Source organism: Pristiophorus japonicus, chromosome 14 (genome assembly GCF_044704955.1).
Source record: "Pristiophorus japonicus isolate sPriJap1 chromosome 14, sPriJap1.hap1, whole genome shotgun sequence".
Lineage (NCBI taxonomy): Eukaryota > Metazoa > Chordata > Chondrichthyes > Pristiophoridae > Pristiophorus > Pristiophorus japonicus.
This window is the reverse complement of record NC_091990.1, coordinates 75,635,331-76,788,763: the sequence shown is the minus strand read 5'-3', so window position 1 is coordinate 76,788,763 and position 1,153,433 is coordinate 75,635,331. Positions and strand designations below refer to the sequence as shown.

General features: G+C 45.6%; 1 protein-coding gene, 2 long non-coding RNA genes and 2 pseudogenes across 3 annotated transcripts; 4 read left to right on the top strand and 1 right to left on the bottom strand.

The window, feature by feature from the left end:
* The first annotated feature begins 15,467 nt into the window (after positions 1 to 15,467).
* Positions 15,468 to 15,643, top strand: LOC139280480 (U2 spliceosomal RNA; annotated as a pseudogene).
* Positions 15,644 to 16,092: 449 nt separating this feature from the next.
* LOC139280333 (U2 spliceosomal RNA) lies at positions 16,093 to 16,218 on the top strand (annotated as a pseudogene).
* Positions 16,219 to 27,627: 11,409 nt separating this feature from the next.
* On the bottom strand, positions 27,628 to 43,659 carry LOC139279951 (uncharacterized). The gene is made up of 3 exons (XR_011596562.1): positions 43,146 to 43,659; positions 33,761 to 34,222; positions 27,628 to 28,031 (listed from the first exon to the last, which is right to left on the bottom strand). It is a non-coding gene; the product is annotated as an uncharacterized lncRNA (long non-coding RNA).
* Positions 43,660 to 95,382: 51,723 nt separating this feature from the next.
* Positions 95,383 to 104,264, top strand: LOC139279950 (uncharacterized). The gene is made up of 2 exons (XR_011596561.1): positions 95,383 to 96,311; positions 101,351 to 104,264. It is a non-coding gene; the product is annotated as an uncharacterized lncRNA (long non-coding RNA).
* A 140,917-nt stretch (positions 104,265 to 245,181) lies between these two features.
* On the top strand, positions 245,182 to 1,083,706 carry LOC139279611 (mucin-6-like). Its single transcript, XM_070898726.1, has 66 exons — positions 245,182 to 245,196; positions 245,972 to 246,071; positions 337,492 to 337,548; positions 388,442 to 388,492; positions 389,586 to 389,826; positions 394,865 to 394,991; positions 407,894 to 407,984; positions 409,362 to 409,471; positions 665,872 to 666,079; positions 677,229 to 677,351; positions 684,883 to 685,003; positions 699,641 to 699,779; positions 712,386 to 712,490; positions 717,568 to 717,640; positions 718,623 to 718,760; positions 733,270 to 733,434; positions 750,324 to 750,418; positions 751,045 to 751,177; positions 752,361 to 752,610; positions 768,719 to 768,771; positions 769,074 to 769,183; positions 775,789 to 775,940; positions 782,900 to 783,041; positions 783,153 to 783,263; positions 794,576 to 794,761; positions 795,641 to 795,880; positions 801,201 to 801,357; positions 843,172 to 843,312; positions 843,671 to 843,733; positions 845,355 to 845,381; positions 858,478 to 858,501; positions 867,921 to 867,944; positions 876,198 to 876,221; positions 879,460 to 879,483; positions 888,048 to 888,074; positions 888,930 to 888,956; positions 895,342 to 895,368; positions 896,222 to 896,248; positions 899,067 to 899,090; positions 902,806 to 902,832; positions 906,975 to 907,001; positions 908,506 to 908,532; positions 909,113 to 909,136; positions 913,499 to 913,525; positions 914,952 to 914,978; positions 915,855 to 915,881; positions 954,545 to 954,571; positions 981,357 to 981,383; positions 982,171 to 982,194; positions 983,010 to 983,036; positions 983,578 to 983,604; positions 985,596 to 985,622; positions 986,391 to 986,417; positions 995,521 to 995,547; positions 996,390 to 996,413; positions 998,178 to 998,204; positions 1,001,639 to 1,001,665; positions 1,002,854 to 1,002,880; positions 1,006,391 to 1,006,417; positions 1,013,692 to 1,013,718; positions 1,014,395 to 1,014,421; positions 1,015,252 to 1,015,278; positions 1,016,119 to 1,016,142; positions 1,023,944 to 1,023,970; positions 1,081,004 to 1,081,106; positions 1,083,246 to 1,083,706. Exons 1-66 carry the CDS (start codon positions 245,182 to 245,184, stop codon positions 1,083,415 to 1,083,417), a joined length of 4,890 nt encoding a protein of 1,629 aa, XP_070754827.1. The 3' UTR covers positions 1,083,418 to 1,083,706.
* Positions 1,083,707 to 1,153,433: the final 69,727 nt, after the last annotated feature.

Here is a 1,153,433-nt window from a genome sequence, read left to right as displayed (position 1 = left end):
CTCAACTCTATTTCCCTGCCCCCTCCCCATAACCCTTGATTTTTCAAAAATCTGTCTATCTCCACCTTAAATATATTCAATGTCCCAGCCTCCACAGCTCTCCGGGGCAGAGAATTCCAAAGGTTCACGACCCTCTGAGAGAAGAAATTCCTCCTCATTTCCGTTTTAAATGAGCGACCCCTTATTCTGAAACTATGCCCTCTGGTTCTAGATTCCCACAGGAGGGGAAGTATCCTCTCTGCATCTACACTGTCAAGTCCCTTCAGAATCTTACACATTTCAATAAGATTACCTCTTATTCTTCTCAACTCCAATGAGTATAGGGCCAACCTGCTCAACCTTTCTTCATACAACAACCCCTTCATCTCAGGAATCAACCTTGTGAACCTTCTCTGAACTGCCTCCAATGCAAGTATATCCCTCCTTAAATATGGAGACCAAAACTATACATAGAAACATAGAAACATAGAAATTTACAGCGTAGAAGGAGGCCATTTCGGCCCATCGTGCCCACGCCGGCCGACCAAGAGCCACACGGCCCTGGGTCAGCAACCCGAAAGGTTACATATAAACCTACGAACAATGACAGAGAGGCAAAGAGCACCCAGCCCAACCAGTCCACCCCACACAACTGCAACACCCCTTAAACTGCAACATTCTACGCTCCACCCCAACTGGAGTCATGTGATCTCCTGGGAGAGGCAAAAACCAGAGAAAAACCCAGGCCAATTTAGAGAGAAAAAATTTGGGAAAATTCCTCTCCGACCCATCCAAGCGATCAAAACTAGTCCAGAAGATCACACTGGCCGTATTCGATTCCCATTCAGTACTTACCATTACATCTGCGCTGTCCAACAAAAGGTCATCCAGTCTAATCCCAATTACCAGCTCTAGATCTGTAGCCCTGCAGGTTACGGCACTTTTAGTGCTCATCCAACCATCTCTTAAAAGTGGTGAGGGTTTCTGCATCCACCACTCTTCCAGGCAGTGAGTTCCAGATCCCCACAACCCTCTGCGTAAAGAAGTTCCCCCCTCAAATCCTCTCTAAACCTTCCACCAACCACCTTAAAACTATGCCCCCTCATAATAGAATGCTCCACCAATGGAAATAGACCTTTGTTATCCACTATGTCCAAGCCCCTCAATATTTTGTACATCTCAATGAGGTCTCCTCTCAACCTCCTCTGTTCCAATGAGAACAAACCCAGCCTATCCAATCTGTCCCCATAACTAGGATTCTCCATTCCAGGCTCATGTCCAAAACCACACAGGAGTTTTTTTTCCCATCTACTGATGCAAATCTTACCATGATGGTAATGTGCTTATAGCCCACAAACTTCTGGGGTAATTTGTACAATTATTCACAACTCTAAGAGCAGTTTAGATGTGTACAGGGAGCCAGCTCACTGAGGGAGCAAGCTTACACAGGATTACAGGGAATATACGGCACAGAAACAGGCATTCAGCTCAACCAATCCATGACACAGGATTTCCAGCACAGAAACAGGCCATTCGGCCCAACCAGTCCATGCCGGCGTTTATGCTCCACTCGAGCCTCCTCCCGTCTTTCCTCATCTAACTCTATCAGCGTAACCCTCTATTCCCTTCTCCCTCATATGTTTGTCTATTCGCTTCAACCTCTCCCTATGGTAGCAAGTTCCACATTCTCACCACGCTGTGGGTAAAGAAGTTTCTTCTGAATTCACTATTTGATTTCTTGGTGACTATCTTGTATTGATGGCCTCTAGTTATGCTCTTCCCCATGATTTTAAACACATCTATTAAGTCACCCCTCATTCTTCTCTTTTCAAGAGAAAAGAGACCCAGCCTGTTCATCCTCTCCTGATGTGTATACCCTCACATTTCTGGTATCATCCTTGTAAATCTTCTCTGCACCCTATATCCTTTTTATAATATGGCGACCAGAACTGTGCGCAGTACTCGAAGTGTGATCTAACCAAGGTTCGATACAGGTTTAGCAAAACTTCACTACTTTTTAATTCTACCTCTAAACCTAGTGCTTGGTTTGCTTCTTTTAAATAGCCTTGTTAATCTGTGTCAATACTTATAGTGATCTGTATATTTGTACTCTGAGATCCCTTTGTTCCTCTACCCCACTTACATTTTTGGTTTCCAAACTGAGTGGTACGACTGCAAAGTTCCATGTAGATGAAATGTAAATCTATGTCGACAATTAAAGCAAGTTAGACGAATTAGGAGACAAAAATATTCCCGTGGTTGTAAAGGTTGGAGGTATTTCAATCTGTTGGCAGCCATTGCTGAGGTTGAAGGGGAAGAGGATTAAGAAATGTTGTTCAAAAAGAAAAGGAAAGCAAATTCAGACAAGTGACAGAGCAGATCCCTTGTGCAATGGCTGCTGAAGTGAGGGTGATGCTGCATGAGGTGCTTGTAAGGAGAATGGGCCTGTTTACTACTGCAGGGCACCATCTCTATAGGTCAGCATTGAGACTGAGGCAGTCTTGAGGCCACAGCTGACCACTCGCTCACTTCTTGTGCCAACCCTCTCGGAATGTATTTGCTACTTGGATTCTTTCCTTAAGAATTCATAGCAACACATTTTTGTTTTCAGGGCTTGTAGCCCAAGATTCCTGACCTCTATCTTCCTGGGTCCTCTTGAGATTACTTAAAACCCTTCCATCCGTCCTCGTGTTAGCTTTCTTCATACTAACTTGATATTCCCATTATCAATATTCTGTCTAGTTGGTTTGCATTTTCTCATTGATCATCTCAACTGAACTCCAACTCCACCTCCCCCCTTGGAAGATACAGAGTCTTTGCGAGATTATCCCATACCCGCCCATACTCAATCCCATCCCATACTCAGTCGGCTGCATCCGAGTCGGTGGGGATATGGATGTTGTGACCATTGTGTCCGTGAAATACTTGGACCTGCCATCTCACTCTGATCATCGTCCAAGTCATACTCATAATCATCTTCTCGTGGTACCGAAGGTGCATCATTTGCTAGAAACATTTGATCCACATGAACCTTCCTGATGTATTCACCAATTTTGAACAGGTACTGCTTGGTGCCACATACCCAAATAATTGTACCAATGTCCCATTTGCATGGAGTTGCTCCTTTCGATGGGCTGAGAACTCTGACTTGATCACCTTCTGAAAGCACTGCTCTTTAATATCGGAATGATAATGATGTTTCTGCACCGATTGTGCCTTCTCTACCTAATCGGACAAGTTCGGTTGCAATAAACCGAGACGAGTCCTCAGCCTACACTTCATCAATAATTCACACACAAATTTAGCTCCAAGAGGACTGTTCAGGAATCCTCCAAAATTGCAGTGTTGAGACAATCTTCTTATGGCAACAATGTATTCACTGATGGGTTCATCAGGCCTTTGGTTTCTCACTGCGAACTAAAAGCTCTCCACTATTTCTAAAGGCTGTGGATCAAAATGATTCTCCAATATCTGTAATATGTCTAAGAATGAAGCATCCTTAATCTTTTTTGGGGTTAACAGATTCACTAAGATCTTATAAGTCTCTGCTCCAATCATGACTGACAGAATAGCTTTTATCTTCTCCTGAACTGCTTGATTGCTTAATTGTGAACCTGCCACACCTGCTGGGACTTCATTGATGTCATTCGCTTTAAAAAACATTTGCACTCTTTCACTGTAGGATCTAAACAATTGCTTATTCTTGTCAAAGGCTCCCAAATTACTGACATAGCTTGTTGTCACATCCATGTTGCCTTCTCAGCTTAGCTTAATAGTCGTTAATCACTCTCAATAATCTTAAATTGGTTTTCAATTACTTTAAATGGCTTTCCAGAAGCTATCTTTGTCACTTCAACACTGTTCACTACTCAAAAAAAAGATACTGTCAGACTCTCATTTGGGAACCATGCTGCTGATATATCTTCTTGCTGTGCACAACTTGCATTTGCCCTCGCATAAAAGGAAATTCCACCAACATTTCTTCATGAAGAAAGTCCCATTCTCGTCGCCATTTTATAATGTATTTACTTCATGGGTTCTTTGCTTAAGAATTCATAGCAACACATTGCTATTCAGAACTAGTTGGTTTATTAACAAAGATTTAACAATCATAATACACATTACCAGTTCATGCACAAGACTCACAACTGCATACCTCATCGTGGATGACCTGGACCCAACTGACTGGAGTTTTATTGAGTCTTATGAACATCACATGACTGACCAAGCCACTCAATGCAACAGCTCTACAACTATTTTTGGTATAACTATAAATCAAGTGCCCACTTTTGTAGAGGTACCCAAACCCACAAATTAACAAGGGAAGTTTGTCAAATCAAATTAAAAATCCGTTCCAATGGGTGATGATGCACTCCAGTTCCTCCGGTACCCACCTTTTGCGGAAGGCCGTGAGTGTACTGGTGGACACTGCGTGCTCCATCTCCAGGAACAACCTGGCTCGGATGTAACCGTGAAAGAGAAGCAGGCAGTCGGGCTGAACGACCCCCTCAACCGCCCGCTGCTTGGACCAGTTAATGGCCACCTTGGCCCGGCCTGGGAGCAGTCCTACGAGGAGGCCTTCCGACCTACCCTCTCCCCTCCGCACCGGGTGTTCAAAGATCAGGAGCGTGGGACTGAGATACAGCCAAAAATTGAGGAGCAGCCTCTTCAAATAATGGAAGAGGGGCTGCAACCTCATACACTTTACATATATGCTTAACACGGACTCTTCCAGACCGCAGAAATTGGAGGCGGTCTGAGAGTCCGTGAACCGACTTAAGAACTTATTGCATGGGACAGCCCTGTGCAGCACCCTCCAGGCCAAGTCTCCAAAAAAATACTCCCTGTAGAGAGCACTCCATTGGGGACCCCTGCCTCCTCCAGACGGCAAGATGGTGCGCCATGGCCTGTTCGAAAGGCAGACGAGGATGGCAACATGGAGCGTGTAAAGATGCAATTTTAAGAACTGCTTACAACCAGAGTCATCAGTGGATCATTTTATCCTCAAGTAGAAAGTAAGAGATGTGATAGCTGGGAATCGGACCCAGGTCAACAGTTTGGAAGGACAACCATACTTACCACTGCACCACTATCTGTGAGCATAGTCACAGGTGCATACATTACACTAGTAGTTAATGTTAGGCAACAGGTGCCCTTACAATACACGGCACAACTCTGCATCTCGTTCTCCACTGACATAGAGCCGGTGAAGACAATTTTGCATAGCTATTGCTAGGTAGGTGTACTAGAGTCTTCAGATATGATTGGTGGCATCGTGGCAGGTGTGATTAATCAAACCTGTCCTAGTCATTGATCAGCCTGTCATGCCTTTCTTCATCGAGTAACATGTAAAGCATGCAATACTGTGATCGAGGTGCTTTCAAAGAAGCATCCAGCATTGCAATTGGTCAGATCTTGATAGATCATCTTTGTGTCATTGCATCTTACTTGGGAATTGGAGCCTTTGCTTCAGTCAAATTGCAGTATGTGCATCTCTGTCTGTAGGTCATCATCATCATAGGCAGTCCTCCCGGGTGCACTTCCTTCACTTAGGGTGGTCTTTGGCCAAGAATTCCTAGGTGTCGGTGGGGATGTTGCACTTTATCTGTAGCTGCAGATGTGGGATACCAGTGAGCTTGCACAGAACACTGGGTGAAGCCTGATCTGTCTGACATTCCTGTATTAGTCTTCCTCTGCAAGAAGCCCTGATATATGGGGATTCCCTTTGGGAAACCTATTGGTGCCAGTAATTGAGCAGCGCCAAAAAACACAACAATGATCCCAAGCTTCCTGAAAATCCAAGTGGAAAATAAACAAAACATGCAAAATTAGTCTGAAAGCAACTCAATGAATCTTCTTACTGGGGCCTTTACACTTCCAAGTACAGCTCATCACTTCGTGGCCATGGACACCTCTTCAATATCGGTGTGAACAGTACTGTGTGTAGTATTCTCACTTTACACTACTGTTAGTCTCCTGCCTGGTTTACAGAGGAATTTTCTGTTGAATATTTTTTTTTAGAACTAGCAATACTTCCAGAGGGCAACTTCAGTGATGATCCAGTGGGCAGTGACTTGCTGCTCCACAGCACCACTTTAATTGGGTGCACATGGAGTGTAACCCAGACAAAGATTGCCCCCACTTTCTTTCCTTTTACTCCCAAATCACCCCGAGCAAATGGATGTCTCCTTCACAGGTTGCCCTTATTTGACTCTGAAGTTTTAGGTTCAATCCCTTTACTTCTGCTGCCTACAACAGATGCCTACAGATGATTTTTTTTCTCTTAATCATCATCACAGGCGGTCCCTCGAACGAGGATGACTTGCTTCCACAAGAGTTCACAGATGTTTCAATGAAGGGCCTGATATTCCAGTCCTGAACCCCAATTGAATGGTGGAAGATGTCTGTGCGTGGATTTTTTTAATGTGGGGTGACTGTTGCACACCAGCCACCACACGGGCTTGACAAAGCTAGATCTTTATCCAGTGGCAAGGGTTAACCAGGACGACTGGAGACCTGCTCTAGTGCGCACACATATCGCAGTGTGGGCAAGTCTGTGCTGCCCCTGGGCCCTCGCCTCTTCTGGGTCCCGTACCCTCATTTGCCGCACCTCCGCCCACGCTCTCTCTTAATATCACTTACTTCAATCACAACATTTCCACTTTATCTGCACCCAACCCAGCTTTCTCTGTCCCAGTCTTCATCATTCCCACCCTCTGCACGTAAAAAGCCACGCTTATCCTTTCTGATGCCAATAACAATGTTTGGACAATCACCAAATGCTGTCGGAATGAGAATTTTTGAAGCAATCCCTAAAACTGCTTCGTTATTCAGACAAGGGATATTCTCTCATCTGTGTGGTGTAAAAATGACTGGCTTGTTTGATTTGATATACCCTGTCCAGCATCAAACACCAACAGAACTTTCATTATTCTGAGAATGAAACCGCAATCGGCAAATTGTGTTACTGCAATTATTGAGTTCATTCTGCCACCTAGAGGAACAACGATCACCACCACAGCAGCCTTGTCAGCTCACCCTCAACCACACAGCAATCAGGCCCAACCTGACAAGTGCAGCAAACATTTTGGGCTCCAATTGTGAGCCAAGAGGATGATTGCAAAGACCCTCAGAAATCATTATTTGAATACATTGGAGATATGGGTATGTCACAAGAACACAATAGCACTATATCATAGTGCACTCCTGCAAATAATATGAATTCTTTGACAGTTTTTAAATAAGTTATTTCAACCACTATCAAATTGTTGCAGCGCTACACAATCAATGCATCTCTCCCATTTGATTAATGAATGTACAAAAAGAAGAAAAGATTAATCTCACTACAGGATTTACTTTTGTCATCATCATCATAGGCAGTCCCTCGAAGCGAGGTTGACTTGCTTCCATGCCAAAAAGGGATCAGTTCACAGGTGTTTCAATGAAGAACCTAATATTCCAGATCCCGAACTACATCCTGAAGGGTGGAAGATGCCTGTGCGTGGATTTTTTTAATGCGTGATGGCCGTTGCACACCAGCCACCACACGGGCTTGACAGAGTTAGGTCTTGGTCCAGTGGCAAGGATTAACCAGGACGACTGGAGACCAGCACTGCTGCACGGACTCAGTGCGCACACATATCGCAGTGTGGGCTGGCCCGTGCTGCCCCTGGGCCCTCGGCTCTTCTGGGCCCCAGATTCACGCCTCTCCTGGGCCCCGATCACTTCCCTCGACGGACTCTTGCCGCTCCTTGGCCCCTCCTGCTGTGCCTACCCGCACTACAATCAGCGACCTGGCTTCGTAGCCGTCGCCCTCCTGTAGCAGCTCGCGCTGCTCCCTGCAGTGGTATGCCACCGCACGCTGCTCCCTGTAATGGCCCCGGCCTGCTGATGGTCTTGCAGGCCGGGACCATGCCGATTGGCTGGGGCCATTGGAGGGAGCAACATGTTATTTTTGTACCTTCACAACAACAACTTGTATTTATATAGCGCCTTTAAAGTAGTAAAATGTCCCAAGGCGCTTCACAGCAGTGTTATAAGACAAAACAAATAAATTTGACACCGAGCCACATAAGAAGAAATTACGGCAGATGACCAAAAGCTTGTTTAAAGAGGTCGGTTTTAACAAGCGTCTCAAAGGAGGAAAGAGAGGTAGAGAGGCGGAGAGGGTTAGGGAGGGAGTTCCAGAGCGTGTATTTAATTTTCCAACTGTACCTATCAGGTGGTTGCCCCTCCCCACTTCTCCCTTTCCCACCTTTCCCGTTCCCCTTCCCCAGCCTCTCCCCTGCCCCCTCCCCACTTGCCCCTCTTCCTCCCTCTCTTTCACCTCTCCCCATTCCCTACCTTACAAATCTACTCTCCTCCCCACATTTCCCCTTCCCGTTCACCTTCCCCCTCCTCCTGCTCTTCCCTGCTCCTTCCCTTTCCCTCCTCACCACCTTTCTCATCCCAACTTTCCCGTCTTCCCTATCTCCAGATTCTCCCCTTCCCCCTCCTCACCAGACACCACTGGAAAGAGGGTGCAACTACAACATGACAAGTTTTTAAAGACAGTTCCTATTATAAATATCGACATAGGAATTTATAATGAAAATATAAAAATAAGAACAGAGCTCATGAATTCCAATTGTGTGACCTGGTGCTGTAATCGCCCAGCCTCTAATCACACCTTACCTGAAGATTATATTTGGTCTTGACTCTCCATGTGTGACGCCGTGTGATATCAGCCAGTATACTTCACAAATCCTTACTGCAGTTTTCTCCAGGTCCCCGTGACCATCAGCTCTGCAGTGTCTCTGACCTGGCCTCAACAATTCTCTCAATGGGGTGCTCTTTACTACTGTTAGTCACAGGGGAATGGGAACGGTCAGAGGAATGGGACCTGCCGCAAACCACTCCCACACCATGGTTTACAGGCAGTGGGACAAAGATATGATGGTTGGAAACATTGTTAGGGTGGAGGGAAATCTCTGAGACACTTTATCAGTGAAGGGATTTGTCGGTTGACCTCGCTGCCCCAATTCCCTCCCACTAATGAGCAAGTTCCCAGAAGAAAGTCCAGCATAATCTCTTCTGGATGCAGGATATATTTTCCTAAGCCTTGTGAGTAAATTGGTTTTGCTACATGTTTAAGGTGCCATTATACAAATGTATGGATTTTGAGAAATTCCTTTCGGTTATTTCAGATAATTGGCAAAAAATGGAAATGTGGAGATTTTTTTTACTCAGGGAGTTGTTATGATCTGGAATGCACTGCCTGAAAGCGTGGTGGAATGCAGCACCAGCTTTCTGGCCAGTTTTATGAACAATACTTGAAATCCTTAAATCCAAAACCTCAAGAAAGAACTGTACTGTTTGGTGAGCTTGTGGGTGTGGCTTTGGGAATGAGATTAAGTGGCAGGAGTTCGAGCCAGGCAAATCTGACTAAGGTGCATTCATATGCAAATGACAGGCTGGGTGGAAGGGAACCCAGGCCGATTGCAGTGATTACTGGGAACAATACCCCGAGAGGTGACTCAGAGACATTGTGCCTTCGCATTATTAAAGCACAGTCACGACTCAGTCCCAACAGAAACTGCTGCAAGGCAGGAAATGGCCGGGTCATTGTCTTCCAGGGGATTAAGCAAGATCGGTTTGAGATCGAAACCCATTAACTGCTAATGGGGGCTATCAACTCAGGAAATGACAGACATCCAGTAATCAGTACCCATTGTCTCTCCAGATGCAAGGCCTGGGAGCGGGAAAACGAAATATCATTTTTCAGAAAGATTTCAAAGGCTACGAGCCACTCCAGACAATGGGGCTGGGGGGGGGGGGGGGTGATGGGGGGAGGGGGGGGGGGCGGGGGTCCAGGCAGATCACCTGAGTCAATCCATCGGTCAGTATTAGCGGGAGGAAATGTGATGGGTCTTTGAGGATATAATAAGAACATAAGAAATAGGAACAGGAGTAGGCCATAAGGCCCCTTGAGCACCTGCTCTACCTTTCAATGAGATCATGGCTGATCCGATCATGGACTCAGCTCCACTTCCCCGTCCGCTCCCCATAACCCCTTACCCCCTTATCGCTCAAGAAACTGTCTATCTCTGACTTAAATTTATTCAATGTCCCAGCTTCCACAGCTCTCCGAGGCAGCAAATTCCACAGATTTACAACCCTCTGAGAGAAGAAATTTATCCTCATCTCTGTTTTAAACGGGCGGCCCCTTATTCTAAGATTATGCCCTCTAGTTCTAGTCTCCCCCATCAATGAAAACATCCTCTCTGCATCCACCTTGTTAAACCCTCTCATAATCTTATACGTTTCGATAAGATCACTTCTCATTCTTCTGAATTCCAATGAGTAGAGGCCCAACCTCCTCAACCTTTCCTCATAATTCAACCCCCTCATCCCCGGAATCAACCTAGTAAACCTTCTCTGAACTCCTCCAAAGCAAATATATTTTTTCGTAAATATGGAAACCAAAACTGCAAGGAACCGTTTTGCAACGAACTCCAGCTCAGGGAACAGCTCAAGCGGAAGCTCTGGCGAGCTCAAGTTCAAGCTCAAGTTCGAAGCACTCTTCATTTCAACAAAATACCGCCAGAAGCTGAATGCTGCTCTTCAACCCTCACCAACGGACCTCGACTCAAACTGGAACGTGGGTACTGCATCAGCGGTACGGAACCAGGAGCGGGACGTACAGGAAGAAGCTGGAAGCAAGACAACGGGCAATCAGGGTGGACATATTGCCTGCGCTTACACATCCGCAAGACCACTTAGCTGTGCGAGGGGGTGATTGTAAGTCCCAACCGAACCCAAGGGGTTTCATGCTCGGAGAGGTCCTGTGTTAGTTCATTTCACGAGAGAGTTCCTTTATTAAGCCGTGGTAACTGAGCACAGCAGGACTCATTGGATAAGCCAGGGTTGTACTCTTTTGCACAATTTATGTGGTCTTGTTAACACAATGGGGTTGAGCTGAAAAAGCATGTGTCCGAGTTTGATCTGTCCATCGAAAAACGTTAGTGCCAGGCGCTAATCTTTTCCTACTTTAAAAAATTTGGGGTTAGCACTCCAGGAAGGAAGTGGAGCGCTACATCAGACGCTCCTGGAGTGCAAGAGGCAGCAGGCGGGGTGTGAGGTGTGCAGCGTTACACACTGGGCCGTGCAGCACTGCCCCTTGAAAGGGAAGGGCCATCGCTGCAGGCTCTGCAACGGAAAAGCTTACCCGGACCCTGACCACAGCCGCGATCCATCCCCATCAGCCCAACGCTTTACCACAGAGACCTGGACTGATTGCTCACAGGCAGGAACCAGCAACAAAACCTGAAAGAGAGGAGTTAAAACAATTTTGCCACTCATCTCGGCCACCTCAGCTTTAAACATCGCCCCCAAAGCGCCCGACCTCCCGATCAACGCCTTCTGCAGCTGTTGGTGTTTTCTCCCAGCGATGCTGCGGTGGGGTGACCCAAGTTCAGGTCCAGGATGCTACCGGGGTGATGCGCGTGGCGATGACATCACGATCTCCGAGCGAAGGAGATCGGGCCGCAACGCCGTAGTGCCGCCATGAAACTCCCGCCCAACATGGCGGGAGTCGATGTTATCGCTGCGCCGGGTCGGTACCTGGTTAGCGCCTCCTTATCGCCCCCTGGAGACAATAACGGGGGGCGCTCAGGATGCCAATTTCTAGGCCTGGGAGCTATAAAGGATGCCAGGTTGGTCAGATAGCACCAAGTGTACGAGGCACCCAACCACTGCAACCCCACACTGGCAGTCACTTCTACCGACAGTTGTCCCAGAAGCTGTATCTGTGGAGACACCATTTTACTAAGCAAGCCATCCACAAGTTATGGCAAAAAAAACAGAAAAAGCTAAAAATACACAGCATGTCCATCAGCTTGTGTAAAGGATAAGTGAACATTTTACATCTATATCCCACTTCACAATATGGACTCTGTTTTTATTTCAGGTTTCCAGCATCTGCAGTTTCTTTTTTTATATTATAAGTTACGTCAGACGCTTCAATCTGACCGACAGCTTACCTCCACTACAGCCTAATAAGGTTATTTTATAGAAACATCGAAACATAGAAAATAGGTGCAGGAGTAGGCCATTCGGCCCTTCTAGCCTGCACCGCCATTCAATGAGTTCATGGCTGAACATGCAACTTCAGTACCCCATTCCTGCTTTCTCACCATACCTTGATTCCCCTAGTAGTAAGGACTTCATCTAACTCCTTTTTGAATATATTTAGTGAATTGGCCTCAACAACTTTCTGTGGTAGAGAATTCCACAGGTTCACCACTCTCTGGGTGAAGAAATTCCTCCTCATCTCGGTCCTAAATGGCTTCCCCCTTATCCTTAGACTGTGTCCCCTGGTTCTGGACTTCCCCAACATTGGGAACATTCTTCCTGCATCTAACCTGTCTAACCCCGTCAGAATTTTAAACGTTTCTATGAGGTCCCCTCTCATTCTTCTGAACTCCAGTGAATACAAGCCCAGTTGATCCAATCTTTCTTGATAGGTCAGTCCCGCCATCCCGGGAATCAGTCTGGTGAACCTTCGCTGCACTCCATCAATAGCAAGAATGTCCTTCCTCAGGTTAGGAGACCAAAACTGTACACAATACTCCAGGTGTGGCCTCACCAAGGCCCTGTACAATTGTAGCAACACCTCCCTGCCCCTGTACTCAAATCCCCTCGCTATGAAGGCCAACATGCCATTTGCTTTCTTAACCGCCTGCTGCACCTGCATGCCAACCTTCAATGACTGATGTACCATGACACCCAGGTCTCTTTGCACCTCCCCTTTTCCTAATCTGTCACCATTCAGATAATAGTCTGTCTCTCTGTTTTTACCACCAAAGTGGATAACCTCACATTTATCCACATTATACTTCATCTGCCATGCATTTGCCCACTCACCTAACCTATCCAAGTCGCTCTGCAGCCTCATAGCATCCTCCTCGCAGCTCACACTGCCACCCAACTTAGTGTCATCCGCAAATTTGGAGATACTGCATTTAATCCCCTCGTCTAAATCATTAATGTACAGTGTAAACAGCTGGGGCCCCAGCACAGAACCTTGCGGTACCCCACTAGTCACTGCCTGCCATTCTGAAAAGTCCCCATTTACTCCTACTCTTTGCTTCCTGTCTGACAACCAGTTCTCAATCCATGTCAGCACACTACCCCCAATCCCATGTGCTTTAACTTTGCACATTAATCTCTTGTGTGGGACCTTGTCGAAAGCCTTCTGAAAGTCCAAATATACCACATCAACTGGTTCTCCCTTGTCCACTCTACTGGAAACATCCTCAAAAAATTCCAGAAGATTTGTCAAGCATGATTTCCCTTTCACAAATCCATGCTGACTTGGACCTATCATATTACCTCTTTCCAAATGCACTGCTATGACATCCTTAATAATTGATTCCATCATTTTACCCACTACTGATGTCAGGCTGACCGGTCTATAATTCCCTGTTTTCTCTCTCCCTCCTTTTTTAAAAAGTGGGGTTACATTGGCTACCCTCCACTCCATAGGAACTGATCCAGAGTCAATGGAATGTTGGAAAATGACTGTCAATGCATCCACTATTTCCAAGGCCACCTCCTTAAGTACTCTGGGATGCAGTCCATCAGGCCCTGGGGATTTATCGGCCTTCAATCCCATCAATTTCCCCAACACAATTTCCCGACTAATAAGGATTTCCCTCAGTTCCTCCTCCTTACTAGACCCTCCGAACCCTTTTATATCCAGAAGGTTGTTTGGTTCGGTATTCACTGAGGAGGACACAAAGTACTTGTTCAATTGGTCCGCCATTTCTTTGTTCCCCGTTATGACTTCCCCTGATTCTGACTGCAGGGTACCTATGTCATGAGGTTATTCTGTGCTGGCACTGGGGACTATGTAAATGTTAGCCGATCAGTTGTGCATGAAACAAGTTACAGTCACATTGTTAGATAGAGCAAGCAATCTTATCCATTCCCCATTGACAACTAATGGCAGCATGTCAAGGCATTGTCATTTTATAAAGTGGCAGGATTCCCCAAGGTCCAAAGCTTGCCGCCCCATTGTCATACATATTCCTTTACTCAATGCTACCACCTACCTCAACAGAAAAGGATTGCACTCTCTCAATATCCAGTTCATATTTTTTTATTTGTTCATGAGATGTGAGCGTCGCTGACAAGGCCTGCATTTATTGCCCATGCCTAATTGCCCCACCAGAAGGTGGTGATGAGCCGCCTTCTTGAACCGCTGCAGTCCGTGATGTGAAGGTATTCCCACAGTGCTGTTCGGGAGGGATTTCCAGGATTTTGTCCCAGTGACTATGAAGGAACGACGATATATTGTAGGTGTGGTGTTCCCATGTGCCTGCTGCCCTTATCCTTCTAGGTAGTAGAGGTTGCGAGTTTGGGAGGTGCTGTTGAAGAAGCCTTGGTGAGTTGCTGCAGTGCTTCTACTAGATGGTGGAGGGAGTGAATGTTTAAGGTGGTGGATGGAGTGACAATCAAGCGGCTGCTTTGTCCTGGGTGGTGTCATGCCTCTTAAGTGTTGCTGGAGCTGTGGAGAGTGGAGGACAAGTGGAGAGTATTCCATCACACTCCTGACTTGTGCCTTGTAGATGGTGGAAAGGCTTTGGAGAGTCAGGAGGTGAGACACTTGCCGCAGAATACCCAGCCTCTGATCCGCTCTTGTAGCCACAGTATTTATGTGGCTGGTCCAGTTAAGTTTCTGATCAATGGTGACCCCCAGGATGTTGAAGGTGGGGGATTCGGCGACAGTAATGTCATTGAATGTGAAAGGATAGTGGTTAGACTCTCTCTTGTTGGAGATAGTCATTGCCTGGCATTTGTGCAGTGCAAATGTTATTTGCCACTGATCAGCCGAAGCCTGAATGTTGTCCAGGTCTTGCTGCATGCAGGCATGGACTGCTTCATTATCTGAGGAGTTGCGAATGGAACTAAACACTGTGCAGTCATCATTGAAAATTCCCACGTCTGACCTTATGATGGAGGGAAGGTCATTGATGAAACAGCTAAAGATGGTTGGGCCAAGGACACTGCCCTGAGGAACTCCTTGGACTGAGCTGGTTGACCTTCAAAAACCATAGCCATCTTCCTTTGTGCTGGGTATGACTTCAGCCAGTGAACAGTTTTCCCCCTGATTCTAATTGACTTCAGTTTTACTAGAGCTCTTGATGCCACACTCAGAAACACTGCCATGATGTCACCTCACCATTGTATTCAGCTCTTTCGTCCATGTTTGGACCAAGGCTGCAGTGAGGTCTGAAGCTGTATTGTAACACATGAAATGTAATTTGTGTGAATGTACCACAATGTATCCCGTTTATTGTACCGAATCGCACTTGAACTGAAAAACAAGAAATGTAACGAACGGAACTGCCGTCAGCACCCAGATGTATTGTATGGGATTGCTGACCGCAGCGAAATGTACTGAAATGCCATCGAATGTATTGTACAGATTTTTTTATGAATAAAGTATATTTTGAAATTTAAAAAAAAATCTGTTCTTATCAGTTTAATATCTGATACGTCCCCTATCTGGGGACCAAATATTACATTGATTTTTGGAACAGGGAGATGGAACAGGGGCTTGCTCCGTCCACTCCACGCATCGACCTGGTATTGCAGTGTTTCCAGGAACGGTGCAGCTTCCCCTCTTTGGGGCGGGAAGTCTTAAAAGACAAAAATAGATGATGTTGTTGTTGTTGTTGTTCTTGTATGATGACGATTTCTGCATTGGCACGTGCTATTTTTCCAGGGTGGGGCTTTACTACGTTTCCCGCCCTGCGGCTGGGCTCGACGTCGACGATGCTGCGTGTTGTTGTTGTTGTTGTTTTTGATGATGATGATGATGATTTCTGCATTGGCACGTGCTATTTTCCAGGGTGGGGCTCTGCTACGTTTCCCGCTCTGCGGCTGGGCCCTCGACGTCGACGATGCTGCCTGTTGGATGTCTGCACAGCTGCAGTCCTGGCTTCGACTGCTTTCTCGCTCAAAGTCTTCCGTTGGCCCTTTGCAACTACACTCGGTCAGCCACGGCCAGACCTACGGGGGAGACAGGCGCCGAAGAAGAATTGCTCATTTGCCGCAGTTTTACAGGCTATCGCTTCTCGGCCTTTTGGCTAAGATCAAGTGTAGTACCTGTTGATTGGGAATAGGAGGTTTGACCCATCCACCTCCATGGCACGAACCTGGTATTGCAGTACTTCCAGGAACGGTGCTTGGGCTCTAAGCCTTTTGGCTAAGAGCAAAAACATTGGCGCAGAGTGATCCTTGAATGGGCCCAAGGTGACCTTTGGCGCTTATGATCTGACAAGTTGATCTGACAAAGAATTGGAAAGATTGGCAACGAATAAAACATTAAAAAAAAACTGTTGATTGGGCATTCATATGCAAATTGACTGACTGCAGAAATTCGTTTTTCCAGTTTTGCTGGCTCTGGCCTTTGGCTTGAGCCAGGCGCCAATTGGAGAGAAGAGACAAAATCTGCATGTCGACCGATGATTCGACGGACCTTTGGGCCCGTCAAGGGGTGGGCCCGGAGGCCCGCCCGTGCCCCGGACTGGGGCGACGAGAGATTGAGGGCTTCGGCCAAAACTCACAGTGAAAGGAGGAACCTGCAACCCGGATGGGGGCCAACCGAGCGGCGAACCAGGGAGTCCGAAACACCATCCGAGTGACGATAAAAAAAGTGGAAGGACAGACAATGATCAACCGGGAACTTTTCGTGAAGAAAATCCTGCTGGGAACATGTGGCATGAAAGTCGCCGACGTCTTCGCCTTGCAGGACCTCCCGAAGAGAGGTTACTTCAATGTGACCTTCAGAACCGTCACCCTCTGCCTGAAGTTCCTGAAGGGTTTGAAGGAAGCGAGTGAACCGGTGCTAACTTGGGAGCCACTGTTCACCCTCCCGTCGCAGAGAAGACGCACTATCACAGTGCAAATGTACAACCCCCACATCACCGTCATTGATGTGCTGACTTTCCTCAACAGGTTTGTCGATGGGGCAGGAACAGCAGTGACTTGAAAGACGGGCACGGAATATGGACCAGCAAGCGCCAGATCCAGGTCACCATGAAGGTGGACGCCAGCGGAACCATCCTGCACATCCCCTCCAGCTTTTTCATCGGAGGAAGTCGGGGCTACATGGTGTACGCTGGCCAACCCAACGTGTGCCGCACCTGCCATCTGCCAAAACTGCAAGAACGAGGGCCACCAGACAAAAGACTGTAAGGAGACCAAGTGCTGCAACCTCTGTGGTCTGGCTGGGCATGTTTACAAAAACTGCCCCAAACGCAATTTCAGCTATGCGCAGGCAGCAAAGAACATTGCACCAGAGGAGGTGGAAGCTGACGAACACAACGCTCCAGAGGAGAGCCAAACCCTCCCCCCGACCAACGCCCCTGTGGACTCGGGACAAGACGGCGAGGAAGAGAACACTGCTACCGCGAGCTGCGAGCCACCAGCAGCCAGCAGCGAACCTCGCCCCCAGGGCACCGAGTCCAGAAACGATCAGACATCAGACGATGAAGCGGACAGTAAAGAAAAAGGCCCGCGGGCGCAAGGTGAAGAGACGACCACCAAGCTCGGCAGAAACCAACGACGGCAGCTTGTCTGATGAGGAAAAGCGCCACCGCCTAAAGAAGAGGCAATGCGCCACCCCACGGTCACAGGAAACCGGGAGCAGTGAAGCGACCAACACAGCCCTGCCCCAGGAACCTGCGAGCAACGAAGGGCCCAGCGCACACGAGCTCCGGGACACCGAGAGCGAAGGAATAACCAACGTAGACCAGCCCCGGGATAACGGGAGCAGCGAAGAGACCAGCACACCCCACCTCCGGAATACCGGGAGCGACGCAGCGATCGACGCACACCAGCTCGACACCGCCGCGACTGAGGAAAAGAGGGAACCAGCAAAACCAGGCGAGGACAATGCAGAGAACATTGCGGACTTAATCACAAAACTGCGGCAGTCCCCTGTTCAAAACATCTCCACAGCAGAGGACGACGACAACCACGCCACCCCAGGTGTAGTAAATGTCGATATTGATGTTGATAGTAATAACTTACACATGCTGGAAATCGCCATTGTGAGTTATAGGGAACTTGAAAACGATTTAGCTGAAATTGAAAACGATGCATCTGAACTGCAATGTCTGTAAATGTAAAAAATAGATTTAAAATGGATTTAAAAATTGCTAGTATTAACGTGCGTAGCGTAAAATCAACTACGCGATGTGTTTCCTGCTGTTCTTGCAGGAGTGCGGTCTGCCGCACTTCAGCAGTTACCGGCAGTGGTCATGATGGTGGGCCCATGGACCATCAATATGGTCAGGAGGCAACGACAGCCGGGCTTCCGGCCTGGGCATTCTGCTGCGGGGAGGCCACTTCACCATCACCGAAGTTAAGGAGGTGGTGGGCGGCCGCCTCCTCGTAGCAGACATAATGTACAAAAACTCCCCTCTCAGGTTAATTAATGTTTACGCCCCAGCTGTGAAGAACGAGAGGCTAGCCCTCTTCCAGCAGCTCCCACTGCTACTGGCAACGTCCAGGCCGGTCATTCTGGGCGGTGACTTCAACTGCATCATCGATGCGGCTGGACGATCCAGCAGAGCCGACAGCAAACTGGACGCCACGTCCAAACTACTGATGGATGCGGTAAAAGATGCCAAGCTGTGCGACGTCTTCAGCAACCCTGCAGATGGAGCACCGCGCAGATACACCTGGTCGAGACCAGACGGGTCCATCCGTTCCAGAATTGACTTCCTGTTTGTGTCCCACACGCTCAAGGTCAGATCCACCGACGTCACGCCGGTGTTCTTCTCTGACCACTGCCTCCTACTGGCCAACTGTCGCCCACAGGAAAACCAGAAATTTGGCAGAGGGATATGGAAGCTGAACGTGAAACTGTTGACTCCGGAAAACGTTGAGGAACTCAAGAGGGATTACAAAGGTTGGAGAACCGTAAAACCCCTCTGCGATTCCCCGATGCACTGGTGGGAAACAATCAAGACGAACATCAAGAGGTTCTTCATCCTCAAAGGTGTTCAGGAGGCAAGAGGAGACAGAGGGAATTGTCCCAACACCAGACGAATATGCAAAACCTGCTCCTGCTGCAGTCGATGGGGGTCGATGTCGCGGAGGAATTCGAAGAGGTGAAGGGGCAGCAAGCCTCGCTCTTTGCCTCGGAGTCCTCCAAGATCATCTTCCGCTCCAGAGTCCGCTCCGTCGAGCAGAATGAGACGTGTTCGCGCTTCTTCTTCCAAAAGGTACACAGGGGGAGCTCTGTGATCACCAGCCTAAAGGAAGAAGACGGTTCTGTGACGTCCTCGCAGCCTGACATGCAGAGGATCAGCAAATCCTTCTATGCCAGGCTGTACGACGTCAAGCCCACAGACCGCGCGGCCTCCCAGTCCTTCCTATCGTCTATTTCGGAGGTCTTAGACGACGGCAAGCGAGAGAGTCTGGACTACCCGTTAACTCTGGACGAGCTGACAAAGGCCGTCCGGTCCTTCGAGACGAATAAAACTCCCGGAAGCGACGGCTTACCGGTCGAGTTGTACTCGGCTCTGTGGGACTGGATAGGCCCAGACCTGCTGGAAGTGTACGGAGGTATGCTTCTGGCCGGCAGCATGTCAGAATCGATGAGGAAAGGCATCATCACCCTCATCTACAAGCAGAAGGGGGAGAGGGAGGAAATCAAAAACTGGCGGCCCATTTCGCTGCTCAATGTGGACTACAAGATCCTGTCAAAGGTCATCGCCAACAGGGTCAAGTCTGTTCTTGAGCTGGTGATTCACCCGGACCAGAACTGCACTGTCCCCAGCAGGAAGATCTCTGATAGCCTCGCGCTACTCAGAGATACGATCGCCTACGTGCGGGATAGGAGGGTGGACACCTGCTTAATCAGCTTAGACCAGGAGAAAGCCTTTGACAAGATATCGCACACGTACCTGATGGACGTGCTCTCCAAAATGGGGTTTAGGGAGGGTATCCGCAATTGGGTCAAACTGCTCTACACAGACATCAGTAGTGCAGTTCTAATCAACGGGAGCGAAACTCCAAGCTTTCCAATCAGATCTGGAGTCAGGCAAGGCTGTCCTCTCTCGTCTGTCTTGTTTGTGTGTTGTATCGAGCCCTTTGCCGAGTCCATCAGGAAGGATGCGGGCATTAGAGGGGTGACGATCCCAGGCAGCGGAGGCGCTCAGGTCAAGACCTCCCTGTACATGGACGACGTCGCCGTCTTTTGCTCGGATCCAATCGCCTCAAAGGTCAATCGCACCAAGAGCGAGGCCATGCTCTTTGGCCACTGGACCGACCGAGCCTCCATTCCCTTCACCGTCAAGCTAGATTTCCTGAAGGTGCTGGGAATATGGTTCGGAGCGGACGGGGCGTGCGCCAAAAACTGGGACGAGCGCATTGCCAAGGTCAGACAGAAACTGGCATTTTGGGAGCAGCGCTCCCTTTCCATCACAGGCAAGAACCTGGTCATCAGGAGTGAGGTGCTCTCGGTGTTGTTGTACGTGGCGCAGGTCTGGCCAATCTCACGCTCCTACGCCGCGGCAGTCACCCGAGCCGTCTTCCACTTTGTCTGGAGGTCCAAAATGGACCGTGTCCGCAGAGACACGATGTATAAATCTATGGACAGTGGAGGAAAGGACGTTCCGAACGTGGCCCTTTGTGTGCGGCTGCATCAAGCTATGCACAACCCCCCAGTACGCAAACACCAAGTGTCACTACGTGCTGAGGTTCTACCTGTCCCCACTGTTGAGAAGGATGGGTCTGGCCACGCTGCCGCGAAACGCCCCCACCAGTTGGACCATGCCTGTCCACCTGTCCTTCGTGGAAAAGCTTTTCAAAAGAAACCCCTTTGACCACAAGGCCATCAAACAGTGGTCAGCACGTAAGGTCCTGGACGCCCTACGAAAGAAGGAGATGGTGGACCCTGTCGGCTGGTTCCCTGAGCGGACTGTCGAACTTGTTTGGCAGAACGTCTCATCGCCAAAGCTTACACACAAGCACCAAGACGTAGCTTGGTTGGCGGTGAGGAGGGCCCTACCCGTCAGAGTGTTCATGCACAGCCGACGCCTCAGCAGCACGGCACGGTGCCCCCGGGCCGGCTGCGGGGCGGACGAGACTGTCACCCATCTCCTTCAGGATTGCGCCTTTGCAACGCAGGTCTGGAAAGAGATGCAGTGGTTGCTGTCGAGGTTCATCCCAAGCAGCTCCGTAACACAGGACTCTGTGCTCTACGGGCTGTTCCCAGGGACACACACCGAGACAGACATCACCTGCTGCTGGAGGGCCATCAACTCGGTCAAAGACGCTCTTTGGTCTTGCCGAAACTTGCTGGTTTTCCAGAACAAGGAGGTGAACACGTCCGCATGTTGCAGACTGGCGCAATCCAAGATCCAGGAATACGTGCTGAGGGACGCACTGAAAATTGGTGCAGTCGCCGCAAAGGCACGGTGGGGAAGGGCCACAGTCTAAAGCCCTTCCGCCACGGAAAACCCGGGGGCAGGAATCAGTACAAACCCCCCTCGGGCTGTAATTGTAATTTACTTTTTGTGTACATAGAGCACCAAATCTGTAAACACCAATGTCGTGCCATGTAACATACAAGGTGTGTTACGAAATGCATGTTTGAAAAGGAAAAATGTAAATGTACCATCACCCATTCCGGGCACTGTATTGTAACACATGTAATTTGTGTGAATGTACCACAATGTATCCCGTTTATTGTACCGAATCGCACTTGAACAGAAAACAAGAAATGTAACGAACGGAACTGCCGTCAGCACCCAGATGTATTGTATGGGATTGCTGACCGCAGCGAAATGTACTGAAATGGCATTGAATGTACTGTACAGATTCTTTTTATGAATAAAGTATATTTTGCAATAAAAAAAAAACCTGTTGATTGGGCATTCATATGCAAATTGACTGACTGCAGAAACTCATTTTTCCAGTTTTGCTGGCTCTGGCCTTTGGCTTGAGCCAGGCGCCAATTGGAGAGAAGAGACAAAATTGCATGTCGATCGATGATTCGACAGACCTTTGGGCCCGTCAAGGGGTGGGCCCGGAGGCCCGCCCGTGCCCCGGACTGGGGCGACGAGAGATTGAGGGCTTTGGCCAAAACTCACAGGAGGAATCTGCAACCCGGATGGCGGCCAACCGAGCGGCGAACCAGGGAGTCCGAAACACCATCCGAGTGACGATAAAGAAAGTGGAAGGACAGACAATGATCAACCGGGAGCTTTTCGTGAAGAAAATCCTGCTGGGAACATGTGGCATGAAAGTCGCCGACGTCTTCGCCTTGCAGGACCTCCCGAAGAGAGGTTACTTCGATGTGACCTTCAGAACCGTCACCCTCTGCCTGAAGTTCCTGAAGGGTTTGAAGGAGGCGAGTGAACCGCTGTGCTCAGTGCTAACTTGGCAGCCACTGTTCACCCTCCCGTCGCAGAGAAGATGCACTATCACAGTGCAAATGTACAACCCCCACATCCCCGTCATTGATGTGCTGACTTTCCTCAACAGGTTTGTCGATGGGGCAGGAAACAGCAGTGACTTGAAAGATGGGCACGGAATATGGACCAGCAAGCGCCAGATCCAGGTCACCATGAAGGTGGACGCCAGCAGAACCATCCTGCACAACCCCTCCAGCGTTTCCATCGGAGGAAGTCGGGGCTACATGGTGTACGCTGGCCAACCCAACGGGAAGGCAGGCCATGTGGCGGCAAGCTGCAAGACTGTCATCTGCCAAAACTGCAAGAACGAGGGCCACCAGACAAAAGACTGTAAGGAGACCAAGTGCTGCAACCTCTGTGGTCTGGCTGGGCACGTTTACAAAAACTGCCCCAAACGCAATTTCAGCTATGCGCAGGCAGCAAAGAACATTGCACCAGTGGAGGTGGAAGCTGACGAACACAACGCTCCAGAGGAGAGCCACACCCTCCCCCCGACTGACGCCCCCATGGACTCGGGACAAGACGGTGAGGAAGAGAACCCTGCTACCGCAAGCTGCGAGCCACCAGCAGCCAGCAGCGTACCTCTCCCCCCGCGCACTGACTCCAGAAACGAGCAGACATCAGACGATGAAGCGGAATGGCAGACAGTAAAGAAAAAGGCCCGCGGGCGCAAGGGAAAGAGGCGGCTACCAAGCTCGGCAGAAACCAGCGACGGCAGCTTGTCTGATGAGGACAAGCGCCACCGCCAAAAGAAGAGGCAATACGCCACCCCACGACCACAGGCGACCGGGAGCAGTGAAGCGACCAACACAGCCCTGCCCCAGGAACCCGCGAGCAACGAAGGGCCCAGCGCACACGAGCTCCGGGACTCCGAGAGCGAAGGAGTGACCAACGCAGACCAGCCCCGGGATAACGGAAGCAGCGAAGTGCCCAGCACACCCCACCTCCGGAACACCGGGAGCGACGCAGCGATCGACGCACACCAGCTCGACACCGCCGCGACTGAGGAAAAGAGGGAACCATCAACACCAGGCAAGGACAATTCAGAGAACATTGCGGACTTAATCACAAAACTGCAGCAGTCCCCTGGTCAAAACACCCCCACAGCAGAGGACGACGACCACGCCACCCCAGGTGCAGTAAATGTTGATGTTGATAGTAATAACTTACACATGCAGCAAATGGCCATTGAGCAGTTGTCGGAACTTGAAAACGATTTAGCTGAAATTGAAAACGATGCATCTGAAATGTAATGTTTGTAAATGTAAAAAATAGCTTTAAAATGGATTTAAAAATTGCTAGTATTAACGTGCATAGCGTAAAATCGACTACGCGATGTGCTTCCACCTTGGGGTACCTCGCCAAGGTCAAAGCGGACCTGCTGTTCTTGCAGGAGTGCGGTCTCCGCACTTCAGCAGTTACCGGCAGTGGTCACGATGGTGGGCCCATGGACCATCAATATGGTCAGGGGGCAACGACAGCCGGGCTTCCGGACTGGGCATTCTGCTGCGGGGAGGCCACTTCACCATCACCGAAGGAGGTGGTGGGCGGCCGCCTCCTCGTAGCAGACATAATGTACAAAAACTCCCCTCTCAGATTAATTAATGTTTACGCCCCAGCTGTGAAGAACGAGAGGCTGGCCCTCTTCCAGCAGCTCCCACTGCTACTGGCAACGTCCAGGCCGGTCATTCTGGGCGGTGACTTCAACTGCATCATCGATGCGGCTGGACGATCCAGCAGAGCCGACAGCAAACTGGACGCCACGTCCAAACTCCTGATGGATGCGGTAAAAGATGCCAAGCTGTGCGACGTCTTCAGCAACCCTGCAGATGGAGCACCGCGCAGATACACCTGGTCGAGACCAGACGGGTCCATCCGTTCCAGAATTGACTTCCTGTTTGTGTCCCACACGCTCAAGGTCAGATCCACCGACGTCACGCCGGTGTTCTTCTCTGACCACTGCCTCCTACTGGCCAACTGTCGCCCACAGGAAAACCAGAAAGTTGGCAGAGGGATATGGAAGCTGAACGTGAAACTGTTGACTCCGGAAAACGTTGAGGAACTCAAGAGGGATTACAAAGGTTGGAGAACCGTAAAACCCCTCTGCGATTCCCCGATGCACTGGTGGGAAACAATCAAGATAAACATCAAGAGGTTCTTCATCCTCAAAGGTGTTCAGGAGGCGAGAGGGAGACAGAGGGAATTGTCCCAACACCAGACGAATATGCAAAACCTGCTCCTGCTGCAGTCGATGGGGGTCGATGTCGCGGAGGAATTCGAAGAGGTGAAGGGGCAGCAAGCCTCGCTCTTTGCCTCGGAGTCCTCCAAGATCATCTTCCGCTCCAGAGTCCGCTCCGTCAAGCAGGATGAGACGTGTTCGCGCTTCTTCTTCCAAAAGGTACACAGGGGGAGCTCTGTGATCACCAGCCTAAAGGAAGAAGACGGTTCTGTGAGTCTTCGCAGCCTGACATGCAGAGGATCAGCAAATCCTTCTATGCCAGGCTGTGCGACGTCAAGCCCACAGACCGCGCGGCCTCCCAGTCCTTCCTGTCATCTATTTCGGAGGTCTTAGACGACAGCGTGCGGGAGAGTCTGGACTACCCGTTAACTCTGGACGAGCTGACAAAGGCCGTCCGGTCCTTCGAGACGAATAAAACTCCCGGAAGCGACGGCTTACCGGTCGAGTTGTACTCGGCTCTGTGGGACTGGATAGGCCCAGACCTGCTGGAAGTGTACGGAGGTATGCTTCTGGCCGGTAGCATGTCAGAATCGATGAGGAAAGGCATCATCACCCTCATCTACAAGCAGAAGGGGGAGAGGGAGGAAATCAAAAACTGGCGGCCCATTTCGCTGCTCAATGTGGACTACAAGATCCTGTCAAAGGTCATCGCCAACAGGGTCAAGTCTGCCCTTGAGCTGGTGATTCACCCGGACCAGACCTGTGCTGTCCCCGGCAGGAAGATCTCTGATAGGTGATCGTATCTCTGAGTAGCGCGAGGCTATGTGCGGGACAGGAGGGTGGACACCTGCTTGATCAGCTTAGACCAGGAGAAAGCCTTTGACAGGATATCGCACACGTACCTGATGGACCTGCTCTCCAAAATGGGGTTTGGGGAGGGTATCCGCAATTGGGTCAAACTGCTCTATACAGACATCAGTAGTGCAGTTCTAATCAACGGGTGGGAAACTCAAAGCTTTCCAATCAGATCTGGAGTCAGGCAAGGCTGTCCTCTCTCGTCTGTCTTGTTTGTGTGTTGTATCGAGCCCTTTGCCGAGTCCATCAGGAAGGATGCGGGCATTAGAGGGGTGACGATCCCAGGCAGCGGAGGCGCTCAGGTCAAGACCTCCCTGTACATGGATGACGTCGCCGTCTTTTGCTCGGATCCAATTGCATCAAAGGTCAATCGCACCAAGAGCGAGGCCATGCTCTTTGGCCACTGGACCGACCAAGCCTCCATTCCCTTCACCGTCAAGCCAGATTTCCTGAAGATGCTGGGAATATGGTTCGGAGCGGACGGGGCGTGCGCCAAAAACTGGGACGAGCGTATCGCCAAGTTCAAACAGAAACTGGCATTTTGGGAGCAGCGCTCCCTTTCCATCACAGGCAAGAACCTGGTCATCAGGAGTGAGGTGCTCTCGGTGTTGTTGTACGTGGCGCAGGTCTGGCCAATCTCACGCTCCTACGCCGCGGCAGTCACCCAAGCCGTCTTCCACTTTGTCTGGAGGTCCAAAATGGACCGTGTCCGCAGAGACACGATGTACAAATCTCTGGACAGTGGAGGAAAGGACGTTCCGAACGTGGCCCTTTGTGTGCGGCTGCACAACCCCCAGTACGCAAACACCAAGTGTCACTACGTGCTGAGGTTCTACCTGTCCCCACTGTTGAGAAGGATGGGTCTGGCCACGCTGCCGCGAAACGCCCCCACCAGTTGGACCATGCCTGTCCACCTGTCCTTCGTGGAAAAGTTTTTCAAAAGAAACCCCTTTGACCACAAAGCCATCAAACAGTGGTCAGCACATAAGGTCCTGGACGCCCAACGAAAGAAGGAGACGGTGGACCCTGTCGGGTGGTTCCCTGAGTGGACTGTCGAACTTGTTTGGCAGAATGTCTCATCGCCAGAGCTTTCACACAAGCACCAAGACGTAGCTTGGTTGGCGGTGAGGAGGGCCCTACCCGTCAGAGCGTTCATGCACAGCCAACGCCTCAGCAACACGGCACGGTGCCCCCGGGCCGGCTGCGGGGCGGACGAGACTGTCACCCACCTCCTTCAGGATTGCGCCTTTGCAACGCAGGTCTGGAAAGAGATGCAGTGGTTGCTGTCGAGGTTCATCCCAAGCAGCTCCGTAACACAGGACTCTGTCCCTGGGAACAGCCCGTAGAGCACAGTCACCTGCTGCTGGAGGGCCATCAACTCGGTCAAAGACGCTCTTTGGTCTTGCCGAAACTTGCTGGTTTTCCAGAACAAGGAGATGACCACGTCTGCATGTTGCAGACTGGCGCAATCCAAGATCCAGGAATACGTGCTGAGGGACGCACTGAAAATTGGTGTAGTTGCCGCAAAGGCACGGTGGGGAAGGGCCACAGTCTAAAGCCCTTCCGCCACGGTAAACCCGGGGGTAGGAATCAGTACAAACCCCCCTCGGGCTGTATTTGTAATTTACTTTTTGTGTACATAGAGCACCAAATCTGTAAACACCAATGTCGTGCCATGTACAATGCAAGGTGTGTTACGAAATGCATGTTTGAAAAGAAAATTGTAAATGTACCGTCACCCATTCCGTGCACTGTATTGTAACACATGAAATGTAATTTGTGTGAATGTACCACAATGTATCCCGTTTACTGTACCGAATTGCACTTGAACTGAAAAACAAGAAATGTAACGAACGGAACTGCCGTCAGCACCCAGATGTATTGTATGGGATTGCTGACCGCAGCTAAATGTACTGAAATGCCATTGAATGTACTGTTCAGATTTTTTTATGAATAAAGTATATTTTGAAATAAAAAAAATAAAAAAAATTCCACTTTGTCGGATCGATGCCAGTCTTGTAGCTGTACTGGAACAGCTTGGCTAGATCTGCGGCTAGTTCTGGAGTACAAGTCTTCAGCACTACAGCCGGGATGCTGTTGGGGCACATAGCCTTTGGTGTATCCAGTGCACTCAGCCTTTTCTTGTGTAGGAGGTCTTACACCTCAAACTTAATTGTTTGGACATACTTCCATAAGGGCAATGGTAGATGTTTTATTGGTAAACTGTGGAAACCAATACAGCCAGAAAACACTAATATTAACTGACAGTAACTAACAGTTCCAAAGGATATCACTGGACAAAGTAGCGGGCGATGTCTCTGTTGTTTCGTTAATCTGGTCCTGCAATTGTCTTATGAACGGAGAAAAGCATTAGTCTTTCACCAGCATGGATCCGCTCCTCAGTACCAGTATACCAGAGAAGCATTAAGCGCATTTGGCTAGCGTGGATCCGCTTCTTGCAGGTTCCGTCCTCTCTACATCTGCATTGTCCCAATGTCTAGGGTAGAGGCCAGACTATCAAATACATTTTCCTCATTGTTCTGTATAGGCAAAGAGAAACATATCAATTAATGACTTTGCATTGATACTGTCATGTATGTATGCTTGGAGTTACTAGCCACCAGGGGGCGACACTGTCGGAGGTCATTGGGCTGTATGCACGTGTACATAAAGCAAGTCACCCTGTAATGTGGGCACTTTTGGGCCCGAATAAAGTTGAGCCAGGTTTGCACCTGAGTGAGTTTACAGTAGTGTTATTACTTACATAATAGATACCAAATTGAAAATCTTTTCATGTTACTCAGGGTTACACTCAGACATCTTTTCTTAACTCCTGTCCGAGTTCCTGAAATTCACTCATAATTATCAAGGAAAATTATTTTAGATAAATTCCCATTATACCTGTATTGCTGTTTCATCTCAGACAGGAGCCCTGGAGAAACGTCAATGTCCAATACAATCCATTACCATTTAACAAAAGTTCCCAAATCAATCCAAATTATCAACGCACTTTTGTTCATTCTAATTAAACTTTTATTGGACTTTTTATTGCCTAAAATATGCCAGAGAGCAATTCAGTCTGCAGATGAGGAATGTTAGTTAGCTTTAACACAACTGTCTGTCTCCCCACCACGAACTTTTTTTGAAACACACAGTTTGAGCAGATTCGCGTAGACTGGACCTTTTCAAAAACAAAATTTGAATATCCCCTTAAATTGCAGATAAATTTGTCTTCCCGAGTGCTTGAACAACAACTCACACAATATATCAAATCAATTTAACTTCACAAACAAATTATGTACATGCTTGTGATTTTACAAAAGAAAACAAAAGTAAGAATTGGATTTGGATGCATGTTGTTTATCTCCCCCTCGAGCAATGTGGAAGTTAACAATTGGAAAGGCAAAGTCTTAAGTTCAATTTTTTTGTCACCACGCTGCGACTTTCAAAATCCATCGATGTTTGCAGATAAGAACTTAAACTCTGAACATTGCTACAACTCCCACTCCACTTTTCCAGCAAGTTCAAACTCTGTAACATCTTGAAGTCATTCCGATAGCAAAAAACCCCGCTTGATTATCTTGCACCATCAACACTCATGCTTAAAAGAAAAAACAGAAAATCCATTGTGGCTTTCCTGCGAACCCAATGGGTTAATGCGTCATTAATTAATTTCTGATTCTCTGCCTTCCGTGTGGGGAAACAGCCACTCAAACTTTAAAAAACTAAAATTTTAAAATGCCCAAAATGTCTACAAAACACACAGCTGCTTGTGGAGTAAACTTCCTTTTTTCGAAAAGTAGACAAACCCACACATCAGCAATTAATGTCAGCTTCTGATACACAACTTCATGCAGTTTTCAAATACATTTTCAAACTTTTGCCCGATATCACACACACGCGATAGCATTCCTCTTCTTTCTTTAACAAGGTGCAGCAGCCGGTTTAAAGCTCACTCCGACAAAAACTGCTCGTTGCAAAATCATTTTGTTTTGTAAAAGCTTATAGGTGTTAACTCGTTACATTGTTACACTTGGAGTGAATCGACTTAGCTGAATACTGGCGTCTGTGTACTGAATCCTGAACTGGATCATCCACTCGACACTTCTGGCTGAAGATGGTTACAAACGCTTCAGCCTTGTCTTTTGCACTCACATGCTGGGCTCCGCCATCATTGAAGGTGGGATGTTCATGGAGCCTCCTCCTCCCGTTAGTTATTTAATGGTCCACCACCATTCACGATTGGATGTGGCAGGACTGCAGAGCTTTGTGGGATCACTCAGCTCTATCTATAGCATGCTGTTTGCGCTGTTTAGCAGGCATGTAGTCCTGCGTTTTAGCTTCCCCAGATTATTTCTTTATTTTTAGGTATGCCTGCTGCTCCCCCTGGCATGCTCTTCTACACTCCTCATTGAACCAGGCTTGATGGTAATGGTAGAGTGAGGGATATACCAGACCATGTGGTCACAGGTTGTGGTGGAATACAATTCTGTTGCTGCTGATGGCCCACAGCGCCTCATAGATGCCCAATTTTGAGCTGCTAGATCAGTTCTGAATCTATCCTATTTAGCCCGGTGGTAGTGCCAACAACACGATGGAGGGTGCCCTCAGTGGGAAGATGGGACTTTGTCTCCACAAAGACTGTGCGATGGTCGCTGCTACCAATGCTATCATAGACAAATGCATCTGCGACAGGTAGATTGGTGAGGACGAGGTCAAGTAGATTTTTCCCTCGTGTTGGTTCCCTCACCTTCTGCCACAGGCCCAGTTTGGCTTCAGGACTCGGTCAGCTTGGTCAATAGAGGTGCTACTGAGCCACTCTTCATGATGGATGTTATGTATGCAACTCTATGTAACCAGTATTATACCGCCACCAGAGGGCATACCTGTTGGAGTCCCAAGGGATCCCAGCATCCCTTGGGAGCACTGTATATAAGCAGGCCTCCCATGCTGTACCGGCACTCTGGAGTTAGAATAAAGGAACTAAAGTCACACTTACTCACGTCTACAGTACTCAGTTACATTACTTTATTATGGACGCAACAACTGGCGACGAGATAACAAACCATCACGTGAAAATGCAGAGAACTGTTGGTATCCTGGAGAAATTTTCAGAAGGGGATGACTGAGAGGTCTGCGTGGAGCGACTCGACCAATACTTCATGGCCAATGAGCTGGAAGGGGATGAGAATGCTGTCAAACGCAGGGCAATCCTCCTCACTGTCTATGGGGCAACAACCTATGGCCTCATGAAGAACCTTCTTGCTCCGGTGAAACCAACAATCAAATCGTATGAAGAACTGTGTATGCTGGTCCGGGAGCACCTAAATCCGAAGGAGAGCGTTCTGATGGCAAGGTATCGATTTTACACATGTCAACAGTCTGAAGGCCAGGAAGTGGTGAGCTATGTCACCGAACTAAGGTGCCTTGCAGGACATTGCGAATTCGAAGGATTCCTGGGGCAAATGCTAAGAGACTTTTTTGTGCATAGCATTGGCCATAGGTTATCCTTCGTAAACTATTGACTGTTGAAACACCGAACCTGAGCAAAGCCATAATGATAGCCCAGGCATTTATGTCCACCAGCGATAACACCAAACACATTTTGCAGCATAAAGATGTTTCGGCAAGTACTGTACACAAAGTAACGTCGTTTTCAGGCAGAAATGCATATGGCAGAACGTACACGCCTACAGCTGCATGACCTCAGATGACCCAGAGTCCGCCATCAAATGTTAATGCGAGGCAGTTAACACCTTGTTGGCGCTGCGGAGGTGATCATTGAGCCCATCAATGCCACTTCAAACACTATGCGTGCAAAGGCTGTGGAACAATGGGACACCTCCAGCGAATATGCAGACGAGCGGCAAACCCTGCAAACCAGCACATTGCAGAGGAAGATCGATACATGGTGGATCAGGCTGAACTAGAGACTCGAACCGAGGAGGCAGAAGTGTACAGGGTACACACCATCGATCATGTTAAAAGTCGAACTGGTTGGAATTCTAATATCCATGGAACTGGACATCGGTGCGAATCAGTCCATCATGAGCAAAAAGGCCTTCGACAGGCTGTGGTGCAATAAGGCACAAAGGCCCAAGCTGAGCCCTATTCATACCAAGCTGAGGACTTACACTAAAGAGCTGATCACTGTAATTGGCAGTGCAGCAGTAAAAGTCTCCTATGATGAAGCAGTGAATGAACTACCACTATGGATTGTACCAGGAGATGGCCCCACGCTGTTCGGCAGAAGCTGGCTGGGAAAAATCAGCTGGAACAGGGATGACATCCGAGCGCTTTCGTCCATCGACGACGCCTCATTTGCCCAGGTTCTGAGCAAATTTTCGTCATTATTTGAGCCAGGCATCAGAAGTTTCTTGGGGGCGAAGGTGCAGAACCATTTGGTTCCCGGTACACGACCCATCCACCACAAGGCACGGGCGGTGCCATACATGATGCGAGAGAAAGTGGAGATCGAGCTGGTCAGGCTACAACAAGAGGGCATCATCGCGCCGGTGGAGTTCAGCGAATGGGCCAGTCCGATTGTTCCAGTTCTCAAGGGCAATGGCACGGTCAGAATTTGTGGGGACTATAAAGTAATGATTAACCGTTTTTCGATGCAGGACCAGTACCCGCTACCCAGGGCAGACGACCTATTTGCGACCCTGACTGGAGGAAAGATGTTCACCAAGTTGGACCTGACCTCAGCCTACATGACGCAGGAGCTGGCGGAATCTTCGAAAGGCTTCACCTGCATAAACACGCACAAAGGTCTGTTCATCTACAATAGATGCCCATTTGGGATTCGATCAGCCGCGGCTATTTTTCAAAGGAACATGGAGAGCCTGCTAAAGTTGGTTCCGGGTACAGTGGTTTTCCAGGACGTCATACTGGTCACAGGTCGGGACACCATCGAACACTTGAAGAACGTGGAAGAGGTTCAAAGTCAGCTAGATCGTGTGGGACTCAGGTTGAAACGCTCAAAGGGTGTTTTCCTGGTGCCAGAAGTCGAGTTCTTAGGGAGAAGAATCATGGCAGGTGGCATCAGACCCACCGACGCCAAGATGGAGGCCATCAAGAATGCGCTGAGGCCACAGAATGTGATGGAGCTGTGGTCGTTCCTGGGACTCCTCAATTATTTTGGTCATTTCCTACCCAGGTTAAGCACCTTGCTAGAACCTCTACATGTGTTGCTACGCGAAGGAGATGACTGGGTATGGGGGAAATCACAAGAGGCTGCTTTTGAGAAAGCCAGAAATCTATTATGTTCCAACAAACTGCTTGTCCTGTATGACCCATGTAAACGTCTAATGCTAGCTTGCGATGCGTCTTCATACGAGGTCGGGTGTGTGTTACAACAAGCAAAGGAATTGGGAACATTGAAACTGGTCGCTTATGCGTGCAGGAGTTTGTCCAAGGCCGAAAGGGCCTACAGCATGATTGAAAAAGAAGCTCTGGCATGCGTTTACGGGGTAAAAAAAATGCACCAGTATCTGTTTAGGCTTAAGTTCGAGTTAGAAACTGACCATAAGCCGCTCATATCACTATTCTCAGAGAGCAAAGGTATTCATATCAATGCTTCTGCTCGCATCCAAAGATGGGCATTCACGCTGTCTGAATATAACTATGTAATCCGTTACAAACCAGGCACAGAGAACTGCTCTGATGCTCTCAGTCGGCTACCATTGCCCACGGGGTGGAAATGGCACAACCTGCAGACTTGCTCTTGGTGATGGATGCATTTGAAAAAGAAAAGTCACCCGTTACGAGCCCGCCAGATCAGGAGCTGGACCAGCCAGGATAACCTACTGTACCTTGTAAAAAACTGTGTTCTCCATGGGAACTGGTCCAGCGTCCCAGCAGAGATGCATGATGAGATCAAGCCGTTCCAGCGGCGCAAAGATGAAATGTCCATACAGGCAGATTGTCTTTTGTTTGGTAATTGCGTAGTTTTGCCCAAGAAAGGCAGAGAACCATTCATATGCGATCGACACAGTACCCACCCAGGCATAGTAATGATGAAAGCTATAGCCAGATCCCATGTGTGATGGCCCTGCATCAACTCAGATTTGGAGTCCTGCAAGCACCAATGCAACACTTGCTCTCAACTGAGCAATGTACCCAGGGAGGCACTGCTAAGTTTGTGGTCATGGCACTCTGTTGAGGAATAAAACCCACTTCGAGTCCATGCACGATAAAAAAAAGTACACAGTTTATTATTCAGAGCGCTCTGGGAGAAGAGACAGAGATTCCGCAATCTCGTTCCTACCTTCTCCCCGAGCGTGCCCTTCTGTTTACAATTATATCCCTGGGGATGTCATCGCCTCCCTACATCATCCAATCAATTCATGTTGTAGTGTAGAATTGCCTTATATGGCCGTGATCTGGCACACAATTCACTCATGTATAGAATGGCAGGACGTACATCACATGGGTGCACGTAAGCTGTTTTTTTTAAAGGGGACCGTTCAGTAGGCTATACATGTTTATACACAGATTATAAAGATAATTAATGGCTACAAATTCCCTCCAACAGTCCCTCCTTTTAATCTTTTCCCATACCATGCGAAGAACAGCAGCCACAAATCACAGCCGGACTGATTCTTCCGGTGTCGGTGGCCGCTGATGGTATCGTTGTGGTATCGCTGTAGTTTCTGATACTCCGAGGCAGGAACTGGAGTTGGTCGGGAGATGCCGGTAGCGTTAGCGTGTGTTGCCGCGGACACTGATGCTGTGATACACAAGTTTGACGTACACATCTTAATTATCATAACAGCAATGTATTGGGCAATACATATTCCTGCAAATGGTACTAATTCTTATACAATGCTCTGTCCGAGGCCTGACATCCATCTCCCCAACCAACCAAACCGGTTGTCAGTGGATTTCAGCTCTTCCACCTTTTTTATGTGTTCTGCTAAATTAGTTATATCTTCAGAGTTATCGGGGATGTACGCACAGCACTCAGTTCCTATCAGAGCGCAAGTGCCCCCGCTTTCTGCCAAGACATAGAAACATAGAAAATAGGTGCAGGAGTAGGCCATTCGGCCCTTCTAGCCTGCACCGCCATTCAATGAGTTCATGGCTGAACATTCAACTTCAGTACCCCATTCCTGCTTTCTCGCCATACCCCTTGATCCCCATAGTAGTAAGGACCTCATCTAACTCCTTTTTGAATATATTTAGTGAATTGGCCTCAACAACTTTCTGTGGTAGAGAATTCCACAGGTTCACCACTCTCTGGGTGAAGAAGTTCCTCCGCATCTCGGTTCTAAATGGCTCACCCCTTATCCTTAGACTGTGACCTCTGGTTCTGGACTTCCCCAACATTGGGAACATTCTTCCTGCATCTAACCTGTCTAACCCCGTCAGAATTTTAAATGTTTCTATGAGGTCCCCTCTCATTCTTCTGAACTCCAGTGAATACAAGCCCAGTTGATCCAGTCTTTCTTGATAGGTCAGTCCCGCCATCCCGGGAATCAGTCTGGTGAACCTTCGCTGCACTCCCTCAATAGCAAGAATGTCCTTCCTCAGGTTAGGAGACCAAAACTGTACACAATACTCCAGGTGTGGCCTCACCAATGCCCTGTACAACTGTAGCAACACCTCCCTGCCCCTGTACTCAAATCCCCTTGCTATGAAGGCCAACATGCCATTTGCTTTCTTAACCGCCTGCTGCACCTGCATGCCAACCTTCAATGACTGATGTACCATGACACCCAGGTCTCTTTGCACCTCCCCTTTTCCTAATCTGTCACCATTCAGATAATAGTCTGTCTCTCTGTTTTTACCACCAAAGTGGATAACCTCACATTTATCCACATTATACTTCATCTGCCATGCATTTGCCCACTCACCTAACCTATCCAAGTCGCTCTGCAGCCTCACAGCATCCTCCTCGCAGCTCACACTGCCACCCAACTTAGTGTCATCCGCAAATTTGGAGATACTACATTTAATCCCCTCATCTAAATCATTAATGTACAGTGTAAACAGCTGGGGCCCCAGCACAGAACCTTGCGGTACCCCACTAGTCACTGCCTGCCATTCTGAAAAGTACCCATTTACTCCTACTCTTTGCTTCCTGTCTGACAACCAGTTCTCAATCCATGTCAGTACACTACCCCCAATCCCATGTGCTCGAACTTTGCACATCAATCTCTTGTGTGGGACCTTGTCGAACACCTTCTGAAAATCCAAATACACCACATCAACTGGTTCTCCCTTGTCCACTCTACTGGAAACATCCTCAAAAAATTCCAGAAGATTTGTCAAGCATGATTTCCCTTTCACAAATCCATGCTGACTTGGACCTATCATGTCACCTCTTTCCAAATGCACTGCTATGACATCCTTAATAATTGATTCCATCATTTTACCCACTACCGATGTCAGGCTGACCGGTCTATAATTCCCTGTTTTCTCTCTCCCTCCTTTTTTAAAAAGTGGGGTTACATTGGCTACCCTCCACTCCATAGGAACTGATCCAGAGTCAATGGAATGTTGGAAAATGACTGTCAACGCATCCACTATTTCCAAGGCCACCTCCTTAAGTACTCTGGGATGCAGTCCATCAGGCCCTGGGGATTTATCGGCCTTCAATCCCATCAATTTCCCCAACACAATTTCCCGGCTAATAAGGATTTCCCTCAGTTCCTCCTCCTTACTAGACCCTGTGACCCCTTTTATAACCGGAAGGTTGTTCGTGTCCTCCTTCGTGAATACCGAACCAAAGTACTTGTTCAATTGGTCCGCCATTTCTTTGTTCCCCGTTATGACTTCCCCTGATTCTGACTGCAGAGGACCTACGTTTGTCTTTACTAACCTTTTTCTCTTTACATATCTATAGAAACTTTTGCAATCCGTCTTAATGTTCCCTGCAAGCTTCTTCTCATACTCCATTTTCCCTGCCCTAATCAAACCCTTTGTCCTCCTCTGCTGAGTTCTAAATTTCTCCCAGTCCCCAGGTTCGCTGCTATTTCTGGCCAATTTGTATGCCACTTCCTTGGCTTTAATACTATCCCTGATTTCCCTTGATAGCCACGGTTGAGCCACCTTCCCTTTTTTATTTTTATGCCAGACAGGAATGTACAATTGTTGTAGTTCATCCATGCGGTCTCTAAATGTCTGCCATTGCCCATCCACAGTCAACCCCTTAAGTATCATTCGCCAATCCATCCCAGCCAATTCACGCCTCATACCTTCAAAGTTAGCCTTCTTTAAGTTCTGGACCATGGTCTCTGAATTAATTGTTTCATTCTCCATCCCAATGCAGAATTCCACCATATTATGGTCACTCTTCCCCAAGGGGCCTCGCACAACGAGATTGCTAATTAATCCTCTCTCATTACATAACACCCAGTCTAAGATGGCCTCCCCCCTAGTTGGTTCCTCGACATATTGGTCTAAAAAACCATCCCTTATGCACTCCAGAAAATCCTCCTCCACCGTATTGCTTCCAGTTTGGTTAGCCCAATCTATGTGCATATTAAAGTCACCCATTATAACTGCTGCACCTTTATTGCACGCACCCCTAATTTCCTGTTTGATGCCCTCCCCAACATCACTACTACTGTTTGGAGGTCTGTACACAACTCCCACTAACGTTTTTTGCCCTTTGGTGTTCTGCAGCTCTACCCATATAGATTCCACATCATCCAAGCTAATGTCCTTCCTAACTATTGCCTTAATCTCCTCCTTAACCAGCAATGCTACCCCACCTCCTTTTCCTTTTATTCTATCCTTCCTGAATGTTGCCACACGGTTTTGTAGTACCGTGGTTCATATTGCCACCATTTCTGCCGTAATACCTTCCAGAGCATCGGCCGACATTGGCTGTCTGCTCCAGCTGTCTGCTCCAGCTTTCTCTATCCTTCGTAGCTCGTCCATAGTAAATCCTACTCCAACGGGTGCTAAGAGTACCCAAAGAACCCTAGGCAGAAGTGAGCTCTCGTTTTTGCCGGCTGGAAAGCATGTACTTCTGCTAGGGTATGTGCTCACCGTATAAAGGGTACCACGTATCCTAAATAGCAGGATCCCATCCAGTCCTGGGGTAACCAGGGGTAGGTTTTATGTTCACACACAAAATAGGTACCATTGTATGCAGTTAGGTTTGATTTCAATCTCTCTCTCAATCCCCGTCGCCACCTAATTGCGGGACTACCCCAGTTCTGACCACTTGTCTGATTCTTCAAATCTCTTAGCTCGAAGAACCCCTGGTGAGTTGATTCCCCAACTGTCACGTCCCATTCTGTCAAGTTAAAGTATTGTGTGCAATTGCTACGTCCTGCTTCGAAGACTGGTCTATCACCAGTATGAGTTCTGGTCAGACAAATGTCAGCAGTGGGTCTTCCGAATCCCGAGGTGTTGGTCAGGACCAAACACGGGGGACGCACTGACTTATTGTATTCCGGCTGGTACCATCTCTTAAATCTATCCAAGGGGTACCCAGCTGACCCTCACCTTTCTTTATCTCCCTTTTGGTTCCAGGTGTCATTCACTTCCCCTGTCCTATTTTGTCTCATCACCCACTCTGCCACTTCCGAGATATTCAAGGGAACTGGCCTTAGAGGGATTCCTCCCTTACTGCATATGGGAATGTGGGTACATACCCAACAACTAGAGACGTTACTATTCTTTGCATAATTGTAGGACATTTGCAGGAATGTATTGACATGGAGCTCTCGTGCCTGCCTCTTCACCACTAAGACGCATGCAATACAGACTGAAGTTATCACACAGATCGCGCGTACAATTTCATCTTATTACTCTATGTTAACAATTACTCAAAGGCAAAATGGCTGTTCTATCTTGCTTGAAGAGTCGTCACTGACCTGTAGGTAGATAGGTGCTTTCATTAAGTGGCAGGCTCAAAAACTTTAAGCTGGGTCCAATGTTTCCATTGCCCTTTCCCTCTGACATCAATACAGGCGCACGCACCTCCACTAATCATAACCTCGTATGGGCGAACCCGGGTTTTCCTGGTAGAACTTTCACCATCACACGGGTCCCTGCCTGAGGTACGTCCGGGAAGGTGGTGGCCACCAATTTCTTATCGCATTGAGTCTGCCTTTCTCTGGTCTGTTTCCTCATTTCCTGGAGACCATTACTCATTTCTAATATATATCCCCTAATTTTATCCCTTAGAGGTCCGACATCCGCCCCTCCCATAAAAAATCCTTCTGGGAGTTGCATTGCCCTTCCCATCATTAACTCATAAGGTGATAAACCCGTTGTTCTATTAGGGACCGCCCTTAGTTTCATCAGGATGATGGGTAACACATCAACCCATGTGGTCCCCGTCTCTCGGATTGCTTTCGCGATCGTTATCTTAAGGGTTCAATTCATCCGTTCTACCATTCCTGAGCTTTGGGGGTGGTACGGTATATGGAATTTCTGTTTTATCCCCATTAGTTTACATACGGCCTTTACTACCTTCCCCATGAAGTGGGTGCCTTGCTCCGAGTCCATCTGTAATGGCACCCCCCCCCCATCTAGTGATTATTTCTTCCACCAGAATTCTAGCTACCGTAGTGGCCGTACACTTCCTTGTTGGGTAAGCTTCCACCCACCGGGTGAACTGATCTATTACCATTAAGCAATATCGTTTCCCCCGTGAGTCAGGCAGTGGTCCGGTGAAATCTATTTGTATGTTTTCCCATGGCCCTCGGGGTCTTGGCTGGTGTGCCATTCGTAGCTTAATTGGCTTACCCGGGTTATGTTGTGCACACGTGATACAGCGCTGACATTGTTTGGCTATATCCCGCCCCATTCCGGACCACCACCAATCCTTTGTGAGCAACTCCATCATGGGTCCCCTGCCCACATGAGTCACTCCATGGTGTAATTACAGCAGGGTTTGTTTAATGTAGTTTGGGGCTATGACTTTTTCAGCCTTTCTCCACACTGAATCTATACCCGGCCCTTGGCCTTCCATGCCTCCTGTTCCTCCGGTGAAACATCGGCGACTAACCTGACGATATCCACTTCATCCCTCATTAAGCTCCCCACCTCCTCAGTCCTTTTTTCCACGTCTTGCTCCAGCGCTCGCTGTATGGCGTCGGCCGCCTGATTATCTTCCTGCTCCCAGCTTTGTACTCTTTGATGAGCCTTTATTTTTTATCACAGCAGTTTGCAGTGGCCCTTCGGCTGCATGCAGTAGAGCCTGGACTCTTTCCTGATGTCGGATGGGCTCTCCCCGTTGTAACGAACCCCATGCTATCATATAATCATGTACAACTCCAAACGCGTATCTGTATAGATATTAACTGTCTTGCCCCTCGCCAGCTTCAGGGCCTAGGTAAGGGCCACAATCTCAGCAACCTGGGCCGAGAGCCCCCCCATCGAATCTACCAGATGCTACGGTTTGTAACTGACCATTTACCACGGCCCACCCGGTCCGTGGCGTTCCTTCAACATACTTTCAAGACCCATCAACGTAGAGGGTCATCTGTGCCCCAATTAGGGGTTCGTCTCCCAGGCGGCCTTCTATATTTTCACTATCCACTTCCCCACACTGATGCGGCTCTCCTGCCCCCAGGAGGCCTTCTGCTGGGTTTCCTCCTATGTCCCTAATAATTACCACTGACTGATCTACTGGCAATAAGACGGCCTCCCAGTGGGCTCGGCACATATTGGAAACCGACCTCAGTTTTCCGGTGTTCAGCATCTCCACTAAAGTGTGTTTGGTATGCAAGACAATGTCCCCGGTCATAACGGTAGGCTCGCTAACCCTCACCGCCCAAGCGGCACAATCAAGGGCTGCCACACATCTTGACAGCCCAGACACCACGGGGGTCTGCTGCATGGAGTAATATGCAACTGGCCGCTTCTGATCCCCATGTTGTTGTGTTACCACCGCTGCGTAGAATCCTCCCTCATTCTCACAATAGATGTGGAATGATTTTGTTGTGTCGGGTAGTCCCAACCCTGGGGCGGACACCAGAGCTTGTTTGAGCAGCTTATAGGCCTCTTCCTGTTCCTTTTCCCACTCTATAGGATCAGTTTCAGGCCTCCCGCCCTTTACCAATCTCTGAATCGGTTCGGCCAGTTTTGCAAAATCAGGGATAAAGTTCCTACTGTAGTTGAATAGCCCCTGTACTTTTCTGACCCCTCGTACCGAAACCGGTCAGAGCATCATCTGTATTGCCACCTTTCGGTCGTTGGGCATGGTTCTGATCCCTTGGGATATCTCCTGTCCCAGGTAGGTTACAATTTCCATACCGATTTGAGCCTTAACGGGTTTACCTTAAACCCTCCCTTTTCTAACGTCTCCAAAACCGATATGAGCACTGCCCGGTGACCTTCATGGTCCTCCAAGGCTACCAGCAAATCATCCACGTATTGTAGCATTGTGCTACGGTAAAGTATCAAGTCTACGGATTTTAGTATGGAGCTCATAGCTCTGTGAAATATCGGCGGGCTATTGTGAAACCCCTGGGGCAGCCTGGTCCACGTATACTGTCTCCCTCCCACTGTGAAGGTAAGCTTCTCTTGCGACTCTTGGTTGAGGGGTAGGGACCAGAATCCGTTCGCGATATCTAGTACCGTAAATATCTTATGTTGTGGGCTTAGGCCATTTAAGATGGTAGCCGGACTTGCCACTATGGGGTGTAGTTTTGGAGTAACCTTGTTCAAGGCAGTATAATCTATAGTAAGCCGGTATGACCCATCGGGTTTCATGACTGGCCACACCAGGGAGTTTGTGGTGCTCCCTGTCTCTCTAATTATTCCCTTTCTTGCCAGGTTAAGTACGATTTTCGATACCGCATCTGCTTCCTCCGGTTTTATCGGGTATTGCCTGTGTGCCTGGTGCTTGGGCCCTGGGATGTTAATCGGCGTCATATTAACGAGGTCCGTGTCCTGCTTTGTTCTAGCCCAGACCATTTCTGGAGCCTCGCATATGACTCCGTACTCCCCCTGCTCTTGTTTCCAATCTCGGACCAATGGTTTGACGCTGCCTATCTTTACGGCGTTGCGTAAGGGCGCAGACGTATTGGTTTTACGCCCATCCGCTTCCGGCCAAATTATTTTTTTCTGTCCAGCGTTTATTAATAATTTAAATTCCCTTATCAAATCTATTCCCAGAATAGTCCCTTCATTGTGTTTACACACCCAAACTGGACTAACATGAATTTATTTTCCAATTCTACAAACTGTAGTTCACTCTTGAACGCCGGTATCCGTCCTCCCCCAGTCCTATTATACGAATCCTGTGTCGTGTTAAAGGTAGAGAGATAGGTTAGTGATTGATACGGCGGCTCCAGTGTCCATTAACATTTCACACGGTGGGGCCCCTACTAGTGCAGACACGAACATCCGCTCGTCATTCTGCTCACGTGCTGGGGCTGCCACCCGTCAGCGAGTCCCTTTTATTTTTAGGTATTCCAGAAAATTTTTATACTCTTCCTTTCCTATTTGGTCCTGCAAAGCGGATCCGTTTCCTGCGCGTCCCTTTCCTTTTTCCGACACTTTCCTCTATGTGGCCCCTTTCTGTCACAGTACTTGCACGCCTTGGCTGATTGGCAGTCTTTCGCTATGTGCCCCATTTTCCCACACTGGGAACACACTCCACTGCCTTTTGGCCGAGCCCCCACTGCCACCCTTTCCTGCTTTACTGCCAGCATTTTGTTCTCCGGGTCCTGTGCGTCCACTGAACATGCCCAGCGGACCACTTCGTCTTTTACGTTATGGGTCATTACTCCTAATTTTATCACGGCTTGATGTTTGGCGGAAAACCCGTCTTTATACATCTGGATAAATGCTGCATCAGCCATCTGGGGATTTAACTGCCCGGACGATTCCTTATAGGACTCGAATAATCGCTCCCCGAACTCACTACTCCCCTCACCTTTCCTTTGCTTACAGGTCATTATCCTTCCCCAATTAACCTGGGAGTTGCCGAGGGCCGTTTGTACAGCGGCTTTAAAAGGGACAAAGGCAGCAGTTCTGGCTCGATCCGCGATCAGAGCCACTGCCGTTGGCCATCCCCCATTCATCATCCCATTTCCCTGTATATTCCTCCACTTGTCTCGTGGACAATTGGCACGTACTATGCCGTGAATATCTCGGGGGTGTAGATCATGTAACTCCCATAACATATCTAATTTTGTCCAGAAAGCCTCGTTATTCGATCTCGGCTTTAAGGGCCCTAACTCAGTCATTAGCTGGGGTAAAGGCATAATATCGGGAAGTGGGGGCTGCCGCTGTTCCCCCTCGTTTTAGAGGTGCTGCCTTCACTTCCTCCGTATCCGAGTCTTCACCTTCTGGTGGGGCGGTCGGACCAACCCCCTCATCGTACTTGGGAGGCCCTTCTCCTTCCACCCCACCTGCAGCTATATTATAACTTAAGAACCGGGGGGGGGGGGGGCCGTGGATCTCAAGTTGTTTTTCCAGTTCCCGTATTCGCCTAGTTCTGGCGGCTAGTTTGTCTTTTACTTCCTCCACTACTTCAGTTAATTTAACCAGCTGATGCACCAATAGGACCCCTGCCTTTTTGGTTTGCTTCTGTTTTTGTGTCTCCCACCATTCTCGCTGTTCTTTTACAGTTTGCGTCGGGGCCCAGCCCTCCTTTTGCATTCTGTCCACTAGTCCCTTCCTTTCGGTCATGTATAATCTGGTGAAGGACCCCAGGGCGCCCCAATCCGTTTCCTTACCGGTCATCGTAATCTCACGTCACGGTCTTACGACTGTCAGAGTTACTCCCGGTATTACTCACTCCTACCAGATGGACTTGCAGTCTCTATCGTCAGAGGTGTTCTATCACACTTGCGATTCGTCAAAATGACCTCCGTGACTTACTACGATCTTCCTCCTTTGTTTTACACACGACCCTTGGTATCTCTGACCTGTGTGACTTAAGATGACAAACTTAATTTATAACCCACGGCACCACTGTGATTTCTCAACGTTCATGGACGTCTGTTCTTTGGTGAATCGGGGCTCCGGAGCCACCCTTCCCGCGGCCCAATTTGATGGACGATCAAACTTTTGACTACTCGTCCTCCTCCACCGGTCGGGCGACCCGAAGTAACCCAAATTCACCCTGCTCGCAGCGCCAATTTGTTGGGGAATAAAACCCACTTCGAGTCCATGCACGGTAAAAAAAAAAGTACACAGTTTATTATTCAGAGCGCTCTGGGAGAAGAGACAGAGATTCCGCAATCTCGTTTCCACCTTCTCCCCGAGCGTGCCCTTCTGTTTACAATTATATCCCTGGGGACGTCATCGCCTCCCTGCATCATCCAATCAATTCATGTTGTAGTGTAGCATTGCCTTATATGGCCGTGATCTGGCACACAATTCACTCATGTATAGAACGGCAGGACGTACATCACATGGGTGCATGTAAGCTGTTTTTTTAAAGGGGACCGTTCAGTAGGCTGTACATGTTTATACACAGTTTATAAAGATAATTAATGGCTACAAATTCCCTCCAACACCCTCCAAACCGTGGTCTCGGATCCACGTTGACTTTGCGGGCCCATTTCTAGGCAAAATGTTTTTGGTTGTTGTGGATGCTTATTCAAAATGGGTTGAGTGCGTAATAATGTCTGTAAGCACATCCATTGCCACCATCAAAAGCCTACAAGCCATGTTTGCCACGCACGGCCTGCCTGATGTCCTTGTCAGTGACAACGGGCCATGCATCACCAGTGCAATTGTATCAAGCATGACCAATCTTCCCCATTCAAGCCTGCATCCAACGGCCAGGCAGAACGGGCAGTCCAAACCATCAAGCAAAGCTTGAAACGCACGTCGGAAGGCTCCCTGCAGATCCGCCTGTCCTGAGTCCTGCTCAGCTACTGCATCAGACCCCACTTGCACACCGAGGTTCTCCCAGCCAAGCTGATCATGAAAAGGGCGCTCAAAACAGGGATCTCTCTTGTCCACCCTGATCTCCATGATCACGTCGAGGGCAGGCGGCATCAACAAAGCATGTACCATGATCGTGCAAACTTGTCATGTGATATTGAAGTCAATGACCCTGTATTTGTACTCAACTATGGACATGGTCCCAAATGGCTTGCTGGCACTGTCATAGCCAAAGAAGGGAGTAGGGTATTTCAGGTCAAACTCACAAATGGACTAACTTGCAGAAGGCATTTGGACCAAACCTAACTGTGATTCACAGACAGCTACGAACAACCCGAAAAGGGCACCGCTAACTTTGATCCTCCGACACACACACAAGTGGCAACCGACATCACTGTTGACCACGAAGCCGAACTCACCATCTCCAGCAGCCCAGCAAGGCCAGCTGCACAGCAGCCCAGCAAAGGCCCAACCAACTCACCTGCACCTGTGTTTGTACTGAGACGATCGACTAGGGAGCGAAAGGCCCCAGATCATCTCACCCTGTAAATAAATGTACTATTGACTTTGGGAGGGAATGATGTTATGTATGCAACCCTATGTAACCAGTATTATGCCACCACCAGAGGGCGTACCTGTTGGAGTCCCAAGGGATCCCAGCATCCCTTGGGAGCTCTGTATATACGTAGGCCTCCCATGATGGACCGGCACTCTGGAGTTAGAATAAAGGAGCTAAGGTCACACTTACTCACATCTACAGTACTCAGTTACATTACTTTATTATGGACGCAACAATGGACATTGAAGTCCACCACCCAGAGCGTCCTTGCTACTCAGTGCTTCTTCCAAGTGGTGTTCAACATAAGAATATAAGAAGTAGGAGCTGGAGCAGGCCGTTTGGCCCCTTGAGCCTGCTCCGCCATTCAATAAGATCATGGCTGATCTGATCACAGACTCAGCTCCACTTCCCTGCCCACTCCCCATAACCCTTTACTCCCTGATCGCTCAAAAATCTGTCTAACTCCACCTTAAATATATTCAATGACCCAGTCTCCACAGCTCTCTGGGGCAGAGAATTCCACAGATTTACAACCCTCTGAGAGAAGAAATTTCTCCTCACATCAGTTCTAAATTGGCGATCTCTTATTCTTAAATTATGCCCCATCGTTCTAGATTCCCCCACGAGTGGAAGCATCCTCTCTGCATCTACCTTGTTGAGTCCCCTCAGTATCTTATATGTTTCAATAAGATTACCTCTCATTCTCCTAAACTCCAATGAATATAGGCCCAACCTACTCAACCTTTCTTCATGAGCACAATAACAGGAACTATGAGACCCCTTAATCTCAAGAATCAACCGAGTGAACCTTCTCTGAACTGCCTCCAATGCAACTATATCCCTCCTTAAATAAGGAGACCAGAACTGTATGCAGTACTCCAGGTGTGGCCTCACCCATACCCTGTACAGTTGTAGCAAGACTTCTCTGCTTTTATACTCTATGCCCCTTGCAATAACGGACAACATTCCATTGGCCTTCCTGATTACTTGCTGTACCTGCATACTAACTTTTTGTGTTTCATGCACAAGGACCCCCAGGTCCCTCTGTACTTCAGCATTTTGTAAGCTCTCTCCATTTGAATAATAATTTGCATTTTTACTTTTCCTGTCAAAGTGGATAACCGCACCTTTACCCACATTATACTCCATCTGCCAAATTTTTGCCCACTCACTTAGCCTGTCTATATCCCGTTGCAGATGCCTTGTGTCCTCCTCACAATTTGCTTTCGCACCCATCTTTGTATCAACATGGAGGAGGACTGATTCATCAGCTGAGGGAGGGCAGTAGGTGGTAATCAACAGGAGCTTTCCTTACCCATGCTCGACCTAAAGCCATGAGACTTCATAGGATCCAGATTCAATGTTGAGGACTCCCAGGGCCTCTCCCTCCTGACCGTATACCACTGAGCCGCCACCCCTGGTGGATCTGTCCTGCTGGTAGGACGGGACATACCCAGGGATGATGATGGAGGAGTCTGGGACATTGGCTGAAAGGTATGATTCTGTGAGTATGACAATGTCAGGCAGTAACTTGACTAATCTGTGGGACAGCCCTAGGCTGGCACCATTGTGGCACAAACATGAATGTTAATTTTGCTGCCACAGTGCCTTTATTATAAGGGAATTCAACATGCCAGCACTTATTGTCACAGAGAGGGAAGTCTTGTGGTAACTTGCTACCGAGGAAGCAGCTGGTTCCCATTCTGTCTGCCATAATGAGGTTGTGTCGACTATGGAGATGGTTGGTAGCATAAGCCAGATTGGTCTTTTGAGGTGGGGCCTCCCATAGCTTTGAAAAGTGGCAGTTGTAGTACTCTTAAACTTCTCAAGAAGATTCTTTGCTGCAATATGACACCGGATGTTAGAAACCCACATATTTGAGAGGACTGATAGCTATTCGATATTTGTTGGTCTCAAAGGGCTAGAACCTCCACTTTTGAGCTGATCACCCAAAAATGGGGGTTATTTCCGGCGTGGGCGGTAAAATAGTGTTTTCAGATCACCGGCTTCTCGCCCATTCTCAAAACACCTAGTTTCCATTGGCTTACCGGGGTGTTACGGCGAGCGATATCAAATGGTCGGTAGTGTTAAATTCTTTTGACCTTCTGCCATAAAGTGTGGCCATCCTTAGCAACGGCATGGCAACGCTTGATTCCTGTGATTCAGGAGGTCAAGGGTCATCATGACATGCGCAGAAGTGGAGACAGAGAGAAAGGGAGCAGAGAGGGACTGAAAGCGTGTGTGGATGTGATGTGTGCTTGTTTGGCTGTTGTGGGTAGTATGATGGAGATTCACCAGCAGCAAAAAGCCTACTAAGCACCAAGAACATAGTTGGCACTGAGTTTTTTGTCCAACAATAAGATATAACATGGAAGGGATGGAGGAGGCCCTGGAGCTGGTAGCCAGGAACACTGGTGGCAGAGGGCTCCCAGTGGTCCCGGAGCGCGCCACTGCACCCCAAGGTGACGCACCCCTATTGCCAACCACACGAGAGCCTGGAGCAACATCTTGCTTCTGGCTCGAAGCACGTTCCCACCTCGGGACCGTCCTGTCCCGTATCCGTCCAAGCAGCGCTTCGGCCGTCACCCTCCCCCACCCGCGTCTCCTCCCCCCCGCCCCCTCTAATGAAGCAGCGCCTGAGCACCTCCTCCGCCAGGTGGCTTGGAGTCAGGAGGGGAAGTGGTAGAGTTGGAGAGGAGAAGGAGGGGCGGGGTGGGGGGAGAAGGATTGGTTTTTGACAGAAATACTGACGATTTCAGACTAATGTTCGGTTTAAATGTTTTTTATTTAACAAAACCTTGCAGCACATTGGCTCAGATACTGCACCATTACACGCTGGTGATTCCTTAACATCAAAGGGTATAATCACACTTAACTTCAATCAACTTAAACTTTAACTGTCACCAAGGTGATGCCCACCATTGATGTATCACCCAGGCAAGGAAAAGAATCAGAGATGGTCCTCCACAGATCTCACAGTCATAAGAACATAAGAACATAAGAAATAGGAGCAGGAGTAGGCCATACGGCCCCTCAAGCCTGCTCCGCCATTTAATAAGATCATGGTTGATCTGATCATGGACTCGGCTCCACTTCCCTGTCCGCTCCCCATAACCCTTTACTCCCTTATCGCTCAAAAATCTATCTATCTCCGTCTTAAATATATTCAATGACCCAGTCTCCACAACTCACTGGGGCAGAGAATTCCACAGATTTACATCCCTCTGTGAGAAGAAATTCCTCCTCATCTCAGGTTTTAATGGGCCCCTTATTCTGGGACGAGCGTGAGCAAGAGCAGAGAGTGTTGGCACAGTCGGTGTCTGAGTGCGCAGCACTCTCCAGGCTCTGCTCAGCTGAACACAGATGACCTCCCTCCCGGAGGCTGTCGATGAAAAGGAGAATGATTGAGGAGTGGCAAAGAACGTCTGACGCATGGACAGGCCTGCCCACGATTACAGAGTGAATGGAGGAGACCATCTCAAGCACGTGTGTGCTGCTGTCGCAAGGCATTACGACCAAGTCTTCTTCCGTGGATAGACTGGCCAACTCCGTGGAACATCAATCGCACAATCAAATGAGTCCATGCAGGCCTTGATCATGGCCGTGCAGTTTCTGGATGACAAGTTGCCTGGTGCCTTAAATAGGATGACAGACACGTTAGGCTCGTGCACTGATCTGCACCAAAGTGCTCTCCAGCAGAGTGTAGCGCGACCAGCCCGTGAGAGGGATGATTGTGAAAAGGGACGTGGAAGTGGGGACCCCGCTCAAAGCACTTCCCACCCGTTGCACCCCCTCCTCACTTCAGTCAGTACCCAACACGCTGCGTCGTGTCCCGATGGCCGAGTCTGCCCCTGCACAGGTGCAGGTGAAGGGGTCTCTGGCGAGGCCCTCACTGGTTCCAAAATCCAGAGGTCATCATCTACGAGCATCTCAGCAGTCAGAGCGGGGATCTGCATCTCTAAAGGCTGGACATTCCACTTCACATCACCCATCTAATGTGAGGTCATCCACCTTGGGAAAAAAAACAGTAAAAGGGAATATTATTTAAATGGGGAGAAATTACAACATGCTGCGGTGCAGAGGGACCTGGGGGTCCTTGTGCATGAAACTCTTTTTGGAGTTTATCTGAAAACATAGAACATTAATCCGTGACACCCGACCTGGATGACACACTAGACATTTACAAGGCCCTTTTTTTCCTTTTTTGTGTTTTTTTTTGTGTTTTTCTTTTTTTTTTGGGGCACTAAAATCACATTTTTTTTTTCCAGTGCCCCCTATAAAAGGGGAGGGGGACACGAAAAGCATCGGCAATTAAAACAAATTAAACTTTAAAACGTAAAATCAAATTAAAATTTGGTTGCCGGGCGTGATGATGCACTCCAGTCCCTCCGGTGCCCACCTCTCGCGGAAGGCCGCGAGCGTACCGGTGGACACCGCGTGCTCCATCTCCAAGTACACCCTGGACCGGATGTAAGAGCGGAAGAGAGGCAGGCAGTCAGGTTGAACGACCCCCTCGACCGCCCGCTGCCTGGACCGGCTGATGGCACCTTTGGCCGTGCCCAGGAGCAGTCCTACGAGGAGGCCCTCGGACCTACCCGCTCCCCCCCGCACAGGGTGCCCAAAGATCAGGAGAGTGGGACTGAAGTGCAGCCAGAATTTCAGGAGTAGCCCCTTTAAATAATAAAACAGGGGCTGCAACCTCGTGCACTCAATAAAAACATGGAACACGGACTCCTCCAGACCGCAGAAATTGCAGGCGGTCCTTGTGCATGAAACTCTTTTTGGGAGTAAACAAAAAACATTAAACCGTGCCCCCCCGATCTGGGGGAAACACCAAACATTTACAGGCCCTTTTATTTTTTTTTTGTGGTTTTTTTGGGGGGTTTTTTTGGGCACAAAAACATATTTTTTCTCCAAGTGCCCCCTATAAAGGGGAGGGGGACACTAAAAGCACTGGCAATTAAAACAAATTAACTTAAAAAACACAAAATCAAATTAAAATTTGGTTGCCGGGCGTGATGATGCACTCCAGTCCCTCCGGTGCCCACCTCTCGCGGAAGGCCGCGAGTGTACCGGTGGACACCGCGTGCTCCATCTCCAGGGACACCCTGGACCGGATGTATGCGCGGAAGAGAGGCAGGCAGTCTGGCTGAACGACCCCCTCGACCGCCCGCTGCCTGGACCGGCTGATGGCACCCTTGGCCGTGCCCAGGAGCAGTCCTACGAGGAGGCCCTCGGACCTACCCGCTCCCCTCCGCACAGGGTGCCCGAAGATCAGGAGAGTGGGACTGAAGTGCAGCCAGAATTTCAGGAGCAGCCCCTTTAAATAATAAAACAGGGGCTGCAACCTCGTGCACTCAATAAAAACATGGAACACGGACTCCTCCAGACCGCAGAAATTGCAGGCGGTCCTTGTGCATGAAACTCTTTTTGGAGTTCACCTGCAAAACATAAAACATTAAACGGTGCCACCCGACCTGGGTGACACTCCAGACATTTACAAGGCTCTTTTTTTTTTTCCCCCCCTTTTTTTTTTGTGTTTTTCTTTTTTTGGTTTTTTTTTTGGGCACTAAAATCACAATTTTCCCCAGTGCCCCCTATAAAAGGGAAGGGGGACACTAAAAGCACCGGCAATTAAAACAAATTAAACTTAAAAAACGTAAAATCAAATTAAAATTTGGTTGCCGGGCGTGATGATGCACTCCAGTCCCTCCGGTGCCCACCTCTCGCGGAAGGCCGCGAGCGTACCGGTGGACACCGCGTGCTCCATCTCCAAGGACATCCTGGACCGGATGTAAGAGCGGAAGAGAGACAGGCAGTCAGGTTGAACGACCCCCTCGACCGCCCGCTGCCTGGACCGGCTGATGGCACCCTTAGCCGTGCCCAGGAGCAGTCCTACGAGGAGGCCTTCGGACCTACCCGCTCCCCTCCGCACAGGGTGCCCGAAGATCAGGAGAGTGGGACTGAAGTGCAGCCAGAATTTCAGGAGCAGCCCCTTTAAATAATAAAACAGGGGCTGCAACTTCGTGCACTCAATAAAAACATGGAACACGGGCTCCTCCAGACCGCAGAAATTGCAGGCGGTCCTTGTGCATGAAACTCTTTTAGGAGTCTACCTGCAAAACATAAACAACATTAAACTGTGCCACCCGACCTGGGTGACACAGCAGACATTTTCAAGGCCCCCTTTTTTTTTTTTTGGTTTTTTTTTTTTTTTTTTTTTTTTTTTTGGGGCGCTAAAATCAAATTTTTCCAGTGCCCCCTATAAAAGGAGAGGGGGACACTAAAAACACCGGCAATTAAAACAAATTAAACTTTAAAACGTAAAATCAAATTAAAATTTGGTTGCCGGGCGTGATGATGCACTCCAGTCCCTCCGGTGCCCACCTCTCGCGGAAGGCCGCGAGCGTACCGGTGGACACCGCGTGCTCCATCTCCAAGGACATCCTGGACCGGATGTAAGAGCGGAAGAGAGACAGGCAGTCAGGTTGAACGACCCCCTCGACCGCCCGCTGCCTGGACCGGCTGATGGCACCCTTAGCCGTGCCCAGGAGCAGTCCTACGAGGAGGCCTTCGGACCTACCCGCTCCCCTCCGCACAGGGTGCCCGAAGATCAGGAGAGTGGGACTGAAGTGCAGCCAGAATTTCAGGAGCAGCCCCTTTAAATAATAAAACAGGGGCTGCAACTTCGTGCACTCAATAAAAACATGGAACACGGGCTCCTCCAGACCGCAGAAATTGCAGGCGGTCCTTGTGCATGAATCCCAAAAAGTTAGTTTGCAGGTGCAGCAGGTAATCAGGAAGGCGAATGGAATGTTGGCCTTCATTGCGAGAGGGATGGAGTACAAAAGCAGGGAGGTCCTTCTGCAACTGTACAGGGTATTGGTGAGGCCGCACCTGGAGTAATGCATGCAGTTTTGGTCACCTTACTTAAGGAAGGATATACTAGCTTTGGAGGGGGTACAGAGACGATTCACTAGGCTGATTCCGGAGATGAGGGGGTTACCTTATGATGATAGATTGAGTAGACTGGGTCTTTACTCGTTGGAGTTCAGAAGGATGAGTGGTGATCTTATAGAAACATTAAAAATAATGAAAGGGATAGATAAGATAGAGGCAGAGAGGTTGTTTCCACTGGTCGGGGAGACTAGAACTAGGGGGCACAGTCTCAAAATACGGGGGAGCCAATTTAAAACCGAGTTGAGAAGGAATTTCTTCTCCCAGAGGGTTGTGAATCTGTGGAATTCTCTGCCCAAGGAAGCAGTTGAGGCTAACTCATTGAATGTATTCAAATCACAGATAGATAGATTTTTAATCAATAAGGGAATTAAGGGTTATGGGGAGCGGGCGGGTAAGTGGAGCTGAGTCCACGGCCAGATCAGCCATGATCTTGTTGAATGGCGGAGCAGGCTCGAGGGGCTAGATGGCCTATTCCTGTTCCTAATTCTTATGTTCTTATGTTCTTATCTATGGCCCATCTATGGCCCAAAATGGACCTCTATTGTACATTTTCACCAAAAAATGGAAACTAGGCCCAAAACATCGCTGGAAATGATCGCCCACACAAGGCCCATCCCAACTTTCAGCACCTAGCCGGCACTTCGCTGGGCTGATGGAAAACCGAAAACATCACTGAGAAATTGTTGTTTTTCCCGGTCTTTACAGAAGACAATGGGCACTAGGGACGCCATTTTGAAGATTGGAGGAAGGGTGGAGGCAACAGAAAAAAATGAGCTAAATAGTTGTGAGTTATTTAGAGAGTTATTTATAGATAGATCCACTCAGCATATTATATTATGGTATATATATTGATAGTAGCTATTGTATAGGCATTCTTTTGGTGAAAATTGCTTTTAAAGATAGTGAAAAGAATTATTGATGTTGTTGGGGCCTATTAGACTGACTGGTATATAGTGTTAGACTGGGGTTGGTGTAGAGAGAGTAGAGTGAGTAGAGAGAGCAGAGAGCAGAGAGATTAGTTTAATTTAGTGAAAGTAATTATTGATAGTGATGGGGCCTATGCTTTCTATGCCGTTACTTGTAACTGCTCTCACGCTGGTTTCTGAAAGGATCAATCGAAGAGGTGGCAGAGTAATGCGTAGACAGAGACAGAGGAGACAAAGGAGGCAAATGTACAGCCAACAAAGGTACTTGGAAAAGCAATCTTACCTGAACTTGTCTGAAAACGCGTGTCTTAGGAGGCTGAGATTCCGGAAGGAGGTCATTGATGAGGTTTGCCAGCTCAACAAGGGGGATCTGCAGCCTTCCAGCACCATCAGAATCGCACTGTCCGTTGAGGTGAAGGTTACTGCTGCCCTAGCCTTCTACGCATCAGGATCTTTTCAGGCTTCAGCAGGCATCATCTGCCATATCGCTCAGCATACCACGCACTGCTGCTGGAAGGCTGCAGATCCCCCTTGACGAGCTGGCAAATCTCATCGATGACCTCCTTCTGGAATCTCAGCCTCCTAAGACACGCGTTTTCAGGCAAGTTCAGGTAAGATTGCTCCTGCCTCTCCTCCTCCTGCCTCTCCTCCTCCTCCTCCTCCTCCTCCTACCCCTCCTCCTCCTCCTGCTCCTCCTCCTCCTGCCCCTCCTCCTCCTCCTGCTCCTCCTCCTCCTGCTCTCCCTCCTCCTCCTCCACCTCCTCCTCCTCCTCCTCCTGCCCCTCCTCCTCCTTCTCCTCCTCCTGCTCTCCCTCCTCCTCCTCCTCCTCCTGCTCTCCCTCCTCCTCCTGCCCCTCCTCCTCCTCCTCCTGCTGCCCCTCCTCCTCCTCCTGCTCTCCCTCCTGCCCCTCCTCCTCCTCCTCCTGCTGTCCCTCCTCCTCCTCCTGCTCTCCCTCCTCCTCCTGCTCTTCCTCCTCCTCCTCCTCCTGCTCCTCCTCCTCCTGCTCTCCCTCCTCCTCGGTTATGTCCGTAGACGATGTGCGCTCAGTGCCTTGCTCCTTCTACAGCTCCATATCTCGCTATGTAGCTATGTGCTATGTAGTGCCGAGCGCACCACGGCACAATCACTATGGACACCTCTGGCTGGTGAGTACTGAAGGATGCCTCCATATCTGCTTCGGCACCTGAAGTGCATCTTGAGCATGCCGATCGCTTGCCCAGTGACACATGGGATTTTATTATGGCTTTTGCTATACAGTTCTTGAGCGTCAGTGTTTGGGTTTCTCACGGGTGCAATCAGCCACATTTGAAGGAGGTATCCTTTGTCTTATGTTTGCTTGCAGGTCCAAAGAGGCCAGGGATTCTGGACTACCGCAGGATGGCAGCATCTACACCGGCCGTGCACTGATGGAGAGGGAGCCTTTGCGGGTGATGAGTACTTCTGGGTGCCCAGATTGCCACGTGTGTGCAGGCGGTGACGCCCTGCCCCCGTAGGAAGCCAGCCAGAGCCGCAAACCCGAGCGACCGCTCATTCACACTGACGTCATCGCAGGGGAAGTTCACAGAATGCTGGCCTTGGCAAACATCCTGTTGTGTTCATACTCTATTTATTTGTTACATCTCATGGGACGGGCATTAGGACCCTGCGGGAGCTATTCGCAGTTGCTGTATTCATGCTGATTCATGCCGGTTTGGGGACACCATTTTGGGTTGTATAAAAGCACAGTTAAGCTAAGTTACGTTTCTCCTGGCTCAATTTGTCAGTTATTTATGTGTGTACACACAACACATCCCATCAGTCTCCTGTGTGCAGCCGAGTGGGAGGTCCCGGATATGTCTCCGACAGAGCCCTGGAAAGATCGGAGGTAAAACTGTAGAGGGTGACGATCATTTTGACAGCTACTGGTATTGCATGGCTACCAGCTCCAGCAGGGAGTGGGCCTTATTCTTGGAGGCTGCAGATGTCGGCCATCACCCAACTTGACGAGATAATCCCAGCGTTTCCTTGAGGTCGAGGGAGCTGTGCCTTTGCCTGTACCCTGAGGCGCCAGGAGTGTCTCCTGTGAGCTTGACCCCTCCGCTTTTGCCTGCTCTGCTGACCATCCATACGTCTCTCCACGGCGGGCTGTTGCTGCTGGTGATGGCCACCTTGTTCCTTGTCCGAGGTCCAATCCAAGGTAGCCATGGTGCCACCCATCCTGATCTGTGTCTCCAATGTGCAGAAAGTAGCCTCTTATCACAAGTACTCTGAGCAAACCCTTTCCCAGTGGTGGGCCAGAAAGTAGCTGTGGGCACGGAGCATTTATTGCTGTGTTTGGCTGACTTTCAATGAGCCCCATGAATTGCCGTTCTCTTCTCACCTTTGTTTCAATGGCAACTTTCAAGAAGGTCAAGAAACCCACGCTCGCAGTGTTAAATTCAAGTGTAGGTTGCAACATTGCTACAATGGAGCGATTTACATATTTCAATTACTGACCAGCCTCTCTGGAAGCGGTTACGTACAACCTGCTGTACGTGCCTGAGTTAAACCTGCTAGTTGCAGCTGGCTCCTGGACGCAAAAGCATTTTTGGTCACTTTAACCCTCCACTCGTACCTAAAGCCACACGCTGCTCTGGCTTAAAATACCCCCCAACATCCCAGTGACTCTCAGGGAATTTTTACCCCCAAGAAGGCGTGGGTTGGGGTCAGTAAAAAATTGTAGAAAATTGAAGCGCGTCTACAAAGCGCCGACAACACACCCACTTCTGGGTTCAATGGAGGCACGTTTGGTTCGTGCGGGCAACCTGCTCACGGGAGACAGCGCAATCGTAAGGACAAGTGAGGCGGGAATTCGAACAGCTCATCATCATCATCATACGCAGTCCCTCGAAACAAGGATGACTTGCTTCCCCGCCAAAAAGGGATGAGTTCACAGGTGTTTCAATGAAGGACCTAATATTCCAGGTCCTGAACTACCTCCTGAAGGGTGGAAGATGCCTGGGCGTGGATTTTTTTAACGTGTGGTGGCCGTTGCACACCAGCCACCACACGGGCTTGACAGAGTTAGGTCTTGGTCCAGTGGCAAGGGTTAACCAGGAAAACTGGAGACCTGCTCTGCTGCACGGACCTAGTGCACACACATCGCAGTGTGGGCTGGTCTGTGCTGCCCCTGGGCCCCTGGCCCCGAACTCACGCCTCTCCTGGGTCCCGATCACCTCCCTCCACAGTCTCTCGCCGCTCCTGTTGTATTGGCCCACGCTCCAATCACCGACCTGGACCATGATGACGTCACTCTTCGCTGCCGTCGCCCTCCTGCACCAGCTTGCGCTGCTCCCGGGGCCGCCGCTCACCGCTCCTTTTAAGGGCCCGACCTGCCGCTGGTGTTCTCACGCTGGTCGAGGCCTCCGGGCTGCTGCACAACTGTTTATGTCATTACAACATGGCAATCAGGTGGCTTTGAATGAAATGAAACAGGCATTTGAATTTATCGTGTCCAGCACTGGTTTCCCGGGGCTCAGTAAACTCGCCAGCGAGAGGAAGGTGAGATTGTGCAGCACTCCACGGGGGATTAACATTTACATTGCCCGATCTCTAAGGACGCCATGCTCCCAGCTGGTTGTCAGAGAGTTCTAGCCAGCATCGAGGTTTTTGAGAAGTTAGGAGGCCTTCAAACAGACATCAGCAGGATGGAGGGGGCGTGGTGGATTTTTCGGGAGGACATTGGACGACAAAGACAATCACCATCCATGGCAGCGACGTCATACTGTGCTGGGATCCGTTGGTGCTCAGGGACAGGGGCACGGGGGGGGAGGGGGACGGGGGGAGGGGCAGGGGAGGGGCACAGATGGGAGGGGCACAGGGGGGAGGTCACAGGGAGAGGGGTGAGGGGCAAGGAGAGGGGCACAGGGAGAGGGGCATGGGGGGAGGGCACAGGTAGAGGGGGAGGGGCAGGGAGAGGAGCACGGGGGAGATGGGCATGGCGGATGGGGCACGGAGTGGTAGGGGCACGGGGAGGGGCACAGGAGGAGGGGTATGGGGAGGAGCACGGGGAGGGGCACAGGAGGGATGGGCACGGGGGGGCACATGGGGAAGGGGCGAGGGGAGGGGCATGGGGAGTGGCACAGGAGAGCGGCATGGGGAGGGGCACAGGGGGGAAGGGCAGGGTGGAGGGGGGAGGGGCACGGGGGAGGGGCACAGGGGGAGAGGCACGGGGAGGGGCATGGGGGAGGGGTAGGGGAGAGGCAGGGGAGTGGCACAGGGGGAGGGGGAGGGATACAGGGGGATGGACATTACACAGGGGGAGGGGCACGGGTGTAGGGGCACAGGGAGAAGGGCACAGGGGGAGAGGCAGGAGGAGGGGCACAGGGGGAGTGGGAGGGGCACATGGCGAGGGACATTACACAGGGGGAGGAGCAGGGGAAGAGGTTGAAGCAGGGGTGCACCACATTCCCTGGAGCTATCAAAGTATTTATACTGCGGCAGTCTAACGTTCCAGACCGTTTGTTCCAGGAAACAGACTGAAGGTCTGGCTCGGAGGAGGATTTCCGCCGATGAGGATCAGGAGCATAACTAAAGCCACATGACCAGCGGGTGTGTGATTGGGCGAGTGATTGGGATGTGGACGAATGTTGATGCGCTTCAGAGGTGTGGAGACGCCATTTCATACCCACTCGCCAGCGAAGGTCTCCAGAACGATCGTTGTGTGCTGCCTCATGCACGACATTACACAGCACAGAGGATCGCAGGTGGAGGAGGACCATCTTTGGACATTGAAGAAGAGGAGGAGTAATATGAAGATGGGGTACCCATCGGCAGATCAGCCATGCACGTTGCTGCCCGGGATGCCCAGGCTTGATGCTCGAAGGTTTAGTTCAATATTCTGACTGAAACAAATAAAAAATGAAAGCTACAACCACCAAACCACAGCTCCCACCCCTCGCCCCCTTTGCACTAAACAGTCTTTCAACCACTCATCCATCCATTACACAGCTGGCAATGGGTCCTCCATGTATTGACATTCATCACAGAACTAGTCATGGAACACCGTGGGTCACCCCGACCTGCGAGAGGACACCACCGCAGGCCCGGAGTATAAGACTGGAGCGCAGCCACTGCAGCTACCAGCGCGAGCCGACACAAGTGTGCGACCGCTTCGAGGTGGGTGACTGGGTGACATCATCAGGACCCAGGTCACCGTTTGGAGCGTGGGCAGGAACATCGGTGGGGCCCTGGTACAGCGGAGGAGCGGGAAGGTCGTGGTGGACTTGCGACAAGTGATCGGGGCGGAGGAGTGATGAGGGATTGTGACTGAGATTTGGTGGGTGATCGTGGCGGAGGTGCGACAAATGTTTGTGGTGGAGGGAGATCGTGGCGGAGGTGCGGTGAATGAGGGTATGGGACCCAGAAGAGCCGAGGGCCCAGGGGCAGCACAGACCAGCCCACACTGCATATGTGTGCGCACTAGGTTCCTGCAGCAGGGCAGGTCTCCAGTCATCTTGGTTATCCCTTGCCACTGGATAAAGGCCTAGCTCTGTCAAACCCATGTGGTGGCTGATGTGCAACGGTCACCCCACATTAAAAAAGTCCACACACAGACATCTTCCATCCCCTCAATTGGAGTTCAGGACTGGAACATCGGGTCCTTCATTGAAACATCTGTGAACTCATGTGGAAGCAAGTCATCCTCGTTCGAGGGACCGTCTATGATAATGAGTCATGGAATAGGCGAGTTGGCATTCAGGGCACAATAATGAACATGACGTGGAAGGAATACTAATTAATGGGGAGCGGGCAGGGAAGTGGAGCTGAGGCCAGGATCAGATCAGCCATGATCTTATTGAATGGCAGAGCAGGCTCGAGGGACCAAATGGTCTACTCCTGCTCCTATTTCTTGTGTTCTTATGTTATGTTCAATAAATCTTCTGCTTTTTTATTAAAAAAAGAAAACTTAACAACATCACATTTTGTCAAACACCCATGTGCATACCCTTGGTTAATTACAATGATTGTAAGTTATGCTTCCCCCTATGCCTTGTGGCTCCAGCAGAGATAGAGGCAGGCTGCTCAGACCCCAGGCTCTGACTGCTGGGATGTCCTTGGCTGACAACAGCTAGCTTCTGGAGGCAGTGAAGGCCCCGCCAAAGACTGCTCCACCTGCACCTGTTCAGAGGCAGACTTAGTCATCGGCACATGAGGCAGCGTGTCGAGTATTGGCTGGGGGCGGGGGAAGGCAACGTGTGAGAAGTGGGAGCGCTTTGAATCGAGCCCCCAACCTCCATGTCCCCATTCACCACCATCCCTCTCCTGGGCCAGCACTCTGCTACAGACCAGCTTGGTGAAGTTCAGTCATGCTTTGTAAGGTATCTGTCATCCTGCTTAAATAGGCAGACATGTTGGAATCCAAATTCTGTGCAGCCGTGGTCATGGCCTGCACGGACTCATCAAAAGCCTTGCTTGAAGCTCCATGGAGGTGGCCACTCTCTCCATGGCAGACATTCCTACAATTCCCTGCACCACCAATCCACGAGTGATTGAGTTGGACTCCCCCATCCATCCACTATTGTGGATAGTGTGTGTGATACACCTGTCAGTACCTGGCTAAGTTATTGATCCACCTCTAGCATTCTCCTTCTCAATGATAACCCCGGGATTCAGCCTCTGTGTCTAACTAAGCCGAGGATTATGCCTCACCACACGAACTCTCCACTGTTGATGGGTACAGTGCATTTGGTGAGGGTGATGATGAGACCGACGCATCACATTGCATAAAGATCGGGGTAAGTGGCGGTGGTGGATGGATAAGTGGGGAGGTGATGAAGTACATGCAAAGTGAAGGTTGGGTGCTGCTGACTGACACTTTGTGGCTGTTTGGAGTGATTGTGCTGGAAAACCTGACATGGTGAGGGCGAGAGGTGTGTGGGAGTGGGCGACAGGAGGGTAGGTGAGGGTGCTGGAGGAATGGGGGGTGAGGACCGGGGGGGGACAGTAGGAGCGGGAGAGGTGGGAAGGGGGGTGGGTGCGGTGAGGGTCGGAGGGGCAGGAGGGGTGGGAGAGGTGGGGGGGTGGGGAGCCGGGGGGGGGCAGGAGGGGTGGTAGGGGTTGGGGTCAGGGGGCAGGACGGGGGTGTGGGTGAATCAGCAAATGTACCCACCTGTCTAGACCTGATTCGGTCATTAAACCACTTCCTGCACTGCAGTGAGGCAAGCTCCAACCATGGCTTCTTGGTAACAACAGCATGTTCCTTGCTCCCAGTGCTGGTGAGAAGTATGTCCCTCCTGCTCCTGACTGCAGCCAGCGGTAATTCAAGGGAAGCATCCTTGAATCTGGGTGCTAGCCTTGCTCTTTGTACATCCATCCTAAACACCTCCTGGCTCCTCCAAGGTCCATTCCTGATTTGGCCCTTTCAGTAGTGGACTTGAGACCATGTCACACGGGGGTGCACCGTGCCCGCCACGCAGCGCGGCGATGCGAAACCCGGGTGGGAAAATGTAATGATGCAATTAAGTTGAAATTGGAGAATCCGAACTTCAGTTCTGAGTTTTGCACGTGCAATCCAGCCTCCCCCTCCACCCCTCCACCTCTTGGAACCCGCCTTTGCATTAATATCAGGGCCTCAGATATGCTCATGCCTTAGAGTGTGTTATTGTGGGTAATTAATAAAGTTTCCGTGGCAGTAATGTAACACATTTGGCATTCCGAGAGAAGGATCAGATAAAGAGAGTTTGGAATGGGTGGCTGAAGAGCAAAGCTCACTGAGGACTTTGATACTTTCATGCTTTTCAGACCGGGAGGCTGCTTTTGGACGTTTGGTCGTCTCCTTGATGACATTAGCGGGCAGGTTCTCAGTGTACACAGGGAGACCGCGTGTAGGTTGTCACCAGCTCCCCACCCTGCTCTGCCTTAGACCTCAGGGTCCGGCAGCCGCCACACAAAGATGGTGGGCATGTGGTGAAACACCACCATGAGGACGATGTCAGGGATGCTCAAGTCCACGCAAACTCAGTGTCTCCCGGTGCCGCCCCACATTGCCGCAACTGCCCTTCGCCGCGATGCTTCGTGAGCAGCAGCGACCTTTCCATTCGCCAAGCCTTGAAAAACCCAGCACCAAAGTGCTTAGAATCACGTCGGCCATTGTGGGAAACAGCGGCCAATATTCAGACAGCTGGGATCAACCCTGTTACATCCTTAATAAAGTAATGTGATTTAGTACTGTTGACGTGAGTAAGTGTGACCTTAGTCTCTTTATTCCTACTCCAGAGTGCTGTTACAGCATGGGAGGCCTGCTTATATACAGTGCTCCCAAGGAATACTTAGATCCCTTGGGACTCCAACAGATACGCCCTCATGGTGGCGGTAGAATGCTGGTTACATAAGGTTGCATACATAACATCACTCCCTCCTAAAGTCAATAGTACACTTATTTACAGGGTGAGACGATCTGGGGCTTTCCGCTCCCTAGGTGATCGTCTCGGTACAAATGCAGGTGCAGGTGAGTTGGTTGGTTCTTCACTGAGCTGATGCACAGCTGGCCTTGCTGGGGATGGTGAGTTCAGCTTCGTGGTCAACCGTGATGTCGGTTTGGTCCAAATGCTTTCTGCAAGTTAGTCCATTTGCAAGTTTGACCTGAAACACCCTTTTCCCTTCTTTGGCTATGACAGTGCCAGTAAGCCATTTGGGACCATGTCCATAGTTGAGTACAATTACAAGGTCATTAACTTCAATATCGCGTGACAAGTTTGCGCAATCGTGGTACATGCTTTGTTGGTGCTGCCTGCCCTCGACGTGATCATGGAGATCAGGGTGGATGAGAGAGAGCCTTGTTTTGAGCGCCCTTTTCATGAGCAGCTCGGCTGGGGGAATCCCGGTGAGCGAGTGGTGTCTGGTGTGGTAGCTGAGCAGGACTCTGGACAGGCGGGTCTGCAGGGAGCCTTCCGACACGTGTATCAAGCTTTACTTGATGGTTTGGACTGCCCGTTCTGCCTGGCCGTTGGATGCGGGCTTGAACGGGGCAGTTGTGACGTGCTTGATCTCATTGCGGGTCATGAATTCCTTGAATTCAGCACTGGTGAAGCACGGCCCATTGTCGCTGACAAGGACATCAGGCAGGCCGTGCGTGGCAAACATTGCTCGTAGGCTTTCGATGGTGGCAGTGGACGTGCTGACAGACATTATTACACACTCAAACCACTTTGAATAAGCATCCACAACAACCAAAAATATTTTGCCTAGAAACTGGCCAGCGAAGTCAATGTGGATCCTAGACCACAGTTTGGAGGGCCATGACCACAAACTTAGTGGTGCCTCCCTGGGTGCAATGCTCAATTGAGAGCAAGTGTTGCATTGGCGCACGCAAGTTTCCTAATCTGAGTCGATGCCGGGCCACTACACATGGGAACTGGCTATAGCTTTCATCATTACTATGCCTTGGTGGGTACTGTGTAGGTCGCGTATGAACGTTTCCCTGCCTTTCTTGGGGGAACCCACGCGATTACCCCACAAAAGACAGTCCGCCTGTATGGACATTTTGTCTTTACGCCGCTGGAACGGCTTGATCTCTTCCTGCATCTTCGCTGGGATGCTGGACCAGCTCCCATGAAGGACATAGTTATTTACAAGGGACAGTAAAGGATCCTGGCTGGTCCAGGTCCTGATCTGGCGGGCCGTAACGGGTGACTTTTTTGTTTTCAAATGCGTCCAACACCAAGAGCAAGTCTGCAGGCTGTGCCATTTCCACCCCGGTGGTGGGCAATGGTAGCCGACTGAGAGCATCAGCGCAGTTCTCTGCACCTGGCCTGTGGCAGATTACATAGTTATATGCAGACAGCGTGAGCACCCATCTTTGGATGCGAGCAAAGACATTGGTATTAGTACCTTTGCTCTCTGAGAATAGCGATGTGAGCGGCTTATGGTCGGTTTCTAACTCCAACTTAAGCCCAAACAGATACTGATGCATTTTTTTACACCGTAAACGCATGCCGGAGCTTCTTTTTCAATCATGCTGTAGGCCCTTTCGGCCTTAGACAAACTCCTGGACACATAAGCGACCGGTTGCAATGTTCCTGATTCGTTTGCTTGTTGTAACACGCACCCGACCCCGTTCGAAGACGCATCGCAAGCTAGCACTAGACGTTTACATGGGCCATACAGAACAAGCAGCTTGTTGCAACATAACAGATTTCGGGCTTTCTCAAAAGCTGTCTCTTGTGATTTCTCCTATACCCAGTCATCTTCCTTGCAAAGCAACACGTGTAGAGGTTCTAACAAGGTGCTTAACCCGGGTAGGAAATGACCAAAATAATTGAGGAACGACCGCAGCTCCGTCGCGTTCTGTGGTCTCGGTGTGTTCTTGATGGCCTCCGTCTTGGCGTCAGTGGGTCTGATGCCGTCTGCCGTGATTCCTCTCCCTTAGAACTCGACCTGTGTTGCCAGGAAAACACGCTTCGAGCATTTCAACATGCGTCCCACACGATCTAGGCAACTTAGAACCTCATCCAGGTTCTGCAAGTGTCCCGACCTGTGACCAGTATGTCGTCCTGGAAGACCATGCTGCGCGGAACCGACTTTAGCAGGCTCTCCATGTTCCTTTGAAAAATAGCCGCGGCTGATCGAATCCCAAATGGGCATCTATTGTAGATGAACAGACCTTTGTGCGTGTTGATGCAGGTGAGGCCTTTCAAAGATTCCGCCAGCTCCTGTGTCATGCAGGCCGAGGTCAGGTCCAACTTGGTGAACGTCTTTCCTCCTGCCAGCGTCGCAAATAGGTTGTCTGTCTTGGGTAGCGGGTACTGGTCCTGCAGCAAAAAACAGTTAATCGTTACTTTATAGTCCCCGCAAACTCTGACCGTGCCATCACCCATAAGAGCCAGAATAATCGGACTGGCCCACTTGTTGAACTCCACCGGCACAATGATGCCAATGTTGCAGCCTGTCTAGCTCGATCTCCACTTTCTCTCGCATCATATATGGCACCGCACATGCCTTGTGATGGATGGGTCGTGTACCGGGAATCAAGTGGATCTGCACCTTCGCCCCCGAGAAACTTCTGATGCCTGGCTCAAACAACGACGGGAACTTGCTCAGAACCTGGGCACATGAGGCGTTGTCGACAGACGAAAGCGCTCGGATGTCATCCCAGTTCCAGCGGATTTTTCCCAGCCAGCTTCTGCCGAACAGTGTGGGGCCATCTGGTACAATCCATAGTGGTAATTCATGCACTACTCCGTCATAGGAGACTTTTACTGCTGCGCTGCCAATTACAGGGATCAGCTCTTTAGTGTAAGTTCTCAGCTTGGTGTGAATGGGGATCAGCTTGGGCCTGTGTGCCTTGTTGCACCACAGCCTGTCGAAGGCCTTTTTGCTCATGATGGACTGACTCGCACCCGTGTCCAGTTCCATGGATACTGGAATTCCATTCAGTTCAACATTTAACATGATCGGTGGACATTTCGTGGTGAAGGTGTGTACCCTGTGCACTTCTGCCTCCTCGGTTCGAGTCTCTAGTTCAGTTTGATCCACCATGGATCAGTCTTCCTCTGCAACGCGGTGGTTTGCAGAGTTTGCAGCTCGTCTGCACATTCGCTGGAGGTGTCCCATTGTTCCACAGCCTTTGCACACACAGTGTTTGAAGCGGCATTGATGGGCTCAATGATCACCTCCGCAGCGCAAACAAGGTGTCAATTGCCTCGCATTAACGTTTGATGGCGGACTCTGGGTCATCTGAGGTCGTGCAGCTGTAGGCGTGTACGTTCTGCCATATGCATTTCTGCCTGAAAACGACGTTACTTTGTGTACAGTACTTGCCGAAACATCTTTATGCTGCGAAATTTGTTTGGTGTTATTGCTGGTGGACATAAATGCCTGGGCTATCGTTATGGCTATGCTCAGATTCGGTGTTTCAACAGTCAATAGTTTGCGAAGGATAACCTCATGGTCAATGCCAAGCACAAAAAAGTCTCTTAGCATTTGCTCCAGGAATCTATCAAATTTGCAATGTCTTGCAAGGCGCCTTAGTTCGGCGAGGTAGCTCACCACTTCCTGGCCTTCAGACCGTTGACAAGTGTAAAATCGATACCTTGCCATCAGAACGTTCTCCTTCGGATTTAGGTGCTCCCGGAGCAGCGTACACAGTTCTTCATACGATTTGGTTGTTGGTTTCACCGGAGCTAGAAGATTCTTCATGAGGCCATAGGTTGTTGCCCCATAGACGGTGAGGAGAATCGCACTTCGTTTGGCAGCGTTCTCATCCTCTTCTGGCTCATTGGCCACGAAGTATTGGTCGAGTCGCTCCAGGAAGGCCCCCCAATCATCCCCTTCTGAGTATTTCTCCAGGATACCAACAGTTCTCTGCTTTATCGAGTGATGGTTCGTTATCTCGTCGCCTGTTGTTACGTCCTTAATAAAGTAATGTGATTGAGTACTGTAGACGTGAGTAAGTGTGATATTAGCTCTTTATTCTGACTCCAGAGTGCTGGTACAGCATGGGTGGCCTGCTTATACACAGTGCTCCCAAGGGATGCTGGGATCCCTTGAGACTCCAACAGATACGCCCTCTGGTGGCGGTAGAATGCTGGTTACATAGGGTTGCATACATGACGTCACTCCCTCCTAAAATCAATAGTACACTTATTTACAGGGTGAGACGATCTAGGGCTTTTCGCTCCCTTGTCGATCGTCTCAGTACAAATGCAGGTGCAGGTGAGTTGGTTGGTTCTTCGCTGGGCTGCTGTGCAGCTGGCCTTGCTGGGCTGCTGGGGACTGTGAGTTCAGCTTTGTGGTCAACCGTGATGTCGGTTTGGTCCAAATGCTTTCTGCAAGTTAGTCCATTTGCGAGTTTGACCTGAAACACCCTACTCCCTTCTTTAGCTATGACAGTGCCAGCAAGCCATTTGGGTCTATGTCCATAGTTGAGTACAAATACAGGGTCATTGACTTCAATATCACATGACAAATTTGCGTGATCATGGTACATGCTTTGTTGATGCCGCCTGCCCTCGACGTGATCATGGAGATCAGGGTGAATGAGAGAGAGCCTTGTTTTGAGCGCCCTTTTCATGAGCAGCTTGGCTGGGGGAATCCCGGTGAGCGAGTGGGGTCTGGTGCAGTAGCTGAGCAGGACTCTGGACAGGCGGGTCTGCAGGGAGCCTTCCGACACGCGTTTGAAGCTTTGCTTGATGGTTGGACTGCCCGTCTGCTTGGCCGTTGGATGTAGGCTTGAACGAGACAGATGTGACGTGCTTGATCCCATTGCGGGTCATGAATTCCTTGAATTCAGCACTGGTGAAGCATGGACCGTTGTCACTGACAAGGACATCAGGCAGGCCGTGCGTGGCAAACATGGCTCGTAGGTTTTCGATGGTGGCAGTGGATGTGCTTACAGATATTATTATACACTCAATCCACTTTGAATAAGCATCCACAACAACACGATTACCCCACAGTAAACAGTCGGACTGGATGGAAAGCTCATCTTTGCGGCGGCTGTATGGTTTGGTTTTGTTATGCTCATAATAAAGTGATACGACTGAGTACTGTATGCTGTGTGTAAGTGTGACCTTAACTCCTTTAATTAAACTCCCAGAGTGTTGGTACAGCATGGGAGGCCTGCTTATACACAGTGCTCTCAAGGATGCTGGGATCCCTTGAAACTCCAACAGATACGCCTTCTGTGGTGGTAGAATGCTGGTTACATAGGGTTGCATACATAACAGACCCACTGTCCAGACTGAGGGAATTGTGGGGGTGCAGGCAACATAAACATCACTGAGCCAACAGCACAGTCCCTGGCCTCCACCTCCAATCTGCACGGGGCATGGACGCTGTGCCCACCTGCCCCACATGTGGACGGTGAGGGACGATCCAATGTACGACTGTGACACTGAGTCCCAGACCCTGGAACACCTCACATCGAACGGCCCACTGAGATCTGTGTGTCCCAGACCCTGAAACATCTCACATCGACCGGCCCACTGAGATCTGTGTGTCCCAGACCCTGGAACACATTGACCGGCCCACTGAGATCTGTGTGTCCCAGACACTGGAACACCGCACATCGAATGGCCCACTGAGATCTGTGGGTCCCAGACCCTGGAACACATCGACCGGCCCACTGGGATCTGTGTGTTCCAGACACTGGAACACCTCACATCGAACGGCCCACTGGGATCTGTGTGTTCCAGACACTGGAACACCTCACATCGAACGGCCCACTGAGATCTGTGTGTCACAGACACTGGAACACCTCACATCGACCGGCCCACTGAGATCTGTGGGTCCCAGACACTGGAACACATCGAATGGCCCACTGAGATCTGTGTGTTCCAGACACTGGAACACCTCACATCGAACGGCCCACTGAGATCTGTGTGTCACAGACACTGGAACACCTCACATCGACCGGCCCACTGAGATCTGTGGGTCCCAGACACTGGAACACCTCACATCGACCGGCCCACTGAGATCTGTGTGTCCCAGACACTGGAACACCTCACATTGAACGGCCCACTGAGATCTGTGGGTCCCAAACACTGGAATACCTCACATCGACCGGCCCACTGAGATCTGTGGGTCCCAGACCCTGGAACACCTCACATCAATCTGCCCACTGAGATCTGTGTGTCCCAGACCCTGAAACATCTCACATCGACCAGCCCACTGAGATCTGTGGATCCCAGACCCTGGAACACCTCACATCGACCAGCCCACTGAGATCTGTGGATCCCAGACCCTGGAACACCTCACATCGACCGGCCCACTGAGATCTGTGGGTCCCAGACCCTGGAACACCTCACATCGACCGGCCCACTGAGATCTCAGGAGGCCATCGAATGGATGGTCAAACTAGACATCCCTTAATAAGCTTCTCCCATCGTATGATGCAACAACAACTTGTGACTTTCGGTAGGGATTCATGCTGTAGTTTGTTGACAATTAATGTTGAGTGCAGTGGCTCGAGAAAGAAGAGAAGCAGAATTGCTCTTATCCTCCCACTCCCGCTCCCCCCAATTGGCCACCTCACCAAAGCCTGCACCTCATATGGGGCAAGGCAGCAGAGGTCGGGGAGGTCTATCACCTGCCCCCATACTCCGCTGGCATGGGTTGTGACCACCTTTGAACAGAATGAACAAAGTACGAATGTCATCTGGTTGCCATGAGATACAGACCAGCCCACACCTGGAATACTGCGTGCAGTTTTGGTTTCCATATTTACGAAAGGATATACTTGCTTTGGAGGCAGTTCAGAGAAGGTTCACCAGGTTGATTCTGGGGATGAGGGGGTTGACTTATGAGGAAAGGTTGAGTAGTTTGGGCATCTACTCATTGGAATTCAGAAGAATGAGAGGTGATCTTATCGAAACGTATAAGATTATGAGGGGGCTTGACAAGGTGGATGCAGAGAGGATGTTTCCACTGATGGGGGAGACTAGAACTAGAGGGCATAATATTAGAATAAGAGGCCATCCATTTAAAACAGAGATGAGGAGAAATTTCTTCTCTCAGAGGATTGTAAATCTGTGGAATTTGCTGCCTCAGAGAGCTGTGGGAGCTGGGACATTGAATAAATTTAAGACAGAAATAGACAGAAATAGACAGAAATAAACGATAAGGGTATAAGGGGTTATGGGGAGCGGGCAGGGAAGTGGAGCTGAGTCCATGATCAGACCAGCGAAGATCTTATTGAATGGCGGAGCAGGCTCGAGGGGCCGTATGGCCTACACCTGCTCCTATTTGTCATGTTCTTATAATGGGGGTGATCACATGTGCGTGAACTGAGCAATTCCACACCCTGCAACATCCCGTGTTACATATCATGTAAGGTCCATGCATTAAAGACTGAGTGAAGGAACATTTCCAGGTGAAGCTCGGAGATGGACAGGACACTGTGTAGTTTTCTGTCCATTTGCGATAAGCTGTTCAAACAGTTTAATATGCTATAAGGCGAGGTCACTGCAAGTGGAAAGCATGCTTAGTGCAGTGTGTTTTTGGAAGGTGTGGCTGACTCCTCTTACCTTAGCTAAGGTGGTACAGTCGTTTCCAGCACTGAGTTGCTGCGCATGGGATCATGGAGTTGCCTCCCACCTGGCCACCTCCTTTCATTTGGCCCAAGCAGTAGCCCTTGGGAGCGTTTGCCACTCTGTCCCAAACAGAGCTTCCGTCCTCTGCGACACTTGGTCCAGCAGCTGCCTAAAACGATTCCTGGCAGCTCCAGGCCATCCTGCTGAACTAAGAGAATTTTTTTTTTCACAAATGATCAGTCTCTGTGCCCAAGTCACTTTCAGTGCCAAGCCATGCTGGTGATAAAATTCAACAGTTGCATACTATTTCCCTCCCTCAAATAGACAAGCACCCAATGAGGAACATTTAAAGTATCTGAACCTTGCCTTCAATGTTACAATTACACTTATCCCAGAAATTCTGGTGAGGTCAGTACTAGTGCAGACAGGAGAATGAAGCCTCGAAATTCGTTACCCCCTAAAACGGGCGCGGGGATTGCGATGCTCTGGCTACCCGTGTCCGTTCGGAGAATTTATTAGCATGATTGCGGCTGAACTCGCTGCTGAGTGGCTCAGCACTCAGCAGGGGGCCCAGGTTCATGTGAGACTAGCACCAAGTAAAGATAGCCTGCACTACTGAAAGGTAGTCTGCACCTCTTAAAGGGAGGGTGTATTCTGCCTGCAGATCACCATTGAAGGGACTGGGGAAAAGCATGGGCAAAATCTATTAATGATGCCACAACAGGGGAGAGAGCGAGCAGCAAGGTTCTCCAATGCGGCACTGGAGGCCTTGGTCCAGGAGGTCAAATCAAGGAGAGAGGTCCTTTTCCCACAGGGGGCCAGGAGGCCATTCAAGCAACAGACAAAAGTACAATGGGAGCAGATAGTCAATGTGGTGAATTCCAGCAGTGTTGCCCCGAGGATGTGAACTCAGTGCAGGAAGAAGTTTAATGACCTCACACGAGCAGTCAAGGCCAGTGAATTCATCTTCCAATGCGATATACCACCATCTGGACCACGAGCCTCAGCCACTACTCAATTCACCACAACACCCATCACTCATGTGCCAACAATCTCTACCAAACATGGCTCATATCTCACATTCATAGTTTCACCTCAGTCTCACACACTTAACACTGCTGCAAAACTCACACCCACACCTCACAGCTTGCACACACTAGTAACTATTCAACCATGACAGGCATTTCACCCAAACACTTTACACCACACTTACTGACACACTTCCCTTCCTCTTGCAGGAAAAGATGTCTCACAACCGGAGGCGGCAGGACCTAACTGGCAGGTGACAGGCTCGCACCCTTGGAGGAGATGGTGCTGGCCATTCTTGGGAGGGATATGGCTGAGCCCGTGGCCAGTGACGGGCAGAAAGAATACAAGATGTCAACATCCTCACACGTTATCCTCCTCCTCACATCCCGCTTCCTCCTCATCCCACAATCTCTTCTGATTTATAATCTGCACATGGTGTAAGCATGCACCTACATAAGAACACAAGAAATAGGAGCAGGAGTAGGCCATACGGCCCCTCAAGCCTGTTCCGCCATTTAATACGATCATGGCTGTCTGCATTTGAAGGATTACTGCACAAACTGAATGGAGGAATCGTGGCATGGTATTGAATAGCACTGAAAATGATAACCAGGATCCTATTTGGCACCCAAGAAACCAGTTGATTTTAGAGGGAGTGCCTTGTGTTCCACCGGTATAAATTGCATACTGACATTGCCAGCATATACTGTGCAATAGCAGCAGCATTGCCTGTCTAAGCCTGGAAATTTTCCTCAGGTCTTCAAAATGTTAAATTTATTTGTCATGCTGACCTTTTCCAGTTTGCTGCACAGTTCTGGTAAGTTCAGATATTTTAATATTATTTCTTCAAACCAGTTCCTGAATGCTTGCTGTACATTGTTACTCTGTAACTCTATCATCTCTGGCTTCCTTCCTTTGGCTACTTCCCTTCTCCTGTCACTACTACTTCCTCACTCTCATTCCATGACTATTCAGCAGCTTCATCTTCCAGCCTATACCTGCTTTCTCTGATTGCCTCTCTTTAGTCCCTATTAAACCAGTGACACACTTGTTCCAGACACTCAAAGCCTATCTGAAGACAAATGTAAGTCCCTTGCAGTTGGATTCAGGTGAATTTATAATGGGGAACAAAGAAATAGCAAACCAATTGAACAAATACTTCGGTTCTGTCTTCACGAAGGAAGACACAAATAACCTTCCGAATGTGCTAGGGGACAGTGGGTCCAGTGAGAAGGAGGAGCTGAAGAAAATCCTTATTAGGCGGGAAATTGTGTTAGGGAAATTGATGGGATTGAAGGCTGATAAATCCCGGGACCTGATAGTCTGCATCTCAGAGCACTTAAGGAAGTGGCCCTAGAAATAGTGGATGCATTGGTGATCATTTTCCAACAGTCTATCGACTCTGGATCAGTTCCTATGGACTGGAGGGGAGGTAATGTAACACCACTTCTTAAAAAAGGAGGGAGAGAGAAAACGGGTAATTATAGACTGGTTAGCCTGACAGCAGTAGTGGGGAAAATGTTGGAATCAATCATTATGGATGAAATAGCAGTGCATTTGGAAAGCAGTGACAGGATCGGTCCAAGTCAGCATGGATTTATGAAAGGGAAATCATGCTTGACGAATCTTCTGGAATTTTTTGAGGATGTAACTAGCAGAGTGGACAAGGGAGAACCAGTGGATGTGGTGTATTTGGACTTTCAATAGGCTTTTGACAAGGTCCCACACAAGAGATTGATGAGCAAAATTAAAGCACATGGTATTGGGGGTAATGTATTGATGTGGATAGAGAACTGGTTGGCAGACAGGAAGCAGAGAGTTGGGATAAACGGTCCTTTTCAGAATGGCAGGCAGTGACTAGTGGAGTGCCGCAGGGCTCAGTGCTGGGACCCCAGCTCTTTACAATATACATTAACGATTTGGATGAAGGAATTTAGTGTAATATCTCCACGTTTGCAGATGACACTAAACTGGGTGGTAGTGTGAGCTGTGAGGGGGACGCTAAGAGGCTGCAGGGTGACTTGGACAGGTTAGCTGAGTGGGTAAGTGCATGGCAGATGCAGTATAATGTGGATAAATGTGAGGTTATCCACTTTGGAGGCAAAAACACGAAGGCAGAATATTATCTGAATGGCGGAAGATTAGGAAAAGGGGAGGTGCAACAAGACCTGGGTGTCATGGTTCATCAGTCATTGAAGGTTGGCATGCAGGTACAGCAGGCGGTGAAGAAGGCAAATGGTATATTGGCCTTCATAGGTAGGGGATTTGAATATAGGAGCAGGGAGGTCTTACTGCAGTTGTACGGGGCCTTAGTGAGGCTTCACCTGGAATATTGGGTTCAGTTTTGGTCTAATCTGAGGAAGGATGTTCTTGCTATTGAGGGAGTGCAGCGAAGGTTCACCAGACTAATTCCAGGGATGGCTGGACTGTCATATGAGGAGAGACTGGATCAACTGGGCCTTTATTCACTGGAGTTTAGAAGGATGAGAGGGGATCTCATAGAAACGTATAAGATTCTGACAGGACTGGACAGGTTAGATGCGGGAAGAATGGTCCCGATATTGGGGAAGTCCAGAACCAGGGGACATAGTCTTAGGATAAGGGATAGGCCATTTAGGTCTGAGATGAGGAGAAACTTCTTCACTCAGAGAGTTGTTAAACTGTGGAATTCCCTGCCGCAGAGAATTGTTGGTGCCAGTTCATTGGATATATTCAAGAGGGAGTTAGATATGGCCCTTACAGCTAAGGGGATCAAGGGGTATGGAGAGAAAGCAGGAAAGGGTTACTAAGGGAATGATCAGCCATGATCTTATTGAATGGCGGTGCAGGCTCGAAGGGCCGAATGGCCTACTCCTGTACCTATTTTCTATGTTTTTATGTTTCTATGTCTTCTCATATTCTTTTTTGTCTCCTCTTCCACAATATATCACTTTCTTTTCACCCCAATGCTGTTGCTTTCTCCTGTATGTCTTTCAGTTGCAATGCGATTGGTTTATTATCAAACTGTGTTGTGTGAAATGCCAAAGCTCTAAACCATTAAGATATATTTTACCTTAAGTTTACCTTGTTTTAATGAAGATTTTCAGTGCGACATTTATTCACAATTGGATCAAGATATGCAGCTACAATACATTGAAATTTATTCTGCAAAAATATCAAAGACTTATCATAGCAAGCAAACATTTTGCCACTCTGGAAAAAGTGCAAGAAGGAATTGTCCTTGCTTTAATCTCACTGCACTGTAATCTCACTTTAATCTCACTGCACAACCGCTCTGTACCATCCCAAAACCTTTCACCCTTGTTAATGCCATTTGCCTATTTTTGGTTTCCTCGTTTTATATAATTTTGTTTTGTTATATTTCCGTCAAATTCCAATCAATTTTGAAAAAGGTGTATAATTATGCACCCACCGTCTTCTGTTACAGGTAGAAATTCACCCACCGTCACCTGTAACAGATAGGTATGAGAACATAAGAACATAAGACCATATCAAATGAAGCACGAGTAGGCCATTTGACCCCTCGAGCCTGCTCCGCCTTTCGATACGATTATGGCTGATATTCTACCTCAATCCACTTTCCTGCACTATCCCCATATCCCTTGATTTCCTTCCTCTCCAAAACTCCGTTGATCTCTGTCTTGAATATACTCAATGACTGAGCATCCACAGCCCTCTGGGGTTGAGAATTCAAAGAGTAGGAAATTCACCTCTGTCACCTGTTACAGGTGGAAATTCACCCATTCACTAATGTAACACCACTTTGGTGTTACATGGGTATTTATATGGTGAAAATGGGTATTTATAGACCGGTTGGCCTGACATCAGTAGTGGGGAAAATGTTGGAATCAATTATTAAAGATGAAATAGCAGCGCATTTGGAAAGCAGTGACAGGATCGGTCCAAGTCAGCATGGATTTATGAAAGGGAAATCATGCTTGACAAATCTTCTAGAATTTTTTGAGGATGTAACCAGTAGAGTGGACAAGGGAGAACCAGTGGATGTGGTGTATTTGGACTTTCAAAAGGCTTTTGACAAGGTCCCACACAAGAGATTGGTGTGCAAAATTAAAGCACATGGTATTGGGGGTAATGTACTGACGTGGATAGAGAACTGGTTGGCAGACAGGAAGCAGAGAGTCGGGATAAACGGGTCCTTTTCAGAATGGCAGGCAGTGACTAGTGGGGTGCCGCAGGGCTCAGTGCTGGGACCCCAGCTCTTTACAATATACATCAATGATTTAGATGAAGGAATTGAGTGTAATATCTCCAAGTTTGCAGATGACACTAAGCTGGGTGACAGTGTGAGCTGTGAGGAGAATGTTAAGAGGTTGCAGGGTGACTTGGACAGGTTAGGTGAGTGGGCAAATGCATGGCAGATGCAGTATAATGTGGATAAATGTGAGGTTATCTACTTTGGTGGCAAAAACACGAGGGCAGAATATTATCTGAATGGCGGCAGATTAGTAAAAGGGTAGGTGCAACGAGACCTGGGTGTCATGGTACATCATTCATTGAAAGTTGGCATGCAGGTACAGCAGGCGGTGAAGAAGGCAAATGGTATGTTGGCCTTCATAGCTAGGGGATTTGAACATAGGAGCAGGGAGGTCTTACTACAGTTGTACAGGGCCTTGATCAGGCCTCACCTAGAATATTGTGTTCAGTTTTGGTCCCCTAATCTGAGGAAGGACATTCTTGCTATTGAGGAGTGGTGTGTGGGGTCAGTTTGCCTTCCTTGACCCAGAGCGTTTGCGAGTCGCTCCCACTCCCTGGTTCTCGAGCCTGGATTTATTAATCAGGGTGTGATAAAGTGCAGCAGACAACTGTTTTGTACGAAGAAGGTATGGATTTTATTCAAGGAAATAAATAACACAAATACACTCCAGTAAATCTTAGAAAAGGTTCTAAACAATGGGAAATACTTTGTTACAAGTAATAAACACAACAGAAATACCTCCCACCTCCCACTTACTCTCTAGCTAAGTTAGACTCTCGGGCAACAGGGATAATGCTCACCAATCCTTCCTTTGACAGTTAGGGCTGTTTCGTGGTTTCGGGGTTCTTTGGTTATAACCGATTTGCCTTGCCGTACCCCGACGTGGCAGAAGATCTCTGCTGCGTATTGAAGCCAGTTCTTTTCTCCGATGTCGCGATGTTCCTTCCTGCTTTTTCTTGCCGTGTACTCTCGATCTTGTTGTTCCGAAGTGCTTGGTCAGAAAAGTTCTTTCTGTGATGGTCAGAATAGAGATAGCTCTCTTGGTACGATAGGCCCTTAATTATAATCTGAGAGCCTGTTTAATCTTCGCGCCAAATCTAACTTTTCTTTTGCTCAAGTTTTGCTGCCCAGCTAACTGAAACTTGATTAAGTTTTAATCTGGTGTTGACAGACTTTTCTGAGTTGATGAGCTCTCGTCCATTGTGATAGCACTGCTTTTTGCTTCTGGAAGTCTGGCCTGAGCCAGATATTTCTATGCCTGTTGAAAAGGTGTTGGAATATGTATGTGACATTTGGGTCCTCTGGGTGGGGTGGATAATGCTACTTCCGTGGTCGATTGTTTAAATGCTAATGTTTTCTAGGGGCAGGTTTTGAGGGTAAACAGTTCCCAGACATTTGATTAGATCCAATGTCCAAACTAGCCTTTAGAGATTGACCCCACCCCTTTTTTTGCAGACCCAACATTCACCTTTTAAAAAATCCCAAAGTTGGTTAAAACTCGTAGATTTCTTCCATAAGCATTTTAAGATCTCAAACTTTCTGTTTGATAGTCCCAATCGAATTTCCTTTTCAATGAGTCCAAACACTGAGGGGTTTCCATGAATTTTGCAATTCTACAGGGAGTGCAGCGAAGGTTCACCAGACTGATTCCCGGGATGGCAAGATTGACATATGAGGAGAGACTGGATCAACTGGGTCTTTATACATTGGAGTTTAGAAGGATGAGAGGGGATCTCATAGAAACATATAAGATTCTGACGGGACGGGACAGGTTAGATGCGGGTAGAATGTTCCCGATGTTGGGGAAGTCCAGAACCAGGGGACACAGTCTTAGGATAAGGGGTAGGCCGTTTAGGACTGAGATAAGGAGAAACTTCTTCACTCAGAGTTGCTAACCTGTGGAATTCCCTGCCCCCAGAGAGTTGTTGATGCCAGTCCATTGCAAATATTCAAGAGGGAGTTAGATATGGCCCTTACGGCTAAGGGGATCAAGGGGTATGGAGAGAAAGCAGGAAAGGGGTACTGAGGTGAATGATCAGCCATGATCTTATTGAATGGTGGTGCAGGCTCGAAGGGCCGAATGGCCTACTCCTGCACCTATTTTCTATGTTTCTATCGTCACCTGTTACAGGTGGAAATTCACCTCCGTCACCTGTTACAGGTGGAAATTCACCTCCGTCACCTGCTACAGGTAGAAATGTAGCTACGTTTAACTGTTATAGATGGTAATACAGCCTTCATGATTGTTAAGATGAATGCATTTTACTATGTTATTGCATGTGTCATTCACTAATGAAAATATTTATCTGTTCTAATCTGTTTGTGACTGGTGGAATATTTCTCTATTATCCAATCCACTTACAAACAATAATACCTAATTCACTTTCCTCCCTCCGCTCAAGAACTCAATTCTTTTGATCTGCTTGTAATGTCCAACATCGCTTTCCCTTTCTCTGCTCACTGCTTGGCCTCTAGTCCCATTCTAGTCTGGATGCCTGCCATCTATTTCCATCTCTGTCTTGCCTAACATGGTGGCACCTGTTTCCCTTGTGTCTGTACTGCCTGGCATCAGTTCTCAGTTTTCTTTACACTGCCTGGCATCAGTTTTCATTTCTGCCTATGTTACCTGGCATCTCCTTATCTCTGTGTCTGTCGTGCCTAAGGTCTATTTCCCTCCTGCCTGCGATGTGTGCCTCTGTTTCTACAACCTGCCTCTGGTTTCCCTTTCTCTCTCTGATGTCTGCCGTCTATTTCCCTTTCTGTCTGTCCCACATTGTATGAGCTTTTCTTTTCAGTAAACCCATATTCCTTCTACCAATGTAGTTCATCCCTAAAACAGTCCAATATCTATGACATGTGACCAACACTGAGTGCTTGGTACAGGAGAAGTGCAGCATCTAGCAGGGCAGGATCAGAGAGGCCAGTGGAGGCAGGAAACAAGTTGTAATCAAACCAAGGAGTGAGGGGAAGGCCAAAGGCTTTAAATTTAGGTAAGTAGAGCTTAGAGGGTGTGTTAAGAGGGATCACAGGATAAAACCCATATGTTGCCATAACTCTAATAGTGAACGCTCTTTATAGAAATATCGAAACATAGAAAATAGGTGCAGTAGTAGGCCATTCGGCCCTTTGAGCCTGCACCACCATTCAATATGATCCTGGCTGATCCCCTATCTCAACACCATATTCCCGCATTTTCCCCATACCCCTTGATGCCTTTTGTGTCTAGAAATCTATCTGTCTCCTTCTTAAATATATTCAGTGACTTGGCCTCCACAGTCATCTGTGGTAGAGAATTTCACAGGTTCACCACCCGCTGAATGAAACAATTTCTCCTCATCTTGGTCTTAAGTTTTCTACCCCCTATTCTGAGACTGTGATCCCTTATTCTAGACTTCCCAGCCAGGGGAAACATCCTCCCCGCATCCAATCTATCCAACCCAGTCAGAATTTTATACGTTTCAATGAGATCCCTTCTCATTCTTCTAAACTCTAGTGACTACAGACCTAGTCAACCTAATTATTTTCGAGAGACCAACTATAACCTACATTTCACAGTCTTATTGATCCCTTCTCTCAGCTTCCTGGCAATATTCTTTAGCCTACATTCGAGCACCACTGCATCACAGTTTCTACCAGCCCATCTACTACCGACTCAACCATTACGTTCAATGGACAAATCGCAGTCCTCTTCAACCACACGACAAAAGTCACTCCACAAATCACACATTGTTTCACTGTCACAATGTATTTTCGTGTTCTGCTAAGCTGTTGTGATTCATGGCCTACTCCTGCTCTTATTTCTTATGTTCTTATTCTCAGTTTCCCCATTGCTCTTCTGGTAACTGGTGCCTAGAATCTGGTAGGCCCAAGTTTTCTTCCCAAAGCCTTTGCCTCAGCAGAAATTGGGTGGTGTGCTTTTTTGCAAACACCTAACTTGACCCGATGTGAAGCCAAGCGATTTTTCTGGGTGTTAGCTATTTTAAATATGCTGAGTGAGCAGCAAGCGGGAGTACTGCCTGGGAATCAGCCCTCGGTTCAATTTGAGAGAGGGAAGCTGGCTGCGTGCTGCTGTAGGCTTGAAAGGACAGGCCATCAGCAACATAATTTGCAGGCTGTTTTAGGCCAGCTCACCACTTTCAGACCCAGCAGCCAAACGGCTCCAGTGCATCCCTGCAACCATAGGCAGTCACGCCAAAAAGTTCACAGGTCCAATGCAGGACCTAATATTCCAAGTCGTGAACTACATGTTGAAGGGTGGAAGATGCCTGTGCATGGATTTTTTTAACGTGTGGTGGCCGTTGCACACCAGCCACCACACAGGCTTGACAGAACTAGGCCTTGGTCCAGTGGCAAGGGTTAACTTGGACGACTGGAGACTTGCTCTGTTGCACGGACCTAGTGCGCACACATATCGCAGTGTGGGCTGGCCTGTGCTGCCCCTGGGCCCTCGCCTCTTCTGGGCCCCGAACGCTTGCCTCTCCTGGGCCCCGACCACATCACTCCATGATCACTTGCCGCTCCTTCACCCCGACCTCCCGCTCCTGCTGTATCTGCCCACACTCCAATCACTGACCTGGATCTTGGTAACGTCCACTCCAGTTGCCCTCTTCGCTGCTTATTACTCGCCTGCTCCAGCACATGCTGCTCCTGGGAGTGGTACGGCACCACGCCTCTCCTTACGCTCCCCGACCTTGATCCGATGGTGCTGTTGCTCTGCAGAACTAAAAGCTGCACATGCAGCTCCTGACTGCACCTTCACATATCCTTCGATCTGAAGGAGCAGCCCCACGACCTCACAGCCCGTTTCCATGTAGCAAGTGTCTGTCTGAAAACGATGCAGGAGTTGGGAATGTCTCTTCTCTGCCTCTCCTTTACACAGCATTGAAATACTCTCACCTGTTGTTGACAGGAACTTCCTGTCCACTCTGGGCAGGCATCACGCACAAACGGGAAAAGGACCTGGCCTTCGGGGTCTCTCCTCCTATTTCCTCCACCAAATCACTCAAAACCTGCTGCTCGGGGCGGGAGGCAGAATGAAATGATTTCCTCTATTACTCAGCTGCTCTGCCTCTCTCACAGCGCGTATAATCTAACCTTTGCCCTTTCCGTCAGCCTCTTCCTGCACTGTCCATTCCCTTGTCATGCTGTTTATGGACTTGCTCTAACTGGTCCCTTTTAATTAATCTCCCACACTCACCAATACCCAGCAGCTCAACAATCCTGCCGTCCAGTTCCACTACCTTCTCTTTTCGCCCTCAATCAGTAAACAGTGGTCACAACAGTATCCCTATCTGTATTTTCAGCTCTGATAACTGCACCTATATCACAGACCAATCGACTGAGGCCCGATCTAAAAGTATAACGTTCTCACAACTTATATACAACTCATTTGAGCAACATATCAAGACATCAAGGGGAATGGGGAAAAAGCGGGAATATGGGGCCCAAGTTTCCACACGCGCCTAGAACGGCGTAGTCCCGACCTGGACGCCCGTTTTTTGCGCCACAAAGTGCGCCTAAAAAAATCCTCGGTATTCTCCACCTACTTACAGGTCCTCTGGCCCTCGGCGCAGCCAGCACGAGCTGTGGGGGGCGGAGCCAGGTCCCTGCGCTGAAAACAGTGCCGGGACCTCTGCACATGCGCGCTACAGTGGGCACGCAAGTGCAGTCGCTCCAGGCGCCGAACTGTGTGGGAGGGGCCCGAAGCACGCAGCCCCTAGCCCTGGCTGAATGGTCTCACTGGGGCTGCATGAATGAGGCTCCTCCCACGGCCAGCTCCTGCTTTCCCCCCCCGCCTCCCCCCCGACCAGACCCGACCCCCGCTCCCCCCCCCACCTCCAGACCAGACCCGACACCCGCTTCCCCCCCCCCACCGCCGACTGACCCGTTCTGCGCTCCTGTTCCCGCTCCCCGACTCGACCCGACCCGCGCTCCTATTCCCTCTCCGCCAACCCCCCTCCCCCCGACTAGACCCGACCCGACCCGCGCTCCTGTTCACGCTCCCCACCCCCCCGACTAGACCCGACCCGACCCACGCTCCTGTTCCCGCTCCCCGCCCCCCCCGACTGGACCCGACCCGTACTCCCGCCCCCCGACCCGACTCCCGCTCCCGGACTGGATCCGACCTGCCCTCCCCCCACCCCTCTCTTTCTCCCTCCCCACCCCCCTCTCTCTTTCTCCCTCCCCACCCCCCTCCCCACACCCCTCCCCACCCCCCTCTCTCTTTCTCCCCCCCACCCCCCTCTCTCTTTCTCCCCCCCATCCCCCTCTCTCTTTCCCCCCCCCACCCCCTCCCTCTTTCTCCCCCCCACCCCCCTCTCTCTTTCTCCCTCCCCACCCCCCTCCCCACCCCCCTCTCTCTTTCTCCCCCCCACCCCCTCTCTCTTTCTCCCCCCCATCCCCCTCTCTCTTTCTCCCCCCCCACCCCCCTCCCTCTTTCTCCCCCCACACCCCCTCTCTCTTTCTCCCCCCCCACCCCCCTCCCTCTTTCTCCCCCCACACCCCCTCTCTCTTTCTCCCCCCCCACCCCCCTCTCTCTTTCTCCCCCCCACCCCCCTCTCTCTTTCTCCCCCCCACCCCCCTCTCTCTTTCTCCCCCCCAACCCCCACCCCCCTCTCTCTTTCTCCCCCCCAACCCCCACCCCCCTCTCTCTTTCTCCCCCCCACCCCCTCTCTCTTTCTCCCCCCCTCTCTCTTTCTCCCCCCCTCTCTCTTTCTCCCCCCCTCTCTCTTTCTCCCCCCCTCTTTTTCTCCCCCCCCTCTCTCTTTCTCCCCCCCTCTCTCTTTCTCCCCCCCTCTCTCTTTCTCCCCCCTCTCTCTTTCTCCCCCCTCTCTCTTTCTCCCCCCTCTCTCTTTCTCCCCCCCTCTCTCTTTCTCCCCCCCTCTCTCTTTCTCTCCCCCCCTCTCTCTTTCTCTCTCTTTCTCCCCCCCCTCTCTCTTTCTCCCCCTCTCTCTTTCTCCCCCCCCTCTCTCTTTCTCCCCCCCACTCTCGCTTTCTCCCCCCCTCTCCTCCCCTCTCTCTTTCTCCCCCCTCTCTCTTTCTCCCCCCCCTCTCTTTCCCCCCCCTCTCTTTCCCCCCCTCTTTTTCTCACCCCCCCTCTTTTTCTCCCCCTTCTCTTTCTCCCTCCCCCCTCCCCCCCTCTTTCTCCCCCCCTTTCTCCCCCTCCTCCCCCCCTCTCTCTCCCCCCCTGTCTCTCCCCCCCTCTCTCCCCCTTCTCTCTCCCCCCCTCTCTCTCCCCCCCCTCTCTCTCCCCCTCCCCTCTCTCTCCCCTCTCCACCCCTCTCTCTCTCTCTCTCCCTCCCTTCCCCCCGAACCGACCCGACCCAACCCAACGCCACCTACCTGTAAAGCTGGTGCCGGGGACGGGCCCTGCACGAAGTCTCGGGCCGGCCCGTTCAGCCTTCGGTCCCAAAAGGCCTGCCTGAAGCACTTTCACACAGGTAGGAAGATGGTTTATTTAATCTTTTCTTTGCTTATAAATGTTTATTCAGGTTGGATTTATTTGTATAATATTTGTATAAGTATAAATAAGGATTTATTATAGAATTTAATGACTTCCCTTCCCCCCCCCCCCCCCCCCCCACCTCACCTCGTTCTGGACGCCTAATTTGTAACCTGCGCCTGATTTTTTAATGTGTAGAACAGGTTTTTTCAGTTCTACAAAAATCTTCACTTGCTCCATTCTACTTTAGTTTGGAGTACGTTTTCACTGTGGAAACTTTCAAATCAGGCGTCAGTGGCCGGACTCGCCCCCTTTTGAAGAAAAAATTCTGTTCCAAAGTAGAACTGTTCTACCTGACTAGAACTGCAGAAAAAAAAATGTGGAGAATTGCGATTTCTAAGATAGTCCGTTCTCCACCAGTTGCTCCTAAAAATCAGGCGCAAATCATGTGGAAACTTGGGCCCATGGTGTTGAGATAGAGGATCAGCCATGATCATATTGAATGGTGGTGCAGACTCAAAGGGCCGAATGGCCTACTCCTGCTCCTATTTTCTATGTTTCTATGTTATATATTTTGCTGTCCTGCCTTCCCTCCTCCAAGGGCTCTGACCTATCCTTGAACCGACACCAACTGACATCACTGACAGCATTTGGGATAATAGGAACTGACGTGTGCAGAAACCCCTAAATGATGTTAAAGTTTCTTCAAACCAAACAACTGAGAAATGCTCAGAGGTAGAGCTTCTGTCTGCCTGATATAGAGTACATATTTATTCCTGCAGAGGCACATCGCATTTACATAAGCTCGGAGAACTTGAGTGCAGGCAGGCAGTCACAGCCCATTTGTGTGCTGGGTATATCTAGAATTTAACCATCGAAAACCTTGCAGCTTACCAGCAGAGTACTGATGACTTTCTCACCGCTCGTCTAGTTCGGAGCACCTTACCTGATAGGTCATTAGCTTGCAGGGTGATCTCGACAGGCCTGTACCTCCAAGGCCCATCAATCAGCCAGGCTGGCTGGTGAATCATGGACAGTGCTCTGATGTACTGCGGAGCTAACTGGCTCAGATATAGGTTTGTTAATCAGCTGGAGAGAGTTGACTTGGCAAAATCCCCCATCACTTGACATTTCATCCTAGTGTCAACTGAATCTCAAAGATACTGCCCGTTACACGTGAACCCGATCTGAAGCCTTAAAGGAGCTAACTTTCCAAGTCACCCAGGAAAAAGTGATTTTAAAAATTGTGCTCTTTGCATGAGATGATAATGTGCCTATTATGTAGCCTGCAGCCTTCCCCTATGGAACCCGTGTATTTCTCGCCTGTGGCTATGCACCTGATGGTGTGTCTGTGCTCTGTTCTGATTATTCAGAGGGAACGGTGGAGGAACCAGTACACTCTTTGATGATGCAGTATCTGGGTGAAGAGTGCCTCAAACTGCAATGAATCTGATCTGAGCGAACATGTATTTTGTGTGATCCATTAGTTTTTCTTGTAAATAAACTGAAATATTTTGTGCTGTAATGTATTGCACATTCAGCCCCTGAAACCTAAAACCTATCTTGGAGTCAGAAGTAGGATTGTAGCCACTGAAAACAAAAGGTAACTGCTCACCTAACTTGCTGAACTGTTCTCAGTAAGCAAGAGGAAAATACGCAGAAGGCAGTCTGAGCAGTAAGCATGATATTCAAACCCACAGTGGCCCGTGGGGGAAACATTGTTCGGCCATTCTAAAATGTGAGTTACTAGTCAAGCAAAATTATATATTACAGAAACCGATATTCTCATTGTTCCTATGACAAGATTTGATTCTTTACACGCCTGAGGAGTGACCAAGCTGGAAAAAGTTTTGTGAGTGCTACTGTATTGTCAGGACTGGCACATTGTGCCAAAATGAGACACGTGAACAAGGGCAGAAATGCCTGAGGTAGAAGTGGTGCAAAGTCCTGTAATCCATTGATTTTCCTGTTCCGATGCCACGTGCAATAAGTCTGTCGCTGAAACCAGAAAACTTTAGACAAACAATTGTTAGATCATAAGATAGATATGGAAGAGAAACATAGAAACATGGAACATAGAAATTTACAGCGCAGAAGGAGGCTATTTCGGCCCATCGTGTCCGCGCCGGCCGACAAAGAGCCGCACGGCCCTCAGTCAGCAACCCTGAAGGTTACATATAAACCTATGAACAATGAACAATGGCGGAAAGGTAAAGTGCACCCAGCTCGACCAGTTTACCTCACACAATTGCGACACCCCTTATACTGAAACATTCTACACTCCTCCCCAACCGGAGCCATGTGATCTCCTGGGAGAGGCAAAAACCAAATAAAAACCCAGGCCAATTAGGGAAAAGAAATCTGGGAAAATTCCTCTCCAACCCATCCAGGTGATCGAAACTAGTCCAGGAGATCACGCTGGGCGTATTCTATTCCCTGCATTACTTACCATTATACCTGCATCGGCCAACAAGAGGTTATCCAGTCTAATCCCAATTACCAGCTCTAGGTCCGTAACCCTGCAGGTTACAGCACTTTAAGAGGAAAGCCATTCGGCTCATTCATCCACCCAGAAGGTTGGAGAAACCTTGCTTCACAAATGTCTGTGTCTCCCTCCAAGACCATGCTGCCTTTGGGCAGTCAGTACAATGTCAGATACAGCACCAATGCCCCATGCTCTTCAGTCTAAGGGTCGCTGAGATTTCCAGTGCCGTCACCATGATAAGTTGGTGAGTGTTCCATGATGAGCTCCAGCGGAGCCAAGCTTTGACCCAAAACACTGAGCATTTCAGAGGTCCAGAGACCTGTCTGAGATGGAACTGTTCATACTTTACCCCTTCACATCCTCCTTTTCACCACAGTGTGCACACTGGATAAGATCTTGTGCTTTGGTGGTGATCATTCAGCTTCTCTATCCATTCATCTGATATCTTGAACCTGTTCTTGGCCACTCCAAATCATCTTCAATCAGCAAGTTCAAAATTATTGCAACTAAAGTGAGGGGAAGCTCGTAGCCAATATACAAAAGTAAAGTCAAAGTGATAATCGGCAAATGAAAAGCTCACAGGTTAATGTGCAGGAGACATCAACTGCAATGTGCTACCATTACTGCTCAACACCTGAAGTAAAAATAGAGTGACTTCCTTTTTATCATTAAAATATAACATTGTTTCATTTGCAGGAGGGAAGTTTGTAGACTATAAGGAAATGAAAGAACATTTTCCACAAATGTTTTACTGTGAGTACTCCAACTCTTCCAAAAAGCTGTTACCTTAAAAGTAACTGCAGTTAATGATAAGATGGTACAGCTCAGCATACTAAGGTGTAATGCTGCAGTGTGGGAGGGGGGGAGGTGGCACTGGTTTGATTCCACCCCTGCCCCCCACCCAATTCAAGGTCCATACTATTGTATCAAATGCTTCACTGAAGGGAGTCTCACTTCTAGCTCACTGTTGATTGCCTTCTCCTCATCATCATAGGCAGTTCCTCGGAATCGAGGAAGACTTGCTTCCACTCTAAACATGAGTCCTTAGGTGGCTAAATGGTCCAATACGAGAACCACAGTCCCTGTCACAGGTGGGGCAGACAGTGGTTGAGGGAAAGGGTGGGTGGGACTGGTTTGTCGCACGCTCCTTCCACTGCCTGCGCCTGATTTCTGCATGCTCTCGACGACGAGACTCGAGGTGCTCAATGCCCTCCCGGATGCACTTTCTCCACTTAGGGCAGTCTTTGGCCAGGGACTCCCAGGTGTCAGTGGGGATGTTGCACTTATCAGGGAGGCTTTGAGGGTGTCCTTGTAACATAGAAACATAGAAAATAGGTGCAGGAGTAGGCCATTCGGCCCTTCTAGCCTGCACCGCCATTCAATGAGTTCATGGCTGAACATGCAACTTCAGTACCCCATTCCTGATTTCTCGCCATACCCCTTGATCCCCCTAGTAGTAAGGACTACATCTAACTCCTTTTTGAATATATTTAGTGAATTGGCCTCAACAACTTTCTGTGGTAGAGAATTCCATAGGTTCACCACTCTCTGGGTGAAGAAGTTTCTCCTCGTCTCGGTCCTAAATGGCTTACCCCTTATCCTTAGACTGTGACCCCTGGTTCTGGACTTCCCCAACATTGGGAACATTCTTCCTGCATCTAACCTGTCTAAAACCGTCAGAATTTTAAACATTTCTATGAGATCCCCTCTCATTCTTCTGAACTCCAGTGAATACTCCAGGGAATAACGTTTCCTCTGCCCAACTTTGGCTCATTTGCCGTGAAGGAGTTCTGAGTAGAACACTTGTTTTGGGAGTCTTGTGTCCTGCATACGAACGATGTGGCCTGCCCAGCAGAGCTGGTCAAGTGTGTTCAGTGCTTCAATGCTGGGGATGTTGGCCTGTCAAGGATGCTAACGTTGATGTATCTGTCCTCCCAGAGGACTTGTAGGATCTTGCGGAGACATTGTTGCTGGAATTTCTCCAGCGAAAATAAACTTTCATCATCATCATCATAGGCGGTCCCTCGAACGAGGATCACTTGCTTCCACACCAAAAGGGATGAGTTTGCAGATGTTTCAATGGAGGACCCGATGTTCCAGTCCTGAACTCCAGGGGTGGAAGATGCCTGTGCGTGGATTTTTTAACGTGGGGTGACCGTTGCACATCAGCCACCACACAGGCTTGACAGAGCTGCACTTTATCCAATGGCAAGGGTTAACCAAGACAACTGGAGACCTGCTCTGCTGCACTGACCTAGTGTGCACACATATCGCAGTGTGGGCTGGCCCATGCTGTCCCTGGGCCCCTCACCCTCATTCGCTGCACCTCCGCCACAATCTCTCGCCGCTCCTCCGCTGTGACTCTACTGGCCTGCTGTGCAGCAGGCCTTCCAACTGTTCTTGAACGTGCCCCGATCCAGCCCGAAGTTCCAAGGCAGGCCAATCCGCCTCATGTTGGTGTTGTCAGCACAACTGGGGCGGCTGCCTCAGTAGGGGTGCGGTTCTGCTGTGGCACTTGGCCTCACTGTAACAGGCAATGCTCAGCTGTAGGGGAATAACACTGGGCCCCACTTCACACCAGGGTCAAGTCCTGGCATGCTGTCACGCTGTGCGGGGGGGGGGTTGCACAGTGTTTTGTAATGTGTGAATGTGAATTGATAACGTTTATCACAAAAAGAGCCGTCTGTACCACATGGGGAAAGGGATGTTTCCGAACGTTTGATAATTTCATTTATGACTTTTTCAAAACGTGCAATTATATTTTTGTCAGCGAATGTGCAGATTATTTCCCAGATTTCAGCGTTCAGTTTTGCAGGAGGAATACTGGGGATATCGAAAGGCTCCTGATTCAAGTCTACAGCACCACAGTCACAGTGCAGGCGGGAAGGATCGGTGTTAACAGTCAGCACTAAGTCCCTTTCAGGTCATTCACAAAGCTTTCTCCACAGGGATTATTGTTCAAAAAACCTCAAGTACTGGCTGCACATCAGGAACTATTGAAGTACACGGATAAGCTGTTGAACAATAGCGGAGGCAGGGCTACTAAATTGCTGCAGGTGGAACAGGAAGGCAAACTAACAAAACACTCCAGCTGTTGCCTAGGCAACTCCCAAAACTAATACTGCAGGAGCATAAACACATCAAAAATGAAGAACTGTGACATGCTGGAGCTGGTAGTATGTCAGGAGCCTGCTGCACTGTTGTACAATGGAAGTGTGGTCCTTAAAATGTCAGGCGTGTGAGATCTCGGGCCTGTGCCTAATTCACATGGTGGTTCAGAGCGCAGGGCAGGTATGCACAGCACTCCCAGAGCCTGCACACTGTGCATGTGCAAGGTTCCATTCAACCTAAAAACCGACGCAGAGATCTGATAATGTGATCAGAAGCAGGAGCAGTCCCTGATAGCCTGAGTGTGTGTTTAAATTGGGTGCTGCTGGAGGTGGGGTGACGGGGAGCTCACTATAGCTGGGTCCTTATTGTTACAGCCCTGTTTGACCCCGGTCCGGATGTGGATTGGGTCTGAAATGGATCCTTTGGTTAGGATCACGGCCTGCACGTTGTCATGGAGCAGGCGGAGGAGGATGGTGACGAACTTTTGGGGGCAGCCGAAATGGAGGAGGATGCTCCGCAGACCCTCGCGGTTGATAGTGTCAAAGGCCTTTGTAAGGTCGAAGAAGGCCATGTATAAGGGCTGGCTCTGCAGCTGTTGCGCTGCAAAGATCATGTCCGCTTTACCTCGTAGGGGACGTGATCCGCACTGTGACTCCGGGAGGAGCTCCTCAGTCACATGGCTGTCTGCAGTGGGCAGTACTGGGCTTGTGTCTGCAGTCAATGCAGGCCCAGTGTTCCCGATACATCTCTGTATTAATGCGGTGGTGCTGGGGGGGGGGGTTCCTGGACCCTTCCATCAATATTAATGAGATGGGGGTGTTTCCGGAGTCACCCACAGTGTTATTGAGATGGGGGTGGACCACCTGGCTGTCTAGGGCACTTGTCAACATCGATGAAGACCCAATGGTGTCTCAGTTCGGGGCATCTATTCTGTTTCCGGTTTCCCCACTGCTCCCAGCCACTGGCCGAAATGATCTATACAATGCTTTGTTTCAGGACAGCTTCCTGCTCCATTACCATGGTTAATGTGAGCCTGTGACTTTTGTTTTGCTTGGCAGTTACTGAACTCTCTGTTGCGGGTATATGAATGAATTTGTGGTGTGGTGGTACAGCTGCCACTGCAGTCTCCTGTCATGTTGTTGCACCCCAGCTCCTGACATATACAATTGGCCAACTGCCCCTGAAGAGTATTGCTATGGCAACAGGGAGCATTCCTGTGTACATAGAAACATAGAAAATAGGTGCAGGAGTAGGCCATTTGGCCCTTCGAGCCTGCACCACCATTCAATAAGATCATGGCTGATCACTCCCTCAGTACCCCTTTCCTGCTTTCTCTCCATACCCCTTGATCCCCCTAGCCGTAAGGGCCATATCTAACTCCCTCTTGAATATATCCAATAAACTGGCATCAACAACTCTCTGCGGCAGGGAATTCCACAGGTTAACAACTCTCTGAGTGAAGAAGTTTCTCCTCATCTCAGTCCTAAATAGCCTACCCCTTATCCTTAGACTGTGTCCACTGGTTCTGGACTTCCCCAACATTGGGAACATTCTACCTGCATCTAACCTGTCCAGTCCCGTCACAATCTTACATGTTTCTTTGAGATCCCCTCTCATCCTTCTAAACTCCAATGTATAAAGGCCCAAAAGATCCAGTCTCTCCTCATATGTCAGTCCTGCCATCCCGGGAATCAGTCTGGTGAACCTTCGCTGCATTCCCTCAATAGGAAGAACATCCTTCCTCAGATTAGGAGACCAAAACTGAACACAATATTCCAGGTGAGGCCTCACCAAGGCCCTGTACAACTGCAGTAAGATCTCCCTGTTCCTGTACTCAAATCCCCTAGCTATGAAGGCCAACATACCATTTGCCTTCTTCACCGCCTGCTTTACCTGTATGCCAGCTTTCAATGACTAATGAACCATGACACCCAGGTCTCGTTGCACGTGCCCTTTTCCGAATCTGCCGCCATTCAGATAATATTCTGTCTTCGCGTTTTTGCCTCCAAAGTGGATAACCTCACATTTATCTACATTATACTGCATCTGCCATGCATTTGCCCACTCACCTAATCTGTCCAAGTCACCCTGCAGCCTCCGAGCGTCCCCTCACAGCTCACATCGCCACCCAGTTTAGTGTCATCTGCAAACTTGGAGATATTATACTCAATTCCTTCATCCAAATCATTGATGTATATTGTAAAGAGCTGGGGTCCCAGCACTGAGCCTTGCGACACTCCACTAGTCACTGCCTGCCATTTTGAAAAAGACCAGTTTATCCCGACTCTCTGCTTCCTGTCTGCCAACCAGTTCTTTATCCACGTCAGTATATTACCCCCAATACCATGAGCTTTGATTTTGCACACCAATCTCTTGTGTGGGACCTTGTCAACAGTCTTTTGAAAGTCCAAATACACCACAGCCACTGGTTCTCCCTTGTCCACTCTGCTAGTTACATCCTCAAAAAATTCCAGAAGATTTGTCAAACATGATTTCCCCTTCATAAATCCATGCTGACTTGGACCGATCCTGTCACTGCTTTCCAAATGCGCTGCTATTTCATCCTTAATAATTGATTACAACATTTTCCCCACTACTGATGTCAGGCTAACCAGTCTATAATTACCCGCTTTCTCTCCCCCTCCCTTTTAAAAAAAGTGGTGTTACATTTGCTACCCTCCAGTCCATAGGAACTTATCCAGAATCGATAGACTGTTGGAAAATGATCACCAATGCATCCACTATTTCTAGGGCCACTTCCTTAAGTACTCTGGGATGCAGACTATCAGGCCCCGGGGATTTATCGGTCTTCAATCCCATCAATTTTCTGAACACAATTTCCCGTCTAATAAGGATATCCTTCAGTTCCTCCTTCTCACGAGACACTCGGTCCCCTAGTCTTCCAGAAGGTTATTTGTGTCTTCCTTCGTGATGACAGAACCAAAGTATTTGTTCAATTGCTCTGCCATTTCTTTGTTCCCCATTATAAATTCACCTGAATCCGACTGCAAGGGACCTGTGTTTGTCTTCACTAATCTTTTTCTCTTCACATATCTATAGAAGCTTTTGCAGTCAGTTTTTTTTTGTTCCCGGCAAGCTTCTTCTCGTACTCTATTTTCCCCTTCTTAATTAAATCTTTTGTCCTCCTCTGCTGAATTCTAAATTTCTCCCAGTCCTCAGGTTTGTTGCTTTTTCTGGTTAATTTATATGCCTCTTCCTTGGATTTAACATTATCCTTAATTTCCCTTGTTAGCCATGGTTGAGCCACCTTCCCCGTTTTATTTTTACTCCAGACAGGGATGTACAATTGCTGAAGTTCATCCATGTGATCTTTAAATGTTTGCCGTTGCCTATCCACCGTCAACCCTTTAAGTATAATTTGCCAGTCTATTCTAGCCAATTCACGCCTCAAACCATTGAAGCTACATTTCCTTAAGTTCAGGACCCTAGTTTCTGAATTAACTGTGTCACTCTCCATCTTAATAAAGAATTCTGTCATGTTACAGTCACTCTTCCCCAAGGGGCCGCGCACAACAAGATTGCTAATAAGTCCTTTCTCATTACACATCACTCAGTCTAGGATGGCCAGCTCCCTAGTTGGTTCCTTGACATATTGGTCTAGAAAACCATCCCGAATACACTCCAGGAAATCCTCCTCCACCGCATTGCTACCAGTTTGGTTAGCCCAATCAATATGTAGATTAAACTCACTCATGATAACTACTGTACCTTTATTCACACATCCCTAATTTCTTGGTTGATGCTGTCCCCAATCTCACTACTACTGTTTGGTGGTATGTACACAAGTCCCACTCGCGTTTTCTGCCCTTTGGTATTCTATAGCTCCACCCATACCGATTCCACATCATCCAAGCTAATGCCCTTCCTTACTATTGCATTAATTTCCTCCCTAACCAGCAATGCCACCCCGCTTCCTTTTCCTCTCTGCCTATCCTTTCTAAATGTTGAATACTCCTGGATGTTGAGTTCCCAGCCTTGGTCATCCTGGAGCCATGTCTCCGTGATGCCAATTATATCATACCCATTAACTGCTATCTGCGCAGTTAATTTGTCCACCTTATTCCGAATACTCCTCGCATTGAGGCACAGAGTCTTTCTAACACACTTTGCCCCTTTAGAAGTATTCAGACAATTTACCAGTACAGCTTTCGCCGTTACTAGAAGCAGTACTCGTTTATGGTATGTTGCCTCCCTGGTGCAAGGGTCAAGGATGTCTCGGAGCGGCTGCAGAGCATTCTGGAGAGGGAGAGTGAACAGCCAGTTGTCGTGGTACATGTAGGTACCAACGATTTGGTAAGAAGCGGGAAGAGGTCCTACAAGTTGAATTTAGGGAGCTAGAAGTTAAATTAAAAAGTAGGACCTCAAAGGTAGTAATCTCTGGATTGCTACCAGTGCCACGTGCTAATCAGAGTAGAGGAAGCAGGATAGTTAGAATAAATATGTGGCTTGAGCAGTGGTGCAAGACGGAGGGATTCAAATTCCTGGGACATTGGAACCAGTTCTGAGGGAAGTGAGACCTGTACAAAAGGGACGGTCTGCACTTGGGCAGGACTGGAACTGATGTCCTGGGGTAACATTTGCTAATGCAGTTCGGGAGTGTTTAAACTAATATGGGAGGGGGATGGAAACCTATACAGCAAGACAGGGCGAAGTAATATGGAGTCAGAAACGGATGGTAGAAAGGTAAAAAGCAATAGTGGAAGGCCGAGTAAACAAAGGCAAGAAACAAAAAGAGCCACACTACATCATAATTCTAAAAGAACAAAGGGTGTTAAAAAAACAAGCGTGAAGGCTTTGTGTCTTAATGCAAGGAATATCCGTAATAAGGTGGATGAATTAACTGTACAAATAGATGTGAACAGACATGATGTGATTGGGATTACAGAGACGTGGCTCCAGGATGATCAGGGCTGGGAACTCAACATCCAAGGGTATTCAACATTCAGGAAGGATAGAATAAAAGGAAAAGGAGGTGGGGTAGCATTGCTGGTCAAAGAGAAGATTAATGCAATAGTTAGGAAGGACATTGGCTTGGATGATGTGGAATCTATATGGGTAGAGCTGTAGAACACCAAAGGGCAAAAAACGTTAGTGGGAGTTGTGTACAGACCTCCAAACAGCAATAGTGATGTTGAGGAGGGCATCAAACAGGAAATTAGGGGTGCATGCAATAAAGGTGCAGCAATTCTCATGGATGACTTTAATATGCATATAGATTGGGCTAACCAAACTGGAAGCAATACATTGGAAGAGGATTTCCTGGAGTGCATAAGGGATGGTTTACTAGACCAATATGTTGAGGAACCAACTAGGGGGGAGGCCATCTTAGACTGGGTGTTGTGTAATGAGAGAGGATTAATTAGCAATCTCGTTGTGCGAGGCCCCTTGGGGAAGAGTGACCATAATGTGGTGGAATTCTACATTAGGATGGAGAATGAAACAGTTAATTCAGAGACCATGGTCCAGAACTTAAAGAAGGGTAACTTTGAAGGTATGAGGCGTGAATTGGCTAGGATAGATTGGCGAATGATACGTAAGGGGTTGACAGTGGATGGGCAATGGCAGACATTTAGAGACTGCATGTATGAACTACAACAATTGTACATCCCTGTCTGGTGTAAAAATAAAAAAGGGAAGGTGGCTCAACCGTGGCTATCAAGGGAAATCAGGGATAGTATTAAAGCCAAGGAAGTGGCATACAAATTGGCCAGAAATAGCAGCGAACCCGGGGACTGGGAGAAATTTAGAACTCAGCAGAGGAGGACAAAGGGTTTGATGAGGGCAGGGAAAATAGAGTACGAGAGGAAGCTTGCAGGGAACATTAAGACGGACTGCAAAAGCTTCTGCAGATATGTAAAGAGAAAATGGTTAGTAAAGACAAACATAGGTCCCCTGCAGTCATAATCAGGGGAAGTCATAACGGGGAACAAAGAAATGGCAGACCAATTGAACAAGTACTTTGGTTCGGTATTCACTAAGGAGGACGCAAACAACCTTCCGGATATAAAAGGGGTCACAGGGTCTAGCAAGAAGGAGGAACTGAGGGAAATCCTTATTAGTTGGGAAATTGTGTTGGGGAAATTGATGGGATTGAAGGCCGATAAATCCCCAGGGCCTGATGGACTGCATCCTAGAGTACTTAAGGAGGTGGCCTTGGAAATAGCGGATGCATTGACAGTCATTTTCCAATATTCCATAGACTCTGGATTAGTTCCTATCGAGTGGAGGGTAGCCAATGTAACCCCGCTTTTTAAAAAAGGAGGGAGAGAGAAAACAGGGAATTATGGACCGGTCAGCCTGACATCAGTAGTGGGTAAAATGATGAAATCAATTATTAAGGATGTCATAGCAGCACATTTGGAAAGAGGTGACATGATAGGTCCAAGTCAGCATGGATTTGTGAAAGGGAAATCATGCTTGACAAATCTTCTGGAATTTTTTGAGGATGTTTCCAGTAGCGTGGACAAGGGAGAACCAGTTGATGTGGTGTATTTGGACTTTCAAAAGGCTTTCGACAAGGTCCCACACAAGAGATTAATGTGCAAAGTTAAAGCACATGGGATTGGGGGTAATGTGCTGACGTGGATTGAGAACTGGTTGGCAGACAGGAAGCAAAGAGTAGGAGTAAATGGGTACTTTTCAGAATGGCAGGCAGTGACTAATTGGGTACCGCAAGGTTCTGTGCTGGGGCCCCAGCTGTTTACATTGTACATGAATGATTTAGATCAGGTGATTAAATGCAGTATCTCCAAATTTGCGGATGACACTAAGTTGGGTGGCGGTGTGAGCTGCGAGGAGGATGCTATGAGGCTGCAGAGCGACTTGGATAGGTTAGGTGAGTGGGCAAATGCATGGCAGATGAAGTATAATGTGGATAAATGTGAGGTTATCCACTTTGGTGGTAAAAACAGAGAGACAGACTATTATCTGAATGGTGACAGATTAGGAAAAGGGGAGGTGCAAAGAGACCTGGGTGTCATGGTACATCAGTCATTGAAGGTTGGCATTCAGGTACAGCAGGCGGTTAAGAAAGCAAATGGCATGTTGACCTTCATCGCGAGGGGATTTGAGTACAGGTGCAGGGAGGTGTTACTATAGTTGTACAGGGCCTTGGTGAGGCCACACCTGGAGTATTGTGTACAGTTTTGGTCTCCTAACTTGAGGAGGGACGTTCTTGCTATTGAGGGAGTGCAGCGAAGGTTCACCAGACTGATTCCTGGGATGGCGGGACTGACATATCAAGAAAGACTGGATCAACTGGGCTTGAATTCACTGGAGTTCAGAAGAATGAGAGGGGATCTCATAGAAATGTTTAAAATTCTGACGGTTTTAGACAGGTTAGATGCAGGAAGAATGTTCCCAATATTGGGGAAGTCCAGAACCATGGGTCACAGTCTAAGGATAAGGGGTAAGCCATTTAGGACCGAGATGAGGGGAAACTTCTTCATCCAGAGAGTGGTGAACCTGTGGAATTCTCTACCACGGAAAGTTGTTGAGGCCAATTCACTAAATATATTCAAAAAGGAGTTAGATGTAGTCCTTACTACTAGGGGGTCAAGGGGTATGGCGAGAAATCAGGAATGGGGTACTGAAGTTGCATGTTCAGCTATGAACTCATTGAATGGCGGTGCAGGCTTGAAGGGCCGAATGGCCTACTCCTGCACCTATTTTCTATGTTTCTATGTTTCTATGCTTTTCTGGTCCTCCTGAACTTGCTAATGTGGGAAAAAGCCCAAATGCAGCTTGAGACATTTCTGAGCTGCTCCAACTATTGTGAATTTGCAGGGTTAATATTTTGGGTAAGTAGGGTGTAAAGGGAGTGCGATATTGATTGTTTTTTGGGCAGTGTTCCTATGAAGACACAATCGGCAGCCTGATCTGTACTCGCATACACTTTGCTGAAATTACTGACGGAAAGAATGCCATCACTTAACGCAGTACTTCATTCTTCTGGAATATTCTTAGAAACTTGAGCTCTAATCACGCCTCAATTTTAAAATTCTCATCCTCGTGTTCAAATCCCACCATGACCTTGCCCCTCCCTATCTTTGCGACCTTCTCCAGCTCTGCAAACCTCCGAGATATCTGCGCTCCTGCAACTCTGGGCTCTTAAGCATCCCCATTTTCCTTCACTCCACCGTTGGCGGCTGTGTCTTAGTTACCAAGTCCCTAAGCTCTTAACTCCCTCCCTAACCCTCTCCGCCTCTCTATCTCTCTGTCCTCTTTAAATTGCTCCTTAAATCCTACCTCCCACCAAGCTTTTAGTCACCTATCCTAAGATCTCTTTATGTGGCTCAGTGTCAAACTTTGTTTGATAATGCTCCTGTGAAACTGTGGAAGAGAGAAACTATGAACACCTGGCTTAATTTAGAGGGAAGGGTTAAATTCTGTTTTTTGCTATGCTTAAAGAAATAATAAGACTAGAAAAATAGCCACGCTTTTTAGCCTTGAAACTTAGAGGTGCAATTAAATGACCATCTGGTATTAAAAGGGAGTCTCCTTTTGATTCTGCTTATCAGACTGTGAACAGAGAAAAACTATGCAAGGACAGATAGAGTGTGCACCTCCCGAGACGACCTTTGTACTCGCGGGACTAATGAATAAGATTCTTTTCTATTTCTGTATTCAATTTCTGTATAAAGATAAGTGCAATTTGCTTGTACGACAGAGTTTTGCCTTGGTAAGGTCCAAGCAGGCTCTCCGAGATATATCTTGCTTTTTAAAATAAATTCTCTCGAAGTGCAGTTCTGAAAGTCTCCGCCTGAGTTAATTTAAGCTAAATATTTCCTCGAGAGATTCTGGCGTAGTCCGGCAGGATCTCTAAAAAAAAACGAGATCCAAAAGAACCAAATTTAACTTTTAAAGAGAAAAGAGGAATTTTAAGGACCTTCCTAGCTGAAAGGAGGAAGGTGCCTAGGCCGTCCTAGCTGAAAGGGGGACGGGCCGCCGAGATCCCCGAGAGGGTGAGGCATAAGGTAGCTACCGCTAAGAAGCTAAAATAACAAAAAGGCAAAAGGAGACCCCGAGCTGAGCAGAAAAGAGAACACCGGTGAGCGCTTTGTAAATTATTGTATATTTTGTAGGATTGTCCTAACTCTCATTTCAGAAAAGATCGCGAGACGTTGCACCCGGAAGAATGGGAAACGGCTCCAGTCGAGCAGGGCGCTCGCGCCCAGCTCCTAGAAAAGGAAAGAAAGACGACCTCTCGACTGAAAGAATGAAAGTACATCCTAAGACTGAGAAAAGAATCAGTAAAGCAACGAGAGAAGGTAGGAGATCCCATTGTGCCGCCCGGCTCGCCGGCGGACACTGTAATTAAAGACACAGGAGACGACAGATACGCGGTAACGTTTAGTAGCGATTTGTACGGTTGGTCTGATGGGGATTGGCCATATGGAGGAAGTTTTAAATTGTCCTTAATTGAGGAATGGAGACAGACCACCAAAAATGGGACAGAGGACCCCAGTTGGGATAAAGATTATATGGAGAATTGTTTTAAAAAATAAAAAGAAAGAGGAGGAGGGTAAGGAGAAGCCCCCTCCCTCTTACAGCCCCCCGAGTGCCCCGGTTTTGACCGCTTCCCCTGTCGGCTTATACCCCCGTCTTCCAACCACCGAGCCCGAGATTGGCAGGAGATCATAGACATAGTGGCCGCTCAGCTGGATAAGACAGGCCGATTCCTCCACTACCCCCACGACACAAGCCCCCGTATAATGATCAGAACAACGGCTGTCCTAAAGCCCTGGACACCGGGAGAAGCTCGGGATATGATATCAGCTGCCCCTAATCCTGTTAAGAAGCCAGTAGCCTTTCACAACTGGCTTGAGCAAACCTGTACCATTTATTAAAGGGAGCTAAAAAGCATGGAGATATAGGGGAAGTCACCCGCTGCTTGCAGAAAGCAGAAGAATAGATTTTGCAGGCAGATGGAAAAATAGTTAGGACGAGCATGCAGGAATACTAATGGATCAAAATGAACCTTTGGCAGTGCAAACCTTGTTAAATTGTATGTTGCCACAACAAGCAAGAACATACAAAATAAAGGTTTTGGACTGGCAAGGAAAAAGTTGGAAAGAGACAGTTACAGTACTGGCTAACATGGATAGAGAGGGACTACTTACCTATAAGGAAAATATGGCTAAAACAGGTCAGTAAATCAGCAAAAGGGACGAGGACAGGCACAGAATAATCAGCATCGGGATGCCCCGGAGGCTTAGTGGTATAAGCGGCAGCCCTCCGCTTATCGGCAGACATAGAAGAAAACCCTCTGTAAGTAGTAAAAGTAGGAGACACTTATGTAAAGTTCCTGGTGGATACCGGTGCTACTATGTCTTCTGTGCCATCCTCTGTGGGATTACCTGTAAGCAACACCACCGTCTTAAGTATGGGTGTGGCCGGTATCCCCATGAAATAATTTTTATCTGAACCTACCAAATTGATAATTGAAGGACAATCAGTTAATGATGAGACTTTGATAGTCTCTAAAACAACACCGCTCCCTTTATTGGGAAGACAGACTTTGTGCAAACTAGGAGCCACAATTTATTGCACAAAGGAAGGAATGTTCATGGAGCTCCCTCCAAATAATATTCATCAGTTCTTTAATGGGATTAAAAAAGAGAAAAGGGAGGATAACAAAGAAAAGGCTGCCCTCTATTGTTGGCAATTGAATGGCAACTTCTATTCCCCCTTGATACATGAAGTTGTACAAAACTTAAAAGCTAAATTTGACTCTAATACTGAAGAATTGATGTATATAATTTTGACAAGCTTTGAGGCAGTTCAGCTTCACTGTACAGCCTGGTACACTCGCCAAAAAGCTGAAACTTACCAGTGTTTGGTACAATCCTTTTTAAATAGAGAAGAAATAGTAGAAGCTACGCCCCGCATTTATTTTGGACCAGAAGGATTGGGGGTACCCATGGATTTGACACCCTTACAGCAGCAGCGGTTTAGAGAAGCGAACTCGACACCCCATCTGACCTTGGCTGTAAAACCGCCAGCGAAACCTAAAGATATGGGTCTGATGATTGTAGGAATAGAAAGAGAAAAACAGCAACCTTGGGCAGTAATAAAACTGCAAAATGTTCAGATAGAATTTATCACCCTGTGGAAATGTATTTTTATCTAAGCTGATACCATACGGTATTTGTGTGCCTTTTGATTAAAATGGAGTCCTGGCCCTTCCAGAACTTTCTGCATTTTAGCAGCCAGCTTATTATGAACAGCTAAACCTGCTGTTAGATAGCTGATGGTTATCAGACAGCTAGGAGACAAGTCATGCTGAGACAAGTAACCCCCCATGGTGCTCTCCTATTGTCTACACTACAGGAGTTCCATGTCACCCCACCCTTATCTTCTAGCCATTATCTCTTTCCTTTACCTCATCCATTTGAAGCAAACAGGTAAACTGACCAGGAAATTGGATAATCCTGATACAATACAAGACAGGTGATAGCCCATTACCTATGACTCATGGAGTAATGGCCGTTTGGCTTTCTGATAACCCTGACAAAAGGAAATATCTCGAGACCATTTCAGTACCAGGATATAGTAATTAACTCTTTATCTGTATTCACTGACTGTGAGACAGAGCAATACACAGGGAGAGGCCAGAACTTGGGTTTTACTGTATAAATATCTTGTGAAGCTGTACCATTGCGGAGGTTTCATTTGGCCCTTGACCGAGTGAAACTTACCCCTTGCGAGCAAGTAAATTAAAAGGGAAACTTCCATCGGAGCTGTAAGTGTCGGAGTCATTCTTTTCGGAGGTCGAGATTTCGACAACCCACAACAGGGGGATTCTCCAGTGGAAAGGTAAAAATCATGCCTCCACTTTTGAAAAACAGCAACCCCCGGAACAACCAAGCCCTAAGCTGCCAATGGCATTGAATCAAGTATCTCCTGAACTTTGGGCAAAGCATAAGAATCATGTTGGGCAAGTACACTCTGCAGTACCCCATCGGGTACAATTGATAAAGAATGCCGTGTTACCAAGCATTAGGCAGTACAGACTGCCTCCAGAGGCAGAAAATGGGATAGAGCCAGTAATTTCTGCATTGTTGGAACAAGGAGTTTTAGAAAAGACACAGAGCCCGTGTAACACTCCGATACTGCCCATACCAAAAGTTAATAGGCCGAATGAATGGAGATTTGTGCAAGATTTGAGAGCTATTAATAAGATAGTAGTCCTATCACCCCTGTGGTACCGGACACCAACATTATACTATCTGCTATACCACCAACAGCAACTGTCTTTACTGTAATAGACATGTGTTCAGCTTTTTACTCTATCCCGTTAAATCAAGAAAGTCAGTATCTGTTTGTTTTGACCCACAAGAAGCAGCAGTACACATGGACCAGGCTGCCCCAAGGATACACCGAAAGCCCCGCAGTATTTGCAACAGCAGTACTAACCCAAGAACATGGTGGGGGAAATAGACCAGTTGCTTATTATTCGGTTTTGCTGCCTCCAGTAGTAAGAGGAATGCCCGCATGTCTACGTGCTGTAGCTGCTACTGCGGTCATGGTGGAGAAGTCGGTACCTATTGTTTTGGATCATCCATGTACTGTCATTACAGCCCATGCTGTGTTATTACTTTTGAATTCAGCTGCCACACAACACTTTACAGCGTCTCGAAGAACAGGTTATGAAGTATTACTGCTGTCACACCCTAACTACACCTTTCGACGTGCACCAGTAGTGAACCCAGCCACCTTTCTTCCTACTAAAGAAGTAGAGGATCCAGGCCAGCATGATTGTCTGTTAACGGTGGAAGTAGCCACCTTACCAAGACCAGATTTGCTCATAGAGCCCATGGACAATCCTGATCTTATTCTCTATCCAGATGGATCATCACATAGGCCGTCGGATGATTTGTTTTTGGCAGGCTATGCTATTGTAAATCCCCACGAAACTGTTGAATCATTCGCCCTGCCTCCCGGAACCTCGGCTCAGGCTGCTGAATTGTTTGCCCTCACTAGAGCTTGTATAAAAGCTAAAGATCAAACTGCTAATATCTATACTGATTCCAGATATGCATTCGGTGTGGTCCATGATTTTGGACAACTGTGGAAAAACAGAGGCTTTATCACTCTCAACTGGTGCTTAATCTATTAGACGCCATTCAGTTGCCAAGTAAGGTAGCCGTTATCAAATGTGCAGCCCACACAACCGGTGAGGATGAAGTATCAGTAGGAAATAGGAGGGCTGACGAGGCAGCCAAACAGGCCACTTCGGCACAGGCAGACTGCCTTCAAGCAGTCTCAGTCTCCCCTCCACAGGTACTTGACATCCAACTACTTAAAACAGCCCAACAACAAGTTACCATGCAGGAAGGAAGAACTTGGGAAAACCAGGGTTGTTTTCTAAAAAACGACATTTGGTATCACCCTGATGGGCGAACTGTTTGCCCTAAATCTCTATTTTTGCCCCTGTCTCGCCTAGCACACGGTCAGGCTCACATGGGCAAAGGAGGGATGATACATGCTATTAATGCACAATGGTATGCACCAGGAATAACAGTAGTAATTGAGAAAGTTGCTAGGACATGCCAAATTTGTCAGCAAAATAACAGAGGTAAAACACCTGCTGGATATGATCATCTACCCCAACCAAGTATGCCCTTTGAAAATTTGCAAATTGACTTTGTCCACATGCCTCCAGTATCAGGTCTTAAGTATCTATTAGTCATAGTAGATATGTTCACAAGGTGGGTAGAAGCGTACGCCACTAGGAAAGACGATGCCCGAACAGTAGTAAAAATTCTATTTAAAGAAATAGTACCAAGATATGGGATACCTATGGGAATCAACAGTGACAGGGGAACACACTTCACCGGAAAAATAGTGCAAAACCTTGCAGAAGCGTTAGGGTTCCAGTGGAAGTTACATATACCATATCAGCCACAGTCCTCGGGAATGGTAGAAAGAGTAAATGGGATAATAAAATCTACCCTTACCAAGGTATGTCAGGAGACTGGACTGAAGTGGCCAGAAGCCTTACCATTAGTATTGTATACAATAAGAAACCAGAAAAACCGAAACACTGATTTGACACCACATGAAGCCTTATTGGGAAGACCAATGCCTACTGGCGTAAAACCACCACTGACAGATGAAAAAATAGCATTAATTTGGAATGATGAAAAATCACTAAAGTATGCTCAGGCCATGTGTGAAATAGCAAGAAGGCTGCATGAACAAATAAAGCAGACACAGGTGCCCCGTCGGAAGGAAATATGCACCCTTTCAGGCCTGGAGATCAAGTGTTAGTAAAAACATTAAATCAAGAATCTTTTTCTCCTAGGTGGAAAGGACCGTATCAGATAATTCTCACAACACGAACCGCTTTGAAGTTGGAAAAGCACCCGAACTGGGTGCATGCGACCCGCTGTAAATATTATTTCCCCGACGAATTACAGCCGAAGGAAAAGGCATTGAACCAGGACATACTACGGTCGCCCGACTAAGAAAACAGCCATCTTCTCGCTGAAGAACTGTACCTGCTCTTGTATTAAATATTTGGACTTGAAAATATTGCCCAAAATTCACGGACGAATGTCAGAGCTCATTTGTGTGCCAGTTTGGGCCTTTATTATTTGGGTCACTGTTACTATCGTGTGGACGTGTTGTTATTGTAACGACTTATTTCAAGAGTGGTATAGAAACAAACAAGAAAGGGAAGATGGGAAGGGATTCTTGGAAAAATTATAAATGGGCGATGGGTATACTGATCATTTTAGCGACAGGGAAATCCCGGCAGGAGGAAGAAGTCCTAAAAGAAGGAAGAGTATGGAAGGGAAATATGGTATGGGAAAGAAGTAATAGTATAAGGCAGCAAGGCAATTTTATATGCCCAGCAGGCCAAAGTTGTAAAGTAGGGAATTTTACGGCACGATGTGAGGCGTGTGGAATGAAGGAAGAAAGAGGGGAGTTCCAGTTTATATTGGGGAAAGGGTATCAGTTGTTCATAGAATACCAGGCCGATGTGTGGATGAAGTGTACCTGGAGCACAAAGAAAAACAAGAGATGGGGGTACATAGGAGGGCCGGACGAGAGAAAAGACTTCCTCCATTATTCATTTACAAGTATGGTAGATGGGCAGCGGATGTTGTGCATGAATAACACCCCAGTGAATGGAGGAGACCCATTAGTGGTAAAATGGTCAGTAAAAGAATCCGGCCACCCAGAAGACCGGGACCCGGGACATCTAAAAAGGATACTGACCACTTGCATCCCAGTGGTAAGATCCCCAGGTGTATTAAATCTAACAATACGAATTAAATATCCCCCAAAGAAAGAAGATGGTTGCCACACAACCAGTGTTAAGGTATCTTTTGAAAAAGAAAGACCCCAAAGAAAGAAACGGGATGTGTTAGAGACTGTGTTAGGTGGAGTGGGAGCAGGAATAGGAGCATTGAACTCCATGGATATCGAGACCCTACAAAATAAAATCCAGGCCGTCGGAGGACTGGTAGGGGAAGATATAAAAATCAGAAATGTCTGGGATGAAGGATTACAGCAATTACAGATATCAGGTTACGTCATAAATGAAATGACCTGGGAACAGAATGAAGGGATAGAGAAGGAAAATAGAGAACCTAATGAAAGAACAACAGGGAGTAAACAAGTACACCCATTGCCTGTTTAAAGAAATGATCAGACAGCTATTAAGAGCCGAGTTAGAAAGGAAAATATTATCCTTCCATGCTAACACATGGCAAAGGTTGCTGGAAATTAACAAAAGAGATAAGCTTCTTAATTTAACCATTAACCCTAAAAAAAAGATATACCAGTTGTAATTCAAAAGGATGTAACGTTACTGGAGAGATAGTAAGTATGACACGAAAATAAATTTGGTGTCAGTTCCAAGTAATGCCCCAGCTGTTTGGACAGAACTTCTGGTACCCAGAATTTAAAGGAGATTGGGTGGATGAGAAGAATATGACACATCACCAGAGGGGATGTGCTAGGTGGCCATTCGGAATGGTATGTCCCTATCAGACCGCCATATACGAACCATGCTCAGTGCAGCACTCCATTGAGTATGTAAATGGGAATTAAAGCTAACAAATGACACTGAGATAACGGAAATAGGACAGAATGAGATCTGTGTGACAGGAAATAAACCTGTCTATCTGGATGGAATTTTGTATAAACCCCCCATTAATAAATGCGTGAGAAGAGTCTACACCCTGTATGACCCTGAAATAAAAAGAACTTATACCTTTGGGCAGTGGCAAAATGTAGAAAATTATCTGTCTATGCACAAGATTGAACCCTTACCCCCTGTAATTAATCTGACCAGACTGCACAATTTGATACGTAATGACAAGAAAATTGAGGAAGCTCTGTCAAAGCAAGGCAGAGACATCCACCAATTTAGAGTCGAAATGAGTTACAAGAAGGGGCAGCTAGTGAGAATCGCAGATGAAGTCACCTCTTTGACAGTACACCACTGGTGGGATGTGTTTACCGGATGGTCCCCAAAAGCTACAGCAGTACTGAAGCTCGCTATACACCCCATAGTAATCGTAGGTGTGGTTATGCTTGTATTATTAATAATCCTTTGCAGAATGTGGATAAAACTAAAAAATTTAATTAGTCAAGTAATAGGCCTGCTCTCCGAAATAAAAAGAAAAGGTGTATGCATGAAAGGAAGGTTAAGTCGCTTAGAGGAAAAGGTTGATGAAGACGATTATCCTTTGACGATTACCCTATCCTGAAGGTATACACCCGCTTTTGCTCAAGAAGAGAATATAGGAAATTGTGTTGATCTAAAAAATAAAAAGATCAACAAGGAGGGAATTGTGGAAGAGAGAAACTATGAACACCTGGCTTAATTTAGAGGGAAGGGTTAAATTCTGTTTTTTGCTATGCTTAAAGAAATAATAAGACTAGAAAAATAGCCACGCTTTTTAGCCTTGAAACTTAGAGGTGCAATTAAATGACCATCTGGTATTAAAAGGGAGTCTCCTTTTGATTCTGCTTATCAGACTGTGAACAGAGAAAAACTATGCAAGGACAGATAGAGTGTGCACCTCCCGAGACGACCTTTGTACTCGCGGGACTAATGAATAAGATTCTTTTCTATTTCTGTATTCAATTTCTGTATAAAGATACGTGCAATTTGCTTGTACGACAGAGTTTTGCCTTGGTAAGGTCCAAGCAGGCTCTCCGAGATATATCTTGCTTTTTAAAATAAATTCTCTCGAAGTGCAGTTCTGAAAGTCTCCGCCTGAGTTAATTTAAGCTAAATATTTCCTCGAGAGAAACCTTGGGATGTTTTATTGCATTAAAGGCGCTATATAAATGCAAGTTGTTGTTTAACATCACTAGGCATATCAGTACAAGTAGAACTAACACAGCTGGTTGCTACAGGCTTTGCTGGGCCTGCATACTCATCATCATAGGCAGTCCCTCGGAATCGAGGAAGACTTGCTTCCACTCTTACCATGAGTCCTTAGGTGGCTGAAAAGTCCAATACGAGAGCCACAGTCCCTGTCACAGGTGGGACAGATAGTCGTTGAGGGAAGGGGTGGGTGGGACAGACTTGCCGCACGCTCCTTCCGCTGCCTGCGCTTGGTTTCTGCATGCTCTCGGCGATGAGACTCGAGGTGCTCAGCGCCCTCCCGGATGCGCTTCCTCCACTTAGGGCGGTCTTTGGCCAGGGACTCCCAGGTATCGGTGGGGATGTTGCACTTTATCAGAGAGGCTTTGAGGGTGTCCTTTTAATCTTTCCTCTGCCCACCTTTGGCTCATTTGCTGTGAAGGAGTTCCGAGTGGAGCGCTGGCTTTGGGAGCCTCGTGTCGGGCATGCGAACTATATGGCCTGCCCAGCGGAGCTGATCAAGTGTGGTCAGTGCTTCAATGCTGGTGATGTTGGCCTGGTCGAGGACACTAATGTTGGTGTGTCTGTCCTCCCAGGGGATTTGTAGGATCTTGTGGAGACAGCGACTTGAGGTGTCTACTGTACATGCCTGCAGACTAAACTCAGACCAGATCACAAAACAGCAGATACCGTACTGGGTCAAAAGACCATCAGCTAAACAGTACACGCTCATCATCATAAGCAGTCCCTCGAAATCGCGGAAGGCTTGCTTCCACTCTAAAAGTGAGTTCTCAGGTGACTGAACAGTCCAATCTAGGAATTACAGTCCCTGTTGCAGGTGGGACAGACAGTCTTTGAAGGAAAGGGTGGGTGAGGAGTCTGGTTTGCCGCACACTCCTTCCACTGCCTGGGCTATTTTTCTGCATGCTCTCGGTGATGAGACTCAAGGTGTTCAATGCCCTCGCAGATGTTCTTCCTCCACTTAGGGCGGTCTTTGGCCAGGGACTCCCAGGTGCCGGTGGGGATGTTACACTTTATCAGGGGAGGCTTTGAGGGTGTCCTTGTAACGGTTCCTGTGCCCACCTGGGGCTCGCTTGCCGTGTCGGAGTTCCGAGTAGAGCGCTTGGTTTGGGAGTCTTGTGTCTGGCATGCGAACTATATGGCTGCTAATTAGGTCATTAAAGCCGCCCGACGAGAAAATGGTTCTCACACCAAGATTCTCGATGGTTTCTGGGCGGTTACAGCCGAAAGTAGTGAGAACGCGCTCTTAAAATGTTTTTAAATATGTAGTCCGAGGCTACGGTTGGGCCGAGGGAGGGGGGAAGCTCAAAAAATATTTTTTCATTTAAACAGAAAATAAAAAGTTATAAAACATTCTCAAGGCACTTTTTAACGTAATTGCCATTTTAGAATTTTAAAATTAACTATAAAAAACCTTTAACTTACCTTTTTTTAACGGGTACTCACCTGTTTCCGGCAGTTTTTCCTGGGCGGTTCCCTTGGCGGTGTGTATGGGTCCCTGTTGAGGCCAAACTTAGATCCTGCCGGTTTTCTCGGTGGTGCACGTGGGCGGTTTGCTCCCCGCAGGCCTTTTCAAAACGTAGGCAGAACTCTTTAAATAATAAAGAGGAAACTCTCGCCGGGCGGTTTTTCATCAAAAAGCAGCCGTACCGCCGAGAAAATCGACGAAAATGGAGGCAACAGTCCAGCCCTAAAGACGTGGCAGTTTACGAGGAAGAACAAACTTTATTGATATATACGCCACTTGTCACATTCTGAGGACATCCCAAAATACTTCACAGGCAATGAAATACTTTGACCTGCAGTCACTGCTGTTTTGTAGGCAAACAGGGTAATCGATTTGTGCAGCATAATCTGCAAATAGCAATGAGATAAATGACTAATGAGTATATTTTGGTGATGTTGGTTGAGGGGTATATATTGGCCAAGACATTGGGAGAATTCCTTTACTCTTCTACACACCGCAATCATCTGATCCAGTGGCCATGGCCTCGGTCTAACAGCTCAACTGAAAGATGGCACCTCCAACAATACAGCACTCCCACATTAATGCATTGAAGTATTGGCGTAAACTGTGTGCTGATGTCCCTGGGGTGGGACTGGAAGCTCATAAACTTCTGACTTAGGCAAGAGTGCTACCGCTGAGGCAAGATCATTTTGTTGTGTATTTGTACCGCCACCAGGGAGCGCATTCCCTGAAGTCCAAAGAGATCCCAGCATCCCTGGGGAGCACTGTATATAAGCCGGCCCCTAAGCCCTGTTACTCACTCTGGAGTGTCTAAATAAAGACTGAGGTCACTGTTACTTTAACCTACCTGTGTGCAGTCCCAACTGTGTTAGGAACACAACAACTGGCGACAAGTACACAAATCCAACGCAAAGCTGCAACAAAATGGAGAAGTTCTCAGAGGGTGAGGTCTGTCGAACAGCTAGACCAGTACTTTGTAGCCAACGAACTGGATGGAGAAGGAAGCGCTGCAAAAAGGAGAGCGGTCCTCCTCACGGTCTGCGGGGCACCGACCTACAGCCTCATGAAGAATCTTCTGGCTCCAGTGAAACCCACAGATAAGTCATATGAGGAGCTGCGTACACTGGTTCGGGAGCATCCTAACCCGAGGGAGAGTGTGCTGATGGCGAAGTATCGGTTCTATACGTGCCAGCGATCTGAAGGTCAGGAAGTGGTGAGCTATGTCGCCGAGCTAAGGCGACTTGCAGGACAATATCAGTTTGATGGCTACCTAGAGCAAATGCTCAGAAACTTTTTTTGTACTGGGCATTGGCCACAAGACCATCCTACAAAAACCTTTGACTGTAGAGACACCGACCCTCAGTAAGGCCATTGTGATAGCACAGTCGTTTATGTCCACCAGTGATAACAGTAAACAAATCTCTCAGCACACAAGTGCTAGCAATGTTCATAAATTAACTGGAACTGTGTTTGCGCCCACAAATGTACAGGGCAGAAACCATGAATCTGCAACTGCCAGCAGGCCTCAGGTAACCTAAATGACTCAGAGTCCGCAACAAAGGATGAATGCAAGGCAATTCACACCTTGTTGGCGTTGTACAGGCTTCCATTCAGCCTATTCATGTCACTTCAAAGGGTATGTTTGCAAGAGCTGTAGAACAATGGGGCACCTCCAACGAGCTGCAAGCTCTGCAAAACATGCTAATCACCACGTGGCAGAGGAAGATCGGTTCATGGTGGATCAAAGCAATTTCGAGCCTCAGAGAGAGGAGGTAGATGCTAAAGTATACGGGGTGCACACATTTTCGACGAAATGTCCACCTATAATGCTAAAGGTAAAATTGAATGGCTTACCCGTAGCCATGGAACTGGACAGTGGCGCTAGCCAATCCATCATGAGTAAAAAGATGTTTGAGAGACTGTGGTGCAACAAGGCACTCAGACCAGCCCTGAGCCCCATCCACATGAAATTGAGAATGTACACCAAAGAGCTCATCACTGTCCTGGGCAGTGCCATATTCAAGGTCATCTACGAGGACACGGTGCATGAACTGCCACTCTGGATTGTCCCAGGCGATGGCCCCACACTGGTTGGAAGGAGCTGGCTGGGCAAAATCCACTGGAACTAGGATGACATCCGAGCGCTATCACATGTTGAGGAGGCCTCATGCACCCAGGTTCTTAACAAATTTCCTTCCCTTTTTGAGCCAGGCATTGGAAACTTTTCCGGGGCGAAGGTGCGGATCCACTTGGTCCCAGAGGCACCACCCATTCACCACAAGGCGCAAGCGGTACCTCACATGATGAGGGAGAGAGTCGAAATTGAGCTGGACAGGCTGCAACATGAGGGCATCATCTCCCCAGTGGAATTCAGCGAGTGGGCCAACCCGATTGTTCCAGTACTCAAAAGTGATGGCACAGTCAGGATTTGCGGCGATTATAAAGTAACTATTAATCGTTTCTCGCTACAGGACCAATACCCGCTACCTAAGGCAGACGACCTATTTGTGACGCTGGCAGGAGACAAAATGTTCACCAAGCTCGACCTGACTTCAGCCTGATGACGCAGGAGCTGGAGAGTCTTCGAAGGGCCTCACCTGCATCAACACGCACAAGAGACTGTTCATCAACAACAGATGCCCGTTTGGAATTCGGTCGGCTGAAGCGATCTTCCAGAGAAACATGGAGAGCCTACTCAAGTTGGTACCACACACAGTGGTTTTTCAGGATGACATATTGGTCACAGGCCGGGACACTGTCGAGCACCTACAAAACCAGGAGGAGGTCCTCCAGCGACTGGATCACGTAGGGCTGCGGCTGAAGAAGTCGAAATGCATCTTCATGGCAACAGAAGTGGAGTTTTTGGGGAGAAAGATCGCGGCAGATGGCATTCGGCTCACAGATGCCAAGACAGAGGCTATCAGGAACACGCCCAGGCCACAGAATGTCACAGAGCTGCGGTCATTCCTGGGACTCCTCAACTATTTTGGTAACTTCCTACCGGGGTTAAGCACCCTCTTAGAGCCCCAACATGTGTTATTGCGTAAAGGTGAGAACTGGGTAAGGGGGAAAAAACAAGTAATTGCTTTTGAGAAGCCAAAAACATTTTATGCTCCAACAAACTGCTTGTGTTGTATAACCCGTGTAAAAGACTCGTGCTAGCATGTGATGCATCGTCGTACGGAGTCGGGTGTGTATTACAACAAGCTAATGTTGTGGGGAAGTTGCAACCTGTCGCCCATACTTCCAGGAGCTTGTCTAAGGCCGAGAGGGCCAACAGCATGATTGAGAAAGAGGCATTAGCGTGTGTGTTCGGGGTAAAGAAAATGCATCAGTACCTGTTTGGTCTCAAATTTTAACTGGAAACCGATCACAAGCCCCTCATATTCTTGTTCGCTGAAAACAAGGGGATAAATACGAATGCCTCAGCCCGCATACAAAGTTGGGCACTCATGCTATCAGCATATAACTATACCATCCGCCACAGGCCAGACACCGAGAACTGTGCGAGTGCTCTCAGTCGGCTACCATTGCCCACCACGGGGGGGATGGAAATGGCGCAGCCTGCAAACTTGTTGATGGTGGCGCAGCCCGCAGACTTGTTGATGGTCATGGAAGTGTTTGAAAATGATAAATCACCTGTCACGGCCCCCAGATTAGGACTTGGACCAGCCAAGATCCTCTGCTGTCCCTAGTAAAAAACTGTGTACTACATGGGAGCTGGGCCAGCATCCCCATTGAAATGCAAGAGCTAATCAAGCCGTTCCAAAAAGGGCAGGGAGACGTTCATCTCGGATCTCCACAGCACACACCCGGGTATAGTAATGATGAAAGCGATAGCCAGATCGCACGTGTGGTGGCCCGGTATCGACTCTGACTTAGAGTCCTGTGTACGGCAATGCAGCGTGTGTGCTCAGTTGAGCAACACGCCCGGAGAGGCACCACTAAGTTTGTGGTCTTGGCCTTCCAGAACATGGTCGAGGATCCATGTCCACTATGCGGGCCCGTTTCTCGGTAAAATGTTCCTGGTAGAGATATTACATTTAATTCCTTTGTCTAAATCATTAATGTATATTGTAAATAGCTGGGGTCCCAGCACTGAACCTTGCGGTACCCCACTAGTCACTGCCTGCCATTCTGAAAAGGACCCGTTTATTCCTATTCTTTGCTTCCTGTCTGCCAACCAGTTCTCTATCCATTTCAATACATTACCCCCAATACCATGTGCCTTAATCTTGCATACTATTCTCTTGTGTGGGACCTTGTCAAAAGCCTTTTGAAAGTCCAAATACACCACATCCACTGGTTCTCCCTTGTCCATTGTACTAGTTACATCCTCAAAAAATTCTAGAAGATTTGTCAAGCATGATTTCCCTTTCATAAATCCATGCTGACTTGGACCGATCCTGTCACTGCTTTCCAAATGCGCTGCTATTACATCTTTAATAATTGATTCCAACATTTTCCCCACTACTGATGTCAGGCTAACCGGTCTATAATTCCCTGTTTTCTCTCTCCCTCCTTTTTTTAAAAGTGGTGTTACATTAGCTACCCTCCAGTCCATAGTAACTTATCCAGAGTCTATAGAATGTTGGAAAATGACCAGAAATAATGCATCCATTATTTCTAGGGCAACTTCCTTAAGTACTCTGGGATGCAGACTATCAGGCCCTGGGGATTTATCGGTCTTCAATCCCATCAATTTCCCGAACACAATTTCCTGACTAATAAGGATTTCCTTCAGTTCCTCCTTCTCACTAGACCCTTAGTCCCGTAGTATTTCTGGAAGGTTATTTGTGTCTTCCTTCGTGAAGACAGAACCAAAGTATTTGTTCAATTGGTCTGCCATTTCTTTGTTCCCCGTTATAAATTCACCTGATTCTGACTGCAAGGCACCTACATTTGTCTTCACTAATCTTTTTCTCTTCACATATCTATAGAAGCTTTTGCAGTCAGTTTTTATGTTCCCTGCAAGCTTACTCTCATACTCTATTTTCCCCCTCCTAATTAAACCCTTTGTCCTCTTCTGCTGAATTCTAAATTTCTCCCAGACCTCAGGTTTGCTGCTTTTTCTGGCCAATTTATATGCCTCTTCCTTGGATTTAACACTATCCCTAATTTCCGTTAGCCACGGTTGAGCTACCTTCCCTGTTTTATTTTTATGCCAGACAGGAATGTACAATTGTTGAAGTTCATCCATGTGACCTTTAAATGTCTGTCATTGCCTATCCACCGCCAACCCTTTAAGTATCATTCACCAGTCTATTCTAGCCAATTCATGTCTCATTCCATTGAAGTTACCTTTCTTTAAGCTCAGGACCCTAGTCTCTGAATTAACAGTGTCACTGTCGATCTTAATGAAGAATTCTACCATATTATGGTCACTCTTCCCCAAGGGGCCTCGCACAACAAGATTGCTTATGAATCCTTTCTCATTGCACAACACCCAGTTTAGGATGGCCAGCTCTCTAGTTAGTTCCTCGACATGTTGGTCTAGAAAACCATCCATGATACATTCCAGGAAATCCTCCTCCACCGTAATGGTCCCAGTTTGGTTAGCCCAATTTATATGTAGATTAAAGTCACCCATGATAACTGCTGTACCATTATTCCACGCATCCCTAATTTCCTGTTTGATGCCATCCCCAACCTCACTATCACTGTTTGGTGGTCTGTACACAACTCCCACTAGCGTTTTCTGCCCTTTGGTGTTCCGCAGCTCTACCTGTACAGATTCCACATCATCCAAGCTAATGTCTTTCCTTACTATTGCATTAGTCTCCTCTTTAAGGAGCAATGCTACCCCACCTCCTTTTCCTTCCTGTCTGTCCTTCAGAATGTTGAATACCCCTGGATGTTGAGTTCCTAGCCTTGGTCACCCTGGAGCCATGTCTCCGTAATCTCAATTACATCATATCTGTAAACAGCTATCTGTGCAGTTAATCCATCCACCTTATTATAAATGCTCCTCGCATTGAGACACAGAGCCCTCAGGCTTGTTTTTTTAACACTTTTTGTCCTTTTACAATTATGTTGTAATGTGGCCCTTTTTGATTTTTGCCTTTGATTTCTCTGCCCTCCACTTTTCCTTATCTCCTTTCTACCTTTTGCTTTTGCCCCCGTTTTACTTCCCTCTGTCTCCCTGCATAGATTCCCATCCCCCTGCCATATTAGTTTAAACCCACCCCAACAGCACTAGCAAACTCTAGGACATTGATTTTGGTCCTGCCCAGGTGCAGACCATCTGGTTTGTACTGGTCCCACCTCCCCCAGAACCGGTTCCAATGTCCCAGGAATTTGAATCCCTCCCTCTTGCACCATTCCTCAAGCCACATATTCATCTTAACTTTCCTGCTATTCCTACTCTGACTAGCACGTGCACTGGGAACAATGCTGAGATTACTATCTTTGAGGTCCTACTTTTTAATTTAACTTCTAGCTCCCTAAATTCAGCTTGTAGGACCTCATCCTGTTTTTTACTTATATTGCTGGTACTGCGGGAACGCTGTACCGTCGGAGGGGCGGTACTGAGGGAATGCTGCACTGTCGGAGGGGCAGTACTGAGGGAGCGCTGCACTATCGGAGGGTCAGTACTGAAGGAATGCTGCACTATAGGAGGTGCAGTACTGAGGGAATGCTGCACTATCGGAGGAGCGGTACTGAGGGAACGCTGCACTATCAGAGGGGCAGTACTAAGGGAACGCTGCACTGTCGAAGGGGCAGTACTGAGAGAACACTGCACTGTCGAAGGGGCAGTACTGAGGGAACACTGCACTGTTGAAGGGGCAGTACTGAGGGAACGCTGCACTATCAGAGGGGCAGTACTGAGGGAACGGCGCACTGTAGGAGGGGCGGTACTGAGGGAACGCTGCACGGTCGGAGGGGTGGTACTGAGGGAATGCTGCAATTCAGAGGGGTGGTACTGAGGAAATGCTGCACTGTCGGAGGGGCAGTACTGAAGGAATGCTGCACTGTCGGAGGGGCAGTACTGAGGGAGTGCTGCACTGTCACAGGGGTAGTACTGAGGGAGCGCCGCACTGTCGGAGGGGCAGTACTGAGGGAGCTCCGCACTGTCGGAGGGGTGGGTACTGAGGGAGCGCCACACTGTCGGAGGGGTGGTACTGAGGGAGCATTGCACTGTCGGAGGGGCAGTACTGAGGGAGTGACGTACTGTTGGAGGTACTGCCTTTTGCATCAGACGTTAAACTTAGGCTCCGTCTGCCCTCTCAGGTGTACATGAACGATCTTGTAGTCCTATTTGAGGAAGAGCAGAATAGTTATTCTGCTGATCTGGTTAACATTTTAAGCTCAACCAATGTATTTTGCTGTGCACAAGTTAGCCTCCACATATCTACATTGCAGCAGTGACTACACTCCATTGTCTGTAAAGCACTTTGGGATGTTCTAGTTATGAATGGCGCTTTATAAATGCACGTTCTTTCTTTAATGATAATGGAAAGTGCCGAGATCAATTCCTCACATTGCAGTTACAGCCTCCTGCTTACTGGTTGACATTGCAGCATCTTTACTGGGGAGGGTATAATTACAGGGTGACATGCTAACATAGGCAGGTTCCATTATAATCTAAACATAACACTTGATAATGGAAAATGTTTTGACACTAAGTGGACACCGTCAAAACATTTTCAATATATTACATAGATATATTTGATTTAATATTATTTATAGTCAAATAGCAGAATTTATAATTCAATAAGCAGAGAAATGAATGTTGGTTGAAGCACAGGAGTTTGTCCGCAGTCAGCTAAGAAGCGCAGAGATGCCAGAGTGAGGTGTTACAGCAGCAGGGTGTAGTTGCAGTGTGAACAGAGCAAATTATATTGGAAAAAACTGCCATAAATATGTGTCAGCAAGAAGTTAAGATTTTGTAGGTAGGAAGTGCACGCAAATGTAATATTGTTAACAGAAATCCTGGTTTCTCCTTCCCGCGGGCATTCGACTGGATTCTTGAAAAAAGAAGCACACCTACCTGTTCCTGCTGCACCCACAAGAGTTCCCGTTCCTGACGCCTCCACTGACTGTGCGTCACAGCGCGTGCACGTCAGGATGTGTGCAGGATTGGAGCTACAGTCACATGGCTCTGGGCAGCCAATCAGGTAAAGTATGTTCTCATTCATAATAATGGGAACTCGGTAAGTTGGAATTCCCATTATTATGAATGAGAAACAGCCCACAAAGCACTAATAACCAATAATAAAAGATAGAAAAAATACACAACATATTTTTATTAATTTAAATTAAAGTTATTAAAAAATATTTTTTTTCCCGATTTTTAAAAAAGTTTTTTTAATTATGGTTTAAAATAAACTTACCGTAGTGGGGATGGTTTTTAACAATAAAATATGTCTTTATAATTTTATTTTACAATGTTTTTGTGTATTTTAAAACTCTTATGCCTGTAAAAGTGGGCTATGCATCTTGAGGACATTTGCTAGGCAAGATATGGGTAAATCCCGCAATCTTGCCCTTGCAAATCTCCTCGCTCCCGAGATGTCTACGATCTGTCAAGCTCCAGCTCCAGCTTGACAGATCGGAAAAGCTGGTTTTTGGTGCTGTGTGCTGAAAACCGGCTTTTGCGGTGCCTTCCCGGGTCCGTACACACTCCATACACACTCCGTACCGACCCGGGAGGCTGGTATTACTTAGCTGTACAGTTTTTTGAATTGCCAGAGTTGTTTTTTCGCTTTCAAGGTTGAGCTGGGAGACAAATATAAAAATAAAACTTGTGGCCTGTGCGGAGGCTTCAACCAATTGCCTGAGTACAACGAGCTTTACTACCAAGGTAAAAGGAAGGGCCTGAAACGTGGGCAAAATTCCTTAATGCAGCCACCTGGCTTTCAGTAGCAAGGATTTAACTCAATGGTGTGCTCTAAGTCCCAGAGGTGAAAGGACAGTGTTCCATCTAACAGACTACTTTAACTGGAGGCGTTCAGGGTGGACGGGAGTGCGGGACGGGAGGGGGTAGGGTAACCACCGAGAGGCTCAGCGTAAGGCCTGGAATATTTTCTCTCCAGTATTAGGACACAGTAGCTTTATAGGGAAAAGGCTTTCGCAGAGGTTGGACAGTAGTTTCTTCAAGTTTTTCTGTTGACTGAAGAGGAAGGTCTATACTAGGTCTGATAACAAAGGTGGTTTCTAACAGCAGTGTTTAAACACAAGTCCAACAGGACATATCTAAAAATAAACCGTTTTAAGAATTTGAAAAGCGCGTGTGGGGTACATTAGAGAATAAAAAAGTTACAATTACAAATTCAATGGAGTGGAATGCACACAAATTACAACATGGAAATATGGCCCAACCACTCAGTGTTGATGAGTACTCACCATATGAGCTGTAGTTCTAACCCCACATGGCCTCCCACTTCCCATATCCTTGTATCCCCATTTCCTTCACTGGCCCAGCTAACATATTCTTCAATGTTGATTATGGTCCCTGCTCCAGACACGAACTCTGCTGGTGAATTCCAGCCTCTTTGTGCATTCAGTCCTAAATGTCTTATATTCAATCTCTATCCCTTCATTCTAGACTCCTCAATCATATAAAACAGGTTGTTGCTATCTAATCTGGATTCTGAAATGCATACCAAATCCCCCTGCTATGTAAGAACATAAGAAATAGGAACAGGAGTAGGCCATTTGGCCCTTGAGCCCGCTCCACCATTCAGTAAGATCATGGTTGAACTGATCATGGACTCAGCTCCACTTCCCTGCCCGCTCCCCATAATCCTTTACTCCCTTATCGCTCAAAAATCTGTCTATCTCCGACTTATATGGTGCTCTTCCATATCACCCAGCTTTCTCCCTCTTCAGCAGCAGCTTCACAGGGAACGTCATGCTATTAGAATATTTGAACTTCAATATCATTCCCAACTGGGTCCTTATTCAGCTCCTTTTTGGAGGAGTTAGTTGACATGTTAAATTTATCTAATTCATGACGATTATGTGACAGAATCTTCCAGATTTCAGACAGTAGGTATATCAAACCTGCAAAGATGCATTGATTAATATTTGTTAATGGTTCTGTTATTTGCCGAATATAAAGGTCTTTTTGTAAGGGGTTTGTGGTGAAGTGATGTGTTTGGCACCAAAGCATCATTATCATCATAGGCGGTCCCTCGTATCAAGGATGACTTGCTTCCACGCCAAAAAGGGATGAGTTCACAGGTGTTTCAATGAAGGACCTAATATTCCAGATCCCAAACTACATCCTGAAGGGTGGAAGATGCCTGTGCGTGGATTTTTTTAACGTGTGGTGACCGTTGCATACCAGCCACCACAAGGACTTGACAGAGCTAGGTCTTGGTCCAGTGGCAAGGGTTAACCAGGACAACTGGAGACCAGCTCTGCTGCACGGACCTAGTGCGCTCACATATCGCAGTGTGGGCAGGCCCATGCTGCCCCAGGCCCCTGGTCCTGAACTCACGCCTGACTCCTGGGCCCCGATCACACCCCTCTACAGTCTCTCGCCGCTCCTTCGCCCTGACCTCGCCACTCCTTTTGTACCTGCCTGCACTCCAATCACCATGCATGGCACCACAGCATGCCATGTCTCTCAACAGGAGAATGCAGCTTCGAACTGGAAACACCACCCTTCACACACTGGGTTGCTCATCTCAGTTGTACCTCCCAGGAGAGTAAACATAGAAACATAGAAAATAGGTGCAGGAGCAGGCCATTCGGCCCTTCGAGCCTGCACCACCATTCAATATGATCATGGCTGATTGTGCAACTTCAGTACCCCACTCCTGCCTTCTCCCCATCCCCTTGATCCCTTTAGCCGTAAGGGCCACATCTAACTCCCTTTTGAATATATCCAAAGAACTGGCCTCAACAACTTTCTGTGGTAGAGAATTCCACAGGTTGACAATTCTCTGAGTGAAGAAGTTTCTCTTCATCTCGGTGCCAGATGGCTTACTCCTTATCCTCAGACTGTGATCCCTGGTTCTGGATTTCCCCAACATTGGGAACATTCTTCCTGCATTTATCTTGTCCAATCCCGTCAGAATTTTATATGCTTCTATGAGATCCCCTCTCATTCTTCTAAATTCCAGTGAATATAAGCCTAATCGATCCAGTCTTTCTTCATATGTCAGACCTGCCATCCCGGGAATTAGTCTGGTGAACCTTCGCTGCACTCCCTCAATAGCAAGAATGTCCTTCCTCAGATTAGGAGACCAAAACTGTACACAATATTCAAGGTGTGGTCTCACTAAGGCCCTGTACAACTGCAGTAAGACCTCCCTGCTCCTATACTCAAATCCCCTAGCTATAAAGGCCAACATGCAATTTGCCTTCTTCACTGCCTGCTGAACCTGCATGCCTACTTTCAATGACTGATGTACCATGATACCCAGGTCTCGTTGCACCTCCCCTTTTCCTAATCTGTCACCATTCAGATATTTTGCCTTCCTGTTTTTGCCACCAAAGTGGATAACCTCATATTTATCCACATTATACTGCATTTGCCATGCATTTGCCCACTCACCTAACCTGTCCAAGTCACCCTGCAGCCTCTTAGCATCCTCCTCACAGCTCACACTGCCACCCAGTTTAGTGTCATCTGCAAACTTGGAGATATTACATTCAATTCCTTCGTCTAAATCATTAATATATATTGTAAATAGTTGGGTAGAATCAGCTTCGTGTAACCCTGCTGGGCAATTTGGAGGGAGCAATTCCCTCTCCCCAGTCTGACTTACTCAGTTTCTTATGTCATGAGGTTGAAGATTGACAATGAGGAGAGGCTTGGAATCGATCGCGTACACATGTTGTGGGCTGAGATTGGTGCTGAGGCAGGGAGAGACAGGGAGAGTGGAGAGAGGAGATACATATAACCTCGCCCTCTGGGGAAATGTTAATCATGTCTGTGCAGAAGGAATGGGTAGCGGGAAATCTTTTGGAACTACAAACATCTATTCCTAATGTTGAAAATCGTGTTAAGTAAGAGTAAGAAATGGCACAGTGTGTCTGTGCTGCCAGAGTTACAGCACCGTGCCTGACACAAGCTATGCTCTTTGTTTAGGTCACAAGATAAACCCAGTCGCCTTTGCCTCTCCATCAGTTCGATGATCCATTGGAAACATGCGTACACATGGGGAATGAAAATGAGGAGGATCAACTTCCAAACTACGTGAGTGTGACAGCGATCTGACAGTCTTTCATTTCCTCAGCTTGCCGAGCACTACTTGTTGGTAATAGGACTTGCTCCCTTTGTATTAAAAACATGTATAATCTTCATCATCATACGCAATCCCTCGAATCGAGGATGACTTGCTTCCACGTCGAAAAGGGATGAGTTCACAGGTGTTTCAATGAAGGACGTAATATTCCCGATCCTGAACTACATGTTGAAGGGTAGAAGATGCCTGTGCGTGGATTGTTTTAATGTGGGGTGGCCGTTGCACACCAGCCACTACACGGGCTTGACAGAGCTAGGTCTTGGTCTAGTGGCAAGGGTTAACCAAGACGACTGGAGACCTGCTCTGCTGCACGGACCTAGTGCGCACACATATCGCAGTGTGGGGCTGGTCCGTGCTGCCCCTGGGTCCTCGCCTCTTCGAGCACCGAACTCTCGCCTCTCCTGGGCCCCGATCACATCGCTCTATGAACTCTCGCCGCTCCTTCGCCCTGACATCGCCACTCCTGCTGTACCTGCCCGCACTGCAGTCATCCGTTGCCCTCCTGCAGCAGCACGTGCTGCTCCCTGCAGTGGCATGCCGCCGCACACTGTTTCTTCCAATGGCCCCGACCTACCGATGGTCTTGCAGGCCCCGGCCTGCTGACTGAATAAATAACTAACTTAGTCTGTTCTCCCACAGCTTCAGGGGTCGATATTAACAATGAGGCAGCATCGGAGTGGCGGGGAGAAGTGGCCATTGTGGGTGCAAAATATGCAATGCGTGGGAATGTCCGATTTCAACAGGGGTGCCTCATTCTCATTTTACTTCTGGGTTTCGTGTCTCCACTGCACGTGAGCGGTGTGACGCACTCACCCACATGACACGATTTTACCTCGACTGTTTGAAGAGCCAATGCAAAGATGGACTTGGGAGGAGTTGGGAGCATTTTAGAAGAAAAGCAAACATTTAGAGATGGAGTCAGGAAGAGCAAAGGATGTGCCTCGGTTCAATGAGGGGTCACTTGTATTGCTGGGTCATCATCATCATAGGCAGTCCCTCGAAATCGAGGTCAACTTGCTTCCACTCTAAAAGTGAGTTCTCAGGTGACTGTACAGTCCAATACGGGAATTACAGTCTCTGTCACAGGTGGGACAGACAGTGGTTGAAGGAAAGGGTGGGTGGGGAATCTGGTTCGCTGCACGCTCCTTCCGCTACCTGCGGTTGATTTCTGCATGCTCTCGGCGATGAGACTCGAGGTGCTCAGTGCCCTCCCGGATGCTCTTCCTCCATTTGGGCTGGTCTATGGCCAGGGTCTCCCAGATGGCAGTGGGGATGTTGCATTTTATCAAGGCGGCTTTGAGGGTGTCCTTGAAACATTTCCTCTGCCCACCTGGGGCTCGCTTGCCGTGTAGGAGTTCCGAGTAGAGCGCTTGCTTTGGTACTGTTGGGTGCAGTGAGGGTGAAGAAGGAGTTACTCTACGCAAGCAATGCCAAGAGTAAACCTGCTGCTGTGACCAAGAAGGTGTGGTTAGAGGTGGCTCAGGAGATCAGCAGCAGGAGTAGAGTGGACCCAGTGTAGGAAAAGGTTTAATGATCTAACCAAGTCAGGAAAGGTGAGCACAGTTGCAGATTCACCTACATCCTATCGTGACGGCCCCTCCTCACTCTGTCTTATCAAACGTGCTTCATTACATCACTCCTCAAAGCCACTTAAGTTTCACCAGTACCCATCATTCTCTTTGCAGTTCCTCATCTCCTCATTTCTCCATCCACCACTGCCACTCACCCCATCCTTACATAATGTGACACCACCTCAGTCAGCCCACCCGATCCTCATTACACGGCCTCAAATGCTGCCAGTGGCACTTGTGGTCTGCCTAATGGTCACCAAATGCACTGCATCCATTGGGTGAACACTTGTCTTACAGACACTCATAGGTCTGTCGTTCCCCCTTGCAGGAGACAAGAGCACAAAATACAAGGAAGAGGGAGGTACCGGAGGTGGCTTCCCACAGATTATGCAGTTGACATCCACAGAGGAAGAGGCAATGGAGATAAGAAGGATATCAGCGTACCTGAGCAGTGGAGATGCAGGGACTTAGACCACTGCTGCATGGTGACAAATAGCTCCCACCCACATCTCATACATGACTCAGTCATGTTGACTTAATCTCAGCACAGAGTGAAATAACATCACCTTAATCTTGCTGAATAGCAACATTTTTACACTGCCATTACTAAATCTTATTCGGCTCTTGTCTCCTCCATCACACTTGTGGACATCGTTTCCTCAGAGGAGCTGATATCTTCTGAGCGTGCACCATCCCCGGACACATGTGAAGCAGGTACCAATGCAGATACCCACAGCTCGGAGGGTCCTGTTAGAGAGTCAGGTGGGATTTCACCTGGCGAATCACAGTTAGCAAGAGCAGAGAGCTGTGGCGGCTGTAGCTGTGGCGAGTCCGTGTTTGACCTCTCCAAGCTCTGCTCCGCTGGACAGCGATGCTGAACCAGGGGTCCATCAGTGAAAGGAAGAATGATGGAGGGTCAGCAGCAAATGTCTGAGGCATCGGCAGTTGTGCCAGGCACACGTTGCACAATCGCAGAGCGGACGGAGGAGTCCAGCTCAAGGATTTGTGGACTGATGTGGCAGGACATTGCGAGGATGCCTTCCACGCTAGAGGGCGCCCTCTGTGGAACTTCAGTCCAATCAGCCCCTGCAGGCTCTGACCACAGCCGTGAAAACCATGGATACCAACATTTCTGCTGCCTTAAACATGATGACAGATACCTTAGCCAAGGCCTCACAAGGCGTCCCTGATTTGCTCCAAGCTGTCTTCCACAGAGGTGGGACTGGCCCAGGAGTGGGATGATGGCGAAAGAGGACATGGACGAGGGAACTCCACCTTAAGTTTTGCCACATCTCAGCCTTCAGCCAGTGCCCAACATGCTGCCTCCTATCCTGACGGTCAAGTCTGTTGCTGAACATTGATGGAATGAAATCCCTTGCGGTTGACAGATTGCTACATTAAAACAGTGACTACACTTCAAAAGGCACTTCATTGCCTGTAAAGCACTTTGAGACGTCCTGAAGTTGAGAAAGGCACTATATAAATGCAAGACTTTCATTTCTTTCTTTTTTAAATCAGTCCAGTTAAATAGTTCATAAATAAACTGATTCTTATTCATCTTCTGCATGTCATAACCACGTTTGCTGATCCTCACACTCCCACTGTTAGATACTGACGTGCGATGCTCTGTCAAGGAATATCTGAGATTGCCCTTGATTGTTCTTTAAGGTTTTTTAGTATAGGATTCAGATTAATATTTGATTATCAATATTAATATTTGTTTTACTGCTACAGTCTGAGCTAAAAACAAACAAAATTAACCAGCCCTCAGGTAAGACTCCGTTTCCTGGATCAGTCTGCAGTCTAAAGGATAGAAATCACTTTTACATTCTTTGCAATTTTATGGTTTCAACTCAAGAGTTTGCACAAGAACAGCTTGTTCTATGATGCTGGGCTTTACAAAAAGGACTTCTATCTAACTTGCTTGACTTAGTAGGCAGTATCCCTGCCTCCTTCTGACGAAGGGCCATCGCCCTGAAATGCTAACTCTGTTCCTCTCTCCACTGAAGCTGTCTGACCTGCTGAGTATTTCCAGCATTTTCTGTTTTTATTCCGATCTCCAGCAGCCGCAGTATGTTATGTCCTCCTTAGAATGTTGTGGAGTCAAGCCTCACTACAGAACGCCAACATGCTGGTGGGAAGTGCTGCAACCTTGGAGTTCCTTCACTATGGAGAACGTGTTAAGCTCAGTCCCTGTCTGTCTGTTTGGGTGAACATTTGACAATCCCACGGCACTATTCGAAGTGCAGTGAGTTCTCCCTGCGTCCTGATCAACCAACATCACTAAAAGCAGATTAACTGGCCGCTCATCTCATTGCTGGGGTTGTGCATCTTCCTGACTCCTGATGTAGCCTAAATAACAGTGGCCACTTCAAAGCAATTCATTTTATGTGAAATACTTTGAGATGTTTCTGGGATAAGTGATAGGCAAAAAAAACAGTATTTAACTGTCATTTCAGATCCATTTTGGCTCTGGGTTCCATGCAATTCATTCCGCTCCAGCGGTGGTCTGCAGACTAAGGGGCTGATTTTCAGCAAGGCCCCCGCCCGCCCAAGTGCTGCCCAAAGTGCTGCCGATGGCCGCCGAGGTACCGGACAGTATTTTGGCCGGGATATTCATGGGCGAGGTCCCTTGGCGGGCGTAAAATGGAGGATGTACGCTGCCAATCTGGGTGGCAGTGGTCGGGAGCTCCCAATCTTTGCAGCAAAGGCCACCGAGGATGCAGTCGGGCCCATGGAGGGTCGAAGACCTGAAAAAGAAAACAACAGCAAAATATAAAAACCCTATCCGAAGACCTTCAGGTAAGTTGCTGTTAACATTTTTTTTTAAATGTTCACTTACCTTTTCTTCAGACTCACCGTTGGGGACAGACCAGCCTCCAGCCAGCGGTCCATCCTGTTCTGTCGCCGACTCCCGCCCGCAGGAATCTGGGAGCTCGGCGGGTGGGAGCGCAGTTGTGCCACTCGGCTGTCCGCTGATGTCAGCGGGTGGTCCCGGGAGGCTCTCTCCTCCCGCCCACTCCAGGTCACCCCGAAAGTGGCACTGGGCGGGTCTTCAGGAGGAATGTCGGCGGCAGTGGGCAACAGTCAGTGGCAGCGGGCAGGGAGTGACGGATTTCAGCCCCTATATCTTCTTGGGGGGTTGTACGGTTAGCGAAAGTTGCAGAGATGAAGGAAGTTAAGTAGGCTTGAGAATTTTAAATGTAAAGTGATTGGGAGTCAAAGTAGGTCAGCAAGTACCTTGTAGGGGTGATGGGTGAGCGGGACTTGGAGCAGCAGAGATTTGGATGAACTCCAGAGGGTGACAGATGGGTGGCCGGCCAGGAGAGTGTTGGAATAGTCGAGTTTTGAGTGATAAAAGCATGGATGAGAGTTTCAGCAGCAGGAGGTTTAAAGCAAACTATTGTGTTCCTAACACAGATGAGACTGCACACAGGGAGGTTAAAGTAACAGTGACCTCAGTCTTTATTAAGACACTCCAGAGTGAGGAACAGGCCTTAGGGGCTGGCTTATATACAGTGCTCCCCAGAGATGCTGGGATCCCTTGGGACTTTAGGGGATGCACCCCCTGGTAGCGGAACATGGGAGTGCATGCTTTACAGATACACAACACAAACAGCTGCTTGAAACTGCGTGAAGACCCGCCTTTGGCTGAAATCAGCAGAGCCCGTAACTGGGTCAGTATGCAACTGCCCAACATAGTTGGTGCGCTTAATACGTTATAACTTTGTTACTGACTTTTTTGGTAATGGCAAATGGTTCATGTCATTTGCCCAATATAGGTAGCAGCCCATGATAGATGTGGACGGTATGAGTGGTAGCGACTGTATTCAAGTGTTTTATGGCTATGGTGCTATAGGCTATGGATTCCCCTCAAATTGCTGGAGAAATACCACCAACGCTCCCTCGGCAAGATCCTGCAAATCCCCTGGGAGGACAGACGCACCAACGTTAGCGTCCTTGACCAAGCCAACATCCGCAGCATCGAAGCATTGACCACACTCGGCCAGCTCCGTTGGGCGGGCCACATTGTTCACATGCCCGACACAAAACTCCCAAAGCAAGCGCTCTACTCAGAACTCCTACACGGCAAGCGAGCCCCAGGTGGGCAGAGGAAACGTTTCAAGGACACCCTCAAAGCCTCCCTGATAAAGTGCAACATCCCCACCGACACCTGGGAGTCCCTGGCCCAAGACTGCCCTAAGTGGAGGAAGTGCATCCTGGAGGGCGCTGAGCACCTCGAGTCTCGTCGACAAAAGCATGCAGAAAGCAAGCGCAGGCAGCGGAAGGAGTGTGCGGCAAACCAGACTCCCCACCCACCCCTTCCCTCAACCACTGTCTGTCCCACCTGTGGCAGAGACTGTAATTCCTGTATTGGACTGTTCAGTCACCTGAGAACTCACTTTTAGAGTGAAAGTAAGTCTTCCTCGATTTCGAGGGTCTGCCTATGATGATGATGTGGATTCCAAATATAATGCTTTCTTTCGACACAACAGACATTTCAAAATATGCTGCAGATAACATTAAAATTGAGACTGATCAAACCATGATTAACAACGCAGTTGGATTCAGAAGATTTCGATGTGATAAGACCAAGGGCCTGGAATTAATAAATGCAGTTTAGTGTAGACAAATGCATGGAAGCAAGGACACAAAAGAGAAAGTACTTATTGAATGGAATAAGCATTCTGCTCAGGTAAGAGACTTAAGGGATACTGTAGAATTATCAAACCATCAGCTGACTGTATGACTGCAGTAAAAACACAGACGCTGGATTCAGTCATCATCATCATCATCATCATAGGCAGTCCCTTGGAATCGAGGAAGACTTGCTTCCACTCTAAAAGTGAGTTCTCAGGTGACTGAACAGTCCAATATGAGACCCACACTCCCTGTCACAGGTGGGACATACAGTGGTTGAGGGAAGTGGTGGGTGGGACTGGTTTGCCGCACGCTCCTTCCGCTGCCTGCGCTTGCTTTCTGCGTGCTGTCGGCGATGAAACTCGAGGTGCTCAGCGCCCTCCCGGATGCATTTCCTCCACTTAGGGCGGTCTTGGGCCAGGAACTCCCAGGCGTCAGTGGGGATGTTGCACTTTATCAGGGAGGCTTTGAGGGTGTCCTTGTAACATTTCCTTGCCCACCTGCGGCTCGTTTGCCGTGTAGGAGTTCCAAGTAGAGCGCTTGCTTTGGGAGTCTTGTGTCAGGCATGCAGACAATGTGACATGCCCAACGGTATAGTGTTAGAATATAAATCAAAACAACAAATATTGTTACTGTGTAAGACATTGGAGTGCGGTGTGCAGTATGGCGAGGGACTGCACACCGTGATGTGTACAGCAGGAATCACCATACTGCAGGAAGAACAACATCGACCTACAAAGGATGCAGCTTAGAGCAACCCCATTGATAATGAGGCCACGAGTTTAAGAGTGCATTAATATTGCAACTTTAGCACTTCTGCAAATCAATTTCCTCTTCATAGTAACAGTCCAGTTGCAATTTAAATCTGGGAGTCAGTGCCTGTCCTAACTCCGGATGTGGAGGTTAAATTGGGCTGTGTAGAGCCGTTTCTTCGAAGGTATGCAGCCATATAATGCTAAATAATGGGGTTCGGGACGTGTTCGGGATGTCATCAGAGTAAAGGGGGATTCCACGCGGCCCACCTAACAACAGCTGGCAGCATGCCTGGTGACCACATGCAGCACATCACACAAGTGAATGCCCATTATCCTGGCAGGCAGATCATGTCGTGAGTCAGTATGCAACGCTGATTTGATGCCAGCACTGCCATATTCCAGCTACACACTCCACCGTCTTCACCTCGTGCAGCGGAACATGACGTTCAAAGGAATGAAGAACTTTATAAAAGGATCATGAACTTCTGTAAAAGTTAGCTGCTGGATTATTTCTTCTGGCTGCTGGTGCAATAGCATGTGTTTTTGGAGCTTTCCTATACCTGGCTAATGTTTCAGTAGTCTGCAAGGAGTGGTGTGGCTGGAGCTGAAATAGTGAAACAAGTTGCTTCCAGACATGGGTGGCCTGGTAGAATGATGTTAGAATGAAGAGAGACCTCACAGAGCAGGACCAGCTGAGGAGGAGGGGGAGACGGGCTCTCAGCAGGAGGCCATACCCATCCAGGGTCTATAGCAAGCACTGCCCTTAACTCAACTTCAGTGAGGACCATTGCACGAGATATCTTCACTTCACTAAAGAGGTTGTGACAGAAATCTGCCAACTGCTGCAGCCACAACTGCAACCGCAAGGCAGGGCAAGCACCGCATTGCCTGTAGGTGTCAAGGTGACCGTGATTCTTAACTGTTGTGTGTCTGGCTCCTTCCACGCTGCTGCTGGAGATGTAAGCAACATTTCACAGTTTGCAGTGCCCTGCAGGCTCTCTACTCGCAGAGACAAGCAGGCGTGGCAAGCACAAAGGTTTGCGGACTTCCCCAAGGTGCATCGAAGGCGGTCCCTCGAATGAGGATGACTTGCTTCCACAAGAGTTCACAGATGTTTCAATGAAGGTCCCGATGTTCCAGTCTGAACTCCAATTGAGGGGGTGGACAATGCCTGTGCGTGGATTTTTTTAACGTGTTGTGGCTGATGCACGCCAGCCACCACACGCCTTGACAGAGCTAGGTCTTGGTCCAGTGGCAAGGGTTAACCAGGACGACTGGAGACCAGCTCTGCTGCACAGACCTAGTGCGCACACATATCGCAGCGTGGGCTGGCCCGTGCTGCCCCTGGGCCCTCGCCTCTTCTGGGCCCCAAACTCACGCCTCTTCCGGGTTCCGATCACATCCCTCTACAGTCTCTCGCCGCTCCTTTGCCCCGACCTCGCCGCTCCAGCTGTACCTGCCCACGCTCCAATCACTGACCTGGACCTTGATGATGCCATTGCTCTCCTGCTTCAGCACGTGCTGCTCCCTTCTGCTTGCCGACCTGCTCCGATGGTGCTCGCAGGTCGGGGGCCGTGATCCAGTTCCATGATGGCAACAGTCTGAGCTTCCATTGCAGCATTCAGACCTTTGATGGAAGCTATTTGTGCTGCAATGGAAGCTGCGACATTGGCCATCAGATGCTGCATCATGATGGGTTCCACCATTGTGCTGATGGAGGTGACCACCCGCTGGAAATGATGGGCTCCAAGCTCTGCACAAAGCCCTGTGCCAAGTTGGTGCGGGTCTTCTTCATGCTGTTTTACATTGAACGCAGGCTTTATGGTAGGTTTTCTAGAGCACCAAGAATTTGGTTATGTAAATCCATCAACCTTCTTCTGTAGCCTGGCCTTTCAAAGTCCTCATCCGACTCCTCTGCAGCAGAACCAGTGCTCTCCAGTGAGCTGCACCTCCACTACCCTGTCCCTCTACCCTGGCTCCTGCACACTTGTGCCCGGTGTCTCACCACTTGCGGATCCCTCCTCTGTCCTAGCCTCCAAAATACTGATAGCTAGACATTGTTGGTAGGTGGGTGATGAGAGTGCAGTGTCAGTCTCTGAGGCTATGAGTGAAAGATTGAGTGGCGATGTCTCTTCACTGTCTTCTTCCTCTTCCTCCTCTGAGTGGGAAGGTTGCAGTTCTTGGGCATCTGAAATGAAAAAGAGACAAGACTTGGGTGGTGAGGGGAGAGAAGATGTGTTTCTGCACCATCTGCAACCTGAGTCAGAAGAGATTGTGGGATGAGGATGAAGTGCGATGAGAGGAGGATTAAGAAAGCTGATACCCTCATCGTTGATCCCGCCAGTCCCGCCAATGGCCGCGGCCTCAGCAATGCTCCTTCCATGGGGGTTAAAAAATTCAGACAGTCTTTCCTTCCTCCAGTTCTTTCCTGCTGTTCACTGCCTTTTCCTGCAAGAAAGAGTTTCCACTGCCGGAAGTGTATCAGTTAATGTCCTGCAATATGTGGGTGATGTGGCTGTCATAGTTGAATAGCTACCATTGTGTGCGAGGTGTGAGTTGTGGGTGCAAGGCTTGAAACAGTGTCTGAGGGTGAGGTAAAGCATATGAATTGAAGGGTTAAGAACTGATTGGTCGAGATTGTTGGTCGGTGGGTGATGAGGGTGTAGAGAATTGAGGAATGGATGTGGCTAGTGGTGTAGTTGGTAGGATATGCCATTTGAAGATGAACTCACTCACCTTGGCAACGCATGTCAGATTGTTAAACTTCTTCCTGCATTGCATCCATGTCTTGGAGCTACAAGCCTGGCATTGACCTCTGCTGCTACTGCTTCCCATTGCCTCCTGAGATGTCTCTCCTTCTTTCCATCTCTTGCACCAAGACCTCCAGTACATTGTCTGAAAACCATGGTGCTCGCCCTCTCGCATGTTCAGCCATTCCTCAAAGTATCATACCCCAGATTGCCTTTTGAAAATACTCTCACCACTTCTTGCAGCCACAATGCACATCTTCTTTAAGAGGTGCAGGCTGCCTTTAAGTAGTGCTAGCCACTCGCAATATTGGGACGATCCCCTGCTGATGCGTGCAGCCAATGAGCAGTTACGGGGAGCACTGGCTGCCTGCAGCAATCATTTAAAGGAGCAGGCAGCACAAATTTAATGTTCTGCCTGTAACGCAATGGACAAGCAGGGTTAATCATGCACCGCGATCCCGGCATCTCTTTCCGGGGGCTAACCAATTTAACCCCCAAGTAGTGTGAGGTCAGGGGAGGAAGCTTCACACCATTAGGGTAGGCCATTCATTGAATAGAATCAAGTTGGTGGTATTGCTGAAGCAGCCTGGTGGGGGAGGGAGACGGAAACTGGTTGGGAATCTCTTCCTGATAAGAAGATTGATGTTTGAGAAAGGAAGTCGATTGGAATTCTCCTGATCCAGCTCCTCTACAGAATAGATCAGTGCTTGGGGCCTGGGTTGTTTACCCTAGAATTTGTTTCCTCTTTATCCTATACCATTGACAAAGAAGGGGGAATCTCTTCAAATTGTATCACCAAATGGTATATTTAGGTAAACTCCCATCATTACCCCATTGTATAATATTAAATAGTATCGATGAGATAAACTCCCATTACTCCATTGTAAATAATATTAAAAGAGACAGATAGGATAGGTTACTGGTATAGCTCCAAATTATATGTTATTAATGGAAATACGATTAAGTCTATTTTACTCCAAAGTATGGTACGAAAAAGTAATGATAAGTAAATTCCCATGATTGCTCTATAGTGTAATATTAAATGTATAGACAATAAATGGGATGCTGCAAAGAGAGAGTTAATGAACTGGAGATGAGCACAATGGGTCAACTGGTCTTTCCTCATTTTGGTTTTTAATGTGTTCTTAAAGATTTGATTACGAAAGTGTAGGGGGTGGTCTGTGGGGTCAGGTTCACATCTGACCTTCTGAACAGTTTGAATCACTCCCACTCCCTGGGTTCCAGACTTTGGATTTATTTGGGGATGTGACAAAGTGCAAGAGGCAACTGGTTTTGGTGCAAAGAACTTCGATTTTATTACAGACACGAAAAGTACAATGTCAAGCTTGAAATGACGAGAATAAAGAACACTTCATCATACATTCAAAAGGGGTTACAGAAAATAATATATCTCCCACCTCCCAGGTTAAACTCCAGGGCAAACAGGGATCATGCTCACCAATCCTTTATTATCCGTTGGCGGTGGTTCGCAATTTCGGGGTTTGCTGGACTCTGTGGGTTCTGCTTGCCGTACCCCGAACGTCGTAGAGCACTTCTGACTGCATAGTCTTTAGTTGGGTGGTGTCCGCTGATGCGGTAGAGCACGTATTGGATTTATGGGGTGAGTACCCACTTTCTTCCGTCAGCAATAGTCTCTTTAAGTAATGTTTCACCTGTTGGTAGCTCGGACTAGATTGTAGAGTGGAAACTTTCGAATCTTCGGTTTCTTCTTGAGGAGTTTTGGTTTGGAATTGGTCGATCGCGATGCTTTCGATGTTACCACGTTGGCTGTGGTCAGTTGTTGCCACGATGGCGATGTCCGAAGTTACTGGGAACTGCTTTCTCTGCCGTGATGATGTTCTTCCTTCTTCTTTTGGTAGCAGGGCAGTGTGGCCCAAGAGTTTCGTCGAGGTTGGAGATGTTGGTGCTTAGAAGAGCTGCATAAACTGTTGCGGTGGTCTTTCTCCGTCCTTCCCCTCTTCGAATAGATTATTGCCTGCTCGCTCGCTTTTGTTAAAAACCGGGCCCCAGTTATACTTTTAGAGCTGTTCTAATCTACGCGCCAAATCAGCCCTGATTCTTTGTTTTAATTTTGGCGGGCTCGATATCTCTTTGCCACACTTTGACGGGCCCATTAATGGTAACCTGTCTTGGATGTGTTGATCTTTTCAATTTGTTTCTCGATCGGAAAAAAATTAGCTTTGGTATTTGTAATGTCTGCCTGGGCCTGGGTTTCCATGCGGGCTGGATGGGCCATTAACATTATGCATGTGCTGGATAGGTTTCCTGCTCAGACTGGTGGCTGGGTTTTTGTGGGTTGATTGTTGCTATGTTAATGTCTCCCGGGGAGAAGGGTTTTCGAGTTTACACAATTTCCCAGACAATTAGTTTAGCTTCGATACCCCAGACAACTTCAATACCCAAACTAATTTCTTTTGAAGGATAGTTATCCTTTAGTTTTCAGCCTTTCCCACATGGACCAATCTGCTTTGTAAAAATCCCAAATTCGCTAGAAGCTCGTAGTTTCTTACTTGTGCACTTTAGGATCCCAAACTTTCTGGTTGACAGTTCCAAATTAAATTCCCTTTCCAATGAGTCCAAACACTGGGGGGTATTTTCCCACGAATTTTGCAATCCTACAAAAGTGATCTCATCATCATCATCAGAGGCAGTCCCTCGAAACGAAGATGACTTGCTTCCACACCAAAAAAGGGATGAGTTCACAGGTGTTTCAATGAAGGACCTAATATTCCAAATCCCGAACTACATCCTGAAGGTTGGAAGATTCCTGTGGGTGGATTTTTTTGATGTGGGGTGACCGTTGCACACCAGCCACCACACGGGCTTGACAGAGTCTTGGTCCAGTGGCAAGGATTAACCAGGATGACTGGAGACCTGCTCTGCTGCACGGACCTAGTGCGCACACATATTGCTCTGTGGGCTGGCCCGTGCTGCCCCTTGGCCCCTGGCCCTGAACTCAGGCCTCCCCTGGGCCCCGATCACATCCCTCTACAGTCTCTCGCCGCTCCTTCGCTCCGACCTCACCGCTCCTGCTGTATCTGCCCACGCTCCAATCACCGACCTGGACCTTGATGACGTCCCTCTTCACTGCCGTCGCAGTTCATGCTGCTCCCTGGAGTAGTATGCCACTATGCTGCTCCCTGGGCCGCTCACCGCTCCTTTTATGGCCCCGACCTGCCGCTGGTGTTCTCCCACAGGTCGGGGCCTCCACACTGCTCTCGTGATTTAGACATTTCATGGTTCCCAAAGTGTACTCGAGCATAGACGAGAGAATAGTTTTACCGTTCGGTGATACAAGTGTAATTTGAGCATGTCATTACATTGGAAAACGACTTTGAACCCCAGTAATGAATTGCTGCCTTCACTGTTTAGCTGGATTTTCGTACTTCATTGATGGATAAAGTGGCCCCGGAATGTACTGTGCCGGAATCAAGTTACATTAAACGCTGTCTACAGGACCTGTCGAAGTGCCCCAAGAAATATGATACAAGTTGTGCTTGTGACACGTTCACAGAATACGCAAGGGAGTGTTCAAGATTACTGCAACCCGTCCACAACGGAAGAAATGACCAACTGTGCCGTGAGTGCCAATAACAAATAGCTCTCAGCTTATTTGTATTTTTCTTTATATTTTACTGATATGCAGACTGTTGACAAAATTTGACATCTCTCATATGTTCTCTTCATTATTTTTCATCCTATGATTAGTGTTCCTGTCTGTACTATCATTATCAGGCACATTCCTTCAGAATACTTCCTCTCCAATCACTGAAATATGGAGTTCCTCCCATCCATTACTGATGGCCACTAACCCACAGAGTTCCTCTCATCGATTACTGACCCATGGAATTACTTCCATCCGTCATAGATAGGTACTGACCCATGGAGTTCCTCTCATCGATTACTGACCCATGGAATTACTACCATCCATCATAGATAGGTACTGACCCATGGAGTTCCTCTCATCGATTACTGATGGATACTGATCCACAGTGTAAAGTCCTTACTCTACAGCATGAAACCACACGAGGCACATTCCAGGGACAAGGCCACTCTGTGACCTTAACTCTTTATTACAGGACTCCAGAAGTGATGATCCTGTGTGGGACCTCCCTTTATATACCTGTGTGATCAGGTAAGGAGTGTCTCCCACAAGATCACCCCTTGTGGTCAAGGTGTGCATCTAAGTTGAGTGTATACAGTAATACAGTGGTGTTACATTGTAGTTACAAACATGACATCATCTTCCCGCCCCCCCCAAAGTCTTACAGAGATCATAGGTTCAGTCTTTCAGGTGGTCTCCGCTCCCTCATGGAGCGCCACAGTTGAGGCTCTGGTTGTTTGACACTGACGTGAGTGTCTGTCACCTGTGGTGATTCCGGCCTGTCCGGGATGACCTCAGGGATTGTGCATTCTTCTGATTGCTCTTGTTGCATGTTCGTTGGCGGTAGTGTGAGCTCCATCTCATGGTCTTCTTCAGGTTCCTCCGTGTCCATGCTGAACCTTTTTTTTACTTGGTCCAGATGCTTACGGCATATCTGGCCATTGTTGAGTTTTACCACGATGATCCTATTCCCCTCTTTGCCAATTACAATACCTTCAAGCCATTTGGGCCCCATTGCGTGATTGAGGACGAATACAGGATCATTTATTTCTATACATCTCCCCCTTGAATTATGGTCATGGTACTCGTTTTGTGACTTGTGCTTGCCCTCAACTATGTCGGTCAGGACTGGGTGGATGAGGGACAACCGAGTTTTGAGTGTCCGTTTCATTAGTAGCTCTGTGGGCGGGACCCCCGTGAGTGAGTGCGGTCGGGATCTATAGGCCAGCAGGAGATGCGATAGATTGTAGGGAGGGTCCTTGGATCCTGAGCATACCTTGCTTAATGATTTGGACTGCCCGTTCCGCCTGGCCATTGGAGGCCGGCTTGAACGGCGCAGTCCTGACGTGGTTGATGCCATTGCCCGACATAAACTCCCGGAATTCATAGCTCGTGAAACACGGGCCATTGTCACTAACCAGGATGTCCGGCAAGCCATGGGTTGCAAAGATCGCACGTAGGCTTTCCACGGTGGTGGATGACGTGCATGAATTCAGGATGATGCACACGATCCATTTTGAGTACGCATCTATGACAATGAGGAACATCTTCCCCATGAACGGTCCCGCGTAGTCAACGTGAATGCGTGACCATGGCTTGGTGGGCCAGGGCCATGGGCTGAGCGGGGCCTCCCTGGGGGCATTGCCCAGCTGGGCACAGGTTGTGCACCTGCGAACACAGTGTTCCAGGTCTGAATCAATTCCAGGCCACCAAACGTGTGACCGGGCAATGGCCTTCATCATCACAATGTCTGGGTGCTCACTGTGGAGTTCCCTGATGAATGCCTCCCTGCCCTTCTGGGGCATGACTACCTGGCTGCCCCATAGTAGGCAGTCGGTTTGGATGGAGAGCTCATCCATCCGCCTGTGGAATGGTCTGACCTCCTCAGGGCTTGCTCTGTGCGCGGGCGCCCAATCCCCAGTCAGGACACATTTCTTAATCAAGGATAGGAGGGGATCTCTGTTGGTCCAGATTTTGATCTGGCGGGCTGTGATGGGGGAGCCTGCACTGTCAAAGGCATCGACAGCCATGACCATCTCAGCGCTTTGCTCAGCTGCCCCCTCAGTGGTGGCCAGTGGAAGCCTGTTGAGTGCATCAGCGCAGTTTTCAGTGCCGGGCCAGTGCCGGATGGAGTAGTCATAAGCAGCTAGCGTGAGGGCCCATCGCTGTATGCGAGCTGATGCGTTGGCATTGATAGCCTTGCTGTCTGACAACAGGGATGTGAGTGGCTTGTGGTCCGTCTCTAATTCAAACTTCCTACCGAAAAGGTATTGATGCATTTTTTTTACACCATAGACACATGCAAGCTCTTCCCTCTCAATCATCCCATATCCCCGTTCTGCTTGAGAGAGCGACCTGGAGGCATAAGCCACAGGTTGTAGTTGACCCTCAGCATTACGCTGCTGCAACACGCACCCAACCCCATAGGACGATGCATCACAAGTCAGAACTAAACGTTTACAGGGGTCCTACAGGGTCAACAATTTGTTTGAACAAAGTAGGTTTCGCTCCCGATCGAAAGCCCGTTCCTGACAGTCCCCCCAAAACCAATTGCAACCTTTATGCAGGAGCACGTGTAGCGGCTCCAACAACGTGCTCAAGTTCGGCAGAAAGTTCCCGAAATAGTTCAACAGTCCCAGAAATGAACACAGCTTCGATGTGTTGCAGGGCCTGGGTGCTCGTCGAATCGCCTCTGTTTTGGACTCGGTGGGCCGAATCCCATCTGCAGAAACCCTCCTGCCCAGAAACTCAACCTCAGGAGCTAGAAACACACATTTAGACTTCTTGAGTCGCAGGCCTCCCCGGTCCAGTCGGCGTAGCACCTCCTCCAGATTGTGGAGGTGTTCCTCGGTATCTCGACCCGTGATGAGGATGTCATCCTGGAATTCGATCATTCCAGGAATGGATTGAAGCAGGTTTTCCATGTTACATTGAAAAATCGCAGCCGCTGATCGAATGCCAACCGGGCACCTATTATGCGCAAACAGTCCCTTGTGCGTGGTGATGGTGGTCAGTAGTTTGGATTCGTCGGCCAGTTCCTGGATCATATAGGCTGAAGTGAGGTCCAACTTGGTGAACAGCTTGCCACCTGCCAGCGTGGTGAAGAGGTCCTCTGCTCTTGGGAGTGGGTATTGGTCTTGTAGGGACACCCGATTGATGGTGGCCTTGTAGTCTCCACAGATCCTGACAGAGCCATCCGCTTTTAGAACGGGAACAATGGGGCTTGCCCAGTCGCTGAATTCAACAGGCGAGATGATGCCCTCTCGCAGCAGTCAGTCCAATTTGCTCTCAATTTTTTCCCGCATCACATACGGCACCGCTCTGGCTTTGTGGTGCACTGGCCTGGCATCCGGGGTGATGTGTATCACTACTTTAGTGCCTTTGAAAGTCCCGATGCCGGGTTGGAATAGTGGCTCAAATTGTTGTAGGACTTGTGAGCACGAACTTCGCTCCACTGAGGACATTGGATGAACATTCCCCCCCATTTCCAGTTCATCTCGGCTAACCAGCCCCTCCCCAACAGTGCGGGACCATTGCCCGGGACAATCCAGAGTGGCAGCCGGTTCACTAACCCATTGTGTGTGACAGCCAGAAATTGCACTGCCTAGCACCGGAATAATTTCCTTGGTGTAAGTCCGTAATTGTGTCTCAATACGTTCTAATTTGGGTCTTCTGGCTTTGAGTGGCCATAGCTTCTCGAATTGCTGAACGCCCATGAGTGACTGGCTGGCCCCAGTGTCCAGCTCCATGCATGCTGGGATGCCGTTCAACAAACCCTCATCATCATTGGTGGCGTTTTGGTGTATGAACTGTGAATATTAGCCACATGGACCCGCTGAATCGCAGCATCCATCGATTTGCCCCAAAAGTCATCCTGCCTCACAGAATCCTCTTCTGGTCCCTCTGTCTCATATATCAGTCTGGTTATAGGTTTTCTACACAGACGAGCTAAATGGCCACTGAGATTGCAGTTTCTGCAGACAAAATGTTGGAATCTGCAAGATCTGGCTGAGTCTTTTCCCCCACACCTCCAGCATAAGTTAAAGTTTCCATTGTTGGGGACAAAGGGACTATGGCCAGGAATTCCAAGCTGACTGTCCCTTTGACTGCTCTTAAGTACCCTATTAGTGGGTGTCAATGGCCCCATCCCGGGCTGCATTGTCCACTGTGATGGCGTGAACGTCCGTTCAGCCTGCCATTGTCTCTGTTGAGATCCTGCTCTGGGATCTATTGCTGCCTGGTAAATGTCAGACTGCTTCTGCCTGCCTGCGGGGCTCTGAGTAGCATTTATGATGTTGACTCCCTGATCCATCATCGCGTTAGAGGCAGAATTGCGCGCATAAATCATTTTCGTCTCTTCCTCCCCCGCCATGAAAGTTTGAGCTAACAACGCTGCCACTTCCAAGGTCAAGCCCTTGATCTCAATTAACTTGCAAAAAATTCCCGCATAACCGATACCCTCGATGAAGAAGTCCCTTAGCATCTACCCCCTGCAGGCGTCTGTGAACTTACAGAGGCTGGCCAAACGCTGGAGGTCTGCTATGAAGTCCAGTATACTCTGTCTATCACAACGTCGGTGGGTGTAGAATCTGTGTCGAGCCATGTGTATGCTGCTCGCCAGTTTGAAGTGCTCCCCGATTAATCTGTTGAGCTCTTCAAAGATTTTGTCTGCCGGCTTTTCGGGTGCCAGTAAGTCCTTTATGAGCGCATATGTCTTTGGCCCGCAGCTGGTCAGGAGATGAGCCCGTCGCTTGTCGGCCGCTGCATCCCCCAGCCAGTCTTTAGTAACAAAGCTTTGCTGAAGCCTCTCGACAAAATCGTCCCAGTCTTCCCCAGCACAATACCGTTCATCTGTGCTACCGGTGGCCATTCTCGTGGGTCTTGAATTCCCGTTTCTCGTCGCCAATGTAAAATCCTTACTCTACAGCATGAAACCACACGAGGCACATTCCAGGGACAAGGCCACTCTGTGACCTTAACTCTTTGTTTACAGGACTCCAGAAGTGATGACCCTGCGTGGGACCTCCCTTTATATGCCCGTGTGATCAGGTAAGGAGTGTCTTCCACAAGTTCACCCCCTGTGGTCAAGGTATGTATCTAAGTTGAGTATATACAGTAATAGAGTGATGTTACATTGTAGTTACAAACATGACACACAGAGTTCCTCCCATCAATCATAGGTACTATCTGATAGAATATTTCATGTCTCATCATTATTAACCCATGGATTGCCACTAGCCTATCCTAAAAATTTACAGCACAGGAGGCCATTCAGCCCATTGTGACTGTGCTGGCCGAAAAAGAGCTATCCAGCCTAATCCCACTTTCCAGCTTTGGTCCGTAGCCCTGTAGGTTACAACACTTCAAGTGCATATCCCAGTAGTTTTTAATTGTGGTGAGGGTTTCTATCTCTACAGCCTTTTCAGGAAGTGAGTTCCAGACCCCCACTACCTTCTGGCTGAAAAACTTCTCAACTCCCTCTAATCCTTCCACCAATTATTTTAAATCTATGCCCCCTGGTTATTGACCTCTCTGCTAAGCAAAATAAGTCCATTCTATCCACTCTATTTAGGCCCTTCATAATGTTATACACCTCAATTAAATCTCCTCTCAGCCTCTTCTGTTCCAAACAAAACAACCCCAGCCTATTCAATCTGTCCTCACAGCTAAAATTCTCCAGTCCTGGGAACATCCTTGTAAATCTTCTCTGTGCAATCACATCTTTCCTGTAATGCAGTGACCAGATCTGCATGCAGTACTCTAGCTGTGGCCTAACTAGTGTTTTATACAGTTCAAGCATAACCTCCCTGCTCTTATATTCTATGCCTTGGCTAATAAAGGAAAGTATCCCGTATGCTTTCTTAACCACCTTATCTACCTGGCCTGCTACCTTCAGGGATCTGTAAACTTGCACTCCAAGGTCCCTTTGTTCCTCTACACTTCTCAGTATCTTGCCATTTAATGTGTATTCCCTTGCCTTGTTAGCCCTCCCCAAATGCATTACCTCACAGTTCTCTGGATTAAATTCCATTTGCCACCGTTCTGCCCACCTGACCACTACATTGATATCTTCCTGCAGTCTGCAGCTTTCTTCTTCATTATCAACCACACAGCCTATTTTTGTATCATCTGCAAACTTCTTAATCATGCCCTCTACATTCAAGTCTAAATCATTGAGATACACCATAAAAAGCAAGGGACCCAGTACTGAGCCCTGCGGAACCCCACTGGAAACAGCCTTCCAGTCACAAAAACTTGTCAACCATTGCCCTTTGCTTCCTGCCATTGAGCCAATTTTGGATGCAACTTGCCATTTTCCCTTGACATTTTACTTTCGTGACCAGTCTGCCATGTGGGACCTTGTCAAAATCCTTGTTAAAATCCATGTAGGCTGCATCAAATGTGCTACCCTCATCAACCCTCCTTGTTACCTCCTCAAAAACTTCAATCAAGTTATTTAGATATGACCTTCCCTAAACAAATCCATGCTGACTGTCCTTGATTGATCTGTGCCTTTCTCAATGACGATTAATACTGCCCCTCAAAATTTGTTGTATCACTGCTTTAGTAGGTACTGACCTCGCATAACTTCTCCACTTCCTTCTCCTTATAAGCCGCCTCTTTGACCAGGTGTTTCGTCGCCTTTGCTAATATTTCATTCTTTGACTTGGCATCCCTTTTTGTGACTACGCCTTTGGCTGTGTACCTACATTAAAGGTGTTATATAAATACAAGATGTTGTTTTATGCCACCATTCATGATAACGATCACAATAATCAGCATTGATAAGATTGACAGCCCCATTATACCCACCATCAGTAATAACAATGCCTGTCACAGTGTGGTTTATTGTTTTCAATAAGTCACATATATAATCACTCATACTTCAAAACAAATTTTTAAATCAATATACTGTAGCTAAAAATCATATAAAAATGATAAACAGAAGAAACCCAATTCATGAAAGCAGTTTCATTGTACCCTGCTCAGTTTCAGAAGGAGCACTGAAAAGTCAGCGATGCTAGCTCCATTAACTGTGAACGATTTCTGTTGCTGTTGAACTAGGTTTAGGTTTATATGAAAACAGGGTCTATTAAATAAACATGATGTCACCCTGACCTGCAAAACCACTAAGCCATAAGGAATATGGTAACTGTTGTTTTATGAGCTAACCGGAATGGGTTACCCTCTGCTAAATAAAGCTAAATAGCAAGGGTAACGCTGAACTAAAGTCAACAACCAGACTGAGCATTATTAGTAAAACGGGGTTTATAGCAAGAAGGACCCCAGATGTTAGACACCTGTACAAGAGACCCTGTTTCTGAGCCAAATATTATCTTAGCCAGGCTTCCTGCACCCCTACAAATCAACTGCAAAAACCTTAACCTTGCTTTCAAATGCCTCACAGCCTATCCGACCCTGCCTCAGAGATTTCCTGCTGACATCCTTTATTCCTCATTTCTAATTCCACTTTCCTCCAACACTGAGACTGCTCCTTCTGTCCTGCCCTCTGGAACTCCCTTCGATAATCCGCCTGCCTTACCTCACTCCCTTTCAAAAACTGACTGAAGACTTCACTCTTTAACCTCTCGTTCAATCCTGCTCCCCACACTTCTTTCTTTCCATCTCATTGTTCATTTTCTTCACTCTGTAAAGTGCTGTGAAGTGACTTTCCAAAATAAGGAGTGCCACCGATACAAGTTGCTTTTGCGATTGCCACCGCTGCTGTTTCATTTATGCTCTTCTCGTGCTTACGTCTTTTGATGTTGCTACAATAGAGTTGCTGTTGTTGTTGCTGTCGCTGTTACTGCTAGTGTTGTTACTATTGATACTGTTGCTATTATTGCTGTTGCTGTTAGTATTGTTACTATTGTTACTGTTGGTATTATTACTGTTACTGCTAGTATTGTTACTATTGATACTGTTGGTATTGCTGTTGCTGTTAGTGTTGTTACTATTGATACTGTTGGTATTATTGCTGTTGCTGTTGGTATTGTTACTATTGTTACTGTTGGTATTATTACTGTTACTGCTAGTGTTACTATTGATACTGTTGGTATTGCTGTTGCTGTTAGTGTTGTTACTATTGATACTGTTGGTATTATTGCTGTTACTGCTAGTATTGTTACTATTGTTACTGTTGGTATTATTACTGTTACTGCTAGTATTGTTACTATTGATACTGTTGGTATTGCTGTTGCTGTTAGTATTGTTACTATTGATACTGTTGGTATTGCTGTTACTGCTAGTATTATTACTATTGATACTGTTGGTATTATTGCTGTTGCTGTTAGTATTGTTACTATTGATACTGTTGGTATTATTGCTGTTGCTGTTAGTATTGTTACTATTGATACTGTTGGTATTATTACTGTTGCTGTTAGTATTGTTACTATTGATATTGTTGGTATTATTACTGTTGCTGTTAGTATTGTTACTTTACTATTTTGCTGTTTCTATTGCTACTATTGGTGCTGCTATGTTTGCTATTTCTGCTATTGTTGAAATAATTATCTATTGGAAAGCTATCCAATGGGAATGAATGGGATGGGATTTCATCTATGGGAAATCTATACAGTGGATATGAACTTGAAGAGTTTTACATAGATCACATAGCTCCAGTTGGGGTGGAATGTCGCAGTTGTGTGAGGTGGACTGGTTGGGCTGGGTACTCTTTACCTTTCCGCCATTGTTCATTGCTCGTAGGTTTATATGTAACCTTCAGGGCTGCTGACCAAGGGCCATGTGGTTCTTTGTCGGCCGGCATGGACACGATGGGCTGAAATGGCCTCCTTCTGTGCTGTAAATTTCTATGTTTCTATCCTTCAAATTAAAGGCAATTATTTGGGCTTGTACATCACCGTAACCCTGAAACTGCAGGGCATTATTTTCAGAGCACAAAAGCTTGATGAAGAACCACAGCCACCAACAGAATAGATCAGAAATTCTGGGCACATTGTTCATGGTTTTGCCATGTTCACTGGGGACAACCAAGATTTCCGATCACCAGCACATAACCTGCATAAATTAAAAGTACAAACACTTAATGAGTAATTCAAATAAAATCACAGAAATCACCTGTAATTAGTAAAATATGTGATATGGCTCATTTGGTCGCACTCTTGCCTCTGTGTCAGAAGGTGTGTGTTCAAGCCCCAGCTCGGAACAGCTACCCACAATCTAGGCTACCATTCCAGTGCAGTACTGAGGGAGTGCTGCAATATTGTTGGACACTTAAGGTATGAAACTAAGTCTCCAACTACGGGCTGTAATTTGCGGCCCCTTTACAAGGTGCATACATGCCCGTAGGGGCCAAGAACGTTCTGGATTTAGGCATACGCTAAAACCCTGAACTTGTGATCTGTCAAGAATTCCCTTTACACATCCTCCACATTCTCGGGAATATCTGCCCGACTCCTACCCAGCGAATGACTGAAATTCTTACACCTGGTAAAGCAGGCGTAAGGCTTGCTTTTACCAGCATAAGTCTTTAAAGACCTGTGAAATAAGGTAAGTTTAGTTTTAGACCCTTTAAATTATGTAAATGTATGTTCAAAAAGTGTATTTTGATTAATTTTAAAGATGTGATTTTCTTTGATTTATTTCAAGTGTATGTGTACTTTGGGGTATTCCCATTCATACTTATGGTGATTCCGTACATATGGATTGCCCATCAGTATGACTGAGGATCGCCTGGTTTGGGCCGCCCCATGGCTCTATCTGTGGGTACCCGGGACCATCAGGTCAGTATGGAGAATGTTTGCAGGTCAAGGTATTCGCTCGCGGGAAGCCACCAACAGCAATTTAAGGCCCTGCATGTTTGCTGAACACTAATGAGATCGATGATAAGCCATGATCTAATTGAATGGCGGAGCAGGCTCGAGAGGCCGTATGGCCGACTCCTGCCCCTATTTCTTATGTTCTTAATGATCCCATTGGCACGAGTTGAAGCAAGGGCAGTGAGGTGCCCTGGGCAATGGTCCTCATTTGGTCAACATCACCGGAAACAGATTAGCCACTTATTCATCTCATTGGCATTCTTCGGATCTTACCATGTGCAAAATAACCTCAGTCAGTGCATCTCAAACTAATTCACTGTGTATGAAACATAGAGAGATAAGGTGCTATAAGGTGCTATATAAGTAAATTATAATTTAAATGGAGAAAAATTGCAAAGTGCTGCAATACAGAGGGACCTGGGGGTTCTTGTGCATAAAACACAAAAAGTTAGTATGCAGATACAGCAAGTAATCAGGAAGGCAAATGGAATGTTGGCCTTTATTGCAAGGGGGATAGAGTATAAAAGCAGAGAAGTCCTGCTACAACTGTACTGGTACAGGGTACTGGTGAGGTCACACCTGGAGTACTGCGTACAGTTTTGGTCTCCGTATTTAAGGAAGGATATACTTGCATTGGAGGCTATTCAGGGAAGGTTCACTAGGTTGATTCTGGAGATGAAGGGGTTGACTTATGAGGATAGGTTGAACAGATTGGGCCTATGCTCATTGGAGTTCAGAAGAATGAGAGGTGATCTTATTGAAACATACAAGATAATGAGGGGGCTCGACAAGGTGGATGCAGAGAGAATATTTCCACATAGGGGAAACTAAAACTAGGGGATATAGGATAAGGGGCTGCCTATTTAAAACTGAGATGAGGAGGAATTTCTACTCTCAGAGAGTTGTAAATCTATGAAATTCCCTGTCTCAGAGAGCTGTGGAAGCTGGGTCATTCAATATATTTAAGGCAGAGATGGACAGATTTTTGAGTGATAAAGGTTATGGGGAGCGGGTGGGGAAGTAGAGCTGAGTCCATGATCAGATCAGCCAGGATCTTATTTAATGGCAGAGCAGGCTCGAGGGGTCAAATGGCCTATTCCTGTTCCTATTTCTTATGTTCTTATACAAGTGGATGTCTTCACTTATGTGTTTTATACGACTGTGGTGGTTGATGTTAGAACAGTCCATCTTTAAGGTCTGTATTGTACATTAATGGAGAGTAATACACCAAGCGCTGGTGTGGTAGAGGAGTGTGATGTGCAGAGATTATTGTTTTTACTTTGAAAGGCTTCAGCCCCGCAAAACGATACCATCACTCACTCTAAAGGAATTGTGAGGGCCTCAGACCTAACTCAGGTATTGAATTTTCTCCAGAACTTTCTGTATGCGGAACATATTCTCATTTCACAGGATTGTGACACAACTCTGTTTATTTTAGCCCGACGTAAATGCCCAACAAACCAGGTGTACATGGAGAGCAGCTCGCCCTGCTTTCCCACATGTTCCAACTTGCGTTCGACCTGCAATAGCCCCGGCACCAACGGTGGCTTCTGCCCAGAAGGTAAACTCACTCTCTCAAATCAACAGCACAGTCTTAGTTGGGAAATAAAGAGAAAGGGGAATAACTGCAAACTATGGAAATCCAAAATGAATGGGCAAATTGAGGAGCAGATCCATCAGTGCCTGTAAACAGAGGCAAGGTTAACGTTTGGGACAGGTCCTTGATCGGAAGTTGGCCGAGTGTGATTCAGTGAGGATAAACTTGCAGAATTGAAACGCCTTGGCTGGGAGTTCCCACAGAAGAGCTCCTGCCCTGCCGGAGGTACAGGAGAACCCCGGTTTACACGCATCAAAGGGGTTTCCGCCGCACTTTCAGCGAAGTTACGGCAGTGGAGCGGGAGCTTCGTGGAGGAACTGCCTATACCATTGCAGAGAAGGCTGATCAGTAATATTTACCCTCAGGAGCAACATTGGATGGTGAAGAATATTCAACTGGCGGAATCACCAGTGAGCACTTTACCATTAATAGTTTGAGTTTTAATGAGGTTCTATTGCAGATAATGTTGGGATATTATTGCTTCTGTTAAAAAAATCATTCTTCATCTTCAACACAGAGGGTTAGGGATGAAAGAGCAATTTCAGAAAACTAATTTATAGACACTGCACTTGTAACTGAGATTACCACGTGCCCTGCTATTGACGTTATAGAGGGGTCTGAAGGTTGGATTCTGGCACCTCACTCACCCATGTTATTGTCAGTGATAGGATAGGGACTGTGCCATCTCCCTTACACTGTGCAAATGATTTGGCTCTCTGGGACCGAGACAATAATGGGCTTAGAGTGGTGATATGTAGATATAGAGATAGAGAGGGGTGAAGCCATGGAGGGATTTGAAAACAAGGATGAGAATTTTTAAATCGAAGCATTGCTTAACAAGAAGTAAATCTATGTTAGCGAGCACAGCGGGTGAAGGGTGAGTGGGACTTGATGCGAGTTAGGACACGGGCAGCCGAGTTTTGGATCAACTCTAGTTTATGTAGGGTAGAATGTGGGAGGCCAGCCGGGAGTGCGTTGGAATAGTCAAGTCTAGAGGTTGCAAAGGCATGGATAAGGGCTTCAGCAGCAGATGAGCTGAGGCAAGGGTGGAGATGGGTGATGTTACGGAGGTGGAAATAGACAGTTTTAGTTATGCTGCAGATATGTGATTGAAAGCTCATTTCAGGGTCAAGTATGACACCAAGGTTGCAAACAGTGTGGTTCAGTCTCAGATAGAAGTTGGGGAGAGGGATGGTGTCAGTGGCTAGGGAACGGAGTTTGTGGCATGGACTGAAAGCAATGGCTTAGGTCTTCCCAATATTCAATTGTAGAAAATTTCTGCTCATCCAGAACTGGATATTGGACAAGCAATCTGACAATTTAGAGACCGTGGAGGGGTCGAGAGAAGTGGTAGTGAGGTAGAGCTGGGTGTTATCAGCGTACATATGGAAACTAATGCTGTGTTTTCGGATGATGTCGCCAAGTGGCAATATGTAGATGAGAAATAGGAGGGGGCCAAGGATAGATTCTTGGGGAACACCAGAGGTAACGGTATGAGGGTGGGAAGAGAAGCCGTTGCAGGTGATTTTCTGGCTACGATTCAACTGTCAACTGCACTCCATAGGCAAATTTAAAAAGTATTTTAATCCCTGTCAGTCATGAATTTAAAGAACAGGAAGATTTCATAGTTTCACCAGAGAGAGACATCTGTACATTGTGGAGGGAGGGAGGGAGGAGGCCAACCACAGTAATCACCAAACACTTGTATCGTAGCAACAGCCAATAGAAATCAACCAGCAATTAACGTGTGAGTAGTTGATGATCGCTTTAAATAGCGTTAGTGAGCGGTCCTTCCTGCTGCTTAATGCGTGTTCAACTGTGCCAAGTTAAGAGAGGGCGGGGCTGGAGCGTGGAACTCCAGAATGGCAGTGCTGGCGTCAAATCAGCGTTGCGCGCTGACTGACATCACAATTTGCCTGCTCTGCATACTTCTGTAACACCACTTTTTAAGAAAGGAGAGAAAACAGGTAGACCGGTTGGCCTGACATCGGTAGTGGGGAAAATATTGGAATCAATTATTAAAGATGAAATAGCAGCACATTTGGAAAGCAGTGACAGGATCGGTCCAAGTCAGCGTGGATTTATGAAAGGGAAATCCTGCTTGACAAATCTTCTAGAATTTTTTGAGGATGTAACGAGTAGAGTGGACAAGGGAGAACCAGTGGATGTGGTGTATTTGGACTTTCAAAAGGCTTTTGACAAGGTCCCACACAAGAGATTGGTGTGCAAAATTAAAGCACATGGCATTGGGGTAATGTACTGACGTGGATAGAGAACTGGTTGGCAGACAGGAAGCAGAGAGTCGGGATAAACGGATCCTTTTCAGAATGGCAAGCAGTGACGAGTGGAGTGCCGCAGGGCTCAGTGCTGGGACCCCAGCTATTTATAATATACATTAATGATTTGGATGAGGGAATTGAGTGTAATATTTCCAAGTTTGCAGATGACACTAAGCTGGGTAGCGGTGTGAGCTGTGAGGAGGATGCTAAAAGGCTGCAGGGTGACTTGGACAGGTTAGGTGAGTGGGCAAACACGTGGCAGCTGCTGTATAATGTGGATAAATGTGAGGTTATCCACTTTGGTGGCAAAAACACAAAGGCAGAATATTATCTGAATGGTGGCAGATTAGGAAAAGGGGAGGTGCAACGAAACCTGGGTGTCATGGTACATCAGTCATTGAAGGTTGGCATGCAGGTACAGCAGGTGGTGAAGAAGGCAAATGGCATGTTGGCCTTCATAGCTAGGGGATTTGGGTATAGGAGCAGGGAGGTCTTACTGCAGTTGTACAGGGCCTTGGTGAGGCCTCACCTGAAATATTGTTCAGTTTTGGTCTCCTAATCTGAGGAAGGATGTTCTTGCTATTGAAGGAGTGCAGCGAAGGTTCACCAGACTGATTTCCGGGATGGCAGGACTGACATATGAGGAGAGACTGGATCGACTGGGCCTGTATTCACTGGAGTTTAGAAGGATGAGAGGGGATCGCATAGAAACATATAAAATTCTGACAGGACTGGATAGTTTAGATGCAGGAAGAATGTTCCCGATGTTGGGGAAGTCCAGAACCAGGGGACATAATCTAAGGATAAGGGGTAAGCCATTTAGGACTGAGATGAGGAGAAACTTCTTCACTCAGTGAGTTGTTAACCTGTGGAATTCCCTACCGCAGAGAGTTGCTGATGCCAGTTCATTGGATATATTCAAGAGGGAGTTAGATATGGCCCTTATGGCTAAAGGGATCATGGGGTATAGAGAGAAAGCAGGAAAGAGATACTGAGGGAATGATCAGCCATGATCTTATTGAATGGTGGCACAGGCTCGAAGGGCCGAATGGCCTACTCATGCACCTATTTTCTATGTTTCTAAGTTTCTATGTTTCTATATTAGCTGCACACGTGCTAATTCTTGCAATTGTCGCGTGGTGAAGATCATGTCCGTTATACCCCGTACTGGACGGAATCCACATTGTAACTGTGGGAGGAGCTCCTCAGCCACAGGGAGAAGACAGTTGAGGAGGATTCTTGCGATGACTTTCCCAGCGGCTGATAGCAGGGAGATTCCTCTGTAGTTGCCGCAGTCGGACTTGTCCCTTTTTTGAAGATGGTCACGATTACAGCGTCCCTGACATCTCCCGACATGCTCTCCTCCTTCCAGATAAGAGAGGTGAGGTCATATATTCGTGCCAATAGTGCTTCTCCGCCATACTTTAGTGCCTCAGCGGAGATTCCATCTGGTCCTGATGCCTTGTTTTTCTTGAGCTGGCGGATGGCCTTTTCTACCTAGCGCAGGGCTGGGGTTTTGCTGAGATGGTGGCGGGTAGCATGCTGCAGGATTGGATCAAGGACACTCGTGTCAAAGGCAGAGTCTCGCTTAAGGAGATCTTCGAAATGTTCCTTCCAACGGGCACTGACTGCCTCGGTGTCCTTGATGAGTACCTCTCCGTTCTTGGCCCACAGTGGGGTAGGACCGCGGGTGCTTGGGCTGAAAGTGGTCTTGACTGCAGTGAAGAATCCTTGCACATCATGGTTGTCAGCTAACTGCTGGATTTCCTGTGCTTTCTCCACCCACCATCTATTTTTTAGGTCCAACACCGCCACTAGTGTGCCAGCGCAGCCTTCGGTCGCCTGAGTGTAAGATTTCTGAATCTCGCTGGGCTTATATTTGACAGTGAGACGATTATTTCCAAACAATTGGAACAGTTTATTAAAACATACACACATGCACGTTATCAGCAGTGGTCAGTTATCTTAAAAAGACACACACACGCACATTACCACCACTTTTCTTCCTCTCCCCCTCAATGCTTACGATATATGAGGGTAAATAAGGACATTTCCCACTCAAGGTGGGAAGTTTGTAAGAATAAAAGTGTTTATTAATGATTAAAATTGATTATGTGTATGTATAAATGTTGAAAGATTAACGGAAAGGCCTGTTTGTGTTGAGATAAAATGGAAGCCCACAGATTTCCAGTATGGGCTAAGGTTGTAAGAAACAAAATGAAAGCCCCCAGAGCTGCTGCATGGGTTTTGTGTATTAGAAAGCCATTTAAACTAATCAGAGATGGCTGATCCAGACCACAGCCACATGTGTGAGGAGAGCCAATAAGGAACTGCCCTGGAGCCAAGATCCAATCATGAGGCTTTCAGAGGGACAATGGACTTAAGGAATTTAAAAACTCAAGCCACACAGGACACACGGCAGGTGACATCCCTGAAGACCAGCTAAAACAGCAAGCCGTGTGTCCAAACCAGCCAGCAAAAGGGATGTAACGTATATCACTCCTTATTATAACCTCATTGTATTTTTGTTGTAACATAATTCACAACTGTTCGTTGATAACATCTCCAGCAGAGACTCTCCCCTTCCCGTATCTTCAGTGGACCGCCGCTTCTCGAAGAACATTGACGATTGATGATGTTCGTGAGTCATGCTGCAGCTCCCGCTTCTCCATCTTCCCTCGGCTTCGGTCGTGGCCAGTGTCGTCCTGACAATCGTAACATAGTCTGTGGGAAACAAGATCAGTGCAGTATTTACTCTTTGGCAGTTTTTAACTGTGAAACCATTTCTTGTACTTAACACCCTTTTCTCCCGATAACTGAATCAAATAAACCGCGGGGTTCAATCGGTCTACAATCTTATGCGGTCCCCACCACCTGAGCTCAAAGGCAGCTTCTTTTTCCCATAATTTGTAATCATTACTGAGTCTCCCACCTGGTATTCAAAGCAACGTAGAAACATAGCAACATAGCAACACAGCAACATAGAAAATAGGTGCAGGACTAGGCCATTCGGCCCTTTGAGCCTGCACCACCATTCAATAAGATCATGGCTCAGTACCCCTTTCCCGCTTTCTCTCCATACCCCTTGATCCCTTCAACCGTAAGGGCCATATCTAACTCCCTCTTGAATATATCCAATGGACTGGCATCAACAACTCTCTGCGGTAGAGAATTCCATAGGTTAACAACTCTCTGAGTGAAGAAGTTTCTCCTCATCTCAGTCCTAAATGGCTTACCCCTTATCCTTAGACTGTGACCCCTGGTTCTGGACTTCCCCAACATCAAGAACATTCTTCCTGCATCTAACCTGTCCAGTCCCGTCAGAATCTTACATGTTTCTATGAGATCCCCTCTCATCCTTCTAAACTCCAGTGAATACAGGCCCAGTCGATCCAGTCTCTCCTCATATGTCAGTCCAGCCATCCCGGGAATTAGTCTGGTGAACCTTCGCTGCACTCCCTCAATAGCAAGAATGTCCTTCCTTAGATTAGGAGACCAAAACTCAAAACAATATTCTAGTGAGGCCTCACCAAGGCCCTGTACAACTGCAGTAAGATCTCCCTGCTCCTATATTCAAATCCCCTAGCTATGAAGGCCAACATGCCATTTGCCTTCTTCACCGCCTGCTGTACCTGCATGCCAATCTTCAATGACTGATGTACCATGACACCCAGGTCTCGTTGCACCTCCCCTTTTCCTAATCTGCCGCCATTCAGATAATATTCTGACTTCATGTTTTTGCCACAAAAGTGGATAACCTCACATTTATCCACATTATACTGCATCTGCCATGCATTTGCCCACTCACCTAACCTGTCCAAGTCACTCTGCAGCCTTTTAGCATCCTCCTCACAGCTCACACCGCCACCCAGCTTAGTGTCATCTGCAAACTTGAAGATATTACTCTCAATTCCTTCATCTAAGTCGTTAATGTATATTGTAAAGAGCTGGGGTCCCAGCACTGAGCCCTGTAGCACCCCACTAGTCACTGCTTGCCATTTTGAAAAGGACCCGTTAATCCCGACTCTCTGCTTCCTGTCTGCCAACCAGTTCTCTATCCACATCAGTACATTACCCCAATACCATGTGCTTTGATTTTGCACACCAATCTCTTGTGTGGGACCTTGTCAAAAGCCTATTGAAAGTCCAAATACACCACATCCACTGGTCATGAGTACATCGACCGCTGCGGCAGGCTGGAGGACTGCGTCTGGCAGATTATCTTTTAGGGAAGTGGAACAGGCCAAGACGAGGACTCGTGTTAAGTCTCTCTCTTCCAACTCTGGGTGACCTCTCCTGAAATTTGCCCACCTCCTATTAACTTCCAATGGGTCGTCCCCATCATTAATGGGCCCCAACTCGTGGCTACACGCCGTGGCGTCAGCACCAGATATGGGCCGTGAGTCGGTATGGTTACTGGTGATGTTGCCGTGCGCATTACGTCGTGAAGAAGTGGTTACTATGGCTACGATTGGCTCTTGTGTCTCTAAGGTATCCCATTCTACACCACTCACCTAAGGATTATACTAACGGCCTTCGTCTCCCCAATCTGTCGCCCCCTTGTCCCTTTCTGCTGTCTCTGTTATGGCTCCCCGAGTTACTGCGGATACCAGGGCCTGCTGCTCCCCTAACTTACTTTTTAGCCTCGCTATTTCTAGTTGGCACTGGGAGTGATCTGCCTCCCTATGTGGCTTCTTAATTACTTCCCTTAATGTTCCCCTAGCATCTTCTATCTCTGCCGGAACTTCAAGTTTTCCAATTTATATTTTTTTAACTCTAATTTGTTTTCATTTGCTTCAACAACGGCTGCGGTGGCATTTAAGTTTGAAAGGCTTGTTGCTGTAGCAGTGAAGCTGCCTGTTCAGCCCCTCTTTCTAATTGCTTGATACTATGGTTTAAGTGGCCAATTTCTTGTCTCAAATGCAGTATTTCTCCCTATTTTAACTGCTTTTGCTGTTTATACCTTCAATCTCTTTCTTTTAACTGAATCTCTTTTACTTGCAATTCTTTAAAATCTTGTATCACTTTATCATTAATTCCTCATCTCTCCTGGCACAATAAAAGCGCTAAACACCACGAGACTGTTTGCCCGTTTTGATCTCAGCTCTCCCCTATCTACCCTCTCCTGTATAATTCTCACCATCTCCCCAAATGAGGCAGGTCCACCCTCGAGCTCTGCCTGTGCCCTTAACTCTTCTGCGTCTTGTATCGGGAGCTTTTTGGACAACCTCTCCTGATAAATTAACTCAACATTACTTTTTATTGTTGGCTTTCTGTCCATGACCGATCCCTTCATCCTGTGTCTTTTGAATGTAACTATTGGTGGGTCCCCACTTAAAGAGTTACAACTATCGAGACGACAGCTCTCCTAAGACACAACTCCTGATCCGTTTAATTGTTTCAATTATAATCGCAACACAGGTTAGAATCGCAACTTTAGAGATTTCCAATTGTTCAAAAGAATCATCAAAAAACTGTCTCGCCAGTTGCCCGCATTCTCCACCAATTTTGTAGGATTTCTAAATCTCTCTGGGCTTACATTTGACAGTGAGACGATGCTTTCCAAACAATTAGAAGAGTTTATTAAAAACATACACACATGCACATTAGCAGCAGTAATCAGTTATTTTAAAAAGACACACACATGCACATTACCAACAGTTGTCAATTATGTTATAACAGAGCTACAATGAGGTTATAATAACGAGTGATATACGTTGCGTCCCTTTTGCTGCCTGGTTTGGACACACGGCTTGATGTTTTAGCTGGTCTTCAGGGATGTCTCGTGTCGTGTGTCCAAGAGAGAGAAGAGAGGAAAGTCTTTGGCTGAGTTCTTTTAAACCTCTCAAAGCCATTGTCCCTCCGAAAGCCCCACGATTGGACCTGGTTCCAGGGCAGCTCCTTATTGGCTCTCCTCACACATGTGGCTCTCTGGTCTGGATCAGCCATCTCTGATTAGTTTAAATGCCTTTCCAATACACAAAGCCCATGTGACAGCTCTGGGGGCTTTCATTTTGTTTCTTACAAAACTTAGCCCATGCTGGCAATCTGTGGGCTTCCATTTTATCTCAACACAAACTGGCCTTTCCGTTACTCTACACTTTTAACACTTATGCATGCACATAATCAATTTTAATCATTAATAAACACTTTTATTCTTACATGAGGAAGAGAGTGTTTGAAGACCAGGTCCTCAAATCAAGCACCAAGCTTATGGCCTACAGGGCGACAGTGATACCTGCCCTCCTATATGACTCAGAGACGTACTATATACAGCAGACATCTCAATACACTGGAGAAGTACCACCAGCACTGCCTCCACAAGATCCTGCAAATCAATTGGCAGGATAGACACTTCAACGTCAGTGTTCTCGCTCAGGCCAACATCCCCAGCATTGAAGCATTGACCTCGCTCGATCAGCTCCGTTGGGTGGGCCACATTGTCTGTATGTCCGACACGAGACTCCAAAACCAAGTGCTCTGTTCGGAATTCCTACACGGCAAGCGAGCCCCAGGTGAGCAGAGGAAACGTTACAAGGACACCCTCAAAGCCTCCTTGATAAAATGCAACATCCCCACCGACATCTGGGAATCCCTGGCCCAAGACCGCCCAAAATGGAGGAAGAGCACCTTGAGTCTCGTCGCCGAGAGCATGCAGAAAACAAGCGCAGGCAGCGGAAGGAGCGTGCGGCAAGCCAGTCCCACCCATCCCTTCCCTCAACCACTGTCTGTCCCACCTGTGGCAGAGACTGTAATTCTTGTACTGGACTGTTCAGCCACCTGAGAACTCACTTGTAGAATGGAAGCAAGTCTTCCTCGATTCCGAGGGACTGCCTATGATGATGACGCACTAATGCCTTCACCAATTTGGCGTCGGCTGCGATTCATGGCAGAAGTGTGAATGCGCACAGCAGGCGCCATTTTGGTCCCTGACTGGTACCTGTAGCACCCAAACAAGGAACATTACAGAGCCCAGTTTCACGGCCAAGGTGTTTTACACTGCTTCAGGTGCAAGCATCTAACATTGAGTTAGATTTTAATCTTCACCATTGGGACAGTAATCTGACTGAGGAGATCACTCACTCTTTGGTCGAAAGCTCATTTCAGGGTCAGATATGACGCCAAGGTCAGTGAACAGTGTGGTGGATAAATGAGATGAGAATTTGATGGGTCTTGCCTTGGCGTGAAACCTGCGAAGGGAGGTCACTGTCAGGTGGCATGTAGAAGACTGAGGGCGCGAGAGAGCCACAGTGAACACTGCAGATCAGGAAGAGGGTGAGAGTGAGGACAAGGGCAATCCCTCCCAGCGTCTCCAAAAGCACGATACTCCCATGTCTGTCAGCGAGCTGAACTCCTGCCCCACGTGTCAGAGGTCATTGTCAGAGGTGACCCCACACGGTTTGACCCACCAACCTCAATGACTTCTTCCCACACCCTGAAACTGCTGCCAGAGCTGCTCCAGGAGAACCTGCGGTCATCGCTGGAGAAACTGGCCGCTGGGTGCTCGGAGTGTGGCCTCCCAAACATTTCTGGGTCGTCCCTGCATTGAATGGAGTGGACGTCGCAATCCTCTGAATAGTCATCATCATCATCGTAGATAGTCCCTCGAAACGAGGACGACTTGCTTTCACGCCATAAAAAGGACGAGTTCACAGGTGTTTCAATGAAGGACCCGAACTACATCTTGAAGGGTGGAAGATGCCTGTGCGTGGATTTTTTTTAACGTGTGGTGGCTGGACACGGGGCTTGACAGAGCTAGGTCTTGGTCCAGTGGCAAGGGTTAACCAAGACGACTGGAGACCAGCTCTGCTGCACGGACCTAGTGCGCGCACATATCACAGTGTGGGCTGGCCCGTGCTGCCCCTGGCCCCGAACTCACGCTTCTCCTGGGCCCCGATCACGTCCCTCTACAATCTCTCGCCGCTCCTTCGCCCCGACCTCGCCACTCCTGCTGTACCTGCCCACGCTCCAATCACTGACCTGGACCTTGATGACGTCCCTCTTCGCTGCCGTCGCCCTCCTGCACCAGCTCGGGCTGTACCTTGCAGTGGTATGCCGCCATGCTGCCCATGGCCCCCGCTCGCCGCTACTTTTCTGGCCCCGACCTGCCGCTGATGCTCCCTCGCAGGTCGGGCCTCCAGTATATGAACAATATGGAACCTCTCTTCCTGCTTTGAGGTTGTACAACTGCCTGCTTCCTTATCCCGTTTAAAAAATATTCTATCCATGATTAGTTTATGTATATATGTTCCAATCATTCGGTTTGCGCATAAACAATGATTCTGAGAAATCATACAGTACTTGTTTCTCTTTCCCACTGGAATGTTTCTAAGCTGTGAAAGTGTCTGCTTTAAACTGCTGCTGGACCTTAAACCTTACGGTGGTTCGACTTCCCTCGGCTTCCTGCTGCTCCATCATCATCATAGTCACTCCCTCGAAGTGAGGAGACTTGCTTCCACACCAAAAAAAGATGAGTTCACGGGTGTTTCAATGAAGGACCTAATATTCCAGGTCCCGAACTACATCCTGAAGGGTGGAAGATGCCTGTGCGTGGATTGTTTTAACGTGTGGTGACCGTGCACACCAGCCACCACGGGCTTGACAGAGCTAGGTCTTGGTCCAGTGGCAAGGATTAACCAAGACAACTGGAGACCTGCTCTGCTGCACGGACCTAGTGTGCACACATATCGCAGTGTGGGCTGGCCCGTGCTGCCCCTGGGTCCCTGGCCCCGAACTCATGCCTCCCCTGGGCCCCGATCACACCCCTCCACAGTCTCTCGCCACTCCTGCTGTACCTGCCCACGCTCCAATCAGCGAGCTGGACCTTGGTGACGTCTAATGCAGTCGCCCTCTTCACAGCCGTCGCTCTTCAGCACGCGCTGTACCTTGCGGTGGTGTGCCCCTTTGAAGGCCCCGACCTGCTGATGGTCCTTTATAAAGTTCGTGATAAACTCCAGCATAAAATTCCCGTGGCAGACAGGAGCATGGGCCCTGCTGAGCCACCGTCCGTTGACCCCAGGAATCAAGTGGGAGTCTGCAATGTAACTTTGCAGCAGCCAGAAATCCCAGCTCACCATCGCTGCGGTGATGGGCCAGAAGGGGAGGATCTGTGGAGCCACTGGGGGAAAGCACCATGCCCCTAGCACCGAGTCGATATGGGAGGGCTGGATGATGGTTGGTCCTCGGGTCTCAGCAACACACTCGGCATCAGCTGCTGCCGCTGGTCGCGTCTCTCTCCACAGGCAGCGTGCCCGAGCAGGGGGCTCAGTGCTAGCCAGTCTGCCTCACCGGCGGTGACTCGCCGCGGAGTGCTGGGAGGAAGCGTGGGGACTTTGGTGGTGCTGGAGGCGCACTATGGCAGCCGGGGGGTGGGGCTTGCTGCTTGTCTTGCTCATCGGCAACTCATTTCTGAATGCGGTGCTTCAACCGGCAGAGCCCCAATGTACATATTCAGGGGCCTCCCGCCTGCTTGCAGTGTCTGCCCTGGACAGCAAAGAGACCGCATGAATTTAGCAGTGGGACCAAGGCCTGTGCAGATTGCTTGCAGGCTGTCCCATTGCTAAATTGGTCTGCTTTATCCCCAAGTTATACCCCAAATGGGCGCACCGCACACCAGGTGCACCCCACTGTCACTTTCAGTGCAGTTTCAATCACTTCCCTGAACTCTTCTCCCAATTCCTGCTTGAAACCACTTTCCCTTCTCCCTGGTGAAGTACTTCAGGACTTGCTACATTTGCCTGCTACCTGGACTTCTTTGTCTCGAAGATTGAGACCATCTGTTCGGCCACCTCTGCCTCTACCCTTCCTTCCCCTAGTCCTTGGGGCCAAACTTCCTCTAACAAAGCCCCCTGCCCTAGCCCTGACCTCACATCTTTCTCCAGTTTCTCTCCGATCTCCCCTCATGACCTTTCCGAGCTCATCCTGACCATGAGACCCACTTCCTGCTCCCTTGACCCTATTCCCACCAAACTGTTGACCACCCAACTTCATTTCTGGCTCCCATGTTAGCTGACATTGTTAACGGTTCTCTCTCCTCAGGTACTGTCCCCCTCTCCCTCTGACGGGGCAATTAAAGAGTTAAATGCGCGTTATGTTAGCCAGGCAAAAACACAATTTGCTGATGTGGCGAAATTGGCAGGTGCAACTGTAGGACAATGGCACAATTTCTGTTATTCAGAGCTGATGTCTTAGGCCTACAAAGTGGCTTCTGTTATTATTCAGAACTAAGAAATAGATTCCTGTTAGTAGCAGGAGGCAGGATACAGGATACATATGTTCATACCCAAGGAGGATGTGAAACAATTAGCAAAGTTAGAATTGAAGAATCTGTAACAAAGTGAAAAAAATTGTCATGCGGTAGAAAGACTGACCAATGATAATGTAAATAATGACTTTGCAAAGAATTCTGTATAAAAGAAGCAGCTCCTGAAGTGTTAGACGAGGACGGCTGGGAAGATATCCAGTTAAGGAACTGGTGTAGACCGTGACTCCCTTGATCAAGCAATTAAACAATTCTTTTCTGCACAACAGGCCTGTGTTGATTGTCTTTGTCATACTCCACATCAAACGGCGTAGTCTGGCAGGACGCACACGGGCGAAAGACAGATGGACGTTTGCAGACCATCCAGAGTGAGTATATATTTTAAATACCACTCATAAATCCGATGTAATCTGCCGTGAAACGTGTGGGTCGTCTGGGGTGTCCGAACTTGTGAGAAAGGTCTGCAATGGTGTAAAAGACTTGAGGGTAGGTAAGAAGTCACAGTAGTAATTATCAAAGTAGGTTCGGCTTCGTGGGTTTGTAATTGCAGGCCCGAGGTTTAAGGAAACCGGGTTAAAGGGGACAACGATCCGATAGAGGGGTAGACGTACCAAACATAGATGGCATGCAATGATATGCTAAATTGGGGCCCGGATGGTTCGCTGAGTAGGTATTTTGGAAACAAACGAAAAATGCCATTTGCTCTGATGAGAGACAGAAATGCATGGGGACAGAATGAGACCCATAGCTTACTATTCAACCCAACGATCACCAGTAGCCGTGAGCTTGTCCAGATTCGTGGCTGAACTAGACTGCGCCACATGGGCAGGCAAGGTCAGCGAACCTGTCCTGATGACAGGCGAAATTGCCCTACACACCAAACACACTCTGGTAGAAATGTAGAATACTGGAAAGCTCCGGGCCATCTCCAATGTCCGCCAAGCAAAGTGCGAAGCTGTTTTACTGCCCCACGATGAATCAGTAAAGATAGTCAGAGACACCAGGGAAAACCCGGCAGAAGGAATCCTCACTAAGGAGGAGCCTCATGAATGTAACGCATTAGAATGGGAAGATTCCCCAGGGAATGTAAGTGAGGTAGCTCTCGAAAACCCAGACCTCGCATTGTATGTTGACGGATCCCGACGGTACGTCAACGGCCACCCACGTACGGTATTAAACCAGCATCTCGAGGTAGTGATGCAGGGAGTGCAGGACGGAGGCCTTTCGGCCCAAGTAGCAGAATTAACCGCACTGACAGAAGCCTTATTACTGGCAGAGGGAAAGACAGTAGATAGGCGTTTCTGCGGTCGCAACCGAGACTCCAGGGTGGTATGTTGCCTCCCTGGTGCAAGGGTCAAGGATATCTTGGAGCAGCTGCAGGGCATTCTGGAGGGGGAGGGTGAACAGCAAGTTGTGGTGCATATAGGTACCAACGATATAGGTAAAAAGTGGGATGAGGTCCTACAAGCTGAATTTAGGGAGCTAGGAGTTAAATTTAAAAAGTAGGACCTCAAAGGTAGTAATCTCAGGATTGCTCCCAGTGCCACGTGCTAGTCAGAATAGAAATAGCAGGATAGCTCAGATGAATATGTGGCTTGAGGACTGATGAAAGAGGGAGGGATTCAAATTCCTGGGACATTGGAACCGGTTCTGGGGTAGGTGAGACCAGTACAAACTGGACGGTCTGCACCTGGAACCAATGTCCTAGTGGGAGTGTTTGCTAGTGCTGTTGGGGAGGGGTTAAACAAATATGGCAGGGGGATGGGAACCTATGCAGGGAGTCAGAGGGAAATAAAATGGGGGCAGAAGCAAAAGATAGAAAGGAGAATAGTAAAAGTAGAGGGCAGAGAACCCCAAGGCAAAAATCAAAAAGGGCCACATTACAGCAAAATTCTAAAGGACAAGCCTGAAGGCTTTGTGCCTCAATTCGAGGAGTATTCGTAATAAGGTGGATGAATTAACTGCGCAGGCAGCTATTAACGATTATGATATAATTTGGATTATGGAGACATGGCTCCAGGGTGACCAAGGCTGGGAACTCAACATCCAGGGGTATTCAACATTCAGGAAAGAAAAACAAAAAGGAAAATGAGGTGGGGTAGCGTTGCTGGTTAAAGAGGAAATTAACGCAATAGTAAGAAAGGACATTAGCCTGGATGATGTGGAATATGTATGGATGGAGCTGCGGAATACCAAAGGGCAGAAAATGTTAGTGGGAGTTGTGTACAGACCACCAAACAGTAATAGTGAGGTTGGGGACAGCATCAAACAAGAAATTAGGGATGCGTGCAATAAAGGTATAGCAGTCATCATGGGCGACTTTAATCTACATATAGATTGGGTCAACCAAGTTGGTAGCAATGTGATGGAGGAGGATTTCCTGGAGTGTATTAGGGATGGCTTTCTAGACCAATATGTCGAGGAACCAACTAGAGAGCTGGCCATCCTAGACTGGGTGTTGTATAATGAGAGAGGACTAATTAGCAATCTTGTTGTGCGAGGCCCCCTGGGGAAGAGTGACCATAATATGGTAGAATTCTTTATTACCCGAGGTGGGGGCAAGGGTAATGGTTTGGGTATTACCAGAGAAACCTGGATTTGCCCCTCGACAGAGCGGACCCTATGAGGTACGGATTAGTGAAGACACGTGTACATGCGTAAATATGAAAGGTGGGGGCCGATGGAAACATTGGTTCCAGCTGAAAGAATAAAGAGTGGAGGTATGCATTGATAGATGGACTTTTCGGGGGACTAGGATTAATATTTGCAATACTAGGGGTACTTGCCATAATAAAATGGACCTGGGAAAGGTCACATGCCCAGAGAAACGGTGCAAACAATCCGGTCGAAGTAGAAATGGTAAGATTCTAACTAAAAGCCTGGAATATCCAGGATGTGTTTTATCACCAGAATGCATATAAACGTGATCACCACCGCCCTCATAATTCGACAAGGACAAGGAAGAAACTAGTAGCCCATCACCCGCCATGAAGGATGTACAATTTGTGACAATCATATAGGAGGGGGAACGATGTTCCTGTGTATGAGGAGAACTCCAAGGTGCCCTCACATAACAAAGGGGGCTTAGTAATGAAATACACGAAGGAAAAAATACACTTTGGAATACGCCAGAAGATAATCACGATATTTCTAAATCTGACCGATCTAACGATCCACAGTTTCTGCGGGTCGAAAATAATAAGCATGTATAAAAATCTGACACTGCGGGCCTTAGATGGACCCGAGTCCAAGACCCTGAGGTTTATCACGTTAAAAGGGAAAGTTAGATGAAAAAGGGAGATATTAGAAATGATGGACGCAGGATATGCGGTGGACGTAGCCACGGTAAACGTTATAGATCTCCAGATGGTAGAAGAGCAGGTTGACACACTCACCCAAACCCTAAGAGAGTTCCTGGAAAGGGGAAATGATAATGAGAAAATGCAGGCCCCATTGGGAGATGGGCCCAAATGAGAATTGTTACAAGTGGCCCACACACTAAGGGATCATGCCAAGACAATTCACTTAATAAACACAAACCAAAGGTACAATAGCGAAAGCGGACAAAATGCCGCGGTATGCGCCGGGTATGGAGCATGGATGATAAGTACAGTAGAACATAACTTAGAACAGCTACAAAATGGGAAGGTCACAGATTGGATAACCAATGATCTATTCAGGGAATGGACCTTGAGAAAAAGGGATACAGACGCCTGTGAAATCAGGCGAAACAGCCATGTTCCTAAAACTAAATGTGTAACTGGTCATCAGAATATAATTGGATTTGTACTGTCAATACCACAATATGATGTGACCAAGGGAAACCTCCTGTATAAAGTTGATAATATAGGAGAAATTAGATACCACAAACTGCACCAATACGTTATTAAGAAGGGAGATGATACCAAGGGTGTGTGCATTAAAGATTGTTATAAGAATAACCAGGTTGCTTTGTGCCGAGAACATCCCAAGTTTGAACAAGGTGACTGTGGATGCAGGCGCACAGAAGGATGCGCCCTGAGCATAACCCCGCTGATGCTGGATATCGAGACAATGGTGTGTCAGCACCACAGCCACTAATATAACTGTGGGAGGAGTAACGCACTGCCCCATCACTATCACCAACTTTTGCCTGATGACCAGACAAGAGGTTAATATTCAGGAACATATTACATACCCAGAATTAAAAGAAGAAACTGTCAGTAAAATGGTGGTGGACACTATAAAGGCGGGGTATGAGGGCGTCAAAGAGCCTCAGGGAAAACCCGTTCCTAAACTAAGTGAGGAACAGACAGCGTTGGAGAAGAGTGTCCGTGAGCAACGAAAAAATACATCATCCTGATGAAAGAGATTGTTGAGCTGTAAAATGACACAAAGAAAGTGCTGGCCAATCAACCCTGGTGTAGATGACTATGGGAATTTAGACTTAATGTTCATAGAAACATCGAAAAATAGGTGCAGTAGTAGGCCATTCGACCCTTCGAGCCTGCACCACCATTCAATAAGATCATGGCTGATCATTCCTTCAGTACCCCTTTCCTGCTTTCTCTCTATACCCTTTGATCCCTTTAGCTGTAAGGGCCATATCTAACTCCCTCTTGAATATATCCAATGTACACTCTTGGATAAAAATTATGTCACATGTATTAGTGATAGTGCAGATGTTGGTTATACTTATGTTACTGTTTGAATGGTGCTTTAGATGTAGGAGGAGAAGGATGAAAGCGCTGGTAAAAGCTGCTCAGAAATACGAAACAAAGCCTTTGCTGAAAGTAAGTAACAGGGGAGATGAACCAAACCAACACGAATACCTGATATGAGTCGTGAGTGTCCCAATCCTATCGCCTGATCAACGATATTGGGGCGAGAGACACACGAGTCTAGCAAAGTAAAAAGATTGGTCATGGTGGGTTAATAGAATAATCATATGACTAAAGGGGAGATTGAAGAGGCAATTAAAGAGTTAAACACGCTTTATGTTAGCGGGGCAAAAACGCAATTTGCTGATGTGGCAAAATTGGCAGGTGCAACTGTAGGACAATGGTGCAATTCCTGTTATTCAGAGCTAATGTCATAGGCTGACAAAGTGGCTTCCAGTTGTTATTCAGAACTAAGAAATAGATTCCTGTTATTGGCAGGGGCAGGATACAGGAAATGTATGTTCATACCCAAGGAGGATGTGAAACAATTAGCAAAGTTAGAATTGAAGAATCTGTAACAAAGCGAAAAAGATTGTCACGCGGTAGAAAGACTGACCAATGATAATGTAAATGATGACTTTGCAAAGAATTCTGTATAAAAGAAGCAGCTCCTGAAGTGTTAGACGAGGACGGCTGGGAAGATATCCAGTTAAGGAACTGGTGTAGACCGTAACTCCCTTGATCAAGCAATTAAACAATTATTTTCTCCTCAACAGGCCTGTGTTGATTGTCTTTGTCATACTCGACATCAATGGGACAGTGCAGAGGGAGCTTTACTCTGTATCTAACCCCGTGCTGTATCTGCCCTGGGAGTGTTTGATGGGACAGTGTAGAGGGAGCTTTACTCTGCATCGAACCCCGTGCTGTACCTGCCCTGGGAGTGTTTAATGGGACAGTGTAGAGGGAGTTTTACTCTGTATCTCTCACGTGCTGTACCTGCCCTGGGAGTGTTTGATGGGACAATGTAGAGGGAGCTTCACTCTGTACCTAACCCGTGCTGTACCTGCCCTGGGAGTGTTTGATGGGACAGTGTAGAGGGAGCTTTACTCTGTATCTATCACGTGCTGTACCTGCCCTGGGAGTGTTTGATGGGACAGTGTAGAGGGAGCTTCACTCTGTACCTAACCTGTGCTGTACCTGCCCTGGGAGTGTTTGACAGGACAGTGTAGAGGGAGTTTTACTCTGTATCTACCCCATGCTGTACCTGCCCTGGGAGAGTTTGATGGCACTGATGACTGTGGCGTATTGGTATAGGGTAATACAAAGAGTCATGAGGTGTTTGTTAACCCCACAGAGGGTGTAAAGTCCTTACTCTACAGCATGAAACCACACGAGGCACATTCTAGGGACAAGGTCACTCTGTGACTTCAACTCTTTATTACAGCACTCCACAAGTGATGACCCTGCGTGGGACCTCCCTTTATATACCTGTGTGATCAGGTAAGGAGTGGTACCCACAAGTTCACCCCTTGTGGACAAGGTGTGCATCTAGGCTGAATGTATACAGTAATACAGTGGTGTTACATTGTGGTTACATACATGACATCACCTCCCCCCCCCCCCCCCCCCAAAGTCTTGTTGGGTTCATAGGTTTAGTCTTTCAGGTAGTCTACGCTCCCTCGTGGAGCGCCGCAGTTGGGGCTCTGGTTGTTGGACACTCACGTGAGTGTCTGTCACCAATGGTGATTCCGACCTGTCCGGGCTGACCGTAGGGACTGTGCATTCTTCTGATTGCTGTTGTTGCCCGTTCACTGGCGATGTTGTGAGCTCCATCTCATGGTCTTCTTCAGGTTCCTCGGTGTCGATGCTGAACCTTTTTTTTACTTGGTCCAGATGCTTACAGCATATCGGACCATTGTTGAGTTTTACCACGAGACCCTGTTCCCCTCTTTTTCAATTACAGTATCCTCCAGCCATTTGGGTCCCATGGCATGAATGAGGATGAATACAGGATCATTTATTTCTATACATCTCCCCCTCGAATTACGGTCATGGTACTCGTTTTGTGACTTGCGCTTGCCCTCAACTATGTCGGTTAGGACTGGGTGAATGAGGGACAACCGAGTTTTGAGTGTCCGTTTCATTAGTAGCTCTGTGGGCGGGACTCCCGTGAGCGAGTGCGGTCGGGATCTATAGGTCAGCAGGAGACGCGATAGGCGGCATTGTAGGGAGGGTCCTTGAATCCTGAGCATACCTTGCTTAATGATTTGGACCGCACGTTCCGCCTGGCCATTGGAGGCCAGCTTGAACGACGCAGTCCTGACGTGGTTGATGCCATTGCCCGACATAAACTCCCGGAATTCGTAGCTTGTGAAACATGGGCCATTATCACTAACCAGGATGTCCGGCAAGCCATGGGTTGCAAAGATCGCACGTAGGCTTTCCATGATGGTGGATGACGTGCATGAATTCAGAATGATGCACTCGACCCATTTCGAGTACGCATCTACCACAATAAGGAACATCTTTCCCATGAACGGGCCTGCGTAGTCAACATGAATGCGTGACCATGGCTTGGTGGGCCAGGGCCACGGGCTGAGCGGGGCCTCCCTGGGGGCATTAACCAGCTGGGCACACGTCGTGCACCTGCGAACAGTGTTCCAGATCTGAATCAATTCCAGGCCACCAAACGTGTGACCGGGCAATGGCCTTCATCAGCACAATGCCTGGGTGCTCGCTGTGGAGTTCTCTGATGAATGCCTCTCTGCCCTTCTGGGGCATAACTACCCGGCTGCCCCATAGTAGGCAGTCAGCTTGGATGGAGAGCTCATCCATCCGTCTGTGGAACCGTCTGACCACCTCAGGGCATGTTCCGTGTGCGGGCACCCAATCCCCAGTCAGGACACATTTCTTAATCAGGGATAGGAGGGGAACTCTGTTTGTCCAGATTTTGATCTGGCGTGCTGTTATAGGGGGAGCCTGCGCTGTCAAAGGCATCGACAGCCATGACCATCTCGGCGCTTTGCTCCGCTACCCCCTCAGTGGTGGCCAGTGGAAGCCTGCTGGGCGCGTCAGCGCAATTTTCAGTGCCTGGCCAGTGCCGTATGGTGTAGTCATAAGCAGTCAGCGTGAGAGCCCATCGCTGTATGCGAGCTGATGCGTTGGCACTGAACAACAGGGATGTTAATGCCTTGAGGTCCGTCTCTAATTCGAACTTCCAACCAAAGAGGTATTGATGCATTTTTTTTTTACACCATAGACACATGTGAGCGCTTATTTCTCGACCATTCCATATCCCCGTTCTGCTTGAGAGAACGACCTAGAGGCATAAGCCACTGGTTGTAGTTGACCCTTAGCATTGCCCTACTGCAACAAGCACCCAACCCCATAGGACGATGCATCACATGTCAGAACCAATTTTTTTTCAGGGGTCGTACAGGGTCAACAACTTGTTTGAATAAAGTAGGTTTCGCGCCCGATCAAAAGCCCGTTCCTGACAATCCCCCCAAAACCAATCACAACCTTTACACAGGAGCACGTGTAGCGGCTCCAACAACGTGCTCAAGTTCGGCAGAAAGTTCCCGAAATAGTTCAACAGTCCCAGAAATGAACGCAACTCCACTGTGTTGCAGGGCCTCGGTGCTCGTCGAATCGCCTCTGTTCTGGATTCGGTGGGCCGAATCCCATCTGCAGCAACCCTCCTGCTCACAAACTCAACCTCAGGAGCTAAAAACACATTTAGACTTCTTGAGTCGCAGGCCTACCCGGTCCAGTTGGCGTAGCATCTCCTCCAGCTTGTGGAGGTGTTCCTCGGTATCTCAACCCGTGATGAGGATGTCGTCCTGGAATACGATCGTTCCAGGAATGGATTTAAGCAGGCTTTCCATGTTTCTTTGAAAGATCGCGGCCATTGATCGAATGCCAAACGGGCACCTGTTATAAACAAACAGTCCCTTGTGCCTGATGATGGTGGTCAGCAGCTTGGATTCGTTGGCCAGTTCCTGGGTCATATAGGCTGAGGTGAGGTCCAACTTGGTGAACAGCTTGCCCCCTGCAGGGTGGCGAAAAAGTCCTCCACTCTCAGGAGCGGGTATTGATCTTGTAGGGACACCCGATTTATGGTGGCCTTGTAGTTTCCACAGATCCTGACAGAGCCATCCGCTTGCCCAGTCGGTGAATTCAACAGGCGAGATGATGCCCTCTCTCAACAGCCGGTCCAATTCGCTCTCAATCGTTTTCCGCATCATATACGGCACCGCTTTGGCTTTGTGGTGTACTGGCCTGGCATCTGGGGTGATGTGTATTACTACTTTGGTGCCTTTGAAAGTCCCGACGCCAGGTTGGAATAGTGAATCGAATTGTTGTAGGACTTGTGAGCACGAACTTCGTTCCACAGATGACATTGTGTGAACATCCCCCCATTTCCAGTTCATCTCGGCGAACCAGCTCCTCCCCAACAGTGCGGGACCATTACCCGGGACAATCCAGAGCGACAGCCAATTCACTAACCCATTGTGTGTGACAGCCAACATTGCACTGCCTAGCACCGGAATGATTTCTTTGGTGTAAGTCCGTAATTGTGTCTCAATACGTTCTAATTTGGGTCTACTGGCTTTAAGTGGCCATAGCTTCTCAAATTGCTGGACGCCCATGAGTGACTGGCTGGCCCCAATGTCCAGCTCCATGCGTACTGGGATGCCATTTAATAAAACCGTCATCATCATTGGTGGCGTTTTGGTGTATGAACTGTTCGCCGCATGGACCCTCTGAACCTCGGCATCCATCGATTTGCCCCAAAAGTCATCCTGCCTCAAAGGACCCTCTTCTGGTCCATCCGCCTCATATATTAGTCTGGTTGCAGACTTCCTGCACATTCGAGCTAAATGGCCACTGAGATTGCAGGTTCTGCAGACAAACTGTTGAAATCTGCAAGATCTGGCTGAGTGTTTTCCCCCACACCTCCAGCATGAGTTAAAGTTCCATTGTTGGGGACAAAGGGACTATGGCCAGGCATTCCACGCTGACTGTCCTTTTGACTGCTCTTAAGTACCCTATTAGTGGGTGTCAATGGCCCCATCCCGGGCCGCATTGTCCGCTGTGATGCCGTAAATGTCCGTTCAGCCTGCCATTGCCTCTGTTGGAGTCCTACTCTGGGGTCTATTGCTGCCTGGGGAATGTCGGACTGCCCCTGCCAGCCTGCGGGGTTCTGAGTCGCATTGATGATGTTGACTCCCTGATCCATCGTCGCGTTAGAGGCAGAATTGCATGCATATATTATTTTCGTCTTTTGCTCCCCCGCCATGAAAGTTTGAGCTATCAACGCCGCCGCTTCCAAGGTCAAATCCTCGGTCTCAATTAATTTGCGGAAAATTCCCGCATGACCGATGCCCTCGATAAAGAAGTCCCTTAGCATCTCCCCCCTGCAGGCGTCTGTGAACTTACAGAGGCTGGCCAAACGCCGGAGGTCCGCTACGAAGTCCGGTATACTCTGTCCTTCACGATGTCGGTGGGTGTAGAATCTGTGTCGGGCCATATGTATGCTACTCGCCGGTGTGAGGTGCTCCCCGATCAGTTTGCTAAGTTCTTCAAAGGTTTTGTCCGACGGCTTTTCGGGTGCTAGTAAGTCCTGCATGAGCGCGTAAGTCTTTGGTCCGCAGCTGGTCAAAAGATGAGCCCTTCGCTTGTCGGCCGCTGCATCCCCCAGCCATTCTTTCGCAACGAAGCTTTGCTGAAGCCTCTCAACCAAATCGTCCCAGTCTTCCCCAACACAGTACCATTCCTCTGTGCTACAGGTGGCCATTCTCGTGGGTCGTGAGTTCCCATTTCTCATCGCCAATGTAAAGTCCTTACTCTACAGTATGAAACCACACGATGCACATTCTAGGGACAAGGTCACTCTGTGACCTCAACTCTTTATTTACAGCACTCCACAAGTGATGACCCTGCGTGGGATCTCCCTTTATATACCTGTGTGATCAGGTAAGGAGTGTCTCCCACAAGTTCACACCTTGTAGTCAAGGTGTGCATCTAGGTTGTGTGTATACAGTAATACAGTGGTGTTACATTGTCGTTACATAAATGACAGGGGGAGTCTTTGAGATGGTCGACCAGATCATTCTTGACGGCAAAGCCGACTCCATGAAGGCGGCGTTCTGCCTCTGGTTTCCCTTTCCAGAAGAAGGTGTAACCTCCACCATGTTCCTTCAACTGGCCTTCCCCTGCCCGCCGGGTCTCGCTTAGGGCGGCGATGTCAATGTCAAAATGTCTGAGTTCCCGGGCAACTATGGCGGTGCGGCGTTCCAGCCTGTTGCTGTTGGGATTGTCCATGAGGGTCCTGACGTTCCAGGTCCCAAACTTCATACTGACGGAGTGGAAGATTCCTGTGTGTGAGTTCGTTTAACGTGGGGTGGCCACTGTACAACAGCAATCACATGGGCTTAGCTGAACAAGGTCTTGGTCCAGTGGCAAGGGAGTGAGATACCAACAATTATACTGAATGAAACAGTCAACCCAGGCAAGATACCAGCAATCACACCGAAAGAAAAACAGGCACCAAGGCAAACAACTGAACCACAACTATGACGCTCCACGCGAGAGCGTAGACCACCTGAGAGACTGAATCTATAAAGACAATAAGAACTTGGGGGAGGGTGATGTCATGCATCTCACACTAATGTACACAACTGTATCTTACCATGCTATACATGACTGTAATTAGATATGACCTGTAACCACAAGCATACCTTACCAGCAGGGGTGCACTTGCAGGAGACACTGCATACCTGTTCCACACAGGTATATAAAGGCAGGTCTCAGGCAAGTGTGGCATTCGAGAGCTGTGGAATAAAGGTGCAGGTCCTGAGTGACCTTGACTTCAGCATGTGCCTCGTGTGAGTCTGTACTGCAGGGACAGGACTTTACATAACCTGTGCTGTATCTGCACTAGGATGGTTTGATGGGATAGTGTAGACGAAGCTTTACTCTGTACCTTACCCGTGCTGTTCCTGTCCTGGGAGTGTTTGATGGGACAGTGTAGAGGGAGCTTTACTCTGTATCTAACCCGTGTTGAACCTGCCCTGGGAATGTTTGATGGGACAGCGTAGAGAGAGCTTTACTCTGTATCTTACCCATGCAGTACCTGCCCTGGGAGTGTTTGATAGGACATTGTAGAGGGAGTTTTACTCTGTATCTAATCCGTGTTGTACCTGCCTTGGGAGTGTTAAATGGGACACTGCAGAGATGGCTGTACTCTGGATATAACCTGTGCTGTATCTGCCTAGGAATGTTTGATGGGGCAATGCAGAGTGTGCTTTACTCTGTATTTAGCCTGTGCCGTGGCTGCCTTCGGAGTGTTTGATGCGATAGTGTAGAGGGAGCTTCACTCTGTACCTAATCTGTGTTGTACCTGCCCTGGGTGTGTTTGATGGTGCAGTGTAGAGGGAGCTTTACTCTGTATCTAACCTGTGCTGTACCTGCCCTGAGAGTGTTTCATTGGGCAGTGTAGAGGGAGCTTTATTCTATATGTAACCCATGCTGAACCTATCCTGGGAGTGTTTGATGGAACAGCGGAGAGGAAGCTTTATTCTGTATCGAACCCGTGCTGTACCGGCCCTGGGAATGTTTGAGGGGACAGTGTGGAGGGAGCTTTACTCTTTATCTAACCAGTGCTGTACCTGCCCTGGGAGTGTTTGATGGGACAGTGTAGACAGAGCTTTACTCTTTATCTAACCAGTGCTGTACCTGTCCTGGGAGTGTTTGATGGGACATTGTAGAGGGAGCTTTATTCTGTATCTAACCTGTGCTGTACCTGTCCTGGGAGTGTTTGATGGGACACTGTAGAGGGAGCTTTATTCTGTATCTAACCCGTGCTGTGGCTGCCCTGGGACTGTTTGATGGAACAGTTTAGAGGGTGCTTTGCTCTGTATTTAGCCCGTGCTGTACCTGGCCTGGGAGTGTTTGATGTATCAGTGTAGAGGGAGCTTTACTCTGTACCTGATCCGTGCTGTACCTGCCCTGGGTGTGTTTGATGGGACAGTTTAGAGGGAGCTTTATTCTGTACCTTACCCGTGCTGTACCTGCCCTGGGAGCGTTTCATTTGGCAATGTAGAGAGTGCATTATTCTGTATGTAACCCATGCTGTACCTGCCCTGGGAGTGTTTAATGCAACAGCGTAGAGAGAGCTTTACTCTGTATCTAACCAGTGTTGTATCTGCCCTGGGAGTGTTTGATGGGACAGTGTAGAGGAAGCTTAATTCTGTATCTAACCCGTGCTGTACCTGCCATGGGAATGTTTGATGGGACATTGTAGAGGGAGCTTTACACTGTTTCTAACCTTTGCTGTACCTGTCCTGGCAATGTTTGATGGGGCAGTGTAGAGGGAGCTTTACTCAGTGTCTAACCCGTGCAGTACCTCTCCTGGGAGTGTTTGATGGGACAGCGTAGGGAAAGCTTTACTCTGTATCTAACCCGTGCTGTATCTTGCCTGGGAGTGTTTGATGGGACATTGTAGATGGAGCTTTACTCTGTACCTTACCCGTTCTGCACCTGCCTTGGGAGTGTTAGATGGGACATTGTCGAGGGAGCTGTACTCTGTATCTAACCCGTGCTGTACCTGCCCTGGGAGTGTTTGATGGGATAGTGTAGACGGAGATTTACTCTGTACCTAACCCGTGCTGTACCTGCCTTGGGAGTGTTAGATGGGACAATGTATTGGGAGCTGTACTCTGGATATAACCTGGGTTGTATCTGCCCTGGGAGTGTTTGACGGGACAGTGTAGATGGAGCTCTACTCTGTATGTAACCCCATGCTGTACCTGCCCTGGGATTGTTTGATGTGGCAGTGTTGAGGGAGCTTTGCTCTCTATCTAACCCATGCTGTGCCTGCCCTGGGCGTGTTTGATGGGACAGTGCAGAGGGAGCTTCACTCTGTACCTAACCCGTGCTGTACCTGCCCTGGGAGAGTTCGATGGGACAGTGTAGAGGGAGCTTTACGCTGTATCTAACCCGTGCTGTACCTGCCCTGGGAGTGTTTGATGGGGCAGTTTAGAGGGAGCTTTACTCTGTATCTATCACGTGCTGTACCTGCCCTGGGAGTGTTTGATGGGACAGTGTAGAGGGAGCTTCACTCTGTACCTAACCTGTGCTGTACCTGCCCTGGGAGAGTTTGATGGGACAGTGTAGAGGGAGCTTTACTCTGTGTCTAACCCGTGCTGTACCTGCCCTGGGAGTGTTTGATGGGACAGTGTAGAGGGAGCTTTACTCTGTGTCTAACCCGTGCTGTACCTGCCCTGGGAGTGTTTGATGGGACAGTGTAGAGGGAGCTTTACTCTGTATCTAACCCCCTGTACCTATCCTGGGAGTGTTTGATGGGACAGTGTAGAGGGAGCTTTACTCTGTATCTAACCCATACTGTACCTGCCCTGGGAGTGTTTGATGGGACAGTGTAGAGGGAACTTTACTCTCTATCTAACCCATGCTGTACCTGCCCTGGGAATGTTTGATGGGACATTGTAGTGGGAGCTTTACTCTGTATCTAACCTGTGCTGAACCTGCCCTGGGAGTGTTTGATGGGGCTGTGTAGAGTGAGATTTAATCTGCATCTAACCCGTGCAGTACATGTCCTGGGAGTGTTTGATGGGACAGTGTAGAGGGAGCTTTACATTGTATCTAACCTGTACTGTACCTGCCCTGGCTGTTAAGTCCTGACTCTAATGTACTGACTTACACAAGACACATGCTGAAGTCAAGGTCACTCAGGACCTGCTCCTTTAATTCCAGCTCTCCAGTGCTGCACTTGCCTGAGACCTCCCTTTATATACCACAGTGGGACAGGTATGGAGTGTCTCCTGCAAGTGCACCCCTGGTGGTAAGGTATGCTTATTGTTATAGGTCATATCCAGTTACAGTTATGGTAGGATACAGTTATATACAGTAATGTGAGACACATAACATCACCCTCACCCAAGGTCTTATTGCCTTTATAGATTCAGTCTCTCAGGTGGTCTGCGCTCTCGCATGGAGCGTCTTAGTTGCGGTTCAGTTGTTTGCCTTGGTGCCTGTTTTTCGTTCGGTGTGATTGCTGCTGTCTCGCCTGGGCTGTCTGTTTTGTTCGGTGTGATTGCTGGCATCTCGCCTGTGCTGTCTGTTGAGACTGCCCTTTCGTCAGGTTGTTCCACCTGTCTGTCCACCAGGTGTGGTGTGAGTTCCACATTGTAGTCTGCCTCTGGTTCTTCAGTGTTATCAGTGAATCTACTTTTTACTTGGTCTACATGCCTCCAGCAGGTTTGGCCATTGTCCATTTGGACAACAAGTAGCCTGTTTCCCTCTTTGTCTGTTACTGTCCCTGCAAGCCATTTGGGACCCCTGCCATAGTTTAGCACAAACACTTTGTCCCCCATCTTATTCCACCTCCCCCTCGAATTTCGGTCATGGTACTCAGTTTGTTTTTGACGCTTAGCCTCAACAATTTCATGCATGTCTGGGATGATTAACGAGAGCCTGGTCTTTAAGGTTTGTTTCATCAATATTTGCATGGGGGGAACCCCAGTCAATGAATGCGGATGAGATCTGTATGCCAGCAGCAGTCGCGACAGGCGGCTCTGCAGCGTGGGACCTTGGATTCTGAGCATGCCTTGTTTAATGATCTGCACTGCTCGCTCCACCTGGCCATTGGAGGCCGGCTTGAAAGCTACTGTCTTAATGTGATTTATACCGTGGTCAACTATAAAATCGTGAAATTCTGCGCTGGTGAAGCACGGACTATTATCACTGACCACTATGTCAGGAATGCCATGCATTGCAAACATGGTTCTAAGGCTCTCCACAGTGGAGGAGGTGGTGCTCGAGTTTAAAATGGTGCACTCGATCCATTTTGAAAATGCATCAATGACTACGAGGAACATTTTGCCCATGAATGCACCCGCAACCACAGTTTGGTGGGCCAGGACCAGGGGCTTAGGGGGGCCTCCCTGGGGTCATTACTGAGTTAGTCACAAATGGTGCACCGACGGACGCAGAGCTCCAAGTCCGCGTCAATGCCAGGCCACTAGACATGAGATCTGGCTATGGCCTTCATAAGGATGATCCCCGGGTGCTCGCGATGGAGCTCCCGGACAAACGCCTCCCTGCCTCGTATGGCCATAACTACTCGGCTGCTCCACATCAGGCAGTTTGCCTGTAGTGAGAGTTCATGCATGCGCCTATTGAAAGGGTTTGACCTCCTCAGGGCAGGCATCGCGAGCCTCTGCCCAGTCACCGCTTAAAACGTATCTTTTAACTTGAGATAACGTGGGGTCGCTGTTCGTCCAGGCTCTGCTTTGGCGATCCGTCATGGGCGAACCTGTGGATTCAAAGGCATCGATTGCCATGACCATCTCACAGTCCTGTTCGTTGGACCTTCTGTGGTCGCCAGGGGTAGCCTGCTAAGCACGTCGGCACAGTTGTCTGTGCCTGGTCTGTGCCTTATCATGTAGTCGTAAGTCGCCAGCATGAGTGCCCACCACTGAATGCGCGCCGAGGCGTTGGCGTTGATTGCCTTGCACTCGGATAGTAGGGACGTGAGGGGTTTGTGGTCGGTTTCTAACACAAACTTGGCCCGAAAAAGGTATTGATGCATCTTTTTGACACCATACACGCACACGAGCGCCTCCTTCTCAACCATACTGTACCCGCGCTCCGCCCGCGAAAGTGACCTGGAGGCATAAGCAACGGGCTGCAATTTACCCGCATCATTGACGTGCTGTAAAACACACCCGACCCCGTATGCTGACGCATCACACATAAGGACTAACTTTTTATCTGGGTCAAAAAAGGCTGAAACACTTACAACATAGAAGGTTGCGTGCCTTATTGGAGGCGCGTTCTTGGGCGTCCCCCCAAAACCAATCGCACCCCTTTCTGAGTAGCACGTGGAGAGGCTCCAGCAGCGTGCTCAAGTTCTGCATAAAGTTCCCAAAGTAATTGAGTAGCCCGAGAAAGGCGCACAGTTCCGAGATATTCCGGGGCCTGGGTGCCAGGCGAATCGCTTCAGTTTTGGATTCGGTTGGGCGGATTCCATCAGCGGCAATCCTTCTGCCCAAAAATTCAACCTTGGGCGCGAGAAACAGACACTTGAATTTCTTAACCCTTAGGCCTACCTGATCCAGTCGACTTAGTACTTCCTCAAGATTGCGGAGATGAGAGTCGGTGTCCCTGCCCGTGATGAGTATGTCTCTTGAAACACAACCGTCCCCGGCATGGACTTGAGCAGACACTCCATGTTGCGCTGGAATATTGCAGCTGCCGACCTGATACCGAATGGGCATTGATTGTACACAAAAAGGCCTCGATGTGTGTTGATGGTGGTGAGTGGCTTAGACTCTTTGGTCAGTTCTTGCGTCATATACGCAGATGTGAGGTCAAGTTTCGAGAAAAGTTTTTTCCAGCCAACGTGGCAAATAGGTCCTCCGCTCTGGGCATTGGTCCTGTAGGGAGACTCTGTTTATGGTAGACTTGTAATCCCCACAGATTCGCACGGATCCATCAGGCTTCATGACGGGGATGATGGGGCTTGCCCAGTCGCTGAATTCCACGGGAGAAATTATGCCTTCCCGCAGAAGCCGGTCCAGTTCATTTTCAATCTTTTCCCACATCACATAAGGCACAGCTCTAGCCTTGTGATGGACCGGTCTGGCATTCTGTGTGATGTAGATTTTGACTTTAGCTCCTTTGAAGGTGCCCACACCTAGCTGAAAGAGATGTTCACAACAGCTTAGAACTGTTGAGCAGGAGGTCCGTTCCTCTGACGACATGGCGTGAACATCATCCCATTTCCAATTAAGTACTGCTAGCCAACTTCTCCCCAACAGGGCTGGGAGATCCCCGGGGACAATCCACAGGGAAAGTCGGTTCACCATCCCTTAGTGTGTGACTGAGAGCATGGCGCTGCCAAGGACTGGGACGATTTCTTTAGTATCGGTCCTTAGTTTGGTGTCGATCTTTGTGAGTTTTGGTCTGTTGCTTTTGTGCGGCCACAGCTGTTCAAATTGTTGAACGCTCATGAGGGATTGACTGGCCCCCGTGTCCAGTTCCATATTGACGGGTATCCCGTTCAGTAGAATCCTCATCATAATTGGAGGTGTCTTGGTGTAAGAACAGTGGACATTGATCATGTTAACCCAGTGTACCTCGGCGTCCCATGCACTGTTCCTACTGTCTCCTGGTCCACTTTCCGACCCTTCCGATTCGTTTACCAGCCGAGCTGCTGTTTTTCTGCACATGCGAGCCAGATGCCCTGTGTAGTTGCAGTTTCTGCAAACGGCATGCTGAAATTGACACACCCTGGTTGAGTGCCTTCCCCCACATCTCCAACACAGACCGTTTGCATTATTTCCGAAGGATGAGCTGCGTCTGGCTGATCTCCCTTGAGCTTCTCTCAATCTGTTATTGTGGGTTGATGAGGTGTGATCGGCTGTTCATGTGGCCCTTGATTTTGATGGCTTCTGGCGCCACTGTCTGCTGTTGAAGGCCTGCTCTCCTGCCTTTGTCTGTGTGTGGGGATAGCGGTTTGTTTCACAATGTGAACCCCTTGTTCCAATGCCTCGTTGGTTGTCGTACCCGAAGTATAGATCAGCCTCATTTCTTCTTCGCCTGCCAAGAACGTCTGTGCAACCAGTGCTGCTGCCTCTAGAGTCAAGTTCTTAGTTTCTATAAGCTTTCGGAATATACCTGCGTGGCCTATTCCTTCAATAAAAAAGTCTCTCAGTACTTCTCTCCTTAGTTCATCGGGGAACTCACATGAACTAGCCAGCCTTCGAAGTTCTGCCATGAAGTCGGGTATGCTTTGGCCCACACAGCATCTATAGTTGTAGAACCTGTGTCTGGCCATGTGTAGGCTGCTCGCTGGTTTCAGGTGGTCTCTCACCAGTGTGCTCAACTCCTTAAACGATTTGCTTGCTGGTTTCTCGGGTGCCAGCAGGTCTTTCATTAAAGCGCATGTTTTCGAGCCACAGCTGGTCAAGAGATGTGGGTTCTGTGATCCTGTAACTCGTCGCCACTGTTAAGTCCTGACTCTAATGTACTGACTTACACAAGACACATGCTGAAGTCAAGGTCACTCAGGACCTGCACCTTTAATTCCAGCTCTCCAGTGCTGCACTTACCTGAGACCTCCCTTTATATACCTCAGTGGGACAGGTATGGAGTGTCTCCTGCAAGTGCACCCCTGGTGGTAAGGTATGCTTATTGTTACAGGTCATATCCAGTTACAGTCATGGTAGGATACAGTTATATACAGTAATGTGAGATACATGACACTGGCAATGTTTGATGGAGCAGTGTAGAGGGAGCTTTACTCCATATCTAACCCGTGCTGTACCTGCCCTGGGAGTGTTTCATTGGGCAGTGTAGAGAGAGCTTTATTCTGTATCTAAGCCGTGCAGTACCTGTCCTGGGAGTGTTTGATGGGACATTGTAGAGGGAGCTTTACACTGTATCTAACCTGTGCTGTACCTGCTCTGGCAATATTTGATGGGGCAGTGTAGAGGGAGCTTTACTCTGTATCTAAGCCGTGCAATACCTGTCCTGGGATAGTTTGATGGGACAGCATAGGGAGAGCTTTACTCTGTATCTAACTCGTGCTGTACCTGCCCTGGGAGTGTTTGATGAGACAGTGTAGAGGGAGTTGTACTCTGGATATAACCTGTGCTGTATCTGCCCTGGGAATGTTTGATGGGACATTTTAGAGGGAACTTTATTTTGTATCTAACCCGTGCTGTACCTGCCCTGCGAGTGTTTGATGGGATAGCGTAGGGAGAGCTTTGATCCGTATTTAACCCGTGCTGTACCTACCCTGGGAGTGTTTGATGGGACATTTTAGAGGGAACTTTACTTTGTATCTAACCCGTGCTGAATCTGTCCTGGGTGTGTTTGATGGGGCAATGTAGAGGACGCTTTACTCTGTATGTAACCCATGCTGTACCTGCCCTGGGAGTGTTTGATGGGACGAAGTAGAGGGAGCTTTACTCCATTCATGCTACACTGGGCCTGTAATGCTGAATGTCACACAATGGGCTTATAAGTGCTTGATACTAATACCTGGCAACAGGTAGATTTATGCTGCATTCGTCAGCCCTGACCTTCCTCACTTTAATGGGCTCAAAACTGCTATTGCTGTAAATCATTCTGTTAATAAATCAGACAGAAAGTAAACAAAATCCATGAGAAAAAACATGATCAGTCACAATGCTTGAGAGTTATTGTCGAAAAATCTTTCAAACGAGTAGCCCATGTGACGGCAGTACATAAAGACAAATTATTAGGTTTCATTCACAGGGTGATAGAACATAAATCAACAGAGTTTGTATAGTTTCTGTATAAACACTGATTAGATCCTATTGGGAGTGCTGTGTATAGTACTGGTCACCGTACCAGAGGAAGGATCTAGTGAAGCTGGAGAGGGCGACAATATGGTAACCTGGTCTCAGCAATCTGAGGCTTGAGTAACGTTGGAAGACCTTGGGCTTGTTCTCTTTGGAATAAAGGAGAATTCAGGCCCATGTATGAGAATTTTCAAAATTCTAACGAGAATTGGTAAAAAGTCAGTCAGACAAATTTTTCAGACGCCAATTAGAAACTGGAGATACGCATTGTATTCCAGGCATTGTATTCCAGATCACAACTTGTTGTGTAAACAATGTTTCCACATGTCACCCCTGGTTCTTTTGATAACGTGTGCTCTGGTTACTGACCCTTCGGTAATTGGAAACTGTTTCACTTTATTTGCTCTATCAAAACCATTCATGATTTTGAACACCTCCATCAAATCTCCCCTTAACCTTCTCTGCTTGACGGAACCCCGGCTGCTCCAGTCTCTCAACATGATGAAGTCTCTCATTCCTGGAACCATTCTCCTAAATCTCTGTTGCACCCTCTCCAAGGCCTTGACATCCTTCCTAAAATGTGGTGCCCAGGATTGAACACTGTACTCCAGCTGAGGCCTAGCCACTGTTTTAGAAAGGTTTAGCATAACTTCACGACAATTGTACCCTATGCTTCTCTTAATAAAGCCCAGGATCCATATGTTTTTTAAGAGCGTTCTCAACTTGTCCTGCTACCTTCAAAGATTTGTATACATATTAGGTCTAGCTGTTTCTGCAGCCTCTAAACTTGTTGCATTTAATTCATATTGCCTCTCCTCATTCTTCCTACCTAAAGGTATCACTTCACACTTCTCTGCGTTAAACTTCATCTGCCTGTGTCTGCCCATCTCACTAGTCTGTGTAATATATATAGCTCCACCCAGTGGACTAATGTGGAAAGTATTTTTTATCTAAGCTGATACCATACGGTATTTGTGTGCCTTTTGATTAAAATGGAGTCCTGGCCCTTCCAGAACTTTCTGCATTTTAGCAGTCAGCTTGCATAAACAGCTAAACCTGCTGTGAGATGGCTGATGGCCATCAGACAGCTAGGAGACAAGTCATGCTGAGACAAGTAACCCCCATGGTGCTCTCCTATTGTCTACACTACAGGAGTTCCATGTCACCCCACCCTTATCTTCTAGCCATTATCTCTTTCCGAGACCTCATCCATTTGATGCAAACAGATAAACTGACCAGGAAATTGAAACAATCCTGACACAATACAAGACAGGTGATAGCCCATTACCTATGACTCATGGAGTAATGGCCGTTTGGCTTTCTGATAACCCTGACAAAAGGAAATATCTGGACACCATGTCAGGACCAGGATATAGTAATTAACTCTTTATCTGTATTCACTGACTGTGAGACAGAGCAATACACAGGGAGAGGCCAGAACTTTGGTTTTACTGTATAAATATCTTGTTAAACTGAACCATTTCGGAGGTGTTCACTTAGCCCTTGACTGAGTGTGACCTACCCCTTGCGAGCAAGTAAATTAAAAAGGAAACTTCTACTGGAGCTGTAAGTGTTGGAGTCATTCTTTTCGGAGGTCGAGATTTCGACAGTTATTGGAGGTTCCACCGAGATGCATACTCTCTGTTCTGTGAGTAAAACGGATACAGGCATAGTGCCTCTCCAGTGAAAGGCTTCGGTGGCCAAACAAGGTGAGCCTTTGCTCACAAGAGGTTTCTTCACTGTTGAATTGCATATGTAATCTGTTGTCCACAGCTGAGGTACTGCATCTACAAGACTCGGCATTTAAAAGTTAAAGGTATTTTTTTTATAACCATTTCTTTCTCAGCTCGCCAGCAGAAGAGAAAAGGTTCTGGAAAAAACCTCGAGACAGCCCGGGGAAGGTTTCAGTAGGTAAGGGAGCGCTAGTCGATCGAAAAGGGTTCCAGGTTCTTATGTGATAAGATTTTTATTGTTTTTAATTCGGAAGGGGTTCTTATGTGATAAGACTATTAAAAAAAAAAGAAAAAAGAAAGCGCTAATCGATCGAAGGTTCTCATGTGATAAGATTTTTATTGTTTTTAATTCGGAAGGGGTTCTTATGTGATAAGACTATAAAAAAAAAAGAGCGCAATCGATCAAAGAGTTTGGGTACGGAACCTTAAGTTTTATCAGTTTTTATTAGGATAAGTTAAGGACTCGGTCTGTAGTGGCGTACAACGCAGACTGAGAATTTGTTTAGAGGTTATGATTTGTGTACTCGCGGGAATTTGTTTAGAGGTTATGATTTGTGTACTCGCGGGAATATTGTTTGTTGTCCTTGTATTACTGTTGTGTGCAACACCTTTGTGAGTCATTGCCATTAGAGAAACGGGAAGAGTCACTAGGGAAAATTGTGATTCGAATAAAAAACACAAGGATTGATTAAGAAAAGAAACAGTAACTGATTGATCAACTACGGTTGGTTCGTGCCAACATATCTCACACACCCAGACTGAGCCCGAATTAAGAGCCTTTTCAGGCCACGTAACGGCCAGGAGAAGTGGGCGTAGAGAACTCGGTTGGCCGAAAGGATTGTGAGATCAGAAACTGTGGGAAAATCTTAATCATCCAGAATGGGTGCCGGAGCAAGTAAACCACCACCAAAAGGCACACCAGCCTATGTCATGCTCCAGAATTGTGGTCAGTCTTCAATTGACCAAAGAAACAAAAACCGGTAAAGTGGACTAAGGGTGAAAACAGGCCATTTCCACCCGATGGTTCATTTAATTTAGAGAGAACAACATGTCTAGAGGAATGTCTTATAAACAGAGATCCAGGTAAAAAAAAAGGAAAGTAATAGAAAAGGCCTGGGTTCCGATTCTTCAAGCCCATGTAAAATTAACAGAGGAAGTAAATCAAATGTAAAAAAAAAAGAAAACCTGATAGTGACTTATGAAAAAAAAATAAAGCTAGTAAAAGAAAAAGCTTTATTGAATGGAGAGAGACTTGTGAATGTCTTGTCTTTGAATGAGAGTGCGTGAATGTCTTGTCTTTGAATGAGAGTGCTTCTGTCTTTTTTCCTTGTGTCTGGAAACCTGTTTGGAAAGGTTGTGGAGCTGCCTGTTTGTTTTAGCTCCACCCACTTTTTCAAACAAAGTGAAGTTTTTTAACCCTTCATAGTGTTGTCCTGTATGTGGGAAGTTTAAGACATTTTAAGTTAGAAGCGCAGGTGTGAATTTATTCGGATGAGAGGTTACGGAGCTAGGAAATGCACAAAGGATAGGTTTGTTGAGACATGGTCCCGGTGGTTAAAAGTTGTAATTACTTTTTTTTTTAAAAAAGCAGCCTTTGTGGGTCTCTCGAGGTGCAGGCTGGGGGAGTACACTTTCATTGTCCTTGGTGGAAAAATCTTGGTACAAAAGCTTCTAACTCAGTAGGAGGATTTTTTTGGATAAAGAGTAGCAGTACAATAATTGAATTGGGATTTTGAGATATTTCAGGTGATCTCCTTGATCAACATTTTGAGTGCATTGGAAAAATCTTGGGTTTGGAAGCCTTTTAATAAAATTAGAAAACAAGTACTTTACATTCTGTGATCTGTGAATCACTATAAGCATAAATGAGAAGTCCGTGTAACACACAGATTTGTCCGGTTCAGAAGCCCACACAAATGGAGGTTTGTCCATGACCTACGAGCTGTGAATGAATGTACTATATTCTCACAATGCTTAAAGAAGGATGTGGAATGAAGTATCCCGGAATGCTTTCCAGAGTCTTAAGCAGTCCCTCACTTCAGCACCAGCCTTGGGGATTACCAGATTACACTAAGCTATTCAACTTATTTGTGCATCACAAGTCGGGTTTTGCACAATCTGTTTTGACTCAGTTACATGGGGACAGGCAGCGACCGGTAGCGTATTTCAGTACCCAACTAGACCCAGTGGCACGCGGACTACCAGGATGTCTTCCTTCGTTGGCAGCAGCTTATTATGCTATGCAACAGGCTCAGACAATAACTCTAAATCATCAGACCATTTTGTATATCCCACACTCTGTTGAGATTTTACTTACTAAATGTGCCACCCAACACCTAACCTCCGCAAGAACCACTAAATACGAGGTCAAACTGTTATCAAATCCGAACCTTATCATCAAAAGATGCACTACCTTAAATCCAGCCACTCTACTCCCCACGGAAGACGACGGCGAACCCCATTCATGTGAAATGGTAACCGAATTAGTGACTAAACCACGTATCAATCTAACAGATGTACCAATGTGTTATCCTGATCTAGTGTACTATGTTGACGGATCAGCCTTACGAAATGATAGGGGCCAACCTAGAGCGGCTTATGCAATTGTAACTCAGTTTAATGTTGTCGAAACAGCCTCTCTTCCAGACTCCTTTTCAGCCCAACAAGCCGAATTGTTTGCGTTAACTCGAGCCTGTATTCTGGCTGAAGGACACACAGTTAATATCTACACTGACTCCAGGTATGCTTTTGGGGTATCACATGACTATGGACAAATTTGGAAGATTCGCGGGTACCTGACTTCTTCAGGAACCCCTATCAAAAATGCAGAACAAGTGGAAAATCTCCTGCGAGCCATTCAATGCCCTTTGAAACTTGCCATTATCAAATGCCAAGCACATACAGGCCAGTCGAATGAGGTGGCACTTGGGAATGCCAGAGCTGATAATGCAGCTAAGTCAGCAGCTCTGTCAAAAGGGGGGATGCAGGTGTCATTGTTCCCACTAAGGAAAAATAATTGCTCAGACCCGCCACCCACTATTAATGACGTGCTGGCCTTTCAGACACAGGCCAGTACGGAGGAGGTGGTGACCTGGACGAAGGATCAATGTTATAAAAATCCAGAAGGAATATGGGTTCACCATGACGGCCGCGTGCTGGCCCCTAGATCCTTACTTCCATGGATTGCCCGATGTGTTCATACATTCACACATGCAGGCAAAGGGGGATTGGCAGATTATATTTTGGCAACTTGGTATGCACCAGGTATTTCGGCAATTGCAAAACAAATCTGTGAAAATTGTGTTACCTGTCAGACAATGAATCCGGGTAAGACGGAAAAAGTAGAATCTGCCTCCCACCCAAATCCAGTCGGGCCTTTTGTACATTTACAAATGGATTTTATTGAATTACCTATGTGTATAGGATTCAAGTATGTATTAGTTATTGTAGATGTGTTCTCTAGATGGATTGAAGCCTTTCCATGTAAAAAGGCCGATGCCACTACTGTTGCTAAATGTTTGTTAAAAGAAATTGTACCGCGCTTCGGAATCCCTGCTAAGCTTTCTAGTGATAACGGGTCACATTTCACGGGAACTGTTATAAGAGAAATGTGTAAAGCTTTACAGATTAATCAACGTTTTCATTGCAGTTATCATCCACAATCAGCTGGACTTGTTGAAAGATATAATGGAATGCTTAAAAAATAAGCTGGCAAAACTATGCAATGACACTGGACTGAAATGGACAGAACTGCTGCCCTTAGCCTTGATGGTAATGCGATCTGCAACCAACAGAACAACAGGCCTGTCACCGCATGAGATAGTTATGGGACGTCCCCAACGACTACCTTTTACAGCATCATTTACTGCAAAACAGATGGACATCCACAAAATGGAGGAAAATATGTTGAATTATTGTATTGCACTAACCAAATGTATTTCCAGCTTTCATTCACAGGTAAAGGAAGCCCAAGTCAAGCCAGCGGAAGGGAAGTGTCATAACCTGGAGCCAGGGGAATTCGTTTACATCAAGATTTTTAAAAGAAAAAGCAGTCTACAGCCAAGATTCGAAGGACCATACCAGGTCTTGCTGGCGACCAATACTGCAATCAAGGTAAAGGAAAGACCAACATGGATCCACGCATCCCATTGCAAACGGGCACCCGACCAGGAGGAAGGGACGAAGGAATCAGAGGAACAGAAAAAGGAAGACTGAATAAGGAACTGTATGGACTATGGGGACTGATGGTGCTGGGCTTGACAGGGTTTTACTTCACATTATTGATTACACCAGGGGTACAGACCCACCACCGAAGGGAATTGCACGTAAACGTATTTATGGCACTGAGTCATAGGTATGCTCAAGAAAGAAACTTGTCGAGTTGTTGGATATATTCCCATGTACCTGTCCACTCCAGGGGGGGTATTCCCCTGAGATCTGTCCCCTTTAACGAATCAGAAATGGTAGAATGGTTGACAGTGCAAAACAGGACAAAACTAACTAAGGGGCCAGAAACGAAGGAGCAAACAGAATGGAGGTCGGCAGGCTATAAACTTACAGCCTTCCAGGGATGGTACCAGCCCAATTATGATAATAACCATCAGCCTCCCTTCCTAAGCATTACTCCCAGAATAAGAAATCCTGAAGGTATAATATGCCTAGTGAGTAATGAAACTAAAGGACCAGAAATGGGACGCAGCAAGTGTTCCCAAATGACTAAATGGCAAGCCCCAACTAATCCCACTGAGAGAAAGATAGCAACCGGCGGCTGGACAATGGTCCATAACAAAGCCCCGGGTGAAGGGTGGGAAGGTGAGACCACTCGAGTAGGGATAGTGCGAAAGGACCAGGAGCTGACGCCCTATAATTGCACCTACTTTATTTGTGGCCATAAAGCCTACCCATGGTTACCAGCTAACTGGACAGGGTCCTGTTACTTAGGATATGTGGTACCCCTTATCAGATCAGTAAGGACTCTAAGGGAGGCCAATGGAAGCCACAGATTTAAACGAGATTTGACGTGGCTAAACGGAATATTCAAGGTAATGGTGCCACCCTATGGAATAGCATCGACCGAATGGCAGTTACGGAACTGGCTAACTTAGTAGAATCAGTAGCCAACGCAACTTCCCAAGCCTTTGAAGGGATAAATGATGAAATGGTAGCTATTCGAACAGTGGCTCTCCAAAATCGTATGGCCTTAGATTATCTCCTAGCCAAGGAGGGAGGGACATGCGCATTAGTAGGTGGAGAATGCTGTACGTATATCCCAGATAAATCAGAAGATATCGGCAGGCTAGCTGAAAACATCAGGATGGTTGGGAGCCCTGGGGAAATCTGTGGTACAAGGTTTGATCATATTCCTGCTGATAGTCTTCGCCCTGTATCTATTATTTGTCGTCATTAAGTGTTGCTGTGCCAGGGTGGGAGAAACTATGTTACCTACCGAGACCACGGCTAGAGTTATGGTAGCAACAACTGCTGAAGGCTCTTGTGTAGAAATGGAAATGGAGACTGTACAAGATCAGAATGGATTGAGTTGTCCTTGTGAAGGACAAAATGGGGGAATGTGGAAAGTATTTTTATCTAAGCTGATACCATACGGTATTTGTGTGCCTTTTGATTAAAATGGAGTCCTGGCCCTTCCAGAACTTTCTGTATTTTAGCAGTCAGCTTGCATAAACAGCTAAACCTGCTGTGAGATGGCTGATGGCCATCAGACAGCTAGGAGACAAGTCATGCTGAGACAAGTAACCCCCATGGTGCTCTCCTATTGTCTACACTACAGGAGTTCCATGTCACCCCACCCTTATCTTCTAGCCATTATCTCTTTCCGAGACCTCATCCATTTGATGCAAACAGATAAACTGACCAGGAAATTGAAACAATCCTGACACAATACAAGACAGGTGATAGCACATTACCTATGACTCATGGAGTAATAGCCGTTTGGCTTTCTGATAACCCTGACAAAAGGAAATATCTGGACACCATGTCAGGACCAGGATATAGTAATTAACTCTTTATCTGTATTCACTGACTGTGAGACAGAGCAATACACAGGGAGAGGCCAGAACTTTGGTTTTACTGTATAAATATCTTGTTAAACTGAACCATTTCGGAGGTGTTCACTTAGCCCTTGACTGAGTGTGACCTACCCCTTGCGAGCAAGTAAATTAAAAAGGAAACTTCTACCGGAGCTGTAAGTGTCGGAGTCATTCTTTTCGGAGGTCGAGATTTCGACACTAATGTGGTAATGCAGTCATTGCTGTTTACAACAATAAAGCGGGAACAGGTCACCTGACGGGTTCCTGAAGTTATCAGCCATCTTAGAGCCCATGGGTGTGTGAGGTCATACAGAAGCTATCACATTGGCGATGAAGGATAGGATTTCTGGATAATCAAGCTGAAATTTTTGTTGGTAGATTACTCAAAGAAACCTTGAGGGCTTCTCTGTTTTGATTAACAGCTACAAATCCAAGGTAAATTACAAGCACACTTGATAGAACTGCCAGAGTCCAGATGGCCATGCCAATGGGAATAAAAGTTTCAACATGACCGTGAGACCTTCGGAGCATATGTGGAGTGGCTAGAAATGTTTTTCACCACGAATGGTATCATCGAAGTCCCCGATGATGAAAAGCGTAACCAGGTGGTGTTAGAAAGAAAACGGGCTTCTTTCTTAACTGAAGGAGGCCCCGATATATGAAACCCCAAAAAATTTGCTTGATTCCGTCAAGCCAAAGGACACATCACTTATGCAGATGAACAGCACTACAGTCCTGAGCCCTGGAAATTGCACAAAGTTATCATTTCGGAATACGGGATAAGTTAACTGATGAAAATATCAGTGGGCACATTGCAGCATTACAAAAACTATCTATTCACTGTCATTTCGGAAACTTTCAGGGCCGAGCATTGCGTGACCATTTTGTTTGTGGGATGGAAAATGAAGCGATCAGAATAAAGTTTTGACAACACCTAACTTGACTTTTGATTTAGCTTGTCAGACAGCTATGTCGATGGATATGGCCGACCAATATTCCCGAGAATTTCGTACCATTTACAGTCGTCAGACAACTGAGGTGAATCGCCTGCAGGTTAAAAGTAAAAGGCAGTTGGGCCCCAAGGCCTCAGCAACTGGCCATAGTAACAGAGCATTAAAGTCCTGCTATCAGTGCCTGGGACAACAGTTTGCTCAAAGATGTCCATATGTGAAGGCAGAGTGTTTCTTCTGCGGGATAACTGGGCATCTTGCCGACTGAAGAGTAAACCAACTTTCAAGGTTATAAGTAGAAATTGCCAGAGACTACATAGCATTGAAGAAGAGCAACAGGATGAAGAGATACACATCATCAGGAGCATGAGAGTACCTAACAGCGATTCAAAAAGTATCATCATTCAAGTAGATGTTGCAGGAACCAAAATACCCATGGAAATCGATACTGGTGCATCCGTGAGTGTAGTACCGGAATCACTATACCTCGACAAATTGCGTGATTTCCCATTGGAGAAATCCAAGATAGAGCTGCGAGGCTACTCAGGAGAGAACATTTCTGTGGTAGATCGTATCACCGTACCGGTGAAATACAAGGATCAATTTCAGAGCTTGCCTCTCTTAGTAGGGGCAGTCCTCAATGCATTGTCAAATGTAGAAGATTTGTTCACAACACTGACAGGTGGTCAGATCTTCTCAAAGTTGGATCTTACAAATGCCTACTTACAACTTGAATTGGATGAGGAGTCCAAGCCATGCTTGACTATAAATACTCATCGAGGCCTATATCAATTAAATAGGCTACCATTTGGAGTGTCTTCAGCCCCCACCATATTCCAAGGGGTGATGAACCAGATTTTGCAAGGCATTGAAGGGGTAGTATGTTATTTGGATGACATACTAATTTCAGCACCAAATAGACAAATTCATAATAACATATTGAATGAAGTGCTCAAACGGCTAGAGAAGCACAGAGTACGAGTGACTCAGTAGAGTACTTATGGCACAGAGTAGACAAAGATGGTTTACATCCAACCAAGGGAAAGCTAAATTAGAAATGCACCCACTACCAAGAATGTCACTGAACTTCGATCATTTTAGGGTCTTTTGAACTATTATGGGAAGTTCCTACCCAATTTGGCTACAGTATTACATCCACTGAATGGACTATTGACAAAACAGATCCATTGGAAGTGGTCAGAAGAATGTGACGTCACGAGTCTCAACGCCGAGAGCATGCAGAAATCAAGCGCAGACAGCGGAAAGAGCGTGCGACGAACCAGTCCCACCCACCCCTTCCCTCAACGACTGTCTGTCTCACCTGTGATAGAGTCTGTGGCTCTCATATTGGACTGTTCAGTCACCAAAGAACTCACTTCAGGAATGGAAGCAAGTCTTCCTCGATTCCAAGAGATTGCCTATGATGATGGACTACATAGTGTGGAGGAGAGACCAATTGTTTTTGCCTCACGTACTCTCAGTGCCAGTGAGTATAATTATGCGCAAATCGAAAGGGAAGCTTTGGCATTAATTTTGGGGGTCAAGATGTTCCACAAATACTTGTATGGTCGTAAATTTACCATCGTTACGGATCATAAGCCCCTGACAGCAATCCTCCATCCAAAGTCACCAGTTCCAGCATTAGCTGCAGCCCGAATGCAGAGATGGGCTTTGATTTTGTCAGAATATACATATGACATTGAATACAGATGATCAGCTGATCACAGTAATGCTGATGCTATGTTTAGCTTGCCTTCCCCATCACAAGTTACACCCAATAGGGAAGAAGTGTTCTAGTTTTCATGCATTGATGAACTGCCAGTCACAGCTGAAGCGATTGGTAGAGCAACCAACTGTGACCTAGTTATGTCAAAGGTGTATGATTATATTGCAAATGGCTGGCCAAACCAGGTAACAGACGATATCCATTCGTAGGAATGAATTATCAGTCGCTAACGATTGTATCATGTGGGGTGCAAGAGTGGTTATAACAAATAAATTCAGGTCCAAATTATTAGGAGATCTTCATGACCAGCACCTGGGAATGTGCTTGACCAAGAGTTTTGCACACAGTTACTTATGGTGGCTAGGTCTAGATAAAGATATAGAGTACATCGTGAGTCAGTGTACAACATGTCAATCGGTAAGCAAGCAACCACCATATCAGCCATGGAAATGGCCTCCCAGGGTGTGGCAAAGGTTACAAATTGATGTTGCTGAGCTAGAAGGACAGCAATTGTTCATTGTGATTAATAGCCATTTGAAGTAGGTAGAGGAGTTTCCAATGCGGAAAATAACAATTAAAACATTAGACATTTTGCGAAGATTATTTATTTCATATGGCCTCCCAGAAGAAATTGTGTCTGATAATGGACCACAATTTTGTTGAGAATAATTTGCATAGTTCACAAACAAAAATGGTGTGAAACATACCATGGTTCCACCATACCACCCTGCTTCAAATGATGCAGCAGAGCGCACAGTACAATTTGTAAAATGTGCCCATATCAAACAGATGTTGGATCCAATTCCAAAGAAACGACAGTTGTCATTGGACCACAAATTGGCTAATTTTCAAATTATGTATCGTAATAGTCCTCATACTACAGGTAGAACACCAGCAGCATTATTTCTCAAAGTACAGCCACGGACCAGATTCTCGTTGTTAAAATCAACTTGGCACAGTCCGTAGAAGAAAAGCAATTAAAAAAGAAGAGATAGAGTAAAAGAGAAAAGTGTGAAATTAAATCAGAAGGTGAGAGTGAAGAACCATCACCATAAATGGTTAAAGTGGTTACCAGGAAGAATGGTGAAGATATGTGGTCCTCGCACATATTTGGTCAAGATGTTTGATCATGGACAGGTTAAGTTTGTTCACATGGATCATATTTTACCTACAGATGTTGAAGGAGTTAAACGTTGGAATGATCTATTATTTCTGATTCATCAGATAGTTTTGATACAAGTAAATTACCAGTAGCATATCCTAAATCAAATGTACGAGAATCAAGTCCAAGAGAAAGTCAGAATTTAAGTCTGAGTCCGAGTCAGGCAGACAAACAGTCTGAAGTTGGAGAGAGTTCAAATGTAGATCAAGGGCATCCCTTGGAGGAAAACTTACCTCAAATATCAGCCTCGAATGAGTCTAAGGTCAACACCATGTTTGGAAGATTCTGTTCGAGAGCGAAGGTATCCTCTTCGAAATAGAAAACAAGTGGTTAAGCTTGATTTGTAAATTTGGCAAAATAAGTCAATATCTTTTGTTATGTATTACCAGTAATACATGGTTATACATAACAAAAGATATGGACTTATTTTTTGAAGGAGGGAGTAGTGGACTACTGTGGTAATGCAGCCATTGCTGTTTACAACAATAATAAGAACATAAGAAAATAAGAAATGGGAACAGGTGCAGGCCATACGGCCCCTCAAAACTGCTCCGCCATTCAATAAGATCATGGCTGATCTGTTTATGGACTCAGCTCCATTTCCCCGCCCGCTCCCCATAAATAAATAAAGAGGGAACAGGTTACCTGATGGGTTCCTGAAGTTATCAGCCATCTTAAAGCCTGTGTGTTTGTGAGGTCGTACAGAAGATATCACAGTCTGTATGTCCTCCTGCGCTCTTTTAGTACCCACTTCATTGTTTACTATATTTCTGAGTTTCCTATCATCTGCAAACTTTAAAATGATACCCTGTATACCCAAGTCCAGGTCATTAATATATATCAAAACAAGCAGTGGTCTTAATACCGAACCGTGGGGGACACCACTCCAGTCTGGATAACAACCATTCACACTACACTCTGCTTTCTGTCTCTTAGCCAATTGTGCATATTCAAGATGCCACTATCACTTTAATCCCATGGCCTTTTAATTTGCTAAATGTGGCACTTTGTCAAAAAGCTTTTTGAAAGTCCATATAATGCATTAATTTCATCCACCCTCTTCATTACCTCATCAAAGAACTCGATCAAGTTAGTCAAACATGATTTACCTTTAACAAATCCATACTGACCTTCATTTATTCGCCCATACCTTTCCAAGTGACAAATAGTTTTGTCTCGGAATATAGTCTCTAAAAGTTTCTCCAACGCCGACGTCAGGCTAGCTGACCTGCAGTTGCCAGGTTTAGCCCTCTCCCCTTGTTAAAACTGGGGTGTAACATTTACAATCCTCCAGTCCTCTGGAACCACTCCCATATCCAAGGAGGGTTGGAGGATTGTGACCAGAGCCTCCGCAATTTCCACCCTTGCTTCCCTCAGTAACCTGGGATGCATCCTATTTACCGGGTACAGGGCAATGATTGATTTAACTGGTACAGGACAAGTAGTGATATTTAACTGGTACATGGCAGTGACAAAGCATTTAACAGGTACAGGGTAGTGATTGATGTATTTATAGGCCCAGGTGCGTGGGGAGGCGGCGGCAGTCCGAGAGGCAGGAGTGCGTGGCGTTGGTGAGGCCTATAAAGGCCCAGCCGGTGCAGCTGCAGCGGGAGAGAAGGCAAAAAAGAAGTAGAAAGAAATCAAAAGGTACAGCCAAGGGGGTAAGTGATTGGCTGGTGATTGGTGAGTAGCTTTTCTTTTTCTTTTTATATCAGTAAGTAACCTGTTAACATTGTTGTTGCCAATTTAAGTGTATCTAAGGGTTAACTCATGGCAGGAGAGCTCGGTCACGTGATATGCTCCTCCTGTATCATGTGGGAACTCAGGGACACTTCCAGTGTCCCTGACGACTACGTGTGCGGGAAGTGTATCCACCTCCAGCTCCTGACGGACCGCGTTGTGGAATTGAAGCTGAGGGTGGATTCACTCTGGAGCATCCACGATGCTGAGAATGACGTGAGTAGCACGTGTAGCGAGTTGGTCTTACCGCAGGTGAAGGGTCCACAGCCAGCTAGGGAATGGAAGACCAGCAGGAAGAGCAGTGCAAGGAAGGTAGTGCAGGGGTCCCCTGCGGTCAACCCCCTGCAAAACAGATACACTGCTTTGAGTACTGTTGAGGGGGATGACTCATCAGGGGAGGCCAGCAGCAGCCAAGTTCAGGGCACCGTGGCTGGCTCTGTTGGACAGGAGGGCAGGAAAAAGAGTGGGAGAGCGATAGTGATAGGGGATTCAATTGTAAGGGGAATAGATAAGCGTTTCTGCGGCCGCAACCGAGACTCCAGGATGGTATGTTGCCTCCCTGGTGCAAGGGTCAAGGATGTCTCGGAGCAGGTTCAGGACATTCTAAAAAGGGACGGAGAACAGCCAGTTGTCGTGGAGCACATTGGTACTAACGACATAGGCAAAAAAAGGGATGAGGTCCTACTAGACGAATTTAAGGAGCTAGGAGCTAAATTAAAAAGTAGGACCTCAAAAGTAGTAATCTCAGGATTGCTACCAGTGCCACGTGCTAGTCAGAGTAGGAATCGCAGGATAGCACAGATAAATACGTAGCTTGAGCAGTGGTGCAGCAGGGAGGGATTCAAATTCTTGGGGCATTGGAACCGGTTCTGTGGGAGGTGGGACCAGTACAAACCGGACGGTCTGCACCTGGGCAGGACTGGAACCAATGTCCTAGGGGGAGTGTTTGCTCGTGCAGTTGGGGAGGAGTTAAACTAATATGGCAGGGGGATGGGAACCAATGCAGGGAGACAAAGGGAAACAAAATGGAGACAGAAGCAAAAGACAGCAAGGAGATGAGTAAAAGTGGAGCGCAGAGAAACCCAAGGCAAAAAACAAAAAGGGCCAATGTACAGCAAAATTCTAAAGGGTCAAAGTGTAATAAAAAGGCAAGCCTGAAAGCTCACTACCTCAATGCGAGGTGTATTCGGAACCCAGGAGAGGGCTCTGAGCTAGTGAGAGTGGGTGAGAGCGCAGATGAACAGGACCTCAAGAAAGAAGGCAGAGAGGTTGTTTCCACTGGTCGGGGAGACTAGACCGAGGGGGCACAGCCTCAAAATACGGGGGAGTCAATTTAAAACTGAGTTGAGAAGGAATTTCTTCTCCCAGAGGGTTGTGAATCTGTGGAATTCTCTGCGCAAGGAGGCAGTTGAGGCTAGCTCATTGAATGTATTCAAATCACAGACAGATAGATTTTTAACCAATAAGGGAATTAAGGGTTATGGGGAGCGGGCGGGTAAGTGGAGCTGAATCTACGGCCAGATCAGCCATGATCTTTTTGAATGGCGGAGCAGGCTCGAGGGGCTGGATGGCCTACTCCTGTTCTGACTTTTTATGTTCTGATGTTCTTAATTGGTACAGGGCAATGATTGAAGTATTTAACTCATACAGGGCAGCGATTGATGTATTTAACTGGTACAGGGCAATGATTGATGTATTTAACTCATACAGGGCAGTGATCGAAGTACTTAACTGGTACAGGACAGTGAATGATGCATTTAGCCGGTACAGGTCAATGACAGATGTATTTAACTGTTACAGGACAGTGATGTGTTTAACTGGTACAGGGCAGTGATTGATATATTTAACTTTTACAGGGCATGATTGATGTATTTAACTGGTACAGGGCCATGATTGATGTATTTAACAGGTACAGGGTCATTATTGATGTATTAAACTGGTACAGGGCAGTGATTGATGTATTTAACAGGTACAGGGCAATGATTGATGTATTTAACTCATACAGGGCAGTGATTGAAGTACTTAACTGGTACAGGGCATTGATTGATGTATTTAACTGGTACAGGGCATTGATTGATGTATTTAACTGGTACAGGGCAGTGATTGATGTATTTAACAGGTACAGGGCAATGATTGATGTATTTAACTCATACAGGGCAGTGATCGAAGTACTTAACTGGTACAGGACAGTGATTGATGTATTTAACTGGTACAGGGCATTGATTGATGTATTTAACTAGTACAGGGCAGTGATTGATGTATTTAACTGGTACAGGGCAGTGATTGATGTATTTAACTGCTACAAGGCAATGTTTGAAGTATTTAAATGGTACAAGGCCAGGATTGATGTATTTAACTGGTGCAGGGCAGTGATTGATGTATTTAACTATTACAGAGCATGAATGATGTATTTAACTGGTACAGGGCAGGGATTGATGCATTTAGCCAGTACAGGTCAGTGACAGATGTAGTTAACTCTTACAGGGCAGTGATGTGTTTAACTGGTACAGGGCAGTGATTGATGTATTTAACTTTTACAGGGCATGAATGATGTATTTAACTGGTACAGGGCATCATTGATGTATTTAACTAGTACAGGGCCGTGATTGATGTATTTAACTGGTACAGGGCCATGATTGATGTATTTAACAGGTACAGGGCGATGATTGATGTATTTAACTGGTACAGGGCAGTGATTGATGTATTTAACAGGTACAGGGCAATGTTTGATGTATTTAACTGGTACAGGGCAGTGATTGATGTATTTAACTGGTACAGGGCAGTGATTGAAGTATTTAACTGGTACAGGGCAGTGACAGATGTATTTAACTTTTACAGGGCATGAATGATGTATTTAACTGGTGCAGGGCAGTGATTGATGTATTATTTAACTGGTACAGGGCAGTGATTGAAGTATTTAACTGGTACACGGCAGTGATTGATTTATTTAACGAGTAAAGGGCAGTGATTGATGTGTTTAACTATTACAGGGCATGAATGATGTGTTTAACTGGTACAGGGCAGGGATTGATGCATTTAGCCAGTACAGGTCAGTGACAGATGTATTTAACTGTTACAGGGCAGTGATGTGTTTAACTGGTACAGGGCAGTGATTGATGTATTTAACTGGTACAGGGCCATGATTGATGTATTTAACTGGTACAGGGCAATGATTGATGTATTTAACTGGTACAGGGCCACGATTGATGTATTTAACTGGTACAGGGCAATGATTGATGTATTTAACTCATACAGGGCAATGATCGAAGTATTTAACTGGTACAGGGTGATGATTGATGTATTTAACTCGTACATGGCAGGGATAGAAGTATTTAACTAGTACAGGGCAATGATTGATGTATTTAAATGGTACAAGGCAGGGATTGATTTATTTAATTGGTACAGTGCAGTGATTGAAGTATTTAACTGCTACAGGTCAGGGATTGAAGTATTTAACTGGTACAGGGCATGATTGATGTATTTAACTGGTACAGGATGATGATTGATGTATTTAACTCGTACAGGGCAGTGATAGAAGTATTTAACTGGTACAGGGCAATGATTGATGTATTTCACTGGTACAGGGCAGTGATTGATGTATTTAACTAGTATAGGGCAGTGATTGATGAATTTAACTGGTACAGGGCAGTGATTAATGTATTTAACTATTACAGGACATGAATGATGTACTTAACTGGTACAGGGCAGGGATTGATGTATTTAATTCGTACAGGTCAGTGACAGATGTATTTAACTGTTACAGGGCAGTGATGTGTTTAACTGGAGCAGGGCAGTGATTGATGTATTTAACTTTAACAGGGCATGACTGATGTATTTCACTGGTACAGGGCATGAATGATGTATTTAACTGGCACAGGGCCATGATTGATGTATTTTACTGGTACAGGGCAGTGATTGATGTATTTAACTGGTACAGTGCAATGATTGATGTATTTAACTGGTACAGGGCAGTGATTGATGAATTTAACTGGTACAGGGCAGTGATTCATATATTTAACAGGTACGGGGCCGTGATTGAGGTATTTAACAGGTACAGGGCCGTGATTGATGTATTTAACAGGTACAGGGCAGTGATTGATGTATTTAACAGGTACAGGGCAGTGATTGATGTATTTAACTGGTACAGGGCAATGATTGATGTATTTAACTCATACAGGGCAATGATCGAAGTATTTAACTGGTACAGGGTGATGATTGATGTATTTAACTCGTACATGGCAGGGATAGAAGTATTTAACTAGTACAGGGCAATGATTGATGTATTTAAATGGTACAAGGCAGGGATTGATTTATTTAATTGGTACAGTGCAGTGATTGAAGTATTTAACTGCTACAGGTCAGGGATTGAAGTATTTAACTGGTACAGGGCACGATTGATGTATTTAACTGGTACAGGATGATGATTGATGTATTTAACTCGTACAGGGCAGTGATAGAAGTATTTAACTGGTACAGGGCAATGATTGATGTATTTCACTGGTACAGGGTAGTGATTGATGTATTTAACTAGTATAGGGCAGTGATTGATGAATTTAACTGGTACAGGGCAGTGATTAATGTATTTAACTATTACAGGACATGAATGATGTACTTAACTGGTACAGGGCAGGGATTGATGTATTTAATTCGTACAGGTCAGTGACAGATGTATTTAACTGTTACAGGGCAGTGATGTGTTTAACTGGAGCAGGGCAGTGATTGATGTATTTAACTTTAACAGGGCATGACTGATGTATTTCACTGGTACAGGGCATGAATGATGTATTTAACTGGCACAGGGCCATGATTGATGTATTTTACTGGTACAGGGCAGTGATTGATGTATTTAACTGGTACAGTGCAATGATTGATGTATTTAACTGGTACAGGGCAGTGATTGATGAATTTAACTGGTACAGGGCAGTGATTCATATATTTAACAGGTACGGGGCCGTGATTGAGGTATTTAACAGGTACAGGGCCGTGATTGATGTATTTAACAGGTACAGGGCAGTGATTGATGTATTTAACAGGTACAGGGCAGTGATTGATGTATTTAACTGGTACAGGGCAATGATTGATGTATTTAACTCATACAGGGCAATGATCGAAGTATTTAACTGGTACAGGGTGATGATTGATGTATTTAACTCGTACATGGCAGGGATAGAAGTATTTAACTAGTACAGGGCAATGATTGATGTATTTAAATGGTACAAGGCAGGGATTGATTTATTTAATTGGTACAGTGCAGTGATTGAAGTATTTAACTGCTACAGGTCAGGGATTGAAGTATTTAACTGGTACAGGGCATGATTGATGTATTTAACTGGTACAGGATGATGATTGATGTATTTAACTCGTACAGGGCAGTGATAGAAGTATTTAACTGGTACAGGGCAATGATTGATGTATTTCACTGGTACAGGGTAGTGATTGATGTATTTAACTAGTATAGGGCAGTGATTGATGAATTTAACTGGTACAGGGCAGTGATTAATGTATTTAACTATTACAGGACATGAATGATGTACTTAACTGGTACAGGGCAGGGATTGATGTATTTAATTCGTACAGGTCAGTGACAGATGTATTTAACTGTTACAGGGCAGTGATGTGTTTAACTGGAGCAGGGCAGTGATTGATGTATTTAACTTTTACAGGGCATGACTGATGTATTTCACTGGTACAGGGCATGAATGATGTATTTAACTGGCACAGGGCCATGATTGATGTATTTTACTGGTACAGGGCAGTGATTGATGTATTTAACTGGTACAGTGCAATGATTGATGTATTTAACTGGTACAGGGCAGTGATTGATGAATTTAACTGGTACAGGGCAGTGATTCATATATTTAACAGGTACGGGGCCGTGATTGAGGTATTTAACAGGTACAGGGCCGTGATTGATGTATTTAACAGGTACAGGGCCATGATTGATGTATTTAACTGGTACAGGGCAGTGATTGATGTATTTAACAGGTACAGGGCAGTGATTGATGTATTTAACTCATACAGGGCAGTGATCGAAATATTTAACTGGTACATGCCAGTGATTGAAGTATTTAACTGGTACAAGGCAGTGATTGAAGTATTTAACTGGTACAGAGCAGTGATTGATGTATTTAAGTGGTACAGGGCATTGAGTGATGAATTTAACTGGTACAGGGCGGTGATTGATGTGTTTAACTGGTACAGGGCATTGATTGATGTATTTAACTATTACAGGACAGTGTTTGACGTTTTTAACTGGTACAGGGCAGTGATTGATGTATTTAACTGGTCCAAGGCAGTGTTTGAAGTACATAAGTGGTACATGGCAGGGATTGATGTATTTAAGTGTTATAGGGCAGTGATTGATGCATTTAACTGGTACAGGGCAGTCATTGAAGTATTTAACTGGTACAGAGCAGTGATTGATGTATTTAACTGGTACAGGGCATTGAGTGATGAATTTAACTGGTACAGGACGGTGATTGATGTGTTTAACTGGTACAGGGCATTGATTGATGTATTTAACTATTACAGGACAGTGTTTGACGTATTTAACTGGTACAGGGCAGTGATTGATGTATTTAACTGGTACAAGGCAATGTTTGAAGTACATAAGTGGTATTGATGTATTTAAGTGTTACAGGGCAGTGATTGATGCATTTAACTGGTACAGGGCAGTCATTGAAGTATTTAACTGGTACAGAGCAGTGATTGATGTATTTAACTGGTACAGGGCAGTGATTGATGCATTTAACTGGTTCAGGCAGTCATTGAAGTATTTAACTGGTGCAGGGCAGTGATTGATGTATTTAACTGGTACAGGGAAGTGATGTGTTTAACTGGTACAGGGCAGTGATTGATGTATTTAACTTTCACAGGGCATGAATGATGTATTTAAATGGTACAGAGCATGAATGATGTATTTTACTGGTACAGGGCCGTGATTAATGTACTTATCTGGTACAGTGCAATGATGGATGTATTTAACTGGTGCAGGGCAGTGATTGATGTATTTAACTGGTACAGGTCCGTGATTGATGTGTTTAACTGGTACAGGACCGTGATTGATGTATTTAAATGGTACAAGGCAGGGATTGATTTATTTAAATGGTACAGGGCAGTGATTAATGCATTTAAATGGTACAAGGCAGGGATTGATTTATTTAACTGGTACAGGGCAGTGATTGATGCATTTAACTGCTTCAGGACAGTGATTAAAGTATTTAACTGGTACAGTGCAGTGATTGATATATTTAACTGGTACAGGGCAGTGATTGAAGTATTTAACTGCTACAGGTCAGGGATTGAAGTATTTAACTGGTACAGGGCATGATTGATGTATTTAACTGGTACAGGGTGATGATTGATGTATTTCACTGGTACAGGGCAGGGATTGATGTATTTAACTAGCACAGGGCAGTGATTGATGTATTTAACTCGTACAGGTCAGTGACAGATATATTTAACTGTTACAGGGCAGTGATGTGTTTAACTGGTACAGGGCAGTGATTGATGTATTTAACTATTACAGGACAGTGTTTGACGTATTTAACTGGTACAGGGCAGTGATTGATGTATTTAACTGGTCCAAGGCAGTGTTTGAAGTACATAAGTGGTACATGGCAGGGATTGATGTATTTAAGTGTTATAGGGCAGTGATGTGTTTAACTGGAGCAGGGCAGTGATTGATGTATTTAACTTTTACAGGGCATGACTGATGTATTTCACTGGTACAGGGCATGAATGATGTATTTAACTGGCACAGGGCTATGATTGATGTATTTTACTGGTACAGGGCAGTGATTGATGTATTTAACTGGTACAGTGCAATGATTGATGTATTTAACTGGTACAGGGCAGTGATTGATGAATTTAACTGGTACAGGGCAGTGATTCATATATTTAACAGGTACGGGGCCGTGATTGAGGTATTTAACAGGTACAGGGCCGTGATTGATGTATTTAACAGGTACAGGGCCATGATTGATGTATTTAACAGGTACAGGGCAGTGATTGATGTATTTAACTCATACAGGGCAGTGATCGAAATATTTAACTGGTACAGGACAATGATTGATGTATTTAACTCGTACAGGGCAGTGATTCAAGTATTTAACTGTTACATGCCAGTGATTGAAGTATTTAACTGGTACAAGGCAGTGATTGAAGTATTTAACTGGTACAGAGCAGTGATTGATGTATTTAAGTGGTACAGGGCATTGAGTGATGAATTTAACTGGTACAGGGCGGTGATTGATGTGTTTAACTGGTACAGGGCATTGATTGATGTATTTAACTATTACAGGACAGTGATTGATGAATTTAACTGGTACAGGGCAGTGATTCATATATTTAACAGGTACGGGGCCGTGATTGAGGTATTTAACAGGTACAGGGCAGTGATTGATGTATTTAACTATTACAGGGCATGAATGATGTATTTAACTGGTACAGGGCAGGGATTGATGCATTTAGCCAGTACAGGTCAGTGACAGATGTATTTAACTCTTACAGGGCAGTGATGTGTTTAACTGGTACAGGGCAGTGATTGATGTATTTAACTTTTACAGGGCATGAATGATGTATTTAACTGGTACAGGGCATCATTGATGTATTTAACTAGTACAGGGCCGTGATTGATGTATTTAACTGGTACAGGGCCATGATTGATGTATTTAACAGGTACAGGGCGATGATTGATGTATTTAACTGGTACAGGGCAGTGATTGATGTATTTAACAGGTACAGGGCAATGTTTGATGTATTTAACTCATACAGGGCAGTGATCGAAGTACTTAACTGGTACAGGACAGTGATTGATGTATTTAACTGGTACAGGGCAGTGATTGATGTATTTAACTGGTACAGGGCGGTGATTGATGTATTTAACTGGTACAGCGCAGGAATTGATGTATTTAACTATTACAGGACAGTGTTTGAAGTATTTAACTGGTACAGGGCAGTGATTGATGTATTTATCTGCTACAAGGCAATGTTTGAAGTATTTAAATGGTACAAGGCCAGGATTGATGTATTTAACTGGTGCAGGGCAGTGATTGATGTATTATTTAACTGGTACAGGGCAGTGATTGAAGTATTTAACTGGTACACGGCAGTGATTGATTTATTTAACTAGTAAAGGGCAGTGATTGATGTGTTTAACTATTACAGGGCATGAATGATGTGTTTAACTGGTACAGGGCAGGGATTGATGCATTTAGCCAGTACAGGTCAGTGACAGATGTATTTAACTGTTACAGGGCAGTGATGTGTTTAACTGGTACAGGGCAGTGATTGATGTATTTAACTGGTACAGGGCCATGATTGATGTATTTAACTGGTACAGGGCAATGATTGATGTATTTAACTGGTACAGGGCCATGATTGATGTATTTAACTGGTACAGGGCAATGATTGATGTATTTAACTCATACAGGGCAATGATCGAAGTATTTAACTGGTACAGGGTGATGATTGATGTATTTAACTCGTACATGGCAGGGATAGAAGTATTTAACTAGTACAGGGCAATGATTGATGTATTTAAATGGTACAAGGCAGGGATTGATTTATTTAATTGGTACAGTGCAGTGATTGAAGTATTTAACTGCTACAGGTCAGGGATTGAAGTATTTAACTGGTACATGGCATGATTGATGTATTTAACTGGTACAGGATGATGATTGATGTATTTAACTCGTACAGGGCAGTGATAGAAGTATTTAACTGGTACAGGGCAATGATTGATGTATTTCACTGGTACAGGGCAGTGATTGATGTATTTAACTAGTATAGGGCAGTGATTGATGTATTTAACTGGTACAGGGCAGTGATTAATGTATTTAACTATTACAGGACATGAATGATGTACTTAACTGGTACAGGGCAGGGATTGATGTATTTAACTCGTACAGGTCAGTGACAGATGTATTTAACTGTTACAGGGCACTGATGTGTTTAACTGGAGCAGGGCAGTGATTGATGTATTTAACTTTTACAGGGCATGACTGATGTATTTCACTGGTACAGGGCATGAATGATGTATTTAACTGGCACAGGGCCATGATTGATGTATTTTACTGGTACAGGGCAGTGATTGATGTATTTAACTGGTACAGTGCAATGATTGATGTATTTAACTGGTACAGGGCAGTGATTGATGAATTTAACTGGTACAGGGCAGTGATTCATATATTTAACAGGTACGGGGCCGTGATTGAGGTATTTAACAGGTACAGGGCCGTGATTGATGTATTTAACAGGTACAGGGCCATGATTGATGTATTTAACTGGTACAGGGCAGTGATTGATGTATTTAACAGGTACAGGGCAGTGATTGATGTATTTAACTCATACAGGGCAGTGATCAAAATATTTAACTGGTACATGCCAGTGATTGAAGTATTTAACTGGTACAAGGCAGTGATTGAAGTATTTAACTGGTACAGAGCAGTGATTGATGTATTTAAGTGGTACAGGGCATTGAGTGATGAATTTAACTGGTACAGGGCGGTGATTGATGTGTTTAACTGGTACAGGGCATTGATTGATGTATTTAACTATTACAGGACAGTGTTTGACGTTTTTAACTGGTACAGGGCAGTGATTGATGTATTTAACTGGTCCAAGGCAGTGTTTGAAGTACATAAGTGGTACATGGCAGGGATTGATGTATTTAAGTGTTATAGGGCAGTGATTGATGCATTTAACTGGTACAGGGCAGTCATTGAAGTATTTAACTGGTACAGAGCAGTGATTGATGTATTTAACTGGTACAGGGCATTGAGTGATGAATTTAACTGGTACAGGACGATGATTGATGTGTTTAACTGGTACAGGGCATTGATTGATGTATTTAACTGGTACAAGGCAATGTTTGAAGTACATAAGTGGTATTGATGTATTTAAGTGTTACAGGGCAGTGATTGATGCATTTAACTGGTACAGGGCAGTCATTGAAGTATTTAACTGGTACAGAGCAGTGATTGATGTATTTAACTGGTACAGGGCAGTGATTGATGCATTTAACTGGTTCAGGCAGTCATTGAAGTATTTAACTGGTGCAGGGCAGTGATTGATGTATTTAACTGGTACAGGGAAGTGATGTGTTTAACTGGTACAGGGCAGTGATTGATGTATTTAACTTTCACAGGGCATGAATGATGTATTTAAATGGTACAGAGCATGAATGATGTATTTTACTGGTACAGGGCCGTGATTAATTTACTTATCTGGTACAGTGCAATGATGGATGTATTTAACTGGTACAGGGCAGTGATTGATGTATTTAACTGGTACAGGTCCGTGATTGATGTGTTTAACTGGTACAGGACCGTGATTGATGTATTTAAATGGTACAAGGCAGGGATTGATTTATTTAAATGGTACAGGGCAGTGATTAATGCATTTAAATGGTACAAGGCAGGGATTGATTTATTTAACTGGTACAGGGCAGTGATTGATGCATTTAACTGCTTCAGGACAGTGATTAAAGTATTTAACTGGTACAGTGCAGTGATTGATATATTTAACTGGTACAGGGCAGTGATTGAAGTATTTAACTGCTACAGGTCAGGGATTGAAGTATTTAACTGGTACAGGGCATGATTGATGTATTTAACTGGTACAGGGTGATGATTGATGTATTTAACTCGTACAGGGCAGTGATAGAAGTATTTAACTGGTACAGGGCAATGATTGATGTATTTCACTGGTACAGGGCAGGGATTGATGTATTTAACTAGCACAAGGCAGTGATTGAAGTATTTAACTGGTACAGAGCAGTGATTGATGTATTTAAGTGGTACAGGGCATTGAGTGATGAATTTAACTGGTACAGGGCGGTGATTGATGTGTTTAACTGGTACAGGGCATTGATTGATGTATTTAACTATTACAGGACAGTGATTGATGAATTTAACTGGTACAGGGCAGTGATTCATATATTTAACAGGTACGGGGCCGTGATTGAGGTATTTAACAGGTACAGGGCCGTGCTTGATGTATTTAACAGGTACAGGGCCATGATTGATGTATTTAACTGGTACAGGGCAGTGATTGATGTATTTAACAGGTACAGGGCAGTGATTGATGTATTTAACTCATACAGGGCAGTGATCAAAATATTTAACTGGTACATGCCAGTGATTGAAGTATTTAACTGGTACAAGGCAGTGATTGAAGTATTTAACTGGTACAGAGCAGTGATTGATGTATTTAAGTGGTACAGGGCATTGAGTGATGAATTTAACTGGTACAGGGCGGTGATTGATGTGTTTAACTGGTACAGGGCATTGATTGATGTATTTAACTATTACAGGACAGTGTTTGACGTTTTTAACTGGTACAGGGCAGTGATTGATGTATTTAACTGGTCCAAGGCAGTGTTTGAAGTACATAAGTGGTACATGGCAGGGATTGATGTATTTAAGTGTTATAGGGCAGTGATTGATGCATTTAACTGGTACAGGGCAGTCATTGAAGTATTTAACTGGTACAGAGCAGTGATTGATGTATTTAACTGGTACAGGGCATTGAGTGATGAATTTAACTGGTACAGGACGGTGATTGATGTGTATTAACTGGTACAGGGCATTGATTGATGTATTTAACTATTACAGGACAGTATTTGACGTATTTAACTGGTACAGGGCAGTGATTGATGTATTTAACTGGTACAAGGCAATGTTTGAAGTACATAAGTGGTATTGATGTATTTAAGTGTTACAGGGCAGTGATTGATGCATTTAACTGGTACAGGGCAGTCATTGAAGTATTTAACTGGTACAGAGCAGTGATTGATGTATTTAACTGGTACAGGGCAGTGATTGATGCATTTAACTGGTTCAGGCAGTCATTGAAGTATTTAACTGGTGCAGGGCAGTGATTGATGTATTTAACTGGTACAGGGAAGTGATGTGTTTAACTGGTACAGGGCAGTGATTGATGTATTTAACTTTCACAGGGCATGAATGATGTATTTAACTGGTACAGAGCATGAATGATGTATTTTACTGGTACAGGGCCGTGATTAATGTACTTATCTGGTACAGTGCAATGATGGATGTATTTAACTGGTAGAGGGCAGTGATTGATGTATTTAACTGGTACAGGTCCGTGATTGATGTGTTTAACTGGTACAGGACCGTGATTGATGTATTTAAATGGTACAAGGCAGGGATTGATTTATTTAAATGGTACAGGGCAGTGATTAATGCATTTAAATGGTACAAGGCAGGGATTGATTTATTTAACTGGTACAGGGCAGTGATTGATGCATTTAACTGCTTCAGGACAGTGATTAAAGTATTTAACTGGTACAGTGCAGTGATTGATATATTTAACTGGTACAGGGCAGTGATTGAAGTATTTAACTGCTACAGGTCAGGGATTGAAGTATTTAACTGGTACAGGGCATGATTGATGTATTTAACTGGTACAGGGTGATGATTGATGTATTTAACTCGTACAGGGCAGTGATAGAAGTATTTAACTGGTACAGGGCAATGATTGATGTATTTCACTGGTACAGGGCAGGGATTGATGTATTTAACTAGCACAGGGCAGTGATTGATGTATTTAACTCGTACAGGTCAGTGACAGATGTATTTAACTGTTACAGGGCAGTGATGTGTTTAACTGGTACAGGGCAGTGATTGATGTATTTAACTATTACAGGACAGTATTTGACGTATTTAACTGGTACAGGGCAGTGATTGATGTATTTAACTGGTCCAAGGCAGTGTTTGAAGTACATAAGTGGTACATGGCAGGGATTGATGTATTTAAGTGTTATAGGGCAGTGATGTGTTTAACTGGAGCAGGGCAGTGATTGATGTATTTAATTTTTACAGGGCATGACTGATGTATTTCACTGGTACAGGGCATGAATGATGTATTTAACTGGCACAGGGCTATGATTGATGTATTTTACTGGTACAGGGCAGTGATTGATGTATTTAACTGGTACAGTGCAATGATTGATGTATTTAACTGGTACAGGGCAGTGATTGATGAATTTAACTGGTACAGGGCAGTGATTCATATATTTAACAGGTACGGGGCCGTGATTGAGGTATTTAACAGGTACAGGGCCGTGATTGATGTATTTAACAGGTACAGGGCCATGATTGATGTATTTAACTGGTACAGGGCAGTGATTGATGTATTTAACAGGTACAGGGCAGTGATTGATGTATTTAACTCATACAGGGCAGTGTTCGAAATATTTAACTGGTACAGGACAATGATTGATGTATTTAACTCGTACAGGGCAGTGATTCAAGTATTTAACTGTTACATGCCAGTGATTGAAGTATTTAACTGGTACAAGGCAGTGATTGAAGTATTTAACTGGTACAGAGCAGTGATTGATGTATTTAAGTGGTACAGGGCATTGAGTGATGAATTTAACTGGTACAGGGCGGTGATTGATGTGTTTAACTGGTACAGGGCATTGATTGATGTATTTAACTATTACAGGACAGTGTTTGACGTATTTAACTGGTACAGGGCAGTGATTGATGTATTTAACTGGTCCAAGGCAGTGTTTGAAGTACATAAGTGGTACATGGCAGGGATTGATGTATTTAAGTGTTATAGGGCAGTGATTGATGCATTTAACTGGTACAGGGCAGTCATTGAAGTATTTAACTGGTACAGAGCAGTGATTGATGTATTTAACTGGTACAGGGCATTGAGTGATGAATTTAACTGGTACAGGACGGTGATTGATGTGTTTAACTGGTACAGGGCATTGATTGATGTATTTAACTATTACAGGACAGTGTTTGACGTATTTAACTGGTACAGGGCAGTGATTGATGTATTTAACTGGTACAAGGCAATGTTTGAAGTACATAAGTGGTATTGATGTATTTAAGTGTTACAGGGCAGTGATTGATGCATTTAACTGGTACAGGGCAGTCATTGAAGTATTTAACTGGTACAGAGCAGTGATTGATGTATTTAACTGGTACAGGGCAGTGATTGATGCATTTAACAGGTTCAGGCAGTCATTGAAGTATTTAACTGGTGCAGGGCAGTGATTGATGTATTTAACTGGTACAGGGCAGTGATGTGTTTAACTGGTACAGGGCAGTGATTGATGTATTTAACTTTCACAGGGCATGAATGATGTATTTAAATGGTACAGAGCATGAATGATGTATTTTACTGGTACAGGGCCGTGATTAATGTACTTATCTGGTACAGTGCAATGATGGATGTATTTAACTGGTACAGGGCAGTGATTGATGTATTTAACTGGTACAGGTCCGTGATTGATGTGTTTAACTGGTACAGGACCGTGATTGATGTATTTAAATGGTACAAGGCAGGGATTGATTTATTTAAATGGTACAGGGCAGTGATTAATGCATTTAAATGGTACAAGGCAGGGATTGATTTATTTAACTGGTACAGGGCAGTGATTGATGCATTTAACTGCTTCAGGACAGTGATTAAAGTATTTAACTGGTACAGTGCAGTGATTGATATATTTAACTGGTACAGGGCAGTGATTGAAGTATTTAACTGCTACAGGTCAGGAATTGAAGTATTTATCTGGTACAGGCCATGATTGATGTATTTAACTGGTACAGGGTGATGATTGATGTATTTAACTCGTACAGGGCATTGAGTGATGAATTTAACTGGTACAGGACGGTGATTGATGTGTTTAACTGGTACAGGGCATTGATTCATATATTTAACAGGTACGGGGCCGTGATTGAGGTATTTAACAGGTACAGGGCCGTGATTGATGTATTTAACAGGTACAGGGCCATGATTGATGTATTTAACAGGTACACGGCAGTGATTGATGTATTTAACTCATACACGGCAGTGATCGAAATATTTAACTGGTACAGGACAATGATTGATGTATTTAACTGGTACAGGGCAGTGATTCAAGTATTTAACTATTACATGCCAGTGATTGAAGTATTTAACTGGTACAAGGCAGTGATTGAAGTATTTAACTGGTACAGAGCAGTGATTGATGTATTTAACTGGTACAGGGCATTGAGTGATGAATTTAACTGGTACAGGGCGGTGATTGATGTGTTTAACTGGTACAGGGCATTGATTGATGTATTTAACTATTACAGGAGAGTGTTTGACGTATTTAACTGGTACAGGGCAGTGATTGATGTATTTAACTGGTCCAAGGCAGTGTTTGAAGTACATAAGTGGTACATGGCAGGGATTGATGTATTTAAGTGTTATAGGGCAGTGATGTGTTTAACTGGAGCAGGGCAGTGATTGATGTATTTAACTTTTACAGGGCAGTCATTGAAGTATTTAACTAGTACAGAGCAGTGATTGATGTATTTAACTGGTACAGGGCGTTGAGTGATGAATTTAACTGGTACAGGGCGGTGATTGATGTGTTTAACTGGTACAGGGCATTGATTGATGTATTTAACTATTACAGGACAGTGTTTGACCTATTTAACTGGTACAGGGCAGTGATTGATGTATATAACTGGTACAAGGCAGTGATTAATGTACTTATCTGGTACAGTGCAATGATGGATGTATTTAACTGGTACAGGGCAGTGATTGATGTATTTAACTGGTACAGGTCCGTGATTGATGTATTTAACTGGTACAGGACCGTGATTGATGTATTTAAATGGTACAAGGCAGGGATTGATTTATTTAAATGGTACAGGGCAGTGATTGATGCATTTAAACGGTGCAAGGCAGGGATTGATTTATTTAACTGGTACAGGGCAGTGATTGATGCATTTAACTGGTACAGGGCAGTCATTGAAGTATTTAACTGGTGCAGGGCAGTGATTGATGTATTTAACTGGTACAGGGCAGTGATGTGTTTAACTGGTACAGGGCAGTGATTGATGTATTTAACTTTCACAGGGCATGAATGATGTATTTAACTGGTACAGAGCATGAATGATGTATTTTACTGGTACAGGGCCGTGATTAATGTACTTATCTGGTACAGTGCAATGATGGATGTATTTAACTGGTACAGGGCAGTGATTGATGTATTTAACTGATACAGGTCCGTGATTGATGTATTTAACTGGTACAGGACCGTGATTGATGTATTTAAATGGTACAAGGCAGGGATTGATTTATTTAAATGGTACAGGGCAGTGATTGATGCATTTAAATGGTGCAAGGCATGGATTGATTTATTTAACTGGTACAGGGCAGTGATTGATGCATTTAACTGCTTCAGGACAGTGATTAAAGTATTTAACTGGTACAGTGCAGTGATTGATGTATTTACCTGGTACAGGTCAGGGATTGAAGTATTTAACTGGTACAGGGCATGATTGATGTATTTAACTGGTACAGGGTGATGATTGATGTATTTAACTCGTACAGGGCAGTGATAGAAGTATTTAACTGGTACAGGGCAATGATTGATGTATTTCACTGGTACAGGGCAGGGATTGATGTATTTAACTGCTACAGGTCAGGGATTGAAGTATTTAACTGGTACAGGGCATGATTGATGTATTTAACTGGTACAGGGTGATGATTGATGTATTTAACTCGTACAGGGCAGTGATAGAAGTATTTAACTGGTACAGGGCAATGATTGATGTATTTCACTGGTACAGGGCAGGGATTGATGTATTTAACTAGCACAGGGCAGTGATTGATGTATTTAACTCGTAAAGGTCAGTGACAGATGTATTTAACTGTTACAGGGCAGAGATGTGTTTAACTGGAGCAGGGCAGTGATTGATGTATTTAACTTTTACAGGGCATGACTGATGTATTTAACTGGTACAGGGAATGAATGATGAATTTAACTGGTACAGGGCCGTGATTGATATATTTAACTGGCACAGGGCCATGATTGATGTATTTAACGGGTACACGGCAGTGATTGATGTATTTAACAGGTACAGGGCAGTGATTGATGTATTTAACTCATACAGGGCAGTGATCGAAATATTTAACTGGTACAGGACAGTGATTGATGTATTTAACTGGTACAGGGCAGTGATTCAAGTATTTAACTGTTACATGCCAGTGATTGAAGTATTTAACTGGTACAAGGCAGTGATTGAAATATTTAACTGGTACAGGGCATTGATTGATGTATTTAACTGGTACAGGGCATTGAGTGATGAGTTTAACTGGTACAGGGCAGGGATTGATGTATTTAACTAGTACAGGTCAGTGACAGATGTATTTAACTTTTACAGGGCAAGAATGATGTATTTAACTGGTACAGGGCAGGGATTGATGTATTTAACCAGTACAGGTCAGTGACAGATGTATTTAACTGTTACACGGCAGTGATGTGTTGAACTGGAGCAGGGCAGTGATTGATGTATTTAACTTTTACAGGGCATGACTGATGTATTTAACTGGTACAGGGCATGAATGATGTATTTAACTGGTACAGGGACGTGATTGATGTATTTAACTTGCACAGGGGCATGATTGATGTATTTTACTGGTACAGTGCAGTGATTGATGTATTTAACTGGTACAGTGGAATGATTGATGTATTTAACTGGTACAGGGCAGTGATTGATGAATTTAACTGGTACAGGGCAGTGATTCAAGTATTTAACTGTTACATGCCAGTGATTGAAGTATTTAACTGGTACAAGGCAGTGATTGAAGTATTTAACTGGTACAGAGCAGTGATTGATGTATTTAACTGGTACAGGGCATTGAGTGATGAATTTAACTGGTACAGGGCGGTGATTGATGTGTTTAACTGGTACAGGGCATTGATTGATGTATTTAATTATTACAGGACAGTGTTTGACGTATTTAACTGGTACAGGGCAGTGATTGATGTATTTAACTGGTCCAAGGCAGTGTTTGAAGTACATAAGTGGTATTGATGTATTTAAGTGTTACAGGGCAGTGATTGATGCATTTAACTGGTACAGGGCAGTCATTGAAGTATTTAACTGGTACAGAGCAGTGATTGATGTATTTAACTGGTACAGGGCATTGAGTGATGAATTTAACTGGTACAGGACGGTGATTGATGTGTTTAACTGGTACAGGGCATTGATTCATATATTTAACAGGTACGGGGCCGTGATTGAGGTATTTAACAGGTACAGGGCCGTGATTGATGTATTTAACAGGTACAGGGCCATGATTGATGTATTTAACAGGTACACGGCAGTGATTGATGTATTTAACTCATACACGGCAGTGATCGAAATATTTAACTGGTACAGGACAATGATTGATGTATTTAACTGGTACAGGGCAGTGATTCAAGTATTTAACTATTACATGCCAGTGATTGAAGTATTTAACTGGTACAAGGCAGTGATTGATGTATTTAACTGGTACAGGGCATTGAGTGATGAATTTAAATGGTACAGGGCGGTGATTGATGTGTTTAACTGGTACAGGGCATTGATTGATGTATTTAACTATTACAGGACAGTGTTTGACGTATTTAACTGGTACAGGGCAGTGATTGATGTATTTAACTGGTCCAAGGCAGTGTTTGAAGTACATAAGTGGTATTGATGTATTTAAGTGTTACAGGGCAGTGATTGATGCATTTAACTGGTACAGGGCAGTCATTGAAGTATTTAACTGGTACAGAGCAGTGATTGATGTATTTAACTGGTACAGGGCATTGAGTGATGAATTTAACTGGTACAGGACGGTGATTGATGTGTTTAACTGGTACAGGGCATTGATTCATATATTTAACAGGTACGGGGCCGTGATTGAGGTATTTAACAGGTACAGGGCCGTGATTGATGTATTTAACAGGTACAGGGCCATGATTGATGTATTTAACAGGTACACGGCAGTGATTGATGTATTTAACTCATACACGGCAGTGATCGAAATATTTAACTGGTACAGGACAATGATTGATGTATTTAACTGGTACAGGGCAGTGATTCAAGTATTTAACTATTACATGCCAGTGATTGAAGTATTTAACTGGTACAAGGCAGTGATTGAAGTATTTAACTGGTACAGAGCAGTGATTGATGTATTTAACTGGTACAGGGCATTGAGTGATGAATTTAACTGGTACAGGGCGGTGATTGATGTATTTAACTGGTACAGGGCATTGATTGATGTATTTAACTATTACAGGACAGTGTTTGACCTATTTAACTGGTACAGGGCAGTGATTGATGTATATAACTGGTACAAGGCAGTGATTAATGTACTTATCTGGTACAGTGCAATGATGGATGTATTTAACTGGTACAGGGCAATGATTGATGTATTTAACTGGTACAGGTCCGTGATTGATGTATTTAACTGGTACAGGACCGTGATTGATGTATTTAAATGGTACAAGGCAGGGATTGATTTATTTAAATGGTACAGGGCAGTGATTGATGCATTTAAATGGTGCAAGGCAGGGATTGATTTATTTAACTGGTACAGGGCAGTGATTGATGCATTTAACTGGTACAGGGCAGTCATTGAAGTATTTAACTGGTACAGGGCAGTGATTGATGTATTTAACTGGTACAGGGCAGTGATGTGTTTAACTGGTACAGGGCAGTGATTGATGTATTTAACTTTCACAGGGCATGAATGATGTATTTAACTGGTACAGAGCATGAATGATGTATTTTACTGGTACAGGGCCGTGATTAATGTACTTATCTGGTACAGTGCAATGATGGATGTATTTAACTGGTACAGGGCAGTGATTGATGTATTTAACTGGTACAGGTCCGTGATTGATGTATTTAACTGGTACAGGACCGTGATTGATGTATTTAAATGGTACAAGGCAGGGATTGATTTATTTAAATGGTACAGGGCAGTGATTGATGCATTTAAATGGTGCAAGGCATGGATTGATTTATTTAACTGGTACAGGGCAGTGATTGATGCATTTAACTGCTTCAGGACAGTGATTAAAGTATTTAACTGGTACAGTGCAGTGATTGATGTATTTACCTGGTACAGGTCAGGGATTGAAGTATTTAACTGGTACAGGGCATGATTGATGTATTTAACTGGTACAGGGTGATGATTGATGTATTTAACTCGTACAGGGCAGTGATAGAAGTATTTAACTGGTACAGGGCAATGATTGATGTATTTCACTGGTACAGGGCAGGGATTGATGTATTTAACTGCTACAGGTCAGGGATTGAAGTATTTAACTGGTACAGGGCATGATTGATGTATTTAACTGGTACAGGGTGATGATTGATGTATTTAACTCGTACAGGGCAGTGATAGAAGTATTTAACTGGTACAGGGCAATGATTGATGTATTTCACTGGTACAGGGCAGGGATTGATGTATTTAACTAGCACAGGGCAGTGATTGATGTATTTAACTCGTAAAGGTCAGTGACAGATGTATTTAACTGTTACAGGGCAGAGATGTGTTTAACTGGAGCAGGGCAGTGATTGATGTATTTAACTTTTACAGGGAATGAATGATGTATTTAACTGGCACAGGGCCGTGATTGATATATTTAACTGGCACAGGGCCATGATTGATGTATTTTACTGGTACAGGGCAGTGATTGATGTATTTCACTGGTACAGGGCAGGGATTGATGTATTTAACTAGCACAGGGCAGTGATTGATGTATTTAACTCGTAAAGGTCAGTGACAGATGTATTTAACTGTTACAGGGCAGAGATGTGTTTAACTGGAGCAGGGCAGTGATTGATGTATTTAACTTTTACAGGGCATGACTGATGTATTTAACTGGTACAGGGAATGAATGATGTATTTAACTGGCACAGGGCCGTGATTGATATATTTAACTGGCACAGGGCCATGATTGATGTATTTTACTGATACAGGGCAGTGATTGATGTATTTAACTGGTACAGTGCAATGATTGATGTATTTAACTGGTACAGGGCAGTGATTGATGAATTTAACTGGTACAGGGCAGTGATTCATATATTTAACAGGTACGGGGCCGTGATTGAAGTATTTAACAGGTGCAGGGCCATGATTGATGTATTTAACGGGTACAGGGCAGTGATTGATGTATTTAACAGGTACAGAGCAGTGATTGATGTATTTAACTCATACAGGGCAGTGATCGAAATATTTAACTGGTACAGGACAGTGATTGATGTATTTAACTGGTACAGGGCAGTGATTCAAGTATTTAACTGTTACATGCCAGTGATTGAAGTATTTAACTGGTACAAAGCAGTGATTGAAGTATTTAACTGGTACAGGGCATTGATTGATGTATTTAACTGGTACAGGGCATTGAGTGATGAATTTAACTGGTACAGGGCAGGGATTGATGTATTTAACTAGTACAGGTCAGTGACAGATGTATTTAACTGTTACAGGGCAGTGATGTGTTGAACTGGAGCAGGGCAGTGATTGATGTATTTAACTTTTACAGGGCATGACTGATGTATTTAACTGATACAGGGCATGAATGATGTATTTAACTGGTACAGGGCCGTGATTGAAGTATTTAACTGGTACAGGGCATTGATTGATGTATTTAACTGGTACAGGGCATTGAGTGATGAATTTAACTGGTACAGGGCGGTGATTGATGTCTTTAACTGGTACAGGGCATTGATTGATTAATTTAACTATTACAGGACAGTGTTTGATGTATTTAACTGGTACAGGGCAGTGATTGATGTATTTTACTGGTACAAGGCAGTGTTTGAAGTACATAAGTGGTACAAGGCAGGGATTGATGTATTTAAGTGTTACAGGGCAGTGATTGATGCATTTAACTGGTACAGGGCAGTCATTGAAGTATTTAACTGGTGCAGGGCAGTGATTGATGTATTTAACTGGTACAGGGCAGTGATTGATGTATTTAACTTTCACAGGGCATGAATGATGTATTTAACTGGTACAGAGCATGAATGATGTATTTTACTGGTACAGGGCCGTGATTAATGTACTTATCTGGTACAGTGCAATGATGGATGTATTTAACTGGTACAGGGCAGTGATTGATGTATTTAACTGGTACAGGTCCGTGATTGATGTATTTAACTGGTACAGGACCGTGATTGATGTATTTAAATGGTACAAGGCAGGGATTGATTTATTTAAATAGTACAGGGCAGTGATTGATGCATTTAAATGGTACAAGGCAGGGATTGATTTATTTAACTGGTACAGTGCAGTGATTGATGTATTTAACTGGTACAGGGCAGTGATTGAAGTATTTAACTGGTACAGGGCAGTGATTGAAGTATTTAACTGCTACAGGTCAGGGATTGAAGTATTTAACTGGTACAGGGCATGATTGATGTATTTAACTGGTACAGGGTGATGATTGATGTATTTAACTCGTACAGGGCAGTGATAGAAGTATTTAACTAGCACAGGGCAGTGATTGATGTATTTAACTCGTACAGGTCAGTGACAGATGTATTTAACTGGTACAGGGTAGTGATTGATGTATTTAACTATGACAGGACAGTGATTAATGTATTTAACTGGTACAGTGCAGTGATTGATGTATTTAACTGTTACAGGGCAGTGATTGATGCATTTAAATGGTACAGGGCAGTCATTGAAGTATTTAACTGGTACAGGGCAGTGATTGATGTATTTAACTAGTACAGGTCAGTGACAGATGTATTTAACTTTTACAGGGCATGAATGATGTATTTAACTGGTACAGGGCAGAGATTGATGCATTTAGGCAGTACAGGTCAGTGACAGATGTATTTAACTGTTACAGGGCAGTGAGATGTTTAACTGGTACAGGGCAGTGATTGATGTATTTAACTTTTACAGAGCATGAATGATGTATTTTACTGGTACAGGGCATCATTGATGTATTTAACTCGTACAGGGCCGTGATTGAAGTATTTAACAGGTACAGGGCCATGATTGATGTATTTAACAGGTACAGGGCAATGATTGATGTATTTAACTCAGACAGGGCAATGATCGAAGTACTTAACTGGTACAGGACAGTGATTGATGTATTTAACTGGTACAGGGCAGTGATTGAAGTATTTAACTGGTACAGGGCAGTGATTGATGTATTTAACTGGTACAGGGCAGTGATTGAATTATTTAACTGGTACAGGGCAGTGATTGATGTATTTAACTGGTACAGGGCAGTGATTGATGTATTTAACTGGTACAGGGCAGTGACAGATGTATTTAACTTTTACAGGGCATGAATGATGTATTTAACTGGTACAGGGCAGGGATTGATGCATTTAGCCAGTACAGGTCAGTGACAGATGTATTTAACTGTTACAGGGCAGTGATGTGTTTAACTGGTACAGGGCAGTGATTGATATATTTAACTTTTACAAGGCATGAATGATGTATTTCACTGGTGCAGGGCATCATTGATGTATTTAACAGGTACAGGGCCATGATTGAAGTATCTAACAGGTACAGTGCCATGATTGATGTATTTAACAGGTACCGGGCAATGATTGATGTATTTAACTCATACAGGGCAGTGATCGAAGTACTTAACTGGTACAGGACAGTGATTGATGTATTTAACTGGTACAGGGCAGTGATTGAAGTATTTAACTGGTACAGGGCAGTGATTGATGTATTTAACTGGTACAGGGCAGTGATTGATGTATTTAACTGGTACAGGGCAGTGATTGATGTATTATTTAACTGGTACAGGGCAGTGATTGAAGTATTTAACTGGTACAGGGCAGTGATTGAAGTATTTAACTGGTACAGGGCAGTGATTGATGTATTTAACTAGTACAGGGCAGTGACAGATGTATTTAACTTTTACAGGGCATGAATGATGTATTTAACTGGTACAGGGCAGAGATTGATGCATTTAGGCAGTACAGGTCAGTGACAGATGTATTTAACTGTTACAGGGCAGTGATATGTTTAACTGGTACAGGGCAGTGATTGATGTATTTAACTTTTACAGAGCATGAATGATGTATTTTACTGGTACAGGGCATCATTGATGTATTTAACTCGTACAGGGCCGTGATTGAAGTATTTAACAGGTACAGGGCCATGATTGATGTATTTAACAGGTACAGGGCAATGATTGATGTATTTAACTCAGACAGGGCAATGATCGAAGTACTTAACTGGTACAGGACAGTGATTGATGTATTTAACTGGTACAGGGCAGTGATTGAAGTATTTAACTGGTACAGGGCAGTGATTGATGTATTTAACTGGTACAGGGCAGTGATTGAATTATTTAACTGGTACAGGGCAGTGATTGATGTATTTAACTGGTACAGGGCAGTGATTGATGTATTTAACTGGTACAGGGCAGTGACAGATGTATTTAACTTTTACAGGGCATGAATGATGTATTTAACTGGTACAGGGCAGGGATTGATGCATTTAGCCAGTACAGGTCAGTGACAGATGTATTTAACTGTGACAGGGCAGTGATGTGTTTAACTGGAGCAGGGCAGTGATTGATGTATTTAACTTTTACAGGGCATGACTGATGTATTTAACTGGTACAGGGCGGTGATTGATCTATTTAACTGGCACAGGGCATTGATTGATGTATTTAACAGGTACAGGGCAGTGATTGATGTATTTAACTGGTACAGGGTAGTGATTGATGTATTTAACTATGACAGGACAGTGATTAATGTATTTAACTGGTACAGTGAAGTGATTGATGTATTTGACTGGTACAGGGCAGTGATTGAAGTATTTCACTACTGCAGATCAGGGATTGAAGTAGTTAACTGGTACAGGGCCTAGCTTGAAGTATTTAACTGGTATAGGGCAGCGATTGAAGTATTTAACTCGTACAGGGCATAGTTTGAAGTATTTAACTGGAATAGGGCAGCGATTGAAGTATAGAAACATAGAAACATAGAAAATAGGTGCAGGAGCAGGCCATTCAGCCCTTCTAGCCTGCACCGCCATTCAATGAGTTCATGGCTGAACATGAAACTTCAGTACCCCATTCCTGCTTTCTCGCCATAACCCTTGATCCCCCGAGTAGTAAGGACTTCATCTATAGAACTCGTAGAGGGCAGTGATCGAAGTATTTAACTGGTACAGGGCAATGATTGATGTATTTCACTGGTACAGGGCAGGGATTGATGTATTTAACTAGTAGGGAGCAGTGATTGATGTATTTAACTGTTACAGGGCAGTGATTGATGCATTTAAATGGTACAGGGCAGTCATTGAAGTATTTAACTGGTACAGGTCAGTGACAGATGTATTTAACTTTTACAGGGCATGAATGATGTATTTAACTGGTACAGGGCAGCAATTGATGCATTTAGCCAGTACAGGTCAGTGACAGATGTATTTAACTGTTACAGGGCAGTGATGTGTTTAACTGGTACAGGGCAGTGATTGATGTATTTAACTTTTACAGGGCATGAATGATGTATTTAACTGGTACAGGGCATAATTGATGTATTTAACTCGTACAGGGCCGTGATTGATGTATTTAACAGGTACAGGGCCATGATTGATGTATTTAACTCAGACAGGGCAGTGATCGAAGTACTTAACTGGTACAGGACAGTGATTGATGTATTTATCTGGATCAGGGCAGTGATTGAAGTATTTAACTGGTACAGGGCAGTGATTGATGTATTTAACTGGTACAGGGCAGTGATTGATGTATTTAACTGGTACAGGGCAGTGATTGAAGTATTTAACTGGTACAGGGCAGTGACAGATGTATTTAACTTTTACAGGGCATGAATGATGTATTTAACTGGTACAGGGCAGGGATTGATGCATTTAGCCAGTACAGGTCAGTGACAGATGTATTTAACTGTTACAGGGCAGTGATGTGTTTAACTGGTACAGGGCAGTGATTGATATATTTAACTTTTACAAGGCATGAATGATGTATTTCACTGGTGCAGGGCATCATTGATGTATTTAACAGGTACAGGGCCATGATTGAAGTATCTAACAGGTACAGTGCCATGATTGATGTATTTAACAGGTACCGGGCAATGATTGATGTATTTAACTCATACAGGGCAGTGATCGAAGTACTTAACTGGTACAGGACAGTGATTGATGTATTTAACTGGTACAGGGCAGTGATTGAAGTATTTAACTGGTACAGGGCAGTGATTGATGTATTTAACTGGTACAGGGCAGTGATTGATGTATTTAACTGGTACAGGGCAGTGATTGATGTATTATTTAACTGGTACAGGGCAGTGATTGAAGTATTTAACTGGTACAGGGCAGTGATTGAAGTATTTAACTGGTACAGGGCAGTGATTGATGTATTTAACTAGTACAGGGCAGTGACAGATGTATTTAACTTTTACAGGGCATGAATGATGTATTTAACTGGTACAGGGCAGAGATTGATGCATTTAGGCAGTACAGGTCAGTGACAGATGTATTTAACTGTTACAGGGCAGTGATATGTTTAACTGGTACAGGGCAGTGATTGATGTATTTAACTTTTACAGAGCATGAATGATGTATTTTACTGGTACAGGGCATCATTGATGTATTTAACTCGTACAGGGCCGTGATTGAAGTATTTAACAGGTACAGGGCCATGATTGATGTATTTAACAGGTACAGGGCAATGATTGATGTATTTAACTGGTACAGGGCAGTGATTGATGTATTTAACTGGTACAGGGCAGTGACAGATGTATTTAACTTTTACAGGGCATGAATGATGTATTTAACTGGTACAGGGCAGGGATTGATGCATTTAGCCAGTACAGGTCAGTGACAGATGTATTTAACTGTTACAGGGCAGTGATGTGTTTAACTGGTACAGGGCAGTGATTGATATATTTAACTTTTACAAGGCATGAATGATGTATTTCACTGGTGCAGGGCATCATTGATGTATTTAACAGGTACAGGGCCATGATTGAAGTATCTAACAGGTACAGTGCCATGATTGATGTATTTAACAGGTACCGGGCAATGATTGATGTATTTAACTCATACAGGGCAGTGATCGAAGTACTTAACTGGTACAGGACAGTGATTGATGTATTTAACTGGTACAGGGCAGTGATTGAAGTATTTAACTGGTACAGGGCAGTGATTGATGTATTTAACTGGTACAGGGCAGTGATTGATGTATTTAACTGGTACAGGGCAGTGATTGATGTATTATTTAACTGGTACAGGGCAGTGATTGAAGTATTTAACTGGTACAGGGCAGTGATTGAAGTATTTAACTGGTACAGGGCAGTGATTGATGTATTTAACTAGTACAGGGCAGTGATTGATGTATTTTACTGATACAGGGCAGTGATTGATGTGTTTAACTATTACAGGGCATGAATGATGTATTTAACTGGTACAGGGCAGGGATTGATGCATTTAGCCAGTACAGGTCAGTGACAGATGTATTTAACTGTTACAGGGCAGTGATGTGTTTAACTGGTACAGGGCTGTGATTGATGTATTTAACTGGTACAGGGCCATGATTGATGTATTTAACAGGTACAGGGCCATGATTGATGTATTTAACTGGTACAGGGCAGTGATTGATGTATTTAACAGGTACAGGACCATGATTGATGTATTTAACTGGTACAGGGAAGTGATTGATGTATTTAACAGGTACAGGGCAGTGATTGATGAATTTAACTGGTACAGGGCAGTGATTCATAAATTTAACAGGTACGGGGCCGTGATTGATGTATTTAACAGGTACAGGGCCATGATTGATGTATTTAACTGGTACAGGGCAGTGATTGATGTATTTAACAGGTACAGGGCCATGATTGATGTATTTAACTGGTACAGGGTAGTGATTGATGTATTTAACAGGTACAGGGCAGTGATTGAAGTATTTAACTGGTACAAAGCAGTGATTGAAGTATTTAACTAGTAGAGGGCAGTGATTGATGTATTTAACTGTTACAGGGCAGTGATTGATGCATTTAAATGGTACAGGGCAGTCATTGAAGTATTTAACTGGTACAGGGCAGTGATTGATGTATTTAACTAGTACAGGTCAGTGACAGATGCATTTAACTTTTACAGGGCATGAATGATGTATTTAACTATTACAGGACAGTGTTTGACGTATTTAACTGGTACAGGGCAGTGATTGATGTATTTAACTGGTACAAGGCAGTGTTTGAAGTACATAAGTGGTACAAGGCAGGGATTGATGTATTTAACTGGTACAGGGCATGAATCATGTATTTCACTGGTACAGGGCATGAATGATGTATTTTACTGGTACAGGGCCGTGATTAATGTACTTATCTGGTACAGTGCAATGATGGATGTATTTAACTGGTACAGGGCAGTGATTGATGTATTTAACTGGTACACGGCCGTGATTGATGTATTTAACTGGTACAGGGCCGTGATTGATGTATTTAACTGGCACAGGGCATTGATTGATGTATTTAACTGATACAGGGCAGTGATTGATGTATTTAACTGGTACAGGGTAGTGATTGATGTATTTAACTATGGCAGGACAGTGATTAATGTATTTAACTGGTACAGTGCAGTGATTGATATATTTAACTGGTACAGGGCAGTGATTGAAGTATTTAACTGCTACAGATCAGGGATTGAAGTAGTTAACTGGTACAGGGCCTAGCTTGAAGAATTTAACTGGTATACGGCATAGTTTGAAGTATTTAACTGGAATAGGGCAGCGATTGAAGTGTATAACTCGTAGAGGGCAGTGATCGAAGTATTTAACTGGTACAGGGCAATGATTGATGTATTTCACTGGTACAGGGCAGTCATTGATGTATTTAACTAGTACAGGTCAGTGACAGATGTATTTAACTTTTACAGGGCATGAATGATTTATTTAACTGGTACAGGGCAGGGATTGATGTATTTAACTAGTACAGGTCAGTGACAGATGTATTTAACTGTTACAGGGCAGTGATGTGTTGAACTGGAACAGGGCAGTGATTGATGTATTTAACTTTTACAGGGCATGACTGATGTATTTAACTGGGACAGGGCATGATTGATGTATTTTACTGGTACAGTGCAGTGATTGATGTATTTTACTGGTACAGTGCAATGATTGATGAATTTAACTGGTACAGGGCAGTGATTCGTGTATTTAACAGGTACGGGGCCGTGATTGATGTATTTAACAGGTACAGGGCCATGATTCATGTATTTAACTGGTACAGGGCAGTGATTGATGTATTTAACTGGTACAGGGCAGTGATTCAAGTATTTAACTGTTACATGCCAGTGATTGATGTATTTAACTGGTACAGGGCATTGAGTGATGAATTTAACTGGTACAGGGCGGTGATTGATGTGTTTAACTGGTACAGGGCATTGATTGATGTATTTAACTTTTACAGGACAGTGTTTGACGTATTTAACTGGTACAGGGCAGTGATTGATGTATTTTACTGGTACAAGGCAGTTTTTGAAGTACATAAGTGGTACAAGGCAGGGATTGATGTATTTAAGTGTTACAGGGCAGTGATTGATGCATTTAACTGGTAAAGGGCAGTCATTTGAAGTATTTAACTGATGCAGGGCAGTGATTGATGTATTTAACTGGTACAGGGCATGAATCATGTATTTCACTGGTACAGGGCATGAATGATGTATTTTACTGGTACAGGGCCGTGATTAATGTACTTATCTGGTACAGTGCAATGATGGATGTATTTAACTTTTACAGGGCATGACTGATGTATTTAACTGGTACAGGGCATGAATGATGTATTTAACTGGTACAGGGCCGTGATTGATGTATTTAACTGGCACAGGGCATTGATTGATGTATTTAACTGGTACAGTGCAGTGATTGATGTATTTGACTGGTACAGGGCAGTGATTGAAGTATTTAACTGCTACAGATCAGGGATTGAAGTAGTGAACTGGTACAGGGCCGAGCTTGAAGTATTTAACTGCAATAGGGCAGCGATTGAAGTATTTAACTCGTACACGGCATAGTTTGAAGTATTTAACTGGAATAGGGCAGTGATTGAAATATATAACTCGTAGAGGGCAGTGATCGAAGTATTTAACTGGTACAGGGTAATGATTGATGTATTTCACTGGTACAGGGCAGGGATTGATGTATTTTACTAGTAGAGGGCAGTGATTGATGTATTTAACTGTTACAGGGCAGTGATTGATGCATTTAAATGGTACAGGGCAGTCATTGAAGTATTTAACTGGTACAGGGCAGTGATGTGTTGAACTGGAGCAGGGCAGTGATTGATGTATTTAACTTTTACAAGGCATGACTGATGTATTTAACTGGTACAGGGCATAAATGATGTATTTAACTGGTACAGGGCCGTGATTGATGTATTTAACTTACACAGTGCCATGATTGATGTATTTTACTGGTACAGTGCAGTGATTGATGTATTTAACTGGTACAGTGCAATGATTGATGTATTTAACTGGTACAGGGCAGTGACTGATGAATTTAACTGGTACAGGGCAGTGATTGATGTATTTAACAGGTACAGGGCAGTGATTGATGTATTTAACTCATACAGGGCAGTGATCGAAGTATTTAACTGGTACAGGACAGTGATTGATGTATTTAACAGGTACAGGGCAGTGATTCAAGTATTTAACTGTTACATGCCAGTGATTGAAGTATTTAACTGGTACAGGGCAGTGATTGAAGTATTTAACTATTACAGGACAGTGTTTGACGTATTTAACTGGTACAGGTTAGTGATTGATGTATTTAACTGGTACAAGGCAGTGTTTGAAGTACATAACTGGTACAAGGCAGCATTGATGTATTTAAGTGTTACATGGCAGTGATTGATGCATTTAACTGGTACAGGGCAGTCATTGAAGTATTTAACTGGTGCAGGGCAGTTATTGATGTATTTAACTGGTACAGGGCAGTGATGTGTTTAACTGGTACAGGGCAGTGATTGATGTATTTAACTTTAACAGGGCATGAATGATGTATTTAACTGGTACAGGGCATGAATGATGTATTTTACCGGTACAGGGCCGAGATTAATGTGCTTATCTGGTACAGTGCAATGATGGATGTATTTAACTGGTTCAGGGCAGTGATTGATGTATTTAACTGGTACAGGGCCGCGATTGATGTATTTAACAGGTACAGGGCCGTGATTGATGTATTTAACAGGTACAGGGCCATGATTGATGTATTTAACTGGTACAGGGCAGTGATTGATGTATTTAACAGGTACAGGGCAGTGATTGATGTATTTGACTGGTACAGGGCAGTGATTGAAGTATTTAATTGCTACAGATCAGGGATTGAAGTAGTTAACTGGTACAGGGCCTAGCATGAAGTATTTAACTGGAATAGGGCAGCGATTGAAGTATTTAACTCGTACAGGGCATAGTTTGAAGTAATTAACTGGATTAGGGCAGCGATTGAAGTATATAACTCGTAGAGGGCAGTGATCGACGTATTTAACTGGTACAGGGCAATGATTGATGTATTTCACTGGTACAGGACAGGGATTGATGTATTTAACTAGTATAGGGCAGTGATTGATGCATTTAAATGGTACAGGGCAGTCATTGAAGTATTTAACTGGTACAGGGCAGTGATTGATGTATTTAGCTAGTACAGGTCAGTGACAGATGTATTTAACTTTTACAGGGCAAGAATGATGTATTTAACTGGTACAGGGCAGGGATTGATGTATTTAACTAGTACAGGTCAGTGACAGATGTATTTAACTTTTACAGGGCAGTGATGTGTTGAACTGGAGCAGGACAGTGATTGATATATTTAACTTTTACAGGGCATGAATGATGTATTTAACTGGTACAGGGCCGTGATTGATGTATTTAACTGGTACAGTGCAATGATTGATGTATTTAACTGGTACAGGGCAGTGATTAATGAATTTAACTGGTACAGGGCAGTGATTTATGTATTTAACAGGTACGGGGCCATGATTGATGTATTTAACAGGTACAGGGGCATGATTGATGTATTTAACTCATACAGGGCATTGATGGAAGTATTTAACTGGTACATGCCAGTGATTGAAGTATTTAACTGGTACAGGGCAGTGATTGAAGTATTTAACTGGTACAGGGCAGTGATTGATGTATTTAACTGGTACAGGGCATTGAGTGATGAATTTAACTGGTACAGGGCGGTGATTGATGTGTTTAACTGGTACAGGGCATTGATTGATGTATTTAACTATTACAGGACAGTGTTTGACGTATTTAACTGGTACAGGGCAGTGATTGATGTATTTAACTGGTACAAGGCAGTGTTTGAAGTACATAACTGGTACAAGGCAGCATTGATGTATTTAAGTGTTACATGGCAGTGATTGATGAATTTAACTGGTACAGGGCAGTGATTCATGTATTTAACAGGTACGGGGCCGTGATTGATGTATTTAACAGGTACAGGGCCATGATTGATGTATTTTACTGGTACAGGGCAGTGATTAATGTATTTAACTGGTACAGTGCAGTGATTGATGTATTTGACTGGTACAGGGCAGTGATTGAAGTATTTAACTCGTACAGGGCATAGTTTGAAGTATTTAACTGGAATAGGGCAGCGATTGAAGTATATAACTCATAGAGGGCAGTGATCGACGTATTTAACTGGTACAGGGCAATGATTGATGTATTTAGCTAGTACAGGTCAGTGACAGATGTATTTAACTTTTACAGGGCAAGAATGATGTATTTAACTGGAACAGGGCAGGGATTGATGTATTTAACTAGTACAGGTCAGTGACAGATGTATTTAACTTTTACAGGGCAGTGATGTGTTGAACTGGAGCAGGAGAGTGATTGATATATTTAACTTTTACAGGGCATGACTGATGTATTTAACTGGTACAGGGCATGAATGATGTATTTAACTGGTACAGGGCCGTGATTGATGTATTTAACTTGCACAGGGCCATGATTGATGTATTTTACTGGTACAGGGCAGTGATTGATGTATTTAACTGGTACAGTGCAATGATTGATGAATTTAACTGGTACAGGGCAGTGATTTATGTATTTAACAGGTACGGGGCCGTGATTGATGTATTTAACAGGTACAGGGGCATGATTGATGTGTTTAACTCATACAGGGCAGTGATCAAAGTATTTAACTGGTACAGGACAGTGATTGATGTATTTAACTGGTACAGGGCAGTGATTCAACTATTTAACTGTTACATGCCAGTGATTGATGTATTTAACTGGTACAGGGCATTGAGTGATGAATTTAACTGGTTCAGGACGGTGATTGATGTGTTTAACTGGTACAGGGCATTGATTGATGTATTTAACTGGTACAGAGCAGTGATTGATGTATTTAAGTGGTACAGGGCAGTGATTGATGTATTTAACTGGTGCAGGGCAGTGATTGATGAATTTAACTGTTACATGCCAGTGATTGAAGTAGTTAACTGGTACAGGGCAGTGATGGAAGTATTTAACTATTACAGGACAGTGTTTGATGTATTTAACTGGTACAGGGCAGTGATTGATGTATTTAACTGGTACAAGGCAGTGTTTGAAGTTACATAACTGGTACAAGGCAGCATTGATATATTTAAGTGTTACATGGCAGTGATTGATGCATTTAACTGGTACAGGGCAGTCATTGAAGTATTTAACTGGTGCAGGGCAGTTATTGATGTATTTAACTGGTACAGGGCAGTGATGTGTTTAACTGGTACAGGGCAGTGATTGATGGTATTTAACTTTAACAGGGCATGAATGATGTATTTAACTGGTACAGGGCATGAATGATGTATTTTACTGGTACAGGGCCGAGATTAATGTGCTTATCTGGTACAGTGCAATGATGGATGTATTTAACTGGTTCAGGGCAGTGATTGATGTATTTAACTGGTACAGGGCCGTGATTGATGTATTTAACTGGTACAGGGCCGCGATCGATGTATTTAACTGGTACAGGGCCATGATTGATGTATTTAACTGGTACAGGGCGGTGATTGATCTATTTAACTGGCACAGGGCATTGATTGATGTATTTAACAGGTACAGGGCCGTGATTGATGTATTTAACAGGTACAGGGCCATGATTGATGTATTTAACTGGTACAGGGCAGTGATTGATGTATTTAACAGGTACAGGGCAGTGATTGATGTATTTGACTGGTACAGGGCAGTGATTGAAGTATTTAATTGCTACAGATCAGAGATTGAAGTAGTTAACTGGTACAGGGCCGTGATTGATGTATTTAACTGGTACAGGGCCGCGATTGATGTATTTAACTGGTACAGGGCCATGATTGATGTATTTAACAGGTACAGGGCAGCGATTGAAGTATTTAACTCGTACAGGGCATAGTTTGAAGTATTTAACTGGAATAGGGCAGCGATTGAAGTATATAACTCGTAGAGGGCAGTGATCGACGTATTTAACTGGTACAGGGCAATGATTGATGTATTTCACTGGTACAGGACAGGGATTGATGTATTTAACTAGTATAGGGCAGTGATTGATGCATTTAAATGGTACAGGGCAGTCATTGAAGTATTTAACTGGTACAGGGCAGGGATTGATGTATTTAACTAGTACAGGTCAGTGACAGATGTATTTAACTTTTACAGGGCAGTGATGTGTTGAACTGGAGCAGGACAGTGATTGATATATTTAACTTTTACAGGGCATGAATGATGTATTTAACTGGTACAGGGCCGTGATTGATGTATTTAACTGGTACAGTGCAATGATTGATGTATTTAACTGGTACAGGGCAGTGATTAATGAATTTAACTGGTACAGGGCAGTGATTTATGTATTTAACAGGTACAGGGCCGTGATTGATGTATTTAACAGGTACAGGGGCATGATTGATGTATTTAACTCATACAGGGCATTGATGGAAGTATTTAACTGTTACATGCCAGTGATTGAAGTATTTAACTGGTACAGGGCAGTGATTGAAGTATTTAACTGGTACAGGGCAGTGATTGATGTATTTAACTGGTACAGGGCATTGAGTGATGAATTTAACTGGTACAGGGCGGTGATTGATGTGTTTAACTGGTACAGGGCATTGATTGATGTATTTAACTATTACAGGACAGTGTTTGACGTATTTAACTGGTACAGGGCAGTGATTGATGTATTTAACTGGTACAAGGCAGTGTTTGAAGTACATAACTGGTACAAGGCAGCATTGATGTATTTAAGTGTTACATGGCAGTGATTGATGAATTTAACTGGTACAGGGCAGTGATTCATGTATTTAACAGGTACGGGGCCGTGATTGATGTATTAACAGGTACAGGGCCATGATTGATGTATTTTACTGGTACAGGGCAGTGATTGATGTATTTAATTGGTACAGTGCAATGATTGATGTATTTAACTGGTACAGGGCAGTGATTGATGAATTTAACTGGTACAGGGCAGTGATTAATGTATTTAACTGGTACAGTGCAGTGATTGATGTATTTGACTGGTACAGGGCAGTGATTGAAGTATTTAATTGCTACAGATCAGGGATTGAAGTAGTTAACTGGTACAGGGCCTAGCATGAAGTATTTAACTGGAATAGGGCAGCGATTGAAGTATTTAACTTGTACAGGGCATAGTTTGAAGTATTTAACTGGAATAGGGCAGCGATTGAAGTATATAACTCATAGAGGGCAGTGATCGACGTATTTAACTGGTACAGGGCAATGATTGATGTATTTAGCTAGTACAGGTCAGTGACAGATGTATTTAACTTTTACAGGGCAAGAATGATGTATTTAACTGGAACAGGGCAGGGATTGATGTATTTAACTAGTACAGGTCAGTGACAGATGTATTTAACTTTTACAGGGCAGTGATGTGTTGAACTGGAGCAGGACAGTGATTGATATATTTAACTTTTACAGGGCATGACTGATGTATTTAACTGGTACAGGGCATGAATGATGTATTTAACTGGTACAGGGCCGTGATTGATGTATTTAACTTGCACAGGGCCATGATTGATGTATTTTACTGGTACAGGGCAGTGATTGATTTATTTAACTGGTACAGTGCAATGATTGATGAATTTAACTGGTACAGGGCAGTGATTTATGTATTTAACAGGTACGGGGCCGTGATTGATGTATTTAACAGGTACAGGGGCATGATTGATGTGTTTAACTCATACAGGGCAGTGATCAAAGTATTTAACTGGTACAGGACAGTGATTGATGTATTTAACTGGTACAGGGCAGTGATTCAACTATTTAACTGTTACATGCCAGTGATTGATGTATTTAACTGGTACAGGGCATTGAGTGATGAATTTAACTGGTTCAGGACGGTGATTGATATGTTTAACTGGTACAGGGCATTGATTGATGTATTTAACTGGTACAGAGCAGTGATTGATGTATTTAAGTGGTACAGGGCAGTGATTGATGTATTTAACTGGTGCAGGGCAGTGATTGATGAATTTAACTGTTACATGCCAGTGATTGAAGTAGTTAACTGGTACAGGGCAGTGATGGAAGTATTTAACTATTACAGGACAGTGTTTGATGTATTTAACTGGTACAGGGCAGTGATTGATGTATTTAACTGGTACAAGGCAGTGTTTGAAGTTACATAACTGGTACAAGGCAGCATTGATATATTTAAGTGTTACATGGCAGTGATTGATGCATTTAACTGGTACAGGGTAGTCATTGAAGTATTTAACTGGTGCAGGGCAGTTATTGATGTATTTAACTGGTACAGGGCAGTGATGTGTTTAACTGGTACAGGGCAGTGATTGATGTATTTAACTTTAACAGGGCATGAATGATGTATTTAACTGGTACAGGGCATGAATGATGTATTTTACTGGTACAGGGCCGAGATTAATGTGCTTATCTGGTACAGTGCAATGATGGATGTATTTAACTGGTTCAGGGCAGTGATTGATGTATTTAACTGGTACAGGGCCGTGATTGATGTATTTAACTGGTACAGGGCCGCGATCGATGTATTTAACTGGTACAGGGCCATGATTGATGTATTTAACTGGTACAGGGCGGTGATTGATCTATTTAACTGGCACAGGGCATTGATTGATGTATTTAACAGGTACAGGGCCGTGATTGATGTATTTAACAGGTACAGGGCCATGATTGATGTATTTAACTGGTACAGGGCAGTGATTGATGTATTTAACAGGTACAGGGCAGTGATTGATGTATTTGACTGGTACAGGGCAGTGATTGAAGTATTTAATTGCTACAGATCAGGGATTGAAGTAGTTAACTGGTACAGGGCCGTGATTGATGTATTTAACTGGTACAGGGCCGCGATTGATGTATTTAACTGGTACAGGGCCATGATTGATGTATTTAACAGGTACAGGGCAGCGATTGAAGTATTTAACTCGTACAGGGCATAGTTTGAAGTATTTAACTGGAATAGGGCAGCGATTGAAGTATATAACTCGTAGAGGGCAGTGATCGACGTATTTAACTGGTACAGGGCAATGATTGATGTATTTCACTGGTACAGGACAGGGATTGATGTATTTAACTAGTATAGGGCAGTGATTGATGCATTTAAATGGTACAGGGCAGTCATTGAAGTATTTAACTGGTACAGGGCAGGGATTGATGTATTTAACTAGTACAGGTCAGTGACAGATGTATTTAACTTTTACAGGGCAGTGATGTGTTGAACTGGAGCAGGACAGTGATTGATATATTTAACTTTTACAGGGCATGAATGATGTATTTAACTGGTACAGGGCCGTGATTGATGTATTTAACTGGTACAGTGCAATGATTGATGTATTTAACTGGTACAGGGCAGTGATTAATGAATTTAACTGGTACAGGGCAGTGATTTATGTATTTAACAGGTACAGGGCCGTGATTGATGTATTTAACAGGTACAGGGGCATGATTGATGTATTTAACTCATACAGGGCATTGATGGAAGTATTTAACTGTTACATGCCAGTGATTGAAGTATTTAACTGGTACAGGGCAGTGATTGAAGTATTTAACTGGTACAGGGCAGTGATTGATGTATTTAACTGGTACAGGGCATTGAGTGATGAATTTAACTGGTACAGGGCGGTGATTGATGTGTTTAACTGGTACAGGGCATTGATTGATGTATTTAACTATTACAGGACAGTGTTTGACGTATTTAACTGGTACAGGGCAGTGATTGATGTATTTAACTGGTACAAGGCAGTGTTTGAAGTACATAACTGGTACAAGGCAGCATTGATGTATTTAAGTGTTACATGGCAGTGATTGATGAATTTAACTGGTACAGGGCAGTGATTCATGTATTTAACAGGTACGGGGCCGTGATTGATGTATTAACAGGTACAGGGCCATGATTGATGTATTTTACTGGTACAGGGCAGTGATTGATGTATTTAATTGGTACAGTGCAATGATTGATGTATTTAACTGGTACAGGGCAGTGATTGATGAATTTAACTGGTACAGGGCAGTGATTAATGTATTTAACTGGTACAGTGCAGTGATTGATGTATTTGACTGGTACAGGGCAGTGATTGAAGTATTTAATTGCTACAGATCAGGGATTGAAGTAGTTAACTGGTACAGGGCCTAGCATGAAGTATTTAACTGGAATAGGGCAGCGATTGAAGTATTTAACTCGTACAGGGCATAGTTTGAAGTATTTAACTGGAATAGGGCAGCGATTGAAGTATATAACTCAGAGAGGGCAGTGATCGACGTATTTAACTGGTACAGGGCAATGATTGATGTATTTCACTGGTACAGGACAGGGATTGATGTATTTAACTAGTAGAGGGCAGTGATTGATGTATTTAACTGTTACATGGCAGTGATTGATGCATTTAAATGGTACAGGGCAGTCATTGAAGTATTTAACTAGTACAGGGCAGTGATTGATGTATTTAACTAGTACAGGTCAGTGACAGATGTATTTAACTTTTACAGGGCAGTGATGTGTTGAACTGGAGCAGGACAGTGATTGATATATTTAACCTTTACAGGGCATGACTGATGTATTTAACTGGTACAGGGCATGAATGATGTATTTAACTGGTACATGGCCGTGATTGATGTATTTAACTTGCACAGGGCCATGATTGATGTATTTTACTGGTACAGGGCAGTGATTGATGTATTTAACTGGTACAGTGCAATGATTGATGTATTTAACTGGTACAGGGCAGTGATTGATGAATTTAACTGGTACAGGGCAGTGATTTATGTATTTAACAGGTTCGGGGCCGTGATTGATGTATTTAACAGGTACAGGGGCATGATTGATGTATTTAACTCATACAGGGCATTGATGGAAGTATTTAACTGTTACATGCCAGTGATTGAAGTATTTAACTGGTACAGGGCAGTGATTGAAGTATTTAACTGGTACAGGGCAATGATTGATGTATTTCACTGGTACAGGGCAGTCATTGAAGTATTTAACTGGTACAGGGCAGTGATTGATGTATTTAACTAGTACAGGTCAGTGACAGATGTATTTAACTTTTACAGGGCATGAATGATTTATTTAACTGGTACAGGGCAGGGATTGATGTATTTAACTAGTACAGGTCAGTGACAGATGTATTTAACTGTTACAGGGCAGTGATGTGTTGAACTGGAGCAGGGCAGTGATTGATGTATTTAACTTTTACAGGGCATGACTGATGTATTTAACTGGGACAGGGCATGATTGATGTATTTTACTGGTACAGTGCAGTGATTGATGTATTTAACTGGTACAGTGCAATGATTGATGAATTTAACTGGTACAGGGCAGTGATTCGTGTATTTAACAGGTACGGGGCCGTGATTGATGTATTTAACAGGTACAGGGCCATGATTCATGTATTTAACTGGTACAGGGCAGTGATTGATGTAATTAACTGGTACAGGGCAGTGATTCAAGTATTTAACTGTTACATGCCAGTGATTGATGTATTTAACTGGTGCAGGGCATTGAGTGATGAATTTAACTGGTACAGGGCGGTGATTGATGTGTTTAACTGGTACAGGGCATTGATTGATGTATTTAACTTTTACAGGACAGTGTTTGACGTATTTAACTGGTACAGGGCAGTGATTGATGTATTTTACTGGTACAAGGCGGTGTTTGAAGTACATAAGTGGTACAAGGCAGGGATTGATGTATTTAAGTGTTACAGGGCAGTGATTGATGCATTTAACTGGTAAAGGGCAGTCATTTGAAGTATTTAACTGATGCAGGGCAGTGATTGATGTATTTAACTGGTACAGGGCATGAATCATGTATTTCACTGGTACAGGGCATGAATGATGTATTTTACTGGTACAGGGCCGTGATTAATGTACTTATCTGGTACAGTGCAATGATGGATGTATTTAACTTTTACAGGGCATGACTGATGTATTTAACTGGTACAGGGCATGAATGATGTATTTAACTGGTACAGGGCCGTGATTGATGTATTTAACTGGCACAGGGCATTGATTGATGTATTTAACTGGTACAGTGCAGTGATTGATGTATTTAACTGGTACAGTGCAATGATTGATGTATTTAACTGGTACAGGTCAGTGATTGATGTGTTTAACTCATACAGGGCAGTGATCAAAGTATTTAACTGGTACAGGACAGTGATAGATGTATTTAACTGGTACAGGGCAGTGATTCAAGTATTTAACTGTTACATGCCAGTGATTGATGTATTTAACTGGTACAGGGCATTGAGTGATGAATTTAACTGGTTCAGGGCGGTGATTGATGTGTTTAACTGGTACAGGACATTGATTGATGTATTTAACTTTTACAGGACAATGTTTGACGTATTTAACTGGTACAGGGCAGTGATTGATGTATTTAACTGGTACAGGGCAGTGATTGATGAATTTAACTGGTACAGGGCAGTGATTGATGTATTTAACTGGTACAAGGCAGTGTTTGAAGTTACATAACTGGTACAAGGCAGCATTGATATATTTAAGTGTTACATGGCAGTGATTGATGCATTTAACTGGTACAGGGCAGTCATTGAAGTATTTAACTGGTGCAGGGCAGTTATTGATGTATTTAAGTGGTACAGGGCAGTGATGTGTTTAACTGGTACAGGGCAGTGATTGATGTATTTAACTTTCACAGGGCATGAATGATGTATTTAACTGGTACAGGGCATGAATGATGTATTTTACTGGTACAGGGCCGAGATTAATGTACTTATCTGGTACAGTGCAATGATAGATGTATTTAACTGGTACAGGGCCGTGATTGATCTATTTAACTGGCACAGGGCATTGATTGATGTATTTAACTGGTACAGGGTAGTGATTGATGTATTTAGTTATGACAGGACAGTTAATAATGTATTTAACTGGTACAGTGCAGTGATTGATGTATTTGACTGGTACAGGGCAGTGATTGAAGTATTTAACTGCTACAGATCAGGGATTGAAGTAGTTAACTGGTACAGGGCCTAGCTTGAAGTATTTAACTGGAATAGGGCAGCGATTGAAGTATTTAACTCGTACAGGGCATAGTTTGAAGTATTTAACTGGAATAGGGCAGTGATTGAAATATATAACTCGTAGAGGGCAGTGATCGAAGTATTTAACTGGTACAGGGTAATGATTGATGTATTTCACTGGTACAGGGCAGGGATTGGTGTATTTAACTAGTAGAGGGCAGTGATTGATGTATTTAACTGTTACAGGGCAGTGATTGATGCATTTAAATGGTACAGGGCAGTCATTGAAGTATTTAACTGGTACAGGGCAGTGATGTGTTGAACTGGAGCAGGGCAGTGATTGATGTATTTAACTTTTACAGGGCATGACTGATGTATTTAACTGGTACAGGGCATAAATGATGTATTTAACTGGTACAGGGCCGTGATTGATGTATTTAACTTACACAGTGCCATGATTGATGTATTTTACTGGTACAGTGCAGTGATTGATGTATTTAACTGGTACAGGGCATGAATCATGTATTTCACTGGTACAGGGCATGAATGATGTATTTTACTGGTACAGGGCCTTGATTAATGTACTTAGCTGGTACAGTGCAATGATGGATGTATTTAACTTTTACAGGGCATGACTGATGTATTTAACTGGTACAGGGCATGAATGATGTATTTAACTGGTACAGGGCCGTGATTGATGTATTTAACTGGCACAGGGCATTGATTGATGTATTTAACTGGTACAGTGCAGTGATTGATGTATTTAACTGGTACAGTGCAATGATTGATGTATTTAACTGGTACAGGGCAGTGATTGATGAATTTAACTGGTACAGGGCAGTGATTGATGTATTTAACAGGTACAGGGCAGTGATTGATGTATTTAACTCATACAGGACAGTGTTTGACGTATTTAACTGGTACAGGGCAGTGATTGATATATTTAACTGGTACAGGGCAGTGATTGATGAATTTAACTGTTACATGCCAGTGATTGAAGTATTTAACTGGTACAGGGCAGTGATTGAAGTATTTAACTATTACAGGACAGTGTTTGACGTATTTAACTGGCACAGGGCAGTGATTGATGTATTTAACTGGTACAAGGCAGTGTTTGAAGTTACATAACTGGTACAAGGCAGCATTGATATATTTAAGTGTTACATGGCAGTGATTGATGCATTTAACTGGTACAGGGCAGTCATTGAAGTATTTAACTGGTGCAGGGCAGTTATTGATGTATTTAAGTGGTACAGGGCAGTGATGTGTTTAACTGGTACAGGGCAGTGATTGATGTATTTAACTTTCACAGGGCATGAATGATGTATTTAACTGGTACAGGGCATGAATGATGTATTTTACTGGTACAGGGCCGAGATTAATGTACTTATCTGGCACAGTGCAATGATAGATGTATTTAACTGGTACAGGGCAGTGATTGATGTATTTAACTGGTACAGGGTAGTGATTGATGTATTTAGTTATGACAGGACAGTTAATAATGTATTTAACCGGTACAGTGCAGTGATTGATGTATTTGACTGGTACAGGGCAGTGATTGAAGTATTTAACTGCTACAGATCAGGGATTGAAGTAGTTAACTGGTACAGGGCCTAGCTTGAAGTATTTAACTGGAATAGGGCAGCGATTGAAGTATTTAACTCGTACACGGCATAGTTTGAAGTATTTAACTGGAATAGGGCAGTGATTGAAATATATAACTCGTAGAGGGCAGTGATCGAAGTATTTAACTGGTACAGGGTAATGATTGATGTATTTCACTGGTACAGGGCAGGGATTGATGTATTTAACTAGTAGAGGGCAGTGATTGATGTATTTAACTGTTACAGGGCAGTGATTGATGCATTTAAATGGTACAGGGCAGTCATTGAAGTATTTAACTGGTACAGGGCAGTGATGTGTTGAACTGGAGCAGGGCAGTGATTGATGTATTTAACTTTTACAGGGCATGACTGATGTATTTAACTGGTACAGGGCATAAATGATGTATTTAACTGGTACAGGGCCGTGATTGATGTATTTAACTTACACAGTGCCATGATTGATGTATTTTACTGGTACAGTGCAGTGATTGATGTATTTAACTGGTACAGTGCAATGATTGATGTATTTAACTGGTACAGGGCAGTGACTGATGAATTTAACTGGTACAGGGCAGTGATTGATGTATTTAATAGGTACAGGGCAGTGATTGATGTATTTGACTGGTACAGGGCAGTGATTGAAGTATTTAATTGCTACAGATCAGGGATTGAAGTAGTTAACTGGTACAGGGCCTAGCATGAAGTATTTAACTGGAATAGGGCAGCGATTGAAGTATTTAACTCGTACAGGGCATAGTTTGAAGTATTTAACTGGAATAGGGCAGCGATTGAAGTATATAACTCGTAGAGGGCAGTGATCGACGTATTTAACTGATACAGGGCAATGATTGATGTATTTCACTGGTACAGGACAGGGATTGATGTATTTAACTAGTATAGGGCAGTGATTGATGCATTTAAATGGTACAGGGCAATGATTGATGTATTTCACTGGTACAGGACAGGGATTGATGTATTTAACTAGTACAGGTCAATGACAGATGTATTTAACTTTTACAGGGCAAGAATGATGTATTTAACTGGTACAGGGCAGGGATTGATGTATTTAACTAGTACAGGTCAGTGACAGATGTATTTAACTTTTACAGGGCAGTGATGTGTTGAACTGGAGCAGGACAGTGATTGATATATTTAACTTTTACAGGGCATGAATGATGTATTTAACTGGTACAGGGCCGTGATTGATGTATTTAACTGGTACAGTGCAATGATTGGTGTATTTAACTGGTACAGGGCAGTGATTAATGAATTTAACTGGTACAGGGCAGTGATTTATGTATTTAACAGGTACGGGGCCGTGATTGATGTATTTAACAGGTACAGGGGCATGATTGATGTATTTAACTCATACAGGGCATTGATGGAAGTATTTAACTGTTACATGCCAGTGATTGAAGTATTTAACTGGTACAGGGCAGTGATTGAAGTATTTAACTGGTACAGGGCAGTGATTGATGTATTTAACTGGTACAGGTCATTGAGTGATGAATTTAACTGGTACAGGGCGGTGATTGATGTGTTTAACTGGTACAGGGCATTGATTGATGTATTTAACTATTACAGGACAGTGTTTGACGTATTTAACTGGTACAGGGCAGTGATTGATGTATTTAACTGGTACAAGGCAGTGTTTGAAGTACATAACTGGTACAAGGCAGCATTGATGTATTTAAGTGTTACATGGCAGTGATTGATGAATTTAACTGGTACAGGGCAGTGATTCATGTATTTAACAGGTACGGGGCCGTGATTGATGTATTTAACAGGTACAGGGCCATGATTGATGTATTTTACTGGTACAGGGCAGTGATTGATGTATTTAATTGGTACAGTGCAATGATTGATGTATTTAACTGGTACAGGGCAGTGATTGATGAATTTAACTGGTACAGGGCAGTGATTAATGTATTTAACTGGTACAGTGCAGTGATTGATGTATTTGACTGGTACAGGGCAGTGATTGAAGTATTTAATTGCTACAGATCAGGGATTGAAGTAGTTAACTGGTACAGGGCCTAGCATGAAGTATTTAACTGGAATAGGGCAGCGATTGAAGTATTTAACTCGTACAGGGCATAGTTTGAAGTATTTAACTGGAATAGGGCAGCGATTGAAGTATATAACTCATAGAGGGCAGTGATCGACGTATTTAACTGGTACAGGGCAATGATTGATGTATTTCACTGGTACAGTACAGGGATTGATGTATTTAACTAGTAGAGGGCAGTGATTGATGTATTTAACTGTTACATGGCAGTGATTGATGCATTTAAATGGTACAGGGCAGTCATTGAAGTATTTAACTGGTACAGGGCAGTGATTGATGTATTTAACTAGTACAGGTCAGTGACAGATGTATTTAACTTTTACAGGGCAGTGATGTGTTGAACTGGAGCAGGACAGTGATTGATATATTTAACTTTTACAGGGCATGACTGATGTATTTAACTGGTACAGGGCATGAATGATGTATTTAACTGGTACAGGGCCGTGATTGATGTATTTAACTTGCACAGGGCCATGATTGATGTATTTTACTGGTACAGGGCAGTGATTGATGTATTTAACTGGTACAGTGCAATGATTGATGTATTTAACTGGTACAGGGCAGTGATTGATGAATTTAACTGGTACAGGGCAGTGATTTATGTATTTAACAGGTTCGGGGCCGTGATTGATGTATTTAACAGGTACAGGGGCATGATTGATGTATTTAACTCATACAGGGCATTGATGGAAGTATTTAACTGTTACATGCCAGTGATTGAAGTATTTAACTGGTACAGGGCAGTGATTGAAGTATTTAACTGGTACAGGGCAATGATTGATGTATTTCACTGGTACAGGGCAGTCATTGAAGTATTTAACTGGTACAGGGCAGTGATTGATGTATTTAACTAGTACAGGTCATTGACAGATGTATTTAACTTTTACAGGGCATGAATGATTTATTTAACTGGTACAGGGCAGGGATTGATGTATTTAACTAGTACAGGTCTGTGACAGATGTATTTAACTGTTACAGGGCAGTGATGTGTTGAACTGGAGCAGGGCAGTGATTGATGTATTTAACCTTTACAGGGCATGACTGATGTATTTAACTGGGACAGGGCATGATTGATGTATTTTACTGGTACAGTGCAGTGATTGATGTATTTAACTGGTACAGTGCAATGATTGATGAATTTAACTGGTACAGGGCAGTGATTCGTGTATTTAACAGGTACGGGGCCGTGATTGATGTGTATTTAACTGTAACAGGGCAGTGATGTATTTAACTAGTCCAGGGGAGTGATTGATGTATTTAATTTTTACAGGGCAGTGATTGATGTATTTAATTGGTACAGGGCATAAATGATGTATTTAACTTTTACAGGGCATGAAAGATGTATTTAAATGGTACTGAGCCGCGATTGATGTATTTAACTGGTGCAGTGCCATGATTGATGTATTTAACTGGTACAGGGCTATGTTTGATTTATTAACTGGTACACGGCAGTGATTGATGTACTTAACAGGTACAGGGCCATGAATGATATATTTAACTGGTACAGGGCAGTGAGTGATGTATTTAACTGGTACAGGGCAGTGATTGATGTATTTAACTGGTACAGGGCGGTGATTAATATATTTAACTGGTACAGGGCATTGATTGATGTATTTAACTGGTACTGGGCACTGATTGATGTATTTAACTAGTGCAGGGCAGGGATTGATGTATTTAACTATTACAGGACAGCGTTTGAAGTATTTAACTGGTACACGGCAGGGATTGATGTATTTAACTATTACAGGACAGCGTTCGAAGTATTTAACTGGTACACGGCAGTGATTGATGTATTTAACTGGTACAGGGCAGTGTTTGAAGTATTTAACTAGCACAGGGCAGGGATTTATTTATTTAACTGTTACAGGGCAGTGATTTATGCATTTAACTGGTACAGGGCAATTATTGATGTATTTCACTGGTAAAGGGCTATGGTTGAAGTATGTAACTGGTACAGGGCAGTTTTTGATGTATTTAACTGGTACAGGGCAGTGATTGATGTATTTAACTGGTACAGGGCAGTCATTGATGTATTTAACTGGTACAGGGCAGTGTTTGATGTATTTCACTGGTACAGGGCTGTGATTGATATATTTCACTGGTGCAGGGCGGTGATTGATGTATTTAACTCGTACAAGGCAGTGATTGAGGTATTTAACTGGTACAGGTCAGGGATTGATGTATTTAACTGGTACAGGGCAGTGATTGATGTATTTCACTGGTGCAGGGCCGTGATTGATGTATTTAACTAGTACAGGGCAGGGATTGATGTATTTAACTAATACAGGGCAGTGACTGACCTATTGAACTCGTACAGGGCAGTGATTGACGTATTTAACTATTACAGGGCACTGATTGATGTATTGAACTGTTACATGGCGGTGATTGATGTATTTAACTGTTACAGGACAGTGATTGATGCATTTAACTGGTACAAGGCAGTGATTGATGTATTTAACTAGTACAGATCACTGATAGATGTATTTAACTGTAACAGGGCAGTGATATATTTAACTGGTACAGGGGAGAGATTGATGTATTTAACTTTTACAGGGCAGTGATTGATGTATTTAATTGGTACAGTGCATAAATGATGTATTTAACTTTTACAGGGCATGAAAGATGTATTTAAATGGTACTGAGCCGCGATTGATGTATTTAACTGGTGCAGTGCCATGATTGATGTATTTAACTGGTACAGGGCTATGTTTGATTTATAACCTGGTACACGGCAGTGATTGATGTACTTAACAGGGACAGGGCCATGAGTGACATATTTAACTGGTACAGGGCATTGATTGATGTATTTAACTGGTACAGGGCAGTGATTGATGTATTTAACTGGTACAGGGCGGTGATTAATATATTTAACTGGTACAGGGCATTGATTGATGTATTTAACTGGTACTGGGCACTGGTTGATGTATTTAACTAGTGCAGGGCAGGGATTGATGTATTTAACTATTACATGACAGTGTTTGAAGTATTTAACTGGTACACGGCAGTGATTGATATATTTAACTGGTACAGGGCAGTGTTTGAATTATTTAACTGGCACAGGGCAGGTATTTATTTATTTAACTGTTACAGGGCAGTGATTGATGCATTTAACTGGTACAGGGCAATTATTGATGTATTTCACTGGTAAAGGGCTATGTTTGAAGTATGTAACTGGTACAGGGCAGTTTTTGATGTATTAAACTGGTACATGGCGGTGATTGAAGTATTTAACTGGTACAGGGCAGTGTTTGATGTATTTAACTGGTACAGGGCTGTGATTGATATATTTCACTGGTACAGGGCGATGATTGATGTATTTAACTGGTACAGGGCAGGGATTGATGTATTTAACTGGTACAGGGCAGTGATTGATGTATTTAACTCGTACAAGGCAGTGATTGAGATATTTAACTGGTACAGGTCGGGGATTGATGTATTTAACTTGTACAGGGCAGTGATTGATGTATTTCACTAGTGCAGGGCCGTGATTGATGTATTTAACTCGTACAGGGCAGGGATTGATGTATTTAACTAATACAGGGCAGTGACTGACCTATTGAACTCATACAGGGCAGTGATTGACGTATTTAACTATTACAGGGCAGGGATTGATGTATTTAACTGGTGCAGGGCGGTGATTGATGTATTTAACTATTACAGGACAGTGATTGATGTATTTAACCAGTACAGAGCAGTGACTGACCTATTGAACTGGTACAGTGCAGTGATTGACGTATTTAACTATTACAGGGCAGGGATTGATGTATTTAACTGGTACAGAGCAGTGATTGATGTATTTATTTGGTACAGGGCAGTGATTGATGTATTTAACTATTACAGGGCAGTGATTGATGTATTTAACTGGTACAGGGCAGTGATTGATGTCTTTAACTGTTACAGGGCGGTGATGTATTTAACTGGTACAGGGCCACGATTGATGTAGTTAACTCTTGCAGGGCAGTGATTGATGAATTTAACTGGTGCAGGGCAATGATTGATGTATTTAACTGGTACAGGGCATGAATGATGTATTTAACTGGTACAGGGCAGTGATTGATGTATTTAACTGGTACAGGGCATGAATGATGTATTTAACTGGTACAGTGCCATGATTGATGTGCTTAACTGGTACAGGGCAGTGATTGATGTATTTAACAGATACGGGGCCATGATTGATGTATTTAACTGGTGCAGGGCAGGGTGATTGAAGTATTTCACTGGTACAGGGCAGTGATTGAAGTATTTAACTGGTACAGGGCAGTGATTGATGTATTTAACTGGTACAGGGCAGTGATTGATGTATTGAACTGTTACATGGCGGTGATTGATGTATTTTACTGGTACAGGGCAGTGATTGATGTATTTAACTGGTACAGGGCAGTGATTGATGTATTTAACTGGTACAGGGCAATGATTGATGTATTTAACTGGTACAGTGCCATGATTGATGTGCTTAACTGGTACAGGGCAGTGATTGATGTATTTAACAGATACGGGGCCATGATTGATGTATTTAACTGGTGCAGGGCAGGGTGATTGAAGTATTTCACTGTTACATGGCGGTGATTGATGTATTTTACTGGTACAGGGCAGTGATTGATGTATTTAACTGGTACAGGGCAGTGATTGATGTATTTAGCTGTTACAGGGCAGTGATTGATGCATTTAACTGGTACAGGGCAATGATTGATGTATTTAACTGGTACAGTGCCATGATTGATGTGCTTAACTGGTGCAGGGCAGTGATTGATGTATTTAACAGATACGGGGCCATGATTGATGTATTTAACTGGTGCAGGGCAGGGTGATTGAAGTATTTCACTGTTACATGGCGGTGATTGATGTATTTTACTGGTACAGGGCAGTGATTGATGTATTTAACTGGTACAGGGCAGTGATTGATGTATTTAGCTGTTACAGGGCAGTGATTGATGCATTTAACTGGTACAGGGCAATGATTGATGTATTTAAGTGGTACAGAGCCGTGATTGATGTATTTAACTGGTACAGGGCACTGATTGATGTATTCAACTGGTACAGGGCGATGATTGATGTATTTAACTGGTACAGGGCAGTGATTGAAGTATTTAACTGGTACAGGGCAGTTTTTGTTATATTTAACTCGTGCAGGGCGGTAATTGAAGTACTTAACTGGTACAGGGCAGTGATTGATGTATTTAACGTGTACAAGGCAGTGATTGACGCATTTAACTGGTACAGGGCAGCGATTGATGTATTTCACGGGTACAGGGCAATGTTTGATATATTTAACTGGTACAGGGCAGTGATTGATGTATTTAACTGGTACAGGGCAGTGATTGATGGATTTAACAGATACGGGGCCATGATTGATGTATTTAACTGGTGTAGGTCAGGGTGATTGAAGTATTTCATTGGTACAGGGCAGTGATTGAAGTATTTAACTGGTACAGGGCAGTGATTGATGTACTGAACTGTTACATGGCGGTGATTGATGTATTTTACTGGTACAGGGCAGTGATTGATGTATTTAACTGGTACAGGACAGTGATTGATGTATTTAACTGTTACAGGGCAGTGATTGATGCATTTAACTGGTACAGGGCAGTGATTGATGTATTTCACTTGTGCAGGGCAGTGATTGAAGTATTTAACTGGTACAGGGCAGGGATTGATGTATTTAACTGGTGCAGGGCGGTGATTGATGTATTTAACTATTACAGGACAGTGATTGATGTATTTAACCAGTACAGAGCAGTGACTGACCTATTGAACTGGTACAATGCAGTGATTGACGTATTTAACTATTACAGGGCAGGGATTGATGTACTTAACTGGTACAGAGCAGTGATTGATGTATTTATTTGGTACAGGGCAGTGATTGATGTATTTAACTATTACAGGGCAGTGATTGATGTCTTTAACTGTTACAGGGCGGTGATGTATTTAACTGGTACAGGGCCACGATTGATGTAGTTAACTCTTGCAGGGCAGTGATTGATGAATTTAAAAGTGCAGGGCAATGATTGATGTATTTAACTGGTACAGGGCATGAATGATGTATTTAACTGGTACAGGGCAGTGATTGATGTATTTAACTGGTACAGGGCATGAATGATGTATTTAACTGGTACAGTGCCATGATTGATGTATTTAACTGGTACAGGGCACTGATTGATGTATTCAACTGGTACAGGGCGGTAATTGAATTACTTAACTGGTACAGGGCAGTGATTGATGTATTTAACGAGTACAAGGCAGTGATTGAAGTATTTAACTGGTACAGGATAGTTATTCATGTATTTCAGTGGTACAGGGCAGGGATTGATGTATTTCAGTGGTATAGGGCAGTGATTGATGTATTTAACTGATACAGGGCAGTGATTGATCTGTTTAACTGGTGCAGGGCAGAGATTGATGTATTTAACTGGTGCAGGGCAGTGATTGATATATTTAACTGGTACAGGGCAGTAATGTATTTCAGTGGTACAGGGCAGAGATTGATGTATTTAACTGGTGCAGGGCAGTGATTGATATATTTAACTGGTACAGGGCAGTAATGTATTTCAGTGGTACAGGGCAGGAATTGATGTATTTAACTGGTACAGAGCGGTGATTGATAAATTTAACTGGTACGGGGCAATGTTTGTTGTATTTAACTGGTACAGGGCAGTGTTTGTTGTATTTAACTGGTACAGGGCAGTGATTGAAGTATTTAACTGGTACAGGGCAGTGATTGATGGATTTAAGTGGTACAGGGCGGTGATTGAAGCACTTAACTGGTACAGGGCAGTGATTGATGTATTTAACTGGTACAGGGCAGTGATTGATGTATTTAACTGGTACAGGGCAGTGATTGATCTATTTAACTGGTACAGGGCAGCGATTGACGCATTTAACTGGTACAGGGCAGCGATTAATGTATTTCACGGGTACAGGGCAGTGTTTGATATATTTAACTGGTACAGGGCAGTGATTGATGTATTTAACTGGTACAGGGCATGAATGATGTATTTAACTGGTACAGTGCCATGATTGATGTGTTTAACTGGTACAGGGCAGTGATTGATGTATTTAACAGATACGGGGCCATGATTGATGTATTTAACTGGTGCAGGGCAGGGTGATTGAAGTATTTCACTGATACAGGGCAGTGATTGAAGTATTTAACTGGTACAGGGAAGTGATTGATGTATTGAACTGTTACATGGCAGTGATTGATGTATTTTACTGGTACAGGGCAGTGATTGATGTATTTAACTGGTACAGGGCAGTGATTGATGTATTGAACTGTTACATGGCGGTGATTGATGTATTTTACTGGTACAGGGCAGTGATTGATGCATTTAACTGGTACAGGGCAGTGATTGATGTATTTAACTATTACAGGGCAGTGATTGATGCATTTAACTGGTACAGGGCAGTGATTGATGTATTTCACTTGTACAGGGCAGTGATTGAAGTATTTAACTGGTACAGGGCAGTGATTGATGGATTTAACTGGTACAGGGCAATGATTGATGTATTTAACTGGTACAGAGCCGTGATTGATGTATTTAACTGGTACAGGGCACTGATTGATGTATTTAACTGGTACAGGGCGATGATTGATGTATTTAACTGGTACAGGACAGGGATTGAAGTATTTAACTGGTACAGGGCAGTTTTTGTTATATTTAACTCGTGCAGGGCGGTAATTGAAGTACTTAACTGGTACAGGGCCGTGATTGATGTATTTAAGTGGTACAGGGCAGGATTGATGTATTTCAGTGGTACAGGGCAGTGATTGATGTATTTAACTGGTACAGGGCGATGATTGATGTATTTAACTGGTACAGGGCAGTGATTGAAGTATTTAACTGGTACAGGGCAGTTTTTGTTATATTTAACTCATGCAGGGAGGTAATTGAAGTACTTAACTGGTACAGGGCCGTGATTGATGTATTTAAGTGGTACAGGGCAGGATTGATGTATTTAACTGGTACAGGGCAGTGATTGATGTATTTAACTGATACAGGGCAGTGATTGATCTGTTTAACTGGTACAGGGCAGTGATTGATGTATTTAACTGGTGCAGGGCAGTGATTGATATATTTAACTGGTACAGGGCAGTAATGTATTTCAGTGGTACAGGGCAGGGATTGATGTATTTAACTGGTACAGAGCGGTGATTGATAAATTTAACTGGTACGGGGCAATGTTTGTTGTATTTAACTGGTACAGGGCAGTGTTTGTTGTATTTAACTGGTACAGGGCAGTGATTGAAGTATTTAACTGGTACAGGGCAGGGATTGATGTATTTAAGTGGTACAGGGCGGTGATTGAAGTATTTAACTGGTACAGGGCAGTGTTTGATGTATGTTTCCTCGTACAGGGCTGTGATCGAAGCATTTAACTTGTACAGGGCAGTGATTGATGTATTTAACTTGTACAGGGCAGTGATTGATGTATTTAACTGGTACAGGCAGTGTTTGATCTATTTAACTGGTACAGGGCAGCGATTGACGCATTTAACTGGTACAGGGCAGCGATTGATGTATTTCACTGGTACAGGGCAGTGTTTGATATATTTAACTGGTACAGGGCAGTGTTTGATATATTTAACTGGTACAGGTCAGAGTATGAAGTATTTAACTGGTACAGGGCAGTCTTTTGGTGTATTTAAGTTGTACAGGGTAGTGTTTGAAGTTTTTATCTGGTACAGGGCGGTGATTGAAGTATTTAACTGGTACATATCTCTTCTCATCTATGTCCGTGACTGTTCTGCGCCCCCCACAACTTTAACAGTTTTAAGTTTCCTGCCCCTGACTGACTCCTTTTCACCATGGACGCCCAGTTCCTTCCCCAACCAGCACAGCATAAGAAATCTCCGTTTCTTCCTCGAGAGGAGACCCATCCACCAGCACCCTCGTCCGCCTGGCTGAACTTGTCCTCACATTGAACAAATTCTCCTTTGACTCCACTCACTTCCTCCAAATAAAAGATGTTGCTTTGGGAACCCACATGGGTCCTAGCTATCCCTGCCTTATCGTGGAATTTATGCAACGTTATTTGTTCCAGTCTTACTCAGGTCCCCTCCTTCACCTCTTTTTCTGCTACTATATCATTGCCCCTTCCTACTATCACAACAAATGGGAAAATGTCAGCTACTTTGCTTCCAATTTCCAGCCTTCCCTCGCCTTCACATGGTCCATCTCCGACTATTCCCTTCCCGTCCTCGACTTCCCTGTCTCCATTCCTGGGGATAAGATGTTGACCAATATCTACTATAGGCTCAAGGACTCCCACAGCAACCTTGACTACACTTCCTCTCACCCCACTTCCTGTAAGGACTCTATTCCATTCTCCCAGTTTCTCCGTCTCGGTTGCATCTGTTCTGATGATGACACCTTCCATACTAGTGCTTCCGATATATTTTCCTTTCTCCTCAACCGAGGATTCCCCTCCACCGTTTGACAAGGACCTCCACTGTGTTTGTCACATTTCCCGCATTTCAGTTCTCACCCCTTTCCCTCCCTCCCAGACCCATAACAGGGTATCTGTTGTCCTCACTGAACATCCATCAGCCTCCACAGTCAACAGATCATTCTCCGCGATTTCCGTCACCTCTAGCGTGATGCCACTGCCAAACCCTTCTACCCATCTCCTTTCAGCATTCTGAAGGGACCGTTCCCTCCGTGACACCCTGCTCCACTCTTCAATCACTCCCAACACCCCATGCCCATCCCATGGCACCCTCCCATGCAAGCACAGGCGATGGAACCCCTGCCCTTTTACCTTCTCCCTTCCCACTGTCCAGGGCCCAAACACTCCTTCCAGCTCAAACATTTCTGTCCATCATCATCGGAATTGGGAAGATGATAAAAATGGGGCTGCACATCAAGATTCAAAAGTCAGAAAAGAAAAAATTAAGCAAAATAACTGAAGTGTAAGGTTTTTACAGGACTTTTGCAGAACTTCTTTTAGCATTTTAAATCCATTTCTGAACCGCTGCAGTCTGTGTGATGAAGGTGCTCCCACAGTGCAGTTAGGTAGAGAGTTCCAGGATTTAGACCCAGCGACGATGAAGGAACAGCGATATATTTCCAAGACAGGATGGTGTGTGACTTGGAGTGGAACTTGGAGGTGGTGGTGATTCCATGCGCCTGCTGCCCTTGTCCTTGTCATTCTAGCTGGCAGAGGTCGCAGGTTTTTGGATTGATGGACTGCCTTGCGAAGTGCAGCTTCTGCAAGTACTACTCCTGGGTCAGTTGGAGGTCGGAGCAATCTGATGTACAAATGTTGGAGTGTATAATGGTCGATTTGGTCATTACTGTCCATCAGCATAGTGGCCTCTTGGAATTGAGAAGAAGAATGGGAGCTGCACATCAGAAGATTCAAAAGTCAGAAAGGAAACAAAACTAAGCAAAACAGTTGAAGAGTAAGGTATTTACAGGACTTTTGCAGAACTTGTTTTCGATTTTAAATCCACTTTTGCCATAAACTTGTCACCAAGCTTGGCCATCAAATGGTTGGATGCTTTTGTTTTACTAAAAGTGTTTGGTAAGTTCAGATGAAAGTTACATCCTGTTTGAAAAGTTTTTAATTATTAGAGTCACATTGTGCCTAGAATGATCAACATGGTGATCTATACAGTAGACCAATGAAAGCAGTGTACTGGTTTTCCCAGTGTGAATATCATGTTTTTCCCAGTGTTAATCATTTTCAATTTGTAACATACAAGATTTAGGCTGAGAAGATATTGGCCCTGAAATCCCGGCCTCCCCGGGTCTGTACGGAATCTGTACAGAGTGTGTATGGAGTGTATTGAGTGTGTACGGAGTGTATACAGAGTCTGTACGGAGTGTGTACGGAGCGTGTACAGACCCAGGAAGGCATCGCAAAAGCCGGTTTTCGGCGCACAATGTGCATGTGCTGAAAACCAGCTTTTCCGATCTGTCAAGTTTCTGGTTTGACAGATGGCCACATCTCAGGGAGAAGGACATTCCCACGGCAAAGATTGAGCTATTTGCCTATCTCTTGCCCTGCGAATGTCCTTAAAGCTCTTGCGTCTGGCGAAAGCAGGCACATAGCCTACTGTTATTAAGTGTAAGAGTTTTAAAACATATCAAAAACATATTAAAATAAAATTTAAAACTACATATTTATGTTAAAAACCCTGCCCACTCAGGTAGTTTTATTTTAAACCATAATTAAAACTTTTTTTTTAAATCGGCAAATATCTTTTTCCTCAAAAACATTTCTATCAACTTTAATTTGTATAATGTATTTATGTGAGGTGTTTTTTGAATATTTTATGTAGTGTTTGAGTGTTTGGAGTGTTTCTCATTCATAGTAATAGAAGTTTCGGACTTGCAAAACTCCTATTACTATGAATGAGAATATACTTTACTGTGATTGGTTGTCCAGGCCCATGTGACTCCTACAGATGTCCCAACAGGAACGCGCTCTGTTGCAGAAGAAGAGGAGGCCTTGAGTCCAGGATCTCTGGCGAGCATCCGACCAAAAGGTAAGTGCGCATCTTTTCTCCTATTTTTAAGGACCCGGGGAGGTCGGGATTTCATGCCCATTAATTTTATTGCTGTGTTTACATAAAAAATTCTCAAATTGCATAAGAAAAAGTAAGATTGGACACCTGTTGTAGACAGTGATGATTAACACCTAGTGGAAATGATGCAGCAATGATGACATATACAGCATTACATCCTCTTTGTTGCCTCAGTTACATATGCCTGCCCATTCATGAATAGGTGTATCAAGTATCTGGTGGGAGTCACACTGGAAAACATATCGAATGTAAAAATGGTCAGAGGTCCAATCTAATGGATCCCTGCACTCTGCCTTCGGTCTGACTGGCACTGACTGGATCAAATTACACGTCCGAGGCAGAATGCTGGGTAAGTGGTGTCCAATTACACCTCCCAGCTCACTACATTATTTGTACACATGAACATATGAAAGTGAGCGACAGGAAAAGACCAGCTGGTCCATCAAGCCTATCACACAGTCATGATGGCTGCAGCATGTCGAAATCTCGACCTCCGAAAAGAATGACTCCGACACTTACAGCTCCGGTAGAGGTTTCCTTTTTAATTTACTTGCTCGCAAGGGGTAGGTTTCACTCAGTCAAGGGCTAAATGAACACCTCCGCAATGGTACAGCTTCACAAGATATTTATACAGTAAAACCCAAGTTCTGGCCTCTCCCTGTGTATTGCTCTGTCTCACAGTCAGTGAATACAGATAAAGAGTTAATTACTATATCCTGGTCCTGACATGGTGTCAAGATATTTCCTTTTGTCAGGGTTATCAGAAAGCCAAACGGCCATTACTCCATGAGTCATAGGTAATGGGCTATCACCTGTCTTGTATTGTGTCAGGATTATCCAATTTCCTGGTCAGTTTACCTGTTTGCTTCAAATGGATGAGGTAAAGGAAAGAGATAATGGCTAGAAGATAAGGGTGGGGTGACATGGAACTCCTGTAGTGTAGACAATAGGAGAGCACCATGGGGGGTTACTTGTCTCAGCATGACTTGTCTCCTAGCTGTCTGATAACCATCAGCCATCTAACAGCAGGTTTAGCTGTTTATGCAAGCTGGCTGCTAAAATGCAGAAAGTTCTGGAAGGGCCAGGACTCCATTTTAATCAAAAGGCACACAAATACCGTATGGTATCAGCTTAGATAAAAATACTTTCCACATTCCCCCATTTTGTCCTTCACAAGGACAACTCAATCCATTCTGATCTTGTACAGTCTCTCCATTTCCATTTCCACACAAGAGCCTTCAGCAGTTATTGCTACCATAACTCTAGCCGTGGTCTCGGTAGGTAACATAGTTTCTCCCACCCTGGCACAGCAACACTTAATGACGACAAATAATAGATACAGGGCGAAGACTATCAGCAGGAATATGATCAAACCCTGTACCACAGATTTCCCCAGGGCTCCCAACCATCCTGATGCCCAACCCCACAAGGTGATACCGTCCTGGCCAACTGTCTGTTTATACTCTATTACCTTTTTCCTGATGTTTTCAGCTAGACTGCCGATATCTTCTGATTTGTCTGGGATATACGTACAGCATTCTTCACCTATGTCCCTCCCTCCTTGGCTAGGAGATAATCTAAGGCCATACGATTTTGGAGAGCCACTGTTCGAATAACTACCATTTCGTCATTTATCCCTTCAAAGGCTTGGGAAGTTGCGTTGGCTACTGATTCTACTAAGTTAGCCAGTTCCCGTAACTGCCATTCGGTCGATGCTATTCCATAGGGTGGCACCATTACCTTGAATATTCCGTTTAGCCACGTCAAATCCCGTTTAAATCTGTGGCTTCCATAGGCCTCCCTTAGAGTCCTTACTGATCTGATAAGGGGTACCACATATCCTAAGTAACAGGACCCTGTCCAGTTGGCTGGTAACCATGGGTAGGCTTTATGGCCACAAATAAAGTAGGTGCAATTATAGGACGTCAGCTCCTGGTCCTTTCGCACTGTCCCTACTCGAGTGGTCTCATCTTCCCACCCTTCACCTGGGGCTTTGTTATGGACCGTTGTCCAGCCAACGGTTGCTATCTTTCTCTCAGTGGGATTAGTTGTGGCTTGCCATTTAATCATTTGGGAACACTTGCTGCGTCACATTTCTGGTCCTTTTGTCTCATTACTCACTAGGCATATTATACCTTCAGGATTTCTTATTCTGGGAGTAATGCTTAGGAAGGGAGGCTGATGATTATTATCATAATTGGGCTGGTACCATCCCTGGAAGGCTGTAAGTTTATAGCCTGCCGACCTCCATTCTGTTTGCTCCTTCGTTTCTGGCCCCTTAGTTAGTTTTGTCCTGTTTTGCACTGTCAACCATTCTACCATTTCTGATTCGTTAAAGGGGACAGATCTCAGGGGAATACCCCCCCTGGAGTGGACAGGTACATGGGAACATATCCAGCAACTCGACAAGTTTCTTTCTTGAGCATACCTATGACTCAGTGCCATAAATACGTTTACGTGCAATTCCCTTCGGTGGTGGGTCTGTACCCCTGGTGTAATCAATAATGCGAAGTAAAACCCTGTCAAGCCCAGCACCATCAGTCCCCATAGTCCATACAGTTCCTTATTCAGTCTTCCTTTTTCTGTTCCTCTGATTCCTTCGTCCCTTCCTCCTGGTCGGGTGCCCGTTTGCAATGGGATGCGTGGATCCATGTTGGTCTTTCCTTTACCTTGATTGCAGTATTGGTCGCCAGCAAGACCTGGTATGGTCCTTCGAATCTTGGCTGTAGACTGCTTTTTCTTTTAAAAATCTTGATGTAAACGAATTCCCCTGGCTCCAGGTTATGACACTTCCCTTCCGCTGGCTTGACTTGGGCTTCCTTTACCTGTGAATGAAAGCTGGAAATACATTTGGTTAGTGCAATACAATAATTCAACATATTTTCCTCCATTTTGTGGATGTCCATCTGTTTTGCAGTAAATGGTGCTGTAAAAGGTAGTCGTTGGGGACGTCCCATAACTATCTCATGCGGTGACAGGCCTGTTGTTCTGTTGGTTGCAGATCGCATTACCATCAAAGCTAAGGGCAGCAGTTCTGTCCATTTCAGTCCAGTGTCATTGCATAGTTTTGCCAGCTTATTTTTAAGCATTCCATTATATCTTTCAACAAGTCCAGCTGATTGTGGATGATAACTGCAATGAAAACGTTGATTAATCTGTAAAGCTTTACACATTTCTCTTATAACAGTTCCCGTGAAATGTGACCCGTTAGCACTAGAAAGCTTAGCAGGGATTCCGAAGCGCGGTACAATTTCTTTTAACAAACATTTAGCAACAGTAGTGGCATCGGCCTTTTTACATGGAAAGGCTTCAATCCATCTAGAGAACACATCTACAATAACTAATACATACTTGAATCCCATACACATAGGTAATTCAATAAAATCCATTTGTAAATGTACAAAAGGCCCGACTGGATTTGGGTGGGAGGCAGATTCTACTTTTTCCGTCTTACCCGGATTCATTGTCTGACAGGTAACACAATTTTCACAGATTTGTTTTGCAATTGCCGAAATACCTGGTGCATACCAAGTTGCCAAAATATAATCTGCCAATCCCCCTTTGCCTGCATGTGTGAATGTATGAACACATCGGGCAATCCATGGAAGTAAGGATCTGGGGGCCACCACGCGGCCGTAATGCTGAACCCATATTCCTTCTGGATTTTTATAACATTGATCCTTCGTCCAGGTCACCACCAACTCCGTACTGGCCTGTGTCTGAAAGGACAGCATGTCATTAATAGTGGGTGGCGGATCTGAGCAATTATTTTTCCTTAGTGGGAACAATGACACCTGCATCCCCCCTTTCGACAGAGCTGCTGACTTAGCTGCATTATCAGCTCTGGCATTCCCAAGTGCCACCTCATTCGACTGGCCTGTATGTGCTTGGCATTTGATAATGGCAAGTTTCAAAGGGCATTGAATGGCTCGCAGGAGATTTTCCACTTGTTCTGCATTTTTGATAGGGGTTCCTGAAGAAGTCAGGTACCCGCGAATCTTCCAAATTTGTCCATAGTCATGTGATACCCCAAAAGCATACCTGGAGTCAGTGTAGATATTAACTGTGTGTCCTTCAGCTAGAATACAGGCTCAAGTTAACGCAAACAATTCGGCTTGTTGGGCTGAAACGGAGTCTGGAAGAGAGGCTGTTTCGACAACATTAAACTGAGTTACAATTGCATAAGCTGCTCTCAGTTGGCCCTTATCATTTCGTAAGTCTGATCCGTCAACATAGTACACTAGATCAGGGTTACACATTGGTACATCTGTTAGATTGATACGTGGTTTAGTCACTAATTCGGTTACCATTTCACATGAATGGGGTTCACCGTCGTCTTCCGTGGGGAGTAGAATGGCTGGATTTAAGGTAGTACATCTTTTGATGATAAGGTTCGGATTTGATAACAGTTCGACCTCGTATTTAGTGGTTCTTGCGGAGGTTAGGTGGCACACTTAGTAAGTAAAATCTCAACAGAGTGTGGGATATATAAAATGGTCTGATGATTTAGAGTTATTGTCTGAGCCTGTTGCATAGCATAATAAGCTGTTGCCAACGAAGGAAGACATCCTGGTAGTCCGGTGCCAGTGGGTCTAGTTGGGTACTGAAATATGCTACCGGTCGCTGCCTGTCCCCATGTAACTGAGTCAAAACAGATTGTGCAAAACCCGACTTGTGATGCACAAATAAGTTGAATAGCTTAGTGTAATCTGGTAATCCCAAGGCTGGTGCTGAAGTGAGGGACTGATTAAGGTTCTGGAAAGCATTCCGGGATACTTCATTCCACATCCTTTAAGCATTGTGAGAATATAGTAGATTCATTCACAGCTCGTAGGTCATGGACAAACCTCCATTTGTGTGGGCTTCTGAACTGGACAAATCTGTGTGTTACACGGACTTCTCATTTATGCTTATAGTGATTCACAGATCACAGAATGTAAAGTACTTGTTTTCTAATCTTATTAAAAGGCTTCCAAACCCAAGATTTTTCCAATACACTCAAAATGTTGATCAAGGAGATCACCTGAAATTATCTCAAAATCCCAATTCAATTATTGTACTGCCACTCTTTATCCAAAAAAATCCTCCTACTGAGTTAGAAGCTTTTGTACCAAGATTTTACACCAAGGACAATGAGAGTGTACTCCCCCAGCCTGCACCTCGAGAGACCCACAAAGGCTTTTAAAAAAAAAGGCATTACAACTTTTAACCACCGGGACCATGTCTCAACAAACCTATCCTTTGTGCATTTCCTAGCTCCGTAACCTCTCATCCGAATAAATCCACACCTGCGCTTCTAACTTAAAATGTCTTAAACTTCCCACATACAGGACAACACTATGAAGGGTTAAAAAACTTCACTTTGTTTGAAAAAGTGGGTGGAGCTAAAACAAACAGGCAGCTCCACAACTTTTCCAAACAGGTTTCCAGACACAAGGAAAAAAGACAGAAGCACTCTCATTCAAAGACAAGACATTCACGCACTCTCATTCAAAGACAAGACATTCACAAGTCTCTCTCCATTCAATAAAGCTTTTTCTTTTACTAGCTTCATTTTTTTTTCATAAGTCACTATCAGGTTCTCTTTTTTTTTCATTTGATTTACTTCCTCTGTTAATTTTACATGGGCTTGAAGAATCGGAACCCAGGCCTTTTCTATTACTTTCCTTTTTTTTTTACCTGGATCTCTGTTTATAAGACATTCCTCTAGACACGTTGTTCTCTCTAAATTAAATGAACCATCGGGTGGAAATGGCCTGTTTTCACCCTTAGTCCACTTTACTGGTTTTTGTTTCTTTGGTCAATTGAAGACTGACCACAATTCTGGAGCATGACATAGGCTGGTGTGCCTTTTGTGGTGTTTTAACTTGCTCCGGCACCTATTCTGGATGATTTAAGATTTTCCACAGTTTCTGATCTCACAATCCTTTCGGCCAACCGAGTTCTCTACGCCCACTTCTCCTGGCCGTTACGTGGCCTGAAAAGGCTCTTAATTCGGGCTCAGTCTGGGTGTGTGAGATATGTTGGCACGAACCAACCGTAGTTGATCAATCAGTTACTGTTTCTTTTCTTAATCAATCCTTGTGTTTTTTTTTTCCCGAATCACAATTTTCCCTAGTGACTCTTCCCGTTTCTCTAATGGCAATGACTCACAAAGGTATTGCACCCAACAGTAATACAAGGACAACAAACAATATTCCCGTGAGTACTGTCGAAATCTCGACCTCAGAAAAGAATGACTCCGACACTTACAGCTCCGATGGAAGTTTCCCTTTTAATTTACTTGCTCGCAAGGGGTAAGTTTCACTCAGTCAAGGGCTAAAATGAAACCTCCGCAATGGTACAGCTTCACAAGATATTTATACAGTAAAACCCAAGTTCTGGCCTCTCCCTGTGTATTGCTCTGTCTCACAGTCAGTGAATACAGATAAAGAGTTAATTACTATATCCTGGTACTGAAATGGTGTCAAGATATTCCCTTTTGTCAGGGTTATCAGAAAGCCAAACGGCCATTACTCCATGAGTCATAGGTAATGGGCGATCACCTGTCTTGTATTGTATCAGGATTATCCAATTTCCTGGTCAATTTACCTGTTTGCTTCAAATGGATGAGGTAAAGGAAAGAGATAATGGCTAGAAGATAAGGGTGGGGTGACATGGAACTCCTGTAGTGTAGACAATAGGAGAGCACCATGGGGGGGTTACTTGTCTCAGCATGACTTGTCTCCTAGCTGTCTGATAACCATCAGCCATCTAACAGCAGGTTTAGCTGTTCATAATAAGCTGGCTGCTAAAATGCAGAAAGTTCTGGAAGGGCCAGGACTCCATTTTAATCAAAAGGCACACAAATACCGTATGGTATCAGCTTAGATAAAAATACATTTCCACATTCCCCCATTTTGTCCTTCACAAGGACAACTCAATCCATTCTGATCTTGTACAGTCTCTCCATTTCCATTTCTTTTAGTTTCATTACTCACTAGGCATATTATACCCTCAGGATTTCCTATTCTGGGAGTAATGCTTAGGAAGGGAGGCTGATGGTTATTATCATAATTGGGCTGGTACCATCCCTGGAAGGCTGTAAGATTATACCCTGCCGACCTCCATTCTGTTTGCTCCTTTGTTTCTGGCCCCTTAGTTAGTTTTGTCCTGTTTTGCACTGTCAACCATTCTACCATTTCTGATTCGTTAAAGGGGACAGATCTCAGGGGAATACCCCCCCCTGGAGTGGACAGGTACATGGGAACATATCCAGCAACTCGACAAGTTTCTTTCTTGAGCATACCTATGACTCAGTGCCATAAATACGTTTACGTGCAATTCCCTTCGGTGGTGGGTCTGTACCCCTGGTGTAATCAATAATGCGAAGTAAAACCCTGTCAAGCCCAGCACCATCAGTCCCCATAGTCCATACAGTTCTTTATTCAGTCTTCCTTTTTCTGTTCCTCTGATTCCTTCGTCCCTTCCTCCTGGTCGGGTGCCCGTTTGCAATGGGATGCGTGGATCCATGTTGGTCTTTCCTTTACCTTGATTGCAGTATTGGTCGCCAGCAGGACCTGGTATGGTCCTTCGAATCTTGGCTGTAGACTGCTTTTCCTTTTAAAAATCTTGATGTAAACGAATTCCCCTGGCTCCAGGTTATGACACTTCCCTTCCGCTGGCTTGACTTGGGCTTCCTTTACCTGTGAATGAAAGCTGGAAATACATTTGGTTAGTGCAATACAATAATTCAACATATTTTCCTCCATTTTGTGGATGTCCATCTGTTTTGCAGTAAATGGTGCTGTAAAAGGTAGTCGTTGGGGACGTCCCATAACTATCTCATGTGGTGACAAGCCTGTTGTTCTGTTGGTTGCAGATCGCATTACCATCAAGGCTAAGGGCAGCAGTTCTGTCCATTTCAGTCCAGTGTCATTGCATAGTTTTGCCAGCTTATTTTTAAGCATTCCATTATATCTTTCAACAAGTCCAGCTGATTGTGGATGATAACTGCAATGAAAACGTTGATTAATCTGTAAAGCTTTACACATTTCTCTTATGACAGTTCCCGTGAAATGTGACCCGTTATCACTGGAAAGCTTAGCAGGGATTCCGAAGCGCGGTACAATTTCTTTTAACAAACATTTAGCAACAGTAGTGGCATCGGCCTTTTTACATGGAAAGGCTTCAATCCATCTAGAGAACACATCTACAATAACTAATACATACTTGGATCCCATACACATAGGTAATTCAATAAAATCCATTTGTAAATGTACAAAAGGCCCGATTGGATTTGGGTGGGAGGCAGATTCTACTTTTTCCGTCTTACCCGGATTCATTGTCTGACAGGTAACACAATTTTCACAGATTTGTTTTGCAATTGCCGAAATACCTGGTGCATACCAAGTTGCCAAAATATAATCTGCCAATCCCCCTTTGCCTGCATGTGTGAATGTATGAACACATCGGGCAATCCATGGAAGTAAGGATCTAGGGGCCACCACGCGGCCGTCATGGTGAACCCATATTCCTTCTGGATTTTTATAACATTGATCCTTCGTCCAGGTCACCACCTCCTCCGTACTGGCCTGTGTCTGAAAGGCCAGCACGTCATTAATAGTGGGTGGCGGGTCTGAGCAATTATTTTTCCTTAGTGGGAACAATGACACCTGCATCCCCCCTTTCGACAGAGCTGCTGACTTAGCTGCATTATCAGCTCTGGCATTCCCAAGTGCCACCTCATTCGACTGGCCTGTATGTGCCTGGCATTTGATAATGGCAAGTTTTAAGGGGCATTAAATGGCTCGCAGGAGATTTTCCACTTGTTCTGCATTTTTGATTGTCTGAGCCTGTTGCATAGCATAATAAGCTGCTGCCAACGAAGGAAGACATCCCGATAGTCCGCGTGCCACTGGGTCTAGTTGGGTACTGAAATGTCTGTCCCCATGTAACTGAGTCAAAACAGATTGTGCAAAACCCGACTTGTGATGCACAAATAAGTTGAATAGCTTAGTGTAATCTGGTAATCCCAAGGCTGGTGCTGAAGTGAGGGACTGCTTAAGGTTCTGGAAAGCATTCCGGGATACTTCATTCCACATCCTTTAAGCATTGTGAGAATATAGTAGATTCATTCACAGCTCGTAGGTCATGGACAAACCTCCATTTGTGTGGGCTTCTGAACTGGACAAATCTGTGTGTTACACGGACTTCTCATTTATGCTTATAGTGATTCACAGATCACAGAATGTAAAGTACTTGTTTTCTAATTTTATTAAAAGGCTTCCAAACCCAAGATTTTTCCAATACACCCAAAATGTTGATCAAGAGATCACCTGAAATATCTCAAAATCCCAATTCAACTATTGTACTGTCACTCTTTATCAAAAAAATCCTCTTACTGAGCTAGAAGCTTTTGTACCAAGAATTTACACCAAGGACAATGAGAGTGTACTCCCCCAGCCTGCACCTCGAGAGACCCACAAAGGCTTTTTTTAAAAAAAAAGCATTACAACTTTTAACCACCGGGACCATATCTCAACAAACCTATCCTTTGTGCATTTCCTAGCTCCGTAACCTCTCATCCGAATAAATCCACACCTGCGCTTCTAACTTAAAATGTCTTAAACTTCCCACATACAGGACAACACTATGAAGGGTTAAAAAAACTTCACTTTGTTTGAAAAAGTGGGTGGAGCTAAAACAAACAGGCAGCTCCACAACTTTTCCAAACAGGTTTCCAGACACAAGGAAAAAAGACAGAAGCACTCTCATTCAAAGACAAGACATTCACGCACTCTCATTCAAAGACAAGACATTCACAAGTCTCTCTCCATTCAATAAAGCTTTTTCTTTTACTAGCTTCATTTTTTGTTCATAAGTCACTATCAGGTTCTCTTTTTTTTTTCATTTGATTTACTTCCTCTGTTAATTTTACATGGACTTGAAGAATCGGAACCCAGGCCTTTTCTATTACTTTCCTTTTTTTTTCTACCTGGATCTCTGTTTATAAGACATTCCTCTAGACACGTTGTTCTCTCTAAATTAAATGAACCATCGGGTGGAAATGGCCTGTTTTCACCCTTAGTCCACTTTACTGGTTTTTGTTTCTTTGGTCAATTGAAGACTGACCACAATTCTGGAGCAAGACATAGGCTGGTGTGCCTTTTGTGGTGTTTTAACTTGCTCCGGCACCCATTCTGGATGATTAAGATTTTCCCACAGTTTCTGATCTCACAATCCTTTCGGCCAACCGAGTTCTCTACGCCCACTTCTCCTGGCCGTTACGTGGCCTGAAAAGGCTCTTAATTCGGGCTCAGTCTGGGTGTGTGAGATATGTTGGCACGAACCAACCGTAGTTGATCAATCAGTTACTGTTTCTTTTCTTAATCAATCCTTGTGGTTTTTTTTTTTTTCGAATCACAATTTTCCCTAGTGACTCTTCCCGTTTCTCTAATGGCAATGACTCACAAAGGTATTGCACACAACAGTAATACAAGGACAACAAACAATATTCCCGTGAGTACACAAATCATAACCTCTAAACAAATTCTCAGTCTGCGTTGTACGCCACTACAGACCGAGTCCTTAACTTATCCTAATAACAGCTGATAAAACTTAAGGTTCCGTACCCAAACTCTTTGATCGATTGCGCTCTTTTTTTTTTAATAGTCTTGTCACATAAGAACCCCTTCCGAATTAAAAACAATAAAAATCTTATCACATAAGAACCTTCGATCGATTATTAGCGCTTTCTTTTTTTCTTTTCTTTTAATAGTCTTATCACATAAGAACCCCTTCCGAATTAAAAACAATAAAAATCTTATCATATAAGAACCTGGAACCCTTTTCGATCGACTAGCGCTTTCTTTTACCTACTGAAACCTTCCCCGGGCTGTCTCGAGATTTTTTCCAGAACCTGTTCTCTTCTGCTGGCGAGCTGAGAAAGAAATGGTTATAAAAAAAAATACCTTTAACTTTTAAATGCCGAGTCTTGTAGATGCAGTACCTCAGCTGTGGACAACAGATTACATCTGCGATTCAACAGTGAAGAAACCTCTTGTGAGCAAAGGCTCACCTTGTTTGGCCACCGAAGCCTTTCACTGGAGAGGCACTATGCCTGTATCCGTTTTACTCACAGAACAGAGAGTATGCATCTCGGTGGAACCTCCAATAACTGTCGAAATCTCGACCTCAGAAAAGAATGACTCCGACACTTACAGCTCCGATGGAAGTTTCCCTTTTAATTTACTTGCTCGCAAGGGGTAAGTTTCACTCAGTCAAGGGCTAAAATGAAACCTCCGCAATGGTACAGCTTCACAAGATATTTATACAGTAAAACCCAAGTTCTGGCCTCTCCCTGTGTATTGCTCTGTCTCACAGTCAGTGAATACAGATAAAGAGTTAATTACTATATCCTGGTACTGAAATGGTGTCAAGATATTCCCTTTTGTCAGGGTTATCAGAAAGCCAAACGGCCATTACTCCATGAGTCATAGGTAATGGGCGATCACCTGTCTTGTATTGTATCAGGATTATCCAATTTCCTGGTCAATTTACCTGTTTGCTTCAAATGGATGAGGTAAAGGAAAGAGATAATGGCTAGAAGATAAGGGTGGGGTGACATGGAACTCCTGTAGTGTAGACAATAGGAGAGCACCATGGGGGGGTTACTTGTCTCAGCATGACTTGTCTCCTAGCTGTCTGATAACCATCAGCCATCTAACAGCAGGTTTAGCTGTTCATAATAAGCTGGCTGCTAAAATGCAGAAAGTTCTGGAAGGGCCAGGACTCCATTTTAATCAAAAGGCACACAAATACCGTATGGTATCAGCTTAGATAAAAATACATTTCCACAGTACACAAATCATAACCTCTAAACAAATTCTCAGTCTGCGTTGTACGCCACTACAGACCGAGTCCTTAACTTATCCTAATAACAGCTGATAAAACTTAAGGTTCCGTACCCAAACTCTTTGATCGATTGCGCTCTTTTTTTTTATAGTCTTATCACATAAGAACCCCTTCCGAATTAAAAACAATAAAAATCTTATCACATAAGAACCTTCGATCGATTAGCACTTTCTTTTTTCTTTTTTTTTTAATAGTCTTATCACATAAGAACCCCTTCCGAATTAAAAACAATAAAAATCTTATCACATAAGAACCTGGAACCCTTTTCGATCGACTAGCGCTCCCTTACCTACTGAAACCTTCCCCGGGCTGTCTCGAGATTTTTTCCAGAACCTGTTCTCTTCTGCTGGCGAGCTGAGAAAGAAATGGTTATAAAAAAATACCTTTAACTTTTAAATGCCGAGTCTTGTAGATGCAGTACCTCAGCTGTGGACAACAGATTACATCTGCGATTCAACAGTGAAGAAACCTCTTGTGAGCAAAGGCTCACCTTGTTTGGCCACCGAAGCCTTTCACTGGAGAGGCACTATGCCTGTATCCGTTTTACTCACAGAACAGAGAGTATGCATCTCGGTGGAACCTCCAATAACTGTCGAAATCTCGACCTCCGAAAAGAATGACTCCGACACTTACAGCTCCGGTAGAGGTTTCCTTTTTAATTTACTTGCTCGCAAGGGGTAGGTTTCACTCAGTCAAGGGCTAAATGAACACCTCCGCAATGGTACAGCTTCACAAGATATTTATACAGTAAAACCCAAGTTCTGGCCTCTCCCTGTGTATTGCTCTGTCTCACAGTCAGTGAATACAGATAAAGAGTTAATTACTATATCCTGGTCCTGACATGGTGTCAAGATATTTCCTTTTGTCAGGGTTATCAGAAAGCCAAACGGCCATTACTCCATGAGTCATAGGTAATGGGCTATCACCTGTCTTGTATTGTGTCAGGATTATCCAATTTCCTGGTCAGTTTACCTGTTTGCTTCAAATGGATGAGGTAAAGGAAAGAGATAATGGCTAGAAGATAAGGGTGGGGTGACATGGAACTCCTGTAGTGTAGACAATAGGAGAGCACCATGGGGGGTTACTTGTCTCAGCATGACTTGTCTCCTAGCTGTCTGATAACCATCAGCCATCTAACAGCAGGTTTAGCTGTTTATGCAAGCTGGCTGCTAAAATGCAGAAAGTTCTGGAAGGGCCAGGACTCCATTTTAATCAAAAGGCACACAAATACCGTATGGTATCAGCTTAGATAAAAATACATTCCACAAGCATCATGGCCAGACACTTCCTCGCACCCACACGCCCCCAACCGCGGCAACCATCCCACCCTCCCGTAGCCTGTAATTTCCTGGGCTCTTTTAGTGAACGTTTTACAGTATCAGAATTAAGCCCTGCTAGTAGTGATACATTAAGACCTGCTACTCACAGCTTGACACTATGGTTAACATTAGAAGAAAGAGTTGATCAAAGAGATTCAACATGGAGTTGTGAAAGCTCTTCCGGCCACCGGCTGTGCTAAAAGCTCTTTAGATATCTCTTTTATTCTCTTTTTAGGGGTGGGCCTGGGGTAGAATTTGGACAGGACTATCGAACTGGTTTTAGGTTTCACTTAGCTGACACACTTCCTCTCTCAGGGTCCCTTACCCAGTCTTGGCGATGATCACACATGGTCTTCCCGGTTTTCACAAACCGAGGTAACCAAGGTCTATATGACTCCTGCTCTGTAAACCCACTTCTGACACCACTGTAAGATTAGGATCACAGGTCACATAAAGATTACCCAAAGCTTCTTAGGAATCACAAGTCGCTTTATTAAGGAGCAGTAGTTCAAATATAATAAAATACAACACGCAATCAGGATCGACAGAGTGGACATACGACCATGACAAGGAGCTGGTAACGGTCCCGATCGGTCTGATGGATGGTGTGCGGGAATAACTCTTCGCTCCACCGCCTGTGCTAAAAGCTCGATAGATATCTCTTTTATTCTCTTTTATGGGTGGGCCTGGGATAGACTATTGACAGGACTATCTAACCTGTAAAGGCTCTTCCTGCTCTAATTGTTCTCAAAGTAAAAGTTTTTCATAAGTTATGTAAATTTATGTTTAAAAGTTTGTAAGTGATCTTAAAGTTTTTAAATGATCTTAACTGAAAACTTCAAAGTTTGATATAAGAATATTTTTATTAAAGTTAAGTACAAACAAATGTTAAATTTCTGAATAAAATATATTTTAAATTATAACTGAATCATTTCCATTATTTGTTCCATTATTAACACAACTTTTTGAAGTAAACAAGAATCATTTCCATCACTTGTTCTATTAGAAACATAGAAACATAAAAAATAGGTGCAGGAGCAGGCCATTTGGCCCTTCGAGCCTGCACGACCATTCAATATGATCATGGCTGATCATGCAACTTCAGTACCCCATTCCTGCTTTCTCTCCATACCCTTTGATCTCTTTAGCCGTAAGGGCCACATCTAACTCCCTTTTGAATATATCTAACGAACTGGCCTCAACAACTTTCTGTGGGAGAGAATTCCACAGGTACACAATTCTCTGAGTGAAGAAGTTTCTCCTCATCTCGGTCCTAAATGGCTTACCCCTTATCCTTAGACTGTGACCCCTGGTTCTGGACTTACCCAACAACGGGAACATTCTTACATTCTTCCTGCATCCAACCTGTCCAATCCCATCAGAATTTTATATGTTTCCATGAGATCCCCTCTCATTCTTCTAAATTCCAGTGAATATAAGCCTAGTCGATCCAGTCTTTCTTCCTTTGTCATTCCTGCCATCCCAAGAATCAGTCTGGTGAACCTTCGCTGCACTCCCTCAATAGCAAGAATGTCCTTCCTCAGATAAAGGGACCAAAACTGTACACAATATTCAAGGTGTGGCCTCACCAAGGCTCTGTACAACTGCAGAAAGACCTCCCTGCTCCTGTACTCAAATCCTCTCGAAATGCAGGCCAACATACCAGTTGCCTTCTTAGAAACATAGAAACATAGAAAATAGGTGCAGCCGTAGGCTATTCGGCCCTTCGAGCCTGCACCGCCATTCAATGAGTTCATGGCTGAACATGCAAATTCAGTACCCCATTCCTGCTTTCTCGCCATACCCCTTGATCCCCCTAGTAGTAAGGACTTCATCCAACTCCTTTTTGAATATATTTAGTGAATTGGCCTCAACAACTTTCTGTGGGAGAGAATTCTGGGTGAAGAAGTTTCTCTTCATCTCGGTCCTAAATGGCTTACCCCTTATCCTTAGACTGTGACCCCTGGTTCTGGACTTACCCAACATTGGGAACATTCTTCCTGCATCTAACCTGTCTGAACCCATCAGAATTTTAAACGTTTCTATGAGGTCCCGTCTCATTCTTCTGAACTCCAGTGAATACAAGCACAGTTGATCCAGTCTTTCTTGATAGGTCAGTCCTGACATCCCGGGAATCAGTCTGGTGAACCTTCGCTGCACTCCCTCAATAGCAAGAATGTCCTTCCTCAAGTTAGGAGACCAAAACTGTACAAAATACTCCAGGTGTGGCCTCACCAAGGCCCTGTACAACTGTAGCAACACCTCCCTGCCCCTGTACTCAAATCCCCTCGCTATGAAGGCCAACATGCCATTTTCTTTCTTAACCGCCCGCTGTACCTGCATGCCAACCTTCAATGACTGATGTACCATGACACCCAGGTCTCGTTGCACCTCCCCTTTTCCTAATCTGTCACCATTCAGATAATTGTCTCTCTGTTTTTACTACCAAAGTGGATAACCTCACATTTATCCACATTATACTTCATCTGCCATTCATTTGCCCACTCACCTAACCTATCCAAGTCGCTCTGCAGCCTCATACCATCCTCCTCGCAGCTCACACTGCCACCCAACTTAGTATCATCCGCAAATTTGGAGATACTACATTTAATCCTCTCGTCTAAATCATTAATGTACAGTGTAAACAGCTGGGGCCCCAGCACAGAACCTTGCGGTACCCCACTAGTCACTGCCTGCCATTCTGAAAAGTACCCATTTACTTCTACTCTTTGCTTCCTGTCTGACAACCAGTTCTCAATCCATGTCAGCACACTACCCCCAATCCCATGTGCTTTAACTTTGCACATTAATCTCTTGTGTGGGACCTTGTCGAAAGCCTTCTGAAAGTCCAAATATACCACATCAACTGGTTCTCCCTTGTCCAGTCTACTGGAAACATCCTCAAAAAAGTCCAGAAGATTTGTCAAGCATGATTTCCCTTTCACAAATCAGCATTTAATCCCATCAATTCCCCCAACACAATTTCCTGACTAATAAGGATTTCCCTCAGTTCCTCCTTCTTACTAGACCCTCTGACCCCGTTAATATTCGGAAGGTTGTTTGTGTCCTCCTTATTGAATACCGAACCAAAGTACTTCTTCAATTGGTCTGCCATTTCTTTGTTCCCCGTTATGACTTCCCCTGATTCTGACTGCAGGGGACCTACGTTTGTCTTTACTAACCTTTTTCTCTTTACATATCTATAGAAACTTTTGCAATCCGTCTTAATGTTCCCTGCAAGCTTCTTCTCGTACTCCATTTTCGCTGCCCTAATCAAACCCTTTGTCCTCCTCTGCTGAGTTCTAAATTTCTCCCAGTCCCCGGGTTCACTGCTATTTCTGGCCAATTTGTATGCCACTTCCTTGGCTTTAATACTATCCCTGATTTCCCTTGATAGCCACGGTTGAGCCACCTTCCCTTTTTTATTTTTACGCCAGACAGGAATGTACAATTGTTGTAGTTCATCCATGCGGTCTCTAAATGTCTACCATTGCCCATCCACAGTCAACCCCCCCTTAAGTATCATTCGCCAATCTATCCTAGCCAATTCACGCCTCATACCTTCAAAGTTAGCCTTCTTTAAGTTCTGGACCATGGTCTCTGAATTAACTGTTTCATTCTCCATCCTAATGCAGAATTCCACCATATTATGGTCACTCTTCCCCAAGGGGCCTCGCACAAACGAGATTGCTAATTAATCCTCTCTCATTACACAACACCCAGTCTAAGATGGCCTCCCCCCTAATTGGTTCCTCAACATATTGGTCTAGAAAACCATCCCTTATGCACTCCAGGAAATCCTCCACCGTATTGCTTCCAGTTTGGTTCACCCAATCTATGTGCATATTTAAGTCACCCATTATAACTGCTGCACCTTTATTGCATGCACCCCTAATTTCCTGTTTGATGCCCTCCCCAACATCACTACTACTGTTTGGAGGTCTGTACACAACTCCCACAAACATTTTTTGCCCTTTGGTGTTCTGCAGCTCTACCCATATAGATTCCACATCATCCAAGCTAATGTCCTTCCTAACTATTGCATTAATCTCCTCCTTAACCAGCAATGCTACCCCACCTCCTTTTCCTTTTATTCTATCCTTCCTGAATGTTGAATACCCCTGGATGTTGAGTTCCCAGCCCTGATCATCCTGGAGCCACGTCTCTGTAATCCCAATCACATCATATTTGTTAACATCAATTTGCACAGTTAATTCATCCACCTTATTATGGATACTCCTTGCATTAAGACACAAAGCCTTCAGGCTTGTTTTTTTAACACCCTTTGTCCTTTTAGAATTTTGCTGTACAGTGGCCCTTTTTGTTCTTTGCCTTGGGTTTCTCTGCCCTCCACTTTTATTCATCTCCTTTGTGTCTTTTACTTTTGTCTCCTTTTTGTTTCCCTCTGTCTCCCTGCATTGGTTCCCATCCCCCTGCCATATTAGTTTAAACCCTCCCCAACAGCACTAGCAAACACTCCCCCTAGAACATTGGTTCCGGTCCTGACCAGGTGCAGACCGTCCGGTTTGTACTGGTCCCACCTCCCCCAGAACCGGTCCCAATGCCCCAGGAATTTGAATCCCTCCCTGCTGCACCACTGCTCAAGCCACGTATTTATCTGCGCTATCCTGCGATTCCTACTCTGACTAGCACGTGGCACTAGTAGCAATCCCGAGATTACTACTTTTGAGGTCCTACTTTTTAATTTAGCTCCTAGCTCCTTAAATTCGTTTCGTAGGACCTCATCCCTTTTTTTACCTATGTCGTTGGTACCAATGTGCACCACGACAACTGGCTGTTCTCCCTCCCTTTTTAGAATGTCCTGCACCCGCTCTGAGACATCCTTGACCCTTGCACCAGGGAGGCAACATACCATCCTGGAGTCTCGGTTGCGGCCGCAGAAATGCCTATCTATTCCCCTTACAATTGAATGCCCTATCACTATCGCTCTCCCACTCTTTTTCCTGCCCTCCTGTGCAACAGAGCCAGCCACGGTGCCATGAACTTGGCTGCTGATGCCCTCCCCTGATGAGTCATCCCCCTCAACAGTACTCAAAGCATTGTATCTGTTTTGCAGGGGGATGACCACAAGGGACCCCTGCACTACCTTCCTTGCACTACTCTTCCTGCTGGTCTTCCATTCCCTATCTGGCTGTGGACCCTTCTCCTGCGGTAAGACCAACTCGCTACATGTGCTACTCACGTCATTCTCAGCATCGTGGATGCTCCAGAGTGAATCCACCCTCAGCTCCAATTCCGCAACGCGGTCCGTCAGGAGCTGGAGGCGGATACACTTCCCACAGATGTAGTCGTCAGCTACACCGGAAGTGTCCCTGAGTTCCCACATGGTACAGGAGGAGCATATCATGTGACTGAGCTCCCCTGCCATGACTTAACCCTTAGATACACTTAAATTGGCAACAACAATGTTAAAAGTTACTGACTGATATAAAAAAGAAAGAAAAAGAAAAGCTACTCACCAATCACCAGCCAATCACTTACCTTCTTGGCTGTGAAGTCACCTTTTGATTTCTTTCTACTTCTTTTTTGCTTTCTCTCCCAGCTGGAGCTGTATAAGCCCCGCCTCTCTCCCCGGACTGCCCGACTGCTGAGCCTTTATAGGCCGCTGCCTCTCGCCGACTCCCGCCTCTCTCGATGCCTCTCTCTTCACCGCCTGCTGTACCTGCATGCCAACTTTCAATGACTGATGTACCATGACACCCAGGTCTTGTTGCATCTCCCTTTTTCCTAATCTATCATCATTCAGATAATATTCTGCCTCTCTGTTTTTGCTAGCAAAGTGGATAACCTCACATTTATCCACATTATACTACAGCTGCCATGCATTTGCCCACTCACCTAACCTGTCCAAGTCACCCTGCAGCCTTTTAGCATTCTCCTCACAGCTCACACTGCCACCCAGCTTAGTGTCATCTGCAAACTTGCTGATATTACATTCAGTTCCTTCGTCCAAATCATTAATGTATATTGAAAATAGCTGGGGGCCCAGCACTGAGCCTTGCGGTACACCACTAGTCACTGCCTGCCATTCTGAAAAGGACTCGTTTATTCCCACTCTTTGCTTCCTGTCTGCCAACCAGTTCTGTATCCACATCAATACATTACCCCCAATACCTTGTGCTTTAATTTTGCACACTAATCTCTTGTGTGGGACCTTGTCAAAAGCCAAATAAACCACATCCACTGGTTCTCCTTTGTCCACTCTACTCATTACATCCTCAAAAAATTCCAGAAGATTTGTCAAGCATGATTTCCCTTTCATAATTCCATGCTGACTTGGACCGATCCTGTCACTGCTTTCCAAATGCACTGCTATTACATCTTTAATAATTGATTCCAACATTTTCCCCACTATCGATGTCAGGCTAACCGGTCTATAATTCCCTGTTTTCTCTCTCCCTCCTTTTTAAAAAAATGGAGTTACATTAGCTACCCTCCAATTCATAGGAACTGATCCAGAATCTATAGAATGTTGGAAAATGATCACCAATGCATCCACTATTTCTAGGGCGACTCCCTTAAGTACTCTGGGATGCAGACTATCAGGCCCCGGGGATTTATCGGCCTTCAATCCCATCAATTTCCTAACAAAATTTCCTGACTAATAAGGATTTCCTTCATTTCCTCCTTCTCGTTAGACCATCGGTCCCCTAGTATTTCCGGAAGATTATTTGTGTCTTTCTCAGTGAAGACAGAACCAAAGTATTTGTTTAATTGGTCTGACATTTCTTTGTTCCGCATTATAAATTCACCTGATTCTGACTGCAAGGGACCTACATTTGTCTTCACTAATCGTTTTCTCTTCACGTACGTATGGAAGCTTTTGCAGTCAGTTTTTATGTTCCCTGCAAGCTTACTCTTGTACTCTATTTTCCCCCTCCTAATTAAATCCTTTGTCCTCCTCTTCTGAGTTCTAAATTTCTCCCAGTCCTCCAGTTTGTTGCTTTTTCTGGCCAATTTATATGCCTCTTTCTTGGATTTAACACTAATTTCCCTTATTAACCACAGTTGAGCCACCTTCCCCATTTTATTTTTATGCCAGACAGGGATGTACAATTGTTGAAGTTCATCCATGTGATCTTTAAATGTCTGCCATTGCCGATCCACCGTCAACCCTTTTAGTATCATTTGCCAGTCTATCCTAGCCAATTCATGTCTCATACCATCGAAGTTACCTTTCTTTAAGATCAGGACCTTAGTCTCTGAATTAACTGTGTCACTCTCCAGCTTAATGAAAAATTCTGCCATATTATGGTCACTCTTCCCCAAGGGGCCTCGCACAACAAGATTGCTAATTAATCCTCTCTCATTACACAAGACCCAGTCAAGGATGGCCTGCTCTCTAGTTGGTTCCTCGACATATTGGTGTAGAAAAACCATCCCTTATACACTCCAGGAAATCCTCCTCCACCATATTACTACCAGTTTGGTTCGCCCAATCTATATGTAGATTAAAGTCACCCATGATAACTGCTGTACGCATTCCTAATTTCCTGTTTGATGCCATCCCCAATCACACTACCACTGTTTGGTGGTCTGTACACAACTCCCACTAGCGTTTTCTGCCCTTTGGTGTTCTGCAGATCTACCTATACAGATCCACATTATCCAAGCTAATGTCCCTCCTTACTATTGCGTTAATCTCCTCTTTAACCAGAAATGCTACCCCCACCTCATTTTCCTTTCTACCTATCCTTCCTGAATATTGAATACCCCTGGATGTTGAGTTCCCAGCCTTGGTCATCCTGGAGCCATGTCTCTGTAATCCCAATTGCACCATATCCGTTAACAACTATCTGCGCAGTTAATTCATCCACCTTATTACGAATGCTTCTCGCATTGAGACACAGAGCCTTGAGGCTTGTTTTTTTAACACTCTTTGTCCTTTTAGAATTATGATGTAATGTGGCCCTTTTTGATTTTTGCCTTTGATTTCTCTGCTCTCCACCTTTCCTTATCTCCTTTCTACCTTTTGCGTCTGCCCCCATTTTACTTCCATCTGTCTCCTTGCATAAATTCCCATCCCCCTGCCATATTAGTTTAAACCCTCCCCAACAGCACTAGGAAACACTCCCCCCAGGACATTGGTTCCGGTCCTGCCCAGGTGCAGACCGTCCGGTTTGTACTGGTCCCACCTCCCCCAGAACCGGTTCCAATGTCCCAGGAATTTGAAACCCTCCCTGCTGCACCACTGCTCAAGTCACATATTCATCTGAACTATTCTGCAATTCCTACTCTGACTAGCACATGGCAATCCTGAGATTACTACCTTTGAGGTCCTACTTTTTAATTTAGCTCCTAGCTCCCTAAATTTAGCTTGTCGGACCTTATCGCATTTTTTACCTATATCGTTGGTACCTATATGCACCACCAAAGCTGACTGTTCCCCCTCCCCATCCAGAATGCCCTGCAGCCGTTCCGAGACATCCTTGACCCTTGCACCAGGGAGGCAACATATCATCCTGGAGTCTCAATTGCGGCCGCAGAAACGCCTATCTATTCCCCTTACAATAAAATCCCCTACCACTATAGCTCTCCCACACTTTTCCTACCCTCCTGTGTAGCAGAGCCACCCATGGTGCCATGAACACGGCTGCAGCTGGCATCCCCTGATGAGTCATCCCCCCTAACAGTACCCAAGGTCGTATGTCTGTTTTGGAGGGGGATGACCTGCACTACCATCCTTCCGCTGCTCTGCCTGAGTAACCTTTACCTGCGGTGTAACCAACTCACAAACGTGCTATTCACGATATCCTCAGCTTCGCGGATGCTCCAGAGTGAATCCATGCGCAGCTCCTGTGCCACAATGCGGTCTGTCAGGAGCTGCAGCTGGATGCACTTCCTGCATACATAGCATTCAGAGACACTGGGAGCGTCCGTGACTTCCCACATAGCACAGGAGGAGCATGACATGGGTATGGGCTCTCCTGCCACGACTTAACCCTTAAATTAATTTAATTTGGCAACAATGTCAAAGGTTACCTACTGATAAGGAAATAAAATGAAAAAGAAAAAGGTTAAATACTCACTAATCACTTACCTGCTTGGCTGTGATTTTACCCTTCGATTTCTTTCTATTTCTTTGTTTTACCTTAGGCCTCTGCACATGCTGGCACCCAACGATCTGCCACCGCTCCGACTCACTGCCGACTTTATCCTCCTGCGCTGCCCGCTCTCGCGATGCTGGCCCCCAACAATTACAACACGTTACGGAACAGGTCCAAACAGTAAACATGGTCCATTTGGAATAGTTGCCACTGAGCCTTCAGGCAGCAAAACGTTCACGCATGAGCTTCTGGCACAAGGCTCGAGCAATCGTTAAAGGGGCATGACGGCCCGCCCTCCTCCGCCGTTGTGCTGCAGGTTCAGGTAGTTGCATGGCTTCCTCATCCTCCTCCTCATCATCAGCCACTCTCACCTCAGGTGGGTCTTCTACTACCAGCAGCTGCTGCCTCATGATGGCTACGTTATGCAGCATGCAGCACACAACAGTGAACTGACCGACAATCTCAGGGGAGGATTGCAAGTAGCCTCCGGAATGGTCCAGGCATCGGAAACGTTATTTCAAGATGCCAATGGTCCTCTCTATTATGCTGTGTGTTGCAATGTGCGACATGTTGTATTGATGGTCAGTTTCTGTCCGGGTTACGCGTAGGGGTGTCATGAGCCAGGTGGCGAGGCCGTACCCTTTGTCCCCCAGCAGCCAGCTCTGCCTCTGGTTGCTGCTGAAACATGGCAGATATAATGCTCCCGCATAGGATGAACACATCATCGATGCTCCAAGGGTATCTTGCATCAACTGACATACGACGCATGTAGTCTTACACAAGCTGCACATTAATGGAGTGGAAGCCTTTTCTGTTCCTGTACATCGTGGAATCCTCCAAAGGTGCTCGCAAGGCGATGTGAGTACAATCAATGCAGCTCTGTACCTTTGGGAAGCCAGCAATCTTGGAGAAGCCTGTCACGCATTGCCTGGGTGGTCATGGGGAACTTTATATAGTCATTCCTCCCGGCATATAGTGCAGCAGTCACCTGCCAAATGCAGATATGTGTTGCATGTTGAGAAATGGCGCACACATCCCCAGTATTAGCCTGGAATGCTCCAGATGCATAGAATGAAAGTGCAGCTGTAACCTTCACTTCAACTGACAAAGCAGTCCTCCTGATGCTTCTAGGTTGCAGGTCTGCTTTTACTAATTCACAGATCTTAGTTACAACTTCTTTCTGGAAACGCAGCCTTCTGACACAGCCTGCATCACTTTGGTACAGGTACGAACGCCTGTCTCGATATACCCGATGTGGGTAAGGCCTCCTGCCCATCACCCTATGTGCTCTGAGGTTCCTCATGCGATGACGTTGAATCAATTGTCTCCTCCGCAGCACCATCATGCAGAAGGCTTGCATAAGGTATGGCATTGTCAGTATTGCCCCCATGATTAAATTGTGCCTTTGTAAGAAGCAGGCAGGACAAGGTTCTTTGTTCTCTCTCTCCGTAAGGTCGATGCCCTAGTATGGACCACACCCAGGTCTGAGCAGGTGCAATGATCGGGAACCCCCCCCACCCCACCCCCGGGCACTGATTTGATGCATAGTGTAAGGCTTCTCATGCCTTCCGTTCTGCCTTCTACAGCCCACCAACCCCCCCTCCCACCCCCTTCCACTCCCCCCCCCGGGCTTCTTTTCAAGCTGAGCCCCTGCCTCCGGGCGAGGGACCGATTCTGCCAGCCGACACTCCGACCCTCGAGCCCGGTTTGGAGACTTCGGTGGTGGCGTGTCAGTTTTTAAAAAATCAAAACTTAAAGAATTCCATTAAACTTCCATGTCCTGCATTTTAAGTTTTAAAAATTTAAGCTTGATTATGTATATTTATGTGTTCTTGACTCCCTCCAAAACTTCGCCTAAAAACAATGGCGTCTTTCTGCTCCGATTTTTTAATGTGCGCTGGTTTTCCTTGAGTGCCCAGAATGTTTTTCGGGAGTGGTCACATAGCCGTCCTAGGAGAAATGTAAATTGGCCAAACTTACATAATTGTGAAAAACTGGCGCAGACATCAGGTTACATTAGGACGCAAAAAACACTAACCTAAAAAAATCGCAACTACCTGAGTTACCCTGGCACACAAAGATTGGGGAAAATTGGATTTTTAAATTTAGGCTAAAAAAAGTGCCGCGCGCCAAAAAAATGGCGCAAATCACTGAGGAAAATTGAGCCTGATGTTTCTACTCTATCAAAACCTTTCATCATTTTAAAGACCTCTATTAGGTTACCCCTCAGCCTTCACTTTTTAGGAGAAAAGATACCAAGCTTGCACATCCTTTCCTGATAGGTATAACATCGCATTTCTGGTATCATCCTTGTAAATCTTTTTTGCATCCTCTTCAGTGCCTCTATATCCTTTCTATAATATGGCAACCAGAATTGTACAGAGTACTCCAAATGTGATATAACCAAGGTTTGATACAGGTTTAGCATAACTTCTCTACTTTTTAATTCTATCTCTCCAGAAATAAACCCTAGTGCTTGGTTTGTTTTTATGTGGGCTTATTAGCCTGTGTCACTACTTTCAGTGATTTGTATATTTGTGCTCCCAGATCCCTTTGTTCTTCTACCCCATTTAGATTTGTATTTTCCAAGTATTATGTAACCTGATAATACTTTTTAATCAAAGGTTAATACCTCACATAATTTATATATGCTCATTCTTCAAGTTTATTAATGTCTTCCTGTAATTTGTTGCAGTCCTCCTCAGTATTGACTATCGCCCCAATTTGGTGTCATCCACAAATTTAGAAATTGTGTTTTTGATTCCAAAGCCTATATCGTTAATATAAATTGTGAACAACAGTGATCCCAACAGTGGAACACCATGACCCACCTTTTGCCACTGTGAATAGCTATCCTTTATCCCTACTCTCTGCTTTCTGTCTTGTAGCCGGCTAGCGATCCATTCTGCTACTTGTCGCCTGACTCCGCATTCTCTGACCTTGTTCATCAGTCTATTATGGGGTACCTTATTGAAGGCCTTCCGAAAATCTAGATAAATTACATCGACAGCATTACCATTGGCTACTCTCTGTTACCTCTTCAAAGAATTCAATGAAGTTGGTCAAGTTGGACAGTCCCTTTTGAAATCCATGCTGACTATTCATTATTATATTATTGGTTTCTAGATGTTCTATTCTCTCCTTTAGTAGCAATTCCATTATTTTTTCCTACCACTGATGTTAAGCTGACTGGTCTGTAGTTCCAAGGACATGTTCTATCTCCCTTCTTAAATATAGGTATTTTATCACCTGTCCTCCAGTCCTCTGGCATGACACCTTTTTCTTATGGATTATTAAATATGTTTAATGGGGTCTTTGCTATCTCTTCCTAGATTGTTTTAAAATGCACGGATGTAACCATCCGGACTAGGGGTTTATTCACTTTGAGTTTGATTAGTTTATTTAATATTTCCCCTCTTTTTATTCTAAAAGCGGTTATAACATTTGTAATCTCAACTTCCAATGTCATATCCATTTGATCTGTTTCCCTGGTAAATACTGAAGCAAAGTAATTATTTAATATTTCTGCCATTTTGCACCTGCTGCCTGTGATTTTATCCTATCCATCAATTAGTGGCCCTATTCTCATCCCATCTTTCCTCTTTCTATTTATATGCCTGTGGAACATTTTACTATTTTGTTTTATGTTCCTTCCTAATTTCATTTCATAATTTCTCTTTGCCTTCCTCATTGTATTTTTGACTCCTCACCTAATCTCTTTGTATTCTCCCTGGTCATGTTTTCCCCTGCTGTCCATGTATAAAGGACTAGAAATTAGGCTATCCATTTGTGCCACTATCCTGGCATGTGGGCATTACTGGAAACGCCAGCATTTATTGTACATCCCTAATTGCCAGGGAGAAAGTGGTGATGAGCTGCCTTCTTGAAGCGCTGCAGTCTGCTTAGTGATGGTACTCCCATAGTACTGTTAGGTAGATCCAGGATTTTGACCGAGTGACGATGAAGGAACGGTGATATATTTCCAAGTCAGGATGGTGTGTGACTTGGGGGGGAACTTGCAGGAGATGGTGATCCCATGCGCCTGCTGCCCTTGTCCTTCTAGGTGGCTAGTCATCAAGATCCACGGCGTGGCCCTGAACAACATGGACCATTTCCCATACATTGGGAGCCTTTTATCAACAAGAGCAGACATTGACAACGAGATTCAACAGCATCTCCAGGGCTCCAGTGCAGCCTTCGGCCCCCTGAGGAAAAGAGTGTTTGAAGACCAGGCCCTCAAAACTGACACCAAGCTCATGGTCTACAGGACTGTAGTAATACCCGCTCTCCTTTATGGCTCTATGGCTCAGAGACATGGACCATATACAGTAGACACCTAAAGTCGCTGGAGAAATACCACCAACGATGTCTCCGCAAGATCCTGAAAATCCCTTGGGAGGACAGACGCACCAACATTAGTGTTCTCCATCAGGCCAACATCCCCGGCATTGAAGCACTGACCACACTTGGATCAGTTCCGCTGGGCAGGCCACATAGTTCGCATGCCAGACACGAGACTCGCAAAGCAAGCGTTATACTCAGAACTCCTTCACGGCAAACGAACCAAAGGTGGGCAGCGGAAACGTTACAAGGACACCCTCAAAGCCTCCCTGATAAAATGCAACTGACACCTGGGAGTCCCTGGCCAACGACCGCCCTAAGTGGAGGAAGTGCATCCGGGAGGGCGCTTGGCACCTCGAGTCTCACCGCCGAGAGCATGCAGAAATCAAGCGCAGACAGCGGAAAGAACGTGCAGCAAACCAGTCCCACCCACTCCTTCCCTCAACGACTATCTGCCCCACCTCTGACAGAGACTGTAATTCCCGTATTGGACTGTACGGCCACCTAAGCACTCATGTTAAGAGTGGAAGCAAGTCTTCCTCAATTCCGAGGGACTGCCTATGAGATTGTATCACTGACACACTACATTTTTGGCACCACCGGGTGAGGATAAGAGCTACGTGGATAGCACGTTTCCGGAGGTGGTCAGTCCGCAGCTTAAAAGCATGCAAGCAGAGGGGAGGTGGGTGAACACCAGATGGAGGAAGAATGCTCGGCAGGTAGTGCAGGAGTGCCCTCCTGAGTCCATCTCGCTTTCCAACTGATATTCTCTTCTGAGCACCGGTGAGTGCGATGGTGCCTCTGGGGAGTGCAGTCAGAGTCAAGTCCACGGCACCACAGGTGGCTCAGCTGCACAGGGGGGAGGGACAAAGAATAAAAGAGCTTTAGTGATAAGGGATTCGATAGTTAGGGGAATAGAGAGGGATTTCTGCAGCCATAGACATGACTCCAGGATGGTATGGTACCTCCCTGGTGCCAGGGTCAAGGATGTCACTGAGCAGACACAGGGCATTCTGGGGGGAGTGGGTGAACAGCCAGCAGTTGTGGTCCTGGGACCAGTGACAAAAGTAGAAAGAGGGATGAGGTCCTGCAGGCAGAATTTAGGGAGCTGGGAGAAAAATTAAAGGGTAGGACCTCAAAGGTAGTAATCTCTGGGTTACTACCGGTGCCACGTGTTAATGAGTACAAGCACAGAAGGCTAGAGAGGATGAACACGTGGCTGGAGAGTTGGTGTAGGAGGGAGAGCTTTAAATTCTTGAGGCATTGGGACCTCTTTTAGGGGAGATAGGACCTGTACAAACTGGATGGGTTGCACCTAAACAGCACCGGGACCAATATCCTCACATGGAATTTTGCTAGTGCTGTTGGGGAGAGTTTAAACTAGCTTGGCAGGGGGATAGGAACCTGAGAACAAATTCAATAGGGAAAGAAGTAAAGCTGAAATTGGAAAGTATGAATGTCGAAAATGAATCTGTAAGACAGAGGAAATAAGGGTTAGTAAGTAGTAATCAAAGAGGTCTTCCTGTGCTAAATGCTATATCCTTCAATGTAAGGAGTATTACAAACAAGGCAGATGAACTGAGAGGTAGACACTAGGGAGTATGATATTATAGCCATTTCAGAGATATGGCTGAAAGAGGGGCAGGTTTGGCAGCTCAATATTACTGGTACAGGATTTTTAAACAGGACAGAGAGGGGGTTAAAAAGGTGGGGTGGGCATAGTGGTATTGATTAAAGAAACTATTACAGCTATTATGATATTATGAGGGATGATATGTTAAAGAGATCATCAAATGAGGCCATATGGGTCGAACTGAACAATAAAAATGGGGCTTTCACATTGCTGGGAGTGTATTATAGACCCCCAAACAGTGAGAGGGAGATAGAAGGGAAAATATGTAGGCAAATTCCTGTGGTCTAAAAACCTAGGGCAGTAATAGTAGGGGATTTCAATTATCCTAATATTGATTGGGACAAATTTAGTATGAAGGGTATAGAGGGGGCGTAATTCCTAAAATGCATTCAAGAGAACTTTTTTAGTCAGTGTGTAACAAGCCCAATACGGGAGAGGGCGGTTCTGGATTTATTTTTGGGGAATGAAGCTGGGCGGATTGAACGGGTATTAGTGGGGGAGCACTTGAGTGACCATAATTCAGTCAGATTCAAGGTAATTATGGATAAGGACAAGGATAGACCAGGAATAAAAGTCCCAACTTGGAGAAAAGCTAACTTTGCTAAGTTGAGAAGTGATTAAGTGGACTGGAAACACCTACTTGAAGGTAAATCAGTGTCGGAATAGTGGGAGGCATTCAAGAGGGCTCAGGCCAAACATATGCCCTTAAAGAAAAAAAGGGTGGGAATAACAATTCTAGAGCCCCCAGAATGTCTAGGGACTTACAGGGGAGGATAAAGAAAAAAAGGAAGCTTATGTCATATACCAACGGCTAAATACTATAGCATCTCTGGAGGAATATCGAAAGTTCAGGGGTGAAATTAAAAAGGACATCAGGAATGCTAAGAGAGAGCATGAAAAATTTTTGGCAAGTAAAATCAAGGAAAATCCAAAGATGTTCTACAAATATATTAAGAGCAAGAGGATAACTAAAGAAAGGGTAGGGCCTATTCGAGACCATGAGGGTAATCTGTGTGTGGAGGCAGAAGATGTAGGTATGGTTCTTCATGAATACTTAGTGTCTGTTTTCACAAAGGAAAGGGGCAATGCAGATATCGAGGAGGAGTGTGAAATTCTGGATGAAATAAACATAGTGAGAGAGGAGGTATTAAGGGGTTCAGCAGCTTTGAAAGTGGATAACTCCCCAGGCTCGGATGAAATGCATCCCAGGCTGTTGAGCGAAGCAAAAAAGGAAATAACAGAGGCTTTGACCTTCATTTTCCAGTCCTCTTTGGATCTGGGCATGGTGCCAGAGGATTGGAGAACTGCTAATGTAGTACCCTTGTTTAAGAAGGAAGAAAGGGATAGGCCGAGTAATTACAGACCTGTCAGCCTAACCTCAGTGGTGGGAAAATTATTGGAAAAAATCCTGAAAGACAGGATAAATCTATATTTAGAAAGGCAAGGAATAATTAGAAACAGTCAGCACAGATTTGTTAAGGGATGATCGTATTTAACTAACCTGATTGAATTTTTTGAGGAGGTAACCAGGTGGGTCGATGAGGGTAGTGCATACAATGTAGCGTATATGGACTTTAGCAAGGCTTTTCATAAGGTCCCACATGGGAGACTGGCCATAAAGGTTAAAGCCCATGGGATCCAGGGCAAAGTGGCAAGTTGGATCCAAAATTGGCTTGAAGGTAGGAAGCAAAGGGTAATGATTGATGGATGTTTTTGTGACTGGAAGGATGTTTCCAGTGGGGTTCCGCAGGGCTCAGTACTGGGTCCCTTTCTTTTTGTGGTATATATCAATGATTTGGATTTGAATATAGGGGGTATGATTAAAAAGATTGCAGATTGCTCTTAAAATTGGCTGTGTGGTTGATAATGAAGAGGAAAACTGCAGACTGCAGGAGGATATCAACCTACTGGTCAGGTGGTCAGAACAGCGGGAAATGGAATTTAATTTAGAGAAGTGTGAGGTAATGCATTTGGGGAGGGCTAATAAGGAAAGAGTATACACATTAAACGGTAGGCCACTTTAGAAGTGTAGATGAACAAAGGAACCTTGGAGTGCTTGCCCACAGATCTCTGAAAGTAGCAAGCCAGATGGATAAGTTGGTTAAGAAGGCATAGGGAATGCTTGCCTTTATTGGCCGAGGAATAGAATACAAGAGCAGGGAGGTTATGCTTGAATTGTATAAAACACTGGTTAGGCCACAGCTGGAATACTGCAGGCAGTTCTGGTTGCCCTATTATGGAAAGGATGTGATTGCACTGGAGAGGGTGCAGAAGAGATTTACGAGAATGCTGCCTGGAATGGCGAATCTTAGCTATGAGGACAGATTGGATAGACTGGATTTGTTCTCCTTGGAACAGAGGAGGCTGAAGGGAGACCTCATTGAGGTGTATAAAATTTTGAAGGGCCTGGACATAGTGGAAATTAAGGGCCTATTTCCCTTGATGCAGGGGTCAATTACGAGGGGTCATAGGGTTAAGGTGGTTGGTGGAAGGTTTAGAGGGGATTTGAGGGGAAGCTTCTTCATGCAGAGGGTTGTGGGGATCTGGAACTCACTGACTGGAAAGGTGGTAGAGGCAGAAACTGTAATTAATGTAATGACTCACAAGACTTGTTACTGTAAACTGCCTCAGGTGTAAACCTGATCCAACTTTATTCGCGCTCAAATTAACCCGAGTGACATGGTACCCGCGCTTATATACCAGTGACCGCGCACGCACGCGTACAGCCCGATGACCTCCGACAGTGGCGCCCCCTGATGTCTGGTGACTCCAAGCATAAATACATAACAACGTCCCCTTTCAAGATCTTAATATCAGTCTTTTTACAAATTAAGAAGGTCTTGGACTCTCCGCTCACGAGTTGATCATCCCAGTTCAACGTCAGTTCTAGGTGAACGTTCTGAGTCAGTTGTGACTGAAGGCTGAGTAACCGATCTGATGGGAGTGGTAATGACCACATCAGGGACTGGAGGTCCAGTTTCAATAATGACAGCACAGTCTCTGATGAATGAACATTGGTTGGTTGGGGTCACTGACTGCATCTTCCTCAAGCGGTTCCAGTTCATCCGTGTGCCGCAGTTTTATCTGATCAACATATTTCCTGCATGTTTGCCCATTTTTGAGCATGACAATAAACACTCTGTTACCCTCCTTGGCTGTAACAGTACCAGCGATCCACTTTGGATCTCATTGCCGCGAGCGTGCAGAAATCAAGCGCAGGCAGCAGAAAGAGCGTGCGGCAAACCAGTCCCACCCATCCTTTCCCACAACGGCTATCTGTCGCACCTGTGACATAGACTGTGGCTCTCGTATTGGACTGTTCAGCTACCTAAGGACTCATTTTTAGAGTGGAAGCAAGTCTTCCTCGATTCCGAGGGACTGCCTATGATGATGATGATGAGGTGGTAGAGGTCACGGGTTTGGAAAGTGCTGTCAAAGAATCCTTGGCAAGTTACTGCAGTGCATTTTGTAAATCGTACACACTGCAGCCACGGTATGTCGGTGATGGAGGGAGTGAATATTTAAGGCGTTGGATGGGGTGCAAATCAAGTGGGTTGCTTTGTCCTGGATGGTGTCGAGCTTCTTTAGTGTTGTTGGAGCTGCACTCATCCAGGCAAGTGGAGAGTATTCCATCACACTCCTGATTTGTGCCTTGTAGATGGTGGAAAGGCTTTGGGGAGTCAGGAGATGAGACACTCACCACAGAATACCCAGCCTCTGACCCGCTCTTGTTGCCACAGTATTTATGTGGCTGGTCCAGTTACGTTTCTGGTCAATGGTGACCCCCAGGATGTTGATGATGGAGGATTCGGTGATGGCAATGGCATTGAATGTCATGCCATAGTGGTTAGACTCTCTCAGGTTGGAGATAGTCATTGCCTGGCACTTGTGTAGTGCAAATGTTACTTGCCATTTATCAGCCCAATCCTGAATGTCGTCCAGGTCTTGCTGCATGCAGGCATGAACTGCTTCATTATTTGAGGAGTTACAAATGGAATTGAACACTGTGTAGTCATCAGTGAACATCCGCACTTCTGACCTTATGATGGAGGGAAAGTCATTGATGAAGCAGCTGAAGATGGTTGGGCTGAGGACACTGCCCTGAGGAACTCCTGCAGCGATGTCCTGGGGCTGTGATGATTGGCCTCCAACCACCACAACCACCTTCCTTTGTGCTAGGTATGACTCCAGCCAGTGGAGAATTTTCTCCTGATTCCCATTGACTTCAGGTTTGCTAGGGCTCCTTGATGCCACACTCGGTCAAATGCTGCTTTGATGTCGAGGACAGTCACTCTCACCTCAGCTCCAGAATTCAGCTTTTACTTGGACCAAGGCTGTAATGAGGTCTGGAGCCGAGTGGTTCTGATGGAATCCAAACTGAGCAGCGGTGAGCAGGTTATTGATGAGTAAGTACCGTTTGATAGCACTGTGAACGACACTGTCCATCTGATGATTGATAGTGCAATGATGGGACAGTAATTGGCCTGATTGGATTTGTCCTGCTTTTTGCGGACAGGACACACCTGTTTCCCACATAGTCGGATAGATGTCAGTGTTGTAGCTGTACTGGAACAGATTGGCTAGAGGCACGACTAGTTCTGGAGCACAAGTCTTCAGCACAACAGCTGGGATCTTTTCGGGGCCCATAGCCTTCGTTGTATCCAGTGCGCTCAGCCTTTTCTTGGTATTGATACAGGACTTCGATTTTGGACAGACCAAAGGCTCACCCAGTCCTGTTAACCCTGCAAAGTCTTCCTTACTAACATCTGGGGACTTGTGCCAATATTGGGAGTGAATCGAATTGGCTGAAGACTGGCTTCTGTGATGGTGGGAACCTCAGGAGGAGGCTGATATGGATCATTCACTTGGCACTTCTGGCTGAAGATGATTGTAAATGCTTCAGCCTTGTTTTTTGCACTCACGTGCTGGGCTCCGCCATCATTGAGAATGGGAATATTCATGGAGCCTCTTCCTCCCGTTACTTGTTTAATTGTCCACCACCATTCACGACTGGATGTGGCATGGCTACAGAGCTTTGATCTGATCTGCTGGTTGTGGGATCGCTTAGCTCTGTGTACATTCTGTGCTACCATTAGTGCTTCTTACAAGTGGTCTTCAACATGGAGGAGTACTGAATTATCAGCTGAGGGAGGGGGTATGAGGGAATCAGCAGGAGGTTTCCTTGCCCATGTTTGACCTGATGCCAGGAGAATTCATGGTGTCCGGCGTCAATGTTGAGGACTCCCAGGCCAACTCTCTCCCGACTGTCAACTCCCTCCTGCATGTATACCACTTTGCCTCCACCCTTGGTGGATCTGTCCTGCCGGTGGGGCAGGACGTACCCTGGGATGGTGATGGAGCAGTCGGGGGCATTTTCTGAAAGGTATGATTCTGTGAGCACGGCTAGGTCAGGCTATTGTTTGACCAGTCTGTGGGACCGTGCTTCTAATTTTGGCACAAGTCCCCAGAGGTTAGTGAGGAGTTCTTTGCAGGGTCGACTGGGTTGGGTGTGCCTTTGTCGTGTCCGAACCTGAGTCCTAGCTCGCTGTCGGGTGGTCCGTCCTCTATTATTCTTATTTTTCTTGTAGCAGTTTGTTACAACTGAGTGTCTTGGTGAACCATTTCAGAGAATCAACCACATTGCTGTGGGTCTGGAGTCACATATGGGCCAGATTTCCTTCCTTAAAGGACATTAGTGAACCAGATGGTTTGTTACCACAATCTGGTAGTTTCATGGTCACCATTACTGATACTGGCTTTTTATTCCACATTTATTTAATTAACTTAATTAAAATTCCACACCTGCCATGGTGCGATGTAAACTAACGTCACCGGATTACTACTCCAGTCACATAACCACTCTGTTGCCGAACCCTCACTCACCGATGGTAGGTGAGTGATTGGTCAGTGGGGTTGTGTGTTGAGCAGTGTCTGAGGCTCGTGATGGCTCTTGAAGATGCATTCACTGATCCTGACCACTGATCTGAGCACACATCCTTCTTTCTGGAGGGCCTCCTGCTGGGTAGAGGACCTCTCTTGCAGTGTTGATCCCCTGCAGAAAGCTGCAGGTGAGACCCTGGTTGCCACTTCCCTGGCTTGCTGAGTCATTTGTGTTAGTGCTGAAGCACTTCTCCCTTACTTTAGAAGAGCTGAAGACTCCCATTTGGGAATTCTTTTTAATGTTAATTTTTTTTCAGAAAGCAGTTCAGTATTAGTAAAAAAATAGTACTGGAGAAATTAATGGGACTGAAAGCCGATAAATCCCCTGGACCTGATGGCCTACATCCTAGGATTTTGAAAGAGGTGGCTATAGAGATAGCAGATGCATTGGTTATCATCTTCCAAAATTCCATAGATTCTAGAATGGTTCCCGCAGATTGGAAGGTGTCAAGTGTAACCCCACTATTTACGAAAGGAGGGAGAGAGAAAACGGGGAACGACAGACCAGTTTGCCTGACATCAGTAGTCAGGAAAATGCTAGAATCCATTATTAAGGTCATGGTAACAGGGCACTTGGAAAATAATAATAAGATTGGGCAGATTCAACACAGATTTATGAAAGAGAAATCATATTTGACAAATCTGAGGTTGTAACTAGCAGAATAGATAAGGGGAACCGGTGGATGTGGTGTATTTGGATTTTCAGAAGGCATTCGATAAGGTGCCACACAAGAGGTTATTGAACAAAATTAGGGCTCATGGGATTGGGGGTAATATACTAGCATGGATTGAGGATTGGTTAACGGACAGAAAACAGAGAGTAGGGATAACCAGGTCATTTTTGGGTTGGCAGGCTGTAACTAGTGGGGTGCCGCAAGGATCAGTGCTTGGGCCCCAGATATTCACAATCAATGAGGGGACCAGATGTAATATATCCAAGTTTGCTGATGATAAAAAACTAGGTGGAATGTAAGGTGTGACGAGGATGCAAAGAGGCTTCAAGAGTAAAAAGACAGGTTAAGTGAGCGGGTAAGAACATGGCAAGTGGAATATAATATGGAGAAATGTAGGTAAAATAGAAAAGCAGAGTATTTTTTAAATGGTGAGAGATTGGGAAAGGTTGGTGTTCAGAGGGACCTGGATGTCCTTGTACACGAATCACTGAAAGTTAACATGCAGGTACAGCAAGCAATTAAGAAAGCAAATGGTATGTTTTCCTTTATTTGAGTACAAGAATAAAGACGTCTTATTGCAATTATATAGGGTCCTGGTGAGACCACACCTGGAGTATTGTGTACAGTTTTGGTCTCCTTACCTAAGGAAGGATATACTTGCCATAGAGGGAGAGCAATGAAGGTTCACCAGACTGACTCCTAAGATGGGGGGATTGTCCTGTGAGGAGAGATTGAATAGACTAGGCTGCAGTGTCAGCTGTGGCTCAGTGGGTAGCACTCTTGCCTCAGAAGGTTGTGGGTTCAAGTCCCACCCCAGGGACTTGAGCACAAAAAAATCTAAGTTGACATTCCAGTGTAGTGCTGAGGGAGTGCTGCACTGTCGGAGGTGCTGTCTTTCGAATGAGACGTTAAACCGAGGCCCTGTCTGCTCTCTCAAGTGGATGTAAAAGATCCCATGGCACTATTTTGAAGAAGAGCAGGGGAATCACCCCCGGTGTCCTGGCCAATATTTATCCCTCAATTAACGTAACAAAAAACCAGATTATCTGGTCATTATCAAAATGCTGTTTGTGGGAGCTTGCTGTGCGCAAATTGGCTGCCGTGTTTCTCACATTACAACAGTGACTACACTCCAAAAGTACTTCATTGGATGTAAAGAGCTTTGAGATGACTGGTGGTCATGAAAGACGCTATATAAATCCACATCTTTCTTTATATTGTCTAGAGTTTAGAAGAATGAGAGGTGATCTCATTGAAACATACAACATTCTTACAGGGCTTGACAGGGTAGATGCAAGAAAGATGCTTCCCCTAGCTGGGGAGTCTAGAACCAGGGGTCACAGTCTCAGAATAAGGGGTCGGCCATTTAGGACTGAGATGAGGAGAAGCTTCTTCACTCAGAGGATGGTGAATCTCTGGAATTCTCTGCCCCCAGAAGGCTCAGTTGTTGAGTATATTCAAGACAGAGATCGATAGATTTTTGGATGTTAAGAGAATCATGGGATATGGGGATAGAGCAGGAAAGTGGAGTTCAGGTAGAAGATCAGCCATGATCTTATTGAATGGTGGAGCAGATTCGAGGGGCCAAATGGCCTACTCCTGCTCCTAATTCTTAAGTTCTTATGAGCTGTAAGGGCTTAAAAACTGCCTATTTTTACATGGTTTAAATTTTTTGATTTAAAAGACCGAACTGCTTTCTGAAAATACAGCCGCTTTCAGAGAAGTCTGTTCTTGCTGCAGTGAAACTACGGCCACTATACATTGGGGCCTCCTGCCGGGAGGAACACCACTGGGACGGTAATGCACAGTGACTTTAACACTGGGCCAATGTTAATTAGACACCAGTGCCAATTTACCGGTCCTGCCAGCACGACTGTTGGCCTGCGGTGGCACCAACAGGTTTTTAGCATAGTCACATCGCATAATCGGCTTTTCTCCAATCTATTACCCTGGTCTTGGTCATACTTATATCCTTCACAATTATTATCACTATTGCCTAGATATTCCCCTACTTTTGTTTCTCTTATCTGCTCCGGTTCATTCCCCATGACTAGATACAATGATGAATCCTCCCTTGTTGGGCTTTTTACATATTGGGTTAGAAAGGAGTCCTGTACACATTGTAGGAACTCCATTCCCTTATCCCCTTTACCTACCTCTTCTGGCCAATTAATATCGGGGTAGTTGCAATCCTCCAGGATTATTATTCTATGTTTTTACTCATTTCCCTAATTTGTCTGCATATTTCCACGTCTCTTCCACTATATGTGGTCTGCAAACTACCCTATTACTGTGATTGATCCTTTATTATCTTTTATCCATAGCCACGTGGATTCTATTTGTCTTGCAGATGGCTGTGTCAATTTTTCTATTACCATTACGTTATCTCTAGTAAGTACAGCGACTCCTCTTTTTCTATCTTTTCTAAATATATTATACCCTGCAATGTTTAATTCCCAGTCCTGATTTTTCTGTAGCCATGTCTCAGTAATCCTTAGACTTATCTGGTTTCCCGTTTTACACTCCTGTTCTATTTATTCCCTGGCCATCATAGAAACATCGAAACATAGAAAATAGGTGCAGGAGTAGGCCATTCGGCCCTTCGAGCCTGCACCACCATTCAATAAGATCATGGCTGAACATTCCTTCAGTACCCCTTTCCTGCTTTCTCTCCATACCCCTTGATCCCTTTAGCCGTAAGGGCCATATCTAACTCCCTCTTGAATATATCCAATGAACTGGCATCAACAACTCTCTGCGGCAGGGAATTCCACAGGTTAACAACTCTCTGAGTGAAGAAGTTTCTCCTTATCTCAGTCCTAAACAGCCTGCCCCTTATCCTAAGACTGTGTCCCCTGGTTCTGGACTTTCCCAACATTGGGAACATTCTTCCCGCATCTAGCCTGTCCAGTCCAGTCAGAGTCTTATATGTTTCTATGAGATCCCCTCTCATCCTTCTAAACTCCAGTGTAGAAAGGCCAAGTTGATCCAGTCTCTCCTCGTATGACAGTCCTGCCATCCCTGGAATCAGTCTGGTGAAGCTCCGCTGCATTCCCTCAATAGCAAGAACATCCTTCCTCAGATTAGGAGACCAAAACTGAACACAATATTCCAGGCGGGGCCTTACCAAGGCCCTGTACAACTGCAGCAAGACTTCTCTGCTCCTATACTCAAATCCCCTTGCTATTAAGGTCAACATACCATTTGCCTTCTTCACCGCCTGCTGTATCTGCATGCCAACTTTCAGTGACTGATGAACCATGACACCCAGGTCTCGCTGCACCTCCCCTTTTCCTAATCTGCCGCCATTCAGATAATATTCTGCCTTCGTGTTTTTGCCCCCAAAGTGAATAACCTCACATTTATCCACATTATACTGCATCTGCCATGTATTTGCCCACTCACCTAACCTGTCCAAGTCACCCTGCAGCCTTGTCATCTCTCAGTTTAGTCTTTCCTATGCTCTCCTTTCCTCTTTCGTTTATATTTAAGCTGGTTTCTTTTCTTGTAAATCGCTCCGCCCCTCCATTTTCCGACTTTGAAGCCTTTGCCACCTCCCTAATGACCCTTTCCGCTAGGACACGGGCCCCATCCTGATTTAGGTGGAGCCCGTCACATCGGGACAGCTCCTTCCTGTCCCAGTATTGGTGCCAGTGTCCCATGAACAGGACCCGTTCTTTCCCACACCAGCCCTTTTGCAACGTGTTAATTCTCCTGATTTGACTGTTCCTGTGCCAATTTGCACGTGGCTCGGTCAATAATCCAGAGTTTATTACCTCGTGATCCTGCTTTTTAATTTAGCTCCTAACTGCTGACACTCCCTCAGCAGAACTTCCTCCCTGATCCTACCTAAGTCATTTGTTCCGACATGGACCACGACAACTGGATTTTCCCGCTCCCTTTACAAATTCCTCCCAAGCTGCCACGAGATATCCCTTACCCCACCCTTCAGGATTCTCATTCGTGGCTGCAGAGGACGCTATCTCTCCCCCGAATTATAGAATCCGCTATTATTTGGACAGCCTACTGATCCATGCTGCCTGGGTCTGCATTGTGGCTGGTGTTCCGCAGTCTTTCTCCTTCTCTTCACAGGCAGTGAGTACATCGTACCTGTTGGACAGGACCAGAGTCTGCAAGACCTCCTTCTTAAGTCTCCGAAACAGTCACACCCTCCTGGGATTTCCTCTGTGACTTGTTCTGGATAAAACTGTGCACAAATTCCTCGCCGTGCCTTGTGTTTTGGAATGTCTCTAACCCACACTCCAGCTCAGTGACACTGAGCAACTCGCCAAGGTATCTTCGGCAGCATCGCCTAAACTCAAGATCTCCACCACCTCATCATCATCATAGGCAATCCCTCGAAGCGAGGCTGACTTGCTTCCACGCCGAAAATGGATGAGTTCACAGCTGTTTCAATCATATTCCGGATCCCAAACTACATGTTGAAGGGTGGAAGATGCCTATGCGTGGATTTTTTTAATGTGTGGTGACCGTTGCACATCAGCCACCACATGGGCTTGACAGAGCAAGGTCTTGGTCCAGTGGCAAGGATTAACCAGGACGACTGGAGACCAGCTCTGCTGCACGGACCTAATGCGCACACATATCGCAGTGTGGGCTGGCCCGTGCTGCCCCTGGGCCCTCACCTCTTCTGGCCCCGAACCTTCGCTTCTCCTGGGCCCCGATCACGTCGCTCTATGAACTCTTGCAGTTCCTTCGCCCCGACCTCACCGCTCCTGCTGTACCTGCCCGCACTGCAGTCAGCCGTCGCCCTCCTGCAGCATCACACGCTGCTCCCTGCAGTGGTATGCCGCCGTATGCTGCTTCCTCCAATGGCCCTGGCCTCCTGCGCCGATTTTCGAGGATCCACCACCTAGAGGTCCAAGGAGCACCTTCACGTCCGAGTTAGTTTTAGAGTCACACTCCATCCTGATTTGGACTTGTATTGCCATTTGTTCATCATCTCTCGGTCAATATCCTGGGACTCCCAATCTAACAATAGTGTGAGAGCACCTTCACAACACCAACACAGTGCTCACCACCACCTTCTCAAGAGTAACTCAGGATGGGGAATAAATGCTGGCCTCTACCAGCAATGTTCACATTCCATGAATGAATAATATAAAAAACCTTTCTCCACGGCTGGGGCCAGAATTATTGGCTGTTTCCAACTTTTTCTGTTTTTATTTTAGATTTCCAGCATCTTCTTCATTTTACTTTTTGTTTCCGAGTGTAAATGGTCTGTGGAAGGAGTGAGTTGGAAAGGCTCAAAGGTTTTTTTCCTGTTGCATAATTTCTTAAGGTGCAATGGTAAATTGTTATGATTCTCTGTGTTTGCTGGTTCAGTAACTGCCCCAGTCTGTGAAAACTGTCCGTGAAACAATTCAAGTGAATGAGGAGCCAAAGATCATTGCCATTCAAACATATACAAAAAAAGTAAAACTTCAACTCAAGTCAAATCAGTAATCTCCTAAACCTGGTTTAGAACATACAGCATATTGATCTGTAAATCTCAAGTAGAAATATGTGGTGTGTGGCTGAGTCAGTAATAAAATTCAGCACTAGGTCAAAGGGCCAACCATGGCACTAACTGTGAACGAGGTATTCAGAGGGAGGGCAAGGGGGGAAGGAGTTTTACATATATAGTTATCTGCTGCCAGATCGATCACGCCAGTCCAAGAAATTTAAGCAAAATAGGATCTTCTACAATATAACATAGGTTATTTGACCTGAAAATGTTTTAAGGTGTATTACTGATTGCTACTTTAAACACGTACACCAATCCGATGTAAGTGATGACGGAGTAAAAATTCAGGTCCGCCCGAAACTGACCGCTCCCACCGCTTCTGAAGTGTTTCTTACCCCGCGTCGGATGTGCTGGCCTCTTTCGCAAAATTCAGCTCTTTGTCGTTTTTTTTGTGTGGGTCATAATCTCATAATCATCATCATCTTCATCATAGGCAGTCCCTCGAGGCCGAGGATGACTTGCTTCCACACTACGAATGAGTTCTCAGGTGACTGATGAACTTTTAAATGGTGGAAGATGCCTGTGCATGAATTCTTTTAACATGGGGTGCCATTGCACACCAGCCACCACACAGGCTTGACGGAGCAAGGTCTTGGTCCAGTGGCAAGGAGATCCAAGCCGACTGGAGACCAGGCTCCAAACATGTGCCAATACATACACACAAACTCAGACATACTCCTACTGTCCTCCTGTCCTCCTTCCCACAGGGCCTCTCTCTACGTGGAATTCATAGTACGCAATGTTAGCCTCACAACTTCTCCGTCTCGCTATTGGCCAGTGCTGCGCCTTCCCTTGGTCTTGTCCACGCTGCTCCAACTCTGGGCTCCAACCTCTCTGCTCCGCAGTGCCTCATCCGTCCTCTCCACTTCCGATCGCCGGACCTCGCTAGTCCCGACCTCCGGACCTCGCTCATCCCGACCTCCGGACCTGGCTCATCCCGACCTCCGCTCCTTGCCCATCCCAACCTCCGCTCCTCGTCGGTCCCCTCCTCCAGATCTCCCCAGTCCCGAACTCCGCTCCTTGCCACTTTCAACTTCCATGTTATTGATTCTGCTGCTGCAGACCACTGCGTATGCATCACCACATCTGTCCCCTTCCTTTAAAGTGGAGGGCCGCTGCGAGCTCTGCGAAGATTCTAGTTAGGCCCACTGGGCCACCAGTGAGGGTTTCAGGAGGGCCACCCAAGAAGTCGGCGGCCCGGCTGAACCCGGGGGCAGAATTGTCCGGCCGCTCTGGAAGTCGGCTGGCAAAAAAAATAAAATGGCGGCTGCGGCAGTGGGCCCTCGCCTTTAATGGCCACCGCACAGACAAGTCCCACACACTGAAAACAAGGTGCACCGACTGAAAATACTGTCGGGGGCACCGCTCGGCAGGACGAAGATATTTTGTGCTGAATTTAGATGGAGATGCGGGAGATCAGTGGTGCGCCCTTCGATGACACACTTAGGACGGGTCGGCAGCAGCGGGGTGTAGTGGGGACCTCTGGAAAATACACTGAGGTGAATTACGCTGATGGCCATTCAACCACAAGTCGCCAGTCACTGGACCCTGCCCCTTGGCCGCCGCTTTCTGGTGGTAAGGGGCCTTTCGGGGAGGCTGAATTTCAGCCCCAGCAGATCCAGGCAGGGAGAATGGTGCTGTTGGGACTCAAAGATTGACTGCTACTACAACGATGGAAGCTCAATTGGCCGCAATCACTGCCGATTGTCAAGGAAAGCTGGATACGATGTCAGGGCCGTGAGCACATTGCCAGAGTGTCAATGAACAGTGACACAGGACAGGAACTCAGGAAACACACTCGAGTCACAGGAAACATTAGAAAGAGGATGAATGACCCATGCCTTCACCAAGCCTCAAAGGCAGGGCAGTATTGAGCTACGTTGAGCTAATGATGGCGACCCATGTGGCGGGAATATACACAATCTGTGCTGTGAGATATTCCCCAAAGCTGCTGCAGTACACAGACTGCGGCAGGGGTTCTGAGAGTCACTTTTAGAGGTGGAAGGTTGCCAGCACAGCTTGATCTGTTGAATATTGTGTTTGTTTTGAGCAGCAGGCTGCAAGCTTCTTTGTGAATAAGCCTCCATTCTGGTAGATTAACCCTGTGCTGTGGCATTGTGGTTTCTGTGTTGCATAATCTTAAGGTCTGTTTTACATTTTATTTTTTCTGGCATTTGTACTGCGATCCTCTATTTCACCAGCGAGATTGAGAAAAGAATGGTTTTAATTTGAGATTGCTTCAATGAGACTTGGCTGCTTAAGTTGCTGCAGGCGGAGGGAGGGCTGTGATTTGTGAGTGGATGTGATGCTGACAGGGACAGTTACCAATGCTTGGTCAACAGCGCTATCAGAAGGATAATCAGGGCATTACATTTATATCAAATCATTTAATTAACATTTCTACAGTGCCTTACTGCCTCAAAACATTTCAAAGCAAGTCATACAATCATTTACTTTTAAAGTGAAGTAACTGTTATGTTGTAAATCCCGTGATTTGAATGAACAATGAAAATAGAATCACAATCTTACAGCACAGAAGGAGGCCATTTGGCCTGTTGTAACAGTGCGGCTCTTTGACCGAGCTGTCCAACTTAGTCCCACTGCCCAGCTTTCCCCCATAACCCTGCAAAGGAGTTTTCTTCCAATACATGTACAGTTGCCTTTTGAAAGTTTCGATGGGATCTGATTCCACCATGTAAAATACTCTGGGGTCGAAATTCGACACCGCCATTTTAAGGCGGTATCACCTCATGAGAGAAATGTTTAATGCCTCACCTCAGGCGTAGTCCCCAAACGCAAAATTCAGTGTTGACGTCTAAAGAGTTGATAGGAGCATAAAATCATGGCATTGCGCACTTACCTGGAGGCACTACATGCGCTAAGTGGGCCGTTAAGCGTGGGCTCAACATCCGGGAGTTAGGCAGCATTAGGAGCTGTGCCACACACATAGTGACACCAACTGGATTCTATTGAGGCGTTGATTGGGAGCCTCAACACCTCGCAGGTATATTCGTTTCCTACGCACTCACTCAGGCCGTGAACTCGGCAGACCCACCAGCAGCTCGTCAACATGCCCATCGGTTCTCGCAGACCGCACTGGATGAACTCCTTGATACCTTGGAGAGGTGGCGGGTACCAACTGACAGAGGCCTATGGAGGGTAATCTCTCTGCGATTGACACGGTGGCCAGGACAGTCACTGAATGCCTACAAAAGTGGAACGCGATGATGCGGCTGGTGAAGGTGAGTATATTACATTTGAACTGTAAAGATGCTCTTTGCCTTTCTGTCATTGTTCATAGGTTTATATGTAACCTTTAGGGCTGCTGAGCGAGGGCCATCACGGACATGATGGGCCGAAATGGCCTCCTTCTGCGCTGTAAATTTCTATGTTTTTATGATTCTATGCTAAGCTCTGAGCTCAATGTGCACTCTCTGCTCAATGTAGTGTTTGGGAATCCATGCTCTAAGAGGGTGAGGCCACAGTCAAGATTTCCATTTGCTGCCTCACCCACTGCAAGGGCCTGCATGTGCTGTTAACCTTGCTACTCGGTTCTGCAGACCCACCCCTGATGTTGTTAACTCCTCAGTCTTCATATGCGTCTCGAAGACGGTAGCCTCCCCATTACTGTGAGGTCCTGGCCCCCTAATTCAAGCATTGCCACAGCAGCGAATGGGAGTTAGATCAAACTGTGAAGACTCACATACAGTTACATCTACTAAACTATGTAAGGCACTTGGGACACACTGTTAGAAGGGCACTAACTCAGACGTTCTCTTTAATCTCACAGGATAAGTTCACCCACAACTGTGGGGAGCAGATGAGGACCAGAGGAGGGGATTCTGAACTCCAGGACCTAACTCCGTTCAAGGAACACGTCTCGGCGAACGGGCGTTGAAGTTGGTGCCACAGTGGTGGGTGAGGCCGACTCCCCCCTGGGGACAGTGACAGTATGTTGAGTTCCATTGCAGCGTCCGGCCTGACATCACAATCCTTCAGCTCTTTCCATGGGACTGCCATTCTCGAATGCCTTTGTCACTCCTGGCCCCCTCCCCTGCAGATAACCACTCTTCCCTGCATTGTGTTTTCTGATGATGACTCAGAAGGCCAGGGTCCTGCGCGTGGGCCTTCCACTGCGGGTGATGTGGAGAGGAGGAGGAGGCAGAGGACACGACAGAGGACACGACAGAGGATCCAGTGGCCTCACAGAGCAGGGCCAGCAGCTTTTGGTCAGAAGGCGTGGTTGGGAAGATGGAGGTGGGTGACGCAGTGGCCTGCAACAATGCCACGGGGGAGGGAAGCCCGGGGGCCAGCTCCCCGTAGGGTGAGTGCACGCCTGACTGATACTAAGCAGTACTCTGATGAGGAGCTTGAATTAGAGGATCTCGCCAGACAGTCATTGCGGATGCACAGCGATCTGCTGGGTGTTTTGTCAAGCGTGCCCAAGAGTGTCGATGCACTAGCTGTGAGTGTGGTAGAAGCCGCCTCAACTATTGCATTTGTGCCTCAGCAGCCCATCGAGCCCATCCTTGGTAGATACCAACAGATGTTGGATGCCACAAGTGACCATGGAGGTCCCAGACATGATGGCACGGGCTATGGCTGACGTGGCAGTAGCCATTGAGCACCAGGCCGATGCTATGGTAGGCCTGCAGACTGTCATGTCATCATTGCGTGGTGGCATCAACCAGCTCCATGGTGTGCTGCAGTCGCAGTCTGCCCTGATGCAGAGCCAACTTGAATCCACACATGTACTGACCACTGCCATCGTGTCTGGGGCCCCATCAGTTGCACAGGGAACTAACTTTATAGTTAGGTGACAAAAAAATACAGAAGATGTAAACGATTTCAGGAGGATAGGGGCGGATAGATGTTGGATGAAATTTAATGTGCAGAAATCAAAGGGAAGGTGATATAATTTAGAAGGAAAACAAGTGGAAAAAGATATGTTAAATGGCAAAACTTTAAAAGGTCCAGAAGGTTATAGGGGTTCAGATACCTTTAAAAGTGGGATCACAAGTCGATACAGCTGTTGAAAAAAGGATCCCAAGTTTTATAAACAGAGGCATGGAACACAAAAGCAAAGACATCGACTGTGATCTGAGGTGGGAGGACTAGGTGGTGGGTCCTGACCCTACTGCTGGCTCCAACCCACTGTCCAAAATGATTTTACGTTGATTGAGCTTCTTAAGCTCGCCCAGTGCATTTCCCAGCCAATTGAAGGAGGCGAGTCTGATGACGTCATTGGATTTAGTTTGTCAAGTTTAGTTTGACAGTTGTGCTGCCAATGTTCTATAACATTGAGGTGCTGCAAACACTGACAGAGGTGCACAGTTGCACCTAGGCTTTCCAATGACTTCCTCCTTATGTCACAGCATGCAGAGAGGTTCTCTTCCCTTCCCATGGGCGGAAGAGACCTCCTTAGGAGTCCAATGCAGCCTGGTTGCACATTGCACAGGAGGGCACAAGCAGGGATGTCATCAGGAGGACCAGGCTACAGAGGCACAAACCTTTCAATGATCTCAGTAGATCATGAAACGTTACTGCAAAGCTACATTCAACCTCATTCTACTGTGCCACTCATCACTTCCCCATCACTCTGCCTTCCCTACCCTCCTCCTGCACATCCTTACTCACACCGACTTACCTTGCACCTCCACCCATCCCTCTCTATCTACATTCTCACTAGCCACCCCTCACACTTGCCCTCATCCTAGTCCAATCATACCAACAAACAACACACAAGGGTAGGCACTTGGGTCTTTTATGCAATATTCATGTGAAGTTTTTGTTAATCTGTTGTCAAACATTGAAACCTTTATTTTCAACACTTTTCATTCTTGGACTGATCTGTGTGCACCTTTGGAAGTGGCTTAGTGAGTTGCAATGAATGGTGAGACATAACGATAGCCCCGCAATGGTGATGAGTGTGAAAGGAATGGCTTGGCATTATAGGGATGCTTTATGGTGTTGGTGTGGGGTGGTGTCGACCTGGTGCACCATGTAGCAGCCAGGGTGTACAGTGTCAAGTGAAGTAAACCTGGCCATGGTGAGGCCTTCCCTGATAGCAATGTGGTTGTGTAGCATCAGTTGATTGTGGAGAAGGTTGGTGTTGTTGTTGGTGCTGCTGCTGTGCCTGGTGGTGGAAGTGCTGGGGTTCATCGTGGTCAGATTCTGAGGACCAAGGTGACAGAGTGTAAATTGTCCCATCCTGATGGAATAGATACCAGTTGAAGGTGAGATGACAGAAGCGATCCGTCAAAGGTGAGAGAGGTTGCTACAATGAGGTGAGCCTGGCTGAGTTTTTTGTTACAAAGATTTGCAACCTGCATAAAGCACAATCTGTCTTCCAAGGGGAGAAACCAAAGGGTTTGGAAAGTGTGTAGGTATAAATTCTGAATTTTATACAAGTTTTAAGGCTCTCACCAAATCATCTGCTTCAATGAACAGACGTGGTCCAGGAGCAGCTTGAAATCCATGGTCAACTTGATAAAGTTAAAAGGTGAGTAAAATGTCACTGTTAACAGCTTCGAAACAAGCCAATAATTGGCTCAATTGCCCCCCCGCCTTTGCATGTCAGGTCTGCTCAGCGCCGACAGTTCCGACATTTAAGAAAGCTGCGGGCCGGCGGGTTGACAGCGAGGTCCTGAAAAATTCACCCCTTAATACCAAACCTACAAAAGTCACTGATTAGGCACTGTTGAAATATTCGGTCCAAGTTTGGCTGCTCTACTTTAGGAAGAATGTCAAGATGATGACGAAGCTACAAAACAAACGTTGAAAGTTGCTACCAGAGGTGAAAGGTGTTATTCGGAAGAGACGAGAGAGGCTGGAGCTCTCACCACTAACAGAGCAAATTAAGTCGCGACATGAGAGAGGTAATTAAAATGAGGAGTTTTGATAAGGTAATACTTCTTAGGATTATCTTGATAAGATAATAAAACTTATTTGGTTGGCAAATTGGCTATATAATAGAGGGCATAAATTCAAGATTATCACCAAAACCACAAGCTGAAAGATTAGGGGCTGGATTTTGTGCTATATTGCGCCTCGTTTCACGCCTCGGCGGGGCGGTAAATGTTGTTTCTGGGCGTGAAACGGGACGTCCGGGATTTAGCGCCTGGCTGGGAGTTTCGGCACTGGTTTTACGGCGGCGCACAATCTTACCGCCCCGCCCTCCGTTTTGACAGTCAGTATGATGTAAATTGTCGTGCAAGGCTGCGCTACCGCCCTGGATGGAACTTTTGGCCCCAACACCTCATTTAGCGACCGCCCCAGGAAACGACTGAAACAACCAGGCGATCCCAGGGTGCAGCAGGCGATACTGGCAGCATATTTAAAGGGAGGCTGGAGGATCTTATCTTGCAGTTGTCAGTGACTGCCACGGTTGAGCGCAGAGCACTGCGTGAGGCTAGTTTAAAGCGGCACTTTTATGTGCCGTTACACTTTGTTTACAAGGTCAGTGAGAGATTGCTGGTTGCTATTGGCAGGTGGCTTCAAGCTGGAAGAAGAGTTCTTGGCCATGTTGGGCCATAGAATCACAGAGGTCACAGATGTTTGGGGAGGAGGCCTTACCCCCCACGGGTTTACAGGGACCATCGCTCATACCTCCACATTTCTGATGCCCAGTGCATTAGAAGGCTGCGCTACTGAAAACAAGTGCTGACAGAGATATGCCGCTCCTACAGACAGACCTACAGCCTACCAGCAGCACCAGGACTACGCTGCCCGTCAAGGTGAATGTTACAGTGGCGATGGCCTTCTATGCCTCCGGTTCTTTCCAGGCAGCAGCAGGGGACATACGCAGCATCTCGCAGCACATTGCTGCATTCGCCAGGTTACAAGGGCACTGTACACACGCAGGATGGACTTCATAAAGTTTCCAATGAGCAGGGACTGCCAGAATGAGAGGGCTTTAGGGTTTGGACGATTTGCAGGCTTCCCCAAGGTTCAGAGTGCTATTGACAGTAAACACGTTGCCTTGCGAGCACCATTACACAATCCAGAGGTCTTCAGAAACTGAAAGGGATACCACTCCCAAAACATAGAGCTTGTCAGCGACCACACTTCGCGCATCCTCAGTCAATGCCCGCTATCCAGGGAGCATACATGGATGCTTTCATCTTGCATGAGAGCAGGATCTCAGAAATGTCTCAGCAGCAAAGACAAGGCCAGAGCTGGCTGATCGGGGACAACGGATATGGCCTGGCCACCTGGCTCATGACTCCCCTCCAGAACCCTGCCACAGAAGTCAAGCAACGATATAATGACAGCCATGCAGCCACCTGCAACATCATCGATTGACAAGTGTCGTGCTGAGGCAGCGCTTCCAATGTCTGGACCGCTCTGGAGGCAGCCTTCAAAACTCCCCTCAGCAGGTCTCTGAGTTCATTGTTGTGTGCTGCATGCTACACAACTTAGCCATCATGAGGGGACAGGCTTTGCCAATAAGGATTACAAGACTACCTCAGGAGGAGGAGGAAGATGAGGAAGAGCATCCCCAATCACCACGACCACAGGAGAGGCAGCGTGGAGATGTGGCCACTGCAAGAACCTTACATAGGCAGCTCATCATTGAACGGTTTGCTTGAACGGAGAACGGGAGGTTTGAGCATTGCCTTGCCACTCTATGCCACCATGCTGCCTAATGTACAAACTGATTATGCAAATGAGACACAAGACAGCAATGTCAAACGTAGAACAACAATTTTTACCAACATCGAGCAGTCTCAATATCATCCCACCCCCTCCACAGAACCACAAATAATATAATACTTAAGCATTTATGGACACATAACTGATCCCTGCTATCAACAACATCTAACGTAACAAAAACTGCATCCAGCAACGCACATTATGTAAAGGGAAAAACAACTGCATGCTGCAGTGTACAACATTTGAAGGAGAAAAACATTGCATTTTCCAGTGTACAACATTTAAAGGCACATTGATTTGTTGACAGCCCTTACTGGGTCTTGGACAGACTTTTCCCCACCCTTCCCTTCAAACCCCTCCCATTCCTGCTGTTCCTCCTAAATGAGGCCTCAGAGCATACAGCAAGACTGCTAGAAGGCTACTGTGCTGGGGAGCCAGACAATGCAGACATCATCTGGCCACGCATTGAACCAGCTCCTGGCATTGAAGGCCCAACTTTCGACTGGGGCGCCTCTTCCTTGGCGTTACCAGTTACAGGTGGCTGGGGTACCAACTGTGTATGGTGCATGGTTGGTGAGTGAGTGGTGGGATCAGGAATTCTGTCATCCTGAGGACTGACACCACCTCACATTTCTGTGGAGCCACTGACTCTCCGATAGGACTCGGCCTCAGTATCCGGAGCACGATATCGCCCCACAACTTGCTGGCCTGCTTTGGCACTGTCATTTCCCCATGGGACAGTGGGGAACACAGAGAGTATGGAAGCAGACATGGACTGCATCACCTGCCCAAGTCTGCGGTGTGATCGAGGGCATGCACCAATCTGGAACTCCACTGTCGCTGCTCGAGGCCACCAGCCTCTGAGTGTGGGCAATGATAGCCTCGCTGGACTCATGTCTCGCAACGACAATCTGCAATGCTACCTCCACAACAGTCGCAGTGAGCTTGTCAATGCTCGCTGGGATCCGTCCCAATGCATCAATAAGATCACAGTGCATCACTGTGGTTTCCCTGGACATTCTCATCAAGTCCAGTTCCATGTCTGCCTGTCATTGAGCAGACTGACTTTGCCAATTCACCCTCCGGAGAGCTGGCCTGCGAGATTCCACTGCATTGCTGTACGCCACTGGGGCCAGGAACCTCCGATCCCTCAAAGCCCGGGAAGTCAGCCTTGTCGCCAGAAGTACTTAATCCCAAGAGTGCAACTAGTGGGCTCAGATTGTTCTGCCGGAACAGTGCCCTCCACTGCCTCGTCGTTGGCTGCATGGCCTGAAGTAGAGGCCTCCCTCGAGGGATGCCGCACCTCTGATTGGTCATCTGGAAGTAGAAAACAGCAGACAAGTTGTTAGCAGCAGGGCAGGGCGCAGGGTGACGTGAGCAAGGTGGCATTGCACAGGTTTATTTGGAGAGCCGTCGCAAATCCATCATATCTGACAATGCAGTGTCTTGAGTCGAGCGATCCATTTATATACCCTCACTACCCGAAGGGGGCTCAGCATCGCCCCCGGCAACTGTCAACCTGGGACTACAATGTGGGCAGAGACCCTCTCCTCCACGTCGGTCAGAGGGATAGTTTGAGGCGGACCCCCGCCTGTCTGCAGCTGCTCCCTCCTATTATGGGAGTGCTTTGACTGCAAAGAAAAAAATAGGAAGGGTTCAGAAAGGGTGTCTCTGTTGTGGTGCCACATATGCCTACCACAGTAGAATAGGTGATACTGTGTGAATGTTCTGGAGGCCTCCGTTCAATCTGTTTCGATCTTGCATGTTCTTTGTCAGGATGTAATCGCTGGTTAGATGCATCTACCCTGGGGGATGTAAGTGATCTTTCAGAAAGTGATAGGAGCAGTTAGAGTGCATTGCGAGGGATGATGCTAATGATACAAATAATGTGCATAGATCATTAAAAGCCAATGGTTGCCAATGTAAGCCTTCATCTTTGTTATGGATTGTGAAAGGTACCCCACTGAGTGATGAGAGGGACCAGGTACATGAAACACTTCACAAAGTGTGTGAGATTAATGTTACAAGTCATGGAGGCATGCATAGATGCAAAAGGTACTCACCCTGAGGATACTCGTGCGGTCGTTGAACTTTTTTCGGCACTGTGCGCCAGTCCTGGGCAATGTCCCTCATATTCTTTTGAACACAGGAGGGAGTGGTCTGGCTCTCTCAACAAGATGGAGTGAGGCCCACCTTCTCTCCATGGCACCGACTCAGGCCTCATTCGCCCCCCCCCACCCCCTCAACGGAAGCGCCTGGCAAGCTGCCTTCACTCCTGCTCCTCCATCTCAGCAGAAGTAGCTGAAGTGGGTCGGTTTAAGTGCGCATGCACGCAGGAAGTTGGCATGCCCTGCATTTGCGTTTGCGACCGGAAGAAAAAACCAAGAGGGAAAGAAAAAAATTCAATGCGCATGCTCAAAATGGCCACCTCCTTCAATGCCGAAAGTTTCGGCACGGGTGCACAGAGTCCATGCAATGCCTGACTTAATGCCAACACTCCTCCATATCTCTTTTTGGCCGAAAATTCATGCCGAGGGTGCAAACTATTTCCCGGCACAAACGTTTGTGCACCGCCGCGATTTGCGCCCCGAAATGCTAAAAGCTGAAAATCCAGTTTAGAAGTTTTTATGCAGAGGGCTGTTAGGACATGAAATATCCTGGAACAAATGAAACAGTAAAAATAACAATGAGGTTTCTTCCTCAGATAAAGTCGGAGAACATAAGAACACAAGGAGATAGGAAGATGAGTAGGCCATTCAATCCCTCAAACCTGTTTCACCCTTCAATCATATCGCACACTCCTTTTTCAATTACTCTGTCCTTTCAAAAGATTCAATAGCCTGGAATATTTAGCTCCCAATAATATCCAGCTTGTAGATAGATCTCTATAATGGCTTCTACATCATATCCTCGAAGATAGATTTGTGCTTCTTATTCTCATTTTATCTCTTAAGCTTTGTACACTTGTGTACAGATCTCTTACTTGGGTAACTGTTCCTAGACTGCCACATGTTCTGCTGGCCTTTCTCTCACACCTCTTGACCTACTGTGTGGATTTTCCCCTCCCACCCCCTTAGATGTTTAAATATTTCCCCACTGCTCTCTCTGATCCAGTAGAATTCCAAAAGTCTATCCCAGTGGAAAAGGCTGTGAAAAAATATTTAATTTCCAAAGCAGAACTACCTGACCCAGAGAAAAGGACTTTATGCAGTCTTAAGCTTCATTTTATAAGACAGTGTCCAACAAGATATCTCCCCCCGCCCCCCCCCCTCCCCCATTCTCCCACAAGAATTAACAAGCTTGTGGATTCTATGCATCATCATCATAGGTGGTCCCTCGTTTTGAGGATGACTTGCATCCACGGCAAACAAATGTTTCAATGAAGGACCTAATATTCCAGATCCCGAACTACATCCTGAAGGGTGGAAGATGCCTGTGCGTGGATTTTTTTAACATGTGGTGGCCGTTGCACACCAGCCACCACACGGGCTTGACAGAGTTAGGTCTTGGTCCAGTGGCAAGGATTAACCAGGACAACTGGAGACCTGCTCTGCTGCACGGACCTAGTGCGCACACATATCGCAGTGTGGGCTGGCCCGTGCTGCCCCCGGGCCCTGGGCTCATTCTAAACATAAGCGATGTCCAAACACAGAACGCTGTATATGAGGCTCTAGAAAACTTTGGTAAACACTCTTGGTACCCTTTATTTTATTATTTTTACAGACATTATTGTGGTGCTATTTATTTATGACATGACAGAAAACATTATAGCACTTGTTAGAATGAGCAGCAGATTTTCCAAGCGAGCTGCTTTGGATGCATTGGTTGTAATCTACCAACACTTCCTGGATTCTGGAACGGTCCAATGAAGACATTAGTGAGGAGCTCAGTGTTGGAAGAGTGTACTTCACCAAAGAAGCAACAGGGACGATGTAGCAGCTATTACATTAAAAGCTGCAGCCAAGGCCGAGACCATTTGGCCAGACAGCTCTCCCTAATCAAAGTAACAACTACGCTCGACTTTTATAACAGGCTCTTCTCAAGCAGCCAGTATGCATTCAATTCGATGCCTAGCTTATAGCCGAGTGGGCTGTCCAGTTGTGTTCTTGTTTTCCCATTCTAGTGGTCTGAAAAAACGGAGGTGTCTCTCCCTAGAGTACCCAGCAGTCTTTATCTGCTTTGCTGCATTTCACGGAGAAATGTCTGAAGTTTGGTCTCATTAAAAAAATGTACACTGTCAGAATTCAACTAAAATTATGAATAGAATAGTGATACATGTGTATTACTTCGATAATGTGTTTTGTTTTAAATATATCAAAAATGCAGATTCTTCCTTTCTGGCCCTGCTTCCTTCTTTAGGTGTCTCTGCCAGGGCCTCCACCTGAAGACATGGGAACAGGAGAAGGCCATTCAGCCCCTCAAGCCTGGTTTGCCGTTCAGTTAGAGCATGGCTGATCTGTACCTTAACTCCATTTACCTGCATTGCTTCCATATCCTTTATGCCCAACAAAAATCTGTCAATCACAGTTTTGAAAACGGCACTGCACCCCTTTCAAGGCAGGTATATCCTTCCTGGGGCGCAGTGCCCAGAATTGAATACAGTGCTCCAGATTCAGTCAAACCAAAGCTTTATACAACTGTGGCATAACTCCCACCCCTTTGTATACCAGCCCCCTTGAGATAAAGGCTAACATTTCATTAGGCTTTGAAATTATTTTTGTATCTGTCCACTAGCTTTTAGTGATTGTTGTACATGGACCCCTAAATCGCTCAGATCCTCCATAGTTCCTAGCTTCTTACAAGTTAGAAAATTCTCTGATCTTTCTTTCTTAGGTCATGGACTACAACAACTGGATCTTGCCCCTCCTTTTCCAAGTTCCTCTCCAGTTGCTCCATGATATTGGTTATCCTGGCACCAGGTAGGCAGTACACCCTCCTAGACAATCAGTTGCAACTGCAGAGGATTCTATCTGCCCCCCTGATTATCAAATTCCCTATAACTACAACTTTTCTGCTCTGGTCCACCCTCATTTAAACTGCCTCCTGCTCCATGGGACCTTGGTTAGTATTGTGGTTGTCCTTCCTGTCAGGTCACACACTCCTCTTCCTGTACCTGCAGCTCACTCTTGGCGTGACTGTGTTCTGGAGTAACCTAATCCTCGCCCTTCCTGTAACTCGCACTCCCGCTCAAGGAATCTGCCGGAATGACTCAGGGCAGAAGACATTTCCTACAGATGTAATCATCCATGATAGTCTTGGTGTCTATACATTCCTACATTCTGCAGTCCTGACACACTGCCTGTGCTGTCAATTCTATTCTTTATTTTTTTAAACTCATATAGTTAATATAGCAATTATTTATTTATCTCTCATGCTAACTAAATCCCCTAAAATATTGATTAAGTTTTTTCTACCGCACAGCTTAGTAAATTTATCCTTAGGTCTATTTACTTATTTAAAGTTGATGGTATGGCTTTTACCCTTGCCTTCTATGTGTTATTTTAAGCTAATTAGTTCCTTAAAATCAACTATAACCAACTATAAAGTTAGAAGTGTAGGTAACAGTTTCTTTTACCTCTCCTCTGCTGCTTCGCACTTTGAAAAGTATTACTCGTTTGCTGTTGTCTCTTGGTTTAAATTATTTAGCACCTCCTTCCCACTTCCACCAAATTTCTCTTTTAAAGACTTCATTCTGTTTATATTTCACTCAGTTCAGCAGTTTATTAAGTTGCTAATGCTATGTGTGTCAGGAGCGGCGAGGTCAAGGCGGAGGAGCAGCAAGTGTTCATAGAGGGAAATGATCGGGGCCCAGGAGAGGCGTGAGTTCGGGGCCCGGGGGCAGCACGGGCCAGCCCACACTGCGATATGTGTGCGCACTAGGTCCGTGCAGCAGAGCTAGCCTCCAGTCATCCCTGGTTAACCCTTGCCACTGGACCAAGACCTGGCTCTGTCAAGCCTGTGTGGTGGCTGGTGTGCAACGGCCACCACACGTTAAAAAAATCCACGCACAGGCATCTTCCACCCTTCAGGATGTAGTTCAGGATCCGGAATATTAGGTCCTTCATTTAAACACCTGTGAAATCATCCCTTTTTGGCGTGGAAGCAAGTCATCCTCAATGCGAGGGATTGCCTATGATGAATGCTATGTACTTTAAAAGTGCCTTAAAGTCACACGTGTCATCTATTTTTACACCTCCTTGACAGTCAACTCATGATGTCAAAAACGTATTAATGTGCTGTAATCCTCCGGCATTCTTAGCTTAATAAAGGCTGCACCACTAATGTCCAACACCACTGAATCTGCCTTCTCACCCCAAACACCGCACTGCTCCTGTGCTACACAGGAGTAATGCTATGAACATAGCAAAGGATGTAAATGAGCTGGCTACGTAATTGATGACAATGGTCAGCTGGCAGCAGTCCTGCCTCCACGTTGCATTACTAGCTTAAATGGTCCAGTGCATTTTCAGGGCCAGGGCTTTTAAACTCTTATTCCAAAAATGATAATATGGCCCTTCGGTGTTTCTCCTTCACTCTGCAGACCATTTTCATAGGATTCATATCCCAAAATGCACTGATTCATGTTGAGCTGACCTGGCACCAAATAGAGATGGCAAGATGCCTGAGTACTTTGTGGTTTCGATCGTGTCTGTGACAGAAATCCTCAGACTCATTTCACGAGTCTCATTTGATTTTCTCTTGTTCCTCCCTTTGGAAACAGAGTAAAACCTTGTTTTGTTTCTCCCCTCATTCAGTCTTTGCCCTCTATTCACAATGACCGTTTCCCCCCAGTTATCCACCTTTCTGTAGAATCGATGTTCCATTTTTGTTAATGTAGAACTTGCGGCAATCTTCAAAGCCCTTCATTATTACAAACTGTTCCCTTCAGAATTCATCTCCAAATGCTATCTATTGACGGGTTAATGTCCACTTTCCTGAACATGAGGGGACACTATGGCCAGGAATTTCCTCGAAGCGGCTCCCTCTCCACCACCACAGCTTCACCGGTAGAAACTCCATTTACCTGTTCAATGCCAGCCTTCCCAGCAATGCCCACATCCCCAGAATAATTATTTTTTAAAGTGTTCTCGATGGTTTAACTTATGAAATATTTCACTTAACTGACCATCAGTTGCAGTGATTTTGTTATTCTGGATATTCACCAAAATTAATTTCCCTCCACAGACTCCAGACTGGTATGAATAATTGTTTAGTCTCCTTGAAAATCATGAACAAATAGGTTTCATAATGTACATCGAAATAAATTTATCGCCTCATTTGCTGCAAAAGGGTGTGTTACTCTCTCGACTTCTCCAACTCTGATCCACTGCGTATCTCCCTCCCCTACCTCGTTAAAAGAGTACTACACTTTAAATGACTGGACAGCTTTCTGTGATGAGTTTATTTTGTATTCACCGTGCAAGTACAGGAACTTCACAGCAGTCAGCATGTTCAAATGGGGAGTCAGGCAGCAAGATACATGTTGGTGAAGCTAACGACGGAGCGGCGGGACTTTGACCGTCATTTTTCGATTTCTGCCTTTAATCGCGTATTGCCCTCGCCTGAAGTTACTGTGGCATTTGCACATAAATAGCAGTGAGCCGTATTAGTCGCACCATTATTTTGACAGCAATTTTGGGATATTTGTTATTTATTTTAAAGATATTAATCATCATCATCATAAGCAGTCCCTCGAAATCGAGGAAGACTTGCTTCCACTCTAAAAGTGAGTTCTTAGGTGGCTGAACAGTCCAATACAGGAATTACAGTCTGTGTCACAGGTGGGACAGATAGTCATTGAGGGAAGGGGTGGGTGGGATTGGTTTGCCGCACGCTCTTTCCGCTGCCAGCACTTGATTTCTGCATGTTCTCGGCGCCGAGATTCGAGGTGCTCAGCGCCGTCCCAGATGCACTTCCTCCACTGAGAGCGGTTTTTGGCCAGGGACTCCCAGGTGTCGGTGGGGATGTTGCACTTTATCAGGGAGACTTCGAGGGTGTCCTTGAAACATTTCCTCTGCCCACCTGGGGCTCGCTTGCCGTGTAGGAGTTCCGAGTAGAGCGCTTGCTTTGGGAGTCTTGTGTCGGGCATGCGGACAATGTGTACAAATATGTACATTAAAGTAGATTAATTTGATCTTCTTTAACTAAAAAGATTTTACTTCATTTAACTTCCAGTTTTGTGGATGGTGTGTTCGAATTCAAACATTGCAGCTATCATCATAGGCAATCCCTCGAACCGAGGATGACTTGCTTCCACGTCAAACAGTTCACAGGTGTTTCAATGATGAACCTAAAATTCCAGGTCCGAACTACATCCTGAAGGGTGGAAGATGCCTGTGCGTGGATTTTTTTAATGTGTGGTGACCGTTGCACACCAGCCACCACACGGGCTTGACAGAGCTAGGTCTTGGTCCAGTAGCAAGGGTTAACCAGGACGACTGGAGACTGGAGGTCTGCTGCACGGACCTAGTGCACACACATATATCGCAGTGTGGGCTGGCCCGTGCTGCCCCTGGGCCCTCACCTCTTCTGGGCCCCGAACTCTCGCCTCTCCTGGGCCCCGATCACATCCCTCTACATTCTCTCGCCGCTCCTTCGCCCCGATCTGGGGCACATGCTGGAGCAGGAGAGCAACGGCAGTGAAAAGGGAGGTCACCAAGGTCCAGGTCGGTGATTGGAGCGTGGGCAGGTACAGGAGGAGCGGCGAGCTATAAACCACCATGGGGCTAGCAGTACTGCACAATGGGTGTGCAGATATCTGAGCGCACATTCCAGTCACCTGTCGATGAGGCCCCATGGACCACATGAGATTGGTGCTACCTGCTCCTTACGCTGAGTCAGGTGTGCAGCCAGCGCTATTCATTGGCTGCACACCTGTTTGGGGCAACAGATATTGGGTGTCTCTGATTTATAATTTCAATGGAGAAAAATTGTAAAGGGTTGAAGTACAGAGAGACCTGGGGAGCCTTGTACATGAACCAAAAAGTGAGTATGCAGGTACAGTAAGTAATCAGGAAGGCAAATGGAATGTTGGCCTTTATTGCAAGGGGGATAGAGTATAAAAGCAGAGAAGTCCAGCTACAACTGTACAGGGTATTGGTGAGGCCACACCTGGAATACTGCGTGCAGTTTTGATCTCCGTATTTAAGGAAAGATATACTTGCATTGGAGACTGTTCAGAGAAGGTTCACGAGGTTGATTCCAGAGATGAGGGGGTTGACTTATGAAGAAAGGTTGAGTAGGTTGGGCCTGTCATGTATCTCACACTACTGTACATAACTGTATCTTACCATACTATACATGACTGTAACTAGATGACCTGTAAACACAAGCTTACCTTACCACCAGGGGTGCACTTGCAGGAGACACTGGATACCTGTCCCAGACAGGTATATAAGGACAGGTCTCAGGCAAGTGAGGCATTCGAGAGCTGTGTAATAAAGGTGCAGGTCCTGAGTGACCTTGACTTCAGTATGTGCCTCATGTGAATCTGTACTGCAGGGACAGGACATTACAGGGCCGATACACATTGGAGTTCAGAAGAATGAGAAGTGATCTTATCAAAACATATAAGATAATAAGGGGGCTCAACAAGGTGAATGCAGAGAGGATATTTCCACTCAGAGGGGAAACTAAAACTACAGGACATGGTCTTAGAATAAGGGGTCACCCATTTAAAACAGATGAGGAGAAATTTCTTCTCTCAGGGGCTTGTAAATCTATGGAATTCTCTGCCCCAGAGAGCTGTGTAGGCTGGGTCATTGAATATATTTAAGGCGGAGAAAGACAAATTCTTGAGTGATAAGGGAGTAAAGGGTTCTGGGGAGTGGGCAGGGAAGTGGACCTGTGTCCATGATCAGATCAGCCATGATCTTATTGAATGGCGGAGAAGGCTCAAGGCCGACTCAGGCAAAATGGCCGACTCCTGCTCCTATTTCTTATGTTTGTATGTTCTCATCTCTAGTAAAGATAGCCAGCACCACTTAAAGAAGAGTATACCCTGGCTGCAGCCAGCAGAGATCACTTCAGGATAAAGAATTAGCTGCAAGATTTGCAGATTGGACCCTCAGATTCTACAAAGCCGTTTTGGAATGGTGGACAGGAGAAGGGAGTTCCTGCTCTAGACGACAGAAAGCCCTCCAGACAACATCTCTGCCACCAGTGGAAAGAGCTTGCAGAGGAGGTTAATGCCAGGAGCTTAGCTCCCAGGACATGCTGCAAAGTAGGAAAAAGTTTTACAGTGTCACCAGAGTTTTCAAAGTAAGAATCCTAAGTCCGAGCTCTCTCACTCTCTGCTCACATCTGTACCACCTGCAGCCACACTCCTCATGCTACAGAGCCGAGGGCCCAGGGGCAGCACGGGCCAGCCCACACTACGATATGTGTGCGCACCAGGTCCGTGCAGCAGAGTAGGTCTCCAGTCGTCCTGGTTAACCCTTACCACTGGATAAAGGCCTAGCTCTGTCAAGCCCGTGTGGTGGCTGGTGTGCAACGGTCACCACATGTTAAAAAAATCCACACACAGACATCTTCCACCCCCTCAATTGGAATTCAGGACCTGGAACATTGGGTCCTTCATTGAAACATCTGTGAATTCTTGTGGAAGCAAGTCATCCTCGTTCGAGCGACCACCTCTGGTGATGATGGCTATACTCACACACCACTATTGCAACCCTTACTACCCACACCTCACATCTTACAAACAACTCAAAAACAATTTGTCCATGATAGGCACATTCTGTCACCGCCTGATAAAGCGGTCACGAACACACTTCCTCATGTGATGGAGGCCGACCCCACCAACACATCCTTCCACCTGCAGCCCATCACCAGCAGGGGGGGAATTATGGCTGCAAGTGACAACACTGGAGGTGACATGGTACAAGGATCCTTCACACCTTTTTCCTCATTTTCACTTCTTACTTTGACCTTATCCTACACATGACAAACTGGAGCTGCGTTCAGCAGCCCCTTCTCTCTCTCAGCTCTCCCTTTACACTGAAAGGTAGAAGACCAGTAAAACTGTTCTGAAGGCAGACAAAAGCAACCCAGAACCAGCAAAAAGGTTTTAGCAGAAGTCACAAATCAGTTGTAGAAGGTGGAAAATAAGCAAAAGAGCAGACAGCAGTTAACCGGCAGTGTAAAAGGACAAAGCAGCAACTTACATCGTATAACATAGTATTTACAGCACAGACCGATCAGCCCAATGGGTCCATGCCAGTGTTTAGGATCCACATGAACCTCCTCGTACTCTTCTTCAGCTAACTCCATCAAATGTATGGAACGGATGAGTACTTTAAATCGGCCTGCTTCCTGCCTGTTAGCACCATAAGTTGCTGAGCAAGTAGATCACATGACAAGTCAGGCGCTGAGACAGCCCAAATTCACAAAGGAGACCTACAAAAGGTCTCGGAACATTATTTAAATATCGAGACTTCTTCAAACTGCCAACACCCACCTTGGGCGCCTGCGGAGGAGTTGGATCCAAATCAGCGGGTGGCCGCTTATTGGTCTCTTAGGCACCTGTTTTATGCCGCAATCAAATTTCTCGGCTCAGATTCTCGTATCGAACCCAATCCCAGTGTCACATGGTATTCATGCTCTCTGTGTTACACTGAAGTGCAAAATAGTGGTTGCTGCTGAAGTATGTGAGATTGTATTGTGTGTGAGTCCACTGGCTATGTTCGCATTGGCCTGCACTGAAATATCCATCTCATTTATTGGAACCGCAGTTTCACTACCTTCACAAATTCTATTCTATGCCAATACATAAATTCTTTGTAAACACCAAGAGACTCTACCAGTCACCTTTAGGCACTTTAAAAGGGTCCAAAATTCAGCACCTCACCGCCCATTGCTGCCGATATTCCTCCTGACGATCCGCCCAGTGCCACTTTGGAGGTGGAGGGAGTGGAGCCGCCGGGAGCCGCCAGGAACCGTCAGCGGGCGGCCGAATGGCACAACTGAGCTCCCGCCCACCGAGCTCCCAGATTTCTGTGGGCGGGAGTCGGCGGCAGAACAGGATGGACTGCTGGCTGGAGGCTGGTCTGTCCCCGACGGTGAGGCTGAAGAACCTGAAGAAAAGGTAAGTGAACATTTAAAAAAAATTTTCCCACAGCGACTTACCTGGATGGGGTCCCCTGAAGGTCTTCGGACAGGGTGTTTATTTTTTGCTGCTTTCTTTTTCAGGTCTTTGACCCTCGGTGGGCCCGGCTCCATTCTCGGCGGCACTTGGGCGGCAAGCGCCTCTGCCGCCGAGAATGAGAGCTCCCGCCCGCTGACCCACAGATCGCCGGCGTACGTCGTCCATTTGCCGCCCGCCGACCTTCGCGGGACCTTCTTCATGAATGTCCCGTCCAAAGTACCGTCCGGTACCTCAGCGGCCATCGGCGGCACTTTGGGCAGCACTTGGGCTGGCGGGGGCCTTGATGAAATTTGGCCCCTTTATGTGTGCAGATTTAATTCAGGTGCGAGTTGTAAATTATATTTCATGTCAATCCTATTCCTTTATATTGGAGCTTTGTGGGACAATTAATTGTAACCTATACACTGCAGGCCAGTGAGACACCTGTGCCAATATAAATAAAGATAATTCTCAAAGTGATCGTTGGTGATATGACAAAAAAGTGGGGTTATGCTAAACTGCATATTGGCAAGATGTATGATTGAGAAATACCAGCGATAATATAAATGAGAAGTCCCTTGAGTATGAGTATAATACCTTTAAGTTAACAATATACCAACAGTATGGTTGGCAGAAAAGGTGATGTCATGAGACAAAAGACAAACCTGTCAAGGTGACCTGTTTGCTGGAGTGGTAATTGGTTGTGCAAAGGTTTGGCACTCAATTCATATACAGCTATGTCATGTATAAATTCACCTGCTTAGGCATTAAGACAAGGAGCATTGGACTGCATGTTATAGAACAGCACAGCTTTCAAAAGCAGCTCAGAGTTTTCAAGAGTTTTGCCCTTCTCCTGGAAGAATTACTTTGTCAATCTGTGGCAAAATATGGATGGGTGGCCTTTGACCTACGTAACTGACTCAACATTCACCCAGCAGAGTTTTCCAGGTTCAGTGATATCCAAATTCCTCCCGTGCCTTGCTGGTGATATTCCTACCTATGCAGGGGAGCCCCACTGTAGAGGGAGGCAGGAATTAAGTGTTGCTGCAGGATTGCAATGCTGGATGCAGTTTAACAGGGAAACAACCTCAAAGAGCAGATTCATTTTGCAGCCACTGATTAAGAAGGAAAGTTTGGCCAGAGTGGAAGAGCGCATTAATAGTCACTGCATTAACTGCAGTCACTGCTGAAAGCATTTGCATTTTTCTTTGCACTGTGCCTACCCCCTCATCAATGGCACCTGTGTTCGTGGTGCCCAGCATTGGTAGGGCGATGACAGGAAATAGGATGTTATCCCAATAATATCTGGTACAAAAATGGGAAACAGAGACCTGCCTCTGGTATTTCCAAACACCGATGAGATTACAGGCTATTCTGGGTGTGTTGAAATTCTGATAATCTTGGATACTCTTGATACCTCCAGTGCGCCTGCACAGCCTTCGGCCACCTGAGGAAGAGAGTGTTCGAAGATCAGGCCCTCAAATCTGGCACCAAGCTCATGTACTACAGGGTTGTATTGATACCTGCCTTCCTGTATGGCTCACAGACGTGGACCATGTACAGCAGACACCTCAAATTGCTAGAGAAATACCACCAACGATGTCTCCGCAAGATCCTGCAAATCCTCTGGGAGGACTGACGCACCAATGTCAGTGTTCTTGATCAGGCCAACATCCCCAGCATCGAAGCACTGACCACACTTGACCAGCTCCATTGGGCGGGCCACATTGTTCACATGCTTGACACAAGACTCCCAAAGCAAGCGCTCTACTCGGAACTCCCACACGGCAAGCGAGCCCCAGGTGGGCAGAGGAAACATTACAAGGACACGCTCAAAACCTCCCTAATAAAGTGCAACATTGGGAGTCCCTGGCCCAAGACCTAAGTGAAGGAAATGCATCCGGAAGGGATGTTTAACTTGTACAGTACCTTAGTTAGACCTTAAATATAGTACCGATATGCCTGCTTTTTTGCTTGTGGAACTTATTGTTTATATATCCCTCAACTTAGTTTAAATGTGATTTTCAGACTAACTCATTTTCCTCCAAGAGTCATCATCATAGGCAGTCCCTCGAAATCGAGGAAGACTTGCTTCCACTCTAAAAGTGAGTTCTCAGGTGACTGAACAGTCCAATACGAGAGCCACTGTCCCTGTCACAGGTGGGACAGATAGTTGTTGAAGGAAAGGGTGGGTGGGGTGTCTGGTTTGCCGCACACTCCTTCCGTTGCTTGCGCTTGGTTTCTACATGCTCTCGGCGATGAGACTCGAGGTGCTCAGCGCGCTCTTCCTCCACTTAGAGCGGTCTTTGGCCAAGGACTCCCAGGTGTCGATGGGGATGTTGCACTTTATCAGGGAGGCTTTGAAGGTGTCCTTGTAACGTTTCCTCTGCCCACCTGGGGCTCGCTTGCCGTGTAGGTGTTCCAAGTAGAGCGCTTGCTTTGGGAGTCGTGTGTCGGGCATTGAACAATGTGGCCCACCCAACGGAACTGATCAAGTGTGGTAGGTGCTTCGATGCTGGGGATGTTGGCTTGGTCGAGGACGCTAACGTTGGTACGTCTGTCCTCCCAGGGGATTTGCAGGATCTTGCGGAGACATCATTAATGATATTTCTCCAGCGATTTGAGGTGTCTACTGTACATGGTCCATGTCTCTGAGCCATACAGGAGGGCAAGCATTACTACAACCCTGTAGACTATGAGCTTGGTGGCAGATTTGAGGGCCTGATAGTCGAACACTCTCTTCCTCAGGCGGCCGAAGGCTGTGCTGGCACACTGGATGAACATTTTATTGGAGTAGTGGCTTGGTGCATTACATTTAAAAAGTTGTTAAAGTGTGCATGGAGTGCAATGAGTGCTGCTGGATGCTTGCAAGGTTTTGGATGTTAAAAGAAGGCCTCTGACAAACTACTTGCTCACAGTCCTGGGAGCTCTAGTTGCAGTTCCCCTTGGGCTCCAATATCACATGGAGATGGAGCAGAGGCAGCAAAGGGACAAGCTGCTCTCAGAGGGAAGAGAAAGAAGCCGAAGGGAGGAAGCGGAAGGAAGGAGGCAACCCAGACTTTCTGGCCGGGATATCTGGGATCGAATCATCTGCCTGCAGTACCAGTGACCACAACCACAATTCCCCTTTCAACTGTTGTCCCACAGCTGACCTTCCCTCTGTTACTGACCATCACAGCCATAATGCTGAAATAAAGACCAACGCAAAGCAAACTTACCAATCCAACTTTATCCATATACGCATCCAATATTACATCAACTAATCAACCTTGTGGATTCCCTTAGTGATTCTCTCCCATGTGCCTATGACTATCCTAGTGATGTTACGCAGTGTTATCCCAATGGCTGGTGGAAAGCTGCTGAATTTCAGTGGGGGGGGCTTACAGGACGACTTTGAGGAGCTGGTGGCTGGGAGTGTCAGATTGAGTGACAGTGTTTCTTCTTCTTCAATCTCTCTTCCTCTTCTTGGTCAAACACTAGCTGGGCAGGCTGTCAATCAGAAGCTATTGTGGGATGTGAGGGAAGTGAGAAACAGGGTAACGTATGAGGATACTGGCATCTTGTATTCTTTCAGCCCTGTCACTGGCCAAGGGCTCAGCCATGAATGACAAACACCGTTTCTATCCAAGGGGGTGAAGTGAAGCTAGGACTGTTGACTTGTGTTTGGTAGACATTGGGCCGGGGGGGGTTGGCGGTGGGGTGGTGGGGAGTCATACATTGAGCAGTGCGTGAGGCTAGTGGTGCAGTTGATAGCTCACGGCTTTTGAAGGTGCATTCACTGATCTTGACCACTATACTGAGGTCATACAACTTCTTTCGGCACTGGAGCCAGGTCCTGGGGTGACACTGCTGGCAATCTGGTGCCACATCTTTCTTTCTTGAAGGGCCTCCTGGCCCCCTATGGGTAGAGGACCTCTCCCCTAGTGTTGACCCACTACACATCCATGACCCTGGGTGCCCTCTCCGTGGCCTGTTGAGCCACTTGCATTAGTGCTGAAGCACCATTACCATTTTTTACGTGCAGAAGGCAGTTCAGCTTCAAAGGCTGGAGATTGTCTAGTTTGGAATGATTTTTTTTTAGCAGAAGGCAGTTGAGATTTAAAGGCTAGAGACTGCCTATTTTTGAATAATTTGAATATTTTTCTCAGAAGGCAGTTCACCTTTAAGGGCTCGAGAATGCTTTAAAAACTGACAGCTTTGCTTTAAGAAAATGCAGCATCCCTACAGCCTCGATCCCAATTCGGCTACTATTTTTTTAAAGTAGCCCACTTTGTAAGGGGGCCTCAGGCTGTGGATGCTGGGTCAAATTAAATTTTCAAGACTCTAATCATTAGATTCTTTGTAGATACAGAGAAATGCAGGTAAATGGAGTTAAGGTACAGACCGGCCATGATCTGATTGGATGGTCGGACGGGCTTGAGGGCTGCTCTTGTTCTTATGTGAATGACCTACAGGGATAAATTCCTTTTGCATCTTAAAGACAATTTCACTTTCCTTCCACATCTTTTTCTTCCAGTATCTCTTCCCATTTTCTCCCTACTTTCTCTCAAACCCTCAAAGTCAGCTTTTTTAAAATGTAGCTTTTTAATTGGCTTCCGTTTGTGTTCTACTCTCAATGTCAGAACATTCTGGTCACTAAATCCCAAATGTTCTTTATTTCAATGTGCTTATTGTTCGCTCCTCATTCATTATAGGGGTGAATTTCCTCGCGGCTTCTCCTGCTCTGCCACGTAACTTTGGCAGAAATCCCGCTTGTGTGCATAAACAGGATTCATCCGACTTCTGCTCAAGTTACAGTGGTAAAGTGGGACAAGTCCCAAGGAAATTCACCCCATAGTTTTATTATACTGAGTATTTTATCAATAGAATTTAAATTATTTTATATTGTTTAACAAAAAACTACCTGAATAATATATTCAGGCAATAAAAGCAAAAGATAACCAGAAGTGGGTGTGGTTGTTAGACATGTTCCTTTATCGTTACCGGCTCAAACTCCCTACCTAATTGCACTGTATGGCTCAGAGACATGGACCATGTACAGCAGACACCTCAAGTCGCTGGAGAAATACCACCAACGATGTCTCTACAAGATCCTACAAATCCCCTGGGAGGACAGATGCACCAACATTAGCGTCCTAGACCAGGCCAACGTCCCCAGCATTGAAACACTGACCACACTTGATCAGCTCCGCTGGGCAGGCCACATCGTTCGCATGCCAGACACGAGACTCCCAAGGCAAGCGCTCTACTCGGAATTCATTCACGGCAAACAAGCCAAAGGTGGGCAAAGGAAATGTTACAAAGACACCCTCAAAGCCTCCCTGATAAAGTGCAACATCCCCACTGACAGTTCTCATTTGTGTGATGATACCCGTCCTCCTGTATGGCTCGGAGATGTAGACCATGTACAGCAGACATCTCAAATCGCTGGAGAAATACCACCAACAATGTCTCCGCAGGACTAAGTGGAGGAAGTGCATCCGGGAAGGCGCTGAGCACCTCGAGTCACATCGCCGAGAGCATGCAGAAATCAAGCGCAGGCAGCGGAAGGAGCGTGCGGCAAACCAGTCCCACCCACCCCTTCCCTCAACGACTATCTGTCCCACCTGTGGCAGGGGCTGTGGTTCTCGTATTGGACTGTTCAGCCACCTAAGGACTCATTTTTAGAGTGGAAGCAGCAAGTCTTCCTTGATTCCGAGGGATTGCCTATAGTGGGAGTACTTTCACTACATGGACTGTAGCAGTTCAAGAAGGCAGCTCACGAGTAGCTTCTCAAAGGTACCTAGAGATGGTCAATCAATGCTGGCTTTGCCAGCAATGCCCATTTCCAAACTTAATTTTTAGGAAAGTGATTCATTAAGCTGGGAGAATGTTAATTTTGACAAATTGAAGGTTTTACAGCGAATGCTGGCCGTTAATCATAATGAGGAGAATGGGCCAAGCAGGATGTGGTTTATCTGCTAATTCAATCTCTGGTTTCAGAGGGTGTGACTGCATCTGTCGTCTTATATATAATGTTTCAAAGTAGTATTGTGAGCAGTGATTGATCAGCAGCCAGAGCAGCTCTAACACTGAGCCCGTGTGTGGCTCGAGGGCACTCACAATGTTTACATTTCTCAACATATTGATCTTCTCCAGCTTCCTGAATAATCCTGGTAAGAACTTAATTGCATCACTTGTTGCTTCTCTTGTGATTTAGTTCATCTTTGCTGCATGATGCCTTCTCTCAGTATTGCACCTGCTTTTGATCTTTTAGGAGTAGGGTAGCATAGTGGTTATATTCCTGTACTTGGAATCCAGGCGTCTGGACTAATGATCCTGGGGCATTGTCATAAAAACCCATTTGGTTCACTAATGTCCTTTAGGGAAGGAAATCTGCCGTCCTTACCCGGTCTGGCCTATGTGCGTGTCCAGACACACAACAATGTGATTGAATCGTCACTGCCCTCTGAAATGGGCCAGTAAGCCACCCTGTTGTATTCAGGAAGACGCTCACCACCACCTTGTCGAGAGCAATTAGAGATGGGCAATACGGAAATGATGGTGTTTCTTCGGCCTGATTAATAGCTTTTGTATTTTAACTGTAGAATAAATCGATAAAATATATGAAATTCAGCACTTTCACAACTATGTCAGAGCACAGAAAGTGGGATGTTAACACGCAATTTCTTAACACGAATGTGTGGCTGAGGGAGAGGTTGGCTCACTCTGCTCAGTAACCATGGAAACCCATTTTGGAAGTTTGTTTTGGGAGTGATTTTGGAATAGAGCTGCTTAATTTCCTATATTAGTTTAATACTTACTGAAAATAGTTTTTAGCTGCAAATTTGAGCATATAAATGAAAGCATAAACTTATGCAACTGAAATCAGTATGGTCCTGGATATTTCAGTGAGATTTTGAGACCAGAATGATAGTGTATTGAAGATCTGGTTTATTATTGGCGGAAATACCTCATCATTACAACTCAGTTGAGTATTTTAAGGAAATAAATGCTTTTTGCACTGAGCCTTATACATTTACATCTAGAGTCCTTGCTAATAAGGTAACCACTATTCCGGTTTTACCTGTGGTGTATAAGGTTGTCATTTGCCTTGTTTGGACAAGTGTTTATTAAGCAAACTGCCTAGGATTTTTTTTAATGGGTAAGTTGAACATGAAAATTTCTTTTTAAAATAAATGCTTTTTCCACTTACTCTGTGTGTCCCATATTGTGGTTGTTTTATGAACTGAGGTTATTAAAGGGAAAGAAAAGACAAGTGCTACTTTTTTGTTCAAACTATTCCTCCAATTTCTACATTTAAAAAAACTAGAAATATATTGACAACCATTTGAAAATAGATGTGACAACTTCCCCCCTTATCAGAGGCCTGCCACGTCCCCTTCGTTACAGAGTTCCAGCAATAGAACTGAAGACACCCTCTGCAACCCACTGTTACCCCATTCGTTTAAAATCAGATTATCAATTCAAACAGTCTGCATAGCTAATCTGGAGTTATTTGTCCATGGGAAAATATGCTGGTATGCTGCATCAAAGTAGTCTTGCCAGATTTATTCAGCTGATTGCAAGCTTGAATCTAGAACAGGAGATTATGGGTTTGATATGACTAAAGAGTCAGAATTAATTTGTGAAGGGACATCATCATCATAGGCAGTCCCTCAAAATTGAGGAAGACTTGCTTCCACTCTAAAAGTGAGTTCTCAGGTAACTGTACAGTCCAACGTGGGAATTACAGTCCCTGTCACAAGTGGGACAGATAGTCGTTGAAGGAAGGGGTGGGTGGGGAGTCTGGTTTGCCGCACGCTCCTTCCGCTGCCTGTGCTTGGTTTCTGCATGCTCTCAGCGACGAGACTCAAGGTGCTCAACGCCCTCCCGGACGCTCTTCCTCCACTTAGGGCGGTCTTGGGCCAGGGACTCCCAGGTGCCGGTGGGGATGTTACACTTTATCAAGGAGGCTTTGAGGGTGTCCTTGAAACATTTCCTCTGCCCACCTTGGACTCGCTTGCTGTGTAGGAGTTCTGAGTAGAGCGCTTGCTTTGGGAGTCTTGTGTCAGGCATTCGGTCAATGTGGCCCGCCCAACGGAGCTGGTCGAGTGTGGTCAGTGCTTCAATGCTGGGGATGTTGGCCTGAGTGAGAACACTGAAGGGTAGGTCATGCCTGACTAATGTAGTTGAATTTTTTTGAGGAGGTCACTAACATGGTGGACAGGGGAATGTCTATGCATGTTGTTTATATGGACTCCCAGAAGGCACTTGATAAGGTTTCGGACAAGAAATTATTAGCACAAATGAAAGCGCATGGAATTGAAGCTAACCTTGTGACATTGGTCCATAATTGGTTGGAAGGTAGGAAACAGAGTCTTCCAGAGGGAGCTAGATTTGATCTTGGCTTGGTCAGAGATTGTATCATATAAAAAGGTAGTGAATTAACAGTTAACATAGGCGTGGTTAATGATTTTGATCGCCTGAGGGAGTCAAAAAAGAATTTTCCAGATATATTTTTTCCCTTATTGGCTCTAGTTTCTGCGGGTGGGGGGTGGCATGAAGTGTCTAGTCATTATGCTGAGAGTGTGAAGAATGCTTGATGAACCAGTTGGTCTTTTCCTGCCCATCATTTCTGTATGCTCGTAAAGCTTTCATTCACTGACTGGAGGGATATGATAAATGGTGGTCACTGGGGATCTGTACTAGGACTGCAACTTTCACCGTGTGTATACATTTTGCTGGAGTGGGGCATCTCACCACGGACCTGTTAGACATGTTCGTGCATATTTAAGTTTAAAAAAATTTTGCCCACAAAATTGCTGGAAGTGTGAGCTGAAAACGGTGCAGAGAGGGCAACAGGGTGTCTGGGATTTTGGGGAATAATGGGACAGACAGTATCATCTCCTGAACCAAATTAGATTAAAGAAGTAAGAAATAAACAGAGAAAGGAGGGTAATTAGAATGGGTTAATTCCATGTCCAATCAGGTTCAGAAAGAGACACACTGAGGGAAGAAAGAGACAGACAGGAAAAATAAGAAAAAAAATGTTAACATTTTAAATTTGACATTTTTAATATCTTCAACAACAATTCACTTGGAATGAGATGCCACCGTTTTAATTGTCCACTTTCTAGGCAGTAGAGGTTGTTTGAGAGTCAGTAACCATTATCACCTAGTTAAAAGTGTAATTACACCATTAATTACTAAATGTACCATTCTGTGGCAATTACTGTGCAAATGCAGCAACTTCATGAAAGTCACGGGGAGGTTCAGGATGCGATGCCGTTTTTGCGGAGTTAACGCCACAAATCGGCCAGCAACTTCTGGCGATTCGTGATTCACGGGTATCTCTTCCTCGCCACAAATTGCTGGCCTATTTGAACATTAATAACAGCCAGCGTCGTTCACATGTTGTTATTTTATCAGCAAATTCTGGGCCAATATTTTCTTAATGGTGAGAGACTAGGAGCTGTGGTGGAGCAAAGGGGTTTGAGTGTCCATGTACACAAATCCCTAAAACCAAGTGCACAGCTAAAAAATAACCCAAGAAAGCTAATAGATTATTAGCCTTTATCTCAAGGGGATTGGAATTCAAAAGTGAGGAAGTGATGCTTCAGTTGTACCGAGCCATGGTCAGACCTCATCTTGAGTACTCTTTTCAGTTTTGAGCACTGAACCTCAGGAGTGATGTATTGGCCTTGGAAGGAGTACATAAGAACATAAGAAATAGGAACAGGAGTAGGCCATATGGCCCCTCGAGCCTGCTCTGCCATTCAATAAGATCATGGCTGACCTGATCATGGACTCAGGTCCACTTCCCCGCCTGCACCCCACAACCCCTTATTCCCTTATCGTTAACGAAACTGTCTATTTCTGTCTTAAATGTATTCAATGTCCCAGCTTCCACAGATTTACAACCCTCTGAGAGAAGAAATTTCCCCTCATCTCTGTTTTAAATGGACGTCCCCTTATTCTAAGATTATGCCCTCTAGTTCTAGTCTCCCCCATCAGTGGAAACATCCTCTCTGCATCCACCTTGTCAAGCCCCCTCATAATCTTATACGTTTCGATAAGATCACCTCTCATTCTTCTGAATTCCAATAAGTAGAGGCTGAACCTACTCAACCTTTCCTCATAAGACAACCCCCTCATCCCTGGAATCAACCTAGTGAACTTTCTCTGAACAGCCTCCAAAGCAAGTATATCCTTTCGTAGTATGGAAACCAAAACTGCACGCAGTATTCCAGGTGTGGCCTCACCAATACCCTGTATAGCTGTAGCAAGATTTTCCTGCTTTTATATTCCATTCCCTTTGCAATAAAGGCCAAGATACCATTGGCCTTCCTGATCACTTGTTGCACCTGAATACTATTCTTTTGTGTTTCATGCACAAGTACTCCCAGGTCCCGCTGTACTGCGGCACTTTGCAATCTTTCTCCATTTAAATAATAACTTGCTCTTTGATTTTTTTTCTGCCAAAATGCATGACCTCACACTTTCCAACATTATATTCCATCTGCCAAATTTTTGCCAACTCACCTTAGCCTGTCTATGTCCTTTTGCAGATTTCTTGTGTCCTCCTCACACATTGCTTTTCCTCCCATCTTAGTATCATCAGCAAACTTGGCTACGTTACACTCAATCCCTTCTTCCAAGTCGTTAATATAGATTATAAATAGTTGGGGTCCCAGCACTGATCCCTGTGGCACCCCACTAGTTACTGGTTGCCAACCAGAGAATGAACCATTTATCCCGACTCTTGTTCTCTCTTAGTTAGCCAATCCTCTATCTATGCTAATATATTACCCCAACCCCGTGAACTTTTATCTTGTGCAGTAACCTTTATGTGGCACCTTGTCAAATGCCTTCTGGAAGTCCAAATACACCACATCCACTGGTTCCCCTTTATCCACCCTGTTCGTTACATCCTCAAAGAATTCCAGCAAATTTGTCAAACATGACTTCTCCTTCTTAAATCTATGCTGACTCTGCCTGACCGAATTATGCTTTTCCAAATGTCCTGCTACTGCTTCTTTAATAATGGACTCCAACATTTTCTCAACCACAGATGTTCGGCTAACTGCTCTATAGTTTCCTGCTTTTTGTCTGCCTCCTTTTTTAAATAGGGGCATTACATTTGCAGTTTTCCAATCTGCTGGGACCTCCCCAGAATCCAGGGGATATTGGTGATCTTAGTCTGAGATTATAAATTCTGTCTAAGTCAGTTTTGGATTACTAGTCTATTGGACAGATTATCATCTGGATACTGGCGATTAGCAATGTTTCAAAGCTTACACAACCTCATCATTATGAGCAGCGTGGTTGAATCAATCTCCTTCCTTCCCTGGGATATAGGAGTTAGTTTCTGGAGCGTCTAGTCATTGAGCCCATTTCGACAGCAGGATTATCTGTTCCACTTGGAGCCTCGGTTCCAAGTGAACCCCCTCTTACTGACAAGCAACGATATCAGAGCTCACTTCACTCTCTCACCTTTCTTGATCTCAAAATACTCGCTCTTATGTAACACTTTAAATGGTGTCACTGCTGAATTTAACCTTGTAAAAGTGTCCTGTTAAAATCTGAAATGTAAATGTTGCTTAAAAGGAGACTGGAGAAGAATCTCCAAGCTACCAGAGAAAATGACATGTGCAAAAGACTACCTTGAACAAAGACACAAAGCTTCTGCTCGCTACTCTACTGACACGCACAGATTTTCAGAGGGGTGCAAAACTTAATTTCAAAGGGAAGTCTACATTCGGTGGACCAGTCCTAGTGACACATAGAAAGAAAGACTTGCATTTATATAACGGCTTTCACGACCTCCGGACGTCCCAAAGCACTTTACACCTAATTAAATACTTTTTGCGAGAAGGTCTGGGATCCACCCACAGACACTCTTAGAATCATAGAAATCTAAAGGAAGCCCTTCAGCCCATCATGCCTGTGCTGGCTCTTTGAAAGAGATCTCCAATTAGTCCCAATCCCCCGCTCTTTCCCCATAGTTCTTCAATGTTTTCCTTTTCAAGTATATATTCACTTCCCTTTTGAAAGTTACTATTGAATCTGCTTCCACCATCCTTTCAAGCAGTGCATTCCAGATCATAACAACTTGCTGCGTAAAATCGTTTCTCTTCAGCTCCTCTCTGGTACTTATGCCAATTATCTTCGATCTGCATCCTCTGATTACCGATCCACCTATCAGTGGAAATCATTTCTCCTTATTTATTTTAACACCTTGATTAAATTTTCCCTTAACCTTCTCTGCTTTAAGGAGAACAATCCCAGCTTCTCTCATCTCTCCACGTAACTGAATTCCCTCATTCCTGGTAAATCTCTCTCCACCCTCACCAAGATCTTAATATCCATCTGAAAGTGTGGTGCCCAGAACTGGTCCAAATACCTCTGCTGTAGCCGAACCAGTGATTTATAAAGATTTACCATAACTTCCGTGTTTTCCATTTGTAAAACCAAGGATCCCATATATTTTACCATCTTCATCAGCTTGTCCTGCCACCAACAAAGATTTGTGTACATACATCCCCAGGGGCTAGATTTTACAATTTGTGCAAATTGGCCAAAAATGGGCCTTATTTCCGGCGTGGGCGGTAAAAATGGGGTTTCAGATCGCCAGCTTGTTGCCCATTTTCAAAGCCCCTAGTCTCCATTTTAGAAATTGGGCGTGACCGCGAGCTATCTGAAATGGGCGTTAGCGTTAAATTTCTCTGACCTTCTGCCGTAAAGTGTCGCCGTCCTTATGAAACAGCATGGCAACGCTTGTTTCCCGCGACTCAGGAGGTCAGTGGTCATCATTACATGCGCAGAAGAGGAGACAGAAAGAGAGGGAGCAGAGAGGGACTGAAAGTGTGAGTGGGTGTGGTGTGTGCTTGTCTGGCTGTTGTGGGAGGCACGAGGGAGATTCACCAGCAGCAAAAAGCCGATTAGGAACCAAGAACGTAGTTGGCGCCAAGTTTTTGTCCAACAAATAAGATATAACATGGAAGGGATGGAGGATGCCCTGGAGCTGGTAGCCAGGAACACTGGTGGCAGAGGGCTCCCAGTGGTCCCGGAGTGCCGCACTGCACCCCAAGGTACCGCACCCTCATTGCCAACCACACATGAGAGCCAGGAGCAACATCTTGCTTCTGGCTCGGAGCACATTCTCACCTCGGGACCGTCCTCTCCCGTATCGATCCAAGCAGCGATTCGGCCATCTTCCCCACCCCCCCCACAATGAAGCATCGCCTGAGGACTTCCTCGGCCAGGCGGCTTGGAGTCAGGAGGGGAAGGGGTAGAGGTGGGGAGGAGAAGCGGGTGGGGAGAGGAGTGTGTGCGGGGGAGGGGGAGAGAGGAGTGTGTGTGTGGGAGGGGGAGTGTGTGTGGGGGAGGGGGATGGGAGTGTGTGTGTGGGGGAGGGGGAGAGGAGTGTGTGTGGGGGAGGGGGAGAGAGGAGTGTGTGTGGGGGAGGGGGAGTGTGTGTGGGGGAGGGGAGAGGAGTGTGAATGGGGGACGGAGGTTGGGAAGGAAAGTAAGGTGCATGGCTGCAGGTGCTGGGGCATATTTTTAGGTTGCTGCTGCTATTTTGGTGGGAGGGTCGGGGCAAGGGGCGAGGGGGCTACCTTGTTGGTTTGCATTTGTGTTCTGTTTTGCTGGAAATGGGGGCCATTGTAATGATGTAAACGTGATAAATTTGTTGTGGGGTGGGACGGGGTTGGGGTGGGGTGTTTTTTACAGTTATACTTATGATTTCAGACAAATGGTCGGATTAAATGTTTTTTATTTAACAAAACCTTGTTGCGCATTGTCTCAGATAGCTGCACCATTACACACTGGTGATTCCTTCACATGAAAGGGTATAATTAAACTTAACTTTACTCAACTTAAACTTTAACTGTCACCAAGGTGATGCACACCATTGATGTATGACCTGCACACCCAGCAGTGTTGCAGCTTTGTAAATAACACCAATGTTCTTTCAAGCAAAGCGCTCATTTATGAGCTGCTGACGTAAGAGTCTTGCAGCTATGTAGCCACCAGAGGCCTTTTCCTGTGGTATAGAGTGGGGTGGGGGCATTGTTTCATCGTCAGCCTCATTGTCTGGCCCGAGGTCAGCATCCACCTCCTCATCCTCCTCTTCCTCTCTCTCCTGAGGTGGACTGTCAGACCCTTCTGTCAATTCTTGTCCCCTCCTGATAGTCAAGTTGTGCAGCACCACCACAAATTGAGCTACCTGCTCAGAGTGATATTGGAGGTCACCTCCTGAGTGGTCCAGGCATCTAAAGCGCTGCTTAAGAACTCCAATGGTTTCTCGACGATATTGCGAGTTGCTCTGTGGCTCTCATATCGCCTCTCGGCTTCAGTGTGGGTGTCACACAGGGGGGTTATCAGCCAGGTGGCAAGGCCATATCCTTTGTCACCAAGCATCCAGCATTGACCTTGTGACTGATTGTTAAACAAGTCAGATACAGTGCTCTCACGCAGGATGTGAGCATCATGGATGCTGCCCGGAAATTTAGCATTCACTGCCATAATAATTTGCTGGTGGTCGACAACGAGTTGCACATTCAGGGAGTGGAATCCCTTGCGGTTCCTGAAAACCTCTGCATCCAGAAAAGGTGCCCACATCGTGATGTGCGTACAGTCTATTGCTCTCTGCACCTTGGGGAAGTTAGCAATTGGGTAGAATCCTAAAGCCCTCTCAGTCTGAGCCTCCCTGCTCATGGGAAAGCTGATAAAGTCCATCCTGCGTGCACACAGGGCTTCAGTGACCTGTCTAATGCAGCAATGTGTGGCATGCTGAGACAAATGTCACCAGCTGAGGCCTGAAAAGAACCTGACGCGTAGAATGACAGTGCCATGGTGACTTTGACCTCGACGGACAATGCAGTACTGATGGTGCTGGCAGGCTGCAGATCTCCCCTGATGAGCTGGCAGATCTCATTGATAACCTCTTTGTGGAAGCGCAGTCTCCAAAGGCAGGTGGTATCGCACAAGTTGAGGTAAGACTGCTTCTCCATGTACATGCGGGGGGTGTAATGTCTGGTTCTCCTCATCAGTCTGGCACGTCTTACGTGATGCTGTCGAATGTACCTTCTGCCATCTCTAGTCTGCAGCATGTGTGGTCATCAAGAGAGGGTGAGAAAGGACAGGCCCCATTCCATTGGTTATCTGTTTTCCACCGATTGGTCACAAAGAATGAATGTCCCCACTAAGACACCTGTTAAATTCCAATCGTCCACAGTATGATAAAGATGTTTGTTCAGATGTTCACATCATCTCAAAACACTTCCAGAGAACATCCGAGCTCCTCCTAGATTGAAACAGAGCAGCCTTTTAAATGATGCGACCTGCAATTTAGAACATGGCATCCACCGCTGTGAGTAGTTCTGGTCAGTTCAACCTTTTCACAGCGTTTTTTTTGGCGAATGATATTGTGGGCGAGATATGTGCGAGGTGCCGAAAGTAAGGATGGGCGATGTACTGGCCATTAGTTTCGGCAAATGTGATCTTTACGACAAAAAACAGTGGGTGGTCGGTATTATTAAAACTCGGCATTAATTATGTGCCGAAAGTAACGCTGGGCGATATTATGGGCATTGGTTTCACCCATTCTGATGATTCCGCCCCCAAAAAAGTGGGCGTCGCTATTATTTTTTCTCACCGTTACGTACATGCGGAAAGTTACGCTCGGCGATAAATGTCCGAGAAATGGGCGTCACTTTCCATTTTGTGCCTAAATGGGTGATATCTAGGCATTATACCTCATTTCAACATTAAAAATGGATGTTAAGTGGGCGGTATGCATGCAAAAATAATGGAAAATCTAGCCCCAGGTCTCTCCGATCCTGCAGCCCCTTTAAAATTATACCAGTTCATTTATATTGCCTCTCCTCATACATTCTCCCAAAATGCACTTCACACTTTTACGCATTAAACTGCATTTGCCATGTGTCTACCCACTTCACCAATTTGTGTCCTCCTGAAGTCTGTTACTATCCTCATTATTTACCTATGTTTCCAAGCTTTGTGTCAAATTACATCCGAAGTCATTAATAGATATCAAAAAAGGTAGTGGTCCTACAACCGACGCCTGGGGGACATCACTTAACACTTCTATCCAATATGAAAAGCAACCATTCCTCTCAGTCTCTTAGCCAATTTCGTATCCAGGTTGCCACTGCTCCATTAATCCCATGGGCTTCAATTTTGCCAACAAGTCTAGTATGTGGCACTGTATTAAACACATTTTAAAAGTAAATATACACAACCTGATAAACGTAGAGTTCTGTGACAGTCAGTGAGCATGGTCTTCCCCTGAGCAGGGCAGAATTTGGCCCCAATATTTATGGGGAGCGAGCAGTCAGGAAATCCGGAAGAACGGGTTTCCCACAGATTCGGCCAAATTTAATGGTAGGTCAAGATTACCAATTTTGGAAGCCGTTCCCTGGTCGCAGCCAGACAATTTTAGCGGAGGCACCATTATACGTATTTAACAGAAGTTCTGCTACAACTGTACAGGGTATTGGTGAGGCCACACCTGGAGTACTGCGTACAGTTTTGGTCTCCGTATTTAAGGAAGGACATACTTGCATTGGAGGCTGTTCAGAGAAGGTTCACTAGGTTGATTCCGGAGATGAGGGGCTTGACTTATGAAGATAGGTTGAGTAGGTTGGGTCTATACTCATTGGAGTCCAGAAGAATGAGAGGTGATCTTATTGAAATATATAAGATAATGAGGGGACTCAACGAGGTAAATATGGACAGGATATTTCCACTCATGGGGGAAACTAAAATTAGGGGATATAGTCTCAGAATAAGGGGTCGCCCATTTAAAACTGAGATAAGGAGGAATTTCTTCTCTCAGAGGGTCATGAATCTGTAGAATTCTCTGCCCCAGAGAGCTGTGGAGGCTGGGTCATTGAATATATTTAAGGCAGGGATACAGATTTTTCAGCGATAAGGGAATAAAGGGCTATGGAGAGTGGGCAGGGAAGTGGAACTGAGTCCATGATCAGATCAGCCATGATATTGAATGGCGGAGCGGGCTCGATGGGCCAAATGGCCTAATCCTGCTCCTATTTCTTATGTTCTTATATTAATTTTAATGTTCATCATTTGTTTGATAAAGCTGTCGTGCCAGAGGACTGGCAGATAGCTGAAGTAATACCTATATTTAAGAAGGAGATAGAACATACCCAGGGAATTATAGACCAGTCAGTTTAACATCAGTGGTAGGAAAAATAATGGTATCCTACTAAAGGAGAAAAAACACATCTAGAAATCAAAAATATAATAATGAATATAAGCATGGCTTTCAAAATGGAAAGTCGAGCTTGACCAACCTCATTCAGTTCATTGTAGAGATAACAGAGAGCGTAGACAAGGGTAATGGAGTAGATGTAATTTAGCTAGATTTCCAAAAGGCCTTCGATAAGGTACCACTAATGAATAAGGTCAGAGAATGCGGAGTGAGGGGACAAGTAGCAGAATGGACAGCTAGCTGGCTTCAAGACAGAAAGCAGAGAGTAGGGGTAAGAGGTAGGTATTCACAGTGGCAGAAGGTGGGTAGTGGGGTCCCACTAGGATCAGTGCTTGGACCACTGTGAGTCACAATTTATTTTAATGATTTAGACTTTGGAATCAAAAACACAATTTCTAAATTTGCGGATGACACCAAGATGGGGAGGAGGGAATGGGGGGAGGCGGGGCAAGGGATAGTCAGTACTGAGGAGGACTACATAACTTACAAGACATTGATAAGCTTGCAGAATGGGCATATAATTGACAAATGAATGTCAATACATATAACTTATTTGAGATATTACCTTTTGGTAAGAAAAATAAGGAGGTTACACATTACTTGGAAAATAAATATCTAAATGGGGTAGAAAGATAAAAGGATCTCGGAATACAGTTACACAAATCACTAAAAGTAAGGCCATAAAAAAGCAAACCAAGCACTAGGGTGTATTTCTAGAGGGATAGAATTGAAAAGTAGAGAAGCTAAGAACCAGAGTTAGATCAAACCTGGAGTACTGCGTACAGTTCTGGTCGCCATATTATAAAAAGGATATAGAGGCACTGGAGAGGGTGCAGAGAAGATTTACAAGGATGATACCAGAAATGCCAGGTCATACCTATCAGGAAAGGATGAAAGGGGAGGCTGAGGGATGACCCAATAGAAGTCTTTAAGATTATAAAAGAGGCAGAGAATGTTTCCACATGAGGGAGAGCAAAATTGTAGGCCATCAGTATAAGATAGTCACCAAGAAATTGAATAAGGAAGTCAGAAGAAATAATAAATTATTTACCAAGAGAGTGGTGAGAATGTGGAATTTGCAACCACAGGGAGTGGTTGAAGCGAACAGTATCGATGCATTTAAGGGGAGGCTAGATAAACATATGAGGGAGAAGGGAATAGAGGGTTATGCTTATAGATTTAGACGAGGAAAGACGGGAGGAGGCTCGCGTGGAGCAGAAACCCCGGCATGGCCTGGTTGGGCCGAATGGCCTGTTTCTGTGCTGTATATCCTGTGTCATGGCCTGGTTGGGCCGAATAGCCTGTTTCTGTGCTGTATATCCTGTGTCATGGCCTGGTTGGGCTGAATAGCCTGTGTCTGTGCTGTATATCCCCTGTAATCAGTTGAATGCTAACAGTTCCCTGTACGAATCTCGAAGTTACCCTTCGGGCAACTAAAAGGCAACTGGTCCCACAATGGGTGACAAGATCCAGGAAGGAAAGGTTACAAGCAAGGTGGAAAACAACAATAGATGAATGAAGAAGTTTGGAGAGAGGTACCACTCTTCGCTCTGGCTAACTGTATCCCTTTTTGATGTTTTTTTTAAAAAGACTGGTGTATTGCTATAATCTGCTCAAAACAATAATTTAGGCTGACAAAATTAGAGAGCCAAGTTTAATTTAAATGACTTTTGTAGCTTTACTATTTGATTTTTTTTAACACATTGCATTATACCAGGTGGTCTCATTTTTGGACCACATGGAACATTAATGTATTTATAGACAGTTCCATTACCCTTTGTTCAAATCATTGTATGGGGAATGACGATAATAACTCTGCCAAATACCACAGGAATTAAAATCAGAACTGTGCTGCAAAGATTAGTTTGACCACGTTTATGTGAGCGTAAGCAGGTATTATGGGCTGGTTCCACACTTACCTTAGGGCACTCAGCCGGGTGAGCAACTGATTATCCGTTGCTAAAGACCCAGATTCATAGCGGCCCAAGGGAGGCCTCCCTGGAAAAATAAAATCGCCACAAAAAACATTCCCAATTTATTACTCACCCCAAACAAAGATAAATCGTGAAAAGAAAACTAAATAACCAATGACACTTACCTCCTGCAGACTTTGCTTCACTGGTACAGCTCGGACTGCCCGTTTTCTCTGGAGGGTTGTCCACGAGGTGCTACAGGGTCAGCGCGGAACAAATTTTGAGACCGGGATGATACGGGTGACACGTTATGACATGTTACACGCCTGCGCGATGCTCCTGGGGGAACTGCTCGGTGCCGCCGAAAACTGGCCCCAAATTTCCAGGCGGGGTGATGGAAGATGGCCACTCGGGTGGTAACCATTTCGAGAGCAATTACCGACCCCTCTGGGGCGCTATCACAGGTGCAATCCAAACGAAAATCCAGCCCGAAGTGTTTCACAGAAACAGAGAAACATAGAAAATAGGTGCAGGAGTAGACCATTTGGCTCTTCAATCCTGCACCACCATTCAATAAGATCATGACTGATCATTCACCTCAGTACCCCTTTCCTGCTTTCTCTCCATTCCCTTTGATCCCCTTAGCCGTAAGGGCCATATCTAACTCCCTCTTGAATATATCCAATGAACTGGCATCAACAACTCTCTGCGGCAGGGAATTCCACAGGTTAACAACTCTCTGAGTGAAGAAGTTTCTCCTCATCTCAGTCCTAAATGGCCTACCCCTTATCCTAATACTGTGTTCCCGGCTCTGGACTTCCCCAACATCGGGAACATTCTACCCGCAACGAACCTGTCCCGTCCCGTCAGAATTTTATATGTTTCTATGAGATCCCATCTCATCCTTCTAAGCTCCAATGTATTAAGGCCCAGTTGATCCAATCTCTCCTCATATGTCAGTCCTGCCATCCCTGGAATCAGTCTGGTGAACCCAATAGCAAGAACGTCCTTCCTCAGATTAGGAGACCAAAACAGAACACAATATTCAAGGTGAGGCCTCACCAAGGCCCTGTACAACTGCAGTAAGACCTCCCTGCTCCTATACTCAAATCCCCTAGCTATGAAGACCAGCATACCATTTGCCTTCTTCACCGCCTGCTGTACCTGCATGCCAACTTTCAATGACACCCAGGTCTCGTTGCACCTCCCCTTTTCCTAATCTGCCGCCATTCAGATAATATTCTGTCTTCACGTTTTTGTCCCCAAAGTGGATAACCTCACATTTATCCACATTATACTGCATCTGCCATGCATTTGCCCACTCACCTAACCTGTCCAAGTCACCCTGCAGCCTTTTCGCGTCCTCCTCACAGCTCACACCGCCACCCAGTTTAGTGTCATCTGCAAACTTGGAGATATTACACTCAATTCCTTCATCCAAATCATTGATGTATATTGTAAAGAGCTGGGGTCCCAGCAATGAGCCCTGCGGCATTCCACTGGTCACTGCCTGCCATTCTGAAAAGGACCCGTTTATCCCGCCTCTCTGCTTCCTGTCTGCCAACTAGTTCTCTATCCACGTCAGTATATTACCCCCAATACCATGAGCTTTGATTTTGCACACCAATCTCTTGTGTGGGACCTTGTCAAAAGCCTTTTGAAAGTCCAAATACACCACATCTAGTGCTTCTCCCTTGTCCACTCTACCAGTTACATCCTCAAAAAATTCCAGAAGATTTGTCAAACATGATTTCCCTTTCATAAATCCATGCTGACTTGGACCGATCCTGTCACTGCTTTCCAAATGCGCTGCTATTTCATCCTTAATAATTGATTCCAACATTTTCCCTACTACTGATGTCAGGCTAACCGGTCTATAATTACCCACTTTCTCTCTCCTTTTTTAAAAAGTGGCGTTACATTAGCTACCCTCCAGTCCATAGGAACTGATCCAGAGTTGAAAGACTGTTGGAAAATGATCACCAATGCATCCACTATTTCGAGGGCCACTTCCTTAAGTAGTCTGGGATGCAGACTATCAGGCCCCAGGGATTTATCGGCCTTCAATCCCATCAATTTCCCGAACACAATTTCCTGCCTAATAAGGATATCCTTCAGTTCCTCCTTCTCACTAGACCCTCGGTCCCCTAGTACTTCCGGAAGGTTATTTGTGTCTTCCTTCGTGAAGATAGAACCAAAGTATTTGTTCAATTGCTCTGCCATTTCTTTGTTCCCCATTATAAATTCACCTGAATCTGGCTGCAAGGGACCTACGTTTGTCTTCACTAATCTTTTTCTCTTCACATATCTATAGAAGCTTTTGCAGTCAGTTTTTATGTTCCCGGCAAGCTTCTTCTCGTACTCTATTTTCCCCCTCTTAATTAAACCCTTTGTCCTCCTCTGCTGAATTCTAAATTTCGCCAGTCCTCAGGTTTGTTGCTTTTTCTAGCCAATTTATACGCCTCTTCCTTGGATTTAACACTATCCTTAATTTCTCTTGTTAGCCACGGTTCAGCCACCTTCCCCGTTTTATTTTTACTCCAGACAGGGATGTACAATTGCTGAAGTTCATCCATGTGATCTTTAAATGTTTGCCATTGCCTATCCACCGTCAACCCTTTAAGTATCATTTGCCAGTCTATTCTAGCCAACTCATGCCTCAAACCATTGAAGTTACCTTTCCTTAAGTTCAGGACCCTAGTTTCTGAATTAACTGTGTCACTCTCCATCTTAATGAAGAATTCTATCATGTTATGGTCACTCTTCCCCAAGGGGCCTCGCACAACAAGATTGCTAATTAGTCCTTTCTCATTACACAACACCCAGTCTAGGATGGCCAGCTCCCTAGTGGTTCCTCGACATATTGGTCTAGAAAACCATCCCTAATACACTCCAGGAAATCCTCCTCCACCACATTGTTACCAGTTTGGTTAGCCCAATCAATATGTAGATTAAAGTCACCCATGATAACTGCTGTACCTTTATTGCACACATCCCTAATTTCTTGTTTGATGCTGTCCTCAACCTTACTACTACTGTTTGATGGTATGTACACAACTCCCACTAGCGTTTTCTGCCCCTTGGTATTCCGTAGCTCCACCCATAAAGATTCCACATCATCCAAGCTAATGTCCTTTCTTACTATTGCATTAATTTCCTCTTTAACCAGCAATGCCACCCCGCCTCCTTTTCCTTTCTGTCTATCCTTCTTAAATGTTGAATACCCCTGGATGTTGAGTTCCCAGCCTTGGTCACCCTGGAGCCATGTCTCCGTGATGCCAATTACATCATACCCGTTAACTGCTATCTGCGCAGTTAATTTATCCACCTTATTCCGAATAACTCCTCGCATTGAGGCACATAGCCTTCAGGCTTGTCCTTCTAACACACTTTGCCCTTTTAGAATTTTGCTGTAATGTGGCCCTTTTTGCTTTTTGCCTTAGGTTTCTCTGCTCTCCACTTTTACTTTTTTTCTTTCTATTTTTTGCTTCTGCCCCCATTCTACTTCCCTCTGTCTCCCTGCATAGGTTCCCATCCCCCTGCCATATTAGTTTAACTCCTCCCCAACAGCAATAGCAAACACCCCCACGAGGACATTGGTTCTGGTCCTGCCCAGGTGCAGACCGTCCGGTTTATACTGGTCCCACCTCCCCCAGAACCGGTTCCAATGTCCCAGGAATTTGAATCCCTCCCTTGTGCACCACTCCTCAAGCCACGTATTCATCTGAGCTATCCTGCGATTCCTACTCTGACTAGCACGTGGCACTGGTAGCAATCCTGAGATTACTACTTTTGAGGTCCTACTTTTTAATTTAGCTCCTAGCTCCCTAAATTCGTCTCATAGGAACTCATCCTGTTTTTTACCGATATCATTGGTACCTATATGCACCACGACAACTGGCTGTTCTCCCTCCCTTTTAAGAATGCCCTGCACCCGCTGCAAGACATCCTTGACCCTTGCACCAGGGAGGCAACATACCATCCTGGCATCTCGGTTGCGGCCGCAGAAACGTCTATCTATTCCCCTTACAATTGAATCCCCTGTCACTATAGCTCTCCCACTCTTTTTCCTGCCCTCCTGTGCAGCAGAGCCACCCACGGTGCCATGAACTTGGCTGCTGCTACCCTCCCCTGATGAGTCATCCCCCTCAACATACCCAAAGTGGTGTATCTGCTTTGCAGGGGGATGACCGCACGGGACACCTGCACTCCCTTCCTTGCACTGCTCTTCCTGTTGATCATCCATTCCCTATCTGGCTGTGTACCCTTCACCTGCGGTAAGACCAACTCACTAAACGTGCTACTCACATCATTCTCAGCATCGTGGATGCTCCAGAGTTCATCCACCCACAGCTCCAGTGCCCAACACATTTTTAAAATAAACTACAGTCCAGCAATGTGTCTCAGTTTATGACATGGTGACCATGCTGTGGTCACGAGGATAGTGGCAACTAACTCACAGTTTATGATGAGTTGCGCTGCATATTATGTCACTCATGGAGGAGCACCTGGTCACTTCAGCCCTCTTAGAAAGGGCTCATACCTAGGTTTATTAGTTTAATAAATTTACTGACCAACTATTGACTATCCACTTTGATCAAGAGAGAAGCAAGGTCCATTTGGGCTCAAGGTGAGTCCAAGTTTAAGAACATGGCCTGGAGTTCCAGAATCTAGTCAATCCGCTGTGGCAGATTTATTAATAAGAACATAAAAAATAAGTAATAGGAGCAAGAGTAGGCCATACAGCCCTTCGCGCCTGCTCCACCTTTCAATAAGATCATGGTTGAACTTTGACCTCAACTCCACTTCCCCACCCGATCCTCATATCCCTTAATTCCCTCAGAATCCAAACATCTATCAATCCCAGCCTTGAATATACTCAACGACATAGCATCCACAGTCCTCTGGGTTATAATCTGATACAAGCATGTCTGCAGTAGTCTCGGGGACTATTGATGATCAACCAGCCAGCCTGGCTCATTGATGTACCCTTGCATAGCCAAAGGAGGTGGATCAAAAGCCTGAATTTCTTTACATTTTAAAGAAACTGCGCAAATTTAAGTTTAAGTCCAAAGAAAGAGTATATACTGATACAGTGCATGGGAGTTTGAATTCCAGTTGTAGCAGAAGTTGGCTCCAATCAGAGTTGCTTCATATGTACTGGAGAGGATGGAAAGAGGCTTCAAGGGGATATAGACAGGCTAAGTGAGTGGGCAAGAACATGGCAAATGGAACATAATGTGGAGAAAGGGGAAGTTATCCACTTTAGTCGGAAAAATAGAAAAGTAGAGCATTTTTTAAATGGTGAGAGATTGGGAAATGTTGTGTTCAGAGGAACCTAGGTGTCCTTGTATACTGAAAGTTAACATGCAGGTACAGCAAGCAATTAAGAAAGCAAATAGAATGTTGGCCTTTATTACAGGAGGATTTGAGTTCAAGAGTAAAGATGTTTTACTGCAATTATATAGGGCCCTGGTGAGACCACACCTGGAGTATTGTGTACAGTTTTGGTTTCCTTACCTAAGGAAGGATATACTTGCCATAGAGGGAGGGCATAAAGGTTCACCAGACTGATTCCTGGGATGGGGGGATTGTCCTATGCGGAGAGATTGAGTAGACTAGGCCTACATTCTCTAGAGTTTAGAAGAATGAAAGGTGATCTGATTGAAACATAAAATTCTTACAGGGCTAGACAGGGTAGATGCAAGGAGGATGTTTCTCCTGGCTGGCAAGTCTAGAACCAGGGGTCACAGTCTCAGAATAAGGGGTTGGCCATTTAGGACTGAGATGAGGAGAAATTTCTTCACTCAGAGGGTGGTGAATCTTTGGAATTCTCTACCCAGAGGACTGTGGGGGCTCAGTCTATGAGTATATTCAAGACAGAGATCGATAGATTTTTGAATATTAAGGGAATCATGGGATATAGGAACAATGTAGGAAAGTGGAGTTGAGGTACAAGATCAGCAATGATCTCATTGAATGGTGGAGCAGGCTCGAGGGGCCAAATGGCCTACTCCTGCTCCTAATTCTTATATTCTTATGTACTGATATTAGTTATTACCTGCCAGAAGCAGCTCTGATTGGTTTTGAGAAATAATTTTAAAGCCATACCTTTTGATCAGTTCCGCCTCTCAAGTCATAAAGAGTTCCCTGATTGTCTCAAAGAGCTGTTGAAATACTTGTCCACTTTGACTCAACATATCTGTGTGAAATAGGATTTTCTTCACTTATTAAAACTACGTATCGAAGTCGCCTGAATGTAGAGACTGATTTACGGTCAAACCTCTTTGAAACTAAATGAAATTCCAAAAATTGTGCGCTAACAGCAAACAGCAAACCTACTCACTGAGACAAAAGTGAGTCTTCAAGTGTTCTTTGATGTTCAAGTTTATTCAGTCGTATAGCAGCGGTACTGTGCTATTTATGGACCCAAATTTGGCCCACCCGTTTTTTCGGCGCACTCATGTGAGCTGTGCCGACTTCCTGGGCTCAAAATGGCACCAAAAAGATGTCCCCGGATTCTGCCCGCTCTGTCGACTCTGCCGGGGCTTGGCGCAGCGTGGCGATTCCATTGGGGAGGCGGAGCTAGGGCCCTGTTGTGTGAAAGAGTGCCAGCAGCGCTGCGCATGCGCATTGGAGCGTTCGCGCATGTGCAGTCGGGAATAACATTGGCAATCGGCCATTTTTAAAGGGAAAGGAAGCAGATTGATATTTGGTGCCTGACGGAGTGCTGTGAGGAGTGCTGTGTACTAAATCAGCTGCTGGAATCAGTGAGTGCTCTGTGTTGTTGCTAAAGTTCCAGAAGGAGTGCTGCATAGGTAAAAATCATTGCTGCATGCAAAATAAGGACTGTTTTTTGAAAAATCACTGAGTGTCAATTCAATACAGCAATGCAACAACATGCAGCAAGAATGAAGAATTTCTTGCATGAGGAAGTGGAGACATTAGTTAACGTCATTGAGCAGAGATGGCAGGAACTGGATACCAGCAACAGAGGTTGCACAAAAGTGCCACCCAAAGAAATGAAGAAACGCTGGAACCAAGTTGCAGAAGATTACTGCGCAGTGGTGAACACCATGAGATCTGAAAGCCAGTGTAAAAATAAATGGCAGCACCTTGGTCAAGTACTAAGTGTAAGTAATATTTTCATTTATTCAATGCAATTGCAACTGTAAATGTGACAGCTGTATATGTCCCCCCCAGCTGAAAGACACCATCTCTAAAACGTTGCATTTTCATCTTTGCAGAAGAAATTGGCCCACAACAAAAGGGAAGAACTCAAACAGGAGGATGCCCGCCAAATCTGCATCCACTGACACCCTTGGAACAAAGGGCCGCTGCTTTGATGGGTCCTACCTGGAGAAAAGCAATCAGTACTGCACAAGCTGGGCCCACACTCGAGGGAGAGGGTAAGTCCTGAAAATTCATCGTGGCCCTTCAAATCAACCTGCTGACTGGCCTGCTACGTGTGAGACTACTCATGCCACACATCTTGCCTCCTGTGCTGCTAACCATTTGACTGTTCTATTATATTTTGCAGAACCTGATGCCAATCCTGAAGATCCAGAAGAAGATTCAGACGCGTACGAGCCTAACCATGCAGACCAACTTGGGTGGGGAGGGGGTGGGCATGGAGATGTATGAAGGGGACAATGTTGAAATGAATATGGTTGAGGCCACGTTAACAGACTTCACGTTGCCAAACACTTCCATGAGTTCTGGTGCGACATTCTTTGGTTTCAGCCCGTCCGCGTCCATGTATAGTGCTTTAAGTTCTGATGTGACATTCCATGGTTTCCCAAGTTCCGAGGTTGTGGGTCCCAGTGGTGGTGGAATGCAGCATGGAACACCCAGGGCCCCACCGTCCAAGCCTGTGCCTCCCACTGGGGGTGTACCGCGAGGCAGACCCAGGGTGAGGGGAAAGCGAAATTGACCACGCTCTCCTGAGATGCAGGATGCAACAGATGTGGTTTAGATCATGGCATTGGGTGTGGAGAACATTGACCTTACCCGATCACTCGTGCACACCATTAGTGGGGTGGGTGATGAGGTAACTGTCGAGAGAAATAACACTAATGGCATGGGAAATGGGAACGATTTCTGGGAACATCAGTGAGGGAATAGTGTCCCCGAGGGAGGGAATGTCAGAGGCAGCGGAAACGACGGCACAGGCCATCAGGGAGGACATGTGTGAGTTAGCTGCTGCAATACGGGAACACAGCCAGGCCATGCGCCATTGACAGAATCAATGGCCACTCTCACTGCAATCCCCACACCAGCCTCTGAAGAGACCCAAGCCGGGCCCTCCACATTAACACCTGCGCCCCCACCCCCCCCCCCCGCCCCCCCCCGACACCCCCACCATGAAGAAGCGCACATTCACCAAGATGTGGATGAGAGAGGGGTGCAGCCTTTCTTTGCTGCTGTTGCTGTTGTTGTTGTTGTTGTTGTTGTTGATGTTACTGTTGTAACTGTTTTCAAATTGAAAGTTTTTTGTAAGTTATGTAAATTTACAACTTTATAAATGATCTTAAAGTTTTTAAGTGATCTTAGAGTGTAAGTTTTTTCGAATTGAAAGTTTTTTGTAAGTTATGTAACTTTACAAGTTTATAAGTGATCTTAAAGTAATATTAAAGTAAAGTTTGATACAAGAATTACACTAAAGTGAAGTACATTGTAATCTTTTCAATAAAATCTATTTTACATTAAAACTGAATCATGTTCTATTAATACACACAATATTTAGGAACAACTGAAAAAATAAACATGTCCATACAGAATAGTTGTCGCTGAGCCCTCAGGCATCAGTAAAACGTTCATGGATGAGCTGCTGGCGCAAGACTCGAGCAATCGTTAAGGAGCACGATGGTCCGCCCTCCTCCGCCGTCGTGCTCCGGCCTCAGCCACTTGCATGGTTTCCTCATTCTCGTCATCATCCTCCTCCTCCTCCTCCTGCTCGTCACCTGCATCTTCCAAATCATTATCATCAGCCACTCTCACCACAGGTGGATCTTCTTCCACTACCAGCTGCTGCTGCCTCATGATGGCTACGTTATGCAGCATGCAGCACACAACAGTGAACTGACCGACAATCTCAGGGGAATATTGCAAGTAGCCTCTGGACTAGTCCAGCCAATGGTCCTCTCTATGCTGCTGTGTGTCGTAATGTGCGCCATGTTGTATTGACGGTCAGCTTCCATCCGGGTTACGCGTAGGGGCGTCATGAGCCAGGTGGCCAGGCCGTACCATTTGTCTCCCAGTAGCCAGCTCTGCCCTTCTGGCTGCTGCTGAAACATGGCCGATATAACGCTGTCACGTAGGATGAACGCATCATGGGTGCTGCCGGGGTATCTTGCATCTTCTGACATGATGCGATGCATGTTGTCACACACGAGCTGCACATTAATGGAGTGGAAACCTTTTCTATTCCTGAACAGCTCGGTATTCTCCAAAGGGGCTCGCAAGGTGACGTGGGTACAATCAATGTAGCCCTGTACCTTTGGGAAGCCAGCAATCCTTGAGAACCTCATAGCCCTGTCATGGATTGCTTGGATGGTCATTGGGAACTTGATGAAGTCATTCCTCCGTGCATACAGTGCAGCCGTGACCTGGTAAACGCAGGCATGTATTGCACGTTGAGAGATGGTGCACACATCTCCAGTTGTAGCTTGAAACAATCCTGAGGCATAGAAGGAAAGTGCAGCTGTAACCTTCACTTCAACAGACAAGGTAGTCCACCTGCTGCTTCTCGGTTGTAAGTCTGGTCTCAGCAACTCACAGATCTCACGGACAACTTCTCTGCGGAAACGCAGCCTTCTGACACAATCTGCATCACTCAGGTCCAGGTACGAACGCCTGACTCGATTTTGCCGAGGTGGGTGAGGCCTCCTGCCCAGCAGCATATGGGCTCTGATGTTCCTGATGTGATGAGCTCTAATCAATTCTCCCCTACGTGGCACAATGATGCCGCACCATTGCAAAATTCGTGGCATTGATATTGCTGCACCCATACTTAAAGTAAAAGTTAAACTTTCAACGGTCAAAGAAGGTGAAAAATAGCAGCACAGAAGAGTTTTGCACCCCTCCCTCCCTCCAAGGTTTGTAAATGGATCACACCCAAAGGTCTTTTGTTCTCTCTCCCTCCCTCCTTCTGTCATGTGACTTCTCTCCCCCTCTTCGTCCACCACCGGCCCACCCCCACCTCCCCCAGCCTGTTGCAGCCTGGTTGATTCCTGCAGCCAGCAGCCTGTGTGTTGTGTGAGCCCAGCTCAGCCGGCCTGTGTGTGTGTTCTGTGAGCCTGTGGCCAGTTCCCTGTGCTCTCCCACCCGGTAGTCCCGTCCGAACCTATCCCCGGCCGAGTGGCCTCTCGCATCGGCTGGCCCGCTGAATTCCCGGGCCGAGTTAGGAAGGTAGGACTTAAGTTTTTATTTATTATTGATGGTTTTTATGCTTCTTGAATGTGGTTGTGAAGGTGTTTAATGCTTTGCAAGGTCCTCTCCGCTTCCCTCCCCCCCCCTCCCCATCCCTGGCTACCTGCGCTGATTTCTTAACTCTCCACAAGGGTTTTCTGTGCGGCCACAAGTGGCCACATACGCTGGCCTAAGTTAGTTTGGAGCAACTATTAGCTGTCCAAACTGGCTTAAATGGCCAAAACACGTGTAGGTGGCTGGTAACGCCACCTTTTGAAAAAAACTAAACTAAACTAAAAAAATCCTAACTAACTCACTTACACTGGCGCAAATTAAATGTGCAAAATGGGGATTTTTAAGATACTCCAGAAAAATCAAGTTGCTCCAAAAAAAACGGAGCAACTCCTGGCCAATTTTGGGCTGAAAATTACTTTCTGTCTTATGCAATATATTAGCTGAGAAAAAAATCCTCTTGTTCTATACAAAAAAACTGTTTCTTCCAAGAGGGGGGCTCACCTAGGACATGAATCTTCAAAGGGGGATTTAGCAAAATAGGTTTGGAAACCTCTGATTTAACTTACATATTTCCCCAAGAGCAAAATTTTCAGTAATAAATGTAAATGTTTTCCTTTAATTGCAGGTAATACACAAAGCAATCATGATGCCCTCGATAACAATGGTGACATCATAGACAAAGGTAAGTGCAGTGGTTCACCATTACGTACCAGTAAATGCGTGTATGGAAATGTATGGACATTAACATAGATGAAGGTGATTGCTAATCAGATCTCTATGATGTTACACCACAAGTATCAGCTGCACTGGCTATGAACCTGAACAATATGTCTGTCCAAAAGTTCACTTGCAATGCAAGTAGTAAGCTTTGAAAGACCCCACTGTATGTAACCACTCCCCAACGTTGGGCCAAACAGTTATGTACCGGCCAACAAACCCGTTCAAAATTATTTGCAAAAATTTGAAATGACTTGACTTATCTGCATGTGACGAGTTTACTTTGTATCTACCATGCAAGTGCAGGAACTTCACAGCGCTCAATACATTTGAATGGGGAGCCAAACAGCGAGATGCCATTTTTGTGAATCTAACGTCAAAGCGACGCATCTCCAACAGAAACTTTTTGATTGGCGTCTTGAATCACACATCTGCCCTCGCCTGAAGTTGCTGTGGCATTTGCACATAAATAGCGATAAGCAGCATTAGCTTTGCCATTATTTGGACAGCAATTTTTGGGGCCATTATTGTTGCCTGCGCTATGTCCCTTATAAAAATTGGGGTGGGAGATTTGCTTTTTCCCTCCTCGACGATTGGTACTGCATGCCCTCCAGTACTGTTTCCAAGTGGTCACTATGTGTGAGTCCAGACAGTGACAGTCGACAGGCTATTTAAGCATGGGGAAAAGGTGTACATCAAAGTTGCAGCACATATCCCATTGTCAGTAATTTGTGCTGCAAAGTGACCAGGAGCAGGAATCTGGCCCATAAACAATGAGGCACATGTCATCAATTAACTCAGTGCTGATAAAAGATGAAACTTAAGTCAATATGCGCTGCATGGTTTGAAACGGCATTGAGCATTCATTTACCCCTGAACCTTTGGGAGCGATTCAGGTCCAGCGTTAACCATTACTTGCTTCTGAGCAATGAGAGCATGATGTTGGCATCTGACACTGCTGCCTAAAATATCCAGAACTTTCTGTTCGGTCAGTACCATAATCTGGTGAGACATCTGTTCTCATTACAGCTGTTTTGGCTGTGTTCTCTTGCTCAACCACTGAATCAAGAAAATACATGGAAATGAATGCAGCTTTATTCATTGTTGATCAATGGTCTGATTATTTATTCTTAGCAGGAGTTAACTGTAGACAAAAACATTAACTTTCGAGATAACATCATACGGAGGAACACCAATGTAGTCTGGTGACTAACGTTCCTCAAAAGCCACAGATTCATTTTAATTTTGTGTGATATAATGTTTTGTATTTTCCACCTTTACTTCAAGCAGCTCTTGCAGACTACTTTAAGTTCTCTAAAACCTGGAACGCCACAGCATTTATAGAGCCACAGGAGTGTGGTATCAGGCTTCCCCGAAAAACACGGCTCTGTTGGTAATGCAACCACTCATGTTAAAAATGTTGTTAAAAATGTAAATATTCTTATTGTTGGCTACATCTAACAGGTGTATAAATGATCGCAGTCGGTGTTGCTCCCCGACACCACCTGATTGCATGATTTAATATCTGCTCCAAATGGAATGAGATCAGAAGTGTGATTTCATGCACAACACGGAACAAGATGATCCAGCTGATAACAGATCAAGCTCATTCAACTGAGGCAAACAAATCTAAAGTGTCAAAGAGCTTGTGATTAAAACTCAGATAAAGACTCTCATTAAAGCTCGATTTCCTCGCATCAGTTGCAGAATATGAAGCAAACATTATGTTTCCCCATAATTTCACAAAAGGAACACAAATGTAATTCTTAAATGAATACGAAACCTGTTTTAAAAAAATATTTGTTTTAAGGCTCTCAATGCTTGGTTGGGAATGTAGGCCTCCCAATTCTCCCTCTATGAGTTAGAAGTCAATAGCAATGGGAATGTTAATGGTGGGAAACTGAATACAATGTACATTAAAATACAGTACACACAATTCACAGTGGGTTTTCTTGCACTATTGTATTGAGTTTAGCCTCCATAGTGGTTAAACAAGTGGGCGTTTCAGCAGAAAATGACTTTGGACAGCAATGTACTAACAGTATGTTAAATGGGTCCCTAAATAGTAACAGCTCGACCAAGTAAACCCATCGACTTGAGAAAGCACGGAGCAGATTTTCAACTTGTTGCACTGGCGTAAAGCTGGCCTGGTGGATTGGCCCCTGTTTATAGACACGGACAATATTTATTTCCATCGGGGAAATGAAAATTGGGTGCTTTCTATAACGGACGGTCAATCGGACAAATCTACCCCCATAGCTTTAACAGACATGTTGGATCATGTGATATTTTGCAACAGGAAGTGGTTAATGCAGAGATCAATTGCATCTTATTAAAAAAATGGATAAATATTTGAAGCTCAGAAATATACTAGGCTGTATGCAGGCAGGAGGCAGTGAAATTAATTTTCATTATTGTAGCAAAGAGCTAGCAGAAGCACAACAGAAAAAATGAACTCCTCTTGCACAGTAAATTTGGAAAAGCAAAATTTGGTCAGGCAGAGTCAGCATGGATTTATGAAAGGGAAGTCATGTTTGACAAATTTGCTGGAATTTTTTGAGGATGTAACGAACAGGGTGGATAAAGGGGAACCAGTGGATGTGGTGTATTTGGACTTCCAGAAGACATTTGACAAGGTGTCAAATAAAAGGTTACTGCACAAGATAAAAGTTCACGGGGTTGGGGGTAATATATTAGCATGGATAGAGGATTGGCTAATTAACAGAAAACAGAGAGTGGGGATAAATGGTTCATTCTCTGGTTAGGAACCAGTAACTAGTGGGGTGCCACAGGGATCAGTGTTGGGACCCCAACTATTTACAATCTATATTAACAACTTGGAAGAAGGGACCGAGTGAACGTAGCCAAGTTTGCTGACGATACAAAGATGGGAGAAAAAGCAATGTGTGAGGAGGACACAAGAAATCTGCAAAAGGACATAGACAGGCTAAGGTGAGTGGGCAAAAATTTGGCAGATGGAGTATAATGTTGGAAAGTGTGAGGTCATGCACTTTGGCAGAAAAAAAATCAAAGAGCAAGTTATTATTTAAATGGAGAAAGATTGCAAAGTGCCGCAGTACAGCGGGACCTGGGGGTACTTGTGCATGAAACACAAAAGGATAGTATGCATGTACAGCAAGTGATCAGGAAGGCCAATGGTATCTTGGCCTTTATTGCAAAAGGGATGGAGTATAAAAGCAGGGAAGTCTTGCTACAGCTATACAAGGTATTGGTGAGGCCACACCTGGAATACTGCATGCAGTTTTGGTTTCCATATTTACGAAAGGATATACTTGCTTTGGAAGCAGTTCAGAGAAGGTTCACTAGGTTGATTCCGGAGATGAGGGGGTTGACTTATCAGGAAAGGTTGAGTAGGTTGGGCCTCTACTCATTGGAATTCAGAAGAATGAGAGGTGATCTTATCGAAACGTATACGATCGTGAGGGGGCTTGACAAGGTGGATGCAGAGAGGATGTTTCCACTGATGGGGGAGACTAGAACTAGAGGGCATAATCTTAGAATGAGGGGACGTCCATTTAAAACTGAGGCAAGGAGAAATTTCTTCTCTCAGAGGGTTGTAAATCTGTAGAATTCGCTGCCTCAGAGAGCTGTGGAAGCTGGGACATTGAATATATTTAAGACAGAGATAGACAATTTCTTAAACAATAAGGGGATAAGGGGTTATGGGGAGCGGGCAGAGAAGTGGAGCTGAGTCCATGATCAGATCAGCCATGATCTTATTAAACGGCTCGAGGGGCCGTATGGCCTACTCCTATTCCTATTTCTTATGTTCTTATGTAAATGATGATGGTCCTGTTTTTCCAGGCTAGGTAATGTTCCACCTGATATTTTATTCAAGTTCAGTGTTGCTAAGGAAGCTTGCTCAAATGATATATTTTGTCTTTTATTAGCGTGCCCCACAGCCCAGATTTCTTTATTATTTCAAGGTTTTATTTTTAATTTATGTCCCACAAATTTCCATCGGATTTCTGTTTTTACTTTGAAGTGGGTTCTTTTTTTAGATACTGACTGAAAATACTTTCATCTGAACCTACCCACGAACAGATTTTGGGCTGAAATTGGTCGTCCGCCCATTTCTCGGCGGTATGTTGTTTCAAACCGCCGGGTATCACCGGGGCGGTGTGTGCGCGGTTTACAGCACTTTTTTCTCGGCAGAATGCCGAGCGGCGTGCAGAGCGGAGTGCAGCCGGCGGTATGCGGGCGGTGAGTCCGCATCACTTGGGAATCTTCGGGTCCCGAGTTCTGCGCACAGCATGCTGCTGCGAAGCTCCGCCCCCCGAGAGACACAGACCAGAATCCACAGAGACTACTGGCCTGAGAGCACTGTGCAGGTAAAGGGGGGGTCGCTTCTTGGGGGGAGGTCTCTGAGAGGGGGGTGGAAGAGATAGGGGGGTGGGAGAGACTGGGGGGGTGACAGATAAAAACATTTCACAGGTGAAGATGCATACCGCTGACTGAAAATCGACTTAAAACCACCTGTTCCAGGACGGTCTGCAGGGTCGGTGTATGTTGGTGGTAAGTGATGAATTTGGCGATTTGGGGCGGTATGTCGGTGGTATGCAGAGGCGGACTTTATGCATACTGCCACCGCCCTGTGGTATGTCGCTGATGAACTTCCCGCTGGGCGGTATGTGGGCGGTCCACGGGTGGTATGCCCATCAATTTCGGGCCCTTTGGTTGGAATGATCGGCCTCCCAACTCTCCCTCCATGAGTTACAGGTCACTGCAATAGGCATTGTAAGCTTTCCTCTCTGCAAAATGGGAATGCAAATCATGGCACAGACTAAATTAAGTTCATTATCTCAGAAAATCGCCTTTGAAGCTGAAACGCTTCACCCTGTTCACGCGGTGTATGAATGATGAGGAGCTACGTACAATTAGGATGCCCACACAAGAAGTTTTCTGTTGGTTAATTACTTTTCTCCATGACAAAGTTTATCTTGACATCACAACGTTACCTCTGCCCGCCTCCCTGGACAAATTGTCAGCCATATGCAGTCTATTCTAGTGCAAAAGCAAAATACTGTGGTACTGGAATCTGGAATAAAAACAGAAAATGCTGGAAATCTCAGCGGGTCAGGCAGCGTCTGTGGAGAGAGAAACAGAGTTAACGTTTCAGGTTGGTGACCCTTCGTCAGAATTCTTCTATTCGAGCTTGTTGGTTATATAGGTCACAACCAGACATCTGCATGTCTGCTTTTCTCGAAACCTCTCTCCAGCCCACCCAACAAGTTCCCTGGAAATTAATTCGGTAGCTTGGCCTGTCACCCGATACTAACTGCTAAATTAGACAATAAAGAGAATTAATTAACCTGAGCAAACGATGCTATTAGGAGGAGCGACCAAAAGCTTGTTCAAAGAGGTTTTAGAGAAGGAGAGGGAGGTGAAGAGGCTGAAGGGTTTACTGTAAGAATTTTAGAACATGGGGCTAGGTTGATGGACAGCATGGCCACAAATCTTGGGGTGAGGGAGTTGAGGTATGCACAAGAGACTGGAGGCATAAGAAAGGAGAGTTTGGAGGTGGGAGTGGGGCTGGAGAGTGGGTGGGGAGGGGCTGGAGAGTGGGTGGGGAGGGGCTAGAGAGTGGGTGGGGAGAAGCTAGAGAGTGGGTGGGAAGGGGCTGGAGAGTGGGTGGGGAGGAACTGGAGAGTGGGTGGGGGGGGCTGGAGAGTGGGTGGGGGGGCTGGAGAGTGGGTGGGGGGGGCGCTGGAGAGTGGGTGGGGAGGGACTGGAGAGTGGGTGGGGGGGCTGAAGAGTGGGTGGGGAGGGACTGGTGGGGAGGTGCTGGAGAGTGGGTGGGGAGGGGCTAGAGAGTGGGTGGGAAGGGACTGGAGAGTGGGTGGGGGGGGCTGGAGAGTGGGTGGGGAGGGGCTGGAGAGTGGCTGGTGGGGCTGGAGAGTGGGTGGGGAGGGACTGGAGAGTGGGTGGGGAGGGACTGGAGAGTGAGTGGGGGGAACTGGAGAGTGGGTGGGGAGGAACTGGAGAGTGGGTGGGGAGGGGCTAAAGAGTAGGGGGGGGGCTGGAGAGTGGGTGGGGGGGTGCTGTAAAGTGGATTGGGAGGGACTGGAGAGTGGGTGGGGAGGGGCTGGAGAGTTTGGAGGTGGAGAGGGGTGGGGTGGGGTGTGTTGCGTGGCTCACGGGTGGGGTAGAGGTAGTTGGACAGGAAGGAAAGGAGCAGGGACAGTGGGAAGGGGTGGGAGAGTCAGGAAGATGCAGTGTCGCGGATGGGTCGGGTAAGACGAGCAGAAGATGCGTGGAACACAGAGATTGGGTTGCGTGTTGTTTTATTTCAAATCCGGCTGCTGGGGCGGGCTGTGAGCGGCACGGATCCTTCTTGCCATCTCCTGATTGGTTGGCGTGCTTGGCGCTTGACGACAATTTAACGGTTTTTGGAACCTGGGCTCATTTGAACGGTGGCCACCCTGACCTAAGTGAGAACACCTTGGCAGGTCATTGCTATAAAGAGAGCTGGAGCGGCATACCACTACAACGTCCAGCGCGAGCTGCTCCAAGTGTGCGACGGCGTCGAGGTGGGCGACTTGGTGATGTTATCAGGACCCAGGTCACAGTTTGGAGCATGGGCAGGAACATCGGCGGGGCCCTGGTACAGCAGAGGAGTGGGAAGGATGTGGCGGAGGTGCGGCGAGTGATTGGGGCGGAGGAGGGCGAGAGTTCGTGGCGGAGGAGCGGTGAGGGATCGTGGCGGAGGTGCAGTGAATGTTTCTGGCGGAAGAGCGGCAAGAGATCATGGCGGAGGTGTGGCAGGTGAGGGTAAGGAAAGCTGAGGGCCCATGGACAGCACGGGCCTGCCCACACTGCGATATGTGAGTGCACTAGGTCCGTGCAGCAGAGCAGGTCTCCAGTCATCCTGGTTAACCCTTGCCACTGCGCCAAGACCTAACTCTGTCAAGCCCGTGTAGTGGCTGGTGTGCAACAGCCACCACACGTTAAAAAAATCCACGCACAGGCATCTTCCACCTCCTCAATTGGAGCTCAGGACTGGAACATCGGGTCCTTCATTGAAACATCTGTGAAATCTCGTGGAAGCAAGTCATCCTCGTTCGAGGGATCGCCTATGATGATGCGCGAGGTGGCAGGCAGCCGCTCTTCTGATTGGTTGAGCCTCTACTTGGTGATGGGCCATTCGCAGGATGCTTTCCAATGGCGTTGGTTTGCCCTGGTTTAATCGGTTTTCCTGTTTGGGGATGAACTGTTTTCTTCCATTGCTGGTCTGGCTCTATCTGGGAGGACACAGGTGTTAATATGACTGTGCACCACTTGTTGTTTTCAGTGCTGAATGATGGTGTGAAGCCTTAACATAAAAACTGACTGCAAAAGCTTCTATAGATATGTGAAGAGAAAAAGATTAGTGAAGACAAACGTCGGATTCAGGTGAATTTATAATGGGGAACAAAGAAATGGCAGAGCAATTCAACAAATACTTTGGTTCTGTCTTCAAGAAGGAAGACACAAATAACCTTCCGGATGTGCCAGGGGGACCAAGGGTCTAGTGAGAAGGAGGAACTAAAGGATATCCTTATTAGGCAGGAAATTGTGTTAGGGAAATTGATGGGATTGAAGGCCAATAAATCCCCGGGGTCTGATAGTCTGCATCCTAGAGTACTTAAGGAAATGGCCCTAGAAATAGTGGATGCATTGGTGATCATTTTCCAACAGTCTATCGACTCTGGATCAGTTCCTATGGACTGGAGGATAGCTAATGAAACGCCACTTTTTAAGAAGGGAGGGAGAGAGAAAGCGGCTAATTATAGACCGGTTAGCCTGACATCAGTAGTGGGGAAAATGTTGGAATCAATTATTAAGGATGAAATAGCAGCACATTTGGAAAGCAGTGACAGGATCGGTCCAAGTCAGCATGGATTTATGAAAGGGAAATCATGCTTGACAAATCTTCTGGAAATTTCTGAGGATGTAACTAATGGACTGGACAAGGGAGAACCAGTGGATGTGGTGTATTTGGACTTTCAAAAGGCTTTTGACAAGGTCCCACACAAGAGATTGGTGTGCAAAATCAAAGCACATGGTATTGGGGGTAATATACTGACGTGGATAGAGAACTGGTTGGCAGACAGGAAGCAGAGAGTCGGGATAAACGGTTCCTTTTCAGAATGGCAGGCAGTGACTAGCGGAGTGCCGCAGGGCTCAGTGTTGGGACCCCAACTCTTTACAATATACATCAATGATTTGGATGAAGAAATTGAGTGTAATATCTCCAAGTTTGCAGATGACACTAAACTGGGTGGTGGTGTGAGCTGTGAGGGGGACGCTAGGAGGCTGCAGGGTGACTTGGACAGGTTAGGTGTGTGGGCAAATGTCTGACAGGTGCAGTATAATGTGGATAAATGTGAGGTTATCCACTTTGGGGGCAAAAACGCGAAGACAGAATATTATCTGAATGGTGGCAGATTAGGAAAAGGGGAGGTGCAACGATACCTGGGTGTCATGGTTCATCAGTCATTGAAAGTTGGCATACAGGTACAGCAGGCGGTGAAGAAGGAAAATGGTATGTTGGCCTTCATAGCTTGGGGATTTGAGTATAGGAGCAGGGAGGTCTTACTGCAGTTGTACAGGGCCTTGGTGAGGCCTCACCTGGAATATTGTGTTCAGTTTTGGTCTCCTAATCTGAGGAAGGATGTTCTTGCTATTGAGGAAGTGCAGCGAAGGTTCACCAGATTGATTCCCGGGATGGCAGGACTGACATATGAGGAGAGACTGGATCAACTGGGCCTTTATACATTGTTTAGAAGGATGAGAGGAGATCTCATAGAAACATATAAGATTCTGACGGGACTGGACAGGTTAGATGTGGGTAGAATGTTCCCGATGTTGGGGAAGTCCAGAACCAGGGGACACAGTCTTAGGATAAGGGGTAGGCCATTTAGGATGAGATGAGGAGAAACTTCTTCACTCAGAGAGTTGTTAACCTGTGGAATTCCCTGCCGCAGAGAGTTGTTGATGCCAGTTCATTGGATATATTCAAGAGGGAGTTCGATATGGCCCTTATGGCTAAAGGGATTAAGGGGTATGGAGAGAAAACAGGAAAGGGGTACTGAGGGAATGATCAGCCATGATCTTATTGAATGGCGGTGCAGGCTCGAAGGGCCAAATGACCTACTCCTGCACCTATGTTTCTATGAACTTGCCTGCTCCTTGCACTGATCCTGACTTGCCGCCCGCCTTTACAGCATGTTGTCCCGGGCACGCTGTCTCCGCTCATCCTGTGGCTGGACCGTTGTGTCGTGCAGACTTTCACTACGGCCGGAATGTTATCAGGCCCAGTGCACTTCTCCATGTTCAGTTCTGTCAGCTGTTGTGCTAGACAGGCTGATGGAGTATAATGTTGGAAAGTGTGAGGTCATGCACTTTGGCAGAAATAATCAAAGAGCAAGTTATTATTTAAATGGAGAAAGATTGCAAAGTGCTGCAGTACAGCAGGACCTGGGGGTACTTGTGCATGAAACACAAAAGGTTAGTATGCAGGTACAGCAAGTGATCAGGAAGGCCAATGGAATCTTGGCCTTTATTGCAAAGGGGATGGAGTATAAAAGCAGGCAAGTCTTGCTACTGCTATCCAAGGTATTGGTGAGGCCACACCTGGAATACTGCATACAGTTTTGGTTTCCATTTTTACGAAAGGATATACTTGCTTTGGAGACTGTTCAGAGAAAGTTCACTAGGTTGATTCCGGAGATGAGGGGGTTGACTTATGAGTAAAGGTTGAGGAGATTGGGCCTCTACTGATTGGAATTCAGAAGAATGAGAGGTGATCTTATCGAAATGTATAAGATTATGAGGGGGCTTGACAAGGTGGATGCAGAGAGGATGTTTTCACTGATGGGGGAGACTAGAACTAGAGGGCATGATCTTAGAATAAGGGGCCGTCCATTTAAAACAGAGATGAGGAGAAATTTCTTCTGAGGGTTGTGGATCTGTGGAATTCTCTGCCTCAGAGAGCTGTGGAAGCTGGGTCATTGAATATATTTAAGACATAAATAGACAGTTTCTTAAACAATAAGGGGATAAGGTGTTATGGGGAGCGGGCAGGGAAGTGGAGCTGAGTCCATGATCAGATCAGCCATAATCTTATTGAATGGCGGAGCAGGCTTGAGAGGCCATATGGCCTACTGCTGTTCCTATTTCTTATGTTCGTATGTGTCTGGTGGGGGAGCCGAATTGGCTGCATAGTGGCATTGATGCTGCCTCAAGGTAAACCTGGATTTGTGTTGGATTAATCGATTCAGCCCCCGATGTTTCGGCAATTGATCATGGCTCGGCTCCTGTGGTGTGTGGGAGTCAGGATGTGCCCAGTGTTTTGCCTTGCTGTGGATGCTGTTCACAGAGGGATTGATCCTGTCTGTTTTGGGGCTGTATTGCCCAATAGTCGGTTATCTCCTTCCTCTCCACTCTACTGTGTTCCACATCCTACCAACAGGGTGTTTGACCTGGTCCTAAGATCTTGATATTCCCAGTTATCAATATCCTGTCCAGTTGGTTTACTTTTTCTCATTGATCTTCTAAACTGAACCCCAACTCCACCTCCCCCCTCGGAAGATACAGAGTCTCTGCAAGATTGTCCCATACCCACAGTCGGCTGCATCTGAGTTGGTGGGGACATGGAGATTGAGAACATTGTGTTCGTGAAGTACTTGGACCTGACTCCTCACTCTGATCATCGTCCAAGTCAGACTCATAATCATCTTCTCGTAGTACCAAAGGTGCATCACTCGCTAGAAACATTTGATCCACATGAACCATCCTGTTGTATTCACCAATATGGACCAGGTACTGCTTGGTACCGAATAATTGTACCAATGTCCCATTTGCGTGGACATCCCCCTTTTGAGGAACTGAGAACTCTGACCGGATCGCCCTCCTGAAAGCACCGCTCTTTAATACTGGAATGATAATGATTTCTGCACCGATTGTTCCTTCTCTACCTTATTAGACAAGTTCAGTTGCAATAAACTGAGATGTGTCCTCAGCCTAGGCTTCAGCAATAATTCGGCAGGTGTGCACCCTGTTGTAGAATGAGGCGTAGTTCTGTATTTGAAAAGAAAGTTCGCTAACCTGTGCTTCATGCTCACCGATGATCCAGTCTGTAGAACTTGTTTCTGTCAAGTCTCCTTGACAATCCTGACTGACCTTTCAGCTGCACCATTTGAAGCAGAATGATATGGTGCTACCTCTTAAGTAGGTAAACCTGTAAATACCATATCTAACCACCAGAGGGCTTATCCCCTGGAGTCCCAAGGGATCCGACAATCACTTGGGAGCACCTGTATATAAGGAGGCCTCACAGGCTGGAGAGGCACTCTGGGATCTGTAATAAAGGACTAAGTTCACACCTTACTTTGAGCTTGCAGTATTTAGTCTGACTCTTTATTCAAGACATAACAACTGGCGACGAGATACAAATGACGAACCCCACCACAACAATGCAGAGAACCGTGGGCATCCTGGAGAAATTTTCAGAGGGAGATGATTGGGAAACCTTCAGGGAGCAACTCGACCAATACTTCGTGGCCAACGAACTGGAAGGAGAAGCGAACACTGCCAAACGAAGGGCAATCCTCCTCACCGTTTGCGGGGTACCAACGTATTGACTCGTGAAAAATCTGCTCGCTCCAGCAAAACCCACAGACAAGTCATATGATGAGTTGTGCGCACTGGTCCAGGAGCATCTAAACCCGAAGGAAAGCGTTCTCATGGCGAGGTATCGGTTCTACACGTACAAGAGGTCTGAAGGCAATGAAGTGGTGAGCTACGTTGCTGAGCTAAGGCACCTTGCAGGACATTGCGAGTGTGAAGGACACTTGGAGCACATGCTCAGGGATTTCTTTGCACTTGGCATTGGCCATGAAGTAATACTTCACAAACTTTTGACTGTAGAAACCCCAACCTTGAGTAAAGCCATAGCGATAGCCCAGGCATTTATCACCACCAGTGACAATACCAAACAAATTTCTCAGCACACTAGTGCTGCTGCAAGTACTGTGAACAAAGTAACATTTTTTTCTAAACGAAATTTACTTGGCAGGACTTACACGCCTGCAGCTGCAGGTCCGCAGATGACTCAGAGTCCACCATCAAGGTTGGTGAATACAAGGCTATTAACACCTTGTTGGTGCTGTGGGGGTGATCATCGTTTCCATTCATGCCGCTTCAAAGGATACGTTTGCAAGGGCTGTGGAACAATGGGACACCTCCAACGTATGTGCAGACGAGCTGCAAACCCTGCTAATCCTGCAAACCGCCATGTTGCAGAAGAGGACAGATCCACGGTGGATCATGACGAACCAGAGCCTCAGACCGACGAGGCAGAGGTATATGGGGTGCACACGCTTACCACAAAGTGTCCCCCAATAATGCTGAAGGTTGAATTAAATGGACTCCCGGTGTCCATGGAGCTGGACACGGGTGCAAACCAGTCCATAATGAGCAAAAAGACTTGAGACAAATTATGATGCAGCAAGGCCTCAAGGCTAGTCCTGACTCCCATTCATACTAAACTGAGAATGTACACAAAGGAACTGATTCCCGTAATCGGCAGTGCTACCGTAAAGGTCTCCTACGATGGAGCAGTGCACGAGTTACCACTCTGGGTGGTACCGGGCAATGGCCCCACGATGTTCGGCAGGAGCTGGCTGGAGGTGGAACTGGGACAACGTCCGAGCGCTTTCATCCGTCGACGACACCTCATGTGCCCAGGTCATAAACAAGTTCCCCTCGCTGTTCGAAGCAGGCATCAGGAAGTTCCAAGGAGCAAAAGTGCAGATCCATTTGATTCCGGGGTCACGACCCATCCATCACAAGGCGAGAGCGGTACCTTACATAATGAGAGAGAGGGTGGAAATCGAACTGGACAGGCTGCAACAAGAAGGCATCATTTCGCCGATCGAATTCAATGTGTGGGCCAGTCCGATTGTTCCAGACCTCAAGGGAGACGGCACCATCAGAATTTGTGGTGATTATAAAGTAACTATCAATCATTTCTCACTGCAGGATCAATACCCACTTCAGAAGGCAGACGACCTATTTGCAACGCTGGCTGGAGGGAAAACGTTCACAAAGCTGGACTTGACCTTGGCCTACATGATGCAGGAGCTGAGGGAATCATTGAAAGGCCTCACCTACATCAACACACACAAAGGTCTCTTCACTTACAACAGATGCCCGTTTGGGATTCGATCGGCTGCGGCGATATTCCAGAGGAACATGGAAAGCTTGCTGAAGTTGGTCCCATGCACCATGGTCTTCCAGGACGACATCTTGGTTACAGGTTGGGACACCGTCGAGCACCTGCAGAACCTGGAGGAGGTTCTTAGTCGGCTTAATCGTATGGGGCTCAGGCTAAAACGCTCGAAGTGCATTTTCCTAGCACTAAAGTGGAGTTCCTGGGGAGAAGAATTGCGGCGGACGACATCAGGCCCACCAATTTGAAGACGGAGACAATCAAGAACGCACCGAGACCACAGAATGTGACGGAGCTGCGGTCATTTCTAGGACTCCTGAACTACTTTGGTAACTTCTTACCGGATCTTAGCACATTGTTAGAACCGCTGCATTCTTTACTGCGTAAAGGAATTGAATGGGTATGGGGTAAAAGCCAAGAAAATGCTTTTGAGAAAGCTAGGAAGCTGTTATGTTCAAACAAATTGCTTGTGTTGTACGATCCATGTAAACGCTTGGTACTAGCATGTGATGCGTCGTTGTGCGAGGCCCCTTGGGGAGGAGTAACCATAATATGGTGGAATTCTACATTAGGATGGAGAATGAAACAGTTAATTCAGAGACCATGGTCCAGAACTTAAAGAAGGGTAACTTTGAAGGTATGAGGCGTGAATTGGCTAGGATAGATTGGCGAATGATACTTAAGGGGTTGACAGTGGATGGGCAATGGCAGACATTTAGAGACCGCATGGATGAACGACAACAATTGTACATCCCTGTCTGGCGTAAAAATAAAAAAGGGAAGGTGGCTCAACCGTGGCTATCAAGGGAAATCAGGGATAGTATTAAGTGGCATACAAATTGGTCAGAAATAGCAGCGAACCCGGGGACTGGGAGAAATTTAGAACTCAGCAGAGGAGGACAAAGGATTTGATTAGGGCAGGGAAAATAGAGTACGAGAGGAAGCTTGCAGAGAACATTAAGACGGACTGCAAAAGCTTCGATAGATATGTAAAGAGAAAAAGGTTAGTAAAGACAAACGTAGGTCCCCTGCAGTCAGAATCAGGGGAAGTCATAATGGGGAACAAAGAAATGGCAGACCAATTGAACAAGTACTTTGGTTCGGTATTCACTAAGGAGGACACAAACAACCTTCCGAATATAAACGGGGTCAGAGGGTCTAGTAAGAAGGAGGAACTGAGGGAAATTCTTATTAGTCGGGAAATTGTGTTGGGGAAATTGATGGGATTAAAGGCTGATAAATCCCCAGGGCCTGATGGACAGCATCCCAGAGTACTTAAGGAGGTGTGTCGAAATCTCGACCTCCGAAAAGAATGACTCCGACACTTACAGCTCCGGTAGAAGATTCTTTAATTTACTTGCTCGCAAGGGGTAGGTCACACTCAGTCAAGGGCTAAGTGAACACCTCCGAAATGGTTCAGTTTAACAAGATATTTATACAGTAAAACCAAAGTTCTGGCCTCTCCCTGTGTATTGCTCTGTCTCACAGTCAGTGAATACAGATAAAGAGTTAATTACTATATCCTGGTCCTGACATGGTATCCAGATTTTTCCTTTTGTCAGGGTAATCAGGAAGCCAAACGGCCATTACTCCATGAGTCATAGGTAATGGGCTATCACCTGTCTTGTATTGTGTCAGGATTGTTTCAATTTCCTGGTCAGTTTATCTGTTTGCATCAAATGGATGAGGTCTCGGAAAGAGATAATGGCTAGAAGATAAGGGTGGGGTGACATGGAACTCCTGTAGTGTAGACAATAGGAGAGCACCATGGGGGGTTACTTGTCTCAGCATGACTTGTCTCCTAGCTGTCTGATGGCCATCAGCCATCTAACAGCAGGTTTAGCTGTTTATGCAAGCTGACTGCTAAAATGCAGAAAGTTCTGGAAGGGCCAGGACTCCATTTTAATCAAAAGGCACACAAATACCGTATGGTATCAGCTTAGATAAAAATACTTTCCACATTCCCCCATTTTGTCCTTCACAAGGACAACTCAATCCATTCTGATCTTGTACAGTCTCTCCATTTCCATTTCCACACAAGAGCCTTCAGCAGTTATTGCTACCATAACTCTAGCCGTGGTCTCGGTAGGTAACATAGTTTCTCCCACCCTGGCACAGCAACACTTAATGACGACAAATAATAGATACAGGGCGAAGACTATCAGCAGGAATATGATCAAACCCTGTACCACAGATTTCCCCAGGGCTCCCAACCATCCTGATGGCCAACCCCACAAGGTGATACCGTCCTGGCCAACTGTCTGTTTATACTCTATTACCTTTTTCCTGATGTTTTCAGCTAGACTGCCGATATCTTCTGATTTATCTGGGATATACGTACAGCATTCTTCACCTGTTAATGCGCATGTTCCTCCCTCCTTGGCTAGGAGATAATCTAAGGCCATACGATTTTGGAGAGCCACTGTTCGAATAGCTACCATTTCGTCATTTATCCCTTCAAAGGCTTGGGAAGTTGCGTTGGCTACTGATTCTACTAAGTTAGCCAGTTCCCGTAACTGCCATTCGGTCGATGCTATTCCATAGGGTGGCACCATTACCTTGAATATTCCGTTTAGCCACGTCAAATCCCGTTTAAATCTGTGGCTTCCATAGGCCTCCCTTAGAGTCCTTACTGATCTGATAAGGGGTACCACATATCCTAAGTAACAGGACCCTGTCCAGTTGGCTGGTAACCATGGGTAGGCTTTATGGCCACAAATAAAGTAGGTGCAATTATAGGGCGTCAGCTCCTGGTCCTTTCGCACTATCCCTACTCGAGTGGTCTCACCTTCCCACCCTTCACCCGGGGCTTTGTTATGGACCGTTGTCCAGCCAACGGTTGCTATCTTTCTCTCAGTGGGATTAGTTGTGGCTTGCCATTTAGTCATTTGGGAACACTTGCTGCGTCCCATTTCTGGTCCTTTAGTTTCATTACTCACTAGGCATATTATACCTTCAGGATTTCTTATTCTGGGAGTAATGCTTAGGAAGGGAGGCTGATGGTTATTATCATAATTGGGCTAGTACCATCCCTGGAAGGCTGTAAGTTTATACCCTGCCGACCTCCATTCTGTTTGCTCCTTCGTTTCTGGCCCCTTAGTTAGTTTTGTCCTGTTTTGCACTGTCAACCATTCTACCATTTCTGATTCGTTAAAGGGGAATACCCCCCCTGGAGTGGACAGGTACATGGGAACATATCCAACAACTCGACAAGTTTCTTTCTTGAGCATACCTATGACTCAGTGCCATAAATACGTTTACGTGCAATTCCCTTCGGTGGCGGGTCTGTACCCCTGGTGTAATCAATAATGTGAAGTAAAACCCTGTCAAGCCCAGCACCATCAGTCCCCATAGTCCATACAGTTCCTTATTCAGTCTTCCTTTTTCTGTTCCTCTGATTCCTTCGTCCCTTCCTCCTGGTCGGGTGCCCGTTTGCAATGGGATGCGTGGATCCATGTTGGTCTTTCCTTTACCTTGATTGCAGTATTGGTCGCCAGCAAGACCTGGTATGATCCTTCGAATCTTGGCTGTAGACTGCTTTTCCTTTTAAAAATCTTGATGTAAATGAATTCCCCTGGCTCCAGGTTATGACACTTCCCTTCCGCTGGCTTGACTTGGGCTTCCTTTACCTGTGAATGAAAGCTGGAAATACATTTGGTTAGTGCAATACAATAATTCAACATATTTTGCTCCATTTTGTGGATGTCCATCTGTTTTGCAGTAAATGGTGCTGTAAAAGGTAGTCGTTGGGGACGTCCCATAACTATCTCATGCGGTGACAGGCCTGTTGTTCTGTTGGTTGCAGATCGCATTACCATCAAAGCTAAGGGCAGCAGTTCTGTCCATTTCAGTCCAGTGTCATTGCATAGTTTTGCCAGCTTATTTTTAAGCATTCCATTATATCTTTCAACAAGTCCAGCTGATTGTGGATGATAACTGCAATGAAAACGTTGATTAATCTGTAAAGCTTTACACATTTCTCTTATAACAGTTCCCGTGAAATGTGACCCGTTATCACTGGAAAGCTTAGCAGGGATTCCGAAGCGCGGTACAATTTCTTTTAACAAACATTTAGCAACAGTAGTGGCATCGGCCTTTTTACATGGAAAGGCTTCAATCCATCTAGAGAACACATCTACAATAACGAATACATACTTGAATCCCATACACATAGGTAATTCAATAAAATCCATTTGTAAATGTACAAAAGGCCCGACTGGATTTGGGTGGGAGGCAGATTCTACTTTTTCCGTCTTACCCGGATTCATTGTCTGACAGGTAACACAATTTTCACAGATTTGTTTTGCAATTGCCGAAATACCTGGTGCATACCAAGTTGCCAAAATATAATCTGCCAATCCCCCTTTGCCTTCATGTGTGAATGTATGAACACATCGGGCAATCCATGGAAGTAAGGATCGAGGGGCCACCACGCGGCCGTCATGGTGAACCCATATTCCTTCTGGATTTTTATAACATTGATCCTTCGTCCAGGTCACCACCTCCTCCGTACTGGCCTGTGTCTGAAAGGCCAGCATGTCATTAATAGTGGGTGGTGGGTCTGAGCAATTACTGTTCCTTAGTGGGAACAATGACACCTGCATCCCCCCTTTCGACAGAGCTGCTGACTTAGCTGCATTATCAGCTCTGGCATTCCCAAGTGCCACCTCATTCGACTGGCCTGTATGTGCTTGGCATTTGATAATGGCAAGTTTCAAAGGGCATTGAATGGCTCGCAGGAGATTTTCCACTTGTTCTGCATTTTTGATAGGGGTTCCTGAAGAAGTCAGGTACCCGCGAATCTTCCAAATTTGTCCATAGTCATGTGATACCCCAAAAGCATACCTGGAGTCAGTGTAGATATTAACTGTGTGTCCTTCAGCCAGAATACAGGCTCGAGTTAACGCAAACAATTCGGCTTGTTGGGCTGAAAAGGAGTCTGGAAGAGAGGCTGTTTCGACAACATTAAACTGAGTTACAATTGCATAAGCCGCTCTAGGTTGGCCCCTATCATTTCGTAAGGCTGATCCGTCAACATAGTACACTAGATCAGGGTTACACATTGGTACATCTGTTAGATTGATACGTGGTTTAGTCACTAATTCGGTTACCATTTCACATGAATGGGGTTCGCCGTCGTCTTCCGTGGGGAGTAGAGTGGCTGGATTTAAGGTAGTACATCTTTTGATGATAAGGTTCGGATTTGATAACAGTTCGACCTCGTATTTAGTGGTTCTTGCGGAGGTTAGGTGTTAGGTGGCACATTTAGTAAGTAAAATCTCGACAGAGTGTGGGATATACAAAATGGTCTGATGATTTAGAGTTATTGTCTGAGCCTGTTGCAAAGCATAATAAGCTGCTGCCCACGAAGGAAGACATCCTGGTAGTCCGCGTGCCACTGGGTCTAGTTGGGTACTGAAATACGCTACCGGTCGCTGCCTGTATGTAACTGAGTCAAAACAGATTGTGCAAAACCCGACTTGTGATGCACAAATAAGTTGAATAGCTTAGTGTAATCTGGTAATCCCAAGGCGGGTGCTGAAGTGAGGGACTGTTTAAGGTTCTGAAAAGCATTCCGGGATACCTCATTCCAAATCAACTTCTCTGGTAGTGCGGGCATGGACATGTCTAACAGTGGTCTAACGATCTCGGAATAACTCGTAACCCATTGCCGGCAGTATCCTGTCATGCCGAGCAGGTGTTTCATTTCTCTCTTGGTTACTGGTAGTGGGGCAGAGCAGATTGCTTTTACTCGGTCTTGTGTCAATTGTCTCGTATCTCTGACCAATTCATGCCCTAGATACCGAACCTTTTCTGAGACAAATTGTAACTTTGCCTTTGACACCTTGTGTCCTTTCGAGGCCAGAGCTTTTAATAACACAAGGGAGTCCGTTTCGCAGGCCAATTTGGAGGGTGAGGCGAGCAATAAGTCGTCAACATACTGCACAAGTGTAGAACCTGCTGGTAAAATTACATCTTCCAGATCCCTCTTTAGGCATTGTGAGAATATGGTAGGGCTCTCGGTAAATCCCTGCGGGAGTCTTGTCCACGTATATTGGCATCCTTTATTCGTGAAGGCAAACAGGAATTGGGACTCTGGGTGAATGGGTATTGAGAAAAATGCTGAACACAGATCAACTACTGTGTAATACGTTGATGATGCCGGAATACTGGCAAGTATAATTGCCGGGTTGGGTACCACTGGATAAGTTGGGAATACCGAATGATTCACGGCTCGTAGGTCTTGGACAAATCTCCATTTGTCACTATTGGGCTTCTGCACCGGAAAGATCGGTGTGTTACATGGACTTCTAGTTGGAACGATTACTCCCTGGGCCAGCAGGGACTTAATGACTGGCTCAATACCTTGTTCTGCGGCTGGGGACAAGGGGTATTGAGGCTTCTTGGGGAGCGGGGCGGTTGAATTGATCGCTACCTTATAGGGTTGTGCGGTGAGCATCCTTCCTACTTCATTAGCGTGTGTAGACCATAGTTGTTCTGGAACTTTAGCAAGAAGCTCTGTTGTGCTTTGTCGTACTGGGAAGCTAGTGACTGAGAGCATCCTTTCTTCTAAGACAGCATCGAAGTATATTTTCCCATTCAACTTGACAGAATAGCCTCCCCCCCTTTCATGTTGCCCCAAAGTTCCATTACGTGTGTGCCATTCCTCTTGTACTGGGGATCCTTGCATTCTTTTAACCATTCGTCCTAAATCCTGGGGTTTATGTGTGCCTGCAACCGCAAGGGTGCAGTGTGGAACGCTCCCTTTAACCCTAAACAAGCTCCGACTTTGGGAGGATAATTCAACCCCTGCCGCTATCCCTTCGGGTCCGATAAAGATTTTTTCGATCATCAATTGATGTTTCTGGTGCAGGAATGGTTGATAAAAGATTTGTGCTGTAGCGTCTGATCCCGTGTTGTCACAATATGCTGTGCAGTGTAATGTTTCGTACCAATTTCCCAAGGTTTGAGATTTGAGGTAGTCTGTGATTAACCTTGTTACACACCAATATGAACCAACCAAATAGGATAGGGTTTTGCTTAGTGTGGGGTCCAAATTTTTCCAGGCATACAATATGGGAGTTGTGGGTTGAAGTAGTGGATATGCGCCACATTTATCTATGGGGACTCGAACCTCCATATCAGCTGGGGAACAGAGGATCGTGGCATTCATTTTACATAACAGGTCACGTTCACACAGATTCACTGGAACCTCCTTAGACAGTAGGAATGAATGATTATCTTCGTAATCCTCTAATTGTACATTGATAGGGTTGGAGAAAAACATTTGCTGTGCGTGTCCAGATAGTCCAATCACTGAGGTTTGATTAGTGGAAGTGGGAATTCCCCTCGTATCCTCCCTTGAAAGGACCGAATAGGTGGCACCAGTATCCACTAGGAATGGGATATCCTTTCCTTGTATTCGTATTTTTACTTCAGGTTCTCCTATGGCATTTAACGAAACGACGGGTAGCTGTTTGTTCGCAGCACTCGGGTCTGGGATTGGGCGACATTGATCATTATACGGGCAATTTGGTGGTTGGCCGAATTGCTTTTGCTTCTGTGATCCAAATGGATCTTGCACAGAGAAATTAGTCTGAGGTCTAGCATGTACCTGGACTTGGGTCGCATACGGGTTGGGTTCTGAAGGGGGAGGGTGTGCTCTGTTGAGTCCAATCATGATTTGGTTGTTGCTGTTTTGCCCGGCAAGTTCTAGCCCAGTGTCCAATCTGATCACAATTGTGACAGGTATATTGTTCCTGCCCTGCACCTCCTCTCCCTCTTCCCCTGTAATATCCTCCTCTGGCTCGCCCTCTTCCTCTACCCTGGGGGGGGGCGTAGGACGGTGTCACCGGGGTGGGTGTTATTGGAGCTGCTTGTCCTACAAACATGGTGACCTTGCTTCTAGATTCTCTATTTCGCTCTTGTATGTCCTTTAACATAGATACAACCTTGGATAGCGATTCCTGTCGCCATCCGAGACAAACTAGTTGAAAGGGATCTCTGAGTTCGGGTCGTAGCCCGTTTACCACGGCGCTGATCATAGGAGCTTCTATCTCCTCCATTTTCATGCCTGAACATTGGTTCATGATCTCTCGCACTCTTTCTACATAATCCTCAACATCCTCCTCCTTTCTTTGTGTAGTTTCCATAATTTTGGACCAATTCGTTTTCCTCGGGAACACCGAATGTAAGGCTTCCCAACATCTTCCCCAGAACCCCTCTCCTGGCTTCGTGCTGGGATCTGCATCCGGAGCCTCTCGATGGGTTTTAAAATCTTTGAATTTTATCTCAAGTTCGGCAAATTTAACCATGCTTTCAGTAAGATTTGACCATCTAATATACTGGGTTCGTGGCACAAGATGATTACTTTTAACTGGTCTATGGCCTTTTCAATATTGGTTTTGGGGTCTGCCAATCCTTCCACAATTATTCTTAATTCACTTGGTGACCATGGTCGATAAATAGGGACCGGAGCCCCCCCAGAGAGTGGACTGGGAAAAAGTCTTACTGGGTATGCAGATGATGATGGCTCCAGGGCAACGGGCTCTGGTCCACGGGTAAGACTTCGTGTGCCCCCTGCAGGGCCGTCACGGTATTGATTCCCTTGTGACTGACTTATATTTCCTGCAGCCGCACCTGTATTGTTGGGAGCGGGTGTTACCCCGTTTCCCTGTACTCCGGCCCGAGGATCGTCTCCTCCTTGGCCTGGAGCACCCCCCGGGGATGGAACATACGGCGGTGGTCGATGGCTGTAGGGAGTCCAATCCTCATCCCAGTCCTCATCCTCATCCTTATCCCAACCCTCAGGAGCCCTAGGTGAGTGTGCCTTTGTCTCTTTAGCAACCATAACGGATGGGTGTTTGTTATGTCGAGGGCGATTCACCTGCTCTACCCGTTCATCCCCCTGCTTTCTCCCTCTAGTACACTGCTTGCTAACTCTTAGGCTCTTCTCGTGTCGTTCCTCAGCTTCCCTTTTCCAATCTCCAAACGCTGACCAATTCACTTTTTTTCCCCCTCTTCTACCTGGGTCTCTGTCTATAAGGCATTCTTCTAGACAGGTTATTCTCTCTAAATTGAATGAACCATCGGGTGGAAATGGCCTGTTTTCACCCTTGGTCCATTTTACCCATTCTCTTAGGTGGTCAATTGAAGAGTGACCACAATTCTGGAGCATAAAATGGGCTGGGGTCCCTTTTGGTGGTGGTTTACTTGCTCCAGCCCCCATTCTGGATGATTTAAGATTTTTCCACAGTTTCTGATCTCACAATCCTTTCGGCCAACCGAGTTCTCTACGCCCACTTCTCCTGGCCGTTACGTGGCCTGAAAAGGCTCTTAATTCGGGCTCAGTCTGGGTGTGTGAGATATGTTGGCACGAACCAATCGTAGTTGATCAATCAGTTACTGTTTCTTTTCCTGATCAATCCTTGTGTTTTTTTTTCCGAATCACAACTTTCCCTAGTGACTCTTCCCGTTTCTCTAATGACAATGACTCACAAAGGTATTGCATACGACAGTAATACAAGGACAACAAACAATATTCCCGCGAGTACACAAATCATAACCTCTAAACAAATTCTCAGTCTGCGTTGTACGCCACTACAGACCGAGTCCTTAACTTATCCTAATAAAAACTGATAAAACTTAAGGTTCCGTACCCAAACTCTTTGATCGATTGCACTTTCTTTTTTTTTATAGTCTTATCACATAAGAACCCCTTCCGAATTAAAAACAATAAAAATCTTATCACATAAGAACCTTCGATCGATTAGCGCTTTCTTTTTTCTCTTTTTTTTTTAATAGTCTTATCACATAAGAACCCCTTCCGAATTAAAAACAATAAAAATCTTATCACATAAGAACCTGGAACCCTTTTCGATCGACTAGCGCTCCCTTACCTACTGAAACCTTCCCCGGGCTGTCTCGAGATTTTTTTCCAGAACCTGTTCTCTTCTGCTGGCGAGCTGAGAAAGAAATGGTTATAAAAAAAAAATACCTTTAACTTTTAAATGCCGAGTCTTGTAGATGCAGTACCTCCGCTGTGGACAACAGATTACATATGCGATTCAACAGTGAAGAAACCTCTTGTGAGCAAAAGGCTCACCTTGTTTGGCCACTGAAGCCTTTCACTGGAGAGGCACTATGCCCGTATCCGTTTTACTCACAGGACAGAGAGTATGCATCTCGGTGGAACCTCCAAGTTATAACTGTCGAAATCTCGACCTCCGAAAAAAATGACTCCGACACTTACAGCTCCGGTAGAAGATTCTTTAATTTACTTGCTCGCAAGGGGTAGGTCACACTCAGTCAAGGGCTAAGTGAACACCTCCGAAATGGTTCAGTTTAACAAGATATTTATACAGTAAAACCAAAGTTCTGGCCTCTCCCTTTGTATTGCTCTGTCTCACAGTCAGTGAATACAGATAAAGAGTTAATTACTATATCCTGGTCCTGACATGGTGTCCAGATTTTTCCTTTTGTCAGGGTAATCAGGACGCCAAACGGCCATTACTCCATGAGTCATAGGTAATGGGCTATCACCTGTCTTGTATTGTGTCAGGATTGTTTCAATTTCCTGGTCAGTTTATCTGTTTGCATCAAATGGATGAGGTCTCGGAAAGAGATAATGGCTAGAAGATAAAGGTGGGGTGACATGGAACTCCTGTAGTGTAGACAATAGGAGAGCACCATGGGGGGTTACTTGTCTCAGCATGACTTGTCTCCTAGCTGTCTGATGGCCATCAGCCATCTAACAGCAGGTTTAGCTGTTTATGCAAGCTGACTGCTAAAATGCAGAAAGTTCTGGAAGGGCCAGGACTCCATTTTAATCAAAAGGCACACAAATACCGTATGGTATCAGCTTAGATAAAAATACTTTCCACAGGTGGCTTGGAAATAGCGGATGCATTGACAGTCATTTTCCAACATTCCAATTCCATAGACTTTGGATCAGTTCCTATGGAGTGGAGGGTAGCCAATGTAACCCCACTTTTGAAAAAAGGAGGGAGAGAGAAAACATGGAATTATAGACCGGTCAGCCTGACATCGGTAGTGGGTAAAATGATGGAATCAATTATTAAAGATGATATAGCAGCGCATTTGGAAAGAGGTGACATGATAGGTCCAAGTCAGCATGGATTTGTGAAAGGGAAATCATGCTTGACAAATCTTCTGGAATTTTTTGAGGATGTTTCCAGTAGAGTGGACAAGGGAGAACCAGTTGATGTGGCAAGGTCCCACACAAGAGATTAATGTGCAAAGTTAAAGCACATGGGATTGGGGTAGTGTGCTGACGTGAATTGAAAACTGGTTGGCAGACAGGAAGCAAAGAATAGGAGTAAATGGGTACTTTTCAGAATGGCAGGTAGTGATTAATGGGGTACCGCAAGGTTCTGTGTTGGGGCCACAGCTGTTTACATAGTACATTAATGATTTAGACGAGGGGATTAAATGTAGTATCTCCAAATTTGTAGATGACACTAAGTTGGGTGGCAGTGTGAGCTGCGAGGAGGATGCTATGAGACTGCAGAGTGACTTGAATAGGTTAGGTGAGTGGGCAATTGCATGGCAGATGAAGTATAATGTGGGTAAATGTGAGGTTATCCACTTTGGTGGTAAAAACAGAGAGACAGATTATTATCTTAATGGTGACAGATTAGGAAAAGGGGAGGTGCAACGAGACCTGGGTGTCATGGTACATCAGTCATTGAAGGTTGGCATGCAGGTACAGCAGGCGGTTAAGAAAGCAAATGGCATAATGGCCTTCATAGCGAGGGGATTTGAGTACAGGGGCAGGGAGGTGTTACTACAGTTGTACAGGGCCTTGGTGAGACCACACCTGGAATATTGTGCACAGTTTTGGTCTCCTAACTTGAAGAAGGGCATTCTTGCTATTGAGGGAGTACAGTGAAGGTTCACCAGACTGATTCCTGGGATAGCGGGACTGACATATCAAGAAAGACTGGATCAACTAGGCTTGTATTCACTGGAGTTCAGAAGAATGAGAGGGGATCTCATAGAAACGTTTAAAATTCTGACGGGTTTAGACAGGTTAGATGCAGGAAGAATGTTCCCAATGTTGGGGAAGTCCAGAACCAGGGGTCACAGTCTAAGGATAAGGGGTAAGCCATTTAGGACCGAGATGAGGAGAAACTTCTTCACCCAGAGAGTGGTGAACCTGTGGAATTCTCTACCACAGAAAGTTGTTGAGGCCAATTCACTAAATATATTCAAAAAGGAGTTAGATGTAGTCCTTACTACTAGGGGGATCAAGGGGTATGGTGAGAAAGCAGGAATGGGGTACTGAAGTTGCATGTTCAGCCATGAACTCATTGAATGGCGGTGCAGGCTCGAAGGGCCGAATGGCCTACTCCTGCACCTATTTTCTGTGTTTCTATGTTTCTATGACCCTGGGTCAGGTGTGTATTGCAACAAGCTAATGAATTTGGGAAATTGTAACCGTTTGCTTATGCATCCAGAAGTCTGTCTAAGGCCGAGAGGGCCTACAGTATGATCGAAAAAGAAGCGTTAGCATGTGTTTACGGGGTAAAGAAAATGCATCAATATATATTTGGCCTCAAATTTGAATTGGAAACCGACCAGAAGCCGCTTATATCCCTCTTTTCTGAAAGCAAGGGGATAAATACAAATGCATCGGCCTGCATCCAGAGATGGGCGCTCACGTTGTCCGCATACAACTACGCCATCCACCACAGGCCAGGCACAGAAAACTGTGCCGATGTTCTCAGTAGGCTGCCATTGTCCACCACAGGGGTGGAGATGGCACAGCCCGCAGATTTAGTCATGGTAACGGAAGCATTCGAGAGTGAACAATCACCTGTTACCGCCCGACAGATTAGAACCTGGACAAGCCAGGACCCCTTACTGTCCCTAGTAAAAAACTGTGTGCTCCACGGGAGCTGATCTAGTGTCCCGTTAGAGATGTAGGAGGAAATAACACCGTACCAGCTGCGCAAAGATGAAATGTCTATACAGGCAGACTGCCTCCTATGGGGTAATCGGGTAATGGTGCCAAAAAAGGGCAGGGACACTTTCATCAGTGATCTCCACAGCACCCACCCACGCAAAGTAATGATGAAAGCGATAGCCAGATCCCACATGTGGTGGCCCAGTATCGATGCAGACTTCGAGTCCTGCGTGCATAAATGTAACACATGTTCACAGTTAATCAATGCACCCAGGGAGGCGCCACTAAGTTTATGGTCCTGGCCCTCCAAACCGTGGTCCAGGGTCAATGTTGACTATGCAAGCCCAATCTTGGGAAAAATTTTCTTAGTGGTTGTAGATGCGTGCTCCAAATGGATTGAATTTTGTTCCTAACACAGATTAGACTGCACACAGGGAGTTAAAATAACAGTGACCTCAGTCTTTATTAAGACACTCCAGAGTGAGGAACAGGCCTTAGGGGCCGGCTCATATACAGTGCTCCCAAGGGATGCTGGGATTTCTCTCTGGTGGCGGAATATGGGAATGCATGCTTTACAGATACACAACATCACTCCCCCCACCAAAGTCAAAGTGAAAACTATTTACAAGGTGAGGCGATCAGGAGCCTTTCTTTCCCTGGTGGACCGCCTCGGTACAAATGTCCGTTCTGGTGTGTTGGCTGTGCCCTCGCTGGGCTGGCGTGTTGTTGGCCCTGCAGGGCTGCTGGGTGAGCCTGGCCTTGCTGGGCTGTTGGGCGTGATGGGTTCAATTTCCTTGTCTGGGCTGGTCTCGTTGATCCTTTGGGTATGTGTTGTGGGCTCGAAAAAGGTGGTGTCTGCTGTGGGTTGTTCAGGGCAATCTGTGAACCGCAGCCTTGTTTGGTCCAGGTGCTGTCTACAAATTCGTCCATTGTCTAGTTTGACTACAAACACCCTACTTCCTTCTTTAGCTATCACCGTGCCCGCGATCCACTTGGGACCATGTCCATAGTTTAACACATATACAGGGTCATTCAGATCAATTTCCCATGACACAGTGGTGCGACCATCGTTTACATTTTGTTGCTGCCGCCTGTTGTCTACCTGATCATGCAGGTTGGGGTGAACCAGCGAGAGCCTGGTTTTAAGTGTCCTTTTCATGACTAGATCAGCCGGGGGCACCCCTGTGAGCGAGTGGGATCTCGTGCGGTAGCTGAGCAGTACTCGGGATAGGCGGGTTTGGAGTGAGCCTTTTGTGACTCGTTTAAGGCTCTGTTGATTGTTTGTACTGCCCGCTCTGCCTGCTCATTGGAGGCTGGTTTAAACGGGGCCGAGGTGACATGTTTGATCCCATTGCGGGTCATGAATTCTTTAAATTCGGCACTGGTGAAACATGGCCCGTTGTCACTGACCAGTATGTCAGGCAGGCCGCGGGAGGCAAACATGGCCCTCAGGCTTTCAATGGTGGCGGTGGTGGTGCTTCCCGACATTATTTCACATTCAATCCATTTTGAAAAAGCACCCACCACCACCAGGAACATTTTACCAAGAAACGGGCCCGCATAGTCGACATGGACCCTCGACCATGGTCTGGAGGGCTAGGACCACAAATTTAGTGGTGCCTCTCTGGGCGCGTTGCTCAACTGAGCACACATGCTGCATTGCTGTACACAGGACTCTAAGTCAGAGTCGATACCGGGCCACCACACGTGTGATCTGGCTATCGCTTTCATTATTACTATACCTGGATGTATACTTTGGAGATCCGAGATGAACGTCTCCCTGCCCTTTTTGGGTAGTACTACGCAGTTACCCCACAACAGGCAGTCTGCCTGAATGGACAGTTCGTCCTTTCGCCGCTGGAATGGCTTGATTAGCTCTTGCATTTCAACGGGGATGCTGGCCCAGCTCCCATGCAGTGACAGCAGCGGATCTTGGCTGGTCCAAGTCCTAATCTGGTGGGCCATGACAGGTGATTTATCATTTTCGCTTCCATGACCATCAACAAGTCTGCGGGCTGCGCCACCATCAACAAGTTTGCAGGCTGCGCCATTTCCACCCCCGTGGTGGGCAATGGTAGCCGACTGAGAGCATCCGCACAGTTCTCGGTGCCTGGCCTGTGGCGGATGGTATAATTATACGCTGATAACGTGAATGCCCACCTTTGTCTGCGGGCTGAGGCATTAGTATTTATCCCCTTGTTTTCAGTGAACAGGGATATGAGAGGTTTGTGATCGGTTTCCAGCTCAAATTTGAGGCCAAACAGGTACTGATGCATTTTCTTTACCCCAAACACACACGCTAATCCCTCTTTCTCAATCAGGCTGTAGGCCCTCTCGGCCTTCGACAAGCTCCTGGAGGCATAGGCAGAAGGTTGCAACTTTCCCGCAATGTTAACTTGTTGTAACACACCCGACTCCGTACAACGTCGCATCACATGCTAGCACAAGTCTTTTACAAGGGTTATACAATTTTCCCCATACCCAGTTCTCACCTTTACGCAATAACACATGTAGGGGCTCTAAGAGGGTGCTTAACCCCGGTAGGAAGTTACCAAAATAATTGAGGAGTCCCAGGAACGACCGCAGCTCCGTGACGTTCTGTAGCCTGGGCGCATTCCTGATAGCCTCTCTCTTGGCGTCTGTAGGCCGAATGCCGTCCGCCGCGATCTTTCTCCCCAAAAACTCCACTTCTGTTGCCATGAAGACGCATTTCGACCTCTTCACCCGCAGCCCTATGCGATCCAGTCGCTGGAGGACCTCCTCCAGGTTTTGTAGATGCTCAACCTTGTCCTGACCCGTGACCAATATGTCGTCCTGAAAAACCACCGTGTGTGGTACCGACTTGAGTAGGCTCTCCGTGTTTCCCTGGAAGATCGCTGCAGCCAACCGAATTCCAAACGGGCATCTGTTGTAGATGAACAGTCCCTTGTGCGTGTTGATGCAGGTGAGGCCCTTCAAAGACTCCTCCAGCTCCTGCGTCATGTCGGCCGAAGTCAGGTCGAGCTTTGTGAATGTCTTGCCTCCTGCCAGCATCGCAAATAGGTCGTCTGCCTTAGGTAGCGGGTATTGGTCCTGTCACGAGAAACGATTAATAGTTATTTTAGAATCGCCACAAATCCTGACCTTGCCATCACTTTTGAGTACTGGAACAATCGGCTGGCCCACTCGTTGAATTCCACTGGAGAGATGATGCTCTTGCGTTGCAGCCTGTCCAGCTCGATTTCCACTCTCTCCCTCATCATGTGAGGTACCGCTCGCGCCTTGTGGTGAATGGGTCATGCCTCTGGGACCAAGTGGATCTGCACCTTCGCTCCAGAAAAGTTTCCAATGCCTGGCTCAAAAAGGGAAGGAAATTTGTTAAGAACCTGGTTACATGAGGCCTCCTCGACATGTGATAGCACTCGGATGTCATCCCAGTTCCAGCGGATTTTGCCCAGCCAGCTTCTTCCAAGCAGTGTGGGCCATCGCCCGGGACAATCCAGAGTGGCAATTCATGCACCGTGCCCTCGTAGGTGACCTTGACCATGGCACTGCCCAGGACAGTGATGAGCTCTTTGGTGTACATTCTCAGTTTCGTGTGGATGGGGCTCAGGGCTGGTCTGAATGCCTTGTTGCACTACAGTCTCTCAAACATTTTTTTATCTTTTTACTCATGATGGATTAGCTAGCGCCAGTGTCCAGTTCCATGGCTACGGGTAAGCCATTCAATTTTACATTTAGCATTATAGGTGGACATTTCATCGAAAATGTTTGCAACCAGTGTACTTCAGCTTCTGCTTCCTCTCTCTGAGGCTCGAAATTGCTTTGATCCACTATAGACCGATCTTCCCCTGCCACATGGTGGTTAGCAGGTTCCACAGCTCTTGCAAACATACCCTTTTGAAGCGGCATGAATAGGCTGAATGGAAGCCTCCACAACGTCAACAAGATGTGAATTGCCTTGCATTCATTCTTTGTTGCGGACTCTTAGTCATCTGGGTCACCTGAGGCCTGCTGACAGTTGCAGACTCGTGGTTTCTGCCCTGTACATTTCTTCTTGCAAATACAGTTCCAGTTAATTTATGAACATTGCTAGCACTTGTGTGCTGAGAGACTTGTTTGGTGTTATCACTGATGGACATAAACGCCTGTGCCATCGCAATGGCCTTACTGAGGGTCGGTGTCTCTGCAGTCAAAAGTTTTCATAGTTGGTCTTGTGCCCAATGCCCAGTACAAAAAAATCTCTAAGCATCTGCTCCAGGTAGCCATCAAACTCACATTGTCCTGCCAGTTGCCTTAGCTCGGTGACTTAGCTCGCCACTTCCTGACCTTCAGATCACTGGCACGTGTGGAACTGATACCTCGCCATCAGCATGCTCTCCCTCGGGTTAAGATGCTCCTGAACCAGCTCCTCATACGACTTATCTGTGGGTTTCACTGGAGCCAGAAGATTCTTCATGAGGCTGTAGGTCGATGCCCCGCAGACTGTGAGGAGGACCGCTCTCCTTTTTGCAGCGCTTCCTTCTCCGTCCAGCTTGCTGGCTACAAACTACAAACCATTTGACATAGGCTTCCCAGTCCTCACCCTCTGAGAACTTCTCCAGGATGCCTACAGTTTGCTGCGACTTTGTGTTGGATTCGTATACTCGTCGCCAGTTATTGTGTTCCTAACACAGATGAGACTGCACACAGGGAGGTTAAAGTAACAGTGACCTCAGTCTTTATTAAGACGCTCCAGAGTGAGGAACAGGCCTTAGGGGCCAGCTTATATACAGTGCTCCCAAGGGATGCTTGGATCCCTTGGGACTTCAGGAGATGCGCTCCCTGGTGGCAGAACATGGGAGTGCATGCTTTACAGATACACAACAGATTGAATGTGTGATAATGTCACCAAGCACGACCACTGCCACCATTGAAAGCCTATGGACCATGTTTGCCACGCATGGCCTGCCTGATGTCCTTGTAAGTGATAATGGGCCGTGCTTTACCAGTGCCGAGTTCAAGGAGTTCATGACCCGCAATGGGATTAAACATATCACATCTGCCCCGTTTAAATCAGCGTCCAATGGTCAGGCAGAACGAGCAGTTCAAACAATCAAGCAGAGCTTGAAAAGGGTAACTGAAGGCTCACTGCAGACTCGCTTATCCCAAGTCTTGCTTAGTTAACGCACAAGACACCACTCGCTCACTGGGGTCCCCCCCCGCTGAACTGCTCAAGAAAAGGGCACTTAAGACAAGGCTCTCGTTAGACCACCCTGATCTACACGAACAGGTAGAGAGCAGGCGGCTTCAACATATCATGATCACGCAAATGTATCACGCGAAATTGAGATAAATGATCCTGTCTTTGAACTATGGGCAAGGTCCCAAGTGGCTTCCTGGCACTGTCATGGCCAAAGAGGGGAGTAGGGTATTTGTGGTCAAATTCTCAAATGGATTCACCTGCAGGAAACACTTGGACCAAACCAAACTCAGATTCACGGACTATCCAGAACAACCCACAATAGACTCCACCTTTTTCGACCCTCCAACACACACACAAGTGGCAACTGACCCAGCGGTTGACCACGAAGCAGAACCCATCACCCGCAGTAGCCCAGCAGGACTCACCACCCCCAGCAGCCCAGCAAGGCCAGCTGCGCAGCAGCCCAGCGAGGGCCCAACAAACGACTCACCAAAACCGGCATTTGCACTGAGACAATCAACCAGGGAAAGGAAGACCCTAGATTGACTCACATTATAAATAGTTACACTATTGACTTTGGGGAGAGTGTTGTTATGTATGTAAACCTGTAAATACCATGTCTAACCAGCAGAGGGCTTATCCCCTGGAGTCCCAAGGGATCCCACAATCCCTTGGGAGCACCTGTATATAAGGAGGCCTCACAGGCTGGAGAGGCACTCTCAGATCTGTAATAAAGGACTGCGGTCACACCTTACTTTGAGCTCGCTGTATCTGGTCTAACTCTTTATTCAAGAAATAACACTACCAATGTGTGTTTGATACCGTTGAGTCTGGCAAAGTTTGCAAATTGCATTGACTGAAATTGTGGCCCATTATCTGATACTGTTTCTGTGAGCAGGCAATAGAATGCAAAAATGTGCTATAATTCATCCAATGTACGCTCTGTCGTCGTAGATGATCCCATATGCCGTACTTCCAGCCATTTTGAAAGACTATCGATTAGAACCAGAAAATTATCACTGACCTTCTCGCAAGAATCAATATGTGTTCTTTGGAATGGTTTCATTGGCCAAATCCATGTTTGCTGCAGCATTTTAGCTGGCATGGTCCTGCAGTCTTGGCAGATGGTACACTTACTCACTAATACTTCTAAATCTTTATCTAACCCAGGCCAATAAACAAAACTTCAGGCCACCGTTTTCATGCCATCGATGCCAGTATGCTCACCGTGAAGTTCCATCAACACTTTGGCCCATAGTGCACTGGGAATGACTACTCTCAGGCCCTATTTTAGACATCCCTGCTCACATGATAATTCGTGTCAACAATGATAAAAGAGCTTCATCCCCTCGTCTAAATGCAGCTGATCTTCAGACCCCCTTCGCTGGGTGTGCTCATAGGCCCGCTGTAACGTGACATCTTTCTGTGTGAGCTCTGCAATAACAGAGGTAGTGACCGGAAAATCCTCATCAACAACATCGAGAGTGAAGATTGACTGTTCGCGGCCAATTTCAGAATCTTCATCAGGCAACCTTGAAAGGGCATTCTGCTTCAACGTGCGATACTCGATTCTGTAATCGTACTGAGACAATAAAATAGCCCATCTTTGCATCCTGGAAGCTGTCATAGATAGAATTGCCGCCTTTGGGCCGAGGATAGCTAGTAACTGTTTGTGATCAGTTACTGGTCTGAATTGGCATCCCAAAAGAATCTGGTGAAACTTTTTAACACCAAATATAATCGCAAAAGCCTCTTTTTCTTTCTGAGCATAACTTTGTTCGCTTTTGTTGAACGTGGGCGATGCAAAGGCAACCGGTTTTTCCTGCCCATCCTTCATAACATGGCTGATCACTGCTCCCACACTGTGCCCAGAGGCTGATCACTGCTCCCACACCGTGCCCAGAGACTGATCACTGCTCCCACACCATGCCCAGAAGCTGATCACTGCTCCCACACCATGCCCAGAGACTGATCACTGCTCCCACACCATGCCCAGAAGCTGATCACTGTCCCACACCATGCCCAGAGGCTGATCACTGCTCCCACACCATGCCCAGAGGCTGATCACTGCTCCCACACCATGCCCAGAGGCTGATCACTGTCCCACACCATGCCCAGAGGCTGATCACTGCTCCCACACCATGCCCAGAGGCTGATCACTGCTCCCACACCATGCCCAGAGGCTGATCACTGCTCCCACACCATGCCCAGAAGCTGATCACTGTCCCACACCATGCCCAGAGGCTGATCACTGCTCCCACACCATGCCCAGAGGCTGATCACTGCTCCCACACCATGAGGCTGATCACTGCTCCCACACCATACCCAGAGGCTGATCACTGCTCCCACACCATGCCCAGAGGATGATCACTGCTCCCACACCATGCCCAGAGACTGATCACTGCTCCCACACCATGCCCAGAGACTGATCACTGCTCCCACACCATGCCCAGAGGCTGATCACTGCTCCCACACCATGCCCAGAGACTGATCACTGCTCCCACACCATGCCCAGAGGCTGATCACTGCTCCCATACCATACCCAGAGGCTGATCACTGCTCCCACACCATACCCAGAGGCTGATCACTGCTCCCACACACCATGCCCAGAGGCTGATCACTGCTCCCACACCATGCCCAGAGGATGATCACTGCTCCCACACAATGCCCAGAGACTGATCACTGCTCCCACACCATGCCCAGAGACTGATCACTGCTCCCACACCATACCCAGAGGCTGATCACTGCTCCCACACCATACCCAGAGGCTGATCACTGCTCCCACACACCATGCCCAGAGGCTGATCACTGCTCCCACACCATGCCCAGAGACTGATCACTGCTCCCACACCATGCCCAGAGACTGATCACTGCTCCCACACCATGCCCAGAGACTGATCACTGCTCCCACACCATACCCAGAGACTGATCACTGCTCCCACACCATACCGAGACTGATCACTGCTCCCACACCATGCCCAGAGACTGATCATTGCTCCCACACCATGCCCAGAGGCTGATCACTGCTCCCACACCATGCCCAGAGATTGATCACTGCTCCCACACCATGAGGCTGATCACTGCTCCCACACCATACCCAGAGACTGATCACTGCTCCCACACCATGCCCAGAGGCTGATCACTGCTCCCACACCAGACCCAGAGACATCACATGCTAATCTTAGTTCACGAGTCGGATTATAATGGACGAGAAGAGCACTACGGCTCAAGCATCACTTACATGTGTCGTATGCATTCTGTTGCCCTCCCAGTACATCTGTCTTTAATAAATAATGAAATGGTGTGAGCACGTTGCTAGTCCAGGAAGAAAATGAACATAATATTGGACCATGCCTTAAAAGGATCATCATTCAATAAAGTTTTTCGGTTCCGGTGTCATCATGATGGCTTGCACGTTCTCCTTAACAGCTTGGAGACTATTTTCATCTCCCCGCAATCCCAGATAAACCACCTCACGTTGTATAAATGCACATGTACTCCTATTCTGCTGCAGATTATGGTCATTGAACCGTCTGAATACTTCTTCGAAGATCTCCAGGTTTTCCCTCTCTGTGCCGGGGGCTAACAACACATCATCCTGATTGCACAAACTGTGATCCATTCCCCACAGAGCCGTACCGTTTTGTCTGCCTTCAGAACAAGAACTAATGGGGTGGCCCAGTCACTCCTATCCGTCTTCATTAAACTCAATTTTTCACCAACTTATCAAGCTCTCGCTCAACCTACTATTTTAATGCATATGGTACCAGCCTTGGTCTACAAAAAACAGGTTTCACATCCAAACTAATATGAATATGTGCATTGTATCCCTTGATGCCCTCATATGAGTCCTCAATCATGTTAGCATATTTCTCTAGCAGAGTATCTAGCAGAGACTTAACCATTTCTATACTACAGACGCTGTACCATAGAAACATGGAAACATAGAAAGTAGGTGCAAGAGTAGGCCATTCAGCCCTTCGAGCCTGCACCACCATTCAATAAGATCATGGCTGATCATGCAACTTCAGTACCCCATTCCTGCTTTCTCTCCAGACCTCTTGATCCCTTTAGCTGTAAGGGCCACATCCAACTCCCTCAACAACTTTCTGTGGTAGCGAATTCCACAGGTTCACAATTCTCTGAGTAAAGAAGGTTCTCCTCATCTCGGTCCTAAATGGCTTACCCCTTATCCTTAGACTGTGCCCCTGGTTCTGGACTTCCCCAACATCGGGAAAATTCTTCCTGCATCTTACCTGTCCAATCCCATCAGAATTTTATACGTTTCTATGAGATCCCCTCTCATTCTTCTAAATTCCAGTCTTTCTTCATATGTCAGTCCTGCCATCCTGGGAATCAGTCTGGTGAACCTTCGCTGCACTCCCTCAATAGCAAGAATGTCCTTCCTCAGATTAGGAGACCAAAACTGCACACAATATCAAGGTGTGGTCTCACCAAGGCCCTGTACAACTGCAGTAGGACCTCCCTGCTCCTATACTCAAATCCCCTCGCTATGAAGGCCAGCATGCCATTTGCTTTCTTTACTGCCTGCATGCCTACCTTCAATGACTGATGTACCATGACACCCAGGTCTCGTTGCACCTCCGCTTTTACTAATCTTTCACCATTCAGATAATAATCTGCCTCCCTGTTTTTGCCCCCAAAGTGGATAACCTCACACTTATCCACATTATACTGTATCTGCCATGCATTTGCCCATTCACCTAACCTGTCTAAGTCACCCTGCAGCCTCTTAGCATCCTCCTCACAGCTCACACTGCCACCCAGTTTAGTGTCATCTGCAAACTTGGAGATATTACCTTCAATTCCTTCGTCTAAATCATTAATGTATATTGTAAATACCTGGGGTCCCAGCACTGAACCCTGTGGTGCCCCACTAGTCACTGCTTGCCATTCTAAAAAGGACTCGTTTATTCCTACTCTTTGCTTCCTGTCTGCCAACCAGTTCTCTATCCATGTCAATACATTACCCCCAAGCCCATGTGCCTTAATTTTGCACACTAATCTCTTGTGTGGGACCTTGTCAAAAGCCTTTTGAAAGTCCAAATACACCACATCCACTGATTCTCCCTTATCCACTCTCAATAGTTACATCCTCAAAAAATTCTAGAAGATTTGTCAAGCATGATTTCCCTTTCATAAATCCACGCTGACTTGGACTGATCCTGTCACTGCTTTCCAAATGCACTGCTATTACATCTTTAATACCCGATTCCAACATTTTCCCCACTACCGATGTCGGGCTAACTGGTATATAATTCCCTGTTTTCTCTCTTCCTCCTTTTTTAAAAAATAGGGTTACATTCGCTACCCTCCAATCCATAGCAACTGAACCAGAGTCTATAGAATGTTGTAAAATGACTACCAATGCATCCACAATTTCTAGGGCCACTTCCTTAATTACTCTGGGATGCAGACTATCAGGTCCTGAGGATTTATCAGCCTTCAGTCCCTTCAATTTCCCTAACACCATTTCCTGACTAATAAGGATTTCCCTCAGTTCCCCCTTCTCGCTAGATCCCCTCTCATTCTTCTAAATTCCAGTGAGTATAAGCCTAGTCGATCCAATCTTTCTTCATATGTCAGTCCTGCCATCCCGGAATCAGTCTGGTGAACTTTCGCTGCACTCCATCAAAAGCAAGAGTGTGCTTCCTCAGATTAGGAGACCAAAACTGCACACAGTATTCAAAGTGTGGTCTCACCAAGACCGTGTACAACTGTAGCAAGACCTCCCTGCTCCGATACTCAAATCCTCTCACTATGAAGGCCAACATGCCATTTGCTTTCTTAACTGCCTGCTGTACCTGCATGCCTACTTTCAATGATTGATGTACCATGACACCCAGGTCTCGTTGCACCTCCCCTTTTACTAATCTGTCACCATTCAGATAATAACCTGCCTTCCTGTTTTTGCCACCAAAGTGGATAACCTCACACTTATCCACATTATACTGCATCTGCCATGCATTTGCCCACTCACCTAACCTGTCCAAGTCACCCTGCAGCCTCTTAGCATCCTCCTCACAGCTCACACTGCCACCCAGCTTAGTGTCATCTGCAAACTTGGAGATATTACATTCAATTCCTTCATCTAAATCATTAATGTATATTGTAAATAGCTGGGGTCCCAGCACTGAACCTTGCGGTACCCCATTAGTCACTGCCTGCCATTCTGAAAAGGACCCGTTTATTCCCACTCTTTGCTTCCTGTTTGCCAACCAGTTCTCTATCCACGTCAATACATTACCCCCAATCCCATGTGCCTTAATTTTGCACACTAATCTCTTGTCAAAAGCCTTTTGAAAGTTGAAATCCACCAAATTCACTGGTTCTCCCTTATCCACTCTACTAGTTACATCCTCAAAAAATTCTAGAAGATTTTTCAAGCATGATTTCCCTTTCATAAATCCATGCTGACTTGGACCAATCCTGTCACTGCTTTCCAAATGCGCTGCTATTACATCTTTAATAATTGATTCCAGCATTTTCCCCACCACCGATGTCAGGCTAACCGGTCTATAATTCCTTGTTTTCTCTCTCCCTCGTTTTTTAAAAAGTGGGGTTACATTAGCTACCCTCCAATCCATAGGAATTGATCCAGAGTTCATGGAATGTTGGAAAATGACCAATACATCTACCATTTCTAGGGCCACTTCCTTAAGTACTCTGGGATGCAGACTATCAGGTCCTGGGGATTTATCAGCCTTCAGTCCCTTCAATTTCCCTAACACCATTTCCTGACTAATAAGGATTTCCCTCAGTTCCCCCTTCTCGCTAGATCCTCAGTCCCCTAGTATTTTCGGGAGGTTATTCGTGTCTTCCTTAGTATTTGTTCAAATGGTCTTCCCTTTCCTTGTTCCCCATTATGAATTCCCCTGATTCTGACTGCAAGGGACCTACATTAGTCTTCACTAATCTTTTTCTCTTCAAACAAAGCACTCTTAGCCAATCTTTGCCCATAAGTGTTGACTGATTGACATAGTTCGCTACAATAATAGGTCATCTTGTTTGTTGCCCTTGGTATTGTACTATACATTCCATTTGTCCAAGCATCTACAGTTTTTCCCCTGAATATGTTTTCATCTCTGCTGATCTCGCCTTTAGTGGTATACCCCTAAAACTCTTGTGATACACATCCTGACTCATTATTGAGCGATCAGCCGCCGTATAGTCATATTAATCCATCGACTAATGTTCTGAAATCCTGACAAGGAATGTTCCGCCTTGCCCTTCACTGCATATACATCAACACCTACACTGTTCTTGTTATGTCTTTGGATGCTCTGATAATGATTCCACAGGGAATGTATTGCACTTGAACTGAAGTGACCTTAGTCCATTTAATATAACTCCAGACTGAGGATCACACATGGTGGCCTGCCTTTTATACTAGGCCTGGCACACCTGTACAGGTAACCTACAAGTCTCCCACTGCAGTGCCCTCTGGTGGCACACCTTAGTGACCATACAGCTGGTGTACAAGTTTCCCATAGTGGTGCCTCTGGTGGCACATCATATGTAATAGTACAAGCAGTAAACATGTCTGGATACATGACATCACTCTCCCCCAAGTCTTTAGTTCAAATTGCCTTCATGCATTGACTGTGCCCTGGGCTTTTCTCTATTTGGTTGACTCTTGGAGGGTGGTTTCGATCTTGGGTGAGTAGGTGGTGTTTCATTGGCTGAAGAGGTGCTGGTGGTTTCTGTTTGTGAGTCCGTGACCATTCCATTCTCTCCCCCCCACATAGAGATTATGCCGATGGCTCATTATGTTCATATACATTCAAGTCCAGAAAAAAAAATTGCATTTACATCATTACATTTGTGGTACAGTTGTGAGGCAAGTACATCTGACTAGTGACGTACATACTTGGAATCAGTACTGGGGTCAGCACCGGTGTGTGAGGACAAACTCGTTCCAGAACTGCTGGATGGTGTCCAGGTAGTCTGGTGGCGGCGCAGTGCCCAGTGCTGGCAGTGGGAACTCGGTTGGCTCAAGTTGCCTGTTCTCGGGGCTTTTGCCGGTGCTCCTAGCATCGGGCAGGTTCACAGATGCCTGTGACCTCCCTGTCCTTTCCTTATGCCCCGGGTCACTGCTGCTCCCTGAGGAACAGTCGTCTGGCAGTGCAAGGGAACTGCTGACTCACTTGCCTGGGTGTTATTTGGTTTGGGATCCTGGCTGGTCCCGGTCCCATTTGGGAGAACCATTGCGGACCTTTCATTCCCAGGTGTAGCCTTGGTGGTGATAGGGTCAAGGGACTGTGCCTTAGCGCAGTTTGCTCTTTCAGGCTCATGGCGGTTGGTGCCATCGGGTGCCTGAGAGGTGGAGTCGATACCGGTGCCGTTGCCCTCCTGAGATCGCTTGCTCTGCAGCTTGTCTATATTGCTGCTTGTGGCCGCACTCCGTGGTACATCACTCTGGTCCCAGGGATGCAGGCTACAGCATTCGGGAGCTCGCTGGACTTGTGTGCTCCCGATGGGTGTTCGCCCGCTACATTAACTGAATGCAGTTGAAATCCTACATTGCACAATGTTTCATTACTCATTGTAGATAAACTGTAGCTCCGATCGCAATCGCATGACTTTTCTTTGCTAATTACATGTATAAAACTCAGATCATCAATTACAAGCTTTATATTTAACTCACAGTTGCTATTACATTGATTGAGAATGTGGAACTGTCCCTTCAAGTGTGGTGGGTTGCTGGTCTCCTTTAAGAGAGTCTTACTATCTTTACCCCAATCCTCTTCTCCGTTTGGTGCCACGTGTTGCTCCATTAGTGCTGCACCTCGTGGTCTGGCCGCCGCCATCTTTTTCCGCAGCACCTCACCTCGTGGTTTGGGCGCCATCTTTCTTCCATCCACGATGTCGACTGCTGTGATCCTCTTCTCCCTGGGTTCTGCCACCGAGGCTGGGAAGTCGCTTCTGGGTCCGATTTTCTTCCTCCGGAGTCCTGCCACTGGAGCCTGGAAGGTGCGTTCGGGTCGTCTCAGCTGGATCATCTCCACGCAGTCGTGCTGAGTGGTCTGTGCCTCGGGTGCTGTGCTGGTCTGCTCTCTGGTGCCAGATCCAACCTCAGGTGAGGGCTTGCTTTGCCTGAGTGCGGGGGACGTCGATCGCTGGAGGGAAGAAATCTTCCCAGCTCCAATGGATCGTCTCCAACCACCTTCTTCTGAGTAGCGTTGGTCCATCACCTGCAACAATCCATAGTGGTAACTTGTGCACCGCGCCATCATGGAGTACCTTTACATCCATACTACCAACGACTGGGATAAGTTCATCAGTGTAGGTGCGCAGCTTTGCCTGAACCGGGACCAACTTGGGTTGTTGAGCTTGATTGCCCCATAGCCTCTCAAAGGCTTCTTGATTCATTACTGACTGGCTTGCCCCTGTGTCCACTTCCATGAAGACTTTAATCTCATTTATCTCAACTTCCATCCTCAACGGGGAACATTCTGTGGTGCAGGTAAACATTCCATACACCTCATCGTGGGGCTGAGCTGCCTCTCCGACTATCGCTTCACAATCTGCCCTGGATTCATGGCCCTCTGCAGCTCTTCATCAACATAGTGAGTCATATTTCTTTTACACATTCGCTGGAGGTGGCCCTTTGTGCTGCAGTCTTTGCACACATAGTCCTTAAAACAGCACTGGTGAGCCCGGTGATTCCCTCCGCAACGCCAGCATGGTGCTACTCGATTAGCCCTCCTTGGCAGACTCTAAGTTAAGGGACTTGGGGGTCTGTTCTCTCTCCCCTGAGAAGATTCACGTTCTACAGTCCAGCCTCTAAAAGGCATTAATCTGTGCACAGTACTTGCTGGGTTTGAGTCCTGAGGAGGAGTCATCTGCCTAGAGCCGCAGGTCGAGGTCCTGAATGCCTGGCTCACGGAGATGGCCTTCTGCAGTGTGACCGTGGTATCCGCAGATAGTAGTCTGTGAAGAAGGCCCTCGTGGCTGATTCCGATGACAAAGATATCCCGCAGCGCTTCGGTGAGGTGTTCACCGAAATCACACGGTGCCGCCAGCCTCCTGAGGTCTGCAGCATATTTCACGATTTCCTGGCCTTCGGTGGGTGTAAAACGGTGTCTGGCTGTGAGGATGCTCTCTTTGGGCTTGAGTTGTTCTTGGATCAGCATTACAAGCTCCTCGTACGTCTTACTCATTGTCTTCACTGGTGCCAGCAAATCTCTGACGAGGCCATAGACGGTGGGCCCACAACTGGTTAACAGGATAGGACTGCACTTATCAGCCAGTGTGGCCGGATTATCGCCAGCCAGGTCGTTTGCTGTGAAGAAATGGTTGAGCCTCTTTGCAGAGGTGTCCCAATCATCACCATCGGCGAACTGCTGCATCGTACCAAGGTTAGTCATTTTCGCATGAAAGTCCGTAATCTCGTCGCCAATTGTTATGTCTTTGGATGCTCTGATAATGACTCCACGAGGCAATGTATTGCACGTGAACTGTAGTGACCTTAGTCCATTTAATATAACTCCAGAGTGAGAATCACACATGGTGGTCTGCCTTTTATGCTAGGCCTGGCACACCTGTACAGGTAACTTACAAGTCTCCCACTGCAGTGCCCTCTGGTGGCACACCTTAGTGACCATACAGCTGGTGTACAAGTTTCCCATAGTGGTGCCCTCTAGTGGCACATCATATGTAATAGTACAAGCAGTAAACATGTCTGGATACATGACAGTTCTGATCGGTTTCCACCCGGTGAAGTCTTTGATTATTGTTGGGCCTGTCCTTGGATTTACATGCGGCTGCACTGTGTCCTTTGGCACTGGTAGCATCTTGCCCACTTGAATCAACACTGTTGGGCGGTATGGTTACCATTACACCTCTAACATCTTGGTTTCATAACTCTCCCAGCGACTCGGACTTGCAATGTTTTGCATTTCTACAGCCTAGAGTTGAGATCGCTTCATGTGGGTCCTCATCACGCCTGCTGCCGTGCAATCAAAGTCAAACATGGAAGAAAAATGGTAATGAGATGACTGCGTTAAAATGCCACTGACAAATGAGCTGAACTTACTTCTGAGCTTCCCGCGTGATATCGGACCCCGCCCCGTCCCCGCTCCCAACGCCTCTGAGAGAATATCGGGGCCAATAATTCTGAGGTAAATTCTAGAATTTTTTATGATCAACAGCAAGACTGGTGCCTCACAGAACATGCCAGGATTAACTCTTTATAAGGCCTGTCGCTTCACCACTCTTTCCCAGTAGTAGACAATTGCTGATCCATTATTTGTGGATTTTGAAGATAAGCTTTTTTTTGTATTGCAACGTGAAAGCAGCATAAGACATGAACAACTTCATTGATGTCCTTGCGTCGAGTATTGTAAGCAAACGTTTCTGATTTAAGATCGCACAAAAAAAAATCATTATTGAATGAGACACTGAACTTGTTTGCAGGTAGACTGTGCTTTTTAAAATAATCAGTTTGCATTGGGGCTGCTGCCTATATGTAGGGCCAGCCCAGTTATACATTAATATAATATTCAAAGGGATTGACAGAGCTCAAAGGATCATACAGCACAGAAGGAGGTCATTTAGCCCATCTCTGACAGAGCTATCCAAATAGTCCCATTCCCCTGCTCTTTTCCCATTTCCTTGCAAATTTTTTCTTTTTAAGTTTATGCCCACTTCCCTGTTGAAATTTACTATTGATTCCACTTCTACCACCCTTTCAGGCAGCGCATTCCAGATTATAACAACTCGCTGCATAAGAAAATGCTTCCTCATCTACCCCCTGGCTTTTTTACCCATTATCTGTTGGAATTCAGAAGAATGAGAGGTGATCTTATCGAAACGTATAAGATTATGAGGGGGCTTGACAGGTGGATGCAGAAAGGATGTTTCCACTGATAGGGGAAACTAAAACTAGGGGACATAGTCTCAGAATAAGGGGCCGCCCATTTAAAACTGAGATGAGGACAAATTTCATCTCTCAGAGGGTTGTGGATCTGTGGAATTCGCTGCCTCAGAGAGCTGTGGAAGCTGGAACATTGAATAAATTTAAGGTAGAGATCGACAGTTTCTTAACCGATAAGGGGTTAAGGGGTAATGGGGAGCGGGCGGGGAAGTGGATCGGATCAGCGGAGCAGGCTCGAGGGGCCTACTCCTGTTCCTATTTCTTATGTTCTTATGTTCTTATCTTAAATCTGTGTCCGCTGGTTAGCAACCCCCCTGCTGGTGGAAACAGGTTGTGTATATCTACTCTACCAAAATCCCTCATAATTTTGAATATCTATTAAATCTCTCCTTAAATTTCTTTGCTCGAAGGACAATCAGCTTCTCTAGATTATCCACCTAAGTGAATTCCCTTATCCTTGGTATCATTCTAGTAAATCTCCTCTGGACCCTCTCCAAGGCCCTGATATCCTTTCTAAAGTGCGGTGCCCAGAATTGGGCACAATACTCCAGCTGAGGTCTAACCAGTGATTTATAAAGGTTTACCATCACTGCCTTGCTTTTGTACTCTAGGCCCCCATTTATAAAGCCAGTATCCTATATGCTTTATCAAGTTGTCCGCCACCTTCAAGACTTGTGTACGTAAACTCCCATGTCTCACTGTCGCTGCACCCTCTTTAAAATTGTACCATGTAGTTTATATTGCTGATTTTTCCTTCCAAAATGCATCACTTCACACTTCCCTGCATTAAATTTCATCTGTTATGTGTCTACCCATTCCACCAGGCTTTTTACATCCTACTGAAGTTCTCGCTGTTTAATATTTTTCCCAGCTTTGTGTCACCTGCAAACTTTGAAATGATGCCCTGTATACTCAAGTCCAGGTCATTAATATATATCAAAAAGAGCGGTGGTCCCAACACCGACCCCTGGGGAACACCCCTGAACACTTCCCTCCAACTGTTCACTAATATTCTCTGCTTCTGTCTCGCAGCCAATTTTGTATCCACGTTGTCACTGCCCTTTAATCCCATGGCCTTCAATTTTACTAACAAGTCTATTATGTGGCACTTATCAAACTCCTTTTGAAAGTCCTTATACACAACATCAACCACACTACCTTCATCAGCCCTCTGTTATTTCATCAAAGATCCCAATAATTTTAGCCAGACACGATTTGCCTTTAACAAATACGTGTTGGCTGTCATTTATTAATCCATGTTCTTCCAAGTATTGCTCTGACTGATCGGTAGATAAGGCACTTGGCAAATGATTACAAGTGTCACAGAGTCTTGATAACAGTGAAGTGATGATATATAGATTGACAAGTACCTTGTACTGAATATAATGAAGGGTAAAACAATACAAAAACAAACTGGATATGGCTATGATCACTTACAACTCTGAAATTAAATTCACTTTATCAGAGAGCACTTACCAAAGACATGCAACTTGCAACTATAGGTGAGTGTGGTGAATATTGAAATTGTTTGCTGTTGCACAAATTCAACATGGGAATTCATGTGCAGCACCTTGTAATAATTGTGCACATTGTGCGCTAAAAGATCTAGCGGATTCAGATAAATGGTCTGTTTAGGATGAATGGTGTTTAGATGAACAGCTTAAAGGCAGTTTAATAAAGGCAGTTAATGTATCATTGATTAGAGTAGAAAATAACTGATTAAATACTTTATATATGAAAGTTTTGAAGGTGATGGTGACAAATGTAAACAATGGCTCCTGTGTTGTTGAGAATCTGATTGTATTATCCAAAAGAGAATTGAACAGTGTGGTTTGTAAGATTGAATTGTTAGCCAGGAGTTCCATGATTAGGAAAATATTTCAGAGTTTTATTGGCTAGAGTGTTAGAGAGTTTACTTGCAATTGGTGGTATGCCTTAAGAGGTTCATTAGATTATACGGAATCCAGGATGGGACAGATTGGAAAGAATAGATGATCCAAGTGGTCTTTTCTAATTCTAGACTCTAATACTTCAGCACATTAATTAAAGGGCTGAAGTATTAAATATTTTCTGTTACATTTGAAAACAATACATTATCTAAATGCAAACAGCAACTTATATAAAAATGGACTAAATATTGTTAGTCAACAACATACCAATAACTCTTTCTTGATGATAGGGAGGTAGTTTTCAATGGTGAAATATAATGCAATTATTTACATTTAATGGCAAAAACAAGTTTCATCTCAGGAAATGCTGAAAAACATATCAATGGATGTCATGGCTTTCACAGTCTCAGACAACAATTTATAACATCAATTCTGACAAGGGCATTATAATATAAAAGCAAGGACGTGATGGTGATTTATTTTTTACAAGACATTGCTTTTTTAGTGTACAGTTGGATTATTGCATGAAGTACAGGTTGCCCCCTTTATAAGAGAAATATTTAAGCCACAGAAAGGAGACAATGGATGTTATATATGCAGACTATAGATATACTCTCTGTGTAGTCACTGTATAGTTGCATAAGATGGATACTTGTTTACCAGAGGTACCATCAACAAAATTCACACTGTATACACTATGCTGGCGTCACCAGAGGGCGCAACTGGTGGAGGCCAGTTGGACACCACAGGTACCCAGGTATAAAAGGGAGTCCATCATGTGTGATCTTCACTCTGAAGTTATATTAAATGGACTAAGATCATTACAGTTCAAGTGCAATACTTTGCCTCATGGAGTCATTATCAGAGCATCTAAAGACATAACAATTGGCGACGAGATTATGGACTTTCACACGAAAATGGCTAACTTTGGTATGTTGCAGCAGTTCGCCGATGGGGATGATTGGGATCTCTTTGTGGAGAAGCGCGACCATTTCTTCACAGCAAACCACCTGACAGGCGATGATCCCGCCACACTGGCTGATAAGTGCAGAGCTATCCTGCTCACCAGTTGTGGGCCCACCGTCTATGGCCTCGTCAGGGACTTGCTGGCACCAGCTTGTAACGCTGATCCAAGAACAACTCAAGCCCAAAGAGAATATCCTCACAGCCAGACACCGTTTTACACCCACCGACGGCCCGAAGGCCAGGAAATCATGAAATATGCTGCAGACCTCAGGAGGCTGGCGGCACCGTGTGATTTCAGCGAACACTTCACCGAAGCGCTGCGGGATATCTTTGTCATCGGAATCGGCCATGAGGGCCTTCTTCACAGGCTACTATCTGCGGATACCACAGTCACACTGCAGAAGGTCATCACCGTGAGCCAGGCATTCATGACCTCGACCTGCGGCTCTAGGCAGATGACTCATCCTCAGGACTCAAACCCGGCAAGTACTGTGCACAGAATGGTGCCTTTTAGAGGCTGGACTGTAGAACATGAATCTCCTCAGGGGAGAGAGAACAGGCCCCCGAGTGCCTTAACTCTGAGTCCGCCGAGGAGGGCTAATCAGTTAGCACCATGCTGGCGTTGCGGAGGAAATCACAGGGCTCACTAGTGCCGTTTTAAAGACTATGTTTGCAAAGGGTGCAGCACAAAGGGCCACCTCCAACGAATGTGTAAATGAAATAGGACTCACCGTGTTGAAGAGTCTGCAGATGGCCATGAATCCAGGGCGGATTATGAAACGATAGTCAGAGAGGAAACTCAGCCCCATGATGAGGTGGACGGAATGTTTACCTGCACTACCGTTGAGGATGGAAGTCGAGATAAATGGCGTTCCAGTCTTCATGGAAGTGCACACGGGGGCGAGCCAGTCAGTAATGAATCAAGAAGCCTTTGAGAGGCTATGGGACAATCAAACTGAATGACCCAAGTTCAAGCAAAGCTGCGCACCTACACCAATGAACTCATCCCAGTCATTGGTAGTGCGAATGTAAAGGTACTCCATGATGGCGCGGTGCACAAATTACCACTGTGGATTGTTGCAGGTGATGGACCAACACTACTCGGAAGAAGGTAGATGGAGAAGTTCCATTGGAGCTGGGAAGATTTCAGCCCTCCAGTGATCGACGTCCCCCGCGCTCAGAGGCAAAGCAAGCCCTCACCTGAGGTTGGATCTGGCACCAGAGAGCAGACCAGCACAGCACCCGAGGCACAGACCATTCAGCACGACTGCGTGGAGATGATCCAGCTGAGACGACCCGAACGCACCTTCCAGGCTCCAGTGGCAGGACTCCGGAGGAAGAACATTGGGTTCAAAGGCGACGTCCCAACTTTGGTGGCAGAACCCGGGGAGAAGAGGATCACAGCAGCCGACATCATGGATGGAAGAAAGATGGCGCCCAAGCCACGAGGTGAAGTGCTGAAGGAAAAGATGGCGGCGGCCAGACTACGAGGTGCAGCACTAATGGAGCAACACGTGGCACCAAACGAAGAAAAGGATTGGGATAAAGATAGCAAGGCTCTCTTAAAGGAGGCCAGCAACCCACCACACTTAAAGGGACAGTCCCACATTCTCACACAATGTAATAACAACTGTGAGCTAAATATAAAGCTTGTAATTGATGATCAGAGGTTTATACATGTGATAAGCAAAGAAAAGTTGGGCAATTGTGATCGGAGCTACAGTTTATCTACAATAAGCAATGAAACATTGTGCGATGCAGGATTTCAACGGTATTCTGATTATGTAGCGGGCAAACACCCATCGGAAGCACACAGGTCCAGCGGGCTAACTGGTGCTATAGCCTGCACCCCTGGGACCCAGGGTGATGCACCACAGATTGTGGCCACAAGCAGCTAAAATAGACAAGCTGCAGTGCAAGCGATCTCAGGAGGGCAACGGCACCGGTATCGATACCCTGCCCCTGATCGGCTCCACCTCTCAGGCACCCGATGGCACCAACCACCACGAGCCTGAAAGAGCAAACTGCGCTAAGGCGCAGCCCCCAGATCCCATCACCGCCAAGACTATGCGCGGGAGCAAGGGGTCACCCGTGGCTGTTCTCCCAATTGGGACTGGGGTCAGCCAGGATCCCAAACCAAATAACGCCCAGGCAAGTGAGTTAGCAGTTCCCTGTGTACTGCTAGACGACTGCTCCTCAGGGAGCAGCAGCGACCCGGGGCACAAGGAGAGGACAGGGAGGTCACAGACATCTGTGAACCTGCCCAACGCTATGAGCAATGGCAAAGGCCCCGAGAGCAGGCAACTCGAGCCAATCGGGTTCCCAATGCCAGCACCGGGCAATGTGCCACCACCAGGCTACCTGGACACCATCCAGCAGCTCTGGAACTAGCTTGTCCTCATGCATCGGTGCTGAACCTAGTACTGATCCTAAAGATGTACCATCAATGTATCTCACCAGTCAAATGTACTTGCCTCTCAACAATACCACAAATGCAATGATGTAAATGCAAATTTCCTTTTCTGGACTTGAATGCATATGAATGTTCATGAAAGTGATGAGCCATCGGCATGATCTACATGTGGGGAGGAAAATGGATGCATGTAGCCATGGACACACACATGGATCACACCCAGAACCCACTGAAGTCCCACTGCACCATTGAATCATCCCAACTGGTAACCACTACCCAACGTTGTGGCAATAAGGACTTGAGGGTTAACAAGGAGAGAGCCAAGCCAAAGCACAGCCAAGGTGCAAGGGCTATTGGCACTTAAGTCTGGGGAGAGCCAAGCCAAAGCACGTAATGCGAAGGTATTGACACAAAAGACTTGGGGGAGAGTGATGTTATATATGTATACTATAGATATACTCTCTGTATAGTTGCATAAGATGGAGACTTGTTTACCGGAGGTATCATCAACAAGGTTCACACTGTATACACTATGCTGGCACCACTAGATGGTGCAACTGGTGGAGGCCCAGGGGTCACCTGTACACCACAGGTACCCAGGTATAAAAGGGAGTCCACTATGTGGTATCCTCACTCTGGAGTTATATTAAACGGACTAAGGTCACTACAGTTCAAGTGCAATACTTTGCCTCGTGGAGTCATTATCAGAGCATCCAAAGACATAACACTGGACATTCACCAAAATAATAGCAGAACTGAGAGGTTATCGTTGTGGAAAAAGGTGCAAAAATTGGGACTTTTCTCATTGGAACAGAAGGTCGAGGTGGGACCAAGTAGAGTCTTTCAACATTATGAAAGATTTTGAGATGATAAACAATGAAATATTGATTTCACTGCTTGGTAAACTGTTAAAATGGGGCCTGGATTATGGCTTATCAGTAGAAAAACAATGATGATTATACTTTAGATTATGCATGATCAGAGTGTAAAATCAAGGTGGAAGTTGGAAGAAATGTTTTCCTGAGGATTATTAGATGTTTTCTGTGCTACATGTGGCTACTGAGGCAGAGACTGAAACATCATTTAAAGAGGGATTGGATAAATATTTCAAAAGGAAGAATACAAAAAGATGCGGAGAAATAAGATTACATAGAAACATAGAAAATAGGTGCAGGAGTAGGCCATTCAGCCCTTCGAGCCTGCACCGCCATTCAATGAGTTCATGGCTGAACATGCAACTTCAGTACCCCATTCCTGCTTTCTCGCCATACCCCTTGATCCCCCTAGTAGTAAGGACTACATCTAACTCCTTTTTGAATATATTTAGTGAATTGGCCTCAATAACATTCTGTGGTAGAGAATTCCACAGGTTCACCACTCTCTGGGTGAAGAAGTTTCTCCTCATCTCGGTCCTAAATGGCTTACCCCTTATCCTTAGACTGTGACCCCTGGTTCTGGACTTCCCCAACATTGGGAACATTCTTCCTGCATCTAACTTGTCTAAACCCGTCAGAATTTTAAATGTTTCTATGAGATCCCCTCCCATTCTTCTGAACTCCAGTGAATACAAGCCCAGTTGATCCAGTCTTTCTTGATATACCAGTCCCGCCATCCCGGGAATCAGTCTGGTGAACCTTCGCTGCACTCCCTCAATAGCAAGAATGTCCTTCCTCAAGTTAGGAGACCAAAAGTGTACACAATACTCCAGATGTGGCCTCACCAAGGCCCTGTACAACTGTAGTAACACCTCCCTGCACCTGTACTCAAATCCCCTCGCTATGAAGGCCAACATGCCATTTGCTTTCTTAACCATCTGCTGTACCTGCATGCCAACCTTCAATGACTGATGTACCATGACACCCAGGTCTTGTTGCACCTCCCCTTTTCCTAATCTGTCACCATTCAGATAATAGTTTGTCTCTCTGTTTTTATAACCAAAGTGGATAACCGCACATTTATCCACATTATACTTCAGATGCCATGCATTTGCCCACTCACCTAACCTATCCAAGTCACTCTGCAGCCTCATAGCATCCTCCTCGCAGCTCACACTGCCACCCAACTTAGTGTCATCCGCAAACTTGGAGATACTACATTTAATCCCCTCGTCTAAATCATTAATGTACATTGTAAACAGCTGGGGCCCCAGCACAGAACCTTGCGGTACCGCACTAGTCACTGTGTGCCATTCTGAAAATTAGAATAAGAAGCTCCAACTGAAGAAAATAAATATCAGTAATTGCTCCCTCGGCCAAATGGCTGCCATTTCTTTGATTTCTGTGTTAGAAATTTCGTTAAATTATTACTAAATTGAATGTTTTAAATAATTCACCATTTCAAATTAAAAATCTTTGGTTGTTTATAGATGAAAGCTCCACGATGTATGTCTCTGTTCAAGGACAACGGCTTTATTATTGTGAGTATTTAAATACCTTAGAAAGTGTTCTGAAACGTATAAAGTATTTGGTAGGCAAAGTGAACTATCGGCTAGGATTTGAACGGGGGTGCTGCCAAATGCTGCTGTTATTGCAATTGCTGTGCGATAAAATATAGGGGATAAAATGCTTCTCATTAAAAAAACTCAGAAGGATCATTAATAACCTGCTAATGAAAGATTGTGCGCAGAAATTGGTTTTGTTTTAAAGCTACATATTTCCACCAACATTAATTACACAGTAAAGAGTTCATTATAAGAAGACTTTCACTCTCTATATTAAATTCATTAGTTTCATAAAGACAAATACAGTAATCGCACATGCAGAGTGAATGTCCTTGCAGCTTCCTTTGCTTGGCCACCATAACTTCAGTTTGGCGGAATCCATGATATGCAATTGAATGGAACTTCTGATGAGGTTTTGGCAGTGGAGTGCTAGAAGCCTTGACGAAATTAATTTCCATGGACATTTTTTAACTGCATATACTTAATTGTAGTTTATTAAAAGTTAGAGATTCATCTGAGCTGATTCTTTTCGAACATGACCTTTGTGGAACTAATGAATTAGACAATGTAGGTGGCTTTTTACCAATATTGCAGAGATTGGTTAAATTTAGAGATAATCGTAACAAATAGGAATCACTTCAGGTAAAAACTTGAGCCACGCAGTCTATTATCCAAGACGGCAGCCTTTATCCATACACAAAACTGAAACACAAAGCTAACCTTTGTCCCATTACACTGTCTGACGTACTGCTGAGCCAAACAGATCAGACTTCAATCTAGTGGATGCTATTCTTGAAGGAAAGTGCGTGCTGATAAATGATCTCAGCTTGGCTTTGTTCTTTACAGTAAGTAGGCTGCTAGTACATGTAGAATAAACTTGCACATTGCACATAAGCGACAGGAATGGCCAATTGGATAGCATATCCGAGGGATTCCAGTGACCATGCCTCCAGGATGGATGGGGAAGGTTGGAGGTGGATGTACAATTCTCTTGAGTCATTACAAAATTGTCCATTAAGATATAGATGTATAAAATAAGTAACACAGTTCTCAACATGTTTCTTCACAGCTCCGACCAAAGCAACGTGTACCACATGGGGTTTTGAACATTTCAAAACCTTTGACAATTTTATTTATGACTTTTCATCAACGTGCAACTATATCTTTGTCAGTGATTGTTCTGAAAACTTTGGAGGTTTCAACATTCAGATTCGTAGAGGAAAACATGGATATATTAAAAGAATCTCAATCAACATCTGGGGCATCTTGATCATAATTGAGAATGCAAAAATTACAGTGAATGATAATGGGTATGTTTTGAAGACTATTTCATTAAAAGAAACTAGAATTATTGCTGACGATAATCAAATCCACAATTATACACAGCTGAAGTTCTCACCCCACTTGTATTGATTTATCAAATTGTTGCTTTTTGTGTGGCTGACTCAATATTAGTTAGCCCTCAGTTTTGACTCTTAAGAATAATTGCATTCAACACAGTTGCCATCAAGTTGTGGTTCAGTGACCATGCATGTGCTACATTTATATAACTATGTGTCAGTTAACTCGCTGCTTAAATTCCCAGGTATAATTCTACTTTTTTAATAACTGGTGTAGCTTGACGCATTGTAGCTGTCTGTTTACCAAGATACACAAGATCCTGCAAATCCCCTGGGAGGACAGAGCACCAACGTCAGTGTTCTCGATCAGGTCAACATCCCCAGCATCGAAGTACTGACCACACTCAACCAGCTCTGTTGGGCGGGCCACATTGTCCGCATGCCGGACACAAGACTCCCAAAGCAAGCGCTCTACTCAGAACTCCTACATGACAAGCGAGCCCCAAGTGGACAGAGGAAACGTTACAAGGACACCCTCAAAGCCTCCTTGATAAAGTGCAACATCCTCACCGACACCTGGGAATCCCTGGCCAAAGACCACCCTAAGAGGTGGAAGAGCAGCCGGGAGGGCTCTGAGCACCTCAAGTCTCGTCTCCGAGAGCATGCAGAAACCAAGCGCAGGCAGCGGAAGGAGCGTGCCGCAAACCAGGCTCCCCACCCCTTCCCTCAACGACTATCTGTCCCACCTGTGACAGAGAGTGTAATTCCCGTATTGGACTGTTCAGTCACCTGAGAACTCACTTTTAGAGTGGAAGCAAGTCTTCCTCGATTTCGAGGGACTGCCTATAATGATGATGTTTACCAGGAAGTTGGCTGCCATCATAAATTTTCAGCTTTTTTTTTATATTTGTTCCTGGGATGTGGGCATCGCTGGCAAGGCGGGCATTTATTGCCCATCCCTATTGCCCCTCGAGAAGGTGATAGTGATCTGCCTTTTTGAACTGCTGAAATCCGTGTGGTGAAGCTGCTCCCACAGTGCTGTTAGGGAGGAAGTTCCTAGTGATAGAGCCATTCCTATTGAATTTAGAATCTCAGCAAAATTTTGGGCTCAATCTGAACTCCCCAAAACAGGTGGGTTGGGGTCGAGTCAGAGGTTCAAATGCAAGAAGTCTGGAACAGGATCTGAACACTCCTTGAACCCACCCACTTCCGGTTTTAACGGAGGTGGGTAACCAATCTGCTTGTGGGAAGTGGGTTGGTCATTTAAATATTATAATGAGGCTGCCTGACTTCATTTTAACAGGGAATCTCGGCAGCTGAAAGTAGGCAAGAAGAGCTCAATCCATGAGGTAAGTGCCTTTACATCACTGCTCGTGGACCAGGAGGAGCAGGAGTCCTCCAGCAGGCCCAACACGCTGCCCAGTAACCTCTCTCCCTGCCCCTGCCCAATCACCATTGGAGCACTCCCCTGCAATTGGGAAGCCCCAGACCACCATTGGCCCCCTCCCCTACCCTCCAACCCCCTCCTGGCAATCACTCCTCCCCAACAATCCGGACTCACACCACTGCAACCCTTCCCAGCAATCTCTTCATCACCGATACATCTTCCTGCTCTGGTAGGGTTCAGCCTTGTGAAGCAGGCTTCCTGTCTGAAAGGCCTCCAATCCAGCTGTCTCTGCGCAGGAACATAACTTAAAGGAGCCCTACAGTTAAATTGTGTCGGACATTCAGGAAGCCGGGTCTTCAGGTTTCCCGATCTCACAACACCATCGGCTCAGGACTTGGCTAAAACTCAGGCCTTTGTCTCAATTCCATATTATTCATTCATTCATTCATTCATAGGCGGTCCCTCCAACGAGGATGACTTGCTTCCACAAGAGTTCACAGATGTTTCAATAAAGGACCCGATGTTCCAGACCTGAATTCCAATTGAGGGGGTGGAAGATGCCTGTGCGTGGATTTTTTTAACGTTGCACATCAGCCACCACATGGGCACAACAGAGCTAGGTCTGTATCCAGTGGCAAGGGTTAACCAGGACGACTGGAGACCTGCTCTGCTGCATGGACCTAGTGCGCACACATATCGCAGTATGGGCTGGCCCGTGCTGCCCCAGGCCCTCGGCTCTTCTGTGCCCCGTACCCTCATTGGCCGCACCTTCGTCCACGATGTTCCAGGGCCCGGCGCTCCAGCTCTATTTATAGCCCCGACCTGCGGTGGTATTCTCACACAGGTCGGTGTGGCCCATGATGTATATTATATTCACCTACTTGTATGTTCTTATCTTGTTTTAAGCTTAGTGTTTTAGGGTAAGCTCACTCCTTTTTTTGTACCTTTTAATACTTTTTTTGTCTGCTTGACATGATACCTGCAGCTGACTGTGTATATGTCACATGTATACGAGTAGGTGACTGTAGTATGGCGGCTGGGGCAAATACAATGCTGCTTAGATCAACAGCAACGGCTCTATCAGTAGACAAGATTTTATAATGGCTGCCAAAACCTTGTTAAACAGGCACCACCCCACTGCAAGCTCTCCCACAAGCCCTAGGGACTTTCTTACTGCAACTCTGCCCTCTGATTTCTCCCGTCCTCACTGGGAGAATCCACAGTCTCAGTTTGGATCTGCAAGCTTGATGCAACCCACATTGGAATTGGGCAGAACCAGAACTGGACCTGCATCTTGCATTCAGCATCACTGCATTAATTTATGATATTTTTAAGGTATTTACAGAAGTATCATGAATATTGTCCAAATCACTAGTTGCTAAATCATTTAGGGCTTTCGCCTCCATTCTCGCCGGTTTTCTCTGCGGTACGGCCGCTTTTTCATGAAAAATCGCCCAGCGAGAGTTTCCTCTTTATTTTTTAAAGAGTTCCGCCCACATTTTAGAAAGACCACGGGGGAACAAACCACTCGTGTGTACCGCCGAGAAAACCACCAGGATCTAAGTTTGGCCTCAACAGGGACCCATACACACTCACAAAACCGCCCACAAAAAGCTGCCGGAAACAGGGCGGTAGGTGAGTACCCGGTGAGGAAAGGTAAGTTAAAGGTTGTTATAGTTATCTTTTAAATTCTAAAACAGCGATTATATTAAAAACATTCTTGAGAATGTTTTCTAACTTTTTATTTTTTGTTTAAGTGAAAAAATATTTTTTGAGTTTTCCCCCCCCTCCCTAGACCCAACTGCAGCATCGGACTAAATTTTAAATACTTATTATCCATTCTGGTAAGAACGGTACAGTGGACTCCCAACAGTTCACTAAAATATTGTCTTAAGGGTGCAGTGCTTACATAAGAACATAAGAACATAAGAAATAGGAACAGGAGTAGGCCGTACGGCCCCTCGAGCTTGCTCCGACATTCAATACGATCATGGCTGATCTGATCATGGACTCAGCTCCACTTCCCTGCCCGCTCCCCATAACCCCTTATTGTTTAAGAAACTGTCTATTTTTGTCTTAAATTTATTCAACGTCCCAGCTTCCACAGCTCTCCGAGGCAGCGAATTCCAGAGATTTACAACCCTCTGACAGAAGAAATTTCTCCTCATCTGTTTTAAATGGGCGGCCCCTTATTCTAAGATCATGCTCTCTAGTTCTAGTCTCCCCCATCAGTGGAAACATCCTCTCTGCATCCACCTTGTCAAGCCCCTTCATAATCTTATACATTTCGATAAGATCACCTCTCATCCTTCTGAATTCCAATGAGTAGAGGCCCAACCTACTCAATCTTTCCTCATAAGTCAACCCCCTCATCCCCGGGATCAACCTTGTGAACCTCTCATAAATATGGAAACCAAAACTGCACGCAGTATTCCAGGTGTGACCTCACCAATACCTTATATAACTGTAGCAAGACTTCCCCACATTTATACTCCATCCCCTTTGTAATACGCCGTTCCGAAGGGACGGGCGATGGCCTCCATTGCCCTCAGCCCCTTACGGCTAAAGGGATCAAGGGGTATGGAGAGAAAGCAGGAAAGGGGTACTGAGGTGACTGATCAGCCATGATATTGAATGGTGGTGCAGGCTCGAAGGGCCGAATGGCCTACTCCTGCACCTATTTTCTATGTTTCTATGTTTTTATAAAGGCCAAGATACCATTGGCCGTCCTGATCACTTGCTGTACCTGCATACTATCCTTTTGTGTTTCATGCACAAGTACCCCCAAGTCCGCTGTACTGCAGCACTTTGCAATCTTTCTCCATTTAAATAATAACTTGCTCTTTGATTATTTCTGTCAACATTATACTCCATCTGCCAAATTTTTGCCAACACACCTAGCCTGTCTATGTCCTTTTGCAGATTTTTTGTGTCCTCCTCACACATTGCTTTTCCTCCCATCTTTTGTATCGTCAGCAAACTTGGCTACGTTACACTCGGTCCCTTTTTCCAAGTCATTAATATAGATTGTAATTAGTGCGTCCCAGCACTGATCCCAGCAGTACCCCACTGGTTTGTTTTTCTTAGCATCACAAGTGTTTAAATGATATATGAAAAGAGATCTTATGAAATATTTGGGATGGCATTATAAGTTCCTTTAAAACAAACAGTGTGGTTTAGATTAATTTATTTTTCTAAGTGCAATACCTGTATAAGCTAAAAGTATTACACCAGTAAAATAAAGAATATGTTGCGTAAAGAAAAAAGAAAAAAGAACGGCCCGTTTCACCTAGTTTCGCCTTTAACCGCCGAGAATCTTGGTGTAAGATCCATTTTCTTGATGGGCAGTATTTTTTACCTTTATTGTAGAAATTTTCACCAGCGTTGGTTGCAGAACGTTAATGGTGTTTCTGGGCAGCAATCAGGTGGTGAGGGGCTTTAGGGAAAGTCTAGCCCATACAGTTTTAAACTAATAGTCTTAATTAACCTATAAAGGTAAATTTGTTACAGATTATTAGCACAGGTGTTATCACTTTGGGAGTAGTTTGGTGTTTTAAAAAAAAATTAGCAGTTCATACTTAAATCTTATTGAATTATTCCATCTTTAATCTTATTTGACAGATTTGTTCAGCTGCCGTACAATTTGAATGGAATACAGATCAAGTCATTTGGAGACAGCACCAGACTGATTGCCAAGCAGAAAGATTTTGATCTAATAGTTATCTGGAATAACATAGACAATCTGATGGTGTGTAACATTTTTTTTGACTCAGTGATGTAAGTAATGGCGTATGGTTAAAAATATAGACGTGTCTCCTGTCCAGGCAGAATATCGTCATTTAATTCACCAGTTTGAAGTTCACATTAAATATTACATTAAAGCTATGTGGGCAATTTTGACTTTGGGTGATTGTGTTAAACAGGAGATATCGATTCAGTTGCCCTTTATATGTTTCTGTCGATTTTTATTTTGATTGAAGTCAGTGTACAGCGGGCAGCTGGATCGATATCACCTGCTTTACCCAATCACCCAAAGTCAAAATTACCAGCAGCCTGTGGGTTTCTTCTAGTGGGGCCCACACGTGCCCATGTGAGTGCCAGTATTCCTCAGATCATTGAGTGCACCTTCCTCCATAGATGCACAGGATCCTGCCTCAACAATTGCAGTGCTTTTTTTTAGTCATTCACAGGATGTGGGCATCGCTGGCAAGGCCCATCCCTAATTATGCTTGAAGGTGGTCGCCACCACCTTCTCTTGAACCGTTGCAGTCTGTGAAGTGAAGGTACTCCCACAGTTTTGTTAGGGAGGTAGTTGCAGGATTTTGATCCAACAAAGATGAATAAACAGTAATATATTTCCAAGTCAGGATTGTGTGTGACTTGGAGGGGAACTTGGAGGTGGTGGTGTTCCCATGCACCTGCTGCCCTTGTCCTTCTAGGTGGTAGAGGTCACGGGTTTGGAAGGTGCTGCCGAAGAAGCCTTGGTGAGTTGCTGCAGTGCATCTTGTAGATGGTACACACTGCAGCCACGGTGCGCTGGTGGTGGAGGGAGTGAATGTTTAAGGTGGTGGATGGGCTGCCAATCAAGTGGGCTGCTTTGTCCTCGATGGTGTTAAGCTTCTTGAGTGTTGCTGGAGCTGCATTCATCCAGGCAAGTGGAGAGTATTCCATCACACTCCTGACTTGTGCCTTGTAGATGGTGGAAAGGCTTTGGGGAGTCAGAAGGTGAGACATTTGCTGCAGAATACCCAGCCTCTGACCCGCTCTTGTTGCCACAGTATTTATGTGGGTGGTCCAGTTAAGTTTCTGATCAATGGTGACTCCCAGGGTGTTGACAATGCGGGATTTGGTAATGGTAATCCTGTTGAATGTCAAGGTGAGGTGGCTAGGCTCTCTTGTTGGAGATAGTCATTGCCTGGCACTAGTGTGGCCGAATGTTTCTTGCCACTTGTCAGCCCAAGCCTGAATGTTGTCCAGGTCTTGATCCATGTGGACACGGACTGTTTCATTATCTGAGGAGTTGCGAATGGCACGGAACACTGTGCAGTCATCACTTCTGACCTTATGATGGAGGGAAAGTCATTGATGAAGCAGCTGAAGATGGTTGAGCTGAGAACACTGCCCTGAGGAACTCCTGCAGCGATGCCCTGGGGCTGAGATGATTAGCCACATCAACCATAACCATCTTCCGTTATGCTAGGTGTGACTCCAGCCAGTGGTGAGTTTTCCCCCTGATTCCCATTGACTTCAGTTTTTTGGGAACTGTGGTCTAGTGCGATCCCACCTCTGGTCTCTGCCATGTTCTGCCGGGTTCTGCTAGTCTCTTGCCAGCTTTACAGCAAGAGACTGGTGAAATCCCGAAGGAATTTTTGGCCCCATAATTTATAATGTTTTAGGGATTTATGTACAGCATTTAATTTGCTGTGCTCAGTGAGGTGACAGATGTTAGCATGGTGAAATGTAATACTTTTGTCTTTTGGGCATTCAATGAAAATACCGAGCATGGTCAAATCTGGGAGAGTAAACCTGCCTCTCACCCGTCAATGTGCCTCAATCTTAGTCCGGACATTTCCATTTCTCACACCAGTCAGCATTTGGAGTGAAATTGCTAATTATAGCCACTTTTGAACTACATTGAAACGGGCCAAATGTATTTGTTGTACAACCAACAAGCCACACCTGGAATACTGTGTGCAGTTTTGGTTTCCATATTTATGAAAGGATATACTTGCTTTGGAGGTAGTTCAGAGAAGGTTCACTAGATGGATTCCGGAGATGAGGGGGTTGACTTATGAGGAAAGGTTGAGTAGGTTGGGCCTCTACTCATTGGAATTCAGAAGAATGAGAGGTGATCTTATCGAAACGTGTAAGATTATGAGGGGGCTTGACAAGGTGGATGCAGAGAGGATGTTTCCACTGATGGGGAGACTAGAACTAGGGGACATAATCTTACAATAAGGGACCGCCCATTTAAAACTGAGATGAGGAGAAATTTCTTCTCTCAGAGAGTTGAAAATCTGTGGAATTCACTGCCTCAGAGAGCTGTGGAAGCTGGGACATTGAATAAATTTAAGACAGAAATAGACAGTTTCTTAACTGATAAGGGATAAAGGGTTATGGGGAGCGGGCAGGGAAGTAGACTGGAGTCCATGATCAGATCAGCCATGATCTTATTAAATGGCGGAGCAGGCTCGAGGGGCCTACTCCTGTTCCTATTTCTATGTTCATCCCATTAATGTGGGCTGGATTCACATTCCTGTCCCAGATTCAAAAGAGCTCGCTGTCAACCCCTGTTGCACCCAATCCTTCCAACAGTTATACTCTGTGAAACAATATCAGACATTGTATTAGAAGATTAAAAACAATATTCTTACAATAAATGGTGTGATGCAAAATAAAATCATGCATAAAATGATAGCCATAGTCAGAGAATTACATTGAATATACAGCACAGAAAAGGGCTCTTTAGCCCAACCAGTCCATGCCAGCATTTATCCTCCAATCGAGCCTCCTCAGCTAACTCTTTGCATAACCTTCTATTCCCCTCTCCCTCATTTGTTCAACCACTCCCTGTGGTAGTGAGTGCCTCATTCTCACAGCCCTCTCGCTGAAAGAAGTTTCTTCTGAATTCCTTATTGAATTGAATTTCTTGGTAACTATCTTGTATTGATGACCTCCAGTTTTGCTCTTTCCCACGAATGGAAACATTTTCTGTGTGGGAAAAATTGCGGTCGGAGGCTTCCTTCGTACGAACGGCTCTGACCCGAAAAAAATCTACGGAAGTACCTGTTGGTTCCAGAAGAACATAAGATCCCGGTCAGAGGCTTAGATTTGCTGCGCAGCACATGGGGAGATGCCTTTCAGGTACGTACATACGTACAAGCTGGAGTCACATGGGCCTGGACCACCAATCACTCTGCAGTATTCTGATTGATAAAAATGGGAACTCTGTTTGTACGGACTCCTATTACTGTCAATGAGAAAAACCCATAAAACACCGAAACACAGCATAATAAATAAATAAAACACCTCACATAATTAAAATCAATAGAAATTACATGTAATTAAATGTTTTAGAAAAAAAATATATTTTTTGGAATTTTTTTTATGTGTTTTAACAGTGTTAAAAATAAACTTACCTTAATGGACAGGGTTTTTAATATAAAAATGAGTGTTTACATTTAATTTTTATATCTTTTAAAACTCTTCTATCGGTAAAAATAAGCCACGTGCCTGCTTTTACCAGGAGTAAGAGTTTGAAGGACATTTGCTGGGCATGAGTTGGGTCAATAGCCCAATCTCTCCCGCGCGGATGTCCTTCTCCCCAGGAGGCGTCGGATCTGTACAGAGAAATCTTGACAGATCGGAAAAGACGGTTTTCGGCTCATGTGCATCACGCCCCGATAACTGGTTTTTGTGAGGCCTCTCGGGTCTGTGCGCACTTTGTACGACCCGGCGAAGCCGGAATTTTTGTCCCTCTGTGTCTACTCTATCAAACCTTTCATAATTTTAAAGACCTCGATTAGGTCACCCCTCAGCCTGTGTTCTGGATTAAACTATCCAGAAATTCCTGTCCCTCACCGTGTTTCGGAGTGTCTCTAATTCGCACTCCAGTTCAATTACTCTGAGCCGGAGTGACTCAAGGCAGAGCCATTTGCTGTAGATATAGGAATCTGGGACAGTCTTGCTGTCCATGAACTCGCACATACGACAGCCCTGATACATCGACCGCAATTTCAGGGCCTGAGGCTTCCCGCGGGCGGATGCCTCTGACCACAAAAATGTTTACGAAAGTACGTGGTGGTCCCAGAGGTACGCAAACTTCTGGCCCTGGGTCTAGATGTGCAGCCAGGTGCAGAGGCCCATGTATCCCATCAACGTAGGTGTTTGTATACATCAGTGGGATCACGTGAGCTGAGCCAACTTATCAAAATGGAGTATTCCCATTCATAGTTCCGGTAATTCCGTTTGTACGGAGCTGCCATAACTATGAATGGGGATACCCCCAAAAACACAGAAACACATTCAATAAATTTAAAAAAAACACATCACATATTTAATATTAATTGAAATTGAACTTAATTAAATGTTTCAGACAAAATTATTTTTTTTTAAATTTTTAAAAATATGTTATGGGTAAAAATAAACTTACCATAATGGACAGGGTTTTTAATATAAAAATTTGTGGTGACATTTTATTTTTCTATCTTTTAAAACTCTTACGCTGGTAAAAGTACGCCTTACTCTTGCTTTTACCAGGTATAAGAATTTGAAGGACATTTGCTGGGCTGGAGTTGGGAAAATAGCCCAAATCTCCGCCCGCGGAGGCCCTTCTCCCGGGGATGCATGTGATCTGTCAAATCTTGACAAATCGCAAGTGCCGGGTTCAGGCGCATGCACAGCGTATACCTAAACTTGGAACTTGCGCGGTCCCTAGGGACACGTATACACCTCAGACATGCCCACAGGGGCCGCGATTTCAGGACCATAGCCTTCCCTACCATCTCTAGTCCGTTTTATTTATTTGTTTATTGATAGCCTGAATTAAAATTAAATAGACTGCTTTTGTTAAAGAAAACAAATTACTTACTATTTACTCACCCGAGAGCAAAAGAAAAATGTATTTCTCACCAACCAATCACCAACCTCCTGTCCTGTGACATCACTGGGTCCGGGAATTGTTTGCCCCAGCCGACCGGACGCGACTGGAAAATGTCACATTTTTAAAATTTTAGGTATTTTAGTTATTTATCTTTGGTCTTTATCCATATTTATTTATATTTAGCTTTTCATCTGTTTTGAGTATTTCTTGTTCTATTTTTTACACACTAACTTGCACTAAGGGCTAAAACTCTGAACAAAATGCTAAATACCTATTGCCTCAAGCTTAGACAAACCACAACAAGTATTAAAGACAAAAAAAGCATCTCCTTCACCCTCTGCACCAAATTCTTACTCTCACCAAATTCTAAACTTCCCACTTGGTTCACGATCTACTGCTAATTGCTTCACTACTAACTGCTGACCTGACTTGTATTGTTAACTGCTCAGTATTAACTACCTTGCAGTTTTCAAAGTTCTAAGATAAATTCTAAATTTTAAGACTAAATTTCAGTCTGACCTACTCACCTGCTACTTAGCAAATTCTAAACTTCCCACTATGTTTACGATCCAATCAGTTACTGTAGCGATCTGAGGTTACACTCTCTGCTACATTGAAGACTTGAACATTCAACATCGGTTCAGACTATTTACTGCAAGGATGTTTCTCAGGCAGAAGGAGACAAATACAGAATTGTTGCTAATACACTCTGTTGGAATACCCATCTTTTACTGCTGTAGCACTGACCTGTTAATGGGAATGGTTATTAGAGGGAACATTTGCGTAGAGAGGTTACGTCTTGCAATGCTCTAATGAGTTTGAAACAGTTCCGACTGAGCTTAGTGTTCAAAAGGTTTGATTCTTAGCTTGTGCTAAAATGCAGTCAGTAATGCCCTGTTTATACCATAGAATAGTTTCTAATTGTTCAGTAGCACGTGCTGCTCCCATCAGTACTAATGTGCGAAATTTACATCATGAGGGAAAGACAGCAACAATGGAATGGCTGTACATGCAGAGTTGCTCAAAAGCAGTTAACTTATGGATGAGCAGAAAGTTCTTCAATGTCAACTGGAGGTGTGTCCATGCCAGAAATGACCAAAACAGACAAAATCAAAATGACGAACCTAGCCCATATACAGTTGACAGAAGCTTTAAAGTTGACAGCATTTGGCTCCAGAGGCACACAATGAAACTCATTTCTGACAGACTTTTTGGTATCTCAAATAGTACTGCTGACTTGTAATGAGCAATATAGTGTTGTCTCTATCAATGTTGTTGTGTTGAGGCAACCTTGCAGGTGAACTGGTCATGGGAGCAGCAGATGAAGTGGGAGGAGTTCTGTGGTTAGTAAGCATAAAACGTTAGGGGCGAAATAAGAGAAGGGATAACCATCCGTGGCTAACTGAGGAAATACGGGATGGTATCAAATTGAAAACAAAGGCATTAGAAGTGGTCAAGGCTAGTGGGAGACCAGAGGATTGGGAAACTTTAAAAAGCCAGCAAAGAACGAATAAAAAAATAATAAAGAGAGGGAAGATAGATTATGGAAGCAAACTAGCACGGAATATAAAAACAGATGGTAAGAGTTTCTACAGGTACATAAAAAGGAAAAGAGTGGCTAAAGTAAATGTTGGTCCCTTAGAGGATGAGACTGGGGAATTAATAATGGGGAACAGGGAAATGGCAGAGACTTAGAACAAATATTTTGTATCGGTCTTCACGGTACAATACACTTAAAAGCATCCCAATAGTGGATAATCAAGGGGCAATAGGGAGGAAGGAACTTAATACAATCACTATCACTAATGAAGTAGTACTCGGTAAAATAATGGGACTAAAGGTGGACAAATCCCCTGGACCTGATGGCTTACATCCTAGGGTCTTAAAAGAAGTGGCTGCAGAGATAGTAATCTATTGGTTGTAATCTACCAAAATTCCCTGGATTCTGGGGAGGTCCCAGCAGATTGGATAACTGCAAATGTAACACCTCTATTTAAAAAAGGAGGCAGACAAAAAGCAGGAAACTATAGACCAGTTAGCCTAACATCTGTCATTGGGAAAATGCTGGAGTCCATTATTAAAGAAGCAGTAGCGGGATATTTGGAAAAGTATAATTCAATAAAGCAGAGTCAGCATGGTTTTATGAAAGGGAAATCATGTTTGACAAATTTGCTGGAGTTCTTTGAGGATGTAACGAGCAGGGTGGATAAGGGGGAACCAGTGGATGTGGTGTAATTGGATTTCCAGCAGGCATTCGATGAGGTGCCACATAAAAGGTTACTGCACAAAATAAAAGCTCACGGGATTGGGGGTAATATATTAGCATGGATAGAGAATTGGCTAACTAACAAAAAACAGAGTTGAGATAAATGGGTCAGTGACTAGTGAGGTACCGCAGGGATCGGTGCTGGGGCCTCAACTATTTACAATCTATATTAATGACTTGGATGAAGGGACCAAGTGTAATGTAGCCAAGTTTGCTGATGATACAAAGATGGGTGGGAAAGCAAATTGGGAGGAGGACACCAAAAATCTGCAAAGGGATATAGACAGGCTAAGTGAGTGGGCAAAAATTTGGCAGATGGATTATAATGTGAGAAAATATGAAGTTATCCACTTTGACAGAAAAAATAGAAAAGCAAATTATAATTTAAATGGAGAAAAATTGCAAAATGCTGCAGTACAGAGAGACCTGGGGGTCATTGTGCATGAAACACAAAAAGTTAGTATGCAGGCACAGCAAGTAATCAGGAAGGCAAATGGAATATTGTCCTTTATTGCAAGGGGGATAGAGTATAAAAGCAGAGAAGTCCTGCTACAACTGTACAGGGTATTGGTGAGGCCACACCTAGAGTACTGCATACAGTTTTGGTCTCTGTATTTAAGGAAGGATGTACTTGCATTGGAGGCTGTTCAGAGAATGTTCACTCGATTGATTCTGGAAATGAGGGGGTTGACTTATGAAGATAGGTTGAGTAGATTGGGCCTCTGAATTGGAATTCAGAAGAATGAGAGGTAATCTTATTGAAACATATAAGATAATGAGAGGGCGCGACAAGGTGGATGCAGAGAGGATATTTCCACGCATAGGGGAAACTAAAACTAGGGGACATAGTCTCAGAATAAGGAGTCGTCCATTTAAAACTGAGATGAGGAGGAATTTCTTCTCTCGGCGGGTTGTAAATCCATGGAATTCTCTGCCCTAGAGAGCTGTGGAGGCTGGGACATTGAATATATTTAAGGTGGAGATGGACAGATTTTTGATCGATAAAGGAGTAAAAGGTTATGGGGAGCGGACAGGGAAGTTGAGTTGAGTCCATGATCAGATCAGCCATGATCTTATTAAATGGCGGAGCAGGCTCGAGGGGCCAGGTGGCCTACTCCTGTTCCTATTTCTTATGTTCTTATGAAATTGGGCTTGGTAGTGCACGTTTATTGGGTGCTATGAGGTACTGTATTGATAAAGAGGTTGGTGCACGCGCATGTAATGTCCAAAGGCAGCATGCAGAGCAGGCAAATCATGACATCAATCAGCTTGTAACACTGATTTGACGCCAGCGCTGCCATGTTGGACATCCACACTCCAGCCCATGCTCTCTCTTCACCTCGCACAGCTGAACACTACATCAAGCACCATGAAGAACCCTCCCTCCAGCACTATTTAAAAGGATCATCAACTGCTTACAGTTAGTTGCTGCATTATTTCTTCCCGCTGTTGCTGCTAATTTATACATTTGGGCGCTTTGAATAGTTTAGTTTCAGAAGTCTGCTGGGAATGGTCTGGCAGATGCTGACTTCAAGGCTTCTGTACAACCCCGCTGCTTCCACACATGGGTGTACTAGTCAGCATTCCTCTTGGGACTGAGCATGACTGGGAGAATGAGCAGAGGCCAAGCTGAGCAGGACAAGCTGCTGGAGGAAGGAGGGGAGGGGGGAAGAATGGCTCTCAGAGGGTATTTGAGGAGCAATCCGCCGACCTGAACTTCAGCGACAACCAATGTTTGAGTTGCCTGAGCTTCACTAAGGAGGTCGTCACTAAAATCTGCCAACTGCTTCTGCCACAACTCCAGCCTCAGAGCAGGGCAAGAACCATATTGCCAGTGGCTGGGAAGGTGACCCCGGCCGTGAACTTTTATGCGTCTGGCTCCTTCCAGGCTGTTGCTTTTGAAATTAGAAACATCTGGCAGATTGCAGTGCACTGCTGCATAAGGCTCTCTATGCAAAGGAGACAGCTTCACCTCACTCCCTCTTGCCAGACAGAAGCAGGCAGCGCGAGCACAAGGGTTTGCAAGGATTGCAGGCTTCGCCATGGTGCCGGGTGTCATTGACTGCACGCACATTGCTTTACGTGCGACTCAGGTCAACTACGCATGTATCAAGCTGAAGTGCATTCCACTCCCTTAACGTGTAGCTAACATGTGATCACCAGCAGAGCATCAAACGGCTCAGTGCTCGCTATCCTGGCAGCAAACGCACTGCGTTCATTCTGTGACAGTTCTCTGTGCCGGCCGTATTTTAACCACCACGGCAAACCAAAGGATGGCTACTGGATGATGAGGGCTATGTGCTGATGACATGGATGATGACTCTGGTGCGCAACCCATGCAAACGTGCGCAGCAGGCATACAACGAGAGCCAAGCTACCACATGAAATCTGATCGAGCAGACTATTGGCAAACTGAAGTAACAATTCAACTACCTGGACTGTTGTGGAGGAGCTTCGCGCTACACGTTTGAGCAGGACTGTTGTGGAGGAGCTCTGCGGTACAAGGTGGAGCAGGACTATTGTGGAGGAGCTCTGCGGTACACGTTTGTGCAGGACTGTTATGGAGGAGCTTCGTGCTACACATTTGAGCAGGACTGTTGTGGAGGAGCTTCACGCTACACGTTTGAGCAGGACTGTTGTGGAGGAGCTCTGCGGTACAAGGTGGAGCAAGACTGTTGTGGAGGAGCCTGCGATACACGGTGGAGCAGGTGTCCTGGTATGTTGCACAGCCTTGATATCAGGTGAGTAGAGCCTTTGCCACCACCGATCAGGCGAGAAGCTGAGGAACAGGAACACGGAGAAGAGGCTGCAACCAAGACAGTCCCTTTCTGCTCAGGCTGTACCAGCACAAATAATTCCAGGGTGATCCCAGTAACCTCAACCCAATTTCCTCAGTCCAACAGCCCTGTACTCCTTGCATTTCCTCTGGCTCTGACCAAATCATCGTCCCCTTGCCCACAATACAAAAATAAAAGCCAACACAAAATACACATTCCTATCCAAATTTATAAATGCAATCATGCAATATTGCATACAACTAATCACCTTTGTGCTGCAATGGAAGCTAAGACATTGGCCACAGAGGCTGCATCATGGTAGGTTCCACAAGAGTGTTATTGGAGGTAGACACCCATTCCATGCTGGAAACGATGGGCAAAGGCCTGTGCCAATTTAGTGCTGGAATCCTTTGCTCCTTGGTATTGAATGAAGCATTTGGCAGACTTTCCAATGCACAAAGCTTTTTGGTGTGTTCACCAATCAGCACATCCAACAGTTACCCTCTGTAGCCTGGCCCATCAAATCCCTTCTCTGAGTCCTCTGCAGCAGAAATAATATGCGACCTCACCCTCTGGCGAGCGGCTACCTGCGCTCTCCTTTCCCTCTGCTTTGGCTACTGCACGTGCCCAGTGTCTCATCACCATCAAATCCTGCCTCCATGCTAGCCTCGAAATGATGCGCATTGTCCATGTCTGAGCTAGTGGTTGCAACTGTGAAATCGAGTGACAGGGTGTCTTCATCTTCACTGTCTACGAAAGACCACCCTAAGTGGAGGAAGTGCCTCGAGTCTCGTCGCCGAGAGCATGCAGAAATCAAGCGCAGGCAGCAGAAGGAGCATGCGGCAAACCTGTCCCACTCACCTTTTCCTCCAACCACTGTCTGTCCCACCTGTTACAGAGACTTTAATTCCCGTATTGGACTGTTCAGCCACCTAAGGACTCATTTTGAGTGGAAGTAAGTCTTCCTCGATCCCAAGGGACATGATGATGACTACCTGTTCTTCCACCTACTGCCTGGACAGGATGCAGTCTTTGCTGATCTGAAATGAAAAAGGGACAAGGGTTGGGTTGTGGTGAGGGGAGAGTAGATAGTAAGATGTGTGTGACTACACCCTCTGTAGCTTGTGAGTCAGAAGAGATTGAGGGATGAGGAAGAAGTGGGATGCGAGGAGTAGGATTAGGTATGAGGATACTGCCATTTTCAATGGCTTCAGCTCTGCTGGTGGCTGTAGCCTTAGCGATGGCCCTCACCATAATTGCCAGCACCGTCTCCTCCATGGGGGTTAGAACATGCAGACGCCCCTCTCCCACCGCCCTCCCACCCTCCCAGTTAGTTGCAGCTGCTTCTGGTTGTGCACCACCTTGTCCTGCAAGAGAGAGGGAAGTGTGTCAGTATTATGCAATCCGTTTTGGTGATGTGGCTGAATAGCTGCCAATGTGTGCAAGTTGAGAGATGTGGATGTGAGGCTTGCATAGGTCCTAAGTGTGTGAGGGTGAAGGGAAGCATATGATTGTTGGGTATGTCCTATTTGATAGGTTTTTTGGTAGGTGAGTGAAGGGGGTGTGTTGAATTGAGCAGTGACTGAGGCTAATGGTGCATTTGGTAGGACATGGCATTTGAAGATGCATTTGTTGATCTTGACCACAGTGTGAGATCATTAAACTTCTTCTGGCACTTCATCCAGGTCCTTGGGGCTATACACCTGGCATTGACCTCTGTAGTTATTTGTTTCCGCTGTCTTCTCAACATGTGTCTGGAGGGCCTCCTGAGGAATAAGGACATCTCTTCTCCTTTCCATCAGGGCCTCCAGGGCAGCACCCAAAAACCTGGTTGCCTACACTCTTCCATGGTCAGCCATTCTTCACGCTGTCCCAGATCAAATTCACTTGTAGAATGACTCCCAGCACCTACAGCAGCCACAATGCACCTCCTCTTTTAGAGGTGCAGGCCAGCTTTAAGCAATGCAGGCTAGCTTTAAGAAGTGCAAATTAGTAACTATATTGGGGCCCCTTCTGATGTATGCAATCAATGAACAGCATGGGAAGCACTGGCTGCCCGCAGAAATTGCAGTTGGCTTGCTGTCTGCATTCTACACAGCGACGCTGGTTAATTGCGCATCATGATCCCCGCACCCGTTTTCTGTGGCTAACCAATTTAATCCCCAACTTTCAATAATAATGACACATTTTCACCAGCTTGCAACTGACAAGACTTGCCTGAGCAGCTCTACCTGTTCACACTAAGGTGCTTTTATATTGGTGCAATAGTGTGACATTGAAGTGGAGATCCATAACCTTGGAGCACATAACCCCGATATAATTTAAGAATGAAAGTGGTTTCTATTGTTTTCATTGCCTGGGCAATAATGTTCCAGGGCTGATCATACGCCCATTATAGAATCTGCCTGAATCACATTCCATTGATTTCAATATCTGGAGTGAAGGTAGAAAGTGGTCCAGGAAAAGTTTATGGCAAGAGGAAAATAGAGATGCTGAGTAGTATTAATGGACATAAAGGCAAACGTTTGTCAAAAGCTGAATGGAAACGAGGACAACATCCTGAGCAGTGGAGAGATTAAGAGGGAATATTGCAAATCAGTGAATTCAAGCAGCACAGAGGATTTGAATCTGGTAAGATAGTCAGATACTGTGCAAATCATTCACTGCCAAAAGTCAAACTAAACTTGGAACATTTTTCAGACAATAGGACATGACAGAATTCACAGTCCACACACACTGTTGAGGTTTCGCTTCGGTGAATTGTTCCTATATCATAAGCTCAAATTAATTAAAACGTGTTGTATTGCTTGATAAATATTTGTCTTAATCAAAGTAAGGGAGTTAGCATCAAGGTTTAGAACATACCTTCACCTTTTTAACGTTGCATGTATTTCAAGCACTCCTGGGCCAGTGTCTAATCCATTGCATCATATTGTCCCCAAACCAACTGAGGCTGTATATTTATCCGCACATTGTAAAGTGTTTATTTATATTTTTGTTTGAAGGTTGAGCTTGGAAATGAATATAGAGGCAAAACGTGTGGCCTTTGTGGGGATTTCAATGGTCATCCTCAGCAAAATGAGTTTATCCAGGGACGTAAGTGCACATTTTAACTTGTTACTGACACTAAGATAAATTGGTATTTTACTGTGCTTAAAAAACATGAATTCAAGTTAAGGACCGAACATGAACTGTTTGTACTGCTCGAGTTTTTCCTCTTCCATTTAACCATTTATATTCAATATCTTGTGTCAATGTCTGTCTTTAAATAGTTGGAGTGAAAAAGAATTGTGTACTTGTATCTAAGTTGGGCCACACAATATTTTTAAAATGTAATGTCTTGTAGCGAATCCAAATTTCAAATTAATTGCAATGGGAATCAATCTGTGAAAGAATGCCGAGTGGTGCTCACTAAAGATTCAAAGTAATTGGAGACAAATTTTGCAAAGGTGCACCCAAGCTGCATTGTGTCAAAAATTGAAAATATTCAGTGCTGGTTTAAAGTTTCATTCAAAAAAAATGTTGTTTCATGTTAAATGTTACCCCCGCTGTTACAGTGGTGTGTATTTTTACTGTCAGTATTAATTCATAACGGTTATGCTGCTGATGGCATAATACAGTGAAACATCAAAACATACAAACATAGAAAATAGGAGCAGGAGTAGGCCATTCGGCCCTTCGAGCCTGCACCACCATTCAATATGATCATGGCTGATCATGGTCAATCCGTGGTGGGGTCGTCCAGAAACGGGAAAATGTTCCGAAATCCGGACTCCCCCGCCTCGGCGACTTGACCTCTGGCTGCCCAACCTTTCCTCGGCCCGACCTTGGCTGGCCTTCCCTGCCTCGGCCTGCCCGATCTCTCCCCGACCAATCTTCCATGGCCTCGGCTGGCCTTCCCTGCCTCGGCCTGCCCGACCTCTCCCCAACCAATCTTCCACGGCCTCGGCTCGACCTCTGGCCGCTCGACCCGACCTCAAGCTGCCTGACCAACTGCGCTCTCCCCTGGCAGGACCGACCTTCCTTCCCCGTGATAATACACGTGAACGTGTGTTTGAAGCTTGCCCTGCACTGAAATTGATACTCATCTGGACCAGCATATGCTGATTCTGTCTGCATCATTAGGTATAGAGGGCATAGCATAGAGGGCAAATCAGCCATAGGGTGGTACTGGTCGAGACCACAGGGAGGTCCATCATAGTCGTCTAATCTCATTAATTGAAACATAAGGTGAGCAGCCAAGGAAGATATAAAAAGGGACATAAAAATACATTTTTATCAATTAAATTATTGTTTGCTGTGGAATAAGCAAAACTCTTAAATATATATGTTTTTTTGGCTGAAACATTATGTACTGTTAAGCTGAAATATTTACTTGGACTATTTAAGATGACTAATGTCCATCATTTATAGAATTTATGTCAGTCTTTCAGTTATCAGCATATATTTTTACATATAATAATCTTTGTTTAGGGAAGGTAATTTCACCTTACGAGTTCGCCAGTAAATATCAAGTAGATGATCCGTCTGAAACATGTCATCCTTTGGAACTATCAAGATCAGTGGAAAATGTTGTTGACTATGTAAGTATATTATGTGGACAGTGAGTGTATTATGTGGACGGTGTGTGTATTATATGGACAGTGTGTGTATTATGTGGACAGTGAGTGTATTATGTGGACAGTATGACTATTATCTGGACAGTGTGAGTGTATTATGTGGACGGTGAGTGTTTTATGTGGACAGTGTGTGTATTATGTGGACAGTGAGTGTATTATGTGGACAGTGTGAGTGTATTATGTGGACAATGAGTGTATTATGTGGACAGTGAGTGTTTTATGTGGACAGTGAGTGTTTTATGTGGACAGTGAGTGTTTTATGTGGACAGTGAGTGTATTATGTGGACAGTGAGTGTGTTATGTGGACAGTGTGTGTATTACGTGGACAGTGTGAGTGTATTATGTGGATAGTGTGAGTGTTTTATGTGGACAGTGAGTGTATTATGTGGACAGTATGAGTGTATTATGTGGACACTGAGTGTTTTATGTGGACAGTGTGTGTATTATGTGGACAGTGAGTGTATTATGTGGACAGTGTGAGTGTATTATGTGGACAATGAGTGTATTATGTGGACAGTGAGTGTTTTATGTGGACAGTGAGTGTTTTATGTGGACAGTGAGTGTATTATGTGGACAGTGAGTGTATTATGTGGACAGTGTGTGTATTATGTGGACAGTGAGTGTATTATGTGGACAGTGTGAGTGTATTATGTGGACAGTGAGTGTTTTATGTGGACAGTGAGTGTTTTATGTGGACAGTGAGTGTTTTATGTAGACAGTGAGTGTATTATGTGGACAGTGAGTGTTTTATGTGGACAGTGAGTGTTTTATGTGGATAGTGAGTGTATTATGTGGACAGTGAGTGTGTTATGTGGACAGTGAATGTGTTATGTGGACAGTGAGTGTATTACGTGGACAGTGTGAGTGTATTATGTGGACAGTGTGAGTGTTTTATGTGGACAGTGAGTGTATTATGTGGACAGTATGAGTGTATTATGTGGACACTGTGAGTGTTTTATGTGGACGGTGAGTGTTTTATTTGGACAGTGTGTGTATTATGTGGACAGTGAGTGTATTATGTGGACAGTGTGAGTGTATTATGTGGACAGTGAGTGTATTATGTGGACAGTGAGTGTTTTATGTGGACAGTGAGTGTATTATGTGGACAGTGAGTGTGTTATGTGGACAGTGAGTGTATTACGTGGACAGTGTGAGTGTATTATGTGGACAGTGAGTGTTTTATGTGGACAGTGAGTGTATTATGTGGACAGTGAGTGTATTATGTGGACAGTGAGTGTTTTATGTGGACAGTGAGTGTTTTATGTGGACAGTGAGTGTATTACGTGGACAGTGTGAGTGTATTATGTGGACAGTGAGTGTATTATGTGGACAGTGAGTGTTTTATGTGGACAGTGAGTGTATTATGTGGACAGTGAGTGTGTTATGTGGACAGTGAGTGTATTATGTGGACAGTGTGAGTGTATTATGTGGAAAGTGAGTGTATTATGTGGACAGTGAGTGTATTATGTGGACAGTGAGTGTATTATGTGGACAGTGTGTGTATTATGTGGAAAGTGATTGTTTTATGTGGACAGTGAGTGTTTTATGTGGACAGTGAGTGTTTTATGTGGACAGTGAGTGTATTATGTGGACAGTGAGTGTGTTATGTGGACAGTGAGTGTATTATGTGGACAGTGTGAGTGTATTATGTGGACAGTGTGAGTGTTTTATGTGGACTGTGAGTGTATTATGTGGACTGTGAGTGTATTATGTGGACAGTGTGAGTGTATTATGTGGACAGTGTGAGTGTTTTATGTCGACAGTGTGTGTATTATGCGGACAGTGAGTGTATTATGTGGACGGTGTGTGTTTTATCTGGACGGTATGAGTGTATTATGTGGACGGTGAGTGTTTAATGTGGACGGTCTAAACACATGTGGACAGTGAGTGTTTTATGTGGACAGTGAGTGTTTTATGTGGACGGTGTAAGCACATATACGAACAGTGTGTGTATTATGTGGACAGTGAGTGTTTTATGTGGACGGTGTAAGCACATATACGAACAGTGTGTGTATTATGTGGACAGTGAGTGTTTTATGTGGACAGTGAGTGTTTTATGTGGACGGTGAGTGTATTATGTGGACGGTGTGAGTGTTTTATGTGGACGGTAGGTGTTTTATGTGGACAGTGTGAGTGTTTTATGTGGACGGTGAGTGTTTTATGTGGACGGTGTGAGTGTTTTATGTGGACAGTGAGTGTTTTATGTGGACAGTGAGTGTTTTATGTGGACAGTGAGTGTTTTATGTGGACGCTGAGTGTATTATGTGGACAGTGTGAGTGCTTTATGTGGACAGTGAGTGTATTATGTGGACGGTAAGTGTTTTATGTGGACAGTGTGTGTATTATGTGGACAGTGAGTGTTTTATGTGGACGGTGTAAGCACATATGTGGACAGTGAGTGTATTATGTGGACGGTATGTGTATTATGTGGACGGTAAGTGTATTATGTGCACGGTGTAAGCACATATGCGGACAGTGAGTGTATTATGTGGACGGTGTGTGTTTTATGTGGACGGTATGAGTGTATTATGTGGACGGTGAGTGTTTTATGCGGACGGTCTAAACACATGTGGACAGTGAGTGTTTTATGTGGACGGTGAGTGTTTTATGTGGACGGTGAGTGTTTTATGTGGACGGTGTAAGCACATATACGAACAGTGTGTGTATTATGTGGACAGTGAGTGTTTTATGTGGACGGTGAGTGTTTTATGTGGACAGTGAGTGTTTTATATGGACGGTGAATGTATTATGTGGACGGTGTGAGCGTTTTATGTGGACGGTGAGTGTTTTATGTGGACGGTGTGAGTGTTTTATGTGGACAGTGAGTGTTTTATGTGGACGTTGAGTGTTTTATGTGGACGGTGAGTGTTTTATGTGGACGGTGTAAGCACATATGTGGACAGTGAGTGTATTATGTGGACTGTGAGTGTATTATGTGGACGGTAAGTATATTATTTGGACGGTGTCAGCACATATGCGGACAGTGAGTGTATTATGTGGACTGTGAGTGTATTATGTGGACAGTGTGAGTGTATTATGTGGACAGTGTGAGTGTTTTATGTCGACAGTGTGTGTATTATGTGGACAGTGAGTGTTTTATGTGGACGGTGTAAGCACATATGTGGACAGTGAGTGTATTATGTGGACGGTATGTGTATTATGTGGACGGTAAGTGTATTATGTGGACGGTACAAGCACATATGCGGACAGTGAGTGTATTATGTGGACGGTGTGTGTTTTATCTGGACGGTATGAGTGTATTATGTGGACGGTGAGTGTTTTATGTGGACGGTCTTAACACATGTGGACAGTGAGTGTTTTATGTGGACGGTGAGTGTTTTATGTGGACTGTGTAAGCACATATACGAACAGTGTGTGTATTATGTGGACAGTGAGTGTTTTATGTGGACGGTGTAAGCACATATACGAACAGTGTGTGTATTATGTGGACAGAGTGTTTTATGTGGACAGTGAGTGTTTTATGTGGACGGTGAGTGTATTATGTGGACGGTGTGAGTGTTTTGTGTGGTCGGTAGGTGTTTTATGTGGACGGCGTTAGTGTTTTATGTGGACGGTGAGTGTTTTATGTGGACAGTGAGAGTTTTATGTGGACGGTGAGTGTTTTATGTGGACGGTGAGTGTTTTATGTGGACGGTGTGAGTGTTTTATGTGGACAGTGAGTGTTTTATGTGGACAGTGAGTGTTTTATGTGGACAGTGAGTGTTTTATGTGGACAGTGAGTGTTTTATGTGGACAGTGAGTGTTTTATGTGGACAGTGAGTGTTTTATGTGGACGCTGAGTGTATTATGTGGACAGTGAGAGTGTTTTATGTGGACCGTGAGTGTATTATGTGGACGGTAAGTGTTTTATGTGGACAGTGTGTGTATTATGTGGACAGTGAGTGTTTTATGTGGACGGTGTAAGCACATATGTGGACAGTGAGTGTATTATGTGGACGGTATGTGTATTATGTGGACGGTAAGTGTATTATGTGCACGGTGTAAGCACATATGCGGACAGTGAGTGTATTATGTGGACGGTGTGTGTTTTATGTGGACGGTATGAGTGTATTATGTGGACGGTGAGTGTTTTATGCGGACGGTCTAAACACATGTGGACAGTGAGTGTTTTATGTGGACGGTGAGTGTTTTATGTGGACCGTGTAAGCACATATACGAACAGTGTGTGTATTATGTGGACAGTGAGTGTTTTATGTGGATAGTGTGTGTATTATGTGAACGGTGTGAGTGTTTTATGTGGACGGTGTGAGTGTTTTATGTGGACAGTGAGTGTTTTATGTGGACGGTGAGTGTATTATGTGGACAGTGTGAGTGTTTTATGTGGACGGTGAGTGTTTTATGTGGACGGTGAGTGTTTTATGTGGACAGTGAGTGTTTTATGTGGACGGTGAGTGTTTTATGTGGACGGTGAGTGTTTTATGTGGACGGTGAGTGTTTTATGTGGACGGTGAGTGTTTTATGTGGACGGTGTAAGCACATATGTGGACAGTGAGTGTATTACGTGGACGGTATGTGTATTATGTGGACGATAAGTGTATTATGTGGACGGTGTCAGCACATATGCGGACAGTGAGTGTATTATGTGGACGGTGTGTGTTTTATGTGGACGGTATGAGTGTATTATGTGGACAGTGAGTGTTTTATGTGGACAGTGAGTGTATTATGTGGACAGTGAGTGTGTTATGTGGACAGTGAGTGTATTACGTGGACAGTGTGAGTGTATTATGTGGACAGTGAGTGTTTTATGTGGACAGTGAGTGTATTATGTGGACAGTGAGTGTATTATGTGGACAGTGAGTGTTTTATGTGGACAGTGAGTGTTTTATGTGGACAGTAAGTGTATTACGTGGACAGTGTGAGTGTATTATGTGGACAGTGAGTGTATTATGTGGACAGTGAGTGTTTTATGTGGACAGTGAGTGTTTTATGTGGACAGTGAGTGTATTATGTGGACAGTGAGTGTGTTATGTGGACAGTGAGTGTATTATGTGGACAGTGTGAGTGTATTATGTGGACAGTGAGTGTATTATGTGGACAGTGAGTGTATCATGTGGACAGTGTGTGTATTATGTGGAAAGTGAGTGTTTTATGTGGACAGTGAGTGTTTTATGTGGACAGTGAGTGTATTATGTGGACAGTGAGTGTGTTATGTGGACAGTGAGTGTATTATGTGGACAGTGTGAGTGTATTATGTGGACAGTGTGAGTGTTTTATGTGGACTGTGAGTGTATTATGTGGACTGTGAGTGTATTATGTGGACAGTGTGAGTGTATTATATGGACAGTGTGAGTGTTTTATGTCGACAGTGTGTGTATTATGCGGACAGTGAGTGTATTATGTGGACGGTGTGTGTTTTATCTGGACGGTATGAGTGTATTATGTGGACGGTGTCAGCACATATGCGGACAGTGAGTGTATTATGTGGACAGTGAGTGTTTTATGTGGACGGTGTAAGCACATATACGAACAGTGTGTGTATTATGTGGACAGTGAGTGTTTTATGTGGACAGTGAGTGTTTTATGTGGACGGTGAGTGTATTATGTGGACGGTGTGAGTGTTTTATGTGGACGGTAGGTGTTTTATGTGGACAGTGTGAGTGTTTTATGTGGACGGTGAGTGTTTTATGTGGACGGTGTGAGTGTTTTATGTGGACAGTGAGTGTTTTATGTGGACGGTGAGTGTTTTATGTGGACGGTGTGAGTGTTTTATGTGGACAGTGAGTGTTTTATGTGGACAGTGAGTGTTTTATGTGGACAGTGAGTGTTTTATGTGGACAGTGAGTGTTTTATGTGGACGCTGAGTGTATTATGTGGACAGTGAGAGTGTTTTATGTGGACAGTGAGTGTATTATGTGGACGGTAAGTGTTTTATGTGGACAGTGTGTGTATTATGTGGACAGTGAGTGTTTTATGTGGACGGTGTAAGCACATATGTGGACAGTGAGTGTATTATGTGGACGGTATGTGTATTATGTGGACGGTAAGTGTATTATGTGCACGGTGTAAGCACATATGCGGACAGTGAGTGTATTATGTGGACGGTGTGTGTTTTATGTGGACGGTATGAGTGTATTATGTGGACGGTGAGTGTTTTATGCGGACGGTCTAAACACATGTGGACAGTGAGTGTTTTATGTGGACGGTGAGTGTTTTATGTGGACGGTGTAAGCACATATACGAACAGTGTGTGTATTATGTGGACAGTGAGTGTTTTATGTGGATAGTGTGTGTATTATGTGAACGGTGTGAGTGTTTTATGTGGACGGTGAGTGTTTTATGTGGACAGTGAGTGTTTTATGTGGACGGTGAGTGTATTATGTGGACAGTGTGAGTGTTTTATGTGGACGGTGAGTGTTTTATGTGGACGGTGTAAGCACATATGTGGACAGTGAGTGTATTACGTGGACGGTATGTGTATTATGTGGACGATAAGTGTATTATGTGGACGGTGTCAGCACATATGCGGACAGTGAGTGTATTATGTGGACGGTGTATGTTTTATGTGGACGGTATGAGTGTATTATGTGGACAGTGAGTGTTTTATGTGGACAGTGAGTGTATTATGTGGACAGTGAGTGTGTTATGTGGACAGTGAGTGTATTACGTGGACGGTGTGAGTGTATTATGTGGACAGTGAGTGTTTTATGTGGACAGTGAGTGTATTATGTGGACAGTGAGTGTATTATGTGGACAGTGAGTGTTTTATGTGGACAGTGAGTGTTTTATGTGGACAGTAAGTGTATTACGTGGACAGTGTGAGTGTATTATGTGGACAGTGAGTGTATTATGTGGACAGTGAGTGTTTTATGTGGACAGTGAGTGTTTTATGTGGACAGTGAGTGTATTATGTGGACAGTGAGTGTGTTATGTGGACAGTGAGTGTTTTATGTGGACAGTGAGTGTATTATGTGGACAGTGAGTGTGTTATGTGGACAGTGAGTGTATTATGTGGACAGTGTGAGTGTATTATGTGGACAGTGTGAGTGTTTTATGTGGACTGTGAGTGTATTATGTGGACTGTGAGTGTATTATGTGGACAGTGTGAGTGTATTATATGGACAGTGTGAGTGTTTTATGTCGACAGTGTGTATTATGCGGACAGTGAGTGTATTATGTGGACGGTGTGTGTTTTATCTGGACGGTATGAGTGTATTATGTGGACGGTGTCAGCACATATGCGGACAGTGAGTGTATTATGTGGACAGTGAGTGTTTTATGTGGACGGTGTAAGCACATATACGAACAGTGTGTGTATTATGTGGACAGTGAGTGTTTTATGTGGACAGTGAGTGTTTTATGTGGACGGTGAGTGTATTATGTGGACGGTGTGAGTGTTTTATGTGGACGGTAGGTGTTTTATGTGGACAGTGTGAGTGTTTTATGTGGACGGTGAGTGTTTTATGTGGACGGTGTGAGTGTTTTATGTGGACGGTGAGTGTTTTATGTGGACGGTGTAAGCACATATGTGGACAGTGATTGTATAATGTGGACGGTATGTGTATTATGTGGACGGTAAGTGTATTATGTGGACGGTGTCAGCACATATGCGGACAGTGAGTGTATTATGTGGACGGTGTGTGTTTTATGTGGACGGTATGAGTGTATTATGTGGACAGTGAGTGTTTTATGTGGACGGTGAGTGTATTATGTGGACAGTGTGAGTGTATTATGTGGACAGTGTGAGTGTTTTATGTGGACTGTGAGTGTATTATGTGGACGGTAAGTGTTTTATGTGGACAGTGTGTGTATTATGTGGACAGTGAGTGTTTTATGTGGACGGTGTAAGCACATATGTGGACAGTGAGTATTATGTGGACGGTATGTGTATTATGTGGACGGTAAGTGTATTATGTGCACGGTGTAAGCACATATGCGGACAGTGAGTGTATTATGTGGACGGTGTGTGTTTTATGTGGACGGTATGAGTGTATTATGTGGACGGTGAGTGTTTTATGCGGACGGTCTAAACACATGTGGACAGTGAGTGTTTTATGTGGACGGTGAGTGTTTTATGTGGACGGTGTAAGCACATATACGAACAGTGTGTGTATTATGTGGACAGTGAGTGTTTTATGTGGATAGTGTGTGTATTATGTGAACGGTGTGAGTGTTTTATGTGGACGGTGAGTGTTTTATGTGGACAGTGAGTGTTTTATGTGGACGGTATGAGTGTATTATGTGGACAGTGTGAGTGTTTTATGTGGACGGTGAGTGTTTTATGTGGACGGTGTAAGCACATATGTGGACAGTGAGTGTATTACGTGGACGGTATGTGTATTATGTGGACAGTATGAGTGTATTATGTGGACACTGAGTGTTTTATGTGGACAGTGTGTGTATTATGTGGACAGTGAGTGTATTATGTGGACAGTGTGAGTGTATTATGTGGACAATGAGTGTATTATGTGGACAGTGAGTGTTTTATGTGGACAGTGAGTGTTTTATGTGGACAGTGAGTGTATTATGTGGACAGTGAGTGTATTATGTGGACAGTGTGTGTATTATGTGGACAGTGAGTGTATTATGTGGACAGTGTGAGTGTATTATGTGGACAGTGAGTGTTTTATGTGGACAGTGAGTGTTTTATGTGGACAGTGAGTGTTTTATGTAGACAGTGAGTGTATTATGTGGACAGTGAGTGTTTTATGTGGACAGTGAGTGTTTTATGTGGATAGTGAGTGTATTATGTGGACAGTGAGTGTGTTATGTGGACAGTGAATGTGTTATGTGGACAGTGAGTGTATTACGTGGACAGTGTGAGTGTATTATGTGGACAGTGTGAGTGTTTTATGTGGACAGTGAGTGTATTATGTGGACAGTATGAGTGTATTATGTGGACACTGTGAGTGTTTTATGTGGACGGTGAGTGTTTTATTTGGACAGTGTGTGTATTATGTGGACAGTGAGTGTATTATGTGGACAGTGTGAGTGTATTATGTGGACAGTGAGTGTATTATGTGGACAGTGAGTGTTTTATGTGGACAGTGAGTGTATTATGTGGACAGTGAGTGTGTTATGTGGACAGTGAGTGTATTACGTGGACAGTGTGAGTGTATTATGTGGACAGTGAGTGTTTTATGTGGACAGTGAGTGTATTATGTGGACAGTGAGTGTATTATGTGGACAGTGAGTGTTTTATGTGGACAGTGAGTGTTTTATGTGGACAGTGAGTGTATTACGTGGACAGTGTGAGTGTATTATGTGGACAGTGAGTGTATTATGTGGACAGTGAGTGTTTTATGTGGACAGTGAGTGTATTATGTGGACAGTGAGTGTGTTATGTGGACAGTGAGTGTATTATGTGGACAGTGTGAGTGTATTATGTGGAAAGTGAGTGTATTATGTGGACAGTGAGTGTATTATGTGGACAGTGAGTGTATTATGTGGACAGTGTGTGTATTATGTGGAAAGTGATTGTTTTATGTGGACAGTGAGTGTTTTATGTGGACAGTGAGTGTTTTATGTGGACAGTGAGTGTATTATGTGGACAGTGAGTGTGTTATGTGGACAGTGAGTGTATTATGTGGACAGTGTGAGTGTATTATGTGGACAGTGTGAGTGTTTTATGTGGACTGTGAGTGTATTATGTGGACTGTGAGTGTATTATGTGGACAGTGTGAGTGTATTATGTGGACAGTGTGAGTGTTTTATGTCGACAGTGTGTGTATTATGCGGACAGTGAGTGTATTATGTGGACGGTGTGTGTTTTATCTGGACGGTATGAGTGTATTATGTGGACGGTGAGTGTTTAATGTGGACGGTCTAAACACATGTGGACAGTGAGTGTTTTATGTGGACAGTGAGTGTTTTATGTGGACGGTGTAAGCACATATACGAACAGTGTGTGTATTATGTGGACAGTGAGTGTTTTATGTGGACGGTGTAAGCACATATACGAACAGTGTGTGTATTATGTGGACAGTGAGTGTTTTATGTGGACAGTGAGTGTTTTATGTGGACGGTGAGTGTATTATGTGGACGGTGTGAGTGTTTTATGTGGACGGTAGGTGTTTTATGTGGACAGTGTGAGTGTTTTATGTGGACGGTGAGTGTTTTATGTGGACGGTGTGAGTGTTTTATGTGGACAGTGAGTGTTTTATGTGGACAGTGAGTGTTTTATGTGGACAGTGAGTGTTTTATGTGGACGCTGAGTGTATTATGTGGACAGTGTGAGTGCTTTATGTGGACAGTGAGTGTATTATGTGGACGGTAAGTGTTTTATGTGGACAGTGTGTGTATTATGTGGACAGTGAGTGTTTTATGTGGACGGTGTAAGCACATATGTGGACAGTGAGTGTATTATGTGGACGGTATGTGTATTATGTGGACGGTAAGTGTATTATGTGCACGGTGTAAGCACATATGCGGACAGTGAGTGTATTATGTGGACGGTGTGTGTTTTATGTGGACGGTATGAGTGTATTATGTGGACGGTGAGTGTTTTATGCGGACGGTCTAAACACATGTGGACAGTGAGTGTTTTATGTGGACGGTGAGTGTTTTATGTGGACGGTGAGTGTTTTATGTGGACGGTGTAAGCACATATACGAACAGTGTGTGTATTATGTGGACAGTGAGTGTTTTATGTGGACGGTGAGTGTTTTATGTGGACAGTGAGTGTTTTATATGGACGGTGAATGTATTATGTGGACGGTGTGAGCGTTTTATGTGGACGGTGAGTGTTTTATGTGGACGGTGTGAGTGTTTTATGTGGACAGTGAGTGTTTTATGTGGACGTTGAGTGTTTTATGTGGACGGTGAGTGTTTTATGTGGACGGTGTAAGCACATATGTGGACAGTGAGTGTATTATGTGGACTGTGAGTGTATTATGTGGACGGTAAGTATATTATTTGGACGGTGTCAGCACATATGCGGACAGTGAGTGTATTATGTGGACTGTGAGTGTATTATGTGGACAGTGTGAGTGTATTATGTGGACAGTGTGAGTGTTTTATGTCGACAGTGTGTGTATTATGTGGACAGTGAGTGTTTTATGTGGACGGTGTAAGCACATATGTGGACAGTGAGTGTATTATGTGGACGGTATGTGTATTATGTGGACGGTAAGTGTATTATGTGGACGGTACAAGCACATATGCGGACAGTGAGTGTATTATGTGGACGGTGTGTGTTTTATCTGGACGGTATGAGTGTATTATGTGGACGGTGAGTGTTTTATGTGGACGGTCTTAACACATGTGGACAGTGAGTGTTTTATGTGGACGGTGAGTGTTTTATGTGGACTGTGTAAGCACATATACGAACAGTGTGTGTATTATGTGGACAGTGAGTGTTTTATGTGGACGGTGTAAGCACATATACGAACAGTGTGTGTATTATGTGGACAGAGTGTTTTATGTGGACAGTGAGTGTTTTATGTGGACGGTGAGTGTATTATGTGGACGGTGTGAGTGTTTTGTGTGGTCGGTAGGTGTTTTATGTGGACGGCGTTAGTGTTTTATGTGGACGGTGAGTGTTTTATGTGGACAGTGAGAGTTTTATGTGGACGGTGAGTGTTTTATGTGGACGGTGAGTGTTTTATGTGGACGGTGTGAGTGTTTTATGTGGACAGTGAGTGTTTTATGTGGACAGTGAGTGTTTTATGTGGACAGTGAGTGTTTTATGTGGACAGTGAGTGTTTTATGTGGACAGTGAGTGTTTTATGTGGACAGTGAGTGTTTTATGTGGACGCTGAGTGTATTATGTGGACAGTGAGAGTGTTTTATGTGGACCGTGAGTGTATTATGTGGACGGTAAGTGTTTTATGTGGACAGTGTGTGTATTATGTGGACAGTGAGTGTTTTATGTGGACGGTGTAAGCACATATGTGGACAGTGAGTGTATTATGTGGACGGTATGTGTATTATGTGGACGGTAAGTGTATTATGTGCACGGTGTAAGCACATATGCGGACAGTGAGTGTATTATGTGGACGGTGTGTGTTTTATGTGGACGGTATGAGTGTATTATGTGGACGGTGAGTGTTTTATGCGGACGGTCTAAACACATGTGGACAGTGAGTGTTTTATGTGGACGGTGAGTGTTTTATGTGGACGGTGTAAGCACATATACGAACAGTGTGTGTATTATGTGGACAGTGAGTGTTTTATGTGGATAGTGTGTGTATTATGTGAACGGTGTGAGTGTTTTATGTGGACGGTGTGAGTGTTTTATGTGGACAGTGAGTGTTTTATGTGGACGGTGAGTGTATTATGTGGACAGTGTGAGTGTTTTATGTGGACGGTGAGTGTTTTATGTGGACGGTGAGTGTTTTATGTGGACAGTGAGTGTTTTATGTGGACGGTGAGTGTTTTATGTGGACGGTGAGTGTTTTATGTGGACGGTGAGTGTTTTATGTGGACGGTGAGTGTTTTATGTGGACGGTGTAAGCACATATGTGGACAGTGAGTGTATTACGTGGACGGTATGTGTATTATGTGGACGATAAGTGTATTATGTGGACGGTGTCAGCACATATGCGGACAGTGAGTGTATTATGTGGACGGTGTGTGTTTTATGTGGACGGTATGAGTGTATTATGTGGACAGTGAGTGTTTTATGTGGACAGTGAGTGTATTATGTGGACAGTGAGTGTGTTATGTGGACAGTGAGTGTATTACGTGGACAGTGTGAGTGTATTATGTGGACAGTGAGTGTTTTATGTGGACAGTGAGTGTATTATGTGGACAGTGAGTGTATTATGTGGACAGTGAGTGTTTTATGTGGACAGTGAGTGTTTTATGTGGACAGTAAGTGTATTACGTGGACAGTGTGAGTGTATTATGTGGACAGTGAGTGTATTATGTGGACAGTGAGTGTTTTATGTGGACAGTGAGTGTTTTATGTGGACAGTGAGTGTATTATGTGGACAGTGAGTGTGTTATGTGGACAGTGAGTGTATTATGTGGACAGTGTGAGTGTATTATGTGGACAGTGAGTGTATTATGTGGACAGTGAGTGTATCATGTGGACAGTGTGTGTATTATGTGGAAAGTGAGTGTTTTATGTGGACAGTGAGTGTTTTATGTGGACAGTGAGTGTATTATGTGGACAGTGAGTGTGTTATGTGGACAGTGAGTGTATTATGTGGACAGTGTGAGTGTATTATGTGGACAGTGTGAGTGTTTTATGTGGACTGTGAGTGTATTATGTGGACTGTGAGTGTATTATGTGGACAGTGTGAGTGTATTATATGGACAGTGTGAGTGTTTTATGTCGACAGTGTGTGTATTATGCGGACAGTGAGTGTATTATGTGGACGGTGTGTGTTTTATCTGGACGGTATGAGTGTATTATGTGGACGGTGTCAGCACATATGCGGACAGTGAGTGTATTATGTGGACAGTGAGTGTTTTATGTGGACGGTGTAAGCACATATACGAACAGTGTGTGTATTATGTGGACAGTGAGTGTTTTATGTGGACAGTGAGTGTTTTATGTGGACGGTGAGTGTATTATGTGGACGGTGTGAGTGTTTTATGTGGACGGTAGGTGTTTTATGTGGACAGTGTGAGTGTTTTATGTGGACGGTGAGTGTTTTATGTGGACGGTGTGAGTGTTTTATGTGGACAGTGAGTGTTTTATGTGGACGGTGAGTGTTTTATGTGGACGGTGTGAGTGTTTTATGTGGACAGTGAGTGTTTTATGTGGACAGTGAGTGTTTTATGTGGACAGTGAGTGTTTTATGTGGACAGTGAGTGTTTTATGTGGACGCTGAGTGTATTATGTGGACAGTGAGAGTGTTTTATGTGGACAGTGAGTGTATTATGTGGACGGTAAGTGTTTTATGTGGACAGTGTGTGTATTATGTGGACAGTGAGTGTTTTATGTGGACGGTGTAAGCACATATGTGGACAGTGAGTGTATTATGTGGACGGTATGTGTATTATGTGGACGGTAAGTGTATTATGTGCACGGTGTAAGCACATATGCGGACAGTGAGTGTATTATGTGGACGGTGTGTGTTTTATGTGGACGGTATGAGTGTATTATGTGGACGGTGAGTGTTTTATGCGGACGGTCTAAACACATGTGGACAGTGAGTGTTTTATGTGGACGGTGAGTGTTTTATGTGGACGGTGTAAGCACATATACGAACAGTGTGTGTATTATGTGGACAGTGAGTGTTTTATGTGGATAGTGTGTGTATTATGTGAACGGTGTGAGTGTTTTATGTGGACGGTGAGTGTTTTATGTGGACAGTGAGTGTTTTATGTGGACGGTGAGTGTATTATGTGGACAGTGTGAGTGTTTTATGTGGACGGTGAGTGTTTTATGTGGACGGTGTAAGCACATATGTGGACAGTGAGTGTATTACGTGGACGGTATGTGTATTATGTGGACGATAAGTGTATTATGTGGACGGTGTCAGCACATATGCGGACAGTGAGTGTATTATGTGGACGGTGTATGTTTTATGTGGACGGTATGAGTGTATTATGTGGACAGTGAGTGTTTTATGTGGACAGTGAGTGTATTATGTGGACAGTGAGTGTGTTATGTGGACAGTGAGTGTATTACGTGGACGGTGTGAGTGTATTATGTGGACAGTGAGTGTTTTATGTGGACAGTGAGTGTATTATGTGGACAGTGAGTGTATTATGTGGACAGTGAGTGTTTTATGTGGACAGTGAGTGTTTTATGTGGACAGTAAGTGTATTACGTGGACAGTGTGAGTGTATTATGTGGACAGTGAGTGTATTATGTGGACAGTGAGTGTTTTATGTGGACAGTGAGTGTTTTATGTGGACAGTGAGTGTATTATGTGGACAGTGAGTGTGTTATGTGGACAGTGAGTGTTTTATGTGGACAGTGAGTGTATTATGTGGACAGTGAGTGTGTTATGTGGACAGTGAGTGTATTATGTGGACAGTGTGAGTGTATTATGTGGACAGTGTGAGTGTTTTATGTGGACTGTGAGTGTATTATGTGGACTGTGAGTGTATTATGTGGACAGTGTGAGTGTATTATATGGACAGTGTGAGTGTTTTATGTCGACAGTGTGTATTATGCGGACAGTGAGTGTATTATGTGGACGGTGTGTGTTTTATCTGGACGGTATGAGTGTATTATGTGGACGGTGTCAGCACATATGCGGACAGTGAGTGTATTATGTGGACAGTGAGTGTTTTATGTGGACGGTGTAAGCACATATACGAACAGTGTGTGTATTATGTGGACAGTGAGTGTTTTATGTGGACAGTGAGTGTTTTATGTGGACGGTGAGTGTATTATGTGGACGGTGTGAGTGTTTTATGTGGACGGTAGGTGTTTTATGTGGACAGTGTGAGTGTTTTATGTGGACGGTGAGTGTTTTATGTGGACGGTGTGAGTGTTTTATGTGGACGGTGAGTGTTTTATGTGGACGGTGTAAGCACATATGTGGACAGTGATTGTATAATGTGGACGGTATGTGTATTATGTGGACGGTAAGTGTATTATGTGGACGGTGTCAGCACATATGCGGACAGTGAGTGTATTATGTGGACGGTGTGTGTTTTATGTGGACGGTATGAGTGTATTATGTGGACAGTGAGTGTTTTATGTGGACGGTGAGTGTATTATGTGGACAGTGTGAGTGTATTATGTGGACAGTGTGAGTGTTTTATGTGGACTGTGAGTGTATTATGTGGACGGTAAGTGTTTTATGTGGACAGTGTGTGTATTATGTGGACAGTGAGTGTTTTATGTGGACGGTGTAAGCACATATGTGGACAGTGAGTATTATGTGGACGGTATGTGTATTATGTGGACGGTAAGTGTATTATGTGCACGGTGTAAGCACATATGCGGACAGTGAGTGTATTATGTGGACGGTGTGTGTTTTATGTGGACGGTATGAGTGTATTATGTGGACGGTGAGTGTTTTATGCGGACGGTCTAAACACATGTGGACAGTGAGTGTTTTATGTGGACGGTGAGTGTTTTATGTGGACGGTGTAAGCACATATACGAACAGTGTGTGTATTATGTGGACAGTGAGTGTTTTATGTGGATAGTGTGTGTATTATGTGAACGGTGTGAGTGTTTTATGTGGACGGTGAGTGTTTTATGTGGACAGTGAGTGTTTTATGTGGACGGTGAGTGTATTATGTGGACAGTGTGAGTGTTTTATGTGGACGGTGAGTGTTTTATGTGGACGGTGTAAGCACATATGTGGACAGTGAGTGTATTACGTGGACGGTATGTGTATTATGTGGACGATAAGTGTATTATGTGGACGGTGTCAGCACATATGCGGACAGTGAGTGTATTATGTGGACGGTGTGTGTTTTATGTGGACGGTATGAGTGTATTATGTGGACAGTGAGTGTTTTATGTGGACAGTGAGTGTATTATGTGGACAGTGAGTGTGTTATGTGGACAGTGAGTGTATTACGTGGACGGTGTGAGTGTATTATGTGGACAGTGAGTGTTTTATGTGGACAGTGAGTGTATTATGTGGACAGTGAGTGTATTATGTGGACAGTGAGTGTTTTATGTGGACAGTGAGTGTTTTATGTGGACGGTAAGTGTTTTATGTGGACAGTGTGTGTATTATGTGGACAGTGAGTGTTTTATGTGGACGGTGTAAGCACATATGTGGACAGTGAGTATTATGTGGACGGTATGTGTATTATGTGGACGGTAAGTGTATTATGTGCACGGTGTAAGCACATATGCGGACAGTGAGTGTATTATGTGGACGGTGTGTGTTTTATGTGGACGGTATGAGTGTATTATGTGGACGGTGAGTGTTTTATGCGGACGGTCTAAACACATGTGGACAGTGAGTGTTTTATGTGGACGGTGAGTGTTTTATGTGGACGGTGTAAGCACATATACGAACAGTGTGTGTATTATGTGGACAGTGAGTGTTTTATGTGGATAGTGTGTGTATTATGTGAACGGTGTGAGTGTTTTATGTGGACGGTGAGTGTTTTATGTGGACAGTGAGTGTTTTATGTGGACGGTGAGTGTATTATGTGGACAGTGTGAGTGTTTTATGTGGACGGTGAGTGTTTTATGTGGACGGTGTAAGCACATATGTGGACAGTGAGTGTATTACGTGGACGGTATGTGTATTATGTGGACGATAAGTGTATTATGTGGACGGTGTCAGCACATATGCGGACAGTGAGTGTATTATGTGGACGGTGTGTGTTTTATGTGGACGGTATGAGTGTATTATGTGGACAGTGAGTGTTTTATGTGGACGGTGAGTGTATTATGTGGACAGTGTGAGTGTATTATGTGGACAGTGTGAGTGTTTTATGTGGACTGTGAGTGTATTATGTGGACGGTAAGTGTTTTATGTGGACAGTGTGTGTATTATGTGGACAGTGAGTGTTTTATGTGGACGGTGTAAGCACATATGTGGACAGTGAGTATTATGTGGACGGTATGTGTATTATGTGGACGGTAAGTGTATTATGTGCACGGTGTAAGCACATATGCGGACAGTGAGTGTATTATGTGGACGGTGTGTGTTTTATGTGGACGGTATGAGTGTATTATGTGGACGGTGAGTGTTTTATGCGGACGGTCTAAACACATGTGGACAGTGAGTGTTTTATGTGGACGGTGAGTGTTTTATGTGGACGGTGTAAGCACATATACGAACAGTGTGTGTATTATGTGGACAGTGAGTGTTTTATGTGGATAGTGTGTGTATTATGTGAACGGTGTGAGTGTTTTATGTGGACGGTGAGTGTTTTATGTGGACAGTGAGTGTTTTATGTGGACGGTGAGTGTATTATGTGGACAGTGTGAGTGTTTTATGTGGACGGTGAGTGTTTTATGTGGACGGTGTAAGCACATATGTGGACAGTGAGTGTATTACGTGGACGGTATGTGTATTATGTGGACGATAAGTGTATTATGTGGACGGTGTCAGCACATATGCGGACAGTGAGTGTATTATGTGGACGGTGTGTGTTTTATGTGGACGGTATGAGTGTATTATGTGGACAGTGAGTGTTTTATGTGGACAGTGAGTGTATTATGTGGACAGTGAGTGTGTTATGTGGACAGTGAGTGTATTACGTGGACGGTGTGAGTGTATTATGTGGACAGTGAGTGTTTTATGTGGACAGTGAGTGTATTATGTGGACAGTGAGTGTATTATGTGGACAGTGAGTGTTTTATGTGGACAGTGAGTGTTTTATGTGGACAGTAAGTGTATTACGTGGACAGTGTGAGTGTATTATGTGGACAGTGAGTGTATTATGTGGACAGTGAGTGTTTTATGTGGACAGTGAGTGTTTTATGTGGACAGTGAGTGTATTATGTGGACAGTGAGTGTGTTATGTGGACAGTGAGTGTATTATGTGGACAGTGTGAGTGTATTATGTGGACAGTGAGTGTATTATGTGGACAGTGAGTGTATCATGTGGACAGTGTGTGTATTATGTGGAAAGTGAGTGTTTTATGTGGACAGTGAGTGTTTTATGTGGACAGTGAGTGTATTATGTGGACAGTGAGTGTGTTATGTGGACAGTGAGTGTATTATGTGGACAGTGTGAGTGTATTATGTGGACAGTGTGAGTGTTTTATGTGGACTGTGAGTGTATTATGTGGACTGTGAGTGTATTATGTGGACAGTGTGAGTGTATTATATGGACAGTGTGAGTGTTTTATGTCGACAGTGTGTGTATTATGCGGACAGTGAGTGTATTATGTGGACGGTGTGTGTTTTATCTGGACGGTATGAGTGTATTATGTGGACGGTGTCAGCACATATGCGGACAGTGAGTGTATTATGTGGACAGTGAGTGTTTTATGTGGACGGTGTAAGCACATATACGAACAGTGTGTGTATTATGTGGACAGTGAGTGTTTTATGTGGACAGTGAGTGTTTTATGTGGACGGTGAGTGTATTATGTGGACGGTGTGAGTGTTTTATGTGGACGGTAGGTGTTTTATGTGGACAGTGTGAGTGTTTTATGTGGACGGTGAGTGTTTTATGTGGACGGTGTGAGTGTTTTATGTGGACGGTGAGTGTTTTATGTGGACGGTGTAAGCACATATGTGGACAGTGATTGTATAATGTGGACGGTATGTGTATTATGTGGACGGTAAGTGTATTATGTGGACGGTGTCAGCACATATGCGGACAGTGAGTGTATTATGTGGACGGTGTGTGTTTTATGTGGACGGTATGAGTGTATTATGTGGACAGTGAGTGTTTTATGTGGACGGTGAGTGTATTATGTGGACAGTGTGAGTGTATTATGTGGACAGTGTGAGTGTTTTATGTGGACTGTGAGTGTATTATGTGGACTGTGAGTGTATTATGTGGACAGTGTGAGTGTATTATGTGGACAGTGTGAGTGTTTTATGTCGACAGTGTGTGTATTATGCGGACAGTGAGTGTATTATGTGGACGGTGTGTGTTTTATCTGGACGGTATGAGTGTATTATGTGGACGGTGTCAGCACATATGCGGACAGTGAGTGTATTATGTGGACAGTGAGTGTTTTATGTGGACGGTGTAAGCACATATACGAACAGTGTGTGTATTATGTGGACAGTGAGTGTTTTATGTGGACAGTGAGTGTTTTATGTGGACGGTGAGTGTATTATGTGGACGGTGTGAGTGTTTTATGTGGACGGTAGGTGTTTTATGTGGACAGTGTGAGTGTTTTATGTGGACGGTGAGTGTTTTATGTGGACGGTGTGAGTGTTTTATGTGGACGGTGAGTGTTTTATGTGGACGGTGTAAGCACATATGTGGACAGTGATTGTATAATGTGGACGGTATGTGTATTATGTGGACGGTAAGTGTATTATGTGGACGGTGTCAGCACATATGCGGACAGTGAGTGTATTATGTGGACGGTGTGTGTTTTATGTGGACGGTATGAGTGTATTATGTGGACAGTGAGTGTTTTATGTGGACGGTGAGTGTATTATGTGGACAGTGTGAGTGTATTATGTGGACAGTGTGAGTGTTTTATGTGGACTGTGAGTGTATTATGTGGACTGTGAGTGTATTATGTGGACAGTGTGAGTGTATTATGTAGACAGTGTGAGTGTTTTATGTCGACAGTGTGTGTATTATGCGGACAGTGAGTGTATTATGTGGACTGTGTGTGTTTTATCTGGACGGTATGAGTGTATTATGTGGACGGTGTCAGCACATATACGAACAGTGTGTGTATTATGTGGACAGTGAGTGTTTTATGTGGACGGTGTTAGCACATATACGAACAGTGTGTGTATTATGTGGACAGTGAGTGTTTTATGTGGACAGTGAGTGTTTTATGTGGACGGTGAGGCTATTATGTGGACGGTGTGAGTGTATTATGTGGACGGTAGGTGTTTTATGTGGACAGTGTGAGTGTTTTATGTGGACGGTGAGTGTTTTATGTGGACGGTGTGAGTGTTTTATGTGGACAGTGAGTGTTTTATGTGGACAGTGAGTGTTTTATGTGGACAGTGAGTGTTTTATGTGGACGCTGAGTGTATTATGTGGACAGTGTGAGTGCTTTATGTGGACAGTGAGTGTATTATGTGGACGGTAAGTGTTTTATGTGGACAGTGAGTGTTTTATATGGACGGTGAATGTATTATGTGGACGGTGTGAGCGTTTTATGTGGACGGTGAGTGTTTTATGTGGACGGTGTGAGTGTTTTATGTGGACAGTGAGTGTTTTATGTGGACGTTGAGTGTTTTATGTGGACGGTGAGTGTTTTATGTGGACGGTGTAAGCACATATGTGGACAGTGAGTGTATTATGTGGACTGTGAGTGTATTATGTGGACGGTAAGTATATTATTTGGACGGTGTCAGCACATATGCGGACAGTGAGTGTATTATGTGGACTGTGAGTGTATTATGTGGACAGTGTGAGTGTATTATGTGGACAGTGTGAGTGTTTTATGTCGACAGTGTGTGTATTATGTGGACAGTGAGTGTTTTATGTGGACGGTGTAAGCACATATGTGGACAGTGAGTGTATTATGTGGACGGTATGTGTATTATGTGGACGGTAAGTGTATTATGTGGACGGTACAAGCACATATGCGGACAGTGAGTGTATTATGTGGACGGTGTGTGTTTTATCTGGACGGTATGAGTGTATTATGTGGACGGTGAGTGTTTTATGTGGACGGTCTAAACACATGTGGACAGTGAGTGTTTTATGTGGACGGTGAGTGTTTTATGTGGACTGTGTAAGCACATATACGAACAGTGTGTGTATTATGTGGACAGTGAGTGTTTTATGTGGACGGTGTAAGCACATATACGAACAGTGTGTGTATTATGTGGACAGAGTGTTTTATGTGGACAGTGAGTGTTTTATGTGGACGGTGAGTGTATTATGTGGACGGTGTGAGTGTTTTGTGTGGTCGGTAGGTGTTTTATGTGGACGGCGTTAGTGTTTTATGTGGACGGTGAGTGTTTTATGTGGACAGTGAGAGTTTTATGTGGACGGTGAGTGTTTTATGTGGACGGTGAGTGTTTTATGTGGACGGTGTGAGTGTTTTATGTGGACAGTGAGTGTTTTATGTGGACAGTGAGTGTTTTATGTGGACAGTGAGTGTTTTATGTGGACAGTGAGTGTTTTATGTGGACAGTGAGTGTTTTATGTGGACAGTGAGTGTTTTATGTGGACGCTGAGTGTATTATGTGGACAGTGAGAGTGTTTTATGTGGACCGTGAGTGTATTATGTGGACGGTAAGTGTTTTATGTGGACAGTGTGTGTATTATGTGGACAGTGAGTGTTTTATGTGGACGGTGTAAGCACATATGTGGACAGTGAGTGTATTATGTGGACGGTATGTGTATTATGTGGACGGTAAGTGTATTATGTGCACGGTGTAAGCACATATGCGGACAGTGAGTGTATTATGTGGACGGTGTGTGTTTTATGTGGACGGTATGAGTGTATTATGTGGACGGTGAGTGTTTTATGCGGACGGTCTAAACACATGTGGACAGTGAGTGTTTTATGTGGACGGTGAGTGTTTTATGTGGACGGTGTAAGCACATATACGAACAGTGTGTGTATTATGTGGACAGTGAGTGTTTTATGTGGATAGTGTGTGTATTATGTGAACGGTGTGAGTGTTTTATGTGGACGGTGTGAGTGTTTTATGTGGACAGTGAGTGTTTTATGTGGACGGTGAGTGTATTATGTGGACAGTGTGAGTGTTTTATGTGGACGGTGAGTGTTTTATGTGGACGGTGAGTGTTTTATGTGGACAGTGAGTGTTTTATGTGGACGGTGAGTGTTTTATGTGGACGGTGAGTGTTTTATGTGGACGGTGAGTGTTTTATGTGGACGGTGAGTGTTTTATGTGGACGGTGTAAGCACATATGTGGACAGTGAGTGTATTACGTGGACGGTATGTGTATTATGTGGACGATAAGTGTATTATGTGGACGGTGTCAGCACATATGCGGACAGTGAGTGTATTATGTGGACGGTGTGTGTTTTATGTGGACGGTATGAGTGTATTATGTGGACAGTGAGTGTTTTATGTGGACAGTGAGTGTATTATGTGGACAGTGAGTGTGTTATGTGGACAGTGAGTGTATTACGTGGACAGTGTGAGTGTATTATGTGGACAGTGAGTGTTTTATGTGGACAGTGAGTGTATTATGTGGACAGTGAGTGTATTATGTGGACAGTGAGTGTTTTATGTGGACAGTGAGTGTTTTATGTGGACAGTAAGTGTATTACGTGGACAGTGTGAGTGTATTATGTGGACAGTGAGTGTATTATGTGGACAGTGAGTGTTTTATGTGGACAGTGAGTGTTTTATGTGGACAGTGAGTGTATTATGTGGACAGTGAGTGTGTTATGTGGACAGTGAGTGTATTATGTGGACAGTGTGAGTGTATTATGTGGACAGTGAGTGTATTATGTGGACAGTGAGTGTATCATGTGGACAGTGTGTGTATTATGTGGAAAGTGAGTGTTTTATGTGGACAGTGAGTGTTTTATGTGGACAGTGAGTGTATTATGTGGACAGTGAGTGTGTTATGTGGACAGTGAGTGTATTATGTGGACAGTGTGAGTGTATTATGTGGACAGTGTGAGTGTTTTATGTGGACTGTGAGTGTATTATGTGGACTGTGAGTGTATTATGTGGACAGTGTGAGTGTATTATATGGACAGTGTGAGTGTTTTATGTCGACAGTGTGTGTATTATGCGGACAGTGAGTGTATTATGTGGACGGTGTGTGTTTTATCTGGACGGTATGAGTGTATTATGTGGACGGTGTCAGCACATATGCGGACAGTGAGTGTATTATGTGGACAGTGAGTGTTTTATGTGGACGGTGTAAGCACATATACGAACAGTGTGTGTATTATGTGGACAGTGAGTGTTTTATGTGGACAGTGAGTGTTTTATGTGGACGGTGAGTGTATTATGTGGACGGTGTGAGTGTTTTATGTGGACGGTAGGTGTTTTATGTGGACAGTGTGAGTGTTTTATGTGGACGGTGAGTGTTTTATGTGGACGGTGTGAGTGTTTTATGTGGACAGTGAGTGTTTTATGTGGACGGTGAGTGTTTTATGTGGACGGTGTGAGTGTTTTATGTGGACAGTGAGTGTTTTATGTGGACAGTGAGTGTTTTATGTGGACAGTGAGTGTTTTATGTGGACAGTGAGTGTTTTATGTGGACAGTGAGTGTTTTATGTGGACGCTGAGTGTATTATGTGGACAGTGAGAGTGTTTTATGTGGACAGTGAGTGTATTATGTGGACGGTAAGTGTTTTATGTGGACAGTGTGTGTATTATGTGGACAGTGAGTGTTTTATGTGGACGGTGTAAGCACATATGTGGACAGTGAGTGTATTATGTGGACGGTATGTGTATTATGTGGACGGTAAGTGTATTATGTGCACGGTGTAAGCACATATGCGGACAGTGAGTGTATTATGTGGACGGTGTGTGTTTTATGTGGACGGTATGAGTGTATTATGTGGACGGTGAGTGTTTTATGCGGACGGTCTAAACACATGTGGACAGTGAGTGTTTTATGTGGACGGTGAGTGTTTTATGTGGACGGTGTAAGCACATATACGAACAGTGTGTGTATTATGTGGACAGTGAGTGTTTTATGTGGATAGTGTGTGTATTATGTGAACGGTGTGAGTGTTTTATGTGGACGGTGAGTGTTTTATGTGGACAGTGAGTGTTTTATGTGGACGGTGAGTGTATTATGTGGACAGTGAGTGTTTTATGTGGACAGTGAGTGTTTTATGTGGACAGTGAGTGTATTATGTGGACAGTGAGTGTGTTATGTGGACAGTGAGTGTATTATGTGGACAGTGTGAGTGTATTATGTGGACAGTGAGTGTATTATGTGGACAGTGAGTGTATCATGTGGACAGTGTGTGTATTATGTGGAAAGTGAGTGTTTTATGTGGACAGTGAGTGTTTTATGTGGACAGTGAGTGTATTATGTGGACAGTGAGTGTGTTATGTGGACAGTGAGTGTATTATGTGGACAGTGTGAGTGTATTATGTGGACAGTGTGAGTGTTTTATGTGGACTGTGAGTGTATTATGTGGACTGTGAGTGTATTATGTGGACAGTGTGAGTGTATTATATGGACAGTGTGAGTGTTTTATGTCGACAGTGTGTGTATTATGCGGACAGTGAGTGTATTATGTGGACGGTGTGTGTTTTATCTGGACGGTATGAGTGTATTATGTGGACGGTGTCAGCACATATGCGGACAGTGAGTGTATTATGTGGACAGTGAGTGTTTTATGTGGACGGTGTAAGCACATATACGAACAGTGTGTGTATTATGTGGACAGTGAGTGTTTTATGTGGACAGTGAGTGTTTTATGTGGACGGTGAGTGTATTATGTGGACGGTGTGAATGTTTTATGTGGACGGTAGGTGTTTTATGTGGACAGTGTGAGTGTTTTATGTGGACGGTGAGTGTTTTATGTGGACGGTGTGAGTGTTTTATGTGGACGGTGAGTGTTTTATGTGGACGGTGTAAGCACATATGTGGACAGTGATTGTATAATGTGGACGGTATGTGTATTATGTGGACGGTAAGTGTATTATGTGGACGGTGTCAGCACATATGCGGACAGTGAGTGTATTATGTGGACGGTGTGTGTTTTATGTGGACGGTATGAGTGTATTATGTGGACAGTGAGTGTTTTATGTGGACGGTGAGTGTATTATGTGGACAGTGTGAGTGTATTATGTGGACAGTGTGAGTGTTTTATGTGGACTGTGAGTGTATTATGTGGACGGTAAGTGTTTTATGTGGACAGTGTGTGTATTATGTGGACAGTGAGTGTTTTATGTGGACGGTGTAAGCACATATGTGGACAGTGAGTGTATTATGTGGACGGTATGTGTATTATGTGGACGGTAAGTGTATTATGTGCACGGTGTAAGCACATATGCGGACAGTGAGTGTATTATGTGGACGGTGTGTGTTTTATGTGGACGGTATGAGTGTATTATGTGGACGGTGAGTGTTTTATGCGGACGGTCTAAACACATGTGGACAGTGAGTGTTTTATGTGGACGGTGAGTGTTTTATGTGGACGGTGTAAGCACATATACGAACAGTGTGTGTATTATGTGGACAGTGAGTGTTTTATGTGGATAGTGTGTGTATTATGTGAACGGTGTGAGTGTTTTATGTGGACGGTGAGTGTTTTATGTGGACAGTGAGTGTTTTATGTGGATGGTGAGTGTATTATGTGGACAGTGTGAGTGTTTTATGTGGACGGTGAGTGTTTTATGTGGACGGTGTAAGCACATATGTGGACAGTGAGTGTATTACGTGGACGGTATGTGTATTATGTGGACGATAAGTGTATTATGTGGACGGTGTCAGCACATATGCGGACAGTGAGTGTATTATGTGGACGGTGTGTGTTTTATGTGGACGGTATGAGTGTATTATGTGGACAGTGAGTGTTTTATGTGGACAGTGAGTGTATTATGTGGACAGTGAGTGTGTTATGTGGACAGTGAGTGTATTACGTGGACGGTGTGAGTGTATTATGTGGACAGTGAGTGTTTTATGTGGACAGTGAGTGTATTATGTGGACAGTGAGTGTATTATGTGGACAGTGAGTGTTTTATGTGGACAGTGAGTGTTTTATGTGGACAGTAAGTGTATTACGTGGACAGTGTGAGTGTATTATGTGGACAGTGAGTGTATTATGTGGACAGTGAGTGTTTTATGTGGACAGTGAGTGTTTTATGTGGACAGTGAGTGTATTATGTGGACAGTGAGTGTGTTATGTGGACAGTGAGTGTATTATGTGGACAGTGTGAGTGTATTATGTGGACAGTGAGTGTATTATGTGGACAGTGAGTGTATCATGTGGACAGTGTGTGTATTATGTGGAAAGTGAGTGTTTTATGTGGACAGTGAGTGTTTTATGTGGACAGTGAGTGTATTATGTGGACAGTGAGTGTGTTATGTGGACAGTGAGTGTATTATGTGGACAGTGTGAGTGTATTATGTGGACAGTGTGAGTGTTTTATGTGGACTGTGAGTGTATTATGTGGACTGTGAGTGTATTATGTGGACAGTGTGAGTGTATTATATGGACAGTGTGAGTGTTTTATGTCGACAGTGTGTGTATTATGCGGACAGTGAGTGTATTATGTGGACGGTGTGTGTTTTATCTGGACGGTATGAGTGTATTATGTGGACGGTGTCAGCACATATGCGGACAGTGAGTGTATTATGTGGACAGTGAGTGTTTTATGTGGACGGTGTAAGCACATATACGAACAGTGTGTGTATTATGTGGACAGTGAGTGTTTTATGTGGACAGTGAGTGTTTTATGTGGACGGTGAGTGTATTATGTGGACGGTGTGAGTGTTTTATGTGGACGGTAGGTGTTTTATGTGGACAGTGTGAGTGTTTTATGTGGACGGTGAGTGTTTTATGTGGACGGTGTGAGTGTTTTATGTGGACGGTGAGTGTTTTATGTGGACGGTGTAAGCACATATGTGGACAGTGATTGTATAATGTGGACGGTATGTGTATTATGTGGACGGTAAGTGTATTATGTGGACGGTGTCAGCACATATGCGGACAGTGAGTGTATTATGTGGACGGTGTGTGTTTTATGTGGACGGTATGAGTGTATTATGTGGACAGTGAGTGTTTTATGTGGACGGTGAGTGTATTATGTGGACAGTGTGAGTGTATTATGTGGACAGTGTGAGTGTTTTATGTGGACTGTGAGTGTATTATGTGGACTGTGAGTGTATTATGTGGACAGTGTGAGTGTATTATGTGGACAGTGTGAGTGTTTTATGTCGACAGTGTGTGTATTATGCGGACAGTGAGTGTATTATGTGGACGGTGTGTGTTTTATCTGGACGGTATGAGTGTATTATGTGGACGGTGTCAGCACATATGCGGACAGTGAGTGTATTATGTGGACAGTGAGTGTTTTATGTGGACGGTGTAAGCACATATACGAACAGTGTGTGTATTATGTGGACAGTGAGTGTTTTATGTGGACAGTGAGTGTTTTATGTGGACGGTGAGTGTATTATGTGGACGGTGTGAGTGTTTTATGTGGACGGTAGGTGTTTTATGTGGACAGTGTGAGTGTTTTATGTGGACGGTGAGTGTTTTATGTGGACGGTGTGAGTGTTTTATGTGGACGGTGAGTGTTTTATGTGGACGGTGTAAGCACATATGTGGACAGTGATTGTATAATGTGGACGGTATGTGTATTATGTGGACGGTAAGTGTATTATGTGGACGGTGTCAGCACATATGCGGACAGTGAGTGTATTATGTGGACGGTGTGTGTTTTATGTGGACGGTATGAGTGTATTATGTGGACAGTGAGTGTTTTATGTGGACGGTGAGTGTATTATGTGGACAGTGTGAGTGTATTATGTGGACAGTGTGAGTGTTTTATGTGGACTGTGAGTGTATTATGTGGACTGTGAGTGTATTATGTGGACAGTGTGAGTGTATTATGTAGACAGTGTGAGTGTTTTATGTCGACAGTGTGTGTATTATGCGGACAGTGAGTGTATTATGTGGACTGTGTGTGTTTTATCTGGACGGTATGAGTGTATTATGTGGACGGTGTCAGCACATATACGAACAGTGTGTGTATTATGTGGACAGTGAGTGTTTTATGTGGACGGTGTTAGCACATATACGAACAGTGTGTGTATTATGTGGACAGTGAGTGTTTTATGTGGACAGTGAGTGTTTTATGTGGACGGTGAGGCTATTATGTGGACGGTGTGAGTGTATTATGTGGACGGTAGGTGTTTTATGTGGACAGTGTGAGTGTTTTATGTGGACGGTGAGTGTTTTATGTGGACGGTGTGAGTGTTTTATGTGGACAGTGAGTGTTTTATGTGGACAGTGAGTGTTTTATGTGGACAGTGAGTGTTTTATGTGGACGCTGAGTGTATTATGTGGACAGTGTGAGTGCTTTATGTGGACAGTGAGTGTATTATGTGGACGGTAAGTGTTTTATGTGGACAGTGAGTGTTTTATATGGACGGTGAATGTATTATGTGGACGGTGTGAGCGTTTTATGTGGACGGTGAGTGTTTTATGTGGACGGTGTGAGTGTTTTATGTGGACAGTGAGTGTTTTATGTGGACGTTGAGTGTTTTATGTGGACGGTGAGCGTTTTATGTGGACGGTGTAAGCACATATGTGGACAGTGAGTGTATTATGTGGACTGTGAGTGTATTATGTGGACGGTAAGTATATTATTTGGACGGTGTCAGCACATATGCGGACAGTGAGTGTATTATGTGGACTGTGAGTGTATTATGTGGACAGTGTGAGTGTATTATGTGGACAGTGTGAGTGTTTTATGTCGACAGTGTGTGTATTATGTGGACAGTGAGTGTTTTATGTGGACGGTGTAAGCACATATGTGGACAGTGAGTGTATTATGTGGACGGTATGTGTATTATGTGGACGGTAAGTGTATTATGTGGACGGTACAAGCACATATGCGGACAGTGAGTGTATTATGTGGACGGTGTGTGTTTTATCTGGACGGTATGAGTGTATTATGTGGACGGTGAGTGTTTTATGTGGACGGTCTAAACACATGTGGACAGTGAGTGTTTTATGTGGACGGTGAGTGTTTTATGTGGACGGTGTAAGCACATATACGAACAGTGTGTGTATTATGTGGACAGTGAGTGTTTTATGTGGATAGTGTGTGTATTATGTGAACGGTGTGAGTGTTTTATGTGGACGGTGAGTGTTTTATGTGGACAGTGAGTGTTTTATGTGGACGGTGAGTGTATTATGTGGACAGTGTGAGTGTTTTATGTGGACGGTGAGTGTTTTATGTGGACGGTGTAAGCACATATGTGGACAGTGAGTGTATTACGTGGACGGTATGTGTATTATGTGGACGATAAGTGTATTATGTGGACGGTGTCAGCACATATGCGGACAGTGAGTGTATTATGTGGACGGTGTGTGTTTTATGTGGACGGTATGAGTGTATTATGTGGACAGTGAGTGTTTTATGTGGACAGTGAGTGTATTATGTGGACAGTGAGTGTGTTATGTGGACAGTGAGTGTATTACGTGGACGGTGTGAGTGTATTATGTGGACAGTGAGTGTTTTATGTGGACAGTGAGTGTATTATGTGGACAGTGAGTGTATTATGTGGACAGTGAGTGTTTTATGTGGACAGTGAGTGTTTTATGTGGACAGTAAGTGTATTACGTGGACAGTGTGAGTGTATTATGTGGACAGTGAGTGTATTATGTGGACAGTGAGTGTTTTATGTGGACAGTGAGTGTTTTATGTGGACAGTGAGTGTATTATGTGGACAGTGAGTGTGTTATGTGGACAGTGAGTGTATTATGTGGACAGTGTGAGTGTATTATGTGGACAGTGAGTGTATTATGTGGACAGTGAGTGTATCATGTGGACAGTGTGTGTATTATGTGGAAAGTGAGTGTTTTATGTGGACAGTGAGTGTTTTATGTGGACAGTGAGTGTATTATGTGGACAGTGAGTGTGTTATGTGGACAGTGAGTGTATTATGTGGACAGTGTGAGTGTATTATGTGGACAGTGTGAGTGTTTTATGTGGACTGTGAGTGTATTATGTGGACTGTGAGTGTATTATGTGGACAGTGTGAGTGTATTATATGGACAGTGTGAGTGTTTTATGTCGACAGTGTGTGTATTATGCGGACAGTGAGTGTATTATGTGGACGGTGTGTGTTTTATCTGGACGGTATGAGTGTATTATGTGGACGGTGTCAGCACATATGCGGACAGTGAGTGTATTATGTGGACAGTGAGTGTTTTATGTGGACGGTGTAAGCACATATACGAACAGTGTGTGTATTATGTGGACAGTGAGTGTTTTATGTGGACAGTGAGTGTTTTATGTGGACGGTGAGTGTATTATGTGGACGGTGTGAGTGTTTTATGTGGACGGTAGGTGTTTTATGTGGACAGTGTGAGTGTTTTATGTGGACGGTGAGTGTTTTATGTGGACGGTGTGAGTGTTTTATGTGGACGGTGAGTGTTTTATGTGGACGGTGTAAGCACATATGTGGACAGTGATTGTATAATGTGGACGGTATGTGTATTATGTGGACGGTAAGTGTATTATGTGGACGGTGTCAGCACATATGCGGACAGTGAGTGTATTATGTGGACGGTGTGTGTTTTATGTGGACGGTATGAGTGTATTATGTGGACAGTGAGTGTTTTATGTGGACGGTGAGTGTATTATGTGGACAGTGTGAGTGTATTATGTGGACAGTGTGAGTGTTTTATGTGGACTGTGAGTGTATTATGTGGACTGTGAGTGTATTATGTGGACAGTGTGAGTGTATTATGTGGACAGTGTGAGTGTTTTATGTCGACAGTGTGTGTATTATGCGGACAGTGAGTGTATTATGTGGACGGTGTGTGTTTTATCTGGACGGTATGAGTGTATTATGTGGACGGTGTCAGCACATATGCGGACAGTGAGTGTATTATGTGGACAGTGAGTGTTTTATGTGGACGGTGTAAGCACATATACGAACAGTGTGTGTATTATGTGGACAGTGAGTGTTTTATGTGGACAGTGAGTGTTTTATGTGGACGGTGAGTGTATTATGTGGACGGTGTGAGTGTTTTATGTGGACGGTAGGTGTTTTATGTGGACAGTGTGAGTGTTTTATGTGGACGGTGAGTGTTTTATGTGGACGGTGTGAGTGTTTTATGTGGACGGTGAGTGTTTTATGTGGACGGTGTAAGCACATATGTGGACAGTGATTGTATAATGTGGACGGTATGTGTATTATGTGGACGGTAAGTGTATTATGTGGACGGTGTCAGCACATATGCGGACAGTGAGTGTATTATGTGGACGGTGTGTGTTTTATGTGGACGGTATGAGTGTATTATGTGGACAGTGAGTGTTTTATGTGGACGGTGAGTGTATTATGTGGACAGTGTGAGTGTATTATGTGGACAGTGTGAGTGTTTTATGTGGACTGTGAGTGTATTATGTGGACTGTGAGTGTATTATGTGGACAGTGTGAGTGTATTATGTAGACAGTGTGAGTGTTTTATGTCGACAGTGTGTGTATTATGCGGACAGTGAGTGTATTATGTGGACTGTGTGTGTTTTATCTGGACGGTATGAGTGTATTATGTGGACGGTGTCAGCACATATACGAACAGTGTGTGTATTATGTGGACAGTGAGTGTTTTATGTGGACGGTGTTAGCACATATACGAACAGTGTGTGTATTATGTGGACAGTGAGTGTTTTATGTGGACAGTGAGTGTTTTATGTGGACGGTGAGGCTATTATGTGGACGGTGTGAGTGTATTATGTGGACGGTAGGTGTTTTATGTGGACAGTGTGAGTGTTTTATGTGGACGGTGAGTGTTTTATGTGGACGGTGTGAGTGTTTTATGTGGACAGTGAGTGTTTTATGTGGACAGTGAGTGTTTTATGTGGACAGTGAGTGTTTTATGTGGACGCTGAGTGTATTATGTGGACAGTGTGAGTGCTTTATGTGGACAGTGAGTGTATTATGTGGACGGTAAGTGTTTTATGTGGACAGTGAGTGTTTTATATGGACGGTGAATGTATTATGTGGACGGTGTGAGCGTTTTATGTGGACGGTGAGTGTTTTATGTGGACGGTGTGAGTGTTTTATGTGGACAGTGAGTGTTTTATGTGGACGTTGAGTGTTTTATGTGGACGGTGAGTGTTTTATGTGGACGGTGTAAGCACATATGTGGACAGTGAGTGTATTATGTGGACTGTGAGTGTATTATGTGGACGGTAAGTATATTATTTGGACGGTGTCAGCACATATGCGGACAGTGAGTGTATTATGTGGACTGTGAGTGTATTATGTGGACAGTGTGAGTGTATTATGTGGACAGTGTGAGTGTTTTATGTCGACAGTGTGTGTATTATGTGGACAGTGAGTGTTTTATGTGGACGGTGTAAGCACATATGTGGACAGTGAGTGTATTATGTGGACGGTATGTGTATTATGTGGACGGTAAGTGTATTATGTGGACGGTACAAGCACATATGCGGACAGTGAGTGTATTATGTGGACGGTGTGTGTTTTATCTGGACGGTATGAGTGTATTATGTGGACGGTGAGTGTTTTATGTGGACGGTCTAAACACATGTGGACAGTGAGTGTTTTATGTGGACGGTGAGTGTTTTATGTGGACTGTGTAAGCACATATACGAACAGTGTGTGTATTATGTGGACAGTGAGTGTTTTATGTGGACGGTGTAAGCACATATACGAACAGTGTGTGTATTATGTGGACAGAGTGTTTTATGTGGACAGTGAGTGTTTTATGTGGACGGTGAGTGTATTATGTGGACGGTGTGAGTGTTTTGTGTGGTCGGTAGGTGTTTTATGTGGACGGCGTTAGTGTTTTATGTGGACGGTGAGTGTTTTATGTGGACAGTGAGAGTTTTATGTGGACGGTGAGTGTTTTATGTGGACGGTGAGTGTTTTATGTGGACGGTGTGAGTGTTTTATGTGGACAGTGAGTGTTTTATGTGGACAGTGAGTGTTTTATGTGGACAGTGAGTGTTTTATGTGGACAGTGAGTGTTTTATGTGGACAGTGAGTGTTTTATGTGGACGCTGAGTGTATTATGTGGACAGTGAGAGTGTTTTATGTGGACCGTGAGTGTATTATGTGGACGGTAAGTGTTTTATGTGGACAGTGTGTGTATTATGTGGACAGTGAGTGTTTTATGTGGACGGTGTAAGCACATATGTGGACAGTGAGTGTATTATGTGGACGGTATGTGTATTATGTGGACGGTAAGTGTATTATGTGCACGGTGTAAGCACATATGCGGACAGTGAGTGTATTATGTGGACGGTGTGTGTTTTATGTGGACGGTATGAGTGTATTATGTGGACGGTGAGTGTTTTATGCGGACGGTCTAAACACATGTGGACAGTGAGTGTTTTATGTGGACGGTGAGTGTTTTATGTGGACGGTGTAAGCACATATACGAACAGTGTGTGTATTATGTGGACAGTGAGTGTTTTATGTGGATAGTGTGTGTATTATGTGAACGGTGTGAGTGTTTTATGTGGACGGTGTGAGTGTTTTATGTGGACAGTGAGTGTTTTATGTGGACGGTGAGTGTATTATGTGGACAGTGTGAGTGTTTTATGTGGACGGTGAGTGTTTTATGTGGACGGCGAGTGTTTTATGTGGACAGTGAGTGTTTTATGTGGACGGTGAGTGTTTTATGTGGACGGTGAGTGTTTTATGTGGACGGTGAGTGTTTTATGTGGACGGTGAGTGTTTTATGTGGACGGTGTAAGCACATATGTGGACAGTGAGTGTATTACGTGGACGGTATGTGTATTATGTGGACGATAAGTGTATTATGTGGACGGTGTCAGCACATATGCGGACAGTGAGTGTATTATGTGGACGGTGTGTGTTTTATGTGGACGGTATGAGTGTATTATGTGGACAGTGAGTGTTTTATGTGGACAGTGAGTGTATTATGTGGACAGTGAGTGTGTTATGTGGACAGTGAGTGTATTACGTGGACAGTGTGAGTGTATTATGTGGACAGTGAGTGTTTTATGTGGACAGTGAGTGTATTATGTGGACAGTGAGTGTATTATGTGGACAGTGAGTGTTTTATGTGGACAGTGAGTGTTTTATGTGGACAGTAAGTGTATTACGTGGACAGTGTGAGTGTATTATGTGGACAGTGAGTGTATTATGTGGACAGTGAGTGTTTTATGTGGACAGTGAGTGTTTTATGTGGACAGTGAGTGTATTATGTGGACAGTGAGTGTGTTATGTGGACAGTGAGTGTATTATGTGGACAGTGTGAGTGTATTATGTGGACAGTGAGTGTATTATGTGGACAGTGAGTGTATCATGTGGACAGTGTGTGTATTATGTGGAAAGTGAGTGTTTTATGTGGACAGTGAGTGTTTTATGTGGACAGTGAGTGTATTATGTGGACAGTGAGTGTGTTATGTGGACAGTGAGTGTATTATGTGGACAGTGTGAGTGTATTATGTGGACAGTGTGAGTGTTTTATGTGGACTGTGAGTGTATTATGTGGACTGTGAGTGTATTATGTGGACAGTGTGAGTGTATTATATGGACAGTGTGAGTGTTTTATGTCGACAGTGTGTGTATTATGCGGACAGTGAGTGTATTATGTGGACGGTGTGTGTTTTATCTGGACGGTATGAGTGTATTATGTGGACGGTGTCAGCACATATGCGGACAGTGAGTGTATTATGTGGACAGTGAGTGTTTTATGTGGACGGTGTAAGCACATATACGAACAGTGTGTGTATTATGTGGACAGTGAGTGTTTTATGTGGACAGTGAGTGTTTTATGTGGACGGTGAGTGTATTATGTGGACGGTGTGAGTGTTTTATGTGGACGGTAGGTGTTTTATGTGGACAGTGTGAGTGTTTTATGTGGACGGTGAGTGTTTTATGTGGACGGTGTGAGTGTTTTATGTGGACAGTGAGTGTTTTATGTGGACGGTGAGTGTTTTATGTGGACGGTGTGAGTGTTTTATGTGGACAGTGAGTGTTTTATGTGGACAGTGAGTGTTTTATGTGGACAGTGAGTGTTTTATGTGGACAGTGAGTGTTTTATGTGGACAGTGAGTGTTTTATGTGGACGCTGAGTGTATTATGTGGACAGTGAGAGTGTTTTATGTGGACAGTGAGTGTATTATGTGGACGGTAAGTGTTTTATGTGGACAGTGTGTGTATTATGTGGACAGTGAGTGTTTTATGTGGACGGTGTAAGCACATATGTGGACAGTGAGTGTATTATGTGGACGGTATGTGTATTATGTGGACGGTAAGTGTATTATGTGCACGGTGTAAGCACATATGCGGACAGTGAGTGTATTATGTGGACGGTGTGTGTTTTATGTGGACGGTATGAGTGTATTATGTGGACGGTGAGTGTTTTATGCGGACGGTCTAAACACATGTGGACAGTGAGTGTTTTATGTGGACGGTGAGTGTTTTATGTGGACGGTGTAAGCACATATACGAACAGTGTGTGTATTATGTGGACAGTGAGTGTTTTATGTGGATAGTGTGTGTATTATGTGAACGGTGTGAGTGTTTTATGTGGACGGTGAGTGTTTTATGTGGACAGTGAGTGTTTTATGTGGACGGTGAGTGTATTATGTGGACAGTGAGTGTTTTATGTGGACAGTGAGTGTTTTATGTGGACAGTGAGTGTATTATGTGGACAGTGAGTGTGTTATGTGGACAGTGAGTGTATTATGTGGACAGTGTGAGTGTATTATGTGGACAGTGAGTGTATTATGTGGACAGTGAGTGTATCATGTGGACAGTGTGTGTATTATGTGGAAAGTGAGTGTTTTATGTGGACAGTGAGTGTTTTATGTGGACAGTGAGTGTATTATGTGGACAGTGAGTGTGTTATGTGGACAGTGAGTGTATTATGTGGACAGTGTGAGTGTATTATGTGGACAGTGTGAGTGTTTTATGTGGACTGTGAGTGTATTATGTGGACTGTGAGTGTATTATGTGGACAGTGTGAGTGTATTATATGGACAGTGTGAGTGTTTTATGTCGACAGTGTGTGTATTATGCGGACAGTGAGTGTATTATGTGGACGGTGTGTGTTTTATCTGGACGGTATGAGTGTATTATGTGGACGGTGTCAGCACATATGCGGACAGTGAGTGTATTATGTGGACAGTGAGTGTTTTATGTGGACGGTGTAAGCACATATACGAACAGTGTGTGTATTATGTGGACAGTGAGTGTTTTATGTGGACAGTGAGTGTTTTATGTGGACGGTGAGTGTATTATGTGGACGGTGTGAATGTTTTATGTGGACGGTAGGTGTTTTATGTGGACAGTGTGAGTGTTTTATGTGGACGGTGAGTGTTTTATGTGGACGGTGTGAGTGTTTTATGTGGACGGTGAGTGTTTTATGTGGACGGTGTAAGCACATATGTGGACAGTGATTGTATAATGTGGACGGTATGTGTATTATGTGGACGGTAAGTGTATTATGTGGACGGTGTCAGCACATATGCGGACAGTGAGTGTATTATGTGGACGGTGTGTGTTTTATGTGGACGGTATGAGTGTATTATGTGGACAGTGAGTGTTTTATGTGGACGGTGAGTGTATTATGTGGACAGTGTGAGTGTATTATGTGGACAGTGTGAGTGTTTTATGTGGACTGTGAGTGTATTATGTGGACGGTAAGTGTTTTATGTGGACAGTGTGTGTATTATGTGGACAGTGAGTGTTTTATGTGGACGGTGTAAGCACATATGTGGACAGTGAGTGTATTATGTGGACGGTATGTGTATTATGTGGACGGTAAGTGTATTATGTGCACGGTGTAAGCACATATGCGGACAGTGAGTGTATTATGTGGACGGTGTGTGTTTTATGTGGACGGTATGAGTGTATTATGTGGACGGTGAGTGTTTTATGCGGACGGTCTAAACACATGTGGACAGTGAGTGTTTTATGTGGACGGTGAGTGTTTTATGTGGACGGTGTAAGCACATATACGAACAGTGTGTGTATTATGTGGACAGTGAGTGTTTTATGTGGATAGTGTGTGTATTATGTGAACGGTGTGAGTGTTTTATGTGGACGGTGAGTGTTTTATGTGGACAGTGAGTGTTTTATGTGGACGGTGAGTGTATTATGTGGACAGTGTGAGTGTTTTATGTGGACGGTGAGTGTTTTATGTGGACGGTGTAAGCACATATGTGGACAGTGAGTGTATTACGTGGACGGTATGTGTATTATGTGGACGATAAGTGTATTATGTGGACGGTGTCAGCACATATGCGGACAGTGAGTGTATTATGTGGACGGTGTGTGTTTTATGTGGACGGTATGAGTGTATTATGTGGACAGTGAGTGTTTTATGTGGACAGTGAGTGTATTATGTGGACAGTGAGTGTGTTATGTGGACAGTGAGTGTATTACGTGGACGGTGTGAGTGTATTATGTGGACAGTGAGTGTTTTATGTGGACAGTGAGTGTATTATGTGGACAGTGAGTGTATTATGTGGACAGTGAGTGTTTTATGTGGACAGTGAGTGTTTTATGTGGACAGTAAGTGTATTACGTGGACAGTGTGAGTGTATTATGTGGACAGTGAGTGTATTATGTGGACAGTGAGTGTTTTATGTGGACAGTGAGTGTTTTATGTGGACAGTGAGTGTATTATGTGGACAGTGAGTGTGTTATGTGGACAGTGAGTGTATTATGTGGACAGTGTGAGTGTATTATGTGGACAGTGAGTGTATTATGTGGACAGTGAGTGTATCATGTGGACAGTGTGTGTATTATGTGGAAAGTGAGTGTTTTATGTGGACAGTGAGTGTATTATGTGGACAGTGAGTGTGTTATGTGGACAGTGAGTGTATTATGTGGACAGTGTGAGTGTATTATGTGGACAGTGTGAGTGTTTTATGTGGACTGTGAGTGTATTATGTGGACTGTGAGTGTATTATGTGGACAGTGTGAGTGTATTATATGGACAGTGTGAGTGTTTTATGTCGACAGTGTGTGTATTATGCGGACAGTGAGTGTATTATGTGGACGGTGTGTGTTTTATCTGGACGGTATGAGTGTATTATGTGGACGGTGTCAGCACATATGCGGACAGTGAGTGTATTATGTGGACAGTGAGTGTTTTATGTGGACGGTGTAAGCACATATACGAACAGTGTGTGTATTATGTGGACAGTGAGTGTTTTATGTGGACAGTGAGTGTTTTATGTGGACGGTGAGTGTATTATGTGGACGGTGTGAGTGTTTTATGTGGACGGTAGGTGTTTTATGTGGACAGTGTGAGTGTTTTATGTGGACGGTGAGTGTTTTATGTGGACGGTGTGAGTGTTTTATGTGGACGGTGAGTGTTTTATGTGGACGGTGTAAGCACATATGTGGACAGTGATTGTATAATGTGGACGGTATGTGTATTATGTGGACGGTAAGTGTATTATGTGGACGGTGTCAGCACATATGCGGACAGTGAGTGTATTATGTGGACGGTGTGTGTTTTATGTGGACGGTATGAGTGTATTATGTGGACAGTGAGTGTTTTATGTGGACGGTGAGTGTATTATGTGGACAGTGTGAGTGTATTATGTGGACAGTGTGAGTGTTTTATGTGGACTGTGAGTGTATTATGTGGACTGTGAGTGTATTATGTGGACAGTGTGAGTGTATTATGTGGACAGTGTGAGTGTTTTATGTCGACAGTGTGTGTATTATGCGGACAGTGAGTGTATTATGTGGACGGTGTGTGTTTTATCTGGACGGTATGAGTGTATTATGTGGACGGTGTCAGCACATATGCGGACAGTGAGTGTATTATGTGGACAGTGAGTGTTTTATGTGGACGGTGTAAGCACATATACGAACAGTGTGTGTATTATGTGGACAGTGAGTGTTTTATGTGGACAGTGAGTGTTTTATGTGGACGGTGAGTGTATTATGTGGACGGTGTGAGTGTTTTATGTGGACGGTAGGTGTTTTATGTGGACAGTGTGAGTGTTTTATGTGGACGGTGAGTGTTTTATGTGGACGGTGTGAGTGTTTTATGTGGACGGTGAGTGTTTTATGTGGACGGTGTAAGCACATATGTGGACAGTGATTGTATAATGTGGACGGTATGTGTATTATGTGGACGGTAAGTGTATTATGTGGACGGTGTCAGCACATATGCGGACAGTGAGTGTATTATGTGGACGGTGTGTGTTTTATGTGGACGGTATGAGTGTATTATGTGGACAGTGAGTGTTTTATGTGGACGGTGAGTGTATTATGTGGACAGTGTGAGTGTATTATGTGGACAGTGTGAGTGTTTTATGTGGACTGTGAGTGTATTATGTGGACTGTGAGTGTATTATGTGGACAGTGTGAGTGTATTATGTGGACAGTGTGAGTGTTTTATGTCGACAGTGTGTGTATTATGCGGACAGTGAGTGTATTATGTGGACTGTGTGTGTTTTATCTGGACGGTATGAGTGTATTATGTGGACGGTGTCAGCACATATACGAACAGTGTGTGTATTATGTGGACAGTGAGTGTTTTATGTGGACGGTGTTAGCACATATACGAACAGTGTGTGTATTATGTGGACAGTGAGTGTTTTATGTGGACAGTGAGTGTTTTATGTGGACGGTGAGGCTATTATGTGGACAGTGTGAGTGTATTATGTGGACAGTGAGTGTATTATGTGGACAGTGAGTGTTTTATGTGGACAGTGAGTGTTTTATGTGGACAGTGAGTGTATTATGTGGACAGTGAGTGTGTTATGTGGACAGTGAGTGTATTATGTGGACAGTGTGAGTGTATTATGTGGACAGTGAGTGTATTATGTGGACAGTGAGTGTATCATGTGGACAGTGTGTGTATTATGTGGAAAGTGAGTGTTTTATGTGGACAGTGAGTGTTTTATGTGGACAGTGAGTGTATTATGTGGACAGTGAGTGTGTTATGTGGACAGTGAGTGTATTATGTGGACAGTGTGAGTGTATTATGTGGACAGTGTGAGTGTTTTATGTGGACTGTGAGTGTATTATGTGGACTGTGAGTGTATTATGTGGACAGTGTGAGTGTATTATATGGACAGTGTGAGTGTTTTATGTCGACAGTGTGTGTATTATGCGGACAGTGAGTGTATTATGTGGACGGTGTGTGTTTTATCTGGACGGTATGAGTGTATTATGTGGACGGTGTCAGCACATATGCGGACAGTGAGTGTATTATGTGGACAGTGAGTGTTTTATGTGGACGGTGTAAGCACATATACGAACAGTGTGTGTATTATGTGGACAGTGAGTGTTTTATGTGGACAGTGAGTGTTTTATGTGGACGGTGAGTGTATTATGTGGACGGTGTGAGTGTTTTATGTGGACGGTAGGTGTTTTATGTGGACAGTGTGAGTGTTTTATGTGGACGGTGAGTGTTTTATGTGGACGGTGTGAGTGTTTTATGTGGACAGTGAGTGTTTTATGTGGACGGTGAGTGTTTTATGTGGACGGTGTGAGTGTTTTATGTGGACAGTGAGTGTTTTATGTGGACAGTGAGTGTTTTATGTGGACAGTGAGTGTTTTATGTGGACAGTGAGTGTTTTATGTGGACAGTGAGTGTTTTATGTGGACGCTGAGTGTATTATGTGGACAGTGAGAGTGTTTTATGTGGACAGTGAGTGTATTATGTGGACGGTAAGTGTTTTATGTGGACAGTGTGTGTATTATGTGGACAGTGAGTGTTTTATGTGGACGGTGTAAGCACATATGTGGACAGTGAGTGTATTATGTGGACGGTATGTGTATTATGTGGACGGTAAGTGTATTATGTGCACGGTGTAAGCACATATGCGGACAGTGAGTGTATTATGTGGACGGTGTGTGTTTTATGTGGACGGTATGAGTGTATTATGTGGACGGTGAGTGTTTTATGCGGACGGTCTAAACACATGTGGACAGTGAGTGTTTTATGTGGACGGTGAGTGTTTTATGTGGACGGTGTAAGCACATATACGAACAGTGTGTGTATTATGTGGACAGTGAGTGTTTTATGTGGATAGTGTGTGTATTATGTGAACGGTGTGAGTGTTTTATGTGGACGGTGAGTGTTTTATGTGGACAGTGAGTGTATTATGTGGACAGTGAGTGTGTTATGTGGACAGTGAGTGTATTATGTGGACAGTGTGAGTGTATTATGTGGACAGTGAGTGTATTATGTGGACAGTGAGTGTATCATGTGGACAGTGTGTGTATTATGTGGAAAGTGAGTGTTTTATGTGGACAGTGAGTGTTTTATGTGGACAGTGAGTGTATTATGTGGACAGTGAGTGTGTTATGTGGACAGTGAGTGTATTATGTGGACAGTGTGAGTGTATTATGTGGACAGTGTGAGTGTTTTATGTGGACTGTGAGTGTATTATGTGGACTGTGAGTGTATTATGTGGACAGTGTGAGTGTATTATATGGACAGTGTGAGTGTTTTATGTCGACAGTGTGTGTATTATGCGGACAGTGAGTGTATTATGTGGACGGTGTGTGTTTTATCTGGACGGTATGAGTGTATTATGTGGACGGTGTCAGCACATATGCGGACAGTGAGTGTATTATGTGGACAGTGAGTGTTTTATGTGGACGGTGTAAGCACATATACGAACAGTGTGTGTATTATGTGGACAGTGAGTGTTTTATGTGGACAGTGAGTGTTTTATGTGGACGGTGAGTGTATTATGTGGACGGTGTGAATGTTTTATGTGGACGGTAGGTGTTTTATGTGGACAGTGTGAGTGTTTTATGTGGACGGTGAGTGTTTTATGTGGACGGTGTGAGTGTTTTATGTGGACGGTGAGTGTTTTATGTGGACGGTGTAAGCACATATGTGGACAGTGATTGTATAATGTGGACGGTATGTGTATTATGTGGACGGTAAGTGTATTATGTGGACGGTGTCAGCACATATGCGGACAGTGAGTGTATTATGTGGACGGTGTGTGTTTTATGTGGACGGTATGAGTGTATTATGTGGACAGTGAGTGTTTTATGTGGACGGTGAGTGTATTATGTGGACAGTGTGAGTGTATTATGTGGACAGTGTGAGTGTTTTATGTGGACTGTGAGTGTATTATGTGGACGGTAAGTGTTTTATGTGGACAGTGTGTGTATTATGTGGACAGTGAGTGTTTTATGTGGACGGTGTAAGCACATATGTGGACAGTGAGTGTATTATGTGGACGGTATGTGTATTATGTGGACGGTAAGTGTATTATGTGCACGGTGTAAGCACATATGCGGACAGTGAGTGTATTATGTGGACGGTGTGTGTTTTATGTGGACGGTATGAGTGTATTATGTGGACGGTGAGTGTTTTATGCGGACGGTCTAAACACATGTGGACAGTGAGTGTTTTATGTGGACGGTGAGTGTTTTATGTGGACGGTGTAAGCACATATACGAACAGTGTGTGTATTATGTGGACAGTGAGTGTTTTATGTGGATAGTGTGTGTATTATGTGAACGGTGTGAGTGTTTTATGTGGACGGTGAGTGTTTTATGTGGACAGTGAGTGTTTTATGTGGACGGTGAGTGTATTATGTGGACAGTGTGAGTGTTTTATGTGGACGGTGAGTGTTTTATGTGGACGGTGTAAGCACATATGTGGACAGTGAGTGTATTACGTGGACGGTATGTGTATTATGTGGACGATAAGTGTATTATGTGGACGGTGTCAGCACATATGCGGACAGTGAGTGTATTATGTGGACGGTGTGTGTTTTATGTGGACGGTATGAGTGTATTATGTGGACAGTGAGTGTTTTATGTGGACAGTGAGTGTATTATGTGGACAGTGAGTGTGTTATGTGGACAGTGAGTGTATTACGTGGACGGTGTGAGTGTATTATGTGGACAGTGAGTGTTTTATGTGGACAGTGAGTGTATTATGTGGACAGTGAGTGTATTATGTGGACAGTGAGTGTTTTATGTGGACAGTGAGTGTTTTATGTGGACAGTAAGTGTATTACGTGGACAGTGTGAGTGTATTATGTGGACAGTGAGTGTATTATGTGGACAGTGAGTGTTTTATGTGGACAGTGAGTGTTTTATGTGGACAGTGAGTGTATTATGTGGACAGTGAGTGTGTTATGTGGACAGTGAGTGTATTATGTGGACAGTGTGAGTGTATTATGTGGACAGTGAGTGTATTATGTGGACAGTGAGTGTATCATGTGGACAGTGTGTGTATTATGTGGAAAGTGAGTGTTTTATGTGGACAGTGAGTGTTTTATGTGGACAGTGAGTGTATTATGTGGACAGTGAGTGTGTTATGTGGACAGTGAGTGTATTATGTGGACAGTGTGAGTGTATTATGTGGACAGTGTGAGTGTTTTATGTGGACTGTGAGTGTATTATGTGGACTGTGAGTGTATTATGTGGACAGTGTGAGTGTATTATATGGACAGTGTGAGTGTTTTATGTCGACAGTGTGTGTATTATGCGGACAGTGAGTGTATTATGTGGACGGTGTGTGTTTTATCTGGACGGTATGAGTGTATTATGTGGACGGTGTCAGCACATATGCGGACAGTGAGTGTATTATGTGGACAGTGAGTGTTTTATGTGGACGGTGTAAGCACATATACGAACAGTGTGTGTATTATGTGGACAGTGAGTGTTTTATGTGGACGGTGAGTGTTTTATGTGGACGGTGAGTGTATTATGTGGACGGTGTGAGTGTTTTATGTGGACGGTAGGTGTTTTATGTGGACAGTGTGAGTGTTTTATGTGGACGGTGAGTGTTTTATGTGGACGGTGTGAGTGTTTTATGTGGACGGTGAGTGTTTTATGTGGACGGTGTAAGCACATATGTGGACAGTGATTGTATAATGTGGACGGTATGTGTATTATGTGGACGGTAAGTGTATTATGTGGACGGTGTCAGCACATATGCGGACAGTGAGTGTATTATGTGGACGGTGTGTGTTTTATGTGGACGGTATGAGTGTATTATGTGGACAGTGAGTGTTTTATGTGGACGGTGAGTGTATTATGTGGACAGTGTGAGTGTATTATGTGGACAGTGTGAGTGTTTTATGTGGACTGTGAGTGTATTATGTGGACTGTGAGTGTATTATGTGGACAGTGTGAGTGTATTATGTGGACAGTGTGAGTGTTTTATGTCGACAGTGTGTGTATTATGCGGACAGTGAGTGTATTATGTGGACGGTGTGTGTTTTATCTGGACGGTATGAGTGTATTATGTGGACGGTGTCAGCACATATGCGGACAGTGAGTGTATTATGTGGACAGTGAGTGTTTTATGTGGACGGTGTAAGCACATATACGAACAGTGTGTGTATTATGTGGACAGTGAGTGTTTTATGTGGACAGTGAGTGTTTTATGTGGACGGTGAGTGTATTATGTGGACGGTGTGAGTGTTTTATGTGGACGGTAGGTGTTTTATGTGGACAGTGTGAGTGTTTTATGTGGACGGTGAGTGTTTTATGTGGACGGTGTGAGTGTTTTATGTGGACGGTGAGTGTTTTATGTGGACGGTGTAAGCACATATGTGGACAGTGATTGTATAATGTGGACGGTATGTGTATTATGTGGACGGTAAGTGTATTATGTGGACGGTGTCAGCACATATGCGGACAGTGAGTGTATTATGTGGACGGTGTGTGTTTTATGTGGACGGTATGAGTGTATTATGTGGACAGTGAGTGTTTTATGTGGACGGTGAGTGTATTATGTGGACAGTGTGAGTGTATTATGTGGACAGTGTGAGTGTTTTATGTGGACTGTGAGTGTATTATGTGGACTGTGAGTGTATTATGTGGACAGTGTGAGTGTATTATGTGGACAGTGTGACTGTTTTATGTCGACAGTGTGTGTATTATGCGGACAGTGAGTGTATTATGTGGACTGTGTGTGTTTTATCTGGACGGTATGAGTGTATTATGTGGACGGTGTCAGCACATATACGAACAGTGTGTGTATTATGTGGACAGTGAGTGTTTTATGTGGACGGTGTTAGCACATATACGAACAGTGTGTGTATTATGTGGACAGTGAGTGTTTTATGTGGACAGTGAGTGTTTTATGTGGACGGTGAGGCTATTATGTGGACGGTGTGAGTGTATTATGTGGACGGTAGGTGTTTTATGTGGACAGTGTGAGTGTTTTATGTGGACGGTGAGTGTTTTATGTGGACGGTGTGAGTGTTTTATGTGGACAGTGAGTGTTTTATGTGGACAGTGAGTGTTTTATGTGGACAGTGAGTGTTTTATGTGGACGCTGAGTGTATTATGTGGACAGTGTGAGTGCTTTATGTGGACAGTGAGTGTATTATGTGGACGGTAAGTGTTTTATGTGGACAGTGTGTGTATTATGTGGACAGTGAGTGTTTTATGTGGACGGTGTAAGCACATATGTGGACAGTGAGTGTATTATGTGGACGGTATGTGTATTATGTGGACGGTAAGTGTATTATGTGCACGGTGTAAGCACATATGCGGACAGTGAGTGTATTATGTGGACGGTGTGTGTTTTATGTGGACGGTATGAGTGTATTATGTGGACGGTGAGTGTTTTATGCGGACGGTCTAAACACATGTGGACAGTGAGTGTTTTATGTGGACGGTGAGTGTTTTATGTGGACGGTGAGTGTTTTATGTGGACGGTGTAAGCACATATACGAACAGTGTGTGTATTATGTGGACAGTGAGTGTTTTATGTGGACGGTGAGTGTTTTATGTGGACAGTGAGTGTATTATGTGGACGGTGTGAGCGTTTTATGTGGACGGTGAGTGTTTTATGTGGACGGTGTGAGTGTTTTATGTGGACAGTGAGTGTTTTATGTGGACGTTGAGTGTTTTATGTGGACGGTGAGTGTTTTATGTGGACGGTGTCAGCACATATGCGGACAGTGAGTGTATTATGTGGACGGTGTGTGTATTATGTGGACAGTGTGAGTATTTTATGTGGACTGTGAGTGTATTATGTGGACAGTGTGAGTGTATTATGTGGACAGTGTGAGTGTTTTATGTCGACAGTGTGTGTATTATGTGGACAGTGAGTGTTTTATGTGGACGGTGTAAGCACATATGTGGACAGTGAGTGTATTATGTGGACGGTATGTGTATTATGTGGACGGTAAGTGTATTATGTGGACGGTACAAGCACATATGCGGACAGTGAGTGAATTATGTGGACGGTGTGTGTTTTATCTGGACAGTATGAGTGTATTATGTGGACGGTGAGTGTTTTATGTGGACGGTCTAAACACATGTGGATAGTGAGTGTTTTATGTGGACGGTGAGTGTTTTATGTGGACGGTGAGTGTTTTATATGGACGGTGAGTGTATTATGTGGACGGTGTGAGCGTTTTATGTGGACGTTGAGTGTTTTATGTGGACGGTGAGTGTTTTATGTGGACGGTGTAAGCACATATGTGGACAGTGAGTGTATTATGTGGACGGTATGTGTATTATGTGGACGGTAAGTATATTATGTGGACGGTGTGAGCACATATGCGGACAGTGAGTGTATTATGTGGATGGTGTGTGTTTTATGTGGACGGTATGAGTGTATTATGTGGACGGTGAGTGTTTTATGTGGACGGTCTAAACACATGTAGACAGTGAGTGTTTTATGTGGACGGTGTAAGCACATTTACAAACAGTGTGTGTATTATGTGGACAGTGAGTGTTTTATGTGCACAGTGAGTGTTTTTTGTGGATAGTGAGTGTTTTATGTGGACAGTGAGTGTTTTATGTGGACTGTGAGTGTATTATGTGGACGGTGTGAGTGTTTTATGTGGACGGTAGGTGTTTTATGTGGACGGTGTGAGTGTTTTATGTGGACGGTGAGTGTTTTATGTGGACGGTGAGTGTATTATGTGGACGGTGTGAGTGTTTTATGTGGACAGTGAGTGTTTTATGTGGACAGTGAAAGTTTTATGTGGACAGTGAGTGTTTTATGTGGACAGTGAGTCTTTTATGTGGAGAGTGAGTGTTTTATGTGGACGGTGAGTGTTTTATGTGGACGGTTTGAGTGTTTTATGTGGACGGTAGGTCTTTTATGTGGACAGTGAGTGTTTTATGTGGACGGTGAGTGTTTTATGTGGACGGTGAGTGTAGTATGTGGACGGTGAGTGTTCTATGTGGACGGTGAGTGTATTATGTGGACAGTGAGTGTATTATGTGGACGGTGTGAGCGTTTTATGTGGACAGTGAGTGTTTTATATGGACGGTGAGTGTTTTATGTGGACGGTGTGAGTGTTTTATGTGGACGTTGAGTGTTTTATGTGGACAGTGAATGTTTTATGTGGACAGTGAGTGTTTTATGTGGACAGTGAGTCTTTTATGTGGACAGTGAGTGTTTTATGTGGACGGTGAGTGTTTTATGTGGACGGTGTGAGTGTTTTATGTGGACGGTAGGTCTTTTATGTGGACGGTGTGAGTATTTTATGTGGACGGTGAGTGTTTTATGTGGACAGTGAGTGTTTTATGTGGACAGTGAGTGTTTTATGTGGACGGTGAGTGTATTATGTGGACGGTGAGTGTTTTATGATGACAGTGAGTGTTTTATATGGACGGTGAGTGTATTATGTGGACGGTGTGAGCGTTTTATGTGGACGGTGAGTGTATTATGTGGACGGTGTGAGCGTTTTTTGTGGACGGTGTGAGTGCTTTATGTGGACGGTAGATGTTTTATGTGGACGGTGAGTGTTTTATGTGGACGGTGTGAGTGTTTTATGTGGACAGTGAGTGTATTATGTGGACGGTGTGAGTGTTTTATGTGGACGGTGTGAGTGTTTTATGTGGACGGTGAGTGTTTTATGTGGACGGTGAGTGTTTTATGTGGACGGTGTGAGTGTTTTATGTGGACGGTAGTTGTTTTATGTGGACGGTGTGAGTGTTTTATGTGGACGGTGACTGTTTAACGTGGACAGTGAGTGTTTTATGTGGACAGTGAGTGTTTTATGTGGACGGTGTGAGTGTTTTATGTGGACGGTGTGAGTGTTTTATGTGGACGGTGAGTGTATTATGTGGACGGTGTGAGTGTTTTATGTGGACGGTGAGTGTTTTATGTGGACAGTGAGTCTTTTATGTGGACAGTGAGTGTTTTATGTGGACGGTGAGTGTTTTATGTGGACGGTGTGAGTGTTTTATGTGGACGGTAGGTCTTTTATGTGGACGGTGTGAGTATTTTATGTGGACGGTGAGTGTTTTATGTGGACAGTGAGTGTTTTATGTGGACAGTGAGTGTTTTATGTGGACGGTGAGTGTATTATGTGGACGGTGAGTGTTTTATGATGACAGTGAGTGTTTTATATGGACGGTGAGTGTATTATGTGGACGGTGTGAGCGTTTTATGTGGACGGTGAGTGTATTATGTGGACGGTGTGAGCGTTTTTTGTGGACGGTGTGAGTGCTTTATGTGGACGGTAGATGTTTTATGTGGACGGTGAGTGTTTTATGTGGACGGTGTGAGTGTTTTATGTGGACAGTGAGTGTATTATGTGGACGGTGTGAGTGTTTTATGAGGACAGTGAGTGTTTTATGTGGACGGTGTGAGTGTTTTATGTGGACAGTGTGAGTGTTTTATGTGGACGGTGAGTGTATTATGTGGACGGTGTGAGTGTTTTATGTGGACGGTGAGTGTTTTATGTGGACGGTGTGAGTGTTTTATGTGGACGGTGAGTGTTTTATGTGGACGGTGAGTGTATTATGTGGACGGTGAGTGTTTTATGTGGACGGTGAGTGTATTATGTGGACAGTGAGTGTATTATGTGGACGGTGTGAGCGTTTTATGTGGACAGTGAGTGTTTTATATGGACGGTGAGTGTATTATGTGGACGGTGTGAGTGTTTTATGTGGACGTTGAGTGTTTTATGTGGACGGTGAGTGTTTTATGTGGACGGTGTAAGCACATATGTGGACAGTGAGTGTATTATGTGGACGGTATGTGTATTATGTGGACAGTAAGTGTATTATGTGGACGGTGTGAGCACATATGCGGACAGTGAGTGTATTATGTGGACGGTGTGTGTTTTATGTGGACGGTATGAGTGTATTATGTGGACGGTGAGTGTTTTATGTGGACGGTGTAAGCACATTTACAAACAGTGTGTGTATTGTGAGGACAGTGAGTGTTTTATGTGGACAGTGAGTGTTTTATGTGGACAGTGTGTGTATTATGTGGACAATGTGAGTGTTTTATGTGGACAGAGAGTGTTTTATGTGGACGGTGTGAGTGTTTTATGTGGACGGTGTGAGTGTTTTATGTGGACGGTGAGTGTTTTATGTGGACGGTAGGTGTTTTATGTAGACGGTGAGTGTTTTATGTGGACGGTGTGAGTGTTTTATGTGGACAGTGAGTGTTTTATGTGGACAGTGAGTGTTTTATATGGACGGTGAGTGTATTATGTGGATGGTGTGAGCGTTTTATGTGGACGGTGAGTGTTTTATGTGGACGGTGTGAGTATTTTATGTTGACGGTGTGTGTTTTATGTGGACAGTGAGTGTTTTATGTGGACGGTGAGTGTATTATGTGGACGGTGTGAGTGTTTTATGTGGACGGTGTGAGTGCTTTATGTGGACGGTCGATGTTTTATGTGGACGGTGTGAGTGTTTTATGTGGACGGTGAGTGTTTTATGTGGACAGTGAGTGTTTTATGTGGACAGTGAGTGTTTTATGTGGACGGTGAGTGTTTTATGTGGACGGTGAGTGTTTTATGTGGACAGTGAGTGTTTTATGTGGACGGTGAGTGTTTTATGTGGACGGTGTGAGTGTTTTACGTGGACGGTGAGCGTTTTATGTGGACGGTGAGTGTTTTATGTGGACAGTGAGTGTTTTATGTGGACGGTGAGTGTTTTATGTGGACGGTGTGAGTGTTTTATGTGGACGGTGAGTGTTGTATGTGGACAGTGAGTGATTTATGTGGACAGTGAGTGTTTTATGTGGACGGTGAGTGTTTTATGTGGACGGTGTGAGTGTTTTATGTGGACGGTGAGCGTTTTATGTGGACAGTGAGTGATTTATGTGGACAGTGAGTGTTTTATGTGGACGGTGAGTGTTTTATGTGGACAGTGAGTGTTTTATGTGGACGGTGAGTGTTTTATGTGGACGGTGAGTGTTTTATGTGGACGGTCGGTGTTTTATGTTGACGGTGTGAGTGTTTTATGTGGACAGTGAGTGTATTATGTGGACGGTGTGAGTGTTTTATGTGGACGGTGAGTGTTTTATGTGAACAGTGAGTGTTTTATGTGGACGGTGTGAGTGTTTTATGTGGACAGTGAGTGTATTATGTGGACGGTGTGAGTGTTTTATGTGGACGGTGATTGTTTTATGTGGACGGTGTGAGTGTTTTATGTGGACAGTGAGTGTTTTATGTGAACAATGAGTGTTTTATGTGGACAGTGAGTGTTTTATGTGGACAGTGAGTGTTTTATGTGGACGGCGTGAGTGTTTTATGTGGACGGTGAGTGTTTTATGTGGACGGTGTGAGTGTTTTATGTGGACAGTGAGTGTTTTATGTGAACAATGAGTGTTTTATGTGGACAGTGAGTGTTTTATGTGGACAGTGAGTGTTTTATGTGGACAGTGAGTGTTTTATGTGGACGGTGAGTGTATTATGTGGACGGTGTGAGTGTTTTATGTGGACAGTGAGTATATTATGTGGACGGTGTGAGTGTTTTATGTGGACGGTGAGTGTTTTATGTGGACGGTATGAATGTATTATGTGGACGGTGAGTGTATTATGTGGACGGTGTCAGCACATATGCGGACAGTGAGTGTATTATGTGGACGGTGTGTGTTTTATGTGGACGGTATGAGTGTATTATGTGGACGATGAGTGTTTTATGTGGACGGTCTAAACACATGTGGACAGTGAGTGTTTTATGTGGATGGTGAGTGTTTTATGTGGACGGTGAGTGTTTTATGTGGACGGTGAGTGTTTTATGTCGACAGTGTAAGCACATATACGAACAGTGTGTGTATTATGTGGACAGTGAGTGTTTTATGTGGACGGTGTAAGCACATAAACGAACAGTGTGTGTATTATGTGGACAGTGAGTGTATTATGTGGATGGTGTGAGTGTTTTATGTGGACAGTGTGAGTGTTTTATGTGGACGGTGTGAGTGTTTTATGTGGACGGTGTGAGTGTTTTATTTGGACGGTGAGTGTTTTATATGGACGGTGATTGTATTATATGGATGGTTTGAGTGTTTTATGTGGACGGTAGGTGTTTTATGTGGACGGTGTGAGTGTTTTATGTGGACGGTGAGTGTTTTATGTGGATGGTGTGAGCGTTTTATGTGGACGGTGAGTGTTTTATGTGGACGGTGTGAGCGTTTTATATGGACGGTGTGAGCGTTTTATGTGGACGGTGAGTGTTTTATGTGGACGGTGAGTGTATTATGTGGATGGTGTGAGTGTTTTATGTGGACGGTGAGTGTTTTATGTGGACGGTGAGTGTTTTATGTGGACGGTCGGTGTTTTATGTTGACGGTGAGTGTTTTATGTGGACGGTGTGAGTGTTTTATGTGGACGGTGAGCGTTTTATGTGGACAGTGAGTGTTTTATGTGGACAGTGAGTGTTTTATGTGGACGGTGAGTGTTTTATGTGGACAGTGAGTGTTTTATGTGGACGGTCGGTGTTTTATGTTGACGGTGTGAGTGTTTTATGTGGACAGTGTGTGTATTATGTGGACGGTGAGTGTATTATGTGGACGGTGAGTGTTTTATGTGGACGGTGTGAGTGTTTTATGTGGACAGTGTGAGTGTTTTATGTGGACGGTGAGTGTTTTATATGGACGGTGATTGTATTATATGGATGGTTTGAGTGTTTTATGTGGACGGTAGGTGTTTTATGTGGACGGTGTGAGTGTTTTATGTGGACGGTGAGTGTTTTATGTGGATGGTGTGAGCGTTTTATGTGGACGGTGAGTGTTTTATGTGGACGGTGTGAGCGTTTTATGTGGACGGTGTGAGCGTTTTATGTGGACGGTGAGTGTTTTATGTGGACGGTGAGTGTATTATGTGGATGGTGTGAGTGTTTTATGTGGACAGTGAGTGTTTTATGTGGACGGTGAGTGTTTTATGTGGACGGTGTGAGTGTTTTATGTGGACGGTGAGCGTTTTATGTGGACAGTGAGTGTTTTATGTGGACGGTATGAGTGTATTATGTGGACGGTGAGTGTATTATGTGGACGGTATGAGTGTATTATGTGGACGGTGAGTGTATTATGTGGACGGTGAGTGTTTTATGTGGACGGTATGAGTGTATTATGTGGACGGTGAGTGTATTATGTGGACGGTGAGTGTTTTATGTGGACGGTATGAATGTATTATGTGGACGGTGAGTGTATTATGTGGACGGTGTCAGCACATATGCGGACAGTGAGTGTATTATGTGGACGGTGTGTGTTTTATGTGGACGGTATGAGTGTATTATGTGGACGGTGAGCGTTTTATGTGGACAGTGAGTGTTTTATGTGGACAGTGAGTGTTTTATGTGGACGGTGAGTGTTTTATGTGGACGGTGTGAGCGTTTTATGTGGACAGTGAGCGTTTTATGTGGACAGTGAGTGTTTTATGTAGACGGTGAGTGTTTTATGTGGACAGTGAGTGTTTTATGTGGACGGTGAGTGTTTTATGTGGACGGTGAGTGTTTTATGTGGACGGTCGGTGTTTTATGTTGACGGTGTGAGTGTTTTATGTGGACAGTGTGTGTATTATGTGGACGGTGAGTGTATTATGTGGACGGTGAGTGTTTTATGTGGACGGTCGGTGTTTTATGTTGACGGTGTGAGTGTTTTATGTGGACAGTGAGTGTATTATGTGGACGGTGTGAGTGTTTTATGTGGACGGTGAGTGTTTTATGTGGACGGTGAGTGTTTTATGTGGACAGTGAGTGTTTTATGTGGACGGTGTGAGTGTTTTATGTGGACAGTGAGTGTATTATGTGGACGGTGTGAGTGTTTTATGTGGACAGTGAGTGTATTATGTGGACGGTGTGAGTGTATTATGTGGACGGTGAGTGTATTATGTGGATGGTGTGAGTGTTTTATGTGGACGGTGAGTGTATTATGTGGACGGTGTGAGTGTTTTATGTGGACGGTGTGAGTGTTTTGTGTGGACGGTGAGTGTTTTATGTGGACGGTGTGAGTGTTTTATGTGGACGGTGTGAGTGTTTTATGTGGACGGTGAGTGTTTTATGTGGACGGTGTGAGTGTTTTATGTGGACGGTGTGAGTGTTTTATGTGGACGGTGAGTGTTTTATGTGGACGGTGTGAGCGTTTTATGTGGACGGTGAGTGTTTTATGTGGACGGTGAGTGTATTATGTGGATGGTGTGAGCGTTTTATGTGGACGGTGAGTGTTTGATGTGGACGGTGTGAGTGTTTTATGTGGACGGTGTGAGTGTTTTATGTGGACGGTGTGAGTGTTTTATGTGGACGGTGAGTGTTTTATGTGGACGGTGAGTGTATTATGTGGATGGTGTGTGCGTTTTATGTGGACGGTGAGTGTTTTATGTGGACGGTGAGTGTATTATGTGGATGGTGTGAGCATTTTATGTGGACGGTGAGTGTATTATGTGGATGGTGTGAGCATTTTATGTGGACGGTGAGTGTATTATGTGGATGGTGTGAGTGTTTTATGTGGACGGTGTGAGTGTTTTATGTGGACAGTGAGTGTTTTATGTGAACGGTGTGAGTGTTTTATGTGGACGGTGTGAGTGTTTTATGTGGACAGTGAGTGTTTTATGTGGACGGTGAGTGTATTATGTGGACAGTGTGAGTGTTTTATGTGGACGGTGAGTGTTTTATGTGGACGGTGTAAGCACATATACGAACAGTGTGTGTATTATGTGGACAGTGAGTGTTTTATGTGGACGGTGAGTGTTTTATGTGGACGGTGAGTGTTTTATGTGGACAGTGAGTGTTTTATGTGGACGGTGTAAGCACATATGTGGACAGTGAGTGTATTACGTGGACGGTATGTGTATTATGTGGACGATAAGTGTATTATGTGGACGGTGTCAGCACATATGCGGACAGTGAGTGTATTATGTGGACGGTGTGTGTTTTATGTGGACGGTATGAGTGTATTATGTGGACGGTGAGTGTTTTATGTGGTCGATCTAAACACATGTGGACAGTGAGTGTTTTATGTGGACGGTGAGTGTTTTATGTGGACGGTGTAAGCACATATACAAACAGTGTGTGTATTATGTGGACAGTGAGTGTTTTATGTGGACGGTGTAAGCACATATACGAACAGTGTGTGTATTATGTGGACAGTGAGTGTTTTATGTGGACGGTGAGTGTTTTATATGGACAGTGAGTGTTTTATATGGACGGTGAGTGTATTATGTGGACGGTGTGAGCGTTTTATGTGGACGGTGAGTGTTTTATGTGGACAGTGAGTGTTTTATGTGGACGTTGAGTGTTTTATGTGGACGGTGAGTGTTTTATGTGGACGGTGTAAGCACATATGTGGACAGTGAGTGTATTATGTGGACGGTATGTGTATTATGTGGACGGTAAGTATATTATGTGGACGGTGTGAGCACATATGCGGACAGTGAGTGTATTATGTGGATGGTGTGTGTTTTATGTGGACGGTATGAGTGTATTATGTGGACGGTGAGTGTTTTATGTGGACGGTCTAAACACATGTAGACAGTGAGTGTTTTATGTGGACGGTGTAAGCACATTTACAAACAGTGTGTGTATTATGTGGACAGTGAGTGTTTTATGTGCACAGTGAGTGTTTTTTGTGGATAGTGAGTGTTTTATGTGGACAGTGAGTGTTTTATGTGGACTGTGAGTGTATTATGTGGACGGTGTGAGTGTTTTATGTGGACGGTAGGTGTATTATGTGGACGGTGAGTGTATTATGTGGACGGTGTGAGTGTTTTATGTGGACAGTGAGTGTTTTATGTGGACAGTGAAAGTTTTATGTGGACAGTGAGTGTTTTATGTGGACAGTGAGTCTTGTATGTGGACAGTGAGTGTTTTATGTGGACGGTGAGTGTTTTATGTGGATGGTTTGAGTGTTTTATGTGGACGGTAGGTCTTTTATGTGGACAGTGAGTGTTTTATGTGGACGGTGAGTGTTTTATGTGGACGGTGAGTGTAGTATGTGGACGGTGAGTGTTCTATGTGGACGGTGAGTGTATTATGTGAACAGTGAGTGTATTATGTGGACGGTGTGAGCGTTTTATGTGGACAGTGAGTGTTTTATATGGACGGTGAGTGTTTTATGTGGACGGTGTGAGTGTTTTATGTGGACGTTGAGTGTTTTATGTGGACAGTGAATGTTTTATGTGGACAGTGAGTGTTTTATGTGGACAGTGAGTCTTTTATGTGGACAGTGAGTGTTTTATGTGGACGGTGAGTGTTTTATGTGGACGGTGTGAGTGTTTTATGTGGACGGTAGGTCTTTTATGTGGACGGTGTGAGTATTTTATGTGGACGGTGAGTGTTTTATGTGGACAGTGAGTGTTTTATGTGGACAGTGAGTGTTTTATGTGGACGGTGAGTGTATTATGTGGACGGTGAGTGTTTTATGATGACAGTGAGTGTTTTATATGGACGGTGAGTGTATTATGTGGACGGTGTGAGCGTTTTATGTGGACGGTGAGTGTATTATGTGGACGGTGTGAGCGTTTTTTGTGGACGGTGTGAGTGCTTTATGTGGACGGTAGATGTTTTATGTGGACGGTGAGTGTTTTATGTGGACGGTGTGAGTGTTTTATGTGGACAGTGAGTGTATTATGTGGACGGTGTGAGTGTTTTATGTGGACGGTGTGAGTGTTTTATGTGGACGGTGAGTGTTTTATGTGGACGGTGTGAGTGTTTTATGTGGACGGTGAGTGTTTTATGTGGACGGTGAGTGTTTTATGTGGACGGTGTGAGTGTTTTATGTGGACGGTAGTTGTTTTATGTGGACGGTGTGAGTGTTTTATGTGGACGGTGACTGTTTAACGTGGACAGTGAGTGTTTTATGTGGACAGTGAGTGTTTTATGTGGACGGTGTGAGTGTTTTATGTGGACGGTGTGAGTGTTTTATGTGGACGGTGAGTGTTTTATGTGGACAGTGTGAGTGTTTTATGTGGACGGTGAGTGTATTATGTGGACGGTGTGAGTGTTTTATGTGGACGGTGAGTGTTTTATGTGGACGGTGTGAGTGTTTTATGTGGACGGTGAGTGTTTTATGTGGACGGTGAGTGTATTATGTGGACGGTGAGTGTTTTATGTGGACGGTGAGTGTATTATGTGGACAGTGAGTGTATTATGTGGACGGTGTGAGCGTTTTATGTGGACAGTGAGTGTTTTATATGGACGGTGAGTGTATTATGTGGACGGTGTGAGTGTTTTATGTGGACGTTGAGTGTTTTATGTGGACGGTGAGTGTTTTATGTGGACGGTGTAAGCACATATGTGGACAGTGAGTGTATTATGTGGACGGTATGTGTATTATGTGGACAGTAAGTGTATTATGTGGACGGTGTGAGCACATATGCGGACAGTGAGTGTATTATGTGGACGGTGTGTGTTTTATGTGGACGGTATGAGTGTATTATGTGGACGGTGAGTGTTTTATGTGGACGGTATAAGCACATTTACAAACAGTGTGTGTATTGTGTGGACAGTGAGTGTTTTATGTGGACAGTGAGTGTTTTATGTGGACAGTGTGTGTATTATGTGGACAATGTGAGTGTTTTATGTGGACAGAGAGTGTTTTATGTGGACGGTGTGAGTGTTTTATGTGGACGGTGTGAGTGTTTTATGTGGACGGTGAGTGTTTTATGTGGACGGTAGGTGTTTTATGTAGACGGTGAGTGTTTTATGTGGACGGTGTGAGTGTTTTATGTGGACAGTGAGTGTTTTATGTGGACAGTGAGTGTTTTATATGGACGGTGAGTGTATTATGTGGATGGTGTGAGCGTTTTATGTGGACGGTGAGTGTTTTATGTGGACGGTGTGAGTATTTTATGTTGACGGTGTGTGTTTTATGTGGACAGTGAGTGTTTTATGTGGACGGTGAGTGTATTATGTGGACGGTGTGAGTGTTTTATGTGGACGGTGTGAGTGCTTTATGTGGACGGTCGATGTTTTATGTGGACGGTGTGAGTGTTTTATGTGGACGGTGAGCGTTTTATGTGGATGGTGAGTGTTTTATGTGGACAGTGAGTGTTTTATGTGGACGGTGAGTGTTTTATGTGGACGGTGAGTGTTTTATGTGGACGGTGAGTGTTTTATGTGGACGGTCGGTGTTTTATGTTGACGGTGTGAGTGTTTTATGTGGACAGTGAGTGTATTATGTGGACGGTGAGTGTTTTATGTGGACAGTGAGTGTTTTATGTGGACGGTGAGTGTTTTATGTGGACGGTGTGAGTGTTTTATGTGGACGGTTAGCGTTTTATGTGGACAGTGAGTGATTTATGTGGACAGTGAGTGTTTTATGTGGACGGTGAGTGTTTTATGTGGACAGTGAGTGTTTTATGTGGACGGTGAGTGTTTTATGTGGACGGTGAGTGTTTTATGTGGACGGTCGGTGTTTTATGTTGACAGTGTGAGTGTTTTATGTGGACAGTGAGTGTATTATGTGGACGGTGTGAGTGTTTTATGTGGACGGTGAGTGTTTTATGTGAACAGTGAGTGTTTTATGTGGACGGTGAGTGTTTTATGTGGACGGTGTGAGTGTTTTATGTGGACAGTGAGTGTATTATGTGGACGGTGTGAGTGTTTTATGTGGACGGTGATTGTTTTATGTGGACGGCGTGAGTGTTTTATGTGGACGGTGAGTGTTTTATGTGGACGGTGTGAGTGTTTTATGTGGACAGTGAGTGTTTTATGTGAACAATGAGTGTTTTATGTGGACAGTGAGTGTTTTATGTGGACAGTGAGTGTTTTATGTGGACAGTGAGTGTTTTATGTGGACGGTGAGTGTATTATGTGGACGGTGTGAGTGTTTTATGTGGACAGTGAGTATATTATGTGGACGGTGTGAGTGTTTTATGTGGACGGTGAGTGTTTTATGTGGACGGTATGAATGTATTATGAGGACGGTGAGTGTATTATGTGGTCGGTGTCAGCACATACGCGGAAAGTGAGTGTATTATGTGGACGGTGTGTGTTTTATGTGGACGGTATGAGTGTATTATGTGGACGATGAGTGTTTTATGTGGACGGTCTAAACACATGTGGACAGTGAGTGTTTTATGTGGATGGTGAGTGTTTTATGTGGACGGTGAGTGTTTTATGTGGACGGTGAGTGTTTTATGTCGACGGTGTAAGCACATATACGAACAGTGTGTGTATTATGTGGACAGTGAGTGTTTTATGTGGACGGTGTAAGCACATAAACGAACAGTGTGTGTATTATGTGGACAGTGAGTGTATTATGTGGATGGTGTGAGTGTTTTATGTGGACAGTGTGAGTGTTTTATGTGGACGGTGTGAGTGTTTTATGTGGACGGTGTGAGTGTTTTATGTGGACGGTGTGAGTGTTTTATGTGGACAGTGAGTGTTTTATATGGACGGTGATTGTATTATATGGATGGTTTGAGTGTTTTATGTGGACGGTAGGTGTTTTATGTGGACGGTGTGAGTGTTTTATGTGGACGGTGAGTGTTTTATGTGGATGGTGTGAGCGTTTTATGTGGACGGTGTGAGCGTTTTATGTGGACGGTGTGAGCGTTTTATGTGGACGGTGAGTGTTTTATGTGGACGGTGAGTGTATTATGTGGATGGTGTGAGTGTTTTATGTGGACGGTGAGTGTTTTATGTGGACGGTGAGTGTTTTATGTGGACGGTCGGTGTTTTATGTTGACGGTGTGAGTGTTTTATGTGGACAGTGAGTGTATTATGTGGACGGTGAGTGTTTAATGTGGACGGTGTGAGTGTTTTATGTGGACGGTGAGCGTTTTATGTGGACAGTGAGTGTTTTATGTGGACAGTGAGTGTTTTATGTGGACGGTGAGTGTTTTATGTGGACAGTGAGTGTTTTATGTGGACGGTGAGTGTTTTATGTGGACGGTGAGTGTATTATGTGGACGGTGAGTGTTTTATGTGGACGGTGTGAGTGTTTTATGTGGACGGTGTGAGTGTTTTATGTGGACGGTGAGTGTTTTATATGGACGGTGATTGTATTATATGGATGGTTTGAGTGTTTTATGTGGACGGTAGGTGTTTTATGTGGACGGTGTGAGTGTTTTATGTGGACGGTGAGTGTTTTATGTGGATGGTGTGAGCGTTTTATGTGGACGGTGAGTGTTTTATGTGGACGGTGTGAGCGTTTTATGTGGACGGTGTGAGCGTTTTATGTGGACGGTGAGTGTTTTATGTGGACGGTGAGTGTATTATGTGGATGGTGTGAGTGTTTTTTGTGGACGGTGAGTGTTTTATGTGGACGGTGAGTGTTTTATGTGGACAGTGAGTGTTTTATGTGGACGGTGAGTGTTTTATGTGGACGGTGTGAGTGTTTTATGTGGACAGTGAGTGTATTATGTGGACGGTGAGTGTTTTATGTGGACAGTGAGTGTTTTATGTGGACGGTGAGTGTTTTATGTGGACGGTGTGAGTGTTTTATGTGGACGGTGAGCGTTTTATGTGGACAGTGAGTGTTTTATGTGGACAGTGAGTGTTTTATGTGGACGGTGAGTGTTTTATGTGGACGGTATGAGTGTATTATGTGGACGGTGAGTGTATTATGTGGACGGTGTCAGCACATATGCGGACAGTGAGTGTATTATGTGGACGGTGTGTGTTTTATGTGGACGGTATGAGTGTATTATGTGGACGGTGAGCGTTTTATGTGGACAGTGAGTGTTTTATGTGGACAGTGAGTGTTTTATGTGGACGGTGAGTGTTTTATGTGGACGGTGTGAGTGTTTTATGTGGACGGTGAGCGTTTTATGTGGACAGTGAGTGTTTTATGTGGACAGTGAGTGTTTTATGTGGACGGTGAGTGTTTTATGTGGACAGTGAGTGTTTTATGTGGACGGTGAGTGTTTTATGTGGACGGTGAGTGTTTTATGTGGACGGTCGGTGTTTTATGTTGACGGTGTGAGTGTTTTATGTGGACAGTGTGTGTATTATGTGGACGGTGAGTGTATTATGTGGACGGTGAGTGTTTTATGTGGACGGTCGGTGTTTTATGTTGACGGTGTGAGTGTTTTATGTGGACAGTGAGTGTATTATGTGGACGGTGTAAGTGTTTTATGTGGACGGTGAGTGTTTTATGTGGACGGTGAGTGTTTTATGTGGACAGTGAGTGTTTTATGTGGACGGTGTGAGTGTTTTATGTGGACGGTGTGAGTGTTTTATGTGGACAGTGAGTGTATTATGTGGACGGTGTGAGTGTTTTATGTGGACGGTGATTGTTTTATGTGGACGGCGTGAGTGTTTTATGTGGACGGTGATTGTTTTATGTGGACGGCGTGAGTGTTTTATGTGGACGGTGAGTGTTTTATGTGGACGGTGTGAGTGTTTTATGTGGACGGTGTGAGCGTTTTATGTGGACGGTGTGAGCGTTTTATGTGGACGGTGAGTGTTTTATGTGGACGGTGAGTGTTTTATGTGGACGGTGAGTGTATTATGTGGACGGTGAGTGTATTATGTGGATGGTGTGAGTGTTTTATGTGGACGGTGAGTGTATTATGTGGACGGTGTGAGTGTTTTATGTGGACGGTGTGAGTGTTTTGTGTGGACGGTGAGTGTTTTATGTGGACGGTGTGAGTGTTTTATGTGGACGGTGTGAGTGTTTTATGTGGACGGTGAGTGTTTTATGTGGACGGTGTGAGTGTTTTATGTGGACGGTGTGAGTGTTTTATGTGGACGGTGAGTGTTTTATGTGGACGGTGTGAGCGTTTTATGTGGACGGTGAGTGTTTTATGTGGACGGTGAGTGTATTATGTGGATGGTGTGAGCGTTTTATGTGGACGGTGAGTGTTTGATGTGGACGGTGTGAGTGTTTTATGTGGACGGTGTGAGTGTTTTATGTGGACGGTGTGAGTGTTTTATGTGGACGGTGAGTGTATTATGTGGATGGTGTGAGCGTTTTATGTGGACGGTGAGTGTTTTATGTGGACGGTGAGTGTATTATGTGGATGGTGTGAGCATTTTATGTGGACGGTGAGTGTATTATGTGGATGGTGTGAGCATTTTATGTGGACGGTGAGTGTATTATGTGGATGGTGTGAGCGTTTTATGTGGACGGTGTGAGTATTTTATGTGGACGGTGAGTGTTTTATGTGGACGGTGTGAGCGTTTTATGTGGACTGAGAGTGTTTTATGTGGACTGTGAGTGTTTTATGTGGACGGTGAGTGTATTATGTGGATGGTGTGAGCGTTTTATGTGGACGGTGTGAGTGTATTATGTGGACGGTGAGTGTTTTATGTGGACAGTGAGTGTTTTATATGGACGGTGAGTGTATAATGTGGACGGTGTGAGTGTTTTATGTGGACGGTGAGTGTATTATGTGGACGGTGTGAGTGTTTTATGTGGACGGTGAGTGTTTTATGTGGACGGTGTGAGTGTTTTATGTGGACAGTGAGTGTTTTATGTGGACGGTGAGTGTTTTATGTGGACGGTGTAAGCACATATGTGGGCAGTGAGTGTATTATGTGGACGGTATGTGTATTATGTGGACGGTAAGTGTATTATGTGGACGGTGTCAGCACATATGCGGACAGTGAGTGTATTATGTGGACGGTGTGTGTTTTATGTGGACGGTATGAGTGTATTATGTGGACGGTGAGTCTTTTATGTGGACGGTCTAAACACATGTGGACAGTGAGTGTTTTATGTGGACGGTGAGTGTTTTATGTGTACGGTGTAAGCACATTTACAAACAGTGTGTGTATTATGTGGACAGTGAGTGTTTTATGTGGACGGTGTGAGTGTTTTATGTGGACGGTGAGTGTTTTATGTGGACGGTATGAGTGTATTATGTGGACGGTGAGTGTATTATGTGGACGGTGTCAGCACATATGCGGACAGTGAGTGTATTATGTGGACGGTGTGTGTTTTATGTGGACGGTATGAGTGTATTATGTGGACGGTGAGTGTTTTATGTGGACGGTCTAAACACATGTGGACAGTGAGTGTTTTATGTGGATGGTGAGTGTTTTATGTGGACGGTGAGTGTATTATGTGGACGGTGAGTGTTTTATGTGGACGGTGTAAGCACATATATGAACAGTGTGTGTATTATGTGGACAGTGAGTGTTTTATGTGGACGGTGTAAGCACATAAACGAACAGTGTGTGTATTATGTGGACAGTGAGTGTATTATGTGGATGGAGTGAGTGTTTTATGTGGACAGTGTGAGTGTTTTATGTGGACGGTGTGAGTGTTTTATGTGGACGGTGTGAGTGTTTTATGTGGACGGTGTGAGTGTTTTATGTGGACGGTGTGAGTGTTTTATATGGACGGTAGTTGTTTTATGTGGACGGTGTGAGTGTTTTATGTGGACGGTGACTATTTTACGTTGACAGTGAGTGTTTTATGTGGACAGTAAGTGTTTTATGTGGACAGTGAGTGTTTTATGTGGACAGTGAGTGTTTTATGTGGACAGTGAGTGTATTATGTGGACTGTGTGAGTGTTTTATGTGGACGGTGAGTGTTTTATGTGGACGGTGTGAGTGTTTTATGTGGACGGTGAGTGTTTTATGTGGACGGTGAGTGTTTTATGTGGACGGTGAGTGTTTTATGTGGACGGTGTAAGCACATATGTGGACAGTGAGTGTATTATGTGGACGGTATGTGTATTATGAGGACGGTAATTGTATTATGTGGACGGTGTCAGCACATATGCGGACAGTGAGTGTATTATGTGGACGGTGTGTGTTTTATGTGGACGGTATGAGTGTATTATGTGGACGGTGAGTGTTTTATGTGGACGGTGAGTGTTTTATGTGGACGGTGAGTGTTTTATGTGGACGCTGAGTGTTTTATGTGGACGGTGAGTGTTTTATGTGGACGGTGTAAGCACATTTACAAACAGTGTGTGTATTATGTGGACAGTGAGTGTTTGTATGTGGACGGTGTGAGCACATAAACGAACAGTGTGTGTATTATGTGGACAGTGAGTGTTTTATGTGGACAGTGAGTGTTTTTTGTGGACAGTGTGTGTACTATGTGGACAGTGTGAGTGTTTTATGTGGACAGTGAGTGTTTTATGTGGACGGTGTGAGTGTTTTATGTGGACGGTGTGAGTGTTTTATGTGGACGGTGAGTGTTTTATGTGGACGGTCGGTGTTTTATGTGGACGGTGTGAGTGTTTTATGTGGACGGTGAGTGTTTTATGTGGACAGTGAGTGTTTTATGTGGACGGTGAGTGTATTATGTGGACAGTGTGAGTGTTTTATGTGGAGGGTGTGAGTGCTTTATGTGGACGGTAGATGTTTTATGTGGACGGTGTGAGTGTATTATGTGGACGGTGAGTGTTTTATGTGGACAGTGAGTGTTTTATGTGGACAGTGAGTGTTTTATATGGACGGTGAGTGTATTATGTGGACGGTGTGAGTGTTTTATGTGGACAGTGAGTATTTTATGTGGACGGTGAGTGAATTATGTGGACGGTGTGAGTGTTTTATGTGGACGGTAGGTGCTTTATGTGGACGGTGAGTGTTTTATGTGGACGGTGAGTGTTTTATGTGGACGGTGAGTGTTTTATGTGGACGGTATGAGTGTATTATGTGGACGGTGAGTGTATTATGTGGACGGTGTCAGCACATATGCGGACAGTGAGTGTATTATGTGGACGGTGTGTGTTTTATGTGGACGGTATGAGTGTATTATGTGGACGGTGAGTGTTTTATGTGGACGGTCTAAACACATGTGGACAGTGAGTGTTTTATGTGGACGGTGAGTGTTTTATGTGGACGGTGAGTGTATTATGTGGACGGTGAGTGTTTTATGTGGACGGTGTAAGCACATATACGAACAGTGTGTGTATTATGTGGACAGTGAGTGTTTTATGTGGACAGTGAGTGTTTTATGTGGACAGTGTGGGTATTATGTGGACAGTGTGAGTGTTTTATGTGGACAGTGAGTGTTTTATGTGGACGGTGTGAGTGTTTTATGTGGACAGTGAGTGTTTTATGTGGACAGTGAGTGTTTTATGTGGACAGTGAGTGTTTCATGTGGACAGTGAGTGTTTCATGTGGACAGTGAGTGTTTTATGTGGATGGTCTAAACACATGTGGACAGTGAGTGTCTGATGTGGACGGTGAGTTTGTTATGTTGACGGTGTAAGCACATTTACAAACAGTGTGTATATTATGTGGACAGTGAGTATTTTATGTGGACGGTGTAAGCACATATACGAACAGTGTGTGTATTATGTGGACAGTGAGTGTTTTATGTGGACATTAAGTGTTTTATGTGGATAGTGTGAGAGTTTTATGTGGACGGTGAGTGTTTTATGTGGACAGTGAGTGTTTTATGTGGACTGTGAGTGTATTATGTGGACAGTGATTGTTTTATATGGACGATGAGTGTATTATGTGGATGGTGTGAGCATTTTATGTGGACAGTGAGTGTTTTATGTGGACAGTGAGTGTTTTATGTGGACGCTGAGTGTATTATGTGGACAGTGTGAGTGTTTTATGTGGACAGTGAGTGTATTATGTGGACGGTAAGTGTTTTATGTGGACAGTGTGTGTATTATGTGGACAGTGAGTGTTTTATGTGGACGGTGAGTGTTTTATGTGGACAGTGAGTGTTTTATGTGGACGGTGAGTGTTTTATGTGGACGGTGAGTGTTTTATGTGGACGGTCGGTGTTTTATGTTGACGGTGTGAGTGTTTTATGTGGACAGTGTGTGTATTATGTGGACGGTGAGTGTATTATGTGGACGGTGAGTGTTTTATGTGGACGGTCGGTGTTTTATGTTGACGGTGTGAGTGTTTTATGTGGACAGTGAGTGTATTATGTGGACGGTGTGAGTGTTTTATGTGGACGGTGAGTGTTTTATGTGGACGGTGAGTGTTTTATGTGGACAGTGAGTGTTTTATGTGGACGGTGTGAGTGTTTTATGTGGACAGTGAGTGTATTATGTGGACGGTGTGAGTGTTTTATGTGGACAGTGAGTGTATTATGTGGACGGTGTGAGTGTTTTATGTGGACGGTGATTGTTTTATGTGGACGGCGTGAGTGTTTTATGTGGACGGTGATTGTTTTATGTGGACGGCGTGAGTGTTTTATGTGGACGGTGAGTGTTTTATGTGGACGGTGTGAGTGTTTTATGTGGACGGTGTGAGTGTTTTATGTGGACGGTGTGAGCGTTTTATGTGGACGGTGTGAGCGTTTTATGTGGACGGTGAGTGTTTTATGTGGACGGTGAGTGTATTATGTGGACGGTGAGTGTATTATGTGGATGGTGTGAGTGTTTTATGTGGACGGTGAGTGTATTATGTGGACGGTGTGAGTGTTTTATGTGGACGGTGTGAGTGTTTTGTGTGGACGGTGAGTGTTTTATGTGGACGGTGTGAGTGTTTTATGTGGACGGTGTGAGTGTTTTATGTGGACGGTGAGTGTTTTATGTGGACGGTGTGAGTGTTTTATGTGGACGGTGTGAGTGTTTTATGTGGATGGTGAGTGTTTTATGTGGACGGTGTGAGCGTTTTATGTGGACGGTGAGTGTTTTATGTGGACGGTGAGTGTATTATGTGGATGGTGTGAGCGTTTTATGTGGATGGTGAGTGTTTGATGTGGACGGTGTGAGTGTTTTATGTGGACGGTGTGAGTGTTTTATGTGGACGGTGTGAGTGTTTTATGTGGACGGTGAGTGTTTTATGTGGACGGTGAGTGTATTATGTGGATGGTGTGAGCGTTTTATGTGGACGGTGAGTGTTTTACGTGGACGGTGAGTGTATTATGTGGATGGTGTGAGCATTTTATGTGGACGGTGAGTGTATTATGTGGATGGTGTGAGCATTTTATGTGGACGGTGAGTGTATTATGTGGATGGTGTGAGCGTTTTATGTGGACGGTGTGAGTATTTTATGTGGACGGTGAGTGTTTTATGTGGACGGTGTGAGCGTTTTATGTGGACTGAGAGTGTTTTATGTGGACTGTGAGTGTTTTATGTGGACGGTGAGTGTATTATGTGGATGGTGTGAGCGTTTTATGTGGACGGTGTGAGTGTATTATGTGGACGGTGAGTGTTTTATGTGGACAGTGAGTGTTTTATATGGACGGTGAGTGTATAATGTGGACGGTGTGAGTGTTTTATGTGGACGGTGAGTGTATTATGTGGACGGTGTGAGTGTTTTATGTGGACGGTGAGTGTTTTATGTGGACGGTGTGAGTGTTTTATGTGGACAGTGAGTGTTTTATGTGGACGGTGAGTGTTTTATGTGGACGGTGTAAGCACATATGTGGGCAGTGAGTGTATTATGTGGACGGTATGTGTATTATGTGGACGGTAAGTGTATTATGTGGACGGTGTCAGCACATATGCGGACAGTGAGTGTATTATGTGGACGGTGTGTGTTTTATGTGGACGGTATGAGTGTATTATGTGGACGGTGAGTCTTTTATGTGGACGGTCTAAACACATGTGGACAGTGAGTGTTTTATGTGGACGGTGAGTGTTTTATGTGTACGGTGTAAGCACATTTACAAACAGTGTGTGTATTATGTGGACAGTGAGTGTTTTATGTGGACGGTGTGAGTGTTTTATGTGGACGGTGAGTGTTTTATGTGGACGGTATGAGTGTATTATGTGGACGGTGAGTGTATTATGTGGACGGTGTCAGCACATATGCGGACAGTGAGTGTATTATGTGGACGGTGTGTGTTTTATGTGGACGGTATGAGTGTATTATGTGGACGGTGAGTGTTTTATGTGGACGGTCTAAACACATGTGGACAGTGAGTGTTTTATGTGGATGGTGAGTGTTTTATGTGGACGGTGAGTGTATTATGTGGACGGTGAGTGTTTTATGTGGACGGTGTAAGCACATATATGAACAGTGTGTGTATTATGTGGACAGTGAGTGTTTTATGTGGACGGTGTAAGCACATAAACGAACAGTGTGTGTATTATGTGGACAGTGAGTGTATTATGTGGATGGAGTGAGTGTTTTATGTGGACAGTGTGAGTGTTTTATGTGGACGGTGTGAGTGTTTTATGTGGACGGTGTGAGTGTTTTATGTGGACGGTGTGAGTGTTTTATGTGGACGGTGTGAGTGTTTTATATGGACGGTAGTTGTTTTATGTGGACGGTGTGAGTGTTTTATGTGGACGGTGACTATTTTACGTGGACAGTGAGTGTTTTATGTGGACAGTAAGTGTTTTATGTGGACAGTGAGTGTTTTATGTGGACAGTGAGTGTTTTATGTTGACGGTGTGAGTGTTTTATGTGGACAGTGAGTGTATTATGTGGACTGTGTGAGTGTTTTATGTGGACGGTGAGTGTTTTATGTGGACGCTGTGAGTGTTTTATGTGGACGGTGAGTGTTTTATGTGGACGGTGAGTGTTTTATGTGGACGGTGAGTGTTTTATGTGGACGGTGTAAGCACATATGTGGACAGTGAGTGTATTATGTGGACGGTATGTGTATTATGAGGACGGTAATTGTATTATGTGGACGGTGTCAGCACATATGCGGACAGTGAGTGTATTATGTGGACGGTGTGTGTTTTATGTGGACGGTATGAGTGTATTATGTGGACGGTGAGTGTTTTATGTGGACGGTGAGTGTTTTATGTGGACGGTGAGTGTTTTATGTGGACGCTGAGTGTTTTATGTGGACGGTGAGTGTTTTATGTGGACGGTGTAAGCACATTTACAAACAGTGTGTGTATTATGTGGACAGTGAGTGTTTGTATGTGGACGGTGTGAGCACATAAACGAACAGTGTGTGTATTATGTGGACAGTGAGTGTTTTATGTGGACAGTGAGTGTTTTTTGTGGACAGTGTGTGTATTATGTGGACAGTGTGAGTGTTTTATGTGGACAGTGAGTGTTTTATGTGGACGGTGTGAGTGTTTTATGTGGACGGTGTGAGTGTTTTATGTGGACGGTCTAAACACATGTGGACAGTGAGTGTTTTATGTGGACGGTGAGTGTTTTATGTGTACGGTGTAAGCACATTTACAAACAGTGTGTGTATTATGTGGACAGTGAGTGTTTTATGTGGACGGTGTGAGTGTTTTATGTGGACGGTGAGTGTTTTATGTGGACGGTATGAGTGTATTATGTGGACGGTGAGTGTATTATGTGGACGGTGTCAGCACATATGCGGACAGTGAGTGTATTATGTGGACGGTGTGTGTTTTATGTGGACGGTATGAGTGTATTATGTGGACGGTGAGTGTTTTATGTGGACGGTCTAAACACATGTGTACAGTGAGTGTTTTATGTGGATGGTGAGTGTTTTATGTGGACGGTGAGTGTATTATGTGGACGGTGAGTGTTTTATGTGGACGGTGTAAGCACATATATGAACAGTGTGTGTATTATGTGGACAGTGAGTGTTTTATGTGGACGGTGTAAGCACATAAACGAACAGTGTGTGTATTATGTGGACAGTGAGTGTATTATGTGGACTGTGTGAGTGTTTTATGTGGACAGTGTGAGTGTTTTATGTGGACGGTGTGAGTGTTTTATGTGGACGGTGTGAGTGTTTTATGTGGACGGTGTGAGTGTTTTATGTGGACGGTGTGAGTGTTTTATATGGACGGTAGTTGCTTTATGTGGACGGTGTGAGTGTTTTATGTGGACGGTGACTATTTTACGTGGACAGTGAGTGTTTTATGTGGACAGTAAGTGTTTTATGTGGACAGTGAGTGTTTTATGTGGACAGTGAGTGTTTTATGTTGACGGTGTGAGTGTTTTATGTGGACAGTGAGTGTATTATGTGGACTGTGTGAGTGTTTTATGTGGACGGTGAGTGTTTTATGTGGACGGTGTGAGTGTTTTATGTGGACGGTGAGTGTTTTATGTGGACGGTGAGTGTTTTATGTGGACGGTGAGTGTTTTATGTGGACGGTGTAAGCACATATGTGGACAGTGAGTGTATTATGTGGACGGTATGTGTATTATGAGGACGGTAATTGTATTATGTGGACGGTGTCAGCACATATGCGGACAGTGAGTGTATTATGTGGACGGTGTGTGTTTTATGTGGACGGTATGAGTGTATTATGTGGACGGTGAGTGTTTTATGTGGACGGTGAGTGTTTTATGTGGACGGTGAGTGTTTTATGTGGACGCTGAGTGTTTTATGTGGACGGTGAGTGTTTTATGTGGACGGTGTAAGCACATTTACAAACAGTGTGTGTATTATGTGGACAGTGAGTGTTTGTATGTGGACGGTGTGAGCACATAAACGAACAGTGTGTGTATTATGTGGACAGTGAGTGTTTTATGTGGACAGTGAGTGTTTTTTGTGGACAGTGTGTGTATTATGTGGACAGTGTGAGTGTTTTATGTGGACAGTGAGTGTTTTATGTGGACGGTGTGAGTGTTTTATGTGGACGGTGTGAGTGTTTTATGTGGACGGTGAGTGTTTTATGTGGACGGTCGGTGTTTTATGTGGACGGTGTGAGTGTTTTATGTGGACGGTGAGTGTTTTATGTGGACAGTGAGTGTTTTATGTGGACGGTGAGTGTATTATGTGGACAGTGTGAGTGTTTTATGTGGAGGGTGTGAGTGCTTTATGTGGACGGTAGATGTTTTATGTGGACGGTGTGAGTGTATTATGTGGACGGTGAGTGTTTTATGTGGACAGTGAGTGTTTTATGTGGACAGTGAGTGTTTTATATGGACGGTGAGTGTATTATGTGGACGGTGTGAGTGTTTTATGTAGACAGTTAGTATTTTATGTGGACGGTGAGTGTATTATGTGGACGGTGTGAGTGTTTTATGTGGACGGTAGGTGCTTTATGTGGACGGTGAGTGTTTTATGTGGACGGTTAGTGTTTTATGTGGACGGTGAGTGTTTTATGTGGACGGTATGAGTGTATTATGTGGACGGTGAGTGTATTATGTGGACGGTGTCAGCACATATGCGGACAGTGAGTGTATTATGTGGACGGTGTGTGTTTTATGTGGACGGTATGAGTGTATTATGTGGACGGTGAGTGTTTTATGTGGACGGTCTAAACACATGTGGACAGTGAGTGTTTTATGTGGACGGTGAGTGTTTTATGTGGACGGTGAGTGTATTATGTGGACGGTGAGTGTTTTATGTGGACGGTGTAAGCACATATACGAACAGTGTGTGTATTATGTGGACAGTGAGTGTTTTATGTGGACAGTGAGTGTTTTATGTGGACAGTGTGGGTATTATGTGGACAGTGTGAGTGTTTTATGTGGACAGTGAGTGTTTTATGTGGACGGTGTGAGTGTTTTATGTGGACAGTGAGTGTTTTATGTGGATAGTGAGTGTTTTATGTGGACAGTGAGTGTTTTATGTGGACAGTGAGTGTTTCATGTGGACAGTGAGTGTTTCATGTGGACAGTGAGTGTTTTATGTGGATGGTCTAAACACATGTGGACAGTGAGTGTCTGATGTGGACGGTGAGTTTGTTGTGTGGACGGTGTAAGCACATTTACAAACAGTGTGTATATTATGTGGACAGTGAGTATTTTATGTGGACGGTGTAAGCACATATACGAACAGTGTGTGTATTATGTGGACAGTGAGTGTTTTATGTGGACATTAAGTGTTTTATGTGGATAGTGTGAGAGTTTTATGTGGACGGTGAGTGTTTTATGTGGACAGTGAGTGTTTTATGTGGACTGTGAGTGTATTATGTGGACAGCGATTGTTTTATATGGACGATGAGTGTATTATGTGGATGGTGTGAGCATTTTATGTGGACAGTGAGTGTTTTATGTGGACAGTGAGTGTTTTATGTGGACGCTGAGTGTATTATGTGGACAGTGTGAGTGTTTTATGTGGACAGTGAGTGTATTATGTGGACGGTAAGTGTTTTATGTGGACAGTGTGTGTATTATGTGGACAGTGAGTGTTTTATGTGGACGGTGTAAGCACATATGTGGACAGTAAGTGTATTATGTGGACGGTATGTGTATTATGTGGACGGTAAGTGTATTATGTGCACGGTGTAAGCACATATGCGGACAGTGAGTGTATTATGTGGACGGTGTGTGTTTTATGTGGACGTTATGAGTGTATTATGTGGACGGTGTGAGTGTTTTATGTGGACAGTGAGTGTTTTATGTGGACGGTGAGTGTTTTATGTGGACGGTGTGAGCGTTTTATGTGGACGGTGAGTGTTTTATGTGGACGGTAGGTGTTTTATGTTTACGGTGTGAGTGTTTTATGTGGACGGTGAGTGTTTTATGTGGACAGTAAGTGTTTTATGTGGACAGTGAGTGTTTTATATGGATGGTGAGTGTATTATGTGGATGGTGTGAGCGTTTTATGTGGACGGTGAGTGTTTTATGTGGACGGTGTGAGTGTTTTATGTGGACGGTGTGAGTGTTTTATGTGGACGGTGAGTGTTTTATGTGGGCAGTGAGTGTTTTATGTGGACGGTGTGAGTGTTTTATGTGGACGGTGAGTGTTTTATGTGGACAGTGAGTGTTTTATGTGGACGGTGTGAGTGTTTTATGTGGACAGTGTGAGTGCTTTATGTGGACGGTAGATGTTTTATGTGGACGGTGTGAGTGTTTTATGTGGACGGTGAGTGTATTATGTGGACAGTGTGAGTGTTTTATGTGGACAGTGAGTGTTTTATGTGGACGGTGTGAGTGTTTTAAGTGGACGGTGTGAGTGTTTTATGTGGATGGTGTGAGTGCTTTATATGGACGGTAGATGTTTTATGTGGACGGTGTGAGTGTATTATGTGGACGGTGAGTGTTTTATGTGGACGGTGTGAGTGTTTTATGTGGACAGTGAGTGTTTTATGTGGACAGTGAGTATTTTATGTGGACGGTGAGTGTATTATGTGGACGGTGTGAGTGTTTTATGTGGACGGTAGGTGCTTTATGTCGACGGTGAGTGTTTTATGTGGACGATGAGTGTTTTATGTGGACGGTGTGAGTGTTTTATGTGGACGGTGAGTGTTTTATGTGGACGGTGATTGTATTATGTGGATGGTTTGAGTGTTTTATGTGGACGGTAGGTGTTTTATGTGGACGGTGTGAGTGTTTTATGTGGACGGTGAGTGTTTTATGTGGACAGTGAGTGTTTTATGTGGACAGTGAGTGTTTTATGTGGACAGTGAGTGTTTTATGTGGACAGTGAGTGTTTCATGTGGACAGTGAGTGTTTCATGTGGACAGTGAGTGTTTTATGTGGACGGTCTAAACACATGTGGACAGTGAGTGTTTAATGTGGACGGTGAGTTTGTTATGTGGACGGTGTAAGCACATATACGAACAGTGTGTGTATTATGTGGACAGTGAGTGTTTTATGTGGACATTAAGTGTTTTATGTGGACAGTGTGAGTGTTTTATGTGGACGGTGAGTGTATTATGTGGACAGTGATTGTTTTATATGGACGGTGAGTGTATTATGTGGATGGTGTGAGCGTTTTATGTGGACAGTGAGTGTTTTATGTGGACAGTGAGTGTTTTATGTGGACGCTGAGTGTATTATGTGGACAGTGTGAGTTTTTTATGTGGACAGTGAGTGTTTTATGTGGACGGTGAGTGTTTTATGTGGACGGTGTGAGTGTTTTATGTGGACGGTAGTTGTTTTATGTGGACGGTGTGAGTGTTTTATGTGGACGGTGACTATTTTACGTGGACAGTGAGTGTTTTATGTGGACAGTGAGTGTTTTATGTGGACAGTGAGTGTTTTATGTGGACGGTAGGTGTTTTATGTTGACGGTGTGAGTGTTTTATGTGGACAGTGAGTGTATTATGTGGACTGTGTGAGTGTTTTATGTGGACGGTGAGTGTTTTACGTGGACAGTGAGCGTTTTATGTGGACGGTGAGTGTTTTATGTGGACGCTGTGAGTGTTTTATGTGGACGGTGAGTGTTTTATGTGGACGGTAGGTCTTTTATGTGGACGGTGTGAGTGTTTTAAGTGGACGGTGAGTGTTTTAAGTGGACGGTGAGTGTTTTATGTGGACGGTGAGTGTTTTATGTGGACGGTGAGTGTTTTATGTGGACGGTGAGTGTTTTAAGCGGACGGTGTGAGTGTTTTAAGTGGACAGTGAGTGTTTTATGTGGACGCTGAGTGTTTTATGTGGACGGTGAGTGTTTTATGTGGACGGTGAGTGTTTTATGTGGACGGTGAGTGTTTTAAGTGGACGGTGAGTGTTTTATGTGGACGGTGAGTGTTTTATGTGGACGGTGTAAGCACATATGTGGACAGTGAGTGTATTATGTGGACGGTATGTGTATTATGAGGACGGTGAGTGTTTTATGTGGACGGTGTAAGCACATTTACAAACAGTGTGTGTATTATGTGGACAGTGAGTGTTTGTATGTGGACGGTGTGAGCACATAAACAAACAGTGTGTGTATTATGTGGACAGTGAGTGTTTTATGTGGACAGTGAGTGTTTTATGTGGACAGTGTGTGTATTATGTGGACAGTGTGAGTGTTTTATGTGGACAGTGAGTGTCTTATGTGGACGGTGTGAGTGTTTTATGTGGACGGTGTGAGTGTTTTATGTGGACGGTGAGTGTTTTATGTGGACGGTAGGTGTTTTATGTGGACAGTGTGAGTGTTTTATGTGGACGGTGTGAGTGTTTTATGTGGACGGTGTGAGTGTTTTATGTGGACGGTGTGAGTGTTTTATGTGGACGGTGTGAGTGTTTTATATGGACGGTAGTTGCTTTATGTGGACGGTGTGAGTGTTTTATGTGGACGGTGACTATTTTACGTGGACAGTGAGTGTTTTATGTGGACAGTAAGTGTTTTATGTGGACAGTGAGTGTTTTATGTGGACAGTGAGTGTTTTATGTTGACGGTGTGAGTGTTTTATGTGGACAGTGAGTGTATTATGTGGACTGTGTGAGTGTTTTATGTGGACGGTGAGTGTTTTATGTGGACGGTGTGAGTGTTTTATGTGGACGGTGAGTGTTTTATGTGGACGGTGAGTGTTTTATGTGGACGGTGAGTGTTTTATGTGGACGGTGTAAGCACATATGTGGACAGTGAGTGTATTATGTGGACGGTATGTGTATTATGAGGACGGTAATTGTATTATGTGGACGGTGTCAGCACATATGCGGACAGTGAGTGTATTATGTGGACGGTGTGTGTTTTATGTGGACGGTATGAGTGTATTATGTGGACGGTGAGTGTTTTATGTGGACGGTGAGTGTTTTATGTGGACGGTGAGTGTTTTATGTGGACGCTGAGTGTTTTATGTGGACGGTGAGTGTTTTATGTGGACGGTGTAAGCACATTTACAAACAGTGTGTGTATTATGTGGACAGTGAGTGTTTGTATGTGGACGGTGTGAGCACATAAACGAACAGTGTGTGTATTATGTGGACAGTGAGTGTTTTATGTGGACAGTGAGTGTTTTTTGTGGACAGTGTGTGTATTATGTGGACAGTGTGAGTGTTTTATGTGGACAGTGAGTGTTTTATGTGGACGGTGTGAGTGTTTTATGTGGACGGTGTGAGTGTTTTATGTGGACGGTGAGTGTTTTATGTGGACGGTCGGTGTTTTATGTGGACGGTGTGAGTGTTTTATGTGGACGGTGAGTGTTTTATGTGGACAGTGAGTGTTTTATGTGGACGGTGAGTGTATTATGTGGACAGTGTGAGTGTTTTATGTGGAGGGTGTGAGTGCTTTATGTGGACGGTAGATGTTTTATGTGGACGGTGTGAGTGTATTATGTGGACGGTGAGTGTTTTATGTGGACAGTGAGTGTTTTATGTGGACAGTGAGTGTTTTATATGGACGGTGAGTGTATTATGTGGACGGTGTGAGTGTTTTATGTAGACAGTTAGTATTTTATGTGGACGGTGAGTGTATTATGTGGACGGTGTGAGTGTTTTATGTGGACGGTAGGTGCTTTATGTGGACGGTGAGTGTTTTATGTGGACGGTTAGTGTTTTATGTGGACGGTGAGTGTTTTATGTGGACGGTATGAGTGTATTATGTGGACGGTGAGTGTATTATGTGGACGGTGTCAGCACATATGCGGACAGTGAGTGTATTATGTGGACGGTGTGTGTTTTATGTGGACGGTATGAGTGTATTATGTGGACGGTGAGTGTTTTATGTGGACGGTCTAAACACATGTGGACAGTGAGTGTTTTATGTGGACGGTGAGTGTTTTATGTGGACGGTGAGTGTATTATGTGGACGGTGAGTGTTTTATGTGGACGGTGTAAGCACATATACGAACAGTGTGTGTATTATGTGGACAGTGAGTGTTTTATGTGGACAGTGAGTGTTTTATGTGGACAGTGTGGGTATTATGTGGACAGTGTGAGTGTTTTATGTGGACAGTGAGTGTTTTATGTGGACGGTGTGAGTGTTTTATGTGGACAGTGAGTGTTTTATGTGGATAGTGAGTGTTTTATGTGGACAGTGAGTGTTTTATGTGGACAGTGAGTGTTTCATGTGGACAGTGAGTGTTTCATGTGGACAGTGAGTGTTTTATGTGGATGGTCTAAACACATGTGGACAGTGAGTGTCTGATGTGGACGGTGAGTTTGTTGTGTGGACGGTGTAAGCACATTTACAAACAGTGTGTATATTATGTGGACAGTGAGTATTTTATGTGGACGGTGTAAGCACATATACGAACAGTGTGTGTATTATGTGGACAGTGAGTGTTTTATGTGGACATTAAGTGTTTTATGTGGATAGTGTGAGAGTTTTATGTGGACGGTGAGTGTTTTATGTGGACAGTGAGTGTTTTATGTGGACTGTGAGTGTATTATGTGGACAGCGATTGTTTTATATGGACGATGAGTGTATTATGTGGATGGTGTGAGCATTTTATGTGGACAGTGAGTGTTTTATGTGGACAGTGAGTGTTTTATGTGGACGCTGAGTGTATTATGTGGACAGTGTGAGTGTTTTATGTGGACAGTGAGTGTATTATGTGGACGGTAAGTGTTTTATGTGGACAGTGTGTGTATTATGTGGACAGTGAGTGTTTTATGTGGACGGTGTAAGCACATATGTGGACAGTAAGTGTATTATGTGGACGGTATGTGTATTATGTGGACGGTAAGTGTATTATGTGCACGGTGTAAGCACATATGCGGACAGTGAGTGTATTATGTGGACGGTGTGTGTTTTATGTGGACGTTATGAGTGTATTATGTGGACGGTGTGAGTGTTTTATGTGGACAGTGAGTGTTTTATGTGGACGGTGAGTGTTTTATGTGGACGGTGTGAGCGTTTTATGTGGACGGTGAGTGTTTTATGTGGACGGTAGGTGTTTTATGTTTACGGTGTGAGTGTTTTATGTGGACGGTGAGTGTTTTATGTGGACAGTAAGTGTTTTATGTGGACAGTGAGTGTTTTATATGGATGGTGAGTGTATTATGTGGATGGTGTGAGCGTTTTATGTGGACGGTGAGTGTTTTATGTGGACGGTGTGAGTGTTTTATGTGGACGGTGTGAGTGTTTTATGTGGACGGTGAGTGTTTTATGTGGGCAGTGAGTGTTTTATGTGGACGGTGTGAGTGTTTTATGTGGACGGTGAGTGTTTTATGTGGACAGTGAGTGTTTTATGTGGACGGTGTGAGTGTTTTATGTGGACAGTGTGAGTGCTTTATGTGGACGGTAGATGTTTTATGTGGACGGTGTGAGTGTTTTATGTGGACGGTGAGTGTATTATGTGGACAGTGTGAGTGTTTTATGTGGACAGTGAGTGTTTTATGTGGACGGTGTGAGTGTTTTAAGTGGACGGTGTGAGTGTTTTATGTGGATGGTGTGAGTGCTTTATATGGACGGTAGATGTTTTATGTGGACGGTGTGAGTGTATTATGTGGACGGTGAGTGTTTTATGTGGACGGTGTGAGTGTTTTATGTGGACAGTGAGTGTTTTATGTGGACAGTGAGTATTTTATGTGGACGGTGAGTGTATTATGTGGACGGTGTGAGTGTTTTATGTGGACGGTAGGTGCTTTATGTCGACGGTGAGTGTTTTATGTGGACGATGAGTGTTTTATGTGGACGGTGTGAGTGTTTTATGTGGACGGTGAGTGTTTTATGTGGACGGTGATTGTATTATGTGGATGGTTTGAGTGTTTTATGTGGACGGTAGGTGTTTTATGTGGACGGTGTGAGTGTTTTATGTGGACGGTGAGTGTTTTATGTGGACAGTGAGTGTTTTATGTGGACAGTGAGTGTTTTATGTGGACAGTGAGTGTTTTATGTGGACAGTGAGTGTTTCATGTGGACAGTGAGTGTTTCATGTGGACAGTGAGTGTTTTATGTGGACGGTCTAAACACATGTGGACAGTGAGTGTTTAATGTGGACGGTGAGTTTGTTATGTGGACGGTGTAAGCACATATACGAACAGTGTGTGTATTATGTGGACAGTGAGTGTTTTATGTGGACATTAAGTGTTTTATGTGGACAGTGTGAGTGTTTTATGTGGACGGTGAGTGTATTATGTGGACAGTGATTGTTTTATATGGACGGTGAGTGTATTATGTGGATGGTGTGAGCGTTTTATGTGGACAGTGAGTGTTTTATGTGGACAGTGAGTGTTTTATGTGGACGCTGAGTGTATTATGTGGACAGTGTGAGTTTTTTATGTGGACAGTGAGTGTTTTATGTGGACGGTGAGTGTTTTATGTGGACGGTGTGAGTGTTTTATGTGGACGGTAGTTGTTTTATGTGGACGGTGTGAGTGTTTTATGTGGACGGTGACTATTTTACGTGGACAGTGAGTGTTTTATGTGGACAGTGAGTGTTTTATGTGGACAGTGAGTGTTTTATGTGGACGGTAGGTGTTTTATGTTGACGGTGTGAGTGTTTTATGTGGACAGTGAGTGTATTATGTGGACTGTGTGAGTGTTTTATGTGGACGGTGAGTGTTTTACGTGGACAGTGAGCGTTTTATGTGGACGGTGAGTGTTTTATGTGGACGCTGTGAGTGTTTTATGTGGACGGTGAGTGTTTTATGTGGACGGTAGGTCTTTTATGTGGACGGTGTGAGTGTTTTAAGTGGACGGTGAGTGTTTTAAGTGGACGGTGAGTGTTTTATGTGGACGGTGAGTGTTTTATGTGGACGGTGAGTGTTTTATGTGGACGGTGAGTGTTTTAAGCGGACGGTGTGAGTGTTTTAAGTGGACAGTGAGTGTTTTATGTGGACGCTGAGTGTTTTATGTGGACGGTGAGTGTTTTATGTGGACGGTGAGTGTTTTATGTGGACGGTGAGTGTTTTAAGTGGACGGTGAGTGTTTTATGTGGACGGTGAGTGTTTTATGTGGACGGTGTAAGCACATATGTGGACAGTGAGTGTATTATGTGGACGGTATGTGTATTATGAGGACGGTGAGTGTTTTATGTGGACGGTGTAAGCACATTTACAAACAGTGTGTGTATTATGTGGACAGTGAGTGTTTGTATGTGGACGGTGTGAGCACATAAACAAACAGTGTGTGTATTATGTGGACAGTGAGTGTTTTATGTGGACAGTGAGTGTTTTATGTGGACAGTGTGTGTATTATGTGGACAGTGTGAGTGTTTTATGTGGACAGTGAGTGTCTTATGTGGACGGTGTGAGTGTTTTATGTGGACGGTGTGAGTGTTTTATGTGGACGGTGAGTGTTTTATGTGGACGGTAGGTGTTTTATGTGGATGGTGTGAGTGTTTTATGTGGACGGTGAGTGTTTTATGTGGACAGTGAGTGTTTTATGTGGACGGTGAGTGTATTATGTGGACAGTGTGAGTGTTTTATGTTGTCGGTGTGAGTGCTTTTTGTGGACGGTAGATGTTTTATGTGGACGGTGTGAGTGTATTATGTGGACGGTGAGTGTTTTATGTGGACAGTGAGTGTTTTATATGGACGGTGAGTGTATTATGTGGACGGTGTGAGTGTTTTATGTGGACGGTGAGTCTTTTATGTGGACGGTGTGAGTGTTTTATGTGGACAGTGAGTGTTTTATGTGAACAGTGAGTGTTTTATGTGGACGGTGAGTGTATTATGTGGACTGTGTGAGTGTTTTATGTGGACGGTGAGTGTTTTATGTGGACGGTGTGAGTGTTTTATGTGGACGGTGTGAGTGCTTTATGTGGACGGTAGATGTTTTATGTGGACGGTGTGAGTGTTTTATGTGGACGGTGAGTGTTTTATGTGGACAGTGAGTGTTTTATGTGGACGGTGAGTGTATTATGTGGACGGTGTGAGTGTTTTATGTGGACGGTGTGAGTGTTTTATGTGGACGGTGAGTGTTTTATGTGGACAGTGAGTGTTTTATGTGGACGGTGAGTGTATTATGTGGACGGTGTGAGTGTTTTATGTGGACGGTGAGTGTTTTATGTGGACGGTGTGAGTGTTTTATGTGGACGGTGTGAGTGCTTTATGTGGACGGTAGATGTTTTATGTGGACGATGTGAGTGTTTTATGTGGACGGTGAGTGTTTTATGTGGACAGTGAGTGTTTTATGTGGACAGTGAGTGTATTATGTGGACGGTATGTGTATTATGAGGACGGTAATTGTATTATGTGGACGGTGTCAGCACATATGCGGACAGTGAGTGTATTATGTGGACGGTGTGTGTTTTATGTGGACGGTATGAGTGTATTATGTGGACGGTGAGTGTTTTATGTGGACGGTGAGTGTTTTATGTGGACGGTGAGTGTTTTATGTGGACGGTGAGTGTTTTATGTGGACGGAGTAAGCACATTTACAAACAGTGTGTGTATTATGTGGACAGTGAGTGTTTGTATGTGGACGGTGTGAGCACATAAACGAACAGTGTGTGTATTATGTGGACAGTGAGTGTTTTATGTGGACAGTGAGTGTTTTATGTGGACAGTGTGTGTATTATGTGGACAGTGTGAGTGTTTTATGTGGACAGTGAGTGTTTTATGTGGACGGTGTGAGTGTTTTATGTGGACGGTGAGTGTTTTATGTGGACGGTAGGTGTTTTATGTGGACGGTGTGAGTGTTTTATGTGGACGGTGAGTGTTTTATGTGGACAGTGAGTGTTTTATGTGGACGGTGAGTGTATTATGTGGACAGTGTGATTGTTTTATGTGGACGGTGTGAGTGCTTTATGTGGACGGTAGATGTTTTATGTGGACGGTGTGAGTGTATTATGTGGACGGTGAGTGTTTTATGTGGACAGTGAGTGTTTTATGTGGACAGTGAGTGTTTTATGTGGACGGTGAGTGTATTATGTGGACGGTGTGAGTGTTTTCTGTGGACAGTGAGTGTTTTATGTGGACAGTGAGTATTTTATGTGGACGGTGAGTGTTTTATGTGGACGCTGTGAGTGTTTTATGTGGACGGTGAGTGTTTTATGTGGACGGTAGGTCTTTTATGTGGACGGTGTGAGTGTTTTAAGTGGACGGTGAGTGTTTTATGTGGACGGTGAGTGTTTTATGTGGACGGTGTAAGCACATATGTGGACAGTGAGTGTATTATGTGGACGGTATGTGTATTATGAGGACGGTAATTGTATTATGTGGACGGTGTCAGCACATATGTGGACGGTGAGTGTTTTATGTGGACGGTGAGTGTTTTATGTGGACGGTGAGTGTTTTATGTGGACGGTGAGTGTTTTATGTGGACGGTGTAAGCACATTTACAAACAGTGTGTGTATTATGTGGACAGTGAGTGTTTGTATGTGGACGGTGTGAGCACATAAACGAACAGTGTGTGTATTATGTGGACAGTGAGTGTTTTATGTGGACAGTGAGTGTTTTATGTGGACAGTGTGTGTATTATGTGGATAGTGTGAGTGTTTTATGTGGACAGTGAGTGTTTTATGTGGACGGTGTGAGTGTTTTATGTGGACGGTGTGAGTATTTTATGTGGACGGTGAGTGTTTTATGTGGACGGTAGGTGTTTTATGTGGACGGTGTGAGTGTTTTATGTGGACGGTGAGTGTTTTATGTGGACAGTGAGTGTTTTATGTGGACGGTGAGTGTATTATGTGGACAGTGTGAGTGTTTTATGTTGTCGGTGTGAGTGCTTTTTGTGGACGGTAGATGTTTTATGTGGACGGTGTGAGTGTATTATGTGGACGGTGAGTGTTTTATGTGGACGGTGAGTGTTTTATATGGACGGTGAGTGTATTATGTGGACGGTGTGAGTGTTTTATGTGGACGGTGAGTCTTTTATGTGGACGGTGTGAGTGTTTTATGTGGACAGTGAGTGTTTTATGTGAACAGTGAGTGTTTTATGTGGACGGTGAGTGTATTATGTGGACGGTGTGAGTGTTTTATGTGGACGGTGAGTGTTTTATGTGGACGGTGTGAGTGTTTTATGTGGACGGTGTGAGTGCTTTATGTGGACGGTAGATGTTTTATGTGGACGGTGTGAGTGTTTTATGTGGACGGTGAGTGTTTTATGTGGACAGTGAGTGTTTTATGTGGACGGTGAGTGTATTATGTGGACGGTGTGAGTGTTTTATGTGGACGGTGAGTGTTTTATGTGGACAGTGAGTGTTTTATGTGGACGGTGAGTGTATTATGTGGACGGTGTGAGTGTTTTATGTGGACGGTGAGTGTTTTATGTGGACAGTGAGTGTTTTATGTGGACGGTGTGAGTGTTTTATGTGGACGGTGTGAGTGCTTTATGTGGACGGTAGATGTTTTATGTGGACGATGTGAGTGTTTTATGTGGACGGTGAGTGTTTTATGTGGACAGTGAGTGTTTTATGTGGACAGTGAGTGTATTATGTGGACGGTATGTGTATTATGAGGACGGTGAGTGTTTTAAGTGGACGGTGAGTGTTTTATGTGGACGGTGAGTGTTTTATGTGGACGGTGTAAGCACATATGTGGACAGTGAGTGTATTATGTGGACGGTATGTGTATTATGAGGACGGTGAGTGTTTTATGTGGACGGTGTAAGCACATTTACAAACAGTGTGTGTATTATGTGGACAGTGAGTGTTTGTATGTGGACGGTGTGAGCACATAAACGAACAGTGTGTGTATTATGTGGACAGTGAGTGTTTTATGTGGACAGTGAGTGTTTTATGTGGACAGTGTGTGTATTATGTGGACAGTGTGAGTGTTTTATGTGGACAGTGAGTGTCTTATGTGGACGGTGTGAGTGTTTTATGTGGACGGTGTGAGTGTTTTATGTGGACGGTGAGTGTTTTATGTGGACGGTAGGTGTTTTATGTGGATGGTGTGAGTGTTTTATGTGGACGGTGAGTGTTTTATGTGGACAGTGAGTGTTTTATGTGGACGGTGAGTGTATTATGTGGACAGTGTGAGTGTTTTATGTTGTCGGTGTGAGTGCTTTTTGTGGACGGTAGATGTTTTATGTGGACGGTGTGAGTGTATTATGTGGACAGTGAGTGTTTTATGTGGACAGTGAGTGTTTTATATGGACGGTGAGTGTATTATGTGGACGGTGTGAGTGTTTTATGTGGACGGTGAGTCTTTTATGTGGACGGTGTGAGTGTTTTATGTGGACAGTGAGTGTTTTATGTGAACAGTGAGTGTTTTATGTGGACGGTGAGTGTATTATGTGGACGGTGTGAGTGTTTTATGTGGACGGTGAGTGTTTTATGTGGACGGTGTGAGTGTTTTATGTGGACGGTGTGAGTGCTTTATGTGGACGGTAGATGTTTTATGTGGACGGTGTGAGTGTTTTATGTGGACGGTGAGTGTTTTATGTGGACAGTGAGTGTTTTATGTGGACGGTGAGTGTATTATGTGGACGGTGTGAGTGTTTTATGTGGACGGTGTGAGTGTTTTATGTGGACGGTGAGTGTTTTATGTGGACAGTGAGTGTTTTATGTGGACGGTGAGTGTATTATGTGGACGGTGTGAGTGTTTTATGTGGACGGTGAGTGTTTTATGTGGACGGTGTGAGTGTTTTATGTGGACGGTGTGAGTGCTTTATGTGGACGGTAGATGTTTTATGTGGACGATGTGAGTGTTTTATGTGGACGGTGAGTGTTTTATGTGGACAGTGAGTGTTTTATGTGGACAGTGAGTGTATTATGTGGACGGTATGTGTATTATGAGGACGGTAATTGTATTATGTGGACGGTGTCAGCACATATGCGGACAGTGAGTGTATTATGTGGACGGTGTGAGTGTTTTATGTGGACGGTGTGAGTGTTTTATGTGGACGGTGAGTGTATTATGTGGACAGTGAGTGTTTTATGTGGACGGTGAGTGTATTATGTGGACGGTGTGAGTGTTTTATGTGGACGGTGAGTGTTTTATGTGGACGGTGTGAGTGTTTTATGTGGACGGTGTGAGTGCTTTATGTGGACGGTAGATGTTTTATGTGGACGATGTGAGTGTTTTATGTGGACGGTGAGTGTTTTATGTGGACAGTGAGTGTTTTATATGGACGGTGAGTGTTTTATGTGGACGGTGTAAGCACATATGTGGGCAGTGAGTGTATAATGTGGACGGTATGTGTATTATGAGGACGGCAATTGTATTATGTGGACGGTGTCAGCACATATGTGGACGGTGAGTGTTTTATGTGGACGGTGAGTGTTTTATGTGGACGGTGAGTGTTTTATGTGGACGGTGAGTGTTTTATGTGGACGGTGTAAGCACATTTACAAACAGTGTGTGTATTATGTGGACAGTGAGTGTTTGTATGTGGACGGTGTGAGCACATAAACGAACAGTGTGTGTATTATGTGGACAGTGAGTGTTTTATGTGGACAGTGAGTGTTTTATGTGGACAGTGTGTGTATTATGTGGACAGTGTGAGTGTTTTATGTGGACAGTGAGTGTTTTATGTGGACGGTGTGAGTGTTTTATGTGGACGGTGTGAGTATTTTATGTGGACGGTGAGTGTTTTATGTGGACGGTAGGTGTTTTATGTGGACGGTGTGAGTGTTTTATGTGGACGGTGAGTGTTTTATGTGGACAGTGAGTGTTTTATGTGGACGGTGAGTGTATTATGTGGACAGTGTGAGTGTTTTATGTTGTCGGTGTGAGTGCTTTTTGTGGACGGTAGATGTTTTATGTGGACGGTGTGAGTGTATTATGTGGACGGTGAGTGTTTTATGTGGACGGTGAGTGTTTTATATGGACGGTGAGTGTATTATGTGGACGGTGTGAGTGTTTTATGTGGACGGTGAGTCTTTTATGTGGACGGTGTGAGTGTTTTATGTGGACAGTGAGTGTTTTATGTGAACAGTGAGTGTTTTATGTGGACGGTGAGTGTATTATGTGGACGGTGTGAGTGTTTTATGTGGACGGTGAGTGTTTTATGTGGACGGTGTGAGTGTTTTATGTGGACGGTGTGAGTGCTTTATGTGGACGGTAGATGTTTTATGTGGACGGTGTGAGTGTTTTATGTGGACGGTGAGTGTTTTATGTGGACAGTGAGTGTTTTATGTGGACGGTGAGTGTATTATGTGGACGGTGTGAGTGTTTTATGTGGACGGTGTGAGTGTTTTATGTGGACGGTGAGTGTTTTATGTGGACAGTGAGTGTTTTATGTGGACGGTGAGTGTATTATGTGGACGGTGTGAGTGTTTTATGTGGACGGTGAGTGTTTTATGTGGACAGTGAGTGTTTTATGTGGACGGTGTGAGTGTTTTATGTGGACGGTGTGAGTGCTTTATGTGGACGGTAGATGTTTTATGTGGACGATGTGAGTGTTTTATGTGGACGGTGAGTGTTTTATGTGGACAGTGAGTGTATTATGTGGACGGTATGTGTATTATGAGGACGGTGAGTGTTTTAAGTGGACGGTGAGTGTTTTATGTGGACGGTGAGTGTTTTATGTGGACGGTGTAAGCACATATGTGGACAGTGAGTGTATTATGTGGACGGTATGTGTATTATGAGGACGGTGAGTGTTTTATGTGGACGGTGTAAGCACATTTACAAACAGTGTGTGTATTATGTGGACAGTGAGTGTTTGTATGTGGACGGTGTGAGCACATAAACGAACAGTGTGTGTATTATGTGGACAGTGAGTGTTTTATGTGGACAGTGAGTGTTTTATGTGGACAGTGTGTGTATTATGTGGACAGTGTGAGTGTTTTATGTGGACAGTGAGTGTCTTATGTGGACGGTGTGAGTGTTTTATGTGGACGGTGTGAGTGTTTTATGTGGACGGTGAGTGTTTTATGTGGACGGTAGGTGTTTTATGTGGATGGTGTGCGTGTTTTATGTGGACGGTGAGTGTTTTATGTGGACAGTGAGTGTTTTATGTGGTCGGTGAGTGTATTATGTGGACAGTGTGAGTGTTTTATGTTGTCGGTGTGAGTGCTTTTTGTGGACGGTAGATGTTTTATGTGGACGGTGTGAGTGTATTATGTGGACGGTGAGTGTTTTATGTGGACAGTGAGTGTTTTATATGGACGGTGAGTGTATTATGTGGACGGTGTGAGTGTTTTATGTGGACGGTGAGTCTTTTATGTGGACGGTGTGAGTGTTTTATGTGGACAGTGAGTGTTTTATGTGAACAGTGAGTGTTTTATGTGGACGGTGAGTGTATTATGTGGACGGTGTGAGTGTTTTATGTGGACGGTGAGTGTTTTATGTGGACGGTGTGAGTGTTTTATGTGGACGGTGTGAGTGCTTTATGTGGACGGTAGATGTTTTATGTGGACGGTGTGAGTGTTTTATGTGGACGGTGAGTGTTTTATGTGGAAAGTGAGTGTTTTATGTGGACGGTGAGTGTATTATGTGGACGGTGTGAGTGTTTTATGTGGACGGTGTGAGTGTTTTATGTGGACGGTGAGTGTTTTATGTGGACAGTGAGTGTTTTATGTGGACGGTGAGTGTATTATGTGGACGGTGTGAGTGTTTTATGTGGACGGTGAGTGTTTTATGTGGACGGTGTGAGTGTTTTATGTGGACGGTGTGAGTGCTTTATGTGGACGGTAGATGTTTTATGTGGACGATGTGAGTGTTTTATGTGGACGGTGAGTGTTTTATGTGGACAGTGAGTGTTTTATGTGGACAGTGAGTGTATTATGTGGACGGTATGTGTATTATGAGGACGGTAATTGTATTATGTGGACGGTGTCAGCACATATGCGGACAGTGAGTGTATTATGTGGACGGTGTGTGTTTTATGTGGACGGTATGAGTGTATTATGTGGACGGTGAGTGTTTTATGTGGACGGTGAGTGTTTTATGTGGACGGTGAGTATTTTATGTGGACGGTGAGTGTTTTATGTGGACGGTGAGTGTTTTATGTGGACGGAGTAAGCACATTTACAAACAGTGTGTGTATTATGTGGACAGTGAGTGTTTGTATGTGGACGGTGTGAGCACATAAACGAACAGTGTGTGTATTATGTGGACAGTGAGTGTTTTATGTGGACAGTGAGTGTTTTATGTGGACAGTGTGTGTATTATGTGGACAGTGTGAGTGTTTTATGTGGACAGTGAGTGTTTTATGTGGACGGTGTGAGTGTTTTATGTGGACGGCGAGTGTTTTATGTGGACGGTAGGTGTTTTATGTGGACGGTGTGAGTGTTTTATGTGGACGGTGAGTGTTTTATGTGGACAGTGAGTGTTTTATGTGGACGGTGAGTGTATTATGTGGACAGTGTGAGTGTTTTATGTGGACGGTGTGAGTGCTTTATGTGGACGGTAGATGTTTTATGTGGACGGTGTGAGTGTATTATGTGGACGGTGAGTGTTTTATGTGGACAGTGAGTGTTTTATGTGGACAGTGAGTGTTTTATGTGGACGGTGAGTGTATTATGTGGACGGTGTGAGTGTTTTCTGTGGACAGTGAGTGTTTTATGTGGACAGTGAGTATTTTATGTGGACGGTGAGTGTTTTATGTGGACGCTGTGAGTGTTTTATGTGGACGGTGAGTGTTTTATGTGGACGGTAGGTCTTTTATGTGGACGGTGTGAGTGTTTTAAGTGGACGGTGAGTGTTTTATGTGGACGGTGAGTGTTTTATGTGGACGGTGTAAGCACATATGTGGACAGTGAGTGTATTATGTGGACGGTATGTGTATTATGAGGACGGTAATTGTATTATGTGGACGGTGTCAGCACATATGTGGACGGTGAGTGTTTTATGTGGACGGTGAGTGTTTTATGTGGACGGTGAGTGTTTTATGTGGACGGTGAGTGTTTTATGTGGACGGTGTAAGCACATTTACAAACAGTGTGTGTATTATGTGGACAGTGCGTGTTTGTATGTGGACGGTGTGAGCACATAAACGAACAGTGTGTGTATTATGTGGACAGTGAGTGTTTTATGTGGACAGTGAGTGTTTTATGTGGACAGTGTGTGTATTATGTGGACAGTGTGAGTGTTTTATGTGGACAGTGAGTGTTTTATGTGGACGGTGTGAGTGTTTTATGTGGACGGTGTGAGTATTTTATGTGGACGGTGAGTGTTTTATGTGGACGGTAGGTGTTTTATGTGGACGGTGTGAGTGTTTTATGTGGACGGTGAGTGTTTTATGTGGACAGTGAGTGTTTTATGTGGACGGTGAGTGTATTATGTGGACAGTGTGAGTGTTTTATGTTGTCGGTGTGAGTGCTTTTTGTGGACGGTAGATGTTTTATGTGGACGGTGTGAGTGTATTATGTGGACGGTGAGTGTATTATGTGGACGGTGAGTGTTTTATGTGGACGGTGAGTGTTTTATATGGACGGTGAGTGTATTATGTGGACGGTGTGAGTGTTTTATGTGGACGGTGAGTCTTTTATGTGGACGGTGTGAGTGTTTTATGTGGACAGTGAGTGTTTTATGTGAACAGTGAGTGTTTTATGTGGACGGTGAGTGTATTATGTGGACGGTGTGAGTGTTTTATGTGGACGGTGAGTGTTTTATGTGGACGGTGTGAGTGTTTTATGTGGACGGTGTGAGTGCTTTATGTGGACGGTAGATGTTTTATGTGGACGGTGTGAGTGTTTTATGTGGACGGTGAGTGTTTTATGTGGACAGTGAGTGTTTTATGTGGATGGTGAGTGTATTATGTGGACGGTGTGAGTGTTTTATGTGGACGGTGTGAGTGTTTTATGTGGACGGTGAGTGTTTTATGTGGACAGTGAGTGTTTTATGTGGACGGTGAGTGTATTATGTGGACGGTGTGAGTGTTTTATGTGGACGGTGAGTGTTTTATGTGGACAGTGAGTGTTTTATGTGGACGGTGTGAGTGTTTTATGTGGACGGTGTGAGTGCTTTATGTGGACGGTAGATGTTTTATGTGGACGATGTGAGTGTTTTATGTGGACGGTGAGTGTTTTATGTGGACAGTGAGTGTTTTATGTGGACAGTGAGTGTATTATGTGGACGGTATGTGTATTATGAGGACGGTAATTGTATTATGTGGACGGTGTCAGCACATATGCGGACAGTGAGTGTATTATGTGGACGGTGTGTGTTTTATGTGGACGGTATGAGTGTATTATGTGGACGGTGAGTGTTTTATGTGGACGGTGAGTGTTTTATGTGGACGGTGAGTGTTTTATGTGGACGGTGAGTGTTTTATGTGTACGGTGTAAGCACATTTACAAACAGTGTGTGTATTATGTGGACAGTGAGTTTTTGTATGTGGACGGTGTGAGCACATAAACGAACAGTGTGTGTATTATGTGGACAGTGAGCGTTTTATGTGGACAGTGAGTGTTTTATGTGGACGGTGTGAGTGTTTTATGTGGACGGTGAGTGTTTTATGTGGACGGTGTGAGTGTTTTATGTGGACGGTGTGAGTGTTTTATGTGGACGGTGAGTGTTTTATGTGGACGGTAGGTGTTTTATGTGGACGGTGTGAGTGTTTTATGTGGACGGTGAGTGTTTTATGTGGACAGTGAGTGTTTTATGTGGACGGTGAGTGTATTATGTGGACAGTGTGAGTGTTTTATGTTGTCGGTGTGAGTGCTTTATGTGGACGGTAGATGTTTTATGTGGACGGTGTGAGTGTATTATGTGGACGGTGAGTGTTTTATGTGGACAGTGAGTGTTTTATATGGACGGTGAGTGTATTATGTGGACGGTGTGAGTGTTTTATGTGGACGGTGAGTTTTTTATGTGGACGGTGTGAGTGTTTTATGTGGACAGTGAGTGTTTTATGTGAACAGTGAGTGTTTTATGTGGACGGTGAGTGTTTTACGTGGACGGTGTAAGCACATATGTGGACAGTGAGTGTATTATGTGGACGGTCTGTGTATTATGAGGACGGTAATTGTATTATGTGGACGGTGTCAGCACATATGTGGACGGTGAGTGTTTTATGTGGACGGTGAGTGTTTTATGTGGACGGTGAGTGTTTTATGTGGACGGTGTAAGCACATTTACAAACAGTGTGTGTATTATGTGGACAGTGAGTGTTTGTATGTGGACGGTGTGAGCACATAAACGAACAGTGTGTGTATTATGTGGACAGTGAGTGTTTTATGTGGACAGTGAGTGTTTTATGTGGACAGTGTGTGTATTATGTGGACAGTGTGAGTGTTTTATGTGGACAGTGAGTGTTTTATGTGGACGGTGTGAGTGTTTTATGTGGACGGTGTGAGTATTTTATGTGGACGGTGAGTGTTTTATGTGGACGGTAGGTGTTTTATGTGGACGGTGTGAGTGTTTTATGTGGACGGTGAGTGTTTTATGTGGACAGTGAGTGTTTTATGTGGACGGTGAGTGTATTATGTGGACAGTGTGAGTGTTTTATGTTGTCGGTGTGAGTGCTTTTTGTGGACGGTAGATGTTTTATGTGGACGGTGTGAGTGTATTATGTGGACGGTGAGTGTTTTATGTGGACGGTGAGTGTTTTATATGGACGGTGAGTGTATTATGTGGACGGTGTGAGTGTTTTATGTGGACGGTGAGTCTTTTATGTGGACGGTGTGAGTGTTTTATGTGGACAGTGAGTGTTTTATGTGAACAGTGAGTGTTTTATGTGGACGGTGAGTGTATTATGTGGACGGTGTGAGTGTTTTATGTGGACGGTGAGTGTTTTATGTGGACGGTGTGAGTGCTTTATGTGGACGGTAGATGTTTTATGTGGACGGTGTGAGTGTTTTATGTGGACGGTGAGTGTTTTATGTGGACAGTGAGTGTTTTATGTGGACGATGAGTGTATTATGTGGACGGTGTGAGTGTTTTATGTGGACGGTGTGAGTGTTTTATGTGGACGGTGTGTGTTTTATGTGGACAGTGAGTGTTTTATGTGGACGGTGAGTGTATTATGTGGACGGTGTGAGTGTTTTATGTGGACGGTGAGTGTTTTATGTGGACAGTGAGTGTTTTATGTGGACGGTGTGAGTGTTTTATGTGGACGGTGTGAGTGCTTTATGTGGACGGTAGATGTTTTATGTGGACGATGTGAGTGTTTTATGTGGACGGTGAGTGTTTTATGTGGACAGTGAGTGTTTTATGTGGACAGTGAGTGTATTATGTGGACGGTATGTGTATTATGAGGACGGTAATTGTATTATGTGGACGGTGTCAGCACATATGCGGACAGTGAGTGTATTATGTGGACGGTGTGTGTTTTATGTGGACGGTATGAGTGTATTATGTGGACGGTGAGTGTTTTATGTGGACGGTGAGTGTTTTATGTGGACGGTGAGTGTTTTATGTGGACGGTGAGTGTTTTATGTGGACGGTGATTGTTTTATGTGGACGGAGTAAGCACATTTACAAACAGTGTGTGTATTATGTGGACAGTGAGTGTTTGTATGTGGACGGTGTGAGCACATAAACGAACAGTGTGTGTATTATGTGGACAGTGAGCGTTTTATGTGGACAGTGAGTGTTTTATGTGGACAGTGTGTGTATTATGTGGACAGTGTGAGTGTTTTATGTGGACAGTGAGTGTTTTATGTGGACGGTGTGAGTGTTTTATGTGGACGGTGTGAGTGTTTTATGTGGACGGTGAGTGTTTTATGTGGACGGTGAGTGTTTTATGTGGACGGAGTGAGTGTTTTATGTGGACGGTGAGTGTTTTATGTGGACAGTGAGTGTTTTATGTGGACGGTGAGTGTATTATGTGGACAGTGTGAGTGTTTTATGTTGTCGGTGTGAGTGCTTTATGTGGACGGTAGATGTTTTATGTGGACGGTGTGAGTGTATTATGTGGACGGTGAGTGTTTTATGTGGACAGTGAGTGTTTTATGTGGACGGTGAGTTTTTTATGTGGACGGTGTGAGTGTTTTATGTGGACAGAGAGTGTTTTATGTGAACAGTGAGTGTTTTATGTGGACGGTGAGTGTTTTATGTGGACGGTGAGTGTTTTATATGGACGGTGAGTGTATTATGTGGACGGTGTGAGTGTTTTATGTGGACGGTGAGTTTTTTATGTGGACGGTGTGAGTGTTTTATGTGGACAGAGAGTGTTTTATGTGAACAGTGAGTGTTTTATGTGGACGGTGAGTGTTTTATGTGGACGGTGAGTGTTTTATGTGGACGGTGAGTGTTTTATGTGGACGGTGAGTGTTTTATGTGGACGGTGAGTGTTTTATGTGGACGGTGTAAGCACATTTACAAACAGTGTGTGTATTATGTGGACAGTGAGTGTTTGTATGTGGACGGTGTAAGCACATAAACGAACAGTGTGTGTATTATGTGGACAGTGAGTGTTTTATGTGGACAGTGAGTGTTTTATGTGGACAGTGTATGTATTTTGTGGACAGTGTGAGTGTTTTATGTGGACAGTGAGTGTTTTATGTGGACGGTGTGAGTGTTTTATGTGGACGGTGAGTGTTTTATGTGGACGGTAGGTGTTTTATGTGGACGGTGTGAGTGTTTTATGTGGACGGTGAGTGTTTTATGTGGACAGTGAGTGTTTTATGTGGACGGTGAGTGTATTATGTGGACAGTGTGAGTGTTTTATGTGGACGGTGTGAGTGCTTTATGTGGACGGTAGATGTTTTATGTGGACGGTGTGAGTGTATTATGTGGACGTTGAGTGTTTTATGTGGACAGTGAGTGTTTTATGTGGACAGTGAGTGTTTTATGTGGACGGTGAGTGTATTATGTTGACGGTGTGAGTGTTTTCTGTGGACAGTGAGTGTTTTATGTGGACAGTGAGTATTTTATGTGGACGGTGAGTGTATTATGTGGACGGTGTGAGTGTTTTATGTGGACGGTAGGTGCTTTATGTGGACGGTGAGTGTTTTATGTGGACGGTGAGTGTTTTATGTGGACGGTATGAGTGTATTATGTGGACGGTGAGTGTATTATGTGGACGGTGTCAGCACATGTGCGGACAGTGAGTGTATTATGTGGACGGTGTGTGTTTTATGTGGACGGTATGTGTGTATTATGTGGACGGTGAGTGTTTTATGTGGACGGTCTAAACACATGTGGACAGTGAGTGTTTTATGTGGACGGTGAGTGTTTTATGTGGACGGTGAGTGTATTATGTGGACGGTGAGTGTATTATGTGGACGGTGAGTGTTTTATGTGGACTGTGTAAGCACATATACCAACAGTGTGTGTATTATGTGGACAGTGAGTGTTTTATGTGGACAGTGAGTGTTTTATGTGGACAGTGTGGGTATTATGTGGACAGTGTGAGTGTTTAATGTGGACAGTGAGTGTTTTATGTGGACGGTGTGAGTGTTTTATGTGGACGGTGTGAGTGTTTTATATGGACGGTGAGTGTTTTATGTGGACGGTGAGTGTTTTATGTGGACAGTGAGTGTTTTATGTGAACAGTGAGTGTTTTATGTGGACGGTGAGTGTATTATGTGGACGGTGTGAGTGTTTTATGTGGACGGTGAGTGTTTTATGTGGATGGTGAGTGTTTTATGTGGACGGTGTAAGCACTTATGTGGACAGTGAGTGTATTATGTGGACAGTGAGTGTTTTATGTGGACGGTGTGAGTGTTTTATGTGGACGGTGTGAGTGTTTTATGTGGACGGTAGGTCTTTTATGTGGACGGTGTGAGTGTTTTAATTGGACGGTGAGTGTTTTATGTGGATGGTGAGTGTTTTATGTGGACGGTGTAAGCACTTATGTGGACAGTGAGTGTATTATGTGGACGGTATGTGTATTATGAGGACGGTAATTGTATTATGTGGACGGTGTCAGCACATATGCGGACAGTGAGTGTATTATGTGGACGGTGAGTGTTTTATGTGGACGGTGAGTGTTTTATGTGGACGGTGAGTGTTTTATGTGGACGGTGAGTGTTTTATGTGGACGGTGTAAGCACATTTACAAACAGTGTGTGTATTATGTGGACAGTGAGTGTTTGTATGTGGACGGTGTGAGCACATAAACGAACAGTGTGTGTATTATGTGGACAGTGAGTGTTTTATGTGGACAGTGAGTGTTTTATGTGGACAGTGTGTGTATTATGTGGACAGTGTGAGTGTTTTATGTGGACAGTGAGTGTCTTATGTGGACGGTGTGAGTGTTTTATGTGGACGGTGTGAGTGTTTTATGTGGACGGTGAGTGTTTTATGTGGACGGTAGGTGTTTTATGTGGATGGTGTGAGTGTTTTATGTGGACGGTGAGTGTTTTATGTGGACAGTGAGTGTTTTATGTGGACGGTGAGTGTATTATGTGGACAGTGTGAGTGTTTTATGTTGTCGGTGTGAATGCTTTTTGTGGACGGTAGATGTTTTATGTGGACGGTGTGAGTGTATTATGTGGACGGTGAGTGTTTTATGTGGACAGTGAGTGTTTTATATGGACGGTGAGTGTATTATGTGGACGGTGTGAGTGTTTTATGTGGACGGTGAGTCTTTTATGTGGACGGTGTGAGTGTTTTATGTGGACAGTGAGTGTTTTATGTGAACAGTGAGTGTTTTATGTGGACGGAGAGTGTATTATGTGGACGGTGTGAGTGTTTTATGTGGACGGTGAGTGTTTTATGTGGACGGTGTGAGTGTTTTATGTGGACGGTGTGAGTGCTTTATGTGGACGGTAGATGTTTTATGTGGACGGTGTGAGTGTTTTATGTGGACGGTGAGTGTTTTATGTGGACAGTGACTGTTTTATGTGGACGGTGAGTGTATTATGTGGACGGTGTGAGTGTTTTATGTGGACGGTGTGAGTGTTTTATGTGAACGGTGAGTGTTTTATGTGGACAGTGAGTGTTTTATGTGGACGGTGAGTGTATTATGTGGACGGTGTGAGTGTTTTATGTGGATGGTGAGTGTTTTATGTGGACGGTGTGAGTGTTTTATGTGGACGTTGTGAGTGCTTTATGTGGACGGTAGATGTTTTATGTGGACGATGTGAGTGTTTTATGTGGACGGTGAGTGTTTTATGTGGACAGTGAGTGTTTTATGTGGACAGTGAGTGTATTATGTGGACGGTATGTGTATTATGAGGACGGTAATTGTATTATGTGGACGGTGTCAGCACATATGCGGACAGTGAGTGTATTATGTGGACGGTGTGTGTTTTATGTGGACGGTATGAGTGTATTATGTGGACGGTGAGTGTTTTATGTGGACGGTGAGTGTTTTATGTGGACGGTGAGTGTTTTATGTGGACGGTGAGTGTTTTATGTGGACGGTGAGTGTTTTATGTGGACGGAGTAAGCACATTTACAAACAGTGTGTGTATTATGTGGACAGTGAGTGTTTGTATGTGGACGGTGTGAGCACATAAACGAACAGTGTGTGTATTATGTGGACAGTGAGTGTTTTATGTGGACAGTGAGTGTTTTATGTGGACAGTGTGTGTATTATGTGGACAGTGTGAGTGTTTTATGTGGACAGTGAGTGTTTTATGTGGACGGTGTGAGTGATTTATGTGGACGGTGTGAGTGTTTTATGTGGACGGTGAGTGTTTTATGTGGACGGTAGGTGTTTTATGTGGACGGTGTGAGTGTTTTATGTGGACGGTGAGTGTTTTATGTGGACAGTGAGTGTTTTATGTGGACAGTGAGTGTATTATGTGGACAGTGTGAGTGTTTTATGTGGACGGTGTGAGTGCTTTATGTGGACGGTAGATGTTTTATGTGGACGGTGTGAGTGTATTATGTGGACGGTGAGTGTTTTATGTGGACAGTGAGTGTTTTATGTGGACAGTGATTGTTTTATGTGGACGGTGAGTGTATTATGTGGACGGTGTGAGTGTTTTCTGTGGAAGTGAGTATTTTATGTGGACAGTGAGTATTTTATGTGGACGGTGAGTGTTTTATGTGGACGCTGTGAGTGTTTTATGTGGACGGTGAGTGTTTTATGTGGACGGTAGGTCTTTTATGTGGAGGGTGTGAGTGTTTTAAGTGGACGGTGAGTGTTTTATGTGGACGGTGAGTGTTTTATGTGGACGGTGTAAGCACATATGTGGACAGTGAGTGTATTATGTGGACGGTATGTGTATTATGAGGACGGTAATTGTATTATGTGGACGGTGTCAGCACATATGTGGACGGTGAGTGTTTTATGTGGACGGTGAGTGTTTTATGTGGACGGTGAGTGTATTATGTGGACGGTGAGTGTTTTATGTGGACGGTGTAAGCACATTTACAAACAGTGTGTGTATTATGTGGACAGTGAGTGTTTGTATGTGGACGGTGTGAGCACATAAACGAACAGTGTGTGTATTATGTGGACAGTGAGTGTTTTATGTGGACAGTGAGTGTTTTATGTGGACAGTGTGTGTATTATGTGGACAGTGTGAGTGTTTTATGTGGACAGTGAGTGTTTTATGTGGACGGTGTGAGTGTTTTATGTGGACGGTGTGAGTGTTTTATGTGGACGGTGAGTGTTTTATGTGGACGGTAGGTGTTTTATGTGGACGGTGTGAGTGTTTTATGTGGACGGTGAGTGTTTTATGTGGACAGTGAGTGTTTTATGTGGACGGTGAGTGTATTATGTGGACAGTGTGAGTGTTTTATGTTGTCGGTGTGAGTGCTTTTTGTGGACGGTAGATGTTTTATGTGGACCGTGTGAGTGTATGATGTGGACGGTGAGTGTTTTATGTGGACGGTGAGTGTTTTATGTGGACGGTGTGAGTGTTTTATGTGGACGGTGAGTCTTTTATGTGGACGGTGTGAGTGTTTTATGTGGACAGTGAGTGTTTTATGTGAACAGTGAGTGTTTTATGTGGACGGTGAGTGTATTATGTGGACGGTGTGAGTGTTTTATGTGGACGGTGAGTGTTTTATGTGGACGGTGTGAGTGTTTTATGTGGACGGTGTGAGTGTTTTATGTGGACGGTGTGAGTGCTTTATGTGGACGGTAGATGTTTTATGTGGACGATGTGAGTGTTTTATGTGGACGGTGAGTGTTTTATGTGGACAGTGAATGTTTTATCTGGACGGTGAGTGTATTATGTGGACGGTGTGAGTGTTTTATGTGGACGGTGTGAGTGTTTTATGTGGACGGTGAGTGTTTTATGTGGACAGTGAGTGTTTTACGTGGACGGTGAGTGTATTATGTGGACGGTGTGAGTGTTTTATGTGGACGGCGTGAGTGTTTTATGTGGACGGTGTGAGTGCTTTATGTGGACGGTAGATGTTTTATGTGGACGATGTGAGTGTTTTATGTGGACGGTGTGAGTGTTTTATGTGGACGGTGTGAGTGCTTTATGTGGACGGTAGATGTTTTATGTGGACGATGTGAGTGTTTTATGTGGACGGTGAGTGTTTTATGTGGACAGTGAGTGTTTTATGTGGACGGTGTGAGTGCTTTATGTGGACGGTAGATGTTTTATGTGGACGGTGTGAGTGTTTTATGTGGACGGTGAGTGTTTTATGTGGACAGTGAGTGTTTTATGTGGACAGTGAGTGTATTATGTGGACGGTATGTGTATTATGAGGACGGTAATTGTATTATGTGGACGGTGTCAGCACATATGCGGACAGTGTGTGTATTATGTGGACGGTGTGTGTTTTATGTGGACGGTATGAGTGTATTATGTGGACGGTGAGTGTTTTATGTGGACGGTGAGTGTTTTATGTGGACGGTGAGTGTTTTATGTGGACGGTGAGTGTTTTATGTGGACGGTGAGTGTTTTATGTGGACGGTGTGAGTGTTTTATGTGGACGGTGAGTGTTTTATGTGGACAGTGAGTGTTTTATGTGGACAGTGTGTGTATTATGTGGACAGTGTGAGTGTTTTATGTGGACAGTGAGTGTTTGTATGTGGACGGTGTGAGCACATAAACGAACAGTGTGTGTATTATGTGGACAGTGAGTGTTTTATGTGGACAGTGAGTGTTTTATGTGGACAGTGTGTGTATTATGTGGACAGTGTGAGTGTTTTATGTGGACAGTGAGTGTTTTATGTGGACGGTGTGAGTGTTTTATGTGGACGGTGTGAGTGTTTTATGTGGACGGTGAGTGTTTTATGTGGACGGTAGGTGTTTTATGTGGACGGTGTGAGTGTTTTATGTGGACGGTGAGTGTTTTATGTGGACAGTGAGTGTTTTATGTGGACGGTGAGTGTATTATGTGGACAGTGTGAGTGTTTTATGTGGACGGTGTGAGTGCTTTATGTGGACGGTAGATGTTTTATGTGGACGGTGTGAGTGTATTATGTGGACGGTGTGAGTGTTTTCTGTGGACAGTGAGTATTTTATGTGGACAGTGAGTATTTTATGTGGACGGTGAGTGTTTTATGTGGACGCTGTGAGTGTTTTATGTGGACGGTGAGTGTTTTATGTGGACGGTAGGTCTTTTATGTGGACGGTGTGAGTGTTTTAAGTGGACGGTGAGTGTTTTATGTGGACGGTGAGTGTTTTATGTGGACGGTGTAAGCACATATGTGGACAGTGAGTGTATTATGTGGACAGTGAGTGTTTGTATGTGGACGGTGTGAGCACATAAACGAACAGTGTGTGTATTATGTGGACAGTGAGTGTTTTATGTGGACAGTGAGTGTTTTATGTGGACAGTGTGTGTATTATGTGGACAGTGTGAGTGTTTTATGTGGACAGTGAGTGTTTTATGTGGACGGTGTGAGTGTTTTATGTGGACGGTGTGAGTGTTTTATGTGGACGGTGAGTGTTTTATGTGGACAGTGAGTGTTTTATGTGGACGGTGAGTGTATTATGTGGACAGTGTGAGTGTTTTATGTTGTCGGTGTGAGTGCTTTTTGTGGACGGTAGATGTTTTATGTGGACGGTGTGAGTGTATTATGTGGACGGTGAGTGTTTTATGTGGACGGTGAGTGTTTTATATGGACGGTGAGTGTATTATGTGGACGGTGTGAGTGTTTTATGTGGACGGTGAGTCTTTTATGTGGACGGTGTGAGTGTTTTATGTGGACAGTGAGTGTTTTATGTGAACAGTGAGTGTTTTATGTGGACGGTGAGTGTATTATGTGGACGGTGTGAGTGTTTTATGTGGACGGTGAGTGTTTTATGTGGACGGTGTGAATGTTTTATGTGGACGGTGTGAGTGCTTTATGTGGACGGTAGATGTTTTATGTGGACGGTGTGAGTGTTTTATGTGGACGGTGAGTGTTTTATGTGGACAGTGAGTGTTTTATGTGGACGGTGAGTGTATTATGTGGACGGTGTGAGTGTTTTATGTGGACGGTGTGAGTGTTTTATGTGGACGGTGAGTGTTTTATGTGGACAGTGAGTGTTTTATGTGGACGGTGAGTGTATTATGTGGACGGTGTGAGTGTTTTATGTGGACGGTGAGTGTTTTATGTGGACAGTGAGTGTTTTATGTGGACGGTGTGAGTGTTTTATGTGGACGGTGTGAGTGCTTTATGTGGACGGTAGATGTTTTATGTGGACGATGTGAGTGTTTTATGTGGACGGTGAGTGTTTTATGTGGACAGTGAGTGTTTTATGTGGACAGTGAGTGTATTATGTGGACGGTATGTGTATTATGAGGACGGTAATTGTATTATGTGGACGGTGTCAGCACATATGCGGACAGTGAGTGTATTATGTGGACGGTGTGTGTTTTATGTGGACGGTATGAGTGTATTATGTGGACGGTGAGTGTTTTATGTGGACGGTGAGTGTTTTATGTGGACGGTGAGTGTTTTATGTGGACGGTGAGTGTTTTATGTGGACGGTGAGTGTTTTATGTGGACGGTGAGTGTTTTATGTGGACAGTGTGTGTATTATGTGGACAGTGTGAGTGTTTTATGTGGACAGTGAGTGTTTTATGTGGACGGTGTGAGCACATAAACGAACAGTGTGTGTATTATGTGGACAGTGAGTGTTTTATGTGGACAGTGAGTGTTTTATGTGGACAGTGAGTGTTTTATGTGGACAGTGTGTGTATTATGTGGACAGTGTGAGTGTTTTATGTGGATAGTGAGTGTTTTATGTGGACGGTGTGAGTGTTTTATGTGGACGGTGTGAGTGTTTTATGTGGACGGTGAGTGTTTTATGTGGACGGTAGGTGTTTTATGTGGACGGTGTGAGTGTTTTATGTGGACGGTGAGTGTTTTATGTGGACAGTGAGTGTTTTATGTGGACGGTGAGTGTATTATGTGGACAGTGTGAGTGTTTTATGTTGTCAGTGTGAGTGCTTTATGTGGACGGTAGATGTTTTATGTGGACGGTGTGAGTGTATTATGTGGACGGTGAGTGTTTTATGTGGACAGTGAGTGTTTTATATGGACGGTGAGTGTATTATGTGGACGGTGTGAGTGTTTTATGTGGACGGTGAGTTTTTTATGTGGACGGTGTGAGTGTTTTATGTGGACAGTGAGTGTTTTATGTGAACAGTGAGTGTTTTATGTGGACGGTGAGTGTTTTATGTGGACGGTGAGTGTTTTATGTGGACGGTGAGTGTTTTATGTGGACGGTGAGTGTTTTATGTGGACGGTGAGTGTTTTATGTGGACGGTGAGTGTTTTATGTGGACGGTGTAAGCACATTTACAAACAGTGTGTGTATTATGTGGACAGTGAGTGTTTGTATGTGGACGGTGTAAGCACATAAACGAACAGTGTGTGTATTATGTGGACAGTGAGTGTTTTATGTGGACAGTGAGTGTTTTATGTGGACAGTGTATGTATTTTGTGGACAGTGTGAGTGTTTTATGTGGACAGTGAGTGTTTTATGTGGACGGTGTGAGTGTTTTATGTGGACGGTGTGAGTGTTTTATGTGGACGGTGAGTGTTTTATGTGGACGGTAGGTGTTTTATGTGGACGGTGTGAGTGTTTTATGTGGACGGTGAGTGTTTTATGTGGACAGTGAGTGTTTTATGTGGACGGTGAGTGTATTATGTGGACAGTGTGAGTGTTTTATGTGGACGGTGTGAGTGCTTTATGTGGACGGTAGATGTTTTATGTGGACGGTGTGAGTGTATTATGTGGACGGTGAGTGTTTTATGTGGACAGTGAGTGTTTTATGTGGACAGTGAGTGTTTTATGTGGACGGTGAGTGTATTATGTGGACGGTGTGAGTGTTTTCTGTGGACAGTGAGCGTTTTATGTGGACAGTGAGTATTTTATGTGGACGGTGAGTGTATTATGTGGACGGTGTGAGTGTTTTATGTGGACGGTAGGTGCTTTATGTGGACGGTGAGTGTTTTATGTGGACGGTGAGTGTTTTATGTGGACGGTGAGTGTTTTATGTGGACGGTATGAGTGTATTATGTGGACGGTGAGTGTATTATGTGGACGGTGTCAGCACATGTGCGGACAGTGAGTGTATTATGTGGACGGTGTGTGTTTTATGTGGACGGTATGTGTGTATTATGTGGACGGTGAGTGTTTTATGTGGACGGTCTAAACACATGTGGACAGTGAGTGTTTTATGTGGACGGTGAGTGTTTTATGTGGACGGTGAGTGTATTATGTGGACGGTGAGTGTATTATGTGGACGGTGAGTGTTTTATGTGGACGGTGTAAGCACATATACCAACAGTGTGTGTATTATGTGGACAGTGAGTGTTTTATGTGGACAGTGAGTGTTTTATGTGGACAGTGTGGGTATTATGTGGACAGTGTGAGTGTTTTATGTGGACAGTGAGTGTTTTATGTGGACGGTGTGAGTGTTTTATGTGGACGGTGTGAGTGTTTTATGTGGACGGTGAGTGTTTTATGTGGACGGTGAGTGTTTTATGTGGACGGTAGGTGTTTTATGTGGACAGTGAGTGTTTTATGTGGACGGTGAGTGTTTTATGTGGACGGTGAGTGTTTTATGTGGACAGTGAGTGTTTTATGTGGACAGTGAGTGTTTTATGTGGACAGTGAGTGTTTTATGTGGACAGTGAGTGTTTCATGTGGACAGTGAGTGTTTCATGTGGACAGTGAGTGTTTTATGTGGACAGTGAGTGTTTTATGTGGACGGTCTAAACACATGTGGACAGTGAGTGTTTTATGTGGACAGTAAGTTTGTTATGTGGACGGTGTCAGCACATATACGAACAGTGTGTGTATTATGTGGACAGTGAGTGTTTTTTGTGGACATTAAGTGTTTTATGTGGACGGTGAGTGTTTTATGTGGACAGTGAGTGTTTTATGTGGACTGTGAGTGTATTATGTGGACAGTGATTATTTTATATGGGCGGTGAGTGTATTATGTGGATGGTGTGAGCGTTTTATGTGGACAGTGAGTGTTTTATGTGGACAGTGAGTGTTTTATGTGGACGCTGAGTGTATTATGTGGACAGTGTGAGTGTTTTATGTGGACAGTGAGTGTATTATGTGGACGGCAAGTGTTTTATGTGGACAGTGTGTGTATTATGTGGACAGTGAGTGTTTTATGTGGACGGTGTAAGCACATATGTGGACAGTGAGTGTATTATGTGGACGGTATGTGTATTATGTGGACGGTAAGTGTATTATGTGCACGGTGTAAGCACATATGCGGACAGTGAGTGTATTATGTGGACGGTGTGTGTTTTATGTGGACGTTATGAATGTATTATGTGGACGGTGTGAGTGTTTTATGTGGACAGTGAGTGTTTTATGTGGATGGTGAGTGTTTTATGTGGACGGTGTGAGTGTTTTATGTGGACAGTGAGTGTATTATGTGGACGGTGTGAGTGTTTTATGTGGACGGTGAGTGTTTTATGTGGACGGTGTGAGTGTTCTATGTGGACGGTGAGTGTTTTATGTGGACGGTGTGAGTGTTTTATGTGGACAGTGAGTGTTTTATGTGGAAGGTGAGTGTTTTATGTGGACGGTGTAAGCACATATGTGGGCAGTGAGTGTATTATGTGGACGGTATGTGTATTATGTGGACGGTAAGTGTATTATGTGGACGGTGTCAGCACATATGCGGACAGTGAGTGTATTATGTGGACGGTGTGTGTTTTATGTGGACGGTATGAATGTATTATGTGGACGGTGAGTGTTTTATGTGGACGGTCTAAACACATGTGGACAGTGAGTGTTTTATGTGAACGGTGAGTGTTTTATGTGTACGGTGTAAGCACATTTACAAACAGTGTGTGTATTATGTGGACAGTGAGTGTTTTATGTGGACGGTGTAAGCACATAAACGAACAGTGTGTGTATTATGTGGACAGTGAGTGTTTTATGTGGACAGTGTGTGTATTATGTGGACAATGTGAGTGTTTTATGTGGACGGTGTGAGTGTTTTATGTGGACGGTGTGAGTGTTTTATGTCAACGGTGAGTGTTTTATGTGGACGGTAGGTGTTTTATGTTTACGGTGTGAGTGTTTTATGTGGACGGTGAGTGTTTTATGTGGACAGTGAGTGTTTTATGTGGACAGTGAGTGTTTTATATGGATGATGAGTGTATTATGTGGATGGTGTGAGCGTTTTATGTGGACGGTGAGTGTTTTATGTGGACGGTGTGAGTGTTTTATGTGGACGGTGTGAGTGTTTTATGTTGACGGTGAGTGTTTTATGTGGACAGTGAGTGTTTTATGTGGACGGTTAGTGTATTATGTGGACGGTGTGAGTGTTTTATGTGGACGGTGTGAGTGTTTCATGTGGACAGTGAGTGTTTTATGTGGACGGTGTGAGTGTTTTATGTGGACGGTGTGAGTGCTTTATGTGGACGGTAGATGTTTTATGTGGACGGTGTGAGTGTTTTATGTGGACGGTGAGTGTTTTATGTGGACGGTGAGTGTTTTATGTGGACGGTGTGAGTGTTTTATGTGGACAGTGAGTGTATTATGTGGACGGTGTGAGCGTTTTATGTGGACGGTGAGTGTTTTATGTGGACGGTGTGAGTGTTTTATGTGGACGGTGAGTGTTTTATGTGGACGGTGTGAGTGTTTTATGTGGACAGTGAGTGTTTTATGTGAACAGTGAGTGTATTATGTGGACGGTGTGAGTGTTTTATGTGGACGGTGAGTGTTTTATGTGGACGGTGTGAGTGTTTTATGTGGACGGTGAGTGTTTTATGTGGACGGTGTGAGTGTTTTATGTGGACAGTGAGTGTATTATGTGGACGGTGTGAGTGTTTTATGTGGACGGTGAGTGTTTTATGTGGACGGTGTGAGTGTTTTATGTGGACGGTGAGTGTTTTATGTGGACGGTGTGAGTGTTTTATGTGGACGGTGAGTGTTTTATGTGGACGGTGTGAGTGTTTTATGTGGACGGTGAGTGTATTATGTGGACGGTGTGAGTGTTTTATGTGGACGGTGAGTGTTTTATGTGGACGGTGTGAGTGTTTTATGTGGACGGTGAGTGTTTTATGTGGACGGTGTGAGTGTTTTATGTGGACGGTAGTTGTTTTATGTGGACGGTGTGAGTGTTTTATGTGGACGGTGACTATTTTACGTGGACAGTGAGTGTTTTATGTGGACAGTGAGTGTTTTATGTGGACAGTGAGTATTTTATGTGGACGGTAGGTGTTTTATGTTGACGGTGTGAGTGTTTTATGTGGACGGTGTGAGTGCTTTATGTGGACGGTAGATGTTTTATGTGGATGGTGTGAGTGTTTTATGTGGACGGTGAGTGTTTTATGTGGACAGTGAGTGTTTTATGTGGACAGTGAGTGTTTTATGTTGACGGTGAGTGTATTATGTGGACCGTGTGAGTGTTTTCTGTGGACAGTGAGTGTTTTATGTGGACAGTGAGTATTTTATGTGGACGGTGAGTGTATTATGTGGACGGTGTGAGTGTTTTATGTGGACGGTAGGTGCTTTATGTGGACGGTGAGTGTTTTATGTGGACGGTGAGTGTTTTATGTGGACGGTGAGTGTTTTATGTGGACGGTATGAGTGTATTATGTGGACGGTGAGTGTTTTATGTGGACGGTGAGTGTTTTATGTGGACGGTGAGTGTTTTATATGGACGGTGAGTGTATTATGTGGACGGTGTGAGTGTTTTATGTGGACGGTGAGTCTTTTATGTGGACGGTGTGAGTGTTTTATGTGGACAGTGAGTGTTTTATGTGAACAGTGAGTGTTTTATGTGGACGGTGAGTGTATTATGTGGACGGTGTGAGTGTTTTATGTGGACGGTGAGTGTTTTATGTGGACGGTGTGAATGTTTTATGTGGACGGTGTGAGTGCTTTATGTGGACGGTAGATGTTTTATGTGGACGGTGTGAGTGTTTTATGTGGACGGTGAGTGTTTTATGTGGACAGTGAGTGTTTTATGTGGACGGTGAGTGTATTATGTGGACGGTGTGAGTGTTTTATGTGGACGGTGTGAGTGTTTTATGTGGACGGTGAGTGTTTTATGTGGACGGTGAGTGTATTATGTGGACGGTGAGTGTATTATGTGGACGGTGTGAGTGTTTTATGTGGACGGTGAGTGTTTTATGTGGACAGTGAGTGTTTTATGTGGACGGTGTGAGTGTTTTATGTGGACGGTGTGAGTGCTTTATGTGGACGGTAGATGTTTTATGTGGACGATGTGAGTGTTTTATGTGGACGGTGAGTGTTTTATGTGGACAGTGAGTGTTTTATGTGGACAGTGAGTGTATTATGTGGACGGTATGTGTATTATGAGGACGGTAATTGTATTATGTGGACGGTGTCAGCACATATGCGGACAGTGAGTGTATTATGTGGACGGTGTGTGTTTTATGTGGACGGTATGAGTGTATTATGTGGACGGTGAGTGTTTTATGTGGACGGTGAGTGTTTTATGTGGACGGTGAGTGTTTTATGTGGACGGTGAGTGTTTTATGTGGACGGTGAGTGTTTTATGTGGACGGTCAGTGTTTTATGTGGACAGTGTGTGTATTATGTGGACAGTGTGAGTGTTTTATGTGGACAGTGAGTGTTTTATGTGGACGGTGTGAGCACATAAACGAACAGTGTGTGTATTATGTGGACAGTGAGTGTTTTATGTGGACAGTGAGTGTTTTATGTGGACAGTGAGTGTTTTATGTGGACAGTGTGTGTATTATGTGGACAGTGTGAGTGTTTTATGTGGACAGTGAGTGTTTTATGTGGACGGTGTGAGTGTTTTATGTGGACGGTGTGAGTGTTTTATGTGGACGGTGAGTGTTTTATGTGGACGGTAGGTGTTTTATGTGGACGGTGTGAGTGTTTTATGTGGACGGTGAGTGTTTTATGTGGACAGTGAGTGTTTTATGTGGACGGTGAGTGTATTATGTGGACAGTGTGAGTGTTTTATGTTGTCAGTGTGAGTGCTTTATGTGGACGGTAGATGTTTTATGTGGACGGTGTGAGTGTATTATGTGGACGGTGAGTGTTTTATGTGGACAGTGAGTGTTTTATATGGACGGTGAGTGTATTATGTGGACGGTGTGAGTGTTTTATGTGGACGGTGAGTTTTTTATGTGGACGGTGTGAGTGTTTTATGTGGACAGTGAGTGTTTTATGTGAACAGTGAGTGTTTTATGTGGACGGTGAGTGTTTTATGTGGACGGTGAGTGTTTTATGTGGACGGTGAGTGTTTTATGTGGACGGTGAGTGTTTTATGTGGACGGTGAGTGTTTTATGTGGACGGTGAGTGTTTTATGTGGACGGTGTAAGCACATTTACAAACAGTGTGTGTATTATGTGGACAGTGAGTGTTTGTATGTGGACGGTGTAAGCACATAAACGAACAGTGTGTGTATTATGTGGACAGTGAGTGTTTTATGTGGACAGTGAGTGTTTTATGTGGACAGTGTATGTATTTTGTGGACAGTGTGAGTGTTTTATGTGGACAGTGAGTGTTTTATGTGGACGGTGTGGGTGTTTTATGTGGACGGTGTGAGTGTTTTATGTGGACGGTGAGTGTTTTATGTGGACGGTAGGTGTTTTATGTGGACGGTGTGAGTGTTTTATGTGGACGGTGAGTGTTTTATGTGGACAGTGAGTGTTTTCTGTGGACGGTGATTGTATTATGTGGACAGTGTGAGTGTTTTATGTGGACGGTGTGAGTGCTTTATGTGGACGGTAGATGTTTTATGTGGACGGTGTGAGTGTATTATGTGGACGGTGAGTGTTTTATGTGGACAGTGAGTGTTTTATGTGGACAGTGAGTGTTTTATGTGGACGGTGAGTGTATTATGTGGACGGTGTGAGTGTTTTCTGTGGACAGTGAGTGTTTTATGTGGACAGTGAGTATTTTATGTGGACGGTGAGTGTATTATGTGGACGGTGTGAGTGTTTTATGTGGACGGTAGGTGCTTTATGTGGACGGTGAGTGTTTTATGTGGACGGTGAGTGTTTTATGTGGACGGTGAGTGTTTTATGTGGACGGTATGAGTGTATTATGTGGACGGTGAGTGTATTATGTGGACGGTGTCAGCACATGTGCGGACAGTGAGTGTATTATGTGGACGGTGTGTGTTTTATGTGGACGGTATGTGTGTATTATGTGGACGGTGAGTGTTTTATGTGGACGGTCTAAACACATGTGGACAGTGAGTGTTTTATGTAGGACGGTGAGTGTTTTATGTGGACGGTGAGTGTATTATGTGGACGGTGAGTGTATTATGTGGACGGTGAGTGTTTTATGTGGACGGTGTAAGCACATATACCAACAGTGTGTGTATTATGTGGACAGTGAGTGTTTTATGTGGACAGTGAGTGTTTTATGTGGACAGTGTGGGTATTATGTGGACAGTGTGAGTGTTTTATGTGGACAGTGAGTGTTTTATGTGGACGGTGTGAGTGTTTTATGTGGACGGTGTGAGTGTTTTATGTGGACGGTGAGTGTTTTATGTGGACGGTGAGTGTTTTATGTGGACGGTAGGTGTTTTATGTGGACAGTGAGTGTTTTATGTGGACGGTGAGTGTTTTATGTGGACGGTGAGTGTTTTATGTGGACAGTGAGTGTTTTATGTGGACAGTGAGTGTTTTATGTGGACAGTGAGTGTTTTATGTGGACAGTGAGTGTTTCATGTGGACAGTGAGTGTTTCATGTGGACAGTGAGTGTTTTATGTGGACAGTGAGTGTTTTATGTGGACGGTCTAAACACATGTGGACAGTGAGTGTTTTATGTGGACAGTAAGTTTGTTATGTGGACGGTGTAAGCACATACACGAACAGTGTGTGTATTATGTGGACAGTGAGTGTTTTTTGTGGACATTAAGTGTTTTATGTGGACAGTGTGAGTGTTTTATGTGGACGGTGAGTGTTTTATGTGGACAGTGAGTGTTTTATGTGGACTGTGAGTGTATTATGTGGACAGTGATTATTTTATATGGGCGGTGAGTGTATTATGTGGATGGTGTGAGCGTTTTATGTGGACAGTGAGTGTTTTATGTGGACAGTGAGTGTATTATGTGGACGGCAAGTGTTTTATGTGGACAGTGTGTGTATTATGTGGACAGTGAGTGTTTTATGTGGACGGTGTAAGCACATATGTGGACAGTGAGTGTATTATGTGGACGGTATGTGTATTATGTGGACGGTAAGTGTATTATGTGCACGGTGTAAGCACATATGCGGACAGTGAGTGTATTATGTGGACGGTGTGTGTTTTATGTGGACGTTATGAATGTATTATGTGGACGGTGTGAGTGTTTTATGTGGACAGTGAGTGTTTTATGTGGATGGTGAGTGTTTTATGTGGACGGTGTGAGTGTTTTATGTGGACAGTGAGTGTATTATGTGGACGGTGTGAGTGTTTTATGTGGACGGTGAGTGTTTTATGTGGACGGTGTGAGTGTTCTATGTGGACGGTGAGTGTTTTATGTGGACGGTGTGAGTGTTTTATGTGGACAGTGAGTGTTTTATGTGGAAGGTGAGTGTTTTATGTGGACGGTGTAAGCACATATGTGGGCAGTGAGTGTATTATGTGGACGGTATGTGTATTATGTGGACGGTAAGTGTATTATGTGGACGGTGTCAGCACATATGCGGACAGTGAGTGTATTATGTGGACGGTGTGTGTTTTATGTGGACGGTATGAATGTATTATGTGGACGGTGAGTGTTTTATGTGGACGGTCTAAACACATGTGGACAGTGAGTGTTTTATGTGAACGGTGAGTGTTTTATGTGTACGGTGTAAGCACATTTACAAACAGTGTGTGTATTATGTGGACAGTGAGTGTTTTATGTGGACGGTGTAAGCACATAAACGAACAGTGTGTGTATTATGTGGACAGTGAGTGTTTTATGTGGACAGTGTGTGTATTATGTGGACAATGTGAGTGTTTTATGTGGACGGTGTGAGTGTTTTATGTGGACGGTGTGAGTGTTTTATGTCAACGGTGAGTGTTTTATGTGGACGGTAGGTGTTTTATGTTTACGGCGTGAGTGTTTTATGTGGACGGTGAGTGTTTTATGTGGACAGTGAGTGTTTTATGTGGACAGTGAGTGTTTTATATGGATGATGAGTGTATTATGTGGATGGTGTGAGCGTTTTATGTGGACGGTGAGTGTTTTATGTGGACGGTGTGAGTGTTTTATGTGGACGGTGAGTGTTTTATGTGGACAGTGAGTGTTTTATGTGGACGGTGAGTGTATTATGTGGACGGTGTGAGTGTTTTATGTGGACGGTGTGAGTGTTTCATGTGGACAGTGAGTGTTTTATGTGGACGGTGTGAGTGTTTTATGTGGACGGTGTGAGTGCTTTATGTGGACGGTAGATGTTTTATGTGGACGGTGTGAGTGTTTTATGTGGACGGTGAGTGTTTTATGTGGACGGTGAGTGTTTTATGTGGACGGTGTGAGTGTTTTATGTGGACAGTGAGTGTATTATGTGGACGGTGTGAGCGTTTTATGTGGACGGTGAGTGTTTTATGTGGACGGTGTGAGTGTTTTATGTGGACGGTGAGTGTTTTATGTGGACGGTGTGAGTGTTTTATGTGGACAGTGAGTGTTTTATGTGGACGGTGAGTGTTTTATGTGGACGGTGTGAGTGTTTTATGTGGACGGTGAGTGTTTTATGTGGACGGTGTGAGTGTTTTATGTGGACGGTGAGTGTTTTATGTGGACGGTGTGAGTGTTTTATGTGGACGGTGAGTGTTTTATGTGGACGGTGTGAGTGTTTTATGTGGACAGTGAGTATTTTATGTGGACGGTAGGTGTTTTATGTTGACGGTGTGAGTGTTTTATGTGGACGGTGTGAGTGCTTTATGTGGACGGTAGATGTTTTATGTGGATGGTGTGAGTGTTTTATGTGGACGGTGAGTGTTTTATGTGGACAGTGAGTGTTTTATGTGGACAGTGAGTGTTTTATGTTGACGGTGAGTGTATTATGTGGACCGTGTGAGTGTTTTATGTGGACGGTAGGTGCTTTATGTGGACGGTGAGTGTTTTATGTGGACGGTGAGTGTTTTATGTGGACGGTGAGTGTTTTATGTGGACGGTATGAGTGTATTATGTGGACGGTGAGTGTTTTATGTGGACGGTGAGTGTTTTATGTGGACGGTGAGTGTTTTATGTGGACGGTGAGTGTTTTATGTGGACGGTATGAGTCTATTATGTGGACGGTGAGTGTTTTATGTGGACGGTGTGAGTGTTTTCTGTGGACGGTGAGTGTTTTATGTGGACGGTGTGAGTGCTTTATGTGGACGGTAGATGTTTTATGTGGACGGTGTGAGTGTTTTATGTGGACGGTGAGTGTTTTATGTGGACGGTGAGTGTTTTATGTGGACGGTGTGAGTGTTTTATGTGGACAGTGAGTGTATTATGTGGACGGTGTGAGCGTTTTATGTGGACGGTGAGTGTTTTATGTGGACGGTGTGAGTGTTTTATGTGGACGGTGAGTGTTTTATGTGGACGGTGTGAGTGTTTTATGTGGACAGTGAGTGTTTTATGTGGACGGTGAGTGTTTTATGTGGACGGTGTGAGTGTTTTATGTGGACGGTGAGTGTTTTATGTGGACGGTGTGAGTGTTTTATGTGGACGGTGAGTGTTTTATGTGGACGGTGTGAGTGTTTTATGTGGACGGTGTGAGTGTTTTATGTGGACGGTAGGTGTTTTATGTTGACGGTGTGAGTGTTTTATGTGGACGGTGTGAGTGCTTTATGTGGACGGTAGATGTTTTATGTGGATGGTGTGAGTGTTTTATGTGGACGGTGAGTGTTTTATGTGGACAGTGAGTGTTTTATGTGGACAGTGAGTGTTTTATGTTGACGGTGAGTGTATTATGTGGACCGTGTGAGTGTTTTCTGTGGACAGTGAGTGTTTTATGTGGACAGTGAGTATTTTATGTGGACGGTGAGTGTATTATGTGGACGGTGTGAGTGTTTTATGTGGACGGTAGGTGCTTTATGTGGACGGTGAGTGTTTTATGTGGACGGTGAGTGTTTTATGTGGACGGTGAGTGTTTTATGTGGACGGTATGAGTGTATTATGTGGACGGTGAGTGTTTTATGTGGACGGTGAGTGTTTTATGTGGACGGTGAGTGTTTTATGTGGACGGTGAGTGTTTTATGTGGACGGTATGAGTCTATTATGTGGACGGTGAGTGTTTTATGTGGACGGTGTGAGTGTTTTCTGTGGACGGTGAGTGTTTTATGTGGACGGTAGATCTTTTATGTGGACAGTGTGAGTGTTTTAAGTGGACGGTGAGTGTTTTATGTGGACGGTGAGTGTTTTATGTGGACGGTGTAAGCACATATGTGGACAGTGAGTGTATTATGTGGACGGTATGTGTATTATGAGGACGGTAATTGTATTATGTGGACGGTGTCAGCTCTTATGCGGACAGTGAGTGTATTATGTGGACGGTGTGTGTTTTATGTGGACGGTATGAGTGTATTATGTGGACGGTGAGTGTTTTATGTGGACGGTGAGTGTTTTACGTGGACGGTGAGTGTTTTATGTGGACGGTGAGTGTTTTATGTGGACGGTGAGTGTTTTATGTGGACGGTGAGTGTTTTATGTGGACGGTGTAAGCACATAAACGAACAGTGTGTTTATTATGTGGACAGTGAGTGTTTTATGTGGACAGTGAGTGTTTTATGTGGACAGTGTGTGTATTATGTGGACAGTGTGAGTGTTTTATGTGGACAGTGAGTGTTTTATGTGGACGGTGTGAGTGTTTTATGTGGACGGTGTGAGTGTTTTATGTGGACGGTGAGTGTTTTATGTGGACGGTAGGTGTTTTATGTGGACGGAGTGAGTGTTTTATGTGGACGGTGAGTGTTTTATGTGGACGGTGAGTGTTTTATATGGACGGTGAGTGTATTATGTGGACGGTGTGAGTGTTTTATGTGGACGGTGAGTCTTTTATGTGGACGGTGTGAGTGTTTTATGTGGACAGTGAGTGTTTTATGTGAACAGTGAGTGTTTTATGTGGACGGTGAGTGTATTATGTGGACGGTGTGAGTGTTTTATGTGGACGGTGAGTGTTTTATGTGGACGGTGTGAATGTTTTATGTGGACGGTGTGAGTGCTTTATGTGGACGGTAGATGTTTTATGTGGACGGTGTGAGTGTTTTATGTGGACGGTGAGTGTTTTATGTGGACAGTGAGTGTTTTATGTGGACGGTGAGTGTATTATGTGGACGGTGTGAGTGTTTTATGTGGACGGTGTGAGTGTTTTATGTGGACGGTGAGTGTTTTATGTGGACAGTGAGTGTTTTATGTGGACGGTGAGTGTATTATGTGGACGGTGTGAGTGTTTTATGTGGACGGTGAGTGTTTTATGTGGACAGTGAGTGTTTTATGTGGACGGTGTGAGTGTTTTATGTGGACGGTGTGAGTGCTTTATGTGGACGGTAGATGTTTTATGTGGACGATGTGAGTGTTTTATGTGGACGGTGAGTGTTTTATGTGGACAGTGAGTGTTTTATGTGGACAGTGAGTGTATTATGTGGACGGTATGTGTATTATGAGGACGGTAATTGTATTATGTGGACGGTGTCAGCACATATGCGGACAGTGAGTGTATTATGTGGACGGTGTGTGTTTTATGTGGACGGTATGAGTGTATTATGTGGACGGTGAGTGTTTTATGTGGACGGTGAGTGTTTTATGTGGACGGTGAGTGTTTTATGTGGACGGTGAGTGTTTTATGTGGACGGTGAGTGTTTTATGTGGACGGTCAGTGTTTTATGTGGACAGTGTGTGTATTATGTGGACAGTGTGAGTGTTTTATGTGGACAGTGAGTGTTTTATGTGGACGGTGTGAGCACATAAACGAACAGTGTGTGTATTATGTGGACAGTGAGTGTTTTATGTGGACAGTGAGTGTTTTATGTGGACAGTGAGTGTTTTATGTGGACAGTGTGTGTATTATGTGGACAGTGTGAGTGTTTTATGTGGACAGTGAGTGTTTTATGTGGACGGTGTGAGTGTTTTATGTGGACGGTGTGAGTGTTTTATGTGGACGGTGAGTGTTTTATGTGGACGGTAGGTGTTTTATGTGGACGGTGTGAGTGTTTTATGTGGACGGTGAGTGTTTTATGTGGACAGTGAGTGTTTTATGTGGACGGTGAGTGTATTATGTGGACAGTGTGAGTGTTTTATGTTGTCAGTGTGAGTGCTTTATGTGGACGGTAGATGTTTTATGTGGACGGTGTGAGTGTATTATGTGGACGGTGAGTGTTTTATGTGGACAGTGAGTGTTTTATATGGACGGTGAGTGTATTATGTGGACGGTGTGAGTGTTTTATGTGGACGGTGAGTTTTTTATGTGGACGGTGTGAGTGTTTTATGTGGACAGTGAGTGTTTTATGTGAACAGTGAGTGTTTTATGTGGACGGTGAGTGTTTTATGTGGACGGTGAGTGTTTTATGTGGACGGTGAGTGTTTTATGTGGACGGTGTAAGCACATTTACAAACAGTGTGTGTATTATGTGGACAGTGAGTGTTTGTATGTGGACGGTGTAAGCACATAAACGAACAGTGTGTGTATTATGTGGACAGTGAGTGTTTTATGTGGACAGTGAGTGTTTTATGTGGACAGTGTATGTATTTTGTGGACAGTGTGAGTGTTTTATGTGGACAGTGAGTGTTTTATGTGGACGGTGTGGGTGTTTTATGTGGACGGTGTGAGTGTTTTATGTGGACGGTGAGTGTTTTATGTGGACGGTAGGTGTTTTATGTGGACGGTGTGAGTGTTTTATGTGGACGGTGAGTGTTTTATGTGGACAGTGAGTGTTTTCTGTGGACGGTGATTGTATTATGTGGACAGTGTGAGTGTTTTATGTGGACGGTGTGAGTGCTTTATGTGGACGGTAGATGTTTTATGTGGACGGTGTGAGTGTATTATGTGGACGGTGAGTGTTTTATGTGGACAGTGAGTGTTTTATGTGGACAGTGAGTGTTTTATGTGGACGGTGAGTGTATTATGTGGACGGTGTGAGTGTTTTCTGTGGACAGTGAGTGTTTTATGTGGACAGTGAGTATTTTATGTGGACGGTGAGTGTATTATGTGGACGGTGTGAGTGTTTTATGTGGACGGTAGGTGCTTTATGTGGACGGTGAGTGTTTTATGTGGACGGTGAGTGTTTTATGTGGACGGTGAGTGTTTTATGTGGACGGTATGAGTGTATTATGTGGACGGTGAGTGTATTATGTGGACGGTGTCAGCACATGTGCGGACAGTGAGTGTATTATGTGGACGGTGTGTGTTTTATGTGGACGGTATGTGTGTATTATGTGGACGGTGAGTGTTTTATGTGGACGGTCTAAACACATGTGGACAGTGAGTGTTTTATGTGGACGGTGAGTGTTTTATGTGGACGGTGAGTGTATTATGTGGACGGTGAGTGTATTATGTGGACGGTGAGTGTTTTATGTGGACGGTGTAAGCACATATACCAACAGTGTGTGTATTATGTGGACAGTGAGTGTTTTATGTGGACAGTGAGTGTTTTATGTGGACAGTGTGGGTATTATGTGGACAGTGTGAGTGTTTTATGTGGACAGTGAGTGTTTTATGTGGACGGTGTGAGTGTTTTATGTGGACGGTGTGAGTGTTTTATGTGGACGGTGAGTGTTTTATGTGGACGGTGAGTGTTTTATGTGGACGGTAGGTGTTTTATGTGGACAGTGAGTGTTTTATGTGGACGGTGAGTGTTTTATGTGGACGGTGAGTGTTTTATGTGGACAGTGAGTGTTTTATGTGGACAGTGAGTGTTTTATGTGGACAGTGAGTGTTTTATGTGAACAGTGAGTGTTTCATGTGGACAGTGAGTGTTTCATGTGGACAGTGAGTGTTTTATGTGGACAGTGAGTGTTTTATGTGGACGGTCTAAACACGTGGACAGTGAGTGTTTTATGTGGACAGTAAGTTTGTTATGTGGACGGTGTAAGCACATACACGAACAGTGTGTGTATTATGTGGACAGTGAGTGTTTTTTGTGGACATTAAGTGTTTTATGTGGACAGTGTGAGTGTTTTATGTGGACGGTGAGTGTTTTATGTGGACAGTGAGTGTTTTATGTGGACTGTGAGTGTATTATGTGGAAAGTGATTATTTTATATGGGCGGTGAGTGTATTATGTGGATGGTGTGAGCGTTTTATGTGGACAGTGAGTGTTTTATGTGGACAGTGAGTGTTTTATGTGGACGCTGAGTGTATTATGTGGACAGTGTGAGTGTTTTATGTGGACAGTGAGTGTATTATGTGGACGGCAAGTGTTTTATGTGGACAGTGTGTGTATTATGTGGACAGTGAGTGTTTTATGTGGACGGTGTAAGCACATATGTGGACAGTGAGTGTATTATGTGGACGGTATGTGTATTATGTGGACGGTAAGTGTATTATGTGCACGGTGTAAGCACATATGCGGACAGTGAGTGTATTATGTGGACGGTGTGTGTTTTATGTGGACGTTATGAATGTATTATGTGGACGGTGTGAGTGTTTTATGTGGACAGTGAGTGTTTTATGTGGATGGTGAGTGTTTTATGTGGACGGTGTGAGTGTTTTATGTGGACAGTGAGTGTATTATGTGGACGGTGTGAGTGTTTTATGTGGACGGTGAGTGTTTTATGTGGACGGTGTGAGTGTTCTATGTGGACGGTGAGTGTTTTATGTGGACGGTGTGAGTGTTTTATGTGGACAGTGAGTGTTTTATGTGGAAGGTGAGTGTTTTATGTGGACGGTGTAAGCACATATGTGGGCAGTGAGTGTATTATGTGGACGGTATGTGTATTATGTGGACGGTAAGTGTATTATGTGGACGGTGTCAGCACATATGCGGACAGTGAGTGTATTATGTGGACGGTGTGTGTTTTATGTGGACGGTATGAATGTATTATGTGGACGGTGAGTGTTTTATGTGGACGGTCTAAACACATGTGGACAGTGAGTGTTTTATGTGAACGGTGAGTGTTTTATGTGTACGGTGTAAGCACATTTACAAACAGTGTGTGTATTATGTGGACAGTGAGTGTTTTATGTGGACGGTGTAAGCACATAAACGAACAGTGTGTGTATTATGTGGACAGTGAGTGTTTTATGTGGACAGTGTGTGTATTATGTGGACAATGTGAGTGTTTTATGTGGACGGTGTGAGTGTTTTATGTGGACGGTGTGAGTGTTTTATGTCAACGGTGAGTGTTTTATGTGGACGGTAGGTGTTTTATGTTTACGGCGTGAGTGTTTTATGTGGACGGTGAGTGTTTTATGTGGACAGTGAGTGTTTTATGTGGACAGTGAGTGTTTTATATGGATGATGAGTGTATTATGTGGATGGTGTGAGCGTTTTATGTGGACGGTGAGTGTTTTATGTGGACGGTGTGAGTGTTTTATGTGGACGGTGAGTGTTTTATGTGGACAGTGAGTGTTTTATGTGGACGGTGAGTGTATTATGTGGACGGTGTGAGTGTTTTATGTGGACGGTGTGAGTGTTTCATGTGGACAGTGAGTGTTTTATGTGGACGGTGTGAGTGTTTTATGTGGACGGTGTGAGTGCTTTATGTGGACGGTAGATGTTTTATGTGGACGGTGTGAGTGTTTTATGTGGACGGTGAGTGTTTTATGTGGACGGTGAGTGTTTTATGTGGACGGTGTGAGTGTTTTATGTGGACAGTGAGTGTATTATGTGGACGGTGTGAGCGTTTTATGTGGACGGTGAGTGTTTTATGTGGACGGTGTGAGTGTTTTATGTGGACGGTGAGTGTTTTATGTGGACGGTGTGAGTGTTTTATGTGGACAGTGAGTGTTTTATGTGGACGGTGAGTGTTTTATGTGGACGGTGTGAGTGTTTTATGTGGACGGTGAGTGTTTTATGTGGACGGTGTGAGTGTTTTATGTGGACGGTGAGTGTTTTATGTGGACGGTGTGAGTGTTTTATGTGGACGGTGAGTGTTTTATGTGGACGGTGTGAGTGTTTTATGTGGACAGTGAGTATTTTATGTGGACGGTAGGTGTTTTATGTTGACGGTGTGAGTGTTTTATGTGGACGGTGTGAGTGCTTTATGTGGACGGTAGATGTTTTATGTGGATGGTGTGAGTGTTTTATGTGGACGGTGAGTGTTTTATGTGGACAGTGAGTGTTTTATGTGGACAGTGAGTGTTTTATGTTGACGGTGAGTGTATTATGTGGACCGTGTGAGTGTTTTATGTGGACGGTAGGTGCTTTATGTGGACGGTGAGTGTTTTATGTGGACGGTGAGTGTTTTATGTGGACGGTGAGTGTTTTATGTGGACGGTATGAGTGTATTATGTGGACGGTGAGTGTTTTATGTGGACGGTGAGTGTTTTATGTGGACGGTGAGTGTTTTATGTGGACGGTGAGTGTTTTATGTGGACGGTATGAGTCTATTATGTGGACGGTGAGTGTTTTATGTGGACGGTGTGAGTGTTTTCTGTGGACGGTGAGTGTTTTATGTGGACGGTGTGAGTGCTTTATGTGGACGGTAGATGTTTTATGTGGACGGTGTGAGTGTTTTATGTGGACGGTGAGTGTTTTATGTGGACGGTGAGTGTTTTATGTGGACGGTGTGAGTGTTTTATGTGGACAGTGAGTGTATTATGTGGACGGTGTGAGCGTTTTATGTGGACGGTGAGTGTTTTATGTGGACGGTGTGAGTGTTTTATGTGGACGGTGAGTGTTTTATGTGGACGGTGTGAGTGTTTTATGTGGACAGTGAGTGTTTTATGTGGACGGTGAGTGTTTTATGTGGACGGTGTGAGTGTTTTATGTGGACGGTGAGTGTTTTATGTGGACGGTGTGAGTGTTTTATGTGGACGGTGAGTGTTTTATGTGGACGGTGTGAGTGTTTTATGTGGACGGTGAGTGTTTTATGTGGACGGTGTGAGTGTTTTATGTGGACAGTGAGTATTTTATGTGGACGGTAGGTGTTTTATGTTGACGGTGTGAGTGTTTTATGTGGACGGTGTGAGTGCTTTATGTGGACGGTAGATGTTTTATGTGGATGGTGTGAGTGTTTTATGTGGACGGTGAGTGTTTTATGTGGACAGTGAGTGTTTTATGTGGACAGTGAGTGTTTTATGTTGACGGTGAGTGTATTATGTGGACCGTGTGAGTGTTTTCTGTGGACAGTGAGTGTTTTATGTGGACAGTGAGTATTTTATGTGGACGGTGAGTGTATTATGTGGACGGTGTGAGTGTTTTATGTGGACGGTAGGTGCTTTATGTGGACGGTGAGTGTTTTATGTGGACGGTGAGTGTTTTATGTGGACGGTGAGTGTTTTATGTGGACGGTATGAGTGTATTATGTGGACGGTGAGTGTTTTATGTGGACGGTGAGTGTTTTATGTGGACGGTGAGTGTTTTATGTGGACGGTGAGTGTTTTATGTGGACGGTATGAGTCTATTATGTGGACGGTGAGTGTTTTATGTGGACGGTGTGAGTGTTTTCTGTGGACGGTGAGTGTTTTATGTGGACGGTAGGTCTTTTATGTGGACAGTGTGAGTGTTTTAAGTGGACGGTGAGTGTTTTATGTGGACGGTGAGTGTTTTATGTGGACGGTGTAAGCACATATGTGGACAGTGAGTGTATTATGTGGACGGTATGTGTATTATGAGGACGGTAATTGTATTATGTGGACGGTGTCAGCTCTTATGCGGACAGTGAGTGTATTATGTGGACGGTGTGTGTTTTATGTGGACGGTATGAGTGTATTATGTGGACGGTGAGTGTTTTATGTGGACGGTGAGTGTTTTACGTGGACGGTGAGTGTTTTATGTGGACGGTGAGTGTTTTATGTGGACGGTGAGTGTTTTATGTGGACGGTGAGTGTTTTATGTGGACGGTGTAAGCACATAAACGAACAGTGTGTTTATTATGTGGACAGTGAGTGTTTTATGTGGACAGTGAGTGTTTTATGTGGACAGTGTGTGTATTATGTGGACAGTGTGAGTGTTTTATGTGGACAGTGAGTGTTTTATGTGGACGGTGTGAGTGTTTTATGTGGACGGTGTGAGTGTTTTATGTGGACGGTGAGTGTTTTATGTGGACGGTAGGTGTTTTATGTGGACGGAGTGAGTGTTTTATGTGGACGGTGAGTGTATTATGTGGACAGTGAGTGTTTTATGTGGACGGTGTGAGTGCTTTATGTGGATGGTAGATGTTTTATGTGGACGGTGTGAGTGTATTATGTGGACGGTGAGTGTTTTATGTGGACAGTGAGTGTTTTATGTGGACAGTGAGTGTTTTATTTGGACAGTGAGTGTATTATGTGGACGGTGTGAATGTTTTATGTGGACAGTGAGTGTTTTATTTGGACAGTGAGTATTTTATGTGGACGGTGAGTGTATTATGTGGACGGTGTGAGTGTTTTATGTGGACGGTAGGTGCTTTATGTGGACGGTGAGTGTTTTATGTGGACGATGAGTGTTTTATGTGGACGGTATCAGTGTATTATGTGGACGGTGAGTGTTTTATATGGACAGTGAGTGTTTTATGTGGACAGTGTGGGTATTTTGTGGACAGTGTGAGTGTTTTATGTGGACAGTGAGTGTTTTATGTGGACGGTGTGAGTGTTTTATGTGGACGGTGTGAGTGTTTTATGTGGACGGTGAGTGTTTTATGTGGACAGGGATTGTATTATGTGGATGGTTTGAGTGTTTTATGTGGACGGTAGGTGTTTTATGTGGACGGTGTGAGTGTTTTATGTGGACGGTGAGTGTTTTATGTGGACAGTGAGTGTTTTATGTGGACAGTGAGTGTTTTATGTGGACAGTGAGTGTTTTATGTGGACAGTGAGTGTTTCATGTGGACAGTGAGTGTTTCATGTGGACAGTGAGTGTTTTATGTGGACAGTGAGTGTTTTATGTGGACGGTCTAAACACATGTGGACAGTGAGTGTTGTATGTGGACGGTGAGTTTGTTATGTGGACGGTGTAAGCACATTTACAAACAGTGTGTATATTATGTGGACAGTGAGTATTTTATGTGGACGGTGTAAGCACATATACGAACAGTGTGTGTATTATGTGGACAGTGATTGTTTTATATGGACGGTGAGTGTATTCTGTGGATGGTGTGAGCGTTTTATGTGGACAGTGAGTGTTTTATGTGGACAGTGAGTGTTTTATGTGGACGCTGAGTGTATTATGTGGACAGTGTGAGTGTTTTACGTGGACAGTGAGTGTATTATGTGGACGGTAAGTGTTTTATGTGGACAGTGTGTGTATTATGTGGACAGTGAGTGTTTTATGTGGACGGTGTAAGCACATATGTGGACAGTGAGTGTATTATGTGGACGGTATGTGTATTATGTGGACGGTAAGTGTATTATGTGCACGTGTAAGCACATATGCGGACAGTGAGTGTATTATGTGGACGGTGTGTGTTTTATGTGGACGTTATGAGTGTATTATGTGGACGGTGTGAGTGTTTTATGTGGACAGTGAGTGTTTTATGTGGACGGTGAGTGTTTTATGTGGACGGTGTGAGTGTTTTATGTGGACAGTGAGTGTTTTATGTGGACGATGTGAGTGTTTTATGTGGACGGTGAGTGTTTTATGTGTACGGTGTAAGCACATTTACAAACAGTGTGTGTATTATGTGGACAGTGAGTGTTTTATGTGGACGGTGTAAGCACATAAACGAACAGTGTGTGTATTATGTGGACAGTGAGTGTTTTATGTGGACAGTGTGTGTATTATGTGGACAATGTGAGTGTTTTATGTGGACGGTGTGAGTGTTTTATGTGGACGGTGTGAGTGTTTTATGTCAACGGTGAGTGTTTTATGTGGACGGTAGGTGTTTTATGTTTACGGCGTGAGTGTTTTATGTGGACGGTGAGTGTTTTATGTGGACAGTGAGTGTTTTATGTGGACAGTGAGTGTTTTATATGGATGATGAGTGTATTATGTGGATGGTGTGAGCGTTTTATGTGGACGGTGAGTGTTTTATGTGGACGGTGTGAGTGTTTTATGTGGACGGTGAGTGTTTTATGTGGACAGTGAGTGTTTTATGTGGACGGTGAGTGTATTATGTGGACGGTGTGAGTGTTTTATGTGGACGGTGTGAGTGTTTCATGTGGACAGTGAGTGTTTTATGTGGACGGTGTGAGTGTTTTATGTGGACGGTGTGAGTGCTTTATGTGGACGGTAGATGTTTTATGTGGACGGTGTGAGTGTTTTATGTGGACGGTGAGTGTTTTATGTGGACGGTGAGTGTTTTATGTGGACGGTGTGAGTGTTTTATGTGGACAGTGAGTGTATTATGTGGACGGTGTGAGCGTTTTATGTGGACGGTGAGTGTTTTATGTGGACGGTGTGAGTGTTTTATGTGGACGGTGAGTGTTTTATGTGGACGGTGTGAGTGTTTTATGTGGACAGTGAGTGTTTTATGTGGACGGTGAGTGTTTTATGTGGACGGTGTGAGTGTTTTATGTGGACGGTGAGTGTTTTATGTGGACGGTGTGAGTGTTTTATGTGGACGGTGAGTGTTTTATGTGGACGGTGTGAGTGTTTTATGTGGACGGTGAGTGTTTTATGTGGACGGTGTGAGTGTTTTATGTGGACAGTGAGTATTTTATGTGGACGGTAGGTGTTTTATGTTGACGGTGTGAGTGTTTTATGTGGACGGTGTGAGTGCTTTATGTGGACGGTAGATGTTTTATGTGGATGGTGTGAGTGTTTTATGTGGACGGTGAGTGTTTTATGTGGACAGTGAGTGTTTTATGTGGACAGTGAGTGTTTTATGTTGACGGTGAGTGTATTATGTGGACCGTGTGAGTGTTTTATGTGGACGGTAGGTGCTTTATGTGGACAGTGAGTGTTTTATGTGGACGGTGAGTGTTTTATGTGGACGGTGAGTGTTTTATGTGGACGGTATGAGTGTATTATGTGGACGGTGAGTGTTTTATGTGGACGGTGAGTGTTTTATGTGGACGGTGAGTGTTTTATGTGGACGGTGAGTGTTTTATGTGGACGGTATGAGTCTATTATGTGGACGGTGAGTGTTTTATGTGGACGGTGTGAGTGTTTTCTGTGGACGGTGAGTGTTTTATGTGGACGGTGTGAGTGCTTTATGTGGACGGTAGATGTTTTATGTGGACGGTGTGAGTGTTTTATGTGGACGGTGAGTGTTTTATGTGGACGGTGAGTGTTTTATGTGGACGGTGTGAGTGTTTTATGTGGACAGTGAGTGTATTATGTGGACGGTGTGAGCGTTTTATGTGGACGGTGAGTGTTTTATGTGGACGGTGTGAGTGTTTTATGTGGACGGTGAGTGTTTTATGTGGACGGTGTGAGTGTTTTATGTGGACAGTGAGTGTTTTATGTGGACGGTGAGTGTTTTATGTGGACGGTGTGAGTGTTTTATGTGGACGGTGAGTGTTTTATGTGGACGGTGTGAGTGTTTTATGTGGACGGTGAGTGTTTTATGTGGACGGTGTGAGTGTTTTATGTGGACGGTGAGTGTTTTATGTGGACGGTGTGAGTGTTTTATGTGGACAGTGAGTATTTTATGTGGACGGTAGGTGTTTTATGTTGACGGTGTGAGTGTTTTATGTGGACGGTGTGAGTGCTTTATGTGGACGGTAGATGTTTTATGTGGATGGTGTGAGTGTTTTATGTGGACGGTGAGTGTTTTATGTGGACAGTGAGTGTTTTATGTGGACAGTGAGTGTTTTATGTTGACGGTGAGTGTATTATGTGGACCGTGTGAGTGTTTTATGTGGACGGTAGGTGCTTTATGTGGACGGTGAGTGTTTTATGTGGACGGTGAGTGTTTTATGTGGACGGTGAGTGTTTTATGTGGACGGTATGAGTGTATTATGTGGACGGTGAGTGTTTTATGTGGACGGTGAGTGTTTTATGTGGACGGTGAGTGTTTTATGTGGACGGTGAGTGTTTTATGTGGACGGTATGAGTCTATTATGTGGACGGTGAGTGTTTTATGTGGACGGTGTGAGTGTTTTCTGTGGACGGTGAGTGTTTTATGTGGACGGTGTGAGTGCTTTATGTGGACGGTAGATGTTTTATGTGGACGGTGTGAGTGTTTTATGTGGACGGTGAGTGTTTTATGTGGACGGTGAGTGTTTTATGTGGACGGTGTGAGTGTTTTATGTGGACAGTGAGTGTATTATGTGGACGGTGTGAGCGTTTTATGTGGACGGTGAGTGTTTTATGTGGACGGTGTGAGTGTTTTATGTGGACGGTGAGTGTTTTATGTGGACGGTGTGAGTGTTTTATGTGGACAGTGAGTGTTTTATGTGGACGGTGAGTGTTTTATGTGGACGGTGTGAGTGTTTTATGTGGACGGTGAGTGTTTTATGTGGACGGTGTGAGTGTTTTATGTGGACGGTGAGTGTTTTATGTGGACGGTGTGAGTGTTTTATGTGGACGGTGAGTGTTTTATGTGGACGGTGTGAGTGTTTTATGTGGACAGTGAGTATTTTATGTGGACGGTAGGTGTTTTATGTTGACGGTGTGAGTGTTTTATGTGGACGGTGTGAGTGCTTTATGTGGACGGTAGATGTTTTATGTGGATGGTGTGAGTGTTTTATGTGGACGGTGAGTGTTTTATGTGGACAGTGAGTGTTTTATGTGGACAGTGAGTGTTTTATGTTGACGGTGAGTGTATTATGTGGACCGTGTGAGTGTTTTCTGTGGACAGTGAGTGTTTTATGTGGACAGTGAGTATTTTATGTGGACGGTGAGTGTATTATGTGGACGGTGTGAGTGTTTTATGTGGACGGTAGGTGCTTTATGTGGACGGTGAGTGTTTTATGTGGACGGTGAGTGTTTTATGTGGACGGTGAGTGTTTTATGTGGACGGTATGAGTGTATTATGTGGACGGTGAGTGTTTTATGTGGACGGTGAGTGTTTTATGTGGACGGTGAGTGTTTTATGTGGACGGTGAGTGTTTTATGTGGACGGTATGAGTCTATTATGTGGACGGTGAGTGTTTTATGTGGACGGTGTGAGTGTTTTCTGTGGACGGTGAGTGTTTTATGTGGACGGTAGGTCTTTTATGTGGACAGTGTGAGTGTTTTAAGTGGACGGTGAGTGTTTTATGTGGACGGTGAGTGTTTTATGTGGACGGTGTAAGCACATATGTGGACAGTGAGTGTATTATGTGGACGGTATGTGTATTATGAGGACGGTAATTGTATTATGTGGACGGTGTCAGCTCTTATGCGGACAGTGAGTGTATTATGTGGACGGTGTGTGTTTTATGTGGACGGTATGAGTGTATTATGTGGACGGTGAGTGTTTTATGTGGACGGTGAGTGTTTTACGTGGACGGTGAGTGTTTTATGTGGACGGTGAGTGTTTTATGTGGACGGTGAGTGTTTTATGTGGACGGTGAGTGTTTTATGTGGACGGTGTAAGCACATAAACGAACAGTGTGTTTATTATGTGGACAGTGAGTGTTTTATGTGGACAGTGAGTGTTTTATGTGGACAGTGTGTGTATTATGTGGACAGTGTGAGTGTTTTATGTGGACAGTGAGTGTTTTATGTGGACGGTGTGAGTGTTTTATGTGGACGGTGTGAGTGTTTTATGTGGACGGTGAGTGTTTTATGTGGACGGTAGGTGTTTTATGTGGACGGAGTGAGTGTTTTATGTGGACGGTGAGTGTATTATGTGGACAGTGAGTGTTTTATGTGGACGGTGTGAGTGCTTTATGTGGATGGTAGATGTTTTATGTGGACGGTGTGAGTGTATTATGTGGACGGTGAGTGTTTTATGTGGACAGTGAGTGTTTTATGTGGACAGTGAGTGTTTTATTTGGACAGTGAGTGTATTATGTGGACGGTGTGAATGTTTTATGTGGACAGTGAGTGTTTTATTTGGACAGTGAGTATTTTATGTGGACGGTGAGTGTATTATGTGGACGGTGTGAGTGTTTTATGTGGACGGTAGGTGCTTTATGTGGACGGTGAGTGTTTTATGTGGACGATGAGTGTTTTATGTGGACGGTATCAGTGTATTATGTGGACGGTGAGTGTTTTATATGGACAGTGAGTGTTTTATGTGGACAGTGTGGGTATTTTGTGGACAGTGTGAGTGTTTTATGTGGACAGTGAGTGTTTTATGTGGACGGTGTGAGTGTTTTATGTGGACGGTGTGAGTGTTTTATGTGGACGGTGAGTGTTTTATGTGGACAGGGATTGTATTATGTGGATGGTTTGAGTGTTTTATGTGGACGGTAGGTGTTTTATGTGGACGGTGTGAGTGTTTTATGTGGACGGTGAGTGTTTTATGTGGACAGTGAGTGTTTTATGTGGACAGTGAGTGTTTTATGTGGACAGTGAGTGTTTTATGTGGACAGTGAGTGTTTCATGTGGACAGTGAGTGTTTCATGTGGACAGTGAGTGTTTTATGTGGACAGTGAGTGTTTTATGTGGACGGTCTAAACACATGTGGACAGTGAGTGTTGTATGTGGACGGTGAGTTTGTTATGTGGACGGTGTAAGCACATTTACAAACAGTGTGTATATTATGTGGACAGTGAGTATTTTATGTGGACGGTGTAAGCACATATACGAACAGTGTGTGTATTATGTGGACAGTGATTGTTTTATATGGACGGTGAGTGTATTCTGTGGATGGTGTGAGCGTTTTATGTGGACAGTGAGTGTTTTATGTGGACAGTGAGTGTTTTATGTGGACGCTGAGTGTATTATGTGGACAGTGTGAGTGTTTTACGTGGACAGTGAGTGTATTATGTGGACGGTAAGTGTTTTATGTGGACAGTGTGTGTATTATGTGGACAGTGAGTGTTTTATGTGGACGGTGTAAGCACATATGTGGACAGTGAGTGTATTATGTGGACGGTATGTGTATTATGTGGACGGTAAGTGTATTATGTGCACGTGTAAGCACATATGCGGACAGTGAGTGTATTATGTGGACGGTGTGTGTTTTATGTGGACGTTATGAGTGTATTATGTGGACGGTGTGAGTGTTTTATGTGGACAGTGAGTGTTTTATGTGGACGGTGAGTGTTTTATGTGGACGGTGTGAGTGTTTTATGTGGACAGTGAGTGTTTTATGTGGACGATGTGAGTGTTTTATGTGGACGGTGAGTGTTTTATGTGGACGGTGTGAGTGTTTTATGTGGACAGTGAGTGTTTTATATGGACGGTGAGTGTTTTATGTGGACGGTGTGAGTGTTTTATGTGGACAGTGAGTGTTTTATATGGACGGTGAGTGTTTTATATGGACGGTGAGTGTTTTATGTGGACGGTGAGTGTTTTATGTGGACGGTGTAAGCACATATGTGGGCAGTGAGTGTATTATGTGGACGGTATGTGGACGGTAAGTGTATTATGTGGACGGTGTCAGCACATATGCGGACAGTGAGTGTATTATGTGGACGGTGTGTGTTTTATGTGGACGGTATGAGTGTATTATGTGGACGGTGAGTGTTTTATGTGGATGGTCTAAACACATGTGGACAGTGAGTGTTTTATGTGGACGGTGAGTGTTTTATGTGTACGGTGTAAGCACATTTACAAACAGTGTGTGTATTATGTGGACAGTGAGTGTTTTATGTGGACGGTGTGAGTGTTTTATGTGGACGGTGAGTGTTTTATGTGGACGGTGTGAGTGTTTTATGTGGACAGTGAGTGTTTTATATGGACGTTGAGTGTTTTATGTGGACGGTGTAAGCACATATGTGGGCAGTGAGTGTATTATGTGGACGGTATGTGTATTATGTGGACGGTAAGTGTATTATGTGAACGGTGTCAGCACATATGCGGACTGTGAGTGTATTATGTGGACGGTGTGTGTTTTATGTGGACGGTATGAGTGTATTATGTGGACGGTGAGTGTTTTATGTGGACGGTCTAAACACATGTGGACAGTGAGTGTTTTATGTGGACGGTGAGTGTTTTATGTGTACGGTGTAAGCACATTTACAAACAGTGTGTGTATTATGTGGACAGTGAGTGTTTTATGTGGACGGTGAGTGTTTTATGTGGACAGTGAGTCTATTATGTGGACGGTGAGTGTTTTATGTGGACGGTGTGAGTGTTTTCTGTGGACGGTGAGTGTTTTATGTGGACGGTAGGTCTTTTATGTGGACGGTGAGTGTTTTATATGGATGGTGAGTGTATTATGTGGATGGTGTGAGCGTTTTATGTGGACGGTGAGTGTTTTATGTGGACGGTGTGAGTGTTTTATGTGGACGGTGTGCGTGTTTTATGTGGACGGTGAGTGTTTTATGTGGACAGTGAGTGTTTTATGTGGACGGTGAGTGTATTATGTGGACGGTGTGAGTGTTTTATGTGGACGGTGTGAGTGTTTTATGTGGACAGTGAGTGTTTTATGTGGACGGTGTGAGTGTTTTATGTGGACGGTGTGAGTGCTTTATGTGGACGGTAGATGTTTTATGTGGACGGTGTGAGTGTTTTATGTGGATGGTGAGTGTTTTATGTGGACAGTGAGTGTTTTATGTGGACGGTGAGTGTATTATGTGGACGGTGTGAGTGTTTTATGTGGACGGTAGGTGTTTTATGTGGACGGTGTGAGTGTTTTATGTGGACGGTGAGTGTTTTATGTGGACAGTGAGTGTTTTATGTGGACGGTGAGTGTTTTATGTGGACGGTGTGAGTGTTTTATGTGGACAGTGAGTGTATTATGTGGACAGTGTGAGCGTTTTATGTGGACGGTGAGTGTTTTATGTGGACGGTGAGTGTTTTATGTGGACGGTGAGTGTTTTATGTGGACGGTGTGAGTGTTTTATGTGGACGGTGAGTGTTTTATGTGGACGGTGTGAGTGTTTTATGTGGACAGTGAGTGTTTTATGTGAACAGTGAGTGTTTTATGTGGACGGTGAGTGTATTATGTGGACGGTGTGAGTGTTTTATGTGGACGGTGAGTGTTTTATGTGGACAGTGAGTGTTTTATGTGGACGGTGAGTGTTTTATGTGGACGGTGTGAGTGTTTTATGTGGACAGTGAGTGTATTATGTGGACAGTGTGAGCGTTTTATGTGGACGGTGAGTGTTTTATGTGGACGGTGAGTGTTTTATGTGGACGGTGAGTGTTTTATGTGGACGGTGTGAGTGTTTTATGTGGACGGTGAGTGTTTTATGTGGACGGTGTGAGTGTTTTATGTGGACAGTGAGTGTTTTATGTGAACAGTGAGTGTTTTATGTGGACGGTGAGTGTATTATGTGGACGGTGTGAGTGTTTTATGTGGACGGTGAGTGTTTTATGTGGACGGTGTGAGTGTTTTATGTGGACGGTGAGTGTTTTATGTGGACGGTGTGAGTGTTTTATGTGGACGGTAGTTGTTTTATGTGGACAGTGAGTGTTTTATGTGGACAGTGAGTGTTTTATGTGGACAGTGAGTGTTTTATGTGGACGGTAGGTGTTTTATGTTGACGGTGTGAGTGTTTTATGTGGACGGTGAGTGTTTTACGTGGACAGTGAGTGTTTTATGTGGACGGTGTGAGTGTTTTATGTGGACGGTGAGTGTTTTATGTGGACGGTGAGTGTTTTACGTGGACAGTGAGTGTTTTATGTGGACGGTGAGTGTTTTATGTGGACGGTGTGAGTGTTTTATGTGGACGGTGAGTGTTTTATGTGGACGGTAGGTCTTTTATGTGGACGGTGTGAGTGTTTTAAGTGGACGGTGAGTGTTTTATGTGGACGGTGAGTGTTTTATGTGGACGGTGTAAGCACATATGTGGACAGTGAGTGTATTATGTGGACGGTATGTGTATTATGAGGACGGTAATTGTATTATGTGGACGGTGTCAGCACATACGCGGACAGTGAGTGTATTATGTGGACGGTGTGTGTTTTATGTGGACGGTATGAATGTATTATGTGGACGGTGAGTGTTTTATGTGGACGGTGAGTGTTTTATGTGGACGGTGAGTGTTTTATGTGGACGGTGAGTGTTTTGTGTGGATGGTGAGTGTTTTATGTGGACGGTGTAAGCACATTTACAAACAGTGTGTGTATTGTGTGGACAGTGAGTGTTTGTATGTGGACGGTGTGAGCACATAAACGAACAGTGAGTGTTTTATGTGGACAGTGAGTGTTTTATGTGGACAGTGAGTGTTTTATGTGGACAGTGTGTGTATTATGTGGACAGTGTGAGTGTTTTATGTGGACAGTGAGTGTTTTATGTGGACGGTGTGAGTGTTTTATGTGGAAGGTGTGAGTGTTTTATGTGGACGGTGAGTGTTTTATGTGGACGGTAGGTGTTTTATGTGGACGGTGTGAGTGTTTTATGTGGACGGTGAGTGTTTTATGTGGACAGTGAGTGTTTTCTGTGGACGGTGATTGTATTATGTGGACAGTGTGAGTGTTTTATGTTGTCGGTGTGAGTGCTTTATGTGGACGGTAGATGTTTTATGTGGACGGTGTGAGTGTATTATGTGGATGGTGAGTGTTTTATGTGGACAGTGAGTGTTTTATATGGACGGTGAGTGTATTATGTGGACGGTGTGAGTGTTTTATGTGGACGGTGAGTGTTTTATGTGGACGGTGTGAGTGTTTTATGTGGACAGTGAGTGTTTTATGTGAACAGTGAGTGTTTTATGTGGACGGTGAGTGTATTATGTGGACGGTGCGAGTGTTTTATGTGGACGGTGAGTGTTTTATATGGACGGTGTGAGTGTTTTATGTGGACGGTGAGTGTTTTATGTGGACGGTGTGAGTGTTTTATGTGGACGGTAGTTGTTTTATGTGGACGGTGTGAGTGTTTTATGTGGACGGTGACTATTTTACGTGGACAGTGAGTGTTTTATGTGGACAGTGAGTGTTTTATGTGGACAGTGAGTGTTTTATGTGGACGGTAGGTGTTTTATGTTGACGGTGTGAGTGTTTTATGTGGACCGTGAGTGTATTATGTGGACTGTGTGAGTGTTTTATGTGGACGGTGAGTGTTTTATGTGGACGGTAGGTCTTTTATGTGGACGGTGTGAGTGTTTTAAGTGGACGGTGAGTATTTTATGTGGACGGTGAGTGTTTTATGTGGACGGTGAGTGTTTTATGTGGACGGTGTAAGCACATATGTGGACAGTGAGTGTATTATGTGGACGGTATGTGTATTATGAGGACGGTAATTGTATTATGTGGACGGTGTCAGCACATATGCGGACAGTGAGTGTATTATGTGGACGGTGTGTGTTTTATGTGGACGGTATGAGTGTATTATGTGGACGGTGAGTGTTTTATGTGGACGGTGAGTGTTTTATGTGGACGGTGAGTGTTTTATGTGGACGGTGAGTGTTTTATGTGGACGGTGAGTGTTTTATGTGGACGGTGTAAGCACATTTACAAACAGTGTGTGTATTATGTGGACAGTGAGTGTTTGTATGTGGACGGTGTAAGCACATAAACGAACAGTGTGTGTATTATGTGGACAGTGAGTGTTTTATGTGGACAGTGAGTGTTTTATGTGGACAGCGTGTGTATTATGTGGACAGTGAGTGTTTTATGTGGACGGTGTGAGTGTTTTATGTGGAAGGTGTGAGTGTTTTATGTGGACGGTGAGTGTTTTATGTGGACGGTAGATGTTTTATGTGGACGGTGTGAGTGTTTTATGTGGACGGTGAGTGTTTTATGTGGACAGTGAGTGTTTTATGTGGACGGTGAGTGTATTATGTGGACAGTGTGAGTGTTTTATGTGGACGGTGAGAGTGCTTTATGTGGATGGTAGATGTTTTATGTGGACGGTGTGAGTGTATTATGTGGACGGTGAGTGTTTTATGTGGATAGTGAGTGTTTTATGTGGACAGTGAGCGTTTTATATGGACGGTGAGTGTATTATGTGGACGGTGTGAGTGTTGTATGTGGACGGTGAGTGTTTTATGTGGATAGTGAGTGTTTTATGTGGTCAGTGAGTGTTTTATGTAGACAGTGAGTATTTTATGTGGACGGTGAGTGTTTTATGTGGACGGTGTCAGCACATATGCGGACAGTGAGTGTATTATGTGGACGGTCTAAACACATGTGGACAGTGAGTGTTTTATGTGGACGGTGAGTGTTTTATGTGGACGGTGAGTGTATTATGTGGACGGTGAGTGTATTATGTGGACGGTGAGTGTTTTATGTGGACGGTGTAAGCACATATACGAACAGTGTGTGTATTATGTTGACAGTGAGTGTTTTATGTGGACAGTGAGTGTTTTATGTGGACAGTGTGGGTATTATGTGGACAGTGTGAGTGTTTTATGTGGACAGTGAGTGTTTTATGTGGACGGTGTGAGTGTTTTATGTGGACGGTGTGAGTGTTTTATGTGGACGGTGAGTGTTTTATGTGGACGGTGATTGTATTATGTGGATGGTTTGAGTGTTTTATGTGGACGGTAGGTGTTTTATGTGGACGGTGTGAGTGTTTTATGTGGACGGTGAGTGTTTTATGTGGACAGTGAGTGTTTTATGTGGACAGTGAGTGTTTTATGTGGACGGTGATTGTATTATGTGGACAGTGTGAGTGTTTTATGTTGTCGGTGTGAGTGCTTTATGTGGACGGTAGATGTTTTATGTGGACGGTGTGAGTGTATTATGTGGATGGTGAGTGTTTTATGTGGACAGTGAGTGTTTTATATGGACGGTGAGTGTATTATGTGGACGGTGTGAGTGTTTTATGTGGACGGTGAGTGTTTTATGTGGACGGTGTGAGTGTTTTATGTGGACAGTGAGTGTTTTATGTGAACAGTGAGTGTTTTATGTGGACGGTGAGTGTATTATGTGGACGGTGCGAGTGTTTTATGTGGACGGTGAGTGTTTTATATGGACGGTGTGAGTGTTTTATGTGGACGGTGAGTGTTTTATGTGGACGGTGTGAGTGTTTTATGTGGACGGTAGTTGTTTTATGTGGACGGTGTGAGTGTTTTATGTGGACGGTGACTATTTTACGTGGACAGTGAGTGTTTTATGTGGACAGTGAGTGTTTTATGTGGACAGTGAGTGTTTTATGTGGACGGTAGGTGTTTTATGTTGACGGTGTGAGTGTTTTATGTGGACCGTGAGTGTATTATGTGGACTGTGTGAGTGTTTTATGTGGACGGTGAGTGTTTTATGTGGACGGTAGGTCTTTTATGTGGACGGTGTGAGTGTTTTAAGTGGACGGTGAGTATTTTATGTGGACGGTGAGTGTTTTATGTGGACGGTGAGTGTTTTATGTGGACGGTGTAAGCACATATGTGGACAGTGAGTGTATTATGTGGACGGTATGTGTATTATGAGGACGGTAATTGTATTATGTGGACGGTGTCAGCACATATGCGGACAGTGAGTGTATTATGTGGACGGTGTGTGTTTTATGTGGACGGTATGAGTGTATTATGTGGACGGTGAGTGTTTTATGTGGACGGTGAGTGTTTTATGTGGACGGTGAGTGTTTTATGTGGACGGTGAGTGTTTTATGTGGACGGTGAGTGTTTTATGTGGACGGTGTAAGCACATTTACAAACAGTGTGTGTATTATGTGGACAGTGAGTGTTTGTATGTGGACGGTGTAAGCACATAAACGAACAGTGTGTGTATTATGTGGACAGTGAGTGTTTTATGTGGACAGTGAGTGTTTTATGTGGACAGCGTGTGTATTATGTGGACAGTGAGTGTTTTATGTGGACGGTGAGTGTATTATGTGGACAGTGTGAGTGTTTTATGTGGACGGTGAGAGTGCTTTATGTGGATGGTAGATGTTTTATGTGGACGGTGTGAGTGTATTATGTGGACGGTGAGTGTTTTATGTGGATAGTGAGTGTTTTATGTGGACAGTGAGTGTTTTATATGGACGGTGAGTGTATTATGTGGACGGTGTGAGTGTTGTATGTGGACGGTGAGTGTTTTATGTGGATAGTGAGTGTTTTATGTGGTCAGTGAGTGTTTTATGTAGACAGTGAGTATTTTATGTGGACGGTGAGTGTTTTATGTGGACGGTGTCAGCACATATGCGGACAGTGAGTGTATTATGTGGACGGTCTAAACACATGTGGACAGTGGGTGTTTTATGTGGACGGTGAGTGTTTTATGTGGACGGTGAGTGTATTATGTGGACGGTGAGTGTATTATGTGGACGGTGAGTGTTTTATGTGGACGGTGTAAGCACATATACGAACAGTGTGTGTATTATGTTGACAGTGAGTGTTTTATGTGGACAGTGAGTGTTTTATGTGGACAGTGTGGGTATTATGTGGACAGTGTGAGTGTTTTATGTGGACAGTGAGTGTTTTATGTGGACGGTGTGAGTGTTTTATGTGGACGGTGTGAGTGTTTTATGTGGACGGTGAGTGTTTTATGTGGACGGTGATTGTATTATGTGGATGGTTTGAGTGTTTTATGTGGACGGTAGGTGTTTTATGTGGACGGTGTGAGTGTTTTATGTGGACGGTGAGTGTTTTATGTGGACAGTGAGTGTTTTATGTGGACAGTGAGTGTTTTATGTGGACAGTGAGTGTTTTATGTGGACAGTGAGTGTTTCATGTGGACAGTGAGTGTTTTATGTGGACGGTGAGTTTGTTATGTGGACGGTGTAAGCACATTTACAAACAGTGTGTATATTATGTGGACAGTGAGCATTTTATGTGGACGGTGTAAGCACATATACGAACAGTGTGTGTATTATGTGGACAGTGAGTGTTTTATGTGGACAGTAAGTGTTTTATGTGGACAGTGTGAGTGTTTTATGTGGACGGTGAGTGTTTTATGTGGACAGTGAGTGTTTTATGTGGACTGTGAGTGTATTATGTGGACAGTGAGTGTTTTATGTGGATGGTGTGAGCGTTTTATGTGGACAGTGAGTGTTTTATGTGGACAGTGAGTGTTTTATGTGGACGCTGAGTGTATTATGTGGACAGTGTGAGTGTTTTATGTGGACAGTGAGTGTATTATGTGGACGGTAAGTGTTTTATGTGGACAGTGTGTGTATTATGTGGACAGTGAGTGTTTTATGTGGACGGTGTAAGCACATATGTGGACAGTGAGTGTATTATGTGGACGGTATGTGTATTATGTGGACGGTAAATGTATTATGTGCACGGTGTAAGCACATATGCGGACAGTGAGTGTATTATGTGGACGGTGTGTGTTTTATGTGGACGTTATGAGTGTATTATGTGGACGGTGTGAGTGTTTTATGTGGACAGTGACTGTTTTATGTGGACGGTGAGTGTTTTATGTGGACGGTGTGAGTGTTTTATGTGGACAGTGAGTGTATTATGTGGATGGTGTGAGTGTTTTATGTGGACGGTGAGTGTTTTATGTGGACGGTGTGAGTGTTTTATGTGGACGGTGAGTGTTTTATGTGGACGGTGTGAGTGTTTTATATGGACAGTGAGTGTTTTATGTGGACAGTGAGTGTTTTCTGTGAACAGTGAGTGTTTTATGTGGAAAGTGAGTGTATTATGTGGACGGTGTGATTGTTTTATGTGGACGGTGAGTGTTTTATGTGGACGGTGTGAGTGTTTTATATGGACAGTGAGTGTTTTATGTGGACAGCGAGTGTTTTATGTGAACAGTGAGTGTTTTATGTGGACGGTGTGAGTGTTTTATGTGGACGGTGAGTGTTTTATGTGGACGGTGTGAGTGTTTTATATGGACAGTGAGTGTTTTATGTGGACAGTGAGTGTTTTATGTGAACAGTGAGTGTTTTATGTGGAAAGTGAGTGTTTTATGTGGACGGTGAGTGTATTATGTGGACGGTGTGAGTGTTTTATGTGGACAGTGAGTATATTATGTGGACGGTGTGAGTGTTTTATGTGGACGGTGAGTGTTTTATATGGATGGTGAGTGTATTATGTGGATGGTGTGAGCGTTTTATGTGGACGGTGAGTGTTTTATGTGGACGGTGTGAGTTTTTTATGTGGACGGTGTGAGTGTTTTATGTGGACGGTGAGTGTTTTATGTGGACAGTGAGTGTTTTATGTGGACAGTGAGTGTTTTATATGGATGGTGAGTGTATTATGTGGATGGTGTGAGCGTTTTACGTGGACGGTGAGTGTTTTATGTGGACAGTGAGTGTTTTATGTGGACGGTGAGTGTATTATGTGGACAGTGTGAGTGTTTTATGTGGACGGTGAGTGTTTTATGTGGACGGTGTGAGTGTTTTATGTGGACGGTGTGAGTGCTTTATGTGGACGGTAGATGTTTTATGTGGACGGTGTGAGTGTTTTATGTGGACGGTGAGTGTTTTATGTGGACAGTGAGTGTTTTATGTGGACGGTGTGAGTGTTTTATGTGGACGGTAGGTGTTTTATGTGGACGGTGTGAGTGTTTTATGTGGACGGTGAGTGTTTTATGTGGACAGTGAGTGTTTTATGTGGACGGTAGTTGTTTTATGTGGACGGTGTGAATGTTTTATGTGGACGGTGACTATTTTACGTGGACAGTGAGTGTTTTATGTGGACAGTGAGTGTTTTATGTGGACAGTGAGTGTTTTATGTGGACGGTAGGTGTTTTATGTTGACGGTGTGAGTGTTTTATGTGGACAGTGAGTGTATTATGTGGACTGTGTGAGTGTTTTATGTGGACGGTGAGTGTTTTACGTGGACAGTGAGTGTTTTATGTGGACGGTGAGTGTTTTATGTGGACGGTGTGAGTGTTTTATGTGGACGGTGAGTGTTTTATGTGGACGGTAGGTCTTTTATGTGGACGGTGTGAGTGTTTTAATTGGACGGTGAGTGTTTTATGTGGATGGTGAGTGTTTTATGTGGACGGTGTAAGCACATATGTGGACAGTGAGTGTATTATGTGGACGGTATGTGTATTATGAGGACGGTAATTGTATTATGTGGACGGTGTCAGCACATATGCGGACAGTGTGTGTATTATGTGGACAGTGAGTGTTTTATGTGGACAGTGAGTGTTTTATGTGGACAGTGTGTGTATTATGTGGACAGTGTGAGTGTTTTATGTGGACGGTGAGTGTTTTATGTGGACGGTAGGTGTTTTATGTGGACGGTGTGAGTGTTTTATGTGGACGGTGAGTGTTTTATGTGGACAGTGAGTGTTTTATGTGGACGGTGAGTGTATTATGTGAACAGTGAGTGTTTTATGTGGACGGTGAGTGTATTATGTGGACGGTGTGAGTGTTTTATGTGGACGGTGAGTGTTTTATGTGGACGGTGTGAGTGTTTTATGTGGACGGTGAGTGTTTTATGTGGGCGGTGTGAGTGTTTTATGTGGACGGTGAGTGTTTTATGTGGATAGTGAGTGTTTTATGTGGACAGTGAGTGTTTTATGTGGACAGTGAGTGTTTTATGTGGACGGTGAGTGTATTATGTGGACAGTGTGTGTTTTCTGTGGACGGTGAGTGTTTTATGTGGACAGTGAGTGTTTTATATGGACGGTGAGTGTATTATGTGGACGGTGTGAGTGTTTTATGTGGACGGTGAGTGTTTTATGTGGATAGTGAATGTTTTATGTGGACAGTGAGTGTTTAATGTGGACAGTGAGTGCTTTATGTGGACAGTGAGTGTTTTATGTGGACAATGAGTGTTTTATGTGGACAGTAAGTGTTTCATGTAGACAGTGAGTGTATTATGTGGACAGTGTGAGTGTTTTATGTGGACAGTGAGTGTATTATGTGGACAGTGTGAGTGTTTTATGTGGACAGTGAGTGTTTTATGTGGACAGTGAGTGTATTATGTGGACAGTGTGAGTGTTTTATGTGGACGGTGAGTGTTTTATGTGGACAGTAAGTGTTTTATGTGGACAGTGAGTGTATTATGTGGACAGTGTGAGTGTTTTATGTGGACAGTGAGTGTTATATGTGGACGGTGTGAGTGTTTTATGTGGACGGTGTGAGTATTTTATGTGGACGGTGAGTCTTTTATGTGGACAGTGAGTGTTTTATGTGGACAGTGAGTGTTTTATATGGACGGTGAGTGTATTATGCTGACGGGGTGAGTGTTTTATGTGGACGGTGAGTGTTTTATGTGGACGTTGAGTGTTTTATGTGGACGGTGTGAGTGTTTTATGTGGACGGTGAGTGTTTTATGTGGACGGTGTGAGTGTTTTATGTGGACGGTGAGTGTTTTATGTGGACAGTGAGCTTTTTATGTGGACGATGAGTGTATTATGTGGACGGTGTGAGTGTTTTATGTGGACGGTGAGTGTTTTATGTGGACAGTGAGTGTTTTATGTGGATGATGAGTGTATTATGTGGACGGTGTGAGTGTTTTATGTGGACGGTTGTTGTTTTCTGTGGACGGTGAGTGTTTTACGTGGACCGTGAGTGTTTTATGTGGACAGTGAGTGTCATATGTGGACAGTGAGTGTCATATGTGGACAGTGAGTGTATTATGTGGACGGTGTGAGTGTTTTATGTGGACAGTGAGTGTTTTATGTGGACAGTGAGTATTTTATGTGGACGGTGAGTGTATTATGTGGACGGTGTGAGTGTTTTATGTGGACGGTAGGTGCTTTATGTGGACGGTGAGTGTTTTATGTGGACGATGAGTGTTTTATGTGGACGGTGAGTGTTTTATGTGGACGGTATGAGTGTATTATGTGGACGGTGAGTGTTTTATGTGGACAGTGAGTGTTTTATGTGGACAGTGTGGGTATTATGTGGACAGGGTGAGTGTTTTATGTGGACAGTGAGTGTTTTCTGTGGACGGTGTGAGTGTTTTATGTGGACGGTGTGAGTGTTTTATGTGGACGGTGAGTGTTTTATGTGGACGGTGATTGTATTATGTGGATGGTTTGAGTGTTTTATGTGGACGGTAGGTGTTTTATGTGGACGGTGTGAGTGTTTTATGTGGACGGTGAGTGTTTTATGTGGACAGTGAGTGTTTTATGTGGACAGTGAGTGTTTTATGTGGACAGTGAGTGTTTTATGTGGACAGTGAGTGTTTCATGTGGACACTGAGTGTTTCATGTGGACAGTGAGTGTTTTATGTGGACAGTGAGTGTTTTATGTGGACGGTCTAAACACATGTGGACAGTGAGTGTTTTATGTGGACGGTGAGTTTGTTATGTGGACGGTGTAAGCACATTTACAAACAGTGTGTATATTATGTGGACAGTGAGTATTTTATGTGGACGGTGTAAGCACATATACGAACAGTGTGTGTATTATGTGGACAGTGAGTGTTTTATGTGGACATTAAGTGTTTTATGTGGACAGTGTGAGTGTATTATGTGGATGGTGTGAGCGTTTTATGTGGACAGTGAGTGTTTTATGTGGACAGTGAGTGTTTTATGTGGACGCTGAGTGTATTATGTGGACAGTGTGTGTTTTATGTGGACGGTAAGTGTTTTATGTGGACAGTGTGTGTATTATGTGGACAGTGAGTGTTTTATGTGGACGGTGTAAACACATATGTGGACAGTGAGTGTATTATGTGGACGGTATGTGTATTATGTGGACGGTAAGTGTATTATGTGCACGGTGTAAGCACATATGCGGACAGTGAGTGTATTATGTGGACGGTGTGTGTTTTATGTGGACGTTATGAGTGTATTATGTGGACGGTGTGAGTGTTTTATGTGGACAGTGAGTGTTTTATGTGGACGGTGAGTGTTTTATGTGGACGGTGTGAGTGTTTTATGTGGACAGTGAGTGTATTATGTGGACGGTGTGAGTGTTTTATGTGGACGGTGAGTGTTTTATGTGGACGGTGTGAGTGTTTTATGTGGACAGTGAGTGTTTTATATGGACGGTGAGTGTTTTATGTGGACGGTGTAAGCACATATGTGGGCAGTGAGTGTATTATGTGGACGGTATGTGTATTATGTGGACGGTAAGTGTATTATGTGGACGATGTCAGCACATATGCGGACAGTGAGTGTATTATGTGGACGGTGTGTGTTTTATGTGGACGGTATGAGTGTATTATGTGGACGGTGAGTGTTTTATGTGGACGGTCTAAACACATGTGGACAGTGAGTGTTTTATGTGGACGGTGAGTGTTTTATGTGTACGGTGTAAGCACATTTACAAACAGTTTGTGTATTATGTGGACAGTGAGTGTTTTATGTGGACGGTGTAAGCACATAAACGAACAGTGTGTGTATTATGTGGACAGTGAGTGTTTTATGTGGACAGTGAGTGTTTTATGTGGACAGTGAGTGTTTTATATGGATGGTGAGTGTATTATGTGGATGGTGTGAGCGTTTTATGTGGACGGTGACTATTTTACGTGGACAGTGAGTGTTTTATGTGGACAGTGAGTGTTTTATGTGGACAGTGAGTGTTTTATGTGGACGGTAGGTGTTTTATGTTGAGGTGTGAGTGTTTTATGTGGACAGTAAGTGTATTATGTGGACTGTGTGAGTTTTTATGTGGACGGTGAGTGTTTTATGTGGACAGTGAGTCTATTATGTGGACGGTGAGTGTTTTATGTGGACGGTGTGAGTGTTTTCTGTGGACGGTGAGTGTTTTATGTGGACGGTAGGTCTTTTATGTGGACGGTGTGAGTGTTTTAAGTGGACGGTGAGTGTTTTATGTGGACGGTGAGTGTTTTATGTGGACGGTGTAAGCACATATGTGGACAGTGAGTGTATTATGTGGACGGTATGTGTATTATGAGGACGGTAATTGTATTATGTGGACGGTGTCAGCACTTATGCGGACAGTGAGTGTCTTATGTGGACGGTGAGTGTTTTATGTGGACGGTGAGTGTTTTATGTGGACGGTGAGTGTTTTATGTGGACGGTGAGTGTTTTATGTGGACGGTGTAAGCACATAAATGAACAGTGTGTGTATTATGTGGACAGTGAGTGTTTTATGTGGACAGTGAGTGTTTTATGTGGACAGTGTGTGTATTATGTGGACAGTGTGAGTGTTTTATGTGGACAGTGAGTGTTTTATGTGGACGGTGTGAGTGTTTTATGTGGACGGTGAGTGTTTTATGTGGATGGTAGGTGTTTTATGTGGACGGTGTGAGTGTTTTATGTGGACGGTGAGTGTTTTATGTGGACAGTGAGTGTTTTATGTGGACGGTGAGTGTATTATGTGGACAGTGTGAGTGTTTTATGTGGACGGTGTGAGTGCTTTATGTGGACGGTAGATGTTTTATGTGGACGGTGTGAGTGTATTTTGTGGACGGTGAGTGTTTTATGTGGACAGTGAGTGTTTTATGTGGACAGTGAGTGTTTTATATGGACGGTGAGTGTATTATGTGGACGGTGTGAGTGTTTTATGTGGACAGTGAGTGTTTTATGTGGACAGTGAGTATTTTATGTGGACGGTGAGTGTATTATGTGGACGGTGTGAGTGTTTTATGTGGACAGTAGGTGCTTTATGTGGACGGTGAGTGTTTTATGTGGACGATGAGTGTTTTATGTGGACGGTGAGTGTTTTATGTGGATGGTATGAGTGTATTATGTGGACAGTGAGTGTTTTATGTGGACAGTGAGTGTTTTATGTGGACAGTGTGGGTATTATGTGGACAGTGAGAGTGTTTTATGTGGACAGTGAGTGTTTTATGTGGACGGTGTGAGTGTTTTATGTGGACGGTGTGAGTGTTTTATGTGGACGGTGAGTGTTTTATGTGGACGGTGATTGTATTATGTGGATGGTTTGAGTGTTTTATGTGGACGGTAGGTGTTTTATGTGGACGGTGTGAGTGTTTTATGTGGACGGTGAGTGTTTTATGTGGACAGTGAGTGTGTTATGTGGACAGTGAGTGTTTTATGTGGACAGTGAGTGTTTTATGTGGACAGTGAGTGTTTCATGTGAACAGTGAGTGTTTCATGTGGACAGTGAGTGTTTTATGTGGACAGTGAGTGTTTTATGTGGACGGTCTAAACACATGTGGACAGTGAGTGTTTTATGTGGACGGTGAGTTTGTTATGTGGACGGTGTAAGCACATTTACAAACAGTGTGTATATTATGTGGACAGTGAGTATTTTATGTGGACGGTGTAAGCACATATACGAACAGTGTGTGTATTATGTGGACAGTGAGTGTTTTATGTGGACATTAAGTGTTTTATGTGGACAGTGTGAGTGTTTTATGTGGACGGTGAGTGTATTATGTGGACAGTGATTGTTTTATATGGACGGTGAGTGTATTATGTGGATGGTGTGAGCGTTTTATGTGGACAGTGAGTGTTTTATGTGGACAGTGAGTGTTTTATGTGGACGCTGAGTGTATTATGTGGACAGTGTGAGTGTTTTATGTGGACAGTGAGTGTATTATGTGGACGGTAAGTGTTTTATGTGGACAGTGTGTGTATTATGTGGACAGTGAGTGTTTTATGTGGACGGTGTAAGCACATATGTGGACAGTGAGTGTATTATGTGGACGGTATGTGTATTATGTGGACGGTAAGTGTATTATGTGCACGGTGTAAGCACATATGCGGACAGTGAGTGTATTATGTGGACGGTGTGTGTTTTATGTGGACGTTATGAGTGTATTATGTGGACGGTGTGAGTGTTTTATGTGGACAGTGAGTGTTTTATGTGGACGGTGAGTGTTTTATGTGGACGGTGTGAGTGTTTTATGTGGACAGTGAGTGTATTATGTGGACGGTGTGAGTGTTTTATGTGGACGGTGAGTGTTTTATGTGGACGGTGTGAGTGTTTTATGTGGACGGTGAGTGTTTTATGTGGACGGTGTGAGTGTTTTATGTGGACAGTGAGTGTTTTATATGGACGGTGAGTGTTTTATGTGGACGGTGTAAGCACATATGTGGGCAGTGAGTGTATTATGTGGACGGTATGTGTATTATGTGGACGGTAAGTGTATTATGTGGACGGTGTCAGCACATATGCGGACAGTGAGTGTATTATGTGGACGGTGTGTGTTTTATGTGGACGGTATGAGTGTATTATGTGGACGGTGAGTGTTTTATGTGGACGGTCTAAACACATGTGGACAGTGAGTGTTTTATGTGGACGGTGAGTGTTTTATGTGTACGGTGTAAGCACATTTACAAACAGTGTGTGTATTATGTGGACAGTGAGTGTTTTATGTGGACGGTGTAAGCACATAAACGAACAGTGTGTGTATTATGTGGACAGTGAGTGTTTTATGTGGACAGTGAGTGTTTTATGTGGACAGTGAGTGTTTTATATGGATGGTGAGTGTATTATGTGGATGGTGTGAGCGTTTTATGTGGACGGTGAGTGTTTTATGTGGACGGTGTGAGTGTTTTATGTGGACGGTGTGCGTGTTTTATGTGGACGGTGAGTGTTTTATGTGGACAGTGAGTGTTTTATGTGGACGGTGAGTGTATTATGTGGACGGTGTGAGTGTTTTATGTGGACGGTGTGAGTGTTTTATGTGGACAGTGAGTGTTTTATGTGGACGGTGTGAGTGTTTTATGTGGACGGTGTGAGTGCTTTATGTGGACGGTAGATGTTTTATGTGGACGGTGTGAGTGTTTTATGTGGACGGTGAGTGTTTTATGTGGACAGTGAGTGTTTTATGTGGACGGTGAGTGTATTATGTGGACGGTGTGAGTGTTTTATGTGGACGGTAGGTGTTTTATGTGGACGGTGTGAGTGTTTTATGTGGACGGTGAGTGTTTTTCATGGACAGTGAGTGTTTTATGTGGACGGTGAGTGTTTTATGTGGACGGTGTGAGTGTTTTATGTGGACAGTGAGTGTATTATGTGGACGGTGTGAGCGTTTTATGTGGACGGTGAGTGTTTTATGTGGACGGTATGAGTGTTTTATGTGGACGGTGAATGTTTTATGTGGACGGTGTGAGTGTTTTATGTGGACAGTGAGTGTTTTATGTGAACAGTGAGTGTTTTATGTGGACGGTGAGTGTATTATGTGGACGGTGTGAGTGTTTTATGTGGACGGTGAGTGTTTTATGTGGACGGTGTGAGTGTTTTATGTGGACGGTGAGTGTTTTATGTGGACGGTGTGAGTGTTTTATGTGGACGGTAGTTGTTTTATGTGGACGGTGTGAGTGTTTTATGTGGACGGTGACTATTTTACGTGGACAGTGAGTCTTTTATGTGGACAGTGAGTGTTTTATGTGGACAGTGAGTGTTTTATGTGGACGGTAGGTGTTTTATGTTGACGGTGTGAGTGTTTTATGTGGACAGTGAGTGTATTATGTGGACTGTGTGAGTGTTTTATGTGGACGGTGAGTGTTTTACGTGGACAGTGAGTGTTTTATGTGGACGGTGAGTGTTTTATGTGGACGGTGTGAGTGTTTTATGTGGACGGTGAGTGTTTTATGTGGACGGTAGGTCTTTTATGTGGACGGTGTGAGTGTTTTAAGTGGACGGTGAGTGTTTTATGTGGACGGTGAGTGTTTTATGTGGACGGTGTAAGCACATATGTGGACAGTGAGTGTATTATGTGGACGGTATGTGTATTATGAGGACGGTAATTGTATTATGTGGACGGTGTCAGCACATACGCGGACAGTGAGTGTATTATGTGGACGGTGTGTGTTTTATGTGGACGGTATGAGTGTATTATGTGGACGGTGAGTGTTTTATGTGGACGGTGAGTGTTTTATGTGGACGGTGAGTGTTTTATGTGGACGGTGAGTGTTTTATGTGGACGGTGAGTGTTTTATGTGGACGGTGAGTGTTTTATGTGGACGGTGTAAGCACATTTACAAACAGTGTGTGTATTATGTGGACAGTGAGTGTTTGTATGTGGACGGTGTGAGCACATAAACGAACAGTGTGTCTATTATGTGGACAGTGAGTGTTTTATGTGGACAGTTAGTGTTTTATGTGGACAGTGTGTGTATTATGTGGACAGTGTGAGTGTTTTATGTGGACAGTGAGTGTTTTATGTGGACGGTGTGAGTGTTTTATGTGGACGGTGTGAGTGTTTTATGTGGACGGTGAGTGTTTTATGTGGACGGTGAGTGTTTTATGTGGACAGTGAGTGTTTTATGTGGACGGTGAGTGTATTATGTGGACAGTGTGAGTGTTTTATGTTGTCGGTGTGAGTGCTTTATGTGGACGGTAGATGTTTTATGTGGACGGTGTGAGTGTATTATGTGGACGGTGAGTGTTTTATGTGGACAGTGAGTGTTTTATATGGACGGTGAGTGTATTATGTGGACGGTGTGAGTGTTTTATGTGGACGGTGAGTGTTTTATGTGGACGGTGTGAGTGTTTTATGTGGACAGTGAGTGTTTTATGTGAACAGTGTGAGTGTTTTATGTGGACGGTGAATGTTTTATGTGGAAGGTGTGAGTGTTTTATGTGGACGGTAGTTGTTTTATGTGGACGGTGTGAGTGTTTTATGTGGACGGTGACTATTTTACGTGGACAGTGAGTGTTTTATGTGGACAGTGAGTGTTTTATGTGGACGGTAGGTGTTTTATGTTGACGGTGTAAGTGTTTTATGTGGACAGTGAGTGTATTATGTGGACTGTGTGAGTGTTTTATGTGGACGGTGAGTGTTTTATGTGGACGGTAGGTCTTTTATGTGGACGGTGTGTGTGTTTTAAGTGGACGGTGAGTGTTTTATGTGGACGGTGAGTGTTTTATGTGGACGGTGTAAGCACATATGTGGACAGTGAGTGTATTATGTGGACGGTATGAGTGTATTATGAGGACGGTAATTGTATTATGTGGACGGTGTCAGCACATATGCGGACAGTGAGTGTATTATGTGGACGGTGTGTGTTTTATGTGGACGGTATGAGTGTATTATGTGGACGGTGAGTGTTTTACGTGGACGGTGAGTGTTTTATGTGGACGGTGAGTGTTTTATGTGGACGGTGAGTGTTTTATGTGGACGGTGAGTGTTTTATGTGGACGGTGAGTGTTTTATGTGGACGGTGAGTGTTTAATGTGGACGGTGTAAGCACATTTACAAACAGTGTGTGTATTATGTGGACAGTGAGTGTTTGTATGTGGACGGTGTAAGCACATAAACGAACAGTGTGTGTATTATGTGGACAGTGAGTGTTTTATGTGGACAGTGAGTGTTTTATGTAGACAGTGTGTGTATTATGTGGACAGTGTGAGTGTTTTATGTGGACAGTGAGTGTTTTATGTGGACGGTGTGAGTGTTTTATGTGGACGGTGTGAGTGTTTTATGTGGACGGTGAGTGTTTTATGTGGACGGTAGGTGTTTTATGTGGACGGTGTGAGTGTTTTATGTGGACGGTGAGTGTTTTATGTGGACAGTGAGTGTTTTATGTGGACGGTGAGTGTATTATGTGGACAGTGTGAGTGTTTTATGTGGACGGTGTGAGTGCTTTATGTGGACGGTAGATGTTTTATGTGGACGGTGTGAGTGTATTATGTGGACGGTGAGTGTTTTATGTGGATAGTGAGTGTTTTATGTGGACAGTGAGTGTTTTATATGGACGGTGAGTGTATTATGTGGACGGTGTGAGTGTTTTATGTGGACGGTGAGTGTTTTATGTGGATAGTGAGTGTTTTATGTGGTCAGTGAGTGTTTTATGTGGACAGTGAGTATTTTATGTGGACGGTGAGTGTATTATGTGGACGGTGTGAGTGTTTTATGTGGACGGTAGGTGCTTTATGTGGACGGTGAGTGTTTTATGTGGACGGTGAGTGTTTTATGTGGACGGTGAGTGTTTTATGTGGACGGTATGAGTGTATTATGTGGACGGTGAGTGTATTATGTGGACGGTGTCAGCACATATGCGGACAGTGAGTGTATTATGTGGACGGTCTAAACACATGTGGACAGTGAGTGTTTTATGTGGACGGTGAGTGTTTTATGTGGACGGTGAGTGTATTATGTGGACGGTGAGTGTATTATGTGGACGGTGAGTGTTTTATGTGGACGGTGTAAGCACATATACGAACAGTGTGGGTATTATGTGGACAGTGTGAGTGTTTTATGTGGACAGTGAGTGTTTTATGTGGACGGTGTGAGTGTTTTATGTGGACGGTGTGAGTGTTTTATGTGGACGGTGAGTGTTTTATGTGGACGGTGATTGTATTATGTGGATGGTTTGAGTGTTTTATGTGGACGGTAGGTGTTTTATGTGGACGGTGTGAGTGTTTTATGTGGACGGTGAATGTTTTATGTGGACAGTGAGTGTTTTATGTGGACAGTGAGTGTTTTATGTGGACAGTGAGTGTTTTATGTGGACAGTGAGTGTTTCATGTGGACAGTGAGTGTTTTATGTGGACAGTGAGTGTTTTATGTGCACGGTCTAAACACATGTGGACAGTGAGTGTTTTATGTGGACGGTGAGTTTGTTATGTGGACGGTGTAAGCACATTTACAAACAGTGTGTATATTTTGTGGACAGTGAGCATTTTATGTGGACGGTGTAAGCACATATACGAACAGTGTGTGTATTATGTGGACAGTGAGTGTTTTATGTGGACAGTAAGTGTTTTATGTGGACAGTGTGAGTGTTTTATGTGGACGGTGAGTGTTTTATGTGGACCGTGAGTGTTTTATGTGGACAGTGAGTGTTTTATGTGGACGCTGAGTGTATTATGTGGACAGTGTGAGTGTTTTATGTGGACAGTCAGTGTATTATGTGGACGGTAAGTGTTTTATGTGGACAGTGTGTGTATTATGTGGACAGTGAGTGTTTTATGTGGACGGTGTAAGCACATATGTGGACAGTGAGTGTATTATGTGGACGGTATGTGTATTATGTGGACGGTAAATGTATTATGTGCACGGTGTAAGCACATATGCGGACAGTGAGTGTATTATGTGGACGGTGTGTGTTTTATGTGGACGTTATGAGTGTATTATGTGGACGGTGTGAGTGTTTTATGTGGACGGTGAGTGTTTTATGTGGACGGTGTGAGTGTTTTATGTGGACAGTGAGTGTATTATGTGGACGGTGTGAGTGTTTTATGTGGACGGTGAGTGTTTTATGTGGACGGTGTGAGTGTTTTATGTGGACGGTGAGTGTTTTATGTGGACGGTGTGAGTGTTTTATGTGGACAGTGAGTGTTTTATGTGGACAGTGAGTGTTTTATGTGAACAGTGAGTGTTTTATGTGGAAAGTGAGTGTTTTATGTGGACGGTGAGTGTATTATGTGGACGGTGAGTGTATTATGTGGACGGTGTGAGTGTTTTATGTGGACGGTGAGTATATTATGTGGACGGTGTGAGTGTTTTATGTGGACGGTGAGTGTTTTATATGGATGGTGAGTGCATTATGTGGATGGTGTGAGCGTTTTATGTGGACGGTGAGTGTTTTATGTGGACGGTGTGAGTGTTTTATGTGGACGGTTTGAGTGTTTTATGTGGACGGTGAGTGTTTTATGTGGACAGTGAGTGTTTTATGTGGACAGTGAGTGTTTTATATGGATGGTGAGTGTATTATGTGGATGGTGTGAGCGTTTTATGTGGACGGTGAGTGTTTTATGTGGACAGTGAGTGTTTTATGTGGACGGTGAGTGTATTATGTGGACGGTGTGAGTGTTTTATGTGGACGGTGAGTGTTTTATGTGGACAGTGAGTGTTTTATGTGGACGGTGTGAGTGTTTTATGTGGACGGTGTGAGTGCTTTATGTGGACGGTAGATGTTTTATGTGGACGGTGTGAGTGTTTTATGTGGACAGTGAGTGTTTTATGTGGACAGTGAGTGTTTTATGTGGACAGTGAGTGTTTTATGTGGACGGTGAGTGTTTTATGTGGACAGTGAGTGTTTTATGTGGACAGTGAGTGTTTTATGTGGACGGTGAGTGTATTATGTGGACGGTGTGAGTGTTTTATGTGGACGGTAGGTGTTTTATGTGGACGGTGTGCGTGTTTTATGTGGACGGTGAGTGTTTTATGTGGACAGTGAGTGTTTTAAGTGGACGGTGAGTGTTTTATGTGGACGGTGTGAGTGTTTTATGTGGACAGTGAGTGTATTATGTGGACGGTGTGATCGTTTTATGTGGACGGTGAGTGTTTTATGTGGATGGTGTGAGTGTTTTATGTGGACGGTGAGTGTTTTATGTGGACGGTGTGAGTGTTTTATGTGGACAGTGAGTGTTTTATGTGAACAGTGAGTGTTTTATGTGGACGGTGAGTGTATTATGTGGACGGTGTGAGTGTTTTATGTGGACGGTGAGTGTTTTATGTGGACGGTGTGAGTGTTTTATGTGGACGGTGTGAGTGTTTTATGTGGACGGTATTTGTTTTATGTGGACGGTGTGAGTGTTTTATGTGGACGGTGACTATTTTACGTGGACAGTGAGTGTTTTATGTGGACAGTGAGTGTTTTATGTGGACAGTGAGTGTTTTATGTGGACGGTAGGTGTTTTATGTTGACGGTGTGAGTGTTTTATGTGGACAGTGAGTGTATTATGTGGACTGTGTGAGTGTTTTATGTGGACGGTGAGTGTTTTATGTGGACATTGAGTCTATTATGTGGACGGTGAGTGTTTTATGTGGACGGTGTGAGTGTTTTATGTGGACGGTGAGTGTTTTATGTGGACGGTAGGTCTTTTATGTGGACGGTGTGAGTGTTTTAAGTGGACGGTGAGTGTTTTATGTGGACGGTGAGTGTTTTATGTGGACGGTGTAAGCACATATGTGGACAGTGAGTGTATTATGTGGACGGTATGTGTATTATGAGGACGGTAATTGTATTATGTGGACGGTGTAAGCACATATGTGGGCAGTGAGTGTATTATGTGGACGGTATGTGTATTATGTGGACGGTAAGTGTATTATGTGGACGGTGTAAGCACATATACGAACAGTGTGTGTATTATGTGGACAGTGAGTGTTTTATGTGGACAGTAAGTGTTTTATGTGGACAGTGTGAGTGTTTTATGTGGACGGTGAGTGTTTTATGTGGACAGTGAGTGTTTTATGTGGACAGTGAGTGTTTTATGTGGACGCTGAGTGTATTATGTGGACAGTGTGAGTGTTTTATGTGGACAGTCAGTGTATTATGTGGACGGTAAGTGTTTTATGTGGACAGTGTGTGTATTATGTGGACAGTGAGTGTTTTATGTGGACGGTGTAAGCACATATGTGGACAGTGAGTGTATTATGTGGACGGTATGTGTATTATGTGGACGGTAAATGTATTATGTGCACGGTGTAAGCACATATGCGGACAGTGAGTGTATTATGTGGACGGTGTGTGTTTTATGTGGACGTTATGAGTGTATTATGTGGACGGTGTGAGTGTTTTATGTGGACAGTGAGTGTTTTATGTGGACGGTGAGTGTTTTATGTGGACGGTGTGAGTGTTTTATGTGGACAGTGAGTGTATTATGTGGACGGTGTGAGTGTTTTATGTGGACGGTGAGTGTTTTATGTGGACGGTGTGAGTGTTTTATGTGGACGGTGAGTGTTTTATGTGGACGGTGTGAGTGTTTTATGTGGACAGTGAGTGTTTTATGTGGACAGTGAGTGTTTTATGTGAACAGTGAGTGTTTTATGTGGAAAGTGAGTGTTTTATGTGGACGGTGAGTGTATTATGTGGACGGTGAGTGTATTATGTGGACGGTGTGAGTGTTTTATGTGGACAGTGAGTATATTATGTGGACGGTGTGAGTGTTTTATGTGGACGGTGAGTGTTTTATATGGATGGTGAGTGTATTATGTGGATGGTGTGAGCGTTTTATGTGGACGGTGAGTGTTTTATGTGGACGGTGTGAGTGTTTTATGTGGACGGTTTGAGTGTTTTATGTGGACGGTGAGTGTTTTATGTGGACAGTGAGTGTTTTATGTGGACAGTGAGTGTTTTATATGGATGGTGAGTGTATTATGTGGATGGTGTGAGCGTTTTATGTGGACGGTGAGTGTTTTATGTGGACAGTGAGTGTTTTATGTGGACGGTGAGTGTATTATGTGGACGGTGTGAGTGTTTTATGTGGACGGTGAGTGTTTTATGTGGACAGTGAGTGTTTTATGTGGACGGTGTGAGTGTTTTATGTGGACGGTGTGAGTGCTTTATGTGGACGGTAGATGTTTTATGTGGACGGTGTGAGTGTTTTATGTGGACAGTGAGTGTTTTATGTGGACAGTGAGTGTTTTATGTGGACGGTGAGTGTTTTATGTGGACAGTGAGTGTTTTATGTGGACAGTGAGTGTTTTATGTGGACGGTGAGTGTATTATGTGGACGGTGTGAGTGTTTTATGTGGACGGTAGGTGTTTTATGTGGACGGTGTGCGTGTTTTATGTGGACGGTGAGTGTTTTATGTGCACAGTGAGTGTTTTAAGTGGACGGTGAGTGTTTTATGTGGACGGTGTGAGTGTTTTATGTGGACAGTGAGTGTATTATGTGGACGGTGTGATCGTTTTATGTGGACGGTGAGTGTTTTATGTGGACGGTGTGAGTGTTTTATGTGGACGGTGAGTGTTTTATGTGGACGGTGTGAGTGTTTTATGTGGACAGTGAGTGTTTTATGTGAACAGTGAGTGTTTTATGTGGACGGTGAGTGTATTATGTGGACGGTGTGAGTGTTTTATGTGGACGGTATTTGTTTTATGTGGACGGTGCGAGTGTTTTATGTGGACGGTGACTATTTTACGTGGACAGTGAGTGTTTTATGTGGACAGTGAGTGTTTTATGTGGACAGTGAGTGTTTTATGTGGACGGTAGGTGTTTTATGTTGACGGTGTGAGTGTTTTATGTGGACAGTGAGTGTATTATGTGGACTGTGTGAGTGTTTTATGTGGACGGTGAGTGTTTTACGTGGACAGTGAGTGTTTTATGTGGACGGTGAGTGTTTTATGTGGACGGTGTGAGTGTTTTATGTGGACGGTGAGTGTTTTATGTGGACGGTGTGAGTGTTTTATGTGGACAGTGAGTGTTTTATATGGACGGTGAGTGTTTTATGTGGACGGTGTAAGCACATATGTGGGCAGTGAGTGTATTATGTGGACGGTATGTGTATTATGTGGACGGTAAGTGTATTATGTGGACGGTGAGTGTTTTATGTGGACGGTCTAAACACATGTGGACAGTGAGTGTTTTATGTGGACGGTGAGTGTTTTATGTGTATGGTGTAAGCACATTTACAAACAGTGTGTGTATTATGTGGACAGTGAGTGTTTTATGTGGACGGTGTAAGCACAGAAACGAACAGTGTGTGTATTATGTGGACAGTGAGTGTTTTATGTGGACAGTGAGTGTTTTATGTGGACAGTGAGTGTTTTATATGGATGGTGAGTGTATTATGTGGATGGTGTGAGCGTTTTATGTGGACGGTGAGTGTTTTATGTGGACGGTGTGAGTGTTTTATGTGGACGGTGTGCGTGTTTTATGTGGACGGTGAGTGTTTTATGTGGACAGTGAGTGTTTTATGTGGACGGTGAGTGTATTATGTGGACGGTGTGAGTGTTTTATGTGGACGGTGTGAGTGTTTTATGTGGACAGTGAGTGTTTTATGTGGACGGTGTGAGTGTTTTATGTGGACGGTGTGAGTGCTTTATGTGGACGGTAGATGTTTTATGTGGACGGTGTGAGTGTTTTATGTGGACGGTGAGTGTTTTATGTGGACAGTGAGTGTTTTATGTGGACGGTGAGTGTATTATGTGGACGGTGTGAGTGTTTTATGTGGACGGTAGGTGTTTTATGTGGACGGTGTGAGTGTTTTATGTGGACGGTGAGTGTTTTACGTGGACAGTGAGTGTTTTATGTGGACGGTGAGTGTTTTATGTGGACGGTGTGAGTGTTTTATGTGGACGGTGAGTGTTTTATGTGGACGGTGTGAGTGTTTTATGTGGACAGTGAGTGTTTTATGTGAACAGTGAGTGTTTTATGTGGACGGTGAGTGTATTATGTGGACGGTGTGAGTGTTTTATGTGGACGGTGAGTGTTTTATGTGGACGGTGTGAGTGTTTTATGTGGACGGTGAGTGTTTTATGTGGATAGTGAGTGTTTTATGTGGTCAGTGAGTGTTTTATGTGGACAGTGAGTATTTTATGTGGACGGTGAGTGTATTATGTGGACGGTGTGAGTGTTTAATGTGGACGGTAGGTGCTTTATGTGGACGGTGAGTGTTTTATGTGGACGGTGAGTGTTTTATGTGGACGGTGAGTGTTTTATGTGGACGGTATGAGTGTATTATGTGGACGGTGAGTGTATTATGTGGACGGTGTCAGCACATATGCGGACAGTGAGTGTATTATGTGGACGGTCTAAACACATGTGGACAGTGAGTGTTTTATGTGGACAGTGAGTATTTTATGTGGACGCTGAGTGTATTATGTGGACAGTGTGAGTGTTTTATGTGGACAGTCAGTGTATTATGTGGACGGTAAGTGTTTTATGTGGACAGTGTGTGTATTATGTGGACAGTGAGTGTTTTATGTGGACGGTGTAAGCACATATGTGGACAGTGAGTGTATTATGTGGACGGTATGTGTATTATGTGGACGGTAAATGTATTATGTGCACGGTGTAAGCACATATGCGGACAGTGAGTGTATTATGTGGACGGTGTGTGTTTTATGTGGACGTTATGAGTGTATTATGTGGACGGTGTGAGTGTTTTATGTGGACAGTGCGTGTTTTATGTGGACGGTGTGAGTGTTTTATGTGGACAGTGAGTGTTTTATGTGGACGGTGTCAGTGTTTTATGTGGACAGTGAGTGTTTTATGTGGACAGTGAGTGTTTTATGTGAACAGTGAGTGTTTTATGTGGAAAGTGAGTGTTTTATGTGGACGGTGAGTGTATTATGTGGACGGTGAGTGTATTATGTGGACGGTGTGAGTGTTTTATGTGGACAGTGAGTATATTATGTGGACGGTGTGAGTGTTTTATGTGGACGGTGAGTGTTTTATATGGATGGTGAGTGTATTATGTGGATGGTGTGAGCGTTTTATGTGGACGGTGAGTGTTTTATGTGGACGGTGTGAGTGTTTTATGTGGACGGTGTGAGTGTTTTATGTGGACGGTGAGTGTTTTATGTGGACAGTGAGTGTTTTATGTGGACAGTGAGTGTTTTATATGGATGGTGAGTATATTATGTGGATGGTGTGAGCGTTTTATGTGGACGGTGAGTGTTTTATGTGGACAGTGAGTGTTTTATGTGGACGGTGAGTGTATTATGTGGACGGTGTGAGTGTTTTATGTGGACGGTGAGTGTTTTATGTGGACGGTGTGAGTGTTTTATGTGGACAGTGAGTGTTTTATGTGGACAGTGAGTGTTTTATGTGGACAGTGAGTGTTTTATGTGGACGGTGAGTGTTTTATGTGGACGGTGAGTGTTTTATGTGGACAGTGAGTGTTTTATGTGGACAGTGAGTGTTTTATGTGGACGGTGAGTGTATTATGTGGACGGTGTGAGTGTTTTATGTGGACGGTAGGTGTTTTATGTGGACGGTGTGAGTGTTTTATGTGGACGGTGAGTGTTTTATGTGGACAGTGAGTGTTTTAAGTGGACGGTGAGTGTTTTATGTGGACGGTGTGAGTGTTTTATGTGGACAGTGAGTGTATTATGTGGACGGTGTGAGCGTTTTATGTGGACGGTGAGTGTTTTATGTGGACGGTGTGAGTGTTTTATGTGGACGGTGAGTGTTTTATGTGGACGGTGTGAGTGTTTTATGTGGACAGTGAGTGTTTTATGTGAACAGTGAGTGTTTTATGTGGACGGTGAGTGTATTATGTGGACGGTGTGAGTGTTTTATGTGGACGGTGAGTGTTTTATGTGGACGGTGTGAGTGTTTTATGTGGACGGTGAGTGTTTTATGTGGACGGTGTGTGTTTTATGTGGACGGTATTTGTTTTATGTGGACGGTGTGAGTGTTTTATGTGGACGGTGACTATTTTACGTGGACAGTGAGTGTTTTATGTGGACAGTGAGTGTTTTATGTGGACAGTGAGTGTTTTATGTGGACGGTAGGTGTTTTATGTTGACGGTGTGAGTGTTTTATGTGGACAGTGAGTGTATTATGTGGACTGTGTGAGTGTTTTATGTGGACGGTGAGTGTTTTACGTGGACAGTGAGTGTTTTATGTGGACGGTGAGTGTTTTATGTGGACAGTGTGAGTGTTTTATGTGGACGGTGAGTGTTTTATGTGGACGGTGTGAGTGTTTTATGTGGACAGTGAGTGTTTTATATGGACGGTGAGTGTTTTATGTGGACGGTGTAAGCACATATGTGGGCAGTGAGTGTATTATGTGGACGGTATGTGTATTATGTGGACGGTAAGTGTATTATGTGGACGGTGTCAGCACATATGCGGACAGTGAATGTATTATGTGGACGGTGTGTGTTTTATGTGGACGGTATGAGTGTATTATGTGGACGGTGAGTGTTTTATGTGGACGGTCTAAACACATGTGGACAGTGAGTGTTTTATGTGGACGGTGAGTGTTTTATGTGTACGGTGTAAGCACATTTACAAACAGTGTGTGTATTATGTGGACAGTGAGTGTTTTATGTGGACGGTGTAAGCACAGAAATGAACAGTGTGTGTATTATGTGGACGGTGAGTGTTTTATGTGGACAGTGAGTGTTTTATGTGGACAGTGAGTGTTTTATATGGATGGTGAGTGTATTATGTGGAGGTTTGAGCGTTTTATGTGGACGGTGAGTGTTTTATGTGGACGGTGTGAGTGTTTTATGTGGACGGTGTGCGTGTTTTATGTGGACGGTGAGTGTTTTATGTGGACAGTGAGTGTTTTATGTGGACGGTGAGTGTATTATGTGGACGGTGTGAGTGTTTTATGTGGACGGTGTGAGTGTTTTATGTGGACAGTGAGTGTTTTATGTGGACGGTGTGAGTGTTTTATGTGGACGGTGTGAGTGCTTTATATGGACGGTGGATGTTTTATGTGGACGGTGTGAGTGTTTTATGTGGACGGTGAGTGTTTTATGTGGACAGTGAGTGTTTTATGTGGACGGTGAGTGTATTATGTGGACGGTGTGAGTGTTTTATGTGGACGGTAGGTGTTTTATGTGGACGGTGTGAGTGTTTTATGTGGACGGTGAGTGTTTTACGTGGACAGTGAGTGTTTTATGTGGACGGTGAGTGTTTTATGTGGACGGTGTGAGTGTTTTATGTGGACGGTGAGTGTTTTATGTGGACGGTGTGAGTGTTTTATGTGGACAGTGAGTGTTTTATGTGAACAGTGAGTGTTTTATGTGGACGGTGAGTGTATTATGTGGACGGTGTGAGTGTTTTATGTGGACGGTGAGTGTTTTATGTGGACGGTGTGAGTGTTTTATGTGGACGGTGAGTGTTTTATGTGGATAGTGAGTGTTTTATGTGGTCAGTGAGTGTTTTATGTGGACAGTGAGTATTTTATGTGGAAGCTGAGTGTTTTATGTGGACGGTGAGTGTTTTATGTGGACGGTATGAGTGTATTATGTGGACGGTGAGTGCATTATGTGGACGGTGTCAGCACATATGCGGACAGTGAGTGTATTATGTGGACGGTCTAAACACATGTGGACAGTGAGTGTTTTATGTGGACGGTGAGTGTTTTATGTGGACGGTGAGTGTATTATGTGGACGGTGAGTGTATTATGTGGACGGTGAGTGTTTTATGTGGACGGTGTAAGCACATATACGAACAGTGTGTGTATTATGTGGACAGTGAGTGTTTTATGTGGACAGTGAGTGTTTTATGTGGACAGTGTGGGTATTATGTGGACAGTGTGAGTGTTTTATGTGGACAGTGAGTGTTTTATGTGGACGGTGTGAGTGTTTTATGTGGACGGTGTGAGTGTTTTATGTGGACGGTGAGTGTTTTATGTGGACGGTGATTGTATTATGTGGATGGTTTGAGTGTTTTATGTGGACGGTGTGAGTGTTTTATGTGGACGGTGTGAGTGTTTTATGTGGACGGTGAGTGTTTTATGTGGATAGTGAGTGTTTTATGTGGACAGTGAGTGTTTTATGTGGACAGTGAGTGTTTCATGTGGACAGTGAGTGTTTTATGTGGACAGTGAGTGTTTTATGTGGACGGTCTAAACACATGTGGACAGTGAGTGTTTTATGTGGACGGTGAGTTTGTTATGTGGACGGTGTAAGCACATTTACAAACAGTGTGTATATTATGTGGACAGTGAGCATTTTATGTGGACGGTGTAAGCACATATACGAACAGTGTGTGTATTATGTGGACAGTGAGTGTTTTATGTGGACAGTAAGTGTTTTATGTGGACAGTGTGAGTGTTTTATGTGGACGGTAAGTGTTTTATGGGGACAGTGTGTGTATTATGTGGACAGTGAGTGTTTTATGTGGACGGTGTAAGCACATATGTGGACAGTGAGTGTATTATGTGGACGGTATGTGTATTATGTGGACGGCAAATGTATTATGTGCACGGTGTAAGCACATATGCGGACAGTGAGTGTATTATGTGGACGGTGTGTGTTTTATGTGGACGTTATGAGTGTATTATGTGGACGGTGTGAGTGTTTTATGTGGACAGTGAGTGTTTTATGTGGACGGTGAGTGTTTTATGTGGACGGTGTGAGTGTTTTATGTGGACAGTGAGTGTATTATGTGGACGGTGTGAGTGTTTTATGTGGACGGTGAGTGTTTTATGTGGACGGTGTGAGTGTTTTATGAGGACGGTGAGTGTTTTATGTGGACGGTGTGAGTGTTTTATGTGGACAGTGAGTGTTTTATGTGAACAGTGAGTGTTTTATGTGGAAAGTGAGTGTTTTATGTGGACGGTGAGTGTATTATGTGGACGGTGAGTGTATTATGTGGACGGTGTGAGTGTTTTACGTGGACAGTGAGTATATTATGTGGACGGTGTGAGTGTTTTATGTGGACGGTGAGTGTTTTATATGGATGGTGAGTGTATTATGTGGATGGTGTGAGCGTTTTATGTGGACGGTGAGTGTTTTATGTGGACGGTGTGAGTGTTTTATGTGGACGGTGTGAGTGTTTTATGTGGACGGTGAGTGTTTTATGTGGACAGTGAGTGTTTTATGTGGACAGTGAGTGTTTTATATGGATGGTGAGTGTATTATGTGGATGGTGTGAGCGTTTTATGTGGACGGTGAGTGTTTTATGTGGACGGTGAGTGTTTTATGTGGACGGTGAGTGTTTTATGTGGACAGTGAGTGTTTTATGTGGACGGTGAGTGTATTATGTGGACGGTGTGAGTGTTTTATGTGGACGGTGAGTGTTTTATGTGGACAGTGAGTGTTTTATGTGGACGGTGTGAGTGTTTTATGAGTACGGTGTGAGTGCTTTATGTGGACGGTAGATGTTTTATGTGGACGGTGTGAGTGTTTTATGTGGACAGTGAGTGTTTTATGTGGACAGTGAGTGTTTTATGTGGACAGTGAGTGTTTTATGTGGACGGTGAGTGTTTTATGTGGACAGTGAGTGTTTTATGTGGACAGTGAGTGTTTTATGTGGACGGTGAGTGTATTATGTGGACGGTGTGAGTGTTTTATGTGGACGGTAGATGTTTTATGTGGACGGTGTGAGTGTTTTATGTGGACGGTGAGTGTTTTATGTGGACAGTGAGTGTTTTAAGTGGACGGTGAGTGTTTTATGTGGACGGTGTGAGTGTTTTATGTGGACAGTGAGTGTATTATGTGGACGGTGTGAGCGTTTTATGTGGACGGTGAGTGTTTTATGTGGACGGTGTGAGTGTTTTATGTGGACGGTGAGTGTTTTATGTGGACGGTGAGTGTTTTATGTGGACGGTGTGAGTGTTTTATGTGGACGGTGAGTGTTTTATGTGGACGGTGAGTGTTTTATGTGGATGGTGTGAGTGTTTTATGTGGACAGTGAGTGTTTTATGTGAACAGTGAGTGTTTTATGTGGACGGTGAGTGTATTATGTGGACGGTGTGAGTGTTTTATGTGGACGCTGAGTGTTTTATGTGGACGGTGTGAGTGTTTTATGTGGACGGTGAGTGTTTTATGTGGACGGTGTGAGTGTTTTATGTGGACGGTATTTGTTTTATGTGGACGGTGTGAGTGTTTTATGTGGACGGTGACTATTTTACGTGGACAGTGAGTGTTTTATGTGGACAGTGAGTGTTTTATGTGGACAGTGAGTGTTTTATGTGGACGGTAGGTGTTTTATGTTGACGGTGTGAGTGTTTTATGTGGACAGTGAGTGTATTATGTGGACTGTGTGAGTGTTTTATGTGGACGGTGAGTGTTTTACGTGGACAGTGAGTGTTTTATGTGGACGGTGAGTGTTTTATGTGGACGGTGTGAGTGTTTTATGTGGACGGTGAGTGTTTTATGTGGACGGTGTGAGTGTTTTATGTGGACAGTGAGTGTTTTATATGGACGGTGAGTGTTTTATGTGGACGGTGTAAGCACATATGTGGGCAGTGAGTGTATTATGTGGACGGTATGTGTATTATGTGGACGGTAAGTGTATTATGTGGACGGTGTCAGCACATATGCGGACAGTGAGTGTATTATGTGGACGGTGTGTGTTTTATGTGGACGGTATGAGTGTATTATGTGGACGGTGAGTGTTTTATGTGGACAGTCTAAACACATGTGGACAGTGAGTGTTTTATGTGGACGGTGAGTGTTTTATGTGTACGGTGTAAGCACATTTACAAACAGTGTGTGTATTATGTGGACAGTGAGTGTTTTATGTGGACGGTGTAAGCACAGAAACGAACAGTGTGTGTATTATGTGGACAGTGAGTGTTTTATGTGGACGGTGAGTGTTTTATGTGGACGGTGTGAGTGTTTTATGTGGACAGTGAGTGTTTTATGTGAACAGTGAGTGTTTTATGTGGACGGTGAGTGTATTATGTGGACGGTGTGAGTGTTTTATGTGGACGGTGAGTGTTTTATGTGGACGGTGTGAGTGTTTTATGTGGACGGTGAGTGTTTTATGTGGATAGTGAGTGTTTTATGTGGTCAGTGAGTGTTTTATGTGGACAGTGAGTATTTTATGTGGAAGCTGAGTGTTTTATGTGGACGGTGAGTGTTTTATGTGGACGGTATGAGTGTATTATGTGGACGGTGAGTGCATTATGTGGACGGTGTCAGCACATATGCGGACAGTGAGTGTATTATGTGGACGGTCTAAACACATGTGGACAGTGAGTGTTTTATGTGGACGGTGAGTGTTTTATGTGGACGGTGAGTGTATTATGTGGACGGTGAGTGTATTATGTGGACGGTGAGTGTTTTATGTGGACGGTGTAAGCACATATACGAACAGTGTGTGTATTATGTGGACAGTGAGTGTTTTATGTGGACAGTGAGTGTTTTATGTGGACAGTGTGGGTATTATGTGGACAGTGTGAGTGTTTTATGTGGACAGTGAGTGTTTTATGTGGACGGTGTGAGTGTTTTATGTGGACGGTGTGAGTGTTTTATGTGGACGGTGAGTGTTTTATGTGGACGGTGATTGTATTATGTGGATGGTTTGAGTGTTTTATGTGGACGGTGTGAGTGTTTTATGTGGACGGTGTGAGTGTTTTATGTGGACGGTGAGTGTTTTATGTGGATAGTGAGTGTTTTATGTGGACAGTGAGTGTTTTATGTGGACAGTGAGTGTTTCATGTGGACAGTGAGTGTTTTATGTGGACAGTGAGTGTTTTATGTGGACGGTCTAAACACATGTGGACAGTGAGTGTTTTATGTGGACGGTGAGTTTGTTATGTGGACGGTGTAAGCACATTTACAAACAGTGTGTATATTATGTGGACAGTGAGCATTTTATGTGGACGGTGTAAGCACATATACGAACAGTGTGTGTATTATGTGGACAGTGAGTGTTTTATGTGGACAGTAAGTGTTTTATGTGGATAGTGTGAGTGTTTTATGTGGACGGTAAGTGTTTTATGGGGACAGTGTGTGTATTATGTGGACAGTGAGTGTTTTATGTGGACGGTGTAAGCACATATGTGGACAGTGAGTGTATTATGTGGACGGTATGTGTATTATGTGGACGGCAAATGTATTATGTGCACGGTGTAAGCACATATGCGGACAGTGAGTGTATTATGTGGACGGTGTGTGTTTTATGTGGACGTTATGAGTGTATTATGTGGACGGTGTGAGTGTTTTATGTGGACAGTGAGTGTTTTATGTGGACGGTGAGTGTTTTATGTGGACGGTGTGAGTGTTTTATGTGGACAGTGAGTGTATTATGTGGACGGTGTGAGTGTTTTATGTGGACGGTGAGTGTTTTATGTGGACGGTGTGAGTGTTTTATGAGGACGGTGAGTGTTTTATGTGGACGGTGTGAGTGTTTTATGTGGACAGTGAGTGTTTTATGTGAACAGTGAGTGTTTTATGTGGAAAGTGAGTGTTTTATGTGGACGGTGAGTGTATTATGTGGACGGTGAGTGTATTATGTGGACGGTGTGAGTGTTTTACGTGGACAGTGAGTATATTATGTGGACGGTGTGAGTGTTTTATGTGGACGGTGAGTGTTTTATATGGATGGTGAGTGTATTATGTGGATGGTGTGAGCGTTTTATGTGGACGGTGAGTGTTTTATGTGGACGGTGTGAGTGTTTTATGTGGACGGTGTGAGTGTTTTATGTGGACGGTGAGTGTTTTATGTGGACAGTGAGTGTTTTATGTGGACAGTGAGTGTTTTATATGGATGGTGAGTGTATTATGTGGATGGTGTGAGCGTTTTATGTGGACGGTGAGTGTTTTATGTGGACGGTGAGTGTTTTATGTGGACGGTGAGTGTTTTATGTGGACAGTGAGTGTTTTATGTGGACGGTGAGTGTATTATGTGGACGGTGTGAGTGTTTTATGTGGACGGTGAGTGTTTTATGTGGACAGTGAGTGTTTTATGTGGACGGTGTGAGTGTTTTATGAGTACGGTGTGAGTGCTTTATGTGGACGGTAGATGTTTTATGTGGACGGTGTGAGTGTTTTATGTGGACAGTGAGTGTTTTATGTGGACAGTGAGTGTTTTATGTGGACAGTGAGTGTTTTATGTGGACGGTGAGTGTTTTATGTGGACAGTGAGTGTTTTATGTGGACAGTGAGTGTTTTATGTGGACGGTGAGTGTATTATGTGGACGGTGTGAGTGTTTTATGTGGACGGTAGATGTTTTATGTGGACGGTGTGAGTGTTTTATGTGGACGGTGAGTGTTTTATGTGGACAGTGAGTGTTTTAAGTGGACGGTGAGTGTTTTATGTGGACGGTGTGAGTGTTTTATGTGGACAGTGAGTGTATTATGTGGACGGTGTGAGCGTTTTATGTGGACGGTGAGTGTTTTATGTGGACGGTGTGAGTGTTTTATGTGGACGGTGAGTGTTTTATGTGGACGGTGAGTGTTTTATGTGGACGGTGTGAGTGTTTTATGTGGACGGTGAGTGTTTTATGTGGACGGTGAGTGTTTTATGTGGATGGTGTGAGTGTTTTATGTGGACAGTGAGTGTTTTATGTGAACAGTGAGTGTTTTATGTGGACGGTGAGTGTATTATGTGGACGGTGTGAGTGTTTTATGTGGACGCTGAGTGTTTTATGTGGACGGTGTGAGTGTTTTATGTGGACGGTGAGTGTTTTATGTGGACGGTGTGAGTGTTTTATGTGGACGGTATTTGTTTTATGTGGACGGTGTGAGTGTTTTATGTGGACGGTGACTATTTTACGTGGACAGTGAGTGTTTTATGTGGACAGTGAGTGTTTTATGTGGACAGTGAGTGTTTTATGTGGACGGTAGGTGTTTTATGTTGACGGTGTGAGTGTTTTATGTGGACAGTGAGTGTATTATGTGGACTGTGTGAGTGTTTTATGTGGACGGTGAGTGTTTTACGTGGACAGTGAGTGTTTTATGTGGACGGTGAGTGTTTTATGTGGACGGTGTGAGTGTTTTATGTGGACGGTGAGTGTTTTATGTGGACGGTGTGAGTGTTTTATGTGGACAGTGAGTGTTTTATATGGACGGTGAGTGTTTTATGTGGACGGTGTAAGCACATATGTGGGCAGTGAGTGTATTATGTGGACGGTATGTGTATTATGTGGACGGTAAGTGTATTATGTGGACGGTGTCAGCACATATGCGGACAGTGAGTGTATTATGTGGACGGTGTGTGTTTTATGTGGACGGTATGAGTGTATTATGTGGACGGTGAGTGTTTTATGTGGACAGTCTAAACACATGTGGACAGTGAGTGTTTTATGTGGACGGTGAGTGTTTTATGTGTACGGTGTAAGCACATTTACAAACAGTGTGTGTATTATGTGGACAGTGAGTGTTTTATGTGGACGGTGTAAGCACAGAAACGAACAGTGTGTGTATTATGTGGACAGTGAGTGTCTTATGTGGACAGTGAGTGTTTTATGTGGACAGTGAGTGTTTTATATGGATGGTGAGTGTATTATGTGGACGGTGTGAGTGTTTTATGTGGACGGTGAGTGTTTTATGTGGACGGTGTGAGTGTTTTATGTGGACGGTGAGTGTTTTATGTGGACAGTGAGTGTTTTATGTGGACGGTGAGTGTATTATGTGGACGGTGTGAGTGTTTTATGTGGACGGTGTGAGTGTTTTATGTGGACGGTGAGTGTTTTATGTGGACAGTGAGAGTTTTATGTGGACGGTGAGTGTATTATGTGGACGGTGTGAGTGTTTTATGTGGACGGTGTGAGTGTTTTATGTGGACGGTGAGTGTTTTATGTGGACGGTGTGAGTGTTTTATGTGGACGGTGTGAGTGTTTTATGTGGACGGTGAGTGTTTTATGTGGACGGTGTGAGTGTTTTATGTGGACGGTGAGTGTTTTATGTGGACAGTGAGTGTTTTATGTGGACGGTGAGTGTATTATGTGGACGGTGTGAGTGTTTTATGTGGACGGTGTGAGTGTTTTATGTGGACGGTGAGTGTTTTATGTGGACGGTGTGAGTGTTTTATGTGGACGGTGAGTGTATTATGTGGACGGTGTGAGTGTTTTATGTGGACGGTGTGAGTGTTTTATGTGGACGGTGAGTGTTTTATGTGGACGGTGTGAGTGTTTTATGTGGACGGTGAGTGTTTTATGTGGACAGTGAGTGTTTTATGTGGACAGTGAGTGTTTTATGTGGACGGTGAGTGTTTTATGTGGACGGTGTGAGTGTTTTATGTGGACGGTGTGAGTGTTTTATGTGGACGGTGTGCGTGTTTTATGTGGACGGTGAGTGTTTTATGTGGACAGTGAGTGTTTTATGTGGACGGTGAGTGTATTATGTGGACGGTGTGAGTGTTTTATGTGGACGGTGTGAGTGTTTTATGTGGACAGTGAGTGTTTTATGTGGACGGTGTGAGTGTTTTATGTGGACGGTGTGAGTGCTTTATGTGGACGGTAGATGTTTTATGTGGACGGTGTGAGTGTTTTATGTGGACGGTGAGTGTTTTATGTGGACAGCGAGTGTTTTATGTGGACGGTGAGTGTATTATGTGGACGGTGTGAGTGTTTTATGTGGACGGTGAGTGTTTTATGTGGACGGTGTGAGTGTTTTATGTGGACGGTGAGTGTTTTACGTGGACAGTGAGTGTTTTATGTGGACGGTGAGTGTTTTATGTGGACGGTGTGAGTGTTTTATGTGGACAGTGAGTGTATTATGTGGACGGTGTGAGCGTTTTATGTGGACGGTGAGTGTTTTATGTGGACGGTGTGAGTGTTTTATGTGGACGGTGAGTGTTTTATGTGGACGGTGTGAGTGTTTTATGTGGACGGTGAGTGTTTTATGTGGACGGTGTGAGTGTTTTATGTGGACGGTAGTTGTTTTATGTTGACGGTGTGAGTGTTTTATGTGGACGGTGACTATTTTACGTGGACAGTGAGTGTTTTATGTGGACAGTGAGTGTTTTATGTGGACGGTAGGTGTTTTATGTTGATGGTGTGAGTGTTTTATGTGGACAGTGAGTGTATTATGTGGACAGTGAGTGTTTTATGTGGACGGTGAGTGTTTTATGTGGACGGTGTGAGTGTTTTATGTGGACGGTGAGTGTTTTATGTGGACGGTAGGTCTTTTATGTGGACGGTGTGAGTGTTTTAAGTGGACGGTGAGTGTTTTATGTGGACGGTGAGTGTTTTATGTGGACGGTGTAAGCCCATATGTGGACAGTGAGTGTATTATGTGGACGGTATGTGTATTATGAGGACGGTAATTGTATTATGTGGACGGTGTGAGCACATATACGAACAGTGTGTGTATTATGTGGACAGTGAGTGTTTTATGTGGACAGTGAGTGTTTTATGTGGACAGTGTGGGTATTATGTGGACAGTGTGAGTATTTTATGTGGACAGTGAGTGTTTTATGTGGACGGTGTGAGTGTTTTATGTGGACGGTGTGAGTGTTTTATGTGGACGGTGAGTGTTTTATGTGGACGGTGATTGTATTATGTGGATGGTTTGAGTGTTTTATGTGGACGGTAGGTGTTTTATGTGGACGGTGTGAGTGTTTTATGTGGACGGTGAGTGTTTTATGTGGACAGTGAGTGATTTATGTGGACAGTGAGTGTTTTATGTGGACAGTGCGTGTTTTATGTGGACAGTGAGTGTTTCATGTGGACAGTGAGTGTTTTATGTGGACGGTGTAAGCACATTTACAAACAGTGTGTGTATTATGTGGACAGTGAGTGTTTTATGTGGACGGTGTAAGCACAGAAACGAACAGTGTGTGTATTATGTGGACAGTGAGTGTCTTATGTGGACAGTGAGTGTTTTATGTGGACAGTGAGTGTTTTATATGGATGGTGAGTGTATTATGTGGACGGTGTGAGTGTTTTATGTGGACGGTGAGTGTTTTATGTGGACGGTGTGAGTGTTTTATGTGGACGGTGAGTGTTTTATGTGGACAGTGAGTGTTTTATGTGGACGGTGAGTGTATTATGTGGACGGTGTGAGTGTTTTATGTGGACGGTGTGAGTGTTTTATGTGGACGGTGAGTGTTTTATGTGGACAGTGAGTTTTATGTGGACGGTGAGTGTATTATGTGGACGGTGAGTGTTTTATGTGGACGGTGTGAGTGTTTTATGTGGACGGTGAGTGTTTTATGTGGACGGTGTGAGTGTTTTATGTGGACGGTGTGAGTGTTTTATGTGGACGGTGAGTGTTTTATGTGGACGGTGTGAGTGTTTTATGTGGACGGTGAGTGTTTTATGTGGACAGTGAGTGTTTTATGTGGACGGTGAGTGTATTATGTGGACGGTGTGAGTGTTTTATGTGGACGGTGTGAGTGTTTTATGTGGACGGTGAGTGTTTTATGTGGACGGTGTGAGTGTTTTATGTGGACGGTGAGTGTATTATGTGGACGGTGTGAGTGTTTTATGTGGACGGTGTGAGTGTTTTATGTGGACGGTGAGTGTTTTATGTGGACGGTGTGAGTGTTTTATGTGGACGGTGAGTGTTTTATGTGGACAGTGAGTGTTTTATGTGGACAGTGAGTGTTTTATGTGGACGGTGAGTGTTTTATGTGGACGGTGTGAGTGTTTTATGTGGACGGTGTGAGTGTTTTATGTGGACGGTGTGCGTGTTTTATGTGGACGGTGAGTGTTTTATGTGGACAGTGAGTGTTTTATGTGGACGGTGAGTGTATTATGTGGACGGTGTGAGTGTTTTATGTGGACGGTGTGAGTGTTTTATGTGGACAGTGAGTGTTTTATGTGGACGGTGTGAGTGTTTTATGTGGACGGTGTGAGTGCTTTATGTGGACGGTAGATGTTTTATGTGGACGGTGTGAGTGTTTTATGTGGACAGTGAGTGTTTTATGTGGACAGCGAGTGTTTTATGTGGACGGTGAGTGTATTATGTGGACGGTGTGAGTGTTTTATGTGGACGGTGAGTGTTTTATGTGGACGGTGTGAGTGTTTTATGTGGACGGTGAGTGTTTTACGTGGACAGTGAGTGTTTTATGTGGACGGTGAGTGTTTTATGTGGACGGTGTGAGTGTTTTATGTGGACAGTGAGTGTATTATGTGGACGGTGTGAGCGTTTTATGTGGACGGTGAGTGTTTTATGTGGACGGTGTGAGTGTTTTATGTGGACGGTGAGTGTTTTATGTGGACGGTGTGAGTGTTTTATGTGGACGGTGAGTGTTTTATGTGGACGGTGTGAGTGTTTTATGTGGACGGTAGTTGTTTTATGTTGACGGTGTGAGTGTTTTATGTGGACGGTGACTATTTTACGTGGACAGTGAGTGTTTTATGTGGACAGTGAGTGTTTTATGTGGACAGTGAGTGTTTTATGTGGACGGTAGGTGTTTTATGTTGATGGTGTGAGTGTTTTATGTGGACAGTGAGTGTATTATGTGGACTGTGTGAGTGTTTTATGTGGACGGTGAGTGTTTTACGTGGACAGTGAGTGTTTTATGTGGACGGTGAGTGTTTTATGTGGACGGTGTGAGTGTTTTATGTGGACGGTGAGTGTTTTATGTGGACGGTAGGTCTTTTATGTGGACGGTGTGAGTGTTTTAAGTGGACGGTGAGTGTTTTATGTGGACGGTGAGTGTTTTATGTGGACGGTGTAAGCACATATGTGGACAGTGAGTGTATTATGTGGACGGTATGTGTATTATGAGGACGGTAATTGTATTATGTGGACGGTGTGAGCACATATACGAACAGTGTGTGTATTATGTGGACAGTGAGTGTTTTATGTGGACAGTGAGTGTTTTATGTGGACAGTGTGGGTATTATGTGGACAGTGTGAGTATTTTATGTGGACAGTGAGTGTTTTATGTGGACGGTGTGAGTGTTTTATGTGGACGGTGTGAGTGTTTTATGTGGACGGTGAGTGTTTTATGTGGACGGTGATTGTATTATGTGGATGGTTTGAGTGTTTTATGTGGACGGTAGGTGTTTTATGTGGACGGTGTGAGTGTTTTATGTGGACGGTGAGTGTTTTATGTGGACAGTGAGTGATTTATGTGGACAGTGAGTGTTTTATGTGGACAGTGCGTGTTTTATGTGGACAGTGAGTGTTTCATGTGGACAGTGAGTGTTTTATGTGGACAGTGAGTGTTTTATGTGGACGGTCTAAACACATGTGGACAGTGAGTGTTTTATGTGGACGGTGAGTTTGTTATGTGGACGGTGTAAGCACATTTACAAACAGTGTGTATATTATGTGGACAGTGAGCATTTTATGTGGACGGTGTAAGCACATATACGAACAGTGTGTGTATTATGTGGACAGTGAGTGTTTTATGTGGACAGTAAGTGTTTTATGTGGACAGTGTGAGTGTTTTATGTGGACGGTGAGTGTTTTATGTGGACAGTGAGTGTTTTATGTGGACTGTGAGTGTATTATGTGGACAGTGAGTGTTTTATTTGGATGGTGTGAGCGTTTTATGTGGACAGTGAGTGTTTTATGTGGACAGTGAGTGTTTTATGTGGACGCTGAGTGTAGTATGTGGACAGTGTGAGTGTTTTATGTGGACAGTGAGTGTATTATGTGGACGGTAAGTGTTTTATGTGGACAGTGTGTGTATTATGTGGACAGTGAGTGTTTTATGTGGACGGTGTAAGCACATATGTGGACAGTGAGTGTATTATGTGGACGGTATGTGTATTATGTGGACGGTAAATGTATTATGTGCACGGTGTAAGCACATATGCGGACAGTGAGTGTATTATGTGGACAGTGTGTGTTTTATGTGGACGTTATGAGTGTATTATGTGGACGGTGTGAGTGTTTTATGTGGACAGTGAGTGTTTTATGTGGACGGTGAGTGTTTAATGTGGACGGTGTGAGTGTTTTATGTGGACAGTGAGTGTATTATGTGGACGGTGTGAGTGTTTTATGTGGACGGTGAGTGTTTTATGTGGACGGTGAGTGTTTTATGTGGACGGTGAGTGTATTATGTGGACGGTGTGAGTGTTTTATGTGGACGGTAGGTGTTTTATGTGGACGGTGTGAGTGTTTTATGTGGACAGTGAGTGTATTATGTGGACGGTGTGAGCGTTTTATGTGGACGGTGAGTGTTTTATGTGGACGGTGTGAGTGTTTTATGTGGACGGTGAGTGTTTTATGTGGACGGTGTGAGTGTTTTATGTGGACAGTGAGTGTTTTATGTGAACAGTGAGTGTTTTATGTGGACGGTGAGTGTATTATGTGGACGGTGTGAGTGTTTTATGTGGACGGTGAGTGTTTTATGTGGACGGTGTGAGTGTTTTATGTGGACGGTGAGTGTTTTATGTGGACGGTGTGAGTGTTGTATGTGGACGGTAGTTGTTTTATGTGGACGGTGTGAGTGTTTTATGTGGACAGTGAGTGTTTTATGTGAACAGTGAGTGTTTTATGTGGACGGTGAGTGTATTATGTGGACGGTGTGAGTGTTTTATGTGGACGGTGAGTGTTTTATGTGGACGGTGTGAGTGTTTTATGTGGACGGTGAGTGTTTTATGTGGACGGTGTGAGTGTTGTATGTGGACGGTAGTTGTTTTATGTAGACGGTGTGAGTGTTTTATGTGGACGGTGACTATTTTACGTGGACAGTGAGTGTTTTATGTGGACAGTGAGTGTTTTATGTGGACAGTGAGTGTTTTATGTGGACGGTAGGTATTTTATGTTGATGGTGTGAGTGTTTTATGTGGACAGTGAGTGTATTATGTGGACTGTGTGAGTGTTTTATGTGGACGGTGAGTGTTTTACGTGGACAGTGAGTGTTTTATGGGGACGGTGAGTGTTTTATGTGGACGGTGTGAGTGTTTTATGTGGACGGTGAGTGTTTTATGTGGACGGTAGGTCTTTTATGTGGACGGTGTGAGTGTTTTAAGTGGACGGTGAGTGTTTTATGTGGACGGTGAGTGTTTTATGTGGACGGTGTAAGCACATATGTGGACAGTGAGTGTATTATGTGGACGGTATGTGTATTATGAGGACGGTAATTGTATTATGTGGACGGTGTAAGCACATATACGAACAGTGTGTGTATTATGTGGACAGTGAGTGTTTTATGTGGACAGTGAGTGTTTTATGTGGACAGTGTGGGTATTATGTGGACAGTGTGAGTATTTTATGTGAACAGTGAGTGTTTTATGTGGACGGTGTGAGTGTTTTATGTGGACGGTGTGAGTGTTTTATGTGGACGGTGAGTGTTTTATGTGGACGGTGATTGTATTATGTGGATGGTTTGAGTGTTTTATGTGGACGGTAGGTGTTTTATGTGGACGGTGTGAGTGTTTTATGTGGACGGTGAGTGTTTTATGTGGACAGTGAGTGTTTTATGTGGACAGTGAGTGTTTTATGTGGACAGTGAGTGTTTCATGTGGACAGTGAGTGTTTTATGTGGACAGTGAGTGTTTTATGTGGACGGTCTAAACACATGTGGACAGTGAGTGTTTTATGTGGACAGTGAGTTTGTTATGTGGACGGTGTAAGCACATTTACAAACAGTGTGAGTGTATATTATGTGGACAGTGAGTGTATTATGTGGACAGTGAGCATTTTATGTGGACGGTGTAAGCACATATACGAACAGTGTGTGTATTATGTGGACAGTGAGTGTTTTATGTGGACAGTAAGTGTTTTATGTGGACAGTGTGAGTGTTTTATGTGGATGGTGAGTGTTTTATGTGGACAGTGAGTGTTTTATGTGGACTGTGAGTGTATTATGTGGACAGTGAGTGTTTTATGTGGATGGTGTGAGCGTTTTATGTGGACAGTGAGTGTTTTATGTGGACAGTGAGTGTTTTATGTGGACGCTGAATGTATTATGTGGACAGTGTGAGTGTTTTATGTGGACAGTGAGTGTATTATGTGGACGGTAAGTGTTTTATGTGGACAGTGTGTGTATTATGTGGACAGTGAGTGTTTTATGTGGACGGTGTAAGCACATATGTGGACAGTGAGTGTATTATGTGGACGGTATGTGTATTATGTGGACGGTAAATGTATTATGTGCACGGTGTAAGCACATATGCGGACAGTGAGTGTATTATGTGGACGGTGTGTGTTTTATGTGGACGTTATGAATGTATTATGTGGACGGTGTGAGTGTTTTATGTGGACAGTGAGTGTTTTATGTGGACGGTGAGTGTTTAATGTGGACGGTGTGAGTGTTTTATGTGGACAGTGAGTGTATTATGTGGACGGTGTGAGTGTTTTATGTGGACGGTGAGTGTTTTATGTGGACGGTGTGAGTGTTTTATGTGGACAGTGAGTGTTTTATGTGGACAGTGAGTGTTTTATGTGGACAGTGAGTGTTTTATGTGGACAGTGAGTGTTTTATGTTGATGGTGTGAGTGTTTTATGTGGACAGTGAGTGTATTATGTGGACTGTGTGAGTGTTTTATGTGGACGGTGAGTGTTTTACGTGGACAGTGAGTGTTTTATGTGGACGGTGAGTGTTTTATGTGGACGGTGTGAGTGTCTTATGTGGACGGTGAGTGTTTTATGTGGACGGTAGGTCTTTTATGTGGACGGTGTGAGTGTTTTAAGTGGACGGTGAGTGTTTTATGTGGACGGTGAGTGTTTTATGTGGACGGTGTAAGCACATATGTGGACAGTGAGTGTATTATGTGGACGGTATGTGTATTATGAGGACGGTAATTGTATTATGTGGACGGTGTAAGCACATATACGAACAGTGTGTGTATTATGTGGACAGTGAGTGTTTTATGTGGACAGTGAGTGTTTTATGTGGACAGTGTGGGTATTATGTGGACAGTGTGAGTATTTTATGTGGACAGTGAGTGTTTTATGTGGACGGTGTGAGTGTTTTATGTGGACGGTGTGAGTGTTTTATGTGGACGGTGAGTGTTTTATGTGGACGGTGATTGTATTATGTGGATGGTTTGAGTGTTTTATGTGGACGGTAGGTGTTTTATGTGGACGGTGTGAGTGTTTTATGTGGACAGTGAGTGTTTTATGTGGACAGTGAGTGTTTTATGTGGACAGTGAGTGTTTTATGTGGACGGTCTAAACACATGTGGACAGTGAGTGTTTTATGTGGACGGTGAGTTTGTTATGTGGACGGTGTAAGCACATTTACAAACAGTGTGTATATTATGTGGACAGTGAGCATTTTATGTGGACGGTGTAAGCACATATACGAACAGTGTGTGTATTATGTGGACAGTAAGTGTTTTATGTGGACAGTAAGTGTTTTATGTGGACAGTGTGAGTGTTTTATGTGGACGGTGAGTGTTTTATGTGGACAGTGAGTGTTTTATGTGGACTGTGAGTGTATTATGTGGACAGTGAGTGTTTTATGTGAATGGTGTGAGCGTTTTATGTGGACAGTGAGTGTTTTATGTGGACAGTGAGTGTTTTATGTGGACGCTGAGTGTATTATGTGGACAGTGTGAGTGTTTTATGTGGACAGTGAGTGTATTATGTGGACGGTAAGTGTTTTATGTGGACAGTGTGTGTATTATGTGGACAGTGAGTGTTTTATGTGGACGGTGTAAGCACATATGTGGACAGTGAGTGTATTATGTGGACGGTATGTGTATTATGTGGACGGTAAATGTATTATGTGCACGGTGTAAGCACATATGCGGACAGTGAGTGTATTATGTGGACGGTGTGTGTTTTATGTGGACGTTATGAGTGTATTATGTGGACGGTGTGAGTGTTTTATGTGGACAGTGAGTGTTTTATGTGGACGGTGAGTGTTTAATGTGGACGGTGTGAGTGTTTTATGTGGACAGTGAGTGTATTATGTGGACGGTGTGAGTGTTTTATGTGGACGGTGAGTGTTTTATGTGGACGGTGTGAGTGTTTTATGTGGACGGTGAGTGTTTTATGTGGACGGTGTGAGTGTTTTATGTGGACAGTGAGTGTTTTATGTGGACAGTGAGTGTTTTATGTGAACAGTGAGTGTTTTATGTGGAAAGTGAGTGTTTTATGTGGACGGTGAGTGTATTATGTGGACGGTGAGTGTATTATGTGGACGGTGTGAGTGTTTTATGTGGACAGTGAGTGTTTTATATGGATGGTGAGTGTATTATGTGGATGGTGTGAGCGTTTTATGTGGACGGTGAGTGTTTTATGTGGACGGTGTGAGTGTTTTATGTGGACGGTGTGAGTGTTTTATGTGGACGGTGCGTGTTTTATGTGGACAGTGAGTGTTATGTGGACAGTGAGTGTTTTATGTGGACAGTGAGTGTTTTATATGGATGGTGAGTGTATTATGTGGATGGTGAGTGTTTTATGTGGACAGTGTAAGCACATTTACAAACAGTATGTGTATTATGTGGACAGTGAGTGTTTTATGTGGACGGTGTAAGCACATAAACGAACAGTGTGTGTATTATGTGGACAGTGAGTGTTTTATGTGGACAGTGAGTGTTTTATGTGGACAGTGAGTGTTTTATATGGATGGTGAGTGTATTATGTGGATGGTGTGAGCGTTTTATGTGGACGGTGAGTGTTTTATGTGGACGATGTGAGTGTTTTATGTGGACGGTGTGCGTGTTTTATGTGGACGGTGAGTGTATTATGTGGACGGTGTGAGTTTTTTATGTGGACGGTGTGAGTGTTTTATGTGGACAGTGAGTGTTTTATGTGGACGGTGTGAGTGTTTTATGTGGACTGTGTGAGTGCTTTATGTGGACGGTAGATGTTTTATGTGGACGGTGTGAGTGTTTTATGTGGACGGTGAGTGTTTTATGTGGACAGTGAGTGTTTTATGTGGACGGTGAGTGTTTTATGTGGACGGTGAGTGTTTTATGTGTACGGTGTAAGCACATTTACAAACAGTGTGTGTATTATGTGGACAGTGAGTGTTTTATGTGGACGGTGTAAGCACAGAAACGAACAGTGTGTGTATTATGTGGACAGTGAGTGTTTTATGTGGACGGTGAGTGTTTTATGTGGACGGTGTGAGTGTTTTATGTGGACAGTGAGTGTTTTATGTGAACAGTGAGTGTTTTATGTGGACGGTGAGTGTATTATGTGGACGGTGTGAGTGTTTTATGTGGACGGTGAGTGTTTTATGTGGACGGTGTGAGTGTTTTATGTGGACGGTGAGTGTTTTATGTGGATAGTGAGTGTTTTATGTGGTCAGTGAGTGTTTTATGTGGACAGTGAGTATTTTATGTGGAAGCTGAGTGTTTTATGTGGACGGTGAGTGTTTTATGTGGACGGTATGAGTGTATTATGTGGACGGTGAGTGCATTATGTGGACGGTGTCAGCACATATGCGGACAGTGAGTGTATTATGTGGACGGTCTAAACACATGTGGACAGTGAGTGTTTTATGTGGACGGTGAGTGTTTTATGTGGACGGTGAGTGTATTATGTGGACGGTGAGTGTATTATGTGGACGGTGAGTGTTTTATGTGGTCGGTGTAAGCACATATACGAACAGTGTGTGTATTATGTGGACAGTGAGTGTTTTATGTGGACAGTGAGTGTTTTATGTGGACAGTGTGGGTATTATGTGGACAGTGTGAGTGTTTTATGTGGACAGTGAGTGTTTTATGTGGACGGTGTGAGTGTTTTATGTGGACGGTGTGAGTGTTTTATGTGGACGGTGAGTGTTTTATGTGGACGGTGATTGTATTATGTGGATGGTTTGAGTGTTTTATGTGGACGGTGTGAGTGTTTTATGTGGACGGTGTGAGTGTTTTATGTGGACGGTGAGTGTTTTATGTGGATAGTGAGTGTTTTATGTGGACAGTGAGTGTTTTATGTGGACAGTGAGTGTTTCATGTGGACAGTGAGTGTTTTATGTGGACAGTGAGTGTTTTATGTGGACGGTCTAAACACATGTGGACAGTGAGTGTTTTATGTGGACGGTGAGTTTGTTATGTGGACGGTGTAAGCACATTTACAAACAGTGTGTATATTATGTGGACAGTGAGCATTTTATGTGGACGGTGTAAGCACATATACGAACAGTGTGTGTATTATGTGGACAGTGAGTGTTTTATGTGGACAGTAAGTGTTTTATGTGGACAGTGTGAGTGTTTTATGTGGACGGTAAGTGTTTTATGGGGACAGTGTGTGTATTATGTGGACAGTGAGTGTTTTATGTGGACGGTGTAAGCACATATGTGGACAGTGAGTGTATTATGTGGACGGTATGTGTATTATGTGGACGGCAAATGTATTATGTGCACGGTGTAAGCACATATGCGGACAGTGAGTGTATTATGTGGACGGTGTGTGTTTTATGTGGACGGTGTGAGTGTTTTATGTGGACGGTGAGTGTTTTATGTGGATAGTGAGTGTTTTATGTGGACAGTGAGTGTTTTATGTGGACAGTGAGTGTTTCATGTGGACAGTGAGTGTTTTATGTGGACAGTGAGTGTTTTATGTGGACGGTCTAAACACATGTGGACAGTGAGTGTTTTATGTGGACGGTGAGTTTGTTATGTGGACGGTGTAAGCACATTTACAAACAGTGTGTATATTATGTGGACAGTGAGCATTTTATGTGGACGGTGTAAGCACATATACGAACAGTGTGTGTATTATGTGGACAGTGAGTGTTTTATGTGGACAGTAAGTGTTTTATGTGGACAGTGTGAGTGTTTTATGTGGACGGTAAGTGTTTTATGGGGACAGTGTGTGTATTATGTGGACAGTGAGTGTTTTATGTGGACGGTGTAAGCACATATGTGGACAGTGAGTGTATTATGTGGACGGTATGTGTATTATGTGGACGGCAAATGTATTATGTGCACGGTGTAAGCACATATGCGGACAGTGAGTGTTTTATGTGGACGGTGTGAGTGTTTTATGTGGACGGTGAGTGTTTTATATGGATGGTGAGTGTATTATGTGGATGGTGTGAGCGTTTTATGTGGACGGTGAGTGTTTTATGTGGACGGTGTGAGTGTTTTATGTGGACGGTGTGAGTGTTTTATGTGGACGGTGAGTGTTTTATGTGGACAGTGAGTGTTTTATGTGGACAGTGAGTGTTTTATATGGATGGTGAGTGTATTATGTGGATGGTGTGAGCGTTTTATGTGGACGGTGAGTGTTTTATGTGGACGGTGAGTGTTTTATGTGGACGGTGAGTGTTTTATGTGGACAGTGAGTGTTTTATGTGGACGGTGAGTGTATTATGTGGACGGTGTGAGTGTTTTATGTGGACGGTGAGTGTTTTATGTGGACAGTGAGTGTTTTATGTGGACGGTGTGAGTGTTTTATGAGTACGGTGTGAGTGCTTTATGTGGACGGTAGATGTTTTATGTGGACGGTGTGAGTGTTTTATGTGGACAGTGAGTGTTTTATGTGGACAGTGAGTGTTTTATGTGGACAGTGAGTGTTTTATGTGGACGGTGAGTGTTTTATGTGGACAGTGAGTGTTTTATGTGGACAGTGAGTGTTTTATGTGGACGGTGAGTGTATTATGTGGACGGTGTGAGTGTTTTATGTGGACGGTAGATGTTTTATGTGGACGGTGTGAGTGTTTTATGTGGACGGTGAGTGTTTTATGTGGACAGTGAGTGTTTTAAGTGGACGGTGAGTGTTTTATGTGGACGGTGTGAGTGTTTTATGTGGACAGTGAGTGTATTATGTGGACGGTGTGAGCGTTTTATGTGGACGGTGAGTGTTTTATGTGGACGGTGTGAGTGTTTTATGTGGACGGTGAGTGTTTTATGTGGACGGTGAGTGTTTTATGTGGACGGTGTGAGTGTTTTATGTGGACGGTGAGTGTTTTATGTGGACGGTGAGTGTTTTATGTGGATGGTGTGAGTGTTTTATGTGGACAGTGAGTGTTTTATGTGAACAGTGAGTGTTTTATGTGGACGGTGAGTGTATTATGTGGACGGTGTGAGTGTTTTATGTGGACGCTGAGTGTTTTATGTGGACGGTGTGAGTGTTTTATGTGGACGGTGAGTGTTTTATGTGGACGGTGTGAGTGTTTTATGTGGACGGTATTTGTTTTATGTGGACGGTGTGAGTGTTTTATGTGGACGGTGACTATTTTACGTGGACAGTGAGTGTTTTATGTGGACAGTGAGTGTTTTATGTGGACAGTGAGTGTTTTATGTGGACGGTAGGTGTTTTATGTTGACGGTGTGAGTGTTTTATGTGGACAGTGAGTGTATTATGTGGACTGTGTGAGTGTTTTATGTGGACGGTGAGTGTTTTACGTGGACAGTGAGTGTTTTATGTGGACGGTGAGTGTTTTATGTGGACGGTGTGAGTGTTTTATGTGGACGGTGAGTGTTTTATGTGGACGGTGTGAGTGTTTTATGTGGACAGTGAGTGTTTTATATGGACGGTGAGTGTTTTATGTGGACGGTGTAAGCACATATGTGGGCAGTGAGTGTATTATGTGGACGGTATGTGTATTATGTGGACGGTAAGTGTATTATGTGGACGGTGTCAGCACATATGCGGACAGTGAGTGTATTATGTGGACGGTGTGTGTTTTATGTGGACGGTATGAGTGTATTATGTGGACGGTGAGTGTTTTATGTGGACAGTCTAAACACATGTGGACAGTGAGTGTTTTATGTGGACGGTGAGTGTTTTATGTGTACGGTGTAAGCACATTTACAAACAGTGTGTGTATTATGTGGACAGTGAGTGTTTTATGTGGACGGTGTAAGCACAGAAACGAACAGTGTGTGTATTATGTGGACAGTGAGTGTCTTATGTGGACAGTGAGTGTTTTATGTGGACAGTGAGTGTTTTATATGGATGGTGAGTGTATTATGTGGACGGTGTGAGTGTTTTATGTGGACGGTGAGTGTTTTATGTGGACGGTGTGAGTGTTTTATGTGGACGGTGAGTGTTTTATGTGGACAGTGAGTGTTTTATGTGGACGGTGAGTGTATTATGTGGACGGTGTGAGTGTTTTATGTGGACGGTGTGAGTGTTTTATGTGGACGGTGAGTGTTTTATGTGGACAGTGAGAGTTTTATGTGGACGGTGAGTGTATTATGTGGACGGTGTGAGTGTTTTATGTGGACGGTGTGAGTGTTTTATGTGGACGGTGAGTGTTTTATGTGGACGGTGTGAGTGTTTTATGTGGACGGTGTGAGTGTTTTATGTGGACGGTGAGTGTTTTATGTGGACGGTGTGAGTGTTTTATGTGGACGGTGAGTGTTTTATGTGGACAGTGAGTGTTTTATGTGGACGGTGAGTGTATTATGTGGACGGTGTGAGTGTTTTATGTGGACGGTGTGAGTGTTTTATGTGGACGGTGAGTGTTTTATGTGGACGGTGTGAGTGTTTTATGTGGACGGTGAGTGTATTATGTGGACGGTGTGAGTGTTTTATGTGGACGGTGTGAGTGTTTTATGTGGACGGTGAGTGTTTTATGTGGACGGTGTGAGTGTTTTATGTGGACGGTGAGTGTTTTATGTGGACAGTGAGTGTTTTATGTGGACAGTGAGTGTTTTATGTGGACGGTGAGTGTTTTATGTGGACGGTGTGAGTGTTTTATGTGGACGGTGTGAGTGTTTTATGTGGACGGTGTGCGTGTTTTATGTGGACGGTGAGTGTTTTATGTGGACAGTGAGTGTTTTATGTGGACGGTGAGTGTATTATGTGGACGGTGTGAGTGTTTTATGTGGACGGTGTGAGTGTTTTATGTGGACAGTGAGTGTTTTATGTGGACGGTGTGAGTGTTTTATGTGGACGGTGTGAGTGCTTTATGTGGACGGTAGATGTTTTATGTGGACGGTGTGAGTGTTTTATGTGGACGGTGACTATTTTACGTGGACAGTGAGTGTTTTATGTGGACAGTGAGTGTTTTATGTGGACGGTAGGTGTTTTATGTTGATGGTGTGAGTGTTTTATGTGGACAGTGAGTGTATTATGTGGACAGTGAGTGTTTTATGTGGACGGTGAGTGTTTTATGTGGACGGTGTGAGTGTTTTATGTGGACGGTGAGTGTTTTATGTGGACGGTAGGTCTTTTATGTGGACGGTGTGAGTGTTTTAAGTGGACGGTGAGTGTTTTATGTGGACGGTGAGTGTTTTATGTGGACGGTGTAAGCACATATGTGGACAGTGAGTGTATTATGTGGACGGTATGTGTATTATGAGGACGGTAATTGTATTATGTGGACGGTGTGAGCACATATACGAACAGTGTGTGTATTATGTGGACAGTGAGTGTTTTATGTGGACAGTGAGTGTTTTATGTGGACAGTGTGGGTATTATGTGGACAGTGTGAGTATTTTATGTGGACAGTGAGTGTTTTATGTGGACGGTGTGAGTGTTTTATGTGGACGGTGTGAGTGTTTTATGTGGACGGTGAGTGTTTTATGTGGACGGTGATTGTATTATGTGGATGGTTTGAGTGTTTTATGTGGACGGTAGGTGTTTTATGTGGACGGTGTGAGTGTTTTATGTGGACGGTGAGTGTTTTATGTGGACAGTGAGTGATTTATGTGGACAGTGAGTGTTTTATGTGGACAGTGCGTGTTTTATGTGGACAGTGAGTGTTTCATGTGGACAGTGAGTGTTTTATGTGGACAGTGAGTGTTTTATGTGGACGGTGTAAGCACATTTACAAACAGTGTGTGTATTATGTGGACAGTGAGTGTTTTATGTGGACGGTGTAAGCACAGAAACGAACAGTGTGTGTATTATGTGGACAGTGAGTGTCTTATGTGGACAGTGAGTGTTTTATGTGGACAGTGAGTGTTTTATATGGATGGTGAGTGTATTATGTGGACGGTGTGAGTGTTTTATGTGGACGGTGAGTGTTTTATGTGGACGGTGTGAGTGTTTTATGTGGACGGTGAGTGTTTTATGTGGACAGTGAGTGTTTTATGTGGACGGTGAGTGTTTTATGTGGACGGTGAGTGTTTTATGTGGATGGTGTGAGTGTTTTATGTGGACAGTGAGTGTTTTATGTGAACAGTGAGTGTTTTATGTGGACGGTGAGTGTATTATGTGGACGGTGTGAGTGTTTTATGTGGACGGTAGATGTTTTATGTGGACGGTGTGAGTGTTTTATGTGGACGGTGAGTGTTTTATGTGGACAGTGAGTGTTTTAAGTGGACGGTGAGTGTTTTATGTGGACGGTGTGAGTGTTTTATGTGGACAGTGAGTGTATTATGTGGACGGTGTGAGCGTTTTATGTGGACGGTGAGTGTTTTATGTGGACGGTGTGAGTGTTTTATGTGGACGGTGAGTGTTTTATGTGGACGGTGAGTGTTTTATGTGGACGGTGTGAGTGTTTTATGTGGACGGTGAGTGTTTTATGTGGACGGTGAGTGTTTTATGTGGATGGTGTGAGTGTTTTATGTGGACAGTGAGTGTTTTATGTGAACAGTGAGTGTTTTATGTGGACGGTGAGTGTATTATGTGGACGGTGTGAGTGTTTTATGTGGACGCTGAGTGTTTTATGTGGACGGTGTGAGTGTTTTATGTGGACGGTGAGTGTTTTATGTGGACGGTGTGAGTGTTTTATGTGGACGGTATTTGTTTTATGTGGACGGTGTGAGTGTTTTATGTGGACGGTGACTATTTTACGTGGACAGTGAGTGTTTTATGTGGACAGTGAGTGTTTTATGTGGACAGTGAGTGTTTTATGTGGACGGTAGGTGTTTTATGTTGACGGTGTGAGTGTTTTATGTGGACAGTGAGTGTATTATGTGGACTGTGTGAGTGTTTTATGTGGACGGTGAGTGTTTTACGTGGACAGTGAGTGTTTTATGTGGACGGTGAGTGTTTTATGTGGACGGTGTGAGTGTTTTATGTGGACGGTGAGTGTTTTATGTGGACGGTGTGAGTGTTTTATGTGGACAGTGAGTGTTTTATATGGACGGTGAGTGTTTTATGTGGACGGTGTAAGCACATATGTGGGCAGTGAGTGTATTATGTGGACGGTATGTGTATTATGTGGACGGTAAGTGTATTATGTGGACGGTGTCAGCACATATGCGGACAGTGAGTGTATTATGTGGACGGTGTGTGTTTTATGTGGACGGTATGAGTGTATTATGTGGACGGTGAGTGTTTTATGTGGACAGTCTAAACACATGTGGACAGTGAGTGTTTTATGTGGACGGTGAGTGTTTTATGTGTACGGTGTAAGCACATTTACAAACAGTGTGTGTATTATGTGGACAGTGAGTGTTTTATGTGGACGGTGTAAGCACAGAAACGAACAGTGTGTGTATTATGTGGACAGTGAGTGTCTTATGTGGACAGTGAGTGTTTTATGTGGACAGTGAGTGTTTTATATGGATGGTGAGTGTATTATGTGGACGGTGTGAGTGTTTTATGTGGACGGTGAGTGTTTTATGTGGACGGTGTGAGTGTTTTATGTGGACGGTGAGTGTTTTATGTGGACAGTGAGTGTTTTATGTGGACGGTGAGTGTATTATGTGGACGGTGTGAGTGTTTTATGTGGACGGTGTGAGTGTTTTATGTGGACGGTGAGTGTTTTATGTGGACAGTGAGAGTTTTATGTGGACGGTGAGTGTATTATGTGGACGGTGTGAGTGTTTTATGTGGACGGTGTGAGTGTTTTATGTGGACGGTGAGTGTTTTATGTGGACGGTGTGAGTGTTTTATGTGGACGGTGTGAGTGTTTTATGTGGACGGTGAGTGTTTTATGTGGACGGTGTGAGTGTTTTATGTGGACGGTGAGTGTTTTATGTGGACAGTGAGTGTTTTATGTGGACGGTGAGTGTATTATGTGGACGGTGTGAGTGTTTTATGTGGACGGTGTGAGTGTTTTATGTGGACGGTGAGTGTTTTATGTGGACGGTGTGAGTGTTTTATGTGGACGGTGAGTGTATTATGTGGACGGTGTGAGTGTTTTATGTGGACGGTGTGAGTGTTTTATGTGGACGGTGAGTGTTTTATGTGGACGGTGTGAGTGTTTTATGTGGACGGTGAGTGTTTTATGTGGACAGTGAGTGTTTTATGTGGACAGTGAGTGTTTTATGTGGACGGTGAGTGTTTTATGTGGACGGTGTGAGTGTTTTATGTGGACGGTGTGAGTGTTTTATGTGGACGGTGTGCGTGTTTTATGTGGACGGTGAGTGTTTTATGTGGACAGTGAGTGTTTTATGTGGACGGTGAGTGTATTATGTGGACGGTGTGAGTGTTTTATGTGGACGGTGTGAGTGTTTTATGTGGACAGTGAGTGTTTTATGTGGACGGTGTGAGTGTTTTATGTGGACGGTGTGAGTGCTTTATGTGGACGGTAGATGTTTTATGTGGACGGTGTGAGTGTTTTATGTGGACGGTGAGTGTTTTATGTGGACAGCGAGTGTTTTATGTGGACGGTGAGTGTATTATGTGGACGGTGTGAGTGTTTTATGTGGACGGTGAGTGTTTTATGTGGACGGTGTGAGTGTTTTATGTGGACGGTGAGTGTTTTACGTGGACAGTGAGTGGTTTATGTGGACGGTGAGTGTTTTATGTGGACGGTGTGAGTGTTTTATGTGGACAGTGAGTGTATTATGTGGACGGTGTGAGCGTTTTATGTGGACGGTGAGTGTTTTATGTGGACGGTGTGAGTGTTTTATGTGGACGGTGAGTGTTTTATGTGGACGGTGTGAGTGTTTTATGTGGACGGTGAGTGTTTTATGTGGACGGTGTGAGTGTTTTATGTGGACGGTAGTTGTTTTATGTTGACGGTGTGAGTGTTTTATGTGGACGGTGACTATTTTACGTGGACAGTGAGTGTTTTATGTGGACAGTGAGTGTTTTATGTGGACGGTAGGTGTTTTATGTTGATGGTGTGAGTGTTTTATGTGGACAGTGAGTGTATTATGTGGACAGTGAGTGTTTTATGTGGACGGTGAGTGTTTTATGTGGACGGTGTGAGTGTTTTATGTGGACGGTGAGTGTTTTATGTGGACGGTAGGTCTTTTATGTGGACGGTGTGAGTGTTTTAAGTGGACGGTGAGTGTTTTATGTGGACGGTGAGTGTTTTATGTGGACGGTGTAAGCACATATGTGGACAGTGAGTGTATTATGTGGACGGTATGTGTATTATGAGGACGGTAATTGTATTATGTGGACGGTGTGAGCACATATACGAACAGTGTGTGTATTATGTGGACAGTGAGTGTTTTATGTGGACAGTGAGTGTTTTATGTGGACAGTGTGGGTATTATGTGGACAGTGTGAGTATTTTATGTGGACAGTGAGTGTTTTATGTGGACGGTGTGAGTGTTTTATGTGGACGGTGTGAGTGTTTTATGTGGACGGTGAGTGTTTTATGTGGACGGTGATTGTATTATGTGGATGGTTTGAGTGTTTTATGTGGACGGTAGGTGTTTTATGTGGACGGTGTGAGTGTTTTATGTGGACGGTGAGTGTTTTATGTGGACAGTGAGTGATTTATGTGGACAGTGAGTGTTTTATGTGGACAGTGCGTGTTTTATGTGGACAGTGAGTGTTTCATGTGGACAGTGAGTGTTTTATGTGGACAGTGAGTGTTTTATGTGGACGGTGTAAGCACATTTACAAACAGTGTGTGTATTATGTGGACAGTGAGTGTTTTATGTGGACGGTGTAAGCACAGAAACGAACAGTGTGTGTATTATGTGGACAGTGAGTGTCTTATGTGGACAGTGAGTGTTTTATGTGGACAGTGAGTGTTTTATATGGATGGTGAGTGTATTATGTGGACGGTGTGAGTGTTTTATGTGGACGGTGAGTGTTTTATGTGGACGGTGTGAGTGTTTTATGTGGACGGTGAGTGTTTTATGTGGACAGTGAGTGTTTTATGTGGACGGTGAGTGTATTATGTGGACGGTGTGAGTGTTTTATGTGGACGGTGTGAGTGTTTTATGTGGACGGTGAGTGTTTTATGTGGACAGTGAGAGTTTTATGTGGACGGTGAGTGTATTATGTGGACGGTGAGTGTTTTATGTGGACGGTGTGAGTGTTTTATGTGGACGGTGAGTGTTTTATGTGGACGGTGTGAGTGTTTTATGTGGACGGTGTGAGTGTTTTATGTGGACGGTGAGTGTTTTATGTGGACGGTGTGAGTGTTTTATGTGGACGGTGAGTGTTTTATGTGGACAGTGAGTGTTTTATGTGGACGGTGAGTGTATTATGTGGACGGTGTGAGTGTTTTATGTGGACGGTGTGAGTGTTTTATGTGGACGGTGAGTGTTTTATGTGGACGGTGTGAGTGTTTTATGTGGACGGTGAGTGTATTATGTGGACGGTGTGAGTGTTTTATGTGGACGGTGTGAGTGTTTTATGTGGACGGTGAGTGTTTTATGTGGACGGTGTGAGTGTTTTATGTGGACGGTGAGTGTTTTATGTGGACAGTGAGTGTTTTATGTGGACAGTGAGTGTTTTATGTGGACGGTGAGTGTTTTATGTGGACGGTGTGAGTGTTTTATGTGGACGGTGTGAGTGTTTTATGTGGACGGTGTGCGTGTTTTATGTGGACGGTGAGTGTTTTATGTGGACAGTGAGTGTTTTATGTGGACGGTGAGTGTATTATGTGGACGGTGTGAGTGTTTTATGTGGACGGTGTGAGTGTTTTATGTGGACAGTGAGTGTTTTATGTGGACGGTGTGAGTGTTTTATGTGGACGGTGTGAGTGCTTTATGTGGACGGTAGATGTTTTATGTGGACGGTGTGAGTGTTTTATGTGGACGGTGAGTGTTTTATGTGGACAGCGAGTGTTTTATGTGGACGGTGAGTGTATTATGTGGACGGTGTGAGTGTTTTATGTGGACGGTGAGTGTTTTATGTGGACGGTGTGAGTGTTTTATGTGGACGGTGAGTGTTTTACGTGGACAGTGAGTGTTTTATGTGGACGGTGAGTGTTTTATGTGGACGGTGTGAGTGTTTTATGTGGACAGTGAGTGTATTATGTGGACGGTGTGAGCGTTTTATGTGGACGGTGAGTGTTTTATGTGGACGGTGTGAGTGTTTTATGTGGACGGTGAGTGTTTTATGTGGACGGTGTGAGTGTTTTATGTGGACGGTGAGTGTTTTATGTGGACGGTGTGAGTGTTTTATGTGGACGGTAGTTGTTTTATGTTGACGGTGTGAGTGTTTTATGTGGACGGTGACTATTTTACGTGGACAGTGAGTGTTTTATGTGGACAGTGAGTGTTTTATGTGGACAGTGAGTGTTTTATGTGGACGGTAGGTGTTTTATGTTGATGGTGTGAGTGTTTTATGTGGACAGTGAGTGTATTATGTGGACTGTGTGAGTGTTTTATGTGGACGGTGAGTGTTTTACGTGGACAGTGAGTGTTTTATGTGGACGGTGAGTGTTTTATGTGGACGGTGTGAGTGTTTTATGTGGACAGTGAGTGTTTTATGTGGACGGTAGGTCTTTTATGTGGACGGTGTGAGTGTTTTAAGTGGACGGTGAGTGTTTTATGTGGACGGTGAGTGTTTTATGTGGACGGTGTAAGCACATATGTGGACAGTGAGTGTATTATGTGGACGGTATGTGTATTATGAGGACGGTAATTGTATTATGTGGACGGTGTGAGCACATATACGAACAGTGTGTGTATTATGTGGACAGTGAGTGTTTTATGTGGACAGTGAGTGTTTCATGTGGACAGTGTGGGTATTATGTGGACAGTGTGAGTATTTTATGTGGACAGTGAGTGTTTTATGTGGACGGTGTGAGTGTTTTATGTGGACGGTGTGAGTGTTTTATGTGGACGGTGAGTGTTTTATGTGGACGGTGATTGTATTATGTGGATGGTTTGAGTGTTTTATGTGGACGGTAGGTGTTTTATGTGGACGGTGTGAGTGTTTTATGTGGACGGTGAGTGTTTTATGTGGACAGTGAGTGATTTATGTGGACAGTGAGTGTTTTATGTGGACAGTGCGTGTTTTATGTGGACAGTGAGTGTTTCATGTGGACAGTGAGTGTTTTATGTGGACAGTGAGTGTTTTATGTGGACGGTCTAAACACATGTGGACAGTGAGTGTTTTATGTGGACGGTGAGTTTGTTATGTGGACCGTGTAAGCACATTTACAAACAGTGTGTATATTATGTGGACAGTGAGCATTTTATGTGGACGGTGTAAGCACATATACGAACAGTGTGTGTATTATGTGGACAGTGAGTGTTTTATGTGGACAGTAAGTGTTTTATGTGGACAGTGTGAGTGTTTTATGTGGACGGTGAGTGTTTTATGTGGACAGTGAGTGTTTTATGTGGACTGTGAGTGTATTATGTGGACAGTGAGTGTTTTATGTGGATGGTGTGAGCGTTTTATGTGGACAGTGAGTGTTTTATGTGGACAGTGAGTGTTTTATGTGGACGCTGAGTGTAGTATGTGGACAGTGTGAGTGTTTTATGTGGACAGTGAGTGTATTATGTGGACGGTAAGTGTTTTATGTGGACAGTGTGTGTATTATGTGGACAGTGAGTGTTTTATGTGGACGGTGTAAGCACATATGTGGACAGTGAGTGTATTATGTGGACGGTATGTGTATTATGTGGACGGTAAATGTATTATGTGCACGGTGTAAGCACATATGCGGACAGTGAGTGTATTATGTGGACAGTGTGTGTTTTATGTGGACGTTATGAGTGTATTATGTGGACGGTGTGAGTGTTTTATGTGGACAGTGAGTGTTTTATGTGGACGGTGAGTGTTTAATGTGGACGGTGTGAGTGTTTTATGTGGACAGTGAGTGTATTATGTGGACGGTGTGAGTGTTTTATGTGGACGGTGAGTGTTTTATGTGGACGGTGAGTGTATTATGTGGACGGTGTGAGTGTTTTATGTGGACGGTAGGTGTTTTATGTGGACGGTGTGAGTGTTTTATGTGGACAGTGAGTGTATTATGTGGACGGTGTGAGCGTTTTATGTGGACGGTGAGTGTTTTATGTGGACGGTGTGAGTGTTTTATGTGGACGGTGAGTGTTTTATGTGGACGGTGTGAGTGTTTTATGTGGACAGTGAGTGTTTTATGTGAACAGTGAGTGTTTTATGTGGACGGTGAGTGTATTATGTGGACGGTGTGAGTGTTTTATGTGGACGGTGAGTGTTTTATGTGGACGGTGTGAGTGTTTTATGTGGACGGTGAGTGTTTTATGTGGACGGTGTGAGTGTTGTATGTGGACGGTAGTTGTTTTATGTGGACGGTGTGAGTGTTTTATGTGGACAGTGAGTGTTTTATGTGAACAGTGAGTGTTTTATGTGGACGGTGAGTGTATTATGTGGACGGTGTGAGTGTTTTATGTGGACGGTGAGTGTTTTATGTGGACGGTGTGAGTGTTTTATGTGGACGGTGAGTGTTTTATGTGGACGGTGTGAGTGTTGTATGTGGACGGTAGTTGTTTTATGTAGACGGTGTGAGTGTTTTATGTGGACGGTGACTATTTTACGTGGACAGTGAGTGTTTTATGTGGACAGTGAGTGTTTTATGTGGACAGTGAGTGTTTTATGTGGACGGTAGGTATTTTATGTTGATGGTGTGAGTGTTTTATGTGGACAGTGAGTGTATTATGTGGACTGTGTGAGTGTTTTATGTGGACGGTGAGTGTTTTACGTGGACAGTGAGTGTTTTATGGGGACGGTGAGTGTTTTGTGTGGACGGTGTGAGTGTTTTATGTGGACGGTGAGTGTTTTATGTGGACGGTAGGTCTTTTATGTGGACGGTGTGAGTGTTTTAAGTGGACGGTGAGTGTTTTATGTGGACGGTGAGTGTTTTATGTGGACGGTGTAAGCACATATGTGGACAGTGAGTGTATTATGTGGACGGTATGTGTATTATGAGGACGGTAATTGTATTATGTGGACGGTGTAAGCACATATACGAACAGTGTGTGTATTATGTGGACAGTGAGTGTTTTATGTGGACAGTGAGTGTTTTATGTGGACAGTGTGGGTATTATGTGGACAGTGTGAGTATTTTATGTGAACAGTGAGTGTTTTATGTGGACGGTGTGAGTGTTTTATGTGGACGGTGTGAGTGTTTTATGTGGACGGTGAGTGTTTTATGTGGACGGTGATTGTATTATGTGGATGGTTTGAGTGTTTTATGTGGACGGTAGGTGTTTTATGTGGACGGTGTGAGTGTTTTATGTGGACGGTGAGTGTTTTATGTGGACAGTGAGTGTTTTATGTGGACAGTGAGTGTTTTATGTGGACAGTGAGTGTTTCATGTGGACAGTGAGTGTTTTATGTGGACAGTGAGTGTTTTATGTGGACGGTCTAAACACATGTGGACAGTGAGTGTTTTATGTGGACAGTGAGTTTGTTATGTGGACGGTGTAAGCACATTTACAAACAGTGTGAGTGTATATTATGTGGACAGTGAGTGTATTATGTGGACAGTGAGCATTTTATGTGGACGGTGTAAGCACATATACGAACAGTGTGTGTATTATGTGGACAGTGAGTGTTTTATGTGGACAGTAAGTGTTTTATGTGGACAGTGTGAGTGTTTTATGTGGACGGTGAGTGTTTTATGTGGACAGTGAGTGTTTTATGTGGACTGTGAGTGTATTATGTGGACAGTGAGTGTTTTATGTGGATGGTGTGAGCGTTTTATGTGGACAGTGAGTGTTTTATGTGGACAGTGAGTGTTTTATGTGGACGCTGAGTGTATTATGTGGACAGTGTGAGTGTTTTATGTGGACAGTGAGTGTATTATGTGGACGGTAAGTGTTTTATGTGGACAGTGTGTGTATTATGTGGACAGTGAGTGTTTTATGTGGACGGTGTAAGCACATATGTGGACAGTGAGTGTATTATGTGGACGGTATGTGTATTATGTGGACGGTAAATGTATTATGTGCACGGTGTAAGCACATATGCGGACAGTGAGTGTATTATGTGGACGGTGTGTGTTTTATGTGGACGTTATGAATGTATTATGTGGACGGTGTGAGTGTTTTATGTGGACAGTGAGTGTTTTATGTGGACGGTGAGTGTTTAATGTGGACGGTGTGAGTGTTTTATGTGGACAGTGAGTGTATTATGTGGACGGTGTGAGTGTTTTATGTGGACGGTGAGTGTTTTATGTGGACGGTGTGAGTGTTTTATGTGGACAGTGAGTGTTTTATGTGGACAGTGAGTGTTTTATGTGGACAGTGAGTGTTTTATGTGGACAGTGAGTGTTTTATGTGGACGGTAGGTGTTTTATGTTGATGGTGTGAGTGTTTTATGTGGACAGTGAGTGTATTATGTGGACTGTGTGAGTGTTTTATGTGGACGGTGAGTGTTTTACGTGGACAGTGAGTGTTTTATGTGGACGGTGAGTGTTTTATGTGGACGGTGTGAGTGTCTTATGTGGACGGTGAGTGTTTTATGTGGACGGTAGGTCTTTTATGTGGACGGTGTGAGTGTTTTAAGTGGACGGTGAGTGTTTTATGTGGACGGTGAGTGTTTTATGTGGACGGTGTAAGCACATATGTGGACAGTGAGTGTATTATGTGGACGGTATGTGTATTATGAGGACGGTAATTGTATTATGTGGACGGTGTAAGCACATATACGAACAGTGTGTGTATTATGTGGACAGTGAGTGTTTTATGTGGACAGTGAGTGTTTTATGTGGACAGTGTGGGTATTATGTGGACAGTGTGAGTATTTTATGTGGACAGTGAGTGTTTTATGTGGACGGTGTGAGTGTTTTATGTGGACGGTGTGAGTGTTTTATGTGGACGGTGAGTGTTTTATGTGGACGGTGATTGTATTATGTGGATGGTTTGAGTGTTTTATGTGGACGGTAGGTGTTTTATGTGGACGGTGTGAGTGTTTTATGTGGACAGTGAGTGTTTTATGTGGACAGTGAGTGTTTTATGTGGACAGTGAGTGTTTTATGTGGACGGTCTAAACACATGTGGACAGTGAGTGTTTTATGTGGACGGTGAGTTTGTTATGTGGACGGTGTAAGCACATTTACAAACAGTGTGTATATTATGTGGACAGTGAGCATTTTATGTGGACGGTGTAAGCACATATACGAACAGTGTGTGTATTATGTGGACAGTGAGTGTTTTATGTGGACAGTAAGTGTTTTATGTGGACAGTGTGAGTGTTTTATGTGGACGGTGAGTGTTTTATGTGGACAGTGAGTGTTTTATGTGGACTGTGAGTGTATTATGTGGACAGTGAGTGTTTTATGTGAATGGTGTGAGCGTTTTATGTGGACAGTGAGTGTTTTATGTGGACAGTGAGTGTTTTATGTGGACGCTGAGTGTATTATGTGGACAGTGTGAGTGTTTTATGTGGACAGTGAGTGTATTATGTGGACGGTAAGTGTTTTATGTGGACAGTGTGTGTATTATGTGGACAGTGAGTGTTTTATGTGGACGGTGTAAGCACATATGTGGACAGTGAGTGTATTATGTGGACGGTATGTGTATTATGTGGACGGTAAATGTATTATGTGCACGGTGTAAGCACATATGCGGACAGTGAGTGTATTATGTGGACGGTGTGTGTTTTATGTGGACGTTATGAGTGTATTATGTGGACGGTGTGAGTGTTTTATGTGGACAGTGAGTGTTTTATGTGGACGGTGAGTGTTTAATGTGGACGGTGTGAGTGTTTTATGTGGACAGTGAGTGTATTATGTGGACGGTGTGAGTGTTTTATGTGGACGGTGAGTGTTTTATGTGGACGGTGTGAGTGTTTTATGTGGACGGTGAGTGTTTTATGTGGACGGTGTGAGTGTTTTATGTGGACAGTGAGTGTTTTATGTGGACAGTGAGTGTTTTATGTGAACAGTGAGTGTTTTATGTGGAAAGTGAGTGTTTTATGTGGACGGTGAGTGTATTATGTGGACGGTGAGTGTATTATGTGGACGGTGTGAGTGTTTTATGTGGACAGTGAGTGTTTTATATGGATGGTGAGTGTATTATGTGGATGGTGTGAGCGTTTTATGTGGACGGTGAGTGTTTTATGTGGACGGTGTGAGTGTTTTATGTGGACGGTGTGAGTGTTTTATGTGGACGGTGCGTGTTTTATGTGGACAGTGAGTGTTATGTGGACAGTGAGTGTTTTATGTGGACAGTGAGTGTTTTATATGGATGGTGAGTGTATTATGTGGATGGTGAGTGTTTTATGTGGACAGTGTAAGCACATTTACAAACAGTATGTGTATTATGTGGACAGTGAGTGTTTTATGTGGACGGTGTAAGCACATAAACGAACAGTGTGTGTATTATGTGGACAGTGAGTGTTTTATGTGGACAGTGAGTGTTTTATGTGGACAGTGAGTGTTTTATATGGATGGTGAGTGTATTATGTGGATGGTGTGAGCGTTTTATGTGGACGGTGAGTGTTTTATGTGGACGATGTGAGTGTTTTATGTGGACGGTGTGCGTGTTTTATGTGGACGGTGAGTGTATTATGTGGACGGTGTGAGTTTTTTATGTGGACGGTGTGAGTGTTTTATGTGGACAGTGAGTGTTTTATGTGGACGGTGTGAGTGTTTTATGTGGACTGTGTGAGTGCTTTATGTGGACGGTAGATGTTTTATGTGGACGGTGTGAGTGTTTTATGTGGACGGTGAGTGTTTTATGTGGACAGTGAGTGTTTTATGTGGACGGTGAGTGTTTTATGTGGACGGTGTGAGTGTTTTATGTGGACAGTGAGTGTTTTATGTGAACAGTGAGTGTTTTATGTGGACAGTGAGTTTATTATGTGGACGGTGTGAGCGTTTTATGTGGACGGTGAGTGTTTTATGTGGACGGTGAGTGTTTTATGTGGACAGTGAGTGTTTTATGTGAACAGTGAGTGTTTTATGTGGACGGTGAGTGTATTATGTGGACGGTGTGAGTGTTTTATGTGGACGGTGAGTGTTTTATGTGGACGGTGTGAGTGTTTTATGTGGACGGTGACTATTTTACGTGGACAGTGAGTGTTTTATGTGGACAGTGAGTGTTTTATGTGGACAGTGAGTGTTTTATGTGGACGGTAGGTGTTTTATGTTGACGGTGTGAGTTTTTTATGTGGACAGTGAGTGTATTATGTGGACTGTGTGAGTGCTTTATGTGGACGGTGAGTGTTTTACGTGGACAGTGAGTGTTTTATGTGGACGGTGAGTGTTTTATGTGGACGGTGTGAGTGTTTTATGTGGACGGTGAGTGTTTTATGTGGACGGTAGGTCTTTTATGTGGACGGTGTGAGTGTTTTAAGTGGACGGTGAGTGTTTTATGTGGACGGTGAGTGTTTTATGTGGACGGTGAGTGTTTTATGTGGACGGTGTGAGTGTTTTATGTGGACAGTGAGTGTTTTATGTGAACAGTGAGTGTTTTATGTGGACAGTGAGTGTTTTATGTGGACGGTGAGTGTTTAATGTGGACGGTGTGAGTGTTTTATGTGGACAGTGAGTGTATTATGTGGACGGTGTGAGTGTTTTATGTGGACGGTGAGTGTTTTATGTGGACGGTGTGAGTGTTTTATGTGGACGGTGAGTGTTTTATGTGGACGGTGTGAGTGTTTTATGTGGACAGTGAGTGTTTTATGTGGACAGTGAGTGTTTTATGTGAACAGTAAGTGTTTTATGTGGAAAGTGAGTGTTTTATGTGGACGGTGAGTGTATTATGTGGACGGTGAGTGTATTATGTGGACGGTGTGAGTGTTTTATGTGGACGGTGAGTGTTTTATATGGATGGTGAGTGTATTATGTGGATGGTGTGAGTGTTTTATGTGGACGGTGAGTGTTTTATGTGGACGGTGTGAGTGTTTTATGTGGACGGTGTGAGTGTTTTATGTGGACGGTGCGTGTTTTATGTGGACAGTGAGTGTTATGTGGACAGTGAGTGTTTTATGTGGACAGTGAGTGTTTTATATGGATGGTGAGTGTATTATGTGGATGGTGAGTGTTTTATGTGGACAGTGTAAGCACATTTACAAACAGTATGTGTATTATGTGGACAGTGAGTGTTTTATGTGGACGGTGTAAGCACATAAACGAACAGTGTGTGTATTATGTGGACAGTGAGTGTTTTATGTGGACAGTGAGTGTTTTATATGGATGGTGAGTGTATTATGTGGATGGTGTGAGCGTTTTATGTGGACGGTATGTGTATTATGAGGACGGTAATTGTATTATGTGGACGGTGTCAGCACATACGCGGACAGTGAGTGTATTATGTGGACGGTGTGTGTTTTATGTGGACAGTGAGTGTATTATGTGGACGGTGTGAGCGTTTTATGTGGACGGTGAGTGTTTTATGTGGACGGTGTGAGTGTTTTATGTGGACGGTGAGTGTTTTATGTGGACGGTGTGAGTGTTTTATGTGGACAGTGAGTGTTTTATGTGAACAGTGAGTGTTTTATGTGGACGGTGAGTGTATTATGTGGACGGTGTGAGTGTTTTATGTGGACGGTGAGTGTTTTATGTGGACGGTGTGAGTGTTTTATGTGGACGGTGAGTGTTTTATGTGGACGGTGTGAGTGTTTTATGTGGACGGTATTTGTTTTATGTGGACGGTGTGAGTGTTTTATGTGGACGGTGACTATTTTACGTGGACAGTGAGTGTTTTATGTGGACAGTGAGTGTTTTATGTGGACAGTGAGTGTTTTATGTGGACGGTAGGTGTTTTATGTTGACGGTGTGAGTGTTTTATGTGGACAGTGAGTGTATTATGTGGACTGTGTGAGTGTTTTATGTGGACGGTGAGTGTTTTACGTGGACAGTGAGTGTTTTATGTGGACGGTGAGTGTTTTATGTGGACGGTGTGAGTGTTTTATGTGGACGGTGAGTGTTTTATGTGGACGGTGTGAGTGTTTTATGTGGACAGTGAGTGTTTTATATGGACGGTGAGTGTTTTATGTGGACGGTGTAAGCACATATGTGGGCAGTGAGTGTATTATGTGGACGGTATGTGTATTATGTGGACGGTAAATGTATTATGTGGACGGTGTCAGCACATATGCGGACAGTGAGTGTATTATGTGGACGGTGTGTGTTTTATGTGGACGGTATGAGTGTATTATGTGGACGGTGAGTGTTTTATGTGGACGGTCTAAACACATGTGGACAGTGAGTGTTTTATGTGGACGGTGAGTGTTTTATGTGTACGGTGTAAGCACATTTACAAACAGTGTGTGTATTATGTGGACAGTGAGTGTTTTATGTGGACGGTGTAAGCACAGAAACGAACAGTGTGTGTATTATGTGGACAGTGAGTGTTTTATGTGGACAGTGAGTGTTTTATGTGGACAGTGAGTGTTTTATATGGATGGTGAGTGTATTATGTGGATGGTGTGAGCGTTTTATGTGGACGGTGAGTGTTTTATGTGGACGGTGTGAGTGTTTTATGTGGACGGTGTGCGTGTTTTATGTGGACGGTGAGTGTTTTATGTGGACGGTGTGAGTGTTTTATGTGGACGGTGTGAGTGTTTTATGTGGACAGTGAGTGTTTTATGTGGACGGTGTGAGTGTTTTATGTGGACGGTGTGATTGCTTTATGTGGACGGTAGATGTTTTATGTGGACGGTGTGAGTGTTTTATGTGGACGGTGAGTGTTTTATGTGGACAGTGAGTGTTTTATGTGGACGGTGAGTGTATTATGTGGACGGTGTGAGTATTTTATGTGGACGGTAGGTGTTTTATGTGGACGGTGTGAGTGTTTTATATGGACGGTGAGTGTTTTACGTGGACAGTGAGTGTTTTATGTGGACGGTGAGTGTTTTATGTGGACGGTGTGAGTGTTTTATGTGGACAGTGAGTGTATTATGTGGACGGTGTGAGCGTTTTATGTGGACGGTGAGTGTTTTATGTGGACGGTGTGAGTGTTTTATGTGGACGGTGAGTGTTTTATGTGGACGGTGTGAGTGTTTTATGTGGACAGTGAGTGTTTTATGTGGACAGTGAGTGTTTTATGTGGACGGTGAGTGTATTATGTGGACGGTGTGAGTGTTTTATGTGGACGGTGAGTGTTTTATGTGGACGGTGTGAGTGTTTTATGTGGACGGTGAGTGTTTTATGTGGACGGTGTGAGTGTTTTATGTGGACGGTAGTTGTTTTACGTATACGGTGTGAGTGTTTTATGTGGACGGTGACTATTTTACGTGGACAGTGAGTGTTTTATGTGGACGGTAGGTGTTTTATGTTGATGGTGTGAGTGTTTTATGTGGACAGTGAGTGTATTATGTGGACTTTGTGAGTGTTTTATGTGGACGGTGAGTGTTTTACGTGGACAGTGAGTGTTTTATGTGGACGGTGAGTGTTTTATGTGGACAGTGAGTGTTTTATGTGGACAGTGAGTGTTTTATGTGGACGGTAGGTGTTTTATGTTGATGGTGTGAGTGTTTTATGTGGACAGTGAGTGTATTATGTGGACTTTGTGAGTGTTTTATGTGGACGGTGAGTGTTTTACGTGGACAGTGAGTGTTTTATGTGGACGGTGAGTGTTTTATGTGGACGGTGTGAGTGTTTTATGTGGACGGTGAGTGTTTTATGTGGACGGTAGGTCTTTTATGTGGACGGTGTGAGTGTTTTAAGTGGACGGTGAGTGTTTTATGTGGACGGTGAGTGTTTTATGTGGACGGTGTAAGCACATATGTGGACAGTGAGTGTATTATGTGGACGGTATGTGTATTATGAGGACGGTAATTGTATTATGTGGACGGTGTGAGCACATATACGAACAGTGTGTGTATTATGTGGACAGTGAGTGTTTTATGTGGACAGTGAGTGTTTTATGTGGACAGTGTGGGTATTATGTGGACAGTGTGAGTGTTTTATGTGGACAGTGAGTGTTTTATGTGGACGGTTTGAGTGTTTTATGTGGACGGTGTGAGTGTTTTATGTGGACGGTGAGTGTTTTATGTGGACGGTGATTGTATTATGTGGATGGTTTGAGTGTTTTATGTGGACGGTAGGTGTTTTATGTGGACGGTGTGAGTGTTTTATGTGGACGGTGAGTGTTTTATGTGGACAGTGAGTGTTTTATGTGGACAGTGAGTGTTTTATGTGGACAGTGAGTGTTTCATGTGGACAGTGAGTGTTTTATGTGGACAGTGAGTGTTTTATGTGGACGGTCTAAACACATGTGGACAGTGAGTGTTTTATGTGGACGGTGAGTTTGTTATGTGGACGGTGTAAGCACATTTACAAACAGTGTGTATATTATGTGGACAGTGAGCATTTTATGTTGACGGTGTAAGCACATATACGAACAGCGTGTGTATTATGTGGACAGTGAGTGTTTTATGTGGACAGTAAGTGTTTTATGTGGACAGTGTGAGTGTTTTATGTGGACGGTGAGTGTTTTATGTGGACAGTGAGTGTTTTATGTGGACTGTGAGTGTATTATGTGGACAGTGAGTGTTTTATGTGGATGGTGTGAGCGTTTTATGTGGACAGTGAGTGTTTTATGTGGACAGTGAGTGTTTTATGTGGACGCTGAGTGTATTATGTGGACAGTGTGAGTGTTTTATGTGGACAGTGAGTGTATTATGTGGACGGTAAGTGTTTTATGTGGACAGTGTGTGTATTATGTGGACAGTGAGTGTTTTATGTGGACGGTGTAAGCACATATGTGGACAGTGAGTGTATTATGTGGACGGTATGTGTATTATGTGGACGGTAAATGTATTATGTGCACGGTGTAAGCACATATGCGGACAGTGAGTGTATTATGTGGACGGTGTGTGTTTTATGTGGACGTTATGAGTGTATTATGTGGACGGTGTGAGTGTTTTATGTGGACAGTGATTGTTTTATGTGGACGGTGAGTGTTTTATGTGGACGGTGTGAGTGTTTTATGTGGACGGTGAGTGTTTTATGTGGACGGTGTGAGTGTTTTATGTGGACGGTATTTGTTTTATGTGGACGGTGTGAGTGTTTTATGTGGACGGTGACTATTTTACGTGGACAGTGAGTGTTTTATGTGGACAGTGAGTGTTTTATGTGGACAGTGAGTGTTTTATGTGGACGGTGTAAGCACATATACGAACAGTGTGTGTTTTATGTGGACGGTGTGATTGTTTTATGTGGACAGTGAGTGTTTTATGTGGACGGTGAGTGTATTATGTGGACGGTGTGAGTGTTTTATGTGGACGGTGTGAGTGTTTTATGTGGACAGTGAGTGTTTTATGTGGACGGTGTGAGTGTTTTATGTGGACGGTGTGAGTGCTTTATGTGGACCGTAGATGTTTTATGTGGACGGTGTGAGTGTTTTATGTGGACGGTGAGTGTTTTATGTGGACAGTGAGTGTTTTATGTGGACGGTGAGTGTATTATGTGGACGGTGAGTGTATTATGTGGACGGTGAGTGTTTTATGTGGACGGTGTAAGCACATATACGAACAGTGTGTGTATTATGTGGACAGTGAGTGTTTTATGTGGACAGTGAGTGTTTTATGTGGACAGTGTGGGTATTATGTGGACAGTGTGAGTGTTTTATGTGGACAGTGAGTGTTTTATGTGGACGGTTTGAGTGTTTTATGTGGACGGTGTGAGTGTTTTATGTGGACGGTGAGTGTTTTATGTGGACGGTGATTGTATTATGTGGATGGTTTGAGTGTTTTATGTGGACGGTAGGTGTTTTATGTGGACGGTGTGAGTGTTTTATGTGGACGGTGAGTGTTTTATGTGGACAGTGAGTGTTTTATGTGGACAGTGAGTGTTTTATGTGGACAGTGAGTGTTTTATGTGGACAGTGAGTGTTTCATGTGGACAGTGAGTGTTTTATGTGGACAGTGAGTGTTTTATGTGGATGGTCTAAACACATGTGGACAGTGAGTGTTTTATGTGGACGGTGAGTTTGTTATGTGGACGGTGTAAGCACATTTACAAACAGTGTGTATATTATGTGGACAGTGAGCATTTTATGTTGACGGTGTAAGCACATATACGAACAGCGTGTGTATTATGTGGACAGTGAGTGTTTTATGTGGACAGTAAGTGTTTTATGTGGACAGTGTGAGTGTTTTATGTGGACGGTGAGTGTTTTATGTGGACAGTGAGTGTTTTATGTGGACTGTGAGTGTATTATGTGGACAGTGAGTGTTTTATGTGGATGGTGTGAGCGTTTTATGTGGACAGTGAGTGTTTTATGTGGACAGTGAGTGTTTTATGTGGACGCTGAGTGTATTATGTGGACAGTGTGAGTGTTTTATGTGGACAGTGAGTGTACTATGTGGACGGTAAGTGTTTTATGTGGACAGTGTGTGTATTATGTGGACAGTGAGTGTTTTATGTGGACGGTGTAAGCACATATGTGGACAGTGAGTGTATTATGTGGACGGTGAGTGTTTTATGTGGACGGTGTGAGTGTTTTATGTGGACGGTATTTGTTTTATGTGGACGGTGTGAGTGTTTTATGTGGACGGTGACTATTTTACGTGGACAGTGAGTGTTTTATGTGGACAGTGAGTGTTTTATGTGGACAGTGAGTGTTTTATGTGGACGGTAGGTGTTTTATGTTGACGGTGTGAGTGTTTTATGTGGACAGTGAGTGTATTATGTGGACTGTGTGAGTGTTTTATGTGGACGGTGAGTGTTTTACGTGGACAGTGAGTGTTTTATGTGGACGATGAGTGTTTTATGTGGACGGTGTGAGTGTTTTATGTGGACGGTGTGTGTTTTATGTGGACGGTGTGAGTGTTTTATGTGGACAGTGAGTGTTTTATATGGACGGTGAGTGTTTTATGTGGACGGTGTAAGCACATATGTGGGCAGTGAGTGTATTATGTGGACGGTATGTGTATTATGTGGACGGTAAGTGTATTATGTGGACGGTGTCAGCACATATGCGGACAGTGAGTGTATTATGTGGACGGTGTGTGTTTGATGTGGACGGTATGAGTGTATTATGTGGACGGTGAGTGTTTTATGTGGACGGTCTAAACACATGTGGACAGTGAGTGTTTTATGTGGACGGTGAGTGTTTTATGTGTACGGTGTAAGCACATTTACAAACAGTGTGTGTATTATGTGGACAGTGAGTGTTTTATGTGGACGGTGTAAGCACAGAAACGAACAGTGTGTGTATTATGTGGACAGTGAGTGTTTTATGTGGACAGTGAGTGTTTTATGTGGACAGTGAGTGTTTTATATGGATGGTGAGTGTATTATGTGGATGGTGTGAGCGTTTTATGTGGACGGTGAGTGTTTTATGTGGACGGTGTGAGTGTTTTATGTGGACGGTGTGCGTGTTTTATGTGGACGGTGAGTGTTTTATGTGGACAGTGAGTGTTTTATGTGGACGGTGAGTGTATTATGTGGACGGTGTGAGTGTTTTATGTGGACGGTGAGTGTTTTATGTGGACGGTGTGAGTGTTTTATGTGGACGGTGAGTGTTTTATGTGGACGGTGTGAGTGTTTTATGTGGACAGTGAGTGTTTTATGTGGACAGTGAGTGTTTTATGTGAACAGTGAGTGTCTTATGTGGAAAGTGAGTGTTTTATGTGGACGGTGAGTGTATTATGTGGACGGTGAGTGTATTATGTGGACGGTGAGTGTTTTATATGGATGGTGAGTGTATTATGTGGATGGTGTGAGCGTTTTATGTGGACGGTGAGTGTTTTATGTGGACGGTGTCAGTGTTTTATGTGGACGGTGTGAGAGTTTTATGTGGACGGTGAGTGTTTTATGTGGACAGTGAGTGTTTTATGTGGACAGTGAGTGTTTTATATGGATGGTGAGTGTATTATGTGGATGGTGTGAGCGTTTTATGTGGACGGTGAGTGTTTTATGTGGACAGTGAGTGTTTTATGTGAACGGTGAGTGTATTATGTGGACGGTGTGAGCGTTTTATGTGGACGTTGAATGTTTTATGTGGACACTGAGTGTTTTATGTGGACGGTGTGAGTGTTTTATGTGGACGGTGTGAGTGCTTTATGTGGACGATAGATGTTTTATGTGGACGGTGTGAGCGTTTTATGTGGACGGTGAGTGTTTTATGTGGACGGTGTGAGTGTTTTATGTGGACGGTGAGTGTTTTATGTGGACGGTGTGAGTGTTTTATGTGGACAGTGAGTGTTTTATGTGAACAGTGAGTGTTTTATGTGGACGGTGAGTGTATTATGTGGACGTTGTGAGTGTTTTATGTGGACGGTGAGTGTTTTATGTGGACGGTGTGAGTGTTTTATGTGGACGGTGACTATTTTACGTGGACAGTGAGTGTTTTATGTGGACAGTGAGTGTTTTATGTGGACAGTGAGTGTTTTATGTGGACGGTATGTGTTTTATGTTGACGGTGTGAGTGTTTTATGTGGACAGTGAGTGTATTATGTGGACTGTGTGAGTGTTTTATGTGGACGGTGAGTGTTTTACGTGGACAGTAGGTCTTTTATGTGGACGGTGTGAGTGTTTTAAGTGGACGGTGAGTGTTTTATGTGGACGGTGAGTGTTTTATGTGGACGGTGTAAGCACATATGTGGACAGTGAGTGTATTATGTGGACGGTATGTGTATTATGAGGACGGTAATTGTATTATGTGGACGGTGTCAGCACATACGCGGACAGTGAGTGTATTATGTGGACGGTGTGTGTTTTATGTGGACGGTATGAGTGTATTATGTGGACGGTGAATGTTTTATGTGGACGGTGAGTGTTTTATGTGGACGGTGAGTGTTTTATGTGGACGGTGAGTGTTTTATGTGGACGGTGTAAGCACATTTACAAACAGTGTGTGTATTGTGTGGACAGTGAGTGTTTGTATGTGGACGGTGTGAGCACATAAACGAACAGTGTGTGTATTATGTGGACAGTGAGTGTTTTATGTGGACAGTGAGTGTTTTATGTGGACAGTGTGTGTATTATGTGGACAGTGTGAGTGTTTTATGTGGACAGTGAGTGTTTTATGTGGACGGTGTGAGTGTATTATGTGGACGGTGTGAGTGTTTTATGTGGACGGTGAGTGTTTTATGTGGACGGTAGGTGTTTTATGTGGACGGTGTGAGTGTTTTATGTGGACGGTGAGTGTTTTATGTGGACAGTGAGTGTTTTATGTGGACGGTGAGTGTATTATGTGGACAGTGCGAGTGTTTTATGTTGTCAGTGTGAGTGCTTTATGTGGACGGTAGATGTTTTATGTGGACGGTGTGAGTGTATTGTGTGGTCGGTTAGTGTTTTATGTGGACAGTGAGTGTTTTATATGGACGGTGAGTGTATTATGTGGACGGTGTGAGTGTTTTATGTGGACGGTGAATGTTTTATGTGAACAGTGAGTGTTTTATGTGGACGGTGAGTGTTTTATGTGGACGGTGTGAGTGTTTTATGTGGACGGTGAGTGTTTTATGTGGACGGTGTGAGTGTTTTATGTGGACGGTGAGTGTTTTATGTGGACGGTGTGAGTGTTTTATGTGGACGGTAGTTGTTTTATGTGGACGGTGTGAGTGTTTTATGTGGACGGTGACTATTTTACGTGGACAGTGAGTGTTTTATGTGGACAGTGAGTGTTTTATGTGGACAGTGAGTGTATTATGTGGACGGTATGTGTTTTATGTGGACGGTATGAGTGTATTATGTGGACGGTGAGTGTTTTATGTGGACGGTGAGTGTTTTATGTGGATGGTGAGTGTTTTATGTGGACGGTGAGTGTTTTATGTGGACGGTGAGTGTTTTATGTGGACGGTGAGTGTTTTATGTGGACGGTGAGTGTTTTATGTGGACGGTGAGTCTTTTATGTGGACGGTGTAAGCACATTTACAAACAGTGTGTGTATTATGTGGACAGTGAGTGTTTGTATGTGGACGGTGTAAGCACATAAACGAACAGTGTGTGTATTATGTGGACAGTGAGTGTTTTATGTGGACATTGAGTGTTTTATGTGGACAGTGTGTGTATTATGTGGATAGTGTGAGTGTTTTATGTGGACAGTGAGTGTTTTATGTGGACGGTGTGAGTGTTTTATGTGGACGGTGTGAGTGTTTTATGTGGACGGTGAGTGTTTTATGTGGACGGTAGGTGTTTTATGTTGACGGTGTGAGTGTTTTATGTGGACAGTGAGTGTATTATGTGGACTGTGTGAGTGTTTTATGTGGACGGTGAGTGTTTTACGTGGACAGTGAGTGTTTTATGTGGACGGTGAGTGTATTATGTGGACGGTGTGAGTGTTTTATGTGGACGGTGAGTGTTTTATGTGGACGGTGTGAGTGTTTTATGTGGACGGTGAGTGTTTTATGTGGACGGTGTGAGTGTTTTATGTGGACGGTAGTTGTTTTATGTGGACGGTGTGAGTGTTTTATGTGGACGGTGACTATTTTACGTGGACAGTGAGTGTTTTATGTGGACAGTGAGTGTTTTATGTGGACAGTGAGTGTTTTATGTGGACGGTCGGTGTTTTATGTTGACGGTGTGAGTGTTTTATGTGGACAGTGAGTGTATTATGTGGACGGTGTGAGTGTTTTATGTGGACGGTGTGAGTGTTTTATGTGGACGGTGAGTGTTTTATGTGGACAGTGAGTGTTTTACGTGGACAGTGAGTGTTTTATGTGGACGGTGAGTGTTTTATGTGGACGGTGTGAGTGTTTTATGTGGACGGTGAGTGATTTATGTGGACGGTAGGTCTTTTATGTGGACGGTGTGAGTGTTTTAATTGGACGGTGAGTGTTTTATGTGGATGGTGAGTGTTTTATGTGGACGGTGTAAGCACTTATGTGGACAGTGAGTGTATTATGTGGACGGTATGTGTATTATGAGGACGGTAATTGTATTATGTGGACGGTGTCAGCACATATGCGGACAGTGAGTGTATTATGTGGACGGTGTGTGTTTTATGTGGACGGTGAGTGTTTTATGTGGACGGTGAGTGTTTTATGTGAACGGTGAGTGTTTTATGTGGACGGTGAGTGTTTTATGTGGACGGTGTAAGCACATTTACAAACAGTGTGTGTATTATGTGGACAGTGAGTGTTTGTATGTGGACGGTGTGAGCACATAAACGAACAGTGTGTGTATTATGTGGACAGTGAGTGTTTTATGTGGACAGTGAGTGTTTTATGTGGACAGTGTGTGTATTATGTGGACAGTGTGAGTGTTTTATGTGGACAGTGAGTGTTTTATGTGGATGGTGTGAGTGTTTTATGTGGACGGTGTGAGTGTTTTATGTGGACGGTGAGTGTTTTATGTGGACGGTAGGTGTTTTATGTGGACGGTGTGAGTGTTTTATGTGGACGGTGCGTGTTTTATGTGGACAGTGAGTGTTTTATGTGGACGGTGAGTGTATTATGTGGACAGTGTGAGTGTTTTATGTTGTCGGTGTGAGTGCTTTATGTGGACGGTAGATGTTTTATGTGGACGGTGTGAGTGTATTATGTGGACAGTGAGTGTTTTATGTGAACAGTGAGTGTTTTATGTGGACGGTGAGTGTATTATGTGGACGGTGTGAGTGTTTTATGTGGACGGTGAGTGTTTTATGTGGACGGTGTGAGTGTTTTATGTGGACGGTGAGTGTTTTATGTGGACGGTGTGAGTGTTTTATGTGGACGGTGAGTGTTTTATGTGGATAGTGAGTGTTTTATGTGGACAGTGAGTGTTTTATGTGGACAGTGAGTGTTTTATGTGGACGGTGAGTGTATTATGTGGACAGTGAGTGTTTTATGTGGACAGTGAGTGTTTTATGTGGACGGTGAGTGTATTATGTGGACAGTGTGTGTTTTCTGTGGACGGTGAGTGTTTTATGTGGACAGTGAGTGTTTTATATGGACGGTGAGTGTATTATGTGGACGGTGTGAGTGTTTTATGTGGACGGTGAGTGTTTTATGTGGATAGTGAGTGTTTTATGTGGACAGTGAGTGTTTTATGTGGACAGTGAGTGTTTTATGTGGACGGTGAGTGTATTATGTGGACAGTGAGTGTTTTATGTGGACAGTGAGTGTTTTATGTGGACAGTGAGTGTTTTATGTGGACAGTAAGTGTTTTATGTAGACAGTGAGTGTATTATGTGGACAGTGTGAGTGTTTTATGTGGACAGTGAGTGTTTTATGTGGACAGTGAGTGTTTTATGTGGACGGTGAGTGTTTTATGTGGACAGTGAGTGTATTATGTGGACGGTGAGTGTTTTATGTGGACGGTGAGTGTTTTATGTGGACAATGAGTGTTTTATGTGGACGGTGTGAATGTTTTATGTGGACGGTAGTTGTTTTATGTGGATGGTGAGTGTTTTATGTGGACAGTGAGTGTTTTATATGGACAGTGAGTGTTTTATGTGGACGGAGAGTGTATTATGTGGACGTTGAGTATATTATGTGGACAGTGAGTGTTTTATGTGGACGGTGAGGATATTATGTGGACGGTGTGAGTGTATTATGTGGACGGTGAGTGTATTATGTGGACGGTGAGTGTATTATGTGGACGGTAGGTGTTTTATGTGGGCGGTGTGAGTATTTTATGTGGACGGTGAGTGTATTATGTGGACGGTGAGTGTTTTATGTGAACAGTGAGTGTTTTATGTGGACGGTGAGTGTTTTATGTGGACGGTGTGAGTGTTTTATTTGGACGGTGAGTGTTTTATGTGGACGGTGAGTGTTTTATGTGGACGGTGAGTGTTTTATGTGGACGGTGTGAGTGTTTTATTTGGACGGTGAGTGTTTTATGTGGACGGTGAGTGTTTTATTTGGACGGTGAGTGTTTTATGTGGGCAGTGAGTGTTTTATGTGGACGGTGAGTGTTTTATGTGGACGGTGAGTGTTTTATGTGGACGGTGTGAGTGTTTTATGTGGACGGTGTGAGTGTTTTATGTGGACGGTGTGAGTGTTTTATGTGGACGGTGTGAGTGTTTTATGTGGACGTTGAGTGTTTTATATGGACGGTGAGTGTTTTATGTGGACGGTGAGTGTATTATGTGGACGGTGGGTGTATTATGTGGACGGTAGGTGTTTTATGTGGATGGTGTGAGTGTTTTATGTGGACGGTGAGTGTATTATGTGGACGGTGTGAGTGTTTTATGTGGACGGTGAGTGTTTTATGTGGACGGTGAGTGTTTTATGTGGACAGTGAGTGTATTATGTGGACGGTGAGTGTTTTATGTGGACGGTGAGTGTTTTATGTGGACAATGAGTGTTTTATGTGGACGGTGTGAATGTTTTATGTGGACGGTAGTTGTTTTATGTGGATGGTGAGTGTTTTATGTGGACAGTGAGTGTTTTATATGGACAGTGAGTGTTTTATGTGGACGGAGAGTGTATTATGTGGACGTTGAGTATATTATGTGGACAGTGAGTGTTTTATGTGGACGGTGAGGATATTATGTGGACGGTGTGAGTGTATTATGTGGACGGTGAGTGTATTATGTGGACGGTGAGTGTATTATGTGGACGGTAGGTGTTTTATGTGGGCGGTGTGAGTATTTTATGTGGACGGTGAGTGTATTATGTGGACGGTGAGTGTTTTATGTGAACAGTGAGTGTTTTATGTGGACGGTGAGTGTTTTATGTGGACGGTGTGAGTGTTTTATTTGGACGGTGAGTGTTTTATGTGGACGGTGAGTGTTTTATGTGGACGGTGAGTGTTTTATGTGGACGGTGTGAGTGTTTTATTTGGACGGTGAGTGTTTTATGTGGACGGTGAGTGTTTTATTTGGACGGTGAGTGTTTTATGTGGGCAGTGAGTGTTTTATGTGGACGGTGTGAGTGTTTTATTTGGACGGTGAGTGTTTTATGTGGACGGTGAGTGTTTTATGTGGACGGTGAGTGTTTTATGTGGACGGTGAGTGTTTTATGTGGACGGTGAGTGTTTTATGTTGACGGTGAGTGTTTTATGTGGACAGTGAGAGTTTTATGTGGACCGTGAGTGTTTTATGTGGACAGTGAGTGTTTTTTTTGTGGACCGTGAGTTTATTATGTGGACGGTGTGAGTGCTTTATGTGGACGGTGAGTGTTTTATGTGGACGGTGTGAGTGTTTTATGTGGACGGTGAGTGTTTTATGTGGACGGTGTGAGTGTTTTATGTGGACGGTGTGAGTGTTTTATGTGGACGGTGTGAGTGTTTTATGTGGACGGTGTGAGTGTTTTATGTGGACGTTGAGTGTTTTATATGGACGGTGAGTGTTTTATGTGGACGGTGAGTGTATTATGTGGACGGTGGGTGTATTATGTGGACGGTAGGTGTTTTATGTGGATGGTGTGAGTGTTTTATGTGGACGGTGAGTGTATTATGTGGACGGTGTGAGTGTTTTATGTGGACGGTGAGTGTTTTATGTGGACGATGAGTGTATTATGTGGACGGTGAGTGTATTATGTGGACGGTGAGTGTATTATGTGGACGGTAGGTGTTTTATGTGGACAGTGAGTGTTTTATGTGGACAGTGAGTGTTTTGCGTGGACGGTGAGTGTATTATGTGGACGGTGTGAGTGTTTTATGTGGACGGTGAGTGTTTTATGTGGATAGTGAGTGTATTATGTGGACGGTGAGTGTATTATGTGGACGGTGTGAGTGTTTTATGTGGACGGTGAGTGTTTTATGTGGATAGTGAGTGTTTTATGTGGACAGTGAGTGTTTTATATGGACGGTGAGTGTATTATGTGGACGGTGTGAGTGTTTTATGTGGACGGTGAGTGTTTTATGTGGATAGTGAGTGTTTTATGTGGACAGTGAGTGTTTTATGTGGACGGTGAGTGTATTATGTGGACAGTGAGTGTTTTATGTGGACAGTGAGTGTTTTATGTGGACAGTGAGTGTTTTATGTGGACAGTAAGTGTTTTATGTAGACAGTGAGTGTATTATGTGGACAGTGTGAGTGTTTTATGTGGACAGTGAGTGTTTTATGTGGACAGTGAGTGTTTTATGTGGACGGTGAGTGTTTTATGTGGACAGTGAGTGTATTATGTGGACGGTGAGTGTTTTATGTGGACGGTGAGTGTTTTATGTGGACAGTGAGTGTTTTATGTGGACAGTGAGTGTTTTGCGTGGACGGTGAGTGTATTATGTGGACGGTGTGAGTGTTTTATGTGGACGGTGTGAGTGTTTTATGTGGACAGTGAGTGTTTTATGTGGACAGTGAGTGTTTTATGTGGACGGTGAGTATTTTATGTGGACAGTGAGTGTTTTATGTGGACGGTGTGAGTGTTTTATGTGGACGGTGAGTGTTTTATGTGGACGGTGAGTGTTTTATGTGGACAGTGAGTGTATTATGTGGACGGTGTGAATGTTTTATGTGGACGGTAGTTGTTTTATGTGGATGGTGAGTGTTTTATGTGGACAGTGAGTGTTTTATATGGACAGTGAGTGTTTTATGTGGACGGAGAGTGTATTATGTGGACGTTGAGTATATTATGTGGACAGTGAGTGTTTTATGTGGACGGTGAGGATATTATGTGGACGGTGTGAGTGTTTTATGTGGGCGGTGAGTGTTTTATGTGGACGGTGAGTGTTTTATGTGGACGGTGAGTGTTTTATGTGGACGGTGAGTGTTTTATGTTGACGGTGAGTGTTTTATGTGGACGGTGAGTGTATTATGTGGACGGTGAGTGTATATGTGGACGGTAGGTGTTTTATGTGGGCGGTGTGAGTATTTTATGTGGACGGTGAGTGTATTATGTGGACGGTGAGTGTTTTATGTGGACAGTGAGTTTATTATGTGGACGGTGTGAGTGCTTTATGTGGACGGTGAGTGTTTTATGTGGACGGTGTGAGTGTTTTATGTGGACGTTGAGTGTTTTATGTGGACGGTGAGTGTATTATGTGGACGGTGGGTGTATTATGTGGACGGTAGGTGTTTTATGTGGACGGTGTGAGTGTTTTATGTGGACGGTGAGTGTATTATGTGGACGGTGTGAGTGTTTTATGTGGACGGTGAGTGTTTTATGTGGACGATGAGTGTATTATGTGGACGGTGAGTGTATTATGTGGACGGTGAGTGTATTATGTGGACGGTAGGTGTTTTATGTGGGCGGTGTGAGTATTTTATGTGGACGGTGAGTGTATTATGTGGACGGTGAGTGTTTTATGTGAACAGTGAGTGTTTTATGTGGACGGTGAGTATTTTATGTGGACAGTGAGTGTTTTATGTGGACGGTGTGAGTGTTTTATTTGGACGGTGAGTGTTTTATGTGGACGGTGTGAGTGTTTTATTTGGACGGTGAGTGTTTTATGTGGACGGTGAGTGTTTTATGTGGACGGTGAGTGTTTTATGTGGACGGTGAGTGTTTTATGTGGACGGTGAATGTTTTATGTTGACGGTGAGTGTTTTATGTGGACAGTGAGAGTTTTATGTGGACCGTGAGTGTTTTATGTGGACAGTGAGTGTTTTTTTTGTGGACCGTGAGTTTATTATGTGGACGGTGTGAGTGCTTTATGTGGACGGTGAGTGTTTTATGTGGACGGTGTGAGTGTTTTATGTGGACGTTGAGTGTTTTATATGGACGGTGAGTGTTTTATGTGGACGGTGAGTGTATTATGTGGACGGTGGGTGTATTATGTGGACGGTAGGTGTTTTATGTGGACGGTGTGAGTGTTTTACGTGGACGGTGAGTGTATTATGTGGATGGTGTGAGCGTTTTATGTGGACGGTGAGTGTTTTATGTGGACGGTGTGAGTGTTTTATGTGGACGGTGTGCGTGTTTTATGTGGACGGTGAGTGTTTTATGTGGACAGTGAGTGTTTTATGTGGACGGTGAGTGTATTATGTGGACGGTGTGAGTGTTTTATGTGGACGGTGAGTGTTTTATGTGGACGGTGTGAGTGTTTTATGTGGACGGTGAGTGTTTTATGTGGACGGTGTGAGTGTTTTATGTGGACAGTGAGTGTTTTATGTGGACAGTGAGTGTTTTATGTGAACAGTGAGTGTCTTATGTGGAAAGTGAGTGTTTTATGTGGACGGTGAGTGTATTATGTGGACGGTGAGTGTATTATGTGGACGGTGAGTGTTTTATATGGATGGTGAGTGTATTATGTGGATGGTGTGAGCGTTTTATGTGGACGGTGAGTGTTTTATGTGGACGGTGTCAGTGTTTTATGTGGACGGTGTGAGAGTTTTATGTGGACGGTGAGTGTTTTATGTGGACAGTGAGTGTTTTATGTGGACAGTGAGTGTTTTATATGGATGGTGAGTGTATTATGTGGATGGTGTGAGCGTTTTATGTGGACGGTGAGTGTTTTATGTGGACAGTGAGTGTTTTATGTGAACGGTGAGTGTATTATGTGGACGGTGTGAGCGTTTTATGTGGACGTTGAATGTTTTATGTGGACACTGAGTGTTTTATGTGGACGGTGTGAGTGTTTTATGTGGACGGTGTGAGTGCTTTATGTGGACGATAGATGTTTTATGTGGACGGTGTGAGCGTTTTATGTGGACGGTGAGTGTTTTATGTGGACGGTGTGAGTGTTTTATGTGGACGGTGAGTGTTTTATGTGGACGGTGTGAGTGTTTTATGTGGACAGTGAGTGTTTTATGTGAACAGTGAGTGTTTTATGTGGACGGTGAGTGTATTATGTGGACGTTGTGAGTGTTTTATGTGGACGGTGAGTGTTTTATGTGGACGGTGTGAGTGTTTTATGTGGACGGTGACTATTTTACGTGGACAGTGAGTGTTTTATGTGGACAGTGAGTGTTTTATGTGGACAGTGAGTGTTTTATGTGGACGGTATGTGTTTTATGTTGACGGTGTGAGTGTTTTATGTGGACAGTGAGTGTATTATGTGGACTGTGTGAGTGTTTTATGTGGACGGTGAGTGTTTTACGTGGACAGTAGGTCTTTTATGTGGACGGTGTGAGTGTTTTAAGTGGACGGTGAGTGTTTTATGTGGACGGTGAGTGTTTTATGTGGACGGTGTAAGCACATATGTGGACAGTGAGTGTATTATGTGGACGGTATGTGTATTATGAGGACGGTAATTGTATTATGTGGACGGTGTCAGCACATACGCGGACAGTGAGTGTATTATGTGGACGGTGTGTGTTTTATGTGGACGGTATGAGTGTATTATGTGGACGGTGAATGTTTTATGTGGACGGTGAGTGTTTTATGTGGACGGTGAGTGTTTTATGTGGACGGTGAGTGTTTTATGTGGACGGTGTAAGCACATTTACAAACAGTGTGTGTATTGTGTGGACAGTGAGTGTTTGTATGTGGACGGTGTGAGCACATAAACGAACAGTGTGTGTATTATGTGGACAGTGAGTGTTTTATGTGGACAGTGAGTGTTTTATGTGGACAGTGTGTGTATTATGTGGACAGTGTGAGTGTTTTATGTGGACAGTGAGTGTTTTATGTGGACGGTGTGAGTGTATTATGTGGACGGTGTGAGTGTTTTATGTGGACGGTGAGTGTTTTATGTGGACGGTAGGTGTTTTATGTGGACGGTGTGAGTGTTTTATGTGGACGGTGAGTGTTTTATGTGGACAGTGAGTGTTTTATGTGGACGGTGAGTGTATTATGTGGACAGTGCGAGTGTTTTATGTTGTCAGTGTGAGTGCTTTATGTGGACGGTAGATGTTTTATGTGGACGGTGTGAGTGTATTGTGTGGTCGGTTAGTGTTTTATGTGGACAGTGAGTGTTTTATATGGACGGTGAGTGTATTATGTGGACGGTGTGAGTGTTTTATGTGGACGGTGAATGTTTTATGTGAACAGTGAGTGTTTTATGTGGACGGTGAGTGTTTTATGTGGACGGTGTGAGTGTTTTATGTGGACGGTGAGTGTTTTATGTGGACGGTGTGAGTGTTTTATGTGGACGGTGAGTGTTTTATGTGGACGGTGTGAGTGTTTTATGTGGACGGTAGTTGTTTTATGTGGACGGTGTGAGTGTTTTATGTGGACGGTGACTATTTTACGTGGACAGTGAGTGTTTTATGTGGACAGTGAGTGTTTTATGTGGACAGTGAGTGTATTATGTGGACGGTGTGTGTTTTATGTGGACGGTATGAGTGTATTATGTGGACGGTGAGTGTTTTATGTGGACGGTGAGTGTTTTATGTGGATGGTGAGTGTTTTATGTGGACGGTGAGTGTTTTATGTGGACGGTGAGTGTTTTATGTGGACGGTGAGTGTTTTATGTGGACGGTGAGTGTTTTATGTGGACGGTGAGTCTTTTATGTGGACGGTGTAAGCACATTTACAAACAGTGTGTGTATTATGTGGACAGTGAGTGTTTGTATGTGGACGGTGTAAGCACATAAACGAACAGTGTGTGTATTATGTGGACAGTGAGTGTTTTATGTGGACATTGAGTGTTTTATGTGGACAGTGTGTGTATTATGTGGATAGTGTGAGTGTTTTATGTGGACAGTGAGTGTTTTATGTGGACGGTGTGAGTGTTTTATGTGGACGGTGTGAGTGTTTTATGTGGACGGTGAGTGTTTTATGTGGACGGTAGGTGTTTTATGTTGACGGTGTGAGTGTTTTATGTGGACAGTGAGTGTATTATGTGGACTGTGTGAGTGTTTTATGTGGACGGTGAGTGTTTTACGTGGACAGTGAGTGTTTTATGTGGACGGTGAGTGTATTATGTGGACGGTGTGAGTGTTTTATGTGGACGGTGAGTGTTTTATGTGGACGGTGTGAGTGTTTTATGTGGACGGTGAGTGTTTTATGTGGACGGTGTGAGTGTTTTATGTGGACGGTAGTTGTTTTATGTGGACGGTGTGAGTGTTTTATGTGGACGGTGACTATTTTACGTGGACAGTGAGTGTTTTATGTGGACAGTGAGTGTTTTATGTGGACAGTGAGTGTTTTATGTGGACGGTCGGTGTTTTATGTTGACGGTGTGAGTGTTTTATGTGGACAGTGAGTGTATTATGTGGACGGTGTGAGTGTTTTATGTGGACGGTGTGAGTGTTTTATGTGGACGGTGAGTGTTTTATGTGGACAGTGAGTGTTTTACGTGGACAGTGAGTGTTTTATGTGGACGGTGAGTGTTTTATGTGGACGGTGTGAGTGTTTTATGTGGACGCTGAGTGATTTATGTGGACGGTAGGTCTTTTATGTGGACGGTGTGAGTGTTTTAATTGGACGGTGAGTGTTTTATGTGGATGGTGAGTGTTTTATGTGGACGGTGTAAGCACTTATGTGGACAGTGAGTGTATTATGTGGACGGTATGTGTATTATGAGGACGGTAATTGTATTATGTGGACGGTGTCAGCACATATGCGGACAGTGAGTGTATTATGTGGACGGTGTGTGTTTTATGTGGACGGTGAGTGTTTTATGTGGACGGTGAGTGTTTTATGTGAACGGTGAGTGTTTTATGTGGACGGTGAGTGTTTTATGTGGACGGTGTAAGCACATTTACAAACAGTGTGTGTATTATGTGGACAGTGAGTGTTTGTATGTGGACGGTGTGAGCACATAAACGAACAGTGTGTGTATTATGTGGACAGTGAGTGTTTTATGTGGACAGTGAGTGTTTTATGTGGACAGTGTGTGTATTATGTGGACAGTGTGAGTGTTTTATGTGGACAGTGAGTGTTTTATGTGGATGGTGTGAGTGTTTTATGTGGACGGTGTGAGTGTTTTATGTGGACGGTGAGTGTTTTATGTGGACGGTAGGTGTTTTATGTGGACGGTGTGAGTGTTTTATGTGGACGGTGCGTGTTTTATGTGGACAGTGAGTGTTTTATGTGGACGGTGAGTGTATTATGTGGACAGTGTGAGTGTTTTATGTTGTCGGTGTGAGTGCTTTATGTGGACGGTAGATGTTTTATGTGGACGGTGTGAGTGTATTATGTGGACAGTGAGTGTTTTATGTGAACAGTGAGTGTTTTATGTGGACGGTGAGTGTATTATGTGGACGGTGTGAGTGTTTTATGTGGACGGTGAGTGTTTTATGTGGACGGTGTGAGTGTTTTATGTGGACGGTGAGTGTTTTATGTGGACGGTGTGAGTGTTTTATGTGGACGGTGAGTGTTTTATGTGGATAGTGAGTGTTTTATGTGGACAGTGAGTGTTTTATGTGGACAGTGAGTGTTTTATGTGGACGGTGAGTGTATTATGTGGACAGTGAGTGTTTTATGTGGACAGTGAGTGTTTTATGTGGACGGTGAGTGTATTATGTGGACAGTGTGTGTTTTCTGTGGACGGTGAGTGTTTTATGTGGACAGTGAGTGTTTTATATGGACGGTGAGTGTATTATGTGGACGGTGTGAGTGTTTTATGTGGACGGTGAGTGTTTTATGTGGATAGTGAGTGTTTTATGTGGACAGTGAGTGTTTTATGTGGACAGTGAGTGTTTTATGTGGACGGTGAGTGTATTATGTGGACAGTGAGTGTTTTATGTGGACAGTGAGTGTTTTATGTGGACAGTGAGTGTTTTATGTGGACAGTAAGTGTTTTATGTAGACAGTGAGTGTATTATGTGGACAGTGTGAGTGTTTTATGTGGACAGTGAGTGTTTTATGTGGACAGTGAGTGTTTTATGTGGACGGTGAGTGTTTTATGTGGACAGTGAGTGTATTATGTGGACGGTGAGTGTTTTATGTGGACGGTGAGTGTTTTATGTGGACAATGAGTGTTTTATGTGGACGGTGTGAATGTTTTATGTGGACGGTAGTTGTTTTATGTGGATGGTGAGTGTTTTATGTGGACAGTGAGTGTTTTATATGGACAGTGAGTGTTTTATGTGGACGGAGAGTGTATTATGTGGACGTTGAGTATATTATGTGGACAGTGAGTGTTTTATGTGGACGGTGAGGATATTATGTGGACGGTGTGAGTGTATTATGTGGACGGTGAGTGTATTATGTGGACGGTGAGTGTATTATGTGGACGGTAGGTGTTTTATGTGGGCGGTGTGAGTATTTTATGTGGACGGTGAGTGTATTATGTGGACGGTGAGTGTTTTATGTGAACAGTGAGTGTTTTATGTGGACGGTGAGTGTTTTATGTGGACGGTGTGAGTGTTTTATTTGGACGGTGAGTGTTTTATGTGGACGGTGAGTGTTTTATGTGGACGGTGAGTGTTTTATGTGGACGGTGTGAGTGTTTTATTTGGACGGTGAGTGTTTTATGTGGACGGTGAGTGTTTTATTTGGACGGTGAGTGTTTTATGTGGGCAGTGAGTGTTTTATGTGGACGGTGTGAGTGTTTTATTTGGACGGTGAGTGTTTTATGTGGACGGTGAGTGTTTTATGTGGACGGTGAGTGTTTTATGTGGACGGTGAATGTTTTATGTTGACGGTGAGTGTTTTATGTGGACAGTGAGAGTTTTATGTGGACCGTGAGTGTTTTATGTGGACAGTGAGTGTTTTTTTTGTGGACCGTGAGTTTATTATGTGGACGGTGTGAGTGCTTTATGTGGACGGTGAGTGTTTTATGTGGACGGTGTGAGTGTTTTATGTGGACGTTGAGTGTTTTATATGGACGGTGAGTGTTTTATGTGGACGGTGAGTGTATTATGTGGACGGTGGGTGTATTATGTGGACGGTAGGTGTTTTATGTGGACGGTGTGAGTGTTTTACGTGGACGGTGAGTGTATTATGTGGACGGTGTGAGTGTTTTATGTGGACGGTGAGTGTTTTATGTGGACGATGAGTGTATTATGTGGACGGTGTGAGTGTTTTATGTGGACGGTGAGTGTTTTATGTGGACGGTGAGTGTATTATTTGGACGGTAGGTGTTTTATGTGGGCGGTGTGAGTATTTTATGTGGACGGTGAGTGTATTATGTGGACGGTGAGTGTTTTATGTGGACAGTGAGTGTTTTATGTGGACGGTGAGTATTTTATGTGGACAGTGAGTGTTTTATGTGGACGGTGTGAGTGTTTTATGTGGACAGTGAGTGTTTTATGTGGACGGTGAGTGTTTTATGTGGACAGTGAGTGTTTTATGTGGACAGTGAGTGTTTTATGTGGACGGTAGGTGTTTTATGTGGACGGTGAGTGTTTTATGTGGACAGTGAGTGTTTTATGTGGACGGTGAGTGTTTTATGTGGACGGTGTGAGTGTTTTATGTGGACGGTGAGAGTTTTATGAAGACGGTGAGTGTATTATGTGGACGGTGAGTGTTTTATGTGGACAGTGAGTGTTTTATGTGGACAGTGAGTGTTTTATGTGGACGGTGTGAGTGTTTTATGTGGACGGTGAGTGTTTTATGTGGACGTTGAGTGTTTTATGTGGACGGTGAGTGTTTTATGTGGACGGTGTGAGTGTTTTATGTGGACGGTGTGAGTGTTTTATGTGGACAGTGAGTGTTTTATGTGGACGGTGTGAGTGTTTTATGTGGACAGTGAGTGTTTTATGTGGACAGTGAGTGTTTTATGTGGACGGTGAGTGTTTTATGTGGACAAGTGAGTGTTTTATGTGGACAGTGAGCGTTTTATGTAGACGGTGAGTGTATTATGTGGACGGTGAGTGTATTATGTGGACGGTGAGTGTATTATGTGGACGGTGAGTGTTTTATGTGGACGTTGTTGAGTCTTTTATGTGGACGGTGAGTGTTTTATGTGGAAGGTGTGAGTGTTTTATGTGGACAGTGAGTGTATTATGTGGACGGTGTGAGCGTTTTATGTGGACGGTGAGTGTTTTATGTGGACGGTGTGAATGTTTTATGTGGACGGTGAGTGTTTTATGTGGACGGTGTGAGTGTTTTATGTGGACAGTGAGTGTTTTATGTGAACAGTGAGTGTTTTATGTGGACGGTGAGTGTATTATGTGGACGGTGTGAGTGTTTTATGTGGACGGTGAGTGTTTTATGTGGACGGTGTGAGTGTTTTATGTGGACGGTGAGTGTTTTATGTGGACGGTGTGAGTGTTTTATGTGGACGGTAGTTGTTTTATGTGGACGGTGTGAGTGTTTTATGTGGACGGTGACTATTTTACGTGGACAGTGAGTGTTTTATGTGGACAGTGAGTGTTTTATGTGGACAGTGAGTGTTTTATGTGGACGGTCGGTGTTTTATGTTGACGGTGTGAGTGTTTTATGTGGACAGTGAGTGTATTATGTGGACGGTGTGAGTGTTTTATGTGGACGGTGTGAGTGTTTTATGTGGACGGTGAGTGTTTTATGTGGACAGTGAGTGTTTTACGTGGACAGTGAGTGTTTTATGTGGACGGTGAGTGTTTTATGTGGACGGTGTGAGTGTTTTATGTGGACGGTGAGTGATTTATGTGGACGGTAGGTCTTTTATGTGGACGGTGTGAGTGTTTTAATTGGACGGTGAGTGTTTTATGTGGATGGTGAGTGTTTTATGTGGACGGTGTAAGCACTTATGTGGACAGTGAGTGTATTATGTGGACGGTATGTGTATTATGAGGACGGTAATTGTATTATGTGGACGGTGTCAGCACATATGCGGACAGTGAGTGTATTATGTGGACGGTGTGTGTTTTATGTGGACGGTGAGTGTTTTATGTGGACGGTGAGTGTTTTATGTGAACGGTGAGTGTTTTATGTGGACGGTGAGTGTTTTATGTGGACGGTGTAAGCACATTTACAAACAGTGTGTGTATTATGTGGACAGTGAGTGTTTGTATGTGGACGGTGTGAGCACATAAACGAACAGTGTGTGTATTATGTGGACAGTGAGTGTTTTATGTGGACAGTGAGTGTTTTATGTGGACAGTGTGTGTATTATGTGGACAGTGTGAGTGTTTTATGTGGACAGTGAGTGTTTTATGTGGATGGTGTGAGTGTTTTATGTGGACGGTGTGAGTGTTTTATGTGGACGGTGAGTGTTTTATGTGGACGGTAGGTGTTTTATGTGGACGGTGTGAGTGTTTTATGTGGACGGTGCGTGTTTTATGTGGACAGTGAGTGTTTTATGTGGACGGTGAGTGTATTATGTGGACAGTGTGAGTGTTTTATGTTGTCGGTGTGAGTGCTTTATGTGGACGGTAGATGTTTTATGTGGACGGTGTGAGTGTATTATGTGGACAGTGAGTGTTTTATGTGAACAGTGAGTGTTTTATGTGGACGGTGAGTGTATTATGTGGACGGTGTGAGTGTTTTATGTGGACGGTGAGTGTTTTATGTGGACGGTGTGAGTGTTTTATGTGGACGGTGAGTGTTTTATGTGGACGGTGTGAGTGTTTTATGTGGACGGTGAGTGTTTTATGTGGATAGTGAGTGTTTTATGTGGACAGTGAGTGTTTTATGTGGACAGTGAGTGTTTTATGTGGACGGTGAGTGTATTATGTGGACAGTGAGTGTTTTATGTGGACAGTGAGTGTTTTATGTGGACGGTGAGTGTATTATGTGGACAGTGTGTGTTTTCTGTGGACGGTGAGTGTTTTATGTGGACAGTGAGTGTTTTATATGGACGGTGAGTGTATTATGTGGACGGTGTGAGTGTTTTATGTGGACGGTGAGTGTTTTATGTGGATAGTGAGTGTTTTATGTGGACAGTGAGTGTTTTATGTGGACAGTGAGTGTTTTATGTGGACGGTGAGTGTATTATGTGGACAGTGAGTGTTTTATGTGGACAGTGAGTGTTTTATGTGGACAGTGAGTGTTTTATGTGGACAGTAAGTGTTTTATGTAGACAGTGAGTGTATTATGTGGACAGTGTGAGTGTTTTATGTGGACAGTGAGTGTTTTATGTGGACAGTGAGTGTTTTATGTGGACGGTGAGTGTTTTATGTGGACAGTGAGTGTATTATGTGGACGGTGAGTGTTTTATGTGGACGGTGAGTGTTTTATGTGGACAATGAGTGTTTTATGTGGACGGTGTGAATGTTTTATGTGGACGGTAGTTGTTTTATGTGGATGGTGAGTGTTTTATGTGGACAGTGAGTGTTTTATATGGACAGTGAGTGTTTTATGTGGACGGAGAGTGTATTATGTGGACGTTGAGTATATTATGTGGACAGTGAGTGTTTTATGTGGACGGTGAGGATATTATGTGGACGGTGTGAGTGTATTATGTGGACGGTGAGTGTATTATGTGGACGGTGAGTGTATTATGTGGACGGTAGGTGTTTTATGTGGGCGGTGTGAGTATTTTATGTGGACGGTGAGTGTATTATGTGGACGGTGAGTGTTTTATGTGAACAGTGAGTGTTTTATGTGGACGGTGAGTGTTTTATGTGGACGGTGTGAGTGTTTTATTTGGACGGTGAGTGTTTTATGTGGACGGTGAGTGTTTTATGTGGACGGTGAGTGTTTTATGTGGACGGTGTGAGTGTTTTATTTGGACGGTGAGTGTTTTATGTGGACGGTGAGTGTTTTATTTGGACGGTGAGTGTTTTATGTGGGCAGTGAGTGTTTTATGTGGACGGTGAGTGTTTTATGTGGACGGTGAGTGTTTTATGTGGACGGTGTGAGTGTTTTATGTGGACGGTGTGAGTGTTTTATGTGGACGGTGTGAGTGTTTTATGTGGACGGTGTGAGTGTTTTATGTGGACGTTGAGTGTTTTATATGGACGGTGAGTGTTTTATGTGGACGGTGAGTGTATTATGTGGACGGTGGGTGTATTATGTGGACGGTAGGTGTTTTATGTGGATGGTGTGAGTGTTTTATGTGGACGGTGAGTGTATTATGTGGACGGTGTGAGTGTTTTATGTGGACGGTGAGTGTTTTATGTGGACGGTGAGTGTTTTATGTGGACAGTGAGTGTATTATGTGGACGGTGAGTGTTTTATGTGGACGGTGAGTGTTTTATGTGGACAATGAGTGTTTTATGTGGACGGTGTGAATGTTTTATGTGGACGGTAGTTGTTTTATGTGGATGGTGAGTGTTTTATGTGGACAGTGAGTGTTTTATATGGACAGTGAGTGTTTTATGTGGACGGAGAGTGTATTATGTGGACGTTGAGTATATTATGTGGACAGTGAGTGTTTTATGTGGACGGTGAGGATATTATGTGGACGGTGTGAGTGTATTATGTGGACGGTGAGTGTATTATGTGGACGGTGAGTGTATTATGTGGACGGTAGGTGTTTTATGTGGGCGGTGTGAGTATTTTATGTGGACGGTGAGTGTATTATGTGGACGGTGAGTGTTTTATGTGAACAGTGAGTGTTTTATGTGGACGGTGAGTGTTTTATGTGGACGGTGTGAGTGTTTTATTTGGACGGTGAGTGTTTTATGTGGACGGTGAGTGTTTTATGTGGACGGTGAGTGTTTTATGTGGACGGTGTGAGTGTTTTATTTGGACGGTGAGTGTTTTATGTGGACGGTGAGTGTTTTATTTGGACGGTGAGTGTTTTATGTGGGCAGTGAGTGTTTTATGTGGACGGTGTGAGTGTTTTATTTGGACGGTGAGTGTTTTATGTGGACGGTGAGTGTTTTATGTGGACGGTGAGTGTTTTATGTGGACGGTGAGTGTTTTATGTGGACGGTGAGTGTTTTATGTTGACGGTGAGTGTTTTATGTGGACAGTGAGAGTTTTATGTGGACCGTGAGTGTTTTATGTGGACAGTGAGTGTTTTTTTTGTGGACCGTGAGTTTATTATGTGGACGGTGTGAGTGCTTTATGTGGACGGTGAGTGTTTTATGTGGACGGTGTGAGTGTTTTATGTGGACGGTGAGTGTTTTATGTGGACGGTGTGAGTGTTTTATGTGGACGGTGTGAGTGTTTTATGTGGACGGTGTGAGTGTTTTATGTGGACGGTGTGAGTGTTTTATGTGGACGTTGAGTGTTTTATATGGACGGTGAGTGTTTTATGTGGACGGTGAGTGTATTATGTGGACGGTGGGTGTATTATGTGGACGGTAGGTGTTTTATGTGGATGGTGTGAGTGTTTTATGTGGACGGTGAGTGTATTATGTGGACGGTGTGAGTGTTTTATGTGGACGGTGAGTGTTTTATGTGGACGATGAGTGTATTATGTGGACGGTGAGTGTATTATGTGGACGGTGAGTGTATTATGTGGACGGTAGGTGTTTTATGTGGACAGTGAGTGTTTTATGTGGACAGTGAGTGTTTTGCGTGGACGGTGAGTGTATTATGTGGACGGTGTGAGTGTTTTATGTGGACGGTGAGTGTTTTATGTGGATAGTGAGTGTATTATGTGGACGGTGAGTGTATTATGTGGACGGTGTGAGTGTTTTATGTGGACGGTGAGTGTTTTATGTGGATAGTGAGTGTTTTATGTGGACAGTGAGTGTTTTATATGGACGGTGAGTGTATTATGTGGACGGTGTGAGTGTTTTATGTGGACGGTGAGTGTTTTATGTGGATAGTGAGTGTTTTATGTGGACAGTGAGTGTTTTATGTGGACGGTGAGTGTATTATGTGGACAGTGAGTGTTTTATGTGGACAGTGAGTGTTTTATGTGGACAGTGAGTGTTTTATGTGGACAGTAAGTGTTTTATGTAGACAGTGAGTGTATTATGTGGACAGTGTGAGTGTTTTATGTGGACAGTGAGTGTTTTATGTGGACAGTGAGTGTTTTATGTGGACGGTGAGTGTTTTATGTGGACAGTGAGTGTATTATGTGGACGGTGAGTGTTTTATGTGGACGGTGAGTGTTTTATGTGGACAGTGAGTGTTTTATGTGGACAGTGAGTGTTTTGCGTGGACGGTGAGTGTATTATGTGGACGGTGTGAGTGTTTTATGTGGACGGTGTGAGTGTTTTATGTGGACAGTGAGTGTTTTATGTGGACAGTGAGTGTTTTATGTGGACGGTGAGTATTTTATGTGGACAGTGAGTGTTTTATGTGGACGGTGTGAGTGTTTTATGTGGACGGTGAGTGTTTTATGTGGACGGTGAGTGTTTTATGTGGACAGTGAGTGTATTATGTGGACGGTGTGAATGTTTTATGTGGACGGTAGTTGTTTTATGTGGATGGTGAGTGTTTTATGTGGACAGTGAGTGTTTTATATGGACAGTGAGTGTTTTATGTGGACGGAGAGTGTATTATGTGGACGTTGAGTATATTATGTGGACAGTGAGTGTTTTATGTGGACGGTGAGGATATTATGTGGACGGTGTGAGTGTTTTATGTGGGCGGTGAGTGTTTTATGTGGACGGTGAGTGTTTTATGTGGACGGTGAGTGTTTTATGTGGACGGTGAGTGTTTTATGTTGACGGTGAGTGTTTTATGTGGACGGTGAGTGTATTATGTGGACGGTGAGTGTATATGTGGACGGTAGGTGTTTTATGTGGGCGGTGTGAGTATTTTATGTGGACGGTGAGTGTATTATGTGGACGGTGAGTGTTTTATGTGGACAGTGAGTTTATTATGTGGACGGTGTGAGTGCTTTATGTGGACGGTGAGTGTTTTATGTGGACGGTGTGAGTGTTTTATGTGGACGTTGAGTGTTTTATGTGGACGGTGAGTGTATTATGTGGACGGTGGGTGTATTATGTGGACGGTAGGTGTTTTATGTGGACGGTGTGAGTGTTTTATGTGGACGGTGAGTGTATTATGTGGACGGTGTGAGTGTTTTATGTGGACGGTGAGTGTTTTATGTGGACGATGAGTGTATTATGTGGACGGTGAGTGTATTATGTGGACGGTGAGTGTATTATGTGGACGGTAGGTGTTTTATGTGGGCGGTGTGAGTATTTTATGTGGACGGTGAGTGTATTATGTGGACGGTGAGTGTTTTATGTGAACAGTGAGTGTTTTATGTGGACGGTGAGTATTTTATGTGGACAGTGAGTGTTTTATGTGGACGGTGTGAGTGTTTTATTTGGACGGTGAGTGTTTTATGTGGACGGTGTGAGTGTTTTATTTGGACGGTGAGTGTTTTATGTGGACGGTGAGTGTTTTATGTGGACGGTGAGTGTTTTATGTGGACGGTGAGTGTTTTATGTGGACGGTGAATGTTTTATGTTGACGGTGAGTGTTTTATGTGGACAGTGAGAGTTTTATGTGGACCGTGAGTGTTTTATGTGGACAGTGAGTGTTTTTTTTGTGGACCGTGAGTTTATTATGTGGACGGTGTGAGTGCTTTATGTGGACGGTGAGTGTTTTATGTGGACGGTGTGAGTGTTTTATGTGGACGTTGAGTGTTTTATATGGACGGTGAGTGTTTTATGTGGACGGTGAGTGTATTATGTGGACGGTGGGTGTATTATGTGGACGGTAGGTGTTTTATGTGGACGGTGTGAGTGTTTTACGTGGACGGTGAGTGTATTATGTGGATGGTGTGAGCGTTTTATGTGGACGGTGAGTGTTTTATGTGGACGGTGTGAGTGTTTTATGTGGACGGTGTGCGTGTTTTATGTGGACGGTGAGTGTTTTATGTGGACAGTGAGTGTTTTATGTGGACGGTGAGTGTATTATGTGGACGGTGTGAGTGTTTTATGTGGACGGTGAGTGTTTTATGTGGACGGTGTGAGTGTTTTATGTGGACGGTGAGTGTTTTATGTGGACGGTGTGAGTGTTTTATGTGGACAGTGAGTGTTTTATGTGGACAGTGAGTGTTTTATGTGAACAGTGAGTGTCTTATGTGGAAAGTGAGTGTTTTATGTGGACGGTGAGTGTATTATGTGGACGGTGAGTGTATTATGTGGACGGTGAGTGTTTTATATGGATGGTGAGTGTATTATGTGGATGGTGTGAGCGTTTTATGTGGACGGTGAGTGTTTTATGTGGACGGTGTCAGTGTTTTATGTGGACGGTGTGAGAGTTTTATGTGGACGGTGAGTGTTTTATGTGGACAGTGAGTGTTTTATGTGGACAGTGAGTGTTTTATATGGATGGTGAGTGTATTATGTGGATGGTGTGAGCGTTTTATGTGGACGGTGAGTGTTTTATGTGGACAGTGAGTGTTTTATGTGAACGGTGAGTGTATTATGTGGACGGTGTGAGCGTTTTATGTGGACGTTGAATGTTTTATGTGGACACTGAGTGTTTTATGTGGACGGTGTGAGTGTTTTATGTGGACGGTGTGAGTGCTTTATGTGGACGATAGATGTTTTATGTGGACGGTGTGAGCGTTTTATGTGGACGGTGAGTGTTTTATGTGGACGGTGTGAGTGTTTTATGTGGACGGTGAGTGTTTTATGTGGACGGTGTGAGTGTTTTATGTGGACAGTGAGTGTTTTATGTGAACAGTGAGTGTTTTATGTGGACGGTGAGTGTATTATGTGGACGTTGTGAGTGTTTTATGTGGACGGTGAGTGTTTTATGTGGACGGTGTGAGTGTTTTATGTGGACGGTGACTATTTTACGTGGACAGTGAGTGTTTTATGTGGACAGTGAGTGTTTTATGTGGACAGTGAGTGTTTTATGTGGACGGTATGTGTTTTATGTTGACGGTGTGAGTGTTTTATGTGGACAGTGAGTGTATTATGTGGACTGTGTGAGTGTTTTATGTGGACGGTGAGTGTTTTACGTGGACAGTAGGTCTTTTATGTGGACGGTGTGAGTGTTTTAAGTGGACGGTGAGTGTTTTATGTGGACGGTGAGTGTTTTATGTGGACGGTGTAAGCACATATGTGGACAGTGAGTGTATTATGTGGACGGTATGTGTATTATGAGGACGGTAATTGTATTATGTGGACGGTGTCAGCACATACGCGGACAGTGAGTGTATTATGTGGACGGTGTGTGTTTTATGTGGACGGTATGAGTGTATTATGTGGACGGTGAATGTTTTATGTGGACGGTGAGTGTTTTATGTGGACGGTGAGTGTTTTATGTGGACGGTGAGTGTTTTATGTGGACGGTGTAAGCACATTTACAAACAGTGTGTGTATTGTGTGGACAGTGAGTGTTTGTATGTGGACGGTGTGAGCACATAAACGAACAGTGTGTGTATTATGTGGACAGTGAGTGTTTTATGTGGACAGTGAGTGTTTTATGTGGACAGTGTGTGTATTATGTGGACAGTGTGAGTGTTTTATGTGGACAGTGAGTGTTTTATGTGGACGGTGTGAGTGTATTATGTGGACGGTGTGAGTGTTTTATGTGGACGGTGAGTGTTTTATGTGGACGGTAGGTGTTTTATGTGGACGGTGTGAGTGTTTTATGTGGACGGTGAGTGTTTTATGTGGACAGTGAGTGTTTTATGTGGACGGTGAGTGTATTATGTGGACAGTGCGAGTGTTTTATGTTGTCAGTGTGAGTGCTTTATGTGGACGGTAGATGTTTTATGTGGACGGTGTGAGTGTATTGTGTGGTCGGTTAGTGTTTTATGTGGACAGTGAGTGTTTTATATGGACGGTGAGTGTATTATGTGGACGGTGTGAGTGTTTTATGTGGACGGTGAATGTTTTATGTGAACAGTGAGTGTTTTATGTGGACGGTGAGTGTTTTATGTGGACGGTGTGAGTGTTTTATGTGGACGGTGAGTGTTTTATGTGGACGGTGTGAGTGTTTTATGTGGACGGTGAGTGTTTTATGTGGACGGTGTGAGTGTTTTATGTGGACGGTAGTTGTTTTATGTGGACGGTGTGAGTGTTTTATGTGGACGGTGACTATTTTACGTGGACAGTGAGTGTTTTATGTGGACAGTGAGTGTTTTATGTGGACAGTGAGTGTATTATGTGGACGGTGTGTGTTTTATGTGGACGGTATGAGTGTATTATGTGGACGGTGAGTGTTTTATGTGGACGGTGAGTGTTTTATGTGGATGGTGAGTGTTTTATGTGGACGGTGAGTGTTTTATGTGGACGGTGAGTGTTTTATGTGGACGGTGAGTGTTTTATGTGGACGGTGAGTGTTTTATGTGGACGGTGAGTCTTTTATGTGGACGGTGTAAGCACATTTACAAACAGTGTGTGTATTATGTGGACAGTGAGTGTTTGTATGTGGACGGTGTAAGCACATAAACGAACAGTGTGTGTATTATGTGGACAGTGAGTGTTTTATGTGGACATTGAGTGTTTTATGTGGACAGTGTGTGTATTATGTGGATAGTGTGAGTGTTTTATGTGGACAGTGAGTGTTTTATGTGGACGGTGTGAGTGTTTTATGTGGACGGTGTGAGTGTTTTATGTGGACGGTGAGTGTTTTATGTGGACGGTAGGTGTTTTATGTTGACGGTGTGAGTGTTTTATGTGGACAGTGAGTGTATTATGTGGACTGTGTGAGTGTTTTATGTGGACGGTGAGTGTTTTACGTGGACAGTGAGTGTTTTATGTGGACGGTGAGTGTATTATGTGGACGGTGTGAGTGTTTTATGTGGACGGTGAGTGTTTTATGTGGACGGTGTGAGTGTTTTATGTGGACGGTGAGTGTTTTATGTGGACGGTGTGAGTGTTTTATGTGGACGGTAGTTGTTTTATGTGGACGGTGTGAGTGTTTTATGTGGACGGTGACTATTTTACGTGGACAGTGAGTGTTTTATGTGGACAGTGAGTGTTTTATGTGGACAGTGAGTGTTTTATGTGGACGGTCGGTGTTTTATGTTGACGGTGTGAGTGTTTTATGTGGACAGTGAGTGTATTATGTGGACGGTGTGAGTGTTTTATGTGGACGGTGTGAGTGTTTTATGTGGACGGTGAGTGTTTTATGTGGACAGTGAGTGTTTTACGTGGACAGTGAGTGTTTTATGTGGACGGTGAGTGTTTTATGTGGACGGTGTGAGTGTTTTATGTGGACGCTGAGTGATTTATGTGGACGGTAGGTCTTTTATGTGGACGGTGTGAGTGTTTTAATTGGACGGTGAGTGTTTTATGTGGATGGTGAGTGTTTTATGTGGACGGTGTAAGCACTTATGTGGACAGTGAGTGTATTATGTGGACGGTATGTGTATTATGAGGACGGTAATTGTATTATGTGGACGGTGTCAGCACATATGCGGACAGTGAGTGTATTATGTGGACGGTGTGTGTTTTATGTGGACGGTGAGTGTTTTATGTGGACGGTGAGTGTTTTATGTGAACGGTGAGTGTTTTATGTGGACGGTGAGTGTTTTATGTGGACGGTGTAAGCACATTTACAAACAGTGTGTGTATTATGTGGACAGTGAGTGTTTGTATGTGGACGGTGTGAGCACATAAACGAACAGTGTGTGTATTATGTGGACAGTGAGTGTTTTATGTGGACAGTGAGTGTTTTATGTGGACAGTGTGTGTATTATGTGGACAGTGTGAGTGTTTTATGTGGACAGTGAGTGTTTTATGTGGATGGTGTGAGTGTTTTATGTGGACGGTGTGAGTGTTTTATGTGGACGGTGAGTGTTTTATGTGGACGGTAGGTGTTTTATGTGGACGGTGTGAGTGTTTTATGTGGACGGTGCGTGTTTTATGTGGACAGTGAGTGTTTTATGTGGACGGTGAGTGTATTATGTGGACAGTGTGAGTGTTTTATGTTGTCGGTGTGAGTGCTTTATGTGGACGGTAGATGTTTTATGTGGACGGTGTGAGTGTATTATGTGGACAGTGAGTGTTTTATGTGAACAGTGAGTGTTTTATGTGGACGGTGAGTGTATTATGTGGACGGTGTGAGTGTTTTATGTGGACGGTGAGTGTTTTATGTGGACGGTGTGAGTGTTTTATGTGGACGGTGAGTGTTTTATGTGGACGGTGTGAGTGTTTTATGTGGACGGTGAGTGTTTTATGTGGATAGTGAGTGTTTTATGTGGACAGTGAGTGTTTTATGTGGACAGTGAGTGTTTTATGTGGACGGTGAGTGTATTATGTGGACAGTGAGTGTTTTATGTGGACAGTGAGTGTTTTATGTGGACGGTGAGTGTATTATGTGGACAGTGTGTGTTTTCTGTGGACGGTGAGTGTTTTATGTGGACAGTGAGTGTTTTATATGGACGGTGAGTGTATTATGTGGACGGTGTGAGTGTTTTATGTGGACGGTGAGTGTTTTATGTGGATAGTGAGTGTTTTATGTGGACAGTGAGTGTTTTATGTGGACAGTGAGTGTTTTATGTGGACGGTGAGTGTATTATGTGGACAGTGAGTGTTTTATGTGGACAGTGAGTGTTTTATGTGGACAGTGAGTGTTTTATGTGGACAGTAAGTGTTTTATGTAGACAGTGAGTGTATTATGTGGACAGTGTGAGTGTTTTATGTGGACAGTGAGTGTTTTATGTGGACAGTGAGTGTTTTATGTGGACGGTGAGTGTTTTATGTGGACAGTGAGTGTATTATGTGGACGGTGAGTGTTTTATGTGGACGGTGAGTGTTTTATGTGGACAATGAGTGTTTTATGTGGACGGTGTGAATGTTTTATGTGGACGGTAGTTGTTTTATGTGGATGGTGAGTGTTTTATGTGGACAGTGAGTGTTTTATATGGACAGTGAGTGTTTTATGTGGACGGAGAGTGTATTATGTGGACGTTGAGTATATTATGTGGACAGTGAGTGTTTTATGTGGACGGTGAGGATATTATGTGGACGGTGTGAGTGTATTATGTGGACGGTGAGTGTATTATGTGGACGGTGAGTGTATTATGTGGACGGTAGGTGTTTTATGTGGGCGGTGTGAGTATTTTATGTGGACGGTGAGTGTATTATGTGGACGGTGAGTGTTTTATGTGAACAGTGAGTGTTTTATGTGGACGGTGAGTGTTTTATGTGGACGGTGTGAGTGTTTTATTTGGACGGTGAGTGTTTTATGTGGACGGTGAGTGTTTTATGTGGACGGTGAGTGTTTTATGTGGACGGTGTGAGTGTTTTATTTGGACGGTGAGTGTTTTATGTGGACGGTGAGTGTTTTATTTGGACGGTGAGTGTTTTATGTGGGCAGTGAGTGTTTTATGTGGACGGTGTGAGTGTTTTATTTGGACGGTGAGTGTTTTATGTGGACGGTGAGTGTTTTATGTGGACGGTGAGTGTTTTATGTGGACGGTGAGTGTTTTATGTGGACGGTGAGTGTTTTATGTTGACGGTGAGTGTTTTATGTGGACAGTGAGAGTTTTATGTGGACCGTGAGTGTTTTATGTGGACAGTGAGTGTTTTTTTTGTGGACCGTGAGTTTATTATGTGGACGGTGTGAGTGCTTTATGTGGACGGTGAGTGTTTTATGTGGACGGTGTGAGTGTTTTATGTGGACGGTGAGTGTTTTATGTGGACGGTGTGAGTGTTTTATGTGGACGGTATGAGTGTTTTATGTGGATGGTGTGAGTGTTTTATGTGGACGGTGAGTGTATTATGTGGACGGTGTGAGTGTTTTATGTGGACGGTGAGTGTTTTATGTGGACGGTGAGTGTTTTATGTGGACAGTGAGTGTATTATGTGGACGGTGAGTGTTTTATGTGGACGGTGAGTGTTTTATGTGGACAATGAGTGTTTTATGTGGACGGTGTGAATGTTTTATGTGGACGGTAGTTGTTTTATGTGGATGGTGAGTGTTTTATGTGGACAGTGAGTGTTTTATATGGACAGTGAGTGTTTTATGTGGACGGAGAGTGTATTATGTGGACGTTGAGTATATTATGTGGACAGTGAGTGTTTTATGTGGACGGTGAGGATATTATGTGGACGGTGTGAGTGTATTATGTGGACGGTGAGTGTATTATGTGGACGGTGAGTGTATTATGTGGACGGTAGGTGTTTTATGTGGGCGGTGTGAGTATTTTATGTGGACGGTGAGTGTATTATGTGGACGGTGAGTGTTTTATGTGAACAGTGAGTGTTTTATGTGGACGGTGAGTGTTTTATGTGGACGGTGTGAGTGTTTTATTTGGACGGTGAGTGTTTTATGTGGACGGTGAGTGTTTTATGTGGACGGTGAGTGTTTTATGTGGACGGTGTGAGTGTTTTATTTGGACGGTGAGTGTTTTATGTGGACGGTGAGTGTTTTATTTGGACGGTGAGTGTTTTATGTGGGCAGTGAGTGTTTTATGTGGACGGTGTGAGTGTTTTATTTGGACGGTGAGTGTTTTATGTGGACGGTGAGTGTTTTATGTGGACGGTGAGTGTTTTATGTGGACGGTGAGTGTTTTATGTGGACGGTGAGTGTTTTATGTTGACGGTGAGTGTTTTATGTGGACAGTGAGAGTTTTATGTGGACCGTGAGTGTTTTATGTGGACAGTGAGTGTTTTTTTTGTGGACCGTGAGTTTATTATGTGGACGGTGTGAGTGCTTTATGTGGACGGTGAGTGTTTTATGTGGACGGTGTGAGTGTTTTATGTGGACGGTGAGTGTTTTATGTGGACGGTGTGAGTGTTTTATGTGGACGGTGTGAGTGTTTTATGTGGACGGTGTGAGTGTTTTATGTGGACGGTGTGAGTGTTTTATGTGGACGTTGAGTGTTTTATATGGACGGTGAGTGTTTTATGTGGACGGTGAGTGTATTATGTGGACGGTGGGTGTATTATGTGGACGGTAGGTGTTTTATGTGGATGGTGTGAGTGTTTTATGTGGACGGTGAGTGTATTATGTGGACGGTGTGAGTGTTTTATGTGGACGGTGAGTGTTTTATGTGGACGATGAGTGTATTATGTGGACGGTGAGTGTATTATGTGGACGGTGAGTGTATTATGTGGACGGTAGGTGTTTTATGTGGACAGTGAGTGTTTTATGTGGACAGTGAGTGTTTTGCGTGGATGGTGAGTGTATTATGTGGACGGTGTGAGTGTTTTATGTGGACGGTGAGTGTTTTATGTGGATAGTGAGTGTATTATGTGGACGGTGAGTGTATTATGTGGACGGTGTGAGTGTTTTATGTGGACGGTGAGTGTTTTATGTGGATAGTGAGTGTTTTATGTGGACAGTGAGTGTTTTATATGGACGGTGAGTGTATTATGTGGACGGTGTGAGTGTTTTATGTGGACGGTGAGTGTTTTATGTGGATAGTGAGTGTTTTATGTGGACAGTGAGTGTTTTATGTGGACGGTGAGTGTATTATGTGGACAGTGAGTGTTTTATGTGGACAGTGAGTGTTTTATGTGGACAGTGAGTGTTTTATGTGGACAGTAAGTGTTTTATGTAGACAGTGAGTGTATTATGTGGACAGTGTGAGTGTTTTATGTGGACAGTGAGTGTTTTATGTGGACAGTGAGTGTTTTATGTGGACGGTGAGTGTTTTATGTGGACAGTGAGTGTATTATGTGGACGGTGAGTGTTTTATGTGGACGGTGAGTGTTTTATGTGGACAGTGAGTGTTTTATGTGGACAGTGAGTGTTTTGCGTGGACGGTGAGTGTATTATGTGGACGGTGTGAGTGTTTTATGTGGACGGTGTGAGTGTTTTATGTGGACAGTGAGTGTTTTATGTGGACAGTGAGTGTTTTATGTGGACGGTGAGTATTTTATGTGGACAGTGAGTGTTTTATGTGGACGGTGTGAGTGTTTTATGTGGACGGTGAGTGTTTTATGTGGACGGTGAGTGTTTTATGTGGACAGTGAGTGTATTATGTGGACGGTGTGAATGTTTTATGTGGACGGTAGTTGTTTTATGTGGATGGTGAGTGTTTTATGTGGACAGTGAGTGTTTTATATGGACAGTGAGTGTTTTATGTGGACGGAGAGTGTATTATGTGGACGTTGAGTATATTATGTGGACAGTGAGTGTTTTATGTGGACGGTGAGGATATTATGTGGACGGTGTGAGTGTTTTATGTGGGCGGTGAGTGTTTTATGTGGACGGTGAGTGTTTTATGTGGACGGTGAGTGTTTTATGTGGACGGTGAGTGTTTTATGTTGACGGTGAGTGTTTTATGTGGACGGTGAGTGTATTATGTGGACGGTGAGTGTATTATGTGGACGGTAGGTGTTTTATGTGGGCGGTGTGAGTATTTTATGTGGACGGTGAGTGTATTATGTGGACGGTGAGTGTTTTATGTGGACAGTGAGTTTATTATGTGGACGGTGTGAGTGCTTTATGTGGACGGTGAGTGTTTTATGTGGACGGTGTGAGTGTTTTATGTGGACGTTGAGTGTTTTATGTGGACGGTGAGTGTATTATGTGGACGGTGGGTGTATTATGTGGACGGTAGGTGTTTTATGTGGACGGTGTGAGTGTTTTATGTGGACGGTGAGTGTATTATGTGGACGGTGTGAGTGTTTTATGTGGACGGTGAGTGTTTTATGTGGACGATGAGTGTATTATGTGGACGGTGAGTGTATTATGTGGACGGTGAGTGTATTATGTGGACGGTAGGTGTTTTATGTGGGCGGTGTGAGTATTTTATGTGGACGGTGAGTGTATTATGTGGACGGTGAGTGTTTTATGTGAACAGTGAGTGTTTTATGTGGACGGTGAGTATTTTATGTGGACAGTGAGTGTTTTATGTGGACGGTGTGAGTGTTTTATTTGGACGGTGAGTGTTTTATGTGGACGGTGTGAGTGTTTTATTTGGACGGTGAGTGTTTTATGTGGACGGTGAGTGTTTTATGTGGACGGTGAGTGTTTTATGTGGACGGTGAGTGTTTTATGTGGACGGTGAATGTTTTATGTTGACGGTGAGTGTTTTATGTGGACAGTGAGAGTTTTATGTGGACCGTGAGTGTTTTATGTGGACAGTGAGTGTTTTTTTTGTGGACCGTGAGTTTATTATGTGGACGGTGTGAGTGCTTTATGTGGACGGTGAGTGTTTTATGTGGACGGTGTGAGTGTTTTATGTGGACGTTGAGTGTTTTATATGGACGGTGAGTGTTTTATGTGGACGGTGAGTGTATTATGTGGACGGTGGGTGTATTATGTGGACGGTAGGTGTTTTATGTGGACGGTGTGAGTGTTTTACGTGGACGGTGAGTGTATTATGTGGACGGTGTGAGTGTTTTATGTGGACGGTGAGTGTTTTATGTGGACGATGAGTGTATTATGTGGACGGTGTGAGTGTTTTATGTGGACGGTGAGTGTTTTATGTGGACGGTGAGTGTATTATTTGGACGGTAGGTGTTTTATGTGGGCGGTGTGAGTATTTTATGTGGACGGTGAGTGTATTATGTGGACGGTGAGTGTTTTATGTGGACAGTGAGTGTTTTATGTGGACGGTGAGTATTTTATGTGGACAGTGAGTGTTTTATGTGGACGGTGTGAGTGTTTTATGTGGACAGTGAGTGTTTTATGTGGACGGTGAGTGTTTTATGTGGACAGTGAGTGTTTTATGTGGACAGTGAGTGTTTTATGTGGACGGTAGGTGTTTTATGTGGACGGTGAGTGTTTTATGTGGACAGTGAGTGTTTTATGTGGACGGTGAGTGTTTTATGTGGACGGTGTGAGTGTTTTATGTGGACGGTGAGAGTTTTATGAAGACGGTGAGTGTATTATGTGGACGGTGAGTGTTTTATGTGGACAGTGAGTGTTTTATGTGGACAGTGAGTGTTTTATGTGGACGGTGTGAGTGTTTTATGTGGACGGTGAGTGTTTTATGTGGACGTTGAGTGTTTTATGTGGACGGTGAGTGTTTTATGTGGACGGTGTGAGTGTTTTATGTGGACGGTGTGAGTGTTTTATGTGGACAGTGAGTGTTTTATGTGGACGGTGTGAGTGTTTTATGTGGACAGTGAGTGTTTTATGTGGACAGTGAGTGTTTTATGTGGACGGTGAGTGTTTTATGTGGACAAGTGAGTGTTTTATGTGGACAGTGAGCGTTTTATGTAGACGGTGAGTGTATTATGTGGACGGTGAGTGTATTATGTGGACGGTGAGTGTATTATGTGGACGGTGAGTGTTTTATGTGGACGTTGTTGAGTCTTTTATGTGGACGGTGAGTGTTTTATGTGGAAGGTGTGAGTGTTTTATGTGGACAGTGAGTGTATTATGTGGACGGTGTGAGCGTTTTATGTGGACGGTGAGTGTTTTATGTGGACGGTGTGAATGTTTTATGTGGACGGTGAGTGTTTTATGTGGACGGTGTGAGTGTTTTATGTGGACAGTGAGTGTTTTATGTGAACAGTGAGTGTTTTATGTGGACGGTGAGTGTATTATGTGGACGGTGTGAGTGTTTTATGTGGACGGTGAGTGTTTTATGTGGACGGTGTGAGTGTTTTATGTGGACGGTGAGTGTTTTATGTGGACGGTGTGAGTGTTTTATGTGGACGGTAGTTGTTTTATGTGGACGGTGTGAGTGTTTTATGTGGACGGTGACTATTTTACGTGGACAGTGAGTGTTTTATGTGGACAGTGAGTGTTTTATGTGGACAGTGAGTGTTTTATGTGGACGGTCGGTGTTTTATGTTGACGGTGTGAGTGTTTTATGTGGACAGTGAGTGTATTATGTGGACGGTGTGAGTGTTTTATGTGGACGGTGTGAGTGTTTTATGTGGACGGTGAGTGTTTTATGTGGACAGTGAGTGTTTTACGTGGACAGTGAGTGTTTTATGTGGACGGTGAGTGTTTTATGTGGACGGTGTGAGTGTTTTATGTGGACGGTGAGTGATTTATGTGGACGGTAGGTCTTTTATGTGGACGGTGTGAGTGTTTTAATTGGACGGTGAGTGTTTTATGTGGATGGTGAGTGTTTTATGTGGACGGTGTAAGCACTTATGTGGACAGTGAGTGTATTATGTGGACGGTATGTGTATTATGAGGACGGTAATTGTATTATGTGGACGGTGTCAGCACATATGCGGACAGTGAGTGTATTATGTGGACGGTGTGTGTTTTATGTGGACGGTGAGTGTTTTATGTGGACGGTGAGTGTTTTATGTGAACGGTGAGTGTTTTATGTGGACGGTGAGTGTTTTATGTGGACGGTGTAAGCACATTTACAAACAGTGTGTGTATTATGTGGACAGTGAGTGTTTGTATGTGGACGGTGTGAGCACATAAACGAACAGTGTGTGTATTATGTGGACAGTGAGTGTTTTATGTGGACAGTGAGTGTTTTATGTGGACAGTGTGTGTATTATGTGGACAGTGTGAGTGTTTTATGTGGACAGTGAGTGTTTTATGTGGATGGTGTGAGTGTTTTATGTGGACGGTGTGAGTGTTTTATGTGGACGGTGAGTGTTTTATGTGGACGGTAGGTGTTTTATGTGGACGGTGTGAGTGTTTTATGTGGACGGTGCGTGTTTTATGTGGACAGTGAGTGTTTTATGTGGACGGTGAGTGTATTATGTGGACAGTGTGAGTGTTTTATGTTGTCGGTGTGAGTGCTTTATGTGAACGGTAGATGTTTTATGTGGACGGTGTGAGTGTATTATGTGGACAGTGAGTGTTTTATGTGAACAGTGAGTGTTTTATGTGGACGGTGAGTGTATTATGTGGACGGTGTGAGTGTTTTATGTGGACGGTGAGTGTTTTATGTGGACGGTGTGAGTGTTTTATGTGGACGGTGAGTGTTTTATGTGGACGGTGTGAGTGTTTTATGTGGACGGTGAGTGTTTTATGTGGATAGTGAGTGTTTTATGTGGACAGTGAGTGTTTTATGTGGACAGTGAGTGTTTTATGTGGACGGTGAGTGTATTATGTGGACAGTGAGTGTTTTATGTGGACAGTGAGTGTTTTATGTGGACGGTGAGTGTATTATGTGGACAGTGTGTGTTTTCTGTGGACGGTGAGTGTTTTATGTGGACAGTGAGTGTTTTATATGGACGGTGAGTGTATTATGTGGACGGTGTGAGTGTTTTATGTGGACGGTGAGTGTTTTATGTGGATAGTGAGTGTTTTATGTGGACAGTGAGTGTTTTATGTGGACAGTGAGTGTTTTATGTGGACGGTGAGTGTATTATGTGGACAGTGAGTGTTTTATGTGGACAGTGAGTGTTTTATGTGGACAGTGAGTGTTTTATGTGGACAGTAAGTGTTTTATGTAGACAGTGAGTGTATTATGTGGACAGTGTGAGTGTTTTATGTGGACAGTGAGTGTTTTATGTGGACAGTGAGTGTTTTATGTGGACGGTGAGTGTTTTATGTGGACAGTGAGTGTATTATGTGGACGGTGAGTGTTTTATGTGGACGGTGAGTGTTTTATGTGGACAGTGAGTGTTTTATGTGGACGGTGTGAATGTTTTATGTGGACGGTAGTTGTTTTATGTGGATGGTGAGTGTTTTATGTGGACAGTGAGTGTTTTATATGGACAGTGAGTGTTTTATGTGGACGGAGAGTGTTTTATGTGGATAGTGAGTATATTATGTGGACAGTGAGTGTTTTATGTGGACGGTGAGGATATTATGTGGACGGTGTGAGTGTTTTATGTGGACGGTGAGTGTTTTATGTGGACGGTGAGTGTTTTATGTGGACGGTGAGTGTTTTATGTGGACGGTGAGTGTTTTATGTTGACGGTGAGTGTTTTATGTGGACGGTGAGTGTATTATGTGGACGGTGAGTGTATTATGTGGACGGTAGGTGTTTTATGTGGGCGGTGTGAGTATTTTATGTGGACGGTGAGTGTATTATGTGGACGGTGAGTGTTTTATGTGGACAGTGAGTTTATTATGTGGACGGTGTGAGTGCTTTATGTGGACGGTGAGTGTTTTATGTGGACGGTGTGAGTGTTTTATGTGGACGGTGAGTGTTTTATGTGGACGGTGTGAGTGTTTTATGTGGACGGTGTGAGTGTTTTATGTGGACGGTGTGAGTGTTTTATGTGGACGGTGTGAGTGTTTTATGTGGACGTTGAGTGTTTTATATGGACGGTGAGTGTTTTATGTGGACGGTGAGTGTATTATGTGGACGGTGGGTGTATTATGTGGACGGTAGGTGTTTTATGTGGACGGTGTGAGTGTTTTATGTGGACGGTGAGTGTATTATGTGGACGGTGTGAGTGTTTTATGTGGACGGTGAGTGTTTTATGTGGACGATGAGTGTATTATGTGGACGGTGAGTGTATTATGTGGACGGTGAGTGTATTATGTGGACGGTAGGTGTTTTATGTGGGCGGTGTGAGTATTTTATGTGGACGGTGAGTGTATTATGTGGACGGTGAGTGTTTTATGTGAACAGTGAGTGTTTTATGTGGACGGTGAGTGTTTTATGTGGACGGTGTGAGTGTTTTATTTGGACGGTGAGTGTTTTATGTGGACGGTGAGTGTTTTATGTGGACGGTGAGTGTTTTATGTGGACGGTGTGAGTGTTTTATTTGGACGGTGAGTGTTTTATGTGGACGGTGAGTGTTTTATTTGGACGGTGAGTGTTTTATGTGGGCAGTGAGTGTTTTATGTGGACGGTGTGAGTGTTTTATTTGGACGGTGAGTGTTTTATGTGGACGGTGAGTGTTTTATGTGGACGGTGAGTGTTTTATGTGGACGGTGAGTGTTTTATGTTGACGGTGAGTGTTTTATGTGGACAGTGAGAGTTTTATGTGGACCGTGAGTGTTTTATGTGGACAGTGAGTGTTTTTTTTGTGGACCGTGAGTTTATTATGTGGACGGTGTGAGTGCTTTATGTGGACGGTGAGTTTTTTATGTGGACGGTGTGAGTGTTTTATGTGGACGGTGAGTGTTTTATGTGGACGGTGTGAGTGTTTTATGTGGACGGTGTGAGTGTTTTATGTGGACGGTGTGAGTGTTTTATGTGGACGGTGTGAGTGTTTTATGTGGACGTTGAGTGTTTTATATGGACGGTGAGTGTTTTATGTGGACGGTGAGTGTATTATGTGGACGGTGGGTGTATTATGTGGACGGTAGGTGTTTTATGTGGATGGTGTGAGTGTTTTATGTGGACGGTGAGTGTATTATGTGGACGGTGTGAGTGTTTTATGTGGACGGTGAGTGTTTTATGTGGACGATGAGTGTATTATGTGGACGGTGAGTGTATTATGTGGACGGTGAGTGTATTATGTGGACGGTGAGTGTATTATGTGGACGGTAGGTGTTTTATGTGGACAGTGAGTGTTTTATGTGGACAGTGAGTGTTTTGCGTGGACGGTGAGTGTATTATGTGGACGGTGTGAGTGTTTTATGTGGACGGTGAGTGTTTTATGTGGATAGTGAGTGTATTATGTGGACGGTGAGTGTATTATGTGGACGGTGTGAGTGTTTTATGTGGACGGTGAGTGTTTTATGTGGATAGTGAGTGTTTTATGTGGACAGTGAGTGTTTTATATGGACGGTGAGTGTATTATGTGGACGGTGAGTGTATTATGTGGACGGTAGGTGTTTTATGTGGGCGGTGTGAGTATTTTATGTGGACAGTGAGTTTATTATGTGGACGGTGTGAGTGCTTTATGTGGACGGTGAGTGTTTTATGTGGACGGTGTGAGTGTTTTATGTGGACGGTGAGTGTTTTATGTGGACGGTGTGAGTGTTTTATGTGGACGGTGTGAGTGTTTTATGTGGACGGTGTGAGTGTTTTATGTGGACGGTGTGAGTGTTTTATGTGGACGTTGAGTGTTTTATATGGACGGTGAGTGTTTTATGTGGACGGTGAGTGTATTATGTGGACGGTGGGTGTATTATGTGGACGGTAGGTGTTTTATGTGGACGGTGTGAGTGTTTTATGTGGACGGTGAGTGTATTATGTGGACGGTGTGAGTGTTTTATGTGGACGGTGAGTGTTTTATGTGGACGATGAGTGTATTATGTGGACGGTGAGTGTATTATGTGGACGGTGAGTGTATTATGTGGACGGTAGGTGTTTTATGTGGGCGGTGTGAGTATTTTATGTGGACGGTGAGTGTATTATGTGGACGGTGAGTGTTTTATGTGAACAGTGAGTGTTTTATGTGGACGGTGAGTGTTTTATGTGGACGGTGTGAGTGTTTTATTTGGACGGTGAGTGTTTTATGTGGACGGTGAGTGTTTTATGTGGACGGTGAGTGTTTTATGTGGACGGTGTGAGTGTTTTATGTGGACGGTGAGTGTTTTATTTGGACGGTGAGTGTTTTATGTGGGCAGTGAGTGTTTTATGTGGACGGTGTGAGTGTTTTATTTGGACGGTGAGTGTTTTATGTGGACGGTGAGTGTTTTATGTGGACGGTGAGTGTTTTATGTGGACGGTGAGTGTTTTATGTGGACGGTGAGTGTTTTATGTTGACGGTGAGTGTTTTATGTGGACAGTGAGAGTTTTATGTGGACCGTGAGTGTTTTATGTGGACAGTGAGTGTTTTTTTTGTGGACCGTGAGTTTATTATGTGGACGGTGTGAGTGCTTTATGTGGACGGTGAGTGTTTTATGTGGACGGTGTGAGTGTTTTATGTGGACGGTGAGTGTTTTATGTGGACGGTGTGAGTGTTTTATGTGGACGGTGTGAGTGTTTTATGTGGACGGTGTGAGTGTTTTATGTGGACGGTGTGAGTGTTTTATGTGGACGTTGAGTGTTTTATATGGACGGTGAGTGTTTTATGTGGACGGTGAGTGTATTATGTGGACGGTGGGTGTATTATGTGGACGGTAGGTGTTTTATGTGGATGGTGTGAGTGTTTTATGTGGACGGTGAGTGTATTATGTGGACGGTGTGAGTGTTTTATGTGGACGGTGAGTGTTTTATGTGGACGATGAGTGTATTATGTGGACGGTGAGTGTATTATGTGGACGGTGAGTGTATTATGTGGACGGTAGGTGTTTTATGTGGACAGTGAGTGTTTTATGTGGACAGTGAGTGTTTTGCGTGGACGGTGAGTGTATTATGTGGACGGTGTGAGTGTTTTATGTGGACGGTGAGTGTTTTATGTGGATAGTGAGTGTATTATGTGGACGGTGAGTGTATTATGTGGACGGTGTGAGTGTTTTATGTGGACGGTGAGTGTTTTATGTGGATAGTGAGTGTTTTATGTGGACAGTGAGTGTTTTATATGGACGGTGAGTGTATTATGTGGACGGTGTGAGTGTTTTATGTGGACGGTGAGTGTTTTATGTGGATAGTGAGTGTTTTATGTGGACAGTGAGTGTTTTATGTGGACGGTGAGTGTATTATGTGGACAGTGAGTGTTTTATGTGGACAGTGAGTGTTTTATGTGGACAGTGAGTGTTTTATGTGGACAGTAAGTGTTTTATGTAGACAGTGAGTGTATTATGTGGACAGTGTGAGTGTTTTATGTGGACAGTGAGTGTTTTATGTGGACAGTGAGTGTTTTATGTGGACGGTGAGTGTTTTATGTGGACAGTGAGTGTATTATGTGGACGGTGAGTGTTTTATGTGGACGGTGAGTGTTTTATGTGGACAGTGAGTGTTTTATGTGGACAGTGAGTGTTTTGCGTGGACGGTGAGTGTATTATGTGGACGGTGTGAGTGTTTTATGTGGACGGTGTGAGTGTTTTATGTGGACAGTGAGTGTTTTATGTGGACAGTGAGTGTTTTATGTGGACGGTGAGTATTTTATGTGGACAGTGAGTGTTTTATGTGGACGGTGTGAGTGTTTTATGTGGACGGTGAGTGTTTTATGTGGACGGTGAGTGTTTTATGTGGACAGTGAGTGTATTATGTGGACGGTGTGAATGTTTTATGTGGACGGTAGTTGTTTTATGTGGATGGTGAGTGTTTTATGTGGACAGTGAGTGTTTTATATGGACAGTGAGTGTTTTATGTGGACGGAGAGTGTATTATGTGGACGTTGAGTATATTATGTGGACAGTGAGTGTTTTATGTGGACGGTGAGGATATTATGTGGACGGTGTGAGTGTTTTATGTGGGCGGTGAGTGTTTTATGTGGACGGTGAGTGTTTTATGTGGACGGTGAGTGTTTTATGTGGACGGTGAGTGTTTTATGTTGACGGTGAGTGTTTTATGTGGACGGTGAGTGTATTATGTGGACGGTGAGTGTATTATGTGGACGGTAGGTGTTTTATGTGGGCGGTGTGAGTATTTTATGTGGACGGTGAGTGTATTATGTGGACGGTGAGTGTTTTATGTGGACAGTGAGTTTATTATGTGGACGGTGTGAGTGCTTTATGTGGACGGTGAGTGTTTTATGTGGACGGTGTGAGTGTTTTATGTGGACGTTGAGTGTTTTATGTGGACGGTGAGTGTATTATGTGGACGGTGGGTGTATTATGTGGACGGTAGGTGTTTTATGTGGACGGTGTGAGTGTTTTATGTGGACGGTGAGTGTATTATGTGGACGGTGTGAGTGTTTTATGTGGACGGTGAGTGTTTTATGTGGACGATGAGTGTATTATGTGGACGGTGAGTGTATTATGTGGACGGTGAGTGTATTATGTGGACGGTAGGTGTTTTATGTGGGCGGTGTGAGTATTTTATGTGGACGGTGAGTGTATTATGTGGACGGTGAGTGTTTTATGTGAACAGTGAGTGTTTTATGTGGACGGTGAGTATTTTATGTGGACAGTGAGTGTTTTATGTGGACGGTGTGAGTGTTTTATTTGGACGGTGAGTGTTTTATGTGGACGGTGTGAGTGTTTTATTTGGACGGTGAGTGTTTTATGTGGACGGTGAGTGTTTTATGTGGACGGTGAGTGTTTTATGTGGACGGTGAGTGTTTTATGTGGACGGTGAATGTTTTATGTTGACGGTGAGTGTTTTATGTGGACAGTGAGAGTTTTATGTGGACCGTGAGTGTTTTATGTGGACAGTGAGTGTTTTTTTTGTGGACCGTGAGTTTATTATGTGGACGGTGTGAGTGCTTTATGTGGACGGTGAGTGTTTTATGTGGACGGTGTGAGTGTTTTATGTGGACGTTGAGTGTTTTATATGGACGGTGAGTGTTTTATGTGGACGGTGAGTGTATTATGTGGACGGTGGGTGTATTATGTGGACGGTAGGTGTTTTATATGGACGGTGTGAGTGTTTTATGTGGACGGTGAGTGTATTATGTGGACGGTGTGAGTGTTTTATGTGGACGGTGAGTGTTTTATGTGGACGATGAGTGTATTATGTGGACGGTGTGAGTGTTTTATGTGGACGGTGAGTGTTTTATGTGGACGGTGAGTGTATTATGTGGACGGTAGGTGTTTTATGTGGGCGGTGTGAGTATTTTATGTGGACGGTGAGTGTATTATGTGGACGGTGAGTGTTTTATGTGGACAGTGAGTGTTTTATGTGGACGGTGAGTATTTTATGTGGACAGTGAGTGTTTTATGTGGACGGTGTGAGTGTTTTATGTGGACAGTGAGTGTTTTATGTGGACGGTGAGTGTTTTATGTGGACAGTGAGTGTTTTATGTGGACAGTGAGTGTTTTATGTGGACGGTAGGTGTTTTATGTGGACGGTGAGTGTTTTATGTGGACAGTGAGTGTTTTATGTGGACGGTGAGTGTTTTATGTGGACGGTGTGAGTGTTTTATGTGGACGATGAGAGTTTTATGAAGACGGTGAGTGTATTATGTGGACGGTGAGTGTTTTATGTGGACAGTGAGTGTTTTATGTGGACAGTGAGTGTTTTATGTGGACGGTGTGAGTGTTTTATGTGGACGGTGAGTGTTTTATGTGGACGTTGAGTGTTTTGTGTGGTCGGTGAGTGTTTTATGTGGACGGTGAGTGTTTTATGTGGACGGTGAGTGTTTTATGTGGACGGTGTGAGTGTTTTATGTGGACGGTGAGTGTATTATGTGGACGGTGTGAGTGTTTTATGTGGACGGTGAGTGTTTTATGTGGACGATGAGTGTATTATGTGGACGGTGAGTGTATTATGTGGACGGTGAGTGTATTATGTGGACGGTAGGTGTTTTATGTGGGCGGTGTGAGTATTTTATGTGGACGGTGAGTGTATTATGTGGACGGTGAGTGTTTTATGTGAACAGTGAGTGTTTTATGTGGACGGTGAGTGTTTTATGTGGACGGTGTGAGTGTTTTATTTGGACGGTGAGTGTTTTATGTGGACGGTGAGTGTTTTATGTGGACGGTGAGTGTTTTATGTGGACGGTGTGAGTGTTTTATGTGGACGGTGAGTGTTTTATTTGGACGGTGAGTGTTTTATGTGGGCAGTGAGTGTTTTATGTGGACGGTGTGAGTGTTTTATTTGGACGGTGAGTGTTTTATGTGGACGGTGAGTGTTTTATGTGGACGGTGAGTGTTTTATGTGGACGGTGAGTGTTTTATGTGGACGGTGAGTGTTTTATGTTGACGGTGAGTGTTTTATGTGGACAGTGAGAGTTTTATGTGGACCGTGAGTGTTTTATGTGGACAGTGAGTGTTTTTTTTGTGGACCGTGAGTTTATTATGTGGACGGTGTGAGTGCTTTATGTGGACGGTGAGTGTTTTATGTGGACGGTGTGAGTGTTTTATGTGGACGGTGAGTGTTTTATGTGGACGGTGTGAGTGTTTTATGTGGACGGTGTGAGTGTTTTATGTGGACGGTGTGAGTGTTTTATGTGGACGGTGTGAGTGTTTTATGTGGACGTTGAGTGTTTTATATGGACGGTGAGTGTTTTATGTGGACGGTGAGTGTATTATGTGGACGGTGGGTGTATTATGTGGACGGTAGGTGTTTTATGTGGATGGTGTGAGTGTTTTATGTGGACGGTGAGTGTATTATGTGGACGGTGTGAGTGTTTTATGTGGACGGTGAGTGTTTTATGTGGACGATGAGTGTATTATGTGGACGGTGAGTGTATTATGTGGACGGTGAGTGTATTATGTGGACGGTAGGTGTTTTATGTGGACAGTGAGTGTTTTATGTGGACAGTGAGTGTTTTGCGTGGACGGTGAGTGTATTATGTGGACGGTGTGAGTGTTTTATGTGGACGGTGAGTGTTTTATGTGGATAGTGAGTGTATTATGTGGACGGTGAGTGTATTATGTGGACGGTGTGAGTGTTTTATGTGGACGGTGAGTGTTTTATGTGGATAGTGAGTGTTTTATGTGGACAGTGAGTGTTTTATATGGACGGTGAGTGTATTATGTGGACGGTGTGAGTGTTTTATGTGGACGGTGAGTGTTTTATGTGGATAGTGAGTGTTTTATGTGGACAGTGAGTGTTTTATGTGGACGGTGAGTGTATTATGTGGACAGTGAGTGTTTTATGTGGACAGTGAGTGTTTTATGTGGACAGTGAGTGTTTTATGTGGACAGTAAGTGTTTTATGTAGACAGTGAGTGTATTATGTGGACAGTGTGAGTGTTTTATGTGGACAGTGAGTGTTTTATGTGGACAGTGAGTGTTTTATGTGGACGGTGAGTGTTTTATGTGGACAGTGAGTGTATTATGTGGACGGTGAGTGTTTTATGTGGACGGTGAGTGTTTTATGTGGACAGTGAGTGTTTTATGTGGACAGTGAGTGTTTTGCGTGGACGGTGAGTGTATTATGTGGACGGTGTGAGTGTTTTATGTGGACGGTGTGAGTGTTTTATGTGGACAGTGAGTGTTTTATGTGGACAGTGAGTGTTTTATGTGGACGGTGAGTATTTTATGTGGACAGTGAGTGTTTTATGTGGACGGTGTGAGTGTTTTATGTGGACGGTGAGTGTTTTATGTGGACGGTGAGTGTTTTATGTGGACAGTGAGTGTATTATGTGGACGGTGTGAATGTTTTATGTGGACGGTAGTTGTTTTATGTGGATGGTGAGTGTTTTATGTGGACAGTGAGTGTTTTATATGGACAGTGAGTGTTTTATGTGGACGGAGAGTGTATTATGTGGACGTTGAGTATATTATGTGGACAGTGAGTGTTTTATGTGGACGGTGAGGATATTATGTGGACGGTGTGAGTGTTTTATGTGGGCGGTGAGTGTTTTATGTGGACGGTGAGTGTTTTATGTGGACGGTGAGTGTTTTATGTGGACGGTGAGTGTTTTATGTTGACGGTGAGTGTTTTATGTGGACGGTGAGTGTATTATGTGGACGGTGAGTGTATTATGTGGACGGTAGGTGTTTTATGTGGGCGGTGTGAGTATTTTATGTGGACGGTGAGTGTATTATGTGGACGGTGAGTGTTTTATGTGGACAGTGAGTTTATTATGTGGACGGTGAGTGTTTTATGTGGACGGTGAGTGTTTTATGTGGACGGTGTGAGTGTTTTATGTGGACGTTGAGTGTTTTATGTGGACGGTGAGTGTATTATGTGGACGGTGGGTGTATTATGTGGACGGTAGGTGTTTTATGTGGACGGTGTGAGTGTTTTATGTGGACGGTGAGTGTATTATGTGGACGGTGTGAGTGTTTTATGTGGACGGTGAGTGTTTTATGTGGACGATGAGTGTATTATGTGGACGGTGAGTGTATTATGTGGACGGTGAGTGTATTATGTGGACGGTAGGTGTTTTATGTGGGCGGTGTGAGTATTTTATGTGGACGGTGAGTGTATTATGTGGACGGTGAGTGTTTTATGTGAACAGTGAGTGTTTTATGTGGACGGTGAGTATTTTATGTGGACAGTGAGTGTTTTATGTGGACGGTGTGAGTGTTTTATTTGGACGGTGAGTGTTTTATGTGGACGGTGTGAGTGTTTTATTTGGACGGTGAGTGTTTTATGTGGACGGTGAGTGTTTTATGTGGACGGTGAGTGTTTTATGTGGACGGTGAGTGTTTTATGTGGACGGTGAATGTTTTATGTTGACGGTGAGTGTTTTATGTGGACAGTGAGAGTTTTATGTGGACCGTGAGTGTTTTATGTGGACAGTGAGTGTTTTTTTTGTGGACCGTGAGTTTATTATGTGGACGGTGTGAGTGCTTTATGTGGACGGTGAGTGTTTTATGTGGACGGTGTGAGTGTTTTATGTGGACGTTGAGTGTTTTATATGGACGGTGAGTGTTTTATGTGGACGGTGAGTGTATTATGTGGACGGTGGGTGTATTATGTGGACGGTAGGTGTTTTATATGGACGGTGTGAGTGTTTTATGTGGACGGTGAGTGTATTATGTGGACGGTGTGAGTGTTTTATGTGGACGGTGAGTGTTTTATGTGGACGATGAGTGTATTATGTGGACGGTGTGAGTGTTTTATGTGGACGGTGAGTGTTTTATGTGGACGGTGAGTGTATTATGTGGACGGTAGGTGTTTTATGTGGGCGGTGTGAGTATTTTATGTGGACGGTGAGTGTATTATGTGGACGGTGAGTGTTTTATGTGGACAGTGAGTGTTTTATGTGGACGGTGAGTATTTTATGTGGACAGTGAGTGTTTTATGTGGACGGTGTGAGTGTTTTATGTGGACAGTGAGTGTTTTATGTGGACGGTGAGTGTTTTATGTGGACAGTGAGTGTTTTATGTGGACAGTGAGTGTTTTATGTGGACGGTAGGTGTTTTATGTGGACGGTGAGTGTTTTATGTGGACAGTGAGTGTTTTATGTGGACGGTGAGTGTTTTATGTGGACGGTGTGAGTGTTTTATGTGGACGATGAGAGTTTTATGAAGACGGTGAGTGTATTATGTGGACGGTGAGTGTTTTATGTGGACAGTGAGTGTTTTATGTGGACAGTGAGTGTTTTATGTGGACGGTGTGAGTGTTTTATGTGGACGGTGAGTGTTTTATGTGGACGTTGAGTGTTTTGTGTGGTCGGTGAGTGTTTTATGTGGACGGTGAGTGTTTTATGTGGACGGTGAGTGTTTTATGTGGACGGTGTGAGTGTTTTATGTGGACGGTGTGAGTGTTTTATGTGGACAGTGAGTGTTTTATGTGGACAGTGAGTGTTTTATGTGGACGGTGAGTGTTTTATGTGGACAAGTGAGTGTTTTATGTGGACAGTGAGCGTTTTATGTAGACGGTGAGTGTATTATGTGGACGGTGAGTGTATTATGTGGACGGTGAGTGTATTATGTGGACGGTGAGTGTTTTATGTGGACGTTGTTGAGTCTTTTATGTGGACGGTGAGTGTTTTATGTGGAAGGTGTGAGTGTTTTATGTGGACAGTGAGTGTATTATGTGGACGGTGTGAGCGTTTTATGTGGACGGTGAGTGTTTTATGTGGACGGTGTGAATGTTTTATGTGGACGGTGAGTGTTTTATGTGGACGGTGTGAGTGTTTTATGTGGACAGTGAGTGTTTTATGTGAACAGTGAGTGTTTTATGTGGACGGTGAGTGTATTATGTGGACGGTGTGAGTGTTTTATGTGGACGGTGAGTGTTTTATGTGGACGGTGTGAGTGTTTTATGTGGACGGTGAGTGTTTTATGTGGACGGTGTGAGTGTTTTATGTGGACGGTAGTTGTTTTATGTGGACGGTGTGAGTGTTTTATGTGGACGGTGACTATTTTACGTGGACAGTGAGTGTTTTATGTGGACAGTGAGTGTTTTATGTGGACAGTGAGTGTTTTATGTGGACGGTCGGTGTTTTATGTTGACGGTGTGAGTGTTTTATGTGGACAGTGAGTGTATTATGTGGACGGTGTGAGTGTTTTATGTGGACGGTGTGAGTGTTTTATGTGGACGGTGAGTGTTTTATGTGGACAGTGAGTGTTTTACGTGGACAGTGAGTGTTTTATGTGGACGGTGAGTGTTTTATGTGGACGGTGTGAGTGTTTTATGTGGACGGTGAGTGATTTATGTGGACGGTAGGTCTTTTATGTGGACGGTGTGAGTGTTTTAATTGGACGGTGAGTGTTTTATGTGGATGGTGAGTGTTTTATGTGGACGGTGTAAGCACTTATGTGGACAGTGAGTGTATTATGTGGACGGTATGTGTATTATGAGGACGGTAATTGTATTATGTGGACGGTGTCAGCACATATGCGGACAGTGAGTGTATTATGTGGACGGTGAGTGTTTTATGTGGACGGTGAGTGTTTTATGTGAACGGTGAGTGTTTTATGTGGACGGTGAATGTTTTATGTGGACGGTGTAAGCACATTTACAAACAGTGTGTGTATTATGTGGACAGTGAGTGTTTGTATGTGGACGGTGTGAGCACATAAACGAACAGTGTGTGTATTATGTGGACAGTGAGTGTTTTATGTGGACAGTGAGTGTTTTATGTGGACAGTGTGTGTATTATGTGGACAGTGTGAGTGTTTTATGTGGACAGTGAGTGTTTTATGTGGATGGTGTGAGTGTTTTATGTGGACGGTGTGAGTGTTTTATGTGGACGGTGAGTGTTTTATGTGGACGGTAGGTGTTTTATGTGGACGGTGTGAGTGTTTTATGTGGACGGTGCGTGTTTTATGTGGACAGTGAGTGTTTTATGTGGACGGTGAGTGTATTATGTGGACAGTGTGAGTGTTTTATGTTGTCGGTGTGAGTGCTTTATGTGGACGGTAGATGTTTTATGTGGACGGTGTGAGTGTATTATGTGGACAGTGAGTGTTTTATGTGAACAGTGAGTGTTTTATGTGGACGGTGAGTGTATTATGTGGACGGTGTGAGTGTTTTATGTGGACGGTGAGTGTTTTATGTGGACGGTGTGAGTGTTTTATGTGGACGGTGAGTGTTTTATGTGGACGGTGTGAGTGTTTTATGTGGACGGTGAGTGTTTTATGTGGATAGTGAGTGTTTTATGTGGACAGTGAGTGTTTTATGTGGACAGTGAGTGTTTTATGTGGACGGTGAGTGTATTATGTGGACAGTGAGTGTTTTATGTGGACAGTGAGTGTTTTATGTGGACGGTGAGTGTATTATGTGGACAGTGTGTGTTTTCTGTGGACGGTGAGTGTTTTATGTGGACAGTGAGTGTTTTATATGGACGGTGAGTGTATTATGTGGACGGTGTGAGTGTTTTATGTGGACGGTGAGTGTTTTATGTGGATAGTGAGTGTTTTATGTGGACAGTGAGTGTTTTATGTGGACAGTGAGTGTTTTATGTGGACGGTGAGTGTATTATGTGGACAGTGAGTGTTTTATGTGGACAGTGAGTGTTTTATGTGGACAGTGAGTGTTTTATGTGGACAGTAAGTGTTTTATGTAGACAGTGAGTGTATTATGTGGACAGTGTGAGTGTTTTATGTGGACAGTGAGTGTTTTATGTGGACAGTGAGTGTTTTATGTGGACGGTGAGTGTTTTATGTGGACAGTGAGTGTATTATGTGGACGGTGAGTGTTTTATGTGGACTGTGAGTGTTTTATGTGGACAGTGAGTGTTTTATGTGGACGGTAGTTGTTTTATGTGGATGGTGAGTGTTTTATGTGGACAGTGAGTGTTTTATATGGACAATGAGTGTTTTATGTGGACGGAGAGTGTTTTATGTGGATAGTGAGTATATTATGTGGACAGTGAGTGTTTTATGTGGACAGTGAGTGTTTTATGTGGACGGTGAGTGTATTATGTGGACAGTGAGTGTTTTATGTGGACAGTGAGTGTTTTATGTGGACAGTGAGTGTTTTATGTGGACAGTAAGTGTTTTATGTAGACAGTGAGTGTATTATGTGGACAGTGTGAGTGTTTTATGTGGACAGTGAGTGTTTTATGTGGACAGTAAGTGTTTTATGTAGACAGTGAGTGTATTATGTGGACAGTGTGAGTGTTTTATGTGGACAGTGAGTGTTTTATGTGGACAGTGAGTGTTTTATGTGGACGGTGAGTGTTTTATGTGGACAGTGAGTGTATTATGTGGACGGTGAGTGTTTTATGTGGACGGTGAGTGTTTTATGTGGACAGTGAGTGTTTTATGTGGACGGTGTGAATGTTTTATGTGGACGGTAGTTGTTTTATGTGGATGGTGAGTGTTTTATGTGGACAGTGAGTGTTTTATATGGACAGTGAGTGTTTTATGTGGACGGTGAGTGTTTTATGTGGATAGTGAGTGTTTTATGTGGACAGTGAGTGTTTTATGTGGACAGTGAGTGTTTTATGTGGACGGTGAGTGTATTATGTGGACAGTGAGTGTTTTATGTGGACAGTGAGTGTTTTATGTGGACAGTGAGTGTTTTATGTGGACAGTAAGTGTTTTATGTAGACAGTGAGTGTATTATGTGGACAGTGTGAGTGTTTTATGTGGATAGTGAGTGTTTTATGTGGACAGTGAGTGTTTTATGTGGACGGTGAGTGTTTTATGTGGACAGTGAGTGTATTATGTGGACGGTGAGTGTTTTATGTGGACGGTGAGTGTTTTATGTGGACAGTGAGTGTTTTATGTGGACGGTGTGAATGTTTTATGTGGACGGTAGTTGTTTTATGTGGATGGTGAGTGTTTTATGTGGACAGTGAGTGTTTTATATGGACAGTGAGTGTTTTATGTGGACGGAGAGTGTATTATGTGGACGTTGAGTATATTATGTGGACAGTGAGTGTTTTATGTGGACGGTGAGGATATTATGTGGACGGTGTGAGTGTTTTATGTGGACGGTGAGTGTTTTATGTGGACGGTGAGTGTTTTATGTGGACGGTGAGTGTTTTATGTGGACGGTGAGTGTTTTATGTTGACGGTGAGTGTTTTATGTGGACGGTGAGTGTATTATGTGGACGGTGAGTGTATTATGTGGACGGTAGGTGTTTTATGTGGGCGGTGTGAGTATTTTATGTGGACGGTGAGTGTATTATGTGGACGGTGAGTGTTTTATGTGGACAGTGAGTTTATTATGTGGACGGTGTGAGTGCTTTATGTGGACGGTGAGTGTTTTATGTGGACGGTGTGAGTGTTTTATGTGGACGGTGAGTGTTTTATGTGGACGGTGTGAGTGTTTTATGTGGACGGTGTGAGTGTTTTATGTGGACGGTGTGAGTGTTTTATGTGGACGGTGTGAGTGTTTTATGTGGACGTTGAGTGTTTTATATGGACGGTGAGTGTTTTATGTGGACGGTGAGTGTATTATGTGGACGGTGGGTGTATTATGTGGACGGTAGGTGTTTTATGTGGACGGTGTGAGTGTTTTATGTGGACGGTGAGTGTATTATGTGGACGGTGTGAGTGTTTTATGTGGACGGTGAGTGTTTTATGTGGACGATGAGTGTATTATGTGGACGGTGAGTGTATTATGTGGACGGTGAGTGTATTATGTGGACGGTAGGTGTTTTATGTGGGCGGTGTGAGTATTTTATGTGGACGGTGAGTGTATTATGTGGACGGTGAGTGTTTTATGTGAACAGTGAGTGTTTTATGTGGACGGTGAGTGTTTTATGTGGACGGTGTGAGTGTTTTATTTGGACGGTGAGTGTTTTATGTGGACGGTGAGTGTTTTATGTGGACGGTGAGTGTTTTATGTGGACGGTGTGAGTGTTTTATTTGGACGGTGAGTGTTTTATGTGGACGGTGAGTGTTTTATTTGGACGGTGAGTGTTTTATGTGGACAGTGAGTGTTTTATGTGGACGGTGTGAGTGTTTTATTTGGACGGTGAGTGTTTTATGTGGACGGTGAGTGTTTTATGTGGACGGTGAGTGTTTTATGTGGACGGTGAGTGTTTTATGTTGACGGTGAGTGTTTTATGTGGACAGTGAGAGTTTTATGTGGACCGTGAGTGTTTTATGTGGACAGTGAGTGTTTTTTTTGTGGACCGTGAGTTTATTATGTGGACGGTGTGAGTGCTTTATGTGGACGGTGAGTGTTTTATGTGGACGGTGTGAGTGTTTTATGTGGACGGTGAGTGTTTTATGTGGACGGTGTGAGTGTTTTATGTGGACGGTGTGAGTGTTTTATGTGGACGGTGTGAGTGTTTTATGTGGACGGTGAGTGTTTTATGTGGACGGTGAGTGTTTTATGTGGACGGTGAGTGTATTATGTGGACGGTGTGAGTGTTTTATGTGGACGGTGAGTGTTTTATGTGGACGATGAGTGTATTATGTGGACGGTGAGTGTATTATGTGGACGGTGAGTGTATTATGTGGACGGTAGGTGTTTTATGTGGGCGGTGTGAGTATTTTATGTGGACGGTGAGTGTATTATGTGGACGGTGAGTGTTTTATGTGGACAGTGAGTGTTTTATGTGGACGGTGAGTATTTTATGTGGACAGTGAGTGTTTTATGTGGACGGTGTGAGTGTTTTATGTGGACAGTGAATGTTTTATGTGGACGGTGAGTGTTTTATGTGGACAGTGAGTGTTTTATGTGGACAGTGAGTGTTTTATGTGGACGGTAGGTGTTTTATGTGGACGGTGAGTGTTTTATGTGGACAGTGAGTGTTTTATGTGGACGGTGAGTGTTTTATGTGGACGGTGTGAGTGTTTTATGTGGACGGTGAGAGTTTTATGAAGACGGTGAGTGTATTATGTGGACGGTGAGTGTTTTATGTGGACAGTGAGTGTTTTATGTGGACAGTGAGTGTTTTATGTGGACGGTGTGAGTGTTTTATGTGGACGGTGAGTGTTTTATGTGGACGTTGAGTGTTTTGTGTGGTCGGTGAGTGTTATATGTGGACGGTGAGTGTTTTATGTGGACGGTGAGTGTTTTATGTGGACGGTGTGAGTGTTTTATGTGGACGGTGTGAGTGTTTTATGTGGACAGTGAGTGTTTTATGTGGACAGTGAGTGTTTTATGTGGACGGTGAGTGTTTTATGTGGACAGTGAGTGTTTTATGTGGACAGTGAGCGTTTTATGTAGACGGTGAGTGTATTATGTGGACGGTGAGTGTATTATGTGGACGGTGAGTGTATTATGTGGACGGTGAGTGTTTTATGTGGACGTTGTTGAGTCTTTTATGTGGACGGTGAGTGTTTTATGTGGACGGTGAGTGTTTTATGTGGACAGTGAGTGTTTTATGTGGACAGTGAGTGTTTTATGTGGAAGGTGAGTGTATTATGTGGACGGTGTGTGTGTTTTATGTGGACGGTGAGTGTTTTATGTGGACGGTGAGTGTTTTATGTGGATGGTGAGTGTTTTATGTGGACGGTGTGAGTGTTTTATGTGGACGGTGTGAGTGTTTTATGTGGACGGTGAGTGTATTATGTGGACGGTGAGTGTATTATGTGGACAGTGAGTGTATTATGTGGACGGTGTAAGCACATATACGGACAGTGAGTGTGTTATGTGGACGTGGTGAATCTACCATCATGAAATGTCAAGATTATTGAACATTTATGCATTTGAAATTTATTTCTTATTCTGTTTTAAATTTAATGGTGACACCGATCTCTCGCCAGACATTTGGGATTGTCCAAAAATCATCTCAAACTCCAATGGACCTGAACAATAATGAGAAATATTTTTCTGTCTGTCCACGAATATTAAAATCCAACCAGAAATAATTCCTTTGAAAAGAGACTCCCTGATATTCACTGTGATTCCGCTCTCCTGAACGTGTGGTCAGGGTTGAACTAAGTAATAGTTTAGAGGATAAAAAGACTGGTGGCCAAAATCCATGGTCTCAAAGAGACCCGTTAATGTCTGTTTGTGACGGCCATTGCTAAAAACCGAATGACCGCCGCTTTGGGTTGAACAGGCCGAACAGACCCAAATTCAAGTTGGGGATTTTTCAGCTGGACCCCCATCCCGCCGAGTGGTTGCACCACCAATTTAAAATAATAAAAATTATTACCTCCCAATATTCAGCAGAATAGATCGACCCCCTGCTGCGCGGTGGCCCTGGCAGGTTTTTCTGCCGGTGCACCATCTCCGCACTGAGTGCAGCCCAGCGCAGCAGCCCTTAAAGGGAAGGGCCCACTGTTGCGGCCGCAATGGAAACATTTTTGCCGGGCGACTTCCGGATCGGCCGGCAAAATACTGCACGGGTTCGGCCGGCCGCCAACCGGCAGCCTGACACCCCCTCTTGTGTGCCAGGTGCTGGCACAGCCTGGGACCAGGACACACTGGGCTGCGTAGCATTGCAGCGTATGAGAGGCTCTTGCCTGAATGAAAGGGAAGGGCTGAAGCTGCGCACTCTGCATAATAAAAAGGGTTGTACCAGGACCACCAGGGAGCGGGGGTGCTGCGCGTGGAGGCCGAATGCCAGGCTGAATGATCGCAGCACCGACCCTGCGTCAAAATCCGCATTGGTGTGGAAAAGAAAAGCGGACATTTTATTCAGGAGCAGCCGGCCACTTCCCCTTTAAATTTTGCCCCACTAGCGGCACCGTACCCAGTCGCAAAGTCCCATTAGTGCTGCTCGGGGACGCTAACGGGAAGCGCAAATTACCCCAATTTCTGCCCAAAGTGCCTGCAAAGGGATAGAGACAGGTTTAGTGAGTGGGCAGTAAGGTGGCAGATGGAGTATAACGTGGGGAAATGTGAGGTTATTCACTTTGGTCGGAAGAATAGAAAAACGGAAACATTTTTAAATGATGAGAAACTTTTAAATGTTGGTGTACAGAGATTTGGGTGTCCTCGTGCAAGAAATACTAAGCTAGCATGTCGGTACAGCAAGCAATAAGGAAGGTAAATGTCATGTTGGCATTTATTGCAAGGGGGTTTGAGTATAAGAGTAAGGGGGTAGAAATTTCCCCCTGCCCGAAACGGGGCACACACACCCCGTTTCAATGGTTTTTGCTGTCGCTGTGGTTCAGGTCACCTCTTGAGCGAAATTCCGCTCTTTGTTGTTTTTTTTATTCTGATCCGGAAGTCGCTCTTAACGGGGGCGGTCAGTACACGAGAGGGGCAGATACAGGGCGGTGAGTACACGGGAGGGGCAGATACAGGGCGGTGAGTACACGGGAGGGGCAGATACAGGGCGGTGAGTACACGGGAGGGGCAGATACAGGGCGGTGAGTACACGGGAGGGGCAGATACAGGGCGGTGAGTACACGAGAGGGGCAGATACAAGGCGGTGAGTACACGGGAGGGGCAGGTATAGGGCTGTGAGTACACGGAACGGCCGGATACAGGAGGTGAGTACATGAGGGGGCGGATACAAGGAGGTGAGTACACGAGAAGGGCGGATACAGGAGGTGACTACACGAGAGGGGCGGATACAGGGCTGTGAGTATACGAGAGGGGCGGATACAGGGCTGTGAGTACACGAGAGGGGCAGATACAGGGCAGTGAGTACTCGAGAGGGGCAGGTATAGGGCTGTGAGTACACGGAACGGGCGGATACAGGGCAGTGAGTACACGAGAGGGGCAGATACAGGGCGGTGAGTACACAAGAGGGGCGGATACAGGGCGGTGAGTACACGGAACGGGCGGATACAGGGCAGTGAGTATACGAGAGGGGCAGGTATAGGGCTGTGAGTACACGGAATGGGCGGATACAGGAGGTGAGTACACGAGGGGGCGGATACAGGGAGGTGAGTACACGAGAAGGGCGGATACAGGAGGTGAGTACACGAGAGGGGCGGATACAGGGCAGTGAGTATACAAGAGGGGCAGATACAGGGCGATGAGTACACGAGAGGGGCAGATACAGGGCAGTGAGTACTCGAGAGGGGCAGGTATAGGGCTGTGAGTATACGAGAGGGGCGGATACAGGGAGGTGAGTACACGAGAGGGGCAGATACAGGGCAGTGAGTACTCGAGAGGGGCAGGTATAGGGCTGTGAGTATACGAGAGGGGCGGATACAGGGAGGTGAGTACACGAGAGGGACGGATACGAGGCGGGACTACACAAGAGGGGCGGGTCCGCGGCGGTGGCAACACTTGAGGGGCGGAAGTTGGGGGTGGTGCGGAGTGACTGCCGCGATGACGTCATCACGGCGCCGCGTCACCATGGCTCTCCCGTTCACTTAAAGGGGAGAGCCTGCGCGATTGTTTAAGTTCGTCCCACTGGGCCACCAGGGAGGGTTTCGGCCGGGCCAGCGGCCTGCCACCCAAGAGGAGGTACCATGCTGCCTGTTGGCGGCCTGGACCAACCCGGGGGCATAATTGTCAGGCCGACATGACAACATAAACATGGCGACCATGGTAGTGCATCCTCCCCTTTAAGGGAAGCCACACCACCGCTGCAGAAGGCCACCGCCTCAACGGACCACCAGGTTTTGGCACCGCCGGGCGGACCGAAGATTTTTGGAGAAGAATGTCGCTGTCGGCGGGCGGGAACATCGGCGGTGCGCACGGTGATGACACGCTTACCGCGGACCGGCAGCAGCGGAGCGGTGGGGGAATTGGGGCACCGCCGGGAAAACTCGGGAGGGCAATTGGGTTAGCAGCAGCCATTCCTCCAAAAGTGGGCGGCCACTCCACTCCGCAGCGTGACCGCCGATTTGTGGTGGTAACAGACCTTCAGGAAAGGGGCTGTTTTGGCCCCAGGAAGTCTTGCTAACATTGTACAGCGCCTTGGTGAGACCACACCTGGAGTACTGTGCACAGTTTTGGTCTCCGTATCTAAGGAAGGATATACTTGCCTTGGAGGTGGTACAACGAAGGTTCACTCGATTGATTCCTGGGATGAGAGGGTTGTCCTACGATGAGAGATTGTGTAGAATGGGCCTGTACTCTCTGGAGTTTCGAAGATGAGAGGTGATCTCACTGAAACATATAAGATTCTGAGGGGGATTGACAGGGTAGATGCTGAGAGGTTGTTCCCCCTGGCTGGAGTGTCTAGAACTAGGGGGCACAGTCTCAGGATACGGGATCGGCCATTTAAGACCGAGATGAGGAGGAATTTCTTCACTCAGAGGGTGGTGAATCTTTGGAATTCTCTGCCCCAGAGGGCTGTGGATGCTCAGTCTTTGAGTACATTCAAGGCTGAGATCGATAGATTTTTGGAGTCAGGGAATCAAGGGATTTGGAGATCGGGCGGGAAAGTGTTGAGGTCGATGATCAGCCATGATCTTATTGAATGGTGGAGTAGGCTCAAGGGGTCTACTCCTGCTCCTATTTCTTATGTTCTTTTGGGTTTTGGTGGCACCAGGGTAGCCTTGGTTCTTGAATTTGGTAGAGGTTGGGATCCTGGGGTTTGACAATACTTAAGCGGAGCTGCTGTAGTTGACATCTGGTGAGTGGGGAGGGGGGGCCTTCTAATTTGGCATCACTGGAGGGAGACTCCAGAACAGACTGTGATAGATGAACCTGAGGCTTAATGCAACTAGAGGTGGAAGATGAGGTTTGGCTTAGAGGGTTTTGGCTGGATCAGTCAATTCGTTGTACATTCCTTTAATGTAAGTCATCAGTACCCTCTTTACCAGAGCAACTTAGCTCATACACCTTGACCGAGTGTTATGCCACGTAATATTATCAGCCTTGGGGATGGCCCTGAGATTTTGTAGCAGTGGGAATCGGGCCTAGGATCTGGCAGTACTGGAATGGAGGTCCCATAGTCTGGTATTATTTATGGCAGGATTTGCAGGGTCTGGGAGTGAGGTTCCAGGATTTGGGGAATATTGGCACGAGAGGTTCTATAAACATTAGTACAAAGGAAAAAACCTGCAGTTGCTGGGAATCTGGAACATAAACAGAAAAAGCTGGAAATACTCAACTGGTCAGGCAGCATCTGTACAGAGATAAACAGAGCTTCAGGTCAGCGATCCTTTGTCCCTAAGCAAGTGCAGAGGCAGGGAAAGCTGGGAAAAGTAGGAAAGGACAAAAGGGAAGGTCTACGATTGGGTGGAAAGCAGGAGTGAAAAAACGATAAAAGGCAAAAGGTGGAGGTAATGGGACAAGTAAAGGTTGGGTATAGAGGAGCTGTAAATGGCAACAGCAGAATAATCACTAGCACTTGATGTCCGAAAATAAGGGAGCAGTGATTAGTATCTGAAATTATTTAATTTGTTGAATTTCTGGTCGCTTGAACATTTTACTTCTCTGCCCCACTCTCACTCTGACCTCTCTCTTCCAATGAAGCTCAAGGAACAACTCCTCATCTTTCGAGTGAACACTTTACAATCTTCCAGACTCAACATAGAATTTAATAATTTCACTTCATCAAACACTGCTCCCAATCTTTCAGACAACAGTGCCAGTAATGATTGTTTGATGGCTTCATTAACGTGGTCAAGGTTCTCAAGATACTTTACAGGAGCGTTATCAGACAAAATTCGACACCGGACCACATGAGATAGTTGGGTAGGTGACCAAAAAGGCAGGTTTTAAGAAGCATCTTAAAAAGAGAACGGAGAACTAGTGGATTAGGGAGAGAATTCCAAAGCTTGGGGCTTAGACAGCTGAAGGCATGGCCACCGATGGTGGGGCCAAGGAATTCTATATTACAAGGGATGCACAAGAGGCCAGAATTAGAGGAACGCAGAGTTCTCGGTGGGTTGGAGGGCTGGTGGAGGCTACATAAATAGAGAGGGCTGAGGCCGTGGAGGGATTTGAACACAAGGATGCCGATTTTAAAATCGAGGCATTGCTGGAGCAGGAGCCCATGTAGGTCAGTGAGCACAGGGATGATGGGTGAACTGGACTTGGTGTGAGTTATCATAGAGGCAGCAGAGTTTTGGATGAGCTGAAGTTTATGGAGATAAAGAGGGACTTAAAGAAGAGAGACGTCGTATGTTACGCGGGGCTGGAATATTTACATTCATTTCTGCTTGGTGTTCGGCGGTTTTTAAGTTCTGACAAGTTTCTCAGGAAATTTTGGCATAAGTTGCTGTCAGCAAGATCAATATAAATTTTGACAAAAGTTGGATCGAGGAAATTCAGGCCCAGCAAGTCATCATTATCATAAGCAGTCCCTCAAAGCGAGGATGACTTGCTTCCACGCCAAAAAAGGATGAGTTCACAGGTGTTTCAATGTAGGACCTAATATTCCAGGTCCAGAACTACATTCTGAAGGGTGGAAGATGCCTGTGCGTGTATTCTTTTAACGTGTGGTGGCCGTTGCACACCAGCCACCACACGGGCTTGACAGAGCTAGGTCTTGGTCCAGTGGCAAGGAGTAACCAAGACGACTGGAGATCAGCTCTGCTGCACGGACCTAGTGCACACACATATCGCAGTGTGGGTTGGCCCATGCTGCCCCTGGGTCCCTTGTCCAGCAAGTACATGTTGAATCCTTTTCACTCATTTTCTCTCGAAATCTTGGATTCACGATGCAAATAATGTGGATTGGATATTTGCATCATGAAAGTGTGCTCTCACTGATGTATGGCAACAGATTCAGGCAGGTGGCACTGTGGGTTCACAGCTGCTCCTGCTTTTCTTCCTCCCCCCCACCCTATCGGGCCATTGGCATGGCTTGGGTGGGCTCGAGGTGAAGTCCTGCATCCTGGCTGGCCAGTACATCTGCAAATCTGTAAATGTTTGCTCTGTTGCAGGCCCAGAGCTGTTCTGCCTGCCACAATACGGGCTTTCTGGTTGTTGCCGAACAGCAGCAGCCAGAAGATCTGCAGGCTCTTAGATTCTCTGAGAGAAACAGGTCGGTTTAAACAAAAAACTGTATCGTCGCTTGTGGTGTCTTTTGCTTTCTGTTGGAACCCCAGCAGATGCTCTGGTGGGGTTCTTGCGGATACAGGTCCAGGTCTGGTGCTTGGACCAGCCTTTTTCAGATGTACTTCCATCATCATCATCATAGACAGTCCCTCGGAATCGAGGAAGACTTGCTTCCACTCTAAAAGTGAGTTCTCAGGTGACTGTACAGTCCAATACGGGAATTACAGTCTCTGTCACAGGTGGGACAAACAGTCATTGAAGGAAAGGGTGTGTGGGACTGGTTTGCCGCACGCTCCTTCTGCTGCTTGCGCTTGTTTTCTGCATGTTCTCAGCGATGAGACTCGAGGTGCTCAGCGCCCTCCCGGATGCACTTCCTCTACTTAGGGCGATCTTTGGCCAGGGACTCCCAGGTGTCAGTAGGGATGTGCACTTTATCAGGGAGGCTTTGAGGATGTCCCTGTAATGTTTCCTCTGCCCACCTGGGGCTCGCTTGCCATGAAGGAGTTGCGAGTAGAGTGCTTGCTTTGGGAGTCTAGTGTCTGGCATGCACTTTCACCGGGTGCTAAATAAATAAACTCACTGTAAAATGAGGAGGGAGGTCGGAAATATCTTTTTCTTCTTCTTTAAAATATCAGTTGTGCTTCGTGGGAAGCACCAGGAAATCCTGGTGGAGCGCAGTTAGGGTGGAGACCTGATATAACAGGTCCTTGCCCTTTTGTCCTCCTCCCTGTGCCTGAGTAACCTCGATTCTCTGAATCTGCATGTATACCTGTTAAATACTCACTTTGCTGAACATTTTCCTCAGTCAGTTTTGTTTCACCTTCCTTCGAAAAAAAGCTTCCACATTTCACATTTTCACTGTGAAATTAATCTGTTTCTTTCAGGTATTTGATTGCTCGTGTATGCTGAACAAAGTGGCCCCTCTATGTAAATTGCCAAAGAAGAATTACATTACAGAATGTCAACGCGATCTGTACAAGTGCACCGTTAAAGGTGACACGAAATGCAGTTGTTGGACTATGTCTGAATATTCGCGGCAATGTTCTCGGTTACTGGAGCCAGTCACAAACTGGAGAAATATCTCGTTCTGCCGTAAGTATGATTTATCCAGGATCACCTATCTTATTGCCTGAATCTTGCGGTAGTATAATATTTGTAATATGTTTTGTCACTGTTGTGTATGGAGAAAGAGTCAGACTGAATACTGTGAGCTCAAAGTAACATTTGACCTTAGTCTTTTATTGCAGGTCTCCAGAGTGCCTCTCCAACCTGTGAAGCCTTCTTAATTACCTGTGCTCCCAAGGGATTATGGGATCCCTTGCGACTCCGGTGAATGAGCCCTCTGGTGGCTGTATAGAGTAAATACAAGTCCACATATATAACAACACACCCCTACCCCCCCAAAGTCAGTAGTGTAACTATTTATAATGTGAGTCGATCTGGGGCCTTTCTTGCCCTGGTTGATCATCTCGATGTGAAAGCTGGTATTGTTGAATCATTTGTTGGGCCCTCGCTGGGCTGCTGTGCAGCTGGCCTTGCTGGGCTGCCTGGTGTGTTGGCCCTGCAGGGCTGCTGTGAATGATGGGTTCTGCTTTGTGGTCAACCGTGGTGCCGGTTGCCACTGGTGTGTATGTTGGGGGATCAAAAAGGTAGGATCCAAGGTGGGTTGCTCAGGATCGTCCGTGAATCTGAGTTTGATTTGGTCCAAATGTTTCCGGTGAATGAGTCCATTTGAAAGTTTGACCCGAAGCACCCTCTTTGGCCACGACAGTGCCGGGAAACCACTTGGGACCTTGTCCATAATTTAAAACAAATACAGGATCATTGATTTCAATCTCACGTGACACATTTGCGCTAACATGGTAATCACTTTGTTGAAGCCACCTGCTATCTACCTGTTCATGTAGATCAGGGTGAACTAACGAAACCCTTGTCTTAAGTGCTCTTTTCATGACCAGTTCAGCAGGTGGGATCCCAGTGAGTGAGTGGGGTCTCGTGCGGTAGCTAAACAGGACTCGGGATCGGCGAGTTGTGGTGAGCCTTCAGTTACCCTCTTCAAGCCTTGCTTGATGGTTTGCACTGCTCTCTCTGCCTGACCATTGGACGCTTGTTTAAACGGGGCAGATGTGACATGTTTGATCCCGTTACGGGTCATGAATTCTTTGAACTCAGCACTGGTAAAACATGGCCCGTTGTCGCTCACCAGGACATCGGGTAAGCCGTGTGTGGCAAACATGGCCCGCAGGCTTTCAGTAGTGGCAGCCGACATTATCTCACATTCAATCCACTTGGAGTACGCGTCTACAACTACAAGAAACATTTAACCAAGAAGGGGCCTGCATAGTCGACGTGTACCCTAGACCACGGTTTGGAAGGCCAAGACCATAAACTTAGCGGCGCCTCCCTGGGTACATTGCTTAACTCCGAGTATGTATTACATCTGTGAACGCAGGACTCTAAGCCCACATCAATATCGGGCCACCACACGTGGGATCTGCCTATCGCTTTCATCATTACGATGCCTGGGTGGGTACTCTGGAGGTCATTGATGAAGGTGTCTCTGCCCTTCTTGGGGACCACTACTCGATTGCCTCACAGAAGGCAGTCTGCCTGTATAGACATTTCATCTTTGCGCCACTGAAACGGCTTTATCTCTTTCTGCATTTCCACTGGGACACTGGACCAGCTCCCGTGAAGCACACAGCTTTTGACTAGAGATAATAAGGGGTCCTGGCTTGTCCAGGTTTTGGTCTGTCAGGTAGTGATGGGTGATTGCTCACTCTCAAATGCTTCCATAACCATGGCTAGATCTGCGGGCTGCGCTATTTTCACCCATGTGGTGGGCAATGGCAGCCTACTGAGAGCATCGGCGCAGTTTTCTGTGGCGGATGGCGTAGTTGTATGTGGACAACGTGACCGCCCATCTTTGGATGCGGGCCGATGCATTGGTATTTATTCCTTTGCTCTCAGAAAACAGGGATATAAGTGGCTTATGGTCAGTTTCCAATTCAAATTTTAGTCCAAACAGGTATTGATGCATTTTCTTTACCCCATAGACACATGCTAACGCTTCTTTTTCAATTGTGCTATAGGCTCTCTCAGCCTTATACACTCTTGGATGCATAAGCAACCGGTTGCAGTTTCCCGAAATCATTAGCTTGTTGCAATACACACCCGACGCCATATGACGATGCATCACATGCTAGTACCAAACGCTTACATGGATCGTACATCACAAGCAATTTGAGCATAACAATTTTCTCACTTTTACAAAGGCATTTTCTTGGCTTTTGCCCCAAACCCATTCGCCCCCTTTTCGTAGTAAGACATGCAGTGGTTCTAGCAGGGTGCTGAGACCTGGTAAGAAGTTACCAAAGTAGTCAAGAGTCCCAGAAACGACCGCAGCTCCGTCACGTTCTGTGGCCTCGGTGCGTTCTCGATTGCCTCCGTCTTCGCGTTAGTGGGCCCGATGCCGTCCGCCACAATCCTCCTTCCCAGGAACTCCACTTCAGGTGCCAGGAAAACGCACTTCGAGCATTTTAACCTGAGCCCCACGCGGTTGAGTCGACTAAGAACCTCCTCCAGGTTCTGCAGATGCTCGACTGTGTTCTGACCTGTGACCAAGATGTCGTCCTGGAAGACCACAGTGTGCGGGACCAACTTCAGTAAACTTTCCATGTTTCTCTAGAATATCGCCGCCGCTGATCAGATTCCAAACGGGCATCTGTTACAAACAAAAAGACCTTTGTGCATGTTGATGCAGGTGAGGGCCTTTGATGATTCCTCCAGTTCCTGCGTCGTGTAGGCTGAAGTCAGATCCAGCTTCGTGAATGTCTTTCCTCCCGCCAGCATTGCTTTTGATTGTGGGTATTGGTCCTGCAGGGAGAAACGATTGATAGTTACTTTGTAATCACCACAGATTCTGACGGTGCCGTCTCCCTTGAGGACTGGGACAGTAGGACTGGCCCACTCGCTGAACTCGATCAGTGAAATGATGCCCTCTCGTTGCAACCGGTCGAGCTCGATCTCTACCCTTTCTCTCATCATGTACAGTACTGCTCTCGCCTTGTGATGGATGGGTCGTGCCCCCGGAATTTGCTCCTTGGAATTTCCCGATGCATGATTCGAACAGCGAAGGAAATTTGTTTAATACCTGGGCACACGAAGTGTCGTCAGCGAGCGATAGCGCTCAGACATCGTCCCAGTTCCAGCGTATCTTTCCCAGCCAGCTCCTGCCGAGCAGCGTGGGACCATCGCCCGGTACCACCCAGAGTGGTAGCTTGTGCACCGCTCCATCGTAGGAGACCTTTACGGTAGCACTGCCAATTACGGGAATCAGTTCTTTTATGTAAGTTCTAGTTTTGTGCGAATTGGAGTTAAGACTGGCCTTGAGGCCTTGTTGCACCACAGCCTTTCAAAAGTCTTTTTGCCATTGATGGACTGGCTTGCACCCGTGTCCATCTCCATTGACACCGGGAGTCTATTTAGTTCAACATTCAGCATTATCGGGGGACAATTCGTGGTGAATGTGTGCACCTCATGTACCTCTGCCTCCTCTACCGCAGGCTATGTTTTGTCATGATTCTCCTCTGCAACATGGCGGTTTGTAGGTTTAACAGGCTTAGCAGCTCGCCTGCACACTTGTTGGAGGTGTCCCATTGTTCCACAGCCCTTGCAAACGTATCCTTTGAATCGTCACTGGTGGCAATGAACGCCTGGGCTATCACTATGGCCTTACTCAAGGTTGGGGTCTCTACAGTCAAAAGTTTGCGAAGTATGGTTTCGTGGCCAATGCCAAGTACGAAAATGTCCCTGAGCATGTGCTCCAAATGTCATTCAAATTCACAATGTCCTGCAAGGCGTCTTAGCTCGGCGACATAACTCGCCATTTCCTGGCCTTCAGACCTTTTGTAGTTGTAGAACCGGTACCACGCCATCAGAACACTTTCCTTCAGGTTCAAATGCTCTCGGACCAGTGTGCACAAATCATCGTACGATTTCTCTGTGGGTTTCGCTGGAGTGAGCAGATTCTTCATGAGGCCATACGCTGGTTCCCCACAGACGATGAGGAGAATTGACCTTTGTTTGGCAGTGCTCTCTTCCCTATCTAGCTCGTTGGCCACGAAGTATTGGTCGAATCGCTCCACAAAAGTTTCCCAATCATCTCCCTCCAAAAATGTCTCCAGGATGCCCACTGTTCTCTGCATCTTTGGGTTCGCTATCTGTATCTCGTCGCCAGTTGTTGTATATGGAGACAGAGTCAGACTGAATACTGTGAGCTCAAAGTAACGTGCGACCGTCGTCTTTTATTGCAGGTGTCCAGAGTGCCTCTCCAACCTGTGAAGCCTTCTTGAATACCTGTGCTCCCAAGGGATTATGGGATCCCTTGGGACTCCTGGGAATGAGCCCTCTGGTGGCTGTACAGAGCAAATACAAGTCCACATATATAATAGTCACCTGTTTCTATTTCATTATATTTTGATTGTATGTGTAAAAACTTGTTACACACGTGCTTCTCTAGTTCTCTGCTGCCTGTATCCTAACTTGCACCGTCCCATTCACCTACCACCAACATCTCCATGTTAACATTCTCGTCCTTGATTTCAAATCCTCCCATGGCCTCGTCCCTCCCTCTCTTTCTAATCTCTACACCCCTGTCTTCCTCCAACTTTGACCTTTTGTGCATTCCCCACTTCCTTTGCACCAGCCCCCCCATCCCCCGCCCTCATTGGCCGCAGTGTCTCCAGCTGTCCAGGCCCCAGGCTCCAGGCTCCAGGAATTCGCTCTCTAAACCTCTCCACCTTAAAACCACATCTGACCAAGATTTTAGTCACCTGCCCAAAGAGCTCCTTTTTTGGACTGCGTGACAACTTGTGTCTGATTGAGCTCTAGTGAGGCGCCTTGCGAGGTTTTACTATGTTAAAGGCACCACTTAAATGCAAGTTGTTGCCATTCATTTTTTGATTATCTTCAATTTAAGCCCCTTCACCTTGCCAACCAGTGGAAACCATCAATCACTATCATAAATCCATGTAATATTGAAGACCTTGGTCAGCTCACTCCCTAATTTCCTGGATTTGTAAAATCCTAAATTCTTTGCCCGGAGTCTCCTCACGGTTGTCCCGATCGGTTGCTGTAACTTCGCTGGAAGATGGGCAAAGGCCCCGGTTTCGCTTGTACCCAAAGTTTCTGTCAGAATTACGGAGTTTTTGGGAGAACCGCAAGGAAATTCCTGGCTTTTATACGTGCATCTAAGTTTTGTAATTTTGCACCTTGTAATTTTGAATTATTGTCAGCTGCCCGTCATCAGCTTCATAGGCGGTCCCTTGAAGCGAAGATGACTTGCTTCCACGCCAAAAAAGGATGAGTTCACAGGTGTTCCAATGAAGGACCTAATATTCCAGGTCCCGAACTACATCCTGAAGGGTGGAAGATGCATGTGTGTGGATTTTTTTAACGTGTGGTGGCCGTTGCACACCAGTCACCACACGGGCTTGACAGAGCTAGGTCTTGGTCCAGTGGCAAGGGTTAACCAGGACGACTGGAGACCTGCTCTGCTGCACGGACCTAGTGCGCACATATCGCAGTGTGGCTGGTCCGTGCTGCCCCTGGGCCCTCGCCTCTCCTGGGCCCTTCAACAGGCCTGTATGCATTATAACTTGCACCTTATCTCACCGGTCGTACAAGTCAATTATTCAACTGGGCTCCCTCCTTCATTACATTCAAGCGCAAGTGAAATGGTAATGGTTGGAGTAAGTCTCTCACTTCAAAGTAGGATTACTTTTCTCAGTATCAGAATTATCAGTTTAATCTTGGTAGTGGGGAAGCTTTTAGAAATTATAATCGGGGACAAAATTAACAGTCACTTGGAGAAGTGTGGATTAATTAAGGAAAGCCAACACGGATTTGTTAAAAAGCAAATCGTGTTTAACTAACTTGATCGAGGTTTTTGATGAGGTAACGGAGAGGGTTGATGAGGGCAGTGTGGTTGATGTGGTGTATGTGGACCTCCGAAAGGCGTTTGATAAGGTGCCACATAAAATTACTTGCCAGGAAAGTTGAAGCCTGTCATATATGTAACCTTCACATAACTGTAACCTTCATGTAACAATACTGTACACTGTATACACCTAAGAAATGCACACCTTGACCACAGGGGCTGAACTTGTGGGAGACACTCCTCACCTGGTCATCTATATAAAGGGAGGTCCCACGCAGGGTCATCACTTCTTGGTCCTGTGAATAAAAGTACATGTCACAGAGTGACCTTGTCTCCAGTATGTGCCTCGTGTTGATTTGCAGTAGAGTGTAAAGATATAACAAAGCCCATGGAATAAAAGGGATAGTGACAGCACAGATACGGAATTGTCTCAGTGACAGGAAACAGAGAGTAGTGGCGAACGGTTGTTTCTCAGACTAGAGGAAAGTACACAGTGGTGCTCCCCAGGGGTCAGTACCAGGACCACTGCTTTTCTTGATATATATTAATGACTTGGACTTGGGTGTACAGGTCACTATTTCAAAATTTGCAGATGACACAAAACTTGGAAGTATTGTGAACAATGAGGAGGATGGTGATAGACTTCAGGAAGACAGACAGGCCGGTGGAATGGGCGGACATGTGGCAGATGAAATTTAACGCAGAAAAGTGTGAAGTGATACATTTTGGTAGAAAGACCGAGGAGAGGTAATATAAACTAAAGGGTGCAATTTTAAAGGGGGTGCAGGAACAGAGAGACCAAGGGGTATATGTGCAGGGCAGGTTGAGAAAGCAGTTGAAAAAGCATATGGGATACTGGGCTTCATAAATAGAAGCATAGAGTACAAATGGGACTAGTGTTGGTGGCTCACATGGAGGCAAACTTTAGCACAGTGCTCAACAGGAAGCAGACTGAAGGGATTCGAGTCCAGAATGGTGGGGGAGGGGAGCATAGAAATGGGTGACAACAGTGCATTCAAGGGACCTTTGGAGAAGATAGAAAGGAAGAGTTAGGCAGTAATTGGAGAGAATGAGAGCGGCTGTTTTTCACGTCTAGTAACATAGGGCCCAAATTTCCCCAGCCGCCTAGAACGGCGTAGTTAGCCGTGGTACGCCAACTTTGTGGGGCAAAAAACGCGCTGAAAATTTACCTCATAATTTGGCCGCTCCTTCATCATTCTGGTCCCGTGGTGTGGTGCTGCAGAGCCTGCGGGGGGCGGAGCTTCGGCCGCGCTTGCTCAGCGCAGCCGACGGGGGGGCGGGGCTTGGGCCCAGTGTCTCCTCGAGTGCCGGCAAGGGGACGCATGTCCGTTTGAGCATGCGCGCATGCGCAATGCGCGTTTCAGCGTGCGCGCATACGCAGTGGAGTAGGAAGCTTGGCAATCGGCCAAATAAAGGGAGAGCATCCTCAGTGCCTCAGCAGCATTGGTAATAGAGCATATATAAAGGTAAGGTGTGAATCGTGATTTTTGTGTGGCTAAGGGAGTGGAAAGGAGTGCTGCATAGGTGGAAGAAAGGTGAGAACTGTTATTTTTCAAGACAACCTGAGTGTAAGTCCAATACACCATTGACGCAAGAGCGTGCAAAACGAACAAAGACTTTCTTCCATGAGGAAGTGGAGAAACTAGTGACTGTCATTGAGGAGAAATGGCTGGAGCTGGATATCAGCAAGAGGGGTCCCACAAAAGTTCCACCCAAAGAAATGAGAAGAAGATGGAACCTAGTTGCAGACCGCAGGAGTGAATGCCGCAAGATCTGGAAGCCAGTGCAAGAAGAAATGGCAGGACATCATCAAGTAGTGAGTATAAGTAATATCCTCATCTTTAAATTTAATTGCAATTGAAAATGTGACCATCTGAATGTGTACCACCCATCAGAAGCACACCATGTGTGAAAAGTTATATTTTCATATTTGCAGAAGAAATTGGCTCACAACAAAAGGGCAAGACTTAGAACAGGAGGAGGTCTGCCAAATCTGCACCAACTATCACCCTGGAAAGGTTGCTGCCTTGCTGACTCGCGCTGGCAGAAAATGAATCAGCTCTGCACAAGCTGGACCCACATGTGAAGGTGAGTCATTTAAATACATAGTCGCCATCCAAATCAACCTGCTGACTGGCCTGCTACACGTGAGACTACTCGTTCCATCCATCCTGCCCCCTCCTGTGCTGCTAACCATTTGACTGATCTGTTGTATTTTGCAGAAGAAGACAACACTCCTCAACATCCTGAAGATCCACCAGAAGATCCAGATGTGTCCACTCCAGACCAAGGTGGGCAGGGGGAGGAGGGGTCCATGGATCTGTGTTCACGGGAGAATGCTGATGGTGATATGGATCAGTCCATGGTACAGGGCATCACTTTGCCAGATACCTCCATGAGCTCTGCCATGACATTTCTTGGTTTCACACCTTCCGAGGTTGCAGGTCCCAGTGGCGATGATGGAATGTAGGTTGGAACACCCAGGGCCCCACCGTCCCAGCCTGTGCCTCGCACCGGAGGGGTGCCGTTACGCAGACTCACGGCGAGGGGAAGGAGAAGCCGACCAGTCTCTCCTGAGATGCAGCCTTCATCAGATGTACATCAGGTTATGTCATTGGGTGAAGAGACTAATGCCCTTACCCGATCACTCGTGGCCGCTGTCAGTGGTGTGCGTGATGAGGTTGCGTCACTGTCAGGAGAAATATCAGCACTGATATGGGAACTGAGGGCGGGCATGTCAGAGGGAGTGCAAATGATGGCAGATGCAATGAGGGAGCTAGCTGCTGCAATAAGGGAACACAAGCTGGATACTCAAATGCCACTCCCACTTCAATCCACGCACCAGCCACTGGTGAGACCCAAGCCGGGCCCCCAACTCCCGCACCCCCCCACCACCATCATCGACCATATAAGGAAGCGCACTTTGCCCAAGATGTGGGTGAGGGATGGGTGCAGCCTTTCTTTGCTGTTGTTGTTGTTCTTGTCGAAGTGCATTGTAAACTTTCCAATAAAAGATATTTTGCATTAAGACTGAATCGTGTTCCATTATCACCACACAACATTTAGGAACAACTGTTTAAAAAAAAAAAAACATCCCTCACCCCTACAGTCATGCGTGCCTGCCACCCCTAGCCGTGGTGGGAGGGCTAGCCGGTGCGTTCTGCAGTCGGCAAGGTAGGACTGCTCTATTTTCAGTAGTTGATTTATCTATTCTTTATTTTTGATGATGTTGTGAAGATGTTGTGCTGAAGATGTTGTGATGTTGTGCTGATGCTGTGAAGGTCTTTAGTGCTTTGGAATCCTCTAACTCACCTTCCCCCCCCCCCCCCCCCACCAATCCCCACCCCTATCTCTGGCTACCTGCGCTGATTTGTTAAATGTAGGTAAGGTTTTTGTGTGCCTACAAAAGTGGCCACATACACTTGTCTAAGTTGGAGTAACTTTTAGCTGGCTAAATTTGCTTCTAAGGGCGAAACAGGCGTAAGTGGCTGGTAACGCCCCCTTTTGGAGAAAAAACTAAACTTAAAAAAAAAACCTAACTAACTAACTTACACTGGAGCAAGTTAAATGGGGAAATTTGCGATTTTTAAGTTACTCCAAAAAAGCTACTTGCTCCAAAAAAAGCGGGGCAACTCCTGGGGAAATTTGAGCCCTATGTCACTATGTTACTGTATCCCCATACTGAAACCACAGCTATCAGCAGACAACTAGGTGAACTGGGTACTCGTCCTTCAGGCTTCAGAGCTGAGGATTGTTGAAGGTTTTCCTCCATGGTTACCGTCGCAACAAAGGGTTGTTCGTCCGTCGACAATAACTCTGGTCATGATTCATGCAAAAGTGTTTTTTTACAATAACAAGCTTTAATACATTGACTAATAACAGTTTTAGATTTTATATCCTTGTTCTACAGCGTTATACAAAATAACAAGATGACCTGCAAATCTTATTGGTGTGTATCTGTAAAGCATGCACTCCCGTGTTCTGCCACCAGGGAGTGCATCCCCTGAAGTTCCAAGAGATCCCAGCATACAAGGTATGGAGTGACCAGCTCCAGCCCTGCAGGCCACCCACATGGCTGCGCAGCTCCTAACCACCCCGAGAACGCTCTCACTTGGTTCTATTCTTGTACTATAACACAATGTTGGCCTATGTCTCCATAATATATGGGTGCATGTTTATCTGAGGCCGCAGTTTTAGGTGTTTAACTCGGTTATAATCTTTTTGGTCTTTGCTTCTGTTCTACAAGTTTCGTTTATAATGCAGTAAGTGCATAGATCAGTCGTTATTTTTTACTATGGTATATGTTGTCTTGACAACTAGTCTCTTATCATCTTTCACGACATGGGTGTTTATCAACCTGTATCCTTGCGTTTCCAAACTCTGTTGTTTGTCCATAGAGAAAAAAATGCAAGTTTTTCTTTCTCCTTGCACATTTGCTCTAACAGTAAAAAGGCTAAGGGAAAGGATGCTGGGACTTGAGTCATCGTGAACAATTCTAACATATGGGAATTCACCAGGGATGTCAGTGGGGGTGGGAGACCATGATGAACTTGATGGGGACAAGGCCCAGAAGGGAGAGTTGGGATTAGTGTACCAGTGCAGAGTGAAGGGGAGAGGAGAGTTGGGATTAGCGTACCAGTGCGGAGTGAAGGGGAGGAGAGAGTTGGGATTAGTGTACCAGTGCGGAGTGAAGGGGAAGGGAGAGTTGGGATTAGCGTACCAGTGCAGAGTGAAGGGGAGAAGAGTTGGGATTAGTGTACCAGTGCGGAGTGAAGGGGAGGGGAGAGTTGGGATTAGTGTACCAGTGCGGAGTGAAGGGGAGGGAAGAGTTGGGATTAGTGTACCAGTGCAGAGTGAAGGGGAGGGGAGAGTTGGGATTAGCGTACCAGTGCGGAGTGAAGGGGAGGGGAGAGTTGGGATTAGTGTACCAGTGCGGAGTGAAGGGGAGGGGAGTGTTGGGATTAGCGTACCAGTGCGGAGTGAAGGGGAGGGGAGTGTTGGGATTAGCGTACCAGTGCAGAGTGAAGGGGAGGGGTGAGTTGGGGTTAGTGTAGCAGTGCGGAGTGAAAGGGAGAGGAGAGTTGGGATTAGTGTACCAGTGTGGAGTGAAGGGGAGAGGAGAGTTGGGATTAGTGTAGGTAAGCGGATGTCAGAAGTTGAGGGAGACAAAAGAATTGATCAGAGGTAGTCTTGTCAGTGGTTGAATCCGAGACAGTGAGAAGTACAGACGGAATACATTTTAATTTAACGAATCATGCCCTGAATCCTGTTTTATTTCAGCTCCTATACCATGTCCGGGAAACCAGGTATACCAGGAATGCGGATCGCCCTGTTTATCGACTTGCTCAAATCTACAGACCACTTGTGATAGTTATGGCACATATGGCTGCTTCTGCCCACCAGGTAAAAGTACAGAGGCTAGTAAGATTAAAAATTCCTGGAATATTTTGTCATGCAGAAATGAAAAAAAATATGTTTCATTCAGTATGAACAATGCAACAATATATTGCCAGAAACCAGTCTTATTCCAGTTTTAGATTTTCCTTTCCATCCTGATTAATAAGTCTGTGATAGAGCATGAAGACTCAGCTCATCCTTTGCATCAGAGACATCAGTTAGCACAAGATTGGATATTTTGTACACTAACACTTTGTGGCCTCAAGCCAGAGTAGCACGTTAGTGTCAATGAACCTGCCGATGTTTTGGACGAGTTCTATTGTCCAACTATAGTAGAGTTGCCAGTGCCATTGATCCGACAGCAGCCCTATCTGGTTTGATTTGTTAAAGCACATCAGATGTTAACCTGATCAAATTTGTGGCGTGACTATGTCACCTTTAAGTTCTGGCACTTAACTGGTTTCAAATTTAGTCTTTGGAGCTGGTTGCAATTAGCCCAATGGCACCTTACTTCTAAAATAGATAAAAAAGAAAGACGTGCATTCATATAGCGCCTTTCACGACCACCGGACGTCCCAAAGCGCTTGACAGCCAATTAAGTACTTTTGAAGTATAGTCACTGTTGTAATGTAATTGTTCAAAAAAGGCTGTAAGGATAAACCCAGCAACTACAGGCCAGTCAGTTTAACCTCGGTGGTGAGGAAGCTTATAGAAACAATAATCAGGGACAAAATTAACAGTCACTTGGACAAGTGTGGATTAATTAAAGAAAGCCAGCACGGATTTGTTAAAGGCAAATCGTGTTTAACCAACTTGATCGAGTTTTTGGATGAGGAAGAGAGGATTGATGAAGCAATGTGGGTTGATGTGATGTACATGGATTTCCAAAAGGCGTTTGATAAAGTGCCACATTATAGGCTTGCCAGCAAAGTTGAAGCCCACGGAATAAAAGGGACAGTGGCAGCATGGATACGGAATTGCCTAAGTGACAGGAAACAGAGAGTAGTGGTGAAGGGTTGTTTTTCGGACTGGAGGAAGATATACAGTGGTGTTTCCCAGGGGTTGGTACGAGGTCAGTACTTGATATATATTAATGACATGGACGTGGATGTACAGGGCACAATTTCAATATTTGCAGATGACACAAAACTTGGAAGTATAGTGAACAGTGAGGAGGATAGTGATAGACATGAAGACGACAGACAGGCTGGTGGAATGGGTGAACATGTAGCAGATGAAATTTGATGCAGGAAAGTGTGAAGTGGAAAAGAATAGGAAAAAGTGCTTTTAATTTAACACAAAGTTTAGCATTGTTCTTTGATATATATTGCAGAAGAATTTATTTATGGTCCAATTCTACCCAGTTAGCCTTTACTTTAATTTCAACTATTCCATCGATTTCCTTTTATATTTAGCATAGTTCAAAACTAAAAAGTGACCCTTATAGAAGCTGTTTCATCTCAGTATGTCCAGCAGTTTCTTCCATGGTTCTTGGGTTTTACTTTCCACTACCCCACCCTACCCGACAAATACAATACCACTCCATATAGTGATCATTCTTGGTGTGAAGAATTTCTGGCATCAATCCTAAATATTCCTTCCTTACTTTGAGCGAGTGCCTCCTTGCCTTATTTTGCTGAGCTTGAAATAGTGTTCTGGATTTACCTTCTTCATACTGTTTCCTATCTTGTACACATATGAAGGTCCATCTTACTTTGAAGGCGGAAGAGCCCACATTTCTCCAGTCTTTCCTCATGACTCAGTCCTGTGACAGGGATCAGCATTGTGGTTTTTCTGTGCTTAACCTTCAGGGCTTGAATCTAGACCAAATTCCTGATTGCTCATTGACCAAAACTATGCACATTATTGACGGTGAGGTCTGACCAGACTATATAGTTGTAGCATGCCATCATCTGACTCTTACTTGCTTTATTGATTAGTTCTATGATTGGAAATGTTGAGTGCTGAATCTACTAATACCCCAATCAACTTTCAAATTCATCCTCATCTAGTTTAGGAACATAAGAAATTACAGTACTGGAAAAGACTCTGCAGCCCATCTGGTCAGCCCCCAAAACTAATACACTTTAAATGCTCATTGCCTCAAATATCAATCCAATTGTTCCTTAAATGTTTCCATACAACATGAGTTGTCATAGGAACATAGAAAGTACAGGATCAGAAAGGACTTGAGTTTTGGTATCACTGAGAATGTGCTATGGGCTACTTTTTTGCCATTGGGTCTAAGTCAATTCTAAATAATTTGTGTTTGGAGCCAACACTGCCTGAAAGGTCATGTGCAAATAGCATTCAATTATCTGGTCCAAGCTAGTTTGTACAATTTGTTACAACTTCAGTTGCAATCTCTGAAAGATCCAGGGAAGACACTAATGGCGAACAATTGCAAACAAGTGAAATCTGTAACCTTGCCACATTTAGTCACGAATACTACTTGGCAATTCAGCAATAGGAGGAGAAGGCTCCTGAACATCCCCATCCTCAATGATGGCAGACCCCAGCCCGTGAGTACAAAAACCATGGATGAAGCATTCACAACCATCTGCAGTCAGAAGTGCCGAGTGGATGATCCTTCTGGGCCTCCTCCTAAGGTTCCCAACCATCACAGAAGCCAGCCTTTGACCAATTCGATTCACTCCACATGACATCAGAAAAAGGCTGACTGCACTGAACACGGCAAAGGGTACGGGCCCTGAAATCATCCTGCTGAAGACTGCTTTAGAACTAGCTGTACTTCTAGCTAAGCTGTTCCAGTGCAGCTACAGTACTGGCATCTATCGACAGGACGAATGGTGAAATTGCCCAGGTATGTCCAAAAAGCACGACTGATTACCGTCCTGTTGGTCTACTCCCAATCATCACCAAAGCGACGGAAGGAGCCATCAACGGTGCTACCAAGCAGTACTTACTCACCAATAGCCTGCTCACTATGCTCAGTTTAGTTCTGCCACAACTACTCAGCTCCAGACCTCAGGACAGCCTTAGTCTGACCATGAACAAAAATGCTGAACTCCAGAGGTGGGGTAATAGTAACTACCTTGACCTAACTGCAGCATTTGCCTGAGTGTGAGACCAAAGAGTACGAGTAAAACTGAAATCAATTGAGAACAGGGTGAGGAAACTCCAGTGGTTACAATCATACCTCTGACAAAAGAAGATGCTTGTGGTGGTTGGAGGACAATCGTCTCAGCCTCAGAACATCACTGCAGGAGTTCCTCAGGGCTGCATGTCAGCCCCAATTATCTTTAGCTGCTTCATCAGTAACCTTTCCAAACATTGTCATGAGTGGGGCTGTTCACTGATGGTTGCAGTGTTCAACAACAATAACAACTTTTATTGATATAACACCTTTAACATTGTAAAACGTCCCAAGGTGCTTCACAGCAGTGTTACAAGACAAAACAGATAAATTTGACACCGAGCCACAAAAGAAGAAATTATGGCAGATGACCAAATGCTTGGCTAAAGAGGTAGGTTTCATGGAGTGTCTCAAAGGAGGAAAGATAGAGAGGTGGAAAGGTTTAGGGAGGGAGTTCCAGAGCTTAGGGCCCAGGCAGCTGAAGGCACGGCCACCGATGGTTGAGCGATTATTATCAGGGATGTTCAAGAGGCCAGAATTTGAGGAACACAGACATCTTGAGGGGTTGTGAGGCTGAAAAAGATTAGAGATAGGGAGGGGCAAGTCCATGGAGTGATTTATAAAAAAGGATGAGAATTTTGAAATCGAGGCATTGTTTAGCCAGGAGCCAATGCAGGTTAGAAAGCACAGGGGTGATGGGTGAGCAGGACTTGGTGCGAGTTAGTACATGGGCTACTGAGTTTTGGATGACCTCTAGTTTACATAATGTAGAATGTGGAAGGCCAGCCAGAAATGAGTTGGAGTAGTCAAGTCTAGAGGTAACAAAGGCATGGATGAGGGTTTCAGCAGCAGAAGAGCTGAGGCAGTGGCGGAAGCGGGCAATGTTACGGAGGTGGCAAAAGATGGTTTTAGTTATGCCGCGGATATGTGGCTGGAAACTCATTTCTGGGTCAAATATGACACCTAGGTTGCGAACAGTCTTGTTCACCCTCAGATTGATGCAGAGAGAGGGATGAGTCAGTGGCTAGGGAAAGTTCAGCTCCATTCACAATTCATGGTTGCATACAGCAAGATCTGGATAACATCCAGGGTTGGGTTGATAAGTGGCAAGTATCTTTGCATATCAAAAGTGCCAGGCGATAACCATCTCCAACAAGGTGGAGTCCAACCACCTCCCCTTGACATTCAACGGTATTACCATCGCTGAATTCCCCACCATCAACATCCTGGAGATTACCATTGACCAGAAATTTAACTGGACCAGCCACATAAAAATATAGAAACATAGAAAATAGGTGCAGGAGTAGGCCATTCGGCCCTTCGAGCGTGCACCACCATTCAATATGATCATGACTGATCATGCAACTTCAGTACTCCACTCCTGCCTTCTCTCCAAACCCTCTGATCCCTTTAGCCGTAAGGGCTACATCTAACTCCCTCTTGAATATATCCAACGAACTGGCCCCAACAACATTCTGTGGTAGAGAATTCCACAGGTTCACAATTCTCTGGATGAAAATGTTTCTCCTCATCTCAGTCCTAAATGGCTTACCTCTTATCCTTAGACTGTGACCCCTGGTTCTGGACTTCCCCAACATCGGGAACATTCTTCCTGCATCTAACCTGTCCAATCCCATCAGAATTTTATATGCTTCAATGAGATCCCCTCTCATTCTTCTAAATTCCAGTGAGTATAAGCCTAGTCGATCCAATCTTTCTTCATATGTCAGTCCTGCCATCCCGGAATCAGTCTGATGAACTTTCGCTGCACTCCCTCAAAAGCAAGAATGTGCTTCCTCAGATTAGGAGACCAAAACTGCACACAATATTCAAGGTGTGGTCTCACCAAGGCTGTGTACAACTGTAGCAAGACCTCCCTGCTCCGATACTCAAATCCTCTCACTATGAAGGCCAACATGCCATTTGCTTTCTTAACTGCCTGCTGTACCTGCATGCCTACTTTCAATGATTGATGTACCATGACACCCAGATCTCGTTGCACCTCCCCTTTTACTAATCTGTCACCATTCAGATAATAACCTGCCTTCCTGTTTTTGCCACCAAAGTGGATAACCTCACACTTATCCACATTATACTGCATCTGCCATGCATTTGCCCATTCACCTAACCTGTCCAAGTCACCCTGCAGCCTCTTAGCACCCTCCTCACAGCTCACACTGCCACCCAGCTTAGTGTCATCTGCAAACTTGGAGATATTACATTCAATTCCTTCATCTAAATCATTAATGTATATTGTAAATAGCTGGGGTCCCAGCACTGAACCTTGCGGTACCCCATTAGCCATTCTGAAAAGGACCCGTTTATTCCCACTCTTTGCTTCCTGTTTGCCAACCAGTTCTCTATCCACGTCAATACATTACCCCCAATCCCATGTGCCTTAATTTTGCACACTAATCTCTTGTCAAAAGCCTTTTGAAAGTCGAAATCCACCAAATTCACTGGTTCTCCCTTATCCACTCTACTAGTTACATCCTCAAAAAATTCCCTTTCATAAATTCATGCTGACTTGGACCAATCCTGTCACTGCTTTCCAAATGCGCTGCTATTACATCTTTAATAATTGATTCCAGCATTTTCCCCATCACCGATGTCAGGCTAACCGGTCTATAATTCCTTGTTTTCTCTCTCCCTCATTTTTTAAAAAGTGGGGTTACATTAGCTACCCTCCAATCCATAGGAATTGATCCAGAATCCATGGAATGTTGGAAAATGACCAATACATCTACCATTTCTAGGGCCACTTCCTTAAGTACTCTGGGATGCAGACTATCAGGCCCTGGGGATTTATCGGCCTTCAATCCCATCAATTTCCCTAAGACCATTTCCTGACTAATAAAGATTTCCCTCAGTTCCCTCAGTTCCTCCTTCTCGCTAGACCCTCGGTCTCCTAGTGTTTTTTCAAGAGGTTATTTGTGTCTTCCTTCGTGGAGACAGAACCAAAGTATTTGTTCAATTGGTCTGCCATTTTCTTGTTCCCCATTATGAATTCACCTGATTCTGACTGCAAGGGACCTACATTAGTCTTCATGAATCTTTTTCTCTTCACATATCTATAGAAGCTTTTACAGTCAGTTTTTATGTTCCCTGCAAGCTTACTCTCATACTCTATTTCCCCCTCCTAATTAAACCCTTAGTTCTCCTCTGCTGAATTCTACATTTCTTCCAGTCCTCAGGTTTGCTGCATTTCTGGCCAATTTATATGCCTCGTCCTTGGATTTAACACAATCCCTAATTTCCATTGTTAGCCATGGTTGAGCCACCTTCCCTTTTTTTCTTTTACGCCAGATAGGGATGTACAATTGTTGTCATTCATCCATGTGGTGTTTAAATGTCTGCCATTGCCTATCTACCATCAACCTTTTAAGTATCATTCATTGGCTACTAGAACAGGTCAGAGACTGAGTATTCTGCAGTGAGTGACTCACCTCCTGACTCCACAAGCCTTTCCACCATTTAAAAGGCACATATCAGGTGTGTGATGGAATACTCCCCACTTGGCTGGATGGACTGTAAATGGAGCAACACTCAAAAAGCTCAATATCAATCAGGACAAAACAGTCCACTTTATCACACTCCATCCACCAACTTAAACATCCACTCCATCTTCCATCGGTGAACCATGGTTGCAGTGTGTACTATCTACAGGATGCACTGCAGCAACTCGCCAAAGCTTCTACAGCAGGACCTCCCAAACCTCCAACACCTAGAAAGGCAAGGAAAGCAGGATTTTGGGAACACCATCACCTCCAAGTTGCACACCATCCTGACAAGGGCATGCATCGTCGTTCCTTCATTGTCGTGGATCAAAATCCGGGGACTCGCTACCTAACATCATCGTGGGAGCACCTTCACCACATGGACTGCAGCGGTTCAAGAAGACGACCCATCACCACCTTCTCAAGGGCATTGATACAATCTTTGCCTGAAAATTCCACCTCGAAGCCCCGGTCCCACCAGGCTCCTGGACGTGCCTGACACTTGGCATACCGCATGTCTGTCATCCATAAAATTGAACAGCACTTTTATGGCCTCTGTTTTGAATATACTAAAGAAGTTCCTGTTTGCTTTGATGGGCGCTTCAAAATCTTACCCCAGGCCTGACTGGAAATCGGTGTGTATAATCTTGTTGCACTAACTCCTACCCGATTTTGTGATCTGTGCCCGAAAGCAGGTGCAGGATATATCGGACACTACAATCAGCTGAAGGATCAGTCAATATTTGTCCCTCAAATAATACCACCAAAATCGATGAAGTGGCTGTTCATCACATTATTATTTGTGGAACCTTGTGTGCAAAATAACTGCTGAGCTGAGCATAATAATAGTCAATGCACTTCACAATAATTCATCTGTAAAACGCTTTGGGCATAAGAGATGTGGAGAAGGTTCTAACTAAATGCAGATTTGTTCTTTTCACAGGAACTGTTCTTGATGATCTGACTAAAAAGGACAGATGTGTTCCTCAGAGTCAGTGTCCTTGTATTCTAAATGGACAAGTCTACGCTCCTGGAGGTTCAGTGAATTCACCGTGCAAAATCTGGTAAAGCAAAATTACTTCCAAATTTATCAACACTTTCTCTTCATCTTATATTCGTAGAAACGCAGCTTTTTCCATTTGTTTTGTTGTGGAGGAGGGGTTGTAACTTTAATGTTGACAGCCTGTGCTTCTGCTGTTCTTCCTTTACACTCACTCTGTCAATGCTAGCCACCTGCAAATATTATGTGATTCAGACAAAAAAAGTTAAACATTAAAACCCATCTAGTTATCCTGCTGTAGTATCTGAAACGGATGTGAGTATGAGTTATATTTTACTTACCATTGCAGGGAATATAATGTACATTTAACATGTTATAACCTAACACTAATAATCTCCCCTGGCATTGCTCACGGATAGTTGGAGGAAACATTATCCCTTTTAGCTGTGTTTATTGTGCCTGTATTGTTTTACTTATGTGTCTTTGTTCTTGTAATATGTTATTTTGGCTACGCCACCTCTGGATTATATAATAATAACAGGCGCTACTGTTAGTTTTACCCATTGAATTCAATGTACTAGGGCATGATTCAGGGATATTAATTAGTCGTTACAGATTGTAAAACAGAAGGGACACATGCAAGTGATTTCAAGGCATTGAAAATCTACTGTGGTTATGTGTTTTAATATTATATTGTGACCTGAAACCTTGTACTGATTAATGCCTTCTAATCATTACCTAGTATCCAAAATCCGATATACTAATTGACTTCCTATAGTGTTGCTCAGGGATAAAATATATTTTAAAATCTTTCTCTTTCTGTCACTGCTGAATTCCCACTAATTCTTTCTGAATCCTTCTGTTTGTCTTCAACTATTTTGGATTTTGCTTTCTTTCTCTCTCTCTCCCTTACTCTCTTCCTGTGAGTCACTCCTTACTTTATGTATGTTTCCCACACTTTGAATGCCTCTCACTCAGATTCTGATTTTCTTTTCACAACACTTTCTTGTTCTTTTATCATGTCTCACATCTCCTTTTCCTCAGGTACCTGTGTGTAAAGATATCGCTCTCCTGGCCGGCCTTCCATCTTCCACCCTCTGTTCTCTGCATTTGTTATGTATGTAATAACTCAATAGACTGAATACTGTAAACTAACACAGGTACAACCCTGGCTCTGCTTTATTAGGGCCCAAAGTGATTACATTACATGATGGCTTGCCTTTTATACCTGGGCCGCACACACGTGCGTACAGCCCAATGACCTCTGACAGTAGCGCCGCCTGGTGGCTAGTAACGCCAAGCATACATACATGACAATATCACTCTTTACAATATTAGTAACAGTCTTTTTACAAATTGAGACGCTCCAGGGCTTTCTGTTCCCGAGTTGATCGTCTCAGTTCAACTCCAGACTTGGGCGAGTGTTCGGAGTCTGTTTTGACTGGGGGCTGGGTAGCCGATCTGATGGGAGTGGCAATGACCATGCTAGGGATTGAAAGTCCAGATTCATTGATGATAACGGAGTCCGCTGATGACTGAGGGTCGGTTGGTTGGTCACTGATTGTGTCTCCCTCAGACTGTTCCGGTTTATCCGTGTGCCGCAACTTTATCTGGTCAACGTGTTTCCTGAATGTTTGCCCATTCTTGAGCTTGATGATAAACTGTCTTACCCTCCTTGGCCGTAACAGTACCAGCGATCCACTTGACCTTGACCATAATTTAGTACATACACAGGATCGTTAACAGAAATGTCACATGACACAGCAGCGCGATCATGATACCACTGCTGACTTTGACATCTATATTCAACATAATCGCTCAAGTCTGGGTGGACAAGAGAAAGCTTGGTCTTGAGACTTCTCTTCATCAATAGTTCAGCACGGGGGGACCCCGGTAAGCATGTGAGGTCTTGTCCTGTAAGTAAGCAATATGCGTGACAAGCGAGTCTGCAGTGAACCCTGAGTTACACGATTCATACTCTGCTTGATGGTTTGGACAGCATGCTCTGCTTGACCATTAGATGCGGGTTTGAATGGTGCTGACCTCACATGTTTGATACCATTGAGTTTGATGAACTCTTGAAACTCCAGACTAGTGAAGGTCTGTTGTCGCTTATAACGATATCGGGCAGACCATGGGTGGCAAACATGACACGAAGACTCTCAATGGTAGCTGTGGATGTACTGGATCACATGATTATACACTCTATCCACTTGGAATATGCATCCACCACAACTAAAAACATCTTTCCCAGGAAGGGACCTGCAAAGTCGATGTGGATCCTGGACCATGGTTTAGATGGCCACGAACATTGACTCAGTGGCGATTCCGCTGGTGCTTTACTTAGCTGCATGCAAGTGTTGCACTGATGTACACATTATTCCAGATCAGAGTCATACATGAGACCTGGCAATGGCTTTCATCATGACAATACCGGGATGCTTGCTATGTAGATCATTACAAATTTCTCTCTGCCTTTCTTAGGCATAACAACACAATTACCCCACAGTAAACAATCTGACTGAATGTGACAGTTGTAAGGATTGGTCTCATCACTCATTTACTTGGGTATGGCAGACCAATCACCACTGAGGACACAACACTTCATAACCGATAATATCGGGTCCTGGCTGGTCCAGGTCTTAACTTGTTGAGCCGTGGACAGGGGTTCCTTCACTTTCATGACTAACAGTAGGTCTGAAGGTTGTGGCGTCTCCATCTCCGGTGTGGGCAACGGCAGACGGCTCAGTGCATCGGCACAATTCTCAGTGTCAGGTCTATGGCGAATGACATAATCATAGGCAGATAATGTCAGCGCCCACCTCTGGATGCAGGACGATGCATTGGTATTGACACCTTTGTTTTCCGAAAACAATGAAATGAGTGGATTGTGATCTGTTTCCAGTTCAAACCAAAGACCAAACAGGTACTGATGTATCTTTTTAACCCCGTACACACAGGCTAATGCTTCTTTTTTCTACCATGCTGTAGGCTCTTTCCCCCTTTGACAAATGTTTAGAAGGTTGTAGTTTTCCCGACTCATTAGCTTGTTGAGCACACAACCAACTCCACATGACGAAGCTTCACAGGTCATAATGTACAGCAGCTTGTTAAAGCAAAGCAGATTAGTATCTTTCTCAAAAGCTCTACTTTGAGACGCACCCCAAATGCAGTTGTCACCTTTTCTTAGCAGCATGTGCAGTGGCTCTAATGAAGTGCTCAATCTAGGTAGGAAATTACCGAAGTAGTTGAGTAGACCAAGGAATGAACACAGTTCCATCACATTCTGAGGCTTGGGTGCATTTTTGATGGCCTTAGTTTTCAAGTCTGTAGGGCTGATGCCGTCAGCAGCAATTTTCCTCCCCAGGAATTCGACTTCCGGTGCCATGAAGACGCACTTCGAACGTTTCAGTTTGAGTCCCACTTTGTCCAGATGATGTAGAACCTCTTCCAGGTTGTTCAGATGTTCGGTGCTGTCACGACCTGTGACCAGGATGTCATCTTGGAACACGACGGTTCTAGGGACGGACTTCAGTAGACTCTCCACGTTCCTCTGAAATATGGCTGCAGCCGAGCGAATTCCTGTTGTAGATAAACAGTCCATTATGAGTGTTGATGCACATAAGTTTCGTCGACGTCTCGACCAGCTCCTGTGTCATGTAGGCCAACATCAGATCCAGTTTGGTGAACGACTTCCCCCCGGACAGCGTTCGGTAACGGGTATTGATCCTGTTTTGAAACTCGCTTGATAGTAACCTTGTAGTTTCCACAAATCCTGACAGTACCATCATTCTTCAACACAGGAACAATGGGACTGGCCCATTTGTTAAATTCGACCGGTGATATAACCCCTTCACGCTGGAGTCTGTCCACTTCGATTTCGACCTTCTCCCTCATCATGTACGGAACCGCCCGAGCTTTATGATGGACGGGTCTTGCATCTGAGTCCACGTGGATCTGCCCCTTGGCTACAGTGAATTTGCCAATGCCTGGTTCAAACAGCGAGGGGAACTTGCTCAGCACTCGAGCAAATGGAGTATCATCCTCTGACGACAACGCTTTGATATCGTTCCAATTCCATTTGATTTTTTTCTGCCAATTCCTGCCGAACAACGTTGGATCATTGCCTGGAACAATCCATAACGGTAAATCATGAACCGCAACATCATATGACACCTTGACTACTGCACTGCCAGTCACCGTTATGAGTTCTTTAGTGTACGTACGCAATTTGGCTGGACTCAGCTTAGGCCTCGCAGTCTCAGTGTTCCACAGCTTGTCGAATGTCCTCTGGCTCATTATTGATTGACTCGCACCCATGTCCAATTCCATCAGTACCGGCATACCGTTGAGTTTCACATTAATCATTATCGGTTGGCTCTTTGCTAGGAATGAATACAGTCCATACACTTCCTCCTCTGGTATCTCGGATTGCATATCCGGATCCGCACTATACTGGTCATCATCCTCCCACATGGTGTTTCGCAGCACGCTTGCTCAGTTGCGGACACATGCGCTGGAGATGCCCCAGTCTCGAACAACCTTTACAAATGTACTGTTTAACCAACACTGATGAGGCCGATGATTGCCCCCACAACGCCAACACGGTGAAATCAGATTCATTCCCATTGGTGGACTTTGGGCAGCCACAGGTTTCGCATACACAGTCGAGTAGGCCCTGCCATACGCAGCTCTGCCAAATGACGATACAATCTTATTTACAGTACTTGCCGAGTTCTGATTTTCCGATGATATCTGCTTTAAGTTTTGGTCCGCCGTCATGCATGCCTGGACAATCATGATGGCCTTGTTCAAGTTCAGGGTTTCCACCGCCAGTAGCTTACGCAGGATCACCTCATGGTTGATGTCGATTACAAAGAAGTCCCGCAGCATGTCTCCCAACGTGTTTTCGAACTTACACATTCCAGTTAGACGTCTTAGGTTGGCAATGACTTCCGACAAATCCTGGCCTTCAGAACGAACGTACTTATAGAATCGATATTGTGAGATGATGATGATGACTTCTTCTGGTTTGAGATGGTCACGTACCAGAGTACACAATTCCTCATAGTCCTTGTCCATTGGACTTGCAGGTGAGAGAAGATTCTTTGAGTCCATAGATTTTTGGACTACAAACCGTGAGGAAGATTGCCCTGCGCCTAACTGTGTCAGTGGGTTTCTCCATTTTGTTGGCTACGAAGTAATGGTCCAGGCGAGCTACAAAATCTGCTCACTCCTCTCCCTCCACGAATCTCTCCAGAATTCCAATTGTGCTCAATTTGCATGCGAAAGTTCTTAAGTTACCTCGTCACCAAATGTTATGTATGTAATAACTCGATAGACTGAATACTGTAAGCATACAGCCCAATGATCTCTGCCAGTGGCACCACCTGGTGGCTAGTAACCCCAAGCATATATACATGACAGCGTTCCTCCAATTCTGGCCTCTTGCACATCCCCAATTTAATCGCCCCACCTTTGGCAGCCGTGCCTTCAGCTGCTTGACCCTAAGCTCTGGAATTCCCTCCCTAAACCTCTCTGCCTCTCGACCTCTCTCTGCCATAGGCACCACACTGGTAGTGGCTGAAAAGGTCACTATTGACTGATTCTTTGTGCTATGAGGTTGGATAATCGACAATGTGCAAGTATTATAAGAAAATCATAGGTGCATTGTGTTCTAGAACCAGTCATTTTATCTACTTCTTGGGCAACTGGCACCAGCATACTCAAATGCTGCAGTTCTACAGAGTGGCAGGATTCTCCAAGATCCAAGGTGCCATAAATTGCACAGACTTGCCCATATATACTCTCTTGATCATTGACATTAGCTTTGTCAAGAAGAAACTGAATGCTAGCTTTCCTGGGAGCTGTGAAAATATTCTTCATTTTAGAGCAGTGACAGCACAGTTGAACCCAAAAAAGATACATCTAGAAATATAGACACATAGAAACGTAGAAATTTACAGCATGAAGGAGGCCATTTTGGCCCATTGTGTCCGCGCCGGCCGACAAAGAGCCGCACGGCCCTCGGTCAGCAGCCCTAAAGGTTACATATAAACCTATGAATAATGACGGAAAGGCAAAGAGCACCCAGCCTCACACAACTGCGACACCCCTTATACTGAAACATTCTACACTCCTCCCCAACCGGAGCCATGTGATCTCCTGGGAGAGGCAAAAACCAGATAAAAACCCAGGCCAATTGGGGTAAAAAATTTGGGAAAATTCCTCTCCGATCCATCCAGGTGATCGAAACTAGTCCAGGAGATCACCCTGGCCATGTTCGATTCCCTGCAGTACTTGCCATCGTATCTGCGCCATCCAACAAAAGGTCATCCAGTCTAAACCCATTTACCAGCTCTAGGTCTGTAACTCTGCAGGTTACAGCACTTTAAGTGCCCATCCAACCACCTCTTTAAAGTGGTGAGGGTTTCTGCATCCACCGCTCTTCCAGGCAGCGAGTTCCAGATCCCCACAACCCTCTGCGTAAAGAAGCCCCCCTTGAATCCCCTCTAAATCTTCCACCAGCCACCTTAAAACTATGCCCCCTTGTAATTGACCCCTCCACCAATGGAAATAGGCCCTTACTAACCACTATATCCAGGCCCCTCAAAATGTTACACACCTTAATGAGGTCTCCTCTCAACCTCCTCTGTTCCAATGAGAACAAACCCAGCCTATCCAATCTGTCCTCATAGCTAAGATTCTCCATTCCAGGCAGCATCCTTGTAAATCTTCTCTGCACCCTATCCAGTGCAATCACGTCCTTCCTATAATACGGTGACCAGAACTGCACACAGTCTTCCAGCTGTGGTCTAACCAGAGTATTATACAATTTAAGCATAACCTCCCTGCTCTTATATTCTATGCCTCGATCAATAAAGGCAAGCATTCCATATGCCATCTTAACTACCTTATCCACCTGGCCTGCTACTTTCAGGGATCTGTGGACAAGCACTCCAAGATCCCTTTGTTCATCTACACTTCTAAGTGGTCTACCATTTAACGTGTATACTCTTCCCTTATTAGCCCTCCCCAAGTGCATCACCTCACACTTCTCTGAATTAAATTCCATTTGCCACTGCTCTGCCCACCTGACCAATAGATTGATATCCTCCTGCAGCCCATGACTTTCCTCTTCATTATCAACCACACAGCCAATTTTAGCGTCATCTGCAAACTTCTTAATCATACTCCCTATATTCAAATCTAAATGGTTGATATATATCACAAAAAGTAAGGTACCCAGTACTGAGCCCTGCGGAACTCCACTGGAAACATCCTTCCAGTCACAAAAACATCCATCAACCATTACCCTTTGCTTCCTACCTCCAAGCCAATTTTGGATCCAACTTGCTACTTTGCCCATGGGCTTTAACCTTCATGACCAGTCTATCATGTGGGACCCTATCAAAATCTTTGCTACAGTCCATATACACTACATTGTATGCACTACCCTCATCGACCCTCCTGGTTACCTCCTTGAAAAATTCAATCAGGTTAGTCAAACATGATCTTCCCTTAACAAATCCATGCTGATTGTCCCTAATTAATCCTTGCCTATCTAAGTGTAGATTTATCCTGTTTTTCAGGATTTTTTCCAATAATTTTCCCACCACTGAGGTTAGGCCGACAGGCCTGTAATTACTCGACCGATCCCTCTCTCCCTTCTTAAACAAGGGTATCTCACACTAGAAAATTTGGCACTACTAGAGTCCACCTCAACTGTCTTCTCCCAGTGGCCGAGGAGCTCCTCCCAGAATCACAGTACAGATTTCGTCCCCTACAGGGCACAACGGACATGATATTTACAGCACGACAGCTGCAGGGAACAGCGCCAGCCCTTATACATGGCCTTCTTCGACCTTACAAAGGCCTTTGACACTGTCAACCGCGAGGGTCTATGGAGCGTCCTCCTCCATTTCGGGTGCCCCCAAAAGTTCGTCACCATCCTCCGCCTGCTCCACCACGACATGCAGGCCGTGATCCTGACCAACAGATCCATTACAGACCCAATCCACCACATTAGCAGTCCTCCAGCACCATGCCCAAATCCAAAGAGAATCTCTGGGGTAACAAAGTTTCCCGTTTGAGCCAGCGCTGATGCCACCAGTCTGAGCAGAGTTCTAAGTCCTTTCCCCCACCAAAGTCTTCAGAGAACACCAAATTGTAATGTTGAATAGGCACCAGATTTTTTTTGTTTTGTTATGTGTTCCCGGGATGTGGTGCTGGAATCTGTCTGGGAATGCTGAAACATTTAGTCCGCTTGGGGCTCATGGTTGTATTCTGTCTGCTGCGGATTTATTTTGCGTAACTGGGAGACCTCATAATGGATGCCTTGGAGGAAGAAAGCTCTCAATGTAATTGGGCGGGAGGTCAGCTAAAAGAACAGGAACAGCCTGAAAAAGTTGCAGGGAAAACTTGTAAGTTGCAAGATACATTTGTGCTCCTCATGTAGATGGGGACCACCTTCTTCTGACTTCCACATCAAGGATTAATAGTCAGTCAACATCTTTCCCCTTCCTTCTACACTATGCCATGATCTTCAGATCCTTCGTGTGCACAATTAACACAACTCCCATTTAAAACACTTGCTAAAAGCCACTTCCGATTTTTGCCGCCGACAATGTAACCATAATGCGTCTGCGCACATTAGGAGACTGAACTCCAGGATATCGTCGATGCATTTACTGAGGCATATGAAAGCATGGGCCTTACACTTAACATCTGTAAGACAAAGGTCCTCCACCAGCCTGTCCTCGCCGCACAGCACTGCCCTCCAATCATCAAGATTCACGGCGCGGCCCTCGACAACGTGGACCATTTCCCATATCTCGGGAGCCTCTTGTCAACAAAGGCAGACATTGATGCGGAAATTCAACATCGTTCCCAGTGCTCCAGTGCAGCCTTCGACCACCTGAGGAAAAGGGTGTTCGAAGACCAAGCCCTCAAACCTACCACCAAGCTCATAGTCTACAGGGCTGCAGTAATTCCCGCCCTGCTGTATGGATCAGAGGCATGGACGACTTACCGAAGACACATCAAGTCACTGGAGATATATCACCAACGGTGTCTGCGCAAGATCCTGCAAATCCCCTGGGAGGACAGACGCACCAACATCACTGTCCTCGCCCAGGCTAGCATTCCCAGCATTGAAGCACTGACCACACTTCATCAGCTTCACTGGCCAGGCCACTTAGTTCACATGCCAGATACGATACTTCCTAAGCAACTGCTCCATGCGGAGCTCCTTCATGGCAAACGAGCCAAAGGTGGGCAGTGGAAACATTACAAGGACACCCTCAAAGCCTCCCTGGTGAAGTGCGACATCACCACTGACGCCTGGGAGACCCTGGCCGAAGACCGCCCTAGGTGGAGAAAGTGCATCCGGGAGGGCGTTGAGCTTTTCGAATCTCAATGCTGCGAGTGTGAAGAGATCAGGTGCAGGCAGCGGAAGGGGCATGTGGTAAATCAGTCCCATCCACCCCTTCCTTCAATGACTATCTGTCCCACCTGTGACAGGGTCTGTGACTCTCGTGTTGGACTGTTCAGCCATCAAATAACTCACTTTAGGAGTGGAAGCAAGTCTTCCTCAATTTCGAGGGACTGCCTATGATGAATTTGAATGAAAACCCACACCTGTATGAACATGCTTCTTACCACTGAGCTTCCTCGTGGTGCCAATATGTGAGATGCTGGGAGGGGTGAGGTGGCTGGTTGTTGGAATTCAATAGGAGTCTGTTGGAACTATGCGGCTGAAAGCACGGCCTCCAATAGTGGGCAAAGGAAGGGGGAATGCGCAAGGTTCATCAAGGTTGAAGTGCTGAAGAATAATAGGGAGGGCAAGGCTGTGAGAAATTCAAACAAGGATGTGATTTTTTAATTTGAACCCACCTTACTTCAGGGGTAATGGGTGTGTGAGGCTAGGTGTGGGAAAGGATATAGGCAGCTGTCATATTTTAAGTCTATTTTTCTCTCTTTCACATACACATATATTTACACACATATATAACCACACACATGCTCGCACGCACACATAAGCTCACCTCTCTATTTATAAAAAACGCTACCCAAGTAAAATTGTGCATGTTGCACTTGCATGGCTTATGGGATCTGCCTTTAATGAACAGCCACAACTCGAGGTAAGCATATCAAGTTCGTGGCTTGAAGTAAAATCTTTAATAAAGTTGTTACAAGACACAAAAGACAGTTTACTGCAAATTTAATCGTGTTATTTTGAAATATGTATTTTTAATGTTATTGAAAAAGGCAAACAATGTGTTAAGCCATTCAATTGTCTCCTTTTCTTTATTGATCGGTTCTCCTGCTAATTATTCAGGATTGATTGTTTTCATAAGTCCTTCGTCACTGAAAGTTTTATAGCCATTTACATCACTTTTGACTTGTATGGTCCTCAATTCAATTTTGCTGCTACTTTGAGCCACACAATGAAGTGTAACAGCAATAGTGTGGTTTTGACAGAATCAGTAAATATTACAGGAAGTACGTGTTACACAACAGGAAGTGCAGACACATACCAGGTCCAAGAGGATCTCCACTCCCTCAATGTCCAGCTGGTATGTGACCATGGGCAGCGAACCATGCAGTCCTGATGCCTTCATTCTGGGGCAGTCCTCTGTGTCAGATGCATTTCAGCCACCACGGCAAACCAAAGGGTGGCTCCTGAACGACAAGGGCTCTCGACATGGCTGATGACTCTGGTGCGAACCGATGCATCTGTGCACAGCATGCATACAATGAAAGCCATGCTGCCACATGAAATGTGATAGAACAGACTGTTGGCTTTCTGAAACAATGCTTCCGCTGGACCGCTCTAGAGGAGCCCTGCAGAACTCGGCAGAGCGGGTGTCAAGATTCGTGGTGGTCTGCTGCATGCTGCACAACCTCTCCATCGTGAGCGCACAGCCCTTTCCACCAGCGATACAGCGAGGATCAGGAGCTTGAGGAGGAGGCAGCCTAGACAGCCATATTCTGCCCAGACTGTCCATGAGCAACTCATTCGAGTGCGATACCAGTTCCTGCAACTGCAATTCTCCATTCCCACACCTTACTTTCCCTCTGTCATTCCCTCACACAGTCTGCTTGGCCAGAATGCACGTTATAAAAATAAACATTCCAAGCCAAATTTATAAATGAAATCATGCTATATTGCATACAAATGTCAACTAATCACCTTTGTGCATTCTCTTAGTGACTGTCTTTGCCTGTCCTAGTGCTGCGACGCAGTGCTAGCCCAGTGGCTGCAGCAGGACTGCTGGAAGGCTGCTGATTGGGGGAGACTGCAGCTGCCCTTCTCTGCTCTCCAGTCTATCCATGTACTGAAGTCCCTCATCCCTTTATCCATTCTTATAAATCCTTTCTGCACTCTCTCTAAACATAAGAACAGAAGAAATACGAGCAGGATTAAGCCATTTGACCCCTCGAGCCTGCTCTGCCATTCAATAAGATCGTGACTGATCTGATCATGGGCTCAGCTCCATTTCCCTGCCCGCTCCCCATAACCCTTTACTCCCTTATCGCTCAAAAATCTGTCGATCTCCACCTTAAATATATTCAAAGACCCAGCCTCCACAGCTCTCTGGGGCAGAGAATTCCATAGATTTCCAACCCGCCGAGAGAAGATACTCCTCCTCATCTCCGTTCGAAATGGGTGACCCCTTATTCTGAGACTATGTCCCCTAGTTTTAGTTTCCCCTATGAGTGGAACTATCCTCTCTGCATCCACCTTGTTGAGCCCCCTCATTATCTTATATGTTTCAATAAGATCACCTCTCATTATCTGAATTCCAATGTGTATAGGCCCAACCTACTCAACCTACCAAAACCGTCGCATCCTTCCCTTTGGGACCAAACTAGTGTTTGATGAAGCTGTATCATAACATGCTTGCGTTTGTAATCTATGCCTTTATTTATGAAGCCCAGGATCCCGTGTGCTTTTTTAACCGCTTTCTCAACTTGCCCTGCCACCTTCAACGATTTGAGCCCATATACCCCCAGGTCTCTGTTCCTGCACCCCCTTTAGAATTGTATCCTTTAGTTTATATTGTCTCTCCTTGTTCTTCCTACCAAAATGTATCACTTTGCACTTTTTTGGGTTAAACTTCATCTGCCACACATCCGCCCATTCCACCAGCCTGTCTATGTCCTCTTGAAGTCTATCCCTATCCTCCTCACTGTTTACTATATTTCCACGTTTTGTGTCATCTACAAATTTTGAAATAGTGCCCTGTACACCCAAGTCCAAGTCATTAATATATATATCAAGAAAAGCAGTGGTCCTGGTACTGACCCCTGGGGAGCACCACTGTATACTTTCCTCCAGTCCGAAAAACAATTTTGTATCCATGCTGCCACTGACTATTTTATTCCATGGGCTTCAACTTTGCTGGCAAGCCTATTATGTGGCACTTTATCAAATACCTTTTTGGAAGTCCATGTACACCACATCAACAGCATTGCCCTCATAAACACTTTTTTTTGAGTACATAAACAATTTAATAGAAGAATGACTCCACCCCCCACCTCCCCAAAAGTAACTGTTAATTTTGTCCGGGATTATCATTTCTAAAAGCTTCCCCCCTACTGAGGTTAAACTGACTGGCCTGTAGTTACTGGGTTTATCCTTACACTTTTTTGGAGAAGGGTGTAACATTTACAATTCTCCAGCTCTCTGGCACCACCCCCATATTGAAGGAGGATTGGAAGATTATGGCCAGTGCCTCTGCAATTTTCACCTTTACTTCCCTCAGCATCCTAGGATGCATCCCATCCGGTCCTGGTGACTTATCTACTTTAAGTACAGACAGCCTTTCTAGTACTTCTCTATCAATTTTTATCTCATGCAGTATCTTCACTACCTCCTCTTTCACCATGACTTTGGCAGCATCTTCTTCCTTGGTGAAGACAGAGGCAAAGTAGAAACATAGAAACATAGAAACATAGAAAATAGGTGCAGGAGTAGGCCATTCGGCCCTTCGAGCCTGCACCACCATTCAATAAGATCATGGCTGATCATTCCTTCAGTACCCCTTTCCTGCTTTCTCTCCATACCCCTTGATCCCCTTAACCATAAGGGCTATATCTAACTCCCTCTTGAATATATCCAATGAACTGGCATCAACAACTCTCTGCGGCAGAGAATTTCACAGGTTAACAACTCTCTGAGTGAAGAAGTTTCTCCTCATCTCAGTCCTAAACGGCCTACCACTTATCCTAAGACTGTGTCCCCTGGTTCTGGACTTCCCAAACATCGGGAACATTCTTCCCGCATCTAGCCTGTCTAGTCCAGTCAGAATCTTGTATGTTTCTATGAGATCCCCTCTCATCCTTCTAAACTCCAGTGAATAAAGGCCCAGTTGATCCAGTCTCTCCTCATATGACAACCCAGCCATCCCTGGAATCAGTCTGGTGAACCTTCGCTGCACTCCCTCAATAGCCAGAAGTACTCATTTAGTACCCCAGCTATGCCCTCTGCCTCCATGTGTGGGTCTCCATTTTAGTCCCTAGCTGCCCCCCCCCCCCTCTTACTACCCATTTACTATTTATATGCCTATAGAATACTTTTGGATTCCTTTTTATGTTAGCTGCCAATCTATTCTCATACTCCATCTTTGCCCTCTTATTTCCTGTTTCACTTCCCCGCTGAACGTTCAGTATTCAGCCCAATTCTCACATGTACTCTCAACCTGACATCTGTCATATGCCCCTTGTTTCTGCTTTATTTGATGCATCCAGCCAATGAACAGCGTGGTTTGTGCTGGCTGGACAACAAGACGTTGCTAGCTGCCTGTATTGCAATCAACCTGTGTGGGTTAACTTCGCATCCCGATCCCTGCACCGTTTTCAGGGGCTGTCCAAGTTAGCCCACAGAATCTCATTAACCAATTAGATTTGTGGATTCAGAAATAATCAGAGGAAGGACTGAGAATAAGGATGAATTAGAATGGTGAATTCAATGTCAATTCAGGTACAAAAAAGAGAAATAAAGAGAGGGAAATAAATATTGTTTCGAGAGAGAGAGAGAGAGAAAGAGAGAGAGAAAGGAAATGTGAGAAAAAAAGTTTTAAAATTGAAAATTTGACATGCTTAAAATCTCCTACAACAATTCACAAGCTGAAGGAATGAGTTTCCACACTTTTAATTTTCTGCGTGTGAGAGCTCGATTGGCAGTCATTAACAATTCACGTTGTTAAAAGCAGGTGTTAATTACTAGAATTAACTTTCTGTGGTGAGTTTAATGGGCAATTATATGCAAATACAGCAACTTCATGAAAACATGGAGAGGTTGAGGGCGAGATGCTGCTTTCGCAAAGCTAACAGCAAATCGTCCAGCCACTTATGGTAATTGGCAATTCACAGGGTATCTCTTTCTCACAAGTTACTGGATGATTTGCACATTAATTCATTCAAATGCCGTTATGTATTCAGTAAAATTTGTCCTATTATACAAGTTGGACTGGTGTAAATATGTTTCCCATGGAGCACAGTGAGGAAAGGTCTTGGTTTTCACCTCAATAATCAGTACTTCTCCAGCAGATACCTGGACATATCAATCTTCAGAGTCAGTCTACACTGGCTGTCAAACCAGAGCGCCAATCACAATATAAAGTATGATTATTCATCATTCTGCTCTATTAATTACATCAAATGTGTGAAATAAATTCAACAATTATTTACGCAGCAAATGTTCTATGGGCAAATGGAACTGCATCGTTCTGCCATGTCCAGGGCGATGTTCTATTGAAGGGGGATCATTTGTCACCACGTTTGATTCAAGACAGTACAGATTCCATGGGGTCTGCACCTACCTGCTTGTCAAGGTACGATTTTGCTCTTTTAAACAGAAGCATTAAATCATTGTGAAATTAAAATAAAATACTAGAAATACAAAGGAAAAGAGTCAGCATCTGTAGATAGAAAAGTTGTGCCATTTGGGTCTGCAACCTTTATTTCTCTGTATTTCCAACAGTTGCAATCTTCCCTTTTCATTTTATTTTGAAGCATTAATGTTTGATATAATTAACCTAACATGCCTTCTGGCTGGAAGTATCTTTATCGCAATAATCACTCCAATTTTTAAAATTAATTAAACAGCATGCGGATGAAGTTCTGTGGGCGTTCTTGCATTCTGTCTGCAGCCTTTGACACGGTTGACCACTCCATCCTCCTCCAACGCCTCTCCACCATTGTCCAGCTGGGTGGGACTGCACTCACCTGGTTCCATTCTTATCTATCTAATCGTAGCCAGAGAATCACCTGCAATGGCTTCTCTTCCCACTCCCACATCGTTACCTCTGGTGTCCCCGAAGGGTCTGTCCATGGTCTCCTCCTATTTCTCATCTATATGCTGCCCCTTGGCGATATCATCCGAAAACACAGCATCAATTTCCACACGTACGCTGACGACACCCAGCGTTACCTCTCCACCACGTCTCTCGACCCCTGCTTGGTATCTAAATTGTTATATTGCTTGTCCGACATCCAGTACTGGATGAGCAGAAATTTTCTCCAATTAAATATTGCGAAGACCGAAGCCATTATCTTTGGTCCCTGCCATAAACTGTGTTCCCTAACCACTGACTCCATCCCTCTCCCAGCATCAATCTGAGGGTGAACAAGACTGTTCGCAACCCAAGTGTCATATTGGACCCGGAAATTAGATTCCAGCCACATATCCACAGCATAACTAAAACCGCCTATTTTCACCTCCATAACATCGCCCATCTCTGCCCTTGCCTCAGCTCTTCTGCTGCTGAAACCCTCATTCATGCCTTTGTTACCTCTAGACTTGACTACTCCAACTCACTCCTGGCTGGCCTCCCACATTCCACACTAAGTAAACTAGAGGTCATTCAAAACTCAGCAGCCCGTGTACTAACCTGCACCAAGTCGCGCTCACCCATCACCCCTGTGCTTTCTGACCTACATTGGCTCCTGGCTAAACAACGTCTCGATTTCAAAATTCTCATCCTTGTTTACAAATCACTCCATGGACTTGCCCCTCCCTATCTCTGTAATCTTTTTCAGCCTCACAACCCCACGAGATATCTGTGCTCCTCAAATTCTGCCCTCTTGAACATCCCTCATTATAACTGCTCAACCATCAGTGGCCGTGCCTTCAGCTGCCTGGGCCCTAAGCTCTGGAACTCCCTCCCTAAACCTCTCCACCTCTCTACCTCTCTTTCCTCCTTTAAGACGCTCCTTAAAACCGACCTCTTTAAACAAGCTTTTGATCATCTGCCTTAATTTCTTCTGTGGCTCAGTGTCAAATTTATCTGTTTGTCTGTGACATTGTTGTGAAGCGCCTTGGGACGTTTTACCAAGTTAAAGGCGCTATATAAATACAAGTTATTATTATTGTTATTATTCATCTGTAGTAACTTTGGCGGAAAAGCCGTGGATACACTGGAAAAAAGGCATAAACCGCGAGGTTATTGTGGCTGAGCAGGTGAACCCCATAGAAGTTCACCAGCTCTGTAATTTTACTCAAAACCATACTCATAATGCCTTTGCAATACTAAATCCTAAAAAACGTTTCCCCTCTCTCCTCCCCTTCAATCAATGCTGATATGTTGATCCTTGTTTCAAGATTTGACTCTGTCACTTGTGGCTCATGGAATATTTTGAATTTAATTAGTGAAGAAATCCAGACTAGTTGCAGACCAGATTGAGATCTAAGAAGTGATGATAATTCCTGATACTTACCTTTCTTTAATCAAAAACCTGCTGTGAGGAGGACTGCCCAGGCTAAAACAAAGACATTTGCCGCTAATATTTTTTTGACTTGAGGTCACAGATGCCAGTGTAGCCGCTGATGACATGACTGCACGATAAATTCCTGGAATGTCCTTCCCAGTGTAATAAAATAAAATGTGTTCATCCTGCTATGGTACAGAATGGAAACAGGAAGGGAGATTAGGAATAGGCCATTCAGCCCCTTGAACCTGATCTACCATTCAATTAGATCAACATCATACGCAGTCCCTCAAAGCGAGGATGACTTGCTTCCACGCCGAAAAGGATGAGTTCACAGGTGTTTCAATGAAGGACCTAATATTCCAGATCCCGAACTACATGTTGAAGGGTGGAAGATGCCTGTGTGTGGATTTTTTTAATGTGTAGTGACCGTTGCACACCAGCCACCACACGGGCTTGACAGAGCTAGGTCTTGGTCCAGTGGCAATGGGTAACCAAGACGACTGGAGACCAGCTCTGCTGCACGGACCTAGCGCACACATATCGCAGTGTGGGCTGGCCCATGCTGCCCCTGGGCCCTTGCCTCGTCTGGGCCCCGAACTGTCACCTCTCCTGGGCCCCGATCACATCCCTCTACGAGCGCTGCTCCCTGCAGTGGTATGCCGCCGCACGCTGCTCCCTCCAATGGCCCCGGCCTGCTGATGGTCTTGCAGGCCGGGACCGCACTGATTTCCACAATCCACATATTCATGGCTGAACTATACCTCAACTCTATTTACTGTCGAAATCTCGACCTCCGAAAAGAATGACTCCGACACTTACAGCTCCGGTAGAAGTTTCTTTAATTCGCTTGCTAGCAAGGGGTAGGTCACACTCAGTCAAGGGCTAAGTGAACACCTCCAAAATGGTACAGCTTCACAAGATATTTATACAGTAAAACCCAAGTTATGGCCTCTCCCTGTGTATTGCTCTGTCTCACAGTCAGTGAATACAGATAAAGAGTTAATTACTATATACTGGTCCTGACATGGTTTACAGATATTTCCTTTTGTCAGGGTTATCAGTTGGCCAGCCGGCCATTACTCCATGAGTCATAGGTAATGGGCTATCACCTGTCTTGTATTGTGTCAGGATTGTTCAATTTCCTGGTCAGTTTATCTGTTTGCATCAAATGGATGAGGTCTCTGCAAGAGATAATGGCTGGTGGTTTGAGTCTAGAAGATAAGGGTGGGGTGACATGGAACTCCTGTAGTGTAGACAATAGGAAAGCACCATGGGGGGGGGTACTTGTCTCAGCATGACTTGTCTCCTAGCTGTCTGATGGCCATCAGCCATCTCAAACCAGGTTTAGCTGTTTATGCAAGCTGACTGCTAAAATGCAGAAAGTTCTGGAAGGGCCAGGACTCCATTTTGATATATATATATTGCAAAGGGCACACAAATACCGTATGGTATCAGCTTAGATAAAAATACATTTCCACATTCCCCCATTTTGTCCTTCACAAGGACAACTCAATCCATTCTGATCTTGTACAGTCTCTCCATTTCCATTTCCACACAAGAGCCTTCAGCAGTTGTTGCTACCATAACTCTAGCCGTGGTCTCGGTAGGTAACATAGTTTCTCCCACCCTAGCACAGCAACACTTAACGACGGCAAATAATAGATACAGGGCGAAGACTATCAGCAGGAATATGATCAAACCCTGTACCACAGATTTCCCCAGGGCTCCCAACCATCCTGATGCCCAACCCCACAAGGTGATACCGTCCTGGCCAACTGTCTGTTTATACTCTATTACCTTTTTCCTGATGTTTTCAGCTAGACTGCCGATATCTTCTGATTTATCTGGGATATACAGCATTCTTCACCTATTAATGCGCATGTTCCTCCCTCCTTGGCTAGGAGATAATCTAAGGCCATACGATTTTGGAGAGCCACTGTTCGAATAGCTACCATTTCGTCATTTATCCCTTCAAAGGCTTGGGAAGTTGCGTTGGTTACTGATTCGACTAAGTTAGCCAGTTCCCGTTACTGCCATTCGGTCGATGCTATTCCATAGGGTGGCACTATTACCTTGAATATTCCGTTTAGCCACGTCAAATCCCGTTTAAATCTGTGACTTCCATAGGCCTCCCTTAGAGTCTTTACTGATCTGATAAGGGGTACCACATATCCTAAGTAACAGGACCCTGTCCAGTTGGCTGGTAACCATGGGTAGGCTTTATGGCCACAAATAAAGTAGGTGCAATTATAGGACGTCAGCTCCTGGTCCTTTCGCACTATCCCCACTCGAGTGGTCTCACCTTCCCACTCTTTACCTGGGGCTTTGTTATGGACCGTTGTCCAGCCAACGGTTGCTATCTTTCTCTCAGTGGAATTAGTTGTGGCTTGCCATTTAATCATTTGGGATCACTTGCTGCGTCCCATTTCTGGTCCTTTCGTCTCATTACTCACGAGGCATATTATACCTTCGGGATTTTCTATTCTGGGAGTAATGCTTAGGAAGGGAGGCTGATGGTTATTATCATAATTGGGCTGGTACCATCCCTGGAAGGCTGTAAGTTTATACCCTGCCGACCTCCATTCTGTTTGCTCCTTCGTTTCTGGCCCCTTAGTTAGTTTTGTCCTGTTTTGCACTGTCAACCATTCTACCATTTCTGATTTGTTAAAGGGGACAGATCTCAGGGGAATACCCCCCCCTGGAGTGGACAGGCACATGGGAACACACCCAACAACTTGACAAGTTTCTTTCGTGAACATACCTATGACTCAGTGCCATAAATACGTTTACGTGCAATTCCCTTCGGTGGCGGGTCTGTACCCCTGGTGTAATCAATAATGCGAAGTAAAACCCTGTCAAGTCCAGCACCATCAGTCCCCATAGTCCATACAGTTCCTTATTCAGTCTTCTTTTTTCTGTTCCTCTGATTCCTTCTTCCCTTCCTCCTGGTCGGGTGCCCATTTGCAATGGGATGCGTGGATCCATGTTGGTCTTTCCTTTACCTTGATTGCAGTATTGGTCGCCAGCAAGACCTGGTATGGTCCTTCGAATCTTGGCTGTAGACTGCTTTTTCTTTTAAAAATCTTGATGTAAACGAATTCCCCTGGCTCCAGGTTATGACACTTCCCTTCCGCTGGCTTGACTTGGGCTTCCTTTATCTGTGAATGAAAGCTGGAAATACATTTGGTTAGTGCAATACAATAATTCAACATATTTTGCTCCATTTTGTGGATGTCCATCTGTTTTGCAGTAAATGGTGCTGTAAAAGGTAGTCGTTGGGGACGTCCCATAACTATCTCATGCGGTGACAGGCCTGTTGTTCTGTTGGTTGCAGATCGCATTACCATCAAAGCTAAGGGCAGCAGTTCTGTCCATTTCAGTCCAGTGTCATTGCATAGTTTTGCCAGCTTATTTTTAAGCATTCCATTATATCTTTCAACAAGTCCAGCTGATTGTGGATGATAACTGCAATGAAAACGTTGATTAATCTGCAAAGCTTTACACATTTCTCTTTTAACAGTTCCCGTGAAATGTGACCCGTTATCACTAGAAAGCTTAGCAGGGATTCCGAAGCGCGGTACAATTTCTTTTAACAAACATTTAGCAACAGTAGTGGCATCGGCCTTTTTACATGGAAAGGCTTCAATCTATCTAGAGAACACATCTACGATAACTAATACATACTTGAATCCCATACACATAGGTAATTCAATAAAATCCATTTGTAAATGTACAAAAGGCCCAACTGGATTTGGGTGGGAGGCAGATTCTACTTTTTCCGTCTTACCCGGATTCATTGTCTGACAGGTAACACAATTTTCACAGATTTGTTTTGCAATTGCCGAAATACCTGGTGCATACCAAGTTGCCAAAATATAATCTGCCAATCCCCCTTTGCCCACATGTGTGAATGTATGAACACATCGGGCAATCCATGGAAGTAAGGATCTGGGGGCCACCACACGGCCGTCGTGGTGAACCCATATTCCTTCTGGATTTTTATAACATTGATCCTTCGTCCAGGTCACCACCTCCTCCGTACTGGCCTGTGTCTGAAAGGCCAGCACGTCATTAATAGTGGGTGGCGGGTCTGAGCAATTATTTTTCCTTAGTGGGAACAATGACACCTGCATCCCCCCTTTTGACAGAGCTGCTGACTTAGCTGCATTATCAGCTCTGGCATTCCCAAGTGCCACCTCATTCGACTGGCCTGTATGTGCTTGGCATTTGATAATGGCAAGTTTCAAGGGGCATTGAATGGCTCGCAGGAGATTTTCCACTTGTTCTGCATTTTTGATAGGGGTTCCTGAAGAAGTCAGGTACCCGCGAATCTTCCAAATTTGTCCATAGTCATGTGATACCCCAAAAGCATACCTGGAGTCAGTGTAGATATTAACTGTGTGTCCTTCAGCTAGAATACAGGCTCAAGTTAACGCAAACAATTCGGCTTGTTGGGCTGAAAAGGAGTCTGGAAGAGAGGCTGTTTCGACAACATACACTGAGTTACAATTGCATAAGCCGCTCTAGGTTGGCCCCTATCATTTCGTAGGGCTGATCCGTCAACATAGTACACTAGATCAGGGTTACACATTGGTACATCTGTTAGATTGATACGTGGTTTAGTCACTAATTCGGTTATCATTTCACATGAATGGGGTTCGCCGTCGTCTTCCGTGGGGAGTAGAGTGGCTGGATTTAAGGTAGTGCATCTTTTGATGATAAGGTTCGGATTTGATAACAGTTCGACCTCGTATTTAGTGGTTCTTGCGGAGGTTAGGTGTTGGGTGGCACACTTAGTAAGTAAAATCTCGACAGAGTGTGGGATATACAAAATGGTCTGATGATTTAAAGTTATTGTCTGAGCCTGTTGCATAGCATAATAAGCTGCTGCCAATGAAGGAAGACATCCTGGTAGTCCGCGTGCCAGTGGGTCTAGTTGGGTAGTGAAATATGCTACCGGTCGCTGCCTGTCCCCATGTAACTGAGTCAAAACAGATTGTGCAAAACCCGACTTGTGATGCACAAATAAGTTGAATAGCTTAGTGTAATCTGGTAATCCCAAGGCTGGTGCTGAAGTGAGGGACTGCTTAAGACTCTGGAAAGCATTCCGGGATACTTCATTCCACATCCTTTAAGCATTGTGAGAATATAGTAAATTCATTCACAGCTCTTAGGTCATGGACAAACCTCCATTTGTGTGGGCTTCTGAACTGGACGAATCTGTGTGTTACACGGACTTCTCATTTATGCTTATAGTGATTCACAGATCACAGAATGTGAAGTACTTGTTTTCTAATCTTATTAAAAGGCTTCCAAACCCAAGATTTTTCCAATACACCCAAAATGTTGATCAAGGAGATCACCTGAAATATCTCAAAATCCCAATTCAACTATTGTACTGCCACTCTTTATCAAAAACAAATCCTCTTACTGAGCTAGAAGCTTTTGTACCAAGATTTTACACCAAGGACAATGAGAGTGTACTCCCCCAGCCTGCACCTCGAGAGACCCACAAAGGCTTTTTTTTTAAAAAAAAAGGCATTACAACTTTTAACCACCGGGACCATGTCTCAACAAACCTATCCTTTGTGCATTTCCTAGCTCCGTAACCTCTCATCCGAATAAATCCACACCTACGCTTCTAACTTAAAACGTCTTAAACTTCCCACATGCAGGACAACACTATGAAGGGTTAAAAAACTTCACTTTGTTTGAAAAAGTGGGTGGAGCTAAAACAAACAGGCAGCTCCACAACCTTTCCAAACAGGTTTCCAGACACAAGGAAGAAACACAGAAGCACTCTCATTCAAAGACAAGACATTCACGCACTCTCATTCAAAGACAAGACATTCACAAAAGTCTCTCTCCATTCAATAAAGCTTTTTTTTTTTGGCTAGCTTTATTTTATTTTTATTTTTTTTTTAAATCCATAAGTCACTATCAGGTTCTCTTTTTTTTTACATTTGATTTACTTCCTCTGTTAATTTTACATGGGCTTGTAGAATCAGGCCTTTTCTATTACTTTCCTTTTTTTTTCTTCTACCTGGATCTCTGTTTATAAGACACTCCTCTAGACATGTTGTTCTCTCTAAATTAAATGAACCATCGGGTGGAAATGGCCTGTTTTCACCCTTAGTCCACTTTACCGGTTTTTGTTTCTTTGGTCAATTGAAGACTGATCACAATTCTGGAGCATGACATCGGCTGGTGTGCCTTTTGTGGTGTTTTAACATGCTCCGGCACCCATTCTGGATGATTAAGATTTTCCACAGTTTCTGATCTCACAATCCTTTCAGCCAACCGAGTTCTTTACGCCCACTTCTCCTGGCCGTTACGTGGCCTGAAAAGGCTCTTAATTCGGGCTCAGTCTGAGTGTGTGAGATATGTTAGCACGAACCAACCGTAGTTGATCAATCAGTTACTGTTTCTTTTCTTAATCAATCCTTGTGTTTTTTTTTCCCGAATCACAATTTTCCCGAGTGACTCTTCCCGTTTCTCTAATGGCAATCTCTCACAAAGGTATTGCACACAACAGTAATACAAGGACAACAAACAATATTCCCGCGAGTACATAAATCATAACCTTACACCTTATCTAAACAAATTCTCAGTCTGCATTGTACGCCACTACAGACCGAGTCCTTAACTTATCCTAATAAAAAAAACTGATAAAACTTATGGTTCCGTACCCAAACTCTATGATCGATTGCGCTTTCTTTTTTTTTCTGTACTCTTATCACATAAGAACCCCTTCCGAATTAAAAACAATAAAAATCTTATCACATAAGAACCTTCGATCGATTAGCGCTTTCTTTTTTTTTTCTACTCTTATCACATAAGAACCCCTTCCGAATTTAAAAACAATAAAAATCTTATCACATAAGAACCTGGAACCCTTTTCGATCGACTAGCGCTCCCTTACCTACTGAAACCTTCCCCGGGCTGTTTCGAGATTTTTCCAGAACCTGTTCTCTTCTGCTGGCGAGCTGAGAAAGAAATGGTTATAAAAAAAATACCTTTAGCTTTTAAATGCCAAGTCTTGTAGATTGCAGTACCTCCCCTGTGGACAACAGATTACATATGCGATTCAACAGTGAAGAAACCTCTTGTGAGCAAAAGGCTCACCTTGTTTGGCCACTGAAGCCTTTCACTGGAGAGGCACTATGCCTGCATCCGTTTTACTCACAGGACAGAGAGTATGCAATCTCGGTGGGACCTCCAAGATGTAACTATCGAAATCTCGACCTCCGAAAAGAATGACTCCGACACTTACAGCTCCGGTAGAAGTTTCTTTAATTCGCTTGCTAGCAAGGGGTAGGTCACACTCAGTCAAGGGCTAAGTGAACACCTCCGAAATGGTACAGCTTCACAAGATATTTATACAGTAAAACCCAAGTTATGGCCTCTCCCTGTGTATTGCTCTGTCTCACAGTCAGTGAATACAGATAAAGAGTTAATTACTATATCCTGGTCCTGACATGGTTTACAGATATTTCCTTTTGTCAGGGTTATCAGTTGGCCAGCCGGCCATTACTCCATGAGTCATAGGTAATGGGCTATCACCTGTCTTGTATTGTGTCAGGATTGTTCAATTTCCTGGTCAGTTTATCTGTTTGCATCAAATGGATGAGGTCTCTGCAAGAGATAATGGCTGGTGGTTTGAGTCTAGAAGATAAGGGTGGGGTGACATGGAACTCCTGTAGTGTAGACAATAGGAAAGCACCATGGGGGGTACTTGTCTCAGCATGACTTGTCTCCTAGCTGTCTGATGGCCATCAGCCATCTCAAACCAGGTTTAGCTGTTTATGCAAGCTGACTGCTAAAATGCAGAAAGTTCTGGAAGGGCCAGGACTCCATTTTGATGTATATATATATTGCAAAGGGCACACAAATACCGTATGGTATCAGCTTAGATAAAAATACATTTCCACATTACCCACCTCAGCCCCATAACCCTTAATACTCTTACCTAACAAACATCTATCGATCAGTCTTGAAAGCTTCCAGTCTTTTGGGGAATTAATTCCAGATTTTTACTAGGCTCTCTCCTGATTTCACTCCTGAATTACCCTGCTATAATTTAAGATCGTCCTTTCGTTCTTGATTCCTCCATCAGAAGAAATAGTTTCTCTGTATCTACCCTATCAAATCCTTTTAGTATTTTAACAGGATCATCCCTCAATCTATACTCAAGGGAATACAAGCCATGTTTATGTAGTCTGTACTCATAATTTAATCTTCTAAGCCCTGGTGATTCTGGTGAATCTACGGTCCACCGCTTCCAAGGTCTCTCTGAGGTGCGGTGCCCTGCACTGAATGCCGAGCTCCCGATGGGGTCTACGACAGAAGGGCCGAGGGACTGTGAAAGAAGATTAGCATTCAACAGATACATCACTGGTGTTTTTTTACCTTCCCATACCTCAGGACCCTCTTATCAACAAGAGCAGACATTGACGACGAGATCCAACACCGCCTCCAGTGCGCCAGTGCAGCCTTTGGTCGCCTGACGAAAAGAGTGTTTGAAGACCAGGCCCTCAAATCTGCCACCAAGCTCATAGTCTACAGGGCTGTAGTAATACCTGCCCTCCTGTATGGCTCAGAGACATGGACCATGTACCATAGACATCTCAAGTCGCTGGAGAAATACCATCAACAATGTCTCCACGAGATCTTACAAATCCCCTGGGAGGACAGACGCACCAACATTAGCGTCCTCGGCCAGGCCAACATCCCCAGCATTGAAGCACTGATCACACTTGATCAGCTCCACTGGACAGGCCACATCGTTCGCATGCCAGCCAAGAGACTCCCAAAGCATGCGCTCTACTTGGAACTCCTTCACGGCAAACGAGCCAAAGGTGGGCAGAGGAAATGTTACAAGGACACCCTCAAAGCCTCCCTGATAAAGTGTGACATCCCCACTGACACCTGGGAGTCCCTGGCCAAAGATCGTCCTAAGTGGAGGAAATGCATCCGGGAGGGCGTTGAGCACCTCGAGTCTCATCGCCGAGAGCATGCAGAAATCAAGCGCAGGCAGCGGAAGGAGCGTGCAGCAAACCAGTCCCACCCTCCTTACCTCCAACCACTGTCTGTCCCACCTGTGATAGGGACTGTGGTTCCCATATTGGACTGTACACTCACCTGAGAACTCACTTTTAGAGTGGAAGGAAGTCTTCCTCGATTCCGAGGGACTGCCTGTGATGATGATTTTTCACCTGCACAGTAGGAAAGGTCGGGAGTATAAGAGCTGGAGCGCGGCCACTACAGCTTCCAGCGTGAGTCATCCCAAGTGTGCGACGACTTTGAGGTGGGCGACTGCGTGACGTCATCAAGGCCCAGGTCGCCGGTTAGAGCGTGGGCTCGAGCATCGGCGGGGCCCAGGTACAGCGGAGGAGCGGGAAAGTCGTAGCAGAGGTGCGGCGAATGAGCCTACGGAGCCCAGCAGAGGTGAGGGCCCAGGGGCAGCATGGGCCAGTCCACACTGCGATATGTGTGCCCACTAGGTCCGTGCAGCAGAGCAGGTCTCCAGTCGTCCTTGCCATTGGACCAAGACCTGGCTCTGTCAAGCCCGTGTGGTGGCTGGTGTGCAATGGTCACCACACGTTAAAAAAATCCACGCACAGGCATCTTCCACTCCCTCAATTCAAGACCAGGAATATTGGGTCCTTCATTGAAACATCTATGAACTCTCGTTTGAGAGACTGCCTGTGATGATGACAATGGCGTTTCTAAGCGCACTATTTAAGTTAAAGAGTGGAACTTAGAGAAAAAGGTGGCCATCGTACACTTGGGATTGAGGAAATGAGCGAGATGCTTAATGAGTACTTAGCCTCAGTTCTCACTGAGAATGGTGAAAGAGCGTTTGGAACAATATCCAAAAACGATGTGGAACAGACACATATCGAGACAAGTATTTAGAAATTTAATGAGACTAAGGAGTGAATTTTCGCTTTTACTGTCAGGCAGAAAACGGGCTGTTTTACACACCGTCTGATTTTAATTCCCATTGTCTTATTGGGAAATGAATATCAGGCGAGGTGTAAAACGGGCAGCTGATCTGCTACAGCTGAGCAGTAACAGTAGAAAAATCACTCGGCCCTGATGGTAAGCACCCCAGAGCACTGATGGAGTTTGGGGAGAAAACAGCTGAAACTTTTCCAAAACCCATTGGAAATATGACCAAATGAGTGCTAACAGTTGCAGATTTTACACCCCAGCTCAAAGAGTAAAGGTGTAAGGCCCGAAATGCAGGCCAATTGGTCTTAGCTCTGTTGTGGTTAAAGTTCAAAGGGCAATTTTCCTAACCTCTGTCTCAGAAGTGCACCGAAGTTGTGGGTGCACGGGGGAAGTAAATTGAGTTATGTCACGCAAACTCCCTCTGCCCTTTATGGTGTACTGTGCTCATTGGCACCAGAAGGGAATACAGCAACAATTTACATTGATGCCAATGGTGTCACTCCTCTAAATCAATCTAAACTCAGTCCTGGGAATTCAAATGATATTCCAAATCCCAATCAAAAACAGAACTTATTGAAGGCACAGCTCCCAGCCATCAAAATCATCGAGAAGCTGCAATATGTTTGTAATAAATCTGTTTGAGTTAATTTCAGTGATGGTTGTTTTTATATAATAGCTTGTAGTGAACATATCTTTTGGAGGAATGCTCATTTTAAGTAATTTCATTCTTCTAGTATTGAATTACTAATTGATGTGTTTCTGTGCTGCAGAGTGCTAAGATGCCTAATGGTGGAACTATCGAAGCAGTTTTTGATAAATGCGGTGTCAGATATTCAGAAACCCAGCTGACAAGCATAATCTATGCCACAAATCAGGTAAGGGTCACACACTGGGTTCCACAAACACTCCAGACCATACTTCCATTTAGAACAAGTCTGACAATCAAATAAGCTTTCTTATTGCTCTTATGTAATAAAAATAAACCAGTACATAGTATCATTCTCACTTTAATCCACATCAGCACATGTATTAGTTCAGGCTGCTGGCGAACCTTTCTCACTGCTCTGCGTTTGCTGACCAAATTACTTGACTCCCACAGGACATTCTAGCCAGTCACATGTTCCAGAAAATACATGGCTTCGGGCATCTCACTAATGGTAATAAAATATTGGTTCCCATATAACAATTTTCTTTCTTGATCAGTCTGTTTCTGGCCCAACAAGGAAGGGGACATTTCCAGATCTGGTTCTGGAGAACGAGTTGGATCAAGTGTCAGTTGGGGAATATTTAGGGAACAGTGATCAGAGCAACATAAGGTTTAGGTTAGCTACGGAAAAAGACAGGGAGCAATCTAGAGTCAAAATACTTTACTGGAGGAAGGCCAATTGAGAACGGAGCTAGCCTGGATTCAAAGATTGGCAGGCAAAACTATAATCGAACAATGGGCTGCCTTTAAAGAAGAAATGGTTTGGGTACAGTCGAGGTACATTCCCACGAGGGGGAAAGGTAGGGTGACCAATGTCAGAGCTTCCTGGATGGCGAAAGAGATAGAGAGTAAGATCAAGCAGAAACAAGGGGTGTATGACAGATGTCAGTTTGAGAATACGTGAGAACCAGGCTGGATATAGAAAGTTCAGAGGGGAACTGAAACAGGAAATAAGAGGGCAAAAAGAGAGTATGAGAATAAATTGGCAGCTAACATTAAAAAAATCCGAAGTCTTCTATAGCCATGTAAATAGTAAACAGGTAGTAAGAGGGGTGGGGGGTTGGGGCCGATTAGGGACAAAAAAGGAGACCCACACACGGAGACAGAGGGATGGCTGGGGTACTAAATGAGTACTTTGCATCTGTCTTCACCAAGGAAGAAGATGCTGCCAAAGTCATGATGAAAGAGGAGGTGGTGGAGATACTGCATGAGATAAAAATTGATGAAGAGGAGGTACTAGAAAGGCTGTCTGTACTTAAAGTAGATAAGTCACCAGGACCGGATGGGATGTATCCTAGGATGCTGAGGGAAGTAAAGGTGGAAATTGTGGAGGTACTGGCCATAATCTTCCAATCCTCCTTGGATACGGGGCTTTCCGTTGGTCTCTTTCACCTTGTACTTCTTCATGCTTTCTGTTTCCCTTCTTGCGTTTGATGAAGTACCGACCAAGACTCGCTTTCACAGCCACATCTCTCCTCAGCAACTGTCTCCGACTTGTCCATGTGGATTCCAATTCAAATTCCACCCCTCATGTTTCGGATCCACCCAGGATCCACCCAGATATCTCCGAGGTATTCAGCCTTCCTCCAACCACTGCTCTCGCCACGTCCTGGGATCCACACTCAATACCATGCGACGTCTGTCTTCAGCAGCACCAACTCACTCTATCTCAAACCTGTCCTGGACCACGGTTCCATTTCATCCTTCGCCTCATCCGGCACTTCAACAAGAAACTTTTTTCCTTCCTTTCAGGTGTCAAGGATCGCAAGCTTCAACAACTCTTGGACACCAATGCCCTTCCAGAACCTTCTTCCCCTTCACTTCCCTCTGATCCTATCCCTTCTTCCAATCTCACCAACTGCCGTGTTTTCACGATCCCTTCTAACACTCAATGAGCAGTCCTCAGCAAAGGCCTGAGCTTCATCCCCTCACGCCCCACCTCAATGAATTTCGAGCTCGACACGTTGCTGAGCTCTTTTTCCGAAGCCTTCATCTCCATGCCCACTTTTCTGGCCAGGAGTCTTCCCACCACACCCCCCCCCCACCCCGCCCCCCTGCCCCCACACAAAGGACCCTTTCTAACCTTTTCAAAATTCTCGCTCTACATGGACCCCACCCTCTGGGTCTCGCTAGATCTTTTCATTGCTAACTGCCAACATGATATCGGCTGTCTCAATGGCTCTGCTCCCCTCACTCACTCCAACCCACCTCCCTCTGAACTTGCAGCACTCCGCTCACTCAGATCCAACCCCAATATTGTCATTAAACCTGCTGACAAGGGTGGTGCTATCTCGGTTTGGCGAACTGACCTCTACCGTGTGGAGGTTGAACACCAACTCCAGCATTTCCTGTTTTAGTTTCAGATTCCAGCATCCGCAGTATTTTGCTGTTATGCTTTATAAAACACTGGTTCGGCCACAACTGGAGTATTGTGTCCAATTCTGGGCACCGCACTTTAGGAACGGTGTGAAGGCTTAAAAGAAGGTGCAGAAAAGATTTACAAGAATGGTTCTGAGGCGAGGGACTTCAGTTACATGGAGAGACTGGAAAAAATGAGGTTGTTCTCCTTACAGCAGAGAAGGTGGAGAGGAGATTTGATAGAGGTGCTCAAAATCATGAGGGGTCTGGACAGAGTAGACTGAGAGAAACTGTTCCCATTGGCAGAAGGGCCGAGAACCAGAGGACACAGATTTAAGGTGATTGGCAAAAGAACCAAAGGCGACATGAGGGAAAACTATTTTACGCAGCGATGTGGAGGTAGACTCAATCATGGCTTTCAAAAGGGAATTCGATAAGTACCTGAAATTTTAAAAGTTGCAATGCTACTGAGGAAAGTCGGGGGAGTGGGACTGGCTGAAGTTCTCTTGCATAGAGCCGGCATGGGCTCGACGGGCCGAATGACCTCCTACTGTGGTGTAACAATTCTATGATTTTGTTTGATCCAGTGGCAACACAATGCACTGAATATTGAGAGCAATAAAGAGCAAAATTAAATTATTGTTATCTATTTGACACAGACAAGTTTAATTCTCATCTCAAACTGTGTGCTCCACTATGTATATAAAAGCAGTTTGCCCAATTTTACATTTTATTATGGAGTGGATGAATAAAGTCACTATTTTCAGTAGTTTTCAAATATAACGTAGTATGTAATCGTACTACGTTGATATGGGACTGGTGTCACATATTATATGAGACTGGGTGAGGACAACAGGTTTCCTTCCCTAAAGAACATTGGTGAACCAGTTGGAATTTTCCAACGGCTTAATGGTTACTTTTAGTGATATCAGTTTTTTATTCCCTCTCTCCTTTTTAAAGTTTTACCATTTAGTGTATCTGGCTCTCAATCTTGCTCTCAAGATGTACCAACTTGCATTTCTCTCCACTGCGACAGGTTAGTTCCCAATGTACTAAACTGTAGACACAAGCTCTTCACAGTTAACCACATTAAGTTATCTGCAAGTGTTGATGTTGTGCTCCCTATACCCAAGCCCAGCTCACGTAAATATTGGGAAGAGTATTGGTCCAATAATGACGCCTTCTGTTTACATCCTTACAGTCCATTAACCACTAATCTACGTTTTCTGTCCTTTAACCAACTTCCTATCCATCCTGTCACATCCTCTTTAATACCGCCTTCATCAACAAATCTCCTATGTGGCACTTTATCAATTGCCATTTGAAAATCTAATAAATTCCTTTGATCAACATATACTCAGTTATGTCACATTTACAGATAACATTATCAAAGGTGCGTGATTACATTTTTAACACTAATAATCTAATTTTGACATTGGGCGTATTTTAAGACAAATTGATGGTAAACGCATATATCACTCAAAAAACTCTGCAGACTACAGCATTCGCAAATAAATGTGTTTTTATAACCAGATAACCTGATAATGTTTGATATTAGATAATTTCAAAAATGTTTATAATAAATAGAATTATTCTTTCAGTGGAGCATCGAGTACATATAAAATACACGCTGATTTACCAGTTATTGCTTCATTTTCATTTACTGCAAAAAATTAAAATAATAGAGTGGAACCACATTCACACTCTCTTTGGCTTTTTAATTTTTACAAGTATTCAATGAAGGTCTCTTCTGCAAAATCTAATCTCTGAAATGTTCTGAATTAATAAACCCCAGTTTAGCTGTACATTTGAAAATGGTACAATGGAGTCTTAACGCTGCTGATTTCATAGATAACGGCAGCTTGGCATTCACAATAAAGATGCCTTGAAATGTGACCTTATCCTGATTGTGCTGTGCATTAATAGCAGCCAACTTTTTAAGTTAAGAATTGAAAGTTTAAGCAGAACTCAGTGATCCAGAGTACTACCATTAACCTCCACTGTCAGATGATAAATGATGATCCCACCAGCTCTTTTTGAACATCAGAAATTTCAGTGAGGCTTGTAAACCAATGAGCAAACTCCTCCATCTGTTTGTACAATGGAACTCCACTTTCCTCTGTTTACAGGAGCTGTGAGCAAGCACTGTAACTACGGTTACAGCTGTCATTTGTCTTGAACTGATTGTTGTATCACTGGAGCGTTAAATGATCATAGAAAAGGTTGGAAATACTCAATCGGTCAGGCCACATCGGTTGATGACTCAGGTGTACAATTCTTCCTCTGAACTGCTGTGAGAGAGCGTTCCATGCCCAAAATGCTGCCAGACCTGCTGAGTTTTTCCAGCTTTTTCTAGTTTTTCAGATTTTCAGTATCTGCCATATTTTGATTTTTGTGCATGAAATGATCATCTCTGTAATGGCCGACCTATAATAATCTTCAGCAATTTGAAACGCCTTTGTATAACTAATAAAACAGTTGTATACCTTTGCTCTGTTCATTGTATGGGGTGGATTTAACCTTGCCACCTGGGTGTAAAACTGACACTGCAGATTGGCAGCCCCTGATAGAAATCTTCTGATTGTCATTTCCATGGAAATTAAACTCGGGTGCTTTCTGTAACAGGCGGCTGATCTACAACACTAGTTTTACACCTGGGTGGCAAGTTACAAATCCATCCCTTTTGTATTTGTTTATTTTAATATGCCTGTAGTTTTGTTTGACTTATCTTTGGTGTGGTGTAGCTGAACAGTTCCGTTAAGTGTTAATCCTGTATTCAGGTTGTTTTATATTCAACCTGTGACAACATTCAGTTGCATTATTCAGATATATCACTTGGAGATAGTCTTCCAATTTATATTATTTGGTTGTTTTATTCTTTTTCACAGAACAAAATCATAATTTCAAAGCAAGACACAATAGAAGTCAACAATAAAATCATGAAGTTACCCTATCAAGATGGTAAAATAAACTTTGTATTGAAACTGTTTAAATCTGATTGAACTTCATATTGAGCACATGTACCAGACTGATCGTAAAGCTCCAGTTTCAGATAATGCCCATATCGCTATCCATTAGATGTAACTACTGAGCAAAATATCATCAGAGAGGGTAAATATTTGTTTTGACGTTCGGTCAAAATTTCCGTATGTCGTTCAGACATATGCTCAGACAAAAATTACCATTAAGAGACTAGTTATTATATTTAATATGACCTGCTGATTAATGCAGAAACTCTGTAACCAAACATTTGAAATCTATCATTCCTAAATCATCATCAGTTACCATGGGCAGTATCACTGAAACAAACTGTACTTTTCATAGAAAGTATTTTTATGGGTCTACAGGTCTGTTCACTCTCGATTTGTTTTCCCTTTGCATTTTTGATTGGCATCTCTTCATAGCCACGGATTTGCTGGTGCTAATTTTAGGAAGATTTTTTTTCCTTTTTTAATTCTCCAGGGAGAGTAACCAGAAAGTATTCTGCTTCTGCACTTGGCAACCCATTCACTTTAATGGATCAAACATTGTGGGAATCCCAGGCCATCCTGCAGTATCTATGGAGCCATTCCATGTACACTATGGATGCTGGGAGAACTCCGCATTGACAGGATTTTCCTGCTTTCTCTTACCGGACAGCAAAAACAAGAGAACATTAGAATCACTGGGATTGGGTTGCTGCTGAACAGTTTGGGCAATTTATAGTCATTAAATCATTTCAAAGGTGCATTAAAATAGTACCCTCGCTCATAAAAAATAATGAAGGAAGAATTAAGGAAATGAAGCTATTTCCATAACTCACATTTGATGGTATTCTTTCTTTGGAGTGGTCATATCTCAATTTTGTGCATTGGTTTTTAATTCAGTCTTTTAACTTAGATATTAATTTAACCATGAATCTGTTGATTATACCTATATAAAATCGATTTTATTCTTTTTTTAGAGAACATTGCAATTTTCAGACAGTCCTCCAGCTACATTCAGGTTATATCCAGTTCAGGCCTGGAGATGCAAATTCAAACCCATCCAATTTTGCAGTTGTACATCATTGTTGATGAGAGCTTTACCACAACCACTCATGGTAAGCAGATTTAATGTGCATTGCTGAACAATTAGTACGCGAGTCTGGAAATTAAGCCGTAGAATATTATAATACGAAATTTGTATACATCTGATATTTAAATTCATCAGTTTAATTAAGTTATCAACTGGGAGTGGAAATGGCAGCAGAGGGGTAGGCCTTTACTGGAGCTCAGATTTGGACTGCTCAGGGTGCTGCTCAATGGGGGGGGGGGGGGGAGACAGAGTCTCAATTGCTGCTGAGTCGCAGAGGGGAACCACACACACAAATGTTGTTTAATGGGGTGATGGGGCCACAGGTAGATATGCTGTCAAGTGTGATGGTGGGGTGGACAAAGGCTGAGATGCTGTTACATAAAGGGGTCATTATTATAGGCCGTCCCTCGAACGAGGATGACTTGCTTCCACGAGAGTTCACAAATGTTACAGTCCTGAACTCCAGGGGTGGAAGATGCCTGTGTGTGGATTTTTTTAACGTGTGGTGACCGTTGCACAGCAGCCACCACACGGGCTTGACAGAGCTAGGCCTTTATCCAGTGGCAAGGGTTAACCAGGATGACTGGAGACCTGCTCTGCTGCACAGACCTAGTGCGCACACATATCGCAGTGTGGGCTGGCCCATGCTGCCCTTGGGTCCTTGGCTCTTCTTGGCCCCATACCCTCATTTGTCGCACCTCCGCCCCGACCTTTCCGCTCCTCCACTGTACTTGGGCCCTGCCGATGTTCCTGCCCACGTTCTAACCGGCAACCTGGACCTTGATGATGTCACCTAGTCGCCCACCTCAAAGTCATCGCACACTTGAGACCATTCGTGCTGGAAGCTGTAGGGGCCGCTCTCCAGCTCTTTACACTCCCGACCTGCGGTGGAATCCTCTCGCAGGTCGGGGTAGACCCACGATGTTGCAGGGGCCCGGTGCCCCAGCTCTTATACTCCTGACCTGCGGTGGTGTCCTCTCGCAGGTCAGGGTAGGCATGGCTCAAAAGATTGCCTAGTTGGACGTGGGGGGGGGAGGAATTCTGCCCAGTGCGAGGGAGACATGGACACAAGGCAGAAATGCTACTCAGTGGGAGCCCAAGGACCCAAGTGTGGGGTGGGGTGGTGGGGATTGGCAGAAACATTGCACGGTGAGAGGGAGCACAGGGATTGTAGGGGGGATGGGACTGATAGAATGCTTGACGGGGGTTGGAGGGCACAAGGTCGGAAATGTGCTCAACGTGGGGGGGAGAGACATGGGCTAAAATGCTGCTTAATGAAGATGAGGGGGGAACATGGGGCTGAGAAAATCCCATACTAGGAAGCTCAGGGTGAAATGAGGCTTTGGAGTGGGACCAAAATGTGTCTCCGTGACCAGGGGGGAGGGGGAACGGAGCACAGGGATGGAAAGCTGGACAGTGGGGGCGTTTGGGAGGGCTCCATTTATAATCCACCATTTGTAAAGTAGATTGCCTCCTGATGGGACTTTTCACTCTTCCATTTGCAGTCCATCCATGGACAGGCCAGGTTCCTCCAACGCATGGGGGTGCTGAGGCTCAGTGGGCTGGTAGGGTCGGGTGGGATGGCAGGTTGAATAAAGGGGTGACGAAGGATAAAGATGGATGGCGGGGGTTGATATGGGAAACAGGAGTGAAATTTGACGTTATGAGACAGGTGAGTGAAGGAAGGAAATTGGATGCAAGACAGACCTATGGCAGTACAATTTTTTGAGCCAAGATATAGGACATAGGAACATAGGAAATAATAACTATGGCTTTAAAGTGGAGCTGGGGACCAACATAGAAGAAACAGATTTAGAAGTTTCAATTTCTCTTTTATTCCACATTTCTGATCTTCCTTTTAGCTTAGTGGAGCTTCAAGAACTTGAGCTTCTCCATAGCGACAAACAGTGACTAGAGCCACAACTTCATGGAGACTAAATGTTTTGTATTAATTCTCAATATAGTAACTGCTTTTGTTTTAGTAGATAATGTTAAATGGCTTTTAATGTTGAAACTGTCAACATGCATTACCAATGTTGATACATTTAACTGAAAATCTTCTACTCATGTCACCTTAATGTTGCAGAATGAGCCTCAGTATCTATCAACCTTAATCTCTAAGGTTTGTACATGGAGATTTTTCACTTCTATACTCTTCAGCTCTTGATTTTCTGCACTTTAAAATGAATGGGTGGATGATCACAGGCTGGGAACATACAAGTGGAAAATCTCATCCCCAGTGTTGAACCTCAATATCTAAGGTCTATTAAACCTGATATTGGTCTCTTCCCCTTTAACTGCAGTAGCTGGGAATAGTCCGAATATTTCCACGTGTATATGACTAACATAGATGGTCTTAGCAATATTGGGCCTGAAATCCTGGCTCTGGGCTTCCCACGGGCGGGCGCCTGGAAAGAAGAAAAAAGATGCGCACCTCCCTTTTGCTCGTCTCCCCATCAACGATTCTGGTTTTAGGCGTCTTCTTCATGTGCATCGGAGCGCGTTCACATCTTGTAGGTACGTCCTGGAGTTGGAGCCTGGAGTCACGTGGGCATGGACACCCAATCAAGGTAAAGTATTCTCATTCATCACAATAGGAGCTCTGTCACTCCCAGTTCCTATTACTATCAATGAGTAACCCTCCCACCCCGCAAATTTAATACGATCATCGCTGATCTGATAATGGACTCAGCTCCACTTCCCTGCCCGCTCCCCATAACCCTTCACTCCCTTATTGCTTAAAAACCTGTCTATCTCTACCTTAAATATATTCAGTGAACCAGCCTCCACAGCTCTCTGGGGCAGAGAATTCCACAGATTTACCACCCTCTGAGTTCAGCCATGAGCTTATTGAATGGCGGTGCAGGCTCGAGGGGCTGAATGGCCTACTCCTGCACCTATTTTCTATGTTTCTATGTTTCTATGTTTAAAATAAGCTTATCTCAATGGACAGGGTTTTTAACATTAAAAATAAAATTTAAAAACACATTTTTGTCATGTTTTTATATGTTTTAAACTCTTACGCTGGTAAAAGTAGGCTATGCGCCTGTTTTTATCAGGCGCAAGAGTTTTTAGCACATTCGCTGGGCAAGACATGGGCAAGAATGTCCTGGCTGTGGGGATATGGAGGATCTGTCCATCTGACAGATGGAAAAAGTCGGTTTTCAGCACATGTGCATTGCGTGCCGAAAACCGGCTTTTGCACAGCCTCGCCGGGTCCGTGCGTGTTCATAGAAACATAGAAAATAGGTGCAGGAGTTGGCCATTCGGCCCTTCGAGCCTGCACCACCATTAAAAGTGCCCCTTTCCTGCTTTCTCGCCATACCCCTTGATCCCTTTAGCCGTAAGGGCCATATCTAACTCCCTCTTGAACATATGCAATGGACTGGCACCAACAACTCTCTGCGGTAGGGAAATCCACAGGTTAACAACTCTCTGAGTGAAGAAGTTTCTCCTCATCTTGGTCCTAAATGGCCTATCCCTTATCCTTAGATTATGTCCCCAGGTTCTGGACTTCCCCAACATCGGGAACATTCTTCCTGCATCTAACCTGTCCCGTCCCGTCAGAATTTTATATGTTTCTGTGAGATCCCCTCTCATCCTTCTAAACTCCACTGAATAAAGACCCAGTCGATCCAGTCTCTCCTCATATGTCAGTCCAGGCATCCCGGGAATCAGTCTGGTGAACCTTTGCTGCACTCCCTCAATAGCAAGAACGTCCTTCCTCAGATTGTGGAATCAGATGTGGAATCTATATGGGTAGAGCTGCAGAATACCAAAGGACAAAAAACGTTAGTGGGAGTTGTGTACAGACCTCCAAACAGTAGTAGTGATGTTGGGGAGGGCATCAAACATGAAATTAGGGGTGCGTGCAATAAAGGTGCAGCAGTTATAATGGGTGACTTTAATATGCACATAGATTGGGTTAACCAAACTGGAAGCAATACGGTAGAGGAGGATTTCCTGGAGTGCATAAGGGATGGTTTTTTAGACCAATATGTCGAGGAACCAACTAGGGGGGAGGCCATCTTAGACTGGGTGTTGTGTAATGAGAGAGGATTAATTAGCAATCTCGTTGTGCGAGGCCCCTTGGAGAAGAGTGACCATAATATGGTGGAATTCTGCATTAGGATGGAGAATGAAACAGTTAATTCAGAGACCATGGTCCAGAACTTAAAGAAGGGTAACTTTGAAGGTATGAGGCGTGAATTGGCTAGGATAGATTGGCGAATGATACTGAAGGGGTTGACTGTGGATGGGCAATGGCAGACATTTAGAGACCGCATGGATGAACTACAACAATTGTACATTCCTGTCTGTCGTAAAAATAAAAAAGGGAAGGTGGCTCAACCGTGGCTATCAAGGGAAATCAGGGATAGCATTAAAGCCAAGGAAGTGGCATACAAATTGGCCAGAAATAGCAGAGAACCCGGGGACTGGGAGAAATTTAGAACTCAGCAGAGGAGGACAAAGGGTTTGATTAGGGCAGGGAAAATGGAGTACGAGAAGAAGCTTGCAGGGAACATTAAGACGGATTGCAAAAGTTTCTATAGATATGTAAAGAGAAAAAGGTTAGTAAAGACAAACGTAGGTCCCCTGCAGTCAGAATCAGGGGAAGCCATAACGGGGAACAAAGAAATGGCGGACCAATTGAACAAGTACTTTGGTTCGGTATTCACTGAGGAGGACACAAACAACCTTCCGGATATAAAAGGGGTCGGAGGGTCTAGTAAGGAGGAGGAACTGAGGGAAATCCTTATTAGTCGGGAAATTGTGTTGGGGAAATTGATGGGATTGAAGGCCGATAAATCCCCAGGGCCTGATGGACTGCATCCCAGAGTACTTAAGGAGGTGGCCTTGGAAATAGTGGATGCATTGACAGTCATTTTCCAACATTCCATTGACTCTGGATCAGTTCCTATGGAGTGGAGGGTAGCCAATGTAACCCCACTTTTTAAAAAAGGAGGGAGAGAGAAAACAGGGAATTACAGACATCGGTAGTGGGTAAAATGATGGAATCAATTATTAAGGATGTCATCGCAGTGCATTTGGAAAGAGGTAATATGATAGGTCCAAGTCAGCATGGATTTGTGAAAGGGAAATCATGCTTGACAAATCTTCTGGAATTTTTTGAGGATGTTTCCAGTAGAGTGGACAAGGGAGAACCAGTCGATGTGGTATATTTGGACTTTCAGAAGGCTTTCGACAAGGTCCCACACAAGAGATTAATGTGCAAAGTTAAAGCACATGGGATTGGGGGTAGTGTGCTGACATGGATTGAGAACTGGTTGTCAGACAGGAAGCAAAGAGTAGGAGTAAATGGGGACTTTTCAGAATGGCAGGCAGTGACTAGTGGGGTACCGCAAGGTTCTGTGCTGGGGCCCCAGCTGTTTACACTGTACATTAATGATTTAGACGAGGGGATTAAATGTAGTATCTCCAAATTTGCGGATGACACTAAGTTGGGTGGCAGTGTGAGCTGCAAGGAGGATTCTATGAGGCTGCAGAGCGACTTGGATAGGTTAGGTGAGTGGGCAAATGCATGGCAGATGAAGTATAATGTGGATAAATGTGAGGTTATCCACTTTGGTGGTAAAAACAGAGAGACAGACTATTATCTGAATGGTGACAGATTAGGAAAAGGGCAGGTGCAAAGAGACCTGGGTGTCATGGTACATCAGTCATTGAAGGTTGGCATGCAGGTACAGCAGGCGGTTCAGAAAGCAAATGGCATGTTGGCCTTCATAGCGAGGGGATTTGAGTACAAGGGCAGGGAGGTGTTGCTACAATTGTACAGGGCCTTGGTGAGGCCACACCTGGAGTATTGTGTACAGTTTTGGTCTCCTAACCTGAGGAAGGACATTCTTGCTATTGAGGGAGTGCAGCGAAGGTTCACCAGACTGATTCCCGGGATGGCGGGATTGACCTATCAAGAAAGACTGGATCAACTGGGCTTGTATTCACTGGAGTTCAGAAGAATGAGAGGGGACCTCATAGAAACGTTTAAAATTCTGACGGGGTTAGACAGGTTAGATGCAGGAAGAATGTTCCCAATGTTGGGGAAGTCCAGAACCAGGGGACACAGTCTAACGATAAGGGGGAAGCCATTTAGGACCGAGATGAGGAGGAATTTCTTCACCCAGAGAGTGGTGAACCTGTGGAATTCTCTACCACAGAAAGTTGTTGAGGCCAATTCACTAAATATATTCAAAAAGGAGTTAGATGAAGTCCTTACTACTAGGGGAATCAAGGGGTATGGTGAGAAAGCAGGAATGGGGTACTGAAGTTTCATGTTCAGCCATGAACTCATTGAATGGCGGTGCAGGCTAGAAGGGCCGAATGGCCTACTCCTGCACCTATTTTCTATGTTTCTATGTTTCTATGTTTCTATTAGGAGACCAAAACTGAACACAATATTCCAGGTGAGGCCTCACCAAGTCCCTGTACAACCGCAGTAAGACCTCCCTGCTCCTATACTCAAACCCCCAGCTATGAAGGCCAACATACCATTTGCCTTCTTCACCGCCTGCTGTACCTGCATGCCAACTTTAAATGACTGATGTACCATGACACCCAGGTCTCGTTGCACCTCCCCTTTTCCTAATCTGTCACCATTCAGATAATATTCTGCCTTTCTTGTTTTTGCCACCAAAGTGGATAACACGTTTATCCACATTATACTGCATCAACCATGCATTTGCCCACTCACCTAACCTGTCCAAGTCACCCTGCAGCCTCTTCACATCCTCCTCACAGCTCACACTGCCACATAGCTTAGTGTCATCTGCAAACTTGGAGATATTACACTCAATTCCTTCATCCAAATCATTGATGTATATTGTAAATAGCTGGGGTCCCAGCACTGAGCCCTGCAACACCCCACTAGTCACTGCCTGCCATTCTGAAAAGGACCCATTTATCCCGACTCTCTGCTTCCTGTCTGCCAACCAGTTCTCTATCCACGTCAGTACATTACCCCCAATACCATGTGCTTTAATTTTGCACACCAATCTCTTGCGTGGGACCCGGCGAGGACGGTATTTCAGACCCATTACTCTGGTGAACTCTTAACAATAAAACCTATACAGTGATTTAAAAAGAGGCATTTTAAATAAAATGCTTAAAAGTTCCAAATAATTACACTGCACTCTTTGCATTGTGGCAAGCCTTGTAGCTTTTATTGATTTTCAAAACTTGTTCAGGTGACATTAGTAGGGCTTTTGAGTTAAATAAATACCTGTTTGAAATATGTGCAGGGTCCGGAATCATCAGCATTATGTGAGCAGTGTTTATATGTTTCTTACAATATGCTTTATTTTAAAGTTCAGGATATTAAACTGTTATGTATGCAACATCTTGTAACCAGCATTCTACAGCTACCAGATGGCGCATCTGTTGGAGTCCCAAGGGATCCCAGCATTCCTTGGGAGCATTGCATATAAGCCATGCTGTGCCAGCACTCTGGGGTCAGAATAAAGAGACTAAGGTCACACTTACTCAAGTCTACAGTGATCAGTCACATTGCTTTATTTGAGACATAACAACTGACGACGAGTAATGAATAACAAACCATCATGCAAAAATGCAGAGAACTGTTGGTATCCTGGAGAAGTTCTCAGAAGGTGATGATTCGGAAGCCTTCGTGAAGCGACTTGACCAATACTTCGTGGCCAACGAGCTGGAAGGGAATGAGAACATTGCCAAATGAAGGGCGATCGTCCTCACCTTCTGCGGGGAAACAACCTTTGGCCTCATGAAGAATCTTCTTACTCTGGTGAAACCAACAACCAAATCGTATGAAGAACTGTGTACGCTGGTCCGGGAGTACCTAAATCTGAAGGAGACCGTTCTGATGACAAAGTATTGATTTTATACATGTTAATGGTCTGAAGGCCAGGAAATGTCAAGCTACATTGCCGAAGTAAGGCACCTTGTAGGACATTGCGAATTTGTTGGATTCCTGGAGCAAATGCTAAGAGACTTTTTTGTGCTTGGCATTGGCCATGAGGTTATCCTTCACAAACTATTGACTGTTGAAACACCGAACCTGAGCAAAGCCATAACGATAGCCCAGGCATTTATGTCCACCAGCGATAACACCAAACAAATTTCGCAGCATAAAGATGTTTCGGCAAATACTGTACACAAAATAACGTCATTTTCAGGCAGGAATGCATATGGCAGAACGTACACGCCTACAGCTGCACGGCCTCAGACAACTTAAGTCCGCCATCAAGTGTGAATGCGAGGCAATTAACACCTTGTTGGCACTGCGGAGGTGATCATCGAGCCCATCAATGCAGCTTCAAAAACTATGTGTGAAAAGGCTGTGGAATAATTTGACACCTCCAGCGAATGTGCAGACGAGCTGCAAACCCTGCAAACCACCATGTTGCAGAGGAGGACCGGTCAATGGCAGATCAAACTGAACTAGAGACTCAAACCAAAGAGGCAAAAGTGTATGGGGTACACACCTTCACCACGAAATGTCCATCAATCATGTTAAAAGTTGAACTGAATGGAATTCCAGTATCCATGGAATTGGACACGGGTGCGAGTCAGTCTATCATGAGCAAAAAGGCCTTCAAGAGGCTGTGGTGCAACAAGGCACAAAGGCCCTAGCTGAGCCCCATTCACACCAAGCTGAGAACTTACACGAAAGAGCTGATCCCTGGAATTGGCAGTGCAGCAGTAAAAGTCTCCTATGATGGAGCGGTCCATGAACTACCACTATAGATTGTACCAGGAGATGGCCCCATAATGTTCGGCAGAAGCTGGCTGGAAAAAATCCGCTGGAACTGGGACGACATCCGAACGCTTTCGTCCATCGACGACGCCTCATGTGCCCAGGTTTTGAGCAAGTTCCCGTCGTTGTTTGAGCCAGACATCGTAAATTTCTCTGGGGCGAAGGTGCAGATCCACGTGGTTTCCGGTACATGACCCATCCACCACAAGGCACGTGCAGTGCCATACATGATGCGAGAGAAAGTGGAGATCGAGCTGGTCAGGCTGCAATGAGAGGGCATCATCGCGCCGGTGGAGTTCAGCGAGTGGGCCAGTCCGATTGTTCCGGTTCTCAAGGGCGATGGCACGGTCAGAATTTGTGGGGACTATAAAGTAATGATGAACCGTTTTTCGCTGCAGGAGCAGTACCCACTACCCAAGGCAGACGACCTATTTGCGATACTGGCAGGAGGGAAGATGTTTACCAAGTTGGACCTGACCTCGGCCTACGTGACGCAGAAGCTGGCGGAATCTTCGAAAGGTCTCACCTGCATCAACACACACAGAGGTCTGTTCATCTACAATCGATGCCCATTTGGGATTCGATCAGCAACGGTTATTTTCCAAAGGAACATGGAGAGCCTGCTAAAGTTGATTCCGCGTACCGTGGTTTTCCAGGACGACATATTGATCACAGGTCGGGACACCATCGAACACTTGCAGAACCTGGAAGAGATCCTAAGTCGGCTAGATCGTGTGGGACTCAGCTTGAAACGCTCAAAGTGTGTTTTCCTGGCACCAGAGGTCGAGTTCTGAGGGAGAAGAATCGCGGTAGACGGCATCAGACCCACCGACGCCAAGATGGAGGCCATCAAGAATGCGCCGAGACCACAGAACGTGATGGAGCTGCGGTCGTTCCTGGGACTCCTCAATTATTTTGGTAATTTCCTACCCGGGTTAAGCACCTTGCTAGAATCTCTACATGTGTTGCTGCGCAAGGGAGATGACAGGGTATGGGGGAAATCACAAGAGGTTGCTTTTGAGAAAGCCAGAAATCTGTTATGTTCCAACAAACTGCTTGTTCTGTATGACTCATGTAAACGTTTAGTGCTAGCTTGCGATGCGTCTTCATACGGGATCGGGTGCGTGTTACAACAAGCAAACGAATCGGGAACATTGCAACCGGTCGCTTATGCATCCAGGAGTTTGTCCAAGGCCGAAAGAGCCTACAGCATGATTGAAAAAGAAGCTCTGGCATGCGTTTACGGGGTGAAAAAAATGCACCAGTATCTGTTTGGGCTTAAGTTCTAGTTAGAAACTGACCATAAGCCGCTCACATTGCTATTCTCAGAGAGCAAAGGTATTAATACCAATGCCTCTGCTCGCATCCAAAGGTGGGCGCTCATGCTGTCTGCATATAACTATGTAATTCGCCACAGGCCAGACACAGAGAACTGCGCTGATGCTCTCAGTCGGCTACCATTGCCCACCACCGGGGTGGAAATGGCACAGCCTGCAGACTTGCTCTTGGTGATGGATGCATTTGAAAATGAAAAGTTACCTGTTACGAGCCCTCCAGATCAGGACCTGGACCAGCCAGGATCCTTTACTGTCCCGTGTAAAAAAACTGTGTCCTCCGTGGGAGCTGTGTCCCAGCGGTGATGAATGAAGCGATCAAGCCGTTCCAGTGGCACAAAGACGAAATGTGCATGCAGGCGGATTGTCTTTTGTGGGGTAATCGCGTGGATTTGCCCAAGAAAGACAGGGAAATGTTCATACGCGACCTACACAGTACCCACCCAGGCATAATAATGATGAAAGCTATAGCCAGATCCCATGTGTGGTGGCCCGACATCGACTCAGATTTGGAGAGTAGCGTGCGCCAATGCAACACTTGCTCTCAACTGAGCAATGCACCCAGGGAGGCACCGCTAAGTTTGTGGTCATGGCCCTCCAAACCATGGTCTAGGATCCACGTTGACTTTGCCGGCCCGTTTCTAGGCAAAATGTTTTTGGCTGTTGTGGATGCTTATTCAAAATGGATTGAGTGTCTATTAATGTCTGTAAGCACGTCCACTGCCACCATCGAAAGCCTACGAGCCATGTTTGCCACACACGGCCTGCCTGATGTCCTTGTCAGTGACAATGGGCCTTGCTTCACCAGCGCTGAATTCAAGGAAGTCATGACCCGCAATGGGATCAAGCACGTCACATCTGTCCCGTTCAAGCCTGCATCTAACGGCCAGGCAGAACGGGCAGTCCAAACCATCAAGCAAAGCTTGAAACGCATGTCGAAAGGCTCCCTGCAGATCCATCTGTCCCGAGTCCTGCTCAGCTACCGCACAAGATCCCACTCGCTCACCGGAGTTCCCCCTGCCGAACTGCTCATGAAAAGGGCACTCAAAACAAGGCTCTCTCTAGTCCACCCTGATCTCCACGATCATGTTGAGGGCAGGCGGCATCAACAAAGCATGTACCTTGATCGCGCAAATTTGTCACGCGATATTGAAGTCAATGACCCTGTACTTGTACTCAACTATGGACATGGTCCCAAATGGCTTGCTGGCACTGTGGTAGCCAAAGAAGGGAGTAGGGTGTTTGAGGTTAAACTTGCAAATGGACTAACTTGCAGAAAGCATTTGGACCAAACCAAACTGCGATTCACAGACAGCCACGAGCAACCTGAAGAGGACACCACCAACTTCGACCCTCTGATACATACACAAGTGGCAACCAACATCACGGTTGACCACGAAGCTGCACTCATCATCCCCAGCAGCCCAGCAAGCCAGCTGTGCAGCGAAGGCCCAACCAACTCACCTGCACCTGTGTTTGGACAGAGACGATCGACTAGGGAGCGGAAAGCCCCAGATCATCTCACCCTGTAAATAAGTGTACTGTTGACTTTGCGGGGGAGTGATTTATGTATGCAACACCTTGTAACCAGCATTCTACTGCCACCAGAGGGCGCATCTGTTGGAGTCCCAAAGGATCCCAGCATCCCTTGGGAGCACTGTATATAAGCAGGTCTCCCGTGCTGTGCCAGTACTGCGGAGTCAGAATAAAGAGACTAAGGTCACACTTACTCAAGTCTACAGTACTCAGTCACATTGCTTTATTTGAGACATGACATAAACAACCTATTTTGTTGTGGCAGAAATCCCGGCTTCCCCGGGTCTGTACGGAGTGTGTACGGAGTGTGTACGGACTCGGGAAGACATCGCAAAAGCTGTTTTTCGACACACAATGTGCATGCGCTGAAAACCGGCTTTTCCGATCTGTCAAGCTGGAGCTTAACAGATCCAACATATTTCCACATCCAGGACATTTGCAAGGTCATGATTGTGGTATTTACCCATATCTTGCCCAGCAATTGTCCTCAAAATTCTTGTGCCTGATAAAAGCAGGTACGTAGCCTACTTTTACAGGCGTAAGAGTTTTAAAACATACTTAAAACATAAAAAATTAAATTAAGAAAACACATTTTATTTTTAAAAACCCTGCTCACTACAGTAAATTTATTTTAAAGCATCATTTTAAAACTTTTTTAAAAATCAGAAAAATATATTTGAATAATACATAAATAACTTTAATTTAAATTGATGTTAAATATGTAGTGTATTTTTTCTATTTTTTATTAGAGTTTTGTGTGTTGTGGGGTGGGGATTCTCATTCATAATAATGGTTACTCCAACTTACAGAGTTCCCATTATTATGAATGAGAACATACTTTACCTGATTGGCTGCCCAGAGCCATGTGACTGCAGCTCAAGGCATGCGCATGTCCCGACATGCACGCGCTGTGACGCGCAGTCAGTGGAGGCCTCAGGACCGGGAACTCGCGTGGGCGCAGCAGGAGCAGGTAGGTGTGCTTCTTTTAAAACTTTTTTACCCAATCACCCGCGGGAAGCAGCCAACCGGGATTTCTGAGCCAATATAGTATGGTAGTAAGGAAACCAAAAATGATTCATTTCATTTTAACATCTACGAAATTGTATGCTTGGCAGTGGACATTGCATTGGCACTTTTTTGCTAATTTTATGCCCCGCTCTACTAAGTATCTGGATGTGATTTTAATTGCTTACAGTACATTGGTTCCCTCCAGGAACTTACCCAGGTGGCTATTCACTGTGTTATTTTACCATTGGAGGGAGCAGCATGTGGTGGCCCAGCCTGGAAATCAGCACGGTCCCGGCCTGCAAGACCATCAGCAGGCCGGGACCATTACAGGGAGCGGTGTGCAGTGGCATACCACTGCAGGGAGCAGCGCATGCTGCTGCAGGAGGGCGACGGCTACGAAGCCAGGTCGCTGATTGTAGTGCGGGTAGGCACAGCAGGAGGGGCGAAGGAGCGGCAAGAGTCCATAGAAGGAAGTGACCGGGGCCCAGGAGAGGCGTGAATCTGGGGCCCAGAAGAGGCGAGGGCTCAGGGCAGCACGGGCCAGCCCACACTGTGATGTGTGCACACTAGGTCCGTGCAGCACTGCTGGTCTCCAATCGTCTTGGATAATCCTTGCCACTGGACCAAGATCTAGCTCTGTCAAGCCCGTGTGGTGGCTGGTGTGCAACGGTCACCACACGTTAAAAAATTCACGCACAGGCATCTTCCATCCTTCAGGATGCAGTTCAGGATGAGGAATATTAGGTCCTTCATTGAAACACCTGTGAACTCATCCCTTTTCGGCGTGGAAGCAAGTCATTCTCGTTTCGAGGGACTGCCTATGATGATGATGACCACAGAGGGCACCGCAACCAAGCAGAACTATCAGAAAAGATTGAATAGAGAAGAGAAGACTGAGAGGTGACCTGATAGAGGTCTTTAAAATGATGAAGGGGATTGATAGGGTAGATGTAGAGAAGATGTTTCCATTTGTGGGGTGTCCAAAGCTGGGAGAAATGTCTTTACTCCGAGAGTGGTGAAAATCTACAACTCCACACCATGGAATGATTGAATCGATTAGCATAGATGCATTCAAGGAGAACCTGGATATGTACATGAGGGAGGAAGGAATAGGATACGTTGAAGGGTTAGATGAAGTAAAGTGAGAGGAGGCTTGTGTGGGGCATAAACATGTTGGGCCGGATGGTGAATCATCCGATTGTTATGCAATGCATTTTTTCAGTGGGACACTCTAAATAGCAATCAGGAGGGTGGAGCCATAGCTAATTAATCTCCTGCTTAATTTAGGGGAAATGAGACCACTTCGCACCAAAGAACTAACCTGGTTTAGATCAGCTGACTCAACGCAGACCAGCAATAGAAAAAGTGACCTTGTGGTCTGTACAGCTCAGTCATCATCATCATCATAGGCAGTCCCTCGGAATCGAGGAAGACTTGCTTCCACTCCCAAAGTGAGTTCTTTGATGGCTGTGAACAGTCCGATATGAGAGCCACAGACCCTGTTATGGGTGGGACAGACATTCGTCGGGGGAAGGGGTAGGCAGGGCTGGTTTGCCGCGCGCTCCTTCTGCTGCCTGCGCCTGGCCTCTTCATACTCCTTGCGTCAAGACTCAAAGAGCTCAACGCCCTCCCGGATGGACTTTCTCAACTTTGGGCGGTCTGCGGCCAGGGTCTCCCAGGTGTCAGTGGTTTGTACACCTCAGTACCACAACACTTAAACCATTGGAGAGGATGGGTTATCACCTTTTTATTGAAATAGCAATATTCTGAAGTACACCAAATGCAGTTGTTTTAAATGGGAAAAGTAGTTGGTAGACTGCAAACTGCTCCATTAGTTTACCTACCATTGTAAAAGCTGTGCTTTCTTTATTATATAAAATCTTGTTATTATATATCTTATTCTCTTTCAGGACTCTGTGGCAATTTTGATCGATTGTCTCAGAACGATTTCAGGAGCAGTATGGGAATTCAGGAAGGAACGGCTGGTAGTTTTGTAGATTCCTGGAGAGTGATTGAACATTGTCAATCTGCTCATGATAAAGACTGTGACCCATGCTCTTTAAGCCAATCAAACAGTAAGTGGCAAATGTCAATGTGATGTCTCCTGACAGTGACACCCTTTAATAAAACTGTCACACAACCTACAGTAGAGAGTTCACTGATATTGTGCAATATTGCGAATTTGAACCTGTGACTAATACCTATTTTATAGTTCAAGCTATGAACAGAGTTGTCATAACTTTTTTTTTGGTAGGTTTGATTTATTCTGAGTGGTCTAAAGGCAGAGATCTTAACATTATTGACACTGTGAGCTGCAGCCTCAATATCCCTGATAATAAACGTGGCACATCGTTTTAATTTTATTAACCCTTAACAAAAATCCCTTGCATTTTATTTCAAGAAACTAAATATTACAAACAAACAGACCGCAAGTTGAAACAAGGTATCTGGCAAACATCGAACAATTAAGGATAATTAAGGATCAACAATTTTGCAAATTTAAACGTTTTAGAAACTTTTTTACATACATAAGAACATAAGAACATAAGAATTAGGAACAGGAGTAGGTCATCTAGCCCCTCGAGCCTGCTCCGCCATTCAACAAGATCATGGCTGATCTGGCCGTGGACTCAGCTCCACTTACCCGCCCGCTCCCCATAACCCTTAATTCCCTTATTGGTTAAAAATCGATCTATCTGTGACTTGAATACATTCAATGAGCTAGCCTCACTGCTTCCTTGGGCAGAGAATTCCACAGATTCACAACTCTCTGGGAGAAGAAATTCCTTCTCAACTCGGTTTTAAATTGGCTCCCCCGTATTTTGAGGCTGTGCCCCCTAGTTCTAGTCTCCCCGACCAGTGGAAACAACCTCTCTGCCTCTATCTTGTCTATCCCTTTCATTATTTTAAATGTTTCTATAAGATCACCCCTCATCCTTCTGAACTCCAACGAGTAAAGACCCAGTCTACTCAAACTATCATCATAAGGTAACCCCCTCATCTCCGGAATCAGCCAAGTGAATCGTCTCTGTACCCCCTCCAAAGCCAGTATATCCTTCCTTAAGTAAGGTGACCAAAACTGCACGCAGTACTCCAGGTGCGGCCTCACCAATACCCTATACAGTTGCAGCAGGACCTCCCTGCTTTTGTACTCCATCCCTCTCGCAATGAAGGCCAACATTCCATTCGCCTTCCTGATTACCTGCTGCACCAGCAAACTAACTTTTTGGGATTCATACCCCCAGGTTAATGTTTATGTTTTGCAGGTAGACTCTAAAAGAGTTTCATACCCCCAGGCGCCAGGGCGATGTCTGCTCGCCTTGGTGCCGTGCTGGACCACATGATCCACCCCGACCAGTCCTACACGGTCCCGGGCCGGACAATCCACGATAACATCCATCTGGTCCGGGACCTCATCCATTGTTCCCAGGAGGCTGGTCTGTCGGTCGCCTTCCTATCCCTCGACCAAGAGAAGGCGTTCGACAGGGTGGATCACGACTATCTGCTCGGAACTCTGCGCGCTTTCGGGTTCGGGACGCATTTCGTCGCCCGGATCCGACTTTTGTACGCCGCCGCGGAGTGTCTGATTAAGGTTAACGGGTCCTTGACGGCGCCCCTTCGCTTTAGGAGAGGGGTGCGCCAGGGATGCCCCATGTCCGGCCAGTTATATGCCGTTTGCGTGGAGCCTTTCCTGCGCCTCTTGCGGACGAGGTTGACGGGACTGGCTCTGCAAGGGCCGGGCGTGGAGGTCGTCCTCTCGGCTTACGCCGATGACGTGCTCCTCGCGGTAGAGGATCCCGCTGACCTGCGGAGGATGCGTGAGTGCCAGGAGATTTACTCGGCCGCGTCCTCCGCCAGGATCAACTGGGAGAAATGTTCCGGACTCCTGGTGGGTCAGTGGCGGGTGGACTCCCTGCCGGAGGAGCTCAGGCCTTTTGCCTGGAGCACGACCCATCTCCTCTATCTGGGAGTCTACCTTAGCCCCGACGAGGGAGCCTGGCCGGCGAACTGGCAGGAGCTGGAGGCCAAGTTCGCCGCTCGCCTAGGGCGCTGGACAGGACTGCTCCGAGTGCTGTCCTACAGGGGTCGAGCGCTAGTCATAAACCAGCTGGTGGCCGCAATGTTGTGGTACCGGCTGGTCACTTTGACCCCTCCCCCTGCGTTTGTCGCCAAGATACAGAAGAAGCTGGTGGACTTCTTCTGGAACAACAGGAAACACTGGGTCTCTGCCGCGGTCCTGAGTCTCCCGCTTGAGGAGGGCGGTCAGTCGTTGGTGTGCGTCAGCGCCCAGCTCACGACGTTCCGTCTTCAGACCCTGCAGAGATACCTTTACGTCGAGCCCCCTCCTAGGTGGTGTGCTCTGGCGAGGTATTTCTTCCGCCAGCAGCTCGACCTCAATTATGACACGCAGCTCCTGTTTGTGAACTTGGGGGGTGCCAGGACCGCCCTCCGGGAGCTGCCTGTCTTTTACAGGGAACTCATCAGGGTCTGGAACAAAGTCTCCACCAAGCGCAGCTCTCCGCCGGCTGGAGTGGCGGCCGTCCTGCAGGAACCGCTGCTCGGGAATCCGTACCTCCACGGCCGAGGTATTATGTGGCGGTCGGAAGAGAGGGCTGTGGCTGGTGAGATGACCAGGGTCAGGGACCTGCTCGATGGCGGAGGAGCGGGCTGGATGGCGCCAGACACGCTGGCGCGGCGCCTAAATTCTGCCAACGTCCGCCACGCGGCCGATGCCATCGAGTCGCTAAAAACAGCTCTGGGCCCTGACTCCGTTAGGTGCATCGAGGAGGCTCAAGCACGTGGGGAGATCCCGTCCGAACTGACCCCCGTCCGGACGGAATTCCTCATCGGCGCCAAACCCCGGAACCTCCCTCGGGGGCCGGCGCCTCACAACTTGAGCCGCCTCGGGGAAATCCCCTCCGTGCCTTTCAGTTCCGCGCGGAGGGGTTTCCTGTACGGGCTGCTCCTGCACACCCTCAACTTTGCCATCCTCGCCGGCCGTCCGGACACGCCATGGCGTACCATCTTGCCGTCCGGAGGAGGCGGGGGTCCCCGATGGAGGGCACTCTACGCAGGGGTCCTCCCACTATTCATCGGGGACTTGGCCTGGAGGGTGGTGCACGGAGCAGTGCCGTGCAACAAATTTTTAAGCCGGTTCACGGACTCCCAGGCCGCCTGCAATTTCTGCGATCTGGAGGAGTCCGTGTTCCATGTTTTTATTGAATGCACAAGGTTGCAGCCCCTGTTCCACTATTTGAAGGGGCTGCTCCTGAAATTCTGGCTGCACTTCAGTCCCACTCTCCTGATCTTTGGGCACCCTGTGCGGAGGGGAGCGGGTAGGTCCGAAGGCCTCCTCGTAGGACTGCTCCTGGGCACGACCAAGGGTGCCATCAGCCGGTCCAGGCAGCGGGCGGTCGAGGGGGTCGTTCAACCTGACTGCCTGCCTCTCTTCCGCTCTTACATCTGGTCCAGGGTGTCCTTGGAGATGGAGCACGCGGTGTCCACCGGTACGCTCGCGGCCTTCCGCGAGAGGTGGGCACCGGAGGGACTGGAGTGCATCATCACGCCCGGCAACCAAATTTTAATTTGATTTTACGTTTTTTAAGTTTAATTTGTTTTAATTGCCGTTGCTTTTAGTGTCCCCCTTTCCTTTTATAGGGGGCACTGGGGAAAATTGTGATTTTAGTGCCCAAAAAAAAAACGAAAAAAAAAAGAAAAACACAAAAAAAAAAAAAAAGGGGGGGAAAAAAAAGGGCCTTGTAAATGTCTGGAGTGTCACCCAGGTCGGGTGGCACCGTTTAATGTCTTTATGTTTTGCAGGTGAACTCCAAAAAGAGTTTCATACCCCCAGGTTAATGTTTATGTTTTGCAGGTAGACTCTAAAAGAGTTTCATACCCCCAGGCGCCAGGGCGATGTCTGCTCGCCTTGGTGCCGTGCTGGACCACATGATCCACCCCGACCAGTCCTACACGGTCCCGGGCCGGACAATCCACGATAACATCCATCTGGTCCGGGACCTCATCCATTGTTCCCAGGAGGCTGGTCTGTCGGTCGCCTTCCTATCCCTCGACCAAGAGAAGGCGTTCGACAGGGTGGATCACGACTATCTGCTCGGAACTCTGCGCGCTTTCGGGTTCGGGACGCATTTCGTCGCCCGGATCCGACTTTTGTACGCCGCCGCGGAGTGTCTGATTAAGGTTAACGGGTCCTTGACGGCGCCCCTTCGCTTTAGGAGAGGGGTGCGCCAGGGATGCCCCATGTCCGGCCAGTTATACGCCGTTTGCGTGGAGCCTTTCCTGCGCCTCTTGCGGACGAGGTTGACGGGACTGGCTCTGCAAGGGCCGGGCGTGGAGGTCGTCCTCTCGGCTTACGCCGATGACGTGCTCCTCGCGGTAGAGGATTCCGCTGACCTGCGGAGGATGCGTGAGTGCCAGGAGATTTACTCGGCCGCGTCCTCCGCCAGGATCAACTGGGAGAAATGTTCCGGACTCCTGGTGGGTCAGTGGCGGGTGGACTCCCTGCCTTAGGAGCTCAGGCCTTTTGCCTGGAGCACGACCCATCTCCTCTATCTGGGAGTCTACCTTAGCCCCGACGAGGGAGCCTGGCCGGCGAACTGGCAGGAGCTGGAGGCCAAGGTCGCCGCTCGCCTAGGGCGCTGGACAGGACTGCTCCGAGTGCTGTCCTACAGGGGTCGAGCGCTAGTCATAAACCAGCTGGTGGCCGCAATGTTGTGGTACCGGCTGGTCACTTTGACCCCTCCCTCTGCGTTTGTCGCCAAGATACAGAAGAAGTTGGTGGACTTCTTCTGGAACAACAGGAAGCACTGGGTCTCTGCTGCGGTCTTGAGTCTCCCGCTTGAGGAGGGCGGTCAGTCGTTGGTGTGCGTCAGCGCCCAGCTCGCGACTTTCCGTCTTCAGACCCTGCAGAGATACCTTTACGTCGAGCCCCCTCCTAGGTGGTGCGCTCTGGCAAGGTATTTCTTCCGCCAGCAGCGCGACCTCAATTATGACACGCAGCTCCTGTTTGTGAACTTGGGGGGTGCCAGGACCGCCCTCCGGGAGCTGCCTGTCTTTTACAGGGAACTCATCAGGGTCTGGAACAAAGTCTCCACCAAGCGCAGCTCTCCGCCGGCTGGAGTGGCGGCCGTCCTGCAGGAACCGCTGCTCGGGAATCCGTACCTCCACGGCCGAGGCTTTATGTGGCGGTCGGAAGAGAGGGCTGTGGCTGGTGAGGTGACCAGGGTCAGGGACCTGCTCGATGGCGGAGGAGCGGGCTGGATGGCGCCAGACACGCTGGCGCGGCGCCTAAATTCTGCCAACGTCCGCCACGCGGCCGATGCCATCGAGTCGCTAAAAACAGCTCTGGGCCCTGACTCCGTTAGGTGCATCGAGGAGGCTCAAGCACGTGGGGAGATCCCGTCCGAACTGACCCCCGTCCGGACGGAATTCCTCATCGGCGCCAAACCCCAGAACCTCCCTCGGGGGCCGGCGCCTCACAACTTGAGCCGCCTCGGGGAAATCCCCTCCGTGCCTTTCAGTTCCGCGCGGAGGGGTTTCCTGTACGGGCTGCTCCTGCACACTCTCAACTTTGCCATCCTCGTCGGCCGTCCGGACACGCCATGGCGTACCATCTTGCCGTCCGGAGGAGGCGGGGGTCCCCGATGGAGGGCACTCTACGCAGGGGTCCTCCCACTATTCATCGGGGACTTGGCCTGGAGGGTGGTGCACGGAGCAGTGCCGTGCAACAAATTTGTAAGCTGGTTCACGGACTCCCAGGCCGCCTGCAATTTCTGCGGTCTGGAGGAGTCCGTGTTCCATGTTTTTATTGAGTGCACGAGGTTGCAGCCCCTGTTCCATTATTTCAAGGGGCTGCTCCTGAAATTCTGGCTGCACTTCAGTCCCACTCTCCTGATCTTTGGGCACCCTGTGCGGAGGGGAGCGGGTAGGTCCGAAGGCCTCCTCGTAGGACTGCTCCTGGGCACGGCCAAGGGTGCCATCAGCCGGTCCAGGCAGCGGGCGGTCGAGGGGGTCGTTCAACCTGACTGCCTGCCTCTCTTCCGCTCTTACATCCGGTCCAGGGTGTCCTTGGAGATGGAGCACGCGGTGTCCACCGGTACGCTCGCGGCCTTCCGCGAGAGGTGGGCACCGGAGGGACTGGAGTGCATCATCACGCCCGGCAACCAAATTTTAATTTGATTTTACGTTTTTAAGTTTAATTTGTTTTAATTGCCGGTGCTTTTAGTGTCCCCCTTCCCTTTTATAGGGGGCACTGGGGAAAATTGTGATTTTAGTGCCCAAAAAAAAAACAAAAAAGAAAAACACAAAAAAACCCAAAAAAAGGGGGGGGAAAAAAAAAAGGGCCTTGTAAATGTCTGGAGAGTCACCCAGGTCGGGTGGCACCATTTAATGTTTTATGTTTTCGCAGGTAAACTCAAAAGAATTTCATACCCCCAGGTTAATGTTTATGTTTTGCAGGTAGACTCTAAAAGAGTTTCATACCAACAGGCGCCAGGGCGATGTCTGCTCGCCTTGGTGCCGTGCTGGACCACATGATCCACCCCGACCAGTCCTACACGGTCCCGGGCCGGACAATCCACGATAACATCCATCTGGTCCGGGACCTCATCCATTGTTCCCAGGAGGCTGGTCTGTCGGTCGCCTTCCTATCCCTCGACCAAGAGAAGGCGTTCGACAGGGTGGATCACGACTATCTGCTCGGAACTCTGCGCGCTTTCGGGTTCGGGACGCATTTCGTCGCCCGGATCCGACTTTTGTACGCCACCGCGGAGTGTCTGATTAAGGTTAACGGGTCCTTGACGGCGCCCCTTCGCTTTAGGAGAGGGGTGCGCCAGGGATGCCCCATGTCCGGCCAGTTATACGCCGTTTGCGTGGAGCCTTTCCTGCGCCTCTTGCGGACGAGGTTGACGGGACTGGCTCTGCAAGGGCCGGGCGTGGAGGTCGTCCTCTCGGCTTACGCCGATGATGTGCTCCTCGCGGTAGAGGATTCCGCTGACCTGCGGAGGATGCGTGAGTGCCAGGAGATTTACTCGGCTGCGTCCTCCGCCAGGATCAACTGGGAGAAATGTTCCGGACTCCTGGTGGGTCAGTAGCGGGTGGACTCCCTGCCGGAGGAGCTCAGGCCTTTTGCCTGGAGCACGACCCATCTCCTCTATCTGGGAGTCTACCTTAGCCCCGACGAGGGAGCCTGGCCGGCGAACTGGCAGGAGCTGGAGGCCAAGGTCGCCGCTCGCCTAGGGCGCTGGACAGGACTGCTCCGAGTGCTGTCCTACAGGGGTCGAGCGCTAGTCATAAACCAGCTGGTGGCCGCAATGCTGTGGTACCGGCTGGTCACTTTGACCCCTCCCCCTGCGTTTGTCGCCAAGATACAGAAGAAGCTGGTGGACTTCTTCTGGAACAACAGGAAGCACTGGGTCTCTGCTGCAGTCTTGAGTCTCCCGCTTGAGGAGGGCGGTCAGTCGTTGGTGTGCGTCAGCGCCCAGCTCGCGACTTTCCGTCTTCAGACCCTGCAGAGATACCTTTACGTCGAGCCCCCTCCTAGGTGGTGTGCTCTGGCGAGGTATTTCTTCCGCCAGCAGCGCGACCTCAATTATGACACGCAGCTCCTGTTTGTGAACTTGGGGGGGTGCCAGGACCGCCCTCCGGGAGCTGCCTGTCTTTTACAGGGAACTCATCAGGGTCTGGAACAAAGTCTCCACCAAGCGCAGCTCTCCGCCGGCTGGAGTGGCAGCCGTCCTGCAGGAACCGCTGCTCGGGAATCTGTACCTCCACGGCCGAGGTTTTATGTGGCGGTCGGAAGAGAGGGCTGTGGCTGGTGAGGTGACCAGGGTCAGGGACCTGCTCGATGGCGGAGGAGCGGGCTGGATGGCGCCAGACACGCTGGCGCGGCGCCTAAATTCTGCCAATGTCCGCCACACGGCCGATGCCATCGAGTCGCTAAAAACAGCTCTGGGCCCTGACTCCATTAGGTGCATCGAGGAGGCTCAAGCACGTGGGGAGATCCCGTCCGAACTGACCCCCGTCCGGACGGAATTCCTCATTGGCGCCAAACCCCGGAACCTCCCTCGGGGGCCGGCGCCTCACAACTTGAGCCGCCTCGGGGAAATCCCCTCCGTGCCTTTCAGTTCCGCGCGGAGGGTTTTCCTGTACGGGCTGCTCCTGCACACCCTCAACTTTGCCATCCTCGCCGGCCGTCCGGACACGCCATGGCGTACCATCTTGCCGTCCGGAGGAGGCGGGGGTCCCCGATGGAGGGCACTCTACGCAGGGGTCCTCCCACTATTCATCGGGGACTTGGCCTGGAGGGTGGTGCACGGAGCAGTGCCGTGCAACAAATTTTTAAGCCGGTTCACGGACTCCCAGGCCGCCTGCAATTTCTGCGGTCTGGAGGAGTCCGTGTTCCATGTTTTTATTGAGTGCACGAGGTTGCAGCCCCTGTTCCATTATTTCAAGGGGCTGCTCCTGAAATTCTGGCTGCACTTCAGTCCCACTCTCCTGATCTTTGGGCACCCAGTGCGGAGGGGAGCGGGTAGGTCCGAGGGCCTCCTCGTAGGACTGCTCCTGGGCACGGCCAAGGGTGCCATCAGCCGGTCCAGGCAGCGGGCGGTCGAGGGGGTCGTTCAACCTGACTGCCTGCCTCTCTTCCGCTCTTACATCCGGTCCAGGGTGTCCTTGGAGATGGAGCACGCGGTGTCCACCGGTACGCTCGCGGCCTTCCGCGAGAGGTGGGCACCGGAGGGACTGGAGTGCATCATCACGCCCGGCAACCAAATTTTAGTTTGATTTTACGTTTTAAAGTTTAATTTGTTTTCATTGCCGGTGCTTTTAGTGTCCCCCTCCCCTTTTATAGGGGGCACTGGAAAAATTTGATTTTAGCGCCCCAAAAAAACCAACAAAAAAAAAAATAAAGAAATTTTAAAAAAAGGGGCCTTGAAAATGTCTGCTGTGTCACCCAGGTCGCGAGGCATGGTTTTAATGTTTATGTTTTTGCAGGTAAACTCAAAAGAGTTTCATACCCCCAGGTCCCTCTGCACCGCAGCATGTTGTAATTTCTCCCCATTCAAATAATATTCCCTTTTACTGTTTTTTTTCCCAAGGTGGATGACCTCACACTTTCCGACATTGTATTCCATCTGCCAAACCTTAGCCCATTCGCTTAACCTATCTAAATCTTTTTGCAGCCTCTCTGTCCTCTACACAACCCGCTTTCCCACTAATCTTAGTGTCATCTGCAAATTTTGTTACACTACACTCTGTGCCCTCTTCCAGGTCATCTATGTATATTGTAAACAGTTGTGGTCCCAGCACCGATCCCTGTGGCACACCACTAACCACCGATTTCCAACCCGAAAAGGACCCATTTACAAATATGAAAAGTTGCACCATTTATAACACTAATGCAGCATTCGTGTATTTTCTCAACAGGGTGTTTTAATACATTCCTGGGATGTGGGCGTCGCTGGCAAGGCCAGCCATTTATTGCCCATCCCTAACTGTCCTTGAGAAGGTGGTAGTGAGCCGCCTTCTTGAACCACTGCAGTCCGTGAGGTGAAGGTACTCCCATAGTGTTGTTAGGGAGGGAGTTCCAGGATTTTGACCCAAAAGCGGTTACATTGACTGGCTAGTTGTATATATTTATACAGTACTTTTTAAAAATAGGTTTAGGATGTGGGAAACGCTGGTCCGTTCATTTATTGCCCATTCTTAGTTGCCCTGAGAAGATGGGAAAAGTCGTTGCCACTTATGAGCCCAATCCTGTATGTTGCACCTTACATAACAACATAGGAAATAGGAGCAGGAGTAGGCCATTTGGCCCCTCGAGCCTGCTCCGCCATTCAATAATATCTTAGCTGATCTGATCATGGACTCAGCTCCACTTCCCCGCCTGCTCCCCTTGACTCCCTTATCAATCCCATTGAACCATTGCAGTTCTTGCGGAGATGGTGCTCCCACAATGCTGTTTGAGAATTCCAGGATACTGAGCTAGCGACTATGTAGAAGTGACAAAGTATGCCCAAGTCAGGATGATGTATGACTTGGAGAAGAACTTGGGGATGATGGTCTTCTCATGCCATTGTTGCTTAGTTGTAGAGGTCGCGGTTCTGGGAGGTGCTGTCGAAGTAATCTTGGCAAGTTCCTGCAGTGTATCCTGTAGATTGTATATACTGCAGCCACAGGGTAGTATAGGAGTGGATATTTAGTCCTGGGGCAGGGGTGCAGATCAAGCAAACTGCTCTGTCCTGGATGATGTTCAGCTTCTTTGGTGTTAAGGGAGTCTCTGAAATGGTGGTCCCCACTGAAGATTAGGAGGAAGTGGTTAATCTATTTCATGTTGGAGATGGCCATTGCCTGGCCCGAATATTACTTGCCACTTATGAGCCCAATCCTGTATGTTGTCCGCATTCTTGTGTAGGCTGGCATTGATTGCTCCATTATCAGAGGAGTTGTGAATGGCGCTAGCTAAACATTGCAGAACATAAGAACATAAGAAATAGCAGCAGGCATAGGCCATTATTAGTGCATCATCTATTCCTGTTCTTATGACAGAAGGAATGTCATTAATGAAGTAGCTAAAAGTGTTTGGACTGAGCACACTGGCTTGAGGAACTCTGGCAGCGATGACCTCGGACTCCAACAATCACATGCATCTTTTTCTATGGCCCGAGTTTTGCTGGTGCTCAGTGGATGGGGTTGTGGAGGGTCGTCAGTGAAATTTGATTTGATTGACAGCGGGTCGGGAACCCACTATCAAATCACCTCACTTTTCTTTCCCAATGTCTGGTCTGCCAGCGCTAGGCAGACCCGACCAGTAGCGGCGGTAGACCAAATTTAAACAATTAACCTGACCTTTTGACTTTAACAACACATCCACGTTTCCAAGCTGCTCCTGGACCCGGTCTGTTTATCTGAGGCAGACGTTGAGTGGCCATTGAATCAGCTGATGAGTGACAGCTTGAAATGTAGTATAAAAGCTCCCACTTCACATCTGTTCACTTTCCAATGTAGACACTGTTGCTTTCTCCCTCTGGAACACAGATTGAGCATTATACAGGCTGAAAATATCTGTATCAAACTCTCCAGCCAGTGTCACCTCAGTGCAGCAACCTCTCTCACCATTGACAGATCGTTTCTGTCGTCTGAACTTCACCTGCTATCTGCATTTACACTTTCCCTTAGAGACTTTGGCTGGGGGAGGGATGTGTCCTCTCTAACTTCTGAAGTCAAAATGGATCATGTTACAATGTGCAAAGTTAGGCTGGGCGGTTCCATTTACACATTCCAGAGAAACTTCAGGGTGTGGCTTATCCTCCAAGGGGACCAATCAGCAATAGGTCCTTTGATAATGGACAGCCAATCAGAGAAACAGCTGCCATTCAGTTAGTACAAATAGTTGCATCCCTTTTTAGCATGCATGTAGTCCTGTGTTGCAGCTTTCCCAGGTTGGCACCTCATTTTCAGATATGTCTGGTGCTGCTCCTGGCATGCTCTTCTGCACTCCTCATTGAACCAGGGTTGGTCCCCTGGCTTGATGGTAATGGTAGAGTGAGGGATATGCCCGGCCATGAGGTTACAGATTGTGGTGGAATACAATTCTGCTGCTGCTGATGGCCCACTTCATGGATGCCCAGTTTTGACCTGCTAGATCTGTTCTGAATCCATCCCATTTGGCACAGTGATAGTGCCACACAACATGATGGAGGGTATCCTCAGTGTGAAGACAGGACTTCATTTCCACAAGGACTGTGTGGTGGTTGCTACTACCAATGCTGTCATGGATAGATGCATCTGCGACAGGTAGATTGGTGAGGATGAGGTCAAGTAGGGTTTTCTCTCGTGTTGGTTCTCTCGCCACCTGCTGCAGGCCCAGCCTGGCATCCATATCCTTCCGGACTCGGCCAGCTCGATCAGTAATGGTGCTACCGAGCTACTCTTTATGATGGACATTGAAGTCACCCACCCAGAGTACATTCTGTGCCCTTGTTACCCTCAGTGCTTCCTCCAAGTGATGTTCAACATGGAGGAGGACTGATTCATCAGCTGAGGGAGGGCGCTAAATGGTAATCAGCAGAAGCTTTCCTTGCCCATGCTCGACCTGAAACCCTGGGGAAAGTGTAGGAGTGAAATTAAGAAGGAAGTTTGGAAAGCAAAGAGCGGGCATGAAAAAATATTGGCAAATGGAATCAAAGAAAGCCCATAGATGTTTTATAATTACATAAAGAGCGATAGGATCCGCAGTCAATGTTGAGGACGTGTATATCACTATGCTGAACCCCTGGTAGGTCTGTCCTGCTGATGGGACAGGAAATAACCAGGGATGATGATGGAGGCAGCTCTCCCAATTTTGGCACAAGTCCCCAGATGTTGGTGAGAAGGACTTTGCAGGATTGACTGGGCTGGGTGTGCCTTTGTCGTGTCTGTAACCGGTGCTGTGGTCGATCCGATTTTATTCTTATTATTCGTAGCTGTTTGGTACAACTGAGCAGCTTGCTAGGCCATTTCAGAGGCCACTTAAGTGTCAATCACATTGCTGTGGGTCTGGAGTCACATATAGGCCAGACTGGGTAAGGGCAGTCAATTTCCTTCCCTAAAGGACATCAGTGAACCAGATGGGTATGTACAAAAATCCAATAGTTTCATGGTCACCATTACTGACACTCGCGCTTTATTCCAGATTTATTTACTTAACTGAATATAAATTCCCCAGCTGCCGTGGTGGGATCTGAACTCATGTCTCTGGATCATTAGTCGAGGCCTTTGGATTACTGGTCCTATGATGTTACTACTATGCTACTGTTCCTTTGTATAGCCTTTCTATTTAGAACTATACAATTATCCTTAATCAATAGTGCCATGGCCCCGCCTCTTTTTCCTTCTGAATACTTGGTAACCAGGAATATTAAGACCCATTTCTGGCCTTGTTTGAGCATGTCTCTGACAATGCAACCATGTCATAATCTTATGTGGAAACTTGTGCCTGCAGCTCACCAAGCTTATTAGTTACACTACAGATATTGCTGTACATACAATTTAATAACTCCATTGTCACTTTTGCTAATTTTCTCAATCCAGTCCCTGAAATGTTGGGGATATTTCTAATTTTGCTGCAGTTTATATCTCTCTATGCTCTGCTCCTTTCTGCTATTTTCTGGTCCCCTGCCCCTCCCCCGCCAAATTAGTTTAAACCCTCCCCACCCTACATCCCATCTACAGTTTGTATGCAGATATATCAGTCTGCTCCAGAAACTTGTCCAGCTCCCTTTGGAATAGTGATTGTGGTCCCACTGCACACAGTGGCCACCTATTTCAAAGGTCAATGATCCTCTGAGAAAAGGTAAACCTCCTGACATCTACTTATTTGCCGACGTAGCATTTATGTATAGGCCCTTGTTCTTGATAATTTATCTAATTCAAATAATATGTCTGCATGAACACAGTGTAAAAGGTATAGAGGGCACAGAATTCCTACATTGCATTCTGAAGAACTGTTTTAGACCGAGAAGAGGGGGGCAGTTCTGGATTTTGTTTTAGGGAGTGAGGCTGGATAGGTGGAAGAAGTATCAGTGGGAGAAAATCTTTGTGGTTATGATCATAATTCAATTAGTTTTAGCATACTTGTGGATAAGGACAAAAACAAAACACAAGTAAAGGTTCTAAATTGGGGAAAGGCCAATTTTACTTGGTTGAGAAGTGATTTAGCAAAAGTGGACTGGAAACAGCTACTTGAAGGTAACTCAGTGGGAGGCGTTCAAGAGGGAGATACATGTCAGGGTAAACATGTTCCCACAAAGAAAAAGGGTAGAACTGCCAAATGTAGTGCCCCCTGGCTGCCGAGCTGCATACAGGGTACGATAAGGCAAAAATGGGAAGCTTATATCCGATATTGAGAGCTCAATAATGCAGAAAGCCGAGAAGAGTATAAAAAGTGTAGGGGTGAAATTAAGAAGGAAATTAGGAAATCAAAGAGAGGGCATTAAAAAGTACTGGCAAGTAGAATCAAAGAAAACCCAAAGATGTTTTATAATTACATAAAGAGCAAAAGGATAACTAAGGAAAGAGTAGGGTCTATTTGGGAGCAAAATGGTGATCAATGTGTGGAGGCGGAGGATGTGGGTACGGGACTAAATGAATACTTTGCGGCTCTCTTCACAAAAGAGGGAGACGATGCTGACGTTCAAGTTCAGGAGGAAGGGAGCGAAATATTGGATGGGATAAACATAGTAAGAAAGGAAATATTAAGGAGTTTAACATCTTTGAAAGTAGATAAATCACCAGGACCAGATAAAATATATTGTAGGTTATTAAAAGAAGCAAGGGAGGAAATTGCAGAGGCTCTGACCATCATTTTTCAATCCTCCCTGGCTACAGGAGTTGTGCAAGAGGACTGGAGAACTGCTAATGATGTACCATTGTTTAAAAAGAGAGGAAGGAATAAACCGAGTAATTACAGGCCAGTTAGTTTAACCTCGGTGGTGGGCAAATTGTAGGAATCAATTCTGAGGCATATTCTAAATCTTCATTTATAAAGACATGGATTAATCAAGGACAGTCAGCATGGATTTGTTAAGGGAAGATCATGTCTGACTAACTTCATTGAATTTTTTGAGGAGGTAACAAGGAGGGTCAGTGAGGGTAGTGCATTTGATGTAGTCCACATGGATTTTAGCAAAGCTTTTGACAAGGTCCGACATGGCAGGCTGATCAAAAAAGTAAAAGCCTATGCAATCTAAGGGAGATTGCGATCAAATTGGATCCAAAATTGGCTCAGTGGCAGGAAGCAAAGGGTAATGGTTGAAGGGTGCGTTTGCGACTGGAAGACTGTTTCTGTTGGGATTCCACAGGGCTCAGTACTAGGTCCCTTTTTGAAGTATATATTAATGATTTCGACTTAAATGTAGGGGGCATGATAAAGAAATTTATAGATAATACAAAAATTGGCTGTGTGATTGAGAGTGAGGAGGAAAGCTCCAGACTGCAGGAAGATATCGATGGGCTGGTCATTGGGCAGAAAAGTGGAAAATGGAATTCAATCCTGGAAAAGTGTGAGGTAATGCATGGGGAGGGGCAACAAGGCAAGGGGATACACATTAAATCGGAGGTGTGGAGGAACAGAGGGACCTTGGAGTGTATGCCCACAGATCCTTAAAGGTAATTAGCCGAGGTATAGAATATAAGAGCAGGGAAGTTATACTTGAACTACTAGAGTACTGTGTGCAGTTCTGGTCATCACGTTACAGGAAAGATGGGATTGCACAAGAGAGGGTACAGAGGAGATTTACGAGGATGTTGCCAGGACTGGAGAATTTTAGCTGTGTGGACAGATTGAATAGGCTGGGGTTGTTTTCTTTGGAACAGAGGAGGCTGAGGGGAGATTTAATTGAGGTGTATAAAATTATGAGGGGTTTAGATAGAGTGGATAGGAAGGACCTATTTCCCTTAGCAGAGGGGTCAATAACCGGGGGGCATAGATTTGAAGTGATTGGTAGAAGGTTTAGAGGGGAGATAAGGAAATATTTTGGTGGGGGTCTGGAACTCACTGCCTGAAAAGGTGGTAGAGGCAGAGATCCTCATCACATTTAAAAAGTACTTGGATGTGCACTTGAAGTGCCGAAACCTACAGGGCTACGGACCTAGTGCTGGAAGGTGGGATTAGGCCGAATAGCTCTTTTTCGACTGACACAGGCTCGATGGGCCAAATAGTCTCCTTCAGTGTCGTAGTTTTCTATGATTCTACAGTATAATCCTTCATCATTTTAAATACTTCAAATAAGTCTCCTCAAAGTCTGCGCTTTGTAAAAAGACCAAGCTGCTTGAGCCTATCATGATAGCTAAAGACTTGTAAAGTAGTTACTAATCTAGTAGCGTTCCCCTGCTGGACTACCTTCATCCATCAACCTGGTAACCTCCTTAAAGAATTTAACCAGGTTGGTAAGACATGCCCTCTATTCTGGTAGTCATGTTGCATAATGTTATTGAATGGTGGAGCAGGCTCGAGGAGCAGTATGGCCTACTCCTTTTTCCTTTGTTCTTATGTTGTTATGTAATAACTTTTCTCTGTCAAGGTACAGAAGATCTTTAATGATCCCTTCGAGTAACTTTACGACAACTGACATCAAGCTAATGGGCCATCGGTTGTGACTTGTGGCCTGTTTTGAGTCGGATGATTCCTATCCCTATTCTTTTGAGAGTTGATTTTCTTTCATCTGTAAAAATATTTCTGCTTAAATCTGATTAACCCTTGCAGTGACCAATCCACTGTACTCCGCCCACATTGTATTCAGGGAACTTGAGGAGAGGAGAATCTCCCAATCTTTTTATTTATATTTGTGGGCACAGACAATAACAATACAATAACATCATGGTCATCATCATAGGCAATCCCTCGGAATAGAGGATGACTTGCTTCCACTTTTAGAATGAGTCTTTAGGTGACTGAAGAGTCCAATACGAGAACCACAGTCTTTGTCACAGGTGGGACAGACAATGGTTGAGAGAAAGGGTAGGTGGGGAGTCTGGTTTGCCGCACGCTCCTTCCGCTGCCTGCGCTTGTTTTCTGCATGCTCTCGGCGACCAGACTCGAGGTGCTCAGCGCCCTCCCGGATGCACTTCCTCCACTTAGGACAGTCTTTGGCCAGGGACTCCCAGGTGTCAGTGGGGATGTTGCACTTTATCAGAGAGGCTTTGAGGGTGTCCTTGTAATGTTTCCTCTGTTCACCTGGGGCTCGTTTGCCGTGAAGGTGTTCCGAGTAGAGCGCTTGCTTTGGGAGTCTTGTGTCTGGCATGCGAACTATGTGGCCTGCCCAGTGAAGCTGATCGAGTGTGGTCAGTGTTTCAATGCTGGGGATGTTGGCCTGGTCGAGGATGCTAATGTTGGTGCGTCTGTCCTCCCAGTGGATTTGTAGGATCTTGCAGATTACAATAACAAAACACCTTAATTTCTCTTTGTCAGGTGTGTATGCCGAGTCCCATTGCTCCATACTGATGAATAAATCCAGCATATTTGGAAAGTGTCATTGTATGGTGGACCCCACAGATTATTATGAGGTAAAGGGGAATTCTATTTTGGAGAACATTGCATCCTTTTTACTGTGTAAGAATTTTTAGAATCGAAAAACAGATTTATTGCTGGTGATGGGGAGATACCACAGCCTGTTCCAGAAAAGATGTTTTGAACTGAAGCCACATAAATAGTGCTCTACTGGAGGGAACATGCAACATGATATAGTTTTGCTCACTATTCAGCCTGCAATGTACTGAGGACAAGCTAGTCAATCTGAGGCATGAGGCCAGTGGTCTGTGTCTTCTGTTAGCCTATCATCTATCCTTCAGTGCAAGCCAGATGAAGAGAACCCTTATGTTCAGGTACAATTCCTACTATTGTTTTGGTTCATTGTTTGTTCATCAGGTCCTTTCCGCTTTTATCGCTGGTGTTGTTCACACACAGCTCTGGAATGCCAATGAAGGCTGTGATTGGTTTTTAACCTATCACATGCCAATGAACATCGGTTGGGCTCTATAAAGGGCAGATCTTGTCCTTCCGATTATCATCCAGGTGGTAAAGACGGAAATCCACCTCGGAGTGTCGTCATGTACAGAAGGTTGAATTCCCAGATGTAATTTTGTTGTCTTAAAATAATTTATTTTATATTAATTTATTTTCTTTCCTTCAGAGGTGCAGGTTTGAAACTTGCAATTATGAAAAAAGCCAAGACTTCATGTGCGCGTCCCTTGGAATGTATGCTCATGCTTGTGCCATAAAAGGCCTAGTTTTGACAGACTGGAGAAATGTTGTGGACGAATGCAGTAAGTGCTCAGTGAGGATTAGTCCATTTCTGGTTCCACAGTCATTAATAGTACTGAGTTAGCAGAATCCGATAATGGGTGTTAACATTTCTTAAAGTTGTGATTATCCTGAATAGCTGATACATTAAAGACTAGATTAAATTGGACTATCGTTTTTAGATCAGTCGCTGCAGGGTGAGACATAGAGCTGCCAATATATGATTAATACTGACTGTTGCAAACCACACTCTCCCCACAAAGAGAGCACTGTGTGCAGAGCTCTGCCTCACAGCAGCCTATTTGTAGAATAGTTTTCAGAGTACAGGTGGGAGCGTTTACTTCTTCTAATAAAATGAAAGACTCTGTGGAAGGTTTACAAATTGGTTAGTGGTTTTATGCAGTGCCGGAGCACATTTTAAACCTGACTTTGCACCACTTTGGAGTTCTAGTACCCACAGTACGGAGCTCAAGTGGTGTGAAATGGTCTCCCAAGAGGTTCCGATGCTGCTTGGCTTTAATACTTCTCTGAAATCAAATTGGCATCTGACATTTTGCATCAATGTGCAGCCAAAACTGATTCTCATTAACATGAAGCTGTGTTTGGATATCTGTACTTTTCTTGAAAGGCCTCAGGAGTTTACTATAACTCTAAAAGGCTTTGCTAGACAGTAAGAGAATAAATTTCTGTAGTTTGGGGGAGCGGTCCCACTCGTCTGCTGTACTATCGGCGGAGCATCACCATCATCATCATCATAGGCAGTCCCTCGGAATTGAGGAAGACTTGCTTCCACTCTAAAAATGAGTCCTTAGGTGGCTGAACAGTCCAATACGGGAATTACAGTCCCTGTCACAGGTGGGACAGATAGACGTTGAGGGTAAGGATGGGTGGGACAAACTTGCTGCATGCTCCTTCTGCTGCCCGCGCTTGATTTCTGCCTGCTATCGGCATTGAGACTCGAGGTGCTCAGCGCCCTCCCGGATGCACTCCCTCCACTTAGGGCAGTCTTTAGGAGCATCAGAATAATGACAGCGTCACTGCAGTCGAGCTGGAGAACCCCTGTGGAAATTTAGAGCGATTCGAACTTTTTTTTAATCATTTGCAACTGAAATAATTACAAAATAACCATGCAACAAATGGAAAAAGATTGTGCGCTGTGCCGTTCCTGAGAATGGTTCATGAACTACGCTTGATTTTTGCTTTCAGAGATTTCTTGCCGTGGCGTTCAGGTTTTCAGTTATGATTCCAAAGCGTGCAACCATACCTGCTTTTCACTGTCCAATCCGAAGCTCGAATGTACTGAGAGTGCAGCCCCAGTGGACGGATGCAACTGCCCAGCAGATACGTTCCTGGACGATACCAACACATGTGTCACTGCATCCAGCTGCCCATGTTTCTTGCCTGATGGTGTAATTATACCCGCAGGCAAAAGGGTTAACGTTCTCGATCAAACTTGGTGAGTTGAATAATGAATATAATTCTCTATTGTTCGAGAGGTAGCCTGGAAAAATGTACATCCTCCTCACTCATCAACCAAATACAAAAGTAATATTGCCATCATTGCATGTGAGAAAACCAGCCAGATAACACTCTATATCAATTTATGTCCTGACATGTTTCTCTATTCTTCTATATGTAAGGCCATCTGTGAATCGTCCCCCCCATTTCTTTTCTATCGAATCAGAAAATGTTTGATTAGCATGAATCATTTTTTTATCAGAAACGATTTGTTTCTGGCGACATAGGAGGGATGATTTTCATGGCTTTCATCATCATCATCATAGGCGGTCCTTCGAACGAGGATGACTGGCTTCCACACCAAAAGAGATGAGTTTGCAGATGTTTCAATGAAGGACCCGATGTTCCAGTCCTGAACTACATGTTGAAGGGTGGAAGATGCCTGTACGTGGATTTTTTTAACGTGAGGTGACCGTTGCACACCAGCCACCATACGGGTTCGACAGAGCTAGGCCTTTATCCAGTGGGAAGGGTTAACCAGGATGACTGGAGACCTGCTCTGCTGCACGGACCTAGTGCGCACTCATATCGCAGTGTGGGCTGGCCCGTGCTGCCCCTGGGCCCTGGGCTTTTCTGGGCCTTGTACGTCATTTGCCGTACCTCCGCCACGATCTCTCACCGCTCCTCCTTAACAATCTCTCGCCACTCCTCCGTCATGATCTCTCGCCACTCCTCTGCCCCAAACTCTCACCACACACCTATAAAACAGCATGGTGATGACACCCTTAAACATACAAGTACTGGATGGCCCAGGGCACCTTGGCTAAGGGAGGTTACCATCCAGGACTGCTCCGCACTCTAACCCCCAGCCGGCTCACTCCGCACTCTGATCCCGGGCTCACTCCGCTCTGCACTTTGACCCCCAGCCGCTCGCTCCGCACGCTGACCCCCGGCCCGCTTGCTCCGCACCTTGACCCCTGGCTCACTCTGCACCCTGACCCCCAGCTCACAAAAAGATCACCTTGAAGAAAAACTAGAAGTATTTTGAATGCCTTGAGTTCTGATAGTCCATGAATACAGAGTTGCAGTTACTGAATATTGAGATGATTTATATAACTTTACAGTATTTGGGAAAATACATTTGGGATAGTCTGTCCTGAGTACTTTGCCTGCTATGTGGAGACCTTATTGTGTGGAATTATGGGATACTTTTTGGAATCTCTTTGCACATTTACGATCTGGAGGAGGACAAGTAGAAATCCTATAGAATACAGCAACGAAGGAGGCCAATTGGCCTCACATGCCTCTGCTGGCTCTTTGGTAGAGCTATCCCGTTAGTCCCATCCCCTGCTCTGTCACCACAGCCGAGTAAATGTTTTCTCTTCAAGTATTTATCCAAATTCTCTTTTGAATGTTACTATTGAAACTGCTTCCACCATCATCTCAGGCAGAACATTCCAGATCACAACACCAATGTCCTCATGTCGGCTCTGGTCCTTTCGCCAATCACCTTAAATTGGTGTCCTCTAGTTACCGACCCCTCTGCCACTGGAAATAAGTTCTCTTTATTTACGCTATCAAAACTATTCTTAATTTTTAACACCGCTATCAAATCTCCTCTTCACCTTCTCTGCTTTAAGGAGAACAGCCCAAGCTGCTCAACATAACGGAGGTCTCTCATCCCTGGAACCATTCTTCTAAATCTTTTCAGCACCCTGTCGAAGGCCTTCACATCCTTCCTAAAGTGCGATGCCCCGAATTGGACACAATACTCCAGGGGATCTCAGAGACACCGTAATCGTGACCATCTTCAAGAAAAGGAACAAGTCCGACTGCAGTAATTACAGAGGAGTCTGCCGCAGGGAAAATCATCGCAAGAATCCTCCTCAATCGTCTCCTCCCAGTGGCTGAAGAGCTCCTCCCAGAGTCAGAATGGCGGATTCCGCCTTCTAAGAGGCACAATGGATAGGATCGTCACAGCGCGACAAATACAAGAGAAATGTAGGGAGCAACATCAACCTCTGAACATGGCTTTCTGTGACCTCACAAAGGCCTTTGATTCTGTCAGCCATGTGGGATTAAGAGCGTAATATTTCTTGAGCAGGAGTAGGCCATTTGGCCCCTCGAGCATGCTCTGCCATTTAATAAGATCATGGCTGATCTGATCAGGGACTCAGCTCCACTTCCCTGCACGCTCACCATAACCCATCACTGCCTTATCACTCAAAAATCTGTCTTTCTCCGCTTTAAATATATTCAATGACCCAGCCTCAATAGCTCTCTGGGGCAGAAAATTCCACAGATTTACAACAATCTGAGGGAAGAAATTCCTCCTCATCTCAGTGTTAAATAGGAGACTCCCTATTCTGAAGCTATATCCCCTAGTTCTAGATTCCCCTGTGAGGGGAAACATCCTCTCTGCATCTACCCTGTCAAGCCCCCTCCGTATCCTATATATTTCAATTAGATCACACCTCATTCTTCTAAACTCCAATGAGTATAGGCCAACTTGCTCAACCTTGCTTCATAAGACAACCCCTTCATCCCAGGAATCAACCTAGTGAACCTCTTAACTGCCTCCAATGCAAGTATATCCTTTCGTAAATACGGAGACCAAAACTGTACGCAGTACTCCAGGTGTGGGCTCACCAATACCCTGTACAGTTGTAATAGGACTTCTCTGCTTTTATATTCTGTCCCCCTTGCCTTCCTAATTACTTGCTGTACCTGCATACTAACTTACTGTGTTTCATGTACAAGGACCCCCAGATCTCTCTGTACCGCTCTCTCCATTTAAATAATCATTTGCTTTTTTATTTTTCCTATCAAAGTGGGTAACCTCACACTTGCCCATATTATACTCCCCTCTGCCAAATGTTTGCACACTCACTTAGCCTGTCTATATCCCTTTGCAGATTTTTTGTGTCCTTCTCACAGTTTGCTCTCCCACCAATCTTTGTATCATCAGCAAACTTGGCTACATTACACTCGGTCCCGACTCTCTTGTTTTCTGTCCGTTAGCCAATCCTCTATCCATGCTAATATATTACCCCAACCCCGTGAACTCTTATCTTATGCAGTAACCTTTTATGTGGCACCTTATCGAATGCCTTCTAGAAATCCAAATACACCTCTTATCCACCCTGTTTGTTACATCCACAATGAGCTCTAGCCAATTTGTCAAACACGATTTCCCTTTCATAAATCCATGCTGACTCTGCTTGATTGTGTTATGATTTTCTAACTGTCCTGCTATTACTTCTTTAATAATGGGCACGAGCATTTTCCCAGTGACAGATGTTAGGCTAACAGGTCTATAGTTTCCTGCTTTCTGTCTCCCTCCTTTCTTGAATCATCATCATCATCATAGGCAGTCTTGCTTCCACTCTTAGAATGAGTCCTTAGGTGGCTGAACAGTTCAATATGACAGCCACAGTCCCTGTCACAGGTGGGACAGACAGTGGTTGAGGCAAGGGGTGGGTGGGACTGGTTGCCGCACATTCTTTCTGCTGCCTGCGCTTGATTTCTGCATGCTCTCAGCGATGAGACTCAAGGTGCTCAGCGCCCTCCCAGATGCACTTCCTCCACTTAGGGCGCTCTTTGGCCAGGTACTTCCAGGTGTCAGTGAGGATGTTGCACTTTATCAGGGAGGCTTTGAGGGTGTCCTTATAACGTTTCCTCTGTCCACCTGGGGCTCGTTTGCCATGAAGCAGTTCCGAGTAGAGCGCTTGCTTTGGGTGTCTCGTGTCTGGCATGCGGACAGTGTGGCCTGCCCAGCGGAGCTGATCGAGTGTGGTCAGTGCTTCAATGCTGGGGATGTTGGTCTGATCGAGGACGTTAATGTTAGTGCGTCTGTCCTCCCAGGGGATTTGTAGGATCTTGCGAAGACATCGTTGGTGGTATTTCTCCAGCGACTTGAGGTGACTACTGTACATGGTCCATGTCTCTGAGCCATACAGGAGGGCGGGTATTAGGTGTCAACTGGAAGTTAGGCGTTTGGGAGTGGCACTGGGTGCTGTTCACGCCTGACGCAAACTTCGATGGTTATTTTTTAAGGGCGTTCAAACGTAACGCACCACCGGCTAACGCCATGGAAATCATGACATCAGTATGCGTGCAAAGCCTCCATCACGCCTTTCTCACCACATTCACTCTTGCTGCCTCACTTAACGGCTGGCATCGATGACGCCTGAAAAAGTTGGACTGAACTAGGTGGAGAAATGAATCCGGGGCGTTATTTAAAGGGAGTTGCAGCCAGGGCTCAGAGATCTCGGTCAGTACTGCGTTTGATGCTCACATAGAGAGTAGGGTGTTGGCATCATACTGCTGTTGACTCATCAGATTCAGTACTAGTATCTCGGAAACATTATTGGGTTCCATGTTGGAAAAATTGAAATCTCTATCTTGCTGTGACCTGTGCCAAGTGATGGGGGCAGTGATGGCACACCACATCGTCCTGTGGTGCTGGCTACAGAGACAGCTTCGGCCCAATGTGGATCTTCCCCAGAGGAGAGGCCCCAGACGTCGGGGCAGGAGGCCATGCAAATGCAGGGTTTACCTTGCGCATTACTCTTAGCTTGAGATGTCCGAGGAGCAATGTTTAAGAAGGCTGAGGTTCCGCACGGAGGTGGTGACGGAGCTTTGTCACCCCCTGCAGACGGACCTGGCAGCTGACATCGGCACCAGGACCTCGCTGTCAGTGGCAGAGAAAGTGACTATAGTACTGAACCTCTGTGCTACTGGCTCCTTCCAGTCTCCTGTAGGCAATGTATACAACATCTCGCAGTTTGTAGTACATTGCTGCATTCACCAGGTGACCGATGCTCTGTAAGGCAAACGAATGGATTACATAAGGTTCGGCATGTCAAGTGAAGACCAGGATGAGCGCTCCCATGGCTTTGCCAGGACAGTGGGCTTCCCCAGGGTTCAAGGAGCCATCGATTGTACGCATGTGGCATTGAGAGCCCCGCCCCACAATGTAGAGATCTTTTGGAATCGCAAGGGATTCCACTCCCTCAACGTTCAGCTGGTCTGCGATCACAGGCAGATAATCCTCGCTATCGATGCCCGATATCCTGGCAGCTGCCACGATGCCTTCATCCTGCGGGAGAGCAGCATGCCACAACTGTTCCAGCCACCACATGAAGGGCGGTTGGCTCATCAATGAGAAAGGATATGGTGTGGCCTCCTGGCTGATGACACCCCTCCGCAATCCTACCACCCCGGCTGAGCAGTGCTACAACACCAGCCATACCACAACCCGGGCCATTATCGAGCAAACTATCGGGTTTCTGAAGCACTGTTTCCGCTGCCTTGACAGCTCTGGAGGGGCATAGAAACATAGAAAATAGGTGCAGGAGCAGGCCATTCAGCCCTTCGAGCCTGCACCGCCATTCAATGAGTTCATGGCTGAACATGAAACTTCAGTACCCCCTTCCTGCTTTCTCGCCATACCCCTTGATCCCCCGAGTAGTAAGGACTTCATCTAACTCCCTTTTGAATATATTTAGTGAATTGGCCTCAACTACTTTCTGTGGTAGAGAATTCCACAGGTTCACCACTCTCTGGGTGAAGAAGTTTCTCCTCATCTCGGTCCTAAATGGCTTACCCCTTATCCTTAGACTGTGACCCCTGGTTCTGGACTTCCCCAACATTGGGAACATTCTTCCTGCATCTAACCTGTCTAAACCCGTCAGAATTTTAAACGTTTCTATGAGGTCCCCTCTCATCCTTCTGAACTCCAGTGAATACAAGCTCAGTTGATCCAGTCTTTCTTGATAGGTCAGTCCCACCATCCCGGGAATCAGTCTGGTGAATCTTCGCTGCACTCCCTCAATAGCAAGAATATCCTTCCTCAAGTTAGGAGACCAAAACTGTACACAATACTCCAGGTGTGGCCTCACCAAGGCCCTGTACAACTGTAGCAACACCTCCCTGCCCCTGTACTCAAATCCCCTCGCTATGAAGGCCAACATGTCATTTGCTTTCTTAACCGCCTGCTGTACCTGCATGCCAACCTTCAATGACTGATGTACCATGACACCCAGGTCTCGTTGCACCTTCCCTTTTCCTAATCTGTCACCATTCAGATAATAGTCTGTCTCTCTGTTTTTACCATCAAAGTGGATAACCTCACATTTATCCACATTATACTTCATCTGCCATTCATTTTCCCTCTCACCTAACCTATCCAAGTCACTCTGCAGCCTAATAGCATCCTCCTCGCAGCTCACACTGCCACCCAACTTAGTGTCATCCGCAAATTTGGAGATACTACATTTAATCCCCTCATCTAAATCATTAATGTACAATGTAAACAGCTGGGGCCCCAGCACAGAACCTTGCGGTACCCCACTAGTCACTGCCTGCCATTCTGAAAAGTACCCATTTACTCCTACTCTTTGCTTCCTGTCTGACAACCAGTTCTCAATCCACGTCAGCACACTTCCCCCAATCCCATGTGCTTTAACTTTGCACATTAATCTCTTGTGTGGGACCTTGTCGAAAGCCTTCTGAAAGTCCAAATATACCACATCAACTGGTTCTCCTTTGTCCACTTTACTGGAAACATCCTCAAAAAATTCCAGAAGATTTGTCAAGCATGATTTCCCTTTCACAAATCCATGCTGACTTGGACCTATCATGTCACCATTTTCCAAATGCGCTGCTATGACACCCTTAATAATTGAATCCATCATTTTACCCACTACTGAGGTCAGGCTCACCTGATAGAGTCTCCATCTTCAATGTTGTCTGCTGCATGCTGCAAGGCTGGTAGTCTGTTGCTGACTTGTATCCGCAGCCACACATGATGGCCTAGCAGGATGTCCCCAACCAGCTTAGGCCCTGGAAGACCCAGCTGCGGACTGCATCACCTCAGCATGGGCGGCAGCACTCTGTTGTGGATAGGGTGCAGAGAGCAGCAGCTGCGAAGGTGGAATGATGTCATCCTTGAAAGGACATCACGTTCCAATTGGCCCAACAGGCTGATATTCCCCTGGGACAGAGCATCAACATCTGTAGAAATCTGGGTGAGGTCAGAATCCTGCCCTCGTTTGGCAAGGTTAAACTGATGGGGCCCCAGGCCGGATGGCAGCGGTCAGTGAGTCTGTTGAATCTATTTGCCTCTGCATCAAGAGTGTCTGTGACTGCAGGACACCAGAGAGTTGACTCAGGACACCACGCACTATGGAATATGGAGTATATAATAGCATCGGCCTGGTGCTCAATGGTCACTGCAACATCAGCAATAGCCCATCCCACCAGATCTGGGACCCCACGGTCACTGTTTGCATCCAGCATCTGTTGGTATCTACCAAGGATGTGCTCAGTGGGCTGCTGAGAGGCATGAGCAACAGTTGAGGAGGACTCCTCCATCCTCACAGCTAGCACATCGAGACCCTAGGATACCCTTGCTAGTGCACCCAGCAGATCGCTGTGCAACTGCAGGGATTGTCTTGCGACAACCTCTAGATCAGGCTCATCGGCAGAGTGCTGTTGAGCATCACTCAGGCGCAAGCTCACCCTCCGGGGCGCTGGCCCCTGGGTTTCCCCTTCCCCATGGCATTGCTGGAGGCCACTGGGTCCCGGAGCATCCCCCACCTCTGCCTCCCCCACCACCCCTTGGTCAGCAGCACTGTTGGCCCCACTCTCAGACGGTGCAGCCTCCTGTGTGAGGTCGAAAGATGAGTCGTCCTCCTGCTCCTCCTCGTCCTCTTGGTCGCCGCCACCATCTGCTCAGGTGGAAGGCCCCCAAGAAGGCCCCGGTGGATCTGGCTGGTCTTCTGAAAGCACAAACACAGAACAGCGGTTACCTGCAGGGAAGGGGGTCAGGAGCAGGGAAGGCATTCGTGAATGCCAGTCTTCTGGAAATAGCTGCATGATGATGATGTGAGGGCCAAGTATCCTGCAGATTGCTGCAAAGGAACTCAACGTCACCGTCACTGTCCCGAGGGGGATCGGCTGCACCCACCGCCATCGCAGCAACTTGGACGCCCATCAGGGCAGCTATCCGTTCCTCTAACGGACTGAGCACTTGGAAGTCTGACTCGCCCCCCACCAGTCCGCATTTGCTCCTGTTGGTTGTGTGCGAGCTTCGCCTGTAACAATAAAGAGAAAGTCGGAGTTAGAGGCCTTCAATCAGTGTGTCCAAAGTGCCTTACATACTTTAGTGCCATTTATTCTATGGCAGTTTTCACAGCTCGATGCAACTACCATTCGCAGCGTGGACTTACTGTGGCAATGGTGGGATTAGGGTGCCAGGACCTCACAGTAATGGGGAGCCTACTGTCTTGGACACACACATGAAGACTAAGGAGTCACCAACATGAGAGGTGGGTCTGTAGAGCCAAGCAGCAAGGTTAACAGTACATGTAGGCCCTTGCAGTGAGTGAGGCTGCAAATGGGAATTTTGACTGTGGCCTCACCCTCTTAGAACATGGATTCCGAAACACTACATTGAGCAGAGAGTGCACATTGAGCTCAGAGCTTAACATCTTGAAGTTTGAAATTAAAAATACTGACCCTCACTTTCCGTGTCTGGTCCTTCCACTTTTTGCGACATTGCATCGCTGTCTGTGGCACCATGTCACTCGCAGACACTTGCTCTGCTATTTCCCTCCATTGCCTTCGATAAGTTTGGGGTCTGCTCCCAACCTCTGTACTCAGTACCTGGCGACGCCTCTCCAGGGCACCAAGGAGAGCATCCACTGTGGCGTCCGAGAACCGGTGGGCACGCTGGTGAGCTGCTGCTGCAAGTTCTGCCCTGCTCACCATCTGAGTGTGTGCGTAAGAAGTGAATATACCCGCGAGGTGTTGAGGCGCCCAGTCAAAGCCTCAGTTATATCCAGATGGCACCACTATGTGTGTGGCACAGCTCTAATGCTGCCTATCTCCCGGATGTTGAGCCCACACTTAACGGCCCACTTAGTGCAGTGTAATGCCTCCAGGTAAGTGTTATCAATTCTTTAGGCGTCAACACTGAATTTCGCATTTGGGGACCGCGCCTGAAGCGAGGCGTTAAAAATTTCTCTTATGCAGTGACACCGCCTCAAAAATGGCAGTACTGAACTTCAACCCTTTACTGTCTGTTTTTATCTTTCTTGCTAGCTTATTCTCATAATCTATCTTCTCTTTATTATTTTTTAGTTGTCCTTTGCTAGTTTCTAAAAATTGCCCAATCCCCTAGCCTACTAATAATCTTTGCAACATTGTATGCCTTTGTTTTCAATTTGATATTTTCCTTAACTTCCTTAGTTAGCCACGGATGGTTCATCCTTCGCTCAGAGGCTTTCTTTCTCACTGGAATATATCTTTGCCACAGTTTTTCTACCGTCTCACCCTTTAATTTATTTTCCCAGTCCACTTTAGCCAACTCTGTCTTCATACCTTTGTAATTGTCTTTATTTATGTTCTGGACATTAGTTTGAGACCCATGTTTCTCACCCTCTAATTGAACTTGAAATTCTAATATGCTATGATCACTCTTCCCTAGAGGATTCTTTACTAGTAGATCATTATTTAATCCCATCTCATTACACAGTACCAGACCTAAAATAACCTGCTCCCTGGTTGGTTCCGCAATGTATTGTTCTAAGAAACCATTCCGAATACACTCTGAACTTGTCCTCAAGGCTACCTTTGCCAATTTGATTTGTCCAATCAATATGAAGATTAAACTCGTCAATGATTATTGTCATACCTTTCATACAAGCCTCCATTATTTCTTGATATATACTCTGTCCTACAGTGTAGCTACACCCACCAGTGACTACTTCCCCTTATTATTTTTTATCTCCACCCAAACTGATTCAACATCTTGATCTTCTGAGCCAATATCATTTCTCACTGCTGCACTGATCTCATCCTTTATTAACAGAGCCACCCCACCTCCTTTTCCTTTCTGTCTATCCTTCCAAAATGTCAAATATCCCTGAATGTTCAGTTCCCAGTCTTGGTCACCTTGCAACCCGTCTCTGTAATGGCTATCAGATCATACCCATGTATTTCTATTTGTGCCGTCAACTCATTTATCATGTTATGAATGCTGCATACATTCAGATAAAGAGCTTTTAATTTTGTCTTTTTACTATTTTTCCCTACTCTGGCCCACTTCCTGAGGCACCCTTATGTTTATGCGCTCGGTCCCTTCCTGTCACACTCTGGTTATCTTTACCCTCATCGCTGCCCTGCTCTATTGCCTTCTCCTTTCTCTTTGAGTTTTAACATTTCCCCTGACCTGAACCCTCCTCCCCCTATTTAGTTTAAGCCCTCTCTACAGCCCTCGTTATTCGATTCGCCAGGACATTAGTCCCAGCACCGTTCAAGTGAAGCCCGTCCCAATGGAACAGCTCCCTCTTACCCCATTGTGCCAGGAATTGAAACCCATTTCTCCCACACCAATCTTTGTGCCACGCATTTTTCTCCCTGATTCTATTTACCCTATGCCAATTTGCTCGTGGCTCAGGTAGTAATCCAGAGATTATTTCCTTTGTGGTTCTGATTTTTAATTTAGCCCCTAGCTGCTCATACTCCCTCAGCAGAACCTCTTTCTTAGTCCTATCTATGTTGTTGGTACCTACGTGGACCATGACAACTGGATCGTCCCCCTCCCACTCCAAGTTCCTCTCCATCCCAGAGGAGATGTCCTTAACCCTGGCATCGGGCAGGTAACACAGCCTTCGGGACTCACGCTCTTGGCTGCAGAGAACTGTATCTATCCCCCTAACTATACTGTCCCCTACCACTACAACATTTTGTTTTGCTCCCCTCATTTGAATGGCCCCCTGTCCCATGGTGCTGTGGTCAGTTTCTCCCTGCAGACCCTGCTCTCGTCCACACAGGGAGTAAGAATCTCGAACCTGTTGGACAAGAGCAAGGGCCGAGACTCCTCCAATGCTATCTCCTGGGTCCCCATACCTGCCTCACTCATAGTCACACTCTCCTGTCCCTGACCACAGAACAAATTTGAATTATTTAACCTAAGAGGTGTGACTGCCTCCTGGAACACAGTGTCAAGGTAACTCTCCCCCTCCCTGATGTGTCGCAGTGTTTGAAGCTCGGACTCCAGCTCATCAACACGGAGCCGAAGTGCCTCGAGCTGCAGACACTGATTGCAGATGTGGTCATCGTGGACCTCAATGGTGTCCACCAGCTCCCACATGCTGCAGCTGCAACACATCGCCCGCCCTGCCATCTCTATTGTATTTTATTTAACTAATTAGGTTCTCAAGTTTTGAAATATCAAATTATCTACGTATAGTTTTTAATCTTTACCACAGCTCTTAATTTAAACCAAGGCCCAAGTTTAGAAAAAGAGAGAAATAGAGAAATATTCACCAACCAATCACTTACCTGCTTTCCTGTAACGTCACACTTTGATAGTTTTTCGCTCCCCTCACATGTCCGTGCGTTGCTCTGAGATCGCTGCTGTTATCCCCCGTTGCTCTGAGATTGCTGCTTTTATCCCCCGCTGTTCTCGTGTTAATGTCACCAGACTCGCTTCCTCTAATTAGACCAGGAAACGCGCTGGGTGGGCTAAACAAGTCCCAGCAAGGGAAAATCATCTTAGGCAGTGGGATAGAGCCAGCAGCGGGGCCGGGACCCACCACTGATATCGCCTGCCTCGAGCCCACTGAGTTGGGGAAAACTCACCAATTCATCATGCTGCCAGTGTCCCTTTAATACCATGGACTTTAATTTTGCTAACAAGTCCATTTTGTGATACTTTGTCAAACGCCTTTTGAAAGTCCAGATACACAACAACAACTGCACTACCCTCAGTTAACAGTGTCACCTTTCGCCATGCTCTACAAGGCATAGTCTCAACCGCAACCGAGACTCCAGGATGGTATGTTGCCTCCCTGGTGCAAGGGTCAAGGATGTCTCGGAGCGGGTGCAGGACATTCTGAAATGGGAGGGAGAACAGCCAGTTGTCGTGGTGCACATTGGTACCAACGACATAGGTAAAAAAAAGGGATGAGGTCCTACGAAACGAATTTAAGGAGCTAGCAGCTAAATTCAAAAGTAGGACCTCAAAAGTAGTAATCTCGGGATTGCTACCAGTGCCACGTGCTAGTCAGAGTAGGAATCGCAGGATAGCGCAGATGAATACATGGCTTGAGCAGTGGTGCAGCAGGGAGGGATTCAAATTCCTGGGGCATTGGAACCGGTTCTGGGGGAGATGGGACCAGTACAAACCGGACGGTCTGCACCTGGGCAGGACCGGAACCAATGTCCTAAGGGGAGTGTTTGCTGGTGCTGTTGGGGAGGAGTTAAACTAATATGGCAGGGGGATGGGAACCAATGCAGGGAGACAGAGGGAGACAAAAAGGAGGCAAAAGCAAAAGACAGAAAGGAGATGAGGAAAAGTGGAGGGCAGAGAAACCCAAGGCAAAGAACAAAAAGGGCCACTGTACAACAAAATTCTAAAAGGACAAAGGGTGTTAAAAAAACAAGCCTGAAGGCTTTATGTCTTAATGCAAGGAGTATCCGCAATAAGGTGGATGAATTAACTGTGCAAATAGATGTTAACAAATATGATGTGATTGGGATTACGGAGACGTGGCTCCAGGATGATCAGGGCTGGGAACTCAACATCCAGGGGTATTCAACATTCAGGAAGGATAGAATAAAAGAAAAAGGAGGTGGGGTAGCATTGCTGGTTAAAGAGGAGATTAATGCAATAGTTAGGAAAGACATTAGCTTGGATGATGTGGAATCTATATGGGTAGAGCTGCAGAACACCAAAGGGCAAAAAACATTAGTGGGAGTTGTGTGCAGACCTCCAAACAGTAGTAGTGATGTTGGGGAGGGCATCAAACAGGAAATTAGGGGTGCATGCAATAAAGGTGCAGCAGTTATAATGGGTGACTTTAATATACACATAGATTGGGCTAGCCAAACTGGAAGCAATACGGTGGAGGAGGATTTCCTGGAGTGCATAAGGGATGGTTTTCTCGATCCGGTGGTTGGGCTGGTCCTGTTCCGGTGGTTGGGCTGGTCCTGTTCCGGTGCTTGGGCTGATCCTGTTCCGGTGGTTGGGCTGATCCTGTTCCGGTGGCTGGGCTGATCCTGTTCCGGTGGCTGGGCTGGTCCTGTTCCGGTGGCTGGGCTGGTCCTGTTCCGGTGCTTGGGCTGATCCTGTTCCGGTGACTGGGCTGATCCTGTTCCGGTGGCTGGGCTGGTCCTGTTCCGGTGGCTGGGCTGGTCCTGTTCCAACTAGGGGGGAGGCCATTTTAGACTGGGTGTTGTGTAATGAGAGAGGATTAATTAGCAATCTCATTGTGCGAGGCCCCTTGGAGAAGAGTGACCATAATATGGTGGAATTCTGCATTAGGATGGAGAATGAAACAGTTAATTCAGAGACCATGGTCCAGAACTTAAAGAAGGGTAACTTTGAAGGTATGAGGCGTGAATTGGCTAGGATAGATTGGCGAATGATACTTCAGGGGTTGACTGTGGATGGGCAATGGCAAGCATTTAGAGACCGCATGGATGAATTACAACAATTGTACATTCCTGTCTGGCGTAAAAATAAAAAAGGGAAGGTGGCTCAACCGTGGCTATCTCGGGAAATCAGGGATAGTATTAAAGCCAAGGAAGTGGCATACAAATTGGCCAGAAATAGCAGCGAACCCGGGGACTGGGAGAAATTTAGAACTCAGCAGAGGAGGACAAAGGGTTTGATTAGGGCAGGGAAAATGGAGTACGAGAAGAAGCTTGCAGGGAACATTAAGGCGGATTGCAAAAGTTTCTATAGGTATATAAAGAGAAAAAGGTTAGTAAAGACAAACGTAGGTCCCCTGCAGTCAGAATCAGGGGAAGTCATAACGGGGAACAAAGAAATGGCAGACCAATTGAACAAGTACTTTGGTTCGGTATTCACTAAGGAGGACACAAACAACCTTCCGGATATAAAAGGGGTCAGAGGGTCTAGTAAGGAGGAGGAACTGAGGCAAATCTTTATTAGTCGGGAAATTGTGTTGGGGAAATTGATGGGATTGAAGGCCGATAAATCCCCAGGGCCTGATGGACTGCATCCCAGAGTACTTAAGGAGGTGGCCTTGGAAATAGCGGATGCATTGACAGTCATTTTCCAACATTCCATTGACTCTGCATCAGTTCCTATGGAGTGGAGGGTAGCCAATGTAACCCCACTTTTTAAAAAAGGAGGGAGAGAGAAAACAGGGAATTATAGACCGGTCAGCCTGACCTCAGTAGTGGGTAAAATGATGGAATCAATTATTAAGGATGTCATAGCAGCGCATTTGGAAAATGGTGACATGATAGGTCCAAGTCAGCATGGATTTGTGAAAGGGAAATCATGCTTGACAAATCTTCTGGAATTTTTTGAGGATGTTTCCAGTAAAGTGGACAAAGGAGAACCAGTTGATGTGGTATATTTGGACTTTCAGAAGGCTTTCGACAAGGTCCCATACAAGAGATTAATGTGCAAAGTTAAAGCACATGGGATTGGGGGTAGTGTGCTGACATGGATTGAGAACTGGTTGTCAGACAGGAAGCAAAGAGTAGGAGTAAACGGGTACTTTTCAGAATGGCAGGCAGTGACTAGTGGGGTACCGCAAGGTTCTGTGCTGGGGCCCCAGCTGTTTACATTGTACATTAATGATTTAGACGAGGGGATTAAATGTAGTATCTCCAAATTTGCGGATGACACTAAGTTGGGTGGCAGTGTGAGCTGCGAGGAGGATGCTATGAGGCTGCAGAGTGACTTGGATAGGTTAGGTGATTGGGCAAATGAATGGCAGATGAAGTATAATGTGGATAAATGTGAGGTTATCCACTTTGGTGGTAAAAACAGACAGACAGACTATTATCTGAATGGTGACAGATTAGGAAAAGGGACCTGGGTGTCATGGTACATCAGTCATTGAAGGTTGGCATGCAGGTGCAGCAGGCGGTTAAGAAAGCAAATGGCATGTTGGCCTTCATAGCGAGGGGATTTGAGTACAGGGGCAGGGAGGTGTTGCTACAGTTGTACAGGGCCTTGGTGAGGCCACACCTGGAGCATTGTGTACAGTTTTGGTCTCCTAACTTGAGGAAGGACATCCTTGCTATTGAGGGAGTGCAGCGAAGATTCACCAGACTGATTCCCGGGATGGTGGGACTGACCTATCAAGAAAGACTGGATCAACTGAGCTTGTATTCACTGGAGTTCAGAAGGATGAGAGGGGACCTCATAGAAACGTTTAAAATTCTGACGGGTTTGGACAGGTTAGATGCAGGAAGAATGTTCCCAATATTGGGGAAGTCCAGAACCAGGGGTCACAGTCTAAGGATAAGGGTAAGCCATTTAGGACCGAGATGAGAAGAAACTTCTTCACCCAGAGAGTGGTGAACCTGTGGAATTCTCTACCACAGAAAGTAGTTGAGGCCAATTCACTAAATATATTCAAAAGGGAGTTAGATGAAGTCCTTACTACTCGGGGGATCAAGGGGTATGGCGAGAAAGCAGGAAGTGGGTACTGAGGTTTCCTGTTCAGCCATGAACTCATTGAATGGTGGTGCAGGCTAGAAGGGCTGAATGGCCTGCTCCTGCAATTATTTTCTATGTTTCTATGTTTCTAACTTCCCTTGTCTGGCCGGCAAACAATGTATACATCTGCACAGTTTCCTGCAGCAAAGTTTATCATCAGCGCAAACTGCCCTTATGTGACTGGCCTTCCTGTCTGATGTACTGGAAGTTTTCACAATATTTTAAACCAATCTTTATTGCTCCTTGACAATTTCAATGTAGACATACTGGCAGAAAGAACATTTTGGATTTGATCCATGCTTCTTGTAACAAAGTTGGCGACTTTCTCAATGGTGCACTTTCCTCAGGTTGTAGCGTTTTTTTCACTGGCTTTACATCAGAAACAAAATCACAAGGGTCGATGGGTGAAGCAGTAATCGACAATGATTGCCATGTAGACATGCTATGCAGGAATTCATGATTAAAGCAACTTTTCACTTTAGGCATAATCAAGGACGAGCTTCTAATTAGCAAGTCAAATTTACAACTAAACTAGGATGTAACTTCGCAGATATAGATTGTATAATTGCTACAAGTTGTGTATTATTCTGTTGTCTTCTTTCTCTCCCAGCGTGTGTGATAATGGGAACATTGACTGTTCCAGCCTCCCTTTCACCCCTGGAGGTAGGAAACATTTGTTAACTTTTATCCTTTTATAAACATAAAAACATAAGATACATAAAATATGAAAAATAATCTTCACATTGCCATTTGATTTCAGATATCAGCTCATTTCTAAATATCATCTCTCAAGCACTTAAAATGTAGCAAAACCGATGTGATATAAAGTAATATTGTAATAATTTTAGGCAGGAGTAGGCCATTAGAAAATCTAACCTATTAATCTGACTTGCCATAAGATTTCCTTGATGTACATCAAGTATACTATGTCCTTTAGTAATAAAACATTAAATATTATTCTTTAGAAATGTGCGATCATGCTAAAATTTACTTCAATTGTGCAAATGCAAAAAGCGGTGAATACGGAACGGCTTATGAACCAACATGCCAGATGCTTGCTACAGAAACTCGTTGTGTGAGTAGAAAATAGTCTTGAACTTCAAAGCTTATTCTGAACAATATATAAAATGTTCGATAATTTCCTCGCTTCTTTATACTTAAAGCCATGATCACATTGAAAATGTCAGTGGACATCTTTGAAAGTGGATAAATCCCCAGGCTCGGATGAAATGTACCCCAGGCTGTTCAGAAAATCAAGGGAGGAAATAGCAGAGGCTCTGACCATCATTTTTTAATCCCCTCTGGCAACAGGTGTGGTGCCAGAAAAGTGGAAGACTGCTAACATTGTACCGTTGTTCAAAAAGGGAAAAAGGGATAGACCGAGTAATTACAGGCCAGTCAGCCTCGCCTCGGTGGTGGGCAAATTGTTGGAAAAAAATTCTGAAGGACAGTATGAATCATTATTTAGAAAGGCACGGATTAATCAAGGACAGTCAGCATGGATTTGTTAAGGGAAGGTCGTGTCTGACAAACTTCATTGATTTTTTTGAGGAGGCAACAAGGAAGGTTGATGAGGGTAGTGCATTTGATGTAGTGTATATGGATTTTAGCAAAGCTTATGATAAGGTCCCACATGGCAGAGTGGTCAGAAAAGTAAAAGCCCATGGGATCCAAGGAAAATTGGCAAGTTGGATCCAAAATTGGCTCAGTGGCAGGAAGCATAGCGATGCTTGACAGGAAAGCTGTTTCCAGTGGGGTTCCGCAGGGCTCAGTACTAGGTCTCCTGCTTTTTGTGGTATACATCAATGATTTGGACATAAATGTAGGGGCATGATTAAGAAGTTTGCAGATGATACAACAATTGGCTGTGTGGTTGGTAGTGATGAAGAAAGCTGTAGATGGCAGGAAAATATCAATCAATCAGGTGGGTGGAAAAATGGCAAATGGAATTCAATGCGAAGAAGTGTAAGATAATGCATTTTGGGAGGGCTAACAAGGCAAGGGAATACACAATAAATGATAGGATACTGAGAAGTGTAGAGCAACCGAGGGACCTTGGAGTGCATGTCCACAGATCCCTGATGGCAGCACAACAGGGGGTATGGTAGCATAGTGTTTATGTTACTGGACGAGTAATCCCGAGGCTTTGACGAATGATCCGGAGTCATGAGCTCAAATCTCACCAAGACAGCTGGGGAATTTAAACTCCATTAATTAAATGAATCTGGAATGATAAGGTAGACTGAAATTTTCTAGGGTCTGTGTGGGCGTGATTGGCGGAGGATCGTGGGAAATTTGCAATATCTTCAAGCGGGTCGGAAACCCATGGTATTCCCGCCCCTCGCAGCTTTCCCTCAGGTGTCTTTGCTGGCAAGGCAGCGACCCGAATGGTAGAGGTGGGCGAGATAATTTAAATCATTATCAAGTAGTTGTCAGACCCTTAAGAGTCTTTTTAGCCCTACCTTTCCAATTTCCCTGGCTGATCACGGGAATCACGCAGCACGGGAACCACGTCTGTGAACTTGAGGCGGAAGTTGAGTGCCCATTGATCCAGCTGATCAGTGAATAGCATAGAAAGTACAATAAGAACTCCTAGCTCCCACATAATCACTTTCCTCCGTCAGAGCCTGTTGCTGACTGCATTGTCTGCACAGATTTAGCTTTCGACAGGCTGCAAGTGTTACCAGCAAAGTTGCCATCCAGTGTCACAGCATTGTTATAACCTATAAGAAATAAGAACATAAGAATTAGGAACAGGAGTAGGCCATCTAGCCCCTCGAGCCTGCTCCGCCATTCAACAAGATCATGGCTGATGTGGCCGTGGACTCAGCTCCACTTACCGGCCCGCTCCCCATAACCCTTAATTCTCTTATTGGTTAAAAATCTATCTATCTGTGATTTGAATACATTTAATGAACTAGCCTCAACTGCTTCCTTGGGCAGAGAATTCCACAGATTCACAACCCTCTGGGTGAAGAAATTCCTTCTCAACTTGGTTTTAAATTGGCTCCCCCGTATTTTGAGGCTGTGCCCCCTAGTTCTAGTCTCCCCGACCAGTGGAAACAACCTCTCTGCCTCTATCTTGTCTATCCCTTTCATGATTTTAAATGTTTCTATAAGATCATCCCTCATCCTTCTGAACTCCAACGAGTAAAGACCCAGTCTACTCAATCTATCATCATAAGGTAACCCCCTCATCTCTGGAATCAGCCTAGTGAATTGTCTCTGTACCCCCTCCAAAGCTAGTATATCACATCATTGACAGATTGTTTTGTCATTTCTACTTGACCTGCTATCTATTCCATCAGCATGGGTCTATACTGTCTCACCTCTGTCCTCAGAATCGGACCTCATTTGATTTGGATTGTAGAATAGTTGGAGGAAGAGGAGCAGTAGCAACAGTTCAGCAACCAACAGCAGCATCGGGAAATCCCGAAGTTGCGGTCTGTGAATGGCAGCTCAGAAACAAGCTGTCTGTGCCCCCCACCCATCCCCACAGAGCCGGCAATCTGTATAATCAGCCAAATCATTGAAACTGGCAAAAACATCAGTCTTCCGCAGGATATACACTGTTAAATTCCCCACTCAAAGTTAAACCCAAAGAGATTAGGTACAACTGGGATTTGACAACATTATTACTGCTAAACAAATCTTAATGGCCTGGGAAACTAATTGCAATTTTTTGCAGTGCGAAATTTTTAAGAAACTTTTCAAAAAAATGTTTTACATTTCCTTTTTTTAGTGTACCCATCTTTATTTCAGGCTTGCCTTTTCCCCATCTGAGAGCCCCAGTCTTTCTTTTGCTCTCTCTAACTATTTTTAAAAGTTAGAATTTTAAGAGCTTACTCACTTCCTTCAGTGTTTGTGAGAATTCTGCCTTTTTTATTGGCTGCTTAGACAGCTTGTTGATGTCACAGCAGTTTGAACAAGGGGATAGTGGCCACTACAGTCCATTGAATTGAATTGAAGGTGGGAAATCCCGAAGTTCTCGACACAGTGATTGCGAGATCCTTGTGCGAAGTGCGAGTCTCATCACCGAGAACATGCAGAAACCAAGCGCAGGCAGCAGAAAGAGCGTGCGGCAAGCCAGTCCCACCCACCCCTTCCCTCAACGAATGTCTCCCCACCTGTGACAGGGACTGTGGTTCTCACATTGGACTGTTCAGCCATCTAAGAACTCATTTTTAGAGTGGAAGCAAGTCTTCCTCGATTCCGAGGGACTGCCTATGATGATGATGATGTACTTCGGGGTCAGTGCCGAACACCTTTGCTTCACTGCTGACTGCAAATTCCGGGCCATTAACTGCCTTCCATTCATTTTTCAGCCAGGTATTTAACCTATAGGACCTTCCTAACTCCACTACACCCACAAAGTGCTCCCCTAGTGGTGTGACAAAAGCTGGTGGAAAGGTGATGTTGGGTCACTGGAGATGCTCGTGGCCGGTGGTTTCTGGGTGCTGTAGTTTGTGATGGCCTGGCTGCGGACTGCCGGACCTGAGCTGCTGCCAGGGCCATCTGACCCAGCCAACATGCTGGCACCGTGGCAGGTATTGATTGGAAAGGTGACAAAGGAGCAGCCACGCTGACATCCTGACAGAGAGCGACACGTACTGCTTCCAGCACATCATTGCCACTGCAATATGTGTGTGCACTAGGCCTGTGCAGCAGAGCAGGTCTCCAGTCGTCTTGGATAACCCTTGCCACTGGACTAAGACCTAGCTCTGTCAAGCCCGTGTGGTGGCTGGTGTGCAATGGCCAACCCACATTAAAAAAGTCCACACACAGGCATCTTCCACCCTTCAGGATGTAGTTCAGGACCTGGAATATTAGGTTCTTCATTGGAACACCTGTGAACTTATCCTTTTTTGGCGTGGAAGCAAGTCATCCTCGCTTCGAGGGACTGCCTATGATGATGATGATGATGCCATTCCACTGGGCTGGGGATCACCATTTCAAAGGTCTATGGGAAATGAAAGTGCAAAGGCTGAAGGACTCCTATGAAACCCCTAACCATGTGGCCCATCAATCTCTCCAAGATAGACACCTGTCTCTTCAAGGTGGAGCCACAGTTTGTATGGCAGCTGTTTGAGTTTCCATCAAAGCTGCAAAGGTTGGTGTCAGACGTGCTTTGTGAGAGCCTGGCTGCATTGTCCCTGAAGGTGGCCACAGACTCCAAGGTAGACCGTACAGTGCTGATGGTATGCAAGGTGACACCACACAGGCTGGAAGCGGACACCGCTGCACTTTCAGCTATAGTTCTGAAACCTCCCACGGTTGACATTCTACTACTTGATATAACTGCTTGTGAGAGAGAAGCAGTTTTCTTTATAGGGCTGGTCCTCTGAAGTCCTTATGTCTGTCTTGCTCAGCAGAGCTGAGAGAGAACCTTCCCCTCTTGTGAGTTGTCTCCTGTGCTTTGCCTGCTGTTCTCAGTTGTGCTGAGCCGAGTGTTTCACTACATGCAGACCCCTCCGGCTCATTATCTAACCTACGCAAAGTGCCAATGTCTGTGCTGGTGCGTGGGATGGATGGAGCATGTGATGCTACAACCTCGAGGACTGTCCTCCTTCTGCAGTGTCCAGGTGCTGAGAAGGACCTGGAGGAAAGAGAAAAAGGACAAGAGCTAAGATGGCACTGAAAGGCTAGCCATTGTTAGGGATCAACTGTTAGTCAACCTCTTTGCTTCTATGGTTCACAGCGACATGCACGAGACACTTGATGGTGGAGTATACGGAACAGACTTTATTCACATACAACACAGGTGTTCGCCTTAACTGTACACAGAGATTAGCTTCCGGTTTCTGTTCGAAACCATGGTCGTTTATGCACCTCAGTTTACTTACATCAAAGGTACATGTCACAGATAAGAGCCCTTGATGCATCTGGTTCTGAATCTTTGAATATTTGAAAACCATCGGTTTACATAAAGAGTTGTAGTTGTTTATTTCAAAGATACTGCTCTCAAAAAAAACTTCCTGACTTTAGTTTTCCCAAATCCTTGAGGAGCAGTTTTATGAAGAGCTTATCTTTTTATACTGTAGTTAATGGACCCCTCGGCCTATGTTTATTACATTAGCCACTAAAGTTAGACTTTGATCACTCATGGTTGATGTTCTAGTTACTTATTTCCTTGCTCAAATATTTCTTGTAGATAATACTCAGACATTAAAAACATAAGATAAGGCTATACTTTCTTCTGTGGCAATCTGAAGCTATCTTGTCTAACTTGCAAAGGCTGTTGCCCCAAGATACAAATAAGTTTGATTGCTAACCCTTAACTCCCCAAAATGTCCAACATATCACTCACCAGGATGCCCAATAGTCATGACCAAGTGACAGAGTTCAGAATGCAGTTTGAAATGATGAAATTTGAGATAACTGAAAGGTTACAAGTAATATACAGGCACCCTGTTCACATAAGCTGCCAGGCACATCTCTCCAAGCATGTGGCCTTTCCTGGACAACTAATCTCCAGGGCTTCAATCCCCGTTTGAGTGAGGGTGACAATGTGGGGTAATCTGTTCTTGGTCTGTTCCTCTCCCCTGTATTATGTCCTGTTTATCTCCTGCAGAGAGAGAGGGTGAGAGAAGTGAGTGATTTGAATTAGAGTGAGTTTATTGCAGTATGCTCTTGTCTGTTGAAATATGTGATGGAGAGGAGGGAATTGTTGAGAGTGGTCATGAGGGGGTGAAAGGAGTGTTCTCAGGTATTGTTGAGAAAGATGGAGAGAGAGAATTCTACTCAATCTGCTGCTCTTGTGCATTAATTGAACCTCTTCCTACACTGAAGCCAGATCCTGGGGTAATGCAACCGGTACTGAACCTGTCAGCCACCTCTGTCCAGATCTGCTAAATAGTGGGCCTGGGGATGTTTCAGTGGGTGGAAGGGAACACGACCTCCCTCCTTGCCTTGGCTTCTACCATGAAGACTTTCAGGGGGGCATTAGAAAAGCCGAGGGTAGCCCTTGGACTCATTAGTCCTGCTGGACTTGCGTCCACTGTGCTGGAACAAAATCTGAAAGCAGGGAATGCAATGTTGTTTTTATAGGTGCATTCCCACTTTAAATAAGTCCCGGGAGATCTGTGAGGCTGCGGGGAAAGTGGACCGGCTGCCTGCTTCCTGGTGCGTTTCAATGTAATTCAGCTGCTTACACCCAATTTACATACTTACTCCAATAGTATGCAAATGAGCAGCCATTGGAAACTCGCTGTAACTCCGTCTACAGATCATTGGCACGTGCAACATTCGTTTTACAAGTGCAACAGCAACTTAACTGACTGAGGAAATACTTTTAGACTTTTAAATTGGCTGAATCATCATTATTTTGAGAATATCTAGCTCCTCTACAGGTACAAAAGTGAAATAACTAACAACTGCTATTTCCTTTCTTCTTGGTTCTGGCCTTTCCGCTATCATTTTACAATGTACCAACATTTTCACATCCTTTGTTGCATATACTTGCCTTTAGTTACTTAAGATGTTCTCAAAATCCATATTTCTCTTTGTTTAATAACTCCCTTTGGTTATCTGTATAATTTACCCAATCCTCCTGTCCATCAGCCTCTGTCCATTTTGAAAGCCTTCTGCTTATCCCTGATGCTGATCTTTAAATCCGACCTTACCATATTTTTGAATTAAGTGCATACAGTTCTGATTGTCATTTTACTTCTTCCTCTTTAGTTAGCAGGCAAGTGTATCTCCGGCTGCGTTTGCCCGTATGGAATGGTATTGAATGGGAAAGATCAATGTATCTACCCTCAAGACTGTCCTTGTGAATTCAGTGGTGTGTACTATAATCCCAATGAGGCGATAGTGAAAGAGTGCCAGAGATGGTAAGGATCTGTACATTGTATCTATGTAATATAAAACTGTTGTGATAAAGGGGCTGCATAATAAGTAAATCAGTTCCACCAACAATGTAAATTGATTGTTTTAAAACATTTTGTAATAAAAATTCTTGAGAGAAAATCTAAATTGCCACCAAACGTCCAGTGATATGGGCTCAATTTTCCCCAATTATCTGCGCCATTTTTTAGGCATGCACCATTTATTTTTGGAATAAATTAAAATCTCCCAAGTTTCCCCAAAGTTTCTGCGCCAGCGTAATTCACTCCGGTCAGTTTTGTTTTAGGCTACGATTTTTTTTACCTCATTGCCACGCGCGCCAATTCTGGCCATTTGTGCAAGTTTGGCCAACTGCGATTTTTCTTAAGACGGCATATGTGTCTGCTCAGAAAAACTTTCTGGGCAGTTAACAAAAAACAGCGCAGGTAAGTGAATCAGTGCAAAAGATCCAGTTCCACAGCCAGGACAACAGAGGCAGAGAGGGATTATAACCTTTTTGTCTTTAATCTTGAATTCACTTTAATTTGGGGCTTTTGGTCTGGTCTGTCCACCCTTTCGGCCCGGGCTAAGAGGAGCTGCGGTGGGGAGGAGAGGGGGGGGTGGGAGGCCTTTCCAATTCAGTTTACTTTTGGCACAAAGACTCTTTAATATTTTCATGTTGGTAGACTGCAAGGTGCTTTCCAGCCTCAGCCTGCAGTGTGTCCCTCGTTACCCTGGCAACCTGATCTTTTTGGCGCACATCTTAGGCTCCACCCACAGAGCTTAAGGACAATGTGCGCCGGGCCACATTCACAAGATAAAACCGGGAAACCGTCAACTTTTTTATGGTGTAAAAACGTGCGTAACTCTTCAAATACGCCAACAAAAGATGTCCTGGTCAAGATTTATCCCTTAACCAACATCCCTAAAACAGATTATCTGGTGATTATCACATTGCTGTTTGTGGGACCTTGCTATGTGCAAATTGTCTGTCGTGATTCATAATAACATAAGAAATAGGAACAGGAGTGGGCCACCTGGCCCCTTGAGCCTGCTTCACCATTCAATAAGATCATGGCTGATCTGATCATGGACTCAGCTCCACTTCCCTGCCCGCTCCCCATAACCCTTTATTCCCTTATCGCTTAAAAATCTGTCTATCTCCACCTTAAATATATTCAATGACCCAGCCCCCACAGCTCTCTGGGGCAGAGAATTCCATAGATTTACAACCCTCTGAGAGAAGAAATTCCTCCTCATCTCAGTTTTAAATGGGCAGCCCCTTATTCTGAGACTCTGTCCCCTAGTTTAAGTTTCCCCTACGAGTGGAAATATCCTCTCTGTATCCACCTTGTCGAGCCCACTCATTATCTTTTATGTTTCAATAAGATCACCTTTCATTCTTCTGAACTCCAATGAGTAGAGGCCCAACCTACTCAACCTATCCTCATAAGTCAAACCCCTCATCTCCGGAATCAACCAAGTGAACCTTCTCTGAACAGCCTCCAGTGCAAGTATATCCTTCCTTAAATACGGAGACCAAAACTGTACGCAGTACTCCAGGTGTGGCCTCACCAATACCCTGTACAGTTGTAGCAAGACTTCTCTGCTTTTCTACTCTATCCCCCTTGCAATAAAGGCCAACATTCCATTTGCCTTCCTGATTACTTGCTGTACCTGCATACTAACTTTTTGAGTTTCATGCACAAGTACCCCAGGTCCCTCTGTACTGCAACACTTTGCAATTTTTCTCGATTTAAATTATAATTTGCTTTTCTATTATTTCTGCCAAAGTGGATAACCTCACATTTTCCCACATTATATTCCATTTGCCAAATTTTTGCCCACGCACTTAGCCTGTCTATATCCCTTTGCAGATTTTTTGTGTTCTCCTCACAATTTATTTTCCCACCCTCTTTGTATCACCAGCAAACTTGGCTACATTACACTAGGTCCCTTCATCCAAGTCATTAATATAGATTGTAAATAGTTGAGGATCCAGCACCGATCCCTGCTGCATGCCACTAGTCACTGTTTGCCAACCGGAAAATGACCCGTTTATCCCGACTCCCTGTTTTCTGTTAGTTAGCCAATCCTCTATCCATGCTAATATATTACCCCCAACCCCGTGAACTTTTATCTTGTGCAGTAACTTTTATGTGGCACCTTATCGAATGCCTTCTGGAAATCCAAATACACCACATCCACTGTTTCCCCCTTATCCACCCTGCTCGTTACATCCTCAAAGAACTCCAGCAAATTTGTCAAATGTGATTTCCCTTTCATAAAACCATGCTGACTCTGCTTGATTGAATCACGCTTTTCCAAATGTTCTACATTACAACAGTGACTGCACTTCAAAAAGTACTTCATTCGTTGTAAAGTGCTTTGGGCTGTCCTAAGGTTATGAAAGGTGTTATATACATTTAGGTTCTTTATTTTATTTTACTGGGGTCTGAGATTGCATTCAATTTGGTGCAAGTATTTAACAGAGACAAAAAGTCAGAATAGGGAAGTGATAGGCCTTGAGTTGGACTTCAGTTATAAGCAAGTTGCTGGAAGTGTTAATTCGAGAGGCACTGTACAGAGAATCTCAAAATGGTTTCTGAAAAAGAAGGCCATACCTCACCAACCTGGTTGAATTTTTTGAGGAAGGTTGTTAAATGTAGTTAGTTCAGTCGACATTGTGTTTCTTGATTTTCAAAAAGCCTTTGACATGGTACCACACTACTCAGTAAGATTCAGTCCTGTGGGATTGGTGGGAAGAATTTGGGTTGGATAAGACACTGTTTGCTAGATTGAAGGTAGCTATTAATGATAGTGCTTCTCTGTGGGGAGTCATGTCGGGATTGATGTTAGGGCCATTGCTCATCACCATCGTTATCAGTGATCTGGATGAAGGCGTCAGGGGAACTGTCCACAGATTTCCAGGTGATACAAATATATGTGTAGGTGTAAAGACAAGGAAATAGATTACAGACAGAAGTAGATATGATGCAGGAATGGGCCCATATCTGACAGATGTCTTTTAATATTGATAAATGTAGTGTTCTGAGTAAGGGTAACTATGCACGCTGCAGAGTTGTGTGCTCAACACTACTGAGCGGGAGAAGGATTTGAGTGTTGAAGGTCCATGACCGGTGTCACTAGGCCATTAAAAAAATGAATAGAATGTGAAGATGTATTGCCAGGACAAAACAAGAAAAGTACTCTGCCTCAGTACAAGACTGTAAGTCAGGCCTCGTCTAGTGTTTAGTTTTGGTCCCTCACATGGTGGGAGATATAGAGACCCTGAAACAGGTTCACTACTGAAACCCTAATCCACTACATTATCTCAAAGTTCGACTTCTCAAACACTTTACTTGCCAACTTTGTCAGCTATGTGGGTTCAAGCTCTACTACAGAGACATTGAACACATAATCTTGTGGATGAGAAGAGAGCAATATCCTGATGGTCCTCTCAGGTGGATGTAAAATAACACATGGCTCAGTTTGAAGAGTGGGGAATTGTTCTGCCCAATATTTATCCCTCATCCCACATCACTAAATTAGATTATTTGTTGATCTGTCTCATTGCTGTATGTAGGACCTTGCTGTGTGCAAATTGGCTGCACATTTGCCTTTATTTATGTATTCCAACACTTGAAAAGAAAGTAATTAGCTCTGTGCTTTGGACCACCCTGGAGATGTGAGAGGAGCTGTATAACTGCAAGTTCTTGTGTATATTTCAACCTCCACCTTTCACAAACATCAGCTAATTCAGAACACCCTTCCACAAAGTCCCACACATGTCCCCTGTTCCTCAATGAATTAACTTTAAATTCCTCATCCTTGTCTTCATATTCCTCCGTTCCTTCAGTGCACATAATCTGGGTCATCTTCTCCTGCCTTGCACCTTCTGCTTCTCCAGATTCTCCAGCACTCTGTATTCTCTGCTCCACCAGGAGAGACCAATCATTATCACTTTTGCCTAAACTAATTGCCTCACTGACATTCCCCATCATTAGAACAATTCTAAAATCCATCTTTTTTGCCAAAATGTAGACCTTTCCACCACCATTCATTTATTTGTTTTACTGCTCATCCTCTAAATGTTCAGCGAGATTCTTTTAATGTGAGGAGTGCTATATGAATGTAAGTTTCTGCACAGTTAAATTCGGAATGACAGTTTGCATCAATTGTGCTTTTATAACCAATGTCTCCAGCTCCCTTTCAAATGCTATTGGGGTACAGTGAGTAGACTGTTTTCAGACTAAAAGTAGCACTGAAACCTAGAAAACATAATCGGGTGAGAAATTTGGGTTGGAGGGTTCTTAAGGCACTAATATTGGGCGGCTGCTAAATTAATCACTGGGAAATTTTTAGCGACGGGAACAACAAAATTCAGTGGTTGCACCCTGAGAGTGGAGCAGAGCGCTAAGGGAAGCTTTCCACACTTCTCTTAGGGCGCTAGGCCAGGTGACAACCGAATATCCCGTTGCTAAAGAGCTGGTTTCGTCATGCCCTGAGAGAGGCCTCACCGTAACAACAAAAAATCGGAACCAAAATCAGAAAAATCATTCCCTATACATTACTCACCACAAATAAAGTTAAATCGCAAAAAAAATAAATCACTCACACTCATCTCATGCAGTCATTCCTTCCCCTCACACCCCGGGACAGTTCTGCACGCTAGCTTTCTCTGGCGGGGTCACTACAGGGTGCTATCCAACCAAACTTCTCCCCCAACCGTGTTTTAATTGCATCAATATAACATGAACAGATTCCTCCACCACCCTCACCTCCAACAACTGCATGCATTTCATTGTCAAAGATTGAGACCATCCTTTCAGCTGCCTCTGCCACTTCCTTCCCTTCCCCATGCCCACCCAGCCAAACCATCATTAATGCTCCCTCCTGCCAGAACCCTGAACTCGCATCTTTCTCTAGTTTATCTCCCACCTCCTATCATGCCCTCTCTGAGCTCACCTTGTACATGAGCCCCACTTCCTGCTCCTTCGACCCTATTCCTACCAAACTGCTGGCCACCCAACTCCCCTCCCTGGCCCCATGTTAGCTGATGTTAATGGTTCCTTCTCCTCAGGTACTGTCCACTTCCCCTTCATCACCCTGTCCACAAAAGAAATCCAGCCTTCATCCCTCTATCCTTGTAACCTACCACCCATCTCCAAGCTCCCTTTCCTCTCCAAAGACCTTGAACGTGTGATCGCCTCCCAAATCGGTGCCCATCTTTCCCACAATGCCATGTTTGCTTCCCTCCAATCAGGTTTCCGCCCATGCCACAGTACTAAAATGTCACAAATAACATCGTATGTGACCATGATAAACTATCCCTCTTCATCCTTCTCGACCTATCTGCAGTCTTCTAGCTTAAATATAGCCTGACACTCCAGTGCAGTGCCGTCTATCGGATGAGACGTTAAACCGAGGCCCTATCAGTTTTCCCATGGCACTATTTCGAGGAAGAGCAGGGGAGTTATCCCCAATATCCTGGCCAATATTTATCCCTCAATCAACATAACAGAAACAGATTACCTAGTCATTATCACATTGCTGTTTGTGGGAGCTTGCTGTGCGCAAATTGGCTGCCAAGTTTCCCATATTACAACAGTGACTACACTCCAAAAGTATTTCATTGGCTGTAAAGCGCTTTGAGACGTCTGGTGGTCGTGAAAGGCGATATATAAATGCAAGTCTTGCTTTTTTCTTCGACATAGTTGACCACACCATCCGCCTTCAAAGCCTCTCCTCCGTCCTCCAGCAGGTGGAACTTTCTTCACCTGGTTCCATGCTATCGATTCAGTTGTAGCCACAGACAATCTCCTGCAATGGCTTCTCATCCTGCCCCCACATCGTTACCTCTGGTGTCCCCCAAGGATCTGTCCTTGACCCCCTCCTATTTCTCATCTATCACCCCTCGGCGACATCATCCGAAAACATATTAATTTCCACATGAAACTCGACCCCTCCACCGCCTCGCTCGACCCCTCTATTGCCTCTGATTTCTCAAACTGCTTGTTCTACATCCAGTACTGGATGAGCAGAAATTTCTTTCAACTAAATATTGGTACGACTAAAGCCATTGTCTTCGGTCCCCATCACAAACTCTGTTCGTTAGCCACCAAACTCCATCCCTCTCCCTGGCAACTGTCTGACACTAAACCAGAGATACTGAGTTAAGCTTCCAATCACACATCCACTTCATCACCAACTTCCTCAACTCTGCCCCTGCCTCAGCTCATCTGCTGCTGAAAGCCTCATCCATGCATTTGTTACCTGTAGACTTGACTATTCATTCGAATGCTCTCCTGGCCGGCAGGGGCTGAAATCTGATTGGATGGAAGCAAACTTGGAGTTGTGGGCAAGATGGGCACAGATTTGGGAGGCGACCCTACATAAAGTTGAGCTCATCCAAAACTCTGCTGCCGATGTCCTAACTCATTACCCCTGTGCTCGCTGACCTACATTGGTGCCTGGTCTGGCAATGCCTCAATTTTAAAATTCTCATCTTTGTTTTCAAATCCCTCCTTGGTCTCATCCCTCCGTATCTCTGTAACCTCCTGCAGCCTTACAAGCCTTTGAGATGTCTGCACTGCTCCAATTCAGGCCTCTTGAGCATCCCCGATTTTAATCACTCCACCATTGGTGGACGTGCCTTCAGCAGCTTAGGTCCCAAGCTCTGGAATTCCCTCCCTAAAACCTCTGCCTCCTCCTCCTTTAAGATGCTCCTTAAAACCTACCTCTTTGACCAAGCTTTCATCTGTCCTCTGTGGCTTAGTGTCAAATTTTGATTGTGAAGTGCCTTGGGATGTTTTGCTACATTAAAGGCGCTATATAAATGTAAGATGTTATAATTTTACTTTTACAATTTGGCAATGTATGTTGCAATATCTTTAGTATTCAGGAGCCTTTTAAGCAGCTACATGAAATCTGCATTTAATCTCGCTAACACTTTATATTTGAATAGTATCTGCAGTCGAGGTAAATGGGAATGCACAGGAGATGTGAAGTGTCCTTCAGCCTGCATAGTTCATGGAGAGGGGCATATCACCACCTTCGATGGAAAGCAATTTGTATTTGACGGCAGTTGTGAATATACTTTAGTTCAGGTAATATACAAGCATTTTTTCTACTTTATTTCTTTTAAATTATCCGGTTTTTTGTGTGCATGTACTCTCATTCTTAGTATATTTACCAATATGTTCAATTTGTTTATTTAGGATGCTTGTTCTGTTAATTACAAACAGCCATCATTCAAGATAGTATCAGAAAATATTATTTGTGGTAAAACAGGAGTGGTCTGTACTAAGTCCATAAAGATTTACTTTAAGGTAAGGAAGTGGTGAATCACATTTTCAATCATCTCAATTCACACATATAGCTATGCTGACAGACGTGTTTAGTAACCTTGGTCATATAATCAAGTTCTCCATTTATTGTCTGATTGATGTACTTTGCCATACCTTAGAGCCTCATATTGCACAGCATTGTCGATATTGCTCAAAACTCACTAAACACATGTCTGTAAGTTTAACCTTCAGCCACTGCTACCAATATATCAGAATATTAGAATGATATAAATTAAATAAATCATCTGATGGTTATTAAATAGGATTTGGGAAAACTGGTTGTCGGGTACTCAGGTGTAATTAGAGCTGAACAATGTTTATATTGTCCCCATCACATTGTCATTTTAAATTTCCCTAGACAAATTAGACAAAATGGACTGGCAGGATTACGGATGAGCATATGTAGATTTAAGCCTGGAAAGGGGTGAAAAAACTCCTGAGAATAAGGATAATAAATCACAAAAAACAGACAATGATAGAACTACATTTGAATACTCTCAGTATCTTTAAGGGCAAGGAAGTTGACGACTATTACCAATCCAAAGAGGTACCTTACGGAACAACTACTGTAAGATTTGAATCACAGGTCATGCACAGATTACTCAAAAGGTCTTCGGAGTCAAGGAGCGGCAGTTTAAGTTAAGTATAACACGCACTCAGGATAGACATAGTAGACATACAACCCGCCCATAACAGATGGCAACGGTTTATCGGCCCCAAACTTATGGACAGGCGGAGGTTGAGGCAGAATGGTGGTCTCGGATCCCTGTAGCCTGTGGCAGCAGTCTCTTCCTGTGTGGTCGTCTCCTGAGCTGATGGCGATGTTAGGCAGAAGCCAGCATGAAATCCACCTCAGAGGAACCTCTCTCCCTCTCTTCCTGTTTTTCCCTTCTGGATGCCCGATTATATACGTTATTTCGGTGGGCCAGTGGATCCTTCGCGTCAATCATTTACTAAATCACTTTTACCCATTCAATTGTCCAATTGGAGTAGGTATCGATGACAGACTCCTCCCAGCCTCATGAGGTCATTCCTTTGCTTACCTCTGTTTGAACATCGTGTTACCCTCTCCTAGACAGTTTGTTTATCCTAGGGCCTCTTGCTCAACCTCTTATCAGGCATAGCCAGGCCTACTCGAAGACGTGTTTTTGTGTTGTGATTTCATAATGACTGTAGTTCGTTGTACAACTCCTTATCCTGTGTCATCAGCTTATCCTAGTTGTTGATCTGGCAAACCCGTTTCTTTTATGGAACCATTATTTTTTTTACAATGCACAATTTCTTTTGATTCATGATTTCTACCAATATCTTACTAAATAAGAACAAACATCAATGCTAAAGACCTTTGAAACTGTTTTTATGTTAGTATGAGTGGGTGTTTGTACCGATAGTTTCTGAAGCACAGGTCTCACACAATATGTTGGTAGCCTCAATTGAAATCTGCCAGATTCTGGAAGACATTGTAAAAGTGGGTCTGCCTGGATGACTGCCTGAGCAAATCCAGCAGGTTTACATTGGGGTTGCTATGGACTGAGTATGTAGGGCATGTTCCCATTGACAGTGACAATGCTTCATGGATTCCTTGCTTAAGAATTCATAGCAACACATTGCAATTAAGAACTAGTTGGTTTATTAACAAAGGTTTAACAATCCCACTACACATTACCAGTTCATCCACTAGGCTCACAATTGCATACCTCATCATGGATGACCTAGACCCAATTGTCTGGGGTTTTATTGAGTCATGTGAACATCGCATGACTGGCTAAGCCACTCGCAATGCAACAGCTCAACAAACCTGTGAACATACTCACAGGTGCATACATTACAGACAGCAGTGTAAAAACAGCACTCAGCATCTCTATATTCAACTAGATGTGTAGGTGCTGCAAAGGAAGTTATACCGAAAGGCCATCAGAACTCTTGCAATAATTTCCACACAACACTGAAGATAAGAATATAACTGAAACCCAACTCATTAGTGAACCAGAAATCTATTTCAACATGGAATCTTGGCCTTTATTGCAAAGGGGATGGAGAATAAAAGCAGGGAAGTCTTGCTACAGTTATACAGGGTATTGGTGAGGCCACACCTGGAATACTGCATGCAGTTTTGGTTTCCATATTTACGAAAGGAGATACTTGCTTTGGAGGCAAGTCAGAGAAGGTTCACTCGGTTGATTCCGGAGATGAGAGGATTGACTTATGAGGAAAGGTTGAGGAGGTTAGGCCTCTACTCATTAGAATTCAGAAGAATGAGAGGTAATCTTATCGAAACGTATAAGATTATGAGGGGGCTTGACAAGGTGGATGCAGAGAGGATATTTCCGCATGGAGGAGCCTAGAACTAGAGGGCATAATCTTAGAATAAGGGGCCGCCCATTTAAAACTGAGATGAGGAGAAATTTCTTCTCTCAGAGGGTTGTAAATCTGTGGAATTCACTGCCTCAGAGAGCTGTGGAAGCTGGGACATTGAATAAATTTAAGACAGAAATAGACAGTTTCTTAACCGATAAGGGGATAAGGGGTTATGGGGAGCGGGCGGGGAAGTGGACCTGAGTCCATGATCGGATCAGCCATGATCGTATTAAATGGCAGAGCAGGCTCGAGGAGCCGTATGGTCTACTCCTACTCCTATTTCTTATGTTCTTAAGTTCTTATACATATATCCATATTCATACATATACACACACACATGCCCATAAACAAAAGTACACTCACAACATATACACATTTACCCACATGCATACACACATACCCCCTTATACATATATACACAAGTACACGCATATACACACTCATACATGGATGCATACATTCATTTATGCACACATATGTACCACACACAAACATACAAATATGTACATATATGTATGAACAGATATATGACATGCTTATATAATAAGCAATCAATAAACAGTTACCCACTTTGCATTGATTTCAGAAAGATAACCAAAATAGAGAAAAAAAAGAACTGTTGGATCTCCAGAACCTCAGGAATTAAGGGGAAATATAATAATATTATAAATACTCTAACCTATAGGCTGGATTTTCAACTTGCCATCCGGGCATACAAGTGGCACTGCACATTAACCACCTGTTTTCATTTCCATTGATTTCAATGGAAAATCAGATGGTTTGTATTAAGGGCAATCGATCCACAACACCGGTTCTGTGCCCAGGCAGCAAGTTGAGAATCCGCCCCTTTATCTTTCTTTGTGTAACAGTGCATCCTGGTCCTGTACTTAACATAAACTATTAAGAAAGGAAGAATTTGCTTTTGCACAAAATGTTCATACCCATTGAATTACCTTTAAAGTTTGATTACTAGTGTTTTATCTGTAGTCAGTTTGGACACAGCAAGAACCCACAAATAACAATGGGACACATGACTATTTAATCTTTCTTGGCTTGGTTGAGGGTTGCCAGAATTCCTCTTTGAATAAAGTGCCATGGGATCTTTCACGTCCACCTGTCAAGCAGACAATGCCTCTGACAGTGTAGCATTCCCTCAATATTTCATTCAAGTATCAGCCTAGATTATGTGCTCAAGTTCTGGAATGGGTTTATGAACCCTTAACCACCTGATTCAGAGGCAAAGGTACTACCACTGGGCCAGGGAGACAGACACATGCAAGTAGCAGTCAGTTTTACCTTCCAAAATACGTTTCAGTGTTGTTTTCCTGCACTTTCATTTTCAGCTCCATGCAAAGGGTTGAAATTCATTTTTGGAGGTAGCATCAAACAGATTGTGAATCACCAGCCCATGTTATGCTCCGTCTGATTTTCTTTTCTTTTGACTTCAATGGAAAAGAAAATCGAGAGGAGCGCAAAATTGGCCGACAATTTGCTATCGCCTGTTTTGCATGACCACCCCAGACAAATGTGTACCCCAGTTTTTTTGATAGATTTCTAGGAGACGGATAAAGAGTATGTCAACTAAAAATTTGTTGGCCCCCAAAAACAGGCTCGAGGATCACGATGCATGATTAATCTGTGCCCCTTCAAAGTAATGCTGGCACCATGCAAGCATTGTGCTGCCTGCTGATGTAAACGATAGTTCATATAACCCAGTGCTAAACATGCTTCTGAGTGGCTGCACACTCAGCAGGGGGCATAAGTTTGTGCGTGAATGGTACCAATTAAAGCTCGACTGCAGATCTTAAAGCCAGCCTACACCCCTTAAAGAGGAGGTGCAGTTTGAGGACACGAGGTGCTGGAAGTAATACAGAAGGGAGTTTCACGTGGAAAATATACAGGAATAGCACATTAGGCCGGAGAAAGGGCTCCAAGATTCTCAGATGCAGCACTGGAGGCTTTGGTATAGGAGGTGGAGAGAAGAGAGGTCCTGTTTCCATAGGGAGCCAGGAGGCCCTCAAGACATATACAGCAAGGGCAGTGGGAGAAGATAGCTACGCAGGTCAGTGCCAACAGTGTTGCCCCAAGGACCTGGATGCAGTGCCGGAAGAAGTTCAATGACCTCACGCGAGTAGTCAAGGTCAATGAGTGCATCATCAAATGCAATAACCCACAAACTGCATTATCATCATAGGCAGTCCCTCGAAATCTAAAAGTAAGTTCTCAGGTGACTGAATAGTTCAATACAGGAATTACAGTCCATATCACAGGAAGGACAGACAGTCATTGAAGGAAAGGGTGGTGTGGAGTCTGGTTTGCCGCACACCCTTTCCGCTGCCAGTATTTGATTTCTGCCTGCTCTCGGCGACAAGACTCAAGGTGCTGAGCACCCTCCTGGATGTACTTCCTCCACTTTGGGCGGTCTTGGGCCAGGGATTCCCAGGTGCAGGTGGGGCTGTTACACTTTATCAAGGTGTCCTTGAAACGTTTTTTCTGCCACCTGGGGTTCGCTTGCCATGTAGGAGTTCTGAGGAGAGTAAGATGAAGAAGAAACACCATCACACAATCTGACAGCCACTAGCTCGGATACTGGCACTGTGCGAACTTTCGAGGGTAGCTTCGAGGCAGGACATGTGATGAATCACGGAGCATGAGTGGGCTGAAGCCCGGGCAGGGAGAAAGGATCGCACATGTGCCTGCTCCCTGAAGGACCAGGTTGCCTACGAGTTCTGCTGCACAGGATTCCTATGAGGACTTCGATGGGGCAGCTTACAGGACAATGAAATGCTTGGTGCATGATAAGGCCTGCCAGAAAGCGTGAAAGGAGGAGTCCAGCTCTAACCTTGCACAGGGTTTTGCTCAGAGCTTGGAGCCCATCCTTTCCAGCATGGAAGGGTTGGGCAGATCCATTAGCGACGTGTGGACCCAACCATGATGCAGCGTCTGATGGGTGATGTCACAGCTTCCACTGCAGCTCAAGCAGAAGCCTCCCAACGTCTGAGTGCTGCAATAGAAGCTCAGACTGAAGTCACGCAAGCTCAGGCTGCTGCCATCACAGCTGGGTTTACCAGTGAGGAAAGGTGCTTGCAGGGTGTTGTAGCAGCCCAGTAATGAGGCGCAGCCCTGGGGGAGTAGTGATGCCTCCGTGGAGCACAAACCTGCTGTCCTTTCTGAGGATGACAACATTCGTACTCCCACCACTGGCCCTCCACCAGTGCCCTCGCTGTTGCCTGTCAGTTGGCCAGCCCAGACTGCTGCCACCCATGCTGAGGTGGTGCAGTCCAAAGCCGAGCCTAATAGGCCCAGAGCTGCTCGAGGTTAAGCTGCAAGGAGACATGCAGTCGCCCCCAGTGAAAGACAGCAGCCTTCCACCAGCCTTGCTGCAGCCACTGGGGTAGCAACACTGGGACAGGCAATGGCACATGGAAGACAGGCACTAAAGGAATGCACTAGGGTGATTCGTTGGCTTTTGAATGAAATATTCGAATGGTTTGATTGATAAAATTGGATTGGAATGTTTGTTTTGTGGTGCCTTTTATGATAGAATTGTGGCCATGAGAGCGCTGTGATGGTCAGTAACAGAGTGAAGGTAAGGTGTGGGACTGTTGGTGAATGTGGAATTGAGGTTGTGTTCACTGGTACCGTCGATCACAGATAGCCCGGGCAGAAACCATCTATCTGGGTTGCCTCCTCCTCTTCCAGTTCCTACTCCTCCTCATCCTCTTCCTCCTCTTCCTCCTCATCCTCTTTATCCTCCTCCTCAGCCGGTCATCATAAGCTTGGTGGCAGGGGCTGTAGCCTCAGGATGGTGAGGTTGTGGAACATGCAGCAGACCATGACAAATCTTGAGACGTGCTCTGGTGAATACTGCAGAGCGGTCTAGACTGCAAAAGCGTTGCTTAAGGGCGCCAATGGGCTGCTCTATCAGATTCCGTGTGGTCGCCTGGCTTTCGTGATATGTATGCTGTCCATGTGTGCATGGATTGCACAACAGTGTCATGAGCCATGTGATCAGACGACAGCCCTTGTCGCCCAGTCGCCACCTTTGGTTTGTCATGGTGACTGAAATGCTAAAGACACAGCAGACTGTCGCAGAATGAAGGCATCATGACTCCTGCAGGATAGCTAAGATGAATACGTGGCTTGAGGAGTGGTGCAGGAGGGAGGGATTCAAATTCCTTGGACATTGGAACCAGTTCTGGGGGAGGTGGGACCAGTACAAGCTGGACGGTCTGCACCTGGGCAGGAGCAGAACCAATGTCCTAGGGGGAGTGTTTGCTAGTGCTGTTGGGGAGGGGTTAAACTAATCAGGCAGGGGGATGGGAATCTATGCAGGGAGACAGAGGGAAGTAAAATGGGGGCAGAAGTAAAAGATAGAAATAAGAAAAGTAAAAGTGGAGGGCAGAGAAACCCAAGGCAAAAATCAAAAAGGGTCACATTACAGCAAAATCCTAAAGGGACAAAGTGTGTTTAAAAAAAAGACAAGCCTGAAGGCTCTGCGCCTCAATACGAGGAGTATTCGTAATAAGATGGACGAATTAACTGTGCAGGCAGCAATTAACAAATATGATATAATTGGGATTACGGAGACATGGCTCGACGGTGATCAAGGCTGGGTACTCAACATCCAGGGGTATTCAACATTCAAGAAGGATAGGCAGAAAGAAAAAGGGGGTGGGGTAGGGTTGCTGGTTAAAGAGGAAATTAACGCAATAGTAAGGAAGGGCATTAGCTTGGATGATGTGGAATCTGTATGGGTAGAGCTGCGGATTACCAAAGGGCAGAAAACACTAGTGGGGGTTGTGTACAGACCACCAAACAGTAGTAGTGAGGTTGGGGGCAGCATCAAACAAGAAATTAGGGACGCGTACAATAAAGGTACAGCAGTTATCATGGGCGACTTTAATCTACATATAGATTGGGCTAACCACACTGGTAGCAATACAGTGGAGAGGGATTTCCTGGAGTGTATGAGGGATGGTTTTCTAGACCAATATGTCGAGGAACCAACTAGAGGGCTGGCCATCCTAGACTGAGTGATGTGTAATGAGAAAGGACTAATTAGCAATCTTGTTGTGCAAGGCCCCTTGGGGAAGAGTGACCATAATATGGTAGAATTGTTTATTAAGATGGAGAGTGACACAGTTAATTCAGAGACTAGTGGCCTGAACTTAAAGAAAGGTAACTTCGATGGTATGAGACGTGAATTAGCTAGAATAGAATGGCGAATGATACTTAAAGGCTTGACGGTGGATAGGCAATGGCAAACATTTAAAGATCACATGGATGACCTTCAACAATTGTACATTCCTGTCTGGAGTAAAAATAAAATGGGGAAGGTGGCTCAACCGTGGCTAACAAGAGAAATTATGCATCGTGTTAAATCCAAGGAAGAGGCATATAAATTGGCCAGAAAAAGCAGCAAACCTGAGGACCGGGAGAAATTTAGAATTCAGTAGAGGAGGACAAAGGGTTTAATTAGAAGGGGAAAAATAGGGTATGAGAGGAAGCTTTCTGGGAACATGAAAACTGACTGCAAAATCTTCTTTAGATATGTGAAGAGAAAAAGATTAGTGAAGACAAACGTAGGTCCCTTGCAGTCAGAATCAGGTGAATTTATAATGGGGAACAAAGAAATGGCAGACCAATTGAACAAATACTTTGGTTCTGTCTTCACGAAGGAAGACACAAATAACGTTCAGGAAATACTAGGGGACCGAGGGTCTAGCGAGAAGGAGGAACTGAAGGAAATCCTTATTAGGGAAATTGTGTTAGGGAAATTGATGGGATTGAAGGCCGATAAATCCCCAGGGCCTGATAGTCTGCATCCAAGAGTAATTAAGGAAGTGGCCCTAGAAATAGTGGATGCATTGGTGATCATTGTCCAACAGTCTATCGACTCTAGATCAGTTATTTGGACTGGAGGGTAGCTAATGTAACACCACTTTTTAAAAAAGGAGGGAAAGAGAAAATGGGGAGCCTGACATCAGGAATTGGGAAAATATTGGAATCAATTATTAAAGATGAAATAGCAGTGCATTTGGAAAGCAGTGACAGGATCGGTCCAAGTCAGCATGGATTTATGAAAGGGAAATCATGCTTGACAAATTTTCTAGAATTTTTTGAGGATGTAACTAGTAGAGTGAACAAGGGAGAACCAGTGGATGTGGTGTATTTGGACTTTCAAAAGGCTTTTGACAAGGTCCCACACAAGAGATTGGTGTACAAAATTAAAGCACATGGTATTGGGGGTAAAGTATTGACATGGATAGAGAACTGGTTGGCAGACAGGAAGCAGAGAGTAGGGATAAAGGGGTCCTTTTCAGAATGGCAAGCAGTGACTAGTGGGGTGCAGCAGGGCTCAGTGCTGGGACCCCAGCTATTTGCAATATACATCAATGATTTAGTGAAGGAATTGAGTGCAATATCTCCAAGTTTGCAGACGACACTAAGCTAGGTGGCGATGTGAGCTGCGAGGAGGATGCTAAGAGGCTGCAGAGTGACTTGGACAGGTTAGGTGAGTGGGAAAATGCATGGCAGATGCAGTATAATGTGGATAAATGTGAGGTTATCCACTTTGGTGGCAAAAACATGAATGCAGAATATTATCTGAATGGCGGCAGGTAAGGAAAAGGGAAGGTGCAACGAGACCTGGATGTCATGGTACATCAGTCATTGAAAGTTGGCGTGCAGGTACAGCAGGCGGTGAAGAAGGCAAATGGCATGTTGGCCTTCATAGCTAGGGGATTTGAGTATAGGAGGAGGGAGGTCTTAATGCAGTTGTACAGGGCCTTGATCAGGCCTCACCTGGACTATTGTGTTCAGTTTTGATCTCCTAATCTGAGTAAGGATGTTCTTGCTATTGAGGGAGTGCAGCGAAGGTTCACCAGACTGATTCCCGGGATGGCAGGACTGACATATGAGGAAAGACTGGATCAACTGGGCCTTTATTCATTGGAGTTTAGAAGGATGAGAGGGGATGTCATAGAAGCATATAAAATTCTGACTGACAGGAAGAATGTTCCTGATGTTGGGGAAGTCCAGAACCAGGGGACACAGTCTAAGGATAAGGGGTAAGCCACTTAGGACCGAGATGAGGAGAAACTTCTTCACTCAGAGAGTTGTTAACCTGTGGAATTCTCTACCACAGAAAGTTGTTGAGGCCAGTTCATTAGATATATGTCAGAGGGAGTTAGATATGGCCCTTACGGCTTAAGGGATCAAGGAGTATGGAGAGAAAGCAGGAAAGGGGTACTGAGGTGAATGATCAGCCATGATCTTATTGAATGGTGGTGCAGGCTCGAAGGGCCGAATGGCCTACTCCTGCACCTATTTTTTATGATTCTATGTTTCTATGAGCGTTGACGTGCATGATGCACTGAATATGTTCGCACACCAGTTGGATATTGAGGGAGTGGAATCCCTTCCGTTTGTGGTACATCTTCAAACTCAGATGTGCTACCACAAAGCTACATCCATACAATCAATGGCAGCCTGCACCGTGGTGAAGGCAGCTCTCCTGGCAAAATCGTGTGCTCACTCTGCCTACTTTTCTCTGGCAAGAGAGAATGAAATGTCTTCAGCTCTCTTTGCATACAGAACCACACTAACCTCCCTTATACAGGACGAGGACCTACATGAGAACACCAGCAGCAGGTCGGGGCCATAAAAGGAGCGGTGAGCGGCGGCCCTGGGAGCAGCGTGGAGGCCACTTCAGGGAGCAGCGCAAGCTGGTGCAGGAGGGCAATGGCAGCGAAGAGTGACGTCATCATGGTCCAGGTTGGTGATTGGAGCGTGGGCAGGTACAGCAGGAGCGGCGAGAGACTGTGGAGGGATGTGATCGGGACCCAGGAGAGGCGAGAGTTCGGGGCCAGAGGCCCAGGGGCAGCACGGGCCAGCCCACACTGTGATGTGTGCGCACTAGGTCCGTGCTGCAGAGCAGGTCTCCAGTTGTCCTGGTTACTCCTTGCCACTGGACCAAGACCTAGCTCTGTCAAGCCCGTGTGGTGGCTGGTGTGCAACGGCCACCACACATTAAAAATCCACGCACAGGAATCTTCCCCCCCTACAGGATGTAGTTCAGGACCTGGAATATTAGGTCCTTCATTGAAACACCTGTGAAATCTTTTTTTGGCGTGGAAATAAGTCATTTTCGTTTTGAGGGACTGCTAATGATGATGATGACAGGAATGGATGGTGAACTGGGAGATGTTACAAATGTCGCCTGCTCCAGCCTGGAAGGAGCCCGATGCAAAGAAGTTCAAGGCCAGGGTCACCTTTGCAACCACTGATAATGCCGTCCTCGCCCTGTGACAGAGACTGTGTATTGGACTGTTCAGTCACCTAAGGACTCATTTTTAGAGTGGAAGCAAGTCTTCCTCGATTCCGAAGGACTGCTTATGTTTGATGAGGTGTGCAAGAATCATCAAGGGAGTTAGTTCCAGTGTTGAGGTCGGAAATGTCAGGGCTGGCGTCAAACCAGCATCACACTGACGTCACCATCTGCATATTCTGCGTACTTCCGGCTTATGCTTCTCGCGCCGACACTAATGCGTCACCAAAATGGCGTCCGCGTGGCCCCCATTTGCGCACGCTGCTTGAACGCCATTTATGAGCCAAATCGACACCCATAGCACCCAAATAATGGGCACTACACAACTTAATTTTTAACACATTGCATTTTCTGATACATATTAACACTGGGATATATTTGAGATATAAAAAAGAGCATATTGATATGTTTTAAATGCAAAATAACATTTTTGCATTGTTAATTCAGTTCTAATAACAAGGTCTAGATTCATTACATTGAGAAAGTCATTATCATTGGTAGAATCCTACTGCTAACAGTATAGAATTTGGTTTATTAAATATTATAAATTGCATGCATCATTACCTTCAAAATGAACAACATACTTGCTGTGCTTTTCTTTCAGGATATCCTGATTAAACTGACCGATGGACATTATAAAGTAACTCCTCCAAATGCTGCAAAAAGATTTAAAGTGATCAACAATCCACTGTATCTAAGATTTGATTTAAAAATCGATACAAAACTTGAGCTAACTATTATCTGGAACAAGAACATGAATGCTTACATCTCAATTACTAGACTATCAGAGGTAACGCAAACCAAACACCTCACAGTAGTCTGCTTTCTTATAGACGGGAGCAATGCAAAGAAACTGATATATTCAGTGTCACTGTGCACAAGTGAAATTAGTTTCAGGTAAATTTGTACAATGATTGCACTGTCAACACAAACAAGCAATATTTTAGCCAATAGATTGATACAATAAGCAGCATGCAGTACATGGGTACACAGCTAAGTATCTGTGAAATGGATAATGTTTTACTGCTTTTTTAAATGTGTTCAACCATCAAGTCAATTTACACTGTTCTCTATTCTCATTACACTGTTTACAATTGTCACTAATTTTTACCTCTAATACTCCTTCCCGCTCCACCTCTGTTTAAGGCATTGACTTCCTGCTTGGGGTAAAGTTGCACACGCGCTGGTAACTTTCTGGAACAGCATCCAAGTGGGCAATATGCACTGTGTGCTTTGACAGTGATTGTCTGCAGGCTATACAACTCAGACAGTTGAGCCTAATCTATCCTCACTCTACTTATATCCACACATGCACACACTGATATATCAGAGAGACATTTTCTTATGCATTTAGGACTGATAGTTAAGGAAGTGACTTGCACAATGGATGGCATAATGTCTTGGGTTTTAATCTAGCCCACACTGATGGGATGAAAATGTGCTCCCGCTACTTGTTCTAAGTGTCCTATATGAAATTCATCCTCAAATTTGTTTTTGGGAAACCTAGATCTATATAGGTAGGTAAACATTAAATATGTGGATGAAAATTTACACAATGTTCAATATTGGACTTTCATTTGTTAGGCCCACTGACAAATTTCAATTCTAAAGTTAAACATTATCACAATGTTTTAACTTTCGAAAAAGTGATATTCTTCCATTTTGTCAGTTTGCAGTGTGTGGACTGTGTGGGAATTACAATGGTAACGTGGACGATGACTATATAACCCAGAGCAGATATTTGGTCTCCAATGTTCTGGCCTTCGCAAATTCCTGGAAAGATGATCCCACGTGCAGAGATGTGACCGAAATTGTGTATCCGTGTCACAAAAATCCGTATCGTTTTGCCCGGGCTGAAAAAATGTGTGCTATAATTAACAGTAAGATGTTTGAGCCATGTCACAAATTGGTGAGTATGTTTACAATCAAAGGTCTGATTGCAGTACTTTTTTGTAGTGATAGCAATTAAGCATTTTGCGGGGTGAATTTCATCAAGGTTTTTGCCGCCTTAGCTTTGACAGAAATTTGGTAAAAAACCCCAGCTATGTGCACGAATGAGGTTTCTGCCAAACTTCTGCTGAAATTACGGTAGCAGAGACGAAAAAGCCCTGAGGAAATTCATCCCTTTGGTCTGTTAATTTATTGAAAGGTTTCTTTATCATTGGCTGCTCTTTCCTAGCTGTGTCTGCAAGGTACAGAGATAAAAACAGAAAATGTGGAGAGAGAAACAGAGTTAACATTTCAGGTCAATGAGCTATCGTCAGAACTGGAAGAAGTTGGAAATGTAACCGTTTTTAAGTACAGAGACAGGGAAAGAAGGGGGAGGAGGAAAGAAGATAAGGGAAGATCAGTGATAGGGTGGAAGACAGGAGTGATTAAATGACTCAAGGGATGATGGCACAAGACCAAAGGGGGTGGTAAGTAAAGAAACAAATGCTGGGTCTAGAGGAGCTGTAATTGGCAGCAGCGGAACCATTACAAGCGCCAACTGTCTGGTAACAATGGGAGCAATGGCTATGATCTGAATTTATTGAAATCAGTGTTGAGTCTGGGAAATTGCAAAGTGCTCCAGCTTTCCAGCATCTGTAGCATTTTGTTTTTGTTACAGAAAATACACATTTCTGGTCACTTAAGGTGCTTTTGAGTTTTAGTTTCTGTCAAACAAAGTGGAGGTTAATACGCTAATTTTGCATGAATGCAAACTCATTGGTGTTGTTCTGTCGAACAGTGTCTTAGATAACTTGATAACAGAATTTGACCCCAAGGTGAGCTTCCGACCGCAGATCTGCATATCCACAGGCCCGCATCAACATTAATACTGCCTACTTCCACCTCTGTAACATCGCCCGACTCCGCCCATGCCCAGGCTCATATGCTGCTGAAACCCTCATCCGAGCCTTTATCACCTCCAGACTTGACTATTCCAATGACGTTTGGCCAGCCTCCCATCTTTTACCCTTCCTAAACTTCAGCTCATCCAAAACTCTGCTGCCCATATCCTAACACACTGACCTACATTGGCTCCAAGTTGAGCATTGCCTCATGTAAAATATGTTCATACTTGATTTCAAATCTTTCCATAGCCTCACCCCTCCCTATTTCTGTAACCTTCTACAGCCCTATGAACCTCCGAGATATTTCCGTTCCTCCATTTCTGGCCTCTTGTCTATCCACGATTTTAATCGCTGCATCATTGGCGGCCGTGTCTTCAGCTGCTGAGGTCCAAACCTCTGCAATTCCCTCCCTGAACCTGTTCATCGCTCTGTGTTTCTTTTCTCCTTTAAGATGCTGCTTAAAACCTACTGCTTGACATCAGTGCACATTGTAGGGAAAATGCTATTATTAGGGATGTGGTAACAGGGCACTTAGAAAATCATAATATGATTGGGCAGAGATAACATGGATTTATGAAAGTGAAATTGTGTTTGACAAATTTAATAGAATTTTTTGAAATTATAACTAGCATGATAGATAAGGGGGAACCAGTAAATGCGGTGTTTTCAGAAAGCATTCAAAAGGTTATTTCATAAAATTAGGCTTCATGGGTTTGGGGGTAATATATTAGCATGAGTTGAGGATTGGTTAACGGACAGAAAACACAATGTAGGAATAAGCTCAGCTGCTGTACTTGCAACTCTCAGAGGGGATATTGTCCATGCAGCAAAGAGTAGGTGTGTTACACAGAAAACTTCCGTTCACTTGACTGACTTCATTGAAGAGCTCACAGAGGGCAGAAATTTTGAGGATGAATGCATTTGGGAGCTTTGTCACTTAAATATCTTTGAATTACCTCAGTGTAGGATCGGCAGGTGGATCACAGGGTGGCCTTAATGGGGATCACAAATAGGATCACTGAGGAAATGGGTGCTGCCCCAGAATGCACTTCACTAATCGCAGGTGCAATGAAATAGCGCCGTAAAATTGGCAAAAATATTGAGAGATTTCAAAGCCAATATATCAAGAAGATAATAAACTGTGTAATTACTAAATATACTGATGTGTACTACTGAGTATTGTTCATTCACCTGATGTAGGCTAAGTTGCCTATTCGTTTATAGCCTAGCACCTGGTGTGATAAAGTGCCTATTCAGTCCACCAACCAAAAACTAGGGGAATCACAGGGCAGCACCGGATGCATTCCATTAAGCTGGCGTACTGTGACAAAGGTTCTCTGGGTCTCATTATCATTTACCTCGATAGTGGGTAAGTGAAGGAACACTCCGGAACATAAGGGATGCCACGTCTGCTTAATGGAGTGGTCAGCGCTGAACCTGAGTAGAGCATTAGCTTGGATGATGTGGAATCTATATGGGTAGAGCTGCAGAACACCAAAGGGCAAAAAACGTTAGTGGGAGTTGTGTACAGACCTCCAAACAGTAGTAGTGATGTTGGGGAGGGCATCAAACAGGAAATTAGGGGTGCATGCAATAAAGGTGCAGCAGTTATAATAGGTGACTATAATATGCACATAGATTGGGCTAGCCAAACTGGAAGCAATACGATGGAGGAGGATTTCCTGGAGTGCATAAGGGATGGTTTTCTAGGGGGGAGGCCATCTTAGACTGGGTGTTGTGTAATGAGAGAGGATTAATTAGCAATCTCGTTGTGCGAGGCCCCTTGGGGAAGAGTGACCATAATATGGTGGAATTCTGCATTAGGATGGAGAATGAAACAGTTAATTCAGAGACCATGGTCCAGAACTTAAGAAGGGTAACTTTGAAGGTATGAGGCATGAATTGGCTAGGATCGATTGGCGAATGATACTTAAGGGGTTGACTGTGGATGGGCAATGGCAGACATTTAGAGCCCGCATGGATGAACTACAACAATTGTACCTTCCTGTCTGGCGTAAAAATAAAAAAGGGAAGGTGGCTCAACCGTGGCTATCAAGCGAAATCAGGGATAGTATTAAAGCCAAGGAAGTGGCATACAAATTGGCCAGAAATAGCAACGAACCCGGGGACTGGGAGAAATTTAGAAATCAGCAGAGGAGGACAAAGGGTTTGATTAGGGCAGGGAAAATGGAGTACGAGAAGAAGCTTGCAGGGAACATTAAGGCGGATTGCAAAAGTTTCTATAGATATGTAAAGAGAAAAAGGTTAGTAAAGACAAACGTAGGTCCCCTGCAGTCAGAATCAGGGGAAGTCATAACGGGGAACAAAGAAATGGCAGACCAATTGAACAAGTACTTTGGTTCGGTATTCACTAAGGAGGACACAAACAACCTTCCGGATATAAAAGGGGTCAGAGGGTCTAGTAAGGAGGAGGAACTGAGGGAAATCTTTATTATTCGGGAAATATTGATGGGATTGAAGGCCGATAAATCCCCAGGGCCTGATGGACTGCATCCCAGAGTACTTAAGGAGGTGACCTTGGAAATAGCGGATGCATTGACAGTCATTTTCCAACATTCCATTGACTCTGGATCAGTTCCTATCGAGTGGAGGGTAGCCAATGTAACCCTACTTTTAAAAAAAGGAGGGAGAGAGAAAACAGGGCATTATAGACCGGTCAGCCTGACCTCAGTAGTGGGTAAAATGATGGAATCAATTCTTAAGGATGTCATAGCAGCGCATTTGGAAAAAGGTGACATGATAGGTCCAAGTCAGCATGGATTTGTGAAAGGGAAATCATGCTTGACAAATCTTCTGGAATTTTTTGAGGATGTTTCCAGTAAAGTGGACAAGGGAGAACCAGTTGATGTGGTATATATGGACTTTCAGAAGGCTTTCGACAAGGTCCCACACAAGAGATTAATGTGCAGAGTTAAAGCACATGGGATTGGGGGTAGTGTGCTGACGTGGATTGAGAACTGGTTGTCAGACAGGAAGCAAAGAGTAGGAGTAAATGGGTACTTTTCAGAATGGCAGGCAGTGACTAGTGGGGTGCCAAAAGGTTCTGTGCTGGGGCCCCAGCTGTTTACATTGTACATTAATGATTTAGATGAGGGGATTAAATGTAGTATCTCCAAATTTGCGGATGACACTAAGTTGGGTGGCAGTGTGAGCTGCGAGGAGGATGCTATGAGGCTGCAGAGTGACTTGGATAGGTTAGGTGAGTGGGCAAATGCATGGCAGATGAAGTATAATGTGGATAAATGTGAGGTTATCCACTTTGGTGGTAAAAACAGAGAGACAGACTATTATCTGAATGGTGACAGATTAGGAAAAGGGGAGGTGCAACGAGACCTGGGTGTCATGGTACATCAGTCATTGAAAGTTGGCATGCAGGTACAGCAGGCGGTTAAGAAAGCAAATGGCATGTTGGCCTTCATAGCGAGGGGATTTGAGTACAGGGGCAGGGAGGTGTTGCTACAGTTGTACAGGGCCTTGGTGAGGCCACACCTGGAGTATTGTGTACAGTTTTGGTCTCCTAACTTGAGGAAGGACATTCTTGCTATTGAGGGAGTGCAGCGAAGATTCACCAGACTGATTCCCGGGATGGTGGGACTGACCTATCAAGAAAGACTGGATCAACTGGGCTTGTATTCACTGGAGTTCAGAAGAATGAGAGGGGACCTCATAGAAACGTTTAAAATTCTGACGGGTTTGGACAGGTTAGATGCAGGAAGAATGTTCCCAATGTTGGGGAAGTCCAGAACCAGGGGTCACAGTCTAAGGATAAGGGTAAGCCATTTAGGACCGAGATGAGGAGAAACTTCTTCACCCAGAGAGTGGTGAACCTGTGGAATTCTCTACCACAGAAAGTAGTTGAGGCCAATTCACTAAATATATTCAAAAGGGAGTTAGATGAAGTCCTTACTACTAGGGGGGATCAAGGGGTATGGCGAGAAAGCAGGAAGGGGGTACTGAAGTTGCATGTTCAGCCATGAACTCATTGAATGGCGGTGCAGGCTAGAAGGGCTGAATGGCCTACTCCTGCACCTATTTTCTATGTTTCTATGTTTCTATGAATGTAAAATTCTAAAACATAACAAGTAGTTTGGCCAAGGATTCATAATAAACACCAAACTAACAATCAACATTGAATTGGTTGGCATGAGCAAATTCGGAAAAACATCTATTTGCTTTTAAACATTTGCTAAATTTCTGTATACTAATTCTCTAAATTGCTGTATACTTATTTTCTAAATTGCTGTATACTGATTCACTAAATTGCTGTATACTGATTCTCTGTCTGAGAAGATCTGCTCCTTGGCCTTTATTTTCCACCTTTAAGAATTCCTAAAACACATAATTGCAGTTTTTTTTCATGGATTTGTGTTCCAGGTCTACCGAATGCCATATTACGACAACTGTGTGCGAGATGCCTGTGGTTGTGAACTAGTTGGGGATTGCGAGTGTCTCTGTGATGCTGTTGCAGTCTATGCTAAATCATGCTTGGATGCTGGAGTCTGCATTGACTGGAGAACCCCCGACTTTTGTCGTAAGTCATTTCTATTACACAAATTCTTGAAGAGAAAATTTCACAAGCAGAAATGAGAATAATCTTATTTTCTTTGATAAAACTATTAGGTATATGTGATTAATTAATTTTGTTACTAGAATTTTTCTATTTTAATGATTAATAGACAAAGGTAAACCATTTCCCTTCGGTTACTTGGGTGAGAAGCCCATTTTGGACATCCATCTATCTATCTATTCTCTATCTCTCTCTATCATCTATCTATCCATCCATGTATCTTTCATATATTAATACAGGTAGTATGGTGCATTGTGTGCACTATACGAATACATTAACCTCACTGTGTCACACCTATTCAGTCACGCTTTATATGTCAACATTTATAAAGTCAGCACTTCTTCACATGTTATTGATTGATTCAAAGTCAAACAGCAGTAAATCAAGACCGATTAGGTCGGGACGCTACAAATCCAAAGTGAAGGAATTGTTGTGGGAATCTGCCAATCCCAATGAGAGACTGTTAAGTACTTACAAAAACAGCCAATATGCAATAACCAGTCAGGAGAATGGACCAGTTTTTTAAAATGGCAACAAATTGAATCACTCAAAAACTTGAAAAACTTACGAGTTGATGTAGAAGGGCGTGCCCTCTCCCCTCAGCCTGTAAGGACTTAAGTGTTTCTTTGCTTTTTCCAAACGATTTTGAAACAAATTTGAGGTTTATGTCTCAAAGCTTCCTTTGAGTTTGGTTTCATATTTAAATGAGCAACAACTGCACCTTTTTCTGTTGGAAACTGCTCAGTTAGATAACACCGTTGATTAATATCTGAAGTTGATTGTTAGAAAGCAAATAAAAAGAGTATCTCAGTGGACATTGAAGAGGATTTCAGTTATTTCGTTTAGTTTTCAAATGATTTAGACCCATTACAATTATTAGATTATTTCTGATTGGCTAACATCCATGTCAACCATGCAAAGCCCCACCCTTTCTCTTTCATTTTCATATATAGGTTCAGAATAAACCTTTCCCTTCTGAGCCATCTTTGGAGCTTGAGTGAAAAACATTTTTAAATTGATAGGTGTTAGCGCGAATGTTTTCCTGGAAGAAGCACGCGACACTCTGGGTCAGTTTCAATGCCAAAACGGCCTTTATTACGCCGGCGGGGAGAGAGTTTCTTGTCCAACTCCAGGCACTCCACTCCACCGAACAAAGAAATTCATCGATATATATATGCTTTACAATAGTTCATTACAATTACTCAGCCCATGTCGGCTGGACACAATCCAATCATAACAATTACAAATCGATTCCACTGGGCCAATGGAATTGGCCCCCAGGCACCAGGGGACTGCGTGATCATCTCATGTTTTAGCTGAGGCTTATTCATGGCCTCGTGATATTCTCCAGACCCCCTTATCTCTACTGTCCTTGGGTTCTGCTTGCGCCTAACCTCCTTATCCTTACACAGTCACAGGAATTTCCTTGTTCAGTATTCTGCTAGGACATCTTGTCTGTGGTTTGTTGATTAAGGTCGTTCTGCTGAGCTCGCCCTTTCCAGTGTTCCTGTACACGGAACTGCAGTGTCATCAGCTACCCAAAAATGTAGTCAAGCTAACTGTTAGCTGAATTCCCCTCATGCTTAGCGGAATCCCTGGCAGCCATTTTATATCTGGCTACCATTTTACACATACATATATGCATACATATATTCAGCAGGTGCTTTGCCTTTGAAAGTGCCCTACAACAATCCCCCCTTTTGGTAAGGGACTAATCCTCGTCCACTTTAACCGACAACATAATTTGTTACTCTATTTATATTTTTATGTACCACCCGGTACTTCCTGCCTCAACGTGCTGGCCAGTCACGTGGTTTCAGAAGTCTCGGTTGCTTAGATCAAATTGATATAGTTCAGATTCCCCTGTCCCTCTGCTGGACAAGTCTCTTTATTTACTTGAGCCCTTGTTCTGATACTCCTTTGTCGTGCATAATGCCTGTAGGATCAATATGCCATGACGCTCCATGTTAGTGCTAAGACCAGCTGTATCCCTACCAGTATGTGTGATATTATTCGAATCCAGGGGTGGATGTTTACATTCATCCCCCAGTCCCAGACCCTCCTCCACCAACTCTGGTTTTGTAACTCTTGGTCAGTATCCTTCTCCAGTATTTCAATCTTTGTCTGTAGTTGGTGATAGAGTCTGACAGACTGGCCTACTCTGAGTCTTAGTTCCCTTAATACTTCAATTAAATGTGGGATAGGGGCCTGCTCTGGCTCGTCATAATCCTGCAGGTGATCGTGGAGCTGATCGATGGCGTTAATGATTTTGGGCCTCGGCGTCTAACCTGGATAATGCGGGCTTGTCCTATTGTGATGGGTCATAGGGGTGTGAAGCAAAAGTTTGATTGCGAGATCTGGCATTGTAAGCCATTGTACCGATATGAATGTGCCGCGGTCGAGACACAGTATTTCCCTTTGCCCCCGTAACCTGCTCTGGCAAAATGTGTGGGGGCAGGTACTATTTCCAATACACATCCATCGGTTGGATTAAATCCACACTCGTCTAGTTCTCCCTGTCCCACCGGGTGAGGGCACACTGTAATGTCACTCCTCTGCTTGCATCCCGTCAGGGAGATCCCATAGAGTGTGTTGTCTCTGCGGATAGCAGAGGCTGCGGTCAGATAGTAATGGAGGGAGGTGTTTTCCCGTATGATCCCGATATTCTACAGTTGATAAAGGGGAAATGGTCATGAGTCTTGTGTGACTATAGGTATCATCAGGGCTATTCCCACTCCGGCAGCTTTGCCCATTAGGCAGTTTGGGATCACTGGGTATAATCTGGTTAGTCCCTTCAGAGTACAATTATCCAGTGTCCCCTTCAGTTTGGTCAACTGAGCCAGATGTGGGCTGTCTATCCAGCCTGGCAACTCCCCCTTTTGGATCTGATCGAGGTTGTGCCGTATCTGTCCCACCATCCATAGGCCATAAGCGTGACAGAGTTGCCCCTGTCTAAGTTTTGCGGTATCTTCTCTCTCTCGATAAGGTGATTGATTGTTTTTGGGTGAGCTTCCAGTACCGAGATGCCATCCAATTGGATTTCGGCACCCTCTCTTCCTAGTTCGGCTTGATCTTCCTGATTCCGCCCTGCCCGTTCTAATAATCCCTTCATCACCCCTTTAAGCTGCTCTACCCTTTCATTTAGCCCTTGTATATCCAGTGAGTTTACTATGGAGGTTCCGGCATTAAAACCGGTAGCAACATCATTAACTATTTCCCTCTTAGTCCTATGAACTGGCTCCTGTCCTCAGAATCTACTGGCACCCATGGCATCGGCAGCCTGCTGCATTACAACTTTACTTAATACATTATACATTTTTTTTGCCTGCTCGGTACAATATTCCGGCACCTGAGATATTGATCAGGACAGGCACAATTTCATGCTTAACATTATCATACAATAGTTCACCCTCGTTGGACAGCACGATCCCATTTTCCGGTCCCCTTGTAATTGTTGGACATGGCAATTCCATGGGCAGTGTGGTGGTTCTTATGGGGCGCGCTGTCGGAGGGGGTGAGAAGCATACATACAACGATATTGCGGCAGCCTCTACCTCCTTATAGTATCCACACAGCCCCACCCCCTTTTTGTGGGTGACTAACGGTTGTGGCTGGGCAGGAGGCGCGCAAAATTATTCCAAAGGTACATTCATCGGGCCCCCCGGCCTCCCTTCGTCTAATGCAACTGCTCCTTGTACCCGTGGAGCATTGTACACATACTCCATTCTTATCCGGATTCACTTGCAGCCACGCGTTAAAATAAGTTCTGTCCTTGCTCCAGTCCTTGGAATGCCTATTCAATCAGTCAAAGTAAACAAAACCCCATAGTTCATGTAGTTGTGTCTTTCCTGCGTGTGCTGTATCTCTCGTCATCTGTCTGTATTATCCAGTGCTTGCGTGGGCCTTAAGGTTCCCAGTATCATGAGTCCCCAGAGTCGAAGTTGCCGCTGCGGTCCCACCTCGGTGAGTGTTTTATCTGCAAATTTTAAACAGACAGCCTGGTCGTCACCAGGTGTTAGGTTCTGGTCTACTTGTGTCGCGGTCACTCTGTGGAATCGGAGGCAAGGGTTAGGTTATCTATATTCTTTATAGTCGTACCATCTCTATCACTTCATGTCCCTGTCTGGGCTGCTGTCAATTTTGCATTTGAGCCTGCTGTGCTCGAGCCTGCACGATGACCCACCTAAATATTATCCAAACTCCAATCAACACCAATGCCACCACTATTCCTCCAAACATCGCAGTCTGCTTTACTATTAGGTTGGGTTTGTGGACTACACCTACCCACCGTGGGGTACATTGGCTCTATTGCCATAGGTGATGGTGCTATGGCTGCGCACTGCACTATCCGTCTAGTCCCGTTTAAAAAAAAATCTCTTCCAGCCTGTTTATCTTAGCTTTTAACTCTTGACCAACTAGTTTGTTTTATTTTTATTCTGACTACCCCACCATTTTCTCTGTCTATCAGGTGAGTCTTTATTTTATTAAGAAATTCAAATTAGTAATGTCCAGTATAAAACAGCTGTCAATGGAAAGGGTTAACTCCTTTACAGGTTTGTAAGAAGGCCTGATGTCATTACATGACTTTGCATAATCATCCAAATCTTTATGCCTTCAAAACTTGCTTAGAGATTAGGAATCCGTTAAAACAGTAGAAGTCATTAGTAAAGTGGTCATAATAAAACTCTTCTCATCGCGAAAGACAGCATTTTAGATTAAACTCCAATTTTTTTCTTAACTTCTCATTCAAGTACTTGCCAAAGATTTTTTTTTGATTTAAAACGAGACCACACATTTTTAATAGCTATTTTGTTTACTGAAATCCAATTTTCACACAAGCTGTATACATGCCAACATTTCGGGGGGTTTTTATGGTCCCGTTCACTGGGCAAATCTTGTGTTTTATTTCTCTCTCAGCACAAAATCTAAAGTCCCGTGCCAGTTCCATTTTCTATAACAATTTTAAAATTCAGTAAGATTTTCTAATTCTCAGTTTTTTCTTTCTGTGCTGAGTTCGCATAGCTTAGATCTTTTCTCCTCGTTATTTTCAAAATGCTCCTGCTTGTTTAGACTGTTCGGGACTTTTCTTGATAAACAACGTCCATTTTGGAAATATTTTCAAACTGCAGTGAAACTTTCTCGTAATTTTAAATCATTATCAATGTAGAGTGTCTTTTACCTCTTCCAATTTTTTTTTCCAATTAAACCAATATCTTTTTCACAGCCAATATCAACTAGTATTTAGTAAGTTATGTCTTTTTCCATCACAAACACCTTTTTTTTTAAAGAGATCAGATTTAACTTTTTGTTTTAAATGTATCGCATTTTGTTTTGCCTTTTCTTAACCAGTGGTACTTGAAACCTTCACAACAAAATTAACTCTTCACTGTTCCCATCCTAATTTCTGCTCCCCTTTTGTAGAATTTGTATTTATTGTTGGATTACAAAATGTCAAATATGGCAATACTGTTTTTTTTTGCCAAACTTCTGTTTTAGAAGCTGATCAGAAACTCTAATCTTTTGCTCTGTAACTTCAATTTTGTGGTACTATATCTCATAAATTACATCTTTTTTAAGCTTCAGCTTCTGACACAGTATGTGCACTTTTATTAAAAAGGCTTCCAAACCCAAGATTTTCCAATACAACCAAAATGTTTATCAATGAGAATCACCTGAAATATCTCAAAATCCCAATTCAAATATTGTATTGTCAATCTGTTATTTAAAAATCTCTTTACTGAGCTAGAAGCTTTCATGTCAAGGTTTTACACAAAGGAAAAATGGGAGCGTACTTCCCTAGCCTGCAGCCTCGAGACACCCACACAGGCTTCTTTTTTTAAAAGGCATTACTGCTTCCCTTCTCCATTCTTTATCTCATTCCTGGACAGACATTCACAAAAGTCTCCTTTCATTCAACAAAGTTTATTGTTTAGCTGGCTCTATTCTTGGATCCATACTTCACTTAAGATAATCACTATCAGGTTTTTTTTTCTTTCTTACATATTGATTAACTTCCTCTGTTAATTTTACGTGGGCTCGAAGAATCAAGACCACGTCTTTCTCATCGTTATCTTTCTTTTCCTTCTCCCACCATTCCCGCTGATTTGCTGGCGGATCCTGACTTAATCATCTTCTCAATTAGTTTATTTTGTTTTTCCGCCAGGTGGCAGATAAGGGACCCTTCTGGTCCCCACTTGAGGTTATTTGCTTTATTGGCCATTCCTGGGTAGGACTAGAACCGTTAGGAATCTACTCACAGAGGTCCGCTTTCTACCTAGCTTAACTTGTAGTAGACCGCCTCCTGGCTACTGTCAGGTCACATGTTCTGCTATTACACAAACTTATACAATTCTTAAAACGCGTTTAAGCAATTCCCACAGTGCCCTATGCCTCCTTAACGACTACCTACCACCGTTTTGTCTGTTGGTCTGACCCTGTTCACAGGTTTGGTTTCCGTTGGTCGTTGTGCACCGCCTGGTCCCCGGGATATATTTTCAAATCACACTACTGGGTCCGGGAAGTGTCGCTCGGTATTACGATCCCACAGTCTAAGTGTGTTCCCTACGCCTACTTAGTTCCTGGCCGTCATGTGGGACAAAAGTCCTCTTAATTCAGGCTCAGGCTAGGCGTTTGAGATATTAGACCGTCTCCTCATGTCGATCAACTGGCTTCCACCTTCCACACCCTTTATAATTAAAATTTTTTTATACTCACCCATGTTTTTTCAAGGGCGTCCAGTGACTCCGGGAAATCCTGTTCGTGACACCACTGTTAGCGCAAATGTTTTCCTGGAAGAAGCACTCGACACTCTGGGTCAGTTCCAACGCTAAAATGGCCTTTATTATGCCGGCAGGGAGAGAGCCTCTGGTCCAACTCCAGGCATTCCACTCCACCGAACAAAGAAATTCATCGATATTTCTATGCTTTACAATAGTTCATTACAATTACTCAGCCTATGTCGGCTGGACACAATTCAATCATAACGATTACAAATCGATTCCACTGGGCCAATGGAATTGGCCCCCAGGCACCAGGGGACTGCGTGATCATCTCATGTTTTAGCTGAGGCTTATTCATGGCCTCGTGATATTCTCCAGACCCCCTTATCTCTACTGTCCTTGGGTTCAGCTTGCGCCTAACCTCCTTATCCTTAAACAGTCACAGGAATTTCCTTGTTCAGTATTCTACTAGGACATCTTGTCTGTGGTTTGTCGATTAAGGACGTTCTGCTGAGCTTGCCCTTTCCAGTGTTCCTGTACACAGAACTGCAGTGTCATCAGCTACCCAAAAATGTAGTCAAGCTAACTGTTAGCTGAATTCCCCTAGTGCTTTGCGGAATCCTTGGCAGCCATTTTATATCTGGCTACCATTTTACACATACATACATGCATACATATATTCAGCAGATGCCTTTGCCTTTGAAAGTGCCCTACAACAATAGGTTTTAGAAGTTTCACATTTTCTGAATGGCCCTTATGCCTTCGATCTGATGTGGAGTATATGGTGCCATGGCTAGGTCAGGGAGGAGTCTGATAGGTGGGAATGCAGTGGGATGGGTAGCCTCTAATAGCTCTAAAGGTTGGCCCATTCTCCTAGACCCCATTTCATCACAAGGCTACTAGACCCTGTCCCACATACTGCTTTGTCTCAGGACCACCCCCAATACTGACAGGCCCTAGAATAGTTCTCTTGGATTGCTGTTCAGTGGTCACAATCTCCTAGATTGTATGTCCCGTGTTCCTGGACCCCGATCATCCACTGCTCTCAGACACCGACGATAAAACTCCCTAATGCCATACCTGCCTGCAGTGCTCCCAGATGTTGGAACCTCCCTCCCAATTCTCTGATCCCAGTATTCCCAGGCACATGAACCTGCTCCTGTGTTCTCAGAATCGCTCTCTGCTGTGCTGTTAGAACTAGACCCTAGAACTCCTAGACCCGAGGGCCCCGTAAAGATACTACAAGATCCTGGAGTATCACCAGACCCCAAGTCCCCTTCCCAGTGGTTCCAGATTTTAAGACCTTCGCATTACTAATAATCAGTGCCACAATTGAAACTACTTGTGCACAACACTTCTATTCTTGTAACAACTCTGATTCACCAAGGACAATGCCATGAGAGATCTGTTAGTAATATATTAATACGTCACACATTTCTGTGTCAGTTTTCCGTTACAATTTCTCCTTCGCATCTTTGCTGTCATATTTTGCCAATCAGCTCAAAGTGAAGCAGCAGCAAATCAGATCAGAATGCAGAACAAATGTGAAACTGCAAAGGATTTATCAAAACAGGCAATCCTCAATGTAATATATCAAAAGTCTTGCATAAATGCACTCTTCTTGTAATTGCCAAGCCTGGAGTCCATTCCATTTTGGTCCCTTACCTGTCCTGGGTCCTGGTACGAGGTTTACCTTGTGAGCTGGAAAGGGATTTAAGTTCCTGAAGTACTTTGAGTGCATTTAAGATTTGATAAAGTTATTTTACTGTGAAATTCAACCCCATTGCTCTGTCAACAGCAATGTTTTTTTTTAATTGCTTCCGCCCACTTGCAGCATGGTCAGCGAAGTTCGCCCTCTTGTACGTCCAGTGTTCCTGGATCCCTATCACCCACTGCTCTCAGACACATACTCTCATACTACGATAGATGTAGGCAGGCCATTTTTGACGTCACCGGTCCTTTAAGCGTCCTCTCCGAAACACGCACAGCTGAACAAGCATTCACCTGCACGAGGGACCCCACCCCCACTCCCAGGGCTGCTCAAAGGGATACATCCAACCCACAGCTACGTTGCTGATTGCTTTTGTACTGGCTCTTGCAGAGTTTGCAGGAGTACTGGGTTGCTACAAGAGATTTCAGAAGTTGTTAAAGTGCGCAGGGAGTGCTATTGACATGTTGGCTGCTACTGGAAGTCCTCTGAATACACCACTTGCTCTCTGTCATGGGGGCTCTAGTTGCAGTCCCTCTCACGCTGCAACATAACAGGAAGATGGAGCAAAGAGACAAACTGCTCGCAGAGGGAGGGGGAGGAGGGCTCCCAGCAGGAGGCCTTACCCACCTAGGATCACCCTGGAGCACTTCTCCCCCCTACACCTCAGCCAGGAGCAGTGTGTTCGGTGGCCCCACTGCACCAAGGAGGTGGTCACGGAACTCTGCTACCTCTTGGAACCAGACCTGCAGCCTCAGAGCAGAGCGACAGCGGCACTGTCAGTGACCCTCAAGGTGAGCGTGGCCCTGAATTGTGTGGCCAGGAGACCCTTCCAGGCTCGAACAGGCAACATAGCAAACATCTCGCAATTCGTCTTCTATCACTGCATCCAGGAGGTCATAGAGGCTCTTTACGCCAAGACGCTAATGTCTTCTCTGTAAACACAAGTTACCCATGTGCAGGGTGCCATTGACCACACACAGGGCTTTGAAGGCCCCGCATCTCAGAGGTGAGATGTCCCGTAACCGCAAAATGTACCACTCACTTAATGTGTAGTTGGTGTGTGACCACGCCCAGCGCATCATGCTGGCAAATGCCCACTATCCTGGCAGCAGTCACGATGCCCTCATCCCGTGATAGTCCGCTGTGCCAGCAATCTTCCAGCCACCACGTCAAACCCAAGTGGGGCTGCTAGGTGACCAGGGATATCCGCTCTACACCTGGCTGATGGCGCCCTTCCGCAACCCCACCACTCGTGGCCAGCACTCATATAATGACAGCCATGCTGCCACGAGGGATATCATGAAGCAGACCATCGGGGTGCTTGAGCAATGGTTCCGGTGCCTTGATCTCTCGGGAGGGGCCCTGCAGTACTCGCAGGATCAGGTGTCCCCATTCGTGGTGGTCTGCTGCACCCTCCACAACTTGGTCACCATGAGGGCACAGCCCTTGCCACCACGGGTTCCACGACCACCTCAGGAGGAGGAAGCTAGGAGGCAGCCTGCGCATCCATGTTCCAGACGGGTTGTCCATGAGTGCATCATTAAGCTCCGGTTTCCTGGAATGAAAGCCCAAATCTTCGTTGCTCAACACTTCCCCACCTTAGCATCTCTCTGTCATGGAACATCACAGCATCCTCTTGGCCACAATACTGGAATGAAAACCACCACAAATCAAACATTCCAAACCACATTTATAAATCAGTCAATCCAATAGTACATAACAAACTCAACTTATCATCCTTGTGCATTCCTTTAGTGTCTGTCTTTGCCTTTCCTAGTGCGAGAAGGCCCAGCTGTGGGCTGCACCACCTCGCCATGGGCGAAAGCAGTCTGAGCTGGCTGGCTGACAGGCAAGAGCAAGGGCATTGATGTATAACAGGGGTGGAAGTAGGAATGCTGTCATCCTGAGAGAGGACAGCAGGTTCGTGATCCACGGAGCCACTGCCATTTCACAGGGCGGCGCCTCAACAATCCGAGTAATCCATTGGAGGACAGATTGCTGCACTGCTATGACACCCTGCAAGCCTTTTTCCACAGTAGTAACCGCAGCCACAATGGCTGCAGTCTGAGCTTGTATGCCACAAGCTGAGCTTGCGTGACTTCAGTCTGAGCTTCCACCGCTGTAGTCAGACGTTAGGGTGGCTTCCGCTTGTGCTACAATGGAAGCTGAGACATTGACCATCCCACCCTGCATCATGATTGGTCCACAAGTGTACTAATGGAGTTGCCAATCCCCTCCATCCTGGAAATTATGGGCTCCAAGCTCTGCGTAAAGTCTTGTGCAAAGTTGGTGTCAGACTCCTCCATGCTCCTTGACAGTGACAGCAGGCACTTTGGCAGTCATGCCAATGCACCAAGAATTTCTCTGCCCATGCCCATCACCCTTCTTCTTTAGGCTGCCCAGTGAAGTCTTCATCTGAGTTCTCTACAGCAGAACTCGTGTGTGACCTCGCCCACCAGGGATCTGGTATCTGCGCAACCCTTTCCCCCTGGCCTGGCTGCAGCCCACTCATGCCCAGATACTCACCACGTGCAGATCCCACCTCCATAGTATGCGCAGTACCAGTTTCTGAGCTGGTGCCTGTGAGTGTGCGATCGAGTGACGGTGTCTGGTACTGCGCATACTATGGAGGTGGGATTTGCACGTGGTGAGTCTCTGGGCACTCACAGGCACCAGCTCAGAAACTGGTACTGCGCATACTATGGAGGTGGGATTTGCACGTGGTGAGTCTCTGGGCACTCACAGGCACCAGCTCAGAAACTGGTACTGCGCATACTATGGAGGTGGGATTTGCACGTGGTGAGTCTCTGGGCACTCACAGGCACCAGCTCAGAAACTGGTACTGCGCATACTATGGAGGTGGGATTTGCACGTGGTGAGTCTCTGGGCACTCACAGGCACCAGCTCAGAAACTGGTACTGCGCATACTATGGAGGTGGGATTTGCACGTGGTGAGTCTCTGGGCACTCACAGGCACCAGCTCAGAAACTGGTACTGCGCATACCATGGAGGTGGGATTTGCACGTGGTGAGTCTCTGGGCACTCACAGGCACCAGCTCAGAAACTGGTACTGCGCATACCATGGAGGTGGGATTTGCACGTGGTGAGTCTCTGGGCACTCACAGGCACCAGCTCAGAAACTGGTACTGCACACACTATGGAGGTGGGATCATTCTCCTCTCGCTCTTCCTGCACTGGTTGGCCAGGTTGTAGTTCTTGTGCCTTTCTCCTTTCAAATACCCAAGGATAGGGTTGTGGTGAGGTGATGGGTGGTTGTTGGGGAAGCAAGGTGTGCACCATCAGTAGCGTGTAAGTGAGAAGAGGTTGTGAGATGAGGGGGAAGTGGGATGTGAGAAGGAGAATTAGGTATGAGCATACCATCATCCATCATCCTCGACTGTTTCAGCCTTGCCGATTGCTATGGCCTCAGTGACAGCCCCTCCAATGATGTCGCGTACGGACTCCTCCAGCTGGGTGAGGATATGCAGGCTTGTCCCTCCACCGCCGGTTAGCTATTGCTGCCTGTGGTTGAGTCAGCTCACTCTGCAAGACAAAAAGAAGTGTGTCAGTGAGTGTGGTGCAATGTGTTTGGGTGATGTGTCTGTTATAGTTGAACAGCTGGCAGTGTGTGCAAGGTGTGAGATGTGGGTGTGAGGCTTGCAGCAGTGGTAAGTGTGTGAGGATGAGGTGAGGCTGTGAATGTGAGGTATGAGTGGTGATTGACAGAGATTATTGGTAAGTGAGTGATGGGGGGGTGTGGAACTCCTACAAGGCAAGCGAGCCCCAGGTGGGCAGAGGAAACGTTTCAAGATCACCCTCAAAGCCTCCTTGATAAAATGCAACATCCCCACCGACACCTGGGAGTCCCTGGCCAAAGACCGCCCTAAGTGGAGGAAGTGCATCCGGGAGGGTGCTGTGAACCTCGAGTCTCGTCGCCGAGAGTTTGCAGAAAACAAGCGCAGGCAGCAGAAGGAGCGTGCGGCAAACCAGTCCCACCCACCCTTTCCCCCAACCACTATCTGTCCCATCTGTGACAGAGACTGTAATTCTTGTATTGGACTGTTCAGTCACCTGAGAACTCACTTTTAGAGTGGAAGCAAGTCTTCCTCGATTTTGAGGGACTGCCTATGATGATGGTGCTTTTAGGAGTGTATGAGGCTACAGGTGCAGTTGGTGGGATATGGCATTTGAAGATGCATTCCCCGACCTTGACCACTCGTGTGAGGTCATTGAGCTAGTTACAGCACTTCATCCAGGTGCTTGGGGCAAGGTTGACAATTCAACTATTTGCTCCCACTGCCTTCTGACTGTGTGTCTCGCGGTGTCTATTAAATCTCCCCTTTACCTTCTCTGCTCTATGGAGAATAACCCTAAGCAGTACTGCTGCTTAGTCTCACCGCCCTTTATAATCCCCTGGGTCAGTCACATGGCTGGGCTGATCCTTGCAATGAGGGTGTTGACCTAGTCTCAACGTGATGTTCCGCTCGTCTCAAGTTTTCAAACACAATCATTCAGTGCCAGCAAACGCCAATCAACAGCAGCGACCGAATGCAAGAGACACAGGGGCCGAAGTTGGTGGACTCACCGCCCGCTCACCACCCACTCACCGCCCACTCACCGCCCGCTCACCACCCGCTCACCGCCCGCTCACCACCCACTGACCGCCCACTCACCACCCACTCACCGCCCGCCCACCACCCACTGACCGCCCACTCACCGCCCACTCACCGCCCACTCACCACCCGCTCACCGCCCGCTCACCACCCACTGACCGCCCACCACCCACTCACCGCCCACTCACCGCCCGCTCACCACCCACTGACCGCCCACTCACCACCCACTCACCGCCCGCCCACCACCCACTGACCGCCCACTCACCGCCCACTCACCGCCCACTCACCACCCGCTCACCGCCCGCTCACCACCCACTGACCGTCCACTCACCACCCACTCACCGCCCGCCCACCACCCACTGACCGCCCGCTCACCACCCAATGCCCGCCCACTCATCGCCCGCTGGCACCCCTCACCGCCCACTCACAGCCCGCTCACCACCCACTGACCGCCCACTCACTGCCCGCTCACCACCAACTGACCGCCCACTCACCGCCCGCTGGCACCCCTCACCGCCCACTCACCCCCCACTCACCACCCGCTGGCACCCCTGACCGCCCACTCACCGCCTGCTGGCACCCCTCACCGCCCGGTCACCACCCACTGACTGCCCACTCACCGCCCGCTCACCACACACTGCCGCCGGCTCACCGCCCGCTGGCACCCCTCACCACCCGCGCACCGCCCGCTCACCACACACCGCCGCCCGCTCACCGCCCACTTAGCACACACTGCCGCCTGCTCACCGCCCGCTCACCAGACACTGCCGCCAGCTCACCGTCCGCTCACCGCCCAATCACCACACACTGCCGCCCGCTCACCGCCCGCTTACCACACACTGCCGCCTGCTCACCGCCCGCTCACCAGACACTGCCGCCAGCTCACCGTCCGCTCACCGCCCACTCACCACACACTGCCGCCCGCTCACCGCCCGCTTACCACACACTGCCGCCTGCTCATCGCCCGCTCACCGCCCGCTCACCAGACACTGCCGCCCGCTCACCGTCCGCTCACCGCCCACTCACCACACACTGCCGCCCGCTCACCGCCCACTCACCGCCCGCTCACCACACACTGCCGCCTGCTCACCGCCCGCTCACCGCCCGCTCACCACACATTGCCGCCTGCTCACCGCCCACTCACCACACACTGCCGCCTGCTCACCGCCCGCTCATCGCCCACTCACTGCCCGCTCACCACACACTGCCGCCAGCTCACCGTCCGCTCACCGCACACTGCCGCCAGCTCACCGTCCGCTCACCGCCCACTCACCACACACTGCCGCCCGCTCACCGCCCACTCACCACACACTGCCGCCCGCTCACCGCCCACTCACCACACACTGCCGCCAGCTCACCGCCCACTCACCACACACTGCCGCCCGCTCACCACACACTGCCGCCCACTCACCGCCCGCTCACCGCCCGCTCACCACACACTGCCGCCAGCTCACCGTCCGCTCACAGCCCACTCACCACACACTGCCGCCTGCTCACCGCCCACTCACCGCCCGCTCACCACACACTGCCGCCCGCTCACCGCCCGCTCACCACACACTGCTGCCTGCTCACCGCCCACTCACCACACACTGCCGCCCGCTCACCACACACTGCCGCCTGCTCACCGCCCACTCACCACACACTGCCGCCTGCTCACCGCCCACTCACCGCCCACTCACCGCCCGCTCACCACACACTGCCGCCCGCTCACCGCCCGCTCACCGCCCGCTCACCACACACTGCCGCCCGCTCACCGCCCGCTCACCGCCCGCTCACCACACACTGCCGCCTGCTCACCGCCCACTCACCACACACTGCCGCCTGCTCACCACCCGCTCACCGCCCACTCACCGCCCGCTTACCAAACACTGCCGCCCGCTCACCACACACTGCCGCCTGCTCACCGCCTACTCACTGCCCGCTCACCACACACTGCCGCCTGCTCACCGCCCGCTCACCACACACTGCCGCCTGCTCACCGCCCACTCACCACACACTGCCGCCTGCTCACCGCCCGCTCACCGCCCACTCACCACACACTGCCGCCCGCTCACCGCCTGCTCACCGCCCACTCACCGCCCGCTCACCACACACTGCCGCCTGCTCACCGCCCGCTCACCACACACTGCCGCCTGCTCACCGCCCACTCACCACACACTGCCGCCTGCTCACCGCCCGCTCACCGCCCACTCACCACACACTGCCGCCCGCTCACCGCCTGCTCACCGCCCACTCACCGCCCGCTCACCACACACTGCCGCCTGCTCACCGCCCGCTCACCACACACTGCCGCCTGCTCACCGCCCGCTCACCACACACTGCCGCCAGCTCACCGTCCGCTCACCGCCCACTCACCACACACTGCCGCCCGCTCACCGCCCACTCACCGCCCGCTCACCACACACTGCCGCCTGCTCACCGCCCGCTCACCGCCCGCTCACCACACATTGCCGCCTGCTCACCGCCCACTCACCACACACTGCCGCCTGCTCACCGCCCGCTCATCGCCCACTCACCGACCGCTCACCACACACTGCCGCCCGCTCACCACACACTGCCGCCCGCTCACCGCCCGCTCACCACACACTGCCGCCAGCTCACCGTCCGCTCACCGCACACTGCCGCCAGCTCACCGTCCGCTCACCGCCCACTCACCACACACTGCCGCCCGCTCACCGCCCACTCACCACACACTGCCGCCCGCTCACCGCCCACTCACCACACACTGCCGCCAGCTCACCGCCCACTCACCACACACTGCCGCCCGCTCACCACACACTGCCGCCCACTCACCGCCCGCTCACCGCCCGCTCACCACACACTGCCGCCAGCTCACCGTCCGCTCACCGCCCACTCACCACACACTGCCGCCTGCTCACCGCCCACTCACCGCCCGCTCACCACACACTGCCGCCCGCTCACCGCCCGCTCACCACACACTGCTGCCTGCTCACCGCCCACTCACCACACACTGCCGCCCGCTCACCACACACTGCCGCCTGCTCACCGCCCACTCACCACACACTGCCGCCTGCTCATCACCCGCTCACCGCCCACTCACCGCCCGCTCACCACACACTGCCGCCCGCTCACCGCCCGCTCACCGCCCGCTCACCACACACTGCCGCCCGCTCACCGTCCGCTCACCGCCCAATCACCACACACTGCCGCCCGCTCACCGCCCGCTTACCACACACTGCCGCCTGCTCACCGCCCGCTCACCAGACACTGCCGCCAGCTCACCGTCCGCTCACCGCCCACTCACCACACACTGCCGCCCGCTCACCGCCCGCTTACCACACACTGCCGCCTGCTCACCGCCCGCTCACCGCCCGCTCACCAGACACTGCCGCCAGCTCACCGTCCGCTCACCGCCCACTCACCACACACTGCCGCCCGCTCACCGCCCACTCACCGCCCGCTCACCACACACTGCCGCCTGCTCACCGCCCGCTCACCGCCCGCTCACCACACATTGCCGCCTGCTCACCGCCCACTCACCACACACTGCCGCCTGCTCACCGCCCGCTCATCGCCCACTCACCGCCCGCTCACCACACACTGCCGCCCGCTCACCACACACTGCCGCCCGCTCACCGCCCGCTCACCACACACTGCCGCCAGCTCACCGTCCGCTCACCGCACACTGCCGCCAGCTCACCGTCCGCTCACCGCCCACTCACCACACACTGCCGCCCGCTCACCGCCCACTCACCACACACTGCCGCCCGCTCACCGCCCGCTCACCACACACTGCCGCCAGCTCACCGCCCACTCACCACACACTGCCGCCCGCTCACCACACACTGCCGTCCACTCACCGCCCGCTCACCACACACTGCCGCCAGCTCACCGTCCGCTCAGCGCCCACTCACCACACACTGCCGCCTGCTCACCGCCCACTCACCGCCCGCTCACCACACACTGCCGCCCGCTCACCGCCCACTCACCACACACTGCCGCCCGCTCACCACACACTGCCGCCTGCTCACCGCCCACTCACCACACACTGCCGCCTGCTCATCACCCGCTCACCGCCCGCTCACCACACACTGCCGCCCGCTCACCGCCCGCTCACCACACACTGCCGCCCGCTCACCGCCCGCTCACCGCCCGCTCACCACACACTGCCGCCTGCTCACCGCCCACTCACCACACACTGCCGCCTGCTCACCACCCGCTCACCGCCCACTCACCGCCCGCTCACCAAACACTGCCGCCCGCTCACCACACACTGCCGCCTGCTCACCGCCTACTCACTGCCCGCTCACCACACACTGCCGCCTGCTCACCGTCCGCTCACCGCCCACTCACCACACACTGCCGCCTGCTCACCGCCCACTCACCGCCCGCTCACCACACACTGCCGCCCGCTCACCGCCCGCTCACCACACACTGCTGCCTGCTCACCGCCCACTCACCACACACTGCCGCCCGCTCACCACACACTGCCGCCTGCTCACCGCCCACTCACCACACACTGCCGCCTGCTCATCACCCGCTCACCGCCCACTCACCGCCCGCTCACCACACACTGCCGCCCGCTCACCGCCCGCTCACCGCCCGCTCACCACACACTGCCGCCCGCTCACCGTCCGCTCACCGCCCAATCACCACTCACTGCCGCCCGCTCACCGACCGCTTACCACACACTGCCGCCTGCTCACCGCCCGCTCACCAGACACTGCCGCCAGCTCACCGTCCGCTCACCGCCCACTCACCACACACTGCCGCCCGCTCACCGCCCGCTTACCACACACTGCCGTCTGCTCACCGCCCGCTCACCGCCCGCTCACCAGACACTGCCGCCAGCTCACCGTCCGCTCACCGCCCACTCACCACACACTGCCGCCCGCTCACCGCCCACTCACCGCCCGCTCACCACACACTGCCGCCTGCTCACCGCCCGCTCACCGCCCGCTCACCACACATTGCCGCCTGCTCACCGCCCACTCACCACACACTGCCGCCTGCTCACCGCCCGCTCATCGCCCACTCACCGCCCGCTCACCACACACTGCCGCCCGCTCACCACACACTGCCGCCCGCTCACCGCCCGCTCACCACACACTGCCGCCTGCTCACCGTCCGCTCACCGCACACTGCCGCCAGCTCACCGTCCGCTCACCGCCCACTCACCACACACTGCCGCCCGCTCACCGCCCACTCACCACACACTGCCGCCCGCTCACCGCCCGCTCACCACACACTGCCGCCAGCTCACCGCCCACTCACCACACACTGCCGCCCGCTCACCACACACTGCCGCCCACTCACCGCCCGCTCACCACACACTGCCGCCAGCTCACCGTCCGCTCAGCGCCCACTCACCACACACTGCCGCCTGCTCACCGCCCACTCACCGCCCGCTCACCACACACTGCCGCCCGCTCACCGCCCACTCACCACACACTGCCGCCCGCTCACCACACACTGCCGCCTGCTCACCGCCCACTCACCACACACTGCCGCCTGCTCATCACCCGCTCACCGCCCGCTCACCACACACTGCCGCCCGCTCACCGCCCGCTCACCACACACTGCCGCCCGCTCACCGCCCGCTCACCGCCCGCTCACCACACACTGCCGCCTGCTCACCGCCCACTCACCACACACTGCCGCCTGCTCACCACCCGCTCACCGCCCACTCACCGCCCGCTCACCAAACACTGCCGCCCGCTCACCACACACTGCCGCCTGCTCACCGCCTACTCACTGCCCGCTCACCACACACTGCCGCCTGCTCACCGCCCGCTCACCACACACTGCCGCCAGCTCACCGTCCGCTCACCGCCCACTCACCACACACTGCCGCCAGCTCACCGCCCACTCACCGCCCGCTCACCACACATTGCCGCCTGCTCACCGCCCACTCACCGCCCGCTCACCACACACTGCCGCCTGCTCACCGCCCGCTCACCACACACTGCTGCCTGCTCACCGCCCGCTCACCACACACTGCCGCCAGCTCACCGTCCGCTCACCGCCCACTCACCACACATTGCCGCCTGCTCACCGCCCACTCACCGCCCGCTCACCACACACTGCCGCCTGCTCACCGCCCGCTCACCACACACTGCCGCCTGCTCACCGCCCGCTCACCAGACACTGCCGCCAGCTCACCGTCCGCTCACCGCCCACTCACCACACACTGCCGCCCGCTCACCGCCCACTCACCGCCCGCTCACCACACACTGCCGCCTGCTCACCGCCCGCTCACCGCCCGCTCACCACACATTGCCGCCTGCTCACCGCCCACTCACCACACACTGCCGCCTGCTCACCGCCCGCTCATCGCCCACTCACCGCCCGCTCACCACACACTGCCGCCCGCTCACCACACACTGCCGCCCGCTCACCGCCCGCTCACCACACACTGCCGCCTGCTCACCGTCCGCTCACCGCACACTGCCGCCAGCTCACCGTCCGCTCACCGCCCACTCACCACACACTGCCGCCCGCTCACCGCCCACTCACCACACACTGCCGCCCGCTCACCGCCCGCTCACCACACACTGCCGCCAGCTCACCGCCCACTCACCACACACTGCCGCCCGCTCACCACACACTGCCGCCCACTCACCGCCCGCTCACCACACACTGCCGCCAGCTCACCGTCCGCTCAGCGCCCACTCACCACACACTGCCGCCTGCTCACCGCCCACTCACCGCCCGCTCACCACACACTGCCGCCCGCTCACCGCCCACTCACCACACACTGCCGCCCGCTCACCACACACTGCCGCCTGCTCACCGCCCACTCACCACACACTGCCGCCTGCTCATCACCCGCTCACCGCCCGCTCACCACACACTGCCGCCCGCTCACCGCCCGCTCACCACACACTGCCGCCCGCTCACCGCCCGCTCACCGCCCGCTCACCACACACTGCCGCCTGCTCACCGCCCACTCACCACACACTGCCGCCTGCTCACCACCCGCTCACCGCCCACTCACCGCCCGCTCACCAAACACTGCCGCCCGCTCACCACACACTGCCGCCTGCTCACCGCCTACTCACTGCCCGCTCACCACACACTGCCGCCTGCTCACCGCCCGCTCACCACACACTGCCGCCAGCTCACCGTCCGCTCACCGCCCACTCACCACACACTGCCGCCAGCTCACCGCCCACTCACCGCCCGCTCACCACACATTGCCGCCTGCTCACCGCCCACTCACCGCCCGCTCACCACACACTGCCGCCTGCTCACCGCCCGCTCACCACACACTGCTGCCTGCTCACCGCCCGCTCACCACACACTGCCGCCAGCTCACCGTCCGCTCACCGCCCACTCACCACACATTGCCGCCTGCTCACCGCCCACTCACCGCCCGCTCACCACACACTGCCGCCTGCTCACCGCCCGCTCACCACACACTGCCGCCTGCTCACCGCCCGCTCACCACACACTGCCGCCAGCTCACCGTCCGCTCACCGCCCACTCACCACACACTGCCGCCCGCTCACCGCCCACTCACCACACACTGCCGCCTGCTCACCGCCCGCTCACCACACACTGCCGCCTGCTCACCGCCCACTCACCACACACTGCCGCCTGCTCACCGCCCGCTCATCGCCCACTCACCGACCGCTCACCACACACTGCCGCCCGCTCACCACACACTGCCGCCCGCTCACCGCCCGCTCACCACACACTGCCGCCAGCTCACCGTCCGCTCACCGCACACTGCCGCCAGCTCACCGTCCGCTCACCGCCCACTCACCACACACTGCCGCCCGCTCACCGCCCACTCACCACACACTGCCGCCCGCTCACCGCCCACTCACCACACACTGCCGCCCGCTCACCGCCCACTCACCGCCCGCTCACCACACACTGCCGCCTGCTCACCGCCCGCTCACCGCCCGCTCACCACACATTGCCGCCTGCTCACCGCCCACTCACCACACACTGCCGCCTGCTCACCGCCCGCTCATCGCCCACTCACCGACCGCTCACCACACACTGCCGTCCGCTCACCACACACTGCCGCCCGCTCACCGCCCGCTCACCACACACTGCCGCCAGCTCACCGTCCGCTCACCGCACACTGCCGCCAGGTCACCGTCCGCTCACCGCCCACTCACCACACACTGCCGCCCGCTCACCGCCCACTCACCACACACTGCCGCCCGCTCACCGCCCACTCACCACACACTGCCGCCAGCTCACCGCCCACTCACCACACACTGCCGCCCGCTCACCACACACTGCCGCCCACTCACCGCCCGCTCACCGCCCGCTCACCACACACTGCCGCCAACTCACCGTCCGCTCAGCGCCCACTCACCACACACTGCCGCCTGCTCACCGCCCACTCACCGCCCGCTCACCACACACTGCCGCCCGCTCACTGCCCACTCACCACACACTGCCGCCCGCTCACCACACACTGCCGCCTGCTCACCGCCCACTCACCACACACTGCCGCCTGCTCATCACCCGCTCACCGCCCGCTCACCACACACTGCCGCCCGCTCACCGCCTGCTCACCGCCCGCTCACCACACACTGCCGCCCGCTCACCGCCCGCTCACCGCCCGCTCACCACACACTGCCGCCTGCGCACCGCCCACTCACCACACACTGCCGCCTGCTCACCACCCGCTCACCGCCCACTCACCGCCCGCTCAACAAACACTGCCGCCCGCTCACCACACACTGCCGCCTGCTCACCGCCTACTCACTGCCCGCTCACCACACACTGCCGCCTGCTCACCGCCCGCTCACCACACTATGCCGCCTGCTCACCGCCCAATCACCACACACTGCCGCCTGCTCACCGCCCACTCACCGCCCACTCACCACACACTGCCGCCCGCTCACCGCCTGCTCACCGCCCACTCACCGCCCGCTCACCACACACTGCCGCCTGCTCACCGCCCGCTCACCACACACTGCCGCCTGCTCACCGCCCGCTCACCACACACTGCCGCCTGCTCACCGCCCGCTCACCACACACTGCCGCCAGCTCACCGTCCGCTCACCGCCCACTCACCACACACTGCCGCCCGCTCACCGCCCACTCACCGCCCGCTCACCACACATTGCCGCCTGCTCACCGCCCACTCACCACACACTGCCGCCTGCTCACCGCCCGCTCATCGCCCACTCACCGACCGCTCACCACACACTGCCGCCCGCTCACCACACACTGCCGCCCGCTCACCGCCCGCTCACCACACACTGCCGCCAGCTCACCGTCCGCTCACCGCACACTGCCGCCAGCTCACCGTCCGCTCACCGCCCACTCACCACACACTGCCGCCCGCTCACCGCCCACTCACCACACACTGCCGCCCGCTCACCGCCCACTCACCACACACTGCCGCCAGCTCACCGCCCACTCACCACACACTGCCGCCCGCTCACCACACACTGCCGCCCACTCACCGCCCGCTCACCGCCCGCTCACCACACACTGCCGCCAGCTCACCGTCCGCTCACCGCCCACTCACCACACACTGCCGCCTGCTCACCGCCCACTCACCGCCCGCTCACCACACACTGCCGCCCGCTCACCGCCCGCTCACCACACACTGCTGCCTGCTCACCGCCCACTCACCACACACTGCCGCCCGCTCACCACACACTGCCGCCTGCTCACCGCCCACTCACCACACACTGCCGCCTGCTCATCACCCGCTCACCGCCCACTCACCGCCCGCTCACCACACACTGCCGCCCGCTCACCGCCCGCTCACCGCCCGCTCACCACACACTGCCGCCCGCTCACCGCCCGCTCACCGCCCGCTCACCACACACTGCCGCCTGCTCACCGCCCACTCACCACACACTGCCGCCTGCTCACCACCCGCTCACCGCCCACTCACCGCCCGCTCACCAAACACTGCCGCCCGCTCACCACACACTGCCGCCTGCTCACCGCCTACTCACTGCCCGCTCACCACACACTGCCGCCTGCTCACCGCCCGCTCACCACACACTGCCGCCTGCTCACCGCCCATTCACCACACACTGCCGCCTGCTCACCGCCCGCTCACCGCCCACTCACCACACACTGCCGCCCGCTCACCGCCTGCTCACCGCCCACTCACCGCCCGCTCACCACACACTGCCGCCTGCTCACCGCCCGCTCACCACACACTGCCGCCTGCTCACCGCCCGCTCACCACACACTGCCGCCTGCTCACCGCCCGCTCACCACACACTGCCGCCTGCTCACCGCCTGCTCACCGCCCACTCACCGCCCGCTCACCACACACTGCCGCCTGCTCACCGCCCGCTCACCACACACTGCCACCTGCTCACCGCCCGCTCACCACCCGCTCACCGCACACTGCCACCCGCTCACCGCCCACTGACCACACACTGCCGCCTGCTCACCGCCCGCTCTCCGCCCGCTCACCACACACTGCCACCAGCTCACCACACACTCACCGCCCACTCACCACACTGCCGCCCGCTCACCGCACACTCACCACACACTGCCGCCCGCTCACCACACACTGCCGCCCCCTCACCGCCTGCTCTCTGCCCGCTCACCACACACTGCCGCCAGCTCACCACACACTCACCGCCCGCTCACCACACACTGCCGCCCCCTCACCGCCCGCTCTCCGCCCGCTCACCACACACTGCCACCCACTCGCCGCCCGCTCACCGCCCACTCTCCGCCCGCTCACCACACACTGCCGCCCGCTGACCGTCCACTGATCGCCCGCTTACCACACACTGCCACCCGCTCACCGCCCACTCACCACAAACTGCCGCCAGCTCACCACACACTCACCGCCCGCTCACCACACACTGCCGCCCGCTCACCACACACTCACCGCCCGCTCACCACACACTGCCGCCCGCTCACCACACACTCACCGCCCGCTCACCACACACTGCGGCCCGCTCACCGCCCGCTGCCACCCGCTCGCCGCCCACTGCCAACCACTCGCCGCCCACTCACCGCCCGCTCACCACACACTGCCGCTCGCTCACCGCCCACTGACCGCCCGCTCACCACACACTGCCGCCCGCTCACCACACACTCACCGCCCGCTCACCACACACTGCCGCTCGCTCACCGCCCACTGACTGCCCGCTCACCACCCGCTCGCCGCCCGCTGCCGCCGAGTTTTCTGGGCGGTCTCCCCTCCAAGCAAGTTTGGTGGAGGCCTCCCGCCGGCGGGGAGAGAAGACCGCTGGGGACTGCCCACTGACATCCGTTGCCGTGCAATGCGTGTAAGTGTCCTCCCGCCCACCGAGCTGCCAGTTTGGTCCAGGCGGGAGTCCGCTGCAGCAGGTGGAAGGACTGCCGCATGGAGGCAGGTCTACCCTCAACGATAAGTAAGAAGACTTGCAAAAAAAGGTCAGTAAACTTCATTTCTTTATTTTTTTCTCAGCGATTCAGGTCGATGGGGTCCCCTGAAGGTTTTTCTGTGTTTTTTTTTATTTTTTGTAATTTTTTTTTTTATCAGTTCCCCCCTCCCTGGGCCCTACTCAATCCTCGGAGCTACTTTGCCGTGGATTGCATTTGCCGCCGAGATTGGGAGCTCCTGCCTGCTGCCTCCCAGATTCAGGGCGTAAGTCGCTTTTTTCCCGCCGGGCGGTCTTTCCAGGACATTTTCAAGAAACTTCCACCCAAAATACCGTCAGGATCTCAGTGGTCCTTCGGGCGGAACTTAGCTTCCACCAGGTTCAGGACCACAATTATTCAGTGGTGGAAAACTCAATCAATGGCAGCGATTCAATGCAAGAAACGCAATAGGCTTTTATGGTTCCCAGGTACCTATCATAAATAGGAGCATAATATTTAATCAACAGCTAAAGCCTCCAAGGAACACATGCACTCCTCCAGTCCACCCCGAAGTTGACATGTTAAGTCACTGCACATGAACATTTTGAATACGATATGTGCCAGACAGGTTAACTGTCAGGGAAAAGCAACAGCATATATAAGTTTTATACAATATTAGTCTTGGTGTTTTGTACATTGCAGTAGTATTGAACACATGCACTCAATGCCAAAGCCCTTGGTCTTACAGTGCACAAGCTGTAGTACTTCATTGGCTGTAAAGCGCTTTGAAATGTCCGGTGGTTGTGAAAGGCGCTATATAAATGTAAGTATTTGTTTTCTTTCTTTCAATGCATACACTCCTTCACTGTTTTTATCCAAGATTAATGCAAATCATTTCTTTCTTGAATTTTCGCAAAATAATTTCCATTGAGAAAATGAATATGACGGAGCCTGGGCATAAGTGAAATGGATCTCCTTTTAAATCTGCATTTTGCAGCTTGGTTTTAAATTCCCTTCACACAGTTAGTTGTAGTTCAGGCAGCTTATGGCTTTTAAATATCATGTGTTCAATGATTTTGAACAGCCTCAATGCAAGACATATTGAACACAGGTCCGTAAGGGAAATACATAGAAACATAGAAACATAGAAACATAGAAAATAGGTGCAGGAGTAGGCCATTCGGCCTTTCTAGCCTGCACCACCATTCAATGAGTTCATGGCTGAACATGCAACTTCAGTACCCCATTCCTGCTTTCTCGCCATACCCCTTGATCCCCCTAGTAGTAAGGACTACATCTAACTCCTTTTTGAATATATTTAGTGAATTGGCCTCAACAACTTTCTGTGGTAGAGAATTCCACAGGTTCACCACTCTCTGGGTGAAGAAATTCCTCCTCATCTCGGTCCTAAATGGCTTGCCCCTTATCCTCAGACTGTGACCCCTGGTTCTGGACTTCCCCAACATTGAGAACATTCTTCCTGCATCCAACCTGTCTAAACCCATCAGAATTTTAAACGTTTCTATGAGGTCCCCTCTCATTCTTCTGAACTCCAGTGAATACAAGCAAAGTTGATCCAGTCTTTCTTGATAGGTCAGTCCCGCCATCCCGGGAATCAGTCTGGTGAACCTTCGCTGCACTCCCTCAATAGCAAGAATGTCCTTCCTCAGGTTAGGAGACCAAAACTGTACACAATACTCCAAATGTGGCCTCACCAAGGCCCTGTACAACTGTAGCAACACCTCCCTGCCCCTGTATTCAAATCCCCTCGCTATGAAGGCCAACATGCCATTTGCTTTCTTAACCGCCTGCTGTACCTGCATGCTAACCTTCAATGACTGATGTACCATGACACCCAGGTCTCATTGCACCTCCCCTTTTCCTGATCTGTCACCATTCAGATAATAGTCTGTCTCTCAGTTTTTACCACCAAAGTGGATAACCTCACATTTATCCACATTATACTTCATCTGCCATGCATTTGCCCACTCACCTAACCTATCCAAGTCACTCTGCAGCCTCATAGCATCCTCCTCGCAGCTCGCACTGCCACCCAACTTAGTGTCCTCCGCAAATTTGGAGATACTACATTTAATCCCCTCGTCTAAATCATTAATGTACAATGTAAACAGCTGGGGCCCCGGCACTGAACCTTGCGGTACCCCACTAGTCACTGCCTGCCATTCTGAAAAGTACCCATTTACTCCTACTCTTTGCTTCCTGTCTGACAACCAGTTCTCAATCCACGTCAGCACACTACCCCCAATCCCATGTGCTTTAACTTTGCACATTAATCTCTTGTATGGGACCTTGTCGAAAGCCTTCTGAAAGTCCAAATATACCACATCAACTGGTTCTCCCTTGTCCACTCTACTGGAAACATCCTCAAAAAATTCCAGAAGATTTGTCAAGCATGATTTCCCTTTCACAAATCCATGCTGACTTGGACCTATCATGTCACCTCCTTCCAAATGCGCTGCTATGACATCCTTAAGAATTGATTCCATCATTTTACCCACGACCGATGTCAGGCTGACCGGTCTATAATTCCCTGTTTTCTCTCTCCCTCCTTTTTTAAAAAGTGGGGTTACATTGGCTACCCTCCACTCGATAGGAACTGATCAAGAGTCCATGGAATGTTGGAAAATGACTGTCAATGCATCCACTATTTCCAACGCCACCTCCTTAAGTACTCTGGGATGCAGTCCATCAGGCCCTGGGGATTTATCGGTCTTCAATCCCGTCAATTTCCCCAACACAATTTCCCGACTAATAAGGATTTCCCTCAGTTCCTCCTCCTTACTAGACCCTCTGACCCCTTTTATATTCGGAAGGTTGTTAGTGTCCTCCTTAGTGAATACCGAACCAAAGTACTTGTTCAATTGGTCTGCCATTTCTTTGTTCCCCGTTATGACTTCCCCTGATTCTGACTGCAGGGGACCTACGTTTGTCTTTACTAACCTTTTTCTCTTTACATATCTATAGAAACTTTTGCAATCCGTCTTAATGTTCCCTGCAAGCTTCTTCTCGTACTCCATTTTCCCTGCCCTAATCAAACCCTTTGTCCTCCTCTGCTGAGTTCTAAATTTCTCCAAGGCACCGGGTTCGCTGCTATTTCTGGCCAATTTGTATGCCACTTCCTTGGCTTTAATACTATCCCTGATTTCCCTTGATAGCCACGGTTGAGCCACCTTCCCTTTTTATTTTTACGCCAGACAGGAATGTACAACAATGTCTACGCAAGATCCTGCAAATCCCCTGGGAGGACATGCGCACCAACGTCAGTGTTCTCGATCAGGCGAACATCCCCAGCATTGAAGCACTGACCACACTCGACCAGCTCCATTGGGCAGGCCACATAGTTCGCATGCCAGACATGAGACTCCCAAAATAATCGTTCTGCTCGGAACTCCCACACAACAAGCAAGCCCCAGGTGGGCAGAGGAAACGTGACAGGGACACCCTCAAAGCCTCCCTGATAAAGTGCAACATCCCCACCGACATCTGGGGGTCCCTGGCCAAAGATCGCCCTAAGTGGAGGATGAGCATCGCGAGGGTGCTGAGCACCTCGAGTCTCAACGCCGGGAGCATGCAGAAATCGAGCGCAGGCAGCGGAAAGAGCGTGCGGCAAACCAGACTCCCCACCCACCCTTTCCTTCAACCACTGTCTGTCCCACCTGTGGCAGAGAGTGTAATTCCCGTATTGGACTGTACAGTCACCTGAGAACTCACTTTTAGAGTGGAAGCAAGTCTTCCTCAATTTCAAGGGACTGCCTATGATGATGATAAGGGAAAGCAACTGATTAATTTGTGTTGAATTGATAATTGTTCTGTACCATTTCTCTGAATGGCTGCATCATACCGATGCAGACGTTATTATAATATATCAAAAAATAATATCGAACACCTCAGCCCAATCACATTCTTGCCTTCCTCTCCCTCCAGATCTGTCAATTCTTCCTGTCATGGGATGGCTCTCCATTGGTCTTACAGCAGCCTCCCAATTCTCCTCTGCCACCAACCTCCAGCGATTTCTCACTTGGGAATCTTCGCCACCCACTCCCAAGTTCTCAAGTCACATCTTGCTATAGATCAGCGTGCGGCTTTTGACAAGGTCCCACACAAGAGATTGGTGTTCAAAATTAAAGCACATAGTATTGGGGTAATGTATTGATGTGGATAGAGCACTGGTTGGCAGACAGGAAGCAGAGAGTCGGGATAAACGGGTCCTTTTCAGAATGGCAGGCAGTGACTAGTGGGGTGCTGCATGGCTCAGTGCTGGGGCCCCAGTTATTTACAACATACACTTAATTCCTTCATCTAAATCATTAATGTAATATCTCCAAGTTTGCAGATGACACTAAGCTGGGTGACGGTGTGAGCTGCGAGGAGGACGCTAAGAGGCTGCAGGGTGACTTGGACAGGTTAAGTGAGTGGGCAAATGAATGGCAGATGCAATATAATGTGGATAAATGTGAGGTTATCCACTTTGGTGGCAAAAACACGAGGGCAGAATATTATCTGAATGGCGGCAGATTAGGAAAAGGGGAGGTGCAACGAGACCTGGGTGTCATGGTTCATCAGTCATTGAAAGGCATACAGGTACAGCAGGCGGTAAAGAAGGCAAATGGTATGTTGGCCTTCATAGCTAGGGGAGTATAGGAACAGGGAGGTCTTACTGCAGTTGTACAGGGCCTTGGCGAGGCCTTACCTGGAATATTGTGTTCAGTTTTGGTCTCCTTATCTGAGGAAGGACGTTCTTGCTTTTGAAGGAGTGCAGCGAAGGTTCACCAGAATGATTCCCGGAATGGCAGGACTGACGTATGAGGAAAGACTGGATCAACTTGGCCTTTATACACTGGAGTTTAGAAGAATGAGAGGGGATGTCATAGAAGCATATACAATTCTGACTGGACAGGTTAGATGCAGGAAGAATGTTCCCGATGTTGGGGAAGTCCAGAACCAGGGAACACAGTTTAAGAATAAGGGGTAAGCCATTTAGGACCGAGATGAGGAGAAACTTCTTCACTCAGAGAGTTGTTAACCTGTGGAATTCTCTACCGCAGAGAGTTGTTGATGCCAGTTTGTTAGATATATTCACGAGGGAGTTTAGATATGGCCCTTACCGCTAAAGGGATCAAGGGGTATGGAGAGAAAGCAGGAAAGGGGTACTGAGGGAATGATCAGCCATGATGTTATTGAATGGTGCTGCAGGCTCGAAGGGCCGAATGGCCTACTCATGCACTATTTTCTATGTTTCTATGTTTCTATGTTAAACAAATATCTTTGGGGTCTCGTGGGGGGCAATGAATGTGACTAAATGGAGTAGTGATGCTGATCGAATGGGGATGAGGGGACAGAGTGTGAATGCGAGAGAATCGGGAGTGTATGTGGAGCATGCATAAGGAGCAAGAGGATAACTGAAGAAAGAGGAGGGGCTCTTAGAGACCAAAAAGGCAGCTTGTGGGTGGAGGCGGACGAGATGGGTATGTTTCTTAATGAATACTTTTCTTCACAAAAGAGAGGGATGATGCAGAAATGTAGTTAAGTAGGAGGAGTGATAAATATTAGATGAGATAAACATCGTGAGAGAGGAAGTATTAAGGGGTTTAGCATAACTGAAAGTAGATACACCAATAACCTGAGGGGTTCGATTTAAAGCAATGGGTAGATGGATTTGAGGGGAATTGAGGAGAACTCTTTTCACCCAGAGGGTGGTAGGGGCATGGAACTCACTTTCTGAAAGGGTAATAGAGGCAGAAATGCTCCTCAATTTAAAAAATACTTGGATGTGCACTTGAAGTGCCAGAACGTTCAAAGCTATGGACCAAGAGCTGGAAAGTGGGATTAGGCTGGGTAGCTCTTTGTGGGCCGGCACGGACACATTCCATAAATTTCAGAGAAAATATAACAAGAGACAAGCAGGCATTGGTGACTTTATAGGTAGACTTAAGAAATAGAATAAGATTTGTGATTGTAGTGGGAGTTGTGTATAGACCACCCGGTAGCAGCTGTGAAGTGGTAGAATGTATAAATACAGAGATTAGGCAAGCATGTAGCAAAGGTAGAGCGGTTATAATGGGGAATTTTCACTTTCGTGGAGAGTGGGAGAAGAAAACTGGCACCTAGCAGAAAGGTAGTGAATTTCAGGATAGTTTTCCATAACAATATGTCCGAGCACCAACACAGCAACATAGAAACATAGAAAATAGGTGCAGGACTAGGCCATTCGGCCCTTCGAGCCTGCACCACCATTCAATAAGATCATGGCTGATCATTCCCTCAGTACCCCTTTCCTGCTTTCTCTCCATACCCCTCAATATCTTTAGCCGTAAGGGCCATATCTTACTCCCTCTTGAATATATCCAATGCACTGGCATCAACAACTCTCTGTGGTAGGGAATTCGACAGGTTAACAACTCTCTGAGTGAAGAAGTTTCTCCTCATCTCAGTCCTAAATGGCTTGTCCTTTATCCTAAGACTGTGTGCCCTGGTCCTGGACTTCCTCAACGTCGGGAACATTCTTTCCGTATCTAACCAGTCCAGTCCCGTCAGAATCTTATATGTTTCCATGAGATCCCCTCTCATTCTTCTGAACTCCAGTGTATAAAGGCCCAGTTGATCCAGTCTCTCTTCATATGTCAGTCCAGCTATCCCGGGAATCAGTCTGGTGAACTTTCGCTGCACTCCCTTCAACAAGAACGTCCTTCCTCAGATTAGGAGAACAAAACTGAACACACTATTCCAGATGAGGCCTCACCAAGGCTCTGTACAACTGCAGTAAGACCTCCCTGCTCCTATACTCAAATCCTCTAGCTATGAAGGCCAACATACCATTTGTCTTCTTCACCGCCTGCTGTACCTGCATGCCAACTTTCAATGACTGAAGAACCATGACACCCAGGTCTCATTGCATCTCCCCTTTTCCTAATCTGCCGCCATTCAGATAATATTCTGCCCTCGTGTTTTTGTCACCAAAGTGGATAACCTCATATTTATCCATATTATACTGCATCTGCCATGTATTTGCCCACTCACCTAACCTGTCCAAGTCAACCTGCAGCCTCTTAGCATCCTCCTCACAGCTCACACTGTCACCCAGTTTAGTGTCATCTGCAAACTTGGAGATATTACACTCAATTCCTTCATCTAAATCATTAATGTATATTGTAAAGAGCTGGGGTCCCAGCACTGAGCCCTGCAGCACCCCACCAGTCACTGCCTGCCATTCTGAAAAGGACCCGTTTATCCCGACTCTCTGCTTCCTGTCTGCCAACCAGTTCTCTATCCATGTCAATACATTACCTCCAATACCATGTGCTTTGATTTTGCACCAATCTCTTGTCTGGGACCTTGTCAAAAGCCTTTTGAAAGTCCCAAAATACCACATCCACTGGTTCTCCCTTGTCCACTCTACTAGTTACATCCTCAAAAAATTCCAGAAGATTTGTCAAGCATGACTTCCCTTTCATAAATCCATGTTGACTTGGACCGATCCTGTCACTGCTTTCCAAATGCGCTGTTCTTTCATCTTTAATAATTGATTCCAACATTTTCCACACTACTGATGTCAGGCTAACCGGTCTATAATTACTCGTTTTCTCTCTCCTTTTTTAAAAAGTGGTGTTACGTTAGCTACCTTCCAGTCCATAGGAACTGATCGAGAGTCGATAGACTGTTGGAAAATGATCACCAATGCATTCACTATTTCTAGGGCCACTTCCTTAAGTACTCTGGGATGCAGACAATCAGACCCCGGGGATTTATCGGCCTTCAATCCCATCAATTTCCCCAACACAATTTTCCGCCTAATAAGGATTTCCTTCAGTTCCTCCTTCTCACTAGACCCTCGGTCCCCTGGTACTTCCAGAAGGTTATTTGTGTCTTCCTTCTTGAAGACAGAACCAAAGTATTTGTTCAACTGGTCTGCCATTTCTTTGTCCCCCATTATAAATTCACCTGAATCTGACTACAAGGACCTACGTTTGTCTTCACGAATCTTTTTCTCATCACATATCTATAGAAGCTTTTGTAGTCAGTTTTTATGTTCCCGGCAAGCTTCCTCTCATACTCTAATTTCCCCCTCCTAATTAAACCCTTAGTCCTCCTCTGTTGAATTCTAAAGTTCTCCCAGTCCTCAGGTTTGATGCTTTTTCTGGCCAATTTATATGCGTCTTCCTTGGATTTAACACTATCCTTAATTTCCCTTGTTAGCCACGGTTGAGCCACCTTCCCCGTTTTACTTTTACTCCAGACAGCGATGTACAATTGTTGAAATTCAGCCATGTGATCTTTAAATGTTTACCATTACCTATTACCTGTCAATCCTTTAAGTATCACTTGCCAGTCTATTCGAGCCAATTCATGTCTCAAACCATCGAAGTTACCTTTCGTTAAGTTCAGGACCCTAAGTCTCTGAATTAACTGTGTCACTCTCCATCTTAATAAAGAATTCTACCATATTATGGTCACTCTTCCCCAAGGGGCCTCGCACAGCAAGATTGCTAATTAGTCCTTTCTCATTACACATCACCTCTAGTTGATTCCTCGACATATTGGTCTAGAAAACCATCCCTAGTACACTCCAGGAAATCCTCCTCCATCGTATTGCTACCAGTTTGGTTTTCCCAATCTATATGTAGATTAAAGTCGCCCATTATAACCTTTATTGCATGCGTCCCAAATTTCTTGTTTGATTCTGTCCCCAACCTCACTACTACTGTTTGGTGGTCTGTACACAACTCCCACTAGCGTTTTCTGCCCCTTGGTATTCCGCAGCTCCATCCATACAGATTTCACATCATCCAAGCTAATGTCCTTCCTTACTATTATGTTAATTTCTTCTTTAACCAGCAACGCTATCCCACCTCCTTTTCCTTTCTGTCTATCATTCCTGAATGTTGAATACCCCTGGATGCTGAGTTCCCAGCCTTGGTCACCCTGGAGCCATGTCGCCGTGATTCCAATGATATCATATTCATTAATGCTGTTTGTGCAGTTAATTTGTTCACCTTATTATGAATACGCCTCACATTGAGGCACAGAGCCTTCAGGTTTGTCTTTTTAATACACTTTGCCCTTTTGGAATTTTGCTGTAATCTGTAATGTGGTCCTTTTTGATTTTTGCCATGGGTTTCTCTGCACTCCACTTTTACTTTTCTTCTTTCTATCATTTGCTTCCGTCTCCATTCTACTTCCCTCTGCCTCCCTGCATGGGTTTCCATCCCCCTGCCATATTAGTTTAACTCCTCTGCAACAGCACTAGCAAGCACCCCGCCTAGGACATTGGTTCCGGTCCTGCCCAGGTGCAGACCATCCGGTTTGTAATGGTCCAACCTCCCCCAGAACCGGTTCCAATGTCCCAGGAATTTGAATCCCTCCCTGTACCAATCCTCAAGCCACGTATTCATCTGAGCTGTCCTGCGATTCCTACTCTGACTAGCACGTGGCACTGGTAGCAATCCTGAGATTACTACAAGGGGGTATGCCACTTAAGATTTAGTAATGACTAATACGTCTGATTTAGTTAACTGCCGAGCAGTGCACAGACATTTATCTAATCGTGATCATAATATGATCGAGTTCAACATACTGTTTGAAAGGGAGAAACATGAAACAGCAACTGAGATTCTAGAGTTGGGTAAGGCCGACTTCAATGTGATGAGGCAGAGACTGCTCACAGTAAACTGGGCAAATCAGTTCATCGGTAAAATGGCAGATGATCAGTGGGAGGTGTTCAAAAAAATAATTTAATGTGATACAGAATCAGTTTATACCCCTAAGGGGCAAGAACTCTATTTGCCAAAAAAACAGCCATGGACAACTAAAGAGGTAAGGACAACATAAAACTAGAAGAAAAAGCGTACAAAGCATCCATCCCAGTGTTTTAAAGGAATGAGGTGAGAACATTGCAAATGCCCTAACTATAAGCTTTAAAGTTCTCTTGATTTGGGAACTGTTCCTTTTGATTGGAAAATTGTACATGTAACTTTGCTATTTAAGAAAGGTGAGGGAGGGAAACCAGAGAATTATAGACCATTTAGCTGAACATCTGTTGTCAGGAAATGACTAGAGTCTATAATTAAGGATGGAGTGACTGAACACTTTGAAGAGAGAGCCAGCACGGAGTTGTAAAGGGCAGGTCATGCCTGACAAACTAGGTCGAATTTTTTGAAGAGATGACTAAAGTAGTGAACAGGGGAATGTCTATAGATGTTATTTATGTGGACTTCCACAAGGCATTTGATAAAATCCCTCATAAGACACTGCTTGCTAAAGTTGAAGGCTTGAACTATTATTAACCTGATTAGGAAATTGGTTGAGCGGCAGGAGACAGAAAGTAGGGATAATCGGCAGGCCCTCTAATTGGCTGGATGTGACGGGTATCTGTGTTGGGCCTTCAACTATTCACCTAAGATATATTAATGACTTAGATGATGGGATAGAGAGCCACATATCCAAGTTTGCCGATGACACAAAGATAGGCAGCATTGCAAGCAGTAGATGGAAGCATAACATTACAAAGCGATATCAATAGAAACATAGAAACATAGAAAATAGGTGCAGGAGTAGGCCATTCGGCCCTTCGAGCCTGCACCGCCATTCAATAAGATCATGCCTGATCATTCCCTCAGTGCACCTTTCCTGCTTTCCCTCCATATGACTTGATCCCCTTAGCCATAAGGGCCATATCTAACTCCCTCTTGAATATATCCAATGAACTGGCATCAACAACTCTCTGCGGCAGAGAATTCCACAGTTAACAACTCTCTGAGTGAAGAAGGTTCTCCTCATCTCAGTCCTAAATGGCCTACCTCTTATCCTAAGACTGTGTCCTCTGGTTCTGGACTTCCCCAACATCGGGAACATTCTTCCCGCATCTAACCTGTCCAGTCCCGTCAGAATCTTATACGTTTCTATGAGATCCCGTCTCATCCTTCTAAACTCCAGCGAATAAAGGCCCAGTTGATCCAGTCTCTCCTCATATGACAGTCCAGCCGTCCCTGGAATCAGTCTGGTGAACCTTCTCTGTACTCCCTCAATAGCAAGAACGCACATCCTCAGATTAGGAGACCAAAACGGAACACAATATTACAGGTGAGGCCTCACTAAGGCCCTGTACAACTGCAGTAAGACCTCCCTGCTCCGATATTCAAATCCCCTAGCTATGAAGGCCAACATACCATTTGCCTTCTTCACTGCCTGCTGTACCTGCATGCTAACTTTCAATGATTGATGAACCAAGACACCCAGGTCTCATTGCACCTCCCCTTTTCCTAATCTGCCGCCATTCAGATAATATTCTGCCTTCGTGTTTTTGCCGCCAAAATGGATAACCTCACATTTATCCACATTATACTGCATCTGCCATGCATTTGCCCACTCACCTAACCTGTCCAAGTCACTCTGCAGCCTCTTAGCGTCCTCCTCACAGCTCACACCGCCACCCAGTTTAGTATCACCTGCAAACTTGGAGATATTACACTCAATTCCTTCATCTCAATCGTTAATGTATATTGTAAATAGCTGGGGTCCCGGTACTGAGCCCTGCGGCACTCCATTAGTCACTGACTGCTATTCTGAAAAGGACCCGTTTATCCCGACTCTCTGCTTCCTGTCTGCCAACCAGTTCTTTATCCATGTCAGTACATTAGCCCCAATACCATGCGCTTTGATTTTGCACACCAATCTCTTGTGCGGGACCTTGTCAAAAGCCTTTTGAAAGTCTAAATACACCACAGCCACTGGTTCTCCCTTGTCCACTCTACTAGTTACATCCTCAAAAAATTCCAGAAGATTCGTCAAGCATGATTTCCCTTTCATAAATCCATGCTGACTTGGACCGATCCTGTCACTGCTTTCTAAATTCGCTGCTATTTCATCATTAATGATTGATTCCAACATTTTCCCCACTACTGATGTCAGGCTAACCAGTCTATAATTATTCGTTTTCTTTCTCCCTCCCTTTTTAAAAAGTGGTGTTACATTAGCTACCCTCCAGTCCACAGGAACTGATCCAGAGTCAATAGTTGTTGGAAAACGATCACCAATGCATCCACTATTTCTAGGGCCACTTCCTTAAGTACTCTGGGATGCGACTATCAGGCCCTGGGGATTTATCAGTCTTCAATCCCATCAATTTCCCGAACACAAATTCCCACCGAATAAGGATATCCTTCAGTTCTTCCTTCTCACTCGACCCACTGTCCCCTAGTACATTCGGAAGGTTATTTCTGTCTTCCTTTGTGAAGACAGAACCGAAGTATTTGTTCAATTGGTCTGCCATTTCTTTGTTCCCCATTATAAAATCACATGAATCTGACTGCAAGAGATCTACGTTTGTCTTCACTAATCTTTTTCTCTTCACATATTTATAAAAGCTTTTGCAGAGAGTTTTTATGTTCCCTGCAAGCTTCCTCTCGTACTCTATTTTCCCCCTCTTAATTAAAATCTTAGTCCTCCTCTGTTGAATTCTAAATTTCTCCCAGTCCTCAGGTTTGTTACTTTTTCTAGCCAATTTATATGCCTTTTCCTTGGTTTTAACACTATCCTTAATTTCCCTTGTTAGCCACGGTTGAGCCACCTTCCCTGTTTTATTTTTACTCCAGACAGGGATGTACAATTGCTGAAGTTCATCCATGTGATCTTTAAATGTTTGCCATTGCTTATCCACCGTCAGCCCTTTAAGTGTCCTTTGCCAGTCTATTCTAGCCAATTCACGTTTCATACCGTCGAAGTTACCTTTCCTTAAGTTCAGGACCCTAAGTCTCTGAATTAACTGTGTCACTCTCCATCTTAATAAAGAATTCTACCATATTATGGTCACTCTTCCCCAAGGGGCCTCGCACAAGATTGCTAATTAGTCCCTTCTCATTACACAACACCCAGTCTAGGATGGCCAGCTCTCTAGTTGGTTCCTCGACATATTGGTCTGGAAAACCATCCCTAATACACTCCAGGAAATCCTCCTCCACCGCATTGCTACCAGTTTGGTTAGCCCAATCTATATGTAGATTAAAGTCGCCCATGATAACTGCTGTACCTTTATTGCACACATCCCTAATTTCTTGTTTGATGCTGTCCCCAACCTCACTACTACTGTTTGGTGGTCTGTACACAACTCCCACTAGCGTTTTCTACCGTTTGGTATTCCGTAGCTCCACCCATACCGATTCTACATCATCCAGGCTAATGTCCCTCCTTACTATTGCATTAATTTCCTCCCTAACCAGCAATGCCACCCCGCTTCCTTTTCCTCTCTGCCTATTCTTCCTAAATGTTGAATACCCCTGGATGTTAAGTTCCCAGCCTTGGTCACCCTGGAGCCATGTCTTTGTGATGCCAATTACGTCATACCCGTTAACTGCTGTCTGCGCAGTTAATTCGTCCACCTTATTCCGAATATTCCTCGCATTCAGGCACAGAGTCTTCAGGCTTGTCTTTTTCGAATTTTGCTATAATGTGGCCCTTTTTGATTTTTGCCTTGGGTTTCTCTGCCCTCCAATTTTACTATTCTCCTTTCTATCTTTTGCTTCTACCTCCATTTTATTTCCCTCTGTCTCCCTGCATAGGTTCCCATCCCCCTGCCATGTTAGTTTAGCCCCTCCCAAACAGCACTAGCAAACACTACCCCTAGGACATTGGTTCCGGTCCTGCCTAGGTGCAGAACGTCCGGTTTGTACTGGTCCCACCTCCCCCAGAACCGGTTCCAATGTCCCAGGAATTTGAATCCCTCCCTTTTGCACCATTCCTTAAGCCACGTATTCATCTCAGCTGTCCTGCGATTCCTACTCTGACTAGCACGTGGCACAGATAGCAATCCTGAGATTACTACTTTTGAGGTCCTACTTTTTAATTTAGCTCCTAGCTCCCTAAATTCATCTTGTAGGACCTCATCCCGTTTTTTAACCTATATTGTTGGTACCTATATGCACCACGACAACTGGCTGTTCACCCTCCCTTTTCAGAATGTCCTGCAGCCGCTCCGAGACATCCTTGACCCTTGCTCCAGGGAGGCACCATACCATCCTGGAGTCTCAGTTGTGGCCTATCTGTTCCCCTTAAAATCGAATCCCCTATCACTATAGCTCTCCTACTCTTTTTCCTGCCCTCCTGTGCAACAGAGCCAGTCACGGTGCCATGAACTTGGCTGCTGCCGCTCCCCCTGATGAGTCATCCGCCTCAACAGTACTCAAAGCGGTGTATCTGTTTTGCAGGGGGATGACCGCAGGGGACTCCTGCTCTACCTTCCTTGCACTGCTCTTTCTGTTGGTACTATATGGCTGTGTACCCTTTACCGCGGTAAGACCAACTCGCTAAACGTGCTATTCACATCATTCTCAGCATCGTGGATGCTCCAGAGTTCATCCAACCGCAGCTCCAGTGCCGCAGTGCGGTCCGTCAGGAGCTGCAGGCGGATACACTTCCCGCACACTTCCCGCACTGGAAGCGTCCCTGACTTCCCACATAGTACAGGAGGAGCATAACACGTGACCGAGCTGTCCTGCCATGACTTAACCCCTAGACAAACTTAATTTGGCAACAACAATGCTAAATGTTACTTACTGATAAAGAAAATAAAAAAGAAAAGCTACTCACCAATCACCAGCCAATCACTTACCCCTTTGGCTGTGACGTCACCTTTCGATTTCTTTCTACTTCTTTTTTGCCTTCTCTCCCTGCTGCAGCAGCACCAGCTCGCCTTTTGTAGGCTACTCGCCTCGCGAACTCCCGCCTCCTGACTGCTGACGCTCTCCTCGAACTGTTGGGCCTTTTGTAGGCTACTCGCCTCGCGAACTCCCGCCTCCTGACTGCTGATGCTCTCCTCGAACTGTTGGGCCTTTTGTAGGCCACTCGCCTCACAAACTCCCGCCTCCCAACTGCCCTGAGTGGGCAAAAATGTGACAAATGGATTGCAATGTAGGCAAAATGTAGGTCATCTACCTTGGACATAAGAAGGATAGAAAAGGTACTTTCTAAATGGTGAAAAGCTGGAACAGTGGAGGCTCAAAGAGACTTGGAGGTCCATGCACATAGATTATTAAAATGTTATGGACATAACTGTAACGTATTTGCTTCATGGGTTCTTTGCTTAAGAACGACTTGGTTTATTAGCAAATGTTTAACAATCACACCACACATTACCAGTTCATCCACCTGCCTTTTCGTGGATCCCCCAAACCCAACTGGCTAAGGTTTTATTGAGTCTTGTGAACATCACGTGACTGGCTAAACCACTCCCAACCTAACAACTCGACAAACCTGTGAGCATACTCTTAGGTGCATACATTACGATAAGAATTAAGAACATAAGAATTAGGAGCAGGAGTAGGCCATACGAGCCTGCTATGCCATTCAACAGAATATAATCAAAAAGGCAAAAGGAATGCTGGGCTTTATATCTAGAGGACTTGAATACAACGGGGTAGAAGTTGTGCTGCTGCTATACAAAGCCCTGGTTAGACTGGAGTACAGTGAGCAGTTCTGGGCACCACACCTTCGGAAGGATATATTGACCTTGGAAGGAATGCAGTGTAGATTTACCAGAGTGATACCTTGACTACAAGGGTTAAATTACGAGGAGAGATTACACAAAATAAGGTTGTATTCCCTGGAATTTAGAAGATTAAGGGGTGATTTGATCGAAGCTTTCAAGATATTAAAGGAACTGATAGGGTATATAGAGAGAAACTATGTACGTGGTTGGGAAGTCTAGGATTAGGGGGATAGTCTAAAAATTAAAGCCAGGTCTTTCAGGAGTGAAGTTAGGAAACACTTCTATACACACAAGGTGGTAGAACTTTTCCACAAATGGCAATTGTTAATTTTAAATTTGAGATTGATTGATAGAAATTATGCAAATCAAAGGTTTAATGGATGAGAGCCAAAAACTCGAGGGGTTAAATGGACTACCACTGCTGCTATGCGGGTTGCCACACGATCAGAATCGGAACTCGAATTACCTATTAATTCAAATTGAAGGATATGAATTAAAACACAGACTATCAATGCAATTTCATTGGAATGCATTTTATCTTTAGATTACAAATCAAATTAACAAACTATTTGAGTTAAGCACATTTTAAAGACTATATTGTACTTTACTGTGTACATATGTGCCAGTTTATTCATAAAAGGATTAACAGTCATAACTAAACTATCTCTTGATTAAAAGCATGTTGTTCTTGAATTAATATTGTATTTTTTTCAGGCTGATAATGTAAATCTGTACAGACATCCACAGCAAACTTTAAAATAGCACTTTAGTAATTTCCTTAATTTCCTGGTCTTGTAATTTTGCCTAAAATGAAAGAGCTTGGAATAATGTGCAGGGAAAAAAGTTATAAAAATAAAATAAACCTGAATGCTGAGAATCTCAAAATAAAACAGGTTATGCTGGACATAATCATCATCATCATCAGAATCGAGGAAGATTTGCTTCCACTCTTAGAATGAGTCCTTAGGTGACTGAACAGTCCAATACAAGAGCCACAGTCCCTGTCACAGGTGGGACAGACAGTCGTTAAGGGAAAGGGTGGGTGGGACGGATTTGCCGCACGCTCTTTCCGCTGCCTACGCTTGATTTCTTCATGCTCTCGGCGACGAGACTCGAGGTGCTCAGTGCCCTCCCGGATGCACTTCCTCCACTTAGGGCAGTCTTTGGCCAGGGACTCCCAGGTGTCGGTGGGGATGTTGCACTTTATTAGGGAGGCTTTGAGGGTGTCCTTCTAACGTTTCCTCTGTCCACCTTTGGCTCATTTGTCATGAAGGAGTTCCGAGTAGAGCGCTTGCTTTGGGAGTCTCGTGTCTGGCATGCGAACAATGTGGCTTGCCCAGCGGAGCTTCAATGCTGGGGATGTTGGCCTGGACGAGGACGCTAATGTTGGTGCATCTGTCCTCCCAGGGAATTTGTAGAATCTTGCGGAAGCATTGTTGGTGGTATTTCTCCAGCGACTTGAGGTGTCTACTGTACATGGTCCATGTCTCTGAGCCATACAGGAGGGCAGGCATTACTACAGCCCTGAGCTTAGTGGTAGATTTGAGGGCCTGGTCTTCGAACACTCTTTTCCTCAGGCAGCCAAAGGCTGTGCTGGCGCACTGGAGGCGGTGTTGAATCTCCTCATCGATGTCTGCTTTTGATGATAAGAGGCTCCCGAGATATGGGAAATGGTCCACGGTGTCCAGGGCTGTGCCATGGATCTTGATGACTGGGGAGCAGTGCTGTACGGCGAGGACAGGCTGGTGGAGGACATTTGTCTTATGTTTGTTTAGTGTAAGGCCCATGCTTTTGTATGCCTCGGTAAATACGTTGACTATATTGTACATAGTGCTGGACATACACAACAGGTCTCTAGCATCTGAAAAAAATCTGTTCTGATAAAATTCTCAGCCCAAAATGTTGACATGTTTGTTTGCTTTAGAAAAATTGAGACTGTTTCTGAAATATTGAATATGAATCATTTCCAATTTATTTCAGCGGTGTACTGTGACTATATCAACTCTCATAAGGTGGACTCTTTTATGGGTGGATATGCTCGGAATACCACGAATAGATGGCATTATCAGCCATGTTTGTGCCCTGCCAACATATATATGTTTGGAAAGTTCAATATAGAGGGTAAGAGCATTGATTATTTGTTAAGTAACGATGAATGATTAGCCAAGATTAGAGAACCTTAAAGCCTTATAAGTCTAGAAAGAAGGCAGATAAGAGGAGGCCTAGTTAAAGTAAGATTTTCATTAGTTTTTGAACTTAAATTAATATCATCAGGTATTGAATATTTTTACATGCAATAGTAGGAGTATTACATGTAAACCAATTTATATTTGATATGTAATTTTAATAGGTTAAATGTTAATGTACAAACTGATTTATAGATTGCTACTTGAGTAGTGAAATTTGTTCCTTGTAACTACGCATAGTTAAATGTTTCAACAATCTGCAGCAAGTTATCAAACCTGATCTTTTTTTAAAGGTTGCTACATTTGTGGTAAAGATGAGTTCTTTAATGAAGACTTAAAGCGCTGTGTATCATGTGGTAAGTCAAGAGTCTTCACATTTCTTGGTTTAAAAAATGACTATTTAAAATCGAGGAGATAGAAAAATGAATAAAAACTGATTTAAAACTGAAAAATAAATGTGCCACTCATTTTGGGTTGAATCCATTGTCATTGACAGAATTAGCTGAAAAGTTATTTTTTGTTTAATATTTCCAGATCTCTTTTTAAAATTAAACCTATATTGTAGAATTGTGTAGAATGTTGAATGGATAGGATAGGGCAGAGAGAAGCAGATTGTTTCCAGTATTTGAGAGGTCCAAAATGAGAGGCCAAAGATACAAAATAAGAGATTTACAACAGTGGGCAGGAGGAACTCCGTCACACAGAGAGTTGTGAGACCATGGAATTCACTTCCAGGGATAATAGTTATGTCACATTGACAGTAGATTGGATAGGTGGATGAAGGCAAAGGGGATTAAAAAGTCTGGGAACAAGGTGGGTAAATGTGATTAGAACTATTTGTTCACAAAGAGGATAATTGCTGACTCGGATTGGTTGGGCCGAATAGCATGTTCTGTTTTGTTGTATTTCTATGTATTCATTGTTGTTGAATTCTGTGCTATAGTACACTTGATCAGCTCCGCTGGGCAGGCCACATTGTTCGCATGCCAAACACGAGACTCCCAAAGCAAGCGCTCTACTCGGAACTTGTCCACAGCAAACGAGCCAAAGGCAGGCAGAGGAAACGTTACAAGGACACCCTCAAAGCCTCCCTGATAAAGTGCAACATCCCCACTGACACCTGGGAGTCCCTGGCCATAGACCGCCCTAAGTGGAGGAAGTGTATTTGGGAGGGCGCTGAGCTCCTCGAGTATCATCGCCGAGAGCATGCAGAAATCAAGTGCAGGCAGCGGAAGGAGCATGCGGCAAACCAGACTCCCCACCCACCTTTTCTCATAATGACTATCTGTTCCACCTCTGAGAGATACTGTGGTTCTCATATTGGACTGTTCAGCCACCTAAGAACTCATGCTAAGAGTGGAAGCATGTATTCCTCGATTCCGAGGGACTGCCTATGATGATGACAGTTAGGAAGATATATTTTTGATTACTAATTCAAAATTGCAATCACAAATGAAAAAACAATATGTTAAATTCGGCAGGATCTGAGGGACTAAACATAAAACTGCCACCTTCCCCGCCCCCTTCCCACCTCCCTGTTAATATTGGGGCCATATTCTATGGGATAGATTTTTGTCTTCACTGCCTGATCAATAATCTGGTGTGGCAGATCACCCGCTCCTTATACCGTCCGCCAGCTTTTCAAAGTGATGAAAATTAAGTAGGTACTTCAAATGACATGCAATCGCCCCAGATTACAGTCTGGGCGATGGAAAAACAAAAACTACTCCTCTGATTCTAGTGAATAGAAAATGGTGTTGTACATTCGAATTCTCTCCTCAGGTCAAATTATATCAGATTGGTGTTTATCTGGAGTTGCCTGAAGCAGTGATTAGCACAATTATAATATACACAAGCATCTGTTTATAATCAGGCAGCTTCAAGCTGTTACCATTTGAATTAATTTGATATTTGTTTTTCATAAGTGCCAGTGTCTCAAGTTCTTGGCTTTGAATGCTTCTTTAACTATCTCCTTAGGAAAACCTCCTGTAATCACACTACCAGGTAGGACACTATTTTGATGTTCTTCAATATCGTGTATTGAAGACTTAATTAAGAGTACATTCACATTATAATTGTACCATTAGTGTAGAACGGTTTCACTGTACCAATGCAGTTAGTGTAAATACAGACTGAATCTCGAGTCCAAGCCTGATCTGGCACTGACACAGTGAGACCCCCTGGAGCAAGGAGTCCCACTTCAAAGTTAATTTTGATCTTTAACCAGAGTTACACTACAAAATTTAGTGTCGTTGTCAAAAATAAGGTTACATTTCGTGCTGCAATGTAATTTTTCTTTTAAATGTTAGGCTTCTTTTTAAATAGTGTGGCTCAGTGGGTAGCACTCTCGCCTCTGAGTCAGAAGGTTGTGGGTTCAAGTCCCACTCCAGGGACTTGAGCACATAAATCTAGGCTGACACTGCAGTGCAGTACTGACGGAGTGCTGCACTGTCGGAGGTACCAGCTTTCGAATGAAATGTTAAACCAAGGTCAGGTCTGCACTCTCAGCTGAACATAAAAGATCCCACGGCACTGTTGCGAAGAAGAGAAGGGGAGTTATCCCCGGTTCCCTGGCCAATATTTATCCCTCATTCAACATCACTAAAAATCGGATTATCTGGTCATTAAAACAACGCTATTTGTGGGAGCTTGCTGTGCGCAAATTGGCTGCCGCGTTTCCTACATTACAACAGTGACTACACTTCAAAAGTGTTTGATTGGCTGTTAAGTGTTTTGGGACGTCCTGAGGTCATGAAAGGGGCTAGATAAATGCAAGTCTTTCTAAATACAGGTCATTCTTATAAGACATGGCCTTGTACATTTGAATTCTCCCTTCAAATCAAATTGATCTTACATGAGGTAGGTATTTATCTAGAGATGCCTGTACTGGTAGCTGGAACATAATATTTTCTGTGGCATTACACACATAGGTGAAGCAGTTAGAGGGCGGGATATAATTGCACCAGGGTATACAGGCATTCTTCAGCCCTCAGTTTGAAGGTATACATTATGGGGCCCATTTGTGTACGAGAATGGTGTAGTAGTGCAATAAAAATGGAAATGCAGAACTTACTGCCCCATTCCCACTGCCAGACTGCCCACTGCCATTGATCAGGGCTGAGATGCAGGGGGCTAGAGATAAAGTATGAAACCTGGGGTCCTATGATGCCAATAGGACTCTGACGCCATTTTCATTTACTTCAGCATGATGAACTTTCAATGTTGAATCTGCTTAGTGATACTAGGTGATAGAGGTCGGAAATAGACATTACCTGCGCTATTTAAAGGGGCCGTCACCTGTAAATAGATCGTTGCTATCTATCCAGTGAGTTGAAGGAGATTTTCTGAGAATGTTTTCTCGCTAAATTTCTGCTTTGTTAGATTGTCTTCATCTTTCAACCATTCTGTTAGCACACAGAGCCCCAGCCAGCTCAGCCTTTCCTGATAGTTGCCACCTCTCAAATCTGGTAACATTCTTGTAAATCTTGCCCGTACTTTCTCCAGCACTTCTATATCCTTTTTAGAAACATAGAAACATGGAAAATAGGTGCAGGAGTAGGCCATTCGGCCCTTCGAGCCTGCACCGCCATTCAATTAATTCATGGCTGAACATGCAACTTCAGTACCCCATTCCTGCTTTCTCGCCATAACCCTTGATCCCCCTAGTAGTAAGGACGACATCTAACTTATTTTTGAATATATTTAGTGAATTGGCCTCAACAACTTTCTGTGGTGGAGAATTCCACAGGTTCACCACTCTCTGGGTGAAGAAGTTTCTCCTCATCTCGGTCCTAAATGGCTTACCCCTTATCTTTAGACTGTGACCCTGGTTCTGGACTTCCCCAACATTGGGAACATTCTTCCTGCATCTAACCTGTCTAAACCCGTCAGAATTTTAAACGTTTCTATGAGATCCCATGTGATTCTTCTGAACTCCAGTGAATACAAGCCCAGTTGATCCAGTCTTTCTTGATATGTCAGTCCCGCCATCCCGGGAATCAGTCTGGTGAACCTTCGCTGCACTCCCTCAATAGCAAGAATGTCCTTCCTCAAGTTAGGAGACCAAAACTGTACACAATACTCCAGGTGTGGCCTCACCAAGACCCAGTACAACTGTAGTAACACATCCCTGCCCCAGTACTCAAATCCCCTCGCTATGAAGGCCAACATGCCATTTGCTTTCTTAACCACCTGCTGTACCTGCATGCCAACCTTCAATGACTGATGTACCATGACACCCAGGTTGCGTTGCACCTCCCCTTTTCCTAATCTGTCACCATTCAGATAATAGTCTGTCTCTCTGTTTTTACCACCAAAGTGGATAACCTCACATTTATCCACAATATACTTCATCTGCCATGCATTTGCCCACCCACCTAACCTATCCAAGTCACTCTGCAGCCTCATAGCATCCTCCTCGCAGCTCACACTGCCACCCAACTTTGTGTCATCTGCAAATTTGGAGAAACTACATTTAATCCCCTCGTCTAAATCATTAATGTACAATGTAAACAGCTGGGGCCACAGCACAGAACCTTGCGGTACCCCACTAGTCACTGCCTGCCATTCTGAAAAGTACCCATTTACTCCTACTCTTTGCTTCCTGTCTGCCAACCAGTTCCCAATCCACGTCAGCACACGACCCCCAATCCCATGTGCTTTAACTTTGCACATTAATCTCTTGTGTGGGACCTTGTTGAAAGCCTTCTGAAAGTCCAAATATACCACATCAACTGGTTCTCCCTTGTCCACTCTACTGGAAACATCCTCAAAATATTCCAGAAGATTTGTCAAGCATGATTTCCCTTTCACAAATCCATGCTGACTTGGACCTATCATGTCACCTCTTTCCAAATGCACTGCTATGACATCCTTAATAATTGATTCCATCATTTTACCCACTACTGAGGTCAGGCTGACCGGTCTATAATTCCCTGTTTTCTCTCTCCCTCCTTTTTTAAAAAATGGGGTTACATTGGCTACCCTCCACTCCATAGGAACTGATCCAGAGTCAATGGAATGTTGGAAAATGACTGTCAATACATCCGCTATTTCCAAGGTCACCTCCTTAAGTACTCTGGGATGCAGTCCATCAGGCCCTGGGGATTTATCGGCCTTCAATCCCATCAATTTCCCCAACACAATTTCCCAACTAATAAGGATTTCCCTCAGTTCCTCCTTCTTACTAGACCCTCTGATCCCTTTTATATCCGGAAGGTTGTTTGTGTCCTCCTTAGTGAATACCGAACCAAAGTACTTGTTCAATTGGTCTGCCATTTCTTTGTTCCCCGTTATGACTTCCCCTGATTCTGACTGCAGGGGACCTACGTTTGTCTTTACTAACCTTTTTCTCTTTACATATCTATAGAAGCTTTTGCAGTCCGTCTTAATGTTCCCTGCAAGCTTCTTCTCGTACTCTATTTTCCCTGCCCTAATCAAACAGTTTTTCCTCATCTGCTGAGTTTTAAATTTCTCCCAGTCTCTGGGTTCGCTGCTATTTCTGGCCAATTTGTATGCCACTTCCTTGGCTTTAATACTATCCCTGATTTCCCTTGATAGCCACGGTTGAGCCACCTTCCCTTTTTTGTTTTTACGCCAGACAGGAATGTACAATTGTTGTAGTTCATCCATGCGGTCTCTAAATGTCTGCCATTGCCCATCCACAGTCAACCCCTTAAGTATCATTCGCCAATCTATCCGAGCCAATTCACGCCTCATACCTTCAAAGTTACCCTTCTTTAAATTCTGGACCATGGTCTCTGAATTAACTGTTTCATTCTCCATCCTAATGCAGAATTCCACCATATTATGGTCCTCCTCCTCAAGGGGCCTCGCACAATGAGATTGCTAATTAATCCTCTCTCATTACACAACATCCAGTCTAAGATGGCCACCCCCCTAGTTGGTTCCTCGACATATTGGTCGAGAAAACCATCCCTTATGCACTCCAGGAAACCCTCCTCCACCGTATTGTTTCCAGTTTGGTTTGCCCAATCAATATTAAAGTCACCCATGATAACAGCTGCACCTTTATTGCATGCACCCCTAATTTCCTGTTTGATGCCCTCCCCAACATCACTACTACGTGTGCGGGAAGTGCATCCGCCTCCAGCTCCTGACGAACCGCGTTGCGGAATTGGAGCTGAAGGTGGATTCACTCTGGAGCATCCACGATGCTGAGAATGATGTGAATAGCACGTTTAGTGAGTTGGTCTGACCGCAGGTAAAGGGTCCACAGTCAGATAGGGAATGGAAGACCAACAGGAAGAGCAGTGCAAGGAAGGTAGTGCAGGGATCCCCTGCGGTCATCTCCCTCCAAAACAGATACACCACTTTGAGTACTGTTGAGGGGGATAACTCATCAGGGGGGAACAGCAGCAGCCAAGTTCATGGCACCGTGGCTGGCTCTGCTGCATAGGAGGGCAGGAAAAAGAGTGGGAGAGTGATAGTGATAGGGGATTCAATTGTAAAGGGAATAGATAGGCGTTTCTGCGGCCGCAATCGAGACTCCAGGATGGTATGTTGCCTCCCTGGTGCAAGGGTCAAGGATGTCTCGGAGCGGGTGCAGGACATTCTGAAAAGGGAGGGTGAACAGCCATTGGTCGTGGTGCACATTGGTACCAACGATATAGGTCAAAAATGGGATGAGGTCCTACGAGACGAATTTAAGGAGCTTGGAGCTAAATTAAAAAGTAGGACCTCAAAAGTAGTAATCTCGGGATTGCTACCAGTGCCACGTGCTAGTCAGAGTAGGAATTGCAGGATAGCTCAGATGAATACGTGGCTTGAGCAGTGGTGTAGCAGGGAGGGATTCAAATTCCTGGGACATTGGGACCGGTTCTGGGGGAGGTGGGACCAGTACAAACCGGACGGTCTGCACCTGGGCAGGACCGGAACCAATGTCCTCGGAGGTGTGTTTGCTAATGCTGTTGGTGAGGAGTTAAACTAATATGGCAGGTGGGTGGGAACCAATGCAGGGAGACACAGGGAAACAAAATGGAGACAGAAGCAAAAGACAGAAAGGAGATGCGTAAAAGTGGAGGGCAGAGAAACCCAAGGCAAAAAACAAAAAGGGCCACTTTGCAGCAAAATTCTAAAGGGTCTAAGTGTGTTAAAAAGGCAAGCTTGAAGGCTCTGTGCCTCAATGCGAGGAGTATTCGGAATAAGGTGGACGAATTAGCAGTTAACGGATGCGATGTGGTTGGCATCACGGAGACATGGCTCCAGGGTGACCAAGGCTGGGAACTCAACATCCAAGGGTATTCAACATTTTGGAAGGATAGACAGAAAGGAAAAGTAGGCGGGGTGGCGTTGCTGGTTAAAGAGGAAATTAATGCAATAGTAAGAAAGGACATTAGCTTGGATGATGTGGAATCGGTATGGATGGAGCTACGGAATACCAAGGGGCAGAAAACGCTTGTGGGAGTTGTGTACAGACCACCAAACAGTAGTACACCAGAGGCGTTCCTGATTTCCCACATAGTACAGGAGGAGCATAACACGTGTCCGAGCTCTCCTGCCAAGACTTAACCCTTAGATTAACTTAAATTGGCAACAACAATGCTAAATGTTACTTACTGATATAGAAGAGAAAAAAGAAAAACTACTTACCAATCACCAGCCAATCACTTACCCCCTTGGCTGTGACGTCACCTTTCTATTTCTTTCTACTTCTTTTTTGCCTTTTCCCTGCAGCTGCACAAGCCACGCTTTTATAGGCCTCTCGCCGAACTCATGCTGCTCCCGACTCAGCGACGCACCTCGCGGTCTTTATAGGCCTCTCGCCGAACTCACGCTGCTCCCGACTCAGCGACGCACCTCCCGACCTCGCGGCCTTTATAGGCCTCTCGCCGAACTCATGGACTCCCGACTCAGGCGTTCAGGCAGAGGAGTAAAAAATCTGGGAATACAGATAAGTAAATCACTAAAGATGGCAACACGACTTGATAAGGCCATAAAGAGTGCAAACAAGAATGTTAATTTTTAGAGGAATAAAATACAAAAGCAGGGAGATGATATTACATTTATATTGAACCTTGGTTGGACCACACATTGAGAACTGGATGCAGTTCTGGTCTCTATACTACAAAAAGGATATAGAAGCGCTGGAGAAAGTACGGGCAAGATTTACAAGAATGTCACCAGATTTGAGAGGGTGCAGCTATCAGGAAAGGCTGAGCTGGCTGGGGCTCTTGTCTCTGGAAAAGGGAAGACTGAGAGGAGACTAGACAGAGCTCTTCAAAATGATGAAGGGTCGTGTACAGAAACTGTTTGCACTTGTGGGTGAGTCCAAAACAAGTGGGCCGAAATATGATAGCCACAAATTAACTTTAACGTTGACACTAAATAAATATAAGATCGCCACTAACTAAATATGACTGTCAATAAATAAATATAAGATTGCTACTAACGGATGATAATAGAGTTAGTTACACAGATGGTGCTCAGAATGTGGAACTCTGCCGCAGGGAATGGTTGAAGCACTGACATATTTAAGGGGAGGCTTGATCCATACCTGAGGGAGAAGGAAACAGGATATGGGGGAAAGGTGGAAAGAGTTCATTGACGTGGAAGAAGGCTCGTGTGGTGTATAAAAACTCACATAGACCAGTTGGGCTGAATGATTTATTTCTGTGTTGTTTATTCTATTGGCAGAATTTGCCAGGAGGAGGGGGAGGGCGCAGGGGTGCAGTAGAACGCGGGAAACCCGGAAGTCTGGGTTTCTCCACACGCTGTGGAGTTGTAACTCCGCCCCTTGTGACATCATGGACGGGTTCGCTGCCTGGAAGTTGTAACACCACCCTCTGTTCCTCATGGCCTGCAAGGATTGCTCCCTGAGTCTGTCTTTGCCTCTCTGCAGCTGCCGGGAATCCCGAGGCCAGGGAACCCCGGTCAGCCACAAATAAACCTGCACAACAGGTTCAATCCGAATCTTCCAGTCTCATCCTCATATTTAAAGTGCTAACCTGCCTCCTGGAAGCAGCTTGGATGCCCACCCTCCGTCCTGCCTCCATTAAAACCAGAAGTGAGCAGGTTGGAGGTGGGTTGCAGTCAGGATTCAGATTTTTAACACTTTAATCTCCCAACCGACTCCAATCCACCTGTTTTGGGGGGTTAAAGTTCCCCCCTATGTAATTCCATGGAATTCTCATAGATTTCAGGAGCCTGCGGGAAAGGGCTGTGGGGCTTGCAACAATTGCAATATTCCCACAAGTGCATCATCGTCATCATCATCGTCTCAAGGATGACTTGCTTCCACGCCAAAAAAGGATGAGTTCACAGGTATTTCAATGAAGGACCTAATATTCCAGATCCAGAACTACATCCTGAAGGGGTGGAAGATGCCTGTGTGTGGATTTTTTTAACGTTTGGTGACCGTTGCACACCAGCCACTACACGGGCTTGACAGAGCAAGGTCTTGGTCCAGTGGCAAGGATTACCCAAGACGACTGGAGACCAGTCGTCCCACAAGTGCAGGGCACCATTAACTGCACACATGACGATCAGGGCTCCTGCCAGTGAGCCTGGCCGTTTCATGTACTGCAAAGGATTTCGCTCCTCTAATGTCCATCTGGTTTGAAAGCAGCGGTACTGGTTGATAACGGTATGTGCCTACATCACGCTACAATCTAACTCTCCCCTCTCTCTGACGAGGAGTAACGCATCAGATGTTGGCTGCTGTCCACTACACACTTGCCTCGTTGAAAGCATAGGTTTCCAGCAGAGATCAGAAGCAACATCAATCACAGCTCAAACAGAGCAGTCAATCGGCGTCTTTACATAACAATTCTGCTGCTTTGACTAGTCCTGGGAACGGAGGGTTCCCGACAGCACAGCACTGGGAGAGTTTGATGATAGTGGTACCTTTTTCATGCCTTTGGAGAGCTACTGTTGGCGATAGAACTATCCATGACATGAAGAGGAGGAAGGTGAATGAGCCCGAGGATGCAACAGCAGGAGGTCTCCAACACCCACCAGCAGCCAGAGCTGTACGTCAGCAACGCATTGACCATCTAAATTCAACTATCAAACTTGTTCTTATCCTGTGGAATTGTATTTCTCAAAGCAGTCCCCTTAAGGAGAGTGGGAGAAGAGAAATGTAACTGCTATTCATGCTTAACTACAAAATGAATCACGATTATTTGTATAAATTCGCCGCCCGCCCTCTAATGTAATCTCCAATGAACCAATCTTGTCTCACTCGTCTTCCTCACCTGTATGCCTTACTGCGGCTACATCATTCACAGAAATGGGGTCAGCTTCCATAGCTATTGTAACAAAGCCCAGCTCTGCCTCTTCATCTGCTCCTTCAAACCCAATACTGCTCTTCGGCTATCAAAAGGCTTCTCATACTTTCCGTCATGGATGAGCCATCATTTCCCCCAGCAAAACATTAGGGCAATAGGAACCATCATGTTGCTCTGCCACCCCCTCCCCACTCCCCCTCTACAAACTCTGTACCACTATGATTTACTCAAACACCATCCCAGGCCACTAGCTCTGGTTGAACAAGATGTTTTACAATCTCAAGTCTTGTTTGACCTGAGCTGAGGAACAGATCCCATATCCAGTCCATCACATATGCTTCCTATTTCTATTTCTGTAACATCGCCCATCTCTTCCCCTTACCCCAGATGAGAAACTATCACACATGCCATTGGTACCTTCAGATTCATTTACTTCCAAGCTTCACTGGCCCGATTTGCCTCACCACATTCCATAAATTCCCGTTCATCCATAACAAAATGCTCTCAACTCCGACAGTGCTGTTAGGTGCGGAGTTCCAGGATTGTGACCAAGCGACGATGAAGCAATGGCAATATATTTCCAAGTCACGATGGTGTGTGACTTGGAGGGGAACTTGGAGATTATGGTGGTCCCATGCACCTGCTGCCCTTGTCCTTCTAGGTGGTAGAGGTCATGGGTTGAAGAGCTGTCAAAGAAACCTAGGTGAGTTGCTGCAGTGCATCTTGTAGATGGTGCACACTGCAGCCACGGTGCGCCAGTGCTGGAGGGAGTGAATGCTTAAGGAGGGGAATGGGCTGCTGATCAAGCGGGCTGCTTTGTCCCTGGATGGTGTTGAGCTTCTCTAGTGTTGTTGGATCTGCACTCATTCAGGCAAGTGGAGAGTATTCCATCACACTCCTGACTTGTGCCTTGTAGATGGTGGAAAGGCTTTGGGCCGTCAGGAGCAATGTCTCTGTTGTGTGCAGCCTGTTTGTTTCAATACGCAGTTCCTTTAAATTTCTGCACATGCGCGGTATTCCAAATGGAAAAGCTTGTGAGCGGCCTGCGCGGGCCTTGCAGATTACTGCACAGCCGCTTATATGCACAGCTGAGAGGGAACATTGGTCAGGAGGTGAAGCACGTGCTGCAGAATACCCAGGGCTGAATATTGGGGGCTTAAAGCGTCCATTACCAGCCAAAAGTTGCATTAAAAAGGTGATGACCGGTCTTTCGCCAGCTGGTGGCGTATCCTGAGGCGTCTTCTGTTTTCCTCACTCAGGCAGCATGGGTGGTAAGATCCATCATCCTGCAAATTAAAATGAGAGACAGCTGATGTGCACGCCGACAAAACATCACCACGGCAATCTTGGAGCTTTGCGCTGGGTTCAGCACTGGGTCCTGACCTCGCCATGTAAAGCTAGCGTAAAGCAGACTGAGAGGTGCTTAAACGGAACACATAGCTTTCAGGGAAGCTTGCATTTAAGCTTTTGGACTTTTAATAATTTTATTGCAGTAGTAGCTTGCAGCAATACACGTTAAAAGTTTTTTAAAGGTGTGCAGGGAGTGCTACTGGATGCTTGCAAGGCCTCGGATGGTAAAGAAAGGCAGAAAATGCTGAAAATACTCAGGCAACATCTGTGGAGAGAGAAACAGAGTTCACATCTTAGGTGAAGATGCTGCCTGACTTGCTGAGTATTTCCGGCATTTTATGCTGTCATTTCAGATTTACAGCATTGGCTCGCAGAGGGAAGAGGAAGACGCAGAAGAGGAAGAAACTGTCGAGGAAGAAGCCAAAGTGGAGTTAACAGGAGTAAACAGAAGAGGAGTAAACAGAAGGAAGATTCCAACCAGACCCCTGCCTTTCTGACCGGGATATCTGGGATGGAATCATCCGCCTACAGTACCAGTGAGCACGACCCCAATTCCCCATTCACCATTAGTCCCACACCTTACCTTCCCTCTGTTACTGACCATCACAGCGTCCTCCTGTCCACAATGCTGAAATAAAAGACACCACAAAGCAAACTTTCCAATCCAAATTTATACATCTCACCATTAACTATGCAATAAGATATCAACTCATCACCCGAATGGTTGTCTTAGTGAGTGTCTTGTGTGTGCCATTGCCTACCCTACTGATGTCTCGCACTGCACCCCAGCGGTTGCAGCATGACTGGTGGAAGGCTGCTGACTATCAGTGGGGGAGACTACAAATGGCCTTGCTGGTCAACATTGAGCTGGTGACTGGGAGTGTCAGATCGAGTGATGGTGTTTCTTTTTCTTCTTCCTCTTCCTCTTCCTTTTCTTTCTCTCCTCTCCTTGTTCTTGCCGGCTGCATTTCTTGGGTGTGTGAAATGAGGAAAGCACAAGGGTGGTGTTGTGGTGAGGGGAGGATGGGAAAGCAAGAGGTGCATGCCAGATGGGGGATAATGTCTGAGGATACCAGCATCCTTTTAGCCCCGCCAATGGCCAAGGGCTTAGACATGCCCCTGCCAAGAATGACCAGCACCTTCTCCTCCAAGGGGGTGAGGTGAAGCTATGAAAGGGATGTGTGCCTTGTGATTGGTACAGATTGTTGGTAGGTGAGTGATTGGGGGGGGCGTGCATTGAGCAGTGTGTGAGGCTAGTAATTCAGTTGGTAGGAGAGGGTTTTTGAAGATGCATTCACTGACCTTGAGGTCATAACGCTTCTTTGGGCACTGGAGCCAGGTGGTGGGGGTGACACTGCTGGCAATGAAGGTCTCAGTGATGTGGTCCCACATTATTCTTTCTGGGGGGGGCCTCTTGGCCCCTGTGGGTAGGGGACCTCCCTTACAGTGTTGACCCCCTGCACAAAGCTGGAGTGCTGTGTGGGAGACCCTGGGTGCCCCTTCCTTGGCTCGCTGAGCCATTTGTGTTGGTGCTGAAGCACTTTTCCCATTTTTTGAGGTTCAGAAATGAACTCAGCTTTAAGAGCTGAAGACTCCCATTTGGGAATTCTTTTAAAAAAATTTTTAAGGCAGTAAGAGCTGAAAACTACATTTTTTTCACTTTATTCTTATTTTTATTAGTTCAGAAGGCATTGCCCTTTAAATGCATTGCCCTTTTAAATCCCCCACAATGCCAAGCGAACTCTGTTGTCTTGGTTCCTGAGGCTGTTTGAAGCTGGAACACTGCTTACGGATGGTGACTGCGATTCCCATACCTGCACTAATGCCACCAGGAGGGCGTCATACCATGAGTTAGCGCTCGGCTAAAAATCTCCAGCCCCCAGTGTGAATTTTTCTCTTACAGCACTTCACCCGTTAACCCGAGGCTGTGGTGACACCAGCATCTCTTGTGGCCACTGTGAATTTTTAGCCCTCAGCCTGAGACCTGCTCTTGTCACCACAGTAGTTAGGTGACTAGTCTAGTTAGTTTCTGGTCAATGGTAACCCCCGCTGGATGTTGATGGGAGGGGATTCGGTGATGGTAATGCATTTGAATGTCAAGGGGAGGTTATTATACATTCTCTTGTTGGAGATGGTCATTGCCTAGCACTTGTGCGGCATGTATCTTACTTGCCACTTATCAGCCCAAGCCTGAATGTTGCTGCACGGACTGCTTCATTATCTGGGGAGTTGCGAATGGAACTGAACACTGTGCAATCATCAGCGAACATCCCCACTGCTGACCTTATGACGGAGGGAAGGTCTATCATGGATAACGCAGCCAAAGGTGTTTTGGCCTAAGAACACTGCCCTGATGTCCGGGGGCTGAGATGATTGGCCTCGTATTTTGCACTCTATGTGCGATGTACCTTTTATTTTGCACTCTGTGATGTACCTTCAACTGCAGATTGGTGAAATATATCAAAACGCCTGTCTGCCTATGTGGAACTAAGCCGCAACCATTATTGGCTGATTAAAACTTTACCCGATCTTGGCGCCTTTAAATATCGCACCTCCAGCCAACATCCGACTGAAACACAACAGCTGAAACTGTCATTGTTAGCGGCATGCATTAAAGCAGGGGACAAGGGCCAATATTTCTAATGGGGCAGTGATGGGGCGCTGCGCACGGCAGTGACATCAGCATCGTGGGCGCTACGTGTTTTGCGGGAGAAGCTGCTCTCGCTGCGCCCCCGGGGGTGCTAACGGAAGGCGCAAAGTAGTCCAATTTCTCCCCCAAGATGTCTTGCACTCTGATGAACTCGAACATTTCAATGATTGCTGAATTCAGTTATAGCGGTACCCGTTGCTCAGCGGCACCTAGTCTGGCAACTATGACTTTCAGCTTGGCCAATAATACTGCTACCGAGCCACTTTTGGTGTTGGACATTGAAGTCCCCCACCCAGAGTGCATTCTGCGCCCTTGCTACCCTCAGTGCTTCATCCAAGTGGTGCTCAACATGGAGGAGGACTGATTCATCAGCTGAGGGAGGGCACTAAGTGGTAATCAGCAGGAGATTTCCTTGCCCATGCTCGACCTGAAGCCATGAGACTTCATGGGGTCCAGCGTCAATGTTGAGGAATCCCAGGGCCACTCCCTCCTGACCTTATACCAGAGTGCTACCACACCTGTTGGTGAGACGGGACATACCCAGGGATGGTGATGGAGGAGTCTGGGACATTGGCTGAAAGGCATGATTCTGTGAGTATGACTATGTCAGGCTGTTGCTTGACTAGTCTGTGGGATAGCTCTCCCAATTTTCACACAAGTCCCCTGATGTAAGTGAGGAGGATTTTGCAGTCATTATTTGTATTAAAGTGTCAGGTATAATCAGAAACTGTGAACTACAGGATAGGATGGGAGGTAGATTTAGAGGTTAGAATTATGTGCTTGGAGCACACCTTGTTTACCTTCTCAACCTTCAGTTTCTACAGTGATAACTTTTGACCCTCTTTTACAACAGAACATCCCATTGCTATTCCATCAGGTAAGCCACTATTTAATGTATTTAGAGCATAGTGAATGCAATATGCGTTCCGATTCACTTACAGAATGAATAAACATTCATCATAAAGTGTATTAGATCTTGAAATAAGTTTCTTTGTAAACTGTAATTGTACTGCCTCTTTGAATAGATATTATTTGAAGGCTTTCATGTAGAATTTATGCCAAAGTGACAGTATAACTGGGAGTCAGTTCCTGGGGTAGTGCAAGACCCTTGGGTCTACAGGAGGTTTGCTCACATGGTATCAGTGTGGAGCTTGGTTTAGAATCTAAGGTAAATCGTTTGAGCTCCTCAATGCCTCAAAACGCTATCATTCAGTTGGCCCGATTTTAACTCGCTCCACCCGATAGTAATGGGCTGGCAGTGGCCCCAAAGTTACTGTCCTGCACTTATTACCTTGCTTCCACTCCGATCACGTCCGTGGCCACTTGGCTTGGGGCTTTCCCTGAGATGGACCAGGAGCCCATCTGGAGCAGGCAGGAGCCTCGTTAAAAGTATTTAACTCGAGGCCCGATGATTTCAACAGAGAACAAGGTCAATTTGACTAGGGAAAGCAGAAGAAACGCACGGTGTTGGAAGCGCCCAATACCGTTGGGCAGTACAGGCATAAAACGGCATGTGGAAGTGCTATTTAAAGGTACACTCCCCTACAAGAACTCAGATCATTGTTACAAGGCCTCTCAGGTGGATGTAAAACATCCCACGGCACGATTTCAAAAAGTGTTAGGGATATCTCCTGAAGTCCTGGGCAGTATTTATCCGTCAACTAACAACACTTGAAAAAACAGGTGATCTAATCCTTGCTCTTTGTGCACCTTACTGAGTGTAAACTAGCTGCTGTAAATTTCTCTACATTATAACAGTAACTACAGTTCAAAGGTACTTTATTGGCTCTGGTGTATATTACAACGTACTGAAGTCGTGAAAGGTGTTAACAAAATGAAATATAAGTTCTTTCTTGCTATACTGTTCACCACACCATCCTCCTGCAATGCCTTTCCTTTATCTACCAGCTCATGGGACTGCCTTCACTTGATTCCTTCGATCTGTCCAATCATAGCCAGATCTTCTCTAACCATGGAATAATGTAGAGAACCACACCACCACGTCCCTTGACCCCTCCACTGCCTGTATTGGCAGGTTGCTGAGTAAGATCCCACATTTCGTCCAATTAAACATTGGAAAACCAAAGTCATGGGGTTGGATTTTCGATTGTCTAACGCCCCAGTTAGCAGCCAGAGGGGGCATCAATGGGAGTGTAAGAGGTTGCCGACTGGGTGGGCAGCTTTTAGCGCCCTGAATGAAAATTCATTAGAGGCTCAATGGGAGCGCCAACCAGTAGTGCCTGGCTGCTGACGATCGCTTCGATCGTGACGTATTCCTGGAGCAACGCCCACGCTTTCATCCCGGTTGGTAAATTAGGTGCGGCCACCTCCTTTAGCGATCGCCAAGAACAAGGTCTGGAAAAACAGTCGGTGCAGGCTTGCAGAGTCGTTAACTGGTGGCTACTTAAAGGGATGAGGAAGCGCTTCCCTTGGAGGTCAGTCAGTGCAATGTTTACACACAGCACGGTGCGTGAGCCTCCGAGTTTGCAATGGCAGACAGGCATAACAATTCAACTTGAGATAAACTTGTTTCTAAAACTTTAATGGGGGAATTACTTGTTCACCAATGTCACATTCTACATGCTCTAGCAAATGTCATAGTGGTCCCTCGAACGAGGATGACTTGCTTCCACAACAGTTCACAGATGTTTCAATGAAGGACCCGATGTTCAAATCCTGAACTCCAACTGAAGGATGGAAAATGCCTGTGTGTGGATTTTTTTTAATGTGTGGTGACCGTTGCACATCAGCCACCACACGGGCTTGACAGAGCTAGGCCTTTATCCAGTGGCAAGGCGTTGTGAAGAGACAAAGGCCATGTCGGCGGCTGAAGGAGGAAAGCCCCTCTACGTCGGGGCAGGAGGCCTTACCCCCCACAGCTTTACCGGCGGCAACGCTCGTACCTGCACCTCTCCGAGGAGCAGTGTGTCAGAACGATGTGCTTCCGAAAGGAGGTCGTCGCAGAGATATTCCCTTTCCTGCAGGCAGTCCTGCAGTCTCACATCGGCACCAGGACTGTGCTGCCCGTCACAGTGAAGGTGACACTCATCTCACCTTCTGTGCCTCCAGCTCCTTTTAAGGCTGCATCAGTGGACATATGCAGGGTCTCTCAATTTGCAGCACACCGCTCCATCCACGACGTCACACAGGATCTCTACACATGCAGAATGGACTTCATTACCTTCCCGATGAGCAGGGAGAAACAATGAGCATGCATGTGGGTTTGCCAGGATAGCAGACTTCCCCAGGGTGCAAGGAGTAATTGACTGCACGCACATGGCCTTGCGAGCACCATTCCAGAATGCAAAGGTCTTCAGAAACAGAAAGGGATACCACTCCCTAAATGTGCAGCTGGTGTGTGACCACATGCAGTGCCTCCTCGCTGTCAATGCTCACTATCATGGAAACATATTTGATGCTTTTACTCTGCGGGAGAGCACTATTCCTCGACTGTTTCAGCCCCACACGAAGGCCAAGGCTGGCTGCTCGGGGACAAGGGATACAGCCTGGCCACCTGGCTAATGACTCCCCCTCCACAATCCCACCACAGAGGAACGCTACAGTGAGAGCCATGCCGCCACCCGCAACGTCATAGAGCAGACAATAGGGGTGCTGGAGCAGCGATTCCGATGCCTGGACCGCCCTGGAGGCAGCCTTCAATACTCCCCTGAACAGGTCTCACTATTCCTTGTGGTGTGCTGCATGCTGCACAACTTGGCCATCATGAGGTCTCAGGCCTTGCCAGTGGGGATCGCAGGCCCACCTCAGGAGGATGAGAGGGAGGAGGAGGAGGAACAGGAGCCTGCCGATGCCCCGAATGAACAGCAACACGATGAGGACCAGCAGCATCGGCGGAGGAGGCAGCCTGCCAATGTTGGCGGCGGCTCATAAGAGAATGCTTCGCTTAACTGGAGGGAGCTGAGGGATGCAGCTTATAATAAGCACGTATTGTGGCACAATAATACCACCTCTCCATTACAAGTCAAGAGTCACACACCAGAGGCTGAAGGAAACATTCAACGTTACATTTTATTGGAAACGCATCCCTTAAACAACCCCAAAAACCCCACCCTCCTCAAAGAAAACACAATGGGGCACCCATGCATGGGACCTGCAGCTCAAAGGGAATATTGTTTCTGAGTTTATGCTTTCCTACACATACTGTGCTGTTATATGATCTGTCACATGGCTCCGGTTGGGGTGGAGTGGAGAGTGTTTCAGTATAAGGGGTGTCGCAGTTGTGTGAGGCGGACTGGTTGGGCTGGGTGCTCATTGCCTTTCCGTCATTGTTCATGGATTTATATGTAACCTTCAGGGCTGCTGACCAAGGGCCGTGCGGCTCTTTGTCGGCCGGCGTGGACACGATGGGCCATAATGGCCTGCTTCTGCGCTATAAATTTCAATGTTTCTATATCCAAATCGGTCTCCTCCAAGACAGACACAGGCTTGTGATTTCTGAGCTCTTCTCTTGGAGGAGCACATTTCATTATCATTTGTGACATCAGTGTCGGCAAGCAGAAACAATTGTACGGTAAGAAAGCATATACTAAGTGATGGACATATCACAACCTGCAGTCAGTAAGTGACCCTGCCTCATGCACCTAGGTTTTGTTACATGAATTGATATGTAAAACCTGTGGAAGATGTGAGTGTGCCAAGGCTTTCAATTATAGTTTTCAGTGTGAATATGTGCCCTGCTGAAGTATGGGCATGCAGAAGATGTGATGACAAAGCTTTGACAGTGTAAAGTCCTGTCCCCTCAGTACAGATTCACACGAGGCATGTAGTGAAGTCAAGGTCACTCTAGACCTGCACCTTTATTTCACAGCTCTGGAATGCTGCACTTGCCTGAGACCTGCCCTTATATGCCTGTCTCTTGCAAGTGCACCCCTGGTGGTAAGGTCTGCTGGTGGTTACAGGTCATATCTTATTACAGTCATGTATAGCATGTTAGGATACAGTTATATATAATAATGTAAGATACATGACATCACCCTCCCCCAAGGTCTTATTCTCTTTATAGGTTCAGTCTCTCAGGTGGTCTACGCTCTCACGTGGAGCGTCTGAGTTGTGGTTCAGTTGTTTGCCTTGGTGTCTGTTTTTCTTTGGGTGTGGTTGCTGGTATCTCACTGGGCTGTCTGTTTCGATTGGTGTGATTGTTGTTGACTCGTCTGGGCTGTCTGTTGGGATTGCCCTTTCCTACAGGTTGTTCCCTCTGTCTGTCCATCAGGTGTGGTGCAAGTTCCACATTGTAGTCTGCCTCTGGTTCCGCAGTGTTGTTGGTAAATCTGATTTTGACTTGGTCTACATGCCTCCGGCAGGTTTTGTACTACCAGTAGCCTGTTTCCTTCCTTGCCCGTTACTGTCCCTACAAGCCATTCGGGACCCCTGCCATAGTTTAGTACAAACACTTTGTCCCCTATCTCATTCCATCACCCCCTCGAATTTCTGTCATGGTACTCAGTCAGCTTACGGCGCTTTGCCTCAATGATTTCGTGCATGTCTGGGAGGATTAATGAGAGCCTTGATTTAAAGTCCTTTTCATCAACAGTTGCGCGGGGGGGATCCCAGTCAGTGAGTGCGGACAAGATCTGTATGCCAGCAGCAGTCGCGACAGGCGACCCTGCAGCGTGGGACTTTGGATTTTAAGCATGCCTTGTTTAATGATTTGCACTGTTCTCTCCGCCTGGCCATTGGAGGCCGGCTTGAACGATGCCGTCTTGACGTGATTTATGCCGTGGTCAATTATAGAGTCTTGGAATTCTGCGCTGGTGAAGCACGGACCATTGTCACTGACCAATAAGTCAGGGATTCCATGCACTGCAAACATGGTTGCGAGGCTCTCCACAGTGGTGGAGGTTGTGCTCGAGTTTAAAATGGTGCATTCGATCCACTTTGAAAATGCATCTACAACTACGAGGAACATTTTGCCCATGAATGGGCCCACATAGTCTACGTGCACCCGCGACCAAGGTTTGGTAGGCCAGGGCCAGGGGCTCAGTGGAGCCTCCCTGGGGGCATTGCTGAGTTGGGCACAAATGGTGCACCTTCAGATACAGAGCTCCAAGTCCGCGTCAATACCATGCCACCAGACGTGGGATCTGTCTATGGCCTTCATGAGAACGATCCCCGGGTGCTCGCGGTGGAGCTCCCAGACAAATGCCTCTCTGCCTCACAGAGGCATGACTACTCGGCTGCCCCACATCAGGCAGTCTGCTTGTAGTGATAGCTCATGCATGCGCCTGTGAAAGGGTTTTAATTCCTCGGGGCAGGCATCGCAAGCCTCTGCCCAGTCACCGGTTAGGGCACATCTTTTTACGAAGGATAACGTGGGGTCGCTGGCCGTCCAGGCTCTGATTTGGCGAGCCGTCATGGGCGAACCTGTGGACTCAAAGGCATTGATTGCCATGACTATCTCACAGTCCTGCTCGTCAGACCCTTCCGTGGTCGCCAGGGGTAGCCAGCTGAGCGCGTCGGCACAGTTGTCTGTGCCTGGTCTGTGCCTTATGGTATAGTCGTAGGACGCCAGCATGAGTGCCCACCGTTGAATTCGCACTGAGGCGTTGGCGTTTATTGCCTTGCTCTCAGATAGGAGGGACGTGAGGGGCTTGTGGTCGGTTTCTAACACGAACTTGGCCCCAAAAAGGTATTGGTATTTTTGACACCGTACATGCACACGAGCGCCTCCTTCTCTACCATTCCATACCCGCGCTCCGCCCGCGAAAGTGACCTGGAGGCATAAGCTATGGGTTGTAATTTGCTCGCACTATTGACATGTTGCAAAACGCACCCGACCCAATACGCTGACGCATCGCATGTGAGAACTAGCTTTTTACCTGGGTCAAAGAAAGTCAAAACACTGTTGGAACACAGAAGGTTGCGTGCCTTATTGAAGAGGCATTCCTGGGCGTCCCCTCAAAACCAATCGCACCCCTTCCTGAGTAGCACATGGAGAGGCTCCAGCAGCGTGCTTAAGTTCTGCATAAAGTTCCCAAAGCAATTGAGTAGCCCGAGAAAGGCGCTCAGTTCTGAGACATTCCGGGGCCTGGGTGCCAGGCGAATTGCTTCTGTTTTGGACTCTGTTGGGCGGATTCCATCAGCGACAATGCTTCTGCCCAAAAATTCAATCTCGGGTGCGAGAAACAGGCACTTGGATTTCTTGACTCGTAGGCCTACCCGATCCAACCGCTTTAGTACTTCCTCCGAATTACAGAGATGGGAGTCGGTGTCCCTGCCCGTGATAAGTATGTCGTCTTGAAATACAACCGTCCCCGGGATGGGCTTGAGCAGACTCTCCATGTTGCGCTGGAATATGGCAGCTGCCGACCTGATGCCGAATGGGCATCGATTGTACATGAAAAGGCTTCGATGTGTGTTGATGGTGGTGAGTAGCTTGGATTCCTCGGTCAATTCTTGCGTCATATACGCAGATGTGAGGTCTAATTTTGAGAAAAGTTTACCTCCAGCCAATGTGGCAAATAAATCCTCTGCTCTGGGCAGCGGGTACTGGTCCTGTAGGGAGACTCTGTTTATGGTAGATTTGTAGTCCCCACAGATTTGTATGGATCCATCAGGCTTCATGACTGGGACGATGGGACTTGCCCAGTCGCTAAATTCCACAGGTGATATAATGCCTTCCCGCAGAAGCCTGTCCAGTTCATGTTCAATCTTTTCCCTCATCACATAGGGTACAGCTCTGGCCTTGTGATGGACCGGTCTAGCATCCTGTGTGATGTAGATTTTGACTTTGGCCCCTTTGAAAGTGCCCACACCTGGCTGAAAGAGATGTTCAAATCGCTTTATAACTGTTGAGCATGGCATGGACATCATCCCATTTCCAGTTTAGTTTTGCCATCCAGCTTCTCCCCAGCAGTGCTGGGGGGGTCTCCGGGGACAATCCACAGGGGAAGTCGGTTCACTGTCCCTTTGTGTGTGACAGAGAGCATGGCGCTGCCGAGAACTGGTATGATTTCTTTGGTATAGGTCCTTAGTGTGGTGTCAACCCTTGTGAGTTTTGGTCTGTCTCTTTTATGTGGCCACAGTTGTTCAAATTGTTGAGCGCCCATGAGAGATTGACTCGCTCCCGTATCCAGCTCCATGTTGACAGATATCCCGTTGAGTAGGACCCTCATCATTATAGGAGGCGTCCTGTTGTAGGAGCAGCGGCCATTGATCGTGTTGACCCGCTGTACATCGGTGTCCCGGGTACTGTCCCCACCATCTTCTGGTCCGCTTTCCGACCCATCCGATTCGTATACCAGCCGAGCTGCCATTTTTTTGCACATGCGGGCCAAATGCCCTGTATATTCACAATTTCTGCAAACAGCCTGCTAAAATTGACATCCCCTTCACGAGTGCCCACCCCCACACCTCCAGCGCAGACCTGTTCTATTGTTTAAAGTGTTTCCAAAGAATGAGCTGTGTCTGGCTGATCTCTCTTGAGCTTCTCTCAGTTTGTAGTTGATTGATCACATTGTGGGTTAATGAGGTGTGAGCGGCCGTTCCTGTGGCCCTTGATGGCTTCTGGCTGCTGTCGAGAGCCTGTTCTCCCGGTTTTGTCTATGTGTGGGGGTAGCAGCTTGTTTAGTGCTGTGAACTTCTTCTGATATTTCATTAGTTGTCGTACCTGCATTATAAATCAACCTCGTTTCTTCTTCCCCTACCAAGAATTCTGTGCAACCAGTGCTGTTGCCTCTAAGGTCAGGTTCTTGGTCTCTACAAGCTTTCGGAATATGCCTGCGTGGCCTGTTCCTTCAATGAAAAAGTCTCTCAGCATTTCTCTCCTCAGTTCATCGGAGAACTCACATAAACTAGCCAACCTCCGAAGTTCCGCCACGAAGTCAGGTATGCTCTGGCCCACACAGCATCTGCAGTTGTAGACCCTGTGTCTGGCCATGTGTAGGCTGCTCGCTGGCTTCAGGTGGTCTCTTATCAGTGTGCTCAATTCTTCAAACGACTTGCTTGCTGGTTTCTCGGGTGCCAACAGATCCTTCATTAAAGCGTATGTTTTCGAGCCACAGCTGGTCAAGAGATGGGCTCTTCTCTTGTCTGCTTTGTCGTCTCCTAGCCAGTCTTTGGTTACAAAGCTTTGCTGGAGCCTTTCTATAAAGTCCTCCCAATTGTCTCCCACATTGTACTTTTCATCTGACCCGTTGTTCGCCATTCTGTGGATTCTGTAATCCCATAACTCGTCGCCACTGTAAAGTCCTGTCCCCTCAGTACAGATTCACACGAGGCATGTCGTGAAGTCAAGGTCACTCTGGACCTGCACCTTTATTTCACAGCTCTGGAATGCTGCACTTGCCTGAGACCTGTCCTTATATACCTGCCTCTTGCAAGTGCACCCCTGGTTGTAAAGGTATGCTGGTGGTTACAGGTCATATCTTATTACAGTCATGTATAGCATGTTAGGATACAGTTATATATAATAATGTAAGATACATGACAGACAGGCAACATTTTTGGGCATCACAATTTTGTATTATCTTCTTGGCATGTGGGGCTGTTGGATAGTCCTACCTTGCAAGATTCCTTAACTGAATATTGCCTTCTCCTGCATTTGATCATGTATCCGACAGCTAGTATCCACACCATAGAACCTGACGCCACCTCCTGAAAGACAGGATACCAGAACTTCACAAGACAGCAATGTTCCTGTCACTCAGCACCTGCCCCAGTACTTTTACTTTTCCATCCAGCAAATGGGGCGTCAGGTTTATTTACATACTTACTGCATTTCATAGCTCCACACTGGGTTTATCTCATTCGAATTTTGCCTGTTCAATTGCATTTATTTTTCATGTTAGTTCAAATATTAATCCTCTGTTTCCAGAAAACCTACCCTCTGCAATCTATCAGCTGATGAAATGGGTTTGGCAGAGTTTTAATTTCTTTGAATCTGAGACATTTTGACCTTCTAAGCTACTATATTATTGTAAGACAAGAAGTGCAAAATGACAGGGTCCTAAATTAAATTCAAGAAAAATTACTTTAATGTAATTTAGAGCCCTTTTCGATTCTGATAATTTTTAAGTGACAGTATGTCAGGACCCCTTTGAGAGCTGCTGGTCACTGGGTGGCCAGGTAACAACCTGGGGCAGTGTGCAGAGGCAAGTGAAAAAGCTTCTGTTGCTGTAAGTTTTGGTAGTTCGAATGAGCGAGCTACAACAGTTTGTATTGATAACTTTTGTGTTGGAAGTTATTTAGTGTCTTTCCCATTTGTTCTTCAAACATGTGAATGTCCAGCACTCTCCTTACTTTTGAATGTTAATTCAAATTTTAACTCTTTTCCAGCAGAACCTACCCACTACAATCCACCAGGTAAAGTTAGTCAGAATTTGATGTCTTTGATTTTGGGATATTATGATTTCTACACCCTTCTTCCCATAAGTCCAAATACTTTTAAGTGACAAAATCGCGAGCTGATGGTTTAATGGATACCCAGCCAGTCGAGCTACAGTAGGCAGATGATGCCTGCGGCTGCGCACATACAGAGGCTGAACTCCAAATCATAGTCAACATATTCACTGAGGCGTATGAAAGCATGGGCCTTACACTAAACATCTGTAAGACAAAGGTCCTCCACCAACCTATCCCTGCCACACAGCACTGCCCCCCAGTCATCAAGATCCACAACGTGGCCCTGGACAACGTGAACCATTTCCCATACCTCGGAGCCTCTTATCAACAAGGGCAGACATCGACGACGAGATTCAACACCGCCTCCAGTGTGCCAGTGCAGCCTTCGGCCGCCTGAGGAAAAGAGTGTTCGAAGACCAGACCCTCAAATCTGCCACCAAGCTCATGGTTTACAGGACTGTAGTAATACCCACCCTCCTGTATGGTTCAGAGACATGGACCATGTTCAGCAGACACCTCAAGTCGCTGGAGAAATACCACCAATAATGTCTCCGCAAGATCCTGCAAATCCCCTGGGAGGACAGATGCACCAACGTTAGCATCCTCGACCAGGCTGACATCCCCAGCATTGAAGCACTGACCACACTCAATCAGCTCTGCTGGGCAGGCCACATTGTCCGTATGCCAGACACGAGACTCCCAAAGCAAGCGCTCTACTCGGAACTGCTTCACAGCAAACGAGCCAAAGGTGGACAGAGGAAACGCTACAAGGACACCCTCAAAGCCTCCCTGATAAAGTGCAACATCCCCACCGACACCTGGGAGTCCCTGGCCAAAGACCGCCCGAAATGGAGGAAGTGCATCCGGGAAGGCGCTGAGCAACTCGAGTCTCGTCGCCGAGAGCATGCAGAAAACAAGCGCAGGCAGCAGAAGGAGCGTGCGGCAAGCCAGTCCCACCCACCCTTTCCTTCAACCACTGTCTGTCCCACCTGTGACAGAAACTGTAATTCCCGTATTGGACTGTTCAGTCACCTGAGAACTCACTTTTAGAGTGGAAGCAAGTCTTCCTTGATTCCAAGGGACTGCCTATGATGATGATGATGATGATCATGATGGACCCCGATCCATCAACAACAATAATAACTTAGATGTATATAACGCGTCCTAAGACGCTTCACAGGCCATATAATGAGATGTTCGGACAGATGAACAAAAGCTTGTTCGAAGAGATAGGTTTAAGGAGTGCTTAAAGATAGGGTGACCAGATTTTCTAAACCGAATCCGGGGACACACAGGGTGGGAGCACAGCAAAGTAGCCAGGACGCATTTCAAGAAAACCGGCATGTCGACTTCGGCCAGTGGAGTATGGATAGAGACAACACCATTTTCACTTTACATCGGATCTGGAATCTTGCGCGTGTACTGGCAATAGTGTTGTACCGTCTAATCTCATCCCTGAATACCCTCACTTTTCATTTCTCAATTTAAAATCTGTTCCAAACAGACTGAGATTGTCCATATAAGGTGTGAAACACCCTTTGTCTCAGAAGGTTTCTTCTGGTGGGAGAATTTAGAACTTGCCTTTTTCAGTAAAAAATACGATGCACCGTACTAATCAAAGTTAAAGTGGACCCACTCACAGCTGAAGCCACAACCGCCAATGGTGGAGCAAGTAAAATTGGAGAAGTTCAAAGGCCAGAATAGGAATAGGTGGAGGTCTCGGGGGATTACAGGGCTGGAGGAGATTACAGAGAAGGAGGAGCGAGGCCATGGAGTGATTTGGAAACAAGGATGAGAATTTAAAATCCAGGTGTTGCTGAACTGGGAGACAATGGAGGTCAGCGAGCAAAGGGGAGATGGGTGAGTGGGACACGGGCGTCAGAGGACCTCAAGTTTATGGAGGGTGGAACTCGGGAGGCTGGCCAGGAGCATGTTGGAATAGTCAAGTCTAGAGGTGATAAAGGCATGGGATGAGGAGTTGAGGTAAGGGCGGAGACAGGCGATATTACGAAAGTGGAAACGGACAATTTGAGTCCGAGAATGGATACGCGGTAGGAAGCTCAATTCATGATCAGATATGACACCAAGGTTGCGAGTCATTCTGGAATGCAATGATAGACACCTGCTTCTATTCTGTACCGCTAACCATCTTCTTAAACCGCTCTCCCCTGTCTCCTCCACCCTCATGACTAATAACAATTGTGAGGAGCTCATGGACTTCTGTGTCTCTAAGATTGAGACCATCCATTCAACTGTCTCTGCCCCTTCCCTTCCTTCCCTTTGCCCACTGAGCCAAACTTCCTCTAAGGTTCCCCCCCTGCCCTAGCCCTGAACTCGCATCTTTCTCCACTTTCTCTCCGATCTCCCCTCACGACCTCTCTGCACTTATCTTGTCCATGAAACCCACTTCCTGCTCCCTCGACCAAACTGCTAACTACCCAACTTCCTTTTCTGATTCCCATGTTAGCTGACATTGATAACGGTTCTCTCTCCTCAGGTACTGTCCCCCTCTCCCTCAAATCTGCTGTCATCACCCCCTCCTCAACAAACCAACCCTTAACCACTCCATCCTTCCAAACTACCACCCCATCTCCAACATCCCTTTCCTCTCCCAAGTCCTTCAACGAGATGTCACCTTCCAAATCCGTGCACATCTTTCCCGCAATTCCATGTTTTAATCCCTCCTATCCAGTTTCCGCTCCTGCCACAGCATTGAAACGGTTCTCATCAGTCACAAATTTACCTGTGACACAAGTAAACTATTCCTCCTCATCCTTCTCGACCTGTCTGCAGCCTTTGACACAGTTGACCACTCCATCCTCCTCCAACGCCTCTCCACCACCGTCCAGCTGGGTGGGTCTGCACTCACCTGGTTCCATTCTTATCCATCTAATCGTAGCCAGAGAATCTCCTGCAACGGCTTCTCTTCCCACTCCCGCATCGTTACCTCTGGTGTCCCCCAATGATCTATCCTTGACCCCCTCCTATTTCTCATCTACATATTGCTCCTTGGCGACATCATCCGAAAACACAGCATCAGTTTCCACATATACACTGATATCACCCAGCTCTACCTCACCACCACTTCTCTCAACCCCTCCACAGTCTCTAAATTGTCAGATTGCTTGTCCGACATCCAGTTCTGGATGAGCAGATAGTTTCTCAAATTAAATATTGGGAACACTGAAGCCATTGTTTTCGGTCTCCGCCACTGACTCAGTCCCTCTCCCTAGCATTTGTCTGAGGCTGAACCGCATTGTTTGCAACCTTGGTGTCATATTTGACCCTGAAATGTGGTTCCAACCACACATCCGCAGCATAACTAAGACCGCCTATTTCCACCTCCGTAATATTGTCCGTCTCCGCCCTTGCCTCAGCTCATCTGCTGAAACCCTCATCCATGCCTTTGTTGCCTCTAGACGTGACTATTCCAATGCACTCCTGGCTGGCCTCCCGCGTTCTACCCTTTGTAAACTTGAGGTCATCCAAAACTCAACAGCCCATGTCCTAACTCGCACCAAGCCCCACTCACCCATCACCCCTGTGCTCGCTGGCCACCTCCCGGTTAAGCAACGCCTCAATTTCAAAATTGTCATCCTTGTTTTCAAATCCCTCCATGGCCTCGTCTCTCCCTATCTCTGTAACCTCCTCCAGCCCCACAACCCCCCCCGAGATATCTGCGTTCCTCTAATTCTGCCCTCTTGAGCACAGCTGGACTGTGTAAATTGGCGAGGTTTACACCTCTGGCACTACACTGAGAACCGATAATCGACCTTCTGCTGACCCTTGACAGCATTCATTACATTTATTGTATTGGTTGTTATAACGTAGACAGTGACTTACATTTTACACTCGGATGAGAACCAAATGGCTGTTTACTCCGATGCTCTGGGATTTCTGCCAGTGTCCCTCCAACATCATGGCAGGAGAGCAGTGGTGGCAGGGTGGGATTCCAGGGCCGATGTCATTGACCACTGGCCCAGGATTGGATCAGTGATAGATTCTAATAAATGAATGAGGTGTGATCTGGTGCACTTGGTTCTCTCCTTCGATCAGAGTCAATCTTTGGTCAGATTGGTATCTATCTGATTTTGAGACTACAAAGGATAGAAGTGGGCCATTGAACCCTCTCTGCTGGTCTGCAAACGTTAGTTTCTATTGTTCTACTTTTTCTCAATTTTACAATCGAGCATTAGCTGTTCGTATTGCACTGTATTTATCCAGGATGTTATTTTGTTTCGATCCCATCTGTTCTTTAAACTCGATGTCAACAAACACCTTCCTTTTTAATACCAAAGCAAAATTCTCCAGACGCTGGAAATCTGCTTTAAAAACAGCGGGAAATACTCAGCAGTTCAGGCAGCATCTGTGGAGACAAAAGCAAAGATAATATTTCAGGCCGATGACCTTGCATCAGAACTGGAAAAAGTTAGAGATGCAACAGGTTATAAGCAATTGCGTAGGCAGGGAGTGGGGGAGAGGAAGAATTTACAAAAGGAAAGGTTTGTGATAGGTAGGAGTGGTTAAATGACAAGAGGGATTATGGTGCAAGACAAAGGATATGGTCATGGGACATGAAACAAAAGCTGGGTCTAGAGAAGGTGTAAATGGGAATAGCAGAATCATTACCAAGACCTGCAGAAATGGGGACAGTGCTTAAAATCTGAAATTGTTGAATTCAATGTTGAGTCCAGAAGGCTGTAAAGTTCCTCATTGAAAGATGAGGTGCTCTTCCTCAAATGTACGTTGAGCTTCATTGGAAAAATGTAGGAGGCCGAGGATAGAGAGGTCAGAGTGGGGGTGGGGCAGAGAAGTAAAGTGACAGGCGACCGGAAGCAAGGGTCACGGACTGAATGGCACTGCTCACCCAATCTGCGTTTAGTCTCCCCAGTGGCGTGGGAACCGCTTTGACTGCAGTGAATGTAGTATGCTGAATTAATAAAAGTACAAGTACATCGCTGGAAGGAGTGTTTGGGGTCCTGGACGGTGGGAAGGGAGGAGGCAAAAGGGAAGGTGTTGCATCTCCTGCACTTGTACGGGAAGGTACCGTGGGGAGGGGGTGCTGGGGGCGACTGCGGAATGGATCAGAGTGTCGCAGAGGAAATGGTCCCTTCGGAATGCTGAGAGGGGAGTGAAGGGTGTGTTTGGTGATGGCATCACACTGGAATTGTCGGAAATGGTGGAGCATAATACAGTGAATGTTTGAGGCTAGTGTGGTGGTAGGTGAGAGCAAGGGAAACCCCATTGTTCTTTTGGGAGGGAAGGGGTGAGAGCAGAAGTGTGGGGAATGGACTGAACAGGGTGAGGGCATAGACAACCACGCTGCAGGGGAATCCTCAGTTGAGGAAAAAGAAAGACACATAGGAAGCACTAGTATGGAAGATAGCATTGTCAGAACAGATGCGATGGAGACAGAGAAACTGGGAGAATGAAGTAGAGTCCTTACCAGAAGCGGGATGGGAGGAAGTGAAGGGAAGAGTCGGAGATGGGCTATGTGAAGGCGAGAGAGAGGTGGAAATTGGAAGCAAAGTGGATGAAATGTTTCATTTTGGGGTCTGAGCAAGAAATGGCGCTGAATTTCACATGCTGACTGTATTACTTTCAACATCCACAGACAGATCGTGGATCACAATACCCGTGCCCATATTTGGGCCTTGTCGAATTTAGCTTCCTCAGCATCTTTCCCAACTGTTCTTCCAATACATGGGTGTCCAACATTCTCCTTTTTAATGTTAATTGCAATTTGTATCCTTTGTTTCTAGCAGAACCTACCCACTACAATCCACTAGGTAAAGAAATGCGTTAGTCAGAGTTTGAATGTTTTTGATTTTTGTGACATTTTGACTTCAACTTGCTATTTCCCCAAACGTACCATCATTTTTAAGTGGCAGTATCTCAGGAGCCCTTCAGAGCTGCAGGGTCACTGGATGCCCAGGCATCAATACGATCCCTATACCTGGGCCGGTGTGCATACACCATAGGGGAGAACTTTGCATCGTTTGCACCTCCCGCGAAATACCGTTGGAGTTAGCGGCGGTGTAAACCGGTCGTGCCCTGCTCCTGCCGGTAGTGCCTCGGGCCACTGCGTGCACACTGACCCGTTTTCACACCGGGGCGAAACTTCGGTAGTACCCTGTGAGCCACGAGCAATGTCCATGCTTGTGTCGCAAGTCACGAACTAGGCCGCATGCCACTCGCACGGTGAAAAGTAAAGGAGAGGTGTGGCGCGTACTTTAAAATAAAATGGCCAGCTTACCGGCCGTGTGGCCATGGCACCCCACTCATAGTGGTGACCCCTTCTCCCCGGTGCAGGGTCAGCAGAGCGCACCCCTTTAACGGACGGGGAGGGCCCTGTGCTCCCACCAGCGCTCCACGTAGCGCTGGAAGATTCCCGCGGTTAACGTCCCAGACCCACCCCCGAGAGGGAGTGACGTGCGCGACAGTACGCTCCACTTCCTCTCGGGGGTGGTAACCTTAATCCAACTGCCGGGGGCGGGACTTGTGCGCAGGAAGTTCCGCCCAGCACCGGTTACCGCCCCCAATTCCCCCCCCCCCGCCCCAAATATTTAAATAAGCTGAGCTCAAGACATCACACAAGGTCAGCTTGTAAATTAGTGAGATTTAAACCCTGTCGTCTAGCATTAGACGGAGGTCGGATAATCGACCGTCTCACCCTTGACAGACAAAAATTATATTTGTTGTAGTGGCTGTTATAAACTGGACAGAACTTACAATTTACACTTGGGGGGACCAAATGGCTGGTTACACTGTTTCTGTGGGATTTCTGCCAGTCTCCCTACACAATTGGGACTGACTATTTGTACTAACCTTTTCCTATCCCTCTGTACCTGCGTCCTCTCGAGACTCTGCCCCCAAGCCTCCCGCTTAGCTGCGGTGGGGGGTGTGGGGTGGGGTAGGGTGGAGAAGAGAGAGAGAGAGAGAGAGTGAGAGAGCGCGCTGTGGGGGGGGGTGGGTGCAGAGAGAGAGAGAGCATGGGGGGGAGAAACGGAGAGAAAGTGAGAGAGAGCATGGGGGGGGGGGAAACGGAGAGAGAGAGAGAGCATGGGGGGGGGGAAACGGAGAGAGAGAGAGAGCATGGGGGGGTGCGAAAGAGAGAGCCTGGTGGGGGGAGGAACGGAGAGAGAGAGAGCCTGGGGGGGCTGCCCAAGACACACTGCCTGAGACATGGTACCCGAGCTACGTTGCCCGAGGGCCTGAGACACACTGGCCGACCCCCCTCCATTTGGTGTGGAAGACCTGCAGCAAGGTCCTCCTGCCACTCACTGGGTACAGCACCGCCCGCCATCGCTCCACAGCAAACACCAACACCTCCAATGCTTCGCGCCGAATCTGCGGGCTCCCAATCTGGGGCATGGATTTGCAATGAGTGCTGCTGCTGCTTCAGTTCTCCAGCTCCGGCTTGCTCCTGCTTGCTGAGGCAGCTGCACAACCAACAAGGCTGAGAATGAGGTTCTGCAGCATCAATGAACCGCCCCTTTAAGTACTGAAAAAAGCCTGTGGCAATCATGACTTACAACTCTTTTTGAGTAAACAAAAGAAACATTAGATCAAGTGCCCCCCGATCTGGGGGACACTACAAACATTTCACACGGCCCTTTTTTTTTGTTTTTTTTGGTAATTTTTGTGGGGTTTTTTGGGGTTTTTTGGGCATAAAATCATAGTTTTTTCTCCAAGTGCCCCCTATAAAAGGGGAGGGGGACACTAAAAACACTGGCAATTAAAACAAATTAAACTTTAAAACATAAAATCAAATTAAAATTTGGTTGCCGGGGGTGATCATGCACTCCAGTCCCTCCGGCGCCCACCTCTCGCGGAAGGCCGCGAGCGTACCGGTGGACACCGCGTGCTCCATCTCTAGGGACACCCTGGCCCGGATGTAGGCACGGAAGAGAGGCACAATCATGACTTACAATTAGATTGAACCTGATATTGGTCCACTCTATGCGTTCGGCTTAAAGACTGGAATTAGGATTGCAATCATTTCTTTCAGCAGTGCGTACGAATTCTGTGTGCAGTCGAGTGCATTAGTGCCTGGCGCTAATTCTCCAACTATTTTAATGGTACCGACCATTCCTGGGCTATAATGAATTTCTAGTCCATGGTTTCTTTCCCATCTGCTCTTTAAACACATAAGTCCAATAATCTCCTGCCTATTTAATGTTAATTGAAATGTTATTCCTTCTGTTCCAGCAGAACCTACCCACTACAATGCACCAGGTAAAGTAACGTGTTAGTCAGAGTTTGATGACGTTGATTTCTGCACGTTTTGACCTTCACACCTGTTTTCCAGTATGACCAATCATTTTGAGGTGACAGTAGCTCGGGAGACGTTGAAGAGCTGCTGGCTCACTGGAGGCCCAGGCGGCAATATGATCCCTATACCTGGGCCAGTGTGCATAGGCGTGTACACACATCATTGAAATGAGCTGACATCATGACAACACATAAGGTCAGCTCGACTGTGTACACGGACGCGGTTTACACCCTGAGATCTGGCATTGTACTGAGAAGTGATAATCTACCGTAAACTTACCCTTGGCCGGGCATGAATTACATTTGTGGTATTAGTGGTTATAAACTGGACAATACTTACAATTTACACTCAGGTGAGGACCAAATGACTGGTTACACTGATTCTCTGGGATTTATGCCAGTCTCACTCCACAATTACAGCAGGAGTTCAATGGTGGCTCAGCAGAATGAGGTCATTGACCATTGGCCCAGGATTGGATCAGTGAGAGAATCTAATAAATGATCTGTTGCCTCTGGTTCGCTCCTTCGATCAGAATCAATCATGGGTCAGATTGGTCTCTTACCATTTATCCAGACTACCGGCCATTGCACTTCGTTTCCCACATTACAACAATGACTACATTGTACATTGTACATTCATTGGCGCTTTGAGACATCCATTAGTTGTGAAAGGCGTTATATAAATGCAAGTCATTCTTTTTTCTTTCTTTCACATAGGAACAAGAGTATGGCATTTAGCCCCTCGAGCTGTTCCGCAAATATTAGTTTCTTGTGCTCTAAATTTTTGGCAGTTCGAAGAAAGACCTTTAGTTGTTTATGTTGTACAGGCTATGTGTAGGAAGTTATAGAAACATAGAAACATAGAAAATAGGTGCTGGAGCAGGCCATTCGGCCCTTCGAGCCTGCACCACCATTCAATAAGATCATGGCTGATCATTCACCTCAGCACCCCGTTCCTGCTTTCCCCCCATACCCCTTGATCCCTTTAGCTGTAAGGGCCATATCTAACTCCCTCTTGAAAATATCCAACGAAGTGGCATCAACAATTGTCTGCGGTAGGGAATTCCACAAGTTAACAACTCTCTGAGTGAAGAAGTTTCTCCTCATCTTGGTCCTAAATGGCTTACCTCTTATCCTTAGACTGTGTCCCCTGGTTCTGGACTTCCCCAACATCGGGAACATTGTTCCTGCATCTAACCTGTCCAGTTACGTCAGAATTTTACATGTTTCTATGAGATCCCCTCTCATTCTTCTAAACTCCAGTGAATAAAGGCCCAGTTGATCCAGTCTCTCCTCATATGTCAGTCCAGCCATCCCGGGAATCAGTCTGGTGAGCCTTCGCTGTACTCCCTCAATAGCAAGAACGTCCTTCCTCAGATTAGGAGACCAAAACTGAACACAATATTCCAGGTGAGGCCTCACCAAGGTCCTGTACAACTGCAGTAAGACCTCCCTGCTCCTATACTCAAATCCCCTAGCTATGAAGGCCAACATACCATTTGCCTTCTTCACCGCCTGCTGTACCTGCATGCCAACTTTCAATGACTGATGTACCATGACACCCACGTCTCATTGCATCTCCCCTTTTCCTAATCTACCGCCATTCAGATAATATTCTGCCTTCATGTTTGCCCCCAAAGTGGATAACCTCACATTTATCCACGTTATATTGCATCTGCCATGCATTTGCCCACTCACATAACCTGTCCTAGTCACCCTTCAGCCTCTTAGCGTCCTCCTCACAGTTCACACCGCTACCCAGTTTAGTGTCATCAACAAACCTGGAGATATTACACTCAATTCCTTCATCTAAATCATTAATGTATTTTGTAAATAGCTGGGGTCCCAGCACTGAGCCCTGCGGCACCCCACTAGTCATTCTAAAAAGGACCCATTTATCCCAACTCTCTGCTTCCTGTCTGTCAACCAGTTCTCTATACACGTCAGTACATTACCCCCAATACCATGTGCTTTAATTTTGCACTCTCTTGTGTGGGACCTTGTCAAAAGCCTTTTGAAAGTCTAAATACACCACATCCACTGGTTCTCCCTTGTCCATTCTACTAGTTACATCCTCAAAAAATTCCAGAAGATTTATCAAGCATGATTTCCCTTTCATAAATCCATGTTGACTTGGACCGATCCTGTCACTGCTTTCCAAATGCGCTGTTATTTCATCGTTAATAATTGATTTCAACATTTTCCCCACTACTGATGTCAGGCTAACCGATCTATAATTACCCGTTTTCTCTCTCCCTCCTTTTGTAAAAAGTGTTGTTACATTAGCTGCCCTCCAGTCCATAGGAAATGATCCAGAGTCGATAGACTGTTGGAAAATGATCACCAATGCATCCACTATTTCTAGGGCCATTTCCTGAAGTACTCTGGGATGCAGACTATCAGGCCGCGGGGATTTATCGGCCTTCAATCCCATCAATTTCCCTAATGCAATTTCCCGCCTAATAAGGATATCCTTCAGTTCCTCCTTCTCACTAGACCCTCGATCCTCTAGTACTTCCGGAAGGTTATTTGTGTCTTCCTTCGTGAAGACAGAACCAAAGTATTTGTTCAACTGGTCTGCCATTTCTTGGTTCCCCATTATATATTCACCGGAATCTGACTGCAAGGGACCTATGTTTGTCTTCACTAATCTTTTTCTCTTCACATATCTATGGAAGCTTTTGCAGTCAGTTTATATGTTCCCGGCAAGCTTCCTCTCATATCTATTTTCCCCTCCGAATTAAACTCTTTGTCCTCCTCTGCTGAATTCTAAATTTCTCCCAGTTCTCAGGTTTGCTGCTTTTTCTGGCCAATTTATTTGCATCTTCCTTGGATTTAACACTATCCTAATTTCCCTTGATAGCCACGGTTGAGCCATCTTCCTAGTTTTATTTTTACTCCAGACAGGATGTACAATTGTTGAAGTTCATCCATGCAATCTTTAAATGTTTGCCATTGCCTATCCACCGTCAACCCTCTAAGTATCATTTGCCTGTTATGTCTCATACCATCGAAGTTACCTTTCCTTAAGTTCAGGACCCTAGTCTCTGAATTAACTGTGTCACTCTCCATCTTAATAAAGAATTCTACCATATTATGGTCACTCTTCCCCTTTTCCAACTGTTCTTTTAAACATGTGTGTGTCCAACAATTTCCCTCCTTTTTAATGTTAATTGAAATTTTATGCCTTCTTTTCCAGCAGAACCTACCCACTACAATCCACCAGGTAAAGATGTTAGTCAAAGTTTGATATCTTTGATTTCGAGACATTTGGACTTCAAGCCCAAGGCTCCCAATATGTCCAACATTTTTAACTGACAGTATCTCAGCAGTCACTGAAGAGCTGCTGGCTCACTGGAAGCCCAGGCAGCAATATGATCCCTATACCAGTGTGCATAGGTGTGTACACACATCATTGAAATGAGCTGACATCATGACAACACACAAAGTCAGCTGGACTGTGTACATGGACACGGTTTACACCCTGAGATCTGGCATTGTACTGAGAAGTGATAATCTACCGTAAGCTGACCCTTGGCTGAGCATGAATTACATTAGTTGCTATAAGCTGGACAGTGCTTACAATTTACACTCAGCTGAGGACCAAATGACTGATAAGAACATAAGAAATAGGCCCCTCGAGCCTGCTTCACCATTTAATAAGATCATGGCTGATCTGATCATGGACTCAGCTCCATTTCCCTGCCCGCTCCCCATAACCCTTCACTCCCTTATCGCTCACAACTCTGCCTATTTCTGCCTTAAATATATTCAATGACCCAGCCTCCACAGCTCTCTGGGACAGAGAATGCCATAGATTTATAACCCCCTGAGAGAAGAAATTCCTCCTCATCTCAGTTTTAAATGGGTGGCCCCTTATTCTAAGACTATGTCCCCTAGTTTAAGTTTCTCCTATGAGTGGAAATAGCCTCTCAGCATCCACCTTGTCGAGCCCCCTCATTATCTTATATGTTTCGATAAGATCACCTCTCATTCTTCTGAACTGCAATGAGTATAGGCCCAACTTACTCAACCTATCTTCATAAGTCAACTCCCTCATCTCCAGAATCAACCTCGTGAATCTTTTCTGAACAGCCTCCAATGCAAGTATATCCTTCCTTAAATACGGAGACTAAAACTGTATGCAGTACTCCAGGTGTGAGCTCACCAATACCCCTGTAAAATTGTAGCAGGACTTCCCTGCTTTTATACTCCATCCCCCTTGCAATAAAGGCCAACATTCTATTTGCCTTCCTGATTACTTACAGCTTTTTGTGTTTCATGCACAAGGCCTCCCACATCCCTCTGTACTGCAGCAATTTGTAATTTTTCTCCATTTAAATAATAATTTGCTTTTTATTTTTTCTGCCAAAGTGGATAATCTCACATTTTCCCACATTATACTCCATCTGCCAAATTTTTGCCCACTCACTTAGCCTGTCTATATCCCTTTGCAGATTCTTTGTGTCCTCACAATTTGCTTTTCCACCCATCTTTGTATCATCAGCAAACTTGGCTACATTACACTTGGCCCCTTCATCCAAATCATTAATATGGATTGTAAATAGTTGCTGTCCCAGCACTGATCCCTGTGGCACCCCACTAGTAACTATTTGCCAACCGGAAAATGACCCATTTATCCTGACTCTCTGTTCTCTGTTAGTTAGCCAATCCTCTATCGACGCTAATATATTATCCCCAACCCCGTGAACTGTTATCTTGTGCAGTAACCTCTCATGTGGAACCTTATCGAATGCCTTCTGGAAATCCAAATACACCACATCCACTGGTTCCCCCTTATCCACCCTGCTCATTACATCCTCAAAGAACTCCAGCAAATTTGTCAAACATGATTTCTCTTTCATAAAACCATGCTGACTCTGCTTGAATGAATTATGCTTTTCCAAATGTCCCGCTACTGCTTCCTTAATAATGGACTCCAGCAATTTCCCAACGACAGATGTTAGGCTAACTGGTCTATAGTTTCCTTCTTTTTGTCTGCCTCCTTTTTTAAATAGGGACGTTACATTTGCGGTTTTCCAATCCGCTGAACCACCCCAGAATCCAGGGAATTTTGGTAGATTACATCTAATGCATCCACTATCTCTGCAGCCACTTCTTTTAAGACCCTAAGCCATCAGGTCCAGGTGAATTGTCTGCCTTTAGTCCCATTATTTTACCGAGTACTACTTCATTAATGCTTGTATTAAGTTCCTCCCTCCCTGTAGCCCATTGATTATCCACTATCGGAATGTTTTTAGTGTCTTCTACCGTGAAGACCGATACAAAATATTTGTTCTATGTCTCTACCATTTCGCTGTTCTCCATTATTAATTCCCCAGTCTCATCCTCTAAGGGACCAATGTTTACTTTAGCCACTCTATTCCTTTTTATGTACCTGTTGAAACTCTTACTATCGGTTTTATATTTTATGCTAGTTTACTTTCATAATCTATCTTCCCTCTATTTATTATTTTTTTAGTCGTTCTTTGCTGGCTTTTAAAAGTTTCCCAATCCTCTGGCCTCCCACTAGTCATGGCCACATTGTATGCCCTTGTTTTCAATTTGATACCATCCCTTATTTCTTTAGTTAGCCACGGATGGTTATCCCTTCTCTTACAGTCTTTCCTTCTCATTGGGGTATATTTTTGTTGAGTGTTATGAAATATCTCCTTGAATGTGTGTCAATGCTCATCAACCATCCCATACTTTAATCTATTTTCCCAGTCCATTTTAGCCAACTCTGCCTTCATATCTTTGTAGTCTCCTTTATTTAAACTCAGGGCACTGGTTTGAAATCCAACTTTCTCACCCTCCAACTGAATTTGAAATTCAACCATGTTATGGTCACTCATTCCGAGAGGATCTTTTACGAGGAGGTCATTGATTAATCCTGCCTCATTACACAGTACCAGATCTAAGATACCCTGCTCCCTGGTTGGTTCCGCAATGTACTGTTCAAGGAAACTATCCGGATACATTCTATGAACTCTTCCTCAAGACTACCCTGGCCAATTTGCTTTGTCCAATCAACATGAACGTTAAAACCGCCCATGATTATTGCTGTTCCTATTTTACAAGCCTCCATTATTTCTTGATTGATATTCCATCCAACAGTGTAGCTACTGTTGGGGGGCCTATAGACTATGCCCACCAGCGACTTTTTCCCCTTATTTTCCTTATTTCCACCCAAACTGATTCAAATCTTGATCTTCTGAGCTAATATCGTTTCTCACTAACGCACTGATCTAATCCTTTATTAATAGTGCTACCTTTTCCTTTCTGTTGGTCTTTCCAACTTGTCAAACAGCCCTGAATATTTAGTTCCCAACCTTGGTCACCTTGCAACCACGTCTCTGTAATGGCTATCAGATCATACACATTTGTATCTATTTGTACTATCAACTCATCTATTTTGTTGCATTCAGATAAAGAGCTTTTAAATTAGGTTTCTTTGCCATTTTTTCCTGCTATGGCCTCAGTTTCTGATTCACTTTTATGTTTATACATTCTGTCCCTTCCTGGCACACTCTGGTTTTCATTTCCCCCAGTGCTACCCTGGTCTATTGCCTTCTCCTTATTCTTTGACTTTTTTAAATTTTTGCTCTCTTGAATCCTCCTCCCCCCGCCCCCACTATTTAATAAAACCCTCTCTACAGCCCTAGTTATTCGATTCGCTAGGACCCTAGTCCCAGCACGGTCGAAGTGAAGCCTGTCCCAACGGAACAGCTCCCTCTTATCCCAATACTGTGCCAGTGTCCCATGAACCTAAACCCATTTCTCCCACACCAGTCTTTGAGCCACATTTTTAACTCTCTGATCTTATTTACCCCATGCAAATTTGCTCATGGCTCAGGTAGTAATCCAGAGATTGTTACCTTTGTGGTTCTGCTTTTTAATTTGGCCCCTAGCTGCTCATAATCCCTCAGCAGAATCTCTTTCTTAGTCCTACCTATGTCATTGGTACCCTCGCGGACCACAACAACTGGATCTTCCCCCTCCCACTCCAAGTTCCTTTCCAGCCCTGAGGAGATGTCCATAACCCTGGCACGGGGCAAGCAACACAGCCTTCGGGACTCAGGCTCTCGGCTGCAGAGAACTGTATCTATCCCCGTAATGATACTGTCCCCTACCACTACAATGTTTCTTTTTACCTCCCCCACTTGAATGGCCCCCTGTACCACGATGCTGTGGTCAGTTTGATCATCCTCCCTGCAATCCCTGCTCTTGTCCACACAGGGAGTAAGAGCCTCAAACCTGTTGGACAATAGCAAGGGCTGAGGCTCCTCCATCACTCCATGCTGAGTCCCCATACCTTCCTCACTCATAGTCACACCCTCCTGTCCCTGACCACGGACCAAATTTGAATTAATTATTCTAATTGGTGTGACTAGTTCCTGGATCGTGGCATCCAGGTAACTCTTCCCCTCCCTAATGTGTCGCAGTATCTGCAGCTCAGACTCCAGCTCATCAACACGGAGCCAAAGTGCCTCGAGCTGCAGACACTTGCTGCAGATGTGGTCGCCGTGGACCTCAATGGTGTCCACCAGCTCCCAAATGTTGCAGCTTCTTCCTTCTTAGGCGGTCCCTTGAAGCGAGGATGACTTGCTTCCACACCAAAAAAGGATGAGTTCATAAGTGTTTCAATGACGGACCTGACATTCCAGATCCCGAACTATATCCTGAAGGGTGGAAGATGCCTGCGCGTGGATTTTTTTAACGTGGGGTGGCCATTGCACACCAGCCACCACACGGGCTTGACAGGACCAGGTCTTGGTCCAGTGGCGAGGATTAACCAAGACGACTGGAGACCAGATCTGCTGCACGGACCTAGTGCACACACATATCGCAAAGTGGGCTGGCCCGTGCTGCCCCTGGGCCCTCACCTCTTCTGGTCCCGAACTCGCGCCTCTTCTGGGAACTCGCACTTCCCTCTACAATCTCTCGCCGCTCCTTCACCCCGGCCTAGCTGCACCTCTGCTGCTTGCTGGCTTTCCTGCAGTGACACATCCTGCAGCAGTGACACATCGTCTTCCCTGCCATCTCTAATGTATTTAATTAATTAGATTTAGTTTTTAGTTATTAATCCCAGTCCCTAATTTAAGGCCCTTAAGTTAAAGCAAGAAAAGAGAGAGAAAAACTCACCAACCAATCACTTCTCTGCCTTCCTGTGACGTTGAATGTAGTCGCCCTGTTCTATTTTGTTGCCCTCTCTTACCTGCTCGCCCTGCTCCCTGCGGGGGCTGGAGCTGCTTGCACTTTATCCCCGCTGCTGCCGGTATTGTTCCCTCACAGGTGGGGTCGGGAAGTTGATCACTGGTAGCACAGTAGAATTTCAGGGCCAATGTCATTGACCATTGCCCCTCGTATGTGTGTGTTGACTGTCAGATACTGCTGACTATCCTGGTCAATGTGTTGAGCAGAGGCGCGGGAGAGATCCAGTTTGTGAACACTTTGGCTCCCGCCAGTTCTGCATACAGGTCCTGTGATGTCGGTAAAGGGTACTGTTCATCATCAACTGCTCGATTCAGGGTAATTTTATAATCCCCACAGAGCCATACAAAATCCCCAAAGGCTTTTGACAAGGTCCCACGCAAGAGATTGGTGTGCAAAATCAAAGCACACGGTATTAGGGGTACTGTACTGACATGGATAGAGAACTGGTTGGCAGACAGGAAGCAAAGAGTCGGGATAAATGGGTCCTTTTCAGATGGCAGGCAGTGACTAGTGGGGTGCTGCAGGGCTCAGTGCTGGGGCCCCAGCTATTTACAATATACATTAATGATTTAGATGAAGGAATTGAGTGTAATATCTCCAAGTTTGCAGATGACACTAAGCTGGGTGGCGGTGTGAGCTGTGAGGAGGAGGCTAAGAGGCTGAAGAGGTGACTTGGACAGGTTAGGTGAGTGGGCAAATACATGGCAGATACAGTATAATGTGGATAAATGTGAGGTTATCCACTTTGGGGGCAAAAACACAAAGGCAGAATATTATCTGAATGGCAGCAGATTAGGAAAAGGAGTGGTGCAACGAGACCTCGGTGTCATGGTTCATCAATCATTGAAAGTTGGCATACAGGTACAGCAGGCGGTGAAGAAGGTAAATGGTATGGTGGCCTTCATAGGTAGGGGATTTGAGTATAGGAGCAGAGAGGTCTTACTGCGGTTGTACAGGGCCTTGGTGAGGCCTCATCTGGAATATTGTGTTCAGTTTTGGTCTCCTAATCTGAGGAAGGATGTTCTTGCTATTGAGGGAGTGCAACGAAGATTCACCAGACTAATTCCAGGGATGGCTGGACTGACACATGAGGAGAGACTGGATTAACTGGGCCTTTATACACTGGAGTTTAGAAGGATGAGAGGGGATCTCATAGAAACATATAAGATTCTGACGGGACTGGACAGGTTAGATGCGGGAAGAATGTTCCCGATGTTGGGGAAGTCCAGAACCAGGGGACACAGTTTTAGGATAAGGGACAGGCCATTTAGGACTGAGTTGAGGAGAAACTTCTTCACTCAGAGAGTTGTTAACCTTTGGAATTCCCTACTGCAGAGAATTGTTGATGCTAGCTCATTGGATATATTCAAGAGGGAGTTGGATATAGCCCTTACGACTGAAGGGATCAAGAGGTATGGACAGAAAGCAGGAAAGGGGTACGGAGGGAATGATCAGCCATGATCTTATTTAATGGTGGTACAGGCTCAAAGGGCCGAATGGCCTACTCCTGCACCTATTTTCTATGTTTCTATGTTTATACGTACCGTTTTGTCTGCCTTCAGAACTACAACTAACGGGATGGCCCAGTCACTCTTATCAGTCTTCACTAAAACTCCATTTCTCTCCAACTTATCAAGTTCTCGCTCAACCTGCAATTTGAATGTATGTGGTACCAGCCTTGGTCTGCAAAAAATAGATTTGATATCGAACTTTTCCGAATATATGCATTGTATCCATTGATGCCCTTGTATGGGTCCTCAAACATATTAGCATATTTATCCAGCAGAGTATCTAGCCGAGACTTAACCATTTCTGTACTACAGACACTGTACCAATCCAAATGAAGCACTCTTAGCCAATCTTTGCCCATAATTGTCGGCCGATTGACATATTTCGCTATAATAATAGATAATCTTGTTTGTTGCCCCCGGTATTGTATATACACTCCATTTGTCCAAGCGTCTACAGCGTTTTCCCTGAATGTTGTTGGCTCTGCTGAGCTTGCCTTTAGTGGTATGCCCCTGAAATTCTTGTAATACACATCCTGACTCATTATTGAGCGATCAGCCGCTATATCTATTGTCATCCATCTATTGTTAATCAGTGCTAACATTCTGAAATCCTGACAAGGAATGTATTGCCTTGCCCTTCACTGCATATATTCCGTATACACCTATACCTACACTGTTCTGATCGGTTTCCACCCAGTGCAGTCTTTGATTATGGTTGGACCTATCCTTGGATTTACATGTGGCTGCAAAGAGTCCCCTTACATGGCACCGGTAGCATCTTGCCCACTTGAACCGACACTGTTGTGTGGTATGGTTGCCATTACACCTATAACCTCTATTTCCCTTCCAACTAGGGCTCACCCTCCTCTGCGTTTCTACAGCTTGTGACTGTGAATGCTACTACTGCCGGTAATGGGTGAAATTCCTTAATATTTTTCTCTGCCATCTCCATTAATCCACATACAAATTTAACTCGAAGAGACCTATCTAGGAATCCTCCAAAAATGCAGTGTAGAGATAATTTTCTTATGGCAACAATGTATTCACTGATGGTTCTTCAGGTCTTTGGTTTCTCATTATGAACTTATAGCTCTCTACTATATCTAAAAGCTGTGGATCAAAATGATTCCGCAATATCTGTAGTGTGCCTGAGAATAAAGCATCCTTAACCTTTCTCAGCGTTAATAAATTCACAAAGATACCATAATTCTCTGCACCAATCATGACTGGCAAAATAGCTTTCGCCTTCTCGTGCACTGCTTGATTCCTTGGGGCCGAAATTCAGGCCCGGCAAAAGCTGGCAGACTTATGATTTTTTTACTTGGTTTTACTGCCGGGTGCAATGAGGCGTCCTTCCGAGAGATTTTCTACACTTTGAACTTTTTCCGTGTCGGTCCGGAAGTCAGTCATAGTGGGGTGGAAATGCGGCGGAAAGTCCTGGTGAGGGGCGGAAGTTGGGGCGGGACCGAGTCACTGCACATGTGTGTCACCACGTCTCTCCCCTCATTTAAAGGGGAGAGAATCGGCGATTGTGCAGGTTCGGCGTCTGGACCACCAGGGAGAGTTTCGGTCGGGCCCGTGGCCTGGCAACCAACAGGGGGTGCCAGGCTACCTGATGGTGGCTGGGCCGAACTGGGGACGATAATTGGCCGGCCAATCAGGAAGTCGGCCGGCAGTGCAGCCTTCCCTTGAAAGACCGCCGCGCTGTCCTTGTCGATCCCCCTCATTATCTTATATGTTTCGACAAGATCACCTCTGATTCTTCTGAACTCCAATGAGTAGAGGCCCATCCTGCTCAATCTATCTTCATAAGTCAAACCCCTCATCTCCGGAATCAACATAGTGAACCTTCTCTGAACAGCCTCCAATGCAAGTATATCCTTCCTTAAATACAGAGACCAAAACTGTATGCTGTTCTAACAAGAAGCATTAGTTGTTTGTGTTGTACAGTTTTGTTTTGGAAATTATTTTGCATATTCTCCATCTGTTCTTTCATCCCATGTGTGTCCAACAATCACCTTCCTGTTTAATCTTAATTCAAATGTTATTTCTTATTTTCTAGGAGAACTCTCCCACTATAATCCCCCAGGTAAAGGCACATGTTAGCGCTGCAATTTCTTTGAGCTTGTGACATTTTGATTCGACCCAAATCTTTCCCCAGTTGCCAATCATGTTTAAGTGGCAATATCTCAGGAGACCTTTACGAGAGGTTGGGTCACTGGAAGCCCAGGCATCAGTACGCTCCCTATACCCGGGCCAGGGGCACAGGTGTAGTCACCAAATATTTAATATCGCTGCGGCCATGACATCACATGCAGTCAGCGGGACTGTGCACATGGTCAAGGTTTAAACCCTGAGACCTGCCTCTGTACTGGCAACGGATAATCGACTGTCCACTGACCTTTGACAGAGCATTCATTATATTTGTTGTATTGGTTGTTATAACGTAGACAGTGACTTATACACTCGGGTGAGAACCTAATGGCTGTTTACCCCGATGCTCTGGGATTTCTGCCAGTGTCCCGCCAAAATTATGGCAGGAGAGCAGTGGTGGCAGGGTTGGATTCCAGGGCCGATGTCATTGACCACTAGCCCAGGACTGGATCAGTGAGAGATTCTAATAAATGAATGAGGTGTGATCTGGTACATGTGAGTCTCTACAATCATGGGACAGGTTGGTGTCTATCGGGTATCGAGACTACCAGCCACTGTACTAAACAATGGAACAAGAGAAGGGCATTCAGCCCCTCGAACCTGTTCCACTCACTTTACTTTCTGTTGCTCAAACATTTGGCAGTTGTAACGAGCAAGCATTAACTGTGTATTGTGCAGTTTTGAGAAGGAAAATATTTTGTGTCATTCCCATCTGTTCTTTAAACACCTGTGTGTCCAACAATCTAGTATCTGTTTAATGTTAATTGAAATATAATTCCTTCTTTTGCAGCAGAACCTACCCACTACAATGTACCAGGTAAAGTAACGTGTTAGTCAGAGTTTGATGACTTTGATTTCTGCATGTTTTGACCTCCACACCTTTTTCCCAGTATGGCCAATCATTTTGATGTGCCAGTAGCTCGGGAGTCCTTGAAGAGCTGCTGGCTCACTGGAAGCCCATGCAGCAATATGAGGCAGACAAAAAGCAGGAAACTATACACCAGTTAGCCTCATATCTGTGGTTGGGAAAATGTTGGAGTCCATTATTAAAGAAGCAGTAGCAGGACATTTGGAAAGGCAAAATTCGGTCAGGCAGAGTCAGCATGGATTTATGAAGTGGAAGTTATGTTTGACAAATTTGCTGGTATTCTTCGAGGATGTAACGAACAGGGTGGTTAAAGGGGAACCAGTGGATGTGGTGTATTTGGACTTTCAGAAGGCATTTGACAAGGTGCCACATAAAAGGCTACTGCACAAGATTAAAGTTCATGGGTTGGAGGCAATATATTAGCATGGATAGAGGATTGGCTAACTGACAGAAAACAGAGAGTCGGGATAAATGGTTCATTCTCTGGTTGGCAACCAGTAACTAGTGGGGTGCCACAGGAATCAGTGTTGGGAAGACACAAATAACCTCCCGAAAATACTAGGGGACCGAGGGTCCAGCGAGAGGGAGGAACTGAGAGAACTGAGGGAAATCATTATTAGTCAGGAAATGGTGTTGGGGAAATTGATGGGATTGAAGGCCGATAAATCCCCAGGGCCTGATAGTTTGCATCCAAGAGTACTTAAGGAAGTGGCCCTAGAAATAGTACATACATTGGTGGTCATTCTCCAACATTCTATAGACTCTGGATCAGTTCCTATGGATTGGAGGGTCGCTAATGTAACCCCACTTTTAAAAAAAGGAGGGAGAGAAAACAGGGAATTATAGACCGGTTAGCCTGATATCGGTAGTGAGGAAAATGCTGGAATCAATTATCAAAGATGTAATAGCAGTGCATTTGGAAAGCAGTGACAGGATCGGTTCAAGTCAGCATGGATTTATGAAAGGGAATTCAGATCCTTGACAAATTATCCATTATTTTTTGAGGATGTAACTAGTAGAGTGAATAAGGGAGAACCAGTGGATTTGGTGCATTTGGATTTTCAAAAGGCTTTTGACAAGGTCCCACACAAGAGATTGGTGTGCAAAATGAAGGCACATAGTGTTGGGGGTAATGTATTGAGGTGGATAGAGAACTGGTTGGCAGACAGGAAGCAAAAAGTGGGAATAAACGGGTCCTTCTCAGAATGGCAGGCAGTGACTAGTGGGGTACCGCAAGGTTCAGTGCTGGGACCCCAGCTATTTACAATATATATTAATGATTTAGACGAAGGAATTGAATGCAATATCTCCAAGTTTACAGATGACACTAAGCTGGGTGGCAGCGAGAGCTGTGAGGAGGATGCTAAGAGGATGCAGGGTGACTTGGACGGGTTAGGTGAGTGGGCAAATGCATGGCAGATGCAATATAATGTGGATAAGTGTGAGGTTATCCACTTTAGTGGCAAAAACAGGAAGGCAGATTATTATCTAAATGGTGATAGATGAGTAAAAGGCGAGGTGCAACGAGACCTGGGTGTCATGGTACATCAATCATTGAAAGTAGGCATGCAGGTACAGCAGGCAGTTAAGAAAGCAAATGGCATGTTGGCCTTCATAGCGAGAGGATTTGAGTATAGGCGCAGAGAGGTCCAACTGCAGTTGTACAGAGCCTTGGTGAGACCACACCTCGAATACTGTGTACAGTTTTGGTCTCCTAATCTGAGGAAGGACATTCTTGCTATTGAGGAAGTGCAGCGCAGGTTCACCAGACTGATTCCCGGGATGGCAGGACTGACATATGAGGAGAGACTGGATCGACTCAGCTTATATTCACTGGAATTTAGAAGAATGAGAGGGGATTGGACAGATTAGCTGCAGGAAGAATGTTCCCGATGTTGGGGAAGTCCAGAACCAGGCGTCACAGTCTAAGAATAAGGGGTAAACCATATAGGACCGAGATGAGGAGAAACTTTTTCACCCAGAGAATTGTGAACCTACGGAATTCTCTACCGCAGAAAGTTGTTGAGTCCAGTTTGTTGGATATATTCAAAAGGTAGTTGGATGTGACCCTTACTGCTAAAGAGATCAGGGGTATGGAGAGAAGGCAGGAGTGGGGTACTAAAGTTGCATGATCAGCCATGATCATAATGAATGGTGGTGCAGGCTCGAAGGGCCAAACAGCCTGCTCCTGCATCTATTTTCTATGTTTTCATGTCCCCAACTATTTATAATCTATATTAACGACTTGGAAGAACGGACTGAGTAGAACATAGCCAAGTTTGCTGATGATACAAAGATGGGAGGAAAAGCAAAAAATCTGCAAAAGGACATAGACAGGCTAAGTGAGTGGGCAAAAATTTGGCAGATGGCGTATACTGTTGGAAAATGTGAAGTTCTGCACTTTGGCAGAAAAAATCAAAGAACAAGTTATTACTCAAATGGAGAAAGATTGTAAAGTGCTGCAGTACAGTAGGACCAGGGGGTATTTGTGCAAGAAACACAAAAGCATAGTATGCAGGTACAGCAAGTGATCAGGAAGGCCAATGGTATCTTGGCCTTTATTGCAAAAGGGATGGAGTATAAAAGCAGGGAAGTCTTGCTACAGCTATACAGGGTATTGGTGAGACCACACCTGGAATACTGCATGCAGTTTTGGGTTCCATATTTACGAAACAATATACTTGCTTTGGAGACAGTTCAGAGAAGGTTCACTAGGTTGATTCCGGGGATGAGACGGTTGACTTATGAGGAAAGGTTGAGTAGGTTGGGCCTCTACTCATTGGAATTCAGAAGAATGAGAGGTGATCTTATCGAAATGTATAAGATTATGAGGGGGCTTAACAAGGTGGATGCAGAGAGGATATTTCCACTGATGGGGGAGACTAGAACTAGAGGGCACGATCTTAGAATAAGGGTCCGCCCATTTAAAACAGAGATGAGGAGAAATTTCTTCTCTCAGAGGGTTGTAAATCTATGGAATTTGCTGCCTCAGAGAGCTTTGGAAGCTGGGACATTGAATAGATTTAAGTCAGAAATAGACAGTTTCTTATACGATAAGGGGATAAGGGGTTATGGGGAGCAGGCAGGGAAGTGGAGCTGAGTCCATGATCAGATCAGCCATGATATTGAATGGCGGAGCAGGCTCAAGGGGCCGTATGGCCTACTCCTGCTCCTATTTCTTATGTTGTTATGTTCTTATTATGATCCATATACCTGGGCCAGTGTGCATAGTCGTGTACACAAATCATTGAATTTAGCTGTTTGTATTGCACAGTTTTCTGTATGAAAATATATGGTGCTTTCCCTCTGTTCGTTAAACATGTGATTCTACCAATCGCCTTAGTGCTTAATGTTAATTGGAATTTTTTCCTTCAGTTCCACCAAAACCAACTCACTACAATCCACCAGAAACAGCTACGTATTAGTCAGAGTTTGATTTCGACACGGTTTGTCCTCACCCCTGTTTTCCAATATCTCCAATCATTTACATGTCACAGTAGCTCGGGAGTCCTTGAAGAGCTGCTGGCTCACTGAAACCTAGACAGCAATATGATCCCTATACCTGGGCCAGTGTGCACAGCCGTGTACACACATCAACACGCAAGGTCAGCTGGATGTGTACATTGATGAGGTTTGCACCCTGAGATCTGGCAATATACTGAAAACCATAAAACAGCTCAAGAATAACAAGGCTACGGGTGCGGATGGAATCCCGGCTGAGGCACAAAAGTATGGCGGAGAGGGACTGTTGGCTCAGATACATGACATCATCTCTCTCATCTGGAGGGAGGAGAGCATGCCGGGAGATCTCAGAGATGCAGTGATTGTGACCATTTTTTAAAAAGGAGACAAGTCCGACTGCGGCAACTACAGGGCAATCTCCCTGCTATCAGCCACTGGGAAGGTTGTCGCTAGAGTCTTCCTCAACCGTCTTCTCCCTGTGGCCGAGGAGCTCCTCCCGAATCACAGTGCGGATTTCATCCCCTACGGGGCACAACGGACATGATCTTTGCAGTGAGACAGTTGCAGGAAAAATGCAGGGAGCAGTGCCAGGCCTTATACATGGCCTTTTTCGATCTTACAAAGGCCTTTGACACTGTCAACCGTGAGGGTCTATGGAGCGTCCTCCTCTGTTTCGGATGCCCCCAAAAGTTTGTCAACATCCTTTGCCTGCTTCACGACGATATGCAGGCCGTGATCCTTACCAACGGATCCATTACAGACCTAATTCACGTCCGGACCGGGGTTAAACAGGGCTGCATCATCGCCCCAACCCTCTTCTCAATCTTCCTCGCTGCAATGCTCCATCTCACAGTCAACAAGCTCCCCGCTGCAGTGGAACTAAACTGCAGAACCAGTGGGAAGCTGTTTAATCTACACCGCCTCCAGGCCAGGTCCAAGATCACCCCAACCTGTCGTTGAGCTGCAGTACGTGGACGACGTCAGCATCTGCACACATTCTAAGGCTGAACTCCAGGATATAGTCAGTGTATTCACTGAGGCGTTTGAAAGTATAGGCCTTACGCTTAACATCCGTAAGACAAAGGTCCTCCACCAGCCTGTCCCCGCCGCACAGCACTGCCCTCCAATCATCAAGATTCACGGTACGGCCCTCGACAACGTAAACCATTTTCCATATTTCGGGAGCCTCTTATCAACAAAGGCAGACATTGATGTAGAGATTCAACATCGTCTCCAGTGCACCAGTGCAGCCTTCAGCCGTCTGACAAAAAGAGTGTTTGAAAACCTGGCCCTCAAACCTACCACCAAGCTCATTGTCTACAGGGCTGTAGTAATACCCGTCCTCCTGTATGGGTCTGAGACATGGACGATGTACAGAAGACACCTCAAGTCGCTGGAGATATATCACCAACGATGTCTCTGCAAGATTCTGCAAATCCCCTGGGAGGACAGGCACACCAACATCCTCATCCAGGCTAACATCCCCAGCATTGAAGGACTGACCACACTCGATCAGCTTCGCTGGACAGGCCACATACGATGCTCCCTAAGCAAATGCTTTATGCGGAGCTCCTTCGTGGTAAACGAGCCAAAGGTGGGCAGCGGAAGCGCTACAAGGACACCCTCAAAGCCTCCCTGGTAAAGTGCGACATCTCCACTGACACTTGGGAGACCCTGGCAGAAGACCGCCTGAGGTGGAGAATGTGCATCCGGGAGGGCGTTGTGCTCTTCGAGTCTCAACACAAAGAGCGTGAAGAGGTCAGGCGCAGACAGCGGAAGGAGTGCGCGGCAAACCAGCCCCACTCACCCCTTCCCTTGACGAATGTCTGTCGCACCTGTGACAGAGTCTATGACTCTTGTATTGGACTGTTCAGCCACCAAAGAACTCATTTTGGGAGTGGAAGCAAGTCTTCCTCGATTCCGAGGGACTGCCTATGATGATGATGATGATGATAACTGATAATCTACCGTAAGGTGACCCTTGGCAGAGCATGAATTGTATTTGTTGTCAAAGTTGTTATAAACTGGACAACACTTACAATTTACACTCAGGTGAGGACCAAAAGACTAGTTACGCTGATTCTCTGGGATTTCTGCCAGTCTCTCTGCACAATTACGGCAGGAGTTCAGTGGTGGCTCAGCAGAATTTCAGGACCGATGTCATTGACCACTGGCTCAGGTTTGGATCAGTGAGAGAATCTAATAAATGAGAGAGGTGTGATCTGTTGCCTCTGGTTTGCTCCTTCGATCACAATCAATCATGGGTCAGATTGGTCTCTTAGCTTTTATGGAGACTATCAGCCATTGCACTTCACAACAACAACTTTTATTTATATAGCACCTTTAACATAGTAAAACATCCCAAGGCGTTTCACTGCAGTAATATAAGACAAAATAAATAAATTTGACACCGAGCCACATTGGAAGAAATTACGGCAGATTACCAAAAGTTTGGCCAAAGGTAGGTTTAAAGGGACATCTTAAAGGAGGAAAGAGAGGCGGAGAGGTTTAGGGAGGATATTCCTTAGGGCCCAGGCAACTGAAGGCACGGCCACCAATGGTTTGAGCAATTATAATCAGAGATGATCAAGAAGCCAGAATTTGAGGAGCGCAGACATCTCCGTGCAGTTGTGAGGCTGAAAGAGGTTCCAGAGATAGGGACAAGAGTTAAGCATTCAGCCCATCGAGCCAGTTCCGTGAATATTAGTTTCTGGTGCTCTCGCAGTTCGAACAAGGAGTGTTAGCTCTTTGTGTTGTACAGTTGTGTTTACAAAATAATTAACATCTTCTCCATCTGTTCTTTCATCTCTTGTGTGTCCAACAATCGTCTTCCGTTTTAATCTTAATTCAAATGTTATTTCTTGTTTTCCAGCAGAACCTTCCCACAATTATCAACCAGGTAAAGACAATGGTTAGCGTTTGAATTTCTTCGATTTTGACATATTTTGACTTCAACCCAAATCTTCGGCAGTTATCCAATAATTTTTAAGTGGCAATATCTCGGGAGACCTTTAAGAGATGCTGGGTCACTGGGAGCCCAGCCATCAGTACTCTCCCTATACCTGGGTCAGGGGCATAGGTGTGGTTACCAATTTTTTAATATCGCTGAGGCCATGACATCACACACAGTCAGCGGGACTGTGCACATGGTCAAAGTTTAAAGCCAGAGATCTGCCTCTATACTGACAACGGATAACCGACTGTCCACTGACCTTTGACAGAGCATTAGTTATATTTGTTGTATTGGTTGTTATAAAGTAGACAGTGACTTACATTTTACACTCGGGTGAGAACCTAATGGATGTTTACCCCGATGCTCTGGGATTTCTGCCATTGTCCTGCCAAAATTATAGCAGGAGAGCAGAGGTGGCAGGGTGGGATCCCAGGGCCGATGTCATTGACCACTGACCCAGGACTGGATCAGAAAAAGATACTAATAAATGAATGAGGTGTGATCTGGTACATGTAATTCTCTACAATCATAGGACAGATTGGTGTCCATCGGGTTTTGAAACTACCAGCCATTGTACTAAACAATGGAACAAGAGAAAGGCATTCAGCCCTTCGAACTTGTTACGCTCACTTTACTTTCTGCAGCTCAAAGATTTGGCAGTCGTAACGAGCGAGCATTCGCTGTTTGTATTGAGAAGGAAAATATTTTGTGTCATTCCCATCTGTTCTTTAAACATCTTTCTGTCCAACAATCTCCTGTCTGTTTCATCTTAACTAAAATGTAATTCCTTCTATTCCAGCAGAACTTACCCACTACAATGTACCAGGTAAAGTAACTTGTTAGTCAGAGTTTGATGACGTTGATTTCTGCATGTTTTGACCTCCACACCTTTTTCCCAGTATGGCCAATCATTTTGATGTGACAGTAGCTCGGGAGCCCTTGAAGAGCTGCTGGCTCACTGGAAGCCCAGGCTCCCTATACCTGGGCCAGTGTGCATAGGCGGGTACACACAGCATTGAAATGAGCTGACATCATGACAACATACATGGTCAGCTGGACTGTGTACATGGACGCGATTTACACCCTGAGATCTGGCATTGTACTGAGAAGTGATAATCTACCATAAGATGATCCTTGACAGGGCATTAATTATATTTGTTGTCTAAGTTGTTGCAAACTGGACAGTACTTACAAGTTAAACTCCAGTGAGGAGGAAATGACTGGTTATGCTGATTCTCTGGGACTTCTGCCAGTCTCCCTCCACAATTACAGCAGGAGTTCAGTGGTGGCTCAGCAGAATTTCAGGACTGATGTCATTGATCACTGCCCCAGGATTGGATCAGTGAGAGAATCTAATAAATGAGTGAGGTGTGATCTGTTACGGTTGGTTCTCTAATTCGATCAGATTCGATCATGGTCAGATTGGTCTCTTACCTTTTACATAGACTACCAGCCATTGCACTTCACAACAACAACATCTTTTATTGATATAGCGCCTTTAATGTAGTAAAGCATCCAAAGGCGTTTCACAGTAGTGATAACAAGACAAAACAAATAAATTTGACACCGAGCAACACAAGATTAACAAAAGTTTGGTCAAAGAGGTAAGGTTTAAGGGGCATCTTAAAGGAGGAAAGAGAGGTAGAGAGGTGGTTAGGTTTAGGGAGGAAGTTCCAGAGCTTAGGGCCCAGGCAGCTGAAGGCACGGCCACTGATGGTTGAGCAGTTATAGACATAGAAACATAGAAAATAGGTGCAGGGGTAGGCTATTCGGCCCTTCGAGCCTGCACCGCCATTCAATGAGTTCATGCAACCTCAGTACCCCATTCCTGCTTTCTCGCGATACCCCTTGATCCCCCTAGTAGTAAGGACTACATCTAACTCCTTTTAGAATATATTTAGTGAATTGGCCTCAACAACTTCCTGTGGTAGAGAATTCCACAGGTTCACCACTCTCTGGGTGAAGAAGTTTCTCCTCATCTCGGTCCTAAATGGCTTACCCCTTATCCTTAAACTGTGACCCCTGGTTCTGGACTTCTCCAACATTGGGAACATTCTTCCTGCATCTAACCTGTCTCAACCCGTCAGAATTTTAAATGTTTCTATGAGATCGCCTCTCATCTTCTGAACTCCAGTGAATACAAGCCCGGTTGATCCAGTCTTTCTTGATGTGTCAGTCCCGTCATCCCGGGAATCAGTCTGATAATCAGGGATGATCAAGCGGCCAGAATTTGAGGAGCGCAGACATCTCGTGGGGTTGTGAGTCTGAAAGAGATTCATCATCAAAGACAGTCCCTCGGAATCGAGGAAGACTTCCTTCCACTCTTAACATGAGTTATTAGGTGGCTGAACAGTCCAATATGAGAACCACAGTCTCTGTTACAGGTGGGACAGATAGGGAAGGGGTGGGTGGGACTGGTTTGCCGTGCGTTCTTTCCGCTGCCTGCGCTTGATTTCTGCATGCTCTCGCCGGCGAGACTCGAGGTGCTCAGCGCCCTCCCGGATGCACTTCCTCCACTTAGGGCAGTCTTTGGCCAGGAACTCCCAGGTGTCGGTGGGGATGTTGCACTTTATCAGGCAGGCTTTTAGGGTATCTTTGTAACGTTTCCGCTGCCCACCTTTGGCTCATTTGCTGTGAAGGCGTTCCGAGTAGAACGCTTGCTTTGGGAGTCTCGTGTCTGACATGCGAACTATGTGGCCTGCCCAGTGGACCTGATCAAGTGTGGTCAGTGCTTCAATGCTGGGGATGTTGGCCTGGTCGAGGACGCTAATGTTGGTGCGTCTGTCCTCCCGGGGATTTGTAGGATCTTGAAGAGACATCGTTGGTGGTATTTCTCCAGCGACTTGAGGTGTCTGCTCTTAAGTCCTGACTCTAATGTACTGACTTACACAAGACACATGCTGAAGTCAAGGTCACTCAGGACCTGCACCTTTAATTCCAGCTCTCCAGTGCTGCACTTGCCTGAGACCTCTCTGTGGGACAGGTATGGAGTGTCTCCTGCAAGTGCACCCCTGGTGGTAAGGTATGCTTATTGTTACAGGTCATATCCAGTTACAGTCATGTATAGCATGGTAAGATACAGTTATATACAGTAATGTGAGATACATGACATCTGCTGTACATGGTCCATGTTTTTGAGCCATACAGGAGGGCGGATATTACTACAGCCCTGTTGACCATGAGCTTGGTGGCAGTTTTGAGGGCCTGGTCTTCAAACACTCCTTTCCTCAGGTGGCCGAAGGCTGCACTGGTGCACTGGAGGCGGTGTTGGATCTCGTCGTCGATGCCTGCTCTTGTTGATAGGAGGCTCCCAAGATATGGGAAGTGGTCCACATTGTCCAGGGTCGTGCCGTGGATTTTGATGACTGAGGGACAGTGCTGTGCGGCGAGGTTACAGAGATTAGAGAAAAACAGATTACAGAGATAGGGATAAGAGTTAAGCATTCAGCCCCTCGAGCCAGTTCCGCGAATATTAGTTTCTGGTGCTCTCGCAGTTCCAACAAGGAGTGTTAGCTCTTTGTGTTGTACAGTTTTGTTTTCAAATTAATTAACATCTTCTCCATCTGTTCTTTCATCTCTTGTGTGTCCAACAATCGTCTTCCGTTTTAATCTTAATTCAAATGTTATTTCATGTTTTCCAGCAGAACCTTCCCACAATTATCAACCAGGTAAAGGCACATGTTAGCGTTTGAACTTCTTCGATTCTGAGATATTTTGACTTCGACCCAAATCATCCCCAGTTGCCCAATCATTTTTTATATCATATCTCGGGAGAACTTTACGAGATGCTGGGTCACTGGAAGCCCAGGCATCAGTGTGCTACCTATACCCGGGCCAGGGGCATAGGTGTGGTCACCAAATATTTAATATCGCTGCGGCCATGACATCACACACAGTCAGCGGGACTGTGCACATGGCCAAGGTTTAAACCCTGAGATCTGCCTCTATACTGACAACGGATAATCGACTGTCCACTGACCTTTGACAGAGCATTAATTATAATTGTCGTATTGGTTGTTATAAAGTAGACAGTGACTTACATTTAACACTCAGGCGAGAATCTAATGCTGTTGTAATGACTCAAGATCTGGTTACTATAAACTCACTCAGGTGCAACCTGATCCATCTTTATTCCAGCCCAAGAGTGCCAGCATGACAAAGACACCCAGCTTATATACAGGTGACCAAGCACACAAGCCACATGCGTACAGCCCGATGACCTCCGACCGCGGTGCCCTCTGGTGTCCGGTGACCCCCAAGCATTAATACATAACAACATCCCCCTTTTAAAATCTTAACAACAGTATTTTTACAAATTAAGACGGTCTGGGGCTTTTCTCTCACGAGTTGATCGTCTCAGTTCAACTTTTGCCCTGGGCGAGCGTTCTGAGTCCGTTGAGACTAAGGGCTGAGTAGCCAATCTGATGGGAGTGGTCATGACCACATCAGAGACTGAAGGTTCAGAGTCAGTAATGTCAGCAGAGTCCTCTGATGAGTGAACAATGGTTGGTTGGTCACTGACTGTATCTTCCTCACTCGGTTCCAGTTCATCCGTGTGCCGCAGTTTAACCTGGTCAAGGTGTTTCCTGCATGTGTGCCCATTCTTGAGCACGACAATAAACACTCTGTTAGCCTCCTTGGCTGTAACAGTGCCGGCGATCCACTTTGGACCTTGACCCTAGTTCAGTACATAAACCGGATCGTTGACCGAGATGTCACGTGACACGGCAACACGATCATGACACCATTGCTGACTTTGACATTTGTTTTCAACACGATCATTCAAATCAGGATGAACAAAAGAAAGCCTGGTCTTGAGACTTCTCTTCTTCAGTAGTTCAGCAGGAGGATCACAGTAAGTGTATGAGGTCTTGACCTGTAACTGAGCAATATACATGACAACCGTCTCTGCAGTGAGCCCTGAGTTACATGTTTCATACTTTGCTTGATCGTTTGAACGGCACGCTCTGTTTGACCATTAGAAACAGGCTTGAATGGAGCTGATCTCACATGCCTGATGCCATTGAGTTTCATGAACTTCTGGAACTTAAGACTTGTGAAGCAAGATCCGTTGTCGCTCACAACAATGTCAGGCAAACCGTGAGTAGCAAACATGATACGAAGGCTCTCAATGGTAGCTGTAGATGTGCTGGATGACATAATAACGCACTCTATCCACTTATAATATACATCTACTACGACAAAAAACATCTTTCCTAAGAACGGGCCCGCAAAATCAATGTGGATCCTCAACCATGGTTTGGATGGCTACGACCAAAGACTCAACGGAGATTCCGCTGGTACTTTACTTAGCTGCACGCAAGTATTGCATTGATGCATGCATGATTCCAGATCAGAGTCAATTCCAGGCCACCATTCATGAGACCTAGCAATGGACTTCATCAAGACAATACCAAGATGAGTGCTATGAAGTTCACGTACAAATTTTTCTCGACCTTTCTTAGGCATGATTACACAATTACCCCACAAACAGTCTGACTGAATGGACAGCTCATCCTTGCGACGGTTGTAAGGTTTCGTCTCCTCACGCATCTCCATAGGTATGGCAGATCAATCATCACTGAGTAAACACCGTTTCACAACCGATAAAATAGGGTCATGGCTGGTCCAGATCCTAACTTGTTGAGCAGTGACAGGGGTTCCTTCACTCTCAAAAGCATCCATTACTAACAGTAGATCTGCAGATTGAGGCGTCTCCATCTCAGTTGTGGGTAAGGGCAGACGACTCAGTGCATTGGCACAATTCTCAGTACCAGGTCTATGACGGATGACATAATCATAGTCAGACAATGTCAGCGCCCACCTTTGAATGCGGGAAGATACATTGGTATCAATACCATTGTTTTCTGCAAACAATGAAATGAGTGGCTTGTGATTCGTTTCTAGTTCAAAACGAAGACCAAACAGGTACTGGTGCATTTTTTTTTAACCCCAAACACACAGATCAAAGCTTCTTTCTATACTACACTGTAAGCTCTTTCCACTTTAGACAGACTTGTAGCTTGCCCAATTCATTTGCTTGTTGGAGTACGCAGCCAACCCCATATGATGAAGCATCACAGGCCAATACAAGACGCTTACATGGATCATAGTGAACCAGCAGCTTGTTTGAACAGAGCAGATTCTTAGCTTTCTCAAAAGTTCTACCTTGAGGTACACCCCAGACCCAGTTGTCGCCTTTTCTGAGCAGCATGTGCAGTGGCTCCAGTAAAGTGCTCAATCCGGGTAAAAAATTACCGAAGTAGTTGCGTAAGCCAAGGAATGAACGCAGCTCCGTCACATTCTGAGGTCTGGGTGCATTTTTGATGGCCTTGATTTTCGAATCAGTAGGCCTGATGCCATCAGCAGCAATCTTCCTCCCCAGGAATTCAACTTCAGGTGCAATGAAGACACACTTTGAATGTTTCAGCCTGAGTCCCGCTTTGTCCAGTTGATGTAGAACTTCCGCAAGGTTGTTCAGATGTTCAGCAGTGTCGCGACCTGTGACCAGAATGTTATCTTGAAACACGACAGTTCTAGGGACGGACTTTAGTAGACTCTCCATATTCCTCCGAAATATGGCTGCAGCCGAACGAATTCCAAAGGGACATCTGTTGTAGACAAACAGTCCTTTATGAGTGTTGATGCAGGTAAGTTTCTTCGAAGTGTCGACAAGCTCCTGTGTCATATAGGCCGACGTCAGATCCAGTTTAGTGAACAACTTTCCATCAGCTAGCATGGCGAACAGGTCATAAGCTCTCGGTAACGGATACTGATCTTGTTTCGAAAATTGGTTAATCGTAACTTTGTAGTCTCCACAAATCTTGACAGTGCCATCACTCTTCAACACAGGAACAATAGGACTGGCCCATTCGTTAAACTCGACCGGTGATATGATCCCTTCACCCTGGAGCCTGTCAAGCTCAATTTCAACCTTCTCCCTCGTCCGATGCTCTGGGATTTCTGCCAGTGTCCCGGCAAAATTATGGCAGGAGAGCAGTGGTGGCATGGTGGGATTTCAGGGTTGATGTCATTGACCACTGGCCCAGGATTGGATAAATAAGAGATTCTAATAAATGAATGAGGTGTGATCTGGTACATGTCAGTCTCTACAATCATGGGACAGATTGGTGTCCATCGGATATCGAAACTACCAGCCGCTTTACTAAACAAAGCAACAAGGTTATGACATTTAGCCCTTCAAACCTGTTCCACTCACTTTATTTTCTCTTGCTCAAAGATTTGGCAGTCGTAGTGAGCGAGCATTAACTGTTTGTATTGTACAGTTTTGAGAAGGAAAATATTTAGTGTCATTCCCATCTGTTCATTAAATAATCTCCGATCTGTTTCATCTTAATTAACATGTAATTCCTTCTATTCCAGCAGAACCTACCCACTACAATGTGCCAGGTAAATAACCGTGTTAGTCAGAGTTTGATGACTTTGATTTCTGCACCTTTTTCCCAGTATGGCCAATCATTTTGACGTGACAGTGGCTCGGGAGTCACTGAAGAGCTGCTGGCTCAATGGAAGCCCAGGCAGCAATATGATCCCTATACCCGGGCCAGTGTTCATAGGCGTGTACACACATCATTGAAATGAGCTGACATCATGACAACACACAAGATCAGCTGGACGGTGTACATGGACGAGGTTTACACCCTGAGATCTGGCATTGTACGGAGCAGTGATAATCCACCATTCGCTGACACTTGCATAGAAATTAAAAATAGAAATTTACGGCACAGAAAAGGGCCATTCAGCCCATCGTGTCTGTGCCGGCCAAAAAAGAGCTATCCAGCCTAATCCCGCTTTACAGCTCTTGCTCCGTACCCTGTAGGTTATGGCACTTCAAGAACATGGGGGCATAGTTTCAGAAGAAGGGATCGCCCATTTAGAACTGAGATGAGGAGGAATTTCTTCTCAGAGGGTCGTAACTCTGTAGAATTCTCAGCCTCGGAGAGGTGTGGAGGCTGGGTCATTGAATATATTTAAGGTGGAGATAGACAGACTTTTGTAAGATTCGGGAGTCAAGGGTTATGGGGCAAGGGCGGGGAAGTGGAGCTGAGCCCAAGATCAGATCAGCCACGATCTTATTGAATGGCGGAGCAGGCTCAAGGGGCCGAATGGCCCACTGCTGCTCCTATTTCCTATGTTCCTAGGTGCGTATCCAAGTACTTTGTAAATGTGATGAGCATTACTATCTCCATCATCCTTTCAGGCAGTGAGTTCCAGATCCCCACCGCCCACGAGGTGAAAATCGTTCTCCTCAACTCACCTCTAATCCTTCTACCCATCACTAATATAATGTAACACGGACACCCTAGGCAGAGCATGAATTACATTGGTGGTATTAGTTGTTATAGAAACATAGAAAATAGGTGCAGGAATAGGCCCTTCGAGCCTGCACCACCATTCAATATGATCATGGCTGATCATGCAACTTTAGTACCGCATTCCTGCTTTCTCTCCATACCCCTTGATCCCTTTAGCCATAAGGTCCACATCTAACTCCCTTTTGAATATGTGTAATGAACTGGCCTCAACAACTTTCTGTGGTAGAGAATTCCACAGGTTCACAATTCCCTGACTGAAGAAGTTTCTCTTCATCTCGGTCCTAAATGCTTACCCATTATCCTGAGACTGTGACCCCTGGTTCTGGACTTCCCCAACATCGGCAACATTCTTCCTGCATCTAACCTGTCCAATCCCGTCAGAATTTTATATGTTTCTATGAGATCCCCTCTCATTCTTCTAAATTCCAGTGAATATAAGCCTAGTCGATCCAGTCTTTCTTCATATGTCAGTCCTGCCATCCCGGGAATCAGTCTGGTGAACCTTCGCTGCACTCCCTCAATAGCAAGAATGTCCTACCTCAGATTAGGAGACCAACACTGAACACAATATTCATGGTGTGGCCTCACCAAGGCCCTGTACAACTGCAGCAAGACCTCCCTGCTCCTATACTCAAATCCTCACGCTATGAAGGCCAGCATGCCATTTGCCTTCTTCACCGCCTGCTGTACCTGCATGCTAACTTTCAATTACTGATGTACCATGACACCCAGGTCTCATTGCACCTCCCCTTTTCCTAATCTGTCACCATTGAGATAATATTCTGCCTTCCTGTTTTTGCCACCAAAGTGGATAACCTCACATTTATCTACATTATACTGCATCTGCCATGCAGCTAACCTGTCCAAATCACCCTGCAGCCTCTTAGCATCCTCCTCACAGCTCACACTGCCACCCAGCTTAGTGTCATCTGCAAACTTAAAGATATTACATTCAATTCCTTCATCTAAATCATTAATGTATATTGTAAATAGAAGGGTCCCAGCACTGAACCCTGCGGTACCCCACTAGTCACTGCCTGCCATTCTGAAAAGCACCCGTTTATTCCTACTCTTTCCTTCCTGTCTGCCAACCAATTCTCTATCCATGTCAATACATTACCCCCATACCATGTGCTTTAATTTTGCACATTAATCGTTTGTGTGGGACCTTGTCAAAAGCCTTTTGGAAGTCCAAATACACCACATCCACTGGTTCACCCTTGTCCACTTTACTCGTTACATCCTCAAATAATTCTAGAAGATTTCTCAAGCATGATTTCCTTTCATAAATCCATGCTGACTTGGACAAATCCTGTCACTGCTTTCCAAATGCGCTCTATTACAACTTTAATAATTGATTCCAACATTTTCCCCACTACCGATATCAGGCTAACTTGTTTTCTCTCTCCCTCCTTTTTTAAAAAGTGGGGTTACATTAGCTACCCTTCAATCCATAGGAACTGATCCAGAGTCTATAGAATGTTGGAAAATGACCATCAATGCATCCACTATTGATTTCTAGGGCCACTTCCTTAAGTACTCTGGGATGCAGACTATCAGGCCCTGGGGATTTATCGTCCTTCAATCTCATCAATTTCCCGAACACAATTTCCTGACTAATAAGGATTTCCTTCAGTTCCTCCTTCTCGCTAGACCCTCGGTCCCCTAGTATTTCTGGAAGGTTATTTGTGTCTTCTTTAGTGAAGACAGAACCAAAGTATTTGTTCAATTGGTCTGCCATTTCTTTGTTCCCCATTATAAATTCACCTGATTCTGACTGCAAGGGACCTACATATGTCTTCACTAATCTTTTTCTCTTCACATATCTATGGAACCTTTTGCAGTCAGTTTTTATCTTCCCGGCAAGCTTCCTCTCATACTCAATTTTTCCCCTCCTTATTAAATCCTTTTGTCCTCCTCTGCTGAATTCTAAATTTCTCCCAGTCCTCAAGTTTGCTGCTTTTTCTGGCCAATTTATATGCCTTGGTTTTAACACTATCCCTAATTTTCCTTGTTAGTCACGGTTCAGCCACCTTCCCCATTTTATTTTTACGTCAGACAGGGATGTACAATTGTTGAAGTTCATCTATGTGATCTTTAAATGTCTGCCATTGCCTATCCACCGTCAACCCTTTTAGTATCATTCGCCAGTCTATCCTAGTCTACCCACGTCTTATACCATCAAAGTTACCTTTTTTTTAAGTTCAGGACCCTAGTCTCTGAATTAACTGTGTCACTCTCCATCTTAATGAAGAATTCTACCATATTATGGTCACTCTCCCCAAGGGGCCTCGCACAACAAGATTGCTAATTAATCCTCCCTCATTACACATCACCCAGTCTAGGATGGCCAGCTCTCTAATTGCTCCTGCACAGTACTTACAATTTATACTCTGGTGAGGACCAAATGACTGGTTAAGCTGATTCTCTGGGATTTCTGCCAGTCTCCCTCCACAATTACAGCAGGAGTTCAGTGGTGGCTCAGCAGAATTTCAGGACCAATCTCATTGACCACTGGCCCAGGATTGGATCAGTGAGAGAATCTAATAAATGAGTGAGGTGTGATCTGTTATGGCTGGTTCTCTAATTCGATCAGATTCGATCATGGGTCAGATTGGTTTTTTATCTTTCACATAGACTACCATCCATTGCACTTCACAACAAAAGCTTTTATTTATATAGCGCCTTCAATGTATTAAAGCATCCAAAGGCATTTCACAGTAGTGTGAACAAGACAAAATAAATACATTTGACACCGAGCAACACAAGAAGAAATTACGGCAGATTACCAAAAGCTTGGTCAAAGAGGTAGTGTTTAAGGGGCATCTTAAAGGAGGAAAGAGAGGTAGAGAGGTGGAGAGGTTTTGGGACGAAGTTCCAGAGCTTAGAGCCCAGGCAGCTGGAGGCACGGCCACTGATGGTTGAGCAGTTATAAGTTGCCAGAATTTGAGGAGCGCAGACATCTCGTGCAGTTGTGAGGCTGAAAGAGATTACAGAGATCGGGACAAGAGTTAAGCATTCAGCCCGTTGAGCCAGTTCCACGAATATTAGTTTCTGGTGCTCTCGCAGTTCTAACAAGGTGCGTTAGCTGTTTGTGTTGTACATTTTTGTTTTCAAAATAATTAACATCTTCTCCATCTGTTCTTTCATCACGTGTGTGTCCAACAATCGTCTTCCGTTTTAATCTTAATTCAAATGTTATTTCTTCTTTTCCAGCAGAACCTTCCCACAATTATCAACCAGGTAAAGATACTTGTTAGCATTTGAATTTCTTCGATTTTGACATAATTTGACTTCGACCCAAATCTTCCCCAGCTGCCAATCTTTTTTAAGTGGCAATATCTCGGGAGACCTTTAAGAGATGCTGGGTCACTGGAAGCCCAGGCATCAGTACGCTCCCTATACCCGGGCTAGGGACATAGGTGTGGTCACCAAATATTTAATATCGCTGCGGACATGACATCACACGCAGTCAGGTGGACTGTGCATATGATCAAGGTTTAAACCCTGAGGTAAAAACAGAAAATGCTGGAAATCTCAGCGAGTCAGGCAGCGTCTGTGGAGAGGGAAACAGGGTTAATGTTTCAGGTCAATGACCCTGAGATCATCCGCTATAGGATTGGTGTCCATTGGGTATCAAACTACCAGCCATTGTACTTCACAAAGGAACAAGAGAAGGGCATTCCGCCCCTCAAACCCCTGTTCCGCTCACTTTACTTTCTGTCGCTCTCAGTTTTGGCAGTTCAACGATTAGTTGCTTGTATTGTACAGCTATGTGCAGGAAATTAGTTAGTGACTTTCCCATTTCTTCTTTAAATAAGTGTCTGTCAACAATCTCCTTCATTTCAACATTAAATCAAATTTCAAACCTTCTTTTCCAAAAAAAACTGACTGCAATCCATCACAGCCACAGTCAGAGTTTGAATGTCTTTGATTTCGAGACAGTTTGACTTCTGCCCACACATTCCCATATGTCCAACTATTTTTAAGTGACAGTATCTCAGGATCCCTTTAAGAGCTGCTGGGTCACTGGATCCCCAGGGATCAATACGATCGAGCAGTGTGCATCGGTGTGGACACAGATTATTTAAATGAGGAACCTCATAACATCACACATGTCAAACCTGTAAATGGGCGGGGTTTACAGGCTGAGATCTGGCTCAGTCCTGAGAGCAGCTGATCCATCGCCTGCTGACCCTTAACACCATTCATTATATTTGCTGTGGTGACTGTTATAAACTGGGCAGTGGTTTACATTTCACACTCAGGAAAAGACTATATGGCTGTTTATGCCATTACTCTGGGATTTCTGACTGTCTTCCACAAAAATAATGGCAGAAGATTAGTGGTGGCTCAGCGGCATTTCAGACCGATGTCACTGACCACTGTCCCAGGATTGGATCAGTGAGCGATTCCAAAAATGAGTGAGGTGTGATTTGTTACATTTGGTTCTCTGCTTCGATCAGAATCAATCATGGGTCAGATTGGTGTCTCTCTGGTTTCGAGACTACCAATCATTGTACTTCACAGAGGAACAAGTTTGGGTCATTCAGACCTTCGAGCCTGATCCACACACTTTACTTTCTGGTGCTCAATGTTTTGGCAGGAGTAACGAGCGAGCATTCGCTGTTTGGATTGAGTTTTCAGAATGTAATTATTTAGCGTCTTTCCCATCTGATCTAAACACGTGACTCCTACAATGTCCTGCCTTTTTAATGTTAATTGAAATGTTATTCCTCTGTTCCAGCAGAACCTACCCACTACAATACGCCAGGTAAAGTAATGTGTCATTCACAGTTTGATCACACACAGTCAGCGGGACTGTGCACATGGTCAAGGTTTAAACCCTGAGATCTGCCTCTATAGGATTGGTGTCCATCGGGTATGGAAACTACCAGCCATTGTACTTCACAAAGGAACAAGAGAAGGGCATTCAGCCCCTCGAACCTGTTCCGCTCACTTTACTTTCTGTTGCTCTCTGCTTTGGCAGTTCTAACAAACGACCATTAGTTGTTTGTATTGTATAGCTATGTGTAGGACATTAGTTAGTGACATGTCCATTTCTTCTTTAAATAAGTGACTCGTCAACAATCTCCTTCGTTTCCTATCAAGACTACCATTTTACTTCACAAAGGAACAAGGGTTGAGCATTCAGCCCATCGAACCTGTTCCACAAGCTTCTGTTGCTGTTGCTCAAACATTGCACAGTTCTGCGAAGCGAGTGATAGCAGTTTGTATTGCAGTTTTGTGGCGGAAACTAAATGGTGTTTTTCCCTCTGTTCTTTAAACACATAAGTCCAACAATCTCCTGCCTGTTTAATGTTATTGAAATGTTATTCCTTCTGTTCCAGCAGAACCTACCCACTACAATGCACCAGGTAAATAACTGTGTTAGTCAGAGTTTGATGACGTTGATTTCTGCACGTTTTGACCTCCACACCTGTTTCCCAGTATGGCCAATCATTTTGATGTGCCAGTAGCTCGGGAGTCCTTGAAGAGCTGCTGGCTCACTGGAAGCCCAGGCAGCAATATGATCCCTATACCTGGGCCAGGGGCACAGCCATGTACACACATTATTGAAATGAGCTGACATCATGACAACACACAAGGTCAGCTGGACTGTGTACATGGGTGCGGTTTACACCCTGAGATCTGGCATTGTACTGAAAAGTGATAATCTACCGTAAGCTGACCCTTGGCAGGGCATGAATTACATTTGTGATATTAGATGTTATAAACTGGACAGGATTTACAATTTACACTCGGGTGAGGACCAAATGACGGGTTACGCTGATTCTCTGGGATTTCTGCCAGTCTCCCTCCACAATTACGGCAGGAGTTCAGTGGTGGCTCAGTAGAATTTCAGGACCAATGTCATTGACCACTGGCCCAGGATTGGATCAGTGAGAGAATCTAATAAATGAGAGAGGTGTGATCTGTTGCCTCTGGTTCGCTCCTTCGATCCGAATCAATCATGGGTCAGATTGGTCTCTTGCCATTTATCCAGACTACCGGCGATTGAGCTTCACATAGGAACAAGAGTAGGGCAATCAGCCTCTCGAGCCTGTCCCACGAATATTAGTTTCTGATGCGCTAGCTTTTAAGAACATAAGAAATAGGATCAGGAGTAGGCCACCTGGCCCCTCGAACAATGGGAAAATCATTGCTGGAATCCTCCTCAACCGTCTTCTCCTGTGGCTGTGGAGCTCCTCCCGGAGTCACAGTGCGGATTCCATCCCCTACGGAGCCCAACGAATATGATCTTTACGACGCTACAACTGCAAGAGAAATGCAGTGAACAGCACCAACCCTTGTACATGGCCTTCTTTGGCCTTACAAAGGCCTTTGACACTGTTAACTCCGAGGGACTATGGAGCGTCCACCTCCAATTCAGCCGGCCCCAAAAGTTCGTCACCATCCTCCGCCTGCACCACGACAACATGCAGGCCGTGGTCCTGACCAACAGATCCACCACAGACCTAATCAACGTCCACACCCGGTTAAGCAGGGCTGCATCATCGCGCCAACCCTCTTCTCGATCTTCCTTGCTGCCATGCTCCACCTCACACTCAACAAGCTCCCCGCTGGAATGGAACTAAACTATAGAACCAGTGGGAACCTGTTTAACTGTCGCCTCCAGGCCAGATCGAAGATCGTCCCATCCTCTGTTGTCAAACTACACGACACGGACCACGCTTGCGTCTGCGCGCATTCAGAGGCTGAACTCCAAGTCATCGTCAACACCTGCACCGAGGTGTACTAAAGCATGGGCCTTACAGTAAACATCCGTAAGACAAAGATCCTCCACTAACCTGACCCCGCCACACAGCACTGCACCCCAGTCATCAAGAGCCACGGTGCGGCTCTGGACAACGTGGACCACTTTCCATACCTCGGGAGCCTACTATCAGCAAGGGCAGACATCGACGACGAGATTCAACACCACCTCAATGTGCCAGCGCAGCCACTGACCACCTGAGGAAGAAAGTGTTTGAAGATCAGCCTCTCAAATCTGCAACCAAGCTTATGGTCTACAGGGCTGTAGTAATACCTGCCCTCCTATATGGCTCAGAGACATGGGCCATATAGAGTAGACACCTCAAATTGCAGGAGAAATACCACCAACGATGTCTCCGCAAGATCCTGCAAATCCCCTCGGTGGACAGACGTACCAACGTCAGTGTTCTCGATCAGGCCAACATCCCCAGCATTAAAACACTGATCACACTCTACGAGGTTCGTTGGGCAGACCACATTGTTCGCATGCCCAACATAAGACTCCCAAAGCAAGTGCTCTACTCGGAACTCCTACATGGCATGCGAGTCGCAGGTGGGCAGAGGAAACGTTTCAAGGACACCCTCAAAGCCTCCTTGATTAAATGCAACATCCCCACTGACACCTGGGAGGCCCTGGCCAAAAACTGCCCGAAGTGGAGGAAGAGCATCCGGGAGGGCGCTAAGCACCTCGAGTCTCGTTGCCGAGAGCATGCAGAAGTCAAGTGCGGGCAGCGGAAAGAGTGTGCGGCAAACCAGACTCCCCACCCACCCTTTCCTCTAATGACCGTCTGTCCCAACTGTGACAGAGACTGTAGTTCCCGTATTAATGAAGACAAACGTAGGTCCCTTGCAGTCAGATTCAGGTGAATTCATAATGGGGAACAAAGAAATGGTGAACCAGTTAAAAAAATACTTTGGTTCTGTCTTCACGAAGGAAGACACAAATAACCTTCCGGAAATACTAAGGGACCGAGAGTCTAGTGAGAAGGAGGAACTGAAGGAAATCCTTATTAGGTGGGAAATTGTGTTAGGGAAATTGATGGGATTGAAGGCCAATAAATTCCCGAGTCCTGATAGTCTGCATCCCAGAGTACTTAAGGAAGTAGCCCTAGAAATAGTGGATGTGTTGGTGATCATTTTCCAACAGTCTTATCGACTCTGGATCGGTTCCTATGGACTGGCGGGTAGCTAATGTAACATCACTTTTTAAGAAGGGAGGGAGAGAGAAGGCGGGTAATTATAGACCGGTTAGCCTGACATCAGTAGTGGGGAAAATGTTGGATCAATTATTAAAGATGAAATAGCAGCACATTTGGAAAATAGTGACGGGATCGGTCCAAGTCAGCATAGATTTATGAAAGGGAAATCCTGCTTGACAAATCTTCTAGAATTTTTTGAGGATGTAACTAGTAGAGTGGACAAGGGAGAACCAGTGGATGTGGTGTATTTGGACTTTCAAAAGGCTTTTGACAAGGTCCCACACAAGAGATTGGTGTGCAAAATTAAAGCACGTGGTATTGGGGGTAATGTACTGACATGGATAGAGAACTGGTTGGCAGACCGGAAGCAGAGAGTCGGGATAAACGGGTCCTTTACAGAATGGCAGGAAGTGACTAGTGGAGTGCCGCAGGGCTCAGTGCTGGGACCCCAGCTATTTACAATATACATTAATGATTTGGATGCGGGAATTGAGTGTAATATCTCCAAGTTTGCAGATGACACTAAGCTGGGTGGCGGTATGAGCTGTGAGGAGGACGCTAAAAGGCTGCAGGGTGACTTGGACAGGTTAGGTGAATGGACAAATGAGTGGCAGATACAGTATAATGTGGATAAATGTGAGGTTATCCACTTTGGTGGCAAAAACACGAAGGCAGAATATTATCTGAATGGCGGCAGATTAGGAAAAGGGGAGGTACAACGAGACCTGGGTGTCATGGTATATCAGTCATTGAAAGTTGGCATGCAGATACAGCAGGCGGTGAAGAAGGCAAATGGTATGTTGGCTTCCATAGCTAGGGGATTTGAGTATAAGAGCAGGTAGGTCTTACTGCAGTTGTATGGGGACTTGGTGAGACCACACCTTGAGTATTGTGTGCAGTTTTGGTCTCCTAATCTGAGGAAGGATGTTCTTGCTATTGAAGGAGTGGAGCAAAGGTTCACCAGACTGATTCCCGGGATGGCAGGACTGGCATATGAAGAAAGAATGGATCGACTCGGCTTATATTCACTGGAATTTAAAAGAATATGAGAGGATCTCATAGAAGCATGCAAAATTCTGATGGGATTGGACAGGATAGATGCAGGAAGATTGTTCCCGATGTTGGGGAAGTCCAGAACCAGGGGTCACAGTCTAAGGATAAGGGGTGAGCCATATAGGACTGAAATGAGGAGAAACTTTTCATTCAGAGAATTGTGAGCCTGTGGAATTCTCTACCATAGAAAGTTGTTGAGGCCAGTTCGTTAGATATATTCAAAAGGAAGTTAGATGTGGCCCTTATGGCTAAAGGGATCAAGGGGTATGGAGAGAAGGCAGGAGTGGGGTACTGAAGTTGCATGATCAGCCATGATCATATTGAATGGTGGTGCAGGCTCGAAGGGCCAAATGGCCTACTCCTGCACCTATTTTCTATGTTTCTATGTTACGTTTAGTTCTCTACTTTGATTAGAATCAATCTTGTGTGAGGTTGGTTATCCATCGGGTGTCGAGACTACCAACCATTGTACTTCACAAAGGAACATGAGGAGGGAATTCAGGCCATCGAGCCTGTTCCACAAGCTTCTGTGCTTGCATAACTTCAAACGTTTCACAGTTTCACAGTTCTGCGAAGCGAGCGATAGCTGTTTGTATTGTACAGATTTGTGGCGGAAAATGATTCGTGCTTTTCCCTCTGTTCTTAAACACGTGAGTCCAACAATCCCCTGCCTGTTTAATGTTAATTGGAATTGTATTCCTTCTGTTCCAGCAGAAACTACCCATTACACAGCACCAGGTAAATAAATGTGTTAGTCAGAGTTTGGTGACTTTGATTTCTGCACGTTTTGACCTCCACACCTTTTTCGCAGTATTTCCAATTATTTTGATGTGATAGTATCTCGGGAGCCCTTCAAGAGCTGCTGGGTCACTGGATCCCCAGGGATCAATACGATCGTGCACTGTGCTTAGCGTGGACACGGATTATTTAAATGTTCAGACCTCATGACATCACACAAGGCCAAATGGGCGGGGTTTGCCGGTTGAGATCTGGCTCAGTCCTGAGAGCGGCTGATCTACTGCCCGCTGATCTTTAACACCATTCATTATATTTGCTGTAGTGGCTGTTATACATTGGACAGTGACTTACATTTTACACTCAGGACAAGATCATATGGCTGTTTTTGCCATTACTCCAGAATTTCTGCCAGTCTTCCTCCAAAATTACAGCAAAAGTTCAGTGTTGGCACAGCGCCATTCCAGAGCCGATGTCATTGACCACTGCGCCATTTGCCTTCCTGATTACTTACTGTGCTTGCATACTAACTTTTTATATTTCATGCACAAGGACCCCCAGGTCCCTCTGTACTGCAGCATTTTGCAATTTTTCTCCATTTAAATTATAATTTGCTTTTCTATTATTTCTGCCAAAGTGGATAACCTCACATTTTCCCACATTGTACTCCATGTGCCAAATTTTTGCCCACTCACTTAGCCTTTCGATATCCCTTTGCAGATTTTTGGTGTCCTCTTCACAATTTGCTTTCCCACCCATCTTTGTATCATCAGCAAGTTTGGCTACATTGCACTCGGTCCCTTCATCGAAGTCATTAATATAGATTGTAAATAGTCAAGGACCCAGCACTGACCTATTTATCTGTTTTCTGTTAGTTAGCCAATCCTCTTTCCATGCTAATATATTACCCCAACCCCATGAACTTTTATCTTGTGCAGTAACCTGTTATGTGGCAGACTATCGAATCCGTTCTGGAAATCCAAATACACCCCATCCACTGGTTTCCCCCTTATCCACCCTGCTCGTTACATCTTCAAAGACCTCCAGCGGAATTTCAGGGTCATTGACCACTGTCCCAGAATTGGATCAGTGAATGATTCTAAGAAATGCATGAGGTATAATTTAGCATGTTTCGTTCTCTGCTTCGATCAGGATGAAATTATGGGTCAGATTGCTGTTTATATGGTTCCTCGAAAGCCAGCCATTGTACTTCATAGAGGAACAAGATTAGTTCATTCAAACCCTCGAGCTTGATCCACACGCTTTACTTTCTGTTGCTCAATGTTGTGGCAGTCGGAATGAGCGAGCATTGGATTGTACAGTCTTGAGAGTGTAATTATTTTGTGTTTTCCCATCTGTTCTTCAAACGTGACTCCAACAATCTCCTTCATCTTTGATGTTATTTGAAATCTTATTTCTTCTGTTCCAGCAGAACCTACCCACTACAATGTACCAGGTAAAGTAACGTGTTAGTCAGAGTTTGATGTCTCTGATTTCTGCACGTTTTGACCTCCACACCTTTTTCTAGTGTGGCCAATCATTTTGAGGTGACAGTAGCTGGGGAGTCCTTGAAGAGCTGCTGGCTCACTGGAAGCCCAGGCAGCAATATGATCCCTATACCCAGGTCAGTGTGCATAGGTGTGTACACACATCATTGAAATGAGCTGACATCATGACAACACACAAGGTCAGCTGGACTGTGTACATACATGGACGCAGTTTACACCCTGAGATCTGGCATTGTACTGAGAAGTGATAATCTACCGTAAGCTCAGCCTTGGCAGGGCATGAAATACATTTGTGGTATTAGTTGTTATAAACTGGACAGGACTTACAATTTACACTCGGGTGAGGACCAAATGACTGGTTATGCTGATTCTCTGGGATTTCTGCCAGTCTCCCTCCACAATTACAGCAGGAGTTCAGTGGTGGCTCAGCAGAATTTCAGGACGGATGTCATTGACCACTGGCCCAGGGTTGGATCAGTGAGAGAATCGAATAAATGAGAGAGGTGTGATCTGTTGCCTCTGGTTCGCTCCTTCGATCAGAATCAATCATGGGTCAGATTGGCCTCTTGCCATTTATCCAGACTATTGGCGATTGAGCTTCACATAGGAACAAGAGTAGGGTATTCTGCACACTCGAGTCTGTTCCGCAAATATTATTTCCTGGTGCTCTAGCAGTTCTAACAAGTGAGCATTAGTTGTTTGCGTTGTACAGTTACGTTTTGGAAATTATTTTGTGTATTCTCCATCTGTTCTTTCATCATGTGTGTGTCCAACAATCACCTTCCTTTTTAATTTTAATTCAAATGTTATTTCCTCTTTTCCAGGAGAACCTTCCCACTATAATCCCCCAGGTAAAGACACATGTTAGTGCTGGAATTTCTTTGATATTGAGCTGTTTTGAATTCGACCCAAATCTTCCCCAGTTGCCAATCATGGTAATATCTCGGGAGACCTTTACGAGATGCTGGGTCACTGAAAGCCCAGGCATCAGTACGCTCCCAATACCCAGGCCAGGGGCATAGGTGTGGTCACCAAATATTTAATATCGCTGCGGCCATGATATCACACACAGTCAGCGGGACTGTGCACATGGTCAAGGTTTAAACCCTGAGATCTGCCTCTATACTGACAACGGATAATCGACTGTCCACTGACCTTTGACAGAGCATTCATTATATTCGGTGTATTAGTTGTTAAAAAGTAGATAGTGACTTACATTTTACACTCAGGTAAGAACCTAATGGCTGTTTACCCCCATGCTCTGGGAATTCTGCCAGTGTCCCGCCAAAATTATGGTAAGGTGAGATTTCAGGGCGGGATGTCATTGACCACTGGCCCAGGATTGGATCAGTAAGAGATTCTAATAAATGAGTGAGGTGTGATCTGGTACATGTGATTCTCTGAAGTCTTGATTCTTAATTCAAATGTTATTTCTTCTTTTCCAGGAGAACCTTCCCACTATAATCCACCAGGTAAAGTCACATGCTAGCGCTGGAATTTCTTTGATGTTCAGACGGTTTGAATTCAGCCCAAATCTTCGCCTGTTGCCAATCATTTTTAAGTGGCAATATCTCGGGAGACCTCGAAGAGATGCTGGGTCACTGGAAGCCCAGGCATCAGTACACACTCCCTATACCCGGGCCAGGGGCATAGGTGTGGTCATCAAATATTTAATATCGCTGCGGCCATGACATCACATACAGTCAGTGGGACTGTGCACATGGCCAAGGTTTAAACCCTGAGATCTGCCTCTATAGGATTGGTGTCCATCGGGTATGGAAACTACCACCCATTGTATCTCACAAAGGAACAAGAGAAGGGCATTCAGCCCTCAAATCTGTTCCGCTCACTTTACTCTCTGTAGCTCCCTGTTTTGGCAGTTCTAACAGGCAACCATTAGTTGTTTGTATTGTACAGCTATGTGTAGGACATTAGTTCGTGACTTTCCCATTTCTTCTTTAAATAATTGACTAGTCAACAATCTACTTCCATTCAAAGTGCATTTAAATTTTAATTCTCCTTTTCCAGATCATTTTTACAATATATCAGGTTAAAAAAAAGTGATTTTCAGAGTTTAAATGTCTTTGATTTTTAGACATTTTGACTTCTACTCACTCTTCCCCATACGCCCAACTATTTTTACATAACAATGTCTCGGGAGCCCTTTAAGAGCTGCTGGGTTACTGGATACCCAGGAATCAATACGATCGAGCAGTGTGCATCGGCGTGGACACGGATTATTTAAATGAGCAGACGTCATGACATCACACAAGGCCAGCTCATTCTTGACGGCAAAGCCGACTTCATGAAGGTGGCGTTCTGCCTCTGGTTTCCCTATCCAGAAGAAGGTGTAACCTCCACCATGTTCCTTCAACTGGCCTTCCCCTGCCCGCCGAGTCTTGCTTAGGGCAGCGATGTCAATGAGTTCCCAGGCAACAATGATGGTGCGCGTTCTGGCCTGTTGCTGTTGGGATTGTCCAGGAGGGTCCTGATGTTCAAGGTCCCGAACTTCATGCTGACGGAGTGGAAGATGCCTGTGTGTGAGTTCTTTTAACGTTGGGTGGCCGTTGCACACCGGCAATCACACGGGCTTAGCTGAACAAGGTCGTTGTCCAATGGCAAGGGGGTCCATGACAACTGGAGACCAGGCACAGCTCGATAAGCCTAATTGCAAAGTGTTGGCCGCAAGCTCGGCGCTGGGTAGCGCCATTGATGGTAGATGGCCAAGGCTTGGTTGGGGAGCAGGCATTAGGAAGATGACTTCCAAAGTTATTTTAAAAGATTAAAAGTTGATAAAGGTTCCCAATTTATTTCAAAAGTATCTCCTGTGCTTTCTCCATCCACCACCTAAAGAACAGGTGGTGGATGGAGAAAGCACAGGAGATACAACAACTGACCGACAGCCACGATATGCGAGGATTCTTCACTGCAGTCAAGGACACCTATGGTCCAAACTCCCAAGGCCATACCCCACTCCTGGCCAAGAATGGGGAAACACTCATCAAGGACACCGAGGCTGTCAGGGCCTGATGGAAGGAGCATTTTGAAGATCTCCTCAATCGAGACTCTGCCTTTGACTCAAGTGTTCTCAATTCCATCCCGCAGCATGCCACCCGCCACCACCTCAATGAAACCCAAACGTTGCATGAGATTGGCAAAGCCATAAAACAGCTTAAGTATAACAAGGCTACGGATGCGGATGGAATCCCTGCTGAGGCACTAAAATATGGCGCAGAGGCACTGTTAGTGCGGATACATGACCTCATCTCTCTCATCTGGAGGGAGGAGAGCATGCCGGGAGATCTCAGAGATGCAGTGATCGTGACCATTTTTAAAAAGGGGGACAAGTCCGAATCTCCCTGCTTTCAGCCACTGGGAAAGTTGTGGCTCGAGTTCTCCTCAATCATCTTCTCCCTGTGGCCGAGGAGCTCCTCCTGGAATCACAATGCGGATTTCGTCCCCTATCGGGCACAACAGACATGATCTTTGCAGCGCACCAGTTGCAGGAAAAATGCAGGGAGCAGCGCCAGTCCTTATACATGGCCTTTTTTGATCTTACAAAGGCCTTTGACACTGTCAACCGTGAGGGTCTATGGAGCGTCCTCCTCCATTTCGGATGCCCCCAAAAGTTTGTCAACATCCTTCACCTGCTTCACAATGACATGCAGGCCGTGATCCTTACTAACGCATCCATTACAGACCTAATCCACGTCCGGACCGGGGTCAAACAGGGCTGCGTTATTGCTCCAACACTCTTCTCAATCTTCTTCTCCGCTATGCTCTACCTCACAATCAACAAGCTCCCCGCTGGAGTGGCATTAAACTACAGAACCAGTGGGAAGCTGTTTAACCTACACCGTCTCCAGGCTAGGTCCAAGATCACACCAACCTCTGTCATTGAGCTGCAGTATGCGGACGATGCCTGCGTCTGTGCACATTCTGAGGCTGAACTCCAGGATATAGTCAATGTATTCACTGAGGCATATGAAAGCATGGGTCTTACTCTTAACATCCATAAGACAAAAGTCCTTCACCAGTCTGTCATCGCCACACAGCACTGCCCTCCAATCATCAAGATCCATGGCGCGGCCCTGGACAACATAGACCATTTCCCATATCTCGGGGGGCCTCTTATCAACAAAGGCAGACATTGATGCGGAGATTCAGCATCGCCTCCAGTGCGCCAGCGCAGCCTTTGGCCGCCTGCAGAATAGAGTGTTTGAAGACCAGGCCCTCAAATCTACCACCAAACTCATTGTCTACAGGGCTCCTGTAAGGATCTGAGGCATGGACGATGTATAGAACACACCTGAAGTCGCTGGAGAAATATAACCAACGATGTCTCCGCAAGATCCTGCAAATCCCCTGGGAGGACAGACGCACCAACATCAGTGTCCTCGACCAGGCTAACATCCCCAGTATTGAAGCAGTGATCACACTCGATCAGCTTCGCTGGGCAGGCCACATAGTATGCATGCCAGATACGAGACTCCCGAAGCAAATGCTTTATGCAGAGCTCCTTCATGGTAAACGAGCCACAGGAGGACAGCGGAACCGTTATAAGGAGACCCTCAAAGCCTCCCTGGTAAAGTGCGACATCACCACTGATACCTGGTAGACCTTGGCCGCAGACCGCCTGAGGTGGAGAAAGTACATCCGGGAGGGCGTTGAATTGTGGAGGGAGACTGGAATCTCGATGCAAAGAGCATGAAGAGGCCAGGCGCAGGCAGCGGAAGGAGCGTGTGGCAAACCAACCCTACCGACCCTTTCCCTCGACGAATGTCTGTCCCACCTGTAACAAGGTCTGTGGCTCTCGTATCGGACTGTTCAGCCATCAAGGAACTCACTTTGGGAGTGGAAGCAAGTCTTCCACGATTCCGAGGGACTGCCTATGATGATGATGACGATGATGACACAAGGCCAAATATGCCTTATGATAATCTACCGTAAGCTGACCCTTGGCAGAGCATGAATTACATTTTTGGTATTAGCAGTTATAAACTGGGCAGTATTTACAATTTACACTCGTGTGAGGACCAAATGATTGGTTATGCTGATATTCTGGGATTTCTGCCAGTCTCCCTCCACAATTCCGGCAGGTCAGTGGTGACTCAGAAGAATGATGTCGTTGACCAGTGGCCCAGGATTGGATCAATGAGAGAATCTAATAAATGAGAGAGGTGTGATCTGTTGCCTTTGGTTCGCTCCTTCGATCACAATCAATCATGGTCACATTGGTCTTTTGCCATTTATCCAGACTATCAGCTATTGAGCTCCACATAGGAACAAGAGTAGGGCATTCTGTACCCTCGAGCTTGATCTACACGCACGATACTTTCTGTTGCTGAATGTTTTGGCAGTCGGAACGAGCGAGCATTAGCGGCTTGGATTGTACTGTTTTGAGAATGTAATTATTTTGTGTCTTTCCCATCTGTTCTTTAAACATGTGTGTGTCCAACAATCTTCTTCCTGTTTCATTTTAATCGAAATGTTACTCCTTCTGTTCCAGCAGAATATACCCCCTACAGTCCACCAGGTAACGAATTTGATGTCTCTTATTTCTGCACGTTTTAACCTCCACACTTTTTTCCCAGTATGTCCAAACATGTTTAGATCACAGTAGATCGGGAGTCCTTGAAGAGCTGCTGGCTCACTGGAAGCCCAGGCAGCAATATCATCCCTATACCTGGGCCAGTGTGCATAGGCATGTACACACAGCATTCAAATAAGCTGACATCATGACAACACAAAAGGTCAGCTGAACTGTGCACATGGACGAAGTTTACACCCGGAGATCTGGCATTGTACTGAGAAGTGATAATCGATCAGATGCTCACCCTTGGCAGAGCATGAATTACATTTGTGGTATTAGTTGTTATAAACTGGACAGTACTTACAATTTATACTCAGGTGAGGACCAAATGGCTGGTTACGCTGATTCTCTGGGATTTCTCTCCCTGCACAATTACGGCACGAGTTCAGTGGTGGCTCAGCAGAATTTCAGGACCGATGTCATTGACCACTGGCCCAGGATTGGATCAGTGAGAGATTCTAATAAATGAGAGAGGTGTGATCTGTTGCCTCTGGTTTACTCCTTCGATTAGAATCAATCATGGGTCAGATTGGTCTCTTGCCATTTATCCAGATGACCGGCGATTGAGCTTCACATAGGAACAAGAGTAGGGCATTCTGCACACTCGAGTCTGTTCCGCAAATATTATTTCTTGGTGCTCCAGCAGTTCTAACAAGCGAGCATTAGTTGTTTGTGTTGTACAGTTATGTTTTGGAAATTATTTTGTGTATTCTCCATCTGTTCTTTCATCCTGTGTGTGTCCAACAATCACCTTCCTTTTTAATCTTAATTCAAATGTAATTTCTTCTTTTCCAGGAGAACCTTCCCACTATAATCCCCCAGGTAAAGACACATGTTAGCGTTGGAATTTCTTTGATATTGAGATTTTTTAATTCGACCCAAATCTTCACCAGTTGCCAATCATGTTTAAGTGGCAATATCTCGGGAGACCTTTACGAGACGTTGGGTCACTGGAAGCCCAGGCATCAGTATGCTCCCTATACCCGGGCCAGGGGCATAGGTGTGATCACCAAATATTTAATATCGCTGCGGCCATGACATCACACACAGTCAGTGGGACTGTGCACATGGTCAAGGTTTAAACCCTGAGATCTGCCGCTATAGGATTGGTGCCCATCGGGTATGGAAACTACCAGCCATTGTACTTCACAAAGGGACAAGAGAAGGGTATTCAGCCCCTCGAACCTGTTCCACTCACTTTACTCTCTGTAGCTCTCAGTTTTGTCAGTTCTAACGAGCGACCATTCAGCAGCTTGTATTGTACATTTGTGTGTAGGAAATTAGTTAATGACTTTCCCATTTCTGCTGTTATTAAATGCCTCGTCAATAATCTACTTCCATCCAACGTTAATTCAAATGTTTATGCTTCTTTTCCAGAAGAACCTCACCACTACAATACATCAGGTAAAAAAAATGATTTTCAGAGTTTAAATGTCTTTGATTTTGAGACATTTTGACTTCTACCCACTCTTCCCCATACTCCCAACTATTTTTACGTGACAATATCTCAGGATCCCTTTAAGAGCTGCTGGGTCACTGGATTCCCAGGGATCAATACGATCGAGCAGTGTGCATCGGCGTGGACACGGATGATTTAAATGAGCAGACCTCATGACATCACACAAGGCCAAATGGGTGGGGTTTGCAGGCTGAGATCTGGCTCAGTCCTGAGAGCGACTGATCCACCGCCCGCTGACCCTTAACACCATTCATTATATTTGCTGTCGTGGCTGTTATACACTGGACAGTGACTAACATTTTACACTCAGGAGAAGACCATATGGCTGTTTATGCCATTACTCTGGAGAGGATCAGTGAGTGATTCTAAGAAATGCGTGAGGTGTGATTGAGCATGTTTCGTTCTCTGCTTGGATCAGAATGAAATCATGGATCAGATTGGTGTCTATATGGTCTCGAGAAAAAAACAGTCATGGCACTTCCAAGAGGAACAAGAGTAGGTCATTCAAACTCTTGAGGCTGATGCACAAACTTTACTTTCTGTTGCTCAATGTAGTGGCAGTCGGAACAAGCAAGTATTAGCGGTTTGGATTGTACAGATTTGAGAATGTAATTATTTAGTGTCTTTCCCATCTGTTCTTCAAACACGTGACTCGAACAATCTCCTTCCTGGTTAATGTTAATTGAAATGCTATTTCTTCTGTTCCAGCAGAACCTGCCCACTACAATGTACCAGGTAAAGTAACGTGTTAGTTAGAGTTTGATGTCTCTGATTTCTGCACGTTTTCTCCTCCACAACTTTTTCCTAGAATGTCCAAACATGTTTACATAACAGTAGCTCGGGAGTCCTTGAAGAACAGCTGGCTCACTGGAAGCCCAGGCAGCAATATGATCCCTATACCCGGGCCAGTGTGCACAGGCATGTACACACATCATTGAAATGAGCTGACATCATGACAATACACAAGGTCAACTGGACTGTGTACATGGACGAGGTTTACACCCTGAGATCTGGCAATGTACTGAGAAGTGATAATCTACCGTAAGCTCAAGCTTGGCAGAGCATGAATTACATTTGTGGTATTAGTTGTTATAAACTGAACAGTACTTACAAATCTCTAGGATTTCTGCCAGTCTCCCTCCACAATTACAGGAGGAGTTCAGTGGTGGCTCAGCAGAATTTCAGGACCAATGTCACAGACCACCGGCCCAGGATTGGATCAGTGAGAGAATCTAATAAATGAGGGAGGTGTGATCTGTTGCCTAAGGTTCGTTCCTTCTATCAGAATCAATCATGCATCAGATTGGTCTCTTGCCATTTATCCAGACTACCGGCGATTGAGCTTCACATAGGAACAAGAGTAGGGCATTCTGCACACTCGAGTCTGTTCCGCAAATATAATTTCTTGGTGCTCCAGCAGTTCTAACAAGCGAGCATTAACATAGAAACATTAGAAACATAGAAAATAGGTGCAGGAGCAGGCCATTCGGCCCTTCTAGCCTGCACCACCATTCAATGAGTTCATGGCTGAACATGCAACTTCAGTACCCCATTCCTGCTTTCTCGCCACACCCCTTGATCCCCCGAGTAGTAAGGACTATATCTAACTCCTTTTTGAATATATTTAGTGAATTGGCCTCAACAACTTTCTGTGGTAGAGAATTCCACAGGTTCACCACTCTCTGGGTGAAGAGGTTTCTCCTCATCTCGGTCCTAAATGGCTTACCCCTTATCCTTAGACTGTGACCCCTGGTTCTGGACTTCCCCAACATTGGGAACATTCTTCCTGCATCTAACCTGTCTAAACCCATCAGAATTTTAAACGTTTCTATGAGGTCCCCTCTCATTCTTCTGAACTCCAGTGAATACAAGCCCAGTTGATCCAGTCTTTCTTAATTGGTCAGACCCGCCATCCCGGGAATCAGTCTGGTGAACCTTCGCTGCACTCCCTCAATAGCAAGAATGTCCTTCCTCAGGTTAGGAAACCAAAACTGTACACAATACTCCAGGTGTAGCCTCACCAAGGCCCTGTACAACTGTAGCAACACCTCCCTGCCCCTGTACTCAAATCCCCTCGCTATGAAGGCCAACATGCCATTTGCTTTCTTAACCGCCTGCTGTACCCGCATGCCAACCTTCAATGACTGATGTACCATGACACCCATGCACCTCCCCTTTTCCTAATCTGTCACCATTCAGATAATAGTCTGTCTCTCTGTTTTTACCACCAAAGTGGATAACCTCACATTTATCCACATTATATTTCGTCTGCCATGCATTTGCCCACTCACCTAACCTATCCAAGTCGCTCTGCAGCCTCATAGCATCCTCCTCGCAGCTCGTACTGCCACCTAACTTAGTGTCATCCGCAAATTTGGAGATACTACATTTAATCTCCTCATTTAAATCATTAATGTACAGTGTAAACAGCTGGGGCCCCAGCACAGAACCTTGCAGTACCCCACTAGTCACCGCCTGCCATTCTGAAAAGTACCCATTTACTCCTACTCTTTGCTTCCTGTCTGGCAACCAGTTCTCAATCCATGTCAGCACACTACCCCCAATCTCATGTGCTTTAACTTTGTGTGGGACTTTGTCGAAAGCCTTCTGAAAGTCCATATATACCACATCACCTGGTTCTCCCTTATCCACTCTACTGGAAACATCCTCAAAAAATTCCAGAAGATTTGTCAAGCATGATTTCCCTTTCACAAATCCATGCTGACTTGGACCTATCATGTCACCTCTTTCCAAATGCGCTGCTATGACATCCTTAATAATTGATTCCATCATCTTACCCACTACCGATGTCAGGCTGACCGGTCTATAATTCCCTGTTTTCTCTCTCCCTCCTTTTTTTAAAAAGTGGGGTTACATTGGCTACCCTCCACTCGATAGGAACTGATCCAGAGTCAATGGAATGTTGGAAAATGACTGTCAATGCATTCGCTATTTCCAAGGCCACCTCCTTAAGTACTCTGGGATGCAGTCCATCAGGCCCTGGGGATTTATCGGCCTTCAATCCCATCAATGTCCCCAACACAATTTCCCGACTAATAAGGATTTCCCTCAGTTCCTCCTCCTTACTAGACCCGCTGACTCCTTTTATATCCGGAAGGTTGTTAGTGTCCTCCTTAGTGAATACCGAACCAAAGTACTTGTTCAATTGGTCTGCCATTTCTTTGTTCCCCGTTATGACTTCCCCTGATTCTGACTGCAGGGGACCTACGTTTGTCTTTACTAACCTTTTTCTCTTTACATAGCGATAGAAACTTTTGCAATCCGTCTTAATGTTCCCTGCAAGCTTCTTCTCGTACTCCATTGTCCCTGCCCTAATCAAACCCTTTGTCCTCCTCTGCTGAGTTCTAAATTTCTCCCAGTCTCCGGGTTCGCTGCTATTTCTGGCCAATTTGTATGCCACTTTCTTGGCTTTAATACTATCCCTGATTTCCCTTGATAGCCACGGTTGAGCCACCTTCCCTTTTTTATTTTTACGCCAGACAGGAATGTACAATTGTTGTAGTTCATCCATGTGGTCTCTAAATGTCTGCCATTGCCCATCCACAGTCAACCCCTTAAGTATCATTCGCTAATCAATCTTAGCCAATTCATGCCTCATATCTTCAAAGTTACCCTTCTTTAAGTTCTGGTCCATGGTCTCTGAATTAACTGTTTCATTCTCCATCCTAATGCAGAATTCCACCATATTATGGTCACTCTTCCCCAAGGGGCCTCGCACAACGAGATTGCTAATTAATCCTCTCTCATTACACAACACCCAGTCTAAGATGGCCTCCCCCCTAGTTGGTTCCTCGACATATTGGTCTCGAAAACCATCCCTTATGCACTCCAGGAAATCCTCCTCCACCGTATTGCTTCCAGTTTGGTTAGCCCAATCTATGTACATATTAAAGTCACCCATTATAACTGCTGCACCCTTATTGCATGCACATCTAATTTCCTGTTTGATGCCCTCCCCAACATCACTACTACTGTTTGGAGGTCTGTACACAACTCCCACGAACGTTTTTTGCCCTTTGGTGTTTTGCAGCTCTACCCATATAGATTCCACATCATCCAAGCTAATGTCCTTCCTAACTATTGCATTAATCTCCTCTTTACCCAGCAATGCTACCCCACCTCCTTTTTCTTTTATTCTATCCTTTCTGAATGTTGAATACCCCTGGATGTTGAGTTCCCAGCCCTGATCATCCTGGAGCCACGTCTCCGTAATCCCAATCACATCATATTTGTTAACATCTATTTGCACAGTTAATTCATCCACCTTATTACGGATACTCCTTGCATTAAGACACAAAGCCTTCAGGCTTGTTTTTTTAACACCCTTTGTCCTTTTAGAATTTTGCTGTACAGTGGCCCTTTTTGTTCTTTGTCTTGGGTTTCTCTGCCCTCCACTTTTCCTCATCTCCTTTCTTTCTTTTGCTTTTGTCTCCTTTTTGTTTCCCTCTGTCTCCCTGCATTGGTTCCCATCCCCCTGCCATATTAGTTTAACTCCTCCCCAACAGCACCAGCAAACACTCCCCCGAGGACATTGGTTCCGGTCCTGCCCAGATGCAGACCGTCCGGTTTGTACTGGTCCCACCTCCCCCAGAACCAGTTCCAATGCCCCAGGAACTTGAATCCCTCCCTGCTGCGCCACTGCTCAAGCCACGTATTCATCTGTGCTATCCTGCGATTCCTACTCTGACTAGCACGTGGCACTGGTAGCAATCCCGAGATTACTACTTTTGAGGTCCTATTTTTTAATTTAGCTCCTAGCTCCTTAAATTCGTTTCGTAGGACCTCATCCCTTTTTTTACCTATGTCGTTGGTACCAATGTGCACCACGACAACTGGCTGTTCTCCCTCCCTTTTTAGAATGTCCTGCACCCGCTCCGAGACATCCTTGACCCTTGCACCAGGGAGGCAACATACCATCCTGGAGTCTCGGTTACGGTCGCAGAAACGCCTATCTATTCCCCTTACAATTGAATCCCCTATCACCATCACTCTCCCACTCTTTTTCCTGCCCTCCTGTGCCATGAACTTGGCTGCTGCTGCCCTCCCCTGATGAGTCATCCCCCTCAATAGTACTCAAAGCAGTGTATCTGTTTTGCAGGGGGATGACCACAGGGGACCCCTGCACTACCTTCCTTGCACTGCTCTTCCTGCTGGTCTTCCATTCCCTATCTGGCTGTGGACCCTTCACCTGCGGTACGACCAACTCGCTGCACGTGCTTAGTTGTGTGTGTTGTACTTTTTGTTTTGGAAATTATTTTGTGTATTCTCCATTGTTCTTTCATCCTGTGTGTGTCCAACAATCACCTTCCTGTTTAATCTTAATTCAAATGTTATTTCTTCTTTTCCAGGAGAACCTTCCCATTATAATCTCCCAAGTAAAGACACATGTTAGCGCTGGAATTTGTTGTATATTGATACGTTTTGAATTCGACCCAAATCAAAAAACAGTTGCCAATCATGATTAAGTGGCAATATCTCTCGAGACCTTTACGAGATGCTGGGTGACTGGAAGCCCAGTATTCAGTACGCTCCCTATACCCAGGCCAGGGGCATAGGTGTGGTCATAGAAACATAGAAACATAGAAAATAGGTGCAGAAGTAGGCCATTCGGCCCTTCGAACCTGCACTGCCATTCAATAAGATCATGGCTGATCATTCCCTCAGTACCCCCTTCCTGCTTTCTCTCCATGCCCCTTGATCCCCTCAGCCGAAAGGGCCATATTTAACTCCCTCTTGAATATATCTAATGAACTGGCATCAACAACTCTCTGCGGCAGGGAATTCCACAGGTTAACAACTCTCTGAGTGAAGAAGTTTCTCCTCATCTCCGTCCTAAATGGCCGACCCCTTATCCTAAGCCTATGCCCCTGGTTCTGGACTTCCCCAATATCGGGAACATTCGTCCCGCATCTAACCTGTCCAGTCCCATTAGAATCTTATACTTTTCTATGAGATCCCCTCTCATCCTTCTAAACTCCAATGAATAAAGCCCCAGTTGATCCAGTCTCTCCTCATATGACAGTCCAGCCATCCCTGGAATTAGTCTGGTGAACCTTCGCTGCACTCCCTCAATAGCAAGAACGTCCTTCCTCAGATTAGGAGACCAAAACTGAACACAATATTCCAGGTGAGGCCTCACTAAGGCCCTGTACAACTGCAGTAAGACCTCCCTGCTCCTATACTCAAATCCCCTAGCTATGAAGGCCAACATACCATTTGCCTTTTTCACCGCCTGTTGTAGCTGCATGCAAACCTTCAATGACTGATGAACCATGACACCCAGGTCTCGTTGCACCTCACATTTATCCACATTATACTGCATCTGCCATGCATTTGCCCACTCACCTAACCTGTCCAAGTCACCCTTGAGCCTCTTAGCATCCCCCTCAGAGCTCACACCGCCACCCAGTTTAGTGTCATCTGCAAACTTGGAGATATTACACTCAATTCCTTCATCCAAATCGTTAATGTATATTGTAAAGAGCTGGGGTCCCAGCACTGAGCCCTGCGGCACTCCACTGGTCACTGCCTGCCATTCTAAAAAGGACCCGTTTATCCCGACTCTCTGCTTCCTGTCTGCCAACCAGTTCTCTATCCACGTCAGTACATTACCACCAATACCATGCACTTTGACTTTGCACACCAATCTCTTGTGCGGGACCTTGTCAAAAACCTTTTGAAAGTCCAAGTACACCACATCCACTGGTTCTCCCTGATCCATTCTGCTAGTTACATCCTCAAAAAATTCTAGAAGATTTGTCAAGCATGATTTCCCTTTCATAAATCCATGTTGACTTGGACCGATCCTGTCACTGCTTTCCAAATGCACTGCTATTTCATCCTTAATGATTGATTCCAACATTTTCCCCACTACTGATGTCAGGCTAACCGGTCTATAAATACCCATTTTCTCTCTCCCTCCTTTTTTAAAAAGTGGCATTACATTAGCTACCCTCCAATCCATAGGAACTGATCCAGAGTCGATAGACTGTTGGAAAATGATCATCAATGCATCCATTATTTCGAGGGCCTCTTCCTTACGTACTCTGGGATGCAGACTATCAGGCCCCGCTGATTTATCAGCCTTCAATCCCATCAATTTACCTAACACAATTTCCCACCTAATAAGGATATTCTTCAGTTCCTCCTTCTCACTAGACCCACTGTCCCCTAGTACATTCGGAAGGTTATTCGTATCTCCCTTCGTGAAGACAGAGCCGAAGTATTTGTTCAATTGGTCTGCCTTTTCTTTGTTCCCCATTATAAATTCACATGAATCCGACTGCAAGGGACCTAAATTTGTTTTCACTAATCTTTTCCTCTTCACATATTTATCGAAGATTTTGCAGTCAGTTTTTATGTTCCCTGCAAGCTTCCTCTCGTACTCTATTTTCCCCCTCTTAATGAAACCCTTAGTCCTCCTCTGTTGAATTCTAAATTTCTCCCAGTCCTCAGGTTTGTTACTTTTCTAGCCAATTTATATGTCTATTTCCTGGTTTTAACACTATCCTTAATTTCCCTTGTTAGCCACGGTTGAGCCACCTTCCCCGTTTTATTTTTGCTCCAGATAGGGATGTACAATTGTTGAAGTTCATCCATGTGATCTTTAAATGTTTGCCATTGCTTATCCACCGTCAACCCTTTAAGTATCCTTTGCCAGTCTATTCTAGCCAATTCATGCCTCATACCGTCGAAGTTACCTTTCCTTCAGTTCAGGACCCTAGTTTCCGAATTAACTGTGTCACTCTCCATCTTAATGAAGAATTCTACCATATTATGGTCCCCAAGGGGCCTCGCACAATAAGATTGCTAATTCGTCCTTTCTCATTACACATCACCCAGTCTCGGATGGCCAGCTCTCTAGTTGGTTCCTCGACATATTGGTCGAGAAAACCATCCCTAATACATGCCAGGAAATCCTCCTCCACTGCATTACTACCAGTTTAGTTAGCCCAATCAATACGTAGATTAAGGTCGCCCATGATAACTGCTGTACCTTTATTGCACACATTCCTTATTTCCTGTTTGATGCTGTCCCCAACCTCACTACTTCTGTTTGGTGGTCTGTACACAACTCCCACTAGCGTTTTCTGCCCTTTGGTATTCCGTAGATCCACCCATACCAATTCCACATCATCCAGGCTTAATGTCCCTTCTTACTATTGCATTAATTTCCTCTTTAACCAGCAATGCCACCCTGCCTCCTTTTCCTCTTTGCCTATCCTTCCTAAATGTTGAATACCCCTGGATGTTGAGTTCCCAGCCTTGGTCACCCTGGAGCAATGTCTCTGCGATGCCAATTACATCATATCCGTTAACTGCTGTCTACGCAGTTAAGTCGTCCACCTTATTCCGAATACTCATCGCATTGAGGCACAGAGCCTTCAGGCTTGTCTTTTTAACACATTTTGCCCCTTTAGAATTTTGCTGTAATGTGGCCCTTTTTGTTTTTTGCCTTGGGTTTCTCTGCCCTCCACTTTTACTATTCTCCTTTCTATCTTTTGCTTCTGCTTCCAGTTTATTTCCCTCTGTCTCCCTGCATAGGTTCCCATTCTCCTGCCGTATTAGTTTAATTCCTCCCCAACAGCACTAGCAAACACTCCAAATATTTAATATCGCTGCGGATTGGTGTCCATCGGGTATGGAAACTACCAGCCATTGTACTTCACAAAGGAACAAGAGAAGTGCATTCAGCCCCTCGAACCTGTTCCGCTCACTTTACTTTCTGTAGCTCTCAGTTTTGGCAGTTCTAACGATTAGTTGCTTGTATTGTACAGCTGTATGTAGGAAATTAGTGAGGGACTTTCCAATGTATCCTGTTAATAAGTGCCTCGTCAATAATCTACTTTTATCCAACGTTAATTCAACTTTTAATTCTCCTTTTCCAGAAGAACCTCACTATTACAATCCATCAGGTAAAAAAAACTTTATTTTCAGAGTTTAAATTTCTTTGATTTTTAGACATTTTGACTTCTACCCACTCTTCCCCATACGCCCAACTATGTTTAAGTGACAGTATCTCAGGATCCTTTTAGGGGCTGCTGGATCACTGGATCCCCAGGGATCAATCCGATCCAGCAGTGTGCATCGGCCTGGACACGGATTATTTAAATGAGCTGACCTCATGACATCACACAAGGCCAATTGGGCCTTACAATAATCTACCGTAAGCTGACCCTTGGCAGAGCACGAATTACATTTGTGGTAATTGCTGTCATAAACTGGACAGTAGTTACCATTTACCTCAGGTGAGGACCAAATGACGGGTTACGCTGATTCTCTGAGATTTCTGCCAGTTTCCCTCCACAATTACAGCAGGAGTTCAGTGGTGGCTCAGCAGAATGATGTAATTGACCACTGGCCCAGGATCGGATCAGTGAGAGAATCTAATAAATGAGAGAGGTGTGATCTGTTGCCTCTGGTTCACTCCTTCGATCAGAATCAATCATGGGTCAGATTGGTCTCTTGCCATTTATCCAGACCACCGGCGATTGAGCTTCACATAGGAACAAGAGTAGGGCATTCTGCACCCTCGAGCCTGTGCCGCAAATATTATTTCCTGGTGCTCTAGCAGTTCTAACAAGCGAGCATTAGTTGTGTGTGTTGTACAATTTTGTTTTGGAAATTATTTTGTGTATTCTCCATCTGTTCTTTCATCCCGTGTGTGTCCAACAATCACCTTCCTGTTTCATCTTCATTCAAATGTTATTTCCTCTTTTCCAGGAGAACCTTCCCACTATAATCCCCCAGGTAAAGACACATGTTAGCGCTGGAATTTCTTTGATATTGAGACTTTTTGAATTCGACCCAAATCTTCACCAGTTGCCAATAATTTTTAAGTGGCAATATCTCGGGAGACTTTGAAGAGAAGCTAAGTCACTGGAAACCCAGTCATGTCAAGCAGAGCTGACAGCCCTCAGTGTACACAATCGAGCAAAGAAACAGCAACTACTCAGACTTGCCAAAGAGGAGTTAACAAACAGTCAGTATGCTCCCTATACCCGTGCCAGGGGCACAGGTGTGTCACCAAATATTTAATATCGCTGCGACCATGACATCACACACAGTAGGCGGGACTGTGCACATGGTCAAGGTTTAAACCCTGAGATCTGCCTCCCTGAGAACAAGAGAAGGGCATTCAGCCCCTCACACCTATTCCGCTCAATTTACTCTGTAGCTCTCTGTTTTGGCAGTTCTAACAAGCGACCATTAGTTGCTTGTATTGTACAGCTATATGTAGGACATTAGTTAGTGACTTTCCCATTTCTCCTTTTATTTAAATGAGCTGACCTCATGACATCACACAAGGCCAATTGGGCCTTACAATAATCTACCGTAAGCTGACCCCCTGGCAGAGCATGAATTACATTTGTGGTAATTGCTGTCATAAACTGGACAGTAGTTACAATTTACACTCGGGTGAGGACCAAATGACGGGTTTTGCTGATTCTCTGGGATTTCTGGCAGTCTTCCTCCACAATTACAGCAGGAGTTCAGTGGTGGCTGAGCATTATGATGTCATTGACCACTGGCCCAGGATTGGATCAGTGAGAGAATCTAATAAATGAGAGAGGTGTGATCTGTTGCCTCTGGTTCGCTCCTTCGATCAGAATAAATCATGGTCACATTGGTCTTTTGCCATTTATCCAGACTATCAGCTATTGAGCTCCACACAGGAACAAGAGTAGGGCATTCTGTACCCTCGAGCTTGATCCACACGCGTGTTACTTTCTGTTGCTGAATGTTTTGGCAGTCGTAACGAGCGAGCATTAGCGGCTTGGATTGTACTGTTTTGAGAATGTAATTATTTTGTGTCTTTCCCACAAAAACATGTGTGTGTCCAACAATCTTCTTCCTGTTTCACTGTAATTAAAATCTTATTCCTTCTGTTCCAGCAGAAACTACCCACTACAATCTACCAGGTAAAGTAATGTGTTCGTCAGAGTTTGATGACATTGATTTCTGCACGTTTTGACCTCCACACCTGTTTCCCAGTATGGCCAATCATTTTGATGTGACAGTAGCTCGGGAGTCCTTGAAGAGCTGCTGGCTCACTGGAAGCCCAGGCAGCAATATGATCCCTGTACCCGGGCCAGGAGTATAGGCATGTACACACATCATGACAACACACAAAGTCAGCTGGACTGTGTACCTGGACGAGGTTTACAGCCTGAGATCTGGCAATGTACTGAGAAGTGATAATCTACCGAAAGCCCACCCTTGGCCGGGCATGAATTACATTTGTAGTATTAGTTGTTATAAACTGGACAGTGCTTACAATTTACACTCAGGTGAGGACCAAATGACGGGTTACGCTGATTCTCTGCGATTTCTGCCAGAATCCCTCCGCAATTACAGCAGGAGTTCAGTGGTGGCTCAGCAGAATTTCAGGACCGATGTCATTGACCACTGGCCCAGGATCGGATCAGTGAGAGAATCTAATAAATGAGAGAGGTGTGTTCTGTTGCCTCTGGTCCGCTCCTTCGATCAGAATCAATCATGGGTCAAATTGGTCTCTTGCCATTTATCCAGACGACCGGCGATTGAGCTTCACATAGGAACAAGAGTAGGGTATTCTGCACCCTCGAGTCTGTTCCGCAGTTGTTATTTCCTGGTGCTCTAGCAGTTCTAACAAGCGAGCATTAGTTGTGTGTGTTGTACAGTTTTGTTTTGGAAATTATTTTGCATATTCTCCATCTGTTCTTTCATCCCGTGTGTGTCCAACAATCACCTTCCTGTTTAATCTTCATTCAAATGTTATTTCTTCTTTTCCAGGAGAACCTTCCCACTATAATCCTCCAGGTAAAGGCACAAGTTAGCGCTGGAATTTCTTTGAAATTGAGACATTTAAACTTAGACCCAAATCTTCGCCAGTTGCCAATCATGTTTAAGTGGCAATATCTCGGGAGACCTTTACGAGATGCTGGGTCACTGGAAGCTCAGGCATCAGTACGCCCCCTATACCCAGACCAGGGGCATAGGTGTGGTCACCAAATATTTAATATCGCTGCGGTCATGACATCACACACAGTCATAAGAACATAAGAACATAAGAATTAGGAACAGGAGTAGGCCATCTAGCCCCTCGAGCCTGCTCCACCATTCAACAAGATCATGGCTGATCTGGCCGTGGACTCAGCTCCACTTACCCGCCCGTTCCCCATAATCCTTAATTCCCTTATTGGTTAAAAATCTATCTATCTATCTGTGATTTGAATACATTCAATGAGCTAGCCTCAACTGCTTCCTTGGGCAGAGAATTCCACAAATTCACAACCCTCTGGGAGAAGAAATTCCTTCTCAACTCGGTTTTAAATTGGCTCCCCTATATTTTGAGGCTGTGCCCCCTTGTTCGAGTCTCCCCGACCAGTGGAAACAACCTCTCTGCCTTTATCTTGTCTATCTCTTTCATTATTTTAAATGTTTCTATAAGATCACCCCTCATCCTTCTGAACTCCAACGAGTAAAGACCCAGTCTACTCAATCTATCATCATAAGGTAACCCCCTCATCTCCGGAATCAGCCTAGTGAATCGTCTCTGTACCCCCTCCAAAGCTAGTATATCCTTCCTTAAATAAGGTGACAAAAACTGCACGCAGTACTCCAGGTGCGGCCTCACCAATACCCTATTGCAGCAGGACCTCCCTGCTTCTGTATTCCATCCCTCTCGCAATGAAGGCCAACATTCCATTCGCCTTCCTGATTACCTGCTGCACCTGCAAACTAACTTTTTGGGATTCATGCACAAGGACCCCCAGGTCCCTCTGCACCGCAGCATGTTGTAATTTCTCCCCATTCAAATAATATTTCCTTTTACTGTTTTTTTTTCCAAGGTGGACGACCTCACATTCTCCGACATTGTATTCCATCTGCCAAACCTTAGCCCATTCGCTTAACCTATCTAAGTCTCTTTGCAGCCTCTCTCTGTCCTCAACACAACCCGCTTTCCCACTAATCTTTGTGTCATCTGCAAATTTTGAAACACTACACTCTGTCCCCTCTTCCAGGTCATCTATGTATATTGTAAACAGTTGTGGTCCCAGCACCGATCCCTGTGATACACCACTAACCACCGATTTCCAACCCGAAAAGGACCCATTTATCGTGACTCTCTGCTTTCTGTTAGCCAGCCAATTCTCTATCCATGCTAATACATTTCCTCTGACTCCGCGTATCTTTATCTTCTGCAGTAACCTTTTGTGTTACCTTATCGAATGCCTTTTGGAAATCTAAATACACCACATCCATCGGTACACCTCTATCCACCATGCTCGTTATATCCTCAAAGAATTCCAGTAAATTAGTTAAACATGATTTCCCCTTCATGATCTTTAACACCATTCATTATATTTGCTGTAGTGACTGTTATATACTGGGCAGTGACTTACATTTTACACTCAGGAGAAGACCATATGGCTGTTTATGCCGTTACTCTGGACTTTCGGCCCGTCTTCCTCCAAAATTACAGCAGGAGATCAGTGTTGGCACATCGCCATTTCAGAGCCGGTCATTGACCTCTGTCCCAGGAGTGGATCAGTGAATGATTCTGAGAACTGCGTGAGGTGTGATTTGTTACGTTTGGTTCAAAAACATAAGAACATAAGAAATAGGAACAGGAGTAGGCCACCTGGCCCCTCGAGCCTGCTCCACAATTCAATAAGATCATGGCTGATCTCATCATGGACTCAGCTCCAATTTCCTGCCCGCTCCCCATAACCCTTTGCTCCCTTATCGCTCAGAAATCTGTCTATCTCCACCTTAAATATATTCAATGACCCAGCCTCCACAGCTCTCTGGGACAGAAAATTCCATAGCTTTACAACCCTTGGGGAGAAGAAATTTCTCCACATCTCAGTTTTAAATGGGCAGTCCCTAATTCTGAGACTATGTCCCCTAGTTTTAGTTTCCCCAATGAGTGGAAATATCCTATCTGCATCCACCTTGTCGAGCCCCATCATTATCTTATATGTTTCGATAAGATCACCTCTCATTCCTCTGAACTCCAATGTGTATCGGCCCAATCTGCTCAACCTATCTTCATAAGTCAAACTCCTCATCTCCAGCATCAACCGAGTGAACCTTCTCTGAACTGCCTCCAATGCAAGTATATTTTTCCTTAAATAGGAAGACCAAAACTGTACGCAGTACTCCAGGTGTCGCCTCACCAATACCCTGTACAGTTGCAGCAGGACTTCTCTGCTTTTATACTCTATCCCCCCTTGCAATAAAGGCCAACATTCCATTGGCATTCCTGATTACTTGCTGTAACTGCATACTAACTTTTTGTGTTTCATGCACAAGGACCCCCAGGTCCCTCTGTACTGCAGCATTTTGCAATTTTTATCCATTTAAATTATAATTTGCTTTTCTATTATTTCTGCCAAAATGGATAACCTTGCATTTTCCCACATTATACTACATCTGCCAATTTTTTGCCCACTCACTTAGCCTGTTTATATCCCTTGGCAGATTTTTTGTGTCCTCCTCATAATTTTCTTTCCACCCATCCTTGTATTATCAGCAAATGTGGCTACATTTCACTCGGTCCCTTCATTCAAGTCATTAATATAGATTGTAAATAGTTGAGGACCCAGCACCGATCCCTGCGGCACCCCACTAGTCACTGTTTGCCAACGCAGAAATAATCCATTTATCCCGACTCTCTGTTTTCTGTTAGTCAGCCAAGCCTCTATCCAAGCTAATATGTTACCCCCAACCTCGTGAGCTTTTATCTTGTGCAGTACCTCTTATGTGGCACCTTATCGAATGCCTTCTCAAAATCCAACTACACCCCATCCACTGGTTCCCCCTTATCCACCCTGCTCGTTACATCCTAAAAGAACTCCAGCAGAATTTCAGGGTCATTTACCACTGTCCCAGGATTGAATCAGTGAATGATTCTAAGAAATGCGCGAGGTGTGATTTACCACTGTCTCAGAATTGGATCAGTGAGTGATTCTAAGAAATGCGTGAGGTGTGATTTAGCATGTTTCATTATCTGCTTTGATCAGAATGAAATCATGGGTCAGATTGGTGTCAGATGGTTTCTCGAAAGTCAGCCATTGTACTTCCAAGAGGAACAAGAATAGGTCATTCAAACCCCCAAGCTTGCTCCAAACGCGTTACTTTCTGTTGCTCAATGTTGTGGCAGTCGGAATGAGCGAGCATTAGCGGTTTGGATTATACAGTCTTGAGAATGTAATTATTTAGTATTTTCCCATCTGTTCTTCAAACGTGAACCCAACAGTCTCCTTCGCCTTTAATGTTATTTGAACTGTTATTCATTCTGTTCCAGCAGAACCTACTCACTCCAATGTACCAGGTAAAGTAACGTGTTAGTCAGAGTTTGATGACATTGATTTCTGCACGTTTTGACCTCCACACCTGTTTCCCAGTGTGGCCAATCATTTTGAGGTGACAGTAGCTCGGGAGTCCTTGAAGAGCTGCTGGCTCACTGGAAACCCAGGCAGCAATATGATCCCTAAATCCGGGCCAGTGCATAGGCGTGTACACACATCATTGAAATGAGTTGACATCATGACAACACACAAGGTCAGCTGGGCTGTGTACATGGACGCGGTTTACACCCCGAGATCTGTCATTGTACTGAGAAGTGATAATATACCGCAAGGTCACCCTTGTCAGGGCATGAATTACATTTGTGATATTAGTTGTTATAAACTGGACAGTACTTACAATTTACACTCGGGTGAGGACCAAATGACTGGTTACGCTGATTCTCTGGGATTTCTCCAGTCTCCCTCCACAATTACGGCAGGAGATCAGTGGTGGCTCAGCAGAATTTCAGGACCGATGTCATTGACCACTGGCCCAGGATTGGATCAGTGAGAGAATCGAATAAATGAGAGAGGTGTGATCTGTTGCCTCTGGTTCAGTCCGTCGATCAGAATCAATCATGGGTCAGATTGGTCTCTTGTCATTTATCAAGACTACCGGCGATTGAGCTTCACATAGGAACAAGAGCATTCAAGTCTTTTCCGCAAATATTATTCTTGGTGCTCTAGCAGTTCTAACAAGTGAGCATTAGTTGTTTGTGTTGTACAGTTTTATTTTGGAAATTATTTTGTGTATTCTCCATCTGTTCTTTCATCCCGTGTATGTCTAACAATCACCTTCCTGTTTAATCTTAATTCAAATGTTATTTCTTCTTTTGCAGGAGAACCTTCCCACTATAATCCCCCAGGTAAAGACACATGTTAGCGCTGGAATTCTTTGATATTGAGATGTTTTGAATTCGGCCCAAATCTTCGCCAATTGCCAATCATTATTAAGTGGCAATATCTCGGGAGACCTCTCAGACGCTGGGTCACTGGAAGCCCAGTCACGTCAAGCAGAGCTGACAGCCCTCAATGCACACAATCGAGCAAAGAAACAGCAACTACTCAGATTTGCCAAAGAGGAGTTAAAAACAGCCAGTATGCCCCCTATACCCGGGCCAGGGGCATAGGTGTGGTCACCAAATATTTAATATCGCTGCGGCCATGACATCACACACAGTCAGCGGGACTGTGCACATGGTCAAGGTTTAAACCCTGAGATCTGCCTCTATAGGATTGGTGTCCATCGGGTATGGAAACCACCAGCCATTGTACTTCATACAGAACAAGAGAAGGGCATTCAGCCCCTCGAACCTGTTCCGCTCTCTTTACTTTCTGTAGCTCTCAGTTTTGGCAGTTCTAATGAGCAACCATTAGTTGTATTGTACAGCTGTGTGTAGGAAATTAGTTAGAGACTTTCCCATTTCTCCTTTTATTATTGCCACTTCAATTTTCTACTTCGATGCAAAGTTAATTCAAATTTTAAATCTTCTTTTCCAGAAGAACCTCACTACTACAGTCCATCCGGTTAAAAAAGTGATTTTTAGAGTTTAAATGTCTTTCATTTTGAGACATTTTGACTTATACCTACTCTTCCCCATACGCCCAACTATTTTTAAGTGAAAATATTTCAGTAGCACTTTAAGAGCTGCTGGGTCACTGGATCCCCAGGGATTAATACGATCGAGCAGTGTGCATTGACGTGGACACGGATTATTTGAATGAGCAGACCTCAAACATCACCCAAGGCCAAATGGGCCTTACCATAATCTACCGTAATCTACCGTAAAATGACATTTAGCAGAGCATGAATTACATTTGTCGTAATTGCTGTCATAAGCAGGATAGTGCTTACAATTTACATTCAGGTGAAGACAAAATCACTGGTTACGCTGATTCTCTGGGATTTCTGCAAGTCTCCCTCCACAATTACAGCAGGTAAGTGGTGGCTCAGCAGAATGCTGTAATTGACCACTAGCCCAGGAGTGGATCAGTGAGAGAATCTAATAAATGAGAAAGATGTGATCTGTTGCTTCTGGTTCGCTCCTTCGATCGCAATCAATCATGGTCACATTGGTCTTTTGCCATTTTTCAAGGCTACCAGCTGTTGAGCTCCACATAGGAACAAGAGTAGGGCATTCTGTACCCTCGAGCTTGATCTACACGTGTGTTACTTTCTGTTGCTGAATGTTTTGGCAGTCGTAACTAGCGAGCATTAGCGGCTTGGATTGTGCAGCTTTAAGAATGTAATTATTTTGTGTCTTTCCCATCTGTTCTTTAAACATGTGTGTGTCCAACACTCTTCTTCCTGCTTCACTTTAATTGAAATGTTATTCCTTCTGCTCCAGCAGAATATACCCCCTACAAACCACCAGGTAAAGAAAACGCGTTTGTGAAAATTTGATGTTTCTGATTTCCGCACATTTTGACCTCCGCACCTGTTTCCCAGTATGGCCAATCATTTTGATGTGCCAGTAGCTCGGGAGTCCTTAAAGAGCTGCTGGCTGACTGGAAGCCCAGGCAGCAATATGATTCCTGTACCCGGGGCAGTGTGCATAGGCATGTACACACATCATTGAAATGAGCTGACATCATGACAACACACAAGGTCAGCTGGACTGTGTACATAGACGAGGTTTACACCCTGAGATCTGGCATTGCACTGAGCAGTGATAATCTACCGTAAGCTGAGCCTTGGCAGAGCATGAATTACATTTGTGGTATTAGTTGTTATAAACTGGACAGTGCTTACAATTTACTCTCGTGTTGGACCAAATGACTGGTTACGCTGATTCTCTGGGATTTCTGCCAGTCTCCCTCCACAATTACGGCAGGAGTTCAGTGGTGGCTCAGCAGAATTTCAGGACCGATGTCATTGACCACTGGCCCAGGATTGGATCAGTGAGAGAATCTAATAAATGAGAGAGATGTGATCTGTTGCCTCTGGTTCGGTCCTTCGATCAGAATCAATCATGGGTCAGATTGGTCTCTTGTCATTTATCCAGACTACCGGCGATTGAGCTTCACATAGGAACAAGAGTAGGGCATTCTGCACCCTCGAGTCTATTCCGCAAATATTATTTGCTCTAGCAGTTCTAACAAGCGAGCATTAGTTGTATGTGTTGTACAGTTTTGTTTTGGAAATTATTTTGTGTAGTTTCCATCTGTTCTTTCATTCCGTGTGTGTCCAGCAATCACCTTCCTGTTTAATCAGCATTCAAATGTTATTTCTTCTTTTCCAGGAGAACCTTCCCACTATAATCCCCCAGGTAAAGACACATGTTAGCGCTGACATTTCTTTGATATTGAGACATTTTGACTTTGATCAAAATCTTCGCTAATTACCAATAATTTTTAAGTGGCAATATCTCGGGAGACCTTTACAAGAGGCTGGGTCACTGGAAGTCCAGGCATCACTACGCTCCCTATACCCGGGCCAGGGGCATAGCTGTGGTTACCAAATATTTAATATTGCTGCGGCCATGACATTGAAACATAGAAACATAGAAAGTAGGTGCAGGTGTAAGCCATTCGGCCCTTCGAGCCTGCACCACCATTCAATAAGATCATTGCTGATCATGCAACTTCAGTACCCCATTCCTGCTTTCTCTCCATACCCCTTGATCCCTTTAGCCGTAAGGGCCACATCTAACTCCCTTTTGAATATATCTAACGAACTGGCCTCAACAACTTTAGGTGGTAGAGAATTCCACAGGTTCACAATTCTCTGAGTGAAGAAGTTTCTCCTCATCTCGGTCTAAAATGGCTTACCCCTTATCCTTAGACTGTGACCCCTGGTTCTGGACTTCCCCGACATCGGGAACATTCTTCGCGCATCTAACCTGTCCAATCCCGTCAGAATTGTATATGTTTCGATGAGATCCCCTCTCATTCTTCTAAATTCCAGTGAATATAAGCCTATTCGATCCAGCCTTTCTTCATATGTCATTCCTGGCATCCTGGGAATCAGTCTGGTGAACCTTCTCTGCACACCATCTATAGCAAGAATGTCCTTCCTCAGGTTAGGAGGCCAAAACTGCACACAATACTCAAGGTTTGGTCTCACCAAGGCCCTGTACAACTGCAGTAAGACCTCCCTGCTCCTATACTCAAATCCCCTTGCTATAAAGGCCATCATGCCATTTACCTTCTTTACTGCCTGCTGTACCTGAATGCCTACCTTCAATGACTGATGTACCATGACACCCAGCTCTCGATCCACCTCCCCCTTTCCTAATCTGTCACCATTCAGAAAAAATCAGCCTTCCTGTTTTTACAACCAAAGTGGATAACCTCACAATTATCCACATTATACTGCATGTGCCATGCATTTGCCCATTCAACTAACCTGTCCAAGTCCCCCTACAGCCCCCTAGCATCCTCCTCGCAGCTCACACTGCCACCCAGCTTAGTGTCATCTGCAAACTTGGAGATATTACATTCAATTCCTTCGTCTAAATCATTAATGTATATTGTAAATAGCTGGGGTCCCAGCACTGAACCCTGCAATACCCCACTAGTCACTGGCTGCGATTCTGAAAAGGATGTGTTTATTCCCACTCTTTGCTTCCTGTCTGCCAACCAGTTCTCTATCCATGTCAATGCATTACCCCCAATACCATGTGCCTTAATTTTGCACACCAATCTCTTGTGTGGGACCTTGTCAAAAGCGTTTTGAATGTCCAAATACACCACATCAATTCTACTAGTTACATCCTCAAAAAATTCTAGAAGATTTGTCAAGCGTGATGTCCCTTTCATAAATCCATGCTGACTTGGACCGATCCTGTCACTGCTTCCCAAATGCGCTGCTATTACATCTTTAATAATTGATTCCAACATTTTCCCCACTACCGATGTCAGGCTAACTGGTCTATAATTCCCTGTTTTCTCTCCCTCTTTTTTTTTAAAAGTGGGGTTACATCAGTAACCCTCTAATCCATAGGAACTGAACCACAGTCTATAGAATGTTGGAAAATGACTACCAATGCATCCACTATTTCTAGGGCAACTTCCTTAATACTTTGGGATGCAGACTATCAGGTTCTGGGGATTTAGCGGCCTTCAGTCCCTTCAATTTCACTAACACCATTTCCTGACTAATAAGGAATTATCTCAGTTCCTCCTTCTCGCTAGACCCTCGGTCCCCGAGTATATTTGGGAGGTTATTCATGTATTCCTTAGTGAAGACAGAACCAAAGTATTTGTTCAATTGGTCTGCCATTTCTTTGTTCCCCATTATGAATTCCTCTGATTCTGACTGCAAGGGACCTACATTGGTCTTCACTAATCTTTTTCTCTTCACATATCTATCGAAGCTTTTGCAGTCAGTTTTTATGTTCCCTGCAAGCTTGCTCTCATGCTCTATTTTCCCCCTCCTAATTAAACCCTTATACTCCTCTGCTGAATGTTAAATTTCTCCCAGTCCTCAGGTTTGCTGCTTTTTCTGGCCAATTTATAAATTACATGCCTCTTCCTTGGATTTAACACTTTCCCTAATTTCCCTTGTTAGCCACGGTTGAGCCACCTTCCCTTTTTTTCTTCTTACGCCACACAGGGATGTACAATTGTTGTAGTTCATCCATGTGATATTTAAATGTCTCCATTGCCTATCCACCCTCAGCCCATTAAGTATAATTCTCCAGTCTATCCTAGCCAATTCACGTCTCATACCATCGAAGTTTCCTTTATTTAAGTTCAGGACCCTAGTCTCTGAATTAACTGTGTCACTCTCCATCTTAATGAAGAAATCTACCATATTATGGTCACTCGTCCCCAAGAGGCCCCGCACGACCAGATTGCTAATGATTCCTCTCTCGTTACACAACACCCAGTCTAGGATGGCCTGCTCTCTAGTTGGTTCCTCGACATATTAGTCTAGAAAACCATCCCTTATAAACTCCAGGAAATCTACCTCCATAGTATTGCTACCAGTTTGGTTAGCCCAATCAATATGCAGATTAAAGTCATCCATGATACCTGCTCTACCCTTGTTGCACGCATCCTTAATTTCATGTTTGTTGCCATCACCAACCTCCCTACTACTGTTTGGTGGTCTGTACACTACTCCCACAAATGTTTTCTGCCCTTTGGTGTTTCACAGCTCTACCCATATAGACTCCACATCAGCCACACTAAAATCCTTCCTTACTATTGCGTTAATCTCCTCTTTAACCAGTAATGCTACCCCACCTCCTTTTCCTTCCTGTCTATCCTTCCTGAATATTGAATACCCTGGATGTTGAGTTCCCAGCCTTGGTTACCTTGGAGCCATGTCTCCGTAATCCCAAGTACCCAATATCCCAATATCCGTTAACAGCAGTTAATTCATCCACCTTATTATGAATGCTCCTCGCATTGAGACTCAGAGCCTTCAGGCTTGTTTTTTTAACACTCTTTGTCTTTTTAGAATTATGTTGTAATGTGGCCCTTTTTGATTTTTGCCCTTGATTTCTCTGCCCTCCATTCTTGCTTCTCTCCTTCCTACCTTTTGCTTCCACCCCATTTTACTTCCCTCTACCTCCCTGCATAGATTCCTATCCCCCTGCCTTGTTCGTTTAAAGCATCCCCAACGGCACTAGCAACACTCCGCCTAGGACATCGGTTCCGGTCCTGCCCAGTCTGCTTTGTACTGGTCCCACCTCCACCAGAACCAGTTCCAATGTCCCAGGAATTTGAATCCCTTCCCCTTGCACCATTCCTCAAGCCGAGCTGAGCTATCCTGCAATTCCTACTCTGACTAGCACGTGGCACTGGTAGCAATCCTGAGATTACTACCTTTGAGATCCTATTTTTAATTTAACACCTAGGTCCCTAAATTCAGCTTGTAGGGCCTCATCCCATTTTTTTACCTATATTGTTGGTACTTATATGTACCACGACAGCTGGCTGTTCATCCGCCCCCTCCAGAATGAGCTATAGCCGCTCCGAGACATCCTTGACCCTTGCACCAGGGAGGCAACATACCATCCTGGAGTCTAATTGCCGTTCGCAGAAACGCCTATCAATTCCCCTTACAATAGAATCCCCTATCACTCTAGTTCCCCCACTCTTACTCCTGCCCTCCTGTGCAGCAGAGCCACCCCTGGTGCCATGGACTTGGCTGCTGCTGCCTTCCCCTGATGAGTCATCTCCCCCAACAGTACCCAAGGTGGTGTATCTGTTTTGGAGGGATATGCCTGTAAGGGACCCCTGCACTGCCTTCCTTCCACTGCTTTTCCTGATGGTCACCCACTCCTTATATGCCTGTGTAACCTTTACCTGCGGTGTGACCAACTCACTAAACGTGCTATTCACGACATCCTCAGTATCACGAATGCTCCAGAGTGAATCCATGCGCAGCTCCAGTGCCGCAATGCGGTCTGCAGCAGGACACACTTCCTGCACATGTAGTCTTCAGGGACACCGGAAGCGTCCCTGACTTCCCACATAGCACAGGAGGAGCATGACACGGGTCTGGGCTCTCAAACCATGACATAACCCTTAAATTACTTAATTTGGCAACAATGCCAAAGGTTTCTTACTGCTAAGAACAAGAAAAAAGATAAAGAAAAAGAAAACTACTCACCACTCAACCAGCCAATCACTTACCCCCTTGGCTGTGACGTCACCCTTCGATTACTTTTTATTTCTTTCTTACTTTTGACCCTGCTGCAGCTCGCTGCTGCTCCTCCTCCGGCCGCTGCTCCTCTGACTGCCACTGATCCCCGGACTCCTGCTGGGCCTTTATAGGCTGCTGCTCCTCCTCCGTCCGCTGCTCTTCCGACTGCCGCCGACTCCCGGACTCCTGCTGGGCCTTTATAGGCTGCCGCAGTTCCTCCTCCAGCCACTGCTCCTCCGACTGCCGCACACAGTCATCGGGACTGTGCACATGGTCAAGGTCTAAGCCCTGAGATCTGCCTCTATAGGATTGGTGTCCATCGGGTATGGAAACTACCAGCCATTGTAATTCACAAAGGAACAAGAGAAGGGCATTCAGCCCCTCGAACCTGTTCCGCTCACTTTACTCTCTGTAGCTCTCTGTTTTGGCAGTTCTAACGAGTGACCATTAGTTGCTTGTGTTGTACAGCTATGTGTAGGAAATTAGTTAGAGATTTCCGGGTTGGGCCGCTGCACGCTGCTCCCTCTAATAGCCCTGGCCTGCTGATGGTCTTGCAGGCTGGGACCATGCAGATTTCCAGGCTGAGCCGCCGCATGTTGCTCAGCAGGCCAGGGCCATTGGAGGGAGCAGCGTGTGGCAGCATACCACTGCAGGGAGCAGCGCATGCTGCTGCAGGAGGGCGAGGGCTGCGAAGCCAGGTCGCTGAATGCAGTGCGGGCAGGCACAGCAGGAGGGGCGAAGGAGTGGGAAGATTTTGTAGTGGGAAGTGACGGGGCCCAGGAGAGGCGTGAGTTTGGGACTTAGAAGAAGCGTGGGGCCAGGGGCAGCACAGCCCAGCCCACACTGCGATATGTGTGTGCACTAGGTCCGTGCAGCAGAGCTGGTCTCCAGTCGTCTTGGTTAACCCTTGCCACTGGACCAAGACCTAGCTCTGTCAAGCCCGTGTGGTGGCTGGTGTGCAACGGCCACCACACGTTAAAAAAAGTCCAACACAGGCATCTTCCACCCTTCAGGATTTAGTTCAGAATCTGGAATATTAGGACCTTCATTGAAACATCTGTGAACTCATCCCTTTTTGGCATGGAAGCAAGTCATCCTCACTTCGAGGGACCACCTATGAAGATGATGAGTTACAGACTTCCATTCAAAGTTAATTCAAATTTTAATTCTCCTTTTCCAGAACAACCTCACTACTACTGTCCATCAGGTTAAAAAAGTGATTTTCAGAGTTTAAATATCTTTGATTTTGAGACATTTTGACTTCTACCAACTCTTCCCTATACAGCCAACTCTATTTAAGTGGCAGTATCTCAGGATCCCTTTAAGATCTGCTGGGTCACTGGATCCCCAGGGATCAATACGTTCGAGCAGTGTGCATCGGCGTGGACATGCATTATTTAAATGAGCAGATATCATGACATCACACAAGGCCAATGAGTGGGGTTTGCAGGCTGGGATCTGGCTCAGTCCTGAGAGCGGCTGATCCACCGCCCGCTGATTCTTAGCACCATTCATTATATTTGCTGTAGTGGCTGTTATACACTGAGCAGTGACTTACATTTCACACTCACGAGATGACCATATTGCTGTTCATGCCATTAAGCTGGAGTGGATCACTGAGTGATTCTAAAAATGAGTGAGGTATGATTTAGCATGTTTTGTTCACTGCTTCGATCAGAATGAAATCATGGGTCAGATTGGTGTCTATATGGTCTTGAGAAAACTTCCGAGAGGAACAAGAATAAGTCTTTCAAACACTTGAGCCTGATCCACACGCTTTACTTTCTGTTGCTCAATGTTGTGGCAGTTGGAACGAGCGAGCATTATCGGTGTGAGCAGCGAGGAGGATGCGAAGAGGCTGCAGGGTGACTTGGACAGGTTAGTTGAGTGGGCAAATGCATGGCAGCTGTAGTATAATGTGGATAAATGTGAGGTTATCCACTTTGGTGGCAAAAACACGAGGGCAGAATATTATCTGAATGGCGGCAGATTAGGAAAAGGGGAGGTGCAACGAGACCTGGGTGCCATGGTACATCAGTCATTGAAAGTTGGCATGCAGGTACAGCAGGTGGTGAAGAAGACAAATGGCATGTTGGCCTTCATAGCTAGGAACTTTGAATATAGGAGCAGGGAGGTCGTACTGCAATTGTACATGGTATTGGTGAAACATAGAAACATAGAAAATAGGTGCAGGGGTAGGCCATTTGGCCCTTCGTGCCTGCACCACCATTCAATATGATCATGGCTAATCATTCACCTCAGTACCCCTTTCCCGCTTTCTCTCCACACCCCTTGATCCCCTTAGCCGTAAGGGCTATATCTAACTCCCTCTTGAATATATCCAATGAACTGGCATCAACGACTCTCTGCGGCAGGGAATTCCACAGGTTAACAACTCTCTGAATGAAGAAGTTCCTCCTCATCTCAGTCCTAAATGGCCAACTGCTTATTCTAAGACTGTGTCCCCTGCTTCTGGACTTCCCCAACATTGGGAACATTCTTCCCGCATCTAACCTGTCCCATCAGAATCTTATACGTTTCTATGAGATCCCTCTCATCCTTCTAAACTCCAGTGTATAAAGGCCCAGTTGATCCAGTCTCTCCCCATATGTCAGTCCAGCCATCCCTGGAATCAGTATGGTGAACCTTCGCTGCACCCCCACAATAGCAAGAACATCCTTCCTCAGATTAGGAAACCAAAACTGAACACTATTCCAGGTGAGGCCTCACCAAGGCCCTGTACAATAGCAGTAAGACCTCCCTGCTCCTATACTCAAATCCCCTTTTATGAAGGCCAACATGCTATTTGCCTTCTTCACCACCTGCTGCACCTGCATGCCAACTTTCAATGACTGATGAACCATGACACCTAGGTTTCGTTGCACCTCCCCTTTTCATAATCTGTCACCATTCAGATAATGCTCTGCCCTCGTGTTTCTGCCACCAAAGTGGATAACCTCACATTTATCCACATTATACTGCATCTGCCATGCATTTTCCCACTCACCCAACCTGTCCAAATCACCCTTCAGCCTCTTAGCATCCTCCTCACAGCTCACACCACCATCCAGTTTAGTGTCATCTGCAAACTTGGAGATATTACACTCAATTCCCTTATCCAAATCATTAATGTATAATGTAAAGAGCTGTGGCACTCCACTAGTCACTGCCTCCCATTCCGAAAAGGACCCATTTATCCCGACTCTTTGCTTCCTGTCTGCCAACCAATTCTCTATCCACGCCAGTACATTACCCTTAATACAATGTGCTTTGATTTTGCATACCAATCTCTTATGTGGGACCTTGTCAAATGCCTTTTCAAAGTCCAAATACACTACATCCATTGGTTCTCCCTTGTCCACTCTACGAGTTACATCCTCAAAAAATTCCAGAAGATTTGTCAAGCATGATTTCCCTTTCACAAATCTGTGCTGACTTGGACTGATCCTGTCACTGCTCTCCAAATGCGCTGCTATTTCATCCTTAATAATTGACTCCAACATTTTCCCCACTACTGATGTCAGACTAACCGGTCTATAATTACCCGTTTTCTCTCTCCCTCCTTTCTTAAAAAGTGGTGTTACACTAGCTTACCGTCCAGTCCATAGGAACTGATCCAGAGTCGATAGACTGTTGGAAAATGATCACCAATGCATCCATTATTTCTAAGGCCACCTCCTTAAGTACTCTGGGATGCAGACAATCAGGTCCCGGGGATTTATCAGCCTTCAATCCCATCAATTTCCCCAACACAATTTCCCGCCTAATAAGGATATCCATCAGTTCCTCCTTCTCACTAGACCCTCGGTCCCCTAGTACATCTGGAAGGTTATTTGTATCTTCCTTCGTGAAGACAGAACCAAAGTATTTGTACAATTGGTCTGCCATTTCTTTGTTCCCATTATTAATTCACCTGAGTCCGACTGCAAGGGACCTACTTTCGTCTTCACTAATCTTTTTCTCTTCACATATCTATAAAAGCTTTTGCAGTCAGTTTATATGTTCCCGGCAAGCTTCCTCTCGTACTCTATTTTCCCCCTCCTAATTAAACCCTTTGTCCTCCTCTGCTGAATTCTAAATTTCTCCCAGTTCTCAGATTTGCTGCTTTTTCTGGCCAATTTATATGCCACTTCCTTGGATCTAACACTATCCTTAATTTCCCTTGTTAGCCACGGTTGAGCCAACTTCCCTGTTTTATTTTTACTCCAGACAGGGATGTACAACTGTTGAAGTTCATCCATGTGATCTATAAATGTTTGCCATTGCCTATCCACCGTCAACCCTTTAAGTAACATTTGCCAGTCTATTCTAGCCAATTCGCGCCTCATGCTGTCGAAGTTAGTTTTCCTTAAGGCTAGGATCCTAGTTTCTGAAATAACTGTGTCACTCTCCATCTTAATAAAGAATTTTACCATATTATGGTCACTCTTCCCCAAGGGGCCTCGCACAACAAGATTGCTAATTAGTCCCTTCTCGTTACACATCACCCAGTCTAGGATGGCCAGCTCATTAGTTGGTTCCTCGACATATTGGTCAAGAAAACCATCTCTAATACACTGTAGGAAATCCTCCTCCACCGCATTGCTGCCAGTTTGGTTAGCCCAATCTATATGTAAATTAAAGTCGCCCATATAACTGCTGTACCTTTATTGCACACATCCATAATTTCTTGTTTGATGCTGTCCCCAACCTCTGTTTGGTGGTCTGTGCACAACTCCCACTAGCGTTTTCTGCCCTTTGGTATTCCGCGCTCCACCCATACCGATTCCACATCATCCAAGCCAATGTCTTTCCTTACTATTGCATTAATTTCCTCTTTAACCAGCAATGCCACTCCGCCTCCTTTTCCTCTCTGTCTATCCTTCCTAAATGTTGAATACCCGTGGATGTTGAGTGTTGAGTCACCCTGGAGCCATGTCTCTGTGATGCCAATCACATCATACCCGTTAACTGCTATCTGTGCAGTTAATTCGTCCACCTTATTCCGAATACTCCTCGCATTGAGGCACAGAGCCTTTCCGGCTTGTCTTTTTAACACTTTGACCCTTTAGAATTCTGCTGTAAAGTGGCCCTTTTTGTTTTTTGCCTTGGGTTTCTCTGCCTTCCATTTTTACTCTTATCCTTTCTATTTTTTGCTTCTGTCTCCATGTTATTCCCTTCTGTCTCCCTGCATAGGTTCCCATCCCCCTGCCATGTTCGTTTAACTCCTCCCAGCCTCACTTGGAATATTGAGTTCAGTTTTGTCTCCTAATGTGAGGAAGGACATTCTTGCTATTGAGGGAGTGCAGCAATGGTTCACCATGCTGATTCCTGGGATGGCAGGACTGACATATGAGGAGAGACTGGATCGACTGGGCCTGTATTCACTGGAGTTTAGAACAATGAGAGGGGATCTCATAGAAACATAAAAAAACTGAAGGGACTGAACAGGGTAGATGCACGAAGAATTTTGCTGATGTTGGGGAAGTCCAGAACCAGTCTAAGGATAAGGGATAAGGGGTAAGCCATTTAGGACCGAGATGAGCAGAAACTTCTTCACTTAGAGAGTTGTTAACCTGTGAAATTCTCTACCGCAGAGAGTTGTTGATGCCAGTTCATTGGATATATTCAAGAGGGAATTAGATATGGCACTTATGGCTAAAGGGATCAAGAGGTATGGAGAGAAAGCAGGAAAGGGGTACGGAGGGAATGATCAGCCATGATCTTATTGAATGGTGGTGCAGGCTCGAAGGACCGAATGGCCTACTCCTGCACCTATTTTCTATGTTTCCATGGGTTGTACAGATTTGACGATGTAATTATTGAGTGTATTTCCCAACAGTTCTTCAAACATGTGACTCCAACAATCTCCTTCCTGTTTAATGTTAATCGAAATGTTATTCCTTCTGTTCCAGCAGAACCTACCCACTACAATGTACCAGGTAAAGTAACGTGTTAGTCAGAGTTTGATGTCTCTGATTTCCGCACGTTTTGACCTCCACACCTTTTTCCTAGTGTGGCCAATCATTCTGATGTGACAGTAGCTCGGGAGTCCTTGAAGAGCTGCTGGCTCACTGGAAGCCCAGGCAGCAATATGATCCCTATACCTGGGCCAGTGTCCATAGGCGTGTACACACATCATTGAAATGAGCTGACATCATGACAACACACAAGGTCAGCTGGACTGTGTACATGGATGAGGTTTACACCCTGAGATCTGGCATTGTACTGAGAAGTGATAATCTACCGTAAGCTCACCCTTGGCCGGGCATGAATTACATTTGTGATATTAGTTGTTATAAACTGGACAGGACTTACAATTTACACTCGGGTGAGGACCAAATGACGGGTTACGCTGATTCTCTGGGATTTCTGCCTGGATCACTCCGCAATTACGGTAGCAGTTCAGTGCTGGCTCAGCAGAATTTCAGGACCGATGTCACTGACCACTGGCCCAGGATCGAATCAGTGAAAGAATCTAATAAATGAGGGAGGTGTGATCTGTTGCCTCTGGTTCGTTCCTTCGATCAGAATCAATCATGGTCACATTAGCCTCTTGCCATTTATCCAGACTACCGGCGATTGAGCTTCACATAGGAACAAGAGTAGGGCATTCTGCATGCTCAAGTCTGTTCAGCAAATGTCATTTCTTGGTGCTCCAGCAGTTCTAACAAGCGAGCATTAGTTGTGTGTGTTGTACAGTTTTGTTTTGGAAATTATTTTGTGTATTTTCCATCTGTAATTTCATCCCGTATATGTCCAACAATCAGCTTCCTGTTTAATCTTAATTCAAATGTTATTTCTTCTTTTCCAGGAGAACCTTCCCACTATAATCCCCCAGGTAAAGACACATGTTAGTGCTGGAATTTCTTCGATATTGAGACGGTTTGAATTCCATCCAAATCTTCGCTAGTTGCCAATCATGTTTAAGTGACAATATCTCGGGAGACTTTGAAGAGACGCTGGGTCTCTAGAAACCCAGTCATGTCAAGCTGAGCTGACAACCCTCAGTGCACACAATCGAGCAAAGCAACAGCAACTTCTCAGACTTGCCAAAGAGGAGTTAACAAACAGTCAGTACGCCCCCTATACCCGGGCCAGGGGCATTGGTGTGGTCACCAAATATTTAATATCGCTGCGGCCATGACATCACACACAGTAGGCGGGACTGTGCACATGGTCAAGGTTTAAACCCTGAGATCTGCCTCTATAGGATTGGTGTCCATCGGGTATGGAAACTACCAGCCATTGTACTTCACAAAGGAACAAGAGAAGGGCATTCAGCCCCTCGAACCTGTTCCGCTCACTTTACTTTCTGTAGCTCTCAGTTTTGGCAGTTCTAACGAGCGACCATTAGTTGCTTGTATTGCACAGCTATGTGTAGGACATTAGCTAGTGATTTTCCCATTTCTTGTTCAAATAATTGACTAGTCAACAATCTACTTCCATTCAAAATTAATTCAAATTTTAATTCTCATTTTCCAGAAGAACCTAACGACTACAATCCATCAGGTTAAAAAAAGTGATTTTCAGAATTTAAATATCTTTGATTTTGTGACATTTTGACTTGGACCTACTCTTCCCCATACGGCCAACTATGTTTAAGTTACAGTACCTCGGGATTCCTTTAAGAGCTGCTGGATCACGGGATCCCCAGGGATCAATACGATCGAGTAGTATGCATCGGCGTAGACACGGATTATTTAAATGAGCATAGAAACATAGAAAATAGGTGCATGATAGGCCATTCGGTCCTTCGAGCATGCACCGCCATTCAATGAGTTCATGGCTGAACATGCAACCTCAGTACCCCATTCCTGCTTTCTCGCCATACCCCTTGATCCCCCGAGTAGTAAGGACTATATCTAACTCCTTTTTGAATATATTTAGTGAATTGGCTTCAACAACTTTCTGTGGCGGAGAATTCCACAGGTTCACCACTCTCTGGGTGAAGAAGTTTCTCCTCATCTCGGTCCTAAATGGCTTACCCCTTATCCTTAAACTGTGACCCTTGGTTCTGGACTTCCCCAACATTGGGAACATTCTTCCTGCATCGAACATGTCTAAACCCGGAGCAGACTTCATGACATCACACTAGGTCAAATGGGCGGGGTTTGCAGGCTGAGATCTGGCTCAGTCCTGAGAGCTGATCCACCGCCCGCTGATCCTTAACACCATTCATTATATTTGCTGTAGTGGCTGTTATAAACTGGACAGTGAATTATATTTTACTCTCAGGAGAAGACCATATGGCTGTTTATGCCGTTACGCTGGAGTGGATCAGTGAATGATTCTAAAAAATGAGCGAGCTGTATTTTAGCATGTTTCATTCTGTGCTTCGATCAGAATGAAATCATGGGTCAGATTGGTGTCTGTATGGTCTCGAGAAAGCCAGCCATTGTACTTCCTAGAGGAACATGAGTAGGTCATTCAAACTCTGGAGCCTGATCCACACGCTTTACTTTCTGTTGCTCAATGTTGTGGTAGTCGGACCGAGCGAGCATTCGGATTGTACAGATTTGAGAATGTCAAGATTCAGTGTCTTTCCCATCTGTTCTTCAAACACGTGGTTCGAACAATCTAGTTCCTGTTGAATGTTAATTGAAATGTTATTCCTTCTGTTCCAGCAGAACCTACCCACTACAATGTACCAGGTAAAGTAACGTGTCAGTTAGAGTTTGATGACGTTGATTTCTGCACGTTTTGTCCTCCACACCTGTTTCCCAGTATGGCCAAGCATTTTGATGTGACAGTAGTTCGAGAGTCCTTGAAGAGCTGCTGGCTCACTGGAAGCCCAGGCAGCAATATGATCCTATACCTGGGCCAGCGGCATAGGCGTGCACACATTACATTGAAATGAGCTGACATCATGACAACACACAAGGTCAGCTCGACTGTGTACACGGACGCGGTTTACATCCTGAGATCTGGCATTGTACTGAGAAGTGATAAATTTGCCATAAGCTCAAGCTTGGCAGAGCATGAATTACATTTGTGGTATTAGTTGTTATAAACTGTACAGTACTTACAATTTACACTCGGGTGAGGACCAAATGACTGGTTACGCTGATTCTCTGGGATTTCTGCCAATCTCCCTCCACAATTACGGCAGGAGTTCAGTGGTGGCTCAGCAGAATTTCAGGGCCGATGTCATTGACCACGGGTCCAGGATTGGATCAGTGAGAGAATCAAATGAATGAGAGAGGTGTGATCTGTTGCCTCTGGTTCGCTCCTTCGATCAGAATCAATCATGGGTCAGATTGGTCTCTTGCCATTTATCCAGACTACCGGCGATTGAGCTTCACATAGGAACAAGAGTAGGGCATTCTGCACACTCGAACCTGTTCCACAAATATTATTTCTTGGTGCTCTAGCAATTCTAACAAGTGAGCATTAGTTGTGTGTGTTGTAGTTTTGTTTTGGAAATTATTTTGCGTATTCTCCATCTGTTCTTTCATCCCGTGTGTGTCCAACAATCACTTTCCTGTTTAATCTTCATTCAAATGTTATTTCTTCTTTTGCAGGAGAACCTTCCCACTATAATCCCCCAGGTAAAGACACATGTTAGCACTGGAATTTCTTTGATATTGAGACGTTTGACTTTGACCCAAATCTTCCCCAGTTGCCAATCATTTTTAAGTGGCCATAACTCGGGAGACCTTTACGAGATGCTGGGTCACCGGAAGCCCAGGCATCAGTACGCTCCCTATACCCGGGCCAGGGGCATAGGTGTGGTCACCAAATATTTAATATCGCTGCGGTCATGACATCACACACAGTCAGCGGAACTGTGCACATGGTCAAGGTGCAAACCCTGAGATCTACCTCAATAGGATTGGTGTCCATCTGGTATGGAAACTACCAGCCATTGTACTTCACAAAGGAACACGAGAAGGGCATTCAGCTCCTCGATCCTGTTCCGCTCACTTTACTTTATGTAGCTCTCAGTTTTGGCAGTTCTAACGAGAGACCATTCGCTGTTTATATTGTAAAACTATGTGTAGGAAATTAGTTGGTGACTTTCCCATTTCTTCATTAAATAAGTGTCTCGTAAACAATCTGATTCATTTCAACGTTAGTTCAAATTTAATTCTCCTTTTCAAGAAGAACCTCACGATTTGAATCCATCAGGTTAAACAAAGTGACAGTCGGAATTTGAATGGCATTGGTTTCGGGACATTTTGACTTCTATCCACTCTTTCCCATATGTCCAACTATATTTAAGTGGCAGTATCTCAGGAGCCCTTTAAGAGCTGCTGGGTCACTGGATCCCCAGGGATCAATACGATGGAGCAGTGTGCATCAGCGTGGACACGGATTATTTAAATGAGCAGACCTCATGACATCACACAAGGCCAAATGGGCGGGGTTTGCCGGTTGAGATCTGGCTCAGTCCTGAGAGCGGCTGATCTACTGCCCGCTGATCCATAACACCATTCATTATATTTGCTGTAGTGGCTGTTACACACTGGGCAGTGACTTACATTTTACACTCAGGAGAAAACCATATGACTGTTTATGCCGTTACTCTGGAAATTCTGCCATTCTTCCTCCAAAATTACAGCAGAGGATGAGTGATGGCACAGCGCCATTTCAGAGCCGATCATTGACCTCTGTCCCAGGAGTGGATCAGTGAATGATTCTGAGAAATGCGTGAGGTGTGATTTGTTACGTTTGGTTCTAAAACATAAGAACTTACGAAATAGGAACAGGAATAGGCCACCTGGCCCCTCAAGCCTAACCCGCCATTCAATAAGATCATTGCTGATCTGATCATGGACTCAGCTCTACTTCCCTGCCCGCTCCCCATAACCCTTTACTCCCCTTATCGCTCAAAAATCTGTCTATCTCCAGCTTAAATATATTCAATGACCCAGCCTCGACAGCTCTCTGGGCACAGAATTCCATCGATGTTAAACGCTCAGGGAGCAGAAATTTCTCCACAATTCAGTTTTAAATTGGCCGTCCCTTGTTCTGAGACTATGTCCCCTAGTTTTAGTTTCCCCAATGAGTGGAAATATCCTCTCTGCATCCACCTTGTCGAGCCCCTTCATTGTCTTATATGTTTCCATAAGATCACCTTTCATCCTGCTGAACTCCAATGTGTATAGGCCCAACCTACTTAACCTATCGTCATGTCAAACCCCTCATCTCTAGAATCAACCGAGTGAACCTTCTCTGAATTGCCGCCAATGCAAGTATATCCCTCCTTAAATGGGGAGATCAAAACTGCACGCAGCACTCTAGGTGTGGCCTGAACAATATCCTCTACAGTTGTAGCAAGACTGCTCTGCTTTTATGCTCCATCCCCCTTGCAATAAAGGCCAAAATTCCATTTGCCTTCCCGATTACTTGCTGTGCTTGCATCCTAACGTTTTGTGTTTCATGCACAAGGACCCCCAGGTCTCTCTGTACTGTAGCACTTTGCAATTTTTCCCCATTTAAATTGTAATTTGCTTTTCTATTATTTCTGCTAAAATGGATAACCTCGCAATTTTCCACATTATACTACATCTGCCAATTTTTTGCCCACTCACTTAGCCTGTCTATATCCCTTTGCAGATATTTTGTGTCCCCCACAAAATTTGCTTTCCCACCCATCTTTGTATCATCAGCAAATGTGGCTATATTACACTTGGTCCCTTCATTCAAGTCATTAATATAGATTGTAAATAGTTGAGGCCCCAGCACCGATCCCTGCGGCACCCCACTAGTAAGTGTTTGCCAACGGGGAAATAATCCATTTATCCTGACTGTCTGTTCTCTGTCAGTTAGCAAAACCTCTGTCCAAGGTAATATATTACCCCCAACCCCGTGAGCTTTTATTTTGTGCAGTAACCTCTTATGTGGCACCTTATCGAATGCCTTCTTCAAATCCAAATACACCTCATCCACTGGTTCGCCCTTATCCACCCTGCTCGTTACATCTTCAAAGAACTCCAGCGGAATTTGAGGGGCATTTATCACTGTCCCAGGATTGAATCAGTGAATGATTCTAAGAAATGCGTGAGGTGTGATTTACCACTGTCGCAGAATTGGATCAGTGAATGATTCTAAGAAATTGCTGAGGTGTGATTTGCATGTTTCATTCTCTGCTTTGATCAGAATGAAATCATGGGTCAGATTGGTGTCTATATGGTTTCTCGAAAGCCAACCATTATACTTCCTAGAGGAACAAGACTAGGTTATTCAAACCCCCGAGCTTGCTCCATACGCATTACTTTCTGTTGCTCAATGTTGTGGTAGTCAGAATGAGCGAGCATTAACGGTTTGGATTGTACAGTCTTGAGAATGTAATGATTTAGTGTTTTCCCATCTGTTCTTCAAACGTGACTCCAACAATCTCCTACATCTTTAATGTTATTTGAAATGTTATTCCTTCTGTTCCAGCAGAACCTACCCACTACAATGTACCAGATAAAGTAAAGCGTTACTCAGAGTTTTATGACGTTGATTTCTGCACGTTTTGACCGCCATATATTTTTCCCAGTGTGGCCAATCATTTTGAGGTGAGAGTAGCTCGGGAGTCCTTGAAGAGCTGTTGGCTCACTGGAAGCCCAGGCAGCAATATGATCCCTATACCCGGGCCAGTGTGCATAGGTGTGTACACACATCACTGAAATGAGCTGACATCAAGACAACACACAGGATCAGCTGGACTATGTACATGGATGCAGTTTCCACCCTGAGATCTGGCATTGTACTGAGCAGTGATAATGTACCGTAAGCTGACCCTTGGCCGGGCATGAATTCCATTTGTGGTATTCGTGGTTATAAACTGGACAGTACTTACAATTTATACCCAGGTGCGGACCAAATGACTGGTTACGCTGATTCTCTGGGATTTCTGTCAGTCTCCCTCCACAATTACAGCAGGAGTTCAGTGATGGCTCAGCAGAATTTCAGGACCGATGTCATTGACCACTGGCCCAGCATCGGATCAGTGAGAGAATCGAATAAATGAGAGAGGTGTGATCTGTTGCCTCTGGTTCACTCCTTCGATCAGAATCAATCATGGGTCAGATTGGTCTCTTGCCATTTATCCAGACTATCGGTGATTGAGCTTCAGATAGGAACAAGAGTAGGACATTCTGCACCCTCGAGTCTGTTCCGCAAATATTATTTCTTGGTGCTCTAGCAGTTCTAACAAGCGAGCATTAGTTGTGTGTGTTGTACCGTTTTGTTTTGGAAATTATTTTGTCTATTCTCCATCTGTTCTTTCATACCGTGTGTGTGCAACAATCACCTTCCTGGTTAATCTTAATTCAATGTTATTTCCTCTTTTCCAGGAGAACCTTCCCAGTATAATCCCCCAGGTAAAGACACATGTTAGTGCTGCAATTTCCTTCATATTGAGATGTTTTGAATTCGATCCAAATTTTTGCCAGTTGCCAATAATTTTTAAGTGGCAATATCTCGGGAGACTTTGAAGAGATGCTGGGTCACTGGAAACCCAGTCATGTCAAGCAGAGCTGACAGCACTCAGTGCACACAATCGAGCAAAGAAACAGCAACTACTCAGTCTTGCCAAAGAGGAGTTAACAAACAGTCAGTACGCTCCCTATACCCGGGCCAGGGGCACATGTGTGGTCACCAAATATTTAATATCGCTGCGACCATGACATCACACACAGTAGGCGGGACTGTGCACATGGTCAAGGTTTAAACCCTGAGATCTGCCTCTATAGGATTGGTGTCCATCGGGTATGGAAACTACCAGCCATTGTACTTCACAAAGGAACAAGAGAAGGGCATTCAGCCCCTCGAACCTGTTCCGCTCACTTTACTTTCTGTAGCGCTCTGTTTTGGCAGTTCTAACGAGTGACCATTAGTTGCTTGTATTGTACAGCTATGTGTAGGACATTAGTTAGTGACTTTCCCAATTCTCCTTTTATTAAGTGCCTCGTCAATAATCTACTTCGATTCAAAGTTAATTCAAATTGTAAATCTTCATTTCCAAAAGAACCTCACTACTACAGTCAATCGGGTTAAAAAAGTGATTTTTAGAGTTTAAATATCTTTGATTTTGAGACATTTTGACTTATACCTACTCTTCCCCGTACGCCCAACTATTTTTAAGTGACAATATCTCAGTAGCACTTTAAGAGCTGCTGGGTCACTGGATCCCCAGGGATCAATACGATTGAGCAATGTGCATTGACGTGGACACGGATTATTTAAATGAGCAGACCTCATGACATCACACAAGGCCAAATGGGCTTTACCATAATCTACTGTAATCTACCGTAAGATGACTCTTGGCAGAGCATGAATTACATTTGTCGTAATTGCTGTCATAAGCAGGATAGTGCTTACAATTTACATTCAGGCGAGGACCAAATGACGGGTTACGCTGATTCTCTGGGATTTCTGCCAGTCTCCCTCCACAATTGCAGCAGGTAAGTGGTGGCTCAGCAGAATGGTGCCATTGACCACTGGCCCAGGATTGGATTAGTGAGAGAATCTAATAAATGAGAGAGGTGTGATCTGTTGCTTCTGGTTCGCTCATTCGATCACAATCAATCATGGGTCACATTGGTCTTTTGCCATTTATCCAGACTACCAGCTATTGAGTTCCACATAGGAATAAGACTAGAGCATTTTCTACCTTTCTACTTTCTGTTGCTCAATGTTTTGGAAGTCGTAACGAGCGAGCATTAGCGGCTTGGATTGTACAGATGTGAGAATGTAATTATTTTGTGTCTTTCCCATCTGTTCTTTAAACATGTTTGTGTCCAACAATCTTCTTCCTGTTTCATTTTGATTAAAATCTCATTCCTTCTGTTCCAGCAGAACATAACCCCTACAAACCACCAGGTAAATTAACGTGTTAGTCAGAGTTTGATGTCTCTGATTTCCGCATGTTTTGACCTCCACACCTTTTTCCCAGTGTGGCCAATCATTTTGATGTGACAGTAGCTCGGGAGTCCTTGAAGAGCTGCTGGCTCACTGGAAGCCCAGGCAGCAATATGATCCCTATACCCGGGCCAGTGTGCATAGGCGTGTACACACATCATTGAAATGAGCTGACATCATGACAACACACAAGGTCAGCTGGACTGTGTACATGGACGCGGTATCCACCCTGAGATCTGGCATTGTACTGAGAAGTGATAATCTACTGTAAACTTACCTTTGGCCGGGCATAAATTACATTTGTGCTATTAGTTGTTATAAACTGGACAGTACTTTCAATTTACACTCAGGTGAGGACCAAATGACTGGTTATGCTGATTCTCTGAGATTTCTGCCAGTCTCCCTCCACAATTACAGCAAGAGTTCAGTGGTAGCTCAGCAAAATTTCAGGAGCGATGTCATTGACCACTGGCCCAGGGTTGGATCAGTGAGAGAATCTAATAAATGAGAGAGGTGTGATCTGTTGCCTCGGGTTCGCGCCTTCGATCAGAATCAATCATGGTCACATTGGTCTCTTGCAATTTTTCCAGACTACCGGCGATTGAGCTTCACATTGGAACATGAGTAGGGCATTCTGCACCCTTGAGCCTGTTCCGCAAATATTATTTCCTGGTGCTCAGCAGTTCTAACAAGCGAGCATTAGTTGTTTGTGTTGTACAGTTTTGTTTTGGAAATTATTTTGCGTATTCTCCAACTATTCTTTCATCCCGTGTGGGTCCAAAAATCACCTTCCTGTTTAATCTTAATTCAAATGTTATTTGCTCTTTTCCAGGAGAACCTTCCCGCTATAATGCCCCAGGTAAAGACAGATGTTAGCGCTGAAATTTCTTTGATATTGAGATGTTTTGACTTCGACCCAATTCTTTGTCAGTTACCAATCATTTTTAAGTGGCAATATCTCGGGAGACCTTTTAGAGATGCTGGGTCACTGGAAGCCCAGGCATCAGTACGTTCCCTATACCCGGACCAGGGTCATAGCTGTGGTTACCAAATATTTAATATTGCTGCGGCCATGGCATTGAAACATAGAATCATGAAAGTATGTGCCAGTGTAAGCCATTCGGCCCTTCGAGCCTGCACCACCATTCAATAAGATCATGGCTGATCATGCAACTTCAGTACCGCATTCCTGCTTTGTCTCCATTCCCCTTGATCCCTTTAGCCGTAAGGGCCACATCTAATTCCCTTTTGAATATATCTAACAAACTGGCCTCAACAACTTTATGTGGTAGAGAATTCCACAGGTTCACAATTCTCTGAGTGAAGAATTTTCTCCTCATCTCGGTCTTAAATGGCTTACCCCTTATCCTTATACTGTGTCCCCTGGTTCTGGACTTCCCCAACATCAGGGACATTCTTCCCGCATCTAACCTGTCCAATCCCATCAGAATTTTATATGTTTTTATGAGATCCCCTCTCATTCTTCTAAATTCCAGTGAATATAAGCCTAGTCGATCCAATCTTTCTTCATATGTCAGTCCTGGCATCCGGGGAATCAGTCTGGTGAACCTTCGCTGCACTCCCTCTATAGCAAGAATGTCCTTCCTCAGATTTGGAGACCAAAACTGCACACAATACTCAAGGTGTGGTCTCACCAAGGCCCTGTACAACTGCAGTAAGACCTCCCTGCTCCTATTCTCAAATCCCCTCGCTATGAAGGCAATCATGCCATTTGCCTTCTTTACTGCCTGCTGTACCTGAATGCCTACTTTCAATGACTGATGTAGCATGACACGCAGGTCTTGCGTTACACCTCCTCTTTTATTAATCTGTCACCATTCAGATAATAATCTGCCTTCCTGTTTTTGCAATCAAAGTGGATAACCTCACAATTATCCACATTATACTGCATGTGTCATGCATTTGCCCATTCAACTAACCTGTCTAAGTCCCCCTACAGCCCCCTAGCATCCTCCTCGCAGCTCACACTGCCACCCTGCTTCGTGTCATCTGCAAACTTGGAGGTATTACATTCAATTCCTTCGTCTAAATCATTAATGTATATTGTAAAGAGCTGGGGTCCCAGCACTGAGCCCTGCGGCACCCCACTAGTCACTACCTGCCATTCTGAAAAGGACCCGTTTATTCCCACTCTTTGCTTCCTGTCTGCCAACCAGTTCTCTATACACGTCAGTACATTACCCCCAATACCATGTGCTTTAATTTTGCACACCAATCTCTTGTGTGGGACCTTGTCAAAAGCGTTTTGAAAGTCCAAATACATCACATCCACTGGTTCTCCCTTGTCCACTCTACTCATTACATCCACAAAAAATTCTAGAAGATTTGTCAAGCATGATTTCTCTTTCATAAATCCATGCTGACTTGGACCTATCTTGTCACTGCTTCCCAAATGCGCTGCTATTACATCTTTAATAATTGATTCCAACATTTTCCCCATTACCGATGTCAGGCTATCTGGTCTATAATTCCCTGCTTTCTCTCCCCCTCCATTTTTTAAAGAGTGGGGTTACATCAGTGACCCTCTAATCCATAGGAACTGAACCACAGTCTATAGAATGTTGGAAAATGACTACCAATGCATCCACTATTTCTAGGGCAACTTCCTTAATACTTTGGGATGCAGACTATCAGGTTCTGGGGATTTAGCGGCCTTCAGTCCCTTCAATTTCACTAACACCATTTCTTGACTAATAAGGAATTATCTCAGTTCCTCCTTCTCGCTAGACCCTCGGTCCCAGAGTATATTTGGGAGGTTATTCATGTATTCCTTAGTGAAGACAGAACCAAAGTATTTGTTCAATTGGTCTGCCATTTCTTTGTTCCCCATTATGAATTCCTCTGATTCTGACTGCAAGGGACCTACATTGGTCTTCACTAATCTTTTTCTCTTCACATATCTATAGAAGTTTTTGCAGTCAGTTTTTATGTTCCATGCAAGCTTGCTCTCATTCTCTATTTTCCCCCTCCTAATTAAACCCTTAGTCCTCCTCTGCTGAATGTTAAATTTCTCCCAGTCCTCAGCTTTGCTGCTTTTTCTGGCTAATTTATATGCCTCTTCCTTGGATTTAACACTTTCCCTGATTTCCCTTGTTCGCCACGGTTGAGCCACCTCCCCTTTTTTATTCTTATGTCACACAGGGATGTACAATTGTTGTAGTTCCTCCATGTGATATTTAAATGTCTGCCATTGACTATCCACCCTCAACCCTTCATTCTCCAGTCTATCCTAGCCAATTCACGTCTCATACCGTCGAAGTTTTCTTTATTTACGTTCAGGACCCTAGTCACTGAATTAACTGTGTCACTCTCCATCTTAATGAAGAATTCTACCATATTATAGTCACTCGTCCCCAATGGGCCCCGCGCGACCAGATTGCTAATTAATCCTCTCTCGTTACACAAGATCCAATCTAGGATGACCTGCTCTCTAGTTGGTTCCTCGACATATTAGTCTCGAAAACCATCCCTTATAAACTCCAGGAAATCCACCTCCATAGTATTGCTACCAGCTTGGTTAGCCCAATCAATATGCAGATTAAAGTCACCTATGATAACTGCTGTACCCTTATTGCATGCATCCCTAATTTCCTGTTTGATGCCATTCCTACTACTGTTTGGTGGTCTGCACACAACTCCCACTAATTTTTTCTGCCCTTTGGTGTTTCGCAGCTCTACCCATATAGATTCCACATCATCCACACTAATGTCCTTCCTTACTATTTTGTTAATCTCCTCTTTAACCAGTAACGCTACTCCACCTCCTTTTCCTTCCTGTCTCTCCTTCCTGAATATTGAATAGCACTGGATGTTGAATTCCCAGCCTTGGTTACCTTGGAGCCATGTCTCCGTAATCCCAAGTACCCAATATCCCAATATCCATTAACAGCTATCTGAGCAGTTAATTCATCCACCTTATTACGAATGTTCCTCGCATTGAGACTCAGAGCCTTCAGGCTTGTTTTTTTTTAACACTCTTTGCCTTTTTAGAACTATGTTGTAATGTGGCCCTTTTTGATTTTTGGCCTTGATTTCTCTGCCCTCCATTCTTGCTTCTCTCCTTCCTACCTTTTGCTTCCACCCCCATTTTACTTCCGTCTGCCTCTCACGTCATGCGGAACTGACAGCCCTCAGTGCACACAATCGAGCAAAGAAACAGCAACTTCTCAGACTTGCCAAAGAGGAGTTAACAAACAGTCAGTACGCTCCCTATACACAGGCCAGGGGCATAGGTGTGGTCACCAAATATTTAATATCGCTGCGTCCATGACATTTCACAAGTCAGCGGGACTGTGCACATGGCCAAGGTTTAAACCATGAGATCTGCCTCTATAGGATTGGGTATGGAAACTACCAGCTGTTGTACTTCAAAAAGGAACAAGAGAAGGGCATTCAGCCCCTCGAACCTGTTCCGCTCACTTTACTTTCTGTAGCTCTCTGTTTTGGCAGTTCCAACATTCGACCATTAGTTGCTTGTATTATACAGCTATGTGTAGGAAATTAGTTAGTGACTTTCCCATTTCATCTTTAAATAAGTGCCTTGGCAACAATCTACTTTCATTTAAAGTTAATTCAAATTTGAATTCTCCTTTTCCAGAAAAAGCACACTAACACAATCCATCAGGTTAACAAAAGTGATTTTCAAAGTTTAAATATCTTTCATTTTGAGACATTTTCACTGCTACCCACACTTCCCCATACGGCCAACTATTTTTAAGTGACAATATCTCAGGAACCATTGAAGAGCTGTTGGGCCACTGGATACCCAGGGATCAATACGATCGAGCAATGTGCATCGGCGTGGACATGGATTATTTAAATGAACAGACCTCATGACATGGGCAAAAATGCGAAGACAGAATATTATCTGAATGGTAGCAGATTAGGAAAAGGGGAGGTGCAACGCGACCTGGGTATCATGGTTCAGCAGTCACTTAAAGTTGGCATACAGGTACAGCAGGCAGTGAAGAAGGCAAATGGTATGTTGGCCTTCATAGCTAGGGGATTTGAATATAGGAGCAGGGAGGTCTTACTGCAATTGTACAGGGCCTTCATGAGGCCTCACCTGGAATATTGTATTCAGTTTTGGTCTCCTAATCTGAGGAAGGACGTTCTTGCTATTGCAGCGAAGGATCAACAGACTGATTCCCGGGATGGCTGGACTGACATATGAGGAGAGACTGGATCAACTGGGCCTTTATACTTTGGAGTTTAGAAGGGATCTCATAGAAACATACAAGATTCTGATGGGACGGGACAGTTTAGATGTGGGTAGATTGTTCCCGATGTTGGGGAAGTCCACAACCAGGGGTCACAGTCTTAGGATAAGGGGTAGGACATTTAGGACTGAGATGAGGAGAAACCTCTTCACTCAGAGTTGTTAACCTGTGGAATTCCCTACCGCAGAGAGTTGTTGATGCCAGTTCATTGAATATATTCACGAGGGAGTTAGATATGGTCCTTATTGCAAAGGGGATCAAGGGGTATGGAGAGAAAGCAGGAAAGGGGTTCCGAGGGAATGATCAGCCATGATCTTATCGAATGGTGGTGCACGCTCGAAGGGCCGAATGGCCTACTCCTGCACCTATTTTCTATGTTTCTATGTTTCAAACAAGGTCAAATGGGCCTTAAAATAATCTACTGTAAGCTGACCATTGGCAGAGCATGATTTACATTTGTGGTAATTGCTGTCATAAACAGGATAATGCTAACAATTTACACTCGGGTGAGGACCAAATGACGGGTTACGCTGATTCCCTGGGATTTCTGCCAATCTCTCTCCACAATTACAGCAGGTGTTCAGTGGTGGCTCAGCAGAATGAGGTCATTGACCAATGGCCCAGTATTGGATCAGTGAGAGAACCTAATAAATGAGAGAGGTGTGATCTGTTGCCTCTGGTTCACTCCTTCGATCACAATCAATCATGGGTCAGATTGGTCTCTTGCCATTTATCAAGACTACCGGCGATTGAGCTCCACATAGGAACAAGAGTAGGGCATTCTGTACCCTCGAGCTTGATCCACACGCGTATTATGTTCTGTTGCTAAATGTTTTTGCAGTCGTAACTAGCGAGCATTAGCGGCTTGGATAGTAATGTTTTGAGAATGTAATTATTTTGTGTCTTTCCCATCTGTTCTTTAACCATGTGTGTGTCCAACAATCTTCTTCTTGTTTCACTTTAATTAAAATGTTATTCCTTCTGTTCCAGCAGAATATACTACCTACAAACCACCAGGTAAAGAAAACGTGTTAGTCAGAGTTTGATGTCTCTGATTTCTGCACGTTTTGACCTCCACATCTTTTTCCCAATATGGCCAATCATTTTGATGTGACAGTAGCTCGGGAGTCCTTGAAGAGCTGCTGGCTCACTGGAAGCCCAGGCAGCAATATGATCCCTATACCTGGGCCAGGGGCATAGGCGTGTGCACACATCATTGAAATGAGCTGACATCATGACAACACACAAGGTCAGCTGGACTGTGTACATGGACAAGGTTTGCACCCTGAGATCTGGCAATGTACTGAGAAGTGATAATTTACCGTAAGGTCACCCTTGGCAGAGCATGAATTACATTTGTGGTATTATTTGTTATAAACAGGATAGTAGTTATAATTTACACTCAGATGCGGACCAAATTACTGGTTACGAAGATTCTCTGGGATTTCTCCAGTCTCCCTCCACAATTACGGCAGGAGTTCAGTGGTGGCTCAGCAGAATTTCAGGACCGATGTCATTGACCACTGGCCCAGGATTTGATCACTGAGGGAATCTACTAAATGAGAGAGGTGTGATCTGTTGCCTGTGGTTCGCTCCTTCGATCAGAATCAATCATGGGTCAGATTGGTCTCTTACCATTTATCCAGACGTCCGGCGATTGAGCTTCACATAGGAACAAGAGTAGGGCATTCTGCACCCTCGATCCTGTGCCGCAAATATTATTTCCTGGTGCTCGAGCAGTTCTAACAAGCGAGCATTAGTTGTGTGTGTTGTACAATTTTGTTTTGGAAATTATTTTGCGTATTCTCCATCTGTTCTTTCATCCCGTGTGTGTCCAACAATCACCTTCCTGTTTAATCTTCATTCAAATGTTATTTCTTCTTTTCTAGGAGAACCTTCCCACTATAATCCCCCAGGTAAAGACACATGTTAGTACTGACATTTCTTTGATATTGAGACGTTTTGACTTTAACCCAAACCTTCACCAGTTGCCAATCATGTTTAAGTAGCAATATCTCGGGAGACCTTTAAGAGATGCTGGGTCACTGGAAGCCCAGGCATCAGTACGCTCCGTATACCCGGGCCAGGGGCATAGGTGTGGTCACCAAATATTTAATATCGCTGCGGCCATGGGACTGTGCACATGGTCAAGGTGCAAACCCTGAGATCTGCCTCTATAGGATTGGAGCCCATCGGGTATGGAAACTACCAGCCATTGTACTTCACAAAGGAACAAGAGAAGGGCATTCAGCCTGTCGAACCTGTTCCGCTCACTTTACTTTCTGTAGCTCTCAGTTTTGGCAGTTCTAACGAGCGATCATTAGTTGCTTGTATTGTACAGCTTTGTGTCGGACATTAGTTAGTGACTTTCCCATTTATTTTTTAAATAAGTGCCTCGTAAACAATCTGATTAATTTCAACGTTAGTTCAAATTTAATACACCTTTTCCAGAAGAACCTCACAATTTGAATCCATCAGGTAAACAAAGTGACAATCGGAGATTGAGTGGCTTTGGTTTCGGGACATTTTGACTTCTATCCACTCTGCCCCATATGTCCAACTATATTTAAGTGACAGTATCTCAGGATCCTTTTAAGAGCTTCTGGATCACTGGATCCCCAGGGATCAATCCGATCGAGCATTGTGCATCCGTGGAAACGGATTATTTAAATGAGCAGACCGCATGACATCACACAAGGCCAAATGGGCGGGGTTTGCAGGCTCAGATCCGGCTCAGTCCTGAGAGCGGCTGATCCACCACCCGCTGATCCTTAACACCATTCATTATATTTGCTGTAGTGGCTGTTACACACTGGGCAGTGACTTACATTTTAGACTCAGGAGAAGACTATATGGCTGTTTATGCCGTTACTCTGGACTTTCTGCCCGTCTTCCTCCAAAATTAGAGCAGGAGATCAGTGTTGGCACAGCATTTCAGAGCCGGTCATTGACCTCTGTCCCAGGAGTGGATCAGTGAATGATTCTGAGAAACGCGTGACGGGTGATTTGTTACGTTTGGCTCTAAAACATAAGAAATAGGAACAGGAGTAGGCCACCTGGCCCCTCGAGCCTGCTCCGCCATTCACTAAGATAATGGCTGATCTGATCACGGACTCAGTTCCTCCTCCCTGCCCACTCCCCATAACCCTTTACTCCCTTATCGCTCAAAAATCTGTCGATCTCCACCTTAAATATATTCAATGACTCAGCCTCGACAGCTCTCTGCGGCAGATAATTCCATAGATTTACAACCGTCAGGGAGAAGAAATTTCTCCACATCTCAGATTTAAATAGGCAGTCCCTTATTCTGAGATTATGTCCCCTAGTTTTAGTTTCCCCAATCCACTCTGCATCCACCTTGACGAGCCCCATCTTTATCTTATATGTTTCGAGAAGATCACGTTTCATCCTGCTGAACTCCAATGTGTACAGGCCCAACCTACTCAACCTATCTTCATGTCAAACCCCTCATCTCCAGAATCAACTTAGTGAACCTTCTCTGAACTGCCTCCAATGCAAGTATATACCTCCTTAAATAGGGAGACCAAAACTGTATGCAGTGCTCCAGGTGTGGCGTTACCAATACCCTGTGCAGTTGTAGCAGGACTTCTCTGCTTTTATACTCTACCCCACTTGCAATAAAGGCTAACATTCCATTGGCCTTCCTGGTTACTTGCTGTACCTGCATACTAACTCTCTGAGTTTCATGCACAAGAACCCCTAGGTCTCTCTGTACTGCAGCACTTTGCAATTTTTATCCATTTAAATTATAATTTGCTTTCCTATTATTTCTGCCAAAATGGATAAATTCGCATTTTCCCACATTATACTACATCTGCCAAAATTTTTTGCCCACTCATTTAGCCTGTTTATATCCCTTTGCAGATTTTTAGTGTCCTCCTCACAAGTTGCTTTTCCATCCATCTTTATATTATCAACAGCAAATGCGGCTACATTTCACTCGGTCCCTTCATTCAAGTCATTAATATAGATTATAAATAGTTGAGGCCTCAGCACCGATCCCTGTGGCACGTCATTAGTCACTGTTTGCCAACCGGGAAATAATCCATTTATCCCGACTCTCTGTTCTCTGTCAGTTAGCCAATCCTCTATCCATGCTAATATATTACCCCTAACCCTATAAGCTTTTATCTTGTGTAGTAACCTCTTATGTGGCACCTTATCAAATGCCTTCTAGAAATCCAAATACACCCCATCCAGTGGTTCCCCCTTATCCACCCTGCTCGCTACATCCTCAAAGAACTCCAGCGGAATTTCAGGGTCATTTACCACTGTCCCAGGATTTAATCAGTGAATGATTCTAAGAAATGCGTGAGGTGTGATTGAGCATGTTTCGTTCTCTGCTTCAATCAGAATGAAATCATGGGTCAGATTGGTGTCTATATGGTCTCGAAAGCCAGCTGGTGTACTTCCTAGAGGAACAAGACTCGGTCATTCAAACCCTCGCCTTTGATCCACACGCTATACTTTCTGTTGCTCAATGTTGTGACAGTCGGAATGAGTGAGCATTAGCGGTTTGGATCGTACAGTCTTGAGAATGTAATGATTTAGTGTTTTCCCATCTGTTCTTCAAAAGTGACTCCAACAATCTCCTTCATCCTTAATGTTATTTGAAATGTTATTCCTTCTGTTCCAACAGAACCTACCCACTACAATGCACCAGGTAAAGTAACGTGTTAGTCAGAGTATGATGTCTCTGATTTCCGCACGTTTTGACCTCCACACCTGTTTCCCAGTATCTCCAATCATTTTGATGTGTCAATCGCTCGGGAGTCCTTGAAGAGCTACTGGCTTACTGGAAGCCCAAGCGGCAATATGATCCCTATACCCGGGGCAGTATGCATCGGCGTGTACACACATAATTGAAATGAGCTGATATCATGACAACACGCAAGGTCAGCTGGACTGTGTACATGGACACGGTTTGCACCCTGAGATCGAGCATTGTATTGAGAAGTGATAATCTACCGTAAGCTGACCCTTGGCCAGTCATGAATTACATTTGTGATATTAGTTGTTATAAACTGGACATTACTTACAATTTACACCCAGGTGAGGACCAAATGGCTGGTTACGCTGATTCTCTGGGATTTCTGCCAGTCTCCCTCCACAATTACGGCAGGAGTTCAGTGGTGGCTCAGCAGAATTTCAGGACTGATGTCATTGACCACAGGCCCAGGATTGGATCAGTGAAAGAATCTAATAAATGAGAGAGGTGTGATCTGTTGCCTCTGGAATATTCATTCGATCAGAATCAATCATTGGTCAGATTGGTCTCTTGCCATTTATCCAAACTACCTGCGATTGAGCTTCACATAGGAACAAGAGTAGGGCATTCTGCATGCTCAAGTCTGTTCCGCAAATATTATTTCCTGGTAGTCTAGCAGTTCTAACAAGCGAGCATTAGTTGTTTGTGTTGTACAACTTGGTTTGGAAATTATTTTGCGTATACTCCATCTGTTCTTTCATGCCATGTGTGCCCAACAATCACCTTCCTCTTTAATCTTAATTCAAATGTTATTTCCCCTTTTCCAGGAGAACCTTCTCACTATAATCGCCCAGGTACATGTTCGCGCTGGAATTTCTTTGATTTTGAGACGTTTTGAATTCGACCCAAATCTTCGCCAGTTGCCAGTCATTTTAAGTGACAATATTTCGGGAGACCTCTAACAGATCATCATAGTCACTCCCTCGAAACGAGGATGACTTGCTTCCACGCCAAAAAGGGATGTGTTTCAATGAAGGACCTGATATTCCAGATCCCGAACTACATCCTGAAGGGTGGAAGTTGCCTGTGAGTGGATTTTTTTAACGTGGGGTGGCCGTTGCTCACCAGCCACCACACGGGAGAACTCTAAGAGATGCTGGGTCACTGGAAACCTAGTCACGTTATACAGAGCTGACAGCCCTCAGTGCACACAATCGAGCAAAGAAACAGCAATAGGAGTTAACAAACATTCAGTACGCTCCCTATACACCGCCCAGGGGCATAGGTGTGGTCATCAAATATTTAATATCGCTGCGGCCATGACATACACACAGTCAGCGGGACTGTGCACATGGACAAGGTTTAAACCCTGAGATCTGCCTCTATAGGATTGGTATGCATCGGATATGGAAACTACCAGCCATTGTACTTCACAAAGGAACAAGAGAAGGGCATTCAACCTCTCGAACCTGTTCCGCTCACTTTACTTTCTGTAACTCTGTTTTGGCAGTTCTAACGAGCAACCACTAGTTGCTCTATTGTACAGCTATGTGTAGGAAATTAGTTAGAGACTTTCCCATCTCTTTCTAAGTGACCAATCATCTACTTCCATTCATAAGTTAATTCAAATTTTAATTCTCCTTTTTCAGAAGAACCTCACTACTACAATCCATCACATACAAAAAATGGTACTCAGAGTTTGAATGTCTTTGATTTCGAGACAATTTGACTTCTACCCCCTCTCCCAGTATCTCGGGAGCCCTTTGAGTTTCTGGGTCACTGGATACCCCGGGATCAATGCGATCAAGCAGTGTGCATCGGCGTGGACACGGATTATTTAAATAAGCAGATCTCATGACATCACACAAGGCCAAATGGGCGGGGTTTGCAGGCTGAGATCTGGCTCAGTCCTGAGAGCGGCTGATCCACCGCCCGCTGATCCTTAACACCATTCATTATATTTGCTGTGGTGACTATTATAACTGTTATACCTTACATTTTCAACTCAGAGAAGACCATGTGGCTGTTTATGCCGTTACTCTAGGATTTCTGCCAGTCTTCCACCAGAATTACGGCAGAAGATCAGTGTTGGCTCAGCAGGATTTCAGAGCCAATGTAATTGACAACTGTACCAGGAGTGGATGAGTGAATGATTCTAAAAAATTGCGTGAGCTGTGATTCGTTACGTTTGGTTCTCTGCTTTGAGCAGAATGAAAGCATGGGTCAAATTGGTGTCTCTCTGGTTTGGAGACTATCAGCCATTGTACTTTACAGAGGAACAAGTGAGGGCCATTCAGGCCCTCAAGTCTGATCCACACACTTTACTTTCTGTTGCTCAATGTTTTGGCAGGAGTAACGAGCGAGCATTCGCTGATTCTTTTATACTGTTTTGAGAATGTAATTATTTAGTGTCTTTCCCATCTGTTCTTTAAACACGTGTGTGTATAACAATCTCCTTCTTGTTTCATTTTAAATGAAATGTGATTCCTTCTATTCCAGTAGGACCTTCCCGGTATAATCCACCAGGTAAAGCGACATTTAAGCATTAGAATTTCTTCGACTTTGAGATATTTTGACTTCGACCCAAATCTTCCCCAGTTGTCCAATCATTTTTCATATCATATCACGGGAGACCTTTAAGAGATGCTGGGTCATTGGAAGCCCAGGCATCATTGCGCTCCCTATACCCGGGCCAGGGGCATAGGTGTGGTCACCAAATATTTAATATCGCTGCGGCCATGACATCACACACAGTAGGCGGGACTGTGCACATGGTGAAGGTTTAAACCCTGAGATCTGCCTCTATAGGATTGGTGTCCATCGGGTATGCAAACTACCAGCCATTGTACTTCACACAGGAACAAGAGAAGTGCATTCAGTCCCTCGCTCACTTTACTTTCTGTAGCTCTCTGTTTTGTCGGTTCTAACGATTAGTTGATTGTATTGTACATTTGTGTGTAGGAAATTAGTTAGTGATTTCCCATTTCTCCTGTTATTAAGTGCCTCGTCAATAATCTACTTCCATCCAACGTTAATTCAAATGTTTATGCTCCTTTTCCAGAAAAACCTCACTACTACAATCCATCAGGTAAAAAAAGTGATTATCAGAGTCGTTGATTTTGAGACATTTTGGCTTCTACCCACTCTTCCCCATACACCCAACTATTTTCAAGGGACAATATCTCGGGAGCTCTTTAAAAGCTGCTGGGTCACTGGGTCCCCAGGGATCAATATGATCCACCAGTGTGCATTGACGTGAACACGGATTATTTAAATGAGCAGACCTTATGACATCACTCAAGGTCAAATGTGCCTTCGGATAATCTAACGTAATCTACCATAAACTCACCCTTGGCAGGGCATGAATTACATTTGTCGTATTAGTTGTTATAAACTGGACAGTACTTACAATTTACAGTCGGGTGAGGACCAAATGGACTGGTTACGCTGATTCTCTGGGATTTCTGCCAGTCTCCCTCCACAATTACGGCAGGAGTTCAGTGCTGGCTCAGCAGAATTTCAGGACCGATGTCATTGACCATTGGCCCAGGATTGGATCAGTAAAGAGAATCTAATTAATGAGAGAGGTGTGATCTGTTGCCTCTGGTTCGCTCCTTCGATCACAATCAATCATGGTCACATTGGTCTTTTGCCATTTATCCAGACTACTGGCGATTGAGCTTCGCAGAGGAACAAGAGTCGGGCATTCTGTACCTTCGAGCTTGATCCACACGCTTATTACATTCGGTAGCTCAATGTTTTGGCAGTCGTAACGAGCGAGCATTAGTGGCTTGGATTGTACTGTTTTGAGAATGTAATTATATTGTGTCTTTCCCATTTGTTCTTTAAACATGTGTGTGTCCAACAATCTTCTTCCTGTTCCACTTTAATTGAAATGTTATTCCTTCTGTTCCGGCAGAATATACCCCCTACAATCCACCAGGTAAAGACTTTGATGTCTCTGATTTCTGCACGTCTTGTCCTCCACACCTTTTTCCCAGTATGTCCAAACATGTTTATATAACAGTAGCTCGGGAGTCCTTGAAGAGCTGCTGGCTCATTAGTAGCCCAGGCAGCAATATGATCCCTATACTCAGGCCAGTGGCATCGGTGTGGTCACCAAATATTTAATATCGTTGCGGTCATGACATCACACACAGTCAGTGGGACTGTGCACATAGTCAAGGTTTAAACCCTGAGATCTGCCTCTATAGGATTGGTGTGCATCGAATATGGAAACTACCAGCCATTGTACTTCACACAGGAACAAGAGAAGGGCATTCAGCCCCTCGAATCTGTTCCGCTCATTTTACTTTCTGTAGCTCTCTGTTTTGGCAGTTCTAACGAGCTTGTATTGTACAGCTGTGTGTAGGAAATTAGTTAGTGACATTCCCATTTCTTCTTTAAATAATTGACTAGTCAACAATCAACTTCCATTCAAAGTTAATTCAAATTTTAATTCTCCTTTGCCAGAAGAAGCTCACCACTATAGTCCATCAGGTTAAAAAAAGTGATTTTCAGAGTTTAAATACCTTTGATTTTAAGATATTTTGACTTCTACCCACTCTTCCCCATACGCCCAACTATTTTTAAGGGACAGTACCTCAGGATCTCTTTAAGAGCTGCTGCGTCACTGGCTCCCCAGGGATCAATACGATCGAGCAGTGTGCATCGGCGTGGACACGGATTATTTAAATGAGCAGGCCTCATGACATCACACAAGGCCAAAAGGGCGGGGTTTGCAGGCTGAGATCTGGCTCAGTCCGAAGAGCGGCTGATCCACCACCCGCTGATCGTTAACATCATTCATTATATTTGCTGTAGTGACTGTTATACACTGGGCAGTGACTTACATTTTACACTCAGGAGAAGACCATATGGCTGTTTATGCCGTTACGCTGGAGTGGATCAGTGAATGATTCGAAGAAATGAGTGAGATGTGATTTTGCATGTTTCGTTCTCCGCTTCGATCAGAATGAAAACATGCTTCAGATTGGTGTCTATATGGTCTCGAAATCTAGCCATTGTACTTCCTAGAGGAACAAGAGTAGGTCATTCAAACCCTCGAGCCTGATCCAAACGCTTTACTTTCTGTTGATCAATGCTGTGGCAGTTGGAATGAGCGAACATTAATGGTTTGGATTGTGCAGATTTTGAGAATATAATTATTTAGTGTCTTTCCCATCTGTTCTTCAAACGCGTGACTCCAATAATCTCCCTGTTTAATGTTAATTGAAATGTTATTGCTTCTGTTCCAGCAGAACCTACCCACTACAATGTACCAGGTAAAGTAACGTGTTAGTCAGAGTTTGATGTCTCTGATTTCTGCACGTTTTGTCCTCCACATCTGTTTCCCAGTATGGCCAATCATTTTGATGTGAGAGTAGCTCGGGAGTCCTTGAAGAGCTGCTGGCTCACTGGAAGCCCAGGCAGCAATATGATCCCTATACCTGGGCCAGTGTGCATAGGCGTGTACACACATCATTGAAATGAGCTGACATCATGACAACACACAAGATCAGCTGGACTGTGTACATGGACGAGGTTTACACCCTGAGATCTGGCATTGTACTGAGAAGTGATAATCTACCGTAAGCTCACCCTTGGCAGAACATGAATTACATTTGTGGTATTAGTTGTTATAAACTGGACAGTACTAAAAATTACACCCAGGTGAGGACCAAATGACGGGTTACGCTGATTCTCTGGGATTTCTGCCAGTCTCCCTCCACAATTACAGCAGGAGTTCAGTGGTGGCTCAGCAGAATGATGTCATTGACCACTGGTCCAGGATTGGATCAGTGAGAGAATCTAATAAATGAGGGAGGTGTGATCTGTTGCCTCTGATTCGCTCCTTCGATCACAATCAATCATGGTCACATTGGTCTTTTGCCATTTATCCAGACTGCCGGCGATTGAGCTTCACATAGGAACAAGAGTAGGGCATTCTGCATGCTCAAGTCTGTTCCGCAAATATTATTTCCTGGTGCTCTAGCAGTTCTAACAAGCGAGCATTAGTTGTGTGTGTTGTACAGTTTTGTTTTGGAAATTATTTTGCGTATTCTCCATCTGTTATTTCATCCCGTGTGTGTCTAACAATCACCTTCCTGCTTAATCTTAATTCAAATGTTATTTTCTATTTTCCAGGAGAATCTTCCCACTATAATCCCCCAGGTAAAGACACATGTTAGCGCTGACATTTCTTTGATTTTGAGACGTTTTGAATTCGACCCAAATCTTCGCCAGTTGCCAATAATTTTTAAGAGGCAATATCTCAGAGACACTGAGTCACTGGATGCCCAGTCACGTCAAGCAGAGCTGACAACCCTCAGTGCACACAATTGAGCAAAGAAACAGCAACTTTTCAGACTTGCCAAAGAGGAGTTAACAAACAGTCAGTACGCTCCCTCCCAGGGGCATAGGTGTGGTCACCAAATATTTAATATCGCTGCGGCCATGACATCACACACAGTCAGCGGGACTGTGCACATGGTCAAGGTTTAAACCCTGAGATCTGCCTCTATAGGATTGGTGCCCATCGGGTATGGAAACTACCGTCCATTGTACTTCACACAGGAACAAGAGAAGGGCATTCAGCCCCTCGAACCTGTTCCGCTCACTTTACTTTCTGCAGCTCTCTGTTTTGGCAGTTCTAACGAGCGACCATTAGTTGATTGTATTGTACATTTGTGTGTGGGAAATTAGTTAGTGACTTTCCCATTTCTTCTTTAAATAGGTGACTAATCAACAATCTACTTCCATTGAAAGTTAATTCAAATTTTAATTATCCTTTTCCAGAAGAACCTCACTACTATAATCCATCAGGTTTAAATAATTGATTTTTAGACTTTAAATGTCTTTGATTTTGAAACATTTTGACTTCTACCCACTCTTCCCCACACGCCCAACTTTTAAGTGACAATATCTCAGGATCCCTTTAAGAGCTGCTGGGTCACTGGAGGGGGTTGACTTATGAGGAAAGGTTGAGTAGGTTGGGTCTCTACTCATTGGAATTCAGAAGAATGAGAGGCGATCTTATCGAAACGTAAAAGATTATGAGGGGGTTTGACAAGGTGGATGCAGAGAGGATATTTCCACTGATAGGGGAGACTAGAACTAGGGGGCATGATCTTAGAATCAGGGGCCGCCCATTTAAAACTGAGATGAGGTGAAGTTTCTTCTCTCAGAGGGTTGTAAATCTGTGGAATTCGCTGCCTCAGAGAGCTGTGGGAGCTGGGACATTGAATACATTTAAGGCAGATATAGAGAAGTTTCTTTAACGATAAGGTGATAAGGAGTTATGGGGAGCTGGCAGGGAAGTGGAGCTGAGTCTCTGATCGGATCAGCCATGATCTTATTGAATGGCGTCGCAGGCTCGAGGGGCGGTATGGCCTACTCCTGCTCCTATTTCTTGTGTTCTTATGTTTTTATAAGCAGGGATCAATAGAATCGAGCAGTGTGCATCGGCGTGGACACTGATTATTTAAATGAGCAGACCTCATGACATCACTCAAGGGCAAATGGGCGGGGTTTGAAGACTGAGATTTGGCTCAGTCTTGAGAGCGGCTGATCCACCGCCCGCTGATCCTTAGCACCATTCATTATATTTTCTGTAGTGGCTGTTATACACTGGGCAGTGACTTACATTTTACACTCAGGAGAAGACCATATGGCTGTTTACGCCGTTACGCTGGAGTGGATCAGTGAGTGATTCTAAGAAATGAGTGAGGTGTGATTTAGCATGTGTCTGCTTTGATCAGAATGAAATCATGGGTCAGATTGGTGTCTATATACTCTCGAATGCCAGCCATTGTATTTCCTAGAGGAACAAGAGTAGGTCATTCAAACCCTCGAGCCTGATCCACACGCTTTACTTTCTGTTGCTCGAGGTTATGCCGGTCGGATTGAGCGAGCATTAGCGGTTTGGATTTTACAGATTTGGGAATATAATTATTTAGTGTCTTTCCCATCTGCTCTTCAAACACGTGACGGGAACAATCTCCTTCATCTTCAATGTTATTTGAATTGTTATTCCTTCTGTTCCAGCAGAACCTACCCACTACAATGTACCAGGTAAAGTAACGTGTTAGTCAGAGTTTGATGTCTTTGATTTCTGCACGTTTTGACCTCCACACCTGTTTCCCAGTATGGCCAATCATTTTGAGGTGACAGTAGCTCGTGAGTCCTTGAAGAGCTGTTGGCTCACTGGAAGCCCAGGCAGCAATATGATCCCTATACCTGGGCCAGTGTGCATAGGCGTGTACACACAGCAATGAAATGAGCTGACATCACGGCAACACACATGGTCAGCTGGACTGTGTACATGGACGCGGTTTGCACCCTGAGATCTGGCATTGTACTGAGAAGTGATAATCTACCGTAAGCTCACATTAACACGTTAGCAGGGCATGAATTACATTTGTGGTATTAGTTGTTATAAACTGGACAGGGCTTACAATTTACACTCGGGTGAGGACCAAATGACTGGTTACGCTGATTCTCTGGGATTTCTGCAGTCTCCCTCCACAATTACGGCAGGAGTTCAGTGCTGGCTCAGCAGAATTTCAGGACCGATTTCTTTGACTATTGGCCCAGGATTGGATCAGTGAAAGAATCTAATAAATGAGAGAGGTGTGATCTGTTGTCTCTGGTTCGCTCCTTCGATCAGTATCAATCATGGGTCAGATTGGTCTCAGACGACCGGCGATTGAGCTTCACATAGGAACAAGAGTATGCACCCTCGAGTCTGTTCAGCAAATATTATTCTTGGTGCTCTAGTTCTAACAAGCGAGCATTAGTTGTGTGTGTTGTACAGTTTTGTTTTGGAAATTATTTTGTGTCTTCTCCATCTGTTCTTTCATCCCGTGTGTGTTCAACAATCACCTTCCTGTTTAATCTTCATTCAAATGTTATTTCTTCTTTTCCAGGAGAACCTTCCCACTATAATCCCCCAGGTAAAAGCACAAGTTAGCGCTGGAATTTCTTTGATAGTGAGACGTTTTGAATTCGACCCAAACCTTCGCCGGTTGCCAATCATTTTTAAGTGGCAATATCTCGGGAGACCTAAAGAGATCTTCGTCAACTGCCCCTCCAAGCGAGGATGACTTGCTTCCACGGCAAAAAGAAATGAGTTCACAGGTGTTTCAATGAAGGACCTAATATTCCAGATCCTGAACTGCATCCTGAAGGATGGAAGATGCCTGTGCGTGAATTTCTTTATCGTGGGGTGGCCGTTGTAAACCAGCCACCACAAGGGAGACCTCTAAGAGATGCTGGGTTACTGGAAACCCAGTCACGTCAAGCTGAGCTGACAACCCTCAGTGCACACAATCGAACAAAGAAACAGCAACTTCTCAGACTTGTCAAAGAGGAGTTAACAGTCAGTACGCCCCCTATACCCGGGCCAGGGGCATAGGTGTGGTCACCAAATATTTAATATCGCTGAGGCCATGACATCACACACAGTAGGCGGGGCTGTGCACATGGTCATGGTTTAAACCCTGAGATCTGCCTCTATAGGATTGGTGTCCATCGGGTATGGAAACTACCAGCCATTGTACTTCACAAACGAACAAGAGAAGGGCATTCAGCCCCCCGAACCTGTTCCGCTCACTTTACTTTCTGTAACTCTCAGATTTGGCAGTTCTGACGAGCGACCATTAGTTGTTGTATTGTACAGCTATGTGTAGGAAATTAGTGACTTTCCCATTTCTTCTTTAAATAAGTGAATGATCAACAATTTACTTCGATTCAAAGTTAATTCAAATTTCGATTTTCCTTTTCCAGAAGAACATCACTACTACAATCCATCAGGAAAAAAAGTGATTATCAGAGTTTAAATGGCTTTGATTTTGAGACATTTGGACTTCTACCCGCTCTTCCCCATACGCCCAACTATTTTTAAGTGACAATATCTCAGGATCCCTTTGAGAGCTGCTGGGTCATTGGCTCCCCAGGGATCAATACGATCGAGCAGTGTGCATCGGCGTGGCACGGATTATTTAAATGAGCAGACCTCATGATATTACAAAAGGCCAAATGAGCCTTGCAATAATCTACGGTAATCTACCGTTAACTGACCCTTGGCAGAATATGAATTACATTTGTGGTATTAGTTGTTATAAACTGGACAGTACTTACAATTTACACTCGGGTGAGGACCAAATGACGGGTTACGCTGATTCTCTGGGATTTCTGCTGGTCTCCCTCCACAATTACGGCAGGATGTCAGTGGTGGCTCAGCAGAATTTCAGAACTGATGTCATTGACCATTGGCCCAGGATTGGATCAGTGAGAGAATCTAATAAATGAGTGAGGTGTGGTCTATGCATCTGGTTCGCTCCTTCGATCAGAATCAATCATGGGTCAGATTGGCCTCTTGCCATTTATCCAGACAACCGGCGATTGAGCTTCACATAGGAACAAGAGTAGGGCATTCTGCATATTCGAGCCTGTTCAGCAGATATTATTTCCTGGTGCTCTAGCAGTTCTAACAAGCCAGCATTAGTTGTGTGTGTTGTACAATTTTGTTTTGGAAATTATTTTTTGTCTTCTCCATCTGTTCTTTCATCCCGTGTGTGTCCAACAATCACCTTCCTGTTTCATCTTCATTCAAATGTTATTTCTTCTTTTCCAGGAGAACCTTCCCACTATAATCCCCCAGGTAAAGACACATGTTAGCGCTGGAATTTCTTTGATATTGAGACGTTTTGACCTAAACGCAAATCTTCCCCAATTGTCCAATCATGTTTAAGTGGCAATATCTCTGGAGACCTTTAAGAGATGCTGGGTCACTGGAAGCCCAGGCATCAGTACTCTCCCTATACCTGGGTCAGGGGCATAGGTGTGGTTACCAAATATTTAATATCGCTGAGGCCATGACATCACACACAGTCCGTGGGACTGTGCACATGGTCAAAGTTTAAACCCTGAGATCTGCCTCTATACTGACAACGGATAACCGACTGTCCACTGACCTTTGACAGAGCATTAGTTATAGTGTTTTATTTGTTGTATTAAAGTAGACAATGACTTACATTTTACACTCGGGTGAGAACTGAATGGCTGTTTACTCCGATGCTCTGGAATTTCTGCCAGTGTCCCGCCAAGTTTATGACAGGAGAGCAGTGGTGGCAGGGCGGGATTCCAGGGTCGATGTCATTGACCAGTGGCCCAGGATTGGAGCAGTGAGAGATTCTAATAAATGAGTGAGGTGCTTGTGATTCTCTGCAAACTTGGGACAGATTGGTGTCCATCGGGTATGGAAACTACCAGCCATTGTACTTCACAAATAAACAAGAGAAGGGCATTCAGCCCCTCGAACCTGTTCCGCTCATTTTACTCTCTGTAGCTCTCTGTTTTGCCAGTTCTAACGAGCGACCATTAGTTGTTGTATTGTACAGCTATGTGTAGAACATTAGTTAGTGACCTTCCCGTTTTTTCTTTTAATGTGACTAGTCAACAATCTACTTCCATTTAACGTTAAATCAAATTTTAATTCTCCTTTTCCAGAAGAACTGCACTACTACAATCCATCAGGTAAAATATGATAGTCAGAGTTTGAATGTCTTTGATTTCGAGTCAATCTGACTTCTATCCACTCTCCCAGTATCTCAGGATCCCTTTAAGAGCGGCTGGGTCACTGGATCCCCAGGGATCAATACGATCGAGCAGTGTGAATCGGCGTGGACACGGATTATTTAAATGAGCAGACCTCATGACATCACACAAGGCCAAATGTGCCTTATGATAATCTACAGTAAGCTGAGCCTTGGCAGAGCATGACTTACATTTGTGGTATTAGTTGTTATAAACTGGACAGGACTTAACTTTTACACTCGGCTGAGGACCAAATGACAGGTTTCGCTGATTCTGTGGGATTTCTGCCAGTCACCCTCCACAATTCCGGTCGGACTTCAGTGGTGGCTCAGCAGAATGATGTCATTGACCATTGGCCCAGGATTGGATCAGTGAGAGAATCTAATAAATAATAAATGAGAGAGGTGTGGTCTGTTATCTCTGGTTCGCTCCTTCGATCACAATCAATCATGAGTCAGATTGGTCTTTTGCCATTTAACCAGATTACCTGCTATTGAGCTGCACACAGGCACAAGAGTAGGGCATTCTGTACCCTCGAGCTTGATCCACACGCGTGTTACTTTCTGTTTTGGCAGTCGTAACGAGCGAGCATTAGCGGCTTGGATTGTACTGTTTTGAGAATGTAATTATTTTATGTCTTTCCCATCTGTTCTTTAAACATGTGTGTGTCCAACACGCTTCTTCCCGTTTCATTTTAATCGAAATGTTATTCCTTCTATTCCGGCAGAATATACCCCCTACAGTCCACCAGGTAAAGAGTTTGATGTCTCTGATTTCTGCACGTTTTGACCTCCACACCTTTTTCCCAGTATGTCCAAACATGTTTAGATCACAGTAGCTCGAGAGTCCTTGAAGAGCTGCTGGCTCACTGGAAGCCCAGGCAGCAATATGATCCCTATACGCATAGGCGTGTACACACAGCATTCAAATGAGCTGACATCATGACAACACACAAGGTCAGCTGGTCTGTGTACATGGACGCGGTATCCACCCTGAGATCTGGCATTGTACTGAGAAGTGATAATCTACCGTAAACTGACCTTTGCCCGGGCATGAATTACATTTGTGGTATTAGTTGTTATAAACTGGACAGTTTACACTCAGGTGAGGACCAAATGACGGGTTACGCTGATTCTCTGGAATTTCTGCCAATTACGGGAGGAGTTCAGTGGTGGCTCAGCAGAATAATAGGACAGATGTCATTGACCACCGGCCCAGGACTGGATCAGTGAGAGAATCTAATAAATGAGAGAGGTGTGATCTGGTTCGCGCCTTCGATCAGATTCAATCATGGGTCAGATTGGTCTCTTGCCATTTATCTAGACTACCGGCGATTGAGCTTCACATAGGAACAAGAGTAGGGCATTCTGCACACTCGAACCTGTTCCGCAAATATTATTTCCTGGTGCTCTAGCAGTTCTAACAAGCGAGCATTAGTTGTGTGTGTTGTACAGTTTTGTTTTGGAAATTATTTTGTGTCTTCTCCATCTGTTCTTTCATCCCGTGTGTGTCCAACAATCACCTTCCTGTTTAATCTTCATTCAAATTTTATTTCTTCTTTTCCAGGAGAACCTTCTCACTATAATCCTCCAGGTAAATACACATGTTAGCGCTGGAATTTCATTGATTTTGAGACGTTTTGTCTTTGACCCAAATCTTCGTCAGTTGCCAATCATGTTTAAGTAGCAATATCTCGGGCGACCTTTACGAGATGCTGGGTCACTGGAAGCCCAGGCATCAGTACGCTCCCTATACCCGGGCCAGGGGCAGAGGTGTGGTCACCAAATATTTAATATCGCTGCGGCCATGACATCACACACAGTCAGTGGGACTGTGCACATGGTCAAGGTTTGCCTCTATAGGATTGGTGTCCATCGGGTATGGAAACTACCAGCCATTGTACTTCACAAAGGAACAAGAGAAAGGTATTCAGCCCCTCGAACCTGTTCCGCTCACTTTACTTTCTGTAGGTCTCAGCTTTGGCAGTTCTAACGAGTGACCATTAGTTGCTTGTATTGTACAGCTATATGTAGGACATTAGTTAGTGACTTTCCCATTTCTGCTGTTAAAAAGTGCCTTGTCAATAATCTACTTCCATCCAACGTTAATTCAAAGCTTTATGCTCCTTTTCCAGAAGAACCTCAATACTACAATCCAGCAGGTAATAAAAAAAATAGAATTTTAATGTCTTTGATGTCGAGACAATCTGACTTCTATTCACTCTCCCAGTATCTCGGGATCCCTTTAAGAGCTGCTGGGTGACTGGATCCCCAGGGATCAATCCGGTCGAGCAGTGTCCATTGGTGTGCACACAGATTATTTAAATGAGGAGACCTCATGACATCACACAAGGTCGGCTCGACTCTGTAAATGGTCGGGGTTTGCAGGCTGGGATCTGGGTCAGTCCTGAGAGCGGCTGATCCACCGCCCGCTGACCCTTAACACCATTCATTATATTTGCTGTAGTGGCTGTTATACACTGGGCAGTGACTTACATTTTACGCCTGGAGAGGACCCTATGGCTATTTATGTCATTACTCTGGGATGTCTGCCAGTCTCCACTCCAAAATTACAGCAGGAAGTCAGTGTTGGCACAGCGGGATTTCATAGAAACATAGAAAATAGGTGCAGGAGTAGGCCATTCGGCTCTTCGAGCCTGCACCTCCATTCAATGTGATCATGGCTGATCATGCAACTTCAGTACCCCATTCCTGCTTTCTCTCCATATCCCTTGATCCCTTTAGCCATAAGGGCCACATCTAACTCCCTTTTGAATATATCTAATGAGCTGGCCTCAACAACTTTCTATGGTAGAGAATTCCACAGGTTCACAATTCTCTGAGTGAAGAAGTTTCTCCTCATCTCGGTCCTAAATGGCTTACCCCTTATCCTTAGACTGTGACCCCTGTTTCTGGACTTCGCCAAGATCGGGAACATTCTTCCTGCTTCTAACCTGTCCAATCCCGTCAGAACTTTATATGTTTCTATGAGATCCCCTCTCAGTCTTCTAAATTCCAGTGAATATAAGCCTAGTCGATCCAGTCTTTCTTCATATGTCAGTCCTGCCATCCCGGGAATCAGTCTGGTGAACCTTTGCTGCACTCCCTCAATCGCAAGAATGTCCTTCCTCAGATTAGGAGACCAAAACTGCACACAATACTCAAGGTGTTGTCGCACCAAAGCCCTGTACAACTGCAGTAGGATCTCCCTGCGCCTATACACAAATCCCCTTGCTATGAAGGCCAGCATGCCATTTGCTTTCTTTACTACCTGCTATACCTGCATGCCTACCGTCAATGACTGATGCACCATGACACCCAGGTCTCATTGCACCTCCCCTATTACTAATCTATCACCATTCAGATAATAATCTGCCTTCCTATTTTTGCCACCAAAGTGGATAACCACATTATACTGTATCTGCCATGCATTTGCCCATTCACCTAACCTGCCCAATCCCTTTGCAGACTCCTAGCATGCTCCTCGCAGCTTGCACTGCCACCCAGCTTATTGCCGTCTGCAAACTTGGAGATATTACTCTCAATTCCTTCATCTAAATCATTAATGTATATTGTAAATAGCTGGGGTGCCAGCGCTGAACCCTGCGGCACCCCACTAGTCACTGCTTGCCATTCTGAAAAGGACCCGTTTATTCCCACTCTTTGCTTCCTGTCTGCCGACCAGTTCTCTATCCACATCAATACATTACCCCCAACACCATGAGCTTTGATTTTGCACACTAATCTCTTGTGTGGGACTTTGTCAAAAGCCTTTTAAAATTCCAAATACACCACATCCACTGGTTCTCCCTTATCCACTTTACTAGTTACATCCTCAAAAAACTGTAGAAGTTGGTCAAGCATGATTTCCCTTTAATTATTCCATGCTGATTTGGACCATCTTTGGACTCATCTTTATTCGAGGTTACCAGTCAATGTACGTCACATAGGGACACGAGTAGGGCATTCAGCCCCTTGAGCCTGTTCTGCAAATATTAGTTTTGGCAGCTGTAACAAGTGAGAGTTAGCTGTTTGTATTGTGCTGGTTTGTGTAGGAAATTGTTTAGTGTCTTTTCCACCTCTTTTATCACGTGTGTGCCAATAATCTCGTTCCTTTTTCATCTTAATTCAAATTTCAATTCTTCTTTTCCAGCAATACCTTCCCACTTTAATCGACCAGGTAAAGAAACATGTTAGCGCTCAAATTTATTTTATTTCGAGACATTTGAACAAATCTTTCCCATTTGGCCAATCATGTTTAAGTAGCAATATCTCGGGAGACCTTTAAGAGATGCCGGGTCACTGGAAGCCCAGGCATCAGTACACTCCCTATACCCGGGCCAAGGGCATAGGTGTGGTCACCAAATATTTACTATAGCTGCGGCCATGACATCACACACAGTCAGCGGGACTGTGCACATGGTCAAGGTTTAAACCCTGAGATCTGCCTCTATACTGACAATGGATAATCAACTGTCCACTGACCTGTGACAGACCATTAAATATACTTGTTGTAGTGGCTGTTAAAAACTGTTTACTCCAATTCGCTGGGATTTCTGCCAGTGTCCCACCAAAATAATGGCCAGAGAACAGTGTTGGCACAGCGGAATCTCATTGTCATTGATCACTGTCGCAGGATTGGATCAGTGAATGATTCTAATAAATGAGTGAGGTGTGATTTAATACGTTTCATTCTCTGCTTCGATCAGAATCAATCATGGGTCAGTTTGGTGCCTCTCTGGTTTCGAAAGGCATTCAGCCCCTCAAACCTGTTCCGCTCACTTTATTTTCTGTAGCTCTCTGTTTTGGCAGTTCTAACGAGCGACCATTAGTTGCTTGTATTGTACAGCTATGTGTAGGACATTAGTTAGTGACTTTCCCATTTCTCCTTTTAATAAAAATCTACTTCCATTTAACGCTAATTCAAATTTTAATTCTCCTATTCCAGAAGAACCTTACTACTACAATCCATCAGGTAATGACTGTCTATGATGTCAAATCATTTTGACTTCTACCCACTTTTCCCCATATGTTCAAACATTGCTAAGTGTATCTCGGGAGCCTTTTAAGTGCTGCTGGGTCACTGGATACCGAGGGATCAATACGATCGAGCAATGTACATCGGCGTGGATACGATTATTTAAATGAGCAGACCTCATGACACAGGTCAGTGAAAATGTTATGTATGTAATAACTCGATAGACTGAATACTGTAAACTAACACAGGTACAAACCTGGCTCTGCTTTATTTGGGCCCAAAGTGATTACACTACATGATGGCTTGCCTTTTAAAGCTGGGCCGCACACACGTGCGTACAGCCCAATGACCTCTGACAGTGGCACCACCTGGTGGCTAGTAACCCCAAGCATACATACATGACAATGTCCCCCTTTAAGATATTAGTAACAGTCTTTTTATAAATTGAGACAGTCTGGGGCTTTCCGTTCCCGAGTTGATCATCTCAGTTCAACTCCAGCCTTGGGCGAGCGTTCTGAGTCTGTTATGACTGTGGGCTGGGTAGCCGATCTGATGGGAGTGGTAATGACCATGTCAGGGATTGAAAGTCCAGATTCATTGATGACAGCGGAGTCCTCTGATGACTGAGGGTAGGTTGGTTGGTCACTGATTGTGTCTTCCTCAGACTGTTCCGGTTTATCCGTGTGCCGCAACTTTATCTGATCACCATGTTTCCTGCATGTTTGCCCATTCTTGGGCTTGACGATAAACACTCTGTTACCCTCCTTGGCCGCAACAGTACCGACGATCCATTTGGGACCTTGACCATAATTTAGTACATACACAGGATCGTTAACAGAAATATCACGTGACACAGCAGCGCGATCATGATACCACTGCTGACGTTGATGTCTGTATTCAACATCAGTCAGGGTGGACAAGAGAGAGCTTGGTTTTGAGACCTCTCTTCATCAATAGTTCAGCAGGGGGGACCCTGGTAAGCGTGTGGGGTCTTGTCCTGTAACTAAGTAATATGCATGACAAGCGAATCTGCAGTGAACCTTGAGTTACACGTTTTATACTCTGCTTGATGGTTTGGACAGCATGCTCTGCTTGACTATTAAATGCAGGTCTGAATGGTGCTGACCTCACATGTTTGATACCATTGGGTTTCTTGAAACTCCAGACTAGTGAAGCAAGGTCCATTGTTGCTTACAACGATGTTGGGCAGACCCTGAGTGGCAAAAATGACATGAAGGCTCTCATTTGTAGCTGTGGATGTACTGGATGATATGATTATACACTCTATCCACTTGGAATATGCATCCACCACAACTAAAAACATTTTTCCCAGGAAGAGACCTGCAAAGTTGATGTGGATCCTGGACCATGGTTTAGATGGCCACGACCACAGACGCAGCAGCGATTCCGCTGGTGCCTTACTTAGCTGCATGCAAGTGTAGCACTGATGTACACATGATTCCAGATCAGAGTCAGTTCCAGGCCACCATACATGAGACCTGGCAATGGTTTTCATCGTGACAATACCGGGATGAGTGCTATGTATATCATGTACAAATTACTCTCTGCCTTTCTTAAGCATAACAACACAATTACCCCACAGTAAACAATCTGGATAGTTCGTCTTTACGACAGTTGTAAGGTTTGGTCTCATCACCCATTTGCTTGGCTATTGCAGACCAATCACCACTAAGGACACAATGTTTCACAACCGATAATATCGGGTCCTGGCTGGTCCAGGTCTTAACTTGTTGAGCCATGACAGGGGTTCCTTCACTTTCAAAAGCATCCATGACTAACAGCAGATTGTGGCGTCTCCACCACAACCTGATGTGTGGGCAACGGCAGACGGCTCAGTGCATCAGCACAATTCTCAGTGCCAGGTCTGTGGCGAATGACATAATCATAGGCAGATAATGTCAGCGCCCACCTTTGGATGCAGGATGATGCATTGGTATTGATACCTTTGTTTTCCGAAAACAATGAAATGAGTGGCTTGTGATCTGTTTCCAGTTCAAACCGAATAGGTATTGATGCATCTTTTTAACCCCATACATGCAGGCTAGTGCTTTTTTTTTCAACCATGCTGTAGGCTCTTTCCGTCTCAGACAAACTTTTAGAAGCATACACAACAGGTTGTAGTTTACCCGACTCATTAGCATGTTGGAGCACGCAACCAACTCCATATGATGAAGCGTTACAGGCCACTACCAGACATTTGCACGGCTCATAATGTACCAGCAGCTTGTTAGAGCAAAGCAGATTAGTAGCTTTCTCAAAAGCTCTATCTTGAGACACACCCCAAACCAGGTTGTCGCCTTTTCTTAGCAGCATGTGCAGTGGCTCTAATGAAGTGCTCAATCTAGGTAGGAAATTACTGATGTAGTTGAGTAGACTAAGGAACGAATGCAGCTCCGTCACATTCTGTGGCTTGGGTGCATTTTTGATGGGCTTGGTTTTCGAGTCCGTAGGCCTGATGCTGTCAGCAGCAATTTTCCTCCCCAGGAATTTGACTTCCGGTGCCATGAAGACGTTTAGTCTGAGTCCCACTTTGTCCAGATGATGTAGAACCTCTTCCAGGTTGTTCAGATGTTCAGCAGTGTCACGACCTGTGACCAGGATGTCATCTTGGAACACGACGGTTCTAGGGATGGACTTCAGTAGACTCTCCATGTTCCTCTGAAATATGACTGCAGCCGAGCGAATTCCGAAAGGACACCTGGTGTAAATGAACAGTCCTTTATGAGTGTTGATGCACGTAAGTTTCTTCGATGTCTCAACCAGCTCCTGTGTCATGTAGGCCAACGTCACATCCAGTTTAATGAATGACTTCACCCTGGCTATTGTTGCAAACAGGTCATCAGCCTTCGGTAACGGGTATTGATCCTGTTTCAAAACTCGGTTGATCGTAATCTTGTAGTTTCTGACAGTGGCATCACTCTTCAACAGAGGAACAATGGAGCTGGCCCATTCATTAAACTCGACCGGTGATATGACCCCTTCACGCTGGAGTCTGTCCAGTTCGATTTCGACCTTCTCCCTCATCATGTACGGAACCACCCAGGTCTTGCATCCGAATCCACGTGCATCTGCACCTTGGCTCCCGTGAAATTGTCGGTGCCTGGAACAAACAGCAAGGAGAACTTGCTCAGCACTTGAGCACATGGAGTATCATCCTCCTCCGACAAGGCTTTGATATCGTTCCAATTCCATTTGATTTTTTCCAGCCAATTCCTGCCAAACAGCGTTGGACCATTGCCTGGAACAATCCATAATGGTAAATCATGAACCACACGATCATACGACACCTTGACTACTGCACTGCCAATCACCATAATGAGTTCTTTAGTGTACATACGCAACTTGGCATTGACTGGACTCAGCTTAGGCCTCACAGCCTTAGTATCCCACAGCTTGTCGAATGTCCTCTGCCTCATTATCGACTGACTCGCACCCGTGCCCAATTACATTGGGTCAGGCACACCGTTAAGTTTCACATTAATCATTATCGGTTGGCTCTTTGTTAGGAACGAATACAGTCCATACACTTCCTCCTCTGGTATCTCAGATTGCATATCTGGTTCTGGTTATCATCCTCCATGTGGTGTGTCACAGCACACTTTCTCAGTTGCGGACACATGTGCTGGAGATGTCCCAGTCTCGAACAGCCTTTACAAATGTACTGTTTAAACCGACATTGAAGAGGCTGATAATTGCCCCCACAACGCCAACACGGTGAAATCAGATTCATTCCTATTGGCGGGCTTTGAGCAGCTACAGGTTTTGCCTACGCAGTCGAGTACGCCCTGCCATATTTAGCTCTGCCAAACGACGATACAATCTTGTTTACAGTATTTGCTGAGTTCCGATTTTCGATGATATCTGCTTTAAGTTTTTGTCTGTCATCATGCAGCCTGGGCAATCGTGATGGCCTTGCTCAAATCCAGCGTTTCCGCTGCCAGTAGCTTACACAGGATCACCTCGTGGTTGATGCCGATTGCAAAGGAGTCCCACAGCATGTCTCCCAACACGTTTTTGAACTTACAAGGTCCAGCTAGACGTCTTAGGTCGGCAACGAATTCCGACAAATTCTGGCCCTCAGAACGAACGTGCGTGAAGAATCGATATTGTGAGATGATGATGCCTTCTTCTGGTTTGTGATGGTCACGTACCAGAGCACACAATTCCTCATAGTCCTTGTCCGTTGGACTTGCATGCGAGAGAAGATTCTTTATGAATCCATAGATTTTCGGATGGGAAACCATGAGGAAGACCGCCCTGCACCTAACTGCGCCAGTCGGTTCCTCCATTTTGTTGGCCACTAAGTACTGGTCCAGGCAAGCTACAAAATCTGCCCAGTCCTCTCCCTCCACGAATCTCTCCAGAATTCCAAATGTGCTCACCTTTGCATGCGAAGGTTCTTAAGTTACTTCGTCGCCAAATGTTATGTATGTAATAACTCGGTAGACTGAATACTGTAAACTAACACAGGTACAAACCTGGCTCTGCTTTGTTAGGACCCAAAGTGATTACATTACATGATGGCTTACCTTTTATACCTGGGTCGCACACACGTGCGTACAGCCCAATGACCTCCGACAGTGGCTCCACCTGGTGGCTAGTAACCCCAATACATGACAGTAAATGGGCAGGGTTTGCACCGTGAGATGTGGCGCTGTGCTGAGAACGGATAATCCACCCTTCACTGACCTTAACACCATTCATTACATTTGGTGTCATGGGTTTTATCAACTGCACAGTGATTTACATTTCACACTCTGGAGAGAATGATTATGGCTGCTTATGCCGATACTCTGGGATTTCTGTCAGTCTTCCACCAAAATTATGGCAGGAGATCAGTGGTGGCACAGCAGAAATTAAGAGCCGATGTCATTGACTACTATTCCTGGAGTGGACGAGTGAGAGATTCTAAGAAATGAGTGAGGTGTGATTTAGTACGTTTCATTCTCTGCTTCAATCAGAATCAATCATGGGTCAGATTGGTGTGTCTCTGGTTTGGAGACTTTGTACTTCACAGAGGAACAAGAGCAGGTCATTCAGATCCTCGCGCCTGATCCACTCACTTTACTTGCTGTTGCTCAAAGTTTTGGCATGAGTAACGAGCGAGTATTAGCTGTGTTTATTGTACAGTTTTGAGAATGTAATTATTTAGTGTCATTCCCATCTGTTCTTTAAACACGTGACTCCAACAATCTCATTTCTGTTTAATGTTAATTGGAATTTTATTCATTCTATTCCAGCAGAACCTACCTACTATAATGTACCAGGTAAAGTAACGTGTTAGTCAGAGTTAGATGTCTCTGATTTCTGCACGTTTTGACCTCCACACCTGTTTCCCAGTATGCCCAATCATTTTGATGTGCCAGTAGCTCTGGAGTCCTTGAAGAGCTGCTGGCTCATTGGAAACCCAGGCAGCAATATGATCCCTATACCCGGGCCAGTGTGCATAGGTGTGTACACACATCATTGAAATGAGCTGACATCATGACAACACACAAGGTCAGCTGGACTGTGTACATGGACGCGGTTTGCACCCTGAGATCTGAGAAGTAATCATCATCATCATCATAATAGGCAGTCCCTCGGAATCGAGGAAGACTTGCTTCCACTCTTGAAATGAGTCCTTCGGTGGCTGAACAGTCCAATACGAGAGCCACAGCCCCTGTCACAAGTGGAACAGATAGTCATTGAGCGAAAGGTTGGGTGGGACAGGTTTGCCGCATGCTCTTTCCGCTGCCTGTGCTTGAATTCGGCCTTCTCTTTGCGATCAGACTCAAGGTGCTCAGTGCCCTCCCGGATGCACTTCCTCCACTTTGGGCGATCTTTGGCCAGGGACTCCCAGGTGTCAATGGGGATGTTGCACTTTTTCAGGGAGACTTTGAGGGTGTCCCTGTAACGTTTCCTCTGCCCACCTTTGGCTCGTTTGCCGTGAAGGAGTTCCGAGTAGAGCGCTTGCTTTGGGAGTCTCGTGTCTGGCATGCGAATAATGTACCATAGCCAACGGATCTGATCAAGTTTGGTCAATGCTGGGGATGTTGGCCTGGTCGAGAACGCTAACGTTGGTGCGTCTGTCATCCCAGGGGATTTGCAGGATCTTGCGGAGACATCGTTAGTGGTATTTCCCCAGTGACTTGAGGTGTCTACTGTACATGGTCCATGTCTCTGAGCCATACAGGAGGGCGGGTATTACTACAGCCCTGTAGACCATGAGCTTGGTGTCAGTTTTGAGGGTCTGGTCTTCAAACACTCTTTTCCTCAGGCGGCCGAAGGCTGTACTGGTGCACTGGTGTTGAATCTCGTTGTCAATGTCTACTCTTGTTGATAAGAGGCTCCCGAGGTATGGGAAATGATTCATGTTGTCCAGGGCCGTTCCATGGATCTTGATGACTGGGGGGCAATGCTGTGCGGTGAGGACAGGCTGGTGGAGGACCTTTGTCTTACGGATAATTAGGGTAAGGCCCATGCTTTCATACGCCTCAGTAAATACGTCGACTATGTCCTGGAGTTCAACCTCTGTGTGTGCGCAGACACAGGTGTCGTCTGCGTACTGTAGCTCGACGACAGAGGTTGGGGTGGGATCTTGGATCTGGTCTGGAGATGGCAAAGGTTGAACAGGTTCCCACTGGTTTTGTAGTTTAGTTCCACTCCAGCGGGGAGCTTGTTGACTGTGAGCATGGCGGCGAGAAAGATTGAGTCCCCAGTGCAGTACTTGCATCCCAGTTTGACTCCGGACCGGATGTGGATTGGGTCTGTAATGGATCCGTTGGTAAGGATCATGGCCTGCATGTCATCGTGGAGCAGGCGAAGGATGTTGACAAACTTTTGGGGGCATCCGAAACGGAGGTGGACGCTCCATAGACCTTCGCTGTTGACAGTGTCAAAGGCCTTTTGTAAGGTCGAAGAAGGCCATGTATCGGGGCTGGTGCTGTTCCCTGCATTTTTCCTGCTGCAAAAACCATGTCTATTGTTCCCCGTAGGGGACAAAATCTGCACTGTGACTCTGGGAGGAGTTTCTCAGCCACAGGGCGAAGACGGTTGAGGTGGACTCTAGCGACGATGTTCCCAGTGGCTGATAACAGGGAGACTCCTCTGTAGTTGCTGCAGTTGGACTTGTCCTCTTTTTTAAAGATGGCCACAATCACTGCATGTCTGAGATCTCCTGGCATGCTCTCCTCCCTCCAGATGAGAGAGATGAGGTCATGCGCCAACAGTGCCTCTCCGCCATACTTCAGTGCTTCAGCAGGGATTCCATCCGCTCCCGTAGCCTTGTTGTTTTTAAGCTGTCTTATGGCTTTTTATACCTCATGCAGTGTCGGGGTTTTACTGAGGTGGTGGCGGGTAGCATGCTGCGGGATGGAGTCGAGAACACTCGAGTCAATGGCAGAGTCTCGATTGAGGAGATCTTTGAAGTGCTCCTTCCAGCGGGCCCTGACTGCCTCGGTGTCCTTGTTGAGTGCTTCCCTGTTCTTGGCCAGCAGTGAGGTGGGGCCTTGGGTGTTTGGACCGTAGGTGGCCTTGACTGCGATGAAGAATCCTCGCATATCATGGCTGTCGGCCAGCTGCTGCATCCCCTGTGCTTTCTCCATCCACCACCTGTTCTTTGGGTCTCGGGTTTTTTGTTGGACCTCAGGTTTGCACCCCGAGATCTGAGAAGTGATAATCTACTGTAAGCTGACCCTTGGCAGAGCATTTATATCATTTGTGGTATTAGTTGTTATAAACTGGACAGTACTTACAATTTACACTCAGGTGAGGACCAAATGACGGTTACGCTGATTCTCTGGGATTTCTGCCAGTCCCCCTCCACAATTACGGCAGGAGTTCAGTGGTGGCTCAGTAGAATTTCAGGACCGATGTCATTGACCACTGGCCCAGGATTGGATCAGTGAGAGAACCTAATAAATGAGAGAGTTGTGATCTGTTGCCTCTGGTTTGCTCCTTCGATCAGAATCAATCATGGGTCAGATTGGTCTCATCTTTATTCAAGGTTACCAGTCAATGTACATCACATAGGGACAAGACTAGGGCATTCAGCCCCTTGAGCCTGTTCTGCAAACATTAGCTTCTGGTGCTCTAAGTTTTGGCAGCTGTAACAAGTGAGAGTTAGCTGTCTGTATTGTGCTGTTTTGAGTAGGAAATTGTTTAGTGTCTTTTCCACCTCTTTTATCACGTATGTGCCAATAATCTCGTTCCTTTTTCATCTTTATTCAAATTTCAATTCTTCTTTTCCAATAATACCTTCCCACTATAATCCACCAGGTAAAGAAACATGTTAGCGCTCAAATGTCTTCGATTTTGAAATATTTGAACAAATCTTTCACATTTGGCCAATCATTTTTAAGTAGCAATATCTCGGGAGACCTTTACGAGATGCTGGGTCACTGAAAGCCCAGGCATCAGTACGCTCCCTATATCCGGGCCAGGGGCATAGGTGTGGTCACCAAATATTTAATATCACTGCGGCCATGACATCACACACAGTCAGCGGGACTGTGCACATGGTCAAGGTTTAAACCCTGAGACCTGCCGCTATACTGGCAACGGATAATTGACTGTCCACTGACCTGTGAAGAGCATTCATTATATTTGTTGTAGTGACTGTTAACAACTGTTTACTCCGATTCTCTGGGATTTCTGCCAGTGTCCCACCAACATTATGGCAGGAGAGCAGTGGTGGCATGTTGGGATTTCAGGGATTGTCATTGACCACAGTCCCAGGATTGGATCAGTGAGAGATTCTAATGAACGAGTGAGGTGTGATTTAGTACGTTTGGTTCTCTGCTTCGATCAAAATCAATCTTGGGTCAGATTGGTGTCCATCTAGCCTCAAAACTACCAGTCATTGTACTTCACAAAGTCACAAGAGAAGGGCATTCAGCCCCTCGAACCTGTTCCGCTCACTTTACTCTCCGTAGCTCTCAGTTTTGGCAGTTCTGACAAGCAACCATTAGTTGCTTGTATTCTGCAGCTATGTGTAGGAAATTAGTTAGTGACTTCCCCATTTCTCCTTTTAAGAAATGACAAGTCAACAATTTACTTCCATTTAACGTTAATTCAAATTTTAATCCTCCTTTTCCAGAAGAACCTCACTACTACAATCCATCAGGTAAAATATGATAGTCAGTGTTTGAATGTCTTTGATTTCGAGTCAATCTGACTCCTACCCACTTTTCTCCATACATCCAACTATGTTTAAATGACAGTATCTCAGGAGCCCTTTAAGAGCTGCAGGGTCACTGGATACCCAGGCATCAATACGAACGAGCAGTGTGCATCGGCGTGGCATGGATTATTTAAATGAGCAGTTCTCATGACACAGGTCAGTGTAAATGGGCGGGGTTTGCACAGTGAGATGTGGCATTGTGCTGAGAACGGATAATTCACCCTTCACTGACCCTTAACACCATTCATTACATTTGGTGTAATGGGTTTTATCAATTGCACAGTGATTTACATTTCACACTCTGGAGAGAACGATTATGTCTGTTTGTGCGATATTCTGGGATTTCTGTCAGTCTTCCACCAAAATTACGGCAGGAGATCAGTGGTGGCACAACGGAAATTAAGAGCCGATGTTATTGACCAGTGTCCCTGGAGTGGATGAGTGGGAGATTCTAAGAAATGCCTGATGTATGATTTAGTACGTTTCATTCTCGGCTTCGATCAGAATCAATCATGGGTCAGATTGGTGTGTCTCTGGTTTGGAGACTTTGTACTTCACAGAGGAACAAGAGCAGGTCATTCAGATCCTCGAGCCTGATCCACTCACTTTACTTGCTGTTGCTCAAAGTTTTGGCATGCCTAATGAGCGAGCATTAGCTGTGTTTATTGTACAGTTTTGAGAATGTAATTATTTAGTGTCATTCCCATCTGTTCTTTAAACATGTGAGTCCAACAATCTCCTTCCTGTTTAATGTTATTTGGAATTTTATTACTTTTATTCAGCAGAACCTACCTACTACAATGTACCAGGTAAATAACCGTGATGACTTTGATTTCTGCACCTTTTTCCCAGTGTGGCCAATCATTTCGAGGTGACAGTAGCTCAGGAGTCCTTGAAGAGCTGCTGGCTCACTGGAAGCCCAGGCAGCAATATGATCCCTATACCTGGGCCAGTGTGCATAGGCATGTACACACATCATTGAAATGAACTGACATCATGACAACACACAAGGTCAGCTGGACTGTGTACATGGACGCGGTTTACACCCTGAGATCTGGCAGTGTACTGAGCAGCGATAATCTATCGGAAACTCACCCTTGACAGAGCCTGAATTACATTTGTGGTATTAGTTGTTATAAACTGGACAGTACTACGTCTGTGCACATACAGAAGCTGAGCTCCAGGACATAGTCGACGTATTTACTGAGGCGTACGAAAGCATGGGCCTTACGCTAAACATCCGTAAGACAAAGGTCCTCCACCAACCTGTCCTCACCGCACGGCACTGCCCCCCAATCATCAAGATCCACGGCGCGGCCCTGGACAACATGGACCATTTCCCATACCTCGGGAGCCTCATAATAACAAGAGCAGACATTGATGACAAGATTCAACACCGCCTTCAGTGCGCCAATGCAGCCTTTGGCCGCCTAAGGAAAAGAGTGTTTGAAGATCAGGCCCTCAAAACTGCCACCAAGCTCATGGTCTATACGGCTGTAGTTACACCTGCCTTCCTGTATGGCTCAGAGACATGGATCATGTACAGTAGACACCTCAAGTCACTGGCAAATACCACCAACGATGCCTCCGCAAGATCCTACAAATCCCCTGGGAGGACAGACGCACCGACATTATCATCCTCGACAAGGCCAACACCCCAGCATTGAATCACTGACCACACTTGATCAGCTCCGCTGGGCAGGCCACATCATTCACATGCCAGACACGAGACTTCCAAACCAAGCACTCTATTCGGAACTCCTTCACGGCAAACGAGCAAAAGGTAGGCAGAGGAAACGTTACAGGGACACCCGCAAAGACTCCCTGATAAAGTGCAACATCCCCACTGACACCTGGGAGTCCCTGGCAAAAGATCGCCCTAAGTGGAGGAAGAGCACCTCGAGTCTCATCGCCGAGAGCATGCAGAAATCAAGCGCAGGCATCGGAAACTGCATGCGGTAAACCAGTCCTACCCACCCCTTCCCTCAACGACTATCTGTCCCACCTGCGACAGGGACTGTGGCTCTTGTATTGGACTCTACAGCCACCTGAGGACTCATTTTAAGAGTGGAAGCAAGTCTTCCTCGATTCTGAGGGACTGCCTATGATGAAATGATGATGACTTACAATTTACACTCGGGTGAGGACCAAATGACTGGTTACGCTGATTCTCTGGGATTTCTGCCAGTCTCCCTCCACAATTACGGCAGGAGTTCAGTGGTAGCTCAGCAGAATTTCAGGACCAATGTCATTGACCACTGGCCCAGGATTGGATCAGTGAGAGAATCTAATAAATGACAGATGTGTGATCTGTTGCCTCTGGTTCGCTCCTTCGATCAGAATCAATCATGGGTCAATGTACATCGCATAGGAACACGACTAGGGCATTCAGCCCCTTGAGCCTGTTCTGCAAATATTAGTTTTGGCAGCTGTAACAAGTGAGAGTTAGCTGTCTGTATTGTGCTGTTTTGTGCAGGAAATTGTTTAGTGTCTTTTCCACCTCTTTTATTACGTGTGTGCCAATAATCTCGTTCCTTTTTATCTTAATTCAAATTTCAATTCTTCTTTTCCAGCAATACCTTCCCACTATAATCCACCAGGTAAAGAAACATGTTAGCGCTTAAATTTCTTTGATTTGACCAAATCTTCCCCAGTTGTCCAATAATTTTTAAGTGGCAATATCTCAGGAGACCTTTAAGAGATGCCGGGTCACTGGAAGCCCAGGCATCAGTACACTCCCTATACCTGGGCCAGGGGCATAGGTGTGGTCACCAAATATTTACTATAGCTGCGGCCATGACATCACACACAGTCAGCGGGACTGTGCACATGGTCAAGGTTTAAACCCTGAGACCTGCCGCTATACTGACAACGGATAATCGACTGCCCACTGACCTGTGAAGAGCATTCATTATATTTGTTGTAGTGACTGTTAACAACTGTTTAGTCCAATTCTCTGGGATTTCTGCCAGTGTCCCACTAAAATTATGGCAGGAGAGCAGTGGTGGCATGTTGGGATTTCAGGGATTGTCATTGACCACAGTCCCAGGATTGGATCAGTGAATGATTCTAATAAATGAGTGAGGTGTGATTTAGTACGTTTAGTTCTCTGCTTCGATCAAAATCAATCTTGGGTCAGATTGGTGTCCATCTGGCCTCAAAACGACCAGATATTGTACTTCACAAAAGCACAAGAGAAGGGCTTTCAGCCTCTCGAACCTGTTCCGCTCACGTTATTTTCTGTAGATCTCAGTTTTAGCAGTTCTGACAAGTAACCATTAGTTGCATGTATTGTACAGCTGTGTGCGAGGGCACTTGGGTGCTAGTGACCATAATTCAGTCAGATTCAAGTTGGTTATGGATAAGGACAAAGATAGGTCCGGAGTAAAAATCCCAAATTGGGGAAAAGCTAATTTTGCTAAGTTAAGGTGTGATTTGGCCATAGTGGACTGGAAACAGCTATTTCTGGGTAAATCAGTGTTGGAACAGTGGGAGGCATTCAAGGAGGAGATCCGGAAGGTTCAGGACAAACATGTGCCCTTAAAGAAAAAGAGTGCAAATAATAATTCTAGAGCCCCCTGGATGTCTCGGGACTTACAGGAGAGGATAAAGAGAAAAAGGGATACTTATGTCATATACCAATGGCTAAATATGATAGAATCTTTAGAGGAATATAGAAAATGAAGAGGCAAAATTAAAAAGGATATTAGAAATGCTGAGAGAGAACACGAAAAATTCCTGGCTAGTAAAATTAAGGAAATCCCTAAGATGTCCTATAAATACATTAAGAGTAAGAGGGTAACTAAAGAAAAGGTAGGGTCTATTAGAGACCATGAGGGTAATGATTTGTGTGGAGGAAGAAGATGTTGGGAAGGTTCTTAACGAATACTTTGCATCTGTTTTCACAAAGGAAAGGAGCAATGCAGATACTGCTATCGAGGAGAAGTGTGATATTCTGGATGAAATAAATATAGTGAGAGAGAAAGTATTAAGGAGGTTAGCAGCTTTGAAAGGAGATAAGTCTCCAGGCCCAGATGAAATGCATCCCAGTCTATTGAGCGAAGTAAGAGAGGAAATAGCAGAGGGTTTGACCATCATTTTCCAGTCCTCTTTGGATTTGGGCATGGTGCCGGAGGATTGGAGGACTGCTAATGTAGTACCCTTGGTTAGGAAGGGAAAAAGGGTTAGGCCAAGTAATTACAAGCCTGTCATCCTAACCTCAGTGGTGGGAAAATTACAGGAAAAAATCCTGAAAGACAGGATAAATCTACTTTTGCAAAGGCAAGGATTGATTAGGGACAGTCAGTACGGATTTATTAAGGGAAGATTGTGTTTGAGTAACCTGATTGAATTTTTTGAGGCGGTAACCAAGAATGGCAATGAGGGTAGTGCGTACGATGGACTTTAGCAAAGCTTTTGATAAGGTCCCATGTGGTGATAAGGTCCCACATGGTAGACTGATCATGAAGGTTAAAACCCATGGGATCCAGGGCAAAGTGGCAAGTTGGATCCAAAATTGGCTTGGAAATATGAAACATAAGAACATAAGAAATAGGAGCGGGAGTAGACCATACGGCCCCTCAAGCCTGCTCCGCCATTTTATACGATATGGCTGATCCGATCATGGACTCAGGTCCACTTCCCTGCCCGCTCCCCATAACCCCTTATTCCCTTATCGGTTAAGAAACTGTCTATCTCTGTCTTAAAGTTATTCAATGTCCCAGCTTCCACAGCTCTCTGAGGCAGCGAATTCCACAGATCCACAACCTTCTGAGAAAATAAATTTCGCAGTTTTGAATGGGCGGCCTCTTAGTCTAAGATTATTCCCCTTAGTTCTAGTCTCCCTCATCAGTGGAAACATTCTCTCTGCATCCACCTCATCAAGCCCCCTCACAATCTTAAAAGTTTCGATAAGATCACCTCTCATTCTTCTGAATTCCATTGAGTACAATTTTAGCTTGTGCAGTAACCTTTTATGTAGCACCTTGTTAAATGCCTTCTGGAAGTTCAAACACACCACATCCACTGGTTCCCCTTTATCCACCCTGTTCGTTACGTCCTCAACGAACTCCAGCAAATTTGTCAAACATGACTTCCCCTTCATAAATCGATGCTGACTCTGCCTGACTGAATTTTGCTTTTCCAAATATCCTGCCATTGCTGGGTTTGTTCTCATTGAAACAGAGGAGGTTGAGAGGAGACCTCATTGAGGTGTACAAAATATTGAGGGGCCTGGACATTGTAGATAGTAAGGGCTCGTTTCCATTGGTGGGGGGGGGGGCCTATTAAGACGGAGTTTAGATTTTAGGTGGTTTGTGGAAGGTTTAGAGGGGATTTGAGGGGGGGGCTTCTTTACGCAGAGGGTTGTGGGGATCTGGAACTCACTGCATGGAAGAATGGTGGATGCAGAAACCCTCACCACTTTTAAGAGATGATTGAATGGGCAGTTAAAGTGCCGTAACCTGCAGGGTTACGGACCTAGAGCTGGTAATTGGGATTAGACAGGATAACCTTTTGTTGGCCGATGCAGATATAATGGTAAGTACTGCAGGGAATCGAATACGGCCAGGGTGATCTCCTGGACTAGTGTCGATCGCCTGGATGGGTCGGAGAGGAATTTTCCCAGATTTTTTTCTCCCTAAATTGGCCTGGGTTTTTATCTGGTTTTTGCCTCTCCCAGGAGATCACGTGGCTCCGGTTGGGGTGGAGTGTAGAATGTTTCAGTGTGAGGGGTGTCGCAGTTGTGTGGGGCAGACTGGTTGGGCTGGGTGCTCTTTACCTTTCCGCCATTGTTCATTGTTCGTTGGTTTATATGTAACCTTCAGGGCTGCTGACTGAGAGCAGTGCGGCTCTTTGTCGGCCAGCATGGACACAATGGGCCGAAATGGTCACCTTCTGTGCTGCAGTTTCTATGTTTCCATGTTTCTATGTGTGTAGGAAATTAGTTAGTGACTTCCCCATGTCTCCTTTTAATAAGTGACTGGTCAACAATCTACTTCCATTTAACATTCAAATTTTAATTCTCCTTTTCCAGAAGAACCTCACTACTACAATCCACCAGGTAAAGAAAATGATAGTCAGAGTTTGAATGTCTTTGATTTTGTGACATTTTGACTTCTACCCACTCTTCCCCATATGTCCAATTATTATTAAGTGACGAATCCCAGGAGCCCTTTAAGAGCTGCTGGGTCACTGGATCCCCAGGGATCAATACGATCGAGCAGTGTGCATCGGCGTGGACACGGATTATTTAAATGAGCAGATCTTATGACATAGGTCAGTGTAAATGGGCGGAGTTTGCACTGTGAGATGTGGCATTGTGCTGAGAGCGGATAATTCACCCTTCACTGACCCTTAACACCATTCATTACATTTGGTGTAATGGGTTTTATCATTAATTTTATCAGTGATTTACATTTCACACTCTGGAGAGAACGATTATGTCTGTTTATGCCGATACTCTGGGATTTCTGCCAGTCTTCCACCAAAATTACGGCAGGAGTTCAGTGGTGGCTCAGCAGAATTTCAGGACCGATGTCATTGACCGCTGGCCCAGGATTGGACCAGTGAGAGAATCTAATAAATGAGAGGTGTGTGATCTGTTGCCTCTGGTGGCTACTTCTATCAGAATCAATCATGGGTCAGATTGGTCTCACCTTTATGCAAGGCTACCAGTAAATGTACATCATATAGGAACATGACTAAGATATTCAGCTCCTTGAGCCTGTTCTGCAAATATTAGTTTCTGGTGCTCTAAGTTTAGCACTGACCTTTGACATACCATTAATTATATTTGTTCTCGTGGCTGTTAACAACTTTTTACTCCGATTCTCTGAGATTTCTGCTAGTGTCCCACCAAAACTATGGCAGGAGAACAGTGTTGGCATAGCGGAATCGCATTGGATCAGTGAGTGATTCTAATAAATGAGTGAAGTGTGATTTGGTACGTTTGATTCTCTGCTTCGATTAAAATCAATCTTGGGTCAGATTAGTGTCCATCTGGCCTCAAAACTACCAGCCATTGTACTTCACAAAGGCACAAGAGCAGGGCTTTCAGCCCCTCGAACCTGTTCCGCTCTCTGTTGCTCTCAGTTTTGGCAGATCTGACGAACGACCATTAGTTGCTTGGATTGTACAGCTATGTGTAGGAAATTATTTAATGACTTGTTCATTTGTTCTTCAAACAAGTGCCAGGCTAACAATCTACTTAATTTCAATGGTAATTCAAACTTTATGTCTCCTTTTCCAGAAGAGCTTCACTACTACAAACCATCAGGTAAAACAAAATAGAGTTTCAATGAGTGAGGTTTGAATTGGTACGTGATTCTCTGCTTTGATCAAAATCAATCTTGAGTTAGATTGGTGTCTATCTGAAAGTTTTATCATTTTCTAACTAGCTCGCATTTGCAGTTTGCATAGAAACATAGAAACATAGAATATAGGTGCAGGAGCAGACCATTCGGCCATTCGAGCCTGCACCGCCATTCAATATGATCATGGCTGATCATGCAACCTCAATACCCCACCCCTGCCTTCTCTCCATATCCGCTGATCCCTTTAGCCGTAAGGGCCACATCTAACTCCCTTTTGAATATGTCAAACGAACTGGACTCCACAACTTTCTGTGCCAGAGAATTCCACAGGTTCACAACTCTCTGGGTGAAAAAGATTCTCCTCATCTCGGCCCTATATGGCTTACCCCTTATCCTTAGACTGTGTCCCCTGGTTCTGGACGTCCCCAACATCGGGAACATTCTTCCTGCATCTAATCTCTCCTGACCCATCAGAATTTTATAAGTTTCTATGACATCCCCTCTCATTCTTCTAAATTCCAGTGAGTATAAGCCTAGCCGATCGAGTCTTTCCTCATATATCAGTCCTGCCATCCCGGGAATCAGTCTGGTGAACCTTCGCTGCACTCCCTCAATATCGAGCACATCCTTTCTCAGATTAGGAGACCAAAACTGCACACAATACTCAAGGTGTGCTCTCACCAAGGCCCTTTACAACTGCAGTAAGCCCTCCCTGCGCCTATACTTAAATCCCCTCGCTATGAAAGCCAACATGCCATTTGCTTTCTTTACTGCCTGCTGTACCTGCATGCCCACCTTCAATGACTGATGTACCATGACACCCAGGTCTCGTTACACCTCCCCTTTTACTAATCTGTCACCATTCAGATAATAATCTACCTTCCTGTTTTTGCCACCAAAGTGGATAACCTCACATTTATCCACATTATACTGATCTGCCATGCATTTGCCAATTCACCTAACCTGTCTAAGTCCCCCTGCAGCCTCCTAGCATCCTCCTCACAGCTCACACTGCCACCCAGCTTAGTGTCATCTGCAAACTTGGAGATATTACATTCAATTCCTTCGTCTAAATCATTAATGTATATTGTAAATAGCTGGGGTCCCAGCACTGAACCCTGCAGAACCCCATTAGTCACTGCCTGCCATTCTGAAAAGGACCCGTTTATTCCCACTCTTTGCTTACTTTCTGCCAACCATTTCTCTATCCACGTCAATACATTACCCCCGATACCATGTGCCTTAGTTTTGTTTTGCACACTAATCTCTTGTGTGGTCCAAATACACCACATCCACTGGTTCTCCCTTATCCACTCTACTAGTTACATCCTCCAAAAATTCTAGAAGATTTGTCAAGCATGATTTCACTTTCATAAATCCATGCTGACTTGGACCAGTCCTGTCACTGCTTTCCAAATGCACTGCTATTTCATCTTTAATAATTGATTCCAACATTTTCCCCACTACTGATGTCAGGCTAACCGGTCTATAATTCCCTGTTTTCTCTCTCCCTCCTTTTTTAAAAAGTGGGGTTACATTAGCTATCCTTCAATCCAAAGGAACTGATCCTGATTCCATGGAATGTTGGAAAATGACCACCAATGCATCAACTATTTCTCGGGCCACTTCCTTAAGTACTCTGCGATGCAGACTATCAGGTCCTGAGGATTTATCGGCCTTCAGTCCCTTCAATTTCCCTAACACCATTTCCTGACTAATAAGGATTTCCCTCAGTTCTCCCTTCTCGCTAGACCCTCGGTTCTCTTGTATTTTCGGGAGGTGATTCGTGTTTTCCTTAGTGACAACAGAACCAAAGTATTTGTTCAATTGGTCTTCCATTTCCGTGTTCCCCATTATTAATTCACCTGATTCTGACTGCAAAGGACCTACATTAGTCTTTGCTAATCTTTTTCTCTTCACATATCTATAGAAGCTTTTGCAGTCAGTTTTTATGTTCCCTGCAAGCTTGCTCTCATGCTCTATTTTCCCCCTTCTAATTAAACCTTTAGTCCTCCTCTGCTGAATTCTAAATTTCTCCCAGTGCTCAGGTTTGCTGCTTTTTCTGGCCAATTTATATGCCTCTTCATTGGATTTAACACTATCCCTAATTTCCCTTGTTAGCCACAGCTGTGCCACCTTCCCCGTTTTATTTTTACACCACACAGTGATGTACAATTGTTGTAGTTCCTCCATGTGATCTTTAAATGTCTGCCATTGCCTATCCACCGTCAACCCTTTAATTATCGTTCGCCAGTCTATCCTAGCCAATTCACGCCTCATACCGTCGCAGTTTCCTTTCTTTAAGTTCAGGATCCTAGTCTCTGAATTAACTGTGTCACTCTCCATCTTAATGAAGAATTCTACCATATTATGATCACTCTTCCCCAAGGGGCCTCGCACGACCAGATTGCTAATGAATCCTCTCTCGTTACACAAGACCCAGTCTAGGATGGCCTGCTCTCTAGTTGGTTCCTCGACATATTAGTCTAGAAAACCATCCCTTATAAACTTCAGGAAATCCTCCTCCACCGCATTGCTACCAGTTTGGTTAGCCCAATCTATATATAGATTAAAGTCACCCATGATAACTGCTGTACCCTTATTGCAAGGTCCCTAATTTCCTCTTTGATGCCATCCCCAACCTCCCTACTACTGTTTGCTGGTCTGTACACAACTCCCACTAACGTTTTCTGCCCTTTGGTGTTTCGCAGCTCTACCCATATAGATTCCACATCATCCACACTAATGTCCTTCCTTACTATTGCGTTAATCTCCTCTTTAACCAGTAACGCTACCCCACATCCTTTTCCTTCCTGTCTATCCTTCCTGAATATTAAATATCCTGGAAATTGAGTTCCCAGCCTTGGTTACTCTGGAGCAATGTCTCTGTAATCCCAATTACTTCATATCCATTAACATCTATCTGTGCAATTAATTCATTCACCTTATTACGAATGCTCCTCGCATTGAGACTCAGAGCCTTCAGGCTTGTTTTTTTAAACATTCTTTGTCCTTTTAGAATTCTGTTGTAATGTGGCCCTTTTTGATTTTTGCCCTTGTTTTCTCTGCCCTCCACTCTTGCTTTTCTCCTTCCTACCTTTTGCTTCTGCCCCTTTTATACTTCCCTCTGCCTCCCTGCATAGATTCCCATCCCCCTGCCATTTTAGTTTAAACCCTCCCCAACAGCACTTGCAAACACTCCTCCTAGGACATTGGTTCCGATCCTACCCAGGTGCAGACCATCCAGTTTGTACTGGTCCCACCTCCCCCAATGTCCTAGGAATTTGAATTCCTCCCCCTGGCACCACTCCTCAAGCCATGTATTCTTCTGAGCTATCCTGCGATTCCTACTGTATTGTACAGTTTTTGTGTAGGAAATTATTTCGTAACTTTTCCATCTGTTCTATCAAGACGTTTGTGTCCAACAACTCCTTATTTAATGTTAATTGAAAACGTAATCCTCCTTTTTTCAGAAGAGCCTTACTACTTCAATCCATCAGGTAAATAAACTTGATATTCTGAGTTTGAATGTCTTAATGATTTCAAGAAGTTTCATTTCTTCCCAGTTTTTCCCCATTTGTATAATCATTTTGATGTGACAGTATCTCGGGAGCCTTTAAGAGTTGCTGGCTCACTGGATGCCCAGTCCGCAATACCCGGGCCAGTGTGCATAGGCATGTACTCAAATCATTGAAATGAGCTGACATCATGCCTTCATACATGGTCAGCTGGACTGTGTGCATGGGCAAGGTTTGTATGCAAGATCTTACATAGTACTGAGACTGCATCATCCACCATCTGCTAACCCTTGTTGTCGCATTAATTTAATTTAGAACACAACAACATAAATATTAGGAGTAGGATTAGGCCATATGGCCCTTTGAGCCTGCTCCGCCATTCAATAAGATCATGGTTGATCTTCAACCTCAACTCTACTTTCCCGCCTGATCCCCATATCCCTTGATTCCACTAGTGTCCAAAAATCTACCATAGAATCACAGAAATTTACAGCACAGAAGGCCGACAAAGCTATCCAGCCTAATCTCAATTTCTAGCTCTTGGTCCGTAGCCCTGTAGGTTACGGCACTTCAAGTGCACATACAAGTACTTTTTAAATGCTGTGAGGGTTTTTGCCTCTACCATCTTTCCAGGCAGTGAGTTCCAGACCCCCACCACCCTCTGGGTGAAAAAATGTCTCCTCAAATCCCCTCTAATCCGTCTAGTAATTACTTTAAATCTATGCCCCCTGGTTATTGACCCCTCTGCTAAGGGAAATAGGTCCTTCCTATCCACTCTAACCAGGCCCCTCATAATTTTATACACCTCAATTAGGTCTCCCCTCAGCCTCGTCTGTTCCAAAGAAAACAACCCCAGCCTACCCAATCATTCCTCATAGCTAAAATTCTCCAGTCCACGTAACCTCCTCATATATCGCCTCTGCACCCTCTCTACTGCAATCACATCTTTCCTGCAATGTGGTGACCAGAACTGCACGCAGTACTCTAGCTGTGGCCTAATTAGTGTTTTATACAGTTCAAGCATAACCTCCTTGCTCTTGTATTCTATGCCTCGGCTAATAAAGGCAATTATCCGATATGTCTTCTTAACCACCTTATCTACCTGGCCTGCTACCTTCAGGGATCTGTCGACATACACTCCAAGGTCTCTCTGTTCCACTACACTTCTAAGTGTCCTATCATTTAATGTGTGTTCCCTTGCCTTGTTAGCACTCCCCAAATGCATTACCTCACACTTCTCTAGATTGAATACCATTTCCCACTGTTTTGCCCACCTGACCAGTACATTGATAGCTTCCTGCCGTCTGCAGCTTTCTTCTTTATTATCAACCACACAGCTAATTTTTGTATCGTCTGAAAACATCTTAATCATACCGCCTACATTCAAGTCTAAATTATTGATATATATCACAAAAATCAAGGGACCTAGTACTGAACCCTGCGGAACCCCACTGCAAACAGCCTTCCAGTCACAAAAACACCCATCGACCATTACCCTTTGCTTCCTGCCTCTGAGCCAATTTTGGATCCAACTTGCCAGTTTGCCCTGGATCCCATGGGCTTTTACTTTTGTGACCAGTCTGCCATGTGAGACCTTATCAAAAGCCTTGCTAAAATCCATATACACTACATCAAACGCCCTGCCCTCATCGACCCGCCTTGTTACATCCTCAAAAAGTTCAATCAAGTTAGTCAGACACGACTTGCCTTAACAAATCCATGCTGACTGTCCTTGATTAATCCGTGTCTTTCTAAATTAAGATTTATCCTGTCTCTCAGAATTTTTTCCAATAATTTTCTCAGCACTGAGTTTAGGCTGACTGGCCTGTAATTACTCGGTCTATCCCTTTCTCCCTTCTTAAACAACTGTGCAACATTAGCAGTCCTCCAGTCCTCTGGCACCTGTAGCCAGAGAGGATTGGAAAATGATGGTCAGAGCCTCTGCTATTTCCTCTTTTGCTTCTCTTAACAGCCTGGGATACATTTAATCTGGGCCTGAGGATTTATCCACTTTCAAAGATGCTAAACCCCTTAATATTTCCTCTCTCACGATGTTTATTTCATTGAATATTTCACATTCCTCCTCCCTGATTGTAATGTCTGCATCGCCTCTCTCTTTTGTGAAAATAGATGCAAAGTATTGGTTATGAACCATATCCACTTCTTCCAGCCTCCACACATACGTTACATTTATGGTCTCTAATAGGCCCTACTCTTTCTTTAGGTATCCTTTTGCTTTTAATGTATCTATATTTCTTGATTTTACTTGCCAATATTTTCATGCCCTCTTTTTGCTTTCCTAATTTCCTTTTTAATTTCACCCCTGCACTTAAGAACATAAGAACCTAAGAATTAGAATTTGTTGTAGTGGCTGGTATAAACTGGACAGTGACTTACAACTTACACTCAGGTGAGAACCATATGGCTGTTTAAGCCATTTCACTGGGATTTCTGCCAGTTTCCCATCCAAAATTATGGCCAGATAGCAGCGATGGCACAGTGAAATTCCTCCTCATCGCAGTCTTAAAAGGCCAACCACTTATCCTTTTTAATTCGTTCCTGGGATGTGAGGGTCTCAGGCAAGGCCAGCATTTATTGCCCATCCCTAATTGTCCTTGAGAAGATGATGGTGAGCCACCTTCACGAAACACTGCAGTCCTTATGGTGAAGGTACTTCCACAGTGCTGTTAAGGAGGGAGTTCACAATGATGATGAAGGAACGGTGATATATTTCCAAGTCAGAATGGTGTCTGACTTGGAGGGGAACGTGGAGGTGGTGGTGTTCCAATGCATCTGCTGCTCTTGTCCTTCTAGGTGGTAGAGGTCGTGGGTTTGGGAGGTGCTGTCGAAGAAGCCTTGGCGAGTTGCTGCAGTGCATCTTGTTGATAGAGAATTCAAACAGGCTGCATTTAGACAGGCTGTGAAAAAACACAGGCCACATTGCATTAAGTCATCAATCAATTTGACATTTTTGGACCTTGGGTAGCGAGCCAATTAAAACGTTAAAAGACTTAATTGAGCCAATAAGGTCAAAGAAGGTGAGTTCTTTTCTGTAAATTGAACCCGGTATAAATGCAGCCATTTTGACCATGTGGTCCCAGTAAGACAAAGGAACAGGCAATCAGCCAGCAGCTTGTTGCTCTCTGCCAAAATAAAGAAGTTAAAACTACCATCGGAGTTCGTATTTCATTGGAAATTAATTGTAGATGGTACACACTGCAGCCACGGTGCGCCAGTGGTGGAGGGAGTGAATGTTTAAGGTGGTGCATGGGGTGACAATCAAGCGGGCTGCTTTGTCTTGGATGGTGCTGAGGTTCTTGAGTGTTGTTGGAGCTGCAACTCATCCAGGCAAGTGGAGAGTGTTCCATCACACTCCTGACTTGTGCCTTGTAGATGGTGGAAAGTCTTTGGGGAGTCAGGAAGTGAAACACTCACTGCAGAATACCCAGCCTCTGACCCGCTCTTGTTGCCACAGTGTTTATGTGGCTGGTCCAGTTAAGCTTCTGGTCAATGGTGACCCCCCCCAGAATGCTGATGGTATGGGATTCGGCAATGGTAATGTCGTTGAATGTCAAGGGGTGGTGGTTAGACTCTCGCTTGTTAGAGATAGTCATTGCCTGGCACTGTTGTGGCATGAATGTTACTTGCCACTTATCAGCCCAAGCTTGAATGTTGCCCAGGTCTTGCTGCATGCGGGCATGGACTGCTTCGTTATCTGAGGAGTTGCGAATAGAACTGAAGACTGTTAAATCATCAGCGAACATCCCCACTTCTGATCTTATGATGGAGGGGATGTCATTAATGAAATAGCTGAAATGGTCAGGACACTGCCCTGAGGAACTCCTGCAGTGATGTCCTGGGGCTGAGATGATTGACCTCTAACAACCACAACCATCTTCCTTTGTGCTAGGTATGACTCCAGCCAGTGGAGAGTTTTCCCCCTGATTCCCATTGGCTTCAATGTTACCAGGGCTCATTGGTGCCACACTCGGTCAAATGCTGCCCTGATGTCAAGGGCAGTCACTCACACCTCACCTCTGGAATTCAGCTCTTTTGTCCATGTTTGTCCAAGGTTGTAATGCGGTCTGGTGCTAAGTGGTCCTGGCAGAACCCAAACTGAGCATCGGTGAGCTGCTGAGTAAGTGCCGCTTGATAGCACTGTCGACGACACCTTCCATTACTTTGCTGATGATTGAGAGTAGACTGATGGGGCGATAATTGGTCGTATTGGATTTTTCCTGCTTTCTGTGGACAGGACATACCTGGGCAGCTTTCCACATTATCAGGTAGATGCCAGTGTTGTACTGGAACAGCTAGTTCTGGAGCCTTTGCTGTATGTGGTGCGCTCTGCCATTTCTTGATATCACGTGGAGTAATTGGCTGAAGACTGGCTGATATGGATCAACTCGCTTGTTACAAACGCTTCAGCTATTCGCGTGCTGGGCTCCGCCAGCATTGAGGATATGGATATTCATGGAGTCTCCTCCCCCTGTTCGTTGTTTAATGGTCCATCACCATTGATGACTGGGTGTGGCAGGACTGCAGGGCTTTGATCTGATCCTTTGATTATGCGATCACTTAGCTCAGTTTATAGTATGCTGCTTCCACTGTTTAGCATGCATGTAGTCCTGTGTTGCAGCTTCCCCAGGTTGGTACCTCAGTTTTAGGTACACCTGGTGCTGCTCCTGGCATGCTCTTCTACACTCCTCATTGAACCAGGGTTGGTCCCCTGACTTGATGGTAATGGTAGAGTGAGGAATATGCCGGGCCATGAGCTTACAGATTGCGGTGGAATATAATTCTGCTGCTGCTGATGGCCCACAGTGCCTCATGGATGCCCAGTTTTGAGCTGCTAGATCTGTTCTGAATCTATCCCATTTGGCACAGTGGTAGTGCCATACAACACAATGGAGGGTGTCCTCAGTGTGAAGACAGGACTTCGTGTCCACAAGTACTGTGCGGTGGTCACTGCTACCAATGGACAGATGCATCTGTGACAGGTAGATTGATGAGGATGAGTTCAATAGGTTTTTCCCTTGTGTTGGTTCTCTCACCACCTGTCGCAGACCCAGTCGGGCAGCTATGTCCTTCAGGACTCAGCCAGCTCGGTCAGTAGTGGTGCTACCGAGCCACTCTTGGAGATGGATGTTGAAGTCCCCCACCCAGAGTACCTTATATGCCCTCGCTGCCCTCAGTGCTTCTTCCAAGTGGTGTCCTGAGACTGTGGCCCCGGTATTGGTAGCCTTACCACCCACTGCCGCTGACTGCCATCGAGTTTTGCCTCCGGTTTCCTCACTCTCCCAGTTTCCACTTGGGCTGGAGCGGGTGGGATGGGAGTACTGCCGGGAACTGGCTGCTGGCGGCTAAGTAGCATAAGTGACCTCCCGCCCGCTGAGATGCCAGATTGGTGCAGGAGTCATCGCCAGCAGAGGGAAGGACCGCTGAGTGGAGGCTGTTCTTACCCCGATGTCAGGTATGAAGACCTGCAATTAAAGGTTAGTGAACATCTTTAAAAAAAAAATTTTTTACAGCGACTTATCTGGATAGGGTCCCCTGAAGGTGTTCCGTTTTTCTTTGTAATGCTTTTTATTTTCAGGTCTTCCACCCTCCCTGGAACCGACTCCATCCTCAGCGGCACTTGGGCGGCAAGTGCCTTTGCCGCCGAGAATGAGAGTTCCCGCCCGCTGCGGCCCAGATTGACAGCGTAAGCTGTTATTTTACCGCCGGGCGGTACTGCCACTACTTTTAGTGGAATCTCTCTGGCAAAGTACCGCCCGGTCTCTCGGCGGCCATCAGCGGTCCTTTGGGCGGCACTTGGGCGGGCCTCAGGTTTCACCGATTTCGGGCCCTTAGTCCCCTAGTTCTAAAAACTGAGCATCCCTGATTATAATCGCTCAACCATTGGTGGCTGTGCCTTCTGTTTCCTCAGCTCTAAGCTCTTGCATTCCCTGCGTAAACCTCTCCGCCTCTCTCCCTCTCCTTCCCCTTTTAGAACACACCTTAAAGCGTACCTCTTTGACCAAGCTTTTTGTCACCCGCCCTAATTTCTCCTTATGTGGCTTGGTGTAAAAGCTTTTGTCTCATAATACTCCTGTGCAGCCTCTTGGGACATTTTACTATGTTAAAGGCGCTATATAAATACATATTGTTGTTGTAGTTCTGGACTCTCCAGCCAGGGGAAGCAACCTCTCAGCATGTACCCTGTCAATCCCCCTCACCAAGCCATATAATATGCACAGCGTGCCAGGTGTCACCTCAACAAAACCCTGTACAATTGTAGTAAGACTTCCTTATTCTTGTACTCCAACCCCTTGCAATAAAGGCCAACATGCCATTTGCCTTCTGAATGGCTTGCTGTACCTGCATGCTAACTTTTACTCTTTCTTTTACTGAGACACCTAAATTTCTCTAGACGCCAACATTTAATAGTTTATCACCATTTTAAAAAATATTCTGTTTTCCTATTCTTCCTACCACAGTGAATAACCTCATATTTCCCCTCATTATACTCCACCTTCCACTATATTTCCCACTCACTTAACTCATTCACGGGATGTGGGCAAGGTCAGCATTTATTGCCCTCCCTAATTGCCCGCTGGAATCCATCATAGCAGTTTTTGATACGACAGACTGGCTCGCTGGGCCATTTCAGAAAGCAGTTAGGAGTCAACCACATTGCTGTGGATCTGGTGTCACACAAAGGCCAGATCGGGTAAGAGCAGCAGATCTCTTTCCCGAAAGAATATCAGCGAACCAGTTGGGTTTATACGACAATTTGGGAGTTTCATGCTCACCACTACTGATACTAGCTTTTTATCCCAGATTTATTTAAATTCCCCAGCTGCCATGGTGGGATTTGAACTCACGTCTCCGAGATTATTTGTCCAGGACTCTGGGTTACTCTGCGCTATCATAACCATATCCCTTTGCAGGCTCTTTGCGTCCTCCTCACAGCTTACTTTCCCATTTGGCTTTGTATCATCAGCAAACTCAGATACATTGTACTCGACCCCGTTATCTAAGTCATTAATATGGACTGTAAATATCTGCGGCACCCCACTGGTTACAGCCTGCCAATCTGAAAATGACCCGTATGTCCCTACTCTCTGTTTTCTGTCCATTAATCAATCGTCTATCCATGCTAATATATTACCCCCAACCCCATGAGCCCTTACCTTGCATAACAATCTTTTATGTGGCACCTTATCAAATGCCTTTTAAAAATCCAAATTAAAATGTTAATCCTCCTTTTCCAGAAGGGCCTCACTTCTACAATCCATCAGGTAAAGAAACCTAATACTCAGAGTTTGAATGTCTTTGATTTCTAACCTCTTCTTCCCCATTTTTATAATTATTTCACATTGATGACCAGACAGCAATACATTCTCTATGCCTGGGCCAGTGTGCATAGATGTGTACACCAATTATTTAAGTGTGCTGACTTCATGAAATCATACAAGGTTAGCTGGACTGTGTGAATGGGCATGGTTGGTACCCTGAGATCTGTTTTGAGAACCATTAGCTGACCTTTGACAGAGCATTAATTATATTTGTTGTAGTGGCTACCATAAACTGGGCAGTGACTTACTCGGGTGAGGACCAAATGTGTTTCTCTGGAATTTCAGGGCCAATGTAACTGACAACTGTCAATCGGAGATTCTAATAAATAAGTGAGATGTGATTTCGTGCGTTTGCTTCTCTGATTCCATCAGCTTCAATCTTGAGTCAGATTGGTGTCTATCTGGTACCGAGTCTCCCAGCTAAAGTACTTCTTACACACACAGTTCCTGTTGCTCTAAGTTTTATCATTTTCTAATGAGCTAGCATTGGCAGTGTATTGTATAGTTTTTGTGTAGGAAATTATTCAGTAACTTTCCCATCTCTTCTTTAAACATGTTTGTGTCCAACATACTCCTTACTTTTTAATGTTAATTGAAATAGTAACCCTCCTTTTTCCAGAAGAACCTCACTATTACAATCCATCAGGTAAAGAAACTTCATATTCAGCATTTGAATGCCTTTGACTTTGAGATTACTTTGACTTTTCACCCTTCTTTCCCATTTACACAAGTATTATTCAGTGGAAGTTTCTCAGCAGCCACTGAAGAGCTGCTGACTCACTGGAAGCCCAGGCAGCAATATGATCCCTATACCCAGACCAGTGTGCATAGGTGTGTACACACATCATTGAAATGAGCTGACATCATGATAATACACAAGGTCAGCTGCACATGGACGAGGTTTACACCCTGAAATCTGGCTTTGTACTGAGAACGGATAGTCCATTGTCTGCTGACCCTTGACAGAACATGAATTACATTTGTTTTTGTGCTTCTTATAAACCAGACAGTGACTTACATTTTACACTCAGGTGAGGACCAAATAGCTGTTTGCACTGATTCTAGCGGATTTCTGCCAGATTTCCGCCAAAGTTATGGCAGGACATCAGTAGTTGCATTGCGGAATTTCAGAGCTGATGTCATTGACCACTGCCCCAGGATTGGATAAATCCAAGATTCGAATCAATGAGTGAGGTGTGATTTGGTATGGTTGCTTCTCTACTTCAATCAGCCATTAACCTTGGGCCAGATTGGATCTCTCTAGTAGCGAGTCTACCTGCCATTGTACATTACACACACTTTAGTTCCCGTTTCTATACTTTAATGGCATTTTCTAACAAGGGAGCATTGCAATTTGTACTGTGTGTTTTTCTGTCGAAAATCATTTACTATCTTTCCCATCTGTTCTCTGAACACGTGTACGTCCTTCAATCTCCTTCATTAATGTTCATTGAAAATGTAATCTTGCTTTTCCAGAAGAACCTCAATACTACAATTTATCAGGTAAAGAAACATAATAGGAAGAGTTTAAATGTTTTTGATTTCAACACGTTTTGATTTCCAGCCCCTTTTTCCTATTTGTCCAATTAATTTAAAGTGGAAGTACCTCAGTGGCTCAATGGATCCTCGGGCATCAATACGCTCCATATACCTGAGCCAGTGTGCATAGGCATGGACAACAATTTTTTAAATGATCTGAATGACAACATATAAGGTCAGCATCTAAATGAGAGCAAATAAGGTCAGCTGGACTATGGAAATTAGAGAGCTTTGCACCCTGAGATTCGGCACTGTATTGAGAACGGATAATCGACTGTGCACTGAGCTTTGACAGAGCATTAATTATATTTGCTGTTGTGGTTGTTATAAGCTGGACAGCGACTTACATTCTACTCTCAGATGAGGACCAAATTGCTGTTTACACCGTGCTTGTGATTTCTGCCAGTGTCCCGCCAAAATTATGGCAGGACATCAGTAGTGGCACGGTGGAATTTCAGAACTGATGTTATTGACCACTGCCCCAGGATTGGACCAGTGAGAGATTCTAAGAAATGAGTGAGGTGCAATTTGGTACCTTTGGTTCTCTGTTTTGATCAGAATCAATCTTGAGTCAGATTGGTGTCTCTCTGGCATTGAGTCTACCAGACAATGTACTTCATATTCACTTTAATTCTTGTGACTTTAAGTTTTGGTATTTGCTAATGAGCAAGCATTGGCAGTTTGTATTGCACACTTTTTGTGTAGGAAATTATTTAGTAACTTTCTCTTTTTTTAAAAAACATCTGTGTCCAACAATCTTCCTGTTAAATGTTAATTGAGATTTTAATTCTTCTTTTCCTGCAGAATCTACCCACTACAATACACCAGGTAAAGAAACATGTTAGTTAGAGTTTGAATGTCTTTGCTTTCGAGATGTTTTAGAAACATAGAAACATAGAAAATAGGTGCAGGAGTAGGCCATTTGGCCTTTCTAGCCTGCACCGCCATTCAATGAGTTCATGGCTGAACATGCAACTTCAGTACCCCATTCCTGCTTTCTCGCCATACCCCTTGATTCCCCTAGTAGTAAGGACTTCATCTAACTCCTTTTTGAATATATTTAGTGAATTGGCCTCAACAACTTTCTGTGGTAGAGAATTCCACAGGTTCACCACTCTCTGGGTGAAGAAGTTTCTCCTCATCTCGGTCCTAAATGGCTTACCCCTTATCCTTAGACTGTGACCCCTGGTTCCGGACTTCCCCAACATTGGGAACATTCTTCCTGCATCTAACCTGTCTAAACCCATCAGAATTTTCAACGTTTCTATGAGGTCCCCTCTCATTCTTCTAAACTCCAGTGAATACAAGCCCAGTTGATCCAGTCTTTCTTGATAGGTCAGTCCCGCCATCCCGGGAATCAGTCTGGTGAACCTTCGCTGCACTCCCTCAATAGCAAGAATGTCCTTCCTCAGGTTAGGAGACCAAAACTGTACACAATACTCCAGGTGTGGTCTCACCAAGGCCCTGTACAACTGTAGCAACACCTCCCTGCCCCTGTACTCAAATCCCCTCGCTATGAAGGCCAACATGCCATTTGCTTTCTTAACCGCCTGCTGTACCTGCATGCCAACCTTCAATGGCTGATGTACAATGACACCCAGGTCTCGTTGCACCTCCCCTTTTCCTAATCTGTCACCATTCAGATAATAGTCTGTCTCTCTGTTTTTACCACCAAAATGGATAACCTCACATTTATCCACATTATACTTCATCTGCCATACATTTGCCCACTCACCTAACCTATCCAAGTCGCTCTGCAGCCTCATAGCATCCTCCTCGCAGCTCACACTGCCACCCAACTTAGTGTCATCCGCAAATTTGGAGATACTACATTTAATCCCCTCGTCTAAATCATTAATGTACAGTGTAAACAGCTGGGGCCCCAGCACAGAACCTTGCGGTACCCCACTAGTCACTGCCTGCCATTCTGAAAAGTACCCATTTACTCCTACTCTTTGCTTCCTGTCTGACAACCAGTTCTCAATGCATGTCAGCACACTACCCCCAATCCCATGTGCTTTAACTTTGCACATTAATCTCTTGTGTGGGACCTTGTCGAAAGCCTTCTGAAAGTCCAAATATACCACATCAACTGGTTCTCCCTTGTCCACTCTACTGGAAACATCCTCAAAAAATTCCAGAAGATTTGTCAAGCATGATTTCCCTTTCACAAATCCATGCTGACTTGGACCTATCATGTCACCTCTTTCCAAATGCGCTGCTATGACATCCTTAATAATTGATTCCATCATTTTACCCACTACCGATGTCAGGCTGACCGGTCTATAATTCTCTGTTTTCTCTCTCCCTCCTTTTTTAAAAAGTGGGGTTACATTGGCTACCCTCCACTCGATAGGAACTGATCCAGAGTCAATGGAATGTTGGAAAATGACTGCTACTCCCTTCTTCCCAATATCTCCAAACATTTTTAATTGACAGTATCTTGGGATCCACTGAAGAGCTGCTGGTGCACTGGAAGCCCAGGCATCAATACGCTCTATATACCTGGGCCAGTGTGCATAGGCGTGCACACAAGTCATTCAAATGAACTGATGACACAAGGTCAGCTGGACTGTGTGCATGGACGAGGTTTGCACCCTGAGATCTAGCATTGTACTGAGATCAGAAACTCCACCGTCCGCTGACCTTTGACAGACCATTAATTTAATTTTTGTATTAGTTGTTATAAACTGGACAGTACTTACAATTTACACTCATGTGAGGACCAAATGACTGGTTACGCTGTTTCTCTGGGATTTTTATCAGTCTCCCGCCAAAAGTACAGCAGGAGATCAGTGGTGCCACAGTAGAATTTCAAGGCCGAAATCATTGGTCACTGCCCCAGGATTGGATCAGTGAATAAATGAGGAAAGCTCTCCACTGGCTGGAGTAAAGGAAAATGGTTGTGATGGTTGTAGGTCAATCATCACAGCCCAAGGACATCGCTGCAGGAGTTCCTCAGGGCAGTGTCCTAGGCCCAACCATCTTCAGCTGCTTCATCAATGAACTTCACTCTATCATAAGGTCAGAAGGGGGATGTTCGCTGATGACTACACAGTGTTCCGTGCATTTCGCAACTCCTCCAATAATGGATCAGTCCATGTCCACATGCAGCAAGACCTGGATGACATTCAGACTTGGGCTGATAAGTGGCAAGTAAGATTCGCGCCACACAAGTGCCAGGCAATGACTATCTCCAACAAGCGAGAGTCTAACCATCGCCTCTTGACATTCAATGATATTTCCATCACTGAATCCCCCACCATCAACTTCCTGGGGGTCATCATTGACCAGAAACGTAACTGGACCAGCCACATAAATACTGTGGCAACAAGAGCAGGTCAGAGTATCCAAAGCAATGATTACAGCAATCTGAGCTTCTACTGCAGTACTCAGATGTTGGGTGGCTGCTGCTTACATAAGAACATAAGAATGAGGAGCAGGAGCAGGCCATACGGCCCTTCGAACCTGCTCTGCCGTTCAATAAGATTATTGCTGATTTCCGACCTCAACTCCACTTTCTCACCTGATCCCCTTATCCCTTGATTCAGCTACAGTCCAAAAATCTATCTATATCAGCCTTGAATTTACTCAATAGTGTCAGCTATTACTCAGTTGACAGCACTCTTGCCTCTACATTCGAAGATTGTTGGTTCAAGTCCCACACCAGAGACTTTAGCACAACAAATCTAGGCTGATACTCCAGTGCAGTAAGGAGGGAGTGCTGCACTGCTGTCTTTTGGATGAGATGTTAAACCAAGATTGTGTCTGCTCTCTCAGATGGATGTAAAAGATCTCATGGCACTATTTTGAAGAAGAGCAGGGGAGTTCTCCCCAGTGTCTCTAGCCAATATTTGCTCTCAATCAGCATTACTAAAAACAGATGATGTGGTCATTACCACATTGCTTTTTGTTGGAGCTTGCTGTGTGCACATTGGCTGCCACATTCCTACATTGCAACAGTGATGACACTTCAAAGTATTTCATTGGCTGTAAAGCACCTTGGGACATCCAGTGGTTGTGAAAGGTTCTATATAAATCCAAGTCTTTCTTTCATTCTTTCTTTCACCGACTCAGCATCCAGAGCCCTTTCAGGTAGAGAATTCTAAAGATTCACTGCCCTGTGTGAAGAAATTCCTCCTCATCGCAGTCTCAAATGGCTGACCCCTTATCCTGAGAAACTCTCCAACCAGGGGAAACAATCTCTTCGCATCTACCCTGTCAATCCCCCTTAGTATCTTAAATGTTTCAATGACATCACCTCTCATTCTTTTAAACTCCAGAGAGTATGGGCCCAACCCACTCAATCTCTCCTCATAGGACAATCCTCTCATCCCAGGGACCAATCTACTGAACCTCCACTGCACCGCCTCTGATGCATGTATGTCCTTTCTCAGATGACCAAAACTGTCCAAAACAGTGTGGTCTCACCAAAGCCCTGTACAATTGTAGTAAGACTCCCTTACACTTGTACTCCAACCCCCTTGCAATAAAGGCCAACATGCCAACAGCCCAGAAGTTCCACCCCAGCTCAGAATTGGGCCGTGCGCCCCTCCAAGGAAGCGGAATGCTGTCTCCGACACTCTGCTTCCTCGGAGGGATGCTCCTGGGCGGCGCTGAGTGCCCCATTGCTAACGGGGCTATAAAAAGGGGCAATTTTGGTCCCAAAGAGCCTGCAAAGGAATATAGAGAGTTAAAATGAATGGGCATTAAGGTGACAGGTAGATTATAATGTGGGGAAATGTGAGGTTATTCATTTTGGTAGAAAGAATAGGAAAACAGAATATTCTTTAAATGCTGAGAAATTAACTATTAAATGTTGGTGTTCAGAGAGATTTCGGTGTCCTAGTACAGGAAATAGAGAAAGTTAGCATGCAGGTACAGCAAGCAATTAGGAAGGCAAAAGGCATGTTGAGCGTTATTGCAAGGAGGTTGGAGTACAAGTTGATGTGCGGCAAATGTTTGGTGTGGTGAGAGATCGTGGCGAAGGTGCGGTGAATGATTGAGGCGGAGAAGCGGCGAGAGATCGAGGCAGCAATGTGGCGGATGATCGGGGCGGAGGAGCAGTGAGGGATCATGGCTGAGATTCGGCGAGTGATCATGGCGGAGGTGCGGCAAATGTTTGGTACGGAGGTACAGTGAGAGATCGTGGCAGATGTGCGGCGCATGTTTTGTGGTGGAGGAGCAGCGAGAGATTGTGGCGGAGGTGCGGCAAATGGGGATACGGGGGCCCAGAAGAGCCAAGGACCCAGGGGCAGCACGGGCCAGCCCACACTGAGATATGTGTGCGCACTAGGTCCGTGCAGCAGAGCAGGTCTCCAGTCGTCCTGGTTAACCCTTGCCACTGGATAAAGGCCTAGCTCTGTCAAGCCCGTGTGGTGGCTGATGTGCAACGGTCACCACACATTAAAAAAATCCACGCACAGGCATCTTCCACCCCTGGAGTTCAGGACTGGAATATTGGGTCTTGCATTGAAACATCTGCAAACTTATCCCTTTTGGTGTGGAAGCAAGTTATCCTCGTTTGAGGGACCGCCTATGATGATGATGATGGAGTACTCGAGTAAGGAAGTCTTACTACAATTGTACAGGGCTTTGGTGAGACCACACTTGGAGTAGATTATGCAGTTTTGGTCTCCATATCTAAGAAATGTTCACTAGATTGATTCCTGGGTTGAGAGAGTTGAGGAGAGATTGAGTAGACTGGCCCCATGCTCTTTGGAGTTTCGAAAAATGAGGTGATCGCATTGAAACATAAGATTTTGAGGGTGATTGATAGGATAGATGCTGAGAGATTTTTTTTCCCCTGGCTGGAGAGTCTAGAACAAGGGAGCATAGTCTTAGGATATGGTGTCTGCCTTTCAATTTCTTCGCTCAGAAGGTTGTGAATCTTTAGAATTCTTTGCCCCAAAGAGCTGTGAATGCTCAGTTGTTGAGTATATTCAAGGCTGAGATAGATAGATTTTTGGACTCTAGGTGAATCAAGGGATTTGGGGATCGGGTGGAAAAGTGGAGTTGAGGTCAAAGATCAGCCATGATCTTATTGAATGGTGGAGCAGGCGCGCAGAACCGTATGGTCTACTCCTGCTCCTAATTCTTATGTTCTTCCAAAATGTATTTTCTTACAAATTCACATGAAATTGGATCTGCCACTGCCTGCCAATTCTGCTAATCTAGCTATGTCTTCCTGAAATCAATGTTTGCTAACTAATAATAATAATAACTTTTATTTATGTAGCTCCTTTAACGTAGTAAAACTTCCCAAGGCGCTTCACAGCAGTGTTACAAGACAAAACAGATAAATTTGACAGATAAATTTAACATCACCATAAAAGAAGAAATTAAGGCAGATGACCAAAAGCTTGGTTAAAGAGGTAGGTTTTAAGGAACATCTTAAAAGAAGAAAGATAAGTAGAGAGGCGGAGAGGTTTAGGGAGGGAGTTCCAGAGCTTAGGGCCCAGGCAGCTGAATGCACGGCCACCGATGATTGAGCAGTTATAATGAGGGATGTTTAAGAGGCCAGAATTAGAGGAGTGCAGAGTTCTTGTGGGGTTGTGAGGCTGAAAAAGATTACAGAGATAGGGAGGGGCAAATCCATGGAGTGATTTGTAAACAAGGATGAGAATTTTGAAATCGAGATGTTGTTTAACCGGGAGCCAATGTAGGTCAGAAAGCACAGGGGTGATGGGTGATTGTGACTTGGTGCGAGTTAGTACACGGGCTGCTGGGTTTTGGATGACCTCAAGATTACGTAGTGTAGAATGTGGGAGACCAGCCAGGAGTGAGTTGGAATAGTCAAGTCTGGAGGTAATAAAGGCATGAATGAGGGTTTCAGCAGCAGAAGAGCTAAGGCAGGGTCGGAGGCGGGCAATGTTACCGAGGTGGAAAAAGACAGTTTTAGTCATGCTGTGGATATGTGGCTGGAAACTCATTTCAGGGTCAAAAATGACACCTAGGTTGCGAACAATCGTGTTCACCTTCAGATTGATGCTAGGGAGAGGGATGGAGTCAGTGGTTAGGGAACGCAGTTTGTGGCGGGGACCAAAGATAATGGCTTCGGTCTTCGCAATATTTAATTGGAGAAAATTTCTGCTCGTCCTGTACTGGTGTCGGACAAGCAATCTGACAATTTAGATACCAAGCGGGGGTCGCGAGAAGTGGTGGAGAGGTAGAGCTGGATGTCGTCAGCATACATGTGGAAACTGACTCCGTGAAACTGACTCCGTGATTTCGGATGATATCATCAAGGGACAGAATATAGATGAGAAATAAGAGGGGGCCAAGGATAGATCCTTGGGGGACACCAGAGGTAACGATGCGGGAGTGGGAGGAGAAGCTATTGCAAGAGATTTTGTTCAGAAGAATTTACACAGTTCTTAAGCAGAAATGGTGTGAAACATACCAAAGTTCCACCGTATCATCCTGCTTCAAATGGCGCAGCAGAGCGCACAGTACAAATTGTAAAACGTGCCCTCATAAAGAAAATGTTGGATCCAAATTCAAAGAAATGACAATTGTCGTTGGACCACAAACTGGCTAATTTTCTAATTACTTATCGTAATACTCCTCATACAACTACTGGTAGAACACCAGCAGAGTTGTTTCTCAAACGGCAGCCACAAACTAGGTTCTTGTTGATGAAGCCAAACTTGGCCCAGTCAGTAGAAGAGAAACAATTAAGACAGAAAGAGAATCACGATAGAGGTAGAGTAAGAGAGAGAATCGTGAAATTGAATCAGAAGGTGAGATTAAAGAACCATCACCATAAATGGTTAAAGTAGTTACCAGGAAGAGTAGTGAAGATATATGGTCCTCGCACATATTTGGTCAAGGTTTTTGATCATGGAAAGGTTAGGTTTGTTTACATTGATCATATTTTACCTACAGATGTGGAAGGAGTTGAAAGTTGGAATGATTCGATTATTTCCAATGAGTCAAATAGTCTTGTTACAAGTAGAGTACCAGTAGCAAATCCCACATCAGAAGTACCAGAAAAAAGTCTAAGAGAAAGTCAGAATTCAAGTCTGAGTCCGAGTCAGGCGGACAAACAATCTGAAGTTGTAGAGTCAAAATGTAGATCAAGGGCATTCCTTGGAGAAAAACTCTCCTCAGGCTCAGCCTAGAATTCGTCGAAGTTTGACACCAAGATTGGGAAGTTCTGTTCGAGAACGAAGGTATCCTCTTCAAAACAGAAAACCAGTGGTTAAGTTTGATATGTAAATATGGCAAAATAAATCGATTTCTTTTGTTGGGTATAACCATGCAAGTTATGTATGATGCTTATTTTGTTAAGATTACTTCTTCATTAAGGAGGGAGGAGTGTAAAAGAGTTCCTGCTGGTGGACTACTGCTCCACTTGGTGGACTACTGTGGTAATGCAACTGCTGATGTAAATACAATAAAGGGTCATGTGAGAAAGGTCACATGATGACCAGTTCCTGCAGAGCCAACTTGTGTGTTATGTGTGCGTTTGTGATGTCATAAAGAATATGATCACATAACTGACTTTACTCTAAGTTCAGAACTTTTTCTCTCTTTCCCATCACCCCCCAACTCTCGTATCTTTCCTCTCCTACACTATTCCTGCATTCCTGTAATAATACAAAACTTTTGATCCTCCTTTTCCTAGAATTATCTCCTGTAACTATCTCGGGAAGTAAGTCGCTGTTTCATTAAGTTTTTAACATATTGACTGTCACAAATTTAATTTTGTCATTGAGATTCACATATAGAAAATGTCATAATAGTGTTACAGAGATCCATAAACAGATTATGCTGGATTTTAAGGAGGTGGGCAAGTTGGGGGCAGGACTGGCTCCGATGAGGTCGGGAAACCTGGGAGCCCGGGTTTCCCACAGGCCCGGTTGACGTTAATGGTTGGGGTGGGTGGGGTGGGCAGTGATTGTTAAAAGGATTGGTGGGGAGAGGCAGGCAGAGATCGGGGATCGGGCCATTCAAAGGAACGGGGGTGTGGTGGGTGGGAGATAAGTGGGCAAGCAGAGATAGGGGATTGTGCCTGGCTGTTCAAATGATCGGGGTGGGGGCGGGGGACGGAGCGAGGATTGGGGCCGTATGATGGGGATCGGTAAAGAGAAGATCATGGCTGGCCACCAGAGGATTGAGGCCAAGGAGGTGGAGGTGGGGGGAGCAGGGAAACCGAGGGAGGGATGATAGAGGACCTCATGAGGGGGTCTCCGATCGTGGGGGGTGGGTTAGGCAGGTAGTCGAGATCCAGGAGGTAGGTATAAAGGCATTTATCTCCTGGATCCAGCAGTCCCACCTTGCTGTAACTGCCTGGTTTTATGAAGTGTGTAACACACGTCCATGGACAGTTAGAAACAAAATGGAGGTGTAAAAAGCAGCTTCCAGCCATATTAGGACATTGACATTGATGTCCCACCTCCTGGGACCGGATTGGCTGCAACCTGTGCAATAATCTGGGAAAAGGGCCAACTACCTATACAATAATCTTGGGAAAGGCTCACCCACCTGTGCAGTAATCTGGGGAAAGGTTCACCCACCTGTGCAGTAATCTGGGGAAAGGGTCACCCACCTGTACAGTAATCTGGGGAAAGGGTCACCCACCTGTGCAGTAATCTGGGGAAAGGGTCTCCCATCTGTGCAGTAATCTGGGGAAAGGGTCACCCACCTGTTCAGTAATCTGGGGAAAGGGTCACCCACCTGTGCAGTAATCTGGGGAATGGGTCACCCGCCTGTGCAGTAATCTGGGGAATGGGTCACCCACCTGTGCAGTAATCTGGGGAAAAGGCCATCCACCTGTGTAGTAATCTGGGAAAAGGGTCACCCACCTGTTCAGTAATCTGGGGAAAGGGTCACCCACCTGTGCAGTAATCTGAGGAAAGTGCCACCCTCCTGTACAGTAATCTGGGTAAAGGGTCACCCAACTGTTCAGTAATCTGTGGAAAGGGTCACGCACCTGTGCAGTAATCTGGGGAATGGGTCACCCACCTGTGCAGTAATCTGGGGAACGGGTCACCACCTCTACAGTAAACTGGGGAAAGGATCAGCCACCTGTGTAGCAATCTGAGGAAAGGGCCACCCACCTTTGTAGTAATCTGGGGAAAGGATCACACACCTGTGTAGTAATCCGGGGAGAGGGTGACCCACATGTGCAGTAATCTGTGGAAAGGGCCACCCACCTCTACAGTAATCTGGGGAAACGGCCACCCACCTGTGCAGTAATCTGGGAAACGGGTCACCCACCTGTGCAGTAATCTGGGGAAATTGTCACCCACCTGTGCAGTAATCTGGGGACAGGGTTACCCACCTGTGTAGTAATCTGGGGAAAGTGTTAACCACCTGTGCAATAATCTGGGGAAAGGGTCACCCACCTGTACAGTAATCTGGCGAAAGGGTCACCCATCTGTGCAGTAATCTGGGGAATGGTTCACCCACCTCTGCAGTAATCTGGGAATGGGTCACCCACCTGTGCAGTAATCTGGGGAAAGGGTCACCCATCTGTGCAGTAATCTGGGGAAAGGATCACCCACCTGTGTAGTAATCTGGGGAATGGGTCACCCACCTGTGCAGTAATCTGGGGAATGGTTCATCCATCTGTGCAGTAATCTGGGGAAAGGGTCACCCACCTGTGTAGTAATCTGGAAAAAGGGCCACCCACCTGTGTAGTAATCTGGGGAAAGGATCACCCACCTGTGTAGTAATCTGATGAAAGGGTCACCCACCTGTGCAGTAATCTGCGGAAAGGGCCACCCACCTGTGCAGTAATCTGGGAAAAGGGTCACCCACCTGTGCAGTAATCTGGGGAAAGGGTCACCCACCTGTGCAGTAATCTGGGGAAAGGGTCACCCACCTGTAGAGTAATCTGGGTAAAGGTCTGGGGAAAGGCTCACCCACCTGTACAGTAATCTGGGAAAAGGACCAACCACCTGTGTAGTAATCTGGGGAAAGGGTCACACACCTGTGCAGTAATCTGGTGAAAGGGTCAACTACTTGTACAGTAATCTTGGGAAAGGCTCACCCATCTGTGCAGTAATCTGGGGAAAGAGTCACCCATCTGTGCAGTAATCTGGGGAAAGGGTCACTCCCCTGTGCAGTAATTTGGGGAAAGGGTCACCCACTTGTACAGTAATCTGGGAAAGGGTCACCCACCTGTACAGTAATCTGGGGAAAGGATCACCCACCTGTGTAGTAATCTGGGGAAAGGGTCACCCACCTGTACAGTAATCTGTGGAAAGGGCCACCCACCTGTAAAGTAATCTGGGAAAAGGGTCACCCACCTGTGCAGTAATCTGAGAAAAGGGCCACCCACCTGAGCAGTAATCTGGGGAAAGGGCCACCCACCTGTACAGTAATCTGGGGAAAGGTCTGGGGAAAGGGTCACCCACCTGTACAGTAATCTGGGGAAAGGACCAACCACCTGTGTAGTAATATGGGGATAGGGTCAACCACCTGTGCAGTAATCTGGTGAAAGGGTCAACTACTTGTACAGTACTCTTGGGAAAGGCTCACCCATCTGTGCAGTAATCTGGGGAAATGGTCACCCACCTGTGCAGTAATCTGGGGAAAGGGTCACCCACCTGTACAGTAATCTGGGAAAAGGATCACCAACCTGTGCAGTAATCTGAGGAAAGGGCCACCCACCTGTGTAGTAATCTGGGGAAAGGGTCACCCACCTGTGTAGTAATCTGGGGAAAGGGTCACCCACCTGTGCAGTAATCTGAGGAAAGGGCCACCCACCTGAGCAGTAATCTGGGGAAAGGGCCACCCACCTGTGTAGTAATCTGGGAAAAGGGTCACCCACCTGGGCAGTAATCTGGGGAAAGGGTCACCCACCTGTACAGTAATCTGTGGAAAGGGTCACCCACCTGTGTGGTAATCTGGGGAAAGTGTCACCCACCTGTGCAGTAATCTGAGGAAAGGGTCACCCACCTCCACAGTAATCTGGGGAATGGGTCACCCACCTGTGCAGGAATCTGGGAATGGGTCACCCAACTGTGCCGTAATCTGTGAAAGGGTCACCCACCAGTGCAGTAATCTGGGGAAAGGGTCACCAACCTGTGCAGTAATCTGGGGAATGTGTCATCCATCTGTGCAGTAATCTGGCGAAAGGGTCACACACCTGTGCAGTAATCTGGGGAAAGGGTCACCCACCTGTGTAGTAATCTGGGGAAAGGGTCACCCACCTGTGCAGTAATCTGGGGAAAAGGTCACCCAGCTGTAAAGTAATCTGGGGAATGGGTCACCCACCTGTGCAATAATCTGGGGAAAGGGTCACCCACCTGTGCAGTAATCTGGGGAATGGGGAATTTCTTCTTATATTAGTCAGTAACTTTTAACATTGTTGTTGCCAATTTAAGGGTATCTAAGTGTTAATTCATGGCAGGAGAGCTCGGTCGGGTGTTATGCTCCTCCTGTACTATGTGGGAACTCAGGGACACTTCCGGTGTCCCTGACAACTATGTGTGCGGGAAGTGTGTCCACCTCCAGCTCCTGACTGGCCGCGTTGCGGAGTTGGAGCTGAGAATGGATTCACTCTGGAGCATCCACGATGCTGAGAATGACGTGAGTATCACGTGTAGCGAGTTGGTCTTACCGCAGGGAAAGGGTCCACAGCCAGCGAGGGAATGGAAGACCAGCAGGAAGAGTAGTGCAAGGAAGGTAGTGCAGGGGTCTCCTGCGGTCATCCCCCTGCAAAACAGATACACTGCTTTGAGTACTGTTGAGGGGGATGACTCATCAGGGGAGGGCAGCAGCAGCCAAGTTCATGGCACCGTGGCTGGCTCTGTTGCACAGGAGGGCAGGAAAAAGAGTGGGAGAGCAATAGTGATAGGGGATTCAATGGTGAGGGGAATAGATAGGCGTTTCTGCGGCCGCGACCGAGACTCCAGGATGGTATGTTGCCTCCCTGGTGCAAGGGTCAAGGATGTCTCGGAGCGGGTGCAGGACATTCTGAAATGGGAGGGAGAACAGCCAGTTGTCGTGGTGCACATTGGTACCAATGACATAGGTAAAAAAAGGGATGAGGTCCTACGAAACGAATTTAAGGAGCTAGGAGCTAAATTAAAAAGTAGGACCTCAAAAGTAGTAATCTCGGGATTGCTACCAGTGCCACGTGATAGTCAGAGTAGGAATCGCAGGATAGCGCAGATGAATACGTGGCTTGAGCAGTGGTGCAGCAGGGAGGGATTCAAATTCCTGGGGCATTGGGACCGGTTCTGGGGGAGGTGGGACCAGTACAAACCGGACGGTCTGCACCTGGGCAGGACCGGAACCAATGTCCTAGGGGGAGTGTTTGCTAGTGCTGTTGGGGAGGATTTAAACTAATATGGCAGGGGGATGGGAACCAATGCAGGGAGACAGAGGGAAACAAAAAGGAGGCAAAAGCAAAAGACAGAAAGGAGATGAGGAAAAGTGGAGGGCGGAGAAACCCAAGGCAAAGAACAAAAAGGGCCACTGTACAGCAAAATTCTAAAAGGACAAAGGGTGTTAAAAAAACAAGCCTGAAGGCTTTGTGTCTTAATGCAAGGAGTATCCGCAATAAGGTGGATGAATTAACTGTGCAAATAGATGTTAATAAATATGATGTGATTGGGATTACGGAGACGTGGCTCCAGGATGATCAGTGCTGGGAACTTAACATTCAGGGGTATTCGACATTCAGGAAGGATAGAGTAAAGGGAAAAGGAGGTGGGGTAGCATTGTTGGTTAAAGAGGAGATTAATGCAATAGTTAGGAAAGACATTAGCTTGGATGATGTGGAATCTATATGGGTAGAGCTGCAGAACACCAAAGGGCAAAAAACGTTAGTAGGAGTTGTGTACAGACCTCCAAACAGTAATAGGGATGTTGGGGAGGGCATCAAACAGGAAATTAGGGGTGCATGCAATAAAGGTGTAGCAGTTATAATGGGTGACTTTAATATGCATATAGATTGGGCTAGCCAAACTGGAAGCAATACGGTGGAGGAGGATTTCCTGGAGTGCATAAGGGATGGTTTCCTAGACCAGTATGTTGAGGAACCAACTAGGGGGGAGGCCATCTTAGACTGGGTGTTGTGTAATGAGAGAGGATTAATTAGCAATCTCATTGTGCGAGGCCCCTTGGGGAAGAGTGACCATAATATGGTGAAATTCTGCATTAGGATGGAGAATGAAACAGTAAATTCAGAGACCATGGTCCAGAACTTAAAGAAGGGTAACTTTGAAGGTATGAGGCGTGAATTGGCTAGGATAGATTGGCGAATGATACTTAGGGGGTTGACTGTGGATGGGCAATGGCAGACATTTAGAGACCGCATGGATGAATTACAACAATTGTACATTCCTGTCTGGCGTAAAAATAAAAAAGGGAAGGTGGCTCAACCGTGGCTATCTAGGGAAATCAGGGATAGTATTAAAGCCAAGGAAGTGACATACAAATGGGCCAGAAATAGCAGCGAACCCGGGGACTGGGAGAAATTTAGAACTCAGCAGAGGAGGACAAAGGGTTTGATTAGGGCAGGGAAAATGGAGTACGAGAAGAAGCTTGCAGGGAACATTAAGGTGGATTGCAAAAGTTTCTATAGGTATGTAAAGAGAAAAAGGTTAGGAAAGACAAACGTAGGTCCCCTGCAGTCAGAATCAGGGGAAGTCATAACGGGGAACAAAGAAATGGCAGACAAATTGAACAAGTACTTTGGTTCGGTATTCACTAAGGAGGATACAAACAACCTTCCGGATATAAAAGGGGTCAGAGGGTCTAGTAAGTGGGGGAACTGAGGGAAATCTTTATTAGTCGGGAAATTGTGTTGGGGAAATTGATGGGATTGAAGGCCGATAAATCCCCAGGGCCTGATGGACTGCATCCCAGAGTACTTAAGGAGGTGGCCTTGGAAATAGCGGATGCATTGACAGTCATTTTCCAACATTCCATTGACTCTGGATCAGTTCCTATGGAGTGGAGGGTAGCCAATGTAACCCCACTTTTTAAAAAAGGAGGGAGAGAGAAAACAGGGAATTATAGACCGGTCAGCCTGACCTCAGTAGTGGGTAAAATGATGGAATCAATTATTAAGGATGTCATAGCAGTGCATCTGGAAAATGGTGACATGATAGGTCCAAGTCAGCATGGATTTGTGAAAGGGAAATCATGCTTGACAAATCTTCTGGAATTTTTTGAGAATGTTTCCAGTAAAGTGGACAAAGGAGAACCAGTTGATGTGGTATATTTGGACTTTCAGAAGGCTTTCGACAAGGTCTCACACAAGAGATTAATGTGCAAAGTTAAAGCACATGGGATTGGAGGTAGTGTGCTGACGTGGATTGAGAACTGGTTGTCAGACAGGAAGCAAAGAGTAGGAGTAAACGGGTACTTTTCAGAATGGCAGGCAGTGACTAGTGGGGTGCCGCAAGGTTCTGTGCTGGGGCCCCAGCTGTTTACATTGTACATTAATGATTTAGACGAGGGGATTAAATGCAGTATCTCCAAATTTGCGGATGACACTAAGTTGGGTGGCAGTGTGAGCTGCGAGGAGGATGCTATTAGGCTGCAGAGTGACTTGGATAGGTTAGGTGAGTGGGCAAATGCATGGCAGATGAAGTATAATGTGGATAAATGTGAGGTTATCCACTTTGGTGGTAAAAACAGAGAGACAGACTATTATCTGAATGGTGACGGATTAGGAAAAGGGAAGGTACAACGAGACCTGGGTGTCATGGTACATCAATCATTGAAGGTTGGCATGCAGGTACAGCAGGCGGTTAAGAAAGCAAATGGCATGTTGGCCTTCATAGCGAGGGGATTTGAATACAGGGGCAGGGAGGTGTTGCTACAGTTGTACAGGGCCTTGGTGAGGCCACACCTGGAGTATTGTGTACAGTTTTGGTCTCCTAACTTGAGGAAGGACATTCTTGCTATTGAGGGAGTGCAGCGAAGATTCACCAGACTGATTCCCGGGATGGTGGGACTGACCTATCAAGAAAGACTGGATCAACTGGGCTTGTATTCACTGGAGTTCAGAAGAATGAGAGGGGACCTCATAGAAACGTTTAAAATTCTGATGGGTTTAGACAGGTTAGATGCAGGAAGAATGTTCCCAATGTTGGGGAAGTCCAGAACCAGGGGTCACAGTCTGAGGATAAGGGGTAAGCCATTTAGGACCGAGATGAGGAGAAACTTCTTCACCCAGAGAGTGGTGAACCTGTGGAATTCTCTACCACAGAAAGTAGTTGAGGCCAATTCACTAAATATATTCAAAAGGGAGTTAGATGAAGTCCTTACTACTCGGGGGATCAAGGGTTATGGCGAGAAAGCAGGAAGGGGGTACTGAAGATTCATGTTCAGCCATGAACTCATTGAATGGCGGTGCAGGCTAGAAGGGCTGAATGGCCTGCTCCTGCACCTATTTTCGATGTTTCTATGTTTCTACCCACCTGTACAGTAATCTGGGGAAAGGGTCACCCACCTTTGTAGTGATCTGGGGAAAGGATCACCCACCTGTGTAGTAATCTGGGGAAAGGGCCACCCACCTGTGTAGTAATCTGGTGAAAGGATCACCCACCTGTGTAGTAATCTGGGGAAAGGGTCACCCACTTGTGCAGTAATCTGTGGAAAGGGCCACCCACCTGTACAGTAATCTGGGAAAAGGGTCACCCACCTGTGCAGTAATCTGGGGAAAGGGTCACCCACCTGTGCAGTAATCTGGGAAAAGGGTCACCCACCTGTGCAGTAATCTGGGAAAAGGGTCACCCAACTGTGCAGTAATCTGGGGAATGGGTCACCCACCTGTGCAGTAATCTGGGGAAAGGGTCACCCATCTGTGCAGTAATCTGGAGAAAGGATCACCTACCTGTGTAGTAATCTGGGGAATGGGTCACCCACCTGTGCAGTAAACTGGGGAATGGTTCTATCATCTGTGCAGTAATCTGGGGAAAGGGTCACCCACCTCTGTACTAATCTGGGAAAAGGGCCACCCACCTGTACAGTAATCTGGGTAAAGGTCTGGGGAAAGGCTCACCCACCTGTACAGTATTCTGGGGAAAGGACCAACCACCTGTGTAGTAATCTGGGGAAAGGGTCACCCACCTGTGCAGTAATCTGGTGAAAGGGTCAACTACTTGTACAGTAATCTTGGGAAAGGCTCACTCATCTGTGCAGTAATCTGGGGAAAGAGTCACCCATCTGTGCAGTAATCTGGGGAAAGGGTCACTCCCCTGTGCAGTAATTTGGGGAAAGGGTCACCCACCTGTACAGTAATCTGGGAAAGGGTCACCCACCTGTTCAGTAATCTGGGGAAAGGATCACCCACCTGTGTAGTAATCTGCGGAAAGGGTCACCCACCTGTACAGTAATCTGTGGAAAGGGCCACCCACCTGTACAGTAATCTGGGAAAAGGGTCACCCATCTGTGCAGTAATCTGAGGAAAGGGCCACCCACCTGAGCAGTAATCTGGGGAAAGGGCCACCCACCTGTACAGTAATCTGGGGAAAGGTCTGGGGAAAGGGTCACCCACCTGTACAGTAATCTGGGGAAAGGACCAACCACCTGTGTAGTAATATGGGGATAGGGTCAACCACCTGTGCAGTAATCTGGTGAAAGGGTCAACTATTTGTACAGTACTCTTGGGAAAGGCTCACCCATCTATGCAGTAATCTGGGGAAATGGTCACCCACCTGTGCAGTAATCTGGGGAAAGGGTCACCCACCTGTGCAGTAATTTGGGGAACGGGTCACCCACCTGTACAGTAATCTGGGAAAGGGTCACCCACCTGTACAGTAACCTGGGGAAAGGATCACCCACCTGTGTAGTAATCTGGGAAAGGGTCACCCACCTGTACAGTAATCTGTGGAAAGGGCCACCTACCTGTACAGTAATCTGGGAAAAGGGTCACCAACCTGTGCAGTAATCTGAGGAAAGGGCCACCCACCTGTGCAGTAATCTGAGGAAAGGGCCACCCACCTGTGTAGTAATCTGGGGAAAGGGTCACCCACCTGTGCAGTAATCTGTGGAAAGGGCCACCCACCTGTACAGTAATCTGGGAAAAGGGTCACCCACCTGTGTAGTAATCTGGGGAAAGGGTCACCCACCTGTGCAGTAATCTGAGGAAAGGGCCACGCACCTGAGCAGTAATCTGGGGAAAGGGCCACCCACCTGTGTAGTAATCTGGGAAAAGGGTCACCCACCTGTGCAGTAATCTGGGGAAAGGGTCAACGACCTGTACAGTAATCTGGGGAAAGGGTCAACGACCTGTACAGTAATCTGGGTAAAGGGTCACCCACCTGTGTGGTAATCTGGGGAAAGTGTCACCCACCTGTGCAGTAATCTGAGGAAAGGGCCACCTACATGTACAGTAATCTGGGGAAAGGTTCACCCACCTGTACAGTAATCTGGGGAAAGGGTCAACCACCTGTACAGTAATCTGGGTAAAGGGTCACCCACCTGTGTGGTAATCTGGGGAAAGTGTCACCCACCTGTGCAGTAGTCTGAGGAAAGGATCACCCACCTGTGCAGTAATCTGAGGAAAGGGTCACCCACCTCCACAGTAATCTGTGGAAAGGGTCACCCACCTGTGTGGTAATCTGGGGAAATTGTCACCCACCTGTGCAGTAATCTGAGGAAAGGGTCAACCACCTCCACAGTAATCTGGGGAATGGGTCACCCACCTGTGCAGTAATCTGGGGAATGGGTCACCCACCTGTGCAGTAATCTGGGAATGGGTCACCCAACTTAGCCATAATCTGGAGAAAGGGCCACCCACCTGTGCAGTAATCTGGGAAAATGGTCGCCCACCTGTGCAGTAATCTGGGGAAAGGGTCACCCACCTGTACAGTAATCTGGGAAAGTGTCACCCACCTGTTCAGTAATCTGGGGAAAGGATCACCCACCTGTGTAGTAATCTGGGGAAAGGGTTCACCCACCTGTACAGTAATCTGTGGAAAGGGCCACCCACCTGTACAGTAATCTGGGAAAAGGGTCACCCACCTGTGCAGTAATCTGAGGAAAGGGCCACCCACCTGAGCAGTAATCTGGGGAAAGGGCCACCCACCTGTACAGTAATCTGGGGAAAGGTCTGGGGAAAGGGTCACCCACCTGTACAGTAATCTGGGGAAAGGACCAACCACCTGTGTAGTAATCTGGTGAAAGGGTCAACTATTTGTACAGTACTCTTGGGAAAGGCTCACCCATCTGTGCAGTAATCTGGGGAAATGGTCACCCACCTGTGCAGTAATCTGGGGAAAGGGTCACCCACCTGTGCAGTAATTTGGGGAACGGGTCACCCACCTGTACAGTAATCTGGGAAAGGGTCACCCACCTGTACAGTAACCTGGGGAAAGGATCACCCACCTGTGTAGTAATCTGGGAAAAGGGTCACCCACCTGTACAGTAATCTGTGGAAAGGGCCACCCACCTGTACAGTAATCTGGGAAAAGGGTCACCAACCTGTGCAGTAATCTGAGGAAAGGGCCACCCACCTGTGCAGTAATCTGAGGAAAGGGCCACCCACCTGTGTAGTAATCTGGGGAAAGGGTCACCCACCTGTGCAGTAATCTGTGGAAAGGGCCACCCACTTGTACAGTAATCTGGGAAAAGGGTCACCCACCTGTGTAGTAATCTGGGGAAAGGGTCACCCACCTGTGCATTAATCTGAGGAAAGGGCCACCCACCTGAGCAGTAATCTGGGGAAAGGGCCACCCTCCTGTGCAGTAATCTGAGGAAAGGGCCACCCACCTGAGCAGTAATCTGGGGAAAGGGTCACCCACCTGTGTGGTAATCTGGGGAAAGTGTCACCCACCTGTGCAGTAATCTGAGGAAAGGGCCACCCTACATGTACAGTAATCTGGGAAAAGGGTCACCCACCTGTACAGTAATCTGGGGAAAGGGTCAACCACCTGTACAGTAATCTGGGGAAAGGGTCACCCACCTGTGTGGTAATCTGGGGAAAGTGTCACCCACCTGTGCAGTAGTCTGAGGAAAGGATCACCCACCTGTGCAGTAATCTGAGGAAAGGGTCACCCACCTCCACAGTAATCTGTGGAAAGGGTCACCCACTGGGTGGTAATCTGGGGAAAGTGTCACCCACCTGTGCAGTAATCTGAGGAAAGGGTCAACCACCTCCACAGTAATCTGGGGAATGGGTCACCCACCTGTGCAGTAATCTGGGGAATGGGTCACCCACCTGTGCAGTAATTTGGGAATGGGTCACCCAACTTAGCCATAATCTGGAGAAAGGGCCACCCACCTGTGCAGTAATCTGGGAAAAGGGTCACCCACCTGTGCAGTAATCTGGGGAAAGGGTCACCCACCTGTACAGTAATCTGGGTAAAGGTCTGGGGAAAGGCTCACCCACCTGTACAGTAATCTGGGGAAAGGACCAACCACCTGTGTAGTAATCTGTGGAAAGGGTCACCCACCTGTGCAGTAATCTGGTGAAAGGGTCAACTACTTGTACAGTAATCTTGGGAAAGGCTCACCCATCTGTGCAGTAATCTGGGGAAAGGGTCACCCACCTGTGCAGTAATCTGAGGAAAGGGTCACCCACCTGTGTAGTGATCTATGTAAAGGGTCACCCACCTGTACATTAATTTGGGGCAAGGATCACCCACCTGTGCAGTAATCTGGGGAAAGTGTCACCCACCTGGACAGTAATCTGGGGAAAGGACCAACCACCTGTGTAGTAATCTGAAGAAAGGGTCACCCACCTGTGCAGTAATCTGGGGAAATGGTCACCCACCTCCACAGTAATCTGTGGAAAGGGTCACCCACCTGTGCAGTAATCTGGGGAATGGGTCACCCACCTGTGCAGTAATCTGGGAATGGGTCACCCAACTTAGCCGTAATCTGGGAAAGGGTCACCCACCTGCGCAGTAATCTGGGGAAAGGGTCACCCACCTGTGCAGTAATCTGGGGAATGTGTCATCCATCTGTGCAGTAATCTGGCGAAAGGGTCACCCACCTGTGCAGTAATCTGGGGAAAGGACCACCTACCTGTACATTAATCTGGGGAAAGTGTCACCCACCTGTGTAATAATCAGTGGAAACGGTCACCCACCTGTGCAGTAATCTGGGGAAAGGGTCACCCACCTGTGCAGTAATCTGGGGAAAGGGTCACCCACCTGTACAATAATCTGGGGAAAGGGTCACCCACCTGTGCAGTAATCTGGGGAAAGGGTCACCCATATGTGTAGTAATCTGGGGAAAGGTTCACCCACCTGTGTAGTAATCTGTGGAAACGGTCACCCACCTGTGCAGTAATCTGGGGAAAGTGTCACCCACCTGTACAGTAATCTGGGGAAATGACCAACCACCTGTGTAGTAATCTGGAGAAAGGGTCACCCACGTGTGCAGTAATCTGGGGAAAAGGTCACCCACCTGTACAGTAATCTGGGGAATTGTTCACCCACCTGTGCAGTAATCTGGGGAAAAGGTCACCCACCTGTACAGTAATCTGGGGAATTGTTCACCCACCTGTGCAGTAATCTGGGGAAAAGGTCACCCACCTGTACAGTAATCTGGGGAATGGGTCACTCACCTGTGCAGTAATCTGGGAATGGGTCACCCACGTGTGCAGTAATCTGGGGAATGGGTCACCCACCTGTGCAGTAATCTGTGGAAAGGGTCACCCACCTGTGCAGTAATCTGGAGAATGGGTCATTCACCTGTGCAGTAATCTGGGGAATGGGTCACCCACCTGTGCAGTAATCTGGAAATAGGTTACGCACTTGTGCAGTAATCTGGGGAATGGGTCACCCACCTGTGCAGTAATCTGGAAAGGGTCACCCACTTGTGCAGTAATCTGGGGAATGGGTCATCCACCTGTGCAGTAATCTGGGGAAGGGGTCACCCACCTGTGCAGTAATCTGGGGAAAGGACCACCCACCTGTACAGTAATCTGGGGAAAGGGTCACCCACCTGTGCAGTAATCTGTGGAAAGGGTCACCCACCTGTGCAGTAATCTGGGGAAAGAGTCACCCACCTGTGTCGTAATCTGGGGAAAGGGTCACCCACCTGTGCATTAATCTGGGGAAAGGGTCACCCACCTGTGCAGTAATCTGTGGAAAGGGTCACCCACCTGTGCAGTAATCTGGGGAAAGCTCACCCACCTGTGTAGTAATCTGGGGAAAGGATCACCCACCTCTACAGTAATATGGGGAAAGGATCACCCATCTGTGCAGTAATCTGGAGAAAGGGTCACACACCTGTACAGTAATCTGGGGAAAGGGTCACCCACCTGTGCTGTAATCTGGGGAAAGGGTCACCCACCTGTGCAGTATTCTGGGGAAACGGTCACCCACCTGTGCAGTAATCTGGGGAATGGGTCACCCACCTGTGCAGTAATCTGTGGAAAGGGTCACCCACCTGTGCAGTAATCTGGGGAATGGGTCCTGTGCAGTAATCTGGGGAAAGGACCAACCACCTGTGTATTAATCTGGGGAAAGGGTCACCCACCTGTACATTAATCTGGGGAAAGGGCCACACACCTGACCAGTGATCTGGGAAAAGGGTCACCTACCTGTGCAGTAATCTGGGGAAAGGGTCACCCACCTGTGCAGTAATCTGGTTTTGAGTCACCCACCTGTGCATTAATCTGGGGAAAGGGTCACCCACCTGTGCAGTAATCTGGGGAATGGGTCACCCACCTCTGCAGTAATCTGTGGAAAGGGTCACCCACCTGTGCAGTAATCTGAGGAAAGGGTCACCCACCTGTGTAGTAATCTATGGAAAGGGTCACCCACCTGTGCAGTAATCTGTGGAAAGGGTCACCCACCTGTGCAGTAATCTGGGGAATGGGTCCTGTGCAGTAATCTGGGGAAAGGACCAACCACCTGTGTAGTAATCTGGGGAAAGGGTCACCCACCTGTACATTAATCTGGGGAAAGGGCCACACATGACCAGTGATCTAGGAAAAGGGTCACCTACCTGTGCAGTAATCTGGGGAAAGGGCCACCCACCTGTGCAGTAATCTGGGGAAAGGGCCACCCACCTGTGTACTAATCTGGGAAAAGGGTCACCCACCAGTGCAGTAATCTGGGGAAAGGGTCACCCACCTGTACAGTAATCTGGGAAAGGGTCACCCACCTGTGCCGTAATCTGGGAAAGGGTCACCCACCTGTGCCGTAATCTGGGGAAAGCGTCACACACCTGTGTAGTAATCTGGGGAAAGGGTCACCCACCTGTACAGTAATCTGGGGAAAGGATCACGCATCTGTGCAGTAATCTGGGGAAAGGGCCACACACCTGAGCAGTAATCTGGGGAAAGGTCCACCCACCTGTGTAGTAATCTGGGAAAAGGGTCACCCACCTGTGCAGTAATCTGGGGTAAGGGTCACTCACCTGTATAGTAATCTGGGAAAGGGTCACCCACCTGTACAGTAATCTGGGGAAAGGGTCACCCACCTGTGTGGTAATCTGGGGAAAGGGTCACCCACCTGTGCAGTAATCTGGGGAAATGGTCACCCACCTCCACAGTAATCTGTGGAAAGGGTCACCCACCTGTGCAGTAATCTGGGGAATGGGTCACCCACCTGTGCAGTAATTTGGGAATGGGTCACCCAACTTAGCCGTAATCTGGGAAAGGGTCACCCACCTGCGCAGTAATCTGGGGAAAGGGTCATCCACCTGTGCAGTAATCTGGGGAATGTGTCATCCATCTGTGCAGTAATCTGGCGAAAGGGTCACCCACCTGTGCAGTAATCTGTGGAAAGGACCACCTACCTGTACATTAATCTGGGGAAAGTGTCACCCACCTGTGCAGCAATCTGTGGAAAGGGTCACCCACCTGTGTTGTAATCTGGGGAAAGGTTCACCCACCTGTGTAGTAATCTGTGGAAATGGTCACCCACCTGTGCAGTAATCTGGGGAAAGGGTCACCCACCTGTGCATTAATCTGGGGAAAGGGTCACCCACCTGTGCAGTAATCTGAGGAAAGGGTCACCCACCTGTGTAGTGATCTATGTAAAGGGTCACCCACCTGTACATTAATTTGGGGCAAGGATCACCCACCTGTGCAGTAATCTGGGGAAAGTGTCACCCACCTGTACAGTAATCTGGGGAAAGGACCAACCACCTGTGTAGTAATCTGGAGAAAGGGTCACCCACCTGTGCAGTAATCTGGGGAAATGGTCACCCACCTCCACAGTAATCTGTGGAAAGGGTCACCCACCTGTGCAGTAATCTGGGGAATGGGTCACCCACCTGTGCAGTAATCTGGGAATGGGTCACCCAACTTAGCCGTAATCTGGGAAAGGGTCACCCACCTGCGCAGTAATCTGGGGAAAGGGTCACCCACCTGTGCAGTAATCTGGGGAATGTGTCATCCATCTGTGCAGTAATCTGGCGAAAGGGTCACCCACCTGTGCAGTAATCTGGGGAAAGGACCACCTACCTGTACATTAATCTGGGGAAAGTGTCACCCACCTGTGTAATAATCAGTGGAAACGGTCACCCACCTGTGCAGTAATCTGGGGAAAGGGTCACCCACCTGTGCAGTAATCTGGGGAAAGGGTCACCCACCTGTACAATAATCTGGGGAAAGGGTCACCCACCTGTGCAGTAATCTGGGGAAAGGGTCACCCATATGTGTAGTAATCTGGGGAAAGGTTCACCCACCTGTGTAGTAATCTGTGGAAACGGTCACCCACCTGTGCAGTAATCTGGGGAAAGTGTCACCCACCTGTACAGTAATCTGGGGAAAGGACCAACCACCTGTGTAGTAATCTGGAGAAAGGGTCACCCACGTGTGCAGTAATCTGGGGAAAAGGTCACCCACCTGTACAGTAATCTGGGGAATTGTTCACCCACCTGTGCAGTAATCTGGGGAAAAGGTCACCCACCTGTACAGTAATCTGGGGAATGGGTCACTCACCTGTGCAGTAATCTGGGAATGGGTCACCCACGTGTGCAGTAATCTGGGGAATGGGTCACCCACCTGTGCAGTAATCTGTGGAAAGGGTCACCCACCTGTGCAGTAATCTGGAGAATGGGTCATTCACCTGTGCAGTAATCTGGGGAATGGGTCACCCACCTGTGCAGTAATCTGGAAATAGGTTACGCACTTGTGCAGTAATCTGGGGAATGGGTCACCCACCTGTGCAGTAATCTGGAAAGGGTCACCCACTTGTGCAGTAATCTGGGGAATGGGTCATCCACCTGTGCAGTAATCTGGGGAAGGGGTCACCCACCTGTGCAGTAATCTGGGGAAAGGACCACCCACCTGTACAGTAATCTGGGGAAAGGGTCACCCACCTGTGCAGTAATCTGTGGAAGGGTCACCCACCTGTGCAGTAATCTGGGGAAAGAGTCACCCACCTGTGTCGTAATCTGGGGAAAGGGTCACCCACCTGTGCATTAATCTGGGGAAAGGGTCACCCACCTGTGCAGTAATCTGTGGAAAGGGTCACCCACCTGTGCAGTAATCTGGGGAAAGCTCACCCACCTGTGTAGTAATCTGGGGAAAGGATCACCCACCTCTACAGTAATATGGGGAAAGGATCACCCATCTGTGCAGTAATCTGGAGAAAGGGTCACACACCTGTACAGTAATCTGGGGAAAGGGTCACCCACCTGTGCTGTAATCTGGGGAAAGGGTCACCCACCTGTGCAGTATTCTGGGGAAACGGTCACCCACCTGTGCAGTAATCTGGGGAATGGGTCACCCACCTGTGCAGTAATCTGTGGAAAGGGTCACCCACCTGTGCAGTAATCTGGGGAATGGGTCCTGTGCAGTAATCTGGGGAAAGGACCAACCACCTGTGTATTAATCTGGGGAAAGGGTCACCCACCTGTGCATTAATCTGGGGAAAGGGCCACACACCTGACCAGTGATCTGGGAAAAGGGTCACCTACCTGTGCAATAATCTGGGGAAAGGGTCACCCACCTGTGCAGTAATCTGGTTTTGAGTCACCCACCTGTGCATTAATCTGGGGAAAGGGTCACCCACCTGTGCAGTAATCTGGTTTTGAGTCACCCACCTGTGCAGTAATCTGGGGAATGGGTCACCCACCTCTGCAGTAATCTGTGGAAAGGGTCACCCACCTGTGCAGTAATCTGAGGAAAGGGTCACCCACCTGTGTAGTAATCTATGGAAAGGGTCACCCACCTGTACATTAATTTGGGGCAAGGATCACCCACCTGTGCGGTAATCTGGGGCAAGGGTCACCCACCTGTACAGTAATCTGGGAATGGGTCACCCACCTGTGCAGTAATCTGGGGAAAGGGTCACCCACCTGTACAGTAATCTGGGGAATGGGTCAGCCACCTGTGCAGTAATCTGTGGAAAGGGTCACCCACCTGTGCAGTAATCTGGGGAATGGGTCCTGTGCAGTAATCTGGGGAAAGGACCAACCACCTGTGTAGTAATCTGGGGAAAGGGTCACCCACCTGTACATTAATCTGGGGAAAGGGCCACACATGACCAGTGATCTAGGAAAAGGGTCACCTACCTGTGCAGTAATCTGGGGAAAGGGCCACCCACCTGTGCAGTAATCTGGGGAAAGGGCCACCCACCTGTGTACTAATCTGGGAAAAGGGTCACCCACCGGTGCAGTAATCTGGGGAAAGGTCACCCACCTGTACAGTAATCTGGGAAAGGGTCACCCACCTGTGCCGTAATCTGGGAAAGGGTCACCCACCTGTGCCGTAATCTGGGAAAAGCGTCACACACCTGTGTAGTAATCTGGGGAAAGGGTCACCCACCTGTACAGTAATCTGGGGAAAGGATCACCCATCTGTGCAGTAATCTGGGGAAAGGGCCACACACCTGAGCAGTAATCTGGGGAAAGGTCCACCCACCTGTGTAGTAATCTGGGAAAAGGGTCACCCACCTGTGCAGTAATCTGGGGAAAGGGTCACTCACCTGTATAGTAATCTGGGAAAGGGTCACCCACCTGTACAGTAATCTGGGGAAAGGGTCACCCACCTGTGTGGTAATCTGGGGAAAGGGTCACCCACTTGTGCAGTAATCTGGGGAAATGGTCACCCACCTCCACAGTAATCTGTGGAAAGGGTCATCCACCTGTGCAGTAATCTGGGGAATGGGTCACCCACCTGTGCAGTAATCTGGGAATGGGTCACCCAATTTAGCCGTAATCTGGGAAAGGGTCACCCACCTGCGCAGTAATCTGGGGAAAGGGTCATCCACCTGTGCAGTAATCTGGGGAATGTGTCATCCATCTGTGCAGTAATCTGGCGAAAGGGTCACCCACCTGTGCAGTAATCTGTGGAAAGGACCACCTACCTGTACATTAATCTGGGGAAAGTGTCACCCACCTGTGCAGCAATCTGTGGAAAGGGTCACCCACCTGTGTTGTAATCTGGGGAAAGGTTCACCCACCTGTGTAGTAATCTGTGGAAATGGTCACCCACCTGTGCAGTAATCTGGGGAAAGGGTCACCCACCTGTGCATTAATCTGGGGAAAGGGTCACCCACCTGTGCAGTAATCTGAGGAAAGGGTCACCCACCTGTGTAGTGATCTATGTAAAGGGTCACCCACCTGTACATTAATTTGGGGCAAGGATCACCCACCTGTGCAGTAATCTGGGGCAAGGGTCACCCACCTGTACAGTAATCTGGGAATGGGTCACCCACCTGTGCAGTAATCTGGGGAAAGGGTCACCCACCTGTACAGTAATCTGGGGAATGGGTCAGCCACCTGTGCAGTAATCTGTGGAAAGGGTCACCCACCTGTGCAGTAATCTGGGGAATGGGTCCTGTGCAGTAATCTGGGGAAAGGACCAACCACCTGTGTAGTAATCTGGGGAAAGGGTCACCCACCTGTACATTAATCTGGGGAAAGGGCCACACACCTGACCAGTGATCTAGGAAAAGGGTCACCTACCTGTGCAGTAATCTGGGGAAAGGGCCACCCACCTGTGCAGTAATCTGGGGAAAGGGCCACCCACCTGTGTACTAATCTTGGAAAAGGGTCACCCACCTGTGCAGTAATCTGGGGAAAGGGTCACCCACCTGTACAGTAATCTGGGAAAGGGTCACCCACCTGTGCCGTAATCTGGGAAAGGGTCACCCACCTGTGCTGTAATCTGGGGAAAGAAAGCGTCACACACCTGTGTCGTAATCTGGGGAAAGGGTCACCCACCTGTACAGTAATCTGGGGAAAGGATCACCCATCTGTGCAGTAATCTGGGGAAAGGGCCACACACCTGAGCAGTAATCTGGGGAAAGGTCCACCCACCTGTGTAGTAATCTGGGAAAAGGGTCACCCACCTGTGCAGTAATCTGGGGAAAGGGTCACTCACCTGTATAGTAATCTGGGAAAGGGTCACCCACCTGTACAGTAATCTGGGGAAAGGGTCACCCACCTGTGTGGCAATCTGGGGAAAGGGTCACCCACCTGTGCAGTAATCTGGGTTAATGGTCACCCACCTCCACAGTAATCTGTGGAAAGGGTCACCCACCTGTGCAGTAATCTGGGGAATGGGTCACCCACCTGTGCAGTAATCTGGGAATGGGTCACCCAATTTAGCCGTAATCTGGGAAAGGATCACCCACCTGCGCAGTAATCTGGGGAAAGGGTCACCCACCTGTGCAGTAATCTGGGGAATGTGTCATCCACCTGTGTAGTAATCTGGCGAAAGGGTCACCCACCTGTGCAGTAATCTGGGGAAAGGACCACCTACCTGTACATTAATCTGGGGAAAGTGTCACCCACCTGTGTAATAATCAGTGGAAACGGTCACCCACCTGTGCAGTAATCTGGGGAAAGGATCACCCACCTGTGCAGTAATCTGGGGAAAGGGTCACCCACCTGTACAATAATCTGGGGAAAGGGTCACCCACCTGTGCAGTAATCTGGGGAAAGGGTCACCCATATGTGTAGTAATCTGGGGAAAGGTTCACCCACCTGTGCAGTAATCTGTGGAAACGGTCACCCACCTGTGCAGTAATCTGGGGAAAAGGTCACCCACCTGTACAGTAATCTGGGGAATGGGTCACTCACCTGTGCAGTAATCTGGGAATGGGTCACCCACGTGTGCAGTAATCTGGGGAATGGGTCACCCACCTGTGCAGTAATCTGTGGAAAGGGTCACCCACCTGTGCAGTAATCTGGGGAATGGGTCATTCACCTGTGCAGTAATCTGGGGAATGGGTCACCCACCTGTGCAGTAATCTGGAAATAGGTTACGCACTTGTGCAGTAATCTGGGGAATGGGTCACCCACCTGTGCAGTAATCTGGAAAGGGTCACCCACTTGTGCAGTAATCTGGGGAATGGGTCATCCACCTGTGCAGTAATCTGGGGAAGGGGTCACCCACCTGTGCAGTAATCTGGGGAAAGGACCACCCACCTGTGCAGTAATCTGTGGAAAGGGTCACCCACCTGTGCAGTAATCTGGGGAAAGAGTCACCCACCTGTGTCGTAACCTGGGGAAAGGGTCACCCACCTGTGCATTAATCTGGGGAAAGGGTCACCCACCTGTGCAGTAATCTGTGGAAAGGGTCACCCACCTGTGCAGTAATCTGGGGAAAGAGTCACCCACCTGTGTCGTAATCTGGGGAAAGGGTCACCCACCTGTGCATTAATCTGGGGAAAGGGTCACCCACCTGTGCAGTAATCTGTGGAAAGGGTCACCCACCTGTGCAGTAATCTGGGGAAAGCTCACCCACCTGTGTAGTAATCTGGGGAAAGGATCACCCACCTCTACAGTAATCTGGGGAAAGGATCACCCATCTGTGCAGTAATCTGGAGAAAGGGTCACACACCTGTACAGTAATCTGGGGAAAGGGTCACCCACCTGTGCTGTAATCTGGGGAAAGGGTCACACACCTGTGCGGTATTCTGGGGAAACGGTCACCCACCTGTGCAGTAATCTGGGGAATGGGTCACCCACCTGTGCAGTAATCTGTGGAAAGGGTCACCCACCTGTGCAGTAATCTGGGGAATGGGTCCTGTGCAGTAATCTGGGGAAAGGACCAACCACCTGTGTATTAATCTGGGGAAAGGGTCACCCATCTGTACAGTAATCTGGCGAAAGGGTCACCCACCTGTGTGGCAATCTGGGGAAAGGGTCACCCACCTGTGCAGTAACCTGGGGAAATGGTCACCCACCTCCACAGTAATCTGTGGAAAGGGTCACCCACCTGCGCAGTAATCTGGGGAAAGGGTCACCCACCTGTGCAGTAATCTGGTGAATGTGTCATCCATCTGTGCAGTAATCTGGCGAAAGGGTCACCCACCTGTGCAGTAATCTGGGGAAAGGACCACCTACCTGTACATTAATCTGGGGAAAGTGTCACCCACCTGTGTAATAATCAGTGGAAACGGTCACCCACCTGTGCAGTAATCTGGGGAAAGGGTCACCCACCTGTGCAGTAATCTGGGGAAAGGGTCACCCACCTGTACAATAATCTGGGGAAAGGGTCACCCACCTGTGCAGTAATCTGGGGAAAGGGTCACCCATATGTGTAGTAATCTGGGGAAAGGTTCACCCACCTGTGCAGTAATCTGTGGAAACGGTCACCCACCTGTGCAGTAATCTGGGGAAAGTGTCACCCACCTGTACAGTAATCTGGGGAAAGGACCAACCACCTGTGTAGTAATCTGGAGAAAGGGTCACCCACGTGTGCTGTAATCTGGGGAAAAGGTCACCCACCTGTACAGTAATCTGGGGAATTGTTCACCCACCTGTGCAGTAATCTGAGGAATAGGTCACCCACCTGTACAGTAATCTGGGGAATGGGTCACACACCTGTGCAGTAATCTGGGAATGGGTCACCCACGTGTGCAGTAATCTGGGGAATGGGTCACCCACCTGTGCAGTAATCTGTGGAAAGGGTCACCCACCTGTGCAGTAATCTGGGGAATGGGTCATTCACCTGTGCAGTAATCTGGGGAATGGGTCACCCACCTGTGCAGTAATCTGGAAATAGGTTACGCACTTGTGCAGTAATCTGGGGAATGGGTCACCCACCTGTGCAGTAATCTGGAAAGGGTCACCCACTTGTGCAGTAATCTGGGGAATGGGTCATCCACCTGTGCAGTAATCTGGGGAATGGGTCACCCACCTGTGCAGTAATCTGGAAAGGGTCACCCACTTGTGCAGTAATCTGGGGAATGGGTCATCCACCTGTGCAGTAATCTGGGGAAGGGGTCACCCACCTGTGCATTAATCTGGGGAAAGGGTCACCCACCTGTGCAGTAATCTGTGTAAAGGGTCACCCACCTATGCAGTAATCTGGGGAAAGCTCACCCACCTGTGTAGTAATCTGGGGAAAGGATCACCCACCTCTACAGTAATCTGGGGAAAGGATCACCCATCTGTGCAGTAATCTGGAGAAAGGGTCACACACCTGTACAGTAATCTGGGGAAAGGGTCACCCACCTGTGCTGTAATCTGGGGAAAGGGTCACCCACCTGTGCAGTATTCTGGGGAAACGGTCACCCACCTGTGCAGTAATCTGGGGAATGGGTCACCCACCTGTGCAGTAATCTGTGGAAAGGGTCACCCACCTGTGCAGTAATCTGGGGAATGGGTCCTGTGCAGTAATCTGGGGAAAGGACCAACCACCTGTGTATTAATCTGGGGAAAGGGTCACCCACCTGTGCATTAATCTGGGGAAAGGGCCACACACCTGACCAGTGATCTGGGAAAAGGGTCACCTACCTGTGCAGTAATCTGGGGAAAGGGTCACCCACCTGTGCAGTAATCTGGTTTTTGAGTCACCCACCTGTGCATTAATCTGTGGAAAGGGTCACCCACCTGTGCAATAATCTGGGGAATGGGTCACCCACCTCTGCAGTAATCTGTGGAAAGGGTCACCCACCTGTGCAGTAATCTGAGGAAAGGGTCACCCACCTGTGTAGTAATCTATGGAAAGGGTCACCCACCTGTACATTAATTTGGGGCAAGGATCACCCACCTGTGCAGTAATCTGGGGCAAGGGTCACCCACCTGTACAGTAATCTGGGAATGGGTCACCCACCTGTGCAGTAATCTGGGGAAAGGGTCACCCACCTGTACAGTAATCTGGGGAATGGGTCAGCCACCTGTGCAGTAATCCGTGGAAAGGATCACCCACCTGTGCAGTAATCTTAGGAATGGGTCCTGTGCAGTAATCTGGGGAAAGGACAAACCACCTGTGTAGTAATCTGTGGAAATGGTCACCCACCTGTGCAGTAATCTGGGGAAAGGGTCACCCACCTGTGCATTAATCTGGGGAAAGGGTCACCCACCTGTGCAGTAATCTGAGGAAAGGGTCACCCACCTGTGTAGTGATCTATGTAAAGGGTCACCCACCTGTACATTAATTTGGGGCAAGGATCACCCACCTGTGCAGTAATCTGGGGCAAGGGTCACCCATCTGTACAGTAATCTGGGCATGGGTCACCCACCTGTGCAGTAATCTGGGGAAAGGGTCACCCACCTGTACAGTAATCTGGGGAATGGGTCAGCCACCTGTGCAGTAATCTGTGGAAAGGGTCACCCACCTGTGCAGTAATCTGGGGAATGGGTCCTGTGCAGTAATCTGGGGAAAGGACCAACCACCTGTGTAGTAATCTGGGGAAAGGGTCACCCACCTGTACATTAATCCGGGGAAAGGGCCACACACCTGACCAGTGATCTACGAAAAGGGTCACCTACCTGTGCAGTAATCTGGGGAAAGGGCCACCCACCTGTGCAGTAATCTGGGGAAAGGGCCACCCACCTGTGTACTAATCTTGGAAAAGGGTCACCCACCTGTGCAGTAATCTGGGGAAAGGGTCACCCACCTGTACAGTAATCTGGGAAAGGGTCACCCACCTGTGCCGTAATCTGGGAAAGGGTCACCCACCTGTGCCGTAATCTGGGGAAAGCGTCACACACCTGTGTAGTAATCTGGGGAAAGGGTCACCCACCTGTACAGTAATCTGGGGAAAGGATCACGCATCTGTGCAGTAATCTGGGGAAAGGGCCACACACCTGAGCAGTAATCTGGGGAAAGGTCCACCCACCTGTGTAGTAATCTGGGAAAAGGGTCACGCACCTGTGCAGTAATCTGGGGAAAGGGTCACTCACCTGTATAGTAATCTGGGAAAAGGTCACCCACCTGTACAGTAATCTGGGGAAAGGGTCACCCACCTGTGTGGTAATCTGGGGAAAGGGTCACCCACCTGTGCAGTAATCTGGGGAAATGGTCACCCACCTCCACAGTAATCTGTGGAAAGGGTCACCCACCTGTGCAGTAATCTGGGGAATGGGTCACCCACCTGTGCAGTAATCTGGGAATGGGTCACCCAACTTAGCCGTAATCTGGGAAAGGGTCACCCACCTGCGCAGTAATCTGGGGAAAGGGTCACGCACCTGTGCAGTAATCTGGGGAATGTGTCATCCATCTGTGCAGTAATCTGGCGAAAGGGTCACCCACCTGTGCAGTACTCTGGGGAAAGGGTCACCCACCTGTGTAGTAATCTGGGGAAAGGTTCACCCACCTGTGTAGTAATCTGTGGAAACGGTCACCCACCTGTGCAGTAATCTGGGGAAAGGGTCATCCACCTGTACAGTAATCTGGGGAAAGGACCAACCACCTGTGTAGTAATCTGGGGAAAGGGTCACCCACGTGTGCAGTAATCTGGGGAAAAGGTCACCCACCTGTACAGTAATCGGGGGAATTGTTCACCCACCTGTACAGTAATCTGGGGAAAGGGTCACCCACCTGTACATTAATCTGGGGAAAGGGCCACACACCTGACCAGTGATCTGGGAAAAGGGTCACCTACCTGTGCAGTAATCTGGGGAAAGGGCCACCCACCTGTGTACTAATCTGGGAAAAGGGTCACCCACCTGTGCAGTAATCTGGGGAAAGGGTCACCCACCTGTACAGTAATCTGAGAAAGGGTCACCCACCTGTGCCGTAATCTGGGGAAAGCGTCACACACCTGTGTAGTAATCTGGGGAAAGGGTCACCCACCTGTACAGTAATCTGGGGAAAGGATCACCCATCTGTGCAGTAATCTGGGGAAAGGGCCACACACCTGAGCAGTAATCTGGGGAAAGGTCCACCCACCTGTGTAGTAATCTGGGAAAAGGGTCACCCACCTGTGCAGTAATCTGGGGAAAGGGTCACTCACCTGTATAGTAATCTGGGAAAGGGTCACCCACCTGTACAGTAATCTGGGAAAAGGTTCACCCACCTGTGCAGTAATCTGGGGAATGTGTCATCCATCTGTGCAGTAATCTGGCGAAAGGGTCACACACCTGTGCAGTAATCTGGGGAAAGGATCACCTACCTGTACATTAATCTGGGGAAAGGGTCACCCACCTGTGCAGTAATCTGGGGAAAGGGCCACACACCTGAGCAGTAATCTGGGGAAAGGTCCACCCACCTGTGTAGTAATCTGGGGAAAGGGTCACCCACCTGTACAGTAATCTGGGGAAAGGCTCACCCACCTGTGTAGTAATCTGTGGAAACGGTCACCCACCTGTGCAGTAATCTGGGGAAAGGGTCACCCACCTGTACAGTAATCTGGGGAAAGGGTCACCCACCTGTGCAGTAATCTGGGGAATGGGTCACCCACCTGTGCAGTAATCTGGAAATAGGTCACGCACTTGTGCAGTAATCTGGGGAATGGGTCACCCACCTGTGCAGTAATCTGGAAAGGGTCACCCACTTGTGCAGTAATCTGGGGAATGGGTCATCCACCTGTGCAGTAATCTGGGGAAAGGGTCACCCACCTGTGCAGTAATCTGGGGAAAGGACCACCCACCTGTACAGTAATCTGGGGAAAGGGTCACCCACCTGTGCAGTAATCTGTGGAAAGGGTCACCCACCTGTGCAGTAATCTGGGGAATGAGTCACCCACCTGTGTTGTAATCTGGGGAAAGGGTCACCCACCTGTGCATTAATCTGGGTAAAGGGTCACCCACCTGTGCAGTAATCTGTGGAAAGGGTCACCCACCTGTGCAGTAATCTGGGGAAAGCTCACCCACCTGTGTAGTAATCTGGGGAAAGGTTCACCCACCTCTACAGTAATCTGGGGAAAGGATCACCCATCTGTGCAGTAATCTGGAGAAAGGGTCACAAACCTGTACAGTAATCTGGGGAAAGGGTCACCCACCTGGACAATAATTTGGGGAAAGGGTCACCCACCTGTGCAGTAATCTGTGGAAAGGGTCACCCACCTGTGCAGTAATCTGGGGAATGGGTCCTGTGCAGTAATCTGGGGAAAGGACCAACCACCTGTGTATTAATCTGGGGAAAGGGTCACCCACCTGTGCATTAATCTGGGGAAAGGGCCACACACCTGACCAGTGATCTGGGAAAAGGGTCACCTACCTGTGCAGTAATCTGGGGAAAGGGTCACCCACCTGTGCAGTAATCTGGTTTTTGAGTCACCCACCTGTGCATTAATCTGGGGAAAGGGTCACCCACCTGTGCAGTAATCTGGGGAATGGGTCACCCACCTCTGCAGTAATCTGTGGAAAGGGTCACCCACCTGTGCAGTAATCTGAGGAAAGGGTCACCCACCTGTGTAGTAATCTATGGAAAGGGTCACCCACCTGTACATTAATTTGGGGCAAGGATCACCCACCTGTGCAGTAATCTGGGGCAAGGGTCACCCACCTGTACAGTAATCTGGGAATGGGTCACCCACCTGTGCAGTAATCTGGGGAAAGGGTCACCCACCTGTACAGTAATCTGGGGAATGGGTCAGCCACCTGTGCAGTAATCCGTGGAAAGGATCACCCACCTGTGCAGTAATCTTAGGAATGGGTCCTGTGCAGTAATCTGGGGAAAGGACAAACCACCTGCGTAGTAATCTGTGGAAATGGTCACCCACCTGTGCAGTAATCTGGGGAAAGGGTCACCCACCTGTGCATTAATCTGGGGAAAGGGTCACTCACCTGTGCAGTAATCTGAGGAAAGGGTCACCCACCTGTGTAGTGATCTATGTAAAGGGTCACCCACCTGTACATTAATTTGGGGCAAGGATCACCCACCTGTGCTGTAATCTGGGGCAAGGGTCACCCACCTGTACAGTAATCTGGGCATGGGTCACCCACCTGTGCAGTAATCTGGGGAAAGGGTCACCCACCTGTACAGTAATCTGGGGAATGGGTCAGCCACCTGTGCAGTAATCTGTGGAAAGGGTCACCCACCTGTGCAGTAATCTGGGGAATGGGTCCTGTGCAGTAATCTGGGGAAAGGACCAACCACCTGTGTAGTAATCTGGGGAAAGGGTCACCCACCTGTACATTAATCTGGGGAAAGGGCCACACACCTGACCAGTGATCTAGGAAAAGGGTCACCTACCTGTGCAGTAATCTGGGGAAAGGGCCACCCACCTGTGCAGTAATCTGGGGAAAGGGCCACCCACCTGTGTACTAATCTTGGAAAAGGGTCACCCACCTGTGCAGTAATCTGGGGAAAGGGTCACCCACCTGTACAGTAATCTGGGAAAGGGTCACCCACCTGTGCCGTAATCTGGGAAAGGGTCACCCACCTGTGCCGTAATCTGGGGAAAGCGTCACACACCTGTGTAGTAATCTGGGGAAAGGGCCACACACCTGAGCAGTAATCTGGGGAAAGGTCCACCCACCTGTGTAGTAATCTGGGAAAAGGGTCACGCACCTGTGCAGTAATCTGGGGAAAGGGTCACTCACCTGTATAGTAATCTGGGAAAAGGTCACCCACCTGTACAGTAATCTGGGGAAAGGGTCACCCACCTGTGTGGTAATCTGGGGAAAGGGTCACCCACCTGTGCAGTAATCTGGGGAAATGGTCACCCACCTCCACAGTAATCTGTGGAAAGGGTCACCCACCTGTGCAGTAATCTGGGGAATGTGTCACCCACCTGTGCAGTAATCTGGGAATGGGTCACCCACCTGTACAGTAATCTGGGGAAAGGGTCACCCACCTGTGTGGTAATCTGGGGAAAGGGTCACCCACCTGTGCAGTAATCTGGGGAAATGGTCACCCACCTCCACAGTAATCTGTGGAAAGGGTCACCCACCTGTGCAGTAATCTGGGGAATGGGTCACCCACCTGTGCAGTAATCTGGGAATGGGTCACCCAACTTAGCCGTAATCTGGGAAAGGGTCACCCACCTGCGCAGTAATCTGGGGAAAGGGTCACGCACCTGTGCAGTAATCTGGGGAATGTGTCATCCATCTGTGCAGTAATCTGGCGAAAGGGTCACCCACCTGTGCAGTACTCTGGGGAAAGGGTCACCCACCTGTGTAGTAATCTGGGGAAAGGTTCACCCACCTGTGTAGTAATCTGTGGAAACGGTCACCCACCTGTGCAGTAATCTGGGGAAAGGGTCATCCACCTGTACAGTAATCTGGGGAAAGGACCAACCACCTGTGTAGTAATCTGGGGAAAGGGTCACCCACGTGTGCAGTAATCTGGGGAGAAGGTCACCCACCTGTACAGTAATCGGGGGAATTGTTCACCCACCTGTACAGTAATCTGGGGAAAGGGTCACCCACCTGTACATTAATCTGGGGAAAGGGCCACACACCTGACCAGTGATCTGGGAAAAGGGTCACCTACCTGTGCAGTAATCTGGGGAAAGGGCCACCCACCTGTGTACTAATCTGGGAAAAGGGTCACCCACCTGTGCAGTAATCTGGGGAAAGGGTCACCCACCTGTACAGTAATCTGGGAAAGGTTCACCCACCTCTACAGTAATCTGGGGTAAGGATCACCCATCTGTGCAGTAATCTGGAGAAAGGGTCACAAACCTGTACAGTAATCTGAGGAAAGGGTCACCCACCTGTGTAGTAATCAGTGCAAAGGGTCACCCACCTGTACAATAGTTTGGGGAAAGGATCACCTACCTGTGCAGTAATCTGGGGCAAGGGTCACCCCCCTGTACAGTAATTTGGGAATGGGTCACCCACCTGTGCTGTAATCTGGGGAAAGGGTCACCCACCTGTGCAGTATTCTGGGGAAACGGTCACCCACCTGTGCAGTAATCTGGGGAATGGGTCACCCACCTGTGCAGTAATCTGTGGAAAGGGTCACCCACCTGCGCAGTAATCTGGGGAATGGGCCCTGTGCAGTAATCTGGGGAAAGGACCAACCACCTGTGTATTAATCTGGGGAAAGGGTCATCCACCTGTGCAGTAATCTGGGGAATGGGTGACCCACCTGTGCAGTAATCTGGAAATAGGTCACGCACTTGTGCAGTAATCTGGGGAATGGGTCACCCACCTGTGCAGTAATCTGGAAAGGGTCACCCACTTGTGCAGTAATCTGGGGAATGGGTCATCCACCTGTGCAGTAATCTGGGGAAAGGGTCACCCACCTGTGCAGTAATCTGGGGAAAGGGTCACCCACCTGTGTCGTAATCTGGGGAAAGGGTCACCCATCTGTGCATTAATCTGGGGAAAGGGTCACCCACCTGTGCAGTAATCTGGGGAAAGGGTCACCCACCTGTGCAGTAATCTGTGGAAAGGGTCACCCACCTGTGCAGTAATCTGGGGAAAGCTCACCCACCTGTGTAGTAATCTGGGGAAAGGGTCATCCACCTCTACAGTAATCTGGGGAAAGGATCACCCATATGTGCAGTAATCTGGAGAAAGGGTCACCCACCTGTACAATAATTTGGGGAAAGGATCACCCACCTGTGCAGTAATCTGGGGCAAGGGTCACCCACCTGTACAGTAATCTGGGAATGGGTCACCCACCTGTGCAGTAATCTGTGGAAAGGGTCACCCACCTGTGCAGTAATCTGGGGAATGTGTCCTGTGCAGTAATCTGGGGAAAGGACCAACCACCTGTGTATTAATCTGGGGAAAGGTTCACCCACCTGTGTAGTATTCTGTGGAAAGGGTCACCCACCTGTGCAGTAATCTGGGGAAAGGGTCACCCACCTGTGCAGTAATCTGGGGAAAAGGTCACCCAGCTGTAAAGTAATCTGGGGAATGGGTCACCCACCTGTGCAATAATCTGGGGAAAGGGTCACCCACCTGTACAATAATCTGTGGAAAAGGCCACCCACCTGTACAGTAATCTGGGAAAAGGGTCACCCACCTGTGCAGTAATCTGGGGAAAGGGCCACCCACCTGAGCAGTAATCTGGGGAAAGGTCCACCCACCTGTGTAGAAATCTGGGGAATGGGTCACCCACCTGTGCAGTAATCTAGAAATAGGTTACGCACTTGTGCAGTAATCTGGGGAATGGGCCACCCACCTGTGCAGTAATCTGGAAAGGGTCACCCACTTGTGCAGTAATCTGGGGAATGGGTCATCCACCTGTGCAGTAATCTGGGGAAGGGGTCACCCACCTGTGCAGTAATCTGGGGAAAGGACCACCCACCTGTACAGTAATCTGGGGAAAGGGTCACCCACCTGTGCAGTAATCTGTGGAAAGGGTCACACACCTGTGCAGTAATCTGGGGAAAGAGTCACCCACCTGTGTCGTAATCTGGGGAAAGGGTCACCCACCTGTGCATTAATCTGGGTAAAGGGTCACCCACCTGTGCAGTAATCTGTGGAAGGGGTCACCCACCTGTGCGGTAATCTGGGGAAAGGACCACCCACCTGTACAGTAATCTGGGGAAAGGGTCACCCACCTGTGCAGTAATCTGTGGAAAGGGTCACACACCTGTGCAGTAATCTGGGGAAAGAGTCACCCACCTGTGTCGTAATCTGGGGAAAGGGTCACCCACCTGTGCATTAATCTGGGGAAAGGTTCACCCACCTCTACAGTAATCTGGGGTAAGGATCACCCATCTGTGCAGTAATCTGGAGAAAGGGTCACAAACCTGTACAGTAATCTGGGGAAAGGGTCACCCACCTGTACAATAATTTGGGGAAAGGATGACCCAACTGTGTAGTAATCAGTGCAAAGGGTCACCCACCTGTACAATAGTTTGGGGAAAGGATCACCTACCTGTGCAGTAATCTGGGTCAAGGGTCACCCCCCTGTACAGTAATTTGGGAATGGGTCACCCACCTGTGCTGTAATCTGGGGAAAGGGTCACCCACCTGTGCAGTATTCTGGGGAAACGGTCACCCACCTGTGCAGTAATCTGGGGAATGGGTCACCCACCTGTGCAGTAATCTGTGGAAAGGGTCACCCACCTGCGCAGTAATCTGGGGAATGGGTCCTGTGCAGTAATCTGGGGAAAGGACCAACCACCTGTGTATTAATCTGGGGAAAGGGTCATCCACCTGTGCAGTAATCTGGGGAATGGGTGACCCACCTGTGCAGTAATCTGGAAATAGGTTACGCACTTGTGCAGTAATCTGGGGAATGGGTCACCCACCTGTGCAGTAATCTGGAAAGGGTCACCCACTTGTGCAGTAATCTGGGGAATGGGTCATCCACCTGTGCAGTAATCTGGGGAAGGGGTCACCCACCTGTGCAGTAATCTGGGGAAAGGACCACCCACCTGTACAGTAATCTGGGGAAAGGGTCACCCACCTGTGCAGTAATCTGTGGAAAGGGTCACCCACCTGTGCAGTAATCTGGGGAAAGAGTCACCCACCTGTGTCGTAATCTGGGGAAAGGGTCACCCACCTGTGCATTAATCTGGGGAAAGGGTCACCCACCTGTGCAGTAATCTGTGGAAAGGGTCACCCACCTGTGCAGTAATCTGGGGAAAGCTCACCCACCTGTGTAGTAATCTGGGGAAAGGATCACCCACCTCTACAGTAATCTGGGGAAAGGATCACCCATCTGTGCAGTAATCTGGAGAAAGGGTCACACACCTGTACAGTAATCTGGGGAAAGGGTCACCCACCTGTGCTGTAATCTGGGGAAAGGGTCACCCACCTGTGCAGTATTCTGGGGAAACGGTCACCCACCTGTGCAGTAATCTGGGGAATGGGTCACCCACCTGTGCAGTAATCTGTGGAATGGGTCACCCACCTGTGCAGTAATCTGGGGAATGGGTCCTGTGCAGTAATCTGGGGAAAGGACCAACCACCTGTGTATTAATCTGGGGAAAGGGTCACCCACCTGTGCATTAATCTGGGGAAAGGGTCACCCACCTGTGTAGTAATCTGGGGAAAGGGTCATCCACCTCTACAGTAATCTGGGGAAAGGATCACCCATATGTGCAGTAATCTGGAGAAAGGGTCACCCACCTGTACAATAATTTGGGGAAAGGATCACCCACCTGTGCAGTAATCTGGGGCAAGGGTCACCCACCTGTACAGTAATCTGGGAATGGGTCACCCACCTGTGCAGTAATCTGTGGAAAGGGTCACCCACCTGTGCAGTAATCTGGGGAATGTGTCCTGTGCAGTAATCTGGGGAAAGGACCAACCACCTGTGTATTAATCTGGGGAAAGGTTCACCCACCTGTGTAGTATTCTGTGGAAAGGGTCACCCACCTGTGCAGTAATCTGGGGAAAGGGTCACCCACCTGTGCAGTAATCTGGGGAAAAGGTCACCCAGCTGTAAAGTAATCTGGGGAATGGGTCACCCACCTGTGCAATAATCTGGGGAAAGGGTCACCCACCTGTACAATAATCTGTGGAAAAGGCCACCCACCTGTACAGTAATCTGGGAAAAGGGTCACCCACCTGTGCAGTAATCTGGGGAAAGGGCCACCCACCTGAGCAGTAATCTGGGGAAAGGTCCACCCACCTGTGTAGAAATCTGGGGAATGGGTCACCCACCTGTGCAGTAATCTAGAAATAGGTTACGCACTTGTGCAGTAATCTGGGGAATGGGCCACCCACCTGTGCAGTAATCTGGAAAGGGTCACCCACTTGTGCAGTAATCTGGGGAATGGGTCATCCAACTGTGCAGTAATCTGGGGAAGGGGTCACCCACCTGTGCAGTAATCTGGGGAAAGGACCACCCACCTGTACAGTAATCTGGGGAAAGGGTCACCCACCTGTGCAGTAATCTGTGGAAAGGGTCACACACCTGTGCAGTAATCTGGGGAAAGAGTCACCCACCTGTGTCGTAATCTGGGGAAAGGGTCACCCACCTGTGCATTAATCTGGGTAAAGGGTCACCCACCTGTGCAGTAATCTGTGGAAAGGGTCACCCACCTGTGCAGTAATCTGGGGAAAGCTCACCCACCTGTGTAGTAATCTGGGGAAAGGTTCACCCACCTCTACAGTAATCTGGGGTAAGGATCACCCATCTGTGCAGTAATCTGGAGAAAGGGTCACAAACCTGTACAGTAATCTGGGGAAAGGGTCACCCACCTGTACAATAATTTGGGGAAAGGATGACCCACCTGTGCAATAATCTGGGGAAAGGGTCACCCACCTGTACAGTAATCTGAGGAAAGGGTCACCCACCTGTACAGTAATCTGAGGAAAGGGTCACCCACCTGTGTAGTAATCAGTGCAAAGGGTCACCCACCTGTACAATAGTTTGGGGAAAGGAACACCTATCTGTGCAGTAATCTGGGGCAAGGGTCACCCCCCTGTACAGTAATTTGGGAATGGGTCACCCACCTGTGCTGTAATCTGGGGAAAGGGTCACCCACCTGTGCAGTATTCTGGGGAAACGGTCACCCACCTGTGCAGTAATCTGGGGAATGGGTCAGCCACCTGTGCAGTAATCTGTGGAAAGGGTCACCCACCTGCGCAGTAATCTGGGGAATGGGTCCTGTGCAGTAATCTGGGGAAAGGACCAACCACCTGTGTATTAATCTGGGGAAAGGGTCATCCACCTGTGCAGTAATCTGGGGAATGGGTGACCCACCTGTGCAGTAATCTGGAAATAGGTTACGCACTTGTGCAGTAATCTGGGGAATGGGTCACCCACCTGTGCAGTAATCTGGAAAGGGTCACCCACTTGTTCAGTAATCTGGGGAATGGGTCATCCACCTGTGCAGTAATCTGGGGAAGGGGTCACCCATCTGTGCAGTAATCTGGGGAAAGGACCACCCACCTGTACAGTAATCTGGGGAAAGGGTCACCCACCTGTGCAGTAATCTGTGGAAAGGGTCACCCACCTGTGCAGTAATCTGGGGAAAGAGTCACCCACCTGTGTCGTAATCTGGGGAAAGGGTCACCCACCTGTGCATTAATCTGGGGAAAGGGTCACCCACCTGTGCAGTAATCTGTGGAAAGGGTCACCCACCTGTGCAGTAATCTGGGGAAAGCTCACCCACCTGTGTAGTAATCTGGGGAAAGGATCACCCACCTCTACAGTAATCTGGGGAAAGGATCACCCATCTGTGCAGTAATCTGGAGAAAGGGTCACACACCTGTACAGTAATCTGGGGAAAGGGTCACCCACCTGTGCTGTAATCTGGGGAAAGGGTCACCCACCTGTGCAGTATTCTGGGGAAACGGTCACCCACCTGTGCAGTAATCTGGGGAATGGGTCACCCACCTGTGCAGTAATCTGTGGAATGGGTCACCCACCTGTGCAGTAATCTGGGGAATGGGTCCTGTGCAGTAATCTGGGGAAAGGACCAACCACCTGTGTATTAATCTGGGGAAAGGGTCACCCACCTGTGCATTAATCTGGGGAAAGGGCCACATACCTGACCAGTGATCTGGGAAAAGGGTCACCTACCTGTGCAGTAATCTGGGGAAAGGGTCACCCACCTGTGCAGTAATCTGGTTTTGAGTCACCCACCTGTGCATTAATCTGGGGAAAGGGTCACCCATCTGTGCTGTAATCTGCGGACAGGGTCACCCACCTGTGCAGTATTCTGGGGAATTGTTCACCCACCTGTGCAGTAATCTGGGGAAAAGGTCACCCACCTGTACAGTAATCTGGGGAATGGGTCACCCACCTGTGCAGTAATCTGTGGAAAGGGTCACCCACCTGTGCAGTAATCTGGGGAAAGAGTCACCCACCTGTGTCGTAATCTGGGGAAAGGGTCACCCACCTGTGCATTAATCTGGGGAAAGGGTCACCCACCTGTGCAGTAATCTGTGGAAAGGGTCACCCACCTGTGCAGTAATCTGGGGAAAGCTCACCCACCTGTGTAGTAATCTGGGGAAAGGATCACCCACCTCTACAGTAATCTGGGGAAAGGATCACCCATCTGTGCAGTAATCTGGAAATAGGTTACGCACTTGTGCAGTAATCTGGAGAAAGGGTCACCCACGTGTGCAGTAATCTGGGGAAAAGGTCACCCACCTGTACAGTAATCTGGGGAATTGTTCACCCACCTGTGCAGTAATCTGGGGAAAAGGTCACCCACCTGTACAGTAATCTGGGGAATGGGTCACTCACCTGTGCAGTAATCTGGGAATGGGTCACCCACGTGTGCAGTAATCTGGGGAATGGGTCACCCACCTGTGCAGTAATCTGTGGAAAGGGTCACCCACCTGTGCAGTAATCTGGGGAATGGGTCATTCACCTGTGCAGTAATCTGGGGAATGGGTCACCCACCTGTGCAGTAATCTGGAAATAGGTTACGCATTTGTGCAGTAATATGGGGAATGGGTCACCCACCTGTGCAGTAATCTGGAAAGGGTCACCCACTTGTGCAGTAATCTGGGGAATGGGTCATCCACCTGTGCAGTAATCTGGGGAAGGGGTCACCCACCTGTGCAGTAATCTGGGGAAAGGACCACCCACCTGTACAGTAATCTGGGGAAAGGGTCACCCACCTGTGCAGTAATCTGTGGAAAGGGTCACCCACCTGTGCAGTAATCTGGGGAAAGAGTCACCCACCTGTGTCGTAATCTGGGGAAAGGGTCACCCACCTGTGCATTAATCTGGGGAAAGGGTCACTCACCTGTGCAGTAATCTGTGGAAAGGGTCACCCACCTGTGCAGTAATCTGGGGAAAGCTCACCCACCTGTGTAGTAATCTGGGGAAAGGATCACCCACCTCTACAGTAATCTGGGGAAAGGATCACCCATCTGTGCAGTAATCTGGAGAAAGGGTCACACTCCTGTGCAGTATTCTGGGGAAACGGTCACCCACCTGTGCAGTAATCTGGGGAATGGGTCACCCACCTGTGCAGTAATCTGTGGAAAGGGTCACCCACCTGTGCAGTAATCTGGGGAATGGGTCCTGTGCAGTAATCTGGGGAAAGGACCAACCACCTGTGTATTAATCTGGGGAAAGGGTCACCCACCTGTGCATTAATCTGGGGAAAGGGCCACACACCTGTGCAGTAATCTGTGGAAAGGGTCACCCACCTGTGCAGTAATCTGGGGAAAGCTCACCCACCTGTGTAGTAATCTGGGGAAAGGATCACCCACCTCTACAGTAATCTGGGGAAAGGATCACCCATCTGTGCAGTAATCTGGAGAAAGGGTCACACACCTGTACAGTAATCTGGGGAAAGGGTCACCTACCTGTGCTGTAATCTGGGGAAAGGGTCACCCACCTGTGCAGTATTCTGGGGAAACGGTCACCCACCTGTGCAGTAATCTGGGGAATGGGTCACCCACCTGTGCAGTAATCTGTGGAATGGGTCACCCACCTGTGCAGTAATCTGGGGAATGGGTCCTGTGCAGTAATCTGGGGAAAGGACCAACCACCTGTGTATTAATCTGGGGAAAGGGTCACCCACCTGTGCATTAATCTGGGGAAAGGGCCACACACCTGACCAGTGATCTGGGAAAAGGGTCACCTACCTGTGCAGTAATCTGGGGAAAGGGTCACCCACCTGTGCAGTAATCTGGTTTTGAGTCACCCACCTGTGCATTAATCTGGGGAAAGGGTCACCCATCTGTGCTGTAATCTGGGGAAAGGGTCACCCACCTGTGCAGTATTCTGGGGAATTGTTCACCCACCTGTGCAGTAATCTGGGGAAAAGGTCACCCACCTGTACAGTAATCTGGGGAATGGGTCACCCACCTGTGCAGTAATCTGTGGAAAGGGTCACCCACCTGTGCAGTAATCTGGGGAAAGAGTCACCCACCTGTGTCGTAATCTGGGGAAAGGGTCACCCACCTGTGCATTAATCTGGGGAAAGGGTCACCCACCTGTGCAGTAATCTGTGGAAAGGGTCACCCACCTGTGCAGTAATCTGGGGAAAGCTCACCCACCTGTGTAGTAATCTGGGGAAAGGATCACCCACCTCTACAGTAATCTGGGGAAAGGATCACCCATCTGTGCAGTAATCTGGAAATAGGTTACGCACTTGTGCAGTAATCTGGAGAAAGGGTCACCCACGTGTGCAGTAATCTGGGGAAAAGGTCACCCACCTGTACAGTAATCTGGGGAATTGTTCACCCACCTGTGCAGTAATCTGGGGAAAAGGTCACCCACCTGTACAGTAATCTGGGGAATGGGTCACTCACCTGTGCAGTAATCTGGGAATGGGTCACCCACGTGTGCAGTAATCTGGGGAATGGGTCACCCACCTGTGCAGTAATCTGTGGAAAGGGTCACCCACCTGTGCAGTAATCTGGGGAATGGGTCATTCACCTGTGCAGTAATCTGGGGAATGGGTCACCCACCTGTGCAGTAATCTGGAAATAGGTTACGCTTTTGTGCAGTAATATGGGGAATGGGTCACCCACCTGTGCAGTAATCTGGAAAGGGTCACCCACTTGTGCAGTAATCTGGGGAATGGGTCATCCACCTGTGCAGTAATCTGGGGAAGGGGTCACCCACCTGTGCAGTAATCTGGGGAAAGGACCACCCACCTGTACAGTAATCTGGGGAAAGGGTCACCCACCTGTGCAGTAATCTGTGGAAAGGGTCACCCACCTGTGCAGTAATCTGGGGAAAGAGTCACCCACCTGTGTCGTAATCTGGGGAAAGGGTCACCCACCTGTGCATTAATCTGGGGAATGGGTCACTCACCTGTGCAGTAATCTGTGGAAAGGGTCACCCACCTGTGCAGTAATCTGGGGAAAGCTCACCCACCTGTGTAGTAATCTGGGGAAAGGATCACCCACCTCTACAGTAATCTGGGGAAAGGATCACCCATCTGTGCAGTAATCTGGAGAAAGGGTCACACACCTGTGCAGTATTCTGGGGAAACGGTCACCCACCTGTGCAGTAATCTGGGGAATGGGTCACCCACCTGTGCAGTAATCTGTGGAAAGGGTCACCCACCTGTGCAGTAATCTGGGGAATGGGTCCTGTGCAGTAATCTGGGGAAAGGACCAACCACCTGTGTATTAATCTGGGGAAAGGGTCACCCACCTGTGCATTAATCTGGGGAAAGGGCCACACACCTGACCAGTGATCTGGGAAAAGGGTCACCTACCTGTGCAGTAATCTGGGGAAAGGGTCACCCACCTGTGCAGTAACCTGGTTTTGAGTCACCCACCTGTGCATTAATCTGGGGAAAGGGTCACCCACCTGTGCAGTAATCTGGGGAATGGGTCACCCACCTCTGCAGTAATCTGTGGAAAGGGTCACCCACCTGTGCAGTAATCTGAGGAAAGGGTCACCCACCTGTGTAGTAATCTATGGAAAGGGTCACCCACCTGTACATTAATTTGGGGCAAGGATCACCCACCTGTGCAGTAATCTGGGGCAAGGGTCACCCACCTGTACAGTAATCTGGGAATGGGTCACCCACCTGTGCAGTAATCTGGGGAAAGGGTCACCCACCTGTACAGTAATCTGGGGAATGGGTCAGCCACCTGTGCAGTAATCTGTGGAAAGGGTCATCCACCTGTGCAGTAATCTGGGGAATGGGTCCTGTGCAGTAATCTGGGGAAAGGACCAACCACCTGTGTAGTAATCTGGGGAAAGGGTCACCCACCTGTACATTAATCTGGGGAAAGGGCCACACACCTGACCAGTGATCTACGAAAAGGGCCACCCACCTGTGCAGTAATCTGGGGAAAGGGCCACCCACCTGTGTACTAATCTGGGAAAAGGGTCACCCACCGGTGCAGTAATCTGGGGAAAGGGTCACCCACCTGTACAGTAATCTGGGAAAGGGTCACCCACCTGTGCCGTAATCTGGGAAAGGGTCACCCACCTGTGCCGTAATCTGGGGAAAGCGTCACACACCTGTGTAGTAATCTGGGGAAAGGGTCACCCACCTGTACAGTAATCTGGGGAAAGGATCACGCATCTGTGCAGTAATCTGGGGAAAGGGCCACACACCTGTGCAGTAATCTGGGGAAAGGTCCACCCACCTGTGTATTAATCTGGGAAAAGGGTCACGCACCTGTGCAGTAATCTGGGGAAAGGGTCACTCACCTGTATAGTAATCTGGGAAAGGGTCACCCACCTGTACAGTAATCTGGGGAAAGGGTCACCCACCTGTGTGGTAATCTGGGGAAAGGGTCACCCACCTGTGCAGTAATCTGGGGAAATGGTCACCCACCTCCACAGTAATCTGTGGAAAGGGTCACCCACCTGTGCAGTAATCTGGGGAATGGGTCACCCACCTGTGCAGTAATCTGGGAATGGGTCACCCAACTTAGCCGTAATCTGGGAAAGGGTCACCCACTTGCGCAGTAATCTGGGGAAAGGGTCACCCACCTGTGCAGTAATCTGGGGGATGTGTCATCCATCTGTGCAGTAATCTGGCGAAAGGGTCACCCACCTGTGCAGTAATCTGTGGAAAGGACCACCTACCTGTACATTAATCTGGGGAAAGTGTCACCCACCTGTGCAGCAATCTGTGGAAAGGGTCACCCACCTGTGCAGTAATCTGGGGAAAGGGTCACCCACCTGTGTAGTAATCTGGGGAAAGGGTCACCCACCTGTGTTGTAATCTGGGGAAAGGTTCACCCACCTGTGTAGTAATCTGTGGAAACGGTCACCCACCTGTGCAGTAATCTGGGAAAAGGGTCACCCACCTGTGCAGTAATCTGGGGAAAGGGTCACCCACCTGTACAGTAATCTGGGGAAAGGGTCACCCACCTGTGCAGTACTCTGGGGAAAGGGTCACCCACCTGTGTAGTAATCTGGGGAAAGGTTCACCCACCTGTGTAGTAATCTGTGGAAACGGTCACCCACCTGTGCAGTAATCTGGGGAAAGGGTCATCCACCTGTACAGTAATCTGGGGAAAGGACCAACCACCTGTGTAGTAATCTGGGGAAAGGGTCACCCACGTGTGCAGTAATCTGGGGAAAAGGTCACCCACCTGTACAGTAATCGGGGGAATTGTTCACCCACCTGTACAGTAATCTGGGGAAAGGGTCACCCACCTGTACATTAATCTGGGGAAAGGGCCACACACCTGACCAGTGATCTGGGAAAAGGGTCACCTACCTGTGCAGTAATCTGGGGAAAGGGCCACCCACCTGTGCCGTAATCTGGGGAAAGCGTCACACACCTGTGTAGTAATCTGGGGAAAGGGTCACCCACCTGTACAGTAATCTGGGGAAAGGATCACCCATCTGTGCAGTAATCTGGGGAAAGGGCCACACACCTGAGCAGTAATCTGGGGAAAGGTCCACCCACCTGTGTAGTAATCTGGGAAAAGGGTCACCCACCTGTGCAGTAATCTGGGGAAAGGGTCACTCACCTGTATAGTAATCTGGGAAAGGGTCACCCACCTGTACAGTAATCTGCGAAAAGGTTCACCCACCTGTGCAGTAATCTGTGGAATGTGTCATCCATCTGTGCAGTAATCTGGCGAGAGGGTCACACACCTGTGCAGTAATCTGGGGAAAGGACCACTTACCTGTACATTAATCTGGGGAAAGGTTCACCCACCTGTGCAGTAATCTGTGGAAAGGGTCACCCACCTGTGCAGTAATCTGGGGAAAGGGTCACCCACCTGTGTAGTAATCTGGGGAAAATTTCACCCACCTGTGTAGTAATCTGTGGAAAGGGTCACCCACCTGTGCAGTAATCTGGGGAAAGGTCCACCCACCTGTGTAGTAATCTGAGAAAAGGGTCACCCACCTGTGCAGTAATCTGGGGAAAGGGTCACTCACCTGTATAGTAATCTGGGAAAGGGTCACCCACCTGTACAGTAATCTGGGGAAAGGGTCACCCACATGTGTGGTAATCTGGGGAAAGGGTCACCCACCTGTGCAGTAATCTGGGGAAATGGTCACCCACCTCCACAGTAATCTGTGGAAAGGGTCACCCACCTGTGCAGTAATCTGGGGAATGGGTCACCCACCTGTGCAGTAATCTGGGAATGGGTCACCCAATTTAGCCGTAATCTGGGAAAGGGTCACCCTCCTGCGCAGTAATCTGGGGAAAGGGTCACCCACCTGTGCAGTAATCTGGGGAATGTGTCATCCACCTGTGTAATAATCTGTGGAAACGGTCACCCACCTGTGCAGTAATCTGGGGAAAGGGTCACCCACCTGTGCAGTAATCTGGGGAAAGGGTCACCCACCTGTACAGTAATCTGGGGAAAGGGTCACCCACCTGTGCAGTAATCTGGGGAAAGGGTCACCCACCTGTGTAGTAATCTGGGGAAAGATTCACCCACCTGTGTAGTAATCTGTGGAAACGGTCACCCACCTGTGCAGTAATCTGGGGAAAGGGTCACCCACCTGTACAGTAATCTGGGGAATGGGTCATTCACCTGTGCAGTAATCTGGGGAATGGGTCACCCACCTGTGCAGTAATCTGGAAATAGGTCACGCACTTGTGCAGTAACTGGTGAATGGGTCACCCACCTGTGCAGTAATCTGGAAAGGGTCACCCACTTGTGCAGTAATCTGGGGAATGGGTCATCCACCTGTGCAGTAATCTGGGGAAAGGGTCACCCACCTGTGCAGTAATCTGGGGAAAGGACCACCCACCTGTACAGTAATCTGGGGAAAGGGTCACCCACCTGTGCAGTAATCTGTGGAAAGGGTCACCCACCTGTGCAGTAATCTGGGGAAAGAGCCACCCACCTGTGTCGTAATCTGGGGAAAGGGTCACCCACCTGTGCATTAATCTGGGTAAAGGGTCACCCACCTGTGCAGTAATCTGTGGAAAGGGTCACCCACCTGTGTAGTAATCTGGGGAAAGCTCACCCACCTGTGTAGTAATCTGGGGAAAGGTTTACCCACCTCTACAGTAATCTGGGGAAAGGATCACCCATCTGTGCAGTAATCTGGAGAAAGGGTCACAAACCTGTACAGTAATCTGGGGAAAGGGTCACCCACCTGTACAATAATTTGGGGAAAGGATGACCCACCTGTGCAATAATCTGGGGAAAAGGTCACCCACATGTACAGTAATCTGAGGAAAGGGTCACCCACCTGTGTAGTAATCAGTGCAAAGGGTCACCCACCTGTACAATAGTTTGGGGAAAGGGTCACCTACCTGTGCAGTAATCTGGGGCAAGGGTCACCCCCCTGTACAGTAATTTGGGAATGGGTCACCCACCTGTGCTGTAATCTGGGGAAAGGGTCACCCACCTGTGCAGTATTCTGGGGAAACGGTCACCCACCTGTGCAGTAATCTGGGGAATGGGTCACCCACCTGTGCAGTAATCTGTGGAAAGGGTCACCCACCTGCGCAGTAATCTGGGGAATGGGTCCTGTGCAGTAATCTGGGGAAAGGACCAACCACCTGTGTATTAATCTGGGGAAAGAGTCATCCACCTGTGCAGTAATCTGGGGAATGGGTCACCCACCTGTGCAGTAATCTGGGGAAAGGGTCACCCACCTGTGCAGTAATCTGTGGAAAGGGTCACCCACCTGTGCAGTAATCTGGGGAAAGCTCACCCACCTGTGTAGTAATCTGGGGAAAGGGTCATCCACCTCTACAGTAATCTGGGGAAAGGATCACCCACCTGTACAATAATTTGGGGAAAGGATGACCCACCTGTGCAATAATCTGGGGAAAGGGTCACCCACCTGTACAGTAATCTGAGGAAAGGGTCACCCACCTGTGTAGTAATCTGTGCAAAGGGTCACCCACCTGTACAATAATTTGGGGAAAGGATCACCCACCTGTGCAGTAATCTGTGGAAAGGGTCACCCACCTGTGCAGTAATCTGGGGAATGTGTCCTGTGCAGTAATCTGGGGAAAGGACCAACCACCTGTGTATTAATCTGGGGAAAGGGTCACCCACCTGTGCAGTAATCTGGGGAATGGGTCATCCACCTGTGCAGTAATCTGGGGAATGGGTGACCCACCTGTGCAGTAATCTGGAAATAGGTCACGCACCTGTGCAGTAATCTGGGGAATGGGTCACCCACCTGTGCAGTAATCTGGAAAGGGTCACCCACTTGTGCAGTAATCTAGTGAATGGGTCATCCACCTGTGTCGTAATCTGGGGAAAGGGTCACCCACCTGTGCATTAATCTGGGGAAAGGGTCACCCACCTGTGCAGTAATCTGGGGAAAGGGTCACCCACCTGTGCAGTAATCTGTGGAAAGGGTCACCCACCTGTGCAGTAATCTGGGGAAAGCTCACCCACCTGTGTAGTAATCTGGGGAAAGGGTCATCCACCTCGACAGTAATCTGGGGAAAGGATCACCCATATGTGCAGTAATCTGGAGAAAGGGTCACACACCTGTACAGTAATCTGGGGAAAGGGTCACCCACCTGTACAATAATTTGGGGGAAAGGATGACCGACCTGTGCAATAATCTGGGGCAAGGGTCACCCACCTGTACAGTAATCTGGGAATGGGTCACCCACCTGTGCAGTAATCTGTGGAAAGGGTCACCCACCTGTGCAGTAATCTGGGGAAAGCTCACCCACCTGTGTAGTAATTTGGGGAAAGGGTCACCCACCTGTACAGTAATCTGGGGAAAGGATCACCCATCTGTGCAGTAATCTGGAGAAAGGGTCACCCACCTGTGCAGTAATTTGGGGAAAGGGTCACCCACCTGTACAGTAATCTGGGGAAAGGATCACCCATCTGTACAGTAATCTGGGGAAAGGATCACCCATCTGTGCAGTAATTTGGGGAAAGGGTCACCCACCTGTACAGTAATCTGGGGAAAGGGTCACCCACCTGTGCAGTAATCTGGGGTAAGGGTCACTCACCTGTATAGTAATCTGGGAAAGGGTCACCCACCTGTGCAGTAATCTGGGGAAAGGGTCACCCACCTGTGTAGTAATCTGGGGAAAATTTCACCCACCTGTGTAGTAATCTGTGGAAAGGGTCACCCACCTGTGCAGTAATCTGGGGAAAGGTCCACCCACCTGTGTAGTAATCTGGGAAAAGGGTCACCCACCTGTGCAGTAATCTGGGGAAAGGGTCACTCACCTGTATAGTAATCTGGGAAAGGGTCACCCACCTGTACAGTAATCTGGGGAAAGGGTCACCCACATGTGTGGTAATCTGGGGAAAGGGTCACCCACCTGTGCAGTAATCTGGGGAAATGGTCACCCACCTCCACAGTAATCTGTGGAAAGGGTCACCCAACTGTGCAGTAATCTGGGGAATGGGTCAACCACCTGTGCAGTAATCTGGGAATGGGTCACCCAATTTAGCCGTAATCTGGGAAAGGGTCACCCTCCTGCGCAGTAATCTGGGGAAAGGGTCACCCACCTGTGCAGTAATCTGGGGAATGTGTCATCCACCTGTGTAATAATCTGTGGAAACGGTCACCCACCTGTGCAGTAATCTGGGGAAAGGGTCACCCACCTGTGCAGTAATCTGGGGAAAGGGTCACCCACCTGTACAGTAATCTGGGGAAAGGGTCACCCACCTGTGCAGTAATCTGGGGAAAGGGTCACCCACCTGTGTAGTAATCTGGGGAAAGGTTCACCCACCTGTGTAGTAATCTGTGGAAACGGTCACCCACCTGTGCAGTAATCTGGGGAAAGGGTCACCCACCTGTACAGTAATCTGGGGAATGGGTCATTCACCTGTGCAGTAATCTGGGGAATGGGTCACCCACCTGTGCAGTAATCTGGAAATAGGTCACGCACTTGTGCAGTAATCTGGTGAATGGGTCACCCACCTGTGCAGTAATCTGGAAAGGGTCACCCACTTGTGCAGTAATCTGGGGAATGGGTCATCCACCTGTGCAGTAATCTGGGGAAAGGGTCACCCACCTGTGCAGTAATCTGGGGAAAGGACCACCCACCTGTACAGTAATCTGGGGAAAGGGTCACCCACCTGTGCAGTAATCTGTGGAAAGGGTCACCCACCTGTGCAGTAATCTGGGGAAAGAGCCACCCACCTGTGTCGTAATCTGGGGAAAGGGTCACCCACCTGTGCATTAATCTGGGTAAAGGGTCACCCACCTGTGCAGTAATCTGTGGAAAGGGTCACCCACCTGTGTAGTAATCTGGGGAAAGCTCACCCACCTGTGTAGTAATCTGGGGAAAGGTTTACCCACCTCTACAGTAATCTGGGGAAAGGATCACCCATCTGTGCAGTAATCTGGAGAAAGGGTCACAAACCTGTACAGTAATCTGGGGAAAGGGTCACCCACCTGTACAATAATTTGGGGAAAGGATGACCCACCTGTGCAATAATCTGGGGAAAAGGTCACCCACATGTACAGTAATCTGAGGAAAGGGTCACCCACCTGTGTAGTAATCAGTGCAAAGGGTCACCCACCTGTACAATAGTTTGGGGAAAGGATCACCTACCTGTGCAGTAATCTGGGGCAAGGGTCACCCCCCTGTACAGTAATTTGGGAATGGGTCACCCACCTGTGCTGTAATCTGGGGAAAGGGTCACCCACCTGTGCAGTATTCTGGGGAAACGGTCACCCACCTGTGCAGTAATCTGGGGAATGGGTCACCCACCTGTGCAGTAATCTGTGGAAAGGGTCACCCACCTGCGCAGTAATCTGGGGAAAGGGTCCTGTGCAGTAATCTGGGGAAAGGACCAACCACCTGTGTATTAATCTGGGGAAAGAGTCATCCACCTGTGCAGTAATCTGGGGAATGGGTCACCCACCTGTGCAGTAATCTGGGGAAAGGGTCACCCACCTGTGCAGTAATCTGTGGAAAGGGTCACCCACCTGTGCAGTAATCTGGGGAAAGCTCACCCACCTGTGTAGTAATCTGGGGAAAGGGTCATCCACCTCTACAGTAATCTGGGGAAAGGATCACCCACCTGTACAATAATTTGGGGAAAGGATGACCCACCTGTGCAATAATCTGGGGAAAGGGTCACCCACCTGTACAGTAATCTGAGGAAAGGGTCACCCACCTGTGTAGTAATCTGTGCAAAGGGTCACCCACCTGTACAATAATTTGGGGAAAGGATCACCCACCTGTGCAGTAATCTGTGGAAAGGGTCACCCACCTGTGCAGTAATCTGGGGAATGTGTCCTGTGCAGTAATCTGGGGAAAGGACCAACCACCTGTGTATTAATCTGGGGAAAGGGTCACCCACCTGTGCAGTAATCTGGGGAATGGGTCATCCACCTGTGCAGTAATCTGGGGAATGGGTGACCCACCTGTGCAGTAATCTGGAAATAGGTCACGCACCTGTGCAGTAATCTGGGGAATGGGTCACCCACCTGTGCAGTAATCTGGAAAGGGTCACCCACTTGTGCAGTAATCTAGTGAATGGGTCATCCACCTGTGTCGTAATCTGGGGAAAGGGTCACCCACCTGTGCATTAATCTGGGGAAAGGGTCACCCACCTGTGCAGTAATCTGGGGAAAGGGTCACCCACCTGTGCAGTAATCTGTGGAAAGGGTCACCCACCTGTGCAGTAATCTGGGGAAAGCTCACCCACCTGTGTAGTAATCTGGGGAAAGGGTCATCCACCTCGACAGTAATCTAGGGAAAGGATCACCCATATGTGCAGTAATCTGGAGAAAGGGTCACACACCTGTACAGTAATCTGGGGAAAGGGTCACCCACCTGTACAATAATTTGGGGGAAAGGATGACCGACCTGTGCAATAATCTGGGGCAAGGGTCACCCACCTGTACAGTAATCTGGGAATGGGTCACCCACCTGTGCAGTAATCTGTGGAAAGGGTCACCCACCTGTGCAGTAATCTGGGGAAAGCTCACCCACCTGTGTAGTAATTTGGGGAAAGGGTCACCCACCTGTACAGTAATCTGGGGAAAGGATCACCCATCTGTGCAGTAATCTGGAGAAAGGGTCACCCACCTGTGCAGTAATTTGGGGAAAGGGTCACCCACCTGTACAGTAATCTGGGGAAAGGATCACCCATCTGTACAGTAATCTGGGGAAAGGATCACCCATCTGTGCAGTAATTTGGGGAAAGGGTCACCCACCTGTACAGTAATCTGGGGAAAGGGTCACCGACCTGTACAATAGTTTGGGGAAAGGATGACCAACCTGTGCAATAATCTGGGCAAAGGGTCACCCACCTGTACAGTAATTTGAGGAAAAGGTCACCCACCTGTGTAGTAATCTGTGCAAAGGGTCACCCACCTGCACAATAATTTGGGGAAAGGATCACCCACCTGTGCAGTAATCTGGGGCAAGGGTCACCCACCTGTACAGTAATCTGGGAATGGGTCACCAACCTGTGCAGTAATCTGTGGAAAGGGTCACCCACCTGTGCAGTAATCTGGGGAAAGGGCCACCCACCTGTGCAGTAATCTGGGGAAAGGGCCACGCACCTGTGTACTAATCTGGGAAAAGGGTCACCCACCTGTGCAGTAATCTGGGAAAAGGGTCACCCACCTGTACAGTAATCTGGGAAAGGGTCACCCACCTGTGCCGTAATCTGGGGAAAGGGTCACCCACCTGTGCAGTAATCTGGGGAAAGGGTCACCCACCTGTGCAGTAATCTGGGGAAAGGGTCAGCCACCTGTGCAGTAATCTGTGGAAAGGGTCACCCACCTGTGCAGTAATCTGGGGAATGGGTCCTGTGCAGTAATCTGGGGAAAGGACCAACCACCTGTGTATTAATCTGGGGAAAGGGTCACCCACCTGTACATTAATCTGGGGAAAGGGCCACACACCTGACCAGTGATCTGGGAGAAGGGTCACCTACCTGTGCAGTAATCTGGGGAAAGGGCCACCCACCTGTGCAGTAATCTGGGGAAAGGGCCAGCCACCTGTGTACTAATCTGGGAAAAGGGTCACCCACCTGTGCAGTAATCTGGGAAAAGGGTCACCCACCTGTACAGTAATCTGGGAAAGGGTCACCCACCTGTGCCGTAATCTGGGGAAAGCGTCACACACCTGTGTAGTAATCTGGGGAAAGGGTCACCCACCTGTGCAGTAATCTGGGGAAAGGGTCACCCACCTGTACAGTAATCTGGGGAAAGGATCACCCACCTGTACAGTAATCTGGGAATGGGTCACCCACCTGTGCAGTAATCTGTGGAAAGGGTCACCCACCTGTGCAGTAATCTGGGGATTGGGTCCTGTGCAGTAATCTGGGGAAAGGACCAACCACCTGTGTATTAATCTGGGGAAAGGGTCACCCACCTGTACATTAATCTGGGGAAAGAGCCACCCACCTGTACATTAATCTGGGGAAAGGGCCACACAACTGTAGAGTAATCTGGGAAAGGGTCACCCACCTGTGTAGTAATCTTGGGAAAGGGTCACCCACCTGTGTAGTAATCTGGGGAAAGGGTCACCCACTTGTGCAGTAATCTGGGGAAAGGGTCACCCACCTGTACAGTAATCTGGGGAAAGGGTCACCCACCTGTGCAGTAATCTGGGGAATGGGTCATCCACCTGTACAGTAATCTGGGAAAAGGGTCACCTACCTGTGCAGTAATCTGTGGAAAGGGCCAACCACCTGTGCAGTAATCTGGGGAAAGGGCCACCCAACTGTGTACTAAGATTGGAAAAGGGTCAACCACCTGTGCAGTAATCTGGGGAAAGGGTCACCCACCTGTACAGTAATCTGGGAAAGGGTCACCCACCTGTACAGTAATCTGGGAAAGGGTCACCCACCTGTACAGTAATCTGGGGAAAGGGTCACCCACCTGTGTAGTAATCTGGGGAAACGGTCACCCACCTGTGCAGTAATCTGGGGAAAGGGTCACTCCCCTGTACAGTAATCTGGGGAAAGGGTCACCCACCTGTGCAGTAATCTGGGGAAAGGGTCACCCACCTGTGCAGTAATCTGGGGCAAGGGTCACCCACCTGTGCAGTAATTTGGGGAAAGGTCACCCATCTGTGCAGTAATCTGGGGAATGGGTCACCCACCTGTGCAGTAACCTGTGGAAAGCATCACCCATCTGTGCAGTAATCTGGGGAAAGGGTCACCCACCTGTACAGTAATCTGTGGAAAGGGTCACCCACCTGTACAGTAATCTGGGGAAAGGGTCACCCACTTGTGCAGTAATCTGGGGAAAGGGTCACCCACCTGGACAGTAATCTGTGGAAAGGGTCACCCACCTGTGCAGTAATCTGGGGAAAGGGTCACCCATCTGTCCAGTAATCTAGGGAATGGGTCACCCACCTGTACAGTAATCTGGGGAAAGGGTCACCCACCTGTGCAGTAATTTGGGGAAAGGATGACCAACCTGTGCAATAATCTGGGCAAAGGGTCACCCACCTGTACAGTAATTTGAGGAAAGGGTCACCCACCTGTGTAGTAATCTGTGCAAAGGGTCACCCACCTGTACAATAATTTGGGGAAAGGATCACCCACCTGTACATTAATCTGGGGAAAGGGCCACCCACCTGTGCAGTAATCTGGGGAAAGGGTCACCCACCAGTGCAGTAATCTGGGGAATGTGTCACCCACCTCTGCAGTAATCTGTGGAAAGGGTCACCCACCTGTGCAGTAATCTGGGGAAAGTTCACCCACCTGTGTAGTAATTTGGGGAAAGGGTCACCCACCTGTACAGTAATCTGGGGAAAGGGTCACCCACCTGTACAATAATTTGGGGAAAGGATGACCAACCTGTGCAATAATCTGGGGAAAGGGTCAACCACCTGTACAGTAATCTGAGGAAAGGGTCACCCACCAGTGTAGTAATCTATGAAAAGGGTCACCCACCTGTACAATAATTTGGGGCAAGGATCACCTACCTGTGCAGTAATCTGGGGAATGGGTCACCCACCTGTGCAGTAATCTGTGGAAAGGGTCACCCACCTGTGCAGTAATCTGGGGAATGGGTCCTGTGCAGTAATGTGGGGAAAGGACCAACCACCTGTGTAGTAATCTGGGGAAAGGGTCACCCACCTGTACATTAATCTGGGGAAAGGGCCACACACCTGACCAGTGATCTGGGAAAAGGGTCACCTACCTGTGCAGTAATCTGGGGAAAGGGTCACCCACCTGTACAGTAATCTGGGAATGGGTCACCCACCTGTGCAGTAATCTGGGGAAAGGGTCACCCACCTGTGCAGTATTCTGGGGAAACCGTCACCCACCTGTGCAGTAATCTGGGGAATGGGTCACCCACCTATGCAGTAATCTGTGGAAAGGGTCACCCATCTGTGCAGTAATCTGGGCAATGGGTCCTGTGCAGTAATCTGGGGAAAGGACCAACCACCTGTGTATTAATCTGGGGAAAGGATCACCCACCTGTACATTAATCTGGGGAAAGGGCCACACACCTGTGCAGTAATATGGGGAAAGGGCCACCCACCTGTGTTCTAATCTGGGAAAAGGGTCACCCACCTGTGCAGTAATCTGGGGAAAGGGTCACCCACCTGTAGAGTAATCTGGGAAAGGGTCACCCACCTGTGCCGTAATCTGGGGAAAGCGTCACACACCTGTGTAGTAATCTGGGGAAAGGGTCACCCAACTGTGCAGTAATCTGGGGAAAGGGTCACCCACCTGTGCAGTAATCTGGGGAAAGCTCACCCACCTGTGTAGTAATTTGGGGAAAGGGTCACCCACCTGTACAGTAATCTGGGGAAAGGATCACCCACCTGTGCAGGAATCTGGGGAATGGGTCACCCACCTGTGCAGTAATCTGGTTTTGAGTCACCCACCTGTGCATTAATCTGGGGAAAGGGTCACCCACCTGTGCAGTAATCTGGGGAAAGGGTCACCCACCTGTGCAGTAATCTGGGGAATGGGTCACCCACCTCTGCAGTAATCTGTGGAAAGGGTCACCCACCTGTGCAGTAATCTGGGGAAAGCTCACCCACCTATGTAGTAATTTGGGGAAAGGGTCACCCACCTGTACAGTAATCTGGGGAAAGGATCACCCATCTGTGCAGTAATCTGGAGAAAGGGTCACACACCTGTACAGTAATCTGGGGAAAGGGTCACCCACCTGTACAATAATTTGGGGAAAGGATGACCAACCTGTGCAATAATCTGGGGAAAGGGTCACCCACCTGTACAGTAATCTGAGGAAAGGGTCACCCACCTGTGCAGTAATCTGGGGAAAGGGCCACCCACCTGTGCAATAATCTGGGGAAAGGGCCACCCACCTGTGTACTAATCTGGGAAAAGGGTCACCCACCTGTGCAGTAATCTGGGGAAAGGGTCACCCACCTGTACAGTAATCTGGGAAAGGGTCACCCACCTGTGCCGTAATCTGGGGAAAGCGTCACACACCTGTGTAGTAATCTGGGGAAAGGGTCACCCACCTGTACAGTAATCTGGGGAAAGGATCACCCATCTGTGCAGTAATCTGGAGAAAGGGTCACACACCCGTACAGTAATCTGGGGAAAGGGTCACCCACCTGTACAATAATTTGGGGAAAGGATCACCCACCTGTGCAATAATCTGGGGAAAGGGTCACCCAACTGTACAGTAATCTGAGGAAAGGGTCACCCACCTGTGTAGTAATCTGTGGAAGGGTCACCCACCTGTGTACTAATCTGGGGAAAGGTTCACCCACCTGTGCAGTAATCTGGGGAAAGGATCAGCCAACTGTGCAGTAATCTGGAGAAAGGGTAACTCACCTGTACAGTAATCTGTGGAAAGGGCCACCCATCTGTGCAGTAATCTGGGGAAAGGGTCACCCACCTGTACAGTAATCTGGGGAAGGATCACCCACCTGTGCAGTAATCTGGGGAAAGGGCCACCCACCTGTGCAGTCATCTGGGGAAAGGGTCACACACCTGTGCAGTAATCTGGTGAAAGGGTCACCCACCTGTGCAGTAATCTGGGGAAAGCATCACCCACCTGTGCAGTAATCTGGGGAAAGGATCACCCACCTGTGTAGTAATCTGGTGAAAGGGCCACCCACCTTTGCAGTAATCTGGGGAAAGGGTCACCCACCTGTGCAGTAATCTGGGGAAAGGATCACCCACCTGTGCAGTAATCTGGTGAAAGGGTCACCCACCTGTGCAGTAATCTGGGGAAAGAGTCACCCACCTGGGCAGTAATCTGGTGAAAGGATCACCCACCTGTGCAGTAATCTGTGGAAAGGGTCACCCATCTGTGCAGGTGCGTCAAGGAGGCGGGAGTTCGAGCAGCCAGAGGCCTATAAAGGCCAGCCGGTGCAGTTGCAGCAGTGAGGCAAAAAATTCGAAAGAAATCGAAAGGTGACGTCACAGCCAAGGTGGTAAGTGATTGGCTGGTGTTTGATAAGTAGTTTTTCTTTTTCTTTACCATATCAATTCGTACATTTTAGCATTGTAGTTGCAAATTTAAGTTTATCTAAGGGTTAAGTATGGCAGGACAGCTCGGACACGTGTTATGCTCCTCCTATACTGTGTGGGAAGTCAGGGACGGTTCCGGTGTCCCTGATGACTGCGTGTGCGAGAAGTGCATCCACCTGCAGCTCCTAATGGACCACATTGTGGCACTGGAGCTGTGGGTGGATGAACTCTGGAGCATCCACGATGCTGAGAATTACGTGAATAGCACGTTTAGTGAGTTGTTTTTATCGCAGGTATAGGGTACACAGCCAGATAGTAAATGGATGACCAACAGGAAGAGCAGTGGAAGGAAGGTAGTGCAGGGGTCCCCTGCGGTCATCCCCCTGCAAAACAGATACATCGCTTTGGGTACTGTTGAGGGGGATGACTCATCAGGGGAGGGCAGCAGCAGCCAAATTCATGGCACTGTGGGTGGCTCTGCTGCACAGAAGGGCAGGAAAACGAGTGGGAGAGCTATAGTGATAGTGGATTTAATTGTAACGGGAGTAGATAGACGTTTCTGCGACCACAACCGAGGGTGGTATGTTACCTCCCTGGTGCAAGAGTCAAGGATGTCTCGGAGCGGGTGCAGGGCATTCTGAAAAGGGAAGGTGAACAGCCAGTTGTCGTGGTGCATATAGGTACCAACGATATAGGTAAAAAAACAGGATGAGGTCCCACATGATGAATTTAGGAAGCTAGGAGTTAAATTAAAAATAGGACCTCAAAAGTAATAATCTCAGGATTGCTACCAGTGCCACGTGCTAGTCAGAGTAGGAATCGCAGGATAGCTCAGATGAATACGTGGCTTGAGGAGTGGTGCAGCAGGGAGGGATTCAAATTCCTGGGACAATAGAAACAGTTCTGGGGGAGGTGGGACCAGTACAAACCGGACGGTCTGCACCTGGGCAAGACCGGAACCAATGTCCTCGGGGGAGTTTGCTAGTGCTGTTGGAGATGAGTTAAATATGGCAGGGGGATGGGAACCTATGCAGGGAGACAGAGGAAAGTAGAATGGGGGCAAAAGCAAAAGATAGAAAGAAGAAAAGTAAAAGTGGAGGACAGAGATACCCAAGGCAAAAATCAAAAACGGCAACATTACAGCTAAATTCTAAAGTGGCAAAGTGTGTTAGAAAGACAAGCCTGAAGGCTCAGTGCCTCAATGCGAGGAGTATTTCGAATAAGATGGATGAATTAACTGCGCAGATAGCACTTAACGGATATGATGTAATTGGCATCACGGAGACATGGCTCCAAGGTGACCAAGGCTGGGAACTCAACATCCAGGGGTATTCAACATTTAGGAAGGATAGACAGAAAGGAAAAGGAGGCGGGGTGGCATTGCTGGTTAAAGAGGAAATTAATGCAATAGTAAGAAAGGACTTTAGCTTGGATGATGTGGAATTGGTATGGGTGGAGCTACGGAATACCAAAGGGCAGAAAACGCTAGAGGTAGTTGTATACAGACCACCAAATAGTAGTAGTAAGGTTGGGGACACCATCAAACAAGAAATTAGGAATGCATGCAATAAAGGTACAGCAGTTATCATGGGTGACTTTAATCTACATATTGACTGGGCTAACCAATCTGGTAGCAATGCGGTGGAGGAGGATTTCCTGGAGTGTATTAGGGATGGTTTTCTGGACCAATATGTCGAGGAACCAACTAGGGAGCTGGCTATCCTGGACTGGGTGATGTGTAATGAGAGAGGACTGATTGGCAATCTTGTTGTGCGAGGCCCCTTGGGGAAGAGTGACCATAATATGGTAGAGTTCTTTATTAAGATGGAGAGTGACACAGTTAATTCAGAAACTAGGGTCCTGAACTTAAGGAAAGGTAACTTCAATGGTTTGAGGCGTGAATTGGCTAGAATAAACTGGCAAATGATACTTAAAGAATTGACGGTGGATAGGCAATGGCAAACATTTAAAGATCACATGGATGAACTTCAGCAACTGTACATCCCTGTCTGGAGTAAAAATAAAATGGGGAAGGTGGCTCAATCGTGGCTAACAAGGGAAATTAAGGATAGTGTTAAATCCAAGGAAGAGGCATATAAATTGGCCAGAAAAAACAACAAACCTGAGGACTGGGAGAAATTTATAATTCAGCAGAGGAGGACAAAGGGTTTAATTAAGTGGGGGAAAATAGAATACGAGAAAAATCTTGCCAGGAACATAAAAATTGACTGCAAAAGCTTCTATAGATATGTGAAGAGAAAAAGATTAGCGAAGACAAACGAAGGTCCCTTGCAGTCAGATTCAGGTTAATTTATAATGGGGAACAAAAAAATGGCAGACCAATTGAACAAATATTTTGGTTCTATCTTCATGAAAGAAGACACAAATAACCTTCTGGAAGTACTAATAGACCGAGTGTCTAGTGAGAAGGAGGAACTGAAGGATATCCTTATTAGGCGGGAAACTGTGTTAGGGAAATTGATGGGACTGAAGGCCGATAAATCCCTGGGGCCTGATAGTCTGCATCCCAGAGTACTTAAGGAAGTGGCCCTAGAAATAATGGATGCATTGGTGATCATTTTCCAAAAGTCTATCGACTCTGGATCAGTTCCTATGGACTGGAGAGTAGCTAATGTAACACCACTTTTTAAAAAGGGAGGGAGAGAGAAAATGGGTAATTATAGACCGGTTAGCCTGACATCAGTAGAGCGGAAAATGTTGGAGTCAATTATGAAGGATGAAATAGCAGCGCATTTGGAAAGCAGTGACAGGATCGGTCCAAGTCAGCATGGATTTATGAAGGGAAAATCATGCTTGACAAATCTTCTGGAATTTTTTGAGGATGTAACTAGTAGAGTGGACAAGGGAGAACCAGTGGATGTGGTGTATTTGGACTTTCAAAAGGCTTTTGACAAGGTCCCACACAAGAGATTGGTGTGCAAAATTAAAGCACATGGTATTGGGCGGAATATACTGACATGGATAGAGAACTGGTTGACAGACAGGAAGCAGAGAGTCGGGATAAACGGGTCGTTTTCAAAATGGCAGGCAGTGACTAGTGGAGTGCCGCAGGGCTCAGTGCTGGGACCCCAGCTCTTTACAATATACATCAATGATTTGGATGAAGGAACTGAGTGTAATATCTCCAAGTTTGCAGATGACACTAAACTGGGTGGCGGTGTGAGCTGTGAGGGGGACGCTAGGAAGCTGCAGGGTGACTTGGACAGGTTAGGTGAGTGGGCAAATGCATGGCAGATGCAGTATAATGTGGATAAATGTGAGGTTATCCACTTTGGGTGCAAAAACGCGAAGACAGAATATTATCTGAATGGCGGCAGATTAGGAAAAGGGGAGGTGCAACGAGACCTGGGTGTCATGGTTCATCAGTCATTGAAAGTTGGCATACAGGTACAGCAGGCGGTGAAGAAGGCAAATGGTATGTTGGCCTTCATAGCTAGGGGAGTATAGGAACAGGGAGGTCTTACTGCAGTTGTACAGGGCCTTGGTGAGGCCTCACCTGGAATATTGTGTTCAGTTTTGGTCTCCTAATCTGACGAAGGACTTTCTTGCTATTGAGGGAGTGCAGCGAAGGTTCACCAGACTGTTTCCCGGGATGGCAGGACTGACATATGAGGAGAGACTGGATCAACTGGGCCTTTATACATTGGAGTTGAGAAGGATGAGAGGGGATCTCGTAGAAACATATAAGATTCTGACGGGACGGGACAGGTTAGATACGGGTGGAATGTTCCCGATGTTGGGGAAGTTCAGAACCAGGGGACATAGTCTTAGGATAAGGGGTAGGCCATTTAGGACTGAGGTGAGGAGAAACTTCTTAATTCAGAGAGTTGTTAACCTGTGGAATTCCCCGCCGCAGAGAGTTGTTGATGCCAGTCCATTGCAAATATTCAAGAGGGAGTTAGATATGGCCCTTACAGCTAAGAGGATCAAGGGGTATGGAGAGAAAGCAGGAAAGGGTTACTGAGGGAATGATCAGCTATGATCTTATTGAATGGTGGTGCGGGCTCGAAGGGCCGAATGGCCTACTCCTGCACCTATTTTCTATGTTTCTATGTTTCTCATCTGGGGAAAGGGTTACCCACTTGTGCAGTAATCTGGGGAAAGGGTCACGTCAGTTTTCCAACCTCCCAATTTTAATCGCAAAGATTTCAATAGGATAAAGATTGAATGGGTTCTACAATTGTGATTTGTTGCCCCAGGTTACCACTCGAGCGATGAAGGTGAAAATTACTCCCCGCATATCACCCGAGGACAAATGTTTAAACTTCTGTCTAAACAGAGGCCGAATCGTTCAACTCGAGGGGCAGTGCATAAAATGGGTGGGAGCTGATCGGTCAACCTTTCTCACAGCGCTCCTCATTGGACTTCAATGGAAAAGGAAGTGGGCGGGGTTTGCAAGCAGCAACCAATCCGCTACCGCCCAGTTTACAAGCCTGCATTCGTTGCAACTTCTGTCCAGAAACTCGAATTACTGTACATAAAATGCTACTTATGAATAAGTTAACAATATAATCCTTCTTAAGAATATATATTTTTATACATTTTAATTAGTGTCTGAATGTCATTAATGTATTCCTTAAGATATTTATTTTACAATTTCTCTGTACCTAATTTCCATTCACAGCTGAGTGTACACTTATTGCAAACACAGTCATACTGGAGAAGGATGATTGCAAAGCAGAAGTAGTTCTCAATCGTTGCAAAGGACGTTGTAATTCAGAAGCCATGTAAGAAATCTTTGCTCGAGTGATATCAACTCTCACTAAAGTAAGAGTGTTAACAGATCAGTGCAATGTAAAACAATTAAGCAGTGCTGGCGTATAAAACATCCAGGGTCAATTTCCTCAGAGCCTTTCCCGCTCCGATGCTGTAACTTCAGCTGACGTTTGGCAGAAATCCTGTTCACGCAATCAACGTGACCGCCAACATCACAGCACAAGAACAGAAAAAGCTCCGAGAAAATTATTCTCAGACCAGTGCCTGTGAGTCCTGGATCCCACAACTCTGGATCCATGGGCAGTCTGTTCCTCAATGTCTGCTGGGAAGGTGGCAGACACGTTTCTCATTCGCCAGCTCCTTCATGCTCTGCTAATTACTCAGTGCCACAGCCTCACTAAACATTATTGAATTCCTCCCCCCCAGGCTGAAATTATCTGATCTGGTTCCTGGGAATATAGAAACACGACCCGCAGGGGCGACATTGAAAGGGTTGGGGCGGAGAAACATGGGCAGGATCATGCTCCATGGACTACTATGTGGCCTGTTTCGCATAATCCCCTTCATGTTTGTGGAACCTTGCTGTGTCCAATGTGACTGCTGTGTTTACATGCATAACAGTTATTGTACTTCAAAGTGTAATTCTTTGGTTGTAAAGCAATTTGTGATAACCTAGGACACAAAAGGCACCAAGTGCAAGTTCAATTTTTCATTCTAAACAACTCGACAGATATTTGAAAAGTTAAATACTTCAGTTAACTCAGACAGTGGATCTATGGAAGCTGTATGTCAGTTTCACCTGGATGAATGATATTGAAAGCTGTTAATCATTTGAGTTCTTTCCATTTAAATACAGCCACTCCCTCTAATACTCCAGTCAAGGCTCTGATTAATGCAGGGTGATAAACCCGAAGAATGTTACAGATAAGGAGTCTGAATTTTCGCTGCAAAAGCAGGTTAATCTGGGCAGTTGGGAATACAAAATGATCTGGGGTCAGGTTTCGGCAGGTCAACCTTTTTCTGCCCATCACAGGTTCCTAGAAGGAGGGCTGATCCCATAATACACCCACACACATATTCTGATGACATGTGGATGAAGGGGATATTAATTCAAGGCTTGTCAGACCCATACATTCCAGATAGAATAGCGTTGTTATTCGAACACCCTTGTACCAGGACAACCACCTATCTGGTTCCGAACCACGCAGTATTATTTCGGGGTAAAAACAGAAAATGCTGGAAATACTCAGCAGGTCAGGCAGCATCTTTGGAGTGAGAAACAGAGTTAACGTTTCAGGTCGGTGACCCTTTGTCAGAACTGGAACAAGTTAGAGGTGTAACAGATTTTTAAGCAAGTATGGGGGCAGGGAAAGAGAGAAGGAGAGGAAAGGACAAAAGTGCAGAGACGATCACAGGTTTGTGAAAGTATATCTTCATGTTTTCCTGTTTTTTTTTTGTATATCTTGTTTTCTTATAGATCTTCCCTCTTTATTTTGATTAGTTTGTTAAACGTTAAAAGGTTGATTTTCCTTTCTTTGCGCCCAGGCAACATTCATTTGCTGGGTATAGAACAAAGGGCTGGGAAGCCTTAGCAATGGTTCTCTGTCCCCTTTACTCTGCAGTCCTCCTTGGTTTGGGGGCGGGGGGGGGGCGATGGTTTGTGCTGAAAGGAGGCATGAGCATAGCAATAGAATGCACAAGATGCACACATCACTGCATCTCCTGCCTCTTTCTTTTTCCTGGGCCTCCACTTGACAGAGACCTAACCAGAGCAGTGCCTAAGGTTACTGGCCCTTAATGCTTGCACCCAGACCATCAGATCGGAGGATCTGAGACAGGGCGCAAAAAAGTAAGTACCTTTTCAGGCAGCAAGACAACAGTGCCAGAAGGCCTTGAAGCCGGCAGCTATTATTGTTGCTCTGCAAAGAGCCTGAAGCTGAAAATAGAGGCTGGGGCAGGTCAGATGCTTATGAGCACAACATTTTGAACTGGTACAGCTTTCCAGAGTCATTCATCCTTACGATTTCTTTTACCCTTCAAGAACTGTTTAGTTAATCGCGGAAAAACATTAATGTGTGCAGCAAAGGAGAAATTTTGAATGTATCTTTCTGTTGTGTGAAATGACTGATGCTGCTGTTTCTAATTGACAGATATAATAGTGTGTCGGGCTGGATAGAAATATACTGTGGCTGCTGTGTACCGAAGAAGTTTACAAAAGTGACTGCATACGCCAGTTGTGAAAATGACCGAATGATGCTCATAGACTACATCCTATTCCAAGAATGTGAATGCAGTGCTGATGTGTGTAAATCTAACCACTAGAACAATGAAGCATTTGGTGTAACCAAGAATGGGTGAGACACATTCTCCCAGAGGGATATCCACCAAAAACCACATCATCAACGCAAATGTGTCAATATAATCGCACCTTTAGAATGAAGAGAGAGCACTCATAATTGTAATCGTAATGGAGATTTTACAATGAATGAATACCAACCACCTTTGTCTCTTCTTACTCATTTCCTACAGAGCACACATATGTCCATTTGTTAAAGATAATCTTGTGCTGTCTGCAATGAATAATAAACATTGATTTAAATGATTTGAAGAAGATTGTTTCGGTTCTATTCATTTCTCAATGTAATATAATTTGACCAGTAACTAGTGGGGTGCCGCAGGAATCAGTACTGGGACCCCAACTATTTACAATCTATATTAACAACTTGGAAGAAGGGACTGAGTGTAACGTAGCCAAGTTTGCTGATGATACAAAGATGGGAGGAAAAGCAATGTGTGAGGAAGACACAAAAAATCTGCAAAAGGACATAGACAGGCTAAGTGAGTGGGCAAAAATTTGGCAGATGGAATATAATGTGGGAAAGTGTGAGGTCATGCACTTTGGCAGAAAAAAAATCAAAGAGCAAGTTATTATTTAAATGGAGAAAGATTGCAAAGTGCCGCAGTACAGCAGGACCTGGGGGTACTTGTGCATGAAACACAAAAGGTTAGTATGCAGGTACAGCAAGTGATCAGGAAGGTCAATGGAATCTTGGCCTTTATTGCAAAGGGGATGGAGTATAAAAGCAGGGAAGTCTTGCTACAGTTATACGAGGTATTGGTGAGGCCACACCTGGAATATTGCATGCAGTTTTGGTTTCCATATTTACGAAAGGATATACTTGCTTTGGAGGCAGTTCAGAGAAGGTTCACTAGGTTGATTCCGGAGATGAGGGCGTTGACTTATGAGGAAAGGTTGAGTAGGTTGGGCCTCTACTCATTGGAATTCAGATGAATGAGAGGTGATCTTATCGAAACGTATAAGATTATGAGGGAGCTTGACAAGGTGAATGCAGAGAGGATGTTTCCATTGATGGGGGAGACTCGAACTAGAGGGCATGATCTTAGAATAAGGGGCTGCCCATTTAAAACTGAGATGAGGAGAAATTTCTTCTCAGAGGGTTGTAAATCTGTGGAATTTGCTGCCTCAGAGATCTGTGGAAGCTGGGACATTGAATAAATTTAAGACAGAAATAGACAGTTTCTTAAACGATAAGGGGTTATGGGGAGCGGGCAGGGAAATGGAGCTGAGTCCATGATCAGATCAGCCATGATCTTATTGAATGGTGGAGCAGGCTCGAGGGTCCCAATGGTCTACTCCTGCTCCTATTTCTTATGTTGTTATGTTCTTATGAAATGTCTAGTGGATAAAGGCACTGCTCAGCATGGTACTGAACAAAACAACAGAATTCCCAGATGTGGTCCTGATCCATGTAGAATTAGTAAATCTCCGCCAGGTGCTACAATGAACCTCCGGAGGAGAGAAGGGGAAATATATCCACTGACTTCACCAGATTGCCGATCGACGCACTCTGCATTCTCTTGCATCCTCATCCACTGGAACATCACACTCAAGTTTCTTTGATAATTTGAAGAGCGCTATGGGATATCAGTTACTTTATTAGTGTTTAAAATATTAAAATGCATTAACTTAATGGGCTACCAGTACACACCTCACAGAGACTTAACAGGATATTGGATCGAACAGGATAACAGACTGGACCCAAGAGAGTTCGAACAGGCTTAACAGACTGGATCTGATGGAATAACATGCTGCATCTAACGGGTACCTAATGGAATTTCCAGGAATTTCCTCAGCTGTTCCCGCCTCACCGCCATAATTTCACCAGAGGCGGAGTGGTAACCCTGTTTGCCCAATATTGGAATGTATCCCATCGGATAACAGAAAAATAATTACTTGAACTTGTTTGGATCCTTTAATGTAGGAACATTTCAAGGCACTTCACAGATGAGTTGTAAATGGAAATGGATACCGAGCCAGGAGAGGTGAGGAAACACATGCTTACAGAGATGGACTTTGTAAAGGTATTTAACGATGGTGAGGCAGCGGTCCGGGGAGGGAATTGCAGAGAGTAGCACCAATGTGATTGAGGGTTCTGCCACCAATGTTGGAGTGAAGGGAGGAGGTGCTGAACAGAAGACTAGTATCAGAGGAAGAGAGGGTTATAGAGTCAGAGTAGCTTGCAGAGGTAGGCTGGGGCAAGTCCATGGAGGGATTTGTAGATGAGGATAATAATTTTAAATTTAATGTTTTAGGGATGAGGAATTTGGCAATTTTTTCAGAGATCAATGGCTTTGTGAAAAGGAGGACTTCCTTTCATCTAACCTATGTTTATGTTTACTCATTTGGTATTAAACCCCCTTCATCCTGCGCTCCCTGTCTAGCTCAAATGGCCTATCCATCCCAATAGGATCTATTCCCTTCATCATTTTAAAGACCACAATTAGATCCCCTATGTTTCTGTAGTAAAGAAGCCCAAGTTCCCTAAGCCGGCCTTGATAGCTACGTTCCAGTCTCGTAGCTCTGCTCTCAACCTTTTCCACGATCTTGCTACCCCTCATCAGCAGTATTCAAGATGGTGCCACACCAAGCATTTTAGTTTAGTGTTTCCCTGTCCCAATACTCTATTCACATTGCCGCACAGGTTATAGACCTTCAATGTCTCATGAACAATGAGCTCCAGGTCTCTTCCTTGCTCCACTGCCTTCAGAAGGTGTCCCTGCAGTGCCTTCAGATGCCAGGAATTACTTTGACCGAAAGGCATTACACTGCATTTATCTACATTGAAGGACATCTGCTGCTGTTAGAGGATGGTTTTTATTTGTGAGTAGATGTCCTATCTATTCTTCAATAAGTTTCTTGAAACATTAAGTATACAGTACAGAGAATTAAAGCGACAGGCGATCGACCATATTGTCAGCAGTGAATACAATGTACTAAATTGAAAGAAGTACAAGTAAATCGCTGTTTCACCTGGAAGGAGTATTTAGGGCTCTGGACAGTGTCTTTTGCAGTATTCTTTCAATTTAGTATAATGTATTCGCTGCTCACAATGCGGTCTTCTCTACATTGGAGAGACCAAACGCAGATTGGGTGACCGCTTTGCGGAACACCTCCGTTCAGTCCGTAAGCGTGACCCCGAGCTTCCGGTCGCCTGTCACTTTAATTCCCCGCTCCACTCCCACTCTGACCTCTCCGTGCTTGGCCTCCTGCACTGTTCCAATGAAGGTCAACGCAAGCTCGAGGAACAGCATGTCATCTTTCGTTTAGGCACTTTACAGCCTTCTGGACTCAACATCGAGTTCAAAAATTTCAGACCATAACCTCTGCCTATATTTTGCTTTTATGTATTTTTGCTCTCTGTTTCCCATGGCAGCGGATAATCATCCTGCCATTCACATCCCATCTAAACTAATCTGTTTCTAACTTCTGCCATTACCATCTCAAGTTGGCCCATCATCCCTTTTGTCTCTCAAATTTATCCTGTCTTCCACCCTATCACAGGCCTTCCCTTTTGTTCTTTCCACCCCTCCCCGTTTCAGTGCTCCTTAAGACTGGCCCTGAAATTCCGGTCTCGCCAAGGCCTTGCAAAAGCCGTTTTCCAGGGCGAGATGCGCATGCTCCGAAAACCGGCTTTTCCAATCTGTCAAGATTGACAGATCCTCCGCATCCCCGAGAGAAGGAGATCCGCACAGGCGAGATTGGCTATTTGCCCATTTCATGCCCATCGATTGTCCTTCAAACTCCTGATAAAAGCAAGCACATCGCCTACTTTTATCAGCGTAAGAGTTTTAAAATTTAAACACATTTTTAAAGTATAAACCCTGTCCATTAAGGTAAGTTTATTTTAAACCCTATTAAAACACATTTAAAAAATCCACCAAATATATATTTTTTCTAAAACATCTAATTAACTTTAACTTCAATTAATTTTAAATAGATACGGTATTTTTTTATTTATTATGTTGTGTTTGCGTGTTTTAGGGGGTTATTCTCATTGATAGTAATGGGAACTCGTAAAATTGGAGTTCCCATTACTATCAATGAGAATACTGTACATTGATTGGTTGTCCAGGCCCATGTGACTCCAGCTTCTCCGTCCGTGCCTCAAAGACAGGGGCGCGCTGCGATGCGCGGGAAATGAAGGCCTCCTACCGGGATTGGAGATGCCTCTGGGACCACCAGGTACTTTCGTAGAGAAATTTCGGGTCGGAGGTGTTGGTCCGAAGGAAGCCATTATGTTCATTTTGATCATTCGCTAGTTCTGAACGAAGGGAACATTAACTCTGTTTCTCTCCACAGATGCTGCCTGACCCACTGAGATTTCCAGCATTTTCTATTTTTATCCCAATTCGGCATGCACTGTTGCATAAGGTAGGTCACTGAAGCTCTGTATGCAAAGAGAGGTGAATACGTTTCATTCTCTCGCCAGAAGAAGAAGGTGGAGTTACCAAGCGACTTCATCAGGATAGCCAGCTTCCCCACATGCAGGGTGTAAACATGCAGCTTTGTAGGTGCTACATGTGAATTCAGATATATACCGCACTGGAAGCGATTCCACGCCCTCAATGTCCAACCGCTATGCAACCCTGCTCAGCAGTCAATGCTCGGTATCCTGGCAGCAGTCATGAGACTTTCATTCTGTGACAGTCCCCTGTACCATCCGTACTTGAACCACCACGACAAACCAGGAGGTGGCTACTGGGCAACAAAAGCTATCCGCTGATCGCCTGCCTCCTGACTCTGGTACGCAACCGAATCACACGTGTGCAACATGTATATAACAAAAGCCATGCTGCCACACGGAACTTGATAGAGCAGACCATTGGCATGCTTATTCAATGCTTTCGCTGCCTGGACCGCTCTGGAGGAGCTCCGCAGTACTCGCCAGAGAGTATCTCAAGATTCATGATGGTCTGCTGCATGCTCCACAACATCACCATCATGAGGGCACAGCCCCTGCCACCACACATGGTGAAGTGCTGAGGAGGAGGAGAAGGAGGAAGTGGAGGAGGAGGAGGAGGAGGAAGTGGAGGAGGAGGAGGAGGAGGAGGAGGAAGTGGAGGAGGAGGAGGAGGAAGTGGAGGAGGAAGGGAGGATGCAACACAGCCGCTTTCTGGCTGGGCTGTCCACGATCGACTCATTCAATTGCGGTACCAGTGAATCCAACCCCAATTCCCCATTCACCAACAGTCCCAAACCTTGCCTTCCCTCTGTTACTGACCATCACAGTGTCCACATGGCCACAATGCTACAAAAAAAGCCACCACAACACAAATATTCCACACCAAATTTATAAATCAAATCATTCAATATTACTTACCAAAGTAAACGAACTATCCTTGTGCATTCCCTTCTTGCCTGTCCTAATGCTCCTACCCAGTGCTACCCCAGTGGCTGCAACATGGCTGGTGGAAGGCTGCTGACTTTCAGTGAAGGAGACTACAGATGGCCTTGGAGGACGACGTCGAGCAGCTTTGGGCCCAAAAGTCCCATCTTCGGACTGCACCACTTCGTTATGGACAGCAGCAGTCCGAGATGGCTGGTTGACAGGCAACTGCAAGGGCACTTGCGTAGTGGCAGTGCTGGGAGTACGAATGCTGTCATCCTGAGAGTGCACAGCAGGTTCATGCTCCACGGAGCCATTGCCACTCCCTTGGGGCAGCGACTCAGCAATCCTCGTAATCTGTTGGAGGACTGATTGCTGCATTGCTGTGACACCTTGCAAGCCCCTTTTAACCCTGGTAACCACAGCCACGATGGCAGCAGCCCGAGTTTGTGTGGCAGCAGTCTGAGCTTCCACGGCAGCACTCAGACATTGGGAGGCTTCTGCTTATGCTGCAATGGAAGCTGTGACATCGCCCATCAAACGCTGCATCATGGTTGGGTCCACAACTGCGCTCACCATGCTGGAATGGATGGGCTCCAAGCACTGAGCAAAGCTCTGAGCAAGACCGGCGCTGGACTCCTCCATGCTCTTTGACATTGCAGGAGGAGCAAGTGGCAGGCCTGCCAATGCAGCAAGCATTTCATTGTGCAAACCCAGCAGCGTTCTTCTGTAGGCTTCATCTGAGTCCTGTGCAGCAGAACTCGTGTGTGACCTCACACCTGTGCTAAACTTTCCCCATGCACTGGCTGCAGGCCACTCATGCCCGATGTCTCACTACATGCAGATCCCACATCTAACCTCTCGTCTAAAGTACCCAAGGAATCTGAGCATGTGGCTGCAAGCGTGAAATCCAGTGATGGTGCATCTTCTGCATCATTTCGTTCTTCCACTTGTAGTTTCTGTTCCTACACTACTGCCCGGCCAGGTTGCAGTTCTCGGGTATCTGAAAGGAGAAAGGCACAAGGGTGGGGTTGTGGTGAGGGGATTGGGGGGGGAATTAAGAGGCGCATGCTTACACGATCTGCAGCTTGTAAAACAGAAGATTTTGTGGGATGAGGGGATGTGAGAAGGAGGATTAGGTATAAGGATTGTTTCAGCCACTCAGCTAGCCACGGGCCCAGCAAAGGCCGCTCCAATAGTCTCCAACAACTTCCCCTCCATGGGGGTTAGGTCACGCAGGCACGCCGATCTCCCTGCAGGTCGCCCCTGCTGCTTTCAGTTATGAGCCACCTTGTGCTACAAAAGAGAGGGGAGTGTGTCAGTGAGTGTGGTGCAATGTGTTTGGGTGCTGTGCCTGTCATGGTTGAATCGCTGGCAGTGTGAGCAAGCTGTGAGATGTGGTGTGAGGCTTGCAGCTGTGCTACATGTGTGAAGCGTGGGGTGAAGCTGTGAAGGTGAGGTATGAGTTGTGATTGATAGAGATTATTGGTAGGTGAGTGAAGGGGTTGGTGAATTGAGCAGTGGCTGAGCCTAGTGCTCCAGTTGCAAGGATGTGGCATTTAAGCATGAATTCACAGACCTTGACCACCCTTGTGAGGTCACTAAACTTCTTGCGGCACTGCATCCAGGTCATCGGGACTACACTGCTGGTATTGACCGTGAAGACTATCTGCTCCCATTGCCTTCACAGAGTTTAGAGGGCTGCCTGTGGATAGAAGACCTCTCCCCTCCTGTCCACACCCTGCACCAAGGCCTCCAGTGCTGCATCAGAGAATCTTGGAACATCTTCTTCTTGCTCATATTCTCTTCCCCAACCACTTCCAGCACCCGCTGCTGCCTGAAGGCACCTCCCCTTTAAGAGATACAGACTACCTTTTAGAAGTGCAGGCTAACTTTAAGTAGTGCTAGTCTCGCACAAACGTGGGCCCCCTGCTGAGCCATGCAGCCACTCAGAAGCGTGTTCAGCACTAGGCTGCACACTACTATTATTTAACTGAACAGGCAGCACAAAGTTTGCGTGCCTCCTGTATCAGAAGGAATGGGCACAGGTTGATGACGCATCGCGATCCCCGCTCCCGTTTTTGGGCCTAGTCTAATTTTTAGGCCCCTATCTTTCCAGTTCCAGGCCATCTTCTTTCTTAGGGTCCAAACCATCATAAAGTTGCAGGTGCTTATCTTAAGTAAGGCTCTGAAGCCTCCCTTCTAATGAATGGAATCTTTCTATCTCTTCTGCTTTGGTACAGAGGGAGTTTGTCTGCCTGTCCTGTGTCTGTGTACTCAAGTTAGTAACTCTTTGTTACTCATGTCTCTTATTCATTTCTCTCCTTAAAGAAGAAAAACGCATTAATTTAGCGCCTTACACAACCTCAGGATGTGGCAAAGCGCTTCACAGCCAATGAAGTACTTTTGAAGTGCAGTCACTGTTGTAAAGCACTGTTATAAAACATTTTATATTAGAATGTGTCAGTGCTGTAGGGGTCAGTCTCTTTTAAAATCAATTTTTTTTTAACTTTTAATCAACCTGAGTAACTTTTTAAACAATTTGGAAAAACTTTTAAACTTTTAAACAACTTGGAAACCTTGGAGAAATCGTTAATAACTTTGGAAACTTCAGAAAAACTTTTTAAAACATCCCTCGGACTCTTAATCAACCTTAACCTTTTAAACAATTGGGGAAACTTTTATAACCGATTTTTGATCTACATCTTAGACTTTTTAACAACTCTGAGAAACTTTTTAAGCAAATTGAGAATTTTTATCAACTTTTAATTCTTAAAATAACTTTGGAAGTGACCTTCCTAATGCCTGCCCCCCCAACCAAGCCTCGGGCCATTGACCATCAATGGCACTACTCGGCGCTGAGCTTGCGGCCAACACTTCGCCGTAGGCAATTAGGCTTATCGAGCTGCGCCAGGTCTCCCGTTGTCTTGGACCCCCTTGTCACTGGACCAAGACCTTGTTCAGCTAAGCCCGTGTGGTTGTCGGTGTGCAGCGGCCACCCCACGTTAAAAGAACACACGCACAGGCATCTTCCACTCCGTCAGTATGAAATTCGGAACCTGGAACGTCAGGACCCTCATGGACAATTCCAACAGCAACACCCTGGAACGCTGCACCGCCATAGTTGCCCAGGAACTCAGACGTTTTGACATTGACATCGCTGCCCTAAGCGAGACCCGGCGGGCAGGGGGAGGCCCATTGAAGGAACATGGTGGAGGTTATACCTTTTTCTGGAAAGGAAAACCAGAGGAAGAATGTCGCCTTCATGGAGTCGGTTTTGCTGTCAAGAATGAGCTGGTCGACTGCCTCAAAGACTCCCCCTATGGGGTGAACGAACGCCTCATGACTCTTTGTCTCACCCTGTCCTGGAATCAATGTGCCACAGTCATCAGTGCATAAGCCCCTACACTCGATGCAACGGATGAGGCTAAACAGGGTTTTATTCCAACCTCGAGACATCCTTGTCCCGCGTCCCCACGGGTGACAAATTGATCCTCCTGGGTGACTTTAATGCCAGTGTCGGCAAAGACACAGCCCTCTGGGGAGGCGTGATTGGCAGAGAGGGGGTAGGGAAAGCCAACTCCAGCGGTACCCTACTCCTGACAAAATGTCTAGAACATGAACTCCTCATCACCAACACCCTGTTCCGCCAGAGGGACAAATACAAGGCATCGTGGCAACATCCTCGCTCCAAACACTGGCATTTGCGAGCCAGGGATCGCAAGGATGTGCGCATCACCCGCGCCATGACAGGAGCTGACGATTGCTGGACCCATCATCAACATTAATATAGCCCCAAAGCAGAAGGGACAGCAGAAGCAGTGCCACAAAAAAAATTAATGCCGGGGCACTGAGAGACCCATCTAAGAGAGCCCTATACAGCCAGCGCCTCACAGCTAATCTGGCGTGCCTTGGTGACCCTGAGTTGCTGAATGCCCACAGCGCTTGGTCTGCCCTCCAGGCTTCTATAACCAGTGCCTCTGAAGAGACACTTGGTCACACAACCAGAAAACATCAGGACTGGTTTGATGAAAATGATCAGGAGATCGAAGAACTAACTGATTGCAAGCTCAAAGCATTTCTGAGCCTCAAAGCAACAACCCAACTCGGGAGCTGCAAAACATTACAGACGGCTCAAGGCTCAGGTCCAACAAAAAACTTGGGACCTAAAGAACAGGTGGTAGATGGAAAAAGCACAGGAGATACAACAACTGGCCAACAGCCACGATATGCAGGATTCTTCGTTGCAGTCAAGGCCACCTACGGTCCGAACTCCCAAGGCCTCACCCCACTCCTGGCCAAGAACGGGGAAACACTCATCAAGGACACCGAGGCTGTCAGGCCCCGCTGGAAGGAGCACTTTGAAGATCTCCTCAATCAAGACTCTGCCTTTCACTCGAGTTTTCTCGACTCCATCCCGCAGCATGCGACCCGCCACCAACTCAGTGAGCCCCCAACATTGCACGAGGTAAGCAAAGCCATAAAACAGCTCAAGAATAACAAGGCTACGGGTGCGGATGGAATCCCTGCTGAGGCGCTAAAGTATGGCGGAGAGGCGCTATTGGCGCGGATGCATCTCTCATCTCTCTCACCTGGAGGGAGGAGAGCATGCCGGGAGATCTCAGAGATGCAGTGATTGTGACCATTTTTTAAAAGGGGGACAAGTCCGACTGCGGCAACTACAGGGCAATCTCCATGCTATCAGCCACTGGGAAGGTTATCGCTAGAGTTCTCCTCAACCGTCTTCTCCCTGTGGCTGAGGAGCTCCTCCCGGAATCACAGTGCAGATTTCGTCCCCTACGGGGCACAACAGACATGATCTTTGCAGCGCGACAGCTGCAGGAAAAATGTAGGGAACAGCACCAGGCCTTATACATGGCCTTCTTCGATCTTGCAAAGGCCTTTGACACTGTCAACCGTGAGGGTCTATCGAGTGTCCTCCTCCGTTTCGGATGCCCCCAAAAGTTTGTCAACATCCTTCGCCTGTTCCACGATGCCATGCAGGCCATGATCCTTACCAATGGATCCATTACAGACCCAATCCACGTCCGGACCGGGGTCAAACAGGGCTGCATCATCGCTCCAACCCTCTTCTCAATCTTCTTCGCCGCCATGCTCCATCAACAAGCTCCCCGCTGGAGTGGAACTAAACTACAGAACCAGTGGGAAGCTGTTTAAACTACGCCGCTTCCAGACCAGGTCCAAGATCACCCCAACCTCTGTCGTTGAGCTGCAGTATGCGGACGATGCCTGCGTCTGTGCACATTCTGAGGCTGAACTCCAGGATATAGTCAATGTATTCACTGAGGCATATGAAAGCATGGGCCTTACACTTAACACAAAGGTCCTTCACCAGCACTGCCCTCCAATCATCAAGATTCACGGCGCGGCCCTCGACAACGTGGACCATTTCCCATATCTCGGGAGCTTCTTATCAACAAAGGCAGACATTGATGCGGAGATTCAACATCGCCTCCAGTGAACCAGTGCAGCCTTCAGCTGTCTGAGGAAAAGAGTGTTTGAAGACCTGGCCCTCAACTCTACCACCAAGCTCATTGTCTACAGGGCTGTAGTAATACCCGGCCTCCTGTATGGATCTGAGGCATAGACGATGTATAGAAGGCACCTCAAGTCACTGGAAATATATCACCAACGATGTCTCCGCAAGATCCTGCAAATCCCCTGGGATGACAGGTTCACCAACATCAGTGTCCTCATCCAGGCTAACATCCCCAGCATTGAAACACTGACCACACTTGATCAGCTTCGCTGGGCAGGCCACATAGTTTGCATGCCAGAAACGAGATTCCCTAAACAAATGCTTTGTGCGGAGCTCCTTCATGGTAAATGAGCCAAAGGTGGGCAGTGGAAGCGTTACAAGGACACCCTCAAAGACTCCCTGGTAAGGTGCGACATCACCACTGACACCTGGGAGACCCTGGCTGAAAACTGCCCGAAGTGGAGAAAGTGCATGCGGGAGGGCGCTGAGTTGTTGTTGAATCAGGCTGTGTAAGTGTTTTTGCCCCTGGTGATTTTGAATTACCCCTCTTACAATAGTTCTCGACACCAGAATTATACTCGTGAACAGTAATATATACAGTCATTGACAGATCTTTTCAGTCTCAACTGTCACAATGCTTTTATTCAAGTTAGCTTTAACACCTGCACTGGGGTTGCAGTGAGAGCTGGTGAGTGAGTGGGTTCACTTTAACTCTGATTAGTACAGTGCATTGTTTTTTTTTACTGAAAAAGGCAAGCTCTAAATTCTCCCACCAGAAGAGGTTTCTGAAACATTCTGAGACAAAGGGTGTTTCACACAATCTCAGTTTGTTTGGAACAGATTTTAAATTGAGAAATGAAAAGTGAGGGTATTCAGGGACGAGATTAGACGGTACAACACTATTGCCAGTACACGCGCAAGATTCCAGATCCGGTGTAAAGTGAAAATGGTGTTGTCTCTATCCGTGCTCCACTGGCCAAAGTATTCATACTGGTTTTCTTGAAACGCATCCTGGCTACTTTGCTATGCTCCCACTCTGTGTGTCCGCGGATTTGGTTTAGAAAATATGGTCACCCTAACAGAGACCTCCATTGAAAGGCAGGTAGACTTTACCTAGTTCGCACTGAGACAAGGAGCTGTGTATACAGCAGTATTTATAGAGATGTCGGTTAGATTCACAACCTTTTTTGCTTTCCTTTTAAAGGAGGAAATATGACTTCTTCTAGACATATTCTTGTTACATGTCCGCCAGTTGATTCTTAAATTAACTTGCGTAAAATATCTTATAACTAGATCCAGGCCTGACGTGACATTCAATTACTTATGAAAGGTAGGAGATAAACCTTGTGTAGGCATAAGGATAATTCCAGTAGTTTATAGATCATTTAGGGAAATAAAGGGAATGTGCTCAGATGGATGTAAAAGATATAGGGCTAGATTTTTAGTTCTGGCCATTGTTGCGGCATTAATCACGGCGGGGTGGTAACTATAGCGCCCAAGAAACATTTGCGCCTCCATCCGGAAAATTCGCCCGAAACTCAGTTGCAATGATCGGGGGCACTAAATCAGACGTTACATCTGTGCTTGTCCGCCCCAACCGAAAACCGCCACGCAAAAAAAGCAACTTTACTTGCGTATGCACAGAGGCCCACTATAGTTCCCGAGGTGCGGCAAATATTTAGAGCGCGCCAATATAAGTTTGCACATGCACAGTTCCACCTCTGCATTTTAAGTAGAGCAGAAAAATGGAGGAGCAGGAAGCATAGAAACATAGAAACATAGAAACATAGAAAATAGGTGCAGGAGTAGGCCATTCGGCACTTCTAGCCTGCACCGCCATTCAATGAGTTCATGGCTGAACATGCAACTTCAGTACCCCATTCCTGCTTTCTCACCATACCCCTTGATTCCCCTAGTAGTAAGGACTTCATCTAACTCCTTTTTGAATATATTCAGTGAACTGGCCTCAACAACTTTCTGTGGTAGAGAATTCCACAGGTTCACCACTCTCTGGGTGAAGAAATTCCTCCTCATCTCGGTCCTAAATGGCTTACCCCTTATCCTTAGACTGTGTCCCCTGGTTCTGGACTTCCCCAACATTGGGAACATTCTTCCTGCATCTAACCTGTCTAAACCCATCAGAATTTTAAACGTTTCTATGAGGTCCCCTCTCATTCTTCTGAACTCCAGTGAATACAAGCCCAGTTGATCCAGTCTTTCTTGATAGGTCAGTCCCGCCATCCCGGGAATCAGTCTGGTGAACCTTTGCTGCACTCCCTCAATAGCAAGAATGTCCTTCCTCAGGTTAGGAGACCAAAACTGTACACAATACTCCAGGTGTGGCCTCACCAAGGCCCTGTACTACTGTAGCAACACCTCCCTGCCCCTGTACTCAAAACCCCTCGCTATGAAGGCCAACATGCCATTTGCTTTCTTAACCACCTGCTGTACCCGCATGCCAACCTTCAATGACTGATGTACCATGACACCCAGGTCTCTTTGCACCTCCCCTTTTCCTAATCTGTCACCATTCAGATAATAGTCTGTTTCTCTGTTTTTACCACCAAAGTGGATAACCTCACATTTATCCGCATTGTACTTCATCTGCTATGCATTTGCCCACTCACCTAACCTATCCAAGTCACTCTGCAGCCTCATAGCATCCTCCTCGCAGCTCACACTGCCACCCAACTTAGTGTCATCCGCAAATTTGGAGATACTACATTTAATCCCCTCGTCTAAATCATTAATGTACAGTGTAAACAGCTGGGGCACCAGCACAGAACCTTGCGGTACCCCACTAGTCACTGCCTGCCATTCTGAAAAGTACCCATTTACTCCTACTCTTTTCTTCCTGTCTGACAACCAGTTCTCAATCCACGTCAGCACACTACCCCCAATCCCATGTGCTTTAACTTTGCACATTAATCTCTTGTGTGGGACCTTGTCGAAAGCCTTCTGAAAGTCCAAATATACCACATCAACTGGTTCTCCCTTGTCCACTCTACTGGAAACATCCTCAAAAAATTCCAGAAGATTTGTCAAGCATGATTTCCCTTTCACAAATCCATGCTGACTTGGACCTATCATATCACCTCTTTCCAAATGCACTGCTATGATATCCTTAATAATTGATTCCATCATTTTACCCACTACCGATGTCAGGCTGACCGGTCTATAATGCCCTGTTTTTTCTCTCCCTCCTTTTTTAAAAAGTGGGGTTACATTGGCTACCCTCCACTCCATAGGAACTGTTCCAGAGTCAATGGAATGTTGGAAAATGACTGTCAATGCATCCACTATTTCCAAGGCCACTTCCTTAAGTACTCTGGGATGCAGTCCATCAGGCCCTGGGGATTTATCGGCCTTTAATCCCATCAGTTTCCCCAATACAATTTCCCGACTAATAAGGATTTCCCTCAGTTCCTCCTCCTTACTAGACCCTCCGACCCCTTTTATATCCGGAAGGTTGTTTGTGTCCTCCTCAGTGAATACCGAACTAAAGTACTTGTTCAATTGGTCCGCCATTTCTTTGTTCCCCGTTATGACTTCCCCTGATTCTGACTGCAGGGGACCTACGTTTGTCTTTACTAACCTTTTTCTCTTTACATATCTATAGAAACTTTTGCAATCCATCTTAATGTTCCCTGCAAGCTTCTTCTCGTACTCCATTTTCCCTGCCCTAATCAAACCCTTTGTCCTCCTCTGCTGAGTTCTAAATTTCTCCCAGTCCCCGGGTTCGCTGCTATTTCTGGCCAATTTGTATGCCACTTCCTTGGCTTTAATACTATCCCTGATTTCCCTTGATAGCCACGGTTGAGCCACCTTCCCTTTTTTATTTTTACGCCAGACAGGAATGTACAATTGTTGTAGTTCATCCATGCGGTCTCTAAATATCTGCCATTGCCCATCCACAGTCAACCCCTTCAGTATCATTCGCCAATCTATCCTAGCCAATTCACGCCTCATACCTTCAAAGTTACCCTTCTTTAAGTTCTGGACCATGGTCTCTGAATTAACTGTTTCATTCTCCATCCTAATGCAGAATTCCACCATATTATGGTCACTCTTCCCCAAGGGGCCTCGCACAACGGGGCACGGCAGAGAACACGCCGCTTCTCAGTCACGGCCACTGAGGCACTGATACAGGACACAGAGAGGAGGGGGCCAGCCTTGCATCTCGCTGGAGGAAGGAGGCCCATGCCAAGAGTGTTTCGGAGGATTTGGAGGGAGAAAGCACAGGAGTTCTCTGTGACCCAATGTCGCAGGAAGTTTAACGAGTTCACGAGGGTTGTCAGGGTGACTAGCCTTTACATTAATGCTCCCCTGCCATGGTTGCAAGATCACTGTCTCACACAATGTAAAGATTTTGATGGAGCTGCCCCTTCTCCTTGTGTTCTAGGCCATGGTGAAGGTTGGTGAAGCCACCTGAGAGCTGGAGGCTCAGTTCACTAGCCATGCCCTGCGCATTCAGGCGTCATGGACACTCTTGTCCTCTAATCATTCTCACCTCTCCTCGCACTATGCTTTGATTCTTGATATGCTTTTGTCAAATTTCAAAATATAATGGCTCTCACCTCCTCCCAGCCTTCCCACCTGCTCTGTGCACAGCCACTCAGATTATAATTAACATCTTTACACTTCCAGACAGCAGCAGCTACTCTACTATGGAAGGCACATGTGCCACATGATGAGCTGCCCGCTCACTCACACCTTCTTCTTGTTCTTATTGTAGGCAAAATTGGTGCACAATCGCCGGGAGCAGCTGCGGACCGGAGATGGGGAGCCTGATTTGCAGGACCTCACGGAGGTGGAACAGCGAGTGTGGGACCTCCTGGGGTGACGTCCGGCGAGGCAGAGCCCCCTATGGGTGGTGACGGTATGTGAATGGCGTTAGTGATTTATGCGAGTTCCTTGACCCCTAATATCCAGTGGCCTACCTATTTACATATAAATGTCCAATGCCACCTTCCTCTTATCTCCCTGCCCCCTCCCCAGTTGCTTTGTGCTTACAGATGATCAGCCAGAAGCGCAGCAGCCTTCCCCTGAACCATCAATATTGGGCGACAGGGGAGATGCCAAGGGAGGGGATGACAGTGTGCTCACTGAGCAGGCGATGTCATCAGTCCCACCGAGGACTCTGAGGCTCCCGACCCCAGTGGCCTACAGCAACGCCCAATGGGAGTGGAAGCTCAGAGGCCAGCTCCCCGGAGGGTGAGTCGATCCAGAAGTCCCGCTGAGACACAGGCAGACATGGACCTGGACTTGGTGGTCCAGGGAGACCACCCAAATGCACTGCGACCTCATGGGTGCATTGCATAGGGACCTGCAGGGCATCGATGCACTTGCTCTGAGTGTGGCGGAGGCCGCCTCAAGCATTGCCCGGGCCTCTCAGTAGTCCAACAAGCCCATCCTTGCCCGCTCACAGAGGGAGATAGGCCCAACGAGTGATCGTGAAGTCCCAAAGGGGATGGCGCATGCCATGGTTGACGTGGCAGCAGCAATCGCATCACAGGCCCATGCCACGCAAGGATTCCGTGATGTGATGCTGTCAGTGATTGCTGGCATGAACTGCTGCGTTTCAGGCTCAGTGTGCTCAGTCGCAGAGTGAGGCCATGCAAACACTGACTGCTGCCATCCTCTCTGTGTTCCCCACAGCCCGAAGCAGGCCAGCAATGTGTGATCACACATCATGCTCCGGATGCTGACACTCCTCCCCGGGGTTGTGGCAGTGGACCCCTGGAATTGGAAGGTGCTGTCCTTCCCTTAGATGACAGCATTCCAGCTCCCACCACTGCCCCTCCGTCTTTGTACCTACCACGGTCTAACACCTGAGCAATCACATATTGCTGCTGCCGATGCTGAGGAAGTGGAGTCCACAGTCGGGCCTTCCTGGCCCAGAGCTGGTCCAGAGCGTCCTGGTAGGCTGTGTACATACACACAGCAGCCCTCGAGCAGCCTTGCTGTAGGCACTGAGGCAACATTGAGGAGGAGCAATAGGTGTGGGAGGGGGGTAAAGGTGAGGTGTGGGAAATGTCAGGCAAAGTCTGAGTGACGATTTTTCCCACCATGGACAGATGCACTCCCAATGGCTGTAAATTTGTCATTACATTGTTGCACTTCATTGTGCTTGATGGTGTTTGAACAGGACGTTTGTTACTTGTTGGGGCCGGGGGGGGATTGTAGAGGGATGTGATCGGGGCCTAGGGGAGGCGCGAGTTCGAGGCCAGAAGAGGCGAGGGCCCAGGGGCAGCACGGGCCAGCCCACACTGCGATATGTGTGCGCACTAGGTCCATGCAGCAGAGCTGGTCTCCAGTCGCCCTAGCCACTGGACCAAGACCTAACTCTGTCAAGCCCGTGTGGTGGCTGGTGTGCAACGGCCACCACACGTTAAAAAAATCCACGCACAGGCATCTTCCACCCTTCAGGATGTAGTTCGGGATCTGGAATATTAGGTCCTTCATTGAAACACCTGTGAACTCATCCTTTTTTGGCGTGGAAGCAAGTCATCCTCGAGACGAGGGACCACCTATGATGATGACTTGCTGGGGGGGTGGTGGGGGAGAAGGAGGAAGGAGGGGGGGAGGGTTTGGTTCTGTTGTTTGAGGCAACGACATTGGTGTCATTAGTAAAATGTTACTTTGACCGTTTTGCATTGGCGTCTTGTGTATCATTGTCGACTTTAACGGATATGTGCCATTAGCTGCATCCCTCAGCTTCCTCCATTCAAGAGAACCGATCCATTATGAGCTGCTGACGTGCGGCTCTTGGTCCGGCAGCATCGCCACGCTGCCTCCACCGTGGATGATGCTCCTCCTGGTGTGGCTGGCGATTGGGAGCCTCGCGAGGCTCCTGTTCCTCGTCCTCCTCCTCCTGAGGTGGGGGGTGCAATCCCCATTGGCAATGTCTGGCCCCTCACGATGGCCAAGTTGTGTTGCATGCAGCACACCACAATTAATTCTGAGACCTGTTGAGAGTAGTATTGAAGGCTTCCTCCAGAGTGGTCCAGGCATCGGAAACGCTGCTTGAGCACCCCTACTGTCTGTTCGATGATGTTGGGGGTAGACGCATGCCTCTAATTGTAGCTCTGCTCAGCTTCAGTGGTGGGGTTGTGGAGAGGGATTATTAGCCAGTTGGCCAGGCCGTATCCATTGTCCCCGAGCAGCCAGCTGCTGCGCCCTTCCCATGGTGGCCGAAACAATCGTGACACAGTGCTCTCATGCAGGATGAAAGCATCGTGTGTATTCTCTGGATAGCGGGCATTCACTGCGTGAATGCGTTGCGTGTGATCACACACTAGCTGGACGTTTAGGGAGTGGTATCCCTTTCATTTATGAATACCTCTGCATTGCCAAATGGCGCTCGCAAGACCACATGTCTGCAGGTGTAGAGAGCCTGTGTGATGTGACAAAAGCAGCGACGTGCAGCGTATTGAGAGAAGCTGCATATGTCCCCTGATGCAGCCTGGAAGGAGCCGGAGGCATAGAAGGCCAGCGCCACCATGACCTTCACTGCGATGGGCAGCGAAATCCTGGTGCCGACGTGAGGCTGCAGGTCCGCCTGTAGGAGAGGGAATATCTCTGTCAGTACTTCCTTTCGGAAGCACAGCCTTCTCCCACACTGCTTCTCAGAAAGCTGGAGATATGAGCGTTGCTGCCTGTAAACCCATGGGTGGTGGGCGGGTTAGGCTTCCTGTCCAGACATCTATAGCCTCTCCTCATCCATGGCCTGACATGGCCAACAGCCCTTCTATCTTGATGCCGTCAAACAAGAGCATGGAATAGGAGACACTGATGAACTTGTAATGCCCCATTAAATTATTTCACTGACATTGTAATGACCCTGTAATGGCAGATTAATCAGCCACTTTTATGACAGAGGTTCACGCAGTGTGCTGTGTGCAAACGTTGCACTCAATGTGACCCACGATTTAGGATCCTCCTCCCTTACTTTAAATACGTGGCAGATAGCGCCTATTCGACCGTGAGATCATCTGGTTTTTCAGGCGTGACTTGGGGCGAATGTTAAATGCAGTGTAACCACCTAATTTAGCGAGCGGGGCGCTAGCGGGACGTTGCACAATGACGGACGTCACAATCTGAATGAAACTGCAGAGCGAGGCGGTAGCGTGTTGCGCCCGAATTTCCCGGCGGGGTGCCGGAATCTGGCCGCCCGGGCGGTAAGCATCTCGACACACTTTACCGTCCCTCCGGGGTGCAAACAGAGGCGCAATACAACCGAAAATCCAGCCCATAGCTCTTTGGGGCATCCTGAGGTGACGAATGATGCTACATAAAGCAAGTTCTTTCTGACTCTGGCTGCTGTCCCTGTGTTGCTGTTAGCTGTAAGTGTCCTTCCTACAGACAGCAGTGTTCTCCAGCTGGCTCCCTGCTCACCCAGAGACAGTTACCAGTTGTCGGTAGGCCCGCAGATATGGGGCTAAGTTTGTTGAGGCCCTCTGCCAGTGGTGATGACTCACACACAAGCGGTCAGCTTATCGGAAAGCAAATGGCCAGAACTGAACCCGTTAATTCCCAATTGGCTTCCTGCTCTGTGTGGTTGGGATGTGCAGGACATTCCAGCCATGATCTGGTGCTTGCAGGTCTCCCTGGGATGCTTTCTTTCATGTTGTACCACCTGAGCCATGAAGTGCTTTATATGAGGCAATATTAAAATACAATCATCCCTTGAAATTTCTATGATTGTTTTTTTAATCGGACCACCCCTTTTTCAAAAGAACATGCTTTCGATTACTTGATAGAACACAGAAAGGACAGATGTTCTTGCAGAGCTGGTCAGTTCCCCAGTTTAACCAGTGAAAACCCATCAGTTAAGATCACACTTTGAACTGATTACTGAGGTATTGCAGCAAATAGCAGCAACGTTATTGATAGACTAGCAACACATGGGCTCGGATTTCGTGCTTTGGAGTTTTGGTCTGACAAGACTGCTTTTTTTTTTCATTTGCTTTATTTGAATTGTTGCATTAATGTAAGTAATGTGTTGACACTCAAACTGTGCGTACTGTCTACAATCCCCTTCTCCACTGTATAGCTTCTGGCTTCAGTACTTGTTCAAATCGACCTGAGCAAAGTTCCCAACAATGTACATCAGCCCAATCTCAGAAGACAATCCCATTTCCTTCACCAGCCATCTGTGCTCTCAGAGTGAGAAGGGTAATCCAGTGATAATTAGGGATGGTTTTGCCAGCAGAAGATACTTTCATCAAGCCTGTCTGGGTTACATTCGAACTCTGGTCCCCGAGACAAAAAGACAGTGCGCTTAAAGTGGACTGCACTACCCAACAGACATAATGTTAAGGAAAAGACGACTATGTTGTACATTTAAACACACCCAGCTGTAGCAGGACGCAGGCTTTGTGTCAAAATATAAAGGGAGATAAAAGTGAGCTCTGTGTGTAGGCCTAGCTGGGTGAGCTTGAGGGGTCGAATGATCCAATTCTCTTCTTGCCTTCGAATTTTCTGCTAACTTTGACAGTGTAAGGTTACTAATCTTCAGAAGCACAGAAGGAGACCATGAACTAAAAATTGATTAATACAAGCTTTTTGAATTAAACTGGGCAATGGGAGCAAAAAGGCGCCAGTTTTAGGGCAGGTGGTGACTCACCCCAATTAAGGACACTCTGTGGTCAGGATCCAAAACTGACTTTATACATAACAACAATGGAGTTGTTCCATGAGGCTCTGGACTTGATTGACCAGGGTGGGGAAAAACAAGCTCACTGGAGACACCAAGTCTGCAAAAACACCGGACAACAAAGGAATCGCCACAGGTGCACATTTTTGGGGAACGAGGTGTTAAGGTGGGGAGTCATTTTGAGTCTCACAGACTGTGTGCAAACTGGGAACAGAAGAGTCCATTATTACAGTCAATCAACCAGGATCACCACAAAGCAACGTATCGATACAAATACTTTATCAGAAACCGCAGTGGCGGGTGATCAGTCAAAACATGGATATAAATATGTGAGCTAGAAGCAGCTCAAGACATAGAAGGACATGTAAGAAGAACAGACGGAAGGAACAGACGGACGTGGGAGAAGGGTACCTGTACAGGTACACGTACACCCACCACCAGTCGTCCATCATCGTTCGGGGGTAAGGGAAGTGTGAGGTACAGAATGTACACGGAAGGAACAGCACTGCAGAGAACGGCCAGAAGAATAACCAACCGGTCACGGAACCAATGACTACGAACCTACAAGCTACAACCAGGGAGGGTGATTGTATGTCTTCAGTCGATTTCTCTCAGAAGTCTAGTTCTGTAGTTTTCGTTGGTTTTTCTACGTAATAAAACTGACACTGGGTTAAACCTAAATTTTGTGCCATGTGTTGTCCTTTTCCCCAATAAGTCCTGAGTCAAAGAATCAGGGTAGAGTGTAAAACATATACACGCCCTACAACAGTAAAACTCCAAAGGGAATGTGTGAAGAGATCAAACATTTCTACTGTGTTGTTAAGTTACCCTGAAGGCTATAGCACCCTCTTTGGGTTAAGATGACTAAGTAAAGCACTCAAGCTTTGCTCTGGTTTGGGCTCATGAAATGTTTTGCAATCTTCCAATACACACCCAGCCACTACTTAAGTATTTGTTATATATTATGAGGATATGGTGTGTGAGTTCAGGACTTTCCCATGATTATCAGTTTGGATCTTTTATTGAGATTGGTGTCAGGGCTTTCTTTACCATGTTACACACCTCACCTTTTCTTTTCAATCGGTAATCAGCTGCTTATTTCTGTGGAACACTGATCACTGTATCACATTAATGCTTAATGGAGTTGTTTTTTTTCTTAATTTGCACTTGAACAATTGCTTTCAACTGAAGCATTAAACTGTGCTTCTCCTTGTCCGCAGGTTTCTATTATGCCCCTCTGTAACGTCTGTCAGTTCAACTTGTTCATTTATGCTCCAGCTGTGGAGAACCAGAGGCTGAAATGTCCCATTTATTCTGTGTCTTGTTTCTTTCCCTTTGTTTTCAACACACAACTAAATGGTAACCCGAGAGTGCTGGGAAACTTGAAATTGAGACCAAAAGCTGCCAGACATAAATGAAAGCAAAAGAGCATTACCACATTCTGTGCTTCTGTTAGTTGTTGTAGAACATTATCGTCAGCATTTCAAACCCCAGGCATCCGGGAATACACTGTATTCAAGAGGTGGGCTTCAGAAAACTGTATAGACTCCAATGACTTAGGGCTCAATGTTCGCCACCAGTGGGCACTGTTTTTTTGGCGTCTGCTGATTTTTTTGCGGCAATCTTGATTGTGAAACTTTCCTCAAAGTTTGCACGCTGGCGACTGTCAGCGCTGGATTTTTTGTATGGTGTGCCGTTTTTGGCCATTTAAGCGATTTTCCCCAACACGGATTTTTTAAGGATGGCGCAGAGTGGCCTTAAGTACTGATCAGAAAAACCCTACGTTAAGTTAAGGAAATCGGTGCTCAGGTCTGCATCAGAGCTGTTTCTTTGCAGTTTATTCTTGTTCATAAATATAGTCTATAATGATCATGTTCAGTACGTTCCTTTTTCATCTCTTTACATTAAAGTTACTTGTTTTGGTGTTAGCCCCCTGCTCACAGTCCCATTCCACCCCGGGCCAAATGGTCCCCCCCCCCCCCACAGAGGTAGAGGAGCAGAGGAGGGGGTATTGTCTGCTGCAATCCCGGGCAATACCCCCTCCTCTGCTCTCCTGCCTCTGCATAACCTGACCGTGGAACTTCAACTCGCAGCCCAGTGTGTGTCTCTAGTTACCCTGACAACCTCCCTCAGTGCGTCTCTCATTACCCTGGCAACCTCAGTTTTTGGCGCAGACTTGAAGCTCCACGCCCAGATTTAACTTCGGGTACCCAGCGCCAAAATGAAATTTTACTTTGGCGAAAGTTCCGACTTTATTTTCCGCCACAATCGGGCACAAAAAAAATCAGCCGTTAATCCTCCTGGGAGCCAAAAATCGGCAAAGAGGAAAATTGAGCCCCCTGTAATTTCTGTAACATTTCAGCTTGTGCTGGAATTAAACAATGATTCTCACTGAGAGCTGATGACAGTTTGCAAGCAGTGGTTATCCCCGATTAGCAGAGGAGGGAATTAACTTTTTATTGAGCTGAACATTTACTTGTTCAGCCTTACTGTACTTGTGCTTCAGTGCAGCCTGCAGTACTGATCTATAATGATGGTTCTTTCCACCTATTGAAGTAGGTACATGTTGTCCATTATATGTAAAAAACCACAAGGACAAAATCCAGTAAATTTGCTGTGTGAACCTTGTAGGCAGGGCATGAACAGGAACTCCATGCCACACACCGATGATGTATCGTAGGATGCAATTACTCAAACAGCAGCAAGGTGCATTACCTCACTGAGCCAGTGAAGGGTGCAAAATTCACGAGAACCCCCCCCCCGCCCCCCCCCCCCCCCAGTGTTTGGGCTCCTTCAAAAGGAAATTTAATTTGGGACTATCTACCGGAAAGTTTGAAATCCTAAAATGCTTATAGAAGAAACTACAAACTTTAATCGAATTTTGGACTTTTACAAGACAAATTCAAACCTGTAGGCCAGCCTATGGAACTGAAGAAGCCCACTTGATTATTGGAACTGTCTGGGTGTTGAGACTAAGTTAACTTGTCTGGAGGAATGGACATTCGAAAACCCTTCCCCACAACAGACACTTACAACAATAACTCAGAGATGGCCAGCCATCAAACCAAACTGAGAAAAGCCATCTTCAATATGAATAAGAACAAAGGGCCCACTACAGCCTGTATGCGAAAAACCAAGCACAAAAGAACATTGCGATTAGCAAGCTAATATTTCCATCAGGAAATAGATTTAGAAATGCAACCACCCTAGACATATTAACTTTTAACGAGCCCGCCAAAATATTACAAAGAAAAGTCAAGCCCGCCAAATTTAAACAAAGAACTCTGAACTGATTTGGCGCGAAGATTAGAACAGCTCAAACCGTATAACTGGCCCCCTGTTTTAACAGAGGTTAGGGTTGCTAGGTAGCTACAAGGTTGCTACTACCACAGGAGACACTGTATGTCATACTACGCCAGGTGCTATACTGCGAGTATGCCATCAAGACAGGGAGAGAAACCAACGCGACAGTTGTAAACTAAATTCTCCAGCCTTGAAGTCCTGAAGTCCTGAAGGAAGGAAGAACATCACCATCGTGGCAGCAACCAACCACAGCCAATGTGGTACCAACGAAAAACCACCACGATCGACCAAACTCGAAACAAAACTCCAACAGGAAGAAACCGAAGAATTAAAAGTTTCCACTCTACAATCTAAGGCCTGACCACCAACAGGTGAAAACATTATCTAAAGAGACTTTGAACCTATTTCTAATGAAGAAAACCGAGTACTTATTCCATAGATCCAAAACGCATCTTACCGCATCAGTGGACTCAACCCAACTGAAGATTGCGCAGTAAGAAGTCTTCTCCGATGTTCGGGGTACGGCAAGCAGAACCTACAGAATCCAACGAACCCTGAAATCACGAACTACCGCTAACTGACCAGAAAGGATTGGTAAGCATAATCCCTGCCCGCCCTGGAGTCTAACCTAGCTAGGATTAGGTATTGGGAGGTGGAAGGTGTAATTTTTACTGTAACCCCTTTGAATGTGTAATGTATTGTTCTTTATTAGAGTGATTATAAGTTTGAAATTGTACTTTCATATCTGCAATAAAGTCAAAGTTCTTTTGCATTAAACCAGTTGTCCTCTGCACTTTGTCACACCCCCCAAATAAACCGAGAGTCGGGAACCCAAGGGAGTGGGAGGGATTCGAACCACTCATGTAGGTCAGAGGTTAACCTGACCCCCGGGACCATCCCCTTACACAGAGCAGCACAAGTGCACAGAAACCGTACCAGTCACAAGTGCAAGGGGAATGATAGCTAGCGGACAGGACGAGATGGTGGACGGGATTTCCCGATAGGGTCCCTGATTAGGCATTAGCCCGACAGTATTTTGTTAGCGCTCTCCTAATTGTTAGTGTGCTGACCCCAGGGCCTGGAGTTGGGATCTTACTGGATAGGAAATTGGAAGCTGTATGTAAACAGGCCTTAATGGCAACTGGCAGTATACGGGGCAAGAATGTTGGCAGGAATTACCGAGGCTGCTAATATTCTGATATTATATCTCAGCCATGCCAACATTTATTAAAGCAACAAAGAAATACCTGGAAAATCTAGAGCTTGACACGATAAAATGTGATGAGAGAAAAGAGAGTCTGTGCCCAAGTGAGCGAGTCCCACAATAACCCACCACTGGGGCAAGGGTGGCAAAGTACAGGTGCTCCTGAGTGAGTGGTAGTGAGGAGGGTGTCCTTGGATTTCTCCAGTGGGAAAGGATTAGCAGCAGAGCGCAGTCTGATACTGCTGCACTCTGAACACACTGGTATTCCCTACATAATGGGTCTCATTCCAAGTGTATGTGGAGCTCACTCCCATACTAGGAGATCATTGATTAATCCTGTCTCATTACACAGTACCAGATCTAAGATAGCCTACACCTTGGTTGGTTCCGCAATGTACTGTTCAAGGAAATTATCCCGATACATTCTATGAACTTTTCCTCAAGTCTACCCTGGCCAATTCGCTGTGTCCAATCAATATGAAGATTAAAATCACCCATGATCATTGCCATTCCTTTTTTACAAGCCTCCATTATTTCTTGATTTATACTCTGTCCAACAGTGTCGCTACTGTTAAGGGGCCTATAGACTCCGCCCACCAGTGACTTCTTCCCCTTATTATTTCTTAACTCCATCCAAACTGATTCTACATCTTGATCTTCTGAGCCAATATCATTTCTCACTAACGCACTGATCTCACCCTTTATTAACAGAGCTACCCCACCTCCTTTTCCTTTCTGCCTATCCTTCCGAATTGTCAAATACCCCTGAATATTCAGTTCCCAGCCTTGGTCTCCTTACAACCACGTCTCTGTAATGGCTGTCAGATCATACCCATTGATATCTATTTGTGCTGTCAACTCATCAATTTTGTGATGAATGCTGCATGCATTCAGATAAAGAGCTTTTAATTTTATATTTTTTACCATTTTTCCCTGCTTTGACACCACTTTCTGATACACTCATGTTTATACATTCTGTCCCTTCCATGTCATGCTACCCTGTTCAATTGCCTTCTGCTTGCTCTTTGACTTTTTTAATTTCCTCTCACCTGAAGCCTCCCCCACACTATTTAGTTTAAAGCCCTCTCTACAGCCTCATTCCAGGTGTATGTGGCAGCCATCTGAGCTTGCATGACTTCATTCTGAGCTTTCATTGCAACACTCGGACGTTAAGTGGGTTCTGCACGTGCTGCAATGGAAGCTGAGACTTTGGGCAGTATGTTGATTGGGTCTACAAGTGCATTAATGGATCTGCCCACCCCTTCCACACTGTAGTTTGGTTTCCATATTTACGAAAGGATACACTTTCTTTGGTGGCAGTTCAAAGAAGGTTCACAAGGTTGATTCCGGACATGAGGGGGTTGACTTATGAGGAAAGGTTGAGTAGGTTGGGCCTCTACTCATTGTAATTCAGAAGAATGAGAGGTGATCTTATTGAAACGTATAAGATTATAAGGGGGTTTGACAGGATGAATGCAGAGAGGATGTTTCCACTGATAGAGGCGACTAGAACTAGACGGCATATTCTTAGAATAAGGGGCCGCCCATTTAAAACTGAGATGAGGAGAAATTTCTTCTCTCAGAGGGTTGTGGATCTGTGGAATTCGCTGCCTCAGAAAGCTGCGGAAGCTGGGACATTGAATAAATTTAAGACAGAAATAGACAGTTTCTTAAATGATAAGGGAATAAGGGATTATGGAGAGCGGGCAGGGAAGTGGACCTGAGTCCATGATCGGATCAGCCATGATCGTATTAAATGGCAGAGCAGGCTCGAGGGGCCATATGGCCTACTCCTGCTCCAAGAACATAAGAACATAAGAAATAGGAGCAGGAATAGGCTATACGGCCCCTGAAGCCTGCTCCGCCATTTAATACGATCATGGCTGATCCGATCATGGACTCAGGTCCAATTCCCTGCCCGCTCCCCATAACCCCTATTCCTTTATCATTTAAGAAACTGTCTATTTCTGTCTTTAATTTATTAAATGTCCCAGCTTCCACAGCTCTCTGAGGCAGCGAATTCCACAGATTTACAGGAAGAAATTTCTCCTCATCTCAGTTTTAAATGGGCGGCCCTTTATACTAAGATTATACCCTCTAGTTCTAGTCTCCCCCATCAGTGCAAACAACCCCTCTGCATCCACCTTGTCAAGCCCCCCCCCTCATAATCATGCGTTTCGATAAGATCACCTCTCATTCTTCTAAATTCCAATGAGTAGAGGCCCAACCTCCTCAACCTTTCCACAAAAGTCAACCCCCTCATCTCCAGAATCAATCTAGTGAACCTTCTCTGAACTGCCTCCAAAGCAAGTATATCCTTTCGTAAATATGGAAACCAAAACTGCACGCAATATTCCAGGTGTGGCCTCACCAATATCCTGAGCAACTGTAGCAAGATTTCCCCACTTTTATACTCCATCCTCTTTGCAATAAAGGCCAAGATTCTATTGGCCTTCCTGATCAGTTGCTGTACCTGCATACTAACCTTTTGTGTTTCATGCACAAGTACCCCCAGGTCCCGCTGTACTGCAGCACTTTGCAATCTTTTTCCATTTAAATAATAACTTGCTCTTTGATTTTTTTTCTGCCAAAGTGCATGACCTCACACTTTACAACATTATACTCCATCTGCCAAATTTTTGCCCACTCACCTTAACCTGTCTATGTCCTTTTGCAGATTTTTTGTGTTCTTCTCATACATTGCTTTTCCTCCCAGTTTGGTATCGTCAGCAAACTTGGCTACGTTACACTCGGTCCCTTCCTCCAAGTCGTTAATATAGATTGTAAACAGTTGGGGTCCCAGCACTGATCCCTGCAGCACCCCACTGGTTACTGATTGCCAACCCGAGAATGAACCATTTATCCCGACTCTGTTCGTTAGCCAATCCTTTATATTACCCCCAACCCTGTGAACTTTTATCTTGTGCAGTAACCTTTTATGTGGCACCTTGTCAAATGATTTCTGGAAGTCCAAATACACCACATCCACTGGTTCCCCTTTATCCACCCTGTTCGTTACATCCTCAAAGAATTCTAGCAAATTTGTAAAACATGACCTCCCCTTCATAAATCCATGGTGACTCTGCCTGACCGAATTTTGTTTTTCCAAAAGTCCTGCTACTGCTTTTTTAATAATGGACTCCAAGAACATTGATGCAGTGCAAAAAGAAGTTAACAATCTCACACGAGTTGTGAAGGTCAGTGAGTTTATCTTCAAATGGCATACCCTACCAACTATACCACTAGCCTCTTCCACTGCTCAATTCACTGCACCCCCATCTGCGCCTGCGTACATTCTGAGGCTGAACTCCAGGATATAGTCAATGTATTCACCGAGGCATATGAAAGCATGGGCTTTATGCTTAACATCCCTAAGACAAGTGTCACACCCTCACACTTAGCGCTGCTGTAAGCCTCACACCCACAGCTCACACACACTGGCAGCTATTCAACCATGACAGCCACATCACCCAAACATATTGCACGACATTCACTGACTTCCCTCTTTCTTGCAGGAGAAGGTGGCACATAGCAACAGGCAACAGTAAAGAACTGGAGGAGGATAAGTGCACCGACATGTTTTTTATCCCCATGGAGGAGACAGTGCCGGTCATCATGGGAAGGGGCATTGCTGAGGCCGTAGCCATTTGAGGCGCTGAAGCAATTGATGATGAGGGTATCTGCTAACCTAATCCTCCTTCTCTCCTCTCACTTCTCCCTCATCGCTTAATCTTTTCTGACTGAGAAGCTGCAGAAAGTGTAAACACGCACTTCTTACTTTCTCCTCTCCTCTCCCCTCACCACAACCCAACCCTTGTCCATTTTTCATTTCAGATTCCCGAGAACTAGAACCTGCCCAGGCAGTGAAGGAAGAGGAAGAAGACAGTGAAGATGAAGAGACTCTGTCACTCGATCTTACACTCACAGCCACCAGCTCAGAAACTGACTGCACGTATTTCAGAGGCTAGGATATAGGAGTGATCTGCACATGGTGAGACACCGGGCGCAAGTGCGCAGGAGCCAGGATAGAGGGATAGGGTACTGGAGGTGCCAGCTCACCGGAGGGTGAGGTCGCACACTAGTTCTGCTGCAGAGGAGTTGGATGAGGACTTCGAAGGGCCAGGCTACAGAAGAAGGTTTACATAACCAAATACCTGGTGCACTAGAAAACCTGCCACAAAGCCTGTGTTCAATGTAAAGCAGCATGAAGAGGACCAGCACCAACTTGGCACAGGGCTTTGCGCAAATCTTGGAGCCCATTGTTTCCAGCATGGAACGAGTAGTCACCTCCATCAGCACAATAGTGGAACCCATCATGATGCAACATCTGATAGCCAATGTCGCAGCTTCCATTGCAGCACAAATAGCTTCCATCAAAGGTCTGAGTGCTGCAATGGAAGGTCTGACTGCTGCCATCATGGCTCTGGATACCACTGTTCAAATGGGCTTCCAGGGCATCCAAGCAGTCCATCTAACTGTTCTCCAAAAGATCAGTACGATTGCTGAGGTATCGCCCCGGGAAAGTGCTAGTGGCTCCATTGAGAATTTTCTTTCAGGATGACAGCATTCCTGCTCCCACCCCTGCCACTCTGCCAGTGCCCCTGCTGTTGCCTGTGAACCAGCCCAGACTGATGTAGCCCAGGTCTAAATGGTACAGTCTGAAGTTGGGCCCTCCAAGTCCATCTGCCGTCCTCTCCTCACTCATGAATTATTTGATCATGTAGAGCTCGGGCAGAAAGGGGTTGTCTACTTTGTATCCTCCCTTCCTCTTCCTGTTCCTCCACTTCCTGTTGCACCTCCTCCTCCTCCTCACTCCTCAACTTCTCACCTGATAGGCAGTGGCGTGGGTTTATCCCTCATAATGGTGAGGTTGCAGCAAAGAATGACTAAGAAAGCAATAAAGAAAGGAAAGATAGATTATGAAAGTAAACTTGCACAAAACATAAAAACAGATAGTAAAAGCTTTTACAGATATATAAAACGGAAATGAGTGACTAAAATAAATGTTGGTCCCTTAGAAGATGAGAAGGGGGATTTAATAATGGGATATGTGGAAATGGCTGAGACCTTAAACAGTTATTTTGCTTCGGTCTTCACAGTGGAAGACACAAAAACCATGCCAAAAATTGCTGCTTACGGGAATGTGGGAAGGGAGGACCTTGAGACAATCACTATCACTAGGGGGGTAGTGCTGGAAAGGCTAATGGGACTCAAGGTAAGACAAGTCCCCTGGTCCTGATGAAATGCATCCCAGGGTATTAAAAGAGATGGCGGAAGTTATAGCAGATGCATTCGTTATAATCTACCAAAATTCTCTGGACTCTGGGGAGGTACCATCGGATTGGAAAGCAGCTAATGTAATGCCTCTGTTTAAAAAAGGGGGCAGACAAAAGGCAGGTAACTATAGGCCGGTTAGTTTAACATCTGTAGTGGGGAAAATGCTTGAAGCTATCATTAAGGAAGAAATAGCGGGACATCTAGATAGGAATAGTGCAATCAAGCAGACGCAACATGGATTCATGAAGGGGAAATCATGTTTAACTAATTTACTGGAATTCTTTGAGGATATAATGAGCATGGTGGATAGAGATGTACCGATGGATGTGGTGTATCTAGAGTTCCAAAAGGCATTCGATAAGGTGCCACACAAAAGGTTACTGCAGAAGATAAAGGTACGTGGAGTCAGAGGAAATGTTTTAGCATGGATCAAGAATTGGCTGGCTTACAGAAAGCAGAGAGTCGGGATAAATGGGTCCTTTTCGGGTTGGAAATCGGTGGTTAGTGGTGTGCCACAGGGATCGGTGCTGGGACCACAACTGTTTACAATATACATAGATGACCTGGAAGAGGGGACAGAGTGTAGTGTAACAAAATTTGCAGATGACACAAAGATTAGTGGGAAAGCAGGTTGTGTAGAGGACACAGAGAGGCTGCAAAGAGATTTAGATAGGTTAAGCGAATGGGCTAAGGTTTGGCAGATGGAATATAATGTCGGAAAATGTGACATCCACCTTGGAAAAAAAAACAGTAAAAGGGAATATTATTTGAATGGGGAGAAATTACAACATGCTGCGGTGCAGAGGGACCTGGGGGTCCTTGTGCATGAATCCCAAAATGTTAGTTTGCAGGTGCAGCAGGTAATCAGGAAGGCGAATGGAATGTTGGCCTTCATTGCGAGAGGGATGGAGTACAAAAGCAGGGAGGTCCTGCTGCAACTGTATAGGGTATTGGTGAGGCCGCACCTGGAGTACTGCATGCAGTTTTGGTCACCTTACTTAAGGAAGGCTATACTAGCTTTGGAGGGGGTACAGAGACGATTCACTAGGCTGATTCGGGAGATGAGGGGGTTACCTTATGATGATAGATTGAGTAGACTGGGTCTTTACTCGTTGGAATTCAGAAGGATGAGGGGTGATCTTATAGAAACATTTAAAATAATGAAAGGGATAGACAAGATAGAGGCAGAGAGGTTGTTTCCACTGGTCGGGGAGACTAGAACTAGGGGGCACAACCTCAAAATACGGGGGAGCCAATTTAAAACTGAGTTGAGAAGGAATTTCTTCTCCCAGAGGGTTGTGAATCTGTGGAATTCTCTGCCCAAGGAAGCAGTTGAGGCTAGCTCATTGAATGTATTCAAATCACAGATAGATAGATTTTTAACCAATAAGGGAATTAAGGGTTACGGGGAGCAGGCGGGTAAGTGGAGCTGAGTCCATGGCCAGATCAGCCATGATCTTGTTGAATGGCGGAGCAGGCTCGAAGGGCTAGATGGCCTACTCCTGTTCCTAATACTTACGTTCTTATGTTCTTATGTTCTTATACTACTACAAATCTTGAGACCCATTCAGCTGCAGGGCTCCTCCAGAGCAGTCTAGGCAGCGGAAAATGGTAATAATTTTTTACCCCAGCTTTTTTCAATTTTTTAGTCTGTTTCATTACTCGATGTTTCCCAAGTTGAGCAATGTTTAATTGGGCTAGATATTACTCAAAATCCATCACCGCCAAATTGCCGCCCAAAAAACCACTAAGATTGTTTAATTAACGGCGGCGAAAAATTGGTGAAAAAAAGGAAATAATTCCACCTGGCAGGAAAAATGGGTCTTAAACACGGATTCTTGGCGGCAAGTGCGATCCTTGGCAAATTGGGCAAATTGGACAGTACTTACTCAAAACTTAGTCTGAGGCTGCAGGATGGGCCGAGGGAGGGGTAAAACACAAAAAATATTTTTCCAAAAAATAAATAATCGGAAAACATTCTCAGGATCCTTTTCCACTGAATCGCTGTAAAAGACTTTTAAAAAAAACTTTAACTTACATTTTTTTGCAAGGTTTCATACTTACCGCCCAGCTCCAGCTGGTTTCTCATGGCCAGTTTATTTTTCCTCACCTATGGGTCATCGCTATGACCAAACTTGGGTGGTAGCAGCCTTTGGATGGTGCACACCGGCGGTCCGCTCCCCAGCGGTATTTCGAAATCGAAGGCGGAACTCTTTGTTGAAATTCCCGCCGGTGGTTTTCTGCCAAGAAAATCACCGGCGAGAAACCGAGCGGAAATGGATCGGCTATTTCTAGTCCATTGTCTTTTGAACCGATCAGGATTTGTTAAATATGGATTGCTGTGTTTGGGACTTTGGCTAATGAACTTTGTGGTCCTATCTTATGGAGTGATTATGTGCACAAACAATTTTGTGTCCTTCTGCGCATGTGCGCCGTGGACTCTGCCCCTTTTTACGCATGCGTGCTCGATCCGGTCGCGCATGCGCAGTACGATATACGAGGAAGCAGGAAGTGGGGTCGGACCATGTTGCCGAGTGTGGATCAGCCGCTTGAACCTGAGCCTGTTACTGGGGATTTTGGTTATCTCCAGGCCTTTTGCCTCAAATATTACTGTGATTATCGACACAAGCATTTTCACGGCCTTCTGAGAGAGAGGAAATCGGAGGTGGGAGAGACAGAAAGTGCAGCACAGAGAGAGAATGGGAGAGAGGGAGAAAGTGGGGGAGAGGTAGAGAGAGAGACTGGGGCAGTGAAAGAGAAAGAGACCGGGACGGAGAGAGAGACTGTGGGGGAAATAGAGAGTGGGGAGAGAGAGAGAGTGGTGGAGAGTGAGAGAGAGAAGCTAGGGGAGAGAGAACGGGGGGAGAGTGAGAAAAAGAGTGGGGGAGAGTGAGAGAGAGTGGGGGAGAGAGAAAGAGAGAGGAACAGAGTGAGCGAGGGGGCAGAGAGAGAAAGAGTGGGGCAGAGAGAGTGGGGGAGAGTGAGAGGGAGAAAGAGAGGGAGGATGTGGGTGGAAGAGAAAGAGAGAAACATAGAAACATAGAAAATAGGTGCAGTAGCAGGCCATTCAGCCCTTCAAGCCTGCACCGTCATTCAATATGATCATGGCTGATCCTTTATCTCAACACCATATTCCCGTGTTCTCCCCATACCCCTTGATATCTTTTGTTTCTAGAAATCTATCTATCCCCCTCTTATATATATTCAGTGACTCGGCCTCCACAGCCTTCTGTGGTAGAGAATTTCACAGGTTTACCACCCTCTGAGTGAAAACATTTCTCCTCATCTCGGTCCTAAATGTCCTACCCCGTATCCTGAGACTGTGACCCCTTGTTCTAGACTTCCCAGCCAGGGGAAACATCCTCCCTGCATCCAGTCTGTCCAACCCCGTCAGAATTTTATGCGTTTCAATGAGATCCCCTCTCATTCTTCTAACCTCTAGTGAATACAGTTCTAGTCGACCCAATCTCTCCTCATACGACAGTCCTTCCAATCCAGGAATCAGTCTGGTGAACCTTTGCTGCACTCCCTCTATGGCAAGTATATCATTTCTTAGGTAAGGAGACCAAAACTGCACACAATACTCCAGGTATGGTCTCACCAAGCCCATGTATAACTGTAGTAAGACATCCTTGCTTCTGTACTGAAATCTACTTGCAATGAAGGCCAACATACCATTTGCCTTCCTAACTGCTAGCTGTACCTGCATGTTTGCTTTCAATGACTGGTGTACAAGGACACCCAGGTCCCTGTGTACATTAACACTTCCCAAGCCATCACCATTTAAATAATACTTTGTCCTTATGTTTTTCCTACCAAAGTGGATAACTTCACATTTATCCACATTATACTGCATCTACCATGTGTTTGCCCACTCACTCAACCTATCTAAATCGCTTTGCAGCATCTTTGCATCCTCCTCACAACTCACAATCCCACCTAGGTTTGTGTCATCAGCAAACTTGGAAATATTACATTTGGTTCCCTCATCCAAGTCATTTATATATATTGTGAATAGCTGGGGCCCAAGCACTGATCCCTGTGGTACCCCACTAGTCACTGCCCGCCACCCCGAAAAAGACCCGTTTATTCCTACTCTCTGTTTCCTGTCAGTTAACCAATTTTCAATCCATGCCAAGACATTACCCCCAATCTTATGAGGCACAGAGACAGCAAGGCGGGGCAGAGAGAGAGTGGGAGAGAGAGACTGGGGAGAGAGGGACAAAGAGACTGGGAGGAGGCAGAGAGAGAGGGGATGGGGAGAGGGATCAGAGGGGCGAGAGAGAGAGGAAACTCAGGGAGAGTGGTGGTTGGGGGGTGGGTTGACTTGTGTAGATTGGGCCTCTACTCATTGGAATTCAGAAGAATGAGAGGTGATCTTATCGAAACGTATAAGATGATGAGGGGGCTTGACAAGGTGGATGCAGAGAGGATGTTTCCTCTGATGGGGGAGACTAGAACTAGAGGGCATAATCTTAGAATAAGGGGCCGTCCATTTAAAACTGAGATGAGGAGGAATTTGGAGAGGGGTATGGAGAGAAAGCAGGAAAGGGGTATTGAGGTGATGATCAGCCATGATCTTATTGAATGGTGGTGCAGGCTGGAAGGGCAGAATGGCCTACTCCTGCACCTATTTTCTATGTTTCTATGTTTCTATGAATTTCTTCTCTCAGAGGGTTGTAAATCTGTGGAATTCACTGCCTCAGAGAGCTGTGGAAGCTGGGACATTGAATAAATTTAACACAGAGATAGACAGTTTCTTAACCGATAAGGTGATAAGGGGTTTTGGGGTGCAGGCAGGGAAGTGAAGCTGAGTCCATGATCGGATCAGCCATGATCTTATTAAATGGCGTCGCAGGCTCGAGGGGCCGTATGGCCTACTCCTGCTCCTAGTTCTTATGTTCTTATTTTATGTTAGGCGGTGGTGCCACCTGATGGGAAATTTGCTTCTGCTTTTTCAAGGGTGCAAAGATTTTCCGCCTTGCCGACTACCACCATGCAGACCATGATGTCAGTACGCGTGCAATGTTGCCTTGGCGCCGGTCTCGCCAAATTTCCTTTTGCCGCCTCACTTATCAGCTGGAGGGGAACACGCCACAAAAGTTGCCATTACAAGTCGAGGTAACGATTGTGGGGCAGTATTTAAAGGGAGTTGCAGCTGGGCCACAGAGGTCGCGGTCATTGCTGCGTTGTCTCCTCACAGAGTGTGAAGGTGTTGGCGTGCTACCAGTACTCAGCCTCACAATCAACATTTCGCAAACATTGCTGGGTTTCAGGTCGGATACATTGGCGACTAGCACATCGCGGCAACCTTCTGCAACTTAATGGGGGCAGTGATGGTACACCACGTTGACTTCAAAGGCACCAGCTACAGAGATGGTTTCAGGCCAATGTGGGTCCCGCAGGAGGAGAGGCCCCAGACAGCGGGGCAGGAGGCCGTACAGGCGCAGGGTTTACCGTGCGCATTACTCTTAGCTTGAGATGTCCGAGGAGCAGTGTTTAAGAAGGCTGAGGTTCCGCACGGAGGTGGTGACGGAGCTTTGTCACCCCCTGCAGACGGACCTGGCAGCTGATATCGGCACCAGGACCTTGCTGTCAGTGGCAGAGAAAGTGACTATAGTACTGAACCTCTGTGCTACTGGCTCCTTCCAGTCTCCTGTAGGTGATATATGCAACATCTCGCAGTTTGCAGTACATTGCTGTATTCACCAGGTGATTGACACTCTCTACAGCAAACAAATGTACTACATAAGGTTCAACATGTTCAGGGAGAAGGAGAACCAGGATGAGCGCTCCTGTGGCTTTGCCAGAATAGTGGGCTTCCCCAGGGTTCAGGTGGTGATGGTACGCATGTGGCATTGAGGACCCTGCCCCACAATGGAGAGGTCTTTTGGAATCACAAGGGATTCCACTCCCTCAACGTTCAGCTGGTCTGCGATCACAGGCAGATAATCCTCGCTATCGATGCCCGATAACCTGGCAGCTGCCACGATGCCTTCATCCTGCGGGAGAGCAGCATGCCACAACTGTTCCAGCCACCACATGAAGGGTGCAGCTGGCTCAGTGGGGACAAAGGATATTGTCTCACCACTTGGCTGATGACACCCCTCCGAAATCCTACCACCCCGGCTGAGCAGCACTACGACACCAGCCATACCACAACCCGGGCGATTATCAAGCAAACTATCGAGGTTCTGAAGCATTGTTTCCGCTGCCTTGACAGCTCTGGAGGGGCATTTCAGTACTCACCTGTTAGAGTCTCCATCTTCACCTTTGTCTGCTGCATGCTGCATAACCTGGCCATCCTGAGGGGCCAGCCATTACCAGGAGGGATAGATAATCCACCTCAGGAGGATGATGACGATGAGGAGGAAGACGAGGAACTTCAGCCAAGGAGGGGACAGCCTGTCACTGTTGCGGTTGGAAGGGCTGCTCATCAGAGACTCGTCGCGCATCGATTCCATTGAATGACACAAGATGTGCCGAATGGCCAGCCTGTACACATGGTGATCTGCTGAATACATCGTGCCCCACCTTCCAAGCCGCCATGTAGAATGTGACAAATCAAAAGAATTTTTATTCACAACAAAATCCATACTGTGCTGTAAAGAAGCACAAAAGGACGCCACCATCCACAGCAAATAATAATGGACACAAGACCCCTTGAAACATTGTCACCCACATCCACGTGCAGCTATTTACATGAGTTCATATTCGAGCAAGGTCATCATCTCTGACCACTAGCGCACACATTTTTAGTGGGTCTTGTTGAATGCTTTCCCATCACTTTCCTTCTCCCCCCTCCCATGCCTACTGCTCCTCCTCAATGGGGTCTCAGTCCCTGCAGCAAGACTGGTAGAATGTTGCTCTGTATGCGTTGCAGTCACACATGATGGCCTAGCAGTATGTTCCGCATCACCTCAGGCCCTGGAAGGGCTGGCTGCGGACTGCATCCCCTCAGCATGGGCAGCAGCACTCTGTGGCAGATAGGTTACAGAGAGCGGCAGGGGAAAGGGCAGAATGACGTCATCCTGAGAGAGGACATCACGTTCCAACAGGCCCGACACACTGCTACTCCCCCGGGGCAGAGCCTCAGCATCTGGAGCAATCTGGATGAGCACAGATTGCTGCCATGCTTCACCAATGTTAGGTCTCCGTGAAACTGATGGGGCCCCAAACACGATGGCAGTGGTCAGTGCCTGCATGGATTCAAGTTGGCTCTGCATTAGGGCAGACTGCGACTGCAGCACACCACGGAGCTGATTGATGCCACCATGCACTGACGACATGACAGTCTGCAGGCCTGCCATAGCATCGGCCTGGTGCTCAATGGCTACTGCCATGTCAGCCATAGCCCATGCCATCATGTCTGGAACCCCCACGGTCACTTGGGGCATCCAACATCCATTGGTATCTATCAAGGATGGGCTCGACGGGCTGCTGTGAGGCTTGTGCAACAGTTGAGGCGGACTCCTCCATCCTCACAGCTAGTGCATTGACACTCTTGGGCATGCTTGACAAATCACCCAGCGGATCACTGTGCATCTGCAATGACTGACTGGCGAGATACTCTAATTCGGGCTCCTCACTCAGGCGCGCACTCACCCTCCAGGGAGCTGGCCCCCGGGCCTCCCCTCTCCCGTTGCTGGTGTTGCTGCAGATCACTGGGTCCCGGCGCATCATCCACCACCATCTCCCCGACCATACCTTCCGTAAAAATCTGCTGGCCCCGTTCTGTGAGGACGTTGGATCCTCTGTCGTGTCCAGATAGGTGTCCTCCGCTTCCTCCTCCTCTCCACCATCACCCGCAGTGGAAGGCTGACGTGCAGACCCCTGGCCGTCTGAGTCATCATCAGAAAACACAAAGCCAGAGATGAGTGGTTACCTACAGGGCAGGAGGCCAGGTCTGGGAATGGCGTTCGGAAATGCCAGTCTCATGCAAAGTGGTGAAGGATTGTGGTGTCAGGGCTGCGGCCTGCTGGAGGCTGCAAAGGAACTCAACATATCGTCACTGTCCCGAGGGGGCTCGGCCTGACCCACCGCCACCGCACACACTTGTGCGCCCATTAGGGCCGAGACGCGTTCATCCAATGCATTTATGGGTTGCAGATCAGCGTCACCTCTTCCAGTCTGTTCCCTTCTATGCCTGCAAGATTAAAGAGGACATCAGAGTCTGCGCCCTTCTATCCATCTGTCGGAAGTGCCTTACATTGTTCAGAACATGTCGGTAAGGCCCTGAGGTCGGTGAGTCGGTAAGGCCCTGAGGTCGGTGAGGCGGGAGGTCAGCGAGTCGGGAGGTCGATGAGTCGGTAAGGCCCTGAGATCGGTAAGGCCCTGAGATCAGTGAGGCGGGAGGTCAGCGAGTCAGGAGGTCGGTGAGTCGGTAAGGCCCTGAGATCGGTGAGGCGGGAGGTCAGCGAGTCAGGAGTTTGGAGACCGGGCGTTTGGAGGCCTCGGAGGTCAGTGAGGTGAGTTGGTAAGTAGCTCTCTTTTCTCTATTTCTTTTAGGTTTGGAGTTCGGAGGCTGAGAGGTCGGGAGGCCACAGAGGTCAGTGAGTTCAGGAGGCCTCAGAGGTCGGTGAGGTGAGTTGGTAAGTAGCTCTCTTTTCCCTATTTCTTTTTAAGTAGATTTTAAACTAGATAAGTCTAACTAGAAGGATGACAGTGCGGCTCAGTCCCATGGAGTGCACATCCTGCGGTATGTGGGAAGACCTGGATGCTTCGCGCAGCCTAGACAACCATGTGTGCAAGAGGTGTCTCCAGCATCAACTGCTCGAGCTCCGCGTTTTGGAGCTGGAGCAAAGGGTGGAGTCAATACGGTGTATCCGCGAGGCTGAGAACTACATGGATAGCACGTTTCAGGAGGTGGTCACCCCGCAGCTTAAAGACGTGCAGGTAGAGAGGAAGTGGGTGACCACCAGACGTAGTAAGTGTGCTAGGCAGGTAGTGCAGGAGTCCCCCCATGAGTCCATCTCACTTTCAAATCACTTTCAAATTGGCACCCGTGGTGCCAATTCCAAGGCACCATGGGTGGCTCAGCTGCACAGGAGGGAGGGATAAAGAATAAAAGAGCTCTAGTGATAGGGGATTCTATAATTAGGGGAACAGACAGGCGTTTCTGTAACCGTAGACGTGACTCCCGAATGATTTGGTGCCACGCTGGTGCCAGGGTCAAGGATGTCACAGAGCGGATGCAGGGCATTCTGGGGGAAGGGTAAACAGCTAGAGGTCGTGGTCCATATCGGAACCAACGACATAGGTAAAATAAGGGATGAGGTCCTACAGGAAGAATTCAGGGAACTAGGAAGAAAATTAAAGGTAGGACCTCAAAGGTAGTAATCTCCGGGTTACTACTGGTGTCACGTGCTAATGAGTATAAGAATAGAAGGATAGAGAGGATGAACACGTGGCTGGAAAGTTGGTGTAGGGCTTTAAATTCTTGAGGCATTGGGACTACTTCTGGGGGAGATGGGACCTGTACAAACCAAACGGGTTGCACCTCAACAGCGCCGGGACCAATATCCTCGCGGGGAGTTTTGCTCGTGCTGTTGGGGAGAGTTTAAACTGGATTGGCGGGGGATGGGAACCTGAGAACAATTTCAAAACGGAAGGAAGTAAAGTTGAAATTGGATAGCAAGAATCTAGAAAGCAAATTTGTAAGGCAGAGGAAACAGGGCTTAGTATGTAGTAAGCAAGGAGGTCTTCCTGTGCTGAATGGTATATACTTTAATGCACGGAGTATAGCGAATAAGGCGGATGAGCTAAGAACACAGGTAGACACTTGGGAGTATGACATTATAGCCATTACAGAAACATGGCTGAAAGAGGGGCAGGTTTGGCAATCAATATTCTTGGCTACAGGATTTTTAGACAAGATAGAGAGGGGGGTAAAAAGAGGTGGGTTGCGGTACTGATTAAAGAAACTATTACAGTGGTGAGGAGGGATGATATGTTAGAGGGATCATCAAATGAGGCCATATGGGTCGAATTGAAAAATAAAAAAGGGACGATCACACTGCTGGGCGTGTATTATAGACCCCCAAACAGTGGGAGGGAGATAGAGGAGCAAATATGTAGGCACATTGCTGTGAAATCCAAAAACCATAGGGTAGTAATAATAGGGGATTTTAACTATCCAAATATTGATTGGGACAAATTTAGTGTGAAGGGTATAGAGGGGGTGGATTCTTGAAATGCATTCAAGAGAACTTTTTTAGTCAGTATGTAACAAGCCCAACACAGGAGGGGGCGGTCTTGGATTTAGTTTTGGGGAATGAAGCTGGGCAGGTTGAAGGGGTATTAGTGGGAGAGCACTTGGGTGCTGGTGACCATAATTCAGTCAGATTCAAGTTGTTTATGGATAAGGACAAGTATAGGCCTGGAATAAAAGTCCTGAATTGGGGAAAAGCTAATTTTGCTAAGTTAAGGAGTGATTTGGCCATAGTGGACTGGAAACAGCTACTTGTGGCTAAATCAGTGTTGGAACAGTGGGAGGCATTCAAGGAGGAGATCGGGAAGGCTTAGGCCAAACATGTGCCCTTAAAGAAAAAGGCTGGGAAAAATAATTCTAGAGCCCCCTGGATGTCTAGGGACTTACAGGGGAGGATTAAGAAAAAAAGGGATGCTTATGTCATATACCAATGGTTAAATACTATAGAATCTTTAGAGGAATATAGAAAGTTAAGAGGCAAAATTAAAAAGGATATTAGGAATGCTAAGAAAGAGCACGAGAAATTCTTGGCCAGTAAAATTAAGGAAAACCCTAAGGTGTTCTATAAATATATTAAGAGTAAGAGGGTAACTAAAGAAAGGATAGGGCCTATTAAAGACCATGAGGGTAATCTATGTGTGGAGGCGGAAGATGTTGGGAGGGTTCTTAATGAATACTTTGCATCTGTTTTCACAAAGGAAAGGGACAATGCAGATACTGCTATCGAGGAGGAGTGTGATATTCTGGATAAAATAAATATAGTGAGAGAGGAAGTATTAAGGGGTTTAGCAGCTTTGAAAGTAGATAAGTCCCCAGGCCCGGATGAAATGCATCCCAGGCTGTTAAGTGAAGTAAGAGAGGAAATAGCAGAGGCCTTGACCATCATTTTCCAGTCCTCTTTGGATCTGGGCATGGTGCCGGAGGATTGGAGGACTGCTAATGTAGTACCCTTGTTTAAGAAAGGAGAAAGGGATAGGCCGAGTAATTACAGGCCTGTCAGCCTAACGTCAGTGGTGGGAAAATTATTGGAAAAAGTCCTGAAAGACAGGATAAATCTGCATTTGGAAAGGCAGGATTAATTAGGAACAGTCAGCATGGATTTGTTAAGGGAAGATTGTGTTTGACGAACCTGATTGAATTTTTTGAGGAGGTAACCAAGAGGGTCGATGAGGGTAGTGCGTACGATGTAGTATATATGGACTTTAGCAAAGCTTTTGATAAGGTCCCACATAGTAGACTGCTCATGAAGGTTAAAGCCCATGGGATACAGGGTAAAGTGGCAAGTTGGATCCAAAATTGGCTTGGAGGTAGAAAGCAAAGGGTAATGATTGATGGATGTTTTTGTGACTGGAAGGATGTTTCCAGTGGGGTTCCGCAGGCCTCAATACTGGGACCCTTGCTTTTTGTGGTATATATCAATGATTTAGATTTGAATATAGGGAGTATGATTAAGAAATTTGCAGACGATTAAAATTGGCTGTGTGGTTGATAATGAAGAGAAAAGTCATGGGCTGCAGGAGGATATCAATCTACTTGTCAGGTGGGCAGAGCAATGGCAAATGGAATTTAATTCAGCAGAGAAGTGAGAGGTAATGCACTTTGGGAGGGCTAATTAAGGAAAGAGTATGCACATTAAGCGGTAGGTCACTTAATAGTGTAGATGAACAAAGGGACCTTGGAGTGCTTGTCTACAGATCCCTGAAAGTAGCAGGCCAGGTGGATAAGGTGGTTAAGAAGGCATATGGAATGCTTGCCTTTATTGGCCGAGGCATAGAATATAAGAGCAGGGATGTTATGCTTAAATTGTATAATACTTTGGTTAGGTCACAGCTGGAGTATTGCATGCAGCTCTGGTCACCGTATTATAGGAAGGACGTGATTGCACTAGAGAGGGTGCAGAGGAGATTTACTAGGATGCTGCCTGGAATGGAGAATCTTAGTTATGAGGACAGATTGGATAGGCTGGGTTTATTCTCATTGGAACAGAGGAGATTGAGAGGAGACCTCATCGAGGTGTACAAAATATTGAGGGGCTTGGATACAGTGGATAGTAAGGGTCTATTTCCATTGGTGGAGGGGTCTATTATGAGGGGGCATAGTTTTAAGGTGGTTGGTGGAATGTTTAGAGGGGATTTGAGGGGGAGCTTCTTTATGCAGAGGGTTGTGGGGATCTGGAACTCGCTGCCTGGAAGAGTGGTGGATGCAGAAACCCTCACCACTTTTGAGATATGGTTGGATGGGCACTTAAAGTGCCGTAACCTGCAGGGTTATGGACCTAGAGCTGGTAATTGGGATTAGACTCGATTACCTTTTGTAGGACGGAGCAGATATAATGGTAAGTAATGCAGGGAATAGAATATGGCCAGCATGATCTCCTGGACTAGTTTCGATCGCCTGGATGAGTCGGAGAGGAATTTTCCCAGATTTTTTTCTCCCTAACTTGGTCTGGGTTTTTATCTGGTTTTTGCCTCTCCCAGGAGATCACATGGCTCCGGATGGGGTGGAGTGTAGATGCTTTTAGTATAAGGGGTGTTGCAGTGGTGTGAGGCGGACTGGTTGGGCTGGGTGCTCTTTGCCTTTCCATCATTGTTCATAGGTTTATATGTAACCTTCAGGGCTGCCGACCAAGGGCCGTGCGGCTCTTTATCAGCCGGCGCGGACACGATAGGTCAAAATGGCCTCCTTCTGCGCTGTAAATTTCTATGTTTCTATTTTAGTGTATGAGAATCTTTAAAGGTCAATGTAACTTCCATTAGCTGTGAGTACTTAGTGTGGCAATGCTTGAATGAGGGGGAGCGAGGACCGAACAGTAACGGTAAGGATAGCATCTTCCAGATGCATATGAAAACTGAGGAGGTAACAAGATGAGGGGTGGGTATCAACTACAGAGTTGGAAGGTTAACAGCCAATGTAGGCCCTTGGAGTGGATGAGGCTGCAAATGCGAACATTGCATCTGGCCTCACCCACATAGAGCATGGGGTCCAACACCTTCACATTGAGGAGAGATTGCACATTGAGCTCAGAGCATGGCATGCTCAGGTTAATGTTAAAGATACGCACCCTCAGCAACCGAGTCACGTCAGTCCACTTCTTGTGACATTGGGTCACTGTCCTAGGCACCGTATCACTCGCTGACATTATTTCAGCAACTTCCCGCCATAGCCTTCGAAATGTCTGGGGCTGTGAAGTCCTGCCAGCCTGCGTCCTCAGTAAGTCTCGACACCTCTCCAGGGCATCAAGCAGTGCATCGATGGCAGGGTTGGAGAAGCAGTGTGCATACTGGCGAGCTGCTGCTGCATCTGCCACCTTCACCCTGTGAGTGTGCACGTAGGAAGCGAGTATACGCACGAGGCGGTGCCGCGCCCAATCACCACCTCAATTGAATCCAGGTGGCGGCAGTGTGTCTGTGGCGCAGTTACAAATGATGATTACCGCCCCATTTACCACCGTTTACCATCTCCAGAGTAGTGTGCAATGCCTGATTTAACGCTGCAATCCCCTCTCCAGGCAGCAAAACTGAATTTCACAGTTGGTGGCGGCAACTACCGCCTGCCGGTAAAATCTCCACTCAGCCGTTGTCACTGCCTCAAAAAACGGGATACCGAATTTCGACCCTACAATCTTCTCTGTGGGTCATGTTCTTAGTTTGTGCTGCCAATAGAAATCCTTGTCCACCACATCAGGAAATCAGGGGCGCTCGGCCCACAGGTCTCTCCCCATTAAAATTAGTGGCAACTAAAATCCTTGAGTAAACCCGAAAAATTGGCCTTTTTGACTCACGCACGCCATTGTTGGGAACTGATGCCGGTCGGGACAACTTGACCAATCAGTAGCTCAAACATTGTTCAAGTGGGTTTTGTTCGGTTGCACAAAGTCAAAAGAAGTTCAATATTTGCATTAAAGTAGAAAGGCTTCCCTGCTACCTGTGTTAAAAACCAGTCTCTTGTGCAATTACCCATTAACAGCGGTGAAACATCAGTACAATACTTTGGGGTGTGATGGGAACAAGTTATTAGTTAAAGTTAATGTGTCTCAAGAACTCACTGAACATGACAGCACAAACTGAATGGGATAGTGTTAACTGTGACATTTTACCAGCTTTTATTGTGCGAATGCTATTGATTCGATAACTTGGATCCTGTTTGGCACGCACCAGCTCCCAACTGTTTTGCTCTGTGATTTCAGGAGGTGTGACTGCCTCCAGTGCTTGAATATAAATGTTCAGACTAGGGTTATCAGGAGTGGCTGGTCAGCAGAGCTATTACTGCCCAGAGTCCTGCAAGCATAGGGAGCCTTGGTGCTTGCTGCGGACATTTGCAATGTTTGTATTACTGGCCATTTTGGCTCTCTGCAGCTTGCTGAGCAATGTTGGTAAGTTTATGTCACTGTTTCACATTCTTCTTTTAATTTCCCTCATCACTTGCTTTACTTGACTGTACACCTCAGTTAAAATGATTGTGTTGATAGCAGTGATAGTTCTGATATAAAGGATTCTGGGTGGAAGTGTCACTTCTACACATGATGCTCTGATACAGCACTGTTAATGGTGCCATCATTTGAATGTTTAACTGAGGTGCCATCTGTCGGGTTAGGTGGGCATTAAGGGCTGGAAATTTCTCCACGGGAAATCCAGCTCCGACCCACCGCCTGTGGCGTGGAGAATCCAGCCATTAATATCCCATTAAAGAGCAGTGAGCTTGCCTGGTGTCCTGGAAAATCATCTGTCTCAAAAATAGATTATCTGGTCATTTGTCTCACTGCTCCTTGAGGGACTTTGCTGTGTCCAAAATGTTGTATTGGTGCTTCAGAGCAATTCATTGTCTGTGGAAATGCATCAGAAAGATTCTGAGTGATGTGGTGGGATGCTGTATGAGTACAAATTTGTTCTTTCTAAAAGGGGCACACCACCTGCCTGCTTGTGATATCTTGATTGACTCCTCATGTTTCCACTGCCGATCCAGATCCTTTGCTCCAATCTTCCTTTTCCCATTATTGATTAATCCTCTTGGTTCAGAACCTTCAGTTTCACCATTGTCATATTTCTGATCCTTACTCATTTTATTTTCTTTGGCGTTTTCCTTCCTCCCTTCTCTCTCTATTTCTGACTGTTTTCTTCATGTTCTGTCTTCTTATCTTCTTGCTATCTCTTCCTCTACTCTCTACAGTCTTTCATACATCCTCATTTTTTCATTCCCTTTCACCCTGCTCCATCATCTTTCTGTAAGAACTACTCTTACACTGACAGCTAATGGACAACCCTTTGTAATTATTGCCTGTTTGATTTCATTGTGGTAAATTCAATAAATTAGTACCAACCCATTCAATATAGTATATTCTGTCTACTACAAGCTCTTGAAATCACTTTTCACAAATGATGATGGAAGTGAGATTGTAGATGTACGTGTGGGGATTATGGAGCAATTGTTAGAAATAACTGTATAAAATAAATTAGTCCTGCATAAATAAGCAGATGTCAAGGTGTAAAAGTCACCGGACACTCAAGGGATGAACCTTGGTCTATTGAAGGATGTCAGAGAGGAGATAGCAGAGACTCTGGTCACATTCCTTAAATGTGAAGATTGTGCCATGGAACTGGAAAGTAGTCAATGTAATACCATTTAAAATTCACAGTTGGAGATTCATAATTGGAGACTCACTTCCTGACTCCCCAAAGCCTTTCCACCATCTACAAAGTACAAGTCAGGAGTGTGATGGAATACTTTCCATTTGCCTGGATGTGTGCAGCTCCAAAAACACTCAAGGAATGGGAGTGGACCCTTAATGGAACGATTCTGAAGGGCATGGGTAAACAGAGAAACCTCGGGGTTCAAATACACAATTCCCTGAAAGTATGTGTAGTAAGATAAAGCCAAAAAAGCCCAACAGAAATGTGGGTTTCATAGAGAGGGGCTTAGAGCACAAGGGTGAAGCACTAATGATATATAAGGCTTTGGTTTGGCTACAGTTCAAGCAGTTTTGGGTGCCCCAATATAGAATGGGCATTATGGCCATGGAGACTATAAGGTATAGATTAATAAGGATGATAAAAGGAAACTATAATTATAAGGACAGATTTGAGACACTGGGGTAGGGATGGCTGAGAGCAGAGTTTCGAAATTATCAAGGGTTTTGATGGAGTTAATAGGGAAAGACTATTTCCTCTAGCTGGGAAGTCAGTGATGAGGGGCCACTAATTTAAAATTGTCAAGAGTGAGGAGAGAGTTTAGGAGAAATCTCGTTACTCCGAGTTATTGATTATGGGATTGGTTGAGCGAGACCGCTGCACCTTTAAGGGAGATTTGGAGATATTTGAAGCAGACGAATGTACAAGGCTGTGGGGATTGCTTTCTGATTGTGCGAGCAAACAAACAGCACACCCATAGTGGGATCAATGGCCCCCTATTTGCTAGAAATGTTGATAGTTTTATGATCTCAGTAAATAGTCTCTGCAGGTTACCAAAGGAAGTTAATGAAGTATCTGCAACATTCCCTTCCAGTTGTCATGATTTTTAGTCACGTTTTTATATCAATATTTAATATTGCAACTGCTGATGTAAACATTTATAATGTAGATTTCCAATGTAAACTTTTGAGTATTACTCGTGTTACTGAAGAAGGTGAATGAGCCAATTGACTCACTATAAATTTTTTCCACAATTTATTTACCAAGTAAATTAAGTTTCCAAGGGTTGATTTTCCTGCTTTCTGTGCCTGGGCAACACTCATGAAATGATTTCCGTCTTTTCGCCTCCCTCATTCTATCCAGGAAACCAATACGTGTGTTGATCAATTCTTCTCTGAAGAACTACAAGTTATAAGTCCTAAATTTATCTTTTACTGGATTAAACCTCGTCCTAACTTGGAAGATAATTAAACATGGTATTCAAATACTTAAATCCCAAATCACCCCAAATGAAGACTCTGTCCTTTGATACACCTTCTGTCCCAAATGGAGAATCAGAACTTTGATTCAATTTCAGCCCAATTTTAAGTCTCTGTTCTTTGATTTACCTCCTGTCCTAAATGAAGACTCTCTACTTTGATTCATTTTCGCCCAGATGGAGACTCTGGGGACGAAATTCAGCCTCCCGAAAAGGCCTCTGTCCGTTGGAAAGCGGTGTCCAAGCGGCAGAGTCCAGTGGCCGCCGATTTGCGGTTCGAATGGCCGCCGCCAGCGAAATATGCCGAGCTGGTTTTTCCGGTGGTCCCCACTGCCATCCCGCTACTGCCGACCGGTCCTAAGTGCGTCATCAGAGAGCGCACCGCCAATCTCTCCAACCTCCATCTAAATTCAGCTACAAAAATCTTCGGGCTGCCGAGCGGTGCCCCCGACAGCTTTTTCTGTCGGTGCACTGTGTTTTCAGTGTGTGCGACATGGCTGTGCGGCGGCCATTCAAGGAGAGAGCGCACTGCCGTGGCTGCCATTTCATATTTTTTCTTCGGCCGACTGCCAGGTCGGCCCGACAATTATGCCTCAGGTATGAAACCCTCCCTGGTGCCCAGTGGACCTAACTAAAATAATCGCAGAGCTCGCAGCATCCCTCCCCTCTAAGTGAAGGGGAGAGACGTGGTGACGCACGCGCGTCATGGCGTCATGAGCGCTCCGCTGATGACTGACAGCGGCGGAGACTCCTTCCTGCCGCCACTTCTGCCCCTCTAGTGTGCTCACCACCACCACTTCTGCCCCTCTAGTGTGCTCACCACCACCACTTCTGCCCCTCTAATGTGCTCACCACCACCACTTCTGCCCCTCTAGTGTGTTCACCATCACCACTTCTGCCCCTCTAGTGTGCTCACCATCACCACTTCTGCCCCTCTAGTGTGTTCACCACCGCCACTTCTGCCCCTCTAGTGTGCTCACCACCACCACTTCTGCCCCTCTAGTGTGCTCACCGCCGCCACTCCTGCCCCCATTATCACCAACTTTTGATCTGCTTGATAACAAATGCCAAAGAGCTGAATTTCACACAGGAGGCCACCTCATCCACAGCGGCAGTGAAAATACATCAGAAGTGGCATGTGCGACCCGTTTCTGGTGGTGGTGAATTTCTACCCCGATATGTCCTTTGATTCGTCCCCCGTCCCAAATGGAGACATTGTCCTTTGATTCATCTTCAGTACCTGTGTGCACTGTAATGGCAGATTGTGCAGCTTAATATACAGTCAATAATATGCACAGAACAATCCATAACAATGACGGTCATATGCCCCAGATATATTAAACAACTGCTCCTTTTTTTCCAGAGCCTGAACCTTATAACTATGGACAAAGCGGATATGCAGGAATTGGTGAGTAAAGGTTTTTGTAACTAACAGTATTGGGTACGTAGGCTCACCCTGATGGAACCAATAGTCTTCTCCATATGATTCCAAGCTTTGAGGTTTCAGTTATGAGGACACACGAAACAGGGGCTCTTTTAATTGGAATGGAGAAGAGATAAGAGGAAATCTGATAGTGCTGTTTAAATTTACGAGTTGTTTTGATAAGGTATATAGGGAAAAATTATTTCTACTGGTCAGTGGGTTGGTAAGTATAGATCATAAGTTTAAGATCATCACCAAAGGAATGACAGTTACTGCAAGAAGGAGATGTGGATGTCAATGAAGGTGGAAGTGAAGCAGGCAGAAGCTAGAGGTGGTGCTTTATGTTAGGGAGGGAGAGTGTGTGCATTAACTGAGGGAGTGAGGGGGAGTGTGTGCATTAACTGAGGGAGTGAGGGGGAATGTGTGCATTAACTGAGGGAGTGAAGGAGTGTGTCAGCATTAACTGAGGGAGTTAGGGAGTGACAGCAGTAACTGAGGGAGTGAGGGAGATTGTCAGTATTAACTGAGGGAGTGAGGGAATGTGTGCAATAACAGAGGGAGTGAGGGACAGTGTCAGCATTAACTGAGGGAGTTAGGGAGTGTGTGCAATAACTGAGGGAGTGAGGGACAGTGTCAGCATTAACTGAGGGAGTGAGGGAGTGTGTGCATTAACTGAGGGAATAGATGAAGTATACCAGTGTAACTGGGTTGGAGAGAGTTGATAAATGCCAGTGTAACTGATTAGGAGAGAGTTGAATATTGCCAGTGTAACTGGGTTGGAGAGGGTTGTAGAATTCTAGTATAATCGGGCTGGAGTGAGTTGAAGAATGCCAGTGTAACTTGGTTGGAGAAATCTGATGAATTCCAGTGTAACTGTGTTGGAGAAAGTGGTAGAATGCCACTGTTATTGGGTTGGAAGAGTTGAAGAATGCCAGTGTAACTAGGTTGGAGAGAGTTGAAGAATGCCAGTGTAACTGATTAGAAGAGAGTTGAATATTGCCTGTGGAACTGGGTTACAAGAGATGAAGAATGCCAGAGAAACAGTTTAAAGAGAATTGAAGAATGCCAGTGTACCTGGGTTGGAGAGAGATGAAGAATGTCAGTGTAACTGGATTGGAGAGAGTTGAAGAATTCAAGTATAACTGGGTTGCAGAGAGTTAAATGATTCCAGTGTAACTGGCTAGGAAGAGCTAATCAATGCCAGTGTAACTGGTTATGTAGAGATGAGGTTTTTCAGTGTTATAGGGTTGGAGAGAGTTGAAGAATTCCAGTGTAACTTGGTTGGAGAGAGTTGAAGAATGCCAGTGTAACTGGGTTGGAGATAGTTGAAGAATGTCAGTGTAACTGTGTTGGAGAGAGTTGAAGAATGCCAGTGTAACAATGTTGGAGAGTGTTGAAGAATGCCAATGTAACTTGGTTGGAGAGAGTTGAAGAATGCCAGTGTAACTGGGTTGGAGATAGTTGAAGAATGTCAGTGTAACTGTGTTGGAGAGAGTTGAAGAATGCCAGTGTAACAGTGTTGGAGAGTGTTGAAGAATGCCAATGTAACTTGGTTGGAGAGAGTTGAAGAATGTCAGTGTAACTGGGTTGGAGAAAGTTGAAGGATGCCAGTGAAACTGTTTGAAGAGAATTGAAGAATGCCAGAGTAACTGGGTTGGAGAGAGTTGAAGAATGCCAGTGTAATTGGTTGGAGAGAATTGAAGAATGCCAGAGTAACTGGGTTGGAATCAATGCCAGTGTAACTGGGTTGGAGATATTTGAGGAATGTTAGTGTAACTGGTTGGAGAGAATTGAAGCATGCCAGCGTAACTTGTTTGGAAAGAGTTGAAGAGTGCCAGTATAACTGGGTTGCAGAGAGTTGCAAAATGCCAGTGTAACTGGGTTGGAGAGAGTTGAAGAATGCCAGTGTTATTGGGTTGGAGAGAGTTGAAGAATGTCAGTGTAACTCAATTGGAGAGAGTTGAAGAACGCCAGTGTAACAGGGTTGAAGAAAGTTGGAAAGTGCCAGTGTAACTGGGTTGTAGAGCATTGAAGAATGCCGCTGTAAATGTTTTGAGAGCATTGAAAAATTTCAGTGTAACTGGGCTGGATAGAATTGAAGAATGCCAGTATAACTGGTTTGGAGAGAGTTGAAGAACGCCAGTGTAACTGTTTGGAGAGTGTTGTAGAATTCCAGTGTAACTGGGCTGGAGTGAGTTGAAGATTGCCACTGTAACTGTATGGAGAGAGCTAAAGAATGGCAGTGTAACAGGATTGGAGCATGTTCAAGAGTGCCAGTGTTGTTGGAAGTGCTGATGAATGCCAATGTACCTGGTTGGAGAGAGTTGAAGAACGCCAGTGTAACTGGGTTGCAGAGAGTTGAAGAATGCCAGTGTAACTGGATTGGAGAGTGTTAAATGGTTCCAGTGTAACTGGGTAGGAAGACATAATCAATGCCAGTGTAGCTGGCTGTGTAGAGGTGATGTTTTCCAGTGCCGTAGGGTTGGAGGGAGTTGAAGAATGCTAGTGTAACTTGGTTGGAGAGAGTTAAGTAGTGCCAGTGCAACAGGGTTGGGGAGAGTTGATGAATGCCAGTGTCACTGGGTTGGAGCGAGTTGAAGAATGCCAGTGTAACTGATTAGGAGAGTATTGAATATTGCCAGTGGAATTGGGTTGCAGGAGATGAAGAGTGCCAGTGAAACTGTTTGGAGAGAGTTGAAGAATGCCACTGTACCTGGGTTGGAAAGAGTTGAGGCATGCCAGTGTAACTGGTTGGAGAGAATTAAAGAATGCCGGAGTAACTGGGTTGGAATCAATGCCAGTGTAACTGGGTTTGAGATATTTGAGGAATGCCAGTGTAACTGGTTGGAGAGATTTGAAGAGTGCCAGTGTAACTGGGTTAGAGAGAGTTGTAAAATGCCAGTGTAACTGGGTTGGTGTGAGTTGAAGAATGCCGGTGTAACAGGGTTGAAGAGAGTTGGAAAGTGCCAGTGTAACTGGGTTGGAGAGTGTTGAAGAATACCACTGTAACTGTTTGGAGAGACCTAAAAACATGCCAGTGTAACTGAGTTGGAAGAGATGAAGAATGCCAGTGAAATTGTTTGAAGAGAGTTGAAGAATGTCAGTTTTACTGGTTGGAGAGAGTTGAAAAATGACATTGTAACTGGGTTGGAGAGCGTTGAAGAATGCCAGAGTAACTCACTGCAGAGAGTTGGAGAATAGCAGTCTAAATATTTGGAGAATGCTGAACAATTCCAGTGTAACTGGGCTGGATAGAGTTGAAGAATTCCAGTGTAACTTGGTTGGTGAGAGTTGTAGAATTTCAGTGTAACTGGGCTAGAGTGAGTTGAAGATTGTCACTGAAACTGTATGGAGAGAGCCAAAGAATACCAGTGTAACAGAGTTGGAGCACGTTCAAGAGTGCAAGTGTTATTAGGTTGGAAGTGCTAATGAATGCCAGTGTAGAGAGTTGTAGAACGCCAGTGTAACTGGGTTGGAGAGAGTTGAGGAATGGCAGTGTAACTGGTTGGAGAGAATTGAAGAATTCCGTGTAACTGGGTTGGAAGAGTTGATGAATGCCAGTGTAATTGGGTTGGAATGAGTTGAAGAATGGCAGTGCAATTGGGTTGGAATGGGTTGAAGAATGCCAGTGTAACTGTGTGAAGAGAGTTGAAGACTGTCAGTCTAATGGATTAGGTTTAGTGTTAGGGTTAGGGAGTTGAAGAGTGCCACCATAACTAGGTTGGAGAGAGTTTAAGAATGCCAGTGTAACTGGGTTGGTGTGAGTTGAACAATGCCATTGTGATGGGGTTGAAGAGAGTTGGAAAGTGCCAGTATAACTGGGTTGGAAGAGATGAAGAATGCCAGTGAAATTTTAAGAGTGTCGAAGAATGCCAGTGTAACTGGTTGGAGGGTGATGGACAACAGCAGTGTAAATGTTTGGAGAGCATTGAAAAATTCCAGTGTATCTGGGTTCGAAGAGTTGAAGAATGCCAGTGTAACTGGCTGGAGTGAGTGGGAGAATGCGTGTGTAACTGTATGGAGAGAGCCAAAGAATACCAGTGTAACAGGGTTGGAGCACGTTCAAGAGTTCAAGTGTTATTAGGTTGGAAGCGCTGACGAATGCCAGTGTACCTGGTTGGAGAGAGTTGTAGAACACCAGTGTAACTGGGCTGGAGTGAGTGGAAGAATGCCTATGTAACTGTATGGAAAGAGCCAAAGAATACCAGTGTAACAGGGTTAGAGCATGTTCAAGAGTGCCAGTGTTATTAGGTTGGAAGTGCTGATGAATGCCAGTGTACATGGTTGGAGAGAGTTGCAGAACGCCAGTGTAACTGGGTTTGGAAGAGTTGATGAATGCCAGTGCCGTTGGGTTGGAATGAGTTGAAGAATGACAGTGCAACTGGGTTGGAGTGAGTTGTAGAATGCCAGTGTAACCGGGTTGGAATGAGTTGATGAATGCGAGTGTAACTGTGTGAAGAGAGTTGAAGACTGTCAGTGTAATGGATTAGGTTTAAGGTTAAGGTTAGGGAGTTGAAGAGTGCTACCATAACTGGGTTGGAGCGAGTTGAAGAATGCCATTGAGACTGGGTTGGTGTGAGTTGAAGAATGCCAATGTAATGGGGTTGAAGAGAGTTGGAAAGTGCCAGTGTAACTGGTTTGGAGAGATCTAAAAAATTCCAGTGTAACTGGTTTGGAAGAGATGAAGAATGCCAGTAAAATTGTTTGAAGAGTGTTGAGGAATGCCAATGTAACTTTTTGGAGGGAGTTGGGCAACAGCAGTGTAAATATTTGGAGAGCGTTGAAAAATTCCAGTGTATCTGGGTTGGAAGTGTTGAATAATGCCAGTGTAACTGGGCTGAAGTGAGTTGAAGAATTCAAGTGTAACTGTATGGGGAGAGCTAAAGAATGCCAGTGTAACAGGGTTGGAAGAGTTGATGAATGCCAGTGTGACTGAGCTGGAATGAGTTGATGAATGCCAGTGTAAATGTGTGATGAGAGTTGAAGACTGTCAGTCTAATGGGTTAGGTTTAGGGATAGGGTTAGGGAGTTAAAGATTGCCACCAATACTGGGTTGCAGAGAGCTGAAGAATGCCAGTGTAACTGTGTGATGAGAGTTGAAGAATGCCAGTGTAACAGGGTTGGAGCCCGTTCAAGATGCCAGTGTTATTGGGTTGGAAATGTTGATGATGCCAGTGTACCTGGTTGGAAGGAATTGAAGAATGCCAGTGTAACTGGGTTGGAGAGATTGAAGAATGCCAGTGTAACTGGGTTGGAGAGACTTCAACAGTGTCAGTGTATGGTTAGGGTAAGGGAGTAGAAGAATGCCAGTCTAACTGGATTGAAGAGAGTTGAAGAATGCCAGTGTACCTGTTTGGAGAGAGTTGATGAATGTCAGTGTAATTCATTGAAGAGAGTTGAAGAATGGCAGTGTAACTGGGTTAGAAGAGTTGACGAATGCCAGTGTAACTGGGCTGGAATGCGGTGAAGAATGGCAGTGTAACTGAGTTGGAATGAGTTGTAGAATGTCAGTGTAACTGTGTGAAGAGAGTTGAAGACTGTCAGTCTAATGGAATCGGTTTAAGGTAAGGGTTGGCGAGTTGAAGAGTGCCACCATAACTGGGTTGGTGAGAGCTGAAGAATGCCAGTGTGACTGGGTTGGAGCGAGTTGAAGAATGCCAATGTAACTGGGTTGGAAAGTGCCAGTGTAACTGGGTTGGAGAGCATTGAAGAATACCACTGTAACTGTTTGGAGAGATCTAAAAAAAAAATGCCAGTGTAACTGGGTTGGAAAAGATGAAGAATGCCAGTGAAATTATTTGAAGAGTGTTGAAGAATGCCTGTTTAACAGGGTTGGAGCACGTTCAAAAGTGCCAGTGTTATTCGGTTGGAAATGTTGATGATGCCAGTGTACCTGGTTGGAAGGAGTTGAAGAATGCCAGTGTAACTTGCTTGTATAAAGTTGAAGAACGTCGGTGTAACTGGGTTGGAGAAATTTGAGGAATGACAGTGTAACTGGGTTGGAGAGATTTGATGAATGCCAGTTTAACTGGCTTGGGGAGAGTTGGAGAATGCCACTGTAACTGGGTCGGAGAGAGTTGCAAAATTCCACTGTCACACAGTTGGAGAGAGTTCAAGTGTGTCAGATTAACGGGTTAGTTTTAGGGTTAGGGTTAGGGAATTAAAGCATGCCAGTGTAACTGGGTTGGAGACATTTGAAGAATGCCAGTGTCACTGGGTTGGAAGAGCTAATCAATGCCAGTGTAAGTGGTTGGAGAGAGTTGAAGTTTTCCAGTGTTATTGGGTTGGAGAGAGTTGAAGTGTGCAGGTGTTACTTGGTTGGAGAGATCTGTAGAATGCCAGTGTAACTGGGTTAGAGATATTTGAGGAATGCCAGTGTAACTGGGCTGGAGAGAGTTGAAGTTTTCCAGTGTTATTGGGTTGGAGAGAGTTGAAAAGTGCCAGTGTACCTGGGTTGGATAGAGTTGAAGATTGCCAGTGTAACTGTTTGGAGAGAGTTGAAGAATGTCAGTGTAATTGTGCTGAAGGAGTTAGAGAATGTCAGTTTAACTGAGTTGGAGATGTTTGAAGAATACCACTGTAACTGTTTGGAGAGATCTAAAAAAAATGCCAGTGTTACTGGTTTGGAAGAGATGAAAAATGTCAGTGAAATTGTTTGAAGAATGTTGAAGAATGCCAGTTTAACTGGTTGGATGGAGATGGACAACAGCAGTGTAAATGTTTGGAGAGCGTTGAAAAATTCCAGTGTATCTGGGTTGGAAGAGTTGAAGAATGCATGTGTAACTGGGCTTCAGTGAGTGGAAGAATGTCAGTGTAACTGTATCGAGAGAGCTAAAGAATGCCAGTGTAACAGTGGGAGCATATTCAAGATGCCAGTGTTATTGGGTTGGAAATGTTGATGATGTCAGTGTACCTGGTTGGAAGGAGTTGAAAAATGCCAGTGTAACTGGGTTGGAGAGCATTGAAGAATGCCAGTGTTACTGGGTTGAAAAGAGTTGGAAAGTGCCAGTGTAACTGGGGAGGAGAGCATTGAAGAATACCACTGCAACTGTTTGGGGAGATATAAAAAAAATGCCAGTGTAACTGGGTTGGAAGAGATGAACAATGCCAGTAAAATTGTTTGAAGAGTGTTGAGGAATGTCCGTGTAACTTTTTGGAGGGAGTTGGGCAACAGCAGTGTAAATATTTGGAGAGCGTTGAAAAATTCCAGTGTATATGGATTGCAAATGTTGAATAATGCCAGTGTAACTGGGCTGGAGTGAGTTGAAGAATTCAAGTGTAACTGTATGGGGAGAGCTAAAGAATGCCAGTGTAACAGGGTTGGAAGAGTTGATGAATGCCAGTGTGACTGGGCTGGAATGAGTTGATGAATGCCAGTGTAAATGTGTGATGAGAGTTGAAGACTGTCAGTCTAATGGGTTAGGTTTAGGGATAGGGTTAGGGAGTTAAAGATTGCCACCAATACTGGGTTGCAGAGAGCTGAAGAATGCCAGTGTAACTGTGTGATGAGAGTTGAAGAATGCCAGTGTAACAGGGTTGGAGCCCGTTCAAGATGCCAGTGTTATTGGGTTGGAAATGTTGATGATGCCAGTGTACCTGGTTGGAAGGAATTGAAGAATGCCAGTGTAACTGGGTTGGAGAGATTGAAGAATGCCAGTGTAACTGGGTTGGAGAGACTTCAACAGTGTCAGTGTATGGTTAGGGTAAGGGAGTAGAAGAATGCCAGTCTAACTGGATTGAAGAGAGTTGAAGAATGCCAGTGTACCTGTTTGGAGAGAGTTGATGAATGTCAGTGTAATTCATTGAAGAGAGTTGAAGAATGGCAGTGTAACTGGGTTAGAAGAGTTGACGAATGCCAGTGTAACTGGGCTGGAATGCGGTGAAGAATGGCAGTGTAACTGAGTTGGAATGAGTTGTAGAATGTCAGTGTAACTGTGTGAAGAGAGTTGAAGACTGTCAGTCTAATGGAATCGGTTTAAGGTAAGGGTTGGCGAGTTGAAGAGTGCCACCATAACTGGGTTGGTGAGAGCTGAAGAATGCCAGTGTGACTGGGTTGGAGCGAGTTGAAGAATGCCAATGTAACTGGGTTGGAAATTGCCAGTGTAACTGGGTTGGAGAGCATTGAAGAATACCACTGTAACTGTTTGGAGAGATCTAAAAAAAATGCCAGTGTAACTGGGTTGGAAAAGATGAAGAATGCCAGTGAAATTATTTGAAGAGTGTTGAAGAATGCCTGTTTAACAGGGTTGGAGCACGTTCAAAAGTGCCAGTGTTATTCGGTTGGAAATGTTGATGATGCCAGTGTACCTGGTTGGAAGGAGTTGAAGAATGCCAGTGTAACTTGCTTGTATAAAGTTGAAGAACGTCGGTGTAACTGGGTTGGAGAAATTTGAGGAATGACAGTGTAACTGGGTTGGAGAGATTTGATGAATGCCAGTTTAACTGGCTTGGGGAGAGTTGGAGAATGCCACTGTAACTGGGTCGGAGAGAGTTGCAAAATTCCACTGTCACACAGTTGGAGAGAGTTCAAGTGTGTCAGATTAACGGGTTAGTTTTAGGGTTAGGGTTAGGGAATTAAAGCATGCCAGTGTAACTGGGTTGGAGACATTTGAAGAATGCCAGTGTCACTGGGTTGGAAGAGCTAATCAATGCCAGTGTAAGTGGTTGGAGAGAGTTGAAGTTTTCCAGTGTTATTGGGTTGGAGAGAGTTGAAGTGTGCAGGTGTTACTTGGTTGGAGAGATCTGTAGAATGCCAGTGTAACTGGGTTAGAGATATTTGAGGAATGCCAGTGTAACTGGGCTGGAGAGAGTTGAAGTTTTCCAGTGTTATTGGGTTGGAGAGAGTTGAAAAGTGCCAGTGTACCTGGGTTGGATAGAGTTGAAGATTGCCAGTGTAACTGTTTGGAGAGAGTTGAAGAATGTCAGTGTAATTGTGCTGAAGGAGTTAGAGAATGTCAGTTTAACTGAGTTGGAGATGTTTGAAGAATACCACTGTAACTGTTTGGAGAGATCTAAAAAAAAATGCCAGTGTTACTGGTTTGGAAGAGATGAAAAATGTCAGTGAAATTGTTTGAAGAATGTTGAAGAATGCCAGTTTAACTGGTTGGATGGAGATGGACAACAGCAGTGTAAATGTTTGGAGAGCGTTGAAAAATTCCAGTGTATCTGGGTTGGAAGAGTTGAAGAATGCATGTGTAACTGGGCTTCAGTGAGTGGAAGAATGTCAGTGTAACTGTATCGAGAGAGCTAAAGAATGCCAGTGTAACAGTGGGAGCATATTCAAGATGCCAGTGTTATTGGGTTGGAAATGTTGATGATGTCAGTGTACCTGGTTGGAAGGAGTTGAAAAATGCCAGTGTAACTGGGTTGGAGAGCATTGAAGAATGCCAGTGTTACTGGGTTGAAAAGAGTTGGAAAGTGCCAGTGTAACTGGGGAGGAGAGCATTGAAGAATACCACTGCAACTGTTTGGGGAGATATAAAAAAAATGCCAGTGTAACTGGGTTGGAAGAGATGAACAATGCCAGTAAAATTGTTTGAAGAGTGTTGAGGAATGTCCGTGTAACTTTTTGGAGGGAGTTGGGCAACAGCAGTGTAAATATTTGGAGAGCGTTGAAAAATTCCAGTGTATATGGATTGCAAATGTTGAATAATGCCAGTGTAACTGGGCTGGAGTGAGTTGAAGAATTCAAGTGTAACTGTATGGGGAGAGCTAAAGAATGCCAGTGTAACAGGGTTGGAAGAGTTGATGAATGCCAGTGTGACTGGGCTGGAATGAGTTGATGAATGCCAGTGTAAATGTGTGATGAGAGTTGAAGACTGTCAGTCTAATGGGTTAGGTTTAGGGATAGGGTTAGGGAGTTAAAGATTGCCACCAATACTGGGTTGCAGAGAGCTGAAGAATGCCAGTGTAACTGTGTGATGAGAGTTGAAGAATGCCAGTGTAACAGGGTTGGAGCCCGTTCAAGATGCCAGTGTTATTGGGTTGGAAATGTTGATGATGCCAGTGTACCTGGTTGGAAGGAATTGAAGAATGCCAGTGTAACTGGGTTGGAGAGATTGAAGAATGCCAGTGTAACTGGGTTGGAGAGACTTCAACAGTGTCAGTGTATGGTTAGGGTAAGGGAGTAGAAGAATGCCAGTCTAACTGGATTGAAGAGAGTTGAAGAATGCCAGTGTACCTGTTTGGAGAGAGTTGATGAATGTCAGTGTAATTCATTGAAGAGAGTTGAAGAATGGCAGTGTAACTGGGTTAGAAGAGTTGACGAATGCCAGTGTAACTGGGCTGGAATGCGGTGAAGAATGGCAGTGTAACTGAGTTGGAATGAGTTGTAGAATGTCAGTGTAACTGTGTGAAGAGAGTTGAAGACTGTCAGTCTAATGGAATCGGTTTAAGGTAAGGGTTGGCGAGTTGAAGAGTGCCACCATAACTGGGTTGGTGAGAGCTGAAGAATGCCAGTGTGACTGGGTTGGAGCGAGTTGAAGAATGCCAATGTAACTGGGTTGGAAATTGCCAGTGTAACTGGGTTGGAGAGCATTGAAGAATACCACTGTAACTGTTTGGAGAGATCTAAAAAAAATGCCAGTGTAACTGGGTTGGAAAAGATGAAGAATGCCAGTGAAATTATTTGAAGAGTGTTGAAGAATGCCTGTTTAACAGGGTTGGAGCACGTTCAAAAGTGCCAGTGTTATTCGGTTGGAAATGTTGATGATGCCAGTGTACCTGGTTGGAAGGAGTTGAAGAATGCCAGTGTAACTGGCTTGTATAAAGTTGAAGAACGTCGGTGTAACTGGGTTGGAGAAATTTGAGGAATGACAGTGTAACTGGGTTGGAGAGATTTGATGAATGCCAGTTTAACTGGCTTGGGGAGAGTTGGAGAATGCCACTGTAACTGGGTTGGAGAGAGTTGCAAAATTCCACTGTCACACAGTTGGAGAGAGTTCAAGTGTGTCAGATTAACGGGTTAGTTTTAGGGTTAGGGTTAGGGAATTAAAGCATGCCAGTGTAACTGGGTTGGAGACATTTGAAGAATGCCAGTGTCACTGGGTTGGAAGAGCTAATCAATGCCAGTGTAAGTGGTTGGAGAGAGTTGAAGTTTTCCAGTGTTATTGGGTTGGAGAGAGTTGAAGTGTGCAGGTGTTACTTGGTTGGAGAGATCTGTAGAATGCCAGTGTAACTGGGTTAGAGATATTTGAGGAATGCCAGTGTAACTGGGCTGGAGAGAGTTGAAGTTTTCCAGTGTTATTGGGTTGGAGAGAGTTGAAAAGTGCCAGTGTACCTGGGTTGGATAGAGTTGAAGATTGCCAGTGTAACTGTTTGGAGAGAGTTGAAGAATGTCAGTGTAATTGTGCTGAAGGAGTTAGAGAATGTCAGTTTAACTGAGTTGGAGATGTTTGAAGAATACCACTGTAACTGTTTGGAGAGATCTAAAAAAAAATGCCAGTGTTACTGGTTTGGAAGAGATGAAAAATGTCAGTGAAATTGTTTGAAGAATGTTGAAGAATGCCAGTTTAACTGGTTGGATGGAGATGGACAACAGCAGTGTAAATGTTTGGAGAGCGTTGAAAAATTCCAGTGTATCTGGGTTGGAAGAGTTGAAGAATGCATGTGTAACTGGGCTTCAGTGAGTGGAAGAATGTCAGTGTAACTGTATCGAGGGAGCTAAAGAATGCCAGTGTAACAGTGGGAGCATATTCAAGATGCCAGTGTTATTGGGTTGGAAATGTTGATGATGTCAGTGTACCTGGTTGGAAGGAGTTGAAAAATGCCAGTGTAACTGGGTTGGAGAGCATTGAAGAATGCCAGTGTTACTGGGTTGAAAAGAGTTGGAAAGTGCCAGTGTAACTGGGGAGGAGAGCATTGAAGAATACCACTGCAACTGTTTGGGGAGATATAAAAAAAATGCCAGTGTAACTGGGTTGGAAGAGATGAACAATGCCAGTAAAATTGTTTGAAGAGTGTTGAGGAATGTCCGTGTAACTTTTTGGAGGGAGTTGGGCAACAGCAGTGTAAATATTTGGAGAGCGTTGAAAAATTCCAGTGTATATGGATTGCAAGTGTTGAATAATGCCAGTGTAACTGGGCTGGAGTGAGTTGAAGAATTCAAGTGTAACTGTTTGGGGAGAGCTAAAGAATGCCAGTGTAACAGGGTTGGAAGAGTTGATGAATGCCAGTGTGACTGGGCTGGAATGAGTTGATGAATGCCAGTGTAACTGTGTGATGAGAGTTGAAGACTGTCAGTCTAATGGGTTAGGTTTAGGGATAGGGTTAGGGAGTTAAAGATTGCCACCAATACTGGGTTGCAGAGAGCTGAAGAATGCCAGTGTAACTGTGTGATGAGAGTTGAAGACTGTCAGTCTATCGGGTTAGGTTTAAGGATAGGGTTAGGGAGTTAAAGAGTGCCATGGTAACAGGGTTGGAGAGAGTTGAAGAATGCCATTCTAACTGTATGTAGAGAGCTAAAGAATGCCAGTGTAACAGGGTTGGAGCCCGTTCAAGATGCCAGTGTTATTGGGTTGGAAATGTTGATGATGCCAGTGTACCTGGTTGGAAGGAATTGAAGAATGCCAGTGTAACTGGGTTGGAAGAGCTAATCAATGCCAGTGTAAGTGGTTGGAGAGAGTTGAAGTGTTCCAGTGTTATTGGGTTGGAGAGAGTTGTAGTGTGCAGGTGTTACTTGGTTGTAGAGACTTGTGGAATGCCAGTGTAACTGGGTTAGAGATATTTGAGGAATGCCAGTGTAACTGGACGAGAGAGAGTTGACGTTTTCCAGTGTTATAGGGTTGGAGACAGTTGAAAAGCGCCAGTGTACCTGGGTTGGAGAGAGTTGAGGATTGCCAGTGTAACTGTTTGGAGAGAGTTGCAGAATGCTAGTGTAACAGGGCTGGAGAGAGTTGAAGAATGCCAGTGTAATTGTGCTGAAGGAGTTGGAGAATGTCAGTTTAACTGAGTTGGATAGAGTTGAAGAATACCACTGCAACTGTTTGGAGAGGTTTGAAAAAAAATGCCAGTGTAACTGCGTTGGAAGAGATGAAGAATGCCAGTGAAATTGTTTCAAGAGTGTTGAAGAATGCCAGTTTAACTGGTTGGATGGAGATGGACAACAGCAGTGTAAATGTTTGGAGAGCATTGAAAAATTCCAGTGTATCTGGGTTTGAAGAGTTGAAGAATGCCAGTGTAACTGGGCTGGAGTAGGTGGAAGAATGCCAGTGTAACTGTATGGAGAGAGCTAAAGAATGCCAGTGCAACAGAGTTGGAGCGTGTTCAAGATGCCAGTGTTATTGGGTTGAACATGTTGATGATGCCAGTGTACCTGGTTGGAAGGAGTTGAAAAATGCCAGTGTAACTAGGTTGGAGAGCATTGAAGAATGCCAGTGTAACTGGGTTGGAGAGAGTTGAAGAATGCCAGTGTAACTTTATTGGAGAGACTTCAACAGTGTCAGTGTATGGTTAGGGTAAGGGAGTTGAAGAATGCCAGTCTAACTGGATTGAAGAGAACTGAAGAATGCCAGTGTACCTGTTTGGAGAGAGTTGATGAACGTCAGTGTAATTCATTTGAGAGAATTGAAGAATGCCCGTGTAACTGGGTTGGATAGAGTTCAAGAATGCCAGTATCACAGGGCTGGAGAGAGTTCAAAAGTGTCAGTTTTACAGGTTAGACTTAGATTTACGGTTCGGGAGTTGAAGAACGCCGGTGTAACTGGGTTGGAGATATTTGAGGAATGACAGTGTAACTGGGTTGGAGAGATTTGATAAATGCCTGTGTAACTGGCTTGGAAGAGTTGGAGAATGCCACTGTAACTGGGTAGGAGAGAGTTGAAAAATTCCACTGTCACACAGTTTGAGAGAGTTCAAGAGTGTCAGTTTAATGGGTTAACTTTAGGGTTAGGGTTAGGGAATTAAAGCATGCCAGTGTAACTGGATTGGAGAGATTTGAAGAATGCCAGTGTCACTCGGTTGGAAGAGCTAATCAATGCCAGTGCAAGTGGTTGGAGAGAGTTTACGTTTTCCAGTGTTATTCGGTTGGAGAGAGTCGAAGTGTGCAGGTGTTACTTGGTTGGAGAGACTTGACGAATGGCAGTGTCACTGGGTTACAGATATTTGAGGAATGCCAGTGTAACTGGGCTGGGAAGAGTTGGATAATGTCAGCGTAACTGGGCTGGAGAGAGTTGGAGAATGCCAGTGTTATTGTGTTGGAAGAGTTGATGATGCCAGTGTGACTGTGTTGGAGACAGTTGAAGTTTTCCAGTGTTATAGGGTTGGAGAGAGTTGAAAAGTACAAGTGTACCTGGCTTGGAGAGAGTTGAAGATTGCCAGTGTAACTGGTTGGAGAGAGTTGCAGAATGCCAGTGTAACTGGGCTGGAGAGAGTTGAAGAACGCCAGTGTAATTGTGCTGAAGGCGTTGGAGAATGTCAGTTTAACTGAGTTTGAGAGCATTGAAGAATACCACTGTACCTGTTTGGAGAGATCTAAAAAAAATGCCAGTGTAACTGATTTGGAAGAGATGAAGAATGCCAGTGAAATTGTTTGAAGAGCGTTGAAGAATGCCAGTGTAACTGTTTGGATAGAGATGGACAACAGCAGTGTAAATGTTTGCAGAGCGTTGAAAAATTCCAGTGTATCTGGGTTGGAAGAGTTGAGGAATGCCAGTGTAACTGGGCTGTAGTGAGTGGAAGAATGCCCGTATAACTGTATGGAGAGAGCTAAAAAAAAAAATGCCAGTGTAACAGGGTTGGAGCATGATCAACATGCCAGTGTTATTGGGTTGTAAAAGTTGATGATGCCAGTGTACCTGGTTGCAAGGAGTTGAAAAATGCCAGTGTAACTGGGTTGGAGAGAATTGAAGAATGTCAGTGTAACTTTATTGGAGAAACTTCAACAGTGTCAGTGTATGGTTAGGGTTAGGGAGTTGAAAAGTGCCACGATAACTGGGTTGGAGAGAGCTGAGGAATGCCAGTGTGACTGGCTGGGAGCGAGTTGAAGAATGCCAGTGTAACTGGGTTGGTGTGAGTTGAAGAATGCCAGTGTGCCTGGGTTGGTGTGAGTTGAAGAATGCCAATGTAACGGGGTTGAAGAGCGTTGGAAAGTGCCAGTGTAACTGGGTTGGACGGCATTGAAGAATACCACTGTAACTGTTTGGAGAGATCTAAAACAAATGGCAGTGTAACTGGGTTGGAAGAGATGAAGAATCCCAGTGAAATTGTTTGAAACGTGTTGAAGAATGCCAGTGTAACTGGTTTGAGGGAGATGGACAACAGCGGTGTAAATATTTGGAGAGCATTGAAAAATTAGAGTGTATCTGGGTTGGAAGAGTTGAAGAATACCAGTGTAACTGGGCTGGAGTGAGTTGAAGAATGCCAGTGTAACTGTATGGAGAGAACTAAAATAAAATGCCATTGGAACAGGGTTGGAGCATGTTCAAGAGTGCCAGTGTTATTGGGTTGGAAATGCTGATGATGCCAGTGTACCTGGTTGGAAGGAATTGAAGAATGCCAATGTAACTGGGTTGGAGAGAGTTGAAGAATGCCAGTGTAACGGAGTTGGAGAGACTTCAACAGTGTCAGTGTATGGTTAGGCTAAGGGAGTTGAAGAATGCCAGTCTAACTGGATTGAAGAGAGTTGAAGAATGCCAGTGTACCTGTTTGGAGAGAGTTGATGAACGTCAGTGTAATTCATTTGAGAGATTTGAAGAATGCCAGTGTTATTGGGTTGGATAGAGTTGGAGAATGCTAGTTAACTGGGTAGGATAGAGTTGAAGAATGCCAGTGTTACTCTGCTGGAGAGAAATCAAGAATGCCAGTATCACAGGGCTGGAGAGAGTTCAAAAATGACAGTTTAACAGGTTAGGTTTAGGGTTAGGGAGTTGAAGAATGCCAGTGTACCTGTTTGGAGAGAGTTGATGAATGTCAGTGTAATTCATTGGAGAGAATTGAAGAATGCCAGTGTAACTGGGTTGGATGGAGTCGAAGAGTGAGAGTGTCGCAGGGTGGAGAGAGTTCAAGATCGTCAGTTTAATGGGTTAGGTTTAGGTTTAGGGTTGGGGAGTTGAAGCGTGCCAGTGTAACTGGGTTGGAGAAATTTGATGAATTCCAGTGTAACTGGCTTGGGGAGAGTTGGAGAATGCCACTGTAACTTGGTAGGAGAGAGTTGAAAAATTCTACTGTCACACAGTTGGAGAGAGTTCAAGAGTGTAACTTTAATGGGTTAGTTTTAGGGTTAGGTTTAGGGAATTAAACCATGCCAGTGGAACTGGGTTGGAGAGATTTGAAGAATGCCAGTGTCACTGGGTTGGAAGAGCTTATCAATGCCAGTGTAAGTGTTGGAGAGAGTTGAAGTTTTCCAGTGTTATTGGGTTGGAGAGAGTTGAAGTGTGCAGGTGTTACTTGGTTGGAGAGACTTGTGGAATGCCAGTGTAACTGGGTTAGAGTTATTTGAGGAATGCCAGTGTAACTGGTCTCGAGAGAGTTGACGTTTTCCAGTGTTATAGGGTTGGAGAGAGTTGAAAAGCGCCAGTGTACCTGGGTTGGAGAGAGTTGAAGATTGCCAGTGTAACTGTTTGGAGAGAGTTGCAGAATGCTAGTGTAACAGGGCTGGAGAGAGTTGAAGAATGCCAGTGTAATTGTGCTGAAGGATTTGGAGAATGTCAGTTTAACTGAGTTAGATAGAGTTGAAGAATACCACTGCAACTGTTTGGCGAGATCTAAAAAAAAATGCCAGTGTAACTGGTTTGGAAGAGATGAAGAATGCCAGTGAAATTGTTTGAAGAGTGTTGATGAAAGCCAGTTTAACTGGTTGGATGGAGATGGACAACAGCAGTGTAAATGTTTGGAGAGCATTGTAAAATTCCAGTGTATCTGGGTTGGAAGAGTTGAAGAATGCCAGTGTAACTGGGCCAGAATGAGTGGAAGAATGCCAGTGTAACAGTATGGAGAGAGCTAAAGAATGCGAGTGTAACAGGGTTGGAGCATGTTCAAGATGCCAGTGTTATTGGGTTGAACATGTTGATGATGGCAGTGTACCTGGTTGGAAGGAGTTGAAAAATGCCAGTGTAACTGGGTTGGAGAGCATTGAAGAATGCCAGTGTAACTGGGTTGGAGTGAGTTGAAGAATGCCAGTGTAACTTTATTGGAGAGACTTCAACAGTGTCAGTGTATGGTTAGGGTAAGGGAGTTGAAGAATGCCAGTCAAACTGGATTGAAGAGAACTGAAAAATGCCAGTGCACCTGTTTGGAGAGAGTTGATGAACGTCAGTGTAATTCATTTGAGAGAATTGAAGAATGCCAGTGTAACTGGGTTGGATAGAGTTGAAGAATGCCAGTGTAACTGGGCTGGAGAGTGTTCAAGAATGCCAGTATCACAGGGCTGGAGAGAGTTTAAATGTGTCAGTGTAACAGGTTAGGTTCAGGTTTACGGTCAGGGAGTTGAAGCATGCCAGTGTAACTGGGTTGGAGATATTTGAGGAATGAGAGTGTAACTGGGTTGGAGAGATTAGATGAATGCCCGTGTAACTGGCTTGGGGTGAGTTGGAGAATGCCACTGTGACTGGGTAGGAGAGAGTTGAAAAATACCACTCACACAGTTGGAGAGAGTTCAAGAGTGTCAGTTTAACTTTAGGGTTAGAGTTAGGGAATTAAAGCATGCCAGTGTAACTGGATTGGAGAGATTTGAAGAATGCCAGTGTCACTCGGTTGGAAGAGCTAATCAATGCCAGTGCAAGTGGTTGGAGAGAGTTTATGTTTTCCAGTGTTATTGGGTTGGAGAGAGTCGAAGTTTGCAGGTGTTGCTTGGTTGGAGAGACTTGACGAATGTCAGTGTAACTGGGTTACAGATATTTGAGGAATGCCAGTGTAACTGGGCTGGAAAGAGTTGGGGAATGTCAGTGTAACTGGGCTGGAGATAGTTGGAGAATGTCAGTGTTATTTTGTTGGAAGAGATGATGATGCCAGTGTAACTGGGTTGGAGAGAGTTGAAGTTTTCCAATGTTATGGGGTTGGAGAGAGTTGAAAAGTACCAGTGTACCTGGGTTGGAGAGAGTTGAAGATTGCCAGTGTAACTGGTTGGAGAGAGTTGCAGAATGCCAGTGTAACTGGGCTGGAGAGAGTTGAGAATGCCAGTGTAATTGTGCTGAAGGAGTTGGAGGATGTCAGTTTAACTGAGTTGGAGAGCATTGAAGAATACCACTGTTACAGTTTGAGAGATCTAAAAAAAAAATGCCAGTATAACTGGTTTGGAAGAGATGAAGAATGCCAGTGAAATTGTTTGAAGAGTGTTGAAGAATGCCAGTGTAACTGGTTGGAGGGAGATAGACAATAGCAGTATAAATGTTTGGAGAGCGTTGAAAAATTCCAGTGTATCTGGGTTGGAAGAGTTGAAGAATGCCAGTGTAACTGGGCTGTAGTGAATGGAAGAATGCCAGTGTAACTTTATTGGAGAGACTTCAACAGTGTCAGTGTATGGTTAGGGTAAGGGAATTGAAGAATGTCAGTCTAACTGCATTGAAGAGAGTTGAGGAATGCTAGTGAACCTGTTTGGAGAGAGTTGATGAATGTCAGTGTAATTCATTGAAGAGAATTGAAGAATGCCAGTGTAACTGGGTTAGATAGAGTTGCAGAACGTCAGTGTAACTGGGTTGGATGGAGTTGAAGAATGCCAGTGTTACTGGGTTGGAGAGACTTGATGAATGCCAGTGTAACTGGGTTGGAAGAGTTGATGAGTGCCAATGTAACTGGGCTGGAATAAGTAGACGAATGGCAGCCTAACTGGGTTGGAGTGAGTTGTAGCATGCCAGTATAACTGGGTTGGAATGAGTTGATGAACGCCAGTGTAACTGTGTGAAGAAAGTTGAAGACTGTCAGTGTAATGGTTTAGGTTTAGGGTTAGGGTTAGGGAGTTAAAGCATGCCAGTGTCACAGGGTTGGAAGAGATAATCAATGCCAGTGTAAGTAGTTGGAGAGAGTTGAAGTTTTCCAGTGGTTTTGGGTTGGAGCGAATTGAAGTATGCAGATGTTACTTGGTTGGAGAGACTTGAAGAATGCCAGTGTAACTGGGTCGGAAGAGCTAATCAATGCCAGTGTAACTGGGTCAGATATATTTGAGGAATGCCAGTGTAACTGGGCTGGAGAGACTTGATGAATGCCAGTGTAACTGGGTTGGAAGAGTTGATGAGTGCCAATGTAACTGGGCTGGAATAAGTAGACGAATGGCAGCCTAACTGGGTTGGAGTGAGTTGTAGCATGCCAGTATAACTGGGTTGGAATGAGTTGATGAACGCCAGTGTAACTGTGTGAAGAAAGTTGAAGACTGTCAGTGTAATGGTTTAGGTTTAGGGTTAGGGTTAGGGAGTTAAAGCATGCCAGTGTCACAGGGTTGGAGGGAATCGAAGAATGCCAGTGTGACTGGGTTGGTGTGAGTTGAAGAATGCCAGTGTAACGGGGATGACGAGAGTTGGAAAGTGTCAGTGTAACTGGGTTTGGAGAGCATTCAAGAATACCACTGTAACTGTTTGGAGAGATCTAAAACAAATGCCAGTGTAACTGGGTTGGAGGAGACGAAGAATACTAGTGAAATTGTTTGAAGAGTGTTGAAGATTGTCAGTGTAACTGGTTTGAGGGAGATGGACAACAGCAGTGTAAATGTTTGGAGAGCGTTGAAAAATTCCAGTGTATCTGGGTTGGAAGAGTTGAAGAATACCAGTGTAACTGGGCTAGAGTGAGTTGAAGAATGCCAGTGTAACTGCACGGAGAGAGCTAAAAAAAAATACCAGTGTAACAGGACTGGAGCACGTTCAAGTGTGTCAGTGTTATTGGGTTGGAAATGTTGATGATGCCAGTGTACCTAGTTGGAAGGAGTTGAAGAATGCAAATGTAACTGGGTTGGAGAGAGTTGAAGAGTGCCAGTGTAACGGGGTTGGAGAGACATCAACAGTGTCACTGTGTAGTTAGGGTAGAGGAGTTGAAGAATGCCAGTCTAACTGGATTGAAGAGAGTTGAAGAATGCCAGTGTACCTGTTTGGAGAGAGTTGATGAATGTCAGTGTAATTCATTGGAGAGAATTGAAGAATGCCAGTGTAACTGGGTTGGGTGGAGTCGAAGAATGCCAGTGTCAAAGGGTTGGAGAGAGTTCAAGATTGTCAGTTTAATGCGTTAGGTTTAGGTTTAGGTTTCGGGAGTAGAAGCGTGCCAGTGTAACTGGGTTGGAGATATTTGAGGAATGACAGTGTAACTGGGTTAGAGAGATTTGATGAATGCCAGTGTAACTGGCTTGGGGAAAGTTGGAGAATACCACTGTAACTGGGTAGGAGAGAGTTGAAAAATTCCACTGTCACACGGATGGAGAGAGTTCAAGAGTGTCAGTTTAACAGGTTAGTTTTAGGGTTAGGGTTGGGGAGTTAAAGCATGCCAGTGTAACTGGGTTGGAGAGATTTGAAGAATGCCAGTGTCACTAGGTTGGAAGAGCTAATGAATGCCAGCGTAAGTGGTTGGAGAGAGTTGACGTTTTCCAGTGTTGTTGGGTTGGAGAGAGTTGAAGTGTGCAGGTGTTACTTGGTTGGAGAGACTTCAAGAAAGCCAATGAAACTGGGTTAGAGATATTTGAGGAATGCCAGTGTAACTGGGCTGGAGAGAGTTGAAGAATGCCAGTGTAACTGGGCTGGAGAGAGTTGGAGAATGCCATTATTATTGTGTTGGAAGAGTTGATGATGACAGTGTAACTGGTTGGAGAGAGTTGAAGAATGCCAGTGTAATGGGTTATGTTTAGGGTTAGGGTTAGCGAGTTGACGAGTGCCAGTGTTGTTGTGTCAGAAGATTAGAAGAATGGCAGTGTAACTGGTTGGAGAGTGTTGCAGAATGCCAGTGCATCTGGGCTGGAGAGAGTTGAAGAATGCCAGTGTAATTGTGCTGAAGGAGTTGGAGAGTGTCAGTTTAACTGAGTTGGAGAGCATTGAAGAATACCACTGCAACGGTTTGGAGAGATCTAAAAAAAAAAATACCAGTATAACTGGTTTGGAAGAGATGAAGAATACCAGTGAAATTGTTTGAAGAATGTTGAAGAATGACAGTGTAACTGGTTGGAGGGAGACGGACAACAGCAGTGTAAATGTTTGGAGAGCATTGAAAAAGTCCAGTGAATCTAGGTTGGAAGAGTTGAAGAATGCCAGTGTAACAGGGCTGGAGTGAGTCGAAGAATGCCAGTGTA

Coding starts and splice junctions, on each gene's coding strand:
- LOC139279611 (XM_070898726.1), top strand. Junction 783,042..783,152: donor GTGAATATACTTTAGTTCAG/GTAATATACAAG, acceptor TTGTTTATTTAG/GATGCTTGTTCTGTTAATTA. Junction 794,762..795,640: donor CAATTACTAGACTATCAGAG/GTAACGCAAACC, acceptor CCATTTTGTCAG/TTTGCAGTGTGTGGACTGTG.